At 38.6% G+C, this 1153433-nt stretch overlaps 1 protein-coding gene and 4 long non-coding RNA genes across 12 annotated transcripts; 3 read left to right on the top strand and 2 right to left on the bottom strand.

Moving 5' to 3' along the window:
• The first annotated feature begins 40895 nt into the window (after nucleotides 1-40895).
• On the top strand, nucleotides 40896-84482 carry LOC102952008. The gene is made up of 3 exons (XR_001511650.2): nucleotides 40896-40987; nucleotides 75404-75445; nucleotides 83438-84482. It is a non-coding gene; the product is annotated as an uncharacterized LOC102952008 (long non-coding RNA).
• A 1629-nt stretch (nucleotides 84483-86111) lies between these two features.
• LOC102951813 lies at nucleotides 86112-92709 on the top strand. The gene is made up of 4 exons (XR_001511653.2): nucleotides 86112-86384; nucleotides 86926-87008; nucleotides 90554-90643; nucleotides 92632-92709. It is a non-coding gene; the product is annotated as an uncharacterized LOC102951813 (long non-coding RNA).
• Nucleotides 92710-155145: 62436 nt separating this feature from the next.
• LOC122230522 lies at nucleotides 155146-176948 on the bottom strand. The gene is made up of 3 exons (XR_006207510.1): nucleotides 176864-176948; nucleotides 173311-173528; nucleotides 155146-155214 (listed from the first exon to the last, which is right to left on the bottom strand). It is a non-coding gene; the product is annotated as an uncharacterized LOC122230522 (long non-coding RNA).
• A 219745-nt stretch (nucleotides 176949-396693) lies between these two features.
• Nucleotides 396694-1105411, bottom strand: RBMS3 (RNA binding motif single stranded interacting protein 3). 8 transcript variants are annotated; one of them, XM_015544414.2, is made up of 15 exons: nucleotides 1104820-1105411; nucleotides 961261-961433; nucleotides 904655-904713; nucleotides 819755-819846; nucleotides 666547-666704; nucleotides 651726-651805; nucleotides 543557-543663; nucleotides 523542-523588; nucleotides 509580-509676; nucleotides 507287-507337; nucleotides 463850-463960; nucleotides 456243-456290; nucleotides 415241-415321; nucleotides 411982-412109; nucleotides 396694-396872 (listed from the first exon to the last, which is right to left on the bottom strand). In XM_015544414.2, the coding sequence occupies exons 1-15, from the start codon at nucleotides 1104892-1104894 to the stop codon at nucleotides 396866-396868; spliced, it is 1314 nt and encodes a 437-aa protein (XP_015399900.1). In that variant the 5' UTR covers nucleotides 1104895-1105411; the 3' UTR covers nucleotides 396694-396865. The 8 variants fall into 8 exon arrangements, with proteins under 8 accessions (XP_015399900.1, XP_015399902.1, XP_015399904.1 ...); XM_015544416.2 differs by having other exon boundaries at nucleotides 961261-961430; XM_015544418.2 differs by lacking the exon at nucleotides 456243-456290.
• LOC122242015 lies at nucleotides 881654-882890 on the top strand. The gene is made up of 3 exons (XR_006222147.1): nucleotides 881654-881779; nucleotides 881888-881927; nucleotides 882786-882890. It is a non-coding gene; the product is annotated as an uncharacterized LOC122242015 (long non-coding RNA).
• Nucleotides 1105412-1153433: the final 48022 nt, after the last annotated feature.

Here is a 1153433-nt window from a genome sequence, read left to right as displayed (position 1 = left end):
CAGTTATATAGTCTGTTGGGTAAATAATGAAAGTTGTATAAATCACATCAATGCTGTGTTTACACAATAGACCGTAACTACTCCAGAGGAGCTCAAACAATCTGATACAAGAACACTTTATAAATGATGTAAACACAGTTCAAGTTTAAGTTAATCAAGTGAAGCAGCCCCAAAGGAGGACAGGGTTGTCGGGAAGGCCTGCAGGAGACAAGAGGAATGAAATATTTATCTTTGGTGAAAGTTTATATCAGTTAAGCCTCCTGGCTTTCAAATAGCGGGAGCCAACTTAAGCTCCCTTAATAAGAAACAAAAAGGGGTGGGGTGGGGAGAAGGGCAGGACAATTTCTTACAAATATACAGGGGTGCTTCACAGAGCCTGAAAGTCAGCATACATCTAGGTTTTAAGGAGAAACTGAAATGAGGAGAGACAATGCTGCAAAACCCCAGAAAGTGTGTCCTGTCTGTTGTTTTCTTGAAACTTCATTCTACTCGCTGCAAATCTGCATTCTCTACGTTCTTGTCCTTGTGTCTTCCATAGCTTCCCTGTTTACTGTTCTGTTCTGTTACTGTTTCTATCCCTGGTTACTGTTGCAGCTGCATGTAGAAATAGATTCCCTGCCTCTCTAGGTCAGAGTTTCAATTTCCCAGAGAGGGAGTTTCAGGGGCTCAGTTTGAGTCAGACACACACACACACACACACACACACACACACACACGTCCGCCCTGCTCCCAGTAAGTTCTGAGACAAGGCTGGGGACAGAAAGTATAATCATGGCCAACCGTGGCACATGCCTGTGTGTAACGAGAGAGTTCTCAGAGAGGAGAATGACTTCTGAGCAGGAGAGACTAGATAATCATCTACTGCAAGTGTTACAGTCTTGCTAGAGCCCAGGGGCAGAGACATACACTGTGACGAGACCCGAGAGATATTGAGCCTCTGTAGAGCCAGCCCATTCCTTGCTACAACCAGGAGAGAGAAGAGCCAAGAAATTTACTGGCATGTTGCCTATTTTATGACTCAACTTACCTTATAATTCTTCTTCTAGGGAAGTGCTTTTTATAACGAAGCACTCATGTCTTGGCAGTATGCACTGCAAAACAAACAAACAAAACCAAAAATTCGAAACACCAGAAGGACAGGTTTTTTGGTGTTTCCCTTCATGCCCTGTACCCATAAAAGGAACTCAATAAATATTTGCAAATTTTCATACTTTATATAGAATCCAGAGTAGAAACCTCTTAAGAGAGTAGGCACTTGATGAGTATCGTGGGATTATTATGGGATGACCATTACCTTTTTAAGTGCATTATTTATAAAATTCATTAGCCTATCTCAAAGTGCTTCAGTACCTGTGTGACTTTGGCTCGCCCCAGTTTTGCCAGAAAAAAATGACTGCAGACTATTTTCATCATCATAGTGTTAGGACAGTTCTTTGAATATACAACACATGTGCTCACCATCTCCTCCAACCTCAGTGGTCACCCTCTAAGGAAGCCCAGAACCTCTGCTTTCCTCTCCTTGTCTCTTTTCTTCATTCCCCTTTCTGGATGGCTTTCAGAACCAAAGAAAAAAATTCATCAGCTCACTAGTTGAGCTTGGACATGACACTTTATTTACCTTATCAAACAGTCCAGTGTATATGTAAATGGACCAGCACCCTTTGTGGAGTGTCTGGGAGAACCCTGCTTCCTTTTCTTCCATCACAGACATAATCAGTGTCAGAAACGCCCATCAAATTTGTTGTGATATTTGCCGAAAGTTTGTTGGTTGTTTTTCTCCCTTTGTAAAAAACAACTACAAGAAAGTGTAAGAAGGAAAGCAAACAACAACAAAACACACATAATTCCACCAATCAAGAGACGATCAAGGTCAACATTTGAGTTTGTTTCTTTTTGGTTATATTTATTAATAGGCTTAGCTGAGCCCACATGGTGTCAGCAGAATTATACAGGACTTTTGTCCAAGTATTAAACATCTTCATAAATATTTTAAGGGATACAACATATTATTTCTTATGCAGGTTCTATCATTTTCCTAACTGCATCCTCATTTTTCATATTTATGTTTTTTGCAGTGATTTTGATGTATATTACCAAATTATCTTTCACAAAGATGGTATAAATTAATATTCCCACCAGAAAAACCCCCTCACATGTACTGACTACTGACGAGAAATTTAAAATGTAAAATGTCCTGCCCTTATTTTAATGCACAGTTCTCTATGTTACATTTCATGTATTTATTAACCATCTTATTGCTTCTTATATTATTTATGCTGTGTCTCTCTATATAATTGATATCTTTTTTTATTTTTTTATTTTTTGTAATTTATATCCAAATTAGTTAGCATATAGTGCAACAATGATTTCAGGAGTAGATTCCTTAGTGTCCCTTACCCATTTAGCCCATCCCTCTCCACAACCCCATCCGTAACCCTCAGTTTGTTCTCCATATTTATTAGTCTGTTATATTTTGTCCCCCTCCCTGTTTTTATATTATTTTTGTCTCCCTTCCCTTATGTTCATCTGTTTTGTCTCTTAAAGTCCCCATACAAGTGAAGTCATATGTCTTTGTCTCCCTCTGACTAATTTCACTTAGCATAAAACCCTCCAGTTCCATCCACGTAGTAGCAAATGGCAAGATTTCATTCTTTTAGATTGCCGAGTAATACTCCATTATATATACATACCACATCTTCTTTATCCATTAATCCATCAGTGGACATTTGGGCTCTTTCCATACTTTGGCTATTGTTGATAGTGCTGCTAGAAACATTGGGGTGCATGTATCCCTTCGAAACAGCACACCTGTATCCCGGGGATAAATGCCTAGTAGTGCAATTGCTGGGTCGTAGGGTAGTTCTATTTTTAGTTTTTTGAGGAACCCCCATATTGTTTTCCAGAGTGGTTCCACCAGTTTGCATTACAATCAACAAGGCAAAAGAGATCCTCTTTCTCCGCATCCTCGCCAACATCTGTTGTTGCCTGAGTTGTTCATGTTAGCCATTCTGACAGGTGTGAGGTGGTATCTCATTGTGGTTTTGATTCGTATTTCCCTGATGATGAGTGATGTTGAGCATTTTTTCATGTGTTGGTTGGCCATCTGGATGTCTTCTTTGGAGAAGTGTCTATTCATGTCTTTCTCCCATTTCTTTACTGGATTATTTGTTTTTTGGGTGTTGAGTTTGATAAGTTCTTTATAGATTTTGGATACCAACCCTTTATCTGATATGTCATTTGAAAATATCTTCTTCCATTCTGTCAGTTGACTTTTAGTTTTGCTGATTGTTTCCTTTTCTGTGCAGAAGCTTTTTATTTTGATGAGATCCCAGTAGTTCATTTTTGCTTTTGTTTCCCTTGCCTCCAGAGACGTGTTGAGTAAGAAGTTGCCGTGGCCAAGATCAAAGAGGTTTTTGTCTGCTTTCTCCTCGAGGATTTTGATGGCTTCCTGTCTTACATTGAGGTCTTTTATCCATTTTGAGTTTATTTTTGTGTACGGTGTAAGAAAGTGGTCCAGGTTCATTCTTCCGCATGTCGCTGTCCAGTTTTCCCAGCACCCCTTGCTGAAGTGACTGCCTTTATTCCATTGGATATTCTTTCCTGCTTTGTCAAAGATTAGTTGGCCATATGTTTGTGGGTCCATTTCTGGATTCTCTAATCTGTTCCATTGATCTGAGTGTCTGTTCTTGTGCCAGTAACACACTGTCTTGATGGTTATAGCTTTGTAGTACAGTTTGAAGTCGGGGATTGTGATGCCTCCTGCTTTTGTTTAGAGTGAGTACTGAAAGATATGAATTTATTGCCATTATGATGCTTGTCGAGTTGGAGTTTCTGGTGGTATTCTCTGGTCCTTTCTAATCTTTGTTGCTTTTGGTATTTATTTATTTATTTATTTATTTATTCATTCATCTTTTCTCCCCTCGGAGAGCCCCCTTAAAATTTCTTGAAGGCCTGGTTTAGTGGTCACAAACTCCTTTAATGTTTGTTTCTCTGAGAAACTTTTAACCCCCCCTTCTCTTTTGAAGGACAGCCTTGCTGGATAAAGAATTCTTGGCTGCATATTTTTCTGATTCAGCACATTGAATGTATCGTGCCACTCCTTTTTGGCCTGCCAAGTTTCTGTGGATAGGTCTGCTGCAAACCTGATCTGCCTTCCCTTGTAGGTTAGGGACTTTTTTCTCTTGCTGCTTTCATGAGTCTCTCCTTGCCTGAGTATTTTGTGAATTTGACTATGTTATGCCTTGTTGATGGTCGTTTTTTGTTGAATCTAATGGGAGTCCTCTGTGCTTCCTGGATTTTGATGTCTGTGTCTTTCCCCAGGTTAGAAAAGTTTTCCACTATGATTTGCTCACAAAGAACTCTTCTGCCCCCATTTCTCTCTCTCTTCCTCTTCTGGGACCCCTATGATTCTGATGTTGTTCCTTTTAATGAGTCACTGATTTCTCTACTTCTTAAATTGTGCTCTTTTGCCTTAATCTCCCCTCTTTTTTTTTTCTGCTTCATTATCCTCTATAAGTTTGTCCTCCATATCCCTGATTCTCTGTTCTGTCTCATCCATCCTTGCTGCCACGGCATCCATTCGTGTTTGCACCTCAGTTATAGAATTTTTTTATTTCATTCTGACTAGTTTCTACTCCTTTTATCTCTGCAGCAAGGGATTCTAATGTATTTTCGACTCCAGCTAGTATTCTTACTATCGTGATTCTAAATTCTGGTTCAGACATCTTGCTTGTATCTGTATTGGTTAAATCCCTGGCTGTCATTTCTTCGTGCTCTTTCTTTTGGGGTGAATTCCTTCTTTTTGTCATTTTGAAGGGAGAAAAGGAATTAATTAGGTAGAAAAATTAAAATTAAAAAATATTAAAGTTAAAAAATTAAACATACACACACAAAGTCACATAAATGATGTTAGATCCTAGGTTTGTTTTGGTCTGGGTGGTGAAAGTGGTTTGACTGATTAGAGAAAAAAATGGGGGAAAAAAGGAAATCATTTGAGATTTTGAAAAAATGAATGCACTGAAGTAGACTAAATGGAGATGATGGGAGTAAAATAGAATTTGAAGAAATTTATACAAAAGTAAAGAATATAGTAGAAAAAATTAAAGAAAAATATTTTCAGGAAAAATTAAAAAGAAAAATGAATTTTTTCTCTTTCTGTATTCAAGAAAAAGAAAAGAAACAAAAAAGAGAAAAAAGAGAAAAAAATGAAATCGTTTGAAAATTTGAAAAAGTGAATACATTGTAGTAGACTAAAATAAAATGAGGGAAGTAAAGTAGAATTTGAAAAAATTTATATAAAAGTGAAAAACATAGCAAGAAATATTTAAAGAAAAATATTTTTAACAGAAATTGAAAGTAAAAATGAAGTTTTTCTCTTTCTTCATTCAAGAATAAGAAAAGAAACAAAAAAGAGAAAAAAGAAAAAGCAAAAAAGGAAATCGTTTGAAAATTTGAAAAAGTGAATACACTGAAGTAGACCAAGATAAAATGATGGAAGTAAAATAGAATTTGAAACAATGTACACAAAAGTAAAACATATAGTAAAAAAATGAAAGAAAATATTTTTAATAAAAGTTGAAAATAAAAATAAATTTTTTCTCTGTATTGGAGAAAAAGAAATGTAGTGTAAAAGAGAAAAAAAGAAAGAAAATTGAATAGATGGACCTGCTAACAGATTGAAGTAGGACTGAAATTGCTTCTTTTTCCCCTAGAAGTCAGTCTATGTAGTGCTTTAGAGTCCATTAATTAAGCAGGCGGTGAGACTTGTGTTCTTGAAGAGCGAGGTTGGCGCAGTTGGGCGGGGCTCAGTGTAACGGCTCCGCTCTCCACTAGATGGCGCTGCTGGCCTACTGGGGCGGAGCGTTGCGGTGCTCGTAGGTGCGTCTGCGCATCTGCGGGAGTGGTTAAGATGGCACCACCCAGACACCCAGTCTGTTCTCCCGGGTCAGCAGCACACCCGTCCTCTGTCCTCAGCTTTCGTCCACTCCCCGCTCTTTCACTCTCCGTGACCAGGTCCCAGGCAGCACCTCTCTCCCGTTTTGTCTCAGATGCATCTCTTTTCCCCGGCCCCTTACTTCTGAAGGACTGCGGCTTCGACCCGTTCCGCCCCTCTGCGGGAGGGTCTCACCGAGCAGTGGCCGAACGAGCAAGGGCCGAATGTCGGCCGCAGCCAGGAACGCTTGCTGGGCCCTGCTGCTGCCGGTGCCCCGAGACTACGACCAGGTGCCGCCCGCCCCAGAAAAAGTTCACGAGACGGTGTAGCAGCAGCGTTTCAGGGATTATGGAAAATCACAACACACATCTGGCACCAGGCTTCACCCTTAAGGACCTTGTTCCAGCACCAGCGAATGTGGCCGCCTTCCGGGGTCTGCCGGGACCAGGTGGCTTCAACGGTCTCTACCAAATGTCCTTCCAGCAGTGGAGCCGCTTTTCCCCGTGTGGCCCGAGAACCTCCCGGACCCCACTCTGCTCCTGGGGCTTCACCCTTCCCACCAGAGCACCGCCAGGTATGGAGCCGCGGAGTTGCAGACTCTGCGCTCCCCTTGTTTACAGTCTTAATGGAGTTTAAACCCTCTCCTTTCTCCCTTTTTAGTTTAGTCCCTGCAGCTGTTTCCAATTTTCCACTTTCTCTCCAGCTCTTTTTGGGGGGAGGGCTGCTTTTCCCATATTCCACACTCTCCCCCCTGTGTCCAACCTCTCTCCTCCCGCAAAAGTACCTCCCTGCCAGCTTCAGCTTCTGGCTCCCCAAGTTCACCTCGCCGCACCGCATACCTGCTGAATTCGGTGGTTCAGGTTGTGCATATTGTTGTGTGAATCCTCAGATCAGTTTTCTAGGTGTGCAGGATGGTTTAGTGTTGGTCCGGCTATATTTCATGGACGCGAGACCCACAAAAAACTTCCATGCTGTTCTGCCATTTTGGCTCCTCTCTCTGACCAAGTCATTTTCCATTGGAAACCCTCCTCCAACCTCTGGAAATTCCAATCTTTCTTTTCTTCTTTTTACCCTTTGCTCACTGGTGTCTGATACGTAGTAGGTCCTTATGAAGTATTTGTGCATCTGAATGAATGGATGTAGATATGTTCCCTGCTAAAGCCCAATCTGTGCCCATAAAAACAGTTCAGGGCAATTTGTAGAGGCACCTATAGCCCATGCCTGTAACAAAATAGCTGCATAATCACCATGGAAGCTACTATAAATAGAGAGGCTTGAGTTTATGAAACATTGAAGCTTAAGACCTAATTTTCTTGCCCTGATTGATCCAATAACTTCCTTGTCTCCATGGGTTCCACGGACTATTTCAGTCTCTGAATATCAGTGCTTACAGCTATCTATCCAGATTCCCAGTTGATTCATTCATTGGAAGTTTAATGAAATAATAAATAACATTTCTCTCTTGCCTTTCTGAGTTCAAAAATAAGGAATAGGTAAATGAATTAATGAGATGTACATCAAAATATCAACTCTATTTACGGCAGAGGAGAAAGCAGCTCAAGGCTATCACTATAATCAGGTTCCTGATGTATTCCCCGTTCCTTTGTATTTGTTTATTAATAAAGTTCACCACAACTCTGTAGGTCAATTTTAAGACTTCAAAGTACTGAGTCCTGAGGAAAGAGGACTTTATGTCTTGGTGTGTGGGGAGGGAGAGTGGTTGGAAGTAAAGATAAATTTTATCTATGGCTAGCTTTCACTATAGGGACAGTTGTTTGGTTTTTTTTATTTTTAATTTTTTTTTATGTTTATTTCTTTTTGAGACAGAGAGAGACAGAGCATGCACGGGGGAGGGTCAGAGAGAGGGAGACACAGAATCTAAAACGGGCTCCAGGCTCTGAGCTGTCAGCACAGAGCCCGATGCGGGGCTCAAACTCACGGATCTCGAGATCATGACTTGAGCTGAAGTCGGACGCTCAACCGACTGAGCCACCCAGGCGCCCCACTGTAGGGACAATTGTAAAGAATGGATCTTTCAGAATTAGTTTCCATAGTGTCCTTGGTGACATGAGCCAGCATATCCCATCAAATAAGAGAATCTTGTCAACTACCTATGGTCTTGATTTCTTTATTTTTCTACTTTTATATGGCTTCCAAAAGGGAGAAGAGGAAAGGAAAGATACCACTTCTGTCAGTTCCACAAGCTAATTATTTTCTCCTTCTCCTCACCCATCGTTCTCTCCTTCTTCTCTTCCACCTTTTTTATTCTCCTTCCTGACTGCAGTATTTTCCTTTTTTGACCTAAGGAAAAGAGATCTGAAACTTTTGATTACTTGAATTTCCCTTCCCTCCCCTTCCCTGCCCTTCCCTCCCCTTCCCTGCCCTTCCCTCCCCTTCCCTGCCCTTCCCTCCCCTTCCCTGCCCTTCCCTCCCCTTCCCTGCCCTTCCCTCCCCTCCCCTTCCTGCCTCTCCTGTCTTTTGCTCTCCTCCATGCACTCTCTGCTTGGATTTTGGGTAGTTGTAATTTATTCCACACTTCATGAGTTCAGATGCTTTAAAGTTTGTTGCAAAGAGTTGTGTTTTCTTATTTCCCATCATCTTTTCCTAGGATGATAAGTTCTAAAATTCTTTTTTTTTCAATGTTTATTAATTTACTTTGAGAGGGAGAGAGAGTACACAAGTGGGGGAGGGGCAGAAAGAAAGGGAGAGACAGAGGCAGAGAGAGAGAGAGAGAGAGAGAGAGAGAGAGAGAGAGAGAGAGAGAGAATCCCAAGCAGGCTCCATATTCTCAGCACCTGATGCAGGGCTTGATCCCATGAACCTCGAGATCATGTCCTGAGCCAAAATCAAAATCAGGAGTTGAACGTTTAACTGACTGAACCACCCAGATGCCCCTAAGTTCTAAAATTCTTGAGCCAGTGAATCCCTGACATATAAACAAAGACTAGGGAAAGCACCCTGTGACTGAGGCATTTTAATAACTATGGTAATCCCAGCACCAAATGTTTTCTATCGCCTTCTCTGCAGCTGACTGCTGCTTCAGATACGATTGGTTCATGAAATCATTTAAGATTCAGTTCCAAAGCACAGGCATGGTTGATATTTCTAGACATGTCCCTGATATAAAAACATTCAGCGTTTTTCATTTAAACATTTATGAAAGATCCCAAACATGTTAGCATTTTTATGGTCTCAGCAGTGATATTTATAATGTTACCAATTTTCACAGATTGAGGAAATGTTTATCATAAAATGTAAAGCACACTATGGAATATCTATATGGCTAAGCATCTGATAGCAAGAGACATAACCCCCTCACCCTGCATTTAAATCCCCACTCCCATTATAGGCTTACATTATGCGTTGACCCACTCCTTTCTCACTGACCTCTTTAAAGCTATGGACAAACTCAAATACCTACAGACATCAGAGAGGTAATATAAATGAGAGAGATGTTTGAATACAAGAAAACCAGCAGAACAAATGTGAAGATAAACAGTAAGTCCCTGCAGTCTCAGAGATACACTAAAGAGTGGTAGAGATTGTGGTGTATTAGAAACCACATACCCTGTCTAAAGGGAACAGGATACTCTCTGCATTGTTACCTGGGAAGAATATAGCCATGCATTGCCAGATCTTCCAAATTTTTTGGAGAAGCTGGACTTTGGATATTGATGTAGAATATTCTATTAGCCCAAGTGCTAGCAACTTACTCAGATAACTTAAAAGCACTGTGTGGAACGAAGATCGTCTGAAGAGGAGAACTGGCTCAAAAAAGCTACAGCTTTGCTGTGGAACAATTGAAACCCACCGTCTCTGACAATTCTATTGCTTTGCCATGGACTCCAAAGTCATTAATTGACTAATGAAGGAGAAGCAAAAATAAGAAGGAAATAAGATTTAATTGGAACCTACTCTGGTCCAGGCAGAGTGCAATTACTTCAATACCATTTAGAAAATGTTGGTTGAGTATATACTTCATGCCAGACATAAGGCAAAATTCTTGGGATATACCAGTGAACAAAATAGACAAAATCTCTAACCTCATTGAGTTCATTCTATCTACAGCTCCTATTGAATGTCAACTTCAATCCTGAAGAGAAGAAGTGTTATTAGCATCAAGTTTTAGATCGGCCAAAAACTGATGGAAAACACGTTTGAACCCAGTTGAGCAAGACTTCAAATCCTTATTTGTTCCCACTGTGCCCAATTCCAAATCCCACTGTGCCCAAGACAAAGGAGATGGGGAGATGGCCTCCGAGATAAAGTGGTTTTTATGTGTATTGAGGGAGTGGGGTCTCACTGAGTTACAAATTTGACCCTTGAACAATGTGGGGGTTAGGGGCACTGACCTCCCCAGCCCCAGCCCCTGTGAAGTAAAAAACCTCCTATAACTTTTCACTCTCCCAAAACTTAACTACTTAACTCTTAACAGCCTACTATTGACCAGAAGCCTTACTGATAATGTACACAGTTGATAACACATATTTTGTATGTTATATGTATTATACATTGTATTCTTATAATAAAACAAGCTAGGAAAAAACCATTATTAAGAAAGTCATGGAGAACACACACGTATAATACTGTACTGTATTAACTGAAAAAAGTACACATGTAAGTGGGCCATGTAGTTCAAACCTATGTTGCTTGAAGGTCAACTGTACATCTCGCAACTGTAATAACAATAGCCATATCAGCACACATTTATTAAGTATATTCTTGGCTCAGCACTGTGCTAAGTACTTTTCATATACTAAATTTTACTGCAATAGTATTGTTAGGTAACTGCTATTACTCTCATTTTAGAGATAAGGTAACTGAGGCTTAAAAAGAATAAAAAATCTACTCAGGCTCACACAGATAATCAATGGTATATATCCAATTCAAGATCGGATGTGTCCTGATCCAAAGCTTGTGCTCTAAAAGCCAGCTCTACTCTGAGTCCCATCATTCAGTCCTTTTGAGATCAGCAAAGACAGTGGAGTGAAAAGCTACACACTAGAATGCAAGTTTGATACACTATCATTACCCACTGGCAGGAAGCCCATGGCAAGGATCCATTCTTAAAGAGTGTGGTCAGGGATTTGAACTCTGCCCTGCTCAGTATGAAAAGCATAACAGCAGGAAAACCAAACCCTTCTTTCCCCCCTGCTCCAAGTCTTTAGTTCATAGGCTGCCTGGCAGACTTGGCTGTTGTCCATCCTTGTGCTTTCTCTTACTGATAGAGCCGGCCATCTCAGGAAATTCAGTAGACCACGTAGATATCAAAGTAAGAAACCCACTAAGCCAATTATAAGTGGGAGAAGTCATGATGTAGACTAGTTGCATTAAAGCCACCTGTTCTTTGCATAATATACACACAGCTAATAATTATTGGCAAGTAATTTACCTCTCTAATTTGAGTGAAGCTGGGAAAATATTTGGGCTATTTATAAAGAAATGCCTTCTCCTTTTCAAGTATTTATGAATAAATACTGCGTTCTATAGATTATATAGTAAACTCTTTATCTTCTCCTATAAGTCTGTTTCTTGTTTTCTGTTTTCTCCTCAGTAAATGCACCTAGTCACCCAAGCTAGAGATTTGATTTTTTTAAAAATTTTCCTCTACTTTAGTCCTTATCTTAATCATCAAGGCCCTTTTAGGCACCTCTGAAATTTCTTGAAATTTTTGTTCTTCTTCGTATCTGCTGTCTTTGGCATAGATTGGTCTCATAATCAACTGCATGAATGATATGATAGCCTGCATACTGGTTTGTCTGCTTTCATTTTTTTCAACATGATTGGTTTCAAGACATGTTAGAATATGATTCTGTTCTGTTAAGACCCTTCATGAGTACCTTATGGTCTATAGAGTAAAGTTCAAACTCTGCCATGCATAATGTTTAAGTCCATTTATTCATTTAAACTTTTATTAAGCTTCTGTTTACTACCTAGAGGAAAAATAATAAAAAAGGAGAATTTCCTGTCATTGACAGAAACTACCTAGAGTCTAGTGGAGGACTTGTATATATAAGGACATATACAATATGTATAATAGGTGTAGTTAGAAGTTTGTTTGAGGTAGTATAAGGGTTTAATGAGGGAGTGGTTAATTAATTCCTGTGGGGTATAACTGTTAGTTGATCTTGTAACATCCATTCTCTAATTTTCCATAATCCCACATCATGCTGCTCTTGGGTTTAGTCACAGAAAATGTGATATAGGTTAAGCCAAATCGTGTTTTCTTTGTCCCTGGTCTCAGACAATGGTTTAGGGAGGCACTTATGAACTTGCTGGTCAAACAAAAATGAGTGTTGGGACTTCTGTAGGAGGCTCTGGATCAGAGATGCTCTGTTTCTTTCTGGACAAGGAAGCATGATAAGCCAGGACTTGCTGGCAGCCATTTGGAAAATAATATGGGAGCCAGGTCAAGATGAAACTTGATTTTGCTTGAAAAATCAAGCAAAAAGATGATAGGAAATGTATCTTTAATGATGCTGTTGAGCTGGGGGATTAAGTATTCTTAAACTCTGTCCTAATTCTGAACTTTTTAGTTAGGTGAGACTCCTTATTGTTTGGCCAAGATTATATATAATTTTGCCTCCAGTTTTTAATTCCTCTTCTCTTGGAAACTGTTGGGAACCTTACTTTTGCAGCTTAAAGAAGACCTCGTATCTGGTCTAGATTCCTTCCTGCGAGGCCTACTTTATTCTTGCCAGCTATGTTCTTATGTGTTGAAATGTCTACTTTTTGCTTTAGGATTCTCATTACTAAGACCAGTCTTTCTCTCTCTCTCCCTCTCCCACTCCCTCCCTTTAACCACATGCTCTTTCAGATGGACTGTGCTGTTTGCACTTCCTTAAAATCAATTCTTCACACTTTATCTTTGGGAAACTACCCCTCTCTTATTCTCAGTCTGTATAATGTTGGTATCTGTGACTGTAGCCTATGGGTCTAGGAGAGCTAATTAGTGGCTAATGAGCTCACTGTGTTTCTCTGGTTCCAAATATTAGGTTAGCAGGGGATCCGTGGCCACTCCTGGTCAATATGAATGAATAAGCACCCTCCCTGGTGTATCAGTCAGGGCCCAGTCAAGAAAGATTAATTGATAACTTGATAATTATAATAATTTGATAGTAAAAATATGATAATTTGAAGAGGAAAATTTACTATAAAAGATTGTTAATGACAAAAAGAGGTAGAAAAGAAATCTAAAGCACATCCTAGGGCTCTAGGGCTGAAGGAGGATATCTAAGGAAGAAACAAACTTTGTAGGTGGGAAACTCTCACCAAGGCCAGGATTCAGGCCCCACTGGAGAGGATGTGATTGTAGACACTAGATGGTGGAGAGGTTCCTTAGGTTGCTCAGACCAGAGCTGGCTCAAAGTTGGTGGAACATGGCCGGTAAGCAGAGAACCACCAGTTGGGAGTGCTCATGAAATCACCAGGAAGCTGCCTATAGGAGCTGCTGTGGAATCTGCTGTAAATCAAGCTGGAATAAAGTGGAGGTAGGGTTTTAGGGCCCAATGAAGACACCGGGGAGCTGTCACCAGAAAGCTGATAGCAAGTGAGCTATGGCATGTATAGAACTCACCCTGAGGAAGCCTGCTCTGTCACTCCCATAGCTTGCCTAGAAGCTCTTCAAGATGAGTTTGTTCTAAGGATCTCACTGCTGGGAAGCCACCTAAGGAGGTGAGTTTTACTGAGTGTCTCACATGCTAGCACAGCACAATAGCAACAAGAAAAAACCAAGCATACCGGAACTAGGAAGAGAATCCCTTTATTTTCCAGGGTCCCTCCAGCACCTTCTACTGACAAAGTTTAACACCATTCTAGCTGGAAAGGGGAAAATGTTCCAATTATCACAAGAAGGGCAATGAAGCCTGGCTTTGTAGGTAAGAGGCTATAATGAATCGCTGTCACATTTGGAATTTTTATTATAATATGAAAAAAGAGAGGCTCCCTGATGTCTACTGATGATCACTCAGAGCAAAATGGTGGCTATTTTGCCAACAGGAGGGAAAAGTTCACCTTAGAATAAAACCAGCACAGAAAAAAACAGAGCTGAGAGATGAGGAAAGGCAAGTCATTACAACATTGTTTGAGTGCCTGGATCCATCCATGCCTTCAATCCACATTGAGGAGGAGCAAAATATGTGACCCTAAAATATGTCATTTGGCACGTGGATTATTTTGAGCTGAAGGCAATCAAGAATCAGCAGACTCAAGGAAAACTTTTATCTTCTCCTTTAACTACCTGAAAGAAGAACTATTATCAAAAATAACTTTTTATCTGAAAGACCTATCTGTATAGAAGGGCGAACATCTAATTATCAAACATTTGCTCTTCTTACCATTCTGTGAATTACCCTCTTTCTCTTTGAAGCCCCAGGCTTCTATCCTATTCCTTAGCTCAGGACAGCATATCAGCCTTGATTGACCTACTTGTCATGAGGTCTTATATTCTTTTGGGATTCCCATAAGTGCGTAATTAAGTTTTTTTTTTTCTGTTAATCTATCTTATGTCAATTTAATTAATAGACCAGTCAAAATAACCTAGAAGGGAAGAACAGAAAAGTTTTTCTCCCCTGCAACATACACTTGGACTTTTTAGTTATAAAGCTAATGAGTTTTTTCCCCTAACTAAACCAGTTTGAGCTGGACTTAAGTGGCTTACAGTCTAAAGTGTGCTGACCAAATCTTCAATAAATCCTTAGGCATTCAGATCAGTTCAGTGTTGTCTTTTTAATCTGCATATATTGTCTCAATTTTTGATTCTGGTTCCTGAATACATCATCCCAGATACCATAGTGACCTAGAATCTCCACATTTGCACAGCCCCATAAACTTCTTATGGAACGTCCTCAGGCTTCCTGTGTCATGCCCTTTGCAGGTGTATCTCAGGCTTTTATGGTTCAATCATTTCATGTGCAATATCATATTAATTACAGTGGAACAAACGAGATTGAAACGGGTTGAGTGACAGTGATAGGGGGAAAGTTCTTAATGAGAGAATCTAGGTTTGAGAGCCTTAGTATTTGTTTTCCAGATTTGGGGAAATTCCTGGCTGGATAAAGTCTTTCCAGAGAGCCAAGATGCTCAACAAAACCCAAAGTATTACCTGCCCTTTTCTGAACTGAATGATTTCAATGTGAAAGACGAATGAATAGCTGTAATATGGTCCCATAAACTTAAATGGTCACAATTTAAGAAATTGAATTGGTTTTGATGGGTACTTTTTCCTACTGCTGTTGAAAGGTAATTTGCCTGAAAGTCAAAGACAAGGGGAGAGAATTTTGTTGAACACACAGAGGAATGGTTTCCAGGTGAACCATTAGCTCTGCTCCATGATCTCAGTGCCCTCAACCGAGGCTGAAGTTGTATCAATAGCAATCACTCATGTAATCTGACAGGGGAGGGATTGCCTGATGGAGAATATTTCCAAACACACAATAGCCCAGAAATTGCTTTCAAATAACCTGGCACTGTTCCCAGAGATGACAGCCTCTATTATATATATATATCTTTGTAAGAAAAGATTTCTGCATTTCTCAGATTCCACAAATTTAGTCCAAGTTAGAAGGTTTGCAGCAGAACAGAACTTGATGTTGGAAGAGGCAATAGAATTGAAATACTCATCTCATTGATCTTGGCAACTTTCAACCTTCTCCAGCTTATTCTACATGAAACTTTGGCCTGACATAGGTTTTGAATGTGGAAAAGGAGAATGAAAAGGAGAAAATAGAAGGAATGTGGGGGAAGTGAAGAAGAGCCATTGAAGGATCTTCATTCATAGTCAGGAACTTGACACAATGATGATTGGGGAATCAATTTCTTCTTCCCTGATATTCCTCTCCTTTCAGAGAGAGAATCAGGGTGTGAATTGAAGCTAAATGTTCACCTTGAGGATTCTGAGTCACCAGGGTAGATTATTGGGAGTCCTCTTTCATAAAGGACCATAGATCTTCTAGGATAAACAGTGCATATTCGAAGATGTGAGCCCAGAGCTCTCTAGTTGGAAGATAAGTGGTGCCCCAACCTATCAGTAAACAAAGTTTACATTTTCTCAGAGGGCAGAAAATTCCTCCTGAGGGAAGAGTGTTCTAAAAGATACAGATAGCACACCTGAATGTTGTGCTTGCTGATGGTTCACTAAGCACAGCCCCTTGGGGAGCTTAGTCTAACTTCTTAGAAAAGGATGATTGTTACACTGGATTTTTAAGACAATCAGTTGGTCTTTGGAAGACCCAAGAGAGCCATAATCATTGACAAGTGTACCCACCTACAGTAGGTCAGAAAAACCCTGCTCACTTTATTTGTAATATCCAAAAACTAGGAGAACCCCAAGTGTCTATTTTTGGATGTATGGATAAAAAAAAATTGTGAATATCCTTCTAATGGAATACTATTCAGCAACAAAAACAAATGAGAGAGGGATACATGTAACAATACGGAGGAACTTCCAAATAATTATGCTGATTACACAGAAACGCAAACAAATCTATAGTGACGGAAAACAGTTCAGTAATTTCTTGAATATTTGGGGAGGGCGAGGAAGATGGGAAGGAGGAATTACAAAGGGGCACGAGGAAATTTTGGGTGATGATGCATATATTCACTGTCCTGATTGTGGTGATTGCTTTATATATATACCTGTCAAACATATCCAATTATACACTTTGAATTTTGTACGCTAATTATGCCTCAGGAAAGCTGTTAAATATATAAACAAACAACTCTGCTCACCTCGTGGCCAGAGTAATTACATTTGTCTTTAAGACCTGGAAAAGAAAACTGCCTCCTGACTTCAGGATGCGTTTCATGGAGATGATGAGAACATCACAGTGGCACATTGGTTGTGGAATAGCCACGGGCTACTGGATTTGGAATTGTAATGATGAGATGAAGCAAGAGTTTAGAGATAAATCAATTTAACTTTGTTGTTGACATGCAAGTCCTTGATTATAGCTAAGACTTGAATTGAAGTCAGGGATAAGAAAAGATTACATGATACATACTACAAATGTGGACTTGTCACTTACAGCCATGAAACTGGGATGTTCTGAAGAGACTAGAAAGCAGGAAGATCAATCTCAGTGGCCCGGACCAATACCTCAATTTGTTCTAGTTCAGTCCACAGAAAACAAGGCCTACTTGTTTTCTTTTTCGTTTTATTGAGAAGGCATTTACCAATTGGGATTGTATGGGCTCAGGATTGATAAAACAAATGAAGGGAAAATATGCCAGTTTCCATACTATGCCATGCATACAAGAAATAAGAGTTCTTTGTGGCTCAAGAGGACTGAATGTAGAGTGAATGGATAAAAACTATTGGGTGATAGCACTTAATTTAATATGAAGAAGTTATTAAGAATATGGGTAATATTTTAAAAATGAAATGGGTTCTTAGTGAGACAGTAATCTCCATGTCAACAAGAGTATTGGATCTTAAGCTAATTATAGATATTATTTCTATAGTTTGTGCTCCCTTAGCTAAATAATACAATCTGTATTATGCAGACCACTATTAGTTATAACACGACAACTAACTATATGGGCATAGAAAAAATATTGCAGGAAGCATAGTAATACCTAGATTTTCAGTAGCTGCTTACTTAATTTGCGCTACATTCCCTTGTTTGATATATGCAATTGTAAATTGTGTTACAATTTTGTAAAGTTTTGTAATATAATTTGAATTATGTTCGTTTTGTAAACAGTGTGCAGTGTAGGTGATATGGAAGTATATCTGTGGATTAATTGCCTTTATGACATGATTTTTTTATAAAGTAAGATTTCTTATGATTAAAACTCTAACAACTATAGTGTCACAGCCCCTGTAGAAGGGATGATCACACTGGACAATATTAGACTAGATCCTCTAAGGTGAATGACAATTCTTCAGTTGTCTGATTCTAATAATTGTAGAAAAGTTCATCGATGGGGATAGAGTTCCTTCTGCTGGGAACATTCCCCTCATCCCACCCCCACTCTTTGCCTGAATTCCTCCTTCTTATTACTTAGGTCTCAACTCAGAGCCTCTGGGAGGACATTTTGGAGAGAAAGGATCAGTAGTTTGTTTTCAGCCATGTCACAATGTTAGATACTTTTTTGACACTCAAAGAAAGAGGTGAGTTGGAGGCTGAGTGTCAAACGAACGAAGAGAGAGCATTGTACTGAGGGTACCTGTTTCCATGAGATTTCGATAAAACAAGCAAGAAAGAATGTGGATAGAAGAGGGGGGAGAACACAGGGAGCACCCTGGGCCCCTTTGACATTTAGAGATCCAATAGAGAAGACAAGATGCAATAGCCAGAGAGGTAGGAGAAATTCAGATGAGCACCGTGCAACAAGCGCCTGGAGAATTTCCAAAAGGAGGAAAGGCTACACCACCCGAGTTTTGTGCTCTTTTTATCAAAAATGTATAACTGAATACGATCATGGAGAAACATCAGACAAACTCAAATTGAGGGAGAGTCAGCAAGATAATAAGTGGCCTGGAGTCTTCAAACATATCGAGGACATGTCTGATAAGAAAAAAGTGAGAAATTGCTCCAGATTAAAAAGAATAAAGGGACATCATGCATAATGCAATGGATCTTGGATTGGACCCTGGTATAAAAATAATATAGGGCCGCCTGGGTGGTCCAGTCAGTTGAATGTCTGACTCTTGATTTTGGTTCAGGTCATGGTTCCAGGGTCATTGAATGGAACCCCATACCAGGCTCAGCACTGAGCATGGAGCCTGCCTGAGATTCTCTCTTCTCTCCTTCTGCCCCTCTCCCCAGCTTGCGCTCTTGCTCTCTCTCTCTCTAAAAACAAATATATATATGTGTATATATATAATGTATATGTGTATATATGTATTTATAAATAAGTTTATAAAATATATAAATATATAAGGTAAAAATATATAAATATATAAAATAAATAAATTTATAAATATATATACATATATATATATATATATATATATATATATATTGCTATAAAAGATTATCGGAACAACTGGCAAAATTTGGGTTAGGTCTGTTTGATAATATTATTTATATCAATATTAACATCCTGATTTTGATAACTCTAATGCAGTTGGGTAAGAGTGTCTTTGGGTGTTAAAGGTAAAAGAGCCTAATGTTCAGAATATGTTCTCAAATAGTTCAGAAAAAATACCATCTATCTATCTATTATCTATCTAATCTATCTTCTATCTATCTATCTATCATTATATAGATAAAGTAAATGTAAAATTTTAATTTGGAGAAATATGAGTGAAATATAGTAATAATTGTACTATCTTTACAACTTCTTTTTATCTAAAATTATTTCAAACTACAAATTTCATTAAAAATTTGAAAAACAGAGGAGAAAATGAAAATACAAACATGTCCCTGTCAATTATCACAGACTATCATTATTATAGACTATTCAGTCTATCATTATTATAGACTGAAAAATGTGGCCTTTCATGACCCCTAACACCCTACCATCTGTTGTACATTTGTCTTTTAACCTCACACGTGACTTTCGATCTTCTTTCTGCTTCAGAAATTGAGAACAAGTTCTCTAGACGCAAGGTGCCTTAGACCATTTTTTTCCCATAGAAGGATTTCTAATGATCCCGGATACAATTAAGCCCTGGTGAAAGAGTACTTCAGTATGGTTTATGGGACTATTCTGCTCAACATATAAGTCTATTAAAATGACTTTTCTCATGAAGAGATTCTTTGATACATTAGAACAACAATGATATTATTGTCACTCAACCATTTCATTCCAAGAGCCAGAGCTATATATAAGTCATAAGAATGCATTCATAAGAGATGGAAAACACAGCTTTGTGAGATTGACAAGAAGACGTTTTAGTATTAGAACAGGCATGCTTTCTGAAGAGCATTTCAGAAATTGGGGTCAAGAAAATGGCAGCTGGGTCTGTAGGATATTCACATCAGCACTTTTTCCCTTTAACATTTGCAGTTTTACAGAGGCCAAAAATTATATCTTTGTTTCCCTCAGATTTTCTTGACTTCTCAGACATCTGAGTGATTCCTTAGTTGTCGCTCACCAACAAAGACTTAACATTTACCAGAGGACTTGAGAGCAAATTCCTCAGGCCTTGAAACCATGGATGATTAGAAAAGCCAGCATTTAGTAATTAAACCATGAAATGAATGTGAACCACGGAATATTTGGAAGGTTATTGCAGAATGTCCCCAGCAGCTGTCAAGCATGAAGGACTTCTCCTAGAAGAGAAGCCCTTCAGTCTTCAAGATGTCCAGGGGACCCCCCTCTAGCTATGTTACAGTTTTTCTCTAGCTGGATATTTTCTCATACTTCTTAATAGCTAATATAAATCACAAAATTTCATAATGGTAGACAGGCATCCTAGGGTTGGCTTAATATGTATCATCTAGCAATTTGCAACACAACCTACTGGGTAACTCTGCATAAGTTATTTTGATCAGTTTATGCAGCATAATGATAATGGCTTTTGTAAATTGCTTGTTTTTCCTTTTGTGTGATAGATTTACTGCTCCGGATTCTGAGGGAGCTCAGAGACTCATAACTTTGGAGAAATATCAAGCCTTCACCCCTCTGTGTTAAAACATGAAAGTTTTCATGAATCAAGAAAATGTACTCTGTATTTCCAGAGCTTACACAATCACAGGACACCCATCAAAATATCTGTCTGCTGAGAGTATTTACTAGTATCTGCTTCTGTAGCAGCATTTCCTGATGGACCCACGTTGAATGATAATTATTGTTTTATTCACGAAGGGTAATTCTTTCTTCAGTTGGATTAATGATCAGGCTTTTTCTAGATTGGTACTCTTCCATCAACTCAGAATGCATGCACCAAAGTCGAAGAAAAAAATAAATGAGAACAACAGTATGGTAGGCCCTTTTTTAACCTTACCCAAGGTGAATAAAGTATTCCATCTTTATTCTACTGTCTGCACAAGTTATCAGTAAATAGTCAGCAAATAGTCCCTGGGTACCATCATGAGCAATCCGATGGGGGTAATCAAAAATAACATATTTTGCTAGGTTTGCCACCCTGTCATATCTCTGTTATTTTTGATAAGGAAGAACAGCCTCGTTGGCTGGTCTAATGGATGTAGATGTTAACACCTGCATAAAAATACACCAGTATTCCTATCTTTGTTGTCATAACTTTCAGTGACTTTTCTTTAAAGTCTGGTGACCAGGAAATGATAAGGAGAGATGAAATTAAAAATGGGTAGCTACGGGGTGCCTGGGTGGCTCAGTCAGTTAAGTGTCTGACTTCGGCTCAGGTCATGGTCTCGTGGTTCATGCGTGGGATTCTGTCTCCCTTTCTCTGTCCCTCCCCTGCTTGCTCTCTATCGCTCTCTCAAAACAAAACAAAACAAAACAAAACAAAACAAAACAAAACAAAACAAAACACTTAAATGATTAAGAACACAGGTAGCTCCTACTAACATGACACTTCTTTGTCAGCTTAGACTTTTGAAGTTGAAAGGAGCTTTAAAAGTTGCCCGAGAAAATTTATTTCTTGTTCTTGGATTTCTTCCTCAATTAGTAATTGTCCTGACTTTGGATTGTTTGGGTTGATATGGCTTGAGATTGGAAACTCACTACCTCTTAAGAAACCTCTGTAAAAAACACCTTTTCTTATTAACATTTTTTTTCTTATATTCAGGGAAATAATTTTATTATTGGTTTCTTCCTATGTGTCAAGCATAGTTTAATTGACACCCTTTGACTCAATTCCTAGGTTTTGGTGCCATACAAAACAAGTCCAATTCCTTTGTATGTGAGACATATTTAAGCACCTGAGGCTGGTAATGACATTCCTTTATTCAGGTTAAATACCTTCCATTTTCAACTGGACTTCATAGTTTCAAGTTTTCTCCTCATCATTTTACCAGTTAACCATTTACTTGTGACCCAGATCCAGACAATGTCCCTTGTTTTACATACTCTATTTCCATGTACATCCCCTAAGATGTAATTAGTTCCTGTTTTTGGCAGCTGCACTATATTTTTGATTTATTTTAATTATTGTTTATCAAGGAACTACTTTTTACCAAGTACTGTTATGTGTTAAAGATAAAATAAAAGAGAGACATGGCCCTTGACATGGAATCTGTATTTGTATAAGGTCAACAAACAGGATGAATACATGACTAAGGGTGATACAATGTACTTCATATTCTATCAGAAACATAAAATGCTCTGGGAGCGTAGGGGAAGGCTTTATTACTTCTACACGGCTGTGTTGCTGCTGCTGGTAAAATCAGAAGGCTTATCTAAGAGCAACTGTTGAGCTAGATTATAAGCATGCCAATAAAACAGCAGATGAGTTGGAATTCTGGAATATTCTAGGAAGATACAAGATAGAGGCCAAGCAGAAGTGTAAAAATATGAGCTTTGTTTCAACAATGGCTAGTAGAGCAAGAGTCAAGGCCAAGGACAGAGAGGAAAGTGGTAGAAATGGAAGGTAGAAATGAGCTGAAGCAACGACTTCTAAAGAAAAGCGTTTAGAGTTTGTATGATGGGTCCTCACCTCTCCAAGTGTGGTTTGTGGGTTAGCAGTAACATCACTGCCTGGGAGCTTGTTAGAAATGCAGAATCTCAGAACTGCATCTTAAGAAGGCTGCCAGGTGGCTTGTGTCCACACTGAAGTTTGAGAAACATTGCTACAGGTGACAGAGAGCTCTTTATGTGGAGTTTGGGGCAGAGAAAGAGGTGAAAAGGAAAGGTGTATGGTTTGGGCACCAGTGTTATCTCAATAAGTCCTCACAAGGAACTTCTGTTACCTTCTTTGCATAGAGAGGAAAGCTGACACCTGAGGAGGTTAATTATATCATCCAACGTCATGATTCAATAAACAGCAAAGCAAGAATTCAGACTCTGGTATTTCTAGCTCCAAAGAATGTCTGCCTCCATTTTGAGACTAATGGTGATTTCATCAGCATTGAGTTTTAGAAAGTTAAATGTGAGAGAGTCCATGAAGGGAGTTGAGTCTGCCTGTCAGCTGGAAACTACCCTTTTTGTTCTTGTAAGGACTGAATGAGATGGTTTAGGGAATGAGTGACATATGGCAGGGAGGTGAGATCTGTTATTTTTAGTTATCAAGCCCTAGAGTCTTTGCTACACTCCTCTTTCCAGGCTATGCTTATGTAACCAAGTGTCTTCATGGTCTTTTCCCCCTTTAATATCCAAATATCAACCATCCGAGCTGTCTTCCTGAGTGGGGAAAGTCTGGTCTTTTATTTTATCCCCACTCCAAGCATATCTGGGAATGGCAAAGGCTTGTTTACATGTGTGATGATCCCTGTGTGGCTTTCACTTTTCAAGTTTGCCAGCCTTCTTTTTGATAACTCTTTCCTCATTAGTTTCACTCTAACAGTGGAGATGAGCATCTCTATTAATTCCCCAAAGGACTATTAAGGTCAGTGTTTGGGCGCAAGAGTAGGAAACAACAATGCAGAAAATATAATTGGATCCTGAACAGCTTTTAAAGTCTCTTTTAGTATCCTCCTCTCTTTCCTTAGCTTCTGTTTGCTCTGATGTTTCAGGGACCAACCTCACTTTTCTCCACGTGGGTGTTTTGATCATTTCTACTCTGCCTTGAAGACAGGCTCACAGCTTCTTCCTGGACTCAATAAGAAGGAGAAAGGGTTCTTGACTTCCCCAATTCCAGACTTGCTTTTTTTTCTTATTCCCCAAGATTCACGAAAGTGGAAATGTTCATTTCCTTTAGAAGAAATATCAATCTCTATCTGAAGGGTGTAAATTGGCCTCCATGTCTAAATCAGGCAATTGCAGTACTCAACATTTTATTTCCTGTTTGGCTACTGTAAGCTAAAATAACACCATGAGGGGGATACCAAACTATGAGGATAGCTCCCCTTAGCCCTCTAGCGCTTTATTCCTACTGATGTGGCTTGGTATCATAATTAGTAAGAAGCTACTTTTCAAACACACCTACACAGTAAGAACAAATAGCTTCCTTACAGAGGAAAGTCTGAAGTCTAAACAACATTTAATATCGTGAGCTGAAGTAGGCCTTCCCAAGGACAGTAAGTAGATAGTACATCTGCATAACTCAGTGGGCTTAGTAAGCCCATCCTACACTGTCCATTATGACTGGCACATGACATCACTCTTAGAAGACGTACATCTATTAGTAGGTATATGTGTGTGTAGAAGTAACCACAAGGTTATAGAAAAAATAAATCCATCCAACTGCTATATTCTTTGACACCATCTTGACACAATAAACCACAGAAACTGGCAGTATCTAAACACTGATTCATAGTTCCTGCTTGATTTAAAGGTCACTCTATATTAAGGACTGGAGGAGTGGTCTCCAAAGAGGGTACACGTACCCCAGAGACAAAGTTTACATCTACCTTGAAAGCAAAAACTTCCTGTAATCCATCAAATGATACAATAAGCTTCAACAGTTTTAATATATTTCCCTCCATGAACTACCCTATTACTTGTGCTCTGTTGTTTGCCTTGGATACAAAACGAAGACTTTGCCTTCACACCTATGAAAATTATTCAAGGTATGTTTAAGCCACAGAATAAGTTTTTTATGTCCTTACTGGATGAAGTCTATATTTTCAGTTTGGAGTTTGAAGGAGTAGGAAGAAAGAAAGAACTGACACTTGTATTGAGTTTTATGCTTTTGAGGACACACATCCTTATGTACCTAGAAGCTGTGGGCTTAGCCTCTAAAAATGCACTCACAGATAACATTAAGAATATAATTTGACCTGATATATTCTTTCAAACCTTTCATGGATCCCTCCATGAAGACTTTTGATTTAAGATTATTTTAGAAAAATGGGGACAATATCTTGGTACCGTTAACTGGAAGAAAATGTTAATACCTTTAAGGTAGCGGAAAACTTTAAACCTCTAAAGAGTAATCTCGGCATCATGTTATTGCTTCAGTCTGAGGTAAAAGATGGACTTCATCTGTTACCATGATGGTTTTCCTGAGGCCAACCAAGTTGTTGACCAGATTTATCCCTGCAGTAGTTAATGCTGGATGCCTGCGGCTTGAATGGCTTTTGAAAGTGGGTAGGAGCTATAAATCAATGGTTGTATATTGCTAGTTTCTGTGGCTTAGTCTTCAAAATGGAGCCAAGAACAATAGCAATTTAAAGGATTTAGTTTCTTAGTGATCAGGTATTTCCTTTTCTTTCACACCCACACTTACTCACTGAGTGATGGTGTGTGACAATCACTCCTGCTCTTTGAACACTTGCAAAGTATTTGATCACTGTAACTTACAGAGTTGCTTTAATGGAACCTTCCTCATGACTTTTCTTCTGGTAAAGGGACAATTGCTGAGTGTTCTCTAAAACCTAATGGGGAAAGAGAGAGTGAGTGACAGAGAGAGAATATCACGTCAATGAGTCAACCAGGGTCGTTGATTTGTGGATAGTGGGAGATTCTGTGTTTCTCAAAGTAAGGAAGGGAGGGCAGGGCAGGATTAACATCATTTATGTTTTCCACACACAGGCAAAACAACAGTAGATCTTATTGCTTAAGTAGTGTGGATTTCAGCAGGTGCTTCTCTGAGGTGTAGGTTTTTTTTTTTGAAACAAAATTTTAAGAATGTCAAAGTGCACTTAATTCAGTCAAATGTCACTTCATTTCAAATCTTGGAAATTCCAGTAGTACATGTCTCTGATATAGAAACACTGGTGTGTAAATTATTCAGATAAGGTCTCAAATGTTAAATGTTAATGCAAAAAAATGGCTTGAGTTCCTGGGAAACGAAAACTTGTGTAATCGGGTCCAAGTCACTAGCATGTCTAACTAAGATCATTGTTTTTCTCTCCTTGCTCCCTATGGTCCATTCTCCACAAAGAAGGCAAGAAAACATTGCAAAAAAACCAAAAAACAAAAAACTTAAGACTTTAACATTTATTCATTTGTGAGAAACAGAGACAGAGTGTGAGCAGGGGAGGGGCCAAGAGAGAGGGAGTCACAGAATCCGAAGCAGGCTCCAGGCTCTGAACTGTCAGCACAGAGCCCGACTCAGGGCTGGAACTCACAGACTGTGAGATCATGACCTGAGCTGAAGTTGGACGCTCAATCTGACTGAGCCACCCAGGTGCCCTTGTCTTATTTTCTTTTATTATATTTATAATATAATCATATATATATATATATATATATATATATATATATATACACACACACACACACACACACACGTATGTATATATATATATATACACATATGTGTGTGTATATATTACTTAAAAATAGGAAATTGATTAATTTTGTTTACATGTTTATCTTCTACTTCCTCAGTAGGATGTAATTTTCCCAAGGGCAAAGACTTTCTTTTATCCAGAATTATATCCCCAAGTTTTAAACAGTGCCTGCCGTAGAAATAAGTACTCAAAACAGCTGTTTGGAGTACTGAATGAATGAAAGGGCTAGCTTTCACTGAGATTTCACTTTGCTGGATCTCATGATGAAATACAGAATGTTAGAGAAAAAAATATCTATTTCTCAGACTCATTGGGCCCCCCTTCAACACAATCTCAAACCTGTCTCTTTTGTGAGCGAACGAAGAGAGATCCCATGGAAGACATAGTCTGTGATATTTGGGACTCCTATCACCATTGGAGGGAGGGCAGGGAGAAGCTTCAAAAGCCAATGACAAATACAGAAATGGAGAGAAACCTGGAACATAGCAGTTCATGTCTCTGAACATAGCACCCGATTAAGTCACTTTAATGGTTCTATTCCTTGGGTAGAGAAGGGCTTTGAGCTCAGAATATAAACTCAAGTCCTATTCTTGCTAAACATAAACCCCTGCAAATCTGGACAACGTCCAGACTCCTGGGCCTGTTTTATCATCTGTGAAGTGGGAATACTAATAGAAAGAGCCAATAATTTTATTGAGTCTTTACTTTATTCCAAGCCCTATGTAAATATTTGCATGTATTATTTTATTTAGTTCTTACAATCGTCCCCATGATATGGGTGTTATTGCTATACCCACCCCCACCTCCACATCACAGATGAACATCAAGAGGCATTTGGTAATTATGGAAGGGCTATAACAGAGCTGGGATTGAGGCTTCATGTCACTTTGAACTAGAAACTTAGCATCTTTAAAAAAATTTTTTTTAACTTTTTTTTTTTTTTTTTTGAAGGAGAGAGAGACAGAGTGTGAGTGGGAGATAGAGAAGGGCAGAGAGGGAGACACAGAATCCGAAGCAGGCTCCAGGCTCCGAGCCATCAGCACAGAGCCCAACGCGGGACTTGAACTCACAAACTTGAGATCATGATGTGAGCTGAAGTGAGACACTTAACTGACTGAGCCACCCAAGCGCCCCAAGAAACTTAGGATCTTAACAGATAGGCTATTATCATTCACCCTTTTAACACAGTTGGAAAAACAAAATGAAATAAATATGTAGCTCTAACTGAATTTATCATATGCTCTTGCAATTGTCGTAAACACATAGAGCTTCCGCCATTAGACTGGGAGAATTTCAAGGTTACAAACATGCTTTTTATTTACCTCTGTGTCTCCAGGATCTAGTGTAGAGCTCATAAAATTAAATAAGTTCCCTCTCCCTTCTCACTCCCTTCCTTGCTTTCTTTCTCCTCTAGTGATAGAACTTACAGGTGCCTTACCCCACAGGGTCATAACAAAGGTGTTCCTGTGCAAGGAGAAGCGGATCATGGCCAAGGCACGCTCCCCAGCTTTCCCTCTTCCAACCAGCTGGAAATCCACACTGCTGCTCTGCTTCCTGCAGATGCAGCTTTGCCAAGTACTTTGCACAATTCCCGGGCAGGTTAGGGTGAGTGCTATGTTTAGAGCACAACTATAAGTCTGTAGGAGTTTTAAAATTCTAGGAAGTATCATTAGCTCTGTCTGAAGCACAGGGCTTGGCTTCATTAACTTCATAAAGTACAGGAACAAGGCTTCTGGTCACATATTGTATTTAGATTCAGTGGTGGTAATTTCACAGAGGGTTGGGGGGAAAGGCTCTGTGATTCAGGAGCAGGAGGCGGGGATTCAACAAATACTACAGGTTACACAAAGAAAACAGATTTATTTATTTATTCATTTATTTATTTAGTGCCACCCACTGTTGAAGTTATGGGGGAAATCATTTAGTTCTTACTTGGTTCTGATCAGGGTCCCAAAGGAAATGTCAACAGCTGTTCTCAGCTGTGTGATTTTTGTTTATAAGTGTTTTAAGTTTATGTTTGTGCAATATGTAATTTCCCTTTGGATCCTTTTATGTATGTAGATAGTAAATAATAATGTGACAGTCCACACACCAGGGTGTATTAATCATTCTTGGCAGGTAGAGAGCTGCTACTCGTTTTTCAAATAGAGGGAATAAAAGTTCAAGAACATTAAATGGCATGCCTTGGATCAGTGGATGGGACAGTCATGATCAAGACTGAAGAGGAAAGGCCAAACCTGAAAACTTCCTCATTAACTCAGTAATCAGAATCTGATTTCAGAATCTGATTATGTAGAAGCACATTGGAAAGAAAACAAGAAAGCAGGCTGATACTTCAAACTAAAAATAAGCTTGGGGAGTTTTTAATTGTTTACCTTGGCTGTCCTCTGCCCTTTAAATGACCTTGACTGGATAGCCATTTGGGGATCCTTAAGGCTGATCTCCTTTCCCTAAGCAAACAAGACTTTCACTGCAGTTAGAGGAAGTTGAATATTGGAAGGGAAAGTTGTACCACACCATGTTCACTTTTGCTAATTTCACTTAGTCTGTAAATGGCCATCACTTGAGAAATGAAAATAGAGTCACCCTATTATGCAAAGGTACAAAGTGCAGGAGCAGGCAAATAGATTCACTTCTTGATGCTGAGATGAGCTTTTGTGCTTTAGAACTCTTAAAATTCCACAAATAAGTATGGGGCAAGCCTACCCATTCACGGCACTCTGCACAGACTCAGAGGGCTGGATGGAGTGCTGGAGATTACCCAGAATCATGCTCCATTTAACAGATGAGGAAACTAAGACTCCAGAAGGACAACTGTGACTGGAACCCAGCTCGCTTAGTTAACAGTATTCTTCTCAAGTCCTATCCACCATTTCTCAGGGCCACCATCACTGATTTCCAAGCCTCACAGAATGTCATTCAACTAGCATATTACAAAACGCAGATTTTTGGACTCAGTCCATTGGTCTTTCCATTTTTGTGCTGGACTTGCTTTTGTAACAAATAAGAAAATTGTGCCATTGTACCTTCTGGTCTCTAGACCTTATTCTGCAAAATGACATCCTAATTTCTGTTCTCAGAGCGAAAATATTTCATAGAAATAATGGGTTGAACCACAGAACCACAGAAAGAGTCCCAAGGCATTCTGCTGATGGAATTGATTTTTCAGAGTTGTCTCCTTTGTTCTGAAAGGAAACAAGTTGGCAATCTCACTGGAAATGAGGACCACATTAATTATTTATTATAAGTTATAACCATTTACACAGAGATATAACAAAAGCAGGTTTGGACATGTTTATTAATAATCCCAAAGCTATTTTTTAGTACTTGACTTATTATAATTCCATGACCAATGTAGGAAATCGAAGAAAAATGACTTCCCTTCAAGATACATTGAGAAAATGTTATTTTAAAATATCTTCCAATTCTGAAAGATAACACGGTGTTTTATTTTAAATTTATATCTAGAGCTCTCTGGCGTTTTCTTGGTGATTGTTCTTTAGTGGCAACAACTAAAATCTTAAAGAAAAGAAAGCACAGGGAGATTCCTGAAAGAAAAGATACAGGAAGTTGTTTCTAAAAATGGAGCTGCTTTTCTGTTGCAAGGGGGGACATAATTGATAGTCCCCAACATTTTTTTTACAGTTCTGATGAACTGAGTTCAGTGCAGAAAGTAAGCCCCACTCTACAAGGACCATGGGGCCATTACCAAGTAGGGAAAAATTGGCCAGAATGGTTGTGAGGGCAAGAAGGGCCAGGGCTAAGTTGATCTAGTGGTATTAGGGCATACAAAGGAATTTCTTGATAACCGATGCTCTTATTTTCAAAAGTAGTGTGAGGTGGCATATAAAAAGAGACACAGGGATGTTAAGGGACCGAAATGAGGAACAGAAAGTTGAGCTTCCTGTAGAAAGGCTCTTTATGAATAGACTATCCTGCTGTCAGTTACTGAGACAGTTGCCCCCACCTGGTCCCTCTGATAACTCTGAAGAGAGTTCTTCATTCTTCTCAGTGAACGACACCCATTGTTCATCCCAGAACAGGAGCGCCTTCTTTCTTTGCCTCCGCCACTTTATTTTTAATTCAAGGTACAATTTATATGTGAATTATACAGTGAAATATACAGGTCGAAAGTATAGAATCTGATGAGCTTTGACAAATGGATGCATCCCTTTGACCCAGACCCCAATGAAAGTATAGAACATTTCCAGAAAATTCTGTTGTGCCTGCTGTCTCCTAAGAAATAAATTGTTGATTTTAAAAATAATTTGTTTGTTTTCCTTGGTGACCTGGCAATGTTTCTGTGGCCTCCTTTGTCAGATAACTGGGAATCGAGACTGTATGAAACCATACTGCTTTCAGTGGCCTTGGCTAATTGAATGTTTAGTGAATTTCTCGGTGTAATTATCACTGATGATATTAAATCAACTCTGCAAATAAGGTGACATGGTCAGAATGCCTAGGTCTTCGATATAAAACCGTCATTTCACTTTCTGCAGGAGCAGTGTGTCCGTGTGTATTAAATAGAATGGTCCCTAATGCCAAAGGTGTTCCCTGGCTGTAGGGCAGGAAATATTGGGAGCTGCCTTTTTATGACTCTCCTGCTGGTTAAGCAAATTCTCATATCTCTCAAAGGAGTGAACTTAATTTCAGGACGAATAAGCACTGGGGAAATAAAGTTTCACATGGGTAAGCAGGCAGAATTCTGTGTGTTTTTATAGCTGGCTCTTGAAAAGTCTTTGAGCTGGATATATCATTCACACCACGGAGGAGACTGGTCACATGACAGGCTTGCTGAAAGTTGCTCAACCAGGGTTTTGTTGAGAGGCTCCCAAATGCTGGTCTCTGGTAGAACCTATGTTGACTTTATGGCAAGCAGTTATTTAATGTGCTTAGTCTTTGGGGACCAAAGCAATATGTAGACACCGCCTACAAAATTCCACTCCTACCACCAGGCCTGTGAAAATGCTTGTTAGGGAAAGAGAGAGATGGAGATTTATCCTGCTTTTTAAAATTAAAGATGCCTTTCCTATACTAGGGCCTCCTGAGAAACATGAACTTTCTTTAACTGCAGTTTGTGCCAGCAGCGAAAGTACCAGCAGGGGAGCTGTTTAGCTGAAACTGGGTTGAGGCGCTATAGTTTATTTTAGATTAATGGGCTTCTCTGGTTTCATTCCCAAAGTCCCTACCTGATGGATGTTGACATTTCTCCAGTCCTGGAACAATTATACCTGCCCTGGGTCTATAGCATGATTCTACCTGCAGATGTTGTCATTCATTTTTCTGGGGCGTACGAGTTGTTTTCTTAAGGATAAAAGATGTAGGATCAAAGGATGATGAAGTCCCACTGGGAGACTGGTCTGACTAAAATTTGTTGGTATATTTGTAGAAACCCCTTGCATAACATCAGGAGTACATTCATACTCAAATCATGCAGCTAAAAAAGACTTAACCCTGCTGATGGAGTTTAGGAAGGATACAGTTATGAAGCTTCGAGGATGTGTTGGCATTATTCATGAGGCACCATGGTATAGGAACGCATACTGGACTGAGAGCTTGGAGGCCAGCATTCTCGTCTCAACTTCACCGCTAAATTGATGAGTCACTTGCCAAGTAGGGGGATTAGAAAGAGATACACGCTGAAGTCTTCTTCAGCTATAAAATTTTAGGTAGTATCAAATCAGATGCAGTTTTATGGGAATGAAATTAAAATTTCAAGACTGGCAATAATGATGACCTGAAACTCACATAAAAATTTCCATCAGCAAATCTTTAACAGAATGTGACTTCTGCTTTTTGCAGTGATGGAGTAGTTTATACAGGCTGATCATTCTGCTTAGACACCAAAAAAAACCAAAACCAAAACCAAAACCAAAAAACCAAAAAAACCCTAGGTAAAATAAAAACAAAATAAAGCAAACCCCCCTCAGGCGTTTGAAGGCCTTGGAGAGCAAGAATGATTTTGAAGAAAAAAATGCATCATGGTGAGCAATGTTCCTAGCTACTTTTCTCCTTGAGGCATTAACGAATTTGTAAGAGGTGTGGGGCGAAGAAGCCAAGTAGAAGAGAACTCAAGCCTCTGTAGTCTCACCAGCTGTAGGAGACAAAGAGTGGTGTTCATGTTTATCAAGCTAGCTGGAACTTGGGGGTCTAACATCTCAGAGAAAAGGGAACTCCAGTGAAGTGATTCTAAAATCCTACACAGGTTTTACGCTCAAAGTGTTTGCAAAATCATAAAATACATGGAGTGAAAGCCTACATGAAAACAGGGAGCAGAGGCTAGAAACTAAAATGTTAATTAAGCACAGTTTTTTAGTAAGTTCATGATGCTGGGGAGACCGAATTTGAATATCAGGGCACTTCAAAGGAGGTTCCTGGTGAACCTGAGAGGCTTCGGAGGCTATATCCTAGGAGTAAGTCAAAAATTAGAAATAGATCAGCCCTTACAGCAAACAGAAGCTCAGGCTTTAGTTATCTTCATTCTTGGATTAAGATTGGATCATGGTGATCTGGCCCCTAAACTACCTATCAGAAGGAAATAAAATTTTCTCTGAGAAAAATAACATGAATAACATGAGACAGATCTTTTGCAGTATTTCATTCACAATGCCCAGCGTTCATTTAAAATTACCACATTTACCAGGAGATAGGGCAAAATAAATGTAAACTGAGAAGAAGAAAAGAATAGTCAAGAGAAACAGGCCCATAGGTGATCCATATATCAAAATTGCTAGTCATGGAATTTAAAATAAATGTAATTTTCTTTGGAATATTAATGAAAAATATTCTAAATTGTAGTGATCATTGTGCAACTATATGAATATACTTCATGTAACCCATTGTATTTTACATTTTAAATGGGTGAACTGTACTATATAAAGTTGGCCAAACAAATCCTAAGAAATAATCCACCAGAAAAATTCAACAATACTAAATTTGTGTAACATCAAAATATATACGGCAAAAATTAACAAAGTGTTAAAAAGAAATACAGAAATTCACAATCATCGAGGCAGATTACAACATAATCCTCAGTAACTAATTGAACAAACAGATAAACAAAAAGTAAAAATAAAAAGTTGATTTATTAATTGACCTAACGATCACTGCAATCAATAAATGCAATGTCCAAATTTAAGTACAGAATGAAAATTAAGCAAAATTGATCATAAGCTGTGTCATAAAAGCAAGTCTCGACCAGTTTGAGAGGATTAAAATCTAGCAGGTTATATTCTCTGCCCAGGATGGAATTACGCTGGAAAAAAATTTATTGAAAGCTAATTAGAAATCCTACTAGCTGTAAACGATGTAAATCCTACTAGATAAAAGATGTAAAAACAGATGTAAATAACCAATGGTTCAAAAACATCACAATGCAAATTAGAAAATATTTTAAGCTCAATGGAAAAGAAAATATTTTACATCAAACCTTTTAGAATGTATGCAAAGCCTCATTTGGAGAATTTAAAGCCATAATTGGAAATCTTAGAAATTAAGGAAGTGCTAAAAGTTAATGACCCAAGTATCTAGTTCAAGTAATTAGAAAAAACAAAATTAGAAAAGAAAGTAGAAAGAAGAAAATAATAAACATAAGAAAATTGATAAAATTAATAAAGTAGAAAACCAAGACATAATAGATGTGATCAATAATCAAAAGTTGGTTATTTGGAAACATTTTTGAGGTGGTAAAATTCTGGGGCACCTGGGTGGCTCAGTTGGTTAAGCTTCTCACTCTTGATTTTGGCTCAGGTCATGATTTCACGGTTTATGAGATCAAGTCCTGCATTGGACTCTGTGCTGCCAGCATGGACCCTACTTGGGATTCTCTCTCCCTCTCTTTCTGCTCCTTGTCTGCTTGCATGCACATGCACAAGCTCATGCTCTCTCCCTCTCTCTCAAAATAAATAAGCATTTTTTTTAAAGTGGTAAAATTCTGACTTGATGGATTAAAAAAAAGTAGTGAGAAATAAAAAAAACACAATATAATGAATGAGAAACATCATCATAGATCCTATAAACAACAAAGAGATAATAAAAGAATTTTATGAGCTACATTATTCCAATGTATTTTAAACCTTATATTGAATGAACCATTTTTTGTGTGAAAAACAAACTACCCAAAATGACACAAGGGATAGATAATTTGAATAGGATGATGTTTATTAAAGTAATAAAATTCATAATGTAAAAAAATCCAACAAAGAAAACTCAGAGACAAGTGGATTTTCTGGCAATTTTTTTCCCAAACATTAAAGGAGAAAAATATCAGCCTTACTAACTGTGGAAAACAAGGAACATTTTCCAGCTTGTTTTACAAGGCCAGCAAAACTCCGATGGAATTTTTGACAAGAAAGGGCCACTATAAGTCAGTCTTTCTCATGATCATTGGCAGAAAAACCCTAAACAAAACATTTGAAAAGAAAGCCCATCGATGTATAAAATTTATAGTATCACAACCATATTGGGTTCATATCAGAAAAGTATGGGTGATCAACATTTAAAAGATCAATCAATTCAAACTCATACATTAACAAGACAGAGAAGAAAATGATATGATTATCTCAATAGATGCAGAGAAAGCATTGATAAAATCCAATATATATTCATGATTAAAAATTTACTTTTTAGTGATTTTGAGTGGAAGAGAACTTTTTCAATGTATGTATCTATAAGCCTATATATATAACAAAGAAAATGCTTAATGGTGAAATATTGAAAGTAGCACTGCTAATGTTAGGATGGAGGCTAGGAAGGTCATTATCACGGTGATAATGTTGCTGCAGTAGGCAACGTCCAACATGGCCCCTAGGAATCTCAGAATCCTGGTGTTCATGTTTTTATGTCATCCTCTCCCCTTCAGTAAAGGCTGTATTCACTTATAAGAAATTAAATATGGCAGAAGCAATAAGATGTTATTCTGAGATTCTTTATTAAAAAATTGTCACTTCCACTTACTCTCTCTCATTGTCTTAAGTCACTCTCCATGAGAGAAGCCATCTGCCATGACCTGACACAGACCTGTGAAGATGCCCAAAGTGAGGGAGCTAGACCTGCTAACATGTGAGCTGGGTTGGAAATGAATCACCTCCTCCATACTTCTCCATTTGAGTCTTCAATTAAACCACAGCCTCTGCCTAGTGCTTTGACCACAGTTTCATAAAACACCTTAAACCAGAGGCCCTCAGATAAGTTTCATCCACATACATGGCCTGTGAAATAATAAATATTTGTTGTTTGAAGCTACTAAGTGTAGAGGTAATTTGTTATGGAGTAATAGATAACTACTATAACTACCATTCAGCATTATCTTGTCGGTCTTAGAATGCTCCATAAGGAAAGATATTATCATTGAGTATATAGAAAATAAGATAAATTTATTATACTTAGAGGTTACAAGATCAATATACAAAAATAATTGTATTATATTCATATAGATATAAAGTATGTATTAGCAATAAACAATTTAAAAATAAAATTTAAAACATCAAAAAAGCACTGATAATAAAGAGATTAATAAATTGAACCTCATGAATGTTAAGAATTTCTATTTACCAAAAGATATCATTAAAAGATTGAAAGTCAGGCCATAGGTTAGGAGAATATATTTTAGAACATATGTTCAAAAAAATAAACTTATTCAGAATATATTAAGAATACATACTAATCAAAAGCAAAAAGAATCCACCATTTAAAAATGGACAAAAATCCTGAATTAGCATTTCACAAAAAAAAGGATATCCAAATAGCCAATAAACATGTGGGAATTGCTCAACATCATTAGTCATCAGAAAAATACAAAGCAAAAGTCCAGTGAGATACCATTCATTATACACCAAACAGAAAGGCTAAAAAAAGAAATACATTGTAACACTAAATGTCAGTGACAGTATGGAAAAATTGGACTCTCATCTATCATTAGTGACAGTGTAAATGATACAATCGCTTTAGGAAACTGTTGGCAGTATCTGTCAAAGCTATATTTATGCCTTCTTTCCCACGTAGCAATTCCATTTTTAAGTATATACCCCAAAAAGTCATACATGTGTGCATCAAAGCACATGTAAAAGAATGTCCACAGAAGCATTGTAAGCAAGTGCTACAAACTAGAAGCAATACATAGGAATGGGTAAATAAATTGTGATCTGTTCACACAATGGAATACTATACAGTTAAGAAAATGAGTAATTCTTGCTATAAGAAATAACAGGAATGAATTTCAAAGTCACTATATAGACTTAAACTATTTACAAAAGAGTACATTAGTGGTATCCCATTTTTAAAAGTGCAAAGCCAGCCCAAATGAGTCTGCAGTGTTAGAATTCACAATAGTTGTATTCTTTGGTTAGTAATGACTTGGCCAGGGGATGGGGGGGGGGGGGTGCAGGGGACAGATGTGAAGGAGGATGCTGAGTTGCTATAATATTCTTTTTTGTTTGTTTGTTTGTTTGTTCTGGGTGGTGGTTCTACAAGTGAGTTCATTCTGTGAAAGCTCATTGAGCTCTACTGATTCATGTTATACTTCAGTAAAATGTGGACTAAAAAATTCTTCTTAAACGTCATCCTTTTTCTTGTTGGGGTAAACTCATGAAGCCCAAGGCAGGGGCACCACACTCAGAATGCACAGTGTCCAGCAGGTACAACGAAGACAGTAAGTACGCATGGAGGGAATTCTGGCAAAGTGGAGCCTGCCCACCAGCTCCGCCTAAATGGCCAGTCACTGCAGCTTGGTCCACGGTGGACTTTTGGGAATACAGGCCAGCCTGATATACCTCTCACTTTTTCAAGGGACTTCAGAAATTCACATTTGTTTATGAAATCTTCTGACTTTTAATGTTGGCATCAAATTACAATTCCTTTTTTTTTTTTTTTTAATTTTCTTATGTTCGTTTGTTTTTGAGAGAAACAGACAGAGCATGAGCAGGGAAAGGTTAGAGAAGAGAAGGAGACACAGAATCGGAAGCAGGCTCCAGGCCCAGAGCTGTCAACCCAGAGCCCCCCACACGGGGCTCAAACTCCCAAGCCGCGAGATCATGACCTGAGCTGAAGTCGGACGCTTATCCCACTGAACCACTCAGGCTCCCCAAATTAGAATTCTTTAAAACACTACAGAGAGAGAGAAAAAAAGAGGGGCTGGTACAAGGCTGTGGGGCCCTCTGACATTTATGCTACTCATAGAAAAAAGAAGGGCCAAACAGATGATTTACAAGGAGCAGCCAGTGGAATGAGAAAAAAACAAGGTAGGTGTAGACTCACAGAAGCCCACAGACACAATAGGAGGAGAGAAAATCCAAGTACAGTCTTGGGTCAGTGACCACTCTATAAGATGGAGCCCCCTACGCCTTTAGCACTCCTGTAACACCGTAGGCTCCAGCCTCTTCGACTATGTCATGCTGCTCTTTCCTTTGTTCATGACGTTACAGGCACACTGGCCTTCCTCCGGAGTCCCAGGCAAACCGAGCAGGCTCTCACCACTAGGGCTTTGACCTTACTGTTGCTTCTACTTGGAAAACATCCCTCCTGGCATCTCACTTGGTTTGCTCCTCATCCTATATATGTCTCATCTTAAATACCACTCCTCACAAAGGCCTTCCCGGTGGACTCCCTAGAGCAGACCCTACTCTAGGCCCTGTATCATTTCAGTCTGTTTAATCTCCCTCAGCACTTCCTTCAGTGAAGTTTCACTGTGTACATTTTTGTTTGATCTTTTATCATCTGTCCCTCAGGGAGAACAGAGCTCCATGAGGGCAAGGATGGTTTTGATTGTGTCCAATGCTGATCCTAGCATCTGGGGAAGTGTCTGTTTTGTTTGAATAAGTAAATAAGTTGGAGGAAGAAAGCTAATTGAGTTCACAATAGGAAATCTTGATGGCAATATTAAAACAGTCATATATCCTTATTTGTCCTATTTTATTAGCCTGCTAGTCCTGCCATAACAAAATACCATAATTTCTCACTCTTCTGTAACCTGGAAGTTTAAGATCAAGGTGTCAACAGGTTTGATTTTTTTTTTTTTCCTGAGGCCTCTTTCCTTGGCCTGCAGATGGCCGCCTTCTTGCTGTGCCTTCACATGGCCTCTCCTCTGTGCTTGAGTATTTCTGGTGTCTCTCCCTCTTCTTATGAAAACAAGTCCAGTCCTATTGGAATAGGGCCCCACCCTTATGACCTAATTTAATCTTTTTTTTTTCATTTTTTTTTTTAACATTTATTTATTATTTTTGAGACAGAGAGAGACAGAGCATGAACGGGGGAGGAGCAGAGAGAGAGGGAGACACAGAATCGGAAGCAGGCTCCAGGCTCTGAGCCATCAGCCCAGAGCCTGACGCGGGGCTCGAACTCACGGACCGCGAGATCGTGACCCGGGCTGAAGTCGGACGCTTAACCGACTGAGCTACCCAGGTGCCCCATGACGTAATTTAATCTTAAAGGGCCCTTAAAAGACCCTGTCTCCAAATACAGTTTCACTGGGGATTAGGGGTGCGACCTATGAATTTGGAGGAGGGGCAGGGCACAATTGTGTCCATAACACCTGCGTTTATCTCTGGCATGTCCACTCTCCCATTGTGTGAGTCTGTGACTCGATTCCACAGTGTGACTGAGTGCCATTTGTATTCTCCTTGAATCAGCTGAGAAGGGGGTGGGTAGAGCCCTTATTTAGTTACATATAAATGACTTTGCCGAGACTCAAAAGGACAGAATCTAGAGGACAGAAATGGGTAGTACGCTCTTTTCTTTAAAAAATATTCTACCAGGAAACTTGGATATTTCCATCACCCACTCCAGAACATTAGCTTTCTTCCTCCAGAGATGTGGAAATTCAAGCGTGAAATTCTGTTATTAAAGACCTCATTGTTTCTCTTCAAATAGCACATAAGGCCTAGAAATACAGTTTAATTATTTAAAGCGACCATGTTATAAGTAATGATTGACTACTACATTGCTTAGGTAGGGAAAAAAATCATGCTGGCGCATTTAATTTTGTTGAGTAGTGAGCAGTGACTTCTTTTTGATTAATGGCTTCACATTAAGTGCTTCTCATTTTGCTCTCTGAAACAATAAAGATTAGGTACAATTAGAATACCCTTCACCTTTCAACCTGGAGAGCTCTCCTGGTCTGCTTGTATCTTCACTATTTAACTGGAAAACTGCATGAAACAAAGGAATGACACTGAAAGAAACAAGACCACTGTGATTTTCCCAGGGATTCTTGGGTAAAAACAGAAATGACTGATGCATTTTCCTTTTGCCCCCATGCAAGGATTGATCATTAAATGGAGGTTCCCGGCATTCCCTGAAGCTGCCTATTATAATATAATGTACCAGCCTTACGGGACACCCAACCATGTGCGGAATACAACAAACTAACAGTGCCTAGGCTGGCTCTGGGGTGGAGATTTTAAGCTGTATTGGACTGGGGCTTCTCAGTGTGTTGTCTAGAAAGTGCGTTGAACCAAGTCTGAGACTCGCTGTGAAAAACGTGTTTTGTTTGTTTGTTTTTTAAGAAAAGCACTGAGTTCATTTTTGCAGAAGCTTTTTCCTATCAGACTATTGAGTGAGAACACTTTGATCCTAGCAAGTAATAAAGACACGGGTGCTTCAATTCCTGCTGACACACCGATATCCTCCCAATTGGGGGATCCCGAGCATCCTTGTGAGATGAAGTTCATCTGGTGTTTGGGGGCTTTCCTGCTGCAGTCTGACCTTTGTCATACTTTGAACACAACCAGATCTAAAAAAGGCAATTTGTTGAGAAGCAGAATGTAACTTTGCTCCTTTCGAGTTGGTTTTCAGCCGCCACACAGCTGTGGTCTTCTATCGGAAGGTGGGGATTTCTTCACAAACAGGACAATCAGGAAGCCTGGCAGCAGAGTCTATCCACATATGAGTAGAATCCTCTGTGACCCTTACAGGCCAGGATCTACCTGAACTGAGTCTGTTTTACCCCCAGGTCAGCCATAACTTGAAGCTCAGTTTTTCAACCGTTTTCACAGATACCCTCCTCAAAAACACTGGGGAGTCTACAGAAAACTCCAGAGGTTTTCTGCTTACCCTTTTTTCCTTCTACCTCAAGAAAGCAATACAAATTCCTTTTCTGGTCCTTTATTCCCTTGTCATTTCATCAAGAACCAAAGGTAACATCAGAAACAGGGTGAGGGTAGGTGGGCTTATCAAAGAATGTCTTCAATACAGTACCTCTCTTTCCAAGAATACTTCTGATGAATACAATTTTGGCTGATCCTAGGATAAATCTTTATTCCCTTGGAGTTATCTAAAATTTGAAGGTAGTAGAGAAATCATGGGCCTTAGAATGACACCTATCTGGATTCAAATTTTAGGTTTCTGGCCTGTCAAAATCTGCTGTCCTCTATAACTCAGCACAACCAATAGTAAAATGCTGTGTCAATAAGGTAAGATACAAAGCTCCCAGAAAAGGCTGGCAGTTTCCTTATTTCTTTTCTCTTCTTTACATCATGCGTAGTACCTAGCTTAGCTCCCGGAGCCTGCGACATGTTTACGTGTTTGATAAGTTGAAACCAGTTTAAAGTGAGCTCTGGAAGAGGGACTTCTTTATCCTGGAAGGACTTTGCAGGCCAGGAAGAGCAGTCTCTTATGAGAAGAGAGCAAATGTGAGTTTTACATGGCTGTTTTAGTGTTGTTTTTTAGAAATACAATGTCTGCTGTGCTAGGTCCAGTTATGAATACATAAGAATCTGTTGCTTCTGAACGTAGGGCAGTAACCTTAGCATCATTATTTTGCAGAGAGTGAAATATTTTGAAAAAAACATCTGAGACCTGTTAAGAAACTGAAGAAGAATCTACAGCTGCTGGTGTGGGGAAGAGACATAAAGAGGTATAGTGAGAAATTCACATTAAGGTTATTATTTTGGGTCAGAAGAAAATAAAATACCTGTCTCACCTCAGTCGCTGCTCTAAGTATGTTCTCTCTAGAGAAGCACGGCATCCCCCCAATTCCATCCCACACTGGAGTAAGTTCTATAGTTAACTCCTTCCTGCCTTCATGTTTAAAAGCTTATTGTAGAGTGCTCCCTATTGTAAAATCCAATAAAAACAAAGGGCTTGTTTCCCATCTAGGCTGTTTTCCTAACTGAGTTTCTCCCAATGAGTTTAATGAGCATTGATTCAATTTATAGGCGGTGCGAGCGCTTCAATAGCCCCCAAGCCTATAACACCACGAGAGGCAAATACCCTTATTCCAGGTGGTAAAGTGTAAATGCATCCTCTATCCCACCTGTTTTCATTTAATCTTGGATTGTTTGCCTCATTTTGTTCTTCCCACATGAAATGGAAATGCCTGGTGCTGCTGAGAGAAGCCAACCAAATTGTAACATTTCAACTTTTAAATCTCTCCTGAGTCGGTTAGAGAATAAATTCAAAGTTCTTTTTTTCCTGTTTGGAATTGGATCTGGTCCTCCCACCCCCCACCCCATGATAGGGGAACATACACCGCATTTTGCATTTTAAAGTTTCTGACCTCTTCTTTGTCTAGGAAAAGGCAATGTAGAAGATTATTTTTATGATAATTTTTCTTTCCCCAAGCTTTTCCAACTCTAGCCTAAAGATTGCCCTTCCACTTCCCCACCCCTCCCCCCCAATCCATACCAAGAATTTCAAAGCTCAAAAGGAAACAGTGAGATGAAGAAAAATGGTGGTGGAAGCTTAGAAATAGAACCCAGAGTCTCCCGAGGACTCTGGGTTTCCCTGGCCCTGCCAATCTAGTCCCTTTTTTATTGAGCAGACAGATCTTTTCAAGGAAATGAGCCAGACTTCCCTATCCAAAAGACACTTCTGATACAGTCCCAGCATTGACAGATGTGGATCAGATAGGAGGAAGAAAGGGAAAAGAACAATTTGTAAAAGCGAATGAGGAAGGAAAAAGCGGGTGGACAGCTATTCAACTTTTCTTTTCCCAGTTTTTTCCCCCAGAAGTCTTTTTCACACCGTCTGCTGGGAGGTAGTTTTAATTTTTCCCACTTAATACTATTTCCATTATATGATGAAGTGTTAACTTTAGAAGAATTGAGTAACTTGCCCCAAATCACATGCTCATTAGGTGGTAGATGGATTTCAATCTGAGTCTGCTGTTTCCATGACAATCTCCTCTTTTTTGGGTAGAATGAAGAAAGGATGAAAAGATAAAGGAGAAAAAGGACTCTGAAGAACAATATAGTGCTATCAGATAATTACTTATATTTGAGATATTTAATACTTTAAAAAATGTGTGTGTATGTATAGGATCAAAAAATTGGAAAATCCTGTAAGATATAAAAGAAGAAATAGAAATGATCTCTCATCTCAGTACCTACAAACACTGTTAATTTCTGGTACATTTCCTTCCAGGGCTTAAAATTTTCTTTGGTATTTGCCATATGTTTATATATACCTCGAGGTCATCTATTTTTAATCTGCTTTCTTCACTTAATATATTATGAACATTTTCCTTTGTCTACATATACTCTTCTATAATATGATTTTAAATAACTGAGTAGTTTATTCAATTAAAAAAAAGGCTTCATTGAACATGTCCTATATGTCCCAGGAACCATACTAGGAAATAGGGATTCACAATAAATGAGTGAATGAATAAAGCAAATGTTATCCTGGACCTCAGAAAGTTAATAAGAGGAGGCAGATAATAAACAATGAACAAATAAACAAGGCAAATACAGAATGTGATTTACAAAGCATGATGAAGAAAATGCATATAAGAATATAATAAAAAATAACTATTTTGGTTAGGAAAATCAGAGAGCATTTGTGAAGCTGTGATATTGGAGTTGAGAATTAAAGAACAAAAAGGAAGTTTAAAAAATAAACTAAGAAATTACATTTCAAGCAAAGGAACAGCAGTCCACAGGGCCCAGCAAGTAAAAAGACTTTGGACAGGAGAGATCTTGCTCTGCTCAAAAAGAAAGTCTGTGCTGCTGGAATAATCATGGGAGGAAAGGAGAGCTGAAAGTTGTAATCAAGGAGGAGAGCATATGGGGTCTGGCAGCCCCAGAGTTTGGATTTTATTCAAAGCACAACTGAGAAGCAATGCAGCATTGCCCAGCAAGGATAGCCCTGATTTGATGAAGGTTTAATAGGCATGAATTTCTCAGTCACAGACTCAGGCATGTAAAAAAAGAATTTATTTCTTAACCCAGTTTAATTTCTGACTTTTAGCCTCAAGCTTGCCCAGCAGCAATCAAATCTATCCATTTGCAGGTTTCTCTCGGTTCAATCCAGTGATTTTCTAGTAAATCCTCAAGTATAATCACATTCTACCCTTCATCTCCTTTTTCTAGGAAGAAGAAGGTATGGACATGTGTTAAGATAATGTGTGTGTGTGTGTGTGTGCATGTGTGCGTGTGTGTGTGTGTGTGGCTGTGTGCTCGAGCGTGTGCATATGCATGGGTGTGTGTGATGGCATGTGATAGTGGTGGTGATGTGGGAAACAAAGGCAACTGGAAAATTAAATTTCCTTCCAATTTATAGCCCATTGACAAGTCCTTGTGACCGAAAGTGACATTCTTCCTGGGGCTCAATTGTTAATGCTTTGCTAGAGGAAAAACAAGTGGTTAACTGATAGAGATCACAGTCCTGCAAGACCTCACTCTACCAGTTTGCAACTGTCTTGATGATTTATAAGAAAAAAGCAATTTTTGTGTTTTTTTATTATTATAATTTTTTTTTTAAATCAATAGCTAGGCCTCCAGGGTCCTGTGAGTCTTCTTTAGCATATAAAAGTCCTTTTGGAAACTTCCCCTTGCCTTCACCTCCCCCAGCTCCCAAGTATATCATTAGTCACTCCTCACAGCCCCAGTGCAGCTCTTTCTGTCCATGGGTCCTGTCCCCTGCTTTAACAAAACCACCTTTTTGCACTAAAGATGTCTAAAGAATTCTTTCCTGGCTGTTGGCTCTGAACCCCTACATTTTCCACATCAGTGGATTATTGCTTCTTTGCTGGCCTTCACTGCTGATATAACTGGTCCAGTCCTCAGGCACATTTCCCATCCATGTGGATATCTGTGAATTGTCCACTTGTTAACCAATGCTCCCATTAATATTATCAGCGTAAAATTTCAACTTTGAAAGTCTTCTCCTATAGAAAGTATATTTTTGTGATTTAAATTACTTTCCTTTGACATGCATATTTCCACTTTAATACCACACCTTTAATTATTGTCTCATATATGTTTCATATTTAGCTGGGAAGTTTCTTTTCAGTATTCCTTGTTTATTCAAAGTATCCTTGGCAAGTATCATCCCTATATTTTTAAAAATGAATTTTTATCATTAATCTGCCACATTTTTAATAAGCAAACACCTTGAGTTTTTTTTACAAACTTTGTATTAATTTTTACATTTACTTGGCAAGAATTTATTTTCATTCCATGTGCATAACAACCTATTTTTTCTTATAAAATTATTTTGTACATATTTTTTTCTATTGGGCATAGCTCTAGATATTAAATGTCTTGTTTTCTGTTGTGAAAGTATTCATTTTTCCACCATGGCTATTGGTTTTTACATATTTACTTTGTCTCTGGACATGAGTTCTGTATGATTTTCTAGCTGATTTCTCTTCATTTTTCTAGTCAAATGATAGTACCTACAGATAATAATTGTAACCTCTTTTGCAATTGTTGAACATCTTATTTATACTTCTTGTTTTATGTTACTGATTAAATCTTTCAAAACAAGGTTTAAGAAAAGTTAGTGGCGGGGCACCTGGGTGGCTCTGTCGGTTGAGCATCCAACTTGGCCTCAGGTCATGATCTCACAGTTCGTGAGTTTGAGCCCCGCATCAGGCTCTGTGCTGACAGCCTGTTAGTGCAGAGTCTGCTTCAGATCCGCTGTCCCCCTCTTTCTGCCCCTCCCCCACTTGCACTCTACCAAAAAATAAATAAATATTTTTTTAAAAAAAGGAAAGAAAGAAAAGTTAGTGGCAATAGTCCAAATTTTTGTCTCTTTCCTTATTTTAATGGAAATGTTTCTTGCATTTTATTCTCTTTGTCTAAGTTTATTTATTTATTTTGAGAGAGAGAGAGAACAGGAGAAGAGCAGAGAGAGAGGGAGACAATCCCAAGCAGGCTCTGCACCACCAGCATGGAGCTCGATGGGGGCTCGAACTAATGAACAATGAGATCATGACCTGAGCCAAAATCAGTAGCTGGTTACTTAACTTGACTGAGCCACTCAGGTGCCCCTCTCTTGCATTTTATTCTTATACTGTAAACTAGCCTTAGATTATCTTTTAACTGTGTAAATGTTCCTTCTGTTTGTAGTTCAAGATTTTCCGTATAATGTATTCATAGTCACTGAATGCCTTTTCAACTTATTACATAGTTTTTCATTTGATGTGATAAATTATATCATTATATTTTTTACTGAGAGATCACAATACAAGATTTTTACTTTATGTCCTACTTGCTCTTGACATATCACTTTTTAATAAACGACTGAATTTGTCTATTATTCAAGAGCTTAGAAATGATATCAATAAGTTTTATATTTTTATATTCTAACTTTATTGAAATGTAGCATTTATATGAAAAAATTCACGCATATATTTATTGTGAAACAATCACATGAAATTCGTTTTTATTTTATGGTTTACTTTATTTTAAAATGTTATGTGTTGGTCTTGTCTGTTAGATTATAGTCTCTGGATTAGGCTCATTATATAAAATGAGCTGTGAAGCTTTCCATCATTTTCAGTGATGGAAAAAGTTTGTATGATATGAAAATTTTCTGTTGCCTAATACTTTGAAATAACTAATCTATAAAACCAGTCTGAGCCTACATCTTTTTTTATGAAGCTTATTCTTTGGAACATTTTCCATTTCTTCCATAGCTATTGTTCCATATTTCATCTGTGTACAATTTTATACTATTTTGTGTAGGAATTGTTAATATATTTTATTTTCTTATTCTTTGAAAGCAATATCCATTTCTCTGGTTATATTTTTAAAGTTGATTTTGTGAATTTATGCTTTTCAATTTCTTTTTGAGATTACATTTGCCAGAAAAATTCATTGTTTTTCTCGAGAACTTGTTCTTTGATTTATGCAATCCATTTCTTTCAGTGTAATTATTTATTTTCTGCTTTTGGCCTTATTAATTCCTTCCATTTTATTAAGTTTATTTTATTGTTCTTCATTATTAATTCCCTCCATTTTATTAAGTTTATTTTATTGTTCTTCATATAATTTCTTGAGTTAAATTCTTTACTCATTTGTGTTATTTTTCTTGTTTAATAATGAAAGCATTTATAACAATGAAATAACTCTGAGAACATGCCGTGTGTTCTTATATGAGTTATCTAATTTTTTATCCTCTTAAAATCTTGCAGTTGTTCTCTGAATTAGAGTTCAGGAAGCTTGAAGTGTCTAAATTGGGTTTTAGTGGTCTTTAAACTTAAAAATAAAAGGTAGAAGCTTACTTCTCTTCCACATATTAAGAGTTCCAAGATGGTCCATAGCCAGTAAGATGGTTCTTCACATGGTTGTCCAAGGTCCCAAGATTCTTCAAAGGATTTGCACCAACATCTTATGAGAGAGAGAGAGAGAGAGAGAGAGAAACACTTTCAGAAATATGACTCCAAAGTTCATCTGAATTATAATTGTTTGTAGTAAAACACTTTGCCCAGGGTATTTGTTTTAATTCATTCTTGTGCACCCATGTGCAGACACCTATCAACAGGTAATTCAAGAATTACGTGAATTGGCATTAGAACATGAATTCTTTAAAATCAATCAGGAGAGTCCTTTGCCAAATTATATGGCTACTGAAAAATATTGTGCAGTTCAGTTGTGAACTGGAGGCTTCAGTGCTGAACTGTAAGATATTTGAGGCCTGTCACAAACACTGCCAAGGAGACAAGAGCTCTTTCAGAGGGACCCTGGAGTGTCTTCCTGAGGTCAACCCTCAGAATGGAGTGGGACCAGCACCGAATTTTCACTAGCCTAGGGATGTTAGCATGGAGGAAAATAAGGACCACACTGATAAGTTCGTATAAACTAATATATATTTATTAGAAGGGAGGAATTTAGGGGAGCCTGGGTGGCTCAGTTGGTTGAGCATCGGACTCGTGGTTTCAGCTTGGGTCATGATCTCGCGGTTTCGTGGGTTTGAGCCCTGCGTGGGGCTCTGCACAGACAGTGCTACGGAGACTGCTTGGGATTCTCTCTCTCTCTCCCTCTTTCTCTGCCCCTCCTCCACTTGTGCTGTCTCTGTCTCTCTCAAAATAAATAAATAAACTTAAATTTTTTTAAAGGAGGGAAGAATTCAAATGTCCCTTGTTTTTACAACAGTGGCACTGATGAGTGCTATTTGTTTGTAGGCTGTTTTTTCTAAATGTCTTCACTCAGTAAAATTAGAAGTTTGCAAATCTTGTGTTGGGTCACCCACTTTTTAATTGTTAGTTTTACCTCTCTTTCATTCCTAAAGCCTGGTAGCCTTAGTATAAGGGACATGATGGTTTTCAATGTTCAGATTTGTCAGCCCTTGTTCTGTGTCATCCATCCGCAAATGTCTCCTGCATGTCATTGAACCCATTTTTCCCCTCTGACGACATCTCTTCAAAGAAATGATAGCTGCCTCTGGCTTCATCAAAGGTCCTATGCAAATGGAATACAGGCTCCTCCCATCTCCTCTGAGCTTGTTCTAGACTGGAGGGCCATGAATCCTTGTGCTGCCCCCCTTCCATGTGCCTGAGAAATTGACCTAGGACCAGCACTTGCATCAATGACAAGAGGTCAGAGGGAAGGGAAAATACTTAGGATACAGCTTGTAAAAATACAAGACAATTGAAATATTACACAAAATATCTGAGAAAATTTTTTTCTTTAGATGTAAAAGCATGTATCGTTCCATTAGAAAGTAAGATTATTCTCTCTCCTATTTTATGACAGCTGCAGCATCTTGGGCATATATGCAGTGATGGCAGTGATCCAGGTTTCTGCTCTCCACTCATAACTCCCATGATATTCTTCTTATCTTAAGGAGTTATTTGATTTCTAACTTTGCAATAATAGGCCACATCCACCCTTTTTAATTACTGGGTTTTAAAATATTTGATAACTAAGTCCTGGTTTCTGGATAGTATGGAATAAGAAGTCTTTACTCTTGTACTTGTTTTCCTTTTTAAATCTATTTATATTCACTTTCTTCCTAAAGGTAAGAAATCAAGTTATGCCATAAAGAGCAAGTTAAATTGTATTTTTCATTGTCATAAAAGATAACGGTACTGAATTATGAGTATCACACTCACTAATCTCAAAGTATTTCAAAATGGCGGAATGATGAGTATCATATTGGCATCTTCGGATGTTTGTGGGGGAGAGGGAAAGAGAGAGGAAGAGAGAATCTAGGGAGATAATTCTTTAGTCATTTTCTGGATTCCCCCCCCCTTTTTTTTTTTTTTTTGGTCCAAAAAACCCACACCTAAATTATTATGTCTCTGCTTAGTTTGTATGTATGCATGTATACATAAAGCATTGTACATATGTGTCAGGCTTGTTTCATGCAGGATAACACTAACAAGGTGGTTTTTGTAGGCAGGGTGCACTTGGTGGATGGAAGGAAAGTAGGAGAAAGTGTCACAGAAAGGGCTTGTATGTACCTGCACTCGCCATCCCCACGTGATGGCCTCACTGCTGGGAGAAGGGAGCTTACGTGCCTATAAAGGGAATCCATGCATAAACATCCTGAGGCCCTGTGAAAGGCAGGGTGGTAGAGTCTGTTTAGAGTAAATGATTGCTCCTGCTTCCTGTGGTCCAGAAGTGGAAGAAAATAATCCTTTACAAGAGTCCTCATCCCCTCTGGGAAACAGTGTTTCCGGTCCGATCAAGAGATGAACAGCTTTGAGGACAGAAGCATAGAGAAGATGGGCGGATCCGTTCTTGTGTTGGAATTTTTGGCAGAGACTACTAATTAGCGCCCAAAGGCATTCTTCTCTGTGGCAGATTGTATCATTGCTCTAAATACTTTCCGTCCCTCCATCTCAGTTTGGATTCCCAGAAGGAGACCCTGAAGCAAAAACTCAAGTGCAAGTAGTTTATTTGGGAAGTGATCATAGGAAATACTAACGTGGAAATGAAAATCAAGACAAAAAATGGACAGACGCCAAACAAAGGGCATGTTATGAAGCAAGTTACCGCTGAGAGCAACCGGAGCTTGATTTTATCCCAGTAGAGACCATGAACTTCAGAGTTGCCCTGAGGGATGAGAGACCTGGGATGTTTACTGGATGAGGTTGCCCATGGGAGCGGTGGGAGGAGGCTTTAATTGCTCAGCATTATGGGCCTGTTCTAGACAGGGACAAGGAAGAATCCATGCTAGCAACTGGATGTAAGGCTGATTTGTACTGAAATAGCAAGCACTAAGCAAATATTCATAGCGGGCTCACTGTATCCACTTTACCCTCCTGACTACTTAATTCAGAATTATTTTATATGGAAAAGAAACACAAACTTTAATCTTTTTAAGGCCACTGGAATTTTTTATTTCTATTACTAATATCTGAATGCGAATTGAAGCTGATTTAATGTAGTCATAAGACTCAGAGGAGGGTTGGCTCTAGAAAATGTCCAAGACTTTGGTGAGCATGGGCAGAGTTTGATCGGTGTGCATTCTTCTGGGAAGGCCAAGATTGAGGCACCAGGTTGAGATGAGGAGTATGTACCTCCATGCCAGGGGATGCTGCACAGTGGTTTGTGGATAGGCTAGCAGGAAGGGCCGGGACAGTAAGCGGCTGGCTTAGCTGATGGTGGCCTGAAACATCAGCCGTTAGTTCTCCTTAGGCTTGCCTAGGAATGTCACACGGTACACCTCTGGTAGGAGTTTGTATTGTCTACCAATCACTATGAGTGATCCTTCAGGACGAAGGGGTTATTCTTCTCATTATTTGTATAGTAATTCCTCTTGTAATTATTTGTGGCAAAATGTGAGATAAGGACTCTTCCTTATCTACCTCTTCCTCTTGGTATTTTACTGTACTTATGGAGTCATCTTGAGCACATTCTACAGAATTCTGATGAAAAGCATGCAATTCCATGACATGGAGAACTTGGTGATAATTAGCTTTATGTTTTTGACAAACAAAGGAGTGCTTGTTCAGCACAGAGATGGGGCCGATTTAGGGCAAGTATGGATTCCTTTATCAATACTGAAGTTCACCTTCCCCTTAGTGAACACATCCTGTAGCTACTGGCCTCACAGGACTGTGAAAGCATTAACAAAACCATTGAAACATAAAATAGGCCTTCTTTTTCCAGGGTCCACTAATTATTTGCAAAGAATTACCATGTCTGGTTAGTAAAGAAAACCTCAATAAATTCCAAATGTGTGTGTGTGTGTGTGTGTGTGTGTGTGTTGTCATGGAAAAAAAAGTGAGAACGTTACTTCACTAGACTCACAAGTCACTAGACTTCAGCAAATATAAAGCATTGATTTGTTTAGATTCAGATTCAAACAAACCAGCTATAAAAAAAAAGGTTTTTGAGAGAGTTGGTCAAACTAGTTATGGGCTAAGATTTATATGATGCCAAAGAATTATTGTTGATTTTGTTAGGGTGATAATCACAGCACTGATTCTTCCTTCCAAACTTACGAGTTTCTAATAAAATAAAATTTGTTGAGTGGGAGGCAGAGGATTTGGCTACTGTGGACAACCTGTCACAGCCTGGCCCTGCCACTTCTCCAGCACCATCTGTAACCATCATAACAATATGTGTTCCAGCCAGGCTGCTATCCTTGAAATTACTCAAACACACTCTCCTTTTCCAGAATTCAGTATCTTTGCAAAAGCCATTCCCACGAGTTTGCCTGAAACCCCCTAACCCTGACAAAACTATCCTGTAAGACTCAGCTCAAAAATTGCCTTCCTATGTTCTTTCCTCAGCAGATGTGGCACATAAGTCCTTGTGTTCCCACATTTTTAAAGCACTTACGCCATTAGACATTATCTATTTCTTGGAACATCTGTCTTTTCCTGGTGTGCCCTATATATGCTTCCATCCTGTCACCTCAGTCTGTCCATTTCCTTCAGAAGAGAGGAGTCTCCATTTTCTTACCTCTCCTTACTTTACTCCACACTCTATTTCATTATTGCTTCCCCACCCACCTCTTCAGTGAACTGATTAACAGTTCCAACCTTGACTAAGGAAATCACAATTATGGGCCATAGGACTTCATCTTGCTAACAACTGTGTAATGAGCTATGAGGATGCACTTGAGAATGTTCATCCTGAGGTTCATAAGAAAGTCATATTTACTCACCATTTTCCATCCCCACTGGTCAAGGGTTGCTCCATCGGCTGTTAACAACCTTGTGCTTCTATGCTTCCATGAGTGGAAGACTTGTTGAGTGGATCCTTGCAGGTGCCCTTCTTGCTGATGGCAGCAAATCCCCACAGCAAAAATTTCCAGTTACTTGTTATAGCTGTGACAAGATACTTTCAGATTACATTTGAGCTCAGCTGGTTGCTCCAAAAATGACAAGGTTAAGAGTGGAAGTCCTAGCCTCAGCAATCAGACAACAAGAAGAAATAAAAGGCATCCAAATCAACAAAGGAAGAAGTCAAATTCTCACTCTTTGCGGATGACAAGATACTCTATATAGAAAAACTTTCACTGTTTGCGGATGTCAGGATACTCTATATAGAAAACCTAAAAGACTCCACCAAAAAATTGCTAAAACTGATACATGAATTCAGTAAAGTCACAGGATACAAAATCAACATACAGAAATCTGTTGCATTGCTATACACAAATAATGAAGCAGCAGAGAGAGAAATCAAGGAATCAATCCCATTTACAATTGCACCAAAAACTATAAGATACCTAGGAATAAAACTAACCAAAGAGGTAAAAGATCTGTACTCTTAAAACTATAAAATACTGATGAAAGGAACTGAAGATGACACAAAGAAATGGAAAAATGTTCCATGCTCATAGATAGAAAGAACAAATATTGGTAAAATGTCTCAGTAATCTACACATTTACTGCAATCTCTATCAAAATACCACCAGCATTTTTCACAAAACTAGAACAAATAATCTGTGTATGGAATCACAGAAGACCCCAAATAGCCAAGGCAATCTTGAAAAAGAAAAGCAAAGCGGGGTGCATCGCAATTCTGGACTTCAAGGTTTATTACAAAGTTGTAATTACCAAGACAGTATGGTACTGGGACAAAAACAGACACATAGATCAATGGAACAGAATAGAAAACCCAGAAATGGATCTGCAAATATATGTAAACTAATCTTTGACAAAGCAGGAAAGAATATCCCATGGAAAAAAGATAGTCCCTTCAAAAAATGGTGTTGAGAAAACTGGACATCAACATGTAAAAGAATGAAATTGGACCACTTTCTTACACCATACACAAAAATAAATTCAAAATGGGTGAAAGACCTAATGTGAGACAGGACCCCATAAAAATCTTAAAGAACACGGGCAGTAACCTCTTTGACATCAGCCATAACAAATTCTTACTAGATATGTCTTCTGACACATCTAGGAATCAAAGCATAAATAAACTATTGGGAAACAAAAGCAAAAAACAAAAAACAACAAACAAACAAAATACAAAAAAACTGTTGGGACTTCATCACTATAAAAAGCTTTTGCGCAATAAAGGATACAATCAACCAACCTAAAAGACAGCCTACATAATGGGAGAAGATATTTTCAAATGACATATCAGATAAAGGGTTAGTATCCAAAATCTATAAAGAATTTATCAAGCTAACATCCCCAAAACAAATAATCCAGTTAAAAATGGGCAGAAGACATGAATGGACATTTTTCCAAAGAAGACATCCAGATGGCTAACAGACACATGAAAAGATGCTCAACATCACTCATCATCAGGGAAATACAAATCAAAACTACAATAAGATAGCACCTCATGCCACTCAGAATGGCTAAAATTAACAACACAGGAAATGACAGGTGTTGGTGAGGATGCCAAGATAGGGAAAGTCTCTTACACTGTTGGTGGGAATGCAAACTTGTTCAGCTACTCTGGAGAACAGTATGGAAGTTCCTCAAAAAGTTAAAAATAGAACTACCCTATGCTACAGCAACTGTACTACTAGGTATTTACCCTAAGGACACAAAAATCCTAATTTGAATGGCTACATGCACCCCGATGTTAATAGCAGCATTATCAACAATAGCCAAATTATAGAAAGAACCCAAATGTCCATCGACTGATGAATGGATAAAGATGTATGTTTATATATACATATAGTAGAATATCACTCAGCCATCAAAAAGAATGAAATATTGCCATTTGCAAGCTCATGGATGGAGCTAGAGAGTATTCTGCTAAGCAAAATAAGTCAGTCAGAGAAAGACAAATACCATAAGATTTCTCTCATATGTGAAATTTAAGAAACAAAACAGATGAACATAGGGGAAAAGAAAGAGAGAGGCAAACCAGAAAACAGACTCTTAACTATAGAAAACAACTGAGAGTTGCTAGAGAGGAGGTGGGCAGGGGGATGGGTTAAGCAGGTGATGGGGATTAAGGAGGGCACTTGTGATGAACACTGGGTGTTGTATGTAAATGATGAATCACTACATTCTACACCTGAAACTAATATTACACTGTGTGTTAACTGGAATTTAAATGAAAACTTGAAAAAGAAAAAAACAAAAACAAAAAAAATGAAATAATAAAATAAATGTCTGCAGAATTATAAAAGGAAGGAAGGAAAGAAGGAAGGAAGGAAGGAAGGAAGGAAGGAAGGAAGGAAGGAAGGAAGGAAGGAAATCAATAGGGCACAAGAAATGTTCATTTTTTTCCTGGATCCTTGTACCCTACTAGTCACTTACATATTGGTGTTCCTCAAGGCTAGTCCTCAATCAAATGCTACATATTCATTCATCCTTTCATTCATTCAGGAAATATATATTGCAAACCTATTATTTTTTAGGCAGTTGAGATTCATTAATAGACATCATATAAAGGTACCTGCATTTATGGGCTCAGCATTATGGTATTACATAATAAATAAATAAATTAGCGTATTAGAAATATTATGCAAAAAAAAATAAAAGAAGATTGGAGAAATCAGGAGTTTTGGGAACAGGGGTGGGTTTGCCAGGGGAGACTACATTAAGGAAGTGACATTTTAATAAAGTCTTAAAGGAGGTGAGTGCATTCTCTATATGAACATCTGGAGGAGGAGATTTCCTGACAGAGGGAAGAGCTGGTTCAAAGGCCCTGAGGCAGCAGCATGACTAGTTACCATGTTTGAAGGCTAGTGAGGAGGCCAGTGCAGTTGGTCATGCTGAGCGTGGAGAAGGTGGTAGGAGACAAGAGCAGAAATGTAACAGGGACTGGATAATGTAGAGCATGGGAAGCGGTTGTAAGAACTTTGGATTTTACTTAGGGTGAAATGGGAGTCATTATAAGGTTTTCTAAAAGGGAGTGACATGACCTGACTTACAAAGACATCATCTGGCTGCTGTGTTGCAAATAGGCTGCTAGGAACCACATGCAGCGGCAAGTTAACCAGAGAGGAAGCTGTGGTAGGCAGACTACTGAGAGAGCCCCCAGTGATTCCCAACTTCTGGAATTCACATTTTTCATGGGATATCCTACCCTTGAATGTGGGCTGGACCTAATGAACAGACTATGGCAAATAACGATGTCACTTCCCAGATTAGGTAATAAATTCCTCTCACTTGCCCCGATGAAGCAAGCTGGCGTATTGTGAGCCACCCTACAGAGAGGTTCATATGACAAAGAACTGCAGGAGGTCTCTGCTCAGGAGCCACTGAGGAGCTGAGGCCCTCAGTCCTATCGTCAATCCACAGGAAATGGATCCTGCCTGCAACCTCATGCGTGAGCTAAGAAGTAGATCCTTCCACGTTTGTGCCATGCTAGGTAGCTCCAACGGACACCTTGGAGCCTGTGAGAGACTGCAGAGTAGAGATGTCAGCCAAGCCACTCCTGGATTCCTAACCTACGGGAACCGTGAGGTAATCAGTGTTGCTGTTTCAAGCCACTAAGGTTTGGGGGGAATTTGTTATACAGCAATAGATAACCATATGGCTGTTATTGCTGTATTCCGAGTAAGAGGGGATCATGGTTTGGAATAGGGTGCTAGCGGTGGAAGTGGTGAGAAGCAGTCAGCTTTGGCTTCGAAGGAAGAGTCAGGAGGATGTAGGAAATGAGAAAGAGAAATGGGCCAAGAGTGATGTGCAAAGGGCTCAAGTGACATGAGTGACAGAAGGTCATCAGGTGAACAGGTTCTCTGTTCCTAGGTTGTCTATGAAGGGATATTCTTGGGCCAAGAAGCAGATGGATTAGCTTAAAGAGAAGGGACCTACTCTCTTCTTGTCCTCCCTCTTACGGGAGGGGGAGGGGGAGGGAGAGAGCAGTCTTACCAGTAAGGATAAACAGATCTCTGAGGTGTCAAGCCGGCTAGGTCTAGGTCATAGGTATTTACAAAAAATTGCTACAAAGGCCAACTGCTGGGGTGCCTGGTCGCTCAGTTGGTTAAGCGCCTGACTCTTGATTTCAGCTCAGGTCGTGATCTCATGTTTGGTGAGATGGAGCCCCGAGTCGGGCTCTGCACTGACAGCGTGCAGCCTGCTTGGGATTCTCTCTCTCCCTCTTTCTCTGCCCCTGCCCAGATATCTCTCTCTCTCTCTCTCTGTCTCTCTGTCTCTCTCTCTCTCTGTCTCTCTCCACCCTCTCTCTCTCTCAAGATGAATAAATAAACATTAAAAAAAAAGCCAACTGCTAACTCCTGACAAATTTATGGGAGGCTGAGTTTGAGTGCAATCTCTCTAACTGTAATAAACTGGACCAAAATATGTATTTTTAAGATGGAAGAAATAACAAGATTTTCCAATGGCAATGATCCAGTAAAAGGGGGAAAATCAGATAAGAAAAGACAGAATTGCTGGAACAAAGTCCAAGAGTAAGGGATCCACTACATGAGTTTGGTTTTAGATAGGCACACACAGCATTTCATCATTCTGTCTACATGTTCTCTCTCGGTAAAGCAGGAGCAGTAAAATCAAATTAAATGCCTCCATTAGACTGTGGCATGCAGGAGAACACCCGCCTTGTCCAACAGAGTCACTTTCGAGACACCTCAAGCTTCAGCCAATTGTTGACAGCTCAGGAATGTGGACCTGGCCTTGCCAAGTCTTTTGATTTTCAAAAGAAGCCTGTTATGCTGCTTTTATGTGAGATCTTCCAATTTTTAAATGCTTGCCAACTAATTCGGAAAGGGGAAAAAAGCGCTCCACAGGCCAAAGCACATTAGCAGGTTGAATTGAATTGTGGTCTTTGCCCTAGGTAATCACATGCAGGTTCACTATTTTAATTAATACCTCCTTTTCCACATGGTAGCTGGAGTGGGTTTTTAGAATACAAATCTAATCATATCACTACCCTGCTAAAAATCCCGTCAGTTGCACGAGGGACAAAGTTTTGCACACTGGATAAAGTTTAAACTCTATAAAGCAGGTTTTCCCCATGATTGTGCCTGAGCTAATTTTCCCAGTCTCGGCTCCTGCCATTCTGCTCTTAGACCTGACACTCCAGCCAATGGAACTTCTTCGTCTTCCTCAAGACTGCCGTGTTCACTCCTGCTTTCTGGTCATTGCACACAAAGCTTCCACTGCTTAGAAAGTTCTTTTCTTCCCTCCTTTACTAACTTTTCCATTTCTACTAACTCCTCAGGTATTGTCTTCATTTTCTTTTTTCCTAGGCTGCCTGCCCCATTCCCCTCCCCCCACCCATGCCACCTGGAGACCAAACTCTGTAAGGAACCCTTTCTATGTTCTCGTCATACCTTGTATTTCCTCCAATAGCATGAGTATCTTCTGCTACATTTGCCTTCTCATAAATCCCCTATTTAAATCCCCTAGATTCTAATACCTTTGGGGGTAGGGACATTTTTGATCTTATCCACTGGGTGTCTAGTTTAGTGACCTTTATGTGGCAGGCATTAAGTAAAAAAGTGATAGAATTTGGTGCTATCCATATCTTGATACCAATTGTTTCTCCTAATCTCTGTAGGGCCATTCTCCAATTATCTCTGGATGTCTACTGGCCCTCCAAATTCAATATGCCCCCTCTCCTTATTTTCCCTTCTCAACTGATGATACCAAAATCCATTCATTTACATGGGCCACAGAACTGAAGTCTTTCTGAGCCCCACATTAGGCATCACCAGATTCTGCTGATTATTTCTTGACCATCTCTTAAATTAAGCTGTTGTTTTCCTTCCCACTACTACTGCCTCCGATAAGATCCTCTTATCTCTCAGCTTATGTATATACCCAGAAACATCTCCCTCTACCTGTCATCCACTCATCTCTGCATCTACTCACAACCCCGTTGGCGAAACCAGTCCTATTTTCTTCTGCTTCAAATGCTTCACTGATGCCTCATAGGCATTTAGGTCTACTTCAAATGTGGTAAGAGGTTCCTGACATTCAACTCTTACCCATTCATGACCTACTCAGCTTACATTCCCTATGGCCTCCCACCACACTGCCCCATCTTGCACATTATGCTCTAAAATATCAAGCCTCTTGTAGTATCCTAAATGTGATTTCCGTACCATGTCTTAAGTGCACTTAACCCTGACTGTTATTTCTACCAATATTCTGTTTCATCTCTCGAGAGACTGTTACTCATCTTCTGAATTAGGCTCAAATATCCCCTTATCTAGGAATCCCTTTGTAAAATTTCCCTCTAAGAATTACTCACTTCCTATGAGCTGCTTGGATGTTTATTTATATTTCTGTTGTACTTACTTGTAAATCTGTTTCTTCCCCTAGACTATGAGATCTTTAAGAACAGAGACCCGGCTTCACTCATCCCTGTTGTCCCAGCGACAAGCACAGAACCAGACACACAGTGATTGTTTATAGACTGTGTTTCATTTAATGGCGGCCATACTTTTTCATGGGCATCTCAAATGTACCATTGAATGAGACCACTAAATACTCCTGCTTGTATTTAAAGTAGTTACCAAAGCGTTTAGATTTTAATGTACAAGGAAATAGAAAGGATCTTGTTGCCCTGCACTTGAAGTCAATAAGCATTTATCTGCTCATATCTGCTGCAGAGTAACCAGGAAAAGTCTACGCAAAATTGTGAGGAAGTGGAAGTTGTCTTTGGTATCTTCCTTGTTTCCTTTCTACTGTTCATTTTTCTCTTCTGAAATGTTTTTCCTTCTAACTTTCTCCCTTTACCCCCAACATGCTTTTCATATTTTCTCTTCCCAAGGCACATCATTTTCTGGAATCGCACAGTATCAGAAATTTTGATCAGCAATAATCTTTAGAGTAAATTGAGTTTCTTCTTTGAACTCTTGGTCTGAAAGGAAGGAAATCACTGGTGAGAACAGAGGGACAGGATGTTTGAAATTGAGTCTATTCCAGAAAATGTATGATATATGTCCCATGTTACTGGGACAAGGAAACTGAAGGACTCCATAAAAATCTGCTTTTTGCTCCTTTTCTTGTTTCTGTTCTCACTAGGACCTGCACCCCAACCCTACTTTACATATGCCTTGTAATACAGATGGCATGTGTCCTCCTTGTGAGGGACAAGGAGCTAATGATTCTTTAAAATAAATAGCATCTAAGGAAGGACCAGTTGAGAATGATAGGACGAACCTATCATATGCGATTTCCAGACCACCTAAGCTAGACATCTCTACACCAAGGCCCCCTTGGCTCCAGGAAATAGCACCTGGGTCCTCATCTTTGTTCTAACTGGTTCCTGGATGCCTGAGAGGATGCATACACCAGGCCACCATAAACCCCAGACCCTAGACAAAGATGAGATCCCTTCCTTTTCCAAATCTCCCAGATTCTCTGAGTGTCTATTTTATATATCTTCAATAAACTCTGCTTTCACCTCCTGCTGGCTTGCATTTGATTTCCATCCTGCAAGAAAGCCACGTACCCTCTTGGCGGGTCCTGTAGGACCCCCTCTGGGTCCTTGGACCCAGCCTGCTGGCATCATAACCAGAAATGACTTTGCTTCATACTTTGTTTTATGGATGAGAAAGCCAAAACCCTCAGACACTGCCCAAGGTTGCACTGCTTAGTGCTTCCAGGACAGTCTTCCATACTGCCATTCACAAATTCTCACAAGGTATTAGGCAGGTAAGAGCAAATAGTTTTTCTACCACATTTCCAGAGGGAACTCTTAACACTGGAATACCATAGAGGATATAGATAAATAAATCTCCACTGATAAAATTCTGAACACAAGTGAGTGAATATTACATGACATTTAATTACAGGCATTATAATGAACCACAAATGCCACATGGCACAAAGAAGAAAACAAAGTCAGGCCAACTTCCTATAATTTTTCTGTTCAGAATCTCAGAGGGACAAAAAAAGTGAGCACACAAACCCAGTTCTGGTTTTCATGTGACTAAATTTGTGATGGCACATTATAGGAAATACCTATTGTCACTAGGATAGATCTGGGAGGTTTTCTTCTTTCCTTTAGATGAACAACCAGTATGGTGGGTGTCCTTTGGGGAAGATAGCAATGGCATGGTTTTAAACAGCTGATGCCTCAGATACTACAAATGAGGACAAAAAAGGCTGGTAAGATTTTGGAATTGTGGCTAATCAACAGGCCTGGCCTTGCTAATTGTAGTGAGCGTCAAAGTGCAAATTTTGCTGATTGCAGGGCCTGTCTGGGAACTACACACCCCATCTCATAATGAGTGGGAACAGCATTAATAATCTTCTGACAAACACCTTCACCCAGCTCTTTGTTTTTCTGTTCAATTCCTATAGCTCTTTTCCCTGGGTTTTCTCTCTGGAGTTGGAGTTAGGAAGCTAGATGATAAACACTGAATACTAATTATTCACTAGTCACTGTGAAACATGTATTATTTCATTTCATTATTAAACAAGCTACAATAAAGCCCATACTCTCATCTACAGATGTGGAGACTGAGGCAAAGGAAGTTTAAATAATTTGTTAGAGATCATAACAACTAGGAAGCACATTGCCACATCTTTGACAAGCCTTTTTTCCCTTAATTTGGAGATACAGGTGTGTAGTGGGTAGGACCTTCAGTTCCCAGACTCAGGTGGGCAAGAAACATAACTTCAGGTTTCCACACAGAACACAATTTCCACTATAAATCTTCCATCTGACCAGTTGATAGAACCTTCGGCTCCATCAATTCTGGATTCCTCCTCTTCGCCCTTTCCTTGGTAGAAATTCATTTTGGTCAATTCTTTCTCTCTTGCCTATTTCTTGGAGTGCTAATTCCTGGAGGGCTTGTGTCGCAATATCAGTGCTTCAAAGGAAACACAGAGGGTGGGCCATCAACTCTCCAAGCTGGCATCCACTAGGGTGGCTTCATTTCGGCCTGTCTTTGGGTGCTGATCCAGGCAGGTCCTTCCTGAGTTGGTCTTAATAACCAGGCTCAATCCCCATAGCCAGGTTCCTTTGGATCCAGCCCTCTCTCCTTTAACTCTCAGAACCTTCTTGGGATTTGGAGTCATTTCCAAAATCCAGACTACCCTGGGATTAGGAAATTTGGTTGGACCACCTATGGCTCTCCCGTTATTTCCATGTTTGTTTTGGATGCTTGCACACCTCTACTGTGCCTGTGTCACAATGGAGCAGTGGGCAGATTTTGAAGCTGTCAGTGCCTCGTGCCTGGACAGTCCACACAGCCATTTCTATTCAGACATCTTGCTATTACCCTGAGCTTGGTCTGTGAAAGGGAGCATAGGTTTCCCCTGCACTGGAATCTCCAAAATTATCTCAGGTGACTTGCGTATCTGTATACCCCAAACTGATGCCAGAAAGGGGCAGGCTCCAGCCCAACCCATACCTCCATGGCTTATACCACCATTCCACCCCTTGTTAACTCTTTCAATCCTTTCTTCTACCTCACCAGGGTGGTTTTCGTTTGGGGAGGGTAGTGTATCCCGATTCTTATTCAGAGTAAATCCATCTTTTGTCCCAATTCTTCTATATATTTTACACGTATACTTCTTTTATCTTGAAAAATCTAGATTTTTGAAAGAAAAAAATGTAATATATTCCTTTATTTTATCTGTTAGCATTTCCACCTTTCCTTGAGGCAATGGCCATAGACCTCTCTAAACATCTGCGTGAAAAGAAGGATCACGAAGTAACAAGAAATCTATAAGATGGGAAGCACATTGGTTAATTTTTCAAAAATATTATTTGACCACATTCCAACATGGAGGAATTAGTCATAAAGAGTTAAGGCTGGACTGTGATTGGAAACGGAAGAGAACACAGGCGGTATAGCACAAATTAAATGAAAGTAGATTCTAGAAAATAATCAACAGTATAATGTAAACCTAGAGAAGCACCTGTTTTGTGTCAGGCTCACTGCTCTGTACTTTTAAGAAATTCCCTTTTATCTTCTTCACAAATCTACTGGACAGGTTTCATGGTCTTCATTTTACAGATGATGAAAATCGAAGTTTAGAGAGAGAAAATGACTTGTACAAACTCATCTTGCATAGCATTTTCCAGAGTTAGAAAGGACTAGAAGCACAGATACTAGCCATGTACAAAGTCTTCCAAAAAATATGAATAAAAAGGAAATTATCCCTTTCTTTTTAAGATGCTAGAATTCCAAAACTGGATGAGGACTATAAAAGAGAGGTAATTATCAGGTCACTTCATTTATGATAATAGATGTAAACATTTTAACTAAAATATTAACTAACTGAATTTAGTAAAATATTAAAATACATCATGATCAATTAGGGCTTCTTCAAGGAGTGCAAAGAAAGTTTAGCATTAGAACATCTGTTTATGTTACTCACCTCCAGGATTGGGCCCAAGTGAGGTATGTGGGGGATCTACGGTGTACTATTTGAGCACTCCCAGGCTGAGAACTTGCTTACATTTTGTGCCCTACACTCTTGGTGTGCCTTCTTTAGTCCTGGCTCTGATGACCATATGAGGGATTGAAGAAAAAATTCACATCGGCTACATAAACAGCATTAAACAGCATTAAACGTCAACCAATTTGTATCAGAGACTCTCAGAAAATGATTATGAAAGGGAACTACTTTCATTCATAAACGCTGGACATCCAAAACTTAGATAAACATCAAATATGAGAGAAACCTTAGATGCATTTTCTTTTAAAATCCAGAAAAAGGTGAAGGAATTGTATCACCATTATTGTTCAACATAATTTTGAAGAGTCTGTCCAATTAAAGCACTAAATGTTTCAAACCCAGGAAGAGAAAAGATAAAACTATTATTATTTGTAGATGACTTAATCATCTGCATAGAGCCATTAAAAATCACAAATTATTAGAATTAATAAGAGAGTTAGCAGGGTTGCCAAAGATAATATAGATAGAAATTGATAGTGTTCTTTTCACAGTAATAACCCAGGAGAAATTATAAGCAAAAATAAGATAACATTCTCAATGTGCTACAATATTTAGCAATAAACTTAACAAAGACAACAAAAGAACCATAGAAAGGAAATATTTAAGCTCTATTATAGGACATTGGTAAGACATTTGAATAAATGGAGAGCTATACATTGTTTATATTTGCAAAAAGACCTGTAAAGATGTCAATTCTATAATGTCAACCTAAAAAGATGTCAGTTCTCCCAACGTTGGCTTATACATTCAATAAAATTCCAGAAAGATATTTTTGAATAAAATGGCAAACTTATTTTAAAATTCATATTGAAGAATGGAGGTCTAGCCAATTTGAAAAATAAGAACAAAGAAGAAGGGCTCCAGCGATCAAAGTCTTTGAGGCAGTGTGGTGGGAAAGGATTTTATAAATAAACACTACGCCCTCTTTCACGAATCATAAGGCAAAGATTAATGAACTTGACTAGTCAAAATTACTACTACAGCAAGTTTGTGTTTAGTGCAGGTCACACCGAACAAAGCTGACAGATGTCATCCTGGAAGATATTTGCAACAAAAAAAATGGCAGTTGTTAGTCCGAATATATCAGGAGTATTCTAATCAACAGGACGAAAAGACAAAGGTTAGTAGGAGAGATTAGAATCACCATTCGCCCAAAGGGTCAATAAGCATACAATATTGGAAGTGGGCACTGCATTTGGAGCAAAAGCCAAGGATAAAAGGAGCTAGAAGCACAAATTTAATTTGTCTTGAAACTCTGACATGGAGCTGGCATGTCGATGTTGAAATGATTAATGTTTGCAGCTGCTTCCCGTGGCATGTGCTGCTGTGATAGGATTTGTAGGCAACTCCTACCACATGGGAGGGTCGAATTTGGAATTCACAGATTGGGCGGTGATGCACTCAGCACCTCCCCCCACCATGAGGGGTCTACTTCTCTTTTATTTACAATCGTGTTTCCCATTTGGATAAGGGAGTTCATTAAGGGTGGGGACTACCTCTTACCATTACAATTGCCCTATGGACACAGCATAGCATTTGGCACATTGTTTGGGTGTATGATCAACATTTGAAACACCACAAAATTCAGTATTGGCTAAGGATGAAGGTCAAAAGGAGCCCTCTAGAATGGCCTTTGATTCTGCAAGTGTTGCACACCTCTTTTAATAAAAGAAATATTTTTACAATTTGCCCTTAAAGAGGAACATTCCCTATCTCATTGCTTTTTTAAATTGACATATGTCAGATTAAAAGCTATATGAAATAGGCATGTAACGCGTTCTCAGAAATAATCTGTGTTACCTGCCTTATATTTATTCAGTTTCCCAAGCTGTAGAAGAGTGTGTTAATTTCTACTTTAAACAGAAATCTAAGCAAGATACACATGCATTTAAAAGAGTTTTACAGGGCACCTGGGTGGCTCAGTCAATTGAACATCCGACTTCAGTTCAGGTCATGATGTCATGGCTCCGGAGTTTGAGCCCTGCATCAGGCTCAGTGTTGTCAGCTCAGAGCCTGCTTCTGATCCTCTGTCTCCCTCTCTCCCTGCCCTTCCCCCATTCACTTCCTCTCTCTCAAAAATAAATAAAACATTAAAAAAAAAACAGTTTTATAGTCTTTTTATTTCATCAGTTTATTTATAGATTTATTTATATATATATGCACATATATAATATGTATTATAAATTATAACATTGTATAATAATATCTTACGAAACATTAAACTATATACTTTTTTTTTTCCTTTCAGCATTTCAGCTCCCAATATAGTTACTAGCTTTGAAATGGTGAATATATTGACGATTTCTCTCAGGGGAAAATACTAAGCAAGTATCAGCTGCTTTGAGAGTCTGTTTTCATTTTTTAGTGCCTGACATGCTCTATCCATGAAACTATAGAATGTCTACAGTAAAAGGTGATGCTATGCTCATAATGAAATATCTTTATGTTTGAGTCTAAGCCAATTCATGTAGTAAACAATGTGAAGGGAACATAATTAACATTCTTGGTTTACTGTCGAGGCCTGAGTCATGGAAAAGAAGGTGGTGTACATGGCAATGTCTTTAGGAAAGCATGTTTGAAAAGTCAAAAAGACTAACAAGTAAAGCTAAAGGAAGGAAAAAGCAGCATTTCATTGGTTAGCAGGTTTTGAGAATAAATTTGTATTCAGCACAGTCCTGCGCGGCTTGCTGAATACTAAACATATGGAGAATGATATTAACACAGATCCCACTTCCCCCTATATGTTAACCAAATAACCTAAAAAATGAAAGTTATAACTGAAATACTAAAGCCATAACAATGTGTGAAGCAAACAAGCATCCCATTTTTAAAAGAAACTTGTGATTTTTAGGAAGGATGAAAGCTGTCCTAACACTGCAATCTGAAGGGGCTGGAACCCGCCCCAGGTGTGGCTTACTCCTTTCCATGTTAAACAAAACCTGAAAAAAATTGCTTAAAATAAATAGGTCATCTTTTCTCCTCACATTTATTTTATCTACCCTGTTTCACTATGTTTGCAAATGGGTTCACTTTTATTCAAAGACAAGATGCATTTCATGTCGGTTTCAGACATTATGAACAAAGCAAGAAGCATTTCTTAGCAATCCTATATTTTCTGTTCACCAAATAAATGTTTTCCTATTCTTTTATTTGTCAAAGAGGAAGTGTTTTCAGGAAAACTGGGTGTAAACTTGGATGGTCCAATTGACATCGATCTAAGACTTCGGTCTGGAAGACTGCACTGAGAATTTGGAAAGATTCATACAATTCAAACCCAAACAAGGGGATTCTGACTCCTCACAAATCTGTTCCACTAGAGGACATTTGTCATTTGTTATTCAGATACAATTTTAAACCATGTCTTTGTGTTCACTGAGTTGTCTAAGATAAGGTGAATGGTTTATTTGTTGTGGCTTTATAATGAATATTGTTGCCACAATAATCATGAGGAATCCATTACTGGGTAATACTTTTCTATTAGTAGTAAGGCACTTCAAATTAATTTTTTAAAAATAAATTTCTTAGCAAATAATGCAAATATTTGTTCCACGTTTTCATTCCCTATGAGTAAAAAAGCAATTTGATTGGTAAGTCAAATATCAGTGCTAGGATATGAGACTTTTCTCGTTGGGGAAAAGAATAGTAACTTGGATAATTAGACTTGAATTTTACCCTGGCCTGGTCCCTTATTAGCTGTGTGAACTGGACCATCACACTTCCCTTCTATGTGCCTCAGTTTCCTTTTCTGTACAACGCCCACCTCTTAGGGCATTTGTGAGGAGTGAATAAAATCACACTTGTAGAAGGCTCCAGTTGTTAATGTGCGAGCTGAATCCTGCCCATCAATATGGTTTGCCTCTCTTATACAAAGTTTAAAGTTTTTTATATTTGTTGATAATAGTTAAAAATTAGATAATTCAGATTTTTGCCAGTTTTTTTTTAAATCTAAACACTGCAAAACTTACAACTGGCTGGAACTGAGTGTTGGCTTAGACACATTCATACCACCATCTTTTGTGTTCACCCATAGTGCATAATAGATGTTTCCCCATTATTATTATATATATATATTATATATCATACAATATTATAATATAATTATATATATATATATATATACACACACACACATGCATACACACACATATACACACACATATATTTATTGGCTACCCTAGTGACATCCTATTAAAGAAAAATTTTTCAGACAAGGAGATCTCGAGCACAACAGGAAAGTAGTGACTATTCCAAAACAGGAGAGGAAAGAGATGTGTACCCAGATGACAGAATGTTCATACAAGTCACTGGACAGTGAAACACAGATACTGGTTTATTTCATAGAGCTGTAAAACCATCTCTTTTACAATTGGTGTGGATTACATTTTTAGGACATGTGTGATTTGAACCATTCACAGACATGAATTAGCTGTTCATCAGAAAAAAATAAGTAATCTGTGTCAGACATAATAAGTAAATTGATCTGTGGCTAGTAATTAGTAATAGCAAGCAACAAGGATTTATTCCTTATACAGTGAGTGAGCATGTATGCTGCAAACAGTGTTAAGTACAATTCAGCTAACAAAAACATGGGATCCTGATTCTTCTCAACCAGCTATGAAAACTTTCTCCACATTGTGAATTAAATGTGTAAGCATAGTTTGATTACTTCTCAATTCAGACATAAATGCATTTTTCAACATCTTCTATCACCCCAGAGATCTATATTTCTTTTTTTTTTCATATTTTCATTAAAGTATAAAATTATACAGAAAAGTGCACAGGTAAGTGTCCAATTCATTGAATTTTCACAAATTGAACACACCTATGATCAAAAGCCAGGAGAGTTGTCCTGAATGTCTGCTACCTCTGTGTTCCCTCTGGACACTACCTGCCCACCCATTGCAAGGGTAACAGCTCTCATGACTTTAAATACTTTTGCTTGCTTTTGAGCCTCATTTAAATAGAATCATCAGATCTTTTCAATCTCTACTTTCTCTCACATATCATCATATTTATAAGATTCAACCATATTTTCAAGTATAGCTGTGAACCCTCTATTCACATCTCTGACTAGGATTTCATTGTGTAAAACTGCCACAATTTATTTATGCATCTACTGTTCGTGGCCATTTGGGTAGTTTCCAGTATAAGAGCTGTTATCAGTAGTGTGTCTAGGAATATTATTGTACATCGTTTTTGGCGCACACATGAATGCGTATCCGCTGAGCTTTCCCAATTATTCCTACCATCCACTCTAAGAGATTCCCCATATGCAGAGTTCAGCAGAACTCCTGGATGCCATCACAAGGGCTGTCCTCATTATCCTCTCTGAGGTAGAGGCTCCTCTGGGTTTCAAGTGTTCTTAAATTGCTGCTCTTCTGACCCCCTGCCTTCCTGGAGCATCTTCATTGTCCTCCTCTCTGTCATCTGACTACTCTCTCATCTGACTGTTTGCTGGTTCTGTTGTTCCGATGACATTTCTTGGGTCCGATCCCTTCTGTTTTTCCCTTCCCTTCTTGTCTTTCCTGTCCTTGTTTGCCATCTTGGTCTGAAGCGCTCCTGTGCAGCCAATGATCCTAACATAGTTCTTTAGACTTTGCCATGTTAAAAAAACACTTGCCCATTAAAATAAGTAGGAAGATTGTAGAGCAGAGAAACGAAGAGCACAGGCCCTGAAGCCAGACTTTCTGGGGGGAAAATTCTGGTTACCATTTACCAGCTGTGGAATAGTGGGGAAGTTTGCTCAGTGCCTCACTTTTCATATTGTTATAGTTTGAGAACTTCTATCCAATGATGCTTGTAATAAACTTATCTCTCTCTCTCTCTCTCTCTTTTTTTTTTTTTTTCTAAACTACTTTTATTCTTCTTGGCCCTATCTTGTGTTTCTGGTGGTTTCATGTTAATAACTCTTTGTGTATTTTGCTTACCCAGTCCTGTGTTCACCTCATTTCTCTTTACATGCATATCTCAATTAGCATTATCTTGCATAGTGATTAATCTTTATAAAGCTTGTTAACCAGAACCACATCTGTCTTATGAACCAGACCGCGCAGGTCTCAGTCTAAGGCACAATGGCTGCATTCCTTTCCTGTGGTTGCTCTGACCAATTGCCTCACATGCAATGGCTTAAAACTACATAAGTGTATTATCCTACAGTTCTGGAGGTAAGAAGTACAAAATAGTCTTGTGGACCTAAAATCAAGGGGTCAGCATTCGATCTGGAAACTCTTGGAAAGAATCTGTTTCCTTGTCTTTTTCAGATTCTAGAGGCATCCTGAATTTCTTGGCTTGTGGCCCCATCATCCACCTTCAAAGCTCATCACCCCAACCTCTACTTCTGTCCTCTCTTTGATCTTAATCTTCTTGACTCCCTCTTAGACAGACCCCCTGATTAGATAGGCCCATCTGGATAATCCAGGGTAATTTCCCATCTTAAAATCCTTAATTTAGTCACATCCACAAGGTCCTTTTTGCCACACGGGTTAACATAGGTGTGGGGCTCTAGGATGTGGACATCTTTGGGAGGCCATTATTCAGTATACCACAATGGTCAAACCATTTGTTTCAACTACCTAAGGTAGTTTTTGTTACTTTCTTTCCCTCAGGGAAGCCTTACATTCACAGAAAATGATTTGCTTTCCAAAGGAATGAAAAACAAAAAACAGAGTATTATCCCAGTGACTAATGTGCTTGCTAGATATTAAAATTTAACTTTGTTATACTCTGGCAGGTAAATATCAGGAGAATGTGGGTTATGCTCTGTGTCTGGCTGTGCCTACACTTGAATAATACCACCTAATCTCCAGATAATAAAGACATCAATCAATGAGCATGTAATTACATATATAATAAATTCAGCATGCGGAAATTCCTCTACATAAGGATTACATCACAGTGGCTCTAATAGCCTTTATTCATTTAGCTCAGACAAATCCTCAGGGCTAAATGAGATGGGCCTGTGTCTTTTTGCTTTAACCTATTTACTATATATAGTCCTACCTCTTAGGAACATTTTTTAGGAAATGTGACTGCCCTAGGAGACCCAGAATGGGATAATCTCCACACATTTCCCATTTGTGACATATATTCATCTTTATATTTTAGAGCATCTTTTGGCTGAGGTATCAAAAAAGAGAAATATAATTAACTCCTTCCTAAATTTATCTCTGCTTCAGCTAAGACTAAGCTTCTGCTTCATTTCTACTATTCAGTAAAGCTCCAGAAGATTCCTTAGAGCATTGATCTGACCCAGCACTAGGTGTATATCTGGTGGCCTTCAGAGAATTTAGTATCATACATAAAGGGTCTAACAAGTTATTAAAATATAGACTGTGGACACAGAATCGCCTCTTGCTCATTTATCCTCTTTGGGGCCTATTTGTTGCCCAAACAGAAAAATTTTTTCTGAATTTGTGGGAGACACATTTTTTTTTTTTTTTTTAATTTCATGTTCTTATATATGGAAGCCAATTGCATGGAGTATGATGCGACATTCTGGATAATAAACTGGTTCTGAGCATGGGGTTTGGACATGCATTTAGGATAGAATAGAATAGCAGGAAATGGATGTATTGGGAAAGGCGTGGGCCTTGTTCATGACAGGCACTGCCATTCTGACCCATGATTTACATGTGAAGCAAGTCCAAGGAGGTCATAGCAACAATTTTTTGAAGTCAAAAATGACTTTTTAGGGGCATCTGGGTGGCTCAGTTAAGCATCTGACTTCAGCTCAGGTCATGATCTCGCCGTTTGTGGGTTTGAGTGCCGCATCAGACTCTGGGCTGACAGCTCAGAGCCTGGAGCCTGCTTTGGATTCTGTGACTCCCTCTCTCTCTCTGCCCCTCCCCCGCTCGCATTCTGTCTCTCTCTCAGAGATAAACAAACATTAAAAAAATTTTTTTTGAAGGCATTTAAAACTAACACATGAAGGGAAGCAGCAAAATACCTCTTTGCACCAATCCTTTTCTCTCATCCACGTGCAAAGAGCTAAATAGAGACTTTAACAATTACTAAGATAATTCAGTTGCAAAACTTGATAATCAAACAAGTTTTAAAGAATCGAACTTACAGATACAGAGAATATATTTGGTGGCTGCCAGAGGTGGGGTGTGGGGTGAGTGAAGGGGGTCAAAAGGTATAAACTTCCAGCTGTAACACAAATGATGGGATGAAACGCACAGCATGGTGACTTTAGCAAAACTGCTGCGTATGTTTGAAAGTTACTAAGAGCAGATAACTAAAAGTTATCAACACAAGAAAAATAGTTTGTAACTGTATGTGGTCATGGATATTAATCAGACTTCCTGTGCTGATTATTTCACAGCATATGTAAATATTGATCTATGTTGGACACCTGAAATTAATATGTCAATTATATCTCAATTAAAAATAATAGCAAAGGAGGTTTTGATTTTTTTTCTGACCTTTTCTATTCAAAGAAATTGTCCTCAGGTTTGAGGTCTGGGCAGTACTGTAAGAAGAATGATATGGGATACTTGTTAAAAATGCAGATTCCTGGCTCATGACACACATATACATCTGGAGGCAGGTTTGGGGAATCCTCAGTTGTCCTGATATAAATTGACGTTTGACACTTCCTGATTTAAGGAAAGGTGTAGGATTGTAAAGGTAGAGAAGTGAGTTTGAATTTTTTAAAATTAAATGACAATTTCCTCACTTGTAGTTTCAATGAAATATTTGTGACACTCCTACGGCAAACACAATCGTTAAGTAATGGTATTGTTTCCATGTTAGACAAAATCTTCAATGGCCACAATTTGTGTCAGCACCAAAAATTGCTTTCCCTTGGGGCGCCTGGGTGGCGCAGTCGGTTAAGCGTCCGACTTCAGCCAGGTCACGATCTCGCGGTCCGTGAGTTCGAGCCCCGCGTCAGGCTCTGGGCTGATGGCTCGGAGCCTGGAGCCTGTTTCCGATTCTGTGTCTCCCTCTCTCTCTGCCCCTCCCCCGTTCATGCTCTGTCTCTCTCTGTCCCAAAAATAAATAAAAAACGTTGAAAAAAAAAATTAAAAAAAAAAATTGCTTTCCCACTTTGAAATGGCCTCACTAATTATGAACATATCAAGTCAATCTGCTTGTGTCTACTGAATGTGCACCCTATAGGAGGTATGTGATAACTACTGTGGGAATTATAAAAAAAGATAATTTTAAATGCCCTTTGTTGTAATTCATCATTGCTAATACAGTACTACCAACAATGCTAATAATGATATTAATAATGATATCTATTTGCCTGTGGGCTAATCATTTGCTATCTTTGTCTTATTTAGTTCTTACAAACCCAAAGGTAGGTACTATCAACATCAACACTTAATGAAGAAATTAAATCTAAAGGATTGTAACTGAACTTGTAAATGTCACATAAGTGGTAATTCATGGAGCTGGTATTTATTTATTTTTATTTTTTATATTTTAATTTATGTTTTCATGGAGCTTCTATTTAAATCCAAGTATGTCTAATTCTAGATTCCACAATCTTAACCAGGGTGTTATATTATTTCCAGATAAATTTCCACTTTAGGGATTGCCTGAAACATACTAAGGCTCTCTCCTTGACTGAGGCAGTCTTAGGAACAGAGTCCTGGGGGTCAAACAACGAGTACTCTAAGCAGCCTGAGGCCACGAACTTTGGAACCTAGAACCACATATTTGATAGTCATAAGGCCAAATCTATAGCTATGATTACATTGTAATCAATCAAGTTGAAATCTTGGGGAAAGGGTGAAAAAACAGCAAAAAATGAGAACAGATGTCAGAAGGATAAAAATAAATATCAGAGAGGGAGTAAAAGGTGAGGACTGGGTTGGAGCTCAGGACTCAGGTCAAAGACTGTGGTCTGGGAGCAACCATGGAAGAGAATGTAGAGGACTCGCACTGGGCTAGACTGTGTGCCCTTCCCCGCGCCCCCCAACTGGGAAATCTTGAACTTCAGAGTTATTACAGGAGGATGTTTCCATCCGGGTGGTTACTGATTCTCACTCTGCTTGCCTGGGTGGGGGATGGGAAAAGAGAGAGATTTTGAAAACCCTGATGATTATCTTTAGAGCTAAACTGTATCTTTCCTTCTCATTGAAAACCTTCCTTCTTTTATGATGATCCACAAAGCATTGATGTCTGCAGTTTGGAGGGCTGTCTGTATAACTGGTATTAGGAACAAGCCAGTTTGGAGCATTTTTATTAAGTATAGCATGAAGGTGGAGAAGCTATTTTTCTGTACAGAAGTGATTGAACTGTGTGGGAAAACAGAGCCCAGTTCAATCAGGCAGTGTTTGAAAAGTGAAGGCAATTAGCAAACTGGCCATTGTTCACACTACTAACAAATGTGTTTGTTATTCAGGACACTATCCAGAGATGAAAGTTAAAATAGCTTTGTGGCTTTTTCAGGGAAAATGCTAAGCTGTTAGAAGTGAGAGCTAACTGTTCTGGGCATGGAGTCTGCTTCAAGAGCTTGGTTCAAGGCACACCTTAGATCATTGGCAAGCGTCAGGTTGATATGAAAAGAAAAAAAATTACCTGAAATGAAGAGGGATAAAATTAGTTTTTCCTGGGTTGTATAAATAGGTCAAAACAGGCAAAAAGGATGTAATATTGTGAAGGCACATATCCACGTGAAGAAAAATAAAGATGTATGGAGCAAATACCCAATAACCCATTCTAAATTACTTGCCACTTTTGTATAAAGAGTTAGGAATTTGTCTCCACTATCTTAAATTTGTATGCAAACAGGTAGAAAATCCAATAATGGATCAACAACAACCACAATGACCACAGCAACAACATTGAACTTAAAAAGGGGAATTCATCTATTTTGTTCTCTCTCCACGCCCCCCCCACCACTTCTCCCCAACTGTTTTGCATCTCACTGACTCTTGATTTAGATTTCTTTGACTCCAGGAAGGCTTCTGGACACTTTAAGCATAGATAGGTTCTTTCCTCATTTATAATTCATAGAAATATGAATGTATGTTTGAGTATACGTATTACAGAATATGCATTATTATATACTATTATTTTATGTAAGTATCAGTTGGGCTTATCTCCCACTAGACTATGTGGGGCCAGGTGGCCTCTGGGGTTCTGTCAGTGAGTTTGGGTCTGTTTGTTGACTCTTACACTTTTTAATACCCTGTACAGAACCCAGAACTTAAGAGATGTTCCAGAAATATCTGGCGAATACCAGAATGAAACCAGATTATCTCCCTCTTTTATCAACAGAAGAAAATACGATTAAGAAGTCAGGTGCTTTGTCTGAAGACAGCAGGAAAGACAGAAAAAATAAAGGAATGTACATAGACATTCTAAGAAAGAGTAAAAGAGGAACGACTCGAAAGAAAAGGTGTTGGTGCAATTAACTCTCTCCAGCTTCTATTGCCCATTCTATGAAACTGGCCAGTGTACTCACTGGCATTCTCTGCCTCCAGTCCTGCCACCCCACATGTTACCCTGGCTCTAGGGAACAGTCTCCAGGGAGGCTCTGTCGTCACTGAGCCAGCCGTTCTTCGACAAGAAGGGGCTGTGAGAGAAACTTTCCAGGGCTCCTCAGGCTGCTGACATCTGAGACACAGGTTGCCATCCAGCAATGCTATTCCCCTCCTGGAGCTCTGGGGTTTAAAAATGTGTTCTACATTTCAGGCAGGTTGGCTTGAAGTTACGTTTAAATATATCCACACTAATGTCTAAAAATAGCATTCATCTAAAGCTGGACAATATTGGAATGAGTGAAAAGAAGTAGAAACATGAAAGTCAAGAGCAAATAATGTCTTGAGGACATCAAATTATAGAACTGGTATCTGGGCCTCGGCTTTCCTGTTTGGCCGTGTGACTTTATCTAGGAATTGACATTCACATTTAGTTTTACAGGGTGTTGAAACCATTACAGCTTTCTTCTCTCTTTTTAGAATCTACCGCCAGTGAATTAGGTGACTAGAAAACTTGGTCTCTCTGTTAGAGAAAAAATGTAAATTGTTGGCTCTGTGGCAGTTTTTAAAACTGTCCACAGAGTATTTTGACTCTTGTCTCATTGAGAATCGGTATCTGTGTTCCCTCTCCTTCACTCTGGCAGGCTGTGGCTGCCCCCGCCAATGAAGCAGGGTTTCTCAACCTTGACACCATTGGCATTTGGGGTGACAGCTTCTTTACTCTTGGGGGCTATCGTAACAGACAGGATCGTGCACTGCAGAATGTTTGGCGGCAGCTGGGGGCTTGAGGCACCAGATGCCTCTGGTCTTGTCCCCTACCACTCCCAACTTGTACAAACCAAAACGTCCTGTGGGGGGCAAAATTGCCCCTGACTGAGAGCCACTGCAATAGGGTATAGTGGAAATGAGGTTACAGGATGTCTAAAGATAGATCGTAAAAGGCCACTCAGCATTCTGGTTCTCTTGGGACACTTGTTCTGGGAGAAACCAATTGCTATGGAAACCTAACTGCCCTGAAACTGCCATGCTGGAGAGGCAATATTCTGGGGGACCATTCCAGCTGAGCCCAGGTGGTAGTCTCCCCTGAGTCCTAGCCAAACTGGTAACCCACAAAACCTGCGAAATGACGAAATTGTTGTTTTACCCCACTATGGGAAGGGCAGTGCATTAATACAGCAATGGCAATTGAAAGAGAGTTATGGGGAAAAGGAGAAGAACACATAGTCAACTGCAGAGCCAGATTTGACTTGCATCACATGTGTAGCTTATCAAATGAGGAACAGATACACAAGTACCCACAGACTCGGATTCTGCGCCCTCGGTTATGTGGGTGTGTACTTGTGGTATGCTGAGAAAATAAGAATTGGCATCCGAAACTTGTTCTATTCCCCTTTTTTCCCTCTCTCAAGAGAAAATATTTTAAAGATGTAAGAGTTAAAGAAAACATCTGGTTTATGGGAAAATCATAAGAACATGTTCTCCCCTCCCCCACTTCCTACTACTCCCTCAGTGGAGCATTAGCAGATTCTCAGACCTTAGCAACAAAATCAATAACAACAGGCTAACATAATTACACTGTAGAGGGCAGATTGTGTCGGCTATTACTTTATTAAGAAAGAACAACATGTGTGAAAGAACAGCATCCTGCAAGGACGGAAGACTCGAGAGAATGCAGGAAAGAGGGCAAGGCGGTTCACAAATATGCTGAATTGAAAGAATCAGGATCACACCCTGAAATAGCAGGAAAATGAATGTTTGCTTTCTCTGGCTTATTATTTGCTTAGTGATACTTCAGCGTTTCTAAAAGATAAATGCCTTGGCTGTTGTTCTATCAGTCTCTCTGCTTTATTTAATTTTACAAAGAGGAATGCTCAGATGTTAAAATATTTGTTCTCTTTTCACTTAGGATTTGCTTCATTTTCTACTCAAAATGGAATGACCCTCCGAGGTAAGATTTCAAGCACAGAGATTACTTCGTGTTCATCTGGCGCTGTGATAAGTTCCTGGCATATTTTCACTATTTTACAAAACACCCCTGGGAGGTGTTTTGAAACGAAATGATTTGTCCCCTTTCTCCTTGCTCGAGAAGGTCAAGATAAAATATTGAGAACCTCAAACCTTCCATACTAGCCCATCTTCCCTTCCGTTTTTTTCAACACTGAAGGTGAAGAAGCCATTCATATTGGGAGTGGACTGGTCATTTGCCCGTTTGCCCTCAAACCCTTTTCCTTGCTTTCCCCTGCTTTCCCCGCTGCTGTAGGGGCTGCACCCACCACGCCGCCTCTCCTGGACTCCTCTGCCACCTGCTTCCACTCCACTCAGCCACCAGGAGACACGGGAAGGACTGAGGTGGGGGGAGAAGGGAGGCACAGCCATCCCCGCATGGTCCCAATCTCTCCGGACAACTCTAGTCTTGGAAGAGGTTTTGATCTAGCTCTGCTACAACATCTCCTCTGACTGTCCTTCCAGGCCTGGGGCAGGGAGTAGCTGATAGGTCCAGTATTAAATTTCATCTGCAGGACAGCATGGCATAGGTTCTGTGTTTTTCTCCCTGGGCTCACTAATACCGGGAGAATCTCATTCCAAATGAAGTCCAGCTTGAGACGTAGATATTATATGTTGTGTTTTGAGAGAATGTAAAAAACACAAGAAATGCTTTGTGGGTTTTTAAAACTGTTTATTTATTTACTTTGAGAGAGAGAAGGAGAGAGAGCTTGAGCAGTGGAGGAGCAGAGAGAGGGAGAGGGAGAGAGAGAATCCCAAGCAGGCTCCTCACTCAGTGGTCAGTGTGGAGCCTGACTTGGGTCTCCATCCCATGAACTGTGAGATCACGACCTGAGCCTAAATCAAAAGCCTCTTGCTTAACCAGTTGAGCCACCCAGGGGCCCCAAGAAAACCTTTGTATTATCTCTTGGAGTTTATTCATTGAGTTTACAATTTAGGTCAGAATGCTTTTTAGAGTAACATAAATTAAAATTCTAGAGAAAGCCAAACTAATGCACAGTGACAGAGAAAAGATCAGTGGTTGTTGTGACCCAGGGATAGGACAGATGAACTGCAACGTGCAGGCTGGGAACTTCTTCGCACGATAGAGATATTCCAAATCGTGATTTTTGTGATGGCTCCATAGGTGTGTATATTAGTCAAAATTCATCAAGCCGTACACATAGAATGGGGCATTTTATCGTGTGCAAATTATACTGGGGCGAGTAGCAACCAATATTCCCCAAATGTTGTCTGCATCATTTATTTCTAAGGTCCTTTCTCCATTTATTATTAATTTGGACACTCCTGTGAGGAAGAGCTGTGTCTTCTCCCATATTTACTTATTTGTTTCATTTTCTGTCTACCATTACGGACTCGTGGATGTTTATTCACGGATTAAAATCCAGATTTGTTCCTAAAATTTTGTTGTCAATATTTTCCCAGTTGGGGCCATTAAGGCCTCCTTCAAGTGGGCTCCTGGGTGCTATTATCAAGAACCCACCGACTTTCTGAGCATATTGGCACCACACGATGTCACTGGGTCACTTGATACTTACGAGGCTCCACCCCTAGGATTAATCACTCTTGAAGGAGCTCTGGTTCTTTTTATTTGAATGTAGTGTTTAGAGCCAGTATCTGGGTGTTAGGTACTCTCATTGTTACTGGGGAGTCATTGCTCTGACCTTCAGGCAGACAGAGCTAGATTTTTTATGTATGTATACCTAATCCATATGTACATATTATATATTATGAATCTATATGAACATACATTAAAAATCTATATGGACATACATTAATACTGCTATCTCTGATTCTAAGTTTATACCATGAGGTTTATTTTTTTTATTTTTTTTTAAAAATTTATTTATTTTTGAGAGATAGAGCACAAACAGGGGAGGAACAGAGAGAAAGGGAGACACAGAATCCAAAGCAAGTTCCAGGCTCTGAGCTGTCAGCACAGAGCCCAATGCAGGGCTCGAACTCACAAACCGTGAGATCATGACCTGAGCCAAAGTCAGATGCTTAACTGACTTGAGCCACCCATGCACCCCCCGTAGGGTTTATTTTAGCTCCTCTTTTTCCTTATTTATAAATTCTTTTTCTGACATTAAGAAACCCTGGCTCTCATTATGTATGATCTATTCACTTTTTTTTTCCCACTATAATCATGAAGTAATTTCAGAATTGCTAGACATTACCGCTGTTTAAAAACAAAAGCAAAAACTTCGTTCCTGACTAGGTTATAATTTTTATGTACAGTTATTTTTGTCTTTAGCCTTACAGTATCATCAAGGTATAGGTTTCCATAGCTACTTTGGATGGTTCTTTTCTTCCCATGCCCTTAGGTGTGGGTATGTTATTTGTTTGTAATATAGTCAGGTTCATTTGCTAGGGTTTGCACTCCACTCTGAGTTACCCACATGTCCTGATTGCTTTTAATTATTTGTTTAATTTGGGGGTATGTAAAGGATATATGAAACATTACTATGGTTCTAAGAGTCTAAGTTCTACCAAAAGTTATGTTCAAGGAAGCGTAACTCCTTCTTCAACCCTGATACCCTATTCCGTCATCTCTTTATTCCCAAACTTTTCACACAAACTCCTCTCGCTAACCATTTTCTTAGACTCCGGTTTATCTTCCCAAAATTCCTTCAGAAATGTAGCAAACAGAAAATCACTGCTAGACAAATGAGGAGATACGGGTGTATTATCTTACATGCCTTTCTTACATGAAGTGTTAACATACTGCAGACAATTTTTGAAGGTTTAGCATTTTTTTCTCTTGAATCTATGTCTTGGAAATCCCTCGCTATTAGTTCAAAGAGATTTCCCTCGTCTTTAAATTTTTTTCATACCCGCATAATGTTCCATCAGGTTATGCCTGGAATTTTTTATTGACCTTGAGCTGCTGTAAAACTTATGTTATTAGAGCTGGATACTTTTGTATTCCTATATATATATATCTGTAAGCTTTGTACTGAGATTGCAGTGAAGTTCCTTGGAAACAGTCTGATCTTTTAGAGTCTGGCTCTCAAGTTTTGTTGGGCAGGAAGATGAAAGGCACTAGTGGGGCAAGACCCATTGGCCATCTACCCAAAGCCCCAGGAATCAGGAACGTTTCCACTCTGGCGGGTGGGAAATGGCATAGTTTCTAGACCTGTGTGAGTGCTGGGAACTACTACCTCTAATTCTTTGTGTGACTCTTTCCTGGCTTCTGGTAGTTTCCTCGCATGCACTGAGCAGTATTCTATTATATACCCTGCATAAATCCTATGTTCTCTCTTTATGCAGTTGTCTCCACTCCAGTAGGCTGTCCAGTAAATTCTGTCTGCCATGGTTCTTCTGGATGTCTAACTCCGTCTCCTTAACTCAGGGAGTCCTTTCCCTGGGTTCCCTGCAACCTGCCCTGTCTCTTCAGTACAGCCTGGAAACGCTCTTCTGACGACAGTAAGATGAAGCCATTATGACTCATCTCATTTTCTTCTGTCTCTCGGGGATCACCGCCCTTCTTTATCTGATTTCAAATATCTTGAACACTTTTGTTTTATGTACTTTGTCCTTTAAAAAAAAAAAAATTGTTTCGGGAGGAAGGGTAAATCTGGTCTGTCTCATTCTGCTAAAAGTGGATGTCTTTGCTGTTGTAAATAAAATTTATTTCTCAATTTCAATCTCCACTTGTTCACTGCTAATGTATAAAAGCACAGTAGGTTTTTGTGAGTTGACTATTTATTTTGCAAAATAGCGAAATAGTTATAGTAGCTTCCTTTTGGTAGATCATATTCGGGCTTTTTCTATGATCATGTTGTCAGTGAATAAAGACAGTTTTACTTCATCCTTTTATTTATTTTTGTCGCCTTATCTATGATCTGTAGCACGATGATGAATAGAAATGGAAAGTGGATATCCTTGCCTTGTTCTTGATCTTAGGAATAAAGCATTCAGGATTTCACCTTCAAGGATGATGCTATCTGTAGTTTCTTTGTTAGATCTTATCAGGTTGAGCTTCTAATTGTAGTTTTTTTTCTGAGTTTTTATCATGAATGGGGGATGAATTTTGCTAAATACTTCTTAGTCCTCTATGAAGATAATCATGAGTCTTCTTTCTTTTTCTGTTAATTTGGTGATTTACACTAATTGAAAGTTTTATAATAGCTTTATGGAGATATAATTCACACGCCATTAAAGTTCATCATTTTTAAGTATACAATTCAGTGATTTTTAGTGTATTCATTAGGTTTTGCAACCATTACCAATATCTAATTTCAGAACATTTTCTATTAATTGATTTTTGAATGTTAATCCAATTTTGCATTCCTGACAAAAATTCACTTGGCCATGATGCATTATCCTATTTATAAATGGATTCAATTTGTTAATATTTTCTTAGGGATATTTGAATTTATGTTCTTGAGGGACATTAGTCTGGCTTTCTTTTCTTTTAATGTGTTTCCTGGATATGGTATCTGAGCTATTCTGACCTTGTAAAATGAGTTTGGATATGTTTTTTCCTCCTCTATTTTCTGGGGGAGTTTGTATGGAATTTATATAATTTTCTCTTAACACTTTGATAGAATTCACCAGTGAAGTAAATCATCAGACCCTGGAATTTCTTTGTGGGAACACTTTAATTACAAATTCCATTTCTTTAATAGATATGAAGCTATTCACATATTCTATTTTTTCTTGTGACAGTTGTGATTATTTGTACAGCTGGAGGAATTTGTAATTTTTTCATTTAGGTTGTCAAATATATTGTCACTGAATAATTCCCAATTGCCTTAGTTATTTGATGTTGTGTTTCTTAAAATGTCCTCAAACTTAGGGGCTGAAAGCAGCAAAAAATATATTTTTATACTGCTAACAGTGTCTGTGATCCAGGAATTCAGGAGTGGCTTGATCGGTCCTGGTTCAGAGTTTTTCATCAGCTTGTGGTTAGAAGTCCCTCATGCTGCAGTTAACCGAGAGTATGACTGGGGTCAGCGGATCTCTTTCAACATAGCCCAACCACATGACCCGCAAGTTGGTGCTGGGTTTTGGTGGCCCAAGGGTGGGGGAGGTCTCAGTTTCCCCAACATGGCAGGCTTTTCTTAATGAGGTCTAAGAGACTAAGGTGGAGGCTCCAATGCTTTCCTGATCTAGCCTTAGAGGTCAAACCCCGTTACCTCCACAGTCTGCTGGTTGTCACACAGGTGAGCCGTGATCGACTATTTTGTTGTCTTTTCCAAAAGAGTGTTAGACTTTGTTCTCAAAGGAAGTTAAGTGACTTCAGAATCAGTTTGATCCTTCTGAAGCTTGTTTTCAAGTTTTGTAATGTTGCTATAGTGAGTCTAAGGTTGTGACTAACGGGTAGTAGCTATGAGCCACATGTGGCTATTTAAATTTGTTAATACGGGGCACCTGGGTGGCTCAGTCGGTTAAGCATCCAACTGCAGCTCAGGTCGTGATCTCACAGCTCGTGAGTTCAAGCCCCAAGCTGGGCTCTGTGCTGACAGCTCGGAGCCTGGAGTCTGCTTCGGATTCTGTGTCTCCCTCTCTCTCTCTGCCCCAACCCACTCGCATTCTGTCTCTCTCTCTCTCTCAAAAATAAACGTTAAAAAAATAAATAAAATAAATAAATAAATTTGTTAATACTAAATATTAGAAGTTAATTTCCTTAGTCACACGAGCCACATTTTGAGTATTCAAGGAGCCACCGATGTCTTTTGGCAAGTGCTTTGAGCAACACAAATGCAACCCATTTCCATAAATGTAGCAAGTTCTACAGGACAGAGCTGGCCTCAAGTAGCCTTCACTCTAGGACTGGTTTAGTCCTATTACTATACTGTTTACTCTTCTTCGGTCTCCACGGAATGTCCCGGCTTCACGGCTTCACTAAGGACCCTCCCCACTGGTTTCCCAGAATTGCAGACTTCTGCCAGCTCTGTGAGATCTCCAGAGAAGCATCAGTTTCCAGATCTCCAATCATTTTTGCCCAGCCTCATAGATTTTCACCCTATATATTATGTGGCTTAGAACTCAGCAACGCATTCAAGACCCTTATGTAGACCTCTGGAGCTATTTCGCTGCATGGCTTCCTCCTTTCCATTCTGCTCCGCAGATTCCAGCTGCCCCAGCCTCCCCGCTCTCATCTGCGTTTCCTTAGCTTAGTCCAAATGCTATAATATACTTGGATTGCCCTCCCTTCACGGTGGTCTGGAATATGCTACGAGGCAGAGAGCTGTGGTAATTCTAGGGCTCCCATCATTAGTTTCTTTGTCTCAAGGAGAATGTCCTGCTTTTTCCTGTAGCCCAATGTTTAAAAGATGTTACATGTATTTTTTCCAGTTTTCTAGTTTTTATGGTGGTAGTCTGGTTCTACTTGCTCCATAAGGGCTGGCAGCAAGTTCGTTCCCTTCCCTTTGAAGATATATATAGATATATGTGTGTGTGTGTGTGTGTGTGTGTGTGTGTGTGTGTGTGTGTGTATAATTTTACTCTATTACTTGGCATGTTGACATAATTATCCCTGATCTACTTCTCAACTCTCATGATTGTTACTATATAAAAACACTGCTTCATAAAAATACGCTGTTTTGTGACAATTGTTTTGGTTTTATTGGGGTAGAGGTGCTTTCATTTTGTGTATGATTTTGTTGTTGTTGTTTATTTAAGTTTTTGAATTTAGCAAACCCGCCAAACATGCCAACCTATGCCAAAACCCAATAAATATGAAGAAAAGGTCAGTGAAAACTTTCACCTTTATCTGTTCTTTCATTTACTCAGTCACCAACCCCCAAACAGGTAACTATTCTTATTAGTTACTAGTGTATCTTCTTAGAAATACTTTTTGCTTATTCAAGGCAATACAAATATAGGGTCATATTTTTCTTTTCTTTTTTAAATTTTTTTTTAAAAATTAAAAGAATTTTATGTTTATGTATTTTTGAGGGAGAGAGACAAAGACAGAGCACAAGCAGGGGAGGGGTAGAGAGAGGGAGACACAGAATCTGAAGCAGGCTCCAGGCTCCGAGCTGTCAGCACAGAGCCCAACACGGGGCTTGAACTTATGAACTATGAGATCATGGCCTGAGCTGAAGTTGGGCGCTCAACCAACTGAGCCACCCAGGTGTCCCCTATTTTTCTTGTTTAAATAGAATATCTTAAAGATCTTTCTGTAACAGACAATAATATGGAATGAGAGGCAGAAGCATTAAAATGTTCAGAAAAACCTACTTTTTAGTAATTTTTCTCCTAAGTTATCAAGTAATCCCTAAATGGGGAAAAAATGGAATTTTAAAACTTGAAAGATTGTCATAGATTGAGAAAATAACATCTTTTATTTTATTATTTTTTTTAATGTTTATTTATTTTTGAGACAGACAGAGACAGAGCATGAATGGGGGAGGGGCAGAGAGAGAAGGAGACACAGAATCGGAAGCAGGCTCCAGGCTCTGAGCCATCAGCCCAGAGCCCAACGCGGGGCTCAAACTCACGGACCGTGAGATCATGACCTGAGCTGAAGTCGGACGCTTAACCGACTGAGCCACCCAGGCGCCCCAAGAAAATAACATCTTTTAAACCCAAAAGACTATGATAAATTTGCAAATAGAATATGGCTTCTCCATTCCTCACACCTGTGTCCTGGTCAAGATGGTGGTGCTTCTGAATCATAAGAACATTCGGTAACCAAACCAGTAATAGAGGCGATTCACGCCCTAGTAACTGTATACTCTACTTTCTTCCAGATATATATTTCAGAAGTTCAATGTGTGGCAATGCCACACATCATTGCAAGTTAAAATTAGGGCAAAAGGAGAGAGGTAGAACATAAAATTGGCATTAAGATGTAGGTGGAGATAAGACGAAAAATGCACTCTGGGGTCATAAATCTGGCTTTGCGTATTCTGAAAACCACATTTAAACTTTTTTTTTTTTTTTTTTTTTTTTTTTTTTTTTTTTTTTTTTTTTTTTTTAGCTCCTTAGGGTAAAGACAGACAACTGCCCAGGGAAAGGATAGCTGATTTTGGAACAAGGCTCTGACGGGGACTTTTCCTCAGGGTGCTTCATAAAGAAGACACTGGGAGGTCATGCTCAACTTCGTTGGCAGCAAGTATCCTAAATCCACTCCTGTGGCCTTAGCAGGCATGGCTGCCCAGTGACCAGCCTGTGTTTAATCACCAGCCTGCTGAGATGATTTAATTTGTATCTTGTATTTTTTATTTTATTTGTTTGCTTTCTACTGAGTTCTGACCAGGCAGCGATCCATGTAACAAAAAGATGATAACATTATGAGAAGAGAACACGTGTAGAATGTTAGCGGCCACTCAACAAGAGCTGGAGATTTCTAAAAGACAGGGTGAGAATACGTGGTGTTTAGAAACCACAAATGGGACCCCTCTTCAGGTGGAAGCATATTTCCAATCAATCTGAACTATGTGCTGTTGCATGGGAATAGACTTTTGAGAAGTATGGGATGAGGTGATGAAGAAAATTTACTGTGCTTAGGGAAGGCAAATGATTGGTAAAGTATCTTATCTAGGGTAGTTAAAATACATACACACACCATGCTTTGATGAATTCAGCCTAGGCACAGGGGCATAATTGACATACCAGAGTCAACAAGGTCAAGAGTAGAATAGGGGAATCAATTGTGGCATATTCATACAATGGCATACAGCCACGTGCCATAATATGAGTTAATCTCACAAACATGTTGAGACCAAGAAAGAAGCCAGACATAAAGGACTATAGATTTGTGAATTCTGTTTATATGGAGTTCCAAACTAAGTAAAACTTAACAAGAGTATTAGAAACTAGGATCATGGTTAACTTTGGGGAGAAGGGTGGGTGTTTTGACTGATAAAAGACATAAGCAATATTTCTGGGGGTGTCAGTAATATTCTCTCTCTACATTTTAGTGATGGTAACATTGGCATTTGCTCTGAGAAATTCATTGTGTGATTCATTGAACTTCACAATTACGTTCTGTGTACTTTTCTATATGTGTGTTTTATTAAAAAATCAGCAAGAAAACTTTATTTAAAATTTTGAATAGTGAAAAATATTTTAAAGCTCAGTTTTTAAAATCAAAACAGGTTTATTTTTAAAATTAAAAGTGTATACAATTATCCTACAGACAATGGAAAGCAATGTTAACTATTTAACTAGAATTTTGGAGAACGTTCTGCAAACACTCCCTTCACCTAAATATATATGTATACAATGAATAGAATGTCAACTATAAGTAGTTTCTGGCTATTAATGGAACGACTTCAGGTTAACTGTATAACTTAGTGTATTTTTTTAGTGTTATAATGGGGAACTAAATGTGTTTCAGAGAGTAAAACACTGAAAGATTCATTCGGGACCCTTGGTGAATGAAGGGGTTTTACTTTGTGTTCAGTTCTATATCTCCAGTTCTCAGAACAATGTTTACGACATAATAGGTGCCAGGTAAATAGCTGTTGAAAAAGAGTAAATGTGTATTTGAGTATTTTGCTCTCTGAGAGGAGAAGATGGTGACCGTACTAGGGTGTGGCTGACAATCTTACTTCATGTCTATTAAATGCAGTGTTGCAATTGTAAATAAGTCTTAGCCTACTGGACATTTTTGTCATTCTCGTTGCCTTGGGAACAGAGATGAGGCAGAAGAAAACAACACTGGCCAAAGGCAAGGGTGTGGAACAGCCTGGCTCTGTGTGGGGAAGAGTGAGTAAGGAATTCCTTTTGGCTGAAGGGTAAGGGCTGGGGGGAAGGGAGGGAGTTAAGGATGGAAAATGGTAGAAATCATAAAGTTAGGATAAGGCCACTGTGTGACATTCAACATCAAATGATAGCTCCGCCCTTTTCATTTGAGCTCACACATGCCTGCATGCCATCATTCCGGCCCCTAATGCCACAGTGAAGGCCAATGAGATGAACGGGCCCCATGGTAGTTTATGTTCAATTTTCCTGAAACCTGCAAAGCTTTTTCTAGAATGTATCTGGGTGTCTAGAGAACATCAAGATAACTGGGAGAAAAAGGATCTGATTGCTGCTGTGTGGTACTAAATGCTCGATTCACTCTTTCATTCATTCAAAATGGGTCTACTTTTCAATGAGTAAATGTCTGAAGGTTGCAGGCATCTCCAAGACTCAGTCTTAGCTCTGGCCATCGCTCAAAACCACAAGACTTTTGGGGCACCTGGGTGGCTCAGTTGGTTAAGCATCAAACTTCGGCTCAGGTCATGATCTCATGGCTCGTAGGTTCGAGCCCCGTGTCAGGCTCTGTGCTGACAGCTCAGCCTGGAGCCTGCTTCTGATTCTGTGTCTCCCTCTCTCTCTTTGCCCCTCCCTCGCCTACGCTCTGTCTCTGTCTTTCTCTCTCAAAAATGAATAAACGTTAAAATATAAACAAACAAACAAAAAAACTGCAAGACTTTTGAGTCAGCCTGGTGGTATTCTAACTGGTTTGGCAAGGTCTTCTCTATGTGTCTTAACAACTATCAGAAATAACGCATAACCACAAGAGTGCCTCCTGGAATGCCTTGATTTCATGCATCGTAATAAAATGAATCATATGCGCTTAAGGAAAGGATTTAAAAAATGTAAAGCAAGCAGTACAAGCCTAAATGACGCTGCCACCATTGAGCAGTGCTGAATACGCAATTACATGCTAAACAATAGGTATTAACAAATCAGGCCGAATGCTCGTGAGAAAACGGTCCTCTAATTAAATAAAAGGAGAATCCGAGTTTCTTGTTGCAGGGATTGTTGGTGGGATTAAAGGATTGTTCTGGAGCCCAGTGCACAGAATGAGAGACCTGGCGGCCTGCCTCAGAGCTCTGCAGCCCCCACCTGCTGAGACGCCCCAAGCCCTGAGACCAACTTGGTTTCACTAAGTGGGAGGATTAAGACAGATCTTGGCCATCGCTCCCCCTTTGGTGAGGCTTTCATCATCTGGGCCACTGCGTGGCACAGTCTGAGCACTATACAAGAGTCTGGGCAGGGGTCTGGGGATGGGGCAGGAGTCTGGTCCACAGGCTGGTGCCGAGCTGTGTGCCTTGGGGCAGGGCTGTCTGCCAAAGTAGTACTTATTCGAATTCACTTAAGGATGCTCTGAATCCACAGGGTCTACCCATCTCTCATACTTGTTCTCTGGGGTTAGGGACTCTCCGGCTCTACACCAGGCCCAGCTTCACAGATTCTCATACCCAGTGCTGGACCTTCTGAACTGATGACCTACATCATCCCTCGTAGCGTGAGCCCAGCACCCATCACTGGTTATCTCCTGTCCTCAGCACCCTGCTTCTCCTGCTTTTGGAACCTATCAGACTGTAAAGGTTCTGCCTAGTCTCAAGGTCCCCCGGACACATTTCCAGTTGATTCTGTGTACTGACCCCATTTAGGCTGGATGTTAGGTTTCCTATAGGTACAGGGGAGTGCCATAATGTATACGTTTAACATAAACCCCAACTCTTACAGGTCAGCAAAGAAAAAGAAAAAGAAAATGAGGAAAACAGCTCATTTTTCACTTGTCATTTCACGGAATGAGTATAAGACCCAGGGTAAGCATACATCCCATAGTGAGAATATATTGTTTAGCTGAGTATGATTCTGCTTTTCATTTTTTACGTTTTTAAAGTTTATTTATTTTGAGAGAGAGAATGCACATGAAAGGGGAAGGGGCAGAGAGAAAGAGGGAGAAAGAATCTCAAGCAGGATCTGCGCTGAGCCAGACGCAAGGCTCAATCTCACGACCATGCTGAGATCATGACCTGAGAGGAAATCAAGAGTCGGACACTTAACCAACTGAAACACCCAGATGCCCCTAATTGTGCTTTTTTAAATAATATGCATATTTTTACATAACCCATCCCCTAAATGCAAGCCGATTGTCCACTCTGGAATTCAACTAAAGAATGATTTTTTTTTTTCAGTGCTTAGAATTAAAGGGCTGGGGGTGGAAGGCATCTGTTGAATTTAGACGAGATCGGGCGCGTTCAGGGTGGTATGGCCGTAGACACATCTGTTGAATTTATACCATACTAGAAGCTATGGGAAGTCTTGGATATTCTCGAATGTTATTTTGACTATCCATGATTTTTGCCTTATTGCTTAGAGCCTACCCTGCAGTATAAAATATGAATCTGTTGCAAATATTTTTAGGTTTTTACTTACGTATTCTCCCAAAAGCTCATATGAAAGCCTCGCCTCTGACACTCTTGGCATGATGTGGGAAAGAATGATGCTTCTCCCATTCTCCAATCAGGGTCCTCCTGTTCCCAGTGGTTTGTGCGATAAAGCTTCACTCAGCAGGATGCAGAATGTGTATAGAATCCTTGTAAAACACCAGGAAATGTTTTCCTCAAAACGCTTTATTTGGGCTCAAGATTGTGGCCTTGTTTGAAATCCTGCAGCTGGAATGGGTCAGAAGCCTGGTGAGCTGGGACTGCAGTAAACCACAGAGGGGCAATTAAGACACAGAAGCAGAAAGACAAGAGTTGAGTCCAGCAGGCAAGCCATGCACAACAGTCAACTGAAAGAAAAATCGAGCTTAGCCTAAAGTACTCTGGACTCAAATAAAAGACCAGCCATAGAAGATTAGAGCTGGATTAAGTTCAGTGAATCAAATTAACAATAAATTAAGTTTAATAATCGAGTACCTTCTGTATACCAAGCACTCGTCTAGCCTTCAAAAATTCATAGACAAGCAGCCTCATCCTACCTTGTCATTTTAGAAATAAGGACACTAAAGCCCAAGGTGGCCAAAACTTGTTCAGTTACACATGAGACACCAATGTATAATTGAAGGCAAAGGCTTTGTTTCCTAGAAAGATTTTATTTTGGGGGACGTGGGTGGCTCCATCGTTTAAGCATCCGACTTCAGCCCAGGTCGCGATCTCGCAGTTTGTGAGTTGAAGCCCCATGTCAGTTCTGTGCGGACATCTTGGAGCCTGGAGCCTGCTTCGGATTCTGTGTCTCCCTCTCTCTCTCCCCCTTCCCCGCCCATGCTCTGTCTCTCTCTCTCTCTCTCAAAAATAAATACACATTTTAAAAGCTTTTTGTTTTTTAAACAAAGATGTTGTTTTATTTCCACATGGAAACCTCTTTTTACATTTCTTCAGTTCGTTTTCATCCAGTGTTCTCTGTTACCACCATTTTTTTTTTTTAAAGACTTCTTTACTGTTATTTTTTTAGAGCAGTTTTGGGTTCACAGCATAATGGGGAGGAAAGCATAGAGAGTTCCTATCTACTCCCTCCCCACCCACAGGCACAGCCTCCTCTACCTCCCCCACCACAGTGGCACTTTTGTTATAATTGATGGACCTCCATTGACACATCATTATCACCCAAAGTCCAGACTTTACATGGAGATTCCCTCTTGGTGTTGTACATTCTATGGGTTTGGACAAATGTACAATGGCATCTATCCACCATTATACTGTCGTGCAAATTTTTTTCACTACCCTAAAACTCCTCTGTGCTCTGCCTATTCATCGCTCCCTCCTCCCTAACCCCTGGAAACCACTGATCTTCTCTCTCTCTCTCTCTCCCTCTTTTTAAGAGAGAGAAGGGGTGGGGAGAGGCAGAGAACGAGGGAGAGAGAATCCTAAGCAGGCTCCACGATGTCAGTGCAGAGCCCGACTCAGGGTTCGATCTGATGACCGTGAGATCATGACCTGAGCCGAAACCCAGAGGCAGACGCTTAACCGACTGAGCCACTCGTGTGCTCCAACCACCGGTCTTTTTCTTGTCTCCGGAGTTTTGCCTTTTCCAGAATGTCATGACTATAATTTTCTTTAAATTATGAAATAATAAGATAAGCTGCTTTCAGTGTATTCAAGTGACAGAATTCCTCCTCCAGTTCACACAGGAATACGGCTTTCGTGCATCTTTAGAGCAGAACTGAATAAATAATGATGTGCGTGTCGTGGCCAAAAACGGCAGAGTAATCACAGAGCATGTATGTGTGCTCTATTCCATGCTGCCTCATACCGAAGTACTTTTAAAAACACTGTTTCTTAGAGCCAGTATTGAGAACATTTTATCATATACACAGAGTGTGGTCAAGTGGCTGTTTCAAAGAGACCCCTGACCATGCCCAGTCAGTCCTATCAGAAAGGAAGAAGCCCAACGCTCTTAAAGCGCATAAATAAATCAAGCCCCAGCTTCTTAGTCCAAGGTCCTCTAAGACTCCTGAGGAATATGCACATTTAGACAGATCGCAAGAACACGTGGTTGTCCCAAACTAGCTTCTGAGAGGCAGACTGTGCAGAGGAGGCCTCCCGGAGCCCAGGCCCTGCAGAGGCTTGGCTTGGGGGCACATACCCTGGGAGAGGCTTGCATGACTCCAGCCGCTCATGCTCTCCAGCTGCCATGAGAGGTCAGGCTCGTCTCGGGAAGGGGAGCCAAGAATAGTTAGATGCCGATCCACTGGGAGCCCAGGTCCCCCGAGAGGGCTATTCTGGGAGGGAATGCATAGTTTACAGCATCCAGGTCATGGGGGCTGGAGCGCTAGTTGATCATACCCCCGGTGCCAGGGCGGGGGCTGCGTCCTGTGTGTTCAACTACCCTTAGCATCTCCTCCAGCATCTAGTCCACAGTAGGCTTGCAGTGGATGCCTTCTGAGTAAATAAACAGCATTTTAGCTCATCCCCGAATACCAGATATCCGCTAAATGCTCAAAATCTTTCTTTGTCTGGAGTTCTTAATATAGTCAGTCACAGAGACTGCTTCTGTGTTCTAGCTGTCAGCAAAATTGGTCCTATTATTACTGTGGCTGTGTATCATTTCACCTGGCACAGAGCTGGCACACTGTGGACCTTTAATTCAGCTCAGATAATAACTGCAGGAAGCAGTGTGCCTGCTAATGTGTACGGAAGGACGTGCTCAGGGCGGTGGCTTCTCCATTTGTGCGCTTTTTTTTTTTCCAAGTAGGATTTTTAAATTCAAAACATATGACTTGAATTAGAAACTTAATAAATAACATTACTTCTCTTTCTTTCTCGGTCATCTGTAAGAATAATGCCCTGAGATTATTTTCTTCTGGAATAGTTACCGTATTGCTATTTGGGTTAAACCCATATAAGTTATTTTGTCCTTTTTGTAGGTGATTCAATAAATAGATCATGGGACATTAACCATGGAGAGCTCTTTGGATTGCACATGGGAGTGCAATTACATTCACAATTATGAGAACGTAAGTAGGCGTGTGTAAATTGTAGTAGCTTTTACCATAATTTTTGAGCAATTACAGCCCTATTGCATTTTGCTGAGAATGTTGCATTTTGCTTCTTGATTCAGATACACTAAATGGGCTTCCTTAGACCAGAGATTGGCAAACCGTTTCTGAAAGGCCTGGTGGTAAATATTTTATGGTTTGCAGGCCACGTGGTCTCTGTTGCTTGAGAGCAGACGTACATAATCCATAATGAATGGCTGTGGCTGTGTTCCAATAAAACTTTATTTATGGTCACTGATATTGGGATTTCATATAATTTGCATGTGTCATGAAATATCATTCTTCCTTTGACTTTTTTTTTTAACCATTTAAAAGCTGTCAAGTCATTTTTAGCTCATGGACTATACACAAACAAATGGCAGGGCACATTGGGCCTATTGGCCATAGTTGGTTGACGCCCGCCTTAGACTCTCTCAACATCACTATCCAATGCCTCTCATTCACTCGCTTTTCCTCAGTGGCTGACTGATTCCATTCAGATCTGTCCATGGTGAGTTCTACCACCTGGGGCCAAGCACCTACTTGCACTGCCCTTGGCTACTACTGTAGAGCTAGCCTCACCAGTCACACACCTGGAACTCTTGTCTCCTCCTCCCATTTTTAGAATAGGGTTAAAAAACCTGCACTTCAGAGAATAAATCTGGCATGATAGAAGCCATGGAAGGGACCAGATCATATAACTCAGAAGCATAGAGAGGTTAACTTCCAATGGGACAAACTTGGACCAGTGGGACCCAGTAGGTGGGAAAGAGCCAATCCCTCTCTTTCTTCCACCTGTGATAACACAGTTTCTTATACAAATTGACCTGTGACATCTCACAGGGCTGAGGGTTTGCACCTGCCAAGGTCAGTGCTATGCCCAGCGACATGATACATCTCCTAGCAGCTGATTCCTGTGATTTCCTCTCTCACTTTCCTCTTTCTGTACTCTTGTTGCCCTAGGTTTGCACCTCTCAAATAAAGCATCAGCACTTAATCCTTGCCTCAGGCTCTAATCTCTAGGGAACACAGCTAAGACATTCTTAAGAATATATATAAACATTTACTAAAAGTTTCCCAGTCAAAAAGAAAAATGTCTACTAGTGTGTTCAAAATACATGGCAAGGATTGCAAATTAAGCAAGGGCCAGGTAGCTAACATAAATGCACTAGACAGTCAGGGGTGGTGGTAAACTGGAGACCCAAGTTTCATATAAAGAGGGGAAATAAAATTTGGCTTTGGTCATGACAATGCCACACAGGAAAGAGGGCTCAGTAGTCTCAGATCTTTCTATTTTTCAAGACTAACTGTCAGGCATTTTTGTGTGAATTTTCCTTATTTTTATTTTATTGTTTTAAGTTAATTTATTTATTTTGAGAGAGGGGGAGGAGAGAATGTGAGAGAGGGAGGGGCAGAGAGAGAGAAAGAGAGAGAGAATCCCAAGTAGGCTCCTTGCTGTCAGCACAGAGCCTGATGCAGGGCTGGAACTCATGAACCATGAGATCCTGACCTGAGCTGAAACCAAGAGTTGAGTACTAAACTGACTGAGCCACCCAGGTGCCCCATTTTTTCTTATTTTTGAATGTTGGAAACTGATTTTAAAACTATTAGTTCCGGGTAGGGTTAAGCATATCTATCTGTGGGTTGGAACTGGTTTGGGTAACCTCTAGTGGATAATCTAGGGAGGGAGATTGGAAGGATTATAAAATGTAGAAGCAGCCATCAAGGAGAATTGGGAGGGTGTCACTGAGTAAAAGGTGTGTCCCAGTAGGTGACTTTTTGCTTGTCAGCTCCCCAGACAAATGAACAAAGCGCCCAAGTATTCACATTTTGGGGCTCTGTCCTGTTTCTTGAGCCGTAAGGACTTGACCTCTGATTTTTGGAAAGAGCATGTACTACCAGTCCTGGGATGGTGTTTATGATATGGATTAAGATAGGAAATGACTGTTGACATCATCTCTTTTCAGCCTCATGCCCAGTGTTTGCCTCTTCTTGGTGACATCCCCAGAAAGGAGGAGCCTGACTTCCTTCAAGACCGCTGCTCAAAACCTCTCAAAACATTTTATTTCATGTTTACATTTTTTGGGATATCAATACTATATTCAGAATACACTTATTTCCTCTACCTTTAACTCTTTCACTTTATAATTCATCCCCAGGCAATTCATTTCAAATTTGCCCTGTTCTATGTAGGAGCTCTTTATATTGAAAACAGTTATTCTGTCTCATAAAATCTCTCTTCTTTAGGTTGAAACCATTCAGCTTTTTCTGCCATTCTTCCCAAGGCACTATTTTAAGTCTTTTCACTATTTTGGTAATCTTCACTGAACATTTTCCTGATTGCCTGAATCTTTTAGGACCTAGAACCATAAATGGAATAAATATTATAGAAAGGACCTGATTAATTTACAGTAAAATTAAATGATCAATTTCCACATACAAGATGCTAAATCTTTATTAATTTAGTCTAACCCTACATTTGTTTTTCAGGCCTTCATGCTGCTGTTACCTGTTATACCCAATAGCACAGGAATTAATTGCTTGTATTGTTTTAAATTTGTACATTATTTAAATTTTGCTTCAGACTAGCTCTGTTTTATATTTTGAGTCATATTTTTCCTCTGTTCTGCTTTCATCATCTGTTTTTATTTTATTTTATTTTATTTTATTTTGTTTTGTTTTGTTTTGTTTTGTTTTGTTTTATTTTGTTATGTTATTTTATTTTATTGTACTTATTTTGCAAGCTCCCTCAAAGACTTTTGGAAATGAAATGGAGTATAAACAAGTAATATATGAAACACTGTAGCCAATCATTCTTATTTCTCAAAGTTACAGAGAGCAATGTTATTTTTTTCAAGCCAGCCTGGATTAAAGGTTCACATTTCAGTATTCCTGTGGCAGCCTATCAATTCATATTTATTTACAGAAATGAGTCCCATGGAGATGTTTGCTAGTGAACATGTTGTTTTTCTAACTTTCTGTGTGTGTATATACACTCATATGTGTGTTTATAAATATATAGAGGTCTATACATATTAAATGAACATGCATTCCTTGCAACATTATCTAATCCAGAATTCTCAAGGTTTTCAGCTGTCAGTTTCATTGCTTTAGAATAGAGTTTATTGCCATCTGCTCCTGTCCCATTCTTCAACTCTGTAATTATGTTTTCATGAGTTAATTTTATCCGAAAGCTCAAGGGCTCCATTTTGCCTTATATCAAATCATCTGGTAAATAACCAGGTCAAGCCCAGCACCAAGAACACTGGTAAATTCTCTTCTGGAATTTAGATGGTGTCGGGCAGAGTCTGACCAGAGAAGAAGAACCACTAGGAGTGATATAGAATAAACTGTCTTTTTACAGAAATTTAACCATTCACAGTTATGGGAGGAGGTTAAGAGGTTTACGGGAAGCTGTTGTTTCTAACACTGTGGCCGGAGTCTGAAGCCAGCGAGGCAGGCAGTCAAGAAGGAAAGACAGACATGAAGCAGGAGAGGGGGAAAAAAGACAAACAAATGCAAGAGGATGAGTTGGAATCCCCAACGACAAACTGAAGGGCCCAGCAGCCTGTGTCTCGAGCCTCCAGCTTCAATGATGTGAACAACCCACTGGAGAAACCTGCGCTTCCTCGCGGTGCTAAGCACGCATTGGCTTGGGAGTTGGGAAGCTAAAAGGGGCTGTGTTTGGGGACCTGAAGGGCCCGTGTGCCTGGCTTCTGCCCAAACCCACTTGTGTATGTGCTGACCTTCAGAGCTTTAAAAGAATATGGTTTATGCTTAATTTCCAAATGCCACTATATGTATTTCTTGTGGCCCATGCTAACGTGGAATTATGCAATGGAAACAATCCTGATAAACACAGTTCCTGCTCAGTTCAATTGACACAGCATCAATGTGCCACATAGATTATCCACCCAAGCCCATTTCTCCCTAGAGACAGTCTGAATTAAGAGTCTTAGAGTTTTGTCTTATTTATTTATTTTTTCCCCATCCTAAATCCTTGTCAGGTTCTTCTGGCCCAATTCCCAGCTGTGTCCTGGGGAGGACAGGCATGGTGGCTTCTTCCTGAGCACCGCAGTCCCAAGTTCAGAAAGAGATCATGTTGCGGAGGATGGGAGAAAGCCCTGGCGGGATCACAGCCTTTCCCAGATTGGGTTGTTTCTGCCCCCCTTGCGGTTGGGGCTGCCGCCTGGTTCTCATGGCAGTTCCCAAGTAAACAGCCCTTACTTCCTGGCTTTCTCTACTCAGGGTGGCAGGGGGATGTGTCCACCTCTGTAGCAGCCTTCCTGTGTTGACAACACTGTTTGTTCTTCCCGTCTCCCCAGGGAGAAGCTGCCTTATCTTTTCTGTGCAACATATTTGGGAAAAACACATTTTTCTCTCTTAAAGGAATTGATTATTGTTTCTTAAGACTAAAAAGAAAAGCCTTTCTGGATCCAAACACTGACTTAAAAAGATAACCTAAATTCCACTTACAGAGCAAGAGAAAAATTTGTACTAGTGGTGACTGGTGGTACATTTTGGATCATTCTGTGCACTTAAATTATACTGTGTGTGTGTGTGTGTGTGTGTGTGTGTGAGAGAGAGAGAGAGAGAGAGAGAGAGAGAGAGAGAATCTGAAATATTTTTCAAACACAAGACCTACAGTTTTTGGTTTAAATAAACTGGGAATTTGTAGGTGTTCGTTGAGGTGTTTGTAACGATAACCTTTGTGAGACAGAAGTTTAAAAAATATATTTAATATAAACATATGTTAAAATATGTACATTTGCAATTACAAGAAAATTCATCACTACCTTTGTGTTTCAACTGTTTTTTTTTTTTCAGGTGGATTCCCATCTTTCATTTATTACAGAGAGCTACAGGAATTTCCTCTCCACAATAGGATTCTATGTACAGGACTATTGGTCTGTTTTCCTTCCTTGATGTTTTCTGTGAGGTTAATTAAGTCTACAAATTTGGGAAGAGGGTGGAGTTGCCTCTGTGTCTTTCATTGATTAGAATAATACATTGTTCCCTTCAAAATATTGCATTGTCCAGTGAAGCTATGTGTACATTTTCACTTTTGAGACAAGTTTGCTGAACTACAATAAGTTACCTGCGTGTGTGTGTGTGTGTGTGTGTGTGTGTTCAGTGTCTTATTGTCCAAGAAAAAAAAATATTTTCTGGTCTCAATATTAATTAAATAGGCACAGTTAACATTATTTGTTGTGCTGAAAGCATTAGGCTCTATTTGGAATCAGAGATGAGTCCTCAAGAATCCCCTAAATTAGCTGGGGAGATGGTCAATGCAATTAACCACAGTACCAAGCAGAAAGAACTAAGTGATGCAAGTAGGGACAGAAACAATGCGTTTTGGGAATTTAGAGAAAGGAGGAATGATTTCTCTGATTTTAGGTGCTGGAGCTTTATTAAGGTCAAGGTGAATTGAGCTCAGCCTTGAAAATAAGTAGAAAGGAGATAGGAGATGGATAAACTGATTTAAAGGAATGCATAGCATTGGCTGGACCAAGACCTCTTGTTTCATTTTCTTATAGATATTTCTTCATCATCTTTTTCTTGTTTTGGAACATGTTGGAACACTGCTTAGGGGTGTTTTTTTAAGCCAAGCTATAGTTCAGAGCAAAGATTCAGGTAATGAGCAGGATGTAATATTGAGAGCTAACGAACATTGAGTACCTACTCTTTGCCAAGCACTTGGCACGGACTTTTTAACCCCTGCCATCAACCTGCAAGTGAGGCCATTTGAGGCTTTGATGGACATGGTCATGGCTTTCAAAAGACATGGTCAGCAGGTGATGGGACAAGGATTCAAATCCTGGCCATCTAAATCTGGAGACTGAACTCTTCAATATGCTAAAATGCTGCCTTAACAGAGAACTTGATGGCCTACGATTCTAACGCAGGTGGATCTGAAATTTGCACTGGCCCAGCCTTGACTGCTCATTTTTGTCACCTAGCAGACTCATGTCCTGGGTGTGGCTGTGTACTAGAGTGAGTCACCATCCTCTCTCCTTCCATGCTCCACATTATCCCTGGAGCCCTTTTCTCCCCCTCTTGCTACCATGCAGTAAGAACTTGATTCTTGTCCCAGCTCTTACCCTCAAAGCCACCTGCTTTTTTTTTTTCTGACTCACATTAGGAATCACTTGAGATTAATATCTCAGTGATTTTTATTTCAAGTTTTATTTTCCAGCTAATAGACATAGAATAGAAACATACAACTTCAACGAGCCAGAAATCCTCATCATAATAAACATTCTTTATGTTGTATCTGAGAATGATGTCTTCAGGATACACTGTAATCCCAGAAAGATCTTCTAAGATGTTTTTTCAAAATAACATAACCTGCCTTTATAAACCTGTGTTTTTAAAGGGTTAAATGAAACTGGCCAAGGCCTTAATTATTAATTTCCTAGGACGTGACATTCATTCATTTGATTTTATGCCCTGGATCCTGGGTACATTAAGAAAAAAGTATGAGACTAGCATAAAGCAATCTGATTCTGCTGCTCATCATTAAGCTAACATCTTCAAGATATGATCAGAACATAGGTCAGTCTTACTACAAACAAACCCTGTGTCCCCACCCCCCCCAAACTGTAAACATCTTACTTTGAGAGGACCACACACTGTACTTTTCAAAATTCCAGGCAGGAACAGGAGTTTCTTTTTCTGTTGAGAAAGACCTCTGTTGATGAGCCTCAGATGATCCAACTCCATGTAAATGTAAGGGACTGAGGCTTGAATACTTGTCTTTACAAAATAGCCCTGGCTACATGGCCTAGACACCTGGCCATATATTTCACTTCCTTTGGCGTAAGCTGTCCATTTTTCTTGCAGGTGGAAAATTACTAGTATTAATACAGTCTTGGCCCAGTTAATGAGGTGTACTTGAGCCCTCCCAGTGGGAGCAGGGCCTAATTGCATTTGCAAGCAGCCACCTGCAGGCATAAATTGTCAGTTCAGAGCTGCACATGGTGCTTCCAATGCTGTTCAGTTGTCCCTATGGACACGCAGTTTGGTTCAGAATGCTGAATGTGTGTAGGGGTGTGTGTGAGCATTCGATTTGTACGTGCAAGAAGGGGTGTGTGGAGGAGTAGGCAAAGAACAGCGGAGAAAGGCAATTGTCTTTGATGTAGAATTTAACCTACTCAAAAAATCCAAGCCTTTTGAAAATACCTCTTTAAAAACATCACAAATGTTTGCTTCCACTGAGGAAGCACTGATGACCACTCCAGGGACCATCTCTTCCTTAGAGAAGTTCGGAACCAAGTTATTTACCCAAGGATTGCCACTGACCCATACAGAACTGGACTTCTGGGGACTGGTCTAGGCCATGTGCCCGCTTGCTTAGTTTCTTGGGAAGTCTTTCAAAATGAAGCTCGTTTAGTAAATATAATGTGAGAATAAATAAAGAAAATGGTGAGATCTTTCCTTTATTTGGGTATTTTCCTGTGCTCTACCATTTAAAAGGAATTTGCCCCAATTTAAAAAAAAAAAAAAAAGCAAACTTGATTTTATTTTTATAGACTGGATTGTAATACTAACCAGAGATTTTAGTATGAGTTTTGGTAAAACATCTTGGGAAAGATCAAAACTGGAATTAAGTTGAACAGGGGTAAAATCGTGGTGACTCAATCAGCTGAACATGTTCGAAGTGGTCTGTAACACTAGGATGGAAACTCATCTCCTGTCGGAATTGATGTCCTTCTAAATAATAAAAAAAAATATTGTCTAGCAATTCGAAATCGGCAGGAGAGGTCATTTATTACAATGCAGGAAAAAAGAGAGAGCCTGTTTCAGTGCCAATCTTTTCTCCCTTTACCCTTGACTTCATCTCTTGGTCCACCTTTTAAAAACTTTTCTCTAACGGTTTCCTCCTCTTGCTTTCAGTAGCATGGGAGTCACGTGGAGCTGTGATGATGGCACTAAGAAAAATCCGGAGTTAAAAAAACTCACCTGGATCTAATGAACTACACTGCCACCTGCTAGGCTGTGACATTGGGAAAAATACTCAACCTCTCTGGTGTCGATTTCATCATGATAAAATGGGAATAATGATCAATCTAATGTCATGAAGTTGTTGGGAGAATTCAGTGATTCGAATTATATAGGGCAATTAGCTACTGTAACACCTGCCCCATTGGAACTGCTTAGTACGGGACAAGAATTACTGTTACTACTTTCAAGAGACCAAATGAATATTTTCTTCCTTAATAAAATAGTAACCTCTAAGCTATCCAGAGGTTTTAGTCAGGGAAGAGATATGTGTTATGTCATTTATAATTTTTTATCACAATATCATTACCTGTCTATTTATTCAGCATATAATATGTGTATGTATATGTATACTTATGTGTACCTGTATATGTATGTGTGTGTATTGTTATTGCTGCAATGCTTGTACCCGCCAACCCCAAATTCAATTCTTTGGGGAAATCCTAACCCCAAAGATGATGATATTTGTAGGCAAAGCCTGTTGGGTGATTAGGTCATGAGTGGGGAACCCTCACAAATGGGATTAGTGCTAAAGAGACCACACAGAGTTCCCTACCCTCTTGAATCTTCCAGGATACTACAAGAAGTCTACAACGCAGAAGCCGGCTTTTTGACCTCTGACTTCCAGCCTCCAAAACTGTGAGCAATACAGTTGTTGTTTATAAGCTGCCCGGTCTGTGGTATTGTTATATACATCGCATATTTCTATAGCAGCCCGAATGGACTCACATATATGCATATGCGGATAGGTACTTAGGTAGCTAGCTAGCTAGCTAGTCAGACAGGTAGATAGATATCCACGTAACTAACACTCCGATCAAGATATGGAATATTGCCATCACCCCAAAACGTCCCTGTGTATTTCTTTCCAGTCTGTCATCCTCTCCTCTGGAGTCAAACCCTATTCTGACTTTTATCCCTGTGAACCAGTTTGTCTGTTCTTGAACTTCCATAGAGATGGACTCATACAGAAAACACTTTTTGCTTTTGGCTTTTTTAGTTCTATGTAGTGTTTTTGAGATTCATCCATGTTGTTGCAGGCATTAGTCATCTGTTTTTTTTCATTCCTGGACTATTCCATTGTGTGAATATAACACGTTGTCTCTTGTTCATGGGCATTTGCGTTATTTCCAGTGTTGTTTGTAATTTGAAGTGCTTCAGTTGAAATGGCATGGTATATATACATTTGCATTAGATGACTTTATTCTACATCTTAGGATATGTCACATTTTATAGGCCTTTCCAAGCTTAAATGAATAGGGTATAAGAATCCATTAAACCTAGATTGTATGCTTCAGAATGGAACTTTAGATTCTAAAGGAAAGATAGATGATAGATAGATAGATAGATAGATAGATAGATAGATAGACAGAGGTGTAGATAGATTCCAAAATAGCCCATTTACAGTTGTAGATTCCTAGGTTTTTTGTTTGCCTGACTCTTGCCAGTGAAATATTGTTACATTTATCCTAAGGGGATCTTGCTGTCAGACCACTTAGGACAGCGGGCTGACGCTTTTTGAGTTTACTCATTAGTTTATAAACTGTTACACCTGTTTGATAATAAATGTTTATATGTGTGAAAGAATTGGTTCTTAGACTTGTTTCCATTGCAACCTGGTCATGATAGTTGGGAAAGAGGCCAATGGCCCTCCTGTGTCACCAACAATTGGAAGTTCCTGATACTGCCCCCCAAAAAGCGTGATGGTTTTGAATGGCTTAATACAAAACAATATATTTTAGGAAATTTACCTGTAAAACAGAATCATTATAAAGCAAATTGCCATTTTGTTTTTCATTGAACTAACCATCTTTCCAATGGCACCAGGTGAGGGTTTTTGTTTAGCAAGAGTTTAGAGTTTATACAAACTAATGCACCTTAGACATTAATTTCCCATTTCCAAGTCAAAAGAAGTTATGGTCAATGTGAACCAAGGGAGGCTCACATTTGGCTGATGCCCTTGTAGATATGACCTTTTAGGCCTCAGATTCCTCACCTACCACCGTGGTCCTGTTTCTTCATTGCCTGCCAAGGACTGTCTTGGGGATTATTTTGATCCTACTATTATGTTTAGAACCATGCCTTTCTACGGTGTTCTGGTTTTTGTCTGTCTGTTTGCTGGATATTTTGCTTGTTTATTTTTATTTGTTTTGCCCTCCTTTTTTTTTTTTTTTTTTTTTGATACTTCAATACCAAATGGGACTGTTGGTTGAATTATATGCCTTTACCCATCTTATCATTACCTTTCCTTCAAATGAAAGTTTGCCATTCACATGCTCTTACTTCCTAATGATCTCATTCATGCAAAAAAAAAAAAACCCACAAAAAAAACAAAAAACTGAAACTTGGAATCTGAGGCACAGATTTTTCTCTGACTCAGTTTCCTGTGTTCTGAAAGAAACTCCTTTTTCCTAAGTGAGTTGTCATTCTTCCTTTGTTAAGACTTAAGTGGTGTTAAGGTAAATTCTCATGTTATCCTCTAATGCCAATTTGAGCCTTTAAAAATATTGGAAGCACTCCCACCAATGAATTATGTTCCCACAATTTCCTAGCATCATTCGTTGCTCTCATTTCACAGATGCAAACACAAAAACACATCCTTTTGCACATAACAATCATAAATACTTTCCCAAGGTCAAGAATATTTGTGTCAGGAAAGCCTTATTTTACCAAAGAACAGGATGTCCTGATAAATTCAATATTCTGAGAATTATCATATGTACCTATCAAGGTTCCCATTGTGAAACCTTCTACTCTCTTCGCTGAGAAAGGGGTAAACCCTTGGTCCGTCCTCACTACCAAGGGATCCAAGTTTTAACTCAAGGGTTCACAAATTATGAGAGACAAATATTTATATCACAAGGGAAAAGAAGGAAGCTTTGATGATTGAGCATTTTTAAGGTTATCCCGATATATTAATCCTGGTACTATTTTTGCTTTGACTCTAATTTTATTTTGTTTGGTTTTGAGGGTTTTTTTTTTTTTTTTTTTGCTTTTGACTTTCATCTTGATGTTTATTTTTGTCAGCTCTAGAATTTCTGTTCTTCACTGTTGGCTGGACTCCTGTGCTAGTCAGTTTTTGGTTGCTTTTATTTTTGTTACTTCTTTTGGTGGTTGGCAAGGCATAACTCCTTACCTCAGCCAAAAGCTGATCCTGACCCAAAGGATTGATCACTGGAGTCTAGGTCACTTTGTTATCATATCTCATGCATTTACTTAAGAGTGCTCTTACTTTAGGGGCGCCTGGGTGGCTTAGTCAGTTAAGTGTCCGACTTCAGCTCAGGTCATGATCTCATGGTTCGTGGGTTCGAGCCCCACACGGGGCTCTGTGCTGACAGCTCAAAGCCTGAAGCCTGCTTCAGATTCTGTCTCCAGCCCTCTCTGCCACTCCCCTGCTTGTGCTCTCTCTGTCTCTCTGTGTTTGAAATAAAAATAAACATTAAAGGAATAATAAAACAAAAGAGTGCTCTTACTTTGTGAGAAGTTAATGGGTGTTTTGTAAACAAACAAACAAAAACGATGCCAGCTGTTTTTTGCTTTAATAATCTAAATATATATCAACTATGAGAAAAAGAGAGCACACATAAATAGCTGTTATTACTCACAATAATTTACCTTTCAAAATGATAAGAAAACCAGGACATTGCAAGTAGGTAATGTGATGGTGATATTATTATTCGGACAAGATTGCCTGACAAAGTGTGGATTTTCCCTAATGTGGAATCAGGCTTAGATAACTGATCTGTCCCTCCCAAGAGTGACTTGTTAGTGACTCTTAGAAGACACTAGCATGGAAAGGTTGGACCCCAGGGACTTTGGAGTCAAACGTATTCACCCAAGTTTTTCGTCCAGCTGTGATATCCTGAGCGTATTCCTTACATGTTTGAGATTTGGTTATTTCTCTTGTAAACGAGGATCCAAAATCCATCTCACAACATAGTTGTAAAGACCTAATAGCCTAATGTATACACACATGCATACAGCAGATAAAATGGAGGAAAATTGGTGGCTCTGATTATCCTGATAATGATCATAAGGCAGAATTTATAGGAAAAAAAAAACATATCTGCTAAGAGGCTGAGAAATTTATAACTTGTAACTCACGTGAGTTCAATTTTATTTAGAAGCTTTGTTGTGCAAACATTAAAGGGTAGAGGCAATCAAATCCAGTATGTAACTTTTACATGAGGCAGGTTATGATGACCCAAGGTTCCCATCTCACAGGATGAGTGTATCTGCATCCAGGACCACACAGGTGGAGACACAGAGAAGGGGCATTCTTGATTTCAGTGAGCATTGACAGCGTTTCCTTTCCGATCTCTCTGCACCCCTGTGCCAGGACACATTCTTGCATTCGTGAAGACCTTCAGTCTAGGTCTAGGCACACTCTGCTGGTCTTTGATAAGCTCTCTCACTAAAATAGTGCTACATTCCTTTTCTGATCTATTTTGGGAAAGTACACCTCTCTTTACACTTACGTGCTTAATAGTTGGGAGACTCAAGATGGCAATTAGGTTTCTTATTGAATAATAAGGAAAAGTGCAGTGACTAAGGAGGGTGTGAGAAGGTTCTCACATCACATCCACTTAAGTGGGAAGGGAGGAGCATGGCTGATAAGTGATGGGTGGGTGAAGGGCTGGGCAGGGTTCAGGGTGACGGCTGAATGCAGAACATTTGTTGACACTGCTTTAGATCCTACACTACAGCCTGGGCCTTTTGCATGTCTGATAATTATTTGCCTAAACCCTTTTCTTATGAAAGTGGGAGGCAGAATATGCACTATCATCTTTCATTTTTGGGGCCTCCATCTTCCCTCTCGGCTTACCCCTTGTCAACTTTCTTCGTACTTCCAGATGCAAGCCAACTTCCAGAAGCCGATTCACTGAATGCCCAAGTCAAATGCATTCAGTGTGACCGATCCACAAAACTTCCATTTTCTAAAGCTATTTTTGATGGACTACTTTTCATTTTTGCCTTCGTAACGGTGGGCTAAGACATCTTCAATATGTTTCTGCCCTGCTTTCTGCTGCTACTAGCTGGAGAATGAGAGAGACAGAGACAGAGACATGGAGACGGGAGACATAAGGAAGATATTTCACCTGGGTAATTATTGAATATGAAAATGGCTACGCATATATCATTATGCACGAGGAGATTATATTGGTAGGGATTCTTCACATACTCAAAAAAGATACACATTCTGGAATATTTTCTTGAATATCAGGAACGATTACCATTGTCTGCTTGTATGAGTAAGGATATATTCTTGAAAAATATATTCATAGGAATGCTTCATATTTGAGAATATAGTCTGATAATATGTCCCTCTTACGTCTGCAGTGTTTCTCTTCTGCCCCGTGCCTTCCTTTTCCCAGTTCTCATTCCTCCCCTGTTTCTTTGGGTTCTTCCTCTCTTTGCCCTTTGGCTCCAGCGAGAGCAGTGGTGACTGTGACAAAAACAAGTTAAGCATTCCTTAAAATGCTGTAACGAGGACAAAAACAAAACCCATGAGCCACGGCTAAATAGTTGAAAAGTCTAAGTAAATTCGATGTATCAGCCATTTGGCGAATTCTCTTTTCTACTAACTGGCTTTAGGCGAATTGTCCACTCAGCAAATGGACTTCTACTGACTTCATCCAGATGCTGGGTTTTGTGAAAAGAGGTCGCCTGGTGAACACATGGAGCTTGGAAGAGATCAGTTTTGTTTTTTTTTTTTAACATAAATTGCCGTGGGAACGTACAGTAAAATGTAGTTCTGTCTAAGCAATAGTGGCATGGCTCAGCTGATCCCCGGCCTGGATATGTAGGTGCTCTAGTCATGTCCAGCGCTGATGATTGAACATGACTTAGTATCTCTGTGTTCACTGGGAACCTCATCAATTTTATCGAATTCAGGAAATAAGGAGAATGAGCACGGCAAAGTTTCTGTGATGTGTATAACCAAAACTACTTTAAAAATAATTGGCAACACGGGGCACCTGGGTGGCTTAGTTGGTTAAGTGTCCGACTCTTGTTTTCAGCTCAGGTCATGATCTCCTGGTTCATGGGATCAAGCTCCAAGTCCAGCTCTCTGCCGACAGTGCTTGGGATTCTCTCTCTCCTCCCCCTGCCCCTCTACGGCTCACACTTGCACTCCTACTCTCTTCATAAATAAATAAACTGTTTAAAAAAATGGCAACAAAGATTACTAAAGTGCCTAATTACTTTATTTGGCATAATTTAAAAATACGAAGCTTCAAATGATTTTTGTTTGGTGGTCCCTGTTGAAATGCCAATGCTATAGCTCAACTTCCAAGAGTCATCATGGTAACTCTAGGAAGAAAAAACTTTTATTATTCCCCGTTTGCAAGGGAAAACTGAACTCGGCGAATTTGATCTGATCACAATCTTTTTGCCAGTAAATAGGGATTCAGAATCTGAACAAAGTAGCATTACTCAACCTAGACCAGCACTCTCCAATAAAAATAGAATACGAGCCACATATGTAATTTTACATTTAAAAAGTAAAAAGAGGGGCGCCTGGGTGGCTCAGTCAGTTAGGCGTCCGACTTCGGCTCAGGTCATGATCTCGCAGTTTGTGTGTTTGAGCCCCGCGTGGGGCTCTGTGCTGACAGCTGGGAGCCTGGAGCCTGCTGCGGATTCTGTGTCTCCCTCTCTGCCTCTCCCCCACTTGTGCTCTGTCTCTCTCTATCAAAAATAAATAAAATATAAAAAATAAATTTAAAAAAGTAAAAAAGAAATAAGTGAAATTAATTTAATTTTAATAGCATATCTTATTTAATCCAGTATAACCAAAATGCTATAAAAATATTAATGAGATATTTTGTATTCTTTTTTTCATACTAACTCTTTGAAATCCCCTGTGGATTGTACATTTACTGCACAGTACGGGTCAATTCAGAGTAGCCACATTTCAAGTATACTGGATAGTGCAAGTTGTTTCTCAGAGTGTTCCATGGACCAGCAGCTTAGCTATTACCTACAAGCTTGTTAGAAATACAGGCTCTCAGACTTACCCCATTTCTACTGAATCGGAATCTTCATTTTAAAGAGATGCGGAGGTCATGTGCACATTGGAGTTTGACAAGAACAGCTCACGAGACGGTGCCTTTCACCATTTTGCTGCTGGTGGTCCAAGGCGCTCATTGCTACCTCACTGCACAAATGGGTATTGAATATCTACTACCTGGCAACTGTTTGCAAGGTAACATTGATGACAGTGTGTTACACTGTGAAAAGTGCTTTGGCTTAGGAATAACTGGATCACTGGCTGTAACATCTTATGATTATGCACAACTTTTTGACCACAACAAACCTTAATGTCTGCATCTGTAACATGGAGACGACATTGACATCAGTTGCCTATTAAATATCATTCTTCTCTTCTTTGGCTACAGGCTCTCAATTTTTTTAAGCCAGCACACGGTCTCCAGGAATACATGTGTTTCTCAGTGTCCTTGTAACTAAGTTCTCACCAATAAGATGTTAGCCTAAGTGTTCCTTCCTAACTTCTGAAAAAGGTTCTTTAAAGTTTCTGACACAGTTGAGAGTTGTATCCCCTTTCCCTTCTTCTTTTCTCTTTCGCTCTGGAACAAGAACGTAATAGCTGGAGCTCCAGCAGCCATACTGAACCCTGGGATGGTCTGGAGGCTGGAAGTCACACACCAGGATGGTAAAGTAGAAAGATAGAATGCTCCCAGATCCTGGCATCCGCACAGTGGAGCATCCGTACAAGCCTAATTGCCTTCTTTGTACTTCTTTTCTGTGTTGCACAGGTAAAATAAGTTACTATATGTATATAGCCTTAGTAAGCGATAAATAAATGTCTTACAGACACGAGAGACATGGTACTGGCCCTCAAGGAGCTCAAAACAGAGGGTGGACAATAAAGTAAATAAAAATTTACAATAAATGTTTATCTGGCATGCTGTGAACTATTTCTTGCCCTGGACATGTAAATGTAAATGCATATCTAGTGACCTACTAAAATTTATAATAGTTCAATGTTGTCGCTGATGCCAAACATATCTGTGTCTAGGTAAGCGTCCTTCCTCGAATTAATAATAAGATATTGCCAGTAGCAATGATGCATCTTAGTTAAATCTGTCTCTACTGAATTGCTTTAACGTTTTTATGTGGTATCTGCTACCTTAGCAACATTGCAAAGATTACAAGACTCTGGAATCACATACTCTGGATTGCTCCTGGTCATCTATGAGGAAATAGATCTATATTTTATGATCAGTCGCCATAGAACAAGGAAACAGAGCCTTTATTTAGGTGTACTTATCATCCGTTGTTTGAGGTTGAAGGATATACTTGGGAGAGAATGGACACTTGGATTTATGGAAACCTTAGAAAAAGTTTTTAGGTCACGAAGAAACCTCGTAGTAAGCTCATCCAACCATGTTACAGTATAGGTGAGGAAATTGCAATCCACAGATGGAAAAGGGCTTATGTGTGTTCATGGCAAGCTGCTTATAAGGAGCAGAGCTGGCACCAGAGCGCAGCATCCCTGCTTCCTAGTGCAACGTGCCTTCTAGAGCACTAGTCCATGTGAACATACGTACAAATGTTTCTGTGTACATATATGTGGTGGCCAATGATTTTTATATACGGGCAGTGCATTACAGCTTAACAAAGTGCTTTTACAAACATGGTCACATGGGCTCTGAGAAGTAGAAATTCTTTTCCTATTCTACAGATAAGGAAACTGAGATACAAAAACTTAAGTCACTGCGAAAGGCCATCACACACTGTGGCAGACCTGGCCTTGCAAGGGGCTCTCCGATGTTAAGAGAATAAAGCCCTGAGTATTTTGCAGCACATAGCATGGTTTTTGAAGACATCTCCCAAATCATCAAATTTTGGGTTTTGTATATACACATGGATCATCATACTGCCTAATTTTCTCTCATTATGACTCACAAAAGACAGTTACTAAAAGAACTCTTAGAGTATATCCTGGGATAGAAAACAGGATCTGTCTACTCCATCAAGTCTCAGAAATATTAGGAGAGGATACATATACGTATTTCAGGGGTAAAAGTTTGTAGTTTTAGAATATATATTCAAAATATGTGAAAAAACATCCAAAATGTTTTTATGATATGAAACTCAAAATAACATAAAACCTTGGTTTGCGAGCATAGCTTGTTCCAGAAACATGCTTGTAATCCAAAGCACTCGTATGTCAAAGTGAGTTTCCCCATACGAAATAATGGAAATTCAGACAATTCATTCCACAGCCTAAAAGTATTCATATAAAAATGATTACAATACTGAAATATAATACAAAATAATAAAGAAAATACAAAATATAAAGACAAACAAATTAACCTGCACTTACCTTTCAAAACCTTTATGGCTAGTGTGAGAGGGCAAGACGAGGAGGGTTATTGAGTAGGACAGCTTTCACTATCACCAAGGGAATCACCACTGTCTATTGGCTCAATGGAATCTTTTTCTTTTCATGCAAACAGGAAACTATCCAATGATACTTGCCTTTGCCTCCTTTCGAGGATTTCGCAGAAATGTGACATTGGATTGAGGATCACCCACAATCCCACAGTGAGAAACAGAGAACCATTGGCTCAGTTGGGATCATGCAATGTTCGGCATCACCTACTAGTCATATTGCAAGACGTTGCTTGTTTATCAAGTTACAATTTATTAGAAATGTTTGCTCATCTTGTGGAATACTCGCAGAACAAGTTACTCACAATGCAAAGTTTTACTGTACCTTCTTAATGGAGAGTCAGAGAAGATACGATGATTTTGTAACAAGAATATAGTCCCTTTAGGAGGCCAAACCATAATATTTGAAGAGGGAGGTCTGAGGTTTTCAGATTAGGGAAATAGGCGAAAACAATTGAAGTATCGATCAAGATGTTGCATGGCTTGAAAGATCTAAGTAGCACCAAAGAACTGAAAGTTCACCTTTCTTCTTCCCAAAGAAACTTCAATATTGACGCTGGCACTTTCGGAGTGGGGGGTAAATGTGTGGAGTTAGACACCTTGAGGGAGGGCCGCGCACCGCGTAGTCTGGGTGAATGAATGGTGCCTCCAGGAAGGGTACAGAACCCAGCTGGCACTGTGTAGGGGGCATCCCCAGGCACCTTAGATGTCTCTTTTCAACACACAGACTGAGAACACAAGGAAAGAACAAGGATGGACTTTGTAGCAGGTTTTCATATGTGAGACTTGACTTCTTTCAGTGGTAAAAGGAGAATAATAAAACTTAACCGCTCAAGACTCCTCCAGGTTGCTCTGTAGAGATTAAGGCTTTTAAGAACAGCAAACATCTTCAATGTAGAGGCAAAATCATTCACAGAAATGATGTTACTTGGTCACTGAAAATGAGAAAACAAAAGAGACATTTGTGGTCACTGAAGTGAGGTTAGGTCCTTCGTCCTCTGGGGCGAGTTGTGACACAGAGTTAAAACAAGGAAGTATCGTGGTCACTGTAGCAGACCCTTCATGCTCACCCATATCCCCAGGATCCCTTTTACTCAGCATCCTTCCTCCAGCTTCTGTGTGCCTTTGCTTCCAGTATGGGGGAGGAGGGGCTCCTACAGCTCCCTTCAGAGTTTGCCCCTTAGGCTAATGGTGCCACTTTTCCACTTTGCATGGAAATCTGGAGGTGCTTGGGAGAGGATAATCTCTAGGGAAGACCCCCACGCTAGGACTGACTCCCGCAGTTGTGCAAAAGCCTAACTCTTGTGCCTTGAGGCCAGACAATGGTGAGACGTAAGTTGGTCTCCAGAGTTCCTGTAGTCTCAGTTTGACTGGGACTTTGCCTGAAGTCACACTCTCTTTTAGACTCTTCCTTTCCCTGTCCTGTTTCCCCATGCCGTTACAGGATTCTCCTGGAAGCTTCCTTGATAAACTGCTAGCACACAAGCTCATGTCTCCACGGCTGCATCTAGAGAACTGGACTGGACACAAATATCCACTAGGGAGAGGCATGATTAGAATGGACACGTGGGTGATGCGATGACTATGGAATGTTCCCACTTGCTAAGAATCCAGTGTTGTAGATCACTGGATACATCAATGTCAATTTCAAAATAAAGTCCATTCTGCCACAAAATCTGGATGCTCTTACAAAATTAGATTCTTTTTTAGGTTACTGGTTTGGGGATTTCTATATAAAGTTATAGGCTAAGGAGAAAAGTTAATTGCTCATGCAATCCAGATGTCACCTGGAGCCCTGCTGTGCAGGGAAATTAGGTTCAACTTGGCTGAACCCCAAGTCTGAGTCCTGAGAAAGTGAAGTCCAGCCAACCATCTCTGCGTGAGTCAGTCTCCACTTCCATGGGCTTCTCTTCTTTTCCTTCCACCCACATCATTTGCCTCATCCTGCTGATAATTTCAACACTCTCAGTGGCTTTTGAATTATTGGAGAAAATGGAATCATAAGCTTTGTAGAATACCTCAGAAAGAAACACAACCGTAGCAGAACTCCTGCAGGCTAAAAAAAAAAGAAGGAAAGGAAAAGAAAGAAAGGAAAAGAAAGGAAAGGAAAGGAAAGGAGGAAGGAAGGAAGGAAGGAAGGAAGGAAGGAAGGAAGGAAGGAAAATGGAAGGAAAGAAAGAAAGAAAGAAAGAAAGAAAGAAAGAAAGAAAGAAAGAAAAAGAGACAACGAAATAGAAAAAGAAAAAGAGAGAAAGGAAAGGAATAGAAAAAAAGAAAGAAAAGAAAAAGGAAAAGGAAAAGAAAACAAAAAAAAAGTCCTTGAATAGAATCATGACGCAAGAGAGCTAATAGCTCTCAGTGAGAGCAGAGGTGGTGTCCATTCATTCTGCACAGAGCTTTGTTTTATCTATGAATATTTGCAAGTTGAAAGTTATTGAGTATACAGATATATTTTAGGTAAAAATAGAAGAATTCCAGACCAAGTGCATGAGTGCATGCTATATGTCATACACACACACACACACACACACACACACACATATGAAGGAAATATTCCAAAATGTAAAGGTAGCACTGAGTTTTGAGGTGATGAATGATTTTAAAAGCTCAGTATTTATTGAGGTACGGTGTAAAGTGTTTAAACTATAGAATTTAATTAATTTTTTAAACATGTGTTCCCTATGTCGTCTTAGGGACGACAACCTACAGGTTGAGCTACCTGGAAGTCTCCATTGTGTCTCTTTTAGTCAATATAACCCCCTGCATTCCTCTATACCCTTTCTGAGAGAGTTACTCTCTGACTTTTACCATGTAAGGCAATTTTTATCATCTATATACTTGTGGTAATATTTTCAGGATTTTCTACAGAAAACGTGGGTTGTTTTAATAATTACTGCATAGAGCAAAGTGGATAAAAGGATAGCTTTATCTAACAGTCTAGGTGTCTCATATTAAGGAGGAAAGTGATTTCCAGAATTCCAAAGCACGGGCCGCTAGCAAGGAGGAGCATAGGACAGTAGGATATATTTGCCAATGGGGTAAAGGGAGCAGAAGAGGGTTCACAGCCAGAGGGATCTTGTCGAATGAGGCCTGCGTTTCCACCCCTGTGCTTTTGCTGTGAGGAGAGGCTCTCGGTGCTCATGGTGTCATCACTCTTCCGGACCTTTTGCTTTCTAAGCAGTAAAATGGGATTACAGGTTTCAAGGATCCCGTTCTTACTGACCTACCTCAGACCCATGTATTTCCAGCCTGTCATTATTCAGTTGAAGAGTCTGATGTTCCTGAGGAGAGGCAAATGATTGCCTCTGAAGAGCTTTGCTGGCAGAAAGGAGCACATCACTGCTAGGGTGGTCCACTAATTATCTTCAAGTCTGTGCTGAAGTCTACAGCGGCAAGACTGGGAGAAAACTTCATTACACCTGTAAAGCCCTTCATTTTGGAAGGGGTCTGATGACGGGGAAGTAACCATCCTGCCACAATTGAAAAGCTCTGCTTCAGAGCGCCTCCTCTTGAAGGTTTCAAAGTTGGGAAGAATTTCTGAGACTCTGAGATGAGATTTTTCAAAGAATCGCATTCTGCCAGCCTGCCACCATCTTCAAACTCGGACAGTTCTTAAATAGGAGTTTTTGTGCTGATTCCTGAGGGCATTTTCTATTAAGATTGTTCATTTGTCCCCGAATTTTAGAGGCAGGAGGGGAAAAGTGTGTGTTGTGGTACAGCGAGAAAATAAATTACTCATTCAGTAAAGTCCCATGTTAGCACCTTGGCCTGGGAAATTACATGTCCTTAAAATTTTGCGACACCCTTCTTAACATAATGAAACAATATTTAATAGAATAAACGAGAGATTTGGAGTCAAGCAAGGTCCCATTCAAACCACATGGAAAATTATCTCGGACAAAGTGCATTTAGTCAGCACCTAAGCCTAACAGATTTATTATTTTTTTCAGCTGTAAATCAGAAATAATACAATTTTCTCACAAAATTATTGTGGGGATTAAATTAAAAAAAACAGAAAAAGAAACTAAAGCATCCAATGGAGACTCTAGAAGTGTTGGTTTCATCTCTCTCTGTCTTTAATGAGATATCCTAAGAAAGAGATATTAAGGGAACTAGAAGATTCACAAAGCTGGTAACACATTTTTCATTTAGGCAGAAATAGTTTCAAAAATGATCTTCCAAATTCTCGCTGTACAAACTTGGACAGGTTACTTATCCTCTCTGATCCTTGGTATCCTCATTTGAAAAAGGGGATTGGGATTAACTACTAATTTGTAGGTTAAGAGAATACATAAGATAAACATCTATGAAGTTCTTAGTGCAATGCCTCACACTTAGAACAAAATCAATAAAAAACAGTTTTGTTATTTAGATTAGACTTTAGCTGCTACCTATTGTTCACACAAGTGGAGAGGGATACTAATATTTTCATGTTACATTAAATGAAACTTCTTATATATATAAATATGATGATTTCGGTCAATATGAGAACATTTCTTAAGGGTGGTATTAGAACCTGAGCCACAGTACTCAAAACCTCTGCTCAGTGTTTACCCCATTGACTCCTTAGATTTACATTTCCTTCTTAATTTGGCATTGTCTTATTAAGAATCTCTTAATTGGAGGGCGTCTGGGTGTCTCCTTTGGTTGAGCGTCCGACTTTGGCTCAGGTCATGATCTCACAGTTTGGGAGTTTGCGAGTTTGAGCCCTGCATCGGGCTCTGTGCTGACAGCTCGGAGCCTGGAGCCAGCTTCAGATTCTGTGTCTCCCTCTCTCTCTGTCCCTCCTCTGCTTGTGCTCTCTTACTCTCTCAAAAACAATTAAACATTTATTTATTTATTTTTTAAAAGAATCTCTTATTTCAGTAAGGACATAGAATTCTTAACATTAGCTGGAAATAATAGATATTCCTATATAGAACGGAACTCCTTAGAATTATGTGTACATGTGTAAGTCTGTAACCAGTCCAGTCTCAAGGAGAGGAAACCTCTATTTGTTAAACCACGAAGGGAAATTAAAGGTTCAGTGAGAAGGACAGTGATGACAACATCCAATTCCAAAGGCAAATGCTGTGCCCTTTAATCTTGAAATGCCTTTATTAAAAGAAGAGTTCATTCCTACATCCATTATCACTCCTTAGAATCCATTTGTCTCGTGGTGACCTATGTAATACATCATATTCTACAATTCATAAAAATACTTCATTCTCTCTTTTGGCACATATCAGTTCGTGATCTGAAAGGATGAATACTTCAATAATATATCTATGCTGATAATTTTGTTTTGTTTTATTTTGTTTTAAGTACACTATTTTTAGAGCAGTTTTAGGCTCATGGCAACATTGAGCAGAAGACATAGCCTGCCCCATTATCGACATTGTGCTGTACGGTGATACACTTGTTACAGTCTATGAACTTGCATTGACACATCATTATTACCCACAGTCCATAGATTACATAAGCGTTCACTCTTGGTGTTATATAAACTGTGGGTTTTGACAAATACATAATGACAGGTTTCCATCCTTGTAGTATCATACAGACAAGTCTCACTAAAAATCCCCTGAGTTCTACCTATTCATCCTTCCCTCCACTTTAATTCTTGGCAATAACTGTATTTTCACAGGCAACGTAGTTTATCTTCTCTGGAATATCATATGGTTGGAATCACATAGTAAGTAGCCTTTTCAGATTGTTTTTTTTTTTTTCACTTAGTAATACGTATTTAAGTTTCTTCCATGTCTTTTCATGCCTTGACAGCTCAGTTCTTTTTAGCTCTGAATAATGTTTCATTGTCTGGACAGTCCACAGTTTATCAACTCACCTACTGAGGGATATCTTTGTTGCTTCCAAGTTTTGGCAACTCTGAATAAAGTGCAGGTGCAGGATTTTGTACGGACGTAAGTTCTCAACTCATTTGGGTAAATACTGAGAAGCGAAATTGCTGGATTGTGTAAGAATATTTTTAGTTTTGTGAGAAACCACAACTGTCTTCCAAAGTGGCTGTACCATTTTTTATTCCCAGCAGCACTGAATGAGACTTCTTGTTCCTCCATATCCATACCAGCATTTGTCAGTATTTGTCTAGAATCCGTCTTCGTGCAGTGACATATCGGTTCCTATCAGGTTTCCTTTTAATTTGTGTCGTTTTCCATTCGTTTTAGAAATATATTCTATTTTGACTATTTTTTTAATTTTATTTTTTATTTTTTAAAATTGACATCCAAATTAGTTAGCATATACTGCAACAATGATTTCAGGAGTAGATTCCTTAGTACCCCTTATCCATTTAGCCCATCCCCCCCCACAACCCCTCCAGTAGCCCTCAGTTTGTTCTCCATATTTATGAGTCTCTTCTGTTTTGTCCCCTTCCCTGTTTTTATATTATTTTTGTTTCCCTTCCCTTATGTTCATCTGTTTTGTCTCTTAAAGTCCTCATATGAGTGAAGTCATATGATTTTTGTCTTTCTCAAACTGACTAATTTCACTTAGCATAATACCCTTCAGTTCCATCCATGTAGTTGCAAATGCCAAGATTTCATTCTTTTTGATTGCTGAGTAATACTGCATTGTATATATATACCACTTCTTCTTTATCCATTCATCTGTCGATGGACATTTGGGCTCTTTCCATACTTTGGCTATTGTCAATAGCGCTGCTATAAACATGGGGGTGCATGTGTCCCTTCGAAACAGCACACCTGTATCCCTTGGATAAATACCTAGTAGTGCAATTGCTGGGTCATAGGGTAGTTCTATTTTTAGTTTTTTGAGGCACCCCCATACTGTTTTCCAGAGTGGCCGCACCAGCTTGCATTGCCACCAACAATGCAAAAGAGATCCTCTTTCTCCACATCCTCGCCAACATCTGTTGTTGCCTGAGTTGTTAATGTGAGCCATTCTGACAGGTGTGAGGTGGTATCTCATTGTGGTTTTGATTTGTATTTCCCTGATGATGAGTGATGGTGAGCATTTTTTCATGTGTTGGTTGGCCATCTGGATGTCTTCCTTGCAGAAGTGTCTATTCATGTCTTTTGCCCATTTCTTCACTGGATTTTTTGGTTGGGGGGTGTTGAGTTTGGTAAGTTCTTTATAGATTTTGGACACTAACCCTTTATCTGATATGTCATTTGCAAATATCTTCTCCCATTCTGTCAGTTGCCTTTTAGTTTTGCTGATTGTTTCCTTCGCTGTGCAGAAGCTTTTTATTTTGATGAGGTCCCAGTAGTTTATTTTTGCTTTTTTTTCCCTCCCTCCAGAGACGTGTTGAGTAAGAAGTTGCTGTGGCCAAGATTAAAGAGGTTTTTGTCTGCCTTCTCCTTGAGGATTTTGATGGCTTTCTGTCTTACATTGAGGTCTTTGATCCATTTTGAGTTTATTTTTGTGTATGGTGTAAGAAAGTGGTCCAGGTTCATTCTTCTATATGTCGCTGTCCAGTTTTCCCAGCACCACTTGCTGAAGAGACTGTCTTTATTCCACTGGATATTCTTTCCTGCTTTGTCAAAGATTAGTTGGCCATACGTTTGTGGGTCCATTTCTGGGTTCTCTATATTCTTCCACTGATCTGAGTGCCTGTTTTTGTGCCAGTACCATACTGTCTTGATGATTACAGCTTTGTAGTACAGTTTGAAGTCCGGGATTGTGATGCCTCCTGTTTTGGTTTTCTTTCTCAAGATTGCTTTGGCTATTCGGGGTCTTTTCTGGTTCCATACAAATTTTAGGATTATTTGTTCTAGCTCTGTGAAGAATGCTGGTGTTATTTTGATAGGGATTGCATTGAATATGTAAATTGCTTTGGGTAGTATCGACATTTTAACAATATTTGTTCTTCCCATCCAGGAACATGGAATATTTTTCCTTTGTTTGTGTGTGTGTTCTTCAGTTTCTTTCATAAGCTTTCTGTAGTTTTCAGTGTATAGATTTTTTTACCTCTTTGGTTAGATTTAGCCCTAGGTATTTTATGGTTTTTGGTACAACTGTAAATGGGACTGATTCCTTGATTTCTCTTTCTGTCACTTCATTGTTGGTGTACAGGAATGCAACCAATTTCTATGCATTGATTTTATATCCTGCAACATTGCTGAATTCATGAATAAGTTCTAGCAGTTTTTGGTGGAATCTTTTGGGTTTTCCATATAGGGTATCATGTCATCTGTGAAGAGTGAAAGTTTGACTTTCTCTGCATCTATTGAGAGGACCATATGGTTCTTGTCCTTTCTTTCATTGATGTGATGAATCACGTTAATTGTTTTGCAAATATTGAACCAGCCCTGCATCCCAGGTATAAATCCTATTTGGTCGTGGTGAATAATTTTTTTCATGTGTTGTTGGATCTGGTTGGCTAATATCTTGTTGAGGATTTTTGCATCCATGTTCATCAGGGAAATTGGTCTATAGTTCTCCTTTTTAGTGGGGTCTCTGTCTGGTTTTGGAATCAAGGTAATGCTGGCTTCATAGAAAGATTTCGGAAGTTTTCCTTACGTTTCTATTTTTTGGAACAGCTTCAAGAGAATAGGTGTTAACTTAAATGTTCCTTAAATGTTTGGTAGAATTCCCCCGGAAAGCCATCTGGCCCTGGACTCTTGTTTTTTGGCAGATTTTTGATTACTAATTCTATTTCCTTACTGGTTATGGGTCTATTCAAATTTTGTATTTCTTCCTGTTTCAGTTTTGGTAGTGTATGTGTTTCTAGGAATTTGTCCATTTCTTCCAGATTGCCCATTTTATTGGCATATAATTGCTCATAATATTCTCTTATTATTGTTTTTATTTCTGCTGTGTTGGTTGTGATCTCTCCTCTTTCATTCTTGATTTTGTTTTTTGGGGTCCTTTCCTTTTTCTTTTTGATCAAACTTTGCTAGTGGTTTATCAATTTTGTTAATTCTTTCCAAGAACCAGCTTCTGGTTACATTGATCTGTTTTGGTTTTTTGGTTTTGATAGCATTAATTTCTGCTTTAATCTTTATTATTTCCTGTTTTCTGCTGGTTTGGGGTTTTATTTGCTCTTATTTTTCCAGCTCCTTAAGGCATAAGGTTAGGTTGTGTATCTGAGATCTTTCTTCCGTCTTTAGGAAGGCCTGGATTGCTATATACTTACTCTTATGACTGCCTTTGCTGCGTCCCAGAGGTTTTGGGCTGTGGTGTTATCATTTTAATTGACTTCCATATACTTTTTAATTTCCTCTTTAACTGCTTGGTTAGCCCATTCATTCTTTAGTAGGAAGTTCTTCAGTCTCCAAGTATTTGTTACATTTCCAAATTTTTTCTTGTAGTTGATTTCGAGTTTCATAGCATTGTGTTCTGAAAATATGCACGGTATGACCTCGATATTTTTGTACTTACTGAGGGCTGATTTGTGTCCCAGTATGTGGTCTATTCTGCAGAACGTTCCATGTGCACTGGAGAAGAATGGATATTCTGCTGCTTTAGGATGAAATGTTCTGAATATATCTGTTAAGTCCATCTGGTCCAGTGTGTCATTCAAAGCCATTGTTTCCTTGTTGATTTGTTGATTAGATGATCTCTCCTTTGCGGTGAGGGGGGTGTTGAAGTCTCCTACTATTATGGTATTACTATCGATGAGTTTCTTTATGTTTGTGACTAATTGATTTATATATTTGGGTGCTCCACATTTGGCACATAAATGTTTACAATTGTTAGGTCTTCTTGGTGGATAGACCCCTTGATTGTGATATAATTCCCTTCTGCATCTTTTGATACAGTCTATTTTAAAGTCTAGATTGCCTGATATAAGTATGGCTACTTGGGCTTTCTTTTGTTGACCATTAGCATGATAGATGGTTCTCCATCCACTTACTTTCAATCTGAAGGTGTCTTTAGGTCTAAAGTGGGTCTCTTGTAAACAGCATATAGATGGAACTTGTTTTCTTATCCATTCTGTTACCCTATGTCTTTTGATTGGAGCACCGAGTCTTTTGATTGGAGCACTGACGTTTAGAGTAAGTACCGAGAGATATGAATTTATTGCCATTATGATGCTTGTCGAGTTGGAGTTTCTGGTAGTGTTCTCTGGTCCTTTCTAATCTTTTTGCTTTTGGTATTTATTTATTTATTTATTTCCTTATTTATGTATTTACTTATTTATTTATTTTTTTCATCTTTTCTCCCCTCAGAGAGTCTCCCCTTAAAATTTCTTGCAGGGCTGGTTTAGTGGTCACAAACTCCTTTAATTTTTGTTTCTCTGGGAAACTTTTAGTCTCTCCTTCTATTTTGAATGACAGCCTTGTTGGATAAAGGATTCTTGGCTGCATATTTTTCTGATTCAGCATATTGAATATATCCTGCCACTCCTTTCTGGCCTGTCGATTTCTGTGGATAGGTCTGCTGCAAACCTGATCTGTCTTCCCTTGTAGGTTAAGGACTTTTTTTCCCTTGCTGCTTTCAAGATTCTCTCCTTGCCTGAGTATTTGGTGAATTTGACTATGATATGCCTTATTGATGGTCGGTTTTTGTTGAATCTAATGGGGGTGCTCTGTGATTCCTGGATTTTGATGTCTGTGTCTTTCCCCAGATTAGGGAAGATTTCTGCTATGATTTGCTCACATAACCCTTCTACTCCTATTTCCCTCTCTACCTCTTCTGGGACCCCTATGATTCTGATGTTGTTCCTTTTTAATGAGTCACTGATTTCTCTAGTTCTTAAATTGTGCTTTTTGCCTAATCTCCCTCTTTTTTTTCTGCTTCATTATTCTCCATAAGTTTGTCATCTATATCTCTGATTCTCTGTTCTGTCTCATCCTTCATAGCCACCACAGCATCCATCCATGACTACAGCTCAGTTATAGTATTTTTTATTTCATTTTGACTAGTTCTTACTTCCTTTATCTCTGCAGCAAAGGATTCTAATCTATTTTCGACTCCAGCTAGTATTCTTATTATTGATTCTAAATTCTGTTTCAGACATCTTGCTTGTATCTGTGTTGGTTAAATCCCTGGCTGTCGTTTCTTCCTGCTTTCTTTTGGGGTGACTTCCTTCGTTTTGTTATTTTGAAGGGAGAAAAGGAATTAATGAGGTTGAAAAATTAAAATTAAAAAAAATTAAAAATATTAAAATTAAATAATTAAAACACACACACACATGCACACACACACACACACACAAAATCGAATAAATGATGCTAGATCCTAGGTATGTTTTGGTCTGGTTGTTGAAAGCGGTTTGACAGGTTAGAGAAAAAAAGGGGAGAAGGGAAGGAAATTGTTTGAGAATTTGAAAAAAATGAATACATTGAGGTAGACTAAAATGCGATGATGGGAGTAAAATAGAATTTGAGGAAATGTACACAAAAGTAAAGAATATAGTAGAAAAAAATAAAAATATTTTTAATAAAAATTAAAAATAAAAATGATTTTTTCTCTTTCTGAATTCAAGAAAAAGTAAAGAAACGAAAAAGAGAAAAAAGAGAAAAAAAGGAAATCATTTGAAAATTTGAAAAAGTGAATACAATGAAGTAGACTAAAATAAAATGATGCAAGTAAAATATAATTTCAAAAAATTTACACAAAAGTAAATACTATAATAAGAAAAATTAAAGAAAAATATTTAATAAAAATTGGAAATAAAAATGAATTTTTTCTCTTTCTGTATTCAAGAAAAAGAAGTAAAAAAGAAAGAAAGAAAATTGAATAGATGGACCTGCTAACAGATTGAAGTAGGACTGAAGTTGCTTTGTTTTCCCCTAGAAGTCAGTCTATGTAGCGCTTTAGAGTCCATAAACTAAGCAGGCGGTGAGACTTGTGTTCTTGAAGAGCGAGGTTGGCGCAGTTGGGCGGGGCTCAGTGTAACGGCTCCGCTCTCCACTAGATGGCGCTGCTGGCCTACTGGGGCGGAGCGTTGCAGCGCTTGTAGGTGCGTATGCGCATCCACCGGAGAGGTTAAAATGGCGTCACCCAGACACCCAGGCTGTTCTCCTGGGTCAGCACTTGCGCACCCATCCTCTGTCTTCAGCTTTCGTCCACTCCCCGCTCTTTCACTCTCCGTGACCAGGTCCCAGGCAGCACCTCTCTCCCGTTTTGTCTCAGATGCATCTCTTTTCCCCGGCCCCTTACTTCTGAAGGACTGCGGCTTCGACCCGTTCCGCCCCTCTGCGGGAGGGTGTCACCGAGCAGTGGCCGAACGAGCAAGGGCCGAATGTCGGCCGCAGCCAGGAACGCTTGCTGGGCCCTGCTGCTGCCGGTGCCCCGAGACTACGACCAGGTGCCGCCCGCCCCAGAAAAAGTTCACGAGACGGTGTAGCAGCAGGGATTATGGAAAATCGCAACACACATCCGGCACCAGGCTTCACCCTTAAGGACCTTGTTCCAGCACCAGCGAATGTGGCCGCCTTCCGGGGTCTGCCGGGACCAGGTGGCTTCAACGGTCTCTACCAAATGTCCTTCCAGCAGTGGAGCCGCTTTTCCCCGTGTGGCCCAAGAACCTCCCGGACCCCACTCTGCTCCTGGGGCTTCGCCCTTCCCACCAGAGCACCGCCAGGTAGGGAGCCGCGGAGTTGCAGAGTCTGTGCTCCCCTTGTTTACAGTCTTAATGGAGTTTAAACCCTCTCCTTTCTCCCTTTTTAGTTTAGTCCCTGCAGCTGTTTCCAATTTTCCACTTTCTCTCCAGCTCTTTTTGGGGGGAGGGCTGCTTTTCCCGTATTCCACACTCTCCCCCCTGTGTCCAACCTCTCTCCGCCCGCAAAAGTACCTCCCTGCCAGCTTCAGCTTCTGGCTCCCCAAGTTCACCTCGCCGCACCGCATACCTGCTGAATTCGGTGGTTCAGGTTGTGCATATTGTTGTGTGAATCCTCAGATCAGTTTTCTAGGTGTGCAGGATGGTTTAGTGTTGGTCTGGCTGTATTTCATGGACGCGAGACCCACAAAAAACTTCCATGCTCTTCCGCCATCTTGCACTCCCTATTCTATTTTGACTTTAATGATATTTTCTCTTTCATTTTGGGGGCTTTTTTTCATTAAGGACACCAATTAGGTTTTTGGTGGACACCTTTATCCACTGTGATATCTCTTTTCTGTAGTTATATTAATATATGAGTATTTTTTTCTCCATATCTTATATTCTGCACGTTAGCATTTTCTTCTTGTCAGCAGTTTGGTTGCCATCCATGTTTATTTATTTATGTTTGTCTAAAAATGTATATCTAATTTTTTTATAACTGTAAAATTTTGTCCTCGATTTTTTTCTTTAACACTGAAATCTCCATCTTAATCTCATCTTGTTCATTTTTCTTTCTCTGAATTTTTATCTTATCTTTGAACCCTTATTTCTTAAATTCGTGGTCTCATTTAGTTTATTTATAGTCTGAAGCACTTCTAGGAACTTTTGCTTTCTTATGAAGGCTTCTATTTTCACCTTTCAACAGAGTCTTCATCTATTTTTGCCATGCTATAGGTCTCGTCCTCATTATTTTACTGCCCACGCTTGGAGAGATGCATTATGGCCCCCTCTCTTTTTTATGTCTCTTTTATACTGGAAACACTTAACTAAGCAGTAGTGTCTGAGTTTAAAACAGTGGGAGAATTCTCACTGACTCCCTTTCCAATCCAGTTGAAAACTGTTTTTATTTTTTTAGAATTTAAAACTTAAAGGTCTTGTTTATTTAGCCAGAGGGGTAGAATAGAGTGGGAAACATTGGGATGTTGGAGCCTGCTCATACCAGCCATGAGAATAGGTTATTAAATATTCAGTATTTTTTGTGAGACAGCTGTTAAGAAACATGGCCATCATGAAAAATTAAATTATATTAGTTTACATATAAATATCTTACATTATATAAAAAAAAAAAAAGTAACACATCCTCAAAACTCATCTTTCCTGATGACTTTATTTACTACCATCCGTGCTATTGAGGTTATTTAGGACAGTTTTTTTTGCATTTAATGACATCACATTCGTTGCTTGAAATTGGCCATGATCAGAGTTTTTCCATCGTGGAAATTGGCAAATGCTACAGATCAGGCCCTGACTTATTGTTTTGTTGATGATCTAGACTCAATGAAGTGATGGAAAGAATGTTAATAATGCAGGTAAGATTTCAATGTGTTGTGTTTTTTACCATTACATTGTGATTAGCAAGATAATTGAGAAAATATTTTTTGGTTTGTTCTGGTTTGTTCTAGTTTGGTTTCAGGAGTAGAATTTAGTGATTCGTCACATACATACAACACCCAGTACTCATCATACCATGTGCCTTCCTTGATACCCATTACCCATTTAGCCAATCCCCTAACCACCTCCCTCCAGCAACCTTCAGTTTGCTGTCTGTAGTTAAGAGTCTCTTATGGTTTGCCTCCCTCTCTGTTTTTAGTATTTGGAAACTACTATCCTATTCAGAAAGAAGTTGTTTGCTTTACTTACAAATGATGAATATCCTTGTGGCTTCACTTTATTCGTATTTAATAAAATAAAGAAAAATATCAATGAACATTCATGTGGGAACTATACCTGTTTATTAATTGCAACCACAGTTTAGTCATGGGTACAAGAGTTCAGCAAAGTTCAACGAAAACATTATGAGAACCAACTGACTCTATGGAATGTGTGGCATAATCTATTATTACTTGTAAAATCATAATTATAAATTTATCATTTTTAACTTCATGAGTGTCTCTTCCCCCTGCTGCCTACTCCCCTGAAAATCTTATTGTGGTTGTCTCTTCCCTCCTCCCTCTTCCTCCTCCTCCTCCTCCTCCTTAGTCTCCTCCTTCTCCTTCCTCTCATCTTTCTTCCCTTTCTCCTTCTTGCCACCTCTTTGTCTAAACCTCTATATACTGCTGGAGACAATTAGATTGGGAAGTAATAATCCTTTTGTCTATTTTCCTATCTTTCTTCTAAAATTAAAACCTTGAAGTCTTGTTCTTAGCTCTGCTTGGACTGAGAGGTGGTCAGGGTGGAGTTTTCATGGAAATTGTTACTTCTTCTGGAACTGACTACAGTAACTGTCCTTCTACCCCTTTCCAAGTTGGACATGTGTTTTAAGTTTTGTGTGTTTCTGTGTGTGTGAGTGTGGATGTGTGTTTCAGGAGAGAAGGGTGGGGTATGTTTACCTTCTTTTCTTCTTACGTTGGCCCTTGCGTGTCTTCTGTGGAAGGTAGGTTTGGAATCGCTTGGATGCTTGCCAAGCCCAGTATATTAGCTTTCTATTACCAAATAACAAATTACTACAAACTTACTGCCTTATGACAATGTACATATTTCATTTCTTACAATGTCCATGGGCCAGGACCCAGGGCTTTGCTGGATCCTCGAATCACCTCTGATGCACTTGGAAAAAGTTGTTCATTTTATTGATCGATTGGCAGCTTTAATTTCTTTGTGGTTGTATGACTGAGTTCCTTCTCCTTTTTACTAGCTCCCAACCAGGGACCACTCTTAGCAACCAGAAGCCATGCTCAGGTCCTTGCCCCCAAACTCTGTAGGTGGTTTACAAGACGGTTGTTCATTTTCTTCAAGACCCCTTCTTCCACTTGATCAAATCAGGTCAATCCAGGATAACCTCTCTTTTGATTAACTTCAAGTCAACTGGTTAGTAACCTAATCACAGGTGTGATAGTCCCTCGTATTTACAGGTTCTACCCACACTTAACAGGGATGGGGTCATTATATAATGCATGTACGTACATAACGGGTTGGGAATTGTGGGTGTGGAGTCGTTTATAATCCTGCCTACCATACTCAGACTCGCTGATTGTTAATACTCTCAAAGTTTCTTACTGGCAACCAACTTATTCTATATTCTTATGATTGCTCCTAGTTTATTATAGCTGCATTTTTTGTTTGCTTGCTTGCTTTTTCCTCTTGGGAAGGAAAAGAAAAAAAAAGAAAGGAAAAGGAAGATTTTGAGGTTTGGCTTTACTGTGCTATTTTAATCTTGAATAAATAACTGCTTCTATTTATTATTTGCTATATTTTAATGTTCCAAATAGTTTTTGCATATAATGGAATAATATTTATGCAAAACCTCCTAACAGATATTTTATAATCCCTCTTACTTCCTTCTTCTGCATCCCTTCATAAATTGACATCTAAGTCATGAATACTATCATGTGAAGAAAAGAAAAGAGGGCCAACCCTAGAATAAAGAATTCCAAGGGAGGTGTGATGTAGGGAGCGTTCCCAGAGAGAAAGAGCAAATAGCACCTTTTCAGAAGGGAGGAGTAAAGAGATTTGGAAGGATAAAATGAAATAAAGATAAAGCCTGAGACTCAGTAACAGAGTGTTCCCTGCCATAGTCTCCAGATACATTGAGAAGTAAACCAAGGGCAAGATGGGCAGTGGCTGAGAGGGTGTCTATGGTGAGAAGTGAGCTGACTGCTGAGTCCCTGGCAGTCTGTACTATAAGAAATAGCTGAACAGGTACCAAGGCAGTGAAGTGAGGAAACCAAGTCTTTACTCTGCCAAGAGGCCAACCCATGAGTTGCAGCATCCGTGAACACTTCAGAAGTGAATGCAAGGAAGGCAGAGCCCGATGGCTAGAGAAGAGGCACAAGGAGCTACACTTCACCTGTGGGTCAACAGCATGGGGAGTAGCAGCATGGAGACGGGAGATTCCCTGAGGCTATGTGAACTCTCCCTGTGTCTAGATGCCACCTTTGGAAGAAGGTGGGAGAGGAAGAGGACTTTCAGAAAGAAATGAAAACCTTGTCTTACCTTAACCCTAAATGAGACTGCTTACAATAGGAGAAACATTATCAGATTATTAGAAAGTGTGCCATTATTTCTAACATCATTGGAAAGAAGAATGGCAAGAAAGTTTGTATTTGTTACAGAGACAGGGAATCTAAATTCCATGTACATTCTAGGTTGTATCGCATTAAACTGTGACCATATTCTTCATGCATTATCTCACGTAACCATTCCAGAAACTCCATTACTATTCTCATTTTAGAGGAGATTATACTCAAATGAAAGGAATCTTGATAATTTGGGCTACATCAAAAAGCTAGTAAGTCAGAGATGTGAAATACTGTTCGACCCCAAAGCGGCCTAACTTAATCATCTTGATTTGTAACACAGGATGCATATTGTTTCAGCAACAATTTGAGTGACATCATTGTGGGCTTCAGTTCTGGATTCAGTACATTCACTTCTCATTTGGACTCACAGATACTCACAAAATATATTAATAGTTAAAGTTTAAAGGAGAATATTGAACTGCCAGATGGCTATCTTTATATCTTTGTCCACATCAGGACTTGGTTATTGGCTCTGCTTGAAGAGAAAAAAGTCAGGCTACATTAAAGATGCTTTCTTCAGAATCCTTCTAACTCTTCAAAATGGTACTACACGTCTCTTTTAGTATTTCCACAGTGCTTGGTTCCAGATAGTTTCTTTTACCTAGACCTATAACTGCAAGAACACAAGCCCAAGGAGACAGAATTGGGGTCAAATTTAGTCTACTTCCATTTGCCACCTTTAGCACAGACAACATTCATCTTAAGATCCAGTGGTGGCCCTGGATTGCAAATTTCTGATTGCCCAAACTCCTGTAGACTCTAGATCCTGAAGGGCTGAAACTGTCTTGGCCTTGCTTAACTATCCTGCCTTCAATTACCTCATTTCTGTGTGTTTTTCATGCTCCATTCTATGTCATTCTTTTTGTTCCTTCTCTGAATGTCATTTTACCCATAGGCAGAGGGTTTGATTTACTAGACTGAATCATGGTTATGTATATGCTAACTGCTGCCTTTTAAATTTGGTGGGAATGAGTGGAAAAAGATTCTGATGTTTTCTGAACTGCACCCAAATACAAAATAGAAATCCCAAATGTTCTGGGAAAATATACTTTCTTATGTCTGAAAATTTAGCCATCTCCCAATGGAAACTCTTTAGGGATGCATCAGTATTTGGCTCTGACCTAGATATTTGGACAAAATGTTTAGCCTTGGCCTCAACATTGGCCTTTGAAAGATTCAGGCTGAAGACTCGTGCAATTTCATACCTTTTTTGGTATCCTTAACCATGTGATAGAGCCATGTGATGACCCAAGTTACCATCATCCATAAAACCACATAACCAGAGCAATAAAATGATCAAGGGATTGCATTCTAATTCATTGTTCATATATGGATATTCACTTTCAAATATAAGTACATATTTTAGATGTAACTTGAGGTGAAAAATCTTATGTGCTTTACATAAGATAAAACAGCAGTCACTTGCACGTAAATGTACATTTATTATTCCAACCGTAAAATGCTATAATAATTAATAATGATCTTGTAAATTGTTAGTATTGTATGCTAAACATTATTAAGACATTTTAAGTAATTAGATGAGTGGAAAGTGATTGGCAGAAAATACTAACACTATGAAGGAGTATGTTAGCTACCTAACTTAGAAGAATGTTATATTCTTTTCAGATCAAACTATATTTATGAAAGTTAAATAACAATGCAAGGCAGGGGCGCCTGGGTGGCTCAGTCGGTTGAGCGTCCGACTTCGGCTCAGGTCATGATCTCACAGTCTGTGAGTTTGAGCCCCGCGTCGGGCTCTGTGCTGACAGCTCAGAGCCTGGAGCCTGTTTCAGATTCTGTGTCTCCCTCTCTCTCTGCCCCTCCCCTGTTCACGCTCTCTCTCTGTCTCGAAAATAAATAAACGTTAAAAAAAAAAAACAATGCAAGGCAGAAAAATAAAGTTTAAGTTAAATCATGCTTCTAATCCTTATAGGATTATTTGGTGTATTCATATTCACAACATTAAACAAGATAGTTTTTAAGAATTGTATTTAGTTTTCATTTATTGAATTATACTTAAGCCCTAAGTCAGGCAAGAAAAAGTCCTATTGAGGAATTGTTCCCATTTTGTGAGAAAGAGTCAAAAGAAGAATGTCAACTTATCCAACTTTTTATAGAATGGAAAATCAGAAAAATGTCATGCAATTGTCATTGCCAACGGAACAAACACGAAAGCTCTGAATGATTCAGGCATCACATGCATTCAACTTTTTCACACTCTCAGCTGTGTATTTGGAAAGTAATTATAGCAATGTGTAATAGAACAGATTTACTGGCTGTGAGCAGAAAGATAGTAGCTGTTTTCCTTTCCCTTTGAGCCATAGAAAAGCTCCATGACATAGTAGAAATGCTGAAACTTCTTGTCTGCACTTCTACAAAATGTTCAAACAAGATGGAATAGCAACTATGGAGTGTTTAAAACAAAAATGCTTGTGGGGCGCCTGGGTGGCTCAGTTGGTTAAGCGTCTGACTTCAGCTCAGGTCACGATCTCACAGCTGGCGAGTTCAGGCCGTGACAGGCTCTGTGCTAACAGCTCAGACCCTTGAGCCTGCTTTGAATTCTGTCTCCCCGTCTCTCTCTCTGCCCCTCCCCTGCTTGTGCACTGTCTCTCCCTCTGTCTCTAGAGACAGATGGTGAGTGGGGGAGAGGCAGAGAGAGAGGGAGACAGAATCCAAAGCAGGCTCCACGTTCTGAGCTGTCAGCACGAACCGGACAGGGGGACTCGAACTCAGGAAAAGCGAGATCATGATCTGAGCCGAACTCGGATGCTTGACTGACTGAGCCACCCACGAGCCCCTAAAACATTAAAAAATATTTTAAAACAAAAATGCTTGAAATAAAGGAAATCTTAATGCTGAACTTTGCAAAGAAGAAAAGCAAATGAACAACAGATGAGTGCTTAAGAGAACAGGTTATTTATTGGACTCTCCTAAAGAATAAAACCAATTCATGTTTCTAGAGAGTGAAAGCATTTCTTACGTGTATCATACAAGAATAAAGAATAATCATTTCATTTTTCTATCCTAGGAAAGGTGCATGGATTGAGGGCAACTTCATAGAGAACCAGAGTAGTGAGTCCCAAGCAACGTGCCAAGATTTATGCCAGCCACTACCTCCATGAAACTTAAGCAATTTCCAGCAACACTTCATTTCTCTCTTCTCAACAAAGCTGTCCCTGATGATCTGTATTGACCTGTTCAATTAGTTATTCAGCCTAAGAGCAAACACATTTCTGACTGAGTGACAGGATCCACCACTTATGTTAACTTGTGAGGAAAGGACACTGGGAATTTGTGAAGTACACACTAGTGTTATTTGCATAAACAAGTTATTACCATAAAAAATGTTTCTGTAAGTGTTCAAAAATGCCCCGTGTCTCTTTCTTCCCCAAGAAGCTGCACAAGACAACAGAGAGCCCAAGGAAAGTCAGTTACCTGAAGTTTTCATTTTGAGTGTAAGGAAAAGGAATTCTTCATCTTGAAAAGCCTGAGGTTTAGCAAATTTCAACTGGTTCTAATTGAACCCTTCCCTTCCAAAATGATCAAGAACAAAAGAGTAAGGAGAGGGATGTCCACAGGAATCTATGGCGAAACATGTCCGAGTTTGAATTACCAGACATTTGGGTTTGCAATCCTAAATCTTGTATTTCAATGCTGTGTGACCTTAAAACTTTCTGAGTCTCCGTTTCCTCTTCTATAAAATGGGAATAGTATTCTATTTCTAAAAAATAGAATCTACTGTGTAAGATCATTAGGAGGGTTAAATAAACTAATCTTTATAAAATGCTTGCCAGTTAGCTATCTTTGCATGACCAACATCCCAACACTCACCGAATAAAATGAAAACTAGTTCTCATTTCTCTTGAGACTGTGGGCCGCTCGATCTTGCTGCTGCCTGTATCAGTTTGGTTGATGCCAATTGGTTCACACACATTTCTGTCGTCAGGTGGAGGCTGGCTGGTCTAGATGGCCTCATTCACCAGCCAGGAGATTTACCAGATGTTGGCTGGCTGTTAATGTGATTCAGTTAAGTGGGCCACATACCTCTCATCTTCCAGATTGTTGACTCAGGCGTGTTCTCATAGCAGAGACAGAAGTTTAAGAGATTACGTGCGTAGGGGCCCCTGGGTGGCTCAGTCGGTTGAGCATCCGGCTTCCGTTCAGATCAGGATCTCTCGGTTTGTGGGTTTGAGCCCCGCGTGGGGCTCTGTGCTGACCACCCAAAGCCTGGAGGCTGCTTCAGATTCTGTGTCTCCCTCTCTCTCTCTGCCCCCCCCCACAATCTGTCTCTCTCTCCTTCAAAAATAAACATTAATTGTTTTTTAAAAAGAGATAACGTGCATATACTCAGGGCTTCTTGAGACCTATGCTTGAAAGTGGTATGTTACTTACACCATATTCTGTCCATCAAAGCAAAGCCTATGACCAAACCCAATATCAGCGGGGAAGGGCATTCTGCCTCCAAGACAGGAACTACAAAGTCATGTGGCAAAAGTCATGGAAACCATGGGTATCTAGAGGTGTGAATAATTGTGATTATTTATGCAACATGGCACAATGGTTGGCACATGGTAAGCTTTCAGTAAGAGATGACTCATACTTTGTGCAGTAGATTGGAGAGGGTAGGGGGAGAGGGTAGGGAGAGAGGGTAGGGAGAGAGGGAGGTAATCTATGAGGGTGGGATGCTGGCTTAAGAATGAGGGTGCAGCTGAGAAACCATAATGGTGCTCTGGTCTTTGGAAGCAATCCTGAGCTCTCGGGGTGTGCTGGACACCAGCTCCCCCCGTATCTTTACCTTATCAAAGTAATCAAATAGGATGTTTATATCATTTTTTTCAACTACAGGGCACTGTTCAAATATTAAGAAATCCTCAAATTCTGACTCTGCAGCTGAGCAGAAAATGAATAATCCTATATTCCCCAAAGAGCCTCCTTTGTCACAATGGCAAAGTGATTCATCCACCCAAGGTCACTGGTAAATTGAAATCTGAGCCAGGACTTTAAGGGAGTTACTATCTCACAGCTAAGTGTTTTGACAAGGTGGGATGAGCCAGGTTAATAGAAAAAGCCACTTATAAAGGGGATATTCTTTATCCACACACTTTGCTGGAAACCTTAGCATGAAGATTGATAGCAAGTTGGAAAAATTGCAGGGGAAAAGGGAAAGGCATTACTGAACGTAAGAAGTATAATTTGGTTTTAAAACACCTCATGAGATATCAACGGGACCTACTGAAAGGGCCAGAGGGCGTTGTAGTGGAACGGAGCAAATGGAAGAGTTATTTTAGGAGAAGGGAAACAGGGACCAAAATTTGGGTTAAGAAAATTCATTATAAACATGTCACTCATTACAAATGAGAAACATTGCAATCTTCTACCAGCCAAGCCCCAAGCAGGTGTATATCAGCTTCACACACACACAGACCAAAGGCGCATGCACAGATCTTTTATTTATTATTCCTACTTTTTTAATGCCAAACAGACCCCTCCTTCTCTCTTTGGGATATCCCTTGAAGGCTTGTTTTATGGACCCTTATATTTCCCCCCACAATTATTTTATATTTAAGGAGGCATAGAAGAGGCCATGTTGTTAATATTGTTGTACAACTACCTCTTACAACCTCCTCACCTCCTTCTGAAAGGGGTCTGAGGAAACTAGGTGGTCCCCTTGCGATTCTCTACCACTTGTGGCCTCCGATCATTTATTGGACTGCAGATCGCCAGAAATAATACAGATCTACCCCTTGTACCAGTCTCCATCAAGCAGCATGAGATTTCCAGGATCCTCAGTGCATGTGGCATGCTCAGGCCTAAATGCCCAGGACTCTGTAGGGTGGGGGAGCATCTCAGCTCCTGGCCTCCAGCATTCTCTACCACCTTCCAGGTCTTACTTTCTCCTTACCTTTCACCATGTGTCTTCATATTTTACGAACTTTGATTTACTAAGTCATCTGTTTGATGTGTTTATTTTGTCTCCCTGGTAGAATGTAAGTCCTAATAGCTAAGATAGTGTATGGCTAATAGGAGGCATTGATAAATATTTCTTAAACTAGTAAATGTTGACCCATGCCTGTGTAAATTTAGAGTTTGGGTGAAAAAGACCTAGGAGGTACACTATTATATTAATATGAACATATTGCATAATTATGAATGCTGGTAGAATTATAATGGGTATAGACTCAGATAGAAGTGGGTTTCAATCCCGATAATGAGATGTAAAGGTGATTTGTGTCACTTCTGGAGGAAGCATATTATAGACTATTATAGCATATTATAGCGTATTATAGCATAGGAAATGTCTATTATAGACATTATAGAATATTATAGCATAGGAAATGCTGTAATACTCTTCTGTCAGTGCATGGTGGTCAAAATACCTTCTGCCGGCTTGGTTCCTTGAGCTACTAAAGAAGACAATGACCCCAGTAACCTACAGTGAACATGAAACGTAAACAATAAACAAGTGTCATGTTAAGCCATTGAGATGTGGGAATTGCTTTTTACTGAAGCATAACCTGGCCTACTCTGACTCATACACAGTGTGGCTTCAGAAGTTTCTATGAAGATATTGATGCTATACAACAGAAATAATAAGGCTACCCCCACAAAACTATAATCAAATTAAATAATATGTATAAAGCACTTATTATGACCATTTGTTTCACAGTATGTCCTCAATAAAGTGTAAAAAGATAACAACTACATACGGCAGAGATCAAATATCCGTAACCTGTCACCAAGTTTTCCAGCCTTCTGAAATCACATTTGCGTTCAATATCCAAGGAAAATCGTTCCAGTCTTTATACTGTGGCACTTCATACTATCGAATTTTATACAGTGAATGCAGAAGGCAATGCCTTCCCCAGTATTCTTTCAGGAAAATAAGAACGGGAGAGATTGGACGATGATTGCATTGTTTTGGTTGCTACCATCATTGCTCTCTTCAAAGTAATTTCCAGCTTTGCATTTGCTTTGGTCCCCTCTGCTCACGTCCTCTTTGATTTACCAGCTGTCCCATCTCAGTGAGGTCCATTTCACTCCAATACATGGATGATGCCTTCTCTTCTTCACTGGCCCAGCTGCTAAAATCAATGCCCTCAAATGGTTAAAGTGCTTGGTCCTTTAACCAAGCAAACAAGATGCATCTTGTTGTGTCTATTGCAAATCTTGCAATAACATTAAGTGCATGACAAGCATTCAGCAATTTCTTCTTGCTTCCTTATTTGTGTGCTGCATTCATTTTTTTTTACATCAGTCAAGGGTTAGCACTTTTTTTTTTTTTTAAATCAAGGACCAGATATTAAATACTTTGGTCCCTGTCACAACCATTCGGCTGCTGTTGTGGTGTGAAAGTGGCCATAGACGTTATGTAAACAAATGAGCATGGCCGTGTGCCAATAAAACTGTATTAAGAATAAAGACAGCTACTGGATTTGGTTCTCAGGTTGCTGACTGCTGATTTAAGTTATTCCAATTGCCTCCATCCTACCAGAGAACATGTACATTTGAGACATTTCCAGAGACATTTTCTTCAACTTCCCTCTGTTTTTGTTTATTTAACAACTTTAGTGGCCATCTGCCGTACCCTCGGCTCTGTGCAACTTTCTGACCTATGAGTCAAGTAACCCACAGTCCTGCCTTCTGGGGTCTCTTCATCTATGGGGAGGACCGAGATGGAAATACAGATAACAATTCAACTTGCTATGAGAAGCTGTATAATAAACATTTTTTTCTCAAATCGCAGGAACCTGGATATTGTTCTGGAGAGAGTTTATTCCACTCTTCCAACCTCCCGGAAACACTAACACACATCAGCCTGCTGATCTCACAAGTATGTTCTCTGTCACAGGAATTTGAGGAAGCCATCATTTCCATCTTAAGCAGAAACTGAGACTTTTTTCTTTTTCCTTGTAATTACTGGTTGCTTCTGACCTTAGAAAAACAAGAAGTGAAAGGAATCAAGAAACACTTCCAAACAGAATTCCTTTCAGTGCTCAGAGCCTCCGTTTAAGCGACAAAAACCTAGGGATGAAAGTGTCTGTCTGAACTCGTGTCTGTGCCTATGAGGTTGAAGCAGACCGGTGGCGGCCCCAAGTGACCCATGCTGCCATCACAATATTACCTTATTAGAGAGTCGAACCTAAAAAACTTATGAACATAGAATACTTTTTTAAAGCACTCATTCCTTCACTTGCCATTTGCAGAAACCATAGTAAGCGTTTCATAAGGGTGAAGAAAGTGCGTACTGTTCTTTACTCATAGGGATGCTCTGCTAACCCTAGAAAATGTGGAGTAAGCGGAGAAGCGAACAAGAGCTGGAGCCCCGCCAGCCCTTGGTGCTGCTTCCTGATGGCTGCACCAGATGTCTGAATCGACCTCAGCAGAAGGGCCAGGTGTTCTTTTAAATTTGAAATTGCAAGCAGAAACATAAGACCTTTTTTTGTCTTCTTTGAAGGGAAGGGAATTAAGAAGGAAGGCGTTTAGAGGATAAAAAAGCCGTGGTCATTGACCTGACTTGGTTGGAGGCTTCTCAGCCAAATCTCTGATAGAATACCATTTCCCTTTCCTACTCGGAGATAGCGGGGGCCTTATGGTCTCAGACCTCTGCCCTCTCTTCCTGACCACAGAGAAGTTCTCAGCCGATCAAAGAGGACAAATGCTCCAAGGAGACAGCTTTGCTTCCCTGACTGGAGGACACACACACCTCCCCGGGGGATTTCCTCTGGACTTTCTCTAGTGGCATGACAGCATCTTAAAAAATGTCTGGACTTAAAAAGGCAAAAAGTCAACATTCAGGCTATGTTAAGGAGGAGAGAAGACAGGCTGGTCAAAATTATATCCACTAGACATGCAGTCAGTGAGCTAGCGGGCTCTTCATAAGCCAACAAACATAAAAAAAAAAACACACACACACACACACAAAAAAAACAGGACGTGATGGTCTCCGTTGGCCGGATTAGAAACAAGGACACTGCAAAAGGATTTTCCAAAGGTAGCTTTGAGTGGGTCTACTCTCCTTCCAATAGACTGTTCTGCCTGTTAAATAAATCCTTCAGAGGATCAGGTATTCTAAGTTTTTTATTTTAATGGCCCTTAGCCAGAGACATTCTTGTGGCCCCGATGAATGTTCTGTAGCTAAAATACTTCAGGGATTGGCAAAAAGCCTGCAATATACACCTCCTGGAAGTGTTACTTCATCATGCACTTGCCTGGACTGCAAGCCTGCTTCTCTAAAGAATTTCTGTAACCTTATTGCATTCACCTCCAAGAAGACACGATCAGCAGGGAGGAGACGTGCAGAACGGCTGCTTCGTGCCTCAGACTCCAGCCCTCAGAATGAAGTCACCGAAGAAGTTAACATTAGCCTTGGCCCTAGATTTCTCGTTCTCTAGATCAGCACAGTGCCCTTAACTGCCCCCATCCTCATGCATAGGCTTGTCCTCAAACACCACACGTAGAGCCTTCTGTCTGTATCTCACGTGCTGCCTCGAGACCCACCTGTCATTTGTTATTTGTCCCGTACTCTTGTCTGGGTTTTAGAATCATTCTTGCCTTCAGTCCGTTTCAGTTCAGACATGACCTTTTAGAATCTATCTCCCTTGCCTTGGCTGGCCATCGGCAGGGTTGTAGAAATGAGTTTTTCTTTTCTCCACAAGCCACACAGGAGAGCGGCTATTTCTGCGTGTTGGAGCAGACTGTGGTGCTGGGGAGACAGTATTTGCTTTGGAAAGAGGTGATGGCTATCTTCTACCATGCCAGTTCCTGATAGTCTTTCTTTCCTGAAGAAGGACTAGGTCGCTGGTTTGGGTGATTACAACAGGACAGAGCTGAACATGGGGTCCTGAGGCCCAGGAGAAGAGAGTAGAATCCTATCTGCGGTTCGATGCCGGTGTGGCTGAGAGAACCATTTCAAGTCAGAAACTTGAGAAAAACAAAAGAGAGTAGAGCCGTGGGGAGATCAAACAGAAATAGAGGAGGGTACACACCTGAGGAGTGTCCACGGCTTTATTGGCAGGGAAAACCCAGGGCAGTGGTGCATAGGATTCCTTTGGATTAGGAGTTGGAAAGTATAGTTTGTGTCTATGGAGGCGAAGAGCCAGGACAAACCTAGACCGCTCACAATTAGAGCCTGTTTCTATTCTCAGATACAAAATTAGCTAATTTGTCATTTATTTGCTTTTCTCCCAGCCATGTGATGGCCAATTATCACCCATTTTGTATGACTGGGTGGTAATTTGAACATAAATTTAGGGAGGCCCAACGAAAGGAGTTAAGAGTATTCTAGTTATTGGAGCCAACTTGGCACCCCTAATGCCTCTCTCTCCACTCATGGGTTAGTCTCTGTTCCAAGATGACTTTCAAAAGTTTACTTTACCTCTCTAAGCCTCAGTTTTATCTTCTGTAATATGCAGATGGTAATGTGTATGTTGCAAGGTTGTTTAAGGTTGAGCGATAGAATGAGTACAAAGCACTGAGCCCCAGTGATGGATACAAAGTACGTAGCGTTCAATACTCCAGCTCTGGGGACTTGTTCTGGCTTCTGCTTCTTATCCTCACATCCTGAGCTGACAGCTCTGCTCCGATGCCTCAGGTTCTGTTAATTTGAACTTAGTTTCTGGGTCAGCCTAGACCTCGACTGTACTCTGTGCCTCCATCTGTCCTATGTCTGGCTTATCCTTAACTTCCCAGGAGTACTCATTCAGCTCTATATTTAGAACTCCCTGGACACAATTTCACCTGTTTATGGCTTCATCGCCCAGATCCTACACAGATGTGGCATCTTGGGGATGCACAATAGCTGGGTTGGGTATGGTCTGGTAGGGCAGCATGACAGCTTTGGCTATGGGTGACACAGAATGAGCCAAATGAAAATGCTCATTGCACAGGCTTGTGGGTAAGATGACAGTCCGAAAGCTGGATGGTCAATTCTGAAAGCACAGAGTTCCTGCCAGAACCTCTTAGGAAGATAGATCATGAGGTATGTGCACTATATACCAGTTTTTCTGATGCTGTTTGGGATTTCCTGATTTTTTAATATACTTCCCTCAGTAAAGGGAAGAGGCTGAAGCCTCTCTTGGACATGGAAAGCACTGGGTTTGTAAATTGGGTAACAGATCTGTGTTCTTGCATTAAACCTTTAGGCTAGCTCCTAGGCCATATGCATATCAGCATGGTGGTGGCAACGGCATCTCATTTTGGTTAATAGTAATCAATAATCTTGTCAAATGCAGGGTGGGATTCTTATTTTTAAGATAGCATGTTGTGGGAGGCTAAAAAATGTGTTCTTGAGTTTTCAGCTTCTAATCCTTGAAATCTGTAAATGTTACCTTATACAGAAAAAGGGTGTTTGCAGCTGGGATTCAGTTAATGATCTTGAGAAAGGGAGAGTATTCTGCATTATCTCGGTGGACTCTAAATGTAATCACAAATATCTATATAAGAGAGGGAAGGAGATTATTACTATAGACAGAACAGGAGTAAGTGGTGGGACCTTGGAAGCAGGGATGTGGCCCTAGGCCAAGCCGTGTTGGCAGCCCCCAGAAGCTGGAAGAGGCAAGATATGAATTCCCCTTCAGAACTTTAGGAAGGAGTGGAGGTCTCCAGACACCTTGAGTTCGACCCAGCGGTAGTCATTTTGGACCTCTGGCTTCTGAAACTGTGAAAGAATAAGTTTCTGTTTTAAGCCACTAAATTTGTGGTAATCTGTTCCAACAACCAAAGAAAACCAATGCACATGCTATTTCTCGACTTACGACACATGTAAAGCCTTGGGATCAACCTTCTTAATCCATACAAGACATCCGAGCATATCATATATTCAAACGTCTTCCTCACTATAAAACAACTGTGGGCAAAGTATGTCCACATGGCAGAAGAAAATACATACGGACTTCCTGCTTCAGAAAACAATACTGATTATAAATGACATGCATGGGAGGTTATACAGACAATATGAAATAAAGATGAAAATAAAAATAAGACATGATCCCATCACCCAGAAATAATCTCCAGTTTTTGGAATGTGACCTACATCCTTTCAAACTTCTTTCTCCAGCTACGCACACACGTGCTTGCACACCTACTCACATATAATCATGCTGCATTCTGAAAATTGGATCAATACTATATATTTTATACTGTTTTTTTCTACTGAATGTTTGTGGAGTTAATTTCTAGTTAGTATATGCATACATCAGCATGTTTTTAAAAATCTTTTTCAATGTTTATTTATTTTTGAGAGACAGAGACAGAGCATGAGTGAGGGAGGGGCAGAGAAAGAGGGAGACACAGAATCCAAAGCAGGCTCCAGGCCCTGAGCTATCGGCACAGAGCCCAAAGCAGGGTTCGAACCCACGAACCGTGAGATCATGACCGAAGCCATAGTCGGACTCTTAACCGACTTAGCCACCCAGGCGCCCCGCATACATCAGCATTTTTAATGGTTGTATAATTATATTGCTATATCCTATTCTTTTTCAGTGAATGATCATTTTCTCAGACGTTTAGTTTCCAGTTTTTATTTTGATAAGCATCCTCTGTATATGTTTCTCTGAACTGGTCTGAACATTTTTTTCTGGTACAGATTGCTAGAAGCGATACTGCTGAGTCAAATCTATGCATGTTTGTGATACTGACCTATAGTGTCATAGCACGATCTCCAGGTTTGTATCACTTTATTCCCCAAACAATAGCACAGCCTTTCCAACAGTGATTTTTTTTTTAATGTTTTTATTTATTTTTGAGACAGAGAGAGACAGAGCATGAGCGGGGAAGGGGCAGAGAGAGAGGGAGACACAGAATCGGAAGCAGGCTCCAGGCTCTGGGCCATCAGCTCAGAGCTCAACGCGGGGCTCGAACTCACGGAGCTCGAGATCGTGACCTGAGATGAAGTCGGACGCTTAACCGACTGAGCCACCCAGGTGCCCCATCCAACAGTGATTTATAAATTAAGGTTCTTTGGTTGCAAGCAGCCAAAAAGAGTGCTATCTAAAGGAGAAAAGGATATAGTAAAAGTGGGACTGAGGTATCTCATAGTTACCCAATGGCCAATGGACCCATGACCAAGGGGGGAGGGGGCTATTCTTTTCTCTAGAGATCTCCCAGAAGGAGATGCTGACCCATCCCCCTTTTATATCTTTGTGATTTAAATTCCCAGAAGGCCTGGCCCCTTGCTCACTCCCTGGACCCAACACTGCCTGCAGGGCAATGCAGTAGTGTATTTTGATTGCCCATTTCCCACCAGAGGCTAGAGCAAAGAAGAAATAGATGAAGAAATAGATGGCTTCCACAGTGTGCACATCAAAGAGAGGCCATCTGGGGGATGAATTCTACTTTATGTCCAACCTTCCCATGGTCCGTTCTGAAACCAAATTAATAACTGGAGCTAAATCTACAGAAAGAGAGCAGTGAGGCATTTACTGCTCTTCTTGGAGCATGAATCACCTGCGGAGATAAAGAATGGCATCGAGACTCCTGAGAATACCAGCCAATAATGTAGACGCTAAGAGTAAAGAATGGTGACCAAATTTCCCTCAGTCATGCCTGCTTGTGGTTTCCCAAATCATGTTCTGTATCCTGTGTAGTCTCCTGTTTGTGATCATGCTTATGTTAGACACCAAATCAGCTATGTGGACTAGAGAAAAAACACCTCTTACAGAACGAAAGGCATATTTCTTTCTAGATGATCTTCATACTACACTTCATAGGGGATACAAATTGACACAAACATTATACTAAACCTCAACTCCATTGCAAATACTGATAAAAAAAAAAAAAAAAGGCACCTGGGGCGCCTGGGTGGCTCAATTGGTTAAGCATTTGACTTTGGCTCAGGTCATGATCTCACAGTTCGTGAGTTCGAGTCCCACATCAGGCTCTCTGCTGTCAGCATGAACCTGTTTCGGATCCTCTGTCTCCCTTTCTCTCTGCCCCCCCTCCCTGTCTCTCCCAAAAATAAACATTTTTTTAAAAGGCACCTCAAATTTTACTGACCCCACCATTTCCAGACCTATCCTTTTATCTCATTGGATATCAATGCCCTTTACCAGGTAACCTAAGCCCACATTCTGATTTCTTGATCTTTTCTTCACCACCACAACCCATCCATCTCTAGATTCTACTTACCAGTAATGGATAACACATTGATAGCATTTACTATACGTTGACTAGGCCTCTATGCTTGTTGCAAACATTAACTTATTTACTTCTCACCACACTTCTAGAAATTACTATGATTATCTTCACTTTGCAGATAAGAGAACTGAGACACAGCATCCCAAGTCACAGAGCTAGAAAGCGTTTAGAGCAAGTTGTCGCCTTTAGGCAGTCTGGCTCCAGAATCCACACTCTTAACTATTAGAGTTTATGTTCCAGTGATTTTTTTTTTGAATCTCTCCTCTTTTCTTCATTTTTCTTTGCTCAAGTCTTTATAAAAACTGACTCAGCTTTGATCTTGATTGCGGTGGCTGTGGTAGGAGTCTATATATGCGACAAAAGTTTCATAAAACTATAGACATGAAAAAGCTGATAAAATTTGAGTAAGGTCTGTTGTCTGGTCAATAGTATTGTGCAATGTCAATTGCCTGGTTTTGTTAATGCATTATTGTTAAGTAAGTTGCTACCATTAGGGGAAGCTGGTTTAAGGATATATGGGATTTCTGTATTATTTTTGCCACTTATTGTGTATATATGATCATTTCAAAGTAAAAAAAAAAATCTTTTAAAGTTTAAAAAAATAGAAGCCTTCCTGTTTTTCATCTCTGTGTCCCGTTCTCCCTATCTTTTCTCGCTGTGGCCAGATGTAGCTTTCCGATTTCATCCCATCATTTCTACCCCTGGTTCTTCCACATAGCCCATTGCTCTGAAGGATGGAATATTCATTCCTTAAGTTTTTAATTTTTTTATTTAAAAAAATTTTTTTGATGTTTATTCTTGAAATAGAGAGACAGAGGGGCACCTGGGTGGCTCAGTCGGTTAAGCGTCCAACTTCAGCTCAGGTCACGATCTCGTGGTCCATGAGTTCGAGCCCCGCGTCGGGCTCTGGGCTGATGGCTCAGAGCCTGGATCCTGCTTCCGATTCTGTGTCTCCCTCTCTCTCTGCCCCTCCTCCATTCATACTCTGTCTCTCTCTGTCTCAAAAATAAAAATAATCGTTAAAAAAAATTAAAAAAAAAAAAAGAAATAGACAGAGTGTGAGTGGAGGAGGGGTAGAGAGAGAGGGAGACACAGGGTCCAAAGCAGGCTCCAGGCTCCAAGCTGTCAGCACAGAACCCAAAGCAGGGCTCAAACACCTGAATCGTGAGATCATGACCTGAGCTGAAGTCAGACGCTTAACCAGCTGAGCCACCCAGGCGCCCCTCATTCCTTAAGTTTTTAAAGTTTTAAAGACCTGGCCCCAGGCTAGATTTCTAATTCCACCCCCTTGCCAAGCCCTGCATTTAATACTGAATTCTCATACTGCAGTTCCTGCAGAAGTAATTTTTTCTTTCCTGAATGTATCCTGGAATCACTGCTCTGGGACTTTGCTCCTTTGCTTTTCCTCATGCCTGGAGACCTTTCCCAAGACTCTCCTTCCCTCTGCTGGTGCTGCTTCCTCCTTCAAGCTGAGTGGGAGTTCAGAATTGCCTTCTCTGGGATTCTTTTCCAGACCACCTTTCTTTCTCACCTGAGTTGAGTTCGACCCCTCCGAGGTCCCCGTGGCACCTGATAAGTGCCTCCAGCCTGGCATTTCCTAAGCTGTGTCACGTCTACCTGTTAGTCATCTGTCTCCCGGCACATTCCCTGGGGACTAAAATAAAGCTACCTCACATATAAAACCCTACCACATAGTGGGTCCTGAAAAAGTATGCTTCCTGAGTGAAAGAAAAATAAATAGATCCCGGATTGACCACTTCCTACCTTGTCAAAGGTCTTCATTCACGTGATACTAACTCAAATTCCTTTTTTTTTTTCCATCACAAAACAATTAATGTACTTCTATGCTGCCATCCTCAGAGCCACCTTTTAATTATTCTTTTTTAAACATTTTAAATGATGTTTGGGAGAATTCATAAACATACAGAAATAATTGCAAGGGCTATCAGTTGATGGGAATATAAAAAGTGTATGGTATTCAGCTTTGATTTTGAATTTTTCTATAGGGCAATACGTCACATTCACATTCATTCGATCACCCCAGGCCTGATTGCTTTATAACATTTCCTCCGTTATGTAGGCTGCCTTTTATGCCAAACAAAATATACGCATAGTTTCAGGATCTTTAAATCCCAACGTAAACTTTTTTTTTTTTTTAATTTTTTTTTTCAACATTTTTTATTTATTTTTGGAACAGAGAGAGACAGAGCATGAACGGGGGAGGGGCAGAGAGAGAGGGAGACACAGAATCGGAAACAGGCTCCAGGCTCCGAGCCATCAGCCCAGAGCCTGACGCAGGGCTCGAACTCACGGACCGTGAGATCGTGACCTGGCTGAAGTCGGACGCTTAACCGACTGCGCCACCCAGGCGCCCCAATCCCAACGTAAACTTAATTTTTTGTTCGCTTTAACTACTTGGGATTTTCAGTTTATTTTGTCATGTTTACATTCTACAGAAATTTAAGGTAGCTTTAACCTTCAATATGTTCTCATTTTAATCTTTCGGGTATCATGTGGCACGGACTCTGTCCAGGAAAAAAGAACTCACCGATTTGAGGTTTGTCTTCTTTTTGATACACAAAGCATTACTCTTAGGTGGTTGGATGTGACCAAAAGTCACTTACAATTATTTGTATTTGTTCACCGTCTGAGATCCTTCAGTATACAGAGGAAATGATAATTAATGGTAGATTAGTCCAGCCAGACACCTTTCATTCTCAGCAAGTGTCTCCAGTTAGTTTGAGAATGTGGCCTCTTTCAGAACATCCCAAGCACAGTTAGATCACCCTCCTTTACTTGGAAGCCCAGGTACAGTCAGGGAGATTTAGGACACATGTTCCAGATGGGTTACGCTGAAATACATTTGGTAATTATGGTTACAAATACTTTCTCCAAAGCGAGGATCACGCGTGAAGGAATTCTGAGATGATTTTGTGGCATTTGTTCCAAATAGAAAAGAATAATTTCTTTAAAGAGTAAGGAAAAGAACTCAAAGCCAAGAGTGTTAGGTTGAAACTTAGAACCTACATATAGCTCTCATGAGTCAGTGCTCTGCAACCTGGAAATGCCTTCTGGGGTTGTCAAGATATTGAAAGAGAAGTCTATGCTTTCTACACCGGTGTGCTCTTAACGGTGCAGTTCTAATGCTAGGTTTCCTGAAAAGTCTGCGTAGGTTTAGTCTTCCATTCCTCTGAACTCCTATGGCATTGGTAATAAGACAAACCCTTAGGTACTTGCCTAAGCACATTACATATATTACTTCATTTAATCATCCAAACCACCCTTCGAGGTGGATACAATATTGCCATTAACTGCATTTTTCAGACCAGGATGCTGAGGCCCAGAGAGGGTAAATAACTCGTCCAAGGTCGCACAGCTCGTAAGTGACAGAGCATTAGACTCAGGCAGCGTGGCTACAGATCATCAGTTCTTAGCTGCCCTGTTCTGTCACTTTCCATTCCACTTGTGCCTCTGTCAGAGCACTGACCCTGCTAGAAAACACTTCATGTCTGAGGATGTCATGCACAGTCTCCTTTGGTGATGTAAAGCCTTTGTCTTATTCATTCCTATATTCCAAATGTCAAAAAAGTACTGCCCATTGTTGGCTACGTAAATAGTTGTTGAATTAGTAAATGCCACTTGTATTGATTCAATCCTTTGGTTTAACAGTAAGACTTAAATACAGGTACAAGAACAGAAATAATGAAAAGGTGAACTCGTTATTGTGTGCAATAGGGAACGGCATACTCAAAGACCCTGTGGCAGGAAGGAACATGGACAGCAAGAAGAAAAGAGCAAATGAAGGATTCAGATGATCATGGAATCTCACTGGCTCTGTCCTCTCTCTTGCCAGTGTTCATGGGTAGTGTGGAATTAATGGCAATTGACAGGTTCCTGATCAAATGTGTTCTTTGGAATAAATTACATTGCATTCTCTTCAAGATAATGAAATCATGTTTCAAATGATTCCCATTTTCTGTCTCCCAAAAGAGACCAGTCTACACAAGCAGGCAATGGAGAGAGTTTGAACAGTCTAATGTCCTTTTTTTAAAAAAATTTTTTTAACCAAAACATTCTGACTTGAAAACTCTAAAAATTAAGGAAACTTGGGAAAATAGTGACCTTACTTTTGTACTCAAGTCCAAGGTCTAACAGATGCTATCACTGTGCTACCAAAAAGAGATAGCTGCTGAGAAGTAAAGAGCAATGACAGTCCTTTCTTTTGGAAATTTAAAAAGCTGAAATTCCCTTCCAGGAACAGCGAGGGCTACTTTGTGTTCTACATTACTGCCGCACTGAGAGAATTCTAGGAGGAAGAACAGATCTTGTTCTTTCCTTAGCTTTTAAAAATAGGTCAGGATATCAGAGCTGAAGTACATGTTTATCTTGCTCTCCCAATTTATCCTATTCTATTTTATAGCCTTCCTGTTTGTGTGCGTCTCTCTCGGGGAACCACACGGAAAGCAAATGTCTAGTGAGCAGTTTTTCCTCAGAAATAAAAATGTAAAGGCAGTATGCATTCCTCGGTAAACCTCCCGCCAGGGGACATGGGGTAGGAAGGCAACTTTCAAACAGGTTTTTCCAGAAACCTAGATAAACCGTGAGAATCGCTGGAGTTGTCTCTTGAGGGAAGCCATAAAACGCCATGATGTTGAAATGAGTAAAGGATTTAAGAGACTGTGCAGAGGGGCACAGTCATTTCCCCAGCACATTAGCGTACAATGCCACGTTTGCAGTGCAGATGGCTTTGTTCTCCCGGGAGAGGTATGAATGGATAGCCGTGCTGCGGGTGGTGGATGCCTGGTGGGTTTCCTAGAGACCACTGAGATACCTCAAAGGCCCAGTAACTGGAAGAGAAAACAAAACCCAAAAAACATTGCTCCTAAGTCTGACGCGGGTGAGGTTGCCAGCGTATGGCTCGCAGATTGGGTTGCTTTTCTTTGGTATATGCTTTGGTAACGGTAAGCAAGGATATTTAATATTGGCTGGAATTGTGTTCGAAGCAAAATATGACTGAAAGCCTTCGTATTTTATTTTATTTTGTATTTCATCTTATTTTATTTTGCTGCTGATGACTTAGAAGACTAGCGTTGGATTTTTGAAATCATCTAGATTAAAAAAAAATGTTTTTACTGTATATTTATTTTTTGAGAGCGAGACAGTGTGAGCAAGGGAGAGGCAGAGAGAAAGGGAGGCAGAGAATCCCAAGCAGGCTTCACTCTGTCAGTGCAGAGTCTGATGTGGGGCTCAAACTCACAAACTGTGAGACCGTGACCTGAGTGGAAATCAAGAGCCAGATGCTTAACTGACTGAGCCACGTAGGTGCCCCCCGAAGTTATTTATATCTTAACCAGGATTTCCTAAGCTGAGCTGAAAGTCTTTAAAGATGACTTCAGCTTTGGCGTAGGATGTTATCTAATGGCTTCATACCGTGTACTTTACCTGTGAGTTTCATAAATTACCCCCATTCTGTAAACTCACACTAAATAGTCACCATCCTTAAATGGTCATGGGTCTTCATTATTTAAAATCTTATCTGGCATTATCTTTTAAAACTTTTAAATTTTGAACTAACTTCAGACTAACAGCAAGATATCAGTAACGGTACACAGAATTCCTGTTTACTTTCTGCTAAGGTTCGTGCAAATGTCAACCTTTATCACCTTTATTACTTATTTCCTCTCTTTCTCTTTTTGAATTGGACACTCTCCATTGATATCTCCTACCATTTTAAAATTAGCTTGTTAAGTTGCTGCTTAAAATCTTTGTTCCCTTGTAATTTGCATCGTCTAAAATGTCATGCCAAGAGCGAGGTAATTTATCAATTCTCAGCGAACTGAATATAACGCACCCATCATTTTCTTATCCAGCATATGTAAATAAAACATAGATGTAAACCAAAGAATGTCAGGAGTGGGTCTGATGAGAAATAAGGGTAGGAAAAAAATGGGCCTAATTCCTGCTTCTTTGTATTTGGGTTTCAGAGACATCTTATTTCAAAGAACGCTGAGCATATCTGTGGTTACAGATCTGTATGTACCCTTAGGCCAGGGAAGTGAGAAGCAGTAGGAGGCAGGCAGTTGAAGAGGCAGAATATAAATTTGGTAAGTGTAGGTGAAATCAATACCGATGCAGAAGAATAAATAGACTTTTGATTAATGTAATTATTTTTTGAAATCCATCTGCAACATAACTGCTTGTGAAGCTAGGGCTGCAGTATAACGTACCAGCCCCACACCCTCTCACCTCTGCATTCTGTGTGCTCTGACATCTTCACACAAGCAGTGTGTGTGTGTGTGTGTGTGCACGCTTGTGTGTGTGTGTGTGTGTGTGTGTGAAACAAACTTCTTCACTGCATGGGGAAAAAATGAAGACACGATGAAATACATGTTTAAATAGGTGCACTTGTAATATTGGCTCATTCGTGTAAGTCAGGGGGACATCGCTATGGGCATAGTCTGTATCCCTTCCTAGACTGAGGGCATTTTGCATTTTTATGATCAGTTGATATCTAGGTCACTTCATGAATAGGGACAATTTGTTATATCTTTTGGTATTGTCAAAGATCAGCCAAGAGTTCCAAGTCATTAAGTTGTCATTATTATTTGTGCATAGTTAAGTATTCAAGAAAATGTTTTAACTTCATTAATTTGACATGTTGATATATTGCCACCAATTGTTAGAGTTGCATGCAGCAAGGAAATCCATGTGGTTTTACTCAGGTCAAGATAAGCATCCTTCCTTTAAACAAGGCTCCTTATTAAATCCTACCATAAAACAAAACAAAACAAAACAAAAAACAAAAAACTAAACAATATAGCAGTAACGTGATTTATGGAGCACCTACTCTGTACCAAAAAGTGTACCAGGCACAATACGGACCTCATTTTATTGAATCCTTACAACAAACTACTAATGAAGACACTATCATTTTGATATTGTGGTTGAAGTGATCCAGGCTGAGAGGAGAGTAGAAAGCCACTGAATTCTTGGGTGATAAATACAGGTTTTATCCTGTAGTTCTCACTCATGTCAAAGCCCAAGTCTTTATCCATTCTGTTGAAGTGGCTCTCATGCTAATTAAAAGAAAACAAACACAGAAAGAAAGTATCAAAGTCCAATAGGGACCTTTCCCATCAAAGTTCATCAATTTATTTTGTATCTTGCTAAAACCAGAAGCAGGGCTGCAGCTTATAGTTAGTTGTATGGTTTGTGCACTGCACAAAGGCACTCGCCCAAGAGGGAGAGTGGGAGCTGACCCGCAGCCCTTGCTTGGCCTCTCTCTGGATCCTTCCTTGTCCACTCACAGGGAGCACTTTTACTAATAGGGAGCAGTCAGCTGGAACGAAGGCTGGCACTCAGAGTTCACCCATCTTGTCCACTTCTTCTCTAGACCTCTATTAGAATCTCTTGGCAACTCATTTTGATGTTTTAGACTGACTATCTTTTCTAACTTTCAGGCTAGCTGAACTCAAAAATAGCCTACCCATAACATCCCTCTCTGTCTTCAGCTAACCGGAAGTCCTGCTGTAATGTGCTGTTTGCTCAATCCGGGCTTTTCTTTTCCATTTTCACCTCCAAAGGAAGCCCAAGTATTCAGTCTGCGGTCTCTTAAGTGACCTTCGTGGTCATATGTGTCACTACAAATGCTTTTTCTAGCCCACGGCAGCATTTACTTTTTCCTCTGCATTTCAAAGAAGCACCTAGAATCTATCTGCTGGCCACTGTGTTATTTGAAATGGATATGGAATGACTCTTTAAGCATATGCAAATAATTAATCACAATCACCTTTGATGGCCTGGATGTGAACAAGGACAGCAAAGATTTTAGCACTTGTTCTGAAAGAGCTTCTGTCCCTATAGGTGTTAATAAGATTTAACCAAATTTGAAAACTTGGAATAATTTAAAGTGGTTCTTCCACAGTCACAAAAATGAGTGACTTAATTCTTTCAGTTACAGAGCATTTAAATAATAAGTACATGATAAAGAAATTAAAATTCACACTTGGGGTTGAGGAGCAAGAGAAGAAAGTAAGGTGTTTCGGGAGCACATGATATTGAGGCCCAGAACTGTATGGAAACACAAAATTAGAATTTCTCCTGCATTCGCCTTCCCCGCTCCCCATGTGAGTCTACCATTTGCTCATTTAGTAAATATTTACTGAGTATCTACTATGTTCAGTGAATGAATTGAATTTTGTGCAAGCAATGAACAAGAAAGACATTTAGCATACACACCGTTCTGAGGAGACATCGAATAATTTTTTTTAAATGATTAATTACCGGGACACTGTCAATAGGGAAAGTATGGGATGTGTGGCAGGTAGAAAGTTGCAGATGGAGTTCAGTCTTCAATACAGTAGAGGCTTCCTCTTCTCTTATATCCTCACCGGGCTTTGGGGATATCAGCAGTTGTGTTTCAGAAGCAGTAGGAAAATGTCATTTGTGAATGTGGAACACTGTATATGAAAATTATAAAATTGGAACACGTTTGTAGTCATTAGGATATACCCACACATGCACACGCACTCTTCACTTCTGTAAACTATTTAAAGACAGACAAGTGCACTGGCTAAAAATGCTAAGCATAAGTTGGGCTGACAGTGTGCCCAGAGGCATCATCGCTAACAGCAAGGAGCCCGGCGCTCAGAGCTGCGTGGGGAGACCCCACAGATGGGCAGGACTGATAATCTGCCTGGATGGAGTAGTTTCATGGACCACTTCCCTGCCGTGTGTTCACGAGCACCTTCCTCGTGTTGCTCCCAGAGTAGCTCAGGAAAGCTGTTGGATTTGTTGGCTCATCTGTGACAGCCTCCATCCTTGGAGCCCTTGCCTTTTCAGTTCCTGTTTCCTTGACTTTGTCCTCTGGGAAACTAGCAGAGGGAAAAGGGCACAACTAGCATTTAAGGAATCCACATGTGCCTGCTCTTCTGCTCTTTATTCTTGGTGCCCACTAGTCTTGAGACAAAACTGTCTAATACTAAGGGAACAACTGTAAAAGTTCGTTTTAGAAATTTACACCTAAAATACATGGCTCTTTGAAGCCACTCACACGGGGGTCAGGAGGAAATGCTATTTAGGCAGGAACTTAGGAGCTAGTGAGAGTTCACCAGGTAAAGGAGAGGAAGAGGAAGGAGAACATTCTAGGGAGGAGGAATAGATATGCAAACACATTTTGTATAAAGGAGCAGGAAGCATGGTACATTCATCAGAGCAACGGAAGGAGAATGTGGCCGGAGCATGGGAGGAATGTGGGAAGAGTGACAGGAGATGGGGCCCCGGAGTTCGGGCAAAGCTAGAATCCACAGGTCCTTCAGGGCAACCTTTAGCAATTTAGATTGTATTCTAGAGTAACTGAACGCTGAAAAGTAATCAGAAGAAAAGGAATCAGGCCTGTTGGACATGATCAGCAGTGCAAGGTAGGAGGTTCATGCCTTCCATTATCATACAAAATAAACGTTGACCTCCAAACTAATGTTCTAGCACCTTTAGCACTTGAACTTAGTCCACACACAATACAGATAAGCCTTAGGTATCATCCTTAGATTGTTTTTGTCTCTTCAGGACTCACCCACACGTCATGGCATTTGTGGAAGAGAGTTTTCAATCCGTTGAGAAAAGGACAAGAAATAGCAACTTGCGTTTCAGAGCCATGCATAATTGGGCAAGATACCCAGTGATTTCAGCCAAAATAATGATGTGCTTATTTTTTTTTTTGTGGGACAAAATATAAAATTCAATTAGAATTTCAAAATCAGTATCTATTTAGGGAAAAGTCTTTAACATCATTACAAATCTATTTTAGAAAGGTAAATGTAAATTGTCATTTAGATTTAAGTGCTTTTCCATCAACATATATAATGAGCTTGGCTGAGGTTATTTCCTAACATCAGTGTGAACATAATTAATACATGGAAATGTATGAAGAATGATCATGAGAAAAACAGAATTAAATAATGGGAATTCATAATGCAGAATGAGTTGCAAGGGCTTAACATTCATAATATTCCTCATTTTTAAGGCAACACTACTATCGAATATGAATAACCTTGCAACTTTAGGCCAACAAAATTGATAAAATGTCACTCATCTGCACATTTTAGATAAAAATGAACATTAACACTCTGACTACCTATTCTCAGAAATGCTTTTTTTTTGCCCAGGACCTAGAACACCTAAGAGCACAAGCAATGTTCAATCTGAGTATGAACTCCCAATGTGATGAGTCTGTAAATCTTTTCAATGATGAGTTAAAAAGGACTTTTTAAAAAAGTGCTATTGACACAGGGCTATGCCTAGTCTTTTTTGAGGTGTTCTGAGAACACAAAAGATGCAGAAAATACTGTCCTTGCTCTCTGGGACCTTAGAATCTTTTTGAAAACAGTGCCTGGGGAAAGTGGCCACAGTGCAGGGGTGGGGAGGGAGTTCTGAAATCATAAGCCCTGATAGGGAAATTCTACATTACAGAGCAAAATTGTATTAATTTTAGGAGCTTGTATTTACTTAGCACTTTATCATTCTTTCATTTAGCAATTAGTTATTTAGCACTGACACTTCTTCGATTTCTTACTTTGTATCTCACTTGATACTGTAACTAAAGTTCAATGTCATCTATTCAAGAAAGCAGCAGAATAGAGTTAAATCTTATTTCTACCCACCTCCAAAGTCTGGAGTTTTTCCTTACCTAGAGAGTGGTCATTGTTGTTTTATCTGTCCCCAAACAACAATTTCTATCATTTTTGAGTAGCTGCTTCTCTTCCAAGGTTGTGATTCTGCAAGGGGTTTCCAATTCCCAAGCTGCACACCCATGGTCACATGTGTAGGCACGTGACCTAGTGTGAGCCAGTCATTGTAACCACCTCCAGGTGTACTTCTGTTGTTTCAGAAATGGATATGCAACTGAACCAAAACAGTGACAGTTTTTCTCTTAAATAGTTTGTCTTAAAGAAGGCAGAGGAGGCTTCTATCTCCCTTGTGAAGTGGTTGTAAGGTGCCTACGGCCATGTTCGGGTTGTGGGAAAAGATGATGGAGGGAATGAAACTAACATTCACTGAGGCATAGTCAAGAGATGGGGGTGAGAGCACAGGTGGGAGGATAGAGGGAGGGAAGGATGGAGGGAGGGAAGGCATAGGGCTACCCACAGTGTATATATCCATTAGAACTGGTTCTTCTTACTCCTTCTCTCATAACTTGCTTGTGAAATTAACAACACATTCCCTTTATATGCTTAAACTGATTTAAATTTACATTCTGGCTTATATATCACTGGGAATCAGCATATAAAATGGAAAGCATTTGGAGCCCCAGACTGGTCTGGAATCCTGGCCTAAGTGCTTACTAGATGATTAAACTTATCGTCTTGGAACCTCAATTTTCTCATCTGCAAAATGGGGTTAAAATGTTTCTATCCTATGTTATTGAGAAGATTGCACAATGTAATGCATATGGCATATTTGATAAAGTACCCACTGATTAAACAAATAGCTAATGAAGTGATCATTTTTTTTCTTTGTAACCCTTGGTATATTTTTTCTGTGTCCTTCACAGCTCTCTATCATCCTTTCCAACTGGCATTCTTGAGGAATATCTGTTTAGCTAGATCTTACAGAGCGACTTTCAAAGTTTTTGTTGCAGGGGCACCTGGGTGGCTCAGTAGGTTAAGCATCCGACTTTGGCTCAGGTCATAATCTCATGGTTTTGTGGCTTTAAGGCCTTCCATTATTAAAAAAAAATAATAATAATTCTGTGTAAGTTTAAGGAATATCACCCTCTCCATATTGCTTTGAAAGGCTGCAAAATGTGGCTGAATCTTTCAAAGGGGCCGATGAAATGCTGGAAATGGTGATGTCTCTTCGAAAAGGGAAAGGTCTTAAATAAAATTAAAAAAAGGGGGGGGGGGAAGGTCTGTTTTAATTTCACTCCCTCTGAGCCATGCACTCACTTTCCACGTGTACGCTTTCTTTTTCTTTCTTTTTATTTTTTAGGATCTGATCTGATGTTCTACTATAATGCCAACTTTGAAAAATATTCCTGTACGCAAGCAACTGGGGTGGGGAGGGTGGCAGGGGGGACTCTTCAAAGCAAAGAATTAGAACTTGGTCTTTCAGTTTTATCTCCCCCTTCTTTCCTTCTCTGTCTTATCTCACCAACCCCTCCCCCCCAATACACACACTCATACTTTTCTATCAACAAAATTGATTATGCAAATTCTCCAACATATCTCAATATTTTTCTTAGAATCTATTTCAACTCCTTCCTGTTGGGGATGGGCAATTTTCCATAGATCGTCCTGTAACTGCAATGTTATCCACATATCCCAAGCCGGAATTTCATCTTCTTTTGCACATTGAAATGCCCTGTCCATCTATTTAATCTTGGTAACAGCAATCATCATCATCACCATCATTTAGATGCTTTTAGAAGGTAGCATTTCATTCATGTAATTTTGAAACAGAGTTTTTTTTTTTAATTGGTATCGTGTTTGAAAAGCTTAGGCTCTGGAGTAGATTTTTCTAGGATTGAATTCCAGCTCCCCCCCCCCCCCAGCTGTGAGTCCTTGGACTAATTGCTTAATTGCCTTATAAGCGTCAGTTTCCTCATCTGTAAATCAGGAAATAGCAATACAGTTCTCGTAGAACCATGGGAGAGTTAAATGAGCCAATGGATGGAAAATACTTAGCAAAATGGCTGGAACATAGTACAAGCTGCATCGTGTTAGCTATCCTCCATCATTATCTTCATCCTCATTTTAATGTGGGATATTGATAAAAGAGCTATGTAACACTAAAGGATAATATGTACAAGTCATTGCAAGGAGTGCTTTCCAATACTGACTTTTAAGTAATTTAAAGCAGCCATAGATTTCTGTGTCATGATATAAAGCTGCAAATATGACTGCAAACCGGCACCCAGTACTTCTGCTTCAACTGATGTTGCAGTGAAAATTTTTTTGACAGAGACACAGGTTACCCGGGATTCACCATCCCTTTCAGAAATAGAGCACGTCAAACAGTGGCTGAGCCAAAGCACACATCAGATGTTTGGACAGGACACGTCTACACTATAAGCTCAACTTACAGTCACCACTTCTTTGGCTGGTGTGGAGAGGAGGATTGAAACCTCCTTTCTAGAGCACGCTGGATTGTGAGCAGGACTGAGAAGCCACAGTCTCGTCACAACTGCTGAATCAACCTCTTCGTAGCATCTGCCATGTTGCAGCACTGTGCCTGGTTGTGAGGGGGCTTTGGAGCACCAGGCAGTGTTCCAGCTCTCACGCACCTTGTGATCGTGACTGCTCGGGAGGCAGGAGGGCTCTACAAAAAGGGCTAGCAGTCAGCTTCTGCCGTAGTAATGATGAGACATAAGCTATGTCAAAATCAATGACTTAAGCTAAAAAGGATGTACAAGGGAAACAAAGGAGCATGTAACGCAGAGTTTCTCAAAATTTTGTTCATTAATGCCCACTTAAGGAGCGTTTTGAGAGATTTTCTTCTAATGTTTGCCCCGAATGAAAGTTTCATACCATAGATAAATTGTGTATCTGTTTATGTACTATACGTCTGTGCTTTGTACGTAAAAAATAGTAGGAATCTTTCTCCTACCAAGAGTGAATTTTCATCCCATTGTGGGCAATATCCCCTCACTAAGAATGTAGGATCTAACCTACCTAGGAAGGGTCACGAGAAGCTTCGAGAGACTGTAATACTTGGGTTGCACCTTGCAAGTGGGAGGAGGTTCTCAAACAAAAAGGAGGGAAGAGCACTCCAGCCAGTGGGAATAGCAATGGGACCAATGGCTGAAAGAAACTTCTGTATTTTGGAAACTGCTAGAATGGCCGGAACGTTGGGCCGGAGTCAGGGCGTGGTGTGACCGAAAGCTGGAGGGGTAGGCACGTTATGATTCAGAGCCGTGGTGAGGACCTCACCATAACATCAACATTTCAGTTTGTTCTTGACCTTTCTTGCGTGCTTACACTTGAGTCATGGAAACGACTTTGTTCCGGAGGGCAACTGTCCCTCACTTTAGCCTTTAAAATACTCCCACAGTTGGAGGGGGGAGGGCTCCTAGCAGCCATGAGGCTAGCGACTGGGGCCTGAAACCTGCTGTTCTCCTTCTCAATGGGTCAGCTGGGAAATCAAGGGAAATGAATCATTGAAAACAGCTGTGTGAGTTGACCATGCTTTGGCAGTTGGCCATTGTTTGCCAGTAAAAGTAGCAGCAGAAATCAACCCGTACTGAACGTTACTCGCACATTGCGCTCAACCTGTAGGGAATTTCTTAAAAGCCGATTTCAAGATTCTTCCTGCATTTCACTGTTAATAAGGAAACCTCATCCTCATACCACAGAGGTATATACGGACTGCCTATCGATTCGTAGAACTGATGTCAACTTTTCCGCCTTCTGCCTTTGCCGCTTTAGCAATTAAGAAAACCGTTTCAGGAAGTAAAGCACACTTTTTCTTTTGCCAAACTTCTGTATGTTCCTATTTTCTAAACCAAAGATTTGGTCACAGTGATGGGACAAACATGAACCTCTCTAAGGGGTGGGGGTGGGGAATAATAACTTTGAAAGCAGGACTGTTCCCAAAAAGTCTGGACGTGAATTTACCACGTTTTAGGCTAATCTGGAACTTAGTAAAAATGATCATGTTACAAAACATTGAAATAATTCCCTGACCTACAGCTAATTACTTTGCTTCAGTTTCCACTGAGACCTCTGTGAACAGCAAAAGTCCCTCCACTGACTATTTGCAAAATGGAATTCCAAAGCCTGTCTTCAGGTTTGGTTCCTATAATCTAACACGGATTAGATTTGTGACATGCTCTGATTTGCCTGTATTTCTATAACATATGGAGAAGCAGGAAGCCCAGAACTTTTAGATGCAGGTCAGCATGCAGAAACAATGTGATCATGTTCAGATGTGATATTATTCCTTCTTCTGAGTCTTATTAGAGACACTCTAATTAATTAAAGAATGACAGATGTTGTTGCGTGAATGCTTTATCCCTTAGAGTTACCGCTTCATTTTTTGAGCATGGTACCGTCTGAGTGAAAACAATCCATTAATGCCAGGTTGAACAGAGACAAATAATGAGAGTAAAACTAAACAGGAAGAACTGAGCCTAGCCATGATTCAGAGGTAAAACTGAGTCCAATCTAATTTGTGATGCAGAAGTTTCCCTGTGTCAGAGGCCCCAGTCTGGGTGGGTGCTTCAACTTTCCCAACAGAGGCACCTGCTCTTGGAGCCAGCACCATGAGCGTTATTTAGATTTTAGCACTGTAGCCAGCTGCCCCCTTCACTCTTCTGAGTATTTGTACCTTGCTTGTTTCAAGTGGATAACTTTGAAAGATATTGGATGGACTACGGATGCCGAATGTACTAGAAAAAGAATCACAAGGGTGCCCGGGTGGCTCAGGCAGTTAAGCATCTGACACTTGATTTCAGTTCAGGTCTTGATCTCATGGTTCGTGAGATGGAGCCCCATGTTGGACTCTGCACTGACAGCACAGAGCCTGCTTGGGATTCTCTGTCTCCCTCTCTTTCTCTGTCCCTCCCACACCCATGCACAGGCTCTCTCTCTCAAAATAAATAAATAAACATTAAAAAAGAAAAAAAAAGAATCACAGAATCATGGAAACTGGAGGCAGCTGGAAGGGACAGGCTGGTCCATATCCTTGTTCTTTCCCTCAGAAAAGATAGAGCCACACAATGACTATATTTTTAAGTCAAGAGTAACTTCAATTCTATTGAATTCTGAAAATTAAAAGATCTGTTCTGTATAGTACCATATGGATTTCTTCCCCCCACCCCACACCCCCCACCCGGCTTGTTTTTGTCAAGAACAGAGGTGGATTTATGATGAAACTAATGAAGCTTAAACTTTGAGACTTTCCCAAAACCATGGGAAAGGTTTTGTAAAGGCCATGTCTTTACAGTCATGTTTTTGTAACATGACTCTAACTGCTCTGTTTCAACTAAAACTAGACCACTCTCTCTTTCCACTCTGCCAGCATCTCCATCATACTGTTCCTTGTAACAAGTGGCTGCAGATTAGGGTTCCAGCTAAAATAGTAATACATATTTACATGATTTGCTGACATAGGTGTGTATTTATTGATAGTTGTACCATTATAGGAATGGCTTCTAGAAAAATCCCATTTCAACTCAACCAACTTACTCAGAGCTGTGGCACGCAGTTATACAGGTTCCAGAGGTTGTATTATGAGTTGAGGGTATCTCATGGCACCTGGCACAAGAAATATATAGGTAGGTGGATCAGTGGGTTAAATGTCTGACTTTGGCTCAGGTCAATATCTTGTTGTTCACGGGCTCAAGCACCATATTGGTTCTGTGCTGACAGCTTGGAGCCTGGAGACTGCTTCAGACTCTGATTCTCCCTCTCTCTCTGCCCCTTCCCTGTCCTCTCTCTCTCTTTCTCTCTCTGTCTCTCTCAAAAATAAATAAACATTAAAAGAAATATGTAGGTAGTGGAGCAGAAACAAGGCTTAATATGTCTAGTACTATAAACTAGTCTATATAAAGAAAAATCTTCATAGCTTACAGCTCATACAAGAAATATCACACATATTTTCTCAAATTTGATGTCCTTGTCAAGAACAGAGGTGGATTTATGATGAAAAATTTGATCCTAAAATTTGATGACCTTGCCAATAAAAGGTTGTAAAGTTGAGAAAAACTTTGCCAAACTATCAAAAATAAAAAATAAATAAATTTTGATTAACCATGCCAGATGAAAGACTACATTATTTTTTTATACTATCTATAAAAAGATATATAATAAAATTACTGTCATAAAAAGAAATGATCCAAGATTTTACTGTCAAAAATGTAAGGAAAAGTATGAAAGAGTATCTGGCAGTTAATTAATACAAATATTTAATTTTTCTAGATTTTGTCATCATTATAGTTGCACATTTTATTAGATTTACAAGTTGTTGTAATTTATCTTCTCATTCTAAATATTTATTTTTGTTCCTAATTGGTGTTTGTGATTGTGTGTTCTTTTACACTGAAAGGGCCTCCAAACAGTAGGAGCCTCCGTATGTGTAGAGATTGAGAGCCGTGAAAAATTCTGGGTGTGATTAAGAGCCTCCAAATGGCCCCCGAACGGTCCCAGGCCCTTGGTATTTGTGTTCCTATGGAATTTCTTTCTCTTGAATGTGGCCTGGACTTGGTGACTAACTTTTAACAACCAGGATAGGACAAGAGTGATGGGATACCACTTCAGAAAGTATACGTTAAGAAGAAAAATGGATTACACTTTTCTGTGGGGTGTTTCTACCTCTTGGGAGGAAGCAGCTGACATGTGACCAGCCCTGTGGAGAGATGCACGATGGCCAAGAGCTGATGTCTCTGGCCAATAGACAGATTGGACGTGAGGCCTGCCAACAGCCATGTGGTATGCTTGGAATAGAATTCCTCTCCCTCTGGGAACCTGGAGGTGCCTCCTGACTAACACCTTTGTCATCCAGACCTTGTGAAAGACTTTAGCCACAGGCATCCAGCTGAGCCACACCCAGATTCCTGATGCCCAGAAATGGTGAGATAATAAAATGTTGTTTGGAGTAGCTAAGTTTTCAAGCAATTTGTTATGTACTAACAGATAGATGATTAATATATTGGGGAAAGATACAGATAATGTAATCAGTTTGTTAAATCCTTCTCAGATAGCATGGAAGGGATATTGTCTTGTTTGATGAAATATCCTTTCCTAATACTGCTGGGAATCCTTTTCCTTGTTTCTCTTTATGTTACGATACAGGGTTCATGAATCAGCATAGTACTCACATTTGCCCCTAGTGGTTGATGAACAGTTCATAATGTTAAAGAATTTGCGTTATTCTTAAGTCTATAAGTATGTGGGTTTAGGTGAAACATATATGAAATGTGATAAACTTGTTTTCACTAAAAACTAGACATATACTGAATGTTAGAATTAGGAATTTTTTACTTTTAAAAAAAACATTTAAAAATATTTTGTTCTGTACTTAATGACATTTTTTAGTTTTTTTTTTATTATTTTATTTATTTATTTATTTACTTATTTATTTAGAGAGACTGAGAGAGAGAGAGAGAGAGAGAGAGAGCTGGGGAGGGGCAGAGAGAGAAGGAAACAGAGGTTCTGACGCAGGATCTGTGCTGTCAGCAGGGCTGGATGCAGAGCTGGATGCAGGGCTCAGACTCATTCATGACCTGAGCCGAAGTCGGACAATTAACCGACTGAGCCACCCAGGCACCCCAATGTTTTCGATGACATTTTTAAAAGTTATTTAAATAAATTTCATTGTAAAATCAATATTCATGAATTGTAATTCTATTTTGCTTGTTAAATTAGTATATACTTTTAATAAAATCTGTTTAAAATCATATGTATAATAATTTCATTTTTGAAGGTTTTACATTTATTTTACTTTAATTTTTTGATGAAATAATATTGCAATTTGTTTATTTGGAATACAATTACTTTTTTTTTGATCCTGTAGATGATTAAAACAAAATTATATCAAAATGTGATTATTTACATAAAGATTTTGCTGAAATGAAGAAAAATATAATAAATTTCATGGAATAAACATATCAAATGTTATGAATTGCATATAACTCTATTTTATCATTTACTTAAACATGGCTGGCCATGGGGAGCCTGGGTGGCTCAGTCGGTTGGGCGTCCGACTTCGGCTCAGGTCATGATCTCGCGGTCCATGAGTTCGAGCCCCGCGTCGGGCTCTGGGCTGACAGCTCAGAGCCTGGAGCCTGTTTCGGATTCTGTGTCTCCCTCTCTCTCTGACCCTCCCCTGCTCATGCTCTGTCTCTCTCGGTCTCAAAAATAAATAAATGTTAAAAAAAAAAAATTAAAAAAAAAAAAACATGGCTGGCCCATCAATACAACACACAAAAACACACATTGATAGTTAAATTCAGAAATGTTTGAAACTAGGGGCGCCTGTGTAGCTCAGTGGGTTAAGCGTGTGACTTCGGCTCAGGCCATGATCTCGCGGTTTGTGAGTCCGAGCCCTGCGTGGGGCTCTGTGCTGACAGCTCAGAGCCTAGAGCCTGTTTCACATTCTGTGTCTCCCTCTTTCTCTGCCCCTCGCCTGCTCATGCTCTGTCTCTCTCTGTCTCTTAATAATAAATAAACGTTAAAAAAAAAATAAATGTTTGAAACTCAATCTGTCAAAAAAAGCCATAACTTTATGTATAATTTTCAAGTTTGTCATTATGATACACATTTCAGAGTAAGAGGATGGAATATATTTTACTTAACAGTTTGTTACCGTTATTGGTAATTTTAGAATGCTTAAGTATATAGCATGTGGACACCATTGGTATTCCTGCTCCGGGTCCTACAAGTATGAGGAATAGATGTGCGCTTTCTGACAACTCTCTATAAAATTTCAATATCATCCATAGTCTCCATATATACTTCTTGCCCTTTCTAGTTTTACTTTTCTTTAAAGCCCTTATCAGTATTTTACATGCTATACATTTTGCTTTTTATTTATTGTTGCCTTTTTTTTCTTTACTAGAATCTAAGTAAGCTTAATAAGAGGAAGAATTTTTGTTATTCTTTTCACTGCTATATTCTCAGCACATAAAACAATGTCTAGAGCATAGTTAGTGGTCATGTATTAATTGATTCTTCAATCACAAAAATATATATTGAATATCCCTTATGCTCCCGCCACTGTTGAATTCTATTATTTGGTACCTGGAAAGTAAAGATAAAAAAGGACATAAGAAAGTCTACTGTTTTTAATTAGAGAAATGAAAGAATGAAGTTATCTCATCCCAAGGTTACATAGTTTTCTTGAATGGCAGTAGAGTATAAACCACCAACTACTCCCATTTCCCACTAGGGGATTCTGTTCAACCACTGGTTTCAACGTTTCAATTTAAAAATCATAACATTATTTCTTTGTCACTTGTTTGTTGTTGTTGTTGTTGTTTGCTTTGTTTTGGTCGCCTGTTTAAGAATACAAGAAGTGATTCATAAATTCTTTAATCCCTCCTGGCAGCAAGGTTGTTTCTGGGTCCACATAGTTAATTGGTTGCCTCATTCCAGAGTAAAGATGGATGTGAATCAGCCTTAAATGGTAAGTCCCACTGTTTTAAACTACAAGGCTTTTATGTGACTAAATTCTTTTTCCCCTACGAAGGGAATTCACACACACACACTGCAGACATCAAAGGCTATTTGCAATTAAGCGAGATCTTATTGTGAGGCTACTCATGTACTTTTTGTCACACAAAATAAAAAACTGAGCTTGGTTCTGAAGCTCCATACAGTTTTGTCATCATCTCCCGTCTTAATAGTAGCACAAGCAGTGTTACTTTTATTTGTTTGTTTATTTATTTATTTAAAGTATATTTATTTTGTTTGAGAGAGAGAGAGAGAGAGCAAGTGAGAAAGCACAAGCGATGGAGGGGCAGAGACAGGAGACAGAATCTGAAGTGGGCTCCAGGCTCTGAGCTGTCAGCATAGAGTCCAATGTGGGATTTGAACCCAAGAACCATGAGATTATGACCTGAGCTGAAGTCTGACGCTTAACCAACTGAGCCACCCACGTGCCCCAACAAGTACTGTTACTTTTGAAAATGCAAGTTCCTCAAAAAGTTAAAAACAGAACTACTCTATGATCTAGAAAAGACACAGATTTGAAGGGGTACATGCACCCTGATGTTTATAGCAGCATTATCAACAATAGCCAAACTATGGAGAGAGCCCACGTGTCCACCGACTGATGAATGGATAAAGAAGATGTGGTATCTATACACAATGGAATATTGCTCAGCCATCAAAAAGAATGAGATCTTGCCATTTGCAAGGATGTAGGTGGAGCTACAGTGTATTATGCTGAGAAAAATATGCCAGTCAGAGAAAGACAAACTCCATGTGATATCTCTCATATGTGGAATTGAAGCAACAAAACAGATGAACATATGGAAGGAGGAGAGAGAGAGAGAGAGAAACAAACCATAAGAGATTCTTAGAGATAGAGAACAAACTGAGGGTTGATGGAGGAAGGTGGGTGGGGGATGGGGTAGATGGGGGATGGGTATTAGGAGGGCACTTGTTATGATGAGCATGGGTGTTATCTGTAAGTGATGAATCACTGTATTCTACCCCTGGAACCAACATTGCATTCTATGCTATCTAACTAGAATTTAATATTTTTTCTCAACGATGTTATTTATTTTGGAGAGACAGAGATAGATAGAGCATGAGTGGGGGAGGGGCAGAGAAAAGGAGACACAGAATCTGAGGCAGGCTCCAGGCTCTGAGCTATCAGCACAGAGTCTGATGCGGGGCTCGAACTCATGGACCCGAGATCATGACCTGAACCAAAGTGGGACACTTAACTGACTGAGCCACCCAGGTGTCCCAACTAAGCACAATTTGAATAAAAAATTGAAAACAACAGCAACAACAAACAGACTTAGGATCCTGAGTTTTATTTCCTGCTCTGCCACTATTAGCTGTGTGACCTTGGGAAAGTTACTAGAGGTTATGTATGCAAAATGACTGACTCCATAATTGGTAGAGAACTTTTAAGAGCTTTCAAAATTGAAATATATATTTGTAAATTAATCTATTTATACTTTTACTGACTATGCCATATATTTAACATATTTATAATTCAATATACTTATAATTTATATTCAGTATATTTATTTTACATATATATTTCCTAATTTATACAGAGAAAGGAAAGAAGGAAGATATAGGGAAAGCAAAGCCAGCTTAAAAACATGAGAACCGATCGTTTAATCCATATTGATTGATAGTAAATAAAATAGATGAGAGGAAAAAGCCAATCTAATTCTATATTTAATTGTCCATTCAGTTTAGTCAAATATCATTTGACCCCCACGTATGGACACATAGAAGACCATCTGCCACGAGGTCTGTTGAATTCCCTGATTGCCTGTAGCGTCGGGCAACAGCCTCTGCCTAAGGACAGAAATATGTGCAAAGAAGAGATTTGAGAGTCTGATAGTTAATCAAAGGCCCAGATGGATGGGCAAGGGTTTTCAACTTAGACTGCTTATCACAGCAAGAAATGGGAAATAAACAAAATACCTATTAAAAAGAATTGGTTAAATACAACGTAATAATGAGATATATCCATATAGGGTGATCATTAAGGATGATGTGATAGAAATAAATGTGTTTATATGGAAAGATGCTTATGATATATTGGATGAAAAATTAAAGTGAACGTGAGTGTAGCTGATGTGATTCTGTCTTCATAGTAGAAACATTACATGTGAATACAGGCAAATATATTTCCTTTCTCTCTTCTCTCTCTCCACTTCTCCTCTTTGCACATGTGCACACATGCGTGCACACACACATGCACATACACCTACAGAGATACACCAAAATCTTTACAACATTTATCTTTGGATGGTGGGATTATGGATGATTTTATTTTTTTTCTTATGCCTATGCTTATTAGAAAGATTTTAAATAATGAATATTATTATCTGTACACCAATATTTAAGTAATAAACAAATAAGGAAAGCAGTCTTGCTCTGTCCTCAAGCACTGAAGTTTGAGAAATCTTTAGAATTTTCCAGGTCAAGACTTACATGCCTAATAGAGAAGAGCGGATTCATCCTTTCTTGCCAGTAGGGTGTTGACCACTTAAAGATTCTCCTGGCAATCCAGTTACTGGGGAAGTTAAATACTAGCTATATAATAATTATTCCTTTGTTTGACATATTGTTGAATAATCCAAAACACTCGTTCGTGCCTCATTCCTTGATTCAGCCATCCAGTAAATATTAAATACCAAGCATGTATTTTAATATCATTTTAATTATTATTTTTATTAACTACATAGTATACATTAATTATATATTATTTGATTATTATATTTGACTCTTATGTATTAAACATCAAGCATTTATTTTTTTTTTTTTTAATTTTTTTTTTCAACGTTTTTTATTTATTTTTGGGACAGACAGAGAGACAGAGCATGAACGGGGGAGGGGCAGGGAGAGAGGGAGACACAGAATCGGAAACAGGCTCCAGGCTCCGAGCCATCAGCCCAGAGCCTGACGCGGGGCTCGAACTCACGGACCGCGAGATCGTGACCTGGCTGAAGTCGGACGCTTAACCGACTGCGCCACCCAGGCGCCCCAACATCAAGCATTTATTAAACACAGGTTTGGTTCAGTGCTAGGCAATAGGGTTATAAGGGGTGGGGAAAAAATAAAAGCTAGGCATTGCCTTTTCTTCCATGAGAAGCTAAGAAGATCATTCCCTATTTTGAAGAAGATTAAACCACAGCACAGAAAATTTAGGTGACCTGCTAAGTTGCTCAGCATTGACTAGATCACAGATCTTTTGAATTTTATGACAGGGCATTTTCTTGTATGCCACGCCAGATAAAACGAACACAACCAAGATAAAACCCAAATAGTCAGTTTTCTCCTACTGTAAACTAGAACAAAATTAGGAAAGTAAGAAAAAGAGAAGTTCGCCATCCTTAGCTAACCACTGTTAACAAGGTGGCATGCCAAAAACTTCTCTATACTTCTATACGGACAGTGTGCTTTTGTAAAACACAACCAATTAATTCAAACATGAATACATTAGCATAAGGTATACAATAAAATGCATACCAATTCACTTTGTTTCCATTAACATAAGGCTAAATCTTTTTCATAGATAACTCACTTAATTTTAAAAACTCAAGGAGTTATTAATAGTTCAGTAAGCAATGACACTCCTCATATATAAGGGGGTTTCATATATAAGCTATGAAATGTATCATTTCACTACTCATATTTTTACAATTAAGATGAAAGATAAATATTGTCCATTAGCAGTACAATATCTTCATCATAACTGGAATCATATTTGGCATCTAGGTGTCTCTCTACACTCTTCACATTGACAAGGTTATGAGATTTTGTAAGAAAGAAGGCATAATAGTTTAAAAAATTAAAACAGACTACCGTCTTCTCTCGTCTTCTTCCTGCCATCTGGTTTCCTCAGTGGTGTTGATGGACAAATGAGTTGGCTTCACGTCAGATAATAAAAGCCAAAGGTAGATGTATGATAATTCAAGAAAAGTGGCAAAAATATAACCCTGACCATATAGGACTATATAACGTGTGACTTGATTTTTAAATGCCATCAATATATAGTATGTTTTTTTTTTATGAGAGTTTTCTTAAAGAAAAGAGATTCACCATGACGTTCTAAGACATAGGGTAATTAGGATGCACACGCACAGGGATGTTAGATTTCAGTGGAAGGTCACTTGAACCTTTAATATTAGGTACAACTGGCTCAACTGGCTCCTGTTCCCTGGGTTAGGGAGGTACAGGTAGAGAGTCCTCACTGCATCGCTGCTTTGGGCTCCAAAGGTGGAATTGATAGTCTCAGGGCTACTGCTGCCTCCCATGTCCTTGGATCTCACATACTCTCTCTGCCGCCTGTCCACATCCACTTGACTTCAAGCTCGATTCATTTTTTTTTAATCTCTAAAAGGAATTCATATGCATCAAACTATTCACAAGCATAACACCAGAGTAGGGATTTGCTTTTCAGCAACAAAAACAGCTTTTCAAGGAATAAGTAGGCATCATTCCTCCTTAGTGGCATTTTGCTGGCCACACCAAGTTGCAGCTTCTCTCCTGTCTTTCCTTCTTGGGTTTCTCAGATTTCTTTCTCAGTCCCTCCCTTCTGCATTGCTCTGGAGTTCAGATTCCATCTGTGATCACACAGAGCATCCCCATCCCAGTCCTGCAGACTTGGTATCTGACCAGACCCACATCACACTCTGTCTCCCATTTCACTCAGCCTTATCCAAGTATGTCCCAGATCAAGATAACTTCTCTCCCAAAAGATGTCCACTGTGCAAAAAATTTTTTAAAAAAGGCATTTTTCTTTCTGCACAAAGCTTTCTCTTTTTTTTAAATGTTTATTTTGTGGGAGAGAGCGTGTGAGCTGAAGAGGGACAGAGAGAGACGGCATCCCAAGCAGGCTCTGCACTGTGAGCGCAGAGCCTGACTCAGGGCTCCATCTCACGCAACATGAGATCGTGACCTCAGCTGAAATCAAGAGCCAGAAGCTTAACCAGCTGAGCTGCCCAGGAGCCCCAAGTTTTCTCCTTTTTTTATTCTAAGATGTACAATTCTCATATTTTAGCATTCCTGAAATCCAGATGAGTATGTATATACGGTAATAGTGAACTATTTTGACAATCAAAGACTATGGGTCTGGAGCTAGAAGGTAGCGATAATGACTCAAATAACATTTTTCAAAAAGAAAAGTAAGTTTGCTTTTGCCTCTCTGCCTCAAATGGCCAATGAGCTTTGTAGCAAAGCCAGGCTGGTTTCTCTGTCTCGGGAGGATAGTTACTTCTTATTTCAGGGGGTAATTAATGGTAGTCTTATCAACTGCTGGATCTTCAGTTCTGACAGGTCTTATGTGGCCACACATAAGACGGGTCTTATCTGTACCTACGTGCTCGACCACTGTGGCTTGGTGAGAATATGGGACCGTGTGGACTACGGTTCAGAATTCCAGCTGCCCGATAACACGGGTCCGACACACCTTAATGTGGCCATTTCAGAGAGAAAAGGGAATGAACTTCAGGACAGTGAAGCTTCTATTAAACAATCAGAAATTAATAGTGCAGAAACTCACTTTTAAAATGTCAAAATAGAATGTGCAATCCTTTTGGAGGTCATGGAGAGGACGTGACTTCTGTGTGACCCGCAGGCCGGATCCGGGCAGTCGGAGACTCCTGACCCCCTCCTCCGTCCTTGGAATGTACATTCCGCCCACTGTTTCCACGGTGGGAGCTGTTTCAAGGATACAGCCTTGAGAGAGCAATGTGGCACTGAGACTATCTGCAGGGGACGCATGACTGAGTGCAGTTAATGCCTCTACATAAACTTTTTAAGATTCTGGAAGTGGGGACAGACATCTGCTCATCTTGCGGCCACTCAAGACAAGCCTCTCATCTAAGTTCCCTGACTTCTCAGACCTGCTGCCTACCAATCTGGAGTGGGGGGCCTTTTTCTCCTACCTCTCCCCGCCCTCTGTGGACAGGGGGCAGTTTGGAAACCAACAGATCCAAACATGCCCAGAGCTGCTGCAAAGAGATTCTGAGCCAGAAGTGGCTCCCAGGCGTTCGTGATACCGACTGTAACACAGAAAACTAGCAGCGACACGGCCATTGCAGGAAGGAGATGGAAAGGCAAGAGATGAATGTTGTAAGAAATGTTTATGAATGGTGAGAAGGAAATTTGCCATATTCTCTGAGCTAAGGCAGACCTGGTGTGGCACCATCGGTGCTCTCGCCACATCCCTCAGACGAGCTGGTTGCTCATATCAAAGTTCATCAGTGTCTGTATCTTTGTGCGCGAGGGCTTATTTTCTCAAAACCACAGAAGACTGTTCTAGCCAGAGGCATAGGTAGCAAGCCAGAAATGTCAGAAAATTAGCAATTTCTAGGACCAGCACTCAACCAATGACTCTCTGTAGTGAACGTAATTCCAAGGTATGTGTTCTCCACTCCCCAATGTTTCTTCATGGAATTAAGCTCCAGATGCCCAAGTGATGGGTGGATGGCTCAATAGCCACTTCTTTCCTCTCTCACTTCCCCAAGTGCCTGCTAGGGCTCCCTGGAACCCCCAGATAACTACTTACACTGAATTCTTGCTTCACGTCCGCTTCTGAGGAACCAAACTATGGCACCCACAATCCGACTTGGAAATTTTGGGTCTCTGTACATATCATTAAGATTCTTTGTTGATGACCTTGGCTACTAAAAGTGATTTGTCATTAGTCTTTGCAATTCCCATGTGCAGTACCAGAGAGTATGTTATGAAGAAGTGAAGTGGAAATTAGCTGATGATGTCATTTTTTGTCACATTATTTGTACTTGGCATTTGGGTTGGCCTATGAACATTGTTGAGAGACTTCAGTGTTTAAACATACTCATTTTTGGTTATTTCAGTGTCTGTGGATTTATAACTTTGGCAAGTGATTTGCGTTTATTTTTAATGGCAGATGTCCATCTGAAAGTTAAAATTTTAAAATGTTGACACATCCACATTGTGTAGAAAATGACCATTAACTTTTAACCAAGGTATGATCTCATATTATTACTTCTCCCTTTTAATGAAAAAAAAAAAAAACCTACATTTTTATTATTTCCTTCAAGAACAAGTTATACATTTGGTTGAGATAACAAATAATATATAGAAATAAAATAATAGTGATTTTTTTTCAACTAAGAAGCTGTTAACTTTACGGTGCTCTTATAATCAACGATGTCTTAAAATTCAGGAAAATCGTGCATACATTGTATTAGCAATATGTGCTCATTATAAGATTTCCTGAAATAAAAACCCAAAAATATAAAGAAAAAAAACCATAATCTCAACACTCAAATATAAACATTTTTATATTTTCTTCAAAAATTAACTTTTTATATATTTTTAATTTTTATTTTTTTTTAAAAAAGTGTATTTATTTTGAGAGAGAGAGAGAGTGCACGTGCACATGTGCAAGTGGGGTAGGGGCAGAGAAAGAGAGGGGGATAGAGAATCCCAAGCAGGTTCTTCAGTGTCAGCATGGAGCCAGAGGCAGGGCTTGATCTCACAAACCGTGAGTCAGACACTGAACCAACTGAGCCACCCAGGTACCCAACATTTTAAAGTATATTTCCAAACATCTCCTGCTCTGTGCTCATGCTCATATATATTGGCATAAACAAGATCACGTAAGACATATTGTTTCATTAAATACAGTTGTTACATGATAATGTTTCATGAATGTTTTTCCACTTATTCAAGATGCCAATATCTTCCTTGACAAGAACAGATGGTATGCAGAGGTTGAATCGATGAATCAGTGTATGATACTGATTGAGAGTACTTCCCGCTCTGAAGTAGAGTTCTTGGCCAATAGCATTTGAAATGTCCATCATTGTATTAATTATTTTCAGTGGCTACCTTTTTGGAGAAGACTATCCAAGCATGTATATGCAAATAGTACCCAAAAATATCCAATTAACGCTCTAATGCATCATTACATTAGGTTACATGCAGGATTGTAGAGAGGGAAAACAACCCTGTCCTGACCTTTGGAGCAAGTAAGACAGGCTCAGGCAAGTCCCCCAAAGTGGAGGACCTAGAACAGGTAGGGAGCACGAAAAACCAAAACCAAAACCAAAACCAAAAGTGGAACCATTCTTCCTCTAACTTACTGTGCAATTCTGGGAAAAATTTTCAAGTTCTCTGTGCATCAGTTTCACCCACTGCAACTGGAGGCCACTGAATCTTCTTTGCGATCATTTTGCTAGCCAAGATTTTATAAATTGATCAGTCTTTGAGTTCTGGCACACTATAGTAGAACTGTATGGTTTCTGTCTGACCAGCTTTCCTTCCCCTGTTAACACAATCCATGCCTTCTTTTGGGGGAACTGCACCTTCCCCATTGCTCACCAGGAAGCTTGTGTGGGGCTGACCCCACCTCTGGCTCCAGGGCTGGGCGAGTCCACCAAGATACCAAATCCCTTTAATGACAATGATTGGTTCAGGGGTTAACATATGACTCAAGTCAGCCAATGAGCAACCTGCTTGGGAGGGTCTCCACCTGGGTTGCAAATCTGGTAGAAGATAAGTCTGGAGTTACTGACTGGTGGTTCTTTACTGCTTGGGGGGAGCTTATAAAGTAAGCAATAGGAAAATACACAGGAAAGCAGATCCTCTCTGTACTTATTTCTGAAAGTTTTTCAACAGAGAGAGGGCTAGGGGCTCCAAGAGCAACAGTGACTCATGAACCACACTGGCAGTTATACAAGGTGGTAAACAGACTTCAGGGAGGCAGGACCCTGGGCAGGAAGTTTCCAGCCTCAGTGATGATTCCCATGTTTCAAAGCTGCCATGGAAGCAGAGATCCACCACAGTGGCTTGGATAATGAGGATGTCAGAGCATTTGGGAACTGGCTCTTAGAAGTCCTACTCCTGCTGTCCAGACACCACAGAAACCTCCTGGATTGTGGTGAGGGCTTGAGAGAGGGGGAAGGCTCTAAAATGTCTGCATTTATATTTCCTATCCATTTCAGTAAAGGCTTGATGTTGGACTTTAATTAGACTTTAAAAACTGTAAAAAAAAAAAAAATACAGAAATGTGACATGTCTTGCACACCTGAATTATTGGGCTGAGAACTCTGCCAGCTGCAGAGCAAGCTCCTTTCTCCTTTCCTTACATAGCTGTGTTGACTCTGTAGTGCCTGACACACTGTCCTGCATGAAGGTGGCATCAGTGCAGGTGTGCGTGTTTAAAGGAAATGAGAAGAGGTTCGTGTTGTGAGGGGCAAACTGCTAAGGGAGTAGAGCGATGGTTGTGACAAAACCAGGGTTTCTGCTTGGTAGGGGGAGAGGTGATGCTTGGCTTGTTTTGTTTTTTTTTTAAATTTTTTTTTTTAATGTTTATTTTTGAGACAGAGAGAGGCACAGAGAGAGAGGGAGAGAGAGGGAGAGAGAGGGAGAGAGAGGGAGAGGGAGACACAGAATCGGAAGCAAGCTCCAGGCTCTGAGCCATCAGCCCAGAGCCCGACGTGGGGCTCGAACTCGCGGACCGCGAGATCGTGACCTGAGCCGAAGTCGGACGCTTAACCGACTGAGCCACCCAGGCGCCCCTTGGCTTGTTTCTTAAAGCATTTGTGGGACTCAGCTCAGGCAAGCACGGAGGAAAAAGACATTGCATGAGAAGAGTCACAACACTGACATGTCACAACACTCCGGAGAATGGAAAAGACCCCATAAGCCAGTGTAAGTAGAGCTTAGAAAGGAATGGTGGGACATGGGTTGATTTTAAAGGGTCTTGAAAGTTGGGCTAGATTCTGAACTTTACTCAATAAGTTACTGGAGCCCATGGGAGTTTCATAAGGAGGGAATCACATGAATAATCTTTGGTTTACAGTAACTCTGATCATATGGTCGAGGAAAATGGTTCTTAAAGAGTGATCCCAGACCAGTAGTGTTGGCATCACCTCTAGGAACTTGTCTGAAATGCAAATTCCTGGGCCACACCCAGAGCTACTAAATGAGAAACAGAGCAATCTGGGAGTTAATAAGCTCTTCAGGTGATGATGCACACCCAAGGAGTAGTGTGAAGGGGAACGTGCCTTTCCTATGAGTCACCTGATGAAACTTGAATTTATTGCCTTTAGAGGTTTTAAGCCAAAGGTAATTCGCCCTACCGTATGTTAATAGGTTGCCCACCCCACAAGCAGAGAAAGTAGAATTTATAATTTGTGTAAGGAACATATTAAAATGCGGCATTTCTTTCTCCTTCTTTACTGAATTCCACATGAACTATACAAAACACACACCAACCTCAACTATTTTTCTACAGAAATAAAATAGGAGAAAGCAGCATAGGGCAAACATTTAGCCACAGCCTCCTCTTCTCCCCACATTCTCCTGATTTCTAACTGGCTCACAGGGTTTCACTATAATAGCCCCTGCTCTAGAGGGAGGTGGATACCTTCATGTGAATGTGTCACATTCAGAGAGACATCAACTTTGGATTTCTCCAGGGCTGGTTTCAAAGCTATTTCTCAAAACCTTCTCAAAATGTTCTTGATTTAATGCCCAGGAAATATTGGCAAGGATAAGGGGCACATTCAGGAATGCTGGGACTGCCAGAAGGCAGGCAGGCTTAGCAGAAGACCCTTCTTTGAGTCTTGCCAAGCCTTCAACCTGCTCTTTGGTGCACCGTGCTGCTGCTATAGACCCAGGAGCCCAAAGTTCTCCTATACTGAGGAAGCATCATGTGCTGGTAAGAGTTAACCAAGACTGTGGCCTCTGACCACTGGTTTTCCCACTCACTGGCTCATGCACATTTTGTTTCGTAGATGTCTTGGGAATGCAATCAGAAATCCTGAATTTGGAGGGAACTCTCTAGGCCATGAAAGACTCTTCTTACTTTCTTTCCTGATAGATGCTCCTGTGGTCTCTTGAACATTTCCAGAGAGGAACCCACATTATTCTGAAGAGTATATAGCACCAGAGTATGAACATGTGCACATGCCCACATTCTATGCGTGGTGTTAGATTACCAAAGCAGGAATGCAAGGGAGTTCCCCGAGAACCAGTCTGGAGACACGGGATTGTCTGTCTCACCTTATAAAAGGGATCAGAGGTAGCCTGAGTAGTGGGGGGGGCATTTCCTTAGAGAGGATTGGTGTTGTTATGCTGGGAGTCCCACATTCCTCTGTGACATAAAATGTTAGTTTCGTTGTGGGTAAGGATTCTTGGTTGAGTCAATTATATTATGTGTCTAGATTAGGGTTTCTGCACCCCAGCACTAATGACATTTAGGGCTGGATAATTCTTTGTTGTTTGGGCCTGTGTGTGCATTGTAGGATGTCTTGCAGCATCCCTGGCCTCTACTCTAGATGTCAGTAGCATCCTACCCTCAACTGAGATAATAAAAAATGTCTGGACATTGCCAATGTGCCCTGGAAGACAAAATTGTCCCTGGTTGAGAACCACTGAACCAAACTCTATTGTCTCCAACAATGATTGTGTACATGTATGTGGGGTGTGTGTGTGTGTGTGTGTGTGTGTGTGTGTGTGTGTGTGTGTGGCTACCTGCTTACTGACCAGGAAAATGAGGACACTTATCTTTATTTCACGTGACTGAAAGACTTTGCAAAGCTGTTTGTTGAGTTGGAGTGTCAAAGATCACTTTGCTTTGTCTTCTGCAGCGGCCCCCTTGCCTCAAGCCCCACTCCCATGTGCTATTCTAGACTTAACTCAGACATTCAGAGCCACACTGTCGGAGGTCTGGGGAGCTTTGTGATCTATAGATTATACTGGTGGGAGTGGGGGAAGGAAGGAAACAGACTGTAGGGCCAGGCTTCCTGGTGGCAGGCAATGGTTTTCTCTGAGTGCTGAGTTTCACATGATAGAAGTTTTTAAGAGGCAACATTCTATAAGAACAAAGTTGAAGGTTGGCCTTCCATTCCAGAGCTAGGTATTATAAGTGGGGGCCTGGTGAAGGATTTCATTTTACTTGTTGCTGAATTATTTCTCCTTGAGTTATGGGGACTGTCAAATTCAATGTAAACAGTAAATGTTCTCCACACGTTAGTTCTTGTTAGTTACCCCATTTTCTTAGATCTACTACCCTTATATGTTCTGGGTGGTGGTGCTGTGGGGATAAGGAAGGAAGCAGGAAGGGCTGTGCTGGTGAACAAAGCCATCATCTCTCAACTTTGTACACTCCTTTCTTCCATGGCACTGTGGCTGAGAACTTATTTCTGCTTTGCCAGTGAGTTTCTTGTTAGCTTCTGACAATAGGGTCCTAGAGGGATTCAGAGAGACCTCAAGGCTGGAGGAAGGGCTTTATTCTTCCTGTTTGCTTCTTCTCTGTGTCATCTGGGCAGTGGTTCACCATCAGCAACAGTTGGCTTAAGGAGCAGCAGTTAGTCTCTATTTGTAATTCTTGCCTTTTTCCCTGAACCAATGCTATGGTGGAAACACTCCACCCCTACCAAAGAGATCAGTACCACCTGGCTGCTGCTATCACCTTGGAGACCTGTGCTCTGATTCCACAGGGGACCTCGTCCAAGCTCCGAAGGCCTTGGTGCTGGCGACAGCACCCCCTTTTCAGGGCTCTGAGCCCCAAGCTTCCAATAGCCCAGTTTCCTCCCTTTATCCCCCCCTTGTCTTAGGCATGGCAGCTGCTTCCTATGGTTATTATATCTGTATTACCTCAGTTTCCCTTTTTTGACTTTTTAGTCCTCTGTACACATTTAACCAACTCCTTATATTACATTCTCTTCATTAAAGTAACCAGTATGGTATCTGTTTTGCTGGCTGGACCTCAAAAGAACTAAGAGACTAGGGGTTTGTCTACATCATCTCTCTGATGAGACCTGCACAGTGACTGCAGTTCTGCCTCAAGCCATTCAGTGATTCTGAGTGTATCCAACAAGACCAGCAGGAGAGACAGCAGAGGACTTTGGAGATAGGCTGACCATGGCAGGAAGGAGCAGGGGGATGCCTTGGGGACAAGGAGATAAGCTGGGACACCCAGGAGAAACCCCCCCCTTCTATCCCAAACCTATGCGAGATTAGGCTAACTTCTTTGTTCTTCACAACAAACTAGAATCTAATCAGGTAGATTTTCACATGTAATAAGGAAAGAGAGTAGCTCGTGAAACTTTTGTTCAGTATCACATACATGCATGTGTGTGTGTGGACTGGCATGTAATTTAAAATGATTTTCTTTTATTGATTGTGTGTCTGGAAAAAAATGAAAGAGCAGAGGGAGGTTGACATTTAGGATTCAGGGAAAGTCACATGAGACTTCTGTGCAAATGACTGTACCATTATTCATTCAGACTTAAAGGCTCTCTATACACTGAAAGGACTCTCGGTAGATCGTCCCAGGGCTCCCCTAACCTGGGAAATGGAGGGCCCAGGAAGGCCTGAGGATACATGGCCAGTCTGTGGTCCTTGGACCCTGCCTCCATTTCTTGAAGCTTCTGTACCAACCCTGGCTTTCCTCGTCTCTTGCCACGCTTGCTCTATTTTGGGGCCATCAGGCCATCCCACCCCTGTCCGCTAAAATGAGTGCAGAGTCGGAACTTACCATAGTAACTGAAGCAAAATCATGTCTATAAAAACTTAGAGACATATCCTTTGAAATACTTTAGGCCCTGTGATAAGTACTGTTAGACTTCACCCAGTCTGGTGTTTTCTAGACTTTAGGGATGAGTGTTCTCTTTCTAAAACTTGTTCTATTCCTAATAGCTACACACACATATACACACCTTTTTGAACAATCCCAGGGGACAGGTATCTGAGGTTAGGATGCAGGTGACCTCTCAGACACCAGCACCAGCGGGTGGCACCCTGTCACCTCAGGAGTCTGGGTCTTGTCTAAAATGTCTATTCACAAACTGGCCATGTTTGGGCAGGAAACTGAAAGGGAGGTCTCTGAATAAAAGGGCCTAGACCACCCTAAAAATTGAGAATGGGCCTTTCTTCTAGAGTTTATTTTATTTTTTTAATGCTATTTATTCGAGAGAGAGAGAGAGAGAGAGAGTACATGCAAGTGGGGGAGGGGCAGAGAGAGGGAGGCACAGATTCAGAAGCAGGCTCCAGGCTCTGAGCTGTCAGCACAGAGTTTGATGCGGGGCTTGAACTCATGAACCACGAGATCATGACCTGACCTGAAGTCGGATGCTTAACCGAATGAGCCACCCAGGCGCCCCTAGAGTTTTTTTTAAAGGAATGCTATTACAAAAAGACTAGTGGCAAACTTACCTGTCTCTGAGGATCCACGTTCCTGTTGTTGTAGGATGTTTTTATCGAGACGCTCCTGCTCAGGCCACTGCCCTAACTTAGCAGCACCTGGCCCTGTGATTATACTGTGTGTTCCTTGGAGAGCTTCAGAACTTCCTTAGCACTCCATCACTCATGCTTCATTGTGGGGCTGAGCTGCACTGTGTTGCTGAGCTTGTAGAAGCTCTTTCATGCTAGGGCTAAGAAAGGAAATAGTTGCCTTAAGTGTAATTAATGAAGGGCTCAGGAGATTCCACTCACAAAAGAACACAGTGGGGAAAGATACTGTTTGGCCGTGATTTCACTTTGTTCTTCTAGACTCCCTAAATCTTCGGCCACTTTTAAAATTCCAATTCTGTGTTGAAACTTGGGTTAGATACATAGAGATTGCCTGATCTCACATTACAGGCAAGGAGAGAAGAAGGAAGGCGTTTAAATGACTTATCTGAGCTCATTTAAGTGGTTATCAGCAAAGCTATTGGACATAGCATTGATTTCCAATAGATAATTTGTCTTAGGAACATCAAATATAATCCATGGGTAAGCAGCACGCTGTATGGCAGGAGGACTGCAATTTCACAAGCACTGACTTGGCATTGAACACTTAATTTAAAAGTCTGCATCAACTGGAAAGCCCCTAATGGAATATCTGGCTCAGGCTTCAAATGGCTTTACCCCCACAATGCACTGCACTGATGAATAGGGACGTTGTTACCCAAACAGTTACAGACACACAGCATTGTTTCCTTGCTTAGGTGGCAAATGAGCAGTTGTGGATACAGTTGTATTTGCATAAAAATGGTAATTTCAACAAGTGAAGATCACCTTAGGCCCATATAATATCTTAATAAATGGCGTGATCCCTCCACCCCGTTGGTATTCAACATACATGATTTCAAATGCCACGTGTGTTAATGCATTGTTCACTTGGAGAAATGGGATGCTACACTTGGAAGTAGAGTGTTCCTCAAACTTTATGTGAGCTGGAGACCTTGTTAAAAATGCGGGTTTGGGGGCGCCTGGGTGGCTCAGTCGGTTAAGCGTCAGACTTCGGCTCAGGTCATATCTCATGGTTTGTGGGTTTGAGCCCTGAGTCAAGGCTCTGTGCCGAAAGCTTGGAGCTTGGAGTCTGCTTCTGATTCTGTGTCTCCCTCTCTCTCTGCCCCTCCCCTGCTCTCTCTCTCTCTCTCTCTCTCAAAAATAAATAAACATAGAAAAAAAATTCTTTTGAAAAAAATGTGGGTTTGGATCCAGTAGGTCCGAGTAGGACATGAGATTCTTTGTAACAAGTATCCAGCTGAGGGGGACAGTGCTGCTCTGTGGCCCACACCGTGAGTAACAAAGATGTCGAAGGCTCATCTACGAAGGTGAGTAGTGGAAAGATTATAGGGCCTAGAGACAAAACTGTAGGTCCCTTGTTTCTACCACTCACTAGATGAATAATTTTACAAAACCTTGATCCAGTTGAGCAGTAGTTTTCCAATGAACCAAACGAGATCCTACTGATGCTACTTGTTCCAAACAACTGGGAAAATCCATGGGCAAGTGGTTTTGAAAAGCCAGGCTGTGTAAATAGTTGCTGGCTGTGGATACCATCCGACCATGCACTCCCATCTGAACTCGTAAGGGAAAATATGGTTGGTAGAGAAAAGTTCCTCAGTAAAATTCAGAGACTGGGTTTCTCTCCATGTGCACTTTGTAATAGCTTGGTGGAGACGGCGTCCTGTGGGAAGCGGCTAGTGTGCCGACAAGTACAAGAACACCTTTAACTATCATGCGTTGCGTTTGGTCTTGTTGAGATTTAATTCAACTGGTGACATTCGTAGGCTGCACTATAAAAACAGCCTGGCAGTCAGTAATGGCCACGCACACTGTTTACTTTATTATGGACTCAGGACTCTGATGGGCTTTCCAGACGATGGTGGGTCTTGAAAAGCTGCCACTGTGGGCTGTGCAAACACACAGTGTGCCCAGGTGAACCTCTGTTTGGTTAATAGGAATCTCGCAGCTGAGCAAACCCAAGGGCTCTGTTTGTAAGGTCTTCCTTCCCTTCCATGGCAAACCAAGCGGGAAAGCGAATTCCTTTGGGCTACCCCAAAAGATGCCTCTCTCAGGTAAATAGCAGATTTGTGAAAAACTGTGTCCACTCCTGACCTATTTACATCACAGATGGCTTTCCTGGTGCATCGTCAGCTGCCCATGTATGATAATGTAAAGGATAGATTAATCTGTTAGATAGTGGTCTCATTTCGACCCCGTCTCCTTCCCCATCCACCTCCTAACCCTGACTAAACACTGGGATATCATCTAAATAGAGACAATAAGACCACATCAGTTTACAGTCCGTCCCATTTAAATGGAGTGGGAATGATTTCATAGTAATACCTTTCAACAGCCGATATAACTAATGGAAATGAGGCCATACTTTATTCTGAGTGTCCAGGTAACAAGTTTTTACTCACAAGAAAGTATCTCGGTGATGCAAGCTCATATTGAGTGTTTATTCTACGGAACCACCTTAAGACTAAAAGCAATAATAACAATCTCCTTAAATTAATAAAGAGAGATTACCTCTACCTCTAGCAAGTGCTTTACAAATATTTTCTCTTATAGGCTTATCAGGGAAGAGTGTATCCACAGAGTTTTTCAAACCCTAGCTCCTCCTCATTCTAGTTTGTGATCTTGGGTAATTAGCTTACTGTACTTCAGCCTCTTCATCTGTGAAATGGGGGTAACAGTAGCTCATAGAGTCATTATGAGGCTTAAATAAGATATTGTACATGGATGGTACTTAGCACAGGACTTGGTACGTAGTGAAGTTCAAAAATGCTAATAATTCTTACTGTAATTGTCTCCATGCTAGCCTGCTGACATCACAATATTACCTATAGCTTAGCAGTACATCTTTTCTGGGTCCAGGAGTCTATAGAAGCAATTTTTAGTGTCTTATAGGTGTCTGGATTCTGTCAATATTGGTGCTTAAAATCTTGAAAGCTACCATTAATTGGGCAACATGGCACCCGTTTATGAATTACCGGTATGAATTATCAGGGCAACCCTAAAATGTATTCTCTTCATACGCAGATGAGGAAACCAAGGTTTAGAGAAATACTCGGTTAGTTATAGAATTGGGAGTTGAACCTCTGGATGTCTAACCTTTGTGCCCCATAGTCTGACGTGCTAATTATAACTAGCATGTGTACTAACGCCCAGGTGTCTCGTACCTGCTTAGACTCACTCATACCCAACAACTATACAGTGCTGGAGTATTTGGGGACTTTTTAAGGGAGGGACATTTTTCCTCTAAAAAACAGTAGAATTTGGAAAAAAATTTAAAAAAATTAAAAAAAACAGTAGAATTTAGATTGGTTACAACACCTGCCTATATGCAAAGAATCCCTTCTTTCTCAAGGGGATGTTTCTAATAGTCTGTCAGATATGCCTTGAATTGTAAGAAGAAAAGATTCACAAGCTGGTTTCATTTTGTCAGGGAAAATGTCTCTGTCTTCTTCAAACATTTACCTGTGAGTCTTACCTTCATCTGTCAGGGCAAGTACCCATAGTGTGATCTCAGAAGGCTCCCATGGCCCTCAGATCAGATCACCTCAACCTGCTCATCAATGCCCAAGTTCCTTCAAGTGGCGCAAACCCATTCTGTCATCATAAATTATGTTAACCCATGGAAAAGCAGCAAAATAGCATGTCATAGAGGCAGCATTTGTGAGATCAAACAAATCAGGCTTTTGAGTTCAGTAGACTTGAGTGTGCAATCTGGATAAGCATGGACAAATTTCTCTTACCTTCCCTAAGACTCTTTAAAATAAGTCTAATAATAATTATCTCACGTTAACCATTGCAAAGGTTGAATGAAATAACATTTCTAAAGCCCTTAACTCAGCACTTGGAGTATACTAAATGTGATAACAGTAGCTATTATTATTTCTAGTTACTTTCCAGAGAGTAATTTGGAATGAAACAGAAGGACCCTAGATACCTGTGAATGTGTGGCATGCTTTTGGGTGGAAGAGATAGGAAGTGGACAGAAGGATCACAATAGGGAGAGGTAGGCTTCTGAAAATAGTTCACCTTCCTCCTAGGACTGCTCAGGTGTGCCTTGCTCTGTACGGTCCTCAAATTTGATTGAGGACATTCTTGGAGTGTGCAGACCTGATCCCCCTTAAGCCACATCTCTAAAAAATCCAGGAACATCAACCTGTTTAATGAACGGAAAGTTCATCTTGCTCAGCAGCTTCTGAATTGACATTTTTCAGAAGCATCGGAAATAAGAAAACTTATTTTTCACCTAGATGATTTTAAAAGTAAATAGAATAAATGGGCCCTAGAAAGATGGTAGGAATAAGCAAGAATTTCTTATAACTTGAAAGAGTGACTGTGTGCTTTTCTTCCCAGACTACTTAGTAAATGCCCACTAGATGAGCGATTAAACTGGCGGGTGACTCAAGGTTTTACTTAATAGTCAATGATGTAGGGTGCTGAATTTTGGGTTGTTTTCAGGCTTACTTTAGAGTTCCTTTCCCAGAATATATTTTTTCAAAACATGGTTAAAAAGCAAGTACTCCCTGAAGAACAACACTCTAGATCATTCTTGGTTATTGACTTGGTTTTTTTGGGGGGGTGGGTGGGGGGATATCTGCTAATATCATGTTGGGGCTCAGAAGAAGGTAATTTCTGTTTGGAAGATAGGAAGAGACCAAGTCAGAGAACATGTCGCCCTAATTACAAGTGTTAGTGGTGGGTACTGACAGGGGCAAGAGAAAAGAGAAGTGCGCAACAAACACTATGTTAAGGAAGACGCTAAGTTTACTTCTTAAAGACTCCATAAGAATCACCTAGAAGGCTTGTTAAAATGCAATTCCTAGGCACTATACTCTGAGAATTTGATTCAGTAGGTCAGGATGGTGGCCAAGAATTTGTACTATTAAAATGCTCCCTGGTGATGCTGATGCTATTTGAGGTCAAATCAAGTGTCACTGATAAAGATGTTGGGCAGGTGTGTGTGGGAGGGAGTCTAGGTGGTAACCATGACTCGATCTCACCAATGGGAGGGGTGTATTTCATTGCTTAGTTTTATTGAGACCATATTTTGAAAATGACAAAGTCAGAAAACAAAGGAACCTATGTCCCTGAATCACCATGGGGAAGGCAGCCTGCTGAACCCCACTGGATGTGATATGAGTAAAGGATACCACATGGTGTATTAAGGCGCTAACAAGTGGGGATCACTTGTTAGAGTGGTTAGCCTTTCTAGCCTGGAAAAATGCTATTACAGCTAGAAAGTATTTAGATAAAAATTAATCTAATAGGAAAATACTAGCCTCAGAAAGATTATGTGATTCCTCTAAGAAAGAGTTGCCAGATAAAATACAAGATGCCCAGTAAAATTTTAATTTCTGATAAACAGTGAATAATTTTTAGCATAATATTACGTGGGATATACATATACTAAAAAAGCCTCTATTGTTTATCTGAAATTAAAATTTAACTGGGCATCCTGTATTTTTATTTGCTTAACGTGGCAACCTTCGTCTAATGAGACTTTGTAACAAAGACTTGAACCTAATTTCAATGACCAACTCAATTTCCTTTCTATCCGTCTACCCAGAAAATCACTGGTACAGATATGTCAGGAGGCAAAAACTCTCAAATTTTTGTTTTCTATCTTCCAAACTTTGTGAACCAAATTCACAAACCTAGAGAAGTCATTCTTCTAGCTCTTTCTCCCCAGAGAGAACTGTGGTTTGAATTTGGGATCTGGCCTATGACTGTATCTAATTCTGTGTTCTGTACAGCTCAGCCGTAGTATTAATATCTAACAACTTTTCGTGACCAGTAGAAGTAATTATAACTAGATAATCCCAGCGATAATATGATAGGGTCAGTTTAAAGGTCAGTTCTGAAATTTAAAAGTGCTATAAAAAATTCGTTTGTTCTTGATGATCATTTTCCACCAGAAATCACAGACCTCAGTGGGGCTTGGGTCACCATCTCCATGGCAACCAGTTACCATCTTCATCATGGAATGAAGACTGAAATAAATCCCCAAGAAAAGATCTAGTGTTTAAGGGTGTGCTTGCTTTCAAACAAAACAAACAAGCAAGCAAAAACATCAAAATAAATACTCGCAAATGGGTAAATCTGAAACTGGATGGCTGTGAAAATATGTTCTATTTTTATGAGGCCACAATCACTAGGACAAATGAATTGCTTTATGAATCTCCAAGATCCCAAGTTTTCTTCTATAGCAACCTGCACTCAATCATAATAATTTTAATTCATTAAAAGTAAAACAGTTTTGAAATGTGAGGCAAAATTTAACTTACAGTCAGATGAGCGGAAGTTTGAAATGACTCAATAGTTGCTATAACACATATTTTTTTTTCTTGCAGAACTTTTCTTGTATACATTTAAAATGTAAAGGTTTTACATTAATTTTAAAGGATTTTAAAAGTACTGGGCTGTGCTTTAAATCGGGCATTGGCAAAATGTTGTGTACTATCTGTTTTTGTTTTTTTTTTTTTTTACTTTAAAACATACCCACACCCATTTATTCATGCATCCTTTATAGTCGCTTTTGCTCAGCAGAGGCAGAGCTGAAGAGTTATGACAGAGACCACTGGGCCTGCAAAATCTAAAATATTTGCTATCTGGCCCTTTAAAGAAAAAGTTTTCCTTCTTTAGATCCCACAGGATGTGTTGCAGGACACTCTTTTCTTTAAAGTAATTTCACTTCAACATTAAGGCCTGTGTTTTTAAGTATGTGTTAGAAGACGTGACAAAATGCCCCAAAATGTTGCTCAGATTCTACTGAAGTTACAGAAACTGGATGACAAAATCAAGTCCTGTCATGAACTCCTGAGCTAAAGTGAGGAAGGGACTTCTCTCAGTAGGATTCTGAACACAGATGATTAATTTTGAAATCAAAATGTGGGAGCCACCGAGGGAGACTGGAAAGAGACAAAGGTGATAAATGGGGAAATAGAACACACAGGACTGGAGTGAACCTCCAGGCAATGATGGTTCACCACTTGCCTTCAATCTACTGGCATCCCATTCACGAAATCAACTTTCATGATTGAGCCTAACATCAAACAGTAGGGAAGTGATGGGAAGAAGTGCAAAATCACGTTGCTAAGGCACCACAGGCAGAATGGAGAAGAAACAAAGCTAGTAACTGACTCTTCCAACCTGACACAACCTGTCTTGCTAAAGACTTCCTTAGATACATATCTTGCTCAGCTCTCTCCTATAGAAACTCTTGCAGCTGGATATGTCTACTCTTTTCCATCTACTGATCAACTGAGGATCTAATTTGTGGGAAATACTCTGCCCATTCACTGGGAGATGGGTATTTCCATCGAAGTCTTCCTAACTGGATGGGGTTAGCAACTCTCTGATTATAAAGTAAGAATTGATTGACTCAGTGCCAACCAACTTGCAAAAATTGTTAGACTTAAAATTTGCCCGAGTCTATTTTTTTTACGGCTGAACCTAAAAGCCTTATAAATTTTGACTTTATTACACCTTTTGGCAAAGCTTTAGGAATTCAAAAAGTAAATCACATGCCTCTCTTTTACACCTACATTCCTGCATTGTGAGGTTTTAAGGATTGATGCACTAGGGGAGGCTACTGTGGAAAACATTTCAGGTTTGAAATGGTGTCTCTTCACACGGCCCGTACTACATAGTTGTGAAAATGTCACCCTACGTGTGGAGGTGGGGAGGGGAGGAGACAAGAGGGGAGGAGGCGGGAGAAAAGGAAGACCTTCATTTAGCTTGGGTGAAAATGCTAATTTTTCCATGCTTCCCAGCCAGTGGCCGTCTTACAATCATAATTTACTGTGGGACTCCTGCTGGCCCGGCCAAGTGCCAAATGACTACAAAATTATGTAGTTATCTTATCAATTTATCTCTACTTTGCGCAGTCCCTTCCCATCAGCTGCCATGCCGCATTGATTCTCATTTGGAATCAAACCAAAGGCAATCATCTGTCTGTGGGATATGTCCAAGTTTATGCCCTTTCTTGAGCTGAGAGCTCTGTGGTCTAACTTGCAAGTGTCCTGCTCGCCCAACCAGGAGGCATGACATGGCCCACCAGCCTCTGCATAGAACAAAGGGCAGGAAGCCGCTTGAGTGACCCTGGCAAAGTGAACCTGAGCACCGAGAAGCCAGGCTAGATGGTTCCTCTGCCTGCTGTCAAGGAAAATGAGCCTTTTGTTGTCATTTTAAATTACTCATGTGGTTCAAGTTCAATAAGCCTTATGCTGTCCCTGTATAACCACAGTATTCCATGATTTTATTGGCTCTGCAGCTGAAATTTAATCAATTTAACTCTCTCTGTTCTTGAATGGCCCTCTGGCAAAAAATGCTGCTGTTCAAGTGAGCAGCAGGTAAGGACTTTGCTGGATACTAACATGAGATTTCCTTGAGGTTGAAAGACAATTAACTTTTTTTTTTTTTCACCACCCCTCTTATCCTAATCTCTGGGATTCAACTGCTGACGCTGACTGACTACGTGCTAGAGGCAAATGAAGTTAGATTCCCTTAGCTCTTCGTTAATTCATTCGATGCTACTCTCCTATGTGTGGTGAGGGAAGGAATGAACCTGGTGTTGTGGACCTTGTCTCTGGGGAGCTCAGATTCTCCTAAGAGAGGTTAAATACAAACGCATAAAAGAAAACCAAGATTTAAGAGGCTGCCCATGTGAGAACAAATTCATACTCTGGAAAATAACTTTTGGGAAGAGTTGGATTATGCCAATGTTTTTCACATACTTTACATTCTGTAACAATGTTTCTTAAGTGTAATTTTGAAGGGTGCGTGCCTGGGTGGTTCAGTCGGTTAGGCGTCCAACTTCGGCTCAGGTCATGATCTCGCGGTCCGTGAGTTTGAGCCCCGCGTCTGGCTCTGTGCTGGCAGCTCAGAGCCTGGAGCCTGCTTCCCATTCTGTGTCTCCCTCTCTCTCTGCCCCTCCCCTGCTCATGCTCTGTCTCTGTCTCCCAAAAATAAATAAACATTAAAAAATTTTAAGTGTAATATTGTAGGAAATCATTAGATACAAAATAGATAAAAATAGCTTTCCTTGAAATATCTTTAAGCTTGCCCTTCAAAGTGTGAATTATTGAGGCACCCCCAGTTCCAGAGTCCAGTGCCATTTTGTTACACTCTATTGGTTATAATCCACAGCTGTAATGACTACATTATGAGTTCTGGGAAGGCCAGCATCGTCCCTTAACCTGTACTCCTAAGGCAGGAGGCAAATGACACACATCCACATCAGGAACACATGTCACTTACCGACCCCAGAACTTTTTTAGTCTGAGCTTCGGTTTAGCTTGCAAACCCTCATCCCAAGGCTCTAGGTAGCCATAACCAACCTACTGTGTCGGCAAAGGAGAATAAATTGACTTGCTTTTCCTGTCCTATCATTGAACACAGTTCTGAAAAATGGTTAGGTGTCCTGCAAATGTTAGATGAAGTGATTTTTTTTTAATGTTTATTTTATTTTCGAGATACAGAGCATGAGCAGGGGAGGGGCAGAGAGAGAGGGAGACACAGGATCCGAAGCAGGCTCCAGGCTCTGAACTGCCAGCACAGAGCCTGATGCGGGGCTCGAACTCACGAACTGTGAGATCATGACCTGAGCTGAAGCTGGACACTTAACCGGCAGCCACCCAGGCACCCCTAGATGAAGTGATTTTTAAATAATACGTCTTTTATTCATTGAAGGTTAACCAAAATAGAGTCAAAATTTATAAAAGATCTGATGTGGTAAGCTATAAACACAAAACATTTCTATGTCTCTACGCATCCTCTGTCCCTGAGACCTTCTATATCCTTCAGATCATTTCCCCTAATGCTGAGAATTAGAATCATCTGCCTGCATATGAAGAAAAACTGAATATAGATAGGTTTTTATGCACATAAATGCTCCTAGCAGCCATTATGAGACTCCTTTGCACAGCTATAATCATGTACAACTTTTTTTTTTCACTGTCAATTCCAAAACCCTGTAAAAACAACAGAGCAATGGGTTTCTCTCTGTTTTTGGATAACAAACAACAGTTGGATATTCATGTTACTCTTTGTTTATAAATGCTAGCTGAGAACTCAGACCCCACCAATAGCAATTTATTGAGCAAGTATTAAGTGCCAGGCACTTTGCAATATTTTTAGTGAATGAATGAAAGAAAGTATACATTATACCAAGTTGTATATCTGTTCATTTTTGAAAAGAACTCATAATCGAACATAGTTAAATCTCTAATGTCTGTAGTGTACTTTTCTACGTCTTTTCCCTTCTTTCATGCTACTCTCTTTCTTGGTCTTAATTGCCTTTCCTCACCTCACTTACCCACCTGGCGTAATGGTTTTCATTCACTGAAGCATAATTCAATGTTATCTTCTTTATGGAATCTTTCAAACCCATGCCTACTAGCAAAATTTGATGTCATCTCATTTGTTCCCTTAGTATATTGTTCATATTCCAATTATTGCACAGGGTACCCTTAAATATGGTTAATAATTTATATTTCCTTTCCCCAGTCACATCATTCAGGGTGGAAACTACCTTTTCTCCATTTTTTTTTTTTATTACTAGCATTGAGAGTTGGCACATATTATGCCATAGTCTGGGTTTCCCAGAAATCAAAGCCTATGGCAATGGCTTATGTGCATTTTTATTGGAAAATGAAATTTCAAGGAGAGGAGGGAAAGGCATAGTGGGACATTGGAAAGAGGAAAAAATGTTATGAAGCTGGCTTTCTACCTGCTATCAAATGTGAAAGATTGCTTGATCTCACAAGAGAGTCTTTTGGGAGGTCATCTGAATGAGAGTTTTTAGGACAATCTTTCCTTGAGGAAAGGATGGAAAATTTTATTTATGAATTTTTGTCTTCCATTGGTGAGTTTTGCCCCATATGGCCTGAAGTGGCTCACCCTTCTGGATTTTGCATGTGTGAAAGCCAACTAAATTCCTAAAGTATTTAATGCCTGAGCATCTATAGGGAAAACCCAGTGCAGGAGGAGAGAGGGCTAACCATGGGTATAAGATGAGGCTCTGGAAGATCCTACTTGCTGAAGGTCTGAAACCACACAGAGCTGGTCTACACAGCAGTGACTGGACCAGGGGACGAGGACGTAGAGGATCTGAAATGCCTCATAAGTGACGTGTGATTCATGGCATGTAAGTGATAGTATTTACAATTTGAATATAAGGTAGCCTATGGTGACAGTCATAATGGAGGTATACATCATGTAGCATGGGAACAATTAGCACTGCAGAAAGGGCTCATGGCAGGACATTTCAGACAGAAGAAATTTCATAAGAAAAATAATATGGAAAACACATGGAGAGAAGGAAGTAGAGGGAAAATCACTGAACTCGGATTATAGCCTGATTCTAAGAAGGAATGAAGTTAGAATGCATATTAAAGTCCTTGAATTAATTCATCTGGCAAATATTTTACTGAGTACCTACTGTGTGATAGGCACTGGAGAAACAGCAATAGATGAATCCTAGGCTAAAGGGTTGGGATTTAATTCAGGGGAGGGAAGAGAGCCAGAGAAGTTTTTCTTTCAAGCTAAGAAGTTGAAACTTCTGCTATGCTATGAGGCACAAAGCAGTGAAATGGTGATACTCTTCCCTGAGCTTCATGTAAAGAAGGAATAGCAATCATGTTGCACAGAAAATTCTTTGCAGAGGGATACTTATTTTCAAATCAGATGTTGATCTGGAAGTGACTTTTCCTGCCACAGAGCCTATGTAACTCTCCTACTCTCTACTGCCAGGTAGTAAGTGTCCTCTTTGCTGCAGATAATAGACACAAGGCAGAGAATTCCACTTAGCAAGTGAGTTGCATAAACAGTAAACAGACAACATTTGAAATCAGGGTGAACATTTAAAAAGATTGTCTGCCTGGGGAGCCTGGGTGGCTCAGTCGGTTAAGCGTCCAACTTCAGCTCAGGTCATGATCTCACAGTTCGTGAGTTCGAGCCCCGCGTCGGGCTCTGTGCTGACAGCTCGGAGCCTGGAGCCTGCTTCGGATTCTGTGTCTCCCTGTCTCTCTGCCCCTCCCCCGCTTGTGCTCTGTCTCTTTCTCTCTCTCAAAAATAAATAAACATCAAAAAAATTAAAAAAAAAGATCATCTGCCTTTGACAAAGAGTATTGAAGACATAATCATCCTTACAAGCATATTGATCAATCAAAAGCTATGTATTTAAAATAAACTTTGAGCAAATATAAATGTAAACACTAAGGTTGTTCCATACATTCAATAATGACCGTAAACCAGGAGCTAACGAACTGCAGACCAGACAGAATGAGATGAAAACAATGTAGACTACAGAAAAAGAAAAACAGCCCATGGAGAAGGAAGAAGGGACACTGGACCAGAATACCTAAATAACACTTACAATTCAACAATTAAAAGAACAACTGACCCAGTTGAAAAGTGGGGAGAAGATTTGAATAGATGCTTCTCCAAGGAAAATATATACATGGCCAAGAAACACAGGGAAAGATGGTCAGCAGCATTAGTCATTAGGGAAATGCAAATCAAAATCACAGTGAGATGATTATAATGGTGATAACAAAGATGGGCGATAACAAGGGTTGGTGAGGATGTGAAGAAATTGGCATGCTCATACCTTGTTGGTGAGAATATAAATTGATAAAGTCATTTTGGAAAACACTTGGGCGGCCCCTCTAAAAGTTAAACATAGAGTTATCGTAAGCTTCCATATTTCCACCCTCAGGTATGTGTCCGAGAGAATTGAGATCATACATCCACAGAAAAACCTGGACACAAATGTTCATGACAACATTAATCATAGTAACCAAAGAGTAGACATCAGTAAAGCAAAAAAGTGGTAACTGATAAAGTGTGTAACTGTACAACAGGATAGCATTCAGCCATCCAAAGGAAGGAAGCTTTGATTCATGCTACAACATGGATGCAACTTGAAAACATGTTAAGTGAATAAAGCCAGATACCAAAGGACACATATTGTACGATCATACATGCATGAAATGTCCAGCATGGGCAAATCACACTGAAATGTGTGGCCGGGGGGGGGGGGGATGGGAAGAGCAACAACAGCATTGACACCAGTAAGCCTTCTGTCCACCTATACATTTGAAAAGTCCTGCCTCCATATGTTTATATCTCTTTGGTAGGTTATCCACAATGATTTATTTTTCAAAAATCAGTAAACTTTTCAGAGTGAGAATGGATGTTATCAATAATCATGTATGGAAAAGAATCTAAAGCTGTATTCAGTGGTGGTCATCATTGCCCAGTTTCTTCTTAAGACTCTGACTTTGAATTCTGCAGGCACCTATGTGCAGGCTGTGCACTGCACAAGCCTAAGGAGTTTCATTCATTTAAGGCACCACAAATTCATGAAATTATTAATGAAATTTCCTGGCACATGGCAGTAAAGTACTTATTTAAATAAAATCAGTATACAATTGAGTCTTCAACGATGCAAGGAAGTCAGGACTACCAGCCCCCTCCACACAGTCAAAAATCCATGTATAACTTTGACTCTCTCCCAAAGTTAACAACTAGTAGCCTACTGAAGCTTGAGCCCTCTATCCTGTTTGGGTCCGTTTTCAACATCTATCATGAATATACGCAATTCTCAGTGAAAAGCGATGTATTTTAAGGGTCTGATGCTTGAAAGGCTGATTTGTGAAGTGAATTTTGAGTTCCTAGCTGTGGATTCATAGACAATATAAAGCTAGTTCTAATGGTGCCTGGTGATAATTATGTCCAGAGATACTGAAAGTTTGCTGCTAGGATATGTTTATTTTAGATTGTGAAATAAATGGACACATTTCCCAGAACTTCTTAGATACTAACAGTGAGAATGCTTTGCTGGTTTTAAATTATCTTTATACGTGACAGTGCTAAAGCCACTTCCTGAACATGATATCAGATTATTGCTGACCCTCAGGTCCATCTGTTTGTACTAAAATTATTAAATTTTACAACTTAAATAAACTTGAGGATGTGTTCCATTCACTTATTGTAATGAATTCCTTCTTAAAACAAAAACATTGCAAGCCACTTAGGGGTAGATACATAAAAATGAGTAGTGGTTATTAAGGAAAGCCCTTTTGAATTGTTTTTTTTTTTTCTTCTGGTACCTTCATTCATTCGTCAAATATTTATTGGCTCCTTACTAAGTGTCAGGCTCTGTTTTTGTTTGCTTGTATTGTGTTTTATTTAAAATTAATAACTGAGCAGATAATATGTTTGCTACGCCATCAGGTTGCTTTATTTTCCTTAGTTTTCTTGAGACCACTATTATGCTGGTTTTTCATGAAGACTTCACTATACATACTTTGTTTTGTTTTGTTTTGTTTGTGAAGTAACACCATTAATTGAATTAGCCAAACTAAACCGCAGACGAGATTTTTAAAATTCTAGATGAATACATATTAAACTGGGATAACTACAAATATAGTCCTTCCTATAAATATTCCTGTGACTTATGTATATATGTTTGCAATAATAAATCTGATGAGGAAAACTTAAGACTTGCAAATTCTCCATCTAACTCAGCACAATATTTTAGGGTTCAAAACACTAAGCCCTCAGTGAGGGTGGGGGGGCTCGGACACTCAAAAGAATAGTAGCTATGAAAGGACACTGGCCCCCTTATCCCTCCCTCCGCCATGCCCTTGAAGGGGACTGGATGGATCCCGCTCAGGGTGTCTCTACCCACCTCAGAGCAAGACCACGTTACAACACATCACATAATAGACACTGCATTAATCGCTTAGAACAGCAGGTCTCAACTGGGGGCCTGTAGATCGAATTCAGGGGTGTTTGTTAACTTGGTTGGAAGAAAATCATCTCTTAATTTTTGCTAATCTCAAACTGATAGTACTTACTTCAATTATGAGTGCTGCTAAGAAGTCACAGTAGTATTTGCAGTATCTATGACTTTGTCACAGGTATTTTTATATTACATTATAACTGTTGCAGATATTCCCAAGTAGAGATGACATTTATCGCTACTTCAATATTATGAGAGGATTAGCCCTGCCTCTCGATCTAATGATTCAACGCATGAATATAAAACATATATATTACTATATTTCACATTCCCCCTCTCAGCTTTACCAAGATATAATTGACAAATAAAATTGTAAGATATTTAAAGTGTAAAACATGATGATTTGATATATGTATGTATTGTGAAATTAGATTAATTAACTAAATTAATTAACACATTCCCCATCTCACAAATTTACTTGTGTGTGTGTGTGTGAGAGAGAGAGAGAGAGAGAGAGAGAGAGAGAGAACATTTAAATTTTCCCTCAGCATAACACTCTCTAAATGAAATAAGTCATACAGAGAAAGACAGATACCATATGTTTTCACTCTTATGTGGATCCTGAGAAACTTAACAGAAGACCATGGGGGAGGGGAAGGAAAAAAAAAGAGAGAGAGAGAGGGAAGGAGCCAAAGCATAAGAGACTCTTGAAAACTGAGAACAAACTGAGGGTAGATGGGGGGTGAGAGGGAGGGGAGGGTGGGTGATGGGTATTGGGAGGGCGTCTTTTGGGATGAGCATTGGGTGTTGTATGGAAACCAATTTGACAATAAATTTCATATTAAAAAAATACAAAAATAAAAAAATAAAAAGATAAATAAACTTCACAAAAATAAATAAATTCGCCCTCAGCAAATTTCAACCACACAATATAGGTTATTAACTCTAGTCACCATGTTATGCGTTAGATCCTTATACTTTGTTCATCTTATAACTGATCATTTGTACCCATTTATCAAACTCTCCCTATTTCCCCCACCCCTCAGCCCCTGGCAACCATTGTTCTACTCTGTTTCTATGGGCTAGACGTTTTTTCTGAAAGATTCTACATGTAAGGGATACTATGAAGTACCTGACATTCTCTGTCTGACTTATTTTACTTAACATAATGCTGTCTGAGTTTATATTTTGTAAGAGTTTAGTAGCGTTCTTTTGCATACAGCTGTCCAGTTTTCCCAACAACATTTATTAATGATACTCTTATTTCTATTGGGTATTCTTGGCTCCTTTGTCATAAATTGACTCAGTTTATTTCTAGGCTCTCTCTTCTGTTCCATTGATCCATGTGTCTGTTTTTGTGCCAATACCCTTCTGTTTTGATGATTGTACTTTTGTAATATAGTTTGAAATCAAAAGGGTAATGCTTCCATTTTTGTTATTTCTCAAAACTGTTTTAGCTAGTTGGAGTATTTTGTGTCCCCATAAAATTTTAGTATTATTTATTTTTGTGAAAAATACCATTTTGATAGGGATTGCGTTGAGCCAATAGATTGTTTGGGTAGTATGGACATGTAAACAGTATTAATTCTTCCAATCCAAGAACACAGAACATCTTTCCATTTACTTGTATCTTCCTCAATTTTTTCCTCAGTGCCTTAAAGTTTTCACTGAGCAGATTTTTCAACTTACTTGAATTTATTCATAAATACTTTTTTTGATGCTGTTATAAATGGGGTTATTGTCTTAATTTCTATTTCTGATAGTTTATTGTTGATATATAGAAATGCAAATAATTTTATATATTGTGCAACCATTTTTGTGTGGCGTCTTTTGGGTTTTTTTAAATTTTTTTTAACTTTTTTAAATTTACATACAAGTTAGTTAGCATATAGTGCAACAATGATTTCGGGAGCAGATTCCTTAATGCCCCTTACCCATGTAGCCCATTCCCCCCTTCCTACAACCCCTCCAGCAACCCTCTGTTTGTTCTCCATATTTATAAGTATCTTATGTTTTGTCCCCTTCCTGTTTTTATATTATTTTTGCTTCCCTTCTTTATGTTCATCTGTTCTGTGTGTTAAAGCCCTCATATGAGTGAAGTAATATGATATTTGTCTTTCTCTGACTAATTTCGCCTAGCATAATACCCTCTAGTTCCATCCATGTAGTTGCAAATGACAAGATTTCATTCTTTTTGATTGCCGAGTAATACTCCATTGTATATACACACCACATCTTCTTTATCCATTCATCCATCGATGGACATTTGGGCTCTTTCCATACTATGGCTATCGTTGATAGTGCTGCTATAAACATGGGGGTTCACGTGCCCCTTTAAAACAGCATACCTGTCTCCCTTGGATAAGTGGCTAGTAGTGCAATTGCTGGGTCATAGGGTAGTTCTATTTTTAGTTTTTTGATGAACCTCCATACTGTTTTCCAGAGTGCCTGCACCAGTTTGCATTCCCAACAGCAATGCAAAAGAGATCCTCTTTCCCTGCATCCTCGCCAACATCATATGTTGCCTGAGTTGTTAATGTTAGCCAGTCTAACAGGTGTGAGATGGTATCTCATTGTGGTTTTGATTTGTATTTCCCTGATGATGAGTGATGTTGAGCATTTTTTCATGTGTCTGTCGGTTGGCCATATGGATGTCTTCCTTGGAGAAGTGCCTATTCATGTCTTTTGCCCATTTCTTCACGGGATTATTTGTTTTTTGGGTGTTGAGTTTCATGAGTTCTTTATACGTTTTGGATACTAGCACTTTATCTGATATGTCGTTTGCAAATATCTTCCATTCTGTTGGTTGCCTTTTAGTTTTGCTGGTTGTTTCCTTTGCTGTGCAGAAGCTTTTTATTTTGATGAGGTCCCAATAGTTCATTTTTGCTTTTGTTTCCCTTGCCTCTGGAGACATGTTGAGTAAGAAGTTTCCGCGGCCAAGATCAAAGAGGTTTTTGCCTGCTTTCTCCTTGAGGATTTTGATGGCTTCCTGTCTTACATTGAGGTCTTTTATCCATTTTGAGTTTATTTTTGTGTACGGTGTAGGAAAGTGGTCCAGGTTCATTCTTCCGCATGTCGCTGTCCCGTTTTCCCAGCACCCCTTGCTGAAGTGACTGCCTTTATTCCACTGGATATTCTTTCCTGCTTTGTCAAAGATTAGTTGACCATACATTTGTGGGTCCATTTCTGGGTTCTCCATTCTGTTCCATTGATCTGAGTGTCTGTTATTGTGCCAGTACCATACTGTCTTGATGAATACAGCTTTGTAGTACAGTTTAAAGTCCAGGATTGTGATGCCTCCTGTTTTGGTTTTCTTTTTCAAGATTGCTTTGGCTATTCGGGGTCTTTTCTGGTTCTATACAAATTGTAGGATTGTTTGTTTTAGCTATGTGAAGAATGCTGGTGTTATTTTCATAGGGGCTGAATTGAATACGTAGAGTGCTTTGGGTAGTATTGACATTTTAACAATATTTGTTCTTCCTATTCAGGAGCATGGAATATTTTTCCTTTTTTTGTGTGTGTCTTCTTCAGTTTCTTTCATGAGCTTTCTATAGTTTTCAGTGTATAGATTTTTCACCTCTTTAGTTAGATTTATTCCTAGGTATTTTATGGTTTTTGGTGCAGTTGTGCATGAGATCGATTCCTTGATTTCTCTTTCTGTTGCTTCATTGTTGGTGTATAGGAATGCAACTGATTTCTGTGCATTGATTTTATATCCTGCAACATTGCTGAATTCATGAATCAGTACTGGCAGTTTTTCGGTGGAATCTTTGGGTTTTCCATATAGAATATCATGTCATTTGTGAAGAGTGAAAGTTTGACCTCCTCCTGGCTGAACTGGATGCCTCTTATTTCTTTGTGTTGTCTGATTGCTGAGGCTAAGACATCCAATACTATGTTGAATAACAGTGGCAAGACTGGACATCCCTGTCTTGTTCCTGACCTAGGGGGAAAGCTCTCAGTTTTTCCCCATTGAGGATGACATTAGTGTTGGGTCTTTCATATATGTCTGTTATGATCTTGAGGTATAACACTTCTATCCCTACTTTCTTGAGGGTTTTTATCAAGAAAGGATGTTGTATTTTGTCAAATTCTTTCTCTGCATCTATTGAGAGGATCATATGGTTCTTGTCCTTTCTTTTATTGATGTGATGAATCACATTGATTGTTTTGCGAATATTGAACCAGCCCTGCATCCCAGGTATAAATCCCGCTTGGTCGTGGTGAATAATTTTTTTTTTAATTTTTTTTAACGTTTATTTATTATTGAGACAGAGAGAGACAGAGCATGAATGGGGGAGGGACAGAGAGAGGGAGACACAGAATCCGAAACAGGCTCTAGGCTCTGAGCCGTCAGCACAGAGCCCGACGCGGGACTCGAACTCACAGACCACGAGATCATGACCTTAGCCGAAGTCGGCCGCTCAACCGACTGAGCCACCCAGGCGCCCCAATAATTTTTTTTTTAAGATAACCAGTCTACTGATTGTTTTGTTTTTATTTTTTTAAAATTTATTGTCAAATTGGTTTCCATACAATACCCAGTGCTCATCCCAAAAGGTGCCCTCCTCAATACCCACCACCCCCCTTCCCACCCCTCATCAGCCTTCAGTTTGTTCTCAGTTTTTAAGAGTCTCTTATGCTTTGGCTCTCTCCCACTCTAACCTCTTTTTTTTTCCTTCCCCTCCCCCATGGGTTTCTGTTAAGTTTCTCAGGATCCACATAAGAGTGAAAACATATGGTATCTGTCTTTCTCTGTATGGCTTATTTCACTTAGCATCACACTTTCCAGTTCCATCCACGTTGCTACAAAGGGCCATATTTCATTCTTTCTCATTGCCATGTAGTACTCCATTGTGTATATAAACCACAATTTCTTTATCCATTCATCAGTTGATGGACATTTAGGCTCTTTCCATAATTTGGCTATTGTTGAGAGTGCTGCTATAATCATTGGGGTACAAGTGCCTCTATGCATCAGTACTCCTGTATCCCTTGGGTAAATTCCTAGCAGTGCTACTGCTGGGTCATAGGGTAGGTCTATTTTTAATTTTTTGAGGAACCTCCACACTGTTTTCCAGAGTGGCTGCACCAATTTGCATTCCTACCAACAGTGCAAGAGGGTTCCCGTTTCTCCACATCCTCTCCAGCATCTATAGTCTCCTGATTTGTTCATTTTGGCCACTCTGACTGGCGTGAGGTGATATCTGAGTGTGGTTTTGATTTGTATTTCCCTGATGAGGAGCGATGTTGAGCATCTTTTCATGTGCCTGTTGGCCATCTGGATGTCTTCTTTAGAGAAGTGTCTGTTCATGTTTTCTGCCCATTTCTTCACTGGATTATTTGTTTTTCGGGTGTGGAGTTTGGTGAGCTCTTTATAGATTTTGGATACTAGCCCTTTGTCCAATATGTCATTTGCATAATTTTTTAATGTATTGTTGTATCCAGCTGGCTAATATCTTGTTGAGGATTTTTGTATCCATGTTCATCAGGGAAATTGGCCTATAGTTCTCCTTTTTAGTGGGGTCTCTGTCTGGTTTTGGAATCAAGGTAAAATGGCTCCATAGAATGAGTTTGGAAGTTTTTCTTCCATTTCTATTTTTTGGAACAGCTTCAAGAGAATAGGTGTTAATTCTTCCTTAAAAGTTTGGTAGAATTCTCCTGGAAAGCCATCTGGCCCTGGACTCTTGTTTTGAGAGATTGTTTGTTACTAATTCGATTTCCTTACTGCTTGTGGGTCTGTTAAATTTTCTGTTTCTTCCTGTTTCAATTTTGGTAGTGTATATGTTTCTAGGAATTTGTCCATATCTTCCATATTGCCCATTTTATTGGCATATAATTGCTCATAATATTCTTTTATTACTGTTTTTATTTCTGCTGTGTTGGTTGTGATCTCTCCTCTTTCATTATTGATTTTATTTATTGGGGTCCTTTCCTTTTTCTTTTTGATCAAAATGGCTAGTGGTTTATCAATTTTGTTAATTCTTTTAAAGAACCAGCTTCTGGTTTCATTGATCTGTTTGGTTTTTTGTTGTTGTTTGTTTGTTTGTTTGTTTGTTTTGATAGCATTGATTTCTGCTCTAATCTTTATCATTTCCTGACTTCTGCTGGTTTTGGGTTTATTTGCTGTTCTTTTTCCAGCTCTTTAAGGACTTTTTTTTCCCTTGCTGCTTTTATGATTCTCTCCTTGCCTGAGTATTTTGTGAATTTGACTATGATATGCCTTGTTGATGGTCGGTTTTTGTTGAATCTAAAGGAGGTCCTCAGTGCTTCCTGGATATTGATGTCTGTGCCTTTCCCCAGGTTAGGAAAGTTTTCCGCTATGATTTTCTCAAATAACCCTTCTACCCCTATTTCTCTCTCTTCCTCTTCTGCAACCCCTATGATTCTGATGTTGTTCCTTTTTAATGAGTCACTGATTTCTCTAATTCTTAAATCATGCCCTTTTGCCTTAGTCTCCCTCTTTTTTTTTCTGCTTCATTATTCTCCATAAGTTTGTCCTCTATATTACTGAATCTCTGTTCTGCCTCATGCATCCTTACCACTGTGGCATCCATTCAAGATTGCAGCTCAGTTATAGCATTTTTTATTTCATCCTGACTAGCTTTTACTTCTTTTATGTCTGCAGCAAGGGATTCTAATCTGTTTTTGACTCCAGCTAGTATTCTTATTATCGTGATTCTAAATTCTGGTTCAGATGTCTTACTTGTATCTGTATTGGTTAAATCCCTGGCTGTCGTTTCTTCCTCCTCTTTCTCTTGTGGTGAATTCCTTCATTTCATCGTTTTGAAGCTAGAAAAGGAATTAATGAGGTAAAAATATTTTAACTAACATTAAAAAATTAAAATTAAAAAAATATTAAAAATTAAAAATTAAAAATAAACACATATACAAACAAAATCGAATAAATGATGCCAGATCCTAGGTGTGTTTTGGTCTGGGTGTTGAAAGGGGCTTGAGAGGTTAGAGAAAAAAGGGGAAGTAAAGAAAAAAAGAAACAAGGAAATCATTTGAAAATTTGAAAAAATGAATACACTGAAGTAAAATAAAATAAAATGATGGAAGTAAAATAGAATTTGAAGAAATTTACACAAAAGTAAAAATTATAGTAGAAAACATTAAAGAAAAATATTTTTAATAAAAATTGAAAATAAATTTTTTTTCTCTTTCTGTATTCAAGAAATAGAAATGAAAAAGAGAAAAAAGGAAAAAAAGAAAAAAGAAAGAAAATTGAATAGTTGGGCCGGCTAACAGACTGAAATATGACTTAAATAACTTCGTTTTGCCCTAGAAGTCAAAGTATGAAGGTTAATAGTCCATAAACTAAGCAGGCGGAGACTCCTGTTTCTGAAGAGTGAGGCTGGCCCAGTTGCGCGGCACTTGGTGTAATGGCTCCGTTCTCCACTAGATGGCGCTGCTTAGCTTACTAGGGCGGATTGTTGTGGCACTTGTAGGTGTGTATGCGCATGCGCGGGAGTGGTGAAAATGGCGTCACCCAGCTTCCCAGTCTCTAGTATGGGAACTCTGTCCTTCCCCATCTGCAGTTGCGCACCTGTCCTTTGTTTTCAGCTTCTGTCCACTCCCCACTTTTACAAGGTCCGTGACAGAGACCCAAGCAGCACCTCCCTCCTGAGTTTTATCTCAGATGCGGCAGTGTTTCCCAACCTCTCACTTCTGAGGGACTGCGGCTTTGACCCGCTCAGACCCTCTGTGGGAGGGTCTCACCAAGCAATGGCCTGGTGCTGGCCACACCCAGGAACGTTCGAGGGACCATGCTGCTTCAATGGCCAGAGACGGCGGCTGGGTGCCAGCCCGCCCCAGAACAAGTTCACGTGATTGTGTAGGAGCAGAGTTTCAGGGATTATAGTAAGTCACAGCACACATCTGGCACCTGGCTTCACCCACAGCGACCTTGTTCCAGCACCAGCTAATGTGGTTCTTCTCCGGGTGTCCTCCCAACAGGGGAGCGGCCTCTCCCCATGTGGCCCGAGGACTTTGAAGACTTCAGTCTCTGCTCCTGGGGATTCGTCCTTCCCACCAGAGCACTGCCAGGTATCGAGCTGCAGAGTCTCAGACTCTGCGCTCCACCTGTTTATAGAGTCTTAATGGAATTTAAACCCTCTCCTTTCTCCTTTCCCCATTTTTAGTTCAGTCCCTGTGGCTGTTTCCACTTTTCCACTTTCTCTCCACCTACTTTTTTGGGGGGGTGCTTTTCCCATATTCTCCCCCCACCCCACCCCCATCTCCGTTCTCTCTCCACAAGCAAAAATGGTTCCCTGCCCTTTGCAGCTTCTCTCTCTCCCCCAGTTCACCTCTCTTCTGCCACGTACCTACTGCATTCTGTGGTTCAGGTTGTGCAGATTGTTGTGTTAATCCTCCAGTCAGTTTTCTAGGTGTGTAGGATGGTTTAGTGTTGATCTGGCTGTATTTCATGGACAGGAGACACAAAAAACTTCCATGCTATTCTGCCATCTTGGCTCCTCCCCTCTAGGGTTTTCTTATATAATATCATGTTATTTGCAAATAGAGGCAGTTTTGTTCCTTTCTGATTTAGATGCCTTTTATTTATCTTTCTTGCCTAATTGGTCTGGCTAGGACTTCCAGTACTATTTTGAATAAAAGTGCTAAGAGTGGGCACTTGTTTTGTTCCTGATCTTACAGGGAAAACTTAGTGTTTCACCATTGAGTATGATAGGTGTGGGCTTGCCATATGTGGCCTTTGGTATGTTCAGGTACATTTCCTCTATAACTAGTTTGTTGAGAGTTTTTGTCATGAAAACTTGTAGAATTTTGTCAGATGCTTTTACTGCATCTACTAAGATGATCATATGATTCTTACCCTTCATTTTTAACATGTAATGTATTACATTTATTGATTTGCATGTGTTGAACTATCCTAGAATAGAATCATCCCTAGAATAAATCGCACTGTTCATGGTTTAAGAAACTTTTGCTATGCTGTTGACTTCAGTTTGCTAGTATTTTGTTGAGCATTTTTGGCCTGTAATTTTCTCTTTTTGGAGTGTTCTTGTCTGAGTTTGGTATTAGAATAAAGCTGGCCTTGTAAAATGAGTTTGAGAGTGTTCCCTCACCTTCTGTTTCTCAGACGAGTTTGAGAAAGATTAGTATTAGTTCTTTTTACAATGTTTGGTAGAATTCACGTCTCCTTTCCTCTTACCACCATTTTAATGATTGTATCTCAGTATGGTTGGTTTTCTTTATCATCTGTGTTTTATTTTTATTATTTAAAAGCTATTCTTCAGAAGAATTCATAGGTTTTACCAGACTGCTGAAGAGGTCCATGCATACTTACAAATAATTCAAAAGTAAACACATATATACATACATACATACCTCTGCCTTAGAATAAGACGGAAACCAAAACCATATAGTTAGAAGTCTAAAAGGAAAAGACGATTTGGCTACTTTTGCTCCCAATATGTGCCATACAGAACCTCGCATGCGATTCTTCAGTGGACTGTGTGGGAGTCACCTGGATCAGCCTGTTAAAATGCTGATTCTGACTCAGCAGGCCTGAGATGGGGCCCAGGAACTTGCATTTCTAAGCTCCTAGTGAAGCTGATCTGCTGATCTGTAGATCACTCTGAGTAGTGAGGGTAAGTTTTAGCAACCTTTATTTTTTTCTCTTTTAAAATGGTTAACCATTCTTCTCTTTCACTCACCTGGTTCTAAGGTACAGATGATATTTGTAAAAGCTGATACAGGTTTATGTCATCAAATTTTAGAAATGGTGTTTTCTGACTGGCTAGCCAGATTACAAGCATTTAATAACCAGAAGAGCACATATCTGTAAGAAGCTTTGAGCAAATAACTGTACCTCTGGCCCCAGTAATTAGCGTGAAGATTGTTAGCACCTTCTTCTTATGGGAAGGGGCTGTAGTCTGGTGGGTTTTCCTGGTGAGGAATTTCAACAAGAATATAAGGCTGGAGTTGTGTAGCAAAAAGGGTTTTTTAATCCAACTGGATAACCACATCCCTCCCCCACCCTTAGGAAGGTCACAGGATCACAATAGAGGCTTTAAAAATGTTCTGTGTATTGTTCTCCGTTTAGCTAAGCATTGACTTGATCAGGCACATAGGCTTTATGTTTCCACATTTCCTATCATTGGAAACATTTGTGGAGAGGAAAGATCATTATCAAGCAATCGACCATTGTCACAGGTTAGTGGTCCCCTGTGGCTTTTTCTAAACCTGTCCCTAAGGCTTTGGTTTCCCAAAGCAAATTGGGAAACATCTGGTCTATCCAACCCAATCACCCCATGTAGCATTCACAATTACACTCACTTTTGGCCTCAGCTAATCACTAATTTGTTCATGCAGCAGTCCTGGAAAAAGGGGCCCTGGGACTTCTCTTCCAATCCAGTCTCTGGACATCTCATTTCTCTGGTTGTTCATTAATGCTTTCTGAACTCACTCAACAGTCTAGTCTCATAGGTGGAAGCAATTTGCCTCAAGCAAAAAATATCGGGTGGATTCAGAGTTGAAAACAAGATGGAATTAAACCCCAGAAAGTTAGGGATGGCCTGGGCAAGGGTGGCCATTTTCAAGAATTAACATGAATCATCATCAACTCCTTCTTTTATTCAACCATATCTTCAGTAACTCAAATCTTTTTTACCACCCCCTCAGCCCAAACGTCACGTCCTGCCACTGTCCATGTGAGCCTAAAGTCCTCTCTGCTACATTCTCTGATTGTTCTAGAACCCTGCTTAAATCTTTCATAGTCCTCCATGGCCTCCATGAGTAGTTAAAGGCCCTCCCTTAATGGGCATCTAAGACCCTTGGTAATCCAACCTTTCTTACCATTTCTTCTGTTCTACAACTCCAGTCAACCCAAACTGCTCACAGTTCCCCAGATGCCACATGTTCCTACGATCATTTATATCTTTGTCTAGACTGTTCCCTTTGCCTGGAATGTCACCCATGTCCTTAACTGCCTAAAAAAATATCTATATCTCTAAGTTAAGGGATGCTTGGTAAAAAACCCTTGTTTGTTTTGGAAAAATTTCCTCATGGCCTTGTCTTATAGCCCTGTATCTCTTATCACAATGCCACACAGGTTGTTCCACTTATAGGACCACTTCGGTAAAGCGAGCCACTAGAGCGCCTGGCTTGGGTTTTATTCCTCTTATCCCCATATTCTAGCACAGTGCCTTGCACACAAGAGCCACTGCATCAATGCCTGTTAAATGGTTGATTAATTACTTAGCTAATTTGTTTTCTCTCCTTATTTCTTTTAACTAACTGAAAAAAAATATAACTCAAAATAGAATGCAAAACGTTGGCATGGCTACAGCTTTATAAGATAAAAGTCTGAGTCATTGCTGACATAATGAAAAGGTGTAGAAGTGTTTGTCTGTAAAAGGACACCTGAGCAGTGATTTTTTACTCTCTGCCTGACGTTACTAGATAGAAAAATTTCACTTGATCCTCAAACATTATTTACTTTCCCTAAAGGTGGCTGGACTCTATGTGTAAATACGCATGTAGAGTTTTGGAGAAGTGAATCTTCTCAGATGATTATTACTTAAATGGTTTTGCTCAATATTTTTCTCTATAGTCGCAGATAAGAAAGGGTCCCAGAGATGAGGGATGGACTTACTTGAGACAAAGAAACCTAACTACCAATGCCGGTCAGAAATGCCCCTTCCTGTGGAGACAGCTCGTGGAATTTCCATATTTAAGGCCCCTCATCACTCTGAAAGGTCATTGTCTATTTTGTCTTTAACGTCTTCCTTCTCAGCGTATTGACTCTTTAAACCAGAGTTCACAGAAAGAAGAAAAGAAAGTTGAGGAAGGAGCGCCCTTTCCTATCGCATCTTTAGCTCAGGAGAAAAGCTCAGAAATTTTGTAAAACAGTGTTTTGATTTGAAACTTCATCTTCTTGGCTACTCTGCAGACATCTGGATTTCACATGGTTAGTTGACCCACGCCAAACCCATCACTTCACATATTCTCCTCCAGGCTCTTCTGGTGTTGCTATTTCGTTCCTTCTCTGTTGCTGTTTATTTATTTCCACAAACCACTTCTGTACAGTGTGTCACTTAATTGTCCCAATGAAATTACTGTGTGGCAGTAACAAAATGCCACCTAGACAACAAAGGTAATATGTTATCAAATCAACTATTTTAAGGAGTTTTCTCTGGGAGGGGCTGATTTTGCAAATACCTAAAAGGCTTTGAATGCCTATGGACCCTGTGCTAGTTTTGTTACTCAATACATTTTTAAAGAATGGTACCTGTATGCATATCCCACCACGCTTTCTCCTGAGGGATGAACTATTGTCTGTTTGGAGGACAGGAGTGACTATTAAGTTGTTACTTACTCGTCTCCCCAGGAAAATAACGTTTGCCTTTATTGCCGTTGACCCTCCATGAGAGAGTCCGACAGCAAATTTTTAGCAATCCATTTTATGAAGAGCATAACTAGAGAGAACAGAATAGAAACAGAGTGGGTGGCATCATGACCATGAAGGCACTAGAAAGCAGGGCTTAGAAAGGAAGATCAAGGTAATTGGAGTTTCTTTTTCTGATGAACAGGCAAAAGAGAAGTGGAACACCATTCAAAGTGGTGCAACAGACTTCTTGGGAAATTGGAAACCTAGGGGAAGAAAATTGTTAATGTATCTAGAATTACTGACACTGAAGGAAAGCAGACTTGACAATTTTTAATTTGCTTACATGGTGATGCTAGGTTAGAGAGGAATGTAGATCACCCAGCCTCTGTTTTCACAGAGGATCCGATGAGAAGAATTTCACCTTGTGCTTCAGTGTAAGAGATTCAGGTCAACTCTTAAGATCTTTCAGGCACTTAGGTTTGCAAGCATCGGATTAAGGTGGTGAACCGTGGCTTTAGAGTTTACTATCATTTGCAGAGAACAGTATAGGAAAAAAAAGTAAAAATACTCTGAAGTTTTGGGAAGAAGTAATGCTCTCTTTAGTCTGAGTTGATAAAATGTATCCTACTCAGTGATAAGAAGTGGGAAGAAAAGATATGAGTGTTCTTCTTGTTTGAGAATTCTAGGTAGTTGGTCAAGTGGGTGATAAGAAGGGAGGGTCCCAAAAAACACCCAAGCTTTGGTCATGGTTGAGTTTCACATGATTCTAGAAATACCTAGAAGTTTGTCTGGAAGGACTTCTGAAATTCCATTTGCCTCTGAGAAATTATTTGAGAGAGAAAGAGAGAGAAATGCCTATAAATTTGACCCATCAGCCAAAACTGAGTCATTAGAAATGAAGAGAATATTCCATATAAAGCATGACAATTACCTCTACTAAGTGTTCCTAGGCCTAAACCTAAAAAGACTTAAGTCTAGAAAAGTGAGATAATATGGATAGGGTAGCAGACAGAGAGAGGACAAATATAAAGGTCTAAGATGTACTTTGATTAAAGTTCCTTTAAGATGTTGGGCCACTGGTAAACTACCTTCATATCCACATGCCTAAAATGATACAAAATAGGGAGAAACATGTGATCCCTGTTTCTGCACTAAACAGGCCGTGGCTTTAGCACCCTCAGGAATGCAGCACATAGCACCCTAGCAGGCTGAGTGTTTTCACAACACCAGAGGTACTTGGTGGAGGTAAGAAGGTGGAGGGGGTCAGTACCAAGAGGGAGGTGATCATAGCATGTGGGTGATGTCAGTCGTTCCAGGCTGCTTATCAGGCAGCTGAAGTCCTCACAGCTGACACCGAGGAAGGTCAGAGTTTTGGGGGAAGCACATGTGAGACACCTGGGAAGGTGTCCAAAGTAATTTGAAAATTGTTGCCAATTTGTCAGTAGGTAGGATGGGAGTGAAGCAAAAAGAGTTTCCATTACTCCATTTGTGCCCTGATAGATATAGATATAGATATAGATATAGATATAGATATAGATATAGATATAGATATAGATACATAGATACATAGATACATAGATACATAGATACATAGATATAGATAGATAGATATAGATATAGACATATTTCACAAGTTCTAATAATGACAATTCCATGAAATCTTAAGACAGATGATTCTGATGCGTCGCAACCAAGTCAGGAAAACAGTAGAGCCAATATTCATGGAGGAGGGAAATGATCAGGCTGGATCCTTTTCTGTTATAAATATTATCCATTATCTATATCTATATATGTCAATCATTATATTTTAATGTACTGCATCTTAGATGAATTCTCTCCTCTAACCCTCGTAATAACCTTACAAATAATTATTGTATCTGTTATGATCCGTTCAGGTGTAATTATAGAAGCCCTAGCTAAAAGTGGCATGACATTAAGAATGGTTATTGTGTCATAATAGATGACTGAGAACCAGAAGCCGACTGGAGGAAGGGAGGGGCCAGAGCCGGTGCACTGATTTAAAAATACCATTAAGGACCCAGCGTCCTTCCATGTCTTCATTATGCCATCCTCTGTATATTTGCTTTTTTCTCAGCCTTGTCTGTCATAGTTGCAAGATGGCTGTGGTCCTGGCATCACCATATAGCTACAGTTACTGGCAAAGAACAGGAGAGTTTCCTTCCGTGTATCTCAGAGCTCTGTAAGCAGGCTTTCCCTCAGAGCCCACAGGATTTCAGTGGGTTGAATGACGTGCTCGGGTGCTAGGTGCAAAGAGAGCTGGGAAAGTGAATAATGACATTTTCAAGCTGCACTGCAGGAGCAAGAGTCTGCCGACAAAAAGGAGATTTGAAGGGATGGAGAAGATAAAAAATGTGCCCCAGATAAAAGACCTCCTAAGTGGCTAAGCAGGGTCTAAAGTCCAAGCTCTGTGCAACCATGCTGTATAATGTACTCACTAAAGAAAGTCAGTATGGGATCCAACCGTCTCATGGAATATCTTGGGGATATAAGGTAACCAAGTATGGCCTAAGACTCGGTTATGCTCTCCTGGTATTTCTTTTTTAAAAAATTTTAAATGTTTATTTTCGAGAGAGAGAGAGAGAATGAGAGAATGAGCAGGGAGTGGCAGAGAGAGAGGGAGACAGAATCTGAAGCAGGCTCCAGGCTCCGAGCTGTCAGCACAGAGAACTATGCGGGGCCCGGACCCACAAACCATGTGATCATGACCTGAGCCTAAGTTGGACGCTTAACCAGCCGAGGCACCCAGGTGCCCCTTTCTGGTATTTCTACTATTACACTCTACCCTTGTAGGTCAGCACCAGGCAAGCTTATCAAGAAGGCAGAGAGTAGGGGCGCCTGGGTGGCGCAGTCGGTTAAGCGTCCGACTTCAGCCAGGTCACGATCTCGCGGTCCGTGAGTTCGAGCCCCGCGTCAGGCTCTGAGCTGATGGCTCGGAGCCTGGAGCCTGCTTCCGATTCTGTGTCTCCCTCTCTCTCTGCCCCTCCCCCGTTCATGCTCTGTCTCTCTCTGTCCCAAAAATAAAAAACGTTGAAAAAAAAAATTAAAAAAAAAAAAAAAAAGGCAGAGAGTGAGTTTGCTGCCTGCCCTAACTTCTCTTCCCAGCTTTCCACTTGACATTGGAATATTCCTTTGAGTAAATGGAAAAGTCCATCATTGCCATTCTAAAAACACATTTTAAAAGTCCCTCTTCAACATCAAGGAAGCGTCTTTGATTTTAATACTTCTCCAAGTCTTTCAAAGGTTACAAAAAGGACATTTTGCTAAAGAACTGAAGAGCATTGAAAGCTACCAGAAGAATTTCCTTTGTGAGTGCCATTGTGGATTCCTTAAATCCTCATCACTGCACTTGGAGTGTCCTCTTAGTTTCCAAATGCTCTTTTTGAGCACTGACAATTTGCCAAGACATATCCAAGAGCCGAAAGAAAAAGACATGGAAAATCTGGCATCAGTGATAGGGTGTGTGCCACTGAGTACTGAGGCACATTCCAAAATCCAGCCCGCATTTAATTGGTAGCACTGCACTCACACCTCACCTTCTCCAACAATATTATCATCACAAGGCTGAGTCCACTGACACAGTCCAATAACCAGGCAAATAAGGCTTCCAGTTTGGTCGGTGCTGCCATAAACACTCTGGCCATGGAGTAAAATATTGACAGTCAGTCAAAAGAATCAAACTTCTGGATTTGTTAACTGTCACCTGTATTTGGCATTTTAGCTTTAGTCCAGAGAGGTACTCTGACTTAGTAAAGTGAGCATGTGAGAGCTTTCAAGCCCCAAAGAAACCAGTTTCAGTCACTGATAACTCTATGCTGTTGGACCTATCACCCATTATCTCTGAGAATCAGTGTTCTCAGTTGACAAATGAAAATGTTCATGCATTCACAAGAGTTTTGTAAAAATTGAGTGAGATAAATAAATAAGCAAATATCAGTTTTTATGGCAATAACACAGTAAAAGTTACTTTTCTTTCCCCAGAACACTTTTCCTGTTTTTAAGATTTAACCATTATCCATTCATTTATTGCTTTCCCCTCATTCATTCACTGGATATTTATTAAACATCTGTTCTTGCCAAGTTCAAGGCTGATTTCTGGGTATACAAATAATACAGAGTCAGTGCATCGAAGGTCATTTGGTATAGCCTGCAAACTGGAGAAGTAAACCAAGGGTTGCAAATTAGCAACCAGATTAGCAGACTTTTCTTTTTCCTTTTTTTTTAAGTACAATATTGTTGGGGTTTATATATATATATATATATATATTTATTATAAATATATAAATATTTATATTTTATATATTTTATATTATATTTTATATTATATATATTATATATATATATATTATTATTATATTATATATAATATTTGAATGCCTTATATAGGACACTGGATCTCCAACTAGCCAAAAGCCCACTATTTCCTATGTTTTACACCCTGGTTCATCTCCCATTTCTTTTATTTTTTTAGACTCTAAAGAGGTTTTTGTGTGTGGCCTGGATGTAAACAATTATTATGACAGAGTGGAAAAAGAATTAATGGACACAGGTTCAACTTCTTAAAGGAATATTGAGACAGTGTTGCTAACTTTAGAGTAAATGAAATAGTGGGAATGCTCCCAAGTGTATCTTACTGATGGGATTTATTTTGACTTCCTGACATCTAGATACAAATTCTACAAGAGAAAAAAGCAATCACGTTCCACCATCTCTGTGAGAAACATCTGTCTGCCTCTAGTACGCAGACACAGGAAAACTTGGCTTGAAATCAAATTTTCAAGATGAATAATTCAAATGTAGTATATTTTGAATGATTTTAACTAGGAAATTCATTAACTGGAAAAGAATTTTAAAGCTATTCTAATATGGGCAGTTCAACCATCCAGCAGCTTTTGTTTACATTTGAATTTTCTTTCATCTGTCGTATATCTTATTTGAACTGCATAGTGATTTTTAAGTGGTTAAAAAAAAAAAAGGACAGAATTTGCCTGGGTGTGGGAAGAGTTTAAATAGGATTCCGAATTCAAAACAGAAATTCGTACTGGTCCTGGGTGTCTGTTCTGGCTTAAATATCAATGGGGCCAATTCTGGGGCTGGCAGCCGACTAGCACATCCAGAACAGTGACAGCAATTGCCCTTTCAGGAGTTCCCTGTTCTCAGCTAGAATAATACTTGGGAAACAGGGGTCCCCTGCATTTCCTTACTTACCAGACCATTTCCCTGCCAGCTTTGCCAACTTCCTTATGTCCACTTTTGCTTATCCTCACATGTGAGTGTAGTTGCTACTTGGAAAGAAAGGGCCGATCGCCAATTATAGTATGTGAAAATTGTTATTATTATGGGGTATTATCACAGAACTTTGCTGTATGTATTTCATTTTTCTTTAAAAGTTAGGTAGGCCTTTGTATACTTAAGTTTCTGAGAAATGGCTAAGTTTCTAAGGTCAGGGATTCTACCTTACATCTCTTATCCTTTTCTTCTCCAATACATTAAATATAGTAGATATTCTATAATACTGGTTTATAAATAAGTTGATGAATGGTAACATTGGAGAAAGCAATGACCAGTCTTACATTTTTAATTATAGCTGCATCTATGGTCATCTTAATGACCTAAGGGAAGCCACTAAAAGCCCAGATCTCTCACTTAAAAAGTCAGGATCAAAAAAGAAAAAACAGGGATCATAATGTCTACCCCATTCACCACAAAGAGCTGTTGTGAAGATAGAATCAAACAATTGGTGTAAAAGCACAATCACACTAATAGTGCTAGAGAAATGTCATGTGAGCTAGTAATTTTAATAATTATTGACAAAACATGAATTGTTGGCAAACTCTGGCAGAAAATGAGCAGAGAGCATCCTCTTTTACTGGGGCCACACCACAGGCATGACATTTATGCAATGACTTCCCCAGTGATTTGTCCTCTCTAGGGATAGATTATATAGGTGGTCCCTCCAGCTGGGTTAGCCCTTCAATATATGTTTTATTACGTTTTAAAAGTTGAAAGCTCAGCTTATTCCTGGAAGAATTATCTATAATAATACACAAATAGATCAGATACACAGATAGATCGGGAGGGAAGAAAGCCTTATAGGAGAGACAGACAAAGGCGATATGCCTCAATGGAGGATTACTATGAGGATGAAAAAGTGCCCTGAAAATTGACCCTGGAGCCACGTGGTGAGGCTCCTGAGCAGCCTCCTGTCTGCTCAGCCCCCACTGAGCCTGGTTCTCTGGGTCTCCGAGTGACCCACCTCCTTCCCACCAGCGCAAGAGCTCCTTCCCCTCTTGCTTCCGTGCGCTGTCTTTCTCTTTCCCTCCTCTTCTCTCATACTTGTTCACTCTTTCCTGTTCTTTGGGATCTAGAGGTAGAAAAAAGGTGTTGTTAGAGCACAGTACCTTGCCTCTTTCTCCTCATTTTTGGAGAGCTAAATTTCTACACTAGGTGTATCAGTTTCCCAGAGCCGTCAGAGCAAATGACCACAAACTGGGTGGCTTAAAACAACAAAGGTTTATTCTCTCATAGTTCTTGAGGCCAGAAGTCCAAAATCAAGTTGTCAACAGTGTGGCACCCCTCTGGGGCCCTCGGGGACAATCCCTTCTTTGTCTCTTCTAGCTTTTGGTGGCTCCAGGCATTCTGTGGCTCATGGCTGCATAACTCCAAACTCTGCCTCTCTCTTACATGTTTTTTCCCCTCTGTTTCTTCTTTATTTCTGACTCTCATTAGGACACTTATTGGGTTTTGGCCCATTTGGTAATCCAGGATGACTTCATCTCGAAATCCTTAATTTAATTTTATATGCAAAGACCCTTTTTCCAGAACCTATACTCGTAGGCTCCAGAGACTAGGGTATGGACTCTCTTTTGGGGAGCCACCATTCAATCCTCTATGTTGGCTAAATAACTTAGAAGTGGATTGGAATTCCTCAAAGCCAAGATAAACCTGTTAACTCCTCTATTGCGTATAATAGATAAAGTGCTCGGAACATATATATGGCAGGAAACTACTAACCTTCTTGTAATGAGTATAGATAATTCCTTTACCAACCCTTCTGATAATCTTATTTAGGGGATATTTTGCATATTCAGATATACTAAAAATGTTTTCTGGGACAATTAGTAAGGTAGAACCTTGAGTCTCCACGAGCCCATTGGCATTAATAAGGTATTTAGAGAACACAGAGGATTCATTCACTAAAATGAATGCAATTACAGTCCAAGAAACAGCACTGGCTTTCCAAACTCCATTAAGTGGGCAGCATATTTTAGGCAGTAGGAAGGCTGGAAATATTTACACTCAGGTTGACCAGAGCTCAGATTCTTACTCTGCCACTTACTCCGTGTGGGCCCTCAAGGCAAGTTATTTAACCTCCCTGAATCTCAATTTCCTTGGCTATAAAAGTAATAATATTCATAGATAATATTTATAGAGGGCACACTATGTGCCAGACACTATTTTAAATGATTTCACACATGTTCATTTTAAATCTTCATAACAGCATTATGATGTAGTGGAGTGAACTTCTAGCTGCCCACCCGATATCTCTCCTTCTTTCTTCTCCAGTAATAAAGTTTTAAATGGGTTTATGGCCACCCAGACAGGAGCTACATTTCCCAGCCTGTTTTGCAGAAATAGGTGACCATGTGAGTAAGTTCCCTCCAAAGGAATGAGAGCTGAATTGATAGGTGCACATTCTACAGCACTTCCTTAAAACAATTTTATTTTTCTTTGAATGTTTACCAACATAACCTTGATGCAGTTTCCACCATGTGGATGGATAGAGGCAATACCCAATGGGATGGCTGAATCACACGTTGGAACTTGTGTTGTGGGTGGGAATGTGGAGCACAATTAGTCAGGAATGTCCACTTCAAGAATGCTATGGGAAGTAAATGAATGCATCTCATTTAAGTCATATTTTAGAGTATCTTTTTACAACAATTTAACCTATATCCTAAGTACAGGTAATATAATTATTCTCATTTTGCAGATGAGAAAACCAGAGTCCAAGTAAGTACGTAACTTACCCAGTGTTATACAGCTGACAAGTGGCTTCGAACCCAGCCACACATATGTTACTCTAACCTTCAACTCATGTTTCTAACTTACTTAAAGTACTACTCTAATAACACCTTGAAGGTTAGTAAGGGTTAAGCAAAATAATATAAATAAATCACCTAGTTTGCTGTCTTCCTTATCTACTTCATAAATGTATTCATTCATTCACCTCTCTGTTACAGATAATTTTAAGCAGATCCCATGGTCTGAGCACTAGAAATGACTAAGAAATTATCCCTGTTCTCAAGGGAAAAAATTTAAGCATATTAGATATGTAGCAAATAAATCACAATATAGCATGTTATATGCAACTTGTATCAGGCATTGTTATAACATAGAGCAAGTGATTAACTTTACCTAGTAGTTGGGAAAAGAATTCTTTTTTTTTTTTTAATGAGTATTTACTTATATTTAGAGAGAGAGAGAGAGAATGAGAGAGAGAATCCCAAGCAGGCTCTGTGCTGACAGCACAGAGCCCGAAGCAGGGCTCAATTCCACGAACCATGAGATCATTACCTGAGCTGAAGTCAAGAGTTGGTCACTTAATAGACTGAGCCACTCAGGTGCCCTTGGGTAAAGAATTCTTAAAGGAAGTTTTTCAGATAGATATGAGTGATAAAGGGACATTTTAGGCACAGAGATATTAGCAACCCATGTGAAATATGGAAGCATGAAAAAGCCTGGAGAGATGAGGAAGATACTAAATACTCCAGTAGAATGTGATCTCTATAATGTGTGTGTGTGTGTGTGTGTGTGTGTGTGTGCATGGCATGTATGTGAGTGGGTGTGTGAGTGTGTGTTGTGGGAAGGGTGAAGAGATAAAGCTGGAGACACAGGGAGGCAAGATCATGAAAAGCTCTGTACGCCAGAGTAAGTGGTTTGGGCGTTACCTTGTAGGTGATAAAGACTCAGTAAAGATTTTCAGGTAAACGAGACATGTTATCAGACTTATGCTGTGCAGATTTGAGAGATGGCATGGAGCAGAATGAGCCTAAAGGCAAAGGGCTTGGTAGGAAAACTCCCAGCCGTTTAGTCAAGAGTGATGAGAAGCCTCTCAATGGCAGTAATGGAAAAGTAGTAAGGTGAAGAAGAGTTGAAAAAAGTATTTTGACCTGGAATTGAAAAATATTATAGATTAATTGGATTTATGGGATCCAAGTGAGAATGGAGCAGGACTTTCAGAGTCTTGACTTAGGTGACTGGGTAGATAATAAGGAAAATAAGAAGGAACGCGGGCCTGGGCTGATAAGGAGTTCGCCCGAGACTTCAAGTGGAGGAAAGAGTTGAGTGAAGATATTTGACTAGGGGTAGTTAAAGCTGCAGCAGTGAATAGGAGATGGTGTCTGGTTGAAAGATAAAGGACTATAGAAAGAAAACTAGGAAGTATGTGTTAGGAACAAATAGAAGAGGAGACTGAGGAGAAAAGAAAGAATGGTAAGAATTACTGAAAAAAATCTAGAGACAATATGTCAAGGAAGTGAAGATCAGATTCTCCAAGTAAGTCAAGAAAGGTGGCATTGGCAGTAGAGGTTACAGAGAGTTCAAGACAGATAAAAACTGAGAAATCTTTTTATATCAAATATTTATTAAGAAATCAATATAAATTAGATTGGCAAGTAATAAAATTTTTGTGAACCTTGTTTAACCTGGTAAAAGCCAGATTGCTTGATATTCTAAGATCCTATAAATGGAAAAATATGTTTGCTCATAAAGTTTGTGTTCTTAGGCATGAGATAGAAAATAAATCTTGACATGTGGCTAAAATTATATCAACTGCTAAACTAGATCGTGCTATTGCATTTTTACTTTCCAACTCATCAGATTAGGAGCACTACCCCATCCAGGTATCATATTGGGAGCATATCCCATCCATCAGTGCAATACTACCTGATCCTTTCTTATTTTCTTAGGGAAAACTTTAAAACAAATTACAAACTCAGTGTTGAAAGTTAATGTTAAATCTTCTCAGTTTTTTTTTTCGGAATCCAAAATAATTTCATATACATACATACATACATACATACATAATACACATACACATACACACCCACACACACCAAGTTTTCGTGAGTTAACATGTGTTTGGAAAAAGATAACAGATCATCTGAGAACAAGATTTCATTTTATACATAATATCCATCATATTATCTCTCCTCCATTCAAGTAGATCCATTTCCAACATGGTTGCTAAGCAAAGGAGTGGAAGGTATATCTAGTTGTGTGTAAAATTGTCTTCGCCATGATCGGTAGGTTCTGGTGTCCTTATTAATGATGCAAGTATATATGTGAGAGCGCACACATATGTATGCTATAAACATTTCATTGTAGTGTGATCTAATTGTGCCTCATGGTGACTACTGCCAGTGGGATGCTTAATCTGTGATTGCAACTAAGTCATCAGCTAAAGATCCGATGTGAAAGTGACTGTTCTCAACTGAGGGTTGATGAGGGGTGGGAGGGAGGGGAGGGTGGGTGATAGGTATTGAGGAGGGCACCTTTTGGGATGAGCACTGGGTGTTGTATGGAAACCAATTTGACAATAAATTTCATATATTAAAAAAAATATATTATTTCCTAAAAAAAAAAAAAAAAAAAGAAAGTGACTGTTCTCAACCAAGCAAAGGGAATATACCTTTATCTTTTAGTAGGCAGTAGAAAGACAACATATACAAAGATCAAATGTGATATAGAAGAGTCATTCTCTGAGTAATAATACTGGTCATTTGCCAGAATACATAGGAAAGATGTGATGATACCAGTTTACAGTAAGAGTACTAAAGCAAATTTTCAGTGACATATACCAATTCAAATAAGTTAGATATAACTCTTTTATTTAAAAATTATTTGTTGAGCACCTAATATTGGGAAGCGTCTATTGGTTAAATATCTTAAGGTGTCCATGAAGATTAGATTAGATTAGTTACCTATCAAATTAGCAAAGACATTTGACAGCCAGTGCTGGTGAGTGCACATAAAAATCATCATTAGATGCTAAGCTAAAAAAAAAAAAAATAAGCAGGCTATTCTGTATAGCATAAGAGATGTTTTTACATTTTTTGTTGTGAAATATAAAACACATACTAAAAAAAACATAAAAGAAGAGTTTAACAAATTTCTAAATGGAATGTCCATTCCATCATCAACAGAAAATTACCTGTATCATGGAACCAACAAACTCAACTCCCCAACTCTCTTTTTGAAGTGAACACCATCTTAAATTGCACATCAATAACTTCCTTGCTTTTTATGATAACTTACCACCTAACATATATCCCCAAACAATATAGTTTAATTTTGTCTGTTTTTTAGTTATATGAGTCTATTCATGCTACGAATATCCTTTTGTGCCTTGCTTCTTTTCATTACATTTATTAGATTTATTTGTACTTGTTCATATCCAAAGCTGAAATACATTGCACAAAAAGGCCACAAGTATTGTATCCATTCTATTGTTAATGGGCATTTGCTTTGTTTCCTGATTGGGATCTACTGCAAATAATATTGCCATGCCCATTTTCTGCATAGATTATGTTGCATGTGTGCATGATTATCAAATTTGCTGAGTCCTGGAAATGCTTTTTCCAAAGTTGTTTAGTGAATTTTCTCTCCCACCAGCAGTGTATGATGATATTTACTATATAATATGTAGTGTGACTACACACATGTAAATCATTAGGGATTTTGATTGGATTGTATGAAATTAAGAGATAAATTTGTAGATATTGCCTTATGGAAAACTTCATTTTTGTTTTATATTTACATCAAAGAAAAAAAAATATATATATATGATGGGAGTACTTTTATTTCTATTGTTGAAATGAACTTGAAGGAAGAAAAGAAAAGAAAACAAGTACTTAACCATGACATGAAGGAAGCAGCAGGTTTTGATGAAGGAAGTAGAGAAGTTGAGACTGATGAAGCAGGAAAGAGATGAAGGAACCCACAGCAAATCTGAAGATGAAAGTTCAAAGGGGAAAGAGAGGGAGCAGAGAGAAGGATCCAAATCCGTTCCCCAACAAAAGGAGCATGAGAAAATGAGAATGGAATAAAGTGTATACAAAGGTCACGAGCTACGGGTCTAGTGCTTGAATTCTTGAATGAAAGAGACCTGAGAATCTCCCAGAAAGGCAGCCAAAGACAAGCACACGTAATGCGTGTCGGGGAGAGCCACGCGTCCTGGAAGCATGCAGGAGAATCAGAGCACTGAACATCTGACCCTACCTTTCAGTGGTTTACAGTCTGAGAAAGTGAGACACGCAGCGACAGGGAACCCACAGGAAGCCATCTCTGGGTTACTCACAGTGGTTCTATGTGCTTATATCATAAGTTCCAATTGATAACCGAAACCTTATTTTGGGTAGAAGACAGAAATTCTATTATTATGATTGTCTCAAAGGATAGTCACTTGTTTTATGGCGCTTACAACATGCTAACATTTTGGACCTATTCAAAAATGTTTGGGGCGCCTCGGTGGCTCAGTCAGTTAAGTGTCCGACTTCGGCTCAGGTCATGATCTTGCAGCTCTTGAGTTCGAGCCCTGTGTCGGGCTCTGTGCTGACAGCTCAGAGCCTGGAGACTGCTTCGGATTCTGTGTGTGTGTCTCTCTCTCTGCCCCTCCCCTGCTAGTGCTCTTTCTCTCTCTCAAAAATAAATAAACATTAAAAAACTTTTTAAAAATATTTAACAGTATTGTGGAGATGTAGTTGACATAATAAACTGCTCAAATTTTTAAGTGTATGACATATGTACATACTAATGAAACTGTCAACACAATCAAGACAAAGTGTAGGCTTCCTCATTGCCACTTCTAATCCTACCCTTCTGGCCCTCCTTGTCCCTTTCCCATCCTCAGACAACTGAGGTTATTAATAGTAAACACTTCTGTGTTACTATAGATTACTTGGCATTTCTAGAATGGGAAATATCAATGGGATCCTACAACATGTGCTATGTTTGGCTATTTTTACTCAGTATAATTAAAGATCCATCCTTGTTGCTGAATATCAGCACCGCATTCCTTTCTTATTGACTTTCGGTATATTGTATAGATATATCACAATTTTTTATCCACTCACCTCTTGATAGATGTTTAGGTTTCCAACTTGCATCTACTCAAGTAAAAATAGTATGAACATTTGTGTACAAACTAAGCATTCATTTCTCAGGAATAAATACCTAGAGGTGGAATGGCTGGGTTATATAGTAGGTACACGTTTAACTTAAGAACATTCCAAGCTATTTTCTTAAATAGTGGTAACATTTTTACATTTCTATCAGCAGTGTATGAGAACTGCAGGCATCCTACATCCTCACCAACATTTGCTATTATCCATTTTTTCGACTGTAGACATTTTGATCGATGGGTGGTATCTCATATGGTCTTACTTGCATTTCTCTAATGAACAAAGATGTTGAGCATATCTCTGTATATTTATATATGCTTATATAGCTGAAGTGTCCATTCAAATTGGCTATTTTTTTATTAGGCTCTTTGTGTTTTTATTGTTAAGTTGTGAGACATATTTATACATTCTGGATACAGTGCATTGTTAGATATGTGATTTGTGAATATGCTATTTCAGTATGCAGTTTCTCTTTCATTACCATCACAGTGTCCTTTGAAGTTTAGAAATTCTTAGTTTTGATAAAGTCTAATTTAAATTTTTATGAGCGGATCGTGTTTTTGGTGTGTCTAAGAAATCTTTGCCTAACTCAGGTCACAAAGTCTTCTCTGTTTTCTTCTGGAAGTTTTACAATTTTAAGTTTCACATCTATGCTTATGATCCATTTTGAGTTAATTTCCATATTTATTTTAAGGTATCGATCAAAGTCTTGTTTTATTTATTTATTTATTACATATGGGTATCCAGTTTTTTCAGTAACATTTGTTGAAAACACTATCGTTTTCTCCGTTTAATTTCCTTTGTAACTTCAATGAAAATCAATAGGCCATATATATATAATTTTATTTCTGGTCTCCATATTCTGTTCCATTAATTTATTTGTCCATGTTGACACAAAATTTACATTGTATTGATTACTATATATATATATTATATATTATTATATATTTTATATCTTGGAGAGTCAGGTAATATAATTTCTCCAAATTTATTTTTCTTTTTCAGAGTTATATTATTTTGCTATTCTAGGTCACTTACATTTTTGTATGGTTTTTAGAATCAATTTCTAGTAAAAATTGAAATTAAGTTGCTTGTCAATTTCTAGCAAAAAATATTTATTATGATTTTGATTGAGAATACATTAGGTCTATAGATCAATTTGGAAAATTGACATCTTAATGACAATGTCTTCTGATCCACAAACATGGCATATCTATCTATTTACTTCAGTCCCTGTTAATTTCTCTCAGTGATTTTTCATAGTTTTTAGTGTACAGGCGTTGCACATTTTTTTGCCAAACGTATTCCCTAGTACTTAATATTTTAGTGTTTTTGGAATAGTCATTTTTTTATTTCAATATCCAATTTGTTGTTATAGAAATAGAGTTCATTATTCATATTGGTATTGTACCCAGCAACACTGCTGAATTCACTATTAATTCTCATAGTGATTTTGTGTGTTTCATTAAATTTTCTACGTAGTTGATCATGCTATCTTGCAAGTCAGACAGTTCCTTTCTTTTTAATCTGGATGTCTTATTTTTCTTCCTCATCTTCCTCTTCTTCTTTCCTCTCTTATCCCACTGGCTACAGCTGCAGTACAATGTTGAATGGAAGTGATGAGAGCAGGCATCCTTTGCTCCTGACTGTAGAGGGAAAGCATTCAATTCTGCTACTGAAAAGGATGTTACCTTTTTCACAGATGTTTTTCACAGATTTTATCAAGTATTTTTCACAGATTTTATCAAGTTAAAGAGTGTCGTTTCCATTCTTAGTTTCTTTGTTTTGTTTTGTTTTCTTCAATAATGGAATTTTAATCTTGGAGAATACACTTCGTAGATCTAATGATCATACTTTTCTTTCATAGTCTGATAATATGGTGAATTACATTCAAGTGTCAAATCAATCTCACATTCCTGGGATTAACCACATTTAGTTTTTGTAAAGTTAAGAAACTATCCACAGGACCACCCTCATTTCTGACATCAGTTGCAAGTCTGAGGGCTCCAAGACAACCCCCTAAAAGGACACCTCACTGAAAGCTGTTATATTCATGGTTATGGTTTGTTAGAAAGAAAGGATGCAGACTAAAATCGGCCAGGGGAAGAGACACAAGGCACAGTCCAGGAAAATTTCAAGCATGAATCTTCCAGGTTCTGTCTAGCAATGGAGTAATGGAAAACGCTACTCTCCCAGCAACAATGTGCGGAAGTATGCATGGAGTACTGTCCACTATGGAAGCTCACCCCAGCCTTGGTGTCCAGACTCTTTATTAGGGCTCTGTCACATAGACATAATCAATTGCCCAAATGGCTGACCTTAGTCATCAGCCTCTCTAGAGGTTGATTTAATAGCATATAACCAAAAACCTCCACCCTAAATCATATCATCAGATTGTTTGGCATGACCCAAGGCCCCCAGGTAAGCAAGGGCATTTTTATCAGGTAGTATATTCCAGGGGCTTAAAGATGATCACTAAAGAGTCAAGGGTAGAGGCCAGATCTCTCTTTGGGCAAGGGTAAATTCTTTCCCACATAGCTGTGATATATTACACTTTTTATGTTGCTAAATTTGATTTGTTAAATTGTTAACAATCTTTGTATTTATGATAATGCATGTTATTAGGCTATATTTTTACTTTCTTGTAATATATTTATTACAAGAGTTATTTATTACAAGAGTTATTACAATATTACCAGAGTAATATTACTTACCTCATAAAATGAGTTGGAAAGAATTCTCAATTCCCCAATTATCTGGAGAAACTTGTATACGATTGATACTATTTCTTCCTTACATATTTTGAAGAACTCTCCAGTAAAGCCATCTGGGCCGGGAATTTTCTTTGTGGGAAGGTTTTTAAATACAAGTTCAACCCCTTAACAGATACAGAGCTATTCAGATTATGTCACCTTAATTGAGCATAGTACTTTGTGTTTTTCAAGGAATTCATCCATTTCATCCAAGTTGTTGAATGTATTGGCATAACATTGTTTATAATATTCCTTTATTGTCCTTTTTAACAATTCTGGAATCTATAAATTTACCTCTCTTATATGTGATACTGGTAAATTATGGTTTCTGTCTTTGTTTTCCTAATCAGTTTGGCTAGAAATTTTACCAATTTTTGATGTTCTCAGAGAAAGTATTTTTTTTTTATTAATTTACTATTTTTACTACTATTTTTTCTGTTTTCTATTTTAGTGATATCTTCCTTGTTATTTCCTTTCTGTTCCTTACTTTGCACCTATTTTTATATTATTATTACAGTTTCTTAAGGTAGAAGATGAGATCATTGATTTGATAGTTTCATAATGCCAAATATAGGAATTTAGTGCTGTAAATTTCTATTACTGCCTTCATTGCAGCCCACATATTTTGAAATGCCTTGTTTTTATTTTTGTTCAGTTTATCTTTTATTTAATTTTTGATGTCTCTTTTTTTAATTTTTTAAATGTTTATTTATTTTTGAGAGAGAGAGACAGAGCGGGATGATGGGAAGAGAGAGAGAGAGAGAGACACAGAACTCAAGCAGGCTCTGTGCTGACAGAGTTGTGCTGATGTGGGGCTCGAACTTGAACAGTGAGATCATGACCTGAGCTAAAGATAGAGGCTTAACTAACTGAGTCACCCAGGTGCCCCTCATTTTTGATCTCTTATTTGACTTATGGATTATTTAAAAATTGTGTTTTCTAGTTTCAAAATATTTGAGGATTTTCTAGAAATCCTCTATTATTACTTCTAATTTAATTCTATTGTGTTTAAAGAGTATGCTCTATATGAGTAGAATAGTTTTACATTCATTGAGACTCTTTTCATGGTCCAGAATATGGTCTGTCATTAAATATTTGATGTGCACTTACAAAGTGTGTGTATTCTGTGATTTTGAGGATGGAGAGATCTATAAATATCAAATAGGTCATGATGGTTGATAGTTTTGTTAACATCCACACTCATACTGATTTTTTGACTTGTACTAATCACTAACTGGGAAAATGTTTTTGAACTGTCAAACTATAATTGTAGATTTACCTACTTCTATTTGAAGTTTTGTCAGTTTTCGTTTTACGTATTTTGAAGCTTTGTTATTAGTTGTATAAATACCTAAGGTTTTTATGTTTTTGATGAATTATCTTCTCTTTATGTGCTCTCTCCTGGTTTATTTTATTTTTTAATGTTTTATTTATTTTTGAGACAGAGACAGAGCATGAGCAGGGGAAGGGCAGAGAGAGAGGGAGCCACAGAATCTGCAGCAGGTTGAGGCTCTGAGCTGTCAGCACAGAGCCCGATGTGGGGCTCAAACTCACAAACCGTGAGATCATGACCTGAGCCGAAGTCGGACGCTTAACCGACTGAGCCACCCAGGTGCCCCTCTCCTGGTTTCTTTTAATTAATGTTAGCATGTCTTATCCCCTCCCCTCCCCCCATCTTTTTACTATAGAATTACTGTGTCTTTCCAGTTAAAGTGAGCTTCCAGTTAAAGTGGCAGCCTAGTGGGTCTTGATTTATATCTGATCTGATAGTCTCTACCTTTAACTGAGATATTTAGACCATTTTTATTTAATGTGATTATCGATATGGATATGCTAAAATATACCACCTTGCTATTTGTTTTCTTTTCCCCTGCCTGTTATTTATTACTTTAAAATAATCTGCCTTTCTTTGGATTAATTATGATTCTATTTAATCTCTGGTGTATTGCTTTTAGCTTGTGTTATTTTAGTGTTTACTTTAGGATTTATAATTTTCATCTTTAACTTATCCTTCAGTAATAATATCTTTCAGTAATAATACCATTTCATTTGTACTAGAACCTTTTGTATTCATTTCTCCTCTCCTGAATTTTGTGCTATTGTTGTCAGAAATTAAAAAAAAATTTTTTTTTAAATGTTTTTGGAAGAGAGACACAGAGCATGAGCAGGAGAGGGGTAGACAGAGAGGGAGACACAGAATATGAAGCAGGCTCCAGGCTCTGAGCTGACAGCACAGAGCCCAATGCGGGGCTTAAACTCAGGAGCTATGAGATCATGACCTGAGCTAAAGTCAGATTCTTAACTGACTAAGCCACCCAAGTGCCCCTTGTTGTCAGAAATTTTACTTCTACAAATATTATAAACCTTGTAAAGCATTATTATTTTGCTTAAAACCATTAATTTTCTTTTACAGAAATTTAAATGACAAAAATTTATATTACCTACATAGTTATTATTTTTGTATTCTTCAGCATAGATCCATATTTCTAATATCACTTTTCTTCTGCTTGAAGAACTTCCTTTGGCATTTTTTATAATTTAGGTCTGTTAGAAATGAATTCTTTCAGCTTTGATGTGATTGAAAAAAATCTTTATTTTACTTTCATTTTTTGCAAGGTATTTTTGGTGGATTAAGAATTCAAGGTTGACTTTTTTTTTTTTTTTGGTACTTAAAAAATGTTACTAACGGGCGCCTGGGTGGCTCAGTCGGTTAAGCGTCCGACTTCAGCTCAGGTCACCATCTCACGGTGTGTGAGTTTGAGCCCCGCGTTGGGCTCTGGGCTGATTGATGGCTCAGCGCCTGGAGCCTGCTTCCGATTCTGTGTCTCCCTCTCTCTCTGTCCCTCCCCCGTTCATGCTCTGTCTCTCTCTGTCTCCAAAATAAATAAACGTTAAAAAAAAATTTTAAAAAAAATGTTACTAAAACAACGTTCTCTTCTATCTTGCATTGTCTTCAAGAAATATGCTGTCATCCATATCTCTTATACCTCTGCATATTGTGTTTGTTTGTTTTATAGTGACTTTTAATATTTTCTCTTTTGCACTGGCTTTAAGCAAATAAATTATGATATTCCTTGCTGCAGTTTTCTTCATATTTTTTTTTGCCCTTTGAGTTCATTGAGTTTTTGTATCTGTGGATTTATAATTTGTGTCACATTTAGAAAATGTTTAGTCTCTATGTCTTCAAATATTTTGTCTGTTTCCCTTCCCACAGTGAACTACAATTACATGTGTCTTAGGCTGCTAAAGTTGTCCTACGGCCCACTAATACTCTATTCATTCTTTTGTTTGTTTGTTTCTTCCTTTTTTAATTTTAGATAGTTTCTCTTGCTAGGCTTTTGTGTTCACTAATCTTTTCTTCTATAATTTCCAATTTGTCCTTAATGTAATTTTCATCTTTAGAAGTTTGATTTGGGTCTTTGTAAAATATATATCCTCATGTCTCTACTTAACACATTAAATCTTTCCTCTAGTTCCTTGAACATATTGATTATACTTATAATAATGCTTTTAATATTCTTTTTTTTTAATTATTATTCATGTCATTTGGAACATTCTGGATCATTTTAATTGACTTATTTTTCTTCACATTTTAGGTGTATTATTCTGTTTCTGTACATACTTGGCAAGTGTTGACTGAATGCAGACATTATAAATTTTGCCTTTTAGATGCGGGATATTTTTGTATCTTGATAAATATTCTGGAACTTGTTCTCGGATGTAGTTAAGTTTCTTAAAAACAATTTGATCTATTTAGGCCTCACTTTCAAGCTTTGGTGGGTGAAATGAGGGGTAAAACTCTTCTCAGTATTATTCCTGATACCTCGTGAATTATGAGGTTCTCTACTCTGGTTGGTGGTAACAGACAGTATTCCTGGCTCTTGAAGAGCTCTGGGTATTGTTTCCTCTAATTCTGTTGAGTGGAGGATTCTTTTTTTTAAAAAATTAACGTTTTATTTTATTTTTTGAGAGACAGAGGGAGACAGAGTACGAGCAGGGGAGGGGCAGAGAGAGAGGGAGACACAGAAGCAGAAGAAGGCTCCAGGCTCTGAGCTGTCAGCACAGGGCCCGACGTGGGGCTCAAACCCACAAACGTGAGCCCATGACCTGAGCTGAAGTCAGATGTTCAACCCACTGAGACACCCAGGCACCCCTTGAGTAGAGGATTCTTCACAAAAATTTTCTAATCGATACTCAGCTGAAGACCCAAGGGGGTGATCCCTTTGCAGATCTCTGGAGATCTCTCTGTAAAACTCTCCTACTTGGTACTTTGTCCTGCACACTCTAGACATATCAGACTTCTTGTACACTCACCTCCACACGTCCATAATTCCAGTAGCGTATTTATTAACCCAAATACCTATCCAATGTTTACTCCTCCCATAAACATGTAGTGAGAATTCAGTGGCTGTCATGTCCTTGTGTGCAGTACACAGCTAACAAGTACATGGGGCAATGCATTCAAACTTTTTAAAGAAATGCACATAAAAAATGAAGCAATACACGTGACAATTAAGGTGATCATGTTGATGATGTCATCTGTTATATCCAATGACTAGGGCACTGGAAATAGCTATACATACAATATGTTTCACCACTGATTTTGGTATATGAGAAAATCAACGTTTTGCAGAGGGATGCAGCCAGAGTAGAGCACACAAACTTCTGTGCTCTCTGATTGTATACTTTGGACACAGAAAAGACAGACCTTGAGTGAGATCACTATGGATACCCTTCATAGCTAATCTTTGCATCTCTAGTATTTAGCAGTGATAGAAACATGCTTAATCTTCAGTGAACATTTGTGGACTTACACATGATAAAAATTTGAACTGTAAAAAGATCTATTAGGATCTTGTATTAGGAAACTCATGGTCTATGTAAGGAAGACTAAACTCTTCATAGAGTTACAATGCAATGAGCTTCAAGCTATAATACACATAAGTAATAAGGAAGCAGAGTATAAGTACATAGGGCAGAGAAACTCCTTGCCTGAAAACTTCAGAGACACCTCCTTAGGGACAGAGTTAATGGAAATGGCCCTTGGACGAATAAGAATTTTCCTGGTGATGGAGCGAAGGACACAGCAGGATAGAACTGACGGTAAGTACACACAAAGATGCCAAAGTCAGACAAGTGTGTGGCAAAAAGGAGCTGGATTTTTAAGGGAACTGGAGGTGTTGAGCCAGAAAAGAAAGTTGAAAAAGAAATCTGAGCCAAATTGAGAAGACTTATGTACCCTGCTGAGAAGCTTTGACTTTGTCCTTGCTCAGTGGTTTCAAGCAGAGAGATGGCAGGGTTCGATTTGCATTTTAGGTAGATAAAGCTGGTGACAGTGTGGCAAATGGATGTGATGGGAAAGAGATTAGTTAGGAGACAGTTGCAGTGCAATATGTCACTTGTGCTAAGGGGTGATAGTGGGACTAGAGAGGGAAGAGCAGATTCAGAGATATTTTGGAAGTGGTGCAATTAACAGAGGTAAAAAGAGGGGGAGGGTTATTGACACCTGTCAGCCATCTAGTTTGTGCGGTGGACTGAATGGGGAATGAGATTGGGGATCCAACTTTGGGGATTTCCAATATCAAGTCCTTTAGACCACTGTGCCGGCACTTAGGAGGCAAGACCTCATCTCCCAAGTTCTGTTTCTCTTCACTACACTCAGGAGAGGAGAGTAACCAATATTTCCCTTTAAGGAACAATTTCCTTAAAAATTAAAAAAAAAATAAGTGGAGGTCAGTTTCTTGCATGTTAGAAAACTACAGAGTTCTAAAAATTTTTATTCCCGAAGGCATTTCATTACTTCTGTCCCAGATGGTGTTTATGTGTCTGACCAGACTCTTGTGGTCTTCTTTGATCACTGAGGGTGCCACTCACTAAACTTTTTTCCCTAACACACCTTGTCTGTGTTGGGATCATCCATTTCTCACTTACTTTTCCATCCCCTTCTGACAGGTACAAATGATGTGATCAGATAGGAGAGCAGATTGGGAGTTGTCTCTGCATTTGCTCTTGGTTGTGTCGAGTGGGCAATTAGAATCTCGGAGAAGCACAACCTAGGGGTCAGAGGTCTCAAGGGAACACAACCTTACTTCGGCAAAATAAACTAAATGGGAAGAAAATGAATGACTTGATGAGAAGGATGAGGAAGAAGAAAAGAAGTTGTTCTTTGGCAATTTTTGATTCCGTAAGCATCAGAACAATTAGTGAGTGTTTTTGATAGGCAGCTAGAAATAGGGGTTATTAGTGAAATTGCTTCCCTAATGGTGTGAATTTAAATAAGTAATGTTGTGAGAACTGCCTCTGGTTCTCACTAGCATTCTATTAAAAATAGAGAATGTGAGATCTCTTAAAATGCAGAGGACAATAAAAAGTTATCCAGAAAGAACCTGAACTAAACATCTGAATAAGTGAGTTAGAGTCCTAACACCCACACTACCAAGCTCATTAACTCTGGAATACATAATGTCCTGGCATCTTGATTTCTTAATATCTACAATGAGAGGTTGTGCTATTATTTAAACACTTGTCCAGTCCTGAAATCCTGTCATTCTCTCTTTTCCTTTTCCTCTAGTGTTTCAAAGTGAATGGAAATTGGCAGTTACCGCATGGCCATCCAGAATTAGGTTGCGCCATCAACTTCCTAGGGATGATTTTTTACTCTTCATCTCTAAGGGAGTTTACCTTCAATTTGATCTCCAGATACCCTGCTCCCTTGTTTTTAATTTTGGAAATCAGCTCTGTTTCTCTCTGGAAAGTTTAGGACTCTGTGGTGATTATTAACACAGCAGCCAACAGGTGGCACTGCGGGTCCGTGGAACTGAACTCCATGGTCCCGGCCTTCCCTGATTGTTTATGGCAATAGGATATCTGCTCCTCTGTATTTATTTTTTTCCTATTCAAAATACAAAGAGTCCAGTGAAATTGCCTAATAGGCCTCCAATGTGTATAAACCCCCAGGATCAATAATATGTGGTAGCTGCTTGCAAATGAATCTGACTATGGTAGAGAAGACATTCTCATAGGAATATACTACCAGAAAAGTTTGAGTCTTAACGATGCTTGTGTATATTAAAAGAGAGAAATCTGTGTGCATGAAAAGGTAGTATTCCAGCCCAGGAACCTACAGCATGATTCCATACGTGTCATGATGGTAACCAGGGAAGGTGTCACAACTATTCAGGTATTACCATTCAGCTGAGTTTTCAAGACTACTATTTTTTTTTTTAATTTTTTTTTTAACGTTTATTCATTTTTGAGACAGAGAGAGACAGAGCATGAACAGGGGAGGGGCAGAGAGAGAGGGAGACACAGAATCTGAAACAGGCTCCAGGCTCTGAGCTGTCAGCACAGAGCCCGACGCGGGGCTCGAACTCACGGACCGCGAGATCGTGACCTGAGCCGAAGTCGGCCACCTAACCGACTGAGCCACCCAGGCGCCCCTCAAGACTACTATTTTTAATCAAAGAATCCTAACATTTTGATCTGGTAGTATCCTTGGTGACACTGAATCCAGGCGAACTCATGTTACAGGTGGGGAAGCGGAGACCTAGAAATGCTTTGTGACCTCCAGGAAACAATGACTATTTAATAGCATATCCCAAATGATAACTGATGTTAGGCCCCAGTCCAGGCAGTCTCTGGAGAATAACTGCAGGTTCAGGGTAATTTCTGGACTCAGGCAAATCCCCAAGCCTCAATTTCCCCATTCACTGAAATCTATCTATCTATCTATCTATCTATCTATCTGTCTATCATCTATCTAATATGTCTTTGTAATTTACCTGTCTCATGCATTTCATATTTACTAAGATAGGTTATGAAGTTACGAGCCTTGGAAACTCTTATTCTGTGGTTGTCAGAATAAAAAATCAGCTTGGTTTATAATTCAGTGAAACAATCTGGCAGACATCCTTTTATGACACACTCTATATCTCTTGGACAAGTTGTACCAAATACAGAACTTGCCTAGAATTCCTTTATTCAAGATCAATAAACTAACCAAGAGGGCAGCTGTTTCAGCTTTTAATCTATGGAGGAGCAGAGAGTGGTGTGGAGGGAGGGTGAGTGCACATCTGCTTTTCCTCTCTGTCATTAAGAATAGGGCCTCTTGAGGGAACTTCTGGGCTTTCACTTGCTACCTTTGGATTTGTAGCCCCAACTTCCAAAAGGGATTGGTTCTGACCTCCCCTCCACCTCTGACTTTCAGCCTTGCCAACGTCTTTGTCTCTGGACAGAGGGTAACAAAGATCATCTTCACTCAGATGAGTATGTCTGTTTTCTAAATTGCTCTTGGTCAAAATGGCTTAAGCAGCTGCCTGGGAATGTCAGGAGCATGGACTGAAGCTCTGGCTCCGTGGTTCCATTTATTCTCCTTCTTCCATCCATCCAGGATAGCGACCCGGTGGAAAGTTCCCGCAGAATGCAACGTAGAAAGAGAGAGTATTTTATCTGCCAAGTGCTAATTCATAACGATAATAGCTGATATTATGTGTCAGGTATATTTCTCCACTTCTTACCACAACCTTGATGACAGGTGTTAGTAATTTTTTCCAGCTGAGAATGCTAAGATTTAAATAGACAAAATTACTTGTCCAAAGTTATGATCTTAACGAGTAATCAGTATACTAGCTGCTAGTGCCTCGTATAACTATAAATGGTAGACCTAGGATTCAATTTCAAGTTTGTTGGACTCCAAAGCTAGTACTCTTTGCTTGTGAGCAGACACAAATATAGAACCATAGCCTGGAAACATAATGACCTAGATGAATAGGAAAATTTTTAATATTAAGCCCAGCTGTCTTAGGCTAAACCAGAACTCGTTAAGATGCATCATTTCATTAATAGATTTCTTTCTTGGTAAATCTGCTGTGTTCTTAATGAAGACACATATACCAATTTAAATATGGAAAAGAAATAAAGTGCACAGCCCTGTTGTGGCAACAAAGCAGGTTTTCAAAATCAGACATCTGGGCCTGTGAAATCTGAGTGGTGAGCCAGCTTCATGGCTTGGGGCACTGGGCACAGAGGAAAGTCAGACACTTGAAATTTGAACCCCAGCCTTTTCTTCTCTATGGAGAATCATTTTTCTGTATTTGTTCCTGAACTCAGAAGTAAAAATCCAGAGCAGCCTTACTCTTCATCTTCCCTGCCTTGAACACCTGGAGAAAGTATCATGCAGATGTGAATTATAAATGTTTATATTGCAGAAAGAAAAATGGTGATTACTTTCCAACTCAGATGTGAATTTCCACTGGGGTGATGTAGTTTCAAGATATTCCTCTGTTTCCTTACCAGATATATTCTATAAGAGTCAAGAATGTTAATGGCTCCACGTAATTGAAATCTCCTATTAGCTTAAGCTATGAGGGATTTATTTTTCTCATGTGGCGATAGGGATAGATGTAGGCAGTTCCCTGTATTGGTTTAGTGGCTTAAAGGTGTCAGTGCTGACATTCGTGACTGTCTCAGTCTTGGCTTCAGATAAGACGGCTGCCCAAGTAGTAGACAGAGTTCTGCATTCAAGGCAGGAAGAAGAGGGAGGGGTAGCATGACTTACATCTGTCCTTTGTATTAGTGGAGGAAAACCTCTTCAAAAACATGACAGCAGGCTCTTATTAGCCCTGAGTCATAGGGCTACCCTTAGAAGCAAGGCAGGCTGGGAAAGTGAGATTTTAGCTTTTGTGGCATTGAAGTGAAAGGGGGCATCCCATGAGTGATGACCCAGGTGGTATGTGGCTGCAAATAAAAACAAGTCCTTGCAATTCACAATTCAGAAGCTCTTAAAGAATAGGCAATACATGCAGGTTAGTATTCATGCATTTTACTCAACAAATACTTATTATGCACTATGTTATACATTGAAAACTATGCATACAGTGTGCTGATATATAGGTCAAATGCTGCCACTAGTAATGTCCCTCCACCCAGGCCTTAACTCGTTGGCTCACTGGGGTAATGACATCAATAGCCTGGGGCTGAACAGGTAGAGTACAAGGAAGAATGATCTAAAGTGTGGCGATGCCAGACGCTTGCTCAATACCTTCTCAATCAAAGGTCTCCTTCACCTTTCTAAGCAAATGCCCAAAACTCTGATAGGGAGAAAAGACATGTCAACCTCTTCTCCAGTTCCACTGCTCTCCTCTTTCCTAGTTCCTTGCAATGAGAGAAGAATTGCTAGCATAACTGTTCAGAACTTGGGATGTTAAGGGGTCATGATTTCTAGCAGGAAAAGAAAATATCTCTAAATAGGTCCTGCAGAGAAAGTGCAGGTTCCTCTTTATCCCACCTGGTGCATATCGGTGTGCAGGGAATTTTCAGCAAGATATTTAGTGTAGACATGACCATATTGTTCTCTGTATTTCAGTTCCTACCTCTGTATGACCATCCAAATAGCACAAGCATCCCAGGATGTAAATTTCAAAAGAGGCGACCTTCAGCCTAAATTGTATGTACCAATCCAGCTTTTTAATGTGGGGTTGTCCATTCTAGGTATTGGATTCTTAAACAGCTATTGATAAAGTAAACTTGGTTACCCTTCTTATATCATTCACTGTGGTTATAGCTCCTTTGGGAATCCCCTGGAGGGGAAGTTGATACACAGGGCAGGATTAGGGATTCCTAGGTCTCTTAGAAAATATCAATATAGATCCAAACCCACATTCTCATCCAAATTAAATTTGTACAGAGGATGGAAATAGGAAAACATAGGGCTCAGGGAACTTAGCAGGGTCCTGTGTTCTTTTCATGCCTCTGCCCGCCATTTTCTTAGCTTCTTCCCAGAGCATGAGGGTAGATTGGATCACGATTGCCAGTGGGCAGTCACTGTGCTTTCACCGACTGAGCCACCCAGGCGCCCCTCAAACAAATCAAACAAAAAACAAAACACTGCGAACTCAGGCTCCATGCTGCTTTTGCCTAATTTCCTCTTCAAGTCCAATAGATAAAAATGTCAGTGAGGGTTCTCCTTAGGAGGGTTTGCAAACTAATTCTCTCTTCTCTGATACTATGTATATGAGTGGATAAACTTAATTCTTCTTACTGTTTTCCTATTGTTCTTTTCTTTTCTTCTTTTTCTTTTCTTTTTTTTTCCCCATAGAATGGCCTAAGCTTCATGCTCCAAATGGGACATTAGACATAAAGCCTGCCATTGACCCACCAAGTTCATATGCAGCTATTAATAACATTGTGTTTCTTATTTCACTTCTGTTTGTGTTCACAAGATTCAACTGTCCCTTACAATTCCACCAAAATCTCATCACTCTGACCACAATCTAATAATAATAATATCAACTATTATTTACTGAATGCCTTTTGTGTACAAGAGACTGTGTTAAGTGACTTACTGTTTTTATTTTCTTTTTTTAAAGTATATATTTTTTTTATTTTGAGAGAGAGATTGCAAGTGGGGGAGGGGCAGAGAAAGAGGGAGACAGAATCCCAAGCAGGATCCATGCCATCAGTCAGCACAGAGCCCGATGCGGGGCTTAAACTCACGAAATCATGACCTGAGCTAAAATCAAGAGTCTGATGCTTAACTTACTGAGCCACCCAAGCACCCCAACAATAATATGCAGGCTTCCAGGGGCACCTGTTTTTCTTAATTATACTGCAAGAGTCATCCCTACCCCACCCCACAACATGGCACTCTCTTCTTGTGATCCGAGGGGTGTTTGACAGCATGCAAGTAAGAGGAAGTCAGTGAACTTAGAGGTTCTTGGGAAGCCCCAATGACAAATATGTAAATAGGTGTTTAAGGACTCCTTAATTATACATTTGAGGCTCATCAAAATCTGGCTTTAATCTATTCACCAAAACTAAAAACCTCACACTCTCAAATACAGACCTTCTTCTCCTTTATTGTTCTTCACAAATGTCACCATTCATACCCCCATTCGTACTTCTCTTCCTTGCCAATTGTCTTGTTGCTTTTGTCCATTTTCCTATATTCTGCTCATTTGTCAAGGATTGCTTTAAGATATCATCTCCAAAAATAATTCTCTGATACTTCATTACACAGAGGTATTTCCTTGAATTTCTGGAACATTTAGGGGTATAGCTTGCAAAAGTAATTTTTTATTTAGGGTGAGTCTGAGTTTGGGTCTATGTGGTGAGCTCTGAGAACTTCTGTGTCAATATCACTTGCATAAGACTTTTGATCACCTATGTCAACATGACTTAGTGGTTTTTTCCAGGAAAACTTTGCCCAGGAAAGATAAAACTGTAAACTAATAAATAACTTCACTGTTTGCTTGAGGAAATTCCTACAGATCAATTTATCAGAGACAACAGTCTTCTCACCTCAGCAAACAGCTTGCTTAGCAAACAAAAATGTGCCTATCAACACATATTTCAAGGGTATTGCCTGACTGACAGCCAGTTTTGAACTATTATAGCATTAATTTTACCCAATTCTAGCCAATTACCTACCTTGAAAAGCCCACCTTAGACTACCTAAGCCCAGACCCGAGGTGCTACAAATATCCTACTTCTACCTTTCCCTTGAGTTGCTTCTGAAATCCTACCATGGTGGTGTTCTCTCCAACTCCAGTAAATTCAAATAAGCATAGTTTTACTTTATTAGCAGATTTCTGATGACATTTTGAGGAGGGTAACACTGGAAGTGTATGTATCTGAGTATATATGACAAACTGGGAAGGGCTGTGTACCAGAGGTCCATGTGAATGAGGATCAAGAATCTGTAGGAAGGGGAGAAGGAGTTTCACATGACACACAGAACACAGTAACGAAGACTTCATCAGCAGAGAAGAATAATTTCAGGTCTCTGAAGAGACTCCCTGAGCTCATGACAACCACTCCTCAGCCTTTGTTCCAGGAGAGATTACTTTTAGACAATATGGGGACTTGACAGAGAAGAGAGGATACGGAAAAGTGACAGTATTCCAGCTATCCATACATATCCCTTCATGGTTCAGAAATGGGAAACAAGAAATATATTCTTGCTGCATCTCAGACGAGTCTGAGACAGACCCACTAAAACCTACTGAGGCAGCCAGCCTCATCAGAGAAGAGAGGATAATCATGTTTTCCATGGCACAAGAGATGGCCCTGATAGTGTGGGTCCAGAAGAGGTCTCACAGACAGTGCAGTGAGGGGGGCAGGTTGAGCGGCAAGCCCTGGAAGCTGGAGACCATATGGGAAAATACATATCTCTGGGACATCAACACAGACGACAACGGAAGACTGGATGCCTCCGTCCTCAAAACTGTAACTGTTGTGCACACACATGCCCTGTGGAAAGCAGATGCAAACCCAAGTTAAAAAGGAAAAGAGGGGTGGGCACCTGGGTGGCTCACTCAGTTAAGCATCCAACTTTGGTTCAGGTCATGAGCTCATGATTCATGAGTTCGAGCCCCATGTCCAGCTCTGCTGACAGCTCAGATCCTGGAGCCTGCTTCGGATTCTGTGTCTCCCTCTCTCTCTGCCTCTCCTCCACCCACACTCTGTCTCTCTCTCTCCCTCTCTCTCTCAAAAGTAAATAAACATTAAAGAATTTTTTTAAAAAAGAAAAAGAACAGAGTGGGCAGGGTGAGTGGAACAGAATATTTAATTGTGAAAGCACTGAGTTGACTAAATTTAAGTTTCTGTCGTCAGGTGCAACGTGAGTCAATTAGACATTGGTTTCCGCTGTAGAATATTAGACCAACAGAAAAATAACTTTATGTTTCTTGTAAACTGAAATGTATGGCCTCGAATTTAATACCTACAACCTACATAAGGAAAAGAAAAAAACGACAACAACAACTTGAGAGGCTGTTTATTTAGAGCTCTGAAAGCTGGTTAGGTTTAGAAATTCTCAAGCAGACCATAATATTTCCCCACCTACAGGGAAGCGTCATGCAGCCTGGGCATCTTCAGGCCTCTAGTGCTGCAACTATGCTGGGCAGCTGCCTGTGAGCCACCACCAGTAGCTGATAGTGGGCGCAAGATGTTTAACTGAGACGGAATGTTCGTGAGTTCATCGGAGACACCGTCTGAAGACAGAGTGGCTAGAAAGGGGGGGATGTAGAATTTGGAGTCACTTTATGAATCAACAGAAGCACAGGCCAGATTCGCCAGCATAATGACTGTAAATGTGACCCTTGGCCATTCTAAAACTTTGAGGCCTGGAGAGTTTGGATTCATGTCATGTCTTCTCTGAAAAGATAAGCAAACTGTGATTTCCATACAGTGGAATTCTACTCACGAATAGAAAAGGAAAAAGGTTTTGATCCCGGAAACAATACGGCTGGGTTTCGAAATCTTTATGCTGAGTAAAAGAAGCTAGACTCTCTCCCCCCAAAAGAGAGAAGGCGGTGAGTCTATCTATATAAAATCCTTTAAAATGCAAACTAACCTGTATAAAATTCCAGAGAATGCAAATTAAGTAGGTTCATGAGTACCTAGGGAGGGAAAAAAGGAGGCATAGATTATAAAGCAGCATGAGAGAACTTCAGGGGTGACACAATGCTTATCTTTTACATTTTTTTTAACATGTATTTATTTTTGAAAGACAGAAAGAAAGAGCATGAGTGGGGAAGGGGCATAGAGAGGGAGACATAGAATCCAAAGCAGGCTCCTGGTCCCCAGCTGTCAGCACAGACCTCAATGCGGGGCTCAAACCCTGCAAACTGTGAGATCATGACCTGAGCCGAAGTTGGATGATTAACCAATAGAACCACCCAGGCGCCCCACAAACGCTTATCTTGATTGTGGTACATATTTTACACATTAGATATTTGTAATTTATTGTGCATCAATTATCATCAATGAAGTTCTTTAAAAGTTATATGTGTGTGTATATATATATATATATATTTTTTTTTTTTTTTTTTTTTTTTTTTTGAGAGAGAGAGGGTGCAAGTAAGCAAGTGGCAGGGAGAGAGAAGGAGTGAGAATCCCATGAAGGGTACGGGTTGGGGGGGAAGCAGGGCTCACCCAAAGCTGTGCTCATGCTCACCCAAAGCAGGGCTCAAACTCATGAACTATGAGATCATGACCTGAGGCGAAGTCAGACGCTTAACTGACTGAGCCACCCAGATGCCCCCAGTTATTTTTTTGCACTTCAATTGTACCTACAGTTCAGTATTTTCTTACTATTTTTGACTGTTTTATGTAGTCCCATCAAATGTGGCTCCTGGGACAAAGATCTGGTATGATATTTGATACCTTAATACGTTGAAAGAAGAATTGTGGGTGTTGCTTCAGAAGGTCTTTGTTTGTTGATTGTATAAAAAACTGGAAATAGTCTTTCAGAATTGATTCTATCTAAAAATAGGAAAAGAAAGTAAGGATAGCAATAACAATTAAACAATAAGTTGAAGGGTGAGCATGAGTAACCAGGAGGGAGATCATGCCCAGCAAGGTGAAAGGGTGGGTAGGCAAGCACGTCGAATGTCTGGAAAGGCTTTGATGGGGACCTTCTCCTCTGGGGAATGTTTAGGACAAAGTTATGCTAAAGGTCAAGGGAACACCTTTTAAAATAAATATTGCAAATCTCGGGCATTGTTGTTCTCTCAAAACAACCTTTACCTGTCTATTTATAGCTTGGTAACAGGAACCAAGCTCCTCATGTGTTAACACAGGGCAGTTAATCTGAATGCCACTCAGAAACGAAATTTAATCAACCCAGCCCAGTTTCCCAGTTTACAAAGACATCAGAAAGTCCGTATGTGAAACCTTCCATTGGATAGCATAATACCTACTTTCTTTGTTGTTTATATTTTGAAATATATCACTTAGATAAGGTTATATATACCATGTATGTACAATTTAAACAATAATGATAAAATGGACACTGTGATCCAATCACCCAGCTTAAGAAAACATAGCCTTGAGGATCCCTGGGTATCTGTACTTGATTGGTTCCTCCTACTCTTTGCTTTTAGAGAAAATTAATATCCCGAATGCCATTAATCATTCTCATGTTTTCTTCATAGCTTTTTATGTGAGTACTTGTAAAAAATATATCATTTCATTTCACCTTTTTAAAACATTTTTAAAAGTATTAAATCATAGTGGCTATATTTTTTCTGTATTTTCTCATATAATATTATGTATTTGAGATTCATTTTTATGGATAAATATAGCTGTAGCTCCTCCATTTACATTGCTTTATAATAGTCCATAAGATGTGTATTTATTCATATTAAGTCTATAGAGATTTAGCCTGGTTCCATCTTTTTTGTCATAAAAAGTGCTATAAGTCGTATTTTTACATGTCGTTTTGTAACGTGTGTCTAAGTTAAATCTGGAGGGAGAATTGCTGGGGTTATAGGAACTGCATATGTTCAAATTCACTAGATTATGTTAAATATTTTTCCGAAGTGATTTTCTCATTTACATTTCCATCACCAATGTACAACATTTCCTGTTGGATCACTGTCTTTTCAGCAGTTGGTATAATTAGACTTTACTCCTTGCCAATCCAGTGATTTAATTTGGTGTATTGTTCTGATTTTAATTTTTCATTTTCTGACCATAAACAAAATCTAACACCTTTTTTTTAAATTGGTTGTATGTGTTATTTTTCCTGTGAAATATTTGTTTCTATCTTTTGCCTATTTTAGAATAAGTTGTCTTTTACTGATTTGAAGGGTCCAAAATATATTTTTAATTATAAAGCTTGGTCAATTCTATTTGTTTAAGTATCTTCTTGCACCTTGTCATTTATGGGATTTTTTTTTTTTTGGTTGTTGTTTTTTTGGGTTTTATTAAGCTGTCAATGTTAATGTAATTATATTCATCAATCTTCCTTCAATTTTATGTATTTTGTATCCTTTTATAAAATCTTCCTCTTCCTTGAGGTCATAAACTTTTTCATCTATATTTTTGTCTCTAAGTTTAACATTTGCCTTTCACTTTTTAGTAGTTAACCCATTTGGAATTAATTTTTTTGCTACTAATTAATTGATTGTATGAGATATGAACCCAATTTCTTTTTTGTTTGTTTTGGATATCTCATTGTCTCAACATAATTAATGAACATTTTATCCTTTTCGCAATCACCTGCAATGTCACTTCTGCCATTTATTCAGTTAACTTATATGGGTTAGTCTGTTTCAGGGCTCTCTGTTTTGTTAGTCTGTTATTTGTCCCTCCTTGCCCTGATATCAAGTTGTCTTAATTCAGATTAATAGTGAGTTTTTATTTCTGGTTAAACTTGTCATCCCACATTTTTTTCTCCTACCTTCCTATTCTCCATTTATCCTATTTCTATATTTCAAAATAATTCTTGCTTCAAGAAACTTTATTTCTTGAGGAAGCCATTGCCAATTTATAACCCCATTTCCCCAGAAAAGGGATTCTTTCTCAACTCTGAGAGACCACAGACTTAGAAGAAATTATCTTATATTGTTGTGAGTTATTTCACTAGCACCAATAAATCTTAAGTACCACTTACATCCATAAGATAGCATTTTGCTCCCAAGAGTAATTAACTCATTGTAGACCACATCTAAGACTTCATAAATCAAAAACACTTGGCCTGGAGTTCCTTGGTGAGTTTATGTGACACATATTCTGCTTTAATGGCGGACAGCCAACATAAAGAATGGTGCTTCTTCCTATAAAAACATATGCCTGATTATGAAGAGATTGGGCTGGTTCACAAACAGAACTGGGGTCTGGCGAATAGTGTTTGTGACTCTGCCTCCCAGGATGGTCTTTAAGGACATGTCAAAGTTATTTATTTTTTCACATCTTCATCCATACATAGTGATTCATTAGATATGAAATTATGTGAGGAAAAGGAGAAAATTGAAGTTGAGATTGAAATCATCCAGTCAAGTTCAGGTATGAAAGGAGAGACTTATTTCACTACTAAGTACTGAAAGGCTAGGATCTATTTCAGTGATGAATATGCTATTCAGTTACTGGTCCTTTCAGACTTAGAAGTCCAATTTGTTCAGCAATAGACAGTAGAGTTATCTCTAAGGAGCTGATTCATATTTAAGTTGTTTACAAAGACTGATAAATAAATACAGAATGCCAGTTTATTAATTGGCATTGTTATAGGGTTTGACTAGTTGCCAAACCAGATTTGGAACTTCTTTGTGAGCATGGAATAGATTAAATCATTATTAAATAATAATTATTGCAAATCTAGTGTGAACCAAGTATGATCACAAGAAGTTAGTTGTAGAATTCAAAAGTTTAATGATGCCAGCTGTTACAGTCATCTACTACTAAGTAACAAAGCACCCAAACTTAGTGGTTTAAAATCATCAATAATCATTTATTTTGTTCACAAAGTGGTAATTTGAGAAGGACTCAGCAGAAACTGCATGTCTGTGTTCTTCGGGGTATCAGCTCAGCTGGAACAGCCTGAATGCTGGAAGAGATTTGATGCCTGGGGATTGGACTTATCTGCAGGTTCATTCACTCACATGTCTGACAGCTGATGCTGGCTTTCTATCATGACAGTAGCTAGGGGTTTTGGCTGAGATACCTGTAAGTGGTCCATTTACGTTGTTGTTTGGCTTCCTCATAGTATGATGGCTCTGTTCCAAGAAAGAATGAATATCCAAGAGCAAAAAGGCAGAAATGCATGGCATTTTTATGAAGTACCTTGGAAGTCACACACATCACTTACACCATACTCTATCAGACAAAGCGTTTGAGAAGGTCTTCCAGGTTGAAGGGGAGGAGACATAGATCTTATCATTGAAAAGAACACATAGGATGGGATATTGGTGGCAGCCATCTTTGTATAATACAATTTGCAACATCAGGCTGTCAAAATCTAATGCATCCGTCTCTCCCCATTGAGATATAACTGCTACTTGGGTAAACAGATGACATTCTTAGTCCCATTTGGGGAAAAACCCAAAAGAGCCATTAATTTCTAATGGTTAAACTTGACATTACTGAATTGGATCATTGGTTATTACTCACATTTGATAAAATAGATTGTCTAGTGGAAAGAGCAATGGGTATATAGTTAAGAGATATTCAATATTAGTCCCAACTCTGCCATTATCTGTAAGACCCTGGAAAATGTCAACCTCTGAATCAGTTTGACAATAAGGTTTCGCTTACCCTAAAATCATGACTTACACATACATGTTGATAACTGAGTAGTTTGTTCATTTGATACAGTTTCCTTTCTACTTTGTTTTAAGGAAGTATTTATTTAGGGGAAGGTTGTTAAGAGGGATGGTTTTGAAACTGCTGGGAGATGGAAATTTTAAAATATGTGATCCATTACAAGTCTGAAAACCCTCAAATGATGTTTCAGTGTCTTTGTATTGGTGTTTGGAGAAGAAACCGATTTTCTGTTAGCCAGCGGAAGAACAGATTGAAATAAATCTGTATCATCCCCACCTTTGCTAAAAACTCCTTAGAGTGAATGAGAATATGAAGATGATTTAAAGAACTCAGCAGTGTCACTCACTAATTACTCTAAAAAGAAATGTACTAAGCCTCCTTGGCCTTTGGGGAGCTTTGAATTTCAGTTCAGTAGATCTGACAGACAGGGTCCTGGTCAAAGGAGAAGGTCATCTTCTTTTAGAGCAGGTTTTCTCAACCTCAGCATTATTGGCAATTTGGGCCAGATAATTCTTTGTTGCAGGAAGCTGTTCTGTGCATTGTAGGCTGCTTAACATTTCTGCCCTGTACCCACTAGATGCCAGGTGCTTCTTCTTCTCGTCTTGTGACAATCAAAAATGTCTTCAGACATTACCAAATGTCTGCTGCAAAAGCATCCCTTGTTTGGAAAACTACTGCTTTTGTATGTCATGCTGAAACTTTACAGGTTTGTTCTGCTGACTCATCTCAATAGACAATCCAACATTTGCTAATGCAGTGGGTCCTGTGTGTTGTGATTGTATGAAACTGTAGATTAGTGGTTTTCAGTAGTCATGGGCTCAGTCCTCAAGATTCTGACTTAGCTGATCTGGGATGTTACCTAGGCAGGGTGGTGTTCCTATTGTTATTCTTGTTTGTTGATGTGTCTTTAGCTTCCCAGGTGTTTCTAATACTCCACCAGGGATAAGAAACACTAGAGAAAAGCAAGCATCTCCCTCTGAGCCCACCTAGGTTTGGGGGCAAAGGACTGTCATCAAAGTACTGAGCAAGGGCAAGCTTTGGCAGAATTCCAATTCTTTTAAGGCCAGCAAGACTCGTTCCTGGCCAGTCTTAGGAGTCATCTGGCCTCTGTCCCCAACAGGAAAGGGTACAATTGGAAAGAATTATCTGTGGATTCAGAGATCAGTCCTAGGCCTGGGGGGAAGAAAAACGGAAAGAGATCTTTATAATTAATCTGACAAAGAGAACTAATGGGGGAATTGAAATGCATAACAAATAAGTGACAAAGATAAATAACTGATGGTGGTTGTTCTTTGTGTGAGAAGATGCTATTACTGACAGTGATATTGATATCTATTGTTATAGGCGCAGTTAAAAAGGCAGATGTGATGTGTGCTTAGTAACAGGGATTACTTTCAATGGGGCTATTAATAACACTGTGAATTTGTATGCCCATTATTATCAACTAAGACTAAGGTGGATTTGATAAGAAGTGGCCTGGGAAAACCTCACAGATTTCCTAGTATTTAAACTTTCAAAACAAGCATTTTATTTGCCATAGATACTTGTAAGAATTTTTCAAGCGCACATCAACAAAGGGACGTGTTGTTTTTACCATGATGTAAGTTAACCTAATGCCAGTTCTCCAACCAAATGGAAATCTCTAAGAACTGACCAGGTTCTGGCTCCCAGGGGCCACTAAGGAGGGGAAATTTTTGACCTTTAGAATTACAGAAATCTTAAGTGGAGTGTTGAACATAAGTTATGAAAGTAAGTGGCTCGCAGCGGCAGGAACAGCAGCATTTCAGAGGAAGAAACGGGCAAGGGCTTTCTTGAGAATAATGAAGTCGCTTCATATTTGTGTTTAGGTTGTCTGAAGTTCAAGGCAGTAAAACCATCCTAAGCAGGTCATTCCGCATTTTTCTCAATACTCTGCCCATCTGTTCATGACATGGTTCCCACTATAGTAATAGCAACACCGTGTTTTTCAGAAAAGCCTGAAACTCACAAATTCCCCGAAGAAACAGAAAATGTGTATGATAACAAAGCAAGCAGAAACACCTCCCCCTCTTCCACACTTCCCAAAGACTAAACATGACTCACACACCCCCTTCATCCCTGACAAGAACAAATAAGCCCCCGTGTGTGTACTTCCATGGGGGAGACACAAGTCAACAGAAGAGGGTCCCTGAAATCAGGATTCCAAAAATCAGTTCAATTATCCTAAATAGTAGACTTAAACTACTACTAGGTAGTTATCAAAGATTTAATGGCATGAAAGAATGGAGAATTGTATTGGGTTCAAGTTTCTTCTCTAGAAATTACAGGTTTGCAATTTTTGTCTCAGACTCAAAAGATGCTCTATCTACTGATGAAAGATATCCTACACACCTACCTGATCCTCTTGTCTCGGGGGCGTTAGGTGGGGGAGCTTCTCCGCATCAGCCTGGTTTTGCTATATCGCCCTTGTCACTGGCCTGAGATGGAGAAAATTGTGTGATCCTCCAACTCTGTGGTCTAGGAAGCAAAATACCCAGAATCTTTCTCCTGCCTTGGCTCTGATTGTTCGTATGTCATTATCTAATTAGATTCATCTTGGTGACCTTCAGTTACCAAGTTTACCAGTTACCAGCTTACTAGAATTGGCAAGCCCCTCGCTGATGTGTTGTTTCTAAGGGTGCAGAGTTCCTAGGACTGAAAATATTTTTAAATTCAATGGGGTAGGCATCCAGGTACACTGAGAGTTTAAAATCCTGATTGAAGCAGTAAATGTGATCCAAGGAATTTTTGTTTCAGTCTGTATGATTCCACTATCCTAATCAGATTATAGTGTTCAAAGATGCTTTAGAGAGCAGTCATTGTCATTTCTAATTTGATGTTTTAATATAATAATAATTACTAATATTCAGATGGTCATTTCTGAATACAAAGTACTTTTAGAGATATCTGATCCTTGCAGTCGCATGTGAGAGAGCAGGGACAGATTTTATGGTAAGTGACATCTGTGGCTTTTGCCACTTGGGGACACCTACCTAAGAATAAGGAAGGCATCATAGGGGATAATTAGAGCCAAGAGATGGAGAGACTGATATTATTTTTTACCCATATCAGTTGTGTCTGAAGGTGTACTTACTTTGCTACTCTAAATTAGATGAGACTGTAAAGTCCTCTCCTGCTTAGTCCAAATTACATTGGATTTCTGTGCAAGCCAAAGTATGACCAATACATTATCATCCCTACTTAAAATATAATAAGGAAAGAAAGTCACAAAAGTGAAACAATTTAAACAAGTCCACAAAGTGGAAGAAACAAGACTTGAATCTACTAACTCTTGTGCTCTTTTTACATGGACCCAATGGAGCCAATAATATCTGATACCATCCGATAAACATGTAACACATCTGTTCAGGAAGTTCTTCCATTCATCAACCACCAAGTATTTCCTGAGTTTCCTCCCATGATGATAAGCAGTTTTGCTAAATTTAAGTCAGGCTGTCTTTTCTCACATCACACAATCCAATTAGGAATAAAGCCGTTAGTCTGCAATGGGCCCGGGCAGAGATAAGTGCCAAAGGATGGTGTAGACAACACACAAAAAAATGAGGTTTGTGAAAAGAGGCCAGTGGATGCCAGGGCTCTTGTTTGTAAATGACAAACACTCCGTCCTAATTAGCATAAGGAAAAGCATTTCTTCAGTTAAACTACTGGAAGGGTGGCATCAAGTTGGCCTCAGGAATGACTCTGTGTCTTAACCCCGCTTATCTCTTGTCTTTGCTTCTCAGTTCTATTTTCTACTACTGCAGATTGCCTTTCTGTGCAAAGCAGATTGACTTTTTCCAGCTAGTATCTGGCAACTAGAAGGGGCTTATTTGCTCAGCTGGTGACCAGGAAAGAAAAGGCGCACCATAGCAGTTTAGAATTCCTAGGGAAGAAATTGCCAGTGGCTAATCATTGTGATGAGGGGCATGTGCAGGTACTAAATGTTTCCAGTTAAGTCAAGTGTCATTCCCTGTGGTCAGGGAGCTGGAATCTTATTAGTTCTACTGATAACACAGTAGTGAGAGGCAGGAGGTGGAGAAACAGGGAGTTCCCCGAAAGGAGGAGATGATGAGGTCGCCCAAAGGGGGCTGTTAATGAAGAAGCTTCTGGGCCAGTCAGAAGAGTTTCATGCAGGGGGCAAGGAGCCATTGGAAATGTTCAATGACAGAAATGTCAGAACAAGATCAGTAGTATGTGCCTTTCAGACAGGGCAAGTCCTGGAGACTGTTGGATGGAGAAGCTGGTGTTGGAATCAGCAGCACCAAAACAGTAGGCATTAGTCATAAATCCTTTTTAGGGGAAGGGAGATAAATGTACAGGAACTCCCTAGGATTCTTTGCAAAGGCCATTTGAGGTCTCTTTGAGGAAAGAAAGGCCTTTTATTTCTCTATGGCATGATAAAATCATGTTCTCTAGCTTATGGATGGTAACTCTGTACTTGAAAACAGACAGTTTTCCCCCTTGAGTAGGGAAAAACACAAGCACAAACAGAAGCTTTCTGTTGGGGTCATGCTTCAGTCAAAAGCTTTAGAAGCTCAGTGGGCATTTGCTCATGCAGAAGTACAAACAGTGGCAGTTTGAGATGAAGCATATCTGTTCCATACAATCCGGCAGGAAATGGTTATTAATCATTCTTGGGTCCCTTAAAATTATTTTCTACCAGTTCTTGAAACATAATGGAGGCACCTGAAGCAAAAGAGGTTTTTTTTTTTTTTTTTTTTTTATCCCTTCAAAACTGTTTCTTTCGTAGTTAATTACAGGTGAGGGTCTCTTTCCTGTAAGTTCTAAGGGACGCTGGATTTTATTGTAAGGCACCAGGCCTCAGGGTTCCTACGGTCAGTGTGCTTTATTATTCTGAAATCAGCATATCAATAATTGAATCATGAATTTATGCATGTGTATGAGTTTCCCATTGCTGTTGTAACAAATTACTATAAAAATAATTACTTAATATAATACCAGTTTATTATCTTACAGTTCAGGAGGTAAAAATTCTGAAATGTGTCTGGAAGGATGCATTCCTTCTTAAAGCTCTAGGGGAGGATCAATTTCCTTTTCTTCTCCAGCTTCTAGAGAATGTCTGTGTTCTTTGGCTCCTGCCCCCTTCCTCTATTCTCAAAGCCAGCAGTGTAGCATCATAAAATCTCTCCATCTGACCTCCGCTTCTGTCATCCCATCTCCTTCTCCGACTCTGAACCTCTTTGATTGATTCTGCTGCCTCTTTCCCTTATAGGGACCCTGGTAGTTATATAGGGACCCAATGGTAATCCAGGATAATCACCCCATCTCAAGATCCTTAATCACATCTGCAAAGTTTACTTACCCCAGTGAAGGGATACTGGCTGAAGCGTATCTAAGTTCTCATTAGTGAAACAATCCATGTGATTTAAAAAAAAATACTGTGATACTCAGAGAGTGAAACATACCCATAAGCAGTATGGGGTTTGGGATCATGACTTCAAAGAGAGGGTGGAGTGGGATGAGGTGTCTAGAGGGCATCAATTCTGTTATGCTGGGTTTTCTCAGCTCAGAAGGAATAAGGGAAGAGACTCTTTTGTCTTCCTCCTTTGTTGGAGGGTCCCCAACATCCCCCTTGCTTTACTCCATCCCTATGCAATACGGCTGAACATTTAGAGCTATTTCTTTGGACATTTTCAATCAGCTCTTAAAATTTACAAGGGCAGGAATCAGTTGGGTTTCTACTTTTATGACTAACAGTATGTGCTGAATTTTTTAAGAGACACAAACTTGGCAGTCTGTAAGCCAGTATAATTCCACAGTGAAAGAAAGGAATCTATTAACTAACAGAAGTGGGGGGAAATGCCCACACCTCTGTGCACACTAGTGTTTGATCATCCGGGGGAGACCGATGACTTGATGTTGGAAATTCACAGCCTGGGTCGGTGGTGGGCTTCTAGGAAGCCTCGCCAAGGTTCCCTGCCCCAGGTTCTGAGCAGTCGGGAGGTAAGTGTGGTGATTGTTTGTTTAATATATCTCGCCTAAGGAACATGTAAAAGATACAATCCTAGTGCTAACAGGAGCTCAAATGCTGCCTCTACAGCTGTCTGACCTTGAGCAAGATACTGCAATTGTGCATCTGTTTTCCTATTTGCAGAAAAGGGAAATGCCCACTGATAGCACCTCTAGAGCCTTTTGATACACTTACACTTAAATTGCCAGCGTGTTTGTTGCTCTAACAATAAATAGAAACACCTTAGACTCTCCAAGTCCTGTGTTAGAGGTTATAGCAACAACTATTAACCCAAAATCGGTTTTTATAACCAGTTTTTTACCTGCATACATATTGTTTTTTACAAACGAGGTTTCATTATTAGTCGGTGAAACCCAGCATTTCTGGAAGTTTGATGAAGACGACAAAGCTATCACTCAGAAGCATTAGAGAGGAATTAAGCCCGACTGTTGAGGGCTTTCAGGCAATGATGGGAAATTGAGTCCCCGCCACCTGATATTATCCAATGAGATATGTGAACGTCAAAATAAATTTTCAATCAACGAAGAGAAGGCAAACATTCAAATATGGTCACAGCCCAACGTTGTAAATACCAAAAAGCACGGGCAAGGGAAGAAAGAGAAGACTCTGAAATGATTCAGCGTTGTTTGTACCCTGCACTCCAAATAGTACTAGTGAGCCAAGCAAACCTTAAAAGTACCAGGTTGCCCCAAAGTTGGAAATAAAGAGATATCCCTATATTTTTTCTATTGTGGCCCGAGGAATGGCAGGAGAAGCAGAAATGTGTACTAGTAAAGATGGGATAGAATTAGAAAACAGATAACCACAGTGAACTCTGACTTAAGTGCAGACTCTGCAACTCCATGATCAGTTGGTAGAATAACCTGAATCTTAAGATAACTCTCAACCATGGAAATAAGAGATATTTTTACTTCCAGTACCACTGCTATAAGGTAGAAAGTTAGTAACTTTTATTAAAGGAGACTAGTTCCAGTTGATCTTATCTTAACCCCATATCTCAGGGTGTGAAAAATGAATCGAACCTAAAACTCCATCCTCACATTGTAGATTACAGAGGAATACGGACATGTCTTGCATAAGGTGAGAATAAAGGAGGCCCAAGAAAATCCAAGCATGCTATATTAAAACAAAACAGCTGGAGAGTAGAACCTGTGTTAAACAGGAATCAGATGAAGAGTAGTCTTGTAGCAATGTATAAATATTTAGCAGGAAAATGGAATAAAATGAGAAAAAAGAGAGGAAAAGAAGGAATAAATGGATGAAGAAACCATTCTAGAAGAAAAAAAAAAGTCCAAAAAACAGAAGTAAGTTTTCACGAGTATTTTATGGTTTGGAATAATAACATGAATTCAACAAAGACAAAACAATGGAATGAAATAAAAATGGAGATTGCAAAATTGAGGCCACAAATTGAGAAGAAAAATGATTCCATTATAGACCTAATAAATTAATTGAACATAACAAAACACAGCAAACATGGTTCACAGTAGAGTAACATAAAGAAAGTCTTGAGAAACTCACAAAGGAAATGACAGGATGATCAAACCAATTCCAGAAAGAAAATATTGTGGGAGACGGAGGAACTGATTGAGCGTAAGGAAAATCACTACCCCTGAATGTTCTTGGTGAAGTAAGAAGCATGATAAATGAGACAGAAAGGCATTCAAAGAAATGCCTTGAAAAGGAGGACTTGACCTGCAAGTTGAAAAACAAGTTTTTTTTAGAAGAAAAAAATGGATTCACCATTTGAATGTGACTGACATTCAAGCAAACTTGGCTAAGCTTTCAAAATTTATTGAAAATGAGTTCTTCAAGCATTCAGATAGAGAAAGGGGGAGATGTTAGCCTGGCTTTAAACCTTTCTACTTCAACATTCAAAGCCAGAATACAGGAGTGAGGTCTATAGAATTCCTAGAGAAAAAAAAACTGTGTCCCACGAATGCTGTGTCCAATCAAGTTGTCACTGTAAAGGTCATATTCATTTTTTTAAATATTTATTTTTTATTTTGAGAGAGACAGACAGAGTGTGAGTGGGGGAGGGGCAGAGAGAGAGAGGGAGACACAGAATCCGAAGCAGGCTCCAGGCTCTGAGCTGTCAGCACACAGCCCAGTGTGGGGCTCAAACCCATAGACCATGAGATCATGACCTGAGCTGAAGTCAGATGCTTCACTGACTGAGCCACCCAGGCGCCTCGGTCATATTCATTTTCAAACATGCAAGAACGATAGCCGTGCAGTACTTACAAATTCCTCACGGAATAGAAGTACTTTGTGAGTTTCCAATAGCTAAGAGAATTTTGTTTTTGATGAAGTTGGAAATGCAGAAGACAAAGCAAAAAGACTGTTGGTGAACAATAAATTCATAGAGAATGGATCTAAGAAGCAGTGGAAATTATGATCAGAATAGAATACATATGTGCACACATGCACATAACAAAAACTAAGTGTTTGGAAGAGGAATTAGTAATTATGGGAGCTTAATCCCATCATCATTTGTAGCAAGGAATTTAAAATAGAAACACATTGAAAAGACAAGAAAGAAAGAAACACATTTTAAAAATACAAAAATGACATCAAAGTCTTAATTGTCCTTATAATCTTTTTTATAATCTTCTGCTACATTAAGTAGAGTGTAATTGCAGTTTAATTTATAGATGACTATAGAACTTAATATCTTTGTAAAAACCCGCTCCATTAGACAACCGCCTAGGGGCGTCAGAGCAGAAGTTGTGCAATAGGACGCCAACACAAAATGCCTAACTGGGAAGACAGGTGGCCATTCTTTTCTACAGTTGTTCAGAAAATAGAATACTTGTGGCCCTAATTAAGTAAGATGTAGTTCTAATTCAACAAACATTTAGTGAGTCTCCACTATGATCGGCTATTATGGTTCTATGTTAGATGCCGTCGTACATAGTGTTTGGTTTAGTAATCAAAACAAGACACCACTTATAAGCTTATAGAGACTCTATTAAAGCAGACAGAAGTGACTCTTGCAAGTAACTACAAACGCTTCATAATTTTTCACCCTTTCTTTTACATCTACTGGATGGTTTAAATGACTTGACATACACACAGTTTCTCCTTTTTTTTTCTTTCCTCTAGTCTAGTTTAGAAAGCCTCAAGTATGATGTTCATAAGAATTAGTGAGGCATCATTTATGCATGAAAATAAATATCCTGTATGGGCAATGTAAAAATCGTTAGAAAAAACAATAACTTACACGCACTTGCTTTATTTATTTATTTTTTCAATATATGAAATTTATTGTCAAATTGGTTTCCATACAACACCCAGTGCTCATCCCAAAAGGTGCCCTCCTCAATACCCATCACTTATTCTCCCCTCCCTACCACCCCCATCAGCCCTCAGTTTGTTCTCAGTTTTGTTTTTTTTTTTAATCATGGGAAGACTCGGAACGTTATTTTTTTTTAATATATGAAATTTATTGTCAAATTGGTTTCCATACAACACCCAGTGCTCATCCCAAAAGATGCCCTCTTCAATGCCCATCACCCACCCTCCCCTCCCTCCCACCTCCCATCAGCCTTCAATTTGTTCTCATTTTTTAAGAGTCTCTTATGCTTTGGCTCTCTCCCACTCTAACATCTTTTCTTTTTTCCTTCCCCTCCCCCATGGGTTCCTGTTAAGTTTCTCAGGATCCACATAAGAATGAACACATATGGTATCTGTCTTTCTCTGTATGGCTTATTTCACTTAGCATCACACTCTCCAGTTCCATCCACGTTGCTACAAAGGCCATATTTCATTCTTTCTCATTGCCACATAGTACTCCATTGTGTATATAAAGCACAATTTCTTTATCCATTCATCAGTTGATGGACATTTAGGCTCTTTCCATAATTTGGCTATTGTTGAGAGTCACACACTTGCTTTAGAATCAATTGCAAGGTAAAGTTTAACATCACTAAAAATTCAAATTATTAATTAAAATGTAAATTATATACTATAAATCCATTTACATAGATTGGAATCTACTCCCCTTGTTTACAATCTATGAAACCAGTGATTCATCCAAATGATTGGAGAAATGGGTAGAATGACCCTCACCTAAAGGCTAGAGTTTTTATTTCTGAGCGATAGGGAGTTAGATGATTTTTTAAGTTTTACCCTCTTTTTCATACTTTGATATTTTGTTAGAATAATCTATGATGATCATGTATTGTTATGGATTGAACTGTGTCCCCTAGAAATCCATATATCCCTAGTCCCCATTGTGACTGTACTTGAAGACAGACCCTTTAAAAAGTAATTAAGGTTAAATGAAGTCATAAGAATGGGTCTTAATCCAATGGGATTGGCATCCTCTAAGAAGAGGAAGAGATCCAAGGAGTGTGTGCTCACAGAGGAATGATCATGTAAGAGAGCAGCCATGTGCAAGTCAAGGAGAGAGGCTTCAGAAAAATCCAGCCCTGCTGGTACCTTGATCATGTACTTCAGGATTCTAAAACTTTGAGAAAATACTTTCCTGTTATTTTAGCCACCTGGTCTGAGGTATTTTGTTATGGCAGCCCAAGAGGACTAATACAAAAAGCTCATTTTACAAAAGCTCCTTCTCTCTCTCTCTCTCTCTCTCTCTCTCTCTCTCTCTCTCTCACACACACACACACACACACACACACACACACACACACACACAGCTGATAAAATGCCTGAAGGCTTTTTGAGAAAAAAATGCTCTGTAAATGTAAAGATATAATCACACTAAAATCCTAAAGAGCTGAAAGGGACTTCACTTTATCCACACTTACCAGGACTGCAAAATTGGTCTGAAAGTTTCTTAAGAACAGGCTCTCTCCTGAGAGCGTTCTGAGCTGTCAATCCCCAGTCAGGGCACAGATCACCAAAACAACTACTCCTTTTACAATAGGCTGACACTTTCGCCATGGGTCCTCTCAGGACTCGGAGTACAGCGATCTGTTTCTTATTTCCCAAGTTTAAAAATGTTTTGGACTGTGTGAAGGTGATGGTTCGACTTAAGATTGAAGGGCTTTCCCTTAGTATCCTGAGTATATAAACTCCAGGCGAGGCTATTTCTTCCAAAGTATGTTGCCACTGGCTACTCCAAAACTACATGGTTTTAAAGTCAAAAGCATTTGAAAAAATATTGTCTGTTAATTATTCACTAATGGATTCCTCAGGATCCTTGGACATAACGGCAGAGCTCTGGGAGTTCTCCATAAGGATTTTTTAACTTTATGTTTATATTTTTTAATTTTATTAATCATCGACAAATTCACCTTTTCTAGATTATGTATATGACCGTCTTATAGAGACGTTGTCGCAAGATTTCAGTGCCAGTGTTTCCATTTGTGTTTATTAATCCAGGCCTTTGCCAAGATTGCATGACACTCTGGGATCAAAACAAATTACATTTTAGCAGCATTTCCAGAACAGGAAAATAATCAGAGAATTGAGTCATTGTAAGACACATGATAGTAGGTGATGCTAACCTTGAATGAATCCGCCCGTAGCAAAGTGCACCTTACACATCTTGAGAGATTTGATGGGAGCTTCTCATTTTAGTTTACCACTGTGATTGGTGTATTAGCAGTATCAATATGGGTTTGCTCATATTCAGTCTGCCACATAGTAATAGTATTAAATACACCATGAAGAATTTTCTGTTCCTGTTTCCGGCAATAATTGGATTGGATACCCAGAAAAGAAATAAGTAATTAAGGGCTTGCATTTTGAGAATTACCTTGCCAATTTTCTCTTATAATATCATTTATCTTTTTAAGACGTCTGTTGTTTCTGGAGCTCACATATGCCCTCATTTGCTCTTGCGATCTCCTTTTTTTTTTTTTTTTTTTTTTTTTTTCTATTCTGGGAATTATAAACATTGAACAAGAACTGTGGAAAAGTGGTAGACTTGCGGCTATCTTTGAAGCCTAAGGCCGTTGTGTTTCAGAAAAGAAAGGCAAAATTTTGGGAGGGACGCTCTCTTGGCCATTGTTTTATGCTTCCGTTTCTGAGAGTTGCTCAATTCTTTGCATGCTGTGAAGCTCAAAAGCTAACGTAATGAAATTATAGGCAAGGAGATCATCTGTACCCATTCAAGGTTAGCTTGGTTCCTCTTCAATCTCTCTTCCTATTGAAAATTTCTTTTTAATAAGCATCTAGAGGAAGTATATTGAATATCTGCTATGAGGATAAATGGTCTGCCACATTTCTTGGAATTCCAGGAAATACAGATCAACCAAAGGTGTTTTACCCTTCTTTGTGGTTGTTCTGAAAGTGTTCTAAGATCTTTCTCACAACAGCTTCTCAGCTTTGTGAAAGACCTGTTTTCTTTGACTGAAAATATGGGCCCCAGCCTTCCGTTTATTTTTTTCCTGCTGTCCTTTTGGGCCAGAAGTTGGCAAACTTCTTCTGTAAATAGCCACATGGTAAATATTTCCCACTTTGTGAGTCAAATGTCCTGAGTCACAGTTAACTCTGATGTTGTAGCAGAGATGTAGACATAGATAATATGTAAAAGAACGGACATGACTGTATTCCAATAAACATTTGCTGACGAAAATGAATGGGGGGAGAATTGGCCAGAGGGCCAGAGTTTTCAATCCCTGTTCTAAATTTAAGAACATAATGAAAATACTGATATTGCAGGATAAGCCTACACGGATGTCTGTAGCTGTTTCATTATCAATAACACAAAAACTGAGTAAATACTCTTCCAGTACTGGAAAACTATTATTCAATTTGGCAAAGAACTCGCTCACATTATTGATGAATAATAAACAGGGATTGCGGGTGGAGGGAAGCAATCAAAACCCCAGAATCCCTGAGGGCTTTAGAGAAACAAAGCATTGTGGGTATTCAGAAGATCATTTTTTTAAAGGTGAAGCGGGAGCCTTAGGAATTGTAAAGAAGGGGCTCACAGGAAGTTGGGGAAGAGACTTACTACCTGTGTAAAGTGTACAAAGTCAGACGGAAATCAGAGAGCATCTGTTTTCTAATAGATACTTCAAGGGGTACATGGGCCTTGATCAAGGATCTTTCAAAGATACCACAGCACAATATCAAGCAGCTTCTGAGATGTATGGCTTTTTCGGCTCTGTGACTATGATGCAGACTCTGGAGTAGGAGGAAAATCCTCAAACTCAGGATAGCACCCCCCCAACCTGGCCTCGCTGCACCTTTTCTCCAACACATAACATTTTTATTGGCTTCATAAATAATTCAGGAGCTCTGGGGAAATACTGCTTATAAGAATTGTTATATGTGAAAACTACCAGATTGAACCATGTGAAATTTTCTTTTTTATAGGTCAAAACATTTTTAGTGGAAATTTTGCAATTTCACATGGTCTAACTTACTGTAAGTTAGGGAATTACTTTTATTATTCATAATTCACATAAGTTTACAACTTGGACTGTCTAAGATAGAGACAGGTAAGGGTGTTAGCTCATAAATGTTAGCTTTAATTTGGGTACTGAGCTAATTCCTAAGGGAGAAAAAATATGTATTTGCAATGTCAAGAACTTTGTATTTATTCTTTGTGTGTTTTTCAGTAGCCACAGAACAAAAATAACTATTGGGTAAGAAAAACCAGAGGGACTCAAGTAAGATTTTTAAAACTCAAAATTAATACACCGAGAAGGAATACGTTAGGGATAAAGACAATTCTTCAAAGTGATGTGAGCTAAGCAAATGATGGCATAATGCAAAATATTAGTATTAAAATCTGGACATATCATTTACACACAGGCCCAGAGCCTCCCTCCCACCCCCCACCAAAATAATGTTGTGTCAAGGTAGCAGAGCTCCGAAAAGTGTATCAGTGGGAATGTCTTAGTCGTTTGGGCTGCCGTAACAATTAACATACATTGGGTGGCTTAAACAAGAGAATTTATTTCTGAAGGTTCTGGAGGCATTCAGTCTCAGATTAGAATTCAGGTATGATGAGGTTGTGATGGGAGCACACTTTTTGGTTTACAGGGATTTCTTCCTTGAGGAGTCTTCAAGAGAAGGGGCTCTGGTCTCTTCACCCCCTTATTATGGCACTGATCCCATCAAGGCGGCTCCACCCACATGACCTCATCTAAACCTAATGACGTCTCAAAGGCCCACCCTCCAAAGAACGTCACACTGGGGATTAGGGCTTCAATATATGGGTTTTGAGGGGACATAAACATCCAGTCTATAGCAGTGAGTAGTTTTAGTTTGATATATAGAGAGACTGAAGGCCCATCGTGGGATAATATCTTTATACATCTGATAAGCCTTCAGTCAATCTCTGTAACTCTGCATGTAGTAGGAGGTGGACAGGAGTAGTAATGCTTCCTAAAAACACAAAAACAAACAAAAAACCCAAAAGATATCAAAGAAAGATAATCATCTTAGAATAAAACCTTTACATCAATCTTTATGGGTCAGAATAGAAATGTGTAAAGATTTCCTGAAAATGGAGAATGTTTTTTAGTCCAGGAGAACTCTGATGGAAGGTATTAATCACATCCATCAGAAAAGAAAGATATGGGGTACCTGGGTGGCTCAGTTGGTTGAGCGTCTGACATCGGCTCAGGTGGGGGTCTTGTGTTCATGGTTTCGAGCCCTGTGTTGGGCTCTGTGCTGACAACTCAGTGCCTGGAGTCTGCTTTGGATTCTGTGTCTCCCTCTCTCTCTGCCCCTCCCCCACTCACACTCTGTCACTCTCTCTCTCAAAAATAAATAAACATTAAAAAATTTTTAAAAAGGAAAGAAAGCAGTTAAAAAAAGAGATTCTTTGTTTCTGTTTTTGATTTTTTTTTTACCCTGGTGGCCAATAAAAGATGCATAGATATAAATACTTGCAATATCCACTCAAGCATCATCAAGAGAAAGGATTCCCTGACATGTCTATCTTCTTCCCAGTGGTGAGCTGCCAGAAGTTATCAACCATTCAAATCTTGGAATCCCGGAGCCAACCTCAAGTGGTTCAAAAAACTTACTTGCTCACTGGCCCCTCCCTGTTGTAATTTGGCACCAAGGAGGGTATAAGTTCAGGGAGAAGCAGTTCTGAACTTAATTATCTCATCTCTTCTGCAGTTAGAATCCAAACTTTAATTTAATCAATTGATATTTTTGTTGTATGTGTACTGTTGCATTTTACAGGTTCATCTTGATTCATGCGAGTCTACCCCAAGTGAAGTAACTACTAACTCACACTTGGTGTAATTTCTGAAACTACAAGGCTTGAAGCCAGAATCTGAACTATGGCAACATCAACATGGTTTTGCTTTCTGAGATTTTCTAGAATGATTCAGGCTTGGCTTTTATAAGAAAATTAATCCCTAAGCAAGCAAGCAAGCAAACAAACAAGGAAGCAAATAAGGAACCGACACAGGGTCGCCCACTTGTCTTTTACGTGGTAAAAACATTAAGGAGAAAATAAAAGAGACAAAAACATCTACATTGCACACACACAACAATGTATGTTAACATGAAAGAAAGTAGGACATAATTTTGGAATAAAGGAGAGTCTCAGGAAAATATTATTGACCACCTTACACCTTTATATAAAAAAACAGAAACCAAGATATGTTGATAAAAGTTAAAGGTAAAACAATCTCAACATAAAAATGTCTTTTATGATATGGCATTAGATGAAAACCTGTTTTGTTTGAGTTAACACACAGTGTTACAGTAGTTTCATGTGTACAACATAGTGATTTGACAAGTCTGTATATTATAATGTGCTCACCATAAGTTCAGGTGTCATCTGTCACCATACAACACTATTACAATGCCATTAACTATATTCCTTATGTAGTATCTTTTATTCCCATGACGTATCCATTCCATAGTTGGAAGCCTGTGTCTCCCACTTCCCTTCACTTATTTTGCCCACCCTACCAACACCTTCCCCTTTGGCAACCATCAGTTTGTTCTCTGGGTTTATAGGTCTGGTTCTGCTTTTGTTTATTCATTTGTTTTGTTTTTTTAGATTCCACAAAGAAGTGAAATCATATGGTATTTGTCTTTCTCTAACTTATTTCACTTAGCATAATATTGTGTAGGTCCATCCATGTTGTCACAAATGGTACCATACTGTCTTTTTTTATGGCTGCATAATATTCGTGTGTGTGTGTGTGTGTGTTTATATATATTCCAATGCGTGTATACATACCACATCTTCCTTATCCATTTGTCTATTGTTGGACACTTAGATTTCCTCCATAACTTAGCTATTATAAATAATATTGCAATAAACACGGAGAATATATCTTTTTGAATGAGCATCTATATTTTCTTTGGTTAAATACCCAGTAGTAGAATTATTGGATCATATGGTATTTCTGTTTTTGATTTTTAGAGAATCGTCCATACTGTTTTCCACAGTGGTTGTACCAATTTACACTCCCACCAGCAGTGTACAAGGGTTCCTTTTTTCCTTTGCATCCTTACCAACACTTGTTATTTCTTGTCTTTTTTATATTAGCCATTCTGACAGGTGTAAGGTGATATTTCATTGTGATTTTGATTTGCATTTCCCTGGTGATTAGTGAGGTTTAGCATCTTTTCATGTGTCTGTTGGTCATCCATATGTCTTCTGTGGAAAAATGTCTATTCAGGTCCTCTGCCCATTTTTTAACTGAATTGTTTGGTTTTTTGATGTTTAGTTATATAAGTTCTTTACATATTTTGGATATTAACACCTTATTAGATATATGATTTTATATAAACCTTTTTAAAAACAAAGATGTTGATTTGTATGTTCATATTTGACTGTATAAAATAAAGTGGAGATTGACTATCCAATTTATTCGTGTAATTTATCTTTATTACAATCACTGCTAAAAATCCAGCTTTATCAATTGCAAGTTGACAAATTGAAATCAATATACCTAACATGATTTCACTCAATTTGGTAAATTTTGGGCGAAGTAAGCAAAGTTGAGAAACAGGAATCCCCATCCTTCTAGCTCATTCCTGAGCCACTTGCACAGCCTTGGACTGAAGCCACCTGGGAGTGGGACTGTCTCTCACTAACAAGGTGACCGGTCCTGAAATAATGAGGATAGAGTCAGGGGAAGGGGATTTCTCAGAAAAATGTGAATGGTAGGGAGGGAAGACAACATGTGTCCCATGAAGAAATTATCCAAAGTTTGGAAATAAAACAAGAAGATTATTATGACCTGTAATGTCATGCTAGGACATTAAGCTTGCCTAAAGATCATCTGATTCTCCAGAAGAATGTAGCTGACTAATACTATTAATTAGGGCATATACATATTACAACTGCAAAATTGCAGTTCTATAAAAATGTTAATTTCAAAAAAAAATGAAAGCAAATTATTTCTATCTCATAGGTATGCAAAAGAGTTTTCTTGATAGCAATGCAAATGACTTTTGTCTATTAGAGAAGATAACCACAGAGGCTGTTTTATTGTGTTGTGTGACATTAATCAGCTTAGTATTTAACATATAAATATTACTTGAACATTTTTTTCATTCAATAACTATACATTTATTTTCTCTTTTGAAGTAACGCATGAATTTATTTCCTTTCATCTGCGTTCGAACTGGCTTTGTCATCCTGCTGGTTCCCTCATTAAAACTTTGACACATGTTCCTTATCTATTTGTATAATTGTGTGGGTTTTAAGAAAAATTTTGGAAATTATATTTTTGAGAGTCACAAGAGGTGTGTATCTCTCTTGATGACAGCTAAACCCGGGGCTATGAAGATTGGAGCCATGAGCACTCAACAAAGGAACAAATGACTTGGTCTGAGCAGGATGACATAAATTAATAAAAAAAGTTATCTTGGCATCAAACCTGGAACTTATTTTTCCAGAAGACAGCTTGCACCCATATGAACCATTATTACATTTTCAATTTGTTCACTAACCCAGGCTCTTAATTGTGAGTTACCCTAATTTCCTCCATCTCCAGTCAACAAGTCACTACACTCTGTCTTTTTAGGTTTAGTTATTTCTCTCCCATCTATTCCTTTTTCATTCTCTTTGCTATTTGCTTTCTGCTTAGGCTTCCTTCTCTTTACCTCTTTCCTACTTCAAATTATTTCCAAAACTACTCCCAGATCCATATTTTTTTAAAGCATAGCTTGAATTAGGTCACTATTCTACCAAAAATAGAAAAAAAATCTTTGATGAACCACTCCCTACCTATAAAATAAAGCATATGGTCCTCAGATAAATCAAATCCATCTTTCCAAATTATCTTCTTCATCATTCTCGTGGTCTAATGCTGTAACAAATCAAACTTGTTACTTGTGTCAAATACACCATGGACTTCCTCCTATAGGTCAGTGCGCGTGGGAGGTACACCTGTGCTATAGGAAGAATATGGACTTTGGTAGCAGATGGACTTTGGTTAGAACACCGGGTCCTCTATTTGTAAGTGGATAGACCTTGAGAAGTTTTCTGAACCTCTCTAGGTGTCAGTTTTCTAATCTATAATCTGGTGATAATGTCCCACTGGGGTGTGGTGGTAAGGATTAAAATGTGTCACAGGTTCATTCATGCATTGTTTTTCATGCAGTTGTTTGTTAGTTAATTTCAACAACTAGAGAATGGGCAACGCACTGTGTGACAATGTGCAAAGCCCTGGGGTTATAAAGTCCAATGAACTGAGGTACCTGTAGCCAGGTTCAAGATACGTATAATTGTCTTTAAAATAGTTTAGCATGAGAAGAATGACATTCTCTGAATGTTAGTTGGATAAAGCTTCAACCCAGGTACAGAATGCATTCTACTCAACAATGCTCACTCCAGGGGGCACCTGGGTGGCTCAGTCAGTTAAGCATATGATTCTTGGTTTCAGCTTAGGTCGTGGGTTCAAGCCCTCAAGTCAGGCTCTGAACTGCCGCTGCCTGTACAGAGCCTGCTTGGGATTCCCTCTCTCCTCTGTTTCTCTTCCCCACCCCTGCTTGTGTTCTCTCTCTCTCTCTCTCTCTCAAAATAAATAACTAAACTTAAAAAAAAAATAAAAAAAAGAATTCTTACTCCAGGGTTGCTTAGCTAAGCTGTTAATCTGATAGCCTATTATCAGAAACCATTTTTATTAAAGTACATCTGTTATCTTTACCTCAACCAACAACAAAGTTTTCCAATTAGCATGGTGACTATCAGCAATGAGTTTCTATTCATGAAATTTGTACCTTGATGCTGTGATACATGTTGGGAATTGGTTTGCATTGGTGAAACTAAAAGTGTTCAGGATCTATGGTTTGGCTGTTGAGAACTGTTCCCCAGGCTTATGTGAATAGATGTGGGAATAGAGTGATGTGTGTACCCTTTATACTGAGGAATGTTATCAAGAGTTAACCTCTACACGGTTCTGTGAAATTGGAGGATTCTTGTTGCCCGATGCCCACTGAAAGGGTACCATCACCCTGAGTCTGACACATTGGCAGGTTTCCTCAGTTGAATCTTCCCCACATAAGGTTAGAATACCTAAACAGACTAAAAGGTGAGCCACTGGAATGATTTATGTGGCTTATTTTGGGGATTACGTATTTATCAATAGATTTCCAGTTAATAACCATATGCCTATTACAATATTATGAGTGAAGATGGGGAATATGATGTAGCTAAATCTCATCCATTTCATACTTTTAGCTGTCTACCTTTGTTTACCAAAAAGCACCCAACGCATGTGCACCTATGAAACTGGCTGATCATTTTGCCTCATCAGGATACTCGTGGTCAAGAGGAGGAGACAGGTGAGTAAGCCCATAATCACAGTGAAATATTACAGGTGTACATACAGGGAGTTATGAGAGCATAGATAAGGAATATTTGAATCAGAGAAGGAAGGGTCTTGTTATGAGCTAATGCAGCCCTATTCAGTTATTCACAATTATTAAGTTCTTTTTTGGTAAATATTTATAGTCAGTCTCCAAGAGTCAGAGCAGGGGAAGGCTGTAGGATTTTGCCTTTTTTCATTTTTGCCTTTTGTTTGTTTGTTTTTTTGTTTGTTTGTTTTGTGCCTACAATTCCATTACCAATTGGCATATTAAAAAGATAGCAAGTGTGAAACCCAATTCTGCCAAACAGTTAGCCATTTATTAAAAAGGCAGCACAAAAAACTGGTCACACGGATGTTTTACAAGCTCTATGAAGTCCCAGTTCTCCATTGTTTCAGGCCTTCAGACAAGCTCCATTGTGTGAAGGAATCAGTCAATGACATTCCAATACTGGAATTCAGCTAACCTTGATCTGTTCAGGCAACAGAATTCCCGGAAAAGCGGTGACATATGTTACAAGACCTGTAGGCCTCAGAGTATAATTTGCAAGGTCAGAAGTGCCTGTGCAACATTTTTAATCAGTCTGCATATTTAGAACACCAGGTTTTTTCACTGATGAAAAATAATTTCTAACATCCATTAAGCAAATTAACAATCCCCAGCCTCCATGGTATTGATCTGAGATAGTCGACAACAGCAATCCCTAAAAAGTAGGTTTCTGAATCGAACCTAACCACCCACCCCTTGAGAGTCTGTTTCCCTGATGAAAGCACCTCAATTGGTAAATAACCATGCCTAATTAGATTAACTAACAAATTAATATGGCACCAGTTGTGATTAAGTGTTTAAAATAAAATACATACAATATAACAAAGCCGGAGGACAAAAAGGTAGTGGCCGCATTTTGAGAGGGGGCTTCGCTTAAAATGATTTTTTTAAATTTTATTTTTTATTTTTTAAAATTTACATCCAAATTAGTTAGCATATAGTGAAACAATAATTTCAGGAGTAGATTCCGTAATGCTCCTTACCCATTCAGCCCATCCGCCCTCCCACAACCCCTCCAGCCACCCTCAGTCTGTTCTCCGTATTTATGAGTCTCTTCTGTTTTGTCCCCCTCCCTGTTTTTAGATTATTTTTAAAATAATATAAAATGACTTTTAAATGCGAAAAGATCACCTGGAAATACTGTGGTGACTGGAACTTTGCGGAGGGCACCTCATAAAGTTGCTTGCCCCCCGTTTTTTCTTTGCTCGTGTTTGTTCTTTCGCTCCAAGGCATCCTTCCCATTCCTACTGCTCCAGATCCTTTCCCTCTCTGACAGCCTGGCACGGATGCTGTTCCTTCAGCTGAGCCCCCATGATGCCCAACAGCAGGACTGCCTTGATCTGCTAACTCGCCACTCCTGTCCCAGAGCCAGAACTGACCCATTCTCTACCATGGGCCCCACAGCACATGCTCACTTCATATCAGAGTTGTTGTTCAGGGACTTTTCAAGTAAGGACCTCATGTCATATTTTCAGGGTGCCTTCTAGGTACTGGGTGCTCCACAAATGTCTGTAGAGTAAATAAATACATGTACAAGGAATTATTGTTACCCTGACAGCTTCTCCTTCAGTATCTTTCCCTGTGCCTTTCAAGCTTTCCACCCAAAGCCCTTTATTATTTTTTTTAACGTTTATTTATTTTTGAGACAGAGAGAGACAGAGAATGAACGGGGGAAGGGCAGAGAGAGAGGGACACAGAATCGGAAGCAGGGTCCAGGCTCTGAGCCATCAGCCCAGAGCCCGACGCGGGGCTTGAACTCAAAGACCACGAGATCCTGACCTGAGCTGAAGTCGGACGCTTAACCGACAGAGCCACCCAGGCGCCCCTCACCCAAAGCCCTTTAAAGGAAGTGTGGAGTGCAAAAGAAACTTGGAAGTACACCTGAAAATAGCTTCATACAAGCAAAGATGATTTTTGCAGGTTCTGGTTTTATCTGAAAAAGTCATGCTACTATTGCATTCTATTGAATATTTTTAAGTAGACATTCTTAATGGTACCAAGTTAGACCACTTTAAAAGAGAAGAAAAATGGGATGATGCTCCATGCTTATTTTGCAGTCGAATGCACCTTGGGAGATGAGAACCAGGTTTGTGAAACATGACTTAGGGCAGTTCCTGTTTAAATCATGGTTTTCATGGTTCTCATCTTTATCATGGTTCTTCCACCGTTGTCTTTTAATATCAGCTGAGGGACTGTTTAAAATTAAAGTTGCAGGTGGGGCCTTTGAAATTCCAAGTCAAGATGTCCCCAGGAGGCCCCCAATTAGCACTTTTGATATGCAGTTTAGGTGATTCTGATGCAGGTTTATGTTTTTACATACGTCTCTCTGTGAAGGGAGATGGCTGGTCAATTAACACTGAAATTACCAGACACAGATAGATTGATACTTTCCTACCTGTTGTGCTCTTTGAAAAACAGAACCCTAAAGTATAATTTTGCCCTGAGCTTTAGGTAATTTTGTACTGACTAAGGCTTCTTGAAAACACAGGGATCTTAAAACTTCGATAAAAGCAAACATGCACTATGGGCTCATGTAGATTATACATTGTATGGCTCAGACTTCTCTATAAATGCTAAATAATTGTCCATTTCAGTCACTTTCTTCTTGCTTTTTTGCTTCTTGTCATGGGAAAAAAAGAGACTCCAAGAAGTTGTGACATTTGCCTTGTGTGGCACTGTGGGTGTGGGGGAGAGTACGTGCAGGTCAGGGAACTAATTTTATTCATCTGGGAGCCACCTCCCCACATTCTCACCTAAGGATTGCCGTGTATACCGTTTCAGTGACTCAGTGACCTCGATGCTACCTTTCCATGGCCAGTCAAGCTCCTTTATCCCCTGCACTTCATTCAGCCTTGGTTTTGACACAGTAAATCCCACAGGATCTTATTGCGACTATGGCAAGATTTCTACTTAAAATCATCCTGAGACCACCAGTTCATTTCATGACTGTCAGAAACTGAAGGATTGCCATCCTTCTGTACAGATTTGAAACCACATGTGAGCTGAAGCTGTACCTTCTCCTGCTTATTACAAATCTCTTGAATCACTCAGCAGACAAAGCCATGGCGAAGAATCAAGGAGAGGCTTTTGTTCCATTTATAGAACAATATGGGCTTCCTCTAGGGCCAAAGTCACACTTGTATATTCACTTAAAAAAAATGGCTTATGACCAAAGAGTCAATTGTGCCCCCCAAAAAATACATTGCAATTTCACATGTTTTCTCCATCATGTTGAAAAGTAAATAAAGAAAGACATAATTAGCCTTATAGTGTAAGTAGCAACTCAAGGCATAGAGAGATCAAGAGATTTGCAAAGGTCACATGTATATTCCAAGGAAATGATTAGACTGTAAATATTCTACCTCCCTATCCACTATTCTTTGCATTATTCATGATCTTTCCTCCTTCTGTATCTCTATTTTAAAAAAAAAAAATTTGTGAATTTTGCAATAAAGGCACAAAGAGAATAAGGCAGATACATATAAAGATTTTATGAAGAGCTTACAATCCTGCAGAGGGGGGAGAAACATGCAAGAAACCTAGAACATCATGGCTCTCTCAAGTGAGCAATACAATCAGCTTTGAGCTTGGCTACTGTGAAAATGGGTAAAGGAACCCTCGTAACGATGGAGTCGGGAAGCCCTGAAGGGGGAGCTCTCGTGCACGTAGCCCTCACTGCAGCCTGCCTGTCCTGCAGGAAGAAGAAAATTCTTACTTTGACAAGGGTGGACACTTTTCTCATAGCAATGTCATCTCTTGCCTTTTTTTCCCTTCCTGTATTTATGGGAGATATTTTGTAAGATCTTATCTTATTTTTATTTATTTAAATCCAAGTTATTTAACATTCAGCGTAGCATGGGTCTCAGGAGTAGAATGTAGTGATTCATCACTTATGTATGACACCCAGTGCTCATCTCAGCAAGTGCCCTCTTCAATCCCCATCACCCATTTAACTCATCCCCCTACCCACCTCCTCTCCAGTAACCCTCAGTTTATTCTCTGTAGTTAAGAGTCTCTTATGGTTTGCCTCCCTCTCTGTTGTAATCTTATTTTTCTTTCCTTTTCCCTATGTTCATCTGTTGTGTTTCTCAAATTCCACATATGAGTGAAATCATACGATATTTGTCTTTCCCTGATTGGCTTATTTCTCCTAGCAAAATACACTCTAGTTCCATCCATGTTGTTGCAAATGGCAAGATTTCATTCTTTTTGATCACCAAGTAATATTGTATTGAATATATATATATATAATACATATATACATATATATGTATTATATATATATAATATATATATATATATATATACACACCATAAATTTTTTATCTATTCATCAGTCGATGGACATTTGGGCTCTTTCCATAATTTGGCTATTGTTGATAGCACTGCTATAAACATTGGGGTGCATGTGCCCCTTAGAATCAGCATTTTTGTATCCCTTGTGTAAATTCCTAGTAGTGCAATGGCTGGGTCATAGCGTAGTTCTATTTTTAATTTTTTGAGGGAACTCCACAATGTTTTCCAGAGTGACTGCACCTGTTTGCATTCCCACCAGCAGTGCAAGTGGATTCCTGTTTCTCCACATCCTTGCCATAATCTACGGTCTCTGGATTTGTTCATTTTAGACACTCTGACTGGTGTGGGGTGGTATCTCAGTGTGGTTTTGATTTGTATTTCCCTGATGATGATTGACGTTGAACATCTTTTCATGTGTCTGTTGCCATCTGGATGTCTTCTTTGGAAAAGTGTCTATTTATGACTTTTGCTCATTTCTTAACTGGATTATTTGATTTTGTGGTGTTGAATTTGATTAGTGCTTTATAGATTTTGGATACTAACCCTTTATCTGATGTGTAATTTGCAAATATCTTCTCCCATTCCATTGGTTACCTTTTAGTTTTGTTGATTGTTTCCCTCACTGTGCAGATTTTATCTTGGTGAGGTCCCAATAGTTCATTTTTGCTTTGTTTCCCTTGCCCCTGGAGACAAGTCTAGTAAGTTGCTACAGCCGATGTGAGAGTTTGCTGCCTGTTTTCTCCTCTAGGATTTTGATGGTTTCTTGTCTTGCATTTAGGTCTTTCCTCCATTTTGAGTTTATTTTTGTGTATGGTGTAAGAAAGTGGTCCAGGTTCATTTTCTACATGTTGCTGTGCTGTTTTCCCAACACCATTTGCTGAAGAGATAGTCTTTTGTCCATTGGATACTCTTTCCTGCTTTGTCAAAGCTTAGTTGGCCATACATTTGTGGGTCCATTTCTGGGTTCTCTATTTTGTTCCATCGATCTATGTATCTGTTTTTGTGCCAGTACCATACTGTCTTGATGATTATGGCTCTGTAATACAGCTTGAAGTCTGGAATTGTAATGTCTCCCACCTTTGGTTATCTCTTGCTTTTAAGAAACAGAAATATCTCTCCCAGCCCCTGCAGGAACCACTAACCACCACTTGCAGGCAATGAAAAACCATCATAACCTCCAACTTTTGTTTTTCTCCAGTGAACTTTTGTTCAAAACAATCTTTCTAAATTTCCCCCTGAAATGTAACCAAAACTGACCTTTCCTTTGTCTCTTTGGACTCACCTATGATTTATCATAATTTGCTTGTCCCAAATTGCCATCCCTCTGCTATTCCTGAATAAACTCATTTTGCTAGTAAAATAATTGACTTTTATTTTTAAAATTGACGTTACCAACATGAAGTGGAATCAAGATGAATTAGAGATGGGGAGCCTGGGTGGTTCAGTCTGTTAAGTGTCCAACTCTTGATTTTGGCTCCGGTCATGATCTTGGAGATTGGAAGATTGGGGCCGAATTGGGGCTCTGTGCAAGTGTTTCTTTCTCAGCCTCTTGAATTTGGGCTAAATCATTGACATTCTTTTGCCAAGGGGAATTTAATAAATGGAATAAAAGCAAATAACTTGAAATATTCTTCTATAGTTGGAACTTCTGTAGTTGCTGTTGTGCCCCTACTATCAGCATGAAAACAACATGCCCCGACTATTCTGAAGGCTCAAGGAGGATGAGAAACTTATTGTTTGGACTGAGACCTACAGACCACCAGCAAGAAAAGCTGAGACGGCTGCGTCCAGCCAAGTCCACGGTCCACAACCACACTGCCAACCCACAGGGCCTTGACAATAAGTGGTATTTTTTAAGCCCGAGTTTTGGTGTGGTTCATTGTGTAGTGCAATTTTATTAATATACAAGTTCTATGCAGTATAATTTACCGTTTTTAGGTATACCATTCTATAAATTCTGAAAGATGCATATTGGCATGAAACCACCACCACATCAAGATACAACATTTTCATCACCCCCCAAAAAGTTTCATTCCTCTTGGTAGTCCATCCTCTCTGCCACTCCCAGCCCATGTTAATCACCGATCTGTTCTGTCTCTATAATTTTGCCTTTTCTCAGATTGTCATATAAATAGAATCATAGAGTAGTTGTACTTTGTGTCCTTCTCTACTTAGAATGAAGAATTTGAGGTTAGTCCACATAGTTGCATGCATCGGTAATTTGTCTTTCCTATTTCTGAGCTGTATGCCCATATGTTGTTATACCAGTTTATCCATCCAGTGATGGACATTGAGTTATTTCCGGTTTTAGTGATTATGAATAAACGCTACAAACATTCATATAGAAGTTTTGATATTGACGTATATTTTCACTTAAGTTGGAGTAAATACCAAGGGGTAGGATCATGGGGTTATATGGAGGTTTACATGATAAGAAACTGCCAAGTTGTTCCCCAAAGTGGCTATCCCATTTTCTATCATCTCCAGGATTGTATGAGAGTTCCAGTTGCTCCACATCTTGCTAAGACTTAACAGTGTCAGATTTTATGATTTTTAGCCATTTAAATTAACATGCCATGGCATCTAACTATAATTTGAGCAACATTTTTGTGCCAAGGCTTAAGTGATACAAAAGAATTAAGCCAATATGATCCAGGTACAATGTTCCCTGGTGCTCTGGACTCCACAGCTACTATTGCTATTCAAATAAAGACAGCAGAAATTTATCTATGCCCTAATTATTCAGTCTTTCAGAGACCTTTGAAAACCTGTTAGGACTTCCAGAATGTCCAGTGGTATTTCCCATAGCCTCCAATATTATACGGACAACGTGTCAGCCCTTTGAAATGCAGTAAGTGCTGTAGATTTTTGTTCTGTCTCTTTTTTCCTTCATTTTGTTTTTATAGCTATAGCTCATGCCTGTGTGTTTCACTGATTGTATTTTTTTTTCTTTTTTAAAAACAATCTATCATTGTTTCACTACTTATCCTTTCTTTTTTTTAAAGTTTATCTATTTTGAGAGAGGGGAAGAGAGAGAATGCAAGCAGGGGAGGGGCAGAGAGAGAAAAAGGGAGATAAAGAATCCCAAGCAGGCTCCCACTATTAGCCTGACATGGGGCTTGAACTCATGAACCGTGAGATCATGACCTGAGCCAAAATCAAGAGTCGGACACTTAACTGACTGAGCCACCCAGGTGCCCCCCCTCCACTTCTCCTTTCTAAGAAGGAATAAAATCCCAGCTAGAATCAAGCCTTTTGGACCAGAGGCATAAAACCTGAGGTAGAAGGAAGAGACATCTTCTATGTTCTAGTGCTTAATTTCTCCTTCACAGCTCCAGGGAACTGAGGTTTCGTAAAGGTTGTCTTTTCATTTAAAATGGTTGTAAAGGGAAGGTATTTAGTGTTTCCATAAACTCCCTGCAGGATGTAGTATTTTAAATGAAAACTCTAATTATCTACCACAAGGTACCATTTAGCATATCTGTTTTAATTATTGTCAATTCTAAAGGAAATGAACCTAGGGGAAAAAATTAAGTGGGATTTATGCATTACCAATTAGTTTCTAGTTTAGTAGGTGCAAGAGTCAGGTAACCAATATCTGATATCACAACAGTGCAATGACCTCTTCTTTCTGGTGAAAGACCGTCAGAGATCTATGATCATTTCTCTCTCTCTCTCTCCCTCTCCCTCTCCCTCTCCCTCTCCCTCTCCCTCTCCCTCTCCCTCTCCCTCTCCCTCTCCCTCTCCCTCTCCCTCTCCCCCTTTCTCCCTCCCTACCCTTTTCTCTCTCTCTTTCTTTTTTCACATGATAGACTCCAATCAGCCTTGCAACACTTTAACACAGTATTGGTCTGACCTTAAGCAAACGTTCTTTCCACCAACCCTGATGGCTGTCTCATATCCTAAAGTTTATCTCTCAGTAATATCTAATGGAATGCTTCTGGTAGGGCTGTTGGTCCCAAGGAAGAAAGGACTTATAAGGAAATAAAAACCTTGTTCAAATATTATAATCCTCTTACATGAATAGGAAGGAAACTGATAATTTTCTAGAAGGAAGGGCTAGGAATGCTGAGGAGACATCATTAAGTCTGATTTGCTTCAATATGAGGCAGAACTTCATCATTACAGATATTGATCACTTCAGGAGAAATGGCTTCACTGGGTCCAGTAAAGTCTAGGCAAAGTCTGCAATCATATCATGTGAATGAGATCTGAGAGGAAATGCTCAGCCCTGGCACCCTGTGATTCTGTGACTTGCGTTGTTCAGACTAAGAAGTAACCTAAGATTACATTTCCTCAGGTGTCTTTTTAAAATTACTTCTACCTTCCTTACACCCCATGGTCGATCGATGTCTCTCTCTCTCTCTTTTTCTCTCTGTCTAGCACAAGTTGGAGAGGAAGAGGGTAGGGGCATAGGGAGTTATATTTTCTAGTGAATGTTGGTCTTTTTCCAGTAAAATTAGTTTTTGCTTTTGTTTTTTTTGTTGTTGTTGTTGTTATTGTGAGTGACATAAACCTAATATGAACTGGTTGTGCCCTTCCTCCTGTCTCAGAAAGGGAGCGTCTTAATTCATGTAAACAAACTGCAGAAAGGGCATGGACATGGCTGGCTTAGAAACCAGTAAAACTCGGAATGGGAACACTGCTTAGAACTTTGCATCTCTTGTCTCTGCTTGTCTCTGCACTGGGTTCATCTCTTCTATGGGTAACCAGCTTTCTCCACAAAGCAGGTCACATGGCTTCTGTTAGTATCTGGATTCATGATTCACAGCATTAACCTTAAGAGACTGACCATCTTTCCTTTGTACCCATTCGAAAAATTCAAAAGAAGAACTTGGATTGATAATGTATCTCCTGTGGTGTGAGGGGCAAGAATGTTCCTATAATTGGCAATCTATCAAACCCCATGGGAAGACTGAGCAATTAATGCTCACTGCAAGTTTGAGTGTCTTTATATAAAAACAGACACCTTTTATATGGAAGGGACTGTCGTAAGTGTTTTGTAAATATTAATTCATTTGCTCTTCATATCAATCCTTCAATATCCTATTAGTATTTTCATTCTTAATATGGGGAAACTGAGGCAGGGGGCATGTACATAATTGAGCAAGGAAGAACTGGACAGAAGGGGCATATCATGTGCTCACATAGCATGGCCTGCTTGGTACTCACAGAGGACACGGCACTCAGTGCTACTTTCTTACTCCTTTTCCATCTCCCCTTTTCCATCTCCCCTTCCTTTTTCTTCACACATTTTCACCCTCTTACTGTGTTGCTTTCCCATATAACATCCAGCATGGCAGTCTTTTTTGCCCATTTCCCTGCCCCTATCCCCAAATGACAGATGAATAACCTCTATCTGGCTGTGATGTCAAATGCTAAATATATTGGCATTCCTTAAAGAAGCAATTTGTTTTCTTTTCTCAAATGTATCACATGCAGTTAAGTGGCACTGACTTGTGCCCTCGCTGACCAAATTTCACAGAGATGGCCTGTCAGAAGCTAGAGAATCTTTTGAGGAATGGGTATCTTCTCTATGGAAATATCCCAATTACCATTTCTTGTGGGAAACCCAGCATCACCCTAGAGATCTGTGGCCATCAGAAAAAGTAACCAAGCTGAAGGGACATCCATCTTCATTCCCAGTGGGGATACCACCATTTTCTCTAACGTGTTCATCTTGAGCGATAGAAAACTCTAACTAAATAAACGAAAAAAGATGGCAGAAAATAATCCACAGTGACTTATGCATCTTTCTCCATCCATAAATAACTTTATATTTCACTTCTGGCAGCTGAGCTGAGCCAGAAGGTAATGAGCCATTGTGGAAAACCCATCTGTTGCTCATAAGGGGAAAGGCCGGATTTATTGAGGAAGAATCTGGAGCGTAAGTCCTGTTATTGTTAATGGGAGTTGCACATCTAATTGGTCATGCTGAAAATATGCCCTATTATATTCTTTCACTGGCCAGATGGATGTGCTCAGCTGCAATGCTGAGAAGAAAAATGTACCTAAAGAATTTGAGAGTGGGAGTGGACACCACAGCCTGTAGGGAACTGACAGTTCTAATGAGGATAGATAGCACTTGTCCATGGGCCTGATTTAAAGATGTTTTCCAAAGAACTCAAAGGGCCCAATACAGGTATTTCTAAATGGGGTCACATAGTCCAGTCCCCTGGAGTGGATAGCGTTGAATCATTTCAGCTGGGCCCCACTCGCCCCGTAATTTGAAACACCTTTACCTCCCATTCCTTTGTAACATTACCCACTGGTACTTAATAATTGCTTTGAGACTTTCTTAAAATGGTGCTGGATAGTGGCAATTGAAAGCTGTTCCTCCCAGTGTCCTCTTTACCACGGTGGTGGGAAGAAAGTCTGAGAAATCAAAGGCAGGTTTTGCCTTATACACGGAATTTCCCCCAATCACGTTTAAATCAGATTTGGGGCAATAAGTCTTCTGACAGAAATGAGGCACTGTATCTTGACACCGTTTGTGGTACATTGCAGGTGCTTAAGAATTGTTGAGTGAAGGAAAATAAAATAAACTAATGACAATAAGCAAAACCTTAGCACATTGTGGCTGAAAGGGATCTGAGAGATTTGGTTAGTCAGGGTACACTCACTACTGTAACTAACGATCCCTGATTCTCAGTAAATTAACAAAGGTTTGGTGCTTTCATGTCATGTTCCAACATCCTAGATGTGGAGAAGGAAGGGCCTGGTGCTCGGGGGGGAAGAGCAAAGTACTCCATGCTGTCATTCTCCACCTTGGTATGGAGAGCACGGAGAGCTTGGAGGAGGCTGGATTCCGACCGAGCCTTGGGTGAACTGCATTACCGCCAACCCCTGCCCTGGCCCAAACTCAGTCATCTGGTCCGAAGCAAGAGAGCAGAAGCTGGAAAATGCCGTCTTCCTATATGCCCAGAGGGAAAATGAGTGGGATTTGGTGAACGCATGGAATTGTCACTGTCCCTGAAATGCTTTAATTTGATCCTTCGTTTTGAAGATGGAGTCACTGAAGGTCTAAGACTGGGTGATGTTCAGCAAGTCACCTGGTGGTTTGGGAACAGTCAGGAAAAGAACTCTGATTTCCTACTCTGTGACATCTTTGTTGGGGGGAAAGAGTGAAGAGGTGAAAGAACGGAGGAGCAGGAGAGTTTATTAGGAGCCCTAGAGAGGACTCAGAACATCCAAATCCTTGTTCCTGGCTCTGCCATCAGGCTGGGGAGTCACTTACTCCCTGATTCCCGTTCTATGAAGTGAGCAATTTGAACAGATGATTGCTCAAATCCCTTCAAGCTCTAACAAACTCTACGTCCGCTGAGACATTACAAAAAAAGAAATAACAATTACAAGAAAAGCAAGGCTGCCAAAGATAGGCAAGTCTGTGTGAGGTGAGGGGTGGCAATAAGGCAGCAGAACGAGGCAGAGGGAGCCCTATGGAATTGCAGCTTATGAAGACTGAAGACGGGCCTGTCATCCTGCAGTGACCAAGGATCGTGAGCACCTTCCTGGAGTCCATTTCTCCTCCCCATCGTGTCTCCCTAGCCCCACCCAACCTAAGCTGGTTGCTATCCTGTCAGAGCTCCATGGTGTGGACACCTGCTGTCTCATTGTCACAGGTTTGAATGCAGCCAGAACAGAGGCAGGGCCAAGGGGCTGTTGGACAGTGTGCTGTTGGACAGCCGCCCCTTTTCCTCCTTTCTCAGGAGTTCATCTCTCAAACTCACCTTCAAGTGTGCAGGCTGTAGCAGGAAAGAGATTAAGGTGACACTACCGGAGCCTTCATTAGCTGCTCGAGGCCAGCCAAGCCTGGAACACTGTCCCCATGCAGGGTGATAACAGGCCTCCACAACAAAGCCGCCAGCAGCAGTCTCAAATCCTTTTCAATTCTGCCCACTTTGGTTCGCTCAAAGGGTAAAGGGATCAATTTCTGAAATCAGCCTTTCCCTTAAACACGACCAAGTAGCAGCCAAAGCGTAAACAGAGGTAATCCTTCAAGGAGCGGCACTTCAGGCTCACCAAGCACTTTCATCTCAGGATTCTAAAGTCCTTTTCAATCATGAATCGCTTTCTCTAAGCCCCCTGCTCTCAGAACCAGGCAGAAGCGATGTGGATGCTGAGCATTGGAGTGGGGGTGGGTGGGGGGTAGGGGGTGGGCAGGGCTCTAAAAGGCACCAGGGAGCTCCACTGCATTGCCACATTCCACCAGGTTTCCATAAATACCATGAGCAGAAATAAAACCTTGCTTGAAGTAATGGGTATCATATTAAGGCAGCATTTTTCAAATCTGGAGAGGGAGCAATTATGAGGTAGGCAATCTAGAATTACGGGTTTCACACACCTCGACCCCACTGACGGTGGTACCCTGGCTGGATCCATTGCTTAGTATCTCTCAGGCTCTCTCTGTCTTCACTTTTGTCTGGCTTACTGTGGCAACATTTTCTCAGCCTTATGGGAAACCCAAATACTATGACTTTGGACTGGAAACTCAAATGGGTTTATGTTTGTGGAAGGTAGAAATTGGTAGCTACACAGTCAGGCATGTTGGGCATCATCATAATTTCTTATTTTGTAGCAATCAGTCTAAATCAGACTTCAGCCCTCATGTCATCAAGCTGATGGAAAGCTGGCTTTTAGCCCTTAGGGATGCTGCCCTCCATCAGAGTTCAGGAATTCCTAGAGTCTTAATGCAGTACGGAAGGGACCTACCAGTCACTGTCCTGGGTCAGTGGGTCTTGCTGACTCACAGTGAGATGCCCATTGGCAGGGCTTGCTCTGTTCCTCCAGGACTGCTGACTGCTGCTTCTACTCATGGTGCCACTGGCTGATTTCAGAGACCTCCCTTCTGCAGGTTGTCCGTCAGGCAGCTCCCTCTGGGACCTCACTGTCTCCCCAGGGCTGCTCCCAGCAGAGGGGAGGGGTATGTCTCCTCTGCTTACAGGATCAGTGCCGTCTCACCCCTTCCCAGACTGGAAGACACCTTTCTTCTTTCTTTTATTACCTTCAAAGCCATGCCACTATTTCCCATGTGCCTTCACATTTCATTACCTTTTGCTCGGCTAACGTCTAAGGAAAGGAAAGGCAGAGTCTCCAGCTCCTGGTTTGAAAAGGAGAAATGAAAATTATAGAATGTCTTAAAATTGCTTTAATAAAGTATCATTCTACATGGCTGTGACTAAGAAAACTAAAACCATCAGCCCCTCAAATTAGAGAGGAAACAAAGCTAAGCCAAGAAGATGGCCAGAAGCAAACCATGAACAGGACGTATGAGTCTATGATGCATTTTCTTATAATTGTTGCTTGCTGTAACCAAGGCTGTTGGATCCTGAGATTTACTAAAAACTGCTTGTGGCTCGAGTGTTTTCAAGGGCACTTTCTCAAAGACTGTATAAGTATTTTGTTGGTTCTGTGATAGTTAAAGATTTAGGGGTCAAAGAGTTCACCCAGCCTGTCCCTCATCTGAAATACTTAGTCAACTTCCACCATGAAACAGAACTTTCTCTTGCGGAAACTCATTCAGATAATGGTTTTGGGACCAAATCTAAATTTCCTCTGGTTGATCACAATTCCATCCTCAAGTCCGGAGACATGGAAGTTGTTGAAAAGGAAATTAACCTCTGCAAGGTTTCCATTATGTGCCAGACATTTTTAGGGCTCTTTTTATATGTGCTTCATACAAATTCTGAAAGATAGCAATTATTGTCTCCATCATAAAGGCACAGAAAGAGATTCAAGGTAGTTAAGTAATTTGCCAATTCCAGTGCCCTGGTTCTAAAACAATGCCCTTCCAACCACCAGACTGACTGCCATCTTATACACAGCCACCTACAAGAATGTTAGTTCCAAGACCACGGCCACATCCCCGCTAAATTCTCCAGGTTAGTCATTCTCTCACCATTGTTCTGTTAATAAGAGCAGGTAACATTTGTTGAGGGCTTTACTGTGGTCAAGACCTCTGGTCTGCACTTTACATGGGTCATCTCATTTAAATAGCTCCGGGGTGGCTCAGTCACTTAAGCATCCAACTTTGGCTGGCTCAGATCATGACCTCACAGTTCGTTGGTTGGAACCTGGCATTGGGCTCTGTGCTGACAGCTCAGAGCCTGGAGCCTGCTTCAGTTTCTATCTCTCCCTCTGCCTACCCCTCTCCTGCTCACGCTCTGTCTCTCTCTCTCTGAAAAATAAATAAACATTAAAAAAATCAAATAGCTTAAGAAGGCTATGAGGCAGATATCCATTTTATAATCATAGGGTCCTTCACTACTATGTGCATGAGGTTGTGTGGTTTGGTGTTTATGAGCATCGAATCAGACAACTTAAGATTCAAAATCAGCTCTTTCAGTGTGAAGTTTTTGTCTTTTTCTTTTTTTTTCTTTTCTTTTCTTTTTTTTAAAGATAAGTTTCTGGTCCATACAGGGATCAAATCTGTGATTTTGGTGTTATTAGCACCACACTCTAACCAACAGAGTTGACCAGACAACTGATCAAAGCTGGCTTTTCCAGCTATAGCCTTGGGGGAGTGAGTTTCTCTAAGCCTTGGTTCCTTGTGTGGGAAAACATAGGCATAATAATTAGTAACCACCTCAGAGGTTATTGGGAGGTTTAAATGCCATCATCCCTGGAGGATGTCTGGTACATCCTAAGTGCATAATACATCTTAGGGATAATTATTGGGCACTCCAAGATCTTTCCCCACCATGGTTGATAATTCATAAAGCAACTCAATTTTGTTAATAACCATCTTACAATAGGGCACTAAAAACTAAAAACCATACAGCAGGGGAAATTTGACCAATATGAAAAAGGAGCAATTTAATCTGCTGTTTGTCTCCTGGCTCCCTTTAGTAAACCAGCCCAAGAGCACTCTAGCTTTTCAGAACATACTATTATACTTCAGATACATACAGAAGTCACAGTTAGCTGGGCTTTCTTTGCAAAGAATTTAGGAGTACAGGGAGATAATGAAACGTGGCCAGAGCTACTAGGGTTGTGCCCTTACTCAGTCTGTGATTAAATTAAGGTCTTTTAAAATTTTTTTGATGTTTATGTTTATTATTTATTTATGTTTGAGAGAGAGAGAGAGAGAGAAAGAGAGAGTGCAAGCAGGTGGGGGAGGGGCAGAGAGAGTGGAAGACAGAAACTGAAGCAGGCTCCAGGCTCTGAGCTGTCAGTACAGAGCCTACGCGGGGCTCAAACTCACAAACAGTGAGATCATGACCTGAACAGAAGTCTGACACTTAACCGACTGAGCCACCCAAGCACCCCTAAAATAAGTCTTGCTTACACTTCTTTGGCAGATGGTTGCCCACTTCCCCTGAGGCAATCTACTTCCTGGAGGGATTGCCTTTGGACTTTCAAGTGTCTGCACATTTTAAAATTGTTTGTTTTTCCTGTAGAGGCAGGTTCAACCAGCATATCGCTATTTTGTGAGCAAGGAAGATGAAGCTTCTGCAGTTTTATCACAGTATGGTAGAATGTATTAGTAAAAATCACTAAACTAACGTTATCTTTCTGCATCGTCTTTTTAAGGCACTGACATGTTTCATTCTAGGAAGAAACTTCCTTCATCATCCTAGGCCCCAAGTTCCCAGCCCTAACAGAGGTGATGACCTCAAACTATGATAATGCCAGCAAATAAGTATCATTGGTAGCACTTTGAATTTAAACTTTAGCTTAACACAGAGACTGCATAACAGCATTAATCCTACCTTACAATGGGAATTGTTCAACTACAACATTAGGACATCTGAGGACAAAACTCTCTGAATGACTAATACACTCCCTTTCCTACGTCCTTGCCAGACTTCCGGAGGAAACACTAACTGTAATGCAGTGAGCTTCAGTAAGTTTGTGGGTTTTTTTTTTTTTTTTTATTCTTTTTTTCTTCCTAATAAAGGCTTTCCTCATTTGGGAGCAGAATGTCAGGATGTGAGATGATCACTATGTACCTCTTGTTTTTTTTCCAGTGAAAAACACTTTAACAAATGTCAATGAAAACCAAACAATCAAAATAAACAACTACATATAAAATGTATGAATCTCAGTAAATTAATGTTGAGCAAAGGAAGACCCAAACCAATATCCACGGTGTGATTTCACCTGTACAGTGCTTAAAACAGGGGATGCTAGTCTATGGTTAGAAATCAGGATAGTAGTTGCCTTTGGGGAAATAGTACCTAAAAGCAAGCTCAAGAGTTTCCGGGGTGCTGGTTACATTCTGTTTATTGATCTGGTTATTGGTTACATGAGTGTGTACAATTTGGAAAAAGGTATTAAGCCAAAATGATTTGTATACTTCTCTGTATGTTATACTTTAATGAAAAATTTACTTGGAGTCAAGAAATTAAAGATACTCGAAACTGTATTCATGTGAGGGTATGCAAACAGAAGAGCTTATTAAATATTGTGAAATTTTCCAGAAAAATTAGGTATTATGGGGGTCAGAATTTTAGCTAGAAAAAGCAATGTTTAACGAAGCCATCATATTCAGATGGACACCCAGAGCATAATGACATGTTTCTATTTCCGCTTCTCTATCTTCAATTTTTGGAAAATGATACCTTTTTGAAAGAAGCAGGAATTTACAGAATTTCAATATGAAAAAGCATGTACTCTTTACTCACTACTCACCAAAACAGCAAAAGTATCCCTCCCTGTCTTAAAGATAAGCCAGGTCATTAAATCAATTTTGTACAGGTTGACACATTGTTCTCTTAGAAAAGAAAGCCAATAGCGATTGTATGTTTAATTGTAACCTACCAGGATTTCATTTCTAGGCTCACATAATGCCATCCTGAAAACAGATGTCTTTGTAAATGTTTTTCTCCAAAGGAGTTTGGCATATTGGAGAGGTTACCAAATTCTCCTTGTCACATCCTAAAGCACTCCTTTTAACTGTTCTGGAAAACTTTCCTCAGACCTTGTGGTCTGGGCCAAGAGACTCTCCTTTGGAGCTGCCAGGGGGCCCTATGCTAACTCGGTCATTGGATTTAGCATATCTCAGCTTGTCAGTTTACTTATTTATCTTTCATCTGGTCCCGTGTGCAATCTGGCCGGAGCTGAGGTAGATGTGGCATTGTTCTGCCCCTGTGTCCTCGGTCCACCTCAGCACCCACCTGTAGCTGCAGAGGACAGGAAAAGTACTTCGGACAGCTTTCCACTTTGAATGCCCAAATGCTGTCCTTTTCTCCAAGGCTGGAGGCAATAGCTCCACCACTTGGGGCAGACTCAATGTGCCGGGGACTTAACACTTCACAACCAGCAAGGGCCCGGTACTGATGGATAAATGTCCCAGTGTCTGGTTATCTACTTCTGCATGAGAAACCACCCGAACTCAGAACAAGTCAACAATGTTGATATCAACTGGGAGCTCACCAAAGATGGGGGTCAGGGATTTGGAAGAAGCAGAGGGAGGGTATCTTGTCTCTGCTCCATGACATGTGGGCCCCATTTGGGAAGATGCAAAAGCTCAGGTGATAATGACTGAGGGTAAGAATCATCAGGAGGCTTGCTCACTCACTTTTGTGGCAGTTAGTACCGGCTATGGCTTGGTCCCCACTGGCTCTGACTGGCATGTGTGGCCCCCATGTAGTTTCTCTGGGAGGGCTAGTTTGGGCTTCCTCGCAACGTGGATACACGAGCACGAGCATCCCAAGGGAAACAGGAAGAAGCCGTATGGCTCTTTAGGTGATAGCCTCTGAAATTGTAGAGTACCCTTCCCAGCAAAATCACAGGTCCACCCACATTTGAGGGGAGGAAGCATAAAGCCAAGCTCTTTTTTTTTTTTTAACCCAAGTTCTTAAATGAAAGAGGTTCAAGGTCACGTTGTAAGGAAAGCATACAGAATGGGAAGGTATTGTTGTGGCAAAAGAATATGGCACGCCCAGTTCCCCTGTCCCTCACTAGGACAACTCTGAGGTATGTTCTCCATGATTCTTTCAAGCATTCCCAGTAGGAATGACTCTCAGCTTCCTGTAGCAATGACCTGTTCATAAATACACACCCATCTGGCTTTTCCAGGGTTCTTGTCTCACCTTCCCTGCTCTGCCACTTGTGCGTCCTGAGGTCACCTGCCAACGATCGCCTGCATCCAAGTCCTTGCCTATGGACTGCTTCAGGGAAAACTCAAATAAGAGGAATTGAGTCATTTTTCTCTGTATAGCTGGAGTCTAATACAGTAGCTATGACATGGTTAGCTCTTAATAAAAGCAAACTGGATGAATAGATATGCTCACTTCATGGACCGAGATAGAGATACAAGGAAAACACTGGCAGAGCAGCTATTTTTAGTGCTAAAAGTATAGCTCATGTGGACACTATTTTGATATTTTTTTCTATCCACAAGCCCAGAGTTATTAAGTTCTTCAAGCATTCATGAAGCATCCCTCAGCTCTTCTGGAAGTAGGATCATCATTGGTCCGTATAATTTGACTTCTACTCTGCTACTATCTTATTTCATCACAACCCTGGGCACCCCCCTGCCCATGTGGGCTTCCACCTCCCTCTCCATAGGCTCAGACACCTCCGTTGGGCCATCTCCTGCTCCTCACCCTATGTGAATGTCATGCTTGGGCTCTGACATCCTGCTCTGAGCCCCTGTGACTCCCTGCACACAAAGATGCCAATCTTGCTTGTTTGCTTCTGATGGCTTTCAGACTAAATTATTCAGGAAGGAATAAAAAGGAAAGGAAGAGGAAGGGGACTGGAAAGAACAAAGAGGAAGAGAGTCTTTATTATTAGAAATGACAAAACCTCAAGGAATTGACTCATATGAAATAAGAGATAGGAAACTATGGCCCATGAAATGTGATTTGCACACTCAGAGTAAGAATTATAACTATCACAAGGACCAGTAACATTTATTCTGGCATGATAGGCACACATTATTTTTGTTGTCAAACTTCACAGGGCACCAAATCACAAACGTCACATTAGGGATTCATCATGGGAAATCTCAGCCACGGGCCTGTAAATACTTAAAATTCTTTAGTCATCCCATTCTGTTGATGTGGACAAAGACTCACACAGGAATCAAAGAGGTGATTGGCCAGCTTCACATTAGAAAAAGAAAGATTAGATTAGCGCCTCTCCCCCCAGCTGCCCTGGGAATACTTTATAAAATACAGATGCCTAGGCCTACCCCAGAGCCATCAACTCAAAAATTGCCAGGTAGTGGGTGGGAAGGAGGAATTCTTTTTTTTACAAACTTCCTAGGTGAGCATAATGAGCAAACAAGACTGAAAACTATTGAGTTAAATATCTCAAATATTGAAATACTAATGAGCATCAGTTTATGACACTTCATTGCATCAACTCATTGGGGGAAATCGGAAATACCTGAATTTGATTAAGGCCCCCTTTCTATTCCATCATGCCAGGAAATTCACTGCCAGTGCTTTTTTTTTGATACTCACATTTCTTCTATACTTGCATGCCTGATGAATGCCCTTCTACCTGACATAACCTTCTTCTTAGGTATTGCTGATTGGTCGGTTGGGCTATATTCAGAAAGACTTCTTAAATCTGGCTCAGAAATAATGTGTTGATTTGAACATCAGCAGTTAGCATGCAGGTAGCTTCTATGTTCCTAGCATGTAAGTACTTTTTACTTTTATTTATCTCATTTAAGAATCACCGTAGCCCTATAAAGTAAGTAAATGTGTTCCCATTTTACTGATGATGTTGAAAGCGATTAGGCAACTTGTCCAAGGTTATTAAACAACCAATTTTGATTTCCAAATCCTGTGCTCGCTCACTCTGCCTCCCACGTTTTAACTTTCAAAGGCCAATTTTTTTTTTCATTTTTCTATTTTCTTGGAGAAAGTTCCGTAATTGTAGCATTTGAGTGCTAACGACAATCACTGAAATATAATTCACTAAAGACTGGAATTTAATATGAGTCGGGGCAATTCTGGACGCCTGCCAAAGGGACTTCCTAACAGTGATTGAAAAGCCAAAGGGAAGCATTCATAAACAAGATTCATGTTCAGACCCAGATGGAATCCTGCAAGAGTAAAGCACAATATGGTAAATTGGAAGGGAAAACAGAGGCAATCTTCTAAATGTGGTTTCTTTGCAGTATAAACATGCATTCTTGAGCAGCCTGAGTACAAAGGCTGAAAAGAAAATCACTTGGCCTAGGACTTGGCGTTTGAATTTTCCCCTGAAGCCACATTCAGATATACGAAAGTAATAAATTTAAATATTACTTGACAATGTCTGCTTATGTAATCCTCAGTAGTTCTCAAGTTAAATGTTATTATTAATATCTTTCCAAGAGCCAGCGACTGATTTTTTTTTTTATTTCTAGTAACGTGAGTCACCTATAACCTGAAATGCATGGCAAATAGGACAGAAAAGAGAAAGAAGGAGAGAGAGAAGATAAAGTAGGCAAGAAAACACAAGAAACTGACTTTGGGCCTAGACGGTTGTCAAAGCACTGCTTGTTACATAGGAGAATGTGGCTCAGAAATGGGATATACCTCTCTGCATGAATTTCACTGTTCCAAGAAGATGGAACGTCTCTCAAGTCATTAATGACCATAGCATTTGCATTTCATTGTTTACCCAAAAAAAAGAGCAATTAAAAATGAATAACCAAGATTCCTTTTATCAGTCTAACAAAGGATTGCACAAAATTCTGAATCGGCTTTGTTCTTTATCACTTGAAACTTTTCTAGGCATTGATTTGCAAATCCAATTTGTGTTCCAGGATCAGGTATTAAAGGAAAATAGTAAACCACTTGGGGATAACTTACATGAAGAAGTTTCCTGGATGGCTCTATGAGTATTTTAACTAATTCATAGATGCAGTAATTAGTCATCATGACCTTGGGATAACAGACTAACCTTGAAGGTCACTCCAAAAGATTAGAATACTCTAAGCTTTGTTCTTTCCTCTTTTATTTCTCTCTCCAAGCACTTGCATGTCAGAGCTGAAATCTGCCAAGTGGTGGTCCTCAAAAATTTTTGGTCATATATTTCTGTAGATGAAAAAAAAATCAAGTTTGTGAATATATCCCCAATAACAGTAGATACGCAGTACTGTAGTAATATAATAAATACATCTTATAATATAGAAATAATATTAAAGTGGTAAAAGTGTGAGATAAAACAAATAAATCCAGGTTTTATTATTTTAAAGTTGTACTCCACTTTGGAGGCTATTTCTTACACTTTAATGCGTATGCAAACCACCTGGACATATTGTTAAAATGCAGATTTTATGTAGTAGGCCAGGGATGTGGCCTGAGAACTTACATTTTAACAAGCAAACAGTTGCTCCTGATGCCCTTGATCCATAGACCACATTTTTAGTAGCAAGGCTCAGAATAAAATATCACATTTCATAAATTATTTTTCCTGTTCAGCACATTTCAGAAAATTCAAGAGCATATTCTTGGCCCAGGAAGCCTACCAAAGAACTAATAGTCATACCTCTGGCTTTGTTTGGAAGACGTTGTCTCCAAATAGACTTCTCCTCCAAATGGTGCTTCTTCTAACCGTCTGCAAGTAAGTCTGCCTCCCCCCAAAATCTGGACTTCTATACTGATGACCTGTTGGATAAACTCTTCTGGCTCTCAGTCTTTCTGCATATAGTTTCCCTCCCGAATACAGTACCTTGAGCTTGTATTTGGGACAAAATCCTGTTGGCCTAGAACCAACAAAATTGGGACCAAGGAGGGGTCTTATGCAAAACAAACAAACAAACAAACAAACATACTTACATATATACAAGAAGTACCAAAAACTCAGTAATCAAAATAGATAATATGACTCAATATTTAAACATTAAATTGGCAAACTAAAGTTGGCCACCCTCTGGTTTTGTCAATAAGGTTTTACTGGTCCCACTTTTCTTCCTTGCCTACTATGTTAGGTACTGCACACTGCATCACCTGTGGGCTAGATCAGATACTTCCTAAATGTCTTCCTCCCGGGAATTATTAATAAGTAACTAACAATTAAAAAATCAATCATAGTACACACCATTTGGAGGAAAATCTAATACTTACAACATCAGTATTCTGAGTTACTCAAAGCCGAGAAGGAATATTCACACATTTGATATCTTTTAATGGAATTAGCCTGAAGGATTGAATAAAGGCTCCATTGATAAAAACATTATCCTAGTTCCAAACTTGAATGTTGACTAAAATCTGTTGCATAATTTCTCTGCTATGAGTGGAATGCAAGAAGTATCAGATGTGTTGGTATTTCTACCCAGGGGGAGAGAAAAATTACTTTTAAACACCTACAAAGAAGGAGCACCTTCAAATTCAGTGCTAGGTGATGTCTCCACCTATCAGTGAATGACCATAAAATCCACTCAGTCTTCTATACTGGAAACTTTGATGTTGTCTTTAATTTCCCTTTATCTTCATTTGCTCACGTTTAGTTGGTTGCTAAGTTGCTTCAGCTGTATTCCTCCAAGGACTTTTGACTCTGCTTTTTATCCTTTCTAGTCCTTCTGCCTCACCCGTCACCTTCTGCTTCCTGCACTCCTCTTCCAGAATCCGGTTTCTTCCAATCCCAACTCATTCTCCACATTGCCACCTGGCAATCTTTCTAAAATTAAGATCCAGTCATTTCATTTTACAGCTTTAAAATTTCAGAAAGCTTCCTGCTATGAGGAAATTGCAACACATTCAGTCCGGTTAACCTTATCTTCCATGATTCCCCATGTCCCTCCGTGACTCCTTTGCACTATGTCTGCTGAGATGACTGAGAAATATATACTCTTTTCCTCTGGGAAATCATGGATCTTAAGGCCTGGAGCCACTTAGTGCTTTTTGTTTTTATGGAAAGGCCATAACTAACTTAGAACAAAACCGGAGGAACAAAAAGTAGACCCCATAGTTGAAAATGAAAATGGAGATAGTTAGGAAGAGGAGAGAGGGGTGAGGGAAAAGGAAGGGGAGGGAAAGGAGAGGATTATTTGAGACTTGAAGGATGCAGCCATGCCTGAATCAGTCTACCTCTCGAGACATATCTAGATATATTTACATAAGACAATACGTTCCTTCTCTTTAGACTAGTTTGAGTTGGGCTCCTGAGGTTTGCAGCTGAAAAGACTCCTGACTAATACGATCAACCTGATAAAATGGAATTCTAATGTTCATTACCATAAAATTGGTTCATGTGGTTTTCTGGTTTCTGGTTGGGTTTTGCCAAAATGAAGAACAGACAACAAAGATTCTTGGGAGGCAGGAGATGAAGAGAATAAAATAATTCAAGAGAGGTAAATGGAATCTGTTCCTAAGAAGATTTTTCATATTCTGATTTGGCCACACTTTAGAACTGTCTAAAACCAGCTAGACTCCTACACTTGCAAATATATAGCTTTCAATGTATGTTCATTACATGTACTCAGCACAACTGAGAATGAAACAAAAGAAGATGCATTTTTCAGAGCTGGTGATTTTTCTTGCTCTGCTGGTCCTAATATTATTTAGAGGGGGGGAAAAAGAAAAAAAAACACAAGAAAGCATTTATCTTCATTATTGTTTTTCTACTTGCATCTCTGCTGAGTGGCACAGTGACCTTCCTACCACAGATGTTCACAAGCCTCCAGACTCTCAACATCTGTTCCCGTTACCACTTTGAAAATTCAGAGACTCAATGTACAGCTGGATTTTGCATTTATTATGGTCACAAGTGGAATCTCCAAAGCCAATGGGATTTATCATCTCAAATGACTCAACTGAAAGAAATACATGTCCTTAGTCCATTTGCTCCAGCATGAGCTATTAGGGAGTCTGGGATGACCTTTGACTCTTGACCCCTCTCTCTTGCTGACCCCAGCATGTGCTTGTGGAAATCAACAGCAGCCATTTAAACAATACCTTTGTCTTTATCTTAATTATTTTACTTTTTTTAACGTTTATTTATTTATTTGTGTGTGTGTGTGTGTGTCTGTGTGTCTGTGTGTGTGTGTGTGTGTGAGAGAGAGAGAGAAAGAGAGAGAGATCAGGGTAGGGGGAGAGAAAGTCCCAAGCAGGCTCTGCAATGTCAGCACAGAGCCTGACACAGGGCTCAAACTCATGAACCAGGAGATCATGACTTGAGCCAAAGTCAAGAGGTGGACACTTAACCAATGAGAGGTATGGGAGCGAAACTAAGAGAGGAAGACATGTAGAGGGTGACCCTCAGCATGTCCACAGCCTCACTTGCTGACAGCTGCCACCAAAGTCCATGCCTCAAAAGGGTCAGAACAGCCAACATACTGCCTGCATTACCCACTTGCTGATGCGGTAATACAATTAACGTGCCCCTTAATTATTTTACACTTTTATGCATCATACTTAATTGCCTTAAAACTATACCTTGCCCTCTGAAAAATGCTTTCCAAATATAACCCGCAAATTGACCACAGCTCACTTACTAACAAAGACCACGGTGTGTACTCTTCAAACCTCCAAAAGCTAAGCCGAGAGAAGATGTTGGACCAAATGCTCATGTATAAGATTCTTATTGCATTTACAAGCTTTCTATCACTGTTAACATTTCATCAAAAACGGAAATAAAGTGCTTTCATTTTGGGCATTTACAACTCAAACCAGAAACCCTTAAAAAGCAATACATGTTTTCTTTCATGAACAGAACGTTCTTTCCTCATCAGCAAGTGGGTAATGCAGGCAATATGTTGGCTGTTCTGGCACTATTGAGGCATGGACTTTGATGGCAGCTGTCACCAAGTGAGGCTGTGGACATGCTGAGGGTCACCCTCTACATGTCTTCTTCTCTTAATTTCGCTCCCATACCTCTCATTAAGATGAGAAGTCTCACCTCCCTACGTGTGGCTTTCTCAGCAGCTTGCTGGCCTATTCACCAGTTGGGTTGATTTATGATTTAATTTTATGGATGATATCACACAATTATCTCCAGATGGAATAATCAGGATGAAGAGCTGCCAACCAACATTAGGAATGAAGCAGGTTCATCCAGCACTAGCCATTTCTGCACTGTAATTATTTTTTGTTTTGACTTCATAAATTTGTCCAGAGACATTGGGTGTTTCTTTCCAGCACGGTCTCATTTGTCTAATTCAAATGAAATGATCTCGCCCTGGTCCCCATATTTCCCACATTTCTCTTATCACTCTGCACCCAACGGTGAAACTCATAAATGATGATTTGTGGAGCTAAAGATATACAAAATCTAATCTGCCCAATTTATGATGCACTCATAGAATCATCTTGATGAATTGCAAATCTTTAAATTTTGATTTAGGCAAGCACTTTGATGAGGGGAAGAAGCAGAGGACAAGCAGAGTTAGGTCCCCTCATCACTGAAATCACCTGAATAAATCTTAACCAAGTCAAAACCAGAAATATGAGGCCAGCTATAGTTACTGTATCTATTGCACTCACAGAATCTTCCATTGCTATGTGATCCTGTGATGCCAAAGGAGCTTTTCTTAATCCTACATGGCAGAATTCTGAAGGGCAATCCAGCCAGGTGTTCTCCATCTTCCTTGTTCGTTTCCAAGGGCAGGGAAATTCCATGCTTCATTCTAGCCAAAAAACAACACCATAGCCCATAAAAACACCTTAACAATGATCCCATAGCTGGGTGTTGGTACATACAAAAATAATAACACAAAATTATAATTGTAAGACATATTCCTAAAGCTCTAGATGCATGCTCATTTGCTCATTTATTTATTCAACAAATATTTATTTTTATGCAAGACTATGTTCAGGCTTATGGGCCATATTAAATTTCTTTAGTCAAAGAATAGTGGAAATCTATTACAGGGTCTCAAGTAGGGATGGTGCAAGAAGTAGGAAATAGCATAACCAGATGGGTTATGGAGAAAAGACTGGAGCAGGGAGTGGTTCTCTAAGGATGGCCCCTTAACCAAGGGCCGGCTAATTGCTTTTTAGACAAGACTTTCAATTATGAATAGTATTAAAGTCACTGGAGTGTGGCAAGAGTGGTATTTTTCGATTTCAGGTGACCATCCTTTTTCACCAGCATAATTGTCCTTGTTTCTGGTTGGGAGTACTGCAAAACCATAGAACTGATCTCAGAAAGCTTTCTTTTAGTTTTTCTGAATGATAAAGATTCTCAAAAAAGAAAAGAAAACAAACAAACAAACAAAAAACATTCCTATGGGACAAAAAAAAAATCCAAAGAATTTTCCTCACCTGACACCACTATCATACCAAAATCAGGAAAATCTATAGTATTTAACCTCAAGATTTTATCAGGAAAAAATGTCTTTGGAAAAGTGTCTCAAAACAATCATCGGGATTATTATGAGCATATTCGCACCTCAACTAACACAAATGTTATCGATTTAACTTACTGCATTAAAATGTCTTCACTATGTATTAATTAAGAGCTACTTCAAATGCAGCATAACATATGATATGGTCATGAGCTTTGAAGGCAAATAGACTTTGGTTCATATTGCAGACCGGATATGTATTCGCTGGGGAACTTTGGGCAAACTACTTAACTACTCTATGCCTCCAATTACGAATGTGATAGTAGTTATTGTTGTAGTTTTTTTTTTTTAATTGTGAAATAAAAACACTTAGCATAGCATATAATGATAGTTCAATAAATATTATTAGTTCTCCCCTACTATTCATTTAAAAATGACCCTAAATGTCACGGTATTTCATTTCTTTCCATGAATGGTTTCTAAATGCTATGTTAGTGTAGTGCCACAGGTAGAATTGCCCGGAGGCAGAAATAGGGCAGGGTTTGGGGAGCAAGACATTTATTAGGGATCAACCCCTATGAATGGAAGAGGGCAGAAGTAGGATTGGGAAGAGGATGAAATTGAACTGTAAAGAAGGTGGGGTGGAGCCTTGGGTAGCCAGGCAAGGAATTCAACAATAAATATTACCCACCAGAATTATACTCTGGTCATAATGGCTAGACTTTCGTATCCCGACGTCACTCAGTCACTGAATGTGGGAATGTGCTGGAAATTGTGGGACCTTGGGTAGGAAACTTTCTGTAACGGAGATAGACCCTGTAGTTTGGTGTCAGCTAGAGGCTTTTGCTTAGCGTGTCCCCTTCAGTGGGAAAGCAAGTCCTTCCTCCAAGCGAGACGTGGTCCATGCATCTCCATGTCTACCATGTGTGGTTTCAAATCATGCCTTTACTATTTGCTACATATGTGACTTACAACAATTACAATAATGGCCAACTTCTATAAAGCCTTACTGTGTTCCAAGCACTATTTCCAAGTGTTTTGTATCTCTTACATTCAACAACCCTGTGAAGTAGATACTATCGGTATTCTCATTTTACAAAAGAGGAAACTGAGGCACAGAGGAGTTAAGTCACTTGCCACAAGGTCACAGAGAAAATGGCAGAACCATATTCCAAATTCATCTAAATTTACTTTACAGCTTGCAATCTATTATAAGTCTCTAAATCTATCTGTAAAATAAAATTGATACTGAAGATTAAATAAGATAACGTAAAGCACCTAGCACACTGTTCAATCAGAGCTAGCTGTTAAAATTAAAATAGAAGTTGTAAATTAGAAGCTTTAAAGGCATACAGTCTCAACAGGAGAGATATTGCCACCAAAGGAAAAAAAATTGGTTCTTGGGGGACATTTTATGTTGTTTTTTGATATTAAGGGAAAAGAATTCAGTTTTTCACCATTGTATTAGTTAGCTCTGTGTTTTTTGTTTGTGTGTGTGTTTGTTTTTTGAGAGAGAGAGAGAGAGTGCAGTGCAATCAGAAGAAGGGCAGGGGGAGAAACAAAATCTCAAACAGGCTCCATGCTCAGCACGGAGCCCAGTCAGCACAAAGCCTGGTCAACACAGAGCTGGATGTGTTGAAGGGGCTGGATCTCACAACAGTGAGATCATGACCTGAGCCAAAATCGAGAGTCTGATGCTTAACCGACTGAGTCACCCAGGCACCCAGAGGTGTGTGTTTCAATTACTAACTCAGTATCTTTATGTTTTGTGGTCTATTCAGATTTCCTCTTTCTTCTTGGGTCACTTTTGCTGGTTTGTGGTTTTTTTCTCTGAATATGTCCATTCACCTAGACTACTTATTTTGTTAGCATATCATTGTTTGTAATATTCCTTTATAATTATTTGAACTTCTGTAAAATCAATAGTAATGCTCAGAATGTATTTCTTTTTTTCTTTTCTTTCTTTCTTTTTCTTTCTTTCTTTCTTTCTTTCTTTCTTTCTTCCTTCCTTCCTTCCTTCCTTCCTTCCTTCCTCCCTCCCTCCCTCCCTCCCTTTCTTTCTTTCTTTCTTTCTTTCTTTCTTCTTTCTTTTTTTTCCAATGTAGCTGAAGGTTTGTCAATTTTGTAGATCTATTCAAAAATACAATATTTAGTTTCATTGAATTTGGTCATTAATATCCTATTCTCTATTTCATTAATTTCCACTATAATCATTACATTTCCTTCTTCCTGTTTGCTTGGGTTTCCTGTGTTCTGTTTTTATATTAAGGTGAATGTGTAAGTTACTGATTTGAGATGATGATGACTCCTCTCCCTCTTCTTCCTCCTCCTTCTTCTTTTTTGTTTTTAATATAGGTATTTGCACATATAATTTTCCTTCTAAGCAGAGCTTTACCTGCCTCCTATATGTTTTGGTATGTTGTATTTAGTTTTCATTCACCTTAAAGTATCTTCTAACTTTCCTTGTAATATATTTTTCACCCATTAGTTACTTAAGAGGATGGTTTAATTTCCACATAGTTGTGAATTTCCCTAAGTTTTTTCTGTTAGTGATGTTTAATTTCATTCTGCTATGGTTGGAAAACAAATGTATAATTTCAAATCTTGTAAAATTATTGAGACTTCTGTTGTGGCCTACCATATGGTCTATACAGGAGGATGTTCATATGCGTGGGAAAAGAAATAGTATTCTGTTATTGTGGGTGGAGTGTTCTATATATGTCTGTTAGGTGTTGTCAAGTCTTTTATTTCCTTATTGATCATCTACCTAGTTGTTTTATTCATTACTGAAAGTGAGGTAATGGACTCTTTACCTATTATTAACTTGTTTATTTCTACCTTCAATTATGTCAATTTTTGCTTCCTGTATTTTGGGACTCCCTTATAAGATGCATATGTGTTTCTAATTGTTATGTCTTTCTAATACAGTGACCCCTTCAGCATTATTAAATGTCCTTTGTGTCTAGTAACAATTGTTTCCTTTAAGTCTACTTTCCTGATTTTATTATAGCTACTTTTTGGACTATTTTTTGGATATTGTTTGCTTGATACATCATTTTTACGTTCTTTAATTTTAACTTATTTGTGTCTTTGAATCTAAAGTGTGTCTTTTGTAGACAGCACATAGTTGGGTCATGTTTTTGCTGTTGTTTTCTTTTGATTTTAATCCATTCTGCCAACTTGTGCCTTTTGATTGGAGTATTGAAGTTTACATTTGCCATTTTGCTATTTATTTTTGGTATGTCTTATATCTTTTTTGTTCATTTTTTTCTTCAGTTTATGTTTTCTTTTCAATTAAATAGTTTTTCTTCATAGTTACCCTGAAGATCTCAATGTGCACCTTATAAAAATTTAGTTTTAATTAATACTAACTTACTTTCAGTAGTATATAAATTTTTTTGCTTGAATATATTTTCATTTCTTTACCTTCTTTGTGCTATTATTGCCATACAAATAATATATTTTAGGCCCATCAACACAGTTTCATAATTATTGCTTTATGCAGCTGTGTTTTTAAATAAAATAGGAGAATCAAAAAAGTTACAAACAAAAATATATTCATGTTGGTATTTTATATTTACCTATATATTTACCTTTACTTGTATTCTTGTTTAATTGGCGTGGATTCAAATTATTGTCCAGTGTCCTTTTATCTCAACCTGAAAAACTTTCCTTAATATTTTTTATAGGCCAGGTCTACTAGTGATGTATACTTTGTTTTCATTGATTTGAGAATGTGTTAATTTCTCCTTCATTTATTTGCGGGATAGTTTTGCTGGATATAGAATTCTTGATTGACAGTCTTTTCAATGCTTTGAATATGCATCCCACTGCATTTTTGCATCCATGATTTCTGATGAGAAGTCAATTATTAATCTCATTGAAAATCCCTTGTGTGTGATGTGTTGCTTCTCTCTTGCAGCTTTTAAGATTCTCTATTTGTTCTTGTCTTATAATAGTTTATTATGATGTTTCTAGATGTCAGTCTCCTTTAATTTATCTTATTGCACATTCATTGAGCATCTTGCTTGTACAGATGAATGTTTCTCATCAAATTTGGGGATTTTTAGTCATTATATCTCTACACATTCTTTTTGTTACTTTCTCTCTTCATCTTATAGGACTCATATTTTGCACATGTTGGTACACTTGTTGGTGTCTTACAGGTCACTTAGGCTCTGTTTATTTTTCTTTGTTCTTTTGTCCTTATGTTCTTAAAAGAATTCTAGAGATTATTTACCTTACAGATCCCTTTTTCTGGTCCAGCTTTGTGGAGTCTTGCCTCATGCATACACATTTGGGTATTCAGCCACAGACATAAGGAGACCACTATTGCCAATTTCTGGAGCTCGTTTTCTGCATAATTCACTCTCTTATGCACTCTGTCGCAAAAGTTTTAATTGCCTCAGTTTCTGCTAACTCTAATCTCTGCCTTCTCAATTCAGTAAGATTTGCATGCTCTATTTGGATTCACCATTTCCTACACCATTGTCCAGAAAGTATGTCTAATCACAGAGCCATGATAATCATTGGTTTCACATTGTTTCTTTACTTTATTCAAGAATCACAGTCTGTATTGCCTGTCTGCCAATATCTGAAAGACAATGATTTGCCTTCTTCCCCCACCCTAAATTTTCTAGTTATTTATGGTAACAGACCAAGTTTGTTATCAGTTAGTTCACCATGGCTAGAAGTGGAAATCTGAGTCTCTTTTGTAATACTGTCACATGTTTCCTAAGTCATTAAAGCTCATGGCCCTTTCTTTCCAACTTATAGGAGGATGGTCCCCTTCTGTTGAGGTGGAATACTATAATAAAAATTTCTAAGAAATATTAATAATAAGCAAGGATTAAAGTTTTATTTCAAATTTGTTGCAAAAGAATAGATTCTAAGCGTACAAAGTTAAATTTCTCATTTGTATGGAAAACAAAAGAGGTAGTAAAGAAATGTCTAAAGAATTTAAAACTGCTGACTAATAGTTTACTGTGTGAATCAGTAACTAACTCCCCAGAAGAAATCGTAATCTTACTAAATTCTATCAGAAATTGACTTAAATATTTTATCTGAATACTAATTATTCCCCAGAGGAAGATAGTAAATCATATTAGCTCACATACTTCTACCTACTTCAGGTTGAGAACAATTTTTCTTTTGTAATTATAACATTTCATCCTTACCTCCTTAAAACTAATTTCATAACAGTGGGAAAGAAAATGGAGCCTGAGACAAGCAGCTATCATAGCCCCCATTTCCACTACTAAATCAACTCAGTGGTCATTCCAGACCTCAAAAGTTTCAGGGTTTATACTGTGTTCAGCTGAATTTCAGAGAGAGGTTGGCCAAATGATGCCGTGTCCCCAGTTAAGACCCAATTTGGTAAATTGGAAGCAGATGAGACATGGCGATCTCAGCGCTGGCTGCCTCTGTCTTCTAGCTTCAATTAGAGAAAATGCTTGTTTCCATCTGTTGGTTCCCTGCCTGCCTCAGAAGCAAAGGTCCAACTTCACCTAAGGAGGGAGCAAAGCATCCGTGTGTTAATTAAGCTTTTCAAGTTTGAACATCATTTCCTTTCTTGCTCTTCTTGGTGAACAAATACAGATAAAGGTAAAGGAGGAAGAGAACAGGAAAATAACATCAGATGACATAAGTGATAGAAATTAAGCTTCAAGCAGCTGCATAATCTTTGTCTTAAAAAAACTGTTCTAACTCAGTTTCAGTATTCCTTGCCACTAAAGAAAGCATTTTTTAATTTGCTTCAATGATTAATTGGTTTAATAAGTTTATGTCCAGTAAATAACGGGCAAAAAGAATGGGTCTATTTGTCATTCATCTTTAAAGGGGGACACATCTGACATATGGAATTAGTTTCTGTTTTCTATGTTTTGTGAGAACAGAAATGGCAGAAATGTTTCCATTCTGCTAATTGTAAAATGGACAGTTCTCAGTCTAGTGTGTTCATCACAGATAGGGCCAACTGGCCTGATGGAGATCATTACGAAAGCATCCTGTATCTAACTGTTCAAAGTATCTGACACAAGATAGCTAACTGTTGCAGAAATTAGTTTGCAGGTTCAACAAGCAAGAAAATAGTTAAACTCTTCATTCCCAAATCACGAACCTGTCATAAGTTTGTGCCATTACAGAAAGGTTTCTAAACCTCAGCATTATTGACATCTCAGGCAGGATACGTCCTTATTATGGAAGCAGGGGACTGTTCTGTACATTGTGGGTAGCAGCATCCATAGCCTCTATCCACTGTATGTCAGTAGAAAACCACCACCCCCTTCAAATGTGACAATCAAAACGTCTCCAGAATTGCCCATTGTCCCCTAGCAGGAGCAAAATTGCCTCCATTTGAAAAGAACTTTTCTACGCCAAAAGAAGAATCAAATTTATGTGTTTAAATTGTGAGTTTTTACTTTTTTTCTCCCTGTATTAGACTGCGAGGGCTGCCTAACAAAATAGCGCAGAATAGATGGCTTCAACGACATTTATTTGTCATAGGCCTGGAGATAAGACTAAAGTGAAGGTGTTGGCATGCCTAATTTCTTCAAAAGCCTCTCTCCTTAGTTTGCAGATGGGCACATTTTTGCTGTGTCCTCGCTTGGCCTTTGTCTGTGCATTAGTATCCCTCATGTTTCTCTTTGTGTCCTAATCTCCTGTTCCTATAAGGACACCAGTTAGATTGGATTAGAGCCCATGCTAACCACCTCACTTTAACTCAATTATGTCTTTAAAGGTCCTATCCCCAAATATGGTCACATTCTGAGATCCCAAGAGTTAGAGTGTCAACATATGAATTTGCAGGTTTGGGGGCACAGTTCAGTCCATAACACCTCTACCCTGAGCAATCAAGTAGTGTTTGAGTATCCCAGTGGCAAGCAATTCAATTTCTGAAAAAGAATGGGAAGATAGTCTGAGAAAGCTAGTATTATATTCTTTGCTTTCTCAGCCCACCTCCCCCAGCCAACCGCTTTAGACCTGTGGTACAACCAACTGATGAATGTGTTTCATTGTTTCAACTCCTTTTAATTATAGATCAGGTTTTTCACATTGATTGTGGCAGAATCAGTTTGAGACTTGATTCTTTGGAGATATTTACTCATGCTAAGTTCTTCAAATATATTCTTTTTCTTGGAGTTTGTACTGGTGAAATAGGAACATTTGTTTTCACAAATATTCGCAGCAATTTTGGAATATCAATCAAAATATCAGGAGATAGGATTTGATTATGATGAAATTCTTGAACTTTACTTATAGAATTTTATTTTAAAAATCCCGACCAATTCTCCTTTAGGCAAGAGATTTTCTTATATTAATTTTTTAATATATTACATGTTATCTATTTATTACATATGCTAATTAAAAATGTATGATACTCTTTAGATCATTTAATATTTTTTTGTATTTTGTAGCACTTTGCAAAGCAAAGTTAAAAGTAAAGAAAAGTGTTAGGTTATGAATTAAATCCATTGTGGAAATTTTAAGAAGTTGATGAGCATTGGGTTATTGTTGTTCTGACTCCTATCTGGAAGTTCCAAGTCAATTAAAAATTGAACTTTTTTTTAATGACATTTTGAAATACAATATACATTGATTGCAAAGGGGCACCAAAATCATTTTCCAATCGTAACAGAAATTCTCAAATGGCAAAGGTCTCAAAAACAACAAATGAATGTAAGATCCCTTAATGACAAAGTTTTGAGAAACTTATTCATGGAAAAATATACATTACAATTTTCTAATAATTATAGAATTATGATTAATTATACAATCTTCTAGTAATTTTCTCTAATTGTACTAATTGGAGATTTAAATTTTTTTCTCCATTATTATGCTTTTCCCAGTTTACCATTTTCAATAATAAGATTGTGTTAATTTTGCAATCAGGAAAAAAAATGTCCTTCAGAATGCTTGCCATGGCTGTGATAGATTGACTTGCTATTAATTTATTTATAAAAGTATAATTAACATACCGTGTTATAATAGTTTCAAGTGTACAAAAAATTATTTAACAATTCTATACATCATCTGGTTCTCATCACAATAACTGTACTCTTAATCCCCTTTATCTCTTTCACCCATCCTTCACCCCCCTCCCCTATAGCAACCACCAGTTTGTTCTCTACAGTTAAGAGTCTTTTCTTGTTTGTCTATTTTTTCTTTTTTTGTTTTGTTTCTTAAGTTCCTCATATGAATGAAATCATATGGTACTTGTCTTTCTCTGTTTGACTTATTTCACTTAGCATAAAACCCTCTAGGTTCATCCATATTGTGGCAAATGGCAAAATTTTATTTGCTATGACTGAATTCTATTCCATTATATATATTTATATTTATATTTATATTTATATTTATATTTATATTTATATTTATATTTATATTTATATATATTTATACACACACATACATACTTAGTTTGCTTCCATATCTTGGCTATTATAAATAATGTTGTAATAAACATAGGGATGCATCTATCTTTTTGAATTAGTGTTTTCATTTTCGTTTCTAAATACCCAGTAGTGGAATTATGAGATCATATGGTAACTCTATTTTTAATTTTTTGAAGAACCGCCATACTATCTTTATGATGGATTGGCTTTTAACGAGAGTCTTTCTCTCTTTTTAGTATGCTTCAGTGTACTCCAGAGCATAACTAGCTAATAATTACATTTCTCTGCTTTTTTCTTACTAGAATTCCATATCTTTAGGTTCGATCAATAAGACTCACTTTTGTGAGACTTGGAACATAAAAATGAGGCATATACATGGTTGAAATATTTTTTTTTGTCACAGCATTATGGTTCAATGTCTTTATAGGTGCCAAGAGGCAAAGTATATGTTTTCCCCAAGTAAATATCTAGTACGCATGAGTTAGCTCTAGAGACATGGCAGGGGCTTCATGGTCCCTGGAATCTGATCAAACTGGTTTGTTTTTGGAGCTCACATTTCCATTAGTGACTTCCTGATTGAGGTTACAGTTCCCCTAGTGAACTAATTCCACAGTGTTTCTCTGAAAGGCATTCGTGGCACAGCCCAAGACACAAGCTCTTCTACCAATTTTTTATTCACCTCATTCTCTTGATTAACCACTTTCTGCTTAACATAGCAACAGAGGCCCATGTTTTGTGCAGCCGAAGCCCAACATACCCAAAGTGGCAGAATACCACTTAAATCAGTTTATAACTTCTTGCAGAGTTACTATTTCATAAGCAAACAATATTGAAGAGAGAAAAGAATACATATAAATTCATATTTCTTTTTTACCTCAAAAACCTAATTATCTGGCTATCTTCTAAGCAGCTAAAATGCAACTAATGATATATATTTGCAATTAGAATAAACCAAATTCTGGCTACAGTTATCAAGAAGTCTGTACCAGAATAAGTGGTATAGAGGATTAATACTTAGGGATTTTCATGGTTGGAAGTGAGGTTAGGGATCAGAAGTTAGAAAGGAAAATAACAGAAATTGGCTGACTGAATGCTTCTAAGAGGTAGAGAGTTAAGGGAGCAGTCAACGATGAACTGAATTTTGCTCTTGAGACATAGGGAAATATTGATTCCATGAAGAAAATGAGAAATACAGAAATACATCTAAGTTTGAGATGAAGATAATAAACCTGACTTTAACATGTTAATTAAAGTCCAGGTTCTGTTAAACAGGACAGAGTTTTTCATTAGGGTGGTGAAAGGAGTTGAGCCAATTGGAAATATTAACCAAAAGACTTACCATGTGGGGTGCGTGGCTGGGTCAGTCAGTGAATTGTTCAACTCTTGATCTCAGGATTATGAGTTTGAGCCCCACATTGAGTATAGAAATTACTTAACAATAGAATCTTAAAAAAAAAAAAAACTTACCATGCCACTGCTCACCTAAAGAAAAGAGAATAGGACCAGTAACCAGAATTCTAGGAAAAGAGAGGAGGGGAAGAAGTCACATCAAACAGAAGCATATGCTAAAGCATGGAGGCAATCAAACAGAATGCAAGGAAGTGAGAAGGGGAGGGAGGTGGTCATTGAAACCTAAGGGTGGAAATATGAGACTAAAGCCAGGACACTTGTTTTAGAAGGACATTGGTGGTTTTGTCCAGGCTGATGGCCATATGGGAGCTAGAAATGGACAAGGTGCTAGTAGAAATACCTTGAAGGAAATACCAGAAAACTATTGACAATGCAATGCTGAGTCATTAGTGGTTAAGGGTACAGATTTAGACTTTGGGGCTGTTCTCATTGAGATGATATTTGACATCACTGATGGTGAAACACAACGAGGAAAAGGCGCTCCCTCAAATTAATGGGGTATAGTAGACAAATCAGTGAATGAGACTTAACAGGAGGATTCTGGGAGATAAAGGGACAAACAGAATAACACCATTTGCTGCATGAAGTGAAGTAGAACTGCAGGTAGCTGGGGGTAGTTGACAACATCAAATACTGTTGGAAGGTTGAAGATGAGATTGTTAAATGACCATTGGGCATTGCTAACTGAAAGGTCATTTGCCACTAGTGACTTTCAAAGAGAAAATTTGAGTAACATGACTTGAATAGAAGGAAAAAGCTAAGGGATTGAGGAGGTCACAGATGGTATTAAGAGAGTCTATTTTGGGCTTCCGGCTTAATCAGCAGGCAGAGATCAAAAGTCCAAGCTATTCTAGTTCATATTTCTTGGCAACCGATGCCCTCCTTCATTTTCCTGAAACACATTTTTTTTTTTTTTGGCCTTAGAATAATTGACTTCACCTTTCGTTTGGTTGAAAGGTAAGACCAACGCATTTAAAAATAACATCTGATCTATTGAACCAGGACGTGAAAGAAGGTGGAAGACTCAAGGAACACCATTCCTGCCAAGGTGATGAAATAGCTCGAGGTTTCAGTGCTTCTAGGGTACATATCACAAGATGCAAGAGCTCAAGAGGCGAGAACAGGAGGGTATTTTCCAGGAATAGCAGAGTTAAGAGCAAGTTTAGACTATCAGGTTGATTTTTCTCGTAAAGGCTTCCATTTTCCCATTCAACAGTGTAAGTTTTCAACAGTAGTGAGGAGTTAGGGAGATGGAGTTGGCAAGAGATTGTAAATTTGGGGGTCAGGGAAGATTTTAATTTCCCTTTTAACCTTGTCTAGAGTGCCCATTTGGAGGCTGGCCAAGGACATACATTATTCCAGCTCCCACAGGCTCCCTCTGGGCAACATAAAATCAGATAATTCTAAAACGATATAAGCCAGACTAGTCTCTGTCTTATGTCAAATTACCATGGAAACATAGTACCCCAGCAATGGGCACTGAAAAGGAAGTCCTTTAATAGGCAGTGTTAGGAAATGAAGTCAAATGAAATTTATCTTTCCTTATGTAGGTAAAAATACATGTGTATATGCAGGTGTATGTCTCTGTACATGTACACAGATCTGTTTTGCTTAGAAGATTCTTCCTCAAGAATTCTGCAGGACTAATCCCTTTTCTTCACTTGGGCATCAGCCCAAATGTCACCTCCTCAGAGCATTTCTGGATGCTTTCATCTTCTGAAATTTTCTTATTCATTCTTTTTTATTTATAGTGTCTTTCTCTCTGTGTCTCCTGTGTCTCTGACAGCGTCTGGAACATAGGAAGTGTCAGGAAATAATTGTTAAACGAGTTGGGATTATGGGATGATGCTGGGGGGAGTTGAGAGAATAGTCTTTCTATTATAGAAGAGAATGGGATATGTTATAGATGAAACAGAATATACTGAGGATAAAAGGTATCTGATACAGTGAGAACAAGAGGACTGGGTTAGCTTTAGAAGAAAGGAGTAAACTTATTCAACCCGAGGAACTGATGAGAACGAGGGTGAAAATAAAGATTAGATCAAGTCTGAGGTGAGGGGAGTGAGATACTGGAGAAATTTTAAGAAAGAGGGAATTTGAACAGTTCAAAAAAATTTTTTTATTGTTGTAACACCTCACCTCGACTAGTTTTTATGTTCTTCCTTTAGGAAAGGAGCTCTGTAGTAATTGGGGTTGATATTCATAGGATGTGGAGAAAACAGGAACCCTCTTGCTCTGTTGGTGGGAATGCAAACTGGTGCAGCTGCTCTGGAAAACAGTGTGGAGTTTCCTCAAAAAATTTAACATAGATCTGCCCTATGACCCAGCAATAGCACTGTTAGGAATCTACCCAAGGGATACAGGAGTGCTGATGCATAGGGGCACTTGTACCCCAATGTTTACAGCAGCACTTTCAACAATAGGCAAATTATGGAAAGAACCTAAATGTCCATCAACTGATGAATGGATAAAGAAATTGTGGTTTAGATACACAGAGGAATACTACATGGCAATAAGAAAGAATGAAATATGGCCTTTTGTAGCAACGTGGATGGAACTGGAGAGTGTTATGCTAAATGAAATAAGTCAAACAGAGAAAGACAGATACCATATGTTTTCACTCTTATGCGGATCCTGAGAAACTTGACGGAAGACCATGGGGGAGAGGAAGGGGGAAAAAAAGTTAGAGAGGGAGGGAGCCAAAGCATAAGAGACTCTTAAAAACTGAGAACAAACTGAGGGTTGATGGGGAGTGGGAGGGAGGGGAGGGTGGGTGATGGGCACTGAGGAGGGCACCTGTTGGGATGTGCACTAGGTGTTGAATGGAAACCAATTTGACAATAAATTCCATATTAAAAAAAAAAAACCTAGCAGGTGCTCTTGGGTTCTGTCTCTCTTTCGTCTCTCCTTTTTCTGCAAGTAGTCCAGAAACTCGATGCTGTTTTTTCCCCAACCTTTGTAAAAGGGTTCCCATCAGCCACCCTCCTGGAATGAAACTAAGAAATGTCACTTCTGTTTGCTCTGTTCCACAGTTCACTGCCTGTGGAAAGACCCATTAAACACCACCAATAGCATCTGGAGGGTGGGATTTTTAAATAGAACCTAATATGTAACTGTTGTCCTGTTTGGTATCTTAGATTTGGTGCATATTCAGCAGTGTACCTGTCCTTCCCTGGTGCAACAGTCCCATTCTGCTAGATTCATTCCTTGCATTGTGCCATACAGACGTCGTTCTGTGCATGCATACTTATCCTCCTCTAAATTTCAAGGCCTTTAGAAACATACTATGGTTTTTAAAATTCCATCCATCCTCAATATTCCCTATACCTATAAGCCTAGAAAATGCTTTGCATATATTTTATTCTGAAGATATGTGTCCATCTAATGAACTGTAAATAAATCAAGGTCTTGCCCAACTATTGTCTCCACTGACTCAGGGCTGTCAAACTGCAAGGGACTATTTCCATCTTGATCACAGGAGAGACTATCTGTTGATACTACCATCCCCTTTAAAGAATCCTAAATCCCTAATAGTATTAGTCAAACGTGTATATAGGGTAAAAAGAAACAAGGAGGGAATCTTTCAGTTTCCCCAAAACTAGTGACAGTGGAAAGCCATTACCAAAAGGAGAAAGAGAAAGATGTTTTCAGACCATAGAGAGAGTATGGACTGAGTATGCGGATCCCCTCGAATTTATATGTTGAAATCTTGTCCTTAATGTGATTATGTTTTGAGGTGAAACTTTCCGGAGTTTATTAAATCATGAGGTTTGAGCCATCATGAATGGGATTAGTGTCCTTTAAAAGAGACTCTAGAGAGCTCCCTACCCTCTCCTGCCATGTGAGGACACATAGATGGCCATCTATGAACCAGGAAGTGGGATATCACCAGACATGGAATCTGCCAGTGCCTCAGTCTTGGACTTCCTATCCACCAGAGCTGTGAGAAGTAAATTTATGTTGTTTATAGGCCACCCAGTCTATGGTATAATGTTATAGAGGCCCTAATGGACTAAGACAGGATGTCAACCAGAGATGTGATGTTTAGTAGATACCCCCAGCCACTCTACTAAAACACACAGGAATACACACCTGAACACTCTCTGATTTTCTGCTGTTACCTGCATACCCAATGAAGAAACAGAAGTCAAAGGAGCCATTGTGCATGCACCTTTCATGTCAGCCTCCGTGGACAAGCATCAAGATGAAGAAGGTTGAAGATTGGATCTGGAGGGACAAATAGGAAATATCTAGTATACACATCCTCCATTGAGGGGTGCTTACTTCTGTTCTGGACTGGAAAAAGACTGGAATGAAAAAGACTGAGACTGGTAGAATCATTCCAAATTGAATTATTGACACATGAGACCTGATTGTGATTGGCATTTTCACAGGAAGGCAATATGGAGGACAATTTAGAGGTCACTTAGCTACTAAAGCCTCTTGGCAATGGTCAGTGCTTGCTCTGGAAGTGTCTGTGTCATGCTTTCCTCTCCATGTATCCCTCTTCCCTACCCCAACCCCCACCCGCCTTCTCAAACCCAGGTCATTTTTCACTCACCTCTGAGAGAAAGTAATTTTTCTAAGCAAACTTGCATCCAAATTTTTGTTTTTCATTTCAGCCAGTAGTTTGTGTCTCAATAACTGAGTACTTTTTAGCCTTTGTCCTAAGTTCACAGTGGGTAACCTAGGTCGACTACAAAAGGGCCTTGGAACACACACAAAAAAAGGAATTTGTGAGGTGAACAAAAATAAACTGAGACCTCAATGCATTACCATCCACATACATTTTTATAGTAATAGTAACAAAAATGTATTTGTGTTATTGAATATTGAAGACAGAAGAAAGCTTCCCAGATGATGACATACTTTATAACCAGGGTGATGCTCTTGAAATTGAATATTAAACAATGGTGCTTGCCCCTCATGTTTATGAGCGACTCTGCATGAAAATAAGAAGAAGACAGGAATGGTTTGTCTTTGGAACTCCCAGTATGATAATCCATGTTTAAAATTAAGGCTAAAAGTAAAACCTAAATCTTTAAATAATGGAAATTCTCTTTCTGTTTATAAATGTGCAACATGGCTATGGAAGTGATTCTCTGACTAGCACACAATTAGTGTGGAAAATAAGTAGTAGGCTGTGTTAATACAAGCATGCTCCACTCTGTCAACCAGGACCAACAGCTGATTTCCGCCATGCTTCCATGCCTGTGTTCTCCCCTTCAGTGAGTCTGAGGTACTCTTTATTCCACCACTTCTCCTTTATCATCCCTTCTTCCATTCTTTGAAATTCCACATCCCATTCAAGATTCAGTAAAAATTTCTCCCATGTATTTTCACAAAGACAATGCTATGAATTTTGTTTATGATCAACCAACGAAGACCAATATCCTCCACCTGTGTGTGTAAGGCGTTGTTTGATGTCATTCTCCTTGACAGATAAGAATCCAAGCAAACAGTCTAAGGCAGCGATACTGAACTTGTGATCCAGGAACCTGTAGCATTTGCATCACCTGGGAGTTGGTTAGAGGGTAAATTCATAGGTTCTACTTGGAATGATGGTAGGAAAGGTTTGATGATTTTCAGTGATCAGTTTTTACACCACTTAGTTCTAGAGGACGTTTTTAACTGAGAAAGTATTTTCTTTTTGTCCCCCCATTATTTAATATCTACTCTCAAAATTTACTGCCCAGCATGCAGTTCAGTGACGGGGTTAGTGGTTTCAATACAGCTTGCCATGGCCATGGGTAAAATCAGTCTGGCTTCTTGTTGTCGTTGTTTTCCAATTTGATCATAGCCCTAATTGACAGAGAAAGTACACACAGATCCATGAAATATTAGAGTTAGAAGGGCTAATACAACTTCCACTGAGGATCCTGAAACAAAGTCATGCAAAGGGATTTTGCCAAAGTTACTTAGTTTGAACACAAGCACTATTATATGAATAGTTCTCATAACAACCCTATTATATGAATACTGTTACTCTATGCATTTCACAGATAAACACAGAGATGTTAAGTAACTTATCCAAGACACACAGGGAGTAAGTGGTTTAAGTGACATATAAGCCTTGGCAGTCTGCTCTAAGTTTCTAGCCTTACCATTATGCTCTTCCCAAGAGGCAGGTTTCAGCTTTCTTTTTACTACTGCTCCTGAATTTTCTAAACACTGAATTCAAAATAATTAATAATCTATATTCACTTAGTGAAGTCACTACGTTAGCTGAAGTTCTGCCCAATGCTAGGCAACTTATGTGGCTAAGCTGACTAATGGCACCATACATGGGGGCTTTCAAGAGTAAAAGAATCAAGGTGGGGAGTCTGCTAAAGAGAGAAGGCTAAGAATACAATATGGTGTCTCTATACATGTTGAGTCCAAAAAAGTGATGAACAGCAGACAGAAGTCAAAGGTGATATTATCATAAGTGACTTTGTGAAACGCTGGGCACAGACAATGCTTATATGTTGATGTTTCATTTGATGTTTAAATGTTGACATTTGACATTAAAAGGAGGAACAGTGGCGTTCTCCTACTTCTACATGGATTACTATTCAGCTTTGGCACCTAAGAGGTCCTCAAGATGTCATCCTCAGAAGTTTGGAGCAATCTGGAGATGGCAAACTTTGTATGGGCATCACTGGGATTCAGGAGCATCCTCATGGGCGCTGGAAACCTTGGAAGTCATATGGTAACATTAAGAGAAGACCAGCATGGCAAGTACCATAAGGCAGAAAATATTTTTTAATGATCTCACTTGGATTACTTGATGAGGACTCGTGGATATATTTGGGATGTTACATTCAAATCTCAGTAAGGTTTCAGTCAAGAAAACAAGAATGACTATGCATTCCAGGCATAACAGGGGTTCATGTGGTAGTGAGAAGTATGAGAGTCAGCAAAACTACTCAGAAAGGACAGGGGAGCTATCAGAGAAATTGACACTGAAAATCTCAGACTGAAGCACCACATTTGGTAATTCCTCAACATTTTTCTTGAGAATCACTGAGAAGCTCCTACCGTTTTCTTTAGTTGAAAAGTGGCTCATATTCTGGAGCTCACCAGGAAGCTGTTATGAACTACATCTCCGTACATATCTGGCTATACCCGCCTCCAAAAATGCCTTCAGCTTTCCTTCCACTTTTCAAATCAGACAAGAGTTCCTTTCACCAGCAAACACCAACATGAGACCATAAATTGAAGAAGAGTCCAGGAAATACAGTTCCTACACCTAGAGAGTAGTGGTGATGGTACCAAATTAACAAGAGAAAAGCTACCTTAGTCTTGAAATTGCAATAGCAACGAGACTCAACAAACTAGTTAATAACTGTTGTTTTGTTTTGCTTTGAGAGAGAGAGAACACAAGCAGGACAAGGCTGAGAGAGAGGGAGAGATAATCTCAAGCAGCCTCCGTGCCCAGAGCAGAGCCCAATGGAGGGTCGATCTCAGAACCATGAGATCATGAGCTGAATTGAAATCGAGAGTGGGATGCTTAACCGACTGAGCCACCCAGGCACCCCAGTTAGTGTTAATACAATGCCAGTTCTAAAGTGTCTGGGAGAAGCCGAGATCACTTATCTAGAAGAACAAATTAAAAAAAAAAAAAAGACAAAATAGTCTTGTTGTTATCTAGCAATTATAACAGTATAGGTGAGTAGAGTAAATTTATAAGTTGGAAAACAATCAAAGATAATTTTGAAATCGATCAGCATTTTAAGGAAATACTACAGAAATGCCAAAAAGACCACAAAGGATTAAGCATTAGGTTGATTATGCAAAATACAAATAGAAATTTAACTTTAACTTTTAGAGTATGCATAAAATCAAGGCATACAGTTTGAATAGATGCCAAAGGAAATGAAAAATAAAACTCTTAAATGTATTGACTGAAGAATAATTTGAAAGTGACCATGTGATGAAAATAAATTACATTTTCTCCTGGCTTTTGCTGGATGCTGAAAAGAACAGTTTATTTCAAGAAAATTCCTAGTTTAAAAACACTGTTTCTCAGAACCAGGAAAGAAATATTTAATTTGGGGGCTACATGTCTTGCATTATGAGCTTTAGAAATGAATTCTAATATGAATGGGAAAAATCTGTACTCTAAGGCACTATTGTTGTTGGTATTATTCTCATCCTAGTGCATAATTGTATTATCTATATTTAATCTTTTATTCACTTTATATCTCCACTCTGATTTCTGCTGCAAACCAATTCTGCCCTTTGTAACAAGCTGAGATCTCAGATGGATGCCTGTTGTTTTCTTCCAATAAGCCAAATATGTTATTTCATGGGCAAAATGGTATTGGAAGCAGCTTCCCTTGGAAAAAAAAAAAAATTCCAAAAGCATGCACCTGTGTTTCATCACCTCCTTGTGTGTGCAAGTGATCAAAAAGCGGCATTCTTATGTTTTTCAATCAATAGATCTTTAACATATGGGTTTGGGAAACATCTTCCTAATGAATAATGTAAGAAAATATTAAAAATTAGATATTAGAAAGCAGCTAATGCTTATAGTGTTCTTTCCATGTAGTGAGGACTATTCTACAAGCTTTCAGGTTGACTGACATAATCCTTCTGACTGTCCTTTGCGATCAGAGATGTTATTATTATTCCCATTCATGGATTAGAAAACTGAGGAAGAGTTATATGCTCAGAGTCACAGAGGTGATATGTGGAAGAGTCAAATGCACACCCACGTATTTGAACTCCGCAGACTGTACTGTCACCCACGACTCTATCATGCTTCTCAAAGGAAATGGAATGGAATCAGATGTTGTCAAGAGACAGGAAAGTGACATGCTTTAGTTACACAAGATAAAATGGAGAAATCATTTTTTTAACTCTCCCAACTAAAAGCTATTCTGCTTCCAATTAATTTCTTTCATTTTCATTTATTTAAAAAAAAATTTTTTTATGTATTTGAGAGAGAGAGACAGACAGAGCGTGAAAGGGGGAAGGGCAGAGAGAGAGGGAAACACAGAATCCGAAGCAGGTTCCAGACTCTGAACTGTCAGCACAGAATTCGATGCGGGGCTCAAATTCACAAACGGTGAGATCGTGACCTGAGCCAAAACCTGAGCCAAAGTCGGACGCTTAAGCGATTGAGCCACCCAGGCGCCCCTCTTTCGCTTACATTTAAAAATCAATTGGACGCTTTTGTTTTGGCCGTTTATGTTTTGTCTATTCTGTTCTATTGATCTAGGTGTCTATTCCTCCACCAGTACCACATACTCTGGATTACTGTAGCTGTACAGTAAGTCCCACCTTATTCTTTGTCAAGAATGTTTTAGATATTCTAGGACCTATTCCTTTCTGTGTAAATTTGGCAATAATCTTAACTATCTCTTGCTAGGATTTGGAAGGAATTGCACTAAGCCTATAGATCAGTTTGGGGAATTGACATCGTTAATATGTTGAACCTTCCAGTCTATGAACACGAATGCTCTCTTCTTCAACAGAAATTTGCAATTTTCAGCATACAGTATCTAGACCTATTTTAGGACACGCTTAAGTATTAGAACAATTATAATTGTATTGTGTTTTCATTTCAAGTTCTGCACTCCGTTGTTAGTATATAGAATGATTAATCTTTGTGTGTTGCTCTTCTATTTGGCAAGTTTACTGATCCCACTTGTTAGTTCTCAGGTTTGGGGGTTGTAGCTTTCTTGGAATTTTCTGTGTAGATCATCATATCGTCTGGAAACAGACAGATTTACCTCTTCCTTTTCAGTCTTTATGCTTTTAAAATTTTTTTCTTTCCTTATTGCAGTGGGTAGAACTTCCAATACTATATTTAACAAATTATGAGAACAGATATCATTGCCTGGTGTCTGTGCTTAGGCGAAAGCAGTCTTTGACTATCAAATCCGATGTTAACTATAGGGGTTTTGTAGCTATTTTCTGTCAAGTTGAGATAATTTCTTCCCTTACTAACTTGCTGAGAGTTTTTATCATGAATCAATGTTTGATTTTGTCACATGCTTTTTATGTACCGACTGATATGATTATATGATTTTTCTCCTTAGCCTGTACATTGATTGATTTTCTTTTTTTTAAATTTTTTAAATATTTATTTAATTTTGAGAGAAAGACAGAGAGACAGAGCAGGAGTGGGGAAGGGGCAAAGAGAGAGGGAGACACAGAATCCGAAACAGGCTCCCGGCTCCCAGCTGTAAGCACAGAGCCTGATGCGGGGCTCGAACCCACAAACTGTGAGATCATGACCTGAGCCAAAGTCAGCCGCTTAACCAACTGAGCCACCCAGGCACCCCGATTTTCAAATGTTGAGCCAGTTTTGCATGCCACCTGGTAATGGTGTATAACTTTTATTCATTATTAGATAAAGGGGGTATAGCTCAGGGGAGGAGAATTTGACTGCACTATTAGATTTAGTTTAATAACTTTTTGTTAAGAAATTTTAAAATCTAAGTTCTTGAGATATGTTGGCCTGTAGTTGTCTCTGAACCTTCTGCGTCTGATTTTGGTATTAGCATAATAATGGCCTCATAAAATGCATTGGGAACTGTTTCCTTCTATTTTCTGGAGGAGATTTTGCAAAACTGTTATTCGTTCCCTTTACAGTGTTTTGTAGAATTCTCCAATGAAACCGTATGTGTGGGTCTGGAGATTTTTGGAGAGAGAACATTCTGTATTAATTTTTTCCCAGCTTTATTGAGATAGAATTGACTATGTGTGGTTTAGTTTGGGGATTTGATACAAATGTAGGCACGAGAATGGAGTGTGATACATGAGGCAATGTTTTGCCTCAGGTTGGGATAACAGACACATCAATGTTCCACCCCTTTTATTTTCGACCGCCTTATCATTTCTGTTCTTGGCAGTCTGTCTTGCAATGGCCCAAACCTGCATTTTTGTTGGTGAACTGCTGTAAATCCACTTGGCCCGCGTGTAAATCTGATAGGAAGAGCTGAGAATTTATACGCCCCTTCCCTTGGAAGTCCTTGACCAATCAATGACTGACAGCTCTAGGGGCAAAAATGCACCAGATAACAACTGAGGATTGCATTTTGCATCATTTCCAGAGACCGTCCACAAGATTAAGCCCCAGTTGTCCACATGGGAGCCAGCTTTCTAACATAGCCTTTATTGTCTGCTTTCCTTCTCTGTATCTCTTTTCCCCTCATCCACCCATGTCACTTGTAATTCTGACAAAATGCTTATGTCCAAATCTGAACAGAATCTGTTTGCCTCAGAATCTGTTTCGGGGGAAGCCCTTCATAAGATACTTGATATGATATGTGAATGTTTCATGCATACAGAACATAATGATTGCAAACTGACACTATAAATTGAGAACAAGAAAACCTTATAAGGAAAAACTATGGAATTTATATTAATATCTTATATTTTAGGCCCTAGATGCTTTTGTGTATGTATGTGTGTGTGTGTGTTATGCAAAAATGATCATTCTATGAGATGCATTAAAAGTAAATTTAGTGGAAATAGTGTGCTATTTCAAATCACATTTAAATGGAATATCATTCCAGGGCTCCAGCTATGCTCTTGGCTGCCTTTGGGAACTTTTGTGCAGGTCCTAGAGTGGAAATTTACTGAACATTAAACTAAAATTTCTCCCTAGTCTTTTTCCTCCTTAGATCGCATAGGAAAATCAAAAGAACAACAAAAGTACCAATAAAGAGCACTAGTGGAAAGGCAATGAGACTGCTGTTTAAAAAAAAGTTTAAGACATTAGTTTTTTGTTTTCGGGTTTTTGGTTTTTTTTTTGTTTGTTTGTTTGTTCTTTTTGGTTTTGCTTTTATTTCTGCACTACAATTACATGGATTACAGACTGGAAGGTTGGTATGCAACTTGGTTATTTTCCATTATAGAAAATAGAAAAATTTTTACCATAAGTGAAAATATGGATGAAAATGAAAATTCTTGGGGCACCTGGGTGGTTCAGTCTGTTAAGCATCCGACACTTGATTTTGGCTCAGGTCCTGACCTCACAGTTCATGAGTTCAAGCCCCACATTGGGCTCTGAGCTTGACTATGTGGAGCCTGCTTGGGATTTTCTCTCTCCTTCTCTCCCTGGCCCTCTCCCCCCTCCCTCTTTTTTTTTTCTCTCTCCCTCACTTTCTCACTCATACACACAAAGCAAATAAGTAAAACATTTTAAAAAATGAAAAATCTTCGGGTGCTTCCTGCCCTGAGCATCCTTATATATACAAGGCAATCATGTGTTTCTTGCCGGAATAGTAAGGATTATTAAAAGTTGAGTCAAGGAAGTGGGTAGTCACTGCAGTTTTTGGAGATGATGAGATCGTTCTTAGGGAGATGTGAATGACCAGAATGGGTTAACATTGTAAATAGTAGATCATCCGAAGGGTCAACGCTGAGAGGGTAAATGTAGGAGTGGAAACAAGTGAGAAGGCTTTCAGAACAAGTGGAGAAGACAAGGAACATAAGCCAAGAAATATGAATCTTGCCTCAGTGCCTGAGCCTATGCAGCAAGAGGCTACAATGTCTTTGCCTAGAAATTCCTGTAGACTCAGTATCGGGTGGATACGGGGATGAATGTGGATGATCTTCAGCAATACTTTGAAATGCATGTAAATCTCCATAAATATAGACGCCTTTCCTCTTACCCGCCCCTCCGCCCCTCCCCCCCTCCACCCCGGACCTAGAGCTCTTTAACAGCAGGGTTTCAACCATATGCTTTCATATCACTTCTTCCCCTTGCAACTCGGACTTTCTTCTCAAGAATCTTTTGACTTTCTCATCTTTTTTTCCTTCAAGGTAGAATTTCTATCTTCAATATGAGTAGAATTTTTTTATTTGTATAGAACTAAAGTTCACAAGTGATTTCAAATGTATTAACTAAATGATCCTCACTGCAGCTCTCAGTAAGTACAATGGATTCTCATTACTAGTATACAATAGATTAAAGAAAGGTAACCTGTCAAGGAAATTCGTTTTAAAATGCAAATGTCTCCAGGAATCTTAAGAAAGAAAAGAACACTGGACAGGTGCTTGTTTGAAATGCAAGTGAAAAGAGATTATTAGGGCATGGAGGATAGGAAGGTGCTGGAAAGCTGTGAACTTCTTTGTAATTTGCCTAAGACCATCCTTAAGTGAAATCCAGTGCCTGAAGGCAGAATCACACCAAAAGTCCAACACTTTCATTGTGACTTCCTCAGGAATTCCCCAAACATCTCTCCAGATTCTCTGTTCATGCCTTATGAAGTTCTGCAAAAGAGGAAGAAAAAAAAAGAAAAAAATTGTCTCCCCCTTACATGTCTGTACTATTTAGGTCAGGATGATTTGGCGTTGTGTTTAATTCAATTACTATAGAAGGCTTGCTTTCTCCACCTAGTGGCCAGGAAAAGGAGATTTTAATCTCTTTGGAGACAAAACACGGCCGGACAGAAAAGGCAACAGAGCACGCAGAGTAACAGCAACTATGATTTGTTAAGTATTTGTGCAGATATTGTGCTAAGTGTTTTATATACATTACCGAGGTCCATATCTGGGAGACAAGAATCGTCATTCCCATCACGCCGTCTTACTGAAGCAAAGAGAAGGTAAGTCACAAGGCTAACCTATGTGACTTGCCCAAGTTTACATAGTTTGCATGTGGCATAGCCAGAATTTTAACCCAAGTATGTGACTGCAAAACCAGAGCTCTGCTTCATTAATAAGTTTGCCTCTGGAACATATGGATGCCATTCTGTGATCTTTTCTGTAATCAAGTCTTATGACACGTCAGTCACCAGGTTTAGCAGTAAGACCAAATAGAGTGGGAAGAGGACATAAAACTGAGCACCAAGGAACTCTAACCCGTGTGTGTGTGTGTGTGTGTGTGTGTGTGTGTGTGTGTCCAAGGCAGGGTCTTGTTCTTTATTTCAAAATTACACTTTGTCAATTTTCATGATCAATTATAGTATTTGTTCCTCTTTCTTTGATTTGTCTCCCAAATAGAACACCTTAAAATAGAGTACATTTCAAACCAATAAATCACACATGTAGGCCTAATAGATTCCACAGAAGCCTCAATAAATATAAGGGGGTTGGGTGTGCAGAATGGAATCATAAAATATGCAACTCATGGACTGCAAAGAATGAAAGAGAGAGAAAGCACTCACAGACAGATGGGGTGGCCAGTGTTCACCACCCCCAAAGAATCAGAGTTAAAAAATCTAGGGAACCCTGGGTAACTCAGTCAGTTAAGGGACCGACTTCGGCTCAGGTTATGATCTTGCAGTTCATGGGTTCAAGCCCCACATCGGGTTCTGTGCTGACAGCTCAGAGCCTAGAGCCTGCTTCAGATTCTGTGTCTCCCTGTCTCTCTGCCCCACCCCCACTCACACGCTGTCTCTCTCTCTCTCTCAAAAGTAAATAAATATTTTAAAAATTTTAATAAAAAATCTATATATCTACATCTACATATCTATCTATATATCTATCTATCCTCCATCTATATTTTTACGTAGATTGTTCATGATTTGTATCCAATTTGCAGACACAAAGCAAAATGATAGGGCACATGTGATGGTGGTTGCTTCAGATTCAGGAGAGAAAGATGAGATAGATTTCATTTGTTCAAATCATCGGCAAAACCTCTATTTTTTCTTAATGCCATATGGGGCATGTGATAATCCATTCTGTGAGTAAGTAGGGAGATAAAGGGGGAACAAAGCTTTTCTCTCTATCCACATGAAACTTTATTGATTTGTTTGATAGCTTCTGAAACTAGCAAATGAATGAATGAATGAATGAATGACCTAAGGTACATTAAAGCTAAAATCCTGAAATGTACTTACTCCTTTCCTGGATATCCTCCTGGAATCACCTTTCTCATTTTGCTAGTGTTTGATACAGAGCAATGGAGTTTCTTGTGGTGGAGATTTTTCCTAAGACAAGTTAGGCTCTTCATAAAGTAGGCACATACAATTTCCACATTGGATTGAATTCACAACATAACACTTTGCTTTTAGCTTCCTCTCCCTCTGCCCCACCCCCACTCGAGCATGCTCTTTCTCTCCCTCTCAAATTAAAAAAAAAAAGGCAAATCTGACATTTTTCATATTGAGGTCAGTGGTCCTCAAAGTGTGGTCTAGGATCATCAACATCAACATTCTTAGGAACCCTGTTAGATAGGCAAATTCTCAAATCTTTTTTCCCTTACCACATCTATTAAATCAGAAGCTCTGTGGGTGAAGCCCAGCAACCCAGGTGATTCTGATGTCCACTAAAGTTTAAGATCACTGCATTTTATGCAGTGATGTCATCTTCCAAAAGTGAGGGACAAGGTCTATCAACCACAGATGACATAAAGGAACAAATTATTCTCCCGATATTTTAAGTAATCCAGACATCAGATACAATCCCAGATAGGGGAAACCACAAACGAACTGTGATGAACTTTCCACCACCATGTGTAGGGTAGAATGGGTGCTCAAAGGAAAATTAAATTGAGTGGGAGAAAAATAAAATATCGCTCTTTGCACATCTAATTTTGTAGTTTGAGATTGTACCTGTCACACTGTATTGCCACTCCTATTTATTGGTCATTAAATCTGCTGAGCCCTGGAACTTGTCATTAAATCATTGCAAATCCCATCTTACTGCTGCAAAACAAAACAACACAACAATGTGTGAATATGATGGTGAGTAAGTGACCTGATCATTAGGAATGCATATCATGGTGACATAAATGCGGATATTTCATTAAAAACACATCCAATCTTCAACTACAAATCTTTACTGGCTTTCAGTTTAAATTTTTTTTTTTAATGTTTTTATTTATTTTTGAGACAGAGAGAAACAGGGCATGAACGGGGGAGGGGCAGAGAGAGAGGGAAACACAGAATCTGAAACAGGCTCCAGGCTCCGAGCTGTCAGCACAGAGCCCAGCACAGAGCCCGACACGGGGCTTGAACTCACGGACCGCGAGATCATGACCTGAGCTGAAGTCGGCCGCTTAACCGACTGAGCCACCCAGGCACCCCAGGGCTTTCAGTTTAAATGTAACAACATGTCCACTGTCCCCACTCTTGGGTCTTAGTATAGAGAAGATATAATTATTTCCCCCTTGTGATTTTCATGTCAATGCATTTAGAAAAAAAAGCATTTAGAAAAATGCAATCAAGTATTAAGTTATTAATTTGATTACATGGACCGAAGTTACCTCCCTTCCCCCAAACCTTAACCATCCAAAGATACAGCCTTGGCCAAGTTTTTTTGAAAACCTTCAGGGAACTCACTCATGGGAAGTGCTTCTCATCTTAAAAATTTCAACGAGTCACAATTTTATGTCTTGTTTTATAGTATCTAGCATTTCCCCATATTTTTTCTCTCAGTAAATCCACACTAAGTCCCTGCTCACAGGGTATCGTAATTCACGTTTTACAAATGAAAAACCTATGATGTGAAGAATTTGTAAGGTGTCTTCTCTAAGATTGCAAAGTGAATGGGGGCAGAGCCGAGCCCACCTGAGAGAAAACTGGTTTCCATGGCTATGTCCTATTCTTCACAGGGTCAGTACTTGGACCAACACTCTAAGTGTTTAGTTACCTACTCCTGCATACCAGGCCTCCCAAACCTAGTGATGTAAAACAGCCACCATTACTTACTAGTATTATTTCTCATGTTTCTGTAAGTTGATTGGGTGTCACAGAATGGCTGAGGTTGGAGTCATCTTCAAAACTTCTTTACTTGCATGTATGGGCACTTCAGCTGAGAAGACATAAATAGATGGAGGTCAGAATAGCTGGGGCTCCCCGAACACCTCTCTCTATTTGTCTCTACACGGTCTCCCCGCATGGTCTTGCAAACATGCAGCTTCAGTAGCCAGACTTCTTCCAGAATAGTTCCACCCTCCAAATGTGCATGTCTCAGAGAGAAGTGAGCGAGGAGACCTAGACCCACCTGTTATAACCTAGCCTCTGAAGTCATCAAGTGTTACTTCCTACGTTTGTGAGAGTCATGTCAATAATGCCAGCTCTTATTTAAGGGGAGGGAAATTACACTTCACTTCTTCTTTTTTTTTTTTTTTAAATTTTTTTTTTTAACGTTTATTTATTTTTGAGACAGAGAGAGACAGAGCATGAACGGGGGAGGGTCAGAGAGAGGGAGACACAGAATCCAAAACAGGCTCCAGGCTCTGAGCTGTCAGCACAGAGCCCAATGCGGGGCTCGAACTCACGGACCGCGAGATCATGACCTGAGCCGAAGTCGGCCGCTCAACCGACTGAGCCACCCAGGCGCCCGTACACTCCACTTCTTAATTGGAAGAATGTCAAATATTGTACAGACAAATAAAACCACCATAACACATATTTGAGCCAAGTAAAAGACAGCAATAAAGAGGTGTCTTTCTATGAAAAAAAAAAAAAAGGATTTTGAGAGCGTATCTACTTGGATTCTACCCTAAAGTAAATATGCTCTTCAAATTTCTACAAGTGTTTTGAGCTAATTTGTGATTATTCTCTTCATTTTCCACAGATATTGGAAATCCCTCTTCCTCTTGCCTCCCCATACTAAAATTATAAAAATGATGTGCAATTATAAGAATCTAGAACACAATTTTCTTAAAATGGTAACTATGGGGGGGGGAGCAATTATATTTGCATGTGTAAGAGTAGGCTGTGCATCAATCCAAACTGGATGAAATCATTGGTTAAGACATTATATAAATCATTTATAACCTTAGATCCTTTTCTGACCCCAATCAGCCAGGGTATTACCCTCCTCCTCCCTCAAAAGAGACTCCACATTGATTCTCTGGAGCAGTTGAACTAAAGATGTTCCGGAGTTGAGACATGTGGGAAAATGGAGAATGGACATGGAACAGAACACTTGCATGTTCATAAGAACATGAGTAGTAAGTGTTCTGAGGCCACATTACAAGCTGCTAGGCATATGCCACTCGAGCAGGAGCTGGTAGCACCATCTGGAAAACGAGAAAGTTCCCTGAATAAAGACCTTCAGACTGACCTTTGAATGTCTCTCAGCCAAAAGCTGATCCAAAGCAATCACCTTATTTTGAAAACCATGTCTGTACTCAATGCTTCCAAACAGCTTTTTAGTGCCTGGCTCTTAAGGAAGAATGACTGTCAACCATTTGAAGAAAGTCTTTGACAGAGGAGAAAGAATCCAAAGCAAACAGAGATGGAGAACAGTGTCTAATCCAGAACTCAGATCTGCTGGGTACTAGGCAGTTTTCAAAGAGCTATCAAGACTGTGTAGCTCTTACTTTGCAAGAAACTTGCGCCCATCACTTCACACTCATCTAGCGATAAGGAGACCAACACATAGGGTTTTAAATGACTTGCCCACAGTCATCGGCCAAAGTCATTAGAGAGGGGACTTCAGTTCCTTCCCCCAAAGCTCTCTGAATTCTGCTTTATGACTCTATCCCATGCTCGCCTCTCCTTTTCTAATTTTCTGGCACTGATTGTACTTCTGAAAGAATTAACACATTATGTAGTGCCCTGTTTCCTAATTGCCTGTGCAGAACTCAGTTCTTTGTCATGTCTGCATACAATGTTGGGGTTCAAGTAGTGTATTTTGAGTTTAATTAGTAATTCTATTGCAATAGAGTCCATCGCTTTACTTCTTCAACTGATCCAGGCTGGAAAAGATACCATTTTTTCAGCTTTCCAGGGAAATCTGGCCATGAGGTTTTATTTAATTAACCTTGGCCATTATATGCAGATTAAACCTTCCACTTTTCTAAGAGAATAAAGAAAAGAGTCCACTTGGGGATTAGTGAAGCTAGGTAAAGGCCTTTAATTGCTTCAGTGGTAGAGCAGATGACTATTTCCGCCCCCCCCCCCCCAAAGAAAATAGACCTGGTTCTTCACCGGTTGGTGAATAAAATGAGAGAAAAAAAACTTTGTGGCTGGAAGTGGCATTTTAGTTTAGCAGGAAGCAGATGTCTCTCTTCTGAATAATCTCAGGGACCAAGAAAAGAAGGATCCCCCTGCAGGAAGTAATTAAAACTTGGCAGTAGGGAATAGAGGCAGACTTTAAAAACTCCAAACCAGAATTATGGGCCAAATCTCTTGGAAATAAGTTGAGACAGAGGCTAAGATTCACTATAATTTGTAGTAGTCAATATTGCATTTGATTCTGTCTGGAATTATCATTTAAAAATTTTTAACTTTTTTTTAATGTTTGTTTATGTTTGAGAGAGAGAGAGACAGAGTGTGAGCAGGGGAGGGGCAGAGAGAGAGACACACACACAGAATCCGAAGCAGGCTCCAGGCTCCCAGCTGTCAGCACAGAGCTCAACACAAGGCTTGAACTCACTGAATGTGAGATCACGACCTGAGCCGAAGTTGGATGCTCAACCGACTTAGCCACCCAGGCACCCCTAAATTTTTTTTTAATTTGAGAGAGAGGGTGTGTGTGAGCAGGGAAGAGGGGCAGAGAGAGAGAGAGAGAGAGAGAGAGAGAGAGAGGTTGAGAGAGAGAATCCCAAGCAGGCTCCACACTCATGGCAGAACCCCATGGGGGCTTGATCCCACAACCCTGGGATCATGACCTGAGCTGAAATCAAGAGTCAGACACTCAACTGACTGAGCCACCCAGGCACCTCTTGCCCTGGAATTATGGAGAGAAGATCTATGTGTGTCTTCAAGAAATGTGTTTTATTGACTCTAAGGTACAATCATTTCAGCTATGATTATTTTAAATCATATATGTAAGCTTAATTCTATTCATCTACTTAATTGTCAAAGAGAGGAAGTGCCTTCCAGTTTAGAATTATGTGATTATGGTACATGATTACTTTCCAATAGCACCAAGGTTGAAATAAATCCTGGGAATCCAACTCAGAAAAACTACTAATTTCTTATAGTTCTATAGTACATTAAAACTTATTAAGTGTTTTGCCACCATTACCTTCATTAATCATCAAAAGAATCTTGTGAGCTCAATCTAGAACTCCCTAAATTAGGTCAGTATCAATGAAGAAAAATCTAAAGTGGTTATAGCATTGCCAATGAAATATAGGAAATAAAAATACAGCAAATGAATATATAAGATATGCATTTAAATTTAATTTGGGTAACTAATAAGCACTTTTTCTGGTATAAGTATGTCTCATATAATATTTGGGACATATCCATAGTACAAATGTTTTGTATTTGTTGCTGAAATTCAATTTTAACAAGGCATTCTCTATTGATTGGGCAGCCTTCAGCTACAACCAATGAACAGATGTGATAAATATATTTTAAAAAAAAGAAAATATTTGCCCCATATGTCTTTAGTGGAATGCCCTTCTTCATTCCTAATTAGTTTGATTAAGATCAAAGGCTGGACATGGCTAAGACCTAGCCAGTCAGAGGGTTTCATCCTCTTGGCCTGAGTAATTACTCAGTGATAAACATGTGATCCAAGCTGGATGAAATGAAGAACCCCTCCCCTTCCCCCCAAGATATTCGTGAAATTTTCTCATCTCTCATTGGATTGATAAAACCAGGATAATGCAAGGTGTTTTTTTTTAATTGAAGAAAAAATAATGGAAGCAATTCAAGAGTCCACTGGGAGATGAATGGGTAAAGATGTGGTATATATACAGTGGAATATTACTCAGTCATAAAAAAAAGAATGAGGTCTTGCTACCTGCAACAACATGGACGGAGCACGAGGGTACTATTCTTGGTAAAATAAGTCAGACAGAGGAAGACAAATATGATTTCACTGATATGTAGAATCTAAATAAGAAAACAAATGAGCAAGCAAACAACGAACCAAAAAACAGACTCCTAAATATGGAGAACAAACAGAGGGGACATGACTGGGCGGAAGGACAACACAAATTGAGAACTGCCTGGGGGGATTCTGAAAATAATGCCAGCTCTAAGAAAAGGAGATATAGCAGGAAAACAGAGTGCTTGTGCAATTATTTGAGCCTCTCTGGTTCCAGATGGACTTACATCCAGGTACATGCCCTAGGTATTGAAGTTGGGAGTTTGTCACTTGCAGCCACAAAATTTCTGATTCACATTCTGGATACGTCAATCCCTTCCTAGCTTGCCCGTTAAATCAGACCCTTCTGACATCCAGGCCTATATATCCTGCCTTTTCTGCCTTCTCCTGACCTTCATCTCTGTCCCTCAGTCCTGGGGACAGGAAACAACTCACCACAGGACTCACCAGAAGTGTGAATTTTTCTGAGGCAGAATTTGGGATATGATGGAAATGAGTTCTCCTCAGACCAAACTAGCTGCCTGACCTCCATACAGCTCCCAAACCACTCACCTGAGACAGAAGTCAGCAAACTTTTTCTGTGACGGGTGACATAGTAAATATTCTCACTTTGTAGGCTGTATGGCCTATATCATAATAAAGCAACATCATTGTTTTAGTGTGAAAGCAGCCATGGCCAAAAGTAAATGAATGGGTGTTCTGGTACAAGTTTTTTTACTGAAACCGGCAATGACCTAAATGTGACCTGCAAGCCATTGTTTGCTGACCCCGAAGAGATTCACCAAAGGGCAGGATCAAATATCAGATAGGTATTCTCAGATGATCAAAATATTCCCATGGTAATAACTCAGCTGCTTCTGAGACAACTGAGAGGTTTACACTTTTTATCTCCTGGGCCATGTGCAGAGCTAGGCAGAGCCCCAGGTAGGCCAATTTATATATCTTCTTAGTTTTTGCTTTTGGAATGTGTGGACTTTTATCCAAGTTTAAGTAAGAAATAGATGTTTTATGTATATTTAAGTGACAAAATACCCCATTAAAAAAACCTATTTCCCAGCAAGGACCTTTGAAGATATTGTTTAGAATTTGACCTTTCTAAGGTTTTCATGTATTATTTGTATTTCAAGCTTATCCCGTATTGACCAGATTGTTCTTCAGGACTGCTTATTATTTTGATTTATAACAATTTTTTGGCTATCCATTGCTGTGTAGCAGACCACTCCAAACAGTGATTCAAGGCAATAGCAATCACTTATTTTGCTCACAAATCTTTAATTGGAGTAGGTCACTGTGGAAAAAGCTCATCCCTGGTCTATGTGTTATTAGCTGGAGTGTCTTGACTAGAAATTGGGGAATCAGATCCCAAGAGAGCTGACAAGTTGATGCTAGCCATCAAGCTGAAGGATGGGGTTTTAGCATGTCTTTAAATTTTCCTCCCCATGTGGCCTGTGCTTCCTCATATTATGGTGGCTGAATTCTAAATCCCACCCCAAGAAAATGAGGCAGACAAAAGTTGTATCACATTCTATAAGCGAGGTTCAGATTTAAATGTCATCATCTGTGCCTCATTCTATTCACTGAGACCACCAAAAAAATGCACTTAATTCAAGAGAAGGGAATATACACTCTAACCTTTTTTTGGGTAAAATGGCAAAATTATGGTAGTGTAGATTGGATCAGAAATATTACAGAAATTTTTTGTAAAGGGAAAACATTAATTTAATTAGAGTTTGAATAAATGTTGCAAACAGAAAACATTTTTAGAAAATAGAATATGGCATAACACAAGCAAGAGAGAGAACAGCCAAAAATGTGTGAAATAAATATAATAAGGTGGAAAAAAATGTTGACTGTCTCTTCATCCAGCATATAAACAAAAGATCTAAAATGTAAAAAACATGGATTCATAATTTGCACTAGTATAAAATAAAAAAAGGAATGTTTATGCTATCCTAACCATAGAAACACTCTTCAGCAAAACTTTAAAGGTCAGAATTGTATTTTATAGCATTGAATACCTTAATTCTAACTTTTCCACTGAAACAGACATGGCTTATGCAGTTCAATCTTACACTTGAAAAAAGAAAAGTTTAAGCACCAAGGAATAAATATTTTACTAATTTGCAGAAAATGAAATCTGTCGCAAACACCAACAATAACAACAAATATTACTGGCGGTAGGAGCATCTTCAAATATATTATTCCATAGACAAAGGAGATTATTTTATGGATGAAGAAATAATTCATTCAACAACCATTTATTGTATGACTGATTTGTAATGAGCACGAGGGGTAGAAACGTGGAGGCCAAGATGAACCTCCTAGGAATGCAATTCAAGGGTAAAGTAGGCAAGTAGAAAACAGCTACAATGCAGGTAAAAACCATGAAATCAAATCTAGAGAATTCTAGGAAGGTTTCCCACAGGAAGTGATGTCTAAATTGAGTCCTGGGATAATAGGAGCTAGCCAGGGATGGTGGGTGTGAGAATGATGCACAGAGAATGGCATGTGTAAAGGCAGAGAGGCAAACGACAACGTGTAACGATAAAGAGTACATAAACAGTGTGAAATAGCTCTGATTATGTGCCTGTGGTGTGGAACTCATGCAAGGCTGTGGGCACTCACGCAACTGATAAAGTCCAATCATGAAGGGTCTCTTTGCTATGCTCTAAACTTTAAAAAGTTGGAATCATCAAAGCTATCTTTTTAAGCAGTCTTGTAGCAATATGGCCATATCTAAATTTTAAAGATGTCCCCTGCGGAGCCAGTAAGTAGCAATTTTAAAGATGTCCCCTGTGGAGTCAATGAGTAGCAATGGTCAGAAATGAGAGCCTGTAGGAAGGCAGTAGCAGTGGTGGCCAATTCAGTGTCATTTATGGGAAAGAAATGACCAATCCTGGTGAATGATTAGATGTGGAGAATAAAAGAGTTGCAAATTTTAGTCCCATGTTCTATTTACCTAAATATATTGCCTCAAACAAGAGCAGGCTGGAAATTAATTGTGGAAAAAATGCTGCTATATCTGAGATCATAAGTGGAGTTTCAAAATGCTCTGGTGGCGCCCAGGTGGCTTGATCTGTTGAGCATCCGACTTTTGATTTCGACTCAGGTCATGATCTCATGGTTTGTGAGTTTGAGCCCCACATCGCGCTCTGTGCTGACAGCACAGAACCTGCTTGGGATTCTATCTCTCCCTCTCTCTCTGTCTCTCCCCTGTTTGTGTGTGTGCACTCTCTCTCTTTCCCTCTCTCTTTCGAAATAAATAAATAAACATGAAAAAAAATAAAATTCCAGGAACAATATTGGCAATAAAAGCTTAGACTTGAACATTGGAAAAATTTGAATTTTATTTTCTTCAGTTGTATTACTTGTTTTTTGCTTGCTTATTTGTTTGATTGATTGCCTGGCTAACTGATTCATTTGTGACTTCTATTTCAGGGAAAAATGCAAAATAAAAATTGGTTGCATTCTCCTGTACTTATGCATTAGCTTGGGCATATTTTCCTGAGTTTTCAAAATCCACTCATTAAAATAAAAATTCTCTTTCTTGAAACTCGAAAGAGCTACAGAGCTGCTATTTGAAATGTCAGGAGCACAGGTACAATAGGTCCCCTTTCTTAGCAAACATTGGAAGTCTTAATTACCGGAGTTAATTAGCAGATTTCAACTCTTAACCAGGTGAAGATGTTAAGTAGGTTTTTCATCATTGAGACACTAAGAAGGTGTGATAGACTGAACCAGTTGTATTTTGCAAGCTGTTTAAAATAGGTACGTATTTTCGATTTGGCATAGTCTCAATTTATTGCACAGTATCACTTCTTTTAACCAAAAATATTCCTAAATGTTTAATTTTACTTTTACAAGCATTCCTATCATTCATAAAATGAATAAGTATTCCTATCATTCATAAAATAAATAAATATCATTCAATAAAATAAATAAACCCTTTCTTATTAAATTTGCAGTTTTGCTATATGATTTAACATAGAAAATTTGTGTCCAAACATCTTTAAAATTTAACACATGCAAACTAACATTTATTATGTAACTATTATGTAGCAGAAAATGTACATATATCACTTCTTTTCATTCTTCCCCAAAGCCTGTAAGAATGTGATTGTAATCTTGCCTTACATAGGAGACAAAGGAGGCTCAGACATATTATCTCTTTCAGCCTCACCAAAAGTATAAGTGAAGAGAGAAAAAGATTCTTACTCAGGTTTTCTTGTTTAAGATGCCACTTTCTTTTCTCAGGACTCTGTGCCCTTCAACTTACACTCACTCCTAAACTTTCTTCAGTAAGAAGCAAATATATAAATATTCTTTATGCTTCTTTTCTCTGATTTATCATCCATTAGGGCTATAAAATATTCAGATTTTAAAATTTCACTACTATATAATTTGTATCTTGTTCTCTGACAGAAATGCAATGTTGGAAGGAATCCCAAAGGCTATCTCTTCAATTTTTTGAGCTAAGGAAAGAGCTCTGCATCAGTCTTTATATGTGATTGGCTTCTTCTGCTTCGAACATTCCAAATCCTATTTTCGAGGCACCTATTGCATTTGGAAGGCTGGTTAGAAAATATTTCTTCATACTGGTCTGAATATGCCTTCTATATTTTTTGCTCATGGTTCTTGCTTTCTGGAATTAGTATAGACTTAGATCTGCTTGATTTCTTTTATAGTGTGAAATAGAAATGGTCAGGACAACTCAAGACTCAGATAAAACAAATTTCATTAATTTTTCCTACCATTATCTTTCTTTCCAAAATCACTATCTTGGTTTCTCTACTTTCCATGATCTAGTCAAAGCCAATCTCTTAGGCTTATCACCTACTCGTCTTTGGACTTGAGGTCATTCACTGTTTCCCAAAATTGGCTTACATATTTCTGCTTTTCTCTTACCTCTTTTAGGAATGTCCTATTAGTCCATACCCTGCCTCTCAGAATCATGCCAACACATCAAAAAGTCTTTTAAAACCCCTATTTATCCATTGAGATTATCTGCATCCCTATCAAGCTAATGGGATTTTCCCTCTTGTTTAAACCTCCATAGATCTTGCATTCATTTTAAGGAACATAAAACCATCAACATTTTGTAAACAACAATGTGTTCTTTGCTTCTATCCATTGACAACAGACTCTCTGATGATAGAAACACTATATTGCAAAGCCTGGTGCCAAGTCTTGCATGTAAAAGAGTACTCACCAAACATATAATTGTTGAACTTTGCTGATGTAAATTCACCGAAATTTAAACACAAAAGAGAAAATACGCTTCAGACAAGAGGGAAAAGAACTGTAGCAGGTTGTCACTGTCTGGTTAGATTTTTTTGCTGTTGTTGAGTTAGCTGGTTGTGCTGGTTACTTTCTTTAAAAAAAAAAAAAATCTTTTTTTTTTTTACATTTATTTATTTTTGAGAGACAGAGAGACAGCATGAGCAGGGGAGAGGCAGAGAGAGAGGGAGAGACGGAATCAGAAGCAGGGTCCAGGTTCCGAGCTGTCAGCACAGAGCCTGATGTGGGGCTCAAACCCACAAACCGTGAGATCGTGACCTGAGCCGAAGACGGACGCTTCACCGACTGAGCCACCCAGGCCCCCCTGTGCTGGTTACTTTCTACTCCTCCCTGTACTGCCTAGCCCATGTCCACTCTCCGTTCTTCTCTGCCTTTTTCCATGGCTCCTCCATGGTGCCCACACTCACTGGGTCCTGGTAATACTGTCTTTTATCCTTTTTTTTCCTCAATCCTAGTGGTGGCAACAGCCTTTATTATGATAGTCATATCATTGCTTTATTATTTTTTTTATTGTTTGTACCCCAGTCCACACTTGAAAGTGGTCCTTTCATTAATGTTTTTTTTTTTTAATTTTTTTTCTTTTTTTTAGGGTTTATTTATTTTTGAGACAGAGACAAAGCATGAATGGGGCAGGGTCAGAGAGAGGGAGACACAGAATCTGAAACAGGCTCCAGGCTCTGAGCTGTCAGCACAGAGACTGACGCGGGCTCCAACTCACAGACCGCAAGATCATGACCTGGGCCGAAGTCGGCCGCTTAACCGACTGAGCCACCCAGGCGCCCCTTATTAATGTTTTTTATTTGAACCATTTGATTGATGTTTGAACGTTGATGGATATGTTAATTAAATTAGTAAATTAATTTTGGGGGGAAAAAAGACCCATTTTCTCTCTATTAATGACAAAAAGTGTTGAAAAACCACCCCATGTTGAAGCATGGGATTTTTTCCTTTGCAAGAAGATACCTAATCCTCTCAGAAATTTGAAAGCCCCATGAAGATAGTTGTCTGGAGAAAGGTCTAGGACATTTCCTAGGACAGCTTAGGGGTCAGCAACAGGGAAGTTACAATGCTAAGAGGTCCCTACATCTCAAGACAATCTATAAACAAGGTCTGTAACGTGTCAAATAGGAAGTCTTCAATTAGTGGCAATCCAATTAAATTGTTTGAGAAAGATGTAGCAGGATTGGGGGTCTAAAAAATCGAAGGAGGGGCACCCGGGTGGCTCCGTTGGTTGAGCAACCGATTCGCGAAATCACCTCAGGTTGTGATCTTGTGGTCATGAGATGGAGCCCCAGGTGGGGCTCTGGGTGTGGAGCCTGCTTGGGATTCTCCCTTGTCTCTTTGTCTCTCTCTGTCCCTCCTCCATACACACACTCATGCGCGCTCTTTAAATAAACAAACAACCTTATTTAAAAAAAAAAAAAAAGGAGAGTCTGGACCCCGAATTAAGATGAAACTTGATCTGCCACTCTTTCATACCCTTGAGCCCTTGGAGATGCCCTGCCTCAACAAGTACCCCGTACCCTACAGACAGGACATACCTCATTTGCTCCCTTACTCAATTTTAAGACCAATCAGATGGCCGCAGGAAGTGTTGTTTCAGACTTTATGTCATCATCATTTATGTGCCAGTCCCTGGAGAAGGAGTAGGGTATGTTTGGGTCCATTACACTAGAGATAGAAGAGAGTAGCTACATTTGTTGCAGAAGGAAAGTCAGAACCAAAAATGGTTTATATAGTAACTGCTGCCACTAGAAGTAACCGAATCCAATCCCTTGCTGTGTCCACCTATGCTATTTCTTCACCATCCATTTTACTGAAAGGAAGTCTGGAGTGTCCTCAGACCGCTTACCCTCAAAGGCTCCTCCTCTTTTTTGACTGATTTCCTTCAGAGGTGCCTGCGTGGCTCAGTTGGTTGAGCGTCTGACTTCGGCTCAGGTCATGATCTCACAGCTCTGCGAGCTTGAGCCCCGCATCGGGCTCTGTGCTGACGGCTCGGAGCCTGGAGCCTGCTTCCGATTCTGTGTCTCCCTTTCTCTCTGCCCCAACCCACTCACATTCTGTCTCTGTCTCTCTCAAAAATAAACATTAAAAAAAATTTTTTTTGAACTGGTTTCCTTCAATTCTGAAATCACCTTTTTATATACGTAGATCTCTTCTTAAGGACATTTTAGACCTGAGAGGGAAGAGGAAGCTTAAAAATTACAAAATCATTTAGCATTCCTCACAGGTCTTAAACTTTTATTTCATTAATCTGTTAGGTTACTGTTTTCCGTATTTTCTCCTCATAATAGAATTGGTAATTTTTTTTTTTTTTCTGGAAGATTTAGGAGGGTTCCCATAGGAGGGGCTTGAGGCATCTGGGACCCTCGGGTGATTTTTTTCTATCTCACGTCAACAAATGGGATTCAGAGTTTTCTTCTTTATTCTCAGAGTGAGTTATATCATTGCCGTTGTGCTATTTTTTTTTTAAACAGACGCTGCATTATTTCCTGAAGGAAGTTGTATAACATCAGCAAATATCCTGCTTAAAGTCTGTATAGTGTTATTTGTTTGAACTTTTTGATAAAGTAGGGAAGAATATTTGAATACAGAAAAGGAAGTTATAATTGCATTTCAGGGCAATCCCTGCAATTTCTATCAGAAACAGGCTCGCCCTTGGCTGGAATAGGGATCTAGAGGGGCTCTGTGGTCTGCTTTGGGCACAGTCGCATGGTATCTATTTCCAATCAGTAAGTGGCAAGTGCCAGCCCTGGGCTTTAAGACCACATTGAGAACTGAAGAGTTCCCTCCTTGAAGCCAAGTGTTGGAGGCAGAACCACTAATCTATGGCTATTTAGTAGGAAATAGAAGCCAAGGGGAAGGTTTGGACTTACCCTCTACTCTTTGTCTTCTGCGGTTTTCATCTTACTGTGATTAAAGGAAATGGAGCACAGCCTGAAAGCGCCCTCTCTGGCAACTGCTAACTGCTAAGTCTCTCAGGAGCACATGGGTAGCACTTTGTATAGGAGAAGCCATAGCCTTTCTCTTCAGTTTACAAATCCCATTAGCCTGTTAGCATTTCATCACTGTGCAGAGTTGACTCTTTCTGCGGTGGGGTGAGGAAGCAACGGTGTGCTTTAAGCAGACAGTGGGAATTCTCTCCAGCCCACAGGGGCTTTGGGGGTGTCACCATCAGCTGGTGGAATCTTCCATGGTTGCTTTCAAGTTCTCTTCCTGACTCCAACTCTAGGACTGACATTTCCAGTGTGGTGTTGAACTTTGTGTTGAACTTTCATGTTCTCTAATCTCAAGGGGACCATAGTTGTCCGAGAACTATTCATGGAAAGTGGGTTGTGCAGAGAGGCACAGGCACAGCAAATCTGAACATTTTCAGTCTCTAAAAGAAGGGCATATTCTTAGGATGTAAACTGTGAACACATCCAAAGCTGCTCCTCATGGCTCGAACCTTTTTTGAGATTTATAGTTAGCATTTATTCACTGAGCATAAATAAACATAGCTCTATATAAATTAATATGACTTCACATACATAAGCTCTATGAGAACTTATGTTTTAGAGCCTGGCTTATAGATTTACTCAATGCAACCCCTTGCATCACAATGAAATTTAGACTTGAGAGACTGCAGATTAAAACTCAGAAAAATATTCTCCCCCCCCCCAAAAAAAAGCTAGCCAGTTAATTTCAGAGTTAGCAAGTGTGAACTTGTCTAGAACTTCCCAGGTTCTTTATTTTCATTAGCTCTTGATATGGTATTACCTGGGCCAAAATTTTATTTGTTTCTTTTTCTTTTTTTTTTGTGATCGCATCACTGAATCCATCCTCCTGGAAGTTCTTTTTTTTTTTAACTTTATTTTTTATTTTTTAAAATTTACATCCAAATTAGTCAGCATATAGTGAAGCAATGATTTCAGGAGTAGATTCCTTAATGTCCCTTACTCATTTAGCCCATCCCCCCTCCCACAACCCTTCCAGCAACCCTCTGTTTGTTCTCCATATTTATGAGTCTCTTCTGTTTTGTCCCCCTCCCTGTTTTTATATTATTTTTGTTTCCCTTCCCTTATGTTCATCTGTTTTGTCTCTTAAAGTCCTCATATGAGTGAAGTCATATGATTTTTGTCTTTCTCTGACTAATTTCACTTAGCATAATACCCTCCAGTTCTATCCACGTAGTTGCAAATGACAAGATTTCGTTCTTTTTGATTGCCGAGTAATACTCCATTGTATATATACACCACATCTTCTTTATCCATTCATCTGTCGATGGACATTTGGGCTCTTTCCATACTTCGGCTATTGTTGATAGTGCTGCTATAAACATGGGGGTGCATGTGTCCCTTTGAAACAGCACACCTGTATCCCATGCATAAATGCCTAGTAGTGCAATTGCTGGGTCGTAGGGTAGTTCTATTTTTAGTTTTTTGAGGAACCTCCATACTATTTTCCAGAGTGGCTGCACCAGCTTGCATTCCCACCAACAATGCAAAAGAGATCCTCTTTCTCTGCATCCTCGCCAACATCTGTTGTTGCCTGAGTTGTTAATGGTAGCCATTCTGACAGGTGTGAGGTGGTATCTCATCGTGGTTTCGATCCATATTTCCCTGCTGATGAGTGATGTTGAGCATCTTTTCATGTGTCAGTTGGCCATCTGGATGTCTTCTTTGGAGAAGTGTCTATTCATGTCTTTTGCCCATTTCTTCACTGGATTCTTTGTGTTTTGGGTGTTGAGTTTCATGAGTTCTTTGTAGATTTTGGATACTAACACTTTATCTGATCTGTCGTTTGCAAATATCTTCTCCCATTCCATCGGTTGCCTTTTAGTTTTGCTGATTGTTTCCTTCGCTGTGCAGAAGCTTTTTATTTTGATGAGGTCCCAGTAGTTCATTTTTGCTTTTGTTTCCCTTGCCTCCGGATACGTGTTGAGTAAGAAGTTGCTGCGGCCAAGGTCAAAGAGGTTTTTGCCTGCTTTCTTCTCGAGGATTTTGATGGCTTCCTGTCTTACATTGAGGTCTTTGATCCATTTTGAGTTTATTTTTGTGTATGGTGTAAGAAAGTGGTCCAGGTTCATTCTTCTGCATGTCGCTGTCCAGTTTTCCCAGCACCCCTTGCTGAAGAGACTGCCTTTATTCCATTGGATATTTTTTCCTGCTTTGTCAAAGATTAGTTGGCCATACATTTGTGGGTCCATTTCTGGGTTCCCTATTCTATTCCATTGATCTGAGTGTCTGTTCTTGTGCCAGTACCATACTGTCTTGATGATTACTGCTTTGTAGTATAGCTTGAAGTCTGGGATTGTGATGACTCCTGCTTTAGTTTTCTTTTTCAAGATTCTTTTCGGGGTCTTTTCTGGTTCCATATAAATTTTAGGATTATTTGTTCTAGCTCTGTGAAGAATGCTGGTGTTACTTTGATAGGGATTGCATTGAATATGGAGATTGCTTTGGGTAGTATTGACATTTTAACAATATTTGTTCTTCGTATCCAGAAGCATGGAATCTTTTTCCATTTCTTTGTGTCTTCTTCAATTTCTTTCACAAGCTTTCTATAATTTTCAGTGTACAGATTTTTCACCTCTTTGGTTAGATTCACTCCTAGGTATTTTATGTGTTTTGGTGCAACTGTAAATGGGACCGATTCCTCGATTTCTCTTTCTGTTGCTTCATTGTTGGTGTATAGGAATGCAACCACTTTCTGTGCATTGATTTTATATCCTGAAACTTTGCTGAATTCATGGATCAGTTCTAGCAGTTTTTTGGTGGAATCTTTTGGGTTTTCCATATCGAGTATCATGTCATCTGTGAAGAGTGAAAGTTTGACCTCCTCCTGGCCGACTTGGATGCCTTTTATTTCTTTGTGTTGTCTGATTGCAGAGGCTAAGACATCCAATACTATGTTGAATAACACTGGCAAGAGTGGACATCCCTGTCTTGTTCCTGACCTTAGGGGGAAAGCTCTGTTTTTCCCCATTGAGGATGATATTAGTGCTGAGTCTTTCATATATGGCTTTTATGATCTTGAGGTATGATCCTTCCATCCCTACTTTCTTGAGGGTTTTTATCAAGAAAGGTTGCTGTATTTTGTCAAATGCTTTCTCTGCATCTATTGAGAGGATCATGTGGTTCTTGTCCTTTCTTTTATTGATGTGATGAATCATGTTAATTGTTTTGTGGATATTGAACAAGCCCTGCATCAGACCCCACTAAAAAGGAGAACTATCGACAAATTTCCCTGATGAACATGGATGCAAAAATCATCAACAAGATATTAGCCAACCGGATCAAACAATACATTAATAAAATTTTTCACCATGACCTGGGCCAGAATTTTAAAGAAAAAGAGCAAGGATGCAGGTATAAAATGATCTTCCTGGAGGTTTCCAACTGCCTAATCTTTTCTGAGATAAAGCTTCCAAGAACCTTGGGTCAGGGTCAAGTTAGTAAATTCACATACGAGGCAGCAGCCTAAATGATATGATTTATAGGAGACCAAAAGCCCATTCTCTTCTCAGGATGTAAGCTGTTTCCCTAACACTATTGTTGCATTACTCCATTGGACATATCTTGCTCAAGCATTTTACCCTGAGAGTTCTTACAGGCCTAAAATTACCACTTGGGAGAAATGACGGATGTGAAGGAATTTTTTTTTTTTAATATTGGTTCCATACAAATTTTAGGATTGTTTATTCTACGCTTGTGAAAAATGCTGGTGGTATTTTGACAGGGATTGCATTAAATGCATGGATTGCTTTGGATAGTGTAAACATTTTAACAGTGTTTGTTCTTCCAATCCATGAGCATGGAATGTTTTCCCATTTTTTGTGTCCTCTACAATTACTTTCGTAAGTTTTCTGTAGTTTTCGGAGTACATATCTTTTACCTCTTTGGTTAGGGTTATTCCTATGTATTTTATTGTTTTTGGTGCAATTGCAAATGGGGTCAATTCCTTGATTTCTCTTTCTGCTGCTTCATTATTGATGTATAAAAATGAAATAGATTTCTATACATTGATTTTATATCCTGAGACTTCACTGAATTCATGAATCAGTTCTAGCAATATTTTGGTGGAGTATTCTAAACCTCTCCAGCACAAGGAACCCTGCTAAGACATCTCCCATCCTTGATATCTGATCAACCTTGATATTTGATCAAGTTCTTTATCACAACTCCAACTTCTGCCTTTGATTTCCAAGTCCTTGATCTGTCTTTCACAAGAATCATGTTACATCAGTTTAGCAAGAATCTTCCTAACGCTTGGCATCTTCTCTTAGCAATTTTCCAGACCCTGACTCTTTACTGTACTTCTTGGCTATAAATGCCTAGCTGTCTTTGTTGTGTTCGGACTTGAACCCCATCTTTCTCCTCTATTGCAATACCCCATCACAATAGCCTTGAATAAAGTCTTCTTTATATTTTAATAAGTATCAGTAATTTGTCCATAACATGTGAAACAAGTATCTCAGCAAACAAACAGAAATCAGCATGAAAGGTAAATAAACTAAAATTTAGGGTGATGACAGGACTGTCAGAGTACCTCTCCTCCCCTATCAAATTTTGTGCCCTCTGTCATCCCTTAAAAAGAACACCATTTCCTTGAGATCTACCACTTGGAGGGTGTTCATCTATGCAGTAGTTTTACAGTCTACTATTTTATTTTAATAGTCAGCCAAATTGACTATTAAAACACAATAGCACATTAAGACCATTGCTGCACTGCTGGAGAAAAACAGAGGAAGAAGAAGGAAAAAGAACATCTTCTGGCTATTGGCACAAAGTAGGTCAACCTAGTAAGAGAAGCCATGACAGAGCAGAAGCAAAATATCTTTGCTTACATTAAGGACTAACACGAAAGAAAAAAAAAAAACAAAAAAAAAACACTGGTCTTCTAAAGCAAGATGGCTCTGGTCTCATTGGAAAAATTCCAACTAAATATTCACACTTAGAACTGAAATACCAAGAGCGATTTAAGGGAAAAGATATGAGAGAAAGGTAAAAATAAGAAAACAAACATAAAAAACCATCTCCTGTTTATTCTATTATTAGATCTGATTTCAGGAAAACCTTCAATTATCAACTTATTTTCCTATGCTCCACCATCCTGACTTGACTACTCCAAAGGTGATTGTTCTATGAGGCACAAACCACTCAACTGCATGGAACAGCTAACCCCTTTTAACAAGTTTCTAAGTTTTGATACCTGAAGATAACTAGACCTTCCTCAGTGCACCCCCACAACACCCCAGCCTTAATCTACTGGTCATTGGTCAGAACTTCTACCCTGTTTCTCACCTCACTGGTATATTCAGAGGACCAAGGGTGGAGGGGGAGAGTTTGCCTTAAGAGGGATCTTTTCCCAACCTCAAAGAAATCCTAGCCTTGATTTCTTGTCCCAAGCAAGATCCTAATTCATCAAGGAAGAATCTATTTTTCACGTTTGAAATACCACTGTAGAGAAATCTGGGGATCTGATTCCTAACCCAGGATCCACTAATAACTAGCTATTCCATATGTGAAATGCCTAGGTACTTTGATATGCTGATTCCACTTCTAGGAATTTATCTTTCAAATATTCTCTGACATGTAGAAAATGCTATTTGGGCAAAGGTATTAAATACTACATTGTAGCAACAACAAGAGTTATGAAACAACACAAATTTCTGGCATTATAAGGCGAGCCAAAATAATTTTGCTACACCAGTATATTGAAATGTTTTGCAGGTACTAAAATGAATAAAGACATTCTATATACAAGAAATAGTGTTGGTTTTTTTTTTTTACTTTTTTAAAGTTTATGTATTTATTTTGAGAGGGAGAGAGAGAGAGAATGTGAGTACGGGAAGGGAAGAGAGAGATGGAGAGAGAATTCCAAGCAGCCTCCATACTGTCAATGCGGAGCCTGATGCAGGCACTAGATCACACGAACCATGAGATCATGACCTGAGCCAAAATCAAGAGTCAGCAGATAAACTGACTGAGTCACCCAGGCACCCCACAAGTAGTATTGTTAAGTGGGAAAATTAAAGTGCCAAAGAGTAAAGTGTCTCTTTCATTTATGTTTATATAATTATCTCTTGGGGAAAAAAAATAAAATAAATAAATAAATAAAAGAAACCTATAATAGTACTTGCTCAGGGGTAAAAACAAGTTAATTTTTATGTTTCAAACTTGGTATGTTGTGAATACTCCATACTATTCATTACTTATTCAAAAATCTATTAAAAATATAAAATAAAGTAAGAGTATTATTACTTTAAAATTACTATAAAAGATAACTCCTTATTTTCTGAAATCTGAGTAATTTTAGCCATATTCACACAAAAAAGAAAATGATAGACCAATCTCATGTATGAACATATTAGATTTTATTATATGTAATTGCTGATTTTTTACTATTTTTGAGCTACAAAATTAGCAATTTCATGTGGTTCCACCTAATAGATAAAAAAAAATTCTAAATAAGATTTCAGCATATAGAATTCATTAATATATAAAGTATATAATACACTCTGGCCAAGCAGATTTTTTTAACAGGAATGCAAAAAGAATTTAATAACCCCAAATCCATAAATTAAATGAGAAACTCATGTGATCAAATCAAAAATATATTAAAACACCTTTAATAAAATTTAACAGCAAACCTAAGAAAGAGATAAGATAAGCTAGGAAGAAAACTGTATTTTATAAAGGCTATTTAGGTAAAAGCAAAAATACAAAAAGAGTAAAATTATTTAAATTAAGATCAAGAACTAGATAGGTATGTTCTTGTCCCCATTGATATTCATCATTGTCTTAGAAGATCTAAGGAGAGAAGAATATAAGCAACTGGTATTAACATTGAAAAAATTATATTTTTTACTGTGTAAATGAAATGAATGAGAATTGTTAAGAGAATGTGGTAAGTTTGCCTAATATAAGATAAATATTCAAAAACCAACAACAAGTATCTAGAAATTAAAATGGGAAAATAAGTCATTATGAGAGGAACATACAAAAAAGCAAAATATGTAGGAATAAATTTAATAAAAGTGGAACAGGACATATGTAATAAAAAATATAAGGTGGCCTTCATTTGTTTCAGTAAACTATAAACATATTTAATTGTAAATTAATTATCAATTTTATTTTATTATATTATATATTGTAATATATATTATGTGTTAATTTTCATTTTATATATTATAAATATATTCCTAAGAGAAAAACATTTAGTAATAGATGTAACAAGAATGGAGAAAGATATATATATATAATGAAAACTATAAATATTGTTAAAGGACACAGAGGTTTGGAAAAAATAGGAATATATTTCAGATTTTTGTAGAGCAAAAATTGTCAGTAAAAATGTCATAGAAGTGTCAATCTTCCATAGTTAATATGTAAGTGTGATTCAACTGCAATTAGAATCCCCAAAGGTTATTGTTAATTAGGAAAATAATTTTAAAATTTATATAGAACGAAGGCCTAGGAATAACTAAAGAAAGAATTCAAAACAATTGTGACAGAAAATTTGCTATGTCAACTGTCAGAACGTACAACAAATCTGCCCTGATTAAATGAACCTGTGTAACATAATATTGAATAAATTCAAAAACATAAAATAATAGAAAAGATCAAAAAGGAACTCCAGTCATTTGATATATACTGAAAGTGGCATAGCAATTCATTGGGAAGATAATGTTTCATAATTAGTGCTGACACACCTCACAATGCATCTTGGACAATATTAGTTGGTCCTCTCTTGTATATTGCATGCAAAATAAATCTCAGATGAATTAAATCATTGAATACATAAAAAATTAAGTAATCAACATTTTTACTGTTTATTTATTTTTAGAGAGATATTGTGAGCAGGGGATGGGCAGAGAGAGAGAATCCCGATCAGGCTCTGTACTGTCAGTGTGGAGCCTGACGTGGGGCTTGATCCCAAGAACTGTGAGATCAGGACCTGAGCCGAAATCAGGAGTCAGACACTTAAGCAACTGAGCCACCCAAGATACCCCAGTAATCAATATTTAGAAGAAAAATCAAAGTAGTAACAATTTCACATTGAGATCATTTTAAACAAGAACCCACAAATGATTTTAAAGCATATAATAGATGTTTTAGGCAAAAAATATTTAACTCTTTTGTCTATCAAGGGAGATATTATTTTAAAAAACAGTAAACAAATAATAGATTTGGGGCAAACATGCTATATAGAAGAATTTATAAATGACTCTCTGAAATGGACAGGACTAAACGAACCAATAGAAAATGGGCAAAAGTATGGGAACATCTATTGAAATATCACCTTATGATTTTATCTTATTTCTTAAAATAAGCAAAAGAATATAATTGGCATTTTAATAAAACAGGTATTTGTGTCTTTTCATCCTTAATTGGCCATTTGAAACATGTGTAGTTACCATTCCTGGATTCGGATGGCTCTGAGTGGTTAAATCCTTGAGCTGCTCTGTGTATATTGGTATTCCTTGGAAGGGTAAATAACACCAATAGCCCAAGAGTTTTTGTGAATGGTCTGCCACTTTTTTTGTCCTTCAAAATGCTTTCTTGTCATTGATACCCAGAAAAGATTGTATCAGGCAAAAATATTTGACTACATTGCTCAATGTGGACTTAATTTCTTGAAAAGAATGAAGTTTGGGGGTTTCTTGATCTCTATTTACTCTGGCGAGTGGTATTTTCCTTCTTGTGACTTTAGAAAATCCATCTAGTCAAATGACCAAAAATAAATTTGCCTTTCCTAACGTGAGAAGAAAATGGCAGCCAAGTAGTAAGGGATGGTTCCACTGAAGGATTTGACCTCCTTTGGCGATAAGAGCAGAGGATTTTGGAGTTAAGAAGATTTGTGTTTTAATCCAACATTTACCACTTACATATCGAGTGACCTTGACCAAGTTACCTCACATCTCTAAAGGTTGGTTTCTCCAGCTATGTAAATGAGGAAAATGCTAGTCCTTCATAGGATTATTGTAAGGATTACATGAAATAATGTATGTAAATCTCTTAGCAGGAAAATTAGCTGAATTCAAAATAGCTATTATTTATCGACACCGCTACTATTGGTCCAGACGTCGTAGTTGCTATAATCGTCCATGTTTTTACTATTTAGTATATTTTAGTAAGTATGCATTTACTTTATAACATATAGTCATTTTATATGTTATGTATATATATCTTTAAATTATAAATTGATTTATAATTTAAATATAAATTTATATACTCATACGATTTAACAACCTTAATAGGCAAATCATATTACTGTATGAATAACAAAATTAATTATAAAAATGACTATTATTATAATATAAAATGTATTATACACATACTGTACACACACCGAATACGTATATCTCATATTCATATGAGACGTAGAGATCCTTGCCCTTGTTTCCTTTTTCTCGGCCAGAGTCGTTTTCCCAGCTCACGTAGCTGCTGCTGGCTGTCTATTTTTCACACACACACGCATACACTCGAACTGAGAAAGAAAGAAAAGAGAAACAAAGAGAGAGAGAGAGAGAGGGAAGGAGGGAACTATTGGCATACTGATGTCACTGTCTCTCCTAAAGTCAGCCTGTCCTGCTCACCTTGACTAGCTGTTTACAGCTGGCAGGAGGAAATGTCATGTGCGAAGGCTAACTGTTCCACTATTCACTTCAGCTGGAGTCCTGGGTTGGCCAGACCTGTTAGGAGCCATAGGAATCAGTCTTTGGCACCAGTGTGTTCTGGGCCAGGTAGGGGGAGGAGGGAGAGGATGATGGAGGTAACATTTGGCCAACAGCTACTATTTTGAAAGGCCAGAGGGAGGTCCTGCAGGTTTGGCTCATTTTCCAATTTCGGAAAAAGAATTTCCACGTGTGTGTGTGTGTGTGTGTGTGTGTGAGGTAATCTTTGTAGAACTAAAATAAATCTCTGAAAATAAAAATATAAGAAGGATCAGGATTTCATTTTTATTCTTGGTAGCAAAACATGATTCAGGGTAATGATTATCTACCAGATCAAAATACAGTGCTTCATAGTTCAAAATCATTTTTATGTACATCATCATCTGACTTAATGGGACTTCCTAACATCTTAATAATGCAAGGTCAAGAGAAAGTTCCTGTCATAGCCATTTATCTGTTTGGTGTAACTGTCTATATTGGAAGTTAAGCTGAGGGCCGTGCGGGTGGCTCAGTCAGTTAAGGGTCTGTTGATTTAGGCTCAGGTCATGATCTTGAGTTTCGTGAGATTGAGCACCACGTGGGGCTCTGCACTGACAGCTCAGAGGCTGCATGAGAGTCTCTCTCTGCCCCTCCCCTGCTTGCATGCCCTCTTTCTCTCTCTCTCTCAAAATAAATAAGTAAACTTTAAAAAAAAAAGTGAAACTGAGAGTGAACTTCGCCTGTATGGACCATGCAACCAAAAGCCACGATGTGCTTCAGTGTAGCAGCAGCAGATGCCGTCCTACTGTAGTGGAGATCAAGGGCAGAATTTGGTCCACCTTTGTCTCATTCCTCAGTATCTAAGATCTTTACCTTCTTGGATAGCTTCCTCAAATTCTTTGAGGTCCCTTATATCCCTTCCCCAATACACTGAATTGGCAACATTGAGCCTCCATAATTATCATGAAAGTGCGCATTGAGCAGATTTGGGCTTGCATACACAAAATAGTTTATGTTTGTGAATGGAAGACTTATACCTGCCACATGAGTATTTTTTTAATGTTTATTTACTTTTGAGAGAGAGAGAGAGAGAGACAAAGCAAGAGCCGTGGAGGGGCAGAGAGAGAGGGAGACACAGTCTGAAGCAGGCTCCAGGCTCTGAGCTGTCAGCACAGAGCCCCACATGGAGTTCAAACCCACAAACTGTGAGATCATGACCTGAGCCCAAGTCGGACATTTAACCGACTGAGCCACCCAGGCCCCGCAAGTATTTTTTATAATACTTGGGAGAGATAGCACGGAGAAAGCTAGTCAGATGACATTTATTCCCAGAAGTAATTGTTTTTAATATTATAGTGAAGTTTTTATTTTAACCGGTTTCAGTCAATGATCAGGATCCTGAAGATACAACTGGAAAGCAATTGCTTTTGTTTTTTCACCACTGTCCCATTCACGCTACTCTGTGAACTCTTGTTTTCCAAACACTGTAGGCAGGGGCTGGCTGAATTTCATGAGCTATTCCAGTGATTATTATTATTAATTTTATTAAGTTTATTTTTTAAGTCATTAAAAATTCCAGTGCCCCCTCATGTCAAAGTTGCAATCTCTTACTACATTTAAAACTACCCCACCCTCTGGTCTAGGCCTCATAGTTGAGAGTGGGTCTCAACTTTCTAGCTTGCTCCTCTCTTCTTCTCTCTCCTATATTTTACCGCTCCTGGCTCCTTCAGTGGTTGGCCAGTTGGTGGAAGGAAAGATAAGGGACAGATGCACCTTACTTGTGAAGCACACTTTATACTCTAGTGCCTTCTGAGAAAAATCAACTCCCTTTGAAACAAACTTTGCTTATTTGTAAGGCATTTTTGTGGGTTCTTACAGACTCTTAAAGCTTACAAAACATTCCACTGACAGCAGCATTTTCAAGATAACTACTTAATACTGTCCCTTACCCCAGCCACTGACTTCCTGTGGCCCAATCCTCTCACAGGTCCTGATGGATAGAGCTATTTTTAAGACCACACACATCTAGCTCCCTTCTGGGCCTACATCTGGCCTTCAGGATGCAAACACACATCCTTGACCTATCAAATTTTGGAAGTGCAAACCCTTCTCAGAGCACTCCGGTCTCTTCATTCCACAGCTCAGGAAAACACTCTATTTTTCTTGTCAGATTTAGATGTTTTAGTCATAAGGTACCAGCCATTTTATTCCACAGTTTCTAGGGAATATATGTCAGGTTATCTGAGGGGTTCATTCGAAGTCCCTGACCACTTATGGTGAATGAACACCTCTCCTCCCTTACCTCTAAAACATTCTCTCTCTCTGAAGAACTCTTCTACCTTTCTCAAATCTCTACTGAATTCTTAGTCTTTTTTATACTTATTGGGAGAACTAATATTGGTATAACTGGCTCTTAAAAAATGTAGCTTTATTAAAGTCTATTTTACATATAATAAAATGTACCCATTTGAAGAGTATAGGAACCAACCTGTAACCACCACCATAGTCAGAGGCAAAGAATATTTTCCACTTAAAAACGTTCCCTCATACCTCTTGACAATTAAACCCCAACCCATCTATCTCCAGGCAAGCACTAATCTGCTTTTCTGTCATTATTGGTTAGTTTTTACCTGTTCTAGAATCATATACCTGGAGTCATAGAATGTATATATTCCTTTGTGTTTGTCTTCTTTCCCTTAACACAATGTTTCCGTGAACCATTTATGTATTCTTGCATGTTTTAGTAGTTTGTTCATTTTTTATTACTGAGTAGTGATCCATTTATAGATACACCATACTTTGTCTATCCATTCACATGTTGATGGAAATTTGCATTATTTTCAGCTTTTAGCTACCACGAATAAAGCTATTATACACACTTGTGTACAAGTCTTTGTATGGGCATATGTTTATACTTCTTTTGAATAATAACTAGAAGAATAATTACTGGGTCATAGGGTAAATGTACATTTAGCTTCTTTTTTTAATGTTTATTTATTTTTGAGACAGAGCAAGAGAGAGGGGGGAGGTGCAGAGAGTGGGAGACAGAGGATCCAAAGCAGACCCGGAATTGACAGCAGACAGCCTGATGTGGGGCTCGAACTCAGAGACTGTGAAATCATGCATGACATGAGCTAATGTTGGATGCTTAACCAACTGAGCCACTGACTTCCCGAATTTATAAATTCTACAGATACAATCTTGTACCTTACTTAATATGAGGTTGCTTAGCCCCTAATAGTCTTAGTTTGGGGCCCTTAGTGGATACTCTGAAACAACAGGAACATTCATATTTAATTAACCCATATAACACTCAACTTAACATTTTCCCCTTAAACTACCAGATTGAAATACTTGAGAAGGTAAGAATCATGTCTTATTTATTCTTTGTTCCTCCAGGTACCGTAACTGGTCACATGGTAGTGCCATAGAAAATATCAGTAGAACTAAAATTTAATGGCTTTAAATGCACTGAACACTGCTTGAACCCCACAAATACAGTTGTGTTGGTTATTACTTCGGTTATGTAAAATTTAATGATTTAAACTTGAAGTTAGCAAAATCCATAAACCCAAGTCAAAAATGGCACTGCTATGTATCCACATTTCCTCGCTGGTCAGCTCTAAGATGCCTTTTCAGTTCCCGAGATAACTGAAGTAGAATACCCCAAGTAGAATAAAATAATAAGACAAAAGGGAAAAAGAAGAAAAGTTGACAAAGGTACATTTATTTTATTTTTTCTTCCTATCTTCTGGACCTCTGAGGCTGCACCATGAGTTGGAACATGTATTAGATTTGGCACGCAGCCATTTTTCTCCCAGGCTATAATTTCAGAAAGCCTTGTCTGGGGAGAAATGACCTTTCAGCCACTTCAAAGACATCTCCTCCCTCACACCTACATGCCGGGCTTACTGGCACTAAGACGGTCCTCTCAGTTAGAAAGAAGACTTCTAAATGGTATCTCCTGGGGTCACCTCAGGCTTGCGTGGGTGACCTCTGCAGCCAGAGGGAGAATTGCAGCTACATACGAGTCGAAAGTTGAGTCATGAGGCTAGAAGTGAACAGGAAAATGAAAACGAGAATACCACCACATTTCAATGGAGAATATTTTCTGAATAATGTACAGAGAGTTCTGAATATACCTGGAATAGTCCAGTTGGTCAAACAAGTGGCAGCTGGCTGTTTCTCAAGACTTGGCCCTGTAGTTCTCTGATCCCAAAGGCACTTAACCTTTTCAAAGATCAAAGGCATCCTATTTTTTTTTTCCCTTAGTTTACCTTGCCTTGTTCTTTCTTTTCTGATTTTCCACCCCCCCCCCTTCTACGGTATCACTTCAGCTTTAGCAGGGAGTTGAGAAAGGTAGTTACTGGGGAAACAGGCAATCTTACCACGATTTGATCTGTTCGAATAAGCCACCCTTTATCTTGTTCTGCCAGTTGTAGTCAAATGCAGCTATTTAGTGTTCTATCACATGTGACATTGATGGGTAGAAAGAAAACAAACAAACAAACAAGGGATGCTTTTATCTTACAAATGTGATGGAGGGACCCTTACCACTGATACATATGTCTGAAGTCCCCCAGGAGAGACATTGAGAGGCTATATTACTTTACTCAGATTTCTGGTTTCTATGGCCAATTTAATAAGTGCCCTTACAAAGATTTGTACAGACAGATTTCATTCAGTGGGCTATGCAAGGAAAAGTGGTTAATATGCTAATAGGAAAAAAAGAAAGAAAGCTAGCTTAATTTTTTACCCTCCGCCATATTCTTATTTTAGAAGTGTGAAAGAATTAGGGATACAAAACTAAACTATTCTGAAAATAATGAAACATGGGTTTAAAGCTGACCTCAGGGTGAAGAGGAGGAAGTAAACTTAAAAGCAAAGGAAACAATGGGGCGCGGTTAAGCGTCCGACTTCAGCCAGGTCACTATCTCGCGGTCCGTGAGTTGGAGCCCCGCGTCAGGCTCTGGGCTGATGGCTCGGAGCCTGGAGCCTGTTTCCGATTCTGTGTCTCCCTCTCTCTCTGCCCCTCCCCCGTTCATGCTCTGTCTCTCTCTGTCCCAAAAATAAATTAAAAACGTTGAAAAAAAAAATTTTTTTAAAAAAAGCAAAGGAAACAAGCACAAAGAAAAAGGCAGATTAAGTAAGACTATGAACCACTGTAAAAAACTCTGCATAAAAGACGATAAGGAATTCTAGGAAGTTGGTAAGAAAGAATATGGTAAAGGCGAATGTCCTAAAATGGCAGGGTATCATGTTTAATTAAAAAAAAGAAGATGCCTATGGAACCACTGTGTTCCATAAAAATTAAATATATGCACATGTGTGTGTTATCAATGATATAAACCATATATATCATGGACTTTTGTATGTTAATTCAGTGATGGTAATTGCAACTCTAGTTTATACATTCATGTATAAGATTCTATAATAAATTTACATTGATAAAATGATGTTGATGGATTTAACAGACTTTTAATTTGGCCAGTGGTATTCAGATTTTCATTTCTATAGTGAAGCTTTTCAGAACATTCTCTTCACACCTATCCTGAGCATTTCCATAAGATAAATATCTAGAAATGGAATTGCTTGTCATAAACTTAAGCACATTGTAAAAAGCTTCCTGTGTACTCCCTAAAACAATCTCCACCAGCCCTGAACCAGATTATACTCCCACCAGCAAGGCATAACTGTGATTCCCTAAGACTCTCTATCAATATATTTTCTCATTTTATTATAAATTTTAATTTGCCTCTGTGAAAGCAAAGATGCCTGTTGATACACTTCGCCCATTTTAATTTGGTGTTTTAAGTGCATTTCTTTCTGGGACATCTGGCTGTCTCAGTCTTAGAGCATGCGACTCTTGATCTCCAGGTTATAAGTTCGGGTCCCACGAGTCCCACATTGGGTGTAGAGATTACTTAAAAATAAAATCTTAAAAAAATACATTTCTTTTTGATCTGTGTATCTGTTAAGGATTATATTTGGCTTCATTTAAAAGACTATCCATCATACAGTGCCTTTAGTAAAAAAAAAAAACTTTTATTTTTCTCTTATAAAGAGAAGTCTACATCCAGGCTCCTTTCTTTCCATTCATCTATCCTTAGCTCAGGGCTTTTGATCTCTTGCTTACTTCCCTATTGTCACAAATGTCTGTGCCATCTCCAGCATTGGGAAAGTGCGCCAGGTATGAAGAGGGGAAAGGGCAAAAGCAAAAAGCCTGTGCCTGCTGAGCTTGCTCCATTTTCCTTGAACCCATCCTCCAGCCTTCCCCCCACACCCCTCCAGCCTCCCCCTCCACACCCCTCCAGCCTCCCCCTCCACACCCCCCTCCAGTCTCCCCCAACACATACTTCTCTAGCCGCCCCCACATCCCTCCAGTCTCCCCTAACACACACTTCTCTAGCCTCCCACACATGCCTTTCCAGTCTCCCCCTCCCCACATGCCCCCTCCAGCCTCCCCCAACACACACCCCTCCAGCCTCCCCCTCCACACCCCTCCAGCCTCCCCCTCCACACCCCCCTCCAGTCTCCCCCAACACATACTTCTCTAGCCGCCCCCACATCCCTCCAGTCTCCCCTAACACACACTTCTCTAGCCTCCCACACATGCCTTTCCAGTCTCCCCCTCCCCACATGCCCCCTCCAGCCTCCCCCAACACACACCCCTCCAGTCTCCCAACACCACCTGTGACTTCCACTAGCTTCCTATTGGTCAGAGCTATGGCACATGGCAACTCTTGTCTGAAAAGGAAGATAGGAAGTAAAACTAGAAGTACATGTTGCCTTCCGACACCCCCAAAATTAATAAATAAGTAAAATCAAGTTTCTCGTAATGGAGAGAACAATGGATTTTGGCTAGCCACCAGTAATGTTGGCCATACTTTCAAAATATTCTTGCATACCGAAGGTAGTTTTTGTCTTTTGTTTTTAAATGTTATTTATTCTTTTATCAATACATATTTGTGAATATTTGGACAGTTTGTATTTACTTTTACGATTGCTACCAAATTTTTAAATCTTTTCACTTAGAGATTTTTTTTTTCTGTTTCCTTTCTGACTCTATCTTTCTCTGTGTAGATATATTAATATTGTTCACCACATTACTGGTTTTCCCCACCTCCAAGTGCACATAGTAGGATTGTACCTCCCGTTAGTCTTGAGTGGTGCCTATGACTATTTTTGGTCAGTAAGTTGTGAGTGGAAGTGTGTTTGCAATATTAAATACATGCATACCTATTTTTCCCAACTGTAATCTTTACTTATGTATTCAGTCATGATCTGTCTAGTTATGATAGGCTGGATCATGCTACAGTAACAAATAATCCCCAGCTCTTAGTGGTTTAAATCCACAAAGGTTTATTCCCCCTCAAGATAAAGTCAACGGTGGGTTGACTGGGGCTTTCACTCTGTCAGATTGCTCACTGGCTCAATCCCTTCAGTGTTCAGTGACTCGAAACCCTTCCCGAGTCATTTTGCAGGCCACAGCAAGTAACGTGGGTGGATGCAAACTTCTTCAGGAGGTAGGGAAATAGACTTCTATCAGTCCCTAAAGATGGAGAGTAGAGTTGCCAGAAATTAACAAATACAAATATAGGATGCCCAGTTAAATTGGATTTTCGTACAAATCAATCATTTTTAGTATAAGCATGCCCCCATGCAATATTTCAGACATGTTTATAGTTTTTAAAATTGGCTGTTTTAACGGAAATTTAAGTTTAACTGGGTGTTCTTGGTTTTATCTAGAAATCTGAGCAGAGAATTATTAATATTTAGTGAAGAGCACGAGTAACAACTATAGCCTTGCTTTCTTGCCATAAGTTAGAGATGTGGTATTATGCTGCTTTTCCCTTCCCCGATGCAAGTTTCTAAGCATTCCAATATGCTTTTGATTGCCTTCATTATATTTCTTAATTTGTCAGTCACATTCTTATAACAATTATAACCATGAACCTTTTATAACCAGTTTTTTCCTTTTTGTGTTAGGGTTTCATCAATATCACATCTACTGACTTTTGATGAGCATATCAATTGGAGATTTTTCTCTAGTTTGTCTAATTTTTCTTACAGTACTTCTTTATAGTAGTAGAAAATTTGCTTTGACTCACTATATTCATTAATTAAGTATAATTAATCAAATTACATACTAATTTAAGCATAGTTTTTTAAATGTCTGACCTGTTCTTCTGTGTGTTCATTCTTACAGTAAGAGGTTTCTTTCCCCAGCAGTGGGATTAGAGATGAGTTTTATAAAAGGTGATAACTGATGGGGGCCATTTGTTCACTCATTCTGTAAATATGGAGGAAGAAGGGAAAGTTTATTTTTGCTGGACTTCGTTTTGGTTGTGCAGCCAGAATGTAGAAGAAGGGAGTGGAGAGGTATTTTTCCTTTCATTTGTTTGTTTGACTTGTTTTGGCTTGGAGTAGGGAATTTGATATCTCTGCAGAAAACTTTTCTTTGTATATTATTGGCAACCCTGAGGCAAGCGGGCAGGCAGGGCAACCCCCTTTCCCTGGAGAGCTGCTTTTTCCTGGAGGCAGCCTTGGCCCCTCCTTTGGCACCATATGCAGGTACAGAGTGTTTGCCTTTCTAGGTCCCAGCTTCCTCTAGCCTTGAGGCACTGGCAACCTGTTCCCGGGCATAAATGAAATTGAAATGTGCCTCTTTCCTCCTCCTCCTCCTCCTCCTCCTCCTCCTCCTCCTCCCCCTCCCCCTCCTCCTCCTCCTCCTGTTCATACTCTCCTGCACTTCTAAGCAAGCTTTAAATTAGGGAAGGCAATGGTAGCCTTTGGCTGACCATTCTTCCCATTACTTAGCGTCTACAAGCAGCATGGTGAGACGTCAATTGTTTTTTCTTTCAAATTAGCGCCCTTTGGATCTGAAGTGGATTAAGAGGTCGCCAGTCTCAGCGTCTCAACAGTTAGGCAGAGGTGCATCATTGTGGAGCAAAAATATCCCTAGAAACCAGTGATGAGGTGCAGGACAGCCTCCTCCAGAATGCTCCACTTCGATGTGCAGATTATTTCGAGCTGAAGACAATAGGGCCCAAGGAGCTTTTGCCTCTCCCTTAACTGCCTAAAATTTAGAAAGAGAGCCTAGTCCAGGGAGAGAACTATCAACCAGAGAGAGCCACAGAGTACCTGCTAGGTATGGTAAACTGGGTTTTGCTGGCACAGCCTGATTCTTCAATTTCTTCTCTGTGCCCCGTTGTCTCTGAGTGGCGTGCCAAGCATTTGTTTACCAAGCATTTGCTCTTCCCATCTTCCTGTGAATTGCTCCCTTCCCCTTTGAGGCTCCAGACCCCACAAACCCCCTTCTCCTTAGCTCAGGATGGCACAAAAACCTTAACTGCCCGACTGAGTGTTGGGGCATCTCAATCTTTGGAGTTTCCACATCATATCTTTGGGGAGCCTGCACGAATGAAATTAAAATTTGTTTTCCCCGTGTTAATCTGTTTTGTGTCAATTTCACTATTAGACCAGCCAAAGAACCTAGAAGGGAAGAAAGGAAAAGTTTTCCTCCCTTATGCATGAAAAAAAAAAATCCTGTATTTATCAATACTTCCCTTAGGGAAAGAGTATCGTTCACCAGAAATGTGGTAAAAATATTAACACAGCTGCACAGAGGCAGATGGATACAGCAGGAAAGAAAAACTCTGAATGGTTAAGAGGAACATGTCGATAAGCTGCTTGAAGTGTTCAGTCTAAAAGGAACCTGCTAATGTAACAGTAGATTATTACTAACAGTTTCTGTAGGGGAGAGGGGTGAGTCCTTTTAATTGCTGAGTGAGATGTACACATTGGAAGTTGGGGAGACTATGACCCCACATTGGTCCCAAATAGCCCTCCTCTGCCAAGGCAATCCTTCATATCAATCCCTCATATTATTAATATCATATATTAATAAATGCTTCCCATATATGAAAAATAGGGGTTTAAAGGGACACCAACTTACTACCCTGCCCAGTGTTAGCATGTATCTTGGTCTGGTCCTGATCTGTGGTTTTTTTGTAGAAATTCCTTGAAGTTTGAGCTCTGGGGCTGGGACCATTTTTCTAAATTTCAGGGTGGATAGAATACCTCCACTCTTCCACTTTTATATTCACTTGAACTTTCCAGTGTAGATCTAAAGATTTAATCATATGATTTTTCAAGTTGCCATACTATTTGGATCTATCTATCCACAAGCTTTAAAAATGTTGGCTTTCATATATAAACCTTGACATGCATTTCTGACCCCAAAATGAATTTGTCTGCCAAGTTGTTTCAGCTGTATTTTTTATGGCCTGTTGATCTATCTGAAAAGTCTCATACAGGTTGTCAGCATTGTAGGCAGAAGTTCTGAGCATGGCTGGACTTTGATGTTCCCAGGTTTTTTTGTGTTTCATCACAAAGGTTTAAAATCACGTGAACTTGTCCTTTAGAAATGTAGGGAGTAGGGGGACAAATCAAAGAATAAGTATAGCCAGACAATAAATCCTAGCTCCAGTATTTTATTGTAAAGTAGTATATATAATACTTGGATAACTCCTTCATTCCTCATCAGCTCAAATTTCCAATTTGCAAATTGTTGTAACTATACCCACCTTATAGTGTTCTTCTGAGGATTAATCAGTAACTGACAGACAGGAATTCTCTGTAAGTGGAAACTATCATTCCTATCCGAATTTTCATGCGGTGGTATGATTTCAGAGTTGGTTTTTACATCAGCAGGTGCACCAAAAGTCACCCAGAAAGAAATAATGCTACAAACAATGACACCAACAACACAAAAATCCATTGGAATGGGCCTGTGACCTTGACTTGATTAACACAACTGCTGGACATTTTCCACCAGGAAGCTCCCTTCCAGCATTTAACCAGTTTTCAAATCAAATAAACCAAACCATGTTCAAATTTTCCTAGATATTTGCAGATATCCAAGAGTGGCTCCGTTTGAATTTTTGTCAGAGCTTTGAGTTCTCAGAACTGTGCTCAGAATAGCTGCCTCCATGATTACATCCCGCCTTTACATTCCTGCCATTCTTCTGTCACATTGACCCCATCCTCTATTGTCCTCAGTATCATCTCTTCCCCTGGGGGGGCCGTGCTCTGCCTTGGGTGCCCAGAGTCCCCGCAGGCTCAGCCTCACCACCCCTTCCTAGGCAGCCTGTCCCCCATGATGCTGAACAGCAGCTTCACCCCGACTTTTCCCTGCTTGAAAGCCGCTGCTGGTTCTTTCACATCTGAGGGCACACATAATGAGAAGCACTGATTCAACCCAGTGGGAGGATTCAAAGAACAGCCTGAGGGAGAGGTCAATGAGATAGAACACAGGAGCCTTCTGGCTTCATTTAACCTTCCCTCAAAAATCAGGGGCAAGTTTCTTCCTACTAGAAGCAACATGATTGAGGTGGTACTTTTAGATATGATAAGTTTGTCCTTTGAATGATAACACATCAAAAGGTCATTGTTGAAGGCTTCCTAAAACAGGGAGGTTTGTGTGCGGGTGACAGAGGGATAATGAAAGAAATTCCTATTCCAGTAAAAGTTAAAAGAGAAATATGACTAATAGAGTCTTTAAGAAGTTATTCAGTGGCTCTCACCAATATTTCTAGCATTAAAGTTCTGAAATTATCAGATTATTAGCACCTCTTGGCAGTGAGTTATGCCTCAGGAAATTCAATTAAGAGACAAGCCCTCTGGATATATTTAGAATTTATTACAAACACGTATACATATATTAGGTGTCAAATACAAAATAAAAAAGGTTCTCGGATCTTATGTATTATGAAAATGTATACTACTTTTGGAGGAAAGGAATTAAAGCTCACCTACACACACACACACACACACACACACACACACAGCCCATTTGGGAGCTTGAATCCAGTGCCCTTCTTTCATTTGATATTAAGTCTTTAATGGATGTGCTTATTTTCTTTATCATATCCGCAAACTGCTCCTTTCCAAGCATTCCTTATCTGGGAGGGAAGCCATCCTGGTGGAATACAATCATCTTACACCCAATCACAGAAGCCAGAAATGTAGGAATTGTCAGAAATGTAGGATTCCAAGCCATCACTGCCTTCTCCATCCAGTCATTCACCAGTGCCTGCTCACTTTAGCTACTGAATAGCTTACAGATTCACCCACCCTGTCCTCTTTCTGACATTGTTCAGTCTGTCTCAGTCTTGGCTTGGATGACCAACAGAACCCTAACTGAACACCTTGCTTTCAGGTTTGTTTCATCCAAGCTCAGCATCATTTACACATGACAGCCAGTCACTCTTCTAACACAAGATGTGGTCAAGCACTTAAATAGCTTCTTGATGGCAGATAGAGAAAACAAACTTGGCACAACTTGATTTGGCCCTTCCTGGCTTTCTTATCCCAATTCTCATTACCACACTCTTCTACTATTTACATTATACTCCATGCTAAATTACCTACATGCATTTTATTCTCACATGGATCTTGCTTGCTAAGATCTTAAGTAAGTCCAACTCAGCCTACAATGTGAAGTAATGTCTTTAGCAGTTCTTTTCAGATGTCTCCGGAATGGGTCAGAAGTCTTTCTAATTTCTATGTCCTCCTAAAGCATTGTGTGTTTCTCTCTCCCGTGGTAGTTTGTTACTATGACAGAACAATCTATATATTTTCATTGCTAGACTCGAAAGCAAGGTTGATGTTTTATTCCTCTTCAGATCCCTGGATCCAATGCCTGCTTGGCACATTGAAGGATATTAACTTAGGGCTTTGCACCAGCTGGTCCTTCTGTCTTTAACACTTTTCCCAAATAGCTTCATGGCTAATTCACTCACCTCCTTCGTATCTTTGCTTAAATGTTACCTCCTCAATGAGGCCATCTCTGACAGAAAGAGGGAGATGACAAGTAGAGTTGTGATTTAAGCATAAAACTGATAAACATAAGGCAAAAAGAAAGCATTTATGTAATCTCATTTATGAATATAAATATCTTTAAAAGTGGTAAACAAAATTCAAAAACACAAAAGGAACAATTCATCCTGAACTCAGAAATGCAAAAGATATATTTATTATTTAAAACTTAATAATATAATATATAATTAACAAGTATAAGTTTTAAAATATAACTGTCTTCGTAGATGGTAGAAAAGACAGTAGTTTAAATTTAACTCTAATTCCATGTAGAGATAATTAATAAACTAGAAAGAGAAGGATATTCATTAACTTGATGAAAATATTGGCAAATCAGTAGGCAATATTATACTTGAAGGTAAAAAACTGGGGATATTTCCATTAAAACCAGAATCAGGGTAAAAATGTATAATATCATTAATATTTTCAACATTTTCCTGGTAATTGTAACCAAAACGAAATCACTGGTGTATATTCAGGCTTTCTATTTCTCTTTGATGCAATGTTGGTAATGTATATGCTTCTAAGAATTTATCCATTTTCTTTAGGTTTCCAGTTTCTTGGCATATATTTGTTCAAAATATTCTCTTATAGTCTTTTTTTTATTTCTGTGGCATCTGCTATAATGCTTTCTCTTCTGTTTCTGATTTTGTCTTTTCTCTCTTTTTGTTGTTGTTTGCTTTTGTTTTTAGGTATTCTAGATAAGAGTTCATTGCTTTTGTTTACTTTTCAAAAAAGCAACTTTTAGTTTTATCAATATTTATCATAATTATAATACTACATTTCCTCTAGAGAAAAACATTTTAAAAATACGAATGGCTATGTTTAAAAAAATGAAATCATAAGGATTGGTGTTAAGCAGGATTTGGCTGCTAAAGAAGAGTACAAAGTATTTTTTTTTTATGGAGACTTTATTTGGGGAAGGCAGTTTTTGGTTCACAACAAAATTGAGGGGTTGGTACACAGATTTTCCATATGCTCCCTGCTCCCCCCGACACACAACCTCCCCTAGTATCCTCATCCTGCACAGAATGGCACATTTCTTACAACTGGTGAACCTCCATTGACTCATTACAATCACCCAAAGTTCACAGTCTATGGGTTTGGACAAGTGTGTGATGACATGTATCCACCATTACAGTATCACAGAGTGTTTCCACTGCCCTAAAACCCTTCTGTGCTTTAACTGCTCATCCCTCCCCTGCCCTCAGACCTTGGCAACCAATGACCTTTTTGCTGTCTCCATAGGTTTACTATGAAGTTTTAATAATGAAATGCCGTAAGAGTGTGGACGCACATTCATGAAGCAACGCATATCACTTAGTTACCCACTCTAATGCATATTATAATTTAGAACACAGTAAGCCAGGTAAACAAATAAGTGAGAAAGAGGAGAATTATTTTGTAGATATTTTTCAGAATATTGACTTGATGTTAATAAAAAAAATAAAACAGTAGAAATTGATGACAACCACAAAAAAATTTAAGTTCTCACCTTGCATCAAAGTGAACTCCAAGGTAAAAAAGAGTAGTGTTTAAATTCAATCATAAGACATATGTCTTATTATGTATCATTTAAGACTTATAATGTATTACTATATAATGTCTTATTATGTATTTATTATGTATTATTTCATTCATCTCCATAGAAGAAAAAATACAGTCAACTTAAAGATGATAGAGGAAATAAAAAATGAAAATATCTTTTGATTTAAATATTAAAAGTAAATAACTTCTACTTATCAAAGAAAACAGATAAAATTTTAAAACAAAAAATAAATATTTACAGCAACTACGGCAAAGGAATCATTACATAACTAATCTAGAAAGAGCTTATACCAAATATGAATGTATGGCAAATTAAAATAAAAGCAAATAGCACTGCATGACTGCCAATAAAATATAGAAACCGTATAATCTCAGGGGTAGTCAAAAAAATTCAAATTAAAATACAATGTTTGCTTATTAAATTAGTAAAGAGTAAAACATTCTAAAATGCAGCTTCAGTAGATCATTATTGAGACATGCATCCTTGTACTTAACTAGAAGTAGAAAATTGTATACTTTTTTTGAAAATCAATTAAAACATCCCTACTCTCTGATTTAGTAATTTTCTTATTAGGGATTTGCCCTTGGGAAAGAATCTGACTTACAGATAGAGATTTATTCATTGCTTACAACAGTGAACATTTAGCAATAACTTTGGGAAACAGCTAAGAAAATTATGGTCCATCCATGAAAGGCAATATTCTACCCAGAAGTCACAAATTCAAAATAAGCAGAGGCCACTCATGTAAGTGAGTGAAGCAGGCAGGCAGATAAAAGAAAACCCTATTGACAAGCCAATACCCAGTCTAAATTGGATGTTGCCACTTAGCTGCAAGTATCAATTAGAGGACATTGGCTCCCTTTCCTAGAATTTCCTGTTTTTCTGGAACAACTGGAAGTCTGAATTATATAATGTTAAAGTGTTCAACTTAAATGACTGGCAACTCATTTAAACATGTGTCTATAAGCAAAGCGAGTCAGCTGACTCAATGTAATGAGTGAAAAATTGTTTTAAGTCCTCTGTTCCATAGCCATTAAAATTAATTTTCATGGGAGACTTGTTTTCATAACAAGAGGAAATGCCCATAACATAATATTAAGCAGAAGATCAATAGATGGAAGACTGAAAACTGTCTGTAGACAAGAATGAGTAGCATTGATTCACGTCAGTCTTGCCTGCCGGGTACCTGGCGTAGTGTCTGGTACAATCTAGGCAGCTACTAAACAAACATTCAAACAGTTGTCATCAAATGAGAACACGAAGTCAACTGTAAATAAAAAATGCATAAATTGAGTGATAGAATATATATCAAAATGCCAACATTGACTGCTTCTCATTTTCTTTATCTGGTTTTGGAACCAGTACAAGAGAGGAAAAGTACAGATTCATTCTACTTGTTAATGTTTCATTCATTTAGTTCATAAATATTTATTGAGGGTCTGGTATTTGCTAGGAACTGTTTTAGATAATGGAGATATAGAAGTGGGGAAACGCAAGCAAAATAAATTCCTGCCTAATGGAACTTGCATTTTAGTTGGGAAAGACTTGTAATAAACAATATAAATAAACTGTATAATATATTATATACTAAGTGATAAGAAACAAGAAATAAATGTTCTAAAATTTGTATCCAAGATTTGCTTTCATCAGGTATGGTAAGATATGCATGTGGGAATGATTGTCATGAATAAATAAGTTTATACTCATAGATTCTTAAAAAAAGGAGGCATGGCATGTCATGCTGGGCCACATGGCGGGGGGCGGGGGCACCAAGGGCAATCAAGAGGCAAAAAGGACAGGAAGGCAGAGAGAGGTCTTTATAGGGGTTTCTGTGGGAAAAGCAAGACAGACCAGGATAGAAAATATAAGACTGGCTGGTTTGAATACTTTCTGTGGGCTTTTGGGCAGAGATACTATCTCTAGTCTGGTACCTGATCCAGGTTGATTTATGGCAGGAGAAATATTGGCTTGATCTGCAAGAGTTTGATAAAGGTGATGGTTAGAGGTGTGGGTTCTGGATCCGTTAGTTTGTACATGCAAGATGTATTTGGGTGAGCGCCTTGTTCTCTCTCTGAAGCTACATCGAGGAGAGACAGCCTTAATCCAAGTCAATGATATCACAAATGCCAGAGCATCAAGAATATAGAAAATTAAAAAAAAAACATAGCTAATAGTAAAATACAGCAAAGAGAGGGGGTAGAGAATGCTGAGTGGGTATGTGGCAATGTTAAATAGGAATGTCAGGCAGGTGTCACGAGAAGACAGAGCGTTGGATAAAGTTGGTGAAGGCATGTGTGCCTGAAGGAAGACCCTTGTAGACAGAAGGAACTGCAATTGCAAAGGCGCTTGGGTGGGAATATGGCTGATGGGTCTAGGGTCAGAAGGAAGGCCAGAATGGCTGGAATAAAAAAAGTGCATGAGGACAGAAGAAGAAAATGAAGTCAGAGATACTTGGCGTGGGGCGACGATGAGCTGTACCATAGACGCTTGTAGCCATTGTAAGGAATTTGACTTTTAGCTAACTGTATCCAACAATGTACTTCTAATGGCCAGGTATGGCATATCCCAAGAACACAAAGATGGGTTAAAACTAGAAAATATATTACTTAATTTACCATACAATAGACTAAAAAACTTAAAAAAATGAGACTCGTGATTCAGAAAAGGCACTTGATAAATTTCAGAACTTAGACTTAAAAAAAAATCGTCAGCTGTTTAATGTTTGAAGGGAACCTTTTCACTTCACAAAGATCAAAGATCACATGAAAATTTTATAGCATACACTACTCTTAGCAGGAGACCTTAAATACATCCCCCCTGAAGAATGGGAATGAGAGGGGCGCGTGGGTGGCTCAGTAGGTTAAGCGACCTACTCTTGATTTCGGTTCAGGTCATGATCTTCTCTCTCTTCCTATCTCTATGCTCCTCCCCTACTCTCTCATGCACTCTCTCAAAATAAGTAATAACATAAACTTAAAAAAAATAACTGTAAGACTGGAAATGAGAGCAGTATGCCCACCATCACTATTGCACAATTAATGCTTAACATGATTCTGAAAGTCCTGGCCAACTGTACAAAGAGAGAAAGAGAATAATAAGAGCAATGACGTTTGGTGCAAAAGAAATAAAATTGCCATTATTTATAGAAATATTATTTGCCTTCAAACATAAAAAACAGGAGTTATTCTTTTATTAAATGGAATAAGTTTTAGCATGTTGCCATGCTCACACAAAATTGAAATAAAAACTCAGTAAACAACACTTCCATAGAGAAAAATGTAAATATCTAACAAAGTGCATGAAATACAATTGGAATTTCTGGTGGGGGGGAGACAGTTTTTAGCCTTAGATAAGACAACTTAATATTATAAGAATGTCAATTATACTTATATCAACCTACAAATTTAATTCAATACCTTTTGACATTTATTTCTATTTTTCAGAAACTTAATAAATTCACTCCAAAATTTACATGGAAGAATAGGTACCCAGTAATCACTAAGTAATCTTAAATGAGAGAGAGAAAAGAGAAGTGAGTAAAAAGGTAGGCACCTATAAATGTGGAAATTTAATATACGATAAAGATGCACCACCGAATCAACAAGGAAAGTGTAGATTACTGGAAAAACTCTCTGAAAATTGGAATATAAAAAAACTTTTCCCCATATACCCGTCTGTATAAAATTTGATTCTAGGTAGATGAAAGACCTAAATGTGAAAAACAAATCTAGACACTCTATAGAAGAAAATTTAGAAAAATATTCTAAATATTTAGAAAATTAGAAAAAATTACCCCCTGATAGGGGGGTAATTCTGAAGCATAACACATAAGGAAAAAAAGACAAGGAAGGGACAAATGAAAATGACATCAAAATGAAGAATTACCATTCAAAACATGAGATCATGGATAAAGGTAATAGGGTAAGTGACAGAATGGAAAAAATAATTTGCAATTTTTAAACCGCCAAAATATTAACATCTAGAATATAAAGGAAACTCATACAAATTTGTAAGAAGATAGAAAAACAAGGAGAAAATAGGCAAAAGGCAGTTTATCAGATAAATACATAGTTTCATAGAAAGGACTTCCAAAAATAAGCATATGGAGTCATATTCCAAATAATTTTGTATTGGATAAATGAAAATCAAACAATAGTGAGGTACTGCTTTGCACCTAGAAGAATTAGAAACCTGAATGGTGCTGAGCATTGGTGAGGAGGATGTGAACCTCTCCCACACTGCTGCTGGAAATGCGGATGGGTGCAGCCATTATGGAATGCAACCTGGCATCAGTAAGGCCAAAAATGTATGTATACCCTATCATCTAGAAATTCCAATCCTGGGCACATGTTTGTGGAACTCCATGCTATTAATCAAATATTCCTGGCTTGCAACCTTCCAAGCATAGTACCGTTGCACTTACTTTCTCCTCCAGCTTTGAAGGTTAGTGTAGCCATGAGATTTGCTTTGGTTAATGAATGTAAGTAGATATGAGGCATTTCACTTCCGATGAATGCTCTCTTCCCAATGTTCCAGGGGTAACAGAAAGCAATATGCCAATATGGAGTCTCTATCAACCTGAATCTGTGAGTGACTACCATGAGCATATCCCGTATGCTGAGACCTGTGTTGTATCGTTAGTATGCGTGAGAAATGAACTTTTGTTACGTTAAACAACTGAAATTGTGAGATTGTCTGTTACTGCAGCACAAGCTGGCCTATCACAGCTGATACAATATCTCAAGGAATATTTCTTACAAGTACATAAGGAGATTTGTGGAAGAATTTTCCTTTTAGGGCTATTGATAGTCATGAGGATCTAGAAGCAATTTGAGTCTCCATCTTTGGGAGAATGGGAAAATGTGGAAGATACAAACCCCCAAGCATTAAACAGCAATGAAAAACAATGAATAGTAGGTGTGCACAGAAACGTGAATGGGTGTTATTGGAGAAGTGTTGAGTTCAAAAAGAAGAAATAAAATGAGATCTATAACACAATACTATTTACATAATTTAAAAACACGGTAACATGGGGCGCCTGGGTGGCTCAGTTGGTTGAGCATCAGACTCTCGATTTTGGCTCAGGTCATGATCTCATGGTCGTGAGCTTGAGCCCCAAGATAGGCTCCACAGTGAGTGGAGCCTGCTGGAGTCTCTCTCTCTCCCTCTCTCTGCCCTTTTCCCACTCGCGCGTATGCTCTCTCTCTCAAAATAAATAAACATTACAAAATAAATAAAAATAAAAACTCAATAACACAAAACTGTCAATACATAATTAGGAAGAACACACACAAACAGAAAGATACACACTTAAAGATTCAGAATCATTACCAAAAGTGGATAAGGGAAGCAATAAGACTGCTTTGTGAGGATTAGAGAGAAAAGGTTAAATACACACATTATAAAAGTTTTATATATATATATATATATATATATATATATATATATATATATATATATATGAACTTACATGGACTAATGGTAATGATGTGACCCAACTGAGGATAATCACTAACTTAACTCAGAACCCAAGATTTGAAAAAGGAAAAAACTGTGATAAACTTACTGTCTTTACCCTCCAAATACAATGAAAGACAAATCATAAAATCAGAAGACCACTTGGTGTGATGGCTAATTTAGGCATTAACTTGACAGGGCTACGGATGTCCACATAGCTGGTAAAACATTATTTCTGGGTGTGTCTGCGAGGGTTTTGCTGGACCCACCTCACCAATGTGGGTGAGCATCATCCAGTCCACTGAAAACCCAGATAGAACAAAAAGGCAAAAGGAGGGCAAAGTGACTCTCTGCCCGAGTTAGAACATTCACCTTCTCCTGCTTTGGGTCATTAGAACTCCCATTCTTGGGCCTTCAGACTCTGACTGGGAATTATACCATTGGCTCCCCCAGTTCTCTGGCCTTTGAATTTATACTGCACCCACACCACTGGCTTTTCTGGGCCTCCAGTTCTGTCTGCCCTGCAGACAACAGATTGTGGGATTTCTCATCCTCCATAATTGCATGAGCCAAATTTCTTGTAATAAATCTCTTTCTGTATATCTGTCTATATCCTATTGGTTCTATTCCCTGGAAAGCCCTGACTAATGTACTTGGCTAACATGAAATTAATAATAGTAGATTCAGTAGAAGTCTGGTATATAGGAAAATAAATTTTTAAAAAGAAAACCATTGATTCTCTTTGGTGGCAAAAATACGTATTCACCACTCTTAAAAGTCAGCACTTTTTCACAATATTTTATGCGTCTCCTCCAGAATCACCCAGGAATACACTTTTTCTATACACTTTTTAAAAAGATACATTCATATGACTTCACTCATATGTTGAATTTAAGAAACAAAAGAGATGGACATAGGGGAAGGAAAGCAAAAATAAGATAACAGAGAGAAAGGCAAACTGTAACAGAACAAACTGAAGGTTGTTGGAGGGGTGTTGGGGGGGAGGATGGGCTACATGGGTGATGGGCATTAAGGAGGACACTTGTTGGGATGAGCACTGGGTGTTATATGTAAGTGATAAATCACTAAATTCTATTCCTGAGAACATTATTACACTATATGTTAGCTAACTTGGATTTAAATTTTTTACAAATTAAAAAATTAAAATTAAAAATAAATAAAAAGATTATTTCATCTATGGAACCTGGTAGATTGGATTGCATAGATCTATTCACCATCCCCTCCCCAACCACCATTTCCATGAGAGGAATGTTCTCCACCTTTTGACTTTGGACTTGGCCATGTAACTTTTTTCAGCCAATAGGATGCCAGCACACATGACACAGTCAAAAGCATGAACCGTGCTTGCATGATTGGGCTTGTTTTCTCATACCTCCACAATTGTCATCAGAGGTGGTTCCCCTACGTGACTGCTGTCTTTTCAGCTGGGCCTCAAAGTGAATACACATGTTGCTGACTGAAGCAAGTGGCAGAAAGGAGCCAAGCCCAGCTGAATTCTTAGCTTGAAATACACCTGCACAGTCAAGCCCAGTGTAAATCAGCAAAACCCCCACTAACTAGCAGATGCATGTGTTGTTTTAAGACACTGAATTAATTTGTTACATGGCAATAAGTAACTGATACAAAAACGGACATTAATTGGTACTTAATGATGCTATTGTATTTCCTCTGATTTGAATTCACGTCTTACACCCTTCAATTCAGAGTACGAGTTCCAAAACTAGATGACTTTCAGAAAGAAAACCAAGAGTATTTATCCGCATTTAGAAGCCAACTCTTAGAACCAACCAATTTCTCGTATAGTTAAAGAATCTCGGGGCGCCTGGGTGGCTCAGTCGGTTAAGGGTCTGACTTCAGCTCAGGTCATGATCTCCTGGTCCGTGAGTTCAAGCCCCGCGTTGGGATCTGTGCTGACCGCTCAGAGCCTGGAGCCTGTTTCGGATTCTGTGTCTCCCTCTCTCTCTGACCCTCCCCCATTCATGCTCTGTCTCTCTCTGTCTCAAAAATAAACGTTAAAAAAAAATTAAAAAAAAAAAAAAAGAATCTCAGGGTCGTCCACAAGGAAAAGTTTCATAATGGCACAATCCTATTTTATATCTTTCTGTATACTCTCATAGCATCATGTGGTTTTCCATTTTGCATATGTAATGTTTTATAATTATTTAATTAGTTATACAATTTCTTTTATTTTTCTCTGTAATTCAAAAGCCTAACACAGTCCATGTCTTAGAGAAGGTGGTCAAAAAATAAACATTGACTCTGGGAATGACTCACTAGCCTTGCTCACAGGCTCTTTGAGGCCATCCCCAAACCTGAGACAACATAGAACTTCCATGTGCCCTCCCAAGGAATGTTACAGATATCAGTGTCATCTGAAATACACCAAGCTTTATGCAGCCAGCCAGGAGGTTAAACCACAGGCTGATACCTTAGACAAGAGAAGGGGCAGGTAGGCAGGAAATGCAGGCTCAAGTTACAGTTCTTTCACTTAGGAACTGCATGACCTTGGACAAATCACTACCCCACTCTAACTCTGTTTTCTCAAACTGTAAACTGCAAATGTTGAAGGATTCAATGGTATTTCTCTGCGGACATCCCTTGTTTTGTTGGCTCCAAACCCGATTTCTTCTGAGAACAGCACCCATCTTATTTGGTGTGCTCTTCTGTGTGCTACAACCAACCAATTCTCATAGGAGTGTCAGGTGTCCTTACTCCTCTCACCCCCACCCCCAATCGTTAGCAAAGCCTTTCCTCCTGATTTTTTAAAATTAGAAATGAAAGACAACAACAGTCCACACAGCTCTAGCAGTGGCGTAAAAGAAAAGAGAATGAAATTGGAACTCAAAGAATAGCAAACATGAGAGGCAGAGGGGAAGTCCTTTTGGCATTCCAGATGTTTCTGAGCTCAGTGGCATTCTTTCCCTGCCTACGGCTTGGTTTTTAAACCAAATACATCCCTCCCTTTGAGCTTAAGCTACGTAAAATTGACTCTTATTCATTTAGAATCAAAATAATACAGTTCTCAAGCAAGACTTCAAGGTTTCTAGATTTTCTACTTCTAAAAACTTTAAGAAATGAACCTAAGACTTGAAGAGCCATAGATCGTTCTTAGCACACAGAAGACATTTTGAAACAGACAAATAAACCTATATCTGGTAAAATTTCTATAAAAAATGGACTTTGGTCTCTGACTGGAACCAGCAGAAAATGAAAACTCTTTCTAAAGTACTTTATACGTTAAAGGATAACAATTCTTTTGTTTACCTAGCAGTTATAGTCAATCATCGAAATGTAATTTTTTTCTAGTGCTATTAAGTTATTCCCTATAATTGATAATGTAGGCTGTTGTGTAACCCACCTGTACATAAGAAATGGAAAATCTCTCCCTAAAACAAAACTCAGTCTTTGGGAGGGGGTGGGTGCCAACACGATCAGGCTGAGAGCTGAAATAAAATACCAATGAAGTTTTTGTAGAGAAAGCACTCTAGACTGTTGCTTCAACGTCCCGACCCTGTCTTCGGACTTTAGGTAATAATAGTCCAAGAAATCATGAATGAAGTGTTTCATTCTCTTCCAAATCTGTAGCCATTCATTTCTCTACCGAAGGGCAGAATGTATATATCTTCCTGAGTCATGAGAATGTTTCTAGGGCAGATTCATGGAAAATGGCTTGTCTAGATACAAATTAGTTCATAAGGAAACTTACCATTCTTCTTTTTCTCAGCGCACATGACATCCTGAGGGTCCACCCTGAGGTCCAGTCTGAAAGTTCAGATATCTTAATATGTCTGTATGTTGGTTCTCCCTTTCAATTTAGACAGTACCTTCTTCTAGTCCTGCCAGTGAAATAGCTAAAATCGTCTACAGTAATAACTTGAAGTTTTTTTTCATGCTATTTATCACGTATACTATTCACTGCCAACGATAATTATGCCTCACAATTTCTTCCCCAGAATTTCAAAACTCAGGAAAAACATTCATCATCTAGCACTTAATAATTAGATAGCACCTAATTAGTTTTAGTATCTTGAATGCTTTAGAAGAAAGGCAGCTTATTAGTCGGAATTTCTAAACATTTAGTAAGCCTGACTATACCCTTGTGAGTGCTGTAAATATTTTAACATTTTACTACACGTAGCTGAGAGATCCAGAGTTACTTACTGCACCACTAGACAGTAAGTTAGTAAAGCTGGGAGTGATTTCGATACCTCATGTTCAGTCCATTGCCTTCACTGCAGAACTTTGTATAATTCCTTTTAATGGTGGACAGAGTAACAGGAAGCAATCCCTAGACTGTGATGGGATCTGATGCTTGATGCAGTACCTATTATCTCCTGTGCCTGTTGCAGTTCCCTGATCATTACAATGGAAAATATTGACAATCCAATGCAGAGACGTGTCCATTCCAAAAAGAAACATATGCGGAAGTATCAGGACTGAGTTAGAAATTCTGTTAGTAAACATTACTGGCAGAGTACCTTACCCTAATTAGCAAGCCAAACTCCTACAGCTTTAAAGCGGGTGCAAATCTGGGAAAGCTTTCAACATTTCCACACAAATCCGCAAGATTTAGAATTACAGAAGTCTGAATCTTTCTGAAGGTGTTTCCCAGTTATAACGACAGACTGACATATTCAAAGGTCACTTTTCTATCAGCTATTTAATTGCAGTTTCACGTGCTTTCAGGCATGAAGTTCCCTCCAGGCAAAATGAGACTGATCAATAGCCACAGACCAAGCCAGGAGACTTGGTCCCCAAATACCATCCAAACACAGCACCTCGAGTTTTAAGAGAAGTTTAGAGAGAAAGAAGAAAATCAAGTGATTAGCTCTTTTCCTTCTGTTCTGTCAAATGACATTATTATTAATTTTTTTATCTTTTTCCTGGAGAATCATTCATTGAGGACCCTACAACCAATGAAATCAGCCAATTTCTACATACTCAAAAATCACACCAAATATGTTCTCCTATGACTTACCTGACTTCAGTTTTTTCCACGTATTATGGAATATTTCAGATAAAGAAGTATGTATAATATAATGCACTCACTATGTTAATCCAAAAGAAAATGCTACTACAGTTAAAGTCCTCTGTGTATTCCTATTCGCATCACCTCCCAACACTTCTCACAGGGATAATTGCTGTATTGAAACTGACGTTTTATCGTTTCTTATGTGAGATTCATCCATGTAGACATGTACTTCATTAATATCATTGCAGCACTGCATTCCATTGCATGAAATAGAATTCCACACCGTAGTTTGTTCATCCATTGTCCTATTGTTGGACATGACAACTATTCTCATTAAGAGTCACTAAGAACAATGCTGCCAAATGAGTAAGTGTATACATCTGCTCATACATAAGAGTAAGAGTTACTTTAGGGCATATAACTTCTAATGAATTGTTGTGTTTTAGGTCATCCATGTCTGTAACTTCATTAGATTCTGATACACTGTCTCAAAAGTTTATACCAAGGCAGCTTTTTAATAAACTTAGAATCATCAAGCTTTTTAATTTTTCCAGTACCTATTAAATGGATCACCTTTTCAACATGTGTGATGGTCTTCCTCTTTTATGAATAGTCTTTTAATATTTTTCCCATTTTTCTCTTCTTTTTGTTGATTTTAAGCATTATTTAAATATTTCAGATACTAAAAAACAAATAGTCCAGATTGGTACATGAATATGGAGGGTTTTAAAAAGAAAAGTGCCCCCCAAATGTACCTAATTGAATGTCTAATGCATTTCTTTATAGTGAAAAGAATATTTGATTCTTTGAGGATGTAGAAATAAATTTGTGATAGATATATAAAAAGATGAAAAGTCAATAAATAGAAGTTTTTATTAAACTTCAGAAAAAGGAAAAAGCTTGAATAAGAAAAGAAATATAAGGGGGCCTGGGTGGCTCAGTTGGTTAAGTGTACGACTTTGGCTCAGGTCATGATCTCATGGTCCATGAATTCAAGCCCTGTGTCAGGCTCTGTGCTGACAACTCAGAGCCTAGAGCCTGCTTCAGATTCTGTGTCTTCATCTCTCCCTCTGCCCCTTACCCGCTCATGCTCTGTCCCTATCTCTCAAAAATAAATAAACATTATATATATATACAAAAGAAAAGAAATATGATTAGTATACTTTTTGAAGATCAACTTTGAATAATATTTACAGAGTAGTAATAATGTAAATACCATTATTGATTTAACCAAAAAGAGTGGCCTAATTTTATGTCAAGTAGAAGGTTTGTAATCTTCCTTTTCAATAGTACAAAGTGAGCAGATAACATAAAATTTTAAAAATCAAGGAATAACAGTACAAGCATGTCATTTAGAAATATGAAGAACAATTATATACATCACTAAACAACTTGAAGAGCATTTATTTCTTTTTAATACTTTGATTAAAAATGAAAATTAAATTAAAAATACTATTTATATATAATCAACATAAAAATAACATAGGAAGCCATGGGAGCAGTGTTTGTATTAGGGCAACAAAATTATAAGTGGCATTTATATTCTGATTAATACTTTTCTGAGTTTCCAAAATTTCTAAAACACATACATAGTCCCTTTCTTAGAGGAAAATTGGTGCTATTGATTTTTAGGATTAAAACGATATATGGTTGACCCTTGAACAACACACGGGTTAAGGGCACTGACCCCTGTGCCCTTAATTAATTTTGACAGATTTTTGTCAAAAATCTGTATAGAACTTTTGAATCTCCCACAACTGAACTGTTAATAGCTTACTGTTGACTGAAAGCCTAACCCATAAAAAGTTGATTAACATGTATTTAGTATGTTATACGTATCATATATTGTATTCTTACGATAAAGCAAGATAGAGAAAAGAAAATGTTTTTAAGAAAATCATAAGGAAGAGAAAATACATTTATAGTACTGTACTAAAAAAAATCTATGTATAAGTGGACCCACCCAGTTCAAATCCATCTGGCTCAAGGGTCAACTGTAATTATGAAGAACAAGTTCATCCTGCAAAGGACTTCCAGCAGACTGGGAAGGAAAGGAAAGGAGACTACCAGCAGAGAATGATCAGGAGACCACTGGAATTGTGCATGCCAGAAACTACAAGGGTCTGACCTAGAGAGTCTCCATGGAAATGTTAAAAAGCTCAAATTCACATGGCTTGGTGAGAGACTGGATGTGGAAATAAGGTTGGAGGATAAGCTTTGAGAGTCTTTAAAGTTTCTGGTTTGGGCAAGTTGGGTCCCATTCACTGAGATAAGGAAGTGCAGGTGGAACAAGATGAGCTTTGTTCTGGAGACATTGAGTCCTTCGTTATACCATAACAATCCCAACAATCTAACTGCTGTAACCAACAACCCAGTTCTCAATGGTCTAACACAACTTCTTACTCTTTCCTGAAAAATGGGGTATGAATGTTCCAGGCTGTTCTCTGTGCCACTATCATCTTCCAGTGTCAGAGAAGAGAAAGAGCATAGGAGACCATGCAGGGCATCCTAGGGACCAGAAATGGAAGTGACCAGTGTCAATTCTACCCATACTCCATTGGCCATAAGTCTGTCACATGGCCCCAGATAACTACAAGGAAGGCTCACAAATACGTGCCCAGTAAAATACAAAAAAGAAAGCAACAGTTTTGTGGACACCTAGCATTGTCTCTACTCTGACCTCTGGGTAGGAAAATTCAGGAGGCAGAAAGATGAGTTTGAATCTCAGAAGTCTGAACCAGAGAAAAGACTACAAAATTATTATATAAATAGTAGTTGGACTCCAATGAGGACACATAGGAGATGTATAGATTGAGGAAGAAAGGATAAAAATGAAACTCAAGACAATGTGTAAGTGGAGGCAGAGGAAGAGGAAAGGGGCAGAGAGAAAATGGTCAGAGAGATGGAGTTATAAACAACAAGCGAAAATCATGTGAGTGAAGACAGGCGGTCTATGATGCCAGACCTTACAGCTGGCAAATCAAAGAAGGACGTTATGGCTTCTATCGACCTTGGCAATCAGGAAGTCATAGATTACTTTACCACAAGCAGTTTCAGTCAAAGCTTGCAGGCAGAAAGCAACAGTTGGGGGTCGTGGAGGAAATGGGAAGTAAGAAGTACAGATAACAAATGCTTCTTTCGATTCCTTAAAAGGGAGGGAGAGAGACAGCAACAAGGGAAGGGGTGCATAAGTGTTGAAGACCACTGTATTTTTATTCAGCAACTATTTCATGTCCTATTTTTATTCGTCAGAAATACTTAATTGTCAAATCGATTCTGATCAATGCAACCACACTCTGTTGCTACGATCCCAAAGCAAAAGCATATACTGCTTTACTCAGACTGGAAATCCATGTCAAGGGCTTTACATGATCAGTTACAACTTATCCATCTTCCTTACTATTTATGTTGAAAGGGAGCCCCCAGTTTGAGAATTCACGTTTCCCATTAAATTGCTCTGACAGGTGGCAGTCATGAATTCTCATGGTTAAATTCCACAGGGGGAGGATTTAGGCTTTGCAGAGGACATAAAACTGTCTAGGATCGGACAAGATTAGAACAAGGAAAACATGATATTGGGGGGGAGGGGACCCAAGAGAAAAGTTACATTCGCTAACAAAATAATTCATGTCATGTGGAATGTCTATTAGTTACATATGGAAATGACTTAGTATTTCCTTAATTGCTATGTGAGAATAGAAAGGATTATAATCACTATCTAGAGTCCTAGGGAAGATGGGTATGTGCTTTAGGCCTCAGATGCCCACCCAGCTGTAAAGCCATATTAACTCTATGAGACACTTGTCAGTCACAAGCTCATGGGATTATCCCAAGTGATTGCGGAAACTATATTAAAATCGGGGCGTGGCTTACACAGTTTAGAAGCATGTGGCTTTTTCCCCATATAGGGTTCATTGTTCCCTAAGCCTGAAAGCCATCCCTTGCTAAGCGTAAAAAGTCAGAGTCTGGAAACCTGATGCCTTTGTTACTTTTAATTTTTTCTCCCAGCATCACCACCACAGAAGTCCTTTGTCACAGGCTGGGAGACACAGTTAATACTCCTCAATGGCCTAACAAGAAGTAACAGGGGGAGGGAAATCACATTTTCACATGAGAAATTATGATCAGCTGTGATCCCTGCCAGCCCATGAATTTCAAATGGCGCTTCATTTTCAAACGCACTATTTCAGTCCTCATCAGCCAGTAGAAGGCAGCCCTGGGGGTTATACTTCACACGCACTTTGGCTTGTTGAACACTCACAGGAGCCTGAAAGCAAGCTTTCAGCTCATAAAATTTGCCCCTCGGAGTACAAAAGGAGTACAAGTAAATCTGTCTTTCCAGGCCCGGCATTTGAAGCAAACTGAAGCATTTGGCTGTCAGAGACTCAGGGCAAAGCCTGGATTTTCAATACATGGCAAGCAGGGGTACCATCTTTACTGAACAAGGCAGAGATTTGTCAGTGCGCTACTGGGTTGGAAGTGAATGGATATGTATAAATGCTAGAACTAGAGAAACGTCCAGGGAGTCAGGGCCTTGCTTCCTTGCAGCTTCCTTAGAAATTACAACCTATGATAGTTTCACAGAACCCACAATTCCAAATACTTGTCCAGGATGAATCCCAACAGGCGAAACTGTTGGTGGACTTCATCATGGGGTTCCTGTGGCAAAAAGTTTTCTAAGAGCCAATTTCTAAATAAATAACCTTATGGAAGTACATGTATAAACGTAAGATTTTGCCTATGTTTTCATATTTTCCCCCATCTGGAGGGTAACATGTCAGAAGGGTATAGAGTCAAATTAGCGTCTCTACTATAAATCCTACCGTATTGAAAAATCAATAATGCCCATTTATTGATCTTAGAAACCTATCCTTGGTACAAAAATATAAAACCTACAAATAGCTGCTTTAGATTATTGTGTCTATGTACCCAGGCCCTCAAGCACGGTTGCTGGATTGTAGTCTATGGTGCCCTCTGGTGGAAAGAAATCAACATCATGCCCTCTAATTCTTTAAAGTGTGTTTTAAAAGTCTGCACTCAGTTTACGCAACCCTGTCCTATGATTTGAAAGACTGCCAGGAGGTGAAAAGCCAATAGCTTTTGTTTCTTTTCTTAATGGCCAGAAAGTCTCTTACTTTTGATACTCTTTTCTTTTTCTATCTTCGCTTGTCTAGAATTTGAGACTTCCGTGGATCGATTTTTGAGATGTTCTCATTTTTTTTATTACATCAAAATAATTTCCCATAATTCCCAATATGATAATTTGAAAAGTAGTCTTTAACAATTTAGTCTTATGATTTGTTTGGTGCTTTAACCAAATAATCCAAAATTTTCTGCCAATAAAACCATGCCTAATTAAATGGAACCATAGGAAATGATGATGTACAATTAAGCAAATGAAACAATGACAACAACAAAGGATGATCTATCAAAGTTTGCAGTCTTGATTTACAACATGTTTGCCCATTTTCACAATGATTGTAGGTTTAGGCTGTGTTAATAAATAGATCCTTCCTTCCTTCCTTCCTTTCTTTCTTTCTCTTTCTTTCTTTGTTTCTGTTTCTTTCTTTCTTTGTCTTTCTTTCTTTGTCTTTCTTTCTTTCTTTCTTTCTTTCTTTCTTTCTTTCTTTCACGAAGACATACTTTAGAAAATTAGAATACTAATTTCTTCACCAAAAGTCAGCCATTCCCCTTTACAGAAGGACACCCTTGAAACACAGTTGAAAAAAAAAACATATTCCTTTATGCTTCCTAGCTTAAGAGAAAATTATCTACTTTTCAAAATCTTTGAACCTGATCAGAAAGGATTCAACAGAATATGACAACCTGAGTTACCTCAGAAATGCAAAGTATGCCTTTGAGAGTGTGACAATAATAAAGGAGTTTGGCCAAACACACTTGGAAAGATTTGAAATAAATAGTATAAAAAGCTATTGCCTCCAAAACAAAAGTGTTAATCAGAGAATGTGCTAACGGAGAGAAAGGTTACATACAATTGTCTTAAGGCTCTGGACAGATAACGGCAGTCTCAGAGAAGTAAAGCATCTTGAGCCAGGTCTCTCAACAGAGAATCCACCTTGGGATAGAGCACCCGGGTCTGATACTAAAGTTTGAGCACTTCTCAAGCTGCCAGTGTTTCTGTCAATAAGTATACAGGCTTGATTGTCTTTGAACAGGAAGGTGTGCATGAACCTCTGCCTCAAGTTTAGGTACACACGCTCACAGACATGCCACTCTACCTCATTATTGATTTCATGGTGTGTGTACATGAAAAGACCATCATATTTTCAACCAGTGTGAGAGTGTTTTGAAACAGTATAATATGATGATGAGAAGTCTGAAGATAAGGGCTCACTCACTGAACAGGGTATTGATTTTACCTTGCATACAAACCCACCCCGCCAGGCAACCATCATGGCAATGGCAGAGCACTGGTCACACACGGAGATCTTATGCCGCTAAAGTTACAAATATTATCATTGGTTCAACTTTTATGCATCTATTCTCACCCAGGAATACTTTGATTATAATATTGGTCTTTATTTTCTCTAGAAACAAAAGTCCTATCATATGGTCATGAAAATCCAGTCTCTGTAATGGATGACCAGTGTAATTTCATTCAATAAGTTAACCTTTGGCTTTGTATCAATTTATTAATTATTTTACACATTACACATTTTACACATTAATTATTTACACATTAGTATACTGCTGTCTGAATACATGTTTTCTACCTTACCGCCAACATATCCATACAGATCATCCAGAAAAGAAATATATATATATATATATCCCTATATATATCCCATGCTTACAATATCACAGGAGGTAAAAGAAAATTAGAATCTTCAATTTACATGTAAGAAACTCAGGAGCCCACACAGGGGTGAATAGTCAAACAGAAGTACAAAGAAAAGAACAGAGGGCACTGGGACACTAATGATGGTGAAAGAAGACAACATCCTATCCTCTGTCTGTCTCTTTCTTCCTGTTTGTCTCTCAGGTCACTCTGGGGAAGCCAGCTGCCATGTTGTGAGGACACTCAAGCATCCCAGTGAAGCAGCCAACACAGTGAGCCCTCCATCTAACACTCAGAGAGGGACAGAAGTCTTCTGCCACCAGCTACAGTAATGAGCTTGGACGAGGATCGTCCTGTGGTAGTGAGCCTACAGGTCATAGTGATTAACCCACTTAAGCCACTGTTGAATTCCTGACCCCCAGGAACTGTAATATAATAAATGTTTGTGATCTTAAGCCATTAGGTTTGGGTAATTTATTATCCAGAGATACATAACTAATATATGGTGGATCAAATGGAAAGGATTAAAAGTGTCAGTCTGGGCAAAGCACTGTTTCTGAGAGAGAGCTATTTACATGGGGAAACTCCTCCCTTGGATGCATAATGGGAAAGGGAAAGAAGAAAACAAGCTTATAAATGAAAGGTTTTACAGAAACAAAGGAGAATTACAAAATCTACTATTTGGTTTATAAAATTTAAATAATATCCCTTGTCTCCCACATATTACCCATTCAGCAGTCAACACATTTGTTCATTTTTTCCTTCCTTTTTATAGTTTGTGTTATATCTACTTCATCAGAACAAATAGCAATTATTTGCTATTCTTCCATCCTGTTCCCACCACGTTTTACTTTTTTAGAATAAATGTTATTGTGGTAAAACATGCATAACATAAAATTTACCCTTTTACCCATTTATAAGTGTATAGTTCAGTAATATTAAATACATTCACTACCATCCACATCCATGTGTCAACACCCATCCATTCATTTGTTAATGGACGCTTGGATTGCTTCCATGTTTTAGCTCTTGTGAATAATATTGCTACAAACATGGGTATACATCTTTGAGACTCCACTTTCGACAATTTTGGGCATATACTCAGAAATGGATTTCTGGATCATGTGATAACTTCATTATAGTTTTTGAGGATATACCATACTGTTTCCATAGAGGCTGCACCATTTTACATTCCCACCAACAATTGGAACAAAGAGTTCCAATTTCTTTCTTTCTTTCTTTCTTTCTTTCTTTCTTTCTTTCTTTCTTTCTTTCTTTCTTTCTCTCTCTCTCTCTTTTTTGATTTACATTCAAGTTAGTTAGCACATAGTGCAACAATGATTTCAGGAGTAGATTCCTTAATGCCTCTTATCCATTTAGCCCACCCCCCCTCCCACAACGTCTCCAGTAACCCTCTGTTTGTTCTCCATATTTAAGAGTCTCTTCTGTTTTTCCCCCTCCCAGTTTTTATGTTATTTTTGCTTCCCTTCCCTTGTGTTCATCTGTTCTGTGTCTTAAAGTTTTCATATGAATGAAGTCATATGATATTTGTCTTTCTGTGACTGACTCAATTCGCTTTGCATAATACCCTCTAGTTCCATCCATGTAGTTGCAAAGGGCAAGATTTCATTCTTTTTGATTGCTGAGTAATACTCCATTGTATATATATACCAATCCTCTTTATCCATTCATCCATCAGTGGACATTTGGGCTCTTAGCATACTTTGGCCATTGTTGATAGTGCTGCTATAAACATTGGGGTGCATGTACCCCTTCAAAACAGCATCCCTGTACCCCTTGGATAAATACTTAGTAGTGTAATCCTGGGTCATAGGGTAGTTCTATTTTTCATTTTTTTGAGGAACCTCCGTACTGTTTTCCAGAGTGGCTCCACCAGTTTGCATTCCCACCAGCAGTGCAAAAGAGACCCTCTGTCTCCACATCCTCACCAACATCTGATGTTGCCTGAGTTGTTAATGTTAGCCATTCTGACAGGTGTGAGGTGGTATCTCATTGTGGTTTTGATTTGTATTTCCCTGATGGTGAGTGATGTTGAACATTTTTTCATGTGTCGGTTGGCCATCTGGATGTCTTTGGAGAAGTGTCTATTCATGTCTTTTGCCCATTTCTACATGGGATTATTTGTTTTTGGGGTGTTGAGTTTGATAAGTTCTTTATAGAGTTTGGTTACTAACCCTTTATCTGATATGTCATTCGCAAATATCTTCTCCCATTCTGTCGGTTGCCTTTTAGTTTTGCTGATGGTTTCCTTCACTGTGCAGAAGCATTTTATTTTGATGAGGTCCCAATAGTTCATTTTTGCTTTTGTTTCCCTTGCCTCTGGAGATATGTTGAGTAAGAAGTTGCTGCAGCCAAGGTCGAAGAGGTTTTTGCCTGCTTTCTCCTCAAGGATTTTGATAGCTTCCTGTCTTACATTGAGGTCTTTGATCCATTTTGAGTTTATTTTTGTGTATGGTGTAAGAAAGTGGCCCACGTTCATTCCTCTGCATGTCACTGTCCAGTTTTCCCAGCACCACTTGCTGAAGGGACTGCCTTTATCCTACTGGGTATTCTTTCCTGCTTTGTCAAAGATTAGTTGGCCATACGTTTGTGGGTCCATTTCTGGGTTCTCTATTCTGTTCCATTGATCTGTGTGTCGGTACCATACTGTCTTGATGATTACAGCTTTGTAAAACAGCTTGAAGTCTGGGATTGTGATGACTCCTGCTTTGTTTTTTTTTTTGTTTTTTTGTTTTTTTCAAGATTGCTTTGTCTATTCGGGGTCTTTTCTGGTCCCATACAAATTGTAGGATTGTTTGTTCTAGCTCTGTGAAGAATGCAGGTGTTATATTGATAGGGATTACATTGAATATGTAGATTACTTAGAGTAGTATTGACATTTTAACAATACTTGTTCTTCCTATCCAGGAACATGGAGTATTTTTCCATTTTTGTGTGTGTGTGTGTCTTCTTCAGTTTCTTTCATCAGCTTCCTATAGTTTTCAGTGTATAGATTTTTCACCTCTTTGGTTAGATTTATTCCTAGGTATTTTATGGGTTTTGGTGCAATTGTAAATGGGACCGATTCCTTGATTTCTCTTTCTGTTGCTTCATTGCTGGTGTATAGGAATGCAATGGATTTCTGTGCATTGATGTTTATATCCTGCAACTTTTGCTGAATTCATGAATTGGTTCTAGAAGTATTTTTGGTGGAATCTTTTGGGTTTTCCATATAGAGTATCATGTCATCTGCGAAGAGTGAAAGTTTGAGCTCCTCCTGGCCGAGTTGGATGCCTCTTTATTTCTTTGTGTTCTCTGATTGCTGAGGCTAAGACTTCCAATATTATGTTGAATAACAGTGGCAAGACTGGACATCCCTGTCTTGTTCCTGACCTTGGGGGAAAGCTCTCAGTTTTTCCCCATTGAGAATGATATTAGTGGTGGGTGTTTCATACATGGGTTTTATGATCTCCAGGTATGATCCTTCTACCCCTACTTTCCTGAGGGTTTTTGTCAAGAAAGGATGCTCTATTTTGTCACTTGTTTTCTCTGCATCTATAGAGAAGATCATATGGTTCTTGTCCTTTCTTTAATTGATGTGATGAATCACTTTGATTGTTTTACCGACATTGAACCAGCCCTGCATCCCACGTATAAATCCCACTTGGTTGTGGTGAATAATTTTTTTTAATGTATTGTTGGATCCGGTTGGTTAATATCTTGTTGAGGATTTTTGCATCCATTTCATCAGGGAAATTGGCCTATAGTTCTCCTTTTTAGTGGGGTCTTTGTCTGGTTTTGGAATCAAGGTAATGCTGGCTTCATAGAAAGAGTTTGGAAGTTTTCCTTCCATTTCTATTCTTTAGAACAGCTTTGAGAGACTAGGTGTTAACACTTCCTTAAACGTTTGGTAGAATTCCCCCTGGAAAGCCATCTGGCCCTGGACTCTTGTTTTTTGGGAGATTTTTCATTACTAAGTCAATTTCTTTACTGGTTATGGGTCTGTTCAAATTTTCTATTTCTTCCTCTTTGAGTTTTGGTAGTGTATATGTTTCTAGGAATGCATCCATTTCTTCCAGTTGCCCATTTTATTTCTGTACAGTTGCTCATAATATTCTCTTATTATTATTTTTATTTCTGCTGTGTTAGTTGTGATTGGTCCTCTTTCAGTCTTGGTTTTATTTATTTGGGTCCTTTGCTTTTTCTTTTTGATCAAACTGGCTAGTGGTTTATCCATTTTGTTAATTCTTTCAAAGAACCAGCTTCTGGTTTCATTGATCTGTTTTACTGTTTGTTTGTTTGTTTTTGGTTTTCAATAGCATTGGTTTCTTCTCTAATCTTTATTATTTCCTGTCTTCTGCTGGTTTTGGGTTTTATTTGCTGTTCTTCTTCCAGTTCTTTAAGGTGTAAAGTTAGGTTGTGTATGTGAGACCTTTCTTCCTTCTTTAGGAAGGCCTGGATTGCTATATACTTTCCTCTTCTGACCACGTTTGCTGCATCCCAGAGGTTTTGGGTTGTGGTGCTATCATTTTCATTGACTTCTATGTACTTTTTAATTTCTTCTTTAACTTCCTGGTTAGCCCATTCATTCTTTAGTAGGATGGCCTTTAGTCTCCAAGTATTTGCTACCTTTCCAAATTTTCTCTTGTGGTTGATTTCGAGTTTTATAGCATTGTGATCTGGCAATAGGCACTGTATGATCTTGATCTTTTTGTACTTGTTGAGGGCTGATATGTGTCCCAGTATGTGGTCTATTCTGGAAAATGTTCCATGTGCACTGGAGAAGAATGTATATTCCTCTGCCTTAGGATGAAATGTTCTGAATATATGTTAAGCCCATGTGGTCCTGTGTCATTCAAAGTTATTGTTTCCTTATTGATTTTGTGATTAGATGATCTGTCTATTGTTTTAAGTGGGGTGTTGAAGTCCCCTGCTGTTTTGGTATTATTATCAATGAGTTTCTTTATGTTTGTGATTAATTGATTTACAAATTTGGGTGTTCCACATTTGGAGCATAAATGTTTATAATTGTTAAGTCTTCTTGGTGGAGATCCCTTAATTATGATATAATGCCCTTCTTCACTCTTGTTACAGTCTTTATTTTAAAGTCTAGCTTGTCTGATATAAGTATGGCTTTCTTTTGTTGACCATTAGCATGATAGATGGTTCTCCATCCACTTACTTTCAATCTGAAGGTGTCTTTAGGTCTAAAGTGGGTCTCTTGTGAACAGCATATAGATGGATCTTGTTTTCTTATCCATTCTGTTACCCAATGTCTTTTGATTGGAGCATTCCATCCATTGACTTTTAGAGTGAGTACTGAAAGATATGAATTTATTGCCATTATGCTGCTTGTAGAGTTGGAGTTTCTGGTGGTGTTCTCTTGTCCTTTCTAGTCTTTGTTGCTTTTGGTCTTTATTTATTTGTTTGTTTTTTTTTTTTTTTCATCTTTTCTCCCCTCAGAGAGTCCTCCTTAAAATTTCTTGAAGGACTGGTTTAGTGGTCACAAACTCCTTTAATTTATGTTTGTCTGGGAAACTTTTTATCTCTCCTTCTATTTTGAATGACAGCCTTGCTGGATAAAGAATTCTTGGCTGCATATTTTTCTGATTCAGCACATTGAATATATCCTGACACTCCTTTCTGGCCTGCCAAGTGTCTGTTGGATATGTCTGCTGCTAACCTGATCTGTCTTCCCTTGTAAGTGAAAGACTTTCTTTCCCTTGCTGCTTTTATGATTCTTTCCTTGCCTGAGTATTTTGTGAGTTTGACTATGATATGCCTTGTTGATAGTCGGTTTTGGTTGAATCTAACAGGAGTCCTCTGTGCATCCTGGATTTTGATGTCTGTGTCTTTCCCCAGGTTAGGAAAGTTTTCTGCTATCATTTCCTCACATAACCTTTCTACCTTTTTTTCTTTGTTTTCATCTTCTGGGACCCCTGTAATTCTGATGTTGTGTCTTTTAATGAGTCCTGATTTCTCTAATTCTTAAATCATGCTCTTTTGCCTTAGTCTCCCTCTTTTTTCCTGTTTCATTATTCTCCATAAGTTTGTCCTCTGTATTGCTGATTCTCTGCTCTGGCACATCCCTCCTTGCCACCGTGGCAACCATTCAAGATTGCAGCTCAGTTATAACATTTTTTATTCCATCCTGAGTACTTTTTACTTCTTTTATCTCCACTGAAAGGGATTCAAATCTATTTTCCAGCCAATCAAATCTATTTCTCCAGCCAATATTCCTATTATCGTGATTCTAAACTCTGGTTCAGAGATCTTGCTTGTATCTGTGTTGGTTAAGTCCCTGGCTGTTGTTTCTTCCTGCTCTTTCATTTGGGGTGAATTTCTTCATTTCATCATTTTGAAGGGAGAAAAGGAATTAATGAGGTAAAAAAATTAAAATTTAAAAAATTAAAATTAAATTAAAATTAAAAAAATAAACACACACACACACACATACAAAATCAAATAAATGATGCTAGATCCTAGGTGTGTTTTGGTCTGGGTGTTGAAAGGGGCTTGATAGATTAGAGAAAAAAGGAAAAAGACAGAAGGAAAAAAAAGGAAATCATTTGAAAATTTGAAAAAATGAAAACAGTGAAATACAATAAAATGAAATGATGGAAGTAAAATTGAGTTTGAAAAAATTTACACAAAAGTAAAAGATACAGTAGGAAAAAATTAAAAATATTTTTAATAAAAATTGAAAATAAAATAAATTCTTTCTCTTTCTGTATTCAAGAAAATGAAAAGAAACGAAAAAGAGAGAAAAAGAAAATTGAATAGCTGGACCAGCGAACAGACTGAAGTACGACTGAAATTCCTTTCTTTTCCCCTAGAAGTCAAACTATCAAGTGCTTTATAGTCCACAAACTAAGCAGGTGGAGAGACTTGTGTTCCTGATGAGGGAGGTTGGCCCAGTTGGGCGGGGCTTAGTGTAACGGCTCCGTTCCCCACTAGGTGGCGCTGCTTAGCTTCCTGGGATGGATTGTTGTGGTGCTTGTAGGTGTGTAGGCGCATGCGCAGGAACTGTAAAAATGGCGTCCTCCACTTACTCAGTCTGTAGTGCTCCCCAACCAGCAATCGTGGACCCGTCCTTTGTCTTCGGCTTCTGTCCATTCCCCGCTTTTATGTTGTCCGTGACCAAGCCCCAGGCAGCACCTCCCTCCTGAGTTTTATCTCAGATGTGGCTGTGTTTCCCAACCCCTTATTTCTGAGGGACTGCCGCTCTGACCCGCTCCGCCCCTCTGCGGGAGGGTTTCACCAAGCCGTGGCCTTGCCGGCCACACCCAGGAACGTTGGTTCACGGAAACCGTGCTGCTGCAGGTGCCCAGAGACTGCGGCTGGGTGCCAACCCGCCCCAGGACAAGTTCGCGAGATAGCGTAGCAGCAGCGTTTCAGGGATTATGGAAAATCACAACACACGTCCGGCGCCAGGCTTCATCCCCAGCGACCTTGTTCCAGCAGCAGCGAATGTGGTTGTTCTCGGGGTCCACTGGCACCTTTGCCTGTGGGGAGTCCTCCCAGCAGGGCAACCGCCTCTCCCCGTGTGGCCCGAAGACCCCGGACTTGACTCTGCTCCTGGGGATTCGCCTTTCTCGCCAGAGCTCCACCAGGTAACGAGCTGCAGAGTTTCAGACTCTGCTCCCCCTGTTTATAGAGTCTTAATGGAATTGAAACCCTCTGCTTTCTCCTTTTTCCTTGTTTTGTTCAGGCCCTGCGGTCGTCTCCACTTTTCCACTTTCTCTCCGGCTGCTGTGGGGGGGGGGGTGCTTTTCGAGTACTCTCCCCCCCCCCCAAATCCATCCTCTCTCTGCAAGCAAAAGAGCTCCCTGCCCTCAGCAGCTTCTCTCCCCCCAGTTCACCTCTCTGCGCCGCGTACCTGCTGAGTTCTGTGGTTCAGGTGGTGCAGATTGTTGTTAATCCTCAGTCAGTTTTCTAGGTTTGTAGGATGGGTTAGTGTTGATCTGGCTGTATTTCCTGGATGCGAGACGCCAAAAAAAAAACTTCCATGCTGTTCCACCGTCTTGGCTCCTCCTAAGGGTTTCTATTTCTCTGCATCTTTGCCAACATTTGTAATCTTCCGATTTTGTTAAAGTAGTTATCCTAATGGGTGTGAGGTTATGTGTCATTACAGTTTTGATTTGCATTTCCCTAACGATTAGTGATGTTGAGCGTATTTTCACCTGCTTATTGGCCATTTGTAGATCTTCTTTGAAGAAATGTCTGTTCATGTCCTTTCCATGTTAAAGCACTGTTTTATTGTTGCGGAGTTTTAGGAGTTTTGTATGCAGTTTAGAGGTTTATCGCTCACCAGATACATAATTTGCAAATATTTTCTCACATTCTGTGGATTGCCTTTCCTCTGTTGATAATAGCGTCTTTGTTTTCACAAAGTTTTAAAATTTTTACCGTGTCAAATTTGTCTGTTTTTTTCTCGTTTTCCATGTGATGTCAAAAGAGTAATAGAACGTTGATAAAGAATGTTTTAAACTTAACTACTGTGTAAAGAAGGAAATTATACTAAAGTCTATACTTTCCAAAAAGACCAGCCAGTGATTGCATCAGACTCTTGAACGATAGGTTAAATGGAACATGCATCAACCAAAGGAATAAGTGAGATGCTCTGATTGGAGGGTGATAATTTTAAATGTATGCTGCAAATAAGTAAGAAAAAGTTTAAATAGTTCATTGAGAGGAATTGCGAAGTTAAATATACCAGATTTCTCTCGTGTACCTCCACCCCACCCTCTCCACCTTACCTCTGAGTTCACCGTTGTCTTCAGCATAGTTCCAAATGAAATTCAACTCCTCAAGTTAAGTGCTCCTCAAAATATCTGCTTAGATGGAGTGGCCCATGGTGGCGCTGAGTTGAGCCGGTGGCCCAACTCAACAGCACAATCTTTCTTTCCTTCTTTATTGTACTTGTACTGGTTCCTAGATCCTGCTTCCTAGAATCAGCCTCCAATGAACTACCTGTAAGACTTTGCTGCAGACTGGGTTTTGGGGTGGGGTAGGGGACCTAAACTAGGATAGTCATCTATCAGAAAGTTCCACCCTTCCTTAGTATCCAACAAATGTAAAGAACTTGTAAAACTCCACACCCATAAAAGGGAACAATCCAATAAAAATGTGTATTTTTCCAAAGAAGACATATGGATGACCAACAGACACATGAAAAGATGCTCAACATCATTTATTATCAGGAAAATGCAAATCAAAACTACGAGATATCACTTTACACCTGTCGGAATGGCTAAAATCTACAACACAAGAAACAGCAGGTGTTGGTGAGGATGTGGAGAAAAAGGAACACTTGTGCACTCTTGATGGGAATGCAAACTGGAACAGCCACTCTGGGAAATAGGATGGAGGTTCCTCAAAAGTTAAAAATAGAACTATCCTGCACCCAGCAACTTCACTACTAGGTATTTACCCAAAGAATACAAGAATACTAAAAGGGATACATGCACCCCAATGTTTGTAGCAGCATTACCTATAACAGCCAAATTATGGAAACAACCCAAGTGTCCATTGATGGACAAATGGATAAAGATACAATGGACTGTTTCTCAGCCATAAAAAATTATGAAATTTTGCCATTTGAAACAACATGGATGGAGCTAGAGAGTATTATGCTAAGTGAAATAAGTCAGTCAGAGAAAGATAAATACCATATGATTTCACTCATATGTGAAACTTAGGAAACAAAACAAGTGAGCCAAGAGTATACAAAGAGAGAAGCAAACCAAGAAACAGACTCTTACCTCTAGAGAACAAACTGATGGTTACCAGAAGGGAGGTGGTTGGGAGGATGGGTTAAACAGGTGATGGGGATTAAGTTGTGATGAGCACTGGGTGTTTTATGGAAGTGTTGAGTCATTAGATTGCACACATGACCCTGTACATTAACTAACTGGAATTTAAAAACACAAAGAGAAGTCCCACACTTCCTTGTAAGTGGTGGAGAAGAACTTCTTTTGTTTTGTTCTGGCAACAGCTGTACCTACGACCTCTCAGGCTGTTTTTTGCTTTTTTCTTAATAATCTGTCGGTGAGAAGTCATCTTGTGTTGCTGAGCCTCAACACATGCAGTCCTCCTTTTTGAATAATAACGTACACAAATATACATAACACTCTTTGTGGAGATTTATAAGAAACGTATTGTTCTGCATCCCGTGCCAGAAGTATGGTGTTAGAATTTCCTATGGTCATTCTAATGCTCATCCATGATTGATAACCATTGATCTAGAGAACTCAATCTACTCTCTTATCTTTGCCCTCCACCTTTTTCATGTATTCCTTATTAACCTTCCAGTACATACTAGGCATTGTGCTAGAAACTGGGGATAGGACCATGAACGGGAACAGGTCCCTTTGGAGGTTCCAAAGTTACCTTGATTGCAACTGTTTCCAAGAAACCCTTTCTGATAGTTCTACCAGCATCAGTTTTAACATTGTATTTCTGTGCCCATAAATAATAAAATCATTTTTGATTTTCTTCCAATAGCTTGGACTCACCTTGATACAGAACTTATCACACTGCACTGAAATGGTTTACAATTCTGTTTCTTCTGCTCTACTGTGAGCTGACCGAGGCCAGGAATTGTATTCATTATTGTGATTTGCCCAATAATGTTGCAAGTAAGTGAAGGATAGTAAGAGAGGAAAGCAGATAGCCTGTCCTGAATGTCCCAGACATTATCCTTAACCTTGGCCTTCTGCAGCATGCTTTAATTCAAATGGAAACTAGTATATATTTATGAGTTGGATACCCTCATATTTAATTCTTCCAACAATCTTAGCTTATACATACTATCATTTCCCTTTTAAAGACAAATAACCAGTGTTCAAATCAGTGAAGTATATCTTGCCCAAGGTCACACTTCTTGTAAGTAGAGTATCTGAGATCTGAACCCAAAGCTCTTAATGAGAAAAAGACCCAGAATTTTTCTGAACTTGCATCCATGACTGCCGGCATGTGTGCATATATGTGTGTGTAGACTTTCTACTCCATGGAAACTTTTCAAAGACAGAAATAATATTTGTTTCATCATTTCAGTAAAAGAGTCAGTGTTAACAAAGTTACCATCAGGAGAGGAATAAATTCTTCAAGGGACTGTTCATCTGCTTCTTTTGATTTTTGGCATTAAAGGTCTCTGTAGTCCTGCTAGAAATTTTCCATCAAGGTTATTCTCCAAGTTCTTGTGGATGACTTTGAAATTTAAATTTTCCCATCATCTTCCAGAATGAAGGCTGAAGTTTAAAAAGCATATTTCGTTTTTCTCCTTTTCCCTATGGCCTTCGTGTCTCCCTTTTCTCACCATTATCCTTCCCCTTATCTGTGATCTATCTGAGAAATGTTTTACTTGTAACTTCAGCTGACTCTCTTCCTCCCATGTCTCAGTGCTTTAGGTTTCTAAAGCTGCATTTTCCCTGTGGAAATTATGCCAACTATAATTGCCCTGCACTGTTTGGGAAAGGCTTAGATTTGCTTCATAGGTTGTTTCTTTAGCCTTAATAAGTACACTTATTAGCTGGCCACAATTTCATTCTCCCCTCTGTGGGTTGTATTTCCTTGCTCGTTAATGTGTAAATCATAGATTTCTCTAATTACATACTGGTGCCTTTTCCTTTCTGCTCAGAGCCCAAAAATTAGCAAAGGGCTGGGACTCTGATAGAAATGTCTGGAATGGTTTCTTCACACACACTTGAGGATGCCACTGGCACAGAGTAAATTTAACTTCAATGTGTGCATGTTTGTGTGTGGTTGACTGCCCTGAATGTTGTTTGTCTCTGATTCGAGATTAAGAATGTGCCAGCCAGAGTGTATGGAAAAGACATACCTCAAGAACCTGAGACTTGCAAACTCAAAACTAAAAATTCAAATGAAGTAATCAAATATTTGGTAAACACTATAATAATTGTGTCATTTCTCATTAATTTCATTTATCTCACATCTCCTTATGATCTCTCTCAGTACCAATCTTTGTGTTTGTAGTAAAAAGCTGGAAAGAGTTTCTATTTGATCATAAACTTATTTGATTTGAATTGACTGATAGAAAATATTTGAAGCAGTTTGTGTGTAGAGAAACATTACATATAAAGCTGATTATAATTAGGGTTATTTTTGAAATTCTTCTCATGAATGAGAACCCAAAATACATTGTGTGTTCCTGCGTTAGCACCCCAAGGTATAGTCCTGGGACCAGCAGCATTGACCTCCATCTCAGGCCACTCCCCTCCCCCTCAGCCAATCTGGACATACGAACCATAGTGGGTATATTTCACATGTATCAAGATCTCTTAGCGATTCCTGGTCTTCAGATTCTCTCAGTCCAGGTGCTTCCCCAGCTAGGGCATCAGTCAATGAGAAAGCAGAGACAAGTCATGTTGGTTACTCGCAGGTGGAATTCTTGACCCTCATGACTATGATCAATGAGCATCATAAAGCAGCTGTTTTAGGTCACTAATTTTTAAAGTGGTTTCTTTCACAGCCTTAGTAATCAAACCACTTTTTGTCTTCTGTGTTTCTACCCATTTTCTCAGAGCCCAGACTTCTTCTATGAAGTATATTATACTCCAAAGTAATTGCTGAAAATACATAGAATTTTTATTCTGAGTAGGAGTTTAAACTGTATTGAATCCAAAGCTCCCCCAGTTGAGTGATTTCCACAGTTGTGTTTGCATAACATCTATACAAATATTATTTTTTTCAACTCTTTTACTACTTAGACTTATCCTAAGTGATACCATGATATCAGAATTTTGATGGGGCGCCTGGGTGGCTCAGTCGGTTGAGCGCCGACTTCGCTCAGGTCACGATCTCGCGGTCTGTGAGTTCGAGCCCCGCATCGGGCCCCTGTGCTGACAGCTCAGAGCCCGGAGCCTGTTTCAGATTCTGTGTCTCCCTCTCTCTGACCCTCCCCCATTCATGCTCTGTCTCTCTCTGTCTCAAAAATAAATAAACGTTAAAAAAAAAAAATTAAAAAAAAAAAAAGAATTTTGATAACTTACTTTGCTTTTTCTAATATTACAAATATTCAAAAATAATAAAAATAAAAGCATACTTATCATTGCTTACTACCAGTGTTACATGTGTCCCAGTTCGGAAAATAATGGTCTGATAGAAACCTGTTATGGGACAGACTCCCTCTGGTCATAGTCTAATTATGTCCTTGGCCCTTCTCATTTCTGAACTCAAAGAGGGAAATTATTCCACTGTTTTGCTAGTTTCTTCTTTTTCTTTTGCCTGTCTCTCAAAAAGTACTTGTTGGCTTTCACACTTTGTCCAAATTTCTGCATTGCACTCATTTCACTTCTACTGACTAAATTCTATACCTTGCCCACCTCCAGTTGGAGAGTCCACTTGTGATAACTGGTCCCTGGACTTTTGCCTTTACAAAACTTGCCCCTGCCTAAACCCAATTAGAAGGAAATAAGGCAGAAGTGACAAGCAGAATGGATTTCTATACATATAAACAATGGGATGGGTTATATAAACGGTTAAAAATATAAAAAATTGATGTTGCAACATAAGGCAACTCAAAGTGTGGTCTAGGGAACATGTATCAGTCGATGGGCTATTTATGACTATCATGAGATAAGTTCAAAAACTGAGAATAGGCAGTTAAGACTTTTATAGCAATTTGACATTGTAATGTATTTTATTTAAAAATTATTTATTTATGTATTTATTTATTTTCACAGAGACAGAGACAGCATGAGCAGGGGAAGGGCAGAGAGAGAGGGAGAAAGAGAGAGAATCCCAAACAGGCTCCGATCAAGAGTCTGACACTTAACTGACTGAGCCACCCAGGCGCCCCTAAGAAATTTTTTTAAGCTGAAAAACTGGTTCTTTACTACAGATACTCTAAGAAATACTTGTATGAAGAACTAAATAGAATAGAAAATGTTATTTTTAAAAAAAATTTTTAGTGTTTATTTTTGAGAGAAAGAGACAGAGTGTGAGCAGGAGAGGGGCAGAAAGAGAGGGAGACGCAGAATCCGAAGCAGGCTCCAGGCTCTGAGCTGTCAGCACAGAGCTGACGCGGGGCTCGAACTCGTAAAGGGTGAGATCATGACCTGAGCTGAGCCACTTAACTGACTGAGCCACCCAGGCACCCCAGAAAATGTTCTTTTAAGTAGATCTCAGGAAATTGTAATGGATGGATTTTTTAAAATAATACATCGACATTCTAAAAAAAAGGCAAAAAGGGTTAACATCATCATATATCTATATTCTAGCATTTTTGGTCATTGCATGGTAGGTCATGACCAAAAAAATGCATACCATAGCACAAAATTATTATGAAAGAGAGTGGAGATGTTTCTTTTCCTATTCTTGGCTTTTCTACTCTTTGCTCTCTACTCGAAACTCTGTCAGAAGTTCGGCACTTATAAATGCAAACACCACAGTCTCAGCAACTTTTACAAATTGCTTCTGACTGAATTCTTTTATTAGGGAGCTTTCAATTAAATCCAGTGTTGCTGGAACATAATATTTTTAAACCTTTAGGCAAAGCATAATAAGGCTTAAAACAGAGCTAGAAACACGTTTTGGCATGCTTTGATACTAGATTACCTAAATTTCTGCTTAACAGATGCAATAAAAGATAGTTACTGCCAAGAGGCTCTTGTCTGCCTTCAATAATCTCCAAAGTGATTCTCATAGATCAAATGGGCTCATGAGATACTCAGACATGGAACCCTACTCACACATAATTGAAATTCCACTTCGTAGCCATTACCAATATGATGTAATGTAGCTGAAGGAATGATGGAATTTGATGCCAAATTTAAAGTCAGAGTTCGAATGTGAATTCATCTGCTACTTCTACCTTTACGATTGTTTTAAGAATTCGATATTAGGTATGTAAGAGCCTGAAGACAGATTTTATTTCATATATAGGGTTTTAAAGTAATCCATAACATTTTGTTTAAAAAATTATAAATGCACTTTAATGGAGGAAACAAATCTCCATTTTATATGCTATTCCATTAATTAGGAAACGATTTTACATTAAATATGCTACTCCATTGTGTTAAGACCAGCTTGTGGTTGAGATACATGGATATCATTACTAGTTTAAGGATACATTTCTGACCAAAGTAAGATTTCCTTTTCAAAGTTACTAGTCAGCCTACTTGCAGTCTGGCTTTTACACAAACCCACCATAGCAGTATAAAATAGTTTTGTTCCATATCTTGATAGAAGGTGTGTCCTTCCAAACAAGAGAGAGCACAAAGTTAGGAAACAGTGGCCCAACCTACCACGCATATCACATATTTCTTACCACTATTCTTTGTCCTCATTCTAAAAGAGCATTCTTATATCATTACTAATTATGTTTGCTCAGACCACCTCTTCTCTGGTCTCTGACCAACTCAAATCCATCTGCTATGATGCAGCCAGAGTGCTCAATAGAAAACACAAATCATACGATGTAACATCCCTTCAGTACCTCAGCAGTCCCCATTGCTACCAAATAAAATCTAAGCCCTTCAACAATGCTCACAGGATTCTCCAATGCATAGTCTCTCCTTCCTCTCCAATCTCATCTCCCCCTATTCTCTCTTGATTCTGCACTTGAGGGAGAGTTCCCTGTGTGTTGCAATCCCACAGGCTTCCACATTCTTCTGTTGTTGCTCACATCATTCCATCTCTGACGCATTCTTTCCTTTCCTTACTCACCTGGCACATTTGGGGGGGGGGAGGGGCCAGAGGGAGAGAGAGAGAGAGAGAGAGAGAGAGAGAGAGAGAGAGAGACTGACTGACTCTCAAGCAGGAGCCCAACGCGGGGCTCCATCCCACAACATTGAGATCATGACCTGAGCTCACAAAAGAGTCTAATGCTCAACCAACTGAGCCTTCCACGCACCCCTCACTTGGCATATTCTTGCTTGTCCTTTAAGATATAGCTCAGACATAACTTCTGTAGAAAGTCTTTGGATCCCCTCATACTGGCTTACCGCCCCATCATAACCTTTACACTATGTTTTATTCAATGGGTTGATCCAAAGTTATTACTTTTTTCCAACAACAAGGATTCTCAACATACCCTCCTCCAAGAGAATCTAGGGATACTATTTTGGGAGTCTGAATGTGAGTGGTAAATTTCTTTCTTTTTACTAACATCCAACAGAAATTTAACATTTTCTTCAATTATGATTTTAAGCAACAAACCACAGTACTGTTGGGAGTACTGTGTCACCAATAGAAGTTGAAAATAATTCCATACCCCCACACTACAATTGTTGCAGACAATTTAAAATTCCAGAAGTCGTTAGACATGCCATTAAATCTTATTTATGGTATTTAATGAAGATCCTCTTACATTACTGTAGCAATTCTTTTAATTTAAAAATTTGATAGTTTTCCCCAATATGCCTGTTTTTTTGTCCTTGAAAACATTTTCTGAGAGGGCATTACCAAATGTTAAAGAGGTGTTTGATAATTGTAAAATTAAAAGCCCTAAATAATGCTTCTCTTTTGGCCGTTTGACTATTTTATTGCAGAGTACTAGAGAGTTGAAAACGTAGATGCATATTTTTGTCAAGAATACTCAGCTCTTTATTATTTTCTTTTAATTTAAAATGTTTTTAATGCTTATTTATTTTTGAGAGAGGGAGAGACAGAGCATGAGAAGCCAAGGGGCAGAGAGAGAGGGAGACACAGAATCCAAAGCAGGCTCCAGGCTCTGAGCTGTCAGCACAGAGCCAGACGTGGGGCTAGAACTCAGGAACCGTGAGATCATGACCTGAGCTGAAGTCGGATGCTCAACCGACTGAGCCACCCAGGCGCCCCAGCTCTTTCTTATTCTTTAACACTTCATTAGTGTTTATTTTGTATGTGGTTTTTAAGAAGTAACATATTCACAAAATAAAAATGTAAAAAATATAAGGCTACATAATAAAAAGTCTCCTTAGGAAACTAATTTTCTTGGGGCACCTGGGTGGCTGTCATTTAAGCATCAAGACTTTGGCTCAGGACATTATCTCACAGTTCGTGAGCTTGAACCCTGCTTTGGGTGAGTTCAAGGCCAGCTTAGGGTGAACATGAACCACGCTTCTCTTTCTCCCCTTCTCTCTCACTCCTCTCTCTGCCCCTCCTCGCTCATTTGTGCCCTCTCTCTCTTAAAGAAGAAAAAAAAAAGGAGAAAAAGAAAACTAGTTTTCTCCTGTAGAATAAACCAGTGATGAGTTTCTTGTGAATATTTTCAGAGACATTGTATCCCTGTGGGTGTGGGTATGAGTGTGCATGAATGCAAAAGCAAAATAATAAACATATATGAAAACACATATATGCACGCACACACCAGATTTTTCTTTTTGCAACTCAGCTTGTGCTATACCACATGTTTTCTGCGTCTTATTTACTAAATAGTAACCATCTTTCATTAATTTAAAATTACTGTTGGAGATCAAAATCAGAACCCCTTGACATTCAATTTTACCTGTTCATCTCACACTTAAAATAAAATTGTAATCAAAATGAAATAAAGAAAAAAGAAACCTAAGTATAGCTTACCATGCATCATCTCAAGTATTATTTTTTTCTTTTTGAGCCTGAAATCTTCAACCAGAGTCTGAGTGCAATGGCCAATAAATGTAAGCAGCTTAAAGTAAATAACATGAGGTGGTGTTCTGGGTAAGCTGACTTTTTTACCGAAATACTTTAAAATTCCGCTTCTCAAAAAGTAAATTGCCCATCATTGCTCAATACCAGGGTTTATCATATTTTCCTAGTTTTACTAATTAAAACCATTGGTAGATTATAATATGTCTCCTAAGGAAATTTAATTCAATGTTTAAAATGGTGCAATTAAAAGTAATATAGTGACAGTGCTGGTAAAATAAGTGAAAGAAATTATAGAGGTGCCTGGATGGCTCAGTCAGTTGAGCATCCGACTTCAGCTCAGGTCATGATCTCACGGTTCCTGAGTTCTAGCCCCACGTCTGGCTCTGTGCTGACAGCTCGGAGCCTGGAGCCTGCTTCGGATTCTGTGTCTCCCTCTCTCTCTCTGCCCCTCCCCACTCACACTCTGTCTCTGTCTCTGTCTCTCTCTGTCTCTCAAAAATAAACATTAAAAAAAATTTTTTTAAAGAAATTATACAAAATTGCAAAGTGTTTTAAATTGCATATAACAATGAGTCCAAGAAAATAAATTTTCCACTGTGAAATTTATGGTAGGTATTTATTGTCTTCTATAAATCAGTTTGCATTTTCCAGAATTTTCTATAATAATTATGAACAATCAGAAAGATGAGGAAAAACATTCAAATGAATCAACAAAAATCCAAATTGACCGTGCCAAAGATGCAGAGACAGCAAGGCAACAGACCAGAGAAGTTTTATGAAATAACTAAATATAGGCAGAAGTAAAAGGAAGCAAATAAGAAACTCATTCACAAAGCAGACTTGTTTATAGCAGCCGAGACTGCATCCAATTCCCTAAACGAGACAGTGAGAAGTATCGACAGAGAAGACACCCTGTTTCAGCTGTGTGTGGCAAGCATCCCGCATAGGCCAGTGTCTAATACAGAGCCAGATCTGAGCGGGCAGGGAGGAGAACTCAGGACTGCGGCAGACAGATTTTTAAATGAGGAAGACAGACACACAGCCAAGCTTTAGGAAAACAATAGCATCCAATGCTTGCTGAGTACTTACTACGTACCAGTCACACTTCTAAAGGTTTAACATGCATTAATTCATTTCACCTTCATAAAATCCATGAGATGGGTACTATCATTTTACTCATTTTACAGATGAGAAGAGCAAGATTTTCAAAACTTAATTGTGGAAATCTGAGGCTCAAATACAGGTCGTGTGACCTGAAAGCCTGCACTGTTAACTGCTGTCTCTACCTCTGCTGCTGTGGTTGAGAGGGACATAGGGGGGATTCTCACCAGATGACAGCCTGGTTTTATTACTCAATGTGTTTAGGTCCATTTCTTTTTTAGAAGCATAGTAGACATCTTGTTTGTGAATATGGGTGGCTGTGTGTGAAGATGATTAAGCTAAAGTTTATTTAAAAAATTTTTTTAATGTTTATTTTGAGAGAGAGTGAAGGCATGAGTGAGGAAGGGGCAGAGAGAGAGAGGGCGAGAGAGAATCCCAAGCAGGCTCTGTGCTGCCAGTGCAGAGCCCCACGTGAGGTTTAGATCTCCCAAACAGTGAGATCATGACCTGAGCCAAAATCAAGAGTTGGATGCTCAACCGACTGAGTCACCCTGATGCCCCAAATTGAAGTTCATTTTAATTCATCAGAGTGTATAAGACAACCTTACTTTTGTGATAACCTAACTGAATATGAGAGAACACCTAAAAATGTCAAGCCTTGGAGGGGAAAATATTTCTGAAATTTTAGGTACAAGTCCTTGGTTATAGCAGGATCTCTTAGAATGGAGAGCTGGATAGTGTGTCCCAATTACAGCTGGAAAGAACCTTCAGTCGTCAATAGACTTCTGGTTTTTTGCTTTGCTTTCCCTGCCATGATGACTCCCCAATGCAGTAAGTAGATTTAGCAAGAAAATTGTCTCAAGGTGGGCTATTCCCATTAGAAATATTGGCACAGGTCTTCCCACAATAGTCTTGCCCACAGGAGATGGCTGATTTCTTCAACACCCATACCAGACAATGGAGAGTGGGACAGTATAGAGCTCTTTGTTCTTGTACCATCTTTTCTTTTTGTGATTTGTGTTTTTTGGTTTTTTGTGTTTTTTTTTTTTTTTTGAGGGGAGTGGGTTCAAAAGATTGGAAATCAGTTGGGAAACAGAAATTACCACTTAGAGAAGCCAAAAGTCTTCTCTTTTTGCCTCTTCCCAATTAGCCTTGGAGTACAATGTCTCATTTAAGAAACTTTGTGTAAGGTTTTGAAATTATGAGTGAACATAATTGAGGATTCCAGTTTCAGCTCAGACATGTAGAGAGCTGGAAAGCTCCCCCACATACATCATTGACAATGTTGAAAAGGCTGAGGATCCATGACTCTTCTTGAAACCCTCAGAAAACTGAAGTCACGGGACAACCCACTAAAGTAAAATCTGGGATAACAGGTACCTATTAAGGAAACCAGCAAACAACCATCTGTTTGCTTACAGCAGATTCTCTGGATGTTTCGTTTCCTAAAGCTGCTGTAACCAAGAATTGCAAACAATAGAAATTAATTTTCTCATGGTTTGGAGGTTGGAAATCTGAAATCAGGGTGTCCGCAGGGCCATGCTCCTCTGAATTTCTACAGAAGAATCTGTTCCACACCTCTCTCCCAGCTTCTGGTGGCTTGCGGTAATCCTCAGCATCTCTTGGCATGTAGCTTTGTCTTTTCAATTGCTGCTTCTGTCCTCAAGTGACTATCTTCCCTTGTGTGCGCCTCTGTGTCTAAATGCCCCTTTTCTTAGAAAGGTATCAGTGATAATGGATTTAGAATTTAACATAACCCAGTATGAACTCATCTTAACTTGAATACATTAGAGATGCTGTTTCCCAATAATGTCACATTCGTAGGTTCTGGGGGAGAGGAGTTAAACATCTTTTTGGGGATGGAGTGGTATTTGGTTCAGCCCAGTATACCACAGAAGCCCCATAATGAGATTCAGTTAAGCCTTCAAAATGAGTTGCTAAAGACCCCGTGGGCTACAGCGAGAGTGTGGCCCTGTTGGAGCTGCAGATGTAATGGGATTTGTACCTTCTTGAATGCTTTTCCTCCCTGAACTCCACCTGGGAAGATGAAGGAGTCTCTTGATAAAGTGTCCTTTGTCCTTCACGGTGTTGGCTGGGGGAAAGAAAAAAGCCTCTGCCATAAGTTCCATCCATACCCATCTCTCCTGTGGGGGAAAACAATAAAGAACAAACAAAAATCATTTTCTTTTTTTTTTTTTTTTCCTCCATTCTAGGGGCTAAGTCTAGGGAGCGGGTCCTGGAATGGGTTCCTCTCTTTAAATTACCTCAGCCTCTGAGTAAGTACTATCTTACTCAGCTTAGTAGAGCAGGAGAGGCATGCTGCCTTGTCTCACCTGCTATTTGTGTTTGTTTCGATGCAAAGAGGCCAAATGAGGAGACTTCCATTGGTGATCCATTGGAAGAGACTTCCATTGGAGATCCTCCCAGAGGAAGGGACATGGGGCTTGCTTGCCCACTTTTTTTTCCTTCCTTGCCCGATCTTTTGTGGTGGTGGAGCCAGGATGTGGTTACGGATATGAAGGAAAGGGTCAGAGTGACATCCTTTGGGCTGGGGATGGAGCATGTGGCTGAACACCAAGCCTTTCAAGGTGGGCCTCCCCAGCATCCGTAGATGGCTTCTTTGGGGACCGGTGCTTTTTATGGAACAGAGGGTTTAAATGGTAAAGGTAAGGAAGCCTTCTATTGCCCTCTTGGCTGAAGCACCTATCTTCCCTTGTTGGGAAGCTATTAGAACAAGCCCCTGGCAAGCAGCAGAGGAAGCTACTGGTCCTAGGATGTCCCTTGTGGTACATGCTGGAGTTGTACCGGCATTCAGCTGACATGCTGGGACACTCTGGAGAACTGCACAACTGGGCCATCATTGTGAGCCTGGTAAGGCCCTCGGCCATGCAGGAAGGCATTTCAGAAGCCTCTGGGGTGCAGACCCTGAGCTTTCCTGAGGCCAAACCATACTAACTATTCAGAAGCACCATGGCTTCCCGCCATCTACACCACTTAGCTTCCTTCCACCTCTTCTGCCACGCGGAGCTTTTGCTCCAGGAGAGCCAGCCCAACCAACCATTTTCCTTCTTCAGGAAGATGTTCCTCATAGGTCAGGTTTCCCTGACCACCAAAGCTGGAGAGAGACACGTATCACACAACCCATGTGGCAAAGGCTCTGGAGTCACAAGTAATGCTGAGTTATACAACTCTACTTTCTGTGTCAGCAGCCAAAAGGTAGTGAGGTTCCTGAGCTCCAGTGACATGGCCTTCTTGTTACTTTATTTCAATAGCACTCACAAAAAGTGTCTAGAAGGCCAAACTTCCCCAGAGGCTTGGAGGAGTTTGTGGAAAGGGACATTCCTCTTGCAGAGGATCTGGAAAGCAGGTAGTGTCATGCCTGAGCTTCCTGGCCCTTCCCTGGAACATGAAGGACCTGAAACTAACCAGGGTCCCCCAACCCTTTCCACATCAGCTTCCGCCAGCTGGGCTGCAGTCACTGGATCATTGCTCCCCATCTCTACACCCCAAACTCCTGTAAGGGAACCTGCCCTCAGGTACTACTAGGTTGTAGTCTCAATTGTACCAATCATGCCATCATCCAGAACCGTGTTAATGAGCAGGTAGACCAGCGTGTCCCTCACCCCTCCTGTGTCCCTTGTGAGTATGTTCCCATTAGCATCCTTCTGATGGAGGCAAATGGGAGTTTCTTGAAGAAGGAGAATGAGGATATGACTGCACACGCAACTGACAGCATGGTGCAGCTAGCCCAGGGTTCCTGAGAAACTGGAGAAGGGTATCTCCATAAACAAATATCAACGTTAGCACCACAGTGATTCTCTGTCCAATCTGTGGGTTCTGTTCCTTGTCTTCATTGTTGTCTTAAGTCTTTCCCCCCATTTATGAGCTCCTCATTTTATTAAAAAAAAAAAAAGCAGTTCTGATACCAAGCATCAGTACGTTCTGGCCCTACTCAGAGGTAAAGTGTTTCTTTGGAAATGCCCTTTCTATTTTCTTGTCTCTTTCATTGTGACTTTGCCAAAAGCAACCAATCCGTGATAGCAGAATTTTAGGAATTGTCCCACCAAAGCTTGGGGAAGGTGGGATCTTCTTAGCACCCATCTTCTGAGGCTTGCTAGCAGAGCTGATGAAGAGAGCAACTTGGGATTTTATCCTCCTTTTCTGTGCATCCTGTAGCCTCAAACTTAGTACCTAATCAGAAAGGCTGTCTGCCTCTGTGCTTGGCTGTCCTCCAACTCTAAAACAACTTTTCTGGAATGAACCAAAAAACTTTTTGGCAAAGATCCCCAGAAACATCTTTTAGGGCAACAGAGGAAGGAAATTTTTTCCTAAGCTATCAGGGCTCTTCCTCTCAGCCTCTTAGCCTGAGGAAGTATGCAGATTCCTTCCTATCTTGAATGAGGACAGGAGCCTTCAATAAGGGCATAAGGAAATGAGTGTGGAGCTGGGGGGGCCTTCACTTCAAAACCGCCACATCTATGAACAGAGGAAGAGTGGTCATTGCAATCAGGGTTATGTGTGTGTAGCGGGGAGTCATTTAAAAGTTTCTATACAACAGCAAATTCCACAGAGTAATCTCGTTTTATGTGATACCTGTGTGGGGTTAATCACCTCACGAAGGAAGTTCCCTGGTGGCTTAGAGGCTGGGAGGTGGCCTGACTGAAGGTGGAGAGGATAGAAGACTGCAGATGGGAAGCTGGATGGTTGTGACTGGTCTGTTTGTGCGTTCAGCTCGGCTCTGGGCATGGGTCTCTGAGGGAGATGGGTCTGCTGTCTTGGGATGCATGGAGTTCTGCCCTGAATGGAATGGGTATTTGCAGGGTAGCTCTTCTCTACTGTACTAGTGTGAAGTGATGGAGACTGGGCCGTGTTGCACATAAATCATTTTGTTGTTGTTCACAAACAAAAAACCTAGAGCAAAGGTATACATTTTGATAGATAAAGAAGTTGAATTTTAGAAAGGAAAAAATGTTTAGCAGAGGGTATGCCTAAAGTGAGGATCCAAGATCTTTTCACTGCTTGTCCAGCACTTTCCCCAATATTTCGCAATATACCTGTAAGAATAAAATTATATTGGTCAAAGGCCAGGTAATAGTAAAGTTATTTTGGATCAATAATGTATCTTTTCAGGTCATATCAGTGGACCCAGCATGATATAAGAGGCAAATCTTTGGCTTTGTATATAGCTGATTCTGAGCTTGGATCCTATCTATATTAGGAAAACACGGCCAAGTCATGTAACTTTTCAAAGCCCCAACTCCCTCAGGTTTAAAATGTGGCAGGACCAAGGCACCTGGTGGCTCAGTTGGTTCAGCATCTGACTGTTGATTTTGGCTCAGCTCATGATCCCAGGGTCATGGGAATGAGTCCCACATTGGGTTCCATGCAGAGCATGGAGTCTGCTTGAGATTCTCTCTCCCTCTCCCTCCCTCACCTTCTGCCCCTCTCCCCCACTTGCTCTTGAAAGAAAGAAAGAAAGAAAGAAAGAAAGAAAGAAAGAAAGAGGCAGCACCTGTCTTGCATGATTGTGGAAAGATCAGTGGTCATAAACAATAGATGCTACTAGATTTATAAGCAGCTCAGAATGGCAGATTCCATTCTCCTTGATGTGAAAAGAGTTGAATGGCCCAGATGATTTGGGGAAAGGGTAACAGTAAAATTTTTGGCCACTCTACTGAGGAACCAAATTAGGGGAGAGGCAACAGCAAGGGTGTTAGAAGACCTTCCATGTGTGTGGATGGGAGAAGGTATGACTGTGTTCAGATCAGGAAGTTTTCTGTCTATTTTGCATCAAGCCATGGGAAGATGAAGTGTAATGCTCAAATAATTCCCTGATCTTATTTCATGCTAAAATGTTGTCATAAACCACAACCTACTAGAATGTGACATCCTTGTAGACAAGAACCATGTCTTTTCTATTTATCATTAAAATATTTATGGAGTGTCCATGTGCCAGGGACAGTTAAATGAATGAATCCATGAAAAGTTATGCCTATCTATTTGGTAGCTAGATCCTTTCTTTCCAGAACAAATCACAGAGATGATTGAAACAGCAAGTTATTTCTGGGATGGAAAATGTGAATTGTGTTGGGTTTCTGTGACCAAAGTGATTAGAATGAATGCCCAATGTCCTCTTCCACAGAAATGACAAAATACCAGGCCATGTAAGATAAACATTTGAAAAAAAAAAAAAAAAGGGAAGAAAATTACCTCTCACATTGGCATTTCCCAAAGTCATTGTAGAAGAGGAGACCTTAGAACTCAGGGGTTAAGAGTTTGGATCTGTTTTAATTTTTTTAACATTTATGTATTTATTTTGAGAGAAAGAACACATGTGTGCAAGTGGGGGAGGGGCAGAGAGAGAGAGAGGGAGAGAATCACAAGCAGGCTCTATGCTGTCAGCACAGAGTCTGATGTGGGGCTGGAACCCACAAACCACGAGATCATGACCTGAACCGAAACCAAAAGTTGGACACAACTGACTGAGCCACCCAGGCCCCCTGGATCTGTTTTTAAAAGCATACTCTAGCCCTTCCTAGATGTAAGTCCATGGTTAGATCGTCTAACGTTCTAAGCCTCATCTGGAAAATGGAGGCAGTGGCAGCACCTACTGCAGAGCAGTCTTGTGAGGGTTGTGTGACCTCAAGTATGTGGGGCGTGTGGCACAGATCCTGGCACAGAACAAAGGTTCAGTGATGGGGACTCTTGCTCTTACAGCCATACCTCATGTCATTGGTTCTGTTAGGAATGAGGGGTCTGGGATGTGGGTGTGGAATCCACTGGAGACTAATTCCACAGTGCCACCTGGTGACTGCTTTATCACAAGAGTAACCTGCAACGTCCTAAGGGTAGGAGAAAATTCTTGAGACGGTAGGCAGCTCCCCCCATTTCTGAGGATTTAAATGAAAAGATAGCCTTTTGATATATGGAAGACTTTTTCATCATTATTGTGAGTAATTTTCGCTGACTGAAAATCCAAACATAACCCATCTTCTGAGATTAAGTTTGAGCTATATTACTTTTCACTTCACTAACTTTGGAAATCAGAGAAAAGAATTATCTTTCTCAGCATCCCTTTACAAAAAAGCACTATAGAATGTCAGTTTTATTGAAACTGTTGAGAATTGGAGGGACACTCACTTCTTAGAATAAGTTATAAAGTTTATAATTTGTAAACTATAAAATACATAGATATGAGGTAAAAAAAAATCATGGTTATTTAATGCACCAGGGACACCATTATAAATGTAGCCTGTTTCTTCACTCTCTGGTCTTTTTTTCCTCTTATCTTTATGTTTTGAAACCAAGGATTCTTCAGCATACTTTTCAGGAAGTTCCCAAATATCCTGCAATTTGAAGTGAACATTTTGTGCATACAGGTAGTGGTGCTGGTATTATTATCTTTTTCAAAATCTGTCATTCCTAAAAAACAAACAAAAAACAAAAAGGAACCATTGAGGGCCACCTGGGTGGCTCAGTCATTTAATTGTCAGACTCTTGACTTTGACTCTGCTCATGATCTGACCATTTGTGAGTTCGAGCCCCACCCAGGGCTCTGCTCTGACAGTGCAGATTGTCTCTCCCTCTCTCTCTCTGCCCCTCCCCTGCATGCACACTCTCTCTCAAAATAAATAAAAATAAAATAAATTAAAAAAAATGAAAAAGAATGATGCTCTAAAAAGAACTCTGATGGAACATAAGTAAAATTAATTTAAAGGTCTTCATTCCATTCTTATTTTCTTATACTCTCCAATAATTCCATTCTTGTAGGTTTCTCTTCCAGCTTCTTCTTCTGCCAAGAAGTACAAGATGAACTGCTACTCATACAGGGAAAAGTATATATGCAATACATTCTTAGATCCTGACACTGGTTCATTAGCTTTTTCCATATCCTCTCTTGGATGCTTAGAGTATAAAGTATGAAGATGTCATGTGGGAAATGACCTTGATGCAGTAGGACCCTTCGTGTACATTGTCATGCAAGTTATACTAGAGGTCACAGAACAGAAAGGTTCACAGGTCAAATGCTGAAGGCAAGGGCTTATTAAATCCATTAAAAACCCATGGCAAGAAGCAAGAGGAAAGTCACGGGTAAGGTTAACTCATTGAGGATAGGGTTCAAGAGGAGTGGAAGGCCACAGAGTTAAAAGTTCTGCAATGTTCAGGGGCACCTGGGTGGGTCAGTCAGTTAAGCGTCCGACTCTTGGTTTTGGCTCAGGTCATGAGTTTGTACTCTGTAGGATCGAGCCCCGAGTCGGGCTTTGTGCTGACAGCATCGAGACAGCTTGGGATTCTCTCCCTGTCTCTCTGCTCCTCCCTTGCTTGTGCTCTGTCTCTCTCAAAATAAATAAATAAACATTAAATAAAAGAGTTCTGCAGTGTTCATATATCCCACCTCTCCCTCCACTACATCATCCTTCTCCACTGATTGTATGTTGCAAGGCAGGCCACAGAAGGAAGAAGCTAGTGAAACAGGCTCCATCTGAAAGAAGCAAGGGCAGGTAATTGAAATTCACCGATTAGCCTGATAGGCTGCTATCTGTGCCTGAGGGTGACTAAATTAAGACCTCAAAAATATTGAGTGCCTCATATTTCTTATGTATATTTAGTGTATCATGAATACATGGTACTTCATGTATATTTAGTGCATCATAAATATATAGTGTTTCCTTGATCTTTCCATTTCTATTTTTGTTCGTGCTCACATACCTTACTTATTTTATGTCTTAAAGTCTATTTTATGTTTACTTCATTTGCTGTGTTTAACACATTATATGAATTTCATTTAACTCCCTTGTTTCCTTGTGTTCTGTAGAATTAAGTATTCTCGAACAACAGCAGATACGTATTACAGCACGCAATATTTGTGGCCCTTGAATAGGTTAGCTTAGATGATTCTGGGCCACAGAAGTATAGTTTCTGCTATTTGCTCACCAGTGTTCTCCATCACGTGAGAAATGGACACTTTTTAAAAAAGAATTTTTTTTAAAGAATTTTTTTTTAATCTTTATTAATTTTTGAGAGACAGAGTGTGAGCAGGGGAGGAAGAGAGAGAGAGAAGAATCTGAAGCAGAATCTGAAGCAGGCTGCAGGCTCCAAGCTGTCAGCACACAGCCTGATGCGGGGCTCTAACTCGCCAAGGGTGAAATCATGACCTGAGCTGAAGTCGGCCGCTTAACTGACTGAGCCCCCCAGGTGCCCCTATTTTTTTTTAATGTTTATTTATTTTTGAGAGAGAGTGAGCGAGCACAAGTGGGGGAGGGGCAGAGAAAGAGAGGGAGACATAGAATCCGAAGCAGGCTCCAGGCTCCAAGCTGTCAGCGAAGAGCCAGACACAGGGCTCGAACTCATGAACCATGAGATCATGACCTGGGCTGAAGTCAGATGCTTACAGATGCTTAACTGACTGAGCCACCCAGGTTCCCCTGGACACTTTTGATCTTGATTGACCTGGATTTGATCATTGTAGGGATACAAACCGCAGATGTCAAAAGGAATTTATTATGTATAACTCTGTATCTCCTGGCCTGGACAAAAAATGCACCAGGTAGTTGGCAGATGGCAAGAATGTTTGGAGGTAAGAACTGGACTATCTCTAAAGCAGAGAGTAGGAAAAGTGTGTGAGGTTAGGAAGACCTAAATGGTCCCCCCGCCCCGGCCAAGCCCCTGAGTAGGGATTTTCTCAGTCCCTCGCATGAATAGAATGCTCCTTCCTCTTTCACTTTTTTTGTTACCAGGGATGTTTTGTTTTAGGCATTCTGCTGGAATCCAGCAGAATCCCCAGTTGAGACTGCTCCCTCTCAACAGTCCTTACTGTAACCCATCTCTGGAACAGTGAAGAAAAACACAACAGTCTTCTTGATTGATTTTATTTTCATTTTTTATTGAAAGCTTCATCAAAGAAAACAGAAGTTTAAACCTAACATCCACTGATCTACAGAAAGCCCAAGGAATGGGGGAAATGGTAGCTAATTTGACTGTGGTACAGATGAAAAAATTAAAAATAAAACCGGAAACACCATAGAATTACAGAACTTTCCATGACAGAGACAGCAGTACAAAATGCTCTTAAATAAAGTCAGAATTGAATGATGTTTCAGAAATTCCATGAAGTCAAATATGGCCTAAAACAAGGGTTTTAAAAGAAGCTGTGTCCCATATTTTTTAAAGAAACTGGGTATTTTATAGCAAGTACACTTTTACATGTATTTTTTTAAATTAAGGTTCCAATTATATTCCACTTCTTTTCAAATCAATGGAAGAATTAATTTCCAGAATGGAGAAAACTTTTTCAAGCGTCTCTTTGAAATAGTTTTTATAGTTCCTGAAAAGTATGAAATAACTCATTTTTCCATATATGAGGAAATGAAACATTTTGGGGAGGAGGACAGAGCATCTTTCTCAATAATCTAAGACCAGAGGATTAATACAAAGCATAACACTAAAGTTACACTTTGGACACTACTTAAATTTGAAATGATCAGAAAAAAATCCACTGGAGTGTCAAGATCATTCAGCCTTATACAGTGATGCAAAAAAAAAAAAAAAAAAAAACAAAAAAAACAGAATGATTCCTTTTTTTTTTTTTTTTCCCAAAGATTTAAAATAGGGATGAGTGTATATTTAACCAAGAGATGCTATTGTATTCTCATAACTCAATTTGGAGTTGACCTTTTCATCTGGTTAAAATTTCAATACTGAACGAAACCAAAACAGCTTTCTTTTGAGAGAAGCTAAATACTTTGCTACAGTTTTTTTTTCCCCCTTTGCATTTGCAACAATACAGCCAACTCTCAATTATTTGTGGTGGATGGAAAAGAGACTTACGGATAATAAAACTCCACGGTCTATAGTACACTGATGGTTTTACCAATGATTTTAAACTCCTTCAGTAAATCAATACTTAACAAAGAAACAGACTGATTTGAATTTGATTTCCAAATGTTTCTCTTCCACCTGGAGGGTAAAATGTTAATAAAAGGAAAGAGAGCCCAAGACCTTAATAGTTGAGAAGACAGAACCAACCTACAGGGTATGTAGCCCTTCTAAAATTGAGAGTGATTGTATTTCTGCAAGTCTCAGTTATCAGGGAAGTTAACTAACTGCAGTGAATAAAGTGGAAGAGAAGTGTGACTCAGTAGCCTTGAGGTTCTTCCCACAGACTCCAAGCTCGATCTCACCTCTCCTCCAGCTTTAGAGCTTCCTGAGTGGAAGAAGCTTTTCTTAGAATGTTCGTTTTCCCTTTCAGCAATACAAAGAAAGGACTATTGAGAAGCTATCCACCCTTTTTGTGTGTGTGACAGGGAGCATATGTACGGGGATGACACCAAAGATAAAAAGAAGCCACCAATCTGGGGTGAGCTCCCCTGTTATATCAGAAAAGGTCCTGGGGCCACACACGAGTCTTGTGTTTAGCTTTGTACTTTCCTGAACTCTGTACAGGCCACAAAGGACAGCTATGACCAAGTGTGCTTGAATTAAGGGACTGATTTCATATTTAAGAATATTGGGTAAGAAACATTAATTTGAGTTAGACGCCACTGTCTTCCAGTGCCACAGTGGATGTCATGTGTAACTGATTCATTACTGAAATCCCATTATCATTCTGCCATAGGAAGGGTACTGTGTACAGAGTCAACGAGCCTGTTTGAATTCCGTTAGTCCCTCAGATTGGAGTGATATGCCATCAATCTCTGTGAGCTCAAAATTCTGAAGGATGCCAGCCACAACGGTACAAAAAAACAAAATCTCATCCTTCACTCCCTACTGTGGACAAGATAATGTAGATCAAGGCTCTCTGTGTGACATGTTTAAACTTTGTTGTGAAGTGTGACTCCTCAAATGTGCTGAATGTTGCTTATACGTGTACATAAATATTACCCTTTATTTGATTTTATAACAATCTAAAAACACGTATCGCTGAAACTCACTTAAGAATTTCTCTCTGCTGATCAGCTCATCTGTAGTGGCTTCTACATGCAAATTAAGAATGAGACTGAATTGTCAAATGTATTTTTAGTTTCCTACTAACATTGTAATCTGTCTAGACAGTCCATTGAAACTTCAGAGTCATGAAGACTGAAAAAGTGCTATTTAAATCAAAGCTTACTCTTCATTAATGGGGAGTTTAGGCTGCTGTAAAAGACATATAGGTATATATAGACATCCAAAATATTCAAATACATTTTTTTTTAGGAAAAAGTCTATTATTTTTTTTGTCACGTATGAATTGAAATGATTGTAACGCAGTTTTGCGAGGGGTTGATGTATTCTGCATTGACAGTGAACTTCCTGCTCCATCCAACCTTCTTCTGCTCTCAGCCTTCTATCTCTAACATGAGTGCTTTTAATACCATGGGGTTTTTCACTAGAATGGGTGGAAGGGAGTCTTCTATGCTGTCGAATGTGGCAGATCCGTTAAAGTCACAGGAAGAATTGATTCAAGTGAAGCATGGAGACAAGGAGACAAACTAACCCTGGCCAGACTGAAGTCAGGTAGATGATTTTTGTTTTGAGAATATTATGTCACTTGCAATAATCAAGACGTGCCAGTCTTGGACAGTCACCAGCACCTGCTCCCGTTACTTTTAGGTTACACAGGGTCTAAGACGTCTTCAGAAGACATGGCCGTGTATTGAATCACTATGCATAATCTGTCTCCCTGACAAGACCTTATCATTATTAAAAGAAAACCCACTGCTCCCCTGACCATGTAACTAGAGTTTGGGTAAGATAACATTTATCCCATTTGGACTGTGGCTTTGGTTTGTTTCCTGATGTTTAGAAGTCTTGGCAATTAAGTTGAAAGGAAAAATGTAGTATCTGAATAAATGTTTGGGAATCTGATGAGCTAGAACACTTAAAAAAAAAATAGAGTCCTAAATAGGATTAAAATCACAATATAGATTGCTGATGAAATTAGGATTCTGATGTCTGCATGTATTGAACACATATTTTGGTTTGTTTTATTTTTCATAGAATATAATGCTGCTTACCTGTTGATGCTTTTTTTTTTATTCCCCCAGACTTGACTCTTAAAAACAATTATAGGTAGGATGACAGATGCAAATTTGAACATGTGTCATTTTTCCTTCTTCTTTTTTTTTTTCTTTTTGGTTTGAAATAAGATATTTCCTAGAATGGCATGATACAAAAAATCCAAACATAAAACACACATGGACATAAAATGACAGGTAATCTCCTTGTGCCTGAAGTGGCTTAAAAAAATTGAGATCATTGAAATTTCATAGTTGAAAAAAATGTTTCTTAATGTATAAATAAAGCAGTAGTTTTGAATAGAAACAGGAAGTTACCTAGGCACATTCATCAGCCACATGGTAGCTACCTCTTAGCCTCATTGTTGATTGCGTAAATGAGACTTTCTTTGTATCACATTAAGGTTTTTTTTTTTGTTTTTTTTTTTTTTGTTTTTTTGTTTTTTACAGAAACAAAAGAAAGCATGTTGGTTTCATATTCAAATGAATTATGCCCAGGATAATCCTTATTTATACAAAGAGTTCAGAGACTGAAAAAGAGAAACAAAAAAACACAGTTGCTACACATGTTCGCTTTTACCCCCTGTAACTCAGGGGCCCACTTCTCAAAGGTAAAACTTAAGTGCCACCCTTGAAATACATGAGAAGCTGAAGGATGGAACAGAAGAAAGTATAAATCTAGGATTCTCTCTAAAGCATGGAAAACCATCAAGGATGGGTGTCACCAGATGGAATTTCTCTGTAGCACATGCTACATTTTCTTGGATACATTTTTGCCTCTAATTTGACTGCAAAGATAGGGAGTCACTCCCTAGACTCAAGCTTCTAATTCATGGGGTTTCAAATAAGAGAAACGGGCCCATTTCAGCACGAGGCCTCTGTTAACAGATCATAAATAGTGGAATATTGACAATGTCATACAAGCCAAACTCATTACTGATATTGACCTAACGGGGATATGATTTGCCTTTTAAAGCTTTTTTCATCTTTAAAAGCCTACCCTGTTTTCTTTTACAGTGCACTTAATACATTTCCCTCCTCTTTCTGGACTAAGACAGGTTCTCTTGACTTAATTTGTGAAAAGACTTTCACGTATTTGATTCTAATGATCCATTCGGGAAGCAATTCTAGTGCATGGTTCAGTTAACAAAGTTTCATTGGTCTTAATCTCAGGTAAAACTATAACAGGTTGAACATGGGTTCCATGAGTCAAATATGCCAAGATGTTTGTTAACTCAATTCATTTTAGGCAAAGTTTTGCATCATCTTCAATGCAAATATATCTCCTTTGGCTTTAATGATTGATCAAACCCAACTCTTTTGGTTCTTATTAATATAAATCATACAATTTCTTGATTGTCAACTAGCATTTTAAAAGCTTACCTATATTCCACTAATAGAACCCTCAATCTTATTGGTCCTACTTGCCTCAGAGAGTTAAATTGAAATAAAAGAGGTCTATTTTTGTCCTTCTTCTGACAACACCAGGGTATGGGAATACAATGAAAGGAGGCAAAAAGAAGATATCCCCTCCCCAATTGCAGAATCAAGGTGGCTGTTCATGGCAAATGATAACAAAGACTGAGGTGAGAAGATAAAACCTAGAGGTGTTGGACTTGAGAAGGAAGACTATAATTACAAATACAGTGAGACCTTTTCAGGAGACCACTCATCACTTCACAGAATATCACTAAGCTTTTTTGACAAGTGACTTTCAGACCAGTTCGGGAAGTATCTTTAGTTGAGTGTTCACATAAGGGAATTTCAACCTGTTAATCAAGTGTCTCAGCTTACTGGTGGCCATCAATACAGGTGTCATGACTCAAGAGAGCTAGTAAGGAACCAAAAAAGCTCATGGAATGAATATACAGCCATTTGGCTCTGTCAGTTGGTATCCAGAACTCTTCATGCTCAAACCGCTGAACACAGCAGGTGCAAGCGTCTGCGTATTATCAACAAATGCATACTAAAAGGAAAAAAACAAACAAAACCCTTTTTGTTTTGTTTTGCAGTATGTAAAACACCAGTGGAAGGTAGTTTAAACAAACAACAAAGTAAGAACTGGTCCGGCCATGTAGGTCAAATAAAATTTTAAAAAGAAAAGAGAAGAAAAGGAAAACAACCTCTATCTTCTGGACTGCAATAGGGTGCCACTTCATCTTTGGTATAAAATAGGCCATCCATAGGCTGAATTTGATCACAACTAGGAAAGACTACAGAAATTGTCAACAATTTCTCTATCTATTGCTTTTTTTGTTTTTTTGTTTTTTTGTTTTTTTGCACTTTTTGACCATAAGCTCCTATCTACTTAAGTTTTTTTTTTAATGCTCTTAAGCTAGGTTTTGCAATGTGACAAGCAAAGCTGACTAAAAACTTTGTAAAGCTCATAAAAAAGACTGCAGATAAAAAGCACTAATGCTTTTGCTAGCGATCACGCTTTGTAAATTAAAAAAATCTGCATTCTGCCCCCCAAACACGCATTATTTCTAATGCAGTTGTTTTTAAACCAACATTAATAACTTTACCGTAAAATGTTTTAGCCTTCTAGAATGATTCAACACTTAAGACAAAGTTCATGAAAAGTCCCAGCATTTTCCCAATTCTTGCAGTTGCCATGGTTTCTTTTATCAACAAATTTTCTTCAAATGAAGAAAAACATTTTCTTTTAAACTGTACAGTTTTTTTTCACCCTAAAAACTCATAGTCTTAAACTTCTGTACCAGTTAAAGCCGGCACAATATTTCAATTCTTTCTTGAAATTTTTTTTAACAAGACGTTGACAGCTTGCCTCGAGAGCCTTTGACGTCCTTAAAATTAAGGCAATTAAGATTCAAGATAAATCTTACCTAAATATTTCTAAGAAAAAAAATAAAATAAAAAACCAAGCCACTAGATTTAAACAAAAAGGAGAAAAGGAAAAGTAGCTTAATTACAGAGGAAGACAATTTGTTTCCATTTCTGCTTTGCCCACCTCTTGACATCTGATTTTCTGTTTATAAAAAAAAAAAAAATCTATCTACATCTTCTGGTAAGTTCTGAATTCAAATGTTCTTCCAGATAAAATGTCAACCTTCCATGTTTTGTTTTGTTGTTGGTTTTTGTTTGTTTCCTCTTCTGGAATTTTTTCCTTTAATTAAAAAAATGGCAAAAATAAACCGTCAGACCACATGAAGGAACCATTTGCACAGCACATAAAAACACTTTGTTTTCACTGGGTAAAGTAGAAAATTAAAAAAAAAAAAAAAAGCATTCCATCGACGCCTGTGCAAACTGGAAGCCAACTTCCTGTTCAACGAAGTTTCTTCATTCAAGGCAAAGTTTCAGACAAACATTCTTCAGTCTTGTTTATGGTCTGTAGAAACAATTGAGTAAGAGTGGTCATTACAACAAAGCATCTTTGAAATCACCTTGCGTGTGCTCTTTTCCAGTGAGATCTCTTTAAAAGATACCATGCTTTTTCAATATCCAGAAAATTGTACAGGTTTTAAATCCTGCCACTGTCATACAAATAGATATTTGAGCCAGAGAGTTTGTTCATATTAAATATCAAGGCTAAGAGATGAGGAATACCTTTCAATTTAAAGTATAAAGTATTACAAATATACCCAGATAAGTGATACTCTCCATGTGCAGAAGAACATACGCCTGGCTTATGTTGTAGGGACCCCAGAAACTCTTCAATTCTGTCCCTTTAAAACTCTCACTGGGGAGCGCCTGGGTGGCTCAGTCGGTTAAGCATCCAAGTTCGGCTCAAGGTTCATGAGTTCGAGCCCTGCCTCAGGCTCTGTGCTGACAGATCAGAGCCTGGAGCCTGCTTTGGAATCTGTGACTCCCTTGCTCTCTGCCCCTCCCCCGCTCATGCTCTGTCTCTCAAAAAATAAACATTAAAAAAAAAAAGTCTCATTGGATTCATCACAAATTCTGTCAACAAATATGTGAGCCCCTACTCTGTACCCAAGATATAGCAGTGGATTGTGTGTTATCCTCTGGGATTCTCCAACTATATTCACATAGCCTTATTGGCCCAATAAATAAGACAGTTAGGAGGTAATGGATTTTGTCCACTTTCCCTCTTCTCCTCTTCTTCCTTGCTCAGCTATCTCATCAAGTGCCTCTTGAGGGGGCACTTGGGTGGCTCAGTAGGTTAAGTGTCTGACTCTGGCTCAGGTCATGACCTCACAGCTTGTGAGTTTGAGATCTGCATCCCCACATTGGGCTCTCTTCTGTCAGCACAAATACTTCTTTGATTCTCTGCCCCTTCTTTCTATGCCCCCCCCCACCCCCTGCCACGCTTGCTCTCTCCCTCTTTAAAATAAACTTAAAAAAAAAAAGGTGTTTAATTCCTGAAAACAGGGACGATATTCTATTTCTACTTTTTACTGTCCAGGAATCTGACAGATAGTACGTACATAATAGGTGGTTAACTAGAGAAATACCCTTTTTACTATATGCCACTTTGCCAAGCCCAGCCCAAATAATTACCTCTGCTTCAGCCCCGTCTACACTGCAGGTCTGGTCTTCCAGTGGGTTGACCCTTACACTTAGTTCTCCCACCCACAGATTAGAGTTTTGTTAATTAATTTCAGGGGGCATGCTATAAAATGGTTTTTAAAACTATCTACAGTTCTAGATAGTTTTAGTTTTCATTTAGACGAAGTCCCCTTCTCAGTGCTTTGCAGGTTCTTCTGATACCCAGTTGCTTAACTTAGTAAGAAAACATAGGGTTGCTAAGGTTTTACAAGTTGTTCATTATACAAGATGGATGGCTGGGGGGGTGGGGTAGGTTGTGGGGGCTAAATTCCCACCCATGGTCTGTTCCCCAAGCTGTGTAGTGTGGCACAGGGCTGTATTTGCTCCGAGCAAGTGGGCTGTATTCAAATTCACAAAATGCCCTTAACGATGTCTTGAGCTATATGACGATTAGACTAGGATGATCTGGGACAAGACTTTTCTGGGAACAAAACTTTTTATTTTTTTTGGTTTGGTTTTGTGTTTTGTTTGTTTTTTGGGTCGGTTCTTTGCTCTCATGCCCACCTTCCACTCTAGTATTGTTAGGCATTTAGCAGAAAATGCCTACTTCACCATGAATCTCTGTAACAGAACAGTGTCTGGACTATATGACATAGAACACCCACACTGCTCAGGTATGTCATGTGCACTGGCCTTGAAGCATCCATTTTTATGAACTAGGCCATAGTTACTTTCAAGTTTTATAATCTTACACAAATGTTTTCAATAGCTCCTCCCACAAAGTAGTCTCATTGTTACATGAAAACAAATGCTGAGAAATAAATAGTTGTCCTTTGCATTTTTGTGGTTGCTAGCTGAAGTTGGAAGGGAAAAGGTGTTTGCTATTTAATAGAACCGAATTCACTCCTGGCCACCTTCTCTGCCCTAGATGAGGTGTGAAAGTGCGCATTTACATAATGTTTATGTATTGCACTGATATCCACAAAAATAGAAGGCTTCTAAATTTCCAAGGTTGTGAACATTAGCAACAATAACATTTTAAGTTGGATGGTGAGGCTCTTTTAGAAATAACATGGGTTGCAATTTATACAGAGAAATTTATGTAATGACAATGAGTAGGAAAATCATTTGCAAACTGTAAAGTGCTGTGCAAATAGAATATATTATTATTTACAAGCTTAAAGGGCATGTAAGAATGGTAATCAAGGACATAATTTGCACACTACTGATATACTGACAATGTGTAGGGAACTGATGTTCATAACAGTTCAGTTAATCTGAGCAACTTGAAGAATAAAAGAACCAGCCATACTGACATTGAGATGAGGGCCTTCTAAGGTCAATGTGAATGCTGGAAGACTAGAGTTTGGCTAAATTTAAGATCATAGAGTCATTTTGAAACTTCTCATCCTTCCCTGACCTCCCACCCCCAAAGAAAGCAGAGTGAATAGATTGGGAAGTAGCAAACCATAATCTTAGAATTCTAAATTTTAGAGGTGGAAAAAGTCTTAGGGATCATCAAATGATGCAGTGGCCCCCAGGGTCATTCCTGACAGATTAGTTTCATGGGACGCCATGTGAAAAGAAGGATTCCGTGGTCCAGAGTCTGGGGAAAACTGCAAAGTATGCTCCCACTAACTGGATTACCCATAGGTAAACTAAATTTATGGGTAAAGCACCAACAAAGAAGGGTATTCAATATCAAAACAAACTTGTTTTTGGAAGAATGCAATCTTTTAAATTAGTATCAAAATAATCATCATGTTGACAACATTCTGTTTAGTTCTTTAATAATTTAAGATGTGTGAAAAAAACTCAGAATTCCCAAGTAGGAAGTGCAGCCTCTTCTCTAATCTTACAGGAAGTGAGACATTTGATTTATCTGGCCCTCTAGGAGATCATGGTCATTAGCATCTGTATGGCTTTGAAGAGAACTGCAATTAAGAAAGCATTTCACTTAGGTTAGAGGGTGCTTCCCAACATTCCTTGTGAGCACCACCCCACCCCCAACTCCTGGGAATGGTGGTAAATCCTCCCTCAGCACTAGAAACCTAATTTATACTCTTTGGAGAACACTGATCTAACCTCTCACTCTAAAGAAGAGGACAAGGAGGCTCAGAAGGGTTGAGCGACAACCAGCAGGTGGGAAAGACTTTACATATTAGAATTTAACTTTGCTTGAAGACACATACTTTTCAAGCCTTAGTCATTTATAAGATTTCTTAAATAGCACAAAGAAAATCTGATGAAAACTTGGACAGGAATTGGAATTTCCACAGAACTTCCAAAATAAACCACAGGTATCATGTCTGCAGATAAGAGCCCCAAAGAGCCTCTTTTAACAAGAAAAAAACAAAACAAAACAAAACATGAGTACAACATGTGTAGAAATGTTTTTTTTTTAGCTTGAAAAGTGTAATTTGGAATATTAAAATATTTACTGACAGATCCTAAATATAACTTTTTTATTCATATCCACATCATTCTACTTCTCAAACTTTCCTCTTGCAACCTCCTGTTGTGATGTCTGTAATTTACTTTAAAAAAAAAAACCTTTAGCCTAGATGTTATGGCGGGTTAGGTTACTTTTCAAGGACACTAGGCTAACCCTGGTCAGAATTTCACACCCCACAGGAGGTCAGCTATCATTTAATGAGGAAGGCCAGAGGTTTGTTTGCGTGAGTACTTTAAACTGTCCTATCTCAATGAGCATCATGATCATTAGAAATGGGTTGCCTGAAGAAAGTAGTGGCATGTTAAGTAGTGCAGTGATGCTGGATATAAGCTGCCATTTGTGAAATCCAGAGTATTCGAGATAACGTGGGTTGGCTAAAATATTTTAGAGATCACCTCCACTCTAGATGGAAGACACAGTGAGGCTGTAGTCCTGCCTCTAAAAATGGTCAGATCTAATCTGAGAGCATTTTTCATGTTAAGTATGTTTCTATTACTTACAAAGAACAGAGCTGGGCCTTTATCAAGTACACAGAGCAAGCCATATTAACTTGTTTGTGCCTGCTTTCTTCTGAATGCTTCCTTGATAGATGTCTCTGTGGGTACTCTTGCATCCCTCGAACTCTTCCCAGTGAAGGTTATATAAGTAATAGAACCCAGGTGTTTACATGACCCACATGCTTACCTCCATTCCCAGTGTCTTCCTTGAATGGTTCTATAGAATCTCATGTCTTACCATAACACAGGTCAGGTTCCCTTGGCTGAAACTGATAAAAACTTGGATAGAATCGCATTAATTTCTTCCTTTTTTAAAATTTCAGACTAGCTTGTCAATCTATTTGACTTAGAATAATAACAATATTCTTGTTAATTGTTAATAATTTTTGTTTTCATTCAATATTTTATTGTTGTTATTTCAAGTCAAAAAAGTTCCTGGCACTATTTAGCAGGTCAGAGACAGGAAGTTGAGAATGTAAACAGGACCTGTTAAAATTTTTCTCCAAGTTTAAAGAAATGTCCACAAGGCGATGCAAGCAGTTTTCCCATGTCACACATTTGAAATGTTCCACATTTCGGGGTGCTTTCATGTCTGGCATGTTGCAACAAACGCACTCTGTGGACCATCCTAGAACATACGTTCCTGCATGAGTGCAAAAGAAAATTCCTTCGAATGAGGACTCCTTTACCATGACGTTTACCGCTGTAAGGACACCTGTGGAAGGTTTCTTTCTTTGGCACTTAATATCTGTGGAAAGCTCAGCATTCTCAGCCATAAGAATCCATGGCTCAAGGACATAACCATGGCGTGGGGTAGTTTTAAAAATGTTTAGACACAACACTTTACCTGGTCAGCCTCAGACTTCCTCTGATATTTCAAGGAATAAAGCTTGTTTGAGTTGACTCACGATAGTTAAATTCCTTGTCTTTCTCTACAATTCAGGCTCTCTTTGGTTTTTATCTCATGTACCTCTGTTAGTAGCATCAATAACTCTATAGTTGTGTTTGGCATTGTAAAGCCCTGTTTTCCCTTTTCCAGTTGCTTCAGTCTATCCCCTCCCAAACTCACCCCCACCCCCAACCCCATTACACACTTGCCACAGTCTTACTCAAACCTTTGTTTCCTCTTGTCTGGATCATTGCAATAATAGGACTGTTTCCATTGCTTCCAAATCCACTGTCCACCTTAGTTGGAGGAGCACTTGTAGGACAGACGACATGGCGTCCAAGCACCTCAGTCTGGCATCTGATATTAGAATCTGGGTCCAATCTGCTTTTTACACCACTGTCTTATTCTGAATCCACTTCTCAAAGAAGCACTCTGAGCTTTCCCACCTCTGGACTTTGGCCAAGCCTTTACTACACCTGGAACACTGCTTGACTGTCTGTAAGACCCCATTCCAGTTGCCACCACCTCCACCAAAGCTCACCCAGTTGAGAAAAATTAAAGGCATTCTCCTATTACTACAGTATTTATTTTATTTTTTTTTAATTTTATGTATTTTTTTGAGAGAGACAGAGAAAGTGAGTGGGAGTGTGGCAGAGACAGGGGAAGAGCGAGAATCCCAAGCGGGGGCTCTGTGCTGTCGGCAGTGGATCCTGACGCAGGGCTTGCACTCCTGAACCATGAGATCATGACCAGAGCTGAAACCCAGAGCTGGGACGCATAACCGACTGAGCCGCCCAGGCACCCCACTAGGGTATTTTTATTTTTAAAGAGCCCTGTTCATTTTCTTCCTTGCAGCATACATATCCTGCCTATGTGTATGCCTAAATCTCATACTAGATGATAAACTCTGGAGGGCAGGGATCCCGTCCCCTAGCATAGAAACTGGCATGATGCTGGATACTCCAAGTGTGAAGGTGTGTGTGGAGACTCTCACGGGCATCTGTTCTCTCTGGGTCAGGCAGAGCATTCCCTTCCTCACTATACCACACAGTGGTCACGAAAGGTAGGACAACCCTGAGAAAGAAGAGAACATCCCATTGTGGGCTGTAAGTGGAGGCAGCTGAAGCTGACTGAAGCAGGCAGGGAAAAGAAGTTGTTCCAAGGACAAGAAGGGGGAAATTTGTATCCTGAAAGCCATCCTTGAAACACATCCCTCCATACTCAGACTCCATTGGTTAGTAGACTCCTTGAAATAAAACTCAGTTGCTGGCATTCTTTCTCATAATGCCTTCTAAAACTTTCATGGCTCTCTTCGAATAAAACTGAGAATGATTCCTCTCTACAAAGTCAAGTATACAAGTAATAAAGGCTCTATGTAACTGCCTGTTTGAATCTGTCTCCTACAGTTCCCTCAAATTCATCACATTCCAGTTGCAGGTCCCACTCTGGACCTGTGGACTTCCTGTTTTTAATGCCTACAAAGTTTTTTCTTCAAATCTCTCCAAGATTAACTTGTAATTATCTTTCGGATCCAGGCCTCTGTGAGAGGCCTTGCCAGATACTATGTCTTACCTATTTATCCTGTCACTTTCTATCACAAGAATCTTTTAAAAATTTTTTTTAAACATTTTTATTTATATTTTATTTTTTTAATTTACATCCAAGTTAGTTAGCATTTACTGCAACAATGATTTCAGGAGTAGATTCCTTAATGCCCCTTACCCATTTAGCCCATCTCCCCTCCCACAACCCCTCTAGTAACCCTCTGTTTCTTCTCCATATTTAAGAGTCTCTTATGTTTTGTCCCCCTCCCTGTTTTTGTATTATTTTTGCTTCCCTTCCCTTGTGTTCATCTGTTCTGTGTCTTAAAGGCCTAGTATGAGGAAAGTCATATGATATTTGTCTTTCTCTGACTGATTTTGCTTAGCATAATATCCTCTAGTCCATCCACCTAGTTGCAAATGGCAAGAATTTCATTCTTTTTGATTGCCGAGTAATACTCCATTGTATATATATACCACATCTTCTTTATCTGTTCATCCATCCATGGACATTTGGGTTCTTTCCATACTTTGGCTATTGTTGATAGTGCTGCTATAAACATGGGGGTGCATGTGTCCCTTCGAAACAGCACACCTGTATCCCGTGGATAAATGCCTAGTAGTGCAATTGCTGGGTCGTAGGGTAGTTCTATTTTTTAATTTTTTGAGGAAACTCCATACTGTTTTCCAGAGTGGCTCCACCAGTTTGCATTCCCACCAGCAGTGCAAAAGAGTTTCCCTTTTTCCACATCCTCACCAACATCTGATGTTGCCTGAGTGGTTAATCTTAGCCATTCTGACAGGTGTGAGGTGGTATCTCATTGTGGTTTTGAACTGTATTTCCTTGATGATGTTGAGCATTTTTTCATGTGTCAGTTGGCCATCTGGACGTCTTCTTTGGAGAAGTGTCTATTCATGTCTTTTGCCCATTTCTTCATGGGATTATTTGTTTTTTGGGTGTTGAGTTTCATGAGTTCTTTATAGATCTTGGATACTAACCCTTTATCTGATATGTCATTTGCAAATATCTTCTCCCATTCCATCGGTTGCCTTTTAGTTTTTCTGACTGTTTCCTTTGCTCTGCAGAAGCTTTTTATTTTGATGAGGTCCCAATAGTTCATTTTTGCTTTTGTTTCCCTTGCCTCCAGAGAAGTGTTGAGTGAGAAGTTGCTGTGGCCAAATTCACAGAGGTTTTTGCCTGCTTTCTCCTCGAGGATTTTGATGGCTTCCTATCTTACATTGAGGTCTTTCATCCATTTTGAGTTTATTTTTGTGTATGGTGTAAGAAAGTGGCCCAGGTTCATTCTTCTGCATGTCGCTGTCCAGTTTTCCCAGCACCACTTGCTGAAGTGACTGCCTTTATTCCATTGGATAGTCTTCCCTGCTTTGTCAAAGATTAGTTGGCCATACGTTTGTGGGTCCATTTCTGGGTTCTCTATTCTGTTCCATTAATCTCTGTGTCTGTTTTACTGCCAGTACCATACTGTCTTGATGATTACAGCTTTGTAAAACAGCTTGAAGTCTGGGATTGTGATGACTCCTGCTTTGTTTTTTTTTTTTTTTTTTTTTTTTTTTTTTTTTTTTTTTTTTTTAAGATTGCTCTGTCTATTCGGGGTCTTTTCTGGTCCCATACAAATTTTAGGATTGTTTGTTCTAGCTCTGTGAAGAATGGTGGTGTTATTTTCATAGATGTTGCATTGAATATGTAGATTGCTTTGGGTAGTATTGACATTTTAATAATATTTGTTCTTCCTATCCAGAAGAATGAATATTTTTCCTTTTTTTGAGTGTGTCTTCTTCCATTTCTTTCATAAGTTTCCTATAGTTTTCAGTGTATAGATTTTTCACCTCTTTGGCTAGATTTATTCCTAGGTATTTTATGGGTTTTGGTGCAAGTGTAAATGGGACCAATTCCTTGACTTCTCTTTCTGTTGCTTCATTGTTGGTATATAGAAATGCAACCAATTTCTGTGCATTGATTTTATATCCTGCAACTTTGCTGAATTCATGAATCAGTTCTAGCAGTTTTTTGGTGGAATCTTTTGGGTTTTCCATATAGAGTATCTTGCCATCTACAAAGAGTGAAGGTTTGACCTTCTTCTGGCTGATTTGTGTTTTATTTCTTTGTGTTGTCTGACTGCTGAGGCTAAGACTTCCAATCCTATGTTGAATAATAGTGGTGAGGGTGGACATTCCTGTCTTGTTCCTGACCTTAGGCGGAAAGCTCTCAGTGCTTCCCCATTGAGGATGAGATTAGCGTTGGGTCTTTTATAAATGGCTTTTATGTTCTCAAGGTATGATCCTTCTACCACTACTTTCCTGAGGGTTTTTATCAAGAAAGGATGCTCTATTTTGTCAAATGTTTTCTCTGCATCTATTGAGAGGATCATATGGTTCTTATCCTTTTGTTTATTGATGTGATGAATCACTTTGATTGTTTTCCTGATATTGAACCACCCTGCATCCCAGGTATAAATCCCATTTGGTCATGGTGAATAATTTTTTTAATGTATTGTTGGATCCAGTTGGTTAATATCTTGTTGAGGATTTTTGCATCCATTTCATCAGGGAAATTGGTCTATAATTCTCCTTTTTAGTGAGGTCTTTGGTTTTGGAATCAAGGTAATGCTGGCTTCATAGAAAGAGTTTGGAAGTTTTCCTTCCATTTCTATTCTTTGGAATAGCTTCGAGAGACTAGGTGTTAACTCTTCCTTAAATGTTTGGTAGAATTCCCCCTGGAAAGCCATCTGGCCCTGGACTCTTGTTTTTTGGGAGATTTTTCATTACTAAGTCAATTTCTTTACTGGTTACGGGTCTGTTCAAATTTTCTATTTCTTCCTCTTTGAGTTTTGGTAGTGTATATGTTTCTAGGAATGCATCCATTTCTTCCAGATTGCCCATTTTATTGCTGTACAGTTGCTCATAATATTCTCTTGTTTTTATTTCTGCTGTGTTGGTTGTGATCTGTCCTCTTTCATTCTTGATTTTATTTATTTGGGTCCTTTGCTTTTTCTTTTTGATCAAACTGGCTAGTGGTTTATCCATTTTGTTAATTCTTTCAAAGAACCAGCTTCTGGTTTCATTGATCTGTTTTACTGTTTGTTTGTTTGTTTTTGGTTTTCAATAGCATTGGTTTCTTCTCTAATCTTTATTATTTCCTGTCTTCTGCTGGTTTTGGGTTTTATTTGCTGTTCTTCTTCCAGTTCTTTAAGGTGTAAAGTTAGGTTGTGTATGTGAGACCTTTCTTCCTTCTTTAGGAAGGCCTGGATTGCTACATACTTTCCTCTTCTGACCACGTTTCCTGCATCCCAGAGGTTTTGGGCTGTGGTGCTATCATTTTCATTGACTTCTATGTACTTTTAATTTCTTCTTTAATTTCCTGGTTAGCCCATTCATTCTTTAGTAGGATGGCCTTTAGTCTCCAAGTATTTGTTACCTTTCCAAATTTTTTCTTGTGGTTGATTTCGAGTTTCATAGCATTGTGGTCTGACAATAGGCACGGTATTATCTCAATATTTTTGTACCTGTTGAGGGCTGATATGTATCCCAGTATGTGGTGTATTCTGGAGAATGTTCCATGTGCACTAGAGAAGAATGTATATTCCATGGCTTTAGGATGACATGTTTTGAATATATCTGTTAGGTCCATTTGGTCCTGTGTCATTCACAGCCATTGTTCCTTATTGATTTTCTGATTAGATGATCTTTATATTGCTGAAAGTGGTGTTGAAGTCCCCTACTATTATGGTGTTATCATCAGTGAGTTTCTTTATGGTTGTGATTAATTGATTTACAAATTTGGGTGATCCACATTTGGAACATAAATGTTTACCATTGTTAGGTCTTCTTGGTGGATAGACCACTTAATTATGATATAATGCCCTTCTTCATCTCTTGTTCCAGTCTTTATTTGAAAGTCTAGATTGTCTCATATAAGTATGGCTACTCCAGCTTTCTTTTGTCGACAATTAGCATGATAGATGGTTTTCCATCCCCTTACTTACAATCTGAAGGTGTCTTTAGGTCTAAAGTTGGTCTCTTGTAAACAGCATAAAGATGGATCTTTTTTCTCATCCATTCTGTTACCCTATATCTTTTGATTGGAGCATAGAGTCCATTGACATTTAGAGTATGTACTGAAAGATATGAATTTATTGCCATTATGTTGCTTGTAGAGTTGGAGTTTCTGTTGGTGTCTCTGATCCTTTTTAGTGTTTGTTGCTTTTGGTATATATGTAGGTATGTATGTGTGCATGCATTTTCATATTTTCTCCCCTCAGAGAGTCCTCCTTAAAATTTCTTGCAGGACTGGTTTAGTGGTCACAAACTCCTTTAATTTGAATGACATCCTTGCTGGATGAAAAATTCTACTTTGAATGACATCCTTGCTGGATAAAAAATTCTTGGCTGCATATTTTTCTGATTCAGCACATTGAATATATCCTGCCACTCCTTTCTGGCCTCCTGAGTTTCTCTGGATAGTTCTGCTGCTAACCTGATCTGTCTTCCCTTGTAGGTGAAAGACCTTTTCCCCTGCTGCTTTCATGATTCTTTCCTTGCCTGAGTATTTTGTGAATTTGACTATGATATGCCTTGTTGATGGTCGGTTTTGTTTGAATCTAATAGGAGTTCTCTGTGCTTCCTGGATTTTGATGTCTGTGTCTTTCCCCAGGTTAGGAAGCTTTCCACTATGATTTGCTCACATAACCCTTCTACCCCTATTTCTCTCTCTCCATCTTCTGGGACTTCTGGGATTTCTGGAATTCTGATGTTGTTCCTTTTTAATGGGTCACTGATTTCTCTAATTTCTTAAATCGTGCTCTTTTGCCTTAGTCTCCCTCTTTTTCTGCTTCATTATCCTTCATAAGTTTGTCCTCTATATTGCTGATTCTCTGCTCTGCCACATCCCTTCTTGCTGCTGTGGCATCCATTTGATTTGCATCTCAGTTATAGCATTTTTTATTTTATCCTGACTAGTTTTTACTTCTTTTATCTCCACAGAAAGGGATTCAAATCTATTTTCGGCTCCAGCCAGTATTACTATTATCGTGAGTCTAAATTCTGGTTCAGACATCTTGCTTGTATCTGTGTTGGTTAAGTCCCTGGCTGTCATTCTTCCTGCTCTTTCTTTTGGGGTGAATTGCTTTGTTTCATCATTTTGAAGGGAGAAAAGGAATTAATGAGTTAAAAAAATTACAATTAAAAGAATTACAGTTAAAAAATTAAAATTAAAAAATTAAAGACAACACAAACACACACAAAAAATCAAATAAATGATGCTAGGTCCTAGATGTGCTTTGGTCTGGGTGCTGAAAGGGGCTTGTGGATTAGAGAAAAAAGGGGAAAGTAAAAAAAAAAAAGCAATCACTTGAAAATTTGAAAAAATGAATACCCTGAAATAGAATAAAATGAAATGTTGGAAGTAAAACAGAGTTTGAAAAAATTTACATAAATGTAAAAAATACAGCAGAAAAAAATCAAAGAACATTTTTTAATAAAGATTGAGAATAAAAATAATTTTTCTCCTTCCGTATTCAAGAAAAAGAAACGAAAAAGAAAAAAGAAAGAAAATTGAATAGATGGACCAGTGAAGAGACTGAAACACGTTTGAAATTAGGTTTCCCCTAGAAGTCAAATTATGAAGTGCTTTATAGTCTGTAAACTAAGCAGAATGAGAGATTTTTGTTCCTGAAGAGGGAGGTTGGCCCAGTTGGGTGGGGCTTGGTGTAATGGCTCCGTTTCTCACTAGATGGCGCTGCTTAGCTTACTGGGGTGGATTGTTGTGGTGTTTGTAGGTGTGTATGTTGCATACGCGGGAGTGGTGAAAATAGCATCATCCAGCTACCCAGTCTCTAGTATCGTTCTCCCTGACCAGCAATCGTGGACCCGTCCTTTGTCTTCGGCTTCCGTCCACTCCCTGCTTTTACACTGTCTGTGACCAAGCCCCAGGCAGCACCTCCCTCCTGAGTTTTATTTTGGATGCGGCTATTTTTCCTGACCCCTTATTTCTGAGGGACTGCAGTTTTGACCAGTCTGCCCCTCTACGGGAGGGTTTCACCAAGCAATGGCCGGGTGCTGGCAGCACCCAGGAAGGTTGGTGGGACTGTGCTGTTGCTGACACCCAGAGACTGTGGCTGGGTGCCATCCTGCCCCAGAAAAAGTTCACATGATGGTTTAGGAGCAGTATTTCAGGGATTATGGCAAATCACAACTGATATCTGGCTCTAGGCTTCACCCCTAACGACCTTGTTCCAGCACCAGCGAATGTGACCATTATCCCGGGTCCACTGCGGCCTTTGCCTGTAGGGAGTCCTCCCAGCAGGGGAACCGCCTCTCCCTGTGGCCCGAAGACCCCAGTCTTGACACTGCTCCTGGGAATTCGCCTTTCTCACCAGAACTCCACCAGATAATGAGCTGTAGAATTTCAGTCTCTGTGCTCCCCCTGTTTATAGTGTCTTAGGGAATTTAAATCCTCTCCTTTCCCCTTTCTCATTTTTAGTTCAGTCCCTGAAGCTGTTTCCAGCTTTCCACTTTCTCTCCAGCTGCTTTGGGGGTGTGTGGTGCTTTCCCCATACTCCCCCCCCCCCCACCCCACCCCTATCTCGGTCCGCTCTCCAAAGGCAAAAACAGGTCCCTGCCCTCCATGGCTTCTTTCTCCCCCATTTTACCTCTCTCCACCATGCCCCTGCTGAATTCTGTGGTTCTGCTTGTGCAGATGGTTGTGTTAATCCTCAAATCAGTTTTCTAGGTGTGCAGGATGGTTGATCCAGGATAGTGCAGGATAGTGTTGATCTGGCTGTATTTCATGGATGCGAGACACACAAAAAAACTTCCATGCTCCTCCAGCATCTTGGCTCCTCACAAGAATCTTTTTTAAATATTTGCTTTGCAATTCTGATTGTTTGATGATTGGTCTACTGTGAGTCTACTTCTAGCAGGAAGGAAACTCCAAGCCAGTAGGGAAGGCACCTGCCTCTTTCAGTCCCTGGTGTCTGGAATTCTGTCTGTCACATAGGAGGTACTATTTCAATAGTTGTTGACTTGGCGAATGAAAGAATCTTTTTATTTATTTATTTAAATTTATTTATTTTTGAGAGAGAGGGAGTAACAGTAGAGCTGTCAGCACAAAGCTAGATGGGGGCTCGACCTCACAAACCATGAGGTCATGATCTGAGCTGAAGTTGGACGCTTAACTGACTGAGACACCCGGGCACCCCAAGAATCTCTTTTATGTATGCAAAGAGCACTAAATTGTTAGGAAGAAGGGTCTAGGATCACTAGTTTCCTCAGTATGCTCTGAAACAGCAAAAGCAAGCTTCACCTACTCTCCAAGTGTTTCTGGCAAATACATTAGCTCTCATTCCCACCAGTGTCTCTCATTGTGCTTCCACACATTCTCCACTCCTTTCTCACATATTATTACCCTCTGAACAGAATGAAAATATTTCAGTATGCTTGGAACAGACTACCAGAGACCAGCATGTTGTTCAGTGTGTGTTAAAGTGATTCATGTAGGCTATAGGTGAATTTAAATAAAAACAAAAAACAAAACACAAACTGCTTTATTCTTATGAATCTTTCCTGAAAGTTGTTATGTGATAGTAATAATAATAATAGTAAAAGTTAAGTCCCATTATGAGCACATTTAATTTGGAGGACTGCCTTTAGAAGCTAAACTAGGTGTGGAAGACTCCATTACCATGATTAATCTTTCAACAACAAACAAATATCTGCATATTGAGATCAAAGAGGAATGATCAAGAAATGGGAGCAACACTCTGCAGACAGGAAGGAGCTCTTAGGAATTCTCTATCCACCAGGGCTTTGACTGTTACCTACCAATTAGAATAGTTTGCATAGCAAGACATCTATATATAGACTGAATTTTTGTTAATTCCTTTGGTTTCAAACCTCTCAAGTTTTAGTCTACATAATTAGTCAACACAAAGCCAACTGTACTTTACAAGTGATTTAAAGATTTGCAAGAGTAATTGATACATGATTTTTATTTTGTCATTTAATTCCTGAACAGGTCTCTACGTTGTTTTATATTTTACAGTACCCCTTTTCATGAAGTGCTTTGCTGGGTGTTCAAGGCAACTCTGCAAAGGGAGTGTTATTGTCTTCATTTAAGAATACAGGCTCACTATCTAGTTTCAGGGGGGGAATATTGGAGTTTTTCCAAAATATGTATGGTAGATTTTTTTTTAATGCCCCTTTCTGTATTTAAGGCTTGGAGGTGAACTCTTACATTAACTCTGGGCTTGGCCATGTGACTTGATTTGGGCTATGGGGCAGTAGTAAATACATCACAAACAGACTGAAAAGTGCTGGTCATGATGCAATTGCTTCCACTATTCAACCAACAGACAACACCCAGAAGCAGAGCTGTGAAAATGACCATCAGCTGTCCCCAGGTGCTTGAGCAATTCTAGTCAAGACCAGAAGAATCACCTACCTGAGACCAGCTCAGATTGCCAACTCACATAATCATGAACTAAATACATGCTTGTCACTAATTTTGGGATGGTCTGTATTGCCACAACACGAGAGAATGATGTCAAGATGCTTGATCTTGAGGGAAAGAGTTTAGCGTAGCCCGAACTTACTTAGACTGTTGGTAAGAATATGCAGGTGCATGTTCGTTGGATGTGTCCACTGCTATCTGTTGCTGCTGACCACTGGTGTCCTGGGATGAAGGTGCCACTGTCTGGGGAGAGGTATCAGCAACAACACCCTAAGGAGGCAAATAAGAACACAAAAGCCTTACTGGCTTTAGGAAAGGGCCTTTTTCCAGATGGACAATAGGGAATATCCTTCTTCTATTTGGCTTGAATGGAATTGCACTCAGCCAAATGAAGCCACAAGAAGTACTCAAAGGAAAACCACAGCACATTTTGATAAGAGCTGAGAAATTCACTCCAATCTGTCACCAAGAAGTTTTGCTTTCAGAAGTGCCTAGAGCAGTTGAATCGTCAGAAAATCACCTTCACCATACTTAGAACTGTTTTTTTTTTTAAGTTTTTATTTATTTATTATGAGGGAGAGAGAGAGAGTGTGTGTGAGGGGGAAGTGGCAGAGAAAAAGGGAGAGAGAGAGAGAATCCTAGGCAGGCTTTCTGTTGCCAGCATGGAGCCCAACGCCGGGCTCTAGCTCACTAAACTAAGATTATGACCTGAAGAAATCAAGAGTCAGACGCTTAACAGACCGAGCCACCCAGGCTCCCTCATACTTAGAACTTTTAAACCTGGTTGCAGATAGCTGCACTAAATAATAATTTATTCATCAAAAATTCATGCAGGATTCCTATAAAAACTTATATATTCAAACATTTCCCTGGAGTAGTGCGGTGTGTCAGGTTTCTATGATCTGGCAAAACAGTGGACTGTGAACCAAACAGACCACCCAACAACAACAACAAAAAAACCTGCAAAAAAGCTTGGAATTCTTTCAAAGCAATACTGTTAAGTGGGCTTTCCTTTCAGTAATTTGATTTATTTTGTTTTGTTTTCGAGAACATGAACTAGAATTCATTTTGAGGTTTCAGAAAACAAACACAAAAATATCCTTAATTTTGATTTGCTACTTCCCTCACCCTCTCATTTGTCACAGATGCCAAGAAGAAGTTGATCAGATGTCTGATTCTGAGAGAGGCACAGGTGGTTTTATTTGATACATGGTAGGAAGGGCATCTCTCTGAAAACATTCTCTTGGTTTTACTCATAGCCTTGGACACCTGCAGGGATGTCAGCTTTCAAACATTCTTGACCAACTCTCTGTCCCTCACTAAACGTCCCTAAAATTGTTCCTTAGAATCTAAAAATTCTCCCTATATTATCTCAATCTCTTTTTCCCTAATATACTATTTGGTATTATACATTTTTCTGAACCTCCCATAAGTATTTATTTGTGTGGATGTTGGTAAATTTTCAGTGTTTTACATAGAGAATAAATAGTTCTTTAACTTATAAGCACAAATTCAAAGCAATGTACCTGCATTTTTCTTAATGAAAGGTTGTTTTTTTGTTTTTGTTTTGTTTTGTTTTGTTTTGTTTTGTTTGGTAATCTCTATGCCCGGTGTGGGGCTTGAACTCATGACCCTGAGATTGAGTTGCATGCTGCATCTACTGAGCCAGGCAGGTGCCCTGAAAGACTTTTTGTAATGATAAACTTCTTCTTGAACTATAATTAGACTGTTTCCAATAAGTCACACTGTCAGATGTGTCCCATTATTTTATAGTCATCAAAATGCTCCAATTCTGTAGATAAACATATCCATATGTCAATGTAGACAGAGAGAAATGCAAACATGCTCAAAGTGCCTAAAGTATCTAGATTCATTAATTGATGACCTAGATGCTTTTTGATGGCCAAATATAGCAAAAAAAAACCCCTAAAACCCAAACAAACAAACAAAAACCCACAAGTATTTTAATCACAGTATTTTGAAATTCTGAAAAGCCAGTTAAAACCTGTTTAATACTGACACATTCTTTGGGGCCCACAGGTCTAGAGCACATAAAAGATTCAAAATTGGACCTCCCTGGTTTCCTAAATTACACGATGGTGTCCTCTTAAACTTCTGTATTTCCCAAACTTTGGTACTAGTAAACATCTGTCACACCCCAAAACAAATATGTCAAATGTTTTGTAAAATCCAATCCTGCAAAGATTTTCCCAAACTCTGTCGCTCCAGAGGTTGAAAATGTCACGGTAGACTTCCATGTGGAGGGGTGCTGACACCCTAGTTTCTGGCCAACTGATGGGGTAGCAAAAGCATGGACTCCAGAGAAGTCCCAGCAATAGCATGGACTTCCAGAGAAGCAACGCACTGTGACCATAATGGCAAATGTCATCAGGAGATGAGGATGAGGGGCAAGAGACAATAATGGCTAGAACTAGAGAGAAATATACATGTCTAAGTGTTTTACCACTAGCTCCATAGCTGTATGCTCCCTCCCTTTCTATGTAGCTTGCTGGCTCTGTTGAGTAAAATAACATGTACTCAACATGTTATTGGATTCAACCCAATGGAAAGAGAGAAGAAAAGGGACAAAGCTTCCCTTTGAGTCCAAAGTCCCAAAGACAAGATGACTTCAGCATTTGAGGTATTCAGAACAGTAAGAATGGTGCAACTTTTTTATTTTTATTTTTTAATCTATAGGAAGTTACAAGGCTGCCAAGGTTCATTCACTAAAGCGGTGGTTGTTAATCCTTGATACATATTGGAATCACCTGATATTTAAAGAAAAATCCTGACATCCAGTCAATACGGCAGACAAATAAATCAGAATCTGGGGATAGGACCCAGGCGTAAATATTTTTTAAAGCTCTCTAAACAATTGCAGAAAATAATAAGCAGGAAAGTTTGAGAACCTGTGCACTAATGTGAACGTAGATTCCCAAGGGATCTTGTTAAAATGCAAATTCTGATTCAGTAAGTCTTGGTGGTGTCTTCAGACTTTGCATTTCTAACAAGCTCCCTGGTGATGCCAATGATGATGTTGGTCTAGGGACCACTCTGAGTAACAAGGCACTAGCAAACTCATTGAAATAGTTGTCAACTTTTTTTTCTCTTCCCTATTTATGAGTATTTGTGGTTAACATCTGAGGGGGTAGTGATCTGGTCTCTGAACTTCAAATATACAAATGATACTCCCTTCTTAACTCTCTATAGCAAATCAGATAATTTCGCGTGCAAAGCAAAACATAAGCATGTTCGAGTACTTCATATAGTGAGCTTGCAATTTCAAATTTTAGAGCAGCACAAAACCACATGTCAGGATTGCTTGGGTTATAGGGGACCACAGTATACATGGCTAAGATTTATCATCCCTACGTCTTTCTAGAAGACAGAGACAGACTTACTTCAATAGAAACAGCTGTCGGAGGCACAGGCGTGTACTGGGGAATGTAGGTCCCTTGCATAGGAGCCGCAGCAGTCATATACTAGAGGGAATCAAAGAAAAATGCAGGTGAACTTGAGATTGCAACCGGCAAGAAAAGTAGATTATCACATGAAACTGTTTTACATGTGTGGCCCACAGGCAGTGCACCATTAAACTCTATTTCGATAAAAAATGAGGCAGTTTCTATCAGCATAGAATGGCCTTTGCTTACTGATTAAGTACCAACAGCAGCCCACAGCATCATCCCCCTTCCCTCATTTTATGTTCTAAAACATTCTACATTAGATCCCAACATTTCATTATCACATCTCAAACATACGTTCCATAAGGGCAGGGATGATGTCTGTTTTTGTCTTCTTCTCATTTTATTGCTAGCACCTATCACATAGTAGGCTCTCAACAAATCATTTGTTGAATGAATGAATCATGATATTGTTAGCAAACATTTCTTTTCTAACTAAAATAAAAATAAAAATAGAGGAATAATGCAAGAACTATGAGTGTAGCAATATTTAGATTTGGCGCATGTTCTCACTTTGTCATTTTCATATCACCTTTTTTAGGTACAAATGACATAGTATTACAGATTCTGGCAAAGTCTACTTGATGTCCTTCCCCCATTCCATTATTGTGTCACTGTCAGTATTTCCTTTTCAACTCCTTGAATTAGCCAAATGTTCCTCACTTGGATGGACAATGAAACAATCAAACCAATTCTCACTAAGTTGTAGTATCAGTAAAACATGCATTGGGAATAACCTGCATCTTTTCATTTCATAAAAGGAGCCCCAAGAAGATAACTTGCTCACCTACATGAGCAAAAATTCCATATTTGCATTTCTAATACACATATCCTTTGCAAATTCAACATTCTACTCTCTGAAAATAGAATTTTCTATGGAATCAATTGTATTATGGAGCTTCTAAACTTGACCAACATCACAAAACATCAGAACCAGAATCATCTACTGAAGACAAGTTTTCTCCATTCATGAAGGTTAGAGAAATGATTTTTATGGAAAATTGCAAGCCTCCGACCCTTTATTCTTCTAAATCTGCTGAGTTCAAAGATGAATGCTACGCATAAATATGTAAAACCTAAATTACTACATTTTGTGTGTATCTTGGTACTTTCGTATCTAAGCGACATGATGCTTCTGAATCAAGGGAAATATCTGAATGGAGATGAGCTCATCAGTTGTTGTTGTTTAATATTCATGGAGAATGATAGCAATTAAGCAACTTTGGAATAAATGTATCTCCATCTTAAACTCAAAACCATCCTACTGTGTCTATTTGCTAAAAATAAAAATAGAGACAGCCTTAATGAAACAACCCTAGATCAAACAAACCGACTGTTCTCTGTAATCCATATGTAGCAACTGATAACTGTGAAACACTAATAACAACTAAGTTCAATTCGTATCTATGCAAAACAACCTTGTAACTTAGACCAAGAGCAACTATTTGAAAGGCCTAGAGATATTACTAATTTAGCTTCATACTTGAAAATCACCAGAGATTCCTATACCCTATCCTCTGTGTTCTCACAGCTTCCATTACTTTTCTATTGAAATTGTCCAGACTGTCATCTCCTTAAAGGGATGGGCCAAACTTCACATCTCTGTATCTTCCAACAAACCACATCATGCCTGATGTTGAATAAATAATTGTTCAATGGCTGAAGAAAAAGATACAAGAAGAAAGCCTTCTGTTTCCAGTTATGAATCTTGCATGCCCTTCCCTTAGCTGTTAATAATTCTGAGCTCATTGTAGATATTAATTTCACCATCCCCATAATACATTTATATAACCTTTAAACACACACTTGAGCCAACTCTGCTCATCATTGTCCTTGTGTCTTTAAGCAGATATAAGCATCCAGGTATCCAATGGTTATCAATTTTTCAAATAAGCATAGAACTCTGGAGTTACATTTCAGCAAACATTATTCCACATCTAGAGCCTTATGGCAGGTATCTGCCTTGCCAACAAAACTGCTATAGGATGTATTTTGGGAATAACAGTTCATTGGCCATTTCAGATAGATGGTTTGCTTATATAGGTTAATAAAGTCTTTTAGCATTCTCTTTATTATTTTTGAATGCTAGCTCAACTGAGAAAACAGCTTTCTGTTTTCCAGTGCATTTTGGCAATGCTGGAGAATGTGTCTTCTTTTGTGATATTGATGTAGAATAAAAACTTCGAGAAATCAAGTTTTAAAGCAGCCTATTTAAAGCTGATTAAACCAACCTTCCTTCCTTCCTCCCTTCCTTCCCCCCTCCCCCTCCCTCCCTCCCTCCCTCCCTCCCTCCCTCCCTCTCTCCCTCTCTCCCTCTCTCCCTCTCTCCCTCTCTCCCTCTCTCCCTCCCTCCCTCTCTCCCTCCTGGTAGCCACCTGTTAATTTTGCTTAGAACTAGTGCTCTAAGGGGCGCCTGGGTGGCTCAGTCAGTTAAGTGTCCGACTTCAGCTCAGCTCATGATCTCATGGTTCGTGGGTTTGAGCCCCATGCAGGTTCGAGCCCCATGTCCAGCTCTGTGCTGGCAGCTCAGAGCCTGGATCCTGCTTCGGATTCTGTGACTCCCTCTCTCTTTGCCCCTCACCCGCTCGCTCATTCATTCATTCATTCATTCTCTGTCTCCCTCTCTCTCTCTCTCTCAAAAATAAGTAAACATTAAAAAAAAAAAAGAACTAGTGCTCTAAGGCACATACTTTGAAAAGATCCTTCTTTAATTGAATCTCAGAAGTCTTAGATTTGTAGCAAGGGAGAATATATTTTTGCCAACTATGAATTTTTGTAAGACCAGAGCTGATCCTATGGAGGCTCATGTTCTACCTTCTGGTGATGGTTTTCCAAGATTTGTAATACACTAGTAAAAGAATACCTCACTGATTAGGTATTTGCTCTTGCAAAGTTAGTGGTTCTAAACTTTGCAAATGGGCCTAATACATGAAGAGTGTATCCTTTCCATGAAAATAGGACATCACTAGCACTTACCTATAGGACTACTTTGATCTGTCCCTGCTCCACTGTCTGTAGCCCTCAGGAGCCATTTCTGTGAGCTAGAAATAGGGGCATGGCCTGGGTCATTTGGAGCAATGCTTACTAGTTTTCTAGCTCATGGGTTCACTCTTGTCAAACTAGAATTTTCAGGCAGCATAGTTAATGAAAAGCATTTTATGTGATTCTTAGCTAAGCTTCTTCAAATAACTCAGTAATTCAAAACCTAATCCGTGTTTTGTCCAGTAGAACTGAATTAGTATATTTTCACAACTCCCATTTTATTCAGTGAAGTTGTTAACATGGCCCAAACTTAACTGCTGAGGACACAAATTCATACTCCTCTTGTCTTTAGAACACTGCTGTGAGCTAGGCAGCATGGTTCACCCATGATCTTAGCTTAGACTGAGAAGCGAAGACCCCACATAATGGGAATAAAGCTCAGGCTTCTGACCCATGATTGAGATACTTGTCTACTTCTTTACTTTTGAAATTAAGTAAATAATGTCCTAAGAGTCTCCTTTTGATTGTTCCCATATTCAAGTTGGTTTTGTTGTTGTTGTTAATGGCATATAGAAACTGGAGATCCAATTAAGAAACATGGAATAATATGCCTTTGGTTAATATTTTTATTGCCATTTAATTTATTTTACTTTATACTCAGAATACCTAGTTTCCTTCCAGGAGGGCTACTCTGTATGTTTAACTTATTTCATAATTTAACTTACATTTATGCTGCTTCTCTGAACAGAACCAAGAGAGATTTTGTAGTATAAATGACATCAGCTCGGTTCAGTGTGTTTTGTATCTTTTAATGAAAAAAAAAAAATCTTTCTGGTTGCCTTGTTTTTTGTTTTTTGGTTTTTTTTGATCACATAAAAGACAATAGAGCTTGAGAACATTGTTTGGAAATTAGGGATAGGCTTACTCTAAACAAGTCAATACTGTGGAGTTTTATCCCCCATAAGACTATTGTTTCTGGATAAACTTTTGCAATAAAACTCTTCAGTAGTAGACATGTATTTCTAGGGTGAAACCTCAAGAAGTGACAGCTTTGTAAAATTAGGAGCAAATTCTTACAGGAAATGGCTACAGCTGTGTGTAAGATCAACTCTCAGCTTTAGGTAATTGGTGACAAATAACTCTGAACTTTCTCGGCAAGCACAGTTTGATTTCCTTAAGAGCATAGATCAACTACAGTCAGACTTAATAATCTAGGCTGCACAAACACTGTTTAGATCTGGATGCCTCAGAGACTTCCTCTATTTTATCCAGCTAACAAATGACAAAAAACTAACAGAATGCCCCGTGATATAAAAAAATCTGCCCTTTTGACTTGATAAATTCCCATGGATTACTTATTAAAACCATAACAAGAATGGATGCATATCCTTCAGGCTAATGTCTTTTATTGGTATGTCTCAAAAGCTAGAAAATACCTGCAACCATTCTTTCACGACTACAAATTATTTTGCATTTTTTTATACAATGGGGGATGGGAACCACATTCCAATGAGATGATATGGGTAAAATGGATAAGTCCATACAATATTTCCTTGTTGGTAGCAACTCAAAGTTTAGAAATTAATGGAGAGATTTTATTTTCTTGGTAAACAGCTTGATTCTTTTTATATATTCTAAATCTAAAAGCAGTGGATTTTCACACGTAAGCTTGAAGGAGACCTGAATAGCCATTTTCAAACCCACAGAATAAATTCCAGACTCCATTACTTGTTCCAAGAAGTCTAGACACTGCATCACCAAGATAGTCATACAAAGAGAGGAAAAAAAATGGTGAAATTGGAGAGGAATTGTGTTTTTGCCTATTTAAGTTAGAACAAACTGTTTCTGTTACTGTAGAATCATTGATTATTTCCGAGGAAACAAAACTCCAAATTTTCAGTTCTGGATTTACTTTCTTTTCCCCCACCAAAGCAAAACAAATATGTTTATGTATTTCCCGTGAGGAAATTTTCATTTCATAATTTGTAGAGCAAGGGATTTCCTACATTTGAATTTTTGAAATTTCCTAAAATAATTTATCACACTTGTTCATTTGGAGTCGTCTTTACACTGCTTAGATTTTAAATTGGTGCTTCTATTCCTTGCTATAAAATTCTTAAAGCTGCTTAACAAATTTCAGAAAGGGGAGTTGTCCAGGTACTATCAAACCTGGAAAGTCAATAAGGATACGGGAAAGTTGCAGAAATGTGTCTCAGAAAGGAAGCTGAGCAAAAGAAAGCAGTATCATGGTAGGTAATGCTAGCAGAATGCAGTATGAATTACTTTCAAGGTCATTTACCGTAAAGTTTCTTCTAAAAAGCTTCAGGCTATAGGAAACAACCTGGGTTGGCTAAGTGGCTGGGGGAGATGCACGGTGTTACCTCACATAGAGGTATTCTGTAGTGCGAGGGCCATGTTTCTTAGATTTGTAAAATTCTATCGTCTCAGAGCTGGGGAGAATACCTGGACCCAGGATGGCAAGTTGGTATCATTTCACATGCTTGCTTTGACTAAGTAGAAATAGCTGCCTGGAGTGAAAATCTAAGAATATCTTCTAAGTCTCCATGCTACTCAATGAATGAAAGACCATCCACAGAGAGAAGGAAAGCTGGAGAAAGAGTGCCCACTTAGGGCATGAAAAGCCTGGACTCCTACATGGACTCCCGCTGTGCATTCCTCCTATATTCTTTCTACTTTTGGAGAAGTCATTCTGGAGAATGACGTGGATCCTCATCCAGAATAATAATAATGGATGCTTTCATAATGTTTTATGTTAGTATTAATTTATAAGGTAGAAATAACAGACTGTTGTGTAAAATTAAATAATTGTCCCTGAAGTGTAGGTGGAGGTGAATACAGATAGCAACATATACTTCATTTACTAGGAGTAAAAGCACTCAAGGGGGAAAGATGGCCAGTGGATGGCTTGATAAAAATGGAAGCCCAGAATTCTTAGGAGTATGTAATCTATATTATCTCACCCAGTTCCCAGAGCAGTGCTAAACATAATCCAGAGAGAGGTGTGCATTAAACTATTCAATGAAAAATAGAGACCGTCATCATTGTAGTCTGGGGTGGTGCCGTCTTTTGTGGCACATAGCAAAGAGAGTAACAAGGAAGAGACTTAGAGGTTGTTCTCGTCTTGGAAATTTACGAAACCTCACCCCCTGCACAACAGTGAGAAGTAGTCCTTCCCATATAATCACACAGGCTAAGAGGCCTTCATTTTGCAGAGAATGGGATTTTCATGAAAGTGTTAGAAAAATCCAAAGCCCATTAGGTTTTAGCCCATTTAAGGCCATTAGATCTGTGCACAAGATCACCAAGGTAGTAATACAAATAAGATATGGTACTATGCAAATGTAGCTGATTAAGAAACTGTGTCTTAAAATTTGAACTTGAAACAATTCTATATAGGCATCATGAATTCTTTCCACCCCCTCAAGTTTTTAAAAATATTTGTTTTATTTGCTTATTTAAAAAATAATTATTACAATTAATGAAGTTTAGCAAGGTTGCTGGATATATGTCAATAAAAATTATTTCTATATACCAGAAGTTAAAATTGAAATCTAAAATGATACATATATAGAGAGCATCAAAAAATCAAATATCTAGGGGCGCCTGGGTAGCTCAGTCGGTTGAGTGTCCGACTTTGGCTCAGGTCATGATCTCACAGTTTGTGATTTTGATCCCCACGTCAGGCTCTGTGCTGACAGCTCGGAGCCTGGAGCCTGCTTTGCATTCTGTGTCTCCCTCTCTCTCTGCTCCTCCCCTGCTCACACGCTGTCTCTCTCTCAAAAATAAATAAAGATAAAAATTAAAAAAAAAAATCAAATATCTAGATATAACTTTGAGAAAAGGCATGAAAACTTCTATACTGAAGACGAGAAAGCATTGATGACAGGAATTAAATAAGACTTAAGTAAATGAAGAGATATACATCACATGCATGAATTAGAAGACTCAATATTGTTACAGTGTTAATGCTCCTGAAAAGAATCTATAAATTCAGTATAATTCCAGTTGAAATCCAAGAACATTCCTGGTAGAAGTCAATAATTCACTTTAAAATTTTTATGGAAAAGCAAAAACCCAGACTATCCAATACGATCTTGAGGAAAACAAAGATGAAAGATGAATTTAGACATCAAGATTTGCTAAAAAGTGATGGTAATTAAGATATTGTGGTATGGATACATGGATAGAAAGAATGTCACCATAATGCAATTTCAGCAAGAATGGTCTTTTCAATACATGCTGCTGAATCAGCTGGATATCTCTATAGGAAAAAATGATCCCTGATCCTTACCTCACACCACATGAGATAGATCAAAGGTATAAATATAAAAGGTTTTTAAATATAGTTTTCTAAAGAAAATAGCAGGAAGCCTTCATGATATTGAGAATAGCAAAGATTTCTTAAACATGACTGAAAAAGAACTGAAAATAAAAAACTATTGATAATTGGGCTTCATTAAAACTAAAAACTGCGAATTATCCAAAAACAGAGCAAAAATATTTATAATACATATGTCTGACAAAGCTTATACATAGAATGTGTGTGTGTATATATATATATATATATATATATATATATATATATATATATATATTTAAATCCACAATCAGAAGACAGAACACAAAATTTTAAAAACTGAGTTTGAATAACTATTAATATACACAATAACTTAGATGAATCTCCAGGGAATTATGGTGAGCAAGAAAAAAAAAATTCCAAAAGATTAGATACTGTGATTCAATGTATATAACATTTTCTATATGATAAAATTTTAGAAATGGAGAACAAATTAGTGGTTGCCAAGGATTAGACGTGGGGATAGGAGGATAAGATGGCATAGTTATAAAAGTTATAAAAGTTCAACAGGAAGATTCTTGTGATACCGAAATTGTTCAATATCCATTGACTGTGGTGGCGGCTAAAAAAATTATATAGGTAAACATTGTATAGAGAATATACACACAAGATAAGTAAAACTGGGGGAATCTGGATGAAATATGTGGATTGTATCAATGTCAATATCCTGCTAGTGATATTTTACTATGGTTTTGTAAAATATTACCATTGAGGAAATTGAGGCACTTGTACAAGGGATCTCTCTCTCTTATTTCCTACAATTGCATGTGAATCTACAATTATCTCAATAAAAAGTTCAACTAAAAAAACAAAACAACAAAAAATCATATAGTCACTCAGACACTTCAGTAAAGAGAATATCTAAATTCCAAATGGCCAGTATGCATATGCATACATAACCTCATTCACCGGTCATCAGGAAAATGCAAGCTAAAAGTATTATGATATGACACTATGCTCCTATCAGGATGGCAAGAATGAAAAAGACTGACAAAAGCAAGTGTTGGAGAGAATGTAGATAACTGGAACTCTAACACACTGCTGGTAGGAGTATAAATTGGTACACCCACTCTGTGAATCTGGCAGAATGCTGACAGAATCTCTGAACAAGCAATCTCACTCATAGGCATGTGCACAATAGAAATTCTTTCAAATGTATACTAAGAGATATGTGCCAACTATTTGACGTTTATTTATTTTTGAGACAGAGAGAGACAGATCATGAATGGGGGAGGGGCAGAGAGAGAGGGAGACACAGAATCGGAAGCAGCCTCCAGGCTCTGAGCCATCAGCCCAGAGCCCGACGCGGGGCTCGAACTCACGGGCCGCGAGATCGTGACCTGAGCCGAAGCCGGACGCTTAACCGACGGAGCCACCCAGGCGCCCCTGTGCCAACTATTTGGAGCAGCATCATTTATAATGGCTCCAAGCTAGAAATAACCTAAATGTCCATCAACAGTAGAATTAATAAATTGTAATATATTTATATTGTATGATAATATAAACAATGAAAAAAAAAACCTCGCTCTACAAATATGGATGAATCTCACAGATATAATTTTGAATTTCGAAAAAGGCCAACATAAAAAGCTTCATACTGTGTGACTGTATTTAAAGTTCAAAAAATCAAAACAAATCTATGCTGATAGACGTCAGGGTTGTGGGTACCTCTGTGGAGATAAACGGGTAGGGACACAGAAGAGGCTTCTCTAATAACAGGACCTTTTATATCTTGATCTAGGTAGTAGATACCTGAGTATCCACCAATTTACACTTTCTAAAACTTATTGATCTGTAAACTTAGGAAGTGTGCATTCTTCTGAACATATTTTATACTTCTATAAAGGAGTTTACAATAAGAACCAACAGAGAAAAGGAAAGGTTGATCTTAGGGGAGAGCAAGGACGACTTACCCATTTAAACAGACATGATTGAATGGATTCAGACACAAGAAGTTTGGGAGATCTGTAAGGTACTTAAGTTTTTTTGCCGTTGTTTCCATTTTGAGGCAAAGATGTGAGGTGCTTGTGAGAGGTAGTAGGTTTGGGAGAAGGTATGACATGGTTGTCTCGGCCAGTGAGAACAAATGGACCGTGCACATGCAGGAAGATTTCGGGGAGTGCCGAGGGCCCATTTAAGTTGTGTGCTCATAAAATTAATGTGAAACTCAGCAGCATCGGTGGCTTGCTTTACTCTTGCCATATTCAGCTGCTCACAGGAATGGAGCAGAATGAGAATTGGATGCAAGCAGGATCCAAGTATTACCAGGAGAGGACAATGGAGAAAGAGTGACCAGGGGAGGTGAGGACACACGAAAGAAAGGGATTGCAATGTTCTATGAGATCTAAGCTAGGTGTGGATGTGAGCAAATGAAGGAGAAAATTGATACTAAGCGGCAGGCAATAAGCAGGTAGGCAAGCTTAATGGTGTCAAAGAATTATTGCAATAAGGGTTGTTCAAGTAGTCATAGAAGGAAAGAGGTGGTAGTCAGAGAATTTCTGTTTGAAATTGAGCTATTATTCCAAATTGAGATTTTGAGTTGGTGCGGTGATTCCTAATAACAAATTCTAGGATAAGGGTAGAAAAAAAGATCAGTAGAAATGAGGAATTCAGGAAATGAGAGGTTGAGGTGCTCTATTATAAAATTCCAATGATAGAAATTCTTTAAAAAAATTTAATGATATATATGCTTAATTACTTATTAGCGACATTCAATAAAATTTTACTGAGCCCCTTTTATATGACAAGTTTTAAGTGAGCTTATATTATAGGGTTACAACATGCATTGGGTCATAGGACCTGACAAAACCTAGAAGAAAAAGATTTTGCTACTAACCCATTGCAAGTCCTGGGTAGTTTACTTGTATTTTATCATCTTATATATAGGAAGCTATTTAATTTTTATGTATTCATTACTGCCAAACTTACATTCACCACAGTACCCTGGAATAGAAAAGCTACTCAAATCCTTGCAAGTTGATCTCTTGTATTATTACTGCTTCCTTCTTAGTCTTTCACTTTGTGTTTGAATCTCCTGTCTGGTTATACTTGCCTTGTTGTTTCTTAACATTCTATTGTTTTTGCATATAGTATGGTTTACTGATGGTAAAGAATTAGAACTCTCTGTAAAGTAGTGACCTTTTCAAATGAGAGAAGCTATTGCACTCAAATCAACGTTTATTTAAATCAATCTCTATATTTGAAAGAATCAAGAAAAAACCACTTTTAACAAATGACCCGACCTATTATCTAGATGGTTCTTTCATAAACTTATAGGAACACAAAGCCCAACAACTAAGGTCCTCGGCTTCTCCAGACTCATTTAATCATTTCTCTAGGAAACAAGGTTTTTAAATTTTTTAAATATTTATTTTTCCACTTTGGAAATGAAAGAACTGAAAGACTTTGTCAAGAAGAGAGACAAGTGAACTAAGAAGTCCTCAATGGAAACTCTGTTGTTTCCTGTTGAAGGCTGTGACTAAAGCATTAATTTGGGCTAAGTAAAGACACGTTGAAGGAAGGGAACTGATCCAGGGTGCCACACACACTGTAAATTCTATTTGTACATAAAACATTTCCTCTCAACCATCTTAGGCCCACAATTGTGAATGCCAACCATCCCAATGGACCAGAGTAGACACAACAAGAGGAAAGGTTGAGAGTGCCCCTCAATATCCTTTGAAAGAATCCAGTCTCTAAAAGAGTCAACAAACAGGTTCTTTTTTTTTTATTGTGTTTGGTTTTCAGGGAAGAGACCTTCAGAGATGGAACTTGACCTATCCAGCTAGTTAGAATATTCAGATTAGAGATTGATCCATATGGATGGGGAGCAAATGAAGGTGAGCAGGGAGGAAGGGGGAAAGAAAGGAAAGAGAGAACAACATTCTAAATAAGGAGGAAAGAAGAAAAAGCAACAGTGAATAGGAAACTGCACAAATAAGGTGTGAAACTAACTGAGAAAAGTTCTTCTAGGAACTGTTCATATTTAGGCAAAAACAAACAGATTTACATGGTACTGCTCTATCCATGTGAGCATATTTAACTTTGGCAATACAAAAACAACAGGAGGAGTTTCTGCCAGGCTACAGATATTACCATTCTTTTCTTCAAGGATGTGAAGAGTTCAAATTAAAGAGCCAAGTGCAAAAGGTAGGAGGACTGGAGGGAAATAGACCTTCTGGTGGCAAAGTCCAGATTCTACGCCTCACCTCAAAATATGAACAGTTTGTTTGATGACAACTGTCAAACAGGGGAGAGACAAAGAATATGATTTCGGCATGAATTGCAACCCACTCTCACTGAGTTCTTAGAATCACAGTGACCCACATCATCTCACATTCTGCTTTACCCATATCTGCCTGCTCACGGTGACGAGTACTCCTCTGGTAACTTCCTTCCTCTGTGCTTTTGCTTTTCGCTGTGTTCTAACCTCTTTGTATCCATTAATGACACATCCAAAACCTGTTTCTCAAACTGAGTCCGGATGCTAAATTCCTATATGAAGCCTTGCTTCCATCCCTGATTTGGAAGTGATAACTCTCTCTCCTGATGCCCAACAGCTCTTTATCTGTACTTCTGCTATAGCTCTTGGCGGTCAAACTGTGGAAGCCCCTGGAGGCACCGTGCCTGATTCATCATGGTTGGCACTTAATATGAAAGTATTAAATGAATGAGCTATTGCAAAAATGGATGAATAATTCAGCACTCTGGATGAAAAACTCAAGCTGTATAACCCACATGAGCCATACAGTTGTCCATGGAAGAGCACAGAAATCCTAATCCTCTTGATGCCTGTGATGATTAATTAACATTTGAATTGGTAATCTCAGTAAGGAAGATTACCTGCCAAAGTGGGTGAACATCAGCCAATTCCCTAAGGGCTTGAATGGGGGGGGGGAAGTAGAGGAAGGGTGAATGCTCTCTCACTCTCCTTAAGCTGAGAAATCCATTCTCCTTCCCTCAGACATGGGAGCTCTTGGTTCTCTGGGGGGTTTTTGACTCAGAGACTTACACCATTGGCTCCCCTGATTCAGATTTAGACTGAACTATATCACCACCTTTCTTGGTTCTTCAGCCTGCGGATGCAGACTGTGTGACTTCTTGGCCTCCACAAGTATGTAAGCCAATTCCTGTAATAAGTTAACTCTTAATGTATTTATCTATCTGTCTGTCTACCTCTGTATCCTATCTATTTATCATCCATCTATCTATCTATCTATCTATCTATCTATCTATCTATCTATCTATCTTCTGTCTACCTACCTACCTACCTACCTATCTCCTCATGGTTTTGTCTCCATACAGAACCCTAACACAGTGTCTATGCCATAAATTAAATAGTAGACAAAATGTGCTTATCATGTGTCTTCAAGTCTGGCATTTCTTTGCAAGCACATTATGGCATAAAACAAAGGTAATGAAAATTATTATTCAGGGTAGAGATGAGGCTTTCCTAAGACCTACCAAAGTTCTTTAATAGAAAGTACTCAATATTTGTGGAGACTCTTGATTAGAGCCTTCACATGCTGGAAACCCCAAACTGTAAGAAAAGGCCAGGGGCACTCAGGAATCCAAACTGCAAGGATCACTTCAAGCCTGAGTGAAAACACCTCAAACACATTCAGTGGGAATTTGGCACATGAATAGAAAACCATTGGATTTTTCAAGGAGAATACCAGAAACTCAGGGAGAATAAGGTCAGCATGCTTGTGAACAGAAGGGCAAGCGAATGGAATCTTTTCATTGCAATAGGTCGAAAGGTGACTATTAGGAATTGTTTCAATGGAGAATTAGGGAGAGAGATGACTCAGGATAGAGGAAAAAAAATCCAAGTCCCATTATTATTATCATTATCATTATTATTATTATTGATGGTAGTGAGGGTGATGGCAAGAGAACAGTTGAAGTGATACACAATGGTTTCTTGCCTGGAGAAGGGAAGAAATGGAATAGGGAAGGTTGATGGCTGCAACAGAAAAAGAGAGATGCAAGAAGGAAATGCTGATTAACAAGTATGAAGCCTTTAAGATTTCAGAGGGGAAGCCATTACGGTTAGTCCACAGTGTGTGGCCTTTGACATTGGTGACTGGAGTTGCATAAGGTGAAGGTCATTGGAATCAAGCAGGTTAAGGGATGTTGACACTATGATAATAATGAGACAGGAGTTGGAGGCAAGAGGAGACAGATGACAAAAGGCCATGCTTAACGTGTGGGTGTTGGCAAGGAGATCAACAAAGGATAGCAAAAAGAAGGGGAAAAGACTAACATCCTGTGGGTGTTGTCATTGAAAGAAGGAATTTGCACACCATGTACAAGAGGCAACAGTGATGTAAAAGACTGCTAACACCTCCTTCAAGCTCCATTGGTCACAGGAAAAAGTGAAGTCTCTATCCAAGAGTGTTGTTGAGGAAAGATATATGCTTAGGACAAAACAGATTGTAGGTGAGACATGCAGAAGAAATAATTTGTTGTGAGGAGCATGAGGACATATAGGAATTTATCTTTGGGTTTTATAAAGCACTTCCAGAAAGACACTGAGGAAAAAATAGCACTGGAGGTCAGCAGTAAAAAGGTGGTCCATTGGGCAAGCAGTATGGAGTATCTTGAGAATAAAGACTATGAAGGCAGAAGCCCCAGCAGACTGAATTAGGATGGTGATTCCAGAGATGAAAGAGAGAGTGAGAAACTTATTGGCATTTGCTCACCTCCAGGTTCCAGCCCGGCTAGGTGAGATCTCAGATGGTTTCACCACCTGATATATAAATGTCTGTAAGTCATGATAAAACTGTTATCTGTTGGATATATAAATATTCTTTGTTCTTTTTTTTCCAACCTACTCATTACTAGAGGCCATCCACTCTAGAGAGTTGAAAGAGAAGACTGTACATTTGAATTCAAGTTCAGTCTAAGCATTAGCAACTGTTCCCTGCATGGAACTATACAAAATGAATCTTGAAAAATACTTTTCAGAGACCATCATCATATTATTCTTTACTCATGAGTGCTTTCACACTTTCTTAAGGGATAGAAATAGTTATTATTACTGATAATAACTCTCCTTATAATTGGTGTTGATCAGAAAAGCTTCTCTGAAAGATAGCCAAACCTTCCATTCATAAAATAATCTAACAGCAAAACTGGAGTTCATTTCTTCTGGTTCTGTTTCTTGTTCTTTGTTTTTGCTGTTTTTATTGTTTTGAGTAAGTTAATTATTATGTGTTGGGGCATATTAACACATTGATACAGTATTTTTGGTACTCTAATTTAGTACATAAGAAATATCTTTATTTTATGAATGTGTCGTTTGTTTTACTTGCTGGCATCTAGATGTTTGACAATAAGTTGATTTGGGGGTTGATTCATAGTTTACCGTATTAGTTTGAGGAGCATCTAAAAAGTAAATTACCACTAGGCTTCAAATTTAGCAGAAGAATGATAAAGATAATGATGTTCATGGTAAATATGCATGTATTCAGGAATAAAAAAATGGAAACCTCATTTTTAGGTACAGTTGTTGATACCTATTGCCAAAGGATCTCTCCATTTGAGCATGAATATAAGATTACATAAGTATCAATATATCTTTTTTCAAAATAATTGTTACCTATTTAGCGATAGGGATTTAGAAGTAATTTTTCATTTAAGATTTTCAAGGCAATATGCAAGAAATTTGAAGTCTCTGTAGAATTGTAACAATCAATAAAACTAGGAAAATATGTCTATGTGGTTTAGCATGATATTTAAGAAAGAGCTAAGCTTTTATCTACTATAAATCTCAGTTTTCTTGTAAAATAGAATCAAACATTCATTCCTTAAAGGTTTTTTTTTATATAAATATTAATGAAATAATGCATACAAGGACCCTAGCATAGGGCTGGGTACCTACGAAGAACCTAATAGATACGATCTGTTATTATTATTGATTTTATTTTTGTTGGTATTATCATAATGACAAAACTTTCTTTATCTTAATAGGATCAGAAATAAGCTTAGGCAGTAAATGCTCATTTATTTTCTCATAGAAATTACGTTGAAATACCTGGGTTGGGCACAGAGCCCTAAAGGCATGGGTGACAGACACTTACCCTACATGAAAAGATAGTTATAAAGAGGGGAAGTGGGAAGAACTTACATTTTTTGAGAAATAGGGAGAAAGAGGAAACCTGGATGAGCCAGAGGAAATGAGGTAGGGGTAGGAGTGGGGGTGGAGGTGGGGAGAGATGCCCTTGAGCAACATGAGCCTAAGCACATAGAGGGGGAAAGCTGGTGAAATCCCCCCGTGAGGAGGTAGCAAAAGGGCATTTCAAGCACAGGGATGCATCTGTACAAGCCCATCATTTAATGCCCATCATGTGTCCATTACTGAACATGCCCAAGTGTTCACTAATGTTATTCTGAGTAGGATTCTGTGTGAAAACTGGAAAGGGGGTAAATTCACATCTGAATCAATGCAATACAGCATAGAGAGAGAGCAGACAGAGGTGCCTATAATGCCCTAGAAAAGTTTACCTCTTTCAGAAAGCTGTGTACCTCCAAAGGGTATAGAATTTGGGGTTCCAGCCAATCATATCTGATTTCAAAATATTGGGGGACTCAGTAACATCTGAATAACATTCTTAAAGAAGTTCAAATTGAATATACTCAACCTGAAATGGCGGAAAAGTTACCCTCAGTTTTAATATTTTCTGATCCACTGGAAAAATAAGAAGGGGTTTGATCATGGACAGAGAAGGTAAGAAGCAGTTCCAAAAGAAAACTAATGGATATAGAAAGAAAATAAACAAAAGGACCAGAAGTGCACTTTCTTAGGTGGTGGTATAGAGAAAGTAAGGCAACCAAAAGTAAAATAGAAAGAAAAATCAATATAGATATCACACTACTCTTCATTTTTATCTCCTGACTTGCCTTGGCCTGGTCCCACTTAGTTCATCTGTTCTTGATTTCTTTATCCTAGAAGACTTTAGTTTCTATTTAGGGCCTGGGGACACTCTTTCATTAACTCACAGGCTACTATGGGCACTATTTTCCTAGAACATTAACTACAGATGTTTCTAGAATTTTGGGCCTGTTTTTCTCTTTCCTTTGACCCAAGGAATTGCGTTTCCCACATTCATTCAAAAATATTTATGAGAGGCAACTATGCTTACGCAACCTCCTCCTTAATGAATTTCATGCCCACTTACGGAAAATAAAAATATACAGGTTTGAATTTCTTTAAAATGACCCTTAATTCTTATCCAGAGGATATTTACAAAACAAGAAGAGAAATTTAAAAGGAGGGATCAGTGACTAATCTGTGACTCGAGATCACAAGATATGACAACTACAGATTCTAGAGAGTATCATATGAACAATGACAAGAAGGAAAGTGCAGTGATCATTTTTTTTCATACCCACTCAGCATCCATTCCCACTTCTCAATAGTAACCCATATTTCCTTTGAGAATCCTTATGTCCCCCTTTCCCAACCATGTAGTTAGAATGTGGTCAACTCCCCAGCAAGTGAATTCTGATCCCTGAATGAGAGTAAACTTACAGAGCCAATGAGACTACAGAAAATGTTTACTGGAGTTTCCGGTGAAGGAAAACATTCTTGTGTGTGGGGTTTTTGTTGTTGTTGTTGAGACTTCTAGAAATGACCTTTTCTTTTCCCTGGCAGAGGACAGTGTGATTATGTGCGGTCATCGCTGGGACAGCCACTCTGACACCATGACAGGGGAAAGGGGCTGGGTTTGCCAGATGCAAGGCTGTGGAATGTAGATGATGTGCAGCTACGTGGAAAGGAAACAGCTCTTTAGTGACATCATTTGAGCCATTAAATTAAACCGTTGTGAGCTGAATGTTTAAGTATTCCTGTGGTTGGGGAGGTCTTATGAATTTAAAAGAGGAAATTAGGCAAAAGAGAAAATGAGTTAAAAAAAAAACACAACATTATCAGTTCAGATAGCACTGACAAAAACAACAGCAGGCCAGAATAAGAGGTCTCCCTGCTACCTTGCCTGTTAGGCATTTTATCCTTTCTTATCCTGTCAATAAAGGTTGCTGAGGGAACCTTCTGTGACACTGGCTGTGTAACCACATTCAGTTTGCCTAATTACTTGAAATATTTTCATTACTATTTACAGCACCTCAAGAACATTTCCTAATTAGGAGACTCTAGTTAGTGGAATTTTCTCAGATCTCTGAGGAAGCTCATATGGGAAAATGGCCACCACCATTCTGCATCTGGTTGCAGCTTAATGTGGAAACAATCCGCCACAGGGCCTGACATTCCAGTACTGGGGTTAAATGTTAACATATTCAGAAATTAGTATTTTACTGTATAATAGGCCTTCTGGAAGGAGGTGAGGGAATCCTGAGAAATGGGCTCAGGTCGGTTTTGATGACACAAAGAATTGTAAGACTCGTCTACTAGATTGGATAGGCCCCAGAGATCCAAAAAAGTTCTGAGACAGTTCTTAGAAAAGCTTAGCAGAGGAGAACATAAAGCGGAGTGTGATTTGTACTGATTCTGCAAATGCCAGTAAATCTTAGGGCTATTGTATCCTGGAACAACTTCTGCTATCGTATCACTCAGCTTTGCTGCCTGACTGGATACTCCATACCTTCCCATAACTAGGTATTTAGTAATACCCAGTAACCACTCTAGATATGACTGATCCAACTCATTTGTTCTATTAACGTTCTATTTAGTTTTATTTTTTTGAGACAGAGAGAGACAGAGCATGAATGGGGGAGGGTCAGAGAGAGAGGGAGACACAGAATCCGAAACAGGCTCCAGGCTCTGAGCTGTCGGCACAGAGCCCGACGTGGGGCTTGAACTCACAGACCATGAGATCATGACCTGAGCCGAAGTTGGTGGCTCAACCGACTGAGCCACCCAGGCGCCCCCATTTGTTCTAGTAACCTTGGGAGACTGATTTGCCTAAACTAAATCTTACATATTGCTTGTGACCTAGGTATCCTATTCCTAGCAGATAACGTGTGTAATTTCTGAACTCTAATGTTACCCTCAATACTTAATTTTCTTTTCCTTTCTGAAGTTTTTATTTTAGTTTCAGTTAGCTAACATACAACGTAATATTACTCTCAGGTGTATAGTATAGTGATTCAACGTTCCATACTTCACCTGGTGCTCATCACAACAAGTTCTCTCCTTAATCCCCATCACCTATTTCACCCATTCCCACACCCACCTCCCTCTGGTAGCCATTAGTTTGCTCTCTATAGTTAAGAGTCTGTTTCCTGGTTTGCCTTTCTCTCTCTTTTCCCCTTTGCTTGTTTTTGTTTGTTTCTTAAATTCCTCATATGAGTGAAATCACATGGGATTTGTCTTTCTGTGACTGACTTACTTCACTTAGCATTATACTCTTTAGCTCCATCCATGTCATTGCAAATGGCAAGATTTCATTCTTTTTTATGGCTGAGTAATATTCCATTGTGTCTATATACCATGTATTCTTTATCCATTCATCAACTGATGGACACTTGGGCTGCCTCCATATCTTAAGTATTGTAAATAATGCTGCTATAAACATAGGGGTGCATGTATTCCTTGGACTAGTGCTCTTGTATTCTTTGGGTAAATATCCAGTAGTGTGATTGCTGGATCATAGGTAGTTTTGTTTTTAACTTTTGGAGGAATCTCCATACTGTTTTCCAGAGTGGCTTCATCGGTATGTATTCCCACCAACAGTGCAAGAGGGTTCCTTTTTCTCCATATCTTCACCAAACCTGCTGTTTCTTGTGTTGTTGATTTTAGCCATGTTGACAGTTGTGAGGTGATATCTCATTGTACTTTTGATTTGCATCTCCCTGATGATGAATGATGGTGAGCATCTTTTCATATGTCTGTTGGCCATCTCAACAGGTTCTTTTAAATATAAAATGCTACATGGGAGTGAAGCAAAGCTGGATGTAATCTGGTCTTTAATAAACTTCGCAAGAAAAGCCTTCACCGTGGATTCCTTTTATTCAGTGTCTTCCAAATTATATTCCACCAAAGGAGTGTTCCAAAGGATTTTTTACAGGTGTTCCATATGCAAAGTTATCTCTGAGTAAACAAGTTTAAAAAATGAGGGAATAAACCAATTATATAGACATTTTGGTTTTTCATGGTGTGGGGGGAGGGTCGTTTTCTCTCCTTTCCTTTTTTCCTTCTTTACATCTACCATTCTCCCCGCACCACACTCCACCCCACCCCCCCGCCCTGCCCCTGCAGGACTTATCAGTGTTAAATGGGCAAATATTCATTGTGAATCTGTAAACATCTTTAGGAAGACAAATACAGTTTGCGACATTTCCTAAATGTGTAGAATCTTAGAACTTTCTTTTTTTCTTTTTTTTTTTTTTTAAAGTACATTAACATTTCATGAGCCTAAGATGCATTCTCAAGGACTCTGGTTTTTAAGCTTGGCTTTACATTGGAATTGTCTGGGCAGCTTTAACAAGATACTGGTGCCTAGATCCCACCTACAGATAGCCAGGAGCATGGCCTGGGTGTTTGGATATTTAAAGCTCCCCTGATGATTCTAATATCCTACAAAATTTTAGATCTGCTATCCTAGGAGCTGTTTGGGAAATTATGCTTAAATATGTTCCATAAGGAAATCTATATTTCACATAATGACCAAAGACTAATCAAGTTTAAGTGATACATTCAAGTTTTGTACTCTGGATTTCTATCATTCTTCCTTGGAGTTTTATCTTGCATTAAAAACAGGAAAGTAAAACAGAAACATATATGTATGTGTATGTATATATACATGTGTATATGTGCACATGTGTACACATATATATACATACATATGTATATATACGTGTGTGTGTGTGTGTGTGTGTGTGTGTGTGTGTGTATCCCCAAAGGAATTGAAAATAATTGTAAAGGCACGAGATGTAGGTAAAACATATTCTTCCCAATTGTACACAGAATTCATTCTGTAGCACTGGCAAAAAGAGGGCGTGGGGATTCGTGGACAGGAGGAGAGAAAAGTCCAACTGTCTTCATTTGTAGTGAGTCATAGTGAGTCTATAGACCATGAAGGTCAACCTGGGTGTGAAATTGGGGACACAGTTGAAAGCTCTGTTTTTACTTTTTCATATTTTAGAAATACAAACAGTAAATAATCAGGATTAAATGTTGCCAGTTACAAAAGAGCATTAATATCCAAGTACGGTGTAATCCTTTTAGCTGTATCTGACACCAGTGGAAAATAAAAAGGGCCAATTTAGTCACTGTTCTAATTACTAGAGGCTCAAAAGAATGTGGTAGTGAGGCAGATGCTTGTTGACAGGGTATAATTGCATATATGCATGCATTATATATGCATATATAATGCATATGAGTCTTGGTCTTTTCACAATAGAGCTTTAAGGGGCACCTGAGTGGCTCGGTTGTAAGCATCAGACTCTTGGTTTCAGCTCAGGTCTTGATCTCATGGTTCATGAGATCAAGCCCCACATCGGGCTCTGCGCTGAGAGCATGGAGCCTGCTTGGGATTCTCTCCCCCCCTCTCTCTGCCCCTCCCCTACTCTCCCTCTCTGAAAATGAATAAACTTAAAAAAAACACAAACACACAGAGGCTTAACATTCCTACGACCCTCCTGAAGTAACCACATAACCACCATGCCGTAGTGGATGTGCGCACTGTGCCAATTCGTTTTATTTCGTTTTCCTAGGATCTCCTTACCCTATCCTCATACGCTATGAATCCTGACAGTTTGCGTATACTGCAGAAACTCACATAGGGATTTCTCGGGTTCTCCTCAAAGGGACCCACCATACTCATATTCCATTCCATGCCAAATTATGGGGGGTTTTCTGCTTTTTTTTTTTAAATGTCACGCAGAAGGAAGGAAATTGTACAAGGCAACAACAATGTATAATAGGATTCTGGAAGAAAAGAACTTGAACAATGGAGGAAATTAACGTTCTCCTTTTCTTTCCACCAGCAGTTTCACTCCCTCCATTGTCTTCATTAGTCCATCCTTCCCCCCCTTCGCCTGCCTGTGGTTGGCTGACTGGCTCGGAGTGGTTCTCAGTCTTGAGTGAGCATCACTGTCACCTGGACAGCTTGTAAGAGATGCGACTAGGCCTGAGCATTGTGTTTTCACACGTTCTTAGGAGGTGCTGAAGCCGCTGGTCTAGGGCCACACCTTGAGAACCCATGGCAGAGAACTGAAAACGTGAAGTCATAAATTTGGAATCCTAGAAAGTTAGTAGACTGAAGGCCTGTTATGACTGTCGGAATTTCTCACTGAGCTCACACCGTATCTCCCTGTGGGGTATTATCATTATCTTCATTTACAGATCAAAAGGCAGCTCCAGGGAGGACACAGAGAGAGAGCACATGAAGGACGGGGCTCTAAATGCCGATCTTCCTCAAAGCTAGGTTCATTCCTTCAGTGAACCTAGTGCCCCGCACTAGCACTGGATGAGGTACTTGTGTTGTACTGTCATCTTCTCATGTCTTCTCCTTCTGTGTGGTCACCGACAGTGGACCACGGTAAGGAAAAGTGATGACGGGAGCTCACTGCAGAAATGAACACAAAAACTGCACTTCTCCATGCTTTGACAAGAGCACTTGGGTTGTATTACTTACTTTAACACTCATTTTTTATTTATTTTTAAATTTTTTTAAATGTTTTTGTTTTTATATTGTTTTTTATTTTTTAATGTTTATTTTTGAGATAGAGACAGAGAGACAGAGCATGAGCAGGGAAGAGGCAGAAAGAGAGGGAGACACAGAATCTGAGGCAGAGTCCAATGCATGCTCGAACTCATGAACTGTGAGATCATGACCTGAGCCGAAGTTGGACACTTAACTGACTGAGCCACCCAGGTGCCCCTATGTTTTTATTTTATTTTTAAGAGAGGGAGAGAGAAACAGAGAACAAGCAGGGAAGGGGCAGAGAGAGAGGGAGACACAGAATCCGAAGCAGACTCAAGGCTCTGAGCTGTCAGCACAGAGCCTGACTCGGGGCTTGAATTCACGGATGGTGAGATCATCACCTGAACCGAAGTCAGATGCTTAACTAGCTGAGCCACCCAGGTTCCCCAATGCTCATTTTTAACACACAAATTAGTGAATATAGAAAAAGGTCTATGCAATTGATTTGCTGTGCCGTGGCTGAGTGGCTGCATTCCCCTCTTGATGAGATTACTACAGAAAGGTATTTTAGAAGCTAGGCCTTGTACACGCTTATGTATTTTAGCCTCACATGGCATTAGTTCTTCAAATGAACCTGATGTCTAAATAGCTTGGGTGATAAGTATAAATGCCAGTGGTGTGAGCTTTAATGCAAACAGATACCTTACGGTATAAGCTAGGGGCCAAATAATTCAATTGAGTTTAAGGGATTAAAAAAACAAACAAACCCTCAAATCTTGCCTAAACTAGCCAAGTTCAAGGCCATCAAACAAACATAATTTCCTAAAGGAATGAAAATAACAGGGGAGTTTTATCTGCATGAATGCTAAAAGAATAATAATAAAAAATAAACCCAAACAGAATGGCTGCTTATTTTACATTTATAGCCAGTTTTATAACGAGAAAAACCAAGAGGAAAAACATCTCTTTGAGAGTAAGAAATTCAAGCAACTAAAATCCACAGATAGGAAAAATCAAAGAGAAAAGTTTTCAAAAGACAATTTGATATTTAATCCCTATGTACATTGTTAATCTGCAAGAATTTTCAGTGTCATTTAGAAAACATTAGTTAAGTTCCTTATGGACTGCTAGGATAAATTAGGACAAAATAAAATGAGAAAGAGAGACAGGGAGACAGCACAAACTTTCCTGCTAGATAAAAGGGTGCCTTGTTTGATCATGGATGAAAATCCTATTTAAGGGAAACGAGCCCTGTGTCCAGTGGCTGGCTGCCTTTCTTCAGTAAGCTCTTAATATAATAGTGCACCACTAATGGATTGGGTATGGTGTTTTTCCATTGCATTAATAAAAAAGAGCTAAAGGCCATTCTTGCCCTGATTACCAGTCACAATCAGCGTGGGGCACCTGCATGCATGTCTTCTAGGCAATCTGCAAAACGTATGACACAGGCCATTGAGGAATTAACATGCGCGCGCGCGCGCGCGCACACACACACACACACACACACACACACACACACACACACACACAGCAAAGATGCTATGTCATTGGGACCACTGTGTTTGCAGTGGTGTGCATGTGAGGGATCTGGGCAACAAAAAGGGTCTGAAAGTACTTTCAGAAGGTGACTCTGGGGAATCAATTATAATGATGTTAGAAAGATAAATGAATATGATGGCTATCTAGGGAAAACAATTAACAAAATGAAATCTTCCAGCAATCTTCAGCATTGCTGAAGGGCAGTCATATTTCTAACAATCACACTGTGGGTTTCAACTAACATTTTAAATTATTTCATTAAGGCTCCTTTCCCAAAAATCCTATTACCTCCAAATCTTTTCACTTTTTCTCCCACCTTCTTATTCATGAGATTTTTCTATCCCATTCAGAAAGCTTTCTACGCTTAGTTGTTAATTCAAATTTCCAAAATTTGGGAGGAATTCTGAGTCTGTTTTCCTTTTACTATTTTATTTTTTTTTAAGTTAAGGTTAGGATTATATAGGTGTGTCTACCAAATCAGCATTATTACATGTGACCATCATTTGTTCAGTCAACAAATATTTATTAAACACTACCCAGATGCTGCTGGGTAATGGGGAAATAAGGCAAATATGAGTAGTCTCTGCTCTAAAAGACTTTATAGTCTGACTCTAGAGGGAAAGAAAGATAATTAATCAGAAAATGATGATTCAGTGTGTTAAACGTTATGATGAAGATACTCTGCAGTACCTAAAAGAAGAAGAGAAAGTGCCACCTGTAAGACAAGATAGAAGGATGAAGGACACATCCAAGAGGAAAAAAAAAAACCCTCTGAGACAATCCCTGAAAATAAGCCCAAATTAGCAAATTGAAGAGTAGAGGGAAAAGCATTAGGCATCTAGACAGAAGGGATAGCTCGTAGTTATATTTTCACTTAGGCAAAGACCCTGGAGGCTTGGTCCATCCTGGAAACTGAAAGTAATTATAACTGGAACACAGAAGTAGTGAGAGATGAGTGTGGAGAATAGACATGGGGATCATGAAGGATGTAGCATGGGTTAAGGACTGAAGAGGATGTTTTGAAGGCTGTGGAAGGATGTGAAACAGTTTTTGAAAGATGGCGCTGGTGTTTGTAGAGAGAATGGATTGGGGTGGGGTAAGGCTTGAATCAGCAAGACCAGTCAGATGGATGTCATGCTAATCCTGTCAAGACATGACAGTTAATTAGAGTAACTTTCTGGGGAAAAAAATTGTCCAAAAGTTTAGGCCTATTAGAGAAAATTCAAGCAAGAAAATTCAAAATGTATGGCCTTCACATTTTGTCTTCCACATTTATTTGGAGTAAAAGTCAACACTGAAGCCTATACTTGAGCGTGAGGCCTCATTTAAAGATTTTTACTTTCATCAAAAATTTGAGCTTTAGAAAAAGTAGAGATAATGGGAATAGCACAGCTCTTGAACGCCAAACCTCCAGGGACCTGCAGTCTAAAGATGGGGGTGGAGAAGTGTCGAGGAATGTACAAATGTCTATGCTGTCAGGTGGAACACAACAGGTGCGAACAGAGGACTTTGAGGTTTCAAAATAAAGTGACATCATACCTGGCCATGAAAACTGGGAGAAGATGCATGGCAGAAACACTGTTAAAGATGAGGAAGACATGAGTAGCAGAAACTGCAGGTATGGCAGAGATGAAGTTCCAGGTAGAATGTCAGCACAGGCCAAGCAAGCAAGAAAGTGCCCACAGCCAAACACATCCCACAAACACTTATGACCAGTGAAAGAACAGAATTATGGAGGGACACGGTAGGAAAAGCACTGGAAGGGTAGCTTGAGGATTCTACTGTGGCAGGCCTTGAACACAAAGTTGACGGGTCGTCCTTAATTCTTGCAAACTTTGAGTTGTGGCTCGTGACTCAGAATTGGATGCATTAGGAGTCTCCACTCATTTATGTAATTATAGCTCATCTTGCTCCCCAAAAGGATTTCAGGTGGCTTCCAAAATTGTATAAAATGTTGTAGTTCCAAATAAGTGAGAAAAATGAGATGAAGGGAAAAAAGTGAGATGAAGTGAACAGAGCTAATAAAATATGTACCATTAAAATTCATCAGAGTTAGTTAGCAATGGATTACATGATTCGCCATGTCTATTAGGTAAGAAAATAAATCAGATTCATAGACGAATAATTCCCAGTATGGAGGCAAGAGAGAAATTTCTCCCATGGGTCAGAAAAGAGCAGGTACTGTGTAGTCTAAGGAGCAAAAACTTTAAAGTAAGCAAAGCAAATTTCCAAGGGCTGTTATTATAGTGTCCTTCAAATGGAAGTTAATGGCATTGTGCCAATGCATACTTGAGAAAAAGCTATTTTTCAGGGGGTCACTGGGACACAGAATTCCAAGTAAAACAACTTCTTCAGCTTAATCTAGGGTTATAATTTAGAATAACTAAGGAGAATGGATATACTGCAGATTATCCAAATAGTCCTCCAAACATATTATGTTCTTTTAGCCAAAGTTCTGAAAGGTATGATCATCAGTGACTTTGGAATTATTGTACTTTTTGACAAGGACTTGCAATATAGCTTTCTTTGCTGTTGGTAACACATAAGCCCCAATGCTGAACTTGGCACTGGATAGACAGAGTCAAATTGAAGAGGCTAAGAATTTCAGAAAACCCACTCACTCCATCAAAAATAAACTTCCCACTATTTGGAGGGTAGCTGCAGGAAAGATAAGATTCTTCTCAGAAAACTTTTAGGTCTGCACTCACAAAGAGACCAATGAGCAATCATCACACTGTGGTTATACAGTATGACACAGTTTTAACGCCCAGGTCCCTGTAGAACAATCTCTGTAAGCCATCTTTGAGTAGTGACACTGCTTTGAGTAGTGTAACATTTCTGGTGTGTACTAGTATGCAAGTTTGAGTGTTGGTATTAGAAAAGTTGCCTTTAGACTCCGAGATCTAATCTGTACCTTCTCCCTGACAGTGAAAGAATAGAGTAGGGATCAGTATTTACTAAGGAACTCTCAGTTGTTACCTTAAGATCACATCCTTGCAGATCAAGTTAAAATAAAAATGTTAATCTCAAAGTTTATTCAGGCATTTATGTGAAGGCTGAATAAGAAAGGGAGAGGCCAGCTATTGACATTACAGTAATAAAATTAGAAGGTAACAATGACCCAACCTGCGCTGGGGTAATAGAATAGAATGGGATGGCAGATTCCAAGTATATTGTGAAATTTATAAGAAAAATGAAAGTTGCATGTAGGGAAGAGTGAGCCAAAATGTCTCCGAGGTTTGAAGTGCAATTGCTTGGAAGAAAAATGTCTTGCCAGTTTATAAGAGATTTTCTATTCTACTCCAAGCTCAGTTCAGTATTAAATCATATGGTTCTCACCCAAAAGGAGGAGCTGTACTCCAAGCCACCATCAAAGACCATAGCAATCCTAAACTCATAGATACACTCAATGTTGAAAATCTTGTCTTGGAGAAATAATACTGATAAATGGTTTGTTCGAACCCTAGGGAAGTCTGTGGGAGAAAGTAGACTGGGAGGAAAGATTATGAGTCTTGAATTGTGAATATGGAGTCTGGGCTTCAGTGAGCCAGCAAAGGGTGGTTGGTGTAAGTGGAAGGGGAAACTTTTGGGAGGTATCTAGAAACAAGGGCACAGAACTCAGAGGATGGGATGAACAGTAGAGATTTGGAGGCCATCTACGTGACAGTTAAAGCTGAGGAGGTAGATGACTTCACTCAGAAGAGAGGAAAAGCAAAGTGCCCTAAGACCAGCACCCTGGGAAACAAGATAGAAAGGACCTACACCATTTTGTTTTTGTTTTTGTTTTTGTTTTTGTTTGAGCAGAGGAAATATCACCAATGAATAAGTATATGTTGAAGAACGTGTGTGTGGGATCACTGCTGTAAGAACGTCAGAGGATAAGACACAAAAACAACACCGTAGAAGGAAGGGTTAACATTGGCAAAGACAAGGCTATGACTTGACAAAATACAGGAGGACAGGAAGAGAGGGAGAATGAAGAAACAGACATTTGAACTACATCTGTGGGGGATCAGATCAAATATGGTATCCATCATCTCATAAAGGAGAAGGTAGCCATATTCTGAGCATAAATGGTAAGACTGTTTGGAACTTGAGAAGGTTGCAAAGTTTAAAACAGCTGAAGGAGGATAAATATGAGTGGGGGTCCAGCTGAGCTTGTGAAGAAGCATTTTGTAGAGGACACAGAAACTTCCTTACTGGATGGTTGTGACAATCAAATGTAACACATCAATCCACGTTAAGTCCTTAGCACAGCACCTTGAACATAAGGTATTCTTCATGTACATAGATTCATTTTTATATTAGCAGTACATTCCATATACACTCAATGCTTATGATAAACAAAACACATTTTGACCTTTCTCATGTTTGTATTTACATTTTATCAAGGCCATTGAATGTTCTATTTTTGTCAGGCAACATTATAATTGCCCTTTAGATAAGGAAAGAATTTATGGAAATCTTTCAAATGATCTTTAATTAGCTGGTAGCTATTAGCAAGGTCATAGTATTCCCAATTAAACAATTTTTGAGGATTATCAACAATTATCAGACAAGAACAGTTGATAACTGGGGGATAAAAGACGGAGGCAAGGGCATTTTGCAAACCTAAAAATAATTAAACACCTCCTTTTTCTGTCTAATGTGTGTGACTACTGCATCATTACCAATGGCAACTCCAGCTTTCTTTGTTCCTCTCCCTTAATAGACAATACTTACTAAGACCCCCAAGCATTCACTTCCCCCCGCTTCCTGATAGCACCCACTGCAGAATAAACTGTCACTTCACGAAGCCCTTCCCCAAATCATATTGTACAAGCTCGAATCTTTTAAGCCCCTCCAAACTCCCTCGTCTGACATCCTCCACAGTTCACCTACAACTTCTCCCCCATTTTTCAAGTTAGTAAATCTAATTTGACTCTAGTTGGTCTCTGGTCTTCTTTGGCTAGTAGGCTTTAATTTTCCAGAACAAATATCTCAAAAATCTCAATGATTTTTTTAAACTAACTCCACATATTGGATTTGCTAAAGTAACTGCTCAATTAGGAATGAAATTCCCATTTCCTGAATCTGGAGTCCTATGCTTTCCCAGACCTAAGTCTCTTGGGCAGCCTGCTGGATGCAGGCAGGCACATAAAGTAATTAAATTTATGCCTTTTACTGGCCTGCAATCCATTACCCTGAATCCAACTCGGTTTGGTTGCCAGCTGAAATATGTCCATCGCATGTAAATTAAAGGGCACCATTGGTTTAAAATCTTTTCAACTTCTTGTTTTCCATTTTTAAGGAAAATTGATGGGAAGTGGCTATAGTTTTTGATATGTAGTAGCTAGGTCAGATAGCTGATGGCTTTCCAATCAATATTGTATCAAAGCTAAATCATAGTGTACCAAAGTGCACAGTTCAGACAAGTAAAAAAGGACTGGACTGATAAGAAATAATATACTTGTTGTGATATGTTCCACATTATCAAAATGAATACAAGTTAGTGGTAGAAAAGCAGGATGTGTAAGCAATATCTTGGGTGGCAAATGGGACTTTGAAAAATCACCACCGTGATTTTGGCAGGAATAAATATTTTGTGATCTGCAGCCTGGGCAAACAAATTGCCTCCAAAACTAGGAGATTTTGCTTTAAATGTACATTTTTAAAGGCATAGGCACATGCATTTTCATGCATAATTTTATATTTATATATATAACATACATAATTTATGGAAGTTAGACTTAATATCCACATGTAATTAAAGTCCATTATATATGGCCCCAACGTCAAACATATTTTCTCAATTCCAGAAACCACAAGAGACTGGATTTTTCCCATTAAATAAACTGAGAAGGTTTTAGGTTGTTTCAAGTGCTGCATGCAAGGGCTACAATATATCATTTGAAATGCGATTTCAATATGGAAAGTGTTAAAAGCAGCAGTCAAGTGGTTGCAGAGATACTCCTGGTCGGTGGAGAATGAATTCACACAAACAATTAAGACTGACTTGAGACTACAGAATCGCTCAAAAATTCCACGCCACTTTAATCGAGAAATATGTGTTCTCTCAGTTCCATCATAAATGCCACGGTGTTGAGATCTAATGAATAGAAGTGGGGAAAATTGTAGAGGTCACTACCGCTACCCCTGCAGCCCATATCATTACAGTCATCACTGGCATCATCTTTATAGGAATCCATTCATGTTTTCCTGGTCTATAAAATAGCTCCCCAGTATTATATCTATTGAAAGACTGTGCTATTAAAATTTTAGCAAATGATACAAGTTTAAAAAAATTTTTTTATTGTTTATTTACTTGTGAGAGAGAGAGAGAGAGAGACACAGAGTGTGAGCCAGGTGGGGTAGAGAGAGAGGGAGACACAGAACCCGAAGAAAGCTCCAGGCTCTGAGCTGTCAGCACAGAGCCCGATGTGAGGCTCGAACTCACAAACTGTGAGATCATGACCTGAGCCAAAGTCGGATGTCCAACCGACTGAGCCACCCAGGTGCCCTGCAGATGATACAAGTTTTAAAGCAATATTTCACAAAGCTTAGGAAAAAATTAAAAACATATATGATAATCATTTAATGCACTCTTTTAGTTTCACGTGCATGTTTAGGACTCAAAATCCTTAATGGTTGTTCAATTCTGTCACCTTTTTCACTATAAATATTATTTTTTCAGGATGTTAAAAAAAGCCTTAAATTTTATTTATTGTATTGATTCAACTAATAATAGTTCAGATCATAGGGAAGAGAGATAAACCCCTTTAATATTTCTTCTATTGTTAGATATTGGGTTTGGAATCTCTATTTTACAACAGCTTTGGTTCAGTCTCTTATGGCAAATGTAAGGTAAGTGATGCTTCAAAAAGCCTAACATACTTCTCTGAAGGCAGGGAAAGGAAGAGGAAAGGAAGCTTCAATTACTTGATATCTATTATGACCCAGGTAGGTAGTGAGTACTTTAGATCATGATCTCAATTAATCCTCATAGGAGTTTAATGCGCTATCTGTACTTAAGGAGAGGAAGAGTTGAGCTTCAGAAAATTTAAGTAGCTGTTATTGTGAAATAATTATTAAATAGTTGGACCAGGAATCACGTACACCTTCTTGGTTCTGAAAGCCACTTCTCATTATTATGCCACACTTTTTCCTATTCAGAGTTGCATGGGTGTGAATGAATGAAGGCAGTGCCTCCTGGCCAATTTTTAGATCAGAGGAACACATAATCACAATCATCTTTCATTTTATCTTGCCACTAAGACTATAGCACACAAACTTCCCTGAGCCCATTAGTATTTTTTCATTTTTTTAACCATAAACGTTAGAGCTTTTGTATTTCCAAGTCAAATCTGGGAAGGGTTTAAATAATGAAGCACTATATTAAAAAGCACAATTAAAAACACCAGTAATCAATGAAGAGTTGAGAGCAATCAAGAGAACATGCTTGGGGCACCTGGGTGGCTCAGTCAGTTGAGTGTCTCACTTCGGCTCAGGTCGTGATTTCATGGTGAGTTTGAGCCCCGCATCAGGCTCTGTGCTGACAGCTCAGAGTCTGGAGTCTGCTTCGGATTCTGTCTCTCTCTCTGCCCCTTCCCTGCTTGTTCTCTCTCTCTCTCTCTCTCTCTCTCTCTCTCTCAAAAATAAACAACTACTAAAAAAAGAGAGAACACGCCATCGGGAACATTTGGAATATACTTTATCTGACTCGAACTGCCCTGATGGCTAAGGCCAAAAGGGAAATAGATTAAGTCATGTGTTTTGGAATGTGAGTTAAAAGAAGGATATGTGTTCATCTGGAGAGAGATACTTGCCGGGGCACTGAACTCAAGCAGCAATTCATCATGTACTTCTTTATATAAGGAACATTTGGTAAAATAATGGACAATTACTCCACTGTAGTGTCTCCAGAAAGCTAGTGATATTAAGTGTCCGTGTCATGTGTCACCCTTCTCAGAAAGAAGAGGTTAAACATCACATTTTAACTCTGAGAAAGCATTTCTATAGGGATGTGCAATCATACGGTTCAGGTATTTTGCTTTCTGATAAACTAATTTAACACCGAGTCTAGAGAAATGTTAGCACGCCTGTCAGGCCGTGTCTGTCCAGTATCAGATGTCTCAAGCCTGCCTCCGGCAAGTGCTGAATCACAGTCGATTCAGGGCTGGATTCTCTGGCAGGAACCTCGAGTGCCCACTTTACGCTGTTGATTACATGTACCGGATGTGCTGATTCCTGCACACGCAATTAGCTTCCTTTAAAATTGATCCTTGCCTTGCAAATGCTCTCTTCCTCTGCTGCCATTGCAGAGTATCGCCTCTGTAGCTGACTGGAGTACTAAGTGACACTAAGAGCTGTGGTTGGGTGTGCACTGAGCCCATCGCTGCTCCTCAAGGAGGATTCTGTCGAAAGGAGATAGCATTTTGGATTCTGCCTTCGCATGCCACGTGTGTGCAGCATGACCAAGTGGAATGTTCTCTGCCCCTGCCACAGAAGGTCAGTCCTATCTCCAGCCCTCCCAGGTCTGCCCTATGCAGTGTTAAATCTTCGCACAAACCCAGGAAAGCTTCCCTGAGAGCAAAGCTGAACACGGTACTCGGGGAAGTGGTTACCCAGGGGGAAACAGGATTAACTAGCTAGTGCTGATAGGTCAAGAATGACTTCAGTGGACACCAATCAACCACAGCAGCCATGAGAATTCCAGCCTCGGTGGGGTGACAAAGATGTAAAATACATTTTTTTTTTTACTACAAATCTGTTGGGATGACAGATCTCTTACCTTCTCTATAAATTTCTAGAAGCATAGAATTCTAAGGCTGTCAAGAGGATATTACACAGGATATATATTTAATTTTCCTGTTTGATAATCCTCCATTGCTGGTACAAATAAGTCCCAGGAAACCAATATATGATGAGTATGTGAAAAATATAAAAGGTCCTTATAGTTTTAATACTTCAGTACTACAAACTATGTTGTACACACTAAAATACTAAGAAATGTCGCTCTCAGTCTTTATCTCAACCTCTCCTATCTCTGCCTTTCTGATGTTTCATGTGCCTTTCATGAAATTAAAAAAACACAAAAAATGCCAATTTTAAAATGAAATGTCCTTTGTGCTTATTGTGATGTCAGTCATAGCATTCAATTTGGAATACTTACAAAAACACATTGATCAGAGCAGGAATGGGCAAACTACATAGTCCATAGGCCAAATCCAGCTTATTGCCTGTTTTTATAAATAAAGCTTTATTGGGATATAGCCATGTTCATCCATTTACACATAGTCTGTGGCTGTTTCCGCCCCTATGGCAGAGTAGAGTAGTTATGATACACTGTATGGCCATCAAAGCCTAAAATATTTGTAGTATGGACCTTTACAGAAAAAAAAAAACAAAACTTGTTGGATCAGAAAATAAGGCATAAAACTTTGCAACCTTCTACCCCAACTACCTCCGTACCCATTCCCCCCCCAAAACTGGGTTAAATTAGTGATGTTTATATATCAGAATAGTCTATTTGCTTAAGCTCCCTTTAGTTATCAGTTACTTGAATAAAGCAATAAAAATTGTGGCCCCACAGGAAAAGTCTCTAAGGCTTTATGGTTGTAATGTAGTGAACAATATAAATGCACTAGCAGGAACGCGGTGCAGCATGCACATGCCTGTTTGTCAATTACTCATCCAAAATATGTTCTGCAAACTGCTTTTATGGTGTCTGTGGCATGCTGTGCTATACGACAAGTCTTTCCAACCCCGGGCTCTGTCGTTAGATTCTATGTTCTTTGAAGGCAATGGGTACATTTCTATTTTATGCCATCTAGCCTTGCTTCCTTGTAGCGCTATAGGAGCTCAGTAAATATTAGCTGAACGAGTGAATAATAAGTAGAACAAAATCTTATTAGAATTTATTGAAAAGAAACGAGCAATTAGTACATTTAAACAAATGCAATTTTGTAATTAAAATAGATGTGCAGTATTTGAGCAAAGAAATGAAACTGATTTTCATGCATGGCTTGTAGGAACACATAACTCTGTGTCAGGTCTTTTACAGTAAATACAATTTAATGGCTAATTGTTGCTAATTGGAGGTACTAATGGACCTAATTTTTAATTAAGAGATGGAAATCATTTGTAATTAGCTCGTGGTAGCCACGAAAACAAATTTTGTTCAGAGAACAAATGGTGTTTTGTTCTCTGAAGGGGCTTGGACATGTCCCCGCCCCTAATTATGGGCTAGTTTTAGAAAATGATTCCCACCCCCCCTCCCAATAATAATAGTGGAATTAAAAAAATTAAAGTGATTCCCACCCAAGAAGAGGCAGTATATAGATAGGCTTCAACCAAACCTTTGGGAGACAGCATCACCAATTCCAAACTAATGAGGCTCTCCAATGCAAAGTGATGCTATTGGCTAGCGAAAACTGTGCAACAAAGCTGTATGCTGTTTTAGCAATGAATATGTCCTTAATCTGGACAAGTATCCCTGGGAAGGACTTCACTTTTTTTTTAAATTTTTTTAACTGTTTATTTATTCTTGAGAGATACAGAGAGAGCAGGAGCAGGGGAGGGGCTGAGAGAGACACACACACAGAATCCAAAGCAGGCTCCAGGCTCTGAGCTGTCAGCACACAGCCCACCAGCACGGGGCTCGAACTCATGTACCACGAGATTATGCCCTGAGCTGAAGTCAGACACCTAACCGACTGAGCCACCCAGGCACCCCTGAAAAGGACTTCATTCTTAGAGCATGACTCCCTGTCCAGAAACCTGACTCTTAAGGACTTCATATTTGACTGCTGAGTGTAACTATATTGTGATTTACACATGCTTTTTCTGTGAAACTTCATTGTGAAGTTGTCCTGATAACACTGACTATTCTCAACCTATTTTAGCTGGTATGTAGAAAAGATAAGACAGGAAATGAATATATGTTCCATAATTGATGCATTCCTTTGCATTTTTGGCTTCTTTTTTATTTTTTTCATTTTTCCCAAACACAAGTTCAAATTTTGAACTCTAAGGTTTTTAGAAAAGAAGAATGGAGGGGCCCCTGGGTGGCTCAGTTGGTTAAGAGTCTTATTCTTGATTTCGGCTCAGGTCATGATCTGACAGTTCCTTTGTTCAAGCCCCACGTCGGGCTCTGCGCTGACAGCATGCAGCCAGCTTGGGATTCATATTCTCTCTCTCTTTCTCTCTCTCTTTCTCTCTCTCTGCCCCTCCCATGCTTGCTCTCTCTCTATCTCAAAAATAAATAAACATAAAAAAATTAAAAAACAAATAAAAAGAAAGAAGAATGGATTTTGTTTCTACTTCAGTTCTCTGTCCATAGCAGTCTTTTGCTTGATTTCTTGATGATGTCCTTCAGAAAAATTCAGATCAGAGCAACTGGAATAGAAATTTGACAACAAATTTGACAACAAATAGGAGTTTTCCTATGTTCCTCCTAAAATCCAACGGTGCCTAGAAAAAAATGATGCTGTATTCTCCATTTTTTCATTCAAATTTGCCTAAAAGAGGAGGATCTTTTTAAGAGGTTACAATCATTAAGGAAAAGAAACACTACCAAGAGAACAGGTTCCTGTGATTCTGCGTGAAAATATACAGGGTAGTTCCAGCCTTCTGTCTTCAGTCCTTGAAATGAGCTCAGTAAGGTGGAGCAGAGACTTGGACAAGGAACGGTGCCTCCTATGAAGGAAATCTAGGACTCCATTTCCCAAACGGTAGCTACTTCTCTTAGACATCGCCACACTTGCCGTACCCCTGTTCTTCCCGAATTACTGTTGGTTTACTTATTTATGTATGTATTCACAGGGCGCCTGGGTGGCTCCGTCGATTAAGTGTTCAACTCTTGGTCTCATCTCAGGTCATGGTCTCATGGTTGCTGAGTTCGAACTCTGCCTTGGGCTCTGTGCAGAGCCTGCTTGAGATTCTCTCCCTCTCTCTGCCCCTTCCCCACTCTTTCTTTCTTTCTTTCTTTCTTTCTCTCTCTCTCAAAATAAATAAACTTAAAAAAATGTATTCACATTTTAACTGTTTACCTTAAACTTTTCCTCAGCAAAGCATCCCTTGAGCTATGTGTTTGATGGACTTATTCTACATTATTCAAATTCACATTGAAGTAACCATACAGCTGCTGGAGTGAAAATATCAAGTTTGAGTCCCTGCACTCCTAAAATCATGTGAAGCATCATAGTGATACACAAATCATGCCCTGAAGAACACTGATCCAATATACTCTTCTCCCTTTAATTAGGTCTGTATTCCAAGTGTTCTGGAAAGAACTTCATTCTTTAAAATTCTGAGGGGAAAAGTCCTTAGGGTTTTTGTAATGTGTTCCAGAAATGTTCTACCAATTCTTTCAGTGATGGGCCCACATCTTATTAGTATCAAAAAACAAACAAAAAAATTTCAGGCATACAAAAGTACTTACTTCAAAAGTGGCCTCTTCTGTTCCTACTACTTGATTTCTTTAACTCTGTCACCTTCACCTCATTTCCACCTTTTGGCCACTTGCTCTCATGACCTTGACTTTGCTGAGAAACAGTTCGTTATCTGTAATCTGAAATCCATCTTCCCTGTCTCTCCCTCTCGCCCACCCCATACAGCCCTCTATTCTCTTTCTATTGATCTGGGAAACTGCGGTTTGTCACTCAATCACTCTCTTCCCAATATTGTCAGCACATATTGGCCTTTTTCTCACTGCAGTCAGTAAAACCTTAGCCCTGGATTAATCCACCTGTCTGCCTTCCTGGCTACTGATCACCACAGTGGAAAATCAAACATCCTCACAGATTGGCATCACAGAAATCCATAATCTTTAGCTTCTGATGAACTTCCAGTACTGCCCCTCAAACTTTCTATGTGTTGGTAATTGGCTTTCTTACTCCACAGTTTTCCAAATCTCTCTTCTCTTAGATCCTTTCCCATGCCATTTCCCACCTGCTCGCAGAAGATGTCACTTAATACTTCACATCCTAATAGTATTTATCTCATGAAAAGTCATTTGATTTCCTATTCCTACTTTTACAGACTTATAGGCACAAACATCATGCCTTCCTCCTGCCCTCCCACATTCCCACAAGAGATGTCTGCCTTCCTCATTGACCTAGTTCTATCACTCCTGCCTTTTATGAATTACATCTTCAAACTTTAGAATGCTTTCCTGGCTTCTTTCTGTCATGACCAAATATTTCCCACCTGAAAAAATCTTTAAAAATCAGTACATCAATCAATTCCATTCTCCATTTGTTTGGTTTTATCTTCTCTACTCTTTTTCAAAGCCAAATCTGTTAAGTTTCTGGCACTTGCTACATCTACTTCCTTTAAGGATATTCACTGTCTCTGCCCTTCCCCTTAACACCACCCCATTAAATTGACTAGTGCTCTCTATGTAACTACATCCAATGACTTCTTTTAAGGACTCATCTTACTGCACAGTCCTCTCTTGAAAAACTTTCAACTTGCTTTGGCTTCGTTTGAAACCTTATAATCTTGGTTTTCCTTCTGTGTCTGTAGTTGTCTTTCCCAATCTTTATTTTAGGCTCCTTTTTTCTGCAGGCTTTGTATTTTCAAGGATCTGCCTACTTCTCTTCATTCTAAGCACATTCTCTGGGTGACGTGACTTAATTCCATGGTTAACTTTAAAAATCATCTCTAGCTAAGAGCTGTCTTCTAAGCTCCAGACACACATATCCAAATATTCATTGATTATTTCCATTTGGATGCCTCCTAGACCTCTCAAGCTCAACATGTACTACATTGAACTTGGCTTCTTTCCTGCAAAACTTGATCATCTGTCCTCTGGTTCAGATCTCAGCAAATGACACCTCAGGCCATTGAGTTGCCAGGAACTTAAGGAACTACCTCAACTCTTGTCTATCCTTCTATTGTGACAGCCAGTCAGTTAATATGTCACAAGTTTGTTAACAATCCATTCTCATTTCCACAATTTCATACTTGGGTTCTTGAGTTCTGATCCCCTTTTCTAGTTTTGTGTCTCTTCAATGCATTCACCACACTGTATCTAGGTGGTCATGTCAGTCTCCAACTTAACACCTTTTAGTATTTATTGCCATCAGGATACAGCTCAAGTAACCATATCTGTTGATTTTGCTCCCATCTTATTTCTCCAGGCTTGTATTCTCTATTCCCCATCTCTCTTTGTGTCTCTGCCCCAACGGACCATCTCTAGTTCCTTGAATTTGCCATCCCCTGCTAACCATGAGCCTTTGTATATGCTGCCCCCTTGGTCTGAAGCTTTTCTTCTCCAACTTATTTTTTACTTGGATAATCCCCACGTATTCTTATGTCTCCACGTAGAGGTTTCTTCTCCTTTTCCTGAATTCTCTACTGTATGTTGATGTTTCTCTTTGTGCCACCACAATACCTTGTAACAAGAATGATTCATATACTTGTTGCTAATAACATTTGAACACTTATTTTATGCCAGCATCTGTTCTCAGTGGGCTATGTGTCTTAACATCTGTAATGTTCACAATAACCTTATGAGGTAATTGTTGTTATTTCTTCAGATAAGTGATATAAGCTACAGAGAAGTAATTTTCACAAGGTTCTACAACTAGTGACATATGTAGATTTTTAACCCAGGCACCTTATTGAAGAATTTACAAACTTAAACATATTTGTCTATATAGAAACAATTTTGACACTGTATTGTACTCATCTGTTTGTACCTAAATTCCTAATTCAACCCTAGGTTCTTAGAAGGAAGCTGTATCCCTAGCCCCCACCACAATGATGGCCACATAGTATGCTCCCGGTAAATATTATTTGAATAAATAAAAGAACAAGGTGACCTGTGACTCAAAAAGAGTCCTTGCCTAAAATCAGATTTACCCTGACCTAGCCTATTTCATCCCCAAAATTCCAGGTAACTGACTACCAGCAAATCACCCTACACATTTTTGTCTCCAAGACTTTACATATCCTGTCCTGTTCCCTTTGTGTGCCTTTCTCACTGTTGTTCAACTGCTCAAGTCCTATTTGCCCTTCCCAATCCAGCTCAGAATTCACCTTATTCCTGATCTTCTTTTTAGATTCTAGATTTTGGCTCCTTCATACTTTACACATTGAAACATCACAAGCAATGACAACCACCATAACAGCAATATTAAATTAGACCATGATTTTTTTTTTTTTTTTTTTTTTTTTTTTTTACCATTGGTCCATTTTCTAGTCATCTTTGTATCCAAGTGTAGTGTCTAGCACTCAGAAGGTGTTCAATAAGTGTTTGATACTCGGTTGACTAAATGATATTAGGTTGGGTTATGTCTCTGTAGATCACGAAGCAGATGCCTTGAACTCAGATACATTATGGCAGTTGAGTCAGCTCTGGCATCTGCCAAAGAACCGATTATTTGAGTTGTCCAAAATGGACATATTGGGAGATATGAGAGGAAACTGTTACAATACCTCTGTCTGTTTTATGTGACTGGTTTGGTACACTATTTTTCAAAAGTCATTCAAGTTATGCCCACCGGATAACTGACAAACTCTTGGAAGGTAAGTCTCTTTTTATTTAGCTGTAGACCAAAGATGCCAAAGATATCCATGCAAATTGGTAAAATGTCAAACCACCACTCCAAACTTGTAAGGGGGAAGTGACTGTAACACTCCCCACTCCCCATGTTATTATTTTCTATTATGTCTATATTAGTCTCTTCCTTCATGCTCTACAGCTGAAATGTCATTTTTTTTTATTCTAATGATATCATATTTGGCTTTGCTAACTATTCTGTTATTGTTTTTCTGTTCCTTAGGCACACACAAAATTGCCAGATGAAGTTTCTCCAAGCACTACTTTGATCAAGTTATTTCTCTGCCGAAGAACTTTCAGTGGTACTTGTCTATGGAGTTACGTGGGAGCTCCAAGCAGCCGGGTGTCCTGCCTCAATTGATCTGTGTAAGAGCCTGACCGATGGCTGATACCTAGGAAGCGCTCTTGATGTTTCCTTTTTGTTGTTGTTGTTCATTTAGTTCTTGAAAGTGAAATCAGGAAACTTAATTGAAGGAAGTTCCAATTTGTGTCTTTCACCAAGATGAATATTAGAGAATTATCAAGAGTGGAAGCCACATGTTAAATAAATAAAGACTGTATGCATTGAACAAAGTATCTTCTCAGGGATCCCATATCCTAAATGAAATAGGCACATTAAGATATGACAGGTAATACACTTTGGGAAAGATGTGATATTTTAATTAATGACAAGTTGTAGAGATCTTCAAGAGAAGCAAAGTGACTTTACAGCTGAAAGCTAACTCGTTGTTTCTCCATTGGATTTCTAAGATGAGTATTCAGCCATGAGCATAATTAAACAAGTCCACAAGACATGAGAAATGGATTACCCTTCAGATTCTGGGTCAGGCAAACCAGGTGGTCAAGAACACAGTGTTCTCTGCTTGAAAACCACTGTTCAGTTGCCAGACTTCACTGCCCTTTGGGCTCTTTCATTCTATTTCTGGCCTTCGTCTCTTGCTCTGTCATACCAATGCCCTTCTTGGTTTAGATTTTATGTCCTCATCATCTAACACATCAAAGGATCAAAGAGTTCAAATCTCCTCAGGCTGCCAGTATTTCATTTAGTTAAAAAAATAAACAAAAATGAAAAATTATGCCCATTTTCCTCTTTGCAAGAAACCAAAATTCAAAATTAAGGCGAAAGCACAGAGGAGGAATCTGTACAGTTCAAAACAAAAAACCAACCTCTTCATATACATATACCCTCTTACAAACTGCACCACTGAATTTTATGAAACAATTTAAATATTGCTAATTAAAATCCTCAAGATGCTAATGCATTCTCAAATCAACCTCTGCCACTTTGTTGTATGGATGCAACATTGGCAGATTCTCTTTCAATATCCAAAATACCATTTTTGGAACAAACTGGAACTTTTGATTCATTCAACAAACAATTATATTAAGCACCTACTATGTGTCAGACACTTTGCTGGGTGCCGAGCAAGCAAAATGGAATGACTTTCTGATTTCAGCAGAATTCTGGTCTCTAAAGCAGTGCTTCTCAAACTATTTTTTATTAAGCTGTGCCCTCTTTTGATAAACATGAATATCTTTTCCCCACTTCCCAGAAATTGTGACGAACCCTTCTAACAGAATCACTGATACACAGAACATAGACTCTATTTTCTGTGTATTCTTCACAGACCAAATATCTTTGAGCTTTTACTTTTTATTTTAAAAACAACATACTTATTTTCCATATACAAAACTGGATTGGAATAGTAAAGGTACTTTTTTCTGAACCACATAAACTACCCCACTCTCAATCCCAGAGCTAAAATTTAAATTCCCTGTACCCAGCCCTATTGAGAATCACTGCTTTAAAGAGTTTTGGAGAAAACCAGGCAACCTCCATCTCTCCCCTCCAATCAAATCTTAAAGGAATTAGAATTTTCCTACCTGACACAACAGCTGGTGGAGTATCATAATCCTGTCTTGGGACTGAATCTTTGAATGAAAAGAGCATGAGAGAGAATGCAATGAAGTACAAAAGAAAATAAAATAGAATCTTAGCTCTAAAACGTGGAAGTGCCCACTGTATGTCATATGATTGCCTAAGCCCCCTGCCTTGAAACACTCAACTAGGGACTATGATCCCTAGTTTATAGTTGACACAATGGTCCCCAGTACTGTCACATGGTACCTGTTGTTAGGCCCCGTTGTGACCTGCCAGAGCAGTACATGCTATCCTAGAATGCTGTCAGCTTCCTCAGTCTGTCATCATTTGGGCCCCTCCATTGGGAAATCAATGTGGCATTTTTACCCTCTCTGGTTGACACAAATGTTCTACAAAGGAGCCCATCTGGAAGGGTCCCAGAGCACAATGTGAAACGAAGTTCAGGAGAACAAAAGAACTGAAATTTTAAAAGAGATAAATGAAAAATTTGTAGACTCCCACACTCTATGGAGACTGATGCACTTTGAGACTAGGATTTTGTTAGTAATCACTCAGCTCTGGCTCTGATACCAGTGGCTGTTGGACAAGGCCAAGGAGCTTCGTGTGCTGGAATTGTGAGAGCAGAGATTAAATAGAAAAGAGTCCATTCAACAGATGATTGCCATCTTTTTCCAAAGTGTCATAGCATTGGAAGTGGCAAATAGTAGGGAAAGGTTCACTTAAACTACATCGCATCCATGTCAGACTTTCAGGTTATATGAAGCCAAATACATCTGTGTTTTGAAGATGAAACTTTGGCTTAACACAATTCTTTAAACCAAGGATCTTAAAAAAGGTAAGTGGGACACGGCTTATGGCCCAAGGCCCCCCTTCTAAAAATGGCCCCAACTCCCCTTAGAGAGGTGAACTGTGTAAAAGGGATCAGGTAGTGCTCATATTCAAATAAACTTCTAAAACATGATTAAATAAAATACATGCTCTTGTGTGACCCTTATTCTATTCACATAACCAGTATTCATTGCATTTTTAAAAACTAAAACCTCAAACTTTATTTTCCTATCTTTCTCCATTTTATCTCCTTGCCACAAAAGGATGATGATAATCCCCCTTTCAAAAGCAAATGGCATGTGAGAAGATACAATAAAACTTGGACATTGCAAGGCACTTCGGACCAGCAAAATCCAACATGGATCAAAGATTCAAATGCAAATAAACCTTGGGCATGAGTTACTTTGTGTCTCAAAACAGGTATGTGAATGTGAGTTGATCATAATAATCTCCAAATCTGGAATAAGTAGAATCATATCGAAAGGGCCTTCAAATATTTTATTCATAGTGGTAGTATTTCCTAATACCTTAAAAAAAAACTGTAATCACACATTATTACTACAAACTAAAAAAAGTTGATTTAAAGACCATGTCACTAGTCATTTCCCAAGAATATGTTTTTAACATTTAAAAATAAATCATAAAAGTAAATCATGCTCATTGTTGAATACTTGGAGAATGTAGAAAAGTAAAATGATTAAAATAGAAGTGATCTCTAATCCCATTATCCAGAAATAGCCACACTTATTTTGTATTTCTTATAGCCTTATTTCATAAATATTTTGTTCATAGTTGATACTCCACACGTGAAAATTTACATCCTGCTCTTGGACTTAAGATTATAAATAATCCTTTTCCCATCTTAAACTCCTATAACTTCATGCTGCCTCACATTCTGGTTCATGGATGGATTATGATTTATTTAATCATTCTACTTCTTAGACATTATAAAGAACACTGGGCCAGATATTTCTTAGGTCTAAAGGCTTTTCTGTTATTTTAGAATATTTCCATAGAATACCTTCTCAAAACTGTGACTGTGTGGTGAGTCGGCAGAGCTGTTTTGAGGTGTCTTGACTGTCCACTTTGCTGTTCAACAGACACTTTTACAAATTTAGATTTCTATCATCACACCATCAGTGATTGAGAATGTTCATTTCCTCACACCTTCATCAGCAATATGTTTTATCTTGGTAACATCATTTAACAGGTTATGTGTATGGGTCCATTTGAATATTTGATTAACTCACTGTGTCTTTAATTACTATTTTTTCTTGTGCTTTTTGGCATCCTGTTTCTTCCTTCATTACCCTATTCATGTTATTTGGCATTTTATCTATTGGGGCTTTTGTATTCTGTTGCTAATGTATTTGGATTCAGAATCCATTTTTTTTAAATAGTAAAAGCTTAATATTTGCAAATAAACTTTCACAATATTTGACCTTCACTGAACGCGTATTTATTGTTTCTAAGACTACCATTAGAGTTCATCTATCATAGGCTAAGACTAAAACAAATTTTTAAAACCACTTCCTTTTATCTGTATTTTCTTTCTTGTATCTGACCATTTTTTAATTAATCGATACTTTCCCGGCAAGTATACTCACTACCACTTATGAATTTATAATACTATTTCCTAATTCTGAGCCCACTTAATAGCGTGTGTTGCTTTTTATCACTGTCAGCCTTAATACTCATGTTCATAGCTAGTACTTAAAGAAAGACCATCTCTAAGCAAAATGAATAATTCAGGATTTTCACCTGAGACCATTAGAATTTGACAGCAGTAAGAATGAAATGGTGTGACTGAAAAATGTAGAGAACTATGGTGAATAATGGACTACAATTAGAAGATTATCTTTGTGAGTGGCTATGGTGACACCATGGGAAACCAGTGACCTCACAAATCACCAGTGGTTTGGAGAGCACAAACACAACTGCAGATAAGGAGCCTGCAGAACAAAAACTTTTTATTTCTCTGAATAGATTCTGGTGACATTGGAAGCCACTGGTGACCACCAACTGAACAAACGAAAAGGAGATAAGAAACTTGTAAAACAAGATTGTCATGCAATTTGGAGGTTCTCATAACACAGTAAAATCCCCAGAGGTTTCTGCGAAAGCTTACAATAGACTGATAAGAAATTATGGATAACAGTGCTTTGGTTCTATAGAGGGAATCCTGTGACAAAAAATAAACAAAAGCAGAAAAGCTAGAAAATTCTTCAAGGTCATCAGAGCCTTGGATAAAAGTTATACTGCTTGCATACAATTCGTTTCTTTAAAGGCCTGCAGATTCTGTCTAGCTTAAAAATGGGTAGAGAGCCATTTGAGGTGGCAAATGGTAGAGATAAGTTAAATAAACTACATGGTATCCATTTTAAAATTGGGGGTGATGGGGGAGTCAAATATATCTAATTTTATGAAGGTAAAAAAAGAGGCTTTGGCTTAATATACTTCTTTACCTCAGGGATCTCAGAGAGAAAAGTGGAACATGACCTATGGCCTAAGGCTCCCATTCTAGAAATGGAAATTTCTAATCTAGCTCCAATTTCCATCAACCCTGATCCCTGCCTACTTTGGATTATTCACTGGATCTCTCTCTGCTTCTGCCACTGAGGTTCCTATCTTTATCTTGAGTCGTTACTGCTCACACCTCGTTTTGCAGAGTTTCAGTGAGCTCAGAACACCTGAAAGACTCTGAAAAGTTACAGGTAGGACAGAAACATTGGTCAGATAATCTTAGATTGCTTGTGGCAACATGGTAGAAAATGGATTGGAGCAAACTAGGGAGGTAGAGACTCCACAAATGGGGGGCAGCGGATGTATTTGACAAACGTCTATGGGACAGAATTGGTGGATCTTTAAAAGTTGTAAACGGTGGTGAGGGAAAAGGAAAGAACCTAGACTGAGTCCTAAGTGCAGCGTTTGACTGCCTGGGTCATGGGATTAGCTTGAGAAGGAATAAGGAGCAGAAACCCATAAAAGGAAGAGGGTCAGTGGAAAGGAAGTTCAGGGAAACTCATGAAATTAGTTTGGGTTGTACCGACTTTGAGATGTCAGAAGGAGATTTACATGGAGATATTTAGCAAGTTGTTGGTTAAATGATTTTAAAAGTCTAAGATGAGGTTAGCATTGAGGACTCAGACTTCGGGATTTTCAGCATAGAAGGCAGAGTTCAAAACCAAGAAAGTGGATGAGCTTGCTTAAGGAAATCATGTTTGAATGAGAAGTTAAAAATGAAACCCTGGCTCAGCATCTTATGAAAGAAAAGAAGAAGCAATGGCCAGAGACGTCAGAGAGAATGAGGAAAACAGTGGGCAGAAGTCACAAACTAAGAGGACTTAGGACCAACTGGTCTGATATTCAAATATAGGGAGGTTTTCTGTTAAAATGCAAATACTTAGCTTAATCTTAAAAAACTGGAAGGTGAGGCCACCTTCGGTCCTTATGTCCATGTAGCAATAACTGTCTAGAGTTGAGCAGGGGCTGCCCTTTTAGACAAGGCATCTGTGTCCCAGGCTGCCAAGGTACCCCTTCTCCCTACGACTGACTCCTCTAATACTCAGGCAGAGATGATGTTATCATTGCATGAAAATATCTCTAATTTAAAATATACTCTTCAATATAATGTGTATTTATATTGCATGACTATGGCTGTGACAAGAATAAGTATAGACCAAATTTGATTATATATTTCTAGGGTTTCTTGCTTGAACTTAGTCAACTTTATTCATTCATGTGACCTAGTTGATTTCTCTGGACTTTTGGGTTTACAACCCTGAAAGAATTAAAAGCTAAGGAATAGAAACTCGAAAGACATTAAGTGGTGCCAAATGAAACAGAGCAGGCCAGAGAGTTGTTCTATGGCCTTGGTGGTGTTCTACCCCCTTCTGGTGACCTGGACTAAATTCCCACGTTATGAAGCCACCGGAGATAGTGGGGGTAAGGGCAGCTCATTTGATAGGCATCTAGTGGGTGTCACACTGTATTAGGTATATTACATATATCATCCCACTTAATGCTCACAACACCACTGTGATGTAAATATTATTTTCCCCCTTGACGAAAAAGGAAATAAAAGTTCAGAGAGGTTAAGAAACCTAACATGCATAGCTAATAAGGGGCAGAGCCAGGCTTTGAACTCAAGTTTACCTCCAATGCCCACTGTTCTTTCCGTGACACCAGCCTACCTTCCGAGCAGTAGATAAAACAATTGAAAAGATGCAGTAAGGTGGAGAAATTTGACTAAAAGAACCAATTAAAAAAAAAAAAAGAATCAATTTCAATTGCATAATATCCACTACAAATGCCAATCAAAAATTCAGATGAAAGGAATCTATGACAGCATATCCAAGTATAAGACTGATAGTTTGAGAAAAGAGTATAACAGTATTCTGGACACTAAACATCAACAGAATAGTAATATTTTCTCTCTGCTTTTCCAGAGCCTTATGGAATTTTAACCCTTGACAAAATATCTGTTTACACAGTTTATGATGTACCTAAGCATGATTTAGTATAAATGTGAAGGGGGAAAAGAACGAAATAAAAAACAAAACTAGAAGAAATGTAGTGTTCAAAATAAGCAACCTGCTTAAAACTTCTGCTCTCGAAGAAAGGGAGGGAGTATATATTATTATTAAGTAATTTGGCTGTTACTAGCTGGGCAAAAATTATGATCTCATGTGAATGTGTTCTTGTTGAAAATGCTCAAATACGAATCATACTTAATATATGTTATTGAATCAGCAACTATTGTAATTCTGAATCTATTCTACATATTTTAGCTTATTTTTCAACTCTCTAAAGGATTCAGTCATATTCTCAATTAACATAGCTCTTATATTTTTTCTAGTTGGCAAATTTGAACTTCAGCAACTCAGCTGGTTTTGCTTTTAATTCAAATGAGTAGGGTTTATACAGTGTTTGTGTACTTTGTGTTATAATTCACTCTTTTACCAGACCCTAGACTGTCGTTCAATATAGTAAGAGTGCATTACTTCACTTGTTCAGAATTTATGCTTTCAAGGAGAGGAAGGCTGATATGAAAGGAAGTCAACAGGGCAGGCATGATAAACTTCAGTTTCTCCCAATAAACTTGGAAACTGCTTTGTTAATAAATGAGCCAAGTGAGTACAAATACCACTTACACCTTACTAAAAAATATCTCCCTGATGAAAATTAGCTGAACGACAATGTAGAGTTAAATGTAGTCTCAGACATGACATTTGAAAGCCTAGGTCAGAGACCTGAGAAATTATTTGATCCAACGACTGCCTTCAGACAGGTAAGTCTCATCAACTGCTTTTTAGAAGTTCAGCAGCTGAAGTCTTCAAGATAGGTACTTTGTTTACGCTAATAAAACTGAATGTCTTTATTGAAACAATGTGACTCTTTCCTTTAGGTATATGGACTTTCTTCCTATTTAGAGCAAATTTTTGTGGGCTCAGTGGACATGTCAGAAACTTCTCACATCCCAAAAAGCCTATGAGTCAACACATCTATGTGACAAGGAAGCCATTGCTTTAAGGTGCCATTTCCCAAATACGGCCAGTGTACATAGATATTTGGAGATGAGGCCAGCATAACTGAGAAGAATCACAGAAGTGGTGACTAGAAGATATGGACTTAAAGTCACTGAGGCACATAGTCAAAGAGCCCCCGTATATCACTATGTTCAGTACTTTAGCCAGATGGAGAGGGAAATCGAGACTGGAAGAGATTATTTCCCCAAAGACAGAGTGAAAGAACAGTGCTCAATCAAGGTTTGAATTCAGTACTCCCAAATCCTGGTCCAGTGCTCTTTCTATAATAATTAAGCTGCCTCAATGACAAAAAAAAAAAAAAAAAAAGATTAAAAAAATTTCTACATCTTTAAAAAATGAAAAAATTATCTGCACTAACGTTTGTAAAAAAATAAACCAATAGTGTCACATGAGAGATTGACTTTGATGTTTTCCATTATTACCTAAAACGATATTTAACCAAATTGTAGTATTCCAGGTTGTATGAGACATTTTCCCTCTTTGCCACTCGGGGAGTAGCCTTTGAACAGATTTTTAAAAATCAAATAAAATTTTGTTTATTATTTCAAATGCCTGGTTGATATAAATCAAGGCTGTAATAAGCATTTTTTTATATACTTTAGTTCCCTAAGGAAAATAATGGGTAGTCAAAAATATCCCAACCTATTAAAAAAGATCAAGAACATTAGAATCCGTTCCTTTTTTTCAACATCATGTATGTCTACATATTCAAAACAAAGATGAAAAGAGCTGAATCATGTCAGGTTCTCAATTACTTTTCATTGATTTAAACACTGAAAGTAAATTAACAAGCTCTATGTATTAGTCATAGTCAAGGTTGGCCCCTGACTTATGAATGACCGGGGGATGATACATTAGCTGAAGTGGTAAGCATCTGGGAAAAGAAAACCAGGCTCAAGTGTATTATGTTACAAGTTCTAGATTTGCAGATGCATTACACAGAGACACCTTTCCACAGACAGACATTATGCCTGGTACACTGTGTCATATGAACAAGAAGTAACTCAAATTTCAATGCCACACAGTGGAAACTTCAGCCTTGTCAACATGAATAAATGTGTCCCTATGCTGAATACGCATGCACAAGGCAGCTTATTCATAATGGAACCTTGAAATGTGTGTTAGTCAACGGCACAGAGCCAGTGTTACCGATAATGCCAGTAACAACAGACAGCATTGCGTCTTATTGAAGAAGTCCAAGAAAACAAAACAAAACCAACTCTTCCACTCACCGTTCCTGTTGTGCCCAATGAAAGATGATTCATCTGTTGTGTCAGGGGGCCCATCATGTTTGCTGCCTGCATTGACATAGGATGGTCCATTGTCGGCGTAATCACAGCACCCTACAAGCACACACAATGTCCATCTGAAAACAGGTTCCACAAGGAAGGAAACTTAAAAAAAAAATGAACACAGCGAACCGTCTCAACATCAAATGCGCTTGCTTTTTAATGAAAAGGCTAAGCTCAAGCATGTATGATTTTTACATCCACCCATGCCAGTTTGTGCTTGTCTAAATAGACAGCACTACTGACCTCCTTTTCCTCACATCTGTATGTGTCTAAAATATTTATCATTTACAATCCTAACACTGAATATAGAATGTTACAGGATACCATATGTATCTTCTTTCATTGTTCTAAATACAAACTTCTCTAACTGAAAAATATTAATACTATGGAGGTTACCTAGTTTCTCTTGATACTGAATAAGAGTAACTTTTGGCTGATGCCTTTATCCATGATTTATAAGGTTAATTATTGATCACCTCTATACAATCTACTACCAGGAGAATAATGCTGGCTCAGATGAGTCTCTTGACTGGATCTCTTTGAAAGACAGATTAAAATCTAACATAAATGATATAAAAATTAGACCTACTGTTTTCCATGTTTTTTCCTCCTAATCTTTGACCTACTTTCTATCTGTGCTTTTGAAACAAGACAGAATACTGAACTCTGTTAACTGCTGGTCAAATGCAAGGCTGCTAAAATATTAGTGGAAAAAAAAAGGTCAAGCTTTTCATAAGGTGTTAGGAAAGGCCTACTTCTAGAATATGCTTTCTGATTTCTTATAACTGTTGGGAATGCAAAAAGTAACCGACATTTTTAAACACTTCTGTTCATATACAAAGTTGCACGTAGATAGTAGAGCAAAGGACAAGCCCTTTCCTTTCTTCATCCTACTTTATTCTACCTTAATTGACTAGCCTGGAGAACAAAACAATATATTTTTTTTAATTGAAAACCTAGGGCTGCATAGAATCTTTGGGATTTCAAAGCTGTATTTTAAAGATGGTAATACAGATAGAAGCTCATGGTACGGCAACTCATTTAAATACCTAGTGGTAATAAAATGATTATGTATCTGAATGCTATTTTTTTTTCTGTAAACATTTTTCTCACTATGTGACGTTTTCCCCCCATATAAGTGAACATTTTGAAGAACTAAAACGAGGACAGATTCATGTGGATGGCAGGATCTCAGTTCCCAAATTACCCACAAGCAAATGTTTCTTAGAACATTTCCTCAGGATGATCAATTCCTCATGGTATTTATTATCCAAATCTAATTTCCTGACTGTATCTGTTAAAAGATCAGGTTCTCACTCATCCTTCCTTTAGGGGCTCCCCTTCGTTAATATGGAGGGAGGACAGAAATTGAGCCAAATAGTTGGAAATGCTTGATTTTCAGAGCCAACATCATTTACAAGGACATGTGCACACGAGCTAGCATCAATCAGGAAAAAATATGTTATCTTATAGGTCTGTAGCTTATAAATACGCATCCTGTTCATTTTTGTTGTTTTGTCTTGGTGCATCCATGAACTGTCATTCATCGGTACGCTTCTTGAATTAAGAGACATAATAAGATAAGCTTTTACTTAATTTTTCTTTTTCTTCCTGCTGCCTGAATTTCTTTAAACAAAACCACCTTACTTTTTCCTTAGAAATCAGCAACAACAACAAAAATTCTGGCCCTTATTTCTGGTATTTGTTGTGCTAGACCAGCAGTAAACACTTTAAGAAGAACCTGCTCCTTCTTAAATCACTTAGGGATAAACTATAGAAAAACCTCAGAGCAAAGACAAAGTCCTAAAGCATTGTTTTTCAAGCAAGAAGTGGCATTTTTCACAACATTCTAATCCTTAGCAGGTGCAAGACTTCAGTACTGTTCCTGAACTTGAAACTTAGACTACCTTCTTAGAATATTGCCCCTAGAAGTTCCAGCAGCTAAACTGCCACCATCCCAGACACCCCTCAGTTGTCATCAGCTTGCTGTAGCTACATAAAGGATTGTTCATCATAAATCAGAGATAAAGAACAAATCGTGTTTGGCGGAACAACTTCCTTCTCTGTGCCCTAGAGGCGACCTCATTCTCCAGTGGGGCAAGAGGTAGACTTTAGTCTTTGTTTGGGAGGCAGTATGCAAATGAGATATGTGAGCATATGACAGAGGAACCAAAATCCATGCATGAAAAGAATGGAAGGACTGAACTGCCTGCATTTGGAATTAATTTAGGAAGGATTGTCTGGACTCCTCAGAATCCTTTCTCATCAAGTGTTTGGGGACTCATTTGATTACAGATGACACAGAGTGAGTGTTGCTTCTGTGGACAAACCAGAAACTGACAATCAAAGGGAAGAGTAGGAAGAGATGTCTCATAATTTGGAATTGTAAATAGCAGCAGTAGGCATAAAGTGGAAAACAATTAAGGGGAACATTCCTTTCCTAACCAGGCCATTTATTGCAAATAAATGAACAATAAAATAAGGATTCTTGGGGAAGGACATGTATGAACATGCATTCTTGTTCATATTCAGGAAACATGTTCAATGAAGAAAGGATTCCTGCAAATTATTAAGAACATAGATTCCTTAATAGTTTCAAGGGATGAAAGAAATTTACAACCAGTGGGTAAATCATAAGTAGTAGACAGGAACCCCTTGGAGAGACTTTACTGGGGACAAACAACTTAGAGGGTTTGAAGTACAGGTTATCTATAATCAAGACAGGTGTTTGTCAGCCACTTTGCTCATCAAAGATTACAGAATCTCCTCTGTGTTGTGCAGGGCATTAAACAAAAGAAAACAAAACAAAACAAGGAAGAGAGAAAGAAAAAAGAACAAAAAACCCTTATGTTTCTTAAGGCAAAGCTAGTGCCCCCAACCGTAACTGTGCCTCATTGAATATACTGTCACATCCATTCTTATCCAATGCATTTAAGCCATAAATTGAAGAGGGTTTTGTGACAGATGTTGCCAACACATTAAGAGTAATTTCGTTTACTCCAAATGTATAGAATGTGCTATCTGACAGAGTTCACTTGGCAAATGGCAAAGCAAGAGGAAACAGATTTTTCATTTTAGCATCTCCGGATGTCTGGGTTTGTTCAATGTTTAAGCTGCAGAGAAAAATACTGTAACATGCTATAATTCCACTAAAAAGCACAATGACCAAACAGCTGATGGGAATGTCTGGTCTATTGTAGCCACTGTCTCTGCAAAAACAAAGCTGTTCACACTCAAGAGATGTGGGGCGGATCTGGTCGCCCTAGTTCTGAAATAAACAACTTCAGCAGTATTTCGGACAAAGTTCCCAAAGATCATTGATGTAGAGTAAACGTATCTGAACTGAGGCCAGAAAAGCATCTGTGTTGTGAACCTTCCGCCAATAGTTTAAGGAATGTTAAGTCTTGGAGAGTTCATGAGTATTTGAATTTCTCAACTGAATTACAGGATCGGTGTGAAATCAGGGGAAACATGTGCAAGCTCTCCCCACTCAAGAGCACACACAGTGGGCTATACTCAGGGCAGAACACAGAGGGCAAGGAGAAGAGTTACCTCTATGAATACACCTGTGAGTGTTAGTGTTCTAGACCAGTGCCACGTCAAGGGTGATCCGTGGCCTGGCAGCACGAGCAGACCGAGAATTGGAATTAGAATCTCTGAGCTTTCGGGTCTTGAAATCTGTGTTTCCACAAGCTTTCCAGTGGCTTCTGGTGTCCCCTGACGTTTGAGAAGTGTGCTCTTGCCTATAAACTGCTACCGTATAGGCCGATGTCATAGATACAATGTCTTAGGTATAGACACGTGGTTTTATTTTATTTATACTGTTACCCGATTATTTGCTTGATACCAATGTTGCGATAGGGCATGATTATAGCCATAATAACATTACATCTTAATTAAAAATGCAAAAAGGTCAAGCCCGAATTTTTGATGAGCTGCAATGGGGCCACTGTCTGAATAATTCAAGTCTAATCCTGATGACCTGGCACGTCTCCATTTGACCAGTGTGGCTTACGCTGTAGCATATTTGAGAATTTACCCTATTTGGAACCTTAGTAAACCTTGAGTTCGAAACCATAATAATGTAAAAGGTAAGAAAACTATTCGAATCATGTAAGTGACAAAAAAGAAAAGGAAAGAAAAGAAATACCACTCTCTTTTTTTCTCTTTCTCATGTCTAGAAGCCTTAGGTCGAACTGTTGGTGGTCCATTGCACACTCTTTTCCTATGGTGACTTATGCAAAACTCTAAGGCTTTTTAATAGTAATCCTTCAACATGACTTTAAAAACCATGGTTTAAGGTCACTTATCTTCTTTCTCATCTGTATATTTTCTGCTTCTCTGTCAGTTTCCAATATTTCTAGAATAAACATGCAGTCAATTCTGTGTCCACCAACCCTATTTCAGCACATGTAAAACGGAGTGCGGAGAATAATACGAGCCCACAAGGAAACTGGTTAGCAACAATAATTTCATAATATAAATAGCATGAAGGTATATCATTTAACTCGGGGGAAAAGCTACCCACCTGCAGTGTCCTGCAATGTTGGTGTGCGACATTCCTTTTTTTATTTATTTTTTTAGTGTTTATTCATTTTTGAGAGAGACAGAGACAGAACACGAGTGGGGGAGGGGCAGAAAGAGAGGGAGACACAGAATCTGAAACAAGCTCTAGGCTCCTAGCTGTCAGCACAGAGCCCGACGCGGGGCTTGAACTCACAAATGGTGAGACCATGACCTGAGCCGAAGTCGGATACTCAACTGAATGAGCCCCCCAGGCACCCCAACATTCCTTATAGCATATGTACAGATATTTAATATTTTCATCTGTTTATGTTGTCATGTTTTTCTTGTTATTGTTTCTTTTTATTATTTTCTTTCTTTCTTTCTTTCTTTCTTTCTTTCTTTCTTTCTTTCTTTCTTTCTTTCTTTCTTTCTTTCTTTCTCTCTTTCTTTCGGCAGGTGCTTGGCATGGTTTAAGAAAGGCTGCTGCATAAAGAAAACAAAAAGGGAGCAGGAAAGGCCTCCATCTTTAGAACACTCATTAATCCTCAACTATCTTGATAAATTTCAACTGGCTTGGAGGGAGTAGTCTGACTTTTCAAACAATTATGTCTGAAACCCAAAAAGCTGTGGTGAAGCTGGTGGACAGGACTTCAACCGTGAAAGCATTTGCAAGTGACCTCTGACAAATGTTGGAGGTATGGAAAAATGGCGAATAACCATGGTTAAGCCAAAAGCCATGCTGCCCCAGGACCCCATTTTAGCACTGAAGCGCTTCCTTTTTGTTATTATTCTCTTAATATTTTCCATCTAAGGGGCAAGGGTCATGTTTACATACCTTTTATCATCCTTATAAATAAGAATTGCAAGCTCTAGGTACTCAAAACAGTTTTCAAGTATTAATATTATATATCAGCACCACTCGTTCAGTTGAATTAAAAATAGCTAACATTTACTGATTTTTTTAATTTAGATTGGTCATACTAAAGGGCCTACATCACATCTGCCTGTTCACCACTATCTTATTGCTGTCTACAGTTTGAAGCATATGATGCCTGCTTCAGAAATAGTGGTTGGAAGAATGATAGAAGAGCAGAACTCTAAATCAAAGCATACTTAAAACACTACCTTGAGATTTCTCATCAAAATGGGGCCATCCAAAGATTTGGAGAAAACCTGTTCTCACAAGGGGCAGTTCAGTTTTAAAATGATGGTCTGCCTCACCGATATGTGCGTTTGTTAATATCATCAACCACCATTTCCTTAAAGATGAGATCTGAAATTAACTTGTAAAAGGTTCTACCAATGTCACCATAGCATATTAATAGGAATTTTTTAAATAAAAAGTATCTGTGTATGTGAATATACCAGTGGTTCTCAACAAAGGGAAATTTTACATTGTCTGCAAGGGACATTTGGCAATGTTGGGAGATATTTTTGGTTGTCACCTTGGGGAAGGGTAGTATTGATACCTAGTGGGTAGAGAGGCCACTGAAGTCACATCCTACAACATGCAGGACAGCTCTCCACAGCAAAGGATCAGCCAGCTGGAAACATCTTTAGTGTTGAGATTTAGAGACCTTGGTATAAATGTGTATGTATGTATGTATGTGAATGCTTTTACACACACACACACACACACACACACACACACACACACCATGCATACAAAATGAGGAAGTTGTGAAACTGCAGTAATTAGAAAAAGAGTATTAATCCACTTTCTGCTTTCTACCACTAACAGCAAACTTTAGATTTTATGCTGAGACTTTATTGATGATATAAACCAATTTCTGAAAGATCAGACATCTAAATCGATTGCCCAAATCCTATAATTCACCAATGAAAGGAGGCAAGACTATTATGTGACTTTCAATGGCTATATGAGTATCTCTGAGTTCAAATTTATGCTACTATTTATTTTGGGAATACGGCTAACAAGAGCTGAGTTTCTCTTTCCTAAGTTAGACTCAATTCGACTGGCATAATAGTTGGACTGCTTCCTAGAGATGTGTAGCTGTGGGCTACAGGTATCATATTTGGAAGTAGGGCATTTTACATTGCTCTGTAGTCAATTTAAAAGAGTTGTGTACATAGGTTTTGTAATGAGAGAATATCTATTCACTGTAAAGATAGATTTTTTTCTACTCTTAAATATTCTTAATTTCATGTTGCTTTTTGACTCAGTTACCATTAATTGGAAGTGTTTTTTTTTAATATGTAGGATTAAAAGACACCAAAAACCAAATTAGTTTTTTACAATTGAGTCCCCTTTAAAAGAATCCTAATTATATACCATGCCTATTCAACTGTGAATAATGGTTTCAATTATTGGTTAAGTACCTATTTATACAATAGTGTCATTCTGAATGAGAATATAAATATGTCACATTGAAGTATTTCTTACCGAAGCAGGTATATAGATAATTAGAATTCTCAACAATGCTTTACTGAATTCTTTAGAGTTTTACGCTTAAACTAAAGAAATTTGTTCAGCAGTGACTTTTGATGTTTTCAACAAGCTTCTTTAGAATTCTAATAGAGCAAGATGGCTTTTAAATATGCTACATTATTGAGAGAAAGTTGAAAATTTGAAGACTTTGGGCCCTGATGTCAAGTGGTTTTGTTGACTGTGAAATAGAACAATTAGTTCCTTCGTCATTAAAGATTTACACCTGGCTAAAATTATAAAAGGCATTTCATAATGCAGGTGGGCTATCATATTCTTTTCCTTTCAGATGTCTTACTTAAAGAGATCATAGTCGCTGAGCCAATGGAAACGTTAAGTGTGCATAGAAGGATCCTGGGGTCTCTTAGGTGAGTTTCTTATGATTTCAGCAGCAATGGGTGGATTGGCATTCATCAACCTTCTATTCCAATCATGTAATCAGTGCGTGGCTCTCAGCTAGGGGGCATCTACCACATACAAACACGTGTGCCATACAAATCCATGATCACAGAGGTGTGGTATAGACATGACAAAACCACACTATCTTTGTGGAAAAACTAATGGTACAATCTAAACCATTCGTCTTCACTATGAAGGGCTCCTGTGGTTATATGCCTTCCTCACACAGACATCCAGGTCCAAAATTAGTTTCAAGAGATTTGAGGGGAAAAAATGGGGTGCCTGGGTGGCTCAGTTGGTTGAGCATCTGACTCTTGATTTTGGCTCAGGTCATCATTCCAGGGTCATGAGATTGAGTCCCAAGTTGGGCTCTGCACTTGAGCACAGAGCCTGCTTGGGATTCTCTCTCTCTCCCTCTGCCACCTCCCCTGCTTGCTCTCTCTCTCTCTCAAATAAAAAAATAAATAAAATAAAGAGATGTGAGAAGAAAAAATTAAAGACCACAAAGATATCATATTTACCAATAATATTATTAATTATAATATATTTCACCATCTTTACTACTTTTTAAGATACAAAGAACCCCCCCCCCATATCTGCTCACCAAATATATTACATAGTAGAAAATTATATTAGACATATGGAGGACAGCTCTTAACCATTTTCCTATGTTAACAATGGTAACAACAACAACAAAAATGCATATCCCTTTAAAGATAAGCAGAACTGATTTTTTTGTTGTTGTTGTTGGTTGGTGTTCCACGGGTGATATGGGGAAAATCATGTCAAACCGCCTTTTCTACTAAAGTACAGCCTAGCTCACATTTTTATACCTGAGTTAGCATCTTGAAAAATACTATTTCACAGTAGGAATGTCGCATGTGGAGGACACTGGTACTGTTAAGCCAATGGCGATTATAAGTTAACGTGTAACAGAAGGGAAGGAGGAAATAGGGCAATTCGGTGATGGAAACAAAATATTTCCCATTCCTCTTTTCCTATACAGAAGCCATTTAGGCTGAATGGACAATAGGGTCACCCATGTGAACGTGCCCCCCACTCTGTTTCCACATTCTCTGAGCCCAAACGAAGGCTCATCTAGGTAGGTCCAGGACGTCCTTTTTGCCCTAGTACATCCACTCTGTAAAGATCACATGGCTTCCAATTTACATTTCCTGTCTAGTTCCCCAAGACTATCCACATGAAGCCTCTCCCCTCCCCACACTGAACTACTCATCTTCCTCTGACCCATCTTGCTTGCTCACCCTTGGTGTCTTTGCCCGAAGTCCTGGGCACTAACAGCAGCTTTGCGTGCGTGCTCTAAGATTCTTACCAAATGCTACATTCTAGGGAACATCTCTTGCGTCTGACCCAGGTTGTTGGCCATTTGTTCCTCTCTTCTTTCACAACTTTTGGCACATGCCTTGACCACGATCATACTTTATTTCTCCTCTGGGTTGTTTTAACTGTGCCGTTCATGATGTTTTATGTATTTTCGAGTGGTTCCAAAGCCTGGCACCGTGGAGATCACGAAACAGGTTGTCATGGAGCCGAAAGACTAAATGAGCGAATGGCACTTTTTTATTAGCCAAGGCTCCCACGTCTTTGAAGGGATGCAAAACAGTAACCGCTACTCCATGCTCAAATTGGACAAGAGGATGCCCAAAACAGAAGCACCGTCTTGATTGGAAACTGGATGGTCCTTAAAAATCCACCCATCCACGCTTTCCTTTAAAATGTCCCTGTCTGACCACTGCCACCTTGATGTTCTTGTCATTGAGTATGAGAATTCCCAGGTTCTAAAAGCCACACACTACCCAGGGAAATTTAATGTTGGAGTTCACCACTCGATTTCCATCCTTTGGAAGAATTCTATGTACCTGAATCAATGCTACAAAGTTTCTTTTATATATCGCAGCCAAGGCACACAGCCACCAATGCAGTGTAAGCTCTTTTCTTAGGGCTTTCCTGTGCCACAAACTGTTTTAAGAGCCATATATCTGCCCAAGATTCTTGTCAGACCTTGTGATGGGATAAGAGAAGAAATGCTTTATTCATTTGTACACCAATCACTTTGTATACCTCCACGTAGATTTTCAAATGCAGAGAGTTTAAGATGCCCGTCAGAAGCAGTATTCCAGGCCAGTCTTCTTCCAAATGATAAAGCAAATAGGGTTCCCAGCAGATGTCTGAATATTTATGGGCAGGATCTTTTGTCCAGTAAAATGTTTATCTCGCTTTAACTAGCACTCAGGACCGGGAGCTGTCATAAAGCTTCTCATTAAAATCTTCTCCTTACTGACAAACAGGCCAAAAAAAAACACAAAAAAACAAAAAAACAAACAAACAAACAAACAAAAAAAAGCTGGTTGCAAATCATTGTCAAGGTCTTGTAGGATCCTATTGGTGAGTGGGCCTGGGAAATCATTTCTCAAACCACAGGAGTGATCAAGAGGAAAAGTTGCCTGTTATCTTACTTATGGCCATTTTTTATAGTGCAAATTGCCTAAAAATGTCACAAGGCACTTTGATTTTTGTCATTACTAGGAGAATAGTGATTCCTCGTCCTGCAATTTGCTACAAAATGTACTTTATGTTGTGGTCCCTCAGAGGACATTTCTGGGCTATTTGTTTTCTCCTTTAAGACATTTTTAGGAATTTGCCTGGTTAGAGCTGGCAACGCAACCAGACCTAAGGATATGAGTATAAAGTCATGACCCTATTAAAAACCTAATTTACTCCCTTTAAAGTACACTTGCTATTAGAACTATTGTCACTGACACGTCTCCAAGTCGGTATATATCCTGTGATGGAATGTTTTGTAATATAATTCTGAGATAAAATATGACCTAGTGGAATGGCCATATCCTAAGGTAAAATTTACATATTAGCATCCAACCAAGATACATTCTCTGGCCTGCAGGATGTTAGTTAAAAACATAAAGTTGTCCAGTAGATGAGATGAAAAACAGCTTTGTGTTTCTATTCTTCAGTGTCCTATTTCTTGTGGACTTTGTGCCAGAAACTTAGTTACGTCCTTTATTCCACTTAGATTTAATGGCCACTTCTCCTAAACAGTAATGCTGTGTCAGTAATTTTGGATTTTTCTGTTGAATGACTTCTGCTAATTAACAGCACCTGCAAAATACTGGTCTTAAATTCTCTAGTATGTTCTTCCTCAAAGCATAGTCTGCGATCAGGTAGGATCATCTGGGAGTTTAATGCGGACTCTCAGGTCTGGCCCCACCCACCCCACTGAATCAGAATCTGAATTTCCATAAGATCCTTAGGTGAGTCATATCCATGGTAAACTTTTGAGAAGCTTTGCTCTATTTTTTTTTTAATTTCTGTGAGAGATTTATATTTCTGGAGAGATTTTTGGTTTGTTTCTTAATCAGTTTGTTAAATCCTTTTTCAGTGCACATTTGAGGGTCAAGTAGCTTCAAATAATGTTGGCAACATTAATACGCCTCCTTGTTATAACCACAGAACAGCCGGTAACATTTAGTTTCAGTTCCTCAATAGTCTCCACACGGCTTCTCCTTTTCTCCATAAAATCTCCCATACAAAAAAAAAATTTCCTTTCATTTCCTATGACATGTTTTCAAGGCAACTGTCACATTGAAATCTCTATTCTTTCCAAATGATATCTTCTGCTTCACCAATGAGTTTGGAATAATGGCTATTACAGTCAAGTGTTAAATGAGATGCTATAGGCCTTGTAAAGTATAAAGAGTCAACATCTAAATATTCACACATGCCATAAATATAAAGTGTTAATAAGGTATCAGAAATAAAATTCCAAAATACTGTTATTTGCCAGGCCCTGATGGAATTAACAAAAAATGCCAGTCAGTGTAAAATCAAAGTTTTTAAAATTAGTTAAAAACTAAAGTTTTTTAAAAATTTTATCATTACTTTTATTTTTGAGAGAGAGAGACAGCGTGTGAGCAGAGGAGGGACAGAGAGAGAGAGAGGGAGACACAAAATCTGAAACAGGCTCCAGGCTCTGAGCTGTCAGCACAGAGCCCGACGCGGGGCTCGAACTCACGGACCGCGAGATCGTGACCTGAGCCGAAGTCGGACGCTTAACCGACTGAGCCGCCCAGGCGCCCCCAAAATAAAAGCTTTTAAAATCTCTTTGTTGTCTTGCCCCTCTTCCTGAATTCCTGAATCAAATTTCCGACAGCTCACTAAATCTAGAATCACAAGCATCTCAAAACAACCGTGACCCATCCTGAATATTTTCTCTTTTTCGATTCCCACAGCATGTTCTTTCTCTTCCGTTTGATCCTTGAAAAAATAAAGAAAAGTCCAGGCCATCCTTGCCTTTTCCTCCCTCATCATGCATAACAAACCAGTAGTGAGTCTTGTCACTGCTCTATCATAAATATCTCTAAGTTTCTATTCCTCCCTTTCAAGTGCTACTGGCTGAGTCGAATGCTTCACCATGTCTCATGAGGATTAATCCAATTACTTCCCATGGTGTACCTCCCTCAGTCAGGGCATGCTGTAGACATTTATTTTTTAACATTCCCTCCACATGTTCGTAGTCTCCCACAAAGTGTATCCTGCTTTTTCAACCTAGACTTGGGGGAAAAACACCCTACATTTCTCATCTGTTACATATAGATATGTGACTTCTACTAATTAGAAGCACCTGCAAAGACTTAGATTTGCAAGAGAAGGGGTGGGGGGGTGGGGGCATGTGGCACCCATTTTGCTGGCCAGGTGGTACAGGGGTATCATGATTGCATGGGTCCCAGAAATGTTGGCCATTTTTCACCAGAGCAGAGCAGTGTGGTTCGGGGTTAACAGAGGTAGCAGCACCTGATTTCCTCATAGAACAGGAGCTCTAGAAGTTTATTGTCTGCTAATAGCATTTCTTTGCTATCAGATCAATCTATCGTCAGATTTCCCTTTCTATAGCATATTTGTACGATAAAATATATGCTAATTTCATTGTTTGAAATTTATTTTCATTTTTATTTAATTTGAGAGAGAGAGAGAGAGAGAGAGAGAGAGCGCGCGTGCATGGACCAGCAAGGGAGGGGCAGAGAGAGAGAAAGAGAGAATCCCAAGCTGGTTCTGCATCATCTTTGCCGAGCCCCACACAGGGCTCAATTCCATGAACCGTGAGATCACAGCCTGAGTCGAAATCAAGAGTCAGATGCTAACCGACTGAGCCACACAGGTGCCCCCAAATTTATTTTTAAAGGTAGATGTGATGAGAAACTAATATTCTATTAAAAAGAGTTCACTCAGATGATTTTATTATTTTCTTCCATTCCTGGAAGGAAAACAAATAGGACTTTCTGTCTGCTAACTGGAATTCAAATTTTGAAGTGTTTGTCATCCTATGCCCTTAATGACATACCATTTTTATAGTAGCTTTCAAAACTTCAATAAAAAAATAACAGGGGGTTGCAAACACATTAAAGTAAACTTCGGGATGCCTGGGTGGTTCAGTCGGTTGAGCGTCCGACTTCGGCTCAGGTCATGATCTCGCGGTCTGTGAGTTCGAGCCCCACGGCGGACTCTACGTTGACAGCTCAGAGCCTGGAGCCTGTTTCGGATTCTGTGTCTCCCTCCCACTCTGCCCCATCCCCACTCATGCTCTGTCTCTCTCTCTCTGCCAAAAATAAAATAAAACATTGAAAAAAAAGTTTAAAGTAAACTGGGCTCCACATGCTTTTTCTGAACTTTCAACCACCAGCGGAAATTATACTATTGTATTCAAGTTACTCAAGAGAAAAATATTCAGAATCCGCTTTCTCTCCTAGTTTTTGTCCCACCCTTTTCTTCCAGCCCTCCCTTCCCTCTCTCATTGATTATATGTGCAATCGGCAGGGAAATGAACGTTCAGCAAAATCAGCCAGTTTGACTAGCATCAGAGGGTTTCAACATACACTTTTTGCTTTATTTCACGCAAGAGCAAGCCTGAAGCCATCTGCCTGCCGCCAACTCCATCCTTCATTCCCCTTGTGGAAACAGAACCCCCACCTCATCATTAAAAGGCAATCTTCAAAGGGACATTGTTTTTGCTTATTCTCATTGTGACAGATGTTTTATATCATCTACCTCCCTGCAAGGGACTGCCCACTCTGCAGCCAGCTGTGGAAATAGCTCCTGTGTCATCTGTGGCAACAGCCATTCCATTCTTCTGACCTCACCAGAGACCACATCCAAGAACAGGAAAAACAAACAACCCCGATAACTTCCTTGAAAACACTTCCAGGGCAAATCGCTTCAGACAAGAGCTCTTTACGACGTACCGGAATAAAAGAGAGACAAGCTTATTGGAAACACTCAAATGTCACCAAGCTAGCCAATCAGGGTAATCCCCAGATTAAGGAATAAGGAAGCAATAGCATCTGTGGCCATGATTCAGCTGAAAACATCTGGTCAGCCCAGAACCACTTCAATTAGCTGAAGGATGCATTTGTCAATCATTTCGTTTCTTTTGACTGTGTAAAGTTCCCACGAGGAAATGTTTACACCACCACCTCATCCAGCTCTTGGAAACACTGTGAAGGGACTCTTAACACATTTCTAAAACGCAGAGACAATTAACTTGACTTGCTCTGTGGTGACACTGTACCCTGATAGGAGAACATATTTTAGGAACAGAGATTAAAAAATCTATCTTGGTTTGCTAGAAACTGAAGTAAAACTTTTACTACTAAGAATTACATCACTTTCTAATATTGAAAAGGCTGCTTAAATTACAGTATATATGTCAAAATGCGATGGGAGAGCCTTCTCAGGGATATTTGGCATGTGCCGAGTTTAGGATCAAGAATATTCATTAATTTATCCATTCACTAATACCTACGGAGCATCTATTATATTTTGTCCTGTAAGAACGAAACTTGGAGTTTAGTAAATGACTTTAATGAGCTATATTTAAAAAAATGGGTTTCCAAAACATAATTTAGACAAGGTGATCAAAGACATTAACATTTCCCACAGAAGGAAACATCATTGGTGATACCACGTCAATTTCTGTTTTCATTTGATCTAAAATTTTGGCTCGCTGGTTGCTAACACTCAATGCCTGGAGTCCTAGGTGGGGCCAGCGACTTGTAATAAGGCATTTTGTAGGTTAAACAAGTCTGGATGTTTCCCTGCAGCAGGAAGGCAAGCGGGTCCCCCGGGGCACAGTCTGAGATCAAACAGTAGGTTGAAGAAGAGAATGTGAGAAGGAAATAGTCCTGAAATATGAGGGAGAATTGTAGAGTAGGACACACATTAGATTGTGTCTAAACATGGCTCAATTGTTATCTTAGTTATCAGGATCAACAATCCCTTTAGAGGCCCAGAGTCCTAAAGTCTCAAGGGATGGAGGGCTCACGTCTAGAAGAACAGCCGGCCGAAATGTGTTCATTTCTGTTGTCAATCTCAGCTCACTTACGGAGACAGCTCCTGCCAGCCTCAGCTCTTTCCTTAATGCCAGTTGTCAACCCACCTGGGAACTGACTGGTGCTACTTTGTCATGTCATCCTCCTAAGCATTTTGCCTGCAGCCCAGAACAACCACTCACTTGACAGTTTTTAGTATTTGCATGGCAACAGGAGAGCAAACAGCTAAACCACACATTTTAAGTGGCTACCTATTCCGACTATACTGAGTATTTTGTTAGATTAAAAAAAGAAAGAAAAGAATCAAATTACATACAATTCCATGGTTTCCTCATAGGATAGACCTAACAAATAGTAATATCCAGTGTTCTTTGGAGAAGGCCTAACTTAAAAAAAATGATTTTGACACAGGGTACAAAATTCTAACTTCGGTAAAAACAGTGAAACTTCATTGGTTTCTAATAGTTTCTGTGCTTTTTGAAACAACCATTTCTTTTCACATATATTCACTGGGGGACATTATACATCAGGAAATCAATTATCAAAGTTAAAAATAAAAATTGTAGGGGCCTCTGGGTGGTTCAGTTGGTTGAGCCTCAGACTTCGGCTCAGGTCACGATCTCACGCTTCCTGGGTTCAAGTCCTGCATCGGGCTTGCTGTCAACACAGAGCCCACTTTGGATCCTCTGTCCCTATCTCTCTCTGCCCTTCCCCCTCTCATTCTCATTCTCGCTCTCTCTCAAAAATAATAAATATTTAAAAATAAGTAAAGAAACAAAAATTGTGTTCTAAGAATGCCATAGAGGAAATCATGATTTCACCCCATAATACTTGGTATGCTATACTGTTAACTGAGATGGGTATAAAATGATCTTTTTTAAATATTTTGGGGATAAAGGTAGTATGCAAGAAGGTAGTGTGCAAGAATTTCAGAAAAGAATTCCAGGAAAGACAGAGAACTATTTTTAATTTACCATGGTTTCTGAAAACAACAAAACGCAATGCTGAATTTGGCATCGTATTGATGCCTCGATTGTGAAGAACGGTAATCATCTTTGTCAACCTATGCCACAAAATTTTCAAAAGCCAAAGTACAAAGGAGTCTCCTCAGACACACAGGAGTAAGAAATATGCAACCCCATTTCGAATTCCCAAACTTATCAGCAAAGGTGAATGACAGTCCAAAAAAATGTTTTCTGTCCAATTTATCTATTTTGATCTGGTTTGAGTTGAACACCTAAGCCTTTTTTTGGCAAGTCATTGGGGATCTTGCTTCTTATTCCTGACATGCATGACCTAATTCATGAATCGGACCTCCAGGGGTGGTGGACATTTTTCACATAGGTATGTCAAAAACAACTTAGGTCAATAATGGAACAACCAGGCTTTCTGAGGAATTCTGGGGCTAACACTCTAAAATCACTGCAAATCAGCCAAATTTGTCCATGATTTTTCCCTTAGATCTATGAGTGGGGAGAGGCAGGGAGATGATGTGGAAAATGCAGGGTGGAAAATAAGGAAACAAGATTTGTGAATGTGGCAGAAAAGTTGATGATTTACAGAGCTTAAAGAAGCAGGTGCTGCTGTCTCTAGCAATGACTTTAATTTTAGGTAGCCAGGAGCCCTATTTTAGAGAGATGTAGCCTGCAGCTACCTAGAATTTCTGGCACCTGAATCTATTCTGGGGGCGATTCCCTAAGTTTGCTTCATAGAGGCATCCAACGCATTAAAATAAAATTGTACAAAATATCTGCTTATTTCAATTGCAAGTACTAAGAGGGAATTAAATAATGATATAAAGGGATAGTTGCAAATTATAGCTGGGATCAGCACCTGTGGCAATTATGAACGCCACAAGCCGCATGAAGCAGGTGTTACATTCACCTGTGCAGAAAGTAGCTGCAGCAGTTTGCAGGAACCAAATCAGAGATTCTGCAGTACTGACAGCTGCATTTTCCCCACATGAAAACTTCATTCCTCCTTTGTCATCTCTGACGAATTCGATCTTCCTCTGATCCCTTATTTTACCTACGGCTGACATTTTACCTCTTCTTAGAAGAGCGGCTGCAATCACCCATGCAAATCCAATACTGACTGTATCACCCATGAGGAGTAGACTGGTACCCACCCTTGTCTTTCACCTTTAGCAAGTTCAGAAGAAGGTCAGTGAAACCCGCTGAATTTGTTTGCAAAATATTAAAATATTGGTGTTTGACAAATTCTTCTCAGTTCTATTCATTAATGAAGGTTTTTAAACAAAAACCTCCTAGGTAGTTTAAAAACTTAATTTAAAGGCACCTAGGTGGCTCAGTCAGTTAAGCATCTGACGCCATTTCAGTTCAGGTCATGATCTTATGGTTCATGAGATCGAGCCCCACATGGGGCTCTGCACTGGAGGCACAGAGCCTGCTTGGGATTCTCTCTCTCCCCCAATCTCTCTGTCCCTCCCCTGCTTGTGCTCTCTCTCTCTCTCTCAAAATAAATAAATAAACATTAAAAAACAATTTTAAAAAAATGTTTATTTTTTGAGAGAGAAAGAGTGTGAGTGGAAAAACACTTAATTTAAAAAAGAACCTTAAATAACAAGTAGGAAATAGTCCATCTTTATTAGTAATTACTTTTTTTATTTTATTTTTTTAAAATATGAACCTTTATGAAAGGGAAAATAAGGGGGATTATCTTTGTTGGTTTTATTTTTTAATGACTTTTTATTTTACTAATTAGATACCATCTAATATAAGGAAATGATGAAATATTACTTTAAAAGAAACTATTTAGGTTGGTTTTTTATTTTTATTTTAATTTTTTTTAGGTTGGGTATAATACAGAATTCTTTCATCTTTTTGAATTAATATATGGGGTTTTGAATAAAGTAAGAGTCTGGTCTTCAAAACAAAATTAAATCAAAATTATTATACAATGCTCAAATTACTTGAATGCCTCAATAATAAGCTATCTTATATGTGAAAAAATTACAAACGATTTTAGCATATAGTTTGAGACAATGCTCTAGCTACCATAGACTTAAAGGAAACACAATGATACATTTTTCGTATTGTGCTTTTATGGAATATTCTCATAGTTACGCATTACGTGCATTATCTAAGCTAACCTGTTTGAAATACAAAAGTGTCATTAAATTGATTACCTCAAATATCTCTACAATATTTATAATAATGATATGGACCATTTCTAATGCTTATGCAGATTAAAAATAGGGTATATATAACTCAGACATATCATCCAGCATTACATAGTTTTGAGCCAAAACTAATTAAATTATGGTACTCTTTGGATGAATGCGCCTGTCAAAATCAAAGCTTTTAACTTAATCATACAAACTCCTTTCTACTTAAAATATAATGATGGGGTTGCTAAAAGATTAAAAATATCTTACTCCTTAGACTAATCTAATCAGCATTGATGGCCATAGATAACTTACTAATATTTGTATTCTACATACATGAGGACACAATCATAATTTTTTATTAATCTGTCAACTTGATATGCTCTGGGTTAAATTATGTAACCTGAAATATAAAAATTTAATGAAGAATCAAACCAGATATAATGAAATGGAATTGGTGTTAACTGGATTAAAACATACCTGTCCCTGCTCTGCCACCAACATGTGTGATATTAGAAAAGTCAATTAACCTCTCTGAGCCTCACTGCCCTCATCCATAAAAAACATTATTCTATAACATTCAGGTTTAACTTTCACGAGAGCATATATAACTACAGAGAGCCTCATAAGAAGCCAGAGCAAAGGACTCCTACATAACCTGAACAGCAGAGCATTATTCCAGAGACAGAAAACTGGAACTCCAAATACCAAAGCACCTGCTTACTGATGCCTGGAATTCTCTACAAAGTTGACAAATGTTTCATTACGTAGTAATAGAAAAAAATGCTCATACTCAAGCCCATTTACAACCTCATCCACACTAAGATACTGGTGACCCAATACACTTCTTCAGAAGAGGTTTTGAGAAAAGCACAGCACACACTGTATCAGTTTAGTTGGACTGGAAGGTGGTTTATTGTTTCCCATGGTTCTTCTCCAGGCTCCCGCCAGACACGTGTGCGTGCGCACACACACACATAACGTCATCCTAAGTCAGAGCCCATGGATGTACGCAACCAGATTCCCGTGAACCTTTTTTTAATCGAATTTATGACAAGTTTATTTTCATATCCCTTAATATACTTACTTAATTGATTTATCTCTTTCTTCCCCAATGTGCTCTAAGTTCCATGGGGGCAGGGACTACACCTGTTCATTCTGCACTGTATGCTTGAACATGAAACAGCATACAGTGTCTACCACATAGTGGGATTTCTATAATATTCTCTATAAATATTGTTCAAATAAAAAAGCAAAAGACGAAAAGAATGAGCTTTTGGAGTATCTAAGTATCTTGAAGTAAAAGTATTAAGGAAAGGTGGGAGAGGATGTTGGTAATAAAGGCTGGGATGCCTAGACAAATTATAACTTCTTGAAAATTTTATCAAAATCCGGCCTTACATATTTAACATGCTTCTTGTTAAACATCTTCTCTATTATTTTATTAATTTCCAGCCTACTGGAATGTAAGTTCCATAAGGGAAGGAACCAATACTATTTTTACTTTTGTATTCCCCAAATAGTATCTGGCACATAGCAGATCGGATGGCAAATATCTGATAAATGTCTATTTAATGAATGAATTAAGAAATGATTCTTGTTTCAGTTTTGCAATAAGTTTACTGTCTTAAAAGCTGATATGTTTAGGGGCACCTGGGTGGTTCACTTGGTTGAGCGTCCAACTTTGGCTCAGGTCATGATCTCACAGCTCTTGAATTTGAGCCCCATGTCAGGCTCTGTGCTGACAGGTCAGAGCCTGGAGCCTCTTCAGATTCTGTGTCTTTCTCTCTCTCTCTGCTCCTCCCCCCCTCAACAATAAATAAAAAAATTTAATCTGATAATTTTAGTGTTTCAAAAGGAAAGACTGGATGAGGAATATCTACCTTTTCATTGCTATCATTCTTCCAAGGTACAGGCAATGGAAGTATTCTTGATTCTATTAGAAATATTCCAGAAGTCAATTACTTACACAATGATTGTAATTTAAAGCTCTTGAATTTCTCTTTGGAGGATTTTTCACTCTCTTGGGATTAGTAAAATTTAAAATACATTTTTCTCTAAGGAATCTCTTTAAATTTCAAATGCACATACATTTTTATGGAAATATAACCTACACACTCTGAATCATTTATACTTGTAATGTCCTATCACAATTTTGGTCAGACTTAAGTGATAAAGAAAAGCCTATTTTAGGACAAATATGCTTCTCTTGAACAACCAATAGGTATGTTTTCTAATGAAAGCAATATAAGGAACATCCAATGACTTTCAGATAGTTCAAAACCATGATTTTTGAGGAAGTTTAATTATTCAAAATGAAACAAAACACACAGTATGTGTTCTCTAATGGATATTCACTGGAGTTTATTAAGCTTCATAAAATCGAGAAGCAAAGATTCACCTTAAACAAAAGTATGGTGAGATTGAGTAATCATCAAGTGAATTTGATCTATATAAGACCAAAAGTAAATGGAGAGAGAAGGAGAGAAAGATCAGAGAGTAGACGAATATAAGTAAAAATAGAAGGACTTTTCTTATTGCATAATTTTGACTCTGCTGGGAAATCAATGCTGTAACAATTTATTTCATTTTCTAGGACAGTTGTAAGAAGAAATTGTGCCAGCCAGAACATTTCTCATCATATGCCTCGCCATGTGTAATAGAAATGGACATGATCAAATGATCGGGCCATTCTGATTTACGTGGGATTGTCTACATAACTTCACAAGCAAGGGTGATTGCTACTAACAGGGCAGCCTTGGTGAACCATGGCAAATCAGAATCATAAAACACTGGGAACACATTCTAGTCCATCACAAGAGAAAAAAAAAAAAAAACTGAAGCTACGTGCTCTTGCATTAGAACTTTGCTCCAGGTACAGAATTAAGAAGAGTCTCTTGTTTTGTTGTTGCTGCTGTTGTTGTTAGAATCAAAAAAGAAAAACTTGAAGCATTCTTGGGTACTGGCTCAGATATCAGTAATTAGATGGTGCAGATTGAAGGTCTATATTTGAGACATTTGATCCTGTTGTATTATAGATAATATTCCACTAAAGGGCCCTTTTGTGGATTGACTGCCACTGAATCATCATTCTCATCAATTTCAATGAAACTTTTTTTTTTTTAGAAAAAGACATAAAAGAAAGGTAAATGTTTGAGCCACAATTCAATCTGTTAATACTTGTCTAGAGATGTGGACCTACTGGTAGGATTTCTTAAGAAACTTATTTTAAACTTTCTGCTCTTTGAAACATCAAATAGGAAGGGGAGAAAACCCTAAGAAACAGCATGTATAAAATCCTCAGGCCATGGGAGAACGCCACAGGAAAATAATGTGTTCTTCAGTAATTTACCTCTTATATTCCCTCTATGTAGCTTTTTCAAGTGGGCCATTTGAAACACTGGAATCTTTCAGTCACTCTGAACTCATACTTTTATGGTCAGTAAAAGTGGTTCTTCTTACTAGCATCAACCATAACATTAGAGAAAAATACAGCTGAAAACCTCCAGTGCCAAGGATAGGATAATCAGTAAAGGCTGAAATAATCTATTCCTGTCGGTACAGCAAAAGAAACACAACACAACAAAACAAAACAAAACATTGTAGGACTATGAAGAGCCCACCCTATTCTATGTAAGTGGTGGGAACCCTCCGGTGGTAATGGTTTAGGGTTTATAGAGTTCTTATATTCACAATGACTAACAATGAGATAAATAAATCTAAATATACACAAGCCTCCTTGGGTGTTCTTATAGGCTTGACCAAGGAGCTAACTGCTTCCTTCATTTGTTTGTACCAGGCAGGGGTGGTTGCTGCTGTGCTTTTCAAATTTTCTTGTTCTTCCTCACCCTGGATTGGTGGCTACAGAGGAAAGGTGATTTCATTAAAAAATATCTTTCCCAAATGTTATGCAGAAGTGAAATGAAACGGTTTTGCATGAATATATATGATGGTTTTTCAAATCTTTATATCAACCCCTAAACTTTAGTGGGAGTTAGATTAAATGACCTTTATGATTTCTTCGAATTTAAAGTATCTATCTCTATTTTCCAATTTATTACTGTAGTCAGTTCCCTAAATGGAAAAATCAGGTGCATATACTTTAGTTGACTCAAAAAGGCTTATGTAATATAATACATAATTAGCCTGGAAATTATAGGTGTAAGCAGAAGTATAATTAGGTTGCTAAATAATCTTGCTTGCAAGGGGCATAGGCAAGCACTTGATTTAGTGTATGTAAGATTAGCACACTTTAATATAATGTCGTCATATGCATATTATTCCCTATTCCTAAGTTTGAGAGCTATTGCATAGATCAAGCATGGTAATTACCAGTTAAAAGTAAATGGATTGCTAGAAGCCTATTTATTCTCTCCAATGGGAATGATGGCTCTGAAGTCTATCACTGCCACTGCTGTATGCCAAACTGTATTTCAAGCTATATATTGAAAATCTCTATCTGGCTCCACAAAATCAACATGCCCAGCAGAAATTGCATGTACCGGATATTGAACCTATTCCTTCTCTTACACATACTAATTCCGTTTAAGGACACCACCTTCTATCTAGCCTTTGAGACTACAGTGTCCTAGTGTCAGATTTGATCCATGCATCCTCCATATCCTTTCTCTTCCTCTTGCTCAATTGTTCTATTTCATCCCCTTCATACGCTTTAGTCCTTCTCCTTTTGTTCTAATGTATACCATGAATCTCAACCGTGTTCAGCCCTCTTTTCTTTCCTTCGGTATTGTAGAAATGCAACTTTGAACGTCCTCATATAAACATTTATGTGTATTATAAGTATAGATCAGTGTTTGGGCTACACAGTATCTATAGTGGAGATCAGCCCATGTGCACAGAAATATGTACATGGTACCCATCCAAGCTACATACATACATGCACCTGTCCATGCAATGTAAAATATAAACTATTCCTTGAAATAAACTCCATACATGTATTTCAAAAAGTTAAAAATGATTTTGGAGCATGCCAGTAGAATCTAAGGATTTATACACGTAGCATATAACACAAACTTTAGCATCATGATGACTTTTTAGTATTAATTAAAACTACTTGAGCTACAAGCCTCAGGAAATAAACATCTTTATAGGAAAATAAGAATTGATTTTTAATACACACCATTGTTATGCAGGACCGGTTCTAAAGTGTATTGATTAAAAACTCCTTAAGGACAACCCTTTGATAAAAGGTCTCTTTGGTATAGAAGTTTTAAGATTATTGTTTAGAACTCAAGTTGGTAATTAGGCTGATTTCCTCTGTGCTAAATGAGAATTAAAAACTAAAAAAACAAGAATAGTATTCTTTTTCACGTGGTTAAGGATTAATCCTTTTTCTTGACAGGTTTCCCAGCTTGTTCCTAGCTTCTATTTTGTGCAATGAAGTTATACTCATGTTAAGTGATGTGAAAAGGGACAAGCACCGTGTAAGTTTTTAATTCATGATATTATGCATAAGCAGTGTGATAGCAACTGAGATCCTTGTATGTCTTCCTTCCAACATCAGCAGGAAGGTACATTTTCTCTTCCCCGTTGAGGACATGGTTCTCCCAGCTGAATGTGTTGAGTAATTACTGAAAGATATAATGGTTTGGTATTGGCTGTATCTAAAACCAGATTGATATATGCAGATATTATTCAAAATTCTCATAGTCCGTATAAAATAATGCTAATCTATTGGTTCAGTTTACTACCAAGAAGTACATTCTACACCTGACTCCTCTTGGCAACAGGTGCGACCCTAGTATTGCTAACAATCATGAATACTTCGTGGGCCACTGAGTGATGAAGGCCAGTTAGTCTCACAACTATCACCAATATTTTAGGTCAAGTTTGCCCATCAAGTCCTCCAAAGGCACCGAACAATAGACATTCAACTGATTACATGTTTAGGCTTTTCTGAAAGACATTCTTGAGACTTCTGGCACAGGCTGAGGATAATCTTGCAGCCCCCTTCAATAAAGAGGTATAACAGACTTTATCTAGATAATACTGTAGGTCAGATGGTATAAAATCTTGGCTGAGACTTAGGAAATTTGAAAGGCCAAACAAGCTAAATGCTAACCAACCGGATTTACTAAGTGGCATTGTTATATCAAGCTAGATCATTAGAAACGTACGTATCTGGGGCTCCTGGGTGGCTCTGTAGGTTAAGAGTCCAACGTCGCCTCAGGTCATGATCTCACAGTTTGTGAGTTTGAGCCCCATGTCAGGCTGTGTGCTGACAGCTCAGAGCCTGGAGCCTGCTTCAGTTTCTGTGTCTCCCTCTCTCTGCCCCTCCCCTACTCACGTCTGTCTCTCTCTCTCAAAACTAAATAAACATTAAAAAATTTTTAAAAAGAAACTTACGTATTTGAAGAATATTAATTTAGCTACTCTAGGCATTTCATTACAAAAATTAAAAGTTAACATTCGTTTGGTTTTTATTGAGAGTTAAGAAAAGAAATGACTACAAGAAAAAAATGTCTCCCTCTGCATGTGTAACTGCTATCTAATAAGACTTTAGGAATGGCAATAACATATTATAATTTTTTCCTTAGTATATAGCAGCAGTAGCCAAAAAACAAAAATGAAAACAAAAACAAAAACCTCTCCTAGCCATCTGATACTTCCTTCTATCAGAGAATGAAACATATAATATTTTTTTTCTTTTTAACCATTTTGGGCTTGGCTTCTAAAAACTCAGGACACAATTTCCATATTCCACTGTAGTAAACTACCCATAGACAGCCTAAGCATTTAACAAATCTATTTCCTCTGCTCTGCGAACATTTGTTCCTTCTTTAATTGAACTGTGTTTTTTAGTTGTCTTTAAATCGTAAGAAACCTCAGCTGTTTTCAAACAGTGGGCAAGGTACAAATCCTTATTTCTCATTCTCCTAGGGCCTGAAGAGGTGTATATCTCTTTTTTATTCCAATGAATATCAATATTTAAAAACAAAAAAAAAAGAACTGCTGGGAGAAAATTAGGTCACAGAGGAAGGTAGAAGAATTGAACGTGTTCAGATCTCAAACTGTACAAGTTTCTAAATTTCTTCTTTTATTCTCTCCATGAAGAGTGTTTTCCTACGTCATGGTAAAACAAGGGTTCCTGCTTATCCTAACAAGTAGATCTGATTTTTCATCTTTTTAACAAGGAAAAGAGGATGGAGAAAAGACAGGCAGAATAACCTTCACTACCTTTGCCTATATTGATCAACCATGGCCGATAACAGCATTAACATATCACAAACACTGCATTCTGGAACTTCATTAGGGGCATTCAAGAACTCGCCAACCCTTTTCAGGCTTCCTCAAAAGTGGGTGAGAGCAGAGATGAGGAAACAAATATACCTGGTGAAAAACACAGTTGCGTAAGCTCATATTAGTAAATCTGCAACTAAAAAGCAAATCAGATTCTGCATTATGAATGCAAGAGAAATTTTCTTAAGTTGTTTTTAACAAACCTATTGATGGTCAATGCCAAGATTTAATGATCAAATATACAAAGACAAATTTGACATCAGCATCAGTTTCCCTTAAATGCTGGGATTGGGTTAAAAGAAAATGCACACTTTTGCTTTCTTTAGAAACCTTTGTCAGCGTCCTTGTCTAACAACCCATGCATGCTTGCAGTGTCTCAAGATGTGCCAATGCAATGAAGTGTAGCCTATCAACAAATATTTATAAAATTTTTAAGTTTATTTATTTTGAGAGAGAAAAAGAGAATCCCAAGCAGGTTCCAGAGCCCAATGTGGGGCTCGATCTCACAAATCATGAGATTATGACCTGAGCCAAAATCAAGAGTCACATGCTTAACCGACTGAGCCACCCAGGTGCCCCAAGAAATATTTATTTAGTAGGCATTCTATGCAAGAAGTAAAAAGGGAGAGATATTATGAATTATACATGCTATGATCTCAAATAATAAAATTATACTCTAGTTGAGGAGAAATTAGTCATATGCCCCAGGATAAGATATCTATCTATCTCTATCTATCTATCTATCTATCTATCTATCTATCTATCTATCTATCATCTATCCATCCAGCCAGCCATCCAACCATCCATCCATCCATCTATCCATCCATCTATCCACACATCTATCCATCTATCCATCCATCCATCATCGACCTACCCACATCCATCTATTTATCTGCTTATGATTTGAATATAACCAGATTAACTTGTTTGTCTTGTATTATTAATGAATTATCTCTTAAAATTATTCCCAAAGAAGAAATTTTTAAATGTCCTATTCTAAGATGATATCATTGGAAAATGCCTTCCACAGTGATTTCCATTGTAGTAAAAAAAAAAAGAGAGGCATATAGACATATAAGAGAATTCTGGTATTTTTTCTTAGAGTGTCAGCCCTCTTTATTGTTTGAATGGACTAAAAATGAAGCATTTAAAGAAGCATTTAAATGAAGTCAAGTGATAAGACAATAATCATTCTTGGGGCTCTTGGAAGATGGGGATTCCACTTCCAGTCAGGGTAGTCAGAGAAGTGGGCTTAAGTTAACCCAGTGCAGAGATTGTAATGATTATTTTATGACATGCAAGTGATATTAAAAACCCAGAAATGAACCCACAACTATACAGTCAATTAATCTCTGGCAAAGCAGGAAAGAACATTCAATGGAAAAAGACAGTCTCTTCAACAAATGGTATTGGACAGCAACATGCAAAAGAATGAAACTGGACCACTTTTTTTACACCAAACACAAAGATAAAATCAAAATGGGTTAAAGACCTAAATGTGAGACCTGAAGCCATAAAACTCCTAGAAGAGAACACAGGCAGTAACCTCTTTGACATTGGACATAGCAAGTTCTTTCTAGATATGTCTCTTGAGGCAAGGGAAACAAAAGCAAAAATAAACTACTTGGACTTCAAAACAAAGAAAAAACTATTGGGACTTCATCAAAATGAAAACTTCTGCACAGCGAAGAAAACAATCAACAAAACTAAAAGGCAACCTTCAGAATGGGAGAAGATATTTGCAAAGATATATCTGATTAAGGATAAGGATCCAAAATATATAAAGAACTTAAAAAACTCAACATCCAAAAAAAATGAATAATCCAGTTAAAAATGGGCAGAAGACACGAATAGACATTTTTCCAAAGAAGACATACAGATGGCCAGAAGACACTGGAAAAGATGCTCAACATCACTAACCGTCAGGGAAATCAAAACCACAATGAGATATCACCTCAAATCTTTCAGGATGGCTAAAATCAACAACATAAGCATCAAGAGGTGTTGGTAAGTATGTGGAGAAAGGAGAGTTCTCTTGCATTGTGGGTGGGGATACAAACTGGTGCAGCCACTCTGGAAAAAAATATGGAGTTTCCACAAAAAGTTAAAAATAGGACTACCCTATGATCCAGCAATTGCACTAGTAGGTATTTACCCAAACAATACAAAACTACTAATGCAAAGGGACAGATGTACCCTAATATTTATAGCAGCATTATCTACAATAGCCAAATTATGGGAATAGCCCAAGTGTACATCAACTGATGAATGGATTAGAAGATGTATGAATATGTGTGTGTGTGTGTGTGTGTGTGTATGTAGTTTATGTATATATGTGTGTGTATATACAATTAAATATTACTCAGTCATTAAAAAGAATGAAATCTTGTCATTTGCAACAACCTGGATGGAGCTACAGAATATAATGCTAAGTGAAATAAGTCAATCAGAGAAAGACAGATACTATATGATTTCACTCATATGTGGAATTTAAGAAATAAAACCAAATTAAAAAGGGGAAAAGAGAGAGAGAGAGAGAGAGAGAGAGAGAGAGAGAGAGAGAGAGAGAGAGAAATCAAGAAACAGACCCTTAACTGTAGAGAACAAACTGATGGTTACCAGAGAGGAGGTGGGTGGGAGGATGGCTGAAATAGGTGATGGGGATTAAGGAGCACACTTGCCATAATGAGCACTGGGTGACGTATGAAGAGTTGAATCACTATATTGTACACCTGAAACCAATATTACAGTGTATATTAACTAACTAGAACTTTTGTAAAACCTTCAAAAAACATGCTCCGAATATTTCACTCAATTCTGAGTAGAGTTTGTGAAGGGATACATCGGGTGCTAGATGTTGGCAGTTCTCTAGAAGGCACCATGTTGAACAGCTCTAATTCATGATTAAGTGACACCTTCTGTGGCATACTATTGAAGGGCATATGGATGCCATGCTTAGGGCAGGTGCGGCATTACAGGCACTTGGTAACTTATGGAAATACCTTGCACTCTCAGATGCTCACCAGATGTAACACCTGGTGTACAGACCAAAGACCTGGCTGAAAGCTAATGTTTGCTTTGCTTAGAACACCCATCTTGCCTGACACCCAACACTTGTCTGACTGAAAAACTCCCTTATTCTTCAAAACCGAATTCAGGAGTTACCTCCTCTGAGAAGTCTGTCCCTATTCTCTACTGCCTGACACAATGAATAATTCCCTACTTTTTAAATATTTTTATAATTTACACATACATTCACTGCTACCTGTAGCTAAATACATTATAAATATATGTTTTCTAACAGGACTTTGATCAAGAGGGAAGCAAATTATATTAAAACAGGGATATAAAACATAAAATAAGTCCTAACTTTGGTAAATATTCCTCTTAAGCAGAAGAAAAAAACTCTGAAGGCCCTTTACTGGTATTTGTGTTAGTAGTTTGAAAAATATTACTCTAAATTGTATAATTTTGACATTTGTTACTAAAGTTAAAATAATGTTTTCCCTTTCCAAAGCACACCTGATTAAATTCTATGTGTGTGTGTGTGTGTGTGTGTGTGTATACACACACACACACACACAAAATCCTCCCCCCCCCCCCACCGCCCAACTCTGGTACACTCTAATTGGTTGCCTAACAAAATCTAAGCTCATCAACTGTGTTAACCATGACCCTGAATTATAACCATAGCACTGAGGTAGAAATAACTAGCTTCTTAGGTCATAGCTAAGGTTAACCTTTAAAGCAAAATAGTGTCCCAATAACATTCTGAGAGGCAAGAAACAGTGAATAATATCTTTTGCTATTTACAAATCTCTCAATATTTGAACCTATTCATGACCATTTACTTAACGAGTATCTACATATTTCAAATACTGTGAAGGTTTTAGGTATGAATGGGCATTATTCCAATGTGTTCTGAAAGAACAAATAGTTCCAGAGACTATCTGTGCCCTTATCCTCAATCCTTCAGTGATTTCATAAGTAGTTTCTGTTGCCCTGGCAACATTTATAAAATAAATGATTTACCCTATCTCTCTATGATTGTGTTGCCCTGGTAACTTGCTGTTATCTAGTCTGACATGGATTTTATTTTGGCTGTGTGCTTGCTTTCTCTAGAGATAATCCATAGAAAATAAGACTTCACTAGATTAGATATTTAACATTGTGTTTCTATTTAAGTATATTTAATACGCTAAATAGCTATTAAGGATGTCATGTTGTCAATAGTCTTACAAAGGGACTGGCAAGTTTTGATGTCCCGATGATGCAGTGATGGAGAAATTCTAAGTACTATCCGAGGACACATTGGGGGTCATGCACGATTGAAACTTTTTCTCTTAGCAGCTGTGTCAGTCTTATGTTCAGAATGCTGTGCCTGCAGTTCTAAAAAAGTAACACATTATTCCACAAACTATTCTCTCCTTTTAAAGGTCCACAGTAAAATAATATCAAACCACATGCCAAAAGACAGGTCACATGTACACATCTGGATTGTGAAAAACAATGCCGTGTTCATGGGTTATTCTAGCCACTCCTGTGCATAGGAGGCAGGGATATTGACCAGGCAATGTTTTCTCCAAGAAGCTTTCAGAACCTCTACTTGACAGATGACCATTACTTCCAAAATTATTTCTATGGATAGAAAATGACTTTATGCACAGCGACTGTGTATAATGACATCTTCATAATGCAAAAAAAAAAAAAAAACAATTAAATATTTTCCCATTCATGACTGGTCCATCTATTCACTGGAAATTATGACTTTTTAACATACCTCAGTGACATAATTTAGCCTTTATCCAAAGTAAACCTAAATTCCAGACAATAGCATTAGGACCATCAAACTGATTTAAAAAAAAATGTGTAGTAAAATGTGCCAGACTGAATAATAAAAAGTTGGTCTTCAATAGATCACAATTTACCTTTCCAATAAAATCTTTCCCTTATTCCGTAACACAAACCCGTCACTTAATGCAGGCTATTTGCCCCTTGGCTCCTTGGAATAACTTGAAACACAATCCCCAATATTTTTGTGTGTTATTTTCACCTGAAATGTCATCTTTCTTTTCCTTTAACACCATAAACACCACCCATCCTTTAAACTCACGTTTATGTCTTTGTTCTTCCCTGTCCTTAGCTGTCATGGTCAGTGTTATATAATTGGTAAACTTAATAACTTCTCTGCTACAGATTTTTATTATTTTTTTAAAATAATGTATTGTCAAATTAGCTAACATACAGTGCATACAGTGTATTCTTGGCTTCGGGAGTAGATTCCCATGATTCATTGCTTACATACAACACCCAGTGCTCATCCCAACAAGTGCCCTCCTGAATGCTCATTATCCATTTTCCCCTCTTCCCCACCCTGACATGAACCCTCAGTTTGTTCTCTGTATTAAAGAGTCTCTTATAGTTTGTCTCCCTCTATGTTTGAATATCCACAATTAGGTTGTATGTCTTAGGATGGATTATTTCTTTTCTTCCTCCCTCGTTTCCAAATATTCTTAAAAATTCCAAGTTACTGATCAGCAACATAATAAGCAAAAGTTGTTATTACACAGTTGATGATTGATTATTTTTAATTTGCATAATATTTAACATATGTCCTAAAAGATCAACAACTGGTCATGGAGTAACTAACAATGCCAATTGATTAAGATCATGCCATTGCAAAATATAATTGTTTTGATCACTTAGCAGCTATCAACTATGTAACAATCTGATACAGCACTTCATGATTATTCATGCTGTTCATAAGCCATAGTGCATTATAGTTTTAGTCTTCTGAGAACATATCTGATAGGATTAATACATTATTTTTAATTGGGTTGGTTGAATAAATGTTTCTCTTACCAAAACCCAAGATAGCTTCACATTTGTCTTTTTTTAAATCTTTAAAAATAGCTATGCATAATTATATTTAAAACTGTTCCAGAATTTAGAGAAATGGAATATTTCTAAATTATTTTTATAAATCCCTTATAATTGTGATATTCAAATCTGACAAAAATAGTACACCTAAAAGATAATAGCACTTAATAGTTTCTTTCATTAATAAAGACTGATGTCTAAATCATAAATAAAATGTTAATAAATATAATTGAGGTATATGGTTTTAAGAAGTCTTTATCATGACCAAAAGAAGTTTATTTGTAGAATGGTTCCACCTTATAAAACATTTACCAAAATCAGTTAAAATATAATTAATTATAAATATATTTTATTAATATAAAATATAATAAATACAATTATTTATTTTTAATAATATAATTATATCTAATAAATAATGTATCTAATTATCTAATAAATACAATTATTTTTTATATAATATATAAAATAAATAAATAAAATTGATAAAATAATTTTATAAACTCAATATTTTCTCAAAAGACCATTGATTCAATTGAAAAAGAATCACTCAAAGAATACACTGTAATACAACTGGGCAAAGAAAAGGATTGTGAAACATAAATACTTGAAATGAGGTGGAAAGTAAAATTATTTTGATGGCCTGGGAAACCCAAGAATCAATGAAATTGTCTACTGGAAGTAATTGAAAACGTCAGAAAAATAGTTGGAAATAAAATCATTTCATATATGGGGCAGATTAAGGGGATAGATAACATCATGAAGATTCAAGTAGACATGTCTCCAAGGTGGGATAGTCTGTAAAATAGCTAAGCAGAAGCACAAGAGAAAATAACTGCTAGATTAAAATATACTAAAGGATACGATAACCAGATATTATATGCGGTAATTAATTATTTAGGTAATCTAGCTTTATAAATTTATGTTTTGGATTTTTGAGAAAATTTAATCAGAAAAGAGAAAAAAATTACTGACATAAGAAAGTGGAGATTCTTAGCTGAAAATTATAGTTTAAAAATAGCATGTATTGTGTGATCTTATTTTAGTGAAAGATAACACATACGTGTGTGTGTGTGTGTGTGTGTGCATGTGTAGATTAGATGTATAAATAGATATAAATATAGATACAGCCAGAGGCCTGGAAAAATACACATTAAATATTAACTGGAATAATCTCTGGGTAAGAGAATATTGGTGTTTTTATATTCTAATTTTGACTCATGCATATGTTCTAAATTTCAACAATGCTTTTGAATAACTGAGATGTTTTTAATTTAAATTAACAATATTAGTATGCAAAAATATGTTATATTTCTATACACCAAAGTGAAAAATACGAAAATACAATTTAAAATTTTCATAACTATAGTAACAAAAGTATTAAAATGCCAAATAAAACATATGAGAAATGTAAACAGCATGTATGGAGGAAAATTTACTACTCTATTAAGAGACTCAAAAGACATGAAATATTTCTTGATTAAACAACATGCTACTAAAAAAAATGAGTCAAAGAAGAAATCAACAGAGAAATAAAAATTATTTTGAGACAAATGAAAACGGAAATACAACAGAGCAAAGCTTATGAGATGAAGTAAAAGTAGTTAGTTCTAAGGAGCAATTTCAAACAGGTAAATCGCTACACTAAGAAAAAAGAAAGAGCTAGAATAAACCTACCTTTGCACCTCAAGGAAGTAGAAAAAGCACAAAGCCTAAAGTTTGAAGAAGGAAGAAAATAACAAAAATCAGAGCAGAAATAAATGAAATATAGACTAAAAAGATAACAGAAAACATCAATGAAACAAAGAGCTGGATTTTTGAAAAGATAAACAAAGTAGACAAACCTTTCGCTAGATTTACCAAGAAAAAGAGAGGACTCAAACAAATAAAATCAGAAAGGAAAGGGGAGACATTACAATGATACTCTACAAATACAGGATCATAAGAGACTGCTATGATCAATTACACACCAAAAAATAATTGGACAACCTAAAAGAAATGATAAGTTCCTAGAAACATTCATCCTATCAAGACTGAATCATGAAGAAGTAGAAAATCTGAATAGACCAATTATCAGTGAGGATAATGAATCAGTAATCAAAAGCCTCCCAACACACAAAAGCCCAGGACCACATGGCTTCACTGGTGAATTCTACCACACATTTAAAAAAGAATTAATACCAATCTTTTCCAAACACTTCCAAAAGAGAGGAGAGGAAGGAACACTTCCAAACTCATGTTACAAAGCCAGCATTTCCCTGATACCATACCAGACAAGGACATTACAAGAAAAGAAAATACAGGCCGTATCCCCAACGAACAGAGATTCAAAGATTCCCAACAAGGTATTAGCCAATTCTAACAATACATTAAAACGATCATATACCATGATCTGGTGGGATTTATTTCAGGGAGGCAAACACAAGGATGGCTCAATATCTGCAAATCAATGAGATATATCATGTTAACAAAATAAGGATCAAAATCATATGATCATCTCAACAGACGCAGAAAAACTATTTGACAAAATTTTGCATCCATTCGTGATCAAAATTTCAACCAACTAGGTATACAGGAAATATACCTCAACATAATAAAGGTCACATATAAGAAGCCCACAGCTAAAATGATATTTAACAGTGAAAAGCTGGAAGCTTTCCCTCTAAGATCAGGAGTAAGACAAGGATGCTCACTCTTGTCACTTTTATTCAACATAGTACTGAAAGTCCTAGCTACAGCAATTAGGCAAGAAAAATAAAAGTCTTCTGAATTGGAAAGGAAGCTGTAAAACTCTTTATTTGATGATGGCATGATAGTATATACAGAAAACCCTAATAACTCTACCAAAAACTGTTAGGAATAATAAATAAATTCAGTAAAATGGCAGTATACAAAATCAACATACAAATATCACTTGCATTCCTATACACTAACAACAAACTATGAGAAATAGAAATTAAGAAAACAATTCCATTTACAACTTCATCAAAAATAATAATTTTACCTGGGAAAAATTTAACCAGGGATGAAATAAATTGAAGGAGACACAAATATATAGCATGATATTCCATGATCATGAACTGGAAGAATTAGTATTGTTAAAATGTCCATACTACCAAAAGCAATCTACTCATTCAATACAATCCCTATCAAAGTTCCATTTTTTAATAGAAATAGAGCAAATAATCCCCAAATTTGTATGGAACCACAAAGGACCCTGAATAGCCAAAGTAATCTTGAGAAAAGATTTACTTTCTGATTTCGCACTATATTACAAAGCTATAGTAATTAAAACAGTATTGAACTGGCATAAAAACAGACACAAAGATCAAGAGAACAGAATAGAGAACGTAGAAATAAACCTGTGAATATATAGTCAATCAATTCCAACAAAGTTGCCAAGAATATACAATGGGGAAAAGTCTTTAATAAATAGTGTTGTGAAAACTGGACAGCCACATTCAAAAAAATTAAACTGGATCGCTATCTTTCACCATACACAAACATCAACCAGAATTGGATTAAAGACTTGAAATAACCTGAAACTGTAAAACTCCTAGGTAAAAACATAAGAGGTAAGCTCTTTGACCTTGGCTTTAGAAATGACTTTCTGGATTTGACACCAAAATAGAGGCAAGAAAGCAAAAATAAACAAGGGGGACTCTATCTAACTAAAACCCTTCGCACAATAAAGGAAACTAACAACAAAATGAAAAGGCAACTTATATAATGGGGAAAAATATTTACGAATCCTATATCCAAACATGTAATATCCAAAACATATAAAAACTCATACATCTCAATAGTGAAAAACCAAACAATTCGATTTTTAAAATGGGTAGAGGGACTGAATGGACATTTTTCCACAGAAGAATACAAATGCCCAACAGGCACATGAAAAGGTGCTCAACATCTTTAATCATCAGGGAAATGCAAATCAAAACCATAATGAGATATCACCTCACACCTGTCAAAATGACTATTATGAAAAAGACAAAAGATAACAAGCGTTGGTGAGGATGTAAAGAAAGGAAACCCTTGTCGCCTGCTGGTGGGAATATAAATTGATGTAGCCACCACTGAGAACAGTTTGAAGATTTCTCCAAAAAAAAAAAAAAAAACAGAATTAAATATGATCCAGATATCCCACTTCTGGGTATATATTCAAGAAAATGAAAACAGGATCCCCAAAAGATATATTCACGTCCATTTCCATTGCAGTATTATTCATAATAGCCAAGATCTGGAAGCAATCCGAGGGTCTGTCTGTGGATGAATGGATAAAGATGTTGTATACACATACAGTGGAATATTATTCATCCGTAAGAAAGAAGGAAATCCCGCTATTTGTGACAACATGGATGGAGCTCGAGGGCATTATACTAAGTGAAATAAGAGTGGCAGAGAAAGACAAATACACCGCACAGTATCACTTATATGTGAAATCTAAAATGAATAAATACATCAATCAATCAATCAATCAACCTAAACTCATAGAAACATATGAGAAAAAAAATGTTTGCCAGAGATTGGGGGTTGGGGAAAACAGGAAGAGGCTGGTAAAAGGGTACAAACTTTTAGTTATAAGATGAATAAAGTCTGAGTATCTAAGTATATGATGACTTTTAGTTAATAACACTGTATTACATAATTGAATTTGCCAAGAGAATAGAACTAAAACGCTCTCTTTCTCTCATACATACACAAAAGATAAATATGTGAGATAATGGATATGCTAATTACCAAGATGGTGGGAGTCCTTCCACAATGTATATCAAATCACAACAACACATACTTTAAGTATTTCAATTTTATTAGTCAATTATACCTCAATAGCTGGGGGGGGGGAGAAAAATTTTGAATAAAAGGAAAGACATATTTTTTTCTTAGAAAAATTCAGTGTAAATATGTCATGTTTTTAGATTTCCTATTATTTAATATATTAATTCAAAGTTATCTCAATCAAAATTTTAGTGGAATTCTTTAAGTTGACCGACTGCTAGTAAAGTTAATCTGAAAATGTAAAAAAATAGCAAGAGAAATTCTTGAGAAACAACAACAACAAAAATGTTGGGGATTAAGTCATGCCAGGTGTATATGGTGCTATAAAGTGATAATTCAAATACTAGAGTAATGGTCAGAAAATAAATCAACAGAATAGGACTGAGTCCAGAAATACACCAAAGACATAAAGAGATTTATCGTATGATAAAAATTGGAATAAAATCTTATATCAGTGGATAAAATACAGATGATTTATATGGCAGAAGTTGTTATGACAATTGGTTACCCATTTAGGGAAGAAAGCTGGACAATAATCTCATACCATATTACAAAATAAACTCCAAAAGTAATAAAACTTGAAAATAGAATTTACTGTACACACAATAATAAGACATATGGTGATACGATGTTATATGTTAATAATATCTCAATTTTTAAAAAGTTATTAAACTCAAAAAAACAAAAGCAACAACACAAAAACACTAAACAGGGTGCCTGGGTGGCTCAGTCGGTTGAGCATCTGACTTCAGCTCAGGTCATGATCTCACAGTTCCTGAGTTCTAGCCCCACGTCTGGCTCTGTGCTGACAGCTCAGAGCCTGGAGCCTGTTTCAGATTCTGTGTCTCCCTCTCTCTCTGCCCCTGCTCCACTCACTCTGTCTCTCTCAAAAATAAATCAAAATGTAAAAAAAAAACATAAACAAAAACATATGGTGTTTTATTTATTTTTAACTTATGGTGTTTTAAATCTCATATTGAATAAGGTATTTCATGTGGGAGTCTAGATGCTATACGGTAGGGGCTGGAAAAACACAATCTATGAACCAAATGTTCATACAGAACCTGTTTCTGTAAATAAAGTTTCCTGAAACTCAGCCATGCCAATTCATTTATGTATCGTCTGTGGCTGCTTTCACTCTACAACCATAGAGAAAGAGAGCATACAGCTCACAAAACTGAAAATATTTGTTGTTTGGATCTTTACAGGAAAACTTTGGTGAGTATTGCTCCTAAAGAAAAAACTAATAAATTCTAGACACATAATACTAAAGTTCTGCATGATGACACCAAAAAAATTAACAGTAAACAGAAAATATCTAAATTATCTATCTATATATAGTTTTTTACATGTATTTATTTTTTGAGAGACAGAGAGAGACAGAGCACAAGTAGCGAAGGGTCAGAGAGAGAGGGAGACACAGAATCCAAAGCAGGCTCCAGGCTCCGAGCTGTCAGCACAGAGCCCGACGTGGGGCTTGAACTCATGACGTGCGAGGTCATGACCTGAGCCAAAGTCGGATGTTTAACTGACTGAGCCACCCAGGTGCCCCTCTAAATTATCTATAACAACATTAACTGACTAATTGCAATAAGACCTTTTAAAAATAAAAAGAGGGGGAGCCTGGGTGGCTCAGTCAGTTGAGCATCCGACTTTGGCTCAGGTCATGATCTCGCAGTTCATGAGTTCAAGCCCCGCGTCGGGCTCTGTGCTGACAGCTCGGAGCCTGGAGCCTGCTTTGGATTCTGTGTGTCCCTCTTTCTCTGCCCCTCTCCTGCTCATGCTCTGTCTCTCTCCATCTCTCAGAAATCAATAAACGTTAAAAAAGAGAGAGATCAATACCCCAAAAGAGAAATAAGCAAAAGCAAATGAAGGACGTGGAGTTCAGAGAAGAAAGAAAAATTAGTCAATAGAGACATGAAAAGCAACTCCACTCCACTAGGACTCAGAGAAATAATAATAAAACATCAGAAAGATACTGTTCATTATTTATCACATCAACAAAGTATCTGAAATCCGAGAATGCCCAGTGTTAATTGGGGCCACGGAGAAATAAACACTCTCACTTGGCGTGCCAATCTGACAATAATGTATATCCAATCTTAACACACACATACTTTTTTTTTTTTTTAATTTTTTTTCAACGTTTTTTATTTATTTTTGGGACAGAGAGAGACAGAGCATGAACGGGGGAGGGGCAGAGAGAGAGGGAGACACAGAATCGGAAACAGGCTCCAGGCTCCGAGCCATCAGCCCAGAGCCTGACGCGGGGCTCCAACTCACGGACCGCGAGATCATGACCTGGCTGAAGTCGGACGCTTAACCGACTGCGCCACCCAGGCGCCCCAACACACACATACTTTTTGTACCAGCAATCTATCCTGCAGATATTTTCTCACAAGTGCTCAATATTACAGTCTTGAGCTTATGAGCTAGTATGAGAAGCAACTTAAAGAACAGTGAATGGGAAATTGGTTAAAAATGCCTTTTGGTGCATTTATATAATGGCATATTATGAAGTGTTTAAAAAACTGACATAGATTTATATGTGACTCATGCAATGACATCCAGGACATTCTGTTATTGGGGAAAAAGAATGCAAGTTGCAATAACATATTTGTAGAGTAATCTAGTATAGATGTTAACAATACATATACATTTATGCACAAGTACATATAGATTTTCGTATGCATAAAAATTGACTGGATGGTGACATGGAAGTTTATCCTAGGTTTCTTTCTGGAGAATAGAGCTGATGAGTGAAGGGGTCCTAAGTGCAACATCTTTTATGCTCTATGCAGCTATAATTTATGAGCCCAGAATTTCATTGTTTAACGGATTTTTCTTTATTTTTGAAAACTTATTGTAGAATTTTGAAGTTAAATTTAACATTGCAAAGCCAGCACTGCTTTTTTTTTTTTAACAGTAGTTACACTAAGAGACTTTCTGTGGAAATGGTTTTATTCATAGTCACTTTAGCCCAGCACTATATTTAAAAGGAGGTGACACTCAAAACAAGTTACCCCTCCTAAGCTTATTCTCATTCAGTTTGAATTCTCTTCCAGGAGAAATGGTATAGATGGGTTAGAGTCACTGTTGTTTCGATTTTGCTATGTAGTTAAAAAAAGATTTGGCCTGTATATATGCACTTACCAAGTTAATTCCTTTCACAGGAACAACATTTTGACTTTTTACTTTACTAATGGAGCTATGAGATTTAGGATTTTTGCTCAGCTCAGCTTTCTGAACAGAATTCAATGGATTTAGATATTCTTTCCACATTAGGTGATATGCTTTTATAGAAAACACAGCTACAGATTTATAGGATACAACCTCTAACATTAAGTCTTAGGCCTAGTCTGTTTGCTGGTAAGGGATGACCAAATCAAATGTTCTGGAGATTTCTTGAACAGCCTTGTTGCAGAGGGAAAGTTTATATTCCCTATTCAGCTATAAACTTTAGGTTTATTAATCATAAAAGTCATAATTTAGCCATGCATGGCCACAAATCATCCAATGATTCAATAGGGCATCTTGCATTTCTAAGAATGCTGTAATTAGATAACCAATTTGTAATTAAGTAAAAATGAAAGCTGACCTTTCTCCTTGAGAGAAAATAATGCTAACTATATGAAGAACAGAAGATTTATGATTCAAATGAGCCTAAATATAATTTAAGGGAACAGGACTATGCTTCTTCTTGGGAACTATCATCTTTTCTCCTTGTCAGCACAGATTTAACAAAATATCCAATGTGTTGCAACACAGGAATTTCAATTGTGCATTCATATAAGATTCCAATGTAACATGACGCTATGCAGAGTAGATATTTGGTGCAATCCATCATCTATTAAAATTCTGTCAGTGAGATGGGGAGTTTCAGAGTACAGTACAGAGCTCTGCACTGAGAAGCAGCAATGAATAAGTGATTGCACTGACAAAGTCAGCATTTTTACTTCTTTACAGCAAAAAGTGAATTCCTAATCTTGTCTAACAGTGCTTTCTCCCGAGTCTGTTCCGGGGAACAATGACAAAGTGCGAACAGAAATGCTCTTGCTGTCCTAAGTGGGGTTTGACAACTTTCCAGGGGACCCGATAAGGTCCCAGCATCCACTGACAGAGAACTGTTTTCTTGCACAAACACCAGAAGAATGGTTATAACACAGTCAAGGAAACTTCTTTCCCCTTTTCCTTAAGAGGGAAAGTCCTCTCAGAATCTTTTTCCCAATCTACAAAGAAGTACAATACACACAACTTAGCAAATTAAATCTCTAAGGAAACAAACTAAAATGGCACACTTCAGTTTTATGCTTATGCTTTTTGTTCTTCTCTTGGCCCTTGCCTACTCCTTATTCTCCTTTCCATCATTTTATTTCTCTCTTACTAACCATCACCTGTCTCCTCCCCCTTCTCCCATTTTAACCATTCATCCTGATAAAGACCAGAGGCACGGTGTTCTACTTTTAAGACTTTCCTGAAGTCTCTTTGGATACAAGCCTGGTTGAAATCTTTGGAGTCCTTTGAGTCAAGCCTGAAAGACAATTCAGGCTTTAGGCTCCATTTAGGAGTCCGTGTGCATTCACAGTGAGCAGGAGAAACATGCTTACGCTTTGAGCTTATACATGAGATTTTCTCAAAATGGCAGAAGAGAAAACATGAGCAAGGAGAAAAGTTGCAAGCAAATCATAATTATGGGCAACATATTTGCGACATGTAGATATTGACGCCTTGAATTTATTTGTAAAGTAGGTTCTAGTTACTGACATAAAGGGCGTACCTATCAGGCCTTTTTTCTTAGTATTAAGTATTAAATGGTTTAGTAAGTAAATGAAATAAGTACCAATCCAAGCAATTTATTTGTAGCCATAGAGGCTATCTCCAAAAACTCATTAGCAAAGTAAGTTAAAGAAATAGTAAACATGTAGTAGAAACAGGTGATTATTGCTTATTCTCAACTTTCTTCCTCTACCTTTCTTCCTCCTATAACTAAATAATAATAATAATAATAATAATAATAATAATAATAATTTGCTGAGTGTTTGCTATTTGCTAGACACAATTTAGGAGCTTTAATTCATTATTTCCTTTAATGAACACAATACATAATTATTTAGGCATCAGCATGTCTATGTTACAGATGAGGCAACTATGGCTAAGAAAGTTTTATTGACCAGAGTTCCATAACAGAGAAAGGTTTCCTATCTCAAAGACCCTAACCAAGAACTCATGCTGTTAATCATCAAGTCGTTCGTTCGTTCGTTCATTCATTCGTTCATACATTCATTCATTCAAGATCTAGGTATTTGGTTTATCTGCTTTAGATTGTTTCAGTATTTTTGTATTTCAGTATCATTCGGTGATTAATTTAACCCCCATTTTGATGATGAGACCAAGACTAGTTGGGTACGGTTATTTATGCAATATAGACAACTGGTAAGACTGCTACTGGGAAAAGAATGCTGGCACAAACTCTGTTTCCATGACACTGCTTAGCCAATTTTTCCATGTTAAAGGCAACAAAGTGGTGGGTGGCCCAGGCACTCCTTTTTCCAAGAATCTTCCCTGGTCACAAACACTGTATTTTAAACCAAGTGACCTAAACACAAACATGATGCACTGTCTAGTTATGGGAACTGATGAGACATCAGTGAGCAGTAGCCATAACGAGAAATACCTAAGGGGATAAATTCACACACACACACACACACACACACACACACACACACACACACACACACACAGCTATTTCTGGAGGAAGATGTATGAGAAATAATACCTCCAAAAATGCGGCTGAAGCCATGTTGGGATGGAGGGCGAGGGGAAGAAAAATTTTGCTGAGGTCCATAGTGACAGACAGTGGAAATAAAGCCACATACAAACACCTTCCCTTCTACTTATAGTTCTAGAAGTTCTGGTAGAACCTTATATATTTTGACATCTGGAAAAATATTTAGATTTCTGCCAGACGTGCATTCCTTTTGGTCACGATGAGATGATCCTTCACCTCGGTGTGAGGACTAAGCTAGCATTAGCACCTTCTAGATGAACATATTACTTGTTAGAAGGTAGCTGTTTCCTTCTAGAAAGTCTCCACTTTAGAACTTGGCAGAACTTCTTCCCGTTTCCTGTATTGGCCCAATCTATGCTATACATTGGTTTGGCAGCGTATACTGAATTTTATCGCATGAATTGGATATGAAAGTGCAGCCTGGATCCATTGTATGGTATGATTTATAGAACATAGACCAGATGAACTCAGGAAGCCCCCAAGGTGTGTAGATAAGAGTAAATAGAGGGATTTGCAAAATATGGTCTAAAGTTCTGCTGTATTAAGCTATATAGATTTTATTCTTTAAATAAAACACAAACTATAAAAACATTAGGAGCAACATGGAATGTTTTTTATTTTTAAAAAATGGGCAAAGCTCAGATATGAAAACCAGGTGCTATGATCCTTTTGGTCAAAGAAATGGATGCCTGCGGATTTAGTTCCCTGATCTTTAATGTGTGCTACTTTGTTTACAGTTACCTTTGAAATGGGTTAAAATGTAGCACTGCTTTGTCTCTGTACAATGAATACATTCTGTACTAGGAAGGATAACGGCAATAACAATACATAGCATATTGTATTTTAAAAGCTATTTTCACATATGCTCTCACTTGATCCTTCCAATAGCCCTGTTAATATAGTGACAGAAAAGGAAACAGAGGCACAGGTGTGAGCATGCCCCCAAAGGATATTCACCACAGACCTTGTCACACAACTTCCTGTCTCGTGCTCTATCCATTCTCATGAATATATTGCTATTGAAATCGCTCTATTGTACTTTGACAGAGCTAGAAAACCTGGAAGACTGAGACAAAGATAAATGGAATCATTAGCCTTCACTCTAGATTTGAATGAAATATGTAATATTTTCCCATGGGACTGATGTAATATTGTGCCACAAAATGGGAAATATAGCAAGTAGAAAATAGAGTTTGAATATTTTTAGAAGAGATTTTTCCACTAAAGAAGAAGAGAATGGCTCTAGTTAGTTAATATTAAAAATATATATCTAGCAGCCTTGCTTTCTATCTCTATATCTCCATCTATTAGTAGACAGCTTTCTTCATATTTCAAATATATTGCTTTGAGTGAACCCTTGGCCATGATACCAAAAATTGCCCCCAAAGCATATCAAACAGCATCCAAAGAGAACAAAGCATACCAAGAGAAGGAAAACAGAAAGGCTTTCCCCCAGTAATGGATTTAATTGTCCAGAGTTCAGAATTCCTGTGTGAAGTAGAAATTCCCCATTCATGACAAATGGCAGACATCAGCTTAGGAGGTTGACTATTTCCTCTAATAAAGTTTGTTCTCTCTCTGTCTTTCTCTCTCTCTGTCTCTGTCATCTCTGTCTCTCTTTTTCTTTCTCTCATCTCTCTCTCTAACTCTACTATCTATCTATTGTACATGCTTTTGTAGAATTTCAGGAACAGCTTTCCATCTGGAAAATATGGCTGCCTGAAAGAGGTATGAAATCTAACAAAAGCTTTACCCCAAAGCTTGTACGCATTACAAAAGCTTGCACTCGGATAATAGAAATATTTAGCCTCAGGTGACTGAGAACACTTACTGTTGGTTGCATAACGTATGGCGGATGAGGCATCCATGAAGTACTCTGGACCTATGCATCAAACAGCATTTATTAGCACAAAGCAATCACAGAGAGAACTTGGTTCTTGTGTTCAGTGGAGTCACACTAGGTCATAAGAAAGTGGAGTCCATCTGATTTTACAGCTAATTAGTGCTCAGAACTGAGGAGAGAAAGGAAATTCTTGGACCTGATTACCAAAACATAGTAAAATAGAAAGCAAACTCCTACTTCATAGGAGCTGGCTGCGGTGCCCATGTGGACCAGGCTGGGCCTTGGAGCAGATTTTGAGGTTGGTGGTGGAGGCTAGAGTCTTAGGAAGCCTCAGAGACCTCCTACTCAGGGGTCAACTCCCAGGGCTATGGAGCCAGTAACAAAGAGTTGACAGCTAAACCTTCCTCTTTTTCTTTCATCCATTCTAATTTCAAATTCTCAAGTGATCCCATCTTGGAAATAAATCTACGTGGTAAAAGTTGGGGTAAGAATTAGAAGAGATCAGCCAGAAATTTGGGGGGAATGCTTTGGGTTAAACCCAAGTTAAGCAAGTTTGTGATCTTTTTTTTCTTTCACGGCAATTGGTATGGCAAATCAAAATGAGAATCTGAGCCAACCAACTGTTCTGAAATGTGCCTTGTCAGCCAAATGAGAAAGTCAGCTTACACGGGCCGATGGTCACATGGAGAACCCTGTAGGACTTTGTTTTCAATACACTCACACTAACAAAAGCGCCAATGCACTTCAGGTTTTAAAAAAAAAAAAGTGGTGAAAGGCGAGAATCAACAACATAGGAAAGTGCTCTGATTCCTTTTTTCAGAAAAAAGGAGCTAGAGTTAAATTCCACTTATGAGCCCTCCCAAGTGAAATCACTTTTCTGTGGATATTTTATTCATGTCACCAAAGTGCTCTACACTGGGGCTCAGTGGGTGGTCTTGGCTGAAACATAGGCCAGGATTAGAAAAAATGGGTTAAAAAAAAAAGAAAAAAAAACACACAAAAACACACATCACAACCAGGCGGGCCCTGCAGGAAGAACAAAAACTGAACAGCACCTGCACGTAGCCTCATGGGTCCCGAGGAAAAGCAATTAAGAAATCATCCATTCTGAGACCCTCCAGTGCAATTCACATGCACGTCTATTCCATTCACCCAGCGACATGGATCAGGATTCTAAGCGCAGGAAAAGAATGAAAATCATCTGCTTCAGGGGGAATCAGTTAAGGAAAAATGTATATAGTCTCAAGTCTGATGCTCTGAGAGCTGGGACCCCCTGAAATGAAGTATGTAATGGTTGAATAAGGTGAAACTTCACTGAATTGGTAGCAGTCAGCAAAATGACAGTTTTACCCTTTGTGAAACCTCCACCCCCGCCGTCTGCAAAATACAAACACACGCGTGCACACACGTATACTCTCTCGCACTCTTTCTCTCTCCAAAGTTTGAAAAGGTGACACTAGATACCCCCCACAGGTGGCATCTATAGGCACTGTCTAATTAGAATTAGAAGAATTGTCTGAAGAACCACGTGAGGCAAAGAGAAGCTGGGAGTAATAGCACATTCGTGACTTAAGGGAATAAGACAAGGAGTTATTTATGGAGGGAGAAGTTTGACTCTTTTGCTCCACCTGTGTACTTAGAATTAACTCGCTGTAACATCTGCTTTAGGACACACACTGAATCTTGGATTTTTGTTTGTTTGTTTGTTCTTCAACCTGTGGAACCCGTGAGGTCTCTTTTGACCTGTTTGGGACTGAGGATGAAGTCAGAGCAGGAGGTAGGAATAACTTTTTACCACTTTGATGGTCCTCCCTCTTTCTCGGGGAAAACGATTTAACAGCTGTCCACGTGGCTTTGCATGGACGCACAGGACAACTGTGACAAAATGAGATGACAACGGTAAAATATCCTGGAGTGAGGGAGGGGAATGCCAGACGTGTGCTTGTAGAAAAGACACAACAGGGAACAGACAACCCAAATAGCAGACAACCAACAAAGTAAGTTCTCAGTGGCAAGAAGGCTGCACTCGTGTTGGCTGGAAAGGAGCCTAATCATAAAAACTCAGCAGGAAGAATGAAGAGCACAGTGGACCTTATTCTTCAGCGAAACAGATGCAAACAAGCCCTTCAAAGTGTAGGCGACACCTTGAGGATTATTACTTTAAGGTCGGACTGAAATGTCTGAAGGCTATTGGAAGAAAACTTGCGCTGTGCCCCTTTCGCCTTTATACCGTCTACTGGCAAGAGAGACGCTCCCTCAGGTGCAGGTAAATCGGACATACCTGGTATGTGGAGACAGGGGAAGCAGCAATGAATGGCGTGAGAGATGTCTGTGGAATCATGCGGTTGGTTGCAATACTGTACGGTGAAGAATAAAATCTGCAAACAGAAAACAACAAAAAGAAGATTCATAAAGCTGCTGCAATGCCTGGGTGCCGGTCAAATGCTACCCAGCGCCTCTGGGAAACACAGAGTTCCACCCTCGTGTTTTTCCACCAGCTGCGAACAGGAGCATCCGGGAGATTTACACTGTTTGATTCCACTAAGAGAAATAAATCATTCTGAACAAAATGACAGACCGGACTCATCTTCTAAAATGGGCTGCACAAGCCGCTCTGGAAAACAGTGTGGAGGTTCCTCAAAAAATTAAAAATAGATGTACCCTATGACCCAGCAATATCACTGCTAAAAATTTACCCAAGGGATACAGGAGTACTGATGCATAGGGGCACTTGTACCCCAATGTTTATAGCAGCACTTTCAACACTAGCCAAATGATGGGAAGAGCCTAAATGTCCACCAACTGATGAATGGATAAAGAAATTGTGGTTTATATACACAATGGAATACTACGTGGCAATGAGAAAGAATGAAGTATGGCCTTTTGTAGCAACGTGGATGGAAATGGAGAGTGTGATGCTAAGTGAAACAAGTCATACAGAGAAAGACAGATACCATATGTTTTCACTCTTATGTGGATCTTGAGAAACTTGACGGAAGACCATGGGGGAGGGGAAGGAAAAAAAAAGTTAGGGAGGGAGGCAAACCACAAGAGACTCTTAAAGACAGAATAAACTGAGGGCTGATGGGGGCTGGGAGGGAGGGGAGGGTGGGTGACGGGCACTGAGGAGGGCACCTGTTGGGATGAGCACTGGGTGTTGTATGGAAACCAATTTGACAATAAATTTCATATTAAAAAATAATAAAATTAAAAAATAAAATAAAATAAAATACAATAAAATACAATAAAATACAATAAAATAAAATAAGATGGGCTGCACAAAATCTCTTACGCCAGGTGAGGGTAATAGTATGTTTCACCAACAGGGGGAGAAAAGCCATGGGCCTCTTTTTAGTTTGTTTTTGTTTCCTTTTTTCTTTTTACTTTTTTTTTTTTTTATTTTTAAGGAAATGCCATTGTAAGGCTCTTTGAGAGAAAAGCAAAATGATAGCACCAAGCTTTATAAAGCTGGCCAATGTTATGTGTACACAAATTGCATCTATCTCTTCATTCAAGAAAGAGGGTCAGCTCCTAGAGAGTTCTACATAATTTGTGCTAGGCAGAAGTCCATGCACTCATGCAGAAACAGAGCTAAATATTTTCTCCCTGAAAAGAGAAGAAGGTAAACGATGTGTGGGTTGTGTCTAGCTGGGGACAGGAATATTTTCTGGATTCAATCAAGGCATTGGTGGAGATTCTAGACCTCTGGGATATAACCCAGTCCTACAGTCCTGTAGACTGTAAAAAAGCACTGAGTGTCGAGTCTTTCGGGGCCCTCTGTCAAACAATTATAAAATGGTGCTGGGCGAGATCAGGGCTTCACAAACCAGAGGAGGGATGATCCTTCTATAGATCTTTCAAAGAGAAGCTTCTAGGTACTTAAATCAGTGATACACCCATCTCTGCTCACTCTGTACCCTAGAGTTCACAAGTTACCTAATGCTTAAATTCGTCAGCAGATTTTTCAAATCATGTTCCTTCCTTCCTGTCTCACTGGTAAGTGAAAGGCCAGAGGGCCAGCCACAGAATGAAAAAGGCCAGGTTGCCTTTGATGGATTATTTCACTGATGTGAGGATAGATTGGGAAAATGGGTCTCAGGGGTAATAGAATCATTTTACTTTGCTGTACTCTTAGCAAAAATCAACTACTACTTTTGATTTTTTTTTTAAATAGCATAACTGAGGTTGGAGTTTTGGAATCAAAAGCTTCATCATCCCTCAGAGGTCACTGATATTTTGAATAGAGACTGTTACGGGTTACCATTCTAAAGAAGCATTCTATAAGCCCCCTATTGAAGGGCGAGCTGGATTTCAAGGCTTCCAGGACTCAAGGAGTACATTCTTTAATCTTAGATTCTATAAAAGTCTTCAAGCAAGGATTGGGGGACTACAGTCTTAAATTTACTTTATCCAGCTCTCGACAGGGATTCTAAGGTCATGTTCTTTTGGTTAAAAAATTGCAGCCGAAAAAAATTACTGTGTTACATATTATATCCTTACTATCCATACCCACCAGACATCGAAGTTTAAGTTGTGCAATTAAAAAAAAAATTATATAGACTGCATATGTATTAGAATGGCAAAAAAAAGGCACAAAAAGAAAGAAAAAGAAAAGAAAATCCTATGCTGACAAGGATTTAGAGAAAGTGGAATTTTCATTTGTTGCTGGTAGAAATGCAGAATGGTATAGTCATTTTGGAAACCAGGTTGTCAATTTCCTTATAAAGTTAAACATCCACATACCTTATAACAATAATCCCAGTGGTAGATATTAACTCAAGATAAATGAAAATTTACGTTTATACAAAAACCCTAACGCACATGTTTATAGCAGCTTTGCTGACACTTGCCAAAAATTGGAAACAAGCCAAATATCTTTCAACCGGATTGATAAACAAATTCTAGTACATCTGTCCAGTGGACACTATTAACCAATAAGGAAAGAACTACCAATACATTTAACATGATGAATCTTAAGCCAATTATGCTAAATGAAAGAAGATTCAAAAGACTCTATATTTCATAATTTCATTTATACTACAACATGAAAAATGCAAAACTATAAAAAAAGAAAATAGATCAATGGAGGCAGGTCAAAGGCTAAGCTTGGGGGATGGAACTAACTATAAAAATGCATGAGGGAATTTTGGGAAATGATGTGACTGCTCTGTCTTGATTGTCTGGCGGTTCTACAATTTTATGCTTGTCAGAACTCATAGAACTGGGGACGCTGTGTGGCTCAGTTGGTTAAGCATCTGACTCCTGATTTCAGCTCATGTCATAACTTTATAGTTGGTGGGTTCGAGCCCTGTGTCAGGCTCTGTGCTGACAGCATGCAGTCGGCTTGGGATTCTCTCTCCCTCTCCCTCTGCCTCTCCCCTGCTCTCCCCTTCTCAAAATAAATAAACAAATAAACATTTGAGAGAAAAGAACTCACCGAATTGTACACTATAGTAACTATATACTCTATGTAGATTATACTAATAAACCTGACTTCTAAACAAAGTCAATGAATGTGTACGTAAACAACCATCCTTTCACTTCAAAAAAAAAATTAGTGAGCATTTACAATGTGTACCAAAGATCGGTAAGATTCTAAAACATTCCTTAGAGTTTCTCCATTTAGCCACTTAAATTGTATCTTATCTGTACATTAATCAGCCTAAAATCTTCCAATGGCTTTTCATTGCAATGAAAACAAAATCTGAATTCCTAGTATGGGCTAGTACAAACAGGCAAACACCTATCTTTCTAGTACTTTTCTCCTACCCTCTAAACCAGCCAGCTAGGTTCCAGCCACACTGACCTTCTGTCACATGATTCTGTTATTCTCACCTCCATCTTGGGCCATTAAACTTATAATTCCCTCTACCTGCAATGTTCATTTCCAGAAGTTTCCCTAAGGCTACCTCTTTCTCAGTATCGGTCTCACTCAACTTTCCCATCTTCAGAGAGGCCTGTAGTAGCTAAAGTAGCAACCACCATCTCCAACCCAATTACTCTCTATTCTTGTCCTGTAATTTACTTTTTTTCTCCATCACGCTTATCACCATCCAAAGTAGTGATTTCTAAAAATTTATTTAGGTATGTTAGAGACCGAATGCCTGTGTCCCTCCAAAATGCATATGTTGAAGTTCTAAATTTCAGTGTGTCTATATTTGGAGATGGAACCACTTTGGAAGAAAGTAAGTTAAATGGGGTCAACAGCGTGGGGCCTGATCCAATAGGATTAGTGTCCTTATATGAAGAGACACCAAAGAACTTGCTCTCTCTCTCTCTCCACAAGCGTGCATGGAGGAAAGGCCAGGTGAGGACACAGTGAGAAGGCAGCCATCTACAAGCCAGGAAGAAAGTCTTCACCAGAAATCTAATCAGCCAGAACTTGATATTAGACTTCTAGCCTCCAGAACAGTAAGAAACTTATTTTTTGTGGTTTAATGCCACCTAAGTGATGGTATTTTGTGATGGTAGTTGAGCTAACACAAGGTACTTATTGACTATTTGTCCCTCTAGGATGTCAGCTTCGACAAAGTTGAGGACATACTGGCTTTGTTGCCTAGAAGAGAGCCTGGGGCATAAGAGATACTTAAGAACCATAGGTTAGGGTGCCTGGGTGGCTCAGGTGGTTAAACCTCCGACTTCAGCTCAGGTCATGATCTCATGGTTTGTGAGTTCGAGCCCTGTGTCAGGCTCTGTGCTGACAGCTTCGAATTCTGTGTCTCCCTCTCTCTCTGCCCCTCCCCTGCTCGGGTGCTGTTTGTCTCTCAAAAAAATAAATAAATAAACATTGAAAAAAAGTAAAAAAAAAGAACCATAGCTGGAATGAATGAATGAATGAATGAATGAATGAAAATACAGAGAAGCTTAGGGAAGTAAGTAGTGATTACAGTACCAGCCAATACCAATACTTGGCCAATACCAAGATGGCAGGAGCATAGAAGATAGGTCCCTGAAACCATAGGAAGCTGAGGGGTGAGAGCCCAAAGAGCAGCCAACATCACATATTAGTAAATGCTCAGTGGAGGCTTAATCAATACTTGCTTTCTAAGCATGGATAGTGTTAGTAACTAGGGAAAACAAGTCCTTTTTTACAAAAATCATGAATTGCATTTAAAAATCCCCTTTAGGTCTTATCCTTGACAGATCTGATTTATGAGGAAGTGAACCAAAGGACCTATTCTTTATTCGGGGCCCATGATGACCTCACTCCACCCATGACTACTCCATGATCGCTCTACAAACATTTGTTTCTCATTCACCATGCAGCGGTTTAATTTCTGTCCGAAACCCAGTGTCAGCCTCTTCCACCAATGGAGTGAATCGTGCATCGCATTTGAGCGTGGCTGGCTTATTTTATAAAATGTACCAATTGAAGTATTAAATATGACGGCAACGAGAAGTGGATTGGCAGGTAGAGTTTACAGGGGATTTTATGGGGAGAACAGAGAGCAAAAACCTAAAGAAAACAGCCAAGTAAACTGATACTTACAAAGGGAACCCTTGGGGGGAAATTTAATGCATTTTGTTCTATCTGCTCTAATCCTATCCATCAAACAAGAATTATAGTTCATGCTTCCCAGCAAGTTCCAAATCCTGCCACTCAAGTCGGAGAGTCACTTAGAATGGAAAATGTACTGGGCAGAAGAGACTCAACACACCGTGTTGATCCCCTAATTCTGATATTCTGAAATGAGCTCTTCCCAAGACCAAACATAAACCGGATGAATTGACAGGAAACCCTAAGAGAGTCTGCTATCACACTGGCGGCTTAGAGGTGCCATATCTAAAGAAAATGCACAGAGCCAAGCTCTGTGAGAGAAGTGCAGGATGAGTTCCCAGTCTCTTCACCTCTTCTTAGTCCCTGCCATGTATCTATTAGGGTTTGAAAACACTTCCCTGTGACATTAAAAAAGAAAGAAAGAAAGAAAAAATGAAAGAAAACAACAACAACAACAACAACAACAACATCCAAATAGATGCTCCAGGCACAGGTGTTATCTTATTGGGGAGCATGAAGGAGATGACTGACAGAATATTTTAGCCATAATAACAAAGCGAAGTTAAGTCTAAATATGTAACTTCATGTTTTTTTTTAAAGTATTTTTTTTTATTTTTTTTAACGTTTATTTATTTTTGAGACAGAGAGAGACAGAGCACGAACGGGGGAGGGTCAGAGAGAGGGAGACACAGAATCCGAAACAGGCTCCAGGCTCTGAGCGGTCAGCACAGAGCCTGACGCGGGGCTCGAACCCACGGACCGTGAGATCATGACCTGAGCCGAAGTCGGACGCTTAACCGACTGAGCCACCAAGGCACCCCTGTAACTTCATGTTTTTATATCCCATAATATATGTATTATGCCTTGGGAATTAATTCTTAAGTGGTTTTCCTGGGAAAAGTTTACTCATTTAAGATAGATAGATAGATAGATAGATAGATAGATAGATATAGATATCTTTCCCCCAAATGCACATGGCATTATGTGTATGATGAGTGTTCCTTTCACACTTTGTCCAGTGGTTCTAAACTAGAAATAATTTTGCTCCTCAGGGAACATTTGGTGGCAGGATCTAGAGACAGGTCTGGTTGTCACAAGCGTGTGGGTCGGCTGCTACTGGCATCTAGTAGATAAAGGTCTGGGTTGCTAAATATCTTACAATGTACAGGGCAGCTCCCACACTAAAAATTATCCGGTCCAAAATGTCACAGTGTTGAGGATGAGAAACCTAGCCTTAGGAATAACCAGTCACTTCTGGAGAGATGTCATATGAACAAAATACCAAATGCCACAGTGGCTAAGAGAGTTAACTAAGTGTGATCTATCTATAGAACGCTAAGCTGGCCTTTGCAAAACTTTATATTTTTAAGGAACGCGAAGAGTTACTTGGTTCTCTGGCATTTAAAGCAAGTGGGCTCCAGAAGTTCAGAACATGCAAGTCTAGGTCACTAATAGGACATTATCTTGCCTGCAGGAAAGTCATCTTCAGGGATTTGGCCGTCAGTAGTAATATGGTGAAATCTTATTTCACTGACAATAAAAATAACATGAATATATCAATAACCCCAGGGTAGAGTGTTTTTTTACTGTAGAAACCCACACAAAATCCTATTTGCACACTGAAATAAACAGCACCGGCTCGTCTTTCATGTCCGCAGGCAATATTGTTAGAGTCAGAACCACGAACACTATCCTCAGGGTAACACTATCGCGCAAGATTAATACGTTATTGGCCATTTTTATTGTAATACCACCATATCCTTCACATCAGATTCCTTTCCTAGTGTAATAAGATAAGGTTTCGGTATCACTTAATATCAAATGCCCATATACAACAGCTGGCAAACCAATGCTATAGAAAACATTTTTTTTTCCCCAAGTCTCTCCCAAGAATACATTTTATTCAAATAAAACAATCCGAGAGGTCTTCTACACAGCGGCTCTTACTGAAAAGGGCACTGGAAAGATGGGATTTTGAATATGGGGAGTGATTATTTCCCACCTCCCCCACTCCTACTTGAAAGTGATGGAATTTCAGATTGGACTGCTAAAAAAGCAATAGGGCAGTAGTAATAACAAACTGTAGAGTTATGCCAGATGGCTCTGAAAGAAGAATAGGTAATTTCATTCTTGTAACTGAGCCTGGAGTAAAAAGTACTCAGATTTCATTTTTCCATTGTGATCCAGACATTTCTTCCCTATAAACTTCAAAGCCTTTGACGATGAGACATTGAACTAATTTTTTTTTAAGTGATAATTTGGATAGATTCAAGTAGATGACAGAACTGACATTTTCTACCGTCTAAATTCAAACAGGGTAGAGTCACCATGGTTGCTATTTACACGTTTGTTCTTCATTAGCTAAACTTGAGCTCAACGTGGAGCATTTAGTTCAATGTCATGTTGCTGTATTAATGCAGAGGTGGAATTCAGAACATATTTGACTCTCAACACAATTTAAGCTACTGCCTACAACCCAGCCACATACTCAGAAAACTCTAAGGCTTAGTACAGTGAGTACAATTTCCCTTTGTATGGAAAAACACAGGATCATAAAATACGTTCCTTAGCTATGACACGGGACATCTCGAAGAGGAAACGCTCATGTCAATGTTCCATCAATAAGCCTTCCTATTACCTCATTAGAACACAAATGCCTCTTCCTTGTGGTTCTATGACATTAATTTTATTTTTCTTTTTGAAAAGAATATAAAAATATAAACAGTGAAAAATAAGTATCTCTCTCTCTCTCCTATGTTGTAGTACCTCAGTGCCCCCCACCCAGAGAATTACTGTCACTATTTCTTGTGACAGAGAATTACTGCCACTATTTCTTATTCTTTCAGAAAGATTTTATAGAAATAAAAGTTTATACATAGATCTCATAGTACCTTGGGCTTCTATCACAGTATTATTTGTATTGTATCCTGTCTCTGCTATAATATAAAATTTTTCCTTTTCAAATTTGCATCACTAAAATGATTTTAAACAGTCTAATAGAAAGACATTCAAAAGAAAAAAATGTTGAATTAAACTGAGTAAGCATTAAGCAACGTTTAAGAATGTTAACTGGATTAGAGTCAGTTACAACTGTATCTCTAGATACTGATTGTCTTATGTAAAATGAGACCAGTTTCCTTCCTACAGCAGTAGACATTTCTCTATCTGTAAAGTGACGGCTCTCTGAGTTAGGCTGCCAGCATGATCGGATACAGAAATGTGAATAGAGAGTGGCCTACTCTATCCTGGACATTCATGTTGGATCCCTTAATGCGCCGAGTAAGTTTTCTAAATCAACTTCCACACCTCCAAGATGCACATGTTAATGCTTAACTCAAAGGATGGTAGGCTGGGAACACACTTGTGGTTATCTTGACATCTTACATGCTTAGAAATTATTGTTCTAGTATTCCCTATTATTAAAATGTCATCCCATAAGGCAATAAAACCAAAGATGAACAAAACACTTTAAAAGTCCTCTATATGAAGAAGTATCAAATGAGTAAGGTTAATTTACTATAATTTTCCTATTCTTTCCATTTCATCATATAAAATTTCTGTCTTCTTGTTACCAACAACACAATGGGCAGTCTAAGCCTTCTAAAACTCCATTCTTAACCCAAGATGTGATAAATTCATGGGCGGTTTGCAAACTTTGGGTGACACGAGAGGCTGATACTTAAAGAGAATCAGATTAAAGTGTCACATGGGGACAGAGTAAGTTGGTGCTGAAAAGGGGAATGGCTTCTCTAACACCGATTTGCTGGGGCCAAGCAGATGTCATTGGTTACATTTCCTATTTCTGATTTAGCACACTACTGGGTTTAAACAGTCTATAAAGATGAACAAAGCATGCAACTCGCCTTCACTGAGTTAATAGTCCAGCAGGGAAATACATACTGTGTCAATGGCTACACGGTAAAAAAAGACTGCAAACATACCACGGTAATATGAAATATAGTGCAACAATAACATCAATATTTACACTGATGATTACAGTGTACCATACAGACTTCCTTTAATCCTTACAAAGCCTTACTGTCTTCTCCATTTCACAGAGGAGCAAACTAAAGCACAAACAACTTGCCCATGTCTGGTGAATGACAGAGTTTGGATGTGCATATCAACAGCCTGATTCTGGAGGGTGCTCTCTTAACACTGCTTATACGGCTTCTCTTATGACTAATCGTGTAAGTAGTTCTACCTGGAATCATTTGACTGTGCCTTTTAAGGGAAAGTAGTATTGAAAAAAAAGAAGGAAAGAAAGAGAGGAAGGAAGGAAGGAAGGAAGGAAGGGTGGAAGGAAAGAAGGAAGGAAGGAAGAAAGGAAATCACTATTCTCTTGGGGGCAGATATAATTCCATGAGCAACAAGACACAAAAGTGTAAAGTAACATGGAATGCCCTGGAAGGTTCACAGAAGGTTCACATGATTTTCAGGAACCAAATCACGGATTTGTTTTTGTTTTTGTTTTTGTTTTGTGGATTTTTCGGTGCCATTCTTGGAAGTCTGAGTTTTGTTCTATAGTTTAAACTCTGCCTAATGCTTTAAGCCAGGCAGGGAGGTGATTGCTGTGATTACATTTTTATTGTTTGTTTTTATTTACTTATTTGTTAAAGTTTTTTTTATTTATGGAGCACTCACTTTTGAATGCCCCTCTCTGTAAAGAGAGCTTTCCTACTATTCTTCCTTTCTAATCTTAGATTTTAATAAATTTTCCCTGTTGCTTAAAAATAAATAAATAAATAAAGTTTATTTATTTTGAGAAAGAGAGAAAGAGAGAGAGGGAGAGACTGACCAAGCAGGGTAGGACAGAGAGAGAGGGAGAGAGAGAATCTGAAGTGGGCTCCACACTGTCAGTGCAGAGCCCAATGCGGGGCTCAAACTCACAAAATTGTGAGATCATGACCTGAGCCAAAACCAAGACTTGGAAGCTTAACCAACTAAGTGACTCAGCTGCCCCTACATTTTGATTTTTTTTAAATATTCAAAAAACAATATGAAAATGTTTTACAGGAGAGCTATACTAGAGACAGGTAAAAGGTTAGTACAGGTAGGGAGGATGATCGAATAAACCCAACCAGTGGCAAGGAGAAAGTGCTGGGGTAAAGATATAGTTCAAAGGTAAATTGAATTAAGTCTTAGTGACCAATTTTATCATTAAGAATATTATAAAAGAGAGAACCCAGAAACTGGAGTTGATGGCCTAAATGGCTTTAAAGTGAATTACGAATGGGGTGCCTGAGTGGTTCAGCCGGTTAAGCTGTGGACTCTTGATTTCAGCTCAGGTCATGAACTTACGGTTCATGAGATAGAGCCCCATGTCGGGCTCCACACTGACAGTGTGCAAAGCCTACTTTTGATGCTATCTCTCCCTCTCTCTCTCTGCCTCTCCCCACTCATGCTTACTTTCTCTCAAAATAAATAAATACACTTAAGAAATTCTTAAAGTGAATTATTAAAAAAAAAGAACAAGTAAATTTCATATTTGGTTGTCATTTGAATTTGTTTGGCTTGTATTAGGAAGCACTGATAAAGTTAATGATCTCAGTTTGGGATAGACAAAGATATCCAAGAGTAATATTACCTAATAAGCAGTTAGAAACACAGGTGATAGTGCCCTGCATCTCCTTACAAACTTTAAGTGTCAGCTTGCGTGTTTTAAGGTCCCCAAAGGAAGAGGAATGGGTGAGATCAAAGAGGAAAAAGACAGCATCCTGAGAAAGATTAGTAAAAGTGGGCAAAAGAGGAAGAATCAGGAGAGGCCAAGGGAGTAGAAAGGAGTACAGAGCAAGCAGGATCAGCAGGGAATGGAGCTGTGGGGCCCATGAGATAAGAAATTGCCAAAAAGGTATAAATGGTACCAACAACGAGTTGAGTGGAGTGAGGTTTCAAATGATAGAAGAACTAAAAGGGTGTCAGTCACAACAGACACATTTGGACATCACTGGGAGCATTAGCAAGGGAAATCCCAGTCAAGTTTGAAATGAGACTTCATAATTTAATAGGCATTTGAAAAAAAATACGGGAAGGGGGCGGCTGGGCGGCTCATTTGGTTAAGACTCCAACTTCAGCTAAGGTCATGATCTCATGGTTCGTGAGTTCGAGTCCCGCATTGGGCTCTCCGCTGTCAGCAGGGAGCCCACTTCAGTCTCTCTCTTTCTGCTCCTCCCCTGCCCCCTCAAAAAGAAATAAACATAAAAAAAAAGAAAAGAATATGGGAAGATCCTGCATACAGACAACTGAAGTTGTTTAGCAGTGAAGAGAAGGCTAAATTAGCGAGGTCACTAGAAGTGATGTCATTGGTATGAAAGAATGGTTTTGCTTCTACTCCCCCTACAGGTGGAAAAGACTTGAGCATTTCTTTAAAAAAATTTTTTTTTTGGATGTTTGTTTATTTTTGAGAGAGACAGAGACAGAATGTGAGTGGGTTGGGGCAGAGAGAGAGGGAGACACAGAATCTGAAGCAGGCTGCAGGCTCCGAGCTGTCAGCACAGAGCCTGATGCGGGGCTCAAACTCACAAGCCATGAGATCATGACCTGAGCCGAAGTCGGACGCTCAACCGACTGAGCCACTCAGGCGCCCCAAGACTTGAGCATTTCTATAGGCTGAAAGGAATATTCAGTGGACATGAAGGGATTGAAGAAAAAGACTAATTGATGGCATATGGTTCTTTATCAATGAGAGTAGATCAGACGATAAAATCGGGAAGATGGGTATCCTCAGCATCTTAACTAAAATGTGTTTCATGAGGGAAATATTCACTGTTGGAAACACTTAAGTGGGCAGCGAAAAAGGGTGAGCCATTTTTGCAACTCTTCCAATCATGCGAAGGATACCGTGTTGCAGTATATAAGGTACAGATAAAGATACGTCATAGAGAGGGTGATTAAGGTGGACAGATGTACCTGCAATCATTATGGCACATGGGCAGTGGCTTGAAATGTGAGGAAAAAGTCCTGCAGGAGGGACAGATGTTCACTGTGTACTATTGTGTCCTCACAGCCTCTAACATGGCACTCCCCAAAGCTCCCCTTTGGCTGTTCAGATTAGGAACTGAAATACCTTTAGTTTTCTCTTTAGGTTTCTGATAAATCAGCAAGAATACTTGGAAAATTATGTCTTTAGAGAAGACAGTCAGATTTTAAATTATGCACTGGAAAGACCATTGACTGAAGTGATGCAGAGGGGAGTGTCATCCTCCACTCCGGTCCAAGCCTAAGTCACTACTGTATATCTAATCCTTCACAAAGAGCTTTGAGTAAGAAGGACTTTATAATAGATGTATGGCTAAATGTTACAGATGGGAACATAAAGTATGCAAAATATTAGCACCTGTTGAATCTGGTTAGTGAACATATTCAATTACTATTATATAATAATATTATTCATTATGCATATAATTATTATTCATATATTCGTATTATTCATTATTCATATTATTCAATTATTCATATAATAGATATATGGCTAAATATTACAGATGGAAACATATGTACGTATATAGTATGCAAAATATTAGCACTTGTTGAATCTGGTTAGTGAACATATTCATTCAATTATTATTTCTATTTTCCATTTATGTATATACATTTCTACTGTCACTCCACGTATTTTTACATGCATTTGACTCTGAAACAATGCATGTTAAGTTACAAATATAAACTACTTGGTGCATGGTATGTGTTTAATACGTGTTATTTCCTTCCATTAAAACACCTGTTTTCTGTCACCGTCACTTAGCATATAAGGCCTTGTTCTGTACCTTTTGAGTTAACTATTTTATTTTCGCAAATATACAATATGATTCTTGAGGACGTTCTTCTCTATTTCTTCTTTCTACTCACCAAGTTTATGGTGCCTTATTGGAAATAAGAAAATGCTTATTGGATAAACCCTTAAATTTCACTCCTAGAGAGGAGTTTTAATCAACAAGAGAGAAAGGACTAGAGTCCTCCCTTAGCCTACCATCCATGTTTACTCTTTTATGGGAGGGTTGACTATGAGTTCCTTGAGGCAAAGGCCCTGTCTCAGATACTGTCTTTTAAGTCTGGAGAGCAAAGCACTCTGCTTGGCATACCCACTGGATGTTTACTGAATGAATGAATAAATGATTGCTTAAATGAATAACTATCAGAACAGAAGATATTTAAATCCTTTCAACATCCCACAGATTTTCATTCGAGGCAGCTGACCAAATAGAAAAAAGTTTGCATTCTTTTATCCTCTACACTGATCTTAAATGAGGTCTTCATTCTGATTATTTAATAAGACTGTAAGACAGAAAACTGAAAGCCATGGAGAAATCCAAGATAGAAGGCTGTGAAAATAAAAATAACCAACCAACCTAAGAATAATTATTGTCAACTGCAGGACAGCCAACGCAAAGAGAAGATATTGGAAAGTGAGTTCAACCAAAGATACTCAGAATTACAGAATTTTTGAGAGGTCAGATCATGTAGTTTAAGTTTTATTTTTCAAAGGAGGAATCCTAGACTCTGTGACTTATTCTAAGTAAGAGGCTACAAAAATTCTAGATGCTTATTCAAATGAAGAGCAAAGACACAATCACCAAGTCACTAACTTGACTCTGTCCATTACAGTGGTGAGACACGTTTGGTGTACACTTTCTCCTTAAAGATTTAAAACAAAAGAAAGACAGTTTTGAACATTTTTCTTCAATACTGATTTCAGAGATCAAAGATACCTTAGCAATTAAAATAGAGAAAATGTGGTCTACTTACCCATTCTGTATGGCAGCTGTGGGGTCATAGGTCAGAGCCATGCCAGCCTGTATACAGGGAGGAAAGGGGAGAAATCAAATCTTAACACTTTTATCTCGGTGCCCAAAACATTCAGTCCACACAAATACTTTTATCTTTACTTTCCGTGATTTAGGTTTATTTTATCCTATACATTTTTCCATTCTTACTGCCAAGACTAGCATTTTTACTCCCCACACATCAGAATCCACCAGCGAGTTAGGAGTTTATATTATACATCCAGACAAACCAAGGAACAATGCAGTTTGGATGATTTCCGTATCTACTTCATAAACCATCCTCTGTCTAATCTGGTATCCTTATGATTTCTCACTATTGTCAAGAGCACCTATTGTACCTCTCGTGGATGAAAAAAAAAGGAAGAATAAATCCTGTGGTCAGGATAAAAGTAAAGCTACTTAAAATGCATTCGCCCTTTTAGAAGGAAATGCTAAGAAACATTTATTTTAAAATAGGTGGTACGGGGCGCCTGGGTGGCTCAGTCGTTAAGCGGCCGACTGCGGCTCAGGTCATGATCTCGTGTGATCTCGCGTGAGTTCAAGCCCCGCATCGGGCTCTGTGCTGACAGCTCAGAGCCTGGAGCCTGTTTCAGATTCTGTGCCTCCCTCTCTCTGACCTTCCCCCGTTCATGCTCTGTCTCTCTCTGTCTCAAAAATAACTAAACGTTAAAAAAAATTTTTTTAAAATAAAATAAAATAGGTGGTATGCCTCAGGGGTGTGTAGGTAATAAGTGGCCGTGTGCTTGTCCGATGTACTGCCAGTGCCTGTCCTACTAAGAACGGTAGAAAGGCAAGGTCATTTACACATGAGGGAAATTTTAGGCCTTGTAGTTAATCAGGAGCTGCTTCCATCCTAAGTGTACTTCTAAGAATACACTCACCTTTGAAAAACTAAACTTCTGTAACTGGCAGTAGTTTCAGAAAAGAATAATAAACTTCATGACTGCTAATTCACAGCCTACCTCCTTTCCTTTCTTTTTTTTTTCTACCTCCTTTCTTCATACACATATCACATCTGATCCCCATGAAAACCCTACGGAGTAGGCGGGAGAAATAGCTTCTCCATTTTATCGATGGAGACCCTGAAGCTTGGAGAAGTCAAGTGATTTGCTAAAGGTCACATATTTATTTAGAGGGAGAATTAGATTGTAGCCCATGTCTTCTGATGCAGGCTGCCTTCCACTACCTATGACACTGACTGAGGGTCTGCATGAGACCTGACGATCATCTCTAGCAATGTGGGAGAACTTTTTCTGTGCACGTCTGGTCATGTCAGCTTTATTTTTGAACTTAAAATTTTTTTAATGTTTTATTTATTTTTGAGAGACAGAGCGTGAGTGGGGGAGGGGCAGAGAGAGACAGAGAGGGAGACACAGAATCCGAAGTAGGCTCCAGGCTCTGAGCTGTCGGCACGGAGCCTGACGCAGGGCTCAAACCCACTAGCCATGAGATCATGACCTGAGCCAAAGTCCGACGTTTAACCAACTGAGCCACCCAGACACCCCTATCATACCACCTTGTGTTTTCCAATACTGTCTGTTTACTGCTTGTGAGTATAAACAGAATGTGGAAGGAAAACGGACTAGGTTGTTATCAGGTTAGCTTTTTTTTTTTTTTTTTTTAATTTGAAAGTAAATTAGACCAATGTCAATTCCCTGGCTTTGGTAGTACACTATAATTATATAATATATAACCATTGGGAGAAATGGGATGAAGGGTACACAGGGCCTCCTTGTACATTTCTTTTGCAACATCCCATGAATCTATAATCATCACAAAATAAAAAGAAAAAAATGAATGAACTTTGAGGACTTTAGTAGAAGACAAGAAAAATCATAAAAACTTTAGAGAAAAGAGAGAGGAGTTTTGTGCTTGAATTTTTTCCAGTGTGGGTGAAGGTAGTTTTCCAACTGGGCTCATTGAATTCCTCAGATTTAGCACATAACTGAAATGGAAATTCTCAGGCTTTCCAAGATAGGGTCTGAAGTTCAGTATGCCCTGCTATAGTCAAGCTTAGATTACATGCATTATTTTTCCCAACTTTAAAATTGTTATTAAGATTGGTATAAAGAACAAAAGTGTAGAGCTGTATACGAATGGGACTGGCATACTGGGAGCACACAGAAATGGAAACAAAGTTTGCAAGCAAAGTTGAGATGACTTTCAGAAGTTAACAGAGGTGCACTGAGAATACATGTGTAATCATAACTGTCTCACTCATGTTAAAGAAACATGCAACTGATATTAGGACAAGGTAGGGGATTGGAAAATAAGAAGAGAGTAACAGAGCAGAGATAAAGATAGGCTTTCTCCCCCTCGGGAGAAACAAAGGTCGTGGTGTCAAAAACAGATCCTAAGTCTAAAATTTTCCCAAGATGGGGCCTATGCCATGTGACAGACAGGAGGCTGAGTCCAGGCTGAAGACTCCCCAGAACGGGCCTATCTGGGGTGCAGCTGATACTCCATGGTTCTAGATCCTGGAGAGGGCAGTTGTATAAATTGCCCATTGGGCATAGAACTCTTTCTTAGAAACACTAACCTTCTTTCCCCTAACTTATTCAAGATGTTACACCAGAGGCAGAATGAAAAGAATGGGCTTTATACTCCATAGAGATATTGCTAGTTTGTGAGTTTAAGATGAAATAATACCTTCAGCCTCCTAACCACCTGAGACTGTTTAAATTCTAGGGGACTTATAGGATGCCTTTCCTAGTCAACCTCATGTTTTCCCCTTTTCCTTGGACTTATTTTCCAATTGTGCTCGGAGACCAATGCTATTTATCATTTCTTGAATGACCAATTATCTTGAACATTCTCTTCTCGTGCCATGTTTATTTGTCCTGACAACATTAGGTAAGGATTTTTTCTCTCACCTACTACTTGAATTTCTTGTGGGTTATAGTTAACAAATCAGCCCCAGCTAGGAACACAGTAATTATCAATAAACTCTACCTTTTTGTTGAATATCCATTTGATAATCAGGAAGCCTAAGTTGGCCTCTACCTACATCTGAAACCTCCATCCATCTTTCAGAAGATGGAAAAGAACTGAATAGATGGCAATATGGTTTTGTGGAAAGAATATATATTTTGGACCTAGGTTCAAGTCTTAGCTCTGTTATTTCTGGCAGTGTGACCTTGGGCAAATTATTTAACGTGTTTCAACCTCAGTTTCCTCAGCTGTTAAATGGTTAATACCTACCTCATCAGATTGTTGTGAAATTGAAATGAGATTACATTTGTAAAGTAACCAGCACAGTGCCTGGAGACAAGACACATACATGAATATTATAAAACAAAGCAACACGTGGTGAGAGCCATCTGAGTGGTATGGATGGGTGAGGGATAGAGGAGAGAGGCTGGGGGTGACCAGGGAAAGCATGTGGAAGATGTAGAGATGAGTGGAGCCTTGAAAGACGATTAGGATTTCCATAGATGGAGATGAGAGATGGAGGCCGGCTCAGACAAAAGGAATAGCATGGAAAAGACAAAGAAATAAAAAGGGCAAGGTGGGTGATTCATCTGCAGTAGAACATTGTGGTGGGGGGTGGGGTAGTGGGAATTCAGAGTCAAAAGAAAAGGAGGGAGAACCTTGATTGCCTGGCTCCTCTTAGGGAGGCATGGGATATTTTTTGAGCAGGGCAATTACACAATCAAAGAGGGATTGTCCAATCCCAAGAAACAGCATGAACCCCCTGGAAAACAGAGGGTAAATCCAGAGCAATAAGCAACTGGAGTAGGTACTCGGGGACAGGCAGGTGGAGAGGATCTCAAGTGCGACTGTCATTGCAAGAGGGTAGGGAATGAACACAAGATTCACCTACTTCATGATTTTGCCTAGGGACAGTCATGTCTCTGAGCACCTTCGGCAAGAGGAGACAAGAGATAGTTTCAGGTCATATACATTTGGGACATTATGGGCAACAAAACAAGGCATGGGTTAAACAAAGGGTTGTGTGAACGTAGCCCACTGGCTGAATATCATAGCACAATAACTAATACTTGGCTGCACCTGGTTTTCATTTCATGTGTAACAGATTGTTGAGTTATAATTCTAATATAGTCTTAATGCAGATTTTGCATTCAATTTCCTTTTGTTTCTTTCCACAAAGGTACAAAAGAAAATCAATTTTGCTGCCCTGTCTAGCCACCTTTACACTAAGTGAAGAACCATGAAATCATCATTATGTAATTACCAAATTTTATGGCATGTTTACAAACTCCAGAGTCACACAAAAAGTAACTTGGAACAAAACAAAAATGTCACACCACATATGGAGGGAAGTGATGTTTAATCCTGTCTCTCTGTTTCGAAAGAGCTCACGAGATGCACAAATATTTTCCATTTTTCGAGTTTACATAAGTTGTGCATTGGAAGTGTTTGCAATTTATTTAAACGAAAGGGGGCATTTTTGTCATTTTCCAGCAGCAGCTGAGTTTTTGCTTAGTATTTCAACCATAATAGGATATTTCTAGTCACCCCGGCAGAATCTATACTATAAGAGCTAAACAGTTTAGAAGAAATTTTAAAATGCAGTTTGCTGAATTAAGGTATCTAATTATTTTCAATAAATATAGGGATTTCATTAAGACACATCAGTTTGACTTAGGAGCTAGATATTTGATTTTTATAACTTTAAATGATTAACAAGTTAAATGAAGAGGTAATAATCATGGAAATACTGCTATGGGCTATGGGCTCCCTAGTCTCAGTAGGGAGTAGGCATTAACACTTCAGAAAGATTTTTGGACTGTAATGCTTGGTCTTTCCGAGGAGCAGAGGATCATGGACTATAACAAAGCTAATGAGAAGACAGGCTGATAGAACTGATTTTATCATTTTTGAAACTATTTTTTAAATTTATTAACGTTTATTTATTTTTGAGACAGACAGAGAGAGACAGAACATGAGTGGGGGAGGGGCAGAGAGAGAGGGAGACACAGAATCCGAAGCAGGCTCCAGGCTCTGAGCAGTCAGCACAGAGCCCTAAGCAGGGCTCAGACTCACGGACCCTGAGATCAAGACCTGAGCCGAGGTCAGAGGCCTAACTGACCAAGCCACCCAGGTACCCCTGAAACTATTTTTATATTGTCATGTAAATGGGGACCAAAAAATTTGAGGCAACAAACTTCATATGGATAGACATACACTGTAATTACTGGAAAATGGAAACATCAATGTGTTAGCATAACATTTCTCTTTTTTTCTAAATTCTGTCTTGACAAATGATGCATCATAATTGTATGGGTAAAAATGAATAGTCACAAGAATTTCCAACTTTCTATGATCAGATATAAGGCAACACTGTAGTATATACATAAGTAAATACTATAATAAGTAATAATAAATAAGTACATATTGTATATTTTAGCAAATATTGTGTACTAAATTAGCACAAGATAAGTTCAGGAAGCCAAATAAGAAAAGGATAATGTAATTTTCTGGATATTATTTTTTTTAATGTTTATTTACCTTTGAAAGAGAGAGGGAGGGAGAGTGTGAGCACAGGAGGGGCAGAGAGAGGGAGACACAGAATCTGAAGCAGACTCCAGGCTCTGAACTGTCAGCACAGAACCCAACCCGGGGCCCCAACTCACAAACCGTGAGATCATGACCTGAGCCAAAGGTGGACGCTCAACCGAGTGAGCTACCCAGGCACCCCTGGATATTATCTTTGAAGAGTGTATTTCTCGCAATCAATGTTAACAATATTTATAACCGTCAGTGGGTTATGGTTAAAAATTCCATAAGTAAAGTAAGGTGGCTTAAAAAGTTATGTGTGTGAAAGGGTTTGAAAATTATAATGTGTTATAAAATTTGGGGTTCTGCTATTGTAGTGAAACCTCACTTAACTTTGTTTATATTTACTTACCAATATTTCTCTTTAGAAACATGTCCCTTAGCGAAGAAATCATGATACAAAATTATGTGTACCATATGGGTCAAAAATTTTAAAAAAATTAAAAAAATATCTCTGACTAGAAATAAATTAATTTCAATAATGTTAAATGCCAAAATACTGGAGTGGCATAACCATAATTTTTTTCCTTTCCTGTATTTTTTTCTGACTCTTTTGTAAGCTATATATAATTAGAATTACTTTATAATGGGAAGTAACTTAAAGAAGTGTATTATATGAATTGTTCTTTGAATTGTTTTTAAGTTTTAAATTCAGGAAGAAAAAAGGCATATCATTTACAAAAACCATAGAGATTAGAGGCCTGACTTACGAGTAAGCCCAAAAATGTCAGGAAGCATTTAGCTTTGCTAGGTCAGTAGAATACAGACGATCTGGGATCAAATGGGAGTTGCTACAGCCAGAAGGATCAATGTGAGAATGGGAAGGAGGTCAAGAATAAATACTGACAATTCAGGGTTAATCATACACTGATCCTAGTGTTGGAAGCTAGTAAGAATTCATAATTACAAATGGCCATACTGGCTGAGAAACTGAGGATTTCATATGCGATAGCAGAAGTGTGGATGTCCAAGATACTCAGAGGAACCGATAAAAATCACCAGGAAACCACAAAATGGTCATAACCAAGTACAGTTTTTGGCTAAAAAATGATTTTTTAAAAAATTTTTTAATGTTATTTATTTTTGAGAGAGAGAGAGAGAGAGAGAGAGAGAGAGAGAGAGAGAGATGGAGTCTGAGCAGGGAGGGGGGCAGAGAGAGAGGAAGACACAGAATCTGAAGCAGGCTCCAGGCTCTGAGCTGTCAGCACAGAGCCTGACACAGGACTCGAACCCACAAACCGAGAGATCATGACCTGAGCCGAAGTCGGACAGTTAACTGACTGAGCCACCCATGTGCCTCAGGAAAGGATTTTAGGGGCGCCTGGGTGGCTCAGTCGGTTAAGCGTCCGACTTCAGCTCAGGTCATGATCTTACACTCCGTGAGGTCGAGCCCCGCATCGGGCTCTGGGCCGATGGCTCAGAGCCTGCAGCCTGCTTCTGATTCTGTGTCTCCCTCTCTCTCTGTCCCTCCCCCGTTCATGCTCTGTCTCTCTCTGTCTCAAAAATAAATAAACGTTAAAAAAAAAGAAAAGAAAGGATTTTAAACCTCTTTCCTGTTTAAAAAAAAAAAAAAGGAACTAATCCTAGGAAACAATATGTATGCTCAGGGCAAATTTGCAGGCAGAATGTTGTAGCACCAACTGAAAAGGAATGTGAGAAAATAGGGCAAGCGGTAGGGCTTTGCCAGCATTGGCTCTGGTGTGGTCAGGTGATTACTGAATGGTGCGTTTCCCCTGGCACAGGCAGTCAACCATATAAAGCAGGTGTCTGCTCTCGCCTGCTCAAGGCATGTTCCCTGGACTATGTGCAGCCAGTCCCTCTGCTAAAGAGAAGATGAGGGACAAAAGAGACTGTAGACAGGACACTACCTAATCTCCCAAAGAGAGATATACAGTCTGGTCCTGAGATCAGACAGAAACGTCCTTGTTAATTGTTCTGTAAAACATGCCTACCAACCTGTGCAGTGGCTCATACAATACTCCTAAGTTTCACAATTTCTGAATCTAAGGGAGATATTTATTCTAAATCTATTTGGTTAGTATGCATCATTTGACCAGTGATTTTCCTCTTCTTTCAACATCCCTTGCAATTCTGTGAGCCTGCTTTTCTTCTGACTTCTCAGAGAGCAATTTCTCCTTTGATGTTACTCGGTCCACCCCTTTGTGGTGCCTGCTGGTGCTCAGGGCCAGGGCTGGCCCCCTTTTCTTTCTTTCTGTACAGTAATGACATTCACTTTCAGATCCCAAGTATGATTTATGTCCCGGTGATTTCGGAATCTTGGTCTCAAACTCAAGTGTCTATACTGAATTCCAGAATTTATTGCCTAGTTAAATTAGTACGTTTAATGTATGGTCAGTGTCTCTTATCAAGTTATCATTTCTTGTTTGTGTGTTGGCAGAGACATCCTCTCCTTCCTCTGCTTGCAACTCCCCTCAGCCACACTGTTGTGCTGTGAAGATGCTCTTTTGATAAAGAACATGTCTCAGTCCTTGACTGGTGAGTAGACATGGGGGACGCAGAGGGTTTTTTAAGCGACCTTCCCAATTCAGCAGGGAAGCCAGTGTACCTGAACCAAATCATGAATAAGAACCCAGGACAATTAGAGGCAGCCAGAAAACCTGGAGGCCCCTCTTATCCAAGTTACTGACCAAGAGTAGGGAGACGATTATGAAAAATCATCTTGATATCTTCAGGGGTTTGTCAGGAATCATGCAAATGAAATGCAAGGGATTTATCACTTAAAAAAACTAGAAAAATAGGCAGAGAATAGAGAAAATTCACCTCTCTTTGTTTGGAAAAGAACATCAGGGGGAGTCATGCTATTGTTTATACACTATGTCATCACAGTATTTCTCCTTTTTGGCTTCAGCTAAAGCATCCTAAGTCAGGCAGAGAATTTCTCCCTTTTATAGCAATGAAGAAGGACAGGCCAAAAAGATGCAGACAGAATTAAGCCTGGATGACTGGAAAAGCCAATGGCTGCACAAAGAAAGCATCGTCAAAGGAGAAAGAGAAGAAAAGGTATGATGTGGCTAGCTCAAGTTCTCAAAACTCTAGTCTGAGTTTGTCATTTCCAAAGTTAAGTTAAGCCTTTATTGATAATCATAAAATACACAAGAGAACACTACCATATTTTATGTAGACACTTCTGATTTTATTTCAATCTAAATGGCTGACTTTATAGATTCCAAAACACAGTGTGTGTGTGTGTGTGTGTGTGTGTGCGCACTTCACATTTTAAAGTCTGTGAAAATTGGGGCTTGCATGATAATTGATGGCATTTGAGTTTGGCAACTTCTCTTTTTAGTGACATTTAAAATAATATTTCATCTTTAATTGATGGTATCTTAGAGTCGGTGATGGAGTGTATATACTGGTAAACCTCACTATAACATACTAAGTAGGATGAAAAATATAAAATGCTGAGGTTGCTACCAGGGTGGGTCTGTGAAGCTGAATAGGTGGGAGTTCTAGGTATCTGGCTAATTGATCCATATTCTCCCAGGTCCCTGCTGCAGTTTGATGGTATGTGGAGGTTGTAAGCTGTGGTTTAAATTTCGATGGGGATAATTCTGAGTCTTATGGCAGGCTGGAATTTCCAGGACAGCACCAACAACTCCAGAAACTCCCTAGTTGGCTGAGGCCCCACTTAGTTGCCATGGAGACTGGGTCAAAGGTATCAGAGAACATGGAGATCAACCATCAGTCTTTCCCCTTATAATTGCTTGATATAATTTTTCCATTGTTCAGCCCCTCCTAAACCCCATATCCCTACTTTCTCCCCTAGAACATAAGTATGCTTTCCCCTACTCTTCTTTGAGAATGGAGACTAGGGAAGATGATTGGAGCTCATCATCAGACACATCATATCCAAAATTACACTATTATAGGAATTTTCAAGATTTACTTTTTATCTTTAGTGATCACAGGTTAGAAAATATGAACCCAGCAGTTTTAAAATAAGAACACTTACCTGAGTTAGAAAGTCTATAAGCTAAACTACTGCGAATTCAAGTTCTTGGGCCAATGGGAAGATTTTTTTGAGATTACAAGTGTCATTCACCTTGAGCCTGCTCTCTAAATTGCCAGTAAAGCACATGAAATAAATAAGACTACATTTGATGGGCTGGCTAACAAAGTCAATCGCAAGTGTTGTAATGCATCGTAAGAGCCACTTTTTTTAAGATCACATATGTAAAGTCTCTTCTTCAGTTCAAGGTTAAAAGAACTATTTTCAAAACCTGGCAATGTTGTTACATACATCTTAATTTTTTCCAAAGTCCCATTAAAGAAAATAATTGGACAACTAAATGCCAAGCATGTTGTTATACCCAAGGGAAATCATAAACTGTATAGATAATTCTTCCCCCTTCATGGAATATGGTCAAAGATAACATGGATCTACACCCTTTTACTGCTAAGTTTTGAAATAATTCTTTAGATAAACTATTGTCTTTAAAGTATTTTTTTTTATTTCTAATGGTTTATTGGGGCAACACTTCAATTCCATATCTCTGAGACATAAATTTTCTAATGTTCAGTACTGTAAAATTAAATTACAGTCAATATGGCTCCAAAGCTAGTAGAAATGATATATTTCTTGGCCTTGTCAGGTTCTTCAGATATTTAATAAGAAGGGTGTTGACTGGTGACTGATCAAAGAGTTGGTGTGCAGGGTGCACTGTTCCAAACAGATCCAACTGAAGGCAAGAGGGCCACATGGTTAAGGTGCATTTTTGTCTTCATCACTGCTAAGAATGCCTCAAAGCATGTGGTTTAAGTAGCATTGGTAACAGTTAGTGATAGCCAAATGCTTTCATAAACTCAACAAAATATTCCTTTTGAATGTTCCTTATAAATGGTAACCATAGGGATAATCTCTTCTCTCCAGATTTTATGCAGCTTGTTTGTTATTACTTCCATAGCCATCTTTGTGTCTTTGAACATCAAATATTGTCCATATCAGTGTGACCCACTGGGGTTTCTAAAGTCAAGGGCCAATATAGCTTTTTCTCTCATATGCAGATAGGTGGGTAAATAAGAATGTTATAAGTGATAGTAGAAATAATTCAATGTGTTAGGCAGATGACTTTGTACCACTAAGGAAGATATATGAATTTTTACACTGGGTCCAATGTTTAGTGATCTTGATAAAGTGATTACAAGCCAACTGGTCGCTCATAGACTCATTAAACTCATGAAAATAGGACCAGAGCTTTTCCAAATTCCTTAGAAAGTTTTGCATTTTTGGTTGAGTAAAGAGTAAAGAGTAAAAACTGTTGTCTTTAGATCCATAACAATTGATAATTGACTCAAACACAACTTTTTACATAAAGACAGTTGGTTGCATGAATCAGTACATTATTTTTGATACCCATGGACATTGGTTTTTTATATCAATGGAAGAGATACAGACTTGACCAGTAGCTGGCTCCCACTCAGTAATAACAATCAGAAAACAAGACACAATTCTTGTTATTAGCAGCAATTATATTCTCTAAAGTCACCATGAACACTGAATTAGGAATATTGACTCATTGCTCCTAGAAGAAATTCAGGGTTAGGTTCTGACCACAACATTTTCACCAACTAATTAATGCACAACATTGCTTTAGCTGTGTTTCTGGCTAAAGACACCTTATTATATATTTTTGATTCATCAACAATGAACTCAAAGCCAAAGCACTATAAGTCATGCTTGCGCAAAGCTGATCTCCATTTTCTTTTCATATTGTCTCCACAAGGCACAGCATAGATTCCTTGAACTTAGGAACACAAGGCATCACGTCAGCACTATAGTTGGGGGCATTTTAAACAGTGAAATCACCAGTGAAAAGCACAAACATGGAAAAATGTGGCCCTACATAAACCAAGGAAAGGACATGTGTTTATAGTGTTATAGGTTGACACAAGAGCCTGCCTTTCTCAATCTTGAGAGTATGGATATTTGGTGACTCAGACTTTTTTTTTTAAGTTTTTTTTAAATTGAATTCCAGTTCAGTTAATACACAGTGTTATATTAGTTCTAAGTGTACAATTCAATACCTTACACAGTGCTCTTCATGGTAAGTATACTCTTTAATCCCCAGGCGACTCAAACATTTTACTGCTCTGCACAAATGACCATGAAGCCACCATGAATGTTGATTCTGGGTTATAAACAAATTGTAGCAAGTACGTTAAGTTTGCATACAGGGAACCCATGAATAATGAAGATCCACCGTATCTTTTTTAAATGATAATTTCACGAGTCTGAGTCTTTCAGTAAACAAAAGGAAATTTCATAAATGGCATTAGTATTCACTTAGAAGGATTCTAACAATTCCTTACACACAAAAAAATTGGTAACATTACTCTTGAAATAGATTAGGGCATTCAATAGATTATTGGGCAATAGATTACTGACATTCAGCACTAGGGAGCCATAGAATATGCAAGAAAATTCTTACTTCCCAATTATTTGTTAAATCCAGCATTCCCATCAGGATGCTGCTTCTGTCAAAGATAATTGCTTTGAAGAATGTTTGAAAGTACTTGATCATGAGGAGTATTTTTCATAGCCACAGAGGTTGTGTGAGCACTTTTTGCATTCAAAACTAATTGCCATTACTTGCCGGAATAGGTAGGTTAATAATTCATTTTCTTTCTCTTTAAAAACACTAACCATGTAATTCATCAGATCTCAATAGTGGCTCCATCTTTTCCTTGGTATCTAGCTATAGTTCATGTTTTCTTTCAATATTCTTTTTTTCTTTTTCTTTCATCTTCTCCATCCTTCTCTTTCCTTGCCAGCCCTTGGCTTTTATGATCACACGACCTTCAAGAGAAAAGTGGCTACAAATTTGAAAACCATCTAATGCCTCAGTGCTAAATAATGCTTGGAATGCAGATGATGATTTGGAATGTGATCTTATAAAAACCTTAATAAAATCTGGGTCAAAGTAAAAATAAATTAATTTCTACTTGCTTTATAATATACTTTATTAAATAAGTGAAAAATTCAGCTGGAAAAATGATATTGGTAGCAGATGTCTTTTCAAATAAATGTTGTATCATTAAAAAGAATTCCCACTTGGAAAATAAAAGAGACATGACATAAAATTGGACACCAAGGAATTAAGCATTTGAGTCATAAGAAACACATAGCAAAGCTGGCTTTCAGGTTAAAACGCCCTGACTTGTGTTGATGATATTATGATAGTTATAATAGCTAATACTAGAGTGATTATAGTTTTCCAGGAACTGTGATCAGTGCTTTATCCTCGGCACCTCATTTAATCCTTCCAATCACTAAATATACACTTTTAACCATTCTCATTCTACTGATGAGGAGACTGAAGCAGAAAAACGAAAAAACTTTCCCAAGTTTGTCCCTCAGCTTAAAAGCTGTGGATCTGTGATGGAAATGCTAGAGTTTCCTCCCTAACTACTGGAGTGTCTGATAAAATGTGAAGAAAAGCCAACAGTATTGTGCACATCACAGATGCTGACACATGTGCTTCCTTAAATTTCAGAAGGAACTATGATTGTCAATAGTAGAGTACTAGAGAAGGATTCAAGATGTATCCTATCCCACCCAAGCTCAAGTTGCTCCTCTAAATATTATTCTCTCTGTGCCAACTCAGTACCCAAGGGCATAGGGGACTCTACTGGACAAGTAACAAGGTGAAATTTTCAACTCTGGGATGATTTTCTGGCTTGCCAATGCATATAAATCAGTTTCTCCGTTACCTACCCTGAAAAACAAACAAGCAATCAATCAGTTAATGGTTGGTAACAGGACAAGTCTGAGCTGCAGTTCTTGTGTTTGCTGCATTTGTCAGTTTTATTATTTTTATTTTGGCTTTGGTTTTCTTTCACTGTTGCGTAGGTTAATAGCCAGTTATCATCAGTGATTTTAGTTCCACGATATAAGTTATATTCTATCCAACCTTTAACTGCCTACTCTACAGAGAAGATCTTTGCTGTTTTAGGTTCCCAGGGGGTGGAGAATCTGTCTGTATGTTTATGTCATGTCCATTATCTCCTGTCTTGTGCCTCCCACATAGGGGATGCTCAGTAAGTGCTTGTTTACGGACTGAATGCTTTTTGTTTAAGCTGTTTCTTCTCCAATATTACTTTAAAAAATGTATTTCAAACAGAATTCTCTTAAAAAGAACATTTCTGCAAGAGGTAGTCCTATATTGAGAAAGTAAGAAAGGAAATAGGAAACACGAGGAGACAGAAGGGTTCTCACGGTGTATGTATATTTCTAATATACATCCAGGGCAAGGGTCACTCCCTACACTTCATTATGTCCTTGGGACACAGCACAAAGTATCAGTCATGGAAGGAACAAATGCTTTTTGACAACAAGAGTACTGATAATTATGGTGATGGAGACACAGTGGAAATCCAGAATTATGACGCCAACTCTGCATGTATTAACTTTCTCTCAGAAAAATAAAAACAAAAGCAAACATAAAAATTAGGACATACCCTCAAGGAAAATGTTTATCTGAATGAGAATCTAGGATGGAACTATTTTGTTATTGATTACGGGTATCTGTCTACTCAGAAATCTAAAAAGACATCTTTGTGTCAGTCATAAATGGATTTAGTCGGAATGAATAATTACTCCTCATGCCTTGTGGCACAATGAGGAGGAGGCCGGACGTTTGGAATCAGGTTCATCAACTATGCCGGTACTTGGCTATGGACTTCATAACAGCACGAGAAACCCCATTTCTCCCACATGACCTTTGCAGGCTTTCATTCACTTACTGGCACTGAAGAGAATTTTTATTAATAGTAGTTCTAAATGGACAAGAGCTATAAAACTTTACAGCACAGGAGAAGTTTTCATCCATCACTGAAAACAAGTTGATTTCAGGTCTGAAAATAGACAACCTATTATCTGGGTTATAGGTCATAACAAATCACTTGGCTTACATTGGCTGTGGTAAAACTGGTAACTTGAGCTTTCAGCTCACTCATAGTGGATTCTGTAAGTGCCTTAATGAGATCTAATTAAAGCATACTCTGTCAGTTTATTCCATCTCTTAAAGGCTTTGAAATGAACACGTCCAGGCAGAGCCAGTAGCATTGCACTACAATAAGGAGCGCAATTTACATCTGGTTTGTGTGAATGGCACCCATCCCCTTGGTATCATGAAGTGCATGTACTGTATTCGTATACCCAGAGGCTTGTGTCTTGGGCAATTAAAAATGCCCTCAAATAAAACGTCTTCGAGATATAATACATCATCATGCCTTATCTAAAATTTGTTTCTTTCCTTGGGAATAGGTAAGAATTTCCAAACCTTAGTATTCCGAGAATGCATCCCCCAAAAGCTTACTTGATTTTCTCTTCAACATAACCTGCCAACTATTCCTGGGAACCTGGGTGCTGATTGTTAACAATACTATATTAGCTCCGTTAGTTCATCTCCATATCTAGACCGTGAAGACAATCTCCTAAAATGTTTCCCCAGTAAGGAAAAATATCTTCAGAGGATCACATAGAGAGAGATTATTTGTTACTGCTCATTGCTTTGAAATTGACTCTAGCAGAGAACTGTAGATCAGATAAAAGCAAGAAACACCATTTTATTTGTTTTAGTTTTCATAATAAAAATCTTGGCGTTTTTCCACTGGACTTTTGAATACCTTGTGGGGTCACTTCTTTGTTCAATTGCTGGGTCTCTTGTTTGTGTCCATAGCCAAAATATTATTTCTTTGAAGTGCAATTCCTGAAGCAATTGTTATCGATGGCGTTTAGTGACTCGATTACTATAGGACTTGTGAAGATCTTACGAAAGCTAGATTAGAGTTTCAAAGCCAGTGAGAAATAGTTTGTTTATGGTATTTGCGTACTTAAGGATAATGTCCCAACATGACAGTTTGGTGAAACAGCACCGTCTTCCATGATCTGACAGTTAATGTTCACTTGCATTTGAAAATTCTGAAGGAGACCCAGAGGCTAGTCACAACAAATGTCAACATAAAGTAATTTCAAGGTTTGAATGACTCTCATCATTGTTGTAGAAGCATCCATCATCTTTGATTTCAGCCAGTCATCTTTACCACATAGCTGAATGTTTCTGATCAGTTGTACTTATTATTTGGGCATAGATTCAAAACAAATCTGGGGGCTTTTTGGTAATCATTGGAAAAGCATTCTTTGGAAACATAGGAAGAAGCAACAGGAATTCTTCTTCATGTTCCTGATATGTGTATTTGTTGTTGTTGTTTGTTCATTTGTTTGTTTTTTAATTTTTTTATTTGTCTAGAGTGGACACACACTGTTGTATCAGTTTCAGGTGTACAAAGTAGTGATTTGACAAGTCTATACATTATGCTGTGCTCACCACACATACAGTTCCCATCTGTCACCATACAACCCTATTACAAAACAAGTGACTGTATTCTTTATGCTATGTCTTTTATTCCAATGACTCCTGATGTATTTTTGGACTGATATGCAGCATTCCTGATTCCAGTCCAATCATTTGGGAGAACACTAACACAATCAATTTTGGGAAACATTTTGCCTGAAGTAAAGAATATGCCTTCAGATGTAATGGGCTATTTAGCTTATGAATGTCATGAAAGTCATACTGATGATACAGTGAGACCATTTCTGAGCTAGGGGTGACATTAAAAACATTTCGCCACCATTATGTTGTAAGCACCGGCCAATCAGAACATAAATGCTGGGGTAGGATCCTGGGGAACTCCTGCAGTGCCAGGTAGCACCCCATTCTTGTGAGATGGTAAGACGTCCTGAGGAGCCACCAAAGTGGAAGGGGTGGAGGGGCTGTACTGATGGACTAGTGCCGGTGGTTATTTACCAAATGAAACAAATATGTTTTACTATTTTAACAAGCAGCATGGCCCTTCTGGTATATGGAAGTTGAATATGAGCCCTGTCCCTGGCTCAAGGTTCTCTGGGACGGTGGTTCTCAAAGTGTGGCCTAAGGACACTTGAGGGTTTGGTGAGATATTTTTAGGAGATCCACAGGTTCTCCCTTTTTCAATGACATTCTGTATGAAGCTGGATTTTTTTTCATATGATTAAATCAAACAAACTATGGCAACAGGTTGGATGCTGATGCAGATACGCAAATCTGGTCATCTTTTAGCAACCTAGACAGTAAAATGATTTGCAAAAAGGTAAAAGAGTGCCATTATTCTCAAAAAAACTGACTTTGAAAGATATAATATTTTTGTTAACAAGGGATGGTTTATTCTTTTTTAATGAACTAATAAACAATCATTTTTAAGAGTATGAAGGGATACTAAGACCAAAGAGTTTGTAAATAGCTATATGAAGAAATAAAATGATAAGATTTGTAGAGCACTAAGAGAGGCCTAATAGCCCCAATCTCTGATCATTCTGCTCAGAGTTTTGCTTGTCACTTGAGAGATTAATTAAGAACTTTAAGATATCCCTGTGTATTCCACTTATGCAAAAACATGTCCAGCAGCATATATTTGTATTTCAAAACCTTGCTAATTTACACTAATTTATGTGTGTAAAGTTTTCATTACTAGATTTTTTTTGATAAAGAAGTGCATTTCACCATGCTAAGAGAACTGTTATGAAAATGCCACTCAGAAGAAAACAGCTTTACACAAGACATTAAAATTTTAATTAGCTTATCAGTTGTCATGCTTTAGGTACTTGTAAGATGCTTAAACATTTTAGGAGAAGTCCTTTTCACACTATCGTTTTTTTACCTGACTTTCAAGAGAGGCAGAGAAAACATGAGCCTCAATCTGTGCTACTATCCCAAATGCTGAAGCACTGGAATTGAAATTATCATCTTTCATTTTATCTAGGGCAACAATGAAAGGTTTACCATCATCTCATCTAGAAACAACAATAACTGCAACAAAAAACAAGCAAAAACAAACACCCCCAAATGATCTCCTCATCAAATTGGTATGCCAAGGGGCTATTAAAAAAAAAAAAAAGAATGGACTTCAAGGAAAGATTATGTCTCAACCTTAATACTGGATGAAGGAAGGGCCCAGAGAAAATCTCTCCTAAGAATCTGACCCAGAGTCCTTGCTTGGGTTAGAGTTTCAATTCATGAAGTCAGAGGGGTCAAAGACCGGCAGAGAATGTAGATAGTGCTCCCAGATGACTAACGAGAGCAAATGCAACTTGTCTTCTCATAATGCCATTGATTATAAGAGGAGAACCAATTTCAGAAGTGTTAAAATGTGGAAAAACAACAACAAAAACATGGGTCTTGGAAACAATGAAATACGGTAATTAAAATTTCCTGGTATATAAAAGTTCACTGAATATTGCTTACATAGGAATGAACTACATTATGTCAAACTTTATCAACCATGCTAATACAATTTAGCAAGTATAATGCAAGCAGAAATAGAAGCAAATATATCTATATACATCTATATCCATATCTGTATCTATATCATCTATATGTATATAAAATGATAGGGACACAAAGTTATCCAACATCCTTAGAGTATCTACACCTAAAACCACAATCAGGTGTAAACATTAATATGCTTATCTCAAAACCAAAATATGTGATAAGCATATTTTTAGTGCATGCCCTTTCTTTTCCTAAGTTCTTTCTTCTGAATGTATCTACGTACTTGGAATACATTTTTATTGGTCACAGGTAAATTTAATTAAGCTCCTTTGATTTTCACAGTTCAACATCAAAAGGTATAACTCTTAAAAAGCAGCTTTTGACAACAGAGATTAGGGATATATGTTTAAAACCTACAAGTAAATTACAAGATGCTCCGGTTGCTAACGTTGACACCACAATGCTTCTGTGGCAATAGCACACTTGGTCTTTACCAAGATCTAAACCCAAAGCTCTAGATTCGTCTACAGTAGCAAAGTGGCAGCTCGCAGTCTACATTTCTTTTATGTTGACTGGCTTGATCTTGAGAAATGTGTAAGAGGGGGGTGTCTTGCTGCATGCAACTGGCATCTATTTTGTGGATGCGATAAGACAGGACCTTACGGAGACAGGAACTGAGCTTTCAGTCATCCCAGCTTATCTGACTGACCGTCGAGGCTTCTTGGTTATGGTCTGCGATCCTGAAATCTCTCTCATCAGTGGGTGTTAGATTCAATAAAAATTTAAAAGATCAAATGAGTCGTTGTAGACTACAGATGTTTGGTATGGGATGGATGTCATAATGAATACTATCAGAAATCAGCTGTCTTCTGGGGCGATGGAGCTAACTGCTGATCACTAACCCAACCCTAAAAACACAAGGGTCATTCCCTTTCCTCTTCCTTTTTTGAACATAACACAGACTGCCTTTCTAAAGTTGGGATATTGAAACTCTTTCCTTTTTTCATTAGTTTCAGGTGTTTGATGATGATTCTCTTTTTCATGTCTTAAAATAAAGAGTTATAGATTATACAATACTTGAACACAATTTATACTTTAAGAGGGGTTTTGAGACCTGTGTGGAAAAACTCAAAACACACCACAGTCTTAGTAAAAAAAAAAATGGCTAAACGTTTTGCTGAGGAAAACCCCACTCTCTTTTCCTTCAGTCCCAGTACTGAAAGTGTAAAATGCTGCATCAAGTGGGATGGCTCCTAAATGAGAAATAGATGAAGTGGGTGCTTTGAATAGAAATACAAAATAAAGCTCTTCTGTTGAAAGTATGGCCTTGGTACAAAATAGCATTTATTCAAGTCATTCAAAAAACTCCATTCCTTTTCACAGAGAATAAAACACTTCTTAGAAGCCCAGATACCTTTTCCTTGTCTTCTTACAGCAAAAATAAGCAAAAGGAATTCATTCTCAAGTGTCACTGGATGCTTACGCTTGCTTTTCTCCTGTTTTGTGTTAAGAGGGTAAGTGGATCATTAACTGTTAAATGCCTTTCTTTTTGTTGTGAAAAACAAAACCCTGTGTATATCAACTTTTCTTTCAATTTAAAATGTTATTTCAATATAAAAAATGAAAATGTCATATCTTATGTTGATATATACTTATGTAAAATACGTATCAACACATTTATGAGCATATGGAAAAATATATAAAACACATATATGTGCAATGGTAGATCCCAATAAAATAAATCGAAATTTTTAGTTTTTTCCAAGTACATAAACATTCAACGCTCATTACTGATTTCACTGAAAATATTTTTTAGGTACTATACGATTATGGATCAACTCTTTGTGGATAAGTCTTTCAGCGAGTATGTATCAGGTTAAGGTTTGGTGAAAGACAGAGGACTTATTGTAGTACAGAACTGAGGTCAATTTTGAATTCCTACATTCCTCCTCAAGTAATTTTATCCTGAGCACATTAATATAGGCCTACTCATTTGCCCTCTTCGAAGCGATTTGGTTTTCTACGAGACCTGATTTCATCAGGGCCCCAAATGTCTGTCTTGCCGCCATTTTGAGGAAAGCATGGGGCTATATTACTGAGCAAAAGTCAGTCAGTTCTCACTCACCTCTCCTTCCCTGGGCCAAGGCCTTCCATTCTGGGTGTATTTGCTTTGATTCTGTCGCTTCTTTTGTCCTCCATCAGCGAATTTGCACAGTAAAGGCTCACTAGGGGCTGGAAAGATAAGAAACCAATTCTACATTAGCAAATCCCCCTTAAAAACAAGTGATTATTTGAGTCACAGTAGTGCTTTGTAATGCGTATCTTTGAAGTTGTCTTGCTTCTGGAGAGATATTTGGCCCCCTTTTAGTCTCTATTATGTTGGCTGTTATTCTATCTAACTGGGCTTCGAAAGAGCACTGGCAGACCATAAAAGAAAACAAAAAATATTGTTGAAAAAATAATCAGTTGAAGCAGAAAGTGAACTTGCCTTAGAAGTAAAGAGGCGAATGTCAACTCCTTCCAGTTATGTTAATGCTAAAAACCAGACAACGGGTCCAAAATGGAGTCACTTATGTGAAGTTTCATGTCACCAGACCAAAATCTAACCTAATTAAAGTTTTGGCTCTCCCAGAAATGGAAGTTTAAACCAGTCAGTCAGGAGTCACCTGATCAGCACTGTTGAGGTAATTTACCTGATAGATCCCGGGCCATCCTCTGTAGAAAAGTGACTTTGCCATAACCAATCCATTTTTTTTGCCAATACTTTTGTTCACACTCCCTTCTGCCTATAGAAGCCTCCAGTTTGCACAGCTCCTCAGAGTTCCTTTCTACCTGCCTGATGGGATGCTGCCTGATCCACGAATCCTTGAATAAAGCCAATAAGAGCTTTAAAATGTACTGTCTCATTTTGCTTTTTAACATTAGAAACTTATTCATAACCAGTATTTGTGTGAAGATAAATATTTCTCCTCAAAGTTGCCATGTTTTCACAGTAGAAACTGTAGGATTCTATTTTGGAAAAAGATCCTTAGGAGTTTCCTTCTAAAATGGGAGCTATTTTGCTAATTGCAACCAAATTAGTTTTTTTCTCATTAATCCCTGCAATTTCAAAAAGGCTAGAAGTTGATTGTCCGTTGAACCTCTTTCACTCCAATTTCCCAGTGAAAACTAGTCAGTGTCTCAGGGAGAACAATTACTTAAATATTAAATGAGCCCACATGATAAAATCTAGACAAAGGATATGGCCCTAACAAATGAATCCCGGCCTGGGGGGAAATGTGGTGATCCTTGGTGACTTAAGTACACTTATTTGACAATTTTATAAAACACAACAGGAAGAAACTTATTCTTTGAGAATTCATGTTCTCTCCACATCCTTACTTGACTAGAAAAATTGCTGATTATTAGCACAAATATTTTTAAAACTGAATGAATAAAATAAATCCATATTGCCCTAAAAAACGTGGCCAATGCATTAACATGGCTGGGAGGATTTTTGTTGTTGTTTCTTCATTTGCTTGGATAAACCATATACTAATTTGTAAGTTTACAATCTGAAAACTAAAATGGACCTTTCCTCTTCCAACCCACTGGGAAAATGTGTTCTTCTAAAATGTAATTGTTTAATGTTTGAAGGGGAGCAGAATATACCGTCCAAAAAATATGCCTCTTTGGCATAAGGATTAGCTCAGGCTGATTATTTTTAAGAAACAGCAGATAGAGGAAAAGCTCTGAAAACTGACTAGAAGTTATCTTTTTTAAGAGACGTTTACATTTATAAGGGAAATTTCTATTTGTAACAGTGTCTCCCTCTTTGTATCTGGAAGAAAAGAGTATTCTAGATCTCAAGAAATTTATCAGTGGAGAAGCGAGGCCTTAAATCCGTGTAACAACCTTACCCTTGTTTACTGTGCTTTTTCTGGTAACCTCCCATTACTGGTCTCATTACCCCTTCCCCAACGTCTTTTGTCTTTAGCTAAAGATGATATTTAAGATGGTGACTTGGACCATTTCAGAGAGTTACAAGGTTTTCCTGGATATCTCCATGCAAGAGATATACAAGTTATTAAACTTCTATTTGTTTTTCTCCTGTTAATATTAACATGTCTTTATTATGGGGGGGGTCCCAGTCAAGAACCTAGAAAAGTAGAAGGAAAATTATTTTTCTTCCCATGCATTATGCTAATTCTTTATCTCTCCTTGTATTCTTGCCTTTGACAATGTAGTGTCATTGAGTCCTCTGACTCTTGGTCTGACCCCATGTGAATTTCTCTAGACAATGAAATGTTAGCAAATGAGACACAAGCAGAGGATTGAAATGTTTTTAAGCATTGAGGTTTGCTTCTTTTGCTTTTCTGCATAGCTACGTGAATATGCCCAGCCTGGTCTGCTGCAGGATGAGGTACGACTGTAGATGAGTCATCCCTACCATCAGAGCCAAAGCCAAAGTAGATCATCCAATGACCACCACCCGGACATGTGCGTAAGCTCATCTAAAATCAGCAGACGTACACAGATAACATGCAGGTGACCACAGAAAAATGTATAAACCCAGGTGAGGTCAGTAAGGCCATCCCACAAATATGTAAGCTAAATAAATCTTTACTGTTTCCTGTCACTAAAATTTTGCAATTGATATGTTATAATCTTTTTTTTTTAATTTTTTTTAACGTTTATTTATTTTTGAGACAGAGAGAGACACAGCATGAACGGGGGAGGGTCAGAGAGAGGGAGACACAGAATCTGGAACAGGCTCCAGGCTCTGAGCTGTCAGCACAGAGCCTGACGCGGGGCTCAAACTCACAGACCGCGAGATCATGACCTGAGCCGAAGTCGGCTGCCCAACCGACTGAGCCACCCAGGCGCCCCGATATGTTATAATCTTAATAGATAACTGATACCATTTTCCCCAACATCCATTCCTCCCCATTTCTACTCCAGCTAGGTTGCTTGCATTTACTAATCTGGATGAAGCAGAAAAAAAAATTAAGGGATTCACGAGACTTTCAACTGTCTCCAAAATCAATAATGGAAAAAGAAATGAGTGGGTATCTACAAATAAATATTTGAAAATCCTTTGGCTTTAAGTGGCAGTAGTATTTACTCAATCCTTTAGTTTATTAGCAGCAGAATTCTATTAATCAATATTGAAGAAAATGACTCAAGTAGACAGAAAGTCACAATTGGCCAGGAGAAATGAAAAACAAAATGTTTTGCCTGTCCTACAGAGGAAGCATAGAATACGTAACTCCTCCTGGCTCACAACGCAACCAGTGTCATTCCTCACCAAGCACAAGTGGTTCCCAGCTGTCTGCTTTTAGGAGCCTCCAACATTGGTGACTTTGGTGAAGCTACCAAAATCACACAAAGGAAAGGGTGAGTCCTAAAACTTCTGCAGAAAGTTGCTGCCATCACATTGAAGTATTTAAATTCTTTCTCCAGATGAAGGACTAAAAGACTAAATGCAATAAAAGACCCTAAAATTCTGTGCTAAAGAAAATTTCCTGTGATACTCCAAAAGCATATGTGTATATATATTCATTCCTCACTATAGGGTATTTTTTCTTTTGTCATTTTAAAATTTCAAGGTATGTTCATCCATTCAAATGGCTGGTCATGCTGACACATGAGTTTATCACTGGCAATACTACAGATTTCTCACAAAAGACAAATAAGAAATACCTTAAATTTCCTGCTGTAAAAATTGTTGATTCTACCTTTTATGGTTCTTGGGATAATAACTTTCATGAGTCATACTTTCTACCATCTGAAGCAGGTTTCTCTTTATCTTCTCCTAAAACGGATTCTTTTAGTGTACATAATATACTGGTTCTAATAGTCTAGAATATGATAACAACTTCTCTTGAGGTCGTTCGTGTTTCTGCTTTAACACTTAGTTTGCGTGCATTTCAGTGTTAGGGGTAGCGGTCTGCTTCCTGGCTTCCTGACTTACCAGCTATAAGACACCAGGCACTTTTTAAATTCTTTGAGGGTAATAATGTTCCCTACCTCAGACAGCTGTGAAGATTAAACAAATTAATGTGTGAAAAGGGCTTAAACTAGTATATGGTACATAAATGACTATTAAATCCACGTTCGCTACAACTCTCACTATTGCTTAGCATCTTCATCAGCCACTGTCCATGCATCAGCTATGAAACCTGGTTACTTGGCAGAGTCTGAGTGTAGAGTGTTTAATCAACTAGGCTTATTGTTCACCAGCTCTGTCCCACTTTTAACTCCTTGGTGGTTTGGCCACAGAACTTGCAACTGACCTCCAAGAACATTGAAAAGATTTGCTCATTGAGAGGATCTGCATTTCCAAAATGGTTCTTGCTGACTGCAGCTTGTCTCTGGATCATCTGGCCACTACAGCCCAGGTTCCTCTCCTGAGTCATCACCGAAGTTTGGTTCCCATTATCCCTTTAATGTGATACAAGTTATGTTCTCTTACGTGTGTTTATATGCAATTGCCTACACTGAATGCTCCCTGTTCCTTTTTCTGTTGTGGGTTTTTTTTTGTGTGTTTGTTTGTTTTTACTATTTTTTTGTTATTCATTTGCAGGAGATCTATTGACACTTTAAATCCATCAAATCTGTATTTTGCTATTAGGATAAATACCATGCTGTTACACACTGTAGGCAAGAAAAAATTTGCTGTCCAGGGGTGCCAGGTGGCTCAGTCAGTTAAACATCTGACTTTTGATTTGGGCTCAGGTCATGATCTCACAGTATATGAGTTTGAGCCCCCGTGTCAGGTTCTGTGCTGACTGTGCAGAGCCTGCTTGGGATTCTCTCTCTCTCTGTGCCCCTCCCACACATGGTTTCTTTCTCTCTCAAAATAAATAAATACACTTTAAAAAAATTAAAAATTAAAAAAAGAAAAATTTGCCACCTCAAAATGTGTCTCTTTGGCATGTATACACACACATATGCATGCACATGCACATACATATTTCAAGATCTTTTTTTGTGAAACCTTGGGAGCTATGGAATTAGCAGGGCAGCATTGGCAGGAAAACAAAAGGCTCTGAACGAATGATTAACCTTAGGATTTCTTCTACCTACTGGCATAAAGAAATTTTACAGAAGGATCCTTGAAAGAAATTTTACCAAGCAACAATATTCTAGCTTGCTGAAGATCAATTATACTTAGAATTTAAGATTCTGGGTTCTAAACCTACCTTGAAGATTTTCATTATTGAAAAGAGAACTTTCAAAACAATATGTATATTTTTTATCTTAGAGAGAGAGAATGGGGGGGGGTAGGAAGAGACTGAGCGTGTGTGAATGGAGATGAGTAGAGGGAAAGCAGAGAATCTGAAGCAGGCTCCATGACCAGCACAGAGCCTGACCTGGGGATCGACCTTCCGAAACGTGAGGTCATGACCTGAGCCAAAATCAAGAGTCGGAGGCATAACCGACTGAGCCACCCAGGGGCCCCAAAACAATTATTTTTAACACTGAGGAAAATTTCAAAAGCTATAGGATAAGACTTTACCTTTCAACTTAGATGTCTTTGTGAGTTGTGTTTTACAGTGTCTCAGAGGCTTCAAATCTTAGCCACCCTGGTATTTGAGGATCTTCATAAGCTGTTTCATTATGGATGTTAGTAATGACCTATTTATGTTTCTTGACATTGTGAAGTTGAAACATCTGCTATTACTTTATTGATTTGAAGGGGATTATGATGGGAAAGCAGACAGGGTCACAAGTTTATTAAATGAATTAAAAAAGTAAAATCCCAGAAATAAATTTTCAAATGTGTCATTAAAAAAGGATGAAATAGCCCTAATATTATCCTTGAATTTAGTTTCCCAGGGAGGTGGTGGGAGTGGATTTCACTGAGAGTGTAAGAGAAAATACTGAATTAGATGAATTAAGATCATTTTCTGGGGCACCTGGGTAACACAGTCAGTTGAGGGTCTGACTCTTGATTTTGGCTGAGGTCATGATCCCAGGGTCCTGGGATTGAGCCCTGAATTGGGTCCCTGCTGAGCATGGAGCCTGCTTAAGATTCTTTCCCTCTCCCTCTGATCCCCTCCTCTCCTCCTGAGCAGACACAAGCTCCTTCTCTCTCTCTCAAGCTCACTCTCTCAGGAAAAAAAAAAAAAAAAAAAAAAAAGATTTATATTATCATCTAGTTCTTGGTGATTTCTAAATACCTGCAAGATAAAATCCAAACTCCTCTACTAGAAGAGAAGAATTTATACCCTTGATCTTATCTTTTGCTAGACTCCTCCCACTCCTGTGGTTTAAAGTTCCCTCACCTCTGAATGCCTTTCCCCCTGCCTGGAATTTCCTTTCCCAGTTTCCCAAATACACACCCTCCATCTGGCAAACTACTAATCAACCTTTAGAATGTAGCTCCTATGTCAAGTTCTGCAGAAAGCCTTCCGTGACTCTACCTCATCTCAATTCAGAGAGAAATTACCTACTGCTTACTTGGCAGGCTTTCATAAATTGAATGTGGTTTCTGTTTGTGTTAAGTCTTTTAACAGTAATAATTAATTTCCAGGCTTGAGGTTGAAAGGGGTTATAGCAAAGGTTGGGGGGAAGTTTCTACATGCATATGTGTGTGCATGCACGCACGTGTGTATACTGTTGACAGCATTTTGCACATAGGTACACATAATACTTGAAAGTGATGCTACTCAAAGTGTGGTCCAAGTACCAGCAGCAATGGGATCAGTACTTGAGAGCTTGTTAGAAATGCAGATTCTTTGACCCTTCCCAAGACCCACTGAATCAAAATCTGCATTTGAACCAGATCCCCAGGTGATTCCTCTGCATACTTCAGTTTGGGAAGCAGTGATTTGATCGGGACTGACTTTGTAAGGAAGAAGGAATGCGTCTTAAATGTTAAACATGAATCCTTTGATTAATGAGATGACTTCAGTAGCACAGATATATTATTTATTTCTATATACAATTTCCTTATTGCGCTAAATACAATTTATTTCTATATACAATTTCCTTATTGCGCTATTATACTACCAATTAATTTTGTTTAGTCTCTTTTCACAGTAGTTAAAATACAGACTAAATGAAGAAGAGGCCTTTGTGGAAGTGAGAGGCAGTTATAAGCCACAGATTGTAATGTGCTAGAAGACATTATGGTCTATCATGAAAATGGGGAGTATTTAAAATATAATTATAACAATGCATGGTGATAAAGTTGCACAGTAATTATGAAGGAGTAATTACTGTTTGTTTGCTTAGTGGAGTATTTCTAGTCATCCAAAGTTTGTATTAAACATGAAACAACCAATGCATAAACCGATAAGATAATCTTATGGGGCTTACAGGATTTGCTGTTTTAAGCAAACAAACAAAAACAACACCACATATTTTGTCTAACAAAATTAATATAAAAGTTCCGTGATTTTTATCTGAAACTTAACATACTTGATTCTTCTCTTCCCTTGTGGTTTGATAGCCTTCTTGAACGTTATGCTTGGATTCCTTTTTATTTTTTTATGTATTACAGGCTTTTGATTTGTGGCTACCGTTAGGTTCATATATAATATCTTATGCATGTAGTAGTCTATATTAAGTAGTCTGTATCAAGCTTAAGCTTGAACCCATTCTAAAGGCACTAAGTTTTTACTTCTGACACCCACGTTTTAGGTATATGATGTCTTACTTTACAGCCTTTTATTTTGTGACTCATTTGACTCATTTTTGTAGATATAATTGATTTTTCTGTTTTTGTGCTTTAACCTCCATACTGGTTTTATAAATGATTAATCTACTACTTTTATTATATGTTTTCATTTACCTGTGAAATTCTTTCCTTTCACAATGTTCTTATTCCTGATTATGGCCTTTTTTCCCCACCAATTTCCCTTTTAAGTTTCTTGTAAGGCTGGTTTAGTGGTGAAATGTACGTGAAACATTATCCGGAATAGATCACAAGTTAGGCCACAAAACAAGTCTGAAAAAATTGAAAAAGGCTGAAATTATATCATGCAACCTTTTTGACCACAATAGTGTGAAAGTAGAAATCAATCACAAGAAAAAGTCTGGAAGAACAAATGCATGGAGGCTAAACAGCATGCTACTAAACAATGAATGGTCAACAAAGAAGAAATGAAGAAAATTTAAAAATGCATGGAGAGAAATACAAATAAACACACATACAATGGTCTAAGATCCTTGGGACTCAGCAAAAGTGGTTCTAAGAGAGAAGTTTATAGCAATACAGGTCTACCTCAAGAAGCAAGAGAAAGTTCAAATAAACATACTAATCTTACACCGGTGCTAGTAAAGGAAGTACAAATAAAACGCAAAGCCAGTAGAAGGAAGGAAACGATAAAGATGAGGGCAGCAATAAATGATACAGAGACCAAAAAACCAATAGAACAGAACAGTGAAACCAGGAGCTGGGGAAAAAAAACAAATAATGAAAGCTTATCAAGCCTTCATTTTTACGATTCACTAAGAATGTTTTCTAACATCATATTTTACAAGTAGATATTGATATACCTTGTAGCTTCTATATACCAATAGAATTCCTGTCGCCCCTTCGAGAAATGAACATTTTCAATTTTTAGCATTCAATTTATTTCAACTCTTCAGGTATTTATATTGGATTGTGGTGATGGTTTCTTAAAATCTCTCTTGTTACCATAGCTCACAGGTCTGGTGGTTTAAATATTAAATCTAAAAATTCCTCACTCAGATAAATTATAAATTTTACTTCAGGAAAAATAAAAAGGAAGGGTAGGAGGAGCTGAGTAGAAAAGAAGCTAATGACAAGAGAAGCAATTTTTGGAGGTAAGCTTACAAAATCTCGGATTGAGCGGGAGAATGGGATAAAATAACCAAAAAAAAAGAAGAAGAATTCTATAACTAAGTTAAAGTTTAAAATTTTACTCTAGGAATTTTTTTAATTGGTGGACATGGATTTGTTTTCAATAAAAAACCTTATTTCTGTGATATTCAGATTGACTTGTACATTAAAAAGCTGTTTCATGCTAAAGAATTCAAAAATGATACCAATTGGAGAAGGTTGAACTTAGAAACATTTTTATCAAATTCATTCATTAAAAAAAAACAAAACCAAAAACCAAAAACAAAACACAACCTCAAATCTATTCAGCATCCGTATGTGTAGCAATACCTTCGACTTTGCCCTGACAAAGTAGTCACAATCTAGAGGGGAAGAAAGACAAGAAAAGGAAACTTCTAGCAGCTTGCAGTGGAGACTATAATAGGAATATGGATAGGTTATTTTGAAACCATAAAGTATATATCACTCTCTAGCACTATAGAATGTCCTCTAGCTGAGAAATCACATCCAATACCCCACAGTTTCACATGTCACATGCATGCCCCCCCCCCCAAGGCTGATTGCCAGATCATGAATGAGCACATGAAGGACTAACACCAGGTGTTATCTAGTCTGGCTAAAAACAGGCTTTTATTAAATGTCTAGTGAATGAAAATATGAATGAATGAGATGGACACAATGATAGGATTTAGCTGAAATACTTTTAGAACCCGTGGGACCATATAGACCCTAAGTTGTAATATGGCAGCCTGACAACAATAAATATGAACTCCTTACAGCATTTGCCTTAACTCTCCACAACCCTTAAGCTTCCTGCTATCTTATACCTGAGCAGCAACCCTCATTTCCTTCCAGGTGGCAGACAGCATGGTTAGTCTGTAATGATTTGGAATAAAGAATAATGATGTAAAAATGATAGATATAAGTGTGTTTCTAAACAGCTCTATGTTAAAACCCATGTCCTTATCTTTCATGACTAATTCCAAAATACTTGCTGCAATATCCAGGAAAGTTTCACGAAAAATGTCCTCTGATTTGCCTGCAAAAGATTTGTCACTTTCTCTTCCGCATAGGCCCTATACATGATAGACTTTCTATATATGTAGGTAGGTATCTCTATTTCTATACGTATTTATATACATCTATATCATCATTCTAGATGTAGAGTGAGCAATACCAAATTTAAACTACAATTTACATGGCAAACACTACTTCAAGTTTACAACACATAATTATTATATTTTGGAGTTAGAAAGCTTTAGACCTATGGCAGTGTGGGCTATTTGGTTACATTTCCTTTTGACTTCTAACATCTTGTTTACCATTTAATTATGTTTTGTGTACTATAGTAAGTTAATTGTAGTTATTTGGGTAGTTCTTTTTTTTTTAACTGGAGAGTTCTTACATATACATACATATATGTATACATATGTACGTATATACATACATATACGTATATATGTGTGTATATACGTACATATGTATACATATATATATACGTATATATACATATACGTATATATATATATGTATACATGTGTGTGTGTATATATATATATATACACACACATATATAATATATAGAGAGATAGAGTCTCTGTCAACTGATCTTAAAATTTATTTAATTCAAACCTTTTATTTTACCAATAAGGCAAGTGACAGTTTAATGAATTGTCAGCTAATTTGTGTAGCTGGTGACAAAGTCACACCCAGAATCGTGTTCTCTGGGTTTCTAATCAACCATTCTTCGACTGCTTACTTTCTACCTGCCTTACCATCGGAAGTAAACGGAAATGAGTTTCAGGCAGCTCTTGTGATTAACTTCATAATTTGGGGATGGAGCAAAAAGACTGAATATTCATTAGGATATTATTACAGTGGTTCTCTGCCCACAGGCTATAGTTACAACTGAACACTAGGCAACCAAGAAAATCTCCTAAGATGATTTATACTGCCATTTTAATGGCAGTTTGTTTTTAACAGAATAAACAAATCACATGGGTTATATTTACAAGTGTCAGACACATCTTTCTACTATCATTTAGGCCAAAATGAGCACAGAAATAGAAACCCAAGGATGGAAATACATAAAAAGTTCATAAATCTTCAATAAAGTGTGATTTGCAGGTACATTCCCAATTTTACCTTTCAGTAATGGATTAATGCTTATATTTAGTTTCAAATATAATTCTCTACTATGCACAATGGCCGTACAGAAACGGGAAATGCCCCATGGTGATAATAAAAGCAGAGAATCACTGTTTGCCTAGATATAAGATAGAGAAAATCACTTTTTGATAGGCTATATTATGGCCTAAGTAATTATTTCAAGCTCACCTCTCTGTTTTAAGTATTAAAATACCATCTTTTTCTGTGTTTGTAACAATTCTCTGATAATCCTTTTCATATAGGAAGGGATTATTTTTAGGAGAAAAACCAAACCCCATAAGGGCGATAAATTAAATGAGAAAGTTAATGTCTCATGTAGATGTGACACAGAGTATACACTGAATGTTAAATTTGGTTCATTTTATAAGGAATATGACTAAAACATTATCTGTGCTGAATGAACACGATGTTTTGACACCAAGAAAGTAAAAAGGATCAGCACTTCCAAAAAAGCATCAACTTGCTTACCTACAACTGACTTACATACCCAACTACCGATTGGGGGGGCACCTCTATGCTGGCAGGCAAACCATTAAGGGAAAGGTTTCTGAGATAAAGAGTCCTTCAAAATAAGAGAATCTTGGGGCGCCTGGGTGGCTCAGTCGGTTAAGCGTCCAACTTCGGCTCAGGCCATGATCTCACAGTTTGTTGGGTTCGAGCCCCCCGTCGGGCTCTGTGCTGACAGCTCAGAGACTGGAGCCTGCTTCAGATTCTGTGTCTCCCTCTCCCTCTGCCCCCCCTGCTCTGACTCTCTCTGACTTTCAATAATAAATAAACATTAAAAAAAATTTTTAAAATAAGAGAATCTTATGTATTGTCCAAGATGGGCCATATCTGGTCTTGCTCCTATTTCCATACTTCGACAGTCCTACACTTGACTCTGCATACTGTATATAATATTATTATATACTCAGTGTAATATGGCACTTTTGGAAAGAGGTACAAAGAAGGAAAAATACAGCTATAATCTTATGGTACAGATACCTCTTTGATATTTAAAATGAATAAACACGTAAATAGAAGAAACATTATAAAGTAGTAAATTCAAACTGTACAAAGCTTAAAAATAAAAAAGCTCAAGACCAGGGCGCCTGGGTGGCTCAGTCGGTTGGGCCTCCGACTTCGGCTCGGTCATGATCTCGCGGTTCGTGAGTTCGGGCCCCGCGTCGGGCTCTGTGCTGACAGCTCAGAGCCTGGAGCCTGTTTCAGATTCTGTGTCTCCCTCTCTCTCTGACCCTCCCCTGTTCATGCTCTGTCTCTCTCTGTCTCAAAAATAAATAAACATTAAAAATATTAAAAAAAAAAAAGCTCAAGACCTCTTCCCAACTCCCCTACTCCTTTTTTGTTAAAAATAATTTCTTCCAGGAAAATGCATAAATATATATTTATTAATCCACTTGTCTAGCTCTGGCTTTTTTGTTTGTTTGTTTTTGTTTTGTTTTCCAATTCCAAAGAGGGCACTATTGCTCAGTGTGTTGGTTTTATTGTTTGTGTACCTTAATTGTGTATGAAGAGTTTTCCATATTAGCACATATAACCCTTGTCAAATGCTTCTCAGTATTATAACATAATTATCATGCACCATAACTTATAAATGTCCATCAATAGGGAACCCACTAAATCTCATTAAATTTCCACAATGCATGTCCATGCTCTTTCCACTATTTAAAAAAAATTTTTTTAATGTTTATTTATTTTTGAGACAGAGAGAGACAGAGCATGAATGGGGGAGGGTCAGAGAGAGAGGGAGACACGGAATCCGAAGCAGGCTCCAGGCTCTGAGCTGTCAGCACACAGCCCAAAGCGTAGCTCAAACTCATGGACTGTGAGATCATGACCTGAGCCAAAGTCGGACGCTTAACTGACTGAGCCACCCAGGCGCCCCATGCTCTTTCCACTATTATGAGAATTTGATTTGATGGATGTCAAGAGCTGGGTCCTTTGCTTAGAATCCACCCCAGTGGTCTCACAAATAGTCTGATGATAATACACATTTCATTATCTGTTGATCAAATTATTAAATAAATGCAGACAGACAAAATAACTTTTTAAGATTCCTGACATTAATAAAATTTTAAAGGATTGGAGAGTGAGGGCACAACCTTTTTCTTTTTTAAGAGAGCATAGAGTCCCAAAATTTTCATATTTAAGTACAACCAGCCTGCCTACTGGAAAAAAAAATAAAAAATAAAACAAACAAACAAACAAACAGAATTCCAAGTCCTAATCCCAGGTGTAATTCCAATTTCTTGTAGAACTCAGGACAACTGCCCTAGGAAAAAACAAATGGAAGGAGAAAGGTAGGGAAGAATCTGATAATGAAAACCATCAGGATTCTTCCTTGTAACCACTTAAGGTCCCCCAACCAAGGAAGGAAAGGCTTATGCACCCACAAACTGAACTCCAACTCAGGTCAAGAAAATAGATCTCAATTTCCCACATGCTGTTCCTAAGCATATATTTCCGGTGCTAGAGACGGAGAGAATTCCCAAATGCAATGAACTGCATTAGTAGAAATAAATATAATCCAGTTTCAAAGTGAAAGCTGTATGTTACACTGTAGGTATCAGTTAACAAGGCTGGAGGCATCAGCTGGGAAGAAAACCTCACCTTCAGTAGGTGAAGGATTTATAAGGGCAATGGCTTGAGACTGAGCTGTTTCTAAGGAGTCATTCAAGGTACCAAAATTGTGATAATTTGAAGAGTGCTTTCATGACTAAATCACTTACTAATCAATAGTAAATAAATTTAATCCAGATATAAGAAACTGAGTTTTTCAAAAAGGTGTTAAAGACCACATGTGCTATAAACTTCCATGGATCAATCTCAGAAGTCATAAAAAAATAAATACACACTGTGGCAACCCCGCCTATGGAGGAGTTTACTGTAAAAACAATGCATACAAATGGTTCTAAAATGGAATATCTGTTTGTTCTTGTTATAGAAACAAACAGATAAAACTGCTTGGGGCAAGACTACCCCAGGGGAAGGTTGGGTAACTGTCCTAAGTTCATTTTTCTTAGATAGGTACCAATTCTTCTACTGGGATTGAAAACTAAAGGTATTTTATATGAACTGCTTACAGATCTTTCTAAAATGCAATCTTTATCATGTCAACTCCCCACAGGTCCACCTACCCAATAAAGTCCAAGCTCTCCAGCACGAAACACCATCCAGCTTCATCACCTAAACACACACATCTCCATTTGCACCCACATCACTGCTCCAAAAAAGGTTGAGACCTTTCACATGCTTCCAGATTTGCTTATGCTGCTCCTTCTGTCTGGATGTGCACTCTTTTCCCACTTAATCACTCTCACAGAAGCTTTCCCGACCTCTTTTCCCATCCCCCAAGTTCCCATAGAGAAAACTTACCACTAATTGTTTAATACATTCATTCAGTTTACTCATTCACCCTTGCCTGAAATTCATTCAAAATGAATTGGAATCAGTGCTACATATCATGTCTTGTGCAAACCATGAAAGATTTAAGCAGTGAAAAAAATGGACACAGTTCTAGCCCTTAATGACTTTTCATTCTGAGGGCAAAGTGCACATTAAGCAAGTAATAAACAAATCACAAGTCAATTCCGATCTCTTCCTTTACGCATTTACCATATAGACATCTCATTTGGCATGTGTAAGACACCTCAGCTTACTCATGTTTATATGTCTTTCTCTACTAATTCTAAGGCCTCTTGGGGGTAGGATTTCTACTTCATTCATCTTTATATTCCAAAAGCATGATGCAATTCCTGGAAGACAGCAGATTACACACAGAGACAATTTTAGTAAGACAATTTTAAAATATTTCTACATAAAGAGAGTCTCTGAATTTCCTGATAATGCATTTAAAATTTTTTTAAACGTTTATTTATTTTGAGAGAGAGAGAGAGACAGAGAGAGAGAGACAGAGACAGAGCATGAGTTGGGGAGGGGCAGAGAAAGAGGGAGAGACAGAATCCAAAGCAGGCTCTAGGCTCTGAGCTGTCAGCACAGACCCCGACGTGGGGCTTGAACCCACGGACTGCAAGATCGTGACCTGAGCCAAAGTTGGGCGCTTAACTGGCTGAGCCACCCAGGCACTCCAAATGATAATGCATTTAATGTTTAATAAGTCTGTAAAGGCTTTCTTTTCTCAAGTAGGCACTGGAAAGCTTTTCCCTATTGCCTAAAGTTCACTACAAATTTGGCTAGTCACTTGTTGGACATACTTTAAGTAATTGCAGTTTGGTAATATGTTCATTTTTACCTAAAGATAATCATAATCAAAGAAGTAAATATTTTGCATTATACACAGTGTGTATTTGCTGGGCATGATGATTAGGTATAAACATGTAGAAGTCACCAACTAGGAATATATAAAAGATTTCCTGAAAGAGAAAAAGTCATACCTGATAATAGTTTTCACAAACTGAGGACAGGTGAAGGGATTATTCATAGGATCCTTTTGCTGATAATGGCTTTTACTTGTATCTCTCAATTTTACCATTTATTCATTGTAAAATCTTGGAGCAGCTACTTAAAACTTCTGGAACTTACTTATTAATTGTGGCTACCCGTGACTCATGCGATTGCATGACTTCCTGTTCAGCACTTAACCTCAAACCTGGGATATAGTAGCATATAGTAAATATTTGTTGAATCAATAAAAGATTGGGAGTAATTATATGACCATTAGGTAAGACAGGCAGAGGAATAGCTTTCATGAACTAGGAAGCAGACAAAATAAATGGTAGGTGTTATTAATATTGTTGGGGCACACATAAAAAGTGTTACTTTTAGAGCCATTATCCTGGAGATATCCATACCTTTCTTTTGCCCACCGCCCCCCCTCCCCGAAATAGTACAGTCAAGTGAAAATAGACCTGAAACTCTAGAGGCATCACAGTGATGAATTTCAGTAGTGATGAGAGTTCAAAGGTTCTATTTTAGACTTTATAAAACCTAAAGTGGTAAGAAGGAGAGCTTTCTTTTTATATGGATTATGATCTGTTTTACCAGGGTCGAATTGTGAAAGACTTCAATATGCTACATTACAATAAAACACTCTGCTTTGTTTCACTCTTGTAGACAAAGCCCATGAGAGACCCTGTCAAATTTGCCAGAAGATATAAAGGACAAAGTACTACCATTCTTTACTTTTTCCATTTCAGATGCTCTTAAAGACAGTTAGCTAACATGAAGCCAACATCTGTCTTCCTTTCTCTATGAGAATGAAATGAAATAATCCTCTTGCTAGATCTAGGAAATTGCTTCGGACTTGGATTTGGGGTATTGGGCAGATCACACTATAGTGTTGTTTGGCTGATACCCTAGGCCTTCAGAGGAGTAGAGAGGAAGTCTTCTGAAGGGGGCTTCTATCTAGAATCAATCACGTGGCTGTTCACATGGGAATATTCTAAAGCAGAATATTCATATATAAAATCAACCACCTGGTTTCTCAAATGGGAAGCTGGTTCTGAGAAGACTGGTTTTAGATGGTCAGGAGTGGGGAACACTCCATTTTTCCAAATAGGAGAACTGATATATCCGAATATTCTCCCAATTGGCAGATATGAAAGTAAAAAGAAAATAGCAGTTTGAGATTTGATGTAAACTGTAAGTTCTAAAGAACAAATGAACGTTTGTAAAGTGAATTATATGGACGCTAATTTTGAAAGGAAATGTTTTATATCCTTGACATTGTGCTAAATGCTTCAGTGCATTATCACCTCCCCCTTACTTATCATAATTATCACAATCCTGAATGACTTACAGTTTTTTTTTTCTCAACAGTGAGGGAAGAACATTGAGAATATTCATTCATTCAATACTCATTGATTGAGCACGTATGATGTACCAGGCATTATTCTAGATCCTGCAGAATTAGACCAGTGAATAAAATGAAGTCCTTACTGTCACAGAAATTCTACTGTAGTAAAGAGAGACAGCCATCACATAAGATACTTTATAAATATGACTTCATTAGTACAAAGTGCTGAGAAGAAATAGTGAAGGCGATGTAAGGGGCAGCAAGTGACAGGAGAGGGAATGGTATTTTAGATACAGTAATCTGTAAAGGTCTAGACAAAGACCTGAATGAAAGGAAGGAGCAGGCTTTGGAGACATGTGGAAGAATAGTGTTCCAGGAAAAGGGGCAGAAGTACAAATGCCCTAAGGTTAGTGTGTGCATTTGGCTTTTTGGGAGAATGGCAATGAAGTGTGGGGTCCAAGTCAGGAAAGGGGAGGGGAATGGGCGGAAACCTGAGAGCTAGGACCCCTTTTGTGCCAGACAGAGTAAAAGGGGATCTGCCATCATTAGAAGTTAGCAGGATGATAGCAAGGGAGCCTCATGAGAAGCATCTCATGAGATGAAAATCAAGTCTCAAGGTCGAGTTGTCCCTAGTTAAGTGAAGATATTTCCATTGCCAAACCTAAATAGTTGGGTTTTATTTCTTTGGAAATCCCACTATGGAATAAATGTTTTCATTTTTAAATGACAGTGCTGAAGGAGGGGCTATCTAAGACCCTTCACTCTAAGAATCAATGAAAGTCACTCTTATTACATCTGACTCCCAATTCTCTAGAGACAATGGGGAGCAGGATAGAAATTTCCTTTAGTTAGTCTCAAAGGAGAAAAGTAGCAATAATATAATCTCAAAGGAACCAGAGTTACAATGGTACGGAGGATGGGAGTGGAAAGATGAGAAGATAGTTCCTCTGTCGACATTCATTCTTGTACCTTCAGTGAACATTAACCAAGAAAAATGGGTCAAACATTTAATTTGTGAATGACTATGTAGCAATAACAAAGCCAGACTCTTTTATGGTCCAGTCTCTGCATGGAGTCAAGTGCAAAGACCAACAATTAAGAAATATTAAAAAGCAGTTCAAGTCAAGAAAATAGCAAAAAGATCTCATTAAAAAGTCCTTTTCTCCCTTTTTTTCCCACTTTTTATGAATATCCCATCTTCCCCAGGACTTTCTCAGTCTTCACAGACTCCTATCTTTTTGCACTCCCCCCTTCACCTAGATCATCTAGGATCTAATCTTATTTCTTGTCAGTATTGTCCTGAAAGGGAATGTTGCTAGTCTGGCCCAGGTCCTTCCAATCCTTCCAAATTTGCAGCTCTGCCTATGCATTACCTTTATCAGAACAACACAAGACAGATATATAAAATATTGTCTGGGAAGCAAAGGAGGAATAAAGGCTGCAAATAGTCAGGAACTCATATTTTTTTTTATCCCCAACATAATTGGTATGTCTAATGCTAATCCCTTCAGTGTCTGAGCTGCAACCTCTAGATCCTTAAATTAAATGGAATTAAGAATTTTTTTATTATGAAATAGGTGGGATTCACTCTAACTTAGCATTATTATTACAATGGTCATCAGTGAAAATGCAGTATAAATTGTTTCCTGTTTAAAATATATAAAAATGTAGGATCTCTGTTGGTTTTGCTCTTTTATTGTTATTGGACTTTCCCCATTTCTTTACTAACAGCACAGTTACATATATACACATATGAATTTGAAAGGGAATTTGCAGCATCACCTGATGAACCCAAATGCTTTGATAAAACGATCCCTTAACCCACCTGTTTTTCAATGTGAAATGTACACAAGCATACATTCCTTTACTGGCTGGTGAAAGGATTCTAGGAAGTATGTGTGTGTATGTGTGTGTGTGTGTGGTGGGTGTGTATGTTTATATATGAAAGACTATCTAAATAAAGGAAGAGATTGGAGTATATTTCTTATCTATCTCATTCTGTATTAGAGGAAAAAATATTGGACGTCCGTAAAAGGCTGCAAATACATTAGCCATCACAAAAGTATCTTCTGTGATTTTCTGATCAAATAAAAATGGTTCCAATTATACTCCCAGGAGTACATTCCATCACTTGCAATGTGAATTGAAAAGTGTTCTAGAATTGCAGTATTTCTTTCCCTTAATCACCACTTAGGTTTTAGATTGTTCTCTTACATTCCTAAGCCTGACTTTTCAATGACACGAAACTCCCTAAACTCCCTAAACCATCCCCCTGGCAAAAAACAAACAAACAAAAACAAAAACAAAAAACCAAAAATCCTTCCAAACTGCTCAATCATCCCTATGTGCCTATTGTCATTTATTTATTTATTTTCAAAATAACTTCCTTTTATGAAAATTTTCAAACACACACAGCAGTAGAGAGAATAGTATCGTGAATCCCCATGTTCCCTTCACCCAGTGTCACAGTTACTCATTGTATACCAATATGGTTTTATCTAACATTCCTCCCTCCAGCCCCCATTTTTTGGCCATAGTGTGTTTTTTTTTTTTTTTTTTTTTAGTCAATTCACGGAATATATAAAGGCTTTTCCATAAAAGCCCAAGATCATTTTTTTAGGTCCCTGGACTTTCCTTGGACTTCCTTGTTGGACTTTCTAAGTTCAACACTTGTTGGGGAACCTACCCCTGATCAAAATCTAAATCCCATTATAACTATATGCATAATTTTCAAATAAAAGAAAACACAGAATAGATACCTCTGGGCTGCCATTAAATATGAGTTATAACACGGGCACCTGGATGACTCAGATGGTTAAGTGTCCAAATCCGGTTCAGGTCATGATCTCACGGTTCATCAGTTTGAGCCCCTATTTGGGCTCTGGGCTGACAGCTCAGATTCTGGAGCCTCCTTTAGATTCTGTGTCTCCTTCTCACTCTGCCCCTCCCCTGCTTATACTCTGACTCTCTCTCAAAAATAAATAAAGCATTAAAAAATATATATGAGCTATAATAGAGTAAGGCAGCGCTAGAACAATGCCAAATGGCATAGTTCATAAAATCTAAACATTTGAACAAAGCGACTATGGCATATTGGAGAAAGATGCTGTGAATGCATTCTGATGGCTTGTCCATGTGCCCTGACTGCTGTGTAGACCTCACATAGATGTCGTTGGAGGGATGGACTTCTGTGAGCTGTCCTTCTCTCTCTTCTTGAATGATCATCAGCAACTGAGAAACAATACATTTGGCCCCTTCATCACAGACCCAGGGAGACATCAAGGAAAAAGAAACAAGGAGTTGGCTCTAGTCTGTATTGAGAACAGGTGTCCTGGCACTTTACAAAACATGAGGAGGAAAGCCACATCCCACCTTGTGGATTTACAGTGTTTTATTTAAAACACAAAACTAAAGTGGTCCAGATTTATCCCATTTACTGAACTTAACAGAATTACTAGTCTGACTGCTTCCTGAGAAAAAGAATTTTAAATGAGTCACTGACACCTCACTTTACTACCATTATGGAACCGGTCCAAGACTTAATATAGAAAATTGTAGACTTTGGCCCAGGGTAATTTTAATCTCTGCCGATAATAACAGGCCATCAGCTGCCAAAAGCGAGGACTTGTGTGCTGAGATTGGAACTCTGACCCTGAGATACAAAGTCATAAGTAGTAAGCACAAAGAAAGATTCTGAACTTGCCAGCATTACATATCAATAAAGATGAATCAGACTATTTCTCCACACAGTGTGCATCTTCTACAACATTGTATCTTGATCAGAGAAGGTCCTCCTGCTCAATAGAAACTATTTTATTGGACATGATTGAAAAGATAAAAAGAAGGCTTAATTCATCATCTTACATGGCTTCATCCATTTATCTCTCCCAAACAGGCTTTCCCAAGATTGTGTCAGGTAAGAACTTCCCTGAAATGACAAATGTATTTACCCTATGCTGCTTGTAACCATGCATGTCATACAATATGGCCTCTTGTATCTCTCATTTTTTTCCTGGGTATTACATCAGTTGGGCATGGAAGTGGTAAACTACAACACACTACTTAATTGACTCAAAATTCCAACCTAGGGGGAGAAGAAAACACCTGACATAGTTCTTTTTCAGATAAGAAAGCTATACGAGCCTATTGTAAGTAAATGCTACTCCTGCTTCCTGACTAGTTGATTCATTTGAACCCTGGAAGAATCCTCCATTGAAAAAAAAAAATCTGTTTCTGACCCTATAGTAAAATTTATTTGTGTGGATCGATAAGTCTATTTTTATAAGTTCTGTCAAATGTTTCCTTAGAGAACACGTAGGAGCTTTCAAAGTAAGCTCTAAACTTTCTCGCAACAGGGCAGGCACAGTAAGGGAAAGATACTGATTCATTCCATTACTGAATTGCATTCATAACAAATTCAGAAATAAATACAATCCTAAATTAATACTGTTACATTATTTGAAAGGGCAAAAGATCTGCATATAAATGAAAGCCAGTCAGACATCTAAGAGGCATATCAAACGTTACAGGTCTAGAATGTCACCCTTCACATCCCTGATTTTCCATGAACAAGTCAGTGTCCTTTCTAAAGCAGAAATCAGGTCGTGTCCCTCTCCTGCTTGAAAACCTCTGCTAGTTTCTCATCAAACTTAGAAAAAAAGAATCAAACTCTTCATAGGCAAATGTCCCTACTTGTCAGTATGGCCTCATTTCTAACCACTCTGACTATTGCCCACTTTGCTTTAGTTACAAGTGAAAGAATACAGGTAGCTCTTGCTTGGGGACTTCGTACTTACAATTCTGCCAGGAAGGATCTTCCCCCCAAATATGTTTGTGCCATTTGAATCTCAGCTGAAATGCTGCTTCTTCAGAGAGGCCACTACTGACCAGAAAAAATGAAATATTCACCAATCTTTACTGTAGCTTCCTATTTTAATACATCCATAGGAATTATGATTTGAATTACACAGTTCATTTATATTTGCTTGATTATTGCCTGTTTCCCTCTTCCTTGTCCCAGAATCCAAACTTCATCAAAGTAAAGAACTTGCCTATTCTGTTTGCTGTTTATCCCTAGGCTCGAGCCTATAGTAGACTCTTTCTTCTTCTTCTTTTTTTTAATATAGTGGATTCTTGATAAACACCCACTGAATGAATGATTAATGATTGTATATATCTGCCACAAATGGAAAAACCAATATTTTAGTAGTTTATAAATGCCAGAAAGAATCAAGAAATATTATCACCATTACATTAAAAGTATATATATACAGGTATTTAATTGGTTTCAATTAATTGATAGACAAAACAAAGGGGAAAAATGCATAGTAACAACAAAAGGCAGGACGTACCGCGTGGTGGCCCTTATAACATTTCATTTAGAACTTTTAACAGTCTCATGAGGTGAACCCATTTTACAGTGGAAGAAACAGAAGTTAAGAGACTTTTTTTTAAGTTTATTTATTTATTGAGAGGAGCAGAGGGGCAGATAGAGAGAGGGGGAGGGAGAGAGAATCCCAAGCAGGCTCCACCCTGCCAGCATGGAGCCTGATGTGGGGCTCGAAACCAGGAACCGTGAGATCATGACCTAAGCTAAAATCAAGAGTCGGATGCTTAACTGACTGAGCCATCTAGATGCCCCTAAGAGAATTTTAAAAGCTTGCCCAAAGTCATAGAGTTAGTAATGGATCCTTAACTATAAACTGTAGTAACTCTAAAATAATTATTATGCTGACAATGATGAAATCAAAGGCAATCACTAACATTTGTTGAACTTTTTAAATTATGTGCCAGGCATCTTGCTAAGCATTTTAGATGCTGTAGACCATGTTTCAAATATCCACATTCCCAGGATTTCAACGTTTCCATGTCTCCCTGGCCTATAAACTAATAAACAGTAAGTGACATAGGTCATTTTTGAGCCAAACCTTCAGGGATGGTATGCCTTTCTCATCTTTGATCCTGTCATCACATCCTTGGATGTCATATGTCCCAGAGTCACTCACACTCTCTCAGTGACTGTGTGCAACAGAGCTCCCAACAACCTAACTTTATAAGATTAACAGGGGGGTAGCCTGGGGGGCTCAGTCGGTTAAGCGTCCGACTTCGGCTCAGGTCATGATCTCGCGGTTCGTGAGTTCGAGCCCCGCGTCTGGCTCTGTGCTCACAGCTCAGAGCCTGGAGCCTGTTTCGGATTCTGTCTCCCTCTCTCTCTGACTCTCCCCTGCTCATGCTTTGTCTCTCTCTGTCTCAAAAATAAATAAAAACATTAAAAAAAATAAAAAGAACAGGGGATAACACTTCTTGGGAGTTAAGCCACTATTTGAGAATATATTTAGTAGCACTATATCATACATCTTATCTGGACCAATTCAGATACAATATCTCATTTAATTCCTAAAACACTTCAATGAAGTACAATGATTTACCTTAATTTTCCTGATTGAATAAATAAGTCTCAGTGACAAGTAAGTCACTGAAAATCACCTAATTAGTGAGTGGATGAAAATGCCAGACTATTTGAATCCCAAGTCTGAACCTTCCAGTGAAGATTATACTCAGACACTTTAGTGGAATTTATTTCTCCAGAGAAATGGTTTAAAAGTACTGAATGGTAGGGGTGCCTGGGTGGCTTAGTCAGGTTAAGCATCTGACTCTTTTTTTTTTTTAATGTTTTATTATTTATTTTTCAGACAGAGAGATAGAGCATGAGCAGGGGAGGGGCAGAGAGAGAGAGGAAGACACAGAATCCGGAGCAGGCTCCAGGCTCTGAGCTGTCAGCACAGAGCCCACTGTAGGGCTTGAACCCACAAACCATGAGATCAGGACCTGAACTGATGTCGGGAGCTTAACCGACTGAGTCATCCAGGCACCCCTAGCATCCAGCTCTTGATTGCAGCTCAGGTTCTTGATCTCATAGTTCGTGAGACCGAGCCTGCTTGAGATTCACTGTCTCCCTCTCTCTCCACCCCTCCCCACCCTGTGCGCACACACACACACACACACACACACACATACACACACACACACACACACACACACACACACACTCTTTCAACTCTCTTTCAAAATAAAGAAATAAACAAACTTAAAATTATTGAATGGTAATATTAATCATATTGCCTTATTCTGCATAACTTCCTAGAAAAAGTTTAGGTTAAAAAAAAACTAAAAGTACCAAGAAATATGACCAAATTACTCATTAGTTGACAGCAACATTTCATTTCTGTACTCTATGTTCCCTAACATCTTACATACAACCCTCTAATAACTGATTGTGAGATTTTATTGACTAGCCCCATTTTAATTGCTTTATAATTTTTAACTCCTTCATTGTTCTCCTTTTTATCTGAAACCATGGGTTGTGCGAGTCCCCTTGGGAACCAATTATAGGCAAAGCAATGCAAAGAGTCTTCTCAGCCTATATCAGTAAAAACGGTCAGTTATTTTACAGTTAGAACAATATTTACATAAGCAAGGACTCTGTACCATATCTATTCGAATTCTTCCTCATATACACAGAATTCCATAGAGTGGAAAATGTAAAACCACATATTTTTAATACGGACCAAAGGAGGAATGCAGCCACGTATTTTAGCCCATATTTCCCCCCACCCTTCAAAGGTATAAATTAACTTTCTGTGAACAGGCTAATTGAGACCAATCTTTAACATTTGGTTCTTTCTATTCTAAGATGCATAAGATAAACAATGGCAGATGTAATTTGCTTTCCATTAATGAAGGACAAAAACAAAACCTTAGTCAATGTCCATGGGTTTGCTAAATTATTTGTATGTTATAGCAAAAGGATTTTAGTTATAAATTGTGAACAATGAAATACACCTCAGTAGCTTCTGGAATAAATACATATAAGCTAAACATAAACCTACAAACAGTATTTCAATAATTTCAGTGTTTTAAGATCATACCTATGCTGGTAACATAAAAACCACTGGGGTCTTGCATGGCTTATGTTCAAGACCCTGTATACTTAAATATTAAACTAAATTTACTATTATTTTCCAATAAAGAGGGGTTAAGTACAAGGTTTGAGAGCAACTTGTTGAAAATTGGGAGCATACTTTCCTTTGAATGTATTTAGATTTATATGACAAAGACAGGGATGCCTGTCAGCTGTTTTTTGTATATACTATAGAAGCCTATCTGCTCTAGCAAAAGAAGGGTTGAACTTAAATGTGAAGTCCAGGGGCACCTTGGTGGCTCAGTCAGTTAAGTGTCCAACTTCAGCTTAGGTCATGATCTTGTGGTTCATGGGTTTGAGCCCCGTGTTGGGCTCTGTTCTCACAGCTCAGAGCCTGGAGTCTGTTTCAGATTCTGTGTCTCCCTCTTTCTCAGCCTCTCCCCCATTCATGTTCTGACTCTCCCTATCTCTCAAAAATAAATAAACGTTAAAAAATTTTTTCAAAAAATGTGAATTCCGCATACAATCCAGTCTAAGTTCTAAGCACTACCCTTGGGTGCTTGATTCTAGAGGCAACATCTAGTGTCACAGCATACAGAAGTGGAAGTAAAAAGAATGTCTTACATTCCTATTGCTGCTGTAACAAATTTGCACAAACTCAGTGGCAAACAATACAAGTTTATTCTACACAATACATTTGGGAGGTCAGACCTCTAAAATCAAGGTGTCGGCAGAACTCTGTTCCCTCTGGAGGCTTCATGGAAGCATGTTTCCTTGACTTGTCAGCTTCTAGCTTCTAGAAGCTCTGTATTCCTTGGCTGCAGCCCCTATTCCAGTCTCTTGCTTCTGTTGTCTCATTTCCTGACACTCTGATCCTCTGTCTCCCTCTTTAATGTTTACTTTTATTTTTGAGAGAGAAAGAGAGACAGAGTGTCACTGGGGGAGGGGGAGAGAGAGAGAGAGAGACAGACAGACAGACAGACAGACAGACAGAATCCGAAGCAGGCTCCAGGCTTTGAGCTGTCCGCACAGAGCCCAAAGAGGGGCTGGAACCCACAAACCGTGAGATCAGGACCTGAGTGGAAGTCGGACATTTAAGTCCGACTGAGCCACCCAGGCGCTCCTCTCCTCCCTCTTATAAGAACCCTTATGATTACATTGAGCCCATCAGAAAAATCCAGGATAAGCTTCCCATTTCAAGAGATTTAACTTAGTCACATCTGCAAAGTCTCTTTACCATGGAAGATAATACATTTATAGGTTCTGGGATTGGGATAGATATCTGGGGTGTTGTTATTCAGCCTGTCACAGAGGGAAAGAAATGAAAGACAAGGCAAAAAAGAGAAAGGACTTGCAAATATTGACATAATAGTGATTAGCAATAATAATGATAATAATAGCAATTATTATTATTTATTCATTCACCAAATATCTACCTGAGCCATTAAATCATATCCAATAAAGTCTGGTACATGGTAGACAAACTCTAAAATAGTGAACCTAAATTAGCTACACTGGTCATCTATCCAAATGCTTATGGCCTGTCTATGTTTGGCTGTTCAGAGTTAATATTAAGAAATAAGTCATATACTTAACAAAGCTTCAATGACAAGTCTTTTTTTTATTTTTATTTTTTGACAAGTCTTCAAAAAAGGTTTTGTCCATTAGGTTCCCTCAAAATGCAAAAAAAAGTATATATATATATTTTATATTAAATTTAGTCCCAGGATGTACTCGATAATGACATAATACGGACAGTGCACAGAAATAGGCTAATTCAAAACAATAAGTTCAAAAAGTTTTAAAACATTTTGTTACTGAGAAAAGATGCAAAATACTGCAAAGAATGGGTCAAAGGTAAAAGTATGACTGAAGGTCTAAGAACTGCCATTTTAAGAGGACATTTTCTCCTTATGAAGATCTTCACTTTTGCATTCATTGGCAAAAATAAGAAAAGAAGACACTAAGTGGTTGGATGAAAAAGACAAGTAATTACTAAGGTCTTCTCTTCTATCCCTCAGGGAAAATTAGAGCTGGATTTCAGATTGTGTCTCTTTTTCCTAACAAGAAAATGGACACACTTAAGACAGTAGAACAAATTTTGCCTCAGGACAATTTCAGGAATTATTATACTTTGGGAATTCATCTATTTTGATACATTATGCTAATCACACAAAACATAATTTCTTGATGATCTTTGCAAAACCACAGAGTAGTCTTTAAAGATTTCTACATTGAAATGCATTATATTGAGGATTTCTAATAACTGGAGACAGAGAAAAAGGAGTGCTTAATTAATGTTACTACTAGAAGCTCCCAAAATATTAAAAGCCATGGGTGAGGGGTATAGTCTATAAAATTTGGACAGTACTGGAATTTCAGATCATCAGACTGAGAAAGGTCTATTAAAAATTGTGAATGCATTGATTGGGAAAAATAGGAGGCATACAACAAACCAAGGCTGAATCTGGTTAGCATGCAGAGCTTTCTTATAAGAAAAGGAAACCCCAGAGCAATACAAATATTCATTTGCAGGGCAGTTTATATCAATAAAGCACATTCAGTAAAACAGAATACTATACAGCTACAAAAATAAAATACAGCTATCCTAGGTTAGCAGTTCTCAAAGTGCCGTCTGTGTTTCAGAGATCTTTTGAGGAGTTCACAAGGTCAAAACTATTTCATAATAAAACTAGGATATTGGTATTTTCTCACTCTTCTTCTTAATTTTCATTCTCAACAGCACAGTGTAGATGTTTTAGGAGCTACATATTGTGTGATATGGCAAATGCAGAAGATATAAAAATTCAGGTGTGCTTTATTAGACCAAATATCAATGAGATTTTCAAAGATGTACAACAATTCTATCCTTACTGATTTTTTGTTGTGGTTGTTTGAACCACTAACCTAGGCCAATTCACTGTTTCTCAACAGAGATCTCAAATCTACTCTTTCTCTTACGGCTTCATATATAGAAATACAGTTATATAGGAGGAAGAAAAAAGGAGAGGATATAAATAAGAAGAACACATGTGCGCACACAAGAATGGAAGTGACATAGAAGTGAAAGTATTCCTACATAATTTTGGAAGTATATGGAATGGTAACAGTAAGTGGTATGACTGTCATAGATGAAATTATTACAGTAATATTATATAGTAAAATCTTTGAAAATATTCTTTTTTCATTATTTTTCTTTGTGTTTATTGTTTATCTATACAACATTCACTTTACTTTTTAAATATTTTTTTTGTAATTATCAATTATTTTATAGCGGTTGCAAAATACAGGACACCAAGAATTCTGTAACTACTGTTGAGACCAATGACGGTTATCATTTTGTTGTATTCCTTCTGAGAATTATCCAATGATAATTGAATTATTTATGAAATAAAAATGAGTTTATTTTTATTACTTTTCAGGTTACATGTTATTAAAATTTGCAATGTTATTCCAATTATATCTCAAAATGTTTCCTCATTAATAATTTGTAGAAATATATTCCTATGACATTTTATAAGAGTTTGATATTATTTCTAGGATAATAACCTAAAAGGGGTTCTATGAAAGAAGGGAGTTCTATTTTTTTGAAAGAGAAGCTGGGGCACATCAAGGAGAATATTGGCAGCAGATGTTGGTGGCTCTAAGACCACAGAAGCTTTCCTGACTCTGAGAGTCACTGCAGGGAGGCCTTGTAACAGAGAATAAATGATTAGCCCAAATGTCACTGCTGTCAGGAAATTCTTTGGGGAATGACAGAAACCTCTCAGAAATTTAAAAATGTTCCCTGCACCACACAGGAAGAAAGCCATCTGTGCATTTCAGCATCAGGGGCCAGTTACAATAATTATTGGCTGTCACCAAATTAATGGCTACAGATGAAGAACTTGGGCTACCTGGAAGGAAGTATTAACAAATCTACTCATTACAGCTGACACTGTAGTCCTGGAATGAAGGATAATTATTCACTTTAGTAAGACCTTACCCTTTAATGAAGAGGGCTTACAAAAGATAATTCCAATAAAAGCTGTACCCCTGGCAGCCATTATAAGAATGGTAATTAACATAAACTAGTGAATTTCAAACACTCTTCTCATCTTTGGTGATACCTGTATTCTGAAAGCTACCCAGTGGGAACCCAATCTCACAGAATTTATGACCCTGGTTTTGTTAGATTGTTATACCAAACAGAAACATTCTAGTTGACAAGAGAAATATAAACTTGAGACTAATAGATAATTATATATGTATTCAGTCCTTCTGGTCAATTGATTTTATTACTGCATAAGACCAAGACTAATAAATTGTCAATTTGAACTCAATAATTGGCTTTATCAGAGTCAGGAGATATTCAGCATTTACAATCCTCCAATGTTAAGGTGCATCAAAATGGCTTAGTTACATGATACTCTACATGGAAAACCCAGAAGACTCCACCCAAAAATTGCTAGAACGGATCCATGAATTCAGCAAAGTCACAGGATATAATATCAAGGTTGTATTTTTATACACCAATAATGAAGCAGCAGAAAGAAATCAAGGAATCCATCCCATTTACAACTGCACCAAAAACCATAAAATACCTAGGAATAAACCTAACCAAAGAGATTAAAGATCTGTACTCTGAAAACTATAGAAAGCTTATGAAAGAAATTGAAGAAAAAAAGAAATATAAAAAGAATTCCATGCTCATGGATTGGAAGAACAAATATGGTTAAAATGTCAATACTACCCAAAGCAATCTACATAGTCAATGCAATCCCTATCAAAATAACATCAGCATTCTTCACAGAGCTAGAACAAGCCATTCTAAAATTTGTATGGAGCCAGAAAAGACCCTGAACCAAAGTAATGTTAGAAAAGAAAACCAAAGCTGGAGGCATCACAATTCCAGACTTCAAGCTATACTACAAAGCTATAATCATCAAAACAGTATGGTACTGGAAAAAAAACAGACACATAGATCAATGGAACAGAATAGAGAATCCAGAAATGTACCCGCAAATGTATGGCCAACTAATCATCGACAGAGTAGGAAAGAATATCCATGGGAAAAAAGACAGACTCAGGGTGCCTGGGTGACTCAGTTGGTTAAGTGTCTGGACTCTTGATTTCAGCTCAGGTCATGATCTCATGGTTCATGGAATCGAGCCCCACTTTGGACTCTGTGCTGAGTGTGGAGCCTGCTTGAGATTCACTCATTCCCTCTCTCTCTCTCTCTCTCTCTCTCTCTCTCTCTCTCTCTCTCTTTCTCTCTGCCCCTCCCTCCCTCCCTCTCCTTCCCCTGCTTTCACTCTCTCACTTTCTCAAAATAAATACATAACCTTAAAAAAAAGAAAAGAAAAAAGACAGATTCTTCAGCAAGTGGTGCTGGGAAAACTGCAAAGCAACATGCAGAAGAATGAACCTGGACCACTTTCTAACACCGTATACAAAAAGAAACTCAAAATGTATGAAAGAACTAAATGTGAGACAGAAAACCATCAAAATCCTACAGGAGAATACAGGCAAAAACCTCTTTGACTTCGGATGCAGCATCTTACTATGAATGTCTCTAGAGGCAAGGGAAACAAAAGCAAAAATGAAATATTGAGATCTCATCAAGATAAAAAGCTTCTTTCTGCACAGCAAAGGAAACAATCAACAAAACTGAAAGGCAACCAGTGGAATGGGAGAAGATATTTGCAAATGACATACTGGATAAATGGTCAGCATCCAAAATCTCTAAATAACTTCTCACACTCAACACCCAAAAAAACAAATAATCCAGTGAAAACGTGGTCAGAAGACATGAATAGACATTTTCCCAAAGAAGACATCCAGATGGCTAACAGACAGATACATTCAGGTGGGGCCAAAATCAACAAAATATTAAAGAATGCATTATTACTTAAGAGTCAAAGATGCTCAACATCACTCATCATCAGGAAAATACAAATAAAAAAACCTTGATGAGACACCACCTCACACCTGTCAGAATGGCTAAAAGTAACAACTCAGGCAACAACAGATGTTGGCGAGAATGTGGAGAATGGGGAACCCTTTTGCACTGCTGGTGGGAATTCAAACTGATACAGCCACTCTGGAAAAGGGTATGGAATTTCCTCAAAAAATTAAGAATAGTGTTACCTTATGACCCAGCAATTGCACTGCTAGGTGTTTGTCTAGAGAAGACAAAAATGCTGATTCAAAGGGGCACATGCACTCCAACGTTTATAGCAGCACTATCAACAATGGACAAATTATGGAAACAGCCCAAATGTCCATCCATTGACTGACGAATGGATAAAGAAGATGTGGTGTGTATATGTGTGTGTATATACACACACACACACACACACACACACACACACACACACACACACAATGAAATACTACTCAGCAATGAAAAGGAATGAAATCCTGCCATTTGCAACAACGTGGATGGAACTAGAGTGTATTATGCTAAGTGAAATAAACCAATCAGAGAAAGATAAATACCATATGATTTCACTCATATGTGGAATTTAAGCAACAAAATAGATGGGACACCTGGGTGGCTCAGTCGGTTAAGCGTCTGACTTCAGCTCAGGTTATGATCTCACAGTTTGTGGGTTCGAGCCCCATGTCAAGCTCTGTGCTGACAGCTCAGAGCCTGGAGCCTGCTTTGGATCCGTGTCTCCCTCTCTCTCTGCCCTCCCCCCGCCTTGCACTCTGTCTCTATCTCTCTCACAAATAAACATTAAAAAAATAAGAAACAAAACAGATGAACATAGGGGAAGGGAAGGAAAAGTAAGATAAAAAGAGAGAGGGAGGCAAACCATAAGAGACTCTTAAATACAGAGAACAAACTGAGGGTTACTGGAGGGGAGGTGGGTGGCGGGATGGGCCAAATGGGTGATGGGCATTAAGGAGGGCACTTGTTGGGATGAGCACTGGGTGTTATATGTAAGTGATGAATCACTAAATTCTACTCCTGAAACCATTATTACATTACATGTTAACTAACTTGGATTGAAGTAAATTAAAAAAAATAACCAAACAAACACAACACTACCACAGGGATTTAGTCAGCAAAATCCAAACTATGGGCAACTCTACAGGACAAATAACTAGCTTTTCAATTAAAATAAATGCAAGGAAAAGAAGAAAAAGAGATGAAAGGGAAGCCTATAGATTAAAAGAGACATAAGAATCGTATCAACCAGTTCTAATTCTGGACCTTAGATGAATCATAACTACCCCCTCAAATAATGCAAAAGATAAAGAAATAATACAAATAAATGAATGAAACAATCAGATAAAATGGTTTGGTTAGATAAAAATATGGCTTACGGCATAAAATAAATCAAAATACTTCAAAAAAGTTAAGCGAAAGTTTGCAATGTAATAGGTTTCGTGTTCTCATCAATTTCAATTAGACCTATTTTACAGTTTTCCATTTTAGCCTATTTTACAGTTTTCCATTTTAGCACATACGTTTGAAATGTCCTATTCAGGTGGGGCCAAAATCAATAAAATATTAAAGAATGTATTATTTCTTAAGAGTCAAGTGGGCTCAGCGTAATCAAGATGTTATTAATGGATAATGGATAAATTTGTAGTAGAGAGTATTAGAACTCTTTTTACAGAGTGGCCATTTTAAGATTTAAGTACTGAGAATGAAGGATTAGACTGAGGGCTATCAAAAGCCTACTCTCCTACATAAGCTTAGAAAATGATAATTTGGCACCTCTCACATTACAGAAAAACCCATGGGAAGCGATGCCTTCATCAAAGCTCTGTAGTATTTTCTTGTGTTTATAACTTGAAAGACCTCTTGCAAAACGAAGGAATGCAAAAGAACATAATTTAAAAGAAAATGGCTCACCAGATATACCCAGCAGAAACATATGGCCATTGAGACACAAAACCAATGAGTCACATCATATTTCTCAGTCACAAAATTACAAATTTGCTTTTTGGTGGCTCAGGTCATTATCATCATGGCTTTAGATTTCATATTTCCTTAAAACCAAATGTTCATTGCTTTGTTGACAAAAGATCCAGAGATGATTCTGATAACAAAGAAATTAAATAACTATTTCTATTTTGACCTCTATCTTGACCTCATAAGCTGTGGAAGCAGAGATCTCCATTATGGCAATTTTATTTTCTTTCTTGGAACAAAGATACCACTCATTAGTGGGATTAATTAAATGCATGAGCAGCGGCTATCAAACCAGGGGTACAACATTTCATCCAACTTTGATTCAGATATTGATCTGTACCTGTGTGTAAGAAGGACGCAGGGCTAAAAACCTTGGGAAGTTTGACAAGTTTTGGTGAATAAAATAATAATCAGGGTTTAATGTTCCAAATGTATACCATTTATAATTCAGGTATGAAGAAGGAAAGCAGGAAATTAAATTCAAACACCCATGACATAATACAAATAATCCACAATAAAACCACAGTAACTATAATGGATTAATATTAATAGACAACAATAGAAAAAGTTAACAAAAAATATTACTCTATGTTCACTAGACTACAGCTTCCATTCAACAGACTCATAATTGCTGATTGTGGAGAAGAATCACTTGTATTAGAACTATCATTATAGTGTCAAGACAAAAAATTACTAAAGCTTTTTTCATTAATGATGATTGGCTCAATCTTTCAGTGTAACAGACACCATCATTGGAGGACAGCATCGTTTAAGGGTTAGGCATCAAAGCAGAGACTAGACTTACAAAGTGATTTCTCTTGCTTCTGCCTTACTACATGGCAAGATCATCTAAAAATTAATGGAAGGACAAAGACCAGGCAACTTTTTGAGGTCAGACAGAATAGGTTATTTCTTCTTCTTGTATATAAGTTAATATAATTAATAGACTTACCACCTAGCGATCAGCTTGGTGTTAAAGAAATAATTTGTATTTAGGCGAAAATATACAAGTCTTCCCTGCACCCCTCACCCCTATCTCTCTCACAGCTTACTGACAGCACTTACTAAACACTTCCATATGCCAAGTATGGTGTTAAAGGCATTATGTGCATTATCTCATTTTGTCTTTACCAACATCTTATGAGGAATAGCTTAGCATTACCTCCATTGTACAGCTGAGACTCAAACTTTTAGAGACTTTGGTTACACAAGCTCTTGTGCTTAGCGGGAACAGGGTCTGTCTGCCTCCAGAGCTTGAACTTTTCATCAATCTGCTAATTTTCTTTACAGTGAAGTCCATCAATAGACTTCATATCTACAATACCATTTTGGTTGTAATCACCAGTCAGTTTTAACACTAACTGAAGATGAGTAAAGATAAATATTCCATCATTATGTTTCTCTATTTTTCTATTAGTCCCCGCTTCACCATTTTGAAGAATATATTCATTGAATTATTTTAAAGCAAGGTCTCACGAGATCATTAATATTAATAAAGAAAAAAATGTAGTGAGTGAGCAGAGGAAGTAGAAGACATTTGGGGGCAATCAATTATTCTAAGTGGTGTATGCCCCATTTTACAGATACAGAAACAGGATGGGAGCTATTAAGTAACCTGCCTAAACTTATTGGTAAACACAGAACTAAAGATGTTAAGCTTATATCAAATCTAGTAATGCTTGCTATACTCCATAAAGCAGATTAAACAGTGCATCTGTAAGTGTCCAAGAAAAAAAAAATGACATTTTAATTTTACATATTTAACATGGTACTGAATAGAGAGACATACAACTCCCTCAATAAATCTATGTTTCTTAATACAGTTATAAAAGGCCATGATATTAATTTCCACTCCATTATTTCTGGTGTACAAAGTGATAGAAAAACACAAGGGAATATTATAGAAAACAAAAAGGAAAGGTGAACCATACAATAAAATAAGCCATTTAAAGTCATACTCAACTCATAATCACAGACCAAAGTTTGAACTTAAAAATGGATTTTTTTCCCTAACTCAAGATATTTTGCACTGCAACTAAAGGGTATTAAGAAGATAACTGTTAATAAATACAGAGATTTAGATACAAAACTACTCATTCTGTTAAAAATAAATTTGATGATCATCCATTAGGAATTAAAAAAAAATCCTTCTGGGTATGAGGAATATAAAGGTGATCAAGACAGACATGGTCCCTGCCCTAGTGGAGATTGCATTCTAACAGGTAAGACCCACAGAATAATTAATTACACCAGTTTTCATTTTGTTGAGTTTGTGATATTTTTCGAAAAGCATTCTCCAATGCTAATGAAATCATGTGGGCTGAGAACCCTCAGAAAGGCTTCCATGAGGATGGGAGTTTGAGCTGAGCTCTGAAGTCTGAGCAGAAGTTAAGAGGATAAAGAAAAGGGGAAGAGGGTTTTAGGCCAATGGATCAACACATACAAAGTTATGATGAAAAAGGAAACATTGAACATTAAAAGGGAAGGAAAATGGCCATCATGATTGAATGAATGGGAAATGAGGTAGAAAGTGATGAGTGAGAAGTGATGACACTTCTAGACTCTGGTAAGGATTTGGGTGTTACAACCAAATATTTAGAAACCCTTTAAGGATTTTTAAGTATCTAAGTATTGAGGAATCAGAATGATATTTGTTTTTAAAACAGATTAGTCTGGTTCCAGTGTGGAAAATAAATTAAGGGCAACTAGAGGACATGTTGGGGAGGAAGGAGGATAGTTATTTCTGTTTTAATTTGATCTAAGAGGAGATATTCAATAAGCTGTACACATTTGAAGCTCAAAGCTGAAGTGGAGACAAAAAATGTGAGAGTATTATATGGATATTCAAGCCTTATTGTAGATTCAGTTGCCTAGAGACAGAGTGTATGACAAGAAAAAACATGGTTTTAAGGTCTACCTTGAAGGGTGCCATGATTTGTAGGGTGAAAAAAATAATGTGGTTACAGAGACTTAGGAATGAAGGAGGGAATGGACAATGGGTTTGGATGCCAGTGAGTAAAATGAAAACCAGAAAATGAGCAATGAATTTAGTGGCATGAGATCATTAGTGACATTGACAGGAGCTGTCACAGTGAACTGGTGGGGGTGGAAGGCAGACAAGATGGCTGATGCATGCACAGGAGTTTCTTCACCACTCTCAAGAAGTATGCTATTAAGAGATGTGGTAGATAAAGTAAAATGAGACTTAGGGATGTGTTTGTTTCTTTTTTGTATTGTCCTGCTTTGCTTTTAATTGAGAAAATTGATCCTATATAGATGCTGATGAGAAAGATCCAAAATAGAGAGAGTAAAGCTACAGGTGGTAAAAAGGATATTCATTAATGAAATTTATAAAGAATAGGGAAAGGTGGATTCCAAGGCACAGGAAAATAGAATCATAAAGGAGAGACACATCTTCAGTTTTAATGGGAGGGAAGGAGACAAGCTGTGTTCTGATGATAGATTTGTAGGTTTGATAGCAGCAGGTTGATGGAGTTCCCACTGAATGACTGCCACCTGCTAAATTAAGTGAAAGTGAATGTGATCTGCTGAGTGTCTGGAGAGGTAGGGTGGTGGCAATTTCAGAAGGATGAAGGTAATTTGCAACAGCCATAGAGAATTCAAAAATGAGTTAACCAGTGAACCTAGTAAGATTTTTGAGGAAATCCAGAGACACAGCTGAGGTTGGTGATCATAGCGTTGCAATCCACTTTTCTCTCGTGATTTCCTTTGTCCATGGTTTATGTGGAGACACAAAGAAAGCAGGCAGTTGAGTCCATCCAAGATCAGGATTTAATCAGATACCCTAGGGCCACAAAGGATGACAAGTCAAAGCTAGTGGGTGGGACAAAGAAAAGGGAGGACGGTCAATGGACTGGACAGGCCCAAGGGGCTGCAGAAAGGTCATTAATTGAACAACCATCATGGAAAGTGGAAGGTTGTGAGAGTAGGATGACAGTAGGATGAGATTTCTTGATTTTGGAAGAAGAGCACTTTCATGAGGTTGTATAGTCTTGAGTTTAATGCTGAGGGTGAATGGCTGAAGAGAAATTGAAAAGGATATTATTGTAGATAATGAAGTAAAGAAATTGAGAGGCCATGCTCTGAGCAGTGACCACATCAACTCAACACAGAACAGTTCAATATAATGGTTGTTGAAAATATCTGAAGTAATGGCAGGAACTGGGTTAGAAATGAAAAGTTATCCAGATGCCAAAAATCTTCAGTGACAGAACAAATTATTTGAAGCCCCGTAGATGATAAGTAGAGACACTTGTCTTGAGGGCTTTCAAGAGCCTCAGAAAAACAAGCAAACAAAAAAATAGTATTCACAAATAGGAGAAGGAGCAATAATCTACAAGCCAAAAATGAGCATGAAAGCCACCATCCCAGCGAGAATAAAGAGAGCACAGCAAGGTTGGAGATAAAGTCGTATCTTTGGGGGAGAGACTAAATTTAATGCTGGTAGGTGGTTGCAGAAATTCTCTGTATGAAGTCTGAGGGTATAGAGTCTTCGGTGATTATGAGGCAGTGGATACAGGGATGCATGGAAAATGCAGAACAAAGTCCGGTGGAATAAGAGGATAGACAACATGGCAAGGGGGGCAGGGAATAAATATTTCACTTCAGGTATTGACCACTTCAAGAATAAGACTTCAGGGAAGGCCACTAGGAAAGAGGTAGCACTTAGCCTAGAATATGGAATTCCTGACCTACCAGGTTTTAAATGGCACCAGTAAGTTCAGCCCTGGAAATCTGCAACAGCAGAATCTTAACTACTGAGCTAGTGGTTCACCATCCCACCAGAGCTGATTTGGAATAACGCTTATCATATATGAAATACTACATCCTCCATTACCAATTCTCCCACCTTAATTTATTAATTTGTTAATTAAGGCGAATGTGTACTCTCAAGGTGAATCAAAAAAGTGTTACTGCTCTTTAAAGACTCTGTATCAATCTACCCTCTAGAAAAGCAAGAGGCAGATATTCAGGCATCCTTTGGTAAATCAGGATCTTATATAAAATTTTGAAGGGAGAGAATTCCTCTAACAGATTTTCAACATTTTTGTTGTTTCTCAGTAAAAATATTTGAAGGATTTCAAATATTTATTCTACATTCCATGTCAGCAAGTTTTTAGAGAATATGATAATTAATTATACCTAATACCTAAGATTATTCATATATTTATATTCCTTATCTAGGGTTTAAAATTGCCTGTATTAAAGATCTTATTGTATGTGTTTCTTGAATTATGGATTATGTAAAAATAATTTTGAGATGTAAATCCAGAATTTTCAGAGCTTGAAAAGAACTTGCACATTATTTTTTTCTCTACCTTTGTTGTGTATCTACGAAAACCGAGGTACAGAGAGAGTCCACCAAGAGGAATGGTGTCCAAGGTAACTTTAAGAAGTTAACTTTAAGAAGACAAGGACTGAGGGGAGCCTGGGTGGCTCAGTCGGTTGAGCATCCAGCTTCGGCTCAGGTCATGACCTCGCGGTCTGTGAGTTCGAGCCCCACGTCTGGTTCTGTGCTGACAGCTCAGAGCCTGGGGCCTGCTTCGGATTCTGTGTCCCCCCCACCCCTCTCTCTGCCCCTCCCCCATTCATACTCTGTCTCTCTCTCTCTCTCAGAAATAAATAAACATTAAAAAAAAAAGGCAAGGACTGAAATCCAAACCCTTAACTTCTACTCAGTCCCCATATGGAGGATTTCATCAGCATATTATGAACAAAGAGACATATCTTGCTCTCTAGTGTTTCCTTTTTTTCATTCATCTTTGGCACCATTCAACCTGTAAATAAAGATTAAAGTAAAAAGCCTATGGTAGCCATGTTTTAGTTTCCTTATATATGAAGGTTGTTTAAAATGCACTCTGAGCAAATTCTCTGGCAGTCAAAAGCTTTCACAGAAGATCTGTGTTATTTTAAGAACGGTGTTTTTTTCACCAATCCCTGAAGAACTAGATACTTAAACATTTATTGGTACAAGGTCATTGCTTTAGTGAAACAGCTTTAAGTTAACATAAATCAACTTAGCACCTCTGTATATCCCTACTCTAAGGAAGGACAGAGAAATCTGAAGTTGAAGGTCAATTTAATTCTTGCTTGTCTACATTTATTGAGGTAATATTCCAGCTCCCTGTGCCTCTATTTCATGTTGGGTGTTTAAGATCAAATGGTATTGCAAACATTGTTGGAAATGAATACACAAGTGGCAAAAAGACTGAAATGCAATGTGTTAGCTAAACAAGTTGCTTTTGTATTTGATGTGTTCACCAGAAATAAAAATGAAAGAGTCCAAAAGCCATAATTTTCAGTTAAGTACTAAAATTCTCATCAACAGAAATTCTCGAGGGGGCTTTCGGGACCTGTGTGTATATTATATACACAGCCACTCTATGTATTATATTTTGTCAAAGCTTTATGAACAAAGTGGTCCATTGACCACAATCAAAAGGAATTGTGTTTTGAAATATCTCTCTTTTGTTTTTCAGTGCTGGTAACAGCCTGCCCTGTCTCTTTACTGCCATTGCTTGTACTTTGTTGAATTTATTTGTGGGATAAGTGTTAGAAGCAATGCATATGATCAAAGAAGAGCTGCAGATGGGATTAAAGGGGCTGTCTGCTTGATATCTGCCCCAGGAAAAAAAAATCTATCTAAAAACCAAAATGCTCCATTCTTGAATTAAACCTTTGCCACTTCACGAGCACCATTTCATTTAGTCAAACTGTTAAAACTTAAAGTTTTTAATACAGAAAAATAATCCTTTTAAGTTGCCCCCAGCAAAACTTTTCCAAAAATGCCTCAAGAGAGAAGAAACAAGGAGAGAAAAAAGATTGTCACCCACTAAAAATATCTACAGTATATAATGAGTTGATCTGCATATATAAATGTAGCCCAAAGGAAGAGTATGGCTTGGTAACAAAATACACTTCTACTTAACTGAAATACGGAGGCTTTCACAAGCAGTTCAAAAATGAAGCGACATTTTTTTTTTATTTTTTATTAATTCCCTTGACTAAAGTAGTAAAGAGGGACAAAGAGACAGGAAGCTCCATGTTATTCTGCAAGTTCTAACCAGATATGCTAGTGATCTGAGCATGAGAAATGGGGCTGGAATGCAGTGTGAACAGAAAATCTCATTTAGTGGAGGCAGTTTCTTCTTTGTGTTTCCTTCCAGTTTGTCTGTCCTCTGCTATGAGTTTTTTGGAAATCATTCTCACACTCACATTCCATCTTTTTCTTTCTTTTTTTCTTTCTTTCTTCCTTTTTTTCCTCTTTTTTTTTTTTTTTTTTTTTTTTTTTTTTTTTTTTTTTAGTATAGCTGACACACAATGTTACATTAGTTTCAGGTGTACAACTTAGTGATTTGACAAGTTTATACATTATGCCCCGTTCATCACAAGTGTAGCTACTATCTGTCCCGATATATCACTATTAGAATATCCCTGACATCTTAAAGTCTGATATTGAAGTAGGGGACGCAATGGAAAATTTTTTTTTAATCTGTTGTAAATTGCTTTCAACACAGCTGCTTTACCAAAGTGTAAGCTTCTATCAGTATCAACTCTAAGCAGATGACAAATATTGGAAAAAAAAATGTAACACGCTCAATGCTTGCTTAAAACGGCTCCTTTTTTTCCCTCCTGTCTTTACTCCCACTCTGCTTTGGCGATCTTCACAATGTTCCAAAATATAGTGAAGATAAAAAGGAGACTGTTGGGTTCACAGCTCTGGAGAAGTGAGACGGTGGGTTTGAGTCAGATGGCTCAGGGAGAGGAAATTCCAGCTGAGAGATGGGAAACCTATCTGTTTTATCTTAGCAGGATGTTCAGCAAGTTGTGCATTAAGAAATGAGAAACGAAACTCCAAATGAGCACCGTGGACTACAGCACTTGCTTGCTAACAGCAGGCTGATGCCAAAAACACACAGCATTTCTTGACCCTTCTTCCCACTATGTGAGTTATTACCGAACAGACAATTATGTTTAGGATGGGAGGAAAAACAAATGCTTGAGCATGTAAACTGATTGCAGAGAATGCAAATATTTCCATTCTGCTTTGCTAAGGCTATTAAAAACATGCACAGGGGAAAAAAAGTTACTTTTTCACAAATTAATTTTTCTCCTCTGCACTGTGCAGTTTCCAGTGCAACATCTGTTACCTTTGCTGGCCTGTGATCTGCCAGAGATCATTCTTTCTTAAGGCTTGTCTAGAGAAGTGTGAAATTCATAAGTTTAACTCTTTGAATGTTACATAATTTTTAAGTATACATTTCTTATTTAAGGAACTAGGTCATGTTGGAGACAATACTGTAATCTATTTGAAGGAAAGATGTACGTCCTGGCCTCTTGCACACTTAGGGCTTGGAAAAGAGTAATAGAAGACAATGCACTTAATATATGTTTTTTCCCTTTGTTAGGAGTTACTTAGTGCTAAACACCTTTCAGAAGGGTAACTAACCATGCATATCAACCTAGCAATATATATATGAGGTCTCACCAAATACAATCAAATGATGTTATTACATTAAAACAAAATAAATAATAATGGTAATATAACTAGAGAGGGGACAGGGAAAGAGCCTTCAGAAGGAAAGAAGGGTCTATGGGAGAGCAGCAAGTCAAAGCTCCTTGGGGTATGAGGACAGTGAAATTTCATATGACTGGAAAGTGATTTCTGGAAGAATGTGGTCAAGAGATTTGGGTTGGCAGCTGAACTGTTAAGAAGTATTCAGAATTGAACTCCTAAAAAGTCAAGGGTAAAAGCAAGGGGAAAGGAAAGAAATGACTCACAGTTTCTGGATGCTGTGAGGTTACCATCAGGCAAAGCATTTATGATGACACAAAAGATTTAACAGAGACAGAACCTGGTTATTCCATTTCCATATGCCTTTTCCTATCCTCTTCTTGGTCTCCTTCTTCCAGTCTGCGAACTTGCTGACTAACTTGTAGTTACCTGGTGAATAGGCTGAGTTTGGATCCATTCATTATGTTTCTTTGTTTCCACTATGTGCAAGTTCTAGTATGATATTCAAATAATATGTCACCTGTGGCCCTGTTTCTAAAATTTTACCCCAGTTGGTCTAAAAGAGGTAACATGGTATGGCATTAAGACAAAGTCTCTGAATGTAAGTCCCAATTCAGGGCCCCAGCCCTGACTCAGCCACAAAGGAGATATGTGATCTGGAGAACCTTTTCACATTCCAGGGTGTCAGCATGCATATTTATGAAATAAAGGGGAAAGATGAGATAAAACATAATAACCCTGAAGATTCAAAACTTCTATGATTCCGGGGTATTTATTCAAGTAATATATTGGCATGAGAAAGCAAGACAATAATTATCACAAGAAAGCCATTGACCACAGACTGAGAGTACTATCTTGACAGTCATATGACCTTGAAAGAATCACTGAATCCACAGGTTACATTCGCTCTATTGTTTTCACTACAAATTATTCTGCTGACCTTGACTAATGGCAGTTCAAATTCAAATAGCATGTACAAGAATCTTCAAAGGAAAGTCCAGGAGAGCTCCATATCTGTGACATTATGGAAGGTTCTCTAACACTGAAGAAAGAGGAACTATTTCTAGCTCTCATGACCACATGACCTCATTGACCACAAAAGTATGATTTGAGGTCAGGCACTTAACCTATCATGAATAAATACAATTCTTTACTTGTTGGAATGCAGCTGGGTATACTGGAGGTCTATTCTAATTCCAAACTCTGTGATTCTTAGACCACTCAACTTTCCCCTTGCTTCTCTTTGCAGTTTTGTTACAATCAAACAACTTGGTAAAGATAAGTAGCCTGGTTTGGTATGCCTGAAGAACGACATGTTTTATGACACTTTATCATTTACCACTTTTCTTCCACCAGCTTCTAATCCTTGTAGCCCTATTGGATTATAGAGAGAAACAAATCTCAGTGAACTAAAGTAATTGCACCCTCAGATAAATAGCAAAGTAAGTATAAGTGAGCCACACAATGGACAACCATGGAAGTGTTCCAAGGAGAAATATACCAACTCCTTCCTTTTCTATTAGAATAACTTCACACTAATTTCAGCATCAGAAAATCTATCCCTGGTTAAAGTGGAAACCAGCATATCTACTACCGATGGGGAAAGCTGTATATGGGCAAATTTGGAAATTAGTTTGCAATTTTGTAAGCATACATAACAAATTCCAAAAAAAAAAAAACTAGTTCAGAAACCAAACAGGACAGAAGCATCCTAGTTTAAAGAAGAGAATGCTGTGTTCGTTTTTAAAGAGATATCTACAGATTGTTGATGAACCAAGGAAACAAAAATTCACATCAAAGAATGTGTGATTAATTTCACACAGAATGTTTTTTGTTATCATCTGGGCTTTTCTGAAATTCAATTAGGCTAGTGCACCTAACACACTTGCATTATTTTCTATTTTCTCACCCTGTTCATTCTCCTATCAATACATTTCCACAGCACCTGCTATTCTTAGAATATACTCTGAGAATCAGTACAATATCCCCAAGCATTCTTTTCTTGAATGGCTGTCCATTTTGACTCATTCTCATTGTTTGTCAGGGATGTAAATGGTAGAACTCCTAAAGCGGTGAACCAATTTAGAGATAAATGGAAAGGTGAGAATAAGATATATATTTTTTATATTTATATTATTATTTGCCAAGGGAGTAGGCCACTGAAATCTGGGTGTTTCATCATAGTGACAAGGAACAAAATAACAGCCTAAATGAATTGAAAGCCTCCCTGAGGGTTCACATTAGAAGGTCTGGCTGTGTTTCCTCAGACCTTGCTTGCCATTAAAACTCATGCAAACTATGCTGTTGTGTCTAACAATGTTGTACATGCATCCTTGTCAATTCTGTTCCGACTTATCCTGTCATTACCACCTCAACATAATTCCATGTGTGTATCATTTTTCTATAAGACATTCCACATTAATTTAAACTTAGAAGGTGGTGCCTGGGTAGCTTGGTCGGTTGAGCGAGCGTCCGACTTGGGCTCAGGTCATGATCTCACTGCTCGTGAGTTTGAGCCCTGCATCGGGCTCTGTGCTGATGGCTCAGAGCCTGGAGCCTGATTCAGATTCTGTCTCTGTCTCTCTGCTCCTCCCCCGCTCATGCTCTGTTGCTCTCTCTCAAATATAAATAAACATTAAAAAATTTAAACTGAGGGGTATATAAAGAAGTACCATAATATACTGCATCTTAAATGTTTGTTTGCTTGCTTATTTTTGAGACAGAGAGCAAGAGCAAGCGAGCGAGAGAGAGAGACAGAGAATCCCAAGCAGGCTCTGCACTGTTGGCAAGGAGCTTCATGAGGGGCTCAAATTCACAAACCGAAAGATCATGACCGGAGTCAAAATTAAGAGTCAGAGGCTTAACCAACTGAGCTACCCAGGTACCCCCATAATACAATGTATCTTTTAATTGAGATCATTTTCTTTTATGTTCTAAAATTTTATCTAAATACTTTCATTACTTTCTTTTTAAGCCATTTTACCCTAGTGATATTTCAGAGTCAGTTGGTCTTGCCATTTACCTGCCTATCTTTTGAAGGCATCAATTCAAAAATTATAGGGTAAAAAAAAAAGCCTGTGACATACCAGAGGCAATATGATAAAAGCACTGGGAAATTTTAAGAATCAAACAACAGTGGAGTAGACCTGTCTCTTCTAAATATAACAATAGATATCGGTGGGGACTCAAAAACAGGGTCCATGTTCAGAATTTCCCACCACTTACGGTTTTCCAAAGACAACTGTAATAAACCTCACTGGTATGAAGTTTAGACAAATGACAAAGTGATAAGCATTCTGTCAATTAATTAACCTTCAATTAATTTTGCAATATCTCATCCAAAAGTAATAAATTATTTTGACCCCTGATTTCTTAGGTATGCTAGTCAACTATTTCAAATATAGTGTTAAAACGTCATATACAGGTGCATTTTTCATTGTTCTAGCTATAAGCTTAAAGAAGCAAACACTTTCAAGTCATACCATTTTTTAAATAAAATGTGTATCTCAAACATGTATCTTAGACACTGAAAAAGTTTCCTTCTCATACTCCCTAAATTTTCATGATACCGTGTTTCTCAAGGAATAGAAATCTTGCCTTTGAAGAAACTGCTATGAATCACTTCACCAGAAGTTAGTAAGTATCTTGGGAAGAGACAGAGTCCCAGCATAATATTTTCCTTAATGAATACCCCAAAATAATTAATACATTCTGGTATTATCATGAAAAGGGTGAGGAAAAAAAAAACACAAGAGTAAAGAGAAAGAAATATTACATTGGCTTTCTCCTCTATGTTGTTTAGGTAGATTTTTATTAATGCCTTTTTATAACTGAAAAACAGACAAGAACAAAGAACTTACTTCTCAAGGACCCTGTGGCAAGTCCATTCAATCATTCATTCTGTCACTCATTCATTCATTCATCCAGCCAGCTGGTCACTCACTTATTCATTTATCCATTCTTTCAAGAGAGACTGCATTTTTTCCCTTTTAGTCTGGCCAATGTACCTCCCTGAAGAAAAAGCCATGTTTCTGAAGCATAGTATTGATTGTAAAAAATTTCAATCTCTGATTTGGACCAGTGCTTCCTGAGCAGATTTTACTGTTTCCTATAACCCAGTTCCATTAGCCTAGTGGCAGGTTAGTAATACACTTTCTTTTTTGATTCCATGTAAACAATTTTACTCAGAGCCATCCAGAGAATCACACTAAATCCTACTAGTAATGTACAGAGAGGCAATGAGTAAGCTGAGTAAAAAGGGCTGGTCCAGGAGTTAGGAGAACTTTGATCCAGTTTCTCTCCATTAATTCAACATCTTCAGATACCCGGATGCCACAGTAGATTCCATAATGGTTTCTTCTACAGCTCCTTTGGTTTTTTCCTCTTCCCTATAGTATTGTCTTTCTGGAATGTGCTATATCTAGAGAAGAGTGACATTTATAGATACAGCAGCATTTATAGATACAGCAGCATTTATAGATACACTTTCTCTAGAGCAAGTGAAAGAAATGAGGTCCTTCTCAAACATGTTTTATCTGGAAGTCATACAGGAACATTATAGAAATGTGACATTAATTTAGGTGGGTTTTCTAGGAGCAGAGCAAGTGAAACCTGTAAGGAAATGAGGGAAGCAGAATAGAGCAGGGGGAGAAGCTGAACAAGGATGCTATCCCAGGTGTGAGTTTAGCCTCAGCCTGATCTCTTGGGAAGCTAAGGAGTATGAATAGCACTACCCAGTCATCCCTTATACCAAGAGGGCTGGTCTTTTTTTTTTTTTTTTTTGGTACCCAATGTCAGTTAACCATTGGCTGTTGCCTTCCCTTAGGAGAAGGAAGAATCTCCAAGAAATTTCTGGGGAAGGTACTTCTCTGCTGTGAAAAGTAATTCTAGGGCATTATAAAATTGCTACTTTCTTAATAAAATCAGTGAATAAATGTTTTTAAATTTGAGAAAACTTGATTTGGGATCTAAAATGTAAGTTTCCCCCCCTTTTCCCCATTTATGGAATATCTAAAATTATAGAAATGAAAACAATGTTTTAACATGAGATTTTAAAACTTTTTAACTAATAGAACTCTTGTAAATACAAATTCTATGCGGCAAACAAGGAAAGACAGTTTCCCCCATGACATATGTCGGTAGGCTCTTATAAAAAAAATATTCATTTAGTGCATACGGTAAAAGTAAACCTTAGTTGAAATAATGAATATCTTCAAGGTAAAATACATTAACAAATTGACAATTCCTTTAATTTATGAAGTGTTTACTCAGTAAGTTAAAGTAAGAAAAATGTATTATGATGTCACTTTTTGATTTTTCATTTGTGCTAATTGATCTCATTACTTGAATTTTTAGAGAGAATGAGTACAAAAGGGGGAGGGGCAGAGAGAGGGAGAGAGAATCTTAAGTAGGCCCCATGCCCAGCACACAGCCCGATGTGTGACTTGATCTCACTATAATAAGATCATGACCTGAGCTGAAATCAAGAGTTGGACACGTGACCAACTGAACCATTCAGGTGTCCCTGATTTCACTCCTTTTAAGAGTACTGCTTCTTATTTTAGCTTAGAGTTTGTTAATGTCTTTACCGATGGGTTATAGTAATTTTTACTTAGAATTATACATTTGTGATTTATAATACCTAGTACTCAGTTAATTATTAATACAATTTTCAACTTAATTTCCATTTGAAACTAGTTAAATTACAGATGACTTATTAGTTATTTTGTATGATGCTTTTACTATTTCTAGTTGATACCAAAAGTTATTTGAATTGTTTTTGAACATATAATTGTTTTGTTCATATAAATGAACGTAAAATTTATTTTTGTGGAGATTCTCGTTAACATCATTATTAAAGTATCATGAATATTTAAAAAATAATACAAGCAATTCGAAGGCAACCAACAGGGTCTGTAAGGACTTTGTTAGGTCCTCTTACAGTCCCTCATAGGGGTACTGAAAAAAAAATCATACAGAAAAAGAATTATTCCTAGCTGATTTGTGAGTTCTCTGGCTTGTTCTGAAGAGGAGGAAATCAATGTAAGGCTCTGTGGACAATCCCGTGCCTAATTTTCACAGTGAGTCCAGCATTTAGCAGAGTGTGATGGTAAGTGGACAACCTGGGAAATGATTTCACTCCTCCAGATACCGTTTCTTCTTCTGTAAAATGTAGAACTCTTGCTAAGCTCCCTCTAATTTATCCATTAAAGCAAGCTGTCTTTCAGATCTTAAATTGGCCTCTGAGGATGAAAATTTTGATCAAGTTCGAAGCCACAAAACGAACTCACAGGGTTGTGGGGCTAACGTAAAATTGGGAAGTCTGATTGGTAGATCTGAGAAAGGCTCCTTTGACAAGATGATGAGAAAGTACCGGAAGCACAATCCATTTTCTCTGTTTCATCTTTTATCCTGAGCTAAAGGAGTTGTCTGTTTCCATTACTAGGATTTTTTCTTCAAATAGAATCCAAAGAAATAGAAACTTAACACTTTATTAATTTTGGTCAGTTGAAAGATGAGCTAAGACATTCTTCATTGCTCCAGAGTCTTCCAACTACTTTATCATTATTTGTTTGTTTTTATCACAGTAGAGTTGAACATAGTTGAAGCATAGTTGTAACACAATGTCACACTAGTTTCAAGTGTACAACATGGTCATCTGATAACTCTTTATGCTGTGCTCATCACGAGTGTAGCTACCACTACGAGTCGTACCATCACGAGTGTAGCTGCATAGCATGTAGTCACCATGCTATTACAATGCTATCAAACTACTATGGACTCTTCCATAGGCTGTACCTTTCATCCTCGTGCCTTATTTTATAATGGAAGTTTGTACCTCTTAATCTTCTTTATCTATTTCACCCATCCCTCCACCTCCCCACCCTCTAGCAAACTCCCATTTGTTCTCTGTACTTATAGGTCTGATTCCACTTTTTAATTTATTTGTTTCTTTTTATAGTTCCCACATATAAGTGAAATCATATGGCATTTGTGTTTCTCTAACTGACTTATTTCACTTAGCATAATACCCTCTGGAGCCATTCATGTTGTCATAAGTGACAAACTTTCATTCTCTTCCTCATTCTTTTTTTTATGGCTGGGTTATTTCTATCTATCTATCTATCTATCTATCTATCTATCTATCTACCTATCTATATACATAGATATGTCTATCTATCTATCTATCTAGATATCTATGTATACAGATATACACAGATATATAGATATACAGATAGATAGATATCTAGACAGATAGACACACGAATATATATATATATATATATATATATATATATACACACACACACACACACATATATATAGGTATATACACACATATATAGATATAGATACACATATATATATACACACATATATAGTATATATAAAATATACTAAATATAATACAAATTATATAATATATAAATATAAGTTATATGTAAATATATTATATATAATATAAATTATGATATATAATGTAAATGATATGTATAGGATAATTTATATATCTCACATCTTCTTTATCCATTCCTCTACCAATGGACACTGGGTTGCTTCTTTATCTTGGCTATTGTAAATATGCTGCAGTAAATATAGGGATGCATATATCCTTTCCAATCAGTGTTTTTGGTTTCCTGGGTAAACACCCAGTAATGGAATTACTTACTGGATTGTAATGATATTTCTATTTTTTTCAAATTGCTTTCTAAACTAAGCTAAGGTACACCATTACTCATTTTTGCTTGTTTTACATACCTATTAACTAGTTAAGAACTTGCCTTCCAAAATCATGTAGCATTAGTTCAAATCCCAGCTCCACCAGCTACCACTTGCAAGACGTTAGGACACTTACGTAACTATTCCAGGAGTAAATACCATCATTACTTTATAGACAACACTAAGAATAGTATCTGTTTTAAGGAATTCTGAGGATTAAATAACAGAATGCTTAAAAAGTCCCATGTCTCTTACACATAGTACACATCAAATGTTTCTTATTTTCATTTACATGTTCTTAGTCTGCTAATCATTATCACGATGCTCTTGGAATTTTTGAAAAACTGAATGCTCTTCTTGCATCTTGTTATCAATTTGGCCATTAAGACCCTAACCTACTTGTCATATTGATGGTGTCAACCTCAGAGATAGAGGCTATAATGGTGAATTTTAGTTATTACTACAGATACCTTAATTTGCAAAAATATTGATTAAGACGCTGGTTGTAAGTTCAACTATCACAAGTCATGAGTCTCCTATAGTCATCACTCCTTTTAACATTGCATTGGTATGACTGTCCAATTACTGTACACACTGTATCTCTGGCTTGAAAGGATCTTGCCATATCTCTACAAGACTAAATCCAGCTCATCTTTCCATGCCACATCAAATACATCTCCTTCATGAAAACTTCTCTGTTCATCCAATCTAACAGGCTCTCTCCCTCATTTCATATATAACTCCCATGTCATTTTTTTTTTTTTTTACTTTTGACTTGCTACATTCTAGTTAGGTATGGTATTAGTTTTCTCTTGGTGTAACAAATTCCCACAAATGTGGTAGCTTAAAACACAAATTAATCATCTTACAGTTCTGCAGGTTAGAAGTCTGATATGGGTCTCACTGGACTAAAATCAGGGTGTCATCAGGGCTCTATTCTTCCTGAAGGCTTTAAGAGAGAACACAACTCCTTGACCTTTTTTTTTTTTTTTTTTTTTTTTTTTTTTTTTTTTTTGCTTTGTTAAGGCCACTCACATTCCTTGGCTCATGTCCCCATTCCTCCATTGTCAAAACCGTCATCAGTGGGTCAAGTCCTTCTCATTGCATTTCACTCTGATTTTTTCTTTTGTCTTCCTCTTCCACTTTTACCAGAAACCTTGTAATTACATTGAACTGACACAGGTAATCTAGGATAATTTCCCTATTTAAGGTCAGTTGATTAGCAACTTTAACCTTCCCTCATCACATCTTTGTAGGTTCTGGGTATTGGGACTTGGATATCTTTGGGGGGGGAGCATTATTTTCCCTGCCAGAGTCATGAACAGAAGAAACATGTCCTTACAATCTTTAAATTTATAACCTAGTTTTGTGAGAGAGAGATACGGGTAAGGTAAGTAAACAAATAGCCAAATGAATGACTATAAGTAGTGATGATATTTGAAAAAGAGAGAAAGCAAATAAACTGTTAGAACATTAAAGGTGAGGGTGTATAGATGGGTAGAGCAGGTATCACTAAAGGGGTGACATTAAACCATGAGAAACAAGAGAGAAGATTGGTGCTCATGTGAATGGCACACAAGGTAAAACCAGGAAAGGCTGAGAAAGGGGAATGAAGAAGAACTTTCCAGACAGTAGCCATGAAAGTACAAAGTTAAAAAGGCAAAAAGAGAAGCTGGCTTGTTGAATGAACCACGGAGAGTTGTATAATGTAATGGGCTTGGGGGAGGGTAGAAGGTGGTGATACTGGAATAGTGACCAAAGTCATATTACTTTGATGAGATCCTGGCTTTTGTTGGAAAGACCATGGAAAGTTGGTAACAGACTTAAAGCAAAGAGTTACTCTTACCTAATTTGTACTTTTGAAAAAATCTGACTCTTTTGTGAAGACTAGATTGGAAGGAGCCAAGAATGGGAGTGGGATGAGTAGGGAGACACCTATAAAACTCAAGCCATTAATGGTTAACATTTTTTTAACAGACCATACCAAGTATTATCTAGGATGTGGAAAAACTAGAACTCACAAACACTGATGGGAATGTAAATAAGCCAACTAAACACAACTGGTAGAAAATTGCTTGCAATATCTACTAAAAGCTAAGCACATGCATACTCTGTACCAAGCAATTCTATTCCTAGGTATAACAGAAATAATTCCCAATAGAAATGAGTACACATGTTCACCTAGTGATATGTTCTAGAACTGTGGTATCCAATATGGTAGCCACTGTCCAAATGTGACTATTTAAATTTAAATTGATTAGGGGCGCCTGGGTGGCTCAGTCGGTTAAGCGTCCGACTTCGGCTCAGGTCACGATCTCACGGTCCATGAGTTCGAGCCCCGCGTCGGGCTCTGGGCTGATGGCTCAGAGCCTGGAGCCTGCTTCAGATTCTGTGTCTCCCTCTCTCTGACCCTCCCCCGTTCATGCTCTGTCTCTCTCTGTCTCAAAAATAAATAAACGTTAAAAAAAATTTTTTTTTTAAAAATTTAAATTGATTAAAATTTGCTAAAATTAAAAGCTTACTTCCTCAGTCCCACTAACCACATTTCAAGAGTCCAGTAGCCAAATGGGGCTAGCGCTACCATATCAGACAGTACAGATACTGAATATTTCTATCATTGTAGAAAAGTCTATAACGTGGCATGCTAGAATGTTCATAGTGGCATTGTCAGTAATGGGCAAAAGTTGGAAACTGTCTAAGTGCCTGGCAACATTAGAATGGAAAAATTATGACATATTCACCCTAAAGGGTCCTATGCAACAATGATAATGGATAATCTATATCTACAGGGAATAGTATGGGTGAATCTTACCAACATCTTTGAGTAAAACATCAGATATAAAAGAGTTCAGATTATAAGATCCCACTTATATAATGCACAAAAACAGATAAAGCTAGTCTGTGTTAAAAGTTAGGATAATAGTTATCCTTAGGGGGTGGAAGGGTGGTGACAAGGAGAGATCATGAGGGGTCATTTTGGGGACTGGTAATATATTGCTTCTTGTGGGTGTTGCTATATTCAGCTTGTGAAAATTTATCAAGCTATTTATAATATGCACAGTTTTCTGTAAATATGTTATACTTTAGTACAATAAACTTTAAAATTTAAACTGCAACTTTTTTTGTTTTTAGAGAGACCATATGCAAGCAGCAGGGGAACAGAAGGAGAAGGCAAGAATCTTAAGCAGTCTCCCTGCTCAGTGCACCCAGCTAGGGCTTGATCTCATGACTGTGAGATCATGACTTGAGCTGAAATCACGAAGCAGATGCTTAACCGACTAAGCCACCCCAGTGCCCCTGCAACATAACTTTTAATGTAAATTAAAAAGTAAATACTAATTTCCTCTTTGTTGCTAGAAAAAGTAAGGTATTTAATTTCTTGATTTAAGCAACAAAATGCAATGGATTCCCCCCAAAACCACACTGTACTAAGCTGTTCTTTTTCACTTTTTCAAACAGGGCATGCAAGGTACCTAGGTGCCACTGGAGGGGTTTAGAGTATTTCTTACCACCAACCCCATCATCTTACACCAGAAGATACCTCACAGGTAATACAACAGCCATGACACCATCACAGATGGACAGGAAGGGTGGTACAAATGAAGGCCCGCTAAGGTAGCACAGTGTTCCCAACGTCACATAGCAAATCAGTAATGGGAAATCAAATCAAATCCATATCGTCTCCATGCACTCTTTTTAGTATATTGTCTCACCTTTCTACTCTGAGTTTTTGGATCCAAAGCCAATAATTTATGGCATAAATTGCCATTGGATACAATGAAAAATGTAGACACATCAAATAGAGAGTGGAGTGTTGGAGAGAAACTCAATCTAAAGCCAAAATTAATCGAAGTGTCTCAGAATCTGACATTGCTAGAAGAAACATTACTGTGACTCTCAATTTATTCCACCAAGAAAGTGCAGCGTAATATGTTTTAATGCACTTTCTGTAGGTCTGAAATGCAAGTTTGATTTGTTTTTCCCCGAAGCAATTTACTTTTAAATTCCAAAGCCTCAGACGTCATTGAAGAATGTTTTGGACTACTTAATCATGGCAACAGGGATTAAACCGAGAAACTGGCAGAAATAGTTTGTTTAAAATTAGGCATTCACTAGTCTGAAGGAAGGGAGGAATAAAACTCTCTAATACTTGCAGTCACATACTCGGACTTGGAAGTGGCAAATGGCACAGAATCTTCTGATGAATGAAGTGTGTCTAAGCAAATGTGCAAAAGAGAAGGGCACCTACTGGCCTGATAAAATGCACACAAGAAAGCCTTAAGCCCGGTGACTTAAGGATTATCTCCCTTGCATAGCTTGTAAAATGACAGTCATATATTTGAGTTTGAATTAATGACTCATGAATGAACATGTAATGGGGAAATAATGTTCCCTAGGAGCCAAGTAACAGTTGAGTTTTGAGAAGCACAGCCAGCCATAGTCTATTCTTGATTACTTATTTCAGGTTTCTATTTCCAAAGAACAATAAAAAAAAGGTACACTTTCTATCAATAGTCTGATGTGGCCAGAAGCAACGAGAACGAAAAATAAAGCAAGAACTTAATGATAAATGCAAACACTCCCCGTTATTTTTTCTTCTATGGCTCTGATGTCAAAAATCTCAGAATTAGACTTAGTTGTCAGCCTGCTTTTCAGTGTCTCAAAAATATAAAATGTTCTTATTGTTCAGATCTTCTCTTGAAGTTGTTCTCCACTTTCCAGAGAATAATTCTGTAGAAAGCTATCCTGATATCCTGGCTCCACAATATATAAAAAAAAGCTGTAGCCTCTTACAGATAGTTTGCTTATCATGTAATAATGAAAACGTCACCCAGTTGTAAACGGAAATGATGCTTAAATTTATGTCCCTTATTTATAAGTCTGTTTGTTGGCTTTGCCATATGTACTTAGGCATTGAGTAACTATTGTTTTGGCATGTGTTGGGGTCATGTAAAAACACTGATTACTTTCCAAAAGCTTTGTAGACCATTTCTAGGTATAGAAACAAACCTGAAAAACAGATTGAAATACCAGGAGACTTAGAGCTTACATATGAATTCATGGTTATATAGTACATATACAAACACAAAATTCTAGGACCCATTGAAAATAGTAAAAGTTATAGATAACAAATCGATAAACTTTTTATAATCTAAGCAAAATTTTAGAAAATGTTATAGATAACGAATCAATAAACTTTTTATAATCTAAGCAAAATTTTAGAAAATGAGAGAAAAATCAAGTTGTGCCTAGATGCTTGTGTTTCATAACAACTTTCTCTGAAAATATCTATCTATGATCAAAAGTAACAATATACTTTGGTTGTTGGGATAATGCATTTTATTTCGGTAGAGAAATGATAAGGGAAGACATGAACATGTGTGTTTCATGTGTACTTCTGCAGGAAGCCAATCTATTCCAATCACAAAACACAATTGGTCTAGGTGCTGGGTGTCCCTGGAAAAGGGCTGAAGAATCTCATGAGAGAAGTAGTCAAGGGAGAATTCCTTTTTTTTAAAAGTTGATTTATTTATTTTGAGAGAGAGAGAAACAGAGCACACAAGCGGGGGAGGAACAGAGAGAGAGGGAGAGATTGAGAATCCTAAGCACGCTCCCGCATTGCCAGCACAGAGTCTGATGTGGGGCTCGAACTCACAAACTGTGAAATCGTGACCTGAGTTGAAGTCAACAGCTGGACACTTAATAGACTGAGCCACCCAGGTGCCCCAAGAGTTACTTTTTTGTGTGTATTCTCTTATACTCCTGGAATTTTGTAGTATCATGTGCATTATTTCAGAAAGTATCACTTCCATTGTCTATCCAGTGGTAGTTTATCTGAATTATAGGCAAAGAACTCAGAAGGATATAATCTTGCAGATCCAAACCTAACTGGTGACAGAAGAGTCTTAGGTCAAAAAAGAAAACTTGTATTCTGTTTTTATGAATCTTGAATAAATGCTATCTTTTCAGTTAGCTGGCTTGAACACAAGACGAAACATAAAATTAAGCAAACATAAAATGGTACTTGATTGAACCACTGCAGAAATTATCACGGAAATTATCAAAGTCCTTGGCAGGAAAGGTCTGTGTTTTTCAGCCAGAAATAATTCAGATTTCTACCTTTAAAAATAAAGCCTGGGATGCCTGGGGAGCTCAGTTAGTTAAGCATCAGCCTCTTGATTTTGGCACAGGTCATGACCTCACAATAGTGAGGCAGTAAGATTGAGCCCCACATCAGGCATGCCACTCTGGGCATGGAGCCCATTTAAGATTCTCTCTCTCTCTCGCTCTCTCTCTCTCTCTCTCTCTCTCGCTCTCTCTCTATGCCCCACCCCCCTCAAAAAATCCTCTGTGTTCTGATAATATAAAAATTAAATATATCAATCACAGTGTTTCAATTCACCATTTTCATTATCTAATATTTAATATGAGGGGTTGGGGAAAAAGAGAATAGCCTCAACCCTTTGATGCTGTCCAGATTCACCAGAAAAGTTCACTGAGATTTAAGCTATCCCTGATTTTCATCTACTAGCACATGTCTTTTGAGCTGCTAACTTAGATACACAGAGTCTGATAAGTATTCTGAATACCACTGCAGTACCTTTGGGCATCTTTTGCACATATACACAGGGAAAGAAGATAAAGAATGATCACTGCCGCTTTGCTGAAACAGTGGAAAACTGCAAACAAATAAATGCCCATCATTAAAAGACAAGATAAACAATTTTACGTTCCATGTTAAATGAACGAATGAGATTGACATGTACAAATATAAATCTCAAAACCTTGATGTTCAGAGTAAGAACATGCCAAAATATATTTTGATGCTATTACAAAATTTTAAGAAACACACCGGCTAATACTATGTATCAAGAGTTGGCCACAGTTGGCCTGTGGGCCAAATCTGGGCTGATACCTCTTCGTAAGATAAAGTTTTACTGGAACACAGCTACCTCCATTCATTTACACTTTGTTGATGGAAAGAGTTGAGAAGATACAGCAGACTACTTATGGCCCACAGAGCCTAAAATATGTACTAGTGAGCCTTTAGTAAGACTCTAGGGATGTGGTAACGGAAGATAATCAATGAGGGCAAAATGCTCGCTCCATTAGGCGAGAGGGCAGTTGTCCCTGGAGAAAGAAACAGGACTAGAACAAGTGATGTTTGACTTAACACTGTCAATCCAGGAACAGGGTACAAATCTCTGATATCTTTTTTTTTTTTTTATCGTGTTGAGTGACAATGGAATGTATTTCCTTTTTTATTTTACTAAAATTGCCTGCTTTGAAATTTATTTCTTCAGAATTACTTAACAAAATTTTAATTTAAACTCCACTACATCACATTCCAGTTATGTAAGTTTTAGATAGTAAAACTCAACACTCATGCTTTTGAGGAAGGCAAAGGTAACTAGTATGGAGAAAATATGATTTTCTGAACTGTTAGATTAAAAATAACTAATTTAGGCTTACTCCGCATGAGGCCAAATAAGGAAGCCTATCATGTTTTCAGAGGATGCCAAGTAAATAAGAGGCATACTGATAATTATTTACTAATCAGGTTTGGATTTCTGAAGAAGTTAATCAATATTTATGGTATGGTTGATTGACTGTAGCCTAATAAATAGTGTTTTGCTTATCCCAATGCAATCTTTGTGTAGAAAATCAAGTAAATTGAATTTTATTCGCATTTGTCAAAGCATCTATGTTTACAGATTACCATTAACAACGGAACTTTTGTAAGTGCATGGTTGATATCAAAATGAAAGCCTGGATTACTGAGAAATGCCATCAGCAGCGTTTAAGTGGTATCAAAGGTCACCTGGAAAAATCAATAAGTTTTAGTAAGAGAAAAATCACAGAAAAAAGGCACATGTGAACAAAGGATATGAAAAAAATGCACAACCTCACAGTTATAAGAAAATTACAATTAGGATTATATTTTACCCACTAAGTGACCAAAACTTTTAGACTGGTAACTTAGAGAAAAGATAGAAAAATCCTACTGCATATAGTTGGCAGAAGACAAGACTGATACAACTTTCCTGGGAGGTAATTGACTAGTTACTTCTCCAAGTTATGTTTTTTCACGAAAAATAACAAAACTTGCATTTCAAATAAGCTTTTCATTATAAGACAATACAACATCTAATGTTTTACTGATTGAATTATATCTTTCTCATTATTTATATCCATTTACATATCTCTGTATACGTAAACCTAAATCAAAAACTGCTAGAACACTGAACCTAATATTAAGGAAAACTTTCTGTAACAAGATCTAACCTAAATACTCACTACATGGATGAAATAAGGAATCGATGGATGGTTGTGTGGGTGGTTCAATAACATATTGGCTTCAAGAGCAGTACTGAAGTAGTTTATCGCATCTACGATGACTCTGTTTACTTTAATATTCTATTTCTTTTCAAAAATTATTTCAGTTGGTCTATTCTCTTTCCCCATTGGCCCATATAGACATATTTCTCCCTAGGAAAATCATCTTCCAAAATGGAAGACAAAATTGTATTAATAAACCTACTTTTCTATATTAAGGTATGCTGACCAAAAGCATTTCCTGTTTCTGATGTTTTCTTTCCCAAATGCATGGTGACTTCTACTTTCAGATTCGATCAGAAGCAATAAAAATTTAAGAGAACACACAATTACTAAATTCAGTTTCTGTCTTCAAAATACACTTTTTAAAAATTTAGAAATGTAACAGATTTTAATTAAAAATAAAGAGTAAAATAAAGATAACTAAACAGGGATTTTTGATATCTGATTTATTTTCCACTTACCAGTTCTTTAATCTGTATATTAATTTAGGTGCCAACTGGGGCCAAACATGACTCATGTACTCTGTGTCAATTATTATGGCTCATGAAAGATTTTTGGGTATAAAAAATAACTATTTTTAAATGTTCATTTTTTGTTGGTAAAAATATGAAGCGCTATAAATTTTAAGCATTTGTAACAACATCTTTGTATTAAATTGTTTCCAATCACTGCAAGACCCTTTGATTTCTGGATTTGGCTTTGTTAAACTTCAACAAAGCAAACAACCGTCAAAGGAATGCTTAGAGGTTGTGCCAATTAACAAAAATATGTTGATTTTATATCCAAGTGATAATCACAGCAGAGGCTTGCTGAAATGTTCACCAACATCTGTGTTCTCTTCCTCCTGGGCATACAAACAGATTACATTTCCCTGCTCTTCTGCATTAAGAAGATTGGGTCATATGATGGATTTCTGTCCAACGAAATGTGTGAGGGAGGATGTGCATGACCTTTGGGTTTGCACCTTAGACAATGTTCCATGCTCTCTCTATTTCTTTGCCTGCAAACTGGAAAGAAGAGGATCCAGCAAAGGACTGAGAGGCCCTAAAAATGAGTAAGACATCAAATGGAAAAGGCCTGGATTCTTGAAAGTGGGCATTTACCTTGCACCCTGATCACATGGACTATGACATGGTTAAAAATTTACTTCTACTGAGTTATGACAGGAAACCAGTAATAGCCACAGTAATAGCTAATGCACTATCCAATTTAAAGCTCACAATACTCTTTAATGTTCATTCTAACCCCTTTATAACAAACTCAGGCTTTGAGGGATTAAATTAATTGCCTTCAACTTTTCACCAGATGTTGCTTCAGTCGGTACCCTTTTTTTTTTCTTTTTTTGAGAGCGCACATGCACTCATGAAGGATAGAGAAGCAGAGAGAAAGGGAGAGAGAGAATCCCAAGCAGGCTCTGCACTGTCAGCACAGAGCCCAATGTGGGGCTCAATCCCACAAACTACGAGATCATGACCTGAGCCGAAATCAAGATTCCGAGGTTTAACCAACTGAGCCGCCCATGCATCCAAATCTACACTCTTATACATAACAGTGTATTTTTTCCTACGGAGAAAGAGGAGGAAGAAAAGGAAAATATGACCATGGTTGGGAGTGTTTAATACTGAAAACAGATTACAATTAAGAGTAGTTGCAAAGTAGCTGAAGCAGGTAATCTCAGGGTTTGGATATGCGTGGGAAAGAGAGGGCAGGTAGGAGGCTTTGCAATCAGGAATTACCTTATGTGACCAGGTGGATGTTTGTTCCTGCATCTAAAGTAAAGTAATGTGACAATTAAATCTGCTCTAAGCTTATGCTGCAGTTGGAGATGAGACAAAATGCACCCCCCTCCCCCCAAGCAAACTGCTGGGGGTTGGGAAATGGAGATGAACAGGCATCTAATCAACTGTGCCTGGACTTTAGTACCAATACAATAGTTGATTACTATACTACTGCTCATGATGTCTTTTTTCCAAACAGAGATTCAACCAGTGCTTTTAAAATCTAAAAAAATAAAAATAAAAATAAAATAAAATAAAGATATTTTCTGGGAGCACGTAAATAATAAGAGCAATGAAAAAAGACAAAAAGAGCTTTTAAGGTTATGAATAACATTGGACCATACTCTCAAGTGCATCTGGTCTCAAGAAGTTATTTTAGGTTACTTTAGTTCATTTGGGAAGCATCAAAGCTAACAGGTTCTTTTGGAAGGAATTTCTAATGATGGAAACATCCTGAAAAATTCATCTCTATGTTTATCTACAAAATCATGAACACTTCTGAAATTAAATATTCCAGTTTTAAATTTTCTATAAATTGGAGAGACAAATGAGCATAATCTATATGTTAAATGCGTTTACTCTATGACTCTGTAATTCTAGTGATCAGAATAAATATATATGTGTGTATGTGTGTGTGTGTGTGTGTGTATATATATATATATATATATATATATATATATAATCATGTTCATGTAAAGATATTCTTTGAAGTATTGTTTCCAGTTTTAAGGGTGCTATAGGGTATAAATGATATACATATAAATAACTTAGGTTCTCAATAAATGGAAGTTTTTAAAATATAATTTTTTATTATTTTTATTATAGTAAAAATAGGGAGATTGCCAAGTAAATTATATGTATCCATGCAAATGAATACTATGAAACCATTCGAAAGAATGAGTTGGATCTATCTTACATATTGTCAACCAAAAATAAGTTGCTCAAAATATTTATATAATGTAATTCCCTTTACAGTTTAAATCTATATGTGCTTAATAAGGCATAGAAAAGTGTTTGGACATATAATTTACTCCATATAGTCCTGATTATTCAATTTCTTACAGTGAGAATTATGTAAATGAAAGATAAATTTTATAACTGTAATGTGAAAACTTTTTAAAACTACAATGTTAGAACCAACTCATTGCCAAGGGCCTAAAGTCTTGCTTTAACTAGGCATACTTACTTTCCAAAAAGCCACTTGGGTTTTTCAAGGAATACTCATTGTGAAACTATCTTCTGCAGCAAGGAGCACATAACAAAGAACTATGTATGTATTAAATATCTGCCTTCTTAAACTAGTATTAGTTACTTCTAAGTTCGTATGGTTCACTAGAAACTCCACAAAATATGGAAAATAAGATACCAACTTTGAATCTTTGTATAGCATAACATGGTTTTCGGAGGGACCGATACTTTCTTGAAAGATGTCCTAACTCATGCATTTTTTGGGCTGCTGTGCAAAGAATCTTATATAAATATTTTTAATAACATGAATAAAGTTTTTCAGAGTTGGTTGTAAAATATTTACTACATTTTGAACTGGTATCTGGCTCTCAGTTATAATATAAAATATATTAAAAATAAAGAATGACTGATAAATTTAACCTAAGCAAAAAATTGAGGACAAATGCATATATATATATGCGTATGTGTGTACATATGGCAAAAATGTACATTATTAAAGAAATGAGTTTGGAAAAATATACACAACCAAAAAGTAAGAAATACACTTCAATAGGGAGAACTTAATACTTAGGTGTATTTTCTACTGGTTTCTAAAATAATTAACACGTTATAAAAATTAAAAGTAATAAAAAATAAGTATCAGTATATTATGAATCTGTTATTTGGGATGAAAAAAGTTTCAAGAATGATAAGAGAAATACTCATTTGCTTACTTTAATCCTTATTATCGTCTTATTTGAGAAAAAAAACTTATAAACACACACACATATACACACATACGTATATGCCCATGTGTTTATATATTTGTCTGAAATTTCACCCGGAAGGAGATTTGTGAAATGCGAAACAGTTGCAAGATAGTTTGAATATTTCAACCACTTACTAAAGCAGAAATAACCTGCTATGACATGTAAGTATATAATGCTTCCTAGGCAACACCAAGAAAACCCAGAAAAAGTTTAATATTAAATTAGAAATACAATAATTTTAACTGAAGATACAGAGAACATTAGAGCAAAAAGATTACCTACCTCAATTTAGACTTTGCTTACCACATCTCTCTCTCTTTTTTAATGTTTATTTATTTTTGAGAGAGAGAGCAAGAACACGAGTGGGGGAGGGGCAGAGAGACAGGCGGGCAGAGGATCCCAAGCAGGCTTTGTGCTGACAGCAGAGTCCACTGTGGGGCTCAAACTCGCAAACCGTGAGATCATGACCCTAGCCGAAGTCACCGACTCAGCCCTAGCCCTTAACCGACTCAGCCACCCAGACACTCACATCTTTTGACTTATTCATCCAAATCACCTTGCCAAGATTAGTATCTTTATAAGGGAACATTATGTTAATTACCATCAGGATGAAAAGAATAATTTCTATTGGCTTAGTGTACATTATAATCTAGGAACTATGCTATTACTTTACATCTCTAACCATAACGGCCTATTGACTCTGATAAAGAAATTTAAAATATTTCCTGAATAAGAACACAAGGAAATCCCTTAATACATTATGTTAACACCATAGTAAAATGAAATAAACAGAACCTGAAAATGTCTAACCAATGGAAGAAACACTTCAAAACCAACATAGGGGTGGGAGCAGGGAGAGAATCATTATTTTAAACAGATGTTGCTGATGCACTTTTTTTCTCCCTCCAAAATTCCTAGGATGAAAGCTCTTTTCTTCATTTACTAGAAAGCATTTCAGCTTAGCAATGGTGTTTTCACAGGAAATAGCAGTATTTCACTAATCATTACAATCATCAAACCTTAAAGAGGACTGTCCAGAAAGTGGATATTGTCCTAGTCCCTAAAAAATATGTGACAAGTTAGGAACACTCTCAGAAAAACAAAAGATGTCAGCTCTGAAATTAGCTGCTTCCCAGGGCCTTTTATGAAAAACAAAACAAAACAAAATCTTAATCAGTGACATAGGAGATAAACTTTTAACTTCAGTAGTGAAAATTGGCTAGAGGTGTTGACATAGTCAAAGACCCATTACTAGCAATAAATCAATGATTTATTGTCTTATCCTCAAATAAAAAGTTATGCATACATGCACATGTACAAATGGTAAGCTCCTACAACACACAAAACATAGATGCATGGAATGTGTCTAGGAATTTTTACAATTATTATTACTGATAGAACAATAACACTAAAATAACGAGAAGTGAGGCACCTGGGTGACTCAGTCAATTAAGCATCTGACTCTTGACTGCAGCTGAGGTCATGATCTTGCGGTTTCTGAGATCAAATCCCATGTTGGGCTCTGCACTGACAGCATGGAGCCTGCTTGGGACTCCCTCTCTCCCTCTCTCTCTTCCCCTCCCCTGCTCCTGCTCTCCTGTCTGAAGATAAATACATAAACTTAAAAAAAATGAGAATAGATTCTTAGATGACAAAGAACCAAATCCATATTTAAAAAAATTTAAGTATGAATTTCTTTAGTATTTTCCAAAACCTTACATTTAATATTGTTTGATATACCCTTTAAACATGGATTCCTCTGTTCATTTCCAATTTGGGGAAAAGAGGGTGAAACTCATTGAAGTTAGAGTATAGAAATGGAAATTTAAAGACTTCTGATATATCAGTGCTATCATCATATTCGTATCTTTTTGTGGAGAAAACAAGAACAAAATCATGTGAAAAAATAGTTATACCTAAGTTATACTTCCCATGATCCAAATATATCATGATGAAATGAAGGGAGTAAATTTCTGAACATTAACTGAATTTTTAGGGAAGAATTTTTAGGTGAATTTTTCATTTCTTTCTTTTTTTTTTAAGTTTATTTATTTATTTTTGAAGGGAGGAAGAGGGAGACAGAGAAAGAGAGAGACTGAGCGAGTGAGAGGGAGTGAGCAGGCTGGGGCAGAGAGAGACTCCCAAGCAGGTTCCACACTAACAGCGCAGAGCCTGACAAGGGGCTCAAACTCACAAACCATGAGATCAGGACCTGAGCTAAAATCAAGAGTCGGATGCTTAACCGACTGGGTCACCCAGGCACCCCTCTCATTTCTTTCAATGGTTTGCCAACAAAGTTTTGGCTTTTCTGTTTTCTTTTCTCTCCTCTTTCCTTCTTTCTTCCTTTCTTTCCTTCTCCTTCCTTCCTTAGTCTCAACTTTTGAAGACTGAGATAGTGACAAATGACTATCTTGTGACCCTTAAGTTTTACTTTATCTTCTGCAGGTTTATGACTGTCAGGAAATAAAAGTAAATCAATAAATAAAAGTAAATCACTAGCTAGGTCTTTGAATCACTCCACAGATAAGGAAAACTAACAGGAATCCACATTGAGGTTCTTTTCTCTTGCTGTAACAAATCACATTTGTGATCAACATTTCCTCATGACAATTTAATTAATGTTTTTGATTGAACAGAATTCAGGAGGAATTGTTAATATACCTTTTTAAATAAGAGTCTTAACTTCATTAAAATGCCAGAATTGCTACTGTCGTCTACTAATCTTCCCCATTTCTCGGGCTTTTTATATTCTTTTCTCCCTTTATGATTTAATTCTCCTCAAAATGGCAGAACAGGTCTAAGTGACAAACAGGCAATAGGATAAGCCTCACTGTGATGTCTTATTATAAGCAGTGGGGTTGATCGGATATTAACTTATTTAACCCATTCTTACAGTGATGCAGGATTAGGGAATCAGTCTTATGCTTGGGTGCTTTACTGAATAGCTGGTAAGAAGACCTGCTCCAGATGTTGTGAAAAATTCTTCCCTGTAGGAGGGAAATGAATGTGTTACACCATAAGTTCAGCAATGCATTCTTATTTCATCCCCTGTGTTTCAAATTGCGAAATCCTTTGGCATTTTCCTTTTCATTTGTCACTGGCTTTAGAAGGCAAGTGATTTCCTGGAGCACATTCCACTGCATGGTTGACAATATCAATTCTACATTAGATACATTAGCAGGCAAAAAGAAAGAGAGAAGAAACCAAATTGGGTATAAATAATTAAATTTGTAAAAGGTCGGTGAGCAAATAGCAGGAAGGAGGAAGGCCGAGGAAGTTATGGGGCTTTGATACTCATCCACAGAGGTATTAAAATATGAACATTATCTGCTAAGATAGCTAGCAAAAAGAATGAACAAAAAATAGCCCTGACTTGCCACAGAAGATCCTGAAGTGTGGTGATAACCAAGTGGTGTCCTGTTAATTGTGCTTTAAAGGGGGGGAAAAAGTCAAGTGATACAAACCATGCATTCCTATGTTCTACAATAAACCAGTGTTGGGATATTGAAACCATCCATATTTTAAAATACAATCATGATATGTGGGGTATAACAGCTTTGACTCAAACTTTGGTGGCACTAATTTGGAAAAACTGCATTTGGTTTTAGATAAACAAAAACCAAATATGAGAATGAAAATGTAGGGGAGAGGAAGAAAAGGAACAGAATTTCAAAATGGGAAATTATTATTTTTCCCATATAACATATTGAGAAACCAATATATTAAAATATTTTTAAATGTTTATTTATTTTTGAGAGACACAGAGAGACAGAGCATGAGCAGGGGAGGGGCAGAGAGAGAGCAAGACACAGAATCTGAAGCAGGCTCCAAACTCTGAACTGTCAGCACAGAGCCCAATGCAGGGCTCGAACTCATGAACCGTGAGATCGTGACCTGAGCCAAAGCTGGATGCTTAACTGACTGTGTCACCCAGGTGCCCCTAGAAACCAATATATTTAGATAGCTCATACACACACACACACACACACACACACACACACGCACGCACAGACATACGTGCGCACACGTTCATATGGTATTTTATTTCTATGGTGAGACTGAGCTACATCTAGAGATCTACGGTCTCCTTGCTTCCCATTAACAACATGCAGTAGACCATCTTTCCAAGTTGTCACATTTGCTATTTCATTCTTTTTTTCTTCTAGTTGCCTGCATAGTACTTCATTGCTAAGTTTAAAGAAAAACATTTAAAAATCACTTTTTGAATTGAAAGACATTTGAGTTGTAATACCAGGTTTTTATATTGCTAACAATGTTGCAAGAATCTCTTTGTACAAATATCTGTATGCATATATGCTATTATTTCTGTAGGACAGAGCCCTATATAGAAGATTGTAGGGTCAATAGGTTATACAAGTTTTAAATTTTAATACAGCAGTGCAAAATCATCCTCCAATAAGATTTTATGTCTGGCAGAGATCATATAAAATATTTTATTTCATTTAGTTTTGTTTATTAATGAATTAGAACCCCTGCCTCATTCTGGAAAGGATTTGGGAATGCTTACAAGCCAGATTTATGCAGAGCAGAAAAAGACAGTGGCTTAGTCAGTGAGGCAGTGACATTTTTGTCATGTTGTGATATGAGAAAGCAATCCTGATGCTGACAGGTTTATGTTTTTACTATTTTATTACAGATGCTTGTAACACTCCCCACCACACACACACACACACACACACACACACACACACACACACCCTTTGGACACTCTATAACGCTGTCCTCTTAAGGAAGTAAAACATGCCATTCATTTCTCTGCTTCTACAAGTTTTCCTGCTTAATTGTCCATTTGCAAATTAAAGCATATATTTTCACACACACTCGATTTACAGCTTAATAATGCATATAGTCAAAATTGATGAATTTTGACATTCGAAAGTGAGTACAGATGTTCAAGATTCAGATATGTATAAAATTGAAAAAAAAAAACAAATCCACTTCAATTGCATTGCAAAAGAATCCAAATGCTTTACAGAAACTCACTGGTAAATACTTAATTTGGAAAATGCAATAGCATTAAAAAGCATAGCTCCTTGATCAACATTCAGAACTCATCGCAGAAAGATCAGTAGGTGCTAAAAGAAACAGAATTCATGATGTGCCTGAATAAAGTAAGAGAGAATATACCCTGGTCCAGAAATCTGACATTACCTTGTCGTAATTATTAACAGTCCATGATAGACTAAGCTGGATTCTATAAAGAGGCCTGGTGAAGAAAGTGAAGTTCTCATGATTCCTCTAGTCTTTCTTGCTCCATAATATGTGACATTTCTTTGTGGACTCTGTGTTAGGTCTCTGACCAAGTGTGAGAATTAGCGAAGCAGGTTTAAAAATTGGGCTGTCTTCCTTCATTATTCACAAAAGATCTGCCAGCTGGTATGGTCAATAGGAAATGCACAATAATCCTAAGTTTGCAAGTTATCTCCTTCCACAAAACATCATACATTCTAAAACAGACTTCTGTGTGTGACTTTTGGATTATCTTTCACATTAGCCCACCTCTGTCTGTTCTTTTGCCCTAACTTAGATCATCAAGAGGACAGCACATGGGTGAGGCGTTTCGTCATTTGCCGGGTTTGAAAAACTTGCACAGGGACAAGGTGATATCAGAATGACAGGAAATAAATGAAAAAATGAATTCTGTTCTTTTAAAATATGGTGCTATTTCTTTCCTTGGGTTCTTTGTTGGAGGGTTCTGATTCTGTCTGTACGTTTCCAGTTCTCTGTTTGAGAAGAGAAATACGACACTAGGATCAAAGCTCTGGTTTTTAAAAATATATTATGCTCGGGAATGAAAAACAACAGGCTACTTCTCAAAGTCATTCCTACTCCTCATACATTTAGAAGACAAATTAGTGCTGAAAACAGGTACTGGAGGGCAGTTAAACTGAAAGGGAGAAAACTTTCAGCCGACTTAGAATACATGTGAGGCAGCAAGAATCTCTTTGTATTTGCCGGTTGTTAATGTACTTAAGAATCTAACAATCCAGTCACAGAACAGATAGTAAACAAAAAGGGCTTAACACTACCAGCAGCTTCAGAATAGAGAATCAATACAATTCAGTATGTATCCCTGGAAATTTCAGCAGAATCTGCCACAAACATCACACACACACACACACACACACACACACACACACACACTATGCATACACACAAACACCACAAATATACCACATACACACACATACACCACACACACAAGCACCACACCCATACACAAACACCACTGACATCACACGCGCGCGCGCACACACACACACACACACACACACACCACATACCACACACACCAGTCTTTCCCAAGACAGCATGGTACACTGTAGTAAGATATGTTATTAATTAGACTAGACAACACATCTGGCATCTTCATTTGTATATTGGAAGAAGAACATCACAGATTCATTTTGTCATTTAAGGCATAAAGCAACCAGAGGTTTCATTCCATGCTCTGAAAGAGAACAGGGGCGCCTGGGTGGCTCAGTCAGTTAAGCCTCTGACTTTTGATTTCGGCTCAGGTTGTGATCTCACGGCTGTGAGTTCCAGCCCCACATGGGACTCCACACTGACAATGTGGAGCCTGCTGAGGATTCTTTCTCTCCCTCTCTCTCTGCTCACACTCTCTGTCTCTGTCTGTCTCTCTCTCAAATCAATAAATAAACTTTAAAAAATAAAGAGAACTGGCTTTTCTACAGGAAAGAAATCAGAAATAGGGAACTTCCAAGAAAGAAAAATGGCCTATCTTTAGATTCTAGACATAAATATTAAGAAAATGAAGCATTATTAAAAACATAAAGGTCAGGTATCCGGAAGATGGCGGCGTAGGAGGACTCGGGGCTCACAGCGCGTCCTGCCGATCACTTCGATTCCACCTACACCTGCCTAAAGAACCCAGAAAACCGCCAGAGGATTAGCAGAAGGGAGTCTCCGGAGTCAAGCGCAGACCAGAGGCCCACGGAAGAGGGTAGGAAGGGCGGCGAGGCGGTGTGCACTCCACGGACTGGCGGGAGGGAGCCGGGGCGGAGGGGCGGCTCGCCGGCCAAGCGGAGCCCCCGAGTCGGGCTGGCAAAAGCGGAGGGGCCGGACAGACTGTGTTCCGACAGCAAGCGCGACTTAGCGTCTGGGAGGTCATAAGTTAACAGCTCTGCTCGGAAAGCGGGAAGGCTGGAGGACAAAGGGAGGGAGAGCTGCTGAGCCCCCGGACGGCAGAGCTCAGCTTGGCGGGGAACAAAGGCGCCAGCCCATCTCCCCCGCCCATCCCCCAGCCAAAATCCCAAAGGGAACCGGTTCCTGCCAGGGAACTTGCTCGCTCCGCGCAAACACCCAACTCTGTGCTTCTGCGGAGCCAAACCTCCGGCAGCGGATCTGACTCCCTCCCGCTGCCACAGGGCTCCTCCTGAAGTTGATCACCTAAGGAGAAGCGAGCTAAGCCTGCCCCTCCAGCCCCCGTGCACCTTGCCTACCCACCCCAGCTAATACGCCAGATCCCCAGCACCACAAGCCTGGCAGTGTGCAAGTAGCCCAGACGGGCCACGCCACCCCACAGTGAATCCCGCCCCTAGGAGAGGGGAAGAGAAGGCACACACCAGTCTGACTGTGGCCCCAGCGGTGGGCTGGGGGCAGACATCGGGTCGGACTGCGGCCCCGCCCACTAACTCCAGTTATACACCACAGCACAGGGGAAGTGCCCTGCAGGTCCTCACCACGCCAGGGACTCTCCAAAATGACCAAACGGAAGAATTCCCCTCAGAAGAATCTCCAGGAAATAACAACAGCTAATGAACTGATCAAAAAGGATTTAAATAATATAACAGAAAGTGAATTTAGAATAATAGTCATAAAATTAATCGCTGGGCTTGAAAACAGTATACAGGACAGCAGAGAATCTCTTGCCACAAAGATCGAGGGACTAAGGAACAGTCACGAGGAGTTGAAAAACGCTTTAAACGAATTGCAAAACAAAATGGAATCCACGATGGCTCGGCTTGAAGAGGCAGAGGAGAGAATAGGTGAACTAGAAGATAAAGTTATGGAGAAAGAGGAAGCTGAAAGAAAGAGAGATAAAAAAATCCAGGAGTATGAGGGGAAAATTAGAGAACTAAGTGATACACTAAAAAAAAATAATATACGCATAATTGGTATCCCAGAGGAGGAAGAGAGAGGGAAGGGTGCTGAAGGGGTACTTGAACAAATTATAGCTGAGAACTTCCCTGAACTGGGGAAGGAAAAAGGCATTGAAATCCAAGAGGCACAGAGAACTCCCTTCAGACGTAACTTGAATCGATCTTCTGCACGACATATCATAGTGAAACTGGCAAAATACAAGGATAAAGAGAAAATTCTGAAAGCAGCAAGGGATAAACGTGCCCTCACATATAAAGGGAGACCTATAAGACTCGTGACTGATCTCTCCTTTGAAACTTGGCAGGCCAGAAAGGCTTGGCACGATATCTACAGTGTGCTAAACAGAAAAAATATGCAGCCGAGAATCCTTTATCCAGCAAGTCTGTCATTTAGAATAGAAGGAGAGATAAAGGTCTTCCCAAACAAACAAAAACTGAAGGAATTTGTCACCACGAAACCAGCCCTACAAGAGATCCTAAGGGGGATCCTGTGAGACAAAGTACCAGAGACATCACTACAAGCATAAAACATACAGACATCACAATGACTCTAAACCCATATCTTTCTATAATAACACTGAATGTAAATGGATTAAATGCGCCAACCAAAAGACATAGGGTATCAGAATGGATAAAAAAACAAGACCCATCTATTTGCTGTCTACAAGAGCTCATTTTAGATCTGAGGACACCTTTAGATTGAGAGTGAGGGGATGGAGAACTATTTATCATGCTCCTGGAAGCCAAAAGAAAGCTGGAGTAGCCATACTTATATCAGACAAACTAGACTTTAAATTAAAGGCTGTAACAAGAGATGAAGAAGGGCATTATATAATAATCACAGGGTCTATCCACCAGGAAGAGCTAACTATTATAAATGTCTATGCGCCAAATACCCGAGCCCCCAGATATATAAAACAATTACTCATAAACATAAGCAACCTTATTGATAAGAATGTGGTCATTGCAGGGGACTTTAACACCCCACTTACAGAAATGGATAGATCATCTAGACACACAGTCAATAAAGAAACAAGGGCCCTGAATGATACATTGGATCAGATGGACTTGACAGATATATTTAGAACTCTGCATCCCAAAGCAACAGAATATACTTTCTTCTCGAGTGCACATGGAACATTCTCCAAGATAGATCATATACTGGGTCACAAAACAGCCCTTCATAAGTTTACAAGAATTGAAATTATACCATGCATACTTTCAGACCACAATGCTATGAAGCTTGAAATCAACCACAGGAAAAAGTCTGGAAAACCTCCAAAAGCATGGAGGTTAAAGAACACCCTACTAACGAATGAGTGGGTCAACCAGGCAATTAGAGAAGAAATTAAAACATATATGGAAACAAACGAAAATGAAAATACAACAATCCAAACGCTTTGGGATGCAGCGAAGGCAGTCCTGAGAGGAAAATACATTGCAATCCAGGCCTATCTCAAGAAACAAGAAAAATCCCAAATACAAAATCTAACAGCACACCTAAAGGAAATAGAAGCAGAACAGCAAAGGCAGCCTAAACCCAGCAGAAGAAGAGAAATAATAAAGATCAGAGCAGAAATAAACAATATAGAATCTAAAAAAACCGTAGAGCAGATCAACGAAACCAAGAGTTGGTTTTTTGAAAAAATAAACAAAATTGACAAACCTCTAGCCAGGCTTCTCAAAAAGAAAAGGGAGATGACCCAAATAGATAAAATCATGAATGAAAATGGAATGATTACAACCAATCCCTCAGAGATACAAACAATTATCAGGGAATACTATGAAAAATTATATGCCAGCAAATTGGACAACCTGGAAGAAATGGACAAATTTCTAAACACCCACACTCTTCCAAAACTCAATCAGGAGGAAATAGAAAGCTTGAACAGACCCATAACCAGCGAAGAAATTGAATCGGTTATCAAAAATCTCCCAACAAATAAGAGTCCAGGACCAGATGGCTTCCCAGGGGAGTTCTACCAGACATTTAAAGCAGAGATAATACCTATCCTTCTCAAGCTATTCCAAGAAATAGAAAGGGAAGGAAAACTTCCAGACTCATTCTATGAAGCCAGTATTACTTTGATTCCTAAACCAGACAGAGACCCAGTAAAAAAAGAGAACTACAGGCCAATATCCCTGATGAATATGGATGCAAAAATTCTTAATAAGATACTAGCAAATCGAATTCAACAGCATATAAAAAGAATTATTCACCATGATCAAGTGGGATTCATTCCTGGGATGCAGGGCTGGTTCAACATTCGCAAATCGATCAACGTGATACATCACATTAACAAAAAAAAAGAGAAGAACCATATGATCCTGTCAATCGATGCAGAAAAGGCCTTTGACAAAATCCAGCACCCTTTCTTAATAAAAACCCTTGAGAAAGTCGGGATAGAAGGAACATACTTAAAGATCATAAAGGCCATTTATGAAAAGCCCACAGCTAACATCATCCTCAACGGGGAAAAACTGAGAGCTTTTTCCCTGAGATCAGGAACACGACAGGGATGCCCACTGTCACCGCTGCTGTTTAATATAGTGCTGGAAGTTCTAGCATCAGCAATCAGACAACAAAAGGAAATCAAAGGCATCAAAATTGGCAAAGATGAAGTCAAGCTTTCGCTTTTTGCAGATGACATGATATTATACATGGAAAATCCGATAGACTCCACCAAAAGTCTGCTAGAACTGATACATGAATTCAGCAAAGTTGCAGGATACAAAATCAACGTGCAGAAATCAGTTGCATTCTTATACACTAACAATGAAGCAACAGAAAGACAAATGAAGAAACTGATCCCATTCACAATTGCACCAAGAAGCATAAAATACCTAGGAATAAATCTAACCAAAGATGTAAAAGATCTGTATGCTGAAAACTATAGAAAGCTTATGCAGGTAATTGAAGAAGATATAAAGAAATGGAAAGACATTCCCTGCTCATGGATTGGAAGAATAAATATTGTCAAAATGTCAATACTACCCAAAGCTATCTACACATTCAATGCAATCCCAATCAAAATTGCACCAGCATTCTTCTCGAAACTAGAACAAGCAATCCTAAAATTCATATGGAACCACAAAAGGCCCCGAATAGCCAAAGTAATTTTGAAGAAGAAGACCAAAGCAGGAGGCATCACAATCCCAGACTTTAGCCTCTACTACAAAGCTGTCATCATCAAGACAGCATGGTATTGGCATAAAAACAGACACATAGACCAATGGAATAGAATAGAAACCCCAGAACTAGACCCACAAACGTATGGCCAACTCATCTTTGACAAAGCAGGAAAGAACATCCAATGGAAAAAAGACAGTCTCTTTAACAAATGGTGCTGGGAGAACTGGACAGCAACATGCAGAAGGTTGAAACTAGACCACTTTCTCACACCATTCACAAAAATAAACTCAAAATGGATAAAGGACCTGAATGTGAGACAGGAAACCATCAAAACCTTAGAGGAGAAAGCAGGAAAAGACCTCTCTGACCTCAGCCGTAGCAATCTCTTACTCGGCACATCCCCAAAGGCAAGGGAATTAAAAGCAAAAGTGAATTACTGGGACCTTATGAAGATAAAAAGCTTCTGCACAGCAAAGGAAACAACCAACAAAACTAAAAGGCAACCAACGGAATGGGAAAAGATATTTGCAAATGACACATCGGACAAAGGGCTAGTATCCAAAATCTATAAAGAGCTCATCAAACTCCACACCAGAAAAACAAATAACCCAGTGAAGAAATGGGCAGAAAACATGAATAGACACTTCTCTAAAGAAGACATCCGGATGGCCAACAGGCACATGAAAAGATGTTCAACGTCGCTCCTTATCAGGGAAATACAAATCAAAACCACACTCAGATATCACCTCACGCCAGTCAGAGTGGCCAAAATGAAGAAATCAGGAGACTGTAGATGCTGGAGAGGATGTGGAGAAACAGGAACCCTCTTGCACTGTTGGTGGGAATGCAAATTGGTGCAGCCGCTCTGGAAAGCAGTGTGGAGGTTCCTCAGAAAATTAAAAATAGACCTACCCTATGACCCAGCAATAGCACTGCTAGGAATTTATCCAAGGGATACAGGAGTACTGATGCATAGGGGCACCTGTACCCCAATGTTTATAGCGGCACTCTCAACAATAGCCAAATTATGGAAAGAGCCTAAATGTCCATCAACTGATGAATGGATAAAGAAATTGTGGTTTATATACACAATGGAATACTACGTGGCAATGAGAAAAAATGAAATATGGCCTTTTGTAGCAACATGGATGGAACTGGAGAGTGTGATGCTAAGTGAAATAAGCCATACAGAGAAAGACAGATACCATATGGTTTCACTCTTATGTGGATCCTGAGAAACATAACAGAAACCCATGGGGGAGGGGAAGGAAAAAAAAAAAAAAAAAAGAGGTTAGAGTGGGAGAGAGCCAAAGCATTAGAGACTGTTAAAAACTGAGAACAAACTGAGGGTTGATGGGGGGTGGGAGGGAGGGCAGGGTGGGTGATGGGTATTGAGGAGGGCACCTTTTGGGATGAGCACTGGGTGTTGTATGGAAACCAATTTGACAGTAAATTTCATATATTAAAAAAAAAAAAAAAAAAAAAAAAAAACATAAAGGTCAGAGTGTTAGAAGTACAGCCATTGTATCCAAAGTTTTACTATTTCTTTTTTTTTTAATGTTTTTTTTAAATTTATTTTGAAAGAGACAGAGAGAGAGCAGGTGAGGACCAGAGAGACAGAGAATTCCAAGCAGGCTCCACGCTTACCACAGAGCCTGATGCGGGGCTCGATCTCACAACTGTGAGATCATGACCTGAGCTGAAATCAAGAGCCAGACGCTTAACTGACTGAGCCACCCAGGCGCCCCAAAGTTTTACTATTTCTTAAGAGTAATAACAGTAGAGTTGAATCTCAATTACTGGCATATGGCTTATCTAATTTGGAGAGTTTCTGTGATTGATCTTAAAACACAAACAGCCTTCTATTTTACCATTAGTAAGCTCTGGGTTATCTTTGAATTACTTGGCATATATTCAAAAAACATTAACCCAAAGAGAATATAAGTCTATGTACTGGGAAACTAATTATAAATTATTTGGGCCTGTTTTGTGACCCTGTTTTTCTCTGTTAATTTCCTGGCTCAAGTCAAAAACAGATTCTAAAAGTGGCTTCAAGATTGACATCTATGTATGTATCTTTCCTGTCAGAATTTTCTTCTCAATTAGTTTTACACCAAACATGAACACCACTAAATATTTTTGAAAAGAAAAGACACAGAAAAAATTGTAGTCTTGCTTTTCTTTAAGACCAGTAATTAAAAAGACCAGGATTTCTTAAATGTAACATAAAGTAATTTACATGCAACCTGGTAGTCCAAGGCAAATGAATTAACCAGGCATGAGTTTCCTTATCTGTGATGATAGATTTGGATTAGGTGGTCCCTAATGATTCTTGCATGCTTTTATAAAAAAAAAATCACAAGTAGTTTAGGGAAATAAATGCATATAGAGATTAAATAACTTACTGTTCACTCCTTAGTGCAAATATTGACAAATTAAATGTGATTCTACTCTAAAATTTTTTTAATGTTTATTTATTTTTGAGAGAGAGAGAGACAGAGTACAAGTGTGGGAGGAGCAGAGAGAGAGAGAGGGAGACACAGAATCTGAAATAGGCTCTAGGCTCTGGGCCATCAGCGCAGAGCTCGATGTGGGGCTTGAGCTCGGGAACAGCGAGATCATGAACTAGGCCGAAGTCGGATGCTTAACCGACTGAGCCATCCAGGCGCACCTAAATGTGATTCTACTCTTAACATTACTCATTTGATAATAATACAATAATCACCACATCTTGAAGATATACTCTGGCAGCAACGGACTCTCAAATGACTTAAAAATATGTTCTCTGTTGTTGCAATTTCTCTGTAGTTTGAGATTGTCATATATATGAAATTGTGTCAACGTACTGATGAAATACATTTCCTGGATCTATTCTAAGAAACACTACAGCCCATCAGTTTGCGATCTGTAAAGAGTACATTAAGGTGATGGATGTTCCTATCAACTACAGCTTTCACCTTCAACATTCTTGCCCACAAACTTCCTCTCAATAGAAACCATTCACCTACCACCTTGGTGAGCAGTGGGTGGAGGCACGGAACTCTATCCCGCCATTAAAGATAATTCTTTACATTTATGCAATACTGTTGAACTTTTTGTGAAGCATCTTCACAGTCATTATCTAATTTCAATCCTAAACACAAAGAAAGCAAACTAAAACAAAAACCCAGGAGGTTGAGATGAAGAGCCACAGTCCTTCAAGCATGGTGTATACAGTGCAAATGAGCCACAATGGGTTCTTAAAATTATTTGGACACTGAGCTCCATTGCTGTTTTCATGTAAGATACACTGTAGGTTTGGTTCTTGATTTGGTTTCAAAAAAATAATGTTATCCTTCATTAACAGGCTTACTATTTATACAAGTTTTTTCAATATTAAGACTATAACGCCACATTTATTTTGGTTATAGGTGAGGTGGGGGAAAGGGATCAAACAGGTGAGTAAATAAATAGGGAGATATTAGGTGGGAAATTCCAGAGCATTCTTCTCTTGACAAGTCCTGTAATAGATTAAAGTATTGTGATGTGGAAAAATGTGTACGCTCCCCAAGTATAATTCCCATAAAATGTCTACTGGTCACCACTAAAACATTTTTTTTTTATAATTTAACTTTACTTTTACTTAAAAATAGACAATATTGAACATACATAAACTGTTCTGGCTCCTCAAAAAACTAATATTGCAGTTTTAAAATTATATTATCATAATTACTTATGAATATAAAAGCATGTATTATAGTATACTTCTTGTTTATAACCCTTGAGATCTGATGATCTTACGCTGTAGAGATTTTTTTCACATAAATAGGGATATGGGTGATTGACAAATAATGAGATAAGATTTTCTGTAGAAACGTCTCATAAATTATTTTATTCCTTTGATTCTGTATCACTGAAACTGTATTTGCCACTCCCCACTTGTGTGTGTGTGTGTGTGTGTGTGTGTGTGTGTGTGTTTAATAAAAAAAATATTAGAGAAATTGTCGGGGAAGAAAAATTCTCCTTCTACCCTTCTTGATTCTTTGGCTGGTCTAGTAATCAAAGCCACATAGGATAATTTAACAAGAGAGAATGAAATATAATTATGTGTGCACAGGGCATCTTAAGAATATGCAAACCCAAAGACCAGTCTGGCAACTGAAGCTTCTATGCCAGCCTGAGCTAAGGAATGGGATAGGGACCAGGGGCTTCAAACAGGAGAAGGATAATTTGCAGGGCAATAAGAAGAGCAGATGACTGGTGATTAGATGTTTGCCCTGTCATACAGGGAGGTCATTCAGGTTAAAGTTATCTCTGATAATAGCCCTCTCTCTGAGTCAGGTCCCTTATCTAAGTTCTTTTAGGTAGTAAAGAGAAAGAGAAGCTTTTCGTGAATCTGCTGGGTCTTGATTGCCTTCACCTGAAAATAATTCACATGCCAAAGTGGCATATACGGGGGCCACATACTCTGCTCTCCTTCAAAAGCAAGTTCCTTGAAAGAGAAGCCTCAACAGAGTGTCTTCAACTGCTAAATTGTTTCTGTCCCTTCCTTTCCTCGTCTTAACATTTCTAAGCTTAACACATTACCACATGGATGGGGAGGGAGACAATGCTATAATGGTGAAAAATATTATCTCTTCCTCCAAAACCATTTAGATCATCAGTTAACAGAGTTCAAAAGCATAGGGAGTGAATAAAACTGGAGATTTTTTCCTGCACTGCATGGGATGAGCTCACATTGATTAATTTTTGAGAAGTTATAACTCATTAGTATTCTCTGTGTTGGCTTTGATTCCTAGATGTCATTCAGTATACCTGGTGCATCTATTATATGATGTGAGCAGAGGGAACTAAAAGGGACATGCAGTGACTACAAATATGGTTACAAGTGTTCATGAGGAACACAGGCTGTGGGGAAAAGGTTTTAAACCATCCTGGCTAACACTGTCCACATAGTCGGTGATGTAACGAGAGCTCTCAATGGGCCCATTGGCGTGGAGACACAGCTAGTAATAAAGCACAGACAGTAACAAAATTCCAGGGTCAGCTTTCTAACAGCTTTTATTTTGCTTTCCATCAATGTAAATTTCATATGTAAACGAGTGTAGCTCATTTTAATGAAGTGTATACTTTAAATGTATTAAAATGAATTATTCAAGGACACAGCAGGAAAGCAACAGATGTACCCATCTGAGGGGGGTCATGCTTAGTTTCACTTGATGAATGTTTGTTTTGTTGCTTTGAAAAATTAATGCAATGAAATATTTAAAATGAATAAGGAGGTTTTAAATTGACTTGGAGAAAAAGAGTTCTTTCCTTTCCGATTTTTCCTGATGTGCCAGTGGCATTAAGTAGGATAGTATTAACATAGTTTGTCGTGATGTGCTAAGAAAGTTGCAGGGAATATTTATTAAGTGTAGATATATGAGTACCCATTGTGCATTTAAAGACAAATTTTGAAATGTGGAAAATTCAAGCATATGCTCTCAAATAACTCAGAAAAAAGTTAAGAGTCTTGACAGTTTTGAAACTGGTTATATGGTTGAGGAAGACAGAGGATTACAGATTAGAATGGCTTCAACCGTCTGTGTTTGAAATTCCTTCAGTGATCTTCTCATGTTGGAACATAGTTTAGCATTAAGTCAACTCCCTTTATAGATCATTGAAAGGCATTCACCATTATTTCCTTAATGGAGATTGGCTTCCCTCATTGGTAAATCAAAGGCATTTCTTAAGAAAAAAAGAGTCTGAAATATTTGCAAAATACTTAAAGAAGTTACAGATACAGATAATAACAAAATCTCCAACTTTAAGAATCATACCATCCAACATGCTTAGAAAAAGAGAAGAAAACAAAACAGAGGATACACATCATTACAACTGATGTCTTACCGAAAACCTGTATTTAACAGATGATGGTTTCAAAGACCCAGATGATGAACTACTCACCTCCACAGAGTTTCAAAGAATTCCACTGTTGCTACAATATTTGATGGTACTCATTTGACAGCACTTGGTTATTATAGCACAGACACCAGTTTGCATCTCTATGCCCTCTGTGTTGCTTAATTTTAAATAAGCTAAGGTGAGGGTTCTATAAAACTAAACCTTTTTAAGTTTCTCTTAAGGCTTAGTAAAAAGTATAATATGTAGGCAGCAAGCCAATGTCAGTACATCTTAAATTTCAGGTAACTACTTCATCTTTCATGTCTGTATATGTTATGGAATTTTTGTTGCCAATGCACCAGGAGACAAAATTGATGACAATGTTGACACCTCTCCCTTCCTCCTTCCATTCCTTACTTCCTCGCTCCCGCCTTCTCTCTTCTCTTTTTTTTCTTCTTCTTGTACCTCCAAATGAGATATAAAATCTAAAATTCTACTGAGATTCCTCATACGCCTTTCTGGACAAATAACCAGATTTATTTTGAAAATTTTCATTTGCACCAAATGTTGCCTCTCTGCCAGCAATAAACACCCTGTTTGACAGCTCTCTTTTTAGACACACATATTCTAAGACCTTGCAGAAGATTTAAGCAGCATGAACTATTTAGCCCTGCAAGTTTAGATGTTCTTCAAATTTTCAACAATCCGTTTATGAAACTAGTCAAATGGGATGGGGATAAAGCATGGCACAACAGAAACATTTATTAGGGTCAAAAGATTTTACTCATAGTCTAGCTGTATGGCCTTAGCCAAATCACTGTAACTTTTGTAGATTTTCTTCTTCTATCAAAAGCAAGGTAATAGGTAGTATTGTACTAGATGATTATGCCCTAGAGATAAAATCTGAACTCTTTAATGTGCACAGTCCCTCACATCTGATCCCCATCTTGCCTCTCCAATTTTCCCACCACAGATAGTCAACGCTCCAGCCTTGTTAAAATTTCCCCCACTCGTCAATCTCACATGCCATTTCATAATTTCATGCTCCCTCCTAATGGAATAATCTTCTCCAATCTTTCCCCCTTCTTAACCTAGAAAACTGTCACTTACCCTTTAAGAAACAGTAAATAACATTTATATGTGAAGACTTCCTAAGATTACCATAGTACATTCGTCATCTTTCTTTTATTATCATGGTCTATTTGTTATATAAATTTCCCACCCCTCTGGAATTGACTAGTATAGGAACTGTGTTTTATTCAAATTAGGGTGGCATGTAATAGATGCTAAACATAATTTAATTATTTTCTATAGAACTCTATTAATTTCTATTGAATCAATTACTCAGTGAAGCAGTAAGGCAGAATGGATTATAATGGATTATAATGCAGAATTATAATGAGCTTTCACAGGTCATATCTCTGTCTCCATTACCCTCCTCTCTCCCAGTTTACAAAGGAAAAAGATGAGTCCAGAAGACGTCAAGAAATGTACATAAGATTATATAACTTCCTAATGATGTGTCATGGATGAGAATCTAATTCCACTACCATTTATCTATTACTTAATTCAGCAAACATTTGTTAAGCTTCTACCAGCCATACAGTTTAAGGTTAGAGATATAACAGCAAATAAAACTGAAAAGTTTTCTTGATCTCATAGAATTGCTGCTCCTGTGCAGGAGATGGGAACTAATTAGTAAGAAACCCAACCAGATATGAAATTGTATGTTGACAATGACATAAGAAAAAAATAAGATGCACTATTTTATCTTCCTGTCATGTATGCAGTCAGCCAGAAAAATAAAAACATGTATTTTATTTTATTATTTTTTTTAAAGTAGGCTTCACGCCCAGTGTGGAGCCCAATGAGGGGCTTGAACTCATGACCCTGAGATCAAGACCTGAGCTGAGATCAAGAGTCAGATGCTTAACCAGCTGAGCCACCCAGGTGCCCTCAAAGACATATTTATTTTATTTTATTTTATTTTATTATTTTATTTTATTTTATTTTTATTTTTTTTTTGTATGTGTGTTGAGAAACTTAAATTTATTTCCATGATGGGGCTGAAGGATCTGGAGCTAGAACCTGGTCTCTTGCCCCTTTCCCTCTTGTCCCATCAAAGACATATTTTAAATGAGTACTCAGCTTTAAGGTTTACAGAGATGCCTCTGATGTGCTTCCAAGATAGAGTATGAATTTCAGGGGGATCCAGGCTCCCACTTTCTGTGAGAGCTCACACGCTCATTTATCTTCTTTAATTCCCCTCCCAGGAACTCCTGGATTGTTGACAAGCATTTACAATCATGGCAAAAGACAGAAGTACCAGCAAATGCTATTTTGTTCACTACGCCTCTTCTGCCCTTTTCTCAGCCCCATCAAGACAACAACTCAAATGATGGAAGAGGCAAGTAAAGAAATATTCTCTGTGATAACACACGTGCAGTCTAGCGAATTCAATGGAGTCCAATAATAACAAAATTAAAAATGTCAACAAACAACCTACAGCCTCAAATTAATAGCATTCACAAGTTGAGAATGGAAGACAGAATTGTGCTGGCATAACGTGTATGATTTTTAAAGGGAGCCCTTTGGAAAAAACAATGAATTTAATAGATTCTTTTTGCTTCATCCCCTTTAGCGATGTTGTTTTGTTCTACTCCTTGCTCATTATCTCATGTGGGTGGCTGCATACCAGGCACATGGCCATGTACACACACACACATAATCACATAATGAATCTCCCAAACTGAAGGGTTTCAGGGCAGTCAAAGAATCTCTTTAGAAAAAGGCAGTGCTCTCTAGGCTCAGCTCTAGGCTCGTGATTCACTTGTGGCCTCAAATTGTTACAAAGTCCTGTGCCAGAAAATCCATTTGCATCAATGATCAATGGCCAGATCATATGATGCTGTTTCATAGAAAGGGCTAAGGGACAGCTAAAAGGAGTTACCTCAGTAGGAGTGGTCTGTCAACAACATTGGAGGGTTGAATAAAATTCTACATTCGCTGTGAAGGACCAAAAAGTGACCACACATCTTTGACCTAGCTTGTAATCACATTCCTCAGACTAAGTAAGCCTCATAGAATTCAATGAGCTCATGGTTCTCAACTGACAAATCAGTTTGATTGAAGGGACTTGACTCACTTCTTTACAACTCAAGGAGTTGGAGTTTACTGCATGTTTAATGAACCAAAATTATTTGTAGTAAGTGCTTCAAAATAGAACACATGTCTAGGAGCGCCTAGGTGGCTAGTCGGTTAAGTCTCCGACTTCAGCTCAGGTCATGATCTCACAGTTAATGCGTTCGAGCACCGCATTGGGGTCTGTGTTCTTTCTCTCAAAATGAATAAATATTAAAAAAATTTAAAAAGAATAGAATACATCTCTAAAGTTAAGACATCATATCCATCTTAAATGAGAGAAGATGCAGTTTAGAGAAATGAATGCCATCTACAATTACTTTCTTAGAAACTGTAAATGTGACATGCTCTTTTCTTATTTAGTCACTAATTTAATGATTAATTCAACACATACTAAATCATTTGCCAATTATCAGACGATTAATATGCAGCAATGAAAAAAAAAACTGACAAAGAGTCTTGCCTTCCCCAACCACTGCCCACAAAAGCTAACATTCTAGGCCAAATTAAATTCTAAACTCACTGGGTTTGTTTGTTTGTTTGTTTGTTTTTGCTTTTGCTTCCAGGAAGCTCAATTACAGTTCATTTCAGATCTTGATCTAAACATCATCTCCATGCTTTGAAGGCAGTTTAATATCCCTCCTGTTATTACTCTTTAATATGCTTTGCTTTGGCTCCATTTATCCATATATTCTATTTTATTTGTGACTAAGTAAACGCGAATGTGTTTTTGTTAAACTTGGAAGTTGCTGGGGGTATAATGATACTTTTTAACTAAAGAGCAAATGATCAAAGAGAACAAAGTATTTTTCTTCCATATTTTCCTGTTTCATTTGGCCAGACTGATTCTGAAGTCAGATCTTAGCTGCTATCAAATCCTGGCCTGGCCACTCATTATGTGATTGAGGCAAATGTTTCCAATACTCTGAAATTCAGCTTAATGAGAAATGGCAGAAATTAAGGTGTAGATTTTTGCAGGGACAAGACGTAATGTTCCATAAGCACTTAGAAAAGTGCTTGGCGTAATTAGTGTTTTGTCAATGTCAGTTCTGTTTTCTTCCACCTTTCTCTATTTTATTTTAGTGAGCAACAGTTCCTGCCAAAGGGGGATGGGAAACATGCAACGATGCTCACGTATAGCAGGCCAAAGTGGGTTTTCTACCACAAGAGACCTATTACAGCCTCTGAGCATGCTGAAGATAATATATGAAGATAAGATAAACTCACAATATACTGAGTTCCTATAGCCACCATTTAAGCAGTAGCTCACCTGTGCTTATTCGTAGTTATGAACACACTATTTAATTGGTCTTTAAGTATATATTGTGCATATGTTGTAAGAGCCAGCAACAATGGGTTTTACGTATCAATAGCTCGTTGGATTTCTAAGAGAAACTTCTGGAGTAGGCACTATTATTCCCTTGATGCAAAAAAGCTACTTTGCCCAGGGTCACACAGCTGTGTGTGTGTTGGTACCATGGTCTGAATCCATGGTTGAATGCCAGTACCTACCTTCTGAGTCACGAACTAGGACCACACAAAACCGAGGCAACATTATTGAGTCTGTGCTTGTTCAAGCTCTTGACAGTAAGTATGTTGCCTGTTTGGGTTGGTTTCCAATTAAAGAAGAGGAAACACAAGCAGAGATGCAGCCAGGTTCAAACTCATGCAGGCCTTCCTCAAAACTAGAACCAACCCTTTATTTAGAAAGGAGCATAAGCTTTCCACAGAGGTCCATTTTATCTGTCGTCAGAGACTCTTGCTTAAGAGTCAGTGCTGGAGTTACAGACCAACAGCCCACAGATGAGGTTCATTAGGGCTGCCAGAAACATTTTGGTAAACTGATTCCTGTTTCAGATAAATGTTTAATACACACCCATTGAGAGAACACCCATAACTCTAGCCTTACCCCCCTAAGGAGTGCTTGGAGAGTGTGTATACTATTTATTTATTTATTTATCTATCTATCTATTTATTTATTTACTTATTTATTTATTATCAGTTTCCAGAGAGTTCTTCCACACATGGCGCTTCATCATCATCCTTGGAGATGGCCATAAATTATTGAGAGACCCTGCGTTTTCCCTTTGCATCACCCTTTGCATGTACACACACATTCTCAACCAAAATAAGGCAAAATAATTGCTTTCTTTAATCCTTTCCTACATTCCCTCATCATTTAAAAATGAAAATGTTTTCTCCAGGTAATTCTTTTTCAATTTTTTAAAAGAGCATCTTTAAGGGATTTAAGAAATAATTTACCTTCCATGTGGCAGAGAAGCTTTTCTTAAGAGAAAATTTTACAGGTTGTGTGAAATTCCCTTGGAGAATGTCATATAAACAGAGGATTCAAGTGAGCACGTGGCACCACCACTGGGGCTTAGCACAGTGCCTGGCGCAGACAAGGGGCTCCAAAAAGTATTTGCTGGACAAATGAGAGAAGTATGCACATGCATGTGTCTAGACAAAGGGGAAGAAAAAAGTCAGTCCTCAAACACCAACGTGCAGGCTGATGTTTTCCTCCCTTATTTCTGATCTACATGTAAATCAGCAGAGCAATGAAGCCAACAGTGAAGCATAGTCACGTTTATTAACTGTGTTCCCGACAAATGAAGCATTTTCATCTCTGCCAGGGAAGTGGAGTGGCTCCACCAAGCCGCAAACAAACAAGCAAACAAAAACTGTGAACGAGGGTCTCTGACCCTCACAGACCCTTCTCTGTATCGTATCAAAGAGGTGAGCCACAAGCCTAAGTCTGATCAGGAGACTTAAGTTTTTACTAAGCACTTGGCCAGATGCAGGTATTTTACTGGTTCTTTCTATGATCCTTTTATTGAATCTTCAGGGTGTCTACAGTGACTCTCAATCAGAAATATACATGAGACTCTTCGGCTACTTTGAAAGCATTTTCCATTTTTTTTCTTCCTTAATAGATGATGATACCAGCTATTTGCATCTATAATGTTCAGTAAAATCTGTAATATTACTTACCTCATTAATCAGAGAGTCGCCTGAGATTCATTCTGAACACCTTCATTTCCCCCAAAACTAATATGCAATCTCTCACCAGGTCCTGCCTCTTCTACCTCCAAAATGTAATTGTAAATGTAATTAACAATATGTAAATACAATTTGGGATATGTCTGTCTCCACTGCCCCCCAGGCCACCATTAGCTCTTTACTGTGCACAGCAGCAGCCTCTAATGGTCACCCTGTTTCCACTCAGTTGTTTAGAATCCAGTTTCAAGACATGAACCAACGCAATCTTATAAAGATAGAGATTGTCCTATCTCACTCCCCTGCTTAAACTTCCAGTGCACTTAGAATCTACTCCTGGTCATCAATAGGGTCCTAAGGCCCAATGCTCTGACTCAGCCCAAGACACGGCCCAGCTCTCTCGCTCCCTGTGCACCAGGGTTGCAGTGCTCAAACACCTCCCCTCTCCTGCCTGAGGCACTTTGTACATGGGTTCCTTGTGCCTGTAATGCCCTCTCCCTCCCACTCTTCACCTGTCAATGTCCATTTCAGGTCTTGAATTAAATAGTCAACTCTAGAAAGCCTTTTTTGATAACTAAAATAGGTTCTATCATATTCTCACTAATTGTATTCTGTTCTTTTCCTTTATAGACTTATTTAAAATGTATAATTACACATTTGGGGGTTATTTGATTATTGACTGTCTCCCATCCAGACAGTAACCTTTATGAATTCAGGAACCACAACTATTTTTTTCGCCGCTATGTTTCTAGTTCCTTGCGCTACATCTGATTATTTGCTGAGGAAAAGCATAAAGTCCAGCATGGACAGAGAGTTTCACTCAAGTGATTTCCCAAAATACTTCCTTCCTTTTTTTTTGTTTTAATTTTTTAAAGAGTGAGAGTATGAGTGGGGGAGAGGGACAGAGGGGGAGAGAATGTTAAGCAGGCTCCAGGCTCAGCGCAGACCCCAATGCAGGGCTTGATCCCACGACCCTGGGATCATGACCTGAGTTGAAATCAAGAGACAGACGCTCAACTGACTGAACCACCCAAGCGATTCCCCTTTTTTTAAAATTGTCTTGCCTACTTTAGAATGTAATCAGGGCTGCTAATAAGGATAGCTATCTCTCACTCCAAAAATCTTAATGGCAGAATTTAGGAGGTGCTGAAGCAAGGTGGCGGTGAATAAATAATATTGGCCTCTATCTGTGATGAGGATTAGGATAAATATTATTACAACACCAGATATTTATTGAGTCCTTACTTAATAAATACGATTCTATATTAAGGGCTTTACATATATATCCTCATTTAACTTAATAATCCTATGAGGTAGGTGCTATCATTGTTCTCATTATATGGAGGAGGAAACTAAGTCACAGAGAGGTTATGTTTTCCAAAGTTCATACAGTAGTAGGTTGTAGAGATGGGATTCTGATCCAGGCAGTCTGGTTCCAGAGTTTAGCTCATGTTGACTTCTTTCCAGAATAGCCAAAAATATGTGCACATGACAGTAGAGGGCAAGGCTAGGAAACTGGGTGTCAGGGACAAAGCAAAAGCATGAAGAACCCTACATTTCAAATGAAGGACTTCATATGAAGTATGAGGAATAAGAAGTCACATATATGAACTCCTTTCTTAGAAACTGAAGTATAGTTTGGATTACTTATTTTTTGACAAGTGGACCTGAGACTGAGAAAAATAAATAATACTCATGGACTGAAGCCAGGAACCTTGGTTTGGATCTTCAGTTACTTTTCTCTCCTCTTTAACCCTCTGCATTTTTAGACAGAATACCAGAGGCACAAAAGAAAAATCATAGCATTCTGTGATAAACAACAATGATTATGTAACAATGAATCTATGCATCTATTTTTTTATTTTAATAAATTGATTAAAAGGTAGAGCTCATTGGTGTTCTAGTCAACTGAGTATGTTTAATAAACTACACTAGGATTTAAGACACATTTGGAGATTGAGATTTATTATTATCTTTATACAAGAGCATCTGGTCATTTTAGTGAAAAAATAGATTAGTAATGATTCAGTGTAGGCATACTTATCATATGCTATTGCCCATTCAAGTTTCCAATTTATGTGCCCAAGATAATGCGATATAAATGCAAAATACATTTTCCTATCTGTCACTGCTTTTGTTTGAGGAAATCTTTACTAGGATACCCACAAATAAGCTTGAGTGGGCAACACTAGGATGTCTTAAGAGAGGAGAAGAATCTGTCTTGGCTGACAGATGGAGTTTCAGATAGGAGTAGAGTTTTAGTCACTTAATGCACAATCTCTAAGTAAGAAAATTCTCCACTCTTAATGATGAGCAGTAAAATCTATTCTTTATACACTGGGCCTAGCTCAAAGCCATCTTCAAAAAATGGATTTTCTAGGGGGGGGAAAAAAGAAACAACAACAACAAAAAAACAAAACAACTACTGAGAAGCTATTCAGGTAATGATGTCACCTATGTACACAGCCATTTGTTCTTTTTATCATTTGTTTGTTAGGGTTTTTTTAAATGACATCTTGAATCTCCAAAGATGATAGATAAGAGGTTTTTAAGCAGCATTCCAACATCTTTGGTCGGTCACTTTCATTTTGTAACACGGAATTTCTGTTAAAACAGCAATACATAAAAAATAGAATTGACTTCAAGGCTTTAAGATGTGAGATCAATGCAGGAAATGGAAATGAAATTCTACTAGGGTGGCATTTACATAACAGCTTTCTTTGAAAGGAATCAATGTTATTCACCTATTCACCCCACTTGTATATGAGAGGCTTTTTACAAAATAAATAAATAAAAGGACTTCTAAAAGCAGGATTTCACAAACACGCTGGTACAGAGGAATAGGATGTACATTCTATCAGGAGCTGGGGTGTGAGGGTTTGCTCTGATTTTCTTCCCTGTCTCCCAACAGGTCTAAGGCTCAGGGCAGGGGAGGAACCCAAGCAAAACAAACAGAAAGGGTCTGTGGAGGGCAAGGTCTCAGGGGACATTACCAAAAAGAATGAAAAGCTTTGAAAAGTAAATGGAAATCAAATCTGTATTTCAAAGATCATGCAATTTGGGAAATTTCACTCAATATCAAAGTAAATATGTTTTACTATTTAGGCTATAAAAAAATCTCAGTATTTTCAACTTTAAAATCTCTGTAAATGATTCAAAAAGCAAGAAAATGGGGCAGGCATAAAAAAAAGCAGTCCTTTTGAAAATTAAGTAATTCTCCTGAATGCTTCATCTTCCTGTAGAACACTTGGTAAATCACAGTACCAGAGAAACAGAGGAGGAGGGAATCCAAGCCTGGGTCATTTTGGAGAATCTCCTACATCTGTGTAGGCTCATTCCCAGCAGCATACTTCTGAGAGCTTTGATATTCAATGGAAAATAATCAAGGCAGGATTTTCTAATGACTCTACAAGGAGCGTGGGTTACAGATTACTCATGACTGAATCATGCTCTCTGGAAAGTCAGAGTCCAAATCCACAAAACACATTAATACATCCCATCTACATACACTAAGGGGAACTATGCAACGGGGTCCTCATGACGGCCTACCCTACTTAACAAAAGACCCTTCGCAAAATGAAGTTGTGCCATGCGAGTGTTTTCATTCTTTAAATATGAGATTTAGCCTTTATAGCCCAATTACCATTTGTTTTGGTACAATGCTTCAACTTTCATACACGGCTCTTCTTCAATCATTTGTTTTTAGAATGAATTCTTTAAATTGTATTTGAAATGCTGGGCAAGAAATACCTTCTGTGTGTCAATGTAGGAGAGAGCTATTGATTTCAGTAAAAATGTGTTCACAAAACAGAAAACAATCTCAACATGGTTCGTTTTTCTGAGCCAGGCCACCTGTAAATATTCAAAGTTATAAGACATTGTAACACCTTGTGCCATTAGGAGTCTGTCTTGGGAGAGGTAGAAAACGGATAGCATTGGCCACAGACTGGAAGTGACTTAAGTTCCATTTGAAACCACTCTGGAACATGTGACTGTCATTTGAAGTGGGTGCCAGATGGTGTCATAGTTTCGGTAACAAGCACTTAAAGTTGAAAGTCTCCTCTTGAAAACAATGGGTTTGTCTCATTTAAAATTATAAATGAACAAATCATAAAATGACCATACATTTCTGAGGAGTAGGTAAAACATAAATTCTAAAGTTATTATGAAAAAATAGGTGGGTAAAAACAAACAAAACACACATGCACGCATGCACCCCCCCTCCCCCCGGTGTGTTATTAAAAAGAAGAGAAATGTCAGAGAAATGCCAGGGTGGTGGTGAGGCTAGCTCTTCCATATTAAAATATCATATAAAATACTCATTATTAAAGTTCTAAGTTAGCATATGATTTGACAGGTAGATGAATAAAAACAGTTGAAAAAACAAGGAAATTTAAAAATATCACATGGTTATTTAGTAGATGAAAAATGTAGCATTTGAATTCAATTAGAAAAAAAATGTATTATTCAATAAGTGGTGTTGGAACAGCTGCCTAACCATAAGGAAATAAAGGAAAATAAAGCTGCCTTCTCCATCTTACAATTTAAGCTGAAATAAATTCTAATAAATTCTAGATGATTTCAAGGTTAGCTTTTTAAAAATTGTAGAGAAAAAATGGCATTTTAATATTTTAGAATGAGCATTATTTAAAATATATGTGTGTGTGTGCGTGCATGCATGTGTGTGTGTGTGTGTGTGTGTGTGTGTGTAACTTTGAAAAAAATGGGACATTCCAAAATAAAAGCCCACCATGAATGAAGGCAAAAGATAAGTGATTTGACAAACACCAACTTTCTTTAATGCAATAAAGTACCTACAAATAAATAAGAAAAAGGCTACCAGTCAGGTTGAAATATGGGCAAATGACAGGAACAAGAGTTTAAAACAAGAAAATCTCAAAGCTGTAAAGACATGAAGACACGTTCAACTTTAGTTCACATTTATTGCTATTTTGATTAAAACACGGTAAATCTTCACCTATTATATTGGTAGGAAAAAGATTCAGAGTCATTGTGTTGGCCAAAGTCAGGAGATGACTTCTTAAACTGGCTGGTGTAAGTGTTACTTAGGACACCGATAGGAGGAGCAGTTAGGTGAAATTTATCAAAATTCAATAAGCAAACATGCATTATTCTACCTAGCAAGTCTGCTTGACATGTTTTTCCTGTAGTTATGCTTGCATCTATGTGAAAATAGGCACAAACATAAATTTTCTTCTTTTGCGCTATTTGTAATAGTAAAGGCTTGGAAACAGCATAGATATCCATAACCTAGGAACTTGGACTATGTTTATAAAAAGTATTCCACATCTATAAAATAGAATACTATACAGCCATCAAAAATGGCAAGATGGTTTTCCTTGTACTGTTAAGAATGAACTCCAAGGTACACTGTTAAGTGAAGAAAGTCAAGGTTTAGAAGAAATGTATACTTGCCACCAATGGAGTGAAAACATAAATGTATGTTTGGGATTCAGGAACCATCTCTGGGAACATAGGAAATGCAACACACATTCTTCTGGGGGAGGAAACTAGGGTGGCTGGGCCACAGAAAAAGGAGAAACTACTTTTCACCGTGAAGCGTTTGCATTTTGTAACTGTTTGTACATACTACCAACTCAAAATATAAAACAAACCAAATGTACATTAGAGAATTAGTCACAATGACATTTTAAGTTTCTCAGTAGCATAAATGGCTTCATATTTTAAATATAATTACATAAAAGACAGCAAGCAAGTCAAGGATCAGATGATGATTACCTGACGCAGATAAAATTCAGGGTCCACTCCTAATTAATGTCACCAACATAAAACAAAACAAAACCACAAACAAAACGAAACAAAACAAACAAAAAAACCCCACACTGATTTGGCATTATAGATGGGTACTTCATCGTATTCAGTGTCCAGAAACTCATCACAACCCAAATGCTCTTCAACTGGAGAATAAACAACATACAAAGTACCACAATTCAATGAACCACTCAACAACAAAAAACGATGAGCAAATGACAGATTCAACAACATGCGTGCATTTTAAATGCCTTATCGTTAGTGAAGGAAGGCTGTTTCTGAAGCCTATACACGATATGATTCCATTTAGAGAACAGTCTGCAAAAGGTAAAACTATAGGAATCGAAAACAAAGCTGTGGTTTTCAAAGGTGAAGAGGAGAAGGGACGGTTCCATAGCAAAGGGGCAGCACAGGGGAGTTTTAGGACCTATCCTGGATCTTGATACGGTGCCCTAATAATAGAGCATTTACGTTTTATAGAAAGCTGGCAAAATAACTGTAAAGTAGACCTGGAAAACAGAAAAAAGGAATAGCTAAAAATTAAATAATAATCATTTGAAAGTAATAGCTAGAGCAGGGACTTGTTTTGTGAGATAAAATATTTTATAGGGATGCGTCGGTGGCTCAGTCGCTTAAGCGCCTGACTCTTGATTTTGGCTCAGGTTCGATCTCACTGTTTGTGAGTTCGAGCCCCATATTGGGCTCTGTGCTGGCAGTGCAGAGCCTGCTTGTGATTCTCACTCTCTCCCTCTTTCTTCCCCTGCCCTGCTGGCACTGTCTCTGTCTCTGTCAAAAATAAATAATCTTAAAAAAATATGTATTTTATAATGACTGGATACATGTATTTGTATGACTGTTCTGTAAAGCAAGCACTCATACCACAGGTAATTAAACTAGTTAATATAGAAAAAAGGTGATATAAAATAGTATGAAAGAAATGGATTAATTTCTAAGGGCTGTTGGGATACCCGATTAAATAATCCATTTAGATACTTATTTGATACCAAATGTGCTAACGAGCTAAATGTAGGGAAAGAGTTACATTAGTGAGTGTTAATGAAATCTCTTACATTTAAAGTGATTTTTCAAATGTTTGTTTTTGAGAGAGAGAGACAGAATGTGAGTGGGGAGGGGCAGAGAGAGAGGGAGACAGAATCTGAAGCAGGCTCCAGGCTCGGAGCTGTCAGCACAGAGCCCAAGACGGGGCTTGAACCCACAAGCTTAGAAGCTGAAGTTGGATGCGTAACCGACTGAGCCACCCAGACGCCCCATAAATTGATTTAAAAAAAAAAAAAAAGGCACAATGGAAAACATGATTTCTCGTAAAAAATAAACTATTATTGGTAAAAAAAAAAAAAAAATGGAAGTCAAACAGTAAGCCCCAGGAAAAAACTTGCAGGCGAAATGCAATAGACAGATGCTTAATATACCAAGTATAGAATGCACTTCATTACAACAATAGGTTTAGATCAAATTCATTGTTATTTTTTAAAAATCTCAACTGGATAGAACTTACCCCCGAGTAGTTTAAAATCATACCCAACGAAACCAAACCAGCTTCACCTAGTTCTGTTCAATTCAAAGGGCTCATCAAGATCCGGTCTGGTCATCTGCACCTGATTTTAACCAGCACTAATTAGCTCTGATCAATTTAAACTCAAACATATTGATTGGAATTTTTATAGTATCAAGAATTTCCAAAAGCATCAGCTTGGTTCTGCTTAGTGAGGATCTTCCAATCTCTATCTTTTGATGTCCTCTAGAATATTTATTGATGCTTCTCCTCTAGGTGACATTGATCATTCCCTCTTTTTACTTCCAGTCCTTGGCATCTTTATGACACCCCTTCCACTGTGTGCTTATCCCTGAAAATATATTCCTATGTCTAGTCCACACTCAAATTAAAAATATGTGCTTAATGGAATGAAGAAAAAAATCACATGTCTACTAGTATAAAGGATATTGAATTGCCACAAGGTAAACTAGGCTCTCAAGTATTCTACGTTTTCTGTGTCTTCAAATCATTGAACTATATGGATTTTTCTACCATGTCATTAAGATTTGATTTTTTTTAGCCTTAATCTAGGATTGCTAGGATTGTTTTCACCCCAGTAGATATTACTTTCTTTCATGACTGAGATTTGCAGCCTCTTTGTAACCACAGGAGGAATTCTATTCAGTTGTCTGAATTAGGTACCTGTGATAAAAGTTGTCTGAATTAGGTACCTGTGATAATTGTTTTTCTAAGTGGTACTTCTCAGCCTAAAAAAAAAACAACAGTAACGATAGCAAGACATTTTCTCTCCAGTATCTCAGGAATGAAAGGAATAAAAAACATGATCAGGTTCCACTTAGTTTCCATGGCTCCTTTGGCCCATCCAGTGAAAGGATAGCATATAGAAGGAGAAAAACCAAAGAGTCTGTAATTCTTCTCACTGAAGCTTCTTAATAATGTGCCTTTTCTTCTGGACCCAGCTATTAACACTTATATACAGCTCAAACCAGAAAAAAAAAAATTCTACAGCTTAGGTTTTGAAGAAAGATTGTTTCTCCAAAGGAAGTTTCTACAAATAGGTTACCTTTTCTTTACAACAAAAGAACCACTTATCAAACTCTAATATAGAAACCAAATGCATGGCTTGCTGAAGTTGATAGCCAAATATTTCCACTCTTCTAAAAACCAGAATGAGTATGAAAGTAAGCAACTGAGTCTCCAGGAAGAAGGCTCTGAACAGACTAAAGGAATGAAACATTTAACTCAATACAGAATAGTAATATTCATTCTGTTTCGCAAATAAGGAGGAAACCTGGCCCCCCATTTGGGAATGGAGGGGAAAAACATGACTGGAAGAGCTACTGGATTTCTTGCTGATCTCTTCTCCTATAATACTTCCCCCCTCCACTCAAGAAAACTAGAAAAGACATTACGATTCAGTATAACCAATAAGTAAATAAGTGTAACCTAAATAGCTCTTGGTACTTATTAGGCACATGACAAGAGCTCTATTTAGTCTAATTTATTTAATCCACAGTCACCTCACAACAATAGTACAGAAAGGAACTATGATTACTTCCATTTTACCAATGAGGAAATTGAGGCACAGAGGCGTTGAGTAATTTGCCCAAGGTCACACACCTAGTAAGTGGCAGAACTACATCCTGGGATCAATGAGCCCACTTACCGGGTCTGTGTCTGGGCAATTTACATGAATTCTGTAAGTGCCAGCCTCCTCATCTAGAATGGAGCAGTGTGCTTTCCCTAAGGGCACTTTGAGGATGAAATAGAATAATACACACGACACTGAACACCATGTTTGGCATATAATAACCCTTGTCTTTTCTCCCGGCACTAAAAATGTTCATTGCTAAGACGTGGAGACAGCTGAACAAAGATATTCTCTGGCTCTAACTCTATCTTTTGTTCCTTCAAGCTTTATAGAGGCATATTGGACATACAATGTTGTATAATTTTAAGGTGTACAAGGTGTCGATTTGATACACAAACTGCAAATTTGATGCATGTGTCCTGCAAAACATTTACCACCCTAGCATTATCTAACACCTCTTCTGTCTTTTAGGAGACTTTGGTGGCAAAAATTGAAACTGAAGTAATCACGTATAAAGAATAACAAGAGAAATACTCCACAGGCAGACGAAAAGCAGAAAGACAAATATGGAGAAACTGGAAATGCTTCAGTCTTGAAGTTAAAACAGGAAATTCAAAGACAGAATTGATCTTCTCTGCAGAAGTCCAAATAGTGTAAAATAATTCTACGGAATCCAGGATGAATATTTTTCTGTGCCAAACCTGACAAAGGCAGGAAGAGATTAACAATGCAAACAAAACAGCTTGATGAAAATTTTCTGAACGAATGGATGACAAAGGTCAAGGGGAGAAACTCTTGGTGCTATTGATAAAGGACTTCATTAAGCCCTCAGGGAAAACAGGTATAAATATTTATTCGAACGACAATTCAAATCAATATAAAGGTTAATGAATCCATTCTGTTCATGGTACGGGCACTAGAGCCCCCATCCGCTACAAGGACACAACCTGCAAGCTTTAGAAAAAGAGACCTTTAAAAAACTACAGCTATTTTCTGCAATGATCTTAATCAGAAAAAAAAAAAATAGGTCGAATTGCCAGCTATAGAATTAATTGTAACAACCAACAGGATAGTTGGTATTCCACCCACTTATTTTATATTCTTAATGTTTCTTTTAATTTCCAGAGGCTATTGCTTTTTTTGTCTTTGTTTTTGCTTGTTTGTTTTGTTTGTTGTTTTTTGTTTGTTTGAAATTCTGGAGACAGGAGCAATGGAAAATAAGAGGTAGAATGGAAAGAGAATTTAATCTTGAGGAGAAAGAAAAGGATTCTTGTGCTTTTGAACACTGTCTTCTATCCCCAAAGAAAGCTTTTGACATTTAAATGTTTTACAATTTACGAAGAGGAAGAAATGTAAAAATATGTCTGTATGGAGTCATCATATTTGACGATTTCTGCATTCATTTTACAAGCATTTACTAATTGAATGCCTTATTAGGAGACAATTAAGATAGTATTAAGAAATCACACTGGAATCATGAGCTCAACTTTTTTTTTTAATTCAATTCAGTGTCTCTGTTAAGCATCTCCTATGTTCAAATGCCAGGCATCGGAAGAGACACAGGGATTAAAAAAAGCATAATTCTGCCATCCAGTGGGGTAAGGTAAGTATACAGTGACTGCCATAAGAGACTACATATCACAAATGGACAACTACTGTAGGAGAAAGCAATTTGATGTGATGTCCTGAGAGTTAAGAGTGGGGGTGAGGAGTTGAGAGGGTTAGAGATTAGGAAAATCTGCATGAAAATTATATTCAGTGGTTAGCAGGATTTCTTTGGGAAATGAGAGTAGAGAAAGGAAATTCTAGGCCCTGTAAACTGGAGGTACAAAGATATACCAAGAAATCATTATAAGAGGTTTGTGATTATACATGTTTTTGCAGTCCTTTTACCTAAAGTAAAGACTCTCTGCGTTAACAAGACCATGTTGGTCCTATCAGAAGTGTGACAAGTGTTTATGGATCTGGGAGTCACTAGAGCAAATTTCAAGTAAATATATATCTGTTGCTATACTATATTCTTTCCAGTCATCCCAGAAAACTATGGAGCTCCAAGCTGGACATTTTTCATTAAATGGATCCCATTCGAGGCTGAAATATGGCAGCTGTGGGCAAATGGTGTAAGACTTGAGGGTGGTCTTTACCTAGCAAAAAGGGAGGTATACTTTATATAGTCCATGTACCAGGTAATGCCCATCCATGACTATCGTTCATAGACTTCCACATTTAAATGTTATTTCCAGCCTAGAGAATAGATTTTGATGAATTGATTTTCATGACGCTAACAGGTGCTAGTAACAGCAGTAATGTCTCCCACTTCCTGCCAGAACTTCTGTAGAGCTTTACAAAGTTAATCCTGGTAACACTTTTGTAAAGGAGGCACTATAAACATCGAATGCAAACAGTAGGTTCCACGAGGAACTTGACAAAAGTCTACATAACTTGCTCCAGGTCAACAGGTAAAGAGACAGAGCCAAACTCTAACCAAACCCATCAGTCTCCATAGGACAAGATGGTATTCTCGATGGTACACGTTCTCTCACCACTTAAATTCAGAGGAAGAAGAGTGTCCCGGCCATGAGGCTCTCATAGAAAGCACAGCCCAAGCTGGATGGGGGTTGTTCTTTAACAGTGTATAGACCCAGCAAAGACGTAAAACACTTTTCTTGAGTTGAGAGAAATGAAGAGGCTGTCGAGGGGTATAAGCAAATACCAAATTATGTCTTTTCAAAACCAATCACAGGAGAAATTTTACCTTAAATTTTGTCATCTATTACATGGATATGTTGGGTTAAAATCATAACAAGTTATGAAGGATGTCTAGAGGGCGCTTTTCTTAGAGGTCTCTCGTACTAGGTTAAGATTACAGAAATCATGATCTAGGGACTACCTAATCAGAGACTTTATCATTTCTGAAAAACAAATTAAGACTTTCTGTGAACACTAATAGTACATAGTGTTCAATAAGTTACATGTTAGTGTTCACAATATCATAACTATTACTATATTAGTATTATTACTTATTAACAACTAGCAAACCTGGAAGCCTATATCCGAGATGCATCCCACACAGAACTCCGTGGTGCGGTCCAGCCATGAGATGAGCGCTGAATGAAATTAGCAGTGAGCAAAAGAAATGACACAGAACAGCTCTTATGATGAGAGCTCCCATGTCCTATCTGTGGTTAGCCTTGTGGCTCTTAGACATTAGCCTTAAACTCTTCCTAAATTCTGGTAGACTCACACACCACTCACAAATTACAGTTACACTTCCGCAATCTCAGCGTAACACACATGCTGCGTATACACAGTTTCAATAAAACATTCACATAGTCTGTCAAACTACACACTCTTTGCTAATAAGATGGTCATGTAAGTGTTCAGAAGAATAACCAATGACTCTGTATCTCAAAAGACCCCCACCGAAACAAACATTCACTACAGTTTAAGTAATCTGCATGCTTGTTTTCAAAAAACAGTAGTGTAGGGGCACCTGGGTGACTAAGTTGGTTAAGCTATTGACTTGATTTCGGCTCAGGTCATGATCTCCTGTGGCGTGAGATCACGTCAGGGCTCAGCACTGATCTCCCTCTCGCAGGCGCTCTCTCTTTGTCTCAAAATAAATAAATAAACTTAAAAACAAAACAAAATAAAACCAGTAGTGTAACTCATTATTTTTTAATTCCTCCACTTAAAACAGCTGTCTAGAACACATCCAGGTTTGCAAAGTAAGTTCAGAAAGATGAGAGGACATTTTATTTATTTAAAAAAAATTTTTTTCAATGTTTATTTACTTTGAGGGAGAGAGAAACAGAGTGCGAGCAGGGGAGGGGTAGAGACAGAGGGAGACCCAGAATCCGAAGCAGGCTCCAGGCTCAGAGCTGTCAGCACACAGCCTAACGCGGGACTCAAACTCACAAGCTGCGAGATCATGACCTGAGCTGAAGTCAGACGCTCAACCGACTGAGCCATGCAGGCGCCCCAAGATGAGAGGACATTTTAAACTTCACCTTTACCCTGGTTATTTTCCTTAATCTTTTCTAATTCCGAGAAGATAAAAGGGCTTGATTCTGAATTTCTGCTTTATATCCGTGGCAATCAAAGTTGTGTCTGTTTGTTTATTTGTTTTTGTCTCAGGACCTCCTTACGCTCTTAAAAATTATTGCGGACCTCAAAGAGCTTCTGTTGACACAGGTTATATCTATTGATATTTGCCATTTTAAAAATCTAGTTAAAATAGCAATAAACCCACCATATGATAGGTGACACATTTTTATTTTTAAAAAATCAAAAATGAAATAAAAATAAGTGTTGACTTGGTTCATATTTTTGCAAATCCCTGTAATGTCAGGTTTAATAGAAGACAGCTGAACTCTCATATCTGCTTCTTCATTCAAGCATATCACACATCACGTAACTTCTAGGAAACTCCACTCTATACTCATGAGAGAATCCGAGTGAAAAGGGAAATAATGTGTCAGGATTATGGAAATATTTTGACCTTGCAGACCACCAGTAAGGATCTCAGGAACCCCATAGTCTGAACCACTGTTTGGCTCAAACTAACCATGTCATCTTAAAGTGATTGCACATAAAATAGGTTAGTTTCAATATTTGGCTTTAATGCTTGTGTACCTTAAGAGCTTTTGTATGAAAACCTCATTATCTTATATACTGGTACAATTTTGATTCTTTTGAATGGACCTTTATCAAGACATACGATTAGCCAAGCCATCCTACCAACCAGTGGTCTACTCATTCACAGGACATGGGATTGCAATTCTATCTACGTTTGCAAATGTTTCATCAGTAGTCAACCTGTCCATGCTTTTCCCAGAGAAGCCTGTTACCCATCAATAACTGCTATCTCACTTGGAGTGTGTCTAGTGCGTTCATCTTCCGGAAAGCCAAGGAGACTTTGGAGATAGTGTATGTCATACTCTGGTGTTCTCATCAGGAGCAAAAGAACTGGGGTATAGATACCCCAACACCAGTCACACATTGTTTAAGGGCTGCCTAACCACGGGAATGTAACTTCCTAGGCACTTCTGACTCTCTTTTTGATAGGCAAATAGGCTGCTGCAACCAAAAGCCAGTCCACCTACAAGGATAGTGGGGTGCTGGCTGAAGGCCATCAGGCAAGCACCCTGGGAGTGCTAACACCTGCTCTAATAACAAACAGCGAGAAATTAACTTCGACTGTGGATTCTATTTACTTTCGGGCATTTCAGTGACTCAACTAGTGTAGCTGTTTAATAAAACTTCTGGTCCCAAATAAGTCCCACTCTCAGTTCACGAGGAAAAGGCTCTGTTTTCACACTAACAGCCTCCTGACCTGCTTCAGGGTTTCAGTACACCTTTAGCTGAGAAATACATTTTTTGTAAAGTCACTGAAAGTTTTTTTTAACACCTTAAGTAGTAAGAATTATCTATGTATCTTTGTTAACTGATAATAAGAATCCAGTTCCCTCCCTAGATTTTTATTTGTGTCTCCAAACTAAGTTTTCAGATGGGACTCAAAATTAAGAGCTTCAGGATACCCTTTATTTTGTGGGGCAATAAGTTGGGAGTAGGAACATCATCTATGCTTTAGATATAATCATCTAAAATTTACAGCTGATATCTGCTATACAACCTCTATGATCTCTTCTAAGCCATAATAATCTTTCAATAGCATGGGGTGCCTGGGTGGCTCAGTTGGTTAGGCATCTGACTTCAGCTCGGGTCGTGATCTTGTGGTTCATGGGTTCAAGCCCCGCGTCGGGCTCTGTGCTGACAGCTCAGAGCCCGGAGCCTGCTTGGATTCTGTGCCTCCCTCTCTCTCTCTGCCGGTCCCTTGCTCACACTCTGTCTCTCACTCTCTCAAAGGTAAATAAACATTAAAAAAATCCTTCAATAGCAGGAACAATTGAAAGCAAGTATTAAGGTTGAAACCTAAGAGATACACATTTGCATGAATTTAGATTTACAAGTGGTATAGTTTTCTTGGCATATTTTATGGAACCAGATAGTGTGAATTAACACGTGATTTCTTTGAGTCAAAAATAATGTGCTCTGAGATCTAAGCACCCACCCCCAAAGACTCTCTTTTAAGATGTCCAACAGTCATCCATTTTATATATCCTGATGAGAAAGTACAAAGAAACTGTAAAGTCAAAATAATTAACAAGATAGATTTTTCCCCCTCTGTTTAACATACACACAACCCAAATGATACAAAGAAGATGAAAAATAGGAGAAACTAAGAAAGTTCTCCAGAGGCTGTTTAGTAATGTAATTTAGAAATAGGGTGGTGATATTCAGTTGAAAGAACTTCTGCATTAGTGTATTAGTTTTCAGTTGCAGTAGCAAACTAACAAAAAACTTAGGGGCATAAAACAACACAAATTTACTATCTTAGAGTTCTGTAGGTCACAAGTCCTACACAGACCCCACTGGGCTGCAATCAGGATGTGAATAGGGCTGAGTCCCTCTATGGAAGCTTTAGGGGAGAATCCAATTCCTTGCCTGTTTCAGCTTCCAGAGACTGCCCACATTTCCATCTTCAAGGCCACCAATGGTGGGTCAGGGCCTTCTCAGACCACATGACTCTGATCCCTTCTTCTGCCTCTCACTGCCGTTCTTAAGGACCCTTGTCATTATATAGGGTCCACCTTAAATAATACAGAATAATTTCCCTGCTTTAAGGTCAGTTTATCAGCAAGCTTAATTCCAAATGCAGCCTTAATTCTTCTTTGCCATGGAACATAACGTATTAACAGGTAGTGAGGAATAAACAGAGATATTTGGGGGAGAGGGAGCATTATTTTGTCTACCCCAAGCAGTTATTTACTTATTTAACAAATACTTATTAGTACTCTTCTGTGACAGGCATTGGTTAGACGCTTGAAACATAAATAGCAAGGTGCAATCCTTGCATTGAAAGACTTGATAGGCTAACTGTTTAAGGGTAAAGGGAAAGATAAACATCAAAGTCCTTTCTTAGAAAAATGTATAATCTAATGGGACAGATGTGCCTTTGAAATATATGAAGTCTTAAAAAAAATGATCACAAGCATGCCAGTTTCCTATGAAGGGGTTTTTTACTGTACTGAAAAATAACTAAAATAATAATAAATGAATTGATTCATCATTCCCAGGCTTAAAGAGGTAAGAAATCAGAGAAAATAGTTGTAAGGTAAACAAATGATGGCTGGTTCAGAGCTTGCCTAATGAATGTCTTCATGTATATTCCTCTTAAAGCATTTTCTTAAATTTTGCAGACTTTTCATTGTAAATATTAGGTCATAAATAATGAGCTGTGTGCATGGTAGGCTTCTTGACGGTTACTGGGACAGAGTGGCAAGTATTTGATTCAGGATACCATCCATTTATCCAAATTTGGCTAAAATGCACTTTGAAATCAATCCTATTAAATGAGATTCTAGATTTAGAAATGCACTTAATTATTCAGAGCTTCATTTCTATGGCTTGTGTCTTAATTGGCCGTAGGCCACTCAACCCTTCTGCTTGCTAATAGAACTCATTCGGACAGACACTAAATGGTTTAACGCTCATTAGTGATGCTGACAGAAGGCAAAGCCCAACATCATCGTTGAAATAAAATTTAGGTTTTGCAATTTATTTTTTAAGTTTTTACTGTGAAATCTTTAGTGCAGAAATTTGGAAGACCTGAATGGATTATTTTAGAAATAAGAGATGGAGATGGTTTGTGACTCTGGAGATGCATAGAAAACCTCTTCATTCTTCCTCTCTATTCCATGAAATTACAGTTGCTTTAAAAAATCAGATTCTGGAGCCAAGTGGCAACTTCAGACACACTCTGCTAGCACTTGTTGGTGCTTATACGTAATTATGGAAAATACATGGCCAGCAAAGCATATTGACCATATTGTACTGATTAAACACAATAGATTTTTCAATATTGCACTATAGTAGGAATAATAAGCCAATGTCGTACTTCCTCTGGGCAGGGAAAAGCAACATTATGTCAGCATAGAATAAGATTGTCTGTTTATTCTCAAGATATTCACTTTTTTTTATGTGAAAAAGAGAAAAAAGAAAAAGGCAACAAAAGGACAGCATGGGAATAGTGCTTAACTAGATCCAGTGGCACAAAGTTCAGAACTAGACCTAACTTCAGTATAAGTTAGGCAGGACCATTTGCCATGTGAGAACACAGAATTAATCATTGTGCTGTCCAAGAGTCAATGAGTTCTTCAAAGAAAAAACATTTAGACTGTCAAGATAATGCCTTAAAAAGCAGTCTTGGAAAAAAAAAAAAAAGAAAAGGCTTTTCAAAAAGTGACTAGAGTCTTTTTCCAAGTAAGCTTCCTTTTCTCATGAATATTTAGTATTCTCTCTGTATATTTCGATATACATGTGTCACAGAAAACTTTGCTAACAATTAAGACAAGATTCGAAGATTTATCTCAATGTTTTCCTCCAAGTTTGATGATGCACAGAAGCTGTGTATCAACCCTACACCCTCAGGAAGTTCGTCAAAATGAATACAAGCATGAGGGCCATTCAATTCATGGAATTGTACATCAACACCAAAGAACATTTACCAAGAATCTACACTGAGTTGAGCAATAGCTCTTGAAGCAGCAAAAATAGAAAAACAAAAACAACAAAAACGAACAACAACAACAACAAACCCCAGTGTAACCAACTCAGAATGAAATAAATAGACAAAAAATTACCTAAGCACTGCTCACACTTTCCCACCTGCTCCAGGGCAGATTAGAACTTCAGAGAAAGTCAAGGAAAGTTAAGTAAGGGGATCTCCAGTGTTGCTGAAGACTTCCAACATTCTAATCTGAAACCTCCAATTGTCCAGCTAAAGATATCTCTGTTTCCCTTACGCCAGCTACAGCCATCCTCACACTGGACCTCATTATCAATGCCTACCACTCCACATTCATCCAGGACCCAAACCTTGCAGGTTCCTTTCTCTGTGGCCCTAATTTTCTATGCTTGCATCCCACCTCTACTTTGCTGGCATTTTGACTGTTGTCTAGTCTTCCATTGTCTCCACAATTTCAGCCACCATCCACCTCTTCCCATCCTCAGTTATTTTAAGGTCAGCCATGTCACTGTGTCACTGGTGGCATTTTGTCCTTACCTTCTTCCATCCGTCTCTTGTTTAACTGAATCCCGGAGTACCATGTATCTACTACTATTCATCTTATCATCCTAAGTATGTGGTACATAAGTGCTGCTGTTAAAAAAAAAGTCACTAAAACAACGTATTTTGTCTATCAAATTCCCTTTACCACTTTAGCCCGTCTACTTTCTTCTACGGTCAGAATTTTTTTTTTTTTAATTTGTTTGTTTTTTGTTTTTGTTTTTTTATGGAGGCAAAGAGAGCAAGTGGGTCAGGGGCAGAGAGAGAGGGAGAGAGAGAAATCCCAAGCAGGTTCCAAGCTGTCAGCACAGAGCCCCAATGTAGGGCTCAAACTCATGTACTGTGAGATCCTGACCTGAAACCAAGAGTCGGATGCTTAACCAACTGGGTCACCCAGGTACCCCAATGGTCAGAAATTTTAAATCAAAATACAGTTCCCCATCACAATTCTGGGAACACCTACCTTAATTTGACTTTTCCCAAATCAGAGCTTGGGACAGGGTTGTAGTTTAATTGGGAGCTGACGCCAGGAAGAAGATATAATACAAAGGGAAAAGAAAGGCAGAGAAGAATGAAAAGCCAATAAAAGACGTCTCACTGAGCTTGTGTTACCACTGTGGACAACCCCCTAAGGAATCTCGCAGAATGTGACTCAGAATAGTCCCTCCAAAGGATGAGAGGCTCGATCTTAATCACTGACTCCCATAGCTCATTAATTGAGGGTTGTCCCCAGAAGTGAAAACTCTCCCAAAGTTTGCAGAAAACCTATGCTGCATTGGGTGAGCTTTTATAGATATTGCCCTGAGGTAGAAAGATGGAGAGATTCAGTAGACGCTCGAGATGGAATGCTTCCAGGGTGAACAGAGGCTGCCCGCTTCATTTGCAGCTGTAATCACATGGGGGGGAAGAGGTGAGCATGGGGCACACTAGCCATTGCAATCCTTTCTAACCTTCTGAAGATGAACCCTTTACCTTCCCTGTCAGGCTTCTCATTTCCCACATTTAGCAATTTAATCATCTTTGCTTACTTTCTCCCTTATCTAATCAGTAACCAACTCAAACTTTCACAGTATCAAATGTGGCTCCATAGGAAGGTTGAGAAATGATTGACCAAGTCTACATCAAAGAATTCATACAGATTCTAAGACTCTACTGACGATGTCATGGTCAGGCTACTCTGCAAAGTTCACTAATAATACTCCAACAGTGTTTCATCCTGAGGCAACTATGTATTTGGTACCTAGAAATAATCAAGAAGGTATCCCTAACATTATAAATGAGAGGCTTCCCAGAAAGTAGCTTCTGAATATGGCAAACATCCTCTTATTAATGAGAAATCTAAACTGACACCCAGTTGGGGATTGCAGTATTTGCACAGTTTATCATGCCAATGATGTTTTGGTTTCACAAAGATGAAAAGCTCAGAGGTAGGCAATGCTTCAACCAAGTAAAACCATAAAAATATATTTTTGCTAAAGTGGATACCACAATACTTTTCTATTTTTTGCCTTTTACACAACTACCATATTTGTTACATTGGTGCTTAAGAGACTGGTATCACTGAGGAAACACTGATCGTAAGGGTCTGCAACATCCTCTGATCAAAATGTGTATACTATTGCTCAACTATTCAGAATTTTGTATCACGTCTTTAGGTGAATATAAATTTCACTTAAATACATTGCTAAGATTTTACTTTGGGGAAAGTTTTAAATGTAAACAAATGGCATTTATTTTCATGTTCTTTAAAAAACAATTAACCAGACCTTAAGTATTTTTCCTCACATGCTCCCTTGAAACATACATATACATCCACAAACATACACATTTTTCATTTACATAAACACAAAATAGTAAAATTTATGTCAGAGCATCCATAAGGCACTTTTATTTATTAGAAAAATACGATTCCTCTGTCATTCATGTGGTTGTCTAAATTTCTGCTGGTCACAAGCTTTGTTACAATTAAAAACATCTCAAAATATGGTGAGCTCTCTCTCTACCTTTCCCTACTTCTTGAAGTTCAATTGGGGCTAGAAATGATCATGTAAAGAGTAAGAAAATCATACCAAAAGTGGATTATTCCATTTTCTTCTGCAAAGGCTGCTCCACTGATAGGAACATGTGCTTACAGGCAAAAGTCTAGTTTGAGAGCAAAACATGATTTATTTTTCTACAAACTAGCCTGCGTGTTCCATTCATCAATACATGTCCTTACATGTGGAAGCCTTTCCACATGGTGCATCACTCTGCTCCGGGGGCTCTTTGGAAGTGAATCTTTCAAGTTTGTGCCCTACAGATCCCTGAAGTGTCTGGGAACTTACCCTTTGCTTTTGCCAGAGGTTTGAAAATGAAATGCTTTGGGCCTGCACAATGTTGCTATGCAATTCATTATGGGACAAAGAAACGTCTGGGGTTAGGCAGGCAAGCAACTAATGATCCTTCATTTTGTCCAGAAAACATCAAGATCGATATGTAGGACATGCAACATTTATGGAACACTGTGTTTTCTTTTCCCTCTAGGGGAAGGAAAAAATACTAGATGCTCACTTTCTGCAGATGGCTACATGATCGACGCTGGCCTCTCCTTCCTACCCGCTAGTAGCAATGCAGCCACGTGATCTTTGTTAATTTCCTGTACTGTATATACCAGAATTTAAATAACTTGATTTTTGGCATGCATAGTTTGCTTCATTGATCCAGGTAACCAAAATCTGGAGACAATGTCATAATCCAAAGTGAACAGAACTGGTTGAAGGCTCTCATATGCATCAACGATCTGTGATGTATTCATTTAAATTAGATCTTTTTATGAACAAAACGGAGGAGCCCAGAGAGAGAAAGCATGACCCAAAAGAAGATAACTGCAGTTTCCTTCCAACTCACATAATCTGTCAGCAGGAATCAAAATTAAATACTATCATAAATCATAGTTAATGAATAAACTATTTCTAGACTGACAAATCAAAATGGAAGCAGCAACATAAATGTGGTCAATGTTATATGTCCTTGCGAATATCCCTAATGTTTTTAGAATTTGAAAGTCAGAGCAATGCCAGAGTTTTGGGTTGAATTGGATTTGTTTCTTAATCTCTTATAGAAATGACCCAGTAGGGGATTTGGAAACTAGAGGATCATCTCAGGAAAATGATTAACTTTGTATCTCCTTTAAGAGAAATCATCGTCAAGGGTAACAGAAACCAATATGGCACAGTATTTGCCCAGTGACATGTAGACATTTCCCCAAGTCATTCCTAAACAGAGAAGTAAAGAATACAAATTTGGTACCAATTGTTTTCTATTTGTTTACAGTAAGATAAAAGCAGGGGTCTAGTATAGGATGATTGACTTAACATGCAATCCTTTCTATAGCTTTCTTAGGGCCTGAGAATCTCAGGTGATTATTGGATCATTGTGGGGCCATCAATCACACATCCTTAAAGCCTTACATTGAAATCATCAATGTGGGTTCCATAAAACCACAAACTTTTAAATTCAAAGATACCAAATCTTGATAATGTAGAACACTGAGATTTTTCTAATTTTGTGAATTCTACTTTAGTTGCAGGTGGGTCAGATCACTTATAGGTGGTTTTAATTAGTACACCCACAAGCAAGGACAGTCTCTCTAAAGCTATGTTAGGATTTAAAAAGTTAGGCAAGTGGTCATTTCTTTTGACAATATCAAAGGAATCATTTCCAATTTGATATCAGGGTTCATAGTGACATCCCACTTGCAGTCTTCAAGATGGAATAGAAAATTGGATGAAGATATGAGTTTTTGAAAATAACACTTCAATCATCCACAACAAATAAGCAGTGAGGACCAATAAAGGCAAACAGCATACACTCATGTTTGATTTTACCGAGTTTGACTTAATAAATGACCCAATGAGGGCATTTTACTCCTGGACTTAATACCCACATTTTGCATTATGTCTTATTTTATTCCATATCAAACTTAAATACCAAAGATGAAGTATCTTCTGTTAGTGTTTGAAACTTTTATTAAACTTTGTTTGACTCCCAATGCATAAATAACGAAATTCAAGTACTAATGATGATTAATGTCATATATCTAATTCTATTACATGGAGTACAAATCTCAGAAGCATAAACTTGTATCTTTAAGAGTTTTATAACTGAGCACAATTATTTTGCCTCTTGTGTTCCCATGAGATAAAAGTGAGTGAGAAACTCATAACCAAGTTCTTGCTATTCACAATGTTTCCATTGGGTGTAGCTATGATATTAGACAGGTTGATATCACAGCCTGCGTATTCAGGAAGGATGCCCAGACATTGGGGGATTTATAGTGACTTTCTTTGTCTGTATCATTAAATTCTATTAGTCAGCTATGTTCTATGGGGAAAACCAAATAATACAGTTTCAAATCAATCAAGTCAAGAAGGATTTCAATGTCTTTTTCTGAAAATGAAGAAATCTAAAAAACAAAAAAAACCCTGAGATGTGATAAAACTTGAGTCAACAATAATTTCTACATAATTTGCTTATTCTTAATTTTTATATAACCATCTAATTCATACTTAGTTTAAATGCCTCCTTATAGATAGGCATCTGTTGGGTAAAGTGGATAGATAAGGGGAGAATCTGCTAACAATGCAACCCCTTTATTCAATGATGGGTCTGAGTAGTGTCTTAAATTGCCTTTTATGCTAAAAGGAAAAAAAAAGAAAGTATTTCTCCTCAAATGCAAGGGCAGCTTACATGCTGAGATGAAAACTGCTAACTCTTTTCTTAACAACACCATATGTCTCCAATTGGATCATAATGCAGTTGGTTCTCAAGGGAACGTTATGCATGGAAGCTAACCAGATCGAGCCACAGGCTTAGCTAGCTGTGTGTGCACTCTCTGATTAACCAGGAGATGCGACTTTGGATTTTCCAGATTATCTAAGTGAGTGTCTGAAGGGCCTTTCTCCTTTCCCAACACCCTCCCCAAACGAACCCTGACTCGCATCCCTCTACAAAAATATTTCTCTTTTTGTTCAGATTTCCTCTTCCGTGTAACCTCGATACATTTTAAGGAACTGAAATGTTCAACCCCTGAACTCTCTAACCATGGGTTTTAAATAGTGAATACATTACATAGCAAACATTACAGAAGCCCAGCATAAAAAAATCAAAAGGAAACTATTATAAGACTGAAGAGGTCACATTTCCCCCCTGAGAATCACCAAAAACAAAAGAGCAAACCAATAGACCAATATGCATTATTCAGACATTTCTTTATCTACTTATTATAATTCTTTCTTTTTATCCCTATGTTCAATCTCTAATATTTTTATGCATGAGTAAGATATATTTTTAAATTTACTTACTTGTTATTAAACACTTGCCATATATACTGCTGGCTGATTAATATCAGGTTGAGGCATTGCTAGCTTAAGTCCTAACACATAGGATGTATTCAATTCTTTATGCTGAGTGTAATCTTTTAAAGCATAAATTTATATCATCTTACGATGTACATAAAAGCTTAAGAATTTTGCCATGGCCAATGTGAAATGCCCTGGCAGAGTCAAGATTGGTGCTTCTCAAACTATCTCTGATGAAGGGACAATTTAAAAAAAAGTTCAAAATGTCAGTAACTTGATATGTTTTTAAATATGAGATTATGCATTCAGATTTCATGGCAATGTCAAATTGTTACAAAAGTTTCTAAATGCTTACTCTCCCTTTCTCTACCCTTCTTGTGATGAACTGGTAGGAAATGTCTGGATACTGGCATCAGTCTGTGTACTCCACGGTGACTATCACTGTTGAGATACATTATAAAATAGAAATCGAGATACCCACATGAATGACAGGAGTCCCAAACTGCCTTCACTTGAAGTGCATTTTACACTATGATTTGCTGTGTTTTTCTCCTAATTCACTGTAGGCAATCATCAGCAGAGGTTCCAAAGAAAGGCCAGAGAAGAAACACCAAGAAGGCTTTGGTAGTTTTGAGAAGAGGAGTTGCTACATACTATTAAAAAACACACAGTTACCAAAGCAACCTTTCCTTTCCAGTGACCAACCAAGGGCTTTACCATGTACTCCTTCTAACAATAACAATAAGCCTAGACACAATTGCATGATTACTTAATGGTATTTCTTACCTGGGATGCCTGGTGGTGTTTTCAGATATTTTCCATTAAAATGTTGAATTACCACTTCACATTTTTCAGTAGACTCCATTCTGGAAAAAGAGGTAAACAGGAGATCATGTACTTTCATACAGTTGTGCATGTTCCAGAAGAGTACATAAAAATGAAAAGGAAAATAGGCAAGCCGTGGAAAAGCTTGATTTGAGGATTCTACCGGAAGGGTCACCATGACCGCCATGATTAGGTGACAGAGTATCACAAACTCGCCATTGCTGAGACTATGATTTACTGCACTGAAAGTTGCCTCGGTGGATGGCTCTGTGCAGAGTTCTCTCCCAGAGGTAATACTGAGGCAGTATCTTATGTAACCCACAGAACACCGTCTGACAATTGAAAGTGCTGTAAATATCTATGGAATGTCTGAGTTACCAAACCTGAAAGGTAGGTCTTTTGGTTCTTCACAGAGAAGGCTCTGAGGCTTACACAGATGAACTACCTTGCCAATAAGGGGCAGAGTTGAGATTTTAACTAAGGCTTGTCTAACACCGAAGCTGAACTGCAGCTACTAAGCAATTGTGCTGAGGACTCCACAAAACAAGTTGACAACATGTGCTGTATTTCCACCGCCTGCAGTGTAGAGCGATGATTAATACGGTGGTAATATCAGCATCTCTGACGCTTTTATTGAAAATGCACTGGGTGAAGGTACAAAAGGGAATCATTAGGTGCCCGGAATGTGAGAGGAGAACATAAACACGTAAACTTCAGGTCCTGAACTTCCTTCATTTTGAATTTTGGAAAATCCTCTATTTTCTCCTACTAGATCTCACTATCCCTAAACTAGGTTTCTGGGGCCAAATTTTGCCATCTCACTTGCAAGCTAATGAATGAGCATTTTGAACTCTATCAATATCCTAATGTCAATATTGGCAGGGTTGCCCTATCCTAAGTAGACTCGGATTGGCAACATTTTCTAAATAATTAACTATAGTTGGGCTTTATTATTTTATGACAGTGGATGGGGAAGATAAAAATTAAAGGGCTGGTTCTGATTAAAGCAAATTAAATCCCCCAAACAGTACACTAGAGGCAAATACAAATTTGAAAAGCAGATCACACACATATGAAAGATGTGTATGAAATGTGTGAAATTTGTCTAAAAGGCAAAGTATAATTTTGGATTTTATGCTATTATTCATATGAGCTTTCTTCAAATGGAGCCCTTTAGCTCAAGTTATAAAACTTTCCTACCCCTAAATTTTCTGTGTGTTTTCAGGAGCATATTACATGCAGAGGAAACAAGATAAGGAAAAAAATATGCAAGCAAATGCCAAATAAGTTATACAATTATTATAGTTACAGGAATTCAAACGTGAGAGGAATTCCAGAAACCAGGGAAACACTGAGAAGTGGGCACAGAACGCCAAAAGGGCCCTTAGAGAAGTCATGAGGGCAGGGGGCTCACCTGACCCTGCGTCCTTTTAGAGGAGGTGAGGTAAACAGAACACTGTGCCTGAGTGGAAGGTTCCAGGGGTGTGAGGACACCAAACTCTCAGAGATAAGCTCAGAGATGCAGACAGAACATCTGAATTTTCAGGTTAAAGAATTCTAGATAGTATCAGGAGCATGTTCCAATGGGGGGCTATAATTATTTTCCGATTCAAAATTAAAAAAAAAAAAAAGATCTTTTCTGACATACATTCCTATGAGGCATGGGATGGAGGCACATTTTTCTGTATTGATACACATGGCAAATCTCTACCAGCAAGCAACAATGACTTCCCAGGTATGAGATGAGTACAGAACGACAGAGCCAAAAATTTAGAAGAAGCCTATACTTGGTTTAAAACTCTGCTGGCACCATCTTGAAATTCTTAGTGACTTTCTAATTAGGGGTCCTGCATTTTTATCTTTCCCTGGGTCCTACAAATTATGTAGCTGGTCATGGTATGACAAGAAAGTACAGGAAACCAATCTGACTCATTAGAAAGTGCAGGAAACAAATAGGTTATTATTCATTTATCAAATGGTCCAATGGTTCCACATAGGCGTGATTTTATAGAACATCTGAAGAATGAATCAATTTTATGACTCTTTAAGCTTAATAATCTACAATTTTCATAAATAAAAATAAAAACAAAGAGAGCATTTTATTTACTGCTTAATCACAACTTCCCCAAATCAGATGATATTTGGGGTTAGGAAAACAAGATGAATCTTTCTCCATTCCAAATATCTAGGAATAGCTAAGTACAATTTTCCTAACTCCTTCAAGGTTTTCTTTTGGTGGAATCTTTTACAGTAAATCTTCCAACTTGTTATTGTTATCATTATTATTATTATTATTTTGGAAGTAGGAAACTTCCATTTCTAGGAACAAAAGAATTCTAATTTTGCTCTATCTTCCCACAGGATCTACTATCTATTGTCTCTTAGGAACAATAACCTTCCCTCCTACCAGAGACATGAATGGGAGAGGAAATGTAAGCCCTTAATTACTACAGATGTTACTTTATGGAATTTTTATTCCAGGAGAGCTACAGAATGAAAAGCTTATACCCTAGAGCCCCCTCCCTGCTCAATTTATCTCTGGATACTCATCTAGATAAAAGGCAGTTAGAATCTAAAGCTTGGTTGCATGAGTCCTGCAAATCAAATCCTTTCTCTTTGTCTTAAAATGACATGGAATTCTAAATGAAGACTAAACTAGATTGGGGTGTGTGTGTGTGTGTGTGTGCACAGGCTTGTTAATTCTATTTAATGTGTTTTAGGAAATACAGAGGAAGCCAAAGTAGAAAATCAGGTGGCTCACCCACTCTACCCCCCTAAAATATTTTTGCTCTGGATTGAAAGCCTCAAGTCTTCCCTTTTGGATTCTAAGTATGATCATCTTTTCTTAAGACTATTTTACAGCCATATCAAGCCGGATGGGGGCTGTTTCTGGTAACACAAAGACAGCGGCGTAGATTGTTCACTTTGGCTTCATTCAGATTTAACTAAGTGAATGTCTGCAGTGAGCCTTTAGAGACTCTCGTCTCTGAAAGAATAAATGCAATAAAAGTCTGTTTTCTGTAGCTGCCGGCGCTTAGTGTCAAACCATGTTATGCTGCACCACCCAGCAGTGACAATTTCATTTTAATACACGGGGCACATTTTAACAAGGCAAAGCAGTCCCAGCAAAGGTGCAGATAGAGGAGCTATCAAGGGAAAGGCTCAGTGTTCCTCTTGCATTTTATGTGGGAACAGAACAAAAGTGAGGCTGGAGCTCTAGGGGGGAAGATACTGCATTTGAATAGCCACCTTTGGAAGAATGTGTCCATTCTCTTCTCAAGTTCACAATTAGCCACTTTGAAATGCCAGCTCAAGCTATCTGCAATCTGGCCCACGCTTCAGTTGAAACTGACACTAGCATTATGAAGTGAGTTTGAAAAGGCGGCATGCCAGACAAAGCTGCCTTTACACGTCGCTTTCAGACGGGCCACTGAATCACTACAACCACATCTATTCTTCCCAGGCGGTACCTGAACCCCCTTGAGTACCTCGGGACAGCTCGCGTGCCAGGCCAACCATTCACCCGAAGATACATTAATTAGGTTCTTACAAGGCTCCAATCATTGTATAAAGCTTCAGGGTTTTCTGTTAGGTCTGATGTTTAAATATAAATACACATTAAAGGTCCCGTTTGACATTCTTTCTTGTCTCAGTGCCTAGGAACCTGGCTTCAGTGTCATTCAAAACAAATCGCAGAATTGTGATTAAAAAAAAAAATCCTTTTTTTTTTTTTTTTTACAACAGCTACTAAGGGGAACCAGTTTCACAGCCAATACAATTCCCACAGGCAAATTACATCAGAGGAGAGCTTGATCCAGTATTAGTAGAACGTTCTGGGTCAGACTTAACACACCAAGGTGGAAGAGAACTTTGCAATATCATCTGCAGCCTATCTATCTCACCTCAACAGAGCATCTCTCAGTTTATGATCTTGAAGCAATAAGCATTATTAACCATATATTTAAAACAAATCCACCCCGTCATTTATTTTGGTTAATTAGAGGTTTCCGCTATTGTGAAATTTTTGTGGTTTTGCAATCACAGGCTCTGTACAAATTATTGGCAACTTAGAATATCCAACATTGCAAGCCAGTCATCCATCTAAATCCGGCTGGAGTTGCGCAAAGGGTCAATATCAACAGATTTTTTAAAAGTACTAAAATGTGCACTCTTTCTGAGATTTCAAAAATAAATTACATCACTTACTGCTTCGTCTATTGTAATGGAAAGAACAACAGTTGAGTCCCGGGAACAAAGACTGAGTGAACAAGCTGAATTTTCTTCTTCGTTTTTGCAATGTGTGCTCTAGTTTGTGCAATCTGTGCTCTACCTGCCAGGTGCTTGACATTCTTAGGATGCAAGTGTCATAAATGCTTAACAACGAAGCAGAGTGGCCTCCTCCCATTGTCCTTTGCCGACACCCAGGCATTTGGGTGATGTCTTACTCAGCATTAAAACACATTCCTCTTAGGATACGAAACTATGGATAATATTTGACCAATTAAAACCCACTCCAGAGTTTTAGAATCACACAATTTCAGGACTAGAAAGAGCCACGGATATCAACTTCTAAATTGTACAGATGAAGAAACTACTACCAGTTGCCTTGTCTAAAGAGTGGTCAGTGGATGAGCCTGAAACAGAATCTTTGTCTCTTGACTCTCAGTTCAGATGGCTTACCTGGGAGACGTGGAGCTCCATTGCTGGCCTCCCATCATCCTTCCTGATTTCCCATACTTGTCTACTTTAATGCGTCCTGATGCTGGAAAGACCTTGCTACCTCCATTCCATTCAACCTCTACTAACTGGCCTGTGATCTGATGTCACAAGAAGGGCACTTCACATCTTTGGGAATCTTTCCAAAAATCTATACATAGTATGGATACTATCATGAGAAAAACATCAGATAAACCCAGATCTGGAGACATTCCCCAGAATACCTGGCTAGTACTACCTAGGAAAAACAAGGAAAGTCTGATATTGTCACAAACCTCAGCTGAGTGATCAGGCATGACAACTACATACAAAAATGGTACCCTGGACTGGATTCTAGGACAGAAAAAGGATGTCAGTGGAAATATTAGTGAAATCCAAATAAGTCTGGAGTTTAGTTAATAGTAATGTACCAATGTCAGTTTCTTAATTTTGACATATGTACCATGGTAATTAATGTAAGGTGTCAACAATGGGGGGAAATGGGTGTGGTGTATATGGGAACTCTTTATTACTTCTATAACTTTTCTGTTAAATTAAACTTATTCCAAAATAAAATATTTACTTAAAAATGACTGTAGGGGGGCACCTGGGTGGCTCAGTTAGGCATCCGACTCTTGCTTTCGGCCCAGGTCATGATTTGGCAGTTTCGTGGGTTCAAGCCCCACCTCGGGCTCTGTGTTGGTAGCACAGAGCCTGCTTGGGACTCTCTCTCCCTCTATGTGCCCCCCCACCTCCCCATTAGTGCTATCTCTGTCTCTCTCAAAATAAATAAATAAACTTAAAATAAATAAATAAATAAAAATGACTGTAGGGGTGTCTGGGTGACTCCATTGGTTAGGTGACTAACTCTTGATTTTGGTTCAGGTCACGATCTCATGATTCATGGGTTTGAGCGCCACAATTGGGACTGGCAGCACAGAGCCTGCTTGGGTTTCTCTCTCTCCCTCTCTCTCTCTCAGCACCCTCCCTCAAAATAAATAAATAAACTTTAACAAAAATAAACAAAAATGACTGTACATTATAATTATTACCAAACTATTTTTAAAAATATCAATTCTGGGCCCAAGCCCAGGAGATTCTAACTTAATTGCTTTGGCATGAAGTCCAGGGACATATTTTTCAAAGTCACCCAGGTGATTCCAGTGTGTAGCCAGGGCTGAAAATGACTGTTCTAGAGCTGTTTTGTCAATGTCCCAAACTGGATGTTTTGTCTGGACTTCAGAAAAGTTCTAAAGATTCTGAAATGGTTGTCAACATTTAACGACTGGGAGACTTCACACGGAAATCTGGATTCCTGATTCCTCTTGAAAGGTAAGATGATCTATTCCATGTTTTCTGCAGTGGCAACTAAGGTACAATAAAAATAAATTTAGACTTTGCCCCTGGTTTCTGACATAGAACTCCTAAACCGGTGGTGATAGCAATGTCCTTTGTTACTTATAATGAGGCCCTTTTGGCTATACCTGAGTTTACGTTAATGAGATGACTCAAGATGGGACCCCTAGATAGATCCAGAATGGGGCTGATCACCGCAAAGACCAAATGATTGGAGGTTTGGAGACTTCAGCCCCACTCACCACCTCAGGGGTTGGGAGAGGGGTTAGAGATTGAGCTCAATCATTAATGGCCAGTAAATGAATCAACCATGCCCATGCAATAAAACCTCCATAATAACTACTAAACAACAGAGTTCAAACATAAGTAAAGTGTTTTCATGAGTTCTGTGGTTGTTCTAGTGAATCATCAAATCTGAGGGGGTCAAGGGAACCCATGACTATATAGTTGGCTTGATAGAAATGTGAGTAGCTCTTGCTATTTGGGGCTGGGGTCTGAAGTGGGGACAGTCTTGTGGGACTGAACCTTTAACCCATGAGTTCTGATGATAACTCTACAGAGTTAGTGTTAGAACTGAATTCAATTCAATTGTTGGACACCCAGTTGGTGTCAGATAATTGGAGAATTGGTATGGAAAAACAACATGTATGTGTTACTAGAAAAAGCCACATGTTTGGTTTGAAAAAAAAGACATCATGGCAACCATGAACTAAAGTTGAATAGCTGCTTTCTTTTTTTTTTAAACTTTAGTGTTTATTTATTATTTTTGAGAGAGAAAGAAAGAGTGTGAGCAAGGGAGGGGCAGAGAGAGGGGGAGACACAGAATCCCAAGTAGGCTCCAGGCTCTGAGCTGTCAGCACACAGCCTCACACGGGGCTCAAACTCATAAACCACAAGGTCATGACCTGAGCTGAAGTCGGACTCTTAACTGACTCAGCCACCCAGTCACCCTGAACAGCTACTTTCTTTAAACAGAGCCAATTTGCCATCAATCCTACCAACCTCTATCAACTGCCAATGTTGAGGTAAAGTAGCAGATGCTTAGTTATCGTTGACTACTTTTTCTTTGCTTTTTTTTTTTTTTTCATTAGTGAAGTCCAGGGGAAAGAAAAATAGTTAATTTATCCATGAGTTTTCTGTTTGCCCCTCTTTATGTCTTCTCTGCTCTATGCCTCGAAGAAGTGATCCATCTATGAACAGTATTGTCTTAGCTCTTTTATGTGATAGCTTTTCATGGGGTTCAGCCACTGGGGGCCTGGTAGGAGTAGAGAGAAGTCTGGCCAGCTCCTCCCTATTCTCTCTTTGCTTTGGCACTATCTCTCTGGCCGGGACTGCATCTCTCCCAGTTTCCAGCTGCTCCAGGCAGCCCCTTCTCCAGGGCTCTGGGTCTTGCTGGCCCTGGGAGCACTCCTGTACCTGCCTTCAGCTGTCTCAGGGTAGTAAGAGCTTCCTTCTGGTCATCCCTGGGTTTCTCAACATCCTTTGTCAGATCCCTGCCTTCTCCCCACACTTTTGTAAATACTGCTTCATTCTAGTCTCTTTAGATGAATCATTTGGGGTGAAATTCTGTGTGCAGCCAGCATGCTGATGGCTATGCCATAAAACTATCAACGCTCGAGGAACAAAATCATCCTGGAGGCTCTGTGTTTCAAGAAAAATGGAAGGGGGAGAGAAAAAAAAAAGGTTTCTTTTACACTCAGTCTGGGAACTGCTTGTTTCTTAGATTATCTGCCAACATCCGGTTGACACCATAACCTAAATCTGTCTTTTACCCATAGGTTAATGTTTTCAAAAGAAGTTTAGATAAAGAAATGAAAGAAAATTAAATTAAAAACCTTAAAACTGAGATAAATGAGGAATTGATACGTATAGTATGTTCAGATCTAGAAAAATCCTACCACTAAATGCCACTGGAATTCATTATCACTTTTAATCAATCTCTTTGAGCTGCAGGCACATTTGATTCCTAGATATTATTATCTGTTATATTTCTTTTCTCTCCTCTATGAAATAGTAGCTTTGCCTTTTTTCTGTTTCTTAAACATGCCAAACTTGGCCCTACCTCAGATCTCTGATTGCCTTTCCCCTTTGACAGGATTCCCTATCCAACCTTACCAAGAGCCTCTTATGCTGGTTCCTTATCATCTGTATCTCAGTTTATATGCTGTAGGGGAGCAGCAATGGTTACTGCTTCCAACTTCAATGTAACAAAGTTCTACAATTTTAGTTTTACATGAGTAAACAATATTCATAACTCTCCTCTCATCCCACAGAGGATGATCTTTGGGATCCAGTCATTTCGTTTCATAATGATAAAATAATAGAGTATATGTTTTCCCTCCTCTAAATTTTTATAAAGCCATGAGTTGAGTCCAGGAGATTTCAAAATTATAGATGATTTGATGCAATTTTATTTATTTGCTTGTTCATTTGGTTGGTTGACTGGTTGGTTGGTTGGTTGGTTGGTTTGGGTCTTGAAATCCAGGGCTCTGAAAACATGGAAAAGAAAGCAGCAGAATGTTCTGCATGACTATCTCCAGTCATGATCATGATTTACTGATGGTGAATGAAGACAAAGAGACAATGGGTACAAACAGTACAGTACAGACAATGGGTACAATGGATATAAATGAAGAAAAACATAAGATGAGAACAAAGATCAAGAAGCTGAAGGATGGACCAGGAGTTTACTCTCCAGTGGATCACATTTGCTGGCAATTAGGTGAAGAATTAAAATTACTGAAAGGAATTAGAGCACTTGGGTGGCTCTGTAGGTTAAACATCTGATTCTTGATTTCTGCTCAGGTCATGATCTCAGGGTTCCTGAGATTGGGCTCCGTACTGCCAGTGCGGAGTCTGCTTGGGATTCTCTCTCTCTCTCTCTCTCTCTCTCTCTCTCTCTCTCTCTCTCTCTCCCTCTCTGGCCCTCCCATGCTCTCTCTCTGTCTCTCTCTCTCTCTCAAAATAAATAAAATAAAGGTATAAAAAGTAACAAACAAAAAATAAAGCTACTGCAAGAAGTAACAGCTTTTATTCTCTTCAATCTCGGCAAACACCGTAACCTCTTTTTGTGCAAACACACCTGTGGTTTGGAGATCACTAATCACTAGATTCACACTTTAGAGATTTTCTCAGCTCGCATTTGATATCCTTGTTCCATACAGGTTTGAGGTAGTAATGGCAGAACTATTGCCAAAACAGCAAGGGGGGACGTTTTAACACAAAGATGGACTCAAGGTAGATATGATCAAAACACATAGTTAACAACGAAAACACAATGAGATAAGCTTGATGGTCATTTTACAGGATCATTTATTTGCCTACAAAAGAAGCATTGGTATTTGCTTTGTGATCTTTTACATTCCCATCTTTTCATTATGCTTACTCTGAATCAAAGTTCCTCATATTTCAGGAGGTGGGAGCAGATAGGGAACAAGAAGTATCAGGGAGTAAAAGGTAAATCAATAAAATTGCTACAATATTCAACACTAAGAAAAAACACAGAAAGAATATTTGGAGCCTGATTCTTAATAATTCTGGTTTTTAATGATCAGGCTGGCATCTGTCTGCCTATAACCACAATTATTTATTTATTTTTTACTTCATGAAAAGAAAGAACTGAAATTATTTAATTGGAAAACTTGTTCGTTCAGCATGGAGGGGGCACAACACAGGGCTGGCTGCCCATATGTTAAAAGTCATTCAAACAAAACTCCATGAGAATCAAATTAAGAGTACTGAGGAGGGGTGAAAAATACTGCAAAATACAAAGGTCTCTGTGCTCAGCAGTCTCACGCTCTTTAGCTCACCAGGGGACAGTAAATGCATTTCTTAAAGAGGTTCCATGTTCCCAGATGTTGAAGCCGGATTAATTGTGAATGTTTACCCCCCATCCCTTCTGCACTTTGGGTCATTCTTCACCGGCCTCACATAACACTCTCTCAATGTGATTTTTGTTAGACAAATGGTCTCATGTTTCTGGGAATGGGAAATGCATAACGTGAACACACAGTCATGTCCCTCTAGCCTCAGGCTGATTTATGTGCTGATCCTCACCCTGGAAGGCAAGGTAGTCTGTTGGCACCCGTGAGCTCTGCAGCAGTGGGTCTGACTTGTCTGACTGTCAGCATTCCCACCATAAACTGCTGTTTTTAGAGGTTTATGACTTGGCTATAAAATGTTGCCTAGAGGGCGGTGGATCTTGCAAAATTGTTTTAAGTTACAAGAGAGTAGAAAAAAAAAAAAGAAAACAAAAAAAACCCCACAAACATAAAGAAACATAAAAAATAAAATAAAATGTCTGTAATTTCAGACATATATCTCATGCTTCTGGAACTTTGAAAAGGCTATAATTGTGCTGTCTGTGCACCCTACTGGCATTCAAATCTATGCTTTGAAGTTCAGTGTTTTAAATATAAAATGAAGATACTACCTTTACTTTGAAGAGATGGTTATCAAAGCAGATTAATGTATAGCTTGCAAGTAAAATAATAATGGTGGGGGGGGGAGCTTTCTAGTTAAAGAATTTTAGGATCTCTTGCACATGAAACAAGGACCACATCTGGTGGTCAGAAGTGATCACTGGTAATACTCAAAATGAAGCCTTCTGAAAAAATTTATTCAGGTTATGTAAATTGAGAGAGTCATAAATTCAAGAGATACATCCAATTTACCAGGCACAATTACATGACTACTGTTCTTCCAATCAAATAAGCATTTTCTTTTAATAGTGCCTGTGGCACTGTGAACTTTTAGAAGAAACAATTTGTAAATCAATAACAGTTGAGCTGATCTGACTGTAGTTTGCTCTAAAATTCCAAGACACCCATCTCAGAAGTGGCTTATTATCATCAAATGCTACCTCCCTGCAAACCCTTATAGTCAAAAACAAACAAAAAACAAAAACAAAACACTTGAAGTGATCCCATTTGTTTATCATCAAAAATTCACTGAAGATCAATTATGTGTCAGACAACATTCTAGGTGCTGGGACAGGCATGAAGAAGAACACAACATGGTCCCTACCCTTGAAGAACAGGGAGGGAGGTGGGTTCATGACTAGTACATGTGAGAAAGTCTGCAGTGTGATAGACGTATCAACAGGAATCAACTCCATCGGAAGAATGAGGTCCAGCAGTTTGAGATTTCGCAGGCCTTCCAGAAGATTTGAGAACCAGTCCTAAGGCCCTAACGCTATGCTCTTCCAAGTTTAGAGAGCACGAGAGTCACCTAAAACATCGATTGTCAAACCCCAACCAGCCCTGCTCATTGCTGATTCAGTAGGTCTGGGATAGGGCCCCCAAATTGCATTTCTAATAATTTCTCAAGCAATGCTGAGGTTTCCGTCCTGGAAACTAAACTTAGAGAACCACTGTCCCAAGGCATCCATTGCAATATAATCCATTAAGTTCTCTCACTGTGCACTATCCTGGGAAGAAATGAGAAAACAGTCACTCGAGTCATCTCTGTTTTGTGGTTCAGAGACAGAGCTCCAAATGAGAAATGGTGGCCAGAAAAAAAGGGATATTTAAAAAGGAGGAGGGGCGTCTCTTGATTTCGACTCAGGTCATGATCCCAGGGTTGTGAGATAGAGCCCTGTATCAGACTCCGTGCTGAGCATGGAGTCTGCTTAAGATTCATTCTCTCTCTCTCTCTCTCTCTCTCTCTCTCTCTCTCTCTCTCTCCCCCTCTGTCTCTCTCTCTCCCTCTGTCCCTCTCCCCAACTCATGTTCTCTCTAAAAAATAAAATAAAATAAAATACACACACACACATATAATAAAAAAACAATAAATGAATAAAAGAAGGAACACTTGTGCAAGAGTTAATTTGTGAATGATCGTGCTTATTAAGGCAGTAGCCACAGTGATTTGAGAAAATGCAGAGCAAATGTCCAAGTGTGAGGAAAGAGGAATTTGGTCAGACTCACTTACCTATGATATAGCTAAGAGTATTTTCTCACGTATTCAAATTAGGTAAATTATGTGGGATCCTGCGCCTTGGGATTTCAAGTCTAAGACACACGGAGAATGAAATACTGATCCTTCATCAGTTTTCTGGCTTCTTACAAAAGAGGCAGGGCCATAGTTTCTTTTGATTTCTTAGGAATAAGAAATCACTGCCTTGATTTGAACCTATGTTTTCCTTTTCAGTTCATGTGCTAACTTTCTGAAACTAGAAAATACCATGATTTAGAGTGTGGAGACCTGAGTCTCAGTATTGGAGTGTGACTGATAATTCATATTCAAAGCTTAAAGTTTTAAAATGCTACTGCTTGGGGTTTAGTCATTGGGGAACTCCATAGAAAGGTAATTACACTAACCACCCTCCACCCATCCACCCCTTCCAACAGTGAAAAGGAAATATGATTTACGCAAATGTTGAATCCAGTGGGTGAAGATACAAATTAAATAGTGAATTTATTATGGTTTTGATAAATTTTATTTGGGAACACAACTCTGACAGGAGCTGTGACATGACCATCTAACTTTGGAGGCTGGAGTTAGAGGTCAGTAAAGGGTTCTTTGAAGAAAAGACATTTAAGCCAGTATCTGGAGGATAAATACGCAGAAGCCAGGGTAAGAGTCACGACAAGTGTAACAGTCAAGAAGGGTTTCTTGTGCCCAGCATACAGGGCAGGAAGAGAGAAGGCCAGGAAGTTGAGTGATGTCATGGATAATGATGTCAGGAATGATGTCGGCAAGGCTGGGAAATCCAATCGCTCAGGCCATATGGAGGGATATATGGAGGCCATATGGAGGCCCCTGACATGCTCATATCTGTATTTTAAAGAATCATTTAGAACCTCTCTATGCAAAATGCCCCAAAAGAGGAAAGCTGCCTTCAAAGCGGGCATAACAGAACAATTTAAAATTCCCACTTTTCCTCAGTTCCTAAAGAAAACAAAACTTTACAGGTTTTTACTCTCTTATGACGCCATATACTATGATTATAGTTTTGCCTCTTACAATGTACATTACTGGCTTCTGCACTAAGAAGAATACTCTTCACTGTAAGCAAACTGAAAGCATATAGGAAAGACAAAAGTGAGAGAAATGATCAGCCCAATCTCTGGCTTATACGCTGAACTGTGCCTCCCCCTGAACCAATTCCTATGTTGAAGTCCTAGCGCCCAATAGCTCATAATGTTACTGGATATGGAGATAGGGCCTCGTAAGGGTGGCTCCTCATCCAATCTGATTGATGTCCTTTTAAAAAAAAGAGATTAATACGTAGACACAGAGGGAAGACCATGTGAAGACAAAGGGACAACAAGGTCATCTATGACAAAGCGAGAGGTCTCAGCCAAACCTGCCGGCACAATGATCTTAGACTTCTCTGGCTTCTAGAACTGTGAGAAAATAAATTTGTGTTGTTTAACCCACCCAGTCTCTTGTATGCTTTATGGCAGTCCTTGCAAATAATACACTCTGTACCAAAAGCCCCTTGTTAAAAAAAAAAAAAAAAAAGTCACCATAGGAGCTTATACACTATTCAAGATTAATTGCACTGGCAAAATTCAGAGCCCCAGGCAATGTGATTAGCTCTGCCTAGATGACGCAAAGGAACAGTTACGAACGATCTGGAAAAAGTGAATGCCGCAAGGATACATTCAAGTCAAGGAGATTTTCTTCCCTCTGCTTCCTTGTCTTCAAATCATCATGCATCTTGTATATCTACCAGTCTACTAGAACGTGGTGGGGAATCAGAACTTTAACGCATGGTCCATGACTTCTAGGAAGTCACGTTAGACATCAGTTCACAGTTAATTTCCAATTTGTTATCTTTCAAAGTGGGTTAATAAAAGTTGGTTTGCAATGGCGTTCCACATAATGGCAGGGTTCGTTATAAAGGGACACACCTGTCTACAATGGGCTGACTTCCAGATGACACGAACATCCATCCACTCATCCATGTGAAGTCAGCTGGAGACCCATAAACACACCAAGCCATGGGGACACAGCTCTTACTCTCATTCTTTGTTGTTAAGCAGTTTCTTTCTCTCTGAGGTTTCTTGAGCTTTGTTTTTCATGAAAGCACAGCAGGTACAACCATTTTAACTCTATTCCTGGCTGAGATCTTCTTTTGTAAACATTCCCTTAAAGTTAAGATGAAAACTACTTTTCCTTTTCCGACAACGAAAAAAGTACAATATTCTTTCTTCTGTGCTGTGTAAAACATCAAAACCACACAGCTAGGGCCTCTTAAATGCAAATGCCCTCCTGACCCCCCCTTATTTTTCTGGGTTCCTTAGGACTTTCCAACAATTCCTGTTTCTCAAATTCTTTCTTCTCTTCCTTCTCTTGACTGAGAAATTCTATCGTCTAATTCTTTGGAAATCAATGCAAAAGCATTTGGATGCTTTGTTCACCACATGGGCTCTTTAGCTTTGGGGTACTGGGCATTTATTACCACTAGCAGAAATTGGCAGCATCTGATTTTGCTAATCTACAGGCATAGAACTGGGAATTGGGTATGCATATCATTATGACCCAAGACACATATAACCATTCGATGTACATATTTTAGCAAGCACAACATATTTATAATTACAATGAAATTCTTTGGAGCGAGGCCAAGATACAGAGTCGGTTTGAAAAGCTACTTTTTCTGGAGAGGGGGGAAGGGGTAAAAACGTTCTATTACTGTGGGCCTTATGCTAGAAAGGAACGGAATTAAAAGGGAATCATGAGGAAAGACAAGTAACACACACACACGTAACAAGTGTTTTACCTGGCAAAGCCAACGCCTCTGCTGACTCCATTAGCATCTCTTAGTATTCTTGTGGAAATGACATGTCCAAAGGGTTTCAGCATGTTCTCAAGCTCCTGCTCATCCATAGAAATGGGGAGATTTGAGATGTATAGGTTTGTTGGGTCTTGCTCTTGTTGCTAAGGGGAAGAAACAAACGCATTAAGTTCTGAATATTGAAAAACGTATTCCACAAATGGCTAAACTTTTGCATGAACGGTGATATAGATTCCAATCTCCAACACACTCTTGAATGTTCGTTTTCTAAGGGTGCTACCTCTTTTTCATGAATTCCCTTCCCGTGGAGTGTTTCTTATAGAAACAATGTCATAAATGAAAACAAAGCTTTCTATTCAGCCTCCTTAGAAACGAAAAACAAACTTTTCTTGCAAATGAACTCAGGAAATGTGTATTCTCTTTGATTACCACTAACTACCATTGTTACTACCCCTGGGTCAACCACCATCACCACTAGTTACTAATGTTGCACTCAGTGAGTACTTACAACAGGGCTAAGCATTGTTATTCACAGTTAATGTGCATTATTTGAATCAACAATAAATATGATTGCTACCATTCTGCAGATGACAAAATTGACCCCTAACTTGTCCAAGTTACACAGCTGGTAAGTATCAAAGCCAGGGCTGAAATGTGGGGCTATCACCAAAGTCCATAGGCTTCACTGTTCAGCTGCCTTCCACTAGACCCATGGCTGTGGGAGGAGGGGAGTCACATCAGCCTCAGCATCATTGTGGAATTTGCTAAACATGAAAATCCTCAGGGCTTACCCCAGAACTACGGAATTAGAAACTTTGAGGGTGGGACAAGCAATCTGTATTTTGACAAGCCCTCCAGGTGATTCTGATGACTGCTCAAGTCTGGAAAATGCTATTCTACACCATACATGAATATTTATATATGAATGAGATAATGATGTCTATCATTTTCTAATCCAACAGCAATAGTGCTAAATAAGTTTCCTTAATAGAATGAGAACCCAAACAATTGCTAGCACGATCTCCATGTGTATGGACGCTCTCTATTTCACACACTGAATTAATGTTGGAATATAATTGTATATACGTTTCAAGATAAAACAACTGGAAACCTGCCATATTATAACCATTAATATCAAAATATATCATATATTTAAGTGCACCATTACATTTTAACCAAAGCAACAACCTTAACTTCAAGGATAAGTGAGATTACATTAGAAAAAAAATCCAAAATCTATAGGAAATGACATTATGTAATCATAAAACATCTTTTGTGAAGAGATACCATATTCTGTAGAATATGTGAGGTTTTAAGCATGATGAAAAAAATACAATGAACAAGATTCCAAGTATTGTTTCAAGTCAGAACCAGTTTTGGTATAAAACAAAACTATTGTTTTTAGTCTTGTTTTTTGTTTTATTTGAGAGACAGAGAGAGTGTGAGCAGGGGAAAGGGGCAGAGAGAGAGAATCTTAAGCACGTTCCACGCTCAGCATGGAGCCGATGTGGCGATTTTTCCCACGACCCTGGGATCAGGACTTGAGCCGAAATCACGAGTTGGACATTCAACTTATTGAAGCCACCTAAGCTACTGTTTTTAACTGCACTAAATATTCATACAGGTCATAATATTTTTATTAAGCTTTCAGATTAATAAGTTCTATCATTAGGTTAATTTTTTAAAACATAGTTTAGTTTCCAAGCTTTTGTATCACCATGGAAAATGGTAAACATAAACATAGAATCAATCAGAAAAAGACAACACAGCTTCAATATTTAGGAATAGTGTCAATGCAGAAACTATGCAGCTGTAGTCAGTCTCTTTCTCTTCCTCTCCCTCTCTCTCTAACACACACACACACACACACACACACACACACACACACACTAGCGTGATCCTAGAGAGAAACAGAGATGATATTATCTGTTATTCATTCCTAAATGGTCATGATTATGTTTGTTTTTTGGTTGGTTGTTTGCTTTGCTGGGGTGGTGGAAAGAAAAAAGAAAATAAAAAGTCGTGTGTCAGATACGTTAATAAAGAATCTTATGCACATACAATGTTTAAACTATTTCACTACCCACCATTTAATTTTAATCTTTATATTATCACTCCAAAGGTAGCTTGGCAAATATCATTATATTCATTGGATAATGAAGAAACGGAGCCATGAAGATTCATCATCTTGCCCAAGGACAATCTGATAATTAGTGACAGGGTTGGAATTAGATTTAGCAACCGGTTTCCTATCTTCCAGCTCAGCGTGTTTCTCACTAGCCCAGTGTTTCCCAAGCCTCAATCACCTGCATATTACCTGAGAAATCTTTGGCAGCCATGTATATTTTTTTATTTGCTTTCTTTAAACCAACATACCTTTGGCCTTAAATAAGTTCATTTAAAAAGTAATTTATGTTGCTACCAAACTAAAAATCTGGTATTACCTGGCATAAATAAATTACTGTAAGAACAGGAAACAAATCAGTGTTATTAAATTATAGCTAGATGCTGTTTGTTTGCAAAAGGCATTGACTCTCGTGATTGACTTTTTCTGTTACAAATGAGATTCGTAATTAAGACAGGAGTGACAAGCATGCTAACAGCAGATGGATTCTTTTTGTTCTGGGAAGAGTCAAAATTGAGACAGAATTCCAAAAAGAATAATTTTCTTATGATGCACTTTCTGGACCCCACACACCTAGATTTGCTTAAGTTCATTAAAGAGACATGTCCCACAGATTGAGAGTTCCGACATTAACCCTGAATTTCTCAGAGGGGGCACACGGTAGTCCCATGAATAGGTTAGAATTTGCCCAGTATTCTGCACCCCTTTGTCATCGATGAGGCTAAATAACCACAGCCAGCCAATCCACTATCCCAGGGTACTGTACAGACCTTTTCATTTTCTCTAGGCAAGAACGTATTAGTTTATCCTGATGCAATTTCATTTCCAAATTCTCCAAGTGCAGAATGCAATGAAGCTTCTCAAAATCATGTGGGATAATCACGCAGAGCTTAGTTCATAAGGGGGTGGTCAGTAAGCTATTTTCTGAATCCAAATTCAAACAGCAAGGCTAACTCCTTAATTTGTATTCACAGAAAGAATATAATGTTGGGCAGTGTTATTTATTAAGTAATTCTGTCCTTTGAAATTCAGTATTAGTCTTGAATATATTTGTTGACTTGACAATAGAATTTAACTTCTGCATAAAATGAATTTTAGAGTAATACGTGCACTCCTATTTTTACTTTTAATGTTATCTATGTATCAGGTTTATGTAAATTGATGGCAACTTTCAAAAGCTTCTTTGGCACTACGAACTACTAAAGAGCACCTGACTTTTAACTTTTCAGAAAAAAATTCTCAGGTGAGAATTGCAATCTAAAACAACTTCAAGAAAAAAAATTTTTTTTTAACTTTTTAACTTAAATTTGCATGATCATTTAGTTCGAGAATTGACCTTAGGGGACATATTCCATATTCTTCAATCTGATCATTTCATAAATGGCAAAAAAAAAAAAAAAAAAGCTAAAGGAGCAGTTATAACTCACTCAAGTCCACCCAGCTAGCAACAGGCTAGAAATAGAACCCTGGTCCTTTTTACCTGGCGTGATGTCCTTACCAATTCATGACACTGCCTTTTCTCTTAAGAAACAATGAATAACAGATAGCAGGTTGTAGTTCAAAGGAATTATTAGTACAGGCAAGAGTTAATACCTCTGAATTCCCTATTTTATTCATTGTTGCTTATTCATCAATTAACTTTTGCTATAGAATTAAGACTATCAAAAAAGAAAAAAAGTTCATGGCATTGGTCAGTATTTTTTACACACTCACAGAATGAATATTCTGCCATGTAAACTCATTTGTAAAAGTATATGACTACAATTCACACACGTATTACACTGAATTGACCAGGTCACCAAAAGTAACTCCCCATTTTTGGCCTGCTTCTACACCTTTTCATGCAAGGATTTCTTGATTTATTATTAAATTGATTTTATTATTAAATTAAATTATTATTTAATAATGATTAAATTAAATTATTATTATTTATTATTAAATTCATTTAATTTTGTCATGAGATTGTGAAACAGCAAAGTATCCTCTCCATTATGAATGAAAGCAGAGGCCTGTCATTTCACTCGAGAATATGTAAATAATTCATTTTTTCCTGAAATGACTTCCTTTTTCTTGCATTTTTTTGTATATGTAAATGGCCAAAATAAGATTTATTGGCACTCATTGGCTCTTTAACAGTAAGACAACTTCAGAGTTTCAGAGCATTTCAAGGTGGCTAAGGGAAATGAATACAAATGGAGGATAATAATGGTCGCCCTTATCTAGATCAAAGGTTACATCTGTTGGGGAAAATCACTGTGAAGAAAAAATGTGATCACTGGTTGATCCATTAGTTGCACGTGGGCAGTTGGAGGCTCCTCACCCCCTCCCCTGTCCTTGGAATGTGGATTCCCCTTGCTTTCTCCACTCCCAGAGGCTGCTCCAAGGACATAGCCTTGAGATAATGATGTGAGGATGAGACCATCTGGATGGTATGCGTGACTGAACCCAGTTAAGGCTTTCATATAAACTTTTCAGATTTGGCAAGTGGGTAGAGAGATCTAATCATTTCATCACTGCCCAAGGTAAGCCTTGTATGCAAGTTCCTTTTACTCATGAAACCTGCCACTTACCTACCTGACTTGACTCTTTCCTTCCATCTCTCCCCATCCTCTGAGTACTGGGACCAGTTTCAGAATACACCTTGGAAGCTCCAAAGGAGCTTGTAAACCAACAGTATCTAGAGCTGTTTTTGGATACGCGTGATGGCTATTACATACACATGATTCTGAAAAAGGTAGTTAGTAGAACAAGACTTCAAAACTTAATCTGATAACACTCAGACTTGATGAAACTATTTAAATATTTAGGAAACAGCTTTAGCATTAGAGACTTTAGAACAATGTTTATTAAGCCATCTGGGATGAAGACTGTTTTTATTTTCAATCTGTGATGGAGCAGTATTTGTAAAATACAATGAAAATACGTTAACAGAAAATAAAATAAAGTTGAAAGGTATGCAAAATAAAGCTGCTTTTTATTATTACATTTGATAGACCAAAATTACATTTGAATTAAATGTCGTATTGATGTGAAATTGTTACATAAGGTTTTAAATGCTGACTTACAATTTCTGTTACTTATTTCATTGTGAGCAGTACCATTTTGTGGACCAAACTTTAAGTAACAGTGTTTTCGGGGACTATGTTCCTTTTTTTTCCATCACAATATAATACCCTATGGTTATTAGTTTTTGTTTACTTTGTATACTGTCAAGTCCTATTTTTAATCACAAAATTGTGTGTTACCGATTTATAGTCATTTTTGAACAATTACACAAACATGTCTCAAGATGAATTATCTGAAGCAGGGGTGACAGAACATCCAGAAATATCCTGAGGAAGTTTGAAATAACTTTAAAGCAAACATGTGACAATATAATACTTTAAAAATATGTTGGGAGGGATGTTCATACAGACTGAAGATAATAATATATTACCTTACAGAGAGCAGAGTTTCACAGTATTCAAAGTGGTTCAGGGTCACTTTATTTCATGTGGCCCTTTGTAATAATCCCAGGAGGTAGGAGAGGCAAGCAAGAGTTATCACCTCCTTTCTACAAATGAGAAAACTGGTTCTGATATCTGGGAAGGGTGACCAAGGTCACATGGCTTAGTAGGCAAATAAACAACATCATAAGTGGTACTTTCTGACTCTTGATCTGATACTCTTTCTACTAGACTACACCAAGTCTGAGGATTGCCTATAAATACTGCAATTCAATGGGTCTCCCCTATAATAGAAAGGAAAATCAATGGGGAGACGAAGGAGAAATTGTTTTTTTAATGGAATAGTCTATTTTAAATGTTGTAGCAATTTAAAAGTTAATAACATAAACTGTTTTCTCTCACCCTGAAACAGAAGCAAGGAGTCAGAGCCTCCCATGTAAACAACCGGCCTAAAGGCATCAGAGGTTTTGGAACTAGTTTACCACTAACTTTGTATAAAGTTGTCTAGTGATATTCTCAACACGTTTGGTGCATGGCTATTGGAGTTGTGGCACCTCTAGACAAGGCCTGGAGGAAGCCTACAGTTCTGGCCATATTTGCTTCAGTACCATACATGTATCTCCTGGTTATTTCACATGCCAACTTCCCTGTGCCACGGGGGGCGCAGATGGTTTGGTCAAACATTATTCTGGATGTATCTGTGAGGATGTTTTCTGGGTGAGTTTAACATTGGAATTCGTTGACTGAGTAAAGCAGACTGGCCTTCTCATGTGGGCAGGTCTCATCCCCTAAGCTGAAGACCTGAACAGAACAAAAAGACTGAACTCCTGAGTTAAGAGAGTACTCCTCCCATCTGAGGGCCTTCAAGCTAGGACCATTTAATTTTCCTGCCTTCAGGCTCAAATTGACATGATGGTTCTTCCTAGGTCTCAAGCCTGGTGGCCTTCACACTGGAACTATATACCCACCAGCTCTCCTGGAGCCTCCTGCTTGATGACTGTAGACCTTGGGGCTTGTCAGCCTCCATAATCATGTGAGTAGATTCCATATAATAAATACATACATACAACATATATGTATATGTTATAAATATGTATCTCTCCTATTGGTTCTATTTCTCTGAAGAACTCTAATACAATGGGTTAATTGTGTTAAATCTGTATTGCTACGAAACCATAAGGACACATGGTCAGCTCTGACCTTCACACTAGGACTTCTGTACTCCTTACTCACAGAGCCATGGCCTTTGAGAGAGGCACCACCTTTCCCTAAGATAAGTGCTCCAGAATCCTACATCTGAGGTAACACATTAAAGAACAAAGGAAAAAGTAAAGAAGGTCTTCCAAGAAGTAGGCTTTCACCCCTACATGGTGGCTAATAAACCCTGTCCTGTTTGCTAAGTGGTGAAGGGGGTCACCCTGTGTTTTCAATCACCTTCTCCCTCCACTAGAAGAGAAAGGGTGATTTCTCTTCCCCTAGTTTCCCATGGTGATGGAGTTGGAGGAGGATGAGGCATATCAGTTTTTCCTCCCAAGGCACCAATAACGACAATTTCCCTAAAATAAGAATCAATAAGAACAGTTTCTATAAGGAACACATGTTTTAAAAGAAGCACTTAATTATTTCAGATTTAATGCGAGCATAGCATTGGCAACTGGAGTTCACGTCCTCAAGTTCAGCTGGAGGGTTTAATTCTGGAAAACAAACTCGACAGAGGCCTGACTGAAACCATGCCAGGTGCTTAAGACAGCCTGCGCCGCTGGTCATTTGCGCTATTCTTTAAGGCTTTTATTTCTAGATCAATTGAGCAGCCTCGAGTTGAGATGAGCAGAGAATGATTAAATGAGCCTCTCGAGTCTTTACGACTGAATTTGAATTACCTGTGGTCCTGGAACAGGTGGCCAGATTGGATTCCTGGCTTTCCTTGACTTCTCCCTCCACATGCACCTCATGAACTCGAGCTCAGTACCGCCCGTTATCAGCCCTGACGTGATGGTTTCTCCTGTGAGAAAATGCTAAATTAACATATTACAATATTGAGATCTCTCTATAGTTTTATTGTAATATATTACGGTATCACAAATATGTATGGTTTTGTACTCTGGGTCCTGACAGTCAGAAATGAGAACAGGAAACCAAACTATAGAGAACTACTCAATATTGTAAACAAATCGCACGGTGTTTTCTCAGAGTCCAATCCACCTCTCTGAATGGGTTCTCTGGGATGTCTATTTTATCAGCCTGTTGTGAACTCTGGGACAAAAAGTCGTCGCTTTATTTGTTGACAGTGACGATGATCCTCTTTCAAACAACCGGAAGCATGGTAATGGTGTGAACATAGCTATACGTTTACCATGTTACCCTGTTACTTTCTTCTGGAATATCTGCCACAACACATATAAATAGAGAGCAGGGCAAACCATTTTGTAACTTCTGCCTAGGACGTGGAAGCTTAGATTTGCTGAGGCTCACATGAACACGTGAAATATACACGCACGTATCTCTGAGATGTAAAGACCCCAGGGATGTAGAGTTCCACTCGAGGGCAACCATTCTCATTGCATTCCATGTAGATGACAGCCCCAGAGCACAACACAAGCGGTCACTCTTAGAACTGTGCAAGAGTGCTTGCGTGGCTAACACCATGTCTAGGAAATTTTAGGGAGGCCCGATAAAATAAGGACACCCTGTTAAAGGTGAATTTCTGATAAATTACAAATAACTTTTTTAGTATAAGTATTCACACATATTGCATGGGGCACACCTATACTATAATATTCATTGCTACAAGGGATTAATATTACTATCATATTATATAAATTATTTGCTGTTAGATAGGATTCATATTATTACTATTTTATGGTAAAATAGTATCAAATATTTCCTTATTTATTGATCTATTAAAGTTTATTTGTTTTTAGAGAGAGAATGAGAGAGAGAGAGAGAGAGAGAGAGAGAGAGAGAGAGAGAGAGAGAGACAGCATGAGCAAGGGAGGGGCAGAGAGAGAGAGGGGAAGAGAGAGAGAATCCCAAGCAACCTCCACAGTGTCAGCGCAGAGCCCGGCGCGAGGCTTGATCTCACGAATCTTGAGATCATGAGCTGAGCCGAAATCAGGAGTTGGACACTCAACCAACTGAGCCACACGGGCACCCCAAGAATTTAAGGATACATGACACTAAAAATTTAGTACAGTGCCAGCTACGTAGGGGAAACTCAGTAACTCATTATTCTTTCTATAATTACGATTAAATTAAAAATAAAAGAAATTTAGGACATGCAAGAGGACAGTCACTAACTAAATGTAAATCATGTATATAAAAGAACAATTATTACTATTTAGAACCTGTCCCTCTGCATTCCTCACAGGTGCAAACTTACTAGACATTAAATTATGTGGAGGTGGGTATGTCCAACCGAAGGGGAGATCCTTAAAATGTGGCTACTGTATCAGCACGAGAATCTAGAAATATATCATGGTGGGGAAGGGTGAACAGAACAATGCTCCCATCATTTATGAGCTAAAAAGATTAATGATTTATTACGAGGCTCATTAATCAAAATCGTATGGCTTTTTTTCTTTCTTTCTTTCTTTTTTTTTTTTTTTTTTTTTAGGGAGCAATTCCACTGTTCAAGTCAATTAGCCCACCAAAGCTATTACACCAAAGAAGCTGGAATGTTATTCAGACTTCCCTGGGAGTATTTAGAGTATAAAATAAATGCTATTATTCAGAAGATACCAAATTGCTAAGCTTCTTAAATTCATACAATTGGGAACCTGCAGTACATTAAAATACTGAAACTCATTAAGAGTCTTTTCTTCCCAGCTTTAGAGTCATTGGCATTCTCAGCACAGTTAAGAACAATAAAAAGCTCCTGGCTTCCTAGGAAAGAGTGGCTTGCACTCTCCTCCAGCTCCACTTCAGTGAATCACTGAGGCAGAACTGGTGCCCAGCCTTCGAGACAACAGCAGCTCCTGCTGGATTACCCTAATACTTGAATAGGACTGGAAAATGAGCTAACATGCTACATTAAGAGGAGAGAAAAGAGCAGTTAGCTTATAGCCATCATTTACCTTCGTTAGCGCTCTATTCAAAGCATTTGAGCATAAATATACAAAATGTTAGTAATGATTTAACTCATAAAATAAGAATCGATGAGTCTCTGCTTATATAAGTGAATGACTAATGAGGGATCCTTTAAGTAGAATGGAAACTAATAAATGTAGAAGGGATGTTGGAATTGCAAAATCACCACTCGGCAGTCATAGTAATAATAACTGACTGATCTAAGAATGATCAATGATCAGTGTTTGGCAAAAGATGTGAGTGAAAGTTTGATGAGAAGGAAGAAATGGACATAATCTCAAAGAATTTCCCCCTAATCTCAGAGACTCCCCCCACCAAATATTTATTAATTACAAGGGGAAAATAGTAACTTTTCCATGGAGGTACTTAGTAGCCATTACTTTAAATGATCAAAGTAGCATCACCAAAATGGGAGAAGTGAACACCACGTGCCTCCTCATATGATGCACTAGAAGGCACTCACTGCGGCATTCATTCCACCAATGCATGCCCGGACTCTACCCATTGGAAAACATCAGACAGACCCAAGTTGAGGGACATTCTATACAATAACTGGTCTGCAATCTTCAAAATGTCAAGACGAAGAAAGACTAAGGAACTATTCTACATTAAAGACACTAAAGAGACACAGTATGTAAATGTAACAATTGATCCTGGATCCCACCCCTGTAAAATGTGTGTTTACTATAAAGGACATTAGTGAGAATTGACTAACGTCTATTGATTAGACCTTTTTAGTGTATCAATGTGAATTTCCTGATTTTGATCATTTTACTCTGTAAGCGTGCCCTTGTTATTAGAAAATACAGTTAAAGTATTTATGCATAATGGGGCATGATGTCTGTAATTACTCTCAAGTATTTTAGAATAATGAGAATAATATGTATATATTCATGGAGAAAATGATAAAAGTAAATGTGAGAGATGTTTAGTATATGGAAAATCTGGATAAGAGATGATACTATTTCTGCAGCTTTTTGTAAGCTTGAAATTATTTGAAAATAGAAGTTAAAACAACTGCAAAAATAAAATAAACAAGCCATTACTCCTGATAGCTAAAAGCCCCCCAAATAAATATTCATCTTAAGTACTTCACCTTATAAAAGAAACATAAGGCAGCACACATTCTTTGTCTTGCATTCAGACTTACTCCCTCAAGACAGAAAGAACAAAAAACATGGAATTCAGCATCTGTGTCCCTTGATACAAGGTGATTACCATACTCAACACCTTGGACAGTGTCCATTTGTCCAGCTCATTAGCATACTTTTAGCTCATGGTCTCTGCTAAGAGTTTTAGTAATATATCTGCTTGGGTGTTTGAACAGAGACAATAAAGGTGGAGACTCAAACTAGATCCCAGGAATCTAGAAAAAAACAGTGCATAAAAGGAGAGTGAGATGAATTCATTTTTAAGTATAGACATAATTCTTCTCCAACACCACCATGCTTCCTAAGACCCTGACAGATTTTTTCCTCATTATGTAGCCTATATATGCAGTATCAGGATTATTTCCTCCTTCATATACACGAAACTGATGATTTTGAGAGTAACTTGTAATTTCACACACAACATGGGGTGAGTCAGTGGTCACTCAATTTGAATGATGCACAGATTAGTGAGGCATCTGAGGGCAATTTTGCCCCCAGGAGACATTTGGCAATATCTGGAAACATTTTTTTTTTGTCACAACCGTAGTGAGGGGGCTGCTCTTGGTATCCCACAACATACAGGAAAGCCGCTTACAACAAAGAGTTATCTGTGAAAGAATATATCTGTCTGGCCAAGGTTGAGCATCCTGGTATCAACCCCTCTAAAGAGAAAAAAAAATGTATACATATACACATATGTGTGTGTGTGTGTGTGTGTATACACAATATGTATGTATATGTATACAATTATGTATGTATACATAAAATATGTATGTATATACACAAAAATATGTATACATAAACACGTGTGTGTATATACATGCACATATATATACCATTATTAGATATCTATCACTCTATGTTAGTAGATATTATATGTTTTATATAAATATACACAGTAGACTTCCAGCTTTGACTTGGTTGTTTTCATTAAAGAGAACTCAAATATATGCAAATGCTTAATTAATGAGGTAAAAATGCCTCTGTTTGTAGCTCGTACGCAACTAGTAAACCAAATACACTTTAAAATTGCATAAACGCAAAGTTGCATAACCAATACAATTTAATTAAAACATTAATTGAGTATCACGGATGATGTTGCTTGCAACATGAATATGTTTTTGACTGCTGCGCATCAAATATTTTTGAAATTCATGGTCTATGTTCTTTTTGCCATGTGACATTGTGATCCTTCACCACTTCCTTGTATTTGCATTACTATAAAATCTTCATCTGGGCTTAGCTTGCCAGGCTAACAGCTTTCATGTGGCTTGAAAGCATCATTTACTGATTACATCTGCCTGGTTCTTTCCTCATCAGTCCCAGACAATGACAGTAGGCCTCTTTGGCACAATGTGATTATAGACATAAATACAGACACAGGCAGTGACATCAACTGGTCAGCCAGATGATCTCAAATATGCTTTCATAACCTTTTAAACTTAGAGTCATAGGATGGAAATCCCCAAGTTTGCAAATTCTCATAGGGAACTCATGAATCCTTAAGAATCACTTCCATGGACTTTGGTGAGAAAGATGCCAATACAAAGAAAAACCACCAGGGATTTCTGTGGCCAATCTGGTTTCAGATCCAGATGTATTACTTGCATATTAGCTACAGGGAAGCATATATATACATTCATACACACATCCTGTAGTTCTGGACTAGTGAGTTCACTTCCTTAAGCCTTTGTCTCCTCACCATTTAAAAGGAGGATACTGCTACCATAGAGTTAAGGTGAGGGTGTGGGTTACAAGGACACTTTATAGATGTTAGTATTATAGATGTTAATATCTATATCTTCTCCTCCTCTTAAGCTACCATACACATTCACTGGTTGCCTGGCTATATTTTCTTCTCAAGTAAATGAGAAACAAAATAAAATTAAGCACTTGAGGAGGCATGTAACCATCAATTTTAGAATCCTATATTAAAGAAAGCACTAAATAAAAATGTACCTATTTACAGGTAAAGGTATTTAATTTATTAGCTATTCTGTGAAAACTACCTTATTTAGCATACAGCAAATCAGAAATCAAAGAAGACAGGTAGAAAATGGGCAAGAGAACAGAAATCACAGCTTCCTTTTATGTTTTTTTTTTCCATTTCCATTTTATTGTGAGCATTTTAAAAAGTGCCAGATTATGACTGACAATGGTTAAATATGATCAGATTTACACAGAGAAAGGATTGATGAATTTCAAATTAACTGAAAGGAAAACATTACAAAATCCATAGAATTCAAAACATGTTCCAGGCAGGTGGAAAAGCCAAGTTCCTGAGGCAGGAAAGAGCTTCCTCTTCATGAGGTCAAGGAAACAGGCCAGTGGATGGGACACACTGAGTAGGTAGAGGCATGAAAGGACAATGTGAAGGTATGTTGGGGCCATCAGTTGGGCACTGTAGGCCATGCCGAGCTGCATGATGGGAGCTGGGATCATGTTCTTATGTGTAGTGGGAAAGCACTGAAGAAGTTAAGGTGGGAGTGGGGTGGGGAAAACATGACCTGATTTGTTGAAAAAATAAATCTGGAAGAAAATGGAGAACTACGAAATAGGGTAGGGTTCCCATTAGGTGGGAAGCTTTTGCAATAGATCAGGAGAGTGATTATGGATACAGCAGTGGAGATGATGGTAAAGTAGGTGGTTTAAACAAAATCTGTTTTTAAGGTCAATTCTATATACTTCTGCATGGCTGCAATATGAGGAATATGAGAAAGGAAGATTCAAGGATTATCTCAGGGTTTTGAGATTTGCATCTTCACCCGCAAAATTACTATTTGTTGTGGAAGAAGACATGGAGAGCCAAATCTGAAGAAAGAAATCTAGAACTCTCTTGGATACTTTAAGTTTAGATATCTACTTAGTTTCAAGAGTAGTGATGGTGTACAAATATAAACACCCAAGAAACCTGGAATCTCCTAAATCCAATTTTATAGACTAGCATGGCCAAGCACATTTATAGAACTAAGAAGACAGGAAACATATTTTCATTGCAAGCAAAGGAATGCACACATCCGATCATAAAATATTACTTTAGAATCCAAGGCATCTGAATGATATCCATGCCCAAGATTTTCTCGGAGGACAGAGAAGACTTGCCCAAGCTCCCAAATCAAGTCTGGAGCTGGAAATTAGATTCTCCCAGCTGCTGATTGAATATGTCTGTCTTTATGAAAATTTTCCAGACTCTTATAAGGAATATTTTCACAATGCACAAGTTCCCTTCAAATTATTTAGTTGTGGAACCTTGTAGTCAAAGCATGGCTTGTGCATCAGCAACCGTTGGTGGTTAGAAATGGAGAAAGTCAGGTGCTACCCCTGACCTGCTAAAGCAGATCTGTATTTTAACAAGATCTGCAGGTGATTCATGTGTACATAAGAGTTTGAGAGGCACTGTTATAGAAGTTAAATCACTCTTGGATTTAGGGAGGATTATTTAGCAAACCTCTAGATTCACACAGTAAAATGAAGACAAATACTGGCATTGTTCTCACTCAAATGATCATCTAGCCTACTCTAATATTCAGTGAGAAAAGCTGCCATTGAAAATAACAAAGTACCGTGGGCATGAACCGACTTGGAAATGTATCCAAGGTACCTTGCTGATTTTTTTTAACAAAGCTAGCTAAAGAACAGTATGCAGGGCAGGATTGTAGGTGATGCTCTATGGTCATAGGGCTCCACAGCACATCCCCTCGGCCCATCTGACTACAACACATCCACCTGGACGTTCACAGGCACCACTGCCAGTCTCATGACAAGCAGGTGCTGGGGGTCTTGCCACTCTGCCTTTTCCAAAGCTGCAGAAGGCTGCTCAGTGCACATAGGCATAGCCCAAGGTGCAGGGTAGTTCACAGCCTGGGGACAAATTCCAACCAATGGGGTATGGAAGTTGAACAATAAAAGCTTCAGCCTCCTCATCTGATGTGCATTCTACATGGCTCCTCAGAGTTCTCCAGCGAAAAGGAGCTCCAATCACCAAAGTCTGTTTATTAGAACATCCCTTTTGGACTTTTCTCCCATCTCCAACTCATATTCTTCATTCCTTTACTTCTATTTTCTGGATCACTTCCCAAGTAAACTAATCAAATCCTTGTCTCAGAATCTGCTCAGGAGGAAGGAAACTAATGCTATGTTTAAAGTGTATATAATACAGGGGCATTTGGGAGGCTCAGTCGGTTGAATATCAGACTCTTCCCTTTGGTTCAGGTCATGATCTCATGGTTTCATGAGTTCAAGCCCTGTGTCGGGCTCTGCACTGGCTGCCTGGAGCCTGCTTGGGATTCTCTCTCTCCCTCTCTTTCTCCCTCTCTCTCTCTCTCTCTCTCCCTCTCTTTCTCTGTCCCTTCCCCACTCACACTGTCTCTGTGTCTCTCAAAATAAATAAATAAACTTAAAAATATTTTTTAAAAGTGCATATAACACAGATATGTTACAGACACAAGCATACGGACAAATGCATGTCTATGCACAGGGAAAGATGAGGAGACTTATCTAGAAAAATGATGTTGGTCTCCATGGGTAAATTTACAAGGGGCTCACATTGACATTTCTGTAGCATTATGATTACTATTATTTTACATTGGATGCTATTTTGCTAAACTTAAGAAAAAGGGAAAAATGGAAAACATCAGGAAGGGGCCTGTACAAAAGACAGATAACAAAATCCAGTGCATATAAAATTATATACTAAGAGCTGTCATTTTTGACTGTCCCTCTGTGGCTTTCCTTTCCCAAGAGAATCTGAGTGATAATGACAATGGGTTCCTTCAGAAAGAGTGGTTCTTCATCATTTTTATGAATTTTTTTACCCTGAAAAATACAAAGTGTCTATGCCAAATTTCAAAATCAAGGATCCTGAAAAGACAGTGTATAATGAAGAGATCTAATCAGGTTATTATCAACTTGCCATGCAGTGAAATCATTTTTCTGCCTCTCTTCCTTCACTTTTGAAGTCTGCACTAGAATTACCAATTCTCAAGGTTATTGTTCATGAGGTGAGTGAGAGCACTGTAACAGTTCAAGCCCCACATTTTTGTGTAGTCTTAATGGGTCAATGGCCTCATTACCATACACATTCAAGAATGGTGCTAACTTCTCCAGAAATATGAAAATATTTTTCAAAAATCAGCCATGTAGTAGTTCTAATTTAAAAGACACCAACCCAGATAGATCCCAAAAGCTGGATCTCATGATTTTGTCATAATTTTCATTTTAATGCTAGTAATTTAAAATTCACATTTGAGGAATACATGGTGGTGGGGAGGAGGGCAGAAGACAAAGGAGAAGTGAGAATGTGATTCTTACAGAAATGAAGGCGTAAGCTTCGTACAATGCATGACAAAGGAAAAGAATATTGACTGGAAGTGAACAAGCCTATGTCAAAAACCAAACTAAACCACAACTATAATATCAAAAGAACAGTGTGAATGATGTGCACTGAGTAACAATACTAAGGATGACTACACTCTATTAAGCTCTCCCTTTGTGTTGAGCACCATGCCTTGCATTATCTCTAACACTTATATTTAGCAGTCACAGTGGGTATTATTGTCATCACTACTTTAAAGATGAAAAAATGGACACTATGTGCGGGTAAAGGACTGATCTAAAATCACACCGTGACCAGAGTTAAGATTCAAACAAGACCTGGGACTCTGGAGTCAAAGCTCTAGACCGATAGCAGATTACCACCAATCACATAACTTGTGCCAGCTCAAAATATCCAAAAACATGTGCCTTAAAATCAAGTGCTATGGCTGAAATGAAAAGAAAAAAATTATATGCGTGAGATACACATATATTGATAATCACTTCTTGGCTTACTATACCAGCCATAAACATGACTTGCCACGAGAGAAACAGATTAGGAGATACTGATCCGTATTTTATTAACAAAACTTCAGCAAACCAGAAGCTACTAGGACATGTGGAACAAAGAAATTAATGAAAAGGAAACACATACCTACTTTTTTGGCCTGCTACCATCACAGAATAGTACTTAAAAGCAAAACTAGAAAAAAACCCTAAATATCCTACAAAATGGGAAAGCTTAATTTACTACATTTCCATAAAATGGAGGATCTTGTGGTTATTAAAAATGATTCTCACAGAAAGCTTTGATAAAAGAAAATATCAATGTCATAAAGTTATATGGGGAAAGCAGGCAAAAAACAAAAAAAAAAAAATGTGTTGGCACATCACACATTTGCACAGAAAAGAACCAGAAGAAAACATCAACTTTTTAATAATGGTTATCTCTGAGAGGGGGCATCAATAACACACTTGCTTTTTCCTCCTTTCTTACTTATCTATGGTTTCGAATTTTTTAATATAGAAAGGATAAGATTTGTCACATTGCCAAAATAACAAACTTAATATAAATTCAGAACTGAATTTCTCTCTTGTTTGTTTTCAGAAAGCCATGGATGACTCCTTTGCTTTTCAAGAACAATGCAATAATCAAATATGTTGACCCAGTTATCTCCGTCCGGATATCTTTATTCTGGTAGCTGTGTGAGGATGTCTAGAGGATACGCTTCCAGAAGTCGAATAATTAAAGGGAATACAGATTTAATATGTTTTAGGTAATCCCCCCAAGTTTGTATCAATTTATACCTCTGCCAACTGTATTCAAGTTTCATTTCCTCACACGTCTACTCTATCAGCATGACCCATCTTTCTAATCTTTGGCAACCTATTTGCTGAATTTGAGGGGCACTTAAGACTTCTGTTAGAGCCACTGAAATTCAAACATTATATTTCAAGATCCTTATTTTTATGTATGTATGTATGTATGTATGCATGCATGTAAGTAGTATATGGATGCATTTATTTTACTTCATAGGAATTATAAGCCAGAACAAAAGATGAAAAAGCATCAAAGGGTATTCAGACTGGTTTGGGATTTGTGCAGGGGAAATGAGCCTACATCGAAGAAACATGCACAAATAGGATAAGGCGTCCGATGCAGTAAATTGAACAATTCCTTCATCGAACACTTACAATGCCCCAGCAGGTAGTATACCTGCAAAAGAAATGATTTGTTACTAGAGAGCTGAGATCATGGTTTTACCTTTGACCTTGAGACTGGTTTTTCGCTTCTCAGTTAACAAGTCTGTAAAACAAAGGCCGGTGACAGAAACAGCCACTCAGCAGGCAATGATGAGTAAGGAATTTGCACACAGAATGTACAAGGGGCTTCTCCAAGGGAAGATGGTGCCATCACAGCGCAGTACAGAAATGTGTCTTAGTCACATGATTGGAAGACAATGAGCACTGATTTCAGCAAAGTAACAGCAGGAAGACGCATAATTTTAGGATGATCTACACGGCTTATGCTATAGGTAGAAATTTTGGAAAAGTGTGGAAAGTAGAGCTGCGAGGAAACACAGTATGGCCTACACAGAAAACAGGGGAGTTGAGTTAGAAACACTCAGTTTACTACTTGACCAGTTGCCCAGTCTCTCTGAATTTCATCTGTCTCAGCCATAAATGAAGCTCATTCTACCAATATCACGGAGCTGCTGGGTGAGACAGGTGAGGACATTTATGAAATACCCGTGAGCACAGTGTTTGACATATATGGGCAGCTCACCCAGCCCCTGGATTTCACACAGTTTCCTTAAAGAAATAAATGCTTGACCGGAGGCCATTATTTTACAATTCACAAAGGACAGGGAAATCACCTTCTGGAAAATGCTCTTGAAAACCAGCATTTCAAACAAAACCACTAATTGGGCAGATGTAGTGTGGGTGGGGGTGAGGGACACGGAAGAATGGAATTATCTTCAAGAAGTTATGACTTTTAATTGTTTTCCAAAAAAAAAAAAAAAGATTAAAACAATTCGCTATTATCTATCTGATGAAATGACACAAGATCCCCTTGTACTTTCTAACATAGAAAATATACAGAACACCCACCTAAATAAACAAACCTAGCCCAAGGAAGAAAGATTTGCCTTAAGGCTGTAACTTCTGCTATATTTATCATGGGCTAAGTTTCAAAAAAGAGCCTATTCAATGCTGCCCCCATTTCTTCAGAGCTATTACCTGAGTGCTTGTGTGCATGTGTGCGTGCATGTGCGTGCCAAAATACCTAAAATTACTTTCTATGACCTAATCCTACCTGACATGTTGAATGGAAAAAAAAGTAAGATAAAGTAACCTGCTAAATATACTTCATCTTTGTGCTTCTAGGAAGAAGAGAGCTGAATATCCATTCTCAGCTATACCTTGTGTTCCCTCCCCCACGTGCTATCCCTACCAAGGTTATCTTACCAAATCTCATGAGTTTAAAATCCAACCCAAAGTCCACCTCCACTCCTGTCCTTTCCTTTCATCTCTAGACTCCTATCCCCAACCACCTACTGAACATTTCCATTTGGATGTCTCACAGGCTTGAGACATACAACTCACTCCTGCCCCAGCTCACTGCTTCCCAGCCCTCCTCACTTTGTAATGCTAACTCTTCCAAGGCTCAGGTGACAAAACTTGGAAGTTATCCTTGACTCTTCCTTCTTTTATCTTTTGCATTCCATCACTGACCCCTATTAATTCTACTTTCAAAATCATTCAGAATTCAACGTCTTCTTCCCACCTTTACTGCTGCCCACTGGTCCAGTCCACTGTTGTCTCTGTGCCGGGTTATTACAATCACCTCCTAACTGGTCTCCGTGCCTCCACCCTTGTCCACCTATATAGTTAATCTCAACTCAGCAGTTCCATAGATTGAGTAATCCTTGCTAAACTGTACATTCGGTCATATAAATTCTCTGCTCAAAATCTCAAGGGTTTCCATCTCAGAATAAAAGCAAATGTCCATAAAATGACCTAGAAGTCCTAGTCTACCATTTCTTCTGCCTCTCACTCACTCTACTTTAGCCTTTCAGGCTTCCCTGATATTCCTCAAACACTCAAGGAATTTTTCTGCCTTAGGACTTCTACACTTGAGGGTTCCTCTGCTTAGAATCATCTCGCTCCCAGAGTATTGCCTGGCTCTCTCCTTCACTTCCTTCAGATCTTCGTAAAAATGTCACCTCAGAGAGGCCACCCCTTAGTATTTTATTTAGAATTGCACACAGATATCTTTACCTCACTCCCTTTACATGCCATATTTTCCTCTAGAACAATACGACTTACCATATTTTTCTTATTTTGTTATCTTTCTCTCCTAGGATAGTATAAGCCTCATGGAGTAGGATATATATATATATGTATACATATACATATATATGTATACATATATATATATATATATGTGTGTATATATATATATATACACACACACATATATTTGCTTTATTCATTCATGTGGCCCTGGCTCCTATAAAAGATCTTGACACATAGTAGGTGCTCAATAAATATTTTTTGAAAAAAAGAATTGATTTTTAGCAAAGTTTTGGAGCTGGTTTCACTGCTCTAAAGACAGTGTACATGCTTAGAGGAAGCAAGGATACGGTGTGTGAGCATGCATTAGGGGAGGGAGCCCTTTCTCATGTTTTTTTCCTAGCATTTGATTTATTTGTTTGTTTGTTTGTTTGTTTACTTAGAGAGAGAGAGAACGAAAGAGAGAGAGAGAGAGAGAGATTGATTGATTCCCAAGCAGGCTCCCTGCAGTCAGTGCAGAGCCCAATGTGGGGCTCAATCTTGTGAACTGTGAGACCATGATCGAAGCTGAAATCAAGAGCTGGACACTTAACTGACTTAGCTGCCTGGGCACCCCTCTAGCAGATTTAAAGAGAAAGTGAAGTGGAGGGGCAAGGACTAGAGAATTTTCCTATGTCAGAAATCTAAACAAGATACAAGTATGATGATTATTCTCACTTTCTCGATGGTATACATCTCTTTTGCAGAGTTAGTCTCCTCTCGAGAGGAGGCAGCATAGGATGTGGCCATCTAAGTATGTGGTATACTCACAGAATCAGGGAAAAACAAGTCCTCTAGGGACTAGGCTGCCTGTAGGTTTGCATCAGTCTCTTTTTTCACTCTAGGACTGATATACCAGGGAGCCTAGGAGAATGGCACAGTACATCTTATATTTCTCTTCAGTGTGAAGGACCTTATTATAATATCTCTTAAGGGTTTTAATAACACTTATATGGGGTCAGTAGGCAGACACCTGAGCCAGGAGAGGGTGAAAAGATTCTACCAAGGCCTGGATGTGAACATTAATGAAAGAGACGGGAAGAAGAAATGCCATGCAATTGATAACTTTTCTACAGATTTTACCAGAAAAATATGTAATCTGTGGTACAAGGGGATTTGCTTGAATCACAATATTTAATAAAAGCTCAATACTCAGTATTATCTAATAGATATTTGTAATAGCAATCTGTCACGAGGAAGGTTATAAGTTTCACTGTTGCCAAAATCACACCATCATAAAAAAGTTAGGGATGACCTTAAATCTCCCTTTGTAAAAAACAGAAAATAGCCTTCTCCTAGATAATGAGCCACAAAAAACAAATTAAGGGGGAAGTTTCTGATCCTCTAAGCTGTAGGCTTTACTGTGAGGGAAAAAATATTGTATCATAGTTAAGCACATACAGAGGAGAAAAGGAACAGCAAGAATATAGTGCTCTTATTCACAAGCCACCCAAAGATAGAGGAATTTTTTACTCCTTTAGTAGTTATGCTAGTATTTACTTTTGCATTGATAAATAATACACTTGGTTTGCCTGATTACTTTCCTTACTAGGGTTGAGCCACACAATCACAAAAGGCAATAGTTAATCCTCATTAAAAAATTTTTTTACATTTATTTATTTTTGAGAGACAGAGAGCACAAGTGGGGGAGGGGCAGAGAAAAGGGGACGCAGAATCCAAAGCAGGCTCTAGGCTCTGAGCTGTCAGCACAGAGCCAGAGGCGGGGCTCAAACTCACAAACTGTGAGATCATGACCTGAGCTGAAGTCTGACACTCAACCAACGGAGCCACCCAGGTGCCCCGATCCTCAATTTAAACCTGTCCAAAGTTTACAATCATCCATCCTATTTATTAGACTAAGAGTGAGGCACGCCAGAGGTTAGAGCCTTGTACGGAGCCATGGGAAGAGGGTGACCCTTGGAGGAGAGAACTGGATTCCGGCCTGGCTTTTGCCTCCAGCTCATTCTGAGACCCTGGGTTAGTCATTTGACCCCTTTTGGCTCTGGAGTTTCTGCATCTGCTTGAAATGGTTGGATTAGGTGGTCTCTAAGGTCTCATCCAGTTCCAAATTCCATGACTGTATTCATCAGGCAACCTCTTGGGCCATGCTTCAGGCTCCTTCAAAACCAGGAATGCAACCCAGTTATCCACATTCAGGCCAAATCCACAGACACAAAACATCGAAAGTCTCTTCCCAAATATATTCAGGACTGCTTAGAGTGCCAACAAATGTGGAGAAAATCATTTCCAGGAAAGTCTAAGAGATGTGTTCAACAATTGGCCAAAATTACATGTTAAATTGGTAGAGGTGGGGGTCATGAATCTAATCCAGCTCCAATAAATAGGAAGATGACACTAAGCTTTGGACAGGGTTATAATGAGGATTAGTTCTTTGTGGAACTGGCTGCTATCCGAGCTAATGTGTTGAGAAGAATGACCCAATATTTGGGAACGGTCATGGAAAAGCTTAGGGCTTAACATCTTTGTGTATTTAGCTGTATCAATTGGGTTAAACATACTGAATACAACATTTGGGGGGAAAAAAAGATTGGAAATAAAAAAAAAGAAAATAATCATTTACATGTTTTAGAACACTTTAAAAACCATATAAAGCACATATAATAATCACTGCTACTTATAACAATGGAAAGTTCTTCTGGGTCATGTTAATAGGCAAATGCATGCCTCAAATCCTGCTTTTTTAGATACCACTTTATGTTGACCCATGCATTTTTTTAAATAACATTTTATTATTTTCAAGGCAGAGATAAGGAAAAATGTTTTCTTTAGAAGAAGTAAATCCCTTTTATTTCAGAATGTCCTCAGGTTAAGAAGGTTAGCAGCTCATGGATAAATTCATTAAAGCAAATTATAATAAATCATTCCCTAGAACTCATATTGCTTGCCTCTCTTCCCACAAGAAAATAAACACCATGAAAATAGATACAATGTCTGTTTTCTTTACTATTTTATATTCAATGCCTGGCACAGTGTCTAACACCTAGTAGGTTCTCAATTATTTTTTGATGAATGAAGTAATTTCCCTTAGCATATATTATAATGGCTATTATATAAACAATTCTTCACGTTGAAAAAGAGAGAAATGGAAGCATTCCCATAAGGCATATCATTACATTCACGGCCAAGTAATAAAAAATATGAAGGGGGCAGCCTGATACTACTTAGAAGTCTCCAAGGAGAACAGTAACTCCTTAAACTCAGTTTCAGAGGTTCCAAAAAGACCCCAAAAAACCAAAAAACAGTGACGTGCCTAGGATGGAAGTTAAACTGCATGAAGAGCTAACACACTACATTGTCACTTGAAGCTGAATTTTATTCCTTTTGATGACACAGAGCAGCCATCCACTACTGCTCAGCATTTTGAAAAGAGTACAGATGTCAGAGGCAGGCTGCCTGACCTTGAATTGTAGGTACACTACTTTCTACTGTGTGACCTTTGGTGACTTACTTAGATTTTCTGAGCCTTAGCTTCTCATAGGTTTAACGTGAACTTCTTCACAAGACTTCTGGAGAAACAAGGAGAAAATATATTTGAATCACTAGTATAGGGCCTGGCCAAAAAATATATGTGGGGTGCCCGGGTAGCACAGTAGGTTAAGTGCCGGCTCTTGATATCAGCTCAGGTCATGATCTCATGGCCCTGGTCGGGCTCTGCATTGACCACGTGGAGCCTGCTTGGGATTTTCTCTCCGCCTCTCTTTCTGCCCCTCCCCTGCTGGCACACATACGTGCTCTCAAAAGGAAGGAAGGAAGGAAGGAAGGAGGGAAGGAAGGAAGGAAGGAAGGAAGGGAGGAAGGAAGGAAGGAAGGAAGGGAGGAAGGAAAAAAAGATACATGCAATGAAACGTAGCTCTTACTATTACGAAGATACGATTATTTACTACCGACTAAGGCAGAAAGAGAATGTTTAAATTTAGCTTCCCTAATGAATATCTCCCTTCAATGAGAAAAGAAAAAAGTCCAAGTAAATTCATAAAGTCTGAGTCCTTTTTATTCCTAAGTCTGAAAAGGCAAAGAAATAAAACTTCCAATAGCAAATGGGTAAGCTTTTAAAATCAAAATTGCTTCGTTGAAAATTTTCATACATGTAACAAACAAGTTGGAATAGGTAATGTCAATTTCTCACATGAATCATCCTCTTCTATTTTACTCGCAATTGCTAAGGAAATTATAAATGCAATGTGAGAAATGGCAACTCATTTTCCCCCAAGTGTCTTTTAACTCTCCCTTCACTCAATTGACTCCACATTCACTCGACTGCTTTTCAGTCTTCTTTGTGACTGATAAAATACCAAAAATATGACTTTTATGGAAGATACTATTTTATCTTGATGATTATATATGATTACAGCTTTCTTAGAGAAAGAATCAAATGTAAATATAGTCTTCTTTTCAATTATCCACAGGCAGTTTATTTAAAAGTTATATTTTTAAATGTGCATTATATGAGGCATTTGTATTCAAATGTAGGAAAAAAGTACTTAGGAAAAAACATAAATGATGCTGGATAATTCATTGTTTTAGTTTTTCTTGGCCACCACTGCCCTCCATTGCAGATAATTGAATTGGCAGCATCAGTGAGTACTGATAATGAAGGCAATAATTCTTTAAAATCTTAAATCAAAAGGGTAGAAGTTTTTTTTTAAGGAAAAAATTCATAGGACTATGCACATAACTCAAAAACTGTATAAAGTATGGGGCGCTTGGGTGGCTCAGTCGATTAAGCATCTGAGTCTAGATTTCAGTTCAAGTCCTGATCCCACCGTTCATGAGTTCGAGGCCCGTGTCAGGTTCCACACTGACAGTGCAGAGCCTGCTTGCAATCTCTCTCTCTCTCTTCTCTCTTCTCTCCTCTCTCTCTCTCTCTCTCACAATAATTATATTAAAAAATACTGTATAAAATAAAAACAAAAATTGAACAACAAAACTTGTGCATATGCTAAAGCCAACATACATCTCCCTACACAGAATATAGTCTTTTGATTTTCCCCAATTGTGTAAGAGCTGACAACTGATTGCAGATGTAAAGATACAGGCTTGGGGCCCTTCCTTCAACTCATTCACATAACCTTTCTATCTTTTTAATATTAGCTGTGAAGTTGGCTGCATTGCTAACAAGACTTATCAAACACAAAACAGGATTACAGTCCTGTAAGATCACTGGCCATTGTAACTGCAAATAATCCAGTAAAGAATCCTGGATGTGTCTAGCTGCATGTTGGCTGCATCTTGGATCCCTAGGGAAGCTGACCCTGACATGGAGTGCAGAAAGCATCTTGTGTATTAAGGAAAGGCTCTGGGATTGTTACCTGGAAAAGGGAATGCAACGAGGCCCAAGTGGACAGAAGGAGAAATTGAGCCATGATGCATGTCTTACCTCAGTTGGCCCCGTGGGAGCTCCAGAGCTAAAATAGCCCTTAGTTGTTCTGATTTGGGCCACGGCGGTCAGGCATTAACACCACAATACTGATCAGCCTTTGGTGGTGGTCCACCCCAAGAAAGGCATGACCTCGGGCCAAGTGGCCCCCTGCACCGGAGCTGACACCTGAAGGTTATCTATCAACAGCACTCCCAGCGGTTGGTGCATTAAGTTCTTCACTAAAGGGGCATTTGGGTGGCATGTCCGGTGTCATCATATCCTTACATACCTCCAAGGTTAGTTAGCTCTCTTATTATGATTGCTGATAAATTTAGAAGAAACAAGTGTAGGGGATCCCACCCATAATTCTTAGCTTCTCATGAGAGGTGAGTGGCGTGTATCCAGCCCATCCCATCACTGATGCAACGGTGGTTACTGCTAGAATCATCCCAATCCCCTGAGACTTCCCTTGACATCTCAGTGGGAATATCAAATCTAGATAATGACGATGAACAAGAAATTAAATTTGCACAGCTTTTATTGCATTAGCAAGGAAAGTTATTTATTTCCCATAAAATCTGATTGCAACTCTGTAGGGATTACCCTACTTATTATTTTATTCTTCTCTACTAGAACACCTGTTGCAGTCAACAATTTGAGTAAATTCTTAATATTCTTGCCTACATTTAGAACCCAAACTAGCCATGCCTCCGAAGTAGTGGCTACTTTTATGTCTCAAGACTTAGGTCGGTGACTATTCAATAACATAATCAGCAGGCTTCCAAACTTTCCATTTGATATCTAAATGAAAAGAAGAGATAATCACTACCGAAGGTCATATTCAATTTATCCTCTCTCCTCTTGAATTCTAAAGAAAGGGCGCTTTGGAAATTGACCTCCTTGTATAAAGTACCATCTAAGACGGTCAAGTGTTAAAGAATTAAAAACAAAAGCATCATACGTTGCTGTCAGTCAGGAGGGGCTTTGTTCTTCCCTTTACTGTAAAAGGCATGATGCTCTCTGAATGGAAGGAGCAATCAGCCCATATCAAGCCTGCCACCAGGAACGTCTGACACTGTCACACTAGAGGGCCATCCCACAGGCTGGGCCAATCACTGGATGTTCAATGGAACTTAACAATAACACACACCACAATAAAAGTGTCCTGGAAGCATCACAGCATATGGCTCTAAGCTGTTCTGTATTTCGTAGGATTTCTAAAATGAAAAACCTGGACCTGTCCTCTCTCAAATGCGCTTACTGGCACTTGACAGCTTTCCATTGCTCCCTCTGTTTGGCAAGAAACACAGTAAGAAATTGTCCCAATGCGGAGAGAAATGGCAGGGGACCAGAAAAGAAAAGTGTCTTTGATTTCTGTAAACACGAATTGTGTCTAGTTTGGCCTTACGTGAGTCTGAAGAATAGACAAAGAAAAATCAAGGGATACTTTTTCATATGGGAAAAAATAGGGGAAAAAGTCAGCTTTTCCCCCCGCAAAATACCAATTTACAGGTTTTTCTTGTTAGATGTTTCTTTTGTTTTTATGTTGAAGACAGTGATAATTAGCTCATTGTTATACTTATGAAAAGCCATTTTAACACTGGACTGTATTTCTAAAGTGAACAGGTCCAGGAAAGACCTGATTAAAAAATTAAAATTAGGAAAAGACCTTTGATTTAAAAAAAATATGGAAAATGTCATTATTAATCCCTGATATTACATCTAAATGTTTTAGCTATGAGGATGAACGTGTTTATTAACTCAATCAGCAAAATCTACCTGGGCACAATAGTTAACTCTGGCTTATTTCACACAGCTTTCTTCATTTCTCACAATAGTAATCTTTAAAAGAGAAACTGCAGGCATTGCCATAATTTGTTTCAAGTATCTGTGATAAAACGTTATATTTTATGGTTATTTGTGAACAGAAACATTAATACAGAACAACATTTTCCAGATGCGAAAAGGCTACCTTTCATGAAAGACATTAATTCTAAGCAATTCTTTCATGTCTCCTGGATGCTTTAACCATATGAAGGAAGAGACAATTCCTACCATATGCCTTACTTGAGTTTTATGCAACATGCCTCTCACCATTTATTTGCCATCTCACAGAGATGCAATGGTGCCCTCTCCGAGGTCTCAGAATTCTTTCAAGAACAGATAAGTGGCAAGCTATCTGATCCAAGAAAATAGATACGAGGTAACTCTGGGATTTCAGTTTTCCTATCACCGTCTTCTGTTCTTAGGATGATATGGAAAAGCAATAACAAAAATGTCCTATATGTAAAGCTTTTAGGGAAAAATACATGAGCCGCGTTGGTGTTGCTAAAGCATCTCTCTGTTAGATACAGAACATTTAAATGATGGTGATTGACTTTGTGAGCATTCTTTCCATTCATGGCTCCTCCCTGAAGATCTGGAAGTGTTTCAAGATGTCACTGGTTGTTCTGCATGAAGAGTCTCTGGTGGGAGAGTGGTGTAGTGGGGTACGTGTTTTCATACTGTGTGAGCTCTGCCAGATCCTGAATCTAAGCTTCACTCAGACATCCATGGAGATGTCTTTTGGAGGCAGCTCCCCTTCACCCCAGTGCTGCCTGTGGGATAAACAATGAGGCGTGGCAACTGAGCTGCTCAGACCTGGAAGTCTTCATTATGTGTCACTCTTGGTTAATGTCATGACAATATCACAGCACTTCTTCCAGAACACAGCAAATCAGGATAGATACTTCAGTCTTTTCAGAGACTTTACTAGAGGTGGGGGAACCGTAAGTATTGATGCCGAAAAACAGAATATTGGGGTTATGCTATAGAAAGCAAGTAATTATAAATGTCAGGATGAAAGTCTCTGTGAGAGGGGTTTTCATGACAATTTTAGGCATACTGTGGATTAGTAAGTGTTTATGATTTCTCTTCCTGACATCAAGTGGCAGAATTCTTGCAATCAACAGCATATGCTTCCATTGTACCAGGGACCAATTATTCTGTCACAACAGACTGGAAGGCTTCAGCGGGTGACATCATGTCCTTGGAGCTTCAATGGCTGACAATTGCTAGAACCGGCTTGATGTGAATGACAGTCACGGAAGGGAATGTAGAGCCCGTGCTGGTCCACCTGCTGCTTTGTTGAAGAATGAGGGAAAACTCAGCCAGTACCCCTTATTCTCTTGTTTTCAGGCAGTAAACAAACCTGAAATTAGCATAATTCCTTCCATGAATAGTAACATAAACTGTGTGCAGTGAGAATCATCCTAATTCTCAAATCTGAATAGTAACACTAATACCTGAATCTCCGTCCTCACCATAACCTTGTGATGTGATTATACTTCTCTGTGAATTAAGGTTGGCTTAGGTTTGATTCCATGTAGGTAATGACTGAAGAAAATGTAAAGGGTAAAACAAATGAACTCTAATTATTCACAACAAGAAAAAATAAACTCTGGTAAATTTTTGCATTAATTAAATCCCATTTTTATTTATTTATTTTATTTTTTAATTATTTTCTTTAATGTTTATTTATTTTTCAGAGAGAGAGAGACAGAGTGTGAGCAGGGGAGGGCCAGAGAGAGACAGAGACACAGAATGCAAAGCAGGCTCCAGGCTCTGAGCTGTCAGCACAGAGTCCACTGTGAGGCTCGAACTCACGAACTGTGAGATCATGACCTGAGCAGAAGTCGGGCACTTAACCGACTGAGCCACCCAGGTGCCCCTAAGTCCCATTTTTAAATAATTACCATGTGCAATTTCATGGTTTCACTCTTTGTGCTTAAGGACTGTACTTAAAGGCTCTCTTATGCTCTGGAGGGACTTCTCTGGCCTCAAAGAAAAAGAAGAGCTCCTACAAAATGTGATTTGTCATGTTACAAGAGCAGAAAGGGAGACTAATATGAACTTCATTTGCATAATGTGCCACTTTTAAGGACTGTGTCCTGATCCAAAGGAAAAGTGGGGGGACTTACTCATTTACTTGTTTTTGCATGAAAATTACTTTTTAAGCTTCATGCAAAATACTAGATTTAAATGAGACATGCATGAATCCAGGTGCTAGGAAGTCTTTCAACTCCTTACCCTCCAGTGTATTGGGATTGCCATTCACTCTGGACATGACTGAAGAAGCTATTTCTTCATTTGGTGAGTCAATTAGCCCCTTTCTAGCTGAAACCCACTGTGTAGTAACAAACACAAGGGAACTGACACCAAGAAGCATGTCCCCTTGGAAAACCATAGGGTCACCTTTTAATATTGCCAGTCGTCATGTGACAAGGGTCTTGCTAACTTCACACATTTGGAATTCAGCTCTAACATTGTCAAGCAATGGTCATAGCTAATGAATGTCCTGTTGGCCTCTTCTATAAAAACAAAAATTCATCTTTATGGGTAAACTCTGTGAACTCTTGGGTACAGACAGAGTAGACTGGAATGTTACTTTTTTTTTTTTTTAATCCTGTCAAAAATCCCAATTCTCCACTCGGATCTAACATTTTTCATTGTCTCAATCAGAAAGCTTGTAACCAACACAACAATTTGGAAAGTAATCTCAGAACTTCTAAATAATGATAATGCAACTATGGTGCCAAGGAAGAAAACAAAATTTACTGATCTAAAATTGGTTGAATGCTGACCAGGCGCCAATCACTTCATATGTGTTCTCTCAAAATAATCCTGTAAAATAGGCATTATTGCCATTTTAGAAATATCTGCACATATTCTTTTAATTCAGTAGGGGGCAAGGACTCAACACAAAGGTGGGTGAAAGTGTAAAAAACACCATATATAGCAAACATTTTGAGGAGAAAAGATGCCAGACACTTCTTAAGACATGTAATTTAAGAGGTGCATCTGAACATAACCTGGAAAGCGTTATGTGTAGGAAGTATGCTAATATTTCTGTAGAGCCCAGAATATTCACACAAGTGGCTGGCTTACAGTTCTGCTCTGGTAGCAAGCGCCATGTTATAGCAAAGTGTTCTTCATTATTCCATTTCTAGCAAGTCAATCACTACACAATCGGTAAAAACTCACCTTATTAGGTTAGAGTTATCAGATTGAGAGTCAAGATTCCAGATGCCCAATCTTATTCTGAAAGGTCTGTATAAATTTTAAATATTCACTTAATTTTTGCCTCTGTTTCAATGTATAAAATAAAATAAATAATAAAATAAAATAAAATAAAATAAAATAAAATAAAATAAAATACGTCTGTATGTTCCAGGAATGTATTGGCATATATAGAACTTTTCATTGTATCGGTGCGCCCAGGAAAGAAATATAGATGCATTGTGCCTTTCCGTGAGGAAGGCGGTACAGCCCGAAATGGATGCTGGAAGCAAACTACCGGAGTTCAGGTTGTGTTTCTACAACTGCCAAGTTCTAGGCTGCAGAAGTGTAGTTCAACCATGCTTTTGGCCTAGTGTTGGTAAGTGTAAATGAGGGCGATTATAATAAAGACATACACCTAAAGGAGTGGTTTGAGAGTTAAATCTAGCACCGACACATTCATAAACATGAGTCATTATTAGCCTCCCTAGGGGGCTACATCAGTCTTGTCAACCTTCAGGTGTGTTACTGAGCAATTCATTCTCTTGAGTTACAGTAAGTGGGGTTTTAGGTTGTTTGGTTTTTGTTTTTAGGGGGGTGACATTCCCTACTTAAAATTTTAACTTAAAATAAACTTTCTTTCATATTTATTTTTGAGAGAGAGAGAGAGCAAGCGAGCGGGCACAATCCGGGGAGGGGCAGAGAGAGAAGGAGACACAGAATCTGAGGCAGGCTCCAGGCTCTGAGCTGTCAGCACAGAGCCTGATGTGGGGCTTGAACTCACGAACAGTGAGATCATGACCTACGTATCTCTCTAACTTCTTCACCCTTCTCTACAGTAAAATGGTCCCTATCCTCAGCACACACACACACACACACACACACACACACACTCACACACACATACACAACTCATGACCTCTCCCTGTATCCTCAGGACAGATTACTTACAGTTCCTCAATTTGCCTTTTTGTTTTTCTTCTTTCTCTCTTGAATCTCTAAATCTTCCTGCAGAATATACCCTCCTTCCAGAACCCCCTCTCTTTTTTCCCTTGGCTAATTTATACCTTTGTCTTCAATTTTCCTGGAACACAGTCCTAAAATATTGTGTTATGATTCCTTCCTCTGTGCCTACTTGTAACTTACTATAGTATTTACCACACATAAAGTTCTATAATTATAATTATCTTCCCTGTATAACCTCCTAAACTCTAAGACCCTTGAAAACAGGTATAATTTGCTATTCATCACTATACTCTTAGAGCCAGCCAACCAAGTATCTGCATAATGAAAAAAAAAATGGGTACATAAGCCCTGCAAAGGATGAAGGAAACATGTATTCCAGGGAAATTCTGGAGCCTCATCAGGTCTTTCACATGACCTACATCACTGGAAGAGCTTCAAACACATCACAGTTTGGTGTTGATTCAACAGCACATGGGGTAAAATGAGGAAGAAGCTCTTACCGTTGCTGCCTTCACTGAGATATTACTCCCTAGCTTATCACAACAATGATCCTCTACATCTTGAAGTTTAACTGTAACCCACCTAAAATAGACCTAAGGGCAGATACTGAAATGTTAGAAAAAACTGTCCCTTGGATCAAAGGGCTCAGAGGGGAGAGAGGATATCAAGAGGCCACCTGGTCCGGTGTGTAGCATGTAAGTACTCATGCTAAGTCCAGCCCCCTTGTTCGACCTCACAGGAAGTAAAATACAATACTGGGCCATGATCATCCCTTACATAAGTGCTTTTTGAAGAACTGTACTATGCAGGCACCAGCAGCAATGGCTCACTTGGGCATCTGTCAGGAATGCAGAGTCTCAGGTCCTGCCCCAGATCCACCAAATCGTCATCAGAAGGAGGTCTCGTGCACGGATAGCATCGGCATACATGGAGTGCTGTTTACATTACAAATCACAACACCTTTCCTTATTGGCAGTGTATCAATATGTGTCAGAAAGCGTAATGTGTCTATACAGTATAGAGAAGTTGTTAATTATAATCTGACAACATTATGCAGGCATCAAGATGATGTTCATTGAGAATGTTTTTGAAAACAGGTAATACTTAAACCACAATGCTAGCTGAAAGGAGGCTACAGGAGTCGACATCTTTACAACAATCTCTGCTTTTAGGGTTGCAGGTTTGTGCAAACAGAACGAAAACTGGAAGGAAAGAGGTTCATAGTGATTAACCTTTATTCAGTGATTACCCCAAGGTAATCACCTTTGGGTTACTTATCGGTTATTTTTATCTCCATCTTTGCACATTCTGAAGTTTAGCCGTTAGGAACTGGTGGTGCATCGGAATCAAAAGTCACTTACAGAAAAATTCTTTGTGTATGCTAAAGGCTCTTCCTTAGAGCAGTATTTTCATAACAAACAGCTGGAAACAAGTCAATTGTCCATCTATTTTGAACTTACTTATGAAACTGTGATATATTCACAAAATGGAAATCTATGCATCTGACAAAAATGAATGGGGGTTGTTTACATGTGCTATTGTAAAGGGAGTGCCAGGACATATTGTTATGTGAAGAAAGCTAGATGGAGACAACTATGAATACTATGCTATCATTTGTCTTTTACAAAAATGGGGATGGAGTGGAAATACACACACATTATTTTTGCCTATAATAAAAAAAATAAAGGATAAGCTGTAATTTAAAATTATATTTATGTATGGAAGGAAGGAAGGGGGTGGAGAGGAAAGGGATACAAATAAGAGTTACTTGAATATACTGTGTTTTATAAATTTTACTTTGGAACCATATTATCATTTTACATAATTATCATAAAAATTAAATAAAGCCATCACACACACACACACACAAATGAAAGTAAAATAAACAAACCCAAGGAGGATACAGTTAGTGTCATAAGCACACAGAGAAGATCCATACAAACTGATTTGAATAGACAGTAATCTTGCTACAAATCTCAATTGGGATATACCTTAAGGGAAATAAACAAAGGACTGCAAAAATATTTTAAACTTTCAGTATCATACTGTGGGTAGTAAGATTTTGTTGTTATTCTAATATTCATTTTGCAAAAGAGAAAGAAGCTGATAATGTCCTTAAAAACTAAAATTTTTAGGGACACCTGGGTGGCTCAGCCGGTTAAGCGTCAGACTTTGGCTCAGTCATGATCTTGCGGCTCATGGGTTTAAGGCCTGCGTGGGGCTCTGTGCTGATAGCTCAGAGCTTAGAGCCTGCTTCAGATTCTGTGTCTCCCTCTCTCTCTCTGCTCCTCCCTCACCCGCACTCTGATTCTGTCTGTCAAAAATAATAAACAAACATAAAAAATAAAAATAAATAAAAGCCAAGATTTTTAGAAAAGGGATATAGACACAAGCTCAGTGAGGTTAAACACACACACACACACACACACACACACACACACACACACACACACAAATAGTCCTGAATTTGAAGTGGAAATGTGTTTATGAAATCATGATGTATTTTATCTTGGGGAAAAAAAAATCCTGTTTCTGCCCATTAAAACAATGACCAAACCAAAAGCAGTGAGCACATTCAGTGCCCAGATTTTGCGTTTTAATTACCATTTCCCACTTAATAACAAAACAACAAAACAAAAAAGAACAAAACAGAGATCTTTGAAAAATTAGCTGACTCTAAGGCCAAATTAGGAAAAGTATAAAATCAGCTCAGCATATCTTGCCCGACCTGGAAGCAAAGAAACCAAGAACAGCAGGACTGTGTCAAAAAGACTGCCATGCACTGAACTGTGTCCTCAAAATTCCTCAGTTGGAGCCCTCACCCCCATTGTGATGGTAGTCGGAGTTGGGGTATTTGGGAGATAATTAGTTTCAGCTAAGATTCTGAGGGTGGGGCCTTCGTGATGAGATCAGTGTCCTCAGAGAAAAAAAACGCCAGAGAGCTTGTATTTTTTTCTCTCTTTCTCCATGTGAAAATGTACCAGGAAAGATGATCTTCTGCAAGCCAGAAAGAGGGCTCTTACCAGAAGCCAGCCATGCCAGCATCCAGATCTCAGAGCTTCCAGCCTCTAGAACTGTGAGAAATAAATTTGTTGTTTAAGCCACCCAATCTATGGTATTTGTTATGGGAGCCAGAGCAGACCAAGAGAATGACTCAGGAACCCATATGAAGAGGCTTCCAAGGGGCTCCTCAAGTGACACAATTTAAGTGTCAGTAAAAGATATAACTTCAGTGGGTGAAAACACAGCAAATATATTTATTTCCATGAATTCGTAATGATCTTCAAAGCAAGATACAACAAAACATAACGAAAAGAACTTTACTGGTGCCCTTTCCAAAATTACTGCATTTGACTATAAAAGAAAAGACTTAAACATGTATCCTGCCTTTTACATAAACTGTGTTACAGGGTCACTGAACACTTGAAAAGTGGTAGTTTCTTTTTCCACAATTATCCTGTCTAATAAATGAGAAAGGAATAACAGAATTAGAATACCACCATTTTGCCATTCCTAATGGATTAGTAGATCGTGACAATAATCCTCAAAGGTTGGTGCATCACATACAAAGAGAAATGAGACAAACCAAACATTACATCCCTCTTGATGGAAGTGCATTCCACTACTTACAAAGTAATCTTTCCCAACCTCAAACTTTATATATCAATTCACAAGGATCATAGGGTCTTAGGAGCATATAAAATGACACCATGGGGATGCTATAACAAAATTCATACTGTAGCAAAATCTATAGGACAAGTAACTTGGTTTCTTTTGTATATATTTAAAAGAAAATAGTTCAGTGCAGGGGAAGAGATGAAGAGATGACCTATAAATCAAACAAGATTTAAGAGATATTTCATCTAATCACATGTGTACACACTATTTACATCCTGATTCCAAAACGTGTTTGAAACTTTTGAGAGAAATTATGAATACTGAACATTTAATGATAGTAATGGAGTATTAAGTTTTAATGTTGGCATTGGGCTATTTTTAAGGGCTTTTATAAAAAATGTTTATGTATTTATTTTGAGAGAGAGAGAGAGAAAGAGAGAGAGAGAGAGAGAGAGAGAGAGAGAGAGAGAGAGAGAGAGAATATCCCAAACAGGCTCCACACTGACAGTGCAGAGTCTGATGCAGGGCTCGATCTCCTGAACCGTGAGATCATGACCTGAGCTGAAATCAAGAGTCAGCCACTTAACTAACTAAGCCACCTAGGCGCCCCAAGGGCTTATATATTTTAAAAATGCATGCAGAAATATTTACAGATGCTATAATATATTTACAATTTGCTTCACAATGATCTGGAAAGAAAAGGAATGGAATTATAAGTGAAACAAGATTGGCCATAAGTAAATATTAATTGGGTGACAGGAGCAAAGGTCTGCATTACACTATACTCTCCACCTTTGCAATGTCTAACATTTTTATAATAAAAATGGAAAACACTTAAAAACCAATAGAAAACTGAGTAAAGCATGTGGATCTATAACTCTCAGATTTGAAATGGCTAATGGACATATTTTTAAAAGATTAATATCAGCATACAAATTAAATCAATTAAAATCAGAACTTAATTTTTGCCTATAAATATAAAAAAATAAAAAGAAAGTTAAAAAATGAGATTCTGTGTTACTTGATCTACTAGTCTAAGATATGAAAACAAACCCAAACCTTAGTTTCTTCTATGACACACTTGCCTTAGCAAACTGCTTCTGAAATAAGACGTAAAGGCCTCATTAGGATTGGGATAATGAGTATGTTGAATACAGTTTAGAGCAAATGTCCATGCTGTCACAAACCTTAGTTCTTAAATAATCACCTAGGTCCTTCTCTAGGGTCTACTTTTTAAGCATTACCTTATATAATTGCCAGTTTCAAATCAAATTTGTGGAAAGTGAGATATTTTTCTCTTTGTTGCTGCATGAGGAATGACATGATTCCGAAGCCTTAGAAGACACTATAATGAAGAGAAATGTGAATTACCCATACTATGGCAATGGGTGGAAAGAAGAGAGAGAGGGAGAAAGAGAGACAGGTTTAAACAATTTTGAATCCTTCATCTTTCCTCAAAAAACTACCAGAGTACAGACAGTGTAGCTATAGAACCAGGGACTAATGGAGATTCAAAGAGTCGCATTCATTCCTGTGAACAATGGAGTTGTTCTTTTGGTTTGTTCATTTATAGGTATGTCAAGGTCATTTCATTACATTATATCCGGCTCCATCCCATTAAATACAAAGTCCAACACCACCATTCTTATTTTGCTTAAGCCAAATATAGTAGCATTTGAAGATAGATAGATGTTTTATGATATTCTTTAATATGGTGATGTTAATTCTATACAACTTTGTTGCAACAAAAATGTGTAATTACATGCAAGCTGTCAAGACAATAATTAAGAGTAGGCTCTGTGTATTGAATAGAATGGCCCTTCCTTAATAAATATTAGATATACTAGAGTCCACATGGAGTTCTTCTCAAATTTTTAATATTTTGAAAAACATGAACGGGAAGACTTGAGAGATGGTATTAGAAAATGATTGTACTTATTTTTATTTAATGTGTTGTTAGAGACACACAAATTCTCTTCATGCTCACGTGAAACTGTTTCACTTAAGCCCACATCTTCACCAAGGATCCATAAAAATAGGCACATTTGAATAAGTAAACAACGGAAAACATTGTACCCAGGAGAAGTCAAGTTTTCTCCAAATATTATAATTTTCTACTTACCAAATTCATGACAGTGTCCATTATATCCTGGCTATAGAATTTACATGAAAAAGAATCTGGTTTACAGCACTTTCAGACACAAACTGTTCCAGTTTTATTATTCTAATAAAAGCAACGGATTGTTGATTCTCTATTTTCCTCTCTCACCAGGGATTACATTTTGCCAAGGTTGCATTTGCTGTGTATGTAGAATTCTATGCATTACTCAGAACTTTCTGGACACTTATAAAACTGAAGCCCTGTGGCTATAAATAGAAAAACAGGAGTCTGAAGAAGGAACATTAATTTCCTAGGAATGTAGGCACAGTCACAAGCCTGTCCCTTCAGGGAGCCCACATAAAATGAAGCACCAGGTATGAATATTTCTGTGTTGCTTTTCCCCCTTCGTTATTAAGACCGAGGTGTACATGGAACATGTCAGAAGAGTAACAATTATCAGCAATGTAAGAAAAAGACAAAAGCTGGCAGAATCTGCAAGTGAATGCGCTACTAAGCAGATCAGGTAGCAGAGTAGTTATCTAAGTTTTCGTATAATAAGTTTCATTCTTTGTGAAGCAGAATAATAGGTTAAAATAAACCCTGCCCTGGCAGTTCATGGATAACATATTGATATGCAAAGTAGTTCTGATGGGTAGATAAAGGAATGCAAAGAAAGGGAATCAGGGTGAAGTTCTGGTCATGCTCCCCCAAAGTTTCAGAGAGCTCAACAAGCACGGGGGGGGCAAAACAGAGAGGTAGCTATGTGGTGTGCTCATTAAGAAGCAAATGTGCAAGGATTGATGGTGTAGATGTCTAACATGCCATAGGCGCATTATAGCTTTTGTTTACCAAAACTAAGTATGTTTCTACATCAAATTGCAACGTAAACCCATTATATCCTCAGGGTTATACGTGTAAGAGGGATCTCATTAAAACCTCCCCAAAGTCATACCAATAGTACTCTGTAAGTAGTTAAAACATGTGTTTGGGTGCCCATTTATATTCCCTCCTCCTTTCCACCACAGGGGACACAGGAGCAGCATTTCCTTCCATAAGGACTTCCTTGGCTGGCCAGAGCTACCTTGTCCTGCGCTAGCAACCGAGAGTGCTGGAAAACTAACAAACCAATATGGGTGGCCACTAAGTACTGACAGTCAGGGGTTAATGGATAAATACCCTAGTTTCCTTGCCCCTCGGACGTACTAACTCAGAGGTGTGCGTCCTGCTTTTGGTTCACAGAGTTGCCCTACTGGGACTGCGCTCCAGTCACCTACATGGTACTTGGCTGATTGAGGTCCTCTTCCTTGCCCATCCCCCACCCCCACGACTCCACTACTGGTGTTTCCTTCACATCCCAAATAAACTACTTAATCTTGAATCTTTACCTCAGTGTCTGCTTCTCGGGACGCCCAAGTCAATGCAGTAAATACCATCAATCCTCAAGTATTAGAAATGATGTGATCTTATATACACACCTAGCTTTCCATCTTCTTGTGGCCTTTGCTCAGGAAGGAGAGGCCAGCAGTCACCTGGGACGCAGTGTGGCTGATATAACAAAAGATCTCTCCTTCCCGGTTCTCAAATAGTGTGTGGCATTGCTTCTCAAGGGCCTTTCGGCAATGAAACTTAATTGCTGAGTAGTTTAAATGATCTCAATTAATTAGCTTGCAATGATAATGGCAGCTATCATTCATATAGCGCTTACTATGTTCTCTCCTGGTAACTACGTGCATGTATTTTACCTATGAGACAGGTACTACTGTAGTCCTCGTTTTAAAGACGACAAAGCTGAAAGCCTGACTCACACAAGGCTGCACAGCTAGTAAGGGCCAGAACTAGCCTGAGAAGCCGAGACTGCTCAAGGTGGATATCTGCAAACTTCCATAACCAAGTGTCCCCATCCATCACTGCTGTACATCAAGACCCTAGGGTGTTGTTTCACAGAGGACAGAAAGAATATCTTAAATGTCAGTGCCTTGAGGATCTTCATCTAAAGCAAGTAGGAAGACAGAAAATGGAAATCCTAGAGATAGGTCTTGGTTTAGGAAGCACACAGTAGCCAGAGACCCCTGGGTGCTCTCTTTTGTCCCATCACCGTCTTGCTGCTTAGTCTGACCAGCTCGGTCAACAGAAGGATGGGAAAGAAATAAAACTCAAATTGAAAATTAGTAAAACTTTTGCTGTGGGAACTGGTTTATATTTTGGGGGGGAAACTATGTTTGGGACTGTTTGTGAAACTAAATTAAGCAAGAGTTGGCAATGTATACAAAGCAGAGTTTGTTCTCCAGTGCTGCCTACATACAATTTCCTAACAATAAAAAGAAAATTCATTATCTGTCAGTAAAAGTTAGTGATTTCATAACTTCCTGGAAAGACTGTGATACTTCATTACTGTTAGTTTTTCACATGAAATTGTTACCTGAGGACTGTCTGAGAGTCTTAAAATATTGCACTGGGGAAGAAAGAAGAAGGCAAGAAAGGGAATCCAGCAGAATAAACACTCTTGAAGAAAGGAGCTAACATCTCGAGTCAAAATAATAATGAGGCGTACACTCTATATATGGAGTGACATGCCCCTTCCTCAATAAACATTAGGATTAGCATAACTGACACCACATTCTAAGAAATTAGAAGAGAACTTACATTTATGAAATTCCTACTCTATGTCCAGCCAATTGCTCACGTTCTTTCTCTTTTTTTTTTTTTTTAAGTTTATTTATTTTGAGAGAGAGAGCGAGAGAGTGCACAAGCAGGGGTGGACAGAGAGAGAGGTAGAGAGAGAATCCCAAGCAGGCTCCACACTGTCAGTGCAGAGCCCAACTCAGGGCTCAATCCCGTGAACCGTGAGATCATGATCTGCAACGAAATCAAGAATCAGAAGCCTAACCCACTGAGCCACCCAGGCACCCCACGCCCACATTAAGTAGGTACAACTAACTTTTATTTTTTTGGTAAGTTAAAGATCATCTGGCTCAGACCTGAAGCTATGTTATCTTGTCTTTTACAAGCCTGTCTTATTTATGTTTTTTGATATTAAACTTTTGTACAACGAGAGTAAGGATTCATTCCTCCTGTGCCATGAGATCCTAATATGCACGAATCCCACTTTGGTAGGAGTAATAGGAAAACACAAACAGGAAGCTGGAATCATTGGTGTCCTCTGAGCACGGGTATTGTCTCAAACATAAACCACTGCCAAACTTGCTCTCAAAATGAAAAGATGTGTGAAGAGGCAGTGGGAGTCACAGTGGGCACTGAAAGCTTCCCAAAGGCCTGAAGCAGCAGTGAGTAATAGCAGGCATACGTGGGTTACGGATAATCACACCAGGAAAGTTCTTCCAGATACTCTGTGCCCAACAATTGTTACCTGATATAAAGTCAACTGCCTTATTTTCTTGTCATTGCTTTGTATGTGTCTTTTTCACTTTGCTAGATTTTTAAATTCAGGGGAGTGGACTGGGCAGGAACAGTTGTTTCTGGTTTTTATTTGCTCATTCCTCAGTAGCCACAACATCTAGGATGGTGACTTCCATAGAGAATGAGTTTGGAACATAACTGAACACTAACTTTAAGCCAATCTTGTATAACCTAGAAATTCAGAAACCACCCGAATTAATTAGAATTTAAAAACACAAGTGGGAAAGTACTGTGGCCACTTGAATTTGTGTAAAGATTTGCAGACTAATTTTTAGCCTTTGCTAATCTAATTAACCCAAGAGAGAATACTTCTTTTTTTTTAAGTTTGTTTGTTTGTTTATTGAGAGACAGAGAGAGAGAGAACGAGAGAATGAGTGTGGGAGGGGCAGACAGAGAGAAAAGGAGAGAATCCAAAGCAGGCTCCGTACTGTCAGTGCAGAGCCCGATGTGGCACACGGGGTCTCAAACCCACAGACTGTGAGATTATGACCGGACTGGAAATCAAGAGTCAGACGCTGAACCAACTGAGCCACCCAGATGCCCCAGAACAGAGTACTTCTAACTAGTTCTACAGTAATAACTTTTTAATAAGGAACTGAGTCAGCCTTATAAAATGTTTTTAAATTATTTTATTCTCACAGATCAACAGTGGTAATCAGAGATTTCCCTTTCCATTATAGGCACTTGTCTTCCCAAAACTGTATATATACTATACCTGCATTTATACAAAACCCGATCATAGATGAAGGAACAAGGATTCAACCATTTGGGGTATGTTAATGAATTGACTGAAAATTCTTTTTTGATCTAAATACTCCAGGATATGCTTTTGAAACACAATGCGATTAGACTTTTCTCTGTAGATCACTTCTAATAATTGCAGTATCTCATGTCAAATAGCTAACACTGGTACTCATTTCTAGAAAGCTACACACAAATAGATATCCCCATCAAGGCATTCACATGTGTATGTACACACGCAATTAGTAAATGTCATTATTCCTCAGGCAGTGCATTACCTTAAAATATCTTTCTAAACATGCAGAGAAAATTATAATCATGAACCTAAGATCTATATATTAGTCTAAATTTGCCTTGGTTAGCATGTAACATCACAAAAATGCATCCTAAATGAATGTTTTCTGGTGAGTGGTTGTCTTTAATTCATTCTAAATTTGGGGGGAAAAGAAAAGAAGGGCCTTGTATCTTTATCATATCAGATACCATGTTGATCTGTCATGTAGGAAAAGCATCTCAGCAGAACATCACTTCAGTCTCAAGGTGATTTTGCAGAAGTGCTTTTAGTCATTAAGCACAATGAGTTGCAGTATATGCTTATGGAAATATGCATGTGAATCATGATGTCTAGTCAGTGACTTAAACTATATTGAATGAAATGATCTTGTAAAGCATCCTTCCATGTCAAAACAAAAATGAGCACAATACAGCTTTTATAAAGCAAATATAAGTACTGAAACTGAACACTAATCACTTATCCTAAAAAAGAGAGAGCATAATTATTTCCAATGTTATACTATGTTGTCTTTTTTGTCAAAGACCCATCTTAACATTCAAACCCTATGGAGTTACCAGCATATTAATTACTGTTATGCAGAAGCAATACAGCTTATTTGCATTTGCATGTACTTTGCATTAATATTATTAGGCGATCTATCTAGAGGATCAGAGAAATGACACTATCACATACCATCTTCTCTCCTTCTGTTTTGCCATTGAGGTGAGGTCTGAAAAAAAGCTATGATCACATTGAATAACATCTAAGAAATGATACGAGGGGAATATAGTCAGTTATTCATTGGGCTATCAAATAAGTTCTCTTAGTGTCGAGGTTAAAAGAATATATTGAGGTGATTCTGGTACATTTCTCTTGTTCTGCTTTCCATTTTTAATGTCAACCAGTCAGGACACTCAAGCATACTCACATTCAACTCATTAAAGCTTTAAATGCTTACTGTTACACTTCATTGCAAACAAGGCACCAGACAATGAACATTGACAAGTAGTACCAGAATGCTAAAGATTATGCCTTTTAAAGTCTTAGCAAGTGGGGCTGAATGGTTAGATATGCAAAATAAATTTAAAATGGGACATATGGCATTTTAAATAATATAATGAAGGGCCACACATAAATACAATGCTTTTTGTTGTTGTTGTTGTTTTTAATTTATTTGATTGCTACCAACTTCTAACAGCTATCCAGAGACTGCTAGTAGGAAATCCACATTGTTTTTGTTGGAGAGAAAGACGGTTTCTATAGATAAAAACATGCCATTTGCTTTCAACAAGTGTTGTTTCCATTAGATTTAACTCTAGGGCAGGAGTCTGAGTCTTTGCAGAGAAACCAGATCAAAAATAAAAATTAACCTGGTGTGTATACTTCTTACACGACAGATGAAAAGAGACTCAATAAATCACAAGTGTCAAGAATTAAGCCATCTTGTTTGGTTTCGTTTTTTTCCTCTGAGGTATTTCTGTGGGACTTCTTGACTTTTCTTCCTTAGATGAGTGGAAATGAAGAATCCACTAAACAAATGATTGGCTATTGTAAAGAACCACTTGATTAGTGTTGCCAGAAACCGACAAACAAGTCATGAGAAGAGAAGTAACATGAGCACACACTATTATTTCTTAATAGGAGAGCAGACAGAGAGGTCATTTTTGAGCCATATTTTGGGTCAATCTTATCAGATGAGAAAATTATACCTCAGATCAAGGGCAGGTATTTTGGGAGGAGGTACAGAGCCCTAACCATTTGGTCCATTTTCTTCTTGGTGCTTTTGTGGCCTAGAATGGTCTATAAATACAAAAGAAAACTTTTGCTCTGCAAAATACTTACAGGAACTTATCCCTCAAGATTAATGCTGGATTCCCTACATTTTGATGGAAGTGTCAATACAAGACTGTGATATCAAAACATGACTGGCATATTTGTGTACTATCTCTTCCTGCCTGTGATTCTGTACAGTTGAACTTGCCTTTCAAACCACAAGATAATAGGACTCCCTCTGGTAGATCATCTCTTCTGGTACCTAAACCTGTATGCATATATAAACTTTGCCAAACGTTGCAGGTGGAGAATATAAAAACCTTTTAAAATAGATGCTAATTATGAAATTACAAAAAATATTCCTATTCTTCTGGATTGATACACAAAGGGATTTTTCATTTAATGACCTATAGTGACATAGAAAATATCTAGAAGAACACTCTTATCTACTCAGTGTTCCCGTGTTAAAACAAGTCCAACTATAAAAACTTTAGCAAAAGGGCAGAAAAGTAAATGTAGGAGTTTAAGAACAGGGGACAAAGGTCAAACTGTTTAGAAAAACAAAATATCAAGCTGGTATTGAGTGTGTGGCATGGCATGGAAATACCAGTATGGAAAGTACAGAACTGGAAAGAGGGAGGACTCCGGTCTTCCCAAGTTCCTCTTCAGTACAGCGCTAAATAGTGGCAGTTACTATCAAAACTCTTTTGGTGATGTGAGTACAGAAATCATTCAGCACTTTAATATTGTCAAAACTGAGCATGACAATATATAGCCGATTTCAGGGGCTCCTGGGTGGCTTAGTCAGTTAAGCATCTGACTCTGGCTCAGGTCATGATCTTGTGGTTCACAGATTGAAGCCCCGCTTTGGGTTCTGCACTGACAGCTCAGAGCCTGGAGCCTGCTTCAGATTCTGTGTGTGTGTCTCTCTCTGTCCCTTCCCCCATAGGCTTTGTCTCTTTCTTTTTCTCAAAAATAAACATTAAAAAAATTTAAAAAAACTAAAACCATCGAATATATAACCAATTTCAAAGAGAGCACACATACAAAAATCAATTGATTCAAGATTCCCGGGAGGTGAAGGACAATTTGAATCAGTTATGAAAGTAAAACTGAAACAAAACAAAACATATGTATGGCATTTTACTTTCTCTTGATCATCTCTATCAACATCTTACAAGTATTAGTTATACCATTCTATGGGTCATAAGAGATGCAAAGAATAGAACTCACACTCCCAAAGTGCACTGGAATATCAGTATCTTAAGCAATGTGCCTCACCCCCAGGTCGGGGGGGGGGGGGGCAATGGCTAGGTTATCAAAGAAGCAGTCATTTTATAGCACCTCCCTTTCAAGAGATTCTCATCATGATGTAAAATGAGGCTGCAAAGACAAAGATTGCTCTGTAATAAAAGTTATTTTCTGCCTCTTTCTTGGTCTAATAACCCAGAAAATAAAATCATTTGCCTACTGCTTCCCCTCAAGGTAAGCATTCAAGTTAACCAGTACATATAAACAAACTCTATTGAGGGATCCACTTTGCCAGCTTAGGATAAAATATGTATATGTTCCACCTGGCTTCCCTCATAAAATTCCCCTAATGAAATGTTGTAAAGCCTACAAACCATCAACTCTTGTCATATGAGTAAAATTAACTCCTTGAGAATATCGACTCTTTTATTTTCTTATTAGTCTGGTTTTAAATATTCAAAATGTACGGGTCAAGAATTAAGCTTCAGGCTACATTTTCTCAAAAGTTAACTTGTGTATTTTAAAAACATTATAAAGAAAAAAGAATCCTAAAACATTTCCACCTAAATCCTTCTCTATAGGCCTGGAGAACATAGAAGCAATGACAGAGACAAGATGTAGATCCTCTTAAAATTAGGCAGTTTGATTTATTTTAAGGCAAGAAAAATAACCAACAGGCATTCTAAAAGTAAGTTTAAATTTATAAAGCAATCCATCCTTTAAAAAAAACACACAGAAACAGTACTTGAACCAAATTCACAAACTCTAAGGGAGGCAGGAAACCAACATAATTAAAACAAAGATTAGCTCTATGAACTTTAGTACAGAGTTCATAGATAACAGAGCTATGAGACTGTCCCACACAATGCCTGAATCATGATCTCTCCACAAATTCCTGGTTCTCTGATTTCCCTTTTCACAGCAAATATCTCTGTAAATCTCCATCAGGAAACATCCTGTGACTTTCTGTTCCTGACTTGACCATCTCCATTAATCAACATACAACATCTTTAATATATCAAACTAAAAGTTAAATTAAAATTGTGGGGAACCATACTGTTCCAGGAGATATAGGTGGGAATGTATGCAGCCTTTAAAAGCATTCTAATTTGTGGACAGGAAAGTATCCCCTTGTTTGTCCTCTTCTAAACTGACAAAAGAGCTCTTATCAATAAGAATGCATTATGCCCTTCACCTTGCAATAAGAATTTTAGGGAACCACTGAAGAAGCAAATGATCCCTTTATCCTCAAGAAAATGGAGAAATGAAACAAATGCGCCTGAAATCATTGGAAGACCATGCGTTAATTGAGAATATGGTACTACCTATGTATAATAGGAGGTGAAAGAGAGCTGAAGAATCTATCTTGTCAAATAGAAAGATGACCCTTGCTCTGAGAAAAGCACCATGTAGTAAGTGTGAATCTAAGTGAAAACAAAATTCTTCTGAATGTTCCATTAAACTGATAGTAATTATTCTATCTACTCCATGAAGTTTCCTCAAGTACCATTAAATAATAATGTGACTGTCATCCCTTCTGGCAAGAAAATACTAAAACACCTTAATCTGGATGTATTCCTTTTTTTTTTTTTTTTAATTTGAGGGAGAGAGAGAAACAGAGACAGAGACAGAGGGAGGGAGATAGAGAGAGAGAGAGAGAGAGAGAGAGCAAACAGGAAAGGGGCAGAGGAAGAGACAGAAAGGATCCTAGCCATCCTCCATGCTCAGCATGGAGGCCGACTAGTGGCTCCATCTCAGGATCATGAGATCACGACCTGAGCCAAAATCAAGAGTCAGAGGCTCAACCAGCTGAACCATCCAGGCGCCCCTGGAGACATTCTAATGTGTGTATACATTACTCTACATCCCACATACTCAACTTCAGTTCATGGGGCTAATAATCCTTTCAGAGCTAGCTGTCACCACAATTAAATAGGCAGCATACCCTTGATTATCTTTCACAACTTATTTTTAGCAAATTGCCACTGTAAAAATATTGGTATTTTCCCAGCAGCCTCTAGACTGGGAATGTAAAGTTGGATGGCCCCAAATATTTTTCCTCCAATCAATACTTTTACAATAAATGTTTTACATTTAAAAAGAAGAAACATTTTCCCATGTTTGCCAACATAGCATAACACCAAAGCCTTGTATCTAATTATCAGTTATCATTGATGTAACAAAAAATAATTAGCTCAGTGCCTGTATAATGAAATAAAATGGGGATGAAATTAAGACACCTCATGTCAAAAATGAAACACATTCTTTGCTCTTGAGTTCTGAACTAAATGTCTTTATGTCGGAGGAAAAAGAAATCCTGCAGATAACAGTGTTCAAATGCCTAGATGACTTTGTCAAAACTAACTAAATAACATGATACATGTTGCCTATGACTGAACTCTTTGAAGATTCTAGCCTTTTGATTATTTGCAGATGATTATATGGCTTTAAATATCCAGGTCACAAGACAGATTCTGAAGGGACCGGATTAAACAGAAAGCTAGCTGTTCCGGGAACTTAGAAAAATCCCTTTATGTTTGGTGGCTTTTAAAACCACTTCTACTATCTGTAAATGTGTTCTCAATTGACACAATTTACAAGATTCTGCATAAGGGTGTACATGAGACCTGAAAAAGAAAGGAAGAAAAAATCTGACTCAAAAAGAAGCCACGCATAGTGAAAATTCACAAAATATGCTGCACTTTCAAAATGGATGACCTCATTCTTTCCTGGAACTACTCTGAATGCAAAATAAAACCAACGATATATGTATTTGTATATATTGTGTAGACACTTAACCACTGCCTGCCATTTTATGTCAGAGAAAGAAAGATAATGGCCCCTCGTAAGGATAGTAGGCCTCTAGTCCTTAAATGCAAGAATGAATGTTTCCCCCACACCCCAAAATACTGTTGCACACAGAAATTGAAGGGAAAATAAGACAATAAACATTTAAAAATTAAGTTGTCTAAAGTTACTCCCTATTACTTTGGAGTTTGGAGCTGTGTAAAGGAATGTACACGTGCACATGTAACAATCATTGGTTCTTATATTTATTTTCTATCCTTCCTTGTAAATTCATTTTTACTTAAAATATTAGAGCTGTTCGTATTATTCTATCCAACAATGGATATACCAGCCTCTTCGCAGACTCCTTGAACTTGCAAAGATGGAATGCAACAGTTCTTGATATAGACGGACTCCAGGAGATGACGTTTCATTGGGAATACACAATTAGATTAAAACGTGCTCTTTAAGGGAATAGAGATATAGTCACGATGGAGCAAGTGAGAGCTCAAGGAAAAAAGAAAATCTCCGCCGTCTGCCTAAGTAGCCGGAGAAAGGCTTGGGATGGAACCTTCCTGAATATGTACTAAGTGCCAGTTCACAATCACTTTTCGGTGCGGCCTGTCTGAGGTCAAATGTGCTTGCCCGGGCAGAGTGCTTGCCTCTACCTCCAAATGAAGCCCTGGAAAGGGACGGCGATGCCAAACCATTCCAACCTGGGCCCCCTAAACTCCTTTGGAACGAATGCTGGTAAAGTTCATCAGAGGGAAACCCACTTTAGAAGTCTTGTTGATTGATCCAGCTGCCATTGATGATGGCACCGGTAGTGATGCAGATGGTGAGGGTGGGGTGGGGTAACCGTGACAGGGGGCGCTCACAGAAGGCTTCCAGGAAAGGTCACTGGAGTTCCTGTCATAGTGAAGATGTCGGTAAGACCTATACAGGTCCTGAAATGATGCATAGAGGCCTTTAAAGAAAGTTCCTTAAACAAGCAATTATTTCCTGGCCATCATTCCTCCTAGTTCAAGATCAAGTTCTGTGGTTCATGTCTATTGTTTGTGCAAATGATTTCTTTCTCAAAAGATGTATACACCTTTTGATATATCTACTTCTCTGTCCATCTCCACAGCTAAGGGAGGGAGACAACCAGCACTTACCTATCTGTGCCAAGTAGTGGCTAAAGAACAGTTGCAACTGCTTTATTTTTCTTTTAAAAATCAAATGGAAAAACAAACAAACAAACAAGCTTAGTTTTTGCTTGAATGGATTCCTATGGGACAAAGAAGATGGGACTTGGAATAGAGGTGAAGCAGTGGCCTGAGTAACATAGTGAATGCATAAATGGAAAAACAAAAAACAACCCAGAAACACTCTTGTTTTCACTCTTGTGACTAGTGAAATCTAAAGAAAGTTATACACAATAAAGGGAAAATTGAAATCTAAGAAAATAAAATACACAAAATAAACCTAAGAGAATTCTGTTGGGGTTTACCAAGAAACACAGACAGTAAGAAGATAAGGAAGTATTACCCCTTAAAGTACACAAGACAAGCTTGCTCACCTTACAGTGTGTGCGTGTGTGCGTGCGCGCGCGTGTGTGTGTGTATGTGTATAAAAATGAACTTTAAGTTTTAACTGTTTGAATTTTGGTCCATAGTTGTACATACTTAGATTTTCAAAAATTTAAAAATATTCTCTGATGTCAGAAGCAATGCAGGATAATGGCATTTGAATTTGGGATAATACATAATGTTAAAAAAATGTTACTCTATGATAAAAGAAATAGAAGGATGCAATTATATGTGAAATATAACATCCCAGCACTGATGAGGAAAACTTTTGCTCAAAATTGCCTTTCTCTAGCAAAGAAAAAACTAACAAAACAACTCATTCTGTGAAAAACAGTCCTTCTCTAACTCTCCAGATGTAATTCTATACATAGTAAAATAAATCCACTAGAAGTGATCTTTTACCAACCACGGCTAGTTTTATTGATTCTATGAATACTATAACCACACAGTAAAACTTCTTATCATATAGCTACCTAGAGAAATACATGTATATACTTCAGTTCACAGATCTGTATGCTTCTGAAAACCTCACCTATTTTAAATCATTAAAGTGCATTATCATATGGCATTTGAAATTCTTCGGTGTCAAGAATACCAGAGAAATGCGTCGAAAGGCAAAATGTAAATATTAGGACTCACCTTCGAGGAGTGAGTATGGCATTTATTTTATTTTTGAGTTTTGAATGAGGGACCGACCACCCAGCACAGCCTCATACTATTAAAATTGCTGTCCAGGATGTCATTAGGTGTATATTTTAATGCACTGAGAAAATTCTGTGTGATGCAATGTTCAAAATAGAGAAGGCACCATACCTTTAACACATCGTGTGACTAATTAATTGGCGTCTCACAAGAATATACTTTGTGTCTCGTTTTATTACACTATTCACACTTTCCCTGGAACAGGTAGTTCTCTTCTCTGAGAGCTGCATAAATCTAGACAGGAACAAACAGCCTCGATACGATTGACACCCAAACTGTCAAGCCGGCCGCTCAGGTGACGGTCATTCTATAAAACTGCTTAGTCATTCCTGTCCAGCCCTGGGATGCCCAAGTATCAGCTGCTGAGAGGCCATATCATGAAATGTTAATTTGGCTCTTAAAGATAACATGCTTTTAAAAAGTGATAAGAAAGAAAAGTTGAGCTGGGTTCAGACAGACTGTCTCTGTTCCCAAGTTCTGAAAACGCACTCCCAGAAATATTTTCTGTAGCCTTATCAGCAGCAACATTCCTCAGGAATCCCGATGAAATAAAAATTTTCTCCCGTCAAGGAGGTGGAGTATGCGTGTGTTTCCCCCTGTGTATTTCTGGTCAGGAGTTAATGTGAGACTTGGTGAGAAAACATACCCTACAGGCATGTGCCCTTCAACTTCACACTTCCCTGAAGTCATTCCTTTAGCTTTGCTCTCATCTGAGGCCTCCCCCACCATTTCTTCCCCGCCGCGGCTGTTCAATTTGCAGCACACTTATGGATGCAATCTTTATGAGGCCTGCCATGTGAAATAAACTCACGCTCTATTCTCAGCATCCTCCTTTCTCTCGTATATCCCCCTTGGAAAAATGTGATAACCTTTGTTTTCGAAAATACTACTGACTTGTGGGTGTATTTGCTTTGAAAATTGAGTCTTTGAAAATGATCCTGAGCCAAGCAACTCACACTTGGGGAACACTGCAGCGAAGAGACAGATCACACAGAGGCTACGAGGAACAAAACAAATCGTCTTGACATCTGCCGAAGTGTTATAAATAAAGCCGGCTAGTAAAAAGATGAAAGCAAAGCTTGATTCTTCACCCCTCCGTCCTGCCCCCACATGCTAAGAATAATCTTGACTGACCCAGTATCTCTTTGCTTCTTAGAGAAAAGCAGTAAAGTTGAACTGGGTGTTATTATCCCACAGCGGCAGTGATTCAAATATTCAACTACTTAGACTTTTACACTTTGCAAGAGGAAGAGTAATTCGTGGAGTGTATCAGCCTTAAGGCAAATAGTGACACATTTGCATTCTTAGTATGGTAGAATACATCAATTTCTACCTCTTTCTCTCTCTCTCTTTTTCTCCGTCTCTTTGATTCTTTTTTCCCCCACCAGGAATTTTTAAACCCCATCTAGTCATCCCTTTTGTGATTAGGACTGTTGGCAAAGGAACACTAATTATTTTAATAAGATACAAATATGAACTCGGACAGAAACATTTTGGAGTGGTCCTCAGTGTCCTTCTATCCTTTTCAGTGCCGGGTCCAATCTAGAAGAGTTTTTGGGTGACTACATGGAATAGTTCAGGGGCAGACTCAAATCTAGCATATAAAAGGAATGATATTCCTGAGGTTACTTTCCGGCTCCAGCTTCTACCTGTGGCGGACATCGGTAAGTAATTGCAGTACCTTCCCACTCAGTATAGGCATAGCTTCAGGATCCTTCTTGACACAGCACTCCCAGCAACCATCAGCCATTATCAATGAACTAGAGCTGGTTTGAAAAACAGCATCTAATTGCCTTCTAGCATCTGGACATTCTTCCTTAAGAGCAGTAAGCATGGCAGAAGCTGTGGATCAATCAGCATGAGTCTATTTACTTTTATTGGAGGTGGTCTTGAGGGAAGCTGGTTAACTTCCACTCCCATGTATCCTTGTCTTCTTCTACTAACTGTGAGGAAGCATTAGAAATTTTAAGAAATCATGAGCTAAGTGCAGGGTATGTGAGATGGCAATTAGACTGAGCAGCATGTCATTTTCATTAAGCAAGTGTGTAGAGAGAAGATAAACATGTCAGCCCCCTCAGTTACCATGTGGAACCCAGGGGACCCTGACTATTAAATTAAGAAAAGGATCAGGTCTAGCAGTATGTACACATTCTTTCAGACATATGCACATTAATTAATTTTAGTGTGATGGCAATGCTCTATCTGGGCTCTGGGTTACAGGCGGATACATTTGGAATGGTGTACTTAAGATTTGTGTATTTCATCGTATGGAAGTTTCGTCCCAAAAGAAGAAATACAATGAACTACAGTTAATGACATGCGTGTTGAGTGCTTAGAAGTGAAACACACTGATGTCTGCAACTGATGTCTTATTGAAAAAAAATGATGGATTAATGAATGGATAGAGCAAAGGGTATTAATAAAGCAAGTATAGTGAAAGAGTAATTGTGGAATCTAGATAGTGAATTCATTGTAAACTCCTCTCCATTTTCTGCATGTGTGAAAATTTTCATAATAAAGTGTTGGGGAAAACTACAACATATTCCTAATCTTGTTGTGAAATGCTCGAGACCCAGCTGTCCTTTCACCTGTTTCTTTTTGACTAGAAGTAAGACATAGTTCAATGAAGTGAAACGACTTGTTACTGAAACGTCTTGATTATTCTACTTCACAAAGAAGCGCTGGGAGGCACCTATGCAACTCTAGCCAGGAGAGAAAAAGACCTAACATTTTCCTCAGACTCCACTATCCTCACCACATCCAGAACAGGAGAAGTGGTCCACACCATGAATCTTAATATAGCACTTCTGCTAGGCAAAGCATCATTCAAATGTACATATAAAAACACACTTGGGGGCACGTGGGTGACTCCGTCCGTTAAATGTTCAACTTCGGCTCAGGTCATGATCTCACAGTTTGTGAGTCTGAGCCCCACGTCGGGCTTTGTGCTGACAGCTCTGAGCTTGGAGCCTGCTTCGGATTCAGGGTCTCCCTCTCTTTCTGCCCCTCCTCTGCTCACGCTCTGTCTCTCTTTCAAAAATAAATAATAAAAACACTACAAAATTAGAAACACATACACACACTCGCCCACCTTGATTAGAACATCACTGACTTTATTTGTCCTTTTCTTTTTTGCCCCAGAGCACACAGACATTTATGCTGACTTGGCAAACCATGGCTGATAAACCACTGCTCTGTCAAATCTGCACTGGGGATTTCAGATTCGAAATGATGGATATTGTGTGGCACAAAGTATTCAAACCTTGGGTTTTTTTTTTTTTTAATTTTTTTTTAACATTTATTTATTTTTGAGACAGGGAGAGACAGAGCATGAACAGGGGAGGGTCAGAGAGAGGGAGACACAGAATCTGAAGCAGGCTCCAGGCTCTGAGCTGTCAGCACAGAGCCCGACGCGGGGCTCGAACTCACGGACCGCGAGATCATGACCTGAGCTGAAGTCAGCCGCTTAACCGACTGAGCCAACCAGGCGCCCCTCAAACCTTGGGTTTTTGTAAAACAAGTGCAGAGAGGTCAGTATAAAACCTATGACCACTGGTAGAATGGAGGAGGCAACTAAATTTTCAATTATACTTCTTTAGTGGTTTAAGAGCAGCTGGACATGGCATGGTGAAACAAGGGCATTTTTTAACAAACAGAATTAAGAACAGAATATTTAACCTACTCTATTAATTCTCATAGCAATGTGAGAGCTAACATGCCCTGGCAATAATTTATAACACAACCAAATATATATATATACATAGATAGATATAGATATATAGATATATATATAGATATACATAGATATACACACACACATATACACACCGACACACACACACACACACACACACACACACACACACACACACACACACTGTGATCTTTCTTTCCCCTTACTTGCTCTGATCTGGCTTTGGGAACTCGAAGTCCCAAGGATCGGGATGATACAATACGGCAAACGAGCATCAGTGAGCACACCGCAATACACTTCGAGGGGTCACTGCTCAGCTTGTGATTCCATACTTTTTAATTTCCTTGTGCAAACAATGAACTGAAAAATGGGAAAATCCATTTGGCCAGTCTGAGCTATAAATTAAATCCTTGATTAAATTTTGGCAATTACATCTCCAGATTGTTTCCATTTCAACATTTTAAATACACTGGAATGAGCTTCTTAATCACGATCTTGGCAAATCTATTGTATGGCAAAATGGACTCTAATAAATACTATGAAGAGGTTAGCTGGCAAATAGAAAAACTGAAGAAACAAATATTTTATCCTGCTTTTAAGTTGTTTGCATATAAGCATAAGTTGCTAAGAGGCAGAAAGTAAGTCCAAGAATCTCCTGCATGTTCTTAACCAGTTGCTTTTGATTCTTTTGAGCAATTAAAATCAGTGGTTCTCAAACTTCATTATGCATAAAAACCACCCAGAGGGCTTGTTAAAATGCTGAATCCTCGGACTCAACTCCCCAGAGACTGATTGAGCTGGTTTGGGTGGTACCCATTAATTTGCATTTCTTTTCTTTTCTTCTTTAATTAAGGTATAGTTAATATACAACATTATATTAGTTTCAGGTATACAATGTAGTGATTCAATAATTCCAGTGCTCATCAAGATAAGTATACTCTTCATCTTTTTTGCCTATTTTGCTCATCCCCCACCCACCTTCCCTCTGATAACCATCTGTTTGTTCTCTATAACTAAGAATCCGTCTCTTTGCCTTTTTTCTTTGTTTTGCTTCTTAAGTACACATGAGTGAAATCATATGGTATTTGTCTTTCTCTAACTGAGTTACTTTGCTTAGCATAATAATACCCTCTAGCTCCATCCATGTTATTGCAAATGGCGAGATTTCATTCTTTTTTAATGGCGGAGTAATATTCTGTTGTATCTACATACCACATCTTTATCCATTCATTTATGGATGAACACTTGGGATACTTCCATAACTTGGCTATTGTAAGTAGTGTTGCAATAAAGGTAGGGGTGCAAATATCCCTTTGAATTAGTGTTTTCATATTCTTTCATAATATATAGTCGAGTGATTACTGGATCAAAGGGCATTTCTATTTTTAACTTTTTGAAGAACCTCCATAGTGATTTCCACAGTGGCCACACCAGTTTGCATTACCACCAACAGTGAGTGAGGTTTCCTTTTTCTCCACATCCTTACCAACACTTATTGTTTCCTGAGTTTTTTTTTTTTTTTTTTTTTTTTTTTTTTTAGCCATTCTGACAGATGTGAGGTGATATCTCATTGTAGTTGTGATTTGCATTTCCCTGATGCTAAGTGATGTTGAACATCTTTTCATGGGTCTATTGGCCATCTGGCTGTCTTCTTTGGAGAAATGTCTGTTTATATCTTCTGCCCATTTTAAATTCAATCATTTGGCTTTTTTAGTGGTGAATTGCATTCGTTCTCTACATATTTTGGATATTAGTCCTTTATTGGATATGTCATTTGCAAATATCTTCTCTCAAGCAGGTTATCTTTTACTTTTGTTGGTTGTTTCCTTCACTGTGCACAAGCTTTTTATTTTGATGTAGTCCCAATAGTTCATTTTTGCTTTTGTTTCCCTTGCCTCAGGAAACATATTTAGAAAGATTTTGTCAGGGCTGATGTCAGAGAAATTACTGCCTTTGCTCTCTTCTAGGATTTTTATGGTACAGTTAGATTCTTCATTCATTTTGAGTTTATTTTTGTGTATGGTATAAGAAGGTGGTACAGTTTCATTCTTTTGCATGTAGCTGTCCAATTTTCCCAACATCATTTGTTACAGGGACTATCTTTTTTTCCTTTGCATATTCTTGTTTCCTTTGTCAAAGATCAATTGACCATAACATTGTCAGTTTATTTGCTGACTTTGTATTCTGTTCTGTTGATCCTTGTGTCTATTTTTATGCCAGTATCATACTGGTTTTTTTCTTTTTTTAATGTTCATTTATTTTTTGAGAGACAGAGACAGAGCATGAGTGGGGGAGGGGCAGAGACAGAGAGGGAGTCACAAAATCTAAAATAGGCTCTAGGCTCTGAGATGCAGGCTCTAAGCTGTGAGCACAGAGCCCGATGTAGGGCTTGAACCCACAAACTGTGAGATCATGACCCGAGCTGAAGTTAGATGCTTAACCGACTGAGCCACCCAGGCACCTCAGTACCATACTGTTCTGATTACTACAGGCTTGTAATATAATTTGAAGATTGGAATTGTGATACCTCTGGTTTTGTTTTTCTTTTTCAAGATTGCTTTGATGATTGAGAGTATTTTGTGGTTCCATACATATTTTAGGATATTTGTTCTAGCTCTGTGAAAAATGCTGTTGGTATTTTCATGGGTATTGCATTAAATATGTAGATCACTTTGGATGATACAGACATAACAATATTTCTTCTTCCAGTACATGAGCATGGAATATCTTTCCATTTCTTTGTGTCATCTTTAAATTCTTTCATCAATGTTTTATAGTTTTCAGAGTACAGGTCTTTCACCTCTTTGTTTAAGATTATTCCTAGGTATTTTATTATTTTTGATGCAATTGTAAATGGGATTGTTTTCTTAATTTTTCTTTCTGCTGTTTCACTGCCAATAGATTTCTGTACATTAATTTTGAATCCTGTGACCTTACAGAATTCATTTATCAGTTCTAATAGTTTCTTGGTGGAGTCTTTAGGATTTTCTATATATAGTATCATGTCATCTGAAAATAATAAAAGTTTTACTTCTTCCTTACTAATTTGGATGCTTTTTACTCTTTTCTGTTGTCTTATTGCTGTTGTTAGGATTTCCACTACTATGTTGAATAAAAATGGTGAGAGTGGAGATCCTTGTCTTATTCCTGACCTTAGGGGAAAAGCTCTCAGTTCTCCATTGAGTATGATGTCAGCTGTGGGGCTGTTTTTCTTTTTGAATAAGTTCTTTAGTATGTTGAAGTATGTTCCTTCTAAACCCACTTTGTTGAAGGCTTTTATCATGAATGGATCCTGTATTTTGTCAAATGCTTTTTCTGAATTTATTGAAATGATCATATGGTTTTTATTCTTTCTCTAATTGATGGGATGTATCACATTGATTGATTTGTGAATACAGAAGCACCAGGAATACGTTCCACTTGATCATAGTGAGAATTTTTTAATGTATTGTTGAATTTGGGTTGCTAATATTTTGTCAAGGAGTTTTGCATCTATATTCATCAGATGTATTGGCCTGTAGTTCTCTCTTTTTGTGGTGTCTTTATTTGGTTTTGGTCCCTGGGGAATGCTGGCTTCATATTTGAAGTTTTCCTTCCTCTTGTATTTTTTGGAAAAGTTTGAGAAGAATAGGTGCTAACTCTTCTTTAAATGTTTGGTAGAATTCACCTGTGAAGCCTCTGGTCCTGGACTTTTGTTTGTTGGGGAGTTTTTTGATTACTGACTCAGTTTCACTGCTGAAAATCAGTCTGTCCATCAATGTAAGTGGGGTCTTAAAGTCCCCTATTATTATTGTATTAGTTGATTATTTCCTTTATGTCTCTTATTAATGGTTTTATGCATTTGAGTGCTCCTTTGTTGGGTACAAAATATTTACAATTGTTATATTTTCTTGTTGGATTGTCCTCTTTATCATTATATAGTGTCCTTCTTTGTCTCGTTACAGTCTCTGTTTTAAAGTCTATTTTGTCCAATATAGACTTTATTTTCACATCCATTTGCATGATACATATTTCTCCATCCCCTCAGTTTCAAACTGCAGTTTTCTTTTGGTCTGAAGTGAGTTTTTTGTAGGCAGCACACAGATGGGTCTTGCTTTTTAATCCATTCTATCACAGTATGTCTTTTGATAGGTACATTTAGTCCATTTATGTTTGAAGTAATAGTTGATAGGTATGTATTTATTGCCATTTTGTTTCTTGTTTTGTGGTTGTTTTAGTAGTTCTTTTCTGTTCCTTTCTTCTCTTACTCTCTTCTCTCACAGATTGCTGGCTTTCTTTAGTGATATATTTGGATTCCTTCCTCTTTTTTTTTTTTTTTTTTTTTTTTTTTACATATCCGTTACTGATTTTTGATTTGTGGTTACCATTAGATCTTTATATAGTATCTTCTTTCTATAACAGGCTATATTAAGTTAATGGTCTCTTAAGTTTGAACTCATTCTTTTCCCCTGCCCCTCACATTTTGGGCGTATGGTATCATATTTTCATCCGTGTGTGTGTGTGTGTGTGTGTGTGTGTGTGTGTGTGTGTGTGTCCCTTGACTGAGTTTTTATAGGTATACTTATTTTCAGGGCTTTTGTGCTTCCTACTTTTCTTATCCTTACTTATGGTCTTCCCTTTCCACTCAAAGTCCCCTTTAACATTCCTTAGAGGGGTGGTTTAGTGGTCACGAACTCCTTTGACTTTTGTTTGTCTGGGAAACTCTTTATCTCTCCTTCTATTCTGAATGACAGTCTTGATGGATAGAGTATTCTATCCAGGGTTACAGACTTTGTTCTTCCTTTCAGTCTTCTGGCCTGCAAAGTTTCTGTTGAAAAATTGACTGATAGCCTTATGGGGTTTCCCATGTATGTAATTGTCTTCTTCTCTCTTGCTGCTTTTAAAATTCTTTATCACTTTAAATAAATATCACATATTTTTTGCCATTTTAATTGCTATGTGTCTTGATGTGGACCTCCTTGGATTGCATTTCTTGGGGGAACTCTGTGTCTGCTAGATCTGCATATCTGTTTCCTTTCCCAGATTAGAAAAGTTTTCAGCTATTATTTCTTCAGATAAATTTTCTGCCCTCTTTTCTTTCTCTTCTTCTGAGATCCCTATAATGTGAATGTTATTATGTTTCTAATGTGAATGTTACTATGTTTCATGGAGTCACTGAGTTCTCTAGGTCTATTCTCATTTTGCAAATCTGTTTTTTTTTCCCCTGTAACCTGCTCAGCTTGATTAGTTTCCATTATTACTCTGTTCTCTAGGCCACTAATTCATTATGCTTCCTTTTGCCCATTTATTCCATCTAGTGTGTTTTTCATTCATTTATTGTGTTCTTCATCTTTGATTATTTTTTATCTCTTTGTTAATCATCTCACTGATGTCCTCCACTCTTTTCTCAAGTTTAGTGAGTATCTTTATGATCATTACTTTAAATTCTCTATCAGGTATGTTACTTATCTCTGCTTTGGTTAGGTCTGTTCCTGTGGCTTTTTCCTGTTCTTTCCTTTGGGATATGTTCCTCTGTCTCTTCATTTTGCCTAACTCTCTGTGTCTGTTTCTATGTGTTAGGAAATTCAGCTATGTCTCTTGAAAGTATGCTCTTGAAAGTAATGCCCTTATGAAGAAGTCCTACCTGTAGTGCAGTACAGTGTCCCCTGTTCACCAGAACCTGATGTTTCAAGGGTGTCTCCTATGTGCATTGCATGGACCCTGCTGTTATGTGTCGGCCACTTTTTCCTTCAGTCAATTTGTCTGCAATGGCTCTCTTTCTTTGCCTGTTGTGGGCAGTTTTTGTTTCCTGTCATATTAGTAGACCACCCTGAGGCTACCTTGAGCTTGAGTTGAGTCAGACCCGGTGTTCACCAGAGACGCAGTAGCACTAAACTGCAGGGTGTTTTCCCTGTATTATGCCCTGAGAATCTTTCACTGGTTGGGAGGGGGGGTGCAATCAGACTAACTGCCTGTCTCCATTCCACTGCTGGGGCCAGAGTCTGACTGGTGGGTGTGGATATCTTCTAGTCACTCTAGGACATAAGTCACTTTGGAGTGGTGCTGGCCCCTCTCAGGGCTGCTTGCACACAGCCAAGCTTGTGGCCTTGGTTTGAATGGGCTCTAGCCAAGGGCAAATTGGAGGGGTTGCAAAGCACAGTGCCTGTAAGGTCTGCACACAGGTGAAAGGGGACATGTTGCTGCCACTGGGCCCATGCCAGTGGGGATGGAGTATGCAGTTTTAACAAGGTGCACACTGGTCTGCCTGGAAGTGAGAATTACAACTGTCCCTGGGACTGGGGCCGCTGGGATGGATCTGCAAAGCTTACTTGGGCAGGGTAGGGTATATAATTTTAACAACGTGTGTCATCTTCTGTGGTAGGAGGCCCGCCTCCACTGCTGCCATTGGGACCAAATCACCACAAAGCACATGGATCGGGAGATGGGATGTTGTCAAGATTTACACGTCTTCTAGGGGGCCAGCCCACAGGGCAGAGACTGAGGCAAACAGGATTGGAATGGACAGATCTACCAAAGCACAGTGGGGTAACTTGGGGCTTGGTGTAAACAAGTTAGACAGGGAGCTTTGGTGCTGTGCTGGTTCTGGCAGATGTCACTGTGTTTATGCTGGGGAATAGTGAGGGAAATGGAGCCTGCAAGCGCTTTTGTTCCTGGAGGAGTCTCCCAGTGAAATCTGTCCCTCAGGGACAAGCTCTGAGATGAGTGAACTACTCTCCCTCCCATATGCTTCAGACGTTTTTCAAACTACAGCTTCCAGTATTTTATCTCCATGGGCTGTTTGTTGTGCTGTCTCTTTAAGGGCGGGGACTCAGCTTCCACTTGCCCTCCATGTTCTCTCAGAACCAAGCCCTGCTGGTGTTTAAAATTCCAGGCTTTGGGGACACCGGGTGGTTCATTCAGTTAGGAGTCTAACTCATGATTTCAGCTCAGGTCATGGGATCGAGCCCCACGTCAGGCTCTGTGCTGACTGCAGGAAGCCTGCTTGGGATTCTCTCTCCCTCTCTCTCTACCCCTCCCCCACTTGTTCTCTCTCTCTCTCTCTCTCTCTCTCTCTCTCTCTCTCAATAAATAAATAAATACACTTAAAAATAAAACAAAATAAAGTAAAATAAAATAAAATAAAATTCCAGGCTTTACGTCCCAGTGGGTAAAAGAGTTCATGAAATTTGGCCCATCTAGTTTTTTCAAAGCCAAATGCTATGAGAATCTATCTTCCCTGTGCTTATGCCCTGGTGTGACTGTTTCTGGCCCTTCTCAGCTATGTGGCTCCCTCCCTCCCATGGACTGCTCAAGGTCTGTTTAGCTCCCCACCGCATCTCTATCCTTCCTACCCTCTTCGATGTGTCCTCTTCTCTACCTTTATTGTGGAAGTTGTTCTGCCAGTCTTCCGGTCCTTTTCTGAGTTATCTACATCAATGTGGGTGTTATCTAGTTGTATGCAGGGGACCTGGGATGAGGTGAGCTTAGGGACCTCCTATTCTGCCATATTCCCAGCATCCCTCCAAATTTGCATTTTTAAAAAGCTGTCAGGTGATGTTGGGACCATTTGGAGCAACACTTTTCCAACATTTTTGATTTGTGCAAGCACAACTAAATGGTTCTTGTAAAGTTCAGGAAATAACATAAGATACCCATAAATCATTTGTCCAGCTTTTAAAGATATCCAGAAATGTGACTTCATCGGATGAAGTAATAATCAGTTAGTGGTTTACAGCTCCTACTGAGGGTTGGATTTCAGTACAATGGAGAGATACATGGGCCCCCAGACTGCACATACTGTGCTCTTTCCCTGCTGAGGTAATGTTAACTCCTTGCCCCTTGAAGAACCCCATATCCTGTCAATCCTTTACCCGATGTCAATCAAAACTTTTTTTAGGAAACTATCAGCTAACTCATTCTCTTTTCATTGTTGTATTACCTCAAGGATGACAGAATACGTTGTTTCCTGATCGAAACAATAACATTTTAATCATGGAAATTACAGCATCAATCCCTGAGATAACGGGAAGCATTGACAGAGTAGGGGAACAAGTAGCCTTTCCTAGTCCCTGAATATCACAAGTGGATGGCCCCTCCCTATAAGGAAGTCCAACCCTCCTTTCACTGTCTGGAGATTATTCTGATACAACTAAAGCCAATTCTCTTTGCCCTATAATCACTAGAGACAAAGAATCTCAGCTGGTTATTAATCTCATCTGTATCACAAGTAGTAGAGTACTAAATCTCCCCTCTGACTTTTCTTCTCCAAGCAAAATCCTATCAGCTTCCTTAGTGTTTGGTATAAGGTCTGCTTCCTAACCCCTAATGATATTATAAATCTCCTTTAAATTCTCTCAAAATTGAGTGCATGTAAGTACTTGAAAGCCAAGTTCCTATGTGAAGTATTTTTTAAACCCTTTGTCTTTACCTCTCTCCCACCACCCCCAATCCAATAGAATATTTTCTATCAACCAAAGTTGCAATGAATCATGTGTTGAGAGGGTTGAAGAATGGGGGAGGGGGCAGAAAACCCTTAACACTGGCTTCACCAGAGCTGAGCATAGGGGCAGGATTGCTGCCAGATTATAATCCTGTATACATTAATTTTACTTTAGCTCTATGGATGCTTCTAAATAAATAAAATGACAGTAGGTAGCACTTCTATTTGTGGTTCGCATGTAACTTACTTATAGCTCTGGCTAGGTTATTTATTTAATTCTTGCTACAATTTTGTAAAGAAACTGAGATTCACACTTTTGGTATTCTAACGGGTCACAGAGCTAGCTGGTTTGTGACTGGGTTCCAGGTGGTTTTGCCATAACCATCCTGGTCATGGACACCTTTGCTGCAAATATTTTTGTCACAGACATTTTTGTCACATAACCAATGGGCCAGAAGATAATTCTGCCATAAAAGATAAACTAACTGGTTGATAGTTTGGTTTCATTTCTCCACTGACGAATCGACCACCTTTGACAGAGTGAAGGTTTTGAAGCTACTAGTTGTCAGTTTGGTTTCATTTCTACATTGACAAAATCCTCAGTTTTATATTATATAAATCTTAGCTAGCCCTCATGATGATCTATGCAGTGACAGGCAGGTGTGGCACTTTTAAAATGGTAGATGATAACAACTATGTATTCAACACAATAGAAAATATTGTGATAAAACTTACTGGAAGCATGAAATAAGAGAGTTGCAAGCCTATATTGCATATTATGTTGTATTCGTTAATAGCATAACAGTGAAACTATCATATTACCATGAGACCAAAAGTCACAATGAGACCAAAGCTCGGTTATAAAGGTGTTATAGAATTAGCATTTCTTCCACAGTTTCTATAGATCTTTGGGACGTCTTTCAATGCACATGTGACGATATGCCAAGAACGACAGTGTGGAAGGCTTTCACAGTGCGACACAAAGCTGTTACCAGTATGCATCCCAGTATTTGGAAAACTGATACCTCTCTTAATGAAGGAAGGGATTAATAATTAATTTTATTATTTTTTTTATGTTTCATTATGTCCTTTTTAATGTCCCTCTTTTATTTTTCATTATTTTATCTTTGACGCAAAATTGCCTTATGGCAATTTCATTAATTTTTTTTAATGTTTCATTATGTCCTTTTTAATGTCCTTCTTTTATTTTTCATTATTTTATCTTTATGACAAAATTGCCTTACAGCCAATTAGTTACACGGTCAAAATGCTTGCGGCAAAGATGTCTATGGCAAAGATGCTACGGCAGGAAAAAAAAAAAAAAAAACTAAAAAAAACCCCAGACATGATGTGACAGAGCGGTAGTTCAAATTTGGCCCAAGCCCCACTGTGGGGTTTTTCTTATTACACCACACTAACCTCGAAAGTGCAACATGTCTTATCAGATTATCCTTTGTTGTATCTAGTTTTCAAGAAAACTGTCTTAGATTGCCTGTGGAAAAGGGCATGTTTTCTAGAAAACCCAATAAAATAAAGAATAAAAAAATCTGGGAAGCTGAGTGTATCTATAATAAAACTGAGAAAACACTACAACTCTAGACGACAGATGTTGACATATACCTGCCAAATGCAGAGAAATTTGGAATGAGAAGTAGAATGCATACTCCTGAAAACAAGCCACAGATATAGTGGATGAGCTTCAGGAAAACCACCGCAAACAAAAACACTCAAAGAGTTAATTCAACATTTCTAATATGATAATAATAATAGTAACAAAAATAACTTTCATAAACATAAATCAGAATGGAATACCACATTTTAGGAAAAATGCAAACGAAGTGATGGCATTTGGATGTCAGGGATAGGAAAAGAACTTTTGAGACATCCATCCTGAAAAAGAAATTTAGCAATCAGGTAGAAAATCAGATTAATGTAGCGACACTAACACCAAGGAAGGAAAAAAAAAAAAAAAAGCAAAGCAAGCAAAAACAAAACAAAACACTTCAGTGCAATGACATTTGAAGGGAGAAAATGACTTACAAATTTATACCAGTATAATTATCATTCATGAATAAATGTAAAAAAAAATAGAGATTCTGAAATGTGTACAGACATTAGACTATAACACTCATGATGGTTTCTCTATAAACTACAAGTCTATGGAGTTCAGAAAACTGTGATATAAATAAAATTGTGAATTCAAGAACTACATAGCCATTAAGCCATTATATAAAACTACTGAAAATGAATACTGATTTTATTTGAATGCAGAACTACTAATCCTGAATGATTTGGGTTTTGATGGTTTTATAATAAAATGTAAATATTACAAAGTTGGAAGTAAAAACAGTAATATAAATAATTGAATTTGGAAACTGGAGATGAGAGGTTATGGGGGGACAATCAGTTTGCTAAGTTTCTTTATTTTTAATAACTGTCTAAATTATACACGTACCTATATTTTAATTTTTAAAAGCAACCTGTAGAAGACATAAAATAGACTCAACACTTTCCAAGTAATCAGAACATGCAAGAATAGCAACAAAAAACAACAACGAGATGCATCACAATACAAAACAAGTAAAACAAAGTAGGCCTTTAAGAACCGGATACATAAAATGGTGATGTTCTATTGAAAAATAGCATCTTTGAGTAGAACTTTACTAAATAGCATTCAATAAAGGGAGTTCCATTTATATTATTGCCAAGACTAGACATGGATCCAGGCCTGATTTCTAGGGCTATCGTAATGACTACCACAAACTGTATGACTTAAATAACAGAAGTTCATCGTCTCTCCGTTATGGCGGCTACAAGTCCTAGATCAAAGTGTCAGAAGGGTTGGCTTTTTCTGGAAGCAGTGAGTAGGAATCTGTTCCCTCACTCTCCCCTACCTCTGGTGTTTTCTGGGAAGCTTTGGCATGCCTTCGGGTGCAGAAGTATCACCCCAATAGGTGCCTGTGTCTTCTTTTTTCTTTATTTAGTCTTTTAATTTTTTTTTATTTTTATTACTCGAAAAACTTTAAGTTTTAAATTTAGCATTATGACTCTGTGCTTGTGTCATCAACACTTTCACAACAATTTCATGTTCCTCAATGCAGAAAGCATGCTTGATCCTGTCACAGATATACTTAGTACCCACGGAACCACCAAAGGCCCCATTGACTTTTTTTTTTTCATTTTATATAAACTCAGAGGAGCTTTAGGTCTCATGGACCAAACTACCTGAAGTTGGCCTGGGCACACGCCACATGTAGATTTTGGTGTTTTCCCAACTTTTTTGGTATAAAGGTAAACAATTCTATTACTAGGGGTTCAGGATAACCTAGTTTTGGTTAGAGGACATATTGTAGGACAGCCATATATCAAGTGCTGGACCTTTCTAAAACAATTTTTTAAATGTTTATTTTATTTTTGAGAGAGAGAAGCAGAGCAGAAGTGAGGGAGGGGCAGAGAGAGAGGGAGACACCGAATCTGAAGCAGGTTCCAGGCTTTGAGTAGTCAGCACAGAGCCCCACGTGAGGCTTGAACCCATGAACCGTGAGATCATGACTTGAGCCGAAGTTGTACACTTAAGGCACCCCACGTGCTGAACCATTCTGAATGCCACTAGACAATGACCCCAGAAGAGGAAAAAGAAAACCCCACCTTATTTTCACATGGTGTTTTGTGTGCATTGTTGTCTCCAAACTCCCCCTTTATATACAGATACCACTCATAGTGGATTAGGGGTCTGTCCTATTCCAGTACAACCTCATCTTAACCTAATTGCATCTGATACAACCCTATTCTCAAAGAAGGTCACAACCTGTGGTACTAGGGAACTTGGGTTTCAACATTTGAATCCCAAGGGGACACAATTCACCCCATAATAAGGTCCTTTTCTGCCTCTTATACAGTTGGAAACGTATTAAATATTATTTCCTGTTTATGAACATTTTCAAACAGTACCAGAGACCAATCAACAATTACAAAGCATGACTTTGCAGTCATTCTGCATTAAAGAGATCAGAAACTGGCAGGAAAAAAAATACCCCCAAATAATGCCAAATGGCAGGCTAAATAGCCTTATATAAAACACTGTAATTTGAAGCTTGGCAAAGAACATCAAGGCAGAATGTCTTCAGAAAGACAGCTAAGCATGATTCTATGAAAGGGCACTTGCCACTAGAGTCTAAGTGAAACAATGCTGGGCAGATACTGATGTGTTCAGTCAGCTTCAGTAAGAAGCCAGTCCTTTTCCTTGGGCATGGGTGGTTTCAAAAATAAAAACAAAAACACGAGCACTGAGTATGGGAAGGAAAGAAAAAAGGAGGAAGAAAGTGGGATGAGGAAAGAATGTAGAATCATGTCAAGGCTTAACAAATCACCCACAGAGCCCTCATAATGGTCTGGGAGTCATTAATCTAATACTCCAGTGAGATCTCTGTTCTCAAACTGTTAATTTTTATCTGCTGGCTACTCTGGACTCCCATTTTAGTAGGTTCTAAGGGAATTACAAAGACAGTAAAAGTGGTCCTGAATTTCCTTTATTTTGCTGAGCTTACTAACAGTGACTACCAGGGTCAGTCACTAGAGTGACTCTAGGGTCAGAACACTAGGTTTATTCCCAACAAGCAATCTGATCTTGGACAAGGCACTTAGATAGATGGCTTTCTGTGACCAAATTTTGTCAACAGTACAGTGAGGCAACTCATGTGAGGCTCAATATTAAGGCATGAAAAAAAGTGTAGTGTCATAGGTTGGTGTCCCCAGAAGCAGAGCCTAAGACAGATATCCAAGTACATATGGTTTACCAAGGGTGATGCAAGGAAAAGGAAGCATGAGAGAGAATTGGGAAGCACTGAGCAAAGATGTGGTCTCAGGTGAAGCCCAGCCTTGGTCTCCTCTAAGGAGGGCTCTGCAGCACATTCCTCACCATGGGCTTGAGACAATGGGGATGGCCTTTCATACTTCCATATCAACCCATCACCTCAGCACCTCTCCCTGAGTGTGTGAGACAACTCCTTTCAGCCCAGGGAAATTGTCAGGAGATCAGGGTAGTTGTGAGCCAGTAGCAACCAACACTCCCAGCAAGTAGGGAGGAGTGATTAACCTGGCACAGGGGAAGTAGATGGGGCACAACAGTATCCCAACAGTACCCAACAGAGGTAGGGATTTAATCTTCCAACATCATTTCCTGCCACTGCTTTGCCGTTACTTTATAATGAACTTCCTTCCTTTCAAAACTTCAGTTCCATAGCTGAAGAATATTGAAAAAGAAAAAAAAAATCACAGGTAGAATGCCAAGGATCACTTAAACTCTGACATTCTGTTTTAAGATGTGTCCTCCTGCCCGTGTGGGTCATTTGCCCCTTTTCTTTCAGCTTCACTGTGTATTCATCTGCATCCCAGGTGCTAGGACCCTGAAAATGACATTTCCTGGATTTCCCAGCTGACTTCTGGTTAGGTCTGCCAATGCCGAGAACTATCGGGAGCCTGGAATATACGAGGAAGCAAAAATTCTTTATGTCTCATGGCTTCTGTGGGTGTCACCAGCGTCAGTGGCCAACTATAGGTTGCAGCAACCTTCAACAGCTCCCATTCAGCTACTACCTCAGGGACTACTGCCTGAAATGGCAGGGCCAGCCTGGGCCAGCAGGTGCCTCTGGCTGCTCTTGCAGCAGGAACGGCAGCAGTTTCAACTGGAGCAGAGTCTTACAGCAATGCTAGAGGTAAGTGTGCCCCTGTGACCTGCTGACACCACCTCCTAAGTTTTATCTGGCCTGCCGAAGGGGTAATAGCAGTTTGTTGCTCAGTTACTTCATCTTCTTTCCTTTCTTCCTTAAGTCCTTTTAAGTTTTTTTTTAACTTTTTTTTTTTTTTTTGTAAAGAGTTCTTGTATTAAAGATCCTTAGTCTGAAATACCTAGAGTGGTTTGTTTTTTTTTCTGTCTCTATTCTGACTGATACGATATCAAACATTATGGTTAATAATGAGAATGACATCAAAGACACAGAATAGGTGGTTAACTCCATAGCTCCAAAACAACAAAGGAAACATCTTGCGGGACATCTTCTACCCTTACTCTGATAGGTTCCTCCTCGTCCTATTTCCTAAGTCAAAATCTATATGGATGTGATTTAAAAAGAAAACACTTGTTTTGCTTCGTGTTACAATTTTTCATGAATATGATTTGCTATCCTTAGAGGATCGCTGAAGATTTATATTTAATTTACACTTTTTTTCACCTTTTATCTTACAAATTTAAATTGACAAATATGAGTGTACAGAATTCTGCAGATAAAAAAAAAAAAACCCAAAGACCAGAGAAGGACCATGTCAATGCTGGAGATGTTCATAATTAATGTTAATGTGTGCTAGTAGAGTGTCACTGCAAAAGGCTTTCCTTCAGAATCTTGACAGTTAGTATCTTCAGCATAATTTCTTCTATGACAGAAAATGTGTATTTCACATTATTGTCCACCCCCAACAACACATAGTGCATTATATGAAATATTGGCTCTATGCCTATTTACTGGAATAGGATCAATCTTTTTTTGCTTTTTGCTTTTGTTTTGTTTTGAGAGAGACAGAGAGAGAGAGAGAGAGAGAGAGAGCGCGAGCACACACACACTATGAGGGAAGGGGCAGAGGGGAGAGAGAGAATCTCAAGCAGGCTCCACATCCAGGTCAGAGTCCAACTTGGGCAAGATCTCACGACTTGAGATCATGACCTGAGCTGAAATCAAGAGTCAGACGCTTAAGGAACTGAGTCACCCAGGTGCTTCAATCATCATTTCTTAACTATTTGCATCAGAGTCACCTTAATTCAGAAGTCTGAGATGGGGCCAAGAATTTACATTTCAAACAAGTTCACAAAAAATACTGATGCTGTTGGTCTAGGGTCCCTGTGTTCAAAACTTATGGGATAGATTATAAAATCTCTGCAGGTTAAATATGACCAAATGATGGATTCTTACCAAAGAAAAATAGGTATTTTCCAACCTAGGTCAGTGTCAGCCTGATAGTAGGTAGAGAGCTTTACTTTTCAAAAGTATAGTCCATCACATACGGAAAGCCAGACCTCATTCATTCATCACCAATGTTTTCCACCTGTTATCTTTCCAATTTCTTTGGGAGAGAGGGAACAAGCACATTATTACCCAAGTTTTGTTGAGGCGGAAAAAATATTTGGCTAAATATTAATTTACACATCCAGATAATTTCAACAACTGGCTTACTGAGTACAAGATAGGGCTGTAAAACTTTTTTGCATTCTTATTTGCCCTGTTCAGCGCTAGCAGGATAATCCCTGATCTTAGTAGATCATTAAATTGAACAGATCAGTAGGGCTTAGATAAATGATTGAATTGCAAAGCTAAAAAATGGTTTGAGGGCTAATAATTAATATTTATGATGGTCTAATTCCTATTTGTACAATGATGCTAAATATTAAAACTATTTCCATACGAAGTAAGCAACTTGAATGAAAAATGTTCTCTTGGCAGCCTTATATAGTTATTAGTAAAAAAAAGTTATGGAATAATGTCAGCGAGGCAAATGACATATGTTCAATTATATTAATATTCAACTAATAGGGAGAATGATTAAAAGATAGAAATGACTTTACATAATCATTCTCAATTGTGTGCCATTCATTTTCATTCAAGTATAAAAAGGAGTCAACCTTTCCTCTGTTCCCTATTTGCAATGCCAGGTTCTAGAACCCCAAAACACACATTTCTACTGACATAGTGAAAATGTTCAAGAGACCTGTGAAAATACAAAATGCAGTAAGTATGCATTGATTCACTCGTCAAACACATATTGAATACCCACTAGGTGCCAGGGGTGGTTCTGTGCCCTGGGCTTATAGTGGTGACAATCACAAAGATCCCTTCCCTCAGTGAAGTTTCATTCTAGCGGGTAGAAATAAACAATTAAAAAAATTGAATGATTTAATATATTGTAAGCACTATGAGGAAAAATAACGTGGAGATCTAACACAACAAAGACAAGGTGAGGATAGGAAGTACTGAACTAGAGGTGATATAATTTTCAATAGGGTATTCAGGAAACTCCTTTTGAGAAGGTGACATTTGAACTAACACTTTAAAGAGATAAGGAGGCAAATGAAAATTTGGGAGAATTACTGGTCCAGGAAGAGGAAATGCCATGTGCCTGTGCTCTGATACACGAGTATGCCTGTGGAGCTCCCAAAACAGCAGAGAATCCAGAATGAGTGTAACAGAGTTTGCAGGGAAAAGGGTAGGAGAGGTGAGAAGAGGGTTAACTATAGACCAGCAATAAATATTCTAAGGCCTTGTTGATTATTCTAAAGTCTGGCTCCTACTCTGAGTGAGATGTGGAGCCATTGAAGGGAATCTTATTAAACATTAGATATGAACTGGTACTTTCAGATAATAGCACTGGTATTTAATTAAGATTAGAAACTTTATCTGTACTGCACAGTTGGAAACTTTCATATAGAATCCCTACCACAGTACCAGATATGAGTGAATAATTAATACTTTTTTTTTCTTTTTTGAGCATTTAAAACATTTGAAATGAAAAAGATCAAACTGCTTTTAACTGGTGACCAACAAGTTGTTCTCAAAATGAAATGGGTTATGAGTAAGTCATAAAACCACAAAGAAGAACAGAGAACTTAGTGCTTACTTATTTAGAACAACTGTTTATACTGCCATCCGCTCTCTTTGCAAAGAAGAGGCTACTATCAGAATGTTTACGTTCAGGATATCATTCCTGACAAACTGACTATTTTAACCTGGGAGGGACAGAAATTGGGGAGGAGAGGAGAAAAAAGAATCCTAAATTGTTGAAATATTTCTTTTGTGTAAAATGTTAGGATCATTAAATCTAACTAAGGCTAAAATGTGTAAACTATTTTACTTTTAAAATATACCAATGTCTTACAAAGAAAAAAAAATGACAACTCAATTATGACAAGTCATTGATATATAATGGGTTCTATTGTCTTCTGGGGTGATGTAGAATTTATTTGTTCTCCAGTGGCATTGTGTTCATAAAATACCAATAAAATAGGAAAGAAAAGGTTTGATCCACCAATCCTTTCATACACAGATTAGCTAAATATTTAGCTCCTGTTATTTATCCTACCAGAAATCTGGTAAGAGCTGGTTTCTAACAGACTAGAAATGTCTTATTCTGGTTACTAGGGTCTTCACTAGTTATTGTAAGCATTTCTTTAGCTGGTATTACCTATAGACAGGTGACTTCCACAAAGCATTATTCTGCACCATTACTTGTACTCTTCCTACTCACAGGTGGGCTTTAAATACTATTCCTTTCTTTTTCCTCTAGCCGGCTCAAATAAGCACCTTCATTCCTTTTTTTCTTTTTTTCTCCCCCCAGTGGATTTGTGCATTGTGCAAAAATCCACAATGATTGTAAAGGTGGCCTGTATGAACTCTTTCCTGTTTGCTGTTCAGAAATAACATTAATCTAAACGTGTTCTAAACGATGCTTCAATCCACATGTACAACTGGGCTTCAAAGTATTTAAGTATCTTCTAACATCTATGACTCCAAAGAAACAAACTATTTTCTTCTGATCTGAGGCTATTATCAAGTTGATGTTTGGTTAAGTGAGATTTTCTAGATTCAATTCTATGTCCCTGAGTAATGCTTTATCATTCCACTTTCATTGGGCTAACGTATTTAAAAAGAACCATTGTCTTAACTTTGAAAAACAATGACAAGTCATAGAAGTATATGCAGGCTAAGAGTAACCTTGATGAACAAATACACTTGGCATCCAATTCCCTCAAATATCATATTTCTGGATGGAAATAAGAGATATCATTCTCTTCCGGTCTTAAAATTAGTGAAATTCACGGTCAGAGTATTAGATAATTTCACCATTTTTAAGAGGGCTCATACTTACTTATAGATCAACCCAATTGCAGTATTTAGTAGAAAACTTTTCACAGATTTTACTTTAAAATTTTTATAAAAATTTGGAGATTGAATCCACAGAAATCATCCAGTTGAGTAATTCATCCATTCATTCACCCAAAATATTCATGGAGCTCCTGCTCCTGCAGATACTGAAGAAGTGGCACTGGGAACATAGCCATAAACCAACAAAGACTTGCTTCCAAGGAGCATATGAGCCAACCAAAACTTTATCAATCTCTTTACCTTAAATATGATTGTTTTAAAAAAAGAAAGAACCTATGGATATCACAGATCATAATAGATTCTGAGGAGCTTCCCACTGATGCCATGGTGTGGTCAGCCTAATCACAGGAGTTGTTAGATCAGTAGAGATCTCCTGAGGCTATTGGAGCTTTTATCTCCAAAAACTGCCCCTGGTGACTATCCAGTCTTTAGCTCATTAACTGACTCCTCAGTGCTGTTGTATATATTGTGTTATTCCAGCCTCCTGAAAGACTTTTTTGTCCCTTTTGGCAGGATGTTACCAAATTATTAGGAGAGTCAGAAAAAAAACTTCATTAAAGGCCACAAATATGTCTTCATGCTACTTTGATAACCAAAACCATAGAAAATTATTCTTTCTTCATGTACTCTGAAATGGTATTACTGATAATGTTTACTACTACCACTTACAATTGTTAGATATGTTAACATTGGCTACTAAGGAATTTTAGGAGTTTTTGGCCATTCGTGTATTTCATAGGATATGACAGAATTAAATCTCTCTCTCTTGAAATGTTCATGCGGGTGATTTAAAATCCTAATTCGTTCTTTGTTTATTACATTGTAAGTCACACGGGGGAAGTGTGGAGAGACAACATTAATTCAACACACGATTTTTGAGTACCTACTCTATGAGAGGCATTGTATGACCAAGGCAGTTAAAGAAAATGAGGCACAGCTTTTGTCTCCCAAAAAACGATCCATCAGGCAGGAACCTCTGCCTCCAAGGACTTCTCTGTCTTCCATCTTGGTAGATAACAAACTTATGCCAACAAAAATCCCAGACATTTATCAAAACCAGCTCAGATTTATATTCACAGCTAAAGATATTCTTGGAAGGGCCAAATGTTTTATATCATTTATATTAATAAATAACATTTAAAGATAGTCCAGCACAAGCTTTCTATGATCAACCCATTGGTGGATCACTCCCTTTTATTTCTGTCTTTTATACTTGAGTTCCCATGGAGAAGAAACCTCTAGAGGGGCAGTTAAAGGAGTGAGAAGAATCACAAGGGTAGAAATCAAAGGTTACACTTGTTTGGAGATAGGCAGAGCCATCAAACAATTAGTATTGCCAAAGCACCTTGGGGTGCGAAGCATCCACTTCTGATGCTCATTTCCCTGTAGTGCTGGAATTTTGTGTGTCTGCAGTTTGCATTGACAGCTTGGCTCCATTATTAACTTTTGGTCACTTTACGAATGCTTGCTTGTTTTTCACAGTCAGATTTTTTTTTTTTTTAACCACAGGAATCTGGGTTTCCTCTACCATATACATTGGAAATGGGCTGGTTAACACATATAAGGCACTGCCTGTTTTTCTAGAAAAAAAAACCCTTTTTATTTATTGTCAGTTAATTTTCACATTCCTTTCTTTACAGTGCTTAGAAATAGGTAATATAAATTGACACTTTTGTTGAATACACTAGGAGATGGCAAATTGCATAAATACGCTCCTTCAATGCTTTCAATTCTAAAAGTGTCATGATTCCTGAGGTGCCTGGGTGCCTCTGTCAGTTGAGCATTTGACACTTGATTTCACCTCAGGTCATGATCCCAGGGTCGTGGGATTGAGCCCCACGCTGGGTTCTTCACTGAGTGTGGAGCCTGCTTAAGATTCTCTCATTCTCTCTCTCTCTCTCTCTCTCTCTCTCTCTCTCTCTCTCTCTCTCTCTCTATTTCTCTCTCTCTTGGCTCCTGGGTAGATCAGTTGGTTAAGCATCTGACTCTGGATGAGCTCAGGTCATGACCTCACGGTTTGTGAGTTCGAGCCCCGCATCGGACTCTGTGCTGACAGTGCAGAGCCTGCTTGGGATTCTCGGTCTCTCCCTCTCTCTCTCCCCTTCTCCCGCTCATGCTGTCTCTGTCTCTTTCAAAATAAATAAATAAATAAATAAATAAACAAACAAACAAACAAAAAACAAAACAAAACAAAAAGCTTCTCTTTCTCCCTCTGCCCTTTACCCCTGCTTGTGTTCTCTCTCAAAAAAAATAAATGTGTCATGACTCCATATATATATATATATATATATGTATATATATATATATATATATGACTAATTATGATCACATTTATCATATTCCTTTCTTTTCTCCAATAATATGTGCATTGAGGGTAGACAGTGGCTATGGTACATCGTGATAAGTAGGGGCTGAGATTTTGGTAAGGTGGGGGTTCTGGGGTCCTAAACTGTGGAAGCTCCCTCAACCACCTCTCTGGGTCACAAGCACTGTACCATTCATCATGGACATTTATCAGGACACACGCAAGGAGAACAAAGGGAAAGATGGGAACCAATCCTGTGTCTTCAACTCCAATAGCAGGCCATTGGCAGCAGCAGCCAAAAGCTTAACACAGCCTTAAAACTCCATTAAAACAAAGATAGGTTTATTTTGAAGGGGGAGAAGAAAAACGGAATATATAAAAAGATGATCAACAAAAATTAAAGGATTCAAAATCTGAATAATAGATAACTCTTCACAATGACATGCATTAAACTGGACAATATGTTGCTATGTGGACAATTCGGGAGAAAATATGGATGCTACTAATGGAAACAGTAGTGACCTAAGTTAAGTAATCTGGAAGGAATCCCCAGACACTGCTCTGAAAAAGAGATGCAACAAGCTTTACCAGAAACGTTAGCCAAAAAAGGCTAGACAACTTAAAAGCCAGTTACTGTCTTCCATTTCAATTTCTACTTTTTTCTTCAGCATAGTAAAGAAATAATAATGCCAGAACAATCATGGCAGACAAAGACATGGCTCAAAGACATCATGTTAAAAACAAGAAAACAAAACAAAACAAAAACAGCAAATAAAGCAGAATATCAAAAAGTCTCATTAATATTGAAGCATATCAACCTTGTATCATTGGCCCTTAAGACCACATTCCTGGCCCATACCCATTCATAGAGCTAATTAGCCTTTGACAAAGGTCCTATTTAAAAATGTACACAAATGGAAAGTTTCAAGATAGTAAAACATAAATAAGGGACAAAAAATATTCTGTAATAAATTTCTTTCCATAGGCAGTAGATTGTAGTGGCTAAGAGCTCTATGAACAGACAGCCCCGATTTGAATTCTAGGCACACCGGCCTAGGACACAAAGAACAACAGCACAGGACACAAAATAGGACACGAATGAAACTTTGGATCACTTCTTTTGTTCTTCACACATCTGGGTCAATATCATGTCTTGGCTCATCATCACTTATGGAAGCTTGTCAGATATTTTGCATTATGAGGAGCTCTTTCTCATCACCTGCCATGAATCAAATGACCATATTTATAAACAACTGATAATCCAGACTTAGATAAGTATACAACTATAAAGCTTAGCTCTTTTATATTCAAAATGTGTTCCATGGACCAGCAAAACCAATATAATCTAGAAACTTTAAGAAATGCACACTCTCAGGCTCCATGACAGACCTAAAGGACCAGAATCTCCATGCTAACATGGTATTCAGGAGACTGCTTTTATCATAGCATTTTAAGCATTGTTTTTTAAACCATTTTTCTCTGTAAGAAGATGCCTGTCTTCTCTGTGGCTTATCAAGTGCTTTGGACTTGCCATGGATTGTCATAAACTCTTCCCAAGCATCATCTTATTGATCCTCATAACATCATGAGTTCTATTTCTGTTATTGTCTTCTTTTTACAGAAGAGGAAATGGAGTTTCAGAATTTACTTGTTGAGAGTCACAGACAAGAGTTGGTGTGCCTAGGATTTAAGTCTGGGCGGTCTGTCTACAGAACTCTTAGCCATTACACTCTATTGCATGTAGATAGATAATTACTATAGGGTATTTTTTGTCACTTATTTACATTTTAGTATCTTGAAGCTCTCCATTTTCATGGATTTTTGAACAGAAGCTCTGTCAAAGGTTAATTAAGCCTATGCTTTGCATAGATTGCCAATCCCCGTGACAAGCACCTGCCTGGGTGGATATGCAAGCATCTTTTCCATTATCATTGATCAACCATTAACAGTCACACCTTATAAAATGTTGTGCTAAAACAGGAAGATCATTTGTATTGTTTTGTGTGCATTGATTAGTATTGACTGCCTACACTAATCAAAGTCACTGTATAATTTCACAATACTTAATCATTTTATTTTTACATCACTCCAGAGACAACCCACCTCCCCCATGACAGTTTCAGAATAAAAAAAAATAAAAATAAGCGTATTTTTGGATTTCTACTCAGGCATCAAAAACTTCCACCACAGAAGCCATAGCTAAGGAAATCATAGTCACTGTCAGTTCTTACTGACAACAGAGGTATTCAAACTTAAACACTCTCAACACTCAATGGAGAAAAAAAATCCCCCTTCAAAGCAGTAACATGGAGAATGATGTATTTAGTGTACGGAAGGAACAGAAAGACCAAGCAAAACAAAACCTTCAAAACAGCGTACAAAATGTTTGCCAGAAAACCAAGAAGCTAACATGCTAGCTGCAGAGATGCAACAGAATGAAAGGGAATCACATTATCTTCAGCGTTTTGTGTAAAAGAAATCAACCATATATGTAGCAGATGATAAAATGAAAGGACAAATGTCAGGCTTGGCAGTGACTACTGGCTGATCAAAATGACTTTCTCTTCGTGCGGCAGACTTGACTACATTTCCCAGCCGCTCTTGTGTGGCAGCGTGACTGTGGTCTAGCCAAGGGAACGGGAGCCAAAATGGTATGTGTTACTTCCAGGCTTGGCTCCCAGTGATCTTCCAAATGTAATTCACTACATTCTTAGCCCATTTACCAGCTGATGGGGAGGCCCAGAGGGTGAGGGAGCCATAGCATGGAAGAGGCCTGGTTTTCTGAATTATTATGTGAAATGCCACTCACCAACCAAGTATGTGAGAAAGAAATGCACTGCTATTGGGTTAATATAATAATGTTGGGTACGTTTCAGTGGTTAGTCTACCCTAACATACTAGGTGTGTGACAGTCCAGTGGTAAAAAGACAATTGGATTAGAGTATAAAAGTGGGTTGTGAGCCACAGCCTTCAGCTCACCTGCTATTTCCCATCCACACCTGCTCACCCTTCTCCAAAAGATAAAAATTCACAAACTTGCACAGTGAGGGGTTTGCTCTCTTTCAAATTACGTTGCATACTGAGTCTATAGTATCATGCAGACAAAGTCTCAGCATTCCCAACGCCCCTTCACAGTTCACCACAGGAGACAGTCATGAAGAAATACTTTCAACTTCTCCCTCCCTGGTTCCCACTTTCTAACTCCCTGCAGACGGGGAGCTAAATGGTCCAACTCTCTTTCCATGAAAGCTCACATGATTCAAGTGCTATTAGTATTCATCAGCCATCCTTCTTCCACCCAGCAAGAGGCACTTAACCAAATGACCTCATTAATCTTCACATGCGCCATGATCCTTGATCTTTCAGAGGCAGAATAACAAATGCTCTTATCCCTATTTCACAGATGAAGACACTGAGGAAGAAAGAGTGTGAGGAAAAGGCTATGGAATAGAACAAAAGGGCTGCGGTTTAATTGCCACATGAAGAAAAGTATATGGATCTAGAGGCAGCACCCTAATCTTCCGAGGCCACATGGTCTATGAGGCCAGGTTTTGGCCAGTACTACCTTAAAAAATGGCTGCTAATGTTTACATGTCTCACACACACACACACACACACACACACACACACACACACGCACATACACACACACCCACCCCAATCTGCTTATTTCAGCTTCTCTTAGAAAATCATATGTGGTCACACATAGCCCATGTCCCCACATCTCAGAAGAGCTTACATCTTCACCTAAGTAGTGGTGTCCCCCTACCCTCCAGGGTACACTCTCTAATTTGCTACAGTGTCCACATGACAACCTTGTTGCCAATAATCTCTGGTGACCCTGAAGGTATATGAGCCTGTGGCTCTATATTTCCTATACATCACTGAAGAGTTAGAAATCTAGATTCTTCCATCACCAAATTCCTCCCTTGCTACCTCCTAGTTTTATCACGAAAACGATGGGTTTAAAAGAATCAGAACTGGGATTATACACAGTGTCTTTCCTGTCCGTCTTTCTTATACTTTCTTTTCAGTATTGTGTCTACAACGGCAGCTGTTAAAATGAGGGGTGGGGCAGAGCCATTAGCTAAGTGGCACCTGCAAAATGACCCACTGCCAAACTCCCGTCTCACAGAGATGCAATGCAGGGAGGAAGGCCACTCAGAAGGGAGGCGAGACAACACAACCTTACAAATTCATGATCTCAGAAGAGTAAACATGTGCTGAATGAGTGAGTTATAACAAGTTTTATGAAGACCCTAAAATTGTGGCTTGACCAAGCCAACCTTGGAGTTGAGAACTGAACAACTGTTGTTCTGTGGAAAACATTAGATGTTCCCAAGCATGGTATTGGGGTCAAGAAACTTGACTGGGGCAAAGTCATGAAAAGCAGAATGTGACTGGATGATTACAAGAGATATACTGTGGTGTTTGCTATCGGTGGTTTAAGGAGTAGCTGCAGTGCTTATCGGTGAAAAAATGTACCCGTAACTGACATGGGGCCAATACCACAATGAAAGTGTTATGCCTGCGAGAGATGATTATGTTAATTAAGGTCTGTGTACAATGACCACCTAGAAACCCACAAATATACATTCTCACTCAGCTCAGGTCATGATCCCAGGGTCCTGGGATGGAGCCCCACATTGGACTCCACACTGAGCATGGAGCCTGCTTACGATTCTTTCCCTGTCTCTCCCTCTGCCCCTCTCCTTCTGTCACATGCTCTCTCCCTATATAAAATTTAAAAAAAATTTGCTACTCAATACCTGTAGCCCTCAAAATAACCATACAACGTGCATGCGCTTATCCCCATTTTTCAAAGGAGGACATACCACTTAGAATGCAGGTAATGAGCAACACATCTGGGATTGAACACTAGGTTTATATGGATCGAAATCTTTGCCACTATCACAAAGATTTCTAAGCAAACTGTAACAAGTTATTCCTCATGAGCGCTTTTCTTCTTCTTTTTCCAAATAATAAATCTTTCCCAACCAATATCTCCAAATATTTTACATCTTCTTAATCTACCCCTTCCTATGGAATTTGAATGTAGAAGTTGATTTCCGGTCCACATGTCCACCTACCTAAATCCTGCTGCTATCCGTTTCCTTGCTTCTACAAACTCTCTCTTCTAACCTTCATGTATGTTTGGTCCAAAGACAATAGGCTTTGCAATTTAGAGGTCAGCCTCAAGAGGAGAAAATTAATACCGTGAAGTCTGCATTTCCTTAGAGTTCACAAATTCACAAGAGAACATGTGGTTTGTTCCCTGGGAATCTCTGAATTTCAGAGGGCTTCTGTCTTAAAACAGACCCGAGAGATATTTAAGAAACAAAATTCCAAATATCTTGCCTATTCAAACACCATGAACCACTTGTTTTTTTTCATCAGTTGATCTAGACAACATCCCCAAAGAACTTTCTTTGCGAAATTATTTTGTCTCGTATTCTACCTATATGAGTAATAAAATTCTGCCACAGCCTCTTAGGGAACTCTTTTTTACATGCATGTCAAGCATGTAAATTGTAAGGTCTCTAGTAGGGGAACCTAAAACCACTGATTTGTGATTAAATATTAAATGGCTGAAGTAGGCACAGAAATTTCGTTGGTTTTCTTATCTAATCCTCTGTTTATCTGAATTCCATATATTTTGATGACCATATATTTTCGTCACCATATATTTTGATGACCACCCTGGTGATATCTTAAATAATTGGCATTTATGTGGGTTTTTGTCTTTCTCTTTATTCCCTCTCCCAACTCCCTACAAGGATATGACGTTGTGGAAAATTTACAGTTTGGTAGAACTTTTTTACTAACACAGGAATATGTATTTATAAAAGCCAGATACGATGGCATTGCTGCTGAGGAAGTTATGACAGCATTTGTCTTTGTGTGTTTCGGATGTTTTAGGAAGATGTCGGAATTTGGAAACACTTGCAATTTCTACACTTTGCAACTGTTTGGGATCAAAGATCTGGCATCTTCTGACCACTGTCATCATAAAAAAGGGAAATTTTCTACTGTCTCCAGAATTTTATGGCCAGTGATGATCCAAACTAAAAGAAGAGAATGTAATTTCTTATTTGTGTATGGTTGGGCAAGAGTATGCTAGAGTAAGTTTTTAAGTTGACTTAAAAAAGAGATCAAAAATTATCATCTACTTTTGAAAAATCCTAAATAAGTACTCTAAGTGAAATTATAGTGCTTATTCTTAGAACGTATTCAAAATCATGATATGAGACATGGTAACTCGTATCTAGGCTTGAGTTGAATGAGATTTTACTAAGCTACCAACAACTCCACCTGTCATTGCTATAATCATTCAGCTCTTTTCTTTGAAAGGGAGAAGCTAAGTAGTCAATAGGGATTACATCACTGCAGGACTGGGTGAAAAAGGTCCTTATTTAGGATTATTCAGAAGATTGCCATTTTAGGACTGACAGTGGTCAAAAACTAACCAACTTTCAAACAAAATTTGTATCAATGTTTGTATATGTGCACTTGTATATGTGTGTTTTATTAATTTTGAAAGCTAATACAAATCAAAGTGAATTTTCTGCTTAATTTCTGATTTTTCATGTGTAAATCATAGGTGAAACTTCAACTTTACAGTTATCACGACATGTGATTTTGGAAAGCTTTCTTCAGTTGTGCCAAAACCTACCTTTCCACCTTGTTTAAAGAATAACAATCACCTTCAACACCTCTAGTTCTCACTCCACAGTAAAGCAAACTGTTTTCTTTTGAAACTGTGTTGAGTATGTTTTCAAGTTTTCCCCGATTTTTTAATCATGAAAATTAGACACTCATGATATGTAAGTAACACATCCATTGTGTCTTTCACGTATCAGTCTTCTCAAGCCAGTTGGAGGCCTATGCAAGAGTCCTAGTCTGATTTTTTGTGCCCTCAAATCAGTAGTCTCTGAGGCAGGGGAAGCATTTGTTTCTGTGCCAAAGAGCTTGTTACGAAGTGAGTTTTGTAGCCTTTCATGTGACAGGTTGGGAGCCTATTGGTTTGATACTGTAATAAATTGATTTGGGTTTTTAAAAGGCAATATCAAAAGAAATCAACAACAAGGTAGTGGGATTTATCTTGGCGTGTAGAACCACATCAAGATTTCAGGTTCTGCAAAATAAATTGTGTTTATACCCTGGTGAATAAACTATCATTCCTAAACACAACATGATGTTTAATAAATATCTGAAACGCAGTTAAGACCACTAGATTTAGTGAAGGATTAGAAAATCTCACAAGAATATAGATTTAATAAAATGGACACTTCTAGGGAACATATCTGAAAGGCAACTTTCGTGCTGCCTTCTAAGAACTTAAGCAGTTTCTTACCCAGTAATCAAGTTGCCTTGTCTAATTCTATTCATTTGTCCACTGGGAAAATACCTTATCAAACACTACATATAATTGACACTTTGTCTGCCATAATGGAACTCTCATTTCAAGCAGAAAAGGCAAGGGTGTGGTTGACGTACTGGGGTTGCAAATATTGACTAGACTTCTAGAAAAGTTCAAATACACTAACTTTTCTGGGTGTTTGCTTTCCTATTAGCAAAATGAGAAAACCGTTGGTCCTTTTTAACTTTCAGACAATGCCTTCAAAATAAAATCAAATAGAATGCATGTAAGGAGGCGAACCTAAATACAATGTAAACCACTCTCCTCTGACTAATCCGTGCAAAGCTTACATGACTGTCTTGCCGACCACAAATCCACTCTGACGGGAGTGCCAAGGGGAAACGGCCTTTCTGAACAGGAGTGCTGGTCTTGTGCTATGTGTCTCTACCACCTTGACGACAGTGCTAGAGTTCAAGGTGGAGTCCGTGGCATCCACGGGCAAAATCATAGGTTTGGTGACAGGCCGCTCCGAGGATTTCCACGTTGGATCTTGACTGACACACTCAAATTTATCTTTTAGGAGTATCTGAATACACACAAAAAGGCAGTCAAAAATCGCTTTTTGGTGGAAGAAAATACAGTGCGTGGACTTATCCTTCTATCATGAATGACAGTGTGCCCTTTCCACCCCTCCAGTTTCATAAACATTTCAGACTGCGATGTTAATTATACTTGAATTGATAACAATTAATTGATTACAAATAAAGTTTAAAAAATGACTAGCTTCCGGTTCAGAAGCAAACAAAAACCAAACCAAAACAACGAAAATAAATTAAAAAACCCCGCTTCAGAATGGGAGCCTCTGAGACCCAGCATGACTCTGCAGCTGCCAAGAAGGTTCATTACACTTCCTCAGTTCCCATATATGCTTATAATACACACCCATCACTCACGACAATTTCTTTTCCTCACAACTTGTAAGAACCCAAGTTATACACAACTTCACAGGCCACAAATCTTACACTTACTCTACTCACCTACCTTGCCCAGTTAGCCAAACTGATGCTAAGAATGTGCTTGTAGGAGTTAAAAAATGTCCCCTGTTACAATTGGATGGCACAGTCAGAAATGTACTGATAAATTCACATGACATTTGGGCAACTCTGAATGGGAGAAGCCACACGGCAAGACTATCTGCACTTCAGGAGGGATGTGGTCTTTTTATTTATTTGTTTGTTTATTATTTTTTTAATGTCTACTCACTCTTGAGAGAGAGACAGAGCACGAGTAGGGGTGGGGCAGAGACAGAGATGGCGACACAGAATCTGAAACAGGCTCCAGGCTCCAGGCTCCCAGCTGTCAGCACAGAGACCAACACGGGGCCGGAACTTGGGAACGATGAGATCATGACCAGAGATGAAGTCGAACACCCAACCGACTAAGCCACCCAGGCAGCCCTATTTTTTCTTTGAAGGTTTATTTACTTTTGAGAGAGACAGAGTACAAGTGGGGGAGGGGCAGAGAGAGAGGGAGACACAGAATCTGAAGCAGGCTCCAGCCCCTGAGCTGTCAGCACAGAGCCTGACATGGGGTTTGAACCCATGAACCATGAGATCTGACCTGAGCTGAAGTGGGATGCTTAACCGACTGAGCCACCCAGGTGCCCCAGGAGGGAGATAGTCTTAATGATAGTCAGGAGTGAGAAAGAGACATGTCTTCACATTTATTGCCATGTGAATAGAATGTCAAAAAATAAATAAAATTAAAAATTAATTCACTTAAAAGTAAGGAAAAAAACATGGCAACACGTAGTGTTTATAAGAAAGGAAGGAGGGAATGAGTAACAGACTAACAGATCATGAGAGCCTTGGACCAAACAAGTTATGTTTATCTAAAATCACAATCGGCTCTAAAGCTGGGGACGAGCACAAAGTCATCATGTAAGTTAGACCCAAAGACCCAAGGGCACCTTCTACATCTCACAACAGGGGGTGAAGTTGCATCGTTTCCTAGGAGATTTCCCTAAAGTTGGGAAGAATGAGACACCTCTTCTGTACTGGGTGTTTCAGTGACATGAATTAGTCTCTTATGCAATTGAAAAATAAGAGAAGGATGTAAGGGTAACATGGAAGCCTTGTTGGTTTTTCTGAGATTCTTCCAAGCATGTTAATACATTGAAGTGACTAGGAGTAAGCTTTCTTACAAGAAAAACAACACAAAACAAAACAAAAAACAAAAACAAACAAACAAAGAAAAACCCAGACATCTTGAGATGTTTAGGGAAAAGCTAGGAATGCTACAGAACTGCTTTCTCTTATTGCAAGGTATTTTAAAAGCTTCAAGAACCTTAGCCACTCCCGGATTCCAGACTTAACAAGACTGTGAGATAACAAAGGTTATTTTAAGCTACTAAGTATTGGGGGAATTTGCTATGTAGTGGTAGATAGCTAATGTGGGGGTGGCAGAACTTCACTGCAAATGGAACAAGTGGGCAAAGTTGAATGATGAGTCCAAGTTTTCAAAACAGTTGATGGATGGGAGTGCATTCTGGTTATAGAGAAAGCACGTGCACGGCTCGCTCTGGGAAGTGCGGTAGGTTAAACATTGCTAACATGTACAGCGTTTGTGGAGAAAGGTAGCAGACAAGACAGGAAATGTAAGCAGCAGGACATTCACAAGAGATTTGAGGATTTAAGAAATATATCTAATAACATATATTTTAAGAGACTGGATAATTGTTGAAAAATTATGGCAATAGTTCAGTTTAAAAAAATTATTTACCTGTATATCAGAGTGCTATGAAGTTGCCAAATCTTACATTTCAGGTTTGTCAAAGCATGTTTTTGAAACAGGTCACCTCCTGCTCGGAATACACAGCTGGAGAGGAGTCAAATATGCACCTAATCACCCCCAAGTTCTTGAAAATTCTACACTTTTAAAGACACTAGTGAGTTTCCTGCATTTGTTTCCACACTAAATTATTCCAACACATTTGGTTATTCTGAAGCCCCCCCCCCCCCCATTTAGAAACCTGAGAATGGAACATTCAGTCTTCCTCCTTGTGATTGTCTCATAGGAAAACTTTGAACCTTAGACAAGTGTTCTTTTGGAGTTTGATGAGTCCCAGCTTTCAAAGAGAACACGGAGAGCTAGAACACTTCTTGGCAAGGGCCACCACAGCCTCATGGACATTCAGGTTCCTGAACTTGATAGAAAAGAGAGGAAGGATGCTTCAGAACCTGATATTTGCACTCCTGCCTCCCCGCCCCAAATCCTACACATGTACATACACACATTCACAAGGAGGAAAAGAAGTGCAAGAGATAGCTGACCTGCCCCAAAGTGTCTTCCACTGAACCCTAACCAAGTGGGAGATTCCAAAAACAGAATATCTAGTTTAAAAGGCACATTTAGGGGCACCTGGGGGGTGCAGTTGGTTGAACGTCTGACTTTGGCTCAGGTCATGATCTCACAGCTTGTGAGTTCGAGCTCCCCGTTGGGCTCTGGGCTGACAACTCTGAGCCTGGAGCCGGCTTCAGATTCTGGGTCTCTCTCTCTCTCTCTCTCTCTCTGCCCCTTCCCCACTCACGTTCTGTCTCTCTCTCCCTCAAAAATAAATAAATATTAGAAAAGTTTTTTTTCAAAAGGCACTTAAACTTAAAAAAGGCATTTAACTCTCCTCTCTTCCCTCCCTTGGACAATATCATTAAGACAGAATTGCAGGAACAGGGAAAGGGAAAGAAAAGGGAAGGGAAAGGAAGAGAAACGAAAGGAAGAGAAAGCTGTAATCACAGGAAGGGAAAAGGAGGGGGAATAATGAGCTCTTACCTGGTATGGTGTAGACATGGCTTCATATGAAAGGAAAACAGAATAATTGCTAAGAAACTTTAACCAGTAGTTAGAAGTGGACACATTTGTAAGAGTCATTAGGTGACATGTTAAGAGCTGTGAAATAAAAAGAACTTTCAAGTGGCTGTTTGCCCTGTTCCTTTTAAAGAATTTAATACAACGAACATTGCAATGATTTCACTTAATTGCAATAAGAACTCATGACGGGGGCAATTACAAGTGTGTACCTTCTGAGAGTCTCAGCCACTTTTATTGACTTTGCTGTTTCTGGTATTGAGCCTGGGACTGCATGGCCATGATTGCTCTCTGCCACTGAGTCAATGTAGATACTCTCCTTTGCCAGTTTATCAAGTATTCAAGGAAGCACTATCCACCAGTACGTCCTGAAGTGACAGAAATATTCTATACCTGCACTCTCCAATCTGGAAGCCACCATTTACATGTAGCTATCGAGCACTTGAAATGTTATTTGTGCAAGTAAGAAACTGAATTTTTAATTTTGCTAATGAGTTCATTTAAGTTTCAGTTTAAACAGGTACATGTGGCAAATGGCTCCTCTACTGGGCAGCACAGATTTAAGGAAACATCAAGTACTTTTATAAAATTCCAATGCATGCCCAACAAGACTGCAGAAATAGGTCAGAGCTAATGTAGGACTTTGCGAGAATATCCAAATTTTAGGCCATGACAAAGGATCGTGTAAACAGACAGTATACATTTAAACCACTATATTAGGATTAGAGGAAGGTTTGGATAGTGGCCAATAATAACTCATCCAAACTGCCAATACTCTTAGTATTATCAAAGATACTGAACGATGCCAATATGGAAGACATGCCATCTATGTTGCAAAACATCAAATATCCCCTTAGACGTTTTCAATTGTGTAAGAAAGAAAAATGATCAGAAGCCTGAAGCAGACTGTCTCCAAACTAAAACATGTTACATTAGTCGACTTTTTAAAAAGAGAAACCAAATCAAAGGTGATAGGAAATAAATAGTATTAAAATGGTACAGTAAAATGGAAGATCCCCTCAACGGGTCAACACTTGGAATCATTGTCTCATTGTGATTTAACCAAAGTTCAAAGTCGAAAGAACTCTTTGTGCAGAAACGAACTTGATCGAGGACAGGATGATAATTCATATATGGCAATAATGGAATTTATTATTGTTCTTTATATAAAGACCCTTTTGTCCTGGGACATTCCTTGGACAGCATCAGAAACCCTGGCAAAGAATGAATAAGACACAAAGCTGAACTTTTACAAAGCTCAACTCATTCAGCAGGTATTAATTTGAACAGAAGAATCAACAGTGTATACTGATTTGCAGGTCACAATCGCTTGCGTAATTCAAGATCTAGGGTTTAAAGCAGAAAAAAGAGTGCCACGTTTGCAAATACCTAGAGGTTTCACTGCTCAGATAAGCTCTTAATATGCAGCCTCCTTTGTGTATCTCCTGCATTCCTGAATCATTTTAACTTGCATTGAGAAACAGCCTTGAGAAATGTAAGAACTGATGTTCTTTTTATTTCTGCCAATTATCTACTAAGAGATGCTGGGACCATTACAAGACATCACTATAACATCATTCTTTTTTTTTTTTTTTTTTTTTTTTTTCCTCCTCATTTTGATTCTGTAAGAAGTGAGCTGTGGTTAAGCAACCTTTCTGTTGGGATTAGCCGCCGTGGCATTAATTTCCCATAAATGTTTTCACGTTCTCAGATGAAAGTTGTTAAATAAGGTGATGTCCTATTGACATGTTTAGATGTAATTGCTCTTTGGTAAACATTTCAATTAGTGATCTAGAGAATACACTTCACCTGGATTGAAGTACACATTCGAGCTCACGGAAGCGCGGAAGAAATGCCCCACGGATTACACTTCAGATGAAACTCTATACTTTCATCCGTCCTTGAGAGTCCAACAACTATACAGCTCGCAACAGTCTAAAACTAGGGTTTATTTATAGTCTTATTGAACTACTCAGATTAACTCATATCAATAGTTTCTGTGGAACCCGAACCTGGAACACATGAGGGGACAAACATAATTAGGAAAAACAACAGTGACTCTGAAATCAGTCTGCAGGCCCCACCCCAGACACCCCAGCCTCCAGGCTCACATACTTCCGACCCCAGGCCCACATATACCAGCGATGCAGCAGCGGTCTCCTTGTGTACTGAGAGGCATACCCCGACGATACAGCCCCTAGGGGGTGTACAACTCCCACAACCACAGGAATAAAAACATTTTAAAGTCCACGGGAAGTTTCATCGGAGAGAGTGCAAACGGTGGTTGAAACCTGTTCGAGATTGCAATGCAACAATTTAACACAGCACTCACGTTTCCTCTTTTTTTTTTTTTTATGGCGTGACACCTCATGTGTTACGTTACGGTGGCTAGAGGCTACTTGGGGAGCCCATTCATCACAGAAAACTTTGGGAGAAATTACGATACGTGATAAACCTACTGGTGACTGGAGCTTCCCTCTGTTAGATTCAAATATTTGGATTCCAACTGGCCAAGCAGTGATTATGCAAAGTTGGAGGAATGCCCAAAACATAGGACTAGAAGAAAAAAAATGCCTGGTATAAGTATAACGATTTTTCAGAGATGCCTCAATTTGGGCCTGTCAGAAACCAATGAACTTGAAAAACATTTTGATTTGTAGAAATAATATGAAATTACCCTAAATGGAGGTTTTCAGAGAAAGAAAATGGCAGAGTATTAATTAACATGCGGCCACATGCTCTCTTGTTCATTAGATGTACCTTTTTTCTCCTCTTTTTTTCAATCTTTGTATTTCCTATTAAAATTGTGATTATGAAAAGGTTGTGTGATCAATATTGCCTACAGTTTGACATTCGGTACCACTGACTGAATATCAGTTAACTGTCTTTTTTCTCTTGCCTTTTCTCTCTAAAACCTCTATCACGATAGAGAAATGACACACAAAATAGTTCACAAAAAAAACAGTGCTTTCGTTGTAGAAAGGTAACTTTTTCATGCCCCCCCCCACCCCACCGACTGTGTAGCGTTCTTTAATTTCTTCCTGCCTGAGAAAATATGCAAATGGATCCAAGAATTCAACCCCCTTCTGCTGCTGCTGCATTCCGAAAGGAAGTTCACAAGCTTGTCAAACTTAGAACTTGAAGCTGCACTTAGACCATCTTCGTAATGAAAGGAAAGCCAGGAAGGAAGGGGGGAGAAAAAGAACCCTGAAGAACCCACTTTGGGGGAGGTCAACAAAGAAATCACACCAACATGAAGCTCCCCAAACTCATGCAGACCAAAAACCTTGCTCCTAAAAGCTCCCAGTGTGTGGCTGCTAATGCACAGGAAATGTGATTAGCTGCCTGAGAAAGGCCTAGAATTACTCTCATTCTGACTAGATTACTGGATAATTAGATTGGTAGCACTCTTCCCTGACTGTGGCTGTCAGATTAAATCTGGCTGGTTCTCGTCAGATAACTGTCATGTCCCACAATAACAAACAGAGGCTGACACAGTGAGGGCTTTTTAAATGTTCAAAGAAACCAAAGTGCCTATTTTTTCTCAATAATAAAACATGAGAAATGTTCAATGGACTTCAGAGTTTATTCAAATTGTCATTATATTTAATTAAGAAAATGCTACCAGACGAAGCCTGGACAGACAGGCTTCATCTGCGTTGGTAAATGGAAATCACTGTCTTTGGGATCTACTGATGGAAAATCAGCCTTGAATTACCCAGAGAGCAAAGCGTGTGGTTCTGTTTTAATGCTCTGAGTCTCTAGCCCTTTACTGTTCCAATGAAGTTAAATAAGATATGTTGAGTCCCATCTCGGAGCAGTAGTTGAACCTCTGAAGCTCTTCTCTCTTCCCCTCCTTGACAAGCACACACACCCTCTTTACTGTAATGGTTGTCTCCCCAGTTACTCCTGGGAAGGAGACAGAAGAGAATCAGAAGGAAGATACTAACGGGAGAAAGCACAAAAGCCCCAGGTTTTTACAGAGTTCCTCCAGTCTTGTCCTGCTGTCCCGAGTGACTGTGTCTTATCTGTTAGGGAAGCTAGGTTGTGAGTGATGCTTCCCCAGATGTGATACCCTGTCTCTGGTGGGAGATGGGAGGAGGGGGGTGGGATGTGATGCTTTTAGATGGCACACCTAAAAGCATATGTTTTTATTACATTTATATGTGGCAAATATGAGTGATTTTCCAACTACGATAGAAAGTTTCGTTTGAAACATAACTTGAGAAAATAAACATAGGAGCTCAATTTAAGGGAAAATAGCATGCAGATATGCAAAAATTGCAAATGTAAAAAAGACTGAAGGTTGAGAAACACAGATGTAAAAGAGAGTGAGCCTGTCACTGTTTGCATACTCAACACATGAAAGCATTTATGGTTTTTAATAAGGGAAAGTGGAGTTCTTTATCTCTTTGAAATATTCGAGAAATATCAGTTCCCTCTGGGTGGGACTTGTCAGACCTCCTTGCTTTTTTTGAGTCCATTTTACTTGGGAGAAGGACAGCTACAGGAGGGATCCCCTGTCTTCTAAAGCTTAATATGCATCGTCAAGGGCCCCAGAGGAACCAAGCAAATTTCAGTGGCCTTCATCCTCTTTAGATATCATCAAATTTAGCTTTCCTTACCTGTATACTCCTCACCCCAGGCAATGTGCCTACCTGCAGTAGTAGGGACTCAGTAAGTGTCACCTCAGTGAATGTGACAATTTAAGAAGTAAAAAAAAAAAATCTTTAAAACATTCAAATACTTATGTAATATACACGAAAAAATAGCCAATTTTTTCAATCTCAATAAAATATAAGCAAAAGCATTAAAAGCCATTGTTGTTATTTTTGGCAAAAAAAGAGAATGTACCTATTGTTTACAGAGAACATTTCATTTACTATTAGAAGTGATGATTGGCACAAACTTTCTGGAAGGACTTTAGTAATACATAATAAACATGTATTAAACACATAATAAAAATATACCATTTGGTTCAGCAATTCCCATTGTAAACATTGATTCTAAGGGAATAATTATAAATATGCACAAATATTTAGTTATAAGAATAGGCAGTGAAGCTTTCTTTAAATACAAATGATTTGGAAACAGCCTATGCAACAATATGGTATCATTTCTCCCTCCCTCCCTCTCTCTCTCCCTCTCTTAAAAATAAATAAACATTAAAAAAGCAGGGGGCCTGGGTGGCTCAGTGGGTTAAGCATCCGACTCCTGATTTTGCCTCAGGTAATTTGTGGGATTGAGGCCCATGTCAGGCTCTGCACAGAGAGTGGAACCGGCTCGGAATTCTCTCTCCTTTCTCTTTGCCCCTCCCCTAGCTCATGCTCATTCTTTCTCTTTCAAAAATAAACAAATAAACATTTAAATGATGTATGATGCTTCCTCATAAATGGAAAAGCATGTGGTCTCTGGAAGTGATGCTTTGGAAGAACATTTAATAACAGAAATTATTTAGTTTATATAAAGTTTAATCATTTGATTATAATGCAATACGTATAAGAGAATCTTCTTCGGTATTTTTTGTTTAAACAAAGAAAGATGAAAAGTAACCAAAATGATAGTACCTCTAGCCTTTGATGCAAACATTTATATGTTATTTATTTCCTTCTTAATGCTTTTTTATTTTTCCAGAAGTTTCTATTATGAACAAATACTAATCATAGTTAATGTAGTTTGTAAAATTGGGTACAGATTATGCTAAGCCCTTTACATGCATTAACTCGTGTAATCCTCACAAAGCCTTATGGAATAGAAAGCATCATTATTCCCATTTACAGATGGATAAACATACTGCAGAGAGAGACTATAACTTACTCAAGGTTACGCAGCAGTAAGGGGCAGAAGTGGGCTTCAGACACACTTTATCTGACAACAGAAACTGTATGTTTTGGGCTAAATACAATACTGCTTCGTAAGTATTATTTTTTTATGAGGGAAAACGTCATCTTTAAAAGAGGAAAGAAGCCATGAGTCACTGTATGATTGATAGCAAAAAGAATAGTACAGATGAATATAAAATCATTAAAATGTTTTTCCCAACTTTGAACCCATGGAATCTATACACAATCCAATAGTTCAGTGTAAATTATTTTGTGTAGAACCTAGGGATTTGGTTGTAATTATGATTGACCATTAAAGGGCTTTCTAAAATGTTAAGTAGTATAACATAGCTCTTGGTACTGTAGTATTTTTAAAACAAACAAAAAAAATTAATGTTTATTTATTTTTGAGAGAGAGACAAAGAGAGCACGAGCAGAGGAGGGGCAGAGAGAGAGAGGGTGACACAGAATCGGAAGCAGGTCCAGGCTCTGAGGTGTCAGCAAAGAGCCCGACACCCGGCTCGAACTCACGAACTCACAAATTCACAAGCCTTTGTGAGATCATGACCTGAGCCCAAGTCAGCCGCTTAACTAACTGAGCCACCCAGGCACCCCATGTACTGTAGTATTTTAAACTGAGTATTAGCTTTGGCTTAATTTCTACCAAATTTAGAATTTCTTTGTTGACAAACACCTGAAAATTATCCTTATTTTTCCAAAGTTTAATCATTGTTTCCCGTTTGTTCTATAGGTAATATATGCCCAATGAAGGAAAGCAGCAAAACAAGACATAAATCACTTTTAATCTCAACATACCGAGATAACCTTTTTTGCCTCCTGCCATTCATTCTTTAGGCCAAAGTGTCACCTGCATGGGACCACCCAGATCCTCTAGATTTCTGGTGTCACTCTTGCATTTGTGCACATAACAGATGGCTACACGTCTGCATCTGTTATACTGCGTCATTCTGATCTGCCAAGGTTCTCTTCTCTTGGCTCACATCTGCATGCCCATGGAATGTACCGGTGCCTTTTCTCTTGAGTCCTCTTGAGCATGCGCACTGAAGGTTAGGGCATGGGAGGGGATTACGTGGCGGTTCAGGGCTGTGCTGTAGCATAGGGTTTAACTTTTAATAGTGGACATCCCTGGCCTATGTGTCTTGCTTACCCTCACCATCTGGAATACTTCACTGAATAGTTAAATCACCTGACCCTACAGCCTTAGTCTCTTGCTCACTCTCCCTTCCTTTTCCTTTTAAATGTACCTGTCCTTGCCCAAAGGGATACCTGAGGCACTTCCCTGCAATCTTTTCGATTTTGCTTTGTCTCATGCTCGTCCTCCTCTCAAGCAGTCACTTGGCCTTCCCTCTTACATCCAAGTATTTTCCTAAATGAAAGGAGGACTTCTAAGGGCAGCTTTTATAAATGACACTTTTATTTCCTCCGTGATGCTTTCTGATAACACTGTCTATATAGTTTTATATTCTGTTTATGTGTCATTAAGTATTTCATGGTGAATATTTCCTTATTATAAATTCTTTAGAAGCAGACTATAACAGTTAAATAAAATCTTACATTAGTGATGTAATACTGAGATGTTTCCAAAGTTTGCAGAATGATAAGAATCACCAGGGGTATTTATAAAAAATATATACACAATTTCCAGAAACTTCCCCATGGAAATTTTTATTGGATAGGTCTGGGATAAAATCTAGGAATCTGTACTTTTTACTACAGAAATATCTCCAAATGATCTTTCCTGTACATGACCATTTCCTTTCTCTTATATATGAAGGTCATTTCCAACTTTTTATAAAAGTAGATAAATAATATTGAATTCTGTAGCCTTTCATGCCCAGATAAGTTAAATCTTTTAGAAATTCTGCTGAGGTGGACTATCTAAGCATTCCCCAAATGCCACTCAGTCCTCTTTCCCCTAGTTTGACTGTTTCTTACAGTGGCATTTTTGCATCTTTACTTTACAGGCCAACTGGAATAATTAACTTTCAGGATATCTGTGAGCCTTCAAAATAAAAGACAATGAGGGAGAGTTAGCTCTTGGGGCAGGGGTTGACGTGATTCATATTTCTTAGCAGACAAAGGAATCTGAAAGTGTTTTCAAATTTCTCAAATTAAAAAATGTGATTTTTTTTTTTACACTGATATACATTAAGAAAATTTCTAAGTTTGGAGTAAAATCTGGTAAGCAACAAACTCTGGATTCATTTGCAACATGAGGAACAAACAACCAAATAGTCTACTCTAATTTGGCTCAACATAAACTAATTTGGTAATGTCTAAACAGTAGTACGTTTTTAACCATTTCCTACCATTTTTTTTTTTGTCAAGAAATGTCTAGGAAGAAATTTTAGAGTAGAAGAAACTACAGACAATATTGGCCTGTCTCTTTTCTGTTCAGATCTTTGCAGACTTCAAATGCTTTACAAATCATTCACTTGAAAGGCAATTGAATATTTAAGGATTGATGCTATCTTTTAGTTGATCCAGGATGAGACAAGAATTGGGAAATATACTCTAACAGTGACTATGAGACAACCATCAACAGCTTCTGAGATGTGCTGGGTACGAGAAGATGATGACAGATAAACTATCAGGTAATTTTGCAGCTGCAAAAGAAAATCTTGTAAGCCACATGATCCAGGGAGATTAAATGAAATTCTCAGGATAATATCAGAGTATCAAAAGTTATGAGTTACAGTTTTGGTAGATTAATGATTTTTAAATATATATCCATCACCTACTATGCGATAGACTCGTCATCTACTGTTGGATTGAATTTTAATACACGGTCTTACTCTAGAATCATCATAGGCCCCCTGATCTTGTCTTGGCAAGTTTTCCAAGACAGTTACAACAGGCAGAAAATTACTACTATGAAACTCAGAAACATTTTGTTGGCAGTCATATTAAAATTATGCTTAGACTCTGATATCTTTTGTCTGCTGGGAGTTGAGGGTGGTGACTTTATCTTCTGGTGCTTTCTAAGAACATGCCCAAACTGCTTAGCATATTCATGTGTCCCTTTACCTACATGTCCTAGCAAAATAAACCTAGTTCTCTTAGACAGGGTATCCTTTCACAATCCATGACTCCTCTGAATGGTATGAACATTCAATAAAAGATGGATAGCTGTGTTTTATTTTTGTTTTGTGTTTTTGTTTTGCTAGTGGCAATGCATAAAGAAGACAGGCCCTAACTACCCATCGGTGGCTTCTTAGGGGTCTTTGAATATTTATGGTTACCTAAACTAAATAAATAATATGGTTTTTACATTTTTTTTGAGAGGGAGAGGGGTAGAGAGATAGAGGGAGAGAAGGAGAGAAAGAGAGAGAGAGAAAGAGAGAGAGAGAGAAAGAGAGAGAGAGAGAATATCCCAAATAGTCTCCATACTGTCAGTGCAGAGCTCGATACAGGGCTCAAACTCACAAACCGTGAGATCCCAACCTGACCGACAAGAGTCAGACACTTAATGGACTGAGCCACCCAGGTGCCCCTGTTTTTGTTTTTTATTGCTGTGAAAGCTATTACTTCCATTTTATGGAGAGGGAAGTGGTCTGCTGTAGCATCCATATTGTTATGGGTGTACTAAATGTTTCATGAATACATCCCGGTAATAAACGCTCCATAATGAAGAAACGAGAAACGAAAAAGAGAATACTGAGCTAGTCTGAGATCCTTCCTGCTTCCCACTTCTACAGGAGGAGAGCTTCCTTAACTTGCCTGGTGATAAGAACAACCTGACATTTTTGTTAGAAGTACAAAACCCAGGGCATCACCCAGGCGTTCATGAACAGAATCTCCAAGAGGAGAATTTTTACTAAGCACATTATCTCTTATAACCAGGTAACTTTTATTTTTTTTAACATTAAAAAATTTTTTTCCAATTAATGTTTATCCCCAAGACAGAGAGAGATAGAGTGGGAGTCGGGGCAGGGCAGAGAGAGAGAGGGAGACACACAGAATTCTAAGCAGGCTCCAGGCTCTGAGCTAGGAGCACAGAGCCTGACGTGGGGCTCGAACTCACAAACCATGAGATCATGACCTGAGCTGAAGTCAAATGCTCAACCGACTGAGCCACCTGGGTGCCCTGTAACATTTATTTATTTTTGAGAGAGAGAGAGAGAGAGAGAGAGACAGACAGACAGACAGACAGTATGCAAGTAGGGAAGGGGCAGAGAGAGACAGGGAGACATAGAATCTGAAGCAGGCTCCAGGCTCTGAGCTCTCAGCACAGAACCTGACATGGGGCTCAAACCCAACCAACCGAGCCACCCAGGCGCCCCTAAACCAGGTAATTATTTAAATGCTGAATTATAGAAAACATTGGAGTTCTGAAAAGGTTACATTTGAGAAAGGCATAATGAGAAAGAACCCTTTCATTGCTCCTAACCCAACCTTAATGAAATTAACTTGATCGTTGTGTCTTTGGGGGCTGGTGGTGGGCAGAGATCAACCGAGGTTCCAGGAGGGTTTTAAGTTTCTGCCTCTGGAAACGTAAAATCACCAAGAAATCCAGCCAGCACAGAGCTCCTGTTTGCCCAGCCTTCACTTGCACAGGAGCCAACAGGAAACTGCAGTCCCCAGGGATGTCAATCTGGCATCTCTTCGGATCAGCAAATTAAGTAGAAATAAACCCACAAATGAGCAACATGAAAAAAAAAAAAAAATCAAAAGCGCTGCTTCCTGCTGAAACAAACTTTGAGTGGCATCATTGAAATGAAAGGCCAGGATGCTCCTGCGGGAGAAAGTTTCCCCAGCTTTAGTAGGAGTTTCCATGAGGCTAACAACCTGGGGCTGAAGTTCGAAATGGTTGCATTTCACACGTACGTGATAAGTTGCCTGTTGACTCCCTGAAATGACCCGTCTGCTACTTCAACAGAACTTGGACAAATAGTTTGCTGCTATTTCTATACTGACAAATCTTTTATGCTTGGTTCATCCAGTTACTTTACTCATTAAAGAAAATAAAAGCTAATTAAAATGGGGATCCATATACCTATTCAGAAAATCGCCTCTTCTGGCAGAAAAGACTGAAGTAACTGTGAATTCATTTACCTCCTGAGGTCCTGCTGTGCAAATACGTTTACACTAGAGGTGACACTCACATTTTAAGCATCTCCAACACAAATGCTCACACCGAATCTCTTTGCTTCAAATACTCAACCTGCCAACCAGAAGCCTATTAAATGCTTCACATTTCATTTCCAAGGGGGAAACTTGTTGGGTATTTCATAATCCAAAAGCCAAAACAAAACAAGACAAAATAACAATGCAATTCTAAACTCGGTCCCACTCCCTAACACCCCACCCCCTCACGCACACAGTAATAGTTGTAGCGACAGAGCATTCATTTACCAGTCTTAGTGAGTTTGATTTCCTTTCGGAAAATTTTTATTTGCACTTTACAACTATCATTAACTTCAAAGGATACTGACAGTTCTCAAGTTATTAAGTTAAAAGGCAGCCAACTTTCAGCTGGAGTCACTGCAAATTAATTCTGTCTTACAAGGCCACACTGGGTCATTTCCTGAGCTGATGGTAATAAATAGCCCTTATTCTAATATAAAAACAAGTAAGTTCAGTAATGCTTTTCTGATTAAAATACTCAGAAGTGGGCAGGACCTAGACTCAGTGGAAACCACAGGTAATTTTACAGCAGCCATGGTAGACACTGGTATTTATCTATATAGTGTACATTCTCGCTTTCTTTCTTCTTAACTGACCAAAGGGTGGGGAGTGTGGGAAACACCTGATTTTTTTCATGGCAGCAACAAAGTCTCCTAAAAACTTGCATTTCCCAGCATCCCTTGCAGCTAGGGTGGCTGAGTGACGCTGACCAAACAGGACCCAACAGATTCTGGCTTTTTTTTGGAGAGTTTTTCTTTCTAGCTATAGGTGTTGTTTTTTCCTTGCTTTCTTCTTTTTCTTTTTTTCCTGTCTGGGGCACAGGGAGGGGGTTTGAGACACAACATCTTGCAGAAGAAACCTGAGATGTATAACTGATTAGAATTACACCTTAAAATCACCGCACTTTACAAGCTACTAAACCTAAGCTTTACGAAGACAAGAACCACATGTATCTTGTTATGTATGTATCCCCAATGCCCAGAACATGGCTGACACAGAACCAAATGCTTAGAAATATTTGTTGAGTGAATGAATGCATTAATGAAGTAACTAATTAATGTGGCTGTAGGGAAGTGAGAGAGGGGAAAGTAGGAGAAGATAAGGGTCAGAGTGATATGTAGAACTCTTCACGTCAGCCTGTAAAGGAGATTGCAAAGATGCCAGCTTTTGCCCTGAGTGAGACAGGGATCCACTGTGTGGCTTTCTGCAGGAGAGGGCCATGATCTGACCCAAGAGTCTTCAAGGAGCTCTGTCATCCTTATTGGGAATAGATGTAAGAAGGCAGGACAAGGAACAGAAAAACCAGGAGGCATAGCAATCCTGGTCAAATACGATACTGGCTCATGCCAGAATTTTACCTGTGCAGAAGGTGAGAAGTAGTTAGATGCTCGAATACAGTTTGAAGTTAGGCACATGAGGATTTCCTAATGGATTGGGGTGGATTGTGAGGGGGGGCGGGGAGATGAATGAAGCTGTCTCTAAAGTTTTACGTCTAAGCAACTAGGAGAGTGTAGCTGCTATCAACGGAAATGGGGAAGGGTGCAGAAAGAGCAGGTGTGTAGGGGGAGACTGGGGTTCTGCTTTGACATCTTATATCTGAAATGTCTAATAGGCACCCATGTGCAGATGTCAAATAGGTAGTGATATCTAAAAGAGTGGAATTTGAGAGAAAGGCTTAATATGAAAATACAATTACTAGGAGTCAATAGCATAGATATTTTAAACCGTGAATCTAGATGATATCAATACCATAGTGAGTGTAGGAACTTCTGAAGGTATTTATTTATTTATTTATTTATTTATTTATTTATTTATTCATTTATTTATTTGAGAGACAGCGAGCAAGCGAGTTAGGGAGAGAGACAGAGGGGGAGAGAGAGAGAAAATCTTAAGCAGGCTCCACACTCAGAGCAGAGTCCAATGTAGGGCTCGACCCCACAACCCTGGCATCATGACCTGAGACAAAATCAAGATCATACGGTCAACCAAATGAGCCACCCAGGCAGCCACCTCTGAAGATTCTCAAATGCTAAAACCCTGGAACCAGCAGATGACTAGTAAAATTTGTCTGGCAGTGGTTGATAAGATTATCTAAAAAGTACATAACCTAGGGGTGCCTGGGTGGCTCAGATGGTTAAACATCTGACTCTTCGTTTCTGCTCAGGTCACGATCTCATCGTTCATGAGTTCTAGTCCCACCTCGGGCTCCACACTGACAGTGCCAGGCGTGCTTGGGATTCTCTCTTTCTCCCTTTCTCTCTGCCCCTCCCCCACTTGTATGTACAATCTCTGTCTGAAAATAAATAAGCTTAAAAAAATAAATTAAAAAGTACATAACCTAGAGGTAGAGAGTCTTTAGAGGCACCTGGGTGGCTCAGCCAGTTAAGCATCCGACTTTGGTTCAGGTCATGATCTCATGGTTTGTGAGTTCAAGGCCCACGTCAGGCTCTGTGCTGACGGCTCAGAGCCCGGAGCCTGCTTCAGATTCTGTGTGTCTCTCTCTCTGCCCCTCCCTGCTCATGCTCTGTCTCTCTCAAAAATAAATCAACATTAAAAAAAAAAAAGATTAAAAAAAAAAAGTCTGGTTAGAATGCTACTAAAGTAATCTAGGCCGAAGTAGAAGAAGACCAGAACTAAGGTGGAACTCAACGTACAAATATTAGTGACAAATTGAATATTCAGCAAGGGAAGGGAAATGGTGATGTTTTGGAAGAATGCTTATTTTCTTTTCAACCTAAATGAAGAGGTTGTATTAGAAAAGATTATTTTCTCAGTTGGGACTACCACAGAAACAGACTTCAAGATAAGGATTTCAGTACAAGTAGATTATTGGCCAGATGACACTAGGAAACACCTAAAGGAGGTAGGGTAGTAAATCAGAGAAGAAAAGGAAGTGAATAGAGTATATTATCAAGTGATTCTTCACTGTGGGAAACCAGGAAGCTCTGAGATGTGGTGTCGAACACATCCCTGAGAACCATCCCCAAAAAGGGGCACCTATTTAATTATCTGTTTTCCCTTTATTAGTGGCTAAGAGCTATGTTCCAGAGAAAAGCCTGCAAGTAGAGAGAGCCACGTGTTTGCAGAAAGCTGCCTTTAGTGTCTAGAGGAGCACCCACAGCATCTGCTGGGTCACTAAACTGCAGAAAAAGAAGGGGAATTTGGCTTATGAAAACAATCCATGATCTCTTCTCTAGATGAGAAATGGGTCCATATTAACACAGGTAACTTCACATTATATATCTCTGCATATTAAGGCAATTCCAAGAGTGGGACAAAGTGCTATAATGCCCAAATGCCCAGTAGAAACATCCACCTCAAAGGGAGGCAGCATCAAGGAAAGAATGTCTCTTTCTCCCTCTTTGGTATTACCCACAATGCCTAGTGCAATGCTATAATACTGCTGGTGACCATTCACTGTCCAGTAGAGCATTTCAGTTACCATGTTGATAGAAATACTTTCCTTTATCAGAGGAAGCCATTAATACTACAGGTGTTAACACATGGCTGTAAAATTTCTTCATGAGATACTGCGGGTTAGTTGTCTCTGTATTGCCCAATGCTCTTGGAAAAGAGTGAAATTACTGAGACTATCAAATGAAGTCTTTGCATACCCAGATCTATTAATATTCAACAAATGTGGATTCAGAAAACCATTGTGTCCAGTCTCAATCCAGCTAGGAAATCAGCCAAAAGTACATGTTGGATTTCTTCGTCTGATTACAGCAATAAAACAGGGATTCTGGGTGTTCATCTGTGAGCTAATCTCTCTCCCTTACTCCTGGGATCTCGAGAAGATTAAGAATTCTCCCTCTGCTTGCTCTCTGGGTAGGGGTCTATGGCTCAAGGAAGTTTTCAGGTCACAGTCAGGTTTTGGATATTGGCCAAACTACCAACTGCTCAAGAAAAAACAATTCTGGGGGGAAAAATGTCCTTGGGTCATTTACAACACTGAATGGGAATAACAGGATAAGAAGATGGTATTTAGATGCCCAAGACAGCAAACTTGTATTTAGCACTAATTTTGATTTTGGACTCCAAAATACAAGACACCAAAAAGGAAACAGTAATATTATTTACATAAAAATAATGTGGTAGCCTCAATCCCCCCCACCCCCGACTCATGATGCTCTTGTACAAAGTTCTCAATTTAAAAGCAGATGGTGAAGTTTACAGTTTCAGTTGGATGAATGACAAGAACAAGCCCATCCAAACTCTAGCGCTGTTATCTAGGGAAGATATGGAAAAATGCCTTATGCTTACTCTATTTATTTTCCCTGCTATTATGCTTTTATCCTTTGTACAAATAACTCCCTTGATAAGGTTATCTGTAGGTTAAGTAGAGAACTGGAGTGTCAAGGTGTATTTCTAAATTTGACCAAAAGTTTCAAGTAGAAGGCTGACTCTTTTATTTCTTCCCTCTCGAATGTCCAAATTTTCAGATATCTATTCACTTTTTCTAAGTATTGATACAGGGGGCTAAAAGAAGCTGCTGTGGTATGAACTGTCTGTGTCCCCTTGCCAAATGTGTATGTTGACACCCTAATGTCTGATGTGACAGTATGAGGAGATGAGGCTTTTAGGAGGTACTTAGGTCACAAGGGTGGATTTTCATGGATGAGATCAGTGCTTTTATGAAAGAGACCTCACAGAGTTTCCGAGAAGCTTCCAGCTCATGAGGACACTGTGAGAAGGCCCTGTCTATGACCCAGGAGGAGGACCCTCACCAGAATGGAACCATGCTGGTGCCTTGGTCATGGAATTCCCAGCCTCCAGAACGGTGAGAACTAAATTCCTACTGTTTATAAGCTACCCAGTCTGTGGTCTTTTGTTATAGCAGCCTAAATGGACTAAGACAATAGCTATGGATAAAAGGATATGAATTTGACAAAAGAGGCAGAGGCAGAGATCACGCTTCAGCAGGATGAGTATGCAGAAAACCTGTAACTTATTTCCCTGGAACGTGTTCAGATATGATTTATAGAAATACAGTACACAATTCATTTGGAGATCTTTACCGAATTGCTTTCAGCACACAGTAAATCTCATTGGGATAAAAATGAAAGCAGTTATACCATTTATTCAGAAGAAAATAAAAAGTGTCATTAGAAAACTGTACAAAGTGTTGGGAAATAAGCAGAAAAGGAATATGCACGGCCTTGCTCTTGTACTGTCCAGAGAAAAACCTCTTAAATTCAATGTTGGGAAGAATGCACATAAAAATCCATTCTTTGCTTGTTAAGTTTTATACATTCCTAAATCTCATTTCAGAGAAGTTACCTTACAATGTCTCTAAAATGTGCAAAGACCCACTTAGTCATTTCCCTCTGGCTTTTGGATAGAAAAATGCTATTTACAACACTGAGCATTTTCAAAGCCACCACCAAATCCTCTTTATAATTATCACCCAAAACACTAGCTGCTCTAAACAAGGGAAGAATAGAATTCCCAATCCCAAGATACGTATGTGCCCAAGTGTTTAGCAGCGCTTAGTTTTGAAATGAAAGATAGAATTTGAAAACCTTCTAGTATGCCAGCTAAAAGAAAAAAAAACACAAAAAACAAACCCTTGTCTGTATCAACCACTAAATCTTAAGTAACTCTAAAGCATATTCAGATGGAAACACTCTTTTACCATTTCGTATAGTCTCTTTTTCCACCAAGACTATTTAAGAACTTGGCAAACAAGAAAACAAAAAACTTAAGGCAGAACAATATATATATATGTGTGTGTGTGTACATATATATATATATATGTGTGTGTGTGTGTGTGTGTGTGTGTGTGTGGGTGTGTGTGTACACACACAGATAGATAGATAGATAGATAGATAGATATAGATATATATTTTTTCTTTCTCACACTGGCTATTTAAATGGTTAATAGCCTTGGGACAGTTGTTACCTCTTTGGATTGTCAGTTTGATGTGGAATCTACTTTACTGAAATCACAGAAGGAAGAGTGTTGTCAAAGCATATGCCCAGGCTCTGAACTAAATGAACTGGCTTTACAGAGAAATACAGCAGACACCAGTCTGTACAAGATTAAGAAAGCATCTCATCTCATTACGATTCCTTTGCAAGGAGGTGTAATGAACAAACTTTCCTCCCCACCCTTTTGCTCTTTTGGGTAGTGTGTGCATGCACATGCATGCATTTGTTGCTCTTCTCTGTGGCTGAGAAGTATTTTTGGAGGTGAGGGGGGCTGGAGGAATGTTGGAATGGGGAGGGAGGAGAGTCAGAGGATAATTGCTTCTTGCTTACCATTCGCCCAGAGTAAAGAAGTTTTGAAAAGTTAACCTTGCCTCTCCTCGCCTTTACTGTTTAATTTGCACAGATCATTAGCAAGAGAAAGGTGCTCTGCAAACAGAACAAAATAGGTTTTCAGATGGACAAATAGTGATTTACAAGGACTCAGAAAAAACATGCTTAGACTGGGCTATTCATTGCAGAAGATCTCATTATAAGCGAATCAATAATCTATTAGTGATACTAGACTGGTGTGATTATTTTGGTTATGGTCAACTTTTGTTCTAGTGGGATTCTGGTGTTTGACCTATCATGTATCAACATGCCTTACTGAAAAAAAAGTAATAACATTCTAAAACTACTGAAGAAAAATCTCTCCTTGCATTCCTACAAATGTTAATCACAATCTTACATGGGAATTTGAACCTCTTATTTCCTCTGGGATTGAGCTATCAGGTCAGTCAGTAATGTTTACTATTTACAATGCTTTATCTGATGCAACCCTAATAACAAAGAGACACAGACATGAAATGGCAGGACCAAATTTTATGTCTAGAGACAGAAAATGTGCACAAATAGAACTTGGGAAGCTTATTATGCATCGCTTTATCATACTGCACTGGAAAAAAGTTAAGACCTTAAAAAACGCTCTGTTTTTTATATGATCATATATATTCATTTTAAAATAACTTATTATTTATTATCTCTACAACAATAGGTAGAATACAATTAGTAGAGATTGAAAAAGTTTGGGACTTTCTGAGTCAGTACTTTTCTCAATCAATGCCAACTTAACACCTTAAAAAATACTCAGTTTCCTGAGCACTGGAGACTATTAAGTCATGAAGTCAGGATAAAATTTAATTTTTTCCCTGCCCAATGGGAGGTGTTAGAGAACTCTGGAAGAAGAGTAAAATGATGGGTTTTGGAACAAAGCCAAAAACAAGAAAAGTTCCTCTGCATTCATTTTGTTGCCCAGTATTTTTGTAAAAGCTTTTGTAAAAGTACTACTGTCCTGCAGTATTTTTTTTTAATTGTCTGAGCATTAAGAATCATCAAGAGTGATAATTAGAAGTATAGATTTCCAAGACTAGATCTTGAAGATTTGGATTCAGTGGGTCTGACTGGGGCTCAAGAATCATATTTCTGACCATAAACATAGGTGATGGTGTACATATGATTAAGCCAGGAGCTTTGTTCTATTGGTATGATTCAGAAAGAATTCAGCAATATTCTCTGATTAGCCTATTTCTTTGCTCTTCCTTTTTCCCTCCTATTCTTACTAATTTGCATGACAGTGAACAAGAATTCAATGAATGCTCTGTACAAGACAGGCACTGTACTAGGCACTGGGGCAACTGGCAGTAAATCTGTACCCAGCTCTTGCTTCTGGACTGCTCATTGTCTGTTTTTGGAATGATAAAAATTTATAACAGCATAATATGCATACGAATCAGTGGTGATAAACTCAACTTCTGCAAAATTCTCCCAATTTGAACAGGAGCTATTAGGATCTTTACAAGGGAATTCTATTCTAGGAGACAAGGGAGAACAAAACTAAACAGCACTCAGGGGAAGCCCTACTTTACATTTTGTAAAAGGGGCTAGAACCTGTTTCTTGCTCCATGGGAAATGAGATTCCTTTTCCAGATCTACCAGAAGTTTGCAAGGTTAAGAGGCAACAGAAATCAAAAAGAAAAAGAATAATACCGAACGTCACCAGTGACCTCCAAGTTTCAGTCACTCCCTGGGAGAAGCTATATACTGCTTTTAGTTTTTGCCTTCCTATCTTGTTCTGTTTCATAAAATGAAAAAATGATGATTTCCTGCGACTTACTATGAGTTTAATACAGAATCAACACCAGGAATGAGAATGCTAATCCTTTGGTTTGAAGTTTCAAGACTTGTACTGGAGGTGGAAGTCTTATTACGCTTACAGTGGAAGATGCATGTTAGTCTAAAACAGATAAAAGCCTTAACAGGGCAACTGCATTTTAAGCCATGATTTAGTCTCTGACTTAACATTTGTTTAAAAGTTGGACTGAAAGGGGGTATAGGGGAAAGGATAAAACCCATTCTTTGACTTACTGCTGATAGACCATTTGACTTTAGCCAAAAACCAAATTCTTGATAGGAGGAATAAAAAATGAAAGTCGACAACACAACCGTGGATAGGTTCTTAGTTAGCTAAAATATATTCAAAACCCAGCTATTTGATGGTACCCATCATCTTCAAAACTAACCCACTCATCATTAAAACATAACAACTTTATCAATTTTAGCTAGCAGCCTCCATGTGGAACTGTCACATATAAAGTATTCAGATGCATAGAACACCAGTTTAGACTTTTGTCTGACAAAAAATAAGAAAAAAATTTTTTTGTACCACGACTTAGAGCACGGACGTTTGTTTGTATTCATTATCCCTGTTAATCCTTTAAGACGTGTTACAGATGAGGAGACTGAATCTCAGAGGAGTTAAATACTTTACCCTCATTATAACAGCTGGTCGATAAAGGAATATGAACTCAACTCTGCCTGGCTGTGAAATCTATGTACTTTCCACTCTGAATTTTTTCAAGCCTTTAAAGTAGAAGAAAGAAGACAGTTCACATCATGAAGGTGTGAATTACTTATTTCATCAATTCTAAAATGCACATTTTCCCTCCACATGTTAATGGCTCTGAAATTAATGCTCCTTACAGTAGCTGCCAGCCAGGTACAATCAGGACAAAGCCATCATTGCATGCATATGAGCCTCAAAACACCCAGTGTGGGTGACGTAGAAGAAAATGTCAGAGACATCAGCAGAGAATCCTTCTAAGGAATGTACATCACCAACATCCTTGATGGCACACAGAAACCTTCTGTTTGGGGAAAAACATGGAGTATGACAATTCTTTTTATTTATTTATTTATTTATTTATTTATTTATTTATTATAATAAATTATAAATAATTCTATTTATTTATTTATTTATTTATTTATTTATTTATTTATTTTGAAAGAAAGAAAGAAAGCATGAGCAGAGGAGGGGCAGAGAGAGGAGCACAGAGGATCTGAAGCAGGTTCTGTACTGATAGCAGAGAGCCCAATTGGGGTTCAAACTCATGGACCACGAGATCATGACAAAAGTCACTTTGGCCAAAGTCAGATGCTTAAGCGACTGAGCCACCCAGGTGCCCCTGGAGTATGACAATTCTTAATCATAAGGTTATTCAGAATCAGATTCTCATTTTGAAACACTGTTTAGGATTACTTCAACAGTTTAATTTACTTATATTTTGTTTTTGTATAAATGTGTACAAATGATTTCAAAAATCATTCAGGTGAGAGTGGACACCCCTGTCGTGTTCCTGATCTCAGGGGAAAAGCTCTCAGTTTTTCCCCATTGAGGATGATGTTAGCTGTGGGCTTTTCATAAATGGCTTTTATGATGTTTAAGTATGTTCCTTCTATCCCGACTTTCTCGAGGGTTTTTATTAAGAAAGGATGCTGAATTTTGTCAAATGCTTTTTCTGCATCGATTGACAGGATCATATGGTTCTTATCTTTTCTTTTATTGATGTGATGTATAACGTTGATTGATTTGCGAATGTTGAACCAGCCCTGCATCCCAGGAATGAATCCCGCTTGATCATGGTGAATAATTCTTTTTATATGCTGTTGAATTCGATTTGCTAGTATCTTAATGAGAATTTTTGCATCAGATGCTCAACGTCGCTCCTCATTAGGGAAATACAAATCAAAATCACACTCAGCTATCACCTCACGCCAGTCAGAGTGGCCAAAATGAACAAATCAGGAGACTATAGATGCTGGAGAGGATGTGGAGAAACGGGAACCCTCTTGCACTCTTGGTGGGAATGCAAACTGGTGCAGCCACTCTGGAAAACAGTGTGGAGGTTCCTCAAAAAATTAAAAATAGACCTACCCTATGACCCAGCAATAGCACTGCTAGGAATTTACCCAAGGGATACAGGAGTACTGATGCATAGAGGCAATTGTACCCCAATGTTTATAGCAGCACTCTCAACAATAGCCAAATTATGGAAAGAGCCTAAATGTCCATCAACAGATGAATGGATAAAGAAATTGTGGTTTATATACACAATGAAGTACTACATGGCAATGAGAAAGAACGAAATATGGCCCTTTGTAGCAACGTGGATGGAACTGGAGAGTGTGATGCTAAGTGAAATAAGCCATACAGAGAAAGACAGATACCATATGTGTTCACTCTTATGTGGTTCCTGAGAAACTTAACAGGAACCCATGGGGGAGGGGAAGGAAAAAAAAGAGGTTAGAGCGGGAGAGAGCCAAAGCATAAGACACTCTGAAAAAAACTGAGAACAAACTGAGGGTTGATGGGGGATGGGAGGGAGGGAAGGGTGGGTGATGGGTATTGAGGAGGGCACCTTTTGGGATGAGCACTGGGTGTTGTATGGAAACCAATTTGACAATAAATTTCATATATTAAAAAAAATCATTTAGGTAATCTAAAAGACCTATATGAGAATATTCTATGCTATAAGATCATGCTGCCATCTTAAAAGGTAATGTTTTTTCTTTCCTTGTGATATACAATAATTTATATTAAATTAAATGAAAAGATTATTCAGACCTTTTAAATCTTTTAAATAAGGAAAGTTGAGGGAAAGGTGGTTGGTAATGTACTTGTTTCAACTCTTGGTTGGGGCGTCTGGGTGGCTCAATTAGTTAAATGTCCAACTTTGGCTCATGTCACGATCTCATGGTTTGTGGGTTCGAGCCCTGTGTCGGGCTCTGTGTTGACAGCTCAGAGCCTGGAGCCTGCTTCGGACTCTGTGTCTCCCTCTCTCTCTGCCCTTTCCCCACTCACGCTCTGTCTCTGTCTTTCAAAAATAAATATTGAAAAAAATTAAACTCTTGCTTACCCTCTGATGGTTGGGGTAGGACAAGTGCCAGGTCTCTAGAGAGCCCACGTACCTCTCTCAAGTTTACTATCACTGAGATCCATTACGAAGGGTGGGTAGAGACCACTAGTTTGAGGAGAGAATCACTGGCATATCCAGTTCCATGGGAGGAAAGTCTCTATCACTCCCTTTCTCTGGGGAAAAATGTTTCAGTTGCATTGACATTAACTATGGACTGAAACCTTGTTTTACTATTGTCTTGACAAAAAACATGGACTCATGGAACAGCTGAGGCAGTCTCTCCATTTCAGTAACACTGCTGAGCATTCATTAACCCAACTACAGTTGAGCTATGCTGGGAGTTCTCGCTTATAAAATATCCATTACTCCCTCAACATCCGTCTGAAGCAAGGGCGAGTTCTAGGTTCTGCTTTGTTTCTGAACTCTACTATGTGAGGACCAGTGGTGAGTAAGACACAATTTCTAACTAGTAATTATGTAAATAAGCAAACAAGATAAATCATTATCTGCAGACAAACATACAGGAGAGACAATAACGGGTGCTCAGGAATGCTTTCTCTGGCTCTAAGGTTTAATCCCTTAATCTCAGTGCCGTAAAATTGGTTTACTCACTCTACCACACTTGGTGATATTTACTAAACATTGGCATTTGCATCCAAATCTACTGATACTGTAGATACTTTGTATTTTTTATTCCTCAAATTGATGTTACTATTACAACGTTTATATATTCCCACTGTATTGTTCAATGATTAGCAAAAGAGAGTGGTCAAAATACTATTCATGCTCTAACAATGAATCTGCTTGGCCACTACTTGGGATAAATAGTTATTTTCTAATGTTTCAGATGTAGGTCACCTGCAACAACTCATCCTCAAATTGTATCTTCCATGGGCTAGAAGAGCTAATTAAGAGAATGGAGAGAGTCTGATCCCTTTTTGTTAAAATTCATAGTTTTCTACCCTAAAGCAAGAGTTTCTCTCTCACATTCTTTCTCCTTGGAATCACACACTAATTTTTGATAAGGGGGTGGACCAAAATTAGTCTTCCCATTTTGCCAACGACCCTTGGAACTCACAGACATCAGCTGATTTGTCCAAGATCCAATAAGTAGCTAATGGCAAAGCTGTTCACCCTACGTGACAATGTAGCACACAAAGATATTCAATTTTGTTTCCAGATCAAGAAAGTTGCCATTATTTCCTCTTACATCAAATATCCAGGCTTATGTAGCCATGTAATACGCACATCTTATTATATTTTGAAGGGCTTTTTGTTATTTTTTATCACTCTAATCTGTAATTAGGTGAATATTCCGAAAGTGCTCTTTTCCCAATGACTTCAGAGAGGGTGCGGGGGGCACATATGCCCAGGATGACTGTCTTATATATCAACAAATGAACTGGTTTATTGACCTTCTTAACACCTGGACAACATATTTGCCATTCTGGAAGAGTTTACACTTTGTCAATTAAGCAGGGATTATTGGCCATAGATCACAGAAAGCTGTCGAAGCTGATGAATGGTGGATCTACAAAGGCTTCACCAAGAAAAGATGTCTTATCAAACTGTCTTTCCCAAGGATGAAAGGTTTTGCTTAAGCTTGCTTTAAGTTGATTCCATGGCTCCGTGGGGTCTTGTTACACCAACACCACAGAGATGTAAACAAAACAACTGTGTTTAGTAGTGTCAGAGTTGGCCTTCAATGCTGAGAAATGTAAATCATTTGTAGTCAATAGTCAAAGCCAAGGGAAAACCCCATAGGATCAAGAGATATATTACTTTCCCTAAAAAAATATACACCGAACATTCTTCAGGCATCAGAAGAATATGTTGATATGTATTTATGCTTATATATTAGCTCTATGTATTCTTTTAAGTTGTTAAATGAAGATAAGAGGTACATAACTATTAGAAACAAAAATGGACTCTAGCTTGGGGCACTTGGGTGGCTCACTTGGTTGAGCAACAAACTCTTGATTTCAGCTCAGGCCATGATCTCAGAGTTCATGGGATGGAGCTCTGTGCTGACAGCATGGAGCCTGTTTGGGATTCTCTCTCTCTCTCTCTCTCTCTCTCTCTCTCTCTCTCTCTCTCTCTCTCTCTCTCTCTCTCTGTGTCTTTGCCCTTCCCCTGCTCGTGCTTGTGCTCACTTGCTCTCTCTCTCTCTTACAATACATAAATAAACCTAAAAAAAATGACTGTAGCTCTTTGGGACTCTCAACTTCGTATATTGTCCTTTACTCTTATCTCCCTCTCTGCCCAGTAATCAGAGAAAGAGTACAGAAGATAATGCTACAACACAGGAAGAGGAAGAGAAAGAAACTCTGGTTAATTAAAGACTAATAGATGTTCATAGGCCCTATTTTCAGGATATTCAAAAGTGAATTTTCAGTGTTTTCAGGATTTCTAGCCCAAATGTGAAGGGGATAAGCAAAGGTATTTAACTCTTTATAGCCTTACTTTATACTACTAATTTTTTTTTTTTTTAATTTAGAGGGGATTAGGTTTCTCTATCACTGACCTAAGGAATAAAATTGTGAATAGATTGTTTGTAGTCCTATTTAAAATAGTTTAAAAATGCTTTCTGGAAACCATCATCTGAAATGATTACTATACACATTGTGGCCGAAGTTTAACTGTGGCTCATCATACATGTTCAGTTGAGCATGTTTATAAGTAACTTGGGGTACACTCTGGAAGCTTTTTTAAAATGTGGGGTCACAGAGAAAAAAGTTAGACAGTGATGTATCTTCCGGGACTCGAGGATTAAAACAAAACAGCCTACAATAATAGCCACACTGACTGCTTTGTTTCATAATTTAAGTGAACTACACTCTACAAAATTAATTTACCGGACATATCACATAAACTTATCTATTCATTCCAGCAGATAATTTGAGAAAATGTTGCAGTAACAGCCTGTAAAACTTGATCTTCATTCATATCCTGTGGTCCATTGTCATCCAGCCACAAGTCTATCAGTCCATTGACATCTATTGTGAAGGAGGCATTTCACTTTCCAAAACAGTGACGAAGGGCATTTGGGTTATTTTCCTTCTAGCTGAAGTCTTCACTGTTTCCTTCAAGCACAATTCATGTGCTTTCAGTGTAGCCCTTTAAAAAGTGACTAGTGTAACACAAAGAGTCATAGACAAAAGGAGGGAGAAGGAGAACTGTTTTTCATGATGTTTATTCATTATCATAATGTTCAGTGCATATTTAATGGTGGTGTTTTTATTACATTATGACCAGCCTAAAATTAGTTATGTTAAAATAGTTTATTAACGAAACTCAGAATTCCTAGAATAGTAGATTATCCCATGAATCCTAACAGGAACTTTATAAAGTAGGGACTATTTTTTTAACTCCATTTTTGTCCACAGATGTGGACACCGAGGTCCAGAGAAATGAAGTAACTTGCCAAAGTTTCCACAATAAGTGGCAGAGCTGGAAAATAAATGTGGCTGTTCTTGCTCTATCATCTGTGTTTTACATCACTACCCATTGATTTTCCATGAATAATAATACTTTGATGGCATTGATTATTTATATAAGCTTTAGGTTCCCCCCTAGGCACTTGCTAAACTTTTATACCTTGGATGCTTCCATTCCACTGTGTGGGGCAGGAAGGTTAATAGGTTAATTTCATTGTACATGTCATCTGGTAGTTGATTGTTCTACTGGATACTGGATTTGTGAGTCCAATTTTTAAAGCTGTCTCCCAAGATCTCTTGATTCATTTGTTTTATGAACTATATTTAGATTCATATTGGAAAAAGCTAATTGCACATGCACAGTCTCAAAAACATCACCTTGCCTTCCAGCTCTATTCTGATAATACACACTGCTCTCCCAGGCATGATCACATTATCCTATGTGCTGCTCTTACTTCACTGAATTATTACTCTCTAAAATTATATTGTATTCTCCTTTTTTTTCAGGTTCTGTTTCCCCAGATATTAGCCCCATAAAAACAGAGACATTACCTGTCTTGTTCACCCAATCACCAATACCTTCTGCATGGTTCCTAAATCACAATAAATATTTATAGAAAGAATAAATGAATATATTTATTGATTTTTCCACAGACTATCAGAGCTAGAAGACTTCAGAGAGCATCAGTTTCTTTTGTATCATAAACTAAGGAACTATGGTCTGATAAATAAAGAACATAAAGCCAAATCTTTGTTTTTATTTCATCTCTAGAAACTTGCACAGTGCCTGGCACAAGATAGGTGTTCTGTAAATGCATGCAGATTTTACTATGGCAGATCCCAGGCTAGATCAGGCATCCCAGCTTCAGGATTTGAGCTGACTCCACAAAGTACGTTTTCTATTTTTCACAAGTATGTGACGTCTTTTCAATCAGGATTTCCTCTCTTATCTGAGAGATTTTCTTTTTCTTGTAAAAATGGCATAACACTTATACGTTACTGCCTTGACAAAGTAGAATGCTTGAACCAGGCAACCTTAATTTTGGCCAAACCAAATATGATTTTCAGGATTAAGTTGTCAGGAGACTTTTCCAAAGGGTTATAATTTGTCCTCCCAATTAACGGAGGTAAAACGCTAGTCACTTTTACTTAAGGGTTTAATAAAAAATACTATAGATACACACCTACTTTTTGTAGGTGTTTATCATTCTATTGATGACTTAAAGGACATCAGATTGAATCCACAGAGTTCATGACAGTCAAGAGCCCATGTTCCAACCCCACCTTACCTACAGATCCCTAAGCATCCTTCTGAAATGGATACAGTTTTCTAAAGTTCAACATTTATAATTGCATGAGTACCTATAGATCTATGTTTCTATCCCACCTTCCCCATGTTTTTGGAGTAGGTAGGAGTTTAAATTTCTACTCCACTATTTATTATATCAGCTACATTTAAATAAGTGGAATTAGCATGTTCTAATTCACCCAATAGAAACATAAAGAAGCAGTCATTTGGAGCAGAGACATGAATAAATAACCCCATTAAGACTTAGCAAAATAAGGACAAGAGTTTCAGAGAGCTATACTGGCTTAATTCCCACATGGGCTTGCATTTTCCAGCAGCCCATAACAGTTATGGGTCCCCTGAATGTGACAGCAGCATGCTTAAAAATAAACAATATTAAAAATGAACAAATAAGGAGACTATAGACGCTGGAGAGGAAGTGGAGAAACGGGAACCCTCTTGCGCTGTTGGAAGGAATGTAAACTGGTGCAACTGCTCTGGAAAACAGTGTGGAGTTTCCTCAAAAAATTAAAAATAGATCTACCCTATGACCCAGAATAGCACTGCTAGGAATTTACCCAAGGGATACAGGAGTGCTGATGCATAGGGGCACTTGTACCCCAATGTTTATAGCAGCACTTTCAACAATAGCCAAATGATGGAAAGAGCCTAAATGTCTCATCGACTGACAAATGGATAAAGAAGTTGTGGTTTCTATATACAATGGAATACTACTTGGCAATGAGAAAGAATGAAATATGGCCTTTTGTAGCAATGTGGATGGAACTGGAGAATGTTATCTTAAGTGAAATAAGTCAGGCAGAGAAAGAGAAATACCATATGCGTTCACTCATATGTGGATCCTGAGAAACGTAACAGAAGACCATGGGGGAGGGGAAGGGGAAAAAAACTTACAGAGAGGGAGGGAAGCAAACCATAAGAGACTCTTAATACTGAGGACAAACTGAGGGTTGATGGAGGGTGGGGGAGGGGGAAAGTGGGTGATGGGCAGTGAGGAGGACACCTGTTGGAGCACCCAGTGCTCACTGGGTGTTGTATGGAAACAAATTTGACAATAAATTATACTAAAATAAAATAAAATAAATCACTGGACTCCAGGAAATTACCATGCCAGTCTCACTCGTTATGAGTCAGGTAAAACTAAACTGTCTACTGGGAAAAACTGGTATTCACTATGTTTATAGCCTGAGTTCCGGACAATTGCGTAACCGGAACGTACTCCTTAGGTTATAGAATGACCTGTTGAGTTTTTGCATCGTCCTGGAGAAGCCCCTTGGCCTCTTGTTTCTAAGGCCAACCTGAAAGTCTCACTAGTGTCAGTGCCTGAATTACATAGGTAGTCATGGCAGATATTTCCATACTGAGGTCTGATACCATTGAGCCTCTTATTTCCTCTACTATATTCATTTATTTTTTTTAATTTAAAAATAATTTTAATAATTTTTTAACTTGCAAAATAATACCCAGTTAATGTAGAAAATTGGAAAAATAAGAAATGTAAGAAGTGAACCTGATAGAATCACAGGTCAAATTTTCATATACATTCTTCCAGCATTTGAAATCCATGTACACATAAATGCACATGCAAGGATATATGTGTGTGATATACTTTATTACATTATGGGGCTCATGCTGTATATATACTTTATGTTCTATTTTTATGTAAATTACACGTGTGAAATTTTGCATTTATAACAACTTCATAATATTTCATTTTATAGATGTAATTTTGTTTTTTGTTCTTATTTTTTTTTTGATGTTTATTCACTTATTTTTGAGAGACAAAGAGACAGAGTGGAAATGGGGAAGGGGCAGAGAGAGAGGGAGACAGAATCCGAAGTAGGCTCCAGGCTCTGAGCTGTCAGCACAGAGCCTGGCTCGGGGCTCAAATTCACGGACCTGAGCCAAAGTTGGATGCTTTACCAACTGAGCCACCCAGGTGCACATGTATTTTGTTTTTAACCATTCATCTATCATTAACCTGTATCTCCATTAACAAAGAGAATGGCAGAGTTGAAAATAACATTTATACTATTGAAGAAATAAAAAAGGAGAGCACTCAAACAAAACAAACAGAAAAGGAAATAAGAGACTCTTAAATACAGAGAACAAACTGAGGGTTGATGGGGAGGGAGGGTGGAGGAGAGGGGGAAATGGGTGATGGGCATTGAGGAGGGCACTTGTCGGGATGAGAAGTGGGTGTTGTATGTAAGTAATGAACCACGGGAATCTACCCCCAAAACCAAGAGCACACTGTATACAGTGTATGTTAGCCAATTTGACAATAAATTGTATTTAAAAAAAAAGAAATTGGAATAAAAAAATAAGCAATATTAAATTTTTGGGACTTGATAAACATATTGAGATATTAAAATAATTGATGTGTGGGGCGCCTGGGTGGCGCAGTCGGTTAAGCGTCCGACTTCAGCCAGGTCACGATCTCGCGGTCCGGTCCGTGAGTTCGAGCCCCGCGTCAGGCTCTGGGCTGATGGCTCGGAGCCTGGAGCCTGTTTCCGATTCTGTGTCTCCCTCTCTCTCTGCCCCTCCCCCGTTCATGCTCTGTCTCTCTCTGTCCCAAAAATAAAATAAAAAACGTTGAAAAAAAAAAATTAAAAAAAAAAATTGATGTGTGTTTTACCACAATTTTAAAAATAATAAAATTCGTTCACCAAAGTATTTCTCTTTTTTCAAATTCTTTTTTTAATGTTTTATTTATTTTGGGGAGAGAGATAGAAAATGAGCAGGGGAGGGGCAGAGAGAGACAGAGAGAGACAGAGAGAGAGAGACAGAATCCAAAGCAGGCTCCAAGCTGTCAGCACAGAGCCCAATGTGGGGCTCGAACCCACAAATTGTGAGATCATGATCCAAACCGAAGCTGGACACTTAACTGATTGAGCCACCTTGGCGCCCCTCACCACAGTATTTCAATTGTGAGTAAACACACCCAATTTAATTCCCTGAAATGATGACCTTTTTAATTTTTTTTAAGTTTATTTACTTATTTTTGAGAGAAAGAGAGGAAGGGGCATTGAGAGAGGGAGACAGAGAATCCCAAGCAGCGCCATCAAAGCAGAGGCCCATGCAGGGCTCGAACTCATGAACCATGAGATCATGACCTGAGCCAAAATCAAGAGCTGGTCACTTAACCAGCTGAGCCACCCAGGCGCCCCAATGACCTTTTTAAAAAGAGCAAACCAGTTACCTTAGATTACTGAAAAAAGCAATCCAAGCAGCCAGGGTCTGGCTCCTAGGATGACTTATTAACTAACATCTCTAAGAAAAAAGTTAATTAAGCATCCTCTTCCTCCCTAAATGAAAGTTGTTGAAAGAATGCCAAAGATAACTTAGAAATTTGTTAAAGATAAAATTTTAATTAAGCCCCATTGTTTTAAATGTAGGCATGGAAATTAACTATGCAAAGATAAGATACTTATAGATATTTTGTTATTAATTGATTTTTTATGGCATTTATACTGTAAACAATCCACCTCAGTTAACACCCTATGTCATATGAGCTTTACCTGAAATTATTTTAGATATGATTTAAGGTGACTGGCGACTGATAGCTGGCTTCAATGACAAATGAGATGCCAAACATAAACTCGAACATGTGAAAGATCACCAGTACTGAAAGCTAAGACTTTTTCAAAAATCATACAAAGAAGTCGTTGGAAAATAGTCAATAACATGGAATATGTAACCCTGAGTCCATGAAAAATGTGTTTTAATACCCTAGAAATACTAGTAAGGGGCATGTACATGGATGCCCATAAAAATACGAATGATGATATGCAAATCTAACTACTCAAGGGCCCAGTTTAGAAGACAAAATGTCATGGTGGCCAAAGAGTGCATCATTAAATGCATTATTAAGTGGTATTTTCCAATTTTTCCATTTGTTTTCTGAAACTGTTAAATCTCTCTTCACCGTTATTTACCCTTATTTTTATTTATAGTAAAATTTTCTCAGAGCTCAAAAAGTTTATTTGCATCCAGCCAATTTTCATTTTCTAAGAACAAGTTCATAGACTTTGAGTAAATACAACTCAACATACCACAATGTCTTGAGAGCTTGAAATATTCAACAGATAATACCAGGAAGGCAAGAATAAATAGCCTTGCCAGCAAAAACACTTCACTGTATTGGAACGTACCACATTCAGCAACTTAATTTAAGTTGGGTATAACTTAGATCCTATCCAAAGGGGTTTGTTACAGGTGGTATGTTAATAATACAGTTAATAATACAGTTATAATACAGTATTATTAGTATTATTATAATACAGTATTATTATAATACAGTATTATTAACAGGTGGTATGTGAATAATACAGTTAATAATGCAGTTATAATACAGTATTATTAGTTAATAATACAGTCCGGGAGCAAAAACTCCCTATTAAGAAATCCTTCATCATGGAAATGTTGGAGTGTTCACTGAATCAAGTGAATTGCATTTGATAACTGTCAAAGGTTAACTAGAGCAATGTGCCCATTGTATAGATGGATATACTAAGGCCTGGTGAGACAAGAGACTGTCCCAAGGTCAGCAGAAAGTAGGTTCCTTCTATCCACTGCTTTCTCCACTGCCACACTGCCCACCTGGTCTTTATAAGCATCTCCCAGGCTCATGCCTCTAACAACACGAACAAAGCACAAAAGAAATAAGTGCATGGCCCTCCCCATCAAAACCCTACAAATACCATATCTAACATTGTGATTTAAGCAATCTACAACTATCCTTAATCCTAATAAGCACATCATAGTTTACTGAAGGAGTTTCTTTTATTTTTTCCTGTTCTTCCTTTTTTTTTTTTTTTTTTAAGATTTTATTTTTAGGTTATCTCTGGACCCAAGGCAGGGCTCAAACTCACAACCCCAAGATCATGAGTTCCACACTTTACCAAGCCAGGCAGGTACCCCTCCCTATCATTTTTTAAATATAATAAAAAATATTTATATGTGCATTTTTCTTCTCACAGGAAAACAAACAAACAAACAAACAAACAAATTAAAGCACCATCCAGCTGCTTGCCATAGTCTGCAATGATAGGTATTTGCTAAAATTATTGTGGTATTTAAAAATGCTTGTTACGTTATTGGACATTCCTGATAGAAATCCCTAGAAATGAAAATATCTTTCGTATTATGCGTCACATGAAAATAAGTCTTTATCTGCCTAAAAGTTGACTCTTTTGGACTAGAATATCTTAGACATCTCATCATTATGCCATCATCCAACTGCTGATCACAAAAGACCAGGACTATTAGGAAATGACAGGGTAGAGGAATTTGGGCTTGGCTCTGTGGTATTTTTAAAGAATATATTTAATTTCCTAAATAGCTAAAAGATTCACATGCTTCAAAAATTCAAGACGTATTAGGAGGTGTTCTGTGGAAAGCCTCCCACTCCTGTCTCCCATTTCCCATCACCAAACAGGTGGCCAGTATATTTACAAAACAAAACAAAACAAAACAAAACAAAACAAAACAGGTGCCTGGGTGGCTTGGTTCACTGAGCTTCGGACTCTTGATTTTGGCTCATGTCATGATCCCAGGGCTGCGGGACTGAGCTCCGCATTAGACTCCATGCTGAGCATGAAGCTTGCTTGAGAGTCTTTCTCTCTCCGTCTGCCCCTCTCCCCAACTTGCGTGCTCTCTAAAAAAATTAATAAATTAAATAAAATAACTTTAAAGAGGCAAAAACCCACAAAAACTTGTTAAGATGTTTACAGCATCATACAAGAAAATACAAATATATGCTCCCTGCTTTTTATAACAAATGGCTTTCATTATTTAAGGAGCGGATATATATACCCACATATACATCCATCCATCCCCACTTATGACTACCTCAGGTAAGACATTAGAATGTAATTGGTAACCCAGAAACCGCTGTACTCTTTCCCCGTGATTACCTCTACACCCAAAGGTAGCACCTATTCTGATTTTCACTCCTATAGCTTAGTTTTAACAATTTTTGTCTTCATGTAAGTGAGATCATAGTCCACATCCCTTTTTTGTGTCTGACATCTTCTAACTTCACATACATGATCACATCTAATTATTAAATCAACTTTGTAATATTGACCATATCATCCCCCTTTTATAAACCACAACAAAGTTCAACAAGGTTGAGAGACCACAACACTAGTGTCAGGGCTGGGTCATCTCCAACATTAAGCCCGAGCTCTCGCGGGCAGTGGAGTCTTGCAGGAACATTCTTTCTCTTCTAGTCCTCCGATTTTTGGAAGGATTACCAGCGAGTGACCTTAATGTGGTCTTCCTCACTCACCTTCCTATCTTCCTTCAATGAGCCATCTATCCAACTCTCCACCCATCTAGTGACCTTGCTGCCTCTAACATGTATTGCAGTGAGAATAAAAGTGATTTTTGCGCCTGACAAATGTGCAGGGATCCATCTAGGAGTTAATGTTTTTAAAAACCGAAACTTTCTGAAACTTCTCCACCTCTATATTTTCTCCATCTATCAGCCTGGATTTTGAATGATCAACCTAGGGTTTTTGTTTTGTTTTGTTTGGGCTTGGATTGGTCTGGTCTTTTGGCTTTACTATTACACAATCTAAATTTTAAATATTGTCTCTTCTATGTAATTGTTTCTAATTATTACTTTTTTAATGTTTATTCATTTTTTGAGAGAGAGAGAGGGAGAGAGTGAGTGTGTGTGTGGGGGGCGAGGGGCAGAGAGAGAGGGAGACAGAATCTGAAGCAGGCTCCAGGCTGTGAGCTGTCAGCACAGAGCCTGACGCAGGGCTTGAACCCAGGAATTGTGAGATCATGACCTGAGCCAAAGTTGGATGCTTAACTGACTGAGCCACCCAGACACCCCAATCGTTTCTAATTATTACAGGAACGTGGCCAGTTAACTGTAAAATCTATTCTATTTCCCCAGGAATACAGAGAACAAGTATACTGATTTTAACAATCTCAAGGGAAACATAGCAGATAAGCTTATTTTGGAATGAGGAAAGACATCATCAAGTGTGAATGTGCTGCAGGGAGGGAGCAGCTACGGAAGAGCACAAGGACACATGTCGGGGAGACAGAGGTGGCCAGTACCCTGACTCTGGAGGTGGCCTCACAGTTGTATGCACCTATCAGAATGCATCGATTTGTATATTTTCAATGGATTCCAATGGATTTGTTGTGCATAAACGATACCTCAATAAAGTTGACTTTCGGAAAGAAAACTGGAAGAGAAGATAACTGGCTTGATTTTTCTACACCCCCTGTCCCCCTCAACCACCTCTCATCTTCTCTTTGCGCTGTCTTGTCTCCTCACCGTGTTCACACAGGAGAAACCTCAGCTCCAAGCGCTCAAGCCCGTTTTCCCCAAAGTTGCTTCAGTTCCTTAAACCCCCAATCTGAAAATCCACAAAGAAACTACTTATGGCCCATTGTGAAAATTACGGTTACCTTCTATCATTCTAGAGCTTTTTATCATTAAAATAAGCAAAACATAAAGATACAAGACAGACTCTTCATGTACCTGAGGAATTGATAAGAGAAAATAAAAATTGACTGTTGTTCCAGGAGTTAGCCACTTTCTGTTGACTATCTCTGGGTCACCTAGGAAATAGATTTTAGAATGACAGAACTCTGTGTTTGCTGCTGAAGATGGCAACGAGCTGTATGTCCTCAATATATCTAATTTACAACAACACCTAGGGTTTGGATAAAACTTGTTATTAACTCCATGTGTGACCCACCATTAAACACTTGAACAATCAATCACTCCGGGCCTCAGTTTTCTCCCTTATAAATGAAGATCTGGGAATAAATGATCTATAATATCTTTAACTGTAATAAAAATAAATCCTTAAAAAATGCTGTGGCCATGAAACATAGGCTCTTGGTCCGGCAACTCAAGGCTGACATTCTGTTCATCCAATATAATATTTGGTGTAAGAAAGTTCATATATTATACTTATCCTAAAAATGTCCAATATGTTAATTATTTTTTTGTTTTATTTTATTTTATTTATTTTGAGATAAAGAGACAGAGAGAGCTGGGGAGGGGTAGAAGGAGAGGGAGAGACAATCTTAAGCAGACTCTGACATGGGGCTCAATCTTACCACCGTGAGATCATGACCGGAGCTGAAATCAAGAGTTTAATGCCTAACACACTTGAGCCACCCAGGCACCTCAAATATCTTGATGTAAAGATTTAATTTAAAATTAAGTTAATTTAATATTATGTTTTTTTAATATTTGGACTTTGTTAATACAGATGTGTGCACATTATGTATACATCATGATAAAATCATAAATCTATAATTTAGTTAATATTTTCATTTCTGCTTACCTTAGGCTTATCAGATACATTATTTAAGACATAAAACTTGATTTAAAATATATCTTGCCCTACTGCATTCTATCATTGATATGTATGAAAAGCCATCTATGCCACACATCATTTTTTAGTTTATTTTTTAATTTATTTTTTAATTTTTTAATGTTTATTGATTTTTGAGAGAGAGACAAAGATCATGAGTGGGAGAGGAGGAGAGAGAGAGGGAGCCACAGAATCCAAACCAGGCTCCAGGCTCTGAGCTGTCAGCACAGAGCCTGATGTGGGGCTCGAACCCACGAACTGCAAGATTAGGATCTGAGCCAAGGTCTGACGCTCAACCAACTGAGCCACCCAGGTGTCCCAAGGTTTGTTTTAAATTGTAGTTTTTGTTGTTGTTGCCAATGATGGTCCAGGTCTTTCATATAGATAATCTCATTTAATCTTTTTTTTTAATATTTGCTTATTTTGAGACAGAGAAAGAGAGAGAGAGAGAGGGAGAGAAGGAGGGGATGGGACAGAGAGAGAGGAGAGAGAGAATCCTAAGCAGGTTCCATGCTGTCAGAGCAGTCTGACGTGGGGTTCAATCCCACAAACCATGAGATCATGACCTGAGCTGAGATCAAGAGTCAGATACTTAGGCAACTGAGCCACCCAGGCACCACAATCTCATTTAATCTTGAAAAATTTCTATGACATAGATTTTATTATTATCCTCATTTTACTGTCAAGAAAGTCAAGCTCATGGAGGCTCTTAAAGTCTCAAGGTCACAGGCTTCAGACTTAGACTTTGAAGCAAAGTGATCTAATCCCAAGATCTGAGCAGCTCTCATCTTCCACAGCTGTTTGGAAAATCCATCTTTAATTGCTTTTGATTCCCATATCAGGTAGGACAATCCAGTCATGGAATATTATGGTGGCAATTACCTCTAATTAGAACCATTTATCAAAATGTGGAAGGAAAATCTGGACTGGAGAAGAAGGTGGCAAAACTGACTCAGTTCAAGGTTAAAGTTGGTTATTAATGTTCAATGCCATTGGGTACAATTATTAAATTTCCCTGAGATTCAGTTTTATTTTTAAACTGGGATCATTAGACAATTAGATCTCTAAAGTACATATCATCTCACAGAATGAGCAACTTCCCATTTGACCTAATACTTTACATGGGGAAATAATTTTGTCTGAGCATAGTGATATTCTGCCAGAGCCTTATAGAATATTCATTCAAATAAATGCAAAGCATTTTTATTATTCAGGAAAAAAAAGATCACTTTGAAATAGATCTATATCAAAGCCTCATTCATAGTTATTTTCTCAGAGCTTTGTAGCAAACATTTGGCTGACTCACTTTTGCTGATATCCAGTATAGACATTTAAATTATGCCATCTTTTCAGAAATAAGGCATGAGCACAACCATGGAGCATTTCCCAACAGATAAACAAATAAACAAATACACTGATGATATTTCAACAGACCCAGTCTAATTGATAGGAAATTTAATTGTTGCTGACTAGGGCTTGCTATATGACCTGTGGGGCCCAGTGCAAAATTAATATAAAAGGCCCCTTGTTCAAAAATTGTTAAAACTTTCAAGATGGAGACAACAGGGTATTAATCATGCATGGGGCGCTACTAAGCATCAGGCCCAGTGTGATTACATATGTCTCACACCCGGTGAGTGTGAGTGTTGTTAGTGTTGGTGCTAACAAGGTGAGAAGAAGAGAATATGAAGTTAAAGTTGACGAGTCAAATTCCCTATCAATTGTAGTAACTATGTTATAAAACTAACCTGATCACTTTACTATAAATTTTAAAATAATATATTATGATTACAAAAGTTGTTTGCGATAGTTTTTTTTTTTTTTTTTTTTTTTTTTTTTTTTTTTTAGATTTCAGTGAAATTGTACGTTTGGAAATGGCATTCTTCACTTCAGCCTTGGTTTATGGTATGTGACTACTGGTCAAAAAATTAAAAGCAATCACATGCTACCAATTAAACCAATTTTGTGAATTCCAGTGTAGCTTCTGCTATTTGGGTCCCTTTCATAGTTTCTTTTTTTTCCCCCAAAGATCAGGCCCTAAAAAGTCTTCAAAATATCCCACCTTACATGGGATATTTCACCCACCTTCCATATTTGGGTGAAAAGAAATATGTGGCAAAAATTTTGTTTTATGTATTATGATAAACTACCAATATTTTTAATACATATGCCCATGGATCCGCTTCTATGCATTTATCCTATAGGTATAGTATTACAAGAACACAATCATACACAAAGATGCTATTATAACATTATTATTATATCACAAGACTGGAAAAAATATAATCATCAATAGAGAACTTATAGATTAGTTATGGTATATCCATGATATAGAATTATACACAGTGATTTCAAACAAATATTTATGTATACTAATATGACAATGTGTCCGAGATATATGCCCAAAAAAGTTGCAGACCAGTATCTACAGGTGTATATTTCATAAATATGAAAAAAAACATATGCACCTATTTATACACTTTTGAGATTTAAATAGACATTGTTATTATTCATAATAACAAAAATAATCAATGGTTAATTTCACATGCTTCTTCAATAAGATAGGTGCTCTTCTAGGCTTAAAATACCAGTGAATCCTCATAGCAACCCTAAAACATAGGTATTATAACCATTTTTATAATACAAAGGAGGGAATGAGGAAATTGAGGAGTAGAAAGGGTCAGTAACATGTTTAAGGTCACACAGCTGGTATGTGGGGCCCCGGAATTAGACTCCAGACCTTGCACCGATAACCCCTGAAATGTCCTATGTCTCAGGTGTGCATGCTGGGAAAGGTACACCTGTGTTTGGATAGGCACAGAAAATGTCTGGATATATACATGGATGCTGTTGACAGTGATCACCTCTGGGTAAGGATGAGGAAGGAGGGCTTACTTTATGTTTCATAACTGATGGAACTTTTAATTTTGTATATGAAAATATACTCCCTAAAAATATTTTTTAATGTGCAATATGTGCAAAACTTCTGGTCTTCTGCCCTGAAGCCTGAACTGCAGAAATTTGAAGTTGCCTATGAGAGCTTCTGCCCTCTAGTTTTAGCTGTTGAAAAGATTAACTTGGATTACAAACTTATAAAGATTGTTTGATTTGCTCAATAGTGGGGTTCTTCTGGTACCTATGATTGACTTTTTACTGCTTTGTAGAGAATGCAATTTCATAAAATACACATCAAACTCATCCAAATAACCAGTCATTTAGCAGTCTGTTTCGTGCACTCATGCATTCTGTCATGTACTGTGAGCAAAATACAGCCGAATTTGATCAGGCTGCTGTTTATAATTTAAGACAGAGACCTCTAAATGACTCCTTTTTGGTATGTTTCTGAAAAGGTCAGGCACTAACGTGTTTTACCAAATAAAACTCAGGTTTGAAGAATATGCCTTCTAAACGGATTTTTACTACCTGGACTGTAATAAGTTTTACAGGGCTTCTTTGTTAAATTGCCCTGACAATTTCCATTTCCAGTTGCTTCAATCATATTAACAGAAGGTAAAGTTCACAAAGAGTAAAATATGTCACTGCACTGTGTTTGGATTTTCAGAAATAGATCACAAAGCTGACAAACACAAAAGACATAATGTTTGGCATTCCAATTCATGTTTGGTTGGCATATCTCATTTGGGGCAGGACAAGACGTCCTACCACAAACGGAAGTATCTCATTACTCAGGAAATAAAACATGTTTGGACCAAAGACTTGACAATTCCTATTAAATATATCAAAAGCATGATGGGATTTTTTTCCCCAAAGAAAAGCAAAAAGGTTAGGGATGTGGGGTAGAAAATATGTGTGTAGAAACATTTGTTCTTGTATAGTTTAAGAAATATATGTGTAGAATTCCACCAGAATCCTTGACTCATTTACAGAATAATTTCTCCTCCCAAAATATGATGTCCTGCTCTATCCGTAGCTGTGCTCTGCAAAAGTAGGAGCAGGTAGCATTTTTTAGGAAATTTAAGGAAGGCCAAATAATTTTTCCAAGTTCATTAATAGACTGACAATCTATTATTTATGTTATGAGTCACAATATATTTCTTGAGTCTTCATATACCAAACATGGGGCTAACATCATGGAGAGACCAGAAGAAAAGAGGCTGTCATTTGACAGGATAATCATAGAAGGCTGAGAAGACTCAAGGACAGGACATACAACTGAACACAAGTGGAGGCAATGTCCCTCAAAGCGGTCCTGAAAGAAGTGTCATCTATGCAGAGATCTGAAAAACAGTTTTGCGTTACTTCACCACGGAGGGTAAGGGTAGGTGGGAGAACGAATTTTATACATAAGCCTGGACTTCAGAAAGAACATGACAAATTGTGGTGACTGCTGTATAAAATGTATTTCTTGTGGGCATTTAGCCTTCTATTACTCTGCCCCTATTCTCTAGCTGATGTTTATGCATTAATCTGTCATATTCATTCTAGACTGTACATGTATTAATGATAGGGTCCACATGTGTCTTGTATCTGCTTTCGTCAGTTAATATTCCATATCCACCTTGGTGGCTGTCCTCAGATAAAGAAAATAAATCATCTAGAAAATATTTAAAATAATGTTTTTAAAAATAACTTTAGAATGGGCTTTGATTCAAAGTAAGTTTGAATTTTTTAAATTAACATGTCTACTTATGATTTCAAAAAAGCCAAATTTTTAGAGCTGCAAACATGCAAATAGATGAGGTCGAGTAAAGAGAAAAGCTCCATGTGCACCTCTGAGCAAATATGCACAAATAATCCTTAGACATATGCAAGGTTTTGAGAACAATTTGTTTACCTTTTTTGTGCTTATGTCCTGTCACATCTGATTTGAAAAAAACTTTTCACATACTGATGCTGACATATTATTTTCAGAATCTGAATTACCATGGCTTAATAAAAAATTTAAAAGCACAGCATTCCTTCTACACATCTCATTCATTCAGTCACCCATTAACTCAATAAATACTTATTCATCATCTACTATGTGCCAGGTCTTTTGCTAGCTACAGGAGCAACATCAGGCTCCTTTTCTGCCAGGGTCTGCAGAAAGTGAGATGTGAAATGCCGTGGGTTTTCCACTGATGGGTACTGGCATGGTTTGTGAATGGTTGCAATGGTTGTTAACATACCGAAATGCTTCCATACTTCTTGAACAATAGTTTGTGACTGAACCACCATACCCCATCCCTGCCAAGTGTACCCAGACTCCTAAAAGCTGGTACAGGTAAGAGGGCATCTGGGAGGTCCTCTCTAGCGCTTTGGTTGGGGTCTGGACTCACTGGTCAGTGACAATGCTTTCTGGCAATTCAATATTGTGACTGTCACCCTTGCATACAACCCTAGTCATCCATCCGAACATAGTTTGAGATGCAAGCACTCCGTTATGCCAACACTCTTCAGTGAATGCTGCATAAAAAGAATATGAATGAAACTTACAAAGAATACATAAAGCAAGCATTCTATTAGCAGACGAGAAGACTCCTGGCTGATTCTAACATTCTCCCCCACCAACAAGAAACTAGGAACAAAGACATAGACACACACACAGAATTTGCCACTAAGCACACTGGATTTCTATGGTGAATTGGGGAATGCTTGGATCTGTTGCCTTTTACTTCTGGTTAAAGTGTCAGTTAAGCAGTGCTTCCCTCATCAGTTCTGGTGACTGTCTTCAGATGCCTGTTCTTGCCTTGACCACATTCTTCTCGTAGCCTCAGCAGCTTCACAGTTTATGTAGACATCCAAAAATGTGTGCAACTTAGCTGAGTGACGCGCATAAGCGGAAGACGACATTCTTGTCGTCCAAACAATAGCATAACAGAAGCAAAACACCTAACCCAAGGAGAATAGCTTGAGAAGTTTTCCGCAAAATTGTGTCGTCTTGACTTTGAGCAGCATATAACTCGGAAACAATCGAACTAAGAATGTAAGAAGAAATGTATCCTGCCTTATCCTTTAATCTCCTATGAGAAATTTTACTCTTAGTCTTTAAGGCTTTTTTTGCTAGATAACTTTCAACTATTTGATAGAAAAGACTTAAATTTGAGTTTAACTGGGGGTACTCTATCAAACTTACGAAAATGTTCCCACAAATATTAGAAATCTCCTAAAAAATAACTTCAGTCTGGATGGCCATTTCATGGATATATATAAATTCTCAGTTGTTAGAAGTAAATGGTTAAATATTTACAGGTAATATGATGTGATGTCTGGGATGTGTTCTAGTGGTATGAGAAAATTGAGAAAGGGCTTGGTTGAAATGAGATTGGCAGTAAGTAAAAGCTGAAGTTAGGTTATAGACGTGTTGAGGTTCCTTGTGCTATGTTTGCCATTTTCTCTGCTTTTGTATATTTTAAGAATATTGTATAATAAGGGTAAAAATATAAAAAAATATGTATATGGCTATATTTTTCCACAGAGCTTATCTTTTCTATAAAACCAGCAGCAAGACATTAATATGTGAATAATAAACTAAAACTTATAAGTAACATATTCAAAACAATTAATTGTTACAGATTTCAGTTTTCATATGATGTGATTGATAACTTCAGGCAAGGAATAATGTGGAAAAGAGGAGTAAGACATGGATTTTCTGAAAGTGAAGTAAAAAGGTAAAATGCTTAAATTTTCTATCTAGTAAATGTGCTTGGAAAAAAACAAAAAAACAAACTTCAAAGTCCAGAACAGTAAAAATAGGCAATCCATTTTTTCCAATTTTAAGGCAAATAGAAGGTGACTTCAAAATTAAATTAAATTTTAAAAATTACTAGTTTATCATTTACCTCTTTCTACTCGTACATATAGAAAATTTGTACTGAGTTGACAAAAAAAAATTTACAGTATCTTGGAAATATATCCAATACAGCAATTTTGGAATCCCAAACAGATGTTTGCCATTTTCCAACACATCTTAGCACATAGACTTTAATAGTCCATTTATGTTGAGTCAAGCTGTGAAAAAAATTTTTTCTTTTCCCTTTCAAATTATTTTACTAATTTATCTTGCATGATTTGCCTCTTGCTTGGATTGTATATTATAGAAAAGTTGTGTTACTTGTGAATGAGTTCTGCTCTAAATTAATACAGTGGAGATTTTTCTTTCCCAATGTAAAGAAAAAAATTGTACATTGATGGACAGAATGCTTTCTCCCCACGTATTTTCCTTAAACATTGGCACTGGCAACATTTGTCTGCAAGTGAGCTCTAGAAGATGAAAGAATGAATAAACAAATAGAAAAGGAATAGTACAGAAAAACTCAGAAACAGATGTGAATGTTTAATCTGGCTGCTGGTTTTTCTCATGTCCGCTTATGCCTGGTTATTATGTTAGATTGCATACATAAAATACAGTCATATGTTCTGCTCATAAAGTCAACCGTAGTTATTATAAAAAAAATACACATGGCGGCTTTTCATAGATGCTTCGTACTTCAATAGTCTACGAACAGATTCCTATGATATGATCAAACCATCTCCAACTCCAGGTCTGATGCAAGATTCTACCTGTTACTGAAATCCTCTGGGATCTAGGAAGATTTATACTGTTGTCCAAAAGAAGTTAAACTCACTCAAACACCCTGGAGAACTCCTTTGGTGTGCAGATGACCTGGCCAGAATTCTATCAGCTTGTAAGCCTGGTCCTGATCCACATCCATTTGCCTAGCTATACCTCGTTGTGAATCAGGTCCCGACAGTATGGTCTTTAACCATCAATACATGACCACCCAAAAGGAGTGCCGGAACACCACTGAGTTCATTTTGAACAAAAAGTAGGAGAAAGGGCAGTCATTCCTGTTCTAATTTATCATTATACAACCCAAAGATGACGGAGGAAGATAACCCATAACCTCATAGTACTGGTGCGTGATTTAACAAAATTCCTCCTCACCTATAAACTTTTAAACCTGAACCTTGTAAACTTTTCACCAAAGCTGGTATCTTAACTCCTAAGATACCTAAACACTGCCAAGCAGCAAAAATGAAACCTGCCTTGTTTTATGTCCTAGCAAAACGAGAAAGCGGGGCAAACAGCAAGACCATACAACTTACCTAAACTGCAAAACAGATCAGCTCCTAACTAGTTATTATGAAATCTTTGGAAGTGCAATGAGCATGTTAACAGTCGTAGAGTAAAAAGACATGTATCATCGATGCCCATACACTGGACGTTGCACATTATGCCCACCCATGAAAATAGAATTAGGGAGAATATTGAAAAAGGATCAAAAAGCTGCACTGGTTTTTTTCCCCCTGTAGCATCTGAACTTCCAAGATGGACACTCATGTTGTAGTCTCACTAGCTCATCAACTTATGAGTCCACATTAGATCATCTTCCATTTTTACTCTCTCCATATTCTTCTTGGCTAACCCTTGTTATCTGCATCCAGTCTCAATCTAATTTCCTCTTCTATAAGGGTCTTTCATGAAATACATTGAAGTACATAGGGGGTTTCTCAATCCACAGTCTGATGTGGCATCATTGGTTTTAAGAGTAACATAGAGCTTTTAGGAATTCACCTCATTTAGAATTCTGGAAAAGACAAAGAAATTCCTGTAAAAGTACACACTATTATTCCACAGATTGAAATGTGCAACAGTCTGGGAATGGAGTCTTGCCTCTATTTAAACACTACATCCTTAAGCTTGTGCATTGACCTTTTTACTATCAGGTCAGGTTAATGTCATGAACAATTAAACATTTGTAGTACTTTTCATTTTTTTCCCCTTCAGCTTAAAGATTTGTACTCTGCACAGGTGTTCCATTTAATTTACAACTTGTTTTTCAAATTGCATTTTAAAGAAGGAAAAGTAAATGAGGATAAACAATTTATAAGAAAATATAAGCAGAATCTAAATGTTATGCTAAAAATATTTAGAGAAGAAATAGAACCATAATCTTCAATGCAAATTATAAAAACTATAATAGGGAAGTTGTAATGTATACACTGAGGGAAAAGACCTCAGAATCAAGTCACCCACGTGAAACTAAAAGGGAAAGAAGGTCTTTACGAGGTTTGTTTTGCTTTATTTTGGGAGAGTATTTCAGCCTCACCAATATGCCAAAAGATATCTGAAAGCACTTGAATTTTAATTTATCATTATTTTCTATCCTTTTTGAAAGACAGGCTGGTACACAAATGCCAATCCGATTTTGACTCCTCTAGTGATCTACCCCTGAGGGAAAACTAATGATCTCTAACTACTGAGACGGATCTTAAAAACATAGACAGGAATTTTCTGGGAAAATCCTAACATTCATAACAAATTATCCAGAAAAATCTTAATCATACATGATTTCAGAACTCTAATGGAAGGAATTTTTAGCGATCAAAATTGATTATTTGGACCCATTTGCAGGTACTGCAGTGTAATAAGTATTTTAATCAGTTGGTTTCTGCTTTTCAGCAGACTTAATTGTTCAGCCTTTGCAAGAAAATTAACTTTCTTGGAGTCGTCCAACAAAAATGTGATGGCCCACCATGAGCAAAACTCTCAGGGAAGTATGGAGATGAATCAGGGATAGGCTCTGGCCCCATGGAGAACATGGTCATAGGACTACAGTGAACAATGGAAGTGCTGAAGAGGTTTAAGACTGAACTGTGATAGAAACTCAAAAGGAAGGAGGTAAGACACATTATTATTGTTAACTATGACATGTCATTAAATGTATTAAAATGTTAATTTGTTTCCAGTACATAACCATATAGTTCACTGTCATTTAATAAGGTGAAATATCGTAGATAAATAGTAGATAGGTGGATGGATAGGTACTATTTTATTGCCAACTACGATCAGAAAACTAACTGAGGACCATGAAATCAAGTGGGATTTTAAAAATGCAGTGATGACACTATGATAACCTGGCATTATCATTCTAAATAAGGGTTTGCCAACCTCAACATGATTGACACTCTGAACCAGGTAATTCCTCGTTGTATGTGTGTGGATAGCGAGGGGTGGGGGTTTGGGAGATCTTCCATGCAATGTAGGCTGTTTAGCAGCTTTCCTGGCCTATACCTCCTCACCAGATACTAGTAGCAACCACAACTGTGACGACCAAAAATGTGTCCAGAAATTGAAGCTGAGAACCACTGCTCTAAATCATCCTTCAAATGTGAATTTAGATGCCACTTCCTCCGGGAAAGGATTCCCGAGCATCCCAGATAAAATGTATTTTGCCTGCACTGTGTGTGTATACCTCTCGATGACTATACTTACGTACTTATATGTGCCTCCCTATATACCGTAAGTTTACTTTCACCTGGAATTGTGTTTTATTTACTGTCGGTTCTCCACACGTAAGGCACTCTACGCCTATTTGTTGAGCAAATTAATGAAGAAAAAAAGGTAGGTAACTGAACTGGCCAATGTAGTGAGGGAGGGCTCTTTCATGCCTCATAGGCTGCCAGTAGATGCCAGTAGCACCCCTTCCAGGAGTGGCAAAAATGTTTTCAGACATTTCCCAGTGGTCCATTGGGGGTAAAGATGGTCTCTGGTTAAGAGCCACTGCACTGAAAGATAGTACAGAGAAACAGTCACTGTTTAGTAAAGTTCAGTTTTGTTAAAAGGAAAACTAAGTATTGGAATACTTTCATTACCTTACTCAATGAAAATAATTCAAATACAGTAATGGTTTTAGAGTCAGATATGAGATGGGATCCTGACATCATTTGGCTGTATGACTTTAATTAGGTTAAACTTTTTGAGTTTCAGTTTTGTTTTGTTTTGTTTTCATTTACAAACCTGGGAAAATGATAACCACCATCTAGAGTTCTGTCACTCAGCAAATATTTATTATTCCCTGATACCTGCTGGACAGATGCTGTACTTAGTTCAGAAGGTACACAAGAGTGGGAAGAACTATTATAGTCTTTGCACTTAGGAATCTTCTTCTCTAGAGTAGGAGAGGGACTGTATCCACAATCGCCTACCATATAAAATTTGAATTACAGATTGTGAACGATTCTATGAAGTTATACAAGATTCTATAAGAACATATAGAAAGAGCAGATGACCTAGACTGGGAAGTCATTAAGATTTCCCTGAGGAGCTGACACCTGAATTCCAGCTTGAGGGATATGTGAAAGCTAACTTTGAAAGGGGGGCAGGAGAAGAGCGGAGAAAGTAAATGAGGCAGCATGTGAAAGCACAACAGCACACAGCTGGCTGATGCTCTGTAGAAAACCAGTGATGCAAGCAATGGATTTTAAATAGTCAACACCATCACTGACAAAATTAACAGATAGCAGGAGGACATGAAGCAAACTGGCATCTGATTTCATATCTTTCTTACAACTAAATGCTATTCACAATTCATTATACAGAATTCTAACTAAGATATGTGATGATATTGTTAACATAAAACTATCTTTTTGTAGTATAGAATATTGGTGCCTTGAACATTTTCATCTTCTGGGTATACAGTTTTCCATTGTATTGTATAGCATGGTTAAATTCATCAGTTAGGAAACAACATGGATTAGCACATAGTCCGGTCAATAAAGCCGTACTACTATTGCACTGTGCTAACAGTCCCTGAGAGAACCCTGCCATCAGTTACACAAATCATTTGGCCAGGAATGGAGCATTTACCATATGTATGAGTTACTAATTTCCTGGACATTATCAGCCGTTAGCTGGTTTCCTGTGTCCCAGCAAATGCTGAGGTAAGTCTTGATTGCCAAGATTGCACATTTCAAACATTAATCCATGGACCATTTCCTTCATCTAAGATATACTAACATTCTATCTGTAGTTCTATTGTCAAGTACATATGAGAAAAGGCCAGAAAGTTCAAGTGAAGGGAAATGTGTAAAAAAGAAAAGCCAACAGTCTACTAGTGTAATTATGAGGGTGAAACTCTTTATTAAAATTTTGGGAATGTGTTTGGCTCCAGAGTGAGTACTATGGAACAGAACGAGTTACCAGGAAACTCCCACAAAGCATTTAGGGATTTCCTTACAACACAAAGTGTGTCCAAATGCATAACCATTGTCCTTCCTTTCCTTCCTGGTCTACAAGTATTGCTCTTTGACTAAGTAGAATTTCCAAGTTGGGGAAGGAATACGCCTTATACATCTTAACGCTGCTCAGAACTTCCCTGCTATGTCACCACCACCTCTCCCTCTATTTTATCTTGGTGACCTCAAGACATTAAACAAAAATTAAAAGGTGAACTATCGGACAAAAAAGACCAAGAGTCTGAATCAAACAAGTGACCAGAGCATCATTACTTTTCGCTGTCGGTACTTGAATCACTGACTTCTTTCATGGACAGGATACCATTACTAATTTATTTACAATTAGAAATTATTTGCACAGTGAAACATCTGAACAGTCTAATAAGGAGGTAGTCTGTGTTTACTATCGTGAGCGCTACTGACAATATGCTATTTAGGTGAAGAGCTGTTCTTAACTTTCAGCATTCATACAGAGACTTCACTATTTGTCCTTGGCATATCATTTCGCCACTCCAAATATTTTTGGATTCTCTTTATGTTCCCTTCTAGAACAAAAATCTGTCTCTAAATAGAGACTGTTCAATGACCTTCAAACTTTGACAAACGATGTCGTTCATTTAATCATGGACATCCCTTTAGAACTTAATAGTTGACTGGCTATATTACAGGAGAGGGGGAGCAATTTCATAATTTCAAACATGTCATAACATACTTTTATCATGTTGAATCGCTACAAGCAATTATTTTCCTATCATAGTTAAATTCGGTCATGCAAACATCAGAATGATATTTTCTAGGTAAATATTTTCTAGTTCAAAAACACAGCATTGTGCAAAGATAATCTTCATATGTTTATGTCTATTTACATATTTACATGCATTTGCTATATGTGACATATAACTGTGTCAAATGCATATATATGTTACATTAATTACATTATGCTATTAAGGCAGGCTCAATTGTCGCAATGAGTCCCTCATTAAAGAAGATTAATTTCATTTGCTTTTTGATCAAGAGAGTTTTCATCATTATTCATGCTCTGACAATCCATTAACCAGGACATGTTCCCTGAATACTCAGCTAGGTGAATTCTTTAGAAATAACATTTGTTGTATATTTTTTGTTAGATATTGTCATTTTTTATTACAAAATAATCATTGTTCTTTCTAGAGAACTGGAAGACACAAGTGTGCTTACTGAAGAAAATAAAAATCACTGTATTGTCTATCTAGAAATAACCATGGATAAAATTTTAGTTTATTTCCCTTTTTTTTGGGTATGTTTTTCTATGCAAACATAGGGTAATATTAATGATAATTTTCTACCTGGTTTGCCAGTTGGTACTATACTATAACTGTTTTTCTCTTAAGATTAAATATGCTTCAGGAAACACCATTTCAGTGGATTTGTCATAACCTATCAAACTACTACTCTATAAAACCTATGTCTACCAGGATTATTCTTTCCTACTTGATATCATTCAAATTTTTCACACTTAAAATTTATGCTTAAATGGCCTCAGTCTGCATGCTGGATTTTTTAAAGCTAAGTATCTAGAAAGAAGTTCATAATTTAAACTCAACAAAGTAATTTCTGGAAAACTCAAATTCACATTTCAGCAATTTGGAACTTTACTGAAATATTATATTTTTGTTTTAATTAGTACAAATTTCATAGTAAAAATGATATATTTTGCTTACATTTCTTTAATTACTAGTAATATTTATGATAATTTATAATGTTATTGGTCCTGTGTATTTCTTCATCTGTGACTTATTTGCTTGTATCTTTTCTTATTTATTATATAACATATATTATATTTGGGTTTTAGTATATTTTCTGAGTGATGTGTGTGTGTGTGTATACATGAAGATATCAGCCTTTTGCACTTCAACTAGATAGTCTTTCTGTGGCTTCATTCAGAAGTATGAATATACAATTTTGTGGTCATACCTTCAACAATGAGTAACCATTATCCATTGTCTTTTGACTTTTAACCCTACGGTAAATATGTGAAGAGAGCTAATTTTTATTTCCTTTTCAATTAACCAAGTGTTTTCCCCCCTGCTTTATAGATGTCTATACATTTTTGAAATTTATTTTGTTATTATCACTTTTTATGTTCATGTATTCTTGAAAAAGAGAGACAGAATTATGTATTCTAGAGACAGAGACAGAGTGTGAGTGGGGGAGGAGCAGAGAAGGCGGGAGACACAGAAATGGAAGCAGGCTCCAGGCTCTGAGCTGTCAGCACAGAGCCTGTTGCGTGGCTCAAACTCTTGAACTGCGAGATCATGACCTGAGTCCAGGTTGGACGCTTAACCGACTGAGCCACCCAGGTGCCCCCATACATTTTTATTTTTAATTTTAGCTGTTTAAATTATGCCAAAACATCCTTAAATATATGTCTTTTCTTTTTGCTTGGAATTTGGTCAAACTTTCATGGAATACGTTCAACTTTCATGAAGGAACATACCAGCTCTGGAGAGTGGCTTCAGTTTACATATTTGGTTATTGCTTCCATCTCAGCTACCCTTATTTCTTCTTCTGGATGATATATCAGCTGTTATGTTGGATCTTTACTCTCTAGCCTGCATGAATAGCATATTCTCTCTCTCTATAATTTGACTCTTTTCTCCCCTGCAAGTTGAGAGAGCTTCATTAATCAGTTCTCAAGACACTGACTTGATTTTCTATGGTGTCACTTTTGCCCCGAAGTTATCACCGATCTAGAATTTAGTTCTGCAATGTGCTAGTTTTTCTTCGTAATATTTCCTCAGTTCACTGTTTACTGTTCTTCTCGTCTTAATGTTTCTGGATTTTATCTTACTAAATATGCTCAAATTTGTTCCCTCCTTGTAGATTTGACTTCTTTTACAGCATCCTTGCATCCTCCAGAGAAGCTGATCACAAACACATGAACAGCTCAGATATTGCAGGTTTGGTTCCAGACCACTTCAGCAAAGTGAATAGTGAAATCAAGCAAGTCAACTGAATTTTTTTGATTTCCCAGAGTACGTAAAAGTTAAATTCACACTATTCTGTAGTCTATTAAGTGTACAATAGCATTAGCCTAAAAACAAAAGCAATGTACACACCTTAATTAAAAATTACTTTATTACTAAAAAATGCTAACCATCATCTGAGCTTCCAGCGAGGCTTTTTGCCAGGGAAGGGACTTGCCTCCATGTTGATGGCTGCTGGCTGATTCGGATGGTGGTTGCTGAACGTTAGGGTGGCTGTGGCACTTTCTTAAAAAATTAAGTTCGCCGCATCAATTTACTCTTGCTTTCATGAATAATTTCTCTGTAGTATGTGGTGCTGTTTGATTGCATTGCACCCATACTAGAATGTCTTTCAAAATTGGAAGCAATCCTCTCAAATCCTGCCACTGCCTTATCAATTAAATTTATGTGATATTCCAAATCCTTTGTTGTCATTTCAAGAAACCACCGTTGAGTTCATCCATAAAAAACAACTCATCCATTCAAGTTTTGTGAATGAGATTGCAGCCATTCAGTCCCATCTTCAGGCTCCACTTCTAATTCTAGGCCTCTTGCTATTTCCACCACCTCTGCAGTAACTTTCCGCACTGCAGTCTTGAGCCACTCAAAGTTATCTGGGGGGTTGGAATCAGGAAATCATACTTTCATAAATCAGTAGTTTATTTCCTGGGAGTTTAGAATACGTAGAGATTTTTGTGTGCCGTATCCAATTCAAAGTCTTCCCTAACAGAATAAACTCTTACTTTATTTGATATTGTATCCTTAAAAAGGGGTGATATTTCCTACATTTCTGATTAGGGCTGCTTCTGAAGCCAGATCCCTAAGGATGCATGAGTGGCTGTATTCCTAGCAGCACGCAAATTAACTTTTGACTGATAAGGATTTCAGTGATGTCTATCACTTTACCAGCAATTTACCTTTGAATTATAAAATATCTTAGTCTAGAGGTTCCTGCGTTGCTCAGTTGGTTAAGCATGACTCTTGATATCAGCTCAGGTCGTGATCTCATGACGTGTGAGATCAAGCCCCACATTGGGCTCTGCACTGAGAGCACAGAGCCTGCTGCGGATTCTCTCTTTCCTTCTCTCTCTCTTCTCCTCCCATGCTTGCTTTCTCTCTCAAAATAAATAAACATTAAATTTTTTTTAAAGAAAGAAAATATCTTAATCTAAATTTTACTTTGCACTGGACTTATCAACCAGTTCTGTTTAGTTACCTTAAATGTGAACACCAGGAAAGACAGTTTATGTTTGACATATGAATATAATTTCCACATAGATCATAAAAGTTTAAAATCTTTCATCAGTGCAAGAAAAAAGGCTAAATGTTATTAATATAAGAAAATGAATCTTAGTATAGCTTCATCCAAGTTTATCTCCTTTATTGAAATGTGCAAAATTGCTTAAGTCATTTTTCCAGAGATGTTAAAAAAAAGAATTTCAATAGGAAAAGGAAGTCTATATTTATTTTGAATTTGATCATTTTTCTGAAGTTGAATATTCTTTTTGTTTGGAATACCTCTTAACATGGAAAAGGAGTAGATAGCTTTGCTTGCATAGGTTGGAATGTCAACTCCCACTGTTCTGGCCAAGGGACTCTGAATGCCATGGTGTGGTTGAATAATTCAAATAGTGGGTAAAATGTGTGTCCTGCAGGTGGAAAGGACCATCAAGCTGAACATGATGCCTAACTCACAGCACTTGAATTTCCATTTTTTCTTCCAGTGAAATGCATTTGTGAATAGTTCCCATAAATGTCTAAGTGATACAAATCATAATGTAATAAATACAGGATACACAGAAAGCCAGAGATCACAAAGACCTATCATTCAATTACGTTATTGTTTAGCTTTAGGCTCCATTTTTAAACAAAAGACAGATATGCCGTGGAGCTGTAAAACATTTTTTGTATTTATTGAGTAACTGCATGGAAAAATCATAGCTACTTGTGATAAGTAATCATCTTTTAAAAAGATATATGCTTAGTGGGTATATATGGATGTATGTACACATATGCAATGTATACCCACTTCATTTAAGGCTTCTACAATGTAGGAGTTACTGATTTTCATTTTCCAATCCCTGATGTATGTTTTCTCAAGAAACAAAGATGTCCATCTTGTCCCATTACCAGTGCCACCAGCACCACCATTCCCCATCAGTAGTTGGAATGATTACCTTCAGCCATTTTTGGTAGGCTCAGGGATTACATTCTCCCAGATAACTGGTTAGGACTCAGTTAAAGAAATATCCCTCAGCAAAAGTTAGTTTGCAATCACAACAGTTTATCAGAAGTGAATTGTTACAATAACCTATACTGATTATTCATTCATTCAACAATGATTTATTAAGTTTCTACAATATAAATCAGGAACTCTAACACACACACACACACACACACACACACACACACACACACACACACACACCATCTGTGTGTTCCTGATGGTGGTGAGAGTGAGTTTGGGTAGACAGCTACTGAGCACACAGAGAAAGCCAAACCCAAATCTGTGGGCCAAGAAGACACCACAAACTTGGGTTTCACCTACACTCTTGAGAAACCAAAAAGGAGTCTGTCAGCACCTAGGTTGGTGTGTTGTAGTTTCCAGAAAAGGCATACAAGCTTAAGAATTCTGCCACAAGAGGGAACAAGAAGCATGGAGCAGGCATATTCAGAGAAAGTCTAAGGAAGCCTCAGAATCCCTAGCAGGGCTAATAAAAGGTATTTCATCAGGTCAGTCAGTAAAGACTAGAGGAGATGATTGCCACTCCAAATTCAAGGAACATAAAAATCAAGGAAACATGACACCACCAAAGGATTACAATAGTCTTCCAAGATCTAACCCTAAAGATATGAAGATCTGCAATTTACCTGATAAAGAATTCAAAATAGCTGTTTTAAAGAAGCTCAATGAGCTATAAACACAAAATGATGGGGCACCTGTATGGTTCAGTCAGCTGAGCTTTGACTTCAGCTCAGGTCGTGACCTCACAGTTCATGAGTTCAAGCCCCACATCAAGCTCATGGCTGTCAACACAGAACCTGCTTTGGATCCTCTGTCCCCCTCCTTCTTCCTCTCCCCCACTCATGCTTTCTCTCTCACAAATAAATAAAACATTAAAAAAAAACACAGAGAAAGACAAAAAACAAAACAAACACACACAAAAAGACAATTCAACAAAATCAGGAAAACAATAACTGAACAAAATGAGAAGTTTACAAAGAGATATAAATCATTAAACACAAACGACACAGAAATTCTGGACATACAGAAAACAATGAATGAAGTGAAAAATTCAATAGAGAATACCAAGAGCAGAATGGATCAAGTAGAAGAAAGAATATATAAAGTAGAAGACAGGACTTTGAGATTATCCAGTTGAAAGAGAAAAACAACATCAAAAAATAGTAATAATAAATTTTTTTAAACAGTGAGGGAGCATTTATGAACAATAGAAGACCATCAAAGAAACAATATGCAAATTATTGCAGTTCCAGAAGGAGAAGAGAGGGAGAAAGGGGCAGAGAGCTAATTTAAATAATGACTGAGGTCTTCCCAAATTTGAGGAGAGATTTGGATACAAGTTCAGGAAGCTCTTGGGCCCCAAACAAATGTAATTTAAAGTGATCTTCTCTAAGACATATTATAATGAAACTGTCTAAAATCAGAGACAATGAGAACCTTAAAAGCAGGTAGAAACAAAAGCTTGTAACTTATAAGGGATCCTCCATGAGATTATCAGTGGATGTCTTAGCTTAAACCTTACAGGCCAGGAGAAAGTGAGATGATATATTTAAAGTGCAGGGCAGAAAAAAAAAGCCAACCAAGAATATTTTTTTTCTGATAAAATTTTCTTTCAGAAATGAGAGATTAAAACTTTCCCAGACAACATAAGCTTGAGGTAGTTCATCGCCATTAGACATGCATTAAGAAATGCTAAAAGGAGTTATTCAACCTGAAATGAAAGGACACTAATTAGCAACATGAAAGCATGTTACTTTCACTGCTAAGTGAAATATGGTAGACAAGACACTGGTAAACTTAAGTATACCATCAAATTCAGAATACTTTAATATTGTAATATGGTGGTGTGTTAACCACTTAACTCTTTAAAGGTTAAAAAACACAATAATTAAAAATAATTGTAATATAAATACAAATATAATAATTTTTTAGTGAATACACAGTATCAAAAGAGGTAAATTGTGACACCAAAAGTATAAAAGGAGGGAAATAAAAGAGTTTTTATATGCAATCAAAATTAAGTTGTTATCAGTGTAAAATAGACTATCATATCTATGAGATGTTTTATGTAAGCTTCATGGTAACTACAAAACAAAGTACAAACACAAAAGATAAAGAGAAGATAATCAGAGTGTACCACTGCAGATGATCATCAAGGAAAGGCAGCAAGAGAGGAAGAAAGGAATATGGGAAGTATACAACAGCCAGAAAACAATGAAGATGATATTAGTTAAGTCCATATGTTATCAATAATTATTTTAAATGTAAATGGGTCAAATTTTCCAATCAAAAGGCATAACATGGCTGAATGGATTAAAATCGAGAGCCAGCTATAAGCTGACTATAAGGGATTCACTTCAGTTTTAAGAACACACATAAGCTGAAAGTGAAGTATGAAAAAGATATTCAATGCAAGTGGAAATAAAAGGTGAGCAGGGACATCTATACTTACATCAGACAAAATAAACTTTAAATTAAAAATGGCAACAAGAGAAACTGTTAATTGAGACAAGGTCATTGTATAATGATAAAGGCATCAGTTCATCAAGTAGATACAACAATACAATAATAGTAGGGAACTTCATTATTCTACTTTCAACACCGGATAGATCATCTGGACAGATAATCAATAACGAAACTTCTGATTTAAAATATACCTTAGATCCAAAGGACCTAATAGACATATACAGAATACTCTACACAATAGCAGCAATATACATATAGTTCTTAAGAACATACAGAACATTCTCCAGGATAGATCATATGACAGGTTACAAAATACACCTAAGAAAATTTAAGAAGTTTGAAATAATACTAAGTATCTTTTCCAACCATAATGTTATGAAAATAAAAATCAATTAACAGGAGGAAAGCTGGAAAATTCACAAATGTGTGGAGATTAAACAACATACTCCTGAACTATCAATAGGTCAAAAGAGAAATCAAAAAGGAAATAAAACATATCTATCTATCTATCTATCTATCTACATCTCTCTCTCTCCCTCCCTCCCTTTCTTTCTCTCTATAAATGTATATATATAACCATATATATATATATAATTGTATATATATGTATAACCATATATATAAATGCATATATATAACCATATATATAACCATATATATACATATATATGTATATATATAAAACCATACACACACACACACACAATTTTGACGAAAGAAATTGAAAAAAAACACAAATAAATGAAAAAATATCTCATGCTTATAAACAGAAATAATTAATGTTAAAATACCCACACACATATCTTGCAACAAAAAAAGGAGATACAACATACCAAAACCTATTGGATGCAGCAAAAACAGTTCTAAGAAGTTTATATAAATGCCTACATTAAGAAAAAAGAAAAATCTCAAATAAACAACCTAACTTTACACCTCAGGGAACTAGAACAATAACAACAAAATAAACCTGAGTCAATCCAAGAAAAGAAAAAACAACAACAGCAACAACAAAAACCAAGGCATATAGATGAAATAGAGACCAGAAAAGCAACAAAAAATATCAACAGTACTAGGAGCTAGCGTTTTAAGAAATATATAAACAAGATTGACAAACCTTTATCTATGAAAAAAAGAGACCCAATAAATAAAATAAGAAATGAAAGAGGGCACATCACACTTGATACCACAGAAACACAAAAAAACATAAGATACTACTGTGAACAATTATATGCCAACAAACTGGGTAACCTAGAATAAGTGGATAAATTCCTAGAAACAACCAATCTGCCAAGACTGAATCAAAAAAAAAAAAAAAAGAAAGAAAGAAAAGAGAAATAAAAAGAAAAAAGAAAATACGAACAGACCAGTAACAAGTAAGGAAACTGAATCAGTAATCAAAAATGTCCCAACACAGAAAAGCCCAGGGCCATATGGTTCCCCTGGTGAATTCTATCAAACACTTAAAGAATACGCCCTAACCTTCTCAACTCTTCCAAAAATTTAAAGAGACAGGAACACCCCCAAACTCTTTACTAAGGCAGCATTACTCTGATACCAAACCCAGTATGAATTATGTAAGAGAAAGAAAACTATAGGCCAATAACCCCGATACACATGGATGTAAAAATTCTCAATAAAATGCTAGCAAACCAAACTGAACAGCACATTAAAAGAATCATACGCCACAATCAAGGGGGATTTATCTTTGGTATGTAAGAATCGTAAATGTAATACACCACAATAATGGAATGAAAAATTCACACCATCATTTCAACAGTTGCAGAGAAAGCATTTGACAAAACAACATTCTTTTATAATATAAACTCTAAACAACATGGATATAGAAGGAATATTCCTCAACATAATAAAGGCCATAAATAAATGATAAGTTCACAGTTAACATCATATTTAATGGTGAAATGCTGAGGACTTTTCCTCTAATATCAGGAACAAGACAAGGATGCCAATTCTCACAAGTTTTATTCAACATAAATACTGGAATTTCTAGTCAGTAATTAGGCAAGAAAACGAAATAAAAGGCATCTAAACTGGAAAAAAATAAGTAAAGCTGTATCTGTTTACAGATGACATGATCCTATGTATAGAAAATCCTAAGGATTCCACTGAAAAGCTTTCAAACTAAAACACTTTCAGTAAAGTAGGTAGGATACAAAATCAACATACAGAAATTGGCTTTTCTATGCACTAACAATGAATTTTCTGAAAAATAAGTAAGGGAAACAATCCCATTCAGAGCAGCATCAAAAGGAATACAATACTTAGTAATAAATTTAACCCCCAAAATGAAAGATCTGTAGACACTGAGAGCTACAACTTTGATGAAAGAAATTGAAGACACAAATAAATGAAAAACTACTATCCCATGCTTACAAACCGAAATAATTAATGTTAAAATATCCATACTACCCAAAGCCATCAATAAATTCAATGCAATCCCCATCAAAATTCCAATGGTATTTTTCACAAAAATAGAAAAAAATCCAATAATCATATGGAACCACAAAAGACACTGAGTAGTCAAAATAATCTTGAGAAAGAAACACAAATCTGGAGGAATCATACTTTCCGATTTTAACTATATTACAAAGCTATGGTTATCAGACAGTATAGTACTCACATCAAAATAAACACATACACCAGTGAAATAAATTCTAGAGCCCACAAATAAACACTAGCATTTACAGTCTGATAATCTTTGACAAGGATCCAAGAATGCTCATTGGAGAAAGTACCTTCTCTTCAATAAATAGTGTTGGGAATATTGGATACTCACATGCAGAAGAATGAAATTGGATACCTATATTATGCCACCCATCAAAATTCACTTGAAATGGATTAAAGACTTAAACATAAATCCAGAAACCATAAGACTCAAAAATGGATATATGGGTTGTAACAGCCCTCTTTATAATAAGGGGTTAATATCCAAAATATATAAGCACCTCATGTGACTCAAGAGTAAAAGAAAAAAAAAACCACTTTATTTAAAAAATGGACAGAAGAACTGAATAAACATGTTTTTCCAAAGAGAACGTTAAAATGGCCAGTAGGTCCATGAAAAGATACTTGACATCACTAATCATCTGGAAAATGCGGATCAAAACCTCATGAAATATTGCCTCACAAACGTTAACATGCCTCACATGTTAAAACAGCTATCATCAAATAGACAAATAATAACAAGTGTTGGCAAGGATGTGGAGAAAACCCTTGGGCACTGTTGGTGGGACTGTAAATTGGTGCAGCCACTACTTAAAATAGTATAGAGTTTCTTCAAAATAGTAAAACAATAGAACTACCATATATGATCCCGCAATCCCATTTCTGGATATATATTCAAAGCTAATGAAGCCAGGATGAGAAGAGATAGCTTCCCTTCCATGTCAATTGCAGCATGTACAATAGCAAAGGTATAAAAACAACCTATGTGTCCATGTATGAATGAATGGACAAAAGAGATATGGTGTATATATAAAATGGAAGATTATTCTGCTGCGAGGAGAAAGGAAATCCTGCCATTTGTGACAAGTATAGAACTTGAGTGCATTTTGCTAAGCAAAATAAGTTCAGATGAAGAAAGACAAACACAATACGATATCATTTATATGTGGAATCTTAAAAAGCTGAATTCACAAAAACACAGCATAATGGTTGCCAAAGACTGGAGGTTGGGGGAAATGCCTCCAAATGTTGGTCAAAAGATACAGAATACCACCTATAAGATAAGTTCTGGGAATCTAATGCAGGGCCTGGTGATTCTAGTTAATAATACTGTATGACATCCTTGGAAGTCTCTCAGAAGGTAGATCTCAAATGTCTTCACCACAAAAAAGAAATGGTAATTATGTGAGGTTATAGTGGCGTTAACTAATCCTACTAATGACTGATAATCATTTTGCAATATATGAACGTATGAAGCCAAAACATTTTACACCTTAAACTGACACAGGGCTTCATATCACTTGTATCTCAATAAAGCTGGGGGATAAAAAGAAATCGAATAGCCAAGCACCACTAGACTAGAGAGAAACATTAGCAGCTTTACAATTTTCTTTGATAGAACAAATCTTTGGAACCCAATAGGTTTGGGTTCAAATCTAGCATCACCATTGACTACCATTGTGAACTTGGGCCGTCCCTTGTTTCTTCATCTATAAAATGGAGATAATAATATCTACTTCACAGGATCCTAGTAAGGATTAAATAGTACAATAAGTATAAAAACACTTATCTTACTTACTAGCAGCAGGTAGAGGGTATTACTCTAAGTGAAATAAGTGCGACGGAGAAAGACAAATACCATATGATTTCACTTATATGTAAAATCAGAAACAACACAAACCAAAAAAGCAGACCCATAAATACAGAGAACAAACCGGTGGTTGACAGAGGGGATTAGGGCTGGAGGGTTGGGCAAAATGGATGAAGGGGAGTGGGAGGTACAGGCTTCTAGTTATGGAATGAATAATTCATGCACAGGAAAGGTTTAGTGTGGAGAACATGATTATATCAACGGTATTATAACAGTGCTGTATGGTGACAGATGGTAGCTACGTGTGCAGTGAGCACAGCATGATATAAAGAGTTGTCCAGTCACTATATTGTACACCTGAAGCTGGTTTAACGTTGCATGTCAACTATGCTTCAAAGAAAAGGAAAGAAATGCAATTTCCTTTACCCCATACGTGTTGTCTGTTTCCTTGCCTCTTTTAGAATAGACACAGTTAAAGGCCTCGCAGACAGTCCCACAGCACGCCAGTGGTAAATGCAGAAACAAGGTAGGTCACGTCTGTCAGTACTGAGGGGGTTTCTCCACGCTAGGATGTTAAACCACTAAGAATAAATATATAACATGTATTCCTAACATTCAAATTCATGCAGTAATTTTCTTTAAGGTACGCTACAAAATAAGATAGAGAAAGCTATTAGAGTCAGCTAGCCGGGAAAGCTTCCATCCCTTCTCAAGGTATTTTCATGTGGTAGGAGAATGGTGTAACACTCCTGGCCTTTTTCTTACTTGTTCACTTACTTAATACTCCCAGATGGGAGGAGTAATGATTTACCTGAACGGTGAGTTCAAGAGCAAGAACTCAGCAAGGGTGACTCATCTTCTCCCTCCATTCTCATGATCCAACAGACAACACATTCACTATATTCTTCTAGGTCTACTGCCATAACCCACCTTTATCCCTTTGCAGGGAAGCCCTTACTTCTCCAGCTGTAACTAGATGGGATACATCTAATTTTGGCATTCACTATTTGAAGACTCATTTTTCTCATATACCTAAGCCACAGTTTCCTAATACAGTCCTTTCAGTAATTGAATCAATAGTTGTTTGTTTTTTTAATTTTGATGTTCATTTATTTTTTTCAATGGGATCAGAATCTACATGGGGACAAGGTGATGCTTTTAATTAGGTCCCTTCAATCCACACCAATGCTGACCAGAGACAGGATCTTTTCCATCCAAATTTAAGAACAAATGACTGAAGCCATGAAAGGAGATTGTTCATTATTACTTCTAAACAGTATATCAAGAAATGAGCCATGGATTGTGATCAGCCTGTGGATACACTCTGTTCAGAGGTAGGACAAGAGTTGATATTCTTGCAAATTGAGGAGAACTTGTAGTCCACAGATACCCTGCAGTAAAATCGTATCTGGACGCCTGGTACAGACCTCGATTTACAACCCAAATTAAGGTAAATTTTTTCATTGGTTTTGGTTTTTGTCAAATCCTAGGAAAGAAGGAAATTCTATTAGAGCACAAACCCACCATTTCACCAAAGAAAATACAGTGGAGTCTTTGCAGAAGCACTGGGTAGCACCCACAACCTGATTATGTAAATCGTTTTGTAGAAGCTAATACAAATATTTAACTTCAGAGGATTCTACCTCAAAAACTTTAAATAATTAACAAATAGGATTAAGATCAACCCTGACAATTTCAATATTGGGTTTTGTATCTCTGCATTCAGCATTAGGATTACAAAAAAAAAAAAAAAGGAGCCAAGTCGTCATAGCCAACAAAGCAGACACTCACAAATATTTTACAGACATGTAAAAGACCAACCGCTAGTATTTCTTTCACTGACAAGTTCAAAAATCTCCATCATGAGGAAAATAATACTCAGTGTTTATGACAGATGTTCTTCTGTTGGAAATGTCTTTCACAAGAGCATGTGACACAAAGATTCATTTTAGGAAATGACACAGAGCAAGGTTTTCATTACATGGCATCAGTCATCCAAGAGTAATGAACTGTGTTAAAACCAACATTGGGCTGCCATTCTTTGGAATTACAGTTATTTAAAGAACATTTCATAACAGTGGTGTAGGGTATCTTGTCATATCTTTATATCCACCAGCACAACAGAACCACATGATGTGACGAAGTATTGGAAGGAAATACGTACAGACTCAATTAGAATTTGGTTCTCATGGAAAATAACTTCTGAGAAATGCACCATTATTACAGATTGAAACCAGAGACTCCCACAAAACAAATAAAGGAGGAAGTAATGGTGATATATCCGACTCTTCCATTATTAAGAAGTGTGGGATAGAGATAACAAAGCCCAAACATGCCAGCTCACTGAAAAGTCTGCTTTATTTTGAATTACTATAGAAAAATTTTTTTTAATTTTTTTTTAACGTTTATTTATTTTTGAGACAGAGAGAGACAGAACATGAATGGGGGAGGGTCAGAGAGAGGGAGACACAGAATCTGCAACAGGCTCCGGGCTCTGAGCTGTCAGCACAGGGGCCTGATGCGGGGCTCGAACTCACGGACCGCGAGATCGTGACCTGAGCCGAAGTCAGCGCTCAACCGACTGAGCCACCCAGGTGCCCCACTATAGAAAATTTTTTCATAAAAATCTCTTGTTATGAGATTATACTATAATTTGCTCTCTTCCTTTCTTTTTGATCTCTCTTCAGATACCACCTCATCAGAGAGATTTTCCCTGACCACTCTACTCAAAATGCGTCTTGACCCAACCTTCAACCACCATCCTCATCTCCTATATATTTAGTATCCTTAACCTCTTTTGATGGTCATAGAACCACTTCTTTCTAATCTATTGTAGCTCTTTGTTTATTTTCTGCCTTCTACCAGAAGAATGTGATCTTCATAAAATGTTGGTTCAATGCTATACCTTTAGTATGTAGAACAGCCTTGGTACATAGTAGGTGTTCAACATAAATGCACTGAAAAACTAAGAGAATTAAAGACATTTCTACCTAAATTATAGGCTATATCCCTTATCACCCCAAGAAACGTTTTGGGATATGGACAAATGATAGTATATAGGCTTCTCTGATCCCCTGATTTTGTTGAAAAAACAAACAAAACAAAAATGCCTGGACATTATTCTTGGGATACTAGCATCCCCAGACAGCACTTGCCCATCATTATGTAATGTATTGATCGACTTTCCCACACGGTCTCAGGAAGCAACATCAACCCTATTGGCTACTGAACTTGCCTTTAAACAATGACTCTCTCCTTCCCACATAAGAAGTTTTGAGAAGCTTCCTTGTTTGGCTGCATTATGTGTAGGCCTGAACCCACTGTAGGGACCCATGGACATCAAATAACCTGCTTACTCTCATATACCTAGAGATGGTAAAAGCAGAGGCTCTTAACAGGGCCTTTGATGACAGGAGTCTGGCATGTGCCTGTGCTTTCATAAGAGTAGCTTTGGTTGATAACGAGCCACATCATGAGGCTAGCAGTCAAACTTAAAATTTTTTTTCTAGAATATTCTATAAAGTAGGCCTTCTTCCATTAACTAAAATTCTCCTATTAGAATATAACTGTTAGGGTTATGTAATAACCATAGGGGTAATATATTTTCAACTAATTTTATGCATATACATATTTGAATTTACAGAATCATTTTCCTATATTGATTTTTTAATTTTTATCTCTCTGGATGTCAAATGAATAAAATTTCGTTAATTTTAATTTTTTTCCTTAAAGAGAACTACTATTAAGGTCATTGATTTATAGGAGAGAATTCCTTTCCTCTGGTCCCAATCTAGTTCTCTGCCATAGTTGACATGGGATTTAAATACTATCCCTGATATGCTTAACATCCTCTTGGACACTTGGTCTCTTTTGTAATCACTTAGCTTTGATTTATTCTACATATCCCACAGTGATGGGAATCACCTTTGGTAATTGGAATGGCAGTGCTAAGAGCAGACCTGATAAAACCTTTTTTTAAGGGGCCTGAGGAAGGGGCGACTCCTTCTCTGTGGGCTATTCATTTAGAAAGAGATGTGCTCTGTTTACTTGAGTTTGAAATTGATAGATAGAAAATAAGAAAGAGCCCTGCTAAACTTGAGATAACTCAAGGTTTGGCTGCTAATAATTGTTGACTGTTCAATATGTAGAGCCATTCCAGAATCTCCAAATTTATGTCCAGGAAAACTCAGTTTCTAGAGCCGTATAGCCCTCTAGTGAGGCCTCGGTGACACCAGGAGGAATAATGGACAAGAAAGATCTCTCTAGAAGGCAGACAGGGATTATAAGACTGGCTAACCAGTGAACTTACTGCACTGCAAAGCTAGAATTCTATTCCTGCCCCCAGTAATCAGCATTTGCAGCTGGTTACCCATTCTCTCTGTTCCCAAACAGTGGTCTTCCTTTAGTTTCATGTATCCTATTTTTTCTCTATTGTTGTATGCTGTGGAAGATGGGATAGATAACCTGTCTTTTAAGCTTATGAGTGCTAAGCCAGGAGAGGCAGCCGTGTCTGAGCCTGTTGGGGATGACGGCATCACCAGATGTGATTATAGGATGAGGCTTTGAGGTATGCTCCTTTGAGGAAGGAATGAACGCATGCTACCCAAAATGTATAAATGGGAAGAATGGTGTAATGGATGTTGGACAGCCAAAAAGATGAACTATTCTTAATTTTCTCTACTAGAGGCAACAAAGCTAAATTATTCATAATCCTAGGCTCTTTTGCAGCTAAGGAGAAACCATATGACTCAGTGTGGGCCATTATGATGTAAACACAAGTTCCTAAGTTAGGATTCTGGGAAAGCTTTTAAAAGGACCAAATCAGTCAGAATGATCCATCAGTTTCAGATTCTTTTGTTTTTCCTGGTTAAGATGGATAGCATATCTGGGCTTTAGAAACAACATATGCAGGGGTGCCTGGGTAGCTCAATTGCTTAAGCATCTAATTTCAGCTCAGGTCATGATCTCATGGGTTCATGGGTTCAAGCCCTGCATTGGGCTCCATGCAGGCAATGTGGAGCCTGCTTGGGACTTCTCTCTCTCTCTCTCTGTCTCAAAATAAACATCCTTGATCCTTGAGGGCACCCCAATGCATTTGCTCTTCATTGCCTATCTATGGCCTTCTTATTAATAAGAAAATAAACACCTACAAGGTTAAGCTATTCTTAGATGTTTTTGTTTCTCAGCTCTTTTTACGCTTAGAGAGACACATTCCTTGGCCTATGATTTTCTTCTAAATACACTGAAGTTGGCAAGTACAGTAACAGCCAATATCCTTAATCCAGGGCAATCCAGTAGCAATCCCAGGAGAAGGACTAAATGTTAAAAATCCAGAATAAGAAAGAAGTTTTATTCAACTTGATTCTCCAACACCTAGCACAGTGCCTGATACTTAGCAGGTAATAAAAATGTTTGCTGATGTTATTTATTTTATTTCTCAAAAAACTGTTTTATAATGACATACCACTTAAAGCAAACATTAGAATTCATAGAAGGTTCAGTAACAAATTTGAATTTAATGAATAACAACATTCATTGAATAATTAACATTTATTGAATTCTTAGTGTAATCTAAGCACTATGCTAAATTCTTTGTGTATTTTTTTAATTAATTCTGACAGGCATCCTTAGTTCAATAATGTTAAGTATTATTATTAGAGAGTTTCAGAGATATTTAAATTATTTAGCCAAGGCCACACATTCAGGTGGTATCAGAGCCAAAATTCAAGGCCAAGTTTATCTCTCTCCTAACCTACACTCAACCACTATGTATTACTAGAATATTCTAAATCTGCTCTCTTCAAAGGAACATTTTCTTTGATCCCTAAAAACTCTTTTTGACAGAACAGCAAGTATACAGAAAATGTTAGTTTGTGTTAATGGCTATACATTATTAATCAATTACCACTTACTGGATGATTTATTGTTTGATTCTTCTTAGTTGACAAATCAGTTGAATTTTTCATATGCACACACTGGAATAAGTTAGCTAGAGCGATTCCCTTGGACAGCTTTGTGAACACTCCAGGTTGCTACTGGGAACCTAGATTATTTGTAGCCTTTTTGCTTTAAAATCCTAGAGTCTTTAAAATGTAGCACCACAACCTGCATGGTAGGATATTGATAGGAACAAGGATGCAGGAGGCGATTCAGTAGATACTTAAATGGCAAAAAATATAGTGCAAGTTTCACACACCCTGCGGACTGCAGGTTTATATGATAATAAATTATAGTTATCACCAGGACAAAGGGAAAAAAAAAGGCCATGAAATCCAATAGCTCAGTGAGAAATCTGCTAATACAGGTGGTCAAGCTTGTTCCATTTCATTGTCAAAGGGAGGCTATTTATTTGCTTCTGGGTAGTTAAATTACAGAGCCATTTACTGCTGAAAGTTTTCTAGTACGCAGATGTGGATCTAAGGCTCTGGGCTTTAGATTCAAAGTCTGAGAGAAAAATAGAGGAATAAGAATTTACTCCACAGACAGCATAATTGATAAGGGAGAAATCTTTCAGCAACTCCAGAAATAAAATAAGTGTTTTTAAGCATTCTGATTGGAATCTCCTTACATTGAACATTGTACAGTGAACATTGGGGACAGGTTGAGGGTAAAAACGCTGGCTATAATGAATAACTTTTTAGAAGCTCTTTAAAATATATTCCCTTTGATAGCCTCCTATTTAGGTAAGAGGTCAGTGATTGGTGTACATATGTGTAAGAGAGGGTGAGATAGAGACAGAGATTCCTTGTGTACCAGAATGCTCAGAAACAAAGGGAAAATAGCCATGATGGCTCTTCAGTAATTATAAAATCAATGCCAACTTTCTTTGCCTGTTGTGCAAGAGGATAGGGATTTTTATCCAACAAGTAACACTACACATATATTTATATATATTTTTCCCACAACATTTCCAAAACTTGTTAGTCCATCAACAAAATAAATCAAAGATACTCCAATAACATTTTCTTCATAAGCATTTTTATAATGATTTTCTTGTCAGTTGCCTTTCAGTCTATCTGCCTGTCTCCAGCAACTATATTTTACCACTTGTTTCCTGTGTATTAGATTGCTTGCTTAAGTTGCCAGGTAACTTAACTCTTTGCCAAGTACCCCTTAAACCAAGACATGTATATATTTCCCTTATTAATTACAAATATTGATTTCATCCATCTTAGTTCATGAGCAAATTGGAAGCTCCAGGCACACTCTTGATGAGGAATACATTACACAGCAGAAAGAATTCAAATTCCAATTTATATAGCCTTGAAAAACAACTAATGTGTTGTAAGAGGGCTATGAGTCCACCAACATAATCTATGTGGAAAGTGACCTACAACCAAAGATTAACAGATATGAGTGGTATCAGCATACTAAAAGATATCTGAAGACAAAGAAAACCATATACCCTACCTCTGGTTATCTCAGGTTGAAACTGAAAAATATTATAAGGGGATGTTAGCAGTCATAACAAGATCATAGGAGCGAAAATTTGATGACTTGGTCTTATGGGGATGGTTAATGGTAACTACATGAATTGGCCCCATACATGAATGTGGCCCAAATGCATTAGGTCTGAATTTCATGATCTGTTGTTTTTTTTAGCTGACTTTTGAAAATCCAGAGACAAATTAATTCAATAGCAGTAATCAAAAAATTATTTAAAAATTTTAGGTGCATGTGAATAAATCCAAAATGACCATTAATTGGAAGCAAATACGTAACAAGCATCTATATGCTATAAATAATTTTCTTAAACTTTTTATTTGAAAATAATCATAGATTTACATCAAAGTGTAAAGATATTATATGGAGATCCCATTCACTCTTTACCCAGTTCCCTCCAAGTTTATCTTACATAATTACAGCAAAATATCAAAACCAGAAAACTGACATCGATATGCGTGTATAGTTCTATGACATTTTAACATACATGTATAATATTCTTGTAATCACCACTGCAATTAGAATTCAAAACTATTTAAAATGATCGTATTTATTTTCTTGAGTATAAACATGCATTATGATTCCAGAGAGAAAGCTCCAGACTACTGTTTTACAAAACAACGAATGTGTATTGAAATTTATTAATATCTAGGAAATTATTATCTAGTAAAGCTATACATAAAGGTCAAAGTGAAATTCTAACAATACACACAATGTATGCTTTTTTAAAAAATGTTTATTTTTGAGAGAAAGAATGCAAGCAGGGGAGGGCAGAGAGAGAGAGGGAGACACAATCTGAAGCAGGCTCCAGGCTCTGAGCTGTGAGCACATAGCCCCATGCGGGCTCAAACTCAGGAACCGTGAGATCATGACCAGAGCCAATTGGAGGCTCAACCAACTGAGCCGCCCAGGCACCCCCCCAGACAATGTATGCTTTAACTGAACTCATTTCCTTGCATAGACCAGATAATCTCATGATTCAGCCATCAGCTGTCCCCAACATAACAGTAAATAATTTTTTAGCACAGTTTACCAATGACAACTTGCTGAGAATTATACTACTCCCAAACTCTTCACTGATGAAAGCCCTAGACAGACACACACACACACACACACACACACACACACACACACACACACGTGCGCGCGCTTCCTTTTTCAGGCAAAACAGAGCACTTTACAAGTGCCCTTAATGTGCTAATGAGGTCACCATAACAAAAGAGCATATTAATAAGTATACACAAAGAAACAATGAAATAAACCAGCCAGGATTTTCCAAACCAAACCTATTATAAGGCGCCTTGCCTTCCCTAACAACTAAATGTAATTCGAATCATTGCAAACTCCAGTTCTGATTCAGCTCACAGCCGTGGAGAAATAGACGATCACAAAAGAAAACAAAATCTAAACGCCAACCTTACCTTGGCCATCTGTGCCTGCACGCCATTTGCCTTGAGAGACGCTACTGCTTTCTGTGCGGCTGCAGGACTGTCAAAATCCACAAAACCGTACCCTGTGAAAGTACAATACCCCTTGTTAGTACTGCATCTCTATCATACAGGGGGACAGTGTGTTTGTGGCCACACTTTCATTCGTAACTTCTGGAATAACCAGAAAGGCTCTCAAGCCATTGGCCTTCATATGTCAGGAGAGATACCACAATACCATTAAATGTAAAATTGTAAGTCTCTTATTTTCTGGAGATTGGGTATGCAGTCAGCCATCTGATTTGGGCTAACTGGACGAGTAAGGTAATACATTATTTAACCATGACCCTCTTCAATGAATTTGCGGCAAGGATGAGGAGCAAAAAATGCTGAAAACGATAGAAAAGTCTATGTCTGAAGTCAATTTTCAAAACCTCAAAAAAGCTCATGTTAATAAAAAGCCTCGATAGATCAGTTTATTCAAGTGATTACTCACAACCTCTACAGTGCCTGGCACCCAGTAGACATTTTATATAATAAATGTATGTTGACTGTGTGAATGAATGAAGGTTGTGAATGCGAGTTAGGGTCTCAACCCAGTTCCAGCTGATACGTAAGCCCATGCTAACTCACCACAGAACCTTGTCTCACTTGATGACAACATCTTTTTATTTAAATTTATTTATTTTGAGAAAGAGAGAGAACAAGCAAGCGGGGGAGGGACAGAGAGAGAAAGGGAGAGAGAGAATCCCAAGCAGGCTCCACACTGTCAGCACAGAGTCTGATGTGGGGCTTGAACCCACAAACTGCAAGATCATGACCTGAGCCCAAATTAAGAGTCAGACACTTAACTGACTGAGCCACCCAGGTGCCCCTCGATGACATCTTAACTAAGACTTTTTCACTCTTAAGTGATGTGTGATTGAATAATCAAATAGTCAAGCTTCTTTTTTTAAAATATTTTTTAATGTTTATTCATTTTTTGAGAGAGAGACAGAGCATGATTGGGGGAGGGCAGAGAGAGAGGGAGACACAGAATCGGAAGCAGGCTCCAGGGCTTTGAGCTGTCAGCACAGAACCCAATGTGGGGCTCGAACTCATGAACCATGAGATCATGACCTGGCCGAAGTTGGACGCTTAACCGACTGAGCCACCCAGGAGCCCCTCAAGCTTCTTTAAAAATAATTTAAACAGTGACCGGTGTCACTTATTTGTTACTGAAGTATAATCTGAAAAAGGCACAGGAGTTCCCTCTACTGTTCTCTGCCCTTGTGCCTGTGTAAGTGCATATACAGAGTGAGGCCAGGGGAATAGCTAGAATCAATGAAACAGAATCAATGGAAAGGCGATTCTGTAGGACCATAAACTAGCTGATATTAGTCTGGGGCTTTAGCCTAACTGTAATGTCAGCTGCCCTAAGAACATCTCAAAATTAGAAAGCTCAAGCATGAGTATGAGGGCAGCTGTACCTGGCATGTCTAACAAGCCCATCATATGTATCCTCTTATCTGTCAGTCACGGATTTGCTCTGCACTCTCATGCTTGTTCCCCAGAAGTTTGGAGGTGAGCAAGCCTAGTAACCATGCTCTGGGACCCACCTCGCCATCACCAAAGAAGAGCGCAAGGGAATTCAATTACCAAGTTGTTTCTTTTAATTAACTTTTTAATTTTCTCCCCTCGAATCCCTGCTTCTTTTTCTCCCTCCCAGCATGGTATCCTAAAATGAACTTGTTACACAGCAGTGTACCATAAAATGCTCTTGAAAAGCTGGGCAGAGAAGCTGCGAAGTTTGTGTTTCTAATCCAAAGGGAAGCCCGCTCTGTAAGTACTGCTAATTCTTCTCTTCCCACAAAATTCAAACTATGTGAGTAATAGGAGTCTTGCCACCCACTAAGATGAGTCAGATAGGGGAAAATAAAAGCAGAAAGAGAAAGGGGGAGAAAAGAACAAATTAAGTCAAGAAGTAGGGTCAGGGGAGCAGAAGGTAAAACTAAAGTGTAGATATTATCTCTTATGTATCAATGTGTCGGGCTGGGTGGTTGACATGTTGATAGCTGGTGAAATGATAACTTCATGTATCACTGGCCTCGTGCCTATTCATGATACATGAAGAAACAGAGGCTCAAGCCAAACGGCACAAATACCCACTAATTTCAAGCTGCCTCATTGCCAGGTCCAGGATTTGAAGTGAAGTCATCATAAGCCCTTCCCAAATGCACCACACAATGAACTACTTTATAACCCCACTTTGCACATTCTTTAGAGTAGCCCCTGAAGCCTACCGGGAAGAGGACACAATTCTTGAAAATTCCTTGATTTTGAAGTTAGGACACAGAACAAAGCAGTTCCACAAGTGGATTCAATGCAGTTCATTTAGTCCGTACATTTATTAATGGTTGAATTTCCAGTAGAACGGGCTAAGTGAAATTTGACAAGGCACCCCCTTCCACTACATGCTTTGGTCAGTTGTCCTTATCGATTCACATGCTCATTCTTTCATCCAATAATGAAATTCTGGGGTGCCTGGGTGGCTCAGTGGGTTGGGCATCTGACTCTTGATGTCAGCTCAGGTCATAATCTCACGGTTCATGGGGTCAAGCCCCACATTGGGCTCTGCGCTAACAGTATAGAGTCTGCTTGGGATTCTTTCTCTCTTTTCTCTCTCTGCCCCTCCCCTGCTCATAGGCTCGCGCGCGCTCTCTCTCTCTCTCTCTCTCTCTCTTTATCTATGTCAAAATAAATAAATAAAGTTAAAAATTTTAATTAAAAAACAAAATTCTATTTCAGGCACTTTGCCAGACACATGAACACAGCAGTTAAAAAGAATGGTCCTACTTCTCACCCTTGTGCATTTTTAGAGTTGAGAGATGAACAGGAAACAAATAGCCACACAAATGAATCTACAATTACCAAACGGCAGAACTGTCTTGAAAGAAATGAAAGCATATAATACAGAATCTGACTACTGAGTGTTCATTATTGAAAGTCTTAGGGAAGCAGTGGCACAAAATGATTTGCATTTCTTAAAATATCTTGGCTGAAGATCGAGTTCTTGTGGGGAAGGTGGACAGCAAGAGTGTCATCGGGAGAAGAGTTAGGGGCTATTACAGCAACCCAGACAAATGGCGGCTGGCGATAAAACGGAGGGGATGAAATGGATGATTTGAGTTATATTTTGGAGGCAGAATTAGCAGGACTTGATGATAGCTTGGCCGGGTTGGAAGTAGGGGAGATATAGACGACAAGGATTACTACTGATTTTTTTGGCATAAGCCACTGGGTGGGTGGAGATGTGATTTACTGAAGTGGGGGGCCTGGAAGAGCATCCAACAGGGGGGAGGGAAAATTACAATATCGGTTGAGTCAGAAATGTCTGTGAGACATCTAAGTAAAAATGTCAGAGAGCAGTTGGATATATTAGGCTAGTGCTCAGAAAAGAGGACAGGATTGGGGATACAAATTGGGAGGTCAACGGCATAAAGATGTGATTTATAGAGACGGAAAGAGACAAAAACGCCTAGCGTAAGTAGAAACCAAGGACCCGAGTTTGGAGCTTGAACAACTTCGGCATTTAGGTGTCAGGTGGGAACAAGAGATTGCAAAGGAGAATCAGAGAGGGAGAAGGGAATGAAAAGGGAAGAGGATGTCTCAAGGCCAAAGGAAGAAGCTGTTCCAAGAAGGAGAGAGAAATCAGCTGTCATGTGTCACTGACGGTGTAAGCAAGATGAGGGCTTGCAAATGTCCAGTGTGCTTAGGAACGTGGGTGTCATGATCGTGATTTGCTTCAGGCAAGTGGTAGGGACTGAAGCCTGTTGGGTAGTTAAAGAATAACAGCAAAGAGGGAGAGGGGGAGAGAGTGTTTGCAGGTCTCCTTGTTATCTTGCTAGGAAGGAGAATTAAGAGATGGTCAGCGAGAGGGTGATACAATGTCAAACGAGCTGTTTTGGTTTAAGATAGGAGATACCAAGGCTTTTAACCTTAGCTGCACACTAGAACCACCTTGAGAGATAAAAAAAAAAAAAAATACTAGTGTCCATTTCTCACCCCCAGGAAAGTAAATCAATATCTTTGGTAATATGGCCCAGGTGTTTACACACACACACACACACACACACACACACACACACACACACATATACACACACAATAGTGCATGTGTGTACGTGTATATGTGTGTTCACAGCTGATTTTAGTGGGAAGCCAGGGAACTACAGAGTATTCATTCAAGGCATTCAACAAATACTTATTTGTTGCACCCACTATGGGACTGTTCTTGGCAATTTCAAATCGGGATAGGAATGATCAAACAGAAAGCAAAAGATCGAAACTTCCGGAGGGCAAGAGGATAATTTATAGAATAATGTTCCTGAAAAGTGATGGAGTGAGAGAATCTAGAACATATGTGAAGTGCTGCCTTTACTAAAAGAGGGATCTTTGGGGCACCTGGGTGGCTCAGGTCCAACTCTTGGTTTCGGCTCAGGTCATGGTCTCATGGTTTGTGAGTTCGAGCCCCATGATGGGCTCTGTACTGGCAGTGCAGAGCCTGCTGGAGATCCTCTGTCTCTGTCTCTCTTTGCTCCTCCTCTGCTCACTCTCTCTCTCTCTCAAAAGAAATCAATAAACATTAAATAAAAGAGGGATCCTTCCCTTTACTCATTGCAACTTGAAGGAAGAAATAAAAAAGATCACTCTTGGCTAATCGTTATTTATTATACGTAGCCAGTCATTGGGACTGTAGTTAACACATAGCGTGTGCTTCATAAATATTTGTTTAAGTGAATTAAAAGCATGTGTAAAAGATGCTAACACTTCACGGACTACAGGGGGAATTAACCGATTGAAATGTCTATTGATACATTTTGACTATAAAGAACAATATAATGCCAAGTGGTCCCAGTCTGGCTCGGCCATGCTCCCACCCAGCCAGGCAGCCGTGGTTTTCAGGACTCTGCACCTCGGTTCCAGCGTGGCTTCTCCTCTAGCTTCCTCCCCTTCCTTCCAGCCCAACACATTACACACGATATGACAAAATCACAATGCTGATCTCAGGGACTCAGCTCCAATCTAAACAGGAGAAATCTCTGTGAGGGTATGAGACACCTGAGCTTTCTCTGAATCAGGGAGGGAATGAGTGAACTTTTAGAAGAATGTGTTTGTAGAGCCATCTTGCCCACAAGGAGACACAGTGGTGTCTTTGTAAAAAAACACCTCCTCTACAGAAGAGTCCACGACAATAGGGGTGCCCAGATCCCGTGACACAAAGTTATAAAGAAAGAATAAGCCACCAGATAGGAAATACTTCACTGAGCTATGTGTTTTCCACACATACCTACTCAATTTAACGAACTAAAATGAAAAGTTCAGAGGTAAAAATGTCTCAAGCAATCCCGGAAAACACTCCGACTGTAGAAATACGCATCGCACTCCTGACGGCACATACTCCGTGCGACCAGAAGAACAAAATCAAACGCAAAGTTGCTCCTAGAGAATCATGACGCATTTCCTACAAAAGAAAGCAACTTCAATTGGGTTTCAATTTGCTTTCCTTACTGGCAAGTCATCAAGCCTGGGACCCCTGCACCTACATCTGGAGAGGGGCAGGGTGAGGAGATCAGCTCCAGCTAATAACGCTGTGCGGTAACCGCTCACATCCTCGAGGAAACACTGGTGAATGGTCACCATCGGAAACTCCAGCCCAAGCGGCTGCAAGTAGACCAGTCTCGCTCCCTCAATTACATAATTAAGCTTGGCAACAGGTTCAAATGAATTAAAGCTGAACGTGGCTGTTTTCTCCACACACCCCTGTGCTTGTTTTTCTTCCTTGTCGGGGGGGAGAAGGCCAGCAGTTCTGCAATTAGCGGGAAGCAGAGCAGTGAGAAAGAACCAGCTCCATACTAATTAGGTCACTCGCCAAACGCACTCATTCCATTGGCAGATAGAATCAATGCTTTCCTGAAATGCTTTAAACTTGGTGTGTTAATTTAAAAGTTTTACTATTTTTATCGCTCTGCAAGCCCGGTGACATAAGAGAAAAAAAAGAAAAAAAAAATGTTTATGCACACTCTTAGAAATTGTGACTGAGTTCTAGAACAACGGATTGGCCCAGAGGGCTCCGGTTTCATTTCCTTCAGGGCATTTGTAGGCGACTTCTCTGTGACCTTTGCCATTCAACCAGACCGCTGTGTGGCAACCCATCTGAACGGTGTTAAAAGCCTCTGGACCATCTTCAACAGCCTATTTGTACTTCTCCGGTGCTGCCGGCTCTTTGAAGTTTCTATTGCAACTGCTTACCTATCTACCAACACCGGGATTGTACTTTCTAGGGTAGGGGGAGGGCAATGTTCAAACCAGAACTCCTGGTTCGGACCCACGGTGGCATCTCGCCAGCTGAGGGAGATTTGCTCTCAGAGTGAACCCTACGCCACATTTCGCAACGTTTGCATTGCCCTTCCTCTTCAGAATGGCTGTCATGAAAGCCCACTTGAAACACAGATGGCTGGATGTAACACCCAACGTCTTTCAGAGATGATCCAGCTGCGAGTCAAATGCGATTTGTAAACGGAGTAAGAATCTAGGAACGTGTCTAGGCATTACACGTTCAAGTGAAGTCCTACTCAAATTTGACAGTGAAAATGTTTAAGAGTTGCCCTCCCATAAATTCCCCCTCCTTCTGTTTAGACTTAACAATAATCTGCAGCTGTCGTGTCTGAGCTCAGAGCAGAAAACCTGAGCCTCAGGTAGGGAAGGTGAGCAGCAGGAAGGGAGGAATGCTTTGCAGGCTTCCTACAGGTCCCGTGGAGTCTAGGCTACCTCCTTGCCTCTGCATTTCTGCTAAGTGCTCCTGCATCTGTAAAATGTTGAGTGATGGCTGAATGCCTTTCCTTTTATTGTGCTTCCTAAGTCTCTGCATTATGTGATCAGAGAAGGGTAGCAGGGTAGCAGTGATGAATTCTTGACGACTTGTATACTTATGATACCAAACTAACCAGAGACCCCGGTCATTACTTCAGTATCTTCTTTGCAGCAATTGTATAATGAAGCAAGGGTTCTATGGAGGAACCATAATAGCCATTTGGCCAAACTCAGATGTGTGAAAACAAAGGCAAAAGATAAGCCCTGCTAGAATGCAAAAGCCAGCAACAAGAATGCTTATTTTGAGGGAAAGAAAATCTAAGTCATCAAAATCTGAAATCACCTATGCTTTGAAACATCTTCAGAAAGTAATTTGGAATGATTTTTACACAGAAAAAAAAGCACGATGTGCACTTTCTCTGCAAAGGGCTGTGGCCCTCAGATATTTAGCAAATAGAGGTAAATAAGAAGGGAAATGGTGTCCTTTATACAGTAAACAGATTGCTTCACTACATTCCCCTGATGTTTGAGCTTAATTACCTAAACATTCTGATATCCCAGTGCCAGAAACACCAAAATGAGACATCAGTGTTTGGAGCAGGATTTACCGTTATGAGGAACATTTTTGAATCATGATGTGACTTTCCTGTTACTTAATTTACTAAACGTCTACTATGTGCAAGAGAGATAGCTCGCTAGATGCTGCAGAGAAAACGAAGACACTCTAATGAGGTCCCTCCCCTCAGGCAGTTCAACGGTCTAGTCGGGTAGATAAGGAAATTTAAATATCATAGAGAGTCTTCTTACACACAGAGGGTTATGTTAGGTGAGCAAATGAAAAATGCCATGTTTTCTTTCAATATAGTATACGTGGTTTTGCATCTACAATTCTGCTCTTGGAGCTCAATGCCTGATTCAACATGCCCAAAGTCCTTCAATGAGTTGCATGATGGTAAAATTACCCACATTCTAAATTTATCTATGTATGTATTATTCTACCTCTCTGTTGGGCATTTTTGTGCACAGCAGAAATGAATTAAGTTAAATACAAATGAATTATGGAGAGGGATTGGCACCACATAAAAAGTGAAAGAAAAATGCTAGTATTCGAACATGGCAAATATTTCTTCCAGGTGGGGGCAAACTCAGTACATTTTGTGCACAAATGACAAAAGGGAGCACCGGGAAAAGAAATTAGGTCCCACATGGCCTTTCCCAGCAGAATAGAACAATTATGAAGACTGACAAATTTAGGGAGCAAAGTACTTAGTAGTATGCCACTTAAAAATGGGACACTTTCTCATCCCATTTATGTTGCACAAAAAGTCTTATTAAACCAAACACAAATTCAAATCCCAAAACTCACTTCCCAACTCATCCCATTCAATTGATTTTTAAACAAGAGAAATTGCTTCTTTATACTGAATAAAGTCAAAATTAAGATCAGGATCATCATTTATGGGCTTAAAGAGATCGCTATGCTTTATTAAGATTAAAGAAACTCACTGATTTGCCAAGGTCTTCGACTAGACCAACCATTATTTTATTATAATATTGCAGAGATTAAGGAAGCAGTCTGCTTGGCTGCAAATGGGCAGATTAACCTCTGTGAATCATCTTGCAAAGTCTTCCTTTGCTAAGAGGCAGTGTTCAAGGATACACAGAAAATACACATCTTGTCTGAACCATTGGTCCTATGTGTCTCTGCGGTCAACAACAGCGGGAGGTACAAATGTGTATTGCAGTATAGCTGCGGGAGCCAGCCAGGGTACTGGTAAAATAATTCCACTGAGTTTGTAACTATGATGGAAGCAAGCTGTAACTGAACACTCTAATTATAGCTCTACAATCCCAGTGCACAGTAGGATAGGCAAAACTAACTATGATTTCATTCCTGAGTGCCCATCCTGCCCTCCCTCTCCTTGCTCTGGTCCTATAGACATGTGGAACTATAGACTATTCCTCCATCAGAAGAGCAGAGATGATTGTCGGAGAATCCATGGGAGGACAATCCCATGCCCCCAACCCGCAACCCCGAGGTGTTTCAATGCACACTTTCAATGGCTCCAGCTAATGTCCTAAGAAGCATGTGGGTAGTCTTTTACATCCTTCTACAACAGAGACATCACGTGACCCACAGCCATTCATCTTTAGAGGACAGATATTGTAGCAGAACCATCCAGAAAGATGTATTAGGTAGCTTAGTGCAAAAAGGAAGGAAGAGTAAGTGAACCCTATATACAGGTCAACTGTCTTTAAGATAAACATGTATTATCTACAAGTCTGTTTTTGTTACACTCGACATCTAGGTATTCACTCCACCAACTTGTCATTTCATGTAAATTTCTGCACAAAGCCCGGTGTTCCTTTAACCATTCTTACTTTCCTGGGAAAGGCTCCATGTATGATTTCCTCCTCCCAAACCTTTGACAAAACTCACTTTGAAACCCTCAGGAAGCTTCTGTTTAACAAAAGTCATGCATTTTCTAATTTATACCCATATTTTACTGGATGCAGTCTTCAGTCATGTGGTTATAGGCTTTATTCCAAATATTTTAAGTAAATGTCCATAAGTACTGTCCCTATCACCATGAGAAATGGTGTCTTTTACATCCTGTTAGACCTCAAATTACTTCTTTTCATCCCACCTGATGTAACAAATTACAATTCTAGTTTTGTATTCAAATTTTAAAAATAAAGAGACTTAGGTATATATATATAAATGAGAGTAACAGAATGCATGGGGAAATAAATAAATAAATAAATAAATAAATAAATAAATAAATAAAAAATAAAAATCAAGCCAAACAAAATAGTATTCATTGAAATAAATGTAAATCCCTTTCTGCCTAGACCTTAGTGCTATGGTCTACCTTCCTGAGAAACTTTCTTATGATTCCTTCTGATGTTCTAACTTGAAATAGCCACCAAAAATAATTCTTGAGCTCTTACTACTATATGCATTAGAAGCACTTAGGGATTTATAGGGTAATAAAAATTATTCTTGCTATCAAAAATCATGAAATGAAAAATATTTGTAGTTAAGATTTTGTAAATGGCTCCCCAACTGTCCATTCCCCCCGCAAAAATAAATAAATAAATAAATAAATAAATAAATAAATAGTAGTGTTATTTTCTTCTAATTTTAAAAGTTATATAATTTTATTGAGGAAATTTCAGTCAATATGGAAAGAAATTAGCCATGACGCCACAGCTCAAAAATAAACAAACTGTCCATTTACTTTTTTTCTTTATTTTTAACCCAAGTGGTATCAGATTATGCAGTTTTATAATCTGCCTTTTTTTTTTCCCTCTTACTAATGCATGTGGCTACCTTTCCTGGTCAATATATATGGATTGTTATGATCCCGTTAATCTATTATTTTCAGCATCCAATTGCCTAGCTCTTTCTTAAAGATTTCTGAGCTTTACATAATGCCTTAGCCAACTGATTTGCAAAACTGATTTTATGCCAACATCTTGAAAGATTTTTAAAATTAATAAAATCAGAATACGCGATACTCTTAAAGCCTCCTAGTCGTTAGTGACTTTTCCTGCGTTTTTTGCTTCTTTGAAAGTTACTTCAAAGAAACACCCTAAATGCACTGCAAACCAAAGATACCAGAAGCCAGGTAAATCAAATTCAAACAATGCCCTCCCGAAACACAGGAGTAGGAAGCCCACTTTCCTTCTCATCGCAATTAGGCTGGACTCATCTCAAAGGAATTTTGGAAATACATCGGTACCTTATGAGGCACAATTTCAGATCTGTGATTCAGAAAGGATGCCAAGAATTTGAATGGTCAAGCCATTATACTCATGATTGCTCATTTATTTAGAAGTTGAAAGTGAGTTTTTTTTTTTTCTCAACAATGAAAGATATGTTTTCCCCCAGGAAATTTTACTGTAATATGAAAACTGGTATTCTGACTGATGGTACCAACTCTTCTGTGTCCCTTTCATAGCTGGTGATCCATAACTTACAACTCAGGTCTCCTCTCTTAGAGACAGAACTCGCTTGAAGAGTTGTAGCTGCCTAAAGACAATGGGATTTCAATGATCCTAGGACGTGCTGGTTAAATGAACTTTAGAGAACTGCGACCTGGATGGTTAAGTACAATGTCCTAACTAAGGTCAGGACCTGGTTCACTAGGGAAATGGCACTGTAAGCAGAGATCACAAAGGCTTTTCTTACTCCACCTGTGGTCTGTGGACGGGCAGCAATGACATCACTTGAGAGCTGGCGGAAATTCAGCGTCGTTTGCCCACTGCCGATCTACTCAATCAGCCTCTACATTTTGACAAGATCTCCAGGTGATTATATGCACATTAAAGACCGAGACACCCTAGTCTCCAACCGGCCACTCCTCAGGTCTGGACTGCACCTCCTCTCCTTGTAAAATTACAGGGAAGATGGGGATCTTCAAGTCATCTCTTCCAACCTCTATCTGGTCTGCCAATATCTGTACAGTCCTGTGCCAAGCGCTCTTCAGGCTCCACTGGACAGTGCTGATGTTAAGAAAAACACAGTCCCCAAGGTGGCTAACATGGACAACTGTATTTAACAGAGAGAACTGTTCGGTGTGACTGAAGGACAATTATGCCAGCATCATACAGTCTAGGTTCAAATCTTATCTCTTCTGGTTTGAGAGCAAGGAGTCCAAAGGCACAGAACACTAAACGAAAATTAGGGGTAGTAATAATATTGCCTTAATTATACATTGGCTCTGGGCAATGAATGAATTCAAAGCTCCTGGCCTAGTGCCTAAGGCATCCTCTCTCTCTCCAACTCCCTCACCTTCTTAGATTGTGCTGAAACCAGGCACCCTGATGTAATCCACTGCCTTAACTGCATTCTAAGAGCCAAGCCAGACAAGTGTATTCCCTTCTTCACGTAATAAATCTCAATGTTTTTAAAGACAGCAGTCTTTTCCTTGCTTGTATTTGCAAAATTAATATTTGGAAATGCAGGATCGGGGCTATTTTTATTTAATAGCCAATTTCAGAACAAGTACATGCCCTCCTTCTCTCTCTCTCTCCTTTATGTTTGTCCTTCAGAGATAGACCTAATTCTGTTTAGTTACAAAGTTCAAATTGGCCCTACATTAATATATCCCCTTAAAAAAGCAATGTTCATTTGAGGAAGCAGGTAGCCAATGTGAAGAGTGATTATACAATAAATGTATTATGCAAATTCCAGTGAACATTTTATGCACACTGGATAAAGAATCAAATTAAAGTCTCATAACCCTTGGAAAATTAGAGTTAGCAAGCACAGAGGTTGATTTGCCCTTGAACACAAAAACTGCTAAGAGCAGACATTCCCCCATCATTTCCACAAAACTGAACCATTTCTGAAGGTTTCAGATTAAAATAAGAAATCCCCTAGGAGTCATAAAAATCAGCTATTTTTACAGAAATAATTTGGAGTTGCAATTTTAAAGTGTTATGAGTTGGAAGGAATTGGTGAACTTCTGTGTCATATTTTGAAAAGCTAATATTCCAGGGAACCGGCCAGTTGAGAACACGCAAAATTGCATAGGGAGAGGGGACGCGGGAAGGGGAGAAAAGGCTTCTCGAGAATCTGCACAGGAGGGCTGATTTACAGAGCTTTCCCTATAAGAGCCCAAGAGTGGCAGTTATGCGATAGACCACTATGCTCCTTCGATTTTCCTTCACTCGAGGTAATAATGGGACATAATAGCTGCCTTCCTATTACACTGTCGTGTCCACTTCTTTGCGGCTTGCCAACACTGATTCTACCGCTGGCCTCTCTACAGAGAAATGATGGACCATTAAGAAGGAAAATGCAGAGAGGGTCTGTACAGCACTTTCCTATTGGAGAACAGAGAAACTATCACAAGCATTTCACTAAATCAATAAGCAAGTATAGGTGTGAAGGAGGTAGGTCGAAAACCCATTTTGCCCCCAATTTTTACACATGGAGCCAGGATGTGGGCTCCAGTGCCAAGAAGTCTCCATTCATTCATCAACCTCTGGAAATCAATGTTGTTTCCTGTTCATCCTTTTCGGGCACCAGGCAGGATGTAAATATGAAAATAGTGCTATTGATTTAACAAGTGCTCAGTGAGGTCCTTTTATGAGTCCTGAGTGAGGTAGATGCTTTGGGGGGGGGGAGAAAAAGACAAATGAGACACAGATTCTCTCCTAAGGGAATATGTGAGCCCAAGGAGAAACAGCCAGCCTAACACTGAGATGCTCATTAAAGGCTGTACATGGTGTGCTTGTCACAAGCACCAAAACCTATAGCGCATAACGTGATGGTAGAAGGAAAGCTTATGTCTGAGTCAGGGAGAGATGACAGAGAAGACAAATTTGAACTTCTTAAAAACTGTTCTTTTTTTTTTTCTTACTTTATAACTTTTTAATCAACTTTATTGAAGTATAATGTACACATAATAAATGCCCATTTCAGTGTCCTGTTTGATGAATTTTGCAAATATAGTCACTGTAGAATAACAATCAAGATATGGAACCCCTTTATTCCCACCCCCAGAACCCCTCATGCCCCTTTAGGGTCACCTCCCCCCGCAGCTCCTAGGCCCCAGCAACCACTCATCTGCTTCCTGATGAATTTTATGGATGCATCTGTTTTTTCTAGAATCTCATACAAATGGAAACATTTTCCTCTTTTTTTTTTCTGTTTTTGTTTTTTTTTGCTTAGCATGATGATGAAAGGGAAATGGCATCCTACTTTGAGCAAAGACTTAAAGGCAGGTAAAGGGTAAGTTTGAGAACTTAGCAAGGACATCGAATAGAGACCAAAGAGCAATTTATAAGGAGATGTGTGAAATAATAAGGGACAGATAACATGACCGGACCATGTATTATGTAGAACTTTTGAACAATTTTATATCAAAGCTCATGTGACCCTCCTGCTCCCTCACTATACTCCAGCTACGCTGCCTCAGGACTGTTGTAACTGCTGTTTCATCCTACTGAGATATCTGACCATCTTCCAGACTGTATAGAAGCTGGATTCTCTCTCCCCTCCATTAGTCTCTATCAATAGATGTTCCTAATGTCCTTCATTGTACTGGGCACAATCTGTAGGTTAATTCATTTGTTTATAAGATGATTGTGTTTTATCCCAACGGACTGTCAGTACCAACATAATAGAGAACTGAATGATTTTGCTCAGAACTGGACAGATGAGCACTGGACAGGTGACACTTTATGGCTCATATTAGACACTGAAAGAGTGAGTGAGTGAATGAGTAAATTCATAACAAAAACTTCTGCTTTTATCCACTCACATACAAAACTTTACGCATTGTAACTCACATAACTCTTTTTAAAAAATTTTTTAAGTTTGTTTATTTTTGAGACGGAAAGAGAGAGACAGAAGGCAAGTGCGGGGCGGGGTGCAGAAAGACAGGGGGACACAGAATCCGAAGCAGGCTCCCCGGGGCTGGAACTCATGAACCACGAGATCACGACCTGGCCGAAGTTGGACACTTAAGCTACTGAGCCACCCAGGCGCCCCAACTCACACAAGTCTTTTTGACAAACAGTTCTTCACCCCTCTTCTCCTAAAATGCCCTTTCATTATGACACAATTTAAAGAGCAAGACAGAGTTTTGTAAATTTGCAACACCAACCCTAACGTCGCAACACTGGCCTGATTTGTGTTTATGCACCTGTGAGGGGGACAAGGAGGCAAAGTATTTAACTTCCAGAGAGACCTGCAAGATGTTGGATGTAAAAGGTCACCATAACTAAAAAATTAGTAATTGTTACCTTAATAAGGCAGGATTCTCTTTTGTCACCACGTCAAATGCGCACCGAAAACAAGGATGGCGAGTGTTTGGGTGTTAATGCTTTGGCTGTTTTTGAGGCATTGGAGTTGTATGCTACAGGGTTTTAAGGTGAGGTAGGCACAGCACGGTTTTCAGATCAATAAATGACTTTGTGTCAAGGGCCTGCTGGTTGCTTGTCTAGTTTATTGTGACTTAACAAAAGAGCTCGGGAACAATATTGCTCAGCAAAAGAAAAAAAAATTAGGGGAGCTGATAGCTCATCCAAAAGCGACAGAAAAATCCAAGATCAACTATGTTCACAAAGGAGTGCAGTCGAGAGAATGCCAGGACTCTTTAGTGGAACAGGGTAATTGGAAGAGTAGCGAAATCACTGTTTTCAAGTCATACGTTTAGAAACTTGACCTTGGAAATGTTTTCAACCACACAAGGATTCACAAACAGTGACACAAGCCAGTGTTTTGTTTTGTTTTTTTTCTGACACAGGAATACCACACTAATAACTCATTTTCTATACCCTTCTGAAAGCTCTCCGTTCACTCTCCCCTAGGGTCTTTTAGCCATTTACCAAATACCACATACAAGAAAATAAATGTTTTGACATATAATTTAAGTTTCATTCCCCAAACTGCTGGTGAGGGGAGAATAAATTTCCATCTTCTTCATTTTATATTAGTATCTTCTGCTGATGAACAGGAAGCTTGGAATTCCTCCTGGGGTTGAAATACACATTGAAAAAAAAAAAAAAAAGATTGGCCTAAGAGAGTTTGCTTTTTTTTTTCCTTATGAAGAAGGAAAGGATGAAAATAATAATAATCATAATCGTCATCATCATCATCATAAGATTCAGGGAAAATCCTGATACCCAAAGCATCCTCTTCTAGGAAGAAAGAAGCAGACTTTCAGTAACACCAGATATTTTGAGATTGATTTTTTTTAAAGATATTCCTTTCTGGGAAATGATAGAGGTGACCTGTATCTAGGCCCAAGCTGATGGCATTGTCTTTCCAGAAGCTGACAAGCCTTAAGCTGACGCATCATTACAACAGGATGATTTCCATCCTGAAAAATAAGGCGGGGGTGCAGAATAGTAGTTCAGCAATTTTCCTGGCAAGTTTCTGTAAGGTGCTTTCAAAGTTCTGGCTTAAAGTAGACAGAATAGTCCATTATCCAAAATATCAATATAAATAATTTGCATAGTACTAAAAACAAAAGCATCATATTCTACGCTGTGCACTAAATTTTTTCACACTTTATATCATTGAGATCTCATAGTAGCTTTGTAAGTTAGGTACCCTTACTCCAGTTTTGAATACGAGGCAGTCTAGTCTCCACTGAAATGTTCCCATTGTAACACACCATGAATTGAGTCAGCTTTGTCAAGGTATACAGCTGGTACTTAGGGCTAGAGGCTCCTCCTGTGTTAACAAGGAACAAAGATGTAAGAACTTCCATACTGATATATCCTGGCTGACAGTTCAGATAGGTGTTGGTTCACTCTGGGTTCTCACCACCTGCAACACTGCCTAAAATGTAACAATGATCAAAAACTACTGGTTGAATGAATGAATTAATGAATGGCCTTTAAAAGGGTGAGGGACAGACCCAGGACTGTCACCAGTCTAGGAGGAGTGTTCTTGGGAATAGGAGATACCAGAGATTATGGGTAGAAAAAGCAGTCCTCTACAATGATCTCCTTTTCTTTTCCTTTTTTTAAAAAAATTTTAATGTTTATTTATTTTTGAGAGATAAAAAGACAGAGTGCAAGCAGGGGAGGGGCAGAGAGAGAGGGAGACAAAGAATCCAAAGCAGGCTCCAGGCTCTGAGCTGTCAGCACAGAGCCTGATGTGGGGCTTGAACTCACAAACTGCAAGATCATAAACAGAGCCAAAGACGCTCAACCAACTGAGCCACCCAGGAGCCCCTATGATTATCTCCTTTCCTAGGGGTTTCTATATCATCTCACAGGTCAGTATCACAAGAGACCTGGTCCTGCACTACCTGTCTTGGATCAAACCGTGAATCAATAACCTTATCAACACTTTGACTTTGTTTCTTCTACCTCCCCCCACCCCAGCCCACACACACCCCTTTTAAAAAGGCTTTTCTTCCAGACATGTATTTGTCCTTCAGTCCTTTAAGTTACATTTTTAAGCCCAATACACAAAGAAACCATCTAGGTGGGTGGTTGATCTCTGAAGAGTGGCTTCCCCCGAAGGAACCATATTTGTAGAATAAGATGATTTTCCCTAGTGACTGATTTGGTGTTTTGCTCAAAGGTGACACACACTCATGATGGATGATAATGGGTCAGAAGAGGACTAAGCCAAGCTGTGATATGTGCACAACGTACGATCTATGGAGAAAGTAAAATGGTAGTAACAACAGACCCTCCTCATAAGGAAATAAAACCAAAGGTAGATCTTCAACACATCTAACAGTATACTCAGAGTCTATACCCAAAGAAAGCTTATGCCAAGTAGTATAAGGTGAGTTGGAGGGAAAAGAAATAGTTCCTTGGTTGTGTGGACAGAAAGAGAGCAAGTGGTTAAGGTGAGCTTCTGGAACATCCCCCATAGGTGGTAAGTCATCACATTACACAGGTCACTCCGTACTGAAGCTATCATGGCTTCTTCCTTACAGACCAATGGCCCACGTAATAGAGTCAGCCCAGAGATGTTATCTCTTTAGGTTACACTGTTTTAACTATATATCTATATACCTATATCTATATCTATATATAGATAGATAGATTTCGTTGCAATTGATTTAATGTTTGAAATTATTTAACTCAATTCAAATTTGAGAAACTTCAGATAAGAACATGATCTCAGCCTCTGTTTAACAATCACAAGATTGGGTGGCAATGGGTCCATGTGAAAACAGCTGACTGTCACCGAGTAGGAGATGCTACTTTTGGTCTGGTCAAAATTGCATCAGTTTGCCACAGTGCCCATCTACCCACACTTACTTCCATTTCTTGCCTGGAGGACTCCTGGCCAGTGCAAACAAACAAAAATTAGACCCAAAGCTGGATTTCTCTATTTTTTTAACATTCATTTATTTTTGAGAGAGAAAGAGGGAGAGGGACAGAGAGAGCACGAGTGCAGGAGGGGCAGAGAGAAAGGGAGTCACATAATCCGAAGCAGGCTCCAGGCTCTAAGCCGTCAGCACAGACCCCAATGCAGAGCTTGAACTCATGAGCCGTGAGATCACGACCTGAGCCGAAGTCAGATGCTTAACCGACTGAGCCACCCAGGCACCCCCCAAAGCTGGATTTCTGATAATCTAACACTCGCAGCTCTGAAACCTGAGAGTTACAAGATAATGGAATCATAGTCAAGGAAAAAAAAAATTTACACAGGCTTCTCTCCGTTGTCACTGAATAATACACTATCTTCCCCATACACTGGGCCAGGCTGTTTTCTAGGAATATGTGTATGTGGATTTCAACTTCATGTCCAAATATATGTCACAGAGAAACAACTAGCAGAGCAGTTCGGTTACGCACTTGAACTCACGCCAAATGGTTTGGTGTCAAATCCTGGTACTTAGTCTCCATATCTCCATGTCCTCATTGGAAAATGGGAATAATTCATAGCGGATTGCAATGATTAAACGATTTAATGCATGTAAATCACTTAAGACAGTGTCTGGAACACTGTTAAGTGCTATAGTGTAAAATAAACAGTTTTATTATTATTTCTTGTCAGTAAAGACCTCAGATAACTTTTGATTAAAAACCATACTTTTAGTTACTTTAGCCATTACAAAAAAGAGTGTCCCCAAATAAATGCTGCTTATGTGACTTCAAAGGATCAAACCAGTGTTTCTATACGATGAATAAACAGCCATGGTTAATTAAATTCTATTCTCTTCTAAGTCACTAAAAGATTCATCTACAGTGTAAACCTAATGGGGCTATGTTTCATTTTCTGTTTATCAAAGGAAAATAGGAATGTTTTTAAAGTAGTTTTTATTTTTGTTAAGTTTATATATTTTGAGAGAGAGAAAGAGCACTAGCAGGGGAGGGGCAGAGGTACAGGGAGAGAGAGAGAGTCCCAAGCAGGCTCCCTGCTGTCAGTGCAGAGCCCAACATAGGGCTTGATCTGAGGAACCATTAGATCATGACCTGAGGTGAACTCAAGAGTCAGACACGTAGGAGAAAGAGGATCTCTTTGGCACTGCTGGTGGCAATGCAAACTGGTACAGTCACTCTGGAAAAGAGTGTGGAGGTTCCTCAAAAAATTAAAAATAGAACTACCCTACGACCCAGCAATTGCACTATGAGGTATTTACCCAAGGGATACGGGTATGCCGTTTTGAAGGGGCACGTGCACCCCAATGTTTATAGCAGCACTAGCAACAATAGCCAAAGTATGGAAGGAGCCCAAATGTCCATCAATGGATGAATGGATAAAGAAGACGTGGTATACTCTCACCACTGTTGTTTAACATAGTGTTGGAAGTCCTAGCATCAGCAATCAGACAACAAAATGAAATCAAAGGCATCTAAATTGGCAAAGATGAAGTCAAACTTTCACTTTTCAGAGATGACATGATACCCTACATGGAAAACTTGACAGACTCCACCTAAAGTCTGCTAGAAGTGATACATGAATTCAGCAAAGTCACAGGGTACAAAATTAATGTACAGAAATCAGTTGCATTTTTATACATGAATAATGAAGCAATAAAAAGAGAAATAAAGAAACTGGTCCCATTCACAACTGCACCAAGCCATAAAATACCTAGGAATAAATGTAACCAAAGACATAAAAGATCTGTATGCTGAAAACTATAGAAAGCTTATGAAAGAAATTGAAGAAGATACAAAGAAGCGGGAAAATATTCCATGCTCAAGGATTGGAAGAATAAATATTGTTAAAATGTCAATGCTACCCAAAGAAATCTACACATTCAATGCAATCCCAATCAAAATTGCACTAGCATTTTTCTCAAAGCTAGAACAAATAATCCTAAAATCTGTATGGAACCACAAGACTCTGAATAGCCAAAGTAATATTGAAGAAGAAAACCAAAGTGGGAGGTATCACAATCCCAGACTTTAGCCTGTTCTACAAAGCTGTAATCATCAAGACAGTAAGGTATTGGCACAAAAACAGACACGCAGACCAATGGAATAGAATAGAGACCCCAGAATTGGACCCACAAATGTATGGCCAACTAATCTTTGACAAAGCAGGAAAGAGTATCCAATGGAAAAAAGACAGTCTCTTTAACAAACGGTGCTGGGAGAACTGGACAGTAACATGCAGAAGGATGAAACTAGACCACTTTCTTACCCCATTCACAAAAACAAACTCAAAATGGATGAAGGACCTGAATGTGAGACAGGAAACCATCAAAACCTAGAGGAGAAAGCAGGAAAAAACCTCTCTGACCTCAGCCACAGCAGTTTCTTACTTGACACATCTCCAAAGGCAAGGGAATTAAAAGCAAAAATGAACTACTGGGACCTCATCAAGATAAAAAGCTTTTGCACTTCAAAGGAAACAATCAACAAAACTAAAAGGCAACTGACGGAATGGGAAAAGATATTTGCAAATGACATATTGGATAAAGGGCTAGTATCTAAAATCTATAAAGAACTCACCAAACTCCGCACCCGAAAAACAAATAATCCAATGAAGATATGGTCAGAAGACATGAATAGACACTTTTCCAAAGAAGACATCCAGATGGCAACAGACACATGAAAAGATGTTCAATGTCACTCATCATCAGGTAAATACAAATCAAAACCACACCTCACGCCAGTTAAGTGGCTAAAATGAACAAATCCAGAGACTGTAGAGTATGGCGAGGATGTGGAGAAACAGGAATCCACTTGCACTGCTGGTGGGAATGCAAACAGGTGCAGTCACTCTGGAAAATATTGTGGAGGTTCCTCAAAAAATTAAAAATAGAACTACCCTATGACCCAGCAATAGCACTGCTAGGAATTTACCCAAGGGACACAGGAGTGCTGATGCATAGGGGCACATGTACCCCCATGTTTATAGCAGCATTTTGAACAATAGCCAAATTATGGAAAGAGCCTAAATGTCCATCAACAGACAAATGGATAAATAAGATGTGGTTTATATATACAATGGAATACTACTTGGCAATGATAAAGAATGAAATCTGGCCATTCGCAGTGACTTGGATGGAAATGGAGGGTATGCTAAGTGAAATAAGTTAGACAGAGAAAGACACATACCATATGTTTTCACTCATATGTGGATCTTGAGAAACTTAACAGAAGCCCATGGGGAAGGGGAAGGGGGAAAAAAGTTACAGAGAGGGAGGGAGGCAAACCATAAGAGACTCTTAAGGACTGAGAACAGACTGAGGGTTGTTGGTGGGTGGGGGAGAGGGGAAAGTGGATGATGGGCATGGAGGAGGGCACTTGTTGGAATAAGCACCAGGTGTTGTATGTAAACCAATTTGACAATAAATTATACTTTAAAAAATAAAAAAAATAAAGTGATAAAGTAATAAAAAAAGATGTGGGGTATATGTGTGTATATATGTATACATATATATATATACACACACACACACATACAATGGAGTATTACTCAGCAATCAATAAGAATGAAATCTTGCCATTTGCAGCTACATGGATGGAACTAGAGGGTACTACACTAAGCGAAATTAGTCAGTGAAAGACAAATATCATATGACTTCACTCATATGAGGACTTTAAGATACAAAACAGAGTGAACATAAGGGAAGAGAAGCAAAACCAATATAAAAAGAGGAAGGGGGACAAAACATAAGGGACTCTTAAATATGGAAAACAGAGAGTTGCTGAAGGGGTGGTGGGAGGGGGGATGGGCCAAATGGGTAAGGGGCATCAAGGAATCTACTCCTGAAATCATTGTTGCACTACATGCTAATTAACTTGGATATAAATTAAAAAATAAATAATTTATAAAAAAAGAGAGAGAGATGCTTAACCAACTGAGCCACCCAGGGGTCCCTAAAGTATTCTGATTTTTTGAAACATAGCATTCCATATTAAAATATCTGGTTTTCATGAACTCATTGTGAAGGAAATGCTTGCACTCATTAAGACATTTTAAAAACATAGTTGATATAATCAAATGACCATCTTTAATTCCAGTCACCATCAGGGGCCTTCCCTTTCAAAATCATAGCACCTTTTAATTCTACTATATGTTCCTAAACAAACTATTTTGGGGCGCTTGCTATATATGCATTTTACAATCTTCACATGAAGATAACGAATTTAAATTCTATTAATGATTTCTTCCTTATTTCAGAGATTTTATTTCATGTTTCATCTTGGTGATGTATGTATGTGTGCTGGGAAGCTTGCTGTTCCATACTATTTTCATTGTGAAGTTATCAAGTATTTCCAATTATTTTTGCATATTTTTGTATAGCTCATATAGTTGAAAATCAAGACTCATGAGAAATTCTGTGATCTAACGTAGGAATGGGATGGAAGGGAGCCTTTACAGTAGGAAAAAGAAAAAAAAGATTCTTTGGCAGAGAAAATAATTAATTATAAAATTCCAGATGGGCTCTTCCTTTTGGCATATAATATTTGTTTGGAAATGCAGTGTCATCAACTTTCAAAAAGCAGGAAACTCCATCTGGTATTTGTATGTTTCTGTGAGAGGATGCTTGGGTTCTTTCATTGTCAGTTTTCACCCACACTGAATGAAATTCTCACTCTTAGCTATACAGTCATCTATGAAAAGTGACTTAAATCTTTTTGAAGGCTGAAATAAATGAGGAAGTGGTGAATTAATACCGGGCTGAGATCTGACCCTGTAAAATAAAATACCTGTACACATCACCAAGTGCCTTTCTCCCAGTAGGTACTTCTTTCTGCGAGCAAGAAGAGAGAGAATCCCAAGCAGGCTCCACAGCCCAACACAGGGCCCAACCACAGGGTTCGTTTCCATGACCTGAGTCGAAATCTAGAGGCAAGCACTCCATCGACTGAGTCACTCAAGCATCTCCCTTAGTAGGCACTTTTATTTTTTTTTTTTAATTTTTTAACGTTTATTTATTTTTGAGACAGAGAGAGACAGAGCATGAATGGGGGAGGGTCAGAGAGAGAAAGGGAGACACAGAATCCAAAACAGGCTCCAGGTTCTGAGCTGTCAGCACAGAGCCCCACGCGGGGCTCGAACTCATGGACCGCGAGATCATGACCTGAGCTGAAGTCGGACGCTCAACCGACTGAGCCACCCAGGCGCCCCTAGTTGGCACTTTTAAAGTTTGCTCAGGAATACTTAAGGAATGAGAAGTATAACTACATATAAATAAAGATGCTAATGGCCTTTGTGAAGGAAACCCTTAGTTTAGGTTCACCAACAGGAAAGTATTAATAAATAAGTATTCAGTATGTATGAGCCAATGATTCATTGATTTATTGGTTGCATTCATTCATTCATTCATTCATTCAATAAGTGTCAAAAAGTAGCTGACACAATTGTATGGGCTCCTTATTCTGGATTTTCTGCAAAGTTCTATGGACACGTAAGTTTGGAAAATAATGTAATGAGGAATATTTAACATTGAGACTTTTCAGAGCCTTTAAAATGCTAATGTGAATCACCAGATTTTAACAAATGATGGATGTGATGAAAGCTTCCATGGTATATTGACAGAAGAATTCACAGATGGCATTTGGCTCAACAGAATGGGGGAATTGATAGGAACTGCACTGAAGATGCAACATTTGAACTAGGTATTCAGGAGAAATTATTTTCCTTTTCCTCAATTAATTATTAATTAATATTAATTAACTACCGCATGCTCATTTAGAAAATACAGAAAGTTCAGGGCACCTGGGTGGCTCAGTCGGCTTCGTCCAGCTTCCGCTCAGATCATGATCTCGCAGTTGGTGAGTTCAACCCCAACGTGGGCCAGCACAGAGCCCACTTCAGGTCCTCTGCCCCACCCCCCTTTTTCTCTGCACCTCCCCCACTTGTGTGCACGTGCTCTCTCTCTCTCAAAAATAAACAAGCATTAAAACAATTTAAAAGGAAAATACTGTAAGTTATAAAGATGAAAATTTTAAAAATTATTAAGGATATGGTCTAGAGATAATCACTATAATTATTTTTGGACTTCCTGTCATGGTTTATTTGACATCGCTGTCTCTCTTTTTAAGCATAATTCTTCTTATAAAGAACATGGTACATAAAGTCTTATGTGAGGACTAATCTGTGCAGTACTGAAATATCAGGATTTTTCGATAGCACTATAATAACTCTCAAAAATATTATTTCAGTGGATACAGCTATGTAATCATTCCACTATAGATGAACAATTGTGTTATTTTCCTTCCCGAATATTAGTTAATATAAAACAGGGGTTCTGAATGTGTGGTTCCTAGACCAGCCACATCAGCATCACTTAGCAAATTATCAGGACCCATCCCAGACCTACTGAACCAGAAACTCCATGGAAAGAGCCCCTCATATAAATAATTTGGATTATTATACCTTTATGTCAGTCTTTGCATCTAGTCGGGATCATCATTTTTATGTCTATACGCAGTTCATTTCAGTTTATAAAAATTCACACTGTTATACACTCAGTGTCTAACATGCTAGACACATAGTAGGAGCTTATATCTGTTAAATAATGAATTAAACAATAGCTTTTCTACATTTGCTTCACCATCCTTTGGACTTTTGTGATGCCAATAATTCTATGATGCCCAATTAATACCAATCCTTTTATTTATTTTTTTAAAATTTTTTTAACGTTTATTTATTTTTGAGACAGAGAGAGAGAGACAGAGCATGAACGGGGGAGGGGCAGAGAGAGAGGAAGACACAGAATCAGAAGCAGGCTCCAGGCTCTGGGCCATCAGCCCAGAGCCCCACGCGGGGCTTGAACCCACGGACCGCGAGATCGTGACCTGAGCTGAAGTCGGACGCTTAAACGACTGAGCCACCCAGGCGCCCCAATACCAATCCTTTTAGAGATAACTTGGATATTTCTTCCAGGATGCTTGTCATCCTTTTTCTTTATAATTAAAAAAAAAAAAAAAAAAATATATATATATATATATATATATATATATATATATATAAAATCAGGATATGTGTCTCATTCTCCTTTGAATAGTTTTGCCTAGATCATGGCAGACGCCTGCCATCTTTGCCCTCCCTTTTCTCTCAAACCCCCAGATTTGGAGAAAGGTTCTTCACTTGTGTCTTTCATTATTATCTTTGTTCCAAATAATCTAGTGTCCTTCCAAAACACTTACAATTGTTTATTGTATCTCTTTCATTTGTCCTGTATATCTGTCATTTCCTTTGATATCACTTTCTTGTGTTTTTCTTTGTGCTATTAGGGTGCGCGCGCGTGCGTGTGTGTGTGTGCACGCGCGCGCACAGAGGGGCTGGCTCCAATGTGATTTTAATTCTGCAATTCTTGTTCTTGTCTCGGTGCGTCTGTCCTTTATCTCACCCAGCTCCCATTTCATCCTAGCTTGTTGCCTTGGCCTCACATCCTGTCCTCTTTTCATTTCATCCTGTTGCCCCTTCATCTCAGCTTATTCTATTTTGTGGCTTTCTTTTCCTGTTTACCAAAGGCAATGTCTTCTTAAATCAGATTAAGTATGACAAATAGTCTTCTAAATTTTTTCTGGTTCCCGTTATAAATAGCGTCCAAAGGTCTGCTCTTCCTCTTGTCCTCACGATATTATTCCCCTTCATTTTGTGATGGGATGGCTGTTGTGGGTTACTTTCTTTTCCCTACTTACCCAAAACAAGAAGCAAATTACCCAGAGCTTGTATTGATAAGCAGAGTTAGTGAATTTCCCTTGGTTCACAATGATTCTTTAACTAACTGGGTTACAAATCCAGTCAGGTCTATGCGTGGATTGTAGCTGGACAACCCCAATGTCTAACAGTTTGTGTGGCTGTCCTGGGCAGAGGTCAGTACTTTCACCTCTCTGTTGTTTATGGAGTCTCTGAACCAAGCAAACACAGTAAAATCTGCAGTTCCTCGTATGTCTTTTCCCTATGTCTCCCTTTCCATCTTCCTACAGATAGCATCTTACTTAAGGGAACTAGACTTCCAGACAGGGCTTGGGCTCAGCAGGTCTTTTTACATCTTTGAACTGTGATTGTTCCTTGTGTATAGAAATAACGAGGTTGGCAGAAATGATCACAGTGCCTTGGGTACCTTCAAACGCAAGAGCTGCACAGGTAGCCTGGTTTTGCTATTCCTATAAATCTTATTTACCAGAACTGTACGCCATTTCAGGTTCTTGGGAATGTTCTGTTTCATTATGCTTATCCCTCTCAGGGCATATTTGCACAGATAGAAAATTTATTAACCCAGAATATATCTTTAAAAAGTTGACTACAGGAAAGAGATACTTTATGCAACAACACTATTTTTGGCTTCCCTAGATGTACACTTCAGGACAAGTACTTATATGAAAGTCATTTATTAAACAAATGCTCCCAGAACAACCTGTTTTGGAATTACAGAAGCAGGCAGCAGAGAAGAAGCACATCAAGGGTATGATTTTAGACAAAGTTTCATGAAGAAGAGCTTCAGCCTAACTTTGCAGATGGATAGGGAATGTATGTCACACCTCAGAGTTGTCCCAACCCAAGCATGTGAATTGGGTTTTCATATTCAGGCAGCAAAGGGTCACTGGGTATCTGGCGGAAGGGAGCAGCACTTTGGCTCTCTGCACCTGTACGCAAAGTAGCATTGTAGCTGAGGGCAGTCCCAGGAAGAAGAGTCCCAGATACTAGCAGTTGGAAATAAGCATCCCCCTGGGGAGAGGTGTGAGAACAGATAAAAGAAAGGCAAGGGCTTCTGTGCAGAGAACTTGACAGTGTCCGTCTAAACACCTTGCTTATTACTGTTTACTCCCTTACCTCTACCCCCCCACCCCCACCTCCAGAGGCAGTGAAAGCTAATTACACCGACGGAAAAGTTGTTAACTCCTGCCGCAAACTATCAAGTAACAGTGTATTGATTAAAAAATGGTTCTCAGGTATAATTTTGTCCTCTAAAAGCAGAAAACATTTACCCGGTCATAAGCTTATTCTTTACGTAAGTTTATAGTAGTGGACAGACTACTTCTGATTGTGGCAGAATAATAAAACTCACCCTCCAAAATTCCTAATGTAGCCAATCACTTTCCATATGTCTTCAAACTAAAACATGTTTTCACAAGTGATATATTTCTTTTTAACATTTATTTATGCTTGAGAGACAGACCATGAGCAGGGGAAGGGCAGAGAGAGAGGGAGACACAGAATCTGATGCAGGTTCCAGGCTCTGAGCTGTCAGCACAGAGCCCGACGCGGGGCTCGAACTCACGGACCGCGAGATCATGACCTGAGCCGAAGTCGGATGCTTAACTGACTGAGCCACCCAGGTGCACCTACCAGTGATGTATTTCAAATGTAATCCGGTTTTACGGTTCTTATTGTTTATCGAGTACTTGGTTTAGCTGTAATAGCTAGTGTGTAAGAATTACTATTATTACATTACTTCTGAAAAAGATTTTAGAAAATATGTCTTGTTCTTTTAAACAAAGCATGTTTTTAGAGCAGTGACTCACCCATAAGTCTGAAATCTAAGTGGTACAGTAACAACAGCCTGGTGTCCTATTGTATGCCTGAGTGAGGACAAGGGTAAATGCAATCCAAGAGAGGAGGCAATGGGAGTGGGCATCGCATCCCTCCCTAGACTGAGAAAAATAGCGTTAAAATGCAGAGTGGCATCTAAAAGCCCTTGATTGCTCATACAAGTGGGGATGTTTCAATAGACTCAGTAAATGAATGCAAAATGTTCCAAAGTGTTCTACTTCCTCCTGATCCCCAAAGAGACAGACAACTTGGCCTAGGTATTTCATCTAGGTTTGGAGTTCCAGGTCTGGATTTTGCTTCTCTGTTTATAGATAGAGGAAGAAAACATAAGAAGATGGTGCTGACCCACTCACTGTCTTTTCAAGGTTTGAGATAAAAAGTCACTTGGAGGGTCTGTCTAGTCTCCTCTGTGGAATGTCACTTGGTGGGAACTTAATTGTTCTACATGGAGTGCAGATGCATTGACTTGTAATCACCAAATGCTATACTTTATTCACAACCAGACTGGGAACTCAAAAGCGCAGATTGGGAGGAACTCAGCACCGATTCACCCATCTTGCCTAAAGCAGGCTCCGATTTGTATTTGTTGGATAGATGGATAATTTTAAATAGATCTTAATCTTTAATAGCCCCAGGCCTAACACCCTGCCGGGTGATTGCATATACATGAATTAAGAAGAAATGAAGGAAAGAACAAAGAAATGAAATAATAACTTAATAAATTTTCCTTAAACCAGTGCAGTATCTTTCTAACTAGAGCACAAGTCCCCTGTCTATCTCTCCAACCAATACATTTTTCATGTTAATGCCAATGACTTCTTCTGAAGCACTAACATAATGATGGTATTCTTCTGTTCAAAAGCACCTTTTTACTTACAGAAGAATTCAAACTCTTTAATATGGATGCCAAACTCCTGGAAAATATGACTCTAAATTATCTTTTCCATCACCTCTTCATCTCCTATAAGCCACTGTAGCAGATGACTCATGGTTTCTTATGTCTGTAATTACTTCTACATCCCCTTTTCTTTTGGCTCAAAATTCTCTGATCATCATTTTCCCTTGTATAAATTTTACTCACCTTGCAAAGCCTGGCTTATAATCTTCCTCCTCTATGAATCTTTCCCTCCTACACAGTTAGAAATAATCACTCCTGTCTCAGCTCTACCATATCACTGGCCACGTTTTATTATGTGGCCACTCATTTATATGACTGTGCCTCACTTCTACTGAGGCACAGATTGAGTATTATCACTGTTATATATGCCCTTTACTCTAATATGAGCCAGCACTGACTGCTACTGTTTACTGAATTGATTTTCTGAGTTCAGAGTTTTAAAATTTATAATATTATTTGATAGGGAAAACCTGGAAACAGGTTGAAAGTCCAATAATAAGAGAATGGTTAAGCAATGTAGAATAGAGCAACTCACCGGAATCTTGTGTTTCTATTAAAATTATAATTGTGAAAGTTAGTAGCCACCTGAAAATGTTTAGGATATAACACCAAGTTAAACAAAAAATAACGAAAAACATATATGTACCATAAATGTGTCTATGGAAAATACATCTGCATATTAAGAAGGATAATAAAGCAATTAGAAAAACTACAATTGATACCTTAGCATGCAATAATGAGATGTACATTTAAAACCCCCTTTATTTTTCTTATAATGACAGTTATGCCTTGGAAATGAAAACAAAACAAAAAAAACAAAAACTCATAACGAGCTAGGCTTGGTAGAAGGTTAAAATAATGATAAAATGTTCAAGCATTACAAACTCACAGACTCAGAGACTGTATGTACAGTATAATGGGATGACAAGCTGAAACGTCAAAATCCACATGGTGGATTTTTCAGGCTATGAGGAGGCAAGTGCCTGGAAGGATAATGTTCTTTTTCATTGTGTTGAGCAGTTCACTTGATATTCTAAGAAAATTGCTCTACGTTGTTTTCCATCTGAGCACGGAATATCTATATTAAAGCACATTAAGACACTGGAACAGCTGAAAATGTTACTAGTATATATGTACACATGTTAGTTGTAGTGATGGGCCACTAGATGTCCCCTTCAGGACTGAGGGGCTCACTTCCCTCACTGATGTTCATGGCGGCCGGCTGCCAGATGAGTCCACCTCTAGGCAGCACCCGTAGCCCAAAACAGCCACCCCTGGCCCAAGGTCACACCGCCACCCCCACCAGAGCAGCAGCCTGCATTCAGACTCCTCAGTGTGAAAGGATGTAAAAAGGCCTGGTCCCCTCTCCCCAAATTGAGACAACCTGGAAAACCATTCCAACTCGAGAGTTTCCCAGGAGATCAAGGTGTCATCAAGGTCTGGTAACAACCCAGCTTCTCCTTCTGCTTGTTCCTCCTTCCTTCGCTCCCTACTACTGTTGACACCAAGGGTACTCCCCAATGAACTTCTGCCCACAAATCTCCACCTCATAGCCTCTTTCCAGAAAACGTGACCTAAGGCAACTTTTTTGTAATTAATTCTGGGGCGCCTGGGTGACTCACTTGGTTGAGCATCCGACTTTGGCTCAGGTCATGATCTCACAGTTTGTAGTTCTGAGCACCGTGTTGGGTTCTGTGCTGACCGCTCAGATCCCGGAGCCTGCGTTGGATTCTGTGTCTCCCTCTCACTCTGCCCCTTCCCTGCTCACTCGCTCTCGCTCTCTCTCTCTCAAAAAAAAATTAAATAAAAAATAAAATGTTATAAGTAATTCTGTCTAAAACCTAGAACGTTGAAAATAATCAGATATAGGAAAAAATGGGTTCTGTGAGGTATTCTTTGGTAATTTGTAAATAAAATCAATGTTTCTTTCATATTTTCTAAGAACTTACGTGTGAAAGCACAGCGGGTACCAAGCATTTCACAGATATTAATATGCTTAATGTTCATCATAACCCTATGAGGCTGATACTGTTCCCTCATCAGTCTTTTCTGCGGTTGAAAACCTAAGCCCTAGACAGTGACTTAACCTACCTGAGGTGACACCACTAGTTAGTGGTAGAACAAGGTTTGGGACTCAAGGGTGTGTAACTGCCATGTGCTGTTTCTCTCCAGAGTGCAGTGCCCCAAGAAATAACACGCAAAGAGAACACTCAGATTTCACATTCCCATTTGGTATCCTGACCACCTAGACATAAGCAAAACTCTTCAGTTCTGAGGTAGTAAAGCACTGTGATTTTTTTCCCCTTTTCTTCAGATGATATCCAATAAAAATTGTGGGCAATAAGTGACTCAAAGAAAAACCATTAGGATAACACTACTGCTATTCGCTGTTTGCTTAAAGATGGTGATTGTTGCCTCTCATCACCAACTAACTTCATTCTCATTGTGTTTTAAAGAGAAATAAAATGATTCCTGTGCACGCTTCAGAGATTGCCAAAATCAGGTGAAAAGAAGACAAGGCCATTTTCAGAGTCATCCTGGAGGGAAGATTCTAGATTACAAAGAGTATTTTTAAAAAATGTCCTTTTTTTCTTTTTGGTAAATGCCTGCCTTGACTATGGCTGCCTACTCAGAAAGGGTGAGTGTAGCAATTCAGATCTTACAGCAAACCTCTTGAGACTTTGAAATAATAACTACAGCCTCCAAAAAGGGCAGGAATGTGAAACATGGAGATAACATGGTCCCAAGCACAGAAATATGTTTTCCTTGTGATGTTCTGACCAGACTTGTCCACCAACCCTCACAAGAGTAAACATTCCTTTCACTACCCGAAGCCATGCTGGGCTGTGTCAAGATTTTCATTTTCAATTTCAATATTCAGAATGCCGTCAATTAGCCCCTGAAATATAACTATAGTTTGGCATCCAAGGATAACAGAAAAATTGCCAGGTAGTGTTTCCTTTTTTAAGCATTTAAGGGCCTGAACAATGTTTTATTTGTAGATACTGCAAATATATCTCATTAAATCAAATGACAGTTGGGTCAGCAGGTGCAGCAGGTACTGGATCTGAAGTAGTGAATGAGAACCAAAAGCTTCCTGTCTGTCTTTTCCAGGAGCAAGAAGCCTATTTTTACAGTGGTATGTATACCTTTCAAGATGTCTGTGATGAGAATTCCTTTTCTATTCATATTTGCTGAATGTTTCTAGAAAAGAAATAGATTTGTATGCTTCTTCAGATTGAAATTGTTGGGTTACTTTTTAATTTTTTGCAAAGTAAAAGGTGCTTTTCTTTCTCTTCCAAGTTGTCTCCTATTATCCCTCACGTGATTCAGTAACAACTAGATTTATCCCCTCCGAAGAAACTCACTGCTTACAAATTACTGAATTCACGACAAATATACAAGGTAAAAAATTAAATATAATTAAGACTGGTTATTTTCTTTATCCCTATACTATCTTTGTAATTTTAAAAAAATTTTGTTTTTTTAATACTTATTTTTGAGAGAGAGACAGAGACAGAGAGACAGAACACGAGCAGAGGAGGGACAGAGAGACAGGGAGACACAGAATTGGAAGCAGGCTCCAGGCTCTGAGCTGTCAGCAAAGAGTCCAACACAGGGCTCGAACTCACGAGCCTTCAAGCCCTGATACCATGATCTGAGCCAAAGTCAGCCACTTAACCAACTGAGTTAGCCAGGCACATCTGCAATTTTTTTAAAAATCAACCTCCCTTCTGGCAACCACCAGAAGGTGGTTCTCTGTATTTAAGACTCTTTCTGTCTTATCTGTTTGTTTGATCATTTGTTTTTAGAACCCACATTTAAGTGAAATTATATGATATTTGTTTTTCTGTATCGTATTTCACTTAATACCCTTCAGGTCCATCCATGTTGTTGGAAATGGCAAGATATCATTCTTACGGTTCAGCCATATTCCATATATATACATATACATATATATATATATATACTACATACGTATATATATATACACACACACACACACACGTATATATACGTATGCATACACATACATATATACATACATATACATATACATACATACATATACGTATACATATATATGATAAAGATGTGATCTATCTATCTATCACATCTTTATCCATTTGTCTTTCAATGGACACTTGGGTTGCTTCCATATCTAGGCTACTGTAAATAATGCTGTAATAAACATAGGGGTGAATGTATCTTTTCAAATTAGAATTTTCATATTCTTTGATAAATACCCAGTAGCGGAATTATGGGATCATATGGTACTTCTATTTTTAATTTTTTGAGGAAATTCCCTACTGTTTTCCACAGTGGCTGCAACAATTTACATTCCCACCAAGAGTGCACTTTTGCTCCATTTTCCTTGCCAACACTTTCTATTTCTTATCTTTTTTGATAATAGCCATTCTGACTGGCATGAAGAGATACCAACGTTGTGGTTTTGATTTGCATTTCCCTAATGATTAGTGATATCTTCATGATTTTTAAGGTATATATCCAAAAGTTCCAGAAACTTTGGATTTCCTAAATCTGATAAGACCACCCCCATTTTTCTTACAGCTGGTAGCATAAACTATTAATATAATATGGGGATTTGCCATCTACTTTTGCAGGCTATAAATTATCACTCTTGACAAATTTACCTATAATGCATGATGCTCTTTCTCCCAAGGTTTCTAATCATCTTCATAGCATATCAAGTGTCAATCTAAAATTAAGTCCTCTTTTTAATAAGAGAACAGTAGAGATGATGAACAAACTTTGAGAGATTTATATTACAATCAAAGTGTTATCAGCAGAATGATCTCTTGCTTTCTTATCTCCAATGTAGTATTTATACCATTTGCCCATGAAATGCCCATTCACTTTCCCTCAGCCTGTGTATTCAAGTTTTAGTTTAGATTCCATTCCCAACATGCCACATCTAGTAGAAGAGCTTGTTTCTTCCTTTAAATGCACACAGCCCTTCCAGACCTTTCTGCTGCTAGGTGATCACTCTCTTCCCTTTACTAATGTACAAGTATCATTGGGTGAATGGAATGTTGACCTTTAGCGGTCACCAATTATCCATGAGCTACCCTTAATTCCCAGTGTCCACTGCAGTCAGACTGATGCCATGTGACCTGTTCTGGCCAATAGACTATGAGCAGCAGTGATATATATTGCTTCCAGGCCAAAGAAGATAAAGTGCCAGTATTACCTTCCCATTATTTCCCCCTCTTGGCTGCTGTCACTTTGGAAGACACTTGCTGAAATGTGTAGGGCTTCCAGATAAAATATAGGACTCCCATTTAAAGTCAAATTTCAGAAAGACAGCAAACAATTTTTAATGGAAGCATGTCCCCAATATCGTATGGGATATACTTATTGTAAGAATTATTATTATACAAAATTATGATGCTATTATACTATAATACTACCCACTTTATACCAGTATCGTATTTATTATACAAAAGTATTATACATTATATGGTAGATTATATTACTATACTATTCGCATATTGAAAACACATACTATATTATACTAATTTGTTTTAAACATTGAACTTCAGATTAAAATCAAATACTTTTTTACTGTAACTATGTGCCAAGTATTGTCTGGGACATCCTTATCCAAAGAAAAGTATCTAGCTGAAATTCAAATTTAACTGAGCATTCTCTCTTTTATGCGAAATCTGGCAACCTGATGAAATACAACATCACGAAGTTGAGGGACGCTTGATCTCTGATTTACTAGGTGAAAGAGAGGGTCTGCTGATCTGCCTCAGACCATGTTGGTGGGAAATTAATGGTCTCCAAGCTTAATTGCACCAAGATTAGGGATGTAAATGTCATTGCTACAAATCCTAGGCTCTCCTGACTAATAATACAGCACCAGTAGAACATAAAGTTTGAAAGGGGGTATGAGACTAGATATTAGAAAGCTCAACTGGTAAGGGAGATGTTTTTATTTGACTCCGATGTGTTTGGGAAGCAGTGAATATTTAGGGTACAGACACCACCAGAGCTTTGCTATTTGTGTGTGCGTGTGTGTGTGCGTGTGTGTGTGCACGCCAATGGATAAGATAGCACAAGCACCAGTACAGAATAAGCAACAGGATAAGAGAGTAGGATGTAATACGAATGCTGTCAGAGAACTTGGTTGTTGGGCCAATAAAGCTAGAGACATGATTTTAGTACCTAAAATCCAAGAATCATATATTGGACTTTTTTTCTCCGTGGCCTAATACAGGTACCAGGCTTGGTAAACATCTCATTCATTACTGCTAACTTGAAATATTTTTTGACTGTTTTGAAATATTTTTCCTGGTGGATGTTTGTAAAAATCAATCCAATGGCATTCTCTTTTTCTCTGTGAACCTAAAGTAACCAGGCCAAATCTTCCTTTTGCTCTACTTTGCTTCTTCTCTAAAACCAAGGACCAATATATTCCTTCTCCCTAAATCTTGTATCTGCCAGATCCCACTGAGAGCCACCAAGAGGTGCAAATTTTAGCTGTGGGAAAGGAAGAACAAGGAAAAAGTGAGGAGGAGGAAAACAGAAAATGAAAAAAAAAAAAAGAAAAGAAATGTGAGTATTCATACAGATGCTGCAGTCGAGGAGCGGATGGGATGGAAAGAAAACAGAACAGAAGCAGGAAGAAAAAGGGAAGTTTTGCCCCACGTACACATCTTTGTTTCCCTAATCACTCCTTTGGCAATTTATATCCAACAGGAAGAACTTGCTCAAATATGAAATGACTTTGACTCTCATCCAGCGGCTTTCATGTATGAGAGGTTTGCTATGAAAATAATAATCATCGGCCAAGACCTTCCATATCCATAAACATCCGATGTTCTAGAGCTTGGCTACTGTCTTTTCTGGTTCTCGCTGGCGCCAACCTCATGTAAATAATTTGCTTAGTAAACTAGGAGGATTTTTTCCTTTCTAGAGTGGTTACAGAATGGGGAATAAGATGCCGACAGGGGGCAAGGGGTAGTTACGTGCACTGGAGTACTTGTAGTTCTGATACCAGATGGCAACTTTGGAAGCGGACAGATGACCCTTGTCTGACGTGACACAGTTTTTCCTTTTGCTTACAAAGTTTTGAAAAACTTATAAGAACCTCTTCTTTTTTTCCCTTCATTAACTTTTTATTACTGGATCTCTTTCTTGAGGAAAAAATTCAGTCATCAAACAATCTTATCTAACAACCATGAGTCAAATGGGACTGACTCTACTCTAGCAGATCGGTATTAACTACTCTCTGCAAGGGTTCAGACTCAAATAAATGCCAAGTATTTTCTTGAAAATGTATATTATTTTCAATTATTCTTTTTAAATTGGTCATTTTTGTGTCTTGTATTTGTGGCCAGCGGAACTCTGAATTTAAAAAAAAGGGGGGGGCACTTGGGTGGCTCAGTCAGTTAAGTAACCGACTTCGGCTCAGGCCATGATCTTGTGGTTTGTGGGTTCGAGCCCTGCGTCAGGCTCTGGGCTGACAACTCAGAACCTGGAGCCTGCTTTGGATTCTGTGTCACCCTCTCTGTCCATTCCCCCACTCATGCTCACTCTCTCTCTCTCTCTCAAAAATAAATAAATAAAAATTAAAAAACCAAAACTCAGCAATAATGATAATTTTATATACATGTATATCAGGAGTAGACAGTTTTATATTTCTTTCTTTGCTAATGGAATTTATAATATGAGGGGATGATACTATTTATATTTCAACTGTTATTTCAAATGACTTATGGGAGAAGAATGATAGACCGACTGCTCAGAATCTTGTTGAAAATGAAAAGCAGCAAGTCATTACCATTACTGATCAATAGGGAAATATAAACCGTCACCCACAGTAACTGAATGACTTTCTGAATGGCAATGAAGATGAAGAAGGGAAAATTCTGTGCAAAATGTAAATGGGGTGGGGCACTAATAAAGATAAAATTTAATGAGGTAATGACATCTAAACAAATATACTTTGTTATTATTTGAAGGCATTTTCTAAGATTTCTAGATACAGGCAGTACCCTCTGAAATTATAAACTTGTTATCATCAATTATCTCTGATTCAGGTAGGAAAGAGGTGTCAAAGTCTCCTAGGACACCCTCAGTTCCATGGAGAAACAGTGTACTCCAGTGAAAGAAACATTTATTTCCTGTTATCTAAGCAGAGAGCCCTGCCTGTACCCCAGCCTGATGCCATTCAGGACTAGCGAAACCACATCTACCTGAAGTCACTACCATTGTGCCGCTGGCCCAGATACATATTTACGTTTTGTAAAAAGTTAGTTCAGCCTTTCAAAAAGCCATTTTTTTCCTTCCTGAAATGGAAGGTAGGCACATCAGTTTGTCTGTCTGAGTGACTGACTGATGGAGGTACACACGAGAAGTGGTACAGGGCGGATTGTTTTTGCATACTGCGTCTTTACCATTGTTCAGGCATGCTTTTCTCATAACGTAGTGTCAGACAGCTGGGGAGGCTACATAGCAAGTCCAGTGAGGCAGCAGGGCGAGATGATTAGATCACAATCTTTCTGAGTTCGAATCCTAGCTCTTCCCCACACTAGCAGTGAACCCTTTGGCAGTGAGTGCACTTGATCTTTCTATGCCTCAACTACTTTGTCCGTAAATGAATGATAACGAATAATAAGAGTACCTTTTAGGATTGGCATGGCATTAAATGAACATATATATACATGTATATGCCACCAAGGGGTTCCAGCAACATGTTAAGCACCAAATAAAGCCTTTTCTAAAAAGTTGCTAATGTTTTCTGTCAGTGTGTTTTATTCTGGTAGAATTCGTTGCTACCTATGGGACAAAGCTCTCCTTAGGAAAACTGACATTTTGGACAGACAGAATGCAGTGATAAAAAGTGTTCATAATGAGAATATAATTTTATAGCTTAAATAGAAAAACTAGGGAGGACCACAGATCTGGGGATTTGGACTTCCAAGCTCCTCTCTATCCCCAAAAACTCAATTCATAAGTTATCTTAGAATATTATACAGCAAACTTGTAAAATACATCCTTCTCCAAGAAAGACAAAAACAACAAACAAAAACACAAAACAAAACAAAAAAACCCTCTTGATTGGCAGTGATCATAATGGTGTCCAGAGACAAGAAGAAGTTTTGGTGTTTTTTCGGACAAGCAAAGATAAGCCTGGATTATAATGTTAAATACAGCAAGCTACTCCTTTATAAGTGAGTGTGGACAGCTATGGATATCTTCAAATCAGCTGCAATGCCTATTTCTTTGAGCTTCTGAGAGTTTGAATCTCCCCTATAAAAACTAAACTGATTACATTAGAGGATTTATAAGGATATACAATATTTTAAGATTTTATTAGAAGTCTAGTCCATCATAATTGAATAATCTTTTTTGTATTACACTTTTTTTTTTACAAATTGTAACACCTTTGCTGTTTTTATTCTGATCATGAAAGCAATATGCTAAAATGCAAAAACATCAGAGAGTACTAAGAAAATGAAATTACTTCTATTCTCATTATTTAAAGATAGCATCAAGTACAGAATCACATCATACTTAATGTTTTATAGTTTCTTTGTTTTCCAATTAGCAAGGTATTATGGATATCATACCATGTCAGTACAAAGAAACACATGATATCATTTTAGTGGTTAATATCTCACTGTAGTATCTTACTCTATGGACAAACTATAATGAACATATAGTTTATTTCCTATTGAAAGGCTTATAATCTGTTGCCCCTTTTATGCTATCATATACAAGTTACAATAAATATCCTTGAAGATAATATATTTATAGATTTTTCCAAATATTCCCTTAGGATAAATTACCAGAAGTGAGAATTCAGTGTCAAAGGCCAAGGACTTTCATAAAGTCTTTTGATATGGCCTAAAAATTGCCCCCCAAAGGGTTGTATCAGTTAACAAACCACCAGTACATATAATCAGAGGTCAGCAAACTACAGCCATGGATCAAATCCCACCCACTGCCTGCTTTTGTAAATGGAAATTTTATTGGAACACAGGCATATGCATCAGTATAGACCACAAAACAGGCCCTTTATAGAAAATGTTTACCAACCACTGATATAGACCATTGTTTTGCCATGATGGGCTATCATCAAACACATACACAGACACATACACACACACAGATACACACTATTTTCCTCCTTTTCTCTAATATAAAAATATTTTCATCAGTGGGATTTTTGGTAATAGGAGAGCACTGTCAATCTTACACAAAATTGTGAAAACTTAGCCTAATATCTCTGTTTTCTGGACAATGGAAATTCACAGAGTATGCCTGAGGGAAGTAATGGAATATAATTACTGCTGTGATCAACTCAGGTGCTTGGACTCCCACTTAAGCGATCTTTCTACTACATCCAAATGGTTCAAAAAAGAAAAGAAAAACTTGTGAGAAGAACATTCAAGGGAGTTTTTCTGAAAACGCAAACTTGTTAGATTTTTCCTTTTTTTAAAAATTTTTTTTTACATTTATTTATTTTTGAGAAACAGAGTGAGACAAAGCGTGAGCAGGGGAAGGGAAGAGAGAGAAGGAGATACAGAATCTGAAGCAGGCTCCAGGCTCTGAGCAAGCGGTCAGCACAGAGCCTGATGCGGGGCTCGAACCCACCAACTGTGAGATCATGACCTGAGCCAAAGTCCTATGCTCAACTGACTGAGCCACCCAGGCACCCCTCAAACTTGTTAGATTTTTCAAGAGAGCGTGAAGCAACTCTATTTCATCATTAGTGAAAGAAAATTCATAAAGTTTCTAATGAATTAATACATGACCTCCAAGATCTTACCGTTCCTCTATTTTCCTCTATTTTCTTTTCTTTCCAGTACTTTTTCTGCTTTCCACTACTTTATGTGATTTGAAGCTCTGACAAAAATAATACTGAATTAATGATCTTTAACCTCCTGCCTTTTACAGTCTGGTTGGAATATTAAGTTACAGTGTAAGACAGCATTTCATTGATTTTTTTCTTCCTCCTTGGCACACTGTGTTAGGGCTACAATGGTAACTTGGCTGATAACTCTCTTAGCATATTATATATATACACATACACGATGGTATATATACCATTAAAATATATATATATTATACCATTTATATATATTATACCATTTATATATATATTATACCATTTATATATATATTATACCATTAATATATGTATTATACCATTAATATATATATTAGCATATTATGTATATATATATATATATATCTTATAAAAAGTATTCACTGCTTTCATAATGATCATCAAAAATAAGCTATTAAGTATCAATAGGATGGTGAATTTGACATTTTTTAACATTATAAAAGTTGATATTTTTCCACAAGTTATCCCAACAATTATATCTCACTTGTTTTAATAACTATGTATATTTTCTATTTTAAAAAGTATTACTACTTCTCTAGAAAATACAGAAGAGTCTGAAAAATGAGTATCTTACAGTTTCTTTAAAAAGCGCATTACAGAACACATCTTAAGTAGTATATTGCAACATTTACTGTGACAAGGCAGAGAATTAACTAACTGATTAGGGGTCCTTTTATTTATTTGGTAAACACAAATTGTCATATCATATGCGATTTCTTTTCCAAACATTTTCCCAACAAAACAATCTAAACGATTCTAATACTGTGGTTTTTATTAGCCACTTTTTCTTGTTTCAGTTTTGTTTTCTGTTGTTCCCTCCAGTTAAGTTCAGAAAATGTAAACCTTTGCCCAGTATGTGCAGCAGGACTCGGGTTTATCTTTGAATAATAACACTCACGTCTGATCCAGAACTTGACAAACAGGCCTCTCAGAGATCAAGGAGAAACATGGTTTTCAATCTGTTTGTTGCCTTTCCCCCTTGTGGTGGGCTCTCCCCTCTGGAAATTTTCCCCTCAGGAAATTTTCCCTCCTTCAAAGATGGGACACTGTTCAGAAGGTTCTTTCACACAGTGAACATATTGAGGCATTATCATTTCTCTTAAACTTAAGTCATTTTAAAATATTTTTATTGCTTCTGAAAACTCATATGGACTATTAAATTTTACCTTTACCAAGGAGAGGGAACAGTGTTTTATAGATTACTTAAGAGATTCTCTGATCTTTTTTACAAAAAGCAAGAAAAGAAGCTTGTCTTTGCCATAGATGCCCCAGGGGGATGCTAAAATAACAGGAATGGAGAATTATTCAAACTTTACAACTGTCAGCCAACCTAGAAATGGCTCAACACTTATTAGAGGGAACAGGGTAGTTAACAGGGAGAAACTGTCATCTCTCTTGCCATTTAAAAACTGGGGGTGTTAATTCCTGATTCGGGGCAAAGAATACCACCTACTTGTTAGAATAAGTGACAGGCGGTTGGGTACGTGAGACTGTACTTTGGAGAGAGATCTGAGCTTGGAATACATTTTTGAGAGTTTTTCACAAATAGTTGGTACTTAGAGCCTTATTTTATATTCATTCGGTGCTTAAGAGCATGCAATTTAGGCCCATCCACCTAAGGCAGTTAGAGGTGGCACCCTGGGTAAACCCGGTTAGGCCATGTTCATGTCCCTGAAAGCCTCACAATGGCTGTGCAGTTTTCTGTTTCTCAGCTCATTTCGCTGAGATCATGTGTAAGCGCAGGCAATTGAGTGAAGATGAGTTGCAAGCATTTGCATGAGAGTAATAATGCAATTTGGTAGAGTAGGGAAACACGTCTGAGAAACTTCACAGATTGTGAGGAAATTGATCCCTATGTCAAATGGAGATGAGCCCAAGGCAGCATCTCTACTCCTTCTGAAAGAAATATTAGGGGTCTGCACAGAAGTTTTCTGCTCCCGGGCATCAGCCCAGGCCCATGGCCACGTGTCAGTGCCACCATTCAGAGTACTGGCATGAGGAGGTAAATCCAACCTGCCAGGGTACAATTCCGGGTCACGGTTCTACTTGCTAATTAAGGCAAGTAACTTAACTTCTCCAGCCTTGGTTTTCTCATCTGTAAAGTGGGGATCATTATCTATGTTGGAGAGCTAGGACAGAGCTACACTGAGATCATGTATATAAAGCCTTGCTCCCAGAGGGCAACACAGATTAAGAGCATGGGTAAATGTGAGCTAGGAGGAGAACTGGTAGAGGCATTCTAGATACTACTCAGTATGTCACAAACACAACAGAAAGATTAGGTGCAACTACTGATTGTTAACAAATGTTGTACAGAGTCTTATAGAGTGGAGGCAAATGAAAAGAAAGTAAATTAACTGCCTAATGGAGGCTTCAATAAAGGTGACACATAACCAAATTAAAGCAAGAAAGTTTCTGCGGTTATACATACCAGAGAAAAATAGAAGATTTATATTTTCCCTGCACTTTGTATATGGGAAGCATTTATTCTTGTTTCAAGTCACTTTATCTCTAAGGAATAAATGGGATATAAAAATAGCCCCTTTATAATATACTAGGAAGTAGACACAAAAGCAAGATGTTAAGGACGATTTAGTTGAACTGAAAGCTAAAACATAAAGATATTTTATAGTTAATTTAAAACAATTTAGGGACAGGTTTTTTTTAAAGAAAAAATTAATGTTTATCTTTATTTTCGAGACAGAGAGTGAGCACGAGCAGGTGAGGGGCAAAGAGAGAGAGAGACACAGAATCTGAAGCAGGCTCCAGGCTCTGAGCCATCAGCACAGAGCCCGATGCAGGGATCGAACCCGTGAACCACGAGATCATGACCTGAGCCGAAGTCGGACGCTTAACTGACTGAACCACCCAGGTGCTCCAAGGGGCAGTTTTCAAAATGTCTTTCATTTTCACTGTGAATGAAACCCAAAGAAAGGGACAGACTATTAATAAAGAGATATCTCGGTGAGACGCAGAAGAGCACTTGAAAGATGAGTGTTGCTAAACCTTTGACCAACCCTCCAGGGAAGAAGATGAAAATTTCCTTCCCTCGAACTCGTTTAAGGAAGAAACAGTTACCTCTTGTGAATAATTCCAAAGTAAACTTGGAGGGGAAAAAAAAGACAAAAAACCTGTGATTGTCTTTTAATGACTATAACTGAATATTCAAGTATTTGAGAATTTTAATGACTCTGAACTTTGTGCATGTGGGGCACCCCCAATATCTTGGCAGTCTTTAATAACGCTTGGAGAAAATAGAATAACATTTCACCTTTACAGAACACAGTGAAAACCAGCAATTAAGTCAAAAGGAGCTCCAAGGAACTAAAGACAAGGCACAGAGTTCATGTATAAAAACCAACCCAGGTACTTGATACCTAGACGACCAGATTGTATTTATTCTTATTTTACTCACAGGTAAAAATTAGCTTGGTTATCTGATCTTTTAAATTCCTGAGCACATTAGATGTAACAAATTAAAAGAAGCTAAAGATGCCACAGGGTTCGAAAAAGGAACAGTGTGACTCACAATTCCAAATGCACAGGGGGCTGAGTCTACTTGTGTAGGACAAACATTCTAGGGGCCACAGAAAGCCCCAGAGTTAACACTGCATTAAAATAGAATGAAGTCTCACATCCTAACTTGCTAAAAGAGTTATTTTTATGTGGCACAGTCACCTTAAATAGGCAAGAAAGGGTACAATCCAATCTGAGAAAGATTTTCATCATGAATAGGTACTTTTATGTTTTAAGAAACAATAGCATGTTTTGTTTTCAAAAGGGTAGACCCTCAGCTTTGGAAACCCCCGTATCCATTATGACTCATTTCCTCCAAGTTCCCAAGTAACTACAGTATTGGCTGCAAAATGGAACTACCTGAATCAGGAGTCCAGATTTCTGTCATAATTTCTGTGAATATTCCATTCATTCATTTGTGTATCTTATTCCTCTATTATGTAACCTAAAATTTGTGACTGGTGGGAAAGGAAGCATAAAAAGTGAGGAAAATGTTGCTTTCATCTTTAGCATCAATGTTTGAGATGGTACTGTGATGATCTTAGCTATTTTAAATATATTTTGTCTGGGGCGCCCGGGTGGGTGGCTCAGTCAGTTGAGCGTCCGACTTCGGCTCAGGTCATGATCTTGCGGTTGGTGAGTTCAAGCCCCACACGGGGCTCTGGGCTGACAGCTCAGAGCCTGGAGCCTGCTTTGGATTTTGGGACTCCCTCTCTCTCTCTCTCGCTCTGACCCTAAATCTACTCTCTCTCTCTCTCAAAAATAAACATTTTAAAAATTAAAAAATAAATAAAAAATAAATATATTTTCTCATGTAATCTCAATAACCTTGTAATTTAGCATTCTTATTTTGTAAATAAGAATAATAATAAAAACCTTGATAGTCATGGAGGTCACAGAACATAACCAAGGACACACAGCTGGGTATGAATCCAGGTTGGCTTGACATAGTACTACCTGCATCCCAGACAGCAGCTGCCTTTACTGACCATAAGGACTAAGTCAACCAAAGTGAACCGCTGGCTGCTTATTACCCACTCTTTATAATAGGATGGCATTTGTAATGTTAATACTGAAAAAATCCAAAGCCTGTAATGTGGAAACATAAATCTACCCCTAGTACTGTTTTTCAGGACCAAATTCAAACACACTGGCTTCTAAGCCACTCTTATTAAATAAAGAACACATATTTCAGAATTTTCTGCCAGGAAACACTTTGGCCTCTCCTGAGCAACTTCCTCAGTTGTAATAAGGATAGAGATGTTTCTTATTTATGTTCCTTTTTTGTTCGGGTTACCAGGAAGCTGGGCATTCAATAATAGTATATATTTCCTTCAACTTGCTGTCAATGCTGGTGGTTTTCTAGTATTGTATTCATTGTAAAGCCAATGTTTTGGAAAGTTGCCTCAACTCTTCTGTGGGAAAATCCAGGTTTTAATAAATTGTACAAAGGCTGAAACAGTTTATAAATGTGTTTATGTATGTGATGGCAACATAAACCCTCTGGTATTTAGTTGATTATCTGTGCATCCACATTTATCTTTATTCAATGTTCCTCAAGTAAAATCCAATTTAAGTCTATAGTGTTTTTCTCTGATATGTGATGAACTGCCCAACAATGTGAATCATACATTACATTGAAAGCATATACATAAGGTCAATATGATGGGTACAGGCTACTTCCCAAGTATCACAGATTTGCCCTCTGATATCCAACAGTTGTAAAACTTGGTTACACACACACACGCATGTGCACATACCCCATAGAAAGACTGGAAACCTTGCCAGTACAATGTGTTAATAGTCAGTCATGACTTAACAATGTGAGGAGGAACGAAGACAATTCAAACTCAGACTATCAAGAGACAGAATTTGTTTTCATCCTCATGGATGGTTCTATCCTCATGGATCCTAAGTGGTTCTTATGAAGACAGCACAAGCCTTTCTTGAAACAACTTTCATCCAAGCAATTCCATTTAAGGTGTTTGGGTAACTTCTTAGGAGTCCATGGTATTTGCCAGCATAGACGGATTTGAAATCGTTATTGCCAAGGTGGCAGATTTGAAAATTAGAATGTCTTTCTATTAAAATACTACTCTTCTCCAACTAAAATAAGAGTATCTCATCTACTCAAGAGAATTTGGGGCCAAAGTTAGGGTCCCAAACAAGCCATTTCAAATTCTAAAATCATGTCTGCAGCCCATTCTGCTAACATAAATATATTTTCAAATTGGAAAAAAGAGAAATTATCTGCAAAAGTTGTAATGGGAGTAGCAATTCAGTGATAAGTAACTTACATGCTTCACCTTTTTACTAGAAAAATGATCTTTTAGCCACATTCCCCCATGTGCTGGGTTTGTCTTTCTTATTTCTTATCCCATTCCCCTTCAGCAAAATATCTAGAAATACGCTTTCCTTTATTGATACAATAACCAATCAAAATCTAACTGGAAAAAATATATTTGGAAATTTTTGAAAGCTCCCATTCCTTGTGTTGGCAAGAAAGAAAGCACACATTATAGTAAATATAAAATAATAATTTTTATTTTCCTTTTCCTCACCTTGTAGTATTATGGATTACATGTTTGGATTCTCCTAAAATTCATAAGTCAAATCCCTAACTCCCTATGGGATGGTTTTAGGAAACAGGGCCTTTGGGAGATAATTAGGTTTAGATGAGGTCATAAGGGCGGGGTCCTCATAATGGGAATCACTGTCCTTACAAGTAGAGAAAGAGATGGGCAAGGTCTCTCTGCCATTAGAGGATTAACCAGAAGACAGCTGCCTGCGAAAGAGGGCCCTCCCCAGACACCAAATCTGCCTGCACCCTGATCTTGAGTTTCCCAGCTTCCAGAGACATGAGACATAAATGTTCGTGGTTTAAGCCACCCGGTCTATGGGATTTTTGTTATAGCAGCCCAAACCGACAAGGACAAATACCCCCTCAAGAACCAACAGTTTGTGAAAGTATTAGTACACTATCTTGAAAGTCATTTTAAACTATATCTCTAAGATACACTGACCAACAGTTTTAGGTCCAGCCCAACCTGCCTATTTCTGGTTATCACCTGCATTCTGGGAGAAACTGCTTTTGTCATCCTAAGTGGCAGGAGAGACAGGCACAGAATGTGACAATTCATTTTCTCTCTCTTTCTATTTACAATTTAGGGTGGTGTTACAGTGAAATAATTAATTGACCTGCCCAGAGAACAAATAAATCACACACTCAATATGCTGCTTGGGATTTGCAGCTCATTTCTGCAGGACTGCTGTGCAGCGTGGCTAACGTATGAGGTCGGTAAGCTCTTCTGACATGTCTCCAAGTCTTCCTGAGCTCTTGCAAGGTTATGGTGGTGAAATATGACAGAGATCGCGGCACAGTTACAATAGCATATGTTCCAAATCAGTAACCAACGGAACAGAACGCATAACTACAACAAAACAGATACAAGTATTGCAAATGATGAGGAAGGTAAAGAGAAGCAATCTTAATAATTACTCAGCAATACCATAAAGGGATGCTTGGCGCATGCTGTGTATGTGTGGAACATGCATCTCCACCAAGAGATTCTTGGCATTGCCTTTATCAGATGGTCTCTATTTGGGAAAGTAACACAAATCAGAAAGAGATTTGAGACTATCCACCAGGCTAACTTTCCAGGCCTTTTTACTTCTCCTTGTTTAGAAGTTCAGAGATCATTCCTTGGCAAGACTATATATGTCTAGCTAATTCTGTAAAGTTTCAAAGCTTCAGATGAGAGTTAAAGAGGTATAAGATTAGTGTACTTCGAGACTATCAGGACACCTCTTTGTTACTTATTTTCAAATGTACGTAATCAAACGTTACTGGCGCATCAAACCAACAGACTATTTATAGACGAGAAGTAGATCGCTTTGCTAGTAAGAGGAAACTAATTCTCATAGGATCCTTGCTTGAATTTTAAATCAGCCTGTGACATGCGTCATGCAGTCCAAACCCACTATGCTGAATACTTCTTGATCAGTTGAAATTCAACTGCGATTTATTAGCAATAAAAAGAGAGCAATGACATCAACCATTGATCTCATACTTAAATGCCTTATTAGATACACATCTAATAAGTGGTGGTTACATCTAATCTAATCACATCTAATCTAATCTAATCACATCTAATCTATGGTGGTTACCATAAACACATCTGTTTTATGGGTCTCACAAATTCTTAATGACTAGAGTATCAAGGGGAAGTCTGTAGAAGGGACTGTGATATAGACCAGAATTTTGCTCTGATGACTCCGGATATGATGAACCTCCATTATCCTGAACGTTCAGAGACCTCCAAAGAGTAGAAAACGTTAATCAGGAGAACTGCTTATCCGAAGGGCAAAATAAACTTAACTGGAGATGACAATTAGCCCCTTTTTAACGAAATTCAAAGAATTTTGACAGTGGCATGTAATGGAAAACTTTTACTGGAAGTGATCTTACAATTTATCAAATGAAATTATAGAAGGATGCATTTACAATCTCATGCAAATTGTCAAGATCAAAATAATCGTTAAATGGCATTTCTAAAATCTATCATGATTGAGTCATCACCATCTCGGGCACACACATGTCTTTGCTATATAAAGACGAAGTGTTTTGCTGCTTTAATTCAGAATTGCTCTCAAAACCCCTATGGGAAATGATCAAAACCCTATGAACCCCTTTGACAATGGAATGTCCTTAATAGAGAACCACTAGATAAATTACCTCACAAGTTGTGCGCTAATTTGTCTCATTATATGCAGCCAGTTTCATTCATAGGAACAAAAATCACCTTTGATATTTAGTTTGGTGGTTACCATAATCCCAGCAGCTAACATAAATGATCATATTGACTGGAGTTCTGTTTCTCAATTTGTGCTGAGCTTTCTTTTCTTCAAATGCTTTCATTTAATCAGTTGTCCCTCTCATCAAATAGCTTTAAACTAGTTATTGTGTCACAGTTATAATTCTTGACCAACTTTGCCTGATGACACGAGTGGATAATATATCAGCTTTGCTGCTAATAGCTGTGGAACCATACTCAAATGCTGATGGATAATCAAGGCTAGTTTAAAGTATAATTAATATGACACCATCCAGAAATATCTGCTAAATATCTTCATGATCCCAGAGGTTAAACAATTCCAACAAAATCTACAAATCTGAAACTGGCCACTTTACTTTGTTTTAGTTTAGTTTAGATATTTATCTTGAAACACACAGAGACCACGAACAGGAAGGGGCAGAGAAAGTATCCCAAGCAGGCTCTGTTCTGTCAGTGCAGAGCCCTATATGGGCCCTCAATCCCACAAACTGTGAGACAGTGACCTAAGCTGAATTCAAGAGTCAGATGCCCAACTGACTGAGCCACCCAGGCACCCCTGAAATTGGCCATTTTAAATCTCATAATGCCAATTTGAGGTGCAGAGAATCTCTAGAGAACCTTTTCTTACATTCAACAGATGTGGACTATCCCCCACCGCTGACATGTCTATAAGAAAGGTATTTTTTTGTTTTCCTCCTTATTACAGAGTATGAATTTGTATATAATTACACAACGAAATATTTATTTAAACAATGAAGTAAACGTGTGGCCTCGCTTCACTTACAAGGCAAATGTGAAGGAAAAACTATTTCTTAGTTGCCGAATTTTGGAGGCACAGGCATCTAGCCAGCCCCTCCTTTCTCTGTGAAGAAACTTCAGATTTCTTGTTTAAGTATAATAGGAGTTTCTGGGGCACCTGGGTGGCCCAGTCGGTTGGGCAAGTGACTTCAGCTCAGGTCATGATCTTGTACTCCATTGAGTTCAAGCCCCATGTCAGGCTCTATGCTGACAGTTCAGAGCCTGGAGCCTACTTTGGATTCTATCTCCCTCTCTCTGTCCCTCCCCCACTCGCACTCTATCAAAAATAAAATAAAAACATAAAAAAAAAACTTAAAAAAAAATAAGAATTTCATGGGGGCGCCTGAGTGGCTCAGTGAGTTGAATGACATACTTCAGCTCAGGTCATGATCTCGTGGTTCATGAGTTCGAACCCCGCACTGGGATCTCATCATGGAGCCCACTTCAGATCCCCCTCTCTCTCTGCCTCTCACCCACCCCCTTTCAAAATTAAAAAAAAAAAAAAAAAGCATTAAAAAAAAAAAAAGAACTGACTGAATTTCAAAGTAGAATGTGCTTCTTGGTGAAGGCTTGCTTATTAGCATGTTGCTGGGACATGGCCTTTCCCCCCAAACTGCCGAAAACAAAGACAACTATGTCCTTTAGAAACATTTGCTGCAGCTACAGGTGCAGGTGATACTATGTGTAGATGAAGCATAACGTAGTGGGATAAATAAGGAACTAAACTCATCAAGTTCCAAGAACATCAGCCTGGACTCATTTCTTAATTGGAGCCCTGGTGCTTCATTACGCTGGCATTTACATTTCCATCAATAAAATGAACATGAAAATATAACACATTTAGGAATAACTTAAGGAATGACCCATAATGTTGGTCAAGAAACACTTGGTAAATATTTGCTAGGCTTTTTAATCACAGGACATTTGATGCTCAGCAGAATGAACAGATCAGAAACAGATTTTCTTAATCTCCATAGCAAGAAGTGAGCATAAGTGTAAACTGCAAAAGGGGTATTTAATATATAAAAGGAGTTAAAAATAGCTGCATTAAAATGAAACTGACAAGAGGATATGTAATCCAACCATACGGGCCTAAATGCTTCTGGCTTGTGATGACTTCATGATTGATTGGTATAAAACAGAACCATTTAAAAACTCAAAATAAGAAAAAGGTACCCGAGAGAAAAGTAATCGCCACAAGCCTCTGAGGTAGTAATTTTTCAAATGAAGGATAAATAGAAATCCTAAAATTCAGAAAGCAAAGTTGCATAGACATCCAGTGGCTCAGTCCATGCAAAATATATTTTAGGATCCAAGCGTCTCTGATTTTTGTCACTGCACACAGTGAGAATTAGAAGGGCATACACACACATGTGCTTTATTACGTGCCGTGAGAGTGATTTTGGTGTGCTTTGCACTATCAGTTATTTTAATTTCTTTGAGAATCAGGTCTCACGCTGATTTCTTAAGAGCTTGGGAATTTTTCTCAATCTAAATTTCATGAAGATCCATAGTACGTACAATAGGCGCAGGGGCTCCAGTGCTGGGAAGCAGGAAGTCTGGACCTCCACTCACATAGATCCCCCAGACTCAGAATGGCACGTAAGGCATCTCTATTGAATCCTGGTAGTTCAAGGGACTTTTGTCCTAGAAAGAGCATTGGGTAATAATAGATCTGTGGAAGTATATGTATATACACACACATGCATATATAGCCTTTCAGTCTAATTTTCATTTTGTAGATAAGGAACATGAAAGCTGAAAGTTAGTACTTCAAAATCAAAAAATAATCATCAATAATGAGAGAGAAGGAAAAAGCGAATACCTGAACTATCAATCGATACTATGCTAATTCCAGTTTCCTAAGACTCAAAATGGCACTCTTTCTGTTACTCCCAGGAACGGAGTAAACAGACTGAAGACCAAAATAGTTGACCAGGCTTCCAGGACAATGTACAAGTAATGGAAAAAGAGGGAAAATACTAGGGAATTGCTACGTGACCAAAAGCAGTATACAGTGATCTCCAAATGAGCTAGCCAAGTGTAGTTCAGACTCTAGTGGTCCAAGTTCTATTTTTGTTCTTAAAGTTTGTGTTCAAATTTGATAAATGCTGAGAGAGACAGAGGATTAGCATCGTATTCATTACCAGGACAACATGCTGCACAAACAGAGAATTACCTTTTCCTTGCTGCCTCAGCAAGAACGCTTGAGATGCCCAAACACCAAGGGAAGGGCGCTTATTAGCAACAAACACATCAGAAGCCGCAACAGCAGACATGTGGAACATTAGTGTCTCTTATTCTATAAATATCCTCGCTACAAAATTCAGCTCTGAAACAGATCACAAGGTTTTCTTTTCAAATTACATTATTTATGTCTCCTCATAAATGAAGTGGAAAATAGAACAAATGAGGAACAAAAAAACGTATCCCTTTGTGCAAGCATAAAGGTGGGTAGTATCACTGTGCCGTCTGTACTTTAAATAAAGTGAGATGAAAACAATCCAGGTCAGCTCATGCTGGAAGCCTATCTTCTGCAGTGTAAAAACGGATTAGAGCTTCTCAAATTGTAATGGGTATACAGTCACATAGGGATCTTGTTAAAATGCAAATTCTGAGTCTGTAGATTAGATTTGGGACTGAGATTTTGTATTTCTGGACAGAGTCTTAGATGATGCTGATGTTGCTGTTTTGTAGACTGCATGGAGACAAGGGATGGTGACAAAATATGCGATACCTTCCCTCAATGGGATGGCATGGTTAAATTTTTTGTTTGTTTTTTTAGTTCTCAAAATTTAAACTTTGTGTTCTGCAAGCATATAAAGAACCCTAGGAAAAGTAAACTATTAAGCTCTACAGAGTAAAAAAAAGAAATATTCTGATCTAACTATTTAGATTCCATTTTTTGGACTAACAAGACACTTTTATTTTAGGATTATGGACACATTCATTGAGATCAGATCATTAAAGAATTTTCATAAAGCATTTCCCAAAATCATCTGTGTCTAGCCAAATTATTTCATAATTTTTCATAATATTTCAAAATTATCAATTTTCTATGAATAGGATCAAAATATTTTAATTTTAACATTACTGAAAATATTTACTGGATAAGTTATTTTTTCATGCAAATTTTATAATATATATATGTATATATATATATACACACACACACACACACACACACATATACATGTATTCCATAAAACATTTTATCACTGTGAATATTCTTTTGTGGTTATTACTTCAATACATCCAAATTTGGGGGATGAAAATTTTATAATTTTTAATTTGCTCTACATTATTTGATTCTTCTAGAAAGATTATGATGTTCTATTTTAGCTTTTCTCAGAGTCAATTGTGTTGATTAAATTCTACACAAATATTTACGGTAAATTTTATAGAAGACAAGGATTTGCATTTATTTTTGCAGAACAAATGGCCAAAGAGGGGAAAGACACTGTATCTGGGAACACAATAAGGTTAGCTTGGAATCCATGAACTCTGAGGAAAGAAAGATTTGGAGAGTGAAGAAGAAAAATCAAATTTTAAGAGCATGTAGGGCAAGGGGAGCTTTAGCAGAGGGTAAGGAAATACTGGAAGCCAATAAAGATGTTGGAATGAAGAAAAAAAAAAAAAACATACCCTCTACCCTACATAGAGTATCAGTAACTGAATTCAGTTCTCCATTCACCTAGTGTGTAAGTTCTTTTTCAGATATTCCCTTTTCTTTCTTCATAAATACCCATCTGCATTCGTGAAGGGTTAATGGAATGCTATATACACTGTCATGGATTTCATTTACTCACAAAATCTCATAACTTCACAATGACAGTATTTATCATTGTGCTTCTAGTCCTAAAATAAAATAAAATAAAATAAGATAAAATAAAATAAAATAAAATAAAATAAAAACATTTCCATTTTTTTTTTATGAAATACATTTAGGGAATTCATCCTTAGACCTCACTGAGTCACCCGCATGTATAATAATCATGATGTTCAACTAATGTTCCCCATTAAAATGCCTTATATGAACATTGAGAAAAAGCAGGCACTTACTGGGATGAACAATGGATGTTGTATGTAAGCCAATTTGACAATAAACAATATTAAAAAATAAAAATAAAATAAAGTAGGGGCGCCTGGGTGGCTCAGTTGGTTAAGCGTCCGACTTCGGCTCAGGTCATGATCTCGCAGTCCGTGAGTTCGAGCCCCACGTCGGGCTCTGTGCTGACAGCTCAGAACCTGGAGCCTGCTTCTGATTCTGTGTCTCCCTCTCTCTCTGCCCCTCCCCCCATTCATGCTCTGTATCACTCTGTGTCAAAAATAAACGTTAAAAATTTTTTTTAAATAAAAAACAAAATAAATAAAAATAAATAAATAAATAAGAGAATAAAAGGCAATACCAAAATAAAATAAAATAAAATAAAATAAAATAAAATAAAATAAAATAGAAAAAAAGAAAATAGGTCACTATATGCTGTATTTTAAATTAAAAAAAAAAAAAAAAGAAAAGGTGTATGGGAAGTATACTACACTCTGCATATATTCCTGACTCCTGTTGATGTTCTCTTCATAAAAGAAAAGTTCTTTTTTGGATTCATATTAACAAGGCAGCTAAAATAATAAGATGCATTTCCATGGTTTCTTGCATCTTCAAAAAAAATAAAGTTGTGACTTAATAAAAAATTAAATGTATGCAAATTAGTGGTCATCTGTTTCCTCCTTTCTTCCTAAAATTTGGCATCTCTCCATTGCTCTTCACTCACACAGTCATAGCTTATACGTGTGTTATTTCCAGCATAGTCATTATTTGGAAGATTAGATCCTGTGAAAGAAAGGCACCAGTCGCGATATGGCTTCAAAGTTTTCTATCCCAGAGCATATATTCACTGGTGTAAGGAAGTGCCTTAGATCAATCTACAGAGTCTCATGAGCTCATGTTTTTCCACTCTCATCATCAATTCTAAACTGTGAGTAGCAACTTAATTCCAGATTCTTTTTTTTTTTAATTTTCTCAAAAACAACATGAGGGCAAATGACTACCTTACCACCAAAACTCTCTCTGAAGAGCAATTTTCCAAAGTTGTCAGACATTTTCAGTATGGCCCTCTATCATAGGGTGGTTTTGTGTCTCCAAACCAAAAACACTTGAATTGGAAAACAAATCTTAGGGTCAGCATGAAACGTTTCTGAAAATCACAAGTGTATGATGATTACAAAAATGCTATTGATAATGATCTTGAGGTTAGGGGAAGTCTAAATGACCAACCCCTTAATACCATAAATACTTGAATAATGTGTGTTACTGTAGTTGGTATAAATTTTTAGGATATAGAGTACCATATATAACATTTAAAAGAAAGATACGTGTGAAATGTATTTGAATTTTTGAAAGTTTCAGAAATGGTTAATATTTCTTAATTACTTGTCCTGATTTATTTATACCGATTTGCAATAATGATTGTGAAAACAAGCAACGGTGCTTGAGTGTTTGAAGAGAAAGAGAGAGAGAGAGAGCGTGCATGACCGCGAAGGGAAGGGGAAGGGGCAGGGGCGGAGAGGAGAGGAGAGGGGAGGAAAGGGAGGGAGGAAGAAGAAAGACACTGAAAATTTAACAGGAAGATCATACTGGATATTTCTATGGGGAAGTTCTAGTCACAAATCAGGTAATGTCTTTATGTTAAATCAAAATAACGGTCAATGATTGTTATTTCTTTGAGTGACATTTTGCCAAATAAGAACCAACAGTTAAGAAAGGTGCTAAAATCCTAGGGTTCTAGATGGATGTAGACTTTTAAGTGGAAATTGTGATCCTGTGCACACTGAACATCAATCCCCCAGTTTCCTGGGTGGTACTGATTGGGCTGGGCAAAATTTCAAACCTAGATTCACTGCAAATATCAGAGTTCAGGTCAAGTGCTCCCTGAGTCTGCCACTTAATTCACCTGTCAGCGCAACATACTAGATCTGAAAACAGTGCTCTAAATCCAACTTTAGGACTTGTTTAAAAGGGCTTTGATAGATTTGTACCAACCACAGTAACATACATGATTCAGATGTCAATATATGGAAGAGGCTGATCACTCAGACCATCCCTGACCTCAAGGAACGTTATCAAATGGAATTTTCTTATTTTTTTTTTAATTTTTTAATGCTTATTTATTTTTGAGACAGAGAGAGACAGACAGAGCGTGAGCAGGGGAGGGGCAGAGAGTGAGGGAGACACAGAATCTGAAGCAGGTTCCAGGCTCCGAGCTGTCAGCACAGAGCCTGACGCAGGGCCCGAACCCACAAACCGTGAGATCATGACCTGAGCCAAAGTCAGACGCTTAACCGACTGAGCTCCCCAGGCACCCCTCAAATAGCATTTTCATGATAATTTTACAGGTTTAATTTTCATAAGCATTTTATACTTACCCTAGGATTTGTTTTCCACTCAAGTTAGGAGTATGGTTGATGGAAGCAAAGAGTGTAATTGTGCCTTTTAGTATTGTGGCTTTGGTATTACCTAGCGGAGTTCTCATTTAAGCACCTACTTCCCCCATCTTTTTTTTTTTTTTTTTTTAATTTTCCTACTGATACCATTTGCGAAACAACCATGTCAGTCACTGGATCACCTGGCCTTCAAATCCTTCCAGGTCAGCTGGTCAGCAGCAAAAGTTCTCCCTTTGTTCTACAGGTAAAAAAAAAATGCCCTGCACTTCTCTACAAACAGGTATGATAAAAATGTACTTATTGATACATTTAAAGTACTATTATATGTATTTTATTCCATTTTGGACATCACCTGTTACGAGGACCCCGGCAACCTAGAGCCCATTAGTAAAATAGTAATCATTATTGTTGAAAAATTTGGAAACCAGGCAAGAGGAAGAATGGTAGAAAAATCTACTTAGCATGACCAGAGAGAAGAATAAAAGAGGGACAAGCAGGAGGGATGAAAGGGAGAGAATGAGAGAGACAGAAAAACAGAGAAGTGGAGGGAGGGAGGAAGAGGATGGGATGGGGAATACGTTAGCTCCGTCAAACATCAGAAAGGTCAAGTCACACCTATTCTGTTTGCTCTAAAGAAAAGTCTAAGTGTGAAAATTACAAGAAGGCCAAGTTCAGCTGTCCAACAAGTCTTGCGAAAGTGACATGGCTACTGCTGAAAATATTTAAGAGGCTGGTTGGAAAACCTTCCTCAGGACTGGTCAGAAGGTGCATTCCTAGCAGTGGGTCTGGGCCAGATCACTGCTTTTCCAACTTTAATTTGCACATGAAACCCACTGGGGGTCTCCTTAAAATGCAGATTCCTTCTAAAAGGTCTGAGGTGGGGCCTAAGATTGAGTATTTCTAACAAGCTCCCAGTTGATGCCCACACCACTCCTCCCTGGAAGACACTTTGACTAGCGAGGGACCCGATGATCCTTGAGGTGTCGACCCACCGGAAATAGGAGCATTTCCTCAGCCAGGCCGTGAAATAAAGAAAACCACAAGTCAAGAGTTAGCTACACTGCATGCTCAAATTTCATTGATAAAATAACTAAACCGCCCTGTCTTTTTAGCGGCGGAAAATAGCTGGAAAACAACACTTGAGAGATAATAGCATAAGCACTGGGATAATGATACTAAAATGCCCTCAAAGAAAACTGGCAGCCGTTCCTGATTCATACCCAGCATAGACAAGTGTGAGGAGCTTGAAACCAAATGTCACCGCTAATACTGAAACTGGACCCTGCCAGCTAATAGCATGTTCACACAAGCCAGTGTTTAGGGGACAAAGATTGAAGACTGAGGAACTCCTTTGATGAGACAAGGATCAGGATATGTTGTATCATCGAGCCATAGTGGGAGTGGAATTGCACACCAATACACTGAGCTGTTCTGTCTTCCTTTTGACCTTTGGACTCAAGCAAACCCAAAAAGGAAGAGAGAATTGGCATTTGGGTTGCATCTCCTGCTACTTTTAATCAGCTGCAAGATTTTGCTGCCCTTGAGAACACTGCTCCCTATTCTGTGCGAATAGCTTGACCAGGGGCCAGCTGAAAGGCTGTCACTCGGTCAACAGGAAGTGAATGTGGACAAAAGGTCCAAGTTTAGGAATGCCTCTCTGGATTTTATTTTGATATAGAGCCTCGTCCAGCTCCGTCCTCGCGGCCAGAGCCAGAATAAAAATGCACTCACGGACTAACTGTGGGCTTTTTAAAAATATTTTTTAAAGTCACAGTCCCCAAAACACATACACAAAAACCCAACAAGAGGAAAAACAAGAATGCAAGAAGGGAATATGAATGAATTCCTTAACTAAATGTGCTTGTTAAGTACATTTACAATACATGTTTATTAATATTTGGCTCCCTGAAAGAAATTCATTCTTCAGATATTTTCTTCTACTCTCTGTGGTCACATGAGGCCATCCTGAAGCGTTTAAAGGGAACCGCTCATATCTCGCAGTCCAAAATGTTTTGCGAAATCAGTGTATACCGTGTGCATTTTAAAGGAGCATCACCACCCCTTACTCACTGTGAGGAGCAGCCACGTTTCCTTTACGTCTGTATGCTTTCATGTTGTAAACCACTGAGTTTCACTGAAACCTGTGTAGGCTTTGTGGCTAGACAGAAACAAGTTCAAATCCTCTTTCTGCCACTTGCTGGGTGTGGTCCAGGAGGCTGAGCTCCCGTCTGCTGGCATTGGACGTGATAACGGGGGAAAAGAATACCCTAAACTCTGGGTTGCCCTTCTAGGCTGTGTTGAGCATCTGAGTTGTTCCATTTGTATGCAAAAAATCCCTCCGTAGGTACTGCCTAGAGGTATTTACTTTTTCTTAACGGGACCTTGATTTTTTAACATGTTGAGTCTTATGAAACGGGTAAGACTAGGTTGTGTGAAGATGGAGATAAAAGACATTCCGAACTGACTACACGCCCAAACTAGATGAAATAACTCATGACCTTAAACTGTCATCAAAGAGATCAACACGAGGTATATTTGGTAAGTACACAAGGTTGGCTGCATCAGCCTTATGTATCTGGGTTGTTAGAAGGTTCTGGGGCTAGCCTATCTGGACTTAAGTTCTGATTCTGTCACTTCTGATTGTAGCTTATCTCACTTAGACTCTGGCTCAGTCCTTTACTGATCGTGTGCCTCTCCTGACCTCATCAGATGAGTTTCCTCATCTGAAACGTGGGGATAATAATAGCACTAGTGTTACAGTGAGGATAAATGAGTTAATCTACAGAAGGAGCTGAGAATGGGGCTCAGAACAAAGCAAGAGTCCCACATTTTTTTATTCCATTAAAAACAGCAAAGAAATTTGTCAGCACATGTCTACACATCATGGACTCAATATTCTGGCAGTTCAGTTCAATAAGGAAGCTTAAAACCATGAAGAGGGAGATTGTTCATAGGAATGCAAGCTTGCTGAGAGCCGGAGCTCTGGCTAGACAGATTACTGCTGTATTTCCAGAACCTAGCGCATGCCGGACTCAGGGCAGGAGACCACTATGAAGAAGTGAACGAGCAGAGATCTAGGAGCTATGTTTTGCTGACTTCCAAAGAGGGAAAAGACCAATCAAAACTCGAATTTTCAGATTCCGACAAATAATTAAGTAACAAGAAACAATAAGAAAGAAATACACGAAAAAACATCGGAAAGGCATAGGATTACAACATCTACCTGTGAATTAGGCACTATTCTAGCTTCTGAGGCTGCTACAGTGAACAATTTTGGCATCATGTAGCTATCTGCTAGTTGCAAAGATGAAAAATTGATATGTGCTACTTGAAACAATTTAAAAATTTAAGTACAACAAAATAAAATAGAATGCCAATGTTACAAAAATAATAAAGTGGGGTACGAGTGAGAAAGTGACAGACTGTTATGTTAGATAATAATGTCACGGGATGGCCTCTTGAAGAGATGACATTTGAGGAGAGACCTGAACATAGTCAGGAGAGACCCCAGAGCCTCCCTGGGGAAAGTGCACTGCAGGCAGACGAAACAGTTAAGATTAGTTTTGATATGAACCTTGACCTTAGCAGGTAATACATTGTGATTCCTTCCCAATTTAGAGGTCTATGACATAAGATTCTTTAACCTCACTGAACAAAATTAAACACCAATGAGTTCTGATGGAAATACAAAAGGACAGAGTACATGCGTTTTGCAATCACAAAGAAATTAGCACTTAGTGTGTTTTGCTGAGAAATAACAATAAAGCATAATATACCGTTCATGTTACTCTGTGCACAGTATGTACGTATTCTCTGAACTGGAAGAACTAATCCTCCCAGAAGTGTTTATCAAATTAAACTACTACTTTGACCGACATAAAGATACACTCTAGTTTTTCTCGGCGTAGGTTGCCTAAGTTTGTTTTGCATAAATCTTTACAACTTTTATTCAGCCTTCTGTGCTAATGGTATTTATTTGCCTCCTTGGAAATATCTTCTGCAAGATAAAGCAGATAAAAATTAGGATTTCCCTAGGTGTGGAAAATCAGTACTGTCTAACGGAAACACAGTTCATGCCACAAATGTAATTTAAAATTTTCTAGCAGCCACATTAAGAACTGTAAAAGAAACAGGTGAAATCACTTTGATATATTTTCTTTAAACCAATTTATCCAAAATATTATCATTTTAACATGTAGTTGATATTAAAATTGTTAATGAGATGTTTCGCATTATTTTTTATTACAAAACCTGGTGTGCATTTTATACTCACATCTATTTTATACTCCCATATTTCAAGCACTCAGAAGATACACTTAACTTAAGGCTACTTCGCTAGGTCTAGATCATGACTAGGTGGCCACAGAATGAAAGTGTCATCTTCATATTGGGACTAGGTGGCCAAATTTAGGGGGGGAAAAAAGGTTGTCCAGTTATATTGAACATTTTTATACTAAAAAACACTTACACGGAGCATACTTGTACTAAAAATCTATGTTATTCATTTGAAGTTTGAATTTAATCGGAGCGCTTGTGTTTTATCTGATAACTTCTAATCAGAACAGAAAGGTAAAGATTTTGACCACAAGCTCAATAAATCACAGAAAAAGTTATCCTGAGATAAAAACAATGACCATACTTTACAATGCCGTTGTAAAACTTCCATTATTATATCAAGATAGCAATTTGAATGTATTTTGGAGGAAAAATTTGGGTGCCAGTTTGAGATTTCAGCCGTCCAAGCTACCCTATCTGATCTAGTTGACAGGAAGTTTGAGAGCAAAGGAGGAAATCGGCAGATAGGATTCAAGCAGCCAAAAAACAGCCAGCCTGACAGTCGAACCAGACTGGAGTTCTGTTGATTCACTCTGTCATCTGAGGAGAATGACATAATACTCAGTCATTTTCAAACTGTGGCCCTTACCTAGAAGTTCTTGAGGGGAAGCAAGAGGCATATAGATTCTTCGCCAAGTCTTCAAATTATAGTGCTCCATTTTTATTTGTTTCAGATACATGTTCATCTAATATTTTATTATATAAAAAGGTTTAAAAATCAATAGTTTCTAAGAACATTCCTCAATTTCAGAATTCTATCGTGGCGCTTAGATTAAACATGTATATGTGCTTTCAAGTTATTTATGTGGCACAAACACAGTAACAATAGTGTTCGTGGTCACCTAGGTGGCTCAGTTCGTTGAATACCTGACTTCGGCTCAGGTCATGATCTTGCGGTTCGAGCCCCGCATGGGGCTCTGTGCTGACAGCTCAGAGCCTGGAGCCTGCTTCAGATTCTGTGTCTCCTTCTCTCTCTGCCCCTCCCCTGCTTGCACTTTGTCTCACTCTGTTTCTCAAAAATAAATAAATGTAAAAAAAAAATTTTTTTAATAAAAAAAATGTAACATTAGTGTTCACAGTAAACCAAAGAAAAAGTTCTCATCGTCCTACGGCCCACTCAAATTAGAATAGTTTCCTTTTTGTTGTCTTCCTCCAGTCTCTTTCCTTGTGCATGTAAGTATCATCATTGCAGAAATGCATTTATTCTCATTTATTACTTAATATTATATCATGAGAATTTTCCCAAGATGCAAATGTCCTCACCATCATTACGGTATGCTAGTATTCCATTCCATAAAAAATATTTCCTTTAAATTTCTTTTTTGGGGAGGCTGCTTCCCAGTATTCACTTATGACTTTCACATCTACGCATTTGAAAAAAAACACAAAAAAATCTGTATTTTTGCCTACTCAACATCTTTTCTCTGACACTAGATCTCTGAAATTCAACAGCCCTCAATGCAAAACTGGGGAGCCTTTCTAATATTGTTCTTCTCTTTGTTCCTTCTGCTTCAAAACGAGTGAGCCAAGACAGGTGTCCAGGACAGAAACCTGGAGGTCATTCCAGACTCCCACTTCTCTACCTTCCTATCCTCTGCCCATCCTTGCCATCACCGGACTTGGTCAAACCTACCTCACACTTCTTGAATCTCTTAAATCTTCTTTATTCACATAGCCCCTCCCTGATTCCGCCCTCATCATTTCTCACATATAGTAATATTTCTTCTCTTGGATTAGTTTCTGTTCCAAGATTTATCCCCAGCAGTGTAAAGGCCAAGGTAAAATATCTGTGGAGCCTTGCAACATATGGACAAATTGCTTCCTAGAGGAATTGTACCAATTTACATTGCAACTATCAATGGGAGGTGTGACAATTTTATTGAAACACAGTCAGTTCAGGCTATTATTTGGCAGGGGGGGGGAGCGTGGGGGGACACAGACATATATGTAAGCCCACTGCTCCCTTCCCATCTCTGTACTGCAGTCCCTCAGCAGCCTTGCTAACATAGGCATCACTACCATTTTCCGTTTGTTATCTGCTGTTTTTGTGAACATAATAAAATCTTTATGGGAGAACTGAATACTTTATTTGTCGAGACACAATTAAAATGTCATCGTTCCCACCTTATCATACACAGTGGATAAGTGGACTCCAGCCTTCAGCAAATTGCAAACTGTGAACAAGCTTACCAAATCTTACCAATTTTGAAAGATGAACAAACACAAGTGTTGAAGTGTGTCGACAAGATGAAAATGGTCACTTAAATTTAGACATTTCCCACCAGGGTGAAAAGAGAGTTGCTAATTTACCCTGAAAACTATAAATGTTTTCATATTTTCTTCTGTTAAGGATGCATCTTTAATAATGGCCTTCTTTTACAATGGAAGAGGTCAAGAAGAGATACCCATACACATTTATTAACAATGGAAACCTTTTGTGTTTTTCCTGAGGTATTTTCATTATTTGTATGTGTTCATGCATGGAACTGGCTAATGTATAGCCTAAACTAAGGAATGGACACAGCAGTTAGATATCTAGGAGATCTATGACATCAGCCCAATACCATGACGACAACTCATAAAAGAGTTGTTCTGTTTTTAAAATTCACTTCTAAGTGGCAGTGGGTCCACATAGGAAACCTGGATATGTCCTTAGTATTTCTCCAAAATGAACCACAAGGAATCTGCCTGAGTCCTTGAGAGTGTTGGAGCCAGCCTCACCCAATGGTCTATGCCTGGTAAGTGTCAGATGCATAATGGTCATCAAATATACACTTGAGGGTGCATGAATGAAAGCCCTGTTCTCAGAGAGAGAAGAGAGGCAAGCACTATTTTTAAAATGTAGGCACTGCAACGTGCTGTTACTAATGTACAACAGGCTTTTTTCCTACCCTTTTACTTACTCCCAGATGCTCTGTAAGTTACAGTTTTGCAAAAGCTACAAGAATGGATATTTAAAACAAAACAAAAGAAAACAAAACAAGGCCATGTAGAAGGATTCTCAGAAACAAGAACTAAAGCATAAGATTCAATGTTTTCACTGAGAGCTTTACTCATGGTATGTGTCAATGTTCCCTTGAGGTGTCTTATCCTCAAATACCATTTTTGTTTTTTAGTAGATTTTAGAAGTGCTCTGACTTCTGTGTAACCTCTTCTCTTAACGCAGCTGGTCCCAGCAAGAATATGAAATCAACATACACACAAAGGTAAGAAGTACATGTGTCAGTATGTTCAGTTTTTCAACAACTACTGAACATGAACAGTGATCTAATTGCTAACCCGGTGTCTCCTCTGTAGTCTTGAGTCTTGTTAAGTTACTTAACACCATCAACGGTTTCTTTTTAAAAATGCTACACCTTTACCTTTTAGGACGTCCTGTCCTGTCCATTCTTCTGGGTTTTCTGCTTGCCCTTAAACACTCCCTCTCCTTAGTCTTCTGCTATGTGCCACCCCATATTTTTTCCTTCAGTGATTTAACCAGCTTCTGTGGTTTAGATGATCCCGACCCTCATATTATCATCTTCTGACCTTTAGGTCTATTATACCAACTTACCATTTTGTTTTAACAGGATGTCCTAATGGTATGCCAAACTCAGTATATCCTGAATCAGATGCATTATTTTGTCCATCAAAATGACTTGCCTTTATTCCCCATCTCATTTGAAACCACCATCAGCGACCCAATTGCCAAAGTCGAAAACTACAGTCTTCATTGATCCCTGCCCTCTCCCAGCCCACCTCATCTGATTGGTGCCCAGGCCTTCCCAATTCTCATTTTTAACCTGTGTCTCCACTTTACCTTTTCTACTCACAAAGCCCTCTGTCCATGTCCTCTTAAACTCTCATACAGACAGCTGCAATATCTACTTTGACAGAATTCTCTTCCTACCAGCACTCTATTTTAGTGATGGTTGGCAATGCGCCCAGCTATGAAAACTGCAATTTCCAGCCTCACCTGAGTATCATGAACCCATGACTGTGTTACAGTTTAGGGCCAATGATATATGAGTGGAACACTCTTGAACAAGGCCACATTCAACTACCACTCATCTTTTGCCCCTTAGCCTCCTTGCATTCTTCCTGCCTGGAATGCAAATGTAACGTTAACTTGGAGCAGCCATCTGAAACCACAGGCAGAAGAAGGCATGAAGATAAAAGGCACACACTAAGGACAGGTGAGTTCTGAGTCCCTAAATGATGGAGTTGCCATATTGGCTTAACTACCTCCCTTCAGTCTCTGTATGCTACAAGGAAAAATGCTCTCAGTCACTGCTCAGCATTTTTAGCTGTTATGCTAACAGAGGAACGCAAAGTAAAGGGCTCATCCTCTTCGCCCACATCGCTTTCCTACTCCTCTGTCATTCCCAATTTCCCGTGATAGAAGTGACTTTTCAAAACATAGCTCCGACTGCATTATTCTCGTCCGCCTATGAATCTCTCCTTGATTCCCATTGGCTTTGTAATATGCTCTTTACTCTGGCTTTTATTCAAGAAACTTCACAATAACACCTGAGCTTGCATTTCAGGCTGTATGGCTTACCGTTCCCATACACGCAGGCCCAGAAAATGCCATGCATGTCTACAGCTTTCTGCCTCTGTCATGCCCTCTCCTCTTCTAGGGAAATCTTTTTTTCTTGCCATCTCTGCTACATAAAGTTCCATTCATCCTTTAGAGTCAAGCTCAAGTATCACCTCCTCTCTGAAACATTCCTCTGTGCTTTTTCCAAACTTAACAGTTAAAAGCATACGTTGTGGCACTACATGACACAGGCTCTGTAAGTTAGAGACTGAATGATCTCAAGGGGTATCCTCATCTGTGAAATGCCAGGAACCTTGACACCTACCTCGTAGAGTCGCTGGGAGGGTTAAATGAGTTAAGACGTGTGGAGTCATTAGAAGGAGATTTGACATGCATAAAGTGCTCACTTGTCATTAGATATTAATATTAGATATTAAGCTCATGGTATCTTTCAGTTATAGGTATAAAAATAAGGTTTTAGTTTATATATATATATAACACTACATATAAAGGTAATATTGTATATGAAAGCAAATATATATTTACATATTATATATAAAATCAAATATAGTTTTAGTATGTGTGTGTGTGGACACACACACACACACACTCACCTTCCCTATTTCTTATCCCTAGTGCCAAACATGGGTTCTATCAGAAATAGGTATTTGACGAATGTTGGATCAAATCAAATTACTGTACAGTGAACAAGTATTATGCATAAATCCCATTCTGTGTAAACGTCAGGACACTAAGGTTCGTGTTAACGTGCTGTATATGCTAAATTAGAAGACTATTACGCATTCCCATCAAATCCAAGACTTGTGAAAAGAAAACCATGAAGATAGAGGAGCAACCACCTCCACAAAACTATGAGTGACTTTAGGTTGGTATAGAATAAAGTTAATCACAGCAACAGAGCCTCCAGCTTGCATGACTTCCCACAAAGCAGATATGATACAGGGAAAAACATTTGTAGTAGAACACAGAATTGTGTCTATTCCTACTCTTTCAACAGTTTTTAATTCCGAGAACAATCCTGGAATTTTTCAAGAGTGTAATAATCACTCTCCTCCCCATTGTGTGTACCCCACCACTATGACGTGCTGCCCATTCTTGCCTGCTTCATTCAATCATTTAGAGCTTCCAGACATGGCGGGCACCATGTTAGGCACCAGAAATACACAGATGAATAAAATCCTAAAGGCTAAGGAAGGTAGCTGAGGGCATATAATATTTTAGAATGACGAATACCATTCTTTTCCCCCCAGGGAAAGAGCATGATTGTGTCAAAGAAAGTTACAGGTGTTGGATTTTGAAGCCACATCCAAGCATTTTATTTTTCTCAAATATGGAAAAGCAAGGAAAGAAGAAAAGTATGGAATGAAATTAGGAAAGGAAGAAAGCATTTTTATACACTTGACTGTGAGATTGTATTTCAAATGGAAGGCAATGAAAAGGGGCAAAATAGGTGGTGTCTCACAAAGAGAAGTTTTACAGGCACCCTGCATTCTTCGCCCACAAACTCTGCCTCCTTCTCCCAAAAGAAAAGGAAGAAAAATATATAGAAGTTACCAAAAGAACCAAAGAAATCCTGGCAGGGTAATTAATGAATGCCAGGCCAGTCACCCATGTGAAAAAATAAAATGTGGCAAGAAATCATGGCTTCGTCAAGAACTTTGAGGTTTTTAGACTGGAAGCAATTTGTACAATGACTATTTTGACCATACAACTTCCTAATCTCAGTTCCCATAAAGTCTGGGTGGGGGCCAACTGGAATGGTTCGTCTCAGCTGCACAGATATCGTCCACAGAGGAAATAAAAGGATTTTAAACATTGGAGTCATTTCCTTTGGTTCTTAGCTCTTTGAGGGAAAAAAAATCCTTTCGGTCAGTGATATCTCCAGCTCAATTCCTGCAGCCTAGCTTAGAAAAATAAGAAAATCTGTTCCCTGAAACACTTTCCAATCAGACAAGTACAGGTCTCAACTCAAAACATTTAAGTTCAATAAAAGACTTTGCTTTGCCAGAGGGTTCTAGGAAGACTAACGCCTTTTTAAGGTTCAGACTGCTCTCTAATGAGTTACATAAAAATCCGCAACCAGTGTAAATGTCAAATGTGAAAGGATGTGTTCAGGAGAGAGACCTGTATAATCAAATCTCGAGTCGCTCCTTTGGAACTGCTGCTGAGGGGTCTCGGCGAAAATAATAGGGCCCATTTATGACACACAGCACAAATGGTAATAGCAAGTTACCTCTCAAGTGGAACCTTAGCAGCTTTGGAATGGTTACCTGAATGTGTTGAGAGCAGAAAAGCAGCACTTTCCAAATATATCCTCCAGCTAAGGACTTTTGGAACTGCTGCAAAGATTATAAAGAAAAGATGGATTGTCAGAATACTCCTCTGCTCATGTATGTGTGTGTGTGTGTGTGTGTATATATATATTTATATACACATGTGTGTGAATATATATATATATATATATATATATATATATATATATATATATATAAAATATACACACACACACACACACACACACACACACACATATATATATGTATTCTAAATGCCAAAGCTGGAGACCCAGCACCCACAATATGGCTCACATGCCACAGAATTTGAAATATTAGACAGTGTTTGTCCAAGATCAATCTACAAGGAACAGGAAGTATTTTGGCTGTCCCCACCACTGTTTTTGTTTGGTTTACTTTGTTCTTGTTTTTATTTTCCCGGCAAGGTGCTTGGTATTAATTCTCAACTCTTTGGATCAGTTTCTTGGTGAAAAGGGACTTTACAGCAGCCTGGGACAAATATAAGTGGAAACGTAAATAAACAGAAGTACATCTATATCTTGAGATCAAATCTTCAAGTTTTAAGACTGTCGAGGTTACTTATTCCAGGAATATTTGTGGAGAGGCTTACAGATTTTAATGATTAAATTTAAGAAGGACTCATGCATTATTACAGTCTCTAGATAATGATTTAATTCCAACTGCAATGCCAGGTGAATCAAAATTCTTCTTATTACAACCCACCACATACTGCAGCTAAAGAATAAATTGCTTTTATCAACCCTTCTCAAATGCTCATATCCCAAACTTGGACATATGTGGTACATTTATTTATTAACCAGCGTAATATAACAATGGCAAAGCAGTCCTCCACTTCTTAAATAATCCTGAGGACTATCTGTGGAGAGATAGGGAAGACAATCCTTCCATGAGGTGGATTTTCCCATTTTCTTCTTTCTCTTGCCTTTTATTTTTAATCAATCTGAATGAACAGTTAGAAATTATATGAAAAGGGAAGCCTTTGCTAACTCTATCAGAAACATCCAATGTTTCTGAAACCAAAAAAAAAAAAAAAAAAAGAAAAAAGAAAAATATTACTACCATAACATAAGAATTTTAATTGCATATAAATTTAAACCAAATGTTACTGGAAAAGTTCACCTTTTACTTTCCAACTTCTGCTCTCCAAGGAATTCCAAACTCAGGAGCACAGTGTCAGCAAAGTGACTCTGAACATGAACAGATATGAAATTTCTGTTTTCAGTTAGTCTTGTGACACATGTGTTTTTATTCTTTCCTAAGACACAGTGGGACCCCTCAACTTTTAAGTCATAATATGAAAATCCCATTTTGTTATTATTCTTATAAACGGTGAAATGATTGAGCAATATTCTCCAAGTAAGGGCAAACTGGGTGTTATTCTTTATATATGATGGTCTTATGAGCCGGGCCCATAATTTCTACTTTTTTTGCCTACTGATTCAAACTCTTTTTCCATGTTTCCCTTTATAACCAACAGCAGACATTAGCAAAGTGTCGGGCTAAATATAGTGTCAAAGTCTTTTGACATGGGATAGTCAGTAGACCAAACACAGAGACTCACAGAGGCACCAGTTCTCAGTAAAAACTGTTTTTCACATACGCTATAACACTAAATATGACAGTCACGCAAAATACCCAAGCACAGAACTAATTTTCTGCTGTCTTCTGTTCACACACAACAATGCATTATTTGAATCACTGTTAAATTTGACAGTCAAACTTATTTTTAGAAACCAATTTTTGACTTTAATCAACTCTCTGTCTCTCTTGACTTTCTCCTTTGTCATTAACCAAAAGGAACCTCTAATTTTTTTCCTAATAAAATGTTTATGAAATACATAGAATAAATCCTGGAACATAGTGGGAGCTCAGTGTCTTGTGGTTCTAAACAAGAGAAATGCATGGTGTCTGCTAATAATTTTTCAGGAAAGAATACAGAGGGTATTCTGGGGTGAGGGGATGGATTGAGTAAAGACCTCTGGGTGGTGTAAGCATGATGTATTGGAGAGAAAGTCACTGACCTGCTTGGCATTAAAGGTAACTGTTGAAACAAAATGAACAATACTGTGGGTTGATCCACATTATGGAGGTTCTTTAAACCCATACTGAGGAATTCAGACTTAATAGAGAATGGAATAACAAGTCACAGACAGGTTTGAACCAGGTAAGGGACATGATTAAGCACTGTTGAAAAAAGGCAATGAATCTGCCAGAGTACCGAGTCCAAATGTTCTTACCAAGAGCTCCTGCTTACTGCAGCTGTTTGATAAATGGCTACAATTTGTCCCAGTTTCTAATCACAACCCAAATCACATACATGATGCTTTCCTGGGACTACATCCATGTAGTGAGAACCTAAGATGTGGTTAAGCCATTCGTTATTTTATTCTTCCAGACATTCCCTGGATAACTATTTCAGGTTTCAAGCATGTGCTAAGCATAAGTGAACCAGGAATGAACAAGATATAGTCTTTAATTGTTTTCCCCTTTTTTTTTAAGAGAGAAAGAACACAGGCACCCACAAGAGTGGGGGGAGGGGGAGAATCCCAAGCAAGCTCCACACTCATCTCACGACCATGAGATCGTGACCGAAGTCAAAATCAAGAGTCAGATGCTTAATTGACTGAACCACCCAGGCACCCCTTTATTTTTTTTCCCTGAAGAACTATATAATTTTTTAAAAATGTTTATTTCTCAGGGGAGGCGGGGGGGGGAAGGGGCAGAGAGAGGGACACAGAATCCGAAGCAGGCTCTAGGCTCCAGGCCATCAGCACAGAGCCCAACGAGGAGCTCGAACACCCCAACCGCAAGATCATGACCTGAGACAGAGTTGGATGCTTAACTGACTGAGCCACCCAGGCACCCCAGGAAGTATATAATTCTTGCTCTTGATAGGCCCATGACCTAAAAGGAACATGAAAAAGAAAAATCAATGGTCATATCCAGTTTGTTAAGTGCTGGCTGGAATGTTTTGGAGAACAAAGAGTGTTATTAAGGGATACGGAGAAAGATTACTTGAGTCAGCTTGGGCAGGGGCGGGAAGACGGCTCTGAAGACTAAGTGTTTATCAGCTCAGTCTTACAAGTCAAGGAAGAGCACAGAAATGGCACAGGAGAAGGAGGACATACGAGACATTAAGTGGCCAGGCTCTAGCACAAAGCAAACCTGAATCCATATCCCCTATTTGCTATTTTATAGTTGTGGGGACTGAGACAACTTTCTTGTCTCTCACGTCTATAAAATGGGGAGATAATTATAACTGTTTGAAAGAACACTGCCATAGTGCTTCTAAAGCTCTTAGCATAATTTCTGCACATGTACGTGCTCAATAAATGCCAGGCTGTATTATTAGATGGGGGAGGGGTGGTGGTGGATGATGTTTCAAGCAAAGGGAGTAGGTGCCTCAGTGCCTTTACATGGGGCATGTAAACCGGTACGGCTGGACATGTAGAAAGAGATGAGAACTGACCGGGGCCATCAGTGTGGCCACATGTACAGTTGGTCACTGTACATCTACAGGAGTTCTGCTCACAAGGACTACAATGTGAATGTTCCAGCAGTCCCAGGGCTCACATCATCCAAAAACCATACTAGCCTTTGTGTTAGAGACTAGAGGACAGGCCAGATCATGAAAGGCCTTTATTCTATGATAGGTAATTAGAGGTTTTATCAGTTTGTCATCTCATTGCAAATGATACAGACCTCAAAATTGACACACGTGACTGAATTTTAGTGAAGATGTACATCTTTAAGTTTTCTCATTTTTAAATCAATGAGTGTTTTTTTCTTTTGCATTTCAATACTGTTCAATTATGCTGACACTGCTCATTTTTGTAGACAGCACAATTCCTCTTTTAAATATGGGGATTCGGAAATCAACATATAATCATATGTAATCTATAATCATAGTTCCATAAGTCCTTCAAGTCCTTAGCTTTCTGAATGCACTGTTTTTATAGAATTCTATTCAGGTATTAAATACAATTTTGTAATTTACTTTTATTTATTGATTGATTGATTTTGTTATCCTTTAATGGATTGAGAAATACTAACTAGCCCTTATGATTTGTTAGGCCTTGGTTTTGTAGATATAGTGAAGTGTGTTTACTCCCTTGAGAAAGTCACAGTCCAGAGAAGACATAAATGTCACCAATAATTATATCTATCAAGCAAAAATATCTTCAGTAGTGGTCAGACATCATGTTTTGACCTAATTGTTACCAGAACATACATAGATTTTTCTTCTTTTCTTTTTCCCAATTAACATCATACTGCACGCTCAAAATAGTATTTCTTTGATAAAAAAATGATACGATTAAGTTTGTTTGCTCAAAGGGTTGGGAAGGTTAGTGACTCTTGAAATGTAGTCATAAAAAAAAAAAAACACACGTTTGCTTTTAAATGAATCTAATAAAAAAGAGGCATCTCCACTGCCCCTCTAAATTAATTTTTTTTCTTGGTTGAATTCTCATGGGCAAATGATCAATAATTTCACCAATTATCAATAACTTCCACTTTGTTTGGGTTCGTGTTCTATGGCTTAAAAAGATCCTAAGGTTCTGTGCACTTTAAGTGGGCTTCTGCTCCCTGAACCAAGGACACAGTAAGTCTTAGTGACGCACATCTTACCCAGGAGGTCATTTTTTTCCCTGCTGGCTGGGACAGCGCCGACGTATGTGTGGCCTGGATAAAACATCAGTCTAGTTTCTGGCTAAAGAGAGGGAAGCATTTCCTCTCTAAACTTAGAGACCAAGTTTGTACTTCTGGAGTGTATCTGAAGGTCATAGCCTCTGTGTTTCCACATGTGTGCAGTCGGCTAATGAGGGCTGGGAATTCTGAACACAACCATCTACAAATTGTTTAGAGAACAAAGCCCAGATGAAACCATTTGCCACACACAGAGCTTCAGGTAACGTTTTGCCTCTCGAGTTAAATCTGAATGAGAAAGCTTTACGTGCCTTTCCCATTGTTTGTCCAAAAAACTCAAGGAGCTGGCAATGTCAAAGCAAAGTGGTAACCATGGAGGAACATGGATGCCAAGCCCTAAAGGATGTTCTAGTTTCCACTGCATAAGGAATTCATAGCCGCCTATTGATAACAAACTTCAGATTGAAAAGAAATCCAACAAAACATACTCGTGTCCTAAGAGTCACTTAATTTTGATTACAAATATAAAATGGCTGCCTTGCTGTTCCACTACATCCTACAAAAATCCCATCAATGAAAACAGACCAAATGCAGATGACGCTGCTGGAGAAGTAAAATAATTCTCTCAATGGTCCCAGTAATGAGGACTTAGTTATAAGATCAGCATCTAGAAGTAGAACATCACGCCTGAGACACATAATTCTCAGGGACTAGGCAAGAAAGAAATGGGAGTCAGAGTCTAAACATTGTAACAATTCCAAGTCAACACTTGGGCAAGGGATTCTAGAGTGAAGTCAAGGGAGTAAAGCATGTGCCTAAATAGTGCTGTTCATGAAACTAAACACAGATGCTTCAAGTTTCTTTAAAACACAAGGGAATGAAAGACCAGGCAACCTTTGGGTTGGAGTCAGAAGCTTTAAGGCGACTTGGGACAATAGAAAACTATGTGGCTGGGGGAAGAACCTTTTGAGAAAAACCAGATTGAAAAAGGAAAAACTGACACAGGCATGTGTGTGTTTTGCAGCAAGATCTGGTTTGTGGATAAATGCAAAACATTCAAAGCCTTTTTGATCAACCTTTTAGAATCCAAATAAGAAATTAGTTGTTTGTCCCTGGGTTCATCCATCAAGGAGATAATGACCCCAAAACACTGTCCACAGCTAAGTGCAAACTATTTAAAGGAAAGAGGGGAGGCTGCGCAAGTAATTGGGATGGAGTAGCCTCTTCAGAGGTCTTAACCTTATCCTCATGAGCAAACACAGGAGGCAAGCCAAACAGAACTTAAATATGATGAAAGAGAGCATTTGCTGTGAAACTCTACCACACAGGCTCCTCAAGGAAGCACACGGCTCATTCTGAACCCCGAGAGGAAGGGGGATTATCAACCACACTTTGTCTTCCTCCCACCGCCCATGATCCTGTGATCTTTTCCCACTTAAAACCGATTAAACTGCTGCTCACTTGAAAGTTAACACAGGTAAAAAGGCTAGACATTTGTCAATATAACTTAAGTGCAAAACTGAAGTTAACAGAAAGCCATACTCAAAATAAAAAAAAAAAAAATGGAATGAAACAAAACGATCAAACTATTTTCAAAAGACGCCCGTGCTTTCAAGGCACGGTCTGCACACTCTTTTATAGCTATTGTTAGTGACAAAACAGAGCGAGAGCCCCAGTCAGTACTGTTTACAGTGGGATCGAACTGGATGGGTAAAAGATGTTGCGTGTTCTGTTTTTGTTTTTGTTTTTGTTTTCAAACTGTCCACCTTTACACGAAATCAAAACATTGTCCCTGTGTCTACCTGTCATTGATAACATCCAGGACCATGTACTGGAGTCTTACTTATGGGGATTATTTGAAAGTAGGGAGAGCAAATAATGGAGGGCGAGACTTTGACCAACTTGTATTTCGAGGCTGTAGAACGCTGGGAAAGTTCTTCAGTATCTCCAGGTGTGCTTCCTCATCAGCTCAATGGGCACAGCAATAATTCTTGGAGTTATTTGATACCCATGCAAGGAGGCATATGCTGTTGAAACTTGAAGACGTGCATGCCTTCAGGGGCCCCAGCAGGTACATGAGTGAGTGAGGGGAGCTGGTTTTAAGACAATTAGCAGTGCTTTAGCTTCTACTAAATGTAAGAAAGGATTCACATCTAAATATTCTGAAGCAGCGTCATAGCTGAACAACATTCCTTTAGACAAATTTACTCTTTCAATGAATGATAGGAATGTTCAAAGAGACTTACAGACTCCAGTCTGCTCAACTACCATTTGACTCAAATTTGACCATTTGAGTTGCACAGCATATTAGTATACATGTATCTTCTGCCCCCATAACCACTGCTTACCATATTTCTGAGGACCCTAAAGCTCATCATCAACTCATCCCCCCAGCTCACTGTGGTAAGTAAGCAGGTCTTTTCTCCTGGGCAAACAAATCAAAGACACCATTCCTGACCCTTACTTTTAGAATGCTTTTTTTGCTTTGTTTTGCTTTGTCTTGGTTCTTTGGTGTGTTTATTTGGTTCGCTGATTGATTGGCTGGTCACTAGGTTGGTGGAAAATAGGTTGAGGAGTTTACTTCCATTGCTTAAGGGAATTCAGATGGGAAAGATTAAAATGTGGGCTAAGGCTGATAGGCCTGATAGCCTTTGATGCTACAAAAGGCTACAGTGTAACACAGGTACTAAAAGGCTTCCTCCCCAGAATGATAAACTATGTTCTGGTTTTCCACAGGTCTGTATTTCTCCCAGCTCATGTACCACACTGGTTTTTTATTGTCTACAAAAGGTCCCTTGTAAACTGAAATCACCTTATCTGGAAAGCTATACTCTGTATACTTTAAAGAAAATTTCCTTAACGAGAACAGGGTCGAAGAATTGGCTCTCGTCTAGAAACTTGGGGAAGACATAGAAGAATGATGGGCTGAACGGAACGACATGGAATATAAATAAGATATATCCAGTTGTAATAGGGGTGCCTGGGTGGCTCAGTTGGTTCAACAACTGACTCTCGATCTCGGCTCAGAGATCTTGTGAGTTTGAGTCCAACATCAGGCTCTGTGCTGATGGCATGAAGCCTGCTTGGGATTCCGTTTCTCCTTCTCTCTGTCCCTTCCCTGCTTGTGCGCATGCTCTCTCTCTCTCTCTCTCTCTCTCACACAATAAATAAATAAACGTTAAAAAATATTCAGTTGTATTAATAGTTGACATGAATAGTTCACAATTGGTGGCAATACAATGATACAAAGTATAAATGTTATTTTTTTACACAGATTTCAAGTCTATACATACTTTATCAATGCCTGAACTTGATATCAAACCTTTTATTTGATAATTGCATATGCAAAGCTAACTCAGTATGACTTGTCTTACATTATCCTCCCACAGTAGAGAAAAACCACAAAGAACCTGACCACTATCTAAGGCATAACAGCTTCCCTAGGACTTCTTTGGTTTATGTAACATAGTGGATGCTTAGTTACATACCAGTATAGTGATTTCACTTCAAGCTTCTTTAAGTGAAATTACATTTTATTAAATTTACACTTTATGGCAAATCTTTAGATAACGGTTTTTAAAATTCTCTTAGGGATGTAAGTATCTCTTAAATATTTTGCCTCCGTCTCCACACACACAAACACACAGATGTAAGGACATTCATGTGTAACTACGTATATATAATAAATATATAAGTAAATACATTAATATATAATAACATGTATGGGTGTACATCCATTTCACCTGGAGTTATTCTCATTTGATTCAAAACAATGATTAGACGTTGAAATAGAGTTTCATACGAGAAATTTTGGCTTCTTAAGTTTTTCTTTAGTCAGGAAAAAATTTGCAAACCATTTATCTGATAAGGGGTTAATAGCCCAAATATATAACAAACTCACTCAACTCAGAAACAAAGAACCCTATTAAAAAATGGGCAAAGGATCTGAAAATTTTTTTTCCAAAGAAGACACACAAATGGTCAACAAGTATATGAAAAGATGCTCAGCATCACTAACCATCACAGCAATACAAGCCAAAACCACAATGAGATATCACCTCACACCTGTCAGAACAGCTGTATCAAAAAGACAAGATATAACGAATGCTGATGAGGATGTAGCTAAAAGGAACCCCTATATGTTTTGGGGGGAAATGTAATTTAGTACAGCCATTACGAAAAGTAGCATGGAGGTTCTTCAAAAACTAAAAACAGAGCTATTGTATGATCTAGCAATCCCTCTTCTGGGTATGTGTCCAAAGGTTATGAAACCAGCACCTCAAAGAGACAACTGCAACCCATGTTCATTGCGGCATTATTCACAATAGCCAAAATATGAAAAATACCTTAAGTGTTCATCAACAAATGAATAAAGAAATTGTAGTATATAAATACAATGGAATATTATTCAGCCTTAAAAATAGAAGACATCTTGCCATTTGTAACAACATAGATGAATCTGGAGGACATTATGCTGAATGAAATAAGCTAGCCACACAAAGAAAAAGCAAAGAAAACAATGATCTCACTTGTATGAGGAATCTAAAAACGCCAAATATTTAGGGGCAGAGAGCGATTATCAGAGACAAAACATTGGGGGAAATGGGAGATGTTTGTCTAAGGGTACAAAGCAGCTGCTGTGTAGGAAGAATGTGTCTAGAGATCTAATGTACAGCATAATGATCATAGTTAATACAGTACTGAATATTGGAAAATTTGTAAGTAGACTTCAGGTGATCTCTTCACACACACACAAAATTACTATGTGAGGAGATGATATGTTAATTAGCTTGACATAGTAATTGGTTTACTACATATAGGTCAAATCATCATAGTGTCAAATGAATATATACACTTTTTATTTTGAAAAATAAAATTAAGGGCACCTGGATGGCTCAGTCAGTTAAGCGTCTAACTTTGGCTCAGCTCCTGATCTCACGATTCATGAGTTTGAGCCCGGGGTCAGGCTCTCTGCTGTCAGCACAGAGCCCACTTTGAATCCTTGGTCTCCCTCTCTCTCTGCCCCTCCCGCATCTCAAAAATTAATATTTAAAAAAATAATAATAAATAAAATTGAAAAAGTTTCCTCTAGTCAAATCAGTAGCGATTTCATCATCTGTTTTTAATGAAAATATACAGAATTAGCCATAATTTCTTTAAATGTGATATATGAAATTAAAGATTTTCCGATCCTTAACCCCTTGTCACTCAAAAATACCTCATGAAATCCCTTGAGAAACTTTTTAATAGTATTGTTTTAAAAAGCCTCTAAATTCACCTCACAAAATTCCCTTTTTGAGAAAAACATTTTTCCTTTCATTCATTCCTTCAATGATAAGGTATACTTTCCACTTCACTTATCTATTGTAATAGAAGTACCCCAAAGACATAAATTCCAAGGTGCCTCAGAGTGTGTTTCTCTTGGAATTTTATCACGCGACTTCAGTACAGTCTCAAATGTGGTTATTTTCCACATCATCCTTAAGCCCAAAGCTCAGTATGTTCTTTAACATTGCTTCCCTCAGATCTTTTGTTTCAGCTCCTGCTTTTCACGTAGTGGACAAGCCCTGAGAATGTAAACAGCTGTGATATCAGCAACATCTTATTATTTCTTCTTGAGAGAAACTGTATCTTTGTCAGTATCATAGGGAGGTATTCCAAAGATGCTTCGTGAACACAGGTTTCTTCCAAAGGGCTGACGTAAGCTGAATGGCCAATAGGTCTACCTGGGTGTCTAGTAATTAAAATGAGCTGCCCTTTTCCTAAGAGAAGTAGTTCAAATTAAACGCAGACCCGGCCTTTTCCCTCATTCCACAGCACGGGAGGAAAAGACGCCAGTGTTTAAAATGATCCTATGAAGTAGAGACATTGTATCACCAACATTTTACAGATAAAGAGACATTTGAGCTGACTTAGAGCCACTCGCAGAACCGTAATAAATGATACATTCATCTTTCAAATTCAATTTGCGTTTTTAGAGTTTTAGGATTTTTTTTTAGCCATATGCATAAGTTTTTCTCTTTCATACCCCAGGGTTCTCATTTCTTTACTAAAGGAGAGAGAAAAAATAGCTATTTTAATAGCAACATGAATAACCAATGAGTCAATAAGAACAGTGACAAGGACCAAGTCAGATGATGATTAACCTTACCCTAAATTAAATATGCCTTCACTGTGACTTCAAAACTAAGAAAGCAAGAATCTTTAGGCTTTCTTTTTCTTTACCTCTGAACTTGTAACATGATGGAGTGAACAACATAACAAAGGGTAAATAAAGAACCTATTTTTTTCAGGGTTTTTTTTCAGGACCTATTCAACTCAGAATGAATTCCACCACCTGCTACTGTGTCAGAATGTGTTTGTCCTCAAAGACATACGGTTTGTAGGCCTTGAAAAATCCTAAGGACTATCATATAGCCACTACCAAAATGTATGAAAGAAACATCCTTTAAGTACTTACACTTTCTGCTATGAACAAAGCCAGGCTCAATAATATGTGTTAATTCACAAAATACACATTCCTTGAACATTTTAAAGGTACTCAGAATGGCATTAAATTATGTAAGATATGTAGCAGCTCTGGACAGTATGGTTCAATGAGAAGAAATCCAAGTCCAAGGCCACAAGAAAACTTACCTGATGTACCAGATCCATTACAAACATGGTTCCCCATAACTGTGAAAAATACTTTTTTCATTGTAAGGTAACTTCATTTGACAACTGAGGAAACGGATGTTTAGAAATGTTATGTAACTTGTCCATGAGAACTAAAATTACTACTTGGAGATTTTCTCAGTATATACCTCATTTGGAAAATCCCTCAAGAACTAAGTGGGGTTTCTTTTGGAAGACCTACGTATTTTGAAATCCTATATTTATTTATACGGTATTACAGGCTTACATTTATTTTAATAAACTGGACAAACACATATATTTTCCATTATAGATTATATTTTGCACATTATTTAAAATATATTACCATTTTTTATTTTCCATATCCTTAGGAAATCATTGAATGAAAACAGAAATTCAAATAAGGGATAATTCCACCTCACAAAATAAATATTCTCAGTTAAAATGCTTAATTTTAAAGAGTAACTCTAGGAAATTTGTGTATGGGTATGCCTTTGGTACCCCTGTTTTTTTTTTCTTTCAGAACTATAGAACATATACCCCTCCATGTTTATTCTTTCCATTGATGCAACATCAAAGGCTCTCAAAGAGAAAGTCTCTGGAATCTAAGTAACTACTCTGAACTGTACTATTTCCTCAATAACTTAGCAACAGAAAATAAGTCCTGTGAGAACCCTGAGGAGTTTTATAATCTAGACTATAATTGTAAAAACAAGAGTGATTAGATTGCATAAGATCTTTGACTCCAGACTTTGCTTGGAGGTGATAGTATTGTAAAGTGTTTAAGTAGGAGGGAAAGAGTCTGCTGAGGACTTCTTGAGAAGGTTAACTGAGGAAGAAATAACTGACACAGACTAGCAGAGGTAAAAAAAAAAGAGAGAGTATTTTACGTTATTAACAAAAGTCGATTTCTAAACATAGGGAATGAAACACAGAAGCAGGAAAGCAAATAGAATATCTGAACAAAAGGATTTCTGTTAAGTTAAAAAGTATGGATTAGTAAAAGTCATGTTCAGGCTATGGGAGGAAGCAATAGGACTGCACCATTTTACATTGAAGCCATTTTAAACTTCACAAAAAATGTTACTTTTTTTTTTTTTGCCAATAATGTCATTTCTGCATGTGCAAAAAATTAGGAAAGTAGGTTATAGTATTAAATGCTGCCAAAAATAATTTTATACTTAAAACAGCAGGATTACCCACTGTATCTAGTATCTGTGGGTAGTTTTACTTTTGCCTACTATGTATATTAACAGTGATTACAAGCAAATGCTGAGTAAATAGATAGCTATAAAAGACCTTTGAAGAAACGTGTAGTTGTATGACTCCCAAATATAAGATAAATATATATTTTTCTTTACATTATTTCAAAGACTTCTTACACAGAATAACAATAATAATAATAATAATAATAATAATAATAATAATAAAGAACTCTCTAAAATATTTAACCTGTTGAATTGAAAATGACAGGATTGGAAGGATTATTTTTAATAGGAGAAAACATCTTTACTTTTGTTGTCTACATGAGCTAGAGACAACAAATGGAGACCATTTACCTTCAAAGAAGTTATTCTTTCCAAACTATGGCTGTAACACTATAAAAATGAGGATTTTCTCAAAAGAGGTCCAGGACGAAAATGTCATGTAAAACGTACCTACAGGGTGATTCTAAGTAAACTTGAGGTACTGACTGAAGTTAGTAAAGTTTCTACACAAACCAACCTTTTCTGAAATGAAAATAAAAGTCACCATCAATACCAAATGAATGTTTATATATATTGTCAATACCAATATATGTTTATATATAGATTACCTGTGATTGGTAGTAAAATTAATACTGGAATAAATTAAACGTCACAAAAGCAGCTCAGGGAAATATCACACATTTCATTTTCCAAAGGGAAATTCAGTTGTCTAAATACAGCTGATTTTGTCTTTTTTTTTTTTTTTTTGTAACCTAATCCTATTATTTGAAAATTGAATAAATGTGTTTTTCAAGTCATTTTGCTTCATGGGCTTCCTGCTCAGTAGACTGTGAGCCCACCTAGGGGAGGTGCCTATTCCTCTCAAAATGTAATTCCTTAGTCTCATAAATTTCACAGAACATTTATTTTAGTTTGCACTGATTTGTGGAGATAACAGGTACTAGAAATGAGGTTTTCCATAGTGTTTAGTTTCTTCCTTTATTTGTTTGTTTCTATGTGGACAAGCCCAGGGTAGGTATGCTATTTTCTGGAAAGCAAATAGTTCCACTTACACATATACCTTCTACCCAGGTGCATGTCCATAGGCAGAGGCCGCCTCATACCCTACAATGACTTTGCACAAAAATATGACACTATATAATATCTCCTCCTTTCTCCAGCTTCATCGGATTTAATACAGAAATCCATACTTCCCTCACTTGCTATGTAAAAACTCCCTGTCAGTGAATAAGTAAATGATAAATAAATTGAATATTTCCAAATCTGTCCAAGAATATGGCCTTATACTTATTAGTTACATAGAAATGTGTTTTTTTTAATGTGTAACACAGCCATGAATCTCGAACTGCCAAATGGATTCATTCACACCCCTCCTTGAAACCATTTAAGACGGTTCTATCCCTCTCTATAAAATTAGCAGAGCATGCAGAATTATTTTTCTTACACAAAAAATAACAATTTATGATTCCATTTAATAAAGAATGAATGATGTCCTCCATGGGTGAGTTCAGAACTTTTAGATACTTGTCTTCAACTTTGATTTTAAGGGCCCAATGAAATGTTAAAGGCAACATAAGCTTCCATAAACATAATTCAACCAGCTTGTGACAACAAAGGCAGAAGGGAGTATTTCAAACTCTTAGAAGTTGGTGTGCTTGGCACAGGCTAACTACACTTATATCCTATGGCTATTAGGCCTGGAAACTTTCTATGGAATATCCATTACTCATTCCCTCTGCTCTGAACACATAGCCTGTCAGAAAAATGGTGTGGGGAGGGGTTCAGAGGAAACCAAACTTAAAAAGCAGGAAAAGGCAGAGACAAGTAAATTCATTGAAGATTTACACCATGTTTTCAATGGCTTCCTTCATTTAATTTTCCCTGACTTTTTAAATTAGCAAATATACTTGACTCGGAGGGAAACACAGGGAGGAAAACAGAAAAACAAACAAACAAATAAACAAACAAACAAAGCTCCGCAAATCTCTGTGACTTGTACAATAGCTCTTATTTGGTCCTTGCATTTGAGTATCTGAATGAACTGTGGTCTGCTTTTCATTACTCTCCATCTGGAGCTGTTGCCTGCTTTGTTCAGCAATTTCTGGTCATTTTGGCCTGACGGTGACTGTTGCGTTTTATGTTGCCATATTTTACAGAATGAAAGCTGCCACAGCCACCACCCAAGAAAGAACAATCTTGAAAACGAGAGGTTATGTTGAAAGGGTTCTCCTTGACCCCTTCTGGAATAGAGAGTAAGCACGATTCTCTGGGCCTGCCTACTGTTTTGTAACTTCAGGGTGTGAGTAGGATACAAGTAGGGAACAAAAGCCTTTCTTTCAGATACTAAGATAGGGTAAGCATCTAACATTGGGCTAATACATCAAGGTTCATTTGGATGCTTTTTCTTTTCATCTCCAAGGAGACTGGGGCATTTACTTCCTCACACCCCACTAAATACTAACTTGCATGTAAATATGCTGCTTGTGTAACAGCTCGTGAAAAATTGAACTCATATCATATCTTTAAAAGCAAAAATAAATAAATCCTGTCTTCCTAATATTTGGTTTTAATTGCATAGCCTTAGTCTGGAGGCAAAGTTGCAAATGATTCGGAAGGAAGTGTCTCAGAGAAGACCAAATCCAATTTGCATTCTCTAATGACAAGCTCCATGCTGTTAGTGATTTTGTTTGAAAAAGCCACCTCATCCTTTCCATCTCCTTCCTTGAGAAAGCCATGGTCAAGAAGAACTCAATTTCTGCCCATTATGAAAAACAAAAACAAAAACAAAAACAAAAACAAAAACGATAGCATTCTCTCCCAATCCATTGCTATTATTATCTGACATTATTTTACAAAAAACAAAGAAACATATAATCGTAGGCTACTAGTAATTCACAAAAAGAACTATCAAATATATATAACTGAAACCAGATCATTGTTTCCAAGAGTTGTTTTTTGTTTGTTTTGTTTGTTTTGCCTGAAAAGGCAACAAATTTGGAGAAACATAAAATAATAATCTATCACCCATATTCCCACCACCTTAAGACATTTTTTTTTTTTTTTTACTATTTCTAGTATTTCATACCACAGCTGACACCAGGTATTGTTGAGTGCTATCCATGTATACCTCATTTAATCATCAACTCAGGCCCTATTATTATCATCATTTTATAGATGGGGAATTGAGGCACCCAGCAAAGTTGAGTCATTTACCACAGGTGGCACAGCTACTAAGGGGAGAGGCGGTGTTCAAAGCAGGCCCTGGCTTCCCCACAGACATAAAGATAAGGAATACTTAGGTCTCAAATATTTACTTAGCTCCATATTTATTTTACACATTATTTTGTATTCCTCCATATTCATGTAACTTCCTATAATCAATATGTTCATAATCTGACATAGTTTAAGTCTTCTTTCCTATCATTGTAATGCTTGGATCAGTTGTATGTGCTCCATAAGCTAGAATTGGGAGGTTGCCTATATTTGTCCCAAGATAGAGAATGAAAGAGGGCCAAGCACGTGCATATTTATACATTCTTTAAAAATCTGTTTGAATACAATATGTGGGACAACAGTCTCCTTGTAATTACTAGTATCAATAATATTCCCTTTATTGTTCTTTCAACACTGACTTTTTAAAAAAGACTCTACCGGGGCGCCAGGGTGGCTCAGTCAGTTAAGCGTCCGACTTCGGCTCAGGTCATGATCTCGCGGTCCGTGGGTTCGAGCCCCGCGTCGGGCTCTGTGCTGACAGCTCAGAGCCTGGAGCCTGTTTCAGATTCTGTGTCTCCCTCTCTCTGACCCTCCCCCATTCATGCTCTGTCTCTCTCTGTCTCAAAAATAAATAAACGTTAAAAAAAAAAATTAAAAAAAAAAAAGACTCTACCAATTTCAGATGATACCAGTGAAGACGGGTGAACCAGGCACACAGGAAGCAGCACTGGATGGCCTGCGTGAAATGATCTCAGCTTCCTGAGTGCATATAAGCTATCATTACTTTCATTTGCACGCTCCCAATTGTTTCCTAACTCACCCTGAGGACACTGTTCCTTTGTAGCCCTCTCGACTTTTCTTTTTCCTTCTAATACCTCTTCTCCCAGTGGACTATAGTGAGGAGTCCTCCTTGCTCCTATGGCCATCTGGTTTCCCTCCTACCTACATCTCCAGTTTAGAATCCTTCATCACAAAATTTTATAACCAGTGAATCTTCATTTTCACTATGGTCTACAGATGCCCAGTATCATTGCTCACACCTTCTGGTTTACTTTCCCCAAAACTATGCCTGCTTCAATTCTTGGCGATTTCAATAAATATTTAGATGGTTGTTTCAACGTCTCATTTATTCAGTTCTCTGAACTGCTCAACGACGTCACATCTTCCTCCCAACCTCAGAAATGTTCTCCCACGTTATCATTAACAACTATAAATAATTTTCCATAAATATAATTGCTGCCTCTTCCCAACTGCATGTAGTTTGTCCGGGTGACCATTTCAAGGGCCAGAAAGGAATACTCTAAATAGGACTCAGAATACCATTAAAATAGTATTTTTCCTTAAACATGAAAGTGACAGTAGTATCTTTCTGACCATGAGTGCTTAACTTTTAGGATACCCACCTCCACGTGCTTGATGAAGGTTGTAATTCAGAATCCCTACTGTTAACCCACAGACTCCAAATGCTGAGGCCAGAAAAGGCAACTGGAGACTTCTATCCATATTATGTATAATGACCATATATTAACTCCACCTTTTTCACACCACCCTCAAGGCAAAAGGTCTAATAGCCCTCTGCCCTCCCATGAAGTCATCTTTAGCTGCCCTTTTATTAAATGATCTTCCCAGGTGGTTCCATGGTCCCCCTCTTCCTTCCTTCCTTTCTCTCCCCTTTTCCTCCCTACTTCCCTCCCTCTTTCCCTCCCTACTTCCCTCCCTCCTTCATCTCCTTCTGTATTTATTAGTGCTTATTATGAGACCAGGAGTCCCCAAACTACTTTTTAAATGCATATCACAATGAATAAAAATATTTTGTATCAGCAAACCCAAAATTTACATATTTATATGTGTAAAACATATGCATTTGTAAAATTAACTAATATGTTCTACACCACACAGAGAAAGTTGATAGAAAAACAAAGAGAGACATATTCTAACATTTCCTTCTAGCATCCCCAGTTGAGAGTTTAGCATTGCTCTACAGCACCTCACTTTGAAGATAAGCTTTCTAGATTACACAGGTCCTGTCTTCATTGAGTTTAAGTTTCCTTGGAGGAAGAGACAGAGAATGAGGGAAAAAGAATTAAATAAGTAGTTACAAGAAAATGTGGATAGGGGTGTTAGGAGTTTCCATTCTAGTTATGGGTCTGCTCAATTACATTCTGAAACTCTTTCTCTCAAACACAGACCTTTCCCATGCCCATCCATTCTGACTTGCCTTTATAAACTTTATTCCCCCAAAAGGAATCTCCACCTCCTTCTCTCACAGTTTTTTATGTATATCTCCATTACAGATACCTCTGTTATACTTTCAGTTACTTTAGGCTGATACGCTCACTCTAATAAGTATGTTACGATTCGTTTCTTCGTTTTCTTTTTGGTTTCCTTTTCAAATTGAACTATTAGATGACAGAAACTATATCTTATTATTTTTTGTCTTGTAGTACCTAAGCACCTAGCACATTTGTGACTTTACGGGAGACGTGGAATGCTGTTTGTTTGTTTGCTTTTTAATTGCTGAATAGAACCTGAATACTGTCACCCAGATAGGCTGGGAAATACCTTCAGTGTATGAGTGCCTATTCCTAAAACATATGCACATTATATCTGTATGTGAAATAGGGGCAGTGTTTAGAATGATCGTGGCTCTACCATACTTCTGGTATTATAAGAAAGACTGGATTACAGGAACAACAAATAACATATGTTACAAGAAGCATTCCAATTTCCTAGTAAGAACTGAGTCATGCGAGAGAGACCATACAGATTTCACAAATAATATAAAATGCAACTCATGAAAGAGTATGGGATTCCCAGACATGAGGAGACATGAGTCACAGATATAGTCAAATAACTTCAGAAATGTTTGCAGGGGGGAAGAAAAGCCTTAATAAGATACCAACTCAGATCCCGAGAGACGCTGACAGCAGAAGCTTAGACACAATGGGCCCATCAGTGAATTCATTCCTAGTCAACCAGTGTCACTAAAGCTTTAAGGAACAGATAAATTAAAACGTGCTTTGCATGGGGAAGTTCTCCCCAGAGTTCCTCATTTTTATATAGGAAATCAATTTGCATCACTGATGATATCATTCAAATCAGACAACCCCAAGTTGTTAAGAGGTGATTTAGTTTTACGCTGAAGCAATTTGATACTTGTTCTGATTTGTGATTTTCATTTTGTTTGTTAATGAAAAAAATTAATGAACAATGTTGCTAGAAATACAACTCATCAAAGCCTTGGCATTATTAAAGAGGTTTGCCATATTCTGTACATCGTGATCATTGCGCAGCTGGTATCTGGACTTCTGCCTTAAAGGAGACATCGATGGAACAGGCTAGGCAAGAGCCCAGGGTATAGATGCCCTTACACATACCTTTGCACTGATTTGTGTTTTTGTCCAGAATTGCCTTTGTGGATACAATTTTTCCATACCTGACAAAGAGAGAGAGAGAGAGAAATTCCACGTTATTATAGCCCAATGAAGACGCTTAAAATACCTTAAAGGACGTCGGTGCACACACAATTGAGCAGGAATAAACCAAGAAAACAAGCACTGTACTCCCATTTCACACCTGGATGATCACTTTTCACCAGTTCTCCTTTATAACTTGAGAATGTGCTTCCCTACGTAATCACTGGGTTAAGCCTTCAAAAATAAACCTGTCAGCCTGTCATAGGTGCCTGAAAGGGGGTTGTATGTGATTGTGATCAAAGTAAATCACACTGTGGATTGCTGCAGAAAAGCACAGACCTTGGCCCCAGCTTGAACAGGGCTTACATCCAGCTCTGGCACTCACCTAGCGTTGTAACACTGAGCAGTTTAACACAACTTCTCCAAACTGTTTTTTGTTTTTTTTTTCATCTGTAAAAATGAGAATTGTAATACTTCCCTTTCAGGATTTGGGAGAGGGTTAAATTGAAAGATTAAGAGTTTCTAGCAGTGCTCCTAAGATAAATAGGATTTTTTTTTTTGTTACTAAAAATATATAGTGTGAGTTGAGATTAAAGACTGAATTTTGAATTCTCAATACCTGCCACCATATGTAATAGGAGCTCAATAAATGTTTGCTATAAACAAATGAATGATACAGGTAATCCAATGGTACTTCATACAACAATGAAGTTTCTACCAGAAATACATATAAGCATATCCATTATCCTATCATCTCTTGCAGAAGACCTAGTTTAGGTTTCGTTTTTTAAAAGGTGGTTAATATGGAGAATGAAATTCAATCTCTTTAAGCCTGTTTCCTGAGGCATAAATGATAGAACCAAAGAAGATGGCTTCTAAAAGCCTGTCTTTCTTTAGGATTCTATGAAGGATGCTTGTCAACAATCATACTAACATGGAGAAATTATAATGCAAATTTAAGCAACAAGTTTACTAACTACTCATTTTCATGTTCAAGATTTCAGCCATGTCACAAAATATTTGGCAAGTTTTCTTGTAATTCTGTGTTCCTAAGCAAGTGTGAGAATATATGACAAATAGTAAATATCCCATGGAGTAATAAACTAGGTTCCCCCTCACCACTGTTTCTTTTGCATTTATAATCCCCTCTTATTAGGTCATTAACTCTTTGCAGTATTTTGGTGGTTATTTATTAATATTCTAGTGTTGATAATGTCATTGTACTAGAAATGTCTTTGCCTCTTTTCTTTCCCCCAGATGTTTTGACCAAGGATGAATTGAGGGTCCTCTAGAAATTTACAGAATTAATTTCATTATGAAAGCAATACCGCTGATAGCTTTGAAAATCATTCCAATAGGAGCCAACCTATTAACAGTATATTATCTCAGCTCTTAGAATATCTCTAAGTATATTCTAGTTCCTATTATGAACTAGAACTAGGAATATATATGAACTAGGAACTAGAATATACTTAGATGAAGGGGTCTGAGATAATTCCCACCAGTCACTTCCATGCTTGTGGTTAAAGTCAGCCAGACTGGCATGAAGCTGTCCAATAATGAACTGAATAGATTCTGTCATCATAATCCTGACATTTCAGCTACCACTGCATTTTCTACACCATTACAACTATAACTCTATAGTTAACTAAATCAAAGACAGCATGGCTGAGAGTATCTACTACTATTTGGTAGATATAGAAAGTATAGTCTACAAAATCAGTAATTTGATCAAAATCACATAATTTGTGAAAGGGAGGGAACTGAATATGGGATTCTTAAAATGGGTACAGTGCTTAACTATTATATCATCTGCCTCCAAAACAGAGAAGCTACATATATCGACTTTTCTAGTTTAATCAACCTTCATGTTTTTCAGAATCCGGGTATTAGACTCCAAGGCAATAGTGGTTAATATGTTGTGGCGACAAACCGCCAAGGCTCACATCTCAGTCCAGCCTGGGTATATCTGATTGGCTAAGTAAGCCTTAGGTGTGCTTTGTATCATTTCTCTATAATTCTATAAATCCATTTATTTAAACATTCATTTAGACTATTATGTAAAATTACGTACATCTACGTATAAATATATAAAATGATTACAATAGTATCTAGGGTTGTTTTCAGGGTTAGGTAAGGTTTACTTAAATAAGGATAACAGTGGCTGGCACAGGATAAGTACTCATTAAATATTAGCTTTTCTTGCAATTATTTCCTCCCTGTTATCTGCTACATAAAAATGTCTCTAGTCCTTGGCATTCTCTGATGTTGATAAGAAATGGAAGGGGTTAAAATTCTGTCCCAAATGACAGCTTAAAACATTACTACGTAGACTGTCAAAATCTTACACTAAGAAATTTGGCAGGTAAAATTATTTACTAAAAAGGTAATTTACATTTACCCTTTATATTGTTATTTTTAACGTTAGGGATGACATTACTGTGTTCTCACTGTACTTAACCATACAAATACCCCTACAGGTTTAAAGCTTTTGTGTGTTTGGTATGTATTCCTGAAATGTCTATTACTTCAAGTCTATTATGTTTTTTAAAGTTTATTTATTTATTTTGAGAGAGAAAGAGAAAGAGAGAGAAAGAAAGCAAGTGAAGTGCAGAGAGGGAAAGAAAGAATCCCAAGCAGGCTCCACACCGTCTGCGCAGAGCCCGACTCGGGGCTCGATCTCACAAACCATGAGATCGTGACCTGAGCTGAGATCAAGAGTCAGGTACTTAACTGACTGAGTCACCCAGGCACCCCACGCCTATTATTATGCGAGCCCGCTTCCTCCAAAACTCCTCATCTCCCAACCGACCACCCTCCCCCCAACCCCCAACCACCAACCAACACAGTCTCTCCTTCAAGTTGTATTTCAGTGCAAGAATTTCTCTTTTGGGAAAATAACCAGTAAAATAGTGTCATATTTGAACTGTCTTTCAGTCCACAAGGGTTCAAGGTATCTATAACTGCACCTACTAATGACAGTAATGCTCGCTAAGCTTAGGCTATTCGGGCAAGCAAACATTTGCAAGATTACACGTATCTTTGTGTAGAAAACAAAAAGGGAGAAGAAAGGGAACATTTGCTGAAACTTTGTTTCCACACAAAGCACCATTAATACAGTATGGAAGAAGTAAAAACCAGAGGAAGAAAAAGAATTTAGAACATTTATAACCATCTCACATCAGGCACACAAACCCTTAAGACAAAAATACTTCTTAATTGGTTTCTAAAGCTACTCCTGAAAATTTTATATATAAAGTATCTTCCAAATTAAAATTTAGCTCTCTCTTTTAAAAAGGAAATTAAAAATTACTGTATCTCATAGTGAATTACATCTCCCAATGGGACTTTTAGCCTATGGTGTGCACACTGTCCTAGTATAACAATATTACTTGGATGTCTTTCTTTTCCTTCATTAAATGTAGAATATGTAAAAAAAAAAAAAAAAAAAAAAAAAAAAAACAGCTATCTTTTTTTACAACCAAGAAGGAGAAGAAAAAGAAATTATTTCTCATGGAAAGCATCTGTGAGTATTAAAAAAAAAATTTAATGTTTATTTTTGAGAGAGTGTGTGTCAGCAGGGGAGGGGCAGAGAGAGAGGGAGACACAGAATCTGAAGCGGGCTCCAGGCTCTGAGCTGTCAGCACAGAACCCTTGTGGGGCTTGAACTCATGAACTGCGAGATCATGACTTGAGTCATGACGAAGTCAGACGCTTAACCGAATGAGCCGCCCTGGCACCCCTAAAGCAACATTTTCCTAAAACGAAATTTTATGTCCCAGTATGCATTATAATATTACTGTAAACGCAAAGTCACTCACTCACACACACACATACACATCAAAAAGCAAATTACGCTATTTCTTGATTTCCCTATTCCTAATTACGCTCCAGGCGAGGCTTTCAATAGTGCCAAATCTCGAAACAATAGGACACAACTGAGCATATCTGACTCAGCCACTAACCTGAATAGAGCTAAAGGAATGTAATTCCTTGGCTCAGTTACAGTATTCTGCATGAACAATTATTTCACAAAGCTGGGATATGCTTTAAACAACAAGAGAAGGTATTTAATGGGCCATTGGTTCCAGTTCGTGTTTGAACTCTCACGATGACAAACAGGTACTTTCCGCATGACTGCTGCTGTATTCTCCATGCTCTGCAAAGTCAACATCTGATGGAGGTAAATAAAGTGTAGACATTTTTTTTTAAGACCCAAACCACCGTAAACAGAAAAGCCACCAATGTACTATACCTGTGAAGAATTCTATTCAACTTTTCTTCCTGATCTTTTGTCAAAGTAACTAATGGACTACAGTAAAAACTGCTGTATAGACTAATGATACATTTTTACACACTCTGAAGAAAAAGACCTACATCTGCGGCAAAAGGTATTTCCAAAAGTAAATTATTTCATTTATTTACTCTTCCTCTTCTTTGGGTTTAGAGAAGACTGTTAGTATTCATAAAGTCTTTCTTTATGACATCCCTGAGTAGAAAGCAGAATCTGGTATACAGAGAAAAATATTATTTACCTAGAATTATTATAAAAATTGTAATTTGTAAAATTAAGTTATTTTTTAAATATAAATTATATTTTAAAATATAAAGGAATTATATCTCTAGAAAGAGGCTATTTCAAGAAGATGCCTGGAAATAGACAGCTGAGCACTGACACCATGTGCCTTCTGGCTCCAGAAGCTTTCAGACAAATCCGATCCATTTTCCCATGCTTTCATTTCATACAGCTAGAAGAGATACAAGATTATCCACAGTCAACTTCCTCCAGGGGGTTCAACTTCTTGAGGGAAGCACATAAACGAAGTGAGCACATTCAGTGTCTTCTCTTGGCCAATGTGTGAAGCCCCTAATTCACGGTGCTAGGATGCTTTTGGACATAAGATATGTGACTCCATACAATAATATCTGCATATTCAACAGGTATCGGGAGTGCCCACACATTCTCCAAATCCAGCCATGTCCCAAGGAACATGTTCTTTCTATTCTAAGAGGACTCTGTAAAACAGCAGTCATTCCACAGTAACTGTCCACTGATTGTATTTTATGTATTCATAACTGAGTGTTATGTATTTATGTATGTGTTATCTATTAACTCACTTTTACTATAGCTTGTCAACTCAAGTTTTACATTTAATTTTTTAAAGAATACTCAATTCTTTCTGGCATCCACTCTTATTCTTAAACAGCATTTGGGTCAAACTATTTGTTGATACACTTGATTATTCCACAGGCAACCCTAATTTGAACTAATAGCATTTTTTATTTTCCAAAGTTGAAAAGAAAATAGAGCTATTATGGGTCTACTCTTCGTGCATTATGAAGACATCAAATTGGTGGGATCTTTCTATAAAGAATTTATTTTTAAATCCTTTTGCTGAATCACCCACTGTGTATATTAATTCAAAAAAATACAGGCAAAGACTGAAAATAGAGTCTCCACAGTCAATTAACTCCCAGCTAACTCATTTTTCACATGCCTTCTGTATTGATACCAGACTCGAAAAAGGTACTGCATTTATTTAATGGATGAAACATTATCCTTTCAGAAAATGTGGCTGTTTGTCTATTTCTTGATGGTTCATTCATTATTTGGTATTTAGGGATGCTAATGGAGTATATCTATGGCTTTAGGGATCCAGGAGGAATGTGGTGGGGCTATGCATTTGATGGGCCACGTCAACCAGGTCTCATCTACAAAAGAAGTCCACAACTCAATAATATTCTGAAGTCTTAGAAAGTTCAATCTACCATCGAGAGGCCAATGCCAGCAATAACTGAGTTAGGCTGAACTATGTCCCCTCAAAACTCATGTGTTGAAGTCTTAACCCCCAGTACCACAGAATGTAACCCGTATTTAGACAGAGAGCCTTTAAAGATATAATTAAGGCAAAGCAAAGTCATTTGGGTATCCTATGACTGGTATCCTCAGAGATTAGGACAAAGATAGGCACAAAGGGGAGACCACGTGAGGACAAAGGGAAAAGATGGCCATTGGTAAGCCAAAGGAGAGAGCCTTGAAAGAAACAACCCACCAACATCTGGATCTCCTACTTTTCACTTCCAGAACTGAGAAAACAAATTTCTGTCGTTTAAGCCACGCAGTGTGTAGTATTTTGTTACTGTAGCCCCAGAAAATTTATATAATAATGTCTTCTCCAAACCCTGGAAAGCTTTGGAAACGGATTGAAATGAGAATATTTAGACCACTCTACTCCTTCAAAAACCTTTGCTCAATGATTTTGTAGTTGGTCCCTCCAAGCCCTAACACTTCCAAACTCTTTGTCACCCAACATAGGTGTGGATAACAGAGGCCAAGAAGTATCCCAGCATCAGCTAGTGCAGGGAACTAATAATCTAGAACCCGGTTCTTGGCCTTGTAGTCTGGGCATTCTTCTCCTCCCCTCCCTTCCCCAACCCAGAGATAATAAAATTCCTGCTTGAATCATGGATCTATACCAAGGAGATTTCACAAGTCCATTGTGCAAACTAAAACGTCATTTATTAACTAATAACTTGAGAATAACACATTACAAAGAACACAAAATAAGACTTCCTAGCTGGGAAAACTGAAGAAAACTTCTCAAAGGAGGAAGTGTGTAAAGAAAGGGCAATGCTTTGGCAATCAAGCTTTTTATACTTTTTAGGGATAATAAAAGCAATTCTAAAAAAGAGTTTTAATTTCTACATCAGTGTATTATTTAGTAAATTACTATTTTCACACTACAAACAGTTTCACCAAAATTCTATGGCTACAACACTACATTTACAATCTGACTGACTCTAACACAATGGTCCTAAAGGAAGGTTAACATGCACCAGAGTTTCTTGGAGGGCTTATTAACACAGACACTGCTGGCACTACTCCCCAAAACACTGATTCAGTAGGTACAAGATGGGTCTAAAGAATCTGCATTTCTAACAATCCCAGGTGACGCCAGGTGACGCCAATACAACTAGACAGTCTTTTGAAAACCACCACTTCAAGAGAATGGCACACTAACAGCAAAGCACGTGTGGTTTATTCTCTGCAAGACTCCAGAGACTAAGGGAGCTTTCTGCAGACATGGAAAACGACTTTCAAAACTGCAAACATTTGCTTTTGATAAAATGATAGCCCATGTTTAAAAGACAGAACAAAATTTTTTCAGAGTTTTTGCTTATATACATATATATATGTAATATATATATACACACATGTATATATACGTATAATACATATATATGTATATATACACATGTATACATACATATAATACACACACACACACACACACACACACACATATTTGGAATTTTTTCAGGTACTTTTTAGAAAGAAGGTCCAAAGAAAACACATAGGAAATGTCTATGTTAACTCTCTTCCTTCACCTAAAATAACTAGTGGCTAATCAGTAGTTTGATTGAATTACAGTGCTAATTTAGTAAGAGAACTGGCAGATAATGATTAGAACTGTTTAGTGCTTTTGCTCATTAATTACAAATGGTTGTAAACCCAGAAAAGATATACCAGACCAACAATGAATACTTTCAAATTCTAAAATAAAACAAAACAAAATCATTAAGCTCCTGGTTCTTAGAGTTAGTAACTCTTGCGCAATGCTTCAGATAACATATTTACATTAAATATTTAGGGTATATACCCTACCTTCTTGGTGAAAACTTGTGAAAAAGTGGTTTCCATGCAAGCAGGATGGAAATGACATCTTTTGGGTACTTTCTGCAACCGATCATAGCACATTTCAGAATGTTTAACATCCTTTAACATTTGGTCTGCTAATGTGGAAAGACAATGGGCTTTTGTCTAATTAATACGGACTTGAATATGAACTCCACCACCCATATGATGTGGAAAAAATTGCTCAGTGGTTCTGCCCCTCAGTTTTCCTGATCTGTATAACACAATCACTAATATCTGCTTTTAATAGTGACTGTAAAGATGAAATAAAGTAGTATTAACATTCCTAGTACAAGGTGTGCATGTTGACATTCCTTCTGTTCCCTTACTAAATCCTGCTTTCTGCTTTGTTACCTACATACTTACTGTATAGCATAAAAACGATAACTTGGATAACATCTCTCTGGGTGTTTTGTGCGCTTTTGTTGTTGATTCAAGGGAACTCTATGCCACATGTGGGGCACAAATTCAGGACCCTGTAATCAAGAGTCACATGCTGTACTGACCGAGCCATCCAGGTGCCCCTTGGATACTCTCTCTTGACTCTTTGATAAAGCCAACATGGTCAGGTTAAATGCTTGCTGAAGCCCCCCTTAGGAAGCACATGTGTTAGCATTCACATGGCTTGTCATTTATATTCTGAGTCAATTCACAATTTCTTCTTCACTTGCTCATTCTCCTTCTGGCAATACCTAATGACTTGCTTCACCCACACTCCAGTCCCAACCGTGTCAATGCTGCCTCCATTACCTCCTCAAAGGCTTTGCCTTCTAACCTTCCCACCACTGTACTTAGTCTACCACCCCTTAACCTTGGCATTCCCTGCTTGTCACTGCTGTTAGCTCCTAGTTTGTTCATGTGCAGTTGACTGTGAACAGTACTCCACTCCTTGTGCTATTTTGTCTTCAAGAACTCAATCCAAGTCGCAAGGTCTTCTCTACGTGGTTTTTAGATTTGAGATTTTAAATACCTCCTTTATCAGAACAAAAGCCGTCTTGTCAGGAATTTGGGCGTTCCCCTTTAAAACCTCTCTTGGGGCACCTGGGTGGCTCAGTCGGTTGGGCGTCAGACTTCGGCTCAGGTCATGATCTCGCGGTCCGTGAGTTCGAGCCCCGCATCGGGCTCTGTGCTGACAGCTGGGAGCCTGGAGCCTGTTTCAGATTCTGTGTCTCTCTCTCTCTCTGCCCCTCCCCTGCTCATGCTCTGTCTCTCTCTGTCTCAAAAATAAATAAACGTTAAAAAAATTTTTTTAAATAAATAAATTAAATAAATATAAATAAATAAATAAATAAATAAATAAATAAAACCTCTCTGATTTTCATCCTGATGTGTTCTATCTGGTTGACACTCATTTCTGTAGCACCTTCAATGGGTCAGCCCCTGTTCTGAGCTCTTTAGATATATCCACTCTTGTCAATCATCACGACAGCCTCATGAGATAGACTCTACCACTACCTATGGTTTATAGATGAGGACACAGAGACGGAGACACCTAAGTAACTTCTCCAAGGTCACATGACTAGGAAGCAGCAAAAGCAGAATCAAATCCCAGGCAGCCTGATGTCAGAGCACACAGTCTGCCAATACTTCAGTCTGCTGTCTCTCAGTTCCAGTGCTTCCTATCCTCTCTCAAGATAGCCTCACTCCTCCTGTTCTCTCCTCCAACTCCCATTCATCCCTGCCACACCTTTCTCTGGCCTGTTTCCCTATATATCACCTATGTTTATCTGAAACTTAACCTTCTTCCAGAGCCAAGGCTCTTTCCCCTCTGCCTTCCCTTGAACATTTGCAGATCCTCTCCTTCTACATACAGGCTATAATCAGGTTTCTCTCTTTGCATTTCTTGCCAGACTTTTCTGAAATGATTGCTCTGCTCATGCTACCTCTTTCTGTTAATTATCTAATTTTTTTTTTTTTTACTTCACTCCTAAATACTGGCTTTTATCTACTGAGACAGAACTTTAAAAATTAACTAGTAACTTCTTAATAAATAAAATTACTGTTATCATCATCCTTGACCTCTCACTATCATTTAGCTTTTTTGTGGGGGAGGGGCGGATATAATTTAGCCCTCTTAAATACCTTCCTCTTGAAATATTCGTTTCTTGGGTCCAATGCATTACATTGACTTGGTTCTTATCTTCCTTTCTTGCAGACAGTTATCCCTTGATTGACCTTCTTCACTTTCTCCTTCTCCCACTCCAGGTTCCTAAAAGTGGGTGTACCTCATGCTTACCCCTCAGCCTACTTGTATTTTGGTGCTACAGTATATGCTACACTGGTAATTCTCAAAAATAGCATGCATCAGAATAGTCTGTATGGCTTCTTATAACTCTGGGCCCCAACCTCAGAGTTTCCAATCCAGCTTCTCTGGAATTGTGTGCAATCAGGCACAAGAATTTGAATGTCTTACCACTGAAACCTCAGCAGAGACTCTCCAATTAGAGCCATTTGATTTTCCCCGTTGGGTGTTAAATGGTCATCTCAAATGACACAACATATTCTGTTTTCTCCCTACTCTGAAAACATTTCTAGGGAAGAAGCAAGCGAGGTAGCAAACTGTTCACAGGGTAGAGATTACAGAGAACTGGAGATCTCCAGCCCAGGATGAAGGAGCATCTGTTTTTCATCTGCAGCCATTGTTACCATGAAGGAGTATGATCCTGATGCTGCTAAGCTTCCTGATTTTTTTTGAAAGAAACCTGGATTTTCTAGCAAAATTTTTCAAAGTTTAAGTCTCAGCATTTTTGTAGAAACAATGTGAAAGCCAAATAGAACCGCTCTTGTAGATAGACTTGAACCTGAAGACCGTCACTTTGTGATGTTGGCACCAATGTCTTCCAGCCTCTCCTCTCTCTGGATAACATAGGCCCTTCAAGGGTAAACTGCACGTTCTGACTTTCTGGTCTACTGGCTGTTTTTCCCAATCTGAATAGTTGTGCTCACAGCCAGTATATAATCACATCATCATCATCATCATCATCATCATCATCATCATCATCTCCACCATTATTTATTATTACTATTATTTTACTGTTGTGTGACATAATCTTCTTGTTCTCTATGAGATTGTCTCTTTAACCAGACCTTGATTTTTCAGGGGTCAGGCTTCTCTGATCGTCTTCAAAATACCCAGTGTAGAGCTTGATGCATAATGATCCTCTCTGAAAAATCTGTTGATTTTTAAGTCACTTTTACGGACCTGCCAGTGTTTTTCTACATCAGAAACACCAATGAATGATGGGACTACACTTATACACAAACACATATGTTTCTACCATCAGTTGAGCACCTGCCACATGCCAGCCACTACACAGAATATATTAGCTATTTTATTCCGAATTCTCACAACTACCTAAGAAGTCAATATTAGTATTCTGATTTTTTGAAGATGAAAAGAGAAGGTAGATGTATTAAGCTACTTGCTCAAGCAAACACAGCTATTGAATTATACTGATTACATTTAAATTCAGGTGCATTTGGCTATAAAACCCTTACTCTTTCCTTGATATCGCACTGTCATCAATACATAATGAACAAGCCTGGATACAAGTCGGTCCTCTGGCCCGCCAAAGGGCCACAAAAAGATTTTTAAGTCTTTTGCAGATGTTGGACATGATTAGTCCCCTGAATGGCGGAAGAACGACCCACATTCACTGGAAATAGTATAGCTGGACATTCATCATTGGTTGTTAAAACTCATTTCCAAAGAAACCTATTCCTTAAAGAAGCTTGTGACTTCACAGCATGTAGAATGTTCTAGTAGGACTGTGAATCTAGTATCAACTGAATGCACAATGAAAAATAGCATCACAGCAAAATTTTGCTGTTTGGGAAAGATATCGAACCACAGATTCTGAAAATTCTGGCATTATCTATGCCCTCAATAGTATAAGAGAAAACCGTATCAGATGTGCAGCATATGTAACCATTTTGAGGGCCATATTTCAGAAGCAGTGGAGTTGAGCTGTTGAGAGCACACTCTTGGTTTCCACGGTATCCCCTGGTACCAAAGAATGTAATCAGGGTCTCAGAGAAATTTTGTGATGGTGCTGATTGCTATTAAAGTAGTAATTCCCAATCCTGCCATCGTCACTTAGCTTCATTCTAATTCCCTCTTAGATTTTCTGTGTCACTACCCTCACCCTCCTCATCGTAACTTGTGTGACATCTTTCTTATGCCTATTCTCTCTTCCCCAAACAGATAATTTCAATTTTGGTTATAATCCAACAGACATTGAGCATATCCATATTAGCCAGTGCACTCTATCAGCAATTGTGTTGATGACAAAAATACAAAATGCATTGTATTGTTCTACACTGTAACTCATCCTGTCCTGATATCGAGGCTGAGTTACTCATGGGTAGATAATAGGAATCTTACTCATTTTCTATCCCTGGCCTTACACACAGAACTCACTCACTGTTTGGTAGATGAGTAAACAAATGACTGAATACTGCAGATCCAACATCAGATAAGACAGTCAGGATGGCAATGGGAATCAAGTTTATCTGGGCAGAGATATATCTCCCCCTTACAACGTAGCAAAGTATATATCCAACTGATGATGCTACATCACGTTTTATATCTTATGTTCAGCACATTCACTGCCTCTCATTCAAAAAGAGAGTGGGCTGTAACATCACTCAGGAGCCAAACTAAGACCTAGTTTTAAAGTCTTTACTGTAAAGTGTTTTATGGCACTATATTATTTGAAATCTACAAAGAGACCCGAAGAAGAAAGTGACATAAAATACTGAGAGACAAATTTCATATAGTACAGCAGCTGTGGTAAGGTTTTAATGGATACACAGTTTTTACTCTTGGAATGAGGAAGTGCCTAATACAGGGGACTCCATAGCAGTTCCCAGGGAGATTTGTCTGTAGAAGAATGATAGTCTTGAGCTGTCTGTGGAATCTTTCTGAGCTTCATCACTTTCAAAAATGCATTTCTGTGATTAAGTAATACAAGATTGCCACTGCGTCATTTAAAAAAAAATCAGAACTCACAATGGGAAAAATGGACAAAACCATACAATGTAGAAAGAAGTGGGGCCAGGAAGGTAATTTTTTTTAAAGGTCACAAATACACAAAGCAGAAAAGATGAGAATCAAGCCCAACTTTCAAGTAATTCTCTCATCCTTAATTCTAAACACTTATCAAACAAAATACCCAAGTGGATAGGAACACAGCCTTTTCTTTTCTTTTCTTTTCTTTTCTTTTTTTGTCAACACATCCATCTCTGCATTAAGTTGTGAGAAGTATATTGGACTAAGCGGCTCTGTGTCACTCTCCAAGATTCAGACTTTGTGGATCAATAGCAGGAAGCCCACTGTCCAATGGATATTCAAATAATTGATAACATAAATCAGTGGTGCTGTCCAATTACCTATGAGAGGATTATGTGCCTTATAGATTCTCTGTATTATCCATAGCACTTTTTAAATTATATGTAATATACATCTAACTAGCACATCAGGTAAGTGGGAAGACGTAATAAAAGAATGCATGCTAAGCCTTTTATCTTAGTGAAAAGCTTACAGTAGATATTCAAAAACAGTACGTTGGGTGATGATCAGTCTCTCAATTATTTAACGGTCAGAAAATTCAGACTGATGTTATAAATAGATTCCAAAAAAAAAAACATAATTAAGAAAGTGAGTAGATGGCAAACTTTGTTTAATTCAGTGACTTCTGGTTCATTTGTCGTAACCCTTCTCACTCTTACTGCAAATGTACACAGACACACAGCCCTGAGTGCCTGCCTTTCATTCCACTGGGGAAATGTTTTGCATGAGAAAGAACACACCTATGGCACTTGAGAAGGTCATGGGCTAAAGGGAAAACACAAGAAAAAATCAGCTCTTCGTCATATGAGCAATGGTTACAGATGTGTATTACATAATAAGAATTCACCTAGATGTATATATACAGACAAGATGTGATATATTCTGCTCAGGAGGTGGCCGCCTGTTCACTTGTCTTAAAGTTAACTACTGGTAAGCCAAAGTAAAAGTCGATACATTTAGATGGCATGTATTTTTCATATGCATGAGAATATAATTGGTTCCACTTTTCTTAACACTAAATGTAATGAAAAGCCACATTTCACGCCCGTAAACCTGAAATTCTATTAATAGTCTTCAGCCCACACCTCACCTGAGTACTGACATTTTTTAATAAGTTGATTATTTTCTCCATTTTAGAGGGAATATATCTCATAAAGCCAGATTTGGAAAATGTAGGAAAAAAATAGGAAGATGGAAATTATTCATTATTTCAACACACACTCTATTTGTTAATATCCTTTTCTATATACATTTGTTCTGATTTATGTGTTTCATATAACCAATCGACGGCACTGAGACTTTTAAGGACTTTCTATATGATTTTTAAGAATAAACAATGTATTTAACATAAAAATCCTTTCACTACTGTTAGAAAATGTTAACCACATCAGCCATACACAAACAAGCAGGCATGAAAACTAGTGGTGATCCTCACTGGGTGGTTTGTCATTTACATACTTAAAAAGGAATCTTTATTATCACCAACTCATCCATTAATTATCTTATTTCTTTAGTGAATAGTTACCAAGTACCAAAGAATACCCTCAGGAATGTAAAGGTGACAGCTCATTTACCGCATTTCTACTCTCTTGGTTTTGTTTCAAGTGTAAGTATCATCATTCCAATGTATGTTCGCATAATGAGAAACTTTGAAAGAATGAAGGTGTGGGCAGCTGACAGCTACTAACGAAAACGTCTATCGGCTATTGGAGAATTAGTATTGCTACAGGTATCTTTTGAGCTAACATTCACTGTTCCCTCCTAGAAATTGCATGTTTCTCCAAAAAATAGCATTAGAAAGCACAGAGAACTGTGTTTTGCGTACGTGTGTGTATAGAGGGGTCCCTTTCTACAGCCTCAACAGCGAGGTCACATAGAAGGATGTAATCTTGTTTGAGATATCAGTAGTATTTCTATTTAAAGTTGGTGATACACTGAGAGTTCATTCACTGCACATAAGTCACATGTCTCTGAAAGATGCAGAGGAATCTTTGACACTGTGGAACTTCAAATTCCTATTACATGGCAGCTGAGTATTTTGAAGAATTTACTACAAATTACATTTTAAAAAAACAAGCAGACATTTTAAAAACTGAAAATACACATCATTTTCGACATCATTTTCCATATTGTACTCCAAGATTTAAGTTTGGGAGAGCCTGGGTGGCTCAGCTGGTTAAGCGTCGGACTTCAGCTCGGGTCATGATCTCACAGTTCGTGAGTTATAGCCCCGCAGTCAGGTTCTGTGCTGACAGCTTGGAGCCTAAAGCCTGCTTCGGATTCTGTTGTCTCCCTCCCTCTATGCCCCTCCCCTACCTGTGCTCTGTCTCTCTCTCTCTCAAAAATAAAAAAATAAACATTATATAAAAAAAAATTTTGTGGTTAGTCATGGATTACTTTTTTTTAGATTTTAGTGTTTATATCCATATACCGTCTTGCTTTGTGTTACATTTGTTACAGTTCATAATACTGAGTTTATTATAATTCAAATTAAAAGTAAATTATATATAATATATAAATATATATATTATATAATAATATATATAATTATAATAACTATAATAATTATATGTTATATATATAATATATATTATAATTATATATCATCTAAAATTATATATGTGATTGTTTATGTTATGTATAACATATATATGTACATATATATATATGTATATGTTATGTTATATGTTAACTTAGGTAAATATATTAATAAGTATATGAATGAATATTGAATATGTGAAAGATGATTTATAACATGTAAACATGCCTGCTTGTTTGTGTGTGGCTGATGTGGTTAACATTTTCTAACAGTAGTGAAAGGATTTTTATGTTAAATACATTGTTTATTCTTAAAAATCATATAGAAAGTCCTTAAAAGTCTTAGTGCTGAGTATAAGATTATATAAATTGATTGGTTATATGAAACACATAACATATATGTTATGTTATACGTTAACTTAGGTAAATATATTAATAAGTATATGAATGAATATTGAATATGTGAAAGATGATTTATAACATGTAAAAGATGTAAATGTTTTTTTAGATGAATATAAATCATGGGATAAGAAATTAATTATTATCTCATTTATTTGTTCATTTTTAATTTAAATCCAAGTTAGTTAACATGTGTGTAATAACAATTTCAGGAATAGAATTTAATGATTTATCACTTACATTTAACACCGAGCGCTCATCCTAACAAGGGCCCTCCTTAATGCCCATCGCCCATTTAGCCCATCTCCCGACCCAACCCCATCCCCATCAGCAACCCTCAGTTTGTTCTCTATATTTAAGAGTCCCTTAAGGTTGGTTTCCCTCTCTGTTTGTATATTATTTTTGCTTCCCTTCCCCTATGTTCATCTGCTTTGTTTCTCAAATTGCACATGAGTGAAATCACGTGTCTTTCTCTGACTTATTTTCCTTAGCACAATATGATCTAGTTCCATCCATGTTGTTGCAAATGGCAAGATTTCATTCTTTTTGATCACTAATATTCCATTGTATATTTAAGAAATTAATTATTAGGGGGACCAGGGTGGTTCAGTTGATTAAGTGTCTGACTCTCAGTTTCTGCTCAGGTCATGATCTCATGGTTTTGTGAGTTCAAGTTCCATGTCGGGCTCTGCACTGACAGCGTAGAGCCTGCTTGAGATCCTCTTTTCTCCCTCTCTATCCTCCCCGCTGCTCACGCTGTCTCCGTCTCTGTCAAAACATAAACTTAAAAAAATTTTTTTTAAGAAATCATTAGTTGTAATTGTGAAAAATCTTGCTTGCCTCTCTCTAGCCCCATTTTCTACACTTTCCTTCATAGATATCCCTACTGTATATTCTGTGATAAAATATCCCTTGCTTTTCTCTATTGTTTTAACATACACATATCATGTATATCATTTAGTTTTGTTCATGTTAGAACTTTACTTAAATGAATCATGGTTCACATATATTACTTCAACTTGCTTATTTTCACCTAACATTTTCTTTTTTTTTTTTTCTTTGAGAGAGAGGGAGGGGAGAGAGGGAGGGAGAGAGAGAGAGAGAGAGAGAGAGAGAGACAGACGGACAGACAGACAGATAGACAGACATAGAATCTGAAGCAGACCCAGGCTCTGAGCTGTCAGCACAGAGCCTGATGCGGGGCTTGAACCCATGAACTGATCTGAGCTGAAGTCGATGCTTAATCGACTGAGGCTCCCAGGTGCCCCAACATTTTCCTTTCTTTTTCTCACTTAACATTTTAAATTATTAATTTAACTATGTTGTTGCAAGGGACTGTGATTCTTTTGTTTTCACTAGGTTACAGTGTTCCTTTGAATAAATAGGTAATAATTTGTTTATCAGAGGCCCTGTCCATTTTCGCTTAGGCTTATCTATACACATCTTTTTATGTTTGCCATTAAAAACACTGCTGTTATTAGTGGTTTCACATCTATTTCCTGGTGCGACCATGCAGCAGTTTTGTGAGGCTCTATGCTCAGGAGGGGGATTGCAGTGACATGCAGAATGGATGTTGTTTCCCAAAAGTGTGTATCACCAGAACAGTAGGTTCTTCACAATCTTACCAACATTTAATGGTGTAGACTTCTGTAACATTTCCTAAACAAGTGAGAAAATATTATCACTCTTTGTAAGATTTCCAAATTTTACGGGTTACTAAACAATGCATTAATGAAACTTGATGGGCAAATGTAAATTAGGCAAAATTTCCAGGCATACCTTTTCCACTTTTTGTGAGAATCAATATGCTGTAACTTTACTGAGTCATGAATTAGTTCCAATACATGGTATTATTTTTTGGGAGAGGTAATGTTTCTAATGTTATATCCTATTATGTCCCTATAATTCACCGCGCTTTGAAGCAGAATCTCGGAACTGTCTGTCTGTATGTGTAACTTTAAATATATACAGGCTAGAATAGCAACTGAAAATAACATGATCTAGGGAGCATCCATGTTTCCAAATACTTGTTACTTAGAAGGTTCTGTCCACATAAGATTTGGGTCATTCTAAGGCAATTTACATTAGGTCTGGAGAAAATGGTTCTAGCCCAGAAAACGGACTCCATATGAAATAAACTAAATAAATAATTGAAATAACTCAAATAGTAAGCATTCAACAGTCAAAATAAAACTGTGTTTCCTGGTGTTGCCATAGAGACAAAATTAAGAGCTGAAGTAAATGTTTCTCTTATTTCAAGTCATTTCTCAAATACTACGTAAGCTATTATAGTTCTGTCTACACAGGAAAGCCCAAAACCAAGTCCTACAAAGTTATTGTATTGCACTGAGTACTCAGGATCAGCCACTTAACTTATTCCAGATTAGGTGAACATCACACGATGTTTCCCCAAGTGTAATGTCTATATAAAAAGTTGAGCCTTCCCGGAGGGAACATATGGGTATTGTGTACGGTTATCTAAACAAGCTTATGTTCTATCAAGCCACAAGCCTTCTGGGGGATATGCCACCACAAGAGTCAGAGGACCTGAAGAGCTTCGGGTTTATCCTTCCTTTTCGAAGGATGGAAAATTTGGAGAACATCAACAGTGTAGCATGTAAACTGCTGGCAAACCCATCAATTCACTGTAAAACCACAAAATCAACAAAAGCAGTCCGATTTACGGGCTCTTTCATGACCTTCAAGTCACTCCCACTGTCGTATACATCTCTGTATTATACACACACGACACTACGTTAATGTGAAGCAAAAGACAGCTGAAAGTACTAACAGCATTCCTTGAAAGGCTCAAGTTTAGTTAAAAGGCAAAGAAATTAAACATTATTGATTCCTCTACCCTGACAAAATTCCTAATAAACTGTCAGTTCCTTAAGTTAATAGTATCATATCTGTGTGTATTTTTTTAAGCCCAACTTTTCCACCTCAAAAGATGTTACATGGTTAGATCTCATGCTTTATGACCTTGCTATTCAAAGTGCAGCCTATGGAGCACAGACTCATCACCCTGGAGTTTCCTAAAAATGCAGAATTTGAAGCCCTACCCCAGAACTACTGATTTAGAATCTACATGTTACCAAGATCCCCAGGGATCTCCTATGCACATCACTGTCATAAACCCACTGTTTTGCGACCCCCGCCCCCACACACGGCATGCGATTCCATACGTTTTTGTTGAAACTAAGAGCTACAAGAAATTAACTTCGTATTCAGAGCCCAGATAAATCTCAAGTTGATCAAACTCTGCATTTGCCAATGTTAACTAGCTCAAAGATAGGTTGGAACTTTATGGGAAGCTCCTGCTTCCCTCTTCTTTCGCAAGACTGTGTACAGCTTTCAGCTGATACGTTCTCGCAGTCTATAGCCAACACGTGCAGATGGTGCACGGTATGCCAGAATTTAAGTAACAGGCACTTGGGTCTCATCTGGGGAATTCTGTACTACATGCAGGGGAAAGAAAAGCCCGACTTCAAGAATGTGAGAACTCTTCAGAAATTTAACTATACATTTTCACTTGGCCTAAAATGTACCCATGGCCTTTGGTCAAACAATTTCAGAGGAATCTAGTGGAAATGGGATATGTGTTATCAAGTCTAAATCAACGCCAGTCTTAGGTAAGTAAAGGCTTAGGGACATTGAGCCAAATTTCTCTGGCATCCTATAGTAGTATCAGTAAATACAATGGCAATAAAACAATTAAGCAAACATTCAAACTGCACAGAGAGTTAAAATTACAGTGCAATTGTTACCTAAATCACACATTAAGAAAAAAAAAAAAAGACCAACCATGTCTATATATAAACAGTGCTTTAATTTGTTATTGTGCTGAGCTCCATGTGTGTGCCTTGTGTCTGACAAGTCGTTCAGCCTCCTGCTTTCTTAAGTAGGTTTTACTGTTAAATTACGGCTAGAATTAACCAACATGCCAGTACACCATGATATTAATCTCCCAAGTATTCAATCACTTAACAATAGCATCATTATTCTAGAGAACTCTGCTTATTCACTGTTTGTGCATGTTTTCAGATGTTTCATTAAGAGCAATTTTATTTCAATAGAATTCAAAAACTGTGCAAATGAATGATCTAAAAAAAAAAGAGAGCCTTAAATATTTAATCTTCCAAAAGGAGGTCAAAAAAAAAAAAGGATAATCAAATAATTACTAGGTTGGTGAAATCAAACAATTATTTAAAATTAAAGTGTTCTGGAGAGTTCATGGAAGGGGCACTGAAAGGAGAATGTGAGATGTGGAGGCTGACCTCTGCTTTTCAAGAGAAATCACCAACTTCCAGGTATGTGTCCCGTCAGCTGCCATAATTCAGCTGTGGTTGCAATAATAGTGTTGTGTCTCCTTCTTATGACATATCTACAGTCCTTAATTGGCATTGGTGTGCAGAAATGAGTATAATCAGTGTATCAGAAATGGCTTTCTCTTCAGACTACTGATTTTTATAGTTCATTAGAAGTATTTCTCAAGAGGCATTCATATTGAATTTTGACTTCCAGAATGACCACAAAGGAACAGTTACAGGCAGTGAGTGAGGTCCTGTGGTGAAGTCACGCTGATCCCTGAATTATATCCAAAAGTCGTGAGCCCAGTGTTTCCAGGACCTGCTGCTTACACAGCTGTTTAGACGGCCCAGGGCAAACCAGAAAGACCAACTCTTCTTCTCCTAGGCAATTTTGCCATAATATGCGCGGATCCAAATTGGGATGAATTTTAGAAACAAAATAACAAAGCATATATGTAAACTACCCTTCACGCGATTTCAAAATCTGTATGGCTGAAAGAATACTTAAAGAAAGGTTAGAAAGTCAATAACGTAAAAAAAATAAATTAAAAAAATTAAAGGTCAGTAATATGAGCTAGTTGCTTTGGAAAAATAAGTACTCTGAATAGCAATGACTCTGTCTTTGAAAACACATTTTTTTCAAACTTTACATAAAATATTCCAATGAAAGAGATTTATCACTATATAGATGCCTGAGCCTATAAATACAAAGTGTATATTTTGAAAGGCCTCCAGGCTCGAGGGGCTCACTAACTATGCAGGAAAAAAAGATTCAAAGGATATGCACATTCTCCACTATGTTGATCCCAAATCATAAAGCCTTTTAAAAAGATAAATGGAGACCACCTAACAGGCCAGGGATAATAGAAGCCATTTCTCTGGAGGAACAGGTTAATTATTTATTATTAATTATTTAAATGCTATAGTGTTCCCATCTCTAAGTATACACTTGCATGTTAGAAACAGTTATTAAAATGTATTGCCAAACTACTAATTGTCAAGCGTCATACCAAGAAGCTGGCATGGTTGTCACCAACAAATCCACTTGCTGACATTTATGTCTTATATTCACGTGACTTCTACTGTGACTTTTCAGAAAGCAGGAAAAAGAAACGGCTGGCTTTGTATTTTCCACTCCCTATCTCTAAAGCCCTTTGTGTGATCGCCATGTATCTTGTAGAGAATGGAAATTATGCTAGATAGGTAAATGAAAGTGTTTATCATCATCATGTTTATCATTTACTATTTATCTGTGCTTTCATAACTATATATCTGACTTCTTCTATGTTCCAATCATTGTCCTGGAATACAGAAATGAATCAGACTTGAGCTCTATCTCCAAAGTGCTTACCAACTAAAGCAGGATCACAGACACAAAAGTAAATCAGCCCAATGTTGCGTTAGTGGTACACACGTGGTTAAGACTGAAGTGCACGGAATGACATATCGTCATGCAACAGGGCAGGCATGGGTGTTATCTATGCTGGGAGCTAGTAATGGGCTGGGGATGAACTGAGGGAGACAAGTGTCACAGGCTTCCCAGAGGAAGTGGCACTTAAGCTCCATCTCAGGGATGTACATATTCATTTTCTGCCCAATGAATAACATTCCACCGGTGATGTTCATCAACAGCCTGTGGACCTAGTAGTCATAAAAAACTGGTACTCATTAATGGGGGCCATAGAAGACAGACACACACAAAGAAGTTTCATGACAAAGGTCCTGGCTTTAGATTGCTTCTAGTTCTGTTGAGGGGTGACCATGGCCTCCAACAATTCATTGGACACCCTAGTCAGGATGATTATCTGGTCTTCTTCAAACTCAATTTTGTTATTTTTTTATTTTTTTAAATGTTTATTTATTTTTAAGAGAGACAGACAGACAGACAGAGAGCAAGTGGGGAAAGAGTAGACAGGGAGGGAGACACAGAATCCAAAGCAGGCGCCAGGCTCTGAGCTATCAGCACAGAGCCTGATGCGGGGCTCAAACTCATAAACTGCGAGATCATGACCTGAGCCAAATTCAGATGCTTAAACAACTGAAACACCCAGCTGCCCCAACAATTTTGTTATTTTAAAGGAGAGGGTGGGAGGTGCTGGGAAGCAGAGGAGAGCGACCTTCAGCCTGAACTCTACTATCTTGAGCAAACTGTTCTTCTGACAGCTTGAACCAAAACAAACATCTTGCAGTTGACCACTCACCCACCTTAGAAGGGGGGTTAGAGACCTGTCCATTGTTTTTCACCCATTCAGGGCCTCACCTCCTGTGTCCCATCCTGACTATAAGCATAGACTTACTCAGTTTTCTTCATCTTTCTTTATATCTTTATATGTTAGAAATTCTTAGAGCCCAGGGGAGTGATCAGGCTGCTTTCCTCCTCAGTTGTGGTCCATTTTCACACAAGTTATTTAAGGGCTGTAAGTGTCCAAGAAGCAATAAGATCACCATAGACTTTTGAGGGTCTCAAAGACCTCAATTACGCATTATGTAGAAAACGTTTCACTGGTCAATGAGGAGACCCAGCTGGCTATCAATTCTGCAATGTACTTTCACATGTGGAATGTAAGGTGGGGCAGCATCTTGTCCCTTAAGAATACTTACAGCAACCGAACACTCTATTTACTTTGCTTGCCTAACTTCCACAAGATGGCATAATGCAGTGTGCAAATAAAATAACATTTTGGGTGATACGGAATAAAAGTGGATGAAGTACATCGAGTCTTCAATGCCAACCACAGAGAATTTCTAAGTAATGAGGGTGTCCACTTCCACTCACGTTACCCTGGACTAACACTAAGTGTCCCAGCTCTTGTGACCTAGAGGGGGAGTTTCTGTAATTCAGAAATATAATTCAGAAATTCACTCTGTCAGGGAGGCCCTTCTCTGAGGTTCCCCACGCTCGCCACTTCAGCTTAAGTGAACTCTCAGGATACCCTGTGCTTTTCCTCCATTGTTTCTAGTAGCTTCGTGTCCCCTCCTTCATTAGACTTAAAGATTCACAGGGACATCATCGCATCTATACTGGTGTCCTTTGATACCTCAACACCTAACACAGCACCAGTCACATAATAAGCACTTACTAAAAATTTCTTGAGTCTATATCTAAAAATCTGTAGCTGTCGGGGGAAAAAAAAAGGTTAACTTTGAAATTCCAATCTTAGTTTTCTGAAGTCATTTTGTGTTTCTACGCAAAAGCAATAATCAAAGAGCTCTCATTGGTAAATCCATCCTTCTAGCTTATGGATTTATCATTCTCAACAACCTAACTGTGGTGGCAATCTATGATTATACATTTTGGCACAGCATCAAAAAGTACCTTTACTGATACTGCTAAATTAAGAGAAACAAGGATGAAGTAGGTGTTATATCCATCCTAAGGGCTGGGTGACGCTGGGGAAAGCAGAACAAGTGGCATTATCCCAGAAATGACATTTAAGAAGCAACCAAGAAAAGTGAGATGTAGCAGATCTATAGCTAAAGACAGGCATCTACCAATAATTGCGTCTAGACTGCCCAGAAAGCTTAATGAATGGGCGACAGAAGTAAATGAGAATAGGATATACCACCCAACTAGGAGGTGATATATGATACTGTATGAGCACAAAAGTAACCAGAGATTTATCAGTAAGTATTTGGAATTAACAAGATTAAATGAATAAATAGCATAGTTTGAAGACAACTTCTCCCAAAAGGAGGCACACAATCTAAAGTTGATGTGAACACCACTGAGACAGGATCTGTAGAGAAATGGGATTTAACTGAACAAATGAAGCTGTAATTCAGAAATAAGATTAACAGTGGTAATTAGGACAGAATCTTCCTGGAGTGTAATCCTTTATATTTTATCATGCACTTTAATCATCCAGTCTCATAATATATTATCACTCCGTTTTCAAGAGAAAGAAATAGATACTTCGAAATTTAATTTGCCCAAAATTCACAAGGCTAATACGTGGCAGATCTGAAATCAAAAGCCTAGACTCCCTTTTATATTGAAGCTTCCTGTTGTCACAACTCCAAATATTAAGGATTCACAAATATTTCACAGCATAGAGCAACACTTCCTACTTCTATATACATGATCTCAAAAGCTCCTCCTGCACAACGTTGCAATAGAACTGAGGTGTATGCTTTCCAAATTCTTGTGTATCAAAGCTTGTTTCTGCAATTGTAATAGCTTCTTAACACTTTGAAACTCTGTGAAACTAGGGATGTCATTTTGTTGTTGTTGTCATTGGTGTTCCTGTCTGCATAATAAGCGTGTCCTGGAGAGAGGGGCTATGGCATGGGAAGGTTGCTGAAGATCTGGAAAGGTAAAGCCGAATGAGGCTTTGGATTTCAGGAAGGAAGATGAGAAGACAGAGAAAGGAATGGATGTGATGGCCAAGCATCCCTCTCTGAAAGCAGAGACAGCTTTCAGAGGGTTGGGGAATCCCTACAAACATCAAGCATAATATACAATGAAAGTGTTCTATAAAGGAGTGGAGGGCACCTGTTGGGATGAGCACCGGGTATTGTATGGAAACCAATTTGACAATAAATTATATTTAATATAAAAAATAAAAAAATAAAGGAGCCCTCGGATGATTCTCAGTTAAAACAAGAAGTCCATGAAAGGAAGAAGAGAGAACTGGATGTTACAGAGAAACAACAGCAATACAATGAGAACATCAAGACAGGACATCTGCCGGAAACTTCAGGAGTCCCATTGGAAATGATCGATAGGAAGCACCATTTCTGGACTATTTTGCATTGGGGTTCTCGGTTAGGGAAAATCAACTTTGGACTGGAGAAGTTGGATTGAACTGATGGCGAGATCATAAAAGAAAGATGAGACTACTGAGGATAAGTCCTCTCCCAGATGAATTAAGCGATAACAGGGAGAATAAAACAGAATGACCACTGCTAAGAGAGTTATTTAAAATGGAGCTATGAGGACATTGAGGAGGTGGGACTGAGGCACATCGTCTGTCTCAAATTCTTGGAATTGTTGCTGCTCTCAGCTAAAAGCCAAAGCATCTGCTATTAGGACATAAACGGACTTTCTGCCTGACATTAGCCCTAGCAACCAATTACATACAGACCAGTGTAACTGTAGCCATACCAGCACCAATCACCTTTTCTTCAAGCAATTTATGCGAATCCCCTCCTCCCTCTACAAAAATTCTAACCTTCTGTCTCTCTCTGGAGCACTTTTTTTTTTAGGTTAGTCAAATCTATGTCTCCAGGATTGCAATCCCTAGGATCCCAAATAAATGCACATATTTTATTTCACAGCTTGCAGTTTTGTCTTTCACTGGTTGACAGGTCCATTCAGGGAGCAGGTGTTAGGAAACTAAGGTGGGCCAGGTGCTCTCAGAGGTCAACCAATATAAATGAGTTAACTCCTGGGAATCACATAGTGTTTCTGTAAGTCCTTATAAAGTTTATGTCTCTAACCCTGATCTCCCCTTCCAGCACTATGCCCAGTTCACCAACTGTCTCCCATGTGGTGAGTAGAAACGATTAAAACTTTCTATTTGCATTTAGTTTGAGTTAAAAATATAAAAGGAATTAAGCATCACTAACTACAGTAAGCATCACCAAACGTTTACTATGTAGATGGATACCCAGCTTCTCTCTCAGTTCTTATTTAAGTCACTCAAGTGTCACCTAGGGCAGTGGTACCTCAGAGTGGGCTCCATAGATCAGCAGTGGCAGAATTCAGGGGCCCATTAAAGCTGCAATTCATGGGAGTCTTGGGTGGCTGAACCCGGCTCTTGATTTCAGCTTAGGTCATGACCTCACAGTTCGTGAGATCAAGTCCCGCATTAAGCTCTGTGCTGACAGTGCGGAGCCTGCTTGGGTATTCTCTCATTCTCTCTCTCAAAAGAAATAAATAAACATGAAAAAAATTTAATGCAATTCATATCAGGGAGCTCAATCAGTTAACTTGATTGTTTGAACTCACAGTTCGTGGGATCAAGCTCTGCTAACAGCACAGATTCTCTCCCTACCTCTCTCTCTGTCCCTCCCCCTCAAAACAAAGAAACGTCTTTTAAATTCAATTCATATTAAATTTGTGAGGCAATTTCTCCTACCCCAGACTTTCTGAATCAGAATCTGGGGAAGGGGCAGGAAAAAAAAAATGGGACATAACAATCTTTTTAAGAAATTCTCCGGGTGATTATTAAACACACAAAGAAGCATTTACTTAAGGTATGTGAAGTCTCCTGTGGGGATATATCATTTATATTTCATTTTATTTATTATGATTCATATTAGGAAATCGTTTTAATCTGGGTTCAGTATATGCAGAAATACAGATATACAAATACATGAACACACACCTGCAATAAACCTTTCAGGAAATAAAATGGTTACTATGTGTAAAACACTCTGATACGTTGTATTCTATTCTATTCTATTCTGTTCTATTCTATTCTATTCTAATTGTTACCCATCTGACTGATCTCAGAATCCCTTGATTGTAACTAGCACATTGGAAAATACTATTCTATTGTGTATATCCAGAAAAGACTTTGGGACAGTGTACAGACTTCTACCAATAGTGTACTGATTTTATTTGGCCGGGAGAAAAGACCCAAGGGCACTGACAATTACCTTGTCGCATTTGCGAGGCTGTTATCCTAAAGAAGAAATAGTTTTGTGCTGTATGGCAAATGTATTTTGATTTGTTACAAGAAAACACCTCATAAACAATGAGGGTTGATCAACAGTGACATGATATATATCATGAGGCAGTGAGTTCATCTCATTAGAAATGCTCAAGCTAAGCTATGGACCACTTGGCAGTTGGGTTTCAGATGGAACTCAAGCTTTAGAAAATCCTTTTTACTTAAACGTGTTTTAATGCCCACTCGAACCCTGTGATTCCATGGTTCTTTCAATTCTGGATTCTTGCTTTGCATGAACACATTTCTGATCTAAATTTTTTCTACTGCACTTACTCAAAGGGCCTGCATGACAGAAATGAAATGCACCTAAGGCAGACATGTCTGAAGTTAGAAACGGTACACTTCGCAGTTAGCACACTGCTGTGATTATTCCCTTCCCTTTGGCTCCCCTCTCACCTCTACAGTCTTCATGGCCTGGATGGTTGCTCTAATCACTTTTTATTCCCAGCACCTATCACAGCAGCTTAAACATACCTGGCAATCAGCAGAAACTTGCTGAATTAGTTAAAGACTGAATGAATGAACATCTCTCATGATGATAAGCGCTGTGCCCAGGAAGCAGAGGACAGTTTATAAGAATATAATTTGCCTTTACGGCATCCTAAACAGATAGGTAACAAATAATGCTAGTCCTTACTTTTTTTTTAGGTGAACGTTACATGTTCATGTAATTGTTCAGCTGGTAGTAGGACAAAAAGAGACTACAAATCAAGTCTTCAAATGCTAAACAAGCTCTGCCTGATGGCACTCCTGATGAGAAGTATTCTCATGGCTAATAGTATTGCGTGATATGGTATGTAATTAAACCGTAAAAGCATGTGGGGAGGGACGGTGGTGAAGTTTAAGCCAAGCAACCCAACTTTGTCAATTTACTTATTAAAGATAACGAAGAAAAGATGATGTGTGTTTATCAACGGACTTTGGAAAGTGGCCGGCACATAACAGGCTGTGAATAACTCATCGGTCTGTGGGAACAAATGACTTGTGAGCTCCACCTACACATCCCGGCAATCTCCACAACCCAGTGTGCCTGTTCGTGAATCCATTCGATTTATATGGCAAATACAGAGTGGTAAATAAGATACAGTCTTTGCATGAAAGGAGCTTACAGTCTAGTTGGAGGGGAGGGCAATAATTTAAATATGTAATTGTAGAGGTGCCTGGGTGGCTTAGTAGGTTAAGCGTCCAGCTCTTGGTTTCAGCTCAGGTCATGATCTCAGGGTTTCATGGGTTCAAGCCCGCATCAGGCTCTGTGCTGGTAGCACAGACCTCGCTCAGGATTCTCTCTCTCCGCCTCTCTGTGCCCCTCCCACAGTCATGATGTCTCTGACTCTCTCAAAATAAATAAGCAAGCTTTAGAGGTACCTGGGGGGCTCAGTCAATTAAGCGACCAACTTCAGCTCAGGTCATGATCTCACAGTTCGTGACTTTGAGCCTTGCATCAGGCGCTATGCTGACAGCTCAGAGCCTGGAGCCTGCTTCAGATTCTGTGTCTTCCTCTCTCTCTGCCTCTCTCTTTCTCTCAAAAATAAATAAAAACATTAAAAAATTAAAAATAAATACACTTAAAAAATTTTTTTAAAGATTTAATTGTAATACAATATGGGTTAATTAGTTAAGGACTAAGTATAGGATCCTATCCAAAAATTCAGAAAGCCATCTTGTCTAACCTGAGAGGAATCAGGAAGGTCTTTTTAGGCAAACTGTGATGTACACTGGTACCTGAACAGGTGGGTAGAGCTCACCTAGGTAGGAGGGTGAGGGGGTAGGGAGAGTATTCCAGGCAGAAGTAGCAGCAGATATAAAAGTCTGGAGGCAAAAGATGGCATGGCAATTATAGTGAGGTAAGTTTATTAATGTTAAAATAGTGAGTGCACGGTGACAGGTGCTAAGAGTAAGGCTGGAGAAGAAAATGGAGAATCTAGTTGATGCTGAGTGGCCTTTAAGACATACAAGGACAGTAGGACTACTTGAAGGGCTCTTGGTTTACAGGTGACATTATCTGGGTCACGTGACGTGAAGCTAATAGTAACTGCAATGTGGAGTACAGACTAAAGGGTCTTTGTTAAAGGCACAGGGAACAATCAAGAGGTCTGTTCAGTAAGAGACAGCAGGACCCTGGTGAACACAGTAGTAGGGAGGATGAAGGACAGAGGACGGACAAACTGAGGAGAAATGCAGGAGGTGGACATGACAGGGCTTGGCAACTGACTGGATGTGGAGGTGGAAAAAGATGAAGAGTTAAGCATGTCTCCGTCTGGTTTGAGTGAGTCGATCTACCTCTATGCCAACATACGCCGTATGCTGCACCCACACCCACGAGTGAACCTGGGCTGCAGTGTGGCCTTATGGGTGCCCTGCGAAGGCCCATTCACAGCGCTGCCTCATCGTAACATGAGGCCATCTCAAAAGGTATTTTCCAGGGGGTGCCTGGGTGGCTCAGTCGGTTAAGTGACCGACTGCAGCTCAGGTCATGATCTCACAGCTTGTGAGTTCAAGCCCCACATCCGGCTCTGTGCTGACAGCTGGGAGCCTGAAGCCTGCTTTGGATTCTGTGTCTCCCTCTCTCTGTTCCTCCCCCACTTGCTCTCTCTCTCTCTCTCTCTCTGTCAAAAATAAAAAAAGATTAAAAAATTTTTTAATTAAAAAATTTTTAAAAATTAAAAAAAAAAAGATATTTCCCAGGTCTACTCATCTGATTACATCTTTACCACAATATTCTGTCTCTGTCACTCTTGTATAAGAGTTGTTTATATACTTGTTTTCTTTTTCTTGTGAGAAATTTTTTAACTTTTTGAAATAAAGGTTTATTTATTTTCGAGAGAGAGAGAGAGAGAGAGAGAGAGAGAGAGAGGGAGGGAGGGAGAGAGAAAGAGAGAGAGCATGAGCAAGGGAGGGGCAGAGAGAGAAGAGGAGAGAAAGAATCCCAAGCAGGCTCCACACTCTGGGCACAGAACCCAACGCGGGGCTCGATCCCAAGACCATGAGCTCGTGACTTGAGTTGAAATCAGGAGGCAGATTCTCAACCAACTGAACCACCTAGGCAGTTGTGACAACTCTTGTGAGAACTCTCAAGCTCTACTCTCTTAGCAAGTTTCAAATAGGCAATACAATATGATTAATTATAGTCACCATGCTGCACATTACATCCCTATGATCTATAACTGCGGGTTTTTGCCTTTTGAGCCCCTTCACCCATTTCACCAACATACACTTGCTAAACTCCTGTGCTAGGCCTCCCTTTACTCCTGTATTTTTAGGGCTATGGCAGGACATTTGCCTTGCCACCTATTTCTTCTATCACTTTCCACACACAAACGCTTGGTTTTTTAATTGAAAATACTTAAACATGCAAGAGCTTAATTTTTTTTCTGAGTTTTCTCAAATACTCATACATGCACACATGTTTGAGTAATGTCTCGGAAGTACAACACCTATTTTTTTTCTATTAGAAAAAATCTATTAGTGGGAAAATGGTCATTACATTCCTATGAATCTTAATGAATGCATCCTTCTGGTACTGTTCATAATCCCACATAGGATGAATAAAAAGATGCATGTACTATATCCAGTGGTACGCAGAGGATTGGATAAATTGCACAGGGAAGTTCCCCAGAGTGAATTAGCATCAATAATACATGAATATCTATATTCTATTCTGAGTCAAGCTCATTGCTGCTACTGAAAATCTATTGTGCAGACAGTTGTGCTCAGGATGTGCCTTTATGCATCCAATACTTTATTTTCAGTTAATATTGCATTAACTTCTGTATTAGAGCAAATTATAGGGGGTGTGGAGTATCTTCTGGAAAATGCATTTTTTGTGAAAATGGTCTCATCTTTCTCTTCCGAATTAAACACTCAAGATAAATATGGAGTGCTTTGGCTGCCACATAATTTTAAAATAAGATCTACTTCAAATAAAAATTCCTAATCACTACTTATAAAACACTCCACAGAAACTATTTTTTTCTAAATATACCCTACCACACACCCAATTTGAATTAAACAAAATGGTGACTATAATATTAAATATTCATGATACACATATAGTTGATCCTCATTATTCATAGATTCTGTATTTGTGAATTTACCCACTCACTGAAATTTATTTCCGACTGGGGCACCTGAGTGGCTCAGTCCATTAAGCGTCGGACATCGGCTCAGGTCATGATCTCACAGTTTATGAGTTCGAGCCCCAGGTAGGGCTCTGGGCTGACAGCCCAGAGCCTGCTTTGGAGTCTGTGTTTCCCTCTCTCTCTGCCCCTCCCCCACTCAAACACTGTCTCTGTCTCTCAAAAATGAATAAACATTGAAAAAATTTTAAGATAATAAACATTGAAAATTTTTTTAAAAATGAGGGGAGGCCTCCAAATCAACACTTGTACAGATTTTGTGGTCACTGACGAATATGTGCAATGAGGTGAAAATGCATGTTCTCAGCTGACGTTGAACAAGGCTATGTTCCGCCTTCTTGTTTCAGCTGTCATACTGTAAACAAGGGTCCTTTTGGCAGTCTATTTAGTACCACATTTTTTTTTGCCATTTACAATGACCCCCAAGCGTAGCACTGAAGTGTTCCGTAGTGTCCCTAAGTGCAAGAAGGCTACAATGTGCTGTTAAAATAAAATAAAATTGGAAGCCAGGCTTGAAAATCCCCCAAAGCAGACAAAACCATTTGAGCCATGTAAGCAAAACTAAAGCTAGCTTATTTCATGAAAATGAGTGTAACGTAGGTTACTTCTTGAAAATGCCTCTGATAATCATAAAAGAAACTTAAGCCATCTTCCTAAAAATGGTGTAAGATAATCACTTGTAACCAATCCCCTGCCGTCTGGAAACCCCCACTGTATTAACCAATCACTGTAAAGGTTAAATGACTTCCTCATTTTCACTTTATAAGCCATCCTATAATGTCATGCTTCTGAGCTTCATATCAGTTTCGAATTTGAAAGCTCCCAGTTCGTGAACTATTCTTATATGCATAATAAAGTCCTACTAAATACAGTTTCACTGATCTGGTGGTTTAATTTTGCTATTTCTGGATTCTTGACGGTGTCTTGTAGAAAAAAACTGTGTGTTGGAAAACCTTTATTCAGGCATGAGTTATAGTGCTATTGTCCACGAGCTCAATGTTTTCATGAATGATGTTATGTATTAAATAGGTGTCTTTAAACAGAAACCTACATAAAACAAGGCTATGTATTGATAGGTCGATGATGAAAATGTTGTGATCAGAGTTTCACAGAAACGTAACTCTGTATTAGGAGCAATGGTTAAATATTTGCTAATTCGGTGCTCACAGCGACTTTATGGAAATAACTACCACAAATAACAAGAATCAACAATACTTTCGCATCTGGAAACTTAAAAAAAAAATTCTTGCTGTAAATGGTGATAATTTCACTTCACTGTATAATTTAATGTCACTGAAATTAAAAATACATACAAATACAGAAAAGAAATAGTTCTCCCTTCTGAGTGCTCCCTTCAGAATCTAGCAGGAGAGATGACTAGCTATACACGAACTAGAACACAGGGTGGTAAATGTGATAATCAACGCCTAAACAAGGTGAAGTAGGGATACAGACGCACGCTGTGACAAATAATTTTGTGATAATTGGGGAAAGGATATGGAATGCATGATGCACTGTATTTGAGCTGGTTTCTTAGGTGTGAGGGGAGTTCAGCAGATAGATTAGGAAGGCAATGGGGAGAATGAAGTTTCCAACACAAATTATCCAATTGTGACATCGCGAACCAAAATGCCCAACCGACAACGTGTTATTTTGACGACTGAAATGGGTCTCTCAATAAGAAACGCCATTATATCTATTATTATGAAATTATTTTTTGAGTTAAACATTCATTAGTTAAACTAGTAACAGATTTCTCCTTTATACTAGGTACATGAGCTTATTACTTCGCCTGTGAACCACACAGCCCTGAGGACCGTGGTACGTGGTGAGTTTCAACAACATTGGTTTTTGGATAAAAGACCAAATAAGGAAAAAAAAAAAAGTCAGTGGACCTGATAAAAAAAATAAAAACAAAAGGGGAAAAAAATTCAGAGTCACAGTAGAACACTGGCACTATGTCCTATTCTATTTACTTCATCTACATTAAGCGATATACATGCTAATCATATACCTGATTCCAGAAAGTGATCACATGTTAGGAATAAAAGAACAAGCTTCATAGAAAGTATCCTGTTGGTACTTGTCCTGTGTGGTGAGGCGGGAATCCCAGCAATTAAACACAGCGGAGTCCTTGTTCCTCTGTGCCAATATTTTTAATAGATCCACCATTGTAGTATACTTCAACTTTCCCCGGGAGAAATCACAGGCATCCTTTGAAAGATGCTGAGAATTACCCGATGGCTATGTTCAAATTTTCAGACTTCGTTTTGAACCGTTCTGAATAGCTCTCCAACTTCCAGGGACTCAACATGGAGGGCACAGCGCTGCAAACTGCATCATGGTGTCTGTTAGAGAACAGTGGGAAAATGATCTTGCCAGAGTCCCTTCTCCCCACTCCCACCACAACAAAAGAAGAAGGATGAGTGCTTTCCAAATACGCTGCGCCCAACTCCTGCTAACTCAGTTGAAATTCATCAGCAGCTGCAGCAAACTTGCAGATGGTGCCAGACCCCAGGAGGGGAACACCTACCGGGAGACGGGGCCTCTTGAAAAGCTGTGCTCTCTGCTGTCCAATAGCCTAACATCAAACTATTCTCAAGGTCCAGAAGTTCTGGCAGAAGAAGAGAGTGAAAAAGCCCAAGGAAGGGATTTTTTTTTTTCCACTTTGGAAACGCAGAGAATATTTAGTACGACCCTGCTCACCCATTGCTAATGTTATTATACTCGTTGATCATGGCTGTATCTCCTGGGCCAGTTTCTCCTCCCTCTCACCTCCTCCCGCCTGTTTCCTCTTGACAAGTTTGCTCACCAGGCCCCTCAGTCTTCGCGATTTTCACAAAGGACAGCACAAAATAGATGCCAGCGGGGCCAAAGGCAGACGCCAGGAGGCTGTCACTTCTTCGCCCCTGGCTTGAGTGGAATGCCAGCAGCTCCTATTGATTCTGCTGTCTTCCAGCCAGCCTCCAGTGAAAGCATGCCCCGGCCAGTGCCCCCGCCGAGACGGTCACAGCTGCCAAGTGTTCCTTCAGCTTTAGGTGGTCTATAAGCATCCCACTCCAGCCAGACACCATAGCTCAGGACCCAGGCGGGACAATCTGCTGGAGATCACTCTTGCCAGGGCAAAGCCCATCGTGAGGCGCGGAGGGAACGGAGCCAGAACGAGCCTCCAGGGTTCAGTCGCTAACTGGGTTGGAGGATCTGGCACCAGAGTCAAGGCCCTAGGCACGCTGCTCAGATTCACGGCAATAACCAGCTGCTTGTCTGGCTGCTTGTTGCCAAAGAGCAATCTTGGCGTCTAGCCATCGAGCTGGCACCACGACGGAAATGCTACAGTTCAATAGTTTTCACCAGGCTGTGCCAACCCAGAGATACAGAGCACTTCCCTGCCTAAAATCCATTCCAATGGTATCTACTTCCTGTGAAGGTTTCCGTCTGAGTTTTCCTTGCCCGAGTGGAGCGAGAGCATTCCAGAGAAAATGGCTGAAAAGCAAATGCCACATACTAACATTTCTCTTCCAAATGAGTTAAAAGTAAAACATTTGAGATTAGCTAAATGTTCTGTCCCTAAAACAGCTGCCCTTATCCCTGAGGATAAGCAAGCAAGAGAAGCAGTAGGGATTCCAAGAGCGTTCAGTGTAAACGCCATGATTATGAGGATTTTCTCCCATCTATAAACACGTTAATAGCAAAATCGCACGTACTGAGTTGCTGCATATCCGGCAATCCTTTAAAACGTATACAGGCATACCTCGGAGACATTGCAGGCTTGGTCTCAGAACACTGCAATGAAATGAAGATCACAATTAAGTGAGTCAAATGGATTTTTTGGTTTCCCGGTGTATATAGAAGTTATGTTTACACCATACTGTAGTGTACGAAGCGTGCAACACCATTAAGTCTAAAACCAATGTACGCACCTTAAATTTTAAAAAAAGGATCACTAAAAAATGCTGCCATCATCATCTGAGCTTTCAGCAGGCACAATCTTTATGCCGGTGGAGGGTCTGGCCCCAGTGTTGAGGGCTACAGACTGATCGGAGTGGCGGTTGCTGAAGGCTGGGAGACTGTGGCAATTTCTAAAAATAAGACATCAGTGAAGGTTGTTGCATTCCTTTCAGGAATGATTTCTCTGTAGCATGTGGTACTGTTTGACAGTATTTCACCAACAGTAGAACTTCCGTCAAATTCGGAGTCATCGGTCTCAAACTCTGCTGCTGCTTTGTCAACTAGGTTTATGTACTCTTCTAAATCCTCTGTTGTCATTTCAACAATCTTCACAGCATCTTCACCAGGAGCAGTTTCCATGTCAAGAAACCACTTTCTCTGCTCATCCGTGAGAAGGACTTCTTATGCTTTCATATTGTATCATCAGATTGCAGGCATTCAGTCCCCATCTTCAGGCTCCACTTCTAATTCTGATTCTCTTGCTGTTTCCACCACATCTGCAGTGACTTCTCCCGCCCTTAAAGTCATTCGTGCTGGCTGGAATCGGCTTCTTCCAAACTCTTGTTAATGTTGATATTTTGACTTCTTCCCATGAATCGCAAATGTTCTTAACGTCATCTAACATGGTGAATCTTTTCTGGAAGGTTTTCAAGTTACTTTGCCCAGATCTGTCAGAGGAATCACTATCTACGGCACCTGCGGTCTTACGAAACGTATTTCTTAAATAATAGGGCTTGAAAGTTGAAATTACTCCATGAGCCATGGGCTGCAGAATACATGTCATGTTAGCAGGCACTTAAACGACATCATCTTACTGTACATCTCCATCAGAGTTCTTTGATGACCAGATGTACTGTCAATAAGCAGTACTATTTTGAAAGGAGCCATTTTTTCTGAGCAGTAGGTCTCAACAGTGGGCTTAAAATATTCAGCAAACCATGTCAAAAACAGATATGCTGTCATCCAGACTGTGTTGTTCCATTTCTAGAGAACAGTCAAAGGAGATTCAGCATCATTCTTAAAGGCACCAGGATTTTCAGAATGGCCAAGGAGAACTGGCTTTCACTTAAAGCCACCAGCTGTATTAGTCCCTAATGAGACTGTCCTTTGAAGCTTTGAAGCTAGTCATTGACTTCTCCTCTGCAGCTAAAAAAGTCCTAGATAATGCTAGGTCCAATGGTCCAAGATAAGGCTGTGTCCTCCACACTGAAAATCTGTTGTCTAACGCAGCCATCTTCATGAATGATCCGAGCTAGACCTTCTGGATCACTTGCTGCGGCTTCTACATCAGCACTTACTCTTTCCCCTTGCATTTTCTTGCCATGGAGACAGCTTCCTTCCTTACACCTTATACACCACCCTCTCCTAGCTTCACATTTTTCTTCTGAGGCTTCCTCACCTCTCTCAACCAACAAAGTATTGAAGAGAGTGAGCACCTTGCTCTAGATTAGGCTTTGGCTTAGGGGATAATGTTATGGCTGGTTTGATCTTCTATCTAGACCACTGAGACTTTCTCCTTATCAGGCAGAAGGCTATTTTGTTTTCTTATCATTTGCGTGTTCGCTGGAGTAGCACTTTGAATTTCCTTCAAGAACTTTTCCTTTGCATTCACAACTTGGCTAATTGTGAGGTGCAGGAGGCCCAACTTTTACCTGTCTCGGCTTTCAACTTGCTTTCCTCACTAAGCTGAATCGCTTGCTAGCTTTGATTTATAGCGAGAGACAAGTGATTCTCCCTTTCACTTGAACACTTGAAGGCCACCATAGCGTTATTAATGAGCGTAATTTCAATATTGTTGTGTCTCGGGGATTAGAGAGACCCAAGGAAAGGGAAAGAAACAGGGGAATGAGCAGTGGGCGGAGCAGTCAGAACACACATGACATTTAGCCACTAAATTTGCTGCCTTATATGGGTGAGCCACCCAGGTGCCCCAAAGTGAAGCAAGATAAAACGAGGTATGCTTGTACCAATGTTTAAAAACATTTTCAGACTATATAAACTTCAACAAGAAAAAAAAATGAGCATTCAAGCTTAGTTTCAAAATTTTGCATCCATGTTAGCAGCTCCTGAGAACCTTGATTAAGAACCCAGCTCTAGGGGCGCCTGGGTGGCTCTGTCGGTTAAGCGTCCAACTTCGGCTCAGGTCATGATCTCACGGTCCGTGAGTTCAAGCCCCGCGTCGGGCTCTGGGCTGACAGCTCAGAGCCTGGAGCCTGTTTCGGATTCTGTGTCTCCCTCTCTCTCTGCCCCTCCCCTGTCCATGCTCTGTCTCTCTCTGTCTCAAAAATAAATAAACGTTAAAAAAAATTTTTTTAAATATTAAAAAAAAAAGAACCCAGCTCTACCTTTAGACTTCTTCTGTTTAATATAAAATACTTGATTTGAGCTACTCCCTCAAGAAGTGCCAATGCATTTTTCTCTCCATTTCACTGCATGTTTACTACCTGTTTTTGTAAACTACAACCTAAATCTTTATTGGAAAGTCAAACAAACAAAGGTCATAGAATGTGGTGACACATAAATGATGACTAATTCCTTTGGCTCAATAGCCTGTTTCTTCTCTCCAGCTCTCCTGGACTGGTTTCAATTTTTACACAAAATATATGGAACAACATTTGGAGTTTACTCACCCATTGTGTTACTAATACTGGCTGATGGGCACTCTCAGGGTCAGAAAACTTAATTGTTCAGCATGTTGACATTTGGAATCATAGAGCTCCCTTTTTCCAGCTGTTGTAAGAAATCTGATCTTTGGCATAGATTTTATAGAAATTGTTGATTCTAGGTAACAGAATAAACTCTATGAGGATGCCCATAATTAGAGCCAATGTCAAGGGCTCTAAATATAGGAGGCAGCTAATAAGCCACCAGCCTATCTAATGTTATTTTCTTTGCATTGGTCCAGATTGCAGGAAAGCATATCTAAGCTTTGTCTGTTTTGGACTGATCCACATACCCCTGAGGGCTGTTGCCCGTGAGATAGACAACAGAGAGGTAAGTAAGTTGAAATTTAAGTAAGAGGGACACTTTCCATTAGGGAACTAAATATTGTGCAAATCACGGTCAACGGCTATTAGCACCTTGCAGAAGAAAATCCCCGAGTCTGCCTGACACCATGCATAAAGTACAACTTGACATCCTGTAAACATAAGCACACCTGGATTCAGAAAATATGCTCTCTAAAAAACTCATGGTCTAATTTGTCTTTGTTGGCCCAAATATATGTCTCATAACACTATGCAGTTGATGATTTCCCCCCCTTTTTCAAGGGGATCAAGCAAATTGTACTTCCACACTTGTGAGTCATATCATGATTTTCTCACAACATTCACATAGAATATGTTGCAACAACATGACTGGTCTTTTGTCTGTCCACTCTCTTCTGATGGCCTTTATTGCTTTGTTGTTGTTGCTGTTATTTTTAAAAAATCCAAAGAGGGGAGCTAGCACTGATTTTTGCAAGTACCTAAGACGATATCCTATAAGAACTTCTTTGTTTCACCTTCTTTGCCATCAGCTACACCCCTCCAACTGCCTGGCTCAGCATTTTGCAGTTATGAGAAGGTCAGTCTTACAGTGTTAATATTCAAATGAGTATTAACACAAATTAGCTATTCTGAAGTTTGATTCTATAGAATGCAATTTCTTTCAATTCTGTCTTAAGAGGTGAAAATTATACGAGGTTAGGATGTAAGGAGTATTCATTCACAGTACCTAGAAATTTGTCCCAACAGTGAACACTTCATGCCACAAATTCTTAGAAGCCACTTGACATGTGTCAGGAATCGAGCTAAATGTTAGGGAAACAATGGTGAAGAAGATACATTCCCACTCCCAAGGAAATTACAGTCTCCCAATATAAAATGTTAATAAGCATATAGATGCAGTGTGTTTATGTGTGTGTGGGGAGATATGTGTTGATGTCTACTGGATTTGGAAAATTAGCCACATTTCCAATTTGCCCCACCATTTTTTCCATATATATTAAGTACATGTTTTCCATATCATTTTTTAATTTGATTTTTTTATATTTGTTTCCTATTTGTCACCATGGTTTAGGCTTAGGGCATCTATCTTTCACCAAGTTCTAAAATTACCTCTATGAATGAGGCATCGGGAACAAAAGATGAGTAATATATTTGAAGCAATTTCCCTGTTTTAACAATTAGTATTAATACCAAGCGGTCTTGTGCACAAAGGCAACATAGGATTTTGAATTTAGGTGAAAACACTGTCATTAAAATCCAGCTAAAATTGAATGTCATACTCGAAAAGACAAATCTACTTGCTAAGTAAAGACCGATTAATGCTTTGGTACATACTGTTCATTAGCAGAAAGCAGGGCTCTCAGAAAAATGGAAGTCAAACCATTATGTGTTTTATAACAGAAGGAGTCTGGAGGTCATAACGCCAGAGGGGCAACTGAGGCTCAGGCAGATAAAGGAACTTGCTAAGCCATGGAGCTCTTTGGTGACAGCCAGGAAGAGAGAGACTTCCGGTCTCCCAATTCCCAGCTGCTGCACTAATGGCCAATTCTTGGCAATGTTTATCTGGACCAAATTCATGCCTTTCAAATATGTTCTCGACCATTCCTTGTGGGCCATTTGGGACCCGAGGAGAAGGGTAAGCACCCTTGAGTTGAGAATCTCCTTCCTTGGGCATGCTGGGCAGACACTAAGCTTGTAGCAGCTTTTTTCTTTTTGGCCCTGTCTGGGGGGCTGTGCTTCCCCAGCTTCTCTCAGTTTGCCGAGAAAACTCTCAATTGAGGGAAATAGCATGACATAAGCTACTAGCACTTCTGTCAACACAGGGATGTGAAATTGGAATTCTACAATGACTGTGGTAAAAAAAAAATGAAATGGAGCACATCAGAAACCCGAATCCTGTGTCATGTTGCACTGAGCGTAGCCTCTCAAACTGTCACACTGGTACCAAAAAACAGGTGCATGCGATGCAAGATATAGTCAGAAGTTTTCTGCAATAGAACACCTATTTTTGAGCTATGTTGCCATAAAGTTTAACTCTCTTGCCTTATACTAAGACAACGGCCCTTTTAGTATTAAAATGAACTTCTGAAAAGCATGTGCTAGTGATACTAAATGCATGCCATTAGGTCTACGTGCCAGTAAATAACAGGAAGCAGGCCTTTTGTTTCGTATCGTTCACTGTTTGATAAGATCAGGGGTGCCTGGGTGGCCCAGCCGATTAAGCGTCCAACTTCTGCTCAGGTCATGATCCCATAGTCCATGAGTTCGAGCCCCTCATCAGGTTCTTTGCCAACAGCTCAGAGCCTGGAGCCTGCTTCAGATCCTCTGTCTCCCTCTCTCTGTGCCCTTCCCCCACTGACACTCTGTCTCTCTCTCTCTCTCTCTCTGAAAAATAAAATAAAAACATAAAAAATAAATAAATAAAATTCAAAGCTGTTAATACCTTGTAGACCAATCCTCCTCTATTTGTTATTTAACTGCTTTTCTAAATCTGAAAGTCTGGGAATTATATGATTCTACCTAGAACACTTGGCATTTCCACAGCGAGAGTTGGAAGGTACAAAACTATATTAAACAGCATTTATATCACTGACAATCAGGAAACAGTAACTTCCATTTGAAACACATTTTTATACGTTCAGATACTTTATCATAACTTGTCTGAAGAGTTTTTCATACTTTATTTAAAAACGAAGGGGTGTCTACGTGGCTCAGTCGGGTGAGCATCCGACTCTGGATTTTGGCTCAGGTCATGATCTCAGTGCTGTGGGATTAAGCCCTGTGTCGGGCTCTATGCAGAGCAGAGAACCTGCTTAAGATTCTCTCTCTCCCTCTGTCTCCCTCCCCCACTTGCCCTCCCATTGTCTCTCTCTCAAAAAAAAAAAAATAATAATTAATGAAAATAAAATAAAAACGGAGAAAGGATACTAACACAAGCAAACTGCATTTGCTGACGTGTTTCCCTCCAAATGAGACACTCCACACTATTTAAATAACTATTATGCAAAGTGCTGCACCAGTTGTACATTACAGGTATGTTGCTTTGGCAGATTTTTCCAAGTCATTAATTAATTTTGCTGCAGCGGCTCTGAAAGTCATTCCTTCAAGCCCACTGACAGGCATTTCTGAGACTAAAGTTGGCAATGTTTTGGTGTCACTAAGAAATTGTGTGGAAATAATTTTCCTACTCTCCCTACATCCGTAGGCATTGGACTGACACCCAAGTTCTAGAGCAAGTTTTGAGAAAAGGGGTCTGGTTCTACGATGATGTGTTTATTCCAATAGTGATACAAGACAAAGAGGGAGAGAGTAGGCTCTACGGTCCAGGTCTCACTTCCCATTTGGTCACTTGTAGGATATGCCAGTAGTTACACAAGAGCTTCAGATGACCTTATGTCTCTGTGCTTCAGTGCCCTTTGCTGCAGAAGACAATAACAGTAGCTCATTGGAGATGGAAGAGGCTGGTGATTAAATTGAATACTTGCACACAGCAGTTTGATTTTCCTGGAACTGAGGGGTTCCCAGGATGTGGGATTTTCATGCTGAAACTGGGAAAGTCCTGGACAAGCCACAAACAGCTAGTCACTCTACCTGCAAAGTGCTCGTTAACAATATCTGGTATGGAACACTCACAAATGTCAGCTCTCACTATAATGGTTGCTCTTTTCACTGGAATTCAGATATGCCACGAATGCGAGTGCATTCATCTTCCACAGAATTAGCGTGAAGTTGTAACCTAATAAATACGACCCTTTTGCTTTAGAGTTCGAGAAAACAGAGTCACATCCAGAGGCCGAGAACTAAGCACTGACTATTTATGTGAAGGCCCTCAGCAAATCCCTTTCCACTCAGACAAAATGATCCCGACACGAAAGCATTCCCAGGAAATATGCTTCCTTTCCCTGTCTCAGAGGTGCCATTCATAATTAGTGCGAGATGACTCCTCTTTTCAATTTTGAGATTAGGGAAGCCTTTTATAGTTCCCTGATAACCTTGTTTCTAGTTCTTGCTTGAAACGCTTACAGCCTTTGTCTGGTTTGTGGTCATGACAGTACCATAAGGACACTTTATCCAATAAAGCACACAGGTAAGTGTAGCGATCGCAGAGGTCACTGCGTGACTGTGGCATCCTTTTATGTTGAGACATGCAGATCATCTATAGATTACACCTCTGGCTTGCCCAGTAATGTCAAAACATGAATCAGTAAAACAGGTCAGCTCTTTATCTTAAACTTGGTAGTTTTCCCAAGATTCCTGTGCAAGAATCAGCAAGGCTCCATTTTGCAGGTAAGGAATCAATGTCAGGCTCGATGCCTTCGAAAACTCTTGTGGAGAGGACAGCAATTACCAAAACAAAGGTCTGTATCCTGAGTAATGAAGGCAATTGAGTTTACATCGGTAAAGTCTAGAAGTAAGGAACCACACAACACCAGAACTGGAAAAAACAAACAAACAAACCCACCCAAAAAACGTGGGAGAGTATGTTGATATATAAAATTTTAGTACAGAGCTGGAAATCATTTCAACAAAATGACCACCAGCTTTACACAAATGTCCACATTCTGGGAGCAAAATTGATTTCAGTTTATATTGGGAAAGTTCTCATATGGCTAGCACTCACTGAGTGCCTTTTCTGTACTAGGCTTTATTTTAATGCTTTCTGTGTATTACCTCACCCAATTCTCTCCACAATGCTAAAAGGGAGGTGCCACCGTTAGATCCATCTTATAGAAAGAGAAACCGAGGAACAGAGAAGTAGTGTAACTTCTCCTAAGACACATACCTAATAAATGACAGATTTGAGACTTGAACCCTGAGTGGTTCCTCACAATCATGTAAAGAGAACAAAGCTACTTAGACAGACAACTAAAATAACAGGCTTTCTGTATTTTCTGAGAAAGAAGTCAACCTACATCAAGTTTGACATGTAAGAATGGTTCAGTAATTGATATCATTTAAGCATCTATCTCCCTGATTCTAAATTTAGTGTGGATATTTAAATAAATAGAGGTTGTTAGTAAACGAAAAACAATATTTAAAAATTATTTAATGGAAGCACTGAGGAAAGACTTTTTAAATATATAATTTGTAAGAAAATTTAGTTGATAAGAACTGATTCAAGCTACACCAAATTCAACTTGTTGATTTTCAGCAATTAAGTCTAAGTGATATCAGAATACCATTCATATAGACACATTGACTGAGATAATCAAATATGTTTTAAACCACTTCATTACATTCAAAAGCTAAAATGCTTGGCATCAATTTGAATTGAAACTTTCCATTTTATTTTTTAAAATATATTATTATGCACTACAACTATGTGTTTTAAAATATGTTTTGCAGTATACTTTAATTTTCACCATTTAGAGCTTAAATGGTATATATTTATCCTCATATTGTGAATGTTTATAGTATAAATACACCACTAAACAACGAATAGCAATGATAATACAAAATACTACATGATAATAAAAGGATTCACTGTTACATAGAGATAAATAAGACAGGAATAATGTGAAAACTAAAATAGGTGCTTTGTTTGGATACAGACTTCTTAAAATTACAAGTGAGCTCCACTTAATTTAGCCCTAATACATATAAATATGAACGACACAATTTTTTTCTCACTGTATAAGTGAATAACAACTAGCATTTATTAAGGGTTCGATATGTATCAGTCACTATTAGACTCAAATGGGCTAAATGATTTGACCAAACTTTCACACCTAATAAAAGGCTAAGTAGAACCCACAACTGATTCAAAATTCTCTGTTACTCTCATGGTATGATGCTACCTCCTTGCTTTCTTAGTGATTTCAAGTTGTGAATTGTGTAGCATATGTTTATATTTTTCAAAGCTTTTGGGATAATGGAAATATTTTACATCATGACCAGTGTGGCAACTACATCGGTGCATATATTTGCCAAAACTCATCAAATCCTGCACGTAAAATGAATGTATTTAATGTTATTTCTCAATAATGTTGATTGAAAAACTAAAACAACAAATCTACTCACAAAAAATTTAGGGGCATATTTATGATGTCATATACTCGTTCATCAAGAAGACACCACAATGCTAGAGACGTAATGAATATGATAACGGGTAAAAAGAAAAAAGTTTTTTTTTTTTTCAAATGCTCTTTCTAAGAATAACTTGTAATGATCACTTACTTGCAATCATATGATTAAATGACATATACAGACCATACTATTGCCAATTTTCAAATGACTCGCCGTCACTTTTAAATGTGACAAATACACAGATATGCTTTGCGTGTTTTTCATCAAGACCCTCTAATATTGTGCCCCCAAAAGTCATGGGTTGCAAAAAGAAACCTGCAGAAAGACTCCAGAGCCAAAAAGAAAAAAAAAAATCAGCAAACAGCAAACACCATTCAGTGAGCCCAGATTACTTTGCATTAGGTATGGAGTTAGCAGTCAGTGGCACACTGTGATCTGCTTGACAGCTGGAACCTGGTGGCTGAGGCAAGAATAAATGGTTATTTCCTGCCTCAGCAGCACTACTGAGTGAGTAAGCACAGTATTGATCCTTATTTGGTTCCTTAAATGCATGTGACTCAAGTTATCCTGAGGCTTCCCTCCAAAACTCTCCTTGGGATCCAGACAATAAAAGAGCTTGTTATTGGAAACCTTTCTTCTTTCACTCTGGTGGAACAATTTGGAATGCAGTATCTGAGGGGAACGCAGCTTTCTCTGTCTCTCACCATGAACTTAAAGTCTACCTTAGAACAAGTTTAATAATATAAGTCCAATACAATCAGGAAAGGAGGAAGAAGGAGAGAGAAAGAGAGTTAGAAGCAGATAGAATAAATCACAAGATGACTATTTAGGTATAGTTTGGGCACGAAGGAGTAAAAGGCATTGTTATTTGGAAGGATTGTCAGGTAATGACCCTGGAGAAAGGCCCACCAAGTAGCTTTCATCTTTAACTCCCCGACAAAGACCACCCTGCTCAAGCTTGCCAATGCCTCGATGTTGCCAAATCCAAATGTGACTTCTCTGTGGGTACATTTTTAACATCTCAATAGTATTCAAGAGCCTTGATCGTTCTGCATTCTTGAAATACTTTCTTTCCCCAGTTTCTAGATCACACTCTCCTGTTTTCCTGGTTTTCCTTGATATCATTGCTTATTGTTTTATAAACTCTTTTTGTGGTTTCTCCCCCCTCAGAATCTCAGAATATTGAGTTGTATGACCATTTTTCTTGCTGTGGACATGCCCTGTGTATGAATCCAGGTTAAGAGAAGAATTATTAAACCAAACTCCTTTATTTAAATCCTGAACTTGCCAACTAGCAGCCGAGTAACACTGGGAAAGTCACTTAACTTCTTTGTGTCATTGGCTTCTCACCTATAAAATGGGGGTTGTCATGACGGATAAGTGATTTAACACATGTAATATAAAGTATTTACATGTAACCTACTTAGAATAATGTTTAGCACATATTAGGCACTATATGGTTAACATTAGTGTATGTTTAAATGCCACTTATAATGCTAATGACTCCCAGTCTGTATTTCTTACTCTAACCTCTGCTTTGAAAACTAGTCATCTATCAAACTGCCAACTTGTATCTCATTTTTCTTTTGTTTTCTTTTTTTTTCTTTTTTGTCTAACAAGATCTCAAAAATAACAAGATTGGGAACTCTTGACTTCTATTCACCCAAAATTGTTCCTTCCACAATCCTCCCCATTTTATGAAATGGCCCTGTACCTTTTTTTTTTTAGATGTGAAAGCCAAAACTTGAGGAATTATTCCTAATTTCTCTTCCTCTAACCACCCTGCCATATCAGTAACTTCTATAATCAGAAACTTCTATCAGAATCATCTCCAGAATATATCCCGAACCCATCACTTCTAACCTCCTCCATCACAATGATTCTACTCCAAGCCATCACTGTCTCCTGCTTGAACTTCCACAATGACCTCCTTGCTTATTTGCTGGCCTCTTCCCTCATAAGCCCATAAAATCCATTCTTTACAGAGTAGCCAGAATAACTTTGCAAAATAATAATAACAATAACAATAACAATAATAATAATAATAATAATAATAATAAATTAAGACAAAATCCAATTTCCATACTCTGCTTAGAAAATCTTACTGATTTAGCCCTGGTGTACCTTTTTTGCTTCATCTTACCATCCTTAACCTCCCTTCATCATTGTTCTTTTGCTATTATGATCTTAATGTTCCCTGAATACACCAAGCTCATTTCCACCTTGGGACTTTTGTACAAGCTTAAATCTATCTGTAATGCCCTTCCTTCTAAATATCATATGCCTGGCTCCTTCTTGAAATTGAGAGTTCATCTTAAAGACATTACCCAGTCTATAATAACCTCCCAGTCATTGCTTACAATCTCCTTTTCATGGCATTTCAACCTTCTTTTCATGGTATATTCTAATGTTTTCTTCTTTAGTTAATCTATTTATTTTTTATTTTTTTAATGTTTATTCATGTTTGAGAAGGGGATATTGCAAGTGGGGCGGAGCGGGGGGTGGGCAGAGAGAGAGTGAGACACACAATCTGAAGCAGCCTCCAGGCTCTGAGCTGTCAGCACAGAGCCTGAAACAGGGCTCGAACTCACAAACCTTGAGATCATGACCTGAGGCAGAGTTAGATGCCTTAACTGAGTCACCCAGGCGCCCCTAATTATTCATTTATTATTCTCTCCATCACAATGTAAGCTCTATGCAGATGTTTCACCAGTCCTTAAGTTATCTGCAGTGCCTGGCACATAGATGGCATTCAATAAATACCTTTGGGCTAATGAGTAAATAAGCCTTGGCAGTAGTGAAGCAGAAGAGGTGTTGGATGTCATAAATACCAAGCAATTGAAATCTCTGTATTTTGGCAACTATTTCTAGGTTGGAGAAAGGAGTAACTTTAAGATCTTTTTCTCTTTGTCTTTTTTTTAAAAATCTAAACGACTGGGTGGATGGTGGTACCATTCACAGAGAAAGGGAATACTGAAGAAGGAACAAGTCTAAGAATAATCATCTTTGGACAATGAGTTTGACAGCTCTTGTAATACAAACTTGGAATCTTTCAGGAATAATGAGATATGGATGTAGGACTAAGAGAAGAATCCATGGGCTGGAGATGTAGATTTCATAATCATCAGAATAGCTGAAGTTATTTAAGTAGACTTTTTAAAACAAGAAAAGAGGGGGTCCAATCTCTGAAAAACAGAAAAGCATTTAAGAGTAAGACAGAAGAAGAGAATTTGGAAAGAAGAATCTCCAAAAGATAAGAGGAGACCCAAGAAAGAGGAATATGATAGCCAAGGAGGAAGACCATTTCACAAATAAAAGAGAGGTAAACAGAGTTAAATAACAGAGAAATCAAATAAGGAGTAAAAAAAAGTCAGCCATACTTGGCAATTAGAATAGCAATGGGCAAACTGAAAACCTAGATGCCACCTGAGCTTGCCAAAGTCCTGCCCTTAAATTCCAAGTCCCTCAGAATTTCAGGCACTTATCACGATATCTGCCTCGAATTCTAATTCTCCCAGAGCTCCAGGCCATTACTTGGCCACCCAGAAGGAGTTAATCATACCTTTCCCCATCCCCAGCTTTTTGGTGCTGATACCAACAAAGTAACCTATGTTAACTGGTGCTCTCAATGGTTTCATTCTTGTTTTTATTTCCCCTGTTTCCAGGATAAATAGGAAAAAGTATTATCAGATATCAGCTATTTAAATAAATATTTTAGAAGAATCATGGACATTCAGCAGAATCTTCTTCATCCAAAGTAATAAAAAATAAAATAGTAATAAAAAAATAATGAAAAAGTGGTCAATGAATCAGTGGGACCATAATTTCCAGGATGCCCCCAAAATGCTGTAAGATTTACTAGATATGTTCTATAACATATAGACTACAGTCATCAAGAAAAATGTAAATATATAGAAGCTAATGAGTCAAAAGAGGAAGAGTTCCTTAATCATCAGTTAAATGCAAATGTTATTAAAAAATGGAATGTTAAAGAAACGTTTGACAATAAAAATCGTGTGAAGAAGGAAAGGGACATCCTTCCAAGGACATTCTTATTTTATTTATTTTATTTTTTGCTTCAGAAAGAGACAGTGCCAGTGAGGGGAGGGGGACAGAGGGAGAGAGAGAGAATCTTAAGCAGGCTCCATGCTCAGCACTGACAGAGCTCAACGTGGGGTTCGAGCCCACAACCTTGGGATCAGGACCTGAGCCAAAATCAAAAGCCAGTCACTCAACTGACTGAGCCACCCAAGTGCCCCCCTCCAAGGACATTCTTTAAAGTGCTCATAGATCCCCATTTCAGGGCTTGACTTTCCATGCATAAATCTAAAACAAACAAAAAAAAAATCTCATTTTTTAATTGGAAAATCCAATTCGCTCCAAAATGATCTTAACAAAACTTATTTTTAAGTCTTCTAGTTAAATGAAAAAAAAAAAAAATTGGTGGCTCCTATGAAATTTCTAGAATCTATGCAAGTCAGAGTAAGGGAATTAAAATAGAAGATTAAAGTATATTCTTTTTATTAGCATGATTTACTCCAGGGGTTTCCAAACTTTGCTACATTGTAGAATTGCCTGAGCAGACTTTTAAATTTTTTAAATGTCTATTTATGTATTTTGATAGAGAGCGAGTGCCCAAGAGCATGGGAGGGGCAGAAAGAGAGGGAGAAAGAGAAAGAATCCCAAGTAGACCCCACACCACCAGCTCAGGAGTGGGGCTCAAACTCATGAGCCATGAGGTTATTATGACCTGTGCTGAAATCAAGAGTCAGACGCTTAATTGACTGAGCCACCCAGGTGCCCCTACCTGAACAGACTTTTAAAAATCTCAGTATCTAAGCGGACTATCTAAATCTAAGTATCTAATCTTAGTATCATGAATTAAATCAGAATCCCTGAGGGTGAGATCCAGGCGGTAGTATTTTTTCTAAAGCTCCTCCAGGGATACTCACGGGCAGCCATGGATGTGAGAACTGGAGACTTATGCCACCCTCGTTCTCATTAAATGAATGTTTACGTGGTGACGAGGAAGAGCTGGGTTTGAATGCTGGTGGCTCTGTAAATTTGGACAATAAGTCTCCTAACCATTTTGAGCCTGAGTTTACTCAAGTATTACTCGGTAATTATTGCTCTCACTTCACAAAGCTATTTTGAGCATTAAATGAGGTAATATTAAAAATGCACAGTGTGTATGTAGTACACAGTAAATGTCGTCTATATGTAAACAATTCCTTATTAATGATAACTGTCTATTAATTACAAACCAAATCCTATGTCTGGTTCAGAAAGCATAGTTGGCAAATATAACTGTACATAAACCTGAATTCATATATGCAGCTAAGTTTCAGATCTATGCCGAGTCAATTCAGACATACTTTGGACCTTAAAGGCACTCTCTCATTTAAATTACACAAAGGAGGGTTCAAAGATCCTCAAATTCACTTCCTACTCACACCTGCCACCATACAGATTTACGACGCCTCAAAAGCAGCTGCGTAATTTGAGTCTGGCTTTCAGGAGAAAGCTACTAATAAATTTCCTTGGGTCTTATTAGAGGGAACTTTTAAATCTTCATTGACACGGTAAGAAAGGACTAAAAAAAAATGTCCACTCACATTTTTCTTATTTACTCCGTTACTCTGAAGTGCATGATGATTGTTTTCCTTTAGTTGTATCTGCACAGTTTGACAGATTTCTGTGACAAGGTTACTTTCAAATTGATAAAAGGTTTGATTGTGTCGGTGCATTTGTCAAAACTGTCTGACACCATGTATAATGGACTCTGCACCCGGAGCCCGGACGACACTGGAGTCTGCTCTAACTGTTCAGCGTTTTCCGCACACACCGTAACGAGACATCCAACAGGGCTGGGTGAAAGTCAGGGAGATTAGCTTGGGCAGACCCTCAGCTCTTGAGCTCCAACACTCCCACTTTGTTCTCCTGGCTTTTCATTCCGGGCATTTCCGCTCTCTGGTTAAATGCTAAAGTGACATTTACAGCTTCATTGTAAAGGGAGCAATGCGAGGGTGTCATAGCTTTAGCAAAGAGAACGTTTACAGAGAAAAATGAAGGGCAGGAAAGCGGACTCCCTGGTCTTCTGGTGATGATTAGAAATACATGCGCGCCTAACCAAGAGTTTCCCTCCTTTCCCTTCATTCTAGTGGCCTTACCAAGAGCAGGCTCACTTTATAACACAAGAACAATTCATTCGATATGCGCACAGTGTTGTCATTAACAGATCAGTTAATGATGTAGAAGTGGGGGCGATGGACAGCCATTGATCAAAAATCGGGCAATGCATTGATCAAAATTTCTGAGTCTTGAGGATGATTAAAGATATTGTATAAGTGGAAAATATAAATACATCATGATTTTTTTTCCCATTTAAAATTCTGTTTATTACGTTAAATATGTGGTTTTATTTTTTTTTAAGAACAATTTCACTGTGTTTCAAGGGCATTGTTTACAATTGTATCATAGAAGGTGCCAATTTTTTGAGAGAGGAAGTATAGCTTAAAATGCAAAAATGATTATATCACCAAAATTTTATTTGGTCCAAAAGTTGTGATGCTCTCTCTTGCTCACTTGCTCACTTCCTCAGTCTCCTAAGCCAACTCTACCTTTTCCTATTTCCGTCTCCTCCTCCTGAAATAAGCGTAAAGGGCATATAATCCAAGTATTCCACACATGATCTCCAACAGATAATCCATCCCATGAATATAATGGCATAATTAATAGAAGTTTTTGGTTGCCATTATATTTGCCTTTAGTGCTCTTACTACTGCAGCCCTTAAATGCTTAATAGTATGTTGATGATACATTCATGACTAGGTAAGCAAAAGAGATTAGCTGAGAGTCATGGATGTGGGTCTTGTGTGCCACTTCACTGTTTCTTTCAGAGTTCATTTGATTAATTGACTCTCAAGTCCTTGTTTTTTAACAGAAAAGTAAATGCATACGAAAACAGGCATCTTTCACCACACATAACTGTTCTACCGTCACCATTACTGATTCTCACACTTTCTTCTCTGACTATAAATCATTCTTCCACCTTGCGTTCCAACTATTCCTACTACGATCATCCCCTGATCTCATGAGATGCCTTCTTTCCACTCTGTACTTGGCAGTTTTTTGAAACAAAAATCTAAGTCACCTTCCTGTCTATGACAGTTCAATGTTTCCTTCCTTTGCTCTTCATATAAAACAAATTTCCTAACATGATCCAGAAAGAAATCACCTTATCCCATATTTCCACATTTCCAGCTCATTTTGCCCTATACTCGGCCTCCCCCTCTCTGTTCTAACTCCACGGGCTTTTTTCTTCAGCCCTTTTTCTTGCCATGCTCCCTCTACCCGTTGGTTCTACAGACATGAGGCTCTTTCTCCTGGAATGCTCTTATCTTCTTTCCTCATCTAGTAAAACCTATTCCTCCTTCTGATCTTACCTCAATGGTCACTTCCTTGGAGAGTCCTTTGCTCACTGCCATAACTAGGACAGATCCCATGTGACAAACACTCTTGGTTCCATGCTCCTCTCTTTTCTTGAATTTATGGTTGCAATTTTATATCAAATATATGCTTATTTAATTGATGTCTATTTTCCCTAGTAAAATATAAGCTCTGCTAAAGCAAGGCCTTTGTCTAAATGTACCCACCACTGAATCTTTAGCACAGTATCTGGCATGCAGCACAGGTGCTCTGTAACTATTTCTTGATTGAGAACACAATAGAGTTCTTTGAGATTTCTTAAGATAAAGACATTACAGCCTTTAACTATAGTATCTCCTATAAGACACACAATGCAATGTATTCATTTAAAACAACTAGAGGGGCGCCTGGGTGGCTCAGTCAGTGGAGCGTCTGACTTCGGATCAGGTCATGATCTCGCAGTCCGTGTGTTCGTGCCCCTTGTCAGGCTCTGTGCTGACAGCTCAGAGCCTAGAGCCTCCTTCAGATTCTGTGTCTCTGTCTCTCTCTCTGTCCCTCCCCCACTCATGCTCTGTCACTCTGTCTCTCAAAAATGACTAAATGTTAAAAAAAAATTTTAGGGGCGCCTGGGTGGCTCAGTCGGTTGGGCGTCCGGCTTCGGCTCAGGTCACGATCTCGCGGTCCGTGAGTTCAAGCCCCGCATCGGGCTCTGGGCTGATGACTCAGAGCCTGGAGCCTGCTTCCGATTCTGTGTCTCCCTCTCTCTCTGCTCCTCCCCCGTTCATGCTCTGTCTCTCTCTGTCTCAAAAATAAATAAAAAACATTAAAAAAAAAAGTTTTTAAATGAAACATAACTAGAGAGTTCCCATGTAGCGAAATCATTTTGCAGTCTTGTCTTCTTTTCTTTGATTTTACTTGTGATCCGAACATAGGAGCTTTGATGATGTATGTGAATGGAATCCCATAATAGGAATTTGCTCTCAGATTATACATTGAGATGTAATGTAATTTCTTTTCTTTAATACTATTTTTTTTTGCTGCTCGTCAGTATTAATATGGATGCTGTACTCTGATACCAGATAATTCACTATATCTATGCTCATTTTTGGTATATCTCTGTTTTATCTATTCTTTTATTACTATAGATATTAACAAATATTGCATTTCCTATATTATAAGGAAAAAACTCTAAAAGTACTTCTACTTTCATAATAATAAACATGGAAAACTGATCTTCATGGCAAATTCATGTAAATAAGTGAATATTATCTATTTGTAGGTGAAATCATTTTAAAGTGTTGGGATGAGTAATAGGAACATAAAATGATCTGAATCTTTAGAAGAGTGCTAACATAAAGTACCAATGACTGGATGCCTGGGTGACTCAGTGGGTTAAGCATCCAACTCTTGGTTTCGGCTCAGGTCATCATCTCACATTTTGTGGGATCGAGCCCTGCATCAGGCTCCAAGCTGGTAGTTCAGAGCCTGCTTGAGATTTTCTCCCTCCTTCTCTCTCTCTTTGTCCTCCCTCCACTGCCTCTCTCTCTCTCTCTCTCAAATAAAATAAATTTTTAAAAAATAATTTAAAAAAATACTAATGACTGGGACACCTGGGTGGCTCAGTCAGTTAAGCATCCAACATCGGCTCAGGTCATGATATCATGGTTCAAGCCCCGGGTTAGGCTCTGTGCTGACAGCTCAGAGCCTGAAGCCTGCTTCAGATTCTGTGTTTCCCTTTCTTTCTGCTCCTCCCCCACTCAGGCTCTCTGTCTCTCAAAAATAAATAAACATTAAAAATATTAAAAAAAAAAAAAAAAGGGGGGGGTGCGCCTGGGTGGCTCAGTCGGTTGAACGTCCGACTTCGGCTCAGGTCATGATCTCACAGTTCGTGTGTTCGAGCCCCATGACGGGCTCTGTGCTGACAACTCAGGATCTAGAGCCTGCTTCGGATTCTGTGTCTCCCTCTCTCTCTGCTCCTCCCTGCTCACACTCTGTCTCTCTCTCAAAAGTATAAAAATAAAGATTAAAAAAAATTTAATACATGTGTATATTAAAAAAGAAATACTAATGGCCAATGCTAGAGACCAACTCTACAAGAGAGGAAAAGGGATTTTACAAGTGACCTGCATGGATCTCTTACCACAGGTGTCCCTACACATCAGGCCATACCGATACAGCTGAATCGACTCGGGCTGTGACCCTGCCAAAACTATAAAAGGGGATTAGTGAGAGAGAGAGAAGTATCCAGGAGCACATTGTACCACTAAATAATAATGAGGATCTCAATGAAATATCAGAATTTTAGCATGAAAGAAGCTTAAAGCATTATCAAGTGGAAACCCATTATTTTATACATAAGGGAAACCAGCATTAGGGTGAAAACAAGCCATGGGTCCAAAGCCACACCCTCAGCTGATGGCAGAACCAGGGCTGAAAACCTGATCTCTTGGTGCACAGCTATTCCCATTGCATTATGTGGCTTGATCACATCAGTTCCTCAAAATTCTCTAGGAAAAATAATCCGAGCAATAAACTCCAGGTCCAGACCACTTCAGTCACTGTAGAACCCACAGACACGTTTATAATGACAACAGCATGGGTCCAATCTTATTACCCAGCAAAAACTAACATGAACAAGTAACCAGTACCCTCTGTGCTCTTAGCCTTCTCTAAATTTCTCACATGCACGTAAGAACATTAACACAACTTCTTTCCTCAAAAATAACCTCTCTTTGTCACTAAATCTCTTTCCTGAGTTCAAAACACCAATGCAGGCTGGGGCACCCAGGTGGCTCAGTGGGTTGAGCATCCGACTCTTGATTTCAGCTCAGGTCATGATCTCATGGTTTGTGTGTCTGAGCCCCACATCAGGTTCTGTGCCTGCTTGGGATGCTCTTTCCCTCTCTTTCCGTTCCTACTCCGCTCACATGCTCCCCCTCTCTCTCCCAAAATAAATAAACTTGAAAACAACAACACCAAAACCACCAATACTGGTTTTTAGGTAACACTTCCATTTATCTATTTCTGGCAACATTCTATCAAATGTGGACACTGACACAGACATCTGTAGTATAATGCTACATCAGTGGTATGTTCGTAAGCCAGCTCTCCGAAAACATAATATACAATTAAAAATCTTATTTCTAGGGCTTACTGGTTCTTCTGATGTAGATATGCCCGTCATGGCTGACTTCAAGCCACTGAGTCTATAACACATCACACACAGAATTCCTGAATATTTAACAATTGACTCTAATGCACCAAAGGCAGTACCGGCATGCCACTGGAAGTACAGGGACACCTACAAATAGTCAAAGTCAACCTACTCTCTTGTAAGAGGAGACTGAGGCTCAGAGAGTAAATGACTCGCCCCCAGATCACACAGTGGCTGAGTGGTCTTTAATACACAGGATTCTACCTCAGCTACCTTCATAAATTAAGTGAAACTTTCCGTATTAGACATAGTCAGTGGTTTTCATATTATTGAAGAAAGAAGTGCTTCTCAAAAGTAAGCAGCATATGGGGCACCTGGGTGGCTCAGTCGGTTGAGCGTCCGACTTCGGCTCAGGTCAGGATCTCACCGTTCAAGGGTTTGAGCCCCGCGTTGGGGCTCAGAGCCTGGAGCCTGTTTCAGATTCTGTGTCTCCCTCTCTCTGCCCCTTCCCTGCTCATGCTCTGTCTCTCTCTGTCTCTCATAAATGAATAAACGTTAAAATTTTAAAAAAGAAAAAAAAAGTAAGCAGCATCAACAATGCCGAGAGACTGTTAGAAATGCTTATTTTTAGTCTCCACCCCAGGCCTAGGGAATCTTTATCTTTATCTATCTGTGCTTCACTAAACTCTTTGAGTGATAGGGAGCAATGAGAAAAAAATCTTCCTTAAATCCATCAAGATTCTTTTTGTAAATGAGATCCCAATAAGAGTCAAAGATAATAGCTGTTTTCCTATCAGCATCCTTTAAGAGATACTTTTGAAGGTTTTAACATAAAGACCATAATCTTTCGCATTTACAGAGTCCTTACTCTTCAAAATAGTTTAGATGTTTCTAACAACAGGAAAAAGTTGAATTATTTACCTTCCAATTCTCCACCCCAACCTTTTACTGATCAAAGCCTAACCTACATTTCTATGTCTTAGCCCTAGCACATTCGTTTTGCTTACACACCTCCCTTTAAATATTTATGTGTCAAAGTTTTGCTCCACCCCGTCCCGAATCGAGGTAGTCAACAGCAAAACGGCTCTCCCACTGTAATCTACATATTGCTTTGCCAATTGATTATCCAGTTATGTATTTGTGTTTTGGTTTATCAGCCACTTCCTGGTGTTTTGCTATTTGTTCCCAACCTTCAGATCCAGAACAAAGACAAATAAATACTGTCTGCTTTGTTTTCCTCTTCCAATATTTTAGAGGTTGGAAAATTTACAAAATAAATATCCTCTCAACCTTCTTGTAAAAGCATTGCAAAAGAGAAAAAGAAGAATTGAGTAACAGTTTCCCAAATTTAAAAATACCCAGCTAAGGCACGCTCAAATGACCAACAGCTGTACTGATATTACTTGAAAAATAATCATACAGCAATCTACAAATACAGGTCCATGAGTTGTAATTCAGTATCCCTTATTAATTTTATTTGGAGGGCACACGTAAATATGTGTATTCTATTGGCACAGAAGTAAGACTGTTAATAACCTAAATGTTCGTAGATAATAGATTAACAAAAACGCTTTGGAAGGGCATGTTCGTCACTACCACATTTCCTAGCAAATCCAAAACTACTTGGTGAGCATCGTTCTTGGCCTTGGTGGGAAATAGCTTCACTGGATGTGGAAGTGGATGTTTTCAAGGAAACCAAAGTTCTAGTTTTATAATTCCCCAATTACCTGGTCCTGGCTGAACTTCTATTTACCGAGAACTGGCCAGAAAAGCTTTGCAACACAGGAGGAGGTAACCATCCCGAAAGCAACTGTCTCTAAATTTTCAAGATTGCCTTCGCTAATACTTCCACCCCCAAAAGCAGCTACCTTTCTGAGATTCGTTACTGATCCCACCAGCCACATGGGGTCTGCTTGCTCGTCATCTTTTCGGTCAGTACATGCATATGGGCCAGCACTCCCAGGTACGTCTGCTCAGGGACCTCCATCCCGCCCCTAACGGAAAGAACACAAACTCCATTCGCTAACGTCAGCTGGACTTAGATCTCAAACTCCAGTCCCATTTGTACAGTGGAGTCTACCTCACTGAGGCACCAATAAAGGGGTGTACCGAGTGCAATACCGAGTCCTGTGTGGACTGAGCCCACGTGAGCCAGCGCGGAGGAGAGGAACGGCGCGGAGAGCAGAGGGCACTTACGGTTGGCACAGCTTGATTAGGTCCTGGTCAGTGGTGCCTGGAGGAAGGCCTCGAATGTACAGGTTGGTTTTACTCAACTGTTCCCCGCTGCTGTTGCTGCTGCTGTTGTTGCTGCTGCTGTTTGTGCTGGGGCTGGGAGGTGCCATGGGGTGGGGAGCTGATGCATAGGACTGCTGGAAACAGAAAAGGCTGTTACTGGAAAAACAAAGCCAGCACCTATTCACAGGCCAGCAGCGCAGCTCGAAAGCAATGCCGGCTTCTCGGCCTCTCTGATCCACACATGCACACACATTTTTATATCACTACCCTGTACGCTTCTGAGAACATCATTCCCCCCACTCTGGCCCTGCACTTGGGTCGGCATAAGTTAGCCCTAAACGGGGCAGAAAGAAGATCCCAGGTGCTCCTGACAGTGGCATATGGCTTCTGAATCAGTCCCCTGTGATTTTCCTTAGAGGTGTAAAGTCACACGTTACCTCCCTCCCCACGAGAAGAACGTAGTTTGCTCTTGGCACCAAAGCTCTGCCCCTAGCTCACCTTTAACGAGCCACACGTCTTTGCTTTGTCTCCACTCCGTGTCCCCTCCTCTCCAAAACACAAAACCGAAACCAAACAAACAAAAAACTGCCTCATATTGTTGTCCTCCCCATCACTCTCCAATACAATTCCTGACACACAGGAATCACTCTATGAATAGCGAATCTAGGAAGGGCCAAACGGACGGATGAACGGACCTCATCTCTTTCTACCCCTCCCAAATCTGATTCTTCATGGCGAACGTCCTGTGTTTTGCGATACTGAGCCGCCATTCTCTCAATGCAGTCAAGATCCCCTTTAGGTTACTCTAGTCGAGGGTCTCAATCCAGGAACTACTGACAACTTGGGATGATTCTTTGCTGTGGGGCCTTTTGTTCATTACACTGTACGTCCCACATTGTTCATTGTAGGGTGGTAGCAGTAACCTTGTCCTTTACCCACCAGATTCTAGTAGCAGCCATCCCCTAGTTGTGACAACCAAAATTTCTCCACACACTGCCAAGTGTCCCCGGGGAAACAACCACTGCTCTCCCCCGGTAGAAAATCACTGCTCTAACTTGTCAAACTATTTTATAACAAAATAAAATGATAAAATGATCCCTAGCAACTGAGAATCTACAACATGAATATACGTGCCAGAATTAGTGGACACGGTGCTCATTATATACTTCATTTCTTTGTCAAATGGGCCTATCTTCACAAGTTCTTAAATTACACAGACTGAGTTTGCACTCCTGCTGTGTCTCTTACTGGCTGTGTGACCTTTAGATGGTGCCTTCACCTCTCTAAGACTCAACATTCTCATTAATATGAGGAGGATTAAAATACTACTCTCAATAGTATGTCACAGGGTCTCTATATAAATTCAATGAGCTAATGTAAACAAAATGGTTCCTGGAAATTAGAAAGTGCAAAATAAATGTTAGCAAAAACAAAAATGCAAGAGTAACAATAATGATAACATTTGTAGCTCATATCTGTCTTGCCAGTAACATTAGGCTATATAACTATCCCAGATATTCTCAGTCGTAACCTAGAGTGTTACCTAAAGGTAACACCTATTAAGATTCCAGTGGGGAGATTTTGGCCTGAGTGTTAACCTGAAGACACATTAGCTGTTCTATCAGGGGTGAAGGTGTGTATTTAACAGATGGCAAGTAGATGCTTAAGAAATACTTAGTCTACAACATATACAGTACAAATTGAATGAACACAGCACTTAGTCCACAGTGATAAAAGGCCAAGTTTTAAAATTTTTTTTTTCAACGTTTTTTTATTTATTTTTGGGACAGAGAGAGACAGAGCATGAACGGGGAAGGGGCAGAGAGAGAGGGAGACACAGAATCGGAAACAGGCTCCAGGCTCCGAGCCATCAGCCCAGAGCCTGACGCGGGGCTCGAACTCACGGACCACGAGATCGTGACCTGGCTGAAGTCGGACGCTTAACCGACTGCGCCACCCAGGCGAAAAAGGCCAAGTTTTAGCAGCACCAGCCTTGTTTCTTGCTATAATACTCAGTGTTACACTTTTCAGAATGATCAGATTTGCCCCAGTCCATATTTCCAAGTGGCTACAAGACAATGCCTCTTAGCTACAACATGTCAAATGAAACTCATTATCTCTGCTCTCTCACCGCCCAAGTCCCCACCCCAGACACCCAGCACAATTGACCCCATTTCTCTCTGGTGTTGCTGACATTCATCTAGCCCCCATGCTAGAAGCCTTGGGGTCAGCTTCACTTGTTCTTTCATTCTAAATCTCAAAATACAGTCAGCTACCAAATTTTTGGACAAGTTTCTAGAAGCATCCTTTTCTCTGAATTCTCACTGCCTCCTAGGTCGGGATCTGGTCCACCTTGTGGATCCACCATATCCACCATCTGGCTCATGCTTTCCTCTTAGGGAGGAAAGTGGAGGAAGAATAAGACAGACAGTCAAATGCAAAGGCACACTGGTCTTGAGTATACTGGGCAGTTCCTTTAAGGAATGGCGGGGGGGGGGAGGGGGGGGACAGAACCCAGAGCCTCCTTCTTTGAAACAAACATTTCAAGTAAACATTAGGTATTACTTAATCTGCTACCAACATTTTTAATGTGGGATTTTACAACAAATTACACAGGAGAATACTTTCTGTTCCCAATGTTTGAAAAAAATGACATACATCCATTGCCTTTTGGAATTTAATATCTGCATAAAGCTGCATGAAGTTTCTTGGCTGGCATGAAAAACTAGTCTGCCTTGACCTAAGAAATCCATTTCGCTCCGTGGACACCCCATAACACTTAAGCTCTATCTCTTTACACGCCCTGCACTTAGTAGGTTTTAACACATCCCTGCTAAAGTAATGCCCTGGTCCCTGTACCTCCCAATGGGACAGATGAGATTTATCTTTCACTTCCCGCATGTGCTTTATTTTCTTAAATTTCGCAGGGCTTTTTAAAAGCTGTTTGTTACCACTTTCACCTCCCCTCTCTCCAAATTCTTTGAATTCCATTCTGTACTCAGGCTTCTTTTAAAATGAGGCTTTGTTAAAAGCAGTTTTCCCCATGGCATAGCTTTTAAAACTATCAGGGAGCCAAAATAAAATCACATCTTCAGCTTTATGTATCATAGATCTGACGGACCAGCTCAGACTGAGTCCCTGAATGATCAAATAAGAAATTTTCATCTGTAGGATGGTCAATATGTGTTTACTTAATTGTCCACCCCCCCCCCCACCCTCCATAGCCAGAATATCATTTAGTAAATTGCATGGTGCTTAAAACAATAAATGTGCCCTCCAAAGCGCCCAATGTATTTACTAGGAAAAAAAAAAATGAAACAGTCAAAAGCAAATCAAAGCTGGGACGACTATAGGTTACTTGTATGCATGGAAATGAGGTATGTAATTTACAAATAGAGATCCAAACACCAGCCTGTTGTGGAGAAATGATGTATTTCAAAAGCCCTTTGAAAAAAAATACACAATCAAAAGGGGTTATCTGTGTCATATTCTTGTTTGTGAATTCTAGAAGTTCTACTGAGGGGCGCCTGGGTGGCTCTGTCAGTTAAGCATCCACCTTCAGCTCAGGTCATGATCTCACCGTCCGTGAGTTCGAGCCCTGCGTCAGGCTCTGTGCTGACAGCTCGGAGCCTGGAACCTGCTTCAGATTCTGTGTCTCCCTCTCTCTGACCCTCCCCCGTTCATGCTCTGTCTCTCTCTTCTCAAAAATAAATAAACATTAAAAAAAATTTTTTTAGAAGTTCTGCTGAAAGAGGTAGACTTTCTCAGTGTTACTGAACCAATCAATCCAGAGATTTTAAGACGGAATGCCTACATTCTCACTACTCCTTAATATTTCATTTATCTGCTGATGATATACTGAATGATTCAGGTAGTGGTTTGCGCTGTAAATCATCCTTTGGTTTTAAGAATTATAAATTCCCTCCTCTCCTCCCACTTTGCAAACACACATCTTTTAATCAACAAAACATTGGCAGAAGTCTCCCGGAACGTCTGACAAATGCACAGGCCTAAATGAATTAATTTGTGAAAAGCAAAAGCAATGTTGTGTGCCCTGGTACCAAAGACAAATGACCACACAGCATCTTTACAAAAAAAAAAAAAAAAAAAAAAAAAGGAGCAATAATCGTTAGAGGTGAATGGGTCACAGCAACCACTTTCCTAATTAAAAGTGGCTCTGATTCCTTCCTCAATTCTTTGTCTTCAAATGGATTTGGGGTTTTATCATTGATTAGCTTTTAAATCATTTTGAGGTACCCAGGAAGAAATGTTTAAATGTTAGTAAAAAAAAAGAATTTATTTTCCCTGAGATAAAATGGACTTTGCTATATTGCTCAAAGTCATACTTTATAAATCCTATTTAGGAGTGGTGAGGACTTACAGTCCAGGGTTACTGAACACTGCTACACGGTGCCGTAGCAGGGCAGGGAGCTGCTGTGAATTTGCAGCGTCAGCTTGGTTAGAACCAGTGAAGACGACAGATTTTCAGAAGAGGACCTTCAGATGGCACTCTGATGGAGGAGGGAGGTAGGATTTCTCTTGAACCTGCACTCGCTTGGCAAATACGCAGATTTTCCTCAGGTGTTTACTCATGGTCTGTTGGGACCATGGTCTGCTGGGAGGGTCTGTTAGGTATCACGGGATGGGGGTTGAAAATCTCTAAACCACATGTTGGGGCTACTACATCAATGGATCAGTACCAGTGTTTTCTTTGGGCAGCTAAACCAAATGACTTGACATCCATTTTAGAAGATAACGATTCTAATAATTATAGGTAACATTCGTTGCGTGCTTCCTAATAGGCATTGTATATAACCGCCCAAGGAGGCAAACCATATTCTTCTCAAACATAAATGAGAAAACCAAAGTGCAAAATGGACAGATGACCTTCTCAAGGTCACACAGTGGGAGCCCCACTTTGACCCTAGAAAGTTGGACTCCAGGGGCCATGCAGCCCCCACCAGCACAACAGAACTTCACCTATTGATGACATGGGCACCAACACAAACGGCTTTTTTGCCGTCAGCTTTGGAAGAAGGCACGAACAAAAGCTCTCCTGCATCCAAGTATACGGAGGAGAAATCGAATAAGGATGATAAACAGCATCTAGTCAAAATGGAGGTTAATAAGGCCTTTCCTCTATCAGAATTTAAATGAAGTCCATCTTAAAATTTAATGTCAAAGGGGAAGTGACCATCAGAAGCAAGCAAGGTGATGAGTTTTTCAAATAACATCAAACAAATGGGTTCCTTGGTCAAGATTCAGGGGATGTTATTTGATAACAGGAAATGAACTGGCTTGCAAATCATCCTACAACAGCTGATTCATTTAGTGTGCTTTGTTAATATGCCTCATTTTTCAAGTTTGAAAAGTGAATCAACCGGGTCCTCCTACATTCTTCTAAAATGTGTGATTTGTGTATATAGGTTTGGATGGAGGTTGGTTGTGCTTTTGACCCCTACATATTTTGGAGGTAAACTGGAGAGGGATAGGAGTTGTAGTTTTATTTGTTTTCTCTTTTTTTTTCCCCAATTTTATTTTAACAGAAAGTGTTTGATACGTTCAATAAATGCTGTTCACATTTCAAGAGGGTAAAGTAAATCATTAAAAATCATCTTTTATACAGTATGGAACATATTAGCTGAACATGTCTGAAGGCAGGGATGTAATATACACACACCAGCCAGACCATCTTAAGCCAGGGTCACTGCTGACATTTTGAACGAGGTAATTCCTCGTCGTGGGGCTATATTGTGCATTGTAGGATATTGAACAGCACCCCTGTCCTTTGCTACTAGATGGCAGGTGTACTACCCTCCCCCCAGGGTGTGGCTACCCAAAATGTTTCCAGGTATTGTCAAATGTCCTCTATGAGGGTAAAAGTGTGCCTGGTTGGCAATCACTGCCTTAAACAGATCCAGCCCCTCTCCTTGAAAAACAAATACCAGCACAGGACCCGGAAATGGAATAATAATAATAACTCAATGGCCTACAACCTACTGCATTGAAAAACCACATCTACTGACCCAAGTTCAACTTCTTATCCCCAAGTATATACGGCACTCATCTCTGCGTGCCTCTGCCCTCCGTAACTAAGACATTGGTACGCCGCATTTCATTTGCAGCAGATGAGGTCTGAAACATGCTTCTTCCTCTTATTGAAAACATAACTCTTTTACAAAGAGAATTTAAAATATTTTTTGCATGCAATTCCCGTTGGCTGGGAATCACAGGGCCTTGATGCCAAACTGCAGTCAATTCTATTCCCGGCATCTGGTTGCTGGCAGGATCCTGAAGCAGTTGGTCTGGTGGTTTTTTGGAGTAGCCTTGGACTCCCTCACACAGCAGTCTGTTCTGCTGATGGTCTCCCCAATTTGTTTTTATTCATCTCCAGTGCAACAGAATTTGTACTCTTTTATCCACTCAAGGGTAAAGCCCTGGATAAAGTCTCCCATGGGACCGACATGCCAAGCCTTTTACTATCCAAAAATGAATACAAACCACATTCCTGTCTTAAATCATACATTATTTAGCCTGCACGTACACATGCAATCCATTGCTCGGTGGATTAACACTGCTGCAGGCTATTGAATTCCTCTCCCAGACAGTATAATTTCTACATAACCTTGCTTCTGCACACCTCTCCTCTAGTGGGAACACAATACGAGCAAGTAGACACGGCAAGAATTGCAGCAGTCACTGGAGTGCCTATCATAGCCTTAAATGAGGATGTGCGTATTGTCTATGCAAGCAATAATCAATGCAGCTAAATTAATATAGAAGGCAAGACACGCGATTTTAGCCATGGTTTCATGAACCACATATATTGATGCTTTGCGGTTTTATGCTGGACAATTGCCCCTCCATTGGTCTAGAATACAATTATAGAAAAAAATGGTTCCAATTCCACCTCTCATAACAGAGTTTGGTGAAAACCTGCCCCACTTCTCTTTTCCTACCCACGGATCAGACATGGAAATGAGCAATAAAGGACAAGACTCCTCACAAAAGGCAATCATTTGCATATTCTCTGTTAACAGTTTTTGGCAATAGCCACTGTCAACAGTGGCGGTGTGGTGTTTAAGAGCTCCACATTGCCCTCCGAGAATCCTGTTCTACCCCTAACTAGGCACTTAAACCTCTAGTCATGGGTAAAACAGGAATTTCGATGATCTCACCTAAGACTGTTGTGAGGCTTTAATATATAAATTACACATAAAATATTTAGCATCGTGCCTGACACAGAGTCAATACTCAATAAATACTTGTTGATCTTATCATTTTCATCAGCACCATCATGAGGCAGATCCTTAAAAGAAACACTACTCTCTCAATCCTACTTGGAGTAATTTACCTTTAAGGGGTGCTACCAGAGTCAACCATTGATTTTTTAAGCATGGGAGCCACTATTCTTGAGATGAAACTATGTCACCAGAACTGTGGTTTGTCATTTTCATCAAGAACCAAAAAGTAATAACTAAGCACTGATGAAACAATCATTGTGGATTGAAAGGCTAATTAGTTTCAAGGTATTTCCAAATCACTACTGAGGTATTATTAAAATTCTGTTAGGATGAGATTCACTTTTGCTGTAAATGTTAGTTTTTAAAAACCTCAGCAGATTGCATAATCACACATCGCTCTGTGCTATTTACAAATAGGATTAATCTAAAGTCATTGAATTCCATTCAGAGGTTTAAATATTAAATGTCATTTTAAAATTCATGGTACTTGCAAACACAAGTAAACTAGTTATTGTTCATTACAAGCACCTATAAACCAATTTCATTAACAAATTTACAAGCTAGAGAAGAGTGGCTGCTATAAATGATGCCACTGGCCTTTTATAAAGATTGCTCAGTTCTCCAAATGCCAGTGACATCTGGTCTTTGCTCTTATCCATCTTTTAATTTGGCCAACTTGTGATCTCTTTAAGGAAAAATAAACAAAATTAAAATATGTTCAAAATTTAGCTCAAAATATAGCTCACAATTTGGGCTACTTACACCATTCATGCAAAAGTTCAAGTCTACACTTAGAAAATAATCCCAAACAGCTCATGATTCCAGTATTAATAAGGATTGATTCCTCATGCAAAAAAATAAATAAATAAAATAAGCCATGATTGGTACCCAAGGTGGAGATTACAATGGCATCTATACCACAAATAGTAATGGTTAGAATTCCCCAGAAATATCAAAAGTGACTGTAAACCCTGGATGGGGCCTCTGTTCTGTTTGTCCCAGGAATGTCTCCGAGATCAACTCAAACACTTCCTTTTGTAATGGGCTAGAATCACCAGGACAAGACTGGAAATCCAGAACAGGTCATAACTGCTTGTGGAGATCTCTAGGATAGCCAACGGTCAGCATCTCAATTCCTAATGCAATCAGAGATAAAGAGGAGATCTTACAGTCCAACAATTACACTCGGGTCACATTCTTGTGCCTTACACGTTTACTTAATTTTTTCATTTAGTTTTTCCCCATAATCTCTATTTTGACTATTTTCTTAGTTTTTTGCAATATTCTATGCTTCATAATCCAATAATGTTTCCCTAAAACTACAATCAGTAATATCGCCAACAATTAGTTGTCCTAGCTCTATCATGTATGCTATCCAAAACAGAGAAGCACAATACATACAACTTAAAGGGCACCACTGCAAGATAGGTGGACCTTGTACTTTATTGAGACTAAATGAACACTCTCAAAATTTTCTTCTTCAGTCAATGAAAACAGATATAATGAACCATTTCCACTCATTCCACTTGACCACTTTCCATATATACCAATCATATTACCGGGTTGGTTACTAGTAGTTAATGGGTGATAGAAATGAAGCATTTTGTTTCAAACCATGTATAGCAATAATTACTATCAATGATGGAAGGCCATCCGGAACGTCAAATGGCATTAAGGCTCTTTTGATACACTAAATGATTCTGTCCAATTAAATCAGAATTCATTTTTTCTGAAAGTAAATCCATGTTGACTTAAGAGCAACTCAATAATAGGATAAAGAACAAGTGCAGTAAACCCTTATTCCTTTATTGAGGCTTTCCTACTACTTCCAAAATATCTCTCTAGTCCCTATCTCACCCTGTTTTCCTCGATTTCCCAGGGCTCATTCACCTTCCTTGCCACACCATGCTCCTATCTGAATCTATGCCTTATTTTGTCTTCCTCCCTTCACTTAGAATGCCTAGTCTGCATTCTTATACCTTATTCTAGGGTGACTCTAAAATGTATCTTATAAACTGGGGTACTTTGGAGAGCAAAATAGGGAGATGTTGATAATTATATCAGGACACAAGGAATCAATTGAGACCGTCCAAAGACACTTAGAACATATGGTCATTTATGATTATTTTCTATGTATCTAAATCTCACATATTCATCTAGAGTCACCTGAAGTTCCACCCCATTTTGTAGCATTTTCCTGTTATTATTTTAGACCTATTTCATTTACCCCTCTTCTTCATTCCTATATAATTAAATATCCACAGAAAGTTATAAAATATTTAACAAGAATAGCAATGACTGATGTATAATGAATATATAATATACATGAGGCATTGTTCTAAGAACTTTATATTAATTGATTTATACTTTTGGAGGTATGTATATGGCTACCCCCATATTGAAGATGAGAATACAGAGTTTCAATGACCTTTAAAGGTTGTTCAGCTACTCCGTGACAAATTCAGGGCCTGAAGTAAGTCAGTCTTACTCCGGTTGATTCCAGATTTAACTCTAAATATGTGCAATCCAATATGGTAGCCACCTGTCCTACATAACTATTTAAGTTTAAATATAATTGATGTGAATTAATTAAAATTTTAAAACGTCAGTTCCTCAGTAATATTAACCATATTTTAAGTGTTCAAAAACACGTAGCTACTGGGGCACCTGGGTGGCTGGGTTGGTTAAGCGTCCAACTCCTGATTTCAGCTGAGGTCAGGATCTCACCTCTCATGAGATGAGCCCAACATCAGCGTGGAACCTGCCTGGGATTCTCTCTTTCCTCTCTCTCTGCCCCTCCCCATGCTTACACATTCTCTTGTTCTCAAAATACATAAATAAACATTAAAAAATAAAAAAAAAGACATGTGGCTACTAGCTACTATATTGGACAGGAAGACAGAACATCATCACATAAAGTTCAATTGCACAGATCTGAGGTACCTCATTCTTACAGTTACCAGGCATCATCTCCCCAGACTATACTGTACATCTACAGTACCTAAATGTGCTGAGCAAAATAATGGTCATGATTTCTGTGCTGCTATTCAGAGGTGTTTGTTTTTTTTTTTTTTAAGTGCGATTAATCTCCTTTCAGTAGAGAACATATTTAAGTTTTTTCTCCTTCAGGAGTGGGTCTTGATTTTGGCATATAAAATCTATCAACTGATAGCTTCCTTGACCAAAAGTAGAAATTATTAAAAGATATTCCCAGAAAGTAAAATATAATGTGTGGGAAGAACAAGATGTGGTTCATTTGTTTTTAATCAAAACCAAAGTTTCATCTGTATTATAAAATTTCTTAATCTCAAGGAAGAGAAGCAACAGAGATAAATTGCTGTTAGAGAATCAATGTTTCTGTCTTTGGGATTCAAGCTTCGTGCTTGGGAGGAAGTTCTGCATTTTTAATACATCATCTACTTTACCTACATATCCTAAAAGAATAGCACCCTTACTAACCACATAGTATGCTATGCTACCAATCTTATTTCTCTCTAAACTGAACCAACAGTGGGGGGGGGGGGGAGGAGAATGCTTTCTTACAGTGAACTACAGAGGCAATTCAGCAAATTCATAAACAATAACCTATATTCCATGACATAAAATAGTTATGTTGTTTTATTAGCCAATGCATTCATATTTTATTGATGTAGCAAAATTAAGTGTAAACAGAACCTATGCCTCAAAAGTCCTAAATCTAAGAAATTTGGACTATAAAACACAATAATTTCCTCGAGAAGACAATGTTGGGACACAGATCAAAAATGCAACAGCAATTAATACAAGCAAAATAATTGCTTCATTATAAAAACTGGAAGGAGCACTTGCACAGATAATTTTCTGAGAATATAATTTCAACATTTATTGTGTTTGGGGCTATGAGATGATAACTATGAGAATAAATTAGTGCTCAAGTTCACCAAAAGTGATCCTATAATAAATGAATATTAGGCATTTTATATTGTTAACTAATTTATTATAATTTTCAAATCAGAAACGCATGAGATGTTTATACATTCAAACTTCTATTTGTAACCTGTACGAAGACTCCCTTTTCCAGTATATTTTAAGTCAGTCTGCCACGTACCTTAGAGAATGTTAAAAAATTATATAGACATATCCAATTTCTAGTGCATCCTCTTTGTTTTGTGATTATTGGAGATTCATTTTGCCTGGTGATAGTTTCCGTAATCAAGGAAATGAAGTATCCATAATAAGACAGTACTGCTTTTCCTTCTCCAAATTACTCTTATTCTTTTTAAATAAGTGACTGAAAGTTCAGAGACTGGCAAATAGAGGGCATCTGCCCGTGATTACTACACTCTCCAAAGGCCCAAGAAGAAGAAGGAAGTATTATTACTGCATAGTGACTAAGAGCATAAATTCTGAAGCCATCCCACCCAGGGTCAAATCCTGCTTTACTATTTTTTTCTCCATATGGCCTTGGCCAAGTTCCCTAAACACTTCTGCCTCAGTCTCCTCATCTGTGAAACTAGGGATAATAACTACCTCAGAAGACTGTTAGACCTTTCAAATGAATGCTTATGTATAAAGCACTGAGAATAAAGCCAGGCACACAATAAGCTCTCTAAGGGCGCTTACAATTATAATTATATAAATTCTAAAGCACTTTACAATAACCATTGTTATCATGAACAATAATGCTTTTTTGAAGAAGAGGAAATTTTGGTTGGTCTACTGAATGACCTAGCAAACTCTGGTTTGCCTAGTGTAAAATCTTGCACTCCAAAGTAAAAAGTCCATCGATGCTTGTCAAACTGCAACTCTCTGGGTTGAAAAATCAAGAAATGCCATTCTTCCATGAGATATTAGGCTCAGTTAGTACTATTTGAGCTACTGATACTGATTGCCTTCAGATAAACTGATGAGAAGACTAATAGAAGAACTTTTTAAGACAAACAGAAACTTTCACAAGGGAAGTCATTCTTAGCCTAAACAAATTCTAGGAAAATAACTACAGATTGTGAAAGTACTTATTAAAATAAGACATATGTGATTGCCAGTGGAACCAGCTTATATCAGTGAAATAACACGCTGACTACTAAATGTCCATGTGCTTAACTGAATCGACTTTTACATACAGAAAATAAACTATACTAATTTCATAGCTTCTAACTCTAAAAATAATCAGATTTTTAAAAATTGTTGCCCTGCAAGGATATTTTGTAGGTAAACAATTACTTGAACCCCTTATTTAAGTTTAATTACCTCCCTGATTTCTAATAAGTTGTATGATATGTGCCCTAGGGTAACTGAAACAAATAGTCTATAGAATAAAAATGGGATAGTCATACATGTATATATTCCGAGGTATTTACTACACATCTCCAATATTCCAGAAAATTATTTTGTTTTGTTTCGGTCTGGAAAATGTTATGTATACTTTAGCAAACAGACAGGAAAGCCTCTTCTAAAGTATAACCACTAAAAGAGTTTTCTAGGAGAGACCATTCCTCTGCTTCCTCAAGAGAAGACTCAAGAGTTTGTTCTATTCAGTAGAGCAAATTGGCTGGGGTGGGGGATCAAAACAGAAAACTCTCTTGGAATTAGTGCTGATATTCCAGCTCTCTGAGGAAAAAACAAAATCCAAAGCCCTGATGTATAACTTTGCTGATCTTTGTCATGTGACTACTCCTACAGGGGCTGATTTTAACCTACTAACAGTTCAACAACCAGCTCACAACATTTCTGAGAATTTAGTGAGCGTCTCTCACACCAGCCACCTCAAGCACCCTACTGCATCACAAAATGGATGTGACCTTAGTTGAAATATTATTTAATGCTCCCAACATCCCAGAAGACATAAACAAAGGAAAGAGTTTCTTTGCCTGAGTAGTAAAGAAGCTAAGAATGCCCTGGGAAAACAGAAAACAAATTTCCTGATGTCTCTGTCGCAGCTGCTAGGACCAGAGAACAAACACCATGTGGGAGGGAGTATGTGGGCAGAATGTGTGGACTGCTTTAGGAAATCTCCATGATCTAATGGAAGAACAGTAAAGGAAACAGAAGAACTTCTTGAAGGAAAAATAGGACTCAAAGAGAACCTTTTCGTTCATTAGCCAATAAAGAACTTCTTAAAAAGAAAGTATCTTTATGTCGTCATTCCTTGAGGTACAAACACTCCGGGTCTACTTTAAACTCTTTGAGGGCAGAACATTAACAACATGGATTTGATCCTATCTTTACTAGAATCACAACAGAAACATGTAAGAAACTAAACTATGCATCCTCATCAAAGCAAAAAGCATAGCATTAACTAGTAATGATAAAAGCTGTCTCCGTGAAATCATCATATCAAAAGTTTTACTAACATATAAATGTCATATATATGTATATGATTTAAAAATAAATATGCCATCACTCTACTTAAACATCAAATAGAACCCAAAATTTCAGCTGATAATGGGGAAACAAATTGTTCAAGTTTATAAAACATGCACAATGTAGCAAAAGCCTAGCATTGCAGCTCCTTATAGATTTGGAAATGGAGAAAAAACAATTTTTTTTCTATACATAGACTTCCTAAAGCTGCTGGCTTTAAGAATTTCCATCCAGTGGAACTGGAGGGTATTATGCTAAGTGAAATAAGTCAGTTAGAGAAAGGCACATATAATGATTTCACTCAAATGTGGAATTTGAGAAACTTAACAGACGATCATAGGGGAAGGGTAAGATAAATACGACAAAAACAGAGAGGGAGGCAAACCATAAGAGACTCTTAAATACAGAGAACAAACTGAGGGTTGATCATGTTGGGGAGTGGGGGAAACAGATGATAGGCATTAAGGAGGGCACTTGTTGGGATGAGCACTGGATATTGTATGTAAATGATGAATCACTGGAATCTACTCCTGAAGCCAAGACTACACTGTATGTTAGCTAATTTGAGAATAAATTTAAGATGATGATGATGATAATAATAATAATAATAAAAATAAATTTCCATCCAAGATTTTGACCTAAAGGAAGGATCTAATTAAAGTTATATTATACCAAAGAAAGACCAAAAACTTCTTATTTTTGATAACTAATACAAATTTAATCCATACTCCAACATGTGTAAAACAGAACTTAGAATTCATCGTGTAAACTCAACAGTAACATATAAAACGAAATATGAGAAATGGTTTAAAAGAAAATATCCAGTGACAATTACTCCATAAACTCCTTAAGAAACAAAATCAGAGGAATAATGAGGCAGATGGCAGTAGCATCAAGTTCTCAGCACAAATAATTGAAAGATAGAAAGCAAAGATACAGAAACTTGGTATGCACAAAAATGTGGTCTATATTTACGTCTATTAAATATGAAAGGGGCACCTGGGTAGTTCAGTTGGCTAGGCGCCCGTCTTTGGCTCAGGTCGTGATATGGTTCATGAGTTCGAACCCGCTTTGGGCTCTGTGCTGACAGTTCAGAGCCTGGAGCCTGCTTCGAATTCTGGGTCTCCCTCTCTCTCTCTTCCCCTCCCCCACTTGCTCATGCTCTCTCTCTCTCTCTCTCTCTCTCTCTCTCAAAAATAAACATTAAAAAAAATTTAAGTGTAAGAGAAAAGAGTACCTGGGTCCAATGCTAATTCTTATGAGAATGTCACTTTCTTTTACTGTAAGCTATGTTCTTCATAATAGGTAAAAAAAAAAAAAAAAAAAAAAAACAAAAAAAAAAAAACAAAACCAACAGATTTTATTACTCAGAGTGATTAAGTATCAGAATAAATAGAGTTGTGGAATGGTCAAATTTTGCACCCAGAGTTTTCCAAGCTAATAAATGGAATTAATTTGATTGCTTTTTCTTGTGGTTTTCAGAAATCAGTACTAATAGAGATAAAAATGAGAAAAGGGACTGATAACATGGAACTTTTTGTACCAGCATTGTGACTTATGCTTTACCAGTAAACTCATTTTTTGGAGCGGGGATATTATTTATCCAGTGAAAACAGGCATCCATTGGTGTTATGTTCTGATTTCAACAGAGGAAGGTCAAGATTCCCAAAATGTAGGCTACCCCACAGTGGCAGAACTCCTTAATACCCACTGGCTCCCAGTGTGAGCATAAAGAAACATGAGATCCCACCCCTAGCACACCCACACCTGCCCAGAAGCACTGTTTCAAGGATTATAATATTCTACAGTGTTGACTGTCTATGCGCTCTGAGGCTGGCTAAGTTACGTGCAAAGGCACTTTCCTTTTATTTATTTGCATTCCACTAGTCATTAATTTAAATCAGTATCAAGGCTTTTGGCAAGGCCAGTTAGCGTCATCTGTTGGTAATCTGAGACAGACAGACACATCTCTAATCTTGGTCAATGTTTCTATTGTGGACACAACCTTCGATCTTGTGTGAAGACAGAGATAATGACCAAACAACAACAACACATGTTTGGCACTTGTTTTCACTTGATTAGAAGGCTGAAAATGGCATGAGTCAATGAGTTCCATTTGCTTTCAGCTCCTTATTACTCTCCGGCAGGTCAAATAAAGATATGACTTGTTTATGAATCAAATAAAAAGATTATGTCTGTAGCTGATACATCAGTTCTTGTGACCAATCAATATCCCAAAATCGTATCCCTACCTAATCTTCCCGATTATTAGTTATTGAAGACATGGAGAAATTGGGAAAATTAGGAAATTTTCACTGACAATCCAAGTGTGTTCATTATATAAACTTAAATTTCAGTGAGGGTTCTTCCTGTGAACTAGAACACATCTTATATGTTCCTTTATAAAACTGAATAAAAATAATTATTAAACATTTGTTTTGCTGGCGATGAAATATTGATATCTGACAGTCAATTCCTCTCCACAAGCAGTAATTCTAGGTCTTTTGTGTACTTCTGAAAATATTTTTCTCAATGAAACTCATTATAATTCCTGAAATTTTCCAAATGGAATGTTACATGTTGACATCTTCCTGACTTTGGTATATAGTCTACTGTGTTTGGGCTTGAACCACAGATCTCAGATCTGAACCAGTCTTCAAGTTCTACTTCAACATATTTCTCAAATTCTATGCTATGCAGAAAATTGAACATTCTTTTCGTTTTTTATTTTTAATTAACATTTGATTGATATACAATGGTACATTGGTTTCAGGTCTAAGAAGGATTCTTGATGACAGAATACTAAGATAGTCCACTAATATATAAGCCACAAAGATATTCCCTAATTACAATAACTGGAGAATTAGAATATCATAGAGCTAAATGATTGAAGATAAAAAGTCTGAACACCACGAAAGTTGACAGTAACAGATGCTTTCTTAGTCTGTTGGGGCTCCTAGAACAAAGTACACTACAGACCGGGTGGCTTATAACAAGAGAATTTTATATTATTGCACAGTTGTGGAGGCTGCAAGTCCAAGATCAGGGTGCCAGCACGGTCAGGTGAGAGTACTCTTCCAGTCCCCAGATTTCTCATTGTATCCTCACATACCAAAAGGGACAAGGAGGCTCTATGTGGTTGGTCTCTTTTATAAAAGTACTGATCTCTTTCAGAAGGGTTCCACCCTCAAGATCTGAGCATCTCCCAACGCAACACCCCCCTCAGTACTATCACCTTGTGCATTAGGATTTCACCACACAAGTTTCTCATGGGACACAAACATTCAGACTGCATCTGAGGCTTAAGTCCAACATGATCTGCATGAGGCCATGCGAGGCCAGAGGTTACGATCACGGACTTCATGAAAATTAACATCTGCCCTCCAGCATAGGGACAGATCCAGGTTTTGCAAGGTTTTGCAAAACTTACACAATTTGAGGACTTCATTAAAAAAAGAATAAAATTTATGAATATAAAATAGATATAAAACTGAATATTTATTTAGAATGAAAAGAGGGGGGCCTGGGTGGCTGAGTCGGTTAAGCGGCCGACTTCGGCTCAGGTCATGATCTCGCGGTCCATGAGTTCGAGCCCCGCGTCGGGCTCTGTGCTGACAGCTCAGAGCCTGGAGCCTGTTTCGGATTCTGTGTTTCCCTCTCTCTGACCCTCCCCCATTCATGCTCTGTCTCTCTCTGTCTCAAAAATAAATAAACGTTAAAAAAAAATTGAGAATGAAAAGAGAAGTGGCAAGAAGTCACCAATTTTAAAAGCTGATAACACAAATATCAAAAAGATGCTGAAAATAACAATATTAACTTCCCAACACACTTCAAAAAAACTTTCCCTCTTTATTTTTGCCTCCATACTCTTTGATTGCCTCATCATATGACAGCAGTTTCATTATATTTTCTGTAGAGAGAGTGAAAAATTCTGTGTGCCCTCTAGTGCTTGATAGAAATGTATTTTTTTACTGATCACTTAGGACACTTTTCAGTTTTCCAACTCATTAATGGTAATGGTTTCTAAATTGTTAAGATAGGAATTTGGGGACTAAAAATCAGGAAGAATTTTGCATAGACTTGTCTTTTGCTTTAGATCTTGTAAATCTTTTTTCTCCTACTTCCCATATTCTTCCAGTGTTGGGCACGAGAGGCCACACGCCTATCACCATAGGACCTTGTGACAGCATGTTCCTGCCACAATGCCCGGGTCATCAGTACAGCGGGCAGCCTGAGCTTTCGTGGAAACCATTCTTGCCACAAAACAGCTAGTGACAATACAAACATGTATCTCATTAGATCCAGACTCCATGCATCTTCCACCACCGGCTGACAAGAGGGAAAGTGCAAATGGGGAAGCCAAAGTGGAAAAGGACAAGGGTCTTAACCAGCTGTGACTAAAATAGCTTTCTCTCTCAAAATTCCCAAACCTGTCTCACCATGTGAACACATTGTTAGGCAATGGAGGAACGTGGCTTTTGTGGGGGTTAAAGTTATACAATTTGGATGGTGGGTCACTGGCCATTTTTAAGCAGAAGACTACAAGATAAAGATACAAAGTTAGATAGAGAATCACTGAAAGGCTGGAGGAAAGGAGGATCCCTCCAGTTGAAATTTAATCAGCTTCCAGACAAACCTACCGCCTTTGACTCCTTAGCCCACCTTTCCAGCCACGCCCCCACCTCTACCCTATCCCAACAGGTGATCTCCCATTTTCACAGGCAAGTACCTTCTATGATCATCTGCACCCATGCTTTTCCACTTGCTATTCTTTCTGCCTACTTGTAGTCCACGTACCCCGGTATCCTTTTCCGGACACTTTTCCCGATGCCTCACTGAGCTGACGAACACCATCAAGTGTTGCCCCATGCCCCAGGTCTCGGCATGGACATTTCCCCGTACATTATGCCTTGCATGTTCAACTTGAATTTAGCTGTCATTTTTCACAGATCAATTATGTATTGGTGACTTAACATCTGGATACATCTGTTTTTTTATTTTCATGGCTCTGTCTCATTCAGGCACCAAGTCCTGCTTATGCTTCCTTCTCAGTGTCTCACGCATCTGTCTTTTCCATTCATTCCACTGTTTCTATTCTTGTCTGGGAGCACTTCACTTCACATACGGACTAATGTAGCAATCTCCAAATTGTGTTTCCTGTTCCCATATTCCAAATACTCTGATCTATCCTGCATGCAAGCCGTAGCTTTATCTTCCTAAAATAAAAATTAATCTTCACACTTCATCCCCATGTTAAAAACAAAAACAAAAACAAAAACAAAAACAAAAGGAAAATCCTGAAAGGCTCTTCATAGTCTAAAGATCACTTCCTTAGACTGACATCCAAGGGCTCTAGGTCATTTTCACAAAGTCTCCTTGACCGTTAGCACACAAAAATATAAATTTGTCTTTCCAAATGTTCACAAATTTTCCTGTCTTGTGTTTGCAAACCATATCACTTTATTTTTGCAAATTTAAAATGATGTGATGCTTTTTGCTGAAAAGAGAAACTATTGCTCTCTGCACATCTGAGTACCTATTAGTCAATAAAGAATTTCATTTCCAAATTGCCAATTTCTACAGCTTGCTTGTTTTTCACCAAAAATTCCAACACAACTGGGCACTTATGAGAGCCCCGTTGAGGAATATCATCTCCAAGGGTAGATATATATTTGCATAATTTACATTTACAAAGTTGCCAGCTATACACATCTTCATTAAGCAGGAGAATGCTCCAGTGTGACCGCTTACATCTAAATGGCCTGGGAATTGTCCTCCTCAGCATTCATCAGCCGTCCCCTCATTTTATTCTATTAGGAGGGAAGGAAGAGCAATGCAGACTGATCAATGTGCCAGTGAGTTTTATGGCTGTATTTTAGAATGACCTATATTAAAGGAGTTAGGCAAACGTAAGAGAAATTTACTGCTCACAGGATAATGGCTCTCTGTAGCGTAAGGGTGTCTCAAACATGGCATATGCTTGCTTTATTTACACCCCGATGCTTGACTGATCATCTTTCTCATATTTTGCCTTACTTTTGAAAGCACGGATTCCCTTGCCTTATTGATCTCTTTATACCCTTATCATTTTTCCCCTGAGTTATTTGGCATGATGACAGTAGTGCGTCGCCAAGGCTGATTTAACATCATCTCCCAAGTATGCAGCACTGAACTCAGAGTCGAATATTTTAAGGCTGAAACATGTAACACATCTGTCAGGCAATGGTACAAATACAGTCACTTGTCAGAACTAATGAATGAGGTAATCCAGAGTACGGATAAATAGCAAGAAGATGGAAGATGCTAGAAGCTACGGTTTGCCAAAAAGCATTTCTGAGTAATTACATTATTTGAGGAAGAATGATGTTTCTTTGTTTTCAGTTCTAACTCATTTTTGCTCCCGCAGCAGACCTTGGTGGTAATACCTAGAGAATGCAAAGTGCGTAAGAAGCAGAGTCAGCGATTCACACGACCGTGGGGAAAGTGGGTGGCCCTTTGACTGTGGTCTATCTCATAGGAAGGATATATTTCTCCCTACTATTTTGTAAGCCTGGCTTAACCAGGTAGTGCCTCTGTACTTGCTTACAGCCCAGTCTGTGTTCTTTTTTGCAAAAACCCCATTATCGGATGGGACCAGTCACAGGATAAACCCAAAGACGTTTCAACAATGATGAGGAAGGGACCAAGTCTGCCAGTCAAAAGTAGCTCACCTTAAAACCTTTAAAGAATTATCAACAAAGAGGAAAGAATGTCCCAAAGTTGGTTCCTCATATGGGGTGTATGGATGTCCATTCCCAAAGGGGGAAAGGTGTGGACGTATAGATAGTCTAGCTGCGTGTAATTACAGAAGAAAGGACAACATAGCTGCCTGTGAGGACCAAGGTTAAATGAGCGGAACGGAGGGAAAAGGACCATGTCCCTGATGCACGCATTGATTATTCTAATGGGAAGGAAGTGCCCAACTTTACACAGGATCCCCTCAGTTATTTATAACCGGGGGTGCGGCATTTTATGCAGTGATTAAGTCCCAAGAATGGGCCTTGCACACCCAATTGCCTTCATCAGGAAGCGGAGATGAAACTCTGACACCGAGGACCCAAGATAAAAATGATCTGGAAGTCCTTCCAAGTACCATCTCAATAAAACTTACCGCTAACCTCAATGAACCCTGCATTTCCCTAGAGTCCTACTGTACTGCTATTCCCACTACCGCCTTTGATATCGCAGGTGACACCAGTGTGACCACATACAGACAAAACGCTACTTAGAAATATTTGAGTCTGTAAATCTTTATTAGGATATGAACACACTTCCTACTGGTACTCTTTCCAAGACTCGACTGGATTTCTCCTGATTTTTCGGCGGCAACTCATTCTCCAACAAGAGGAGAGAAATCATGTCAATGTTCAGACAGGCCACTGAGCCTCTTCCCTGCAATCTAACCTAATAGTGGGATTTGAGAATGTTCTGATAAGGGCATTTCACACAAAAAGGAATCTACTGCGTCCTGATCTATGCTGTTGCACTATATGGTATGCCCTCCTCCTGGTTTCCCAGTAGCAAAACCTATTTATTCTGACTCAAATTTCACCTCCTCTGAGAAACCTTTATCACAGGCAGATTTATCTCCTCCCTGCTCAAGGCTCTAGGGGACATTTTCCTCATGCCTCTGCTGATGATAAATATTTTGTGTAATATTTCATCCTTCAGTAGCTGTTTCCACCCCTGGCATGCTGGAGAGTTGAGGACAGGGTGTGCAAAGAGGCACCCCCTCTGATCCTCAGCACTTACATATATACTTACGACAAGTCTTTCATTTGGTACTTAATAATTTGCTGGATGTTGAATGTTACCGTAAGTATCTTGTCAACAATGATTATTCTTGAGAGATCCAGGGATAATCCAGAAATTGAACCCCTAATTATATTCTTAGTTTTAGTAGATAAATGTGTGTTGCATTATGTGGTTGTGAAAACATGGCAACTTGAGGAGAGGTTATACTTGCCTTTCCACTCATGAGATCCTGCACTGAGAACAGAAAAAGGGAGCTATGGAAAATACAACTCCTCTTTTCTCCTTCTGTAGCTCTCTGCCAACTATCTGCTAGCCTGCTGCTTATAGACACAGCCACAGCAGCTGGGCTCCCCCAAAAGAAGTAAGCCTGATGGCTTATGGAAATATATTTGCTCATCACTAGCTAAGGAGAACACACTTACTTTTTTTCAAACACAGGACAGTCATATATGTCTATCAAAACTAATGCAAGTGTCTCCTATATTTCATATTTCAGGTCTCCTATACATGTACAAAGTAAATTTTGCATGCTACCGAAATACAGAAGTGAAGAGTGATTATAAGATTTTTGCAAATACATGTAAATAAAGGTCTTGTCTATTATAAACTAAGTTTATATATATTTGGCTTCAATTTTTATTTGCCAATCAACTTTGAGACTTAAAATTTTTTTAATCTTGATTTTCATCAGGGTATGGAATAACTGCTACCAAATAGTTGCCCAACTATTTCGGTAAATAATTTGTTTCTTAGTATCACTTTCTTTGATGGCTATGGAACACGCATAGGCATTTCTTTTTGCTTCAGATCAGATTTGTGTCTTTGAAACAATAAAAATTCCAATCAATTCAGTTGCTATTTGCGAATGGTGATGGAAAGGATCCATTCTTTGCTGGAAAAGAAATATATTTGTAGCAAATAGCCACCAACTCTAGTAGAGAAAATTATTTGCACACTGAACAGGGAAACTGCCAAAGCAAAGAACAGAGCATCTGCTGTGGACAAGGGTATAATTATCTTGCTCTTCCAAATACCGTTGGGCATAAAAAGTTTTACTCTCTCTCTGGCAAGATGCTCTTCTCAGACTTTTAACAAAACACTATTAGCAAATAATGACTAGTCTGGAAGTCCTGTCAATGACAACAGTACGTCTTTTGGACCCTCTCCTAAAAAATAGAAAACAGGGTCTATCTGATAAAATGGTGAATCCTTCAAGTGTCAAAAGGATCATAAACATCAGCTCCATCCTGTCGAAAACCTTTCATATACCTACATACGTTGTTTGCCACAGACTTGAGAATTTTTCAAAAGAAGAAATGCTTTATCCTTCTGGTTCTAGATTATAATTTATTGCACATTTCTATGAACATTTTCTGTTCCTTAGTGTTTGCTTTTCACGTGTATTGGGATATTCACTACTTTTATGCCACCTTACTTTCATCTAAAAGAAAGAGAAGTAGATCTTTCTGGTAGACCAGAGGGATGAAAGAAATCTGTTTTTGATGAACAGATATCATTATCAAGGAATGGCTGCTCTTCAGATTCTGTTGCTGCCACTTCTAACTTTCCCCTTAGGGGTTTCAACCTGTGATGGGCAAGAGACTTGAATCTACTCTCAAAACTGTCAAAGAAACGGAGGTTGGACTTCCATTCCCAATTACTTGCATGCATTTGTTGTGTTGTCTTCTTTTAAAAAGAAGGAGGGGATAGGAATCACGAAGCTATTTCCAACAAAGGCCCTTAATAGGCAGGCCTGCTAAAACAACACCATGCCACGGTCTTTTCCAAAACTTTCCAGCAGCTATCAGCAACAGCTGACAAGCTCCGGCTAATTTAAAACTGTACATTCTCTCCCGAGAAGACCAGACCACACACACAGTATTGAAAAACACCCAGTGAATACCATAATTTCCCCAACAGTGGGCTCGTCATGTTCCGTCTTCTGTGCTTAAAAAATAACCTTTTATTGATAATGAAAGTTTTACCAACTATTTGAATGGTAGTCTTAACATTTTATTCTTTGGGAGCACAGGGAAGTAGAGATCAAATATTAACGTCAATAAAAGAAGCAGAAGTGACAACTTCCTCCAAGGTTAGTGGTACCAGACACTGGCACAAATTCATCCATCTGGGTGTCTCAAGGACATATTCCCACATGAGAATCCAAGAGGGAAAGTGTCACAGAACTGACAGATGGGCTTCCCTTGCCTAGATCATCCTAATGGAGCTTTGAGGCAATTTGCATACTGGCTGTCAGTGACACAGGTGTGTGTCAAGGACTTAAGAGAGGCTAAGAGCAACCTTACAGAGGATACAGCTTCATGACCAATACATGCTTGCATTTGTTTGTTCGGGCTGATAGGTGATATCTGTTAAGAAGCCTGTAGTTTAATGGCAGCACTGTTGATTTTTGGGTTTTTTTCGTTTTCCTTTTTCCTTCTGAGTTACAGTCTACAGCAGTTCAGCGTAGGTACAAACTGGAATAATTTTCATCCCAATAAGAGATTAATACTGGAGTCCTGCTCTTTGTATTGGTGAATCACACCCAAAATAGCATTCACATGCATTCAATTTTCATTACATGTACATTAAAAATATTGGCTTGATTCTGGTCTTATGGTTAAAGATTTAAATGTTGAAATGTTGACAGCTGCCTGCCTCTATCACAATCTCACTATCTGCAATGAAGAAAACAGTGGCTGCCAAAGCCAATGTAAACATTCCTGCCGCTCATCATATTCTGGAAAATTTCACCTGTCCCCTAATCCTACAACCCACCAATGGCTGTGCATTGAATCCTGAAGCTAATTAATTAATTAAAGTAGCAATGCATTACGTGTCAAATATATCATGCTCTTGCAACCTGCCCCTTTGACCTTGACCACATAAATTACCTGCCACTTTGGTAGGCAGGCACATTGGTAGCTCCAAATGAGCCACAGCTTCTGTAATTTATACTCCATTACAGTGCCCTCCTTTATTGGCTCCAAATTTGCTGTAAGACTTGCTTTGACCGACAGATATCCACAAGTTTGCAACAAGCGGATATTGATGACCACTTGTACACTGGGGCTCATTTTCTTGAGATGCTCCTTCTTGGAACCCAGCCACCGTGCTGTAAGGAAATAATCTCAACAGCATAATTTCTTGAAGTTGATTTATCCAGGTGAGCTTTAGGACGATAACCTGTACCCAACGTAAATAAGACTGTGCTAAGCGTTAGGATTGAAACGTGCAATTTCAGTCACAGAATGTCCTACAAGACTGAGAGACTAGCTGGAGAGGCCCTGCAGGATTAGACACCATAGGGAGAAAGAGGCCACATAGAGGAGAACTGATGTGCCCCAACTGAGCTGCCCCCACAAAGCTCTCGCATAAGTGGAGCTGGACAAGTGAATGTAGCTGGTACCATGTAGAGCAGAAGGTCTGCTAGGTCAGTGGAGAGAATCATGACATTATTCAGTAAGCCAACAGCTAAATAAATAAATGATTAATCATGATTATTTTAGCCACTTGGTTATCTATTGCGACTTATTATGCAGAAATAGTTAAGTGAAATAGTCACTTTAAAAACTGCAACAGTCATGTGAGGAGATACTGATGGACAGCTAACTAACTTGCTATGTGACACTGAATCTGCCAAAGGCTGTTTTCTCCTCTAGACTATGAACAAGGTGAACCAGATGACCACAAACTTCCTTCCCACTCCAAGACTCTATTTCATTCTGTAGTGGGATTAGAATAAAGCTTGGTAGTGACCTGACTGCAATAATAAACCAATTATATGACACTATACCCTTAGAAGAAGGGTTTTAGGTGGCCGCCATGGTCTAACATAAAGCTACCATGTTAAAAACAAAAACAAAAAAACATTCTTTGTTAAAAAAGTCTTCTAGCTCAGCCTCATCATAGCCGAGCACTTTGATGAAGATTTTTCAACTCTGCATTGTGTATATCCTGAAGAAGAATAAGAAAAACACACACACACATGATTGTTTAGTACAGCGATTACACGATATGAGGCGATGAATGCTTTTCAAGAGCTAGGATCTGCTCTTATAAATTCATTGCACGATTCAGAAAGAAAAGAAATAAAAATATAATGTATTATGATGATATCAGAGAGCCAGAGACCTGTACCTATTTACACATATAAGACTGCTAAGGTCATGGGGTAATTTAAATACCATTATCAAATGTTCACTCTGTACCAATTAAGGACCAAGAATAAGGTTATGCTTGCTTCTTAAGCTTGGGAGGTTTTTTCCGAAACCATCACTTTTATAGTGTGTGTGGTGTGTCACACACTGTTGCAAACATTTTACAGGTGAGAAAACAGAGGCATAGAGAAGATTAAATGCATAGTTGGCATGTGGCAGAGCTGGTCGCACAGTACAGGCAGGGTGGCTCCAGACTCTGTATTCTTTCCATAAACACACTGCTTTGACCCATAGCAGAAATAAACCCAGGGTCTTCTTGTTACTTGAACCAAATTCTGACCAGGTGAGCTAATTACTATGAGAGTTGTATTAAAAGAGTCAAAACATTATATCAGAAACTCTGTTGGGATAGGAAGGTATCACAGAGAGAAAACTCAAAGACCAACTTAAGTCAGAACAAGTCTGTAATTGCAATAGTTACTAAACAGAAACCTTTCATTTACTCAGCATTCAAAAAGTCAGCAAGAAGGACTGCTTTCCTCCAAGTTCTTCAATGTCTCTTCTTTCCATTAATAATGTGAATTGTCCTCTTATCGCCTGATTTAGAATGTTTATACAAACACACCTGCACAGAATACTAACAACGTAACTTCATTATGTTGATTGGTCCACATCGGCTTGGGGGACACTGATCTGTGTTAATAACTGCAAGGAAGGCTGTTTCAGCCACAGAAATAGGACTCAAGTGGGCCATTTCAACCACAGAAGCCAGTGAGATGCCCAAGTCGAACACAAGCATTTCTAGGGTGAAGACAAAGAAGGTTTGGAATGTTTAAGTGCCTGGCTAAATGGTTGGACCCTAAAAGTATCTTTGTAGATTCTTTGATTCTACATAACTTAATCACATTTAGGTAAGTATATTGCATCTACCCATATTAAGATTCTTCAGTGCTGCAAAACTCGATCAAATTATAGTAAGTATATTGTATCTGTCTATACTAAGATGCTCTGACTATGCATATTTTAATCAAATTAGGATGAGTATATTGATGAGCAAAATTGCCCCTAATCTTCTGCCACAAAGCACAACGATAAAGAACGAAGGTCCTGGAAACTGCTGAGGTTTGCATACATGTTTCCTCAAGGTCCTGTGAGGACCTTGAGGGGAAGTTATTGAACATCTCTGAGCCTCAGTTTCCAAGCCTGAAAAGTGAGGGTAACTACTATACCAGGCTTCCTAGGGCTGTTGTGATGGCTGAGTGAATTCAGTGGAGGCAAACCACTTGAAAAGGTTTCTCGTATCAAGTGTATGGTAATTATGAGTCATGGTTATCATTGGTATTGTACTTGTTTATAAATTTATTATTGGACTGCATTAAAATCTACGTCAGTTCTACAAAATGTACCAAGTGGTTTTTGCATGTGAGAGCTTCAACTTCAAGACACTGCGCATCAGACCAGCATGCGTCCATGTTTCATAAAGATGATTTTAAAATGGTGATCAAACTTAGAATGTTAAGTCCTTTCTTCCTTGCCAAAAGAAGCCTGGCTATAGATAAAGGATTATAATAATGACAGCAAATCTGATTTTTGTATTAAAAAATTCTGCTCATTTTAGCTATAACTCCACTACTTAAATGAAAAGAAGTGGACTTTCAAAGGATGAGAATGAATTACTAGAATTACTATAGAAATTAGACACTGTCTACTGTCTACTGCCCAACAGAAAGTGGACAGTCAATGAAAAGTTAAAATTCTGGTGCATAAGACAAGATTATTAAGCTACAACACTGTGTGTGGGTGTGTGTGTACGCACAGATAGGATTTTCTCAACACGGTTGAGGGTCTAGTTGAGGGCTAAAAACAATAGTTGCTAATGCCAAGCCCAGTGCTGGCTCATGACATGTGTACGATAAATATTTGTCGAAATATTGAATGACAAGGCAAGGGGGTAGAATTTAACAAATCAAGAACAAGTAATGTTTGGCTTGGTTATTCGGAGGGAATTGTGATGTGACTTAATGAGCCAGACCACCTTTTATTAGGACACAGAAAGGGGCTTTGGGCTGTCATTTCAAAAGTCTCACGGTTTGAAAAGAATACATTGCTCTGTGTCAGTTTTAAAGATTACAATCACAGCTTTTAGCACAGATTTCATTTTTTATAATAATCTCCTTAAAAATCACTGAAAATATCACCCCATCGTGTAATTTGTTTCTTTCACACTGATGGCACTCCTACTGTTTAAAACTAATTGCTTTTTTACATTATCTTAAGGTCAGGCTCAACAGAATGAATTTGGAGATAACATAACTGTGAGCCACAACTGTTTAGCACACCAAGAGGAGATCACAATGCAGAAAGAATGTCTCCTTCAGAAAGGCACCAAAGATAACTACTTTAATTTGCCTCTAGGCAAACATCAGAATGACTGACAGTATAACTTGAAGGTTTGTTAAACATAGTCTGGGTGTTTATTTGCATCTCTCTGGAAGATAGTCTAGAAATTACTTTTTGTATTTTTTATTCAACAACTAACAAGGATATACAGCATGGGAAAATTCGTGTCTGTGTACAGTTGGAATTTTTGTGGCTGATATTCAAGGACTGTTTTAATCTATCTAATACACCTCTTTCAAGATGGCAAATAAGTTCAAAAGTCGTGCAATATCTTCACCTTTTCCCAATACTGGCTAGTCAGAAAGTCAAAACAACAGTCTATTGTCCAAATTAATACTAGGTCACCAGGTGCACCTTGAATGACTGCAAATAGAGCCCAAACAGCTGAATTTTCCCCACTGTTGTAGGTGACAGATGAAGCAAATACTTGAACAAGAACCAGACAATTTGCAGACTGAGCTGAGCAAGATGTGTTTCAGCAAGTGTGTGTGTGTGTGTGTGTGTGTGTGTGCACGTGCGCGCGTGTGCGAGTGTGCGCGTGTGGAACTCATTACTCAAATTAGTACATACTCCACCTTACCCAAGAAACCTTATGACCACATGTGTGGCAAAAGGTACTTACAATATAGTATATAGCACAATGATGATTACTATGAAAATGATGTGTCCTGCCTGATTTGCCATAAAATTAATTCTTAAAAAGCAGACAAGAGTATTTATGAATTCAGATGTTTGGGCTGGAAACATTTTCTTAAAGTCACTTAAGAATGAGGAATTCTTCAAAGCATGACCTGGCAAATAAATTTTCTGTGATTTTTTTTTTTTTTTTTTAACATAGGCACAGGATCATGCATGAAGTCTGGAAGTTAGCGTCCAAGGATATAAACAATGGTTTGGTTCTCCGCAGTATCTGTCTTCTCAGGGAAACTTCTGACAATCTTGAATTCTTAGAAACAGCATGGGGGCTTCCAAATAACTTATTCATGAAGAACACTGACTTTCCCATTAAGATCTAACTTTCTTTTGAGAATAACTTTCTAAAATCCATGACGACCTGCATTTTGGTCCTAGAATTTAAAACACGTTCTTGAAACATAAACCCCAGGCACAAAATGACTAAGCACAATCATTTACCCATGGTTATTGTGACTTGTAACTCTAGATAAATGCTTCTTCCATTTCTACTTTTATTATCATTCATTAACATTCAGAGAGGGTAAGGGAATGGGGAGTCGTCTAGCATTACAACCATTCCACAGTCAAACAGATATCCAAGACCACAATATATAACAACTTTTGCAGTTACATTTTTGTTGCCATCTGGTGGGCATATATTTTTTCACTACAAGTATGGGGGGCAGAAGAGAAAGCTAACGTATCTACTTTGCAAGTATTTTGACATCTTCAGAACTGGCCTATTTGTACTCAATACGCATAGCTCTGTTAGCGAAACAAATTGAAGATTTATCACTCATGGTTGGCCTGACAACCCACCATCATGGTACCACCTAGAGCACTTGGGGCCACAAGGGGCACGGGGATTGGGAGTGGGGGGAATCACCAGAATGTCTAGAGCTACCCAGGCAGTAACATCCTTCTTTACAGTAGCTGTTAAAGACATGTCACTACTCTGAAAATGGTGCTGCAATTATGTGACAACTTTGCAAAACTATGGCCTGTAAACCCTTAGATAAAATATGGCCTTCACTCATCTATAGAAGTGGAGCCTAACACAGATCATTTCAGATGGTGGACCGTACATTTGACAAAGGTCTCCTAAGTTTTAAAAAGAAAATATTATCAAAATAAGGTTGCGAGCATAGAATTTCAGCAATCTGATATGTCCCCACTTTCTTTTATCAGTGGGGCAAAGAATGTCCAAGAGGTAAAATCACCATCCTCGAAAAGAACAACAGAGTGCTCTAAATCAGGGTTACTCAGTATGGTCTGCGTACTGGGGGTCAATCTGCAAACTGTGACCGGTCAACCACAAGGTCAACTGCAGAAATTGGGAAAGGAACTTAATCATTTAAAAAAAATTTTTTTGAAGTTTATTTATTTTCGAGAGAGAGCACAAGCGGGGGAGGGGCAGAGAGCGGGAAACAGAATCCAAGCAGCCTCCAGGCTGTGAGCTGTCAGCACAGAGCCCAAAGCGGGGCTCGAACTCACAAGCTGTGAGATCCTGACCCGAGCCTAAGTCAGATGCTTAACGGACTGAGCCACCTGGGCGCCCTGGAACTTAAACATTTTTAGGCCAGTCTGACACTGCCCCCATATCCAACTGTCTAATTTTATACTAGACAAACGTTATCAGTCTGCAAGGGACCGATCTCCGTCTAAGAGTGGCTGAGAAGCATTGCTGGAAATTGCCCCTCTTAACCCCAGGGTATTGGTCTCTCAGCTACACCTTCATGTTCTTCACCCTGACCTCATCTATGACGGCACTGCATAATCCAGTTGGGGAGAATGTCATATCAGACACAGATTTAGGTCAGTAGAAAAGAAACAAAAAGTGAATTCACATTTCTATTACCAAGAAGTTTCACAGGGAAAGGAAAAGTCACTGAGCATTTTGGGAACTACATAGCACTATCTCAGGGACAGATTTTTATACTTTAATTTTTTTTTTATTATTTATCATTTTCCCAACTTAGGGGCAAGGCTAAAAACTTGTTTCCCTATTAATAAAAATCTTTAATCTCATATCTGTGATGAGATTTTGACACCGATAGAAAAAGGGAAAACGAAAAATGATGGTTTTTCCTTAACTTCGGTTGTAGTTCATTTTCACATCTACTTCATTGGCCTTCCAGAGAATTTACACCGACCATCCCACTGCCTTAAAACAGAGCTTTCAACAACCCTGAAATGCCCTTCCAGAAATCCCATCACCTCTTCAAGTCTGCCCTTCCCTGTGAGGCCCACAATGCCTTGGGACTCAGGTTAGAGATGCAGTCCTTATAAGGAAGGATTTGTAAATCCTAGATTAGTCTCTCCCGCCTCAGGTAACCAAGGCGATGGGAAGCCGGTAAAGGTGGCTACCTGAGTAGCTCGGATCCATCTACCTAAATCCAGATCTGGTTTGGGTACTGCACGATATTGCCCCCTTAAGCCTCACCTCAACTCAAAGTGACAGTACGCTCCACATATTTTGCTGAAAACGAGCAGATCATAAATAGGAGACCAGTATCTTTTGGGAAAAGAAAGGCACCCATCAAGGTCATGCGCATTTATTTATTTAATTTTTTTTGACCTCACCTCCTAAACCTTAGTTGAGGCATGGCCAGACACTTTCCCGCCAGGACAAGGAAATATATCTGAATACAGCTGCAGTTCTTAGAACTACAGGAAAGTGGACACGCATGCTTGCTTCTTTGAATTTCTAACTTTGCAATCTTTTATTCAACTTGGGAACAGGTCATATCTGATTGATTTATCACCAACAGCTCAATCGCCTCTCCCTTTTATCCCCCTATCTTAAAACATTAGAGAAGCCTCTTACACTTTCTGTCATTGCTCAGGGCCTTGTACAGATTAAATGCACAGTAAATAAACAGCATTTTGGCTCACATATGATCTTCTAGTGTCTTTGGTCTCCCTGTGTTTGATCTGCTGAGTTACTTTGTGCCAGGAAACTCTAGGTCATCACCACAGCCCTCAGTCTGAATTCTTTATGGACCCAGCTTGAATATTCTCTGGTGTAAAGTTCTGGGCCACAAAATGAAAACTTCATACAGAGGTCTGTCCTTCCTCTTGAAAAACATAAAATCTAATCCCAGTCCCAAATCAGTAAAGAGGTTACATTGTTGAAGTCAGTACAAGGTATACAGAAGGTCTCTCCAAAATCTTCAGCTCTTCGGCCAATTATGATTCTACTCTAGAATACTGTGAAATCAAAGCAGAAAACATTTACAAGATCTGAGAAGATCGATATCGCTAACTCACTGCCATCGCTATTCGAAAATAAAAAAGACAGTCAAAGCACATCTCAAAACTACTATATGATGTTACTCACATTTTTGGTTGTGTTGTAGAAACCTACATCACTGCTTAATGTGTTCATTCAACGAACACTTACTGAACACAAACTCTCCGCAGGGAATAGAAAAATAAGTAAGACACAACCTCTTGAAATATTCTGACTGATTTCAAGGATAGGTGATTGAGCTGTTTGTATGTTTGGCCTAATATGTGGTTCTGTGAAGTCTTCAGTATGACCTTGAATTCTGTTAGCTATTCCAGATGGGCTCTCTCTTCATTCATTAGAGTAATTTTTCCTACATCCCTCTCTCTTAACCTGAGGGCAAGAAGTTTACTATTTTTTTCACACGCGTATCTATATATTACTATAGGCTTTTGTTGTTGTTGTTGCTATTGCCAGTGCAAAAGTCAACCCTGTGGCATAAAATAAACAACTGAAATTAACAGTAATGCACGTGTCTCAACGACTAATACACAGCAGCTTGGTGTCTGTGCTGTTATGTAAATTACAGTATAGGCAGCTTTGCTAATGTCCTTGACGTTTAAAATGCTTTACTCTGGGGCAACCTGTTCAAAGCTGTATTTCTCAGAGGTAATTTCCCTTTTCCAGTTTAAAAAAATTAACCATCACGCCAAGACCACGTAGCGGCTGTGTGAACACGAACAATGATAAAACCTTAGTACTAAGGTTTTTCGCTTAAGGAAGCTTCTCTGTTTAACAAAGTTCAAGGAAAAGTAAATGCAAGTTCATTTGAGGTATAAGCAGTATTTGAAAGGAAGGCAGACTTCAATCCCTAATCTTCATTCAGAACTTCACACTGATGCCAGTCTACAGATCTGTGTCCCTTTATGACACCCAAGTCATTACCGCTATTTAAATGAAAAGCCACATCATCTTGCCGTATCTTTTCTCCTTAAAACTTGCTCGGGGTTTAAATAAGCAGTAGTAAACAAAAGCGATATTCCTTCCTACAGCTCTGCACCAACGAAGGCATCAAATATCTTCTCATGAAGAAAAGGTGCATTGTTCTGAAACCCCCCACCCTTCTCACAAACTTTAGACTGAAAAGGTAAATACAATCAATGTAGGACACGCTACTCAGATTGCATTTTTCTTTTGGAGAGATAGACATACTAGTTTATAACTTCATTTATCAATGATCTGATGGAATCTTACTAAACTATATTCATACCATGTTAAATGATAGAACATAAAATTCTTAATTATAATTTACATGGGCTGTTTTTGACAATGAGTGACAGCTATTTCTGGAAACTTCTATTTATTTATATCTAATTCAGTCTATTGTTCACAACAGGTTTTATTTTTAGAGCATTTTAGGTTCATTGCAAAACTGGGCAGAAAGTGCAGGTAATTCCCACTTAGCTCCTGCCCATGCACACCCACAACCTCCACCGCTATCAATATCCTGCACCACAGCGGTTTGTTACAATCAATGAGCTACACTGACATGTCATTATCTCCTAAAGCCCATCGTCTACATTTGAGTTCACTCTTGGTGTGGTACATGTGGATTTTGACAAATGTATAATGATGTATATCCACCACTGCAGTGTCATACACAAGAGTTTCACTGCCCTAAAAAATCATCTGTATTCCACCTACGTTCCTATATTCTGTCTTCATCCCTTCCTCCCTACTGGAAACCACCGATCTTTTTACTGCCTTCTTAGTTTTCCTTTTCCAAAATATCATATAATCGGAATCATATCGCATAATTGGCTTTTCAGCTTGGCTTCTATCACTTGTTAATATACATTTAAGTTTCCCCCAAGTTTTTTCATGACTTGATAACTCATTTATTCTTAACACTGAATATTCACTGTCTGGATGCATCACAGTTTACTTATTCATTCACCTACCAAAAGACATCTTAATTGCTTCTGAGCTTTGGAAATTATGAATGAGACTGCTACAAGCATTTTTGTATTTCATGTATTCACTTACGTTTTCATTTAACTTTATTTTTCTTAATTAGCCTTCCATTATAGATCCTGTCATTATTTTTGGCAGTGCCTTATTGATTTCAGGTTCCTTAACTGTAATTCATGAAATGCTTCAAATACTGGTAACATTTACCTTCTACAGCATAAAGAAATGGCGAACTGTTAGAACTAACGAACAAATTCAGTAGAGTTGCAAGATACAAATTAACGTACAAACAGCAGTTGCACTTCTGCACACTAACGAGGAAAGAGCTGAAAGAGGAATAAAGAAAACAGTTCCATTGACAATCACATTGCAAACAATAAAATACTTAAGGATGAATTTAACCAAGGAGGTGACAGATCTCTACACTGAATACTGACATTGATGAAAAAAAGTTGACAAAAATAAATGGAAAGACAGCTCATGTTCCTGAGTTGGAAGAATTAATATTCATAAAATACCCATACTACCCAAAAACATCTGCAGAGTCATTGCTATCACTATCAAAATTACAAAGGTATGTTTCACAGAAACATATATATATACACACACACACACACACACACACACATATATATACACACACACATATAACATTGTATATGCATATAACATATACATACATATATGTATATACATATATATGTATATATATACATGTATGTATATATGTGTATACACACACACACACACACACACACACAATCCTATAATTTGTGTGTGTAACCATGAAATACCCTGAAGGGCCAAATCAATCTTGAGAAAGAACAAAGCTGAAGGCATCACATTTCCTGATTTCTAACTATACTTCAAGCTATACCAATCAAAACAATATGGTACCAAGGAGCCTGGATGGCTCAGTCAGTTAAGTGTCCAACTCTTGATTTTGGCTCAGGTCAGGATCTCACAGTGGTGAGATTGAGCCCCATGTTGGACTCTGTACTGAGTGTGGAGCCTGCTTGGGATTCTCTCTCTCTGTCTCTTCCTCTGTGTCTTTCAAAAATAAATAAAGAAAACCTAAAAACAAAAACAAAACAGTATCATACATTAAAAGAGAGACATGGATAATGAAACAGAATAAAGATCCCAGAAATAAATCCATGCATGTATGGTTGACTAATATTCGATAAGGGAGTTAAGCATACTCAATGGAAAAGAGACTGTCTTTTCAATAAATGGTGCTGGAAAACTAGATATTCACATGCAAAAGAATGAAATTAGAACTTCATCTTGTACTACTCACAAAAAATTAACTCAAAATGAGTTAAAGACTTAAATGTTAGACCTTAAATTCTAAACTCCTATAAGAAAACACGGGGAAAAATCTTCCTTGATACTTGGGAATAATTTTCTGGATATGACACCAGAGGCACAGGCAACAAAAAGAAAAACAAGCAAGTGGACTACATCAAACTAAAAAGCTTCTATATAGAAAAACAAAGAAAAAAGTCAACAAAATGAAGAGGCAATGTAAGTAATGGGCCAAAAATATTTTTAAACCACGTATCAGATAAGGATTACTATCCAAAATATATAAGGAACTCATATAGCTCAATAACAACAACAAAAAATTAAAAACGGGTAAAGGACTTGAAAACACATATTTTCCAAAGAAGACATGCAACTAGCCCTCAAGAACATGAAAAGCTGCCCAACAACACTAATCTACTCATCAAAAGCTAAGATCAAGTTACTCATCAGTTGAGATCAAGAGTTGCAAACATAGCTCACTCTCATTCCCTCGTTCTATTTGCCCTGCTTCTTCTCTGAGTTAAGAGCAATACTGATTAAATCAATATCTCATTCCCAAACCTTCAGTGGTCTCCAAATATACAATGAATTGCATAGATCTTTTCTTACCTTGGGATTCACCGATTCTCTAAATTTTCCAGTACACTACTCTCGTATTTATAGTCTGTACTCCATGGTCCAGGCAATGGAGCCTTAGGATTCATTGGAGCCTTCTTCTCCCTTAGGATTTCAGGATCTTCCTCCTCTTATTTCTCACCATCACCCTCACCACTTCCCTCTGTAAAACTTGCACACATTCGCCAAGACCCATCTTAAATTAGAAAAACAACCTACATGAATGGAGAATAATTCCCTAGTCTGGCTGAGCAAATATGGGCCTTCAGCTTGTTCATCCCGATACACGCTTGTTCCATTTGGGGCTACTGATTATGCTCCACCTTGTCTAAAATCAACTAGTGTACTTTTCCCAATTGCCACTCAATCGTAAGCCCTTTTACGGCAGATGCTTTGCTTTTAGTTTGCTTATTACGGATTTTTTTGCTTAATTTTTTTGGTGGCTAAACACACATGACATAAAATGTGTCCTTTTAACAATTTTTTTAAAATGTTTATTTCTTTTAAGAGAGACAGAGAGCATGTGTGAGCAGGGGAGGGGCAGAGAGAGAGGGAGAAAGAGAATTCCAAGTAGGCTCCGTGCTGTAAACACAGAGCCTGACATGGGGCTCGATCCTGTGGACCAGGAGACCACGGCCTGAGGTGAAATCAAGAGTTGGAAGCTCGACCAACGGAGCCACACAGGCACCTCCTACCATTCTAACTATTTTTAAGTGTACAACTTTTTGGCCTTAAATACATTCACATTGCAATCCAACTATCACTGCCATTCATCCCAGAACTTTTTCATGATCCCAAGCAGGAATTCCATACCCATTATACAATTAATCCTCATTCCCCTTCCTGCCAGCCCCTGGTAACCGGTATTCTACTGATACTATCTGTAAACTTGATTACTATAGGTACCTTATATAAATAGAATCATATATTTGTATTTTTAAAAAAATGTTTATTTATTTTGAGAGAGAGAGAGAGAAAGAGAGAGAGGGCATGAGCAAGCATGAGCAGGGGAGGGGCAGAGAGACAGGGAGACAGAAAATCCCAAGGAGGCTCTGTGCTGTCAGCATGGAGCCCAATATGGGCTCGATTTTGGGAACCATGAGATCATGACCTGAAGCAAAAATAAAAATCAGATGCTCAACCAACTGAGCCACCCAGGTACCCCAATATTTGTCTTTTTGCATCTATTTTATTTCACTTAGCATAATATCTTCAAGATTCACCCATGTTGTAGCTTATGTCAGAATTCCCATGACATCAAGCACAGGGCTTTGAACTTAGTTGATAGCACCTAAGGATTCCTTGAACTCAATTCAACTATTTACATCAAAATTAAATAAAGACAACATTCGATTGCCTTAGTAGCTTATCAAGCTTTTCTCCCTAGAAGGGATGGAAAACAAATATTAAAAATTATTATTTATTGCTGTAGCTGAACATTCTTCTTGGTGCAACAACCTTTCTGATTCCACATTCACAAAAACTTGCGCTATACTTTTGTTCTATTTCTCTCAAACCTGAACACAACAACTTACATAGTGTTCAACCCTCAGACTCTTTCCCCCTTTATAAACTATCCAACCCAATTATTATTTTATGTGTATATAATATATATTATATATGAATATATATAATTATATATATTCATATATAATATATATTATATACATATATTATTTTTCCTCACTCTTTTCTTGGGCCATGTGGCAAAGACAGTTGGTTAGCTGATTCAGTCACCATCCTTCATCCTACTTCTCTCCCTGCCTAGCAGCCTTGTAGCTAGGAGTGGCTTTGGGACAGTTCTGGCCAACAAGACATAATTGGAAATTGGCTGTCTGAGTATTTGGGAAAAAAAATCTAACTTTTCTAATCAAGGTAATAGAGTCAGCTGGCTCACATAATTGGATTTTGTTCCTTTCCCTTTGGCTTCAGTGAGGCCTTGACCATGGGCAGGATGCAGGACACTGATGTAATCAGGGCATGATGCCTGGAGTTTCTGCAGCTATTTTGAGACCATGTGGCTAAAGCCAACATGTTATGGGTGTCTCAAACTTTTGAGCATCTATTCACTCCAAGAGTGCTTCTCTTAGCCTTCTTTTTTTAATAAAAGATAAATAAACCTCAATTTGTAAAGCCTCTGACAGATTTTCTTTTACTCATATCTAAGAGATTTTATTTCTTAGTCGAGATGCTCAGTTAATCTGTACCTAAGCAAACAAATGCAAGAAACAGATTTTTGTTAAAACCACTTTCAAATGCAAGTGCTTTACTAGAAAATTATTACTGATATGAACCTGTGAGATGGAAATATATGTAGATGATGTGTATATATACATGTTTATGTGTATACCATAATGTATATCTAATGTGTGTGTGTGTGCATATATATATATATATATATATATATATATATATATATATATATAGTGTGTGTGTGTGTGTGTGTGTGTGTGTGTGGAGAGAGGGCGGGGGGTGGGGTGGAGAATGTAAGACTACAGCTGTTTGAGATTTGGGCTCTGTTTATTTGTTCCAAGTGATTACAACCCTGTAATTTAAGAAAGGAAGTTAATCGTTTTGAGGACAAGGAAAGGGGACGAGGCCAGACTAGAAGAAGAGAGGAGGCTTGATATAGGAAGAAATGATTTTCCAAGTTGGCATTTAGCCAGGAACACTGCCTAGACTGGCAGGCTGGGAGCCCAGGGAACGGAAACGCCTTTCTGAGGAGAGCTACAAAGTGAATCATATTCTCAGCAAACATTTCCCAGATGTACAGCAGAAAATCGTAACAAAAACACCGAAGCCGTCCACTTCAAAGCTGAGTTCCCAGAGCCTAAATCACATTCTCTCCTTTATAAGTGTCCTCCTGCATGTCAACGCACCATAAAAAAATAGACCGGTGAAGATTCACAGTTCTTGGTTTTATTCATGCCATGTAAACATTTCTCCGGTCACTTGACACTTGCAGCACATGGCATTCTGGGAAGATAGGGGGCTTTTAAGCACTCAGAACACTATTTTACCACTTACCCATCTTGACAGCATTGCCAGAAGTCCTAGTCACAAACTGTCATGATGGGCAAGGACCATGTGTTTTGGCTGGAATTCTGCCAACAGGAAAGATCTGAGGAAGATCTTTTCATCTCAAATTCAGAAGAATTTTCAAATAAAAAAATAATAATTCTGGCTTTTGCCAACCCAAGATCTGGTTATTATCAGCTAAAAGATGATCTTATTTAGAGTGATAGCTAGAACACGGTTCTAAGGAGTGCAGTTGATGAGGCCTGGCTCAAGGGGACCTCACTGGCTACTTCTGGAGACTAGCGAGACTAGCCTCACTCGTCCAGGAGCTCCTGCACACAAATCCTGTCCACCTGCTTCCTAATGCAAAAGAGCTCATGAAAAACTATCTTGCAGTTGGAGAATGAACCCCCTCCCCGCCAATGACTGAAATGAAGCAAGTAACATTTCTGACGAAAACAACATTAGTATCACATGGGACAGCATGCTAGTCATTGTAGGGGTTGTTTAACCTGTGTAATCTCATTCTAATCAACAAATCCTCAGAGTTGGGATTGTCTTTACCTCCATTTGATGGATGAGGGGTCTCTGGTTCAGAGAGGTTGACTTACGATGCTTAACCCAGCTGGTAAGTGGTGAAGAAGGGATTTAAACTCAGGTCCATTATGTCTAAAGACTCTCTACTCTCACTAAGGGAACTAAGAGAACCGATGTATACAATTCCCCCCAAGGCCATGGGGAGATTTAAAAACAGTCTCTCCCACATCCTCCTTCCTCACCACAGTTTGAGCACTTGGCCATCAGGGAAGCATTTCAACTATTTATTCTGTCGCTCAACCCACAGCACGACCCTGTAGCTATGGGATTGCATGCTTCTAGCTCTCTTGTGGCTAAAGTGGAGAAAAGCTTGGAAGAAAAGATCTCAAAGAGGTGGGTGAGGGCAGAGGCGGGGTAACAAGGGTGGAGAAAGGAGAGGAAAAGGGAGACAAGTAATGGAGAAGAGTTTGAGCATGGCTGTCTTCAGTGATCTCTTGTTTCTCTTGAGGACGAAAGTTCATGTTACTCCCTCATTCCAAAGTAGCCGAGGCCAACTACTGCACTGTACCCATGGCCTATAGATGGGAAATGTGGCGGAGAACCTTCAACACAGTTACCATTTAAGATCAAGGCCAACTTTTATGGTGGCATCCTCACAAATTAGAGATTTACTCTAATTTACAGAAAAGAGCCTTGGCGTATTAAGATAACAATGTCATCAGTCTTTAAAAGTGAATACATTCAACTGTAAACCATGGACATTTTTCTGAAAGAGTGCTATACTCTGAGCACTTAAGCAGCTTCTAAGACCATACAACCAAAAGCTTAGTAAATGGGCACTTTGCATCCAACACACAAACGCATAACATGCCAAGTCAATCTGGCAATTGTGTATATAAACATGCATTTAAAAAGAATCAGTTGGTTAACTCTGTATTCCTCCCCTTATAAAGTGATTTGAAGTGCATATTGAATTTGTGTTTCTAACACATATGGGGCCCAGACATTTGAAAATGAACTTTGCACAATTTCATTATTAAACACTCAGCAGGCTTCAAAGACAACTGCATTTCATTAATAATAAATAATAAAAAATGAAAACGCAGTGAAATATTAACATATCAAACACCTCCGTATTGCTATTTTTATGCACAAAACATCTTACCTTCCCAAGAGACTAAGTCCCTGCCTGATTGTAAGTTAGGCATTTAGCAAAGAAAATAAACTCTTTCGGAAGAGTCAAGAAGTCTCAACTACCACACTAAATGGTAATCTAGAGCTCCCTTATTATTTTTTTTTTACTATCTTATTTGGAAATACAGTACTTCCAAACACAGAAAGGGAGCAAAAATAGTACAAAGAGTATCCACAAATACCCTTATCCTTTCCTTAGCTTTATCGGTTACATTTTTTCCTGTTTGCTTTAAAATGGCTATTCTCTCTGCCTCTATCTGTCCATCTATTTATCTGTCTTAAAACATTTTTTTTTCTCAATCATCGCAGGATAAATTGCCCCTAAAACCTTCTGTGTGACTTTAAGAATAGGGCATTCTCCTATATGACTACAGCATACTAAATCCCACACCGATACAGTACTTTCATCCAGAGCCAGTATTCTGATGCTGCTGTTTGACCACATGGCATGCAGAGCATTTTCCCACGGTACAGGAACCTGTAGCTGTGCATTTAACTGTCCTCTTTCGCCTCCTTTAACTTGGAACTTTACTTTGGCCTTTTTATTTTTTTCTTTTTGTCATTCATGACATTGACAATTTTGAAAGACAGTTGCTTTGTTTTGTTTTAAAAGTGATCTTTATTTTGGATTCATCTGATGTTTTCTTGTGATTAATTTCAGCTAATACATCATTCCTGGCTGGAACATACGTGCGTGATATTGTGTCCTTCTCAGGGTATCACATCCACAGGTACGTGATGTCCACTTTGCCCTCATTGGCCATGTTGATCATCCAGCCAATGTGTTGGCTGATTTTTCCATTGTATAGTTACTATGTTGTTGGTGGTGGTGTTTTTTAGCTTACAACAAATAATCTATGAAAAATCATAATCACGCATCAAAATTTCTTCCCTAGATTTAGCATCTCTTGATACTTCTTTACTTTGATCTCAATATGATGATTTTCTCATTCTCATTTCCCTCCATGTTGACTCCATTACTTGTGTCATTATTTATGTAAAAAAAAAACACAGTGCAGGAATCATTTAGTAGGAATTTGATCATAGACAAGTCACTGATGTCAGAATCTATGTTTTAACGTTAAAATAATATCAATGATTTTTTTAGAAAATGAAAATGGCACATGAATGTACATTTGAAAGTAGAATATTTTATAAAAATATAAGGTGTTATTAAATATAAACATGCATTTATATGTTCCTGGTTGTTACAACAATGGGAAATGTCACAGCACTTTCTAGTTTTAAGGGCACTTTGGCATAAGTTAACTTATTTTCACCTAATGAGAATGCTGAGAATTAGGTAAAACAGGTATTACCCCCATTTTACAGATGAGGATTTGACCCTAAGTGTTTGTGACTTCTGACTCAGTGTTTTTCCCATATCCTACATGCCTTTATACAAAAACCTCTCTCTCTCTCTCTCTCTCTCTCTCTCTCTCTCTCTCTCTCACACACACACACACACACACACTCACTCACTCACTCACATACACTCAGATCCACATTTATGTATTTATTGCTAATATATGAGCAATAACTAATTCCAGAAGCCTGGTATGGAACAGTTCCAAGGGTGGCTAGGGAAAATTATGGTAGAATGTGACCAACCATAGAGAGGAGTGGGGCTCTAGGATAACTGGATCCTGATACTTTTCACATTTGAATTAGAAAAGAGCACTGAGGATTTGAAAGAATTGTGCATTCTTTACAGGCAGACCCCCAGCTCTACATACAACTGGACAGAGAATACTGAAGATGGGAGAGGAGGATTGAGAGCAGAGGTGGGAGGGGCAGTTTGTAAGTTATAACAGGGTGGTCTGAGTAGACTTGATTAAAAAGGTAACATCTGAACAAAACCTTGAAGGAGGTGTGGTTCTCTAAGGGGAGAGCATTTCAGACAGACGGAATAGCCAGTGCAAAAGAACTGAAGTAAGGCCATGTCTGAGGATCAGCAAGGCGGCCACTGAAAAGTAACAGGAGATGAAGTCAAAGAGACAAGAGGTGGGGACATGATCATGAAGGGCCTCAGAGGACAAGGCGAGGACTACAGGCAGTCATCAAAGGGTTTGGGGTGTAGAAGTCACATGATCTGACTTACACTTGAATAGAGTCAATAGCATTGATGTTTTTGTTCTCTACTGGTCTTGTTAAATATGATAGTATTAACGGAGTGTCTGGGTAGCTCATCATCCAGCAACCCTTCTTATTTCCTCCTTATCCTATGTTTTCCATTCCATAATTAATTTACTTTTTTGTGTGTATACTTGTGTACATGCGTGAAATGTGAAATATATACCTCTTAAACCAACTCTACCTGAACTCTTCAATCCTTCAACTTTCTCTGCTGTTTCACCCATAGTAATTTCAACAGGCCCACTCCTTGTCTATATCACATTATAGTCTATTTATTTACATATTGGTGTCATATCCTAGATCATGAGTTCCTTGAAGGTAGTCCCAAGCACCTTTTAATTCTCAGAATCCAACAGCTTCTGGGTCACAAACTAGGTCTCTGTAATGTTGAGTGAATGACTACACAGAGAGATAGGATATGCCTGTGCATATGTCCACACGGTATATTATAAACCATGGAAAAGATTCGTTTCTGCTAAGAGTTAGATAAAAATATATCAACATTACCAAAAAACAAAACAAAACATACAACCAGATTGTTTTTGAGCATTGTCACTGAAAAACGCTAAATTTTAAATCAACTTTCAGGTTTATACAAAGGAAAGAAATTTTTCAAGTGAAATATTTTAAAAGGTTCACCTCTTCTGAGGCAGCATTAGATGCAAAGTGACAGGGAGCTTAATACATCCCCTTATACATATTTTCACATAAATGTATATACTGGAAGCTTACAGTTCAAAGTATCATGATAAAAAAAAAAAAGTGACTCATATCCTCGGGATGCTGGACTGTTTCATGCCCATCTGAGAACTGTGCTTCAAAGATGTAGTTTCACCTCTGTGATGTCGTTTTCACACATAAACCAGCAAAAGTTTACTCATTGTTAACGAAATCTGTGGAAATAATGGCTCCTTCAAAAAAAGGAGGGGAAAAAAGTCAGCAGAGTGCATTAGACCCTTTGCTTTGGAACAACAATTATAATATGGAAAAGAGAAAGTTCCTTTACGGTTTCTCTGCAGACACTGCCATTTTGCAACTGTGTGACAGTCAACCGCAGTAAAGTGATGCCAGGCATGACATTTTTCGACTTCGGTAAAGGTTCGAGCAGATTCTCTCCTGCTACCCTTGTCATCCAGACGTGCAGTAATGACTGATCACATTGAGGCAACTAACATTATGTAACCTTACTCCCACTGTGGTGTCATGGTTTGTTGTTTACAATGTTTTGTTATCTGTAATTTTAATAGATAACTCAGAAGAATATCATCTACTAGGCAAGATTTAAAAGCTTTAAGGAGGATACATTAAATTATAATGAGTAGTAAATGTGATTAAATTACATTTAACTTATTCATAAATTCACTTTGCAAATACCTTGTAAATATTTATTGGCTGACTCCTATAATCCAGGCACTAACATAAGAAGTGCGATACAAGGATGAAAGACACAAAATCTACTTTCATGATTGATACTTTCCAACTACTTGAAATAGAAAATTAACCAAAAACAAGATAACTTCTGATATGGTAATACACATTTCTATCTGATTATGTCAAAGATTATAGTCCACTTAATCTTTTCTTTATTTTTCTCTTTATTTTCTTAATTCAACCCCATTTATCACAGTTGTAACTCATTCATTATGCTAAACATCAGTCCCATAGCTATTCTTCTCATTTAACTGTCAATGGGTAGCACAATGCCATTACTTTACATTTCTGTAGATAGTTTTATTAAAAAAAATAATTTTCCATGTGTATATGTTATACCTATATATTCTATATGCAATTTAGAATTCTATGTGACATAGAATTCTATGTTATGTATAGAACATATTGTACACTTGACATATATTTCTCCCCGCTTCTTACTATTATTCTCTTATTTCAAATACGTCTTCCACAAAATGTAATTTCCTTAAGGAGATAACTTCATAGAAGGTCTCTCCTTTACAATTCCCAGAAACAACAGACTCTAACAGTCTGACACTGATAAGTCACTGAACATTTCTGCTCTAAGGGTCCTCAATCACCCTATTTTGTTCATCCCACTTTATAACTAAGAAAGCAGGGAATGTAAAGTTGAAGTGAACATCTTTTTCCAAGGACCTAAACCCTAACTCTCCCTCCCCAAGCCCTTCCCATAGAATGTTCACAAATATAATTTGGGTCACTCACTGACATCGGACTTAAACAGCATTCCAAGAAAAGTCCTATGGCCACAGCTAACATGATATCAACAGCAATAATAGCTTTTGTGTCTGTGTCTCTCCCCATTTCTTCTGATCTTTCAATAGATCACCTGCCTTTGCCATACTTGTACTGAATAATAATGTTCTACCAGTTATAATCCAAAGAAGTTTTAATAAATATTATGAGGTTGGATGGCATGACAGAAACTCAGAAGGTTAATCAGAAGGTTTAGGAAATTCTGATTTAAAGGGATTTCAGCAGAGATTTTTATTGAAGTACCTTTGAGAACCTATGACATACTAATATACCCTTACTCCCCAAAAAGGTTGTGTAGTTGTACTCTATACGTTCAAAGGCATGACTTTTTCACCCGTATGAAAACACCTTTAATATGGAGATGCTTCCATTAATTCAATCATGGCATATGTGTTGATAATTTTACAACCAATATTGTCTCTATTACAATAAATACCATCTTCGAGTTAATAAAATACATTACCAGACGAGGTCTCTGCCTCGCTTATTTGACTGATTTTTTTTTTTTTAATCACAAAACAATTCTTTAAATATGTGGCAACAGAACATATTTTGGGAAATATTGTGTAAAAACCAGATTTCCCAAATCTATTTATTTTAGAAGAATGACATTCCATTCGGAATTTGGAAATCCCCAAGCTATCAAGCAAGGCTGGAGAAGTGGGAGCAAAGGGATTTTTGCAATCTTCAATTTTCAAAAGAATTTCTGAAATCTCCATGGCTTTATTACTTATTCAGAACAGAATCTGATATAAAGCCTTGCAAACATAAATCCAAACTTTAGTTTTCAGCAGGGGTGGTACCAAGGGACCATTCTTATAGGAGTCCTTTATGATCTGTCCATCTCCAAGAGCACTCCCAGTGCCCAGTAAGACCTACCAAAGCCATTGCAAACACACTGTCTCCATAAAGACAGTGTGCCAGGCATTCTCCATAGCAATTGTCTACCTCCTTCTTCTGCCAGGATCAGACTCAAACTCCCACCCCCATTTCCACGACTCAGTTCTGGAGACTTTATTTACTTATTTATTTTTTTAATATATGAAATTTATTGTCAAATTGGTTTCCATACAACACCCAGTGCTCATCCCAAAAGATGCCCTCCTCAATGCCCATCACCCACCCTCCCCTCCCTCCCACCCCCCATCAACGCTCAGTTTGTTCTCAGTTTCTAAGAGTCTCTTATGCTTTGGCTCTCTCCCACTCTAACCTCTCTTTTTTTGGAGCCTTTAAAAGTAAGGACTCAACCTCCCCATGGTGTGGCCCCAAAACAGCAGGAAACCAAACAAAACCACAATCTTCATTCAGTAGACAGGCATGGAGACTGCAACCACCCAAAAAGGCCGGGGATTATCGTTCCTGTTTTATTTGGGACCCACTTCTCTAGTCCTCACCAGTGTCTGTCACTGTAGAGAACTTTAGAACCAAGAAAGACACATATGCTAAGCTTCTCTATCACTACCCAATTCGATGTAAAACTCACATACTGAGTAGACTGAAGATGCTGAATCAAGGTAGTGAGGGGGACTGCCACGCCTGGTAATCTGGCCAAGGAGTCAGAATATACTTACGGGCACCCAGTCCATAAATAAATTATGCCTGAGGATGTTTGGAGGGCTGTGTGCGTCCCTCAGCAGTTCAGTCAATAGGACAAAGCGCTCATTCAGGTACTTAAACACCAGTGCACAGGCAGCAAATGCAGAGCCAAGTGCAGCTCTGTAGCCAAAGAGTCACCTTCCCCACACTGATTTCTTTCTTATTGAATTTGTAAACTTATCAGGGATTGGGATCACTGTTGCAGAGATCTCAAAAGTATGCTGTTTTAACACAAAAATTAAAAATCCACGTTAATGGTAAGGAAGGGAAATGAGGACCCATGGCCGGGGAACATACCTGGGCAATCAGAGGGCAAGGACAGACAGTGAGAGCTGGATCTTTCAGCAATTTTTTTTTTTCGGTCTACAGGGAGAGTCAAAGTGATTCTGTTATTATCACTTTACTATTGTTCCTGAGGTAGGAGAATCCTCCAAAAGGGTTCAATTAAATGACAACCTTAAATAAACAACAATAATAATAATCAAGAGAGGATTTAATTTTTCATTAAGTGCTATCCCCTCTACCCAAGCGCTCTCAAATGCTCAGGCCAGGACTGTGGGAACTGCCTAAAGATGAGTCTGCATTAAAGAGAAGGAGACCTTTAGTCCATATGCTTTTTCTGTAGGGACAAAGTGATATCTTGTTGCGGTAGACAATTTTTGCCACCCCACAGACGGGGGAGGAGCAGGGGACACAAAATGCTGTTTACTCAATGCTTGAATTCTCTACTTATGGTATTTCTTTAATTGGCCTTCCTCAAAAGCAAACCAGGGTTAAATATCGCAGTAATGAAAAAGACAAATAGTCAAATCTGAGCTCAAATACTTGCTATTCATTCAACAAATATTTATTGTGCACCTGCTATGTGCCATGTGTTCTTTTAGGTGCTAAAATCCAGCAATGAACAAAGCATGTAAGTGTGCTCCTTCTTGAAGCTTATATGCTATTGCCAAGAATCAGATAATAAATTATCTATTTAGCTGCCTACCTACCTACCTAACAGAATAAGGTATATGGAAAGTTAGGAGTAGAGAGAAAGGTAGTGTATATACTATTATACACATATATACCTTATATATATTTGAAATATATACACATACATATACACATATAAGTGTGTGTGCATATATATATATAAATATGTAAGTATATGTGTATATGTATGCATATATGGTATAGTTTGGTTGTAGAAGTTCTCTCCAATGGGGTAACATTCCATCAGAGACCTGAAGGAATAAACAGATAACTGGGGGTGTGGTGGCAAGAGGGTGTGATCATGGTCCTTTTAGCACAAGGAGTATGGTGTGGCTAGGGTGAATTAGTTAAGACAGAAGAAGGCAAGGCAGAAAAGTAGTAGGACTTCATAGATGTTTATAAAAACTTTTGCTTTTACTTTGAAAGAGACGAGAAACTTTCAAAAAGCTTGAAGCAGAAAAATTACATTAACTGATATATATTTTTAAAGGTTTACTCTGGGTGCAGCGAGAACAGGCCATAGGGAGGCAGAGATATAAGCAAGGTATTAGTTTAAAAGGTATTGTAATGGGGTGCCTAGGTGGCTCTGTTGGTTAAGTGTCCAACTTTGGCTCAGGTCATGATCTCACGGTTCGTGGGTTCGAGCCCCGCATCAGGCTCTGTGCTGACAGCTCAAGCCTGGAGGCTGCTTCGGATTCTGTGTCTCCCTCTCTCTGCCCCTCCCCTGCTCGCACTCTCTCTCTCTTTCTCACTCAAAGATAAATATTAAAAAAAAAAATGTTTTAGTAGTATAATAATGGAAATTATTACTCCTTATTAGTAATTATACTAATTAGTATACTTATACTTATTAGTAATTATACTAATTAGTAGTATAATAATATAGGCAAGGGATTACTTTGGTTTGAACTGGGGTTTTAGAGGTGGAAATGGTGAGAAATGGTTAAGGAGAGCCATAGGTATTTGCTGATTAATTGTATATAACATGTGAGGGGGGAAAAATACAAAAAAGGAATCAAGGTTCTACCTGAGTCAACTAGAAGGACAGAGTTGCCCATTATTGGGATGTTAAGGACTGAAGGCAAAGCAAGTTTGAGGGGAAAATAATGACTTGTTTTGAACATGTTAACTCTGGAACTCCTATTTCGTATCTAAAATGCTAGTTTTCCATTTCCTTAGAAAGCCTGGAGGTTAGTTGAGAGGTCAAGCTTAGCAATATAAACTTTGGAATAAGCAAGATATAGAGGATATTTAAAGATGTGGATTTTGATGAGCGTAATAAGGAAGTGAGTGGAGGTAACGATACCCAGAGATCCCAGGACTGAGCTCTGGGGTCTGCTAAGACTGAAATAAGGCAAACCAGCCAGGGCAATCGAGAAGAGGCAGCTGGAGGGCTAGCAGGGGCACAGAAAGAACTGTGCCTCACAATCCTAGTTTTAAGAAAGAAGAGTTGACCGTGTGTGTCAAATGTTGCCAAGAATTAAAAGTAAAATGAGAAATGGGAATGGTCCATCAGACTGGGCAACAGGAGATCATTGGCAACACTGACAGGATGTGTTCTGTTGGGGTCGTAGGGATGTAAACATGGGGGGTGCCTTCACCAGAGCAGGAAGAGGGCAAGTGGAAACAGTGATAAGCTGATGCAGTAGGCAATTTTGTTTTCAAATGGGGCAGAGATCAGGCAGTCACTCAAAGGAAATGGAAGTCAAGAGCTTTCCCCTTTTTTCTTTCCTCTCAGGATGAGAAACATTATAGCATGTTTGTGCGGTGACCAGAATATAACTCCATTGGAGGATATTGTGGTCACAGCATTTTTAAAGTTTTCTTTTGTTCGCTTCTGTTTTCAAAGAGCAAGCAAAGTTATCAGCTGGGTAAATATGGAGGAGAGAGGAGAGACAATGTACAAGCTGGGGAGCAAGAGACCAGGGAAATCTAATAGGTTACGTAGCAGCACTAAAGGCTCACTTGAGGTGACAGTGAGTGGTCATGAATGTAAAGTGAGACCAGTCAGCATGGTAGAGTATCTTTTCTCCAGCAGGTTCAGTTGTGTGTGTGTGTGTGTGTGTGTGTGTGTGTGTGTGTGTACACGCGCATGCGCATGCACAGGTTAAAACAGAGAGAGAGAATGAGAGAGAGGATTAGGATTTTACTAGCTTAGTTCAAAGGAGGGAAAGTGGGACAAGGATGTTTATGTAAGTATGCAAAAGAGTAAGAATGGTTTTCCATGAAAGCTAAGCACAGCATGGATGGATGTGGGGACATGAAGAGAATAAGCAACAAGAAAAAGAAAGCAAAAGAAAAGATGAAAAATGCAATGACTCATAGTTCCTAATGAAATCTGAAAAAAAAAAAAGTGTTGGAATCAGAATACCCAAAGTTATGAGTTGGAAAACAGGAAGAAAGGACCCATGACAAGGACCCCTGAAATTTGCCTTATGGGGGGGTTTTAGTAACTGGTAATGATAAGGTCCAGGATATGGCCATTGAATGGGTAGCTAAGGTAGAATAAAGAAGGAAATTGTTGGAGGACAAGATGGCAAGGAACTGAGAAGCCAAGTACTAAAATCATCAAGACTATAACAGGGCTCATAGGGGATCCAGTGAGTGATCTGGAAATGAAGGGTAGTAACTAAAGAATGGAGAGGTATGGAGAGTAGTGGGGGATATGGTTTGAAGATCTGATTGACTCAAAAATGAGGTTTCTACAGTACAGGGAGCAAGAGTGATCTGAAAATGGCAGCAAGGAAGGTGCCTGGGCACCAGTGGGGGCTGTTCCCCAATTTGAAGTGGCTTGGGGAAGCAGTGTCTTCTGAGATATTCAAGTTTGAATTTGAGCGAGAAAGGGAAATTAAGAGTTCAAGAAAAGTTTGAGGAGGGGCGCCTGGGTGGTTCAGTCAGTTAAGCTTCTGACTCTTGATTTTGGCTCAGGTCATGACCTCATGGTCATGAGATGGAGTCCTGAGTCTCGCTGAACATGGAGACTGCTTAAGATTCCATCCTCCCCCCCGCCCCCCAACACCTCTCTCTGATCATGCTCTGTCTTGGAAGGAAAGAAAAGAAACAAAGGAAACAGAAGGAAGGAAGGAAGGAAGGAAGCAAGGAAGGAAGGGAAGAAAGAAAGAAAGAAAGAAAGAAAGAAAGAAAGAAAGAAAGAAAGAAAGAAAGAAAGAAAGAAAGAAAGAAAGAAAAGCTTGAGGATAAAAGCAATATTGTATATGACTCTGAGTTCCAGAGGACAAAGCCAGGATCTGAGTGTTAACCAGACAGTCTTGGGCGGCTTGCGGTAATGGGATTAGCCCTGAAGTTCTGCTGGGCATTAAAAACAACTGTGGTCATTCGAACATGTGTTCAGGGATAACACACTACCAAAAAAAAAAACAAAAAAACAAAAAAACAAAAAACAACACAACAACAACAACAACAACAACTAGCTTATTTGTCTCCAAAAGGAGCATGTCTTCTGATCACTGTCTTCCTGGATGGCAAGCACTATATACCATCAGCCAATGCTGATCTAACCACTCACTTAAGAGTATTTACTATTTACACTTCACCTCTTTCCCTCCCTGTCACATACAGGACACAGGAAGCAGAGTGTCAGAGCTGGGGAGGTTTGTTTTCCAATACGTTGCTTTCAGCTTTTTTTCTTTTTCTTTCTTTTTTTTTTTTTAACCTCAGGAGTCATAAGATCATTTTTCTCCGCTTCAAGAGCACTGACTTGGACAGCTGGAATTGTGGTGACAAGGAACGTACGCTAATACTTTTTCATTTAACCAGAACAAGGTAATCTGAGCCAACTAAAAAGCATTTCTCTCCTCCCTGCACACAACACGGAAGAATGTCAGGGGCCCCTGGGAGTAAGGATGCTTTCTGTCCAGTGGTCGGGGGAGGAAGGAAACTGCCTATTGGTTTTCCAGCTCTAAATCCCTGGAATGCTCAAGTCTCTTTTCAGACTTTCTCATTTAGACTCGGACACCAACACAGACTCGCACTTCCTATATTCACAGGGTGAAAGCATCAAATTATCGTCCTTGGTAGCAAAGGTTCTCTCCCCACTTATTGAGACGGGTCGTTCAATAAAAAGTTCTGGATCAGAAAGCAGTAGTCGTGGGGCTCTCTTTTACTACCCTACCTTCCTTCAAATCCTGTCACATCTTATTCAATATGTCTGGAGTCTTTCTGGCTTATCTGTTTTGGTGGATGTGTTTTTACTTTTCAAGCCAAGTGAGAATTCCCTCTTTGCACGTAGATACTTCTCCATTGTAATTTTATAGTTACCAACCATCTCAGGGTGACAGTTTACTTCAAAGTCTGGTGGGTTTCAAAATAGTTAACATGTGTTAGTCTTTCACTGTGGACTAAGAAACATGCATTTATCTTATGCGATCCTTCCAGTAAGTCTAAAAGGTAAGTAATGATATTTCCCACATATTATGTCCCCAGGACCATACAGTTAGTAAGTAACACGGTGAAGACTTGAACTTGGGTAGTCTGATGTCTGATCACACAGACTCTTGGCTACTATGATCCACTCCCAGATATTGGTCTAGACGCCACATAATAAAGCTGATTAAGACAACCAACCTAAAGGAGCTCAGGGTGTAGTACGGATTTAGATATTTTATACTAACAATATCATCCCACCCCTTGACTCTTAAGTGCATATCTGCACATAACAGGTTGAGTCTGAATCACAATAAATTTAACTAGCTGTCTGCCTTGATTTTAAAAACACGTCTGTAGGCTGAGAGGGACCCTTCTTGGCAAATCAATTTACAAGTGTCATAGAAGAAAGATCATGTTACGGGAATAACTTTCTACGGCTTTTTTCCCCCCATCTTCTAGGGTGAAGTGGCACGTACAAACATGGAGGGCCAAAGATGTGCATCCAGAATCAGAGGAAGACCAGAGCAGGGCAGCCTACACACTGTAGCTATTTCCACACAAAACCACCAGCTGTGAGAAAAGCCTGGCCTATTCCCGGAAAAGTAATACTTCCACTTATGTTTCAATTGTTACTGATACACACAAAACTGAAACTAAAACACAAGTTTACTTTTTTTGTGGAACAAAAGCGGTAAAACCTACCTGGGCAGAGATTAGCTTCCCGTTGTAGGTAGCATCCTAAAAATAAAACGCATTGCTAGTTTTTAATATGATTGCATCTTTTAGTGCTTTCTTGAGAGAGACAGAGAGAGAGCACATATGTGCACACATGAGAGCAAGCAAGAGAGAGAGGAGAGAGAGAATCCCAAGCAGGATTTGTGCTATTAGCACAGAGCCCAACGCAGGGCTTGATCTCATGGTTTGTGCGATCATGACCTGAGCCGATATCAAGAGTTGGACGCTTAACCTACAGAGCCACCCAGACACCCCAAAATGTATTGACATTCTGACAGAATATATCATCTATGACATTTTAGCCCTGAAGATTGCTCACAGGGCCTGCAAGGCACGAGCAGAAGCAAAGACATACTTCACTAAGCCATTCCCCTTGACAAACACACCTTATACCTTACCTAAGATGACAGGTTTTCTCCATTTTGTTTTGTTTTCTAATCAGTTGGGTCACTAAGAATGTATTTGGATGAGTGTGTATGTATAGTTGTTTCTGGGGTTTTTTCATTGATCAAACACAGATTTTCTTAGCTTAATTACATAGAGTTAGTAAAAGGGATGAGAAAAATAACAAAATGCTTTCTATCTAGACTCTATATTAAAATTGTAAAGAATGCTTTTGTGATAGTTTGTTTAAATGGTGGTAGTACAGAAAGGGGGTAGAGATGGGAAAAAGTCCTGAATTACCACATATATAGAGTCAACAATAAAATTACAAAGATATTTCAGTAGGTCCGTTGTAATTTAAGTACTACCTTCTCAAGGCAAAACAGTGTATGATTTCTAGAACCTCAATAACCACAGCAGTCATCCAATAAAAGTCGTTTGAATTTCAGTGCTCCTAAGAGTTAACAGAAGAATTTTGAACACTTCAGAGAATACCTTCTCTTCTACCATACACAGGGGGCAAACTTCTTAACTGAGGTATTTAGGTGAAGCAGCAAAAGACAACTTGCAACCATGAAGGTGCAGGAAGTAGTATTGAGGAAGAAATAAAATACAAATTCAGACTTTTACACATACGTGGTTATATGGGTGAGACCATTCGTGTCATCGTAGAGCAATTACTTCTGTATCCCTACTTACTGACCATGAAACAAACTACTGAAAACAAATGTCTTCTATTGGAATAAGTTGGTAGTTTATTTGAAAAGAAATTTTCATTGTTTTGACTACAACAACATGAAAACGAAATATCTTCCAAAAATTCCACATTTTCCTTCTGTGTGCAACTAGTATGTGGAATCATCTCAACTTTTGGAGTATTGTAAGCCTTCGGAATGTCTTTATCAGGGCTCTGATTTCATTCAAAATTGAAAGGGAATGCTCATCTAGTAACAATATTCACTTATGGTTTTTTTATGAGAAATTTTTCTGATTCTCCATTGGGAAGAAGGGAGGGAGGGAAGGAAAGAGAGAAAGAGAGAGAGAGAGAGAGGGCGGGGGAGGGAGGTTTCTCTTGCTTGGACCGTGGACACTGTTTTGTTTAAGAAAGGGAGAGGAATCTGGTCTCAGAGCCCACACAGAATACCAAACACATGAGGTGACTTGATAACAACAACCAAGACAAAAATGGACACATCACTCCCACCCAGGTATCACATGTCTGATACGTGGTCCAAAGAAAGTCAACTGCTGAGGAACAAGATACATCTCTCCAGTTAGAACAAGGGAGAGAGATATGATTTAAGGGTTATATTGGATTAAAAGATAAAGACTTCTGGACAAAGTGCTGCTGGCACTGATTTGCTACATAAAATTAAAAAAAGAACAAAAACATTACTTCAGTTCCTTTCATAATTTTTTCAAAATAACACATCTCCCTGTCCCCTACCCCATGGAGGTGACATTATGAGAATCCATTCAAACCTCATTATCAATCTCATTTCTCCACACTGGTAGGTTGTGGCTAGAAGACTCAGTTACTGTCTTCATAGAGAGAGAAAGGCAGTGCATACCAGTGGTCCAACTGACACCATGTTCAAGTCTTCTAGCCCACTTGACCAGACATGAAGTTGGTAGGTATTTACACTTATCCAACCTTGCTTCTCCCATAGACTCACAATGTCCAGAGGTGTTGCAAGATGGCAGCAGGAAAGTGACCGTCATACTATGGAACCCAAAGGGCTACTTGGCAGTGTTAGCAGAGAGCAGGAGGTCAAATGACCTCTTCCCCTTATGGACCTTTCTCTCACACTTACTTCCTTCACAGGCTCGAGAGGTAAGACACAAGGCAAATGACAAATGACACTTTGTGCATATGATGTATCATGTGGAATATCAAGAGACAAGGGAGAGGAGATTTACTACCTTGTGTCATCCCTGGAAGCACAGCATATGGTTCAGGGCTGTGCTTTTGGCACTATCTGAGGTGAAGGACCGTCTCCCTCCCAATCCATCATGGGTCGGTGTGTGGTCCTACAGTTCACGGCTCATACATGGCTCGGATCGCATGCAATTCCATCCCGCTTTCACAACACTCAAACGGGTCTGTACTTTGTTCAATGAGACATGACCACTGACATGACCGACTTGTTCTCAATTTCTGTATTTATTGCATACCAGTGAGAAGCAGTTCACTGCCTGGCATCACACGGTGGAGACGATGGGATTGGGAGTCCCAATGGCCTGACTTAATCTCAGCTCCATTGCTTACTTACTAATGTGTGTGACCTGGGCGATTTACTTCACTCCTCTGTGCCTCAGTTTCCTCATCTGTGAAATGGTGACAAAAACAATACTTACTCTATCGGGTTGTTGTGAGAATTAAAATGAGTTAAAATATGCAAAGCTACTAGAACAATACCAAGCACAATGTAACCACTGTATTAGATTTTATTTTAATGAGGCCATTTTAAGCCAGAACCCAGCTAGCTTTGCAGCCTGTATACCTCAAAATGTGTAGAGCAACGTGTAACAGAAAATGTCAGCATTCCTTGTCATTTGTCAGTATAAACCACAGTTCTGATGAGCTAGCATGTTTCCAAAAGCGTAAGTACAAGATATTGTTGAAATTAATTCTACACACACACACACACGCACGGGTGTCATTCCTCTACCAAAAACCCAGCTGATTCCCAGTATTCAACAGTCTGTAGCTTTGCTGAATGGCCCCGCGTGATATTACACCCACTACTTATATGGGGCCTCTTACCCAGTATGTAAATACCCGCCCCTCTGCTCTCCTTTCAGGTCCTCAGACCCTTTTGATCTATCTCTCTATGAGAAGTGCCCTTCTCTGGATTCTGTAAAACTAATTCTTTCTATTTCTCCTGGTCTGAATGAAAGCTCGTCTCTTCATAGTGCCCTCCCTTGACTACACTGCACGAAGTCCCTCTCATGCTGAAGTTATTTATTTACGTGTCGTGTGTCTACCTCAGTGTAGTCTAACAATGGCAACGGTCTTTACTGCTGAATGCCATATCCAGCTTGATACCTGGCAAGCAGTCAATATTCAATAAATACGTGTTGAATCAATGAAGTACATTTCTCTATGAGTCCAAAATAAAATCTAATAATCTTCTTTTTATCATTTTTCCACGTCACTCTCTTCTCCACCTTCAAAAACACATTTCTCTGGTTCAGTCATTCATCGAGCATTTACTGCATTACAGGTACCTATCGCGACTCTCAGGTGCAAGGGGACAGAATGAGACACTGGGCCACTGCTCTTAAAAACTGGAAAATGAAGTAATGAACAAATAACTCTTACAAAATATGTCATGTGCTATTGTGAGGGACCATGTTTGTACGTGTGTGTGTGTGTGTGTGTGTGTGTGTGTGTGTGTGTGTGTGTGATGTTCGGGAAACACAGAGGGAAACACAGGGAACAGAAGAAGGAATTTTAGCCTGGTGCATTCACAGAAGGCTATAAATGTGAGATTGAACCTGCAGAGAAGTCTGTAGGTAGACAAGATGGAGGGGATACTCTGGAGGTAAGAGAAAGCTGAGCCACCAAACCTGTTTGAAAGAAATCATAAAATCAAATGAAAGATCTTATTCTAAATCCCAAATGAGCTAATTTGGAAAATGAATTTTATACATTGCTACGTAAATGCGTTTTGATTTTGCACATTTTCTCTTTCTGTTTTAATGTCGATGTCCTGCTTAACGGCGAAAAATGAGATTAGAAAAAAGTCATTGAAGAGTTTTATTTAAATTTTGCTTTTACAAAGACAGAAGCTACAACCAAATAAGATCCGCAAGTAAAAAGAATATATATCAGGAGAAAACTTACTTACGTTAAAAATAATCATCTGAACATATGCATTTGCATGTTTATCACCTTTCTTTGTAACAGCGAGTGCCCCTTGCCTAATCAGTAAAGTATAAACAATACTTTACAGCTGAAGGTTGATACACTTTTCAAAATTATCTCATCAACATTATCTCACTTAATCCTCACAATACCCCTGTGAGATAGACAGACAGGTACTTTAATCTCTATTTCATAGACACGTCAGCTGAGAAAGAAATGTTAAGGGACTTGTCCAAAGCTGCAAAGCTAGTTAGAGGCAGATTAGAGATAAAATCTCAGGGATCTCTCCACTATAACTTTTGGCTTTCCCTGGCAACCCACGCCCCAAAAGGAAAATCAGGACTTCTGTGTACTGGGGTTATAATATTTAAAATGGGATCAATCTATAAAGCACTAATCAAAAATACATATAGGGAGAGTCGCTTTTAACGTAGTAAGTTACTTGCCGAAAGACCAGACTTTAAATACTCTGGTACCACATTTAGGAATACCTCCGCTCTCTTGCTGATGATTAGAGCGAAGCCGTTAACACATACGATTCCGAAAATGAACACTTAACCCAGTGGAGTGACCATAGGTCATTTTGCTCCACACCTGTCTTGGCGGGGGGTGACCGCCCCAGCTGCCGTGATTGGTTAGTTGTGAGGTGAACACATGGAACACACATGCTCCAAGCCAGGTCAGTGACACTCCTCCTGGGGCCTCTACTGAAACTATTGGGAAAGAGTCCCTCTCTGTTCTGCTTGCCTCTGAGGATTATGCAACCCTGAAGCTGGGCAGTCAACAGGAGGTGAGGGAGGAATAGCTAAGAAAGTAAATACAGGTGAGTCATGCAGGAAGCCAGGTAACAACAGGAAGAGGCTACTGACAGGGAGGTGGAAAGCAAAAGTAAATCTTAGCTTTTCCTGGACCTGTAGCTTGCAACCTTGCCTCCATATTAGTATCAGTGGAGAGCCTTAAAAGCTCCCAATGCCCAGGCTTCACCCCAGACCGATTAAATCAACCTTTGCTTCTATTCATGTTCCTGTTCACGTCCATGTTCAGCACAACTGACGAGTAGTGGTGCCCCGAGGTCCTCTGGCTTTGGCAGAGGTCTGCTGCTAGAGCAGGAGTTGTTCATTAACCACCAAGAAATGAAGGCACTGAGAAAGAAGCCAGTGGAGAATAGGTAAACAGACTGATTTTAGCACATAGGGTGCAGGGTGTAGCGATAGGGTGTAAGTCTTGATTTAACACCTTGTGCCTTTTTAACTGGTCCTGTGAAACCTTCAAGGTTACCGCAACTGCTGCCGTTTTACATGTGGATGGGAGTACGGGCAGTCCAAGTGGTGACTGGGAAACCAGTTTCGAGCTACCAAGGTCACATCACAGAATACAAAACATACAAGTAACTTCAAGAGCATAGGTAACAGCAAAACAGTAAAATGAAGCTGTAAATTTTGAGTATTTCCGTGTTTTAAAATATAATTCATTTAATTACAGGTTTCTACAAGACCATTTTTAATAATGACTGTGTTTAAAATCCAGCTTCAAAAATTCCTGGAAATTTTTCAAACCGGCTCTCACAAGCCAGTTGGAATTATCTATAGGATATCACAATCTACAACTTAACAGAGGGATTCTCATTAGAAAGCAACTCACATTTACCAAAGGGCTATTTATGTAGACGGTGAACGACCCACCTCCACAACTTGGTATCTTGTTCTTGTTAACTTCTGCCACTTTGGATTGGTTGTTACACTCAAATGTTTACACCCTATCGCTATCAAATGGAGGGAAGTCAAAGTAGTTAGAGCCCCGAGACTCATATATTCTCCCTTCCCTGCACACCCATTGGTGTCCCATCCAGCAACAGACCCTGTTTCCCAGCAAACGTGCACAGCATTCTAGGTTCTTTGCCCCTGTGCCTTGTGTCCAATGCTCCAATGCTGACCGCCCACCCAAAAGCAGAATTTTTGTCTTCCACATTCCCTAGGCAAGAAACTAATATACCATTTGATTTGCATCATTGTGCCTCCAGCCCCAAACATTCCACAGTCATTTTTAATGCTAAAAAGGCTTTGATTACTTCTGAGAACACTACCCACCCCTATTCTACCCTTTTCAAACAGCAAAGCCTAGAATTTCATTTCCTGCAAACAGGCACTCAGAAACCAGCTAGATGAATATCAAAGTGCATTCCCCTAAATGACGAGCCCGCTTTCCAAAAGGATCCCTCAAGGCTCAATTACTTGCCACTTCTTTGCTTGGTTTCATATGTTAGCATTCCTTCCCAGTCTCTAGCGCAAATCATAAGGACCTTAACCACTGATAACAGTCTGCAAACAGAGAAAGTGATCATTACCATTTCTTTAACCAACACCAAGGGTTTCCTTCCCACAAAGTCTGGGGGCCAAGTCTGACTCTTGTTTCCCTTTTACATCTTTTAGTTAATTGCTTCAATTTGTTCCATTACCATTCACTTTCTTTTAGTAAATCACAATTATTCATCACATATGTGCAGCCAGGAGGTTGGGGAGAATACCCAGCTGGTAATATTGGGAAGCCAGAATTTCTTTTAGGGGGAGGATGATGCTTGGCATGACCCAACATTGTACTCCCTCTATTTTCCCCACGCTTTCAGAAGCTGATCCTACCCAAAGTAATCGTGCTGAGAATTCGTTGGACTGCATATGATCATTGGGTTCTGGAACCAAACTGTCAGGAGGAATTCAAGATTAACACACAAGGGGGCCATGACATCACCACCACATGCATGTGGCTTCCAGACAGGATCTCTAATATGAGAAACCCCATCCGCCGATCCACAAAGTAATTCCAAGCATCCTGCTCTATGAAATTAAGAATTCAGAGACAGTTACGTATGCCAATGCCTTGGTATTAGTCTCACTAATTTTTAAAATTTATATTTAGGTTTACTAAGGTATAAATGTGAAATAGAAAGAGCTAACATAATTGAGCACTTAGTATATTTTGGGCACTGTTCTAATGACTTTAAGTGCATTTTTTTTCCTCACTGAAACATCACAATAAGGCTGTGAGATAGGTTCTGTAGCCATGTCTATTTTATAGATAGGTAAACTTGAATACAAATCTTTTTTGTCTTTGTTTTTTTGCAATGATAATTCCAGGCAGAGCAGACATCTCAATTAATGGTTTCTCTTTTCCCAACCCAAAAGAAAGATGTGCTTGGTCCGTCAGAGACATTTAGTATTAGAGGAACGACAGTAAAATTGAGAATGAGACACGGAAATCCAATACTTAAAAAACATTGCAATTAAAAAAACAAATAGGATTATTTCATTGCTTATCAGTTCATGAAGACATCAGGAATTAGAGATGTCCACAAAGCCATATTTTATTTTATTTTCTTACAATAGTTTCCAACTTAGATTTCTGAAATATTCCTGTTTGATTGTTCACTAGATACTGTCTTCTTGATCAGAAGGATTCCACACTGATACTTTAGCTAACTTATTACAAACAAATATAGTCAATAATTCATAAAGCTCCTTTCTTACAAAGAAAAATATTTAATTTTTTCTCCCAAAGTAAAAGCAATGTTTTGGTAAATGTTCACAATTAACTATAATACAACTGTATCTGTATGTTACTGGTAGTCACTGGAAGACTGTGTGTATTTCTATGGTCTCTCTACTCCTCACTATATGTATTTTGGCTGTGGTTTTCACTCTGTGATCTAGAATGGTGATCTGTTAATCCCTCACACCTAAGAGAACATCCACACAGGTTTGTTACTTACAACAAGTTGAAAGGATTAATAAGTGAGGAAGGAAGCAAGGAATCTTTTAAAGGGGCTGAAGCTATGAAAAAGTAATTCAAAATGATCTTTTTGTACTTAGAACTGATCAAAACATCGCCTAGGTCTGCAAGCTATGGTTTAGTCAAATTTGCTGGCTTGACTGCCTCTCACCTCCCTAGTATTATCTCCAGCTTCATTCTGGACCTTTTCTGCAAGAACTAGATTAGATGCAAAGCCTTCCTTGAATCCAGTGTGATAAAATTATTTGTCCCATCCCCTCTCATGCTCTCTCTCTCTCTCATATGCATTCACACATTTGTGCGCACGTTCACACAAACAGCTGGTAACATCACTATCGTGTTTTAATATGGTTATTTGTGCATGCTATCTATCACTCAGTTCCCTCAAAGCGATGACCATGTATTTGCTCCCTCAAGAAGCATGTATGTGTTTCCAACATAATTTTTCAGATAGATATTCAAATCCCATCTTGGTGAATAAACTCGCCTGGCGTTATTACACACACATTTCTGCTCTCTCAACACCAGTGAATGTCCCCACCCATTGGAAAAACCAATCAAATGTCTCTGTTTCCATTTCAAAGATGAACTATGTAAACTCATCACGTGTACCTGCCTTTCCTGCCAGTCTACAAGCCCCCTCCCCTGAGTCATCCAAGTAAACCCTCCCAACCCTAAAACACTAAGTATGTTGAAACCATTCTTAGGTTTGTTGACAGGAACACAGGTGTAGGTGAACCATTCTATGAGAGAAGAGCATTCCCACTCCACATACAAAACACCAGCGTTTTCTCAAAGAACTGTAAGGACACGGCATCTGGGGAATGCCGATTTAGCTCCTTGCTAGAGCTCTGAGCAAACAAAGGTAGAAGAGAAACAAAAACATGAAAATGGTATCAGCAATTATGGCATTCAGACATTTGTATACCTCTCTTTTAAAATGTCAGCTTCTCCTGACAGCTGGATCCAGCCACTGGAGGTAAGAAATGTTTCTATTTGTGAATCCCTCCAGCCTCTGCCATGTAGGACGACTTCAAACAGCCATCAGTAAACAACATTCTCATCACTCCCGCCCAGACTGAATTCTAATCAAGGTCTTTTAAATGCCATTGAACAAATCTATATACTATGGATTGTTTCTTGTATGCCTCTGGCCAAATGCTATTCACTGGGTCATTTATTATTTTTAGAAAACCAAACAATCCACACTAATAGTATAAATTATAGCACATCTAGAAGCAGGGTCCAGGCATCCTTGGTGATTTAATAATAGAACTGAAAGAAGCTTTTAATTATTCCTCCTCTGGTGATTTATTAGACAGTCTGAATCTAGGGCTCGCATGAGTGGAAGGGCCAGGTTTATATCACCATTAACCAATAGGAAGGATCGCGTTTGAACATGCCTTAAAAGCCAAGTACTAAAATTCAAGGCGAATGTATAGTTGAGTCCAAAGAGAACTAAAATATGGAAATTAAAAGCCCAACCGGTTATCAAAAGCAATATGTCTACCAAAATACAGGAATCGTAAAGCAGGTTATTGGACCTGAAAATGAATGTCCAACCTGAACAGCACTTTTGATAAGTGTTCATCATGTAAATTGTAAGTGAAGACATGAGATGCAGGGTCAATTATGACTCCACACAAAACAGGTTCATAGGCTCAACAAAGACCAGTTGAAATCCACAAATGATGCCAGAATCTACTTGCCCTCTCTTGAGAAAAGTCCATCAGGAAGGTAATAGAGGAAATAGTAGACAACTTGGCTTTTCAAGTTCTTTACGTCTGTAGACGAGTCAATTTTAAAAAGACTTCCCAGGACCACATGTCATAAGGCTTGTCTATCCGTCATCCCTGAATGTATGAAAGGAAAACCACAAAGTCATTTCTCTGGGCTATTTGTTAGAGAGACATAATTTTAGGCTTCAAGAAAATGACATCCGAGAAAAAAAAGCTGGAGCTCGTGTCTTCATTGTATCTTCAGATTAATTAAGCCAGAGCCTTGGAGGTTTGGAACTGAAATTTCAGACAAGCTGCTTTTTTACTGAAAACAAGTTATCTCTATAAATCAGGGTTGAAATTGTGAAATGTGATAGGAAGGGCTGCCTTTACCGTCCTCACTGTCAACATTTGGGGACCACTTTCCTGAACACAAAGAAGAATTTCAGCTACATTTGTTCCCAGGTCCAATAATCCATTCCATACTAGCCCCCCCCCCCATATTTGTCTCTTTCTTGTCACTAAGTTCTGGATTCGGGGGCTCTCTTCTACCAGTTGCCCCTCTATGGCCACCTTCCTTGATGTTACCCCAGCCATCACCAAGGAAATTTCAACAGTTCCGTTAATTAACCCAACCTTTTTCTTTATTGCTCCCTCTCCCCTCCCTACCTTCAACCAGTATGTGTGTGTATGCACACGTGTGTACATGTGCGTGTTTATTAAGGAGGGATAATATGGGTTAGGGAAAGTGGCTTAGAACATTTGTGAAATTGAAAAAAAAAAAAACTAATACAAATTGGAGATGTCGCAGATTCAAGAAATTTAAACTTAAAATGAAACTTTCATTTTCATTAACAGCATCTCCTAAACTTCCATTTTTCAGTAGTGATGTGAATGATAGCTCAGACCGCAACTTTCAGATTTCAGGAATTCATTCCACAAGTATTTAGGAAGCTCCTCTGAAGTGCCAGGCATTGTAGCAGGCAATGGGGATAAAGTAATAATAAATGCGCTCCCCAGCTGTTACTCCAAAGAACATAAATCAACCTGCTGTACTGTTAGCGTTCCGCATTTCAACAATAGCACTTCCATCCTTCTGGGTAAACAGGCCAACTACTAATAATAGAGTCTGCTAGTCCACAGAGTTAACTGGTATCACTCCACACACCCATACACAGACCTAGGTGGTCTTTTTCACCAAATGATACCATGTTAGGCTCCTGCGTACCTTTTAGTGGCAAGGTAGTTCAGGCTGAAACCTTCCTCTCTCAATAAAGTTAACTAAATGGATGGCACAGAAAAGTCCCACATCTATATATAAACATTTCGGGGTGAGCTAGGTGAGGGCAATCAGGAGTACATTTGTCTTGATGAGCACTCAGCAATGTATGAAACTGTTGAATCAGTATATTGTATACCTGAAGTGAATACAGCACTGTATCTGAACTACACTGGCTAAAATCAAAATAAATACTAAACTCATTCTTAAAAAGAGACATTTTGCAATTCTCTTATGCAAGCTCCAAATCCAAAAGAAAGATGCAGCACTGAGTCTCTTATTTTCATCAAAGTTGACATCTTGATCGTTATTTTATGTGTTTTATGGGTTTCCATATCATCCTCAATTTTTTTTTCACTTATTGACTTGGAACAGAGGAAGAAAGCATAATAAAGTGCATTATTGTCCTTGCCGGTTAGTAATAATCTGGTTGTAGAGAAAGTGTTTGACTGTCTTCAATTTTTCTCATTTCACAAAAAAATATTTGATTAAGAATGGAGGACGATTGTTTGCCTTTACAAAAATAACCATATCTTTCCTTCTAAGAGACATATATGTTCTTTATAGGAAAAAAAAAAAAGGAAAACCTAGGAAGTCAGAAAGAAACAAAAGGCAGTTATATTCCTATCAAGCAAATACAACGACATTAAAAAAAAATGTGTATACTTTAAGTTTTCCTATGCTTTACTTATTGGTAAATTAAATAGCATTTTCCCTGAGTATAAAGATAATACATGTTAATAACAGAATATCTGCAATATAGGAAATTTTATAAAACATAAATACATGATCTTATTCTAGCAGTGTTAATATTTTGATGCACTCCCTTTCCACATCACTTGACATGTTTTTCTCTCCTCTCTCTTCTGTCTCTCTCCTTTCTCTCTTTCACACACACGTACACATTGTATATCGTTTTCTTAACACATCACAACTGCTTCTCAGGTTGCTAAATGGCTTTCTTGCACCTACATTTTAGTGAGATCTTGTATTTCATCATATAGATGTAAACTAACAGACTGCTTACATATCTTATTACAGTAATATAAAATCATTTACCTATTGTAATTATTGATCAGATAAATATCACTTTTCCTTTGAATTTACATTATAAGTTTATTCATAAAATGAAATACCACATCAAGTTTTTAAAGTATGGCGAAGACTCGTAAGGATCACACATTCAACTCAGAAATAATGTTTACACAATTGTTGCCACAAGATATATACAAATTTATAGTCTTTTTCTCTTTTAGATTTTTCATGTGTTTCAAGTACCATTTTATTTTCTGTACAATATTTCTCCCACTGTTGAATATCTGGGTTGCCAATTAACCTTCAGAATTGTTTTGATTACTTGATCAAGGATCAAAATGCTTTTCTAGTAAAATCTGACTTCTGTTTTTATTTTTAAAGTTGTAGATAAGGAAATAATGGCAAAGATACCATCAAAAAGTGACAGAGCTCAGCTGCATAAAAGATAAAAGAACGCAGAGGAGTCTAATTTTATTTGTGTCAAAATAGTTGGTTTGCTATGGGGTGTTTAGAAAATTTTTGTCCCCCAAAATACTCAATTTCCTCCCATTGAGTTCAGAAACAAAATTTGAGGACATCTTTCATTAGAATCCCAAGGGGTTTTTGTTTTGTTTTTGCTTACTATTTCTCACATAGATCAATATAGATCTATGTGATCAGGTAATTCCTTCATGGCAATGATAATAAATTTGTCACCTAAATAACCTTATTTTTAAATGATTTTCATATTTAAGGAAATAAAGCTAACTTCACCAACATTTTTACAGAGTAAAATGTCCCAAATTTCACCTGTCCCAAATTTAGATGCAAACTACAGTGCAGAATGTTCTTAAAACTGAACCAATTGGTGGTTCACAACTCTTATTTCCTATCCTCTGTCCTAAAATTATCATCTGATAAGAACCCATCCACAACTGGCAAAAATGAAGGAGACAGCATTCAAGAACTGGAGAAAAGTCTAGGGAAATGATGGGTTCACGAAGTTCAGAAAAAAATACAGGGAACTAGTGAGTAGGAAATTTAGCAGCTAATTTGTTGAGTTTGTTTTTTATTTGTTCTGGGCTCCGCTCAATTCAGGAACAGATAAAATACAGTAGATGGTCCATATATGTAAAGACAGATGTGAAGGAGAAAGATTTGAAAGGAAGCCCATGGCAATAGACACGGCATCCTATGGAGAAATAAAGGAAACGCAGAGAGAGGTAGGTAAGATATACAATATCTTTTCTAAAGGTACAGGCGAGAAGGAAACAGCATATAAAGAAACTGAACACAAAGAAATACTATGACTTTTTGTTTCATATTTATTGCCTTTAGGTGTAATATTCTTTCTCTAATTTAGGCCAGGATTATTTTTGAAGATCTACATGTTTATCACCACTTTTAAGTATTGTGTTTTGTTTTGTTTTTTCCTTTAATACAAAGAGGGGGATTCACCCAATCTAATAATATTTGAATAATAGGAAAATGCTTTATTATGTTAAATTTCTAAACTGAATATCAGGGGCGCCTGGGTGGTTCAGTCGGTTAAGCGGCCGACTTCGACTCAGGTCATGATCTCACGGTCCGTGAGTTCGAGCCCCGCGTCGGGCTCTGTGCTGACAGCTCAGAGCCTGGAGCCTGTTTCAGATTCTGTGTCTCCCTCTCTCTCTGACCCTCCCCCGTTCATGCTCTGTCTCTCTCTGTCTCAAAAATAAATAAACATTAAAAAAAATTTAAAAATAAATAAATAAACTGAATATCAACTTCTTAAAATCTTTAAAGCAATATACACAACAATATGCCTTTCCTAAATCTTTTTGATGACTTTATTTAAAAAAAAAAAAAAGAGCTCAATAGCAAGTTTACATATTACTGTTTTCTAAAGCCTTCCTCACAAATATTGTTTCATTTGGTATGGCCAAAGCCTTTTCCAAAATCTCTCTGCTTGAAAATTGTAATTTAATGCAATTATTTCCATACATATAAATAGGCTCTGTTAGATGATCTTGATATTGGTATTAATGGAAGCTGGAGTCAGATTCTAATACAAAATATCAAAAAGTATTTTATGTGATCTTCCATTTTAGCCCTCGTGAAGTCTATTTTCATTAATTAGGTCTTATCTTTTCACTGAGCTCTTAGAAATTGAGAATAAGTAGGACTGTGTAGAGCTATTGCAATCCAAACTCCACAAATTATTTTAGGCATCAGTGACTCCATGAACTCATTATGCTGGCAAAACTTTGGAGGAAGGAATAGGTCGACAATCCCAATACTTCAAGCTACAAGAAAATGGAAAAAGCATAAAAGGAATATGCACCTGAAGCTTAGAAAGCCTGTGTACAGAGAAGTTTAATTTATTATTCTAATGACTTTCACAGCATGAGACTCTCACCAGGAGACACACGTCTGTGCATCTAATAAGGCTGCAGAGATTGGGCTATTCCTGAAGGACTCTCATGGCTGTTTCCAGAGCATCCTTTCATAGATGGGAAAATATAAAGCATGTGAAAAAGGCTCAAGACAGATACTATCCATGCTGTTTTGCTGCTAGCTACCTACACATATATTCGCCTCAAATGAAGCCAATTTTGGCCAGCAAGCTCCAATTAAAATATTTTGGTTTGTTTTCACTAAATGCTTCTTAGTAGTTTGCTAGTGAGGCATGAAAACTCCTAGGTATGACTGGAAAGGGCTGCTTAGTTACAATATGTAACTAGGTCTGAGACAAATAGATCCCTCAAAGTTTGTCCTTCTCTATTTTATCATGCTCTCCCGAATCCTACTTCTTCTCCAAGTTATTGCCAAAGCTTCTATGTGGCTGAAAATGTTTGTGGGCATATACCCATCAATCTAATCTTTTATATAATAACATGATCATTGTATACGCATTGTTTTTCAGGGTTTCTTTGTCACTCAATGATGTGCCTGAGATTTTTAAATATCATATATGTAGCTGTATCACATTTAACCATTCCCTTCCAGTTTGGACATTTAGTGGTTTCCAACATGCCTACAATCCCTGTTTGTACATCATTTTGTACACGTGGACATAAATCCTAACAGAAATGCTGAACCTAAGATATGTAAATTTAAATTTTTGATGGGTATTTCCAAATGATCATCCAAAAAAGCTTTTCTGAAATAGATTTAATAGTATATGAGAGTAACCATATCTGCTCAACATTTCCCACATTAGGTGATATGGATCTTATTTTTTCATACACTTGGTAACAACAACAAAAAAGATTTCTCGTTGTTTTTCAACTGGAACTTAATTTTGTGATAGTACGTGAACAGTTTCATTAAATAGAGAAGCTTCAATCACCCTTTTTACACTTTGATGTTTTACAATCCCTGAGTTAGAGAACTTCTATTTATATTATATTAAATAGTTATCAGGTCTTGTTAATATTTTTGTGATTATTTGGAATGAAGATACTGGTCCACAAAGTAACAAACCAAATAAAGAATCATCTATTTCTAATTATTCCTAGATTTATTTCTGAACAAATGTATTATAAATTAAACATGTTGTATCACACTCCTTCTGAATTAAGCAGTACGTTGTCTCAGGGATTATAGTGAAGTACTCCCTAGGTTAAGGCTAGAGCAGAAGGACAGGTCAAGTTCAATCAAAAAGGCCTAGAGGGTAAAGGCATAAATCAGAATTGGATGCTGAAGCCACTATCAGAAGTTTGGAACAGATTTGTATCCAGGCCAAGACAGCTTTAAGGACAGGTGAGAGTGAGAACAAGTTTCTATGCGACTCAAAGGAATCATTTACTTATGACTTTGTACACAGTAGGATCTCAAAAAATATTGATGATGAGACTGACATCCCAAATGGAGCTCTACCCAAAGGACTAAAGAACTGCAGTATAATGGAGTTGCTCCTTATCTGGGAGTAAATTCTAAAGTCAGTATTATAGCACAGATAGAGTCACACTTACACTTAAATACTGTACCCCGTTTGCACAGCACAGTATATAAATGGTTTAATATAGAAAGTAAGCTGCAGCATTTTGTAAATAACCATATGGGATAAAATTATGACTATACTCACTGTTTTTTTTTTCCTCCTTTTGAAACTGGGCATTTATATGTAAATACTCATGTATAAGATTTTGCAAAGGCTGCACCCAATGTAAAGCCAACCTTTTAAAATAAATTTTCAAACCAAATAACAGTCAACATTTCTTGAATATATTATTTAGTCCTCCCAGCAGCTTAATGCAGTAAGTGCTATGATTAACTCCCTATTTACAGGTGATAAAAATGGAGTTTCTTATCACATTGAAGGTCTTAGGTATCTAAACACATGTACATACTCACACACACACACACACACACACACACACACACACACACACACCTTTCCCAATAAGCCTTATTCATTATGTAAACTTGAGACTGATCACATGAATATGCACAAATTACCAAGGTTTTAAAGAGCCATCATCCTTGAGAAAGGTTAATTCACTTAACAATTACAGTGGCCATGCTATTTTACTATGCACATGCAGCAACAATACTCAGGACAATCATGCATGCTTATTTAATACAATGAAAGTTACTACAGTCACATTCTGGCTAGTCTTGACAAGTGGAAGGAGGTTAACCAAGCATTCTGAAACTAAAAGATACTATTATTTCTTCAGAGAGTTCACTGGCCCAATAAACTCCCTTAAGAAAATATTCTCTTGAAGGATTATTATGATCTAATTGCTTGACAGCTGGGTGCCACAGAATCTACCACTGGGACAACAAAACCTAGAGTAAAACTATTTTCCCAGCACTACTTAATGGAGAGGGTTATGAAACCATAGCACACAGTAGTCATTCAAGAGAAAGAGACAATGCAACAGAGCTGGGAGAAACTGTTGGTGTGAGACCTGTTTCTCAAGAATAATCTTGAAACACCCTCACATGTCTGTAACCTCCTTCACTTGTGAATTCAACTTGCACTGGTCTTAATTCATCAGGACTCTGGATGATGTACCTACCAGGTCGCCAACTGGTGGACCTTACAAAAAAAAAGTAATTGTGATCACAGTTCTTTCTAGTAACTTCTGCCTTTAGGAGGTTCATATGAAGTTCGAGGACAGTAAAACTAAGCTTTTGTGATAGATATCATCTCAGTGCTTCTTGCAGGGTAAGAGTGGGGTCACTGGCTAAAGACGGGGGAAGATATGGGAAATTTCTGACAGTTTAGAACTGTTCTATATCTTGGCTGAAGTGGTAGTTATGGGTATCTTTGGGTAGTTATTTATCAAAAGTCATTGAACTGTACACTTAAGATTTGTGCTTTTTTGTTTAATGCAAATTATCCTTCAACGTTAATTTCCATCAAGATTTTTTTTCTTTGGGAAAACAAAGGAATTGCCATTTATCCAAATGTTGCTATGATGAGTAGTGTTTTCTTTTTTTGTTTCTGGGATATGACAAACATGCACTCAAGTTTCCTAATTAGACAAGTGTAATCAGTGATGGCTAGAGCTCCCCACCCCCCCGTAAGAGTCATCTTGTTTGGCTGAATGAGTGAGTGGGGTGTTAGGAAGCTCCACGTTATTAAGAAATTCTAAAATGCACTGATGACAACTGTGAACTGAGCAGTGTTCCATATGAAACACAAGGCTGTTTTTCTGTATTGTTTTTCCTTAACCAAACTTCTTCATATTCTCAAAGTTTATTATGAAGCTTATGCATTAGGGAGGCATAAGAAAAGTATTATAGAGACAAAATTTTACTTTAATTTAAAACAACAACAACAACAACAACAACAACAACAACCACCATATGTATCCCCTGTTCCATGCCAGGCATTTTATGTCACTGGGAATAGAAAGGTAGACAAGATCAGCATGGCTCTTTATTCAGAACATATGCAGTCTGGCAGGAGCCCCTGCCATTAAATGAGTGATTACAACACAGAGGTGAAGAATGAGATGGAACCATTGTGGGAGACAGTACAGGCCCTGGAACCACGCTGCCTGGTTCAAATCCTGGTTTGCACTTACAAGCACAGCCTTGGACAAGTTGCTTAAATGCCTGGTGCCTCCAGTTTCCATCTGCAAATGGAATGGATGAAAAGGGTCTATTTCATAAAGTTTTGTAAGTTAAGTTAAGTAAGTAAGTAAGGAAGTTAAGTAAGGTGATATTTTTAAACTTCACGGAACACAGTCTGACAGAGAGTAAGTGCTATGCAAGTAACAGAGAGACATGTGGCCGCCAAAGGGAAGCATAACTGGCCACCACTGGCATTGCCTAAATAAGCACGATCCAGGCAAGAGTGCGTCCTCTTGGTCAGTGCCCACTCTGTCAGTATCCTGATGATGACAATGAATGCATCCTGAATACAGAGCCAGACACTGTTCAAGTAGCATTATCGGTCCCTTTTGTGTTACCTCTATACAAGTCCCTAGAAGCTTGACTCTGTGTATAGATATAGGTATAGATGATATAGATACAGATGATAGAGACATAAATATAGATAAATAGAGAAAGACCAAGTAGGAACAGAAAAACACACAGAGACAAAGACACAGAAAGAGATAAAAAGATCTGTGTGAACATGAAAAACAAGGATACGGTCTGCTTTGAGAGCCACAGTTCATACCACAAATGAACAAAATTTTATTATGGCATGAATTTTTGTGGGCATAAAATACTTGTGGAAATTAACACACACACACACACACACACATATATACACACATATATGTATAAGTATATATATATTTACCCACACCTATGTAGAATTAAAGAGAAGAAGCAAATGTTTCAATGGGTGGGTATTTCCTAATGTTTTTAGAATTTCCTAATTCTATAGTCTGGATAATAACATCAAGAAAAGTGGAAAATGAAATGGTTAGTCAACAAATTGTAAGAGCAATTTTAAGAATCATTGTGTAAGAAAATTTGCCATTAGGTAAAAATCAGTAACACAAACAAAACAAAGAAACAAACAAAAAGCAAATGAAACTCCCTCTCACTCTTACTGGAGATTAGAATTGCTGGTGATGCATCTGGACCGAATGCTAATCGGTGTACGCATTGCCTAATGTGATTTCCAATGCCACAGAGTCAGATGAAGAAATCACCTATTTCTAAAGGATTTTTGGTTCACACCTAAAATAATGCTGCATAGGTCTATCAATGAGATTTGGCTAATAATAAACTGAATAGGTATTAAATTATAAGAGTTGTTCTCTCTCTTTCCTGGTTTATAATTTTATCTCCTAGAAGTCTACATGCCCTTTGGTAGAAACTTCCAAGCAATCATTAATTATGTTGTTTTAAAACACTATTGGCTGTTTTGGGTTTCTTAAGTTGTGATATATTAGAATCCCATTACCAAAATCATCAAGAGAAAAATACATAACTCTGTTTGATTTGCTATACAGAAATTCCATGATGAATAATTAAAACATTCCCACCAGGACTTCTGGTTTCAAATGGCAGAATGAAGCATGATTTCAAGATTTTCCTTCCCACAAACCTAATTATAGGAAGTGAAGGAAGGAGCAGAAATGCCCAGCTGCATTCAAGCAAAGAAAGAAGCTGATGGCCATTTAAGAAATAAATGATTTTCCGTATCTATACTTCTTAATATATAAAAAGGCACATAATTCAATTCCAATATTGATGATACTAAAATAACCTCAATAATATAAATATCTACTTCCTGTATACCAATATACCAATACACCACCCACACCCACACACACACACACACACACACACACACACACACACACACAGCCCGAGTCAAATGCCATCATCATTGTTAACAGGGAAACAAGAATTGCTCACACTACAATCAAGAATATAAGAATAAGGGGCATCTAGGAAGCTCAGTCGGTTAAGTATCGACTCTTGATTTGGGGTCAGGTCATGATCTCAAGGTCGTGAGATGGAGTCCCATGTTGAGCTCCATGCTGACAGCACAGAGCCTGCTTGAGATTCTCACTCCCTCTTCTCTACCTCTTCTCTGTGAGTGCCATGCGTGCTCTCTCCCTCTCTCAAATAAACATTAAAAAAAAAGAATGTAACAAGAATGTGCTATAATTTTATACTGCTCTGAAGGTATTACATCATGTAATCAGATAAGAGAAAGATAATGTTATAAAAACAATATCAGGAGACATTTATCATAAAAATCTAAGACTATCAATTTTAAAATATATTAGGAACACTAAGATAATTCTGTAGGGGAGCGATACATAAAATTATAGCTTCAATGTAGAAAATATATGAAGAAAGAAAATAATTTCTACTAGTAAGCAAAAATATTAAATATTTGATATAAATCTAAGAAACTCATATCGCTATGTGAAAAAAATTTAAAATTCTATCACACACAAAGCATATTTTGGTGAATAAATAGATAGGCTATGCACTATAAAAGGAACACATGATAGTATAAAAAGGTCAAATTGTCCAAAATTAATCTATAAATACAATGCAGTCAATTAAAATACCCATAAAATAATGTGTGTATGTCTATGAAAATGGACAAAGTGTTCATCTTTAAAAAAAGACAAAAACACTTGAAGAAAATTTTTGGAAATAAAGATTAAAGATGGAAGAATAGCCCTAAGTGGTGCATAACTAATTACAAAATGATAATTACTAAAATGTATTTTGGAGGAAGAAGAAATGGATTTATAGTATATGGAATAAAATTAGAAAAATTCAGGAATATAACCAAAACATATGGAAACTAAATCCATGATACAACTACATTTCAAATCACTGCAGAAACAAGAATTATGCAATAATTCATCTTGGGACTATAGGCCAGCTGATTATATTTTTTAAATTATATATACTTTTTAAAATTACATATTTGCACAAGAATGTGTATACATATCATATATATGGAATTGTATGTATATATCTTACCCCTTACCCTTAAATACAAAAGTAAATGTAAAAAGCCTAGAAAGTGGGCTAAATTTATTCACAATCTTGGTTTTAAGAAGATCGTAAAAACCTAGAAGGCTCAGAAGAAAAAAAAAATGTTAATATTTTACTACACAAATATTTTAAAGTTCTGTTTGGCAAAAATGTCATAAAATCATGATGCTTAAAACAAACTGGGAGAGTGTATACAATGCTATTCAGATACTGATGTTATTTCCTTAATTTACAAAGAACTCAAGAAGGTCAATAGAAGATGTAGAATCCAAAACAAAAAATCTGTGAAGAACAATAAGATTCTAGAAAAAATACACACATGATGGATAACTGTAATTTCACCTCCTTCATAATGAAAGAAATATATAACAAAAAAATGAGGTCATATATTTCATAGTTCAGATTGGCAAAATATCTGGAAGTTCAGCAGTCAAAATGCTAGCGAGGTTATGAGAAAACACAGACTCAAATACTGGTTAAAGTATAAATGTGTGCATCATTTCTCATGGGCAACTTGGCTATCTCTACAAACAACAAAACTCAGGTTCTTTTAATCTGGTATTAAAACTCTTAGGTATTTATCCTTAGGTTCATAAAGATACATGCATAATAATGTTCATCAATCACTGCTTCTAATAGCAATAAAAGCACCCAGCTTTTATGTATGTAGTAGTATGACTGACTACATATCATGTCATATCATCATTATAATCTTATATCCTATCTCAACAATAAAAAATACACTATTGCTATTAAAATTAATGGGATATACCTGTAAGAAAAAGGTAAAGAAAGGTAAAGATGTATGGCAAAGAGGAAAGAATTCAAGTAAGGTGGTATCTGCATATCTATGATGATAACTTTATATAAAAAATGTAAATATAAACATGTATATAATATTCCCGGGGAGAACAGGCAAGAACTGTTAAAAGTAGACAGATTTGGAAAAAGGAAACAGGATGTAAGATCAAAGATGTTTTCACTTTCCTTTCCTAGCTTTCCATACTACAATGGCCTCAACATGCACATGTATTTTGGTTATGTTTTATCTTATTTGCTGTTTTGTTTTTCAAAAGGCATCATATTCACATGGATCATGGCCCATTATTGTTCCTCTTTATATATTATAAATATAATTATGTACATATAATTATAAATATATAATATTTATATATTATATTCCATAATATTAAACAAAAAACATACTAGTTATTGTGTTTCAAGTTATTTCTCCAAATAATCAATAATCATCCAAAAGAAACTAAACTACTCTGCATATGTGATAATAAGTTTCATCCTAGAGGAGACCATAAACTTTGTCCTAGGATCAGAGGGTTTAAGTTCTACCCCTTCTTATGGGCCCTGTACCATCTACTACAATACCTTACATCCATAAGATAGGGGAATTTCGTCAAATGAAGACATTTGAAGATAGAATTGTTTTCATTTATTTTATATGAAATAAATTCATTTAAATTTACCTATAGAATTTTCTGTTCCATGTACATGTATCCAGACCTAGAAACATTTGTGAATAAATTGGCCGTCTCTGAAGTGAACCAATCCTAACTTAATGGATGGTTCAATTTATAAAAATAAATAAGCAACTGTATTAACTAATAAGAATATTCATCCCTTCATTCTTAGCCACAGTTTTATAATGACAATTGGTTTTAAATCCCCTTACTTTTAAAAATATTTAAAATGAACAGCTAGAATCATAGAAATAAATAGGAATTCACTGGGTAGATTCACAAAGAGAATGGAATAATATAAAGTTCTGAAGGTTATTAGAATTTAAGTCATTTGTAACAGTACGTTAAATTCGATTTTTTGAACAGAAATAGCAGGATACAATGGATAGTAGAGAGCTAAGTAAGTCATAAGGCTCATTCAAGGCATTTGAAAAATGTCAGATAGCTTGACAGAAAGCTGGCCAGCTGGCCTCAGTTGTACATTGAGGGTTTAAAAATGGTGCTGGCCAAGGAAGCAGACATGGAAGAAGGACTTATGGCAAAGATGGGTTTGGAGAACGTTGTTCTGTGCTTCCCCCTCAACTCAGGTAAAGAGAGACGAGCTTGAGAAGCACCCCTCAAGAGCTCAGTGTGCTCCCTCTGAGACAGCAGGGCCAAATAGACTGCTTGGTACTACTCAGGAACTTCAGAGGACACAGTGCACAGCTGATGAGCTGCTCTGGGCACAGAGAGAGAGTGTGGGTACATTGGGATTGACCCGTACACTGACTTCATTAAAACCCAGGATGAGCGTCTTCCCTGGACAAGATGACAGTTACAGAGAAGACAAATTGAGAGACAGGCTGAAGCCTATGTGTCTCCTGACCAGGAGGACCACTGGGAGACTAATGAGACTCTTAAGAAGAGATTTTACAGACTGCATCCCTTGGGGGCAAAGGAAGGAGAAGACAGCTGGAGAAGAATGTATCCTTAATGTCACAGTCATGCTTTCCAACATTCATAGCAGAAGCCTCTGAAGACACAAAGAACGTACTCAAATAAGAAAGAGAGTTGGTAAGAGAATGGAAGGCCACCTGGAGGCAGAGATCAATTAAGACCCCCTCCCCTTCCTTTTCTCACCTCTCCTCTTCCCCCTCTCTCATTTTGACAGGAGGGCAGAGTCAGAAATGAGAGTCCACAGGCTGAGGGAGGAGGTGAACTCCTGGGCGAGAAAGACAGACAGGTACACCACGTTTCTCTCCCTACTTCAAGAGTGCATTCTGCGGTAGACTGGAGCTAGAGGAAGGGCTGCGACTTAATGTTAATCTGCATTTTTATTAAAGATTGATTATTGGATGGAAACTGCACATTCTCATGTCTGAAACCAGCCTCCATTTGCTACTTAAAGTCAATCCTGCATCCCTGGGACCTCAATTAGGAGGATATTGGAGCTCCGAGAGTTTAAGAGTTTTCGTTTTTGCCAATTGCTACTTATTAATGAAAGCTGAAACTATAAAACTATATGTCCATTATTGTTTTGTACCTCTTTTGAAAAATAAAGAGCGATTTGATTTGACTTTTTTTTTTTCGTAAAGGAGTGGAGTCAAGAGTGTAAAGTTCCCACGGCCTTAGGTCTACCACAAATATGCGCTGCTATAATAAAGCCTGTTGATGAACTGCATAAATTAACTTTCATTTTCTGAGACAGTAAATGCAGTGTTTTGTCTGACTATATGCACCAGGAACAATGCAGCATTTTATAGCATTCCTTTTATGCATCACCCCACTTGCATATTATTAATATTTCTTGACTAGATTAAAAGTCTTGGAAATGATTTTGCCTGAAGTATTGTAGTTCAATATTCCCTTTGGGGAATTAGTTTCAGCCTTAATTAGCTTAATTGACAAGGCAACTGAAAGACTTCAAATAAGAGGAAAACAAGAATACTGAGGGGGAAAAAAAACCCAAAACTTTATTTATAAAGAGACCCTGCAACTCACGGTACCGCGAGTATGCACAAATCCGGAACACTCACATATTGTTGTTTAGTTCATTACATTTCACATTTACTGTCAATCTTACCCGGTGCAGTTGTGTGGTTTTTTTTCCTAAAATGTTTTGAGTAAGTTATCATGATCACTAACTTTCATAAGGCCAGCATCATCTTAAATAAATGTTTCTGTGCTTTACATGGCTAGAAATTTATCACAAACGTTTGTATCCTCTCCTTCTTGAGGGTGGCTATCAGAACGTCTGGAGAAATAAACTGAAAATTTAATTCTGTCCCCACCCTGTACTCTTCCCAAAGTAAACCATTTGAATTGTAATTCCATCCACCCTAGCTTTGGACTTGGTTCATGAATTTCGGAGGTAAAATCTTTGTCACAGCCTTGGGAACTGTGTGGAATCCACATAATTTACTATTTCCTGTGATTCGTCAAAATGCCATTCTTCCCATGAGGCCATTTTTTCTCTTTCATGAACGAACACACACACACACACACACACACACACACACACACACACACACCATAGATAACTTTAATTATCAAGAATATACAAGATAGACTATAATTTAAAAGGATTACAAGTGTGTTTAGTTTTATTAAATTAAAACAAACATGTTCCTAGACTACCTTTTCCCTATCAATTTTAGTTTGCATCCTGCATGCCACAAATGGAATCTATTTATTAAGTATCTAAAAATTACAGGCCTAGAGTGAGTGCACTTACATACCCATATCTGTCACTTGAAGGACACTAACTTGAAGGACATTATACTTGAAAGTGCTAGAAAGTTAACTTCTGCTTCATAAAAAAAAAAAAAAATCTGAAAGAATTCCAGATTTTATTTTAAAAAGAAAATGAAGTAAATTGCAGGAATTGGCATGATGTTTATGGCTTCCCCATTTTCCATCTCTCTCATCACCCTCCAGAGTCCTCATATTTCCTTTTGAGCACCAACGGAATTCCCAACATTCTTGGTGAAACTCCTTTTTCATGTAGCTGAAGGCATTAACTGAAAATCTACCACTAGGCTTTATGGAACACAAAGAGAAGGAAAATCTGAAATATGGCAAGAACTTCTTTTTCGTATACTCTTAGTTAGAAAGTTACAGTCAACAGCTATTGAGATGTGAGGTTTGCAGGCCAAAGGAATGCTTATACGAAATGTTTTCTTTATACACTAAGAGTGCCAACTCTACAATATCAAATATTCGCTTTTCTAGAAGCTAAGGAAAATTTTAACCAAGTTGTCTATACAGAAAGGCCCGAAAATATGCCCCTGCCGAGGTTTGTAAATAATCTTAAATCTGACTGATCCGTGATAATTCAGATGCTCTAGACCTGTAAGATTTGATTGCCTTTCCTAGAATTCACAGGACATCAGAAATGGTCAACGAAACCGAAGCACAGACTGGAAACAAAACGTCACGGTCTTATCTTTTTGCCATGTTCAAAAGCATCATTTAGCTGCTTCAGCACACACACAAATATTGAGCCCCTACTATGTGTTAGGTCTTCTGCTGGTGTTTCTATGTACTTGTGTTCCCCTAAAGTAGCAACAAGCAAGTAAATACACGGTCCTTTGGATTGAGAATTAATTTACACTAATATGGGAAACTTCTTGGGGCAGCTGGGGGTGCTCAGTCAGTTGAGTGTGCAACATGGGCTCAGGTCATGATCTTAAGGTTCCTGGGTTCGAGCCCCGTGTTGGGCTCTGTGCTGACAGTTTGCTCAGAGCCTGGAGCCTGCTTCAGATTCTGTGTTTCCTTCTCTCTCTGCCCCTCCCCTACTCGTGCTCTCATTCTCTCAAAAATAAATAAATGTAAAAAAAATTTTTTTTTAAATATGGGAAACTCCAGGTGTGCACAAATTTGTTTCTGAAACATGGCTGTGCCCATAATCCCACTCAGCAAATTTGCAAAATAGGTGTAGGTAAGAGGCCTAAAGATTTACAGAAAAACCATCAATATAAATGTAACTCATAGTTTTCAACTCTGTACTAACCTTTCTATAAAAGAATGACCCAATTTTAACTGACACCTTCACTTTTCCATCTTCTATAACAAAAAGCTGGCTTCCCCTGGCTGTGTGTATGGTCTGAGGGTACGACCAAACCATTTCTTCTAATTAGTTTGAAACACTTTTCTTACTCCAAATTAATCATTTTAACTATGCCATCAACATCTGTGTCAGAACTTCAATCAAACCTCTTTCCTTAATGGTCTCCTCTCTGGCCATGGATTGTCAGCCTGTCCCTTAAAATGTCAGGCCCACGCATAAGTCTGATGATATGCATTTTCAAGGAGACAACTAAGTTGCATTAGAGCATGAGGAGCTTTACATTTGGATGAGAAAACCACATGCAAGTCAAGTAAAACACACAGATGAAAAGAGCTGTCTCGTATGAAAGGGATTCCTATGGAGGGAGGCATTTGATGTCTTTCAGAGGAATCCCCATAAAAGCAATAGGAGAAATCCAGGTTTTAGGGAAAGCATAACTGAAGGCCAAAAAGCTAGACAGAAAGAGCCTTCCTTCAAAAATGTTAGACTATAAGACTTCCTGTTGCCAAACATTCCTCACTCAAGAAAATGTAAATCTATAGCATTTCTGTGACAGAGTAGATAAAACCGTGCGTTTTCACGAGACGATTTATTCACTCTCCGTCTTTCTGTTCCTCTCAAAAGGAAAATTATAGACAAGACTGTCAGGTAGAATTCACTGGACAAAGCATGCAAATTGCAGCCCATTCGTTCATGAGATCATTTAAAATAATAAAGGAAGTCCAGATGAATGAGGAGACCCCAGGCAATAGCTCACTTCCACCATAACTAACAAGTTGGCCTTGAAGGAGAATAGTACAGCTGTAATTTAACTTCAGGGTCTTTAACAAGACAAATATTGCTGCCATCACACTTGGCTAAGTGGTGTTTGCAGGATGGTTGAAATTCGACATTTGATAATTAACCATCTTAGTGCCCTTTGAGAAAAGACTTGTTGGAGTTGAAACTCCCGAAGAAAAATCTGCAGGTGCTGAGCCAGGACTTCAGAGACAGCAGCCACTGAGGGTGTCTGCGTTTTCTGGAGAAGTCCTTTAAGGAGAGATTGCAAAATAATCTATTGTATTCATTTCCTCTGTGATTAAATGTTGACGAATTTAAATTAGCCTTTTTTGGGGAGGAGAAAAAGGGAAACACATGCACGAAAATTGTTGGCTAAAGTGACTTCCAGAGAAGCAACAATCACCATCTCAATTTCCATACCCTGTGGTTTAGGTGCCAAATACAGGCAGCATATACAAAAGAGAAATGTTACCTTTCTAATGGGTAGCCTGGTCGCACATAATAGCTAATTGATTTTGGACTGCATTTAAGACATTAGCCTCAACAAAGGGAATACCATTTATAGACACAATAGTCCTTATGAAACTAAAAATAGTAGCTATGATTGGGAACTTGCTCTCTACCAGCAGTTCCCAAAAGGAGTCTCAGAATTGCTGAACTGAAACAGAACCAAGGACAATTTCAGTTTGCCCTGTTTAGTTAAGGGAAATCTAAGTTTTTAGGAGAAAGTGTCTGTTGTATTTTCTAGGAATCAAACAATTGCTATTGTGTGATAAAGTGCTACAGACCACAGTGTGTTGTGACAGCATTCAAAGCTATTTAGCACTCCATGGGGCCTAGCACAGTACCTGGTTCCCAGCATGCCTTCAAAAATAATGGATGGTAAAAATGAAACGAAAACGCTTCCATTTACAAATATGAGGGCATTTGGTTTCTTCGCTCTAATGGAAGGAAGGAACAAAGAACAAATGAAAGAGAGCAAAGGAGAAAAGAAGGGAAAGAGGAAGGACAAAAGGAAGAGGCAGAGGAAAAGAGGACGGAAGAAAGAAAACGTGATTACTTCTGTCTGAGATCAGTACTGGCAACAACAGATTTGGATAGGAAGAGACCTGGGTTCACGTTGCAGGTTTTCCACCCATCATTGCATGACCTTAGGCAAGTACGTTGAACTACACACTCCCCATGCCCTTGTCTGTGAAGTGGGGGCATAGCTTATGTATGGTTGCAGTACTGTTCTGAGTAAGTGCATCATTGTAGTAAACAACAAAAACACTGGAGACAAAAGGACCTGTGTGCAGGCCCGTTCCGCTAGGTATTATAGTAAAGGAGGGAACGGGAAGGATGGTCTCACTTAAAATCTAGGCTCTGGCACTTACCAGCTGTGACCTAAGGATCCAAGGCAGGAGAAAAGTTAAATTTATACCACTATAACTGATTCTTTGTTTTGTGAAAGAACCATTAAAAATAGAGGTGTTTTTGAGGAACAATGAGTTAGTACCAGCCTTCTCTGCTGCTTTCAATTCACCAACATCCCTACCAAGAGGTAAGTGATATTCCAATGGGGGAGAAAAAAAAATCAGCATATGTTTTTGAAGGGAGGAAAGCTTTTTCTCTGACTTGATACAGTGTACAAAAGAAAAATTCTTTCATAAAAAAGAGGAAAATACTAGTCATCCACTTAAGAGAAACTATAAAATATTAGAGAGGTAAAAGAAACTTTCGTGTACTAAATTTATTTTACAAGTTCCTAAACTCACTCACTGAGACTACAACACTGAAGATTTTAAATTGCATTGTTCTTCTTTGTCAATGAACGTGGTTTATTTAAGCTTAGCAACATTTATCAGTATTCCTGTGACTAGACTTCAGCAGGAAACACATGGTTTCTGTAGAAAACTGACTACATTTTAGGAGAAAAAGAAGCCTCAAAACACATCTTTTATGTTCATTTCCAAAAGACAGTTCGGTCAGACCAAAATCATAACCTCTATCGGACTCACTGCATATTCGTAAGTTGTGTTTATGTGTTACTTGACCAGATAAAAAAAATATGGATGCAAGCATACGAATGAATCTAGTTACATCTACAGATGCAAACTTTTCACCATTTCAGAAATTGTTCTCCTGAATAGCAACTACATGAGAAACCAGTTGCACTAAAATTCTTCCCTAACAGCCCAGCTTTTAAAATAGCATAAACATGTAATACATAACATTCATCTGATTAAAATCTCAAGTCTCCACTTTAACACAAGCCAGTAAATCAACTTTTCCACAAGTCAATTAGCCCAACAAAACTTTTTACTGAGTTTCCAACACTTTCTTTACCTTACAAACTCAGGCTTCTTATATTAGAAATTTACAGTGAGAAGGAGCTTGTGGGGGATCTCCAACTGTTCCTCAAATGCATAAACTATTTCTACAGTGTGTAAAAAGTGCCTGATTGAGTCACAATTTGCAATTTTTTTGTTTGTTTATTTTTAGGAGAGAGAGAGCAAGTGAGCTGGGAAGAGGCAGAGAGAGAGAGACCCAAGCACTCTCCACGCCCAGCATGGACAGAGCCCTATGTGAGCCTCAATCCCACGACCCTTGGATCATGACCTGAGCCGAAATCAAGAGTCAAACACTTAACCGTCTGAGCAACCCAGGTGCCCCCACAATTTACAAATTTTAACATACACTTACCTACGCAGTTGGCCAAAATAAGAGTAGAATGTAAGGTTCAAGGTTATATTTTTGACAACTATGGAAATAAATTGCTCACACGTTTGGTAATATCTCAGGCATATAGCTCATCAATCCATTGTGTTTTTGTGATATAAATCTTAAGTTAGCTATTTATCGCACGGTGATCTTTAAAGATATACTTTCAAAGATACTTTTTTCCAATGATTTCTAACTTTCAATACTTTATACGAATAGGAATGAAACTGAAGCACAGACTAACAACAATGGATAAGGCACAAGTGAATTTTTTTTTGCACATTCCAAATCCAAAAATAAATCTAAAAATATACTGACACCAATAAAAGATTCACCATTTTCTATCCATTGGAAATTGCTTACAAAGTTGATTTTACAATGGTCAGCTTCTCACTATACCTGTGAGTGGTAGAGAGAACTAGGTCTCAAATCCCCTAAGTCATGGGGATAAGCCACTAAGTCAGCTGGCAAAGAAGCCAAGCATCTATTTTCTGTTCACATTTGAAGCCTCCATTCTTGAAAATGACTCAGAATTCAGCACAGTCTCTTCTCATTTTATTACTGTGAAAATGTATCTCTCTATCACACCAGAAATTATTATTACTTTAAAGTTCTTAAGAATCACCAGCTACCCTAACTGTAATCCCAAGAATTCTATCTAACCAAACACATGATATTTTATGAAGGTTAAACAAGACGGTTGAAGTTACAGAGAAATGAGGTGGGGGGACAGAAATATCTCTTTGGTTTTAATCCAATTAAATGAAATTCAGTTAGCTGTTTTTGTCATGGTCCCTACAATGAAGAGCTGAGTTCTACTTTAGTTTACTTCCTTGTTTGAGGGTAGTAATTATTTTAGATGGTGGGAGTTGAAAAAACACTAATTGTATATACATTAAATAGGTAGAGACTTATACAGAATTATAAACTACTTAAGATGGATGTATTCTGCTAGTTACTTAAGGGTAGTAACAGGAGGGGGAGGCAAGTAGAGCTTTCATCGTCCAGGGCCATAACAAAGCTAGGGTCATGTTTGCAACATTCTAGTCTCTGACGGATTCCTGAAGAACTGAGCAAGCTCGGGCAAGTCACTTCACCTCCTTGAACTTGGCCAACCTGGGCATTTATTGCATGGCTTACTAAATATAAAAGAGGAGGGACTTAAAGGGATAATAGAATAGAAACACTTAGAAAACTTCAAAATGTTTTACTTGGGATGCTAGAGTGGTATGGAAAAGAGTATGTATTTTAGAATCAATACAGACCTTCATTCAAACACTCCAATGAGTGAAAATGGGCAACATAACAATTTCATGGAATCTCTTGCTTTGAAAAAATGTTAATAATAGCTTCTTTAAAGAGCTGTTGAAAAGCAAATGAGAGAACATGTGAAACATTTTCATTCTCTGGTATTTCTTTTATGAAATTACTAGTTCTAAACTTAATGACTTATATCAAAAGTGAAATATTTCACTGCTTATTTATTTACTTTAAACATGCCTGTGTACAAAAGCACTATCATTCTGTTTGTTTATTTATTTTCCCCTAATGAGCCAAAGGATTATTGCTAGTGGTGACCTCTTCTATTCACTGCAAGAGTAGCAGGGCACTTATGACAATGATATCTCACAGGTGGCAAAATTATAAAACATAGAAGAATATGATCAAATAAAAACAAGAATATGATTTAAAAACATCAAATAAGGATAGCTTTTCACCTATTCAAAAATGATTCATCTTACTCTATTTTGTTGAAGAGACATCGATAATACAAGATGATCAAAAACACAAAATGTACTTCATTTGCTATTATTTCTGTTGTGCCACTTAAAACACTGATACAATTATCTCATTAAGGAAAACAAAAACAAAAACAAAAACAACAACAACAAAAAAAAACACATAAAGGAAATGGGAGATAGTTGACATGTCCTAAAAAGAAGAGTTGGTTTTAGGAGATTTTGTGATAAGATCAGCTTTGTCTTCGATATGATAGATTCAGGCAAAAGGTATGCCTTTCTTCCCAAAACATCGACTTTTGAACAGAAGAAAAAAAATTGGCATTTTGCCAAATCTCACTAGTACAAACTTAGGAGTTAATGTCAGAAAGAATGAATACAAAGAAGAGTCAGATTTTGAGACACATTCAACTTTCAATTTCTTTGGCCAAGAGAGAAGGTATTTTTTCCATTCTCAAAACTGCCTTTTAAATCAAGAGAGAATTGGAATACATGATGTTGAAAAATCTCATTCTGTCATAAGACAGCACTCCAGTGGTGAGGCACAGCAGTCAAAAAAAAAAGGGGGGGGCATATTTTGGAAAAATTACTAAGGGGAAGGCAGCCTTCATGGGCTTGAGGCTTATGCATGAGGCTCCTTACTTATAAAAGATGCCCCCTTTGGTTGCACTGTCTGCTTCTGCCATCTAGAAATTCTTAGCAATTTCTTTTTTTATTAAGTTTCTTTATTTATTTTGAGAGAGACGGTGTGAGTAGGTGAGGGGCAGAGAGAGAGAAAGGGAGAGAATCCAGAGCAGTCCCCGTGCTGTCAGCACAGAGCCCAACGCAGGGCTCAAGCCCACAAAACTGTGAAATCGTGACCTGAGCTGAAATGAAGAGTCAGACGCTCAACGGACTGAGCCACTCAGGTGCCCCTAGAAATTCTTAGCAATTTCTGAACAAGAGGTCTCACGTCATCATTTTGCACTGCACCCTTGAAATTATGTAACCAGTCCTGGGGGAAGACAGATAAACTCTGTGAAATCTGTTCCTACATGCGGTTGACGTTCCTCTAAGGATGAGGCCCATCACGTGGAGAAACACTGCTCTGACAGAAGAAATCTGTCAGTAAAGACGTGTCCTCAGCAAAGATGCAAGATAACGTCTATGTCCAGCCCTGTCTCATCTCTCTGCACCATCTCGTGCCTCGGTGGTCATCTTCTTAGGTGCTCTTATTTTCCTCTTCCCAGCAAGCCACAAAATGTGTGTCTCACCCTCCCTCCCACTCAGCATAATGTGAAATCAGAGCTCTGTACTATTCTGTGATTCTAAGTCAACAGTTCATACTTTCTCAAGGCATTTCTGCTTTAGGTCTTCCTCTAATTTATTCATTTCTCCCCCTCACTGTAAAAGGAATTTTTGGCATCTATGATTTGTCAGGAACATATTATTTTAGATAGAGGCTTTTTCTAGAATTCTTGGAACTGTAGCTGGGAGGCAATTGTTTATTTAATACCATTGCTGTCCTCCCCCCGCCCCCAACCACCACAGTAGAAAGATGTGCCTTTCCTGACATTATCCTGTTCTTTTTAAAAAAGTGCTAAGGTTTACTTGAGGCCTATCATCTATTTCATGGTGAGGCTAAGAGTTAAATAACAGCCATGAAGCTCCCCTCTCCCATTGCTTAATAATCATGATTCGCGGCTCTGCAACATAGCGTTCTCCAGCCATTTTTGGACAACCAAAGATCAGAAACGCAGATCAGAAATTCTGCATCTGTGACGACCTGCAAGCAACTTCCAGGCACTCACATCACACAGAAAACACTGACAGAGACAACAAGTGATCTCTTATTAGGCATACTCCAAAGCCCTTGCCCCCAAGATTTTTCCATTTGCAAATGCCCTTTGTCTTAGTCTTTCTTCAGCCAGACAAGGATAATGACGTGAATTTAGTGTTGGTGAAAAGGGAATTCAGGTCTAGAGCTTGAGGAACGAGGCCCCCCTACTTATCTCTGGAAGAATTATGGCAGGGGCTATGAAAGCAGGCTCCCCCAACGAACTCATCCTGTTCCACACTCCTGCCCAGGAGGGATCATAGGCAGGGAGAGAACAACCAGAGTGAAAGGATGGAGGAGGCTTCCAACCTCCAATGGCTGACCTCTCAGTGGGGCGTGCCAACAAAGATGCCAATTAGTAGTAAGTGTGGCAGAGACAAGCGGGGGAGGCAAGCATTCGAAATTAAGCAAGGAAAACACTCTCCGAGAGTCGTATCTAAATTGATAATGTTAGGCTGCTGATCCACAAAGAGGTGACAAAGTCGGCTGTGAACTACGCTGGAAGTGTAGACTAATGGCTGATACAGTGGTTATTTAATGACTATATATTTAAAGTGCATTAAGTATGCAAAAACAAAAATCTAAGCTATCTATGTAATAAGGGAGGAAGGAAGAATACCAGGCAAGCAGGCTGGCTGTATCTTGTAATAGTATATTCTACATAAGGAAACCAACAAGTTATTTTATTTTATTTTATTTTATTTTATTTTATTTTATTTTATTTTATTTTATTTTATTTTAATTTTATTTTATATATAGAGAGAAAGAGAGTGAGAACACAAGTGGAGGAGGGACACAGGGAGAGAGGGAGAGAGACTCTCAAGCAGGCTCCAAATCCAGTACAGAACCCAACATGGGGCTCAATCTCATGAACCGCGAGATTATGACCTGAGCCAAAATCAAGAGTTGAACACTCAAGAAACCAGCGACTTTTTTTTTTTAATGTTTATTTTTGAGAGGCGGGGGGGAGAGACAGAGAGAGACAGTGTGAGTGAAGGAGGGACAGAGAGAGAGGGAGACACAGAATCGGAAGCAGGCTCCAGACTCTGAGCTGTCAGCACAGAGCCCGACACAGGACTCGAACTCACACACTGTGAGATCATGACCCGAGAGGAAGTCGGAGCTTAACCAACTGAGCCACGCAGGTGCCCCAAGAAACCAGCACCTTTTAAATATTAATGTACGTCAGAATTAGCTGGAGAGCTTTGAAAACACAGGTTGCTAGGCCTCACTGACGGTTTCTGATTCCCTAGGTATGAGAGTCTGAGAATTTGCTTCTCTCACACGTTCCCAGATAATGCTGAAGCGACCAGCGTCAGACTTCACCTTAAGAACCACTACTCTAAACCTTTCTAGAAGAGACTCTTCTCTAGTTTACCAAGGCTGCAGTGTTCGACTGCCAATTACTCTTTTTTTGGGCCTCACGTGGTGCCAATCTGTAAAATATGAAAAATTTTGTTTGCTTTTCTAAAATTCACAGATGAAGCATAAAATCCATTCTAAGACTCATTTATGATATTTAAGATGCTGGGTTGAGATTCTGTATTTTAGCTGGCATATAAAAATGAATGGAAACCAAAGATAAAATAGAGGTAAAGCTTGTTCAAAAAGCTTCCAGAGGGCCAATCACTAGGCAGATATAAGGTGGAAGGACCTTAGGTTTTGACCTATAGGTTTTGTTCCCAGCTCCTTCCACCTTTAAGTGGCCCTAGGGCTTGAGCCTATTACCGAATACTGGGGGACCTCGCTTTTCTCATCTCAAAAATGGGGAGGCCAAAATACAAGACCTAAGTTCCTTCCACGTGTACCATTCTAAAGTAGGTCATCGGGCAGACAGTGGAGCTGTCTGTCTTTCAAATAGCTAGTTCTTTCCTAAAGGGACTGATCAGGTACTATTTTGTATCATAAATGTAATTTAGAAAAGATCCACCTTGCAAAATATGCCCCTTAACTACGATCCTGGAAACACAAAGCACTGTTAGAGACACACAGTATTGTGAGGTTGCTTTGTGTTTGTGCCTTAGATTTACAAGGTGGTTTTACCATTACATCAGCGCTTGGTTCCATGCAGCTGCATACAGCATCAGAACACACACACAAATCTAAAACATAATGTTCTCTAGCATATTCCTAAGGACTATAGATCACTTGGGCCACACAAGTGACCATTTCCCTAATAGGAAAAATAGTTTTGATCAGCTGGGAGACTGTTTCCACCTATTTTTTATCCGCTATTCCCAGGATAATATGCTAGACGGCTGTTAATACTGTGATAGCAACGTCTTCATTAATATATAAACACCTCTGTAAATGTCTAGCAACTTTACAATTTTAAGAATGTAACAATAAAGTTATAGCAGTTTTCAAAAACACAATTTCAGGTCTTCTAAAACTCTATGCTTTAAAACAGCAAATAGTGTTAGAAGGCTAGGAAAAGGAAGAAGGTACACAGGATCTTAGCTTAATTTTTTTCTAATTATTCAACTATAGATTTGGCCAAAAAGATCAAGATTGTGCTGCCTTTTCCTCTGCTAAGAGTGAACACACACAGAGGCCAAGTAGATACTTCCAGGCCTGGGTTGCAGTATCTTTGCTAGTATTTATCAGCCAAGTTCACCTTCTGCAATTTGCTAAACTTTCTGAGCTTCAGTTTTCCCAGCATACAGTGACTTATAACTTCTTTTTAGGACTAAATGGGAAGATGCATATAAAGTTACTCCCGTGAAGCCCAACAGTTGGGCAGTTGTTGTTTAGTAAGTTATAGGAGTGGTTATACTTCTTAGAAGGGCTCAGCTCTTCCTAGAAGGCAGTCCTCCGGTCTGGGACTAAAGTCCTTGCCATCCAGGCCTGGTTGCACTTCAGGCTGTGAACATGACCTCACAGGCTGGCTGTGTGTTTCTTCCCATAAAACTGCATAAGCAAAATCAGCATTGACGTGTATCAGCAGACCTTGATCGCCCACTTCATTTAGATTTTTGTATTTGAGTTTGACGTGAAGGTTGACTTTTGAAAAGGGTGGTGCCTTGCTAACAAACACAAGTGCTATATTATATTTTGGATCCGAAAGCATCCTTCAGCAAAACAGGCTGTACATGCACACAAAAGTATATCGACTCTTAAGCCTGAGAAAATTAACAGAAAGCCTGTTTCAAACTGTGCTTACTGCACCAAACATGAAGAAAATGTCAAAATATTTTTTCTTCCTTGTTTGAGCACTATTTTTAGATGGTTTTTGAATAGAGTACACATATTTGTTAAAGACGCCGAATTCATTCCAGATGAAGGCTTCGCTATGAAGTTACGGGATGCAAAAGATCTGGTTTTCCTTTGTTAAGAAAAACCAGAAAGGCTGATCAGCTGAAAAATCAAGGTTAGCCAAGCCCAGGCCTAAGAACCTCCATGAATATTTTATAATAATTTTAATACATTTAGAACAGAGCTCCCTTCAAAAATAAAACAGAATAAAAAACAAAATCAAAAGGGTAGGCAAGAGGAGGCAAGGAGGAAGGGAGGGAGGAGTTGAAAGGAATGAGAGGAGGAAGAGAGGGAGAGGGAGAGAGAAGGGGTGAGGAAGAGAGGGGAGAAGGAAGGGAGGAAGGAGCAGAGAGAGAGCAGAGAGGGGGACGGAGGGAGAAAGGGAGAGGGGGAAGGGGAGGAGGGAGAGGGAGAAGTCTTCACAAATTTCACGAATGTACTTTTTGGTCTCTTTTGACTCTATTTAAAGCCTTCCCCCAGGAAAATGCACCTCCCTGTGGAGCTCTGAGTTGGGTAGCTGCATGGCTCTGCCTTTGGAATGCTCACACTTCAGACGTGACAGACGTTGTACAATGAATGGGCAGTCCCAGAGTTACGAGTTTCTCCCACATACCAAATACATTAAGTAGCAGTGGAGTGCTTGGAAGAAGTTTGGCACGGGGCCACTCTGTAACAGGAACTTGCTTGGCAAAGAGCGGCTTTAAGCACATTTGCTGTGTGCATATTTCTAGCAATTTCTCTCCCTTCTACCCCCTTGAAACTGACATGGGTGGGCCAGTTTTTTTGAGGATGTCCACCGCTGAACAAAATGCAAAAGCCAGACCTTCTCGAATTTGCTACACGGGCTCCCTCCACAATACCTGCTAACTGATTCTCCCCCTGCTCGGGCCAACATGCATTATATGGGTACATACCACATGCGATTCTCCTGTGTGGTGAGCCGAGCCTTAAAACGTCATATTAGTAATTATCATTGGAGGTTAAATCAAAATATGATTACCAAAAGGAGGTAAACCTATTCTGCTCTATCACAAAAACTGGCAAAATCAGATAGGTGAGGCTTTTGTGGGAAGAATGCAAGCATCTACAACCCTGATCGAGTAGTCTAATTGTAGCAGTTAACCATTAAAAAAAAAAAATGTCAAACATAACTGAGAAGCAGACTTATTTTCCAGTTTATTAACAGCAAGAAAAGGCAGACCTATAGTCAGGAGGATAATGCTTGCTATTAAAACGTAACTGATGAATGTTACAAAAAGAAAGAGTATTTGTCATGAAACAATGCTTCCATTGTAAAACAATTCCAACCTATGCATGAAAGATTCCAAACGCTAGTACAGCATTCAATTTGATACAGGAGTTTTATCATATTATTTCATGCGAAGAAGAATTATATACTCAATCTGTCTGACAGCCTTGCATATAAAGAACAGTTTCTGCATGACAAACGCGGTGAGCTTATTAAGTTACCAATATACTGCCAAGCCATATTGTCTCAGCGACAGCAGACCCAAAATATTTTCAAATGATTGTTTAAAAGGGCAATGCGGGAAAAGCTCGAACAACCACATGTTCCGACTTTAATAAGAGTCACAATTGCAGGAACATTTACCTTATATCTAATTAGAACAAATCATCCCTAAGCCTCATTTAGCCCATATTTAGTCTGTCACAGACTTTTATTTTTTGAGATAGCTGGAAATATTAGTTTTTGATTTATCATCCACTGCCTCACAGCTGCAAAAAAAACAAAAAAAACAAAAAAAACAAAAAAACAGAACCAATAACAAAAACAAAAGCAAAACACTATTAAAGTGGATATAAAAAACAGGCCGCTCTTTCTTTCTTAAAAATATAGAGACATGAGAGTCGTCACAAACTTTCTCATATGACGGATAAAAAAAAAACTGTTAAATAATGCAAAAGATGACTTTAAGAAAATATTTAATCAAAATTAGGAACAGAAAGCAATCCAAGCAGACCAGCCTCCTGATTTTCTCATGTGAGCTTGAAGACATCATTACTTTCAATCTCGGAATGAATTAAAGCCACTAAATTATATTTGCATTGCAAACAGGAATTGTGAAAAGCCTGGATAATAATTATCCTAACAAAAACAAAAGGATGGGACAACAGGGACTCTACTATTAGTATTAGTAATGAGGACACTGTGAAGGGACACTTACTAGGTGTCCTGTCCTATGTATTTGTATGCCATGCCCGGACTATGGACTTAGGCATTTTCAATATAATTGTTCTTATTTTCATTCTCACAATAACTCTCTAATATAGTCCCATTGCACAAATGAGAATAATGCACAGAAGTGCACAATTTGCTCAAGGTCATGGGGCTTGTAGATACAGATCCAGGTCTCTCTGATTACAGAAGCACTGAGCTCTTCGCTGCTCTTTTGCCATATTTCCCAGCTCCACTGGATAAAGGGAAGTTTTCCTCATGTAAAGGAAAACTAAATAGGGTTGTCAGACTACCCTATGAAGAGCTGTCAGTTATATCAAAGATCATAGCCTAATCACACTAAAATAACAAAAACTACTTTGCTTCTCTGTTCTTATTCAACAGCTATGTGAGGGACACTGGACTTAGTCACGAGAATCACTCTTTGTTGAAGATTTTAAGATTCACCCACCCCATTTGCCAGGGAAATTGCAAACAGAGGACAGGGACTATCGGTCAACTGCTTTAAGTGTAGCTTCATTATAAATTTAAGAGTTAAATTTTCCAGTAGATTGAAAGTAGTTTTGTTCTGTTTTGATTGCCCTCCTTGTGTTGAGAAAGAATGAGTGCATGTAACAGAATTGTTTTTCAATGAATCTTTTCTATGTCGCCCTCTGACTTCTTTAAGTCACTTACCCCCAATGAATATTACATGTGCTGACACTGTGTTCTATTGTCACTGCTTCTTAATTGGGTAGAAAACCTTAAATGAGTCCTAGATGTCAATGGCCACTGACTATCTCACCTTCGGGCGAAAGAATAAAGGAAATGATCTACCAACCAGGTAGTGTCATTCCACGAAAGGGACAGACAACCGATTTAAAGATACACCGTCTTCCAGTTTTAGAGTTTGCCAAGACTGTTGCCTTCATTTCTCTCAGATATAAAAGTAGTATATGCAAACATTACTGTACATATAGATTAAAAAATTTTAATGTGTTTATTTATATTTGAAAGAGAGTGTGAGTGAGGGAGGGGCAGAGAGAAAGAGAGGCAGACACAGAATCTGAAGCAGGTTCCAGGCTCTGAGCTGGCAGCAAAGAGCTGATGCGGGGCTCGAACTCACAGAGTTGTGAGATCATGACCTGAGCCGAAGTCAGATGCTCAACAGACCAAGCCACCCAGGCACCCCTGCTATACATATAGATTATATACTCACACACATATACAAATTTAAGAGGATAACAAACTGAAAAATAAAATACACGGTGGGGTACCTGGGTGGCTCAGTTGGCTAAGCATCTGTCTCTTGATTTTGGCTCAGGTCATGATCTCACAGCTAGTGAGTTCAAGTCCCGCATGGGGCTCTACACTGACAGCACTGAGCTTGCTTGGAATTCTCTCCCTCCCTCTCTTTCTGCCCCTTCACTGCTTGACCTTTCTCTCTCTCTCTCTCTCTCTCTCTCTCTCAAATAAATAAATATTAAAGAAAATAATTTTTTTTAAAAAGTACTGGTCATTTGGTAAAAGGTTAGGGTCTCCTGTTACTAAAATGTTTTGATATTTATTTACTGTTATAAAATTTTTCTATATTTTAGAGAGGAGCTAAGAAATTAATAACAAGCAAAATCATATGCTAGTCTATCAGGGTATGACATCATCTTAGAACAATGTCATTATTTAATTATACTTGGAGTTCTCATTTCAAAGTCAGCCTGCTAATGATTGCAGGAACATGCAACATAAATACAACTTCCCGATTTATTTTTCAGTGTTATCAATTATGTATGTGGAAAATAGGTTTTTGTACTCACAAAAAATAAGGTACCATATTTGTCTGATCCTTGTTTTCTTTATTCACTATTGGAAAAAAAATTATGGAGCACCAACTGTATGCAAGGCATATGCACACAGAGTGTAACTGGATGTTTCAGATGTTCATTTAAAGCATTTAGAATGGAAGAAGACATGGACACCACAATGAGTATGTTCTTCTAATTTCAGTAATAGCTTCTGGAACATTCATGACCACATTCATGACCAGGCAAGCTGTCCTTGGTGCCCTAAGGCTAATTCAACATTACACTCAGGTCAGCTTTCATTCTTAGGAAGATATTCACTTCTAAGATAAAATCAGTTACTCAGTTAATATTCCCAAAGTATTTGAGAGACACATACCCACAAAAGATGAGAAAATATGTTCCATTTGTGGATAAAGACCCAGGGGAAAAAGCAAAAGGAGTTGAGAGGGTGATCATGACTCGTTCTTGTTTTATCCCCAAACGCATCGCTTTCTTTCTACTTTGCCACTGGTCCATGATTATTCTGACATTCTGGTCAGTTACTGTTTTGGGGATATAAATTTTATTGGGCTTACAAGAGATAAATCAGTATTTCAGGAACTGAGTTGAATAAACTGAAAAAGAAAAGTGGCTAATCAAAGCAAACTGACCATAAGTACTCCACCACAAACATAGATGTACTTAGGTCCTTTTATCAGGAGGCAGCAAGCCTGGGGCTTGCTTAGACAGCTCTGGAGAAGAAGACACCATGCAAGTGGCTTGTCAGGGGTTCTGATAACCAGGTCATACCCAAAGAATTCACAGTCTACTTGGAGAGACAGATTCTGTAATTGGAGCAAGAACACAATAACAATACCGAGCCTGTGTTCTAATGAACAATAAGCTGATTCCAGAAGAAATACAAAAGTGATGTAGCACTTGAGGAAAACATGATAGATAGATTAGACAGAAAGGCAGATAGATAGATAGATAGATAGATAGATAGATAGATAGATAGATAGATAGGAGCCACTTGGGGTTTGACTACCCAAAGTAAGCTTTGTGATTTCAGAAAACTCAAAGCAATATTACGGAAAAGCCCCTTTCAATCTTGGAACAAAACTTAGGTTTATCATGAGAAAAGCATCTAATGGACATTTAACCACATGAGGCTGAGGAGTCTGACTACCACATTCTGGGTAGGTCACAGAAGAAGGACTGATGTCTTGAGTCTGATTCCTTACAAGCCAAGTCCAAGATGAGGATGGGCAAGATATATCAAAGTGCTCCCAGGATAAACTGGTAAGGGCTTGGTGGTGGGGGCGTAACAGGGAAGGGGGAAAGGCCAAGCAAGAATACTTTTTCTAGTGAAGCACTAAGGAGGTAGCTTCAGTTTGATCCCACCGGGGAACTACAGACTGCAAGACGCATGTTTAAGTTCATCTCAACCTAAAGCCAAAGAGCTGGGCTTTCAACACACATCAGAGAAGACATGAACTCCTAGGCACCTCAGCTCTCCCACTGCCCAAAAGCAATCTTCTGAAGAGAGTCCCAAGTTCTGGCCAGCACAAGCAAAGCATCTAGAGACTGGGTAATGGGTGCTCAGGAATGGTAAAAGGAAGTCAAGGAGATATGGGTACAGTGCCAACAATGCGTAGTGCACAGACCAATGAAAAATGGGTGAGGATGCTCCTTATCCAATCAGCATGCCCAGTTTTCTTCCGGGTCAACTCCTGGACCACAGCCTCCTAGGCCAGATCCATCCAACACCCTTGTTGCAACAGTAGTGAAAACATGCCAAGATAGCCCCCGAATCATTGCATTAATCTAAAATGTTACAATTAGAGCACGTAGGAAGAGATTCTTCTATTGGCTGCGAAATTCATATGTCTGCAAAGCAATTTCATCCCAGTGGCACAAGCAATTCAATCACCACCCTGGTGCTGCAGATTTAATAGCTTAATTTTCTATGGACTGACAACGTCCATCCTAACAAGCCCCTTGCGGAATGCCTCAGGACAAGGCTGAACAACACATCATTTGGTGCTGAGGCTTACATAATTATTCCTCCTCCAGAAGCGTTTCACAGGGTGGGCAGGGGAGAATGAGTTAGCAGGGGAAACTTAGGCGCTGCTTCAATATTTAGAGAACATAAGGTATTATTATAGGATTAATAAGCAAGGCTAGTTCAGCAATAGGGAAGGCTGCCAAGGGAGGCTGTGGAATTGCTATCACTGGAGATAATGAAGGCTGAGAATAGATACCCACCCAGAATGGATTTTATAGACAATAACAATCTATCCCACCATTCTAGAAAAGTGGATGCACTAGTGTTTCACTGTAGGTCTCCTTCCAGCCCAAATGATTTCATAAATTAGATAAAGCGGTTTAGTTTAAAATATTACTTATTAAGTTATTACTTATTCCAAAGTGTATCCAGCACAAGAGTGGTTGAACGCAGAAGCTACTGAGTGACAAACATAACTAGAATTATAAGCCACACCGGCACCTATAAACAAACGCCCACTCTGAAAACAGGGCAATGAGAAACCAGGAAGGCAGATTTTTACAGTGGAGAAATAGAGACCAAAATACCACATAGTTTCATACTTGAACTTCAGGTATTCCAGGCCTGAATAAGCAACAGTCGTTAAGTGTTGAGTTTGTGCTTTGTTCAAACACTGCCTGATGTCTATGATGTGCAGACTTTTAGCTCTGACTGCCTAGTCTATATTCTGATGATAGTGTCTAGGGACGCCATCGAGGATGATGAATCTCACAAAGATTAGAACAGTTACATAGGGTGAATTGTTCTAGAAGTTGGAAGAATGAAGACATTTTTAAAGTATCCTGTGAATGTGACAAGGGGTTCAATTTTTCCAGATCTAGCCATGGTTTCCTTAGGTCAGAAACAAATTTTTTAAATTTCCATGAGAGAGTAGACGACCAACTCATTACTCAGATGCTGTGTCTGTGGTTAATTAGGAATTATGCCTGCTCAGGACATGGCACACTGAAACACTTAATTTCCTTGAATTAGTGAATTGAGACAATAATAAATCTGCCTAGTCAATAAGGTGCAGTGGCCTCTGGACAAGGGCAGGGCACAGGAAAAGAAATTTCTCTAAACCTTGTCCAGTTTGCTATGATGCTATTCTGTGATCCGACTCTGAATACATTATTTCTTCTGGTTTATTTTAATAAATCCTCTTGCTGGGGTACTAATTCTGTGGTTTTCACTGTATATACATTGGACACATGTTGACTATAGCATCTGCCATGATTTTTAAATTTTTCATTCTGATATTAGAGAAACGCCATAAATTACTGGAACCTCTCAAACACCTGGCTGTCCAAATTTTAATTATACATGAGCTCTGGAGAATCGAATATACATTTTAAAGCCCATATGCTTACACTCGTATATGGTTCCTGAAGATGTGGGCGTGGCTATGGTCTTGAAACCAGAAAGCATTCTCTTCAAAAACCTAGAGAAATCTTAACTGAATTTAAATGGAAAATATATATAATAGCTTAAGGAATTAGAAACCAAAACCACTTATGTTACCCACATACTGGCAGTGAATAATTTACTTTTCAGAATAATGAAATAATATTGATGTGAATTTCAGAAAATTGATAAAATCATAACCTAGTACACATTTAATAAAGATACCCAGAATGCTAAACTATAGGCCAAAATGAATATTTGTGGATCTGAATAGTCTCACATTTTTCAAAAACATGTATTCAGTTGCTCTTATGTCTAAAACATTATATTAGGAATTGATGATACAGTAGTGAGTTGAAGACTGTCATCAGCTGGATGGGCTTTTGTATCGCTGAGAAATGCAGACTAAGCAAATAACCATGTAAAGAAATGTGAATTCACTTGAAATTGTGACAAGGAAGCAATGTCTGAGCACCTTCCCGGAAGGTGGGGAGCTGACCCAGCCAAGGAGATCAGGAAAGGCTTGTATGAAGAAGGGAGGGCTAAAGTGAGATTAGAAAGATAAACAGAAGCTAACATAGTGAAGAAAGGAGAGAATACTTTTTAGGCCATGAGGCATTAGCTGCCAATACACTTACCTAGAGGCTGGGAAAAGAAGGATACATTCCAGAGCTCTTAAGTCTTTTAACTGTTGCACGGGGCCTGTGGAAAGCAACAGATCAACCCTAATTCTGGGATAAAGAACTGGGTGGTGAGGAAGGGTGGAATTTAAAAGGAATTGCATAATACTAAATATATTTGTGTTGTTTATCCTCGTAAGCTTTTTCATTTCAGCGTATACACACAACTATGGTAAATAGAGACCTAGCACTTCCAACAAATAATCACCATTTCATCTTTCCTAAAGACTTTTCATGTCAACCTTCAAAGTCATGCCCACTGTCATAGACTCCTGGTTTCAATGGAAAATTTGCTCATTTTCTAAAACTAATGGACAATAGCCAAAGATTTTACAGTATGACTAAACCACTGGAGAGTGCTACATTGCTTGAATGGAGGGGCACTCTGAAAAGAGTTGAAGGGCACTGCTCTGTATGTGGCCATTAGTAAGACATACTGATGCTATAATAGACCAAACCAGAGTAGGTCCCACTAAGTTAGCACACTGCTAAATGATGCCATTTTCTTCTCTTCTTTGATCGTGAATAATCATTTATTGATAAAAGAAAAAGGAAAACACCCAACAGCTAAGATGCAGGGACTGATAGTGCATTCTCTCACCCTCTAAAAAGCACTCCAAAGTGATGAATAACAGTTCTTTGGTGCTAATTGGTTCTGTTTCTCTGGAGAACCCCGGCTACTACAGGATGAACTTACCCAGGAGTAACATGATCCAAACGGCCTTGTAGAAAGATAAATTTGGTAGCAATGAGGACGTTAGACCCAGAAGGAAAGCCTGGAATTCAGAGTGACTTCTCAAAACAATACTATAATCCCAGGAGCAGATTATGAGGGCTTCATCTACAGCTATGTGCAAAGGTAATAAAGCTTGGATGGAAAGGTAATTCAGGAATAGAATTGTCACACCTCACATCTTGTCACCAAGGTGGCCCAGGAGAATGAATGAAAGCAGACTCCGAGGGTTTCAACAGCACAGAAGAGGAAGGTAATAATACTTTAAGGGCCTAAGAGCTCAGGCAAACTGGTATTGGAGTTTCAATGCTTTAACGAAGGTAAACATTCTACTGAAATATATGAAATTGCCAACAGTCAATGTTTTTTGTTCATGAAAATGAAACTTTTACATGGCTCAAACCATAAGCAACTAATACGTGAGAAGGACACCCATGATTTTGGATAAATTATAGCAGTTGTGTCAATTCTTTGTTCTTTCTTTCTTTTTTCTTTTCTTTCTTTCTTTTTTTTTTTTTTTTTTTTTAGCACTTAATGGATCAGTGGTTTTCCTTCATTGACTCTGAGTTTGACTTTTGAGGATGATATTATCATATTTAATTTTTTGCATGGATAATATATTAACATATTTTTAAAATTTAATAAATCTGAAAAGGGACAGCACTGAAATCTTCTCTCACTATTTCTCAGGCCATCCGCCCCCTGACACTCATGAGCAACTTCCTGTGTTTCCTACACAAATTTCTTTGTTTATTTACTAGTTACAATATAAAAGCAAAAAATAGAAACTTACCACCCCACCACCACCAACCCATTTTTCTCCCCAAAAGGAAATATAAAGTACAAACTGTTCTGCACTTTGCTTTTCACTTGACAAAACGTCTTGGAGATATTTCCAGATTAATACATCAAGTGCTTCCAAATTATTTTCTGTAGCTGCACTGTGTTCCATTATATGGACATGCCATGGTTTCTTCAGCATGTCCCCACTGATGGACGTGTGAGTGGTTCACAACCTGCTGTTGCGACCAGCAATGATACAATCCACCGTCATTGGCATGTGTCCTTTCACCTGTGTGCAATTAGATGTGTGGGCTAAACCCCACCCACCCAGCCACCCCCCAAGCTGAGATCCAGTTGTTATAACAGAAAAGAAATGAAAATAGAAGAAAACTCAGAACAGATTCTTAAAACGTGAGAAAAGAAAAAGAAGGGGATAATGAGAAGAAAGCAGGCAGGCAGACTAGGACAGAGGAAAAGAAGGAAGGAGTAAGAAACGAGGAAAAAGAAGAAAAGAATGAAGAGAGGGAAAACCTCTTGACCTCTCTGAGACAGTAGAAGGGAAGTGATTAGACCATAGTGCAGGGGTGGGGGGTGGCTAAAGAGAGGGCACATGAGAAACTCAGGGAGCTCTACAATGCTGGCAGTACATAACAAGGAAGTGACTCTTCCTGTCCAAACAATCCTATCCACTACAGCAACACAGAAGAAAGAAGTTCCGAGGCTAAAAATACAGCAGGCATCTCTGCACAGAGCCCAGGACGTGGCCATTCCAGGTTATTCAGCACGTGAGACACAGAGGGAAGAAGCCACGTGTTTTGAAAAAGAACCAAATGCGGAAAAAGAACCAAATGCGTACAAAGCCCTGGTGCTTGAGGCAAATGTAAACAGTATTAGTCAAAACTGTGCATCATCTATAAATAGTTACAAAGCCTTAACTCTAAGAAGCTCTCAAGAGCAACTGCAAGTTGAAAAGGGACACACATGGGATCCAAGAAGTAAAGAAGAATCCCGACCGGACCAAAATGCTGTGCCTCCCTGTTCGAACACACTGACTGATGGTTCCAACTGGCTCCCACCTGAGGAAGATGAAAGGCTGAAGTCAGTGTTCATGACTTACTTTTAGAAGTGCACTGAAGTCCATCACATAGTAAAATCTATGTTATTCCCACTTCAGCGGGTTTCTTTGCCCTCTTAATAAAGTCCAGAGTTAAAAATTAAAACAAAAATTAAGAAAATAAATCTCTAAGTATTGAGAAGGAGAGTGATTTATCTTGCAGTGAAATTATTTTCACACAGAGTAGGCAAATCCAAGGAAACGGGCCCCATTTCAGAACCCTGTTTCAACAAGGGAAATGCCTGACTGGGTGTGCTATTTTATTGGCTTTGATAGTGTTTTCCAAAAAAAGCCTACAACTGCATACTGCCTGAAAAAGCTCATTTTGTGCCTGAAGTTGTTGCTAGGCTTAAATGGAAGTCATGGGGGATATGATAAAAAAAAAAAAAAAAAAAAAAAAGCAGTCGGATGATATTAAGAGATGCTAAATAGGTGATTTGTAAACTTTCACGTGTAACTCATCCTTCAAAGAAGGGGCACACACTTCAGAAGAGAAGGGAGGAAGAAAGGGGCCAAGAACACAACAGACATGTTACATATGGCCTCTGACTCTGTTTCTTTCTACCGTTAATTTTACTCCACATGCTGGAGCTAAACGTGCATTTCAAGTCATGTAAAGATCAGGATAATACAAGTAATATAGAAGACAAATCTCAGCATTTCCCAACTTCCACTTACTCCAGTCACAAGTTGGCCAAATTATCAAGTGTTCTGTCTCCAAATTCAAAAGATTAAAGGAAAAATATGACCCGGCGTACAGCTTTCTATTGCCTACGGTAATTGTAGATGATTCTGTTATTGCAAAGTCTATTATATTATGTGCTCCTATTACAAAAATCAACTTAGTATGGAAAAAAAGAAACTGAGGTATATTTCTGTTTTTATTTAGAATAAAAATAATTTAGACATAAACCATTCTTCTATTGTCATGATAATCACAACACACATGAAACATCTGATATCAGGGCAGCACCCCCAAAAATGGAGATTTCACAAGTGACATTCTGCCGGAGCCTCATTCTTTCTTGACTTGCTCTTGACATTAACAGCACCAACTTCTGCTCGGTGCTAAAGGATAAGACTAGAGTATGACGTTCTCCATGGTGATGCCAAGTCCAGTTCTTGGCACACTGGATGCACTCAACTAACATCTATTAAGCAAACGGATGACTTCTAGCAAGAAACATCAAAAACACAATCTTCAAACAATGGGCTGCTCCAGAGTTGTAGGTAACCCCACAAATTCTCTACTCTATTCAGCCTATGGCATAGGGGTGCTACTCTATTTAACGTAAGTAGCTAAAGAGCTTATTGCAATCATTTCTAAACCCTCTCTGTGGTTTGGGGTTTAAGTACTTACTAATGCTCACAGAAATTAACTTCAAGGAGCTGTCTACAAATCTTTTGCATATAGTGGCGGTTTCTTATTTATTTCCTGAAATAGAGAAAACAGCATCTGGGACGCGGCCATTGCTTTTTTACACACATGAAAAATTATTAGCATGGCAACTAAATTTATATCAACTGGGTAGTTTAAGAGAATTGCAGTCAAGAACAGCAAGACTCAGATTTTCTGTTCACAAAGTGAACTCCTTAGATTGACCAGATCTATTTGAACGTTGAAGAATGAACTTCTGAAGCATGTCTATGACACATTAAGTGATAAAAGTTCCAGAATATTACACTATTTTAAAGCATCCAAAGTGAGGGTAGCTTAATTAGAATTCACATATTTATATGTAAATAAAGAAAACTTCTTTATTTAAAAAAAGCAAAGAAATAGAACACATTTTCAGTAGATTATAAACCTTCTAACTTCTCATATCCTTTGGGCTTTGTTATGGTGTCTACTTCTTGGTGGAGATATAGTAAATTTTGGTTGACCCATAAAAGGAAGGAGTTACAAAAAAAGGAAAGGAAGGAAGAAAAATAGAAAAGAACAGAGAACACTTCACAGAGGGGTATCCTGTAGAGAATTCTATAAAACTCTAACCATAGTGCCTACAGAAGTCACTGTTAATTATTTTCCCACTTATTCATCATGCGTTCCTGGGCATTCTTGTCATTAACACCATTATTGGAATCCTTTATAATGTCTAATTTCTAAAAATCAATAAAATGCAAATAAACCAATGTATTAAGCAGTTTTTCTTCTTAGTAGGTAAACGCTTAGAACCACTAAGTATTACTGAATAAAGGGGCACAGTGTCTAGAAAAGGAGGGACAAATAATTCGGGCTCCATTGGGTGTAGCCCTAAACTGAACACCTCTAGCCAGCTTGGTTGTTTTGACCTTCATAACTGTATAAACTGCTTTCATTTTGAGTCATGTAACTGATTATGTGTATTTGTGATGGAGCGCGAGTTAAAAGGCAGGAAGCATATGGAACACTGATGTTGAAATACAATTTGCGTTCATCTTACATAATACATAAAGACTATTCTAGCATTTCATAGTCAATTGTAAGGAGAAAAAAAAATACACGTTGACCTATTTCCAATTAGGTCTTCACTTATAAGGGATAAAAACCCACACATGCCAGCAACATGTAACAACCAGAGAAAGCTCACAACCTGAAATTAACACCTTATCTCAGCACTTAGAAACAACTTTGGAGGGAGGCCTGGGTGGCTCCATTGGTTAAGCATCTGACTCTTGATTTCAGCTCAGGTCATGATCTCACGGTTCATGGGATCAAGCCCCAAGTCAGGCTCCACACTGACAGTGCGAAGCCCCCTTGAGATTTTCTCCCTCCTCTCTGTCTGCCCCTCCCTCTCAAAATAAATAAATAAACACCGACAAAAGAAATAACATATAAAAATTATAGAATTTAGCTACACAAAGCACACTGTAATCTGAAATCTTCTTGTGGTCAAATTATTATTATATTCTCATATTTTTCCCACATATGATTCTTACAAAGTTAACTTTGCAGTAAACGGACAGGGTAAATCATTTTTCAAATAGGAAACAGTAATGAATACTACCGTAAATGTTATTTCATTTTCTTACGCACAAGGCAATAATGTAAAAATAATTACTTTTAATTCCTAAGGAAGTTCTAAGGGTTAAATATTTCAGTGAAAAGGACTATTACATAATAAAAGTTTGGGAAACATTTGTCTGGTACAATAAACCTTAATGCAAAGGGACTATCTGGAGGCTTCTTAGGTTGTAAATGAAGGAAAAGCTTTAGGGAATTCTGTCTTCAGATTCCTGCCCCATCATTTGGCATCTGAGTTGGCTAAGTACTTTCAATACTAACTCCATCTATTCCTCCAAATTTCCTGGCACTGCAGGGCAAAAGACAAAGCTCAAAGACTTTCCCAAGATCTTAAAAATAAAAACCACTGGAGACAAGATCCATATTCTATCCTTCCTAACTTCAAAGTCTATTCTTTTCAATATGCCACATTCTATTTACCTCACCTTTCTGTGAAAGGGTATTTTCATTTGGCATTCCAGTATCTCTCAGTAGCTTTGAAAATAAAAACTGCATTTATTCTAACTCTTAATTCATAACTAAAAACAATATCCTTTCTCCAATGCCTTTCTGGGAACACTGATCTGCCTGAATAGCAAAGCCATGGCATTTCTAACAAGCAGCTAACATAAAATAGAAAATCAATCTGCTAGCAAATGCTTCCTTTAAAAATATTTCTCTATAAGTGAATAAAATTCTCTTTGATTATTATTTCTAGGGATTAAGCATCTCCCAGTGATGCATGGTCTATCTGCATTTTTCTCTCTGTGACAGCCTAAATGCCTCCATTTATACACCTTAGAATGTTTCTAAGAAGGAAGATTATCCAGTTTATTAAACAATGAATGGCTCCTTTCACCTTTGGAAAGAATGTTTTGTTTTGTTTTGTTTTGTTTTATGAAAGTCCCTGAGACCAACTGCAAGGAGTTTGGCTTTTAAGAGTTAAAATAAGACCAGGCATTCTGAACCTTTCAGAGAACTCAACTTATAAAATCCTCCTGTTTTGTAGAAACTCTGCCCCTTCTCACCCAATCAACTGTGGTCTCATCTGAAAGGATCCCAGCATCTTGTACAAATGTGATCTAGATAGACGACTGGAGGTCTCACGTGAGAAAGCATAATCCCAATCCATGGACGTATAGGAAAGGTCTTGATGAAGTAAGTTTGTTACCTCCTTTTACAGAGGAGAGACTCAAGTTCAGAAAGTCTGGCTGACTTGGGTCCAATCTCAAAGACTGTTCTGGTCAGTACCAGGTTTAAAACCCGAGTCTCCAGAATCTCAAAACACATGTGTTCCCCCCCCCCCCCCCCCCCGCCACGTGCTTGTCAGAATATTAGTGCAGGAGGTTTAAGAGCACAGGGTTTTGATGGGGAGAGGATGTGTACTGGCTGAGTCATCACCTCCTCCACCTCCCTGACAGCATCTCTACCTCTTTTCATACAGAACTGAACTAGTATAGATGAAAACAAAGTTGTTCCTAAGAACTAGGCAGGCTGAGCAGGCTCCCAGAACTCAAGAGGGGAAATACAATTGAAATGAGATAAAAAATAAGATATTCTCTTACCAGTTGGTATATGAATTATATTTAGGGAGAAAGCCTGCCTTTACATTGAAGGTCATTTCCCCAACGCCATCAAATGCCCCAAATGAAGGAAGAGTTTTGTGTCTGTATGCCATGGGGTCAGCATGATGCCAGGATGCTCTGGATGGGCAGGGTGAATCCTTCCCTTAACCTACACCACTTAGTTCCACGCTATGGTGTCACATTCTCAGCTTAGCATCTCAACTTTTTGGGATCTGGCCTCTGGTTCTACCCTTAACTTCAACACCTACCACCTACCCCTCAGCTGCCTTCAAGCCATGCTGAAATATTTGTCATTACTCAAAATACCTGGTGATGTTTCACGACTCCTGGACTTTTCACAGGTTACAATGTTCTCATTGCTTCTTTAACTAGTAATCCCGCTTGTTCGTCAAAATTCAGTCTAAATATGGCTTCCTCCAGGGGATTTTCCCTGAATCTGATTTTGATGCCCTTATGCTCTCCCAGCATTCTGTTCATGCTTCTATTATAGCACTGATAAAAATGTAATGTAATCATTGATTTGCATATTTATTACTTACTATAAGCCTCTGGAGGTTTGAGATCTTGTCTCACTCAACTTTGTATCCCTGGCACGTCGCACAAGACCTGGCCCATGGTTCGTGCTCAATAAATGATAAATGTGTGAAGGAATTAATGAAATGCCAAAAGACAGCAGTTACCCCATGACTGCCTACATCAGTTGTGACTCTGGGCAAATCACAAACTCTATCTGATCATCCAAAAGTAATCACTCAGAACTAATTGTTAATCAGTGTCAGGGGATAGCATATTTCATGGAAAAGAGTTCTTGCATTTGATGAGTTAAAACAATGACCACCGTGCACTTTGAGGTCTTTAAAAAAGTAAGATATCAGCCAGTTGATGCATAAGGCTGACCACTTTTTTCTTATGCAATATGTTTCCCTCTCTGTGTTACTACTGCTTACAGTATCTGGGGTAGGGCTTTTGGCACCTTTGTGTGACAGCGTTTCAACTTGTAACTCATGTCCAAGTGAACTCAGCTCCTGTATCCCTAGTTCACAAGATTCCTGACCATCTATTTTATAAGCCTAAGAAAAAGTTAGCTAAATTAAACCATGAGGGCTTATTTTAAGATGGGTACTGCAAAAAAGGCAAACTTTTCTTTGAAATATAGTAAAGGTACAAAATTGTTATGAACGTCACAAAGGCCTGATTTTTCTAGTTGGATTGACATGAACAAGAGAAAAAACAGGAAATTAATACTGAAGGCCTGCTGGACAATAGAAAAGGGTTTAACAGGATCCCAAATGGGGTAATTTGATCTGTCCCATTATTATCTTGTATGAACCTACAAATCAGAACAGGAAAAGGAATTCTTGAAAAAAAATTAACTAAGATGAAATTGGATATTGCATTCATCACGGAAATTCAACTATAAAGAGGTTAAAGCTGTCCTGTAAACTCCAGATAAAAGGCTCATAACTCATTTCCACTGGAGGGTAATAAGACAAGCTGTTCTTTCCATGAGTGGATGGAACAAGTATAGTCTTGTACGAAGAAAACTAAAGGTGAGTACAACATTCCTCTGCTACCTCTGGAAGATGAACTATGTAGTTTAAGTGATGTGACACCACTGTTCCTTGACCTTTTATAGTCAGTAGGGAGAAGGATTCCTTCTCAAATCTTTAGATTGCAAATATGTAATCCCTTTCACATTGTATAATTTGTTCTATTCCTGAATCATCATGTCTAGTTATCTTTATTTTCATGTGTCTGTCTGTGTGGGGGGGGGGGGCGGAGTGTATTCTAGATATTTACTGATTCTTGTCTCTTCTTTGTAATTAACAATAGTTTGTATATGTTTTGGCCCTATGGCTTCTGAACGGTTGCAAATTCATTATGCATCTCTTAGCCTATCATGCCAAGGATAAAATGAGTGGGATTTTCAACTATAGATGATTTATAGCTCTTAGGTTCAGATAAAGCCTAAAACCAGAGAAAGAGACTGAATAAAACTCATCATGCTACTACAGATCTACAAAAGAGATTCAGGAAACACAATGAAATATAAGGGTAACACAATTTACAGATTTCCTTCACCAGATTGTGCTTGCTTTCTGAATACATCATTGTTCAGAGCTATGATAGCTTAGTTTTGGGGGCCAAAAGCAAATTAGCAACTCAGATAAACCTTTTTATTTGAAAGATTGTTTTAAAGTTTATTTCTTTACTTTTGAGGGAGAGAGCGCACATGAGCAGAGGAGGGGCAGGGAGAGAGGGAGAGCGAATCCCAAGCAGACTCCATGCTGTCAGTACAGAGCCCAGGGTAGGGCTCCATCTCATGAACACGACATCATGACCTGAGCTAAAATCAAGAGCCTGACACTTAAACAACTGAGCCACCCAGGCACTCTTCACATAAACCTTTTTAATATCTTTTTTTGAATGTTTATTTTTTTCTGAGAAAGAGAGAGAGAGAGAGAGAGCAAGAGAGAGTGGGGGAGGGGCAGAGAGAGAGGGAGACACAGAATCCAAAGCTGGCTCCAGGCTCTGAGCTGTCAGTTTGTCATGGGGCTCAAACTCCCAGACCGTGACATCATGACCTAAGCCAAAGTCTGATGCTTAACTGACTGAGCCACCTAGGAGCCCCCATAAACCTTTTTTAGACAAGAATAAATGTCACAATACTCAAACTGGATAGGCTTTCTTTTTGACCTATCATATTTCTATCTAGAATTTTCTCATCTTGTACTGAGTTTTTTCTACTCTTTTTATCTCTAAAAACCATTGTGGAAAAAAAATGAATGAATTTCAAAGAATCAACTAAATAGGGCACATGAGCCAGGGAGTGATCAAAGTATAAATGTGTACACCAAATTAGTCTTAAATTTTGTTTTGGTGTGTGAATATATCCGGTATTTATTATTCATATTTGGACCACTAAAATTTTTACAGGTAATAATGGTATTAGTATTTTTCATTCATTCAACATGTATCTCTTGGGTCAAAGGAATTAAAGCTTAAGTCACATGCAAGCCTCATTTCCAAGAAGCATAAAGTGCAGAAGAGAAGATTTTTAAAGTTCGTAATAGCTATTAAATCATGTGACTCAAAATACAGTGGTCAGTAAAATACGGCCCAGGGGCTGATCACCTATGTTTAAAAAGGTAATTGTATCAGGACACCGCTGCGGCCATTTGTTTAGGTATTATCTCTGGCTGCCTTTACAGTACCAGAGCAGAACTGAGTATAGCAGAAAGTCTACGTCCATCAAATCCAACATTTTATCTACTCCTTTACAGGAAAGGTGATCCCTGGTGAAGGTGATAATAACCACCATTATAAGTTAAGATAAAATGACAAGGCAGTTCATAAAAAGATTATTCGTTTGTTTCCTTCCTCCCTCCCCCTCTCTCTCCCTCTTTCTCTCTCTCCCTCTCTCTTTCTCAGTATGCTCCAAACCCAGTACAGAGCTCAGCACGAGATTTGAACTCACAACCCTGAGATCAAGACCTGAGCTTAGATCAAGGGTCAGATGTTTAACTGACTGAGCCGCCCAGGAACCTCAAGGATTACTTATTTCTTTACCAGTGAGGTGTCATTTGAGATGAACTTTGAATCAGGGGTGAGGATTTTGACCAACAGAATCACTGAGAGTAGCAATCTCAAATAAAAAAAGAGTTAGGTGAAAGACATACATACAAGATATACTGCCATAGTTAGAAAACATCAGGTTGTACAGCTTGATTACACGATGAGCTGCAGGAAGTAAATTCTAATGGAAGTCACATTTCTGGTATCCAGCTCATTCATACCAGCACAGCCACGCCAGTTTTTATGACTAAAGTCAGTGGTCACAGCACCATTTCTGAGGGCTTGTCACCAGTTCTTAAATATTGTGAATATCACTCCTGGTTTTACATATCAAAACCTATGAGATGCAGCCAACAGAGTCTTCAAAGGAAAATTTATATTTAAAATCAATTTCTCATAAATAATAACATAAAGATATAGCATTCATCTCAATAAACTAGAAAAAGAACATCAAAATGAACCTAAAGGACCCTCACACACTGTGGGAAAGTATGACAGAAAGAGGGGGGAGGGGAATGCATTTATGTTGATCTACAGAAACGTAAGTGTCCCTTTGACTCAGCAATTCTACCCCTAAAATTTGATTCCGTGGACATGCTCCTACACATTCAGCAAAATACAGTGACCAGTGTGTTCACTGCAATGTGTTTGTATAATCAAAATTGGAAACAATCTTTTTATTCACCAAGTTTAATGCCTAACAATACATCATGATTCAACAATACTGTAAATTTGAGAATATAGTTATGTAGATTCACATGTTCTTATAAGAAAAGGATATTGATAATATAGGGTAGAAAAAGTAAGCTATTGAGCAGTATCTATGGCCTTACCACAGTTCTCTTAAACATCGTACTTTTGTATATATATATAACTCAATGTGTGTGTGTGTGTGTGTGCGTATGTGTGTGCGTACATGTGAAAGGGAGAAGTAAATATGATGATGATGATGAAGTTTAGAAGTACATACTGAAGTGTTAAGAATGGTTGACCGTAAACAATCCACAACAGCCAAAGCCATCTTGAGCGAAAAGAACAAAGCTGAAGGCATCACACTACCTGATTTCAAAATATATTACAAAGCTATAGTAACCAAAACACCATGGTTCTATCGTAAAAGCAGACACCAAGGCAAATGGCACAGAATTGAGATCCCAGAAACAAATTCACCCATTTATGATCAATTGATCTTTGACAAAGGTACCAAGAGCATACAATGAGGAAAGGACAGTCTCCTCAATAAATGGTGCTGGAGAAAATGGAAAATAGACCCTTATCTCACAAGATATACACAGGTCAACTAAAAATGGATTTAAAACTTAAATGTAAGAAAATTGTGAAGCTACTAGTAGAAAATATAGAGAGCTTGACATTAATCCGGGCAAGGATTTTTTTGGATATAATCCAGAAGGCATCTGCACAAGAACAAAAGTAGAAGACTGGGATTTCATCAAACTTTTAGCTTTTGCACAGCAAAGAAAGGAACAAGGTGAAGAGGCAGCCTATGGAATGGGAGAAAATGTTTGCAAATCACATATCTGATAGTTAATATGCAAAATATGTAAGAAACTCAAACAACTCCAATAGCAAGTAACCTGATTAAAAAATAGGCAAAGGATCTGAATAGATATTTATCAAAGAAGACACACAAATGACCAAAGGTATATAAAAAATACTCAACATTATTAATCATCAGAGAAAGGCAAATCAAAACCACAGCGAGATATCACACCTCAAGATAACCCGTGTTGGTGAGGATGTGGATAAGAGGGAACTCTAGTACACTGTTGGTGGGAATACAAATTAGTATAGCCACTATGGAAAACATAGAGGCTACTCAAAAAATTAAAAATAGAATTCCCATATGATTCAACAATCCCACTTCTGGGTATATAATTAATCAATTGATCAATTGATCAACTTGATATCCTTTTTAATTTTTTGGGGTATAGTTGATACTCAATGTTGCATTCAGGTGTACAATACAGTGATTTAACCTGTCTATATGTATATGTTATACTATGCTTACTGCAAATGCAGTCACCACCTGTCACCATACAACACTATCACAATATTAATAATTATATGCCGTATGCTGTACCTTTTAGTCCCATGACTTATTCATTCCATCTGCAGTCCCATGTCCATTGCAGAATTATTCACAATAGCCATGATATTTCTAAGTGACCATAAACATAGGAATGGACAAAGAAAATATGGTGTGTGTGTGTATATATATATATACACACACACACATACATAAATACATATATCTATGTATGTATACATATACACAAAGAAATATTATTGAGACTTTAAAAAGAAGGTAATTCAGTCATTTGCAGCAACATAGATGACCCTGGAAGACATCATGCCACTTGAAGTAGTCAAATATTTATTTGAAAGATGTATCAGGGGCACCTGGGTAACTCAGTCAGTTAAGCATCTCACTCTTGATTTTGGCTCAGGTTATGATCTCAGGGTCATGGGACTGAGCCCCTTAATGGGCTCCATGCAGGGTTTAGAGCTTGCTTAGGATTCTTTTTCCTCTCCCCCTGCCCCTCCCCAGCTCTCACACGCATACTCCCTTTCAAAAAAAAAAAAAATAGAGAAATCATTTTATGATCTCACCTATAAGTGGAATCTAAAAAAGTCAAATTCATAGAATCAGAGAGAAGAATGGTGGTTTCTAGGGCTGGGAGGTGGGGCAAGTAAGAAGATGTTAGTCAAAAGGTATAAAGTTTTGATTATGCAGGATGAATAAGTTCTGGGCATCTCGTGTACAGCATGGCAACGACAGTCAACAATATTGTGTTGTTTACAATATTAAATCAATATTGTGTTGATTAAAATATTGTGTGTATTTAAAATTTGCTGAGAGAATAATATCTTAAATATTCTCACCACGAACACACACACACACACACACACACACACACACACCACTTACACACAATTATAACAATGTGAGGTGGTGAATATGTTAATTAGCTTGATTGTGGTAATCATTTCACAAGGTCTATCAAAAATTCATTTTGTACACTGTAAATAAATACTTTTGTCCATTATATTTCAAAAAATATGGGGAATAAAAAGGATAGTTAAATACTACCTTTGGGTAGTAGAGTTGGAGTGAGGAGCATTTTGATGTTTTATTCTATATATTTCTGTTTGATTTCTTTTCAACCAGGATATTACTCTTTCGTAAGACAGATCGACAACACTACAAGAACATCTCTGAACATATACCTCTCTAGATACAGGTCAATTAGATGAAGGCGTATGAACACATTAAGTTTATTGACAAATAATGCCACATTGCTTTTCAATAGTATAAACAGAGATTAATTTATATGTTTTCTTGCTCAAGTCAAATTTCAAGTTTGATTCCAGCAAGAGCTATGATTAGACCAGGAATGGTCACGCTCCTCAGCCTCAAAGCTTCAGACTATAAATATTCAAGCTTTCTCTTTGTGATTGCAGGCACTGAGAATTTTTCCCAATCCTGGATTCCCCAGAGTCAAATGAGATAGAGGATCCATTGCTCTTCTGGCATATTTCTTACTGATTTCATATGCTAGCTACTAGCATCACCTGACCACGCAAAAGCGTACAGCTTTTATTATTAGTGGCACTGTAGGAAAGAACAAGTCTAATTCAGAAAAAAATCATGTTTGATACATGAAGTTAGGGTTAAAATAATAAAACTCATTTTGAAATAAAAGTTGGATGTGAATTTAAAGTTGAGGTCCCTGACAAGCAACTTCCCGGCAGGCTTTGAGGATACCATGTCTGGTCCCTGCTCCCCCCGCCCCCCACCTCTACGCACCCTGGGGGAGAAAGCAGAATGCAGTGCTGAAACACAGTGTGGTAACTGAACCAAGGTCAGGGCTCTGGTCTCCAGACTCTTAAGAAACAACTTTATCCTCTAGACACCTTTCGCGAACCTCATCCTATAGCGTAGTGGTAGAAATCATGGACTCCAGAACCACATTAACTCCCTAAGTCTCCTGCCTTCTAGCTCTGGGATCTTGGAAAAGCTACTTATACTCTCTGTATCTCAATCTCGTCATTTGTAAAAGGAGGATACTAATAGCATAGTAAACCCTTGTCATATCATTTTAAATAGGATCTGAATACTCAATCCCATAAAATATGAGAATGGATTATTGTGAGATTAATGAAATGACCAGAGTTAGCTGCCTGGCTGAGAGTTCCAAGGATCCTGGAAACAACTACCAGTCATACTACATACTACTGAATCTGTAGTATACAGTATCATGGGATTTTACCATCAAGCAACTATGAAGACTGAGTTAATATATAAAATACCTAGAACAGAGTCTAGCACTAAGTAGCCAATACATATAATGCTGGTTATTATCACTATGACTGCATCTGTCTCTACTGTGACCCCCACGGGGCCACTGCTACAACACTACAAAACAGACAAAACCAAAGGAAGAGAATTTCCCAATGACCAAGCAGCAAGACGATGATAAAAAGTAACAGCAAAGTGATTTCCACGTATTTGTTCAAGGGTAATCCCTTTAGGTTGTCCTGACTACTCTTTACTCATCCTGAATTCTCCCCTTGCCAAAAGCTGTCAACAAATAAACTCCAGGAGGGAACAGGGCCAAGATGTGAGGCTGGCATTCGAAAGAGATTGGACTTACATTAAGCATGCTATCCATCTATAAACCTATCACCTGCTTAGGACGCACTGCCTGCTCTAGAGACGAAAGCTATTTTTCCAGCAGGCATCATACCGTTTTAACAAAATATCGTCGACCTGAAGTTTGTGTACCATAAGCTGTTGAATATTATTCCTGTGAAGGGGCTTTAGGATTCCTGAGGAGAGAAAAGTATTGCATGTGGCTAGCAAATTTGAGAGGTGGCAGTGGTTCACATCATCCTTATTAATGCCATGACATTTAACATGACACTGTTGAAAGTAAATCTTGTCATCACAGACACCAGTGACCTGTTCCTCAACTTTCCATGTTCAAGGCAGGAGTCCCAGACTGGAATTTGGAAAAGCTGGCCACCCAGAGCTTTCATGCGCATGGACATGAAAACGAGTCTTGGCCAATCTAGCTGTTGTGGAATTAACTTCATTCATCTACTGGAGGCAGCGGTTTCATAACACCATGGCAGAAAGAGAAAGACATCAGGGCTGAGGGCAGGGAGGGCTTTTATGTGTTTCCTACCTCTGTCTTATTGTGCACTAAACAAGACCAGATGTTTCAACAAATAACTGAAACCAGAGTCATACTGCGTTTGATTTGTGGGACCACCCTTACTTGAAATGCCAGCTCATCATTCCAAGGTTTGAAAAATGATGTGCATGAAAAGTGAGATAAGAAATGTTGAACATTCCTTCAAAAAAGTAATTAATTATACCATCCACAGATGGTAAGAAAATGCCTTCCAGGTCGGCATTGAGAAATGCAGCGATTACTTGCCAAAGGGTTAGAACCAGGGCGTATTCTCTCATCCCTCCCATGCGTCTGTCCTGGAACCACGGGGTAGATGAGAATGGCATGGGAGGAATAGTGAGGTTAAGGGAAAAAGCAGAAGTGAACCCACAACAGCCAAGAGACAGAGTAGATCAAAAGCAAGAGATTTGGGGATTATCTAAAGTGTCCATGGTTTCCAGGGAATAGCAGTTCGGCAAAAGGTCAATACAGGGAGTCACAGCAAATGCACGCCTAGTTTATGGGAAGTCAACCCTGTGCTTGTAGATATGCTGGTGGGGGGGAAAGATAAAGAAGGAGAGAGAAGGGAAAAAGGAAAAGAGAGAAAGGGGTTGACGGAGATGGAGGGACAGAAAGAGAGATGTGGAAATATACAGGGAAAGAGAAAAGATAGACACAAAGGCAGAGAGAAAGAATTAGAGAACAGGATAGAAAAGAATGAGGAAAAACCAGTGATTTGAATTTGTGGTCATCTCCTAGGGCCACCACCATTCCACTAATGAATTGAGCTCTCATCAATTCTCGATTTTCAAATTGTTGAAATTTGAATTTGCCTTCCCCTGGTCATTCCTTTTATGTCTCTATGTCTATGTTAAGCTGAAAGCAGTTCAAGTTTTTAAAAATAGAACACTTACTCTTAAAAATATTTTTTAAAAAAAGTTTTTTGGCTCCTAAATATAAGTTAATTACTTTAGCTTACATTCAACCAAAGAAATAGAATTCTGGAGGGGGAGGCGGGGAAAGATAACTGGCTGTTTTGGATTTTAAATTCCTGATAATTGCCTTATAATTAAGAATATAACAGTGGAGGTATTATTCTGCAGAAGACTATGTGGTCACAAAGTTTGGGAAATGGAGGGTTCATCAAATTTAAACAGGTTTCCTACCTTCAGATTTTCTTAAAGACCCAAGTATAGCAATGGGCACTGGGTTCTCCACAATGTAGATAAACAACACAGTTTTTCCCAAACTGACTTGATCAGAGAGTCCTTCCTTTTTCAAAGTACACCTCACAGCACAAGTATATTGTGCAACACACTTTAGAAACCTCTCATCCAATTCAAGCCCTCCTGTTTCCTCTATTCATGCCTTCTGCCAGCCAGATGTATATGCCATGATTAAGCAAATCTCCCCAAATGTATGTTTCATTGCAGTGTTTCCATGTTTATTGCTCTATAGTGGCTGCCAATGGTCTACAACTGTGAATCCCAAACTTTCCCCAAACACGTGAATTAAATGGCCACCCCAGGCATGTATGCCATATTTATTCTCTGGTTCCACATATCTCCTGGCACGACACCAACTTCCTTTGGTGGTTAGTCTATCATAATAGGAGATGCACATTTGGAATAGCAAGTACTTATTCCCCGATCTAGCAGTCAGTGTCCATTACAATCAGACCTCAGCCCACTTTTCTGTCCTGTGTCCTTCCTTCCTTGATGCCTGGCTATGGAGCATAAAGCAGTCTACAGAAACTGTTATTACATTCTTCAAACCCAGACTGATCAGAGATCTCCATTTAAATTAAGAGAAGAGAGACATATTAGAAAATGGGAGAATGACATTCTCCTGCCACAGATCTCTACAGATAGTAAGAGAACCTAACAACAACCTCCAATCTGTTTGCATATAAAAGATAATGTCTAGCTTTGCTTATTAGCTCTGTTCATCAACCAGCGCCATGCCCAGAAGCCCATTAACCTAGGAATCAGGGATATAATGTGAAAAGGAATGGGGGCGCCCGGGGACCTTAATCGGGTAAGCCTCCAACTTTGGCTTAGGTCATGATCTCACAGTTCACGAGTTCAAGCCCCTCATCCGGCTCTCTGCTGTTAGTGCAGAGCCCATTTCAGATCCTCTGTTCCCCTCTTTCTCCGGCCCTCCCCTGCTTGTGCTTGCTTGCTCGCTCGCTCTCTCTCTCTCTCTCTCTCTCAAGAGTAAACATTTAAAACAAAAGAAAAAAAAAAACAGAAAAGGAATGACTATATCTTGGACCACAGAAAAGGCAGCGCTCGGGAGTGATAACACAATGGCACTGTGGATATAGGACGTCAGACACTGATTTGGACTCGCTGGGAGTTGGCCTAGTGGAAACTAAAAGGTTTTATGTTTTGTTTCAGTTTGCTTTGCTTTGCCTCACTCTTTATCTAACGACAAAAACTCAGTGGAGAGAAAACACTAGTTAATGTACATAAGAAAAACAGAATAACACATGACCTTCAGAGCCATAAACGTAAATAAATATGCCAGATGCTGTTCCTCCAAGTGCTACAAGACAGGTAAGATTTCCTTACATCCATTTACCCCAAGGAGTCCATCTTGAGTGATTTTCCCTCCAGATTTAGCCTAATAACAATGAGGGAAGGTGTGGCTGGGGGGAATGACTCCTAGCTTTCCTTTGTTTCATGTTCCCAGGAAGAGAAAATCTTCCCACAAAACAAACAAATAAATCTTAATGTTAAAATGTTCACACACAAATATGGTTTATAGGCCTTTCATTCTTCACCATCATCTTTAGAATTTCATGAAAAATCAAAGGCTTTGAGAAAAATACAGAAGCTTAAAATCTTGGAGTTGAGGGCATTTGAGAATTTCAGTGGAAAGCATCCAATTCCACTGCATGCGTTTCCTGTGCATTTAGTAATAGTTTCCTCGGTTTCAAAATTCCTTAATTATTGGAACTATAAAGCATGAAGTTCTACTAGGAAGAAAAATTTGCCTTGCCTCTCCAGATGTGACCTCTCCCAGGCCCCCCTGGCTCGCTCACAGAAGATGACCTACTTTATTGAGATTAAAGTTTTCAGACATGATCCATTTCCACTTCATCCCAATGCAAAATTTATCTTTGTCCTCATCTGCCCTTTTTTTCCTCCTTTCTTGTAGGAAGAAACGGTTATGGATTAGGTTTTCTAAGGCCAATTGTCTCACCTGTGCCCTTGATCTGTTCAGTATCTGCCACCTGAACCCAGGATATATGTTTATGGCTTCCCTTGCCCACCTCCTAACAACTCCAATCCTTCACTGCTGCCTCTTCCTTGAACTGAGACCACATATACACTCAAGCCTCCCTACTTCAAAATCACCTCCCCTCAGTTATGTTATTCCACGTTAGTATCTGCCCATCTCCTCCTAATTTTCAACCTCAAACTTCTAGAAAGAGTGGCCCATACCAGTGCCTCCGGTTCCTCAGCTCCCACTACATTTCCAAACCCTGCTTCACCTGTCCTCCATCTGAAACTATTTTCCTGAAGGTCAACAATGACCTCAAGTTCCTAAGAGCCATGCATTTTTTTTCTTGGACTTCAAATACCTTAAAGTCTTTCCAGTGCATAAAATCACTAAATACTTCTCTGGTTTTGATATTTCATATTCCCTTTGCTATCATAATACTCATTTCTGTTTCTTCCATACCTCTGACCAATTCTTGTTCCTTCACTGACTGTCTCCTTAATATTCCCTAGGATTCTGTCCCTGATTTTTTTTTTCTATCTCTACAATTTCCATTCTAATCTTGTGTCTTTCTTCTAAAAGTGACGCTGATCATTCCCAAATACTAGCAAAACGATGATACCCACAGTACCTACCTTATAAGGCTGTGGTAGAGATTTAATGAGTCAGTACAGTACAGTACAAAACCCTCAAAAAAGTGCTAGTATTTTCTGGTTTTGTTGGTTTTGATATCATTAAATCTGAATCTTTATTCCAGATCTTTATTGTGATCCCCTATACAAATCTCCAAGAGACGTATAGGCAGCTACAGACCAACAAACACTTCCAAATTCAATTTCAAAATGTAACTCACTGTCACGTTCCCGCAACTTTTACTTCCTCTTTCAGGTGAGGATGTCCCATCTTCAGTGTTATCGCAGAATGAAGCATTGGACACACCTTTGAAACCTCTCCATCCTTAGCCTCATTAATCGAACTACCACCCAGTTTCTGCTAATGCTACCTCTACGATATTCTTTACTTTCAGTAAAATTTCCCAAACCCAGAAGTTCATGACGTGTTACCTTGGTTACTTCTATAACCTTGGACCTGACCTCCTCCTGCTTCCCAGCTCTGTCTTTAGTATCTCTACCCTAATCAATACTAAAATTAACTGTTCAAAACCACTGTCCAATTATATCATCTACATGGAAGAAAAGATTATAGCTCATGATCTTCATGAAAACATACCACAGTCATTACCAAGGCATTCAAGGTGTTCAAGATTCCTGACCAAACTTTCTCATTTTTCTCCTCCCTATTTTCCACCACTATGTTCTATTTCTCTCTAGTGCATACTTTTCAACTGCAGACTTCTGACAAAACCATGCCTTCAGACATTGCCACGCAATTCCATACATTCTTTAAAATACATCTCAAATAACATGCCCTCCGTGAAGATTTCACCAATGCTTCCAGACGGACAGACTCACTACTCTCTGGACCTGGTGGGTTTCTGTACCTACGGTAGGGCTAAACAGATCCTACATAATATACTCCTGTCTTAAATCCCTTCCTAAATTATATACTGATGTCTTATTCAGTAATTCTTCCCCTTTATTCATTCAGTGTTGACTGAGTGCTTTCTATGTATCAGACATTAAGATAGACTCTAGAAATGCAATGGGAAAAGAACTCTTCTCCTCCAATAAGCCAGCCTTTTCGACTTAGCAGAGTGCTTGGTACATGGCAAGGAGTGAACACAAATGTGTAAAATGGAATTTTCCCTAACATCACAGGTGAAATAAAGGCACCATGAATTCAAACACTTCTCCAATTATCTATTACAAGTTAGAATTCTATCAGGAGATGAACTCAACATTTATCAGTTTTAAATATTCATTCCAGTTGCCAGAACATACAGTCTCACAACTATAAAAAAAAAAGTTTTATATGACTTTATAGTTTTAGAAAAGTGCTTTCACACAAAAACTTGGGTTTCCTGTATATAGGCTTACATTTTTAAAACAGCAAAGGATCTGATAAATTTTGAGAAAATTGAAGTCAAAGGCAAAGTGTGAGTTGCAATTTTCTTGATTCACATAATTTACCTATTTATGCACTTAATGACTTATCCATTCACTTATTGATTTAGTCATCTAACAGAGTGTATTTAATCTGTAACAGTAAATATATTATGTGAATAATAAGAGTACTCATCAACCAATTGTTGATTTGTATTCTTTTTCTATACTCCCAGAAATTACAGACAAACAATTAATTTACAAAAGCTTCTTTCCTCTACATCAGTAGAATGAAACTACTGGATTATTGTAATACTCTTCTTCCCCATAGAGGGCATGCTCCTCGTTCAGTCGTCTTAAAATCCCAAAACCAAAGAGCCACTGTCTACTTGTTTAGCACACTACATGTGGTTTCTTATCTGTTCTGCTCACGCTTCAACTTTGCACTGAATATCAGAGTCCCAAGGAATCACACATAGTGCACTATGATGAGTCACCTAAATCCTCTTGGGTTTCCTTGCTCATTCCCAGCAAAGACCTGACCTCCAGAAAACCTTCTCCCGATATAGACCACCACCACCCTAGCACGCGAAGATGTAGGTCCTACTTTATAAATAGAGAATCCCATGCCTACTGGTTGTCACACCAGCTGTACATGAATTACTCAAAATATGACTAATACGTATGTAATGATAATTGCTTCTACATGATGCAAAAATATTTATGCCGGAGAAAGCTTGACCTTCCTCCATTCCTCCACTTCTGATTTCCTCAGATAACCCACAATGCATTGGTCATTTCTCTGACCAGTTGTAGAAAGGATACTAATGCAGTTGGGGGCATCTGGGAAGAGGAAGGGAGTGAAGATAGAAAGGAGAGGATGTGTCAAGGCTGCCTGTCTGATGAATGAGATGGAAAGAGTAAAGGCAGAACCAGCAGGCATTTTAAACAGGGTTTACAAATGTAACCGTAAATATGTTTTTCTAACTGAGTTTACTCACAATTGTATGTTGCTTTTTTCCTTCATTTAACAAATCAAACTAAAATGTGGCCTCTTGCTTTCCCCCCTTGACTATGTACTGTACGGGCGACAAAATGACTAAGACTCAATGAAGGACAATGAATGCCCTTTGATAAGCAACTGAACCAAAACCATACCCCAACAGGAGATTGCTTTTCCAATAAGCACTGGGGTGCAATTATGAAGGCGAGGGAGAATGTTTGCTGGACTGGCAAAATCAGATATCCACGCCATGCAAACTTCAAAGCGGAGCTTTGTAAAGGTCTAAGGGAAGAGCCAAGAAATAAGTGTCAAACAATATATGGGCAGGGGAGAGGGTGCGTATGTGTGTGTGTCATTGCTTCTTCGTGTGTCTTTTGAACAACTGATGAAAGCTCCCTGTTTGGTTGAGGTTCATGCGTCCTTCTGACTGCTCTGACTACTGAGCTCCAGCGGGACCCGAACTCTGGATCTCTACGTGTTACTGTTTTGATAAATTCCTTCAGATGCTTTTAAAATGAAGTGCAAAATTTCCCCCAAACAATTTCTTTTGAAAAACCACTTTACTTAAAGAGAACATGGGTAATTCATTTCAGGTCCCACCCATCCACTGGTAGAATGGAAATCCAGAGACAACTTTAAGGATCAAAGGTGAACATACTGTTTGATCTCATGCTCAGCTAAACTGCTGGTGCTTCCTGTAAAACTATGAGGATTTCAAGGCTGTGGCAGGCATAGCTAGCAATTACCAATGTCTTCCTGGTGAAAAAAAGTGGGTGAAGCTGGCCCATGTATGTGGGTAAGGGTATGCTGTTGTTATCAGAAACAAAGGAAGCATGATCTTGGCATATAATCTGGCGCAGAAACTGGGAGAACAGAGCCAGATACAGAAATAATCCTGAGAGGCAGCTTGTTACTCACTCAACAAATATTTATTGAGCACCTACTATGTGCCAAGCATTGTTCTGTGTTCTGGGGATACAGCAGAGAACAAGATAGGCCAGGTCACTGTTCTTGTATCATTATATTTTAAGAGAAAAGTCAGATAGTAAACAAATAAGAAAGAACACTATATAAATATCTATATCTCTATATCTAGATGTGTAAATATAGAGATGTAGATATTTATTTATTTATCTCTATCCAGTAATGTTAAGAGCTCTGTGAATTGCAGGGAAGTAAAACAAGGTGAAGCAATGGAACTCCACTGGGGGATGCTTTTCAACTGAGTGGGCAGCAAACACATTTAAGCTGGGATCTGAAAAATAAGAAGAAACCATTCATGGTAAGATTGGGCAGGATGAGAGGGGCGGATCGAGGCAAAGGCAACAGCTCTTGCCAAGGTCTTGGCATGTTGGAACAATAGAAAGAAGGCCATTGTGGCTGGAATATGAGAGGGTGAGAGGGAGAGTGGTGGAGATGAGGTCATAGTGTTGGGCAGGGGCCAAGTGGGTGGTGTGTAATAAGGGCAGTCTGTAAAGGGTGAGTTGAGATGATGTTTCAAGAAGCAGCCACTGAGGATGTGCATTAAGATAGTGGGAAAACCAAGACAGATAAGTCAGTGAAAAGGCAGATGTGGGAAGTTGGGGAGTGAGGTAAGGGAGGGTTTCAGGTTACTGGGCTATAGCAGAAGATTAGATTTCAGTTAGGAGGAAGAGGATGGATACGGACATTGCTAAGGATCCAGGACCTTACCATGAAACAGCAGAGAGTGCCCAGGGACCAGTAATGTTGGGCAGGGCAAATGACTAGTTGGTGAGCAGGGGTAAGGGGCAAGATCTACAAAGACTTGGGAGCAACATGGCCGTCTAGAGGTGGCCTTGCAGGGAGTGCCAGGGCATTGCCAGTGCTCATAATCAGATTTCCACAACTCGTACTTGGATGGCTAATTTATTTCTGGGATCTTCCAAGTTGTGAGCTAGAGCTGTAATAGCCCTCTTACATTTCTCAAGATTGGGGTAGACTTTTGACTACCGGATTGTGATCTCATCGGCTCCAACTGCAAAAAGTTGAAGAAGGCAGAGGCACGGCTAAAAAGTGGGGAATCCAGACATATTCTCCTAGTTATAAAAAAGTCGGTTTGTTTTTTTTTTTTAATTTTAATTCCAGTACGGTTAACACACAGTGTTTTAGGCATACAATATAGTGTTTCAGTGATTCTATACATTACTCAGTGTTCATCATGATAATCCCAATCATCCATTTCACCCATTCCCCCATCACCTCCCCTCTGGTAACCATTGATTTGTTTTAAATTCATCTCTGCTTACACTCTTACCATCCATTCTAAATATCAGTTTAATTTATAACATACTCCTTAAGATTCACTGTCAATACTCAAGTATATACCAAGCCCTGTATATCAGGCAAGTTGCATACATTTTTCCCTAACTCTTGCAACCAACTCTTTCAGAGAAGAAATAACTAAACCCCAAAAATGACAGTAAATTATTAGAGTCAAGTTTTTATAATCATTTTTCCCATTATATCAGACAATACATAAAAGCAAACAAATGTTGAGAGTTCCCTATGAAAAGGAATAAAAACTTTCTTGATTCCCTTTTGTTAATTAATGAATATCCGAGTGTATGTTTTCAAATGTATGGCTCCCATGCAATAGGTCCACAATCTATTCAACCTTATTTAGTGCTCTGATACATATTTTCCCTCTGATATGTTCTTAAGAATATATTCACGTCAACAGGATTTACTCTTTGAGGTTTTTATCACCAGGTGTCATCCTGTGCTACAAAGGTTAAAAAGAGAAATTCAGTGAAAGGGAAGTTCACTTTTAAAGTTAAGCAAAACAGACAGGTTTTATAATGCAGATATACATTTCTTAAATTGAACTAAGAAAGGGTCCTAGAGGTTAAGGCTTGATGGATCCTCACTCTAACATTAGCACCTGAACCCAGGGGCAAGCACCACACTTCAGACTAAGATCACAAAGGAGAAACACCCCACCAGGCTGTGAAATATTTCTGAACAGTGAACCTAGCCTTTTGAATCATGTCAATTGCCAGGTTCAAGAGACAGTCTGATTCCAATGGAAGGTTATGGCCTCAACTTCACAATGAAAGGTCTGGCCCTGATGACTTCAAAGTTCCTTTCGGTTCTATACAATTCTCTAGTTCTGTTTCCTAGTGAATGAGCAAAATGAACAGCAGGTAAAATGCTCAGAAAAGCAGATGTGTCTCCATTTAGGCAGGGACATTGGCTGTTTACAGGACCCACCATTTGACTGTCTTGGTGGGTTTATGGTGGTCCGTGTTGTTCCCCCAGCTCTGCAGATTCAAGAACTGGGCTTTCTCAGCACACAGGGACATGACCAGTATCCTGGAAAGAGACTCTACCTAACCAACCCACATAAGGATACACGAGAAGGCTAATTTATCAATAGACAACAGATAGTCTTATGATTAACATGTTCACATTTTGCAGAAATAAAAATACAAGAAGTTTGCTAATAAAAATACCAATTAAAAAAAGGGGGGAAATGGACAGAAAAAAGGAGTCTCCAGACCAGCATGAGGTATGATGAAGAATCCCAATCACGTAGCAAGAGATCCCTTGTCTACTGGCAACCAAGTTTGTTTTTCAGGATTCAAAGTTCCTCTCCCTTGGACAGGGGAGCTCACATCTGATACTTCTTTTCTCTTTCCTTCCTTTCTTCCTTCCTTTTTCTTTCTTTTATTTCACACATTCTTTCTTTAGAGCACTTGAAAAATCACCAATTAAACTAGCTATTCATATACTCATGGAATATATTGTTTTTCAGCATGTACCATTAAAATCAGTGAATTTTCAGTCTCCTAAGGCAAGCTAATTTCTCTTTTTGCCACGATCCGGGGACAACACACTCTGTTCCCCTTGAAGTCTTTTCCCACCACTATCATGAAAGTCCGACACCAGTCTCAAGAGAGGTAAGCCACAAAAACAATTTTAATTATTTAAATTACACGCAAATTAAAATCTAGATAAATGGCTATGTAGTAGACAGCAATAATCAAAAAAGCTACCATCACTAAATTTCAATGGAGTACTTGGTGATGTAGTTGGATGCGTCTTTGTGTAAAGAGCCTCATGGAAAATGAAAACGGCCTTAAAGTCATGTTTCCTAGAACAGTATTATTTAACCTGTGCTTTGCAGATGGGTCGTATCAGCATTCCTGTGGAGATCATAAGAAATATTTCTTGGGCCCCACCCCAAACCTATTGAGTCAGAACCTCAAAACAATACAAACAAAAACCAAACAAACAAAAGAAGACAACATAAATCAGTGTCTTAACAAGTCCTCCAGACTTGCTAAGCAAGTCTGCTATATTTACTAAACGTAAGCATGCTAACGTTTGAGAACCAGCGCCCTAAAATACAGCTCAGGGAAGAAACCCCATATTAAATAATCAATTGGTCAAACAAATAAACATACATACATACATACATACATACATACATACATACATACATAAATGGAAATCAATTGTAGAAACAAGCACAGAAACAAATGAAACATATCCAACAGTCTCACTCTTTCTAAGTAAATCTTTGCAAAAATGGGACCACATAAAAGGGTCACTGGGACAAAACAGGAAGTGTGTGGCACAGGGCAATTACATGAAAGGATAAAATGACACCTGGAAAAGACAACTTCAGACCTCAAGATAGGTTAAGTTTCTGTGAGCCCAGTACTATAAACTCTCTGAGCTTTGTCAGTCAAATACTCTTGCTAGCAACTAATTCTTTTCTTCACACTTGAAAGAGCCCCATCATGCCGAAGATGGTCTTAAACCGTAAGTAGGAAACACAGGGCACAGACAGGATGGGAGAACACAGCTCTCTCTCTGTCAGCCCCCTCCACAACTGATGCTTTGTCCTCACTCTGGGGGCCTCATCCACACTTACCACTCCAAATGTCACCTTCCTGTAGATGACACTTAAATGTGTTTGCCATAGGATTCATATCTTGCTTTACTTCTCTCTTTCTCCTTGCCTAAAGCACATCTTCATAGGGGTGTCCCACTGTCACCTCAAAGGTATCATATTTGAAACAAGATCATCATCCTTATCTTCAGAGGATTCTCAGACACCTTTCTCCGGTCTTAATGCCACCTACACCACACTGGCCTTTCTCTGGTCCCTGTTGTTCTCTGCTTTCCTGTCTATGCCCACTCTGCGTTAGCTCGACTTCCTAAATGTAACCTTCCTGCTGCACGGCATCTTGCAAAATACTAGTAATCAATTCAAAGCATTCCCAGCTCCTTTACATTGGTTCCCTCTCAATTAAACAGTTTTCCGTGGCTTTCTTCTACTAACTGCATCAAGATCCTTACTTGTTGGCTTGGTTTCCTCTTAATACATTATTATTACTTCTTGGAAACAACTGAATTTCTAGTGTTAATTACTTGCAATGATCATCGGTTCATATTCAAAAGCATTTAAAAATGCTTCTAACCTGGGTGGCTCAGTTGATTAAGCATCTGCCTTTGGCTCAGGTCATGATCTCATGGTTCATGGGTTCAAGCCCCGTGTTGGGCTCCGTGCTGACAGCTCAGAGCCTGGAGCCTGCTTCAGATTCTGTGTCTCCCTCTCTCTCTGCCCCCCACCCCCACCCAACTCATGTTCTGTCTCTCTCTCAAAAATAAATAAACACTTTAAAAAATACAGAACTACCTTTATAAAAAGATTTTTTTAATAAAAATGCTTATAACTCTAAAAATCCAGAAAAACCCTTTCCTTTGTTGTTTCTAGGAACAAATAAACACAGACACAAACCTACACATGCACACATATGTACACACAGATTTTAAAGATAGGTTTGGAACCATATTATAACACTTTTATAGTTTTTAAAACCTAACAATATGTCATTTCCTCTAGTCAATATATCCATATTCATTGATTCCATGGCTGCATAGTGGTTCTTTGTAAAGACATAACACCGTTTATGGAATGCACTCCCTATTGATGGACATTTAGATTGCTTACAATCTTCTCTATTAAAAGCATCCCTGTAATAAGCACCTTTGTGCATATATACTTTGAGCAGGCATTTCTGTAATTAGACTTGCTGTATAATAGGGCATGTACATATTTAAGGCCTTTGATCCATTATGCCAAACTGAGGCCTAAACTCTCCTTATCTGTTACTATTTCCCTAATTATGACAGTGTGTGGGAATGGCTGCCTCCCTATACCTCTATCTACCCTGGTTGTTAGAATATATTTAACTTTTAAAAAATCTAGCTGGTGAAAATAATATCTCACTGTAATTTTAACCCTCATATCTTTGATCATTAGTGACATACTTTTGAATGTTTGATAGCTAGTTCTATTTCTTCACTTACGAATTTTTATCCCTTTTATTATGGGAGTCCTTTCCTTTTTTTTTTTTTTTCTTATTCAGTAACTAGTAGGAGCATATTTTATATTTAGAGAATCAAACCTTTGCAATATAATGCAGCAAACCTCTTTCTACAAGAGTATTTATTTGCTCATTATTGTACATTATGATAGGGTTTTTTCTCGTTGAAAATGTGTAAATACTTCTCTAGTCAAAATGCAGGAATCTCCTAAAAACAAAAACGAAGTTCCAATCTGTCATTATTTTCACTTAAGGTTTATGCCTTTGGAATGAAGTGTATGAAACCACTCCCTGTACAATGATTAAATAATTATTCCCTTTTTTTTCTTTCCTGACCTCTTAAGGCCTTTCTGTAAGGCTATACTCTGGCTATCTTAACTGTTCCCTCTCAAACTCTCTGTTCCAGCTAAGTCTGTCTGCCCACTATCCTGTCTCCCCTCAATTCCAACAGCATGCCTGTGTTACGTTCCTACCTTATTCTAGCAGGAATCCCTCCCATCCTTCCCCAGCTTTAACCAATATGCCATACGTCCAATTCCTTTGTCTACTTCAAGACTGACCCAAGACTCTCTTCTTCCTTCATGGCTCTTCCTGCCCAAACAGCTCTCATCTTTTCTTTTCACTGTGAGTCAATGTCACACAATTTAGCATTTAATTTTTCCCTCTGTGCCATGTGTCTCCTCTGTTTCCTCAAATAAATTAACTTCTGAAGAGCAAGAATAACATTATAACCTCGTTCTGTCTTGTCCAGACCACCCTATACAGGGCCAACCCAAGAAATAGCTCCATGAACATGATGCATTGATATATTTTATTTCCCATTCTGAAATTCCAAGTTCCAAATCCATTCTTAATAACTCTAGGATATGAAACAAATGAACACAGAACTGGACTGCAAGATATTGTCATTCAACAACGCACACTGGAAAATCTTATTTCCCTCTTTTACAAAACTCCTTCAGACGGAAAATACACAAAGGTATAGGAGAAAGCAAATGTACTCAGTTACATTTGTACTCAAATGTACAAATATACTCTGGTTTTTTGCCTAAGTCAATGTTGACATGAAAGTAAACATGTGAATAAGTAAGAAGCAAGCAAATACTTTACAGAAGAAAAAAAAAAAAAAGCCAAACACCTTGAGGAGAATTTCACTTTTATATTTTTTCCCTAGTTTTATGTCAGTGCCTTTGGAACTGAAAGTGAAATGTTATTCTGAAATTAAAAAGCAAAAAAAGAAAACTGTAAGAGAAACATAGATAAGTATGGAGTAGGTTTCATTATACTTTCCTGAAAATGAGAAAATCAGTTAAAGGATGTTTAGAGAGTGAAGCCATCTGTTCTTTCCTCAGTAAATACCGAGTAGCACTGACTATGTGAAAATCATTGTGGTAGGACCAGAAAGGTCCTACCAGAATTATTTTCTCTGGTAGCTAGTGAGATATACTGAAGGCAAGAAAAAAATGGTTTAAGCTCCAGAGAGTGTCTATCAGTGTTATTAGAGTTTAGGAAACGGAGCAGCGACTTCCATGTAGTTAATTGATATTACTTATTGAGCACTTACTGTATGCCAAACAAGGATTGAGGGTCACAGAGCTTGAAGACCTTTGAGATGGCCCTTGGTTTTTGAGCATGAAGAGCATGGTAAGCGTGGCCATTGGAGTTAGAAGGAGATTAACACAGGGGTAATCTTTAAGTTTAGTAATGCTACACGTGAACAAGTTTGAAAGATATTTGAAAATTCAATGTCGGCTGGAGAAAGTAAAACAAAACTCAGTCCTTCCATTCCCCAATGAATACTCTTGACAGTTATCTAGATAAAACCCAATGCCACACCCAGAACCAGTGCTGACCTCACCGAAAGCATTTTTAAACATGAGGCTTAGCTCTAGGGAAGCAAGAGCTGACACTATAAAAGCTGGCTGTCAGAAAATAACACCCCATTCCCTCCTCTAATTTAGTTACTTTAGGGGACAAAAGGCATCCTGGGAACTTAAATGAGGAAAGTGCAAGTATTGTGAAATACAGCGACGTAAACCAGACAATTCCCCAATAGATTCATCTCAGACTGCAGGGTGAGTTTTCTACAGAGCGCCGAGACAGGCTTGCATTGCTTTCCAAAATAAAACAACAATAAAAAAAGAAAAATTCATGTAAGAAGTCTGAGAAATATTGGAAGCGGAGCTCTCTACATGATTTCAATCCAGCTGATTGCAGAGATGGATGCCAGAGAAACACAATGGAAGTGCAAAGAAATGTTTCAATGAATAGCATTGATCTGAGCTATCGCAAGGATTCGTCCTCCATTATCCTCATGCATCAAGTCAATTCTGGGCCTTTCAGTCACCCTCTCCTTATCATTATCACTAATAACAATCGCTTGGAGTTAATGGTTCTTATTTATATTTTACCATCTTCATAATACGTTAATATATTGGCATTCTTTCCAGAACACTGAAACACATTACTAGTAGTCTAATATTGATCGTCAAGACATCTTATCAAATAACTAAATATTCCTGTGATGGGAAGAAATGGCAGGAAACTGAAATGTGAAAAGGTAAGGAAACCCTGGGGAAATGGCATTAAAACAAGTTCGAGAATAAAAGCACTGGCCTTCCAGAACTTAGTCTTTTCACCTGACCAAAGTGCTGCTGTCATTTCTGATCATTAAATTCTTTTTCTAGACTTTAAAAAATGCTCTACTTGCACTAATCTATATGAAGTATGGTACACTGTTGATTTTCAAGCATGGTGAAAAATGGTGAGAATTCTATTTGTAAAATGGGAAAATGCTAAATTGGCTCTGGTATACTGAACCATAAGCTCCCTATCCCACCTCGCATACATCAAAGTAAAAGAAAAAAGTCATCCTAGCATGACTTTTTTCATGTTTAGGAAAACTCCAAGTTTCCAAAGAAGTACATGAAACTTGGCCATCAAACTCTGAAAGGTGTACTTAGTTCTATGAAATGTGAGTATGTGGAAGAGAATTAAGTATTAGAAATATGTGCCCTTGATCTAACTTTTCTGGTGGAAAACACAAATGGTGAAGCTGTATGGTCCACTGACTTCTAGACAGATTTTGGTCAGTAAGTATTTCTAGATAAGTCCAGCATAGCATCTTCTATAGGTGAACTTTTGTTTTATTCTTTCTTTTGCCATATTTTGACTTTAATTAAAATTGATACTGGAAGTAAGAAACAGGACAAGTACAGGGGAAAATAAAATAAAATCAGATTTCACCTAGATTGATTAGATTTTCCACAGTCACTTTTTCCAGCTCAATTAACGTACCATGACATTTCCCCTATTGTCAAGTAGCACCAAACAAGTCCAACACATAAGGGCTATCACAGAATACAGTTTGCAGTGTTCCCAAGATAATAATGCAAAAAGAAAAATCCTGATGCCCAAACCCTTGGGCAAAATATTTACTCTAGGACAAAAATGCCTCAGTGGGATTCCAATCAAATAGGAAGATTTGGGCTGCTTAAAGCTGTTGTTGTCTGCGGTTGTTCCTTCAACTTAGAATATGAGGCGGCAAAGAAAATTAGCCTGAAACACAAGTACAGCCCACAAAAAAACAATGGCTGAGAAGCACTGAAATGGTAACCCTGCTGATCCCAGGCACCTGTTGGGATCCCAATTCCGGTGTCACAAGGAAAATAAGACATTTCTGCTTCTGCCCAACAGTGAGACATTCCCTTCCAGCTCAGACCTCAGTCAGGAAGACCGTCTTCCCACCAAAAGGAGATTATAACCCTTATCACCAAAACACAATGGGGCAGGCTGGTCTTGCAGAATGCAGGGTCTTTGGTTCAGGAATCCAAGCAGAGAGGGTAATCCTTGTATAAGAGGAAACTCATCAAGACATTTTTTTAGTGTTGAAAGGGAGTGTTCAAAGGGAAGCAAACCCGCTTCAGAAGATCATTGATTCGATCTTCAAAATTTAAATGAGTACCTTGTACATATACTATAGCATTCTTCATAATGACAAAACAGTGGCAAAAAAAAAAAAAAAATCACGCCCATCAATGAGTATCGCATGCATAATATGTGGTGCAAAAAAAAAAAAAAAAACAAAAAAAAAACAGATGTATGTCTAATGACTCAGTGAATATGTCACAAAGTATGCAATTCACTCAGAAAAGAAGTAAAATAACCTGTTAGGTATCATCTCATGTATCACAGATATGATTGTATGTTTGCACGGACATAAAGAATGCCATAGAAGGACCCGTGGGATTTTCTTATCAATATTGGTTATGTCTGAGAGTTCTGACAGAATGATGTGTTGTGCTGAAAGAGATTACTAACATTCATTTGACATTTTGAATGGTTTCATTAGATGAAATGAGTAGGCTTACCTTGCAAAAGAAAAATTTACCAGGTGTGGAGGAATTACATATATAGAAACTATATTTTGCGAAAATGGTAATAAGAAACTTGACGCAAGAAAAAAGAAAAAAAACACATAACAAACAGAAGAGAATCAGGGCAACTAGGAAAAATCAAGAGGCGTCCAAACCAAAAACACAGTTTGTTCCCTTAACCACAACTAGGTTACTGTTCTCATACATTCCTTGGTGAGAAAGGCTTTGAAGTTTTCATCAAAATCCTATCTTATATCATCTATCATTACTTTAGACATATCTTTATGCCTCCTTAGTTAATTGTATAGGGAAGGTATATAGAGTCCTCTTTCCAAAGTAGGAATTTTGGCATTCTCGTCTGATCTTCAAAGTGGTCTTTTCAAGTTTTGAGTGAAAAAAAATCCATGTCAGCATTGTTGTGGACCGTTATGTGGCATGGATAGATGATGTATGGCTAATAGACTCAAGATCCCCCGAATGGTAAAGCGGACAAAGAAGGAGAAGGGCATAACACTCCATCCATCTCCTATCCCCTTGAGGTAAGTTCACCTCCTCATATGTCCAACTTTCTGCCAACCCAAGAGAGGAAGCCGCACACACAAGCTGATATTTTTGGCAACTGCTCAGGAATGGCCTCTCTTACTCCCTCCAAACCACCATCACTACCATTTAGTCCTGACCTACTTGCTTACTCTCATCCCCAAGTTCCAAATACTAGCTACTCAGACTGCCTTTGAAATCCACTTGGCCCCTCCCTGCATTGGCACATACTCAGATGCTCTTGCCAGCATCTTGGAATGCAACGCTGTGGCAGTTTTCCTGTGCTTTTTTTTTTTTTTTAATTCTTCTTCTCCCCCCTCCCTTCTTTCTTTCTTTCTTTCTTTCTTTCTTTCTTTCTTTCTTTCTTTCTTTCTTTCTTTCTTTCTTTCTTTTTCCTTCTTCTCCCCCCTCCCTTCTCCTTTCCTTTTTTCTTCTTTTCTTTTTCTATTGCAGTTTCTGGCTTAGCTCACCTCTGCTATCATAGTGTGTCCCATGAGCTAGAAATGTAAACCAACTCCAGCCAACAGTCGTAGGGTGCCTAGCCTGGTGGCCCACTTGTTTTGTGGGGTGGGGGTGAGGCAGGTGAGGCAGGGAGAGATTGCATCAATTTGTATATGTCAAGAAAGATGCTTTAACAAGACTTACTTCTGATACGCAAAATGCCTTTGACACAAAGCGTCACTGAGATAAAGAGCAACTCTGGTTTTCAGCAATGGACTAATTCACAAGACATAGATTAACACATTCTGAAAACCTTTCATTATGCACTCAGTCTGCACTGCATTATGCACTCAGTGGCACTCTATTGGCCACTGCAGGACACTCACAGATGAAGACCCCATGGCCCTAGTCCATGGGGGTTCAAGACTAATCCTGACACAGATATGAGGAGTACAGGTGTATTCAAAACGCCAAAAATAAATTCATGACCAAGCACAGAAGGAAGAAAGTCAAAACCCATTCCCATTCTACCTTGCAAAGAAATGAGGTGGGGGAATCAAGAACTAAAAACGGTAAGAGGGACAGGAAGCTAAGAGAACAGGAAGGAGGATATAGAAGTTTAGCAGCTAAAGGCAAGGAGGCTAAGAAGGGAAATAAATTCATAGCTGAAAACCTGAGATAGGAGGAGGAACCTGAGCAGGAACGGGCAAGTGGGAAAGAAGCTGTGGTACAGAAAGAAAAGAATTAGTTCCCCAGGAGGGACAGTCTGGGAAAGGCAGGGAAACGTAGATGACTTAACGTGCAAGCAAGGTCACGTCAGACAGCCATCCTAAATGGAACAGGGATGGGGATGTGAGGCAAATGAACTTGGCAGAAAAGATGGCCTATGAGTAACAAGAATAGCTAATCTTTCTTGGACCCCAATTGCCCTAAACCCCTCAGTGACCATGTTGAAACCCAGACTCTCTTTTCACCAGGACCCAGGATTCTAACATATGCATGTGCTGAGAGTATAGAGAGCATGGAAGTGTGATTGCACACACATTCTCAGTTCAACTCCTCTGTGGATCTCTGGGTCATTCATGGCCCACAAACAGCACTCCTGTCTGGTGAGTACTTTGCACTGTGTGGTCCTCATGCCAATACAAGTTTTCTGGTTTTACCATTTATGCTGTTTCTCCTCCTCTCAAAGCCAGATCCTTTCCACACTGAACAATGTATATTAGGAGCTTCACTCATGATTGTATTTTCAAGTATGGATGGATGTCAGAGGAACATTTTATATACAGAAATGCCTAAATATGTGTTAAATTTTGATTCCAATGACTTTCTGAAAAATACTCCTGTTTCCAATCAAAAACATTAATAAAGCTTTTATCCAGGTTCTGAGAACTAGTGATGGGAAGTCAGAACAAATAAAGCAAGTGCTTGGAGGTTACTGAATGCCTCCACATGCAAAACCCAAACAAAGCACTAAGTTTGCCCTCATAAGCATTGATTTTTTTTTTCTACAAGACACCAAAAGCCTCAACTATATGACTCTTCCATATCAAGTTCTATCTTCACATTACAGTTTTCCCTAACGATGGTTCTTTGATTTGTAAACTGTATTTTCCTTGCCAAAGAGTTCTTATTGTTTGCTTTTGGAAAGGAAAACATATGGTCAAATTCCAGAAATTTGAAACGTAGAATAAGATCTTAGCCTTTCTAATTTCTGTTTCTTCTTTTCTTTGTTTTCTCTGTCTTGGGGCTTCTCATAAATCACTAGTTAAATTAAAATTTCAGAACTGTCATTTTTTTTCCACCATACTATTGACAGCCTCATCACTGAAAGCTTTGAAGATCATTAGAAATCCCACAGTATAAACAATTATTAAGAAATTATTTGGGGGGAAAATTAGAATCAATTGATCAATAAGATTTCTAAAAGATGCTATCAAAAATAACAGGAAAAAGAGGGTGGGTATGTAACTTGTATGATATATTATCAATATACCTCAGATCATGGGAAGATAGAGTTCTTTTGAAAGAAATGGAAATTATCAGTTACCTGTACTTCAGTGAGACTTGTCTCTTTTTTACTACCAACTAGCAGAAAATAAAAAAAAGATATGGAAAGAACACATATATGTCACCTTGAGACCACTTTGCCTCTCCACATTCCCCCCTGGTCATTCAGCCTCAGTGAAAAATCAGAACCATTGAAATAATCCTTAAAGTTTCCAGAAGTGTGTGAGTGTGTTATATGTGAGAGAGCTAAATCAAAACTGATTCCTTGAATCTGCTAATGAAATTCAGTGAGATCTAGCCAGAGAGCTGGGAAGAAAAATTGAGTAATTAGGTAGAGAATCCAAACATCAGGTGATTATGAGAATTCTCCCTGGAAGATTGGGGAAGGGAATGAATTTTTAGGTACGAGTGTATGTGTGAAGTTAGAGAAAGAAAAAAAAAATCCTTCTCAAGTTGGGAGAAAATGATCATGCCCTGGGCCTGGGATCCTGACTGTCTTGTATCACTGGGACAAGAATGAATATGAAGGAAGCTATCACGTGAGGCTCAGGGCTGAAGTATCTTCAGTGTGCCCAACACCAGTGCAAGTAATGATAGATCTGGTTGGAGGGTGCACACATGTAGATACATATGTTCTGTAAAAAGTACATGGATTCCATAGGGCTAAGAGGGACCTTTGCACACCAAGAGAACAACTATGGTCCTGAGAAACAGGAGGAGGTGGAAGTTTTAATACACACAGCAAAACCATGACCCAATTTCCAGACAGAAGAATTTAGAAAGATTATGCCATAAAGTACATATTATGCCATTGATTTGCCTCCTGCCTGTACCCTTAAGCTGGAAGCCCAGGGAAACACCTGTTACATCCAAGCTCTATTTCTTTCCAATTGGTAAACAATTCCACCAATTGCACAATGAAAAAAATTCTGTGAACCTGGCACCCAGATCTGGAACTCTCGGCTGTCTTTGCTGCCAAAGGTCAATCCAATGTGTCTACTTTTGACATATTTTAGCCAAAGAATGTTAATGACATTTTCCGATACACTGTGCTGTTCTACCACGTGTCCCGCCCCGGAAATTTGGGATTACTAAAATACAGAGATATCTTAAGTGCCAAAAGGTCACGATAGGTAGAGACATGGCCAGCTTTTCAGGCTTTCTGACCACTGTAGGGACCCACAAAAACACTGACAAGATGAAAAAAATGCATCACCTCCAAACTAAAAAGAAAACTATGAAACCAAAGTAATAAACATTTGTTTACATATCAACAAAATACAAGTCACTGTCAACTCTATTCACGGTTCCACTTAGTCCTTTGATAATCTTTGCACTCAAGAAAATCTGTATGTTAGATGCATACTCCTGTATGCCAGATGCCAGCCGCAATTTCGCAGGCGAGATAAATCTATTTACTTGCACTCGAGTTTGGGCAGCAAAATTATAAAAACTCTTTAAATATTTTATTGCAAAAAACAAAAGAAATCTATTTTGATGGGGAATATTAATGCCCTTTAATATGTCTGTTAAGTTTGTGAGATGGGGGCTTCTAGGACTGTCCAGAAAATATGAGAGTTTTAAAATGACCTTTCACCTTTCCCATTGTTAAAGGAAGCCACTAAACTTGGAGAGAAATTCTTCCATGGTCATTGACCTATCCCTTCTGATTTTTTTCCTTTATCTTTTTCCAGCCTATTAACGAAGTTAAACACGAAAACAAGAATAAGGCGGGAAGGGAAAACTCGCCATTGTTATGATGAAATCAAGTTGTCCTAACAGATAAATAAGGAAGTTTGAAGGCAGTGGTTAATCTTTTGGAATAAATTTTAAAAAGAACATCAGAATTTTATTATTTTCAGAATTCCTTGTCTTAAATTGAAACACAATATCTTAATTTCTAATGGTTCAAGTCTGAATTGTCACGGACAGCAACAGACAAGAGGCCTAGGGGCTGAAAGCCAAGACCAAGGATAATTCAGGAGCCGTCACAACCCTTCAAGAGACTAGCGCCAAGTTAAAAAACAAACAAACAAACAAACAAACAAACAAACAAAAAACTGTGTTTTTCTCATCTCCTGAGAAGAAAGTAAACATCACAGGTATATCATATGGTTTTTTGTATGATACACTAGAAAACAATCTCTGAAATTTTATTCCAAGCGTTGTACACAATCCTTCAAATATTTCATCTACTCGAAACTACTTGGGAGTATAAAAGTATATTTGCTTGAGTGTTAAGTTAGCTTAGCATAAGTGGTATTCAGGGTGCCACTGTCCAGTTTGTGTGAGTGGTAAGTTTTAAAAGGGGCAACTGAGAGTTTACAAGACACTGATAATAGTTTCAACTATGACTCACATATGTAAGAAAAGCCTTCAAGGTATCTTAACCAGTTCCAGAAACCCAGATAGTTAGCATTCTGTTTTCCATTTTCCTTTTCATTAAATCATCATCAATCAGCAATATGACTAAGATAAATAGACAGCAGTACATGAGATAAAAATAGAAAGACTTCTCAAAAATCCTCCTTAAATTCTATGCATGATCCATATTCAGCTTGAAAACTATCAGCTAAGACTGAAATAACCAAAAGATCGTATCTAGCATATAAAGTGTGATGTACAACAATTTCTTAACAGTACAATATAATGATAGGAAAGCTAATTCTGGAACAAATTAAAAATCAGTACCCCAAACCATTACTACTGACATTTAGAATATAGTAAGATTTGTTTGTTTCTTCCATTGTGCCTTACTTTCCACACAACAGGACAGGACGTTATAAGGGTTGCCTTGACTATATATGCATTCAAGTCTATTTTTTCTATTTGGTTATCACTCATAAAAACAAAATTCAAGGTTCTACAAACTTTCATGAATGCATCTAACAGGGACTTCTTTGAGAATAAGAAGGGTATCTGGCAAGAAAAAGAGGAAAGGATAATGGTCTTGCTTCTGTGTCCTAAAGATGTTATTCCTTTCCTCATATAATACCATACACTATAGTTACTATAGTATTTATTTCCCATGCTTTAAAGGGTACTATTCAGAAATTCGGGAATTTCAAGGATTTGCAAACTCCAGTCAAAATAGTGTTTCATCTATCGATTTGTCATTTCCACATTGACACTAGCTCCTGGTTTCATTCATAAAACTAGGGGTATCAGGACTTTAATGAGGCAGTCCTACTGCCTTCATTACCCCAACTGGTTAGGCCAAACATATGCCTAACCATTCAGTTCTTATACAACCTGCAGAGAGGAAGTTAAATGAGGAAAAGTAAAGCATCGCACTGTCACCATCGAGGCTTTGGACAAGCTCTAATTTTACCCAAAGGAGAAAACTTTAACCACCACAACAAAGACGGCAACGGCCATGATAAAATGATGCCTGTCATTCTGTCCCACCCCTGGGAATTGCTCTCCACCCACTCCCAGGTGATGGATGTGTTTCTCTGGGTGCACTGGGTTTAGATGTGGCAAAGGATGCAGACAGTTAAATTCGTCAAATCACCAAAGTCGGCAAAGCAGCATTTGATCTGCTCTGGAGAAAGCAATGGGGGGCTGAACAAAAACTCACCAATGGCACAAAACCAAGGTCATCTCCCAGTACCACGAATGCATCAAAGCAGGCTCATTTATCTCAAAAGTGAGAGTCACAAATGCTAAGCCTGGAAGAGATCTTAGAGAACCTGACCTAGAAACCAACTCGTTGACACACAATTCAGAGAATTCCCTCCCTCCAAAAACAAAACAAAACCAGAATCCATGTCTTATCATTTATTATCCATATTCTTGAAATTTGTTACCCATTAGACATCGATGTTCTGAAGTACAAAACTTTATCCGTATAGCTGATTCCACATGGTATATACTTCCTGACCAATAAATCTATATGGAAAAAAAAACAAAAATTTAAAATGTGAACAAATTCTCAGCCTATATATATCAACATAAAAAACAAAACCAAACAGAATCCAAGTTACCTCTCTCAACCCTTCTTTTTTTTTTCCTTTTCCAAGTTGCTTTCTAGTGTCTGAAATCTGAAAAACGGGCACCCCTATACACTTTTTCAAGGACCTGAAAACAATGACTTACTAATAAATCTTTTATTAGTATTAGTATCCTATAGATTTACAACTCTAATAAACTCACGATTATCATTTTCATGAATAGTTTTTGTTTTTGTTTTTTTTTTCCAAAAACTCTGAAGTAAAACATCCCATAAAAAACAGACCCAAAAGTTGTGTCTCTTTGTGTAATTATGCTCTTTTTCACAAAGGCCACAGAAGAGCAACATGCATCGAAAACCAAATATCCTATTTTCAAATATCTTAAAAAAAGAATCACACTGTTGCCTATTTTGCTCTTTCTAAGTTACTGGTCCTTGTTACCCATCTTTAGGGATAAACAGCCTGAAAATTTTCTTACAATAGTTCCACAGATTAAAGTAGCAAAAAACAAAACAAAAAAACCAAAAACCAAAAAACAAACAAACAAACAAAAATAAAAACAAAAAAAAGCAGGAGAAAAACAGTTGACGGTTTCAAAACAGAAACGGGAAATTTCGCTTTGGCTCTTTGAATGTGGTGCTCCTTGGGAGTCATGATGCCCCTTCCAATGGCACTGGTTACAGACCCTTCAGTAAATATGGGTTTTCCAATTAAATGGCACTCTATATTTAAAAACTGGTATCATATGTCTGTCTCCATCTTCAGAAAGTGTATGTTTCAATCCTGTCCAAGGCAGTTCTAGCATTTTTCCCACTACTGCAAAGACCAGCATCGCGTATCCTCGACACAGGTATTACGACACACAAGTACACTGTTGCCCTGGTAGTTTCATCTGCTCTCTTGCTGTGCAAAAGCTATAGCATAAAAAAGTCTATTCTCACATGCTTTTGATATTACACTATTTAATCACATACAGCTGTGGCTTATGAGACTGTTACAAAACACAATTTTAATGTAGTACTCGAAGCCAATTTTGGATAAACATCAACCATTTACTCTGAATAAGAAGTCCGACACTAAAAAGATTTTCTGTTAAAGGAAAAGACTGGTTTTCTTAGAATTTGGCATGGGCATAATTGTGACGGAGCCCTCTCTCTGCCAAAAAGACTGATAATGTCAAAAAGGATTGTGTAAAAATCATATTAGTGCAAAAAATGAAGCTTTCCAGAATTCCTGGAGCCAGAAAGACCTGAGATGAACTTACATCCTCCTTCCCTTCTTTTGCCTCCCTCCCTGCAAATCACCCCTACCTCCAACCCTCTAATAGATTTAATTACTTCATAGAAATAATGTTGAGTTTTAATTCTATTATTGAGAGAAAGCAAGAGCAAACTGCATTACAAAGATACGGTTAGAACAAATTTACATGTTTCCTTTGAATTTGGCATGATTCTGAAGAAAGAAAACACATGAACTTTTTACATATTTCCTCCATCTAAGTAGGCACTCAACTTAGTGAAACAATGACTATATTATAGAAAAGACAAACCCAATGATAATAAAGATGGGGGGGGAAGTAAAGAAAACAAAACAACTAGAAAGGGAAAGTGACCCCCTATAACTATTTTTCTCTTACTTAAAACCAATTAAAATTGTATACATTCTAAAGAGAGACAAGATTTATCATAGTTGCATATTACCACCTTACCCCCCCTTGAAGCAAAAGAAATATTTGGAGTTGTACCTAAAAATTCTCTTGCTGGAAGATTTTTAGAAAACCAGTTTTGTATGTTTCAGGCTTTCAAAGGAAAACAGAACTTGGGAGTTTTCAAGGCTGTTTTAAAACTGGCAAGTTACCAACTCTGGCTATCAATGCAAATCTGAGGCAGGAAGTACTAAGGAAATTCTAAACTCATTCCCTCCCTCTGCAAGATTTTCTACATTTTCATGTGCAAGAAGTATGTTAAGGGGTTGTTCTGTTTTGCTTTTGAAGGATTTGTACGTTTACATCTTTGAGAATATCCTCTGCCCCTAGGAGCCTCTCTCTTCCTTCACCTCCTCCTTCGTCCTTTGTGTTTCAAGTGTTTGCTCTTTCTATGGCACAATCAGTTGGGCTCTAGCTAGACTCTGAGAGATGGGCAGCTGTCCAGGCTGCAGATGGTTAGAAACTCAGCCTGAAATCGGTGTGCAGTTGATGAATTACTCCTTACAACTGACCCCAACTTCACACCATGCTCTGAATACAATCTGAATACCACCAGCCAGAAAAACCCTATAAGGTCCCACAGTCTGAACCCATTTCTGTAAGATCTTCAGGGGAAGTGGACGGCCAAAGAAGGAAAAGCAGTAGGCTGATAGAAAAGCAGCGTGAGTAGAAACTGTGCCCTGGATTGATAGAGATGTCGTGACCTGGTCAGGGGAAGGAAACAGAAGGAAGGACAAGCTTGCTGTGGGCGCCTGGACGAAGTTTAAAGTTTTGGAAGGATGACCCAAGTTCTCGAAGCATCATTTATGAGAGAAATACCTATTTCTCAGCTGCAAAATATTAGTTCGCCGGGCTGTGACCATGTTTCACTCTTTTTACTTCTCCTAGTTTGACTAAGCTGTTTTGCCAAGAAACCGCCCCAAAGTACCTCAAATTCAGATTGAAATTCACCCTGGCTCTCACAATGCAAAAGCAACAGGTTAGCTACTTTGAATGGGCTAGAACAAAATTCCTGAGAAATATTAGGTTACAACTCAGTCAAACATCATTATAGACATTATCATTAAGCTCATGAACCCTTTTTTGGTCCCCGTTCTCTAAAATTTGCTTATTATTCTGGGTGGCCTTCAAACAGCAAATTTGTTTTGATGAAGATTTTTTTTAATCCAGTTATGTCTCTTATATAAATATTACAACATGTCACCAAGATTTCTTTTTTACTGCTTAACCAAAACCAACGTTACTTTTTGAAATTGGTTCTTTTGAGAGGAAAAGAAAAATGGCCAAAAGAAAATTGACAAATGACAACTTTGAATGTGAGGTCTTGGAGAGTAAGCATTCTGGAACAACACTGCTGCAAGGCATAGCTAGCCACCAGTCAGCCACTGGTTTTCATTTAACTCACAGGTACATTTTTCTAATCTATTGTTTTAAGCATTTAGAAAATTATTCAAAGGGAGAAAAGCATAAATGTTTTACTATTATTATTATATTTTATTTTTAAGCAACAAAGTTAATGGATTGGTTCTAATTTGATCGGAAATAAGAGGAGCAGAGAAGGCAGGGAAGCGTCCCAAGTTTTTCTAAAACTTTAATTGCATTTGAGGAAACAGAAACATTTCCATTTACTTAAAAATCCTACTTTCATTTTGTTTTATCATAATAAAACAGCAGCTGTATCCAATATACACACTGAAGTAAAAGAAAAGGTTCAGTATTTTGCACTTTCTGAATGAATACAATAAATAGTGAACCTTTCAGTTCTGTAACGATCCCATAAAGATTCTCCAACCCAAAATAATGTCAGTAAACAGCTTTTGTTGATTAGTTGAAAACACCTGAATTTAGACAACAGCTTAAATTATGATGTCACCAGAACATGACTTTTATTGTCAACCACAGAATTCTATTTTTATCAACCATGAGTATTCTTTATATACCAGCATCATTTTAAACAGCTATGATTTCAAAAATGGATTATAACTATAACCCAAGGCTGGAAGGACAGTAGAATCTATGAATTCCACCTGGGCTTACCAAATAAACATGAGCAGCATGTATTTCCTTCAAAAGTATTATAGATTAAATTTTAAGATATAAGCATAAAACAAGCCAAAAAAATGATACTGAAATAACCTAGTTGTGTTCATGTTACACGGGGGCATGATGGTACTTTATTACATAGTGTTCATGCTGTCAGGAAGCCCCCACATTTGAAAATATGATTGACCCTTCTTCCCCTCCCCTGTGCGCCCACGTTTCAAACCAGGGCACGTTTTCACATCTTCAGCTTCCAGGAATGTTATTAATGTCTGTCATTTCAGAGCCACCGTAACAGCATTCGACAACTTCACAGCACTGTCGAAATTTTACAACATAATAATCAATATGAACTACCAGGATAGCCAAAGGAGCTGATCTTATATTCCCTACCACCCTGATCTGATTACCCAAATATCAGCTCAGGTCACCTAATGGATCTAGCTTCTTTAAAAATGTTCCAGAAGTTGATGGCTTTGACTAGCTTGAAAGTAACAAGATCCAGATGCCGCCTGTCTACACAACACTAAACTACACAGGACCCCAAAACAGATTGTTTTTAATTCCCTCTATATTTTTTAGGCTCTCTTCTTTTCTGTCACTTCACTTTTCCTCTTCATCCCAATCTCTCTCTCTCCTTCGCTCCCTCCTTCTCTCTCTCTCGCAAACACACACACACACACACACACACACACACACACACACACACACAGACTTCCCATCAGTGTAGCTCATCTAGCATCCTGTCCTTAATACGCACATTATTTCCTGATGGTAATAAGTTAAAAGAAATCTCAAGCAGGAAAGCAATTATTTCATTATTCCATTCATTTTTATCTGAAGTTTCTTTTCTGAATATACTTCATAGAAAAAAAAAAAAGACCCAAAAAGAAAGCATGAATTTTGAAACATTTGGAAAAATTTAGCCAAATGAGTAAAAGGGATGGAATGTCCGATATTTTTCATGGAACCCTTGAGTTTGTTGTTTTTGTTTCTTTGGGGAATGAGAAATGACTATAAATTTCCTTTTTTTTTTTTAACTTGTCCTTGCTTTGCCATTTCCTTAAGGAAGGCAGGCGACATTCTCTACCCAATCCCCTAAAGAGTTAAATCTCAAGGCACTGGAGCAGGAGGGCTGGTCTATTTAAGCAGCAGCAGCACAAACTAAATGCTCACAAAGGCAAAAAGCAATGTGAGTCGACCTTGGAGGGGCAGGGCGAGTCATAGAGCGATTGAAAAAGAAAGGAAAAAAGCAACAATTTTTAATGTAATTCTGAAAGTCTGCTGCCTGGTCTGGTTTACAAATAGGCATTGTTTGGTGAGACAGAATAAATAAGAGCTAACTACAGCATGAATTACCAAACACTAATCACATCATCGAGTCCTAGTGACAGCACAGATCACTCAGGCACGCCTTGTTCACTCTCGGCATATTTATTTATTAAGAAGACAGCGGAGTCTGGCTAATGCAATACAAAATAATATCATCCATATAGAAATAAACCCACGCGTTCAAAGTGGTAACTACACCAACATCCCCCCCACCCCAGTCAAGTCCAATTTAATTGACAAATTGGAGCAGTGATTTCACACCTGAGAGTCTTTCATGTCTGAAGTGCAGGATAAAGTTCACGGCTGGCACTGCCCACTGCTTCGTTACGTGGGCTTGCCACTGGCCCCTTAATGATCATTTCAGCACACACATAAAGATTCAAGTATTTAACCAATTCACGTCCAATTATCATCAGTTACATTGCATCCCGTTTCAAGACCCAGGCCTCCTGATGGCAGCCAGCACAGAAAAACAGAGCTTCTAAAAGTAAAGAACACCTATGGTAAAGCTCCAAAATTCAGTCTCTAGCATCTTGCTCATCCTCAATATAAAATAAAATATGTAAGGCAAATAAAACACACCACACACACACACACACACACAACACACCCAAACAAACTCTAAAGGACTTTAGTCAGCTGTACTATACCTTCCCACACCCTTCTTTCATTTTATACTCAGCGATTAAAAGTTTGAGTTGCCCCCACCCTGGCGTGTCCTATCCAGTGGGAAAAACCCTTTTAGAGCCACAAACAAAGAACAGCTCACCAGAAAAGCCCCTGAAATTGTATTCTTGTGCCTGATAATCACTGTTACGATCGCCTTTCTAACAACCCTGTCCATCTGCAAAGGACTTTACTACGGATATCAGGAACATTTTCATGTTGCCAAATAACAACAAAAGAACACGAGCGAAACTATTATCTCTCCTAAAAGAGAAAGCCACAATCCCGGGCTTGCTTTCTTCTTATATTCTCCTCTGCCTCATTAACTCCCTTGGTATGTTACTAATTTCAAAGAAGCAGGAAGAGGTGATGGGGAAGGGGAGGTAAATAATAATTCACATGCCTGTCTATTTCCCATCCCAAGTGCAGAAGGATACCACACTGATTGCCAGACTGGGTCGAGCCATACCTTGGTTTGGAGATAGTGAGGATAGTAGTAAGTGTACTGGGGGTACATTTGTGGCTGATCCAGGCGTTTGCCCATGTAGCTGGAATCTTTATCTCCGAGGCAGGGAACTGGATGACAGGGTATAGTGCCCCAGGCCGAGCTTCCTCTTAAACCACTATTCCTGACAGTCTCGATGACTGATGAGGCTTCAGAAATCCCTCGTCTTCCACCACTCGCTAGTTCCAACACAGCAAGAATTTAAAAAAGAAACACACCAAAAAAAAAAAAAAAAAAAAAAAAAAAAAAAAGGAGGGGTATCGGTAGGAAAAAAGACCAACAGACACAGCCTCCCCAGATCTTGCCTTCCTTCCCCCAGCTGCCAGGGTCCACTTGGGATGAGGCAGTTTGTTCTCTACCAGGCTGTCTGTAGTGATGTCAATTGCCAGCGTTTGTAAAGAGAGAGAGAGAAAAAAAAAATCAAAGTCCTTTTAGCACAACTCCGAATCCTTGCAGATCAGCTTCCTGTCTCCTGTTTGTCTCTTTCCCCACCTTAAAGAAAAAGAAAAAAAAAAAAAAAGAAAGAGAAAGAGAAAGAAAGAAGAAACAGAAAAAAGAAAAAAAAAAAAGAAAGAAAAAGGGAAAAAGAAAAAGGAAAAAAAAAAAAAAAAAAGCCTCGCACAGCTTAGTTGCTGCTGTCTCCCTCCCAGAGTGACATGGTGTTCGGGGCTTGTCCTGTCCTTTCATTCACTTCCCCTCCTTCCAGCCGGTGGGTGGAACCGAGAGAGCCTCTCCAGGGAGCAGCGTAAGCAGTCCAGAAGGCTGCAGTATTTCCTCCAAGAAAAAAAAAAAAAAAAAAAAAAGGCTGCTTCAACCCCTGCTGCAAGCAAAGTTCCGATTCCCTCTGCTGGCTATCTCGAATAGCAAAGCAATTTTTGCAGCCAGCTGGCTGCCGCTGGAACTGAACCCGGGGAACTCAAATGCAGGCGGTGGATTATTTCTTATCCTTCCCTTCATCTACCCCCCCCCCACACCCACAAGAGCTGCCTTCTTTTCTTTTTTTTCTTGCCAAGTTGCAAGGTATGCTACCCTGCTAAACAAAACACAGAAGACCATGGGAGGGAAGACGAAGGGAGGAAGGAAGAGAAAGAAAAAAATAATAATAAATAAAGGCAGAGGGACAACCCTTGCTGGTGAAAATGGAAACAGGGTGTCTCAGATGCTTTCAAAACCTGTTAACATATAAAGCCAGATGAATCTGAGACCCGGTTCAGAAACTCTTCTCGGAGGACATGGAGAATGAAAAGTAGCGAAGAAATTGTAGAGTCTACTCCGGGACTACTGTTCGATCACAGTGACCGACTTACTAGAGCAGAAACGGTCACTCTTAGTGTTACATCCATTTTGTAAGCATCAAAAGAGGTATCCCACTAGGTTGACGGGTGTCTTTATAAATAAAATCACTGGTTTTCTCACGGTCTATCTCTTTATAATTATTTTGATTCATGAATGCATTAATCACTTTACTGATAACATCACACACACACACAAAATCATACTTACTTGGCAGAGTTTTTCCCCACCAATAATAAGCAGTATTCTGACAGGTCTATCAGCTATTACATTAATAATACAAATTGTTTCAGAGAAAATATATTTCCTTTAAGGGTCTCTTTTCGAGGCAGACAAGGCTAAAATTAGACATGCCAGCTGTGTTTTGCTATGAGTGCTCACACATGCCCAAAGCGTGGGCAGACCAATATTGAGAGCCTCTCTACTTTGTCAAACCAGCTCTGTTCTCCCCAGTCCAGAGTCGCCTTTTCAGATAAGAGGTTCCTGGTATAAATCCAGCTTCTTAGTGAAGAACAGAGAATTCTAGCCCAATGCACAATATGGTGTCCATCCACATACAAGTCCCGCCACCCTTGAGGTCACTGGCTTCCACTCAGGGGTCTGGTTATTGGAAGCTGTGTGAGTACATGGACGTTCCTTGGAGAAAGATAAGAACGGTGGGTAGCTTTATGTTTGACTTTTGCCAATAACAACAACCAGAAAAAAAGGAGAGAGGGTGGGAAGATATGTTAGGAGTCCTGATAGCACTGTCATTGAGAGAATTAAGTCAACTCCACCAACATTTAAATGTGTTATTCAGGCCTCACTCATCCCATCCAGAAAGTGGAAATACTGCCAACTTACCTGGCTGAAGGCTATAAACTAAATCAGATACGAAATCAAAATTACATTGATTTAAAAACCATTCAGGGACATGTCATTGCTCAGACAACAAAGCCCTGACTCCTTGGAATAGTTTTCAAGGCACTTGAAAACTCAACTTTATTCTCCAGACTCGGATAGTCAGCTCTGCCCCTCACAGTCATAGTGAACTGCTTTTGAACCAGAATGTGCTCTCTCAGGGCCTTCTGTTATCTGCTCTGCCCTAGGGTGGTCTTGCATCTCCATCCTTCAGCTCTCAGCATGCGTATCAGCCCTTCAGAGTAGCTTTACCTGAACCCTCACTTCCCTGCTGCACCTTACATTTGCCCTAATAGAATGCTTAGCCTGGCAACTGCCTGTTAATTGCATGTTTGTTTCTTCTATGATGCCCTTAAAGCCTCAGGAAAAGCAGGAAAGTACAAGGTCCCATCAATCTCATTCACCTTCATATTTCCAAAAACTGCCATGGAATCTAGCACAAACAGGGTGCTCTGCAAATGTTTGAAAAATAAGCTATCTTAAATACAATAAAAATTCTAACCCAACTCACACACTTCTTCCAGTACATTTCAGTAAATTTCTAGATGCAGGGGATAGAGTGATAACACAGATCAGAACAATGCCCAGCCCTCATAGAATATATATTCTAGTGAGGGAGATAAAGTGATAAGCAAGCAAACAGGCAATATAAATCAGGTAATATGCAGTGCTGTTGAGAAATACACAGTTGAGTAAAGAGAAACAGAGTCACAGGGATCCTTCCTTCCTTCCTTCCTTCCATCCGTCCTTCCCTCCTTTATAGGGATTCCTCTTTTTTTTTTAAATTTTTTTTTTCTTTTTCAACGTTTTTTTTTATTTATTTTTGGGACAGAGAGAGACAGAGCATGAACGGGGGAGGGGCAGAGAGAGAGGGAGACACAGAATCGGAAACAGGCTCCAGGCTCCCAGCCATCAGCCCAGAGCCCAACGCGGGGCTCGAACTCACGGACCGCGAGATCGTGACCTGGCTGAAGTCGGACGCTTAACCGACTGCGCCACCCAGGCGCCCCATAGGGATTCCTCTTTAAATGGAAAGTCAGGGGTCACATGGGTGGCCCAGTCAGTTGAGCGACCGACTTCAGCTCAGGTCATGATCTCACAACTTGTGGGTTTGGGCCCCATGTTGGGCTCTAGCTGAAAGTTCAGAGCCTGGAGCCTGCTTCAGATTCTGTGTGTCCCTCTCTTTTTGCCCCTCCCCTGCCCGCACTCTGTCTCTGTCTCTGTCTCTCTCTCTCAAAATAAACAAACATAATCATAAAAAAATTTAAATAGGATAGTCAGGAAATGCTCACCAAGAAAGAGCTCTGAGGTTAAAGGAAGGGTGGGAACCACACCCTGGGTGTTGTGTACCAAGAGAGCTCTTTTTATGAGGGCCTGGGCTCCCACCCAAACTGCCTTGGTTCCAGTTCTGCCTCTGACAGAATCACTCTGCCTCCTTTTCTCATCCATTCAATGTCACACCACACACTTCATACAGCTATCATGAGAATTCACCCAGATTAACATGCCATGCATTGGTAACACCTTGAAACATACTGGGTCTGCTCAATAAATGTCAGCCTGTATCTGGAAGATCATTCCAGACAGAGATAACAGTAAGTACAGAAAGCCTGGCAGCAAGAACATGTCTTTAAAATGTGTAAGAAATGGCACAGAGGCTGAAATGGAGCAAGCAAGGAGTAAAGATTATCAAAGAAGACTGGAGAGATACCCTGGGCCAGATCACGTAAGTCTTAGTGGGCACTTAGTGAAGAAAGCTAAATTAGTGAGTTAATAGTACAGTCAGTACTCTATGCAAATATTCGGATTGTAGAGCTAGTCATCTTCAACTATAGAATGCTGTCCTCCAAATGACTTAGTGAGGTTCCTCCAAATCCTAAGACTTACAAGATCAGGATCCTCAATTGCTTCTGGCAATTTTTTCACTATGAACAAAGGATATCAGTATTCTTTTATTAATAACTGGCCTACCTATGCCTTGGAGGGGAAGGATTGGTGACTTACTTGCAAATGAAAGGCCAAATAAGTAACTCCTCAGCCCAAGCTATAGCTCACTTATTACATGTAAAGTTCCCAGCATGTGTTGATGATATCTGCAATTTCTACACAATTTGCTACTTTCCAAAATGCTATTGTATTTCATTGGATTATTGCTATGTCCTGGGCATCAACTATCATTAGTCTAAGCACATTCACTGAACATTTAAAGCTTTTCTTAAATAATGCAAAGACAGTTTACCACTTGTGAGAATTGTAAAACCTGTGTTTTATTTTTTTATTTTTTCCGTTAGAGACACCAGTAGCAATCACAATCGGGGAAGCAAGATACTCATGTCAGAAATAGTTTTTATATCATGTCTGCTCTGTTGGAGCAGTAGTGCTTTCCATTTAAATGATCAAGTTAAGGTAGGAGGTAACTAATTTAAGGCACTCTCTAAATCAGAAGCCAGCTGTGTCCCATTTGCCAACTAACAAATTTTGTACAAATCCAAGAGCAGTAAACCACATCACAGAGCATGGACTCTTACAAATTCACATGATTCACAATACAGACTGGAGAGACACTCATTTAAGACAAGTTCTTGGTTAATAGGATAGAGACAACATCTCAGACATACAATCCGGAGTTAGAGAAATGATGGTCCTGGAATGAGGGTCAACTGGGTAGAGATGGGAGACTCTCTTCTGGTTGCTCTGACCTATCCGCTCAAAGAATAAATGGGTCCTCTCTTTGGCTGATTTGTTTTTTAAATGACAAAGACTTAGTCAAAAGCAGAAAAAAAGAACAGTAGAGAGATAAGCAAATAATAATAATTATTATCATTATTATTACACTACCTTTGAAAGCCATATACTACCCTATCTACAAGACATTCATGAACTCGAATAAACTAAAACAAACAAAAGCACAACTTGGTATTTCTTGCTCTCTTTATTCAAATTTGGGAAATCCCTTTCCAACACAACAGATGCCAACAGCCTATTAAAGATAAAAGTAAGTTTAAAAAGAAAAAAAAGATAAAATGGTAGATTACAAACTCCGACAGGAGTGATACAATTATCTTTTCTCCTATCAAATACTTATCCATTCTTTAAGAACATACTTGAAACAACCCAGAAGAAAGAGACGACTAGTGATTCAACCATTTGTGGTCCAAATCTGAACCATAATTAAATGTAAAATTTTAGTGGAGATAAAGACAATAAAAATTGGCCTTGGAAGAAAATTTCAAGCTTCAGGACAAAATTATAATGGGCTATATTTCAAGACAATCCTGTAGAGAAGCAAGAATAATTTAAAACAATGGACATTATTTAAAGCAACAGTTTTGCTTAAGCATCTACTAGGTGCCTAAATAACCAAGAATACCAATATAAAAATTATCACCCTTGTCTTCAGGTAGATTTATTATCTCAGTATCTACGAAAAATCAGCCAGTCAGAAATGACCTAAATGTTTTTCCTCATATCTGAATACCTATTTCTAACAATAGTTATCAAATATTAACTTGACCCAATTTTTTGAAGTACATTCTTTATTATAATTCTAAGCAATGAGAGATATACATGAAAACTCATATCTATTTTGCTTTTATTATCTTTTTAAAAATACTTAACACTCCTCTCTCTCTTTACACATGCTTTTCATAGCCCTTAATACTGTGGTAGTCACATAGGTTTCTCCTTTACCACTAGGATCACCAAGACTCACACTTCCCCACTTCATTGAAATTAGGCATGACCATGTGACCTGCTATGGCCAATAAAATCTGAAGCAGAAGTGACATGTGTATGAACTTTTAACTGCTGCTGTTGGATTCATCAGCCCACTCTTTCCTGATGGAAGCATGTGTTTATATGGAGGAAGCATCTTGGAAGGCTTAGAACAGTTGCCTTGAATGGTCACCTGGACCAGCCACTGACTTGTTACGAGCAAGAAATAAACCTTTGTTGGAATTATGCTAATGAGATTTGGTGACTTACCACAGCATCACTTAGCCTACCCTTGGATTCTATATTTGTTGATTTCCTTCTTTGAGGATCCCCTCTACTAATATTTAAGGTCCCAAGGGCAAGGAATTTACCTGTCATGTTCACTGTTTTATTTTCAGCACCCAGAACAGGCTTTGGGATTTAATACACATTTAATAAATATTTGTTAGGTAAATGAAAAAAATTTTCATCTAAAATAATCTCATTTATCTGTCAGTGGTGAAAGTGCAATACTTTATGAAATAGAAGGGGAAAGAAGACATACACTCAAATGTAAAAAATGGGTTAAGTTTTCTGGAAAGAGAACTGCTATAAACCTAACTACTGAATGTTCAGAGGAGGGGAAGGGTTTTCTGCATGGAATATAAGGCGTGGGCAGTGGGGTTAAGAAACACTACTTACGAAAAGAAGAAGGACAAGGAGAAAAATGAGATAAAATATAGATGGTCTAAAATATAGATGGTCTACTATACTACTTCTGTGCCAGAAGTTTATGAATGCCCCCTCAGTTAAAACTCACAAGTACCTGGAAAGTGGGTATAATTTTCCACACTTTATAGTTGAGCAAATTGAGAAGGAAACGTTTTACCTATTCTATCCAATTCATCCAATGATAATATGGTAAAGGAACATCCCTAACCCAAGTCTGTATAAAGACCAAACCCAGCTTTTTCCTCAGCATCACTTGATGGAGATCTGAAACATTTTATTCTAAAACTGGCTAAGATAATCTTTGTGTTTACAACAGAAAACTCACAGTATATATAAAAGTCCTAAATAAGTCAGCGTGTCTTCATAGAAACAGATGGTGCAGAACAGAGAGAAAACTGGAAAGAAAGAGCATGGACTTCTATGAAATAGCATAAACTCTATTTGAACCACAGACGTGATGGTTAATTGTATGTGTCAACTTGGCTAGAATATAGTGCCCGGTCGTTTGGTCAAACACAAGTCTAGATATTGTGGTGAGGTATTTTTTCAATGTGGTTAACATTTAAATCAGTAGACTTTGGACCTCAACAAGATAAAAAGCTTCTGCACAGTGAAGGAGACAATCAAAAAAAAAAAAAAAAACTAAAAGGCAACCGATGGAATGGGAGACGACATTTGCACATGACATTTCAGATAAAGAGTCAGTATCCAAAATCTATAAAGACCTTACCAAACTCAACACCCAAAAAACAAATAATTCGGTGAAGAAACTGGCAGAAGACACGAATAGATAGTTTTCAAAAGAAGATATCCAGATGGCTAACAAACACATGAGAAGATGCTCAACATCGCTCTTCATCAAGGAAATACAAATCAAAACCACAATGAGATACCACCTCACACCTGTCAGAATGGCTAAATTAACAACTTGGGAAACAACAGATGTTGGCGAGGATGTCGAAAAGTGAAACCCTTTTACACTATTGGTGGGAATGCAAACTGGTGTAGCCACTCTGGAAAACAGTATGGAGGTTCCTCAAAAAATTAAGAATAGAACTACCCTATGACCCAGCAATTGCACTGACTAGGAATTTATCCAAAGGATACAAAACTGCCCATTCGAAGGGGCACGTGCACCCCAATGTTTACACCAGCACTATCAACAACAGCCAAATTATGGAAAGAGTCCAAATGTCCGTTAACTGATGAACGGATAAAGAAGTTGTGGTGTGTATGTATGTATATGTATGTGTATATAATAGAATACTACTTGATGAAGAAAAATAATGAAATTTTGCCATTTGCCCATGTAGACAGAACTAGATGGTATTAAAATGAAGTCAGTCAGTCAGAGAAAGAGATCATATGATTTCACTCATATGTGGAATTTGAGAAACTCAACAGATGAACATAGGGGAAGGGAAGGAAAAACAAGATAAAAAAGGAGAGGGAGGCAAACCACAAGAGACTCTTAAATATAGACAGCAAGCTAAGGGTTGCTGGAAGTGAGGTGGGTGGGAGAATGGGTTATATGGGTGATGGGCATTAAGGAGGGCGCTTTTTTGGATGGGCACTGGGTGTTATACGTAAGAGATGAATCACTGGGTAAAACTCTCTCTACATAGAGATATACCTAATGGTTGTGGTTTTTTTGGAGAACCCTGAGGAATACCACAGGCGAATAAAATGCACATGATCATGACCTGAGCTGAAATGCACATGATCATGACCTGAGCTGAAATTAACTGACTGAGCCACCCAGTCACCCCCAACTTAATTTTTTTAACATCAATTAATTCTGCTTTTGTATTTCTCAGTTCCTCATAAATTTATTTGTAAACAATCTCTGTCATCTTGCCTATAATATGCTATAGGCACAAGGATTTTTAATTTTATTATTGTTTTTTTGTCTATCACTATGCCTCCCTATCTATTTCGATGCAAAGAATTCCACTATTTGCAGCCCACTGAGCCAATTCTGTCCTGATGTAGCTGGTGGATTCTTATGGCCTTCTTACAAGGACACCTTCTGTCATGACTTGTGTCAGCATTAGACCAGAGCTTTGGAAAATGCCAACTAAAAGCCTCAAAGTAGGGAGAGAGGAGTAGCTGCTTTGTCACAGGAGAAACACATTTTTTTTTTTTTCTAAAAGGAATACCATTACCTTGTATTGACCATCCAGCTGCCAGCTGCCAATAGCTAAGCAAGTCAGGTCAATACGGCCAGATTTGATTGGCTGGGCTGATTCTTCTCTCTGGAAACATCTGCAGAAGTCCAGGCCAAAGGCTAACACTAAATAGAATCACTATGTTGTACATCTGAAATATAATATTGTATGTTAACTACACTTCAATTAAAAATTTTAAGGGCTCCTAAGTAGCTCATTCATTTAAGCATTTGACTCTTAATTTCGGCGCAGGGCATCATCTTACAGTTCATGAGTTTGATCCCCACAGGGGGCTCCGGGCTGACAGTGCAGAGCCTACTTGGGATTCTCTCTCTCCTTCGCCCTGTCTGCCCCTCCCTTGCTCTCTCTCTCAAAATAAAAATCTAGCTCTCTCTCTCTCAAAATAAAAATAAATAAATAAATAAACATTTTTAAAAATTTTTAAATGATTTTAGAAAAAGAATTACCAGTTAAATACAAGATACCCATTTAAACTTGAATTCCAGACAAGTCATGAATATATTTTAATACAAGTATGTCCCAAATATTGCACATGGTATGTCCCATGAAATATTTGGGCCATACCTGTAAAAAGTACTCATGGCTTGTCTGAGATTCAAATTTACCTGGGTGTTATGTATCTTTCTTTACTAAAGCTGGCAAACTTAATTGATGCACTGAGAAGGTTTAGAGGCCTTTCAGAAGACACAAAAAGTGGTAGAGAGTTCAAATTTAATGGCAACTGACAATGTTTAATATTTTCAATCCTTTTTACACTCAAACCAGGTAAATAAAAAAATGTCCCCAAATGACGTCTCCTCTTAGGAGACTTAGATCACAGCCGTGTCCCTGATAGGAATCCAAACACTATTCCAGTATCTCTGGTTTTGTTATAATAGCAAACTTGTTGTTGTTTCTTTTTCTTTTTTAACATGAGGGATCATTTACATTTTTTTCTTAAGTTATTATTCAGCCCAATAAAATACCTGCCAAGAATGACAGACGCCCAGATCCCATCCCTGACACCAGAAAGTTCCAACCTAGAGAACCAGACAAATGTGCGAAATACAAGGGAAAAGGAGATCAAGGACAGCGCTCCCCAAAGTCTAGGAAGTGCTGATGTGCCAGCACTCCGGTGTCCAGGACCAGCGAGTACAGGATTCAAAAATAAGTGTCCAGCCACTTTACAGTCATTTGTCAGAAGAATTTTCTGTCTCGTTTCCAAATAATAAAAGTTTGGACATGTATTTTGAGGGTCGTTTTTTTGTACTTCATTTTTCTAGCAATTTCTATCGTATAGTCCAGAAATATCAGCTAAGGTCAATTAGAAATAAACAAAAACCTGTGTTTCATGACAGAGAGTTTGAAAAGTGCTGATCTAGAAAATATACAGTTGTCTTATTTCCTTTCATTTCCATTTGCACATTTCTAGTGGTGGAAAAGTTGCACTGATGTGTTTTCTGATTGCGATACAAGGAATAATGAAACTCACATGAACTACAAAGGAAAAACGTAATTCCCTCAAATTTACTCTTCTTGTGTTCCTAACTCATTCTCTTTTCATTGTCTATTGCTTACCCTCTAACCTACAGTCAGCCTCCCTGACCCCAAAGGCAATATTTAAGAGCACCAAGCTGAAAGCCAGGACACATGAGGCTTGTTGGTTGTTGACTGACCCTGGCCACATGGATTCCCCAGCCAGAGCCCCATGTGTAAAATGCAGGTTGTAATGAGGTCATTTAAGGTCCCTTTCTGACTCTGATGCCAGGATGCACTTGTTGAACTAAGATGAGACTGTGCCTTTTTGGCTACGGGGTTGCACTGGCTGGTCCCTGGAGTGGATGGCAAGGTTCAGGCCAACAGCACAAGCTCGACACGCTTCAGCCAGGGGCTTTGTGCAACTCCCAGCCATTCCCGGCAGCTGCAGGCTGGGAGGCCCCAATTCCAAAAATAGCCCCACAAATTATGATTTGCCTTCTAGAGATGACATCTCTGTGAACAACACTAAATCGCGGCCATACGGTTAGCCTGACACTTTGGCCAGCGCCTCAAAAACAGCTCAATCCCTAGAAGTCTAGATGCACCATCCATCCCACCCAGGGGGGGTTCAGGATCCTGAATGTTTATGCTCATGATGCAGTCAGGAAACATAATTATTCGTTTTTCTTTAAGGAAGTTTATGACCAAAGGTAATGGGGGGAACATAAACGTACTGACTGTTTACTGAGACTCATAAATGCTAAGAACACAGACAAATAATTGTCTCTTGGAGATTTGTTCTTGTGGTGTAGAATCTTCATTTTTAGCAATTTAACTACTGAAAGTTTACCCACCTTGAGGAGAATTATTTAGTGGGAAATAAAACTTAGCACCTATTTCATTCCCTGCTCCAACAACTTTCTTCCTTTCAGAAAACTGCCTTTCACATAAAATGTGCAGAAGGTAGCTTGTTATATAGGGCTAGTAAAACGAAGAGGTAATTAGTACAAGCTAAACCTCTAAATAATAATGTCAAGTCTTAACATTTGCAGAGCTCTGGATCAACATTAACTAATAACTTCTCTGTTTTCCTCTGTGAGAGATAAACTTTGTTACTCACAAATTATCAAGAAAGAAAAAAAAAAAAACAAGAAATCAGTTCTGGCCAATTATTTAAAAAAAAAATAGTAAAGCTCAGGTCAGAATTTAGCAAGGACAATCAAATGCTTATACCCCTTTCTGGTTCAGAACAGTGCTCATTTATGGGTAGGTTGGGCCACTGGTCAGACTGAGCTCTTCTAAGGAGACCTTCCAGAAAGGTTTGATATTGCAGGGCAGGGGAAATCAGTGTGAAGCTACTGGACTTTTGGACTCCTGATCTCCTACCTTAACTGACACAATGACAGATACATGGTGGCCTTATGTGTGTGTGCAGTGGGGAGGGGCAGAGAGGCTGCAAGGAATTCAGTGTGTAGATGGACTGCCCGTAGCTTCCTCCCTCTCCCTGCAGCAGACAGCTGTGCTAAATTTGTCAGTTAGCCCTGCCTCACCCCCTCCAGCAGTGGTCATACATTCCCAAGCATGTTGCCTCTTCAAGCAAAGGAGTTAAAAATCAACTACTCCAGGACTGTTGAGTGTCCAACTTCGGCTCAGGGCATGATCTGGCAGTTCATGAGTTCGAGCCCCATATCGGCTCACTGCTGTCACCCTGCCAGCACAGAGCCCGCTTAGGATCTCTGTCCCCTCTCATTGCCCCTCCCCCACTTGTGCTCTCCCCAAAATAATTAAAGAAAAAGTGAACCACTCCAACGAAGGGAAAAAAAAAAATAATGCTGAATAAGACCCCTTACCAGCTCATCTCTTTTTCTTTGTCTCCACATCCAGTGGGAAAGAGAATTGAGAGCTGGTCAGGATTGCCTGCATGGCATCAAACAGTCCCTTGCAGGGAGGGTACAGAGAAGACTCTCCGATGCCTTGCTTGGAGGAATGGCCCACAGGAACCCCGGGACAGCACATCCCCAAAAAGCAGCAGTTGGAAAAGGAGACATCTGGCCCAGAGATACCTCTCTCTTCTCCCTCCCTTAGGCTGAAAACATTGAGTTCTCTCGGTCTCTAAAAGAGGACAAAGTATTGAAAGGAATGTAGGGAAGTCAGTCTGTTTCTCAGTGTAAATGGACTCCCATTCCAACCACGATCTGGTGTGAAGTGCCCATGCCTCATCTCTGACGAAGGGATGGGGAGCTTGCGCCGATTCCTGGGGGTTCATATTGGTCTGGAGATTAAAACTATCTTCTTTTCCATCTTGGAAGAAAGGTACACATGTTACCAGGGACAGGGAAACAGGCAGGGACCACTGTGCTAACGTGGACCTATGGATCCCATGGTTCTAACAATGTAGTCACCATGACAGTAGCTGGTAAAGGCTGCTGTCCAAATCCAGCTTATTTATTTTTGCTGAAAACTTTAAAAATTACCTTAGTTTCTTGGTAAAGAAACAATGTTGTATCAAGGCCCCTAGGAAAATCATACAGCATTATTCCATAAGGTCATAATGGGAGGATCTATCCATTCTGACGAGGAATGAATGTATTGGATTCACTATGTTTGGTCTGGGAAATCTCTTTTTGTCAAATCCAGGATAACCAATTGTCCATTACATACCACGTCCTTGCTAAGAGAAGCTGGTGTAGAAATATTTAATCTCCTCATCCATAAACATTTCTTTCCTCCCAGAGCAGGAAAAGGCTGATCTTCTCAAGGCCTAATGTTATTTATTTTCCAGTGAAGGAATATGATTTTTATACCAGGTACTGTTTTCCCTTAGCATTTTTTTTTAAGTGCCTGCCTTTTCAACGACTCCTAGAACTAAGATCCTGACCACTTGCCCTTGTTAAATATCTAGTGATCCTTTTCCCCAACAGATGGGAAGGGCCTCCTGATATGCCCCTGGCCTAATTTCAATTTGGGTAATTGCATTCTGTCGACTTGAAATTTCCCTACCAGTTTAATCTGCCTGGGATATGATGCCTCATTCTCGGTCCTGAACTGCCTGGCGTGCCGTCGGAGGCTGGGGGACAGCTGGTGCATTCCACCCCAGAAGTGGATGCATTTTAGTGGCAGGTGCAAAGGTTTTCTTCAGCCGAATACAAATTCTAATGTAGGAACAAGCCTCATGGATGCTTTTTATTTTTTCAATGAACGTAACTTCCATGAAACCGAAAAATATGAAAGCATCCAAAGCATAAATATGAATCAAGAAGAAAATACACTTGCCCTAAAACCAGTCTATTGTGTGATCATTTTGCACTCTGTGAATCTTACAATGCTTCTACATTTGAATGTTACCAATAAGGAGGAATAATTCACATAAAAGCAGACAACCATTCCTCTTCTCAAAGAATTTTATACACACACACGGGCGCATGGGTATATGCACACATCCGTACACGTATGTATAGGGGTGTGTGTATGTGTGTACCCCAACTCTTACCTCCTTCTGGGGAGTCCTTTTCAGTTCGGACTAAAACAACTTGCCCCACAAAACCACCATATTAGGCGTTCTATGCATACCTCATTTGAGTAGGTAATACATTTAACTGTAAGGAGCTTATCGCTATCCATTTCTGTTTCCTCAGCACCTAGGACATAATAGGTGCTTAATAAATAATATACAGACTACATAGGTCAAATCTAATTAGTCTTAAGCTCTGAGCCCCAAAATGCTATTTCTAAGCGCTGCAAGTCAATGTGTATTTTTTCAAGGTAACCCAGGAACGCTAGTGGCCCAAAGTCTCATTCCTTAGGCCACCTCTGCTCTAGGGAACAGTTGTGGGCAAGCACAGGCTCACCTTGCAAACGCCGGCTATTGGACGTGGTGGACTGTTGAGCAAGCACATGCTGAAGGTTCGGGGTGAGTACACCGAGGCAACACCCAATCAGTGGAAAACAGGAGCTAGTAGAGAAATGCTCCTGCCTCCAAGCCTTCAGACAGACAATTCTGGAAGCACGCCATACCATCTCAGGACACCTCCGTAAAACTGAACCCCATTGCTCAACCTCAGCTTTTTTTTTTTTTTTTCCTTTTTCTGCAATCTTTTTAGCAGTGACCTTGATAACGTACTATTATAATGGACTTTTCTCCATCCCCTCTCACCCTGCCCCACTCCTGCTTCAGGGAATTACATCTCAAACAAACTATCTGCACCCTTGCCTCAGGCTCTGAATTTGGGGGGACCCAAACTCTAATGACGTAGGACATCACCATACTGACAGCCACACCACCAGACTATCCAGAGAAACATACAGAGGACCTATTCCTCCACCATTTATTTTCTTTCCCTCTCATAGGATGGATAAGCCATACACCAAGACCACCTTAATATATTTTGGCTAACAGATTACATGTTATACTTAAGCCAGGAGAAAGGAGAATAAAGATAGTGACGAGATGTATATTCTAAAATACTAAGCATTTCAGCTCTAAATATACTACCTTACCAATGACTCAGGAACCATTCCCAGAGTCTCATAATTAGTAGGACAGTCCAGATTCTGCCTCATTTTAGCCTCTGCAGGTCACCATAAATTAGCTTAGAGGCCCGAAGCCTCTGTATGACTCAAGCTGACTTGAATCCTAATTTGTGTAGTGCAGAAATCTTGGCAAAGCCATCTGCATGCTTAAGTCTTATGCTGTCTTGGCCCTCGGGAAAAAAACATATTTGCAGTTGCTCCTGCCTTCGTCCTCCTTGTTTAGGGTAGATCATCAGTGGGTGGTGTCCTAAACGAAGAGTGGACCTTGATGAAGCCTGGGATCCAACATGTGATGACTATGCACTTCATGAAGCCAAGGGTAGATTGCCACAGAAGAGGGCCAGGCCACCTCTGAGTTGACCATCTCATACTCACTGGAGGGCTACCCTGTTGGCCACACCAGACAGAGAAATGCAGCGGACAAATGGACTGCAGGGAATTCTCACCAGTTTTTAAGATACTAGTGTTTAGACCTCTGGCTTCCATAAGGTCAAACTGAGGTCAGAGCCTGACATAGCAGCCAGAGTGAGGCAAAGGTAGACGGAGGGACCAGAGTCTCTCAGTCCATGGAAAGGACTACAATACTTTACAAGTTGTATTAGAGAAGGCCCATGGGGTGTATGGATCGTCCTTTGAGTTCCATAAAATTAATGATTTTTTAATCTGACTGTAAAGACTTTTTCATTATAAAATGTTGAAATGAAAAACTGTATACGAACAAGAGTATAAAAAATTACATTACAAAAATTAACATATCTAGCCCTATCTAATCTTATTACACAGAGGTAACTGCTTTTAGTATTTACTTTATTTGCTTCTAGCTTCTTCTCTATGAATAATGAGTATATATTTCCTTCTGTTCATGTATGTGAGATCTGGGTAAAATATTGTTATTTTTGTGCACTTCTTTCTTCTGACAACATATTGTGAGCATTTTCTTTGAACACACTACCTAATGGGGGCATAATATGTAATTATAATATTTTCTATTTCTCTACTGATGGATGTGTAGGTTGTTTTGATATTTGTCATATGTCATATATAATTCATATGTATAGTATATCTAATATGTTTTGAGATTTCTCCCCTTTTGGTGTGGATTCTGGAATTCCCTTCTACAGCAAGAGGCAGATACCCATCAGTGGGTAGTGCCTGGGTCATGCATGTACCCATGGCAAGCCATCTTCAGTGTGTTGATATCTATCCTCTTGGTCACAAGATGACTACAACAGTTTGGGCCACATTATCATCACCCCCCCAGGATCCTCAAGTAGCTTGTTTTTCCTCTGGTGCCTTTTAAAAATGTAAGAAATCTTACTAGGAGCTCCTGTCCCCAACAGTCTGCTCCTCGTGTTTCACTGGACAAAATGAGTCACGTGCATTGTCTTAACTTGTTCACTGATGGGGCGAGAGAACTGTAATGATTGGCTTAGACTACAGAACACACACCTCCCTCTGAGCCTAGAGGAAAGATCATTGGCTCCAAGCAAATGGCAGCATTTAGCTGGAGAATGGAGTGTGTACCCTAGACCAGAACTGGAGTCCTCCTGTAAAGAAGGGGAGATTTAAATGGGGATTAATTTGGGGAGGCAAGACAGAATTGTCTTCCATATAAATTAAGTGTCTTGTTATCTCTCAACCTGTATTATCACATTCTTTTCCCTGATAACACTGTCTCTCCTTAATTCACCACCTAGACACTCCTTTTTAATCAAATTTTTGCTGGCTATCCCTGAATCTTCCAACAAGTTCACTGGAAAATTAACATAACAATGATAATGAGCTTAAGGTCTTGCTCTCCTTGGGGGCATTTCTTTTCTAAAAGACAGTTCTGGAAGATATGAACATCTTCAAGATTTGTAAGAACAAAGGAATAATGGTAGCACGGCAGGCAAGAAAGGATTCAAGACGCACTGTGATCCTACTCCCACCTCGCTCATGCCACCATGATCTGCTCTCTCTGTTACGTCCACAATGGCCTCCTTGCCGTCCCTCTAGGAGGCCAGCGTACTCACACCTGGGAGCCTTGCAAGTTACTTCCGTCTACCTGAAACAAACTTCCTCTAGATAGCCACAGGACTTGCTTCCTGGCTTCCTAGAGCTCTCTGCACACGTGCCACCTTATCAAAGAGGTTTTCCTTGATCATCTATATAACGTGGCACCTTCACTTCATTCTTTATCCTATTACCCTACTTTCTACATAGTTGGCCTTTGAAAACCACCTGACATGGTATGTATGTGTTTGCTGTCTTCCTCCGAAGCAGACAGTGAACTCCTCGAGGCTAGAATTGATGTTTTATTCGCTGTAAATTCCTCTGAGCCCAGAACAATGCCTTAAAAAACACAGGCATTCCCTGTGTGGAATGAATGGATGACTAGATGGAAGCTTTGGCAATGGCAAATTTAGATGGTCATTCTCCTCTTGCTTAACCTGCATCACAGCAGAAGTCAAGTGGGACCTAATCCTGTGTAGGCATCTTTCTCTATCATCTACCAGTGATGTCCTACTTTCCTCTAGGCAAGGTCTTCATTTTGCAGGATGAGTTATATAGGTCTTGAAATCTGAACAGTATCTATCTTTCTAATATGAAATAAAAGGCAAGTCCCAACTTGGAGTAGTAAGACACATCATATAACTTGCAATACTGTCTAATTAACAAAATGTGTTTTAATTCTGATTAAAATTTATTTTGCATGCCAGAAATGGTCATAAAAACATATCTCAAAGCCAGAGGAAATAAGGCAATATATTTATCCATTGTAACTTGAGGAGTAAATTACCAGGGAGCCTGGGTGGCTCAGTTGGTTAGGCATCTGACTTCAGCTCAGGTCGTGATCTCACAGTTCATGAGTTCAAGCCCTGCATCAGGCTCTGTGCTGACAGCCTAGAGCCTGCTTCACAATCTGTGTCTCCCTCTGTCTCTACCCCTCTCCCCCTCATGCTCGCTCGCTCTCTCTCAAAAATAAATATATTTTTTTAATTTTTTAAAAAAGAAGTAAATTACCTTATGACTTGGAGCTTCCATTTGATGCTGTAGTACACACACACACACACACACACACACACACACACACACAGTTTCAGAGACTTTCAGGTTAAAAGGGTGATATGAATTCATGGACATAATCACCCACGTGAAACTATGAAAAAGTCTATATTCGAGTTCAGAAAAGGACACACCGGAAACCATACATATGTACCAGAGAACAGTTGTGATTTCTGGTCGTTGTGGTGGTAAATATATCAGATTGAAAGGGAGGCAACCACACGAGTCACAGGGAAGTGAGACAACAACCTATCTGAGATAAACATTAAATACATGCCAGCACAGCCTAGTTAACACTCACTGTCGGTGCAGAGACAGTGGTGGGAGTGCATATCTGGACCCCACTGGCATCTCGGGGACAGCGATGAGACAGGGGAAACCTTCAGGAGCAGCCTACCTAGGCCTGTGTTAGGTGAGCATAGCCCAGTCAGTGTAGGAGGGGGATGAGGACAATTTTGAGAAAGAGGTGCGGTACCCTTATCTGGCCAAGAACAGAGCTCTGACCAGCTAAGTCTTGGCTTCCTCACCAAACTTGGGGACCAAACCCTTCGGCGAATCTCCCAAGCCAAGGGTCTCTGCAGTGGCAAGATGAAAGTGTAGCAAACATAAGCCGGTCCCTTCTCTCAAAGACTTCTGCAGGCTACCACCCGATCTCTGAGAGAACCAGCCCGATTCTCAAATCTGTGTATCGGGTAATATATTCTATTTGTGGAATGCTACATAAATTTTGCTTAAATATCATACTCTCAACTAATATTTAAGAATTAAGTAGAATATCCTTATGTCATGATATATGCTGCAGTAAATGAAAGAATGCATACACCAGCAGGTGATAGCGGTTTATAACCTCAAAATACATGTATAGCACACACATAAATCCATACAAAAGTATAGAAAGATATACTCCATAATGGTAACAAGGAAAAATAGAAGTTAATTTTATTCTTCCTTCTATTTTATATGTTATGGGAAAAGAAATTTAATTGGCCATTTATTCCAAATATATCCAGAACCTACACACTATTCACCACTGTTAACACCCTGGTCAGAAACACCATCATTTTTCACCTGGATTACTGCACTAGGCTCCTAATAAGCTCCTGGCTTCCATTCTCATAGTCTATTCTCTACACAGCAGCTGAAAGTAAGCTTTCAAAAATGGGAGTCAGATTCCTCGGCTCAAAACTCTCCAAAGGTTGCATATCACGCCCATTCCATAAGTCTCTCTCTATTACTTTACAGGTTTCTCCTGCTATTGTCCTTGTACCGACACTAGTAAGATCATGTTTTTCCAGTTTTCAGACTTGCCAAACATTCTCCTCTCTTTGCATAGGCTGTTCCTGCTGCCCAGAACACTCTTCCTTTCTGTACCACCGTCTTCAAGTCTTTAATGTTCTCCTTCACAAGCAGCCCAGCCAAGGCCCCAAACACCTGCCTCCTCCCCCTGCTGTCGCCAAAATTCCCTAATTCCCCTTCTTCTTCGGGCCACACTGCACAGTTGGGGGGGGCATAAAAGTCTCATAAAATTGAATGTGAATCATCCCCTCTGACGCTGTGTGCAATGTGAAGACCCCACTTTATTTCATTGTCTCTCTCCTGCTCTGAGACTGTCTGCTCCATGAGGGTGGAGGTGTCTATGGTAGTTACTGCTATCACCTCAGTTCTGAGAACAAGGCTGGCACTTACCACCTACTACTGGATGAATGAATCACAGGAGAGTAGAAATAAAAGTGATTTGTATTTTCTTCTATAAATGACTTCTAATTTCCCTATTTTTTTTTTTTAATTTTTATTTATTATTGAAGGAGAGAGAGACAGAGCACATGCCAGGGAGGGGGAAGAAAGAGAGGGAGACACAGAATCTGAAGCAGGCTCCGGGCTCTGAGCTGTCAGCACAGAGCCCGACGTGGGACTAGAACTCACAAACCGTGAGATCATAACCTGAACCAAAGTTAGACACTTAACCTCCTGAACCACCTAGGTGCCTCTTCCCTATTATTTTTAAAATCGGAAAAAATTATTAAAAACAAAAATATATAATTGTGCTTACTTCATTTCTCTTGTTCTTAGGCTGGAAAATCAATTTCTTCTGGACTCAAACTAAAGAACAACTAAAGAACGATATCTGTTTAAACTATTGTTGAATCAAACATCCAGTAAAACATATCTAAGCTCTGTAGTCATTTCCATGGGTTTTCCCCACTCCCACTGATTTTGGTGCAGTTTCTGATCAGTTACGATGGTAGGAGATGACCCAATTTCATTACATCTGAAGCTATTCAATTTTTCTATGATACAATTCCATCATGGGCCAAGTCGAATGGTCCAACAGAGAGACGCTCTCACATTCTCTTAAAAGGTTATCCTTTGGGCTTTCTTTTAAGATATTGTTTCTTAGGAGAAAAATTGAAGCTTATATCTAAGGACAAACTCTATGATGAAACTTTTTCTCGGTTCCCAATCCTCCTACACTCACACACGGAAAGTTCTGAAGACCCAGGCTTACAACTCTAAAAATGCTGATGATTATAAGTGAATTTCAACCTATCTTTAAATCTGCTCTTAAGTATCTTTAAAATGAGTTAGGTATTAACCCTTTAAAATTTGATCATTTGTAAATATCTCAAAGCTGACTCTCTGCAAATGGTAGATAAAACCAATCCAACCAACAAAAACAATAAATGAGTTTCACTCTTTGCCACTCTTAGCTTTATTTAACATTGCAGCAATTTCCTCTGTAATAAACAACTCAAAATCGAGCAAAGACATACCAACCAGCGAGGAGAAAATGAATCTGGTCAACAGAGATTTGAGACCTACCTTTAATCCTTTAATAATGGTCCAGAAAATAATTTAATCTCTTGCTGTTATTTTGTAGCTGGCAATTCAACCAAAGACATCATTTTGTCCTCAGCAGGGGCAGTCATTTTTACGCTAGCCTCTGTGGATAGCTTTATATAATTTATATAGTTTTTAATTTTGGTAATAGCAACTAGCTGGCTAAGGCAATAAGCCCTTTTTTAACACAGACTAAATAAAGAAATCTCTCATATTTCAATTAACTAACTGAACCAAATCATAACGAGTATGACTGTTTCATTTCATTTGGCTGTTGCTCAAAGAATGTTCACTTAAAACATGTTTCATTGTTAATATTTATAATGTTCACACTAATATTATAATTAATACTTAACGTTCATACTCATATTGGAAAATTAAAAAAAAAACACCAATCTGTAATAGAATGGCCATTATACCAACCAAAACTCTTGTTTTTATGGAATTAACGGTGTTGTCCTTGGCTTTTTACCTCTAGAAATGTGAAAGAGGCCAGGGAAACAATGGGTAGGGATCAAAGATTGTGTGTCATACAAAAGTACACGGGTGGCCCCATTTATTAAAACATCTGGTGAAACTATCAATAGCCTCACTGGTTTTATGTCTCATGCTGCAGATTTTTAAAATATGCACAAGATAACTCTATCTCCAATACTGTATAAGCCATTCTGGCAAATCATAGTAGTCATTGAGTAACTATTGATAAATGTAATTCATCTTTTCTCAGGACACATGACTGTGTAGGAGAACATCACAGAGCTGCCCTCCACTAGATGTAAGTTTCAAAAACTTCGAAAGATTCCGTCAAAAGTCCATCCCTATGATCAATTTCCAAGCACATATAATTCTTACAGACACTTGTATGTACTATAATAAAGTTAGTAATAATCATTTTAAATAGTCCATTATAGAATTGTTTTCCAAGAAATTAAACTGATTCCTCATCCAATATTATAAAATTCTAGATATAAACTTCCTTCTACTTGTCATTTGGCCGTCAATATTTACAAATTTCCAAATTTCATGCAAACTTTTTTTTTTTTCAATTTACATTTCCACATCTCTGAGAGCAGGCTGTGTCATATAATGGACGATAAGAAAGTACTGCATTATAGTTTAATAGGAAGCATTTTGTTCTCTTTCCTGGTTAGAGTAATAGAACATAAAATGATGATGTGTCTGGTAACCATTGCTTCTTGAATTCAATGAAATATAGGAATAGACAGTGTTTTCTTGGCTCACTAACTAGATTTATTGTATGATACTATTCCTGGCTGAAAGTTGGTTAAACATACTCCAGGATAGACCACTATCCTCACACACGAGGTACTTAGCACTTTGCTGTGGGGGAGGGAGGCGGGGGTAAAAACCTCTCAACAAATGATAATAACTGCCTTCTTTGACATGAAATATCTGAGTATGTATAGCAGATGCTGCTCCTGCCCCTGCTGATCTCCTTTACCAAGCATGTTCCCATGCCCTCATCTTTTCTCCAGGTATGCCCTTAGCCTACAGGACCCACCTCACCCAGAGTAGCCTGGGAGTTTACAACTACTTGCCTCCCTGGGGGGTGGCTCCTGACCAGTGGTAGAAAAGTTTGGCTCCTTTGCCTAAAGGCAGGCAATGCTCCTGTTCTAAATTTTCCCCCTGGGACAAGGCTAAGCTGGACTTCTAAAAGCACACCCTTATCTAACTTCTCCCTTGTCCTCCTCAGCTTCCTTGACTCCCTTAAAGGTTTTTTTCATGAGAGCACTCCTTCAATAAATCACTTACACAAGAATCACAAGTTCTTCTTGTAGACAACCCTTCCTAAGAGTATATTTCCTCAGGTTTCGGCAAGGTGTGGCATTCCTACTGGTTTCAACGAGGCATTTGGCCAGCATAACCAAATGAAAGCAACCAGTTGAACCTTGGGGAACCATACTTACGTATTTACAGGTCTGCCCTCAAGGTCTCAGAGGGGAAACAGATATGTAAATAAACAATCACAAATTAGCAAAATGCACATATATGAAAGGTGCTATAGAAATATAGAAGAAAGAGTGAATACCAATGCCTGGGAATTCACTGAAAGCCACATTGAGAGGGTAAGATTTGGATTCAATCACGAAGACATGAAGGTGGCTGAGATTTCCTCAGGTAGACAAGGGGGTGGGGGGGAGGAGGCTGAACCAGAGAGAAAATGCCATGTGTTAACAGAGGTCTGAGAAAGCATGTTGTGTTCACAAATCCGCAAGTAGTGTGGTATACAGGGTATAAGCTGCAAATTGGCACACTGCATATATGTGTAATGTACATATATACATTACACACACATAGAATTATATACAATTCATGATCAATTACACAATGGAGAACCAGAGAAACATTAAGTAGGAAAATGACATGGTTAAGTTTCTTTAAAATTTTTTAATTAATTGTTTCAAAAAGTTTATGTAAATAAAGCACAAGAAAAAACTCAAAAGGTACCAAAAGACATAAACATTGAGTTTAACAAAGAAGATTCTAGCAGCAATATAGAGAGCATATAGGAACGGATCTGCAGGAAGAAAGTTCGGAGAGTTAAGGTGCCAGAAACTCTGGACACTAGGAGGGGGCAGGATCTAGAGGAACTGATTTGTAATTAAGTCTAGTCGTAAGCACGCAGATATGTGTTGGGGTCGTTCCGTTTCTTGCACTTAGTAGGTGAGCAGGCACACAGACAGACCCCGTACACCATTCAGGATACATCAGAAGGTACTGAACACCATGTGAGAAAGGCAAGAGTAAAGTCTCACTCATGGGTCAGGCCCTGTTACCAGCAACAGGTCCCTCGGTGAAGAAAAGATTGTCTCATGAATGTTTCTGAATCTCCCTCTGTAAAACCATTCCCATACAGTTGATATCGTGCATCTTTTCCTTATATTAAAGGGACTTGTGTTCTTTGATTTCTCTGTAAATCACCATCATGCTTTTGACAGGCACACAGCAATCCATTACAATATCCCAGGGAAGAAGTGACAAGGGTCTTAACTAAGACAATGATCTAGGCAAGGGAAAGGTGGGGGGGGGGGGGGTGGGTAGGAGGGGACGCTGTAATATTTATTTGGTAAAAATAAAATAAAGGCAAACTGGCTATTCTTTGAAAGTAGGATAAAGTAGAAAATGCTTATTTATACCATCTTAAAAGTCCTCACGCTTAGAAATGCCTCAGTGTTAGCCCACTAAAATAATTTTGAACAGCCTGTTGTTTGTTAAACCACAAAAGTGTATCAGTTCACAAAACTCAATTCAAGAGAGGCAGATAAGGAAAAGGGAAATAGAGACATAAACAAAAGCTATCTACCTAAACCATAAAAGTAAGATACGAACGTTTAGCTAGATTCGTAAACGAAAAAAACAAAAAAGGTGTCATTTTTCCCTTACAAGATTTCATCATTTAACTATAGGCGTGCTAAGTACAACCACGAATCATAGCTGCTTGGCATTGACGCTATTCTACTCTTCTCTAGGATAGGCCATTATGCCACTGCAGTTAAGAAACCAGGTCCAAGTCCAGCCAATGGTGAAGCATCGTCTTAGGTCTCCAGTGACACGTGCCTCTTGCCAAAAATTAGCAGTATCAGCTGTGAACTGTAGCCTCCTGTTAGAAAGTTTTGTTAGTAACTTTTCTTGCAAGCACAGTTGGAAAAGGGAGCAAAGATACTGTCCTTTTGACCACAAGGGTGTGCCTGGGAATTCTTTCACTCCTGAATCGAATGGGAGTAGACACATCCAGAGCTGGTCCACCCATCCCCCAGCTCCTATGCATATCATCTGCTAGAGGCTCACAGTTACCCTGTCTCCAGTAAGTACCCACGGTCCCCACTTTCAGGGAGAAATATTTTAATACGACTTACGCTCCAGAGTCCCTGAAGGTCAGGACAGAGCTGAGTGCTTTCACCTGAGAGCACATTACTGCTTGACTTCTCTCCCTTCCCTATTCTGCTTCCTTCACTTCCTTTACTTACTTGTTTGTTCCATTTGCCTCCTGACAAGCACTCTTACAATATATCACTTAAACACAAATCTCTCCCTCAAGGTCTGCTTTTAGGAAACCTGACCTAAAATAAAAGGGTTAAAAACAATATGGCTGGTTTCAAACAAAAATTGGCAACTGAGAATCTTTAGCAAAAAACCAAAAAAACATAAACAAACAAACAAAACAGAGAACACTATTCAGTGATAATATTCATAATCCTAACAATACTGGCAAAAAGAAGAGATGCTTATATTTTATTAGGTCTCAAAATAACATGATGGTCCAACAGAGAGGAGTTATGTAGTAATTACCCGTGACAACAGCAACATCACATCAGCGAGGCAGACTAACAATTACATGTTGTTTTCCTTGGAATTGTATTGACAGTGATACAACACTTGTACCACATTGTTATATTTGTATGCCATTAAGTATGTGACCTTGAAAAACAGTTGCTTAATCTTTCAGATCCTCAGTTTCCCTATCAGCAAGCTAAGTTTAAAATGCTGTCCTCCTATAATCATCATGAATATTAAATGAGAGTCTCCTGCGAAGCAATTAGCATAACACTTGGCTCTTTCCAAATATTAATTTCCTTCCACTTTCCTACCGTGTCACCATCAATTAATATTTCTTTATAACGTACTGGCTGTATTGTGCCCTAATCAACACTAAGATTTAATCTAAGTTTATTCTTTTATCATTGTTCAAGGTGATGTGATTAGTATGAGTGACTATTTCCCATACTTCTAAAAAACAAAATATGGGACACTGATGGGATTAGCTCACTTACTGTAGTGGCTATCTGTGTTTTTGCCTGCCTAGCATCTATCTATCTATCTACCCATCCATCCATCCTTCTTCCTTCCTTTTCTTTCTTCCTTCCTTTTCTTTTCTTCCTTCCTTCCTTCCTATTTATTTGTTAACTTATTTATTTATTCATGGTGGTGGTGGTATGCTAATTCTTCCCTGGGGAAATCCCTCTGTATTTCCGAATTTTTATTAAAGATGATCTACCTATAGAAGGGCCAGGCTTCTGATTACAGATGAATTCCTACAAAATCAACAATGCACTATCCCACAGAGTATGTCCTGGTATCTATTATTAATCTGCCAAATGGGAACAGGGTGGCAGGAGATCCTAAGTCATACCAGGATTATTCTCACTGTTCAGAGAAGCATCCCTTCCAGACATGCCTCCCTCCATCCCACACATAGCACCAATTTGCCATCCCACCCCTAGACTATATGCAAGTATGCTTAGATTACATAGGCAGAGAAGAGACCAAAACCTCTATGGAACTCTTACCAGGGTAGCTCCTGGCCCATGGAAACGTAGGCCCATGTTATTCTGGAGACCAGGGACAGGTTCCCAAGGTGCCATGACATTCTCAGGACAGCTCACTTTGGTGTTTAGCCACTTAGAGCACCAAGTTCTCCTCCCCAATCCCTACGTTTATTCTGTCTCTCTCAGAGAAGCTCCTTCAGGTCAAGTTCGTACCATTGCAAACTTATGCATTCATTGAATAGATATTTATTGCTTGGCGGTAATGTTCAAGGCTCCTAGGTGGACTCAAAGATAACATTGGTAAGCAGAACTGTCAAAATCTTCAATTTTATATCTGGGTATGGGTGACCGCAATGGTCAAGAAGCAGGTAAATAACTGGACTAAATTGACAATTTCAGATATCCATGAGAACTATGAAGAAAATAAGTTAGGTGAGTTGGTGGAGAGGGACCACCCTTTCCACCAACCATTTGGTAGTGACAGAGGGTAGTTAAATTTAGTTTTTGTGGTTAGGAAGGGACTTTCAGGGGAGGTGACCTTCTTGTCTTTGTGTCAAAGAACTGTAGAAACTGACTTAAATGTTTTGAGAAGAGCAGAGGCCACCAAAACACACGAACAGTGCACCAGTTATCTTAGCACATGTGTCCCACTGGCCTGTATCCATCTGAAACGCAGGAACCCAGGACACCTTAGTTTAAAAAGAGAAAGGGCTCAAATCTTCTTGAACGCCACACATTTTATCTAACTTGTGGTTTGCTTTGTAAACATAAGAGATAAAATGACGTGGTTACCTGAATGCTTTGTTCCTTGAGAAGAAATCATTCTCTTTTTTTTCCCCCCTTTGGCATATTGATTACTCATTAATCCAGCAAAACAAAGGATTAATTAATCTCCATGGTTCAATGAAGAATAAATTAGCACAGTTTAAAATGGGCCTGATTCAATATTACAAATTGGAGGAAATGTTCCACACACTCTCTCTCCATTCACTTCTCCAAACCTAATCTCCAGAGAACAGTATTGGAAGACTGAATCTAGTTTGCATGATATTTCGTATTCTGGCTCCTTCTTTAAAATTCAGTCCCTTGAAATAATCATTACTTTCCCCAAACCCCACTTTAAGTATTTCCAAACACAGAAACAGCACCATTTTTTAAAAGTGTTTTAGACATATTACTTATCTGAAACAACCTTTTCCTTTGTAGAAAACAATATGAATAGCCAGTTTTTCAAAACTGAAAATAATACAGCAGCCACATACATTCAGGCATTTACATAATTGTCCGATTATTTCTCCTGGCACATGAAAAAGATTCATACATATCATCATATTCAGTCCGAATGCTTCCGTAAACTACAAAACGTGTGTAGGTGCTGTCTCTGAGCATCCTCAGGAAAAAAAAAAAAATGGTGTGTTTTCTAAAGTCATCTTTTTTTGGTTCTAAATTGAGTTTTTTCAGAGCTATAAAAGAAATCCAATGTCAGATGCACAGAATGCATTAAGGGGTAAGATCTACACTTGTAAAGAAAATGCTGCTATTTGAAACGTCAATATCTAAGAGATGATATCCCCTTTCAGTGCCCACTCCCCATTTTTTGTTGTTGTTGCAATTACATTAGCTTAAAGGCATTGTGCATGTAGAATCAGCCCCCAGATACATAGCCAAAATTCCTATAAAGAGGTAACATTTGAAAGAGCAGAGAATGAAAAGCGGTAAGACTCGTCTTGGCCTCCTATAAGCATATCTTTATTGTTAGATATTCTAAGATAATGGTTTCATTTTCTGCTTCTCTCTTTGATGAGATTATAAATAATTTTCAAATATGGATTTTAAGGTAATAAATGAAAAACCGGCTCTTTTCTGTAAGGATCAAAAAACCAAAATCTTATCATGTATTAAATCCCAGCTACTAGATATTTACTTCTATAGTATAGTATCAACATAGCATAATATAGTGTCAAGAGGAAACTATCTACTTATCGCCAAGGCAAAGTATACGGTGTGTGCTAATACAGTACGGTTGAAAGAGTTCAGGACTGGGAATTAATGTATGTGGTTTCTCATTCAGACTGCCCCTCCCTACTTGGCCTAGGCAATTCCTGCATTCTCCAGAGGCCAGCCTCCTCACCTGGAGAATAAGAGGTTACATCAGATGGACTATAAGGTCATGTCCAACTCTACAGCTGTATGACTCAATAATTCAGCTGACTATTCCTGACAACATAGTTAAAATGACATTGGCTTTAGATCCTGTGTTTAGAGACCAGGTACCTTTGGCAACATAAAGCTTTTAGGGAGCCAAGCTGGCAACGAGACTTGCAAAAGGCAAGGGGAAGCAATGTTGTTGCCGGCAAAGAGCCATGGATTGTTACGTATCCAAGAGACCCCAAACCATCCCAGGCCATGCCCATGGTCACAGTGACCCAGAGACCAGCACTTGGGAGAATTCTTTGAAAAGAAGGATAACACTTCACTAAAACGCTACCCTTTCTCTGACTTTGTTGTCAGATGGGCCTGGGATCAGAACACGTGCTAAAGGCTGGGGAAGACTTCTGAACGCCTCCATCTGTGCATGTATAGAATGGATAGTGAAAAACATACTCTGAGTCTTTTTGTGAGCATTAAATAAAACAGTGATTGAAAAGCACGTTGTAGGGGCGCCTGGGTGGCGCAGTCGGTTAAGCGTCCGACTTCAGCCAGGTCACGATCGAGCCCCGCGTCAGGCTCTGGGCTGATGGCTCGGAGCCTGGAGCCTGTTTCCGATTCTGTGTCTCCCTCTCTCTCTGCCCCTCCCCCGTTCATGCTCTGTCTCTCTCTGTCCCAAAAATAAATAAAAAAACGTTGAAAAAAAAAAAAAAGCACGTTGTAATATATCTCTTCTCATTTTTAGCAGTTTTTATAAACTCCTCTGACCTTCAGACAGAAACTAACCTGCACTGAGGCTCACCTACCCCATATGTTTTAGAAACACTAAATCACTCCAACAGCAACCAAAGAATTTCTCAGTAGGTAACAATTTACTTGCTTAGAGTTAAATTCAAGTGTTTTGTTTTATTAAAACAAGCAAAACAAAGGTAATAAGGTTCCATTTCTGCTTTTAGCTGAACATTTGTATGAATGTAATTATAGCTGTGCTCCATAAATCTGACAGCCATTTTCAAACCCGATTGGTAGATTTTATGCAAGTGTATGCACGGCACATTATGCCACACTGTTTCAGTTACAAATGACACATAAATACAGCAGCATGAAAATTTAGAGAACCACTTGGAGACCTGCAGAACGCCAAAAAACAACTTCAATATACAGACTACAAGCCCGGAATACACACGGCCTTGATGTCTGTCATTGGTCATGCTGGGCAGGGAAGCCTTTGCCTTCTGATCTAATCAACTTCAGAATGATTGTGAAGCCCACAGCTGTGTCAGAGCAATTGGAAAAACTGATTCAGAACAAAGGGGAAGACCCATCTCTCTAGGACATCTCCCTCCGGAACATACGCTAAGCTTCAGTGGAATGTATAAATATTTCATTCACTATTTTGTACTACATTCCTCCCATGATTTATACGTCCAACCCATTACTTTTAAAAGTACATTAACGTACCCTTTTAACGGTGCCTCCTCTGACTGCCCTCTTCCCTTACTTAATGAGCTTAGGGGGATTAGAACCCTGGGCAGAATCTATGGCTGCTCTGTGTCACATCACAGGGTATCAAAATATAAACTCATTTATTTTCAATTTGTAGAAGTGTACCTTCCGGCAGGACAGTTGCTATGTGGGATGTTTTCTGTTTGGGGCTTTCTTTCATGTATGATATTGGAGAGGGACAGGGTGGCTTCCGAAAAAATGGCATGTGGATGTAATGAAATATTGCCCTTCTAATTTCCTCTGGCATCTAAAGTGAGCAGGTAGAAATGGGGGGATAGGCATGCAGAGGAAGAGTAGGAAGAGGAAAACTGGTGCGAAACCACTAGAAAGAGCTGGAGGTCCACAAGCTGGCTCACTAATCCTTTTACAGTCTCACAGTTGGGCCGGTGGATTCAAGTACATAGAATTGACAGGATCCACATGACCTCCTTCAGTTGCTGACTTCTGTCTCTGCAAATTATAACAAACTCCGGAGTGGGGTGTCTGGGTTGTTCAGTCAGTTAAGCATCTGACTTCAGCACAGGTCATGATCTCGTGGTTTGTAGAGTTCAAGCCCCGCGTCGGGCTCTGTGCTAACAGCTCAGAGCCTGGAGCCTGCTTGGGATTCTGTGTCTCCCTCTCTCTGCCCCTCCCCTGCTCACACTCAGTTTTTCTCTCTCTCTCAAAATACAAATAAACATAAGCCAATTTTAAATACAAATTAAAAAAAAAAATAATTCCAGAGTTCAATTGGATTGGGATCAATGCAATTTATGATTAAGCCTTATTTGGTGACTTTTACTTCCTAATAGTGACTTTACTTAAAATTTAGAAAGATGTGGGCCAGAACACTACTTAGTATCCTCCAAGTCGGGAAACATAGGATTTAAAATATGTTATTTCCATGTTTTATGGGGTTCCTGGGTGGCTCAGTCAGCTAAGTGGCCGACTCTTGATTTCAGCTCAGGTCATGATCTCACAGTCAGTGGATTCGAGCCCTGTGTCAGGCTCTGTGTTCATTGCACAGAGCCTGCTTTGGATCCTGTCTCCCCCTTTCTGGCCCTCTCCTACTTGCACATGTGCTCTCTCTCTCTCTCTCTCTGTGTCAAAAACAAATAAATGTTAAAAAAATTATAAATTAATAAAAATGTATTATTTACATGATTTAATAGTAAGGTAACTCTGATTTGTGGTGCCTGGGTGGCTCAGTCAGTTAAGCGTCCAACTCTTGATCTCACCTCAGGGCTTGATCTCAGGGTAGGGACTTCAAGCTGCACACTGGGCTCCATGCTAAGTATGGAGCCTACTTAAAAAAGATAGTAATAATGGGGCACCTGGGTGGCTCAGTCTGTTAAGTGTCTGACTTTTGGGTTTGGCTCAGGTCATGATCTCATGGCTTTGTTGGTTCAAGCCCTGTGTCAGGCTCCGTGCTGACAGCGCAGAGCCTGCTTGGGATTCTCTCACTCCCTCTCTCTCTCTGTTCCTTCCCCACTCACGCTATCTCGGTCTCTCAAAATAAATAAATAAACTGAAAAATTCTTTTGTTATAAAGTTTAAGTTTCAAAATGTTAAAATAATGAAGATGATGATGATGACAATGATGGTGTAACTGTGATTTTTCTTAACCTCCAGAGAGTTGAAATAGCTAAAAAATTAAAACAAGGGGTCAATTTCATCTGGAAAAAAAGCATAATACACTAAGTCTTTTTCCTGCTACCAGATATTTTGGGTACCCTCAAGTGTTTCTGTTCCCCTAAATACAATCAGAGCTGCAACGGTGAAGAACAAATGCTTCAGAATGCGTTTTCATTTCTCTCGTTCAGTCAAAGGTTCCTGTCCAGGTAGGTTCCTGCTCAGTTCACCCTCGTGTCCATCCTCGCAACCCGCACCCCCACTAGAGAGGTGACTGGTGCACAGATTGTGTTTCCCGAGCTCCTGGGTCTGCTAGCTTCTGCCTGGGTTCCATCTGGCCAGAGGCTGGATAGCAGGGAGAAAGACGATGTAAGTCATTCCCTCCTTCTTCTCTGCTTTTGGAGGCTTCTCCATCAGCAACTAGCTTCTCTGTAGTTTCAGCTTCTACAAGCTGCCACTTCTCTGGGGCTCCAGCTACATAACATTTTCCATTCACCTCCATGCTAGCATTGACGATAGCTTCCTGCCATTGATAATCTCACAGAGCCCTGTTTGGCTTCTAGTTCTTTTGTCACCTCTCTACACAATTCCCTGCAACAAGCTCCTTTTTAACAAATAATTAGCATGGATTCTGTGCTTCTGGCCGGCCTCTCACTGACAGGGCTCAGCAGCAATTTAAAGACTATTAATTTTCCTTTAGTTCATTCAACATTTGTTGAGTACCTACATGCAGCAAGCACCATCTGAATTGCTAGAGGTACAGCAGCAAATGAGGCAAACAGCATGTTTGTTCTCATGAAGCTCCCTAAGTTTCAAGAAGATGGACAATAAACTAAAATGTAAAATAACAGATAATGGCAAGAGAAATGCAGAGAATGCAAGGTAGATGATGTGATGGTGAGAGACGGAGTACAACTTTAGCCCGGAGAGTTACAGAAAGCCTGACTGAGGAGGCACCAGTAGAGCTGAGACGTGAGGGACAAGAAGGGAGCAGCTGTGTCACAGAGGGGAAAGGAGCACTCTAGGCAGAGACAGAGAAACGAGCTGGAAGGAGTTTGGAATGGTTAAGCAACACACAGGCAAGGGAAGAAAAGCTCAGGAGAATAAGCAGAAGTCAAAGATGGAGGTAGAAAACCCGTCATGGAGGTAGGAGTTTGAATTTTATTTTTCTAAGTGGGTTTGGAAGCCATTAGGGAGTTTCAAGCAGGGGTAGGGAGCATGATTTCATTTACAGTTTTAGAAAATTACTATGACGGCTTTTGTGGGAGTGGATTATGGGAGGGCAGGGGTGAAGGCTTCGAGATGAGTCTTCTCTATTGCCAGAGCACCTATCATGGTGGAGGTCAGGCTAGGGCGGTAGCAGGAGAGAGGGAGGCAATGTAACCGCTGTCAGAAGGGAGAGCTTATGGGATCGTTGAACAGAATGTGAGCGGGTAAGGCTAAGACCGAAGAATGAAGGATAACCGTGATTTTTTTGGTTGAGCAACTGGATGGATCCTTAAACCAAAATCATTCTTCATCATATTTTTGTCATCTTACTCTAGTTAACTTTCTTCTCTTGGGAAATATTCATATATAACATAAACAAGGTATTGGTTTCATTCCCCAACATTTCATTTTGAAAATTTTCAAACCTTTGAAAATTGTACAAGGACAATGCTATGAACACCCATATGTTCCTTTACCCCTATTCACTGGTTTCAATATTTTGCTACAGCTACTTATAATGCTTTCTCTCTATGTAGCCCCACATATGTACATATATACACATAGTTTTGCTGAAACATTTAAAAGAAAGTGGCAGATTGGACACTTTACCTCTTGATTCTTCAAGACATATCTGCAAAGAACCAGGATGTTCTCCTGTAGAGCTAGCCTATTTTCACTTCCAAGATTTTGACTTTAATGTTATACTATTATCTAACATGTAAGTCCTATTCACATTTCCCCAAATGTTCCCCCCCACCACAAATTGTTTCTTATGCCCCTTATAGCACCCCCCCCACCAAAATCTGGTATCCAATAAAGAATCATTCAGTTCTCATGTCTCTGTTGTCTTCTTAGTCTAAAAAACAACTCAATCTTTTTGTTTTGTTATTGTTGTTGTTTGTTTCATGATCTTGACTTTTTTAAACAGTTCAAGCCTGCTAAAATGTCCCTCAGTGGAAATTTGTCTCTTTTACCAACATTAAAGACAAACTTTACTCGGTGGGATCACTACAGAGATGATATCGTGCCCTTCTTAGTTCATCAGCCAGGAGACACATGGTATTATGGTCCAATTACGGGTCAGATAAGTTTGATCACTGGGTTAGGATGGTGACTTTTTGGTTTTAATGAGTACCATTCTTTTTGTTTTTGTTTTTTAATGTTTCTTTATTTTTGAGAGACAGAGTGCAAGCGGGGGAGGGGCAGAGACAGAGGGAGACACAGAATCGGAAGTAGGCTCCAGGCTCTGAGCTGTCAGCACAGAGCCCGATGTGGGGATCAAACCCAAGAACCGTGAGACGATGACCTGAGCCAAAGTCAGACGCTTAACCAATTGAGCCACCCAGGCGCCCCAACCAATACAGTTTTAATAGCCCTTACCACCTGTTACAATCCTTATCCAACTCATTAGAGAAATTTCTCTTTGCTATTTAAAATATGAGAACAGCCACTGTATAGAATGTGCATAAAAATGTCCACCCTCGTAAAGGTGGATGGCTCTCTGGAAATAGAGGAAGAGTAGCAACAGCGATAGTGAAAGAAGGCCATATGTGTGTCACCCATCTTAAACAAGCAGCTGTAGCTAGTTTCTTTTAGCAGTAACTCTTGGGAGAAAAGTTAGAACACAGTATGAGTAGAAGATGATATGCAGATCTATAAATGATCACCGAAAGTGAGTTCCTCCATGCATTATGCCAATAATTTGCTTGGAATAAGTGCCACAGGCTAATTCCATGAAAGAAAATTTATGCAAATATCTATGCCAACAATATGCTGGATAGTCTTCCCCTTGTCTTCACAATTAATCCTCAAGAAAAACCTTGCTTTTTCATACATGTAATAAAGATTCAGAAAGGTTCTCTAGGGGCGCCTGGGTGGTTCAGTCGGTTAAGCGTCCAACTTTGGCTCAGGCCGTGATCTCAAGGTCTATGAGTTCGAGCCCGGCTTCGGGCTCTGTGCTGACAGCTCAGAGCCTGGAGCCTGCTTTGGATTCTGTGTCTCCCTCTCTCTCTGCCCCTCCCCTATGCATGCTCTGTCTCTCTCTGTCACAAAATAAAAAAAAAAAATTAAAAAAATAAAAATTAAAAAAATTTTTTTAATAAAAAAAAAAAAAGAAAGGTTTAAGGTTTCTTTAAAGGTTAAATCCTCAAATTTAATTCTCAAAATTAATTCTCAAAGTTAACATATGCCAATTTGCCATTTGAATCATTACCAACGTTACTCTAAAATACATGTACTTTCCAGCCAAGCTTTGAAGGTTCACACTTCAGACTTGTAAAGTCATCATACTTTTCCTTGATTATAATCATGAAAAGGAATGGGAACAGATGAAGAAACAAATTAGCATAAACAAACACTTTGTTTTTCTCATAAATGAAGGGAAAATGGGAAAAGAAGATTTTTCTTCCTTTCAACTATAATACCTTAAGGGAAAATAATAAAAAATAAATAATAAAAATAAATAAAATTACCTTATGGGAAATAAAAGAATTTTTAAATAAATAAATGTGGGTAAAATAAATAAAATAATAACCTATAATACCTTATGGAAAAAAATAATGCATTCCAATGAGAATTGGAAATATAACACTGTGGTTAAAAATCTCAATATAAGTTACAATGAAGTTATATAATGATTGTAAGTGTTACTTTTAAGGAATTTTTCATAGCTCTCTCTGTAAAATTCTTTCCGATAATTTTTAACCCATGTAAGCAATCCTTGATGGCTGGTTGGTATTATTAAGTTCATTTAAAGTCTCAGCACTGTGTACTTCAATCCAAAGACACTGATTGATTTATGGTGAAGAAGGTCTATAGAAAATTGGTCTATATAATTGAGGGCAATGGAAAAATTGGCCAGAATAGTAGATACACAATTCTTTGCAATTACCGCAACGGAACTATACATCATTTACTGTGGAGGATAATAGTAACCACTGAGTGGTCAATGTAAAAATCCTGAGAGGAAGTGGGATTGAATAAGATAAGGCTCTTATCCTTAAGTGCCCTAAATTCTGTTTAGCCCTTAACTTTTTGATCTGGAAATAATAGCAAGAACTATTTCAACAAAGTTTCTTTAAACACACTGCATTGAGCCTCAAAGTTCCTCCAATCTGTCACATTACTTCATTTCTTTAATCATCCTCAACTTCTGCAGGAACTATGCCTTCTAAACAGTGGTAAAAGTGAAAGCCTTGGAATAGATAAATGAGATGAATAAATATTTTCTTAGTGCAATCAGTTTGTTTGTTTGTTTGTTTTTTATATCACTTTCTAGCATGCCCAGAGTATTACCTCCTGATGAATGCAACAATAACAGGCTTTAGGCAAAGAAAAAAAATTGACCCTTGTACTTCAAGTTTCCTAACCTTTCAATGTTAGGAAATTATCTGCTTGAGAGTCCTTTGATTTTGTTTATTTTGACTGTTTATATTCCTTAAAGCATTAAGATCAGTGAAGAGATAAAATGTTTATAAAATATTAAGTATTTAATTTTAAAATATCGGAATTTTCCCTCAAGGATCTCTAATTCTTTAAAATATTGGCTCTCCAGTTATCATAATATCTCATTTGATAAGCAAAAGGCCAGGGGTTTTGATATTCAAGAAGGATAAAACCCAGGTATGCAGAACATTTGAATAAAACTCCCCAGAGTGACATAATAGAATGACAGCATGAGAGAATAAGAGACAAAGACAGAGAGAAAAATTAATACATTCCTGAATTTCCCTTCATTCTGAACTTTAAGTTACTGAATTCCACTCCTTTTAGCCCCTTTTAAATATTAATAACAATTGAAAAAAAATACAAGAACATGGAGTGGATATCTTTCAGGAAAAGACAAGATATTTGGGTTCTAATTTGGTTCTGAAACTATCTACTTCTATGAATTTGGAAAATTCTCTGGTACTCTTTATGCCTCTATAAATGAAGGGGTTGTACTAACCCCTTTCCAGCTCTAAGATTTCACATCCCCATAATTGGAAAGTTTACAGAACTGTTTTTCTCATAGCCCATTGCACAAGGTTCTGGGTAGAGAGGATCTCTATCCAACACATCTTTAATTTTCAAAACAATACTTAGACTGCTTTCTATACATTTATTTCTTAACCTGTGTCGGGGGGTGGGGTACCCTTATACAGAAAACAGCAAAAAACCTCCCATCTCATATCTTGCAATAACGTTAATTTGGACATAAGACTATTGGCAACTGCCTCTTAGACCCTAAAATTCTGTCAACTGGCTGAGCTAGTTCACCTCAAGTATTTCATTAAGCTATCATTAATATGAGTAAACATTCTGTGCTTCTGAAGTTTTGGACCCCACTTACAGGGCTGTGTTGGGATTTTACTGATATGTCTGAGTCTATGTGTATATGTTTATCTCAGCAAATATAAGGTCAAAGGTGGTCGTTTCCTACCTTGTGGTTTCCGATGAATTTTGTGCTAAGTATAAAAAGATTTTGAACTGTCAGTGGAGGGAACTGGAGAAAGGTTGCTATTTCAATGATTCCACTGGATGTTCTGGATGCCTCCACATCCTTTCTGTTGCTGGAGTATTTCCTGATCAATGGTTTCACACCCACAGGACAGTGGCCTGAGAGTCCCAAGAAAGCCATCACAGAAAAGCCATCAAAGAAAGAAACATATTCAGATGGAAGGAGTCAATTCTAACACCTAACCGTAGGAAAATCTCACTGACACAATGCAAATGGGCCCTCTAAAACAATTCTCCATCTTAGTTCCTTTCTCAGCATTTTTATAGACAGGATTTTTTTCTCTCCCCAGTTGAACAAGAAAGAACAAAAGTAGATTCCCCAAAGGAGGAATCATTCGTACTAAGTTTCTTTATGTAGGTCACCTCTGATGTGTTCTTGGTTGCAGTTCAACTGCTAAATTTCAGATGTCAGGCTTTCAGTTCTGATGGTTCTGCACATAAATTCTATTGCTTTCAAAAAGAGTAATTGTTTAAATTCCCCGTTTGAATATTGAAGGAAACTATATGTTTGACAGATGTTAAATACGTTATCAGTCATGTTAGGAGCATGGTACAAAATGCTAAAATATTTTACTCTCAGGTGTCTCTGTGTATGTACATTTTAATATGAGAAAAGGAAGTAAATGTTTCCCATTAAGCAAGTGTCTAATTTAAAGACAGTAACCACGCCTATATTCAAGTAGATTATAAACGTATGTCCTTTGTGGTGACCAGCCTCTCACATACGAGGCCCGTTTTCCTAACTTTTTCCCTTCTCCAGATTTCGGTCTTATAGATATTGCTCGACCAGCCCTCTTGCTGTCTATTCTAACTATCACTGTTTGGGTTCAAGCCTTTGGCAAGTCATTGTTTACTTCCAATCCCATAATCCATCCTCTACCATCAGGTGTTTCTAAGAAATACATCTTGCCAATCCACCTCTGCTTAAGAACCTTCCTTGTTTCCTCACTACCTATGGGAAAAAAAAAAAAAGTCAGACACTCTAACGTGGCCTTCAAAATCTCTGATAACCTGTTGCCAATTTCATTACTCAACCTCATTCATCTGTGTGCTTATTTAATCATTCGCAATACAACCAAAGTGCCCTGCTAAAATACCCGTTGGCCCACTAAAATGGAAGCTCCACAAGGTATAGGTTCCCTTGTTTCATTCACTAATGTTTATTAAGCATCTAGGCCAGGCATTAGGTAGATGCTTAAGATTTTTTTTTAAGTTTTTTAATGTTTCTTTATTTTTGAGAGAGAATGAGAACAAGCGGGGGAGGGGCAGAGAGAGAAGGAGATAGAAGACCTGAAGTGGGCTCCGCGTTGGCAGCCCAGAGGCCGACGCGGGGCTCGAACTCATAAACCATGAGATCACGACCTGAGCCAAAGTCGGACACTTAACCGACTGAGCCACCCAGACGCTCCTTAAGATTTTTCTTTTTTTTAAATTAATGAGTTCAGCAATACTTGCTGAGTACTTTTTACATGCTACATAGAAGCCTGGCATTGCGAATCCAGCAATGAAAGTCATTATGTCTATTTTTAAGGAATTGGCCAGGTAAATTTCCATGGATGATGACTTCAGTGTGCATCTGTGACTAAGAGTCTGATTTCTATGGTGATTAGTATACTTAAGCAGCACAGTCATAGTCCATTAATCTCTTTCTTTTGCAAACTAAGGATTCATTTAATGTTTATTAAATAAATTAATCTAAGAATGTAATTAAAGCTGAATGTCTGAAGGTTGTGGTAGGCAAATAATGGCCCCCAAACATGTCCAGATCCTGACTTTAGGAACCTGTGACTACGTCACATTACATGACAAGGGAACACATTTGCAGATGTGATCAAGGTTAAGCACCTGGAGATGGGAAGATTATACTAGATGATCCAGATGGACCCAGTCTAATCGCATGAAGAAGAAAAAGGAATCAGAGATATATAAATTGAGAACAAGTCGTCTGGGCATTGCTGGCTTTGAAGATGGAACAAGAGAAATAAATAAGAGCCAAGGAATGTGAAGATCTCTCAAAGTGGGAAGAGCTCTCAGCTGATGGTCAACAAGAAAATAGGGACTTCAGACTCACAATTGCAAGGAACTAAATTCTGCCAGGAACTCAAATAAGGAAATGGAGCCTCCAGGAAAGAATGCAAACCTCCCAACTTTTCTCTTTTAACCTGGTTAGACACTTATCAGACTTCTGACCTCACAAAACTGTAAAAGAATAAATTTGTGTTGTTTTCAACCATTAAGTTTGTGACAATTTGCAGAAGTCGCAAATCTCAAAAGATCAGCCAAAGTGAAACTCTGACATGGGTCCCCATGACCAAACAGAAAATAACTATCCTCCAAATTACGACAGTACAACCTCAACATGTTATGACAAAGAACACAGACACAGAAAATTAGCTACGTTTCCAGATAAAACAAAAGGGTTTTTCAGTAGCGGAATTTTGGTAAAATCATTTTCCAAAATGATAATGACTAATTGGATCATCAGAAATAGCCTTAGGACTTCGAACTGTACTCTGAAAAAAGCTATACACATGTAACCTTTGGAATGTGCTTTCAAACTTTTATACCCCTTGAAAGCTAACTTTGACATCAGTTAGAGTTTTGAGTTACAATGTTCCTCTCAGTCCAGAAAGCCCCAAGAAAACAACACAAACAACGGTCCAAGAATGGCCCTTTGAAAGTAAGGAAGCCCAAGGGTATCAACTGAAAAGGAAATTTCCTTAGCTATGAAAGCACAAGTTGGCACAAGGCTGTCATTTGCATCCATGTAGATTGTCCTCCACACAATGGGCAGGTTGTGGCTAAAAGTCAGGCCACATTCTGCTCACAAAGCCATGTGCCTTGGCACGGGGCAGTGACTTCTCAGCACAAGGGCCCCTGGACAGTGACACCTTAGTGCCAACCAGATGATGCCCAGCACATCTGGGAAGTTGTGCTGGGAAGTTGTGCTATGCTGATCCTGAACATCTTTTCGTAGTGTTCCTGCCAAGAATTCTCCAGGAAGGCTGCTTTCCCCAAGAAGGGTGGTATTTTCTAATTCTTACAATGGTATCACGTATGTGAACGGTGGCTCTGGCTCAGCCTAAAAACACCGGGCATATTTGTTTACTGTTCATGTTATTGTAGCCAGATTAAAAAAAATAATAATAAAATAAAAAGAGGCTAAGATCTGGATTTACAAGTGTTACAGGAGCAAATGAAAGTGGAGGGTTATAAGGCTCTGTTAGAAATAAGTCCAATGACTCAGTCGAAGGAGGGTCACAGAGATTCAGAGCACAGTGACACAAGGCTTTAATTAATGTTCTTGCAAGGACAGGCACACAGTGTGTCTGATGGGGCAGTCACAGCAGACAATTTATATCCTAGCACACAAGCCCCGTCCCTGGCTCTTCATTGGCTGAGCACTACAGAGGTTACAGCCTTACCTGGACTCGCCTACGTTCATGTAAGGCAAAGAGTGGTCTGACTGAAACAAATGTCCATCCCTTTGCGTTGACTCAGAGACTTTCAGTCCCTCCTCCTTTTGTTCTTCCCCCTCATGCTCATTGCAAAGGCTGTGAAAATAAGCCCAAGAAATGGAGAGGGGCAGAAGAACCAGGAAGTGAAAGGTCTAAGGGTTTGGGACTCCACTGTTGTCAGGGAGGGGAGGGGGTCATACATATCTCCAATAGGTTGTATTGTATCTATTGTTAATTAGACAGCACAGCTTTTATTTGGTCTTTCTGAAAAGGAATCATCTCCCTTATTTCTCATAGTTCTGTCCCAAAAAGAAACAAAAGATAATTGGGGGAGTTTTAGGTACTCACTACGGTGCATACTACACCTTATGCTCAATCTAGAAGGCATGAAAATAAAAAATTCACCCGGAACCATTTCTGTCCTCGAACTGTGGACTCCCCTCCAGAATCTCCCTGCTTTGGTCTCTCTTCAATGCTTTCAGTTAGTTGTTCTTTATATTTTGCCCAGAGTTTATATTTGTTATCTAGAGAAAGCTTGGTCTAATAGGAGTTTCTCTGTCATACAGGAAGCAAAATTCCTCACAAGCTTTACTTTTGTCAAATGTGTCCAGATGTCTGGTTTGCCCAAAAATGCTGATCATATATAGCCCTACCATATACTCCAATTTTCCTCTGAGGCTCCAGATTTAAGCCTTTGTCCTGGCATATCATCCAGTTTAGCATTTGTACTAAACTATTCTAGCTTCCACAACAGAAAAATGTAGTCACCCTACACATAAGCAAGAACATCGGATGTTCCAGAAGACAAATCAAGCCTAAGAAGGACTCCTGAGATAGCAAGAAAAGTTTGCTTCCATACTTATCTACCTTTTACCCAAGGAGAAAACACTACGTTTGAAGACACCCTGGGGACGATAACCTATTTCTATGTTAATTATGATAATACTCTGCCTAAGCACTCTTTTGTTGAAATTTAATCCCATTTTCTCTCATCTTGTACTTTGTATAAATTGATAGTGTGTTCTTTTCTTCCTTAAAATTACCCTTTTATACTTAAAGAGACTTAGGAAATCACCTCTTAGCCAAATCTTCCAGGCTGAGTACCCCCAATACCTTGTTCTCCAATCAGAAGTACTATTTACCTTCATTTTAATCGTTTGATTTGCCGTCCTTCACTCTGAATGGCATTCCAAATTGCTTTTTGAAAATATAAGCCTGACCCCATGACTCAACAATCCCATTCACAGGTACATACTCAAGAAGAATAAACGCTGTGTGCATACAAAGATTATGACAAGAATGCTCTTAGAAGCCTTAATCCCAGGATCTGTCAACAGAAGAAAACAGATAGACAGTTTGGAAGACATCCAGGCAATGAATACTACTGCAAAGTTATGAAAATGAAAAACAAATACTAAATGAAAAAAGAACATGGATGACCTCAAAAACATACTGCGTTAAAGAAGTCAGACTATGAGGAATGCATTCCATCTGATTCCACCTCCATGAAGTTTAAGAGCAGAGAAAACTAACCTATGGATAGAAGACGCATGGTTAACTGTAAGTGTGTGTGTGTGTGTGTCTGTGTATACACACATATACATATATATATTAGACATAATATGTATTATACATTATAATATGTATACATATACATATGTATAATATATATATATATATATATATATATATATATATATATAATATGAGGGGGTCTGTTCTGGACTAGAAAAGGGATGGGGGAGCTTCACGGAGAAGATGGAAATGTTCAGTATCTTAGTACGGGGGGGTAGTAACATTTAAAAATTCATCAAGTTGTAGATATATATAAGGTTGTGCTTATATACACATAAAACGAAATACATATGAAAGGGAGCTGAATACGCCACCCCAAAATATGCTACTTTGGCACGTGAATTATTACGAGCCGAAGGCAATCAGGACCCAGCTGACTGGGGAAACAGTTTTACCTCTCCCTTAACTACCTAAAATAATTTATACAGGGGGCCGGGACCAGAATAAAATCTATTACCAGAGGTAACTTTTTATCTGAAAGACCTATCTGCATGGCAGGGCAAACTTCTAATTACCAAATAGCTACTCTTCTTATAGACCACTGAATTAGCCTCCTCCCTTTTGAAGACCCAGGCCCCTGCCTCATTCCTTAGTTCAGGATGGTATATAAGCCCCAATTGCCTGACTTGCCCTGGAGTCTCATATCCTTGGGCCCCTCATAGGTACGAAATTTCATTTGATTTTCTGCTATTAATCTGTATCATGTTCATTCTATTAGCAGACCAGCCAGAGAAGGGAAAGGGAAAAAAATTTTTTTGTCCATTACACACACATACACACACACAAACACACACCTGTATTTATGCATAGATACATGTGTGGATGCATGTGTGTGTAAAAGAATCAAAGCCAAATATCATTTCACAAAGACAGCCCTCAATGGTGAAAGGCCCCCAAACTTAAATCTGTAGCTCCTGTCTTCCCAGCTTCCTAACAGGACAGAATAGACACAACACACTGATTTCCTAACAGAAGGGGCATATGAAGAAAAAGCCTCAGGGACTCCTGTAAAAATAAGGACTGTTTTAGAGCAGATACTGGAAAACACCAGCCAGACACCTCCAAGTGGGAAAATCCATCTAATGGGAGAATGCTGTCCAGAGATGGTTCGTGTCATATCTGTGAGTAACGTAACAGTCATCAAAAATCAGTAATGAAATACTCTAATTTGACCGAGGGCCATATTTCTGGGCCCCTGACTTGAAATAGCAGGTTACAGGAGTTGTTACAAACACTGACAAAAGAGCAAGGGCTTTGAGGTAGGAGAGCTGTGGAAACATGTCAATCCAATCTTTGCCTAGCCACGACCCTATGAAATATTGTAATCCTCTGAGGGTGTCTGGTTGCCTCATCAGGAAAATGGGATAATAAGCAGAATGTCATAGCATTCTCTGAGAGGCGACATAATATATAGGAAAAAATATGTAGAGAAGAAAAAATAGTAATATCTTAAAATTTACATCTGTAGAGAGTCTATGAAATGATTGTAGAGTTCATTATCTCTTACCAATTTGATAAGCACTCTTACGGAAAATCCTGGATTCCACAAAAATCATTGCTATCCCGGCACTGCATGAGGCTGGTTAGAACATCATTCTGACAAGAATATGGGGGCTTGATGGAGCCTCACAGGAGGCAGTCAATTTCAATTTGGGCCATGGTCAGTGGCCAAACCCTTAGCTCAAGCCAACCCTCTGTTAATTCTAGTCTCTGGCCACAAGTAAGAACAGATGTGAACACATGAAAGGACCACTACAAATCCATCTATCAAGTCCAGAGAAACGATTCAAGCTATGACTTCCTCACTATGGGTCAGTTATATCGCTATTCATCAAGAACACAATTTCTTGTGCCCAGGGAAAACTCGGGAGACTCTAGAAATGGCCGGCTGGAAAAGTTTGACAAGGAAGGAAATAGCTCAAGAAGGTATATGGATTGCACAACAGAGCTGCTGCCTTTAATTTTCTCCCACCAACCCCACCCAAAAAAAATTGAGGCATCTGGCCAGTGACCAGTAAGAGAACTGCTTATAACTGCTGATAAAACAAACTCATTTGCATAGTTTCCCATCTGTTGGAGACTGTATTACTGTGGCTGTGTATCCCACATGCATCTGTGATAGACAGGAACAATGAAAAAAATGGTATATCTGCTGAGCAGCTATGTATATCCTCTACTATGAGTCCATGATTTGTTTCCACTGCCTTTGCTCCCTGACCCAGAGACCTCTGGTCTTTTTTTCCAAGAGATACTTAACTGACTTTCTTAGGGCAAATTATAATATTTGTTCCTGATATTTTTGAGGTATTCTTTTCTAACTCAAAAGTTTTCACTGAGCATCCATTCAGGGCCTTTCAATACATTTTTCCATAAAATATTTGATAGGAAAAACTGCTTTAAGAGGAAGAAACCCTGGACAAGGAAGTTAGGAAAATGAAGCATGTACAATTTACAATATCTATATCCACACGAGATAGGACTCAGTCCTATGGCTTTAAATAGTATCTGTAAGTTGATGACTTCTAAATTTTTCATTTACTGCCCAGACCTCCCCTCAATTCCAGACTTAAATGACAATGGTGGGAACAGCTATAAGTATTTAGTGATTAATATATTTGGTTTTATGTGTTTGTATGTGTATGTGTGTGTATACACACACATAGTGTAATAATGATTTCAGGAATAGAATTTAGTGATTCATCACTTACATATAATGCCCAGTGCTCATCCCAACAAGTGCCCTCCTTAATGACCATCACCCATTTAGCCCATCTCCCACCCAACACCACATCAGCAATGCTCAGTTTGTTCTCTGTATTTAAGAGTCTCTTATGGTTTGTCTCTCTCTCTCTCTCTCTGTTTGTGTCTTATTTTTCCTTCCCTTCCCCTATGTTCCTCTGCTTTGTTTCTTAAATTCCATACATGAGTGAAATCATATGATATTTGTCTATCTCTGACTTATTTCCCTTAGCATAAAACACTCTAGTTCCATCCACGTTGTTGCAAATAGCAAGATTTCATTATGTTTGATTGCCAAGTAATATTCCATTGTATATATGTGGAGGTAGATACTATTATTATCATCATTTTAAAGACTGGAATTAGAAGCACAAAGAGATTGGGGCACCTGGGTAGCTCTGTCGGTTAAGCAGCCAACTCTTCGTTTCAGCTCAGGTCATGATATCATGGTTTGTGAGTTCGAGCCCCACATCAGGCTCCGTGCTGACAGTGTGGAGCCTGCTTGGGATTCTCTCTCTGCCCCTCCCCTGCTTGCATGCTCTGTCTCTCTCTCTCAAAAATACATTAACTTAAAATAATAATAATAATAATAATAATAATAATAAGCACAAAGAGGTAGAATTGTATTTTCAAAATAATACAGCCAGCCAGTATGTTGAACAGGCAGACAGGCTGGTTCAAGATCTTACCTCCATCTCCATTTGTGTTCCTGGAAATTCCATTCAGTTGTCTAACAGTCACCTCCAACTTAACAGCTCTAACACTGAACCCCTGGCCTTTACCCCACAACTTGCTCCAAACCCGGTCTTCTCCATTACTATAAACGATGACTCGACATTTCCAGCTTCTTAGGTCATATACTTTGAAGTAATCTTCAATAATTTCTTCCACATATCACATCCAATATAGCAATAAATCTTGTCACATCTATCATCAAAAATATCCAATATCTGCCCACTTACCCTGCCTGTACCGCTAATGCATTAGTTTGATCCAACTTTCCTTCCACCTAAATTGCTACATGAACCTCAAATAGTATCCCTGTTTCTACCCATGTTCCCCTAAAATCCATTCTCCAAAAGCAGTCATAATGGCCTTTCTAAGATAGAGTCACATTATACAACTTGTAGTTTAAAGTCTACTGTTTTCCTATTGCATTCAAAGTAAAGCCAGAGTCTTCCTGATGGCATATATGCCCCACCCAGTGACCTCTCTGACCATAACCATTTCTCTCTGCCTCACTCACTCTTCAAATTGCCTTCACATTCCCTTCAGCCACAAGGTCTCTTGTTGTTTTTCAAATACTCCTCACACTCCTAGATCAGTGCCTTTCATTGGCTGTTTCTGCCCAGAATGTTCTTCCCCTCTGTGCTCATGATCCTGACTGCCCCTAAAACCTGATCGTCACATTCTCAACAAGCCCCATCCTCAATGAAGGTTTACCCGTCAACATCCGCCCTCCTTCATCCTCCGTCCTTGCCCAATCTCCTTTCTTTATCCTACTTTTCTTTTTTCTCGGCACCTGCCCCTTTCCAATTCAACATATATTTTACTTCTTACTTTATTTTTTGAAGCCCATCTCTCCCAACCAGTGTATAAACACCATGACATCTGAAACCACTCTGTTACTGCATATTCCAAGTCCCTAGAATACATGCAGCCTGCTAGACTTTTAGACAATTAAAGGCTCGCAGAAGCCCTCTGTAAAGATTACATTTTCTACTTAATCTAATTCTTTTTCAAATTTAATTGATCACAGACCCATATTTTCCATAAAAATCCTATTAAAAATCTCATGGCATTCCTGCTTCAAGGGAAAAAGTTTGGTGATGGCTATTGTAGAAGACCCAGGAAGAAGATACATAAAATTTGTAGGCAGTTTTCCAGGAAGAGTCAAAAACACTCACGATATAAATTGATAGAATTTAAATTGATGCATATATAATCACCAAATAACAGTCTCTGTTGTTATGGTAGTGTTTGCAGGAGGCCACACAGAACAGGAATATAACAAATACGATTTTTTACACATATTTGCTGTCAAGTCTTACTGTCGTGCTGATAAGCCTTCCTGATTCCAATAATATACCTTCTATTGTGTTTTAGATCAATATTTTACAGTAACCCCCAAAAAGAGTCAGATAAACTGAGGGATCATTGACAAGAAGTAGCAGGCAAGGAAGAGCGAAAAACACTACTGACACGGATTACACAATACATTTAATTCATTCTTACTCAGGAAATTAGGTTTAATTTTTAAATATAATGTATTAAACACTCAAGGAATATTGAAGGGCAAGAACTCTGGACCAAGAGGCATGGGATTCGTTATGGTTCTGCTTACTAGTTGTGAGGTTTTGGGCAAGTTATTTCATCCAGGCTTTAATTTTTTCATCTGTGAAATGAGAGAGCTGTAATAAGCATCAGATAGGTTTCAGGTGTAAGTTCCTTTATTTCCATTTTTTTTTTTTAATTGAAATCTGGTAAGAGGTAATAGTCACCAATAATTTTCACAAAAGAGAATGATGACAATTATTAGAAATGTCTTTTCACATGACTCCTTGGTAAGTATTTGTTTATGATTTCGGTTGTTAAGGTCTAACAGTGTAAGAATGGGTGAGTTTGAATCTGCATAGGAGCTATGATAAGCCATGTCAAGCCTTGTGTGTTTAGCCACTGAGTGTGTGGGTTTGTTGCTGCGGCATGATCTAGGCAGGTTAAAGTATTAGATAACTAATTCTCTCTATTCAGATGGAGGAAAGAGGTAAAATGTGTAATGAGTCACAGAGCACACTTCAGAACTTTTGAAATGAAATATATCATTCAGTTTTAATAAAGTATATCATTTTCAGGTAATTCTTCAAACTCAGGCTTGATTAGATATTTGAAATAAATTTCATGGCAACATCCAGAATTGTAATTTCTCTGGTTTTGACTCCACTACTAAATAAAATGGGGGAAATAATTATAGAATAATGGACTTCAAAATTAATTTTTAGCAAGCAAGAAGGTTTACTTCTTTGACCTCAAGGGCCCTCTTCTGAAATAGCCACATGTCAATGACTACATCATGACTCTGGAATACGTGGAAAGCTATTAAAGAAGATATGAAGTTATACTTCTTATGCTCCTTGGAAATAAAGTGAAATTGTCCCTTTTTTCATAAAAGAACTAATTTGTAATGTAATTAAAAAAATTTTGTAATTTTTTCAAATGAAACGCCTGAGAGGAAGAATCCATCAGATTTCACACCGCAACTTTTCCCAGACCTTACTTCCTATATGCTTGGAACATGATATGAGATTCACCCAGATCACTTTCTACATCAGAGCATATTATCAACTAGTGGAATTTTCTGGAGACTGAGATATTTCACATATTAAACACTAGAAAGGGGTAAGAGAGTGAAAGGATCATCAGTAGCCTCAAAAATCTCACTATCTACTGAGATTTTTTCCTCAAAAGAAACTGATCCATGTTATCTACTGTCATTTAATCTTAGAAAACCATATATATATGTTTCTGTGATATTGGTATTCCAAAAATGTAATGCCAAGAAAAGAAAACTGAGGCCATAATAAGTGATAAGTTAAAAAAAAAACACTAATAAAAAAGTCAAAGATGGCCTAAATAGAATGGCATACCATGTTTGTGCATTATCAGATTCAATATTATGAAGCTGACATTTTATTCCATACTGATCTAGGTCAATATAAATTGAATTAAAATTTCATCAGGATTTTAAAGTAGAAATCAACAAGCTGGATCTAAAATGTATATGAAAATGCAAAGGAACTTAAAAAAAACAATTTTGAAAAAGAGAAACAAAGTTGGATGAATCATGCTACAGATTTCAAGACCTACTA

Source organism: Panthera tigris, chromosome C2, assembly GCF_018350195.1.
Source record: "Panthera tigris isolate Pti1 chromosome C2, P.tigris_Pti1_mat1.1, whole genome shotgun sequence".
Taxonomy (NCBI): Eukaryota; Metazoa; Chordata; class Mammalia; order Carnivora; family Felidae; genus Panthera; species Panthera tigris.
The sequence above is the reverse complement of the archived record's forward strand: the minus strand, read 5'-3'. Positions and strand labels throughout refer to the sequence as shown.

What these genes read in the sequence shown, in the direction of transcription:
- RBMS3 (XM_015544414.2), bottom strand. Translation starts at nt 1,104,894, where the DNA reads ATGGGCAAACGCCTGGATCAGCCACAAATGTACCCCCAGTACACTTAC. An exon ending in CTCACTATCTCCAAACCAAG is followed by an intron (nt 961,434 to 1,104,819) that starts GTATGGCTCGAC and finishes TTCTGTTTCCAG; the next exon opens with CAGTCCTATGCATCAGCTCC. An exon ending in TGCAGGCACAGATGGCCAAG is followed by an intron (nt 666,705 to 819,754) that starts GTAAGGTTGGCG and finishes TCTTCCCCTTAG; the next exon opens with CAACAAGAGCAAGACCCAAC.